Raw genomic sequence first — 1,153,433 nt, forward strand, 5'->3', positions numbered from 1 at the left:
CACGACTGATCCATCCAGTTAAGAATTGTGAACGTTCTACACCACTGCACAAAAATAGTCTACGGTCACAGTTATAGTAACAACGTCCTTTTCAAGAACTTGCCAAAGCACCAACCACAAAGGAAAAAAAAAAAATGTTCTACTACTTTGGATTGTCCACCTTAGGTCTGCGGGTCGCCGTTGGCGCGAAGTTTCCCAGTTTTATTCTAAAACCGCTGCTAATGGCTTACTACTTAGCCGGTAAACAAAAATGATTAATGTAATTGCCATAACGGCTTAACACATTGTCATAAAATTTTGACTGGCAACATACATATAGAATGTATAGGTCGAATAACTTGACATATCGTTCAATTAGAACCAAGATCAAGACAAAAGGGCTTATATTGTTAAAACTACTCACTGCAGTACTGGCCACATGTGTTTACTTGATGTGTATTTCGAATATCATATTACTTGTTACTGTATTCGTCGTTGTATCTTCGCATAACACGTCGTAGTGGCGAAGACTGCTATGAGACCATATAAGGGCGAATTAAATGTGTCAGTTATTACGTTTTAACGATATAATGCGTTAGTTTTATGACCTTGCTTCTGATTGTTTGTATACGAAAGATGTGTCAAGTTATTCCATCTATACACTCTGTATTTATGCCATCGCTCACAATATTATGCCGTTATGGCAATTACATTAATCATGACTGCCAGGAAGTTTCATATCAGCGCACACTCCGCTGCAGAGTGAAAATCTCATTCTGGAAACATACCCCAGACTGTGGCTAAGCCATGTCTCCGCAATATTCTTTCTTTCAGGAGAGCTACTTCTGCAGGGTTCGCATGAGAACTTCTGTAAAGTTTAGAAGGTAGGAGACGAGATACTGGCAGAAGTAAAGCTGTGAGGACGGGGCGTGAGTCGTGCTTGGGTAGCTCAATTGGTACAGCACTTGCCCGCGAAAGGCAAAGTTCCCGAGTTCGAGTCTCGGTCCGGCACACAGTTTTAATCTGCCAGGAAGTTTCATATCAGCGCACACTCCGCTGCAGAGTGAAAATCTCATTCTGGAAACAATAAGATTTGTTTCCGATGTTGACCTCGAGGATTGTTAATCCTTAACAATAATAATAATAATAATAAAAGGGCCCTTTGCTTTTCCAACCATGTCACGATACGGACGAAAACACTCAGAGCACACATGTCTACCGTAGCTTTTTTACCTTCAGCTTTACTTAGGCATCCTAGAATTCGGGCGTTTTGTGGTACTCTTTTTACGGTTCAATAAAATGAGGATAAACCAAACGTTGCACAGAAATAACCTCAAAATCATTAGTACAAATGAATGACGATAGGCTGATTAGTAGCTATGCCCGAAATAGCATATAGAAGACTAAACCATTTGACGCTCTTAAGATAAGAAGTGAAAAGGGGGGGGGGGGGGGGGAGAAACAGTTGGCAGACGACTGCTTATCTGCGGCAGCCACGATTAGTGGAGAGAATGTTTTCATGCGGTCAGCAATACGCTAGAACGTGAGAAGAATCGTCTGGCCAAAAGGACCGCTGAGCGACAGCTGTGTAGTTTGCTGCTAAACTGCCTTCAGACCAGAGGATACGCGGCCGAGGCGGCGGCGTTGTAATTGCCGGGGGCGCGGGTCGATACTGTGGCGGCCCGGAGAACTCTTTTCGTTAGCGGCGAGCCGGCGGAGGGCACGCCAGGCGGAGGAAGCAGAGGGCGGAATAATAAGGGCAAAATAAAACGCGGCTGCGGACAGCGCGACTCGCGCTGTCCGCGCCGCGCCGCGCCGGCGTGAACTCTGCCGCAGGGCTGCCAACTGACACTCGCCGGAGAGCTCAACAAGCAACGTCCATAATACAGAACAGCCTCACTACTTTGTCAACACTGCCGTGTTTATAGCAGACGAGAAACACAGTGCCAGGTACAACTCTGCCACTTTAATGTCACTCTAGGGACTTCAACTCATTTAATTATCTGCGAGGATAAGCGAGGTCCGATCGTGCACGAAATGGAGAACACATAATGAAGCTTCGCACAGATGTGTTGGGCAGGGCCTCTAGTACGCCCGTCAATCGTGTCACGTCTCTCTTTTCAGTTTTGAGCCCACAGTGACCAAGCAAAATGCCTTTGGTTTAGCTCTCCCGCCCAATATGATGGCCTGGCGAGACATTTCCCGCGAAGTCAGGCAGCCCACATAACGTAACTGTCATGCGTTTCCTTCTTCATGACAACTCGGCTGTGCTCTGCAGGGGTAATGAAGATGCTCCTGCAGCACTTCGATGGGAAGTGTTTGATCACCCACAGTACAGTCCAGACTTAGCTGTGACGTTCATCTCTCTTCACATGAACCACTAGCTACGAATACAACATTTAGGCACAGACAACGACCTGCAGACAAGCGTAGAGAAGTGGCGGGAAGCAAAGGAGGGTGCCTTCTATGACGAGGGTATCGGAGAGTTGGCGCAACGCTACGACAAGCGTCTAACTCGGAGCAGTGACTAGTAGAGAAGTAGCTGCAAGGTGCAGCTAACTGTTGTAAATAAAACATTTTTGATTTTGAGAGTGGCTCGCATTTCGCAACCGATCGGACCTTACTTTCCAAACAGCCTTTGTATAAAGGCTGCTTAACACCACTAGAGATAAATCTGAGGTATTTAGAAAGAACAGTACCAACTAGAACATTTAACCGCTAGACAAGTGCGATGCGGTCGTAAAACATGTGGCGATCCCACTGACACACTTACTACATCTTTCACAGTAACTCGGATAGGGGGCAAAACTATAGGAAAGAAATTTATGCAAACAATCAGTTCCTACTACTCGAAAGATGAACAAGCCGAGAGATACGGAAAATTTGTTCTCGCTATTTATGTTACCGGGCCGGAAAGATTAGAACATCATGTAGCTGTGAAAAGTAAAGACAATGATAAGTACATCTAAATACTGCAGCGATTGTCATAATGTTAATACTAAGCGGCCGAGAAGACAAACCTCTGATTAGAAAGGCGGTCACAGACGTATCAGCACAGAGGCGACTCGTATACCACACGTACATTATGTCAGTTACGTAATCGTGCAGTGACGGTAACGATAGTTACTCACCCACAGCATTATTAGACTTTGTAACTTCAATCTACATCATGAACTAAGGACACCTGTATATCTGTCGGATGTATCCAGCTTGGACGCAAAAGATCAATGAAGAAATGCCACTTGAAAAGCGTCGACATTCAAGTTTGCCGCGTATCGTGCCGTGTAAACGAACATGTCCATTTCATTAACATGTACACTAGATCAAAATGATACTTTCCGCAGTCTGCGTCAGTTGGGGAGAGGAAGTGGAAGTTTTCCCTCCGCTTCCACTGAGGCTTCGAGAGAGAGAGAGAGAGAGAGAGAGAGAGAGAGAGAGAGAGAGAGAGACTACTAGAAGTTGTTTATGGGTGCACAATGACTGCTAAACTCTGACTATACAGCGTACAAATGCCTAAATGATCTGTATATTGTAGACGGGTGGTTAAGTGCCAATCTGTTTGAAATTATGATAAACTTCTAATTATAGATAGCGGATTTCCTTAAACTTGTTCTATTGTTTTATGCTACATATTGCAACCCGAAACTTCACTGTCGCTTAGTTGTCTTCATTGTTTAGGCTTTAGTGTAGGGCTGTGTGGCTCTTTGCATTCAGTATATCTACGCTATTCGTTAAAATATGCAGTAAAATGATAAATAAGATATTAATTCCTCTGAATTTGTTCTGAACATCATTTTCACGCCTCTGGGAGAAAATAAAAATGGGAATATCTAATACAGAAAGATCTAGTTAAAGTTACTGAAAATTTTCAATAAATTTACCTACTGACTTCATGACGTTGTAATAGCATACAGTTGTAACTATGCAGCAACAGTAACTATGCCTCAATAGTAACTAATATGTTGAATGTTAAGTTTAGTTGTATTTTAGGAGACATTTACATTCGGAGAAATGTTACCTCGTCAACAAGTCCTTTTCCACTGCAAGGTTTCTGAAATGATGCCCGTATCTGCCTCCCTACACATTCCGTCAACATCTATTCAGTATCGTCTGCGTTGAGCATAACGTTATTAAATATGTGAACAAACAACATCCACTAAATTCACCAATGCTGTTCCACATTGCATGTACGCACAAAAAATCTCTTTTGTTTATTCCGATTGCTCCGTCCAAGACTGCCCCTGAACTTCATGGAAAAACCGGAGAGCAGATTAGGATACGGCGAAATGAAAGCACTGGTAAAGCAAGCCTGGGGCAGAAAATATCAAACAGAAAAGGACACACAAGAAGAATAAGAAGAGCTATTTCTCTGCATGGCAAATTCCTTCTTGCACCTGTAATAACGTGTTAACACAGCGCGCGATTTTCTGACGTATCGTCCGGCCCCGGTAGCTGAGTGGTCAGCGTGACGGAATGTCAATCCTAAGGTCCCGGGTTCGATTCCCGGCTGGCCGGAGATTTTCTCCGCTCAGGGACTGGGTGTTGTGTTGTCCTAATCATCATCATTTCATCCCCATCGACGCGCAGGTCGCCGACGTGGCGTCAAATCGAAAGACCTGCACCAGGCGAACGGTCTACCCGACGGGAGGCCTTAACCACACGACATTTCATTTCATTTCTGACATATCGGACCTACCTTATGTAGAATTTTTTAATTTGTTCGGAAGAACTGTCCTGAATTGAACCCGATGAAACCTGTAAAATAACAACGTGATTTAATTAATTTCAAAAACGTAAAGCACACATCGTAATTATGAATCTGAACTGACATGTATAACGGCCCCCTTTCTGCGTTTACATTCGCATGATTTAGCTGGATAATTATCTGTCACGGCAGTTATGCCATTTAGCAGCTGGAAAAATTTCGCAGGGCAATAACACATGCACCGGCTGCAATTAGTCCACAAACGAGCGACGCTACACGTATAAGTAGCTTCCCATTGGACATTTTTGTGGACATGATAGAAATCTTGCATATTTTTTGAATACACTCATCGCGGAATCTCTCTTGACCGATTTAGGGAAAATCTAAATCTAGTTGGTCGAACGGGGATGTGAAGCCCAGTCCTCCCGAATCCGAGTCTAAAGTCTGGGATCTTAATCACTGCGCGAACGAAACTCCGTATTTTTTTTAAACAGAACAAGCTATGTACAGAATGTGACAAAAAGTTACTCTCCAACTTCGAGGAAAGTACGGGGTGACTTCAGGACAGAAACCTATATGAGGAAATGTCAGCCAGCAACGCTACAGAGGGTCGAAAACGTTAAAGAGGAAAACGCCCGCCGATAGGACATCGTTTCAGCACAAAAAGCTGGCGGACTGTAGGCCGAACTCCTCGCTACCGGACTTGATGTTAGCTCTAACAGCAAGCGCCTCCGCATTTATCGCAACACTGTAGCACAGTGACTGAAGGGCGTTAAAATTACAGCGCTTTCTTTGGGACCTTTTCAACCACCCAACCCAGACACCCTACCTCGCACCTAGCGATTACTATCTCTTCTTGCACCTGAAAACAGCTAGTGCACTGTCACGAAAACTGCTTGGGAATCAAAGGCGATCACTTGGGAAAACGAACTGGTTTTCTCGGAAGATAAAACAGCCAGTCAGTTTTTTCTAAAATATGTTGTCACTGAAGGGGCCTTCTACATCTACAGTTGCATATATTACTATTCGGATAACAATCCGAAACGTCTGACGGTTAGAACTACGAATTTAACATTCGAGTACGACAGCAACACGATCCCCATTCTGTATGTTTCCATATAGCGCAATTCACAACAACGGAACGATGAATTACAAGATATTTTGACGAAGAGTATTTTTGTTTTAAAAGTCAGCTCTGCAGTATACAAATTTGTATCTCTGTAGCACTGGCACATTTAAAACTCACTAGCATGCCGGCTCTGATCCTAGAATTCAGCTTTAAAGGTAACCTCGAAGGTTGGTTTTGGACACGGCAGTGTTTTACTAGGGGTGTTCTTATCGTATGTTGTATGCTCCTGCCTTCTTCCGTAATCTAAACTTCCTTACCAAGAGCGTAATGAGTGAATGGCTCTGATCACTATGGGACTTAACATCTGAGGTCATCAGTCCCCTAGAACTTAGAACTACTTAAACCTAACTAACCTAAGGACATCACACACATCCATGCCCGAGGCAGGATTCGAACCTGCGACCGTAGCAGTCGCGCGGTTCCGGACTGAAGCGCATAGAACCGCTCGACCACCGCGGCCGGCCGTAATGAGTGAAGCTACAGCTTAACGCCGGCCGCTGTGGCCGAGCGGTTCTGGGGGCTTCAGTCTGGAACCGCGCGATTGCTACGGTCGCAAGTTCGAATCCTGCCTCGCGCATGGATGTGTATGATGTCCTTAGGTTAGTTAGGTTTAAGTAGTTCTAAGTTCTAGGGGGACTGATGACCTCAGATGTTAAGTCCCATAGTGCTCAGAGCCATTTGAACTATTTTCTACAGCTTAACGTAGAGTCCGAACCACGACACCGCTCAGCATTTTTAACATACGTAAATCATTAACAGCGGTTAAAGAAGCAACAAGCGACACAAAAAAATTCTTTGGACCGACCGGAGACTGAACACCGATCTCTTCAATTTGTAATTTGACACATGCGTTTTTAACGAAAATTTTATTTCCCTAATTACAGCCTTTTCACGTAATTACATCCAATTGCTAGAAAACAGACTCATTCACAAATAATTGTGTATACTGTAACACATTCACATATCAGTGCCGATACCGATGTGTACTATGTGTGAGTAGCCTTTCTAATACTTCTGCAGCTTAATTGTCTTCTTTGAGACTGGAGTCTATTAACGTGGTTTCTTTCCATCAACGTTACGTTTGTATAGTTCCATTTCAGGGTTTTTCACTAACACTGAATTTATCTATAATTTGATAACTTAGAATACCATTATTAATATAAAAAAAATCTTGCGAAATTTCGACAGTACTTCTTATGTTTCTGTATTTCCTTTATGTTCTGCGCTAATATAGTATCAACACACAGTGTTTCCCATCTCCATTAGGAAAAATAAAAGTCATGGATTATGTTCACAAAATAGCTGTACTTATTCAAAACAGTCTCCCCCTGAATCAATACACAGGTCAAATCGTTTCAATCGCGTTTTGAAATAGACACTACAGTCCTTTTTTTGAAGTACATTTAGTACTGCAGTACAGTTTTCTTGGATGTCCCCAGCTTCATCGCAATTGTGTCCTTTATTGCCAGCTTCAATTCGGTAACGAGCAGAAGTTGGTTGGGACCAAATCCGACGAATACGCCGGATACTCCAGGACGGTGATCTACTTGCTGGCCAAAAACTCGCACACAATCTTCACTTTGCAGGCTGGGTCATTGTCGCGGAGGAGCGGCCAGAAACCCACCTCTCGGTAGTCGGGTCGAACTCGATAAATTCACGACCACAAACAATGGAGGACTCCGAAAACTTGATGTTGCCTCACTGCTCCACCACAGTTTTTTGACGAGTGTCAAAACACGTACTGTTACATTCGCGGTCAGAGGATGCCTGCTGCAGCTTTGATCCTCTACACGGTTGCTGTTGAAAGTTCAAGGATCATATCGCCACAACTCGCCACGATATAGCACTGCAGTCCTCACAGAACTGGGACACACTGCGTACGATAGGTCTGCCCCCTCTGTCCTCCGTATCACGTTGCATGTACATTTGACCAGCAACCACTAGTACGCGTTCTCTGGTACAATGTCTTTGTCAGCAAGTAGTATACCTTCTCAAGTCATTCCTTCAAAATTCAAGCATTTTTTTGCCATACGTCACACGTAGTTCAAGCTGAGGTCCCCGAGCCCAAGGTTCTCCACAGCCGTAATTTTCGGAGGAAAACTATTGGCTGGTAGTTTTGGAAATGAGAATAACAACACCGTTAAGGATTATGCGGCTGTTATTGTAAAGGATTGTAGAAAATTGTTATAATCGCCAATTTTTTCCTAATTTCCACACCGCCGGTGTTTTGTTTTAGCCACCAAACTACAAGCATCAGGTTTACGAAATAGCAACGCTATTGAGGAACGATGGAGGTCTATCCGTATAAACAGGTACGTTGAAGAGGAAACAATTCTTGCACGGTCTGTATTCGAAACGTTTAGTTGCAGGTCGAGTGCCTTCGTCCTCGGCGGTTCTAGAACACTAGCGGACGTAAGTTGGTACTTACGAAAGTAGCATACTGATATATCTATCACACTGCATTAGTGACGGTATAGCGAATGCCCCAGATTGAAAACGCTTGTCTGATGTCAGCGTAAAATATTCTCATTTTTAGCAGGAAAGATTCCTGTCGAGAAGGCTGAGACTTCGTTAAAGTCCATCAGTAGTAATGCGCGAGATGGAGGAGAGTTTTCATGAGCAAGGGCTCCATTTCCAAGCGAGTTGATAAAGAGGCACAAGGCTGCAGGTTTCCGGGACCGTCGTCCTCGGAGGGTCTCGCGGGGTGGGGGTGAGTGGGGGGTGGTTCACGGTTGGCGGCGGCGGCAGAGGACGCGACGGCAGCCGCCTTTGACGTCAGCGATTAGATCTGGGCGGCCGGCCGCGCCGCGGGCAGGCGCCCCCTTTATGCCGCTGCGAGACACCGCCCCAAACGACATCACATGGATTTCGCAGACGAAATCGCTTCGCTCCGTCCGAGGCCCGAGGAAGAGTCGATGCCGGCCGCTCATTGTTTGTTCTCTACTCTCTGTGCAGGTAAGCCCAGACAATCCCATAAAACGAAATTACTTACAGGAACCAACCTGGCAAACAATGTTGTTGTTGTTGTTGTTGTTGTTGTTATTGGTGGTGGTGGTGGTGGTGATGATGATAAAACTGTCTGGGCGCACAACATCGAAGTCTTTAAAGCACGTACTGTAGCCTGGTCAGAAGAGTGTGTTTACAATGAACGAAGGCACTGAAAAATTGTACTAGAATAAAAATAAAATGTCCTAAAACGTAAAATCTTGCAGACGATTTTGCAACACTTTCAAATAAGCTAACACAAGTAGTTACTAAAATAAATCTTCTGGTAACAATAGCTAGTAGAAGTGGAATAAAAATTTCAGGCGACTGTGCTTAGTTAACAAAATGGATAGAATACATCATTTGACAAAAAAATACCTACAAGATATGCGTATTCCATGAAGTTTCGAGACTGCAGCCGGACGAGGCAGACTTCTTGCCCACGAGGATTCGGCCGACAATCATTCGACCATCTTCAAGTGACCGTTTTGCACTGGAGATTGTTAGTTCACGTCGCTAACTTTAAACCATGCATTGGCTCGGAGCTTCATGCGTAAAGGCAACAGCTACATGAGCGACCTCTGTCTAGTTTCGAGCCCCCTTCAAATGACGCTCCATCTATGCGGCGCACGCACATCCGCAATGGTGATACCACATGCACCCTCCCTGTCGAAATGTGCACTCGAGGAGTTATTATTCAGTTGCCAGAGTTAACTAAATTAGCTGTCGCTAAACGTGTCATTGGTCATAAAATGTTTTGGTTCTAATGAAATTAAAGACATCACTGGGTCCTACGCCCCATCCAATTGAAAGACGCCATCACGATTAAGAAGATTTTCCATAAGACCTTCCGCTGAATGTATTTCCACCGATTCCTTAATAACTGAGTCCCAGAAGAATCTCTTCGACGCCAACATTTCCGTGGCAGAATAATCCATGGAATTTCCTGTGCTCGGTTATGGCTGAATTACTGAGCAGCGAAAAGGAAGTCTGGCGATTGTGTCCAACGCGCTTTTCACACAATATGCGCGTTGTCTGACCAGTATACGCTTTGCAACACTGACAATGTATTTTGTAGATGGCCTTCCGCAATTCCAGATCGTCATTTGCGAACCGAGAAGAGCGCATGTCATTGTAGGTGGGCGGAAGATTACTTTGGCATATTATTTCCTTAAGATTCTGGCTAATTTCGACGAAATATTGGCGACGTGCTGAAGTAACGCCCTGGACTTAAACTGTTCGTTTTCCTCTTGATCTTGTGGGTGTTCACGTTTCTTCTTCCTTAAAACTGCGCCAATCTGATGTGCAGAATATCCATTATCTTTGAACGCTGATTGCAGGTGCAAAACACTTACCTGAAAATGGCTGAAAAGTTGTCAGTCGAAATATCGTGGCAAGAAGGCGACGTAATCCGGTTGCAATTCCGAAACTTCATGAAATACTCTTTAGGTGGGGAAAATTTTAAGACTCACAAGATACGCGTATCTTGAAAAACAAATCTAAAGTAGTCTAACAATGTGTTAATATCAGAATTTTTATACGCATGTGAATCCTTAGCGGAGAACTATAAGCCGGGGAAAGCTGAGGTACGTATCTGAAAAAAATGGTTCAGATGACTCTGAGCACTATGGGACTTAACATCTGAGGTCATCAGTCCCCTAGAACTTAGAACTACTTAAGCCTAACTAACCTAAGGACATCACACACATTCATGCCGGAGGCAGCATTCGAACCTGCGACCGTAGCGGTCGCGCAGTTCCAGACTGAAGCGCCTAGAACCGCTCGGCCACACCGGTCGGCCGTACGTATCTGAAAGATGGATTATTAGAGAAATAATGGGAGCAATACAAACTTCATGACTGAAAAATCAGAAATAACGAGATGTACGAAAATATAGATAAAATATCAGAGGTAGTGGACACCTCTATCGAATGAGTGGGAACAGGCTAACGAAACAACTGTTCTCGCAGTTCTGGAAAAATAACTACAAAGAAACAGCATCAAAGAATTGAAAGTGATAGAAAAAAATATTAAATTTAGAAGACATTTAAGGAGAAGAAATGAGAAATTTGCAACAACATTGACAGAAGAAAGGGAAAGACAACACGGGAAAAAGATGAAGGAGTACTGCAAAAGCAGAAAAAAGGGAAGAACAGGAATTGATGTTTTTACGTAATCCTTGTTGGTCAATACGGAGATAAAATTTTTATATGCCAAATACCTTTAAAAATTTGGAATTAAAGCAAGCACAGACCTCAAAGAATATACTACTATACATACTGTATATAAAATACTACAACACATACACGTGGCAGGCTGATCATTACACCAATAACGAAAGCGCCAACACAACAAAACCCCCAACCTACCCTGCGACTCTAGATTGGACACCTGGCAATTTCCAAATTGTACGACGCGCACCGCTATCGGATTATCGGCAGGTAAAACAGCGAACAGATCTTCACTTGAATTTACTCACCTTCTCTCGTCAGAGAACACAGTTAGTCAAAAAGCGGCGTCATGGAATTCATAATCCACAAATTTGTGTAGCGGCTCGGAATGGAAAGCAATAGTTAAGAGGGCAATGAACTCGATGGCCTGTTAACGGAAAATTCGAAAGACACTACAAGAGGCGAAATAGGATACGTTCATGGCACCCTGGCAAAATAAAAACATACGAGTTACAACCAATATCACGATTATTCACGGAAAATTTATTGTTACTCGGATACGACTTACTGCAGTCTTCCTTGTTGGAGGTGCTAAATATTACATCAAATACGATACTGTTGATTCGCTTGTAAAGTGATCATCAACCTCTTCTCTAGCTTTAATCAAAACCTACAAATAAAGTAACAAATTTTGCTCCACAAATAGCATTAGTAACAAGTTAGTTTGCGTGGCCATCCTTCGCAGCAAGTATAGAACTACTTGTCTTCGCAGACGCGTTTCGCCTTTTTCTTGACCTGGAAATGGAAATGAGCGTTTGGTGTCATTGGCCGGGAGGCCCCTCGCGGGGCAGGTCCGGCCGCCTTGGTGCAGGTCTTACTACATTCGACGCCACATTGGGCGACCTGCGCGCAGATGGGGATGAAATGATGATGAAGACAGCACAACACCCAGTCCCTGAGCGGAGAAAATCCCCGACCCAGCCAGGAATCGAACCCGGGCCTGTAGGACGGCAATCCATTACGCTGACCACTCAGCTATCGGGGCGGACTTTCTTGTTCTAAGGCATCATCAGTGGGCTCTATAACGATACAGTTTTGTTAGTTTTCGATTATATTTACTGATTGCGTTTCCTCTCATCTTATTACTGAAATACAAGGACAACTTTTTAGGAGAAACGTGGTGAAAAGTGTGAAGACGGTCAGAACGCAAAGTTGTGCTTATGTGTCAGTAATAAAGTGGTAGTGCGACCGCCAGACCAGATGAGTGGAAACGCAGATCCGAAAATAGTAAGTCATTACTTTTCTACATAAAAATCGCGATGTGAACTGTTTAATAATCTAAAACTAACAAAACTGTATCGTTATAGATGCCATTGATGATGTCTTAGAACAAGAAAAAGGCGAAACGCGTCTGGGATAAATAAAGGGGCAGCCGAAAAAGGCGATTTTATTTACGAAACAACTATTGAAATTAGTGTCAAATGGCTCTGAGCACTATGGGACTTAACTTCTAAGGTCATCAGTCCCTTAGAACTTAGAACTACTTAAACCAAACTAACCTAAGGACATCATACACATCCATGCCCCAGGCAGGATTCGAACCTGCGACCGTAGCGGTCGCTCGGTTCCAGACTGTAGCGCCTAGAACCGCTCGGCCACCCCGGCTGGCCGAAATTAGTGTCAATCAGCTCCGAAGCTCGATATGATCAAGATTATTTCTTTATAAAATAGTTACTGACGGGATAGTAGTCCCTCTTTGACACTACTCGAGCTGCTGATAACAAGAATGGTTCGTAAAATGCAACGTAGGAAGAATAAAATTTCCTCTTTTCGTCAGTTATACTTGTACGGAAGTAATCAGAGCCGTCCCACGACAAGGCCCGGAAACCATTAATCAAATGCTGTGGCGTCTGCAAGCTTTTACTGAAGCGCATAGAAAAGCGTGTGCCCGCGTTTGTGCTGTGGACAAATGCGCCAGTTCCTTGATTTGTTTTACACCAAACGGAGAGCACAAAGGCAGGCTTCCAACTTCCGCCGCTGGCAAGAAAGGGCAAACACGGGACGTGTAAAACGGCACAGTTCTGAAAAGCGGCGGGCCAGTGAACTGATTGCTCAGTAAACACCGCTCCCTGGCCGCTTCTCTTTGTTTATGAGCCACTCGGTCTGAAGCGGCCATCAGCCTTGCCTTTGCTCGCGACTATCGATCCAGAAGTAAAGCAAACTTCGAGAAAGCCTTCCGATTGACTTCTTTTGTAGCCATACAGTTGACCTTAGTTTTCCTTTTTTAACACCAGTTATTCCGAGCTATGCGAAAGTTGGTTACATCTTCGACGACGCCTTAGAGTCAACACTGTGGCTACAACTGTGGTTCCTTTGAATTATATGAGATTAAGGCTAATATTCCCTGATTCAAACCGTCACGTAGTGACACGGTACGTTTACGCAAGAATGGAAACACCAGCGTGTTTTGTGGGTTTTAAGCATTCCGAAGACCCCGCCCAAAGAGTGTACAGAATCCTGTTCAACTGTCTCACACATAGAATTCAACCTTGGCATGAACAGTAACGGTGAATGCCACGGTTGTTTCCAGCCAGGAAGATCAAAAGTAGTTCATATCTTTCTTTTCCGTCAGTTCACTGAAAAACTGGACGAACACGGCAAAGTACAGCAAATTTTGTCTCTTGATTTCAAGAGGGTCTATAATTGCATACATCGCAAGAGACCTTGGGGTGCCGCAGAAACTCATAAACATAGCAAAGATCGACCTCACTGGAACAAGCGGTAGGGTAAAGATGAGACACCGAGAACAGATGACTTTCAGATTGGGACGGGTGTCAGGCAAGGAGATGGTTTATCTCCTACTTTGTTCACTTTTGCTCTTGAAAGGGATCCAATTCGAAGAGAAGAATCTGACATATCTGGCCTACGCAGATGATAACTGCACACACTACACTTCTTAAGAGGAACTGAAGTAAGTGACCAGGGCAATGGAGATGGTAGCCAAAACATTTGGGCTACTCATACACGAAGCGAAGGAGGTTTCTCTTCACGAGTCGTGGACAACGTCAAGATACTGGAAAATTACAGTCATTGCGGGCTGGAGACCAGTCGTACAAGAGAGTCCATGAATTTAAATACCTGGGAACGCTTTTCACAGAGCACTCGTCATGCGAAATAGAAATCAACGCAAAGGCCCAGGCAGGAAATTGATCCTTCTACAGCCTACCACAACTGCTTCGGTTCAAATGTCTGTCGAGAGGGTTCAAGATTCAGCTATATAAAACCGTGATCATACCCGTAGTACAATAGGATTCCGAGACGTGGAGTATTCGAAAGCAAGACTTTCGTAAACTTCTTATATTTGAGGGAAACGTGCTGAAGACTTTTGGTCCAGTTCAAACACTGGTAAATCGGTAAAAACGGAACTCTTATAGGATCACTTGGTTGTCCGTGTCTGTCTGTCCGACTGTTAAGACCGTTTTTCCCCAGGAAAGGCTAGAGGTATGATGTTGAAATTTGGGTCACATACTAAGGTCTACGGTCTCTTGGCGAGGCAAAAAACTTAATCTTCTAAATCAATGCAATCAAAAGATGAGGTCATTTATGTCAGATATTTTGATCTCTTACATATATGTGTGGTGTGTGTTCCGACGGACAGAGTAGACACCATTTAAAGCGTGTATGTAGAATATCTACACGCATGACAGCCTTGATAACTTCATCGCGGATGCACAACAGAATCTGAACCTCTTTAGGTAATACGGGACTGGCTGCGAGCAAGTAGGTGAATGAACGCTACTAGCGTGTGACAAGTTCAGAATCTGGATCGGACGGAGGCGTGTCCGGATGGTCGACGCAGTTAAGGCAACTGCTCGCATTAATCCGGGGTTCCGCGTTCGAGTGCCAGTCCTGTACAAATATTTAAAGAAATTGTTCAAATGGCTCTGAACACTATGGGACTTAGCATCTGAGTTCATAAGTGCCCTAGAACATAGATCTACTTAAACCTAATTAACCTAAGGACATCACACACATCCATGCCCGAGGCAGTATTCGAACCTGCGGCCATAGCGGTCACGCGGTTCCAGACTGACTTCCGTGGCCATCAGTCCCTTAAAATTTAGAACTACATAAAACTAACTAATCTAAAGACACCACACACATCCATGCCCGAGGCAGAATTCGAACCTGCGACCGTAGCGGTCGCGCGGTTCCAGACAGTAGCGCCTAGAACCGCTCAGCCACTCCGGCCGGCAGTTGGTATCTCCGTTGAAACTATATATACCTTACTTCTTGCCAAAATTTATGATTCACCTCATATAGACTACCGGCTGGTAAAATTGCGACACCACGAAGATGACGTGCTACAGACGCGAAATTTAACCGACATGAAGAAGATGCTGTGATATGCAAATGATTAGCTTTTCAGGGAAATCACACAAGGTTGGCGCCGGTGGCGACACATACAACGTGCTGACACGAGGAAAGTTTCCAACCGATTTCTCATACACAAACAGCAGTTGACCGGCGTTGCCTGGTGAAACGTTCTTGTGATGCCTCATGTAAGTGGGAAAAATGCGTATCATCACGTTTCCGACGTTGATAAAAGTCGGATTGACCCTCTCGAGATTGCGGTTTATCGTATCGCGACATTGCTGCTTGCATTGGTCGAGATCCAATGACTCTTAGCAGAATATGGAATCGATGGGTTCAGGAGGGTAACACGGAACGCCGTGCTGGATCCCAACGGCCTCTTATCGCTTGCAGTCGAGATGACAGGCATATTATCCGCATGGCTGTAACGGATCGTGCAGGCACGTCTCGATCCCTGAGTCAACAGATGGGGACGCTTGCAAGACAACAACCATTTGCACGAACAGTTCGACGATGTTTGCAGCAGCATCGACTATCAGCTCCGACACCATGCCTGCGGTGACCCTTCACGCTGCATCACAGACAGGAGCTCCTGCGATGGTGTACTCAACGACGAACCTGGGTGCACGAATGGCAAAACGTCATTTTTTCGGATGAATCCAGGTTCTGTTTACAGCATCATGTTGGTGGCATCCGTGTTTGGCGACATCGCGGTGAACGCACATTGGAAGAGTGGATACGTCATCGCCATACTGGCGTATCACCCGGCGTGATGGTATGGGGTGCCACTGGTTACACGTCTCCGTCACCTCTTGTTCGCGTTTGACGGCAATTTGAACAGTGGACGTTACATTTCAGATGTGTTACGACCCGTGGCTCTACCCTTGATTCGATCCCTGCGAATCCCTACATTTCAGCAGGATAATGCACGACCGCATGTTGCAGGTACTGTACGGGCCTTTCTGGATACAGAAAATGTTCGACTGCTGACCTGGCCAGCACATTCTCCAGATCTCTCACCAATTGAAAACGTCTGGTCAATGGTGACCGAGCAACTGGCTCGTCACAATACGCCAGTCACTACTCCTGATGAACTGTGGTATCGTGTTGAAGCTGCATGGGCAGCTGTACCTGTACACGCCATCCAAGCTCTCTTTGCCTCAATGCCCAGGCGTATCAAGACCGTTATTACGGCCAGAGGTGGTTGTTCTGGATACTGATTTCTCAGGATCTATGCACCTAAATTGCGTGTAAATGTAATCACATGTCAATTCTAGTATAATATATTTGTCCAATAAATACCCGTTTATCATCCGCATTTCTTCTTGGTGTAGCAATTTTAATGGCCAGTAGTCTATTTGAGTACAAATTTGTAAGAGAGCGTGAGCCGCACAAGTTATGTCGCCACTCATCATACTCGTACTCTCACTGCGCCACACGTACGAGCTTCACTCGGCACATACCGAGTGTGCCGCAGCGAGTCTCGTTTTGAGATAAGGCAAATGAATGTAAATAGCAGGATTATGGAAACCGTGCGACCGAGCGTCAGTGCGAGTCGTGAGCAGCTGCCGGCGGCTACTGACATGTCCCAGCGCTTCGCACAACTCACGGATGCCGAGACGCCGGAGAGCAGTCGCAGTAGGCCACCGGGATTTATAGGTGCGCAACGAGACGCGGTAAATCTAAAGGCGGCGAGTCTGAATTACTATGTATAATGCATGGCCACGGCCGGCCGAGCCTTTTACGAGCCGCCGCGGCTAACAAGCGACAGCTGAACAGCGAGCGTTGCCTGCAAGAAGCCGCCTGACGGACGGTCTACTTCCCAGGCGTGGCGCTGACAACGCCTGGCGCACAGCTCCGTTCTCTTTCACCGGCTCTTGCCGGCTGCTTACGCTCGCCCCGTTTACACATTCACATATGCCTGACGAGTCGCCGTCTTCAGAGGCGCCAAGAACTTCATCTTCATTTTGAAGATTTGAATTTTTTTTTTAATCTGTTGAGTTTTTCTTCTTTTGTTACTACATCACACTAGTTCAAATGGCTCTGAGCACTATGGGACTCAACTGCTGAGGTCATTAGTCCCCTAGAACTTAGAACTAGTTAAACCTAACTAACCTAAGGACATCACAAACATCCATGCCCGAGGCAGGATTCGAACCTGCGACCGTAGCGGCCTTGCGGTTCCAGACTGCAGTGCCTTTAACCGCACGGCCACTTCGGCCGGCGCCACATCACACTAGTAATCGTACCTCAAAGGAAATCAGAAAAATTAAACGCAGTTTGTGAAAATATATAAGAAACACATCGGAGCACAGCAGTGACTCACACACCATGCTTCGTTTGCAGAACACCTTCAACAACATTTACACGTACAAAGTACAGTACACAAGAACACGAATATGAACGAAGCCATTACCAACATACATTTGCTCTCCTTCCGGGAAAGCTACATCGCACTCAGAGACTTTACAAACGACAAACATCGTTTTAACGACCACTGCAAGTCAGACACTGTACAAAAGTACTGAACGCATACCAGAAAAACAACGGAAATACGATGAGTTATATTCTTTATCCCCGCGTAACACATGCACGAAAGAAACAATCACGTTTAAAATAAAAGTTGCCTTCGCCTCATGCATTCACTGGTTCCCGTCCGATCACCGAAGTTAAGCGCTATCGGGCGTGGCACTTGGTTGGGTGACCATCCGGGCCGCCATGGGCTGTTGCCATTTTTCGGGGTGCACTCAGCCTCCTGATGCCAATTGTGGAGCTACTCGACCGAATAGTAGCGGCACCGGTCAAAGGAAACCGTCATAACGACCGGGAGAACGGAGTGCTGACCACGCGCCTCTCCTATCCCCATCCTCCTCTGAGGATGACACGGCGGTAGAATGGTCCCGATGGGCCACTTGCGGCCTGAAGATGGAGTGCTTTTGCCTCATGCTGTGTCAACCAGAGATACGAGATACAGCCACACACAGAAAATAGATCAAAACAAGAAAACACGTACTTCAACTAAACTAACATAGCTATGTGAATGTAATACAATATTTAAACGTCTGCATCATGTGGAATATATTTAGTACGCGACATAAAAAATCAGGCAACAGAAACAGGACTGAGAGTCATAATTCTCATGAAAGGTGCATGCACAAAAATAAAATTAAAATCCCCATGTAAGCAGAGACTCTTTTCAGACCAGTGACAATGTAATGAAACAAACAGCGCTTTGTGGCGTAAAAAAGTTAATTTAGTAGTTTCAATTGAAGGCATGATCAGCGATAACGTATTTAAGTCTCTACGGATTACATACTTTGAAAAGTCGTGATTTAACGTTACGACAGGGCGTCTGCGAATACACAATCGGAGAACTTGTTAACAGGAGACGACGTTCGTGTATGTTATCAGAATAAATTTGGATTATCCATTCAGCTTGTCTCTCCTGATAATTAAGTTCATATATAGTAGGAGTCGCACGAGATCATCGTATGTTTAAAATCAATAAATGTAAAGTAACTGAGAGGCAAACTCGGCAGTGTTCTGTTAAATTATTTTAAACTGTTTCAAGCAGCTAAGAATAATCGGGAGAGGATCCGTGAAGATGAAAACCTACGAGACTTACGAAGCGCCAAAATAGCTGGGAAGCTTGGACAATTAAATTTAGAAAAATGTTAGGTTGGTGCATAAGTTTGTAGGGTTTTTGTTTTATACGCTTGTATTTCGTTTGCTAAGTGTTTATTTAGCTATTGCCATTTTTTATTTTTAGTTCACTATTGCTATTTCAGTTTACATATTGTCATTTTGTCATTTGCAGATAGTGCAGAGCTGTGAACGCTAGACAATGGATGGTTGGTTGGTTGTTTCGGGGAAGGAGACCAGACAGCGAGGTCATCGGTCTCATCGGATTAGGGAAGGACGGGGAAGGAAGTCGGTCGTGCCCTTTGAAAGGAACCATCCCGGCATTTGCCTGGAGCGATTTAGGGAAATCATGGAAAACCTAAATCAGGATGGCCGGACGCGGGATTGAACCGTCGTCCTCCCGAATGCGTAGCCAATGGAGTGGCAAATGAATAAATCGGAACATTAAGGACGTATTCTTTTGTTTTTCAATAGAGGAGTAACAGCAGTGGCGCTAGCCAGAAACATTTGCGCCCTGTATGGGGATAATACCATTGGTCAGAGTATGACAAGAAAATAGGTTTAGAGTTTTAAGAAGGCTCGTTCTGACATTAGTGGTTCTCCACGTTCAGGAAGACTTTTGGGGTTTGATGGAGTCCGTTGAAACGCATTAATCCTCAGTGATCCACGTCACTGTACTCGAGAACTAGCAAATGTGATGAAGAGTGTCCATTCCAACATAGTGCGACATTTGCATGCAGTGGGGAAGGTTGAAATGTCGGGTGTATGGGTACGGAATCCAAAATAACAAAAATCAGCGAATGGCCGTATGCGCATCTCTGTTCTGCATCTACGTCTACCTCTACATGATTACTCTGCAATTCACATTTAAGTACTTGGCAGAGGGTTCATCGAACCACAATCATACTATCTCGCTACCATTCCACTCCCCAACAGCGCGAGGGAAAAACGAACACCTAAACCTTTCTGTTCGAGCTCTGATTTCTCTTATTTTATTTTGATGATCATTCCTACCTATGTAGGTTGGGCTCAACAAAATATTTTCGCATTCGGAAGAGAAAGTTGGTGACGGAAATTACGTAAATAGATCTCACCGCGACGAAAAACGTCTTTGCTTTAATGACTTCCATCCCAACTCGCGTATCATATCTGCCACACTCTCTCCCCTATTACGTGATAATACAAAACGAGCTGCCCTTTTTTGCACCCTTTCGATGTCCTCCGTCAATGCCACCTGGTAAGGATCCCACACCGCGCAGCAATATTCTACCAGAGGACGAACGAGTGTAGCGTAAGCTGTCTCTTTAGTGGACTTTTTGCATCTTCTAAGTGTCCTGCCAATGAAACGCAACCTTCGGCTCGCCTTCCCAACAATATTATCTATGTGGTCTTTTCAACTGAAGTTGTTCGTAATTTTAACACCCAAATACTTAGCTGAATTGACAGCCTTGAGAATTGTACTATTTATCGAGTAGTCGAATTCCAACGGATTTCTTTTGGAACTCATGTCGAGCACCTCACATTTTTCGTTATTTAGCGTCAACTGCCACCTGCCACATCATACAGCAATCTTTTCTAAATCGCTTTGCAACTGATACTGGTCTTCCGATGACCTTACTAGACGTTAAATTACAGCATCATCTGCGAACAACCTAAGAGAACTGCTCAGATTGTCACCCAGGTCATTTATATAGATCAGGAACAGCAGAGGTCCCAGGACGCTTCCCTGGGGAACACCTGATATCACTTCAGTTTTACTCGATGATTTGCCGACTATTACTACGAGCTGCGACCCTCCTGATCCAGTCGCACAACTGAGACGATACCCCATAGGCCCGTAGCTTGACTAGAAGTCGCTTGTGAGGATCGGTGTCAAAAGCTTTCCGGAAATCTAGAAATACGGAATCAACTTGAGACGTGAGAATGTGTAATAAAAAATGGAGGTTCCTATTTTAAAAAAAAACGCAGTTGACCTATGGCAGTGCCATCTAGCGGGACAACCATAGCGCCATCTGGTTTCCCCCTTCAAGCTAGGCAAGTTTCGTCCTTTGTAGTTTTTTCGTCTGACGCTTATTTCGTAAGATATTTGGCCCGGTCACGATCAATGGACCACCCTGTATTACTGATGTCTAAAGTCTCTGTGATGTGTATCTGATGTGTTTATTACACTTGGAAAAATGCTACGAACTTAATGCACCAAGCTAATAACAAATAAACTGGAGACGTCAGAGGGCGTATTTGCATATTCGTTCACGGTAACATAATACAGACGAGTGTGGCAATTTGACCAGCGGTGTTTGTGCTGCTGCTACTGCTGCAGTGCCCACCTCCCGCTCTATTTTAATCAACAACGACTCTTTCCGCGCGCAGACCTGCAGGCAAGGCGTGCCCCCCAAGATGAGGCGGTAAATCATGCCATCTGCAGTGTTTGCGCGGGGCCGGAAACAAGCGCTGGAAACACGCGGCTCATTTGCCGGCCGACGGCGCGTATTTATACCCGGCCGGGGCCAGAGCGGCCGCGGGGTAATATGGAAGGCTCCCAGCAGAGAGCGGCCTCCAGACGTGGAGTAATGCCGCTGCGGCAATTAGTTTGGCGCCGTCTGTTCGGTGGGGGAAGAGCCGCCGGCGCAACAGCGCCGACGCATAACCACATCTCTGCGCGCGGCCCGCGCCGCGCCGGCCTTCGCCCCTCGGCTTTTTAATCTACATATACAAGAAAAATATAATGAAGTTTAATTCGCGCCAAGTAATGAATTCATGCGCGCCGAGGGCCGGGCAGGGCGCGCACACTGGAGTTCCATTAGCCCGGCCGCCGCCTTTGCAGATAACGCCCGCTTTAATAGGCTTCCGGGGGGCGGCGCGATGCGCAGAGGCGCGTCTCTGCCGACACCTCGTCTTACCCGCCGCCAGGGACACTCCTCTGCAATGACGTTCCCCTTTTTTAAAAAAATATTTCCGTTGATTAGGATTCATCCGGCTTTTGAAATGAAAATGGCACTACATTCTTTTTGAGGCGCAGAACCAATTACGTTGTATTCGTTGAATACAAAGATAATGTCAAGAGTGCCCCCCTTCATACACTGAGGTGACAGTAGTCATGCGATACAGACATGCGCATATGCAGATGGCGATAGTATGGAGTACACAAAGTATAAAACGGCTGTGCATTGGTTTTGGACGGATTAAATAAAAGGTTGCGAACGCTAGGTGTTTTCTTTGATTTAACGAAGGCTTTTGACTGTGTTGACCACAAAATATTACTGCAGAAGTTGGACCATTATGGAGTAAGGGGAGTAGCTTACAATTGGTTCACCTCTTACTTTAAGAACAGAAATCAGAAGGTAATTCTTCGCAATATTGAGAGTGGTAATGATGTTAAGTCCCAATGGGGCACTGTTACGTGGGGCGCTCCCCAAGTGTCGGCGCTGGGGCCACTGCTGTTTCTTATTTATATAAATGATATGCCTTCTACTATTACAGGTGATTCAAAAATATTTCTGTTTGCTGATGACACCAGCTTGGTAGTGAAGGATATTGTGTGTAATATTGAAACAGAATCAAATAATGTAGTTCATGAAATAAGTTCGTAGCTTGTGGAAAATAATTTGATGCTAAATCACAGTAAGACTCAGTTTTTATAGTTTCTAACTCTCAATTCAACAAGAACCGATATTTTGATCAGACAGAATGGGCTTATTATAAGCGAGACGGAACAGTTCAAGTTCCTAGGCGTTCCGATAGATAGTAAGTTGTTGTGGAAAGCCCATGTTCAGGATCTTGTTCAGAAACTAAATGCTGCTATTTTTACCATTAGAACAATATCTGATATAAGTGAGAGTTCAACACGAAAAGTAGTCTACTTCGCACATTTTCATACGCTTATGTCATATGGTATTATTTTTTGGGGTAATTCTTCTGATTCAAAAAGGGTAATCTTGGCTCAAAAACGGAGTGTTCGAGCTATGTGTGGTGTAAGTTCGAGAACCTCTTGTCGACCCCTATTCAATAGTCTGGGAATTCTGACATTGCCCTCACAGTATATATTTTCTCCAATGTCGTTTCCTGTTAGCAATATTAGCTTATTCCCAAGAGTTAGCAGCTTTCACTCAGTTAATACTAGGCAGAAATCAAATCTGCATGTGGAATGCACTTCCTTGACTCTTGAGCAGAAAGGAGTGCAGTATTCTGCTGCATCCATTTTCAATAAGCTACCACAAGAACTCAAAAATCTTAGCAGTAGCCCAAATACTTTTAAGTCTAAACTGAAGAGTTTCCTCATGGCTCACTCCATCTATTCTGTCGAGGAGCTCCCGGAAGAGTTGAAAAATTAAGCAAGTTCCAGTGTTACATTGTTGATTTTCTTTATTTAAGCTTACGAATTGTTGCCTGAATATGTTACTTATATTTCATTTTATCTGTTTCTACTATCGTGTTATAATTTCATGTATTGACTCGTTTCATGACCATGGAGACTTCTCCTAATAAATAAACAAATAAAAAATAAAACTGCCATTCGTACTCAGGTTAAATGGTTCAAATGACTCTGAACACTATGGGACTTAAATTTTGAAATCATCAGTCCCCTAGAACTTAGAACTACTTAAACCCAACTAACCTAAGGACATCACACACATCCATGCCCGAGGCAGGATTCGAACCTGCGACCGTAGCGGTCGCTCGGTACCAGACTGAAGCGCCTACAGCCGCTCGGCCACACCGGCCGGCCCCCATACTGAGTTTCGTCTATCTCGAGTAGCCGTTTTCGTTTACATGTGCGCACCAAAACTGTGTGTGATAGTCCTGTGCAGCTTGGCATCTGAATGGTGAAAGGGGAATTCTGAGGGACTATTAGTTTTACGAAAATATCTAAATGTAGGAACGACCAATGTCAATTTAGTTACTTAGTCACATAAGCAGAATTCATAGTGGACCTTCTGCCAAAGGACGTGTAATAAATTATCTACACTCCTGAGAACTGAATAATGGGAAACCAATCGTCCAAACATTTTAAAATATGCACGTCTATTTGCTCGAGAAAATATATACTTGCAAACACATAAATTAGTATCCAGAACGTAGTAAACAGCGCCTTGTTAACTTTATCCTTTGAATCTTGTTTCCCTGCCAAGTTCCAAATATAATGGAAAATCATTTTTCTCGTAAAATAATACTAACTTTTTCACTGTTGAAGTAATTTTCATTAAAACACATTTACCTACTGACGTTCTTATTCATGCAGAGTGCTGACCTTTTCTCTGTAAAATGTATACACTTTTTTACTTTCAGATACTTCCTCTCTCTTGTTGGAGAATACTAGCAGGAGAAGTACCAGGTTTTCGTACATCATTTTCATTTTACAGGGTGAAAAGTATTTAAACCGACAAACTCTGGAAGGTTGTAGGGAACATCAAAACAAATATTTTTCCCTAATGTCATTTTTTCCTATGAGGAGTATTTAAACTGGTAGAGGAAGATTTCTCTGGCGGCAAATTAATTAAACCAACAAACACTTTTCCATTTTTTATGACCAAGAGACAACACATTGACACAACCCAATTTCAATTACAGTAGATTTTCAAAAATGCCTCCACTGACACGTAAACAAAGGTTACACCGTCGGATCATGTTCTGTCTGACACGGGCAAAAATCCCAGGAGTATCCTGAATTGTTCTTGCAACTGCTACTATCCGAGCAACCGGATCCTGTTGTGATGCAATAGGAGTTGCGTAAGCAAGGTTGCGCATCTCTCCCCTCACAAAATAGTCCAGAGAGGACATATCTGGGGATCGAGCAGGCCATGGTACAGGACCACCTCTGCCAATCCCCGTTTCTGGGAACGGTCGGTCCAGGAATCGTCACACACGACGACTGAAATGTGCCGGCGCCCCGTCATGCTGGAACCACATGCGTTGTCTTGTAGGGAGCGGGACGTCTTCCAGCAATTCTGGCAATGCTCTGACGAGAAAATTGTAATAGTGCCTGTCATTTAATGGCCTAGGTAGCAGATACGGCCGAACTAAACAGTCCCCACCAACACTGACCCACGCATTAACGAAGAACAGCACTTGATGAGCGCTAGTAACTGTGGCATATGAGTTATCCTCACTCCAAACATGCGAATTGGTGAATTGTGCATGTTGAAGACTCCATCATGTCCGAACGTTTCTTCATCGGTAAACAACACAGAGGCTGGAAATGCAGGATGCGTTTCACACTGTTCCCGGTACCACTGCAAAAACTGCGCTCTGGGTGGATAATCAACTGGTTCCAGGTTGTGGACACGCTTTAAGGGCAATGGACGTAACAATTGCTCTCGAAGGACTGTTCTTACATTCATCTAATTCGTCTCCATGTTACGTGCAATTGCACGAGGGCTAATTGAAGGATCCCGCTCCACATGCTGCAAGACAGCTTCCTCAAATTGCAGCGTTCTTACCGTGCGACGGCGTCCCTGTCCAGGTAATCTGCTAAATGACCCGGTCTCACGCAGACGTTGGCACACAGCAGCAAAGGTCGTATGGTGCGGGATACGGCGATTAGGATGTTGTTGTTGATAAACCCGCTGTGCAGATCGTCTGTTGTGGCGCGGTACGTAGTACGCACCAACCGTATCAGTGTACTCACTTCAGGTGTATCGCTCCATTAGTAAACAGAGACAATGCACTACTACACTGGTGGACAGCAGTTGCCTACAACTGAAGAGCGTAATACGCCCTCTAACAAGTGAAGATCGTAATATGTCCTCTAACGACTGAAGAGAGTAATATGGCCTCCACCGGTTTAAATAATCCTCATAGGAAAAAATATTTGTTTTAATGTCGCCTACAACCTCCCAGAGTTTGTCGGTTTAAATACTTTTCACACTGTATCACGACAACAAACAACACAATAAAGATTAAGAAGACAAGAAAGCAGAAGATTCATTTCTATAATAGCAGTGAGATCGGCCAGAATACGTTAACTTGCGATTCTAGCAGACTCCGGCATAGGCCCTATTTCTGCACCTGCTCAGTGTGCAGTATACTCATAAAAATAGAACTCCACACTCGGCACAATCTATGGTTCACTGATGTCATAGACACACTCGTGACGTGGTTGACTTCTGGTTTAGGCACAGGCACGTAAGGCGGAAACTCTTCGAGTAGCCGATTTTGGCCCAAAGTCGTTCTTGCAAAACGGGTTTCACTTGAATAGATTGTACCGAAATATGTCGATAAATAAAAGGCAGCGATGAAACGTCATCGGTCGAATTCTGGCAATGAGTGTTGCGAACAATGCCGTGTCCACCACAACTGCACACTTACGCGGGAGCTTTGGTTCACTTTGCCCCAGCAGAAACCTATCCCCGTTAGTATGAACAACAACACTATCGCCGCTGCCGGTTCGCTTGTAGTCTTACAACGAGGCAGGGCTAGGCAGCTCTCTAACGGCCGTTCTGATTAATACCGGCGCTATATTTGTTATCTGCGGCCGTTATACTTGTTGTGGGCGCGCCTGCGCTTGCGCAGAAGATTTACGCAGTCCAGTTTTATCTGTCGGCCGCTGGCCATCAGATGTGGTGCGGCTGCCCCCACATTTCGCGCGTGAACGACCGCCAGAGATGGCAGATAACGATAGCGCCGGCGTGTTTCCAGATTGCCGATTAAATTAGTGGCGAGCGCGGCGCGCCAGAAGACTGCCCGCATCTGCTCTCCGGCGGCAATTACGCTCCTCACCTCCGCCGCCGCGATAAGACTAAAGCCTCGTAAAGCGAAGCGCACTATGGTGTGGCCCGCCTGCAGCAAATACGCAGCCGTAAGCATCCTCGTCGGAGTGTGTATTGCTATTGCTTGTCAGGGAAGCCACAAACGTTACTTTACTAATACAGTCAATCTCATCTAATGAATCTGGGAAGCTCTTGGAAGCCATCAAGCTGCGGCACTCCACTGACATCAAATGAGGGTTCTGCGAAGTTTAAGTTGCCTTACGAACAACATCAAGTCACGTCTACTGCTAAAATCAATTCATATCTTTATATATGTGGTGTCTCTTCTTTTGGAGATGTCCGAAAGAACACATATGCATCTAAGGCGAGGGCACCCAATTGAACACTTCAGTGCACATGCACACCATGTTCGAACGCTTACGGGAACTGGCGAAATGCTGCGAATAATGAGGTTCAAAATGGTTCAAATGGCTCTGAGCACTATGGGACTTAACTGTGAGCACTATGGGACTTAACTGCTGTGGTCACCAGTCCCCTAGAACCTAGAACTACTTAAACCTAACTAACCTAAGGACATCACACACATCCAGGCCCGTGGCAGGATTCGAACCTGCGACCGTAGCAGTCGCGCGGTTCCACCTACAACCGCTCGGCGAGTAACGAGGATAATGAGTAAGGGACACTACATCAGTAATGTGTGTACAAGCTGACAATTTGGGTCTGATGGGAGGCATGTTAGGATAGTCAGTGCAGTTGCGATGACCACTGTGGTCAGCGCATCTGCGTAGTAAGCAGGAGACCTGGGTTCAAAAATGGTTCAATTGGCTCTGAGCGCTATGGGACTTAACTTCTGAGGTCATCAGTCCCCTAGAACTTAGAACGACTTAAGCCTAACTAACCTAAGGACATTACACACATCCATGCCCGAGGCAGGATTCGAACCTGCGACCGTTGTGGTCGCGCGGTTCCAGACTGTAGAGGCTACAACCGCTCGGCCACCCTGGCCGGCAGACCCGCGTTCGTATCCCGGTCCGGTACATACTTTTAACTATTTCCAATGATCTAAATCAATGCCCACTCGCAGTTAATGTCAGTAATTCCTTTATGTTTTGAGATAACTTAGAAGAATTAGAGACGTGTGTCTGCAAAGTCTTATTGCCACGATGTACCAGTGGAGGACTTTCATGCTGGTAGTAGAAACTTGGAATACAGATAACTAAGATTTATTCTGTTTATTTTCCTTTTTATGGAGGAGGGGGGATGAGACTTTCATCGTAATATGCCGTCTTCGAAGTACGGGGTGCCGGAGACGAAACGCCCTAATATACAACAAACACTATACTGAACATAATAAACGACAGAGACAATTTTCTTAGGTGTTGGATGGTAGATTACCAGTGGAATTTTATTATTTATAATGTTATTCCATTTTTAATTTTATTCACTTTTCTCACTTCAGTAGCTGAAATTGAAGAAACAAAGATTTTCAAATAGTTGCAAATGACAACGAATTCTGAAAAGGCACAAACAGAGTGGTGCTATCAGAACTGGAGTCCATTATTGCAGTTCTACGATGTTTCTGAGCAGAATAACACAGAAATCTGCCCGATGTCAAGAAAATCAGAGAGTGGAAAGCAGCGTTTGTGGAGACGGGATGTGTCGCTAGGAGGCATAGTAGTGGACCATCGAGAACATTAGCGGAGACTGTTAATAGCATTTCAGATGCGTCTGCAAGCAATCCTACGAAGTCCGTTTGTATGGCGCCACGTGAGCTTTGTGTCTCAAAATCAAGTATCCACAACGTGCAACAAAGCGGCTAGAAGTTAACGCATTGCAATTGTTACATCAGGTGAAAGCCTACGATGAACCCAAACGAGCAAAGTTTGCCGAAGACATTCTTCAGCGCGTCGACATACACGACAGATCCTTGGCTAAGTTTACCTCCTCCAATTAGACAGCATTTCACCTCAGTGGATCGGTCAACAGACACACTGTGCGAATTTGGGGTGGTGAAGATCCTCAGGAGGCCATGGAGTATCACTGAGAGAGACTAAAAGTCAAGTTTTGGTGTGGCTTAATAGAGGCTGACATTATTGGACCATTTTTCTTAGCAGAGACATGTACCACTGATGTCTCGTACCTTCCATTGTTAGTTAATTTTCCGTTCCCTCGGATAAGATATAGACACCTACACTGCTGTTCTAGCAGGATAGAGCACCAACAAACTTGTATGTGAAAGTTCGTAACGCGCTGAGTGATAAATTCCCACAAAGATAGGTTACTCCAGTACCATGGGCATCCCGATCACCTGCCATTGTTATCCCGGACTTCTTTCCGTAGAAGTATGTTAGGGACAGGGTGTACTGCTAACATAGCTGCCAGAAACATCGACCCAAACGAAATTCCGTGAGAATCATGTTTGAAAGAAAGAACTTGAGACAAATTCTGGGGACAGACGAAGAAAACGGTATCTGGAGGAATAGATTCAACTGTGAAAAGTATAATCTATATAATGAACCAGATATCGTCACATTCATTCAGATTAAAAGGCTGGAATTTGCAGGACATGTAGTATGAGATAATGACAGACTCGTTGGTAAGTTATTCAGCGCAGAGTCTGAAGGAACCAGGAGGGCTCGAAGGCCACAGCTAAGGTGCAAGGAAGGTGTCAGAGAGGGCATAAGGAAAATTGCAATGCTAAATTGGAGGAGTTCGGTACAAAATAGAAAAGAATGGAACAACCATCTACTCTAATGCATGGCTACCAAAGGGCTGTAGAGTCACTGATGATGATGACGACGAAGATGGAAGAAACAGTGCAAATACGTGTACAATCAGGAAGCGTGTTTCATCAGTACCAGGTCAAAATGGTTCAAATGGCTCTGAGCACTATGGGACTTAACTTCTGAGGTCATCAGTCCCCCAGAAAAGAACTACTTAAACCCAACTAACCTAAGAACACCACACACATCCATGCCCGGGACAGGATTCAAACCTGCGACCGTAGCGGTCGCGCGGTTCCAGACTGTAGCGCCTAGAACCGCTCGGCCACCCCGGCCGGCAGTAACAGATCATGATTCCAAAAGTTTCCAATTATGTCATTCATTTGAAGATTACCTGTACATCTAGTCCTTCCTGATTCAATGACTGACTTCAAAACTACATTCTAGTCTTCTTTTTCATTTCTTACTTGCTTCTCCCAATGGAAGAATACCGGGAACCATTTGGAATATGAGGCTACAGACGGACTGTTTAAATACATACATGCAATGTAGCCAAAAGCTCAGGGTTTGCTCCACGGAACTGGTTAGGGTAAAACTGTCAGACCCTAACAACTCATCGACGTCGATAAAATTAGGGACGCCCAAAAAGCTCAGACTGAACAGGGAAGGGACAAGAATTTGCCTGAAGTGATTTATAGAATTCGTAAGTATCCAAAATCTGGATGACCAGACAATGAATGCTACACAGTTCAGAGCTTTTAGGAGTGGCAGCTATTCAGTCATTCTAGAACAGTCGAGGTCTAATCGTGTACCAATTCATTTTCCCCAGATGACCCTAAGCGAGGAGAGACGAACGATTCCTTCCTTCATTTTTGATCAAATGTATTAGCACTAACATCAAATCCCTGTGAAAATGACCGCAGAAAACAATGTGTGTTGATTTTACCTTATGGGCACTGTGGACTTTATTTCTACTTCTTCCTTTTCCAAGGGGTTACAACGAGACCTTTACATATTTCACAACAAGTGTCCGTGTCGGTTCGTGCGGCGCCTCCCAACACCAGGAAAGGGAGCAGGCGAGGCCACAACAAGCAGAATCTGCAGGATTCTCGTGCAAAACTCGCAACGCCCCGCAAGCGCTTTGCGATTTTCGCGGTAGGAGTTAATCCAGCAGCCCTTTTGTGGGAGCTTTCAGCAGAAGCCCTTAAATACTCAAGTTGGCGAAACCTGTGCATTCCAACTTTGTGCTAAGTATATTACCGTCCAGCGCAGAACTTGTAATCCACGTTAATGGCTTTGTTTGAGCAGCACACGCCGCGGCTATTAGAGGAACGGTGTCGACCGCAAGTCACTTAAAAAGTAAAATTTCTCCTCATCCCTTTTCACTTTTCAACGTATCAGGCGCCAACATCCGCTGAAAATCCTTTTGCCGAAATTATGCAAACGACGAAAATGGTACGATGTATATAAGTACTCGGGTGCGAATTCTTCGGAAGCTATCACTGACGTTGCTCGTATTTTTTATTATTAATAGTGAACCATTATCGTGTTTAACGACAGTTCCTCACAGTTATTCCGTCAATAACATTTATGTTTCCAAAAACAACAAACGAGACAATTTCCCCTTATTGCTTGTCTTGCGAACGTAAGCATAACCTGTGATAAGTAGAAATTGTGTCCAACACCATACATAGAGGAAGGAGCTAACGAGGATTGATTTGTGGTTGAAAATAAATGCACTGATAGTACATATTTTCTTAACGTTAACAAACAATCCAAACTAAATTAATTTTTTACAAATCACAATGGCATAATATGGAAGGCTAAAATTTGAACCTATGGTACTCATTGGCTAGAGATATGGTCATGAGTTTACGCCATGTTCGCCACCACATTTCTATACTGTCGTAAAAGGCCTTATGCTGCCTGTTGATCGAAGGATGGATTAGTCTCAATTAACACCAATCCAAAGGTTGGCCTAAATGGCACGGTGATATGTATGATCCCAGTGGACCTTGTGTGATCTTCCTTTCCTCCGACGTAGAACTGATGATTGCGATATTGCACTGCCTGTGTTGTTCAAAAGTAGAATGTAATGTTCCTTTGGACATATATGCATGTCTGAAGCAACAGGCACTGCGGTGAAAACAGCCATGACGACATACATGACATGTATTCACATATACGAACGACCAAAAGCTGTATAATACAAAAACGACAATCTGCCGGATCGGGAGTCGAATACAGATTTCCCGCTTATGCGAGCGGTCGCCTTACCTTCAAGCTGTCCGAACACGCCTCACAACTACACTACTGGCCATTAAAATTGCTACACCAAGAAGAAATGCAGATGATAAACGGGCATTCATTGGACAAATATATTATACCACAACTGACATGTGTTTACATTTTCGTGCAATTTGGTTATATAGATCCTGAGAAATCAGTACCCAGAACAACCACCTCTGGCCGTAATAACGGCCTTGATACGCATGGACATAGAGGCAAACAGAGCTTGGATGGCGTGTACAGGTACAGCTGCCCATGCAGCTTCAACACGATACCACAGTTCATCAAGAGTAGTGACTGGCGTATTGTGGCGGACGAGCAAGTTGCTCGGCCGCTATTGACCAGACGTTTTCAACTGCTGAGAGATCTGGAGAATGTAGTGGCCAGGGCAGCAGTCGAACATTTTCTGTATCCAGAAAGGCCAGTACAGGACCTGCAACATGCGGTCATGCATTATCCTGCTGAAATGTAGGGTTTCGTAGGGATCGAATGAAGGGTAGAGTCACGGGTCGAAACACATCTTAAATGTAACGTCCACTGTTCAAAGTGCCGTCAATGCGAACAAGAGGTGACCGAGACGTGTAAGCAATGGCACACCATACCATCATGCCGGGTGATACGCCAGTATGGCGATGACGATTACACGCTTCCAATGTGCGTCCACCGCAATGTCCAACACGGACGCGACCATCATGATGCTGTAAACAGAACCTGGATTCATCCGAAAAAATGACGTTTTGCCATTCGTGCACCCAGGTTCGTCACTGAGTACACCATCGAAGGCGCTCTGTGATGCAGCGGATAGGGTAACCGCAGCCACGGTCTCCGAGCTGATAGTCCATACTGCTGCAAACGTCGTCGAACTGTTCGTGCAGATGTTTGTTGCCTTGCAGACGTCCCCATCTGTTGACTCAGGGATCGAGACGTGGCTGCACGATCCGTTACAGCCATGCGGATAAGATGCCTGTCATCTCGACTGCTAGTTGATACGAGGCCGTTCGGATCCAGCACGGCGTTCCGTATTACCCTCCTGAACCCACCGATTCCATATTCTGCTGGATCTCGACCAACGCGAGTAGCAATGTCGCGATAAGATGAACCGGAATCGCGATAGGCTACATTCCGACCTTTACGAAAGTCGGAAACGTGATGGTACGCATTTCTCCTCCTTACACGAGGCATCACAACAACGTTTCACCAGGCAACGCCGGTCAACTGCTGTTTGTGTATGAGAAATCGGTTGGAAACTTTCCTAATGTCAGCACGTTGTAGGTGTCGCCACCGGCGTCAACCTTGTGTGGATGCTCTGCAAAGCTAATCATTTGCGTATCACAGCATCTTCTTCCTGTTGGTTTAATTTCGCGTCTGTAGCACGTCATCTTCGTGGTGTAGCAATTTTAATGGCCAGTAGTGTAGACCCAAGCTTCCATATATCGTCAACCATGCGTCTACAGCCTGCACTTGCACATCCATTACGTATTTCACGTACACGGGTGGCATTTTTAACTGACAGTCGCTTGCCCGGTGATGGCGGATAAATTTGTTATTGCGTTGACTCAGGTGTTCAGGAGTACGACACATCGTTCCTTCGGACACGCATGCATAAAAAACCCATGAAACTCCAAAGCAAAGTCTTATCTGCCATTGTGAATGATATTTGACATCCTTACGCCGATAAAGTCGTCAAAAAGCCATTAACGATCAGTAGGCCAATTAGTGGGCGTCAGCCTCTGGTGGGACGAACCTTCATTTAGGCCACGTTTTAAAATTATTATTCGTAACTGGGTTCTTAGCATCTCACTTCGACCTTTACTTGGTAGGTATTTTGGTTTCGATGTGAATGGCTCTTCAAAGATTCCGCAAGGGGGTGTGATGCTTTCGAGGGACATCGCGTAATAACGCAGCTCATTATCTGCAGAATATACCTTTCCCTGTTAGCCAACGGATCGAAGCTCTCCGTTGTAACGAGAAATCAATGGCGCCTTCATTAATTCGCAACGGCCGCGTACCTTCTAATCGTGAAACAGGGTTCACAGCTCTGATGCTATAACGCATGCTCTGCGGTTTGCAGACGGTGAATTTTAAGAGCACACGAAGGCGCTGGGATGGGTCCAGACATAAGGAATGTACGACAGCGAAGAACAAACACATTCGTCATCGCAGAAGAGAGGTAAGTTTTAAATCGGAGCAAGGGTCTGGTCACTTTTTACACGTACGCCTGTGGGTATAAGACCGATATGGAACCAACCGGAACTCAAAACAATTTTTTAGTTAATAGTTCAACACTGCGAGGGGGACAAAATAAAAAAAAACAAGGGGAAGCAGTCAGAATCGAACAGGAGCCGACGAACTGCCAGTGGATGCGCCAGACCACTGCCCCACGTCAGAGTGTTGCTCATGAATTCCACATACTCTACCCGTAAATCTTTAGAGAACGTCTCACCTTTCCCAAGGCGGACTCAGGCGAAACATTCTACGATCGTGAAAGAGTCATCTACCTGCTTGTATTCACATACCTTGAGTCAAATCGGTGAGCTCCAACCCACGCTCTCCCTTCGTTAGATTTCAGTTTGGAGTAGGTCTACCTAACTCTTTAACTCTCAGTTTCTCCTCCAGAGATCTACTGAAAATGTGTCTCTTAGCAGCTGATCTACGGAATTCGCCACGTTGACTGCACAATGATTTACAAGCTCTTTCATAGATAAACACTGACCTGGTGTTGTGACCAACGTAGCACCCTTAGTGCTGGTATGAATGGCGTCACATCAGAGCATGCCCAGTCGAAAACTAATTGCGCCCCTTCTCTTGATTTTACCGTAGGAAGGACGATCATATTCTCAGTACTAGACACTGGTTTCTATTTACTGCAGGGAGAACACTACAAAACATGTTCCCGTCCATTTCATTTGCATACCATCACGCATTCGAACAGAAACTGCCGAATTTTAGTGTGATTTCGAGCACGTATTCGAAGAGAAATGGGTAATTTTGTGCAATATTTATACTGTGCTGTGGCACATAAGCACACGACAACCCGCTGCCATTGCTTAATATAAAACTTAAATTTAAATGTTAGGAAGTCTTTTCTGAGGGTAATTGTCTGGAGTGTAGCCTTTGTACTTTTAAAATAAAGTCGTAATGGCATGAACGTGGATTGAAAGCTCGTACAAATGAAATATATTTGGGCGTTTCCCTTGAGCTTGCAAGAAGAAGTGTAAAAAGGGACAAAGAAAAATTAGCTTTGGTACTCCACTTTCTTTCACTTTGTCCTTGGCGTTGTTCTAGTAATAAATATCTCTGATTTCAATTGATAACTTACCGACTCATAATAAAAGATAATTTGAGATTTCCTTCCGAGTAGGGCTATACTCAAATAATGATTATGGCCTAGACTCCTCCATAAGGAATTAAGAAGTAACCTACTAGAGATTATTTATCAGAATAAAATCTGCAGTGATGTTATAGCTCTCTTGTTCTTAGTACTGAGATCACATAAAATATAGGGTGCGGCGTAGGAACTACCTCTTTAGGGACGTGAACGACACAGCGGCCGTTACTGATTGTTGTGTGGGGTTGAGCGCATTCGAAAAGGGGGACCTAAAGCTTTTAATTGTTTTTTAAAGATTAGCTTAGTAGTGAACTTGCAGTTATAGAGAGAGACGCGCACCTTCGCCGTGGCCGTTCGGTTATAGCAACCCAGTGTGCATTCAGGGAACAGTTTAATATCGACCCTGCAGGTCGTGTTTCTGATCGGAAATCAATTGTTACGTGGGTGGATACGTTTATCGATACTGGTAGTGCGCACAAAAAGAAGAGAACTTCCAAGTACCACCATGACAACAGGTAACGTCGAGAAAGTAAGGCTGGCGATTTTGATTCTCCCCCCCCCCCCCCCCAACAACCGATATGCAAGCAAACATGCAGTTGCTCTTGCAATTTCAGATCGCACAGTGAGACGAATTACCCTATTCATGAAGAGACAGAATTTCATCCACAGAAACTTAATCCACCCGATTTTGTTTCACGAAAAAATGCAGCCTTGATCGAAAACCTTCCTCATGACAGCCTTGTGTTCTTCAACGACGACGTAGATTTTCATTTGTGTGGATCACTGAATAAACAAAAAAAAAAGGTGATACTAGAGTGGTGCGAACCCCCGAGAACTTCAGGAGCAGCCCCTTCATACAGAACGTGAGACTCTTTGGTGTACATTATCTAAAATTGACATTATTGGCCCATGGGGTTTTCGAAGGGAACGATAGATGGTCACTTCTGAGCGTTGTGTCCAGGTTACTGAGGGTTTTTTTTCTTCACGAACTTGAAGAAATGGATGCGGGGGATGTCTGGTTCCAAAAAAAACGGCGCCACAGGTCACACTACACGCACGTCAGTGACTCTTGGGTGGACATCTGTCCACCGTCTCATCTCCTTGGGGATTGGAAGGGGGGATCTTCAGTGGCAGGAAGCTATCTTAAATTGTTGGAGCCCGGATCTCGTGGTCGTGCGGTAGCGTTCTCGCTTCCCACGCCCGGGTTCCCGGGTTCGATTCCCGGCGGGGTCAGGGATTTTCTCTGCCTCGTGATGGCTGGGTGTTGTGTGCTGTCCTTAGGTTAGTTAGGTTTAAGTAGTTCTAAGTTCTAGGGGACTGATGACCATAGATGTAAAGTCCCATAGTGCTCAGAGCCATTTTTTTAAATTGTTGGTGTATAGCAATCGTTACGGACCCTGGGTGAGCTACATCTATCTACATCTACATTTATAATCAGCAAGCCACCCAACGGTGTGTGGCGGAGGGCACTTTACGTGCCACTGTCATTACCTCCCTTTCCTTTTCCAGTCGCGTATGGTTCGCGGGAAGAACGACTACCGGAAAGTCTCCGTGCGCGCTCGAATCTCTCTAATTTTACATTCGTGATCTCTTCGGGAGGTATAAGTAGGGGGAAGCAATATATTCGATAAGTTATCTAGAAAAGCACCCTCTCGAAACCAGGACAGCAAGCTACACCGCGATGCAGAGGGCCTCTCTTGCAGAGTCTGCCACTTGAGTTTGCTAAACATCTCCGTAACGCTATTACGCTTACCAAATAACCCTGTGACGAAACGCGCCGCTCTTCTTTGGACCTTTTCTACCTCCTCTGTCAACGCGACCTGGTACGGATCCCACATGAAGAGCAATACTCAAGTATAGGTCGAACGAGTGTTTTGTAAGCAACCTCCTTTGTTGATGGGCTACATTTTCTAAAGAGTCTCCCAATGAATCTCAACCTGGCACCCGCCTTACCAACAATTAATATTCGTGCTGCTAATGCCAACACAGAGACATGCTGCACAAAGTGTGACCGAAACTTCCTATTTGGACTCTCCAAATGCACTGAGCAGAACGGAGACAACCTTCAACGTATAATTTTCAAAACCTACCGAAATAAAACTTTAAAAGTACTCCTATGTATAGGAAAGAGAACTAAATTGCTATCTCAATTACTTCCTGTTTTATTACTTTTTAAAATAAGGAAGTTCCCGAGTCACACTCTTTATATATTGTCGAGACCATGTAACGAGGAACGCTATGCCTTTTACGGAGGGAAAAGTTCAGGCGACGAAAGTTTCTGAAATGCCTTGCAACAGAAGAATCCTGAAGACTCTATGGGTTGATCGAGTAACTAATGAGGTGGTACTGAAGCGAATTTATGGCACAAGTTGACTAAAAGAAGCAATCATTTGATAGGAACCAACCTGAGAAATCAAGGAATGGTCAGTTCGACAATGGAGAGAAGTGTGGCGTTGGGAGGGAGTTAAAAATTGTAGGAGCAGGCCAAGGGACGAATACAGTAAGAAGACTGAAACAGGTTAATGTTGCAGCAGTTACTCAAAGATGGAATGGTTTGCATATGCTAAGACTACTGTTTACAGCTTCACCAAATCATTCTTGGGACTGAAAACGACAAGAACAATTACAAATGTCATTAATATAAGTTAGCTTTCGAAGTTATCAACCGATCATTGATGATCGGCTTCTTACAAAGTGCTACCAACAAGTTATTCGCTACAGCAGCATCAAATAACCGTGAGCATCAAATCACATTATGTCCGTGGTAACACGAGTGTAGCCATGAGTGAACCAGATTATGAAACCCTCCCGTTGTTCAGTGTGAGTGTGAGTGCGCCGCGCAGCAGCCGCCGGATTCGAACCGAGCCGACCGGAGCGTCGGTGTGGGCCGGGGGCAGACGGAGCGCGGTCGGCCATCCGTCAGGTCGGCGCCGGCGCTACATCACGGCCGCCCGCATTCATTTGTCTGCCCGCTGCTGGCGCTGCCGCTGCCCGGACCACAGCCGGCCGCCTGCCCGCTGCTTGTTATTAGGACAAACTGCTGATCGCGCGCCACAACAGCCCTCTCTACACGTGTAGGGCCGCCACCGCCGCCCCCGCTGCTGCGCCACTAAAACACAGCACGCCCACTCTTCTCGCGTCTGCTGACATCGCCCACAGTTCTCGTTTGATTTGTTTCTCTTAGCAAGTACCTCGATGACTGAAGTGAGCTCGTACATACACCACTGACCATTAAAATTGCTACACCAACAAGAAGGGCAGATGATAAACGGGTAATCATGGGACAAATATATTATACTAGAACTGACATGTGAGTACATTTTCATGCAATTTGGTTGCATAGATCCTGAGAAATCAGTACCCAGAACAACCACTTCTGGCCGTAATAACGGCCTTGATACGCCTGGGCATTGAGTCAAACAGAGCATGGGTGGCATTTAGAGGTACAGCTGCCCATGCAGCTTCAACAAGATACCACAGTTCATCAAGAGTAGTGACTGGCGTATTGTGACGAGCTAGTTGCTCGGCCACCATTGAACAGACGTTTTCAATTGGTGAGAGATCTGGAGAATGTGCTGGCCAGGCCAGCAGTCGAATATTTTCTGTATCCAGAAAGGTCCGTACAGGACATGCAACATGCGGACGTGCATTATTCTGCTGAAATATAGGATTTAACAGTGATCCTTCATCATAACCAACATGGATTCCGCAAACAGAGATCATGTGAAACTCAGCTCGCCCTATTTGCCCAAGAAATTCACAGTGCCGTAGACACTGGCGAGCAGATTGATGCCGTATTCCTGGACTTCAGGAAGGCATTTGATACGGTTCCGCACTTACGTTTAGTGAAAAAAATACGAGCTTACGGAATATCGGACCAGGTTTGTGATTGGATTCAGGATTTCCTAGAAAAAAGAACACAACATGTCATTCTTAACGGTTCAAAATCTGCAGATGTAGAGGTAATTTCGGGAGTACCGCAGGGAAGCGTGATAGGACCTTTATTGTTTACAATATACATAAATGACTTAGTTGACAACATCGGTAGCTCCGTGAGGCTATTTGCAGATGACACGGTTGTCTACAAGAAAGTAGCAACATCAGAAGACTCGTACGTACTCCAGGAGGACCTGCAGAGGATTAATGCATGGTGCGACAGCTGGCAGCTTTCCCTAAACGTAGATAAATGTAATATAATGCGCATACATAGGGGCAGAAATCCATTCCAGTACGATTATGCCATAGGTGGTAAATCATTGGAAGCGGTAACGACCGTAAAATACTTAGGAGTTACTATCCGGAGCGATCTGAAGTGGAATGATCACATAAAACAAATAGTGGGAAAAGCAGGCGCCAGGTTGAGATTCATAGGAAGAATTCTAAGAAAATGTGACTCATCGACGAAAGAAGTAGCTTACAAAACGCTTGTTCGTCCGATTCTTGAGTATTGCTCATCAGTATGGGACCCTTACCAGGTTGGATTAATAGAAGAGATAGACATGATCCAGCGAAAAGCAGCGCGATTCGTCATGGGGACATTTAGTCAGCGCGAGAGCGTTACGGAGATGCTGAACAAGCTCCAGTGGCGGACACTTCAAGAAAGGCGTTACGCAATACGGAGAGGTTTATTATCGAAATTACGAGAGAGCACATTCCGGGAAGAGATGGGCAACATATTACTACCGCCCACATATATCTCGCGTAATGATCACAACGAAAAGATCCGAGAAATTAGAGCAAATACGGAGACTTACAAGCAGTCGTTCTTCCCACGCACAATTCGTGAATGGAACAGGGAAGGGGGGATCAGATAGTGGTACAATAAGTACCCTACGCCACACACCGTAAGGTGGCTCGCGGAGTATAGATGTAGATGTAGATGTAGAATGAAGGGTAGAGCCACGAATCGCAACACATCTGAAATGTAACGTCCACTGTTCAAAGTGCGGTCAATGCGAACAAGAGGTGGCCGAGACGTGTAACCAATGGCACCCGATACCATCACGCCGGGTGATACGCCAGTATGGCGATGACGAATACACGCTTCCAATGTGCGTTCACCGCGATGTCGCCAAACAGAACCTGGATTCAAATGGTTCAAATGGCTCTGAGCACTATGGGACTCAACTGCTGAGGTCATTAGTCCCCTAGAACTTAGAACTAGTTAAACCTAACTAACATAAGGACATCACAAACATCCATGCCCGAGGCAGGATTCGAACCTGCGACCGTAGCGGTCTTGCGGTTCCAGACTGCAGCGCCTTTAACCGCACGGCCACTTCGGCCGGCAGAACCTGGATTCATCCGAAAAAATGACGTTTTGCCATTCGTGCACCTAGGTTCGTCATTGAGTACACTATCGCAGCCGCTCCGGTCTGTGATGCAGCGTCAAGGGTAACCGCAGCCGTGGTCTCCGAGCTGATACTCAATGCTGCTGCAAACGTCGTCGCACTGTTCGTGCAGATGGTTGTTGTCTTGCAAACGTCCCCATCTGTTGACTCATGGATCGGGACGTGGCTGCACCATCAGTTACAGCCATGCGGATAAAATGCCTGTCATCTAAACTGCTAGTGACGCGAGGCCGTTGGGATCCAGCACGGCATTCCGTATTACCCTCCTGAACCCACCGATTCCATATTCTGCTAACAGTCATTGGATCACGAACAACGATAAACCGCAATCGCTATAGACTCCAATCCGACCTTTATCAAAGTCGGAAACGTGATGGTACACATTTCTCCACCTTACACGAGGCATCACAAAAACGTTTCACCAGGGAACGCCGGTCAACTGCTGTTTGTCTAGGAGAATTCGGTTGGAAACTCTCCTAATGCCAGCACGTTGTAGGTGTCGCCACCGGCGCCAACCTTGTGTAAATGCTCTGAAAACCTAATCATTTGCATATCACAGCATCTTCTTCCTGTCGGTTAAATTTGGCGTCTTGAGCACGTAATCTTCGTGGTGTAGCAATTTTAATGGCCAGTAGTGTACGTTCATCCAAAGTAAATAAATATTACGTATCACTACCACTGCCACAGGCTACGTTATACACGCGGTTCTGAGCTTTTCTTTCTTATCGATGCGACGTCCATTTAGACGTCTAACGTTTTAGCATCCCACTATTCACTCTCACTCTGATGGACTTCACGGGAGACCGAAATCGCTGGGCGGCCACGTCTAACTAAAACTGCTCAGATGCTACTTGCATCGCACAGAAATGAGTCAGAGCTAGGTTCAGGACGCGTATTTCTCGTTCGATTACGTGTCAAGACGATCGAAGGCTCGTCGCCCTATGTGCCCCATACTTAGCATGCATTTGTCGCGGAACTTTCGCCCAGCGCAAAGTCCATGGCTACTGGAAAAAAGCGCAGGTGACTCCTGTATATGTTGTTGTTGTTGTGGTCTTCAGCCCTGAGACTGGTTTGATGCAGCTCTCCATGCTACTCTATCCTGTGCAAGCTTCTTCATCTCCCCGTACCTACTGCAACCTAAATCCTTCTGAATCTGCTTCACCTCTTGGTCTCCCTCTACAATTTGTACCCTCCGCACTGTCCTCCAACAGTAAATTGGTGATCCCTTGATGCCTCAGAACATGTCCTACCAAACGATCCCTTATTCTTGTCAAGTTGTGCTACAAATTTCTCTTCTCCCCAGTTCCATTCTATACGTCCTCATTAATTATGTGATCTACCAATCTAATCTTCAGCATTCTTCTGCAGCACCACATTTCGAAAGCGTCTATTCTCTTCTTGTCCACACTATTTATCGTCCATGTTTCACTTCCATACATGGCTACACTCCATACAAATACTTTCAGAAAAGACTTCCTGATACGTAAATCTATACTCAATGTTAACAAAGAGGGTAAAATTAAAGACCAATATCCTGAACATCAGCTTGCTGTAAAATTCTTGAAATTATTCTCAGTTCGAATAAAATAAGGTTCACTGAGACGGAACAGCTTCTGTCCAGAAATCAGGACGGTTTTAGGAAGCATCGCTCGTGTGAAACCCAGCTTGCCCTTTTTACACACGATATCCTGCGAACACGGATGAAGGGCAACAAGGTCATATCATATTCCTAGACTTCCGAAACGTGTTTGGCACTGTGTCCCACAGCAGAGTGTTAACGAAGCCACGAGTATACAGAATAGATGTGAGTGGCTGGAAGACTTCTGAAGTAGTGGGGCGCAGGACGTCGTCGGCGGCGAGTCTTCATCACAAACAAGCTTCATCGCAAACAAGGGTATCGTCAGGAGTGCCCCCAGGGAATTGTGGCAGGACTCACACACACACAAATGATTTGGCATGCACGGTGGGCAGCAACTGCGGTTGTTTGTTGATGATGCTGTGGAGTACGATAAACTATTGTCGCTGAGTGACTGTAGGAGGATACAAAGTGACTTGGACAAAATTTATAGCAGGTATGATAAATAAGAGCTAGATCTAAACGCAGAAAAATGTAAGTTAATACTGATGAGGAGGAAAAATAAACCAGTACTGTTCGGATACAGCAGTAATAGTGTCCTGCAAGACACAATCACGTAGTTTAAATATCTGGGCGTACCGCTGAAAAGCGATTTAAAATGGAATGAGCATGTAACAAGTGTAGTTGGGAAGGCGAATGGTCGACATTGGTTTATTGGGAGAGTTTTAAGAAGCGTAGTTTATCTGTAAGGGAGATTGCATATAGAACACTAGTGCGACCTTTCTGCAATACTGCTGGAGTGCTGTGGATCTCCACCATGTCCTATTACAGGTAGACATCGAAGCAATTCAGAAGCGGGCTGATAGAAGTCTTACCCGTACCTTCGACCATCACGCAAATATTGCGGAGATTCTTCGGGAACGCAAATGGGAATCTCTGTAGATAACGCGACGTTATTTTCGAGGAACACTACTGAGAAAACTTAGAGGACCGGCATCGATGCTGTTGCAGAACTATCCTACTGCCGCCAACGTGGTATTTCGTGTAAGGACCACGAACGCAAGATAAAAGATATTAGTGCTGGTACGGAGGTATACGGACAGTCGTTTCTCCCTCGCCCTATTTGTGAGTGACACGAAATCACTTCTACTGGCACAACGTGTCCACAGCCACGCACCATGCGGTGGTTTGTAGAGTATGTACAAGTATATAGATCACCGCTAAGTGCCCGAGCATTGGAGTGCTGCATTATCTCGGTGATGAAGTCACACATCGTCGTGCCGGCCGCGGTGGTCTCGCGGTTCTAGGCGCGCAGTCCGGAACCGTGCGACTGCTACGGTCGCAGGTTCGAATCCTGCCTCGGGCATGGATGTGTGTGATGTCCTTAGGTTAGTTAGGTTTAAGTAGTTCTAAGTTCTAGGGGACTGATGACCACAGCAGTTGAGCCCCATAGTGCTCAAGAGCCATTTGAACCACACATCGTCGTAGATGCTGTATTGTTCACCAGTGAGACACAGTGGCAAACGTATCACCAGCACCGGCTGCCTGAATGCGCACTACAGATAAGTGAGAAGCATCGCTGCATGTGGTTTTCGTGGTACTGGGATCTGGCCAGTGGCGTGCGCCCACTTGTACAGCAACCCACCAACCCAGGCTACCTTTGGGTGGGACGGCTGTGGGAAGGTCGGCCCCCATCGCATGCACAGTCCCGGAGACATGGCTACCCCCACCCACCCACTGACCCTATCATTTCTCTCACCTTATTTTATTATTATCGTTCCAATCGATGTCTGTCACGTTTTTAGCCTTCTCACTTTCATTATTGCGAATCTCCCGGATAGAAGAAATTCTTTACCCTGTAGCCGTCTTCACCCCTTAATCGGGTTGGTGGAGGGTTGGACGCGGGTGTCGTTTCTGTTTCTGCAGATGAGCCCGGGGAGACCCATCGTCCGTTCTAACCTACGTAGCCACCCCTCTCAGCTCTGGCATCAAAACTGATTTCAAGGTCTCGATTTTACCACTCGTACGCGCTATCATAACTCAGTTAACATTCCGATTGCCGTCACTAGGCAACTATTAAATCTCTCTTGGCCGAGGGAGTGATGATCTCGCTGTTTAGTCCTTTAACTCCCAAATAACCAAAAATGATATCTTTTTCGTGCTTCAGCGTTCCAGTGAATATGTTACAGCGCCAGTGTTAATCATTGTGCCCACTGAAGACAGACGACGGGAGGGCAATGCCTTCTGTAACCCAAGGTGAAGCGGTGGTAGCAGGTTGCGTGGGTAAACGCCATTTATTGGGTGTCGGCGTTGGATTAGAGGAACATTTTCATCACCGTGGCCTACCCGGCGTTGTTACAACTCACGACAGTAGCTAGAGCCCGTGCACGTAGCGACATTGGAATCGGTGGTCATCCCAGAGTCGAGGTACGCACGTTATAACCCTTTCGTGGTGGCACACGGAAAGGCCAGCGGCCGCAACACCTCGTGAATACAATTTCCGAGACCTGGCCACGACCAAACGAGCTATTGCGCACATTGCTCCTTCTGCGCTCTACGTCATGCCGTTGGCCAGTGCAAGGACCGGCGACATCGAAACCAAGTGAAACGGGGCGACAGGTGCGCTCACCTTCTGATGCAGCAGCTATTTCCAATTCAACTGTTGATGAGTAAGAACAACATCGGTTTTGGGATAAATGAATTACTTAGCAATACAACGAAGTATCGGATGAGACAAGGTGAGCTAAAGTTTTGAACAGTTTATTTGACTCTGAGGAAGCGTAGCACCATTCGAAAGTCTGGCGCCAGTTCTAATCAGAGTTGTGAGTTAACCACGTTTTAACGTGCGTCAAATGGATCAAAAACAGTCGCTCTCTCGTTCTTTTGTGAAATGTAGCAGGAAGTACACTTCCTGTTAGCATATGCAACATCGCTCTCCATGCAATATATTCTTAAATTTTCATTGTCAATAATTATACATCTCTTACGGCGGAGTAGGATTCGTTGCCGGCCGGAGTGGCCGGGCGGTTCTAGGCAATACAGACTGGAACCGCGCGACCGCTACGGTCTCAGGTTCGAATCCTGCCTCGGGCATGGATGTGTGTGATGTCCTTAGGTTAGTTAGGTTTAAGTAGTTCTAAGCTCTAGGGGACTGATGACCTCAGAAGTGAAGTCCTATAGCGCTCAGAGCAATTTGAACCATTTTTTTGACACCATTAGCAGAGATAGTGACCAAGAGTTCACAGTGCCGAGGGATTCAGCGATCGCGAAGCTGAAGCAGGCACATCGAATGCGGAATCAACGTATGCCATATATGTGGTTACCGCGGACACCAATGACGTCACAGCCGGCAGCTCGAGGTCCACCAGAAAGATAGCTATTGCACGTTACAATACAGGTGTTACGAGCTGCAGCAGAAAGCGAATTACTATTTGAGACCATTTTTATGCTTCGTAGCTGCGCGTTTAGACAGACTCGTGCTCTCAGTAACATGTGACAAAGTTAAGGACTCCATTGCGTGCCTTTTCATTGCTACACTGATTGGCCCCGGACATAGCCGAGCTTTCGAGATGTACAATCGCACCAAAAAGTATTGGCACAGTTACATTTTAGTGGTTGTAGGTTAAACGAAACATATATTTCAGAACAGAACCCATACATGTGACACCTTACATTACATAGTTTACAAATATGTCAAAATCACCTGTCCTTAAAGTAACATACAGTGTCATGAAAAAAAACATCGCTCTTCTGCACCCAAAAAAGTATTGGCACACGCATATGAATCGGACAGTGTGTTCGTTTTCTTCATTGATGTTCACCATCTAATAGCTAGTGTGCATCCCTTTAGCATCTATAACAGCACGTAAACGCCTAGGAATGCTTTGTATTAAATTCCGGGTGATATCAGGGGTAATTTTCGACCATTCCTCCAGGAGCACTTTCTCCAAGTCGTTTTTACCGGACGGACGCCTTTTTCTGACTTGTGTGTCAAGATGAGCCCACAGGTTCTCAATGGGGTTCAAATCAGGGCTCTGAGGTGGTGTTAGAACCCTTCTGGGGGCATTGTACAGTAACCACTCCCGGGTTTTCATGGCGGTATGTTTTGGGTCGTTGTCTTGCTGGAACTGAAACACCCCAGTAAGGCCCAATTTCTGTGCACTAGCGTGTAAATTACCTCGCAACACGTCAATGTATCTCATATGATCCATTGTGCCGTGAATTACAGCTAGATTTCCAACGCCGGAAGCCGCCATACAGCCCCAGACCATGATACCGCCCCCACCGTGTTTGACTGTGGGATGCATGTGTTTGATGTCGAGGTGCGTATTCGGCTTGCGCCAAATTTTCTTTCTTGCATCAAATCCGAACACATTGAACTTCGATTCGTCGCTAAATATCACAGTGTTCCAAAACTCCATCGGCTTGCTGATGTAGTCCTTGGCAAACTGCAGGCGTTTCTGCCGGTTAATTTCCGAAATGTATGGCTTCTTCCTGGGAGAACGTCCATGCATGTCAGCCTCATTCAACACATTTCGTATAGTCTGAACACTAACCGTCTTGTCGGACGTTGTCTGAACAATCTCAGCAATAGTTGCTGCACTTGTAGCAGGTTCCTTCCGAGCAAGTGCGATGATATGGCGACGCTCTCGGGTTGTAAGCACTTTTGGACGTCCAGGACGACACTTATTCACTGTTGTTCCAGTCTCTTTATATTTCTGAATGATGGCTCTTACCGTGGTGTAGCTCACAGACACCTCTGCTCCGATTTGTCGATAGCTTCTCCCTTGTGAATGGAGCAATACCACTCTCTCACGCAACGCCACTGAATGTTCCTTCTTCTTCGGCCCCATGCTGACCACTATCGCGCACTACAGCAACATACTGGCGACCGGGCCGTCAACAACACGCAGTGTCTAATGTGTCAGCAGATGGCGTTCCGGTACCTGAAAACCCAGCAATATACCGAGATGCCATGCTCTGTGCCAATACTTTTTGTGTGCAGAGGAGATACGTGTTTGCCCATAACACTGCATTTCTTTGTTAATGGTAGGCACTATGGGCAGAATTGTAATGTCTGGTATGTGAGGTAGCACGTACATGTACTGTGTACCGGAAAGTGCGGCGTTTGTAACCAGCAACGATAAATACGCACGTGTGCCAATACTTTTTGGTGCGATTGTATGTCGGGTAAGGCGACTAGTGTGACGTCACAACTTCGTTGCGGGGCCCGTATTTCCCGTGGCAGCAGGAGTACATAAGGGCGTACCAGCGGTCAACCAATAGTAATTCCTCTTGACAAACGCCAAAGAGTACTTGGCCGAAAGGTTGTGGAACAAAACCACTTGATATGGCTGGAAACCGGAGAATATATCATTCAACAGACAATAAATTCAAGATTTCCCTTTCTCCCCATCTGAAACTGAGTAAACAGTGCTGCCAAACCTGTAGTTGTGAAGAGCACAAGCTCTCTCGCGAGACAGCTCTGCCGGCCGGAGTGGCCGTGCAGTTCTAGGCGCTACAGTCTGGAACCGCGGGACCGCTACGGTCGCAGGCTCGAATCCTGCCTCGGGCGTGGATGTGTGTGATGTCCTTAGGTTAGTTAGGTTTAAGTAGTTCTAAGTTCTAGGGGACTGATGACCTCAGAAGTTGAGTCCCATAGTGCTCAGAGCCATTTGAACTTTTTTTTTTTTTTTTTTTTTTTTTTTTTTTGAGACAGCTCTCTCCGTCTTAATAAATAAATAAAAAAGAGCTCCGGACAATAAACACTCGGACGCCCATGTTCGGCTGGTGCCAAGAATATGGTACCCTCAACACAAGTTCAGTACGTAGAGTCCTCGAGGCAGTGGAGAGGGCGAAGCGTCGGTGTGGGGCTACGACCGCAGCGCGGAACAGGCGAGAAAAGCGCTGGGGATTACGGGCGGCTGTTCGCGGGGCCGTGTTTACCCCGGCCGGGAATCACTTTGGCCAGACAGTTTGGCGCGCCCTCGTGGGCGGCGTCCACTCGACCGCGGCCGGTTCAAGAGCCAGCCGGCCCGCCTTGGCGAATATCGACCGGCCGGCGCGGTGTAAACACTCAGCGCTCGGACAGCCGCCTCTGCTCTCGCCCGACAAGTGCTCGGCCGGAAACATTGCTCCGCTCACCCACTTGACCGACTCCAGCAACTCCCCACAGGCTTCTCTCCGGCCGCCATCCCAGTCCCACTGACGCCGAAACTCTAGCAGTGTGACTTTTCTCTTTGCTTTTGAGGTCGTCGCTCTTTCGACTGGTTTGATCCTGTTCGTCTTTCCCTATCTTCAAAAAATGGTTCAAATGTCTCTGCGCACTATGGGACTTAACATCTGAGGTCATCAGTCCCCTAGACATAGAACTACATAAACCTAACCAACCTAAGGACATCATACACATCCATGCCCGAGGCAGGATTAGAACCTGCGACCGTAGCGGTCGCGCGGCTCCGGACTGTAGCGCCTAGAACCGCTCGGCCTCCCTATCTTCTGTTAATCTTTTCGTCCCTATGTAGCCGCAAATGTCCTCTACCAACTATTTAGCATTTTCTTGTTTCTGAATCCCCCTACTGTTTCACCTCCAAACTGTTTTCCTGCACCGGCAGAATGCAATAGCAGATGCACCACTGTTTCTTCTTCTGCGTCTACATCCATATTCTGCAAACCATTGTGAAGTGCATGGCGGAGTGTCCGTACCATCGTACCAGTCGTTAGGGTTCCCCTTTCCATTAACGAGTGGATGGCGAGAAGCATGATTCCAGAATGAGATTTTCACTCTGCAGCGGAGTGCGCGCTGATATGAAACTTCCTGGCAGATTAAACCTGTGTGCCGGACCGAGAAAGTAGGAGACGAGGTAACTGGCAGATGTAAAGCTGTGAGGACGGGGCATGAGTCGTGCTTGGGTAGCTCAGCTGGTAGAGCACTTGCCCGCGAAAGGCAAAGGTCCCGAGTTCGAGTCTCGGTCCGCACACAGTTTTAATCTGCCAGGAAGTTTCAGAAGCATGACTGTTTAAACGCCTCTGTGGGCTCTCAAATTTGTCTAATCCTGTCCTCACGATCTCTACGGGGGCGATGGTTAGGGGTTTGTAGTATATACCTAGATTAATCATTTAAAATTGGCTCTTGTAAATTTCTAAACAAACTTCCTCGGGATAGTTTGCGGTTATCTCCAAGCACCTGCCACTTTCTTCAGCATCTTCATGATCTCTTCCCATGGATCAAACAAACCTGTGGTCATTCGCACTGGCCTTCTTCGTATACATTGTTCTGATGTTGCGAGATGCGATCCTCTTTTGTTTTGATGGTTGTAGAGGCCTCTGCTATTTTTCTGAGAGTGCGTTTATATTTTCCAACTGTTGTGTGTGTGTGTTTGGTCATTTATTATCTGCTTCATTTCTGTGGTTGGCTTTCCTATTTGAAAATTTTATCGCAGTGCAAGTAGATGTTTTGTGTTACTGGGTCCGATTATTTTCATGCCTGCTTCCATGTACGTATTTTAGTACGGTGTGAATAGCTCGTGGCATTTATCCATGCTCTTTTATACTCAAAGCAAAACAAAAGACGGACTGCTGCACTAAGTATGCCTTAAAACAAAGGGAAACGCATATTATCTGAATAAGACCTTTATTACAGTAGCAAAAGGCTGTACATAACCTATATTAGTAGTGTAAGTGCGATTGCGGAAAAAGACGCTTAAAAACAAAAAAACACAACCCGTAATTTCAAATGTTGCACTCACGTGCAATTATTATTAATAAATGTACGAGACTGAGTCTAAAAGTAAAGAACGTTTCGATCTGATGAGGCGCGTTATGTTTCATCACAACCGCCGTTATGTCACTCAGTATCCTGATCGTTGATACGAGTCTGGCGCCAACAGTGAGCAAGAAGTACGCTTTTTCCTGTTTATTTGTGCGATTTTAAAATTCTTGACAAAAATAAACATCCCGTCAAGTGTGAGGTTCTTAGTGTAATACGGTTTCTGAATACAAAAGAAAAGTCTAACCTAACAAAATTTAAAGACAGATAACCGAAGTTTACGCAAATGTGATGAATAAAGCTTCAGTTCAAAAGTCGTGCGCCATGTTTAACGGCGAATAGTCATCATGCAGAACAAACAGGCCGACCTGCATCTGTCAGAAATAAGCTGGAAATATCTGGATACCGTTGTACCCGCGCCCGACGTGTGTCCGCTTCAATGCCAATTGTCGTGTGCGCTCGCTTAATAAGTATCTCCCAGATAAACATAGTCTAAATGTATACCGGTAATATACCGTTCCATATATATTTCATTTATCTTTCAATCTTGTGTCGTAGTTGCCTTTCCTTTTTATAGCTGCCGTGTGTGTTTTTTGTTATCAAGTTACACCATTTTCGGATTTAATGATTTCATATTTGAAATTGTTTTCACATTACTGTAAATCTAAACAATAATGAGGAAGTTCTGTATTGAATCGTATTATTTTTTCTTTCTTTTCATGTCATAGATATAAGCTAATGTAACTGATTGAGCTATAAACCAAAGACACCGCCAAAGGTAAATTAACGAGTTGTTTTGTGGCAAGGATACTGTTTTGATACATCGTTAAATATCTGTATGATACAAAGTAAGAATTACGCTCTTCAATTTGCTAAATCAGGTATGTTCAGCCTTTTGTTTCGGAAAGTGGTGGCGAACGGACGTGGGCTTGGATCCGTTGTTCCAGCACTGTTAAAAATATGTATTTCAACCGTTCATTAAAAGTATTATAAAAAGTTATTAGAAAAGGAATATTTATTCGCACGGGTATTAGGTCAGCTCCTACCAGTTCATCATTTCACTCGCCGCCAAGATCGTGCATCAATATGTTCGGTGCAGACAAGAATAATTCACGCGGTATATGGAGGAGCGTTCCTGCGTCAACATTGCCGAAGACAAAACACGATGTAATGTGAAGGTAATCAAGAAATGGTTCAAATGGCTCTAAGCACTTAACATCTGAGGTCATCAGTCCCCTAGACTTGGAAGTACTTAAACCTAACTAACCAAAGGACATCACACACATCCATGCCCTAGACTTGGAATTACTTAAACGTAACTAACGAAAGGACATCACACACATCCATGCCCGAGGCAGGATTCGAACCTGCGACCGTAGCAGCAGCGTGCTTCCGGACTGAAGCGCCTAGAGCCGCTCGGTCACAGCGGTCGGCGGAAGGACTTGATAGGCACCTATTAAACTTGGTTTACTTATACTAAAAATGTGTGACAAATCGACAATTTCAGTGGTTTCGGTGATTATTTGGTACTGCACTGTGCGTGATGCAAATTATGTATATTGAGCTCGAATGTGATGATATTAAAGTTCTGTTGATACTGGTATCAGTTAAAGTACAAACAAGATTGTGCACAGACTCATAAATTACCTTACAAATTTTTTCAACTATTCTTTCTAATCCTTTTTTCCAATTTCTCAAGCATTTATTAATCCATCTGGATTTCCATGTGCGAATGAAAAAAAAAGAGAGAGAATCTGGTGAATGCACTGATTTTGTGCACCATGCATTGAGGATTTCGAAGAAAATACCTTTTCGACAAATATTGGTGCAGGGTAATAACGTACATTAAAAACGATAGAACGTTTATTTGAATTGTTTCATTATCTTATCTGTTACCGCTGCAACTGTATTGATTCAGAAATATTAAGCTAATTTTTTATTTTCCAAGGCGGTGTTTCACCCCCTTAGCGGCCGAATGGACACACATAAAAAAATTTGTCTCACACTTTGCTCTACATTACACGTTCAGAGCGGATCAATCTCTAAGTGTATGAATTGAGTAGGTTTATTCGTGAGTATGCTGCTGGACAGGAAAGCTCGTGGAGCACTGCTTCGAATGTGAAAAACTGAAGGACGACTACGCAGAAACACAGCTCATATTTCACAATATGTTGTTTATAAGTTTTCTATCATTAAATCGATTAAAGATGTCAGTAGAAATAAACGTCCTTCACTTTGGGGGCCATAACTCTGGCAGAGTGCACCGTACTACATTAGACGGGGCGGGCCGGTGAATTTTTTAAGTGGGCGCCGTGCCGGCTCGGGCCGCGGGTGGTAAACAGCGCCCCAGACAATGGGCGCGCAGAGGCCCGGGCGCACGTGGCGAGTATTACGGCGCCATTGTGGCGCCGCCAACATACTCCTCATTAGGGCCCACAATGGCGGCCGGCCGGCCATTGTGGCCTTCCCTTACCCCGCGCGCTGCCGCGCCGGTAATTAAAGCGAATTTTCTTCTTCGTTATCGCCCGCCACGGCCCTCTGTTATGCCGGCGAGACACTTCCCGCACTGAATGCCGCTGCCCGGTCAAAAGCTTTGCTCTCTGTGCTCCACCTAGGCGCTGTCAACACCCACTGTCTTCACGGCCAGGTGGACACCGGGCAGTGACTCGTCGACAATAAGCGAGTTACTTCGCTCCGTCGAGGTGAATCCAGCGCAGGCAGATACGTGTCGAGTGTAATAGGAGTCGAGTACGATATTATTGCACCTCCGAGTGAGGGGGTTTCGATCGGCTTACCGCGACTTCTTATCATGACATGTCACGAGAACGCACCGAGAAACACTTGATAGTATATGCGCTTCCGTCTTGAAATCATTTACAGTGCCATGGGTTTACCTTATTCACTATCGTACTTGTTCACTATACAGTGAGGTCACAAAAGTCATGGGGTAGTTAAATCCCCATACAAAAATGGCGATAGCATCACGTACACAAGGCACTAACGGGCACTGCGCTGACGCAGCTGCAATTTGTACTCAAGCGAGTCATGTGAGAAGATTGTTCAAATGGCTCTGAGCACTATGGGACTCAACTTCTGAGGTCATCAGTCCCCTAGAACTTAGAACTACTTAAACCTAAGGACATCACACACATCCATGCCCGAGGCAGGATTCGAACCTGCGACCGTAGCGGCTACGCGGTTCCAGACTGTAGCGCCTAGAACCGCTCGGCCACTCCGGCCGGCTTGTGAGAAGATTTCCGAAGTGACTATTGCCACACGACGGGAATTAACAGATTATGTACGCGGAATGGTTGGTGGAGCTACAAGCGCGGGATATTCCATTTCAGAAATCGTTACGGTATTCAATATTCCGAGATCCACAATGTCAACAGCGAGCCGAGAATACCACATTTCAGAAATTACCTCCACCCATGGACAGTGCAGAGGCCAACAGCCTTCACGACCGAGAGCAGCAGCGTTTCCGTATTTCCGTAGAGTTGTCAGTGCTAGCAGACAAGCAACAGTGCTTGAAATAACTGCAGAAATCAATGTAGGATGTAAGAAGAACGTGTTTACATCTACATCCATACTCTGCAAGCCACCTGACGGTGTGTGGAGGAGGGTACCTTGAGTGCCTCTATTGGTTCTCCCTTCTATCCGAGTCACGTATTGTTCGTTGTCGGTATGCCTCTGTGTGGGCTCTAATCTCTCTGATTTCATCCTGATGGTCTCTTCGCGAGATATACGTAGGAGGGAGCAATATACTGCTTGACTCTTCGGTGAAGTTATGTTCTCGAAACTTCAACAAAAGCTCGAACCGAGCTACTGAGCGTCTCTCTTGCAGACTCTTCCACTGGAGTTTATCTATCATCTCCGTAACGCTTTCGCGATTCTAAATGATCCTGTAACGAAGCGCGCTGCTCTCAGTTGAATCATCTCTTCTATCAACCCTATCTGGTACGGATCCCACACTGGTGAGCATTACACAAGCAGTGGGCGAACAAGTGTACTGTAACCTACTTCCTTTCTTTTCGGACTGCATTTCCTTAGGATTCTTCCAATGAATCTCAGACTGATATCTGCTTTACCGACGATTACTTTAATATGATCATTCCATTTTAAATCACTCCTAATGCGTACTGCCAGATAATTTATGGAATCAACTGCTTCCAGTTGCTGACCTGCTATATTGTAGCTAAATGATAAGGGATCTATCTTTCTATGTATTCGCAGCACGTTACATTTGTCTACATTGAGATTCAATTGCCATTCCCTGCACAATGCGTCAATTCGTTGCAGATCCTCCTGCATTTCAGTACAATTTACCATCGTTACAACCTCTCGATATACTACAGCATCATCCGCAAAAAGCCTCAGTGAACTTCCGATGTTATCCACAAGGTCATTTTATATATATTGTGCATAGCAACGGTCCTACGACATTCCCCTGAGGCACACCGGAAATCACTCTTACTTCGGAAGACTTCTCTCCATTGAGAATGACATGCTGCGTTCTGTTATCGAGGAAATCTCCAATCCAATCACACAATTGGTGTGATAGTCCCTATTCTGTTACTTTGTGGGGAACTGTATCATACACCTTGCGCAAGACAAGAAACACGGCATCTATCTGGGAACCCGTGTTATGGCCCTCTGAGTCTCGTGTACAAATAGCGCGGGCTGGGTTTCACACGATCGTCTTTTCCGAAACCCATGCTGATTCCTACAGAGTACATTTCTAGTCTCCAGAAAAGTTATTACACTCGAACATAATATGTGTTCCAAAATTCTACAACTGATCGACGTTAGAGACACATCTGTTCGACATCCCTTCTTGAAAACGGGGATGACCTGTGCCCTTTTCCAATCTTTTGGAACGCTACGCTCTTCTAGAGACCTGCGGTACACCGCTGCAAGTAGGGGGACAAGTTCCTTCGCGTACTCTGTGTAAAATCGAACTGGTATTCCATCAGGCCCAGCGGCCTTTCCTCTTTTGACCGATTTTAATTGTTTTTCTATCCCTGTGTCATCTATTTCTATATCTACCATTTTGTCATCTGTGCGGCAATCTAGAGAAGGAACTACAGTGCAGTCTTCCTCTGTGAAACAGCTTTGGAAAAAGACATTTAGTATCCGTTTGACATGCGGCGAAATATGGCAGCAGACGAGCGACGCGACTACCTCTGCTAACAGCACGACATTTCTTGCAGCGCCTCTCTTTAGCTCGTGACCATATCGGATGCACCCAAGAGGACTGAAAACCGTGGGGTGGAGAGATGAGTCCTGATTTCAGTTGCTAACAGCTGATGGTAGGGTTCGAGTGTGGCGCAGACCCCACGAAGCCATCGACCCGTGTTGTTAAGAAGGCATTGTGCAAGCTGGTGGTGGTTCCATAATGTTATGGGCAGGGAATGGATTGGGTCTTCTGATCAAGCTGAACTGACTGTTGACTGGAAATTTTTATGTTCAGCTACATGGAGACCATTTGCTGCCATTCATGGATTTCATCTACCCAAACAATGATGGAATTTGTATGGATGACAATGCGTCATGTCACACGGGCCACAATTGTTCGTAATTGTTTAATGAACATTCTCGACAATTCGCGCCACCCAGATCGCTCGACGTGAATGGCATCGAATATTAATGGGACATGATCAAGAGGTCATTTCGTGCACAAAACCCTGCACCGACAACACGTTCGGAACTACGGACGGCTAAAGAGACAGCAAGGCTCAACATCTCTGCAGGGGACTTCCAGCGACTTGTTGAGTCCACGCCACGTCGAGTTTCTGCACTACTCCGGGAAAAAGGAGGTCCGACACGACAGTAGGAGGTACCCCGAGACTTTTGTCAGCTCAGTGTGAAGACACGCCACGTTTTCGTTGACGACCACGGGAGGCCAAGTGCTATACTATCGAGGTGGGGTAGTATCTATTCCTGGCAGGTGTAGACGCATCGTTGTCGTGACACTTTTTCAAGCAGCTCTCCTTTCTAGTCTACCTTGCGTGTTTTTCTCTCTTCATACCTTCTGAAAATTACATCCACTTGAACCTGCTTACGGTAACGCAGCCGCCGGCCGGTGTGGCCGAGCGATTCTAGGCGCTACAGTCTGAAATCGCGCGACCGCTAGGGTCGTTGGTTCGAATCGTGCCTTGGGCATGGATGTGTGTGATATCCTTAGGTTAGTTAGGTTTAAGTAGTTCTAAGTTCTAGGGGACTGATGACCTCAGAAGTTAACGGACTGGATACAGAAGCTCTTTGTCAAAGACTGCGAAAATTAAAACAGCTGATTCGTTGACACAAGTTACTTATAACACAAAAGTGCTCTTACCGTAACATCAAGCTACTTTTACTATTAAGACTCTCATACGCGGGTTGTGTATGAAGACGAAACCCTACTCCATAGCGCCAGTTAAGGACATCTCTGACAACTGAAAAAAGAGCGTTAACCAGACCAGATTTTACTTACAAAATACAACAAAAACAGTAAAACAAAGAAATAAAAGGAGGGCAGCTATATGCAACAGGAGGACACAATTTTACTGCCTGGTCAACCGACTGGGATGCAGAATGTGACTGAAAAATTGACGCCTTTTTCGATACAAAATAAAATATGAATAAAAAAATATCACGATGCTCCAAAGAAAATCTCTGTACAACTGCAGCGAAACCGGGAGGTGAATCATACAGAGCTATAAACCTCAAAAGTTTATTGGCAAAGGTGGGAAACCTCGTCGAATAATCAACAATAGTATGCGATACGCTTTGAACGGCGGAAAGCAATTATGGCTAATTAAAAAGGAAGAAAAATGAAATTGTAAATCAAAAAGGGTGACGCTCACTACAAAATGTAATACCGTTTTAAAAAGAAAAGTTACCTCTCTCGCATGATATTGAATAACTTTATGTTTTAACCGGTGTCTCAGAGAGGCAGGTTGCATAACATTGCCACGACTTTGGAGAGAAGCAGAGCTATTTTCAGTTTGTTACAGGGTTGAGAGATCGCTTTATGCAATTCGCTGTAGTCGTCTCACAAGACAGCATCATAAAACGCGTGGTACTATAAATGCGCCGAAACGAACACAGCGGGAAAGGAGCTCACATTCGCGACGCAACGAGATTACGTCTACGGCCGGACGAGACTTGGTTCTGCAAGAGCTACGTAATAGCTCGGGCTAACGAGCTTTTCACGGGCAAGGGATGTGAACCACTACATTTTAAAGACTTGTTAGAGATAAAGGCTCGGAGCGCACGACGAACAGAACTTAGAACGAGAGGGCGCAGCGACTGCCCAGCGCCGAAAGCGTTTGCTACAGAGAGCCGAAGGGGGCTACAAAATTGCTCCAAGACCGCTGCAGAGAAGAAAATCCGATTATCAGGCGAGCCACACGTTTGCACACTGAAGACGACGCAACGACAAAAGAAATGTTTTTGATACTTCGCTTCAAAGGCAGAACTGAAAGCACTAGTGGATTTGGCAAGCTATTTGCGAGACGGCGACTCAAAATGAAACACTGATTGGTGTCCTGTGAATGTTTATTCTCAAAATGTCCACACTCGGGTTGTCAGCAAACAGAGCTGATTACACCTACGGATTTGTTAAGTCGGCGTTTTTCATTTTTTGCTTGGTTTTTTTTTTTTGCATGACCTTGCTTCTCATCGAGATATTTACAGGTGTGTGTGTGTGTGGGGGGGGGGGGGGGGGGGTGCGCTTTCCAGCATAGTTATCGAGTGCCTAGACTAGGAATTTCAATGCGACTTGATACACACCTGATGTACTACCTGGAAACATACACAGTTATGGTAGGACAACAGTAGTCATTTTCACACTCATGGATTAACTACGGTGATTTACCAGATATTTTCTGCGGCGCGGTCTTGGGCGCCTTGCCATGGTTCGCGCGGCTCCACCCGTCCGAGGTTCGAGTCCTCCCTCGGTCATGGGTGTATGTGTACCGTCCTTAGCGTAAGTTAGTTTAAGTTAGAGTAAGTATTGTGTAAGCCTAGGGACAGATGACACGAGCAGTTTGGTCCCATAGGAGCTTACCACCACCACCAGGTTTTTAGGATCGGCGACTGTACTTTATATTGCCTTACTCTAGCACTCGGGACGTGCCTTAGCTACTACTAATGTCATTCTGGCTAACTGACGTTTTCTGATTCAGCAACAGCTCCCAAACTGTGAAGGCAAAAAGGAAAACCCTGCCTCTCGTAAGCGAATCTTTTGAACTGACTTGTTTACCCAAAACGAAAAACCTACGCTGAAACAAAACGTTAGCTGTGAGGGGGTCAGGAAAGGAATGAACATGAAACTTTTGGCATTTCCCGTTACAAAATGTCCCCCCAAGAAAATTCGTTACGGGAGATATGCTAGAATATTCTGGACTACTTACATACGGTAAGTGGGAGACCAGGAAAATATGAAAATTTTGCTAAATTTTTCATGATATATGTACATAGTGTATCTGTGTCTGGTCGCTATTTTTTTGCTGCTATATCATAAACAAGTATGTATTTTCCATAGTACTTTACAGATGGTTCTGTTTTAACAGCTTATTAATTTAATCTAGGTGTACTACCTTTAAATTGTTGTTAACAACTTAAAACAAATAAACCTGGACGAGGTTAATAAGCTGTAGAAAAAGAACCAACTGTAAAATATTGTGAAAAATACATACTTGTTCATGATAAGACAGGAAGAAAGTAGAGACCAGACACAGATGTAATACGTACATATGTAATTAACAACGCTGTAACAGGAAATGGGAATAACGGAAATTTTGGAAATTTGTGGCAAGTTCTATGGGACCAAACTGCTGAAGTCATCGGTTCCTAGGCTTACACACTACTTAATCTACCTTAAACTAACTTACGCTAAGGACAAGACACACACCCATGCCCAAGGGAGGCCTCGAACCTCCGAAGGGGGGAGCCGCGCGAACCGTGGCAAGGCGCCGTGAACCATGGCAAGGCGCCATAGACAGTGGCAATAACGACCACATAATATTACAGTACGAGAGAAAAATAAGTTAAGCAGCTAACAGCAAATAACTATTCATTAAAATGTCATACTGCAACCTGCAATACAGTCAGTGCAGACCCTACGGTCCGCACGAAAAAAGGACACTTTTAAATATTTATTCGTAATACACAAAACTACAAAAATAATTTTCTGGTGCGTCATTCCCCTGCAGTGAGTGCGTGTTGGCTGTTCCTGGCACTAAACATTCCTGCGTTGAACATCGATCAAATAATTAATATTTTACTGTTAAGTAATACGGTAATAGTTGAAATCTGGCTTTTTTCTTGTGTTCCATTGCTTATACCGAGGGAACTTGACTTCCTGCTTCATATGCAATATGACAATTGTTTACTGAGACGTAAACCTATTCCAGGGATACACTTCGATTTTGATCGACTTTGAATATGTGGTAGTGTAGATCAGAATAAGACACACATCTTTTATTATACGTGGTCATACAGCCGTTAAGGAGGTGAAACACCTCTAGAAACAAAACTTAAATATTTCGAAACGAATACCGTTGAAACGGCAACAGATATTTTAAAAAAAGCTTCAAATAAAAGTTCTATCTTTCTATTGTAAGTTACGGCGCTGCATCCACATCAGTCGAAAAAGTCACTTTTTTTTTTTTTAAATCCCCTCCCCTACAGTATTTTGTTTTTCATTTCGACATTTGACTAATAGCAAAACGTGTAGCATCGTTAATAGCACATTCAATCTTGTATGATGTTCTACTCCAAAGACGCATTTGTCAGAAATAAGCTAAAAATTTTTCTGCATCGCTGCACGCATATTCTATATGTGAAGGGCTTATTTCAATAGTGGAACAAGTCCATTACTTCCACTTTTCAGTCTATAATGATTCTGAAAGTAACGAGCCAAACAAACAGAAAGAAAGGTTCATATCTAGCAAAAAGCCATATGCTTCAATATTTCTGGTATCTCAACTGCAGATTTTTTTAAACTGTAGGACGCTGTATCTCAATATGAAAAAAAAATGGACTTGTACCACTATTGCAATAAGCCCTTCGTGTGTCCGCTTCAGTGCCAGTTATCGTGGTCGGTTATTTTACAAGCCTTTCCCATATAAAAATACAAACATCAAAAAAAGTTTTGCATCACCCCGGTTCCCAGAACTCCTGAAGATAAACGTTGACGATATTGTATCACGGACACAGTCCCTTTGACCGTTCAGAGACGTCACTAAATCCGCCCAAAGATTTAAACAACCGTGCTTGAGCAGCGCCTATTAGACGGAGGGGGCCTGACAGCCGATCAGTTCCGGTCATTCCACCAGGAAGGATGTACACGGCGCGTGTTGTCTGCAGTTCAACCATTCCTAGACGGTCAATATCGCGGTTCGATCGCATCCGCATTGTTACTTTGTGCCAGGAAGATCTCTCAACGAGGGAAGTGTCCAGGCGTCTCGGAGTGAACCAAAGCGATGTTGTTCTGACATGGAGGAGATACAGAGAGACAGGAACTGTCGATGGCATGCCTCGCTCAGGCCACCTACGGGTTATGGCTCAGACTAACCCTGACAGCAACGCCACCGTGTTGAATAATACTATTCGTGCAGTCACAGGACGTCGTGTTACGACTCAAATTGTGTGCAATAGGCTGCATCATGCGCAACTTCACTCCCTACGTCCATGGCCAGGTCCATCTTTGCAACCACGACACCATGCAGCGCGGTACAGATGAGCCGAACAACATGCCGAACGGACCGTTCAGGAATGGCATCACGTTCTCTTCACCTATGAGTGTCGCATATGCCTTCAACCAGACAATCGTGGGAGACGTGTTTGGCTGAACGCCTTAGGCACACTGTCCAGCGAGTGCAGCAAGGTGGAGGTTCCCTGCTGTTTTGGGGTGGCATTACGTGGGGCCGACGTACGCCGCTGGTGGTTATGGGAGGCGCCGTAACGGTTGTAAGATACGTGAATGCCATCTTCCGACCGACGGAGCAACAATATCGGCAGCATATTGGCGACGCATTCTTCTTCATGGACGACAATTTGTGCCCCCATCTTGCGACCCACCAACCACTCTGAAGGATCTACGCCGAATCGCCGTTGAGGAGTGGGACAATCTGGACCAACAGTGGATTGATGAAGTTGTGGATAGTATGCCACGATGAATACAGGCATACATCAATGCAAGAGGACGTGCTACTGGGTATTAGAGGTAACAGTCTGGACCACCACCTCTGGCGGTCTCGCTGTATGGTGGTACAACACGCAATGTATGGTTTTCATGAGCAATAAAAAGGGCGGAAATGATGTTAATGTTGATGTCTACTGCAGTTTTCTGTACTGGTTCCGGAACTTTCGGAACCGAGGTGATGCAAAACTTTCTTTGATGTGTATAAACGTGTATTTCACCTATATCGTTTTGTATATCCATTTTACTTTTGTTCTATTGTATCGCTTGAGCCTTGTCCCGCAGATACGCAGCGTCAGCCATCGTTAATCGGATTCGGCATGTTAATGGTTAATGGGTGCCCGGATGCCCTTTCTGCCGCCAACCCGTACCTCCCGGGATGGAATTAGTGTACCCCAACTGTCTGCGTCGAGTGGAATCCACTGAATAGTGCGAAAGTATTCAGATCTCTGCGAGCCGTGTAACTGAGGCGGAACATGGGGACCAGCCCGGTATTCACCTAGCGGGATGTGGAAAACCGCCTAAAAAGCACATTGAGACTGGCCGACACACCGGCCCTCGTCGTTAATCCGCCGGGCGGATTCGATCCGGGGCCGGCGCGGCTCCCGGAGTCCAGAAAGTAGCGCGTTAGCGCTCTCGGCTACCCTGGCCGGTTATTTTCCTTTAATTTTATGAAATATAAAAATATTTTCTGTTGTATTTGTGTTTTCTCTTTAAATTTTGCGCATTTTTTTTTATTTTCAAGTTGTAATCATTTCAGATTTAATTATGTTATATTTGAAACTGTCTGTACATGACTGTTGTAACGTTATTGTAATTCTGCACAGCAATAAGGAAGTGAAGAATTCATAAAGTCAAAAAATGCTGAGTGGGAGGAGATTTTGAAGAACAGACTTTTTCGACAACCCTGGTTGCACAGTCGTCACGGCCATTAAAAACCGTAGAACATTTATTTGAAGCTTTTTTATATCTTTTCTATATATGTTTCATTATGAAATTTTAGACTCAGGTTCATTTTTCCAAGTGGTGTTTCACTCGCTTAACAGCTGTATGGAGACGTATAGAAAATTGCTCTACATTACAACACATTCAGAGCCGATCAGAATCGAAGTGTACCCCTCGGTTAGGTTTGCTTGTTTGTCACACACCGTAAGGTATCTTGAGGAGTACAGATGTAGATGTGTATCAGAGACACAGGTGTGGAACCACACAAATTAGTCGGAACAGCGTTGTCGCCGCCCCGCTGCCCCGCCCCCACTGGCTAGACGCCCCGAGACGCCCCTGGCTATCGGGCCACCCACTTGGGCCGGCGCCGCCCCCGCCTTAATGGTCCCCTGGTCCTCCTGCGCGTGCCTCAGCGTCGAGCCTCCGCCGTCGCCGTTTGAAAGGCCCGTTATTAATGACGGCGCAGAGACGGCCGGCATTGTTTCCGCGTCACTTCATTAATAAATTAGCCTCCGGAGGAGACGGTGACGCCCCTGGAGGCAGCTGTGCGGGTTCACTCCGCCATTATGCCCTGGCATTACCAGTCACAATCGTCTTTATGAGCGTCATTAACTCAGGATGCAAAAGACTCTTAAAAAAATCAATGACGATGCTCACTCAAGCAACTGTGCATTCCACTAAGTTTAACATTTAACACACGAGAGCATTATGCATTTAGTTAACTTATAATTGATACCAAAGTTACACTACTGGCCATTAAAATTTATACACCACGAAGATAATGTGCTACAGACCACGAAGATAATATGCTACAGACGCGAAATTTAACCGACAGGAAGAAGATGCGATGATATGCAAATGATTATTCATACACTAATATCAGTTGACCGGCGTTGCCTGGTGAAACGTTGTTGTGATGTCTCGTGTAAGGAAGAGAAGTGCGTACCATCACGTTTCCGACTTTGATAAAGGTCAGATTTTAGCATATCGCGATTGCGGTTTATCGTATCGCGACATTGCTGCTCGCGTTGGTCGAGATCCAATGACTGTTGGCAGAATATGGAATCGGTGGGATCAGGAGGGTAATACGGAACGCCGTGCTGGATCCCAACGGCCTCGTATCACTAGCAGTCGAGATGACAGGCATCTTATCCGCATGGCTGTAACGGATCGTGCAGCCACATCGCGATCCCTGAGTCAACAGCTTGGGACGTTTGCAAGACAACAACCATCTGCACGAAAAGTTCGACGACGTTTGCAGCAGCACGGACTATCAGCTCGGACACCGTGGCTGCTGTTACCCTTGACGCTGCATCACAGACGGAAGCGCCTGCGATGGTGTACTCAATAACTAACGCGGGTGCACGAATGGCAAAACGTTATTTTTTCGGATGAATCCAGGTTCTGTTTACAGCAACATGATGGTCGCATCCGTGTTTGGCGACATCGCGGTGAACGCACATTGGAAGCGTGTACCGTCATCGCCATACTGGCGTATCACCCGACGTGATGGTATGGGGTGCCATTGGTTACACGTCTCGGTCACCTCTTGTTCGCATTGACGGCACTTCGAACAGTGGACGTTACATTTCAGATGTGTTACGACCCGTGGCTCTACCCTTCATTCGATCCCTCCGAAACCCTACATTTCAGCAGGATAATGCACGATCGCATGTTGCAGGTCCTGTACGGGCCTTTCTGGATACAGAAAATGTTCGACTGCTGCCCTGGCCAGCACATTCTCCAGATCTCTCACCAATTGAAAACGTCTGGTCAATAGTGGCTGAGCAACTGGCTCGTCGCAATACGCCAGTCACTACTCTGGATGAAATGGTATCGTGTTGAAGCGGAATGGGCAACTGTACCTGTACACGCCATGCAAACTCTGTTTAACTCATTGCCCAGGCGTATCAAGGCCGTTATTACGGCCAGAGGTGGTTGTTCTGGGTACTGATTTGTCACGATCTATGCACCCAAATTGCGTGAAAATGTAATCACATGTCAGTTCTAGTATAATATATTTGTCCACTGAATACCCGTTTATCATCTTCATTTCTTCTTAGTGTAGGAATTTTAATGGTCAGTAGTATATATTCATGACCAATAATCATCCCAACGCACAAGGAATACAGTAAAAAAATGTTCTTTACAAAGAATAAAAAATTGTCCCCATATCCGTCTTGCAAGACCGAATCACACAATATTAATAAACTATGAAATCAGAGTTCAAAAATATGAAACGCCAAAGTGAAATTTAAAACTGGAAAACCTTGTGACAGATGACGGTTGTCTGTGAAAATGGTAATTTATTTATATAGCAGGCGCCCATTCTATGTAGGAACGATAGTAATCGTAAGGAGCGATCTAAAAGTTTCCGTTCGAACGCCGTACAGTCCAGAAGCGGTGTGCCGATTAGGCAAAATAGCCGTCAGCATTGATGAAATCATACCGCCGGCGCACCAAGTTGAAGTTATCCGTTTGGTAAACAACACCGTGTCCTGCTGCGTGAAGGAGTCCGTAACTGTCTGCTGCGAATCGTCGTCCGACAGGAATCGTCGCTCCTCGAAGGCCTTTTTTGAGGGACCGAAGGCGTGATCGAATGGGAAGAAATCGAGGCGACTGGGCCGGTGCTCTAGTGTCTTCCATTTGAGTTAGAGTAATATCTGCGGTACGACATTTACGATACGGGGACGTGCGTATCATGGTGCACCACCGCTTCTCACCGTTTTCTCGGACGTTTCCACTTAATTGACCGATACACATTCTTCGACGGACGTCTTCCAATGTTTGCCGTTCGCGGTCACGATAACAATAACAGCACGTTGGTCATGCTTGGACGCATAGCTAATAACGTCGCCATAGTTCACTATTCCGCATTTACCGCACGCACACTGGAAATCCACGAATGCTACATGTCGGTGCTTATATACCCGCATCGTAGTCGCGCTACTTTGCACATACACTGTAGTAACACCCTTAAACGGAAACGGTTTGATCGCCCCTTATACAACAGAAAAGTAGTACAAAGGAAATAAGATTCTCATGTATTTAACCTACGAATTGCAGTGCAAATTAGACAGTAATTGCTCTGAATTTGACAACTGTCCACAAATTGCTGTTAATTGACGAAATGCAGTGACGAGGCAGCGAGAATTTCCAGTCCCTTTCGTTACGTCTTGATCGTCCCTTATACAACAGAAAAACAGTTCACGGACTACACTGCGATTCTATCGATGAGAAAAAGATCATCATGTCTCTTCTACAAGATGATTCTCTAAGCGATGTCTAACCACCTTAGGACCCGAAGGGAGACTGGTGTAAACAGCAGTAAACAAGTGATTCCATTTAGTTTGAATTAGTGCGCATCTGCTAGCACTGATGTCATTAGCCCTGCAAGGGGGGACGACTGGAACTGGCAACAAAGAGAGACGCAGCGCCAGTAACGAGGCTTGCAACAGAATTCACTTCCGAAATCGGGCGAAAATCATTATGTCTGTAGGGGAAGACAAACACCAGGTAAATAAAAAACCAACGAAACCTCGGTTTCTTCAGTATTATCTGTTCCATTGCCAAGTACCGTGTCACGCGTCCATGCGGTCTACCGTTTCCGTCTACAAATGGCAACATTTTCTGCCATGTTACTGTTATATGGGAGCTGCATTTCTATATTTTGTCATCACAGTCCTTCTTTATGACAACGCAACGTCCACGCCTCTTGATCTCTCGGAGTCTCATGGTGTTCTACCTTCATGGTCCATAATCTGACCAAGCGAAAAGCCTAATCAGTAATCTCGATTTGAAACTACTTGAAGCGCTCCTTTCTTATTGTTCTGGAATTTCTCGTATATCAGAAGTTGGAAGGACGAAAAACTAGGACTGAGCGTACCGTCGACGACAAGAAACGGAGCACGGAAAGCTGGAGGAGGAAACTGCCCATCTGGTTGCGAACAGAAACCATTAGGCGATTACGGAAACCATCATGAGAGAAGAATCCGAGAGGCTCCAGTACGTTATCTTGGATTTCCTTGTTTTATTTGCGCTCACTAACGTTCAGCTGCACCCGTTTTCCTCCCAAGAACAACACGGGAAATTACCGCCCTTGCTGTGTAGCACACACTTCGTTTGGTACAGCTACGTCTTGCTTCATGGCAAGACCGAAGCAAGCAAAAAGTGCGTCTCGTCGATTCTAATGTCATCGGGGAGGCTGTAGTGACCTCGTAGCACAAATAAGGCTATTTAAAAAACAGTGGCCCATTTCACGAACTGCCACAGAACTTCGTAAATCGCTTATGGCACATCCCAGTTTGATTATCTAAAAACTACGATTCGGTCCCCCATCTTTCCTCGACCCACACTCGTGCTCCGCCTGTAATGAGTCTGTCGTAGGCGATACATTAAAACCTAATGCTCCTTCTCCTTTTCCTGTGGAATAATGTGAATTAAATAGTGAAATAAGTTTATACGGAGAGAGAGAGATGCGATGTAGTTAAGACACTGTACTCGCATTTTGGAGGATGGCGGTTCGCATCTCCTTCTGGCCGTCCAGATTCAAGTTTTCTATGATTTTTCTAATTTGCTTATTATGAACGCCTGGGTGCTCCGTTTGAAGGAGCAAAGCCGATTTCAGTTCTCAACTTCCACCACCCCGTGTATGTGTATCACCTGTAATGACCTCGAGCATTTTATCACAGAGAAATCCAAAGTAGCACTTTCTTGGAAAAGGGGGATTTTAAGGGAGACCTGAGGCATAGAAGGGACTGAATAACGGCACTCATCGGAAAGAGTGTGTCCGAGCGAAGTGGGACAGAGGTTAAGGCACTGGAGTGACATGCAGGACGGCTGGTACCGGCGGGCATGGATGTGTGTGTTTGTCCTTAGGATAATTTAGCTTAAGTAGTGTGTAAGCTTAGGGACTGATGACCTTAGCAGTGAAGTCCCATAAGATTTCACACACATTTGAACATTTTTTGACATGCAGGAGAAACAGGGTTCAATTTCCCGCCCGTCCATCTCGCGAACCATGGATGAAGGACAACAAGCAGATTCCATATTCCTTGAATCACGGAAAACGTCAGTCACATTGTCTCACTGCAGACTGTTAACGAAGGTGCGAGCGTACGGAATAGGCCTGAGGTATTTACGCAGTAATAGTGCACTGTCCTGGACGGCGAGGGTTCATGAGAGACGAAGGTATCATCAGGAGGAGTGCCCCAGGAGACTGTGATAGGACCGTCCTTGTTCTCTGCAGACACAAACGATCTGACGGATGGGGTGGGCATCAATCAGCCATTGTTTGCTAATGATTCCGTAGCGTACGGACAGTGCCGTCTTTGAGTGATTGGAGGAGGATACAGGAGACTTGAATTTGTTTTTATATGATGAATGTCAGCTTGCTAGAAATGTGGAAAAATTTAATATATTGCAGATGATTAGGAAAAACAATATTGTAATGTTCGAATACAGTATTAGAGGGCCGGACGTGGTGTCCGAGCGGTTCTAGGAGCTTCAGTCCGGAACCGCGCGACTGCTGCGGTCGCAGGTTCGAATCCTGCCTCGGGCATGGATGCGTGTGATGTCCTTAGGTTAGTTAGGTTTAACTAGTTCTATGTTCTTGAGGACTTATGACCCCGGATGTTAAGTCCCATAGTGCTCAGAGTCATTTGAACCAGTATTAGAGGTGTGCTGCTTCAAACAGTGGCGTCGATTAAATAGCTAAGCGTAACATTGCAAAGCGACAGGAAATGGAACAAGCATGTAGGGTCTATACTAAGGAAGGCGAATAGTCGACATCGTTTATTGGGAGAATTCTTAGAAAATGTTGCTCATCTACAGAGGAGACCGGTTTGCAGATATGCGACCCATTCTTTAGTACTGCTCGAGTGTTTTGTATCTCCACCGAGTCGGATTAAACGAATACATCGGACAAATTTAGAGGCGAGGTACTGACTAGTTAACGGTAGGTTCAATAAACACGCGAGGATTACGAAACTGCTGCACGAACTGAAATGGAAATCCCTGTTCTTTTCGTGAGACACTATTGAGAATATTTAAAGAACCTGCATTTGAGACAGATTGGAGGATGATCCTAATGCCACCAACATACACCTCGGGTAATGTCCGAGAAGACAAGAGAAACCACAGCTCGTATAGAGGCATAAGACAGTCGCTTTTCCCTCGCTCTGTTAACTGGGAGTGGAACAAGAAAGGGAATGATGAGCAGTGATACAATGGACACCGTGCCATGCGCCGTATGGTGGCTTGCACACTATGTATGTTGATGTAAGTTTTGGCTTTCCCTGATCTGTATTCAGATACCGTGGCCGACTTCCTGCGCAGTCCTTGTCGAATCCCAATGTCGTGCTCCGCCGTCAATAACCTCGCCATCGATGGGACTTAAAGCCCTTAGCGTGCTTCCTCCAGAAGTGGGGCTGGGCCGCGCAGACCGCGGCGGCAGGCAGGCAGGCAGGCCCCGCGATGAGGGGACAGGGGCTCTGAGAGCGCGGCCGGGCTCCGCGGCTAATGACGCGGACTGCCCTGGGATCGATGTCCGGCGTGGCGGCCCTGTTTGGCCAGCACTCGGCTGCCCCGGCGACGGCCGGTCGCGGGGAACTTCCTAACTAGCCTTCATCGTCCCACACACTGAGACAGCCCTATCTCTGACGAGCCGGCTGGGCGAACTGCGGCTAGCAGCACGCAGCAAGCAAGCGCACTGTCGGCTAGCTGGAGCAGTCGGCACACGGACCCATCAGAACGTTGACGGTTGAGCGTGCCGAGTTTCTGACGTCATAGCGTGCAATAGCACGTTCGGGAGTCTTTCCGAACGTGCAGAGCAATGTCTAGCATGTCAGATATTCTGAGCGTGAGTCTGAGCGTTGAGCAATGAGATGGCACAACGCCATCTACGTCATATTCACGTCATCTCCCTTCAGCACAAAGTTGCGAGGCGCCATATTAGCATTCATTTCAAGCATACACGTATATATGCCGTTTCTGAGCATCAGCAAATTGAGAATCACTGGAAAACCCGTTGCTAACTGTGTGATTCGTTGCAATAAAATAATGAGAAACATCATATTCGTGGAAAAACAATTATTGTAAGTTGAGTATTATGAGAGTATGCTATTTAAAGGCAGCAATACACTGAGGATGCACCAAAAACGCATTGTTCTTGCTACAGTTTCTTATAATTAAATTTCAGTTAGTAACATAGTTACCATTAAAGCTTTCAGCAAGTGCTAAGATCAGTAAGATCCTAGGAATGGCAATTACTGTCAAATTGTTGGTTTAGCGGCCGGCACGGTAGCTCAGCGTGTTCGGTCAGAGAGACGGTTGGCCTCTGTAATAAAAAAGTGAGTTGAAGGATCAACAAACGAACTTGAACGGATGTCATGTAACGTCCGCAACGACCAAACACAACGATCGAAAAAAAGAAAAAAAAAAGTGTGTTCGGTCAGAGGGTTAGCTGCCCTCTGTAATAAAAAAACTGAGTTAACGGATCCACAACGAACTGAAACGGGTGTCTTTCGGCGTCCGCCCGGAGCAGATACAACGAACGAAAACGAACAAAACGAGATTAAAAAAAAAAAGAAAGCGTGGTGAGTACCGTCAGTGAATTGTGAAATTTTTATGTTTGGGCGGTGGTTCGCGACTCGCCAGTACGTAAATTATTTTTCCTAAGATTTGCGTTTTTATTTGTTTCTGTTACTTTATTATTAGTTTAATATAAGTATATACTATAATTTTTCATGTTATGTAAATATAAGTTCACCTTTCTTTGGGTGTTCTATTGGCTTGATCTACAGGACACCTTGCGCTACTTGTGTAAAGCTATTTTGCTCCTTTTTCTTTTACCCTTCGTAATTCATTTGTTGCAAAGATTCTGCTGCTGGGTAGGAACAGTGGTCAAGTAAGACTGACCTTGGAGTTTTAGTAAAATGTGGGAATGATGAAATAATGTTTATCTTACGTGAAGAAGTATTGTAAATTTGTATCGCACTGTTTGTAATGGAATTTTTATAAGTCTGTGTCCTTAATGATTGGACGTGGTACTTTCCTTTTTGTGGACAATGGAGGAAATGTGCAGTTTAATAGAGCTAACGCGGGAATTTTACGCGTGCCCGTTTAGTAAACAGTGTGATTTACAAACTAGAAACTTCCCGCAACTGCCGCCGGAGTTTGTTGCGATCGCGTGTACCACGTTGGGGCTCACGTACCGTATGCACAAGTCGCATCGTTTCTGAGCGTTCAGCAGCACGTTAAACTTGGCACGCTCATCGTGCTGTCGAACGTCAGTTCGACAGCACAGTCCGTGTGCCGACGGCTTTACCACCTTTCCCTGTCCCTTCTCTGAAAAACTGTAAACTGTCCAGGAATTATCGTCCATTTCTGTTCCCGTGTCGAGGCAATAACACACCTGGTTTTGACTTTCACATGTCCGCTAACTTGGCCGAATACTAGTCATCAGGAACCTAGGTGCCAAATTTTGTTTCAGTACAAACATCCATCATGCACATCCGTTGCGGATGCCCAATTTTTGAGACCGCTGCAAGACGTAGTGTCACCGGGATTCTGGAAGGTACCGACACGGACGTGGAGCGACGCCTACTCCAGTGGCCTCGCCACCTGTGCCGTGTTTCACGGTTACGGATACGTGGCACGAACAGCCCGCGCGAGGTGATCTGAAAGATTCTTGATTGGATTAAAATCCGATGAGTTTCGTGGCCATGGGCGTACAGTAAGCTCATCCTGGTACTCGTAGCACCACGCGTTTACAATGCGAGCTGTGTGACAAGTTGCATAGTCTGATGAGACGAGCGTCACTCCAAAAGAAATGCACACTTTTTTTTTTAAATCCATCTTTTATTCTACATGTTTGAAAGTTTTACAGTGTGTGGGTACATCCTTTAGAACAATATTTTCATTTCTCCACATAATTTCCACCTCTCTCAACTGCCTCACGCCATCTTGGAACCAGCGCCTGTATAACCGCACGGTAAAATTCTGGACCAACCTGTTGGAGCCACTGTTTGGCAGCGTGCACAAGGGAGTCATCATCTTCAAAACTTGTTCCACGAAGAGAGTCTTTCAGTTTCCCAAAGAGACGATAGTCACATGGAGCCAGGTCAGGACTGTAAGGCGGGTGTTTCAGTGTTGTCCATCCTGCTTTTGCCGATGTGGTCGAACACGACTCAGTCGAGCCTGAAGTTTCTTCGTTGTCGTCACATATGCATCAGAATTTATGGTGGTTCCACTTGGCACGATATCCACGAGCAAGAGTCCTTCGGAATCGAAAAACACCGTAGCCATAACTTTTCCAGCAGAAGGTGAGGTTTTGAATTTTTTTTTTACCTTGGGTGAATTTGCATGATACCACTCCATTGATTGCCTCCTCGTCTCTTGTGAAAAATGATGGAGCCATGTTTCATCACCTGTCACAGTTCTTCCATGAAATTCATCTCTACCATTCTCGTACTATTTCAAAAGTTTGCTGCATACCGTTTTCCTTGTTTCTTTGTGAGCCACTGTCAACATCCTGGGAACCCCTCCTGGCACAACCCTTTTTTAACGCCAACACTTTCAGTATTCTGCAAACACTTCCTTCCCCTATCCTAACGTAGCGTGACAATTCGTTCACTGTGATGCGTCTGTCAGCAGTCACCAATTCGTTAACTCTCTGCACATTGTCTGGAGTGTGTGCAGTGCGAGGCCTGCCGCTGCGAGGACAATCCTCAATATTGCCGTGCCCGCTTTCATCACGTAACCTGCTTGCCCACCGACTAACTGTACTACGATCGACAGGAGCATCTCCATACACCTTTTTCAACCTCTTGTGGATGTTTCTCACTACCTCGTTTTCACAGCACAGGAATTCTATGACAGCACGTTGCTTCTGGCGAACGTCAAGTGTAGCAGCCATCTTGAAGACATAATGTGACAGCGCCACTCGGGTGAACACGTTGAACTAAGTTTGAAAACAAGCGAGAAGGATGTATCTACACACTGTAAAACTTTCACACATGCAGAATGAAAACGGTATTTTTACAGAAATAGTGTGCATTTCTTTTGAGTGACCCTCGTAGATGGCATCGTGCCGAGAAAAATAAACTGCATGCACGGGTGGACAAGATCTGATTTTGGTTTGATTTGGTGGTGGTGGTTAGTGTTTAACGTCCCGTCGACAACGAGGTAATTAGAGACGGAGCGCAAGCTCGGGGTAGGGAAGGATTGGGAAGGAAATCGGCCGTGCCCTTTCAAAGGAACCATCCCGGCACTTGCCTGAAACGATTTAGGGAAATCACGGAAAACCTAAATCAGGATGGCTGGAGACGGGATTGAACCGTCGTCCTCCCAAATGCGAGTCCAGTGTGCTAACCACTGCGCCACCTCGATCGGTGTTTGATTTGGTTCACTGCTCATATAGATATCTGTTGCCTTACATTTTATAACAGATCGTTCATTTTACAGCTCTTCATGTACATAACAAAACATCTTCCGTATCACAAACAACAATTATTTTTTTCAGCAATTACATTGGAATGTAATAATACAATATACAAAGAATACATATCCCAGACGCGGTCCCCAATAATAGATACATACTTGTGTATATCCACCGTTCCTTCCCAAAATGAGGAGATCACCCAGAAAGTGGTCGAAAACATAACGTCCCCTCCTCCGGCCCGGTCCCTTTCGACAATTGTTGCATGGAGTTTGCTTTCAGACGTTTCACGCCGTACACGTCAACGGCCATCTGTCCGATAGAGCATAAAACATGATTCGTCCGAAACGTCGCCTGTCCTGCCTCAATGGACGTCCAGTGGCGGTATTGGCGTGCAAATACCAGCATTCGTCGCCATGAACGACAAACAGCTTGGGCGCGTGAACCAGACACCTGCTGCAGAGGCCTATTCGCAGCAACGTTCCCTGAACGGTCGTTGAGGATCATAACGTTTGGGCTTTCAGGGCCGGCATCTTCATTACTTAAAACTTCCAGGATGAGAGGCCGGTCGATCTGTAAAACTACTTCTTCCTCACGTTTCGTTGCCAACTGTGGGCAACAAAACGTCAGGAAGAAGAAGTTTCACAGATCGATCACGGAAGTTTCAACACATGGGTTGTTGAGGAGACACTCTTGCTAGCCACTTGGTTCATCTGGGCTGCCAGTTGCTGAAGAGTAGCACGTCTGTTCGCCCGCACGCGTCTCCGCAGCCATCGTTCACCTATGTCAGGGGACTCCAAACTTTTTAGTCCGCGGGCCACATTGACTCCTCCACGAAGTCATAAGGGCCAAGATCTACCTAGTGCGATTAAAGCACCCTATTACTCCACGATCACCGTAATGTAAGGTTAAAGGAAAGATCAAATCGCAAAAATCTGAGGTTGTGGGAATACCTAGCACTGAAACGAACTACGATTTTTATTTAATTACATAATTTTGATTGATGGACGTACCTGACCGAAATTCTGGCGTATTTTACTCTGGCGAATTTCACCGACAAAAAAGTATGTCACTGCAGTCTTCACGAAAGCGTATGCAAAGTTAACGAAATCTCAAAATCATTGTTAGCAACACCATTACTGCAAGACGTAACAGAGGTAGAGTATGTCAACGCATTGTTATTTCAAGCGGCGCAACAATAAGTTTAGTTACGTAGTCTTGTAGCGAGTAGCAGAGCCAATTTCGCAGTGTATTGGTCGCGATAGGCCTCCAAACTCAATAGTTGGCAGTATAGGTACCACCTCAAATACTTGGCGGGCCGGATACCAGGGATGTCCAGCCAGCTAACGCGGGCCGGTTTGCCGGCCGTCGCGGGCCGATTTCCGCCCGCGGGCCGTAGTTTGGAGACCCCTGATCTAAGTCATCTATGGCCTGTAGTGCGCCACAGCTGCCTCAGGGCCAGTTTGGGATAGCGTCATTTTCCCTTGCGTGGTATACTTCAACCACGGTGACACATGAAAAGTTTACTTTTTCGGAAATGCTTCCATCCTTGGCCCGAGAGCTTTTTGGATGTGAGATATATCCCTCCGTTTCCGCATTAAGAATACGACTGCGCTGTTTATCCCGTGAACCCCCCCCCCCACATGCTTTATACATGTTCCACCGCTAGTGCTGCCACCTCCCGTCTGTGAGTGGTCTTGCATGTTGACGTCTGATACCTAACACAGGCAGTGGTCACATTAAGATGGCTGAATCGTGAAGTCGAGCATGACAACAGAGCACCACCTTTCAATTCATGAACGGTTCCGGGTAATGAACCGAGGTTTTCCGTCCGTAAATTATAGCATGCAGAGGGCCACGTAACTCTATTACGTGGTTAATACCCTTAACTTTGTAACAGTGTCTTATTCTCAGCAGGCCGGCCGAAGTGGCCGTGCGGTTCTAAGCGCTGCAGTTTGGAACCGCGAGACCGCTACAGTCGCAGGTTCGAATCCTGCCTCGGGCATGGATGTGTGTGATGTCCTTAGGTTAGTTAGGTTTAACTAGTTCTTTCGAGGGGACTAATGACCTCAGAAGTTGAGTCCCATAGTGCTCAGAGCCATTTGAACCATTTTTTATTCTCAGCATCCCTATGCCAGATACACAAAAAAGTGTCAACAGAACTTTCGTGACGACTCCCCAAACCCAAGGTCCTTGGCGGTACTTTTGGGGCAGCCACCACAAATTGTATAAAGCGTGGGTAGCGACCAGGATGTAGCTATGTCTGTTGGCCGAAATATAATTAATGACAAGAATTGCGCCAGTTAGAATGAAGAGATAACTTACCTTTATTTCTGACGAAACGTGCACCAGCATTACAAGTCCAAGTAATATCCAAGAGTAATCCGTGTACTGAGCCTAGTCGAATACAATAGCAAATATCACACTGTAATGGCTCCGCTATAAACTCCACGAAAGGATAGCAATAGACAATCGACAATAGACTGTCCGTATCGGGGTTAGCGCTCCTCCTTATAAGCAAAAGGCAGAGGGCGCTGCGGACCCGAGCTCAGCCATGGCGCAACCTCTTCCGTCGGCGCCCTGAGACGCCGACGGCCGCGACAGGAACTGTGGCCAGCGATGCCACGGTCAGGGCGCGCGTGCGCGAGTTGTTTGGTTGGTTGGTTGCTTGGGTCCGTGGATACAACAAGCACTGTGTCACTTTCTTCTCAGAACAACGGTTCTCTAAACTCTTCCAACAGGATTTCGCTATAACAGCATCGCCTATCATTCCAGAATTCTCACTTTATTTCTCTGGGCATCTCCATTCCACTCTCGTGTGGATTATGCTCGCCTAATACGATCGTAAGCAGCATGTTTCTAAATTCGTTCTGTGCCTGCCGTCGGGCTTGCTTGCAAACGCTGCAGGGGAACTTTATGCAGTTACAGGTACACTGTGCATTTCGTAAGGTATAAAAATAACTGATGTTTTCATCTATGATTACTTGACCAAATTTATGTTATTACTTGTCCAAATTTATGTTTCACCTGCCTCAGTGCATGGTTTTATGTGCACCATTCCCGAGATTTTATAGTGGCTGAAATGACTGCGTCCGTAATAAGAATTATATAGGCTGCACACGCGATGGCGAAAATTATTTACTTCTCCTGGTAAATCTTTACACATACTAGAAGTGATGCAGAAGTCGAAAAATAAACCTGAGAGGCACACTGCATCATGCTGTCACTCAAGCAAGAGCATTTGCTTTGGGGAGCGAATTAATCAACGGAGCCACTATCAGTCCACACACGGAACGGCTGATTTACATTTCAGATTCGTGTGTACCATTCAATCGCAAGGATGAAAGCGTAGATAGATAGAAAGCCGCCATGCACACACACACACACACACACACACACACACACACACACACACACACACAGAGCGAGAGAGAGAGAGAGAGAGGGGGGGAGAGAGAGAGAGAGAGAGAGAGAGAGAGAGAGAGAGAGAGACTGCCGGTTCATCAGCAAGCCGTACCCACCACTCGCCAGTGGACTCAGTGGAGGAGCGGCCTTTGATACGTGACGCCCTACTTTTTACGATGTATTAATGGACAATTTTCAATAGCGCAAGGGTCAAATGACGTCCCGCAGAATAACCCTACCGGCAGCATGCGGCAGTATAAATTTCAAGCTGTAATGGGACGCGCTGATGGCGCATGCACTGCACGGCTGATGCTCGAAGCAAATTGGGCCGTTGCTTAATGCGACTGCTGCAGCTGACGTCAAAGTTTGCTACACCACTCTAAATTATTTTAACATGGCCATTCTGTTGTCGATAGGTAATATATAACATGTATTTAAAAAAAATTCGATTGCCACTGGTAATGATCACGTGGCTAGGAAAAGAGGCGCATTCAACCAACCCACACGTTGACAGAATTTCTAATATCAGTCCTCCGCCTCTGTTTCACCAAACCTACAACCTGCAAATGTTACTTAAAACGAGTTCGCCTACAAATAATTAAAAGACGGTATAGCGATCAACGTAACGCAAGGAAGACTAGGGTTTAACGTCCCGTCGGCGACGAGTTGATGTGAGACTAAGCCCAAATTCGGGTAGCGAAGAAACCCGGCCGCGTCCTGTTCGAAGGGCCCATCACTGAATATGCCTAAACTGATTTAAGGAAATCACGGAAAAGCCAAACCTGGATGGCCAGACGGGGTTTTAACTGTCGTTCTCTCGCATGCGAGTCTAGTTAACAACGGTGCCATATCGCTCCATGATAAACGTAACGGAGCGAAGTTACTTTCATTGCGGCTTGGAACACAAATTACACTGAAGCGCCAGAGACACTGGTACAGGCATGTCTATTCAAATACAGAGATATGTAAATGGGCAGAATACGGCGCTGCGGTCGGCAATGCCGCAGCCATCCTCTCCGAGCTGATAGTCCATGCTGCTGCAAACGTCGTCGAACTGTTAGTGCAGATGGTTGTTGTCTTGCAATCGTCCCCATCTGATGACTCAGGGACCGAGATGTGGCTGCACGATTCGTTACAGCCATGCGGATAAGATGCCTGTCATCTCGACTGCTAGTGATCAGAGGCCGTTGGGATCCAGTACGGCGTTCCGTATTACCCTCCTGAACCCACCGATTTCATATTCTGCTAACAGTCATTGGATCTCGACCAACGCGAGCAGCTATGTCGCGATACGATAAACCGCAATCGCGATAGGCTACAATCCGACCTTTATCAAAGGCGGAAACGTCATGGTGCGCTTTTCTCCTCCTAACACGAGACATCACAAGAACGTTTCACCAGGCAGCGCCGGTCAACTGCTGTTTGTGAATGAGAAATCGGTTGTAAACTTCCCTCATGTCAGCACGTTGTAGGTGTCGCCACCGGTACCAACCTGGTGTGAATGCTATGAAAAGCTAATCATTTACATATCACAGCATCTTCTTCGTGTCGGTAAATTTCCGCGCCTGTAGAATGTCATCTTCGTGGTGTAGCAATTTTAATGGTCAGTAGTGTACATTTCATTTATTACTTAACTGCTGTAGTCGCCGAAACGCCTGTTTCTTCGGACATGCATGGATGTCTGAAGAAACATTACATCGTGATTCTTAACACAGGCACTGCAGTTCCGTATTTAAAAATACTCCGCCAAAAGCCAAGCATCATATGAACTTCATTACGATATGAGCCCTATCAGCGAATCCACTACAGTGCTATATTTTAACTACGTATCTTAACTACAGAAAACGTGACGTGAGTGGAAACAACATTCGTGACGTGTGCCTGTCACCTCGCTTTCGCCAAGTAATCACGAGACGAGTAGTCGCCCAGGGTACAGTAACAGGCCAGCCCCGTGCCCTTTTCTCCCCACTAACAGGCCTCGCAGCCGGTTTCGGCAGTCGCAGCGGCCACCTACAAACGACAACCCTTGCGGTTTGTATGTTAATGTGCCAATTCAATCAGGGCGCAGCTGCGCTCTGCCGCCGCCCGGAGAGCCGCGGCCATTACAACAAGTTGGGAGGCCGGGCCCCGCCTCCTAGCGGCAATTAACTCGGCTTTAGTGTCCCCGCCAATAGCGCCGCACTCGTTCCCGCCAGCATTACCGATCCCTAATAAATACGCCGAGCGGCCAACTTTAGCGCCTTTTCCAGGTCGTTACACGCTGCGGTGAAATTATCCACGAACCGGGAGCGTAAAGCTACCGGTTAATGTGATTCATCTTCGAGATCAATACCTGTATGGCTTTTCGAAAAAACATTACACCTACTAAGCAATGCTCCTCACGAATGCAATACACGATTATTCGTAACTACATCCGGGGTTCCAGAAGACAATTGAGTGAAAATTACGAGACAAACAGAAAATACACACACATCAGTGGATCGGGCATCTCTCAAGGTTTTAACTGACATAACAGGTCCTCAGTGTTGGCACAGTCTGTGACTGCAAAAGTCAATACGGGCAGAAGAGCTCACGGAAAAGTTCACGGAAATCGCCGCTGCCTGCGATATTTTATTTATTTATTTCTTACGTAAAGATCTGCTGCCTGTTGTTATAGAGAGTTTACATGAAGTCCGGGTACTCTTCCAATTATTTACTGCACAAGAACCAAACGTTGTACAGATATCACGCATACGTCATTTTGAAGAGAAACCATGAAAGTTTTTTTTTTTTCATGTATACCGCCAAAGCGTAGTTTGCCAATTTGCCAATAGCGCCGGCCAGTGTGGCCGAACGGTTCTAGGCGCTTCAATCTGGAACCGCGCGACCGCTATGGTCGCAAGTTCGAATCCTGCCTCGGGCATGGATGTATGTGATGTCCTTAGGTTAGTTAGGTTTAAGTATTTCTAAGTTCTAGGGGGCTGATGACCTCAGATGTTGAGTCCCATAGTGCTCAGAGCCATTTCAACCCATAGCGCTAGTCGCAAACATGGCGAGCTGTCTGTGCGTTGGAGTTCGACAAAAACAAGTGTGTTACAACTGTTCAACGGATGTTTAGAACCAAGTACGCTAAGAAGCCACCAACAAGGAAGGCCATTTACCACTGGCACAACAAATTCGTAACGACGGGTTGTTTGTGCTGGCAAAGAGAAGCGGACGTCCCAGTCTGAGTGAAGTGAATGTGGAGCGCATACGAGAGACATTCATAAGGAGTCCAAAGAAATCGGTACCTCGTGCATCCTGTGAACTTGAAATGGCTCTAGTGACAGTTTGGAAAGTCCTGCGACAGAAGCTGTCGATCACACCAGCCAAATTGGAGCTAGTGCAAGAAGCTCAATGACGACGACAACGACAAGCGTTTTGAGTTTTTCTGGGAGTTGCAACATGAGGATGGGGATGGCACTGTTGATCGCTTAATTTTTAGCGACGAAGCCACTTTTCACACTAATGGGAAAGTGAACAGGCATAATTGTCGAATCTGCGGTACAAAGCATCCAGTCGAATGCATTGAATTTGAGCGCGATCCCCCAAAGGTAAATGTTTTTTGTGACTTGTCACGCCGAAAACTGTACGGGCCATTCTTCTTCGCCGAGAGCACTGTCACTGTATATTCCTACTTGGACATGTTGCAGCAATGGCTGATGCCTCAAATGCAATCGGACTCTCCGTTCATCTTTCAGCAGGATGGGGCTCCACCTCGTTTTCATCGTGAAGTTCGTGGGTACCTGAACACGGAGATGCCGCATCAATGGATCGGCCGTGCTACGGAAGGGGACAGCTGTTTCATGAAATGGTCTCCTCGATCACCAGATCTCACTCCGGGTGACTTTTTTCTGCGGCGACACATTAAAGATCTGGTGTATGTACCGCCTCTACCACGTGATGTAGCAGAGCTCCGGAACAGAATACGGGACGCGACTGCCACAGTCGACGATGCCATGCTGGGACGGGTATGGCAAGAATAAGATTACGGTAATGAAGTCTGCCGGGTCACTCGTGGTTCGCATATTGAATGTTTGTACAAAAGAAAAAAACTTTCGGAATTTCTCTTCAAAATGCAATATGTATGACATCTGTACAATGTTTAGTTCTTGTGCAATAAATAATTGAAAGTGTTCCCGCACTTTATGTACACCCTGACAGCAGCTGCACATTTTGTGATTTTACATGTTATATCACACAAATACAGTTTTATTACCAGTACATTTTTTTGAAAATTTTACAAAAGGATAAAATAAAAAATAAAAAATACGGGATAGTCGCAAAGGCGGAGTCGTTGTTGAGAATCTGTTCTTTGCGTTGGCAGTCTGCAAGAGCAAAATAATTTCATGCAACGATACAGAGCGGATGATTTGTTTACATATTCCGACACGTTTGTCGCCTACAGCTGAGCCCTGGAACTACGCCACAGCGCGGATTACGAACCGAATCTTGGAGATTCTCTATCCACTGACGTGAGTCATTTTCCATATGACTAGTACTTTTCGTACAGTCGTCTTCTGAAATCCCAGCGGTATCTACGAATACCCTTGTATGAGGAAAGGTGTGTCTCTGGGACAGTTCAAAAATGGTTCAAATGGCTCTGAGCACTATGGGACTCAACTGCTGAGGTCATAAGTCCCCTAGAACTTAGAACTACTTAAACCTAACTAACCTAAGGACAACACACACACCCATGCCCGAGGTAGGATTCGAACCTGCGACCGTAGCGGTCGCGCGGTTCCAGACTGTAGCGCCAGAACCACTAGGCCACCAGCGGCCGGCTCTGGGACAGTTTCAGCAGATAAAACTGAATCATGCAAACTCCGACGAATTAGTAGGAGTTACAACACTGTATTTACGGAGCTGCAGTAGGATGTAAATTGTAAATTTGTGGTAAGATCTTATGGGACCAAGCTGCTTAGGTCATCGGTCCCTAACAGTAGGATGAAATGTCCACCTCCGTACTGGAGGGCCAGCGTAGACGGCTACCATGCGGAGGACCCAGGTTCGATTCCCGGTACTGGCAAGGATTTTTTCTTAGTGGGAGGACTGCAGTCTGAAAAACGGCCGGAAGAGGGGTGCGCCGACCACGTGACCCTCCGTACAGCACCCGCATCATGCAGCAAGGCAGAAAATGACGCGGCGGACGGCAGACGTCCTTAGGCTTTCACCTCTGGGATGAGGAGCTCTTTTAGTAGGATAAAACTGTATATCAACTTCATAATTTTCATCACCTAAGTAACGAATAAAGCCAAGATTAAGGACGTGAAAGACGTAAACGGAATTTAATATCACGCGCACAGCGTTACTCCACGATTTTACTATAGCCCAGTAATATCGCCGTAGGTCTTTGCTTGTCATGGTCCTTTACCTTATTCCACGCCCTGCAGTTAACATGGACTCGGAACAAACCAATGTCAGGTTGAAAAAACAGTAAACAACAGAAAAAAGTCCCATGACCAAAAACGCCAGAACTTTCGAACAATAAAAATGAGAGTGTAATCTTATGGGACTTAACTGCTAAGGTCATCAGTCCCTAAGCTTACACACTACTTCTAAATTATCCTAAGGACAAACACACACACCCATGCCCGAGGGAGGACTCGAACCTCCGCCGGGACCAGCCGCACAGTCCATGACTGCAGCGCCCTTGACCGCTCGGCTAATCCCGCACGGCGTTTCGAACAATAGTCGGCCTCCTATCTGCTGAACCACCTGGTGAACAATCTTGTATTTAGTAATGGGACCTTCACAAATAACATCCCAAAATCAACTAAAGTCGCATATAATATTCTTTATTTGTTTTTCTTTACAATTAAGTTGTTTTGTTTTACGGAAACGCATTTTAGGCCAAAATTAGCGGTGCTAACATGTAATATCGGCACTCGATATTCTGTGACATATGAGAAATATCAAAGAAAATTGTTAGAGATTGTGGAATTGGTACACAGTGAAGTTTTTCAGCGGAATTGTAAGTTTAAGGCAGATATGTTCGCGGAACCTCTTGAAGTAGTGTACACGATCTTTTTTTTTCTCACCAAAGTGCAACCGTTCAGAATGTTGACTGCGGCCATCGAGTGAACAGAGCTACTGAAACATGTTTGTGTTTTTAAAAAGTAAAGAAATGGCTTACTGTGAGAAGACAGCTCCTCACTAGGCATGGATTCGACAAACGTGGGAATTATTCCGGTTGCCAAACAAGTCTTTTTAGTTTGCATGTCCCATGGGACTACGAGCTTGAGTTATGGAACGAGTCAATACATAATTCACAGAAAGTTGATAGGAAAACATGAATTCCAAAAAAAGTAGGACACAAATTACTGAATGACACTTTTGTGCACAAAAACTAACATGTTACAGAGCAAGGTTCTGAACCACTGTGAGCCACTTCTATACAGAACAAAAACTATTTACGCCAAGAAAGGCTTTCAACTTAGGTTTCCAAAATCTTGGGTTTGCCGATGAACATATGCATTTACTACTGCTGGAAGTCTTCTGAAAATAAACCGTTTAGAATAGTCAAACCTTTCCGTATAATGGCTAAATATGTGTTACCCAAACATAATACTTATTTCTGTATGTATGACCCAATGAGACAAGTGGCAAGCTCTCTTTCAATGAGTTCATATCATTACCTGCGAGTCCTCTGACGGAGTTGTTTGCTGGAATGAGAGTCAAGTCTCAGAAACGGTCTACAGTAAGATTACCTGCTTTCACAGAGATTTCGGTATCCTATCAGATAACGAGTATTGACGAAACAAATGAGTCAACCTCTGACGTCAACTACTATGTGAAATCGCGATACAAAGAACACACTGACACACACACCAACAAACCGGGCATTTCATTCGCGGTGTGGTTATGACCATGTCCAAACATAACAGCTCCTTTCTGCGTTTCTGTCACGCCTCAACGTCGTCCCTTCTTACTGCTGCCGATGTCATACAAACTACTGGCGGGCACGCACGCACGCACACACAAATGGGTTCAAATGGCTCTGAGCACCATGGAACTTAACATCTGAGGTCGTCAGTCCCCTAGAACTTAGAACTACTAAAACCTAACCAACCTAAGGACATCACACACATCCATGCCCGAGGCAGGATTCGAACCTGCGACCGTAGAGATCGCGCGGCTCCAGACTGCAGCGCCTAGAACCGCTCGACCACTCCGGCCTTCCCCCCCCCCCCCCCCCACACCAACACACACACACACACACACACACACACACACACACACACACACACACACACACACACACACTTCACCGCCATAACTTACATCAGCGGTCGAGCCTCAAGAGCCGGCCGCTGTGGTCTCGCGGTTCTAGGCGCGCAGTCCGGAACCGCGCGACTGCTACGGTCGCAGGTTCGAATCCTGCCTCGGGCATGGGTGTGTGTGATGTCCTTAGGTTAGTTAGGTTTAAGTAGTTCTAAGTTCTAGGGGACTGATGACCACAGCTGTTAAGTCCCATAGTGCTCAGAGGCATTTTTTTGAGCCTCAAGATGTACAGTGCTCTAAAGCATCCAGCGTGCACTTCTAAAGGACTAAAGGGATGGCTAATGTTATGTGCCATGGCAGAAGGCAACACATCGAATTGTATCGAAGCGTTCCCCTTTATTAGGAAAGATCGGGAAGTAGCTGGACCCGATGACGCGAGATAATGTTCAAAAAAATTGAATGTGAGGAATTCATGATGAAGTTATTTCAGTGGATCACTTATCTTGCGGCACCATACGTTAATCTGTCTGACTCGATGCCATCGTTATGCAAATAACCCGCAACCATTCATCGGCGTTGCCTCATTTCAGCGCTAAAACCTCATCGTAAATCAGGTAACGCAAAGTTACGAGAGGGTGGCTTAGCAGAGATTAACTAACAGAGCAACGATTGAAGGCCCGTGGCTGGTTGTCGCGGGTCTTTTAAACACGGTTCTGATAAATCTGTAAAGCAGTGTTCGCTGTCAGCTTTGGAATTAATAATGCATGGCCGCCATAAGTGAAATGGGCACGCGATACACGCGCCGCTGAAAATAAAAAAAAGAAGGGAATGTAGTGAAGGGAGGGGGGCGGCGGAGGGAGGAGTGGGGCCAGAGCCAGGGTGGGGTATATCATACCTGATAAATTATTAGCTGCTGATACAACAAAAAAAAAAAGGATAAGCCAGCCCTGTGTGACGTCACGAGAAGAGAACATGATTTTTAACGGTGCACGCTATTAAAAAAAAGCAGCCCAAAGGGGAGAGAGAAGTGCCACTGTTGTGGCAATGGTGGCTGTATGGTGGTGGCGACGGGGGAAGGGGGGGGGGTACATGGGAGCGCCGAGGAAAAACACTGCATAGGTATTTCGGTCGAAAATCCACCGAAGCCGTTGCCGTTGTTTTGACGAGTATATTGTGTACGAGGGCGTTCGCATTGTTGTCGGCGCTCGTGGGCAAAGTGCGCGCGGTGAGAGGCCGCTTTAGGACAAGCCGACGATTGCAGCAGCACAGGCAATGGGGGGGTGGGGGTGGGGGTGGACAGTGCACGCCGGCCGCGAGTGGAAATGGCCACGCCGCCAGAGTAGGGGGGGGAGGGGGGGGGGAGCGGTGAGCTCGAGTGCAGAAATTTAAAATGCCAGCGGCGGGTGATGGCCCAGCCAGGCCGGGCCCGTTATGATGACCGTACGGCCGGCGTCCAGATTACGCCGTTAAAAGCATTAACCCGGCCGCCGCGCTCTGCCCCTGACACTTGTCGGACCACCCCTCCAGCGGTAAACGCCGCGGATCCCAACCCCCTGCCACGCTGTCGCGCGCCACCGCTTGCGCAGCAGGCTTTTAATCATACTTTTCCACGCCGCCAATGGCTTAAGTGAACATCATCCGCGCCCCGATTGTTTAGGAGTCCACATCAAAGCAGCGTCACACGTACTCGTCACCTGCAGGTACGATGAACTTTTTGGATGCCGGCTACGAGCGTCGTTCGCTATGTCGAATCAGCACAGGCCATCTAACCATCAACCGACAACGATCGGCACTTGTCTGTGTAGTTGTACAGGAAATGTGTACACTGACCCAAAAAAAAAATTCCTAACACTAAGGCGTTGTGCGACATAAACGGAGGTTGGTAGGCGTGTTTCTACTTCACAATTTCACGCCAGTCGCTTAAACTGCCGTGCTGATAATAGCGTCTCTGGGGGGTGCAAACCAGGCTTGCTTGAAACACACGCTGTAACAGTCGCGAGTGTTACCTTTGAGAGCGTACGTGGTGAGTTGATCTTAGCCAAGGAAACTTTTAAGGCGATAAAGACAGCATTATCAACACCTCGCTGAGATTGAACAAGATCGTGTATTAAGGCTACGAGAACTGGATGTTCCTTCTGCGGTACTACAGAAAGAGTTGTCACGAATGTAGCCACTGTACGTAATTGCTGACACCGGTGATCACGAGAATTTCTACTCTCCCCTACGTAATTCACTAGCAACAGTGATGTAGATTACATACTTTTTTCCATATTCAAACTGGCACCAGGTTAGTACATGTCGCATATCGCCTCAAATTCGACTTGCGTCGGGAGAATTGCTGCAGTGTCGGATTCTGTGATATTTTCCTACAAAATATTTTTGTAATATACATACAAGGCGAGGTCACGACGTTGGGATCACAGATTTATTTCAAATTTTATACACCTTTGGTAGGCTATTCAAACAATATAATGTACAAGTCGTAAGGTGGAATACTCTGGCAATTCCGAGAAAATCGCAGAGGGAGTTTTAAGTGTCGATTATGTAGCTGATGTGTCTCTACGTAGCTGCTGGACGTTAATCGTACTCACTTGCCCGAGGCGACGGTCCGACACCCGCTCAAACCTTCATTTTCGTACTACAAGTGTAAATTCTGGGATATTCAAAGAAATTGCGCCCCTACACTATTCGTTCTTGCTAAATTAGCAACGTCTCAACGCTAAGCAGGTTAATTGCGAAATGGGGCCTGTCTCTGTCTGCAGCTCGAAGCTTTGAGGTGCAAAGTAGTTCCGCGTACCTTATCAGATAGCACGTATAAGGGATTTCGCAAATCACGACAGGCATACATTTTCAGGAAAACTCTATGCGTTTCTTCATTTACTTGTCGATAGTTGTAACTCTGTTTGTTCTAATAACTAAATTTAATTAAAAATACGTTGTAGCCAAATAACACGAAATTCACTAAAATTTCATGCAAATACACGAGGTTTTTTTTTAAATTATGTTACCTCTCAAACGCCATACAAACTAAGTAGTATGAGCAATGATGAGAAAAGTGTAGATTAAAAATTAAGTTTGAGTGAGAGTCGAACCTTTGCCTCAGGCACGTTCGCCTTACGGAACTCTTGTTAACCACTTGCCCAACATGAACTGTGACGTCCGGCACTTACGCACAGATATAATTCCAATCTCAAAGAAAGCAGGGGTTGACAGATGTGAGAATTACCGAACTATCAGTTTAATATGCCACGGACGCAAAATACTAACACGAATTATTTACAGACGAATGGAAAAACTGGTAGAAGTCTACCTCGGGGAAGATCAGTTTGGATTCCGTAGACATGTTGGAACACGTGAGGCATTACTGACCCTACGACTTATCTTAAAAAATAGATTAAGCAAAGGCAAACCTATGTTTCTAGCATTTGTAAACTTAGAGAAAGCTTTTGACAATGTTGACTGGAATACTTTCTTTCAAATTCTGAAGGTGGCCCGGGGTAAAATACAGGGAGCGAAAGGCTGTTTACAATTTGTACAGAAACCAGATGGCAGTTATAAGAGTTGAGGGTCATGAAAGGGAAGCAGTGGTTGGGAAGGGAGTGAGACAGGGTTGTAGCTTATCCCCGATGTTATTCAATCTGTATATTGAGCAAGCAGGAAAGGAAACAAAAGAAAAATTCGGAGTAGGAGTTAAAACCCATGGATTCTGTCAAGATAGGAAAGGACGTGGAAGAGCAGCTGAACGGAATGGACAGTGTCTCGAAAGGAGGATATAAGATGAACATCAACAAAAGCAAAACGAGGATAATGGAATGTAGTCGAATTAAGTCGGGTGATGCTGAGGGAATTAGATTAGGAAATTAGGCAGTTAAAGTAGTAAAGGAGTTTTGCTATTTGGGGTGCAAAATAACTGATGATGGTCGAAGTAGAGAGGATATAAAATGTACACTGGCAATGGCAAGGAAAGCGTCTCTGAAGAAGAGAAATTTGCTAACATCGAGTATAGATTTAAGTGTCAGGAAGTCGTTTCTGAAAGCATTTGTATGGAGTGTAGCAATGTATGGAAGTGAAACATGGACAATAAATAGTTTGGACAAGAAGAGAATAGAAGCTTTCGAAATGTGGTGCTACAGAAGAATGCTGAAGATTAGATGGGCTGATCACATAACTAATGAGGAGGTATTGAATAGAATTGGAGAGAAGAGAAGTTTGTGGCACAACTTGACTAGAAGAAGGGATCGGTTGGTAGGGCATATTCTGAGGCATCAAGGCATCACCAATTTAGTATTGGGGGCCAGCGTGGTGGGTAAAAATCGTAGAGGGAGACCAAGAGATGAATACAATAAACAGATTCAGAAAGATGTGGGTTGGAGTAGGTACTGTGAGATGAAGAAGCTTGCGCAGGATAGAGTAGCATGGAGAACTGCATCAAACCAGTCTCTGGACTGAAGACCACAACAAAAACATATCAGTTACAAAATGGACGCGTAAAACTTCTCTTGCAATTTTCTCGGAATTTCCAGGGTAGTGCACTTTACTACTTGCACAATATGTTGTTTTAATGGTCGACTAAAGATTTAAGTAAATCGGTGATCCCTATGACGTGTCCTCCCTTTGTTAGATACTTGCTCACTGTCACCTTTCCTTTCGCCCAAAATTGTCATAAAACGCTTTTTTTAGTCCATTACAGTGATGTTAATCGTTAGCTTTTTCAGTGTGCCCCACCTTACATGGGGTACAGTGAAAGGAATCCAGATTTAAGTTAGATCAAAACTATGCGAAGCGTAATTTCTAAACTGTAAAAACGGTGTCCTGTGTTGTGCTACTAAGTACTCTGTTAAGCTGTGGGCTGACGTAACATTACAGATAACTTTGTACTTTTCGTCTCACTGTGCCGCAGCCTCCTCTGGCAGCGGCTTGTCGCCTGGAGAGGCACGCGGCCGCGACGCGAGGTGTAACGAGCGCTCGCTGACCACGCCCGCCCCGTCGCGTCCCACTCGCATTAACAAGCCGGCCGAGCAGAGCGCGGCGCGGCGTGAAGTATCGAGCGGCCGGCGTCTTCCGTCCTAATGACGGCGGCTGGCACTAACAATACCCGATACACTTGACAGCCGCCGCGCCGTACAATCGACCTGCACCACTAGGCCGGCGTGGAGAGCCCGGGAAGGCATTCACTTCCCACGTCGAGCACGCCCTACACTTCTGCCGCGGCCGACCACTGACCGAGATTCAGTAACGGCGGCCGAGTGGCCGTAACGGCGCCCCGTCACCACCTTACTCTTAACGACGTGTTTCACCAGAGATATTTTTGTTTCTACTGGAACATGTGCGACTGTCAAGAGTTTACTTACAGCTCGAAGACTGGGAAATCAATGAAAGAGAGGCGCAGGACAGATATGCAGACTTCTCTCATACGTATCAAACTGTATATCAATGAAGCAATGAAGAAAATAAAAGTTCAGAAGTGGGATTCTACACTACTGGACATTAAAATTGTTACACGACGAAGATGACGTGCTACAGACCCGAAATTTCACCGACAGGAAGAAGATGCTGTGATATGGAAATTTTAGCTTTTCAGAGCATTCACACAAGATTGGCGCCGGTGGCGACACCTACAACGTGATGACATGAGGAAAGTTCCGAACCGATTTCTCTTACACAAACAGCAGTTGACCGGCATTGCCTTGTGAAACGTTGTTGTGATGCCTCGTCTAAGGAGGAAAAATGCGTACCATCATGTTTCCGACTTTGATAAAGGTCGGATTGTAGCCTATCGCGATGGCGGTTTATCGTATCGCGACATTGCTGCTCGCGTTGGTCGAGATCCAATGACTGTTAGCAGAATATGGAATCGGTGGGTTCAGGAGGGTAATACGGAACGCCGTGCTGGATCCCAACGGCCTCGTATCACTAGCAGTCGAGATGACAGGCATCTTATCCGCTTGGCTGTAACGGATCGTGCAGCCACGTCTCGATTCCTGAGTCAACAGATGGGGACGTTTGCAAGACAACAACCATCTGCACGAACAGTTCGACGACGTTTGCAGCAACATGGACTATCAGCTCGGAGACCATGGCTGAGGTTACCCTTGACGCTGCATCATAGATTGCGATGGTGTACTCAACGACGAACCTGGGTGTACGAATGGCAAAACCTCATTTTTTCGGTTGAATCCAGGTTCTGTTTACAGCATCGTGATGGTTCATCCGTGTTTGGCAACATCGCGGTGAACGCGCATTGGAACCTAGTATTCGTCATAGCCATACTGGCGTATCACGCGGCGTGATGGTATGGGGTGCATTTGGTTACACGTCCCAGTCACCTCTCGTTCGCATTCGCGGAACTTCGAACCGTGGACGTTACATTTCAGATGTGTTACGACCCGTGGCTCTACGCTTCATTCGATCTCTGCGAAACCCTACATTTCAGGTGAATAATGCACGACCGCATGTTGCAAATCCTGTACGGGCCTTTCTGGATACAGAAAATATTCGACTGCTGCCCTGGCCAATACATTCTCCAGATCTCTCACCAATTGAAAACGTCTGGTCAGTGGCGGCCGAGCAACTGGCTCCTCACAATACGCCAGTCACTACTCTTGATGAACTGTGATATCGTGTTGAAGCTGCATGGGCAGCTGTACCTGTACACGCCATCCAAGCTCTGTTTGACTCAATGCCCAGGCGTATCAAGGCCGTTATTACGGGCAGAGGTGGTTGTTCTAGGTACTGACTGCCATACAGCGGGCACGGTTTCGATTCCCGGCTAAGGCGGAGATTTTCTTCGCTCGGGGACTGGGTGTTGTAGTGTCCTCATTACCATTTCATCATCACCGACACACAAGTCATCCAATGCGGCATCAGTTGAAAAGGCTTGCAACTAGGGGGCCGAACTTCCCCAGGTGGGGACTCGCGGCCGTCAATGCTTTACGATCTTTTTTGTTTTTTTTTCCAGTGATAAAAGTCGGCGATGACAGTGCTATCGACGGTAAAAGTGAGGAAGATAGGAGAACCTGTTGAATGAAGTGAACGACATCCTGAGACCAGAACACGGATTCAAAATAAACCCAAGAAAGGCCAAAGTCTTCAGGAGCATCAGAAATTAGAATATCTTTTGTCGCCCATGTTGAACTGTGATTTGGAAATTATTATTGTTTATGAGATAGAAGATAAAACAATGATTCGTGTTAGTCACTTCTCTTTTCTTCCACGATGCATTTAGAGGGCTTATCTTCCGCTGGATCAGAGTGTAACGTTACAATTTCTCTTATTAGATGTAGCCAGTTGTGTGTTTTGAACTTCGTTTCAAGATGTTCCAGCAAAAAGAGCCCCGAGGGTTCGTCATGCGTATCGATACATTTTGATCATTAGATGACACACAAACACGGAACAACAACCCAAACAGTCCTGAGATGGTACTGATCTAGGAAATTCTTGCTCGAAAATCTTCGAAATTAAGTCCCAAATAGAAAACTGGCTACATCCAGGAAACTGATCCACCTGTTGGTGACGGTGTAAGCCCTCGAAACGCGTCGTGGGTGATGATAATAGCTACTGCAAAAGAAAAATGTTTTAATTTACTTTTAGAAATAAATTTAACATCAAATCTCCGAACCTTGTACTACACGAAGTAGAACAGTTTTAGTGCATTGGACGTAAAATAACATATGACGAAAGAAGTTAATACAAGGTAATAATCAGACTATCACGGAAAAATAGAGCATTCTCCAACCAAAGATTTATGTTACTGTCACCCATAGCCCCAAATTAAAGAAAGAAATTTCTGATAACGCAGCACAGAGTAGTGGCTATAATTAATGTGCTGCTACTCAAGGAGGTTCCAGTGAGGAGTGTAATTATCGTACGGCAGCGAAACTTGGCAGATATTCTAATGCATGAATATAGAACCGATTTACGTTGGAAAAAAATTCGTTCCAATTTCTGCCACCAGGTGCAAATCTGACGCGGAATAGCATCCTGCCGACGTCTCCGGCATGTGTAAGACACCAGGGACTAACTTACAGCGTACACTGCGATCTGTAAGGACAGAAATTGCAGAGGAAAACAGAGGTCTGACCCTATGATTGGTTTAGCAGACAGCATCAAACCAATAGGATGACAATGTCCCCGCATTCACAAAATAAAAAAAGAAGTAAGATGCATCTGCAGCTTGCTTCTTTGCGTAATCACCAAGGCAACTGAGGCACTTTTCGTGTCACGCCTACGCTCCAAAGCCAGTAAACACTGACAAAGACACGTATCTTGCATCAACTCTTCGGGGACAGGCGTGATATGCATCACCCCCATTTCCTAAAGACGTCAAAACATGTGGAGAAGACTTCCCGAACCAAAAGAATTCATAGGTACAGCAGTTATGGAATCAAAGGAGTGTTCCGGTCGTCGGTTTAGGGAAATGTGGACAACACTGCCATCACAGATTTGAAGTAACGTTTCAACCATTCTTCTTAGTGCTATATGGCTGAGTGCAGAGCTAAAATCCTTCACTGTGAAAAATGGAGTTTGTCAGTCGAGTACAGGAGTCGCGATTCAAAGTACGCACCGCTGCAGCTTTTGCACTGGAGTGGATGGAAAACGCAAAACAAATGAAATCTGTCCGCGGTATCCGGAACTCCCTAGACGGAGCCTAGTTCCCGCGTAACGCCGGCGAGGCGCATTTGTGTGGTTTCTGTTGTTGTTGCCGCAAGGGTTTCGCGGCGCGTCGCAGCGCTTGAGGGAAACGGAGCCGAGCCGTGCTCGCAATCGATACGACCGCCGAAATCCTCTCAAGCACGCTGCCAACACGACTACGAGCCACCAGCGAGCTTCCACGCGAGGTTCACAAAGGCCTGCCCACATGAAACAGTGCTACTTCCAGGGCAGCGCCTCTGGTGTCCGTAAGTCTGGTTTCTCTGGTACATGGCGCACCTCACCTGCTCAGCATTATTACGTAATGAATAATGCAAAAAAATAACGTCCTAGCACCTTAGATTTACAGTATCTATTGTATTTTTAGTGGGTACGTATAGAACGATTGTTTTGACGAATTAGTTGTTCGACAATATACCGGGTGATCAAAAAGTCAGTATTAAATTTGAAAACTGAATAAATCACGGAATAATGTAGATAGAGAGGTACAAAAAAAAAATGGCTCTGAGCACTATGCGACTTAACTTCTCAGGTCATCAGTCGCCTAGAACTCAGAACTAATTAAACCTAACTAACCTAAGGACATCACACACATCCATGCCCGAGGCAGGTTTCGAACCTGCGACCATAGCGGTCGCTCGGTTCCAGACTGTAGCGCCCAGAACCGCACGGCCACTCCGGCCGGCTAGAGAGGTACAAATTGACACACATGCTTGGAATGACATGGGGTTTTATTAGAACGAAAAAAATACAAAAGTTCAAAAAATGTCCGACAGATGGCGCTTCATCTGATCAGAATAGCAATAATTAGCATAACAAAGTAAGACAAAGAAAAGATGATGTTCTTTACAGGAAATGCTCAATATATCCACCATCATTCCTTAACAATAGCTGTAGTCGAGGAATAATGTTGTGAACATCACTGTAAAACATGTCCTGAGTTATGGTGAGGCATTGGCGTCGTATGTTGTCTTTCAGCATCCCTAGAGATGTCGGTCGATCGCTATACACTTGCGACTTCAGGTAACCCCAAAGCCAATAATCGCACGGACTGAGGTCTGTGGACCTGGGAGGCCAAGCATGACGAAAGTGGCGGCTGAGCACACGATCATCACCAAACGACGCGCGCAAGAGATCTTTCACGCGTCTAGCATATGGGGTGGAGCGCCATCCTGCATAAACATCGTACGTTCCAGCAGCTGTTTATCAGCCAGGCTGGGGATGATGCGATTCTGTAACATATCGGCGTACCTCTCACCCGTCACGGTAGCAGTCACTGACGTTTTGCTGTCCAGCGCCATCTGTCGGACATTTTTTGAACTTTGTTTTCTTTTTGTTCTAACAAAACCCCATGTCACTCCAAGCATGTGTGTCAATTTGTACCTCTCTATCTACATTATTCCGTGGTTTATTCAGTTGTCAAATTTATACTGACTTTTTGATCACCCCGTAATAAAGCTTTGCTGACTCTAATCAAGAAGTATGTACATAATTATTTTTAAATGTATTATGTTCAGTTTCTTAGCGGCGGTCAGTGGTTCTTATACTCGCGTTGTCATAGCGTATGTGCTATTGCTGACAGTAATAATGTTTTCATACGTTCTCCAGTTCACCTTTAATCCGGTGTAGCCTATAGATGACGGAAATAAAAGATAGATTCAACCGTGTGATTAAAATTCGGGATAAACGACTATCAACGATAAGATTCGATAGTAACATTGCTACCCTCAGTGGAAGCGAGAAAGAATACTAAACGAAATGAGCAATTTATTGAGCGTATAATATGGCCAGAGAACAAACTGAACATGTGGAAAGTGATGAGGCGTAGCAGAAATAAGTGATAAAATAAACGTCAAAACTGGGGACCACGAAGTAAACTAAGTGAAGAAATCCTTCTACCATAGAAGCGAGATAACGATGACGGAGGAAGTAAGGGGAGAATTAAATGTAGACTCGCACAGTAAAAATTGACATTCCTGGTCAAAAAAGTCTTAGTGTCACACATTGGCCTTACTTAGAGGTGAAATTTCTGATAAACTACGTATGGAGACACAGAATGTATGGATGTGAAGCACGGACGGAGGGGAAAACTGAGAAGAAGAGTGTCGAAGCGTTTGAGATATGGTGTTGCAGAAGGATGTTGAAGATCTGGTACTCAGGTAAGAAATGACGACGTTCCCCGTAAAATCTACGACGACAGAGGTATGTGGAAAACACTGACAAGAAGAAGGCACGGGAAGGAATAACTTCCATGTAGTACAGGGAGCAGTAGAAGATATCAACTGTAGGGAAGACAGAGAGTGGAATATATCTAACAAATAATCAGAGAGGTGACAGGCTTGGCAAATGAGAGGAAGTCACGGCCAGGTGCGTAAAACCAGTCAGATGACTGGTGACCGAGGAAAGAGTCGCCTGTGTATCGGAAAGGGCACATGACAATGAAATTAAACGTTCTTAAGTTTCCTTGTGCTACTGTAAAGCATATTCGTAAATGATACAAAGGAGGACTTAATATCAGAATCGCAAGACCAACTGGTGGGGTAGACGTACTAAAGCTGAATGGACTTGATTGCACAGGCATATAACAAAAAAATTTTAATTCAAAACATGCATTAATTCTGCCCAACAGTCCTATCTACCCGACTTACTTTGCTGAGTAGTCAAGTCGTACATTCACAGTCAGATGTAGAGCGATTTCGTACTTAAGGTTGAATGCAATGTCGGCATTGTAGGCTATTTGCGTTTGCCCGGGCAGAAATTCGAACGTGACTCGGTCGTGAATGAAAAGCCAGTCACTTTGTGCTGTCTCGTTCGGCGCTTCGTACGCGTAGAATGCTTAAAATGAACGTCAGGAAATTAAGACACTTCTAGGTCATACCTGCTGCCCGCAGTCACTCAGCGCTAAGGCTTGTAATTCGCTCGCCTCATACCTTTGTTACGGCGAGTACCCTGTTACCAGTACTGTAGGTCAGCGCCAGTTCAATGTTGTGTTGTCTTGCGATATCCTGTGTTCACGTCTGGTTTCAGTCTTCCGTGGAGCGGTGCATTGACGTATGTTTGGTAGTGACCGGAATGCTGGAGTAAGGGCCTACGTGAAGTGCTATTTCGGTCGGTGTGCGATGGCATAAAGACACTGAAAACAATCTAAAACTGTCGTGTCGAACACATTGAAGATTTTTTTTACTGATCTGGCCAGCAGTGGAGAAGCCCTGAATAATATAAATTTTGAGTTAGTTCATAAAAGACAACAAAACCTTGTGACATTTCCGAATCGATTATATTTCGTACTAACAGTGCAGCAAAATCAGGAGAATCTCTAGCAGGGACCAAGTGTTTTGACTCTCCAAGAGGGGGATATAAATGAAAACGAAATTTGATGATTTAAAAAAAAAAATTTACTGCGTAGAACTGTGCTTTGATACTACGACAGAGGTGAGTACGCGACGGCTAGATAAATACACAGTGATCTCCATGGGAAAATTATTATTCTCGCTCAGAGACCTCCGGTCTTTGACTTCTCCGCTCGCTTACTTTTAGACTCCGAAAATATAATAATGAAACAATAATGGAATGCAGAAACATTGCAACGGCAAGAGTGAAGTTTTGAGTAAACTGCACTTAATGCTTGCTAAGGACAATAGCGTTGCAGTATATTTCGATAAAACTTGTGTTTCACAAAACCACAAGCAAAAATACATTTTGCTCGACTTCAACGGAAATACTGGCCTGAAAGTACCTACAGTTACTTTTATATAGCGTATATCGGCGATATGGGTGATGGCTGCAGTAACGATGGACTAGTAAGAGCTACGAATAAAAAATTTGGGGGAGACAGGGAATATCATCGGTCGTATTAAGGCAAACCGTCGGAACTGAAAGCATGGCTGCGGTGTCGCGCACGGAGTCTCTCGTAAATAAACTGCGTCCTTACGTAATCTGATACAGTAACGAGGTCTCAGATGTTATCAAAATTAATTTCACAGTTTTCTCAACAACTTTCTCACTGGAAGATTCTGCAAGGTCCAACAGTACAACAGTACGCTAATTAACTAGCGACGGCATTTTTCGTTACAGACGACGAACAGTTTCACACCTCTGACTGTACTTTATTTTTTATCTCGGAAAAATTTCACGTTTTCGCGATAAAATTTCCATCACAGGCATCTATAAACTCTGAGAATGCCCTTATATTATTTTCAGCTTAAATATGTCACTGGTTCCGTTTTTTTCTAAGATTCCAGTAAATAAATATTTTTTCTTCAAAATTTCTTGCAACATTACTCTTTCATCGTAGCAGGTGGGAAGAATTTTCTTTTGAAAAATACTCCATCATATTCTAGATTCAGATAAAGATGTCTAATACATTTTCAGAATTTTAACTTACACTACTGGTCATTAAAATTGCTACACCGCGATGATGACGTGCTAAAGACGCGAAATTTAACCGACAGGAAGAAGATGCTGTGATATGCAAATGATTAGCTTTTCAGGGCATTCACACAAGGTTAGCGCCGGTGGCAACACTTACAACGTACTGACATGAGGAAAGTTTCCAACCGATTTCTCATACACAAACAGCAGTTGACCGGCGTTGCCTGGTGAAACGTTGTTGTGATGCCTCGTGTAAGGGGGAGAAATGCGTACCATCACGTTTACGACTTTGATGAAGGTCGGATTGTAGCCTATCGCGATTGCGGTTTATCGTATCGCGACATTGCTGCTCGCGTCGGTCGAGATCCAATGACTGTTAGCAGAATATGGAATCGACAGGTTCAGGAGGGTAATACGGAACGCCGTGCTGGATCCCAACGGCCTCGTACCACTAGCTGTCGACGTGACAGGCATCTTGTCCGCATGGCTGTAACGGATCGTGCAACCACATCGCGATCCCTGAGTCAACAGATGGGGACGTTTGCACGACAAAAACCATCTGCACGACCAGTTCGACAACGTTTGCACCAGCGTGGACTACCAGCTCGGAGACCATGGCTGCTGTTACCCTTGACGCTGTATCACAGACAGGAGCGTCTCTGATGGTGTACTCAACGACGAACCTGGCTGCACGAATGGCAAAACGTCATTTTTTCGGGTGAATGCAGATTCTGTTTACAGCATCATGATGGTCGCATTCGTGTTTGACGTCATCGCCATACTGGCGTATCACCCTGTGTGATGCTAAGGGGTGCCATTGGTTACACGTCTCGGTTACCTCTTGTTCGCATTGACGGTACTTTGAACAGTGGACGTTGCATTTCAGATGTCTTACGACCAGTGGCTCTACCCCTCATTCGATCTCCGCGGAACCCTACATTTCAGCAGGACAATGCACGACCGTATGTTGCAGGTCCTGTACGGGGCCTTTCTGGATACAGAAAATGTTCGACTGCTGCCCTGGCCAGCACATTCTCCAGATCTCTCAGCAACTGAAAACGTCTGGTCAATGGTGACCGAGCAACTGGCTCGTCACAATACTCTTGATGAACTGTGGCATCGTGTTGAAGCTGCATGGGCAATTGTACCTGTACACGCCATCCAAGCTCTGTATGACTCAATGCCCAGGCCTATCAAGGCCGTTATTACGGCCAGAGGTGGTGGTTCTGGGTACTGATTTCTCAGTATCTATGCACCTAAATTGCGTAAAAATGTAATCACATGCCAGTTCTAGTATAATATATTTGTCCAATGAGTACCTATTTATCATCTGAATTTCTTCTTGGTGTAGCGATTTTAATGGCCAGTATAGTATATTTGGAATCACCACTAACTGGCAATGCTGTAGGACCGTGAGATGACTTTGGGGTGCCTATTTTCGTGGCGACCGCTGTAGCAAGTGCGGAGAGAGGTCCGCAGGCGGTGGACAGTCTGGGATCACAGTGGTGGCCAGGCCCTCGCGGCGACGCCATCCCTCACGTGGCGAACGAGGCGGGCGACGCGGCCAGCAATCACCGTCGTCATTAGCCGGCCGCAATAAAACACCCGCCCGCGGGCGCGCACTTTGTCCTCGCCACGCGTCGCAGCAGCCAGGCCGGGAGACACGTGCGGCCAAACAGCGGCGCGGCTACAGTGCACAGTGGGGACGTCTAGCCAGCGAGCGTTAGGACGCGCAGCAGTTTTTAATGCCAGCGTACACTACCTCCAAAACTGACGAGACTATGGAGCGAAGTAGGCTCTCCGGGTTTCGATTGGGATCACATTGTTAGTACAAAGAGATATCTTAGAACAGCGCCCTGAATTCTGAAGCGAACGTGTCCCGAAGAGCCATCGAATTCGGAGCAAATGTAGTGATTTACCACACGTTGAATTTTCACTATTGCCAAGATATTCGTCGCGAGAGATTCAGCAACTGTTTTGACATTTACAAACACATCGTTTACGTTGCCGTCTCAGTTGCATAGTTTAAATTAGGGTTCCATATCGGAATTGGCAAAACCGGAACCCTTTTAGGATCGCTTTGTTGTCTGTCTTTTTGTCTGTCCGTGTGACTGTTAAAAACCCTTTTCTCAAAAAATGGTCAAATTTAGGTTGCGCACTGAGGTCTATGGACCCTTGGCGGTGTCAAACATTCAAGCTTCTCAGCCGACGGATTTAAAAGATACGGTCATTTAGGTGAAAACTCACTCATCAAAACCTATAGAGTACTTCCCGTTTCCCTACAGTCATGAAAGTTGGTAAGAAACAAGGTTCCACAAAAAATGGTTCAAATGGCTCTGACCACTATGGGACTTAACATCTGTGGTCATCAGTCCCCTAGAACTTAGAACTACTTAAACCTAACCAACCTAAGGACATCACACACATCCATGCCCGAGGCAGGATTCCAACCTGCGACCGTAGCAGTCGCGAGGTTCCGGACTGAGCGCCTAAAACCGCTAGACCACCACGGCCGCCAAGGTTCCACAGTAGAAGCAAAGGAAAAGATCCGAAAATCTTGAATTTGTAATTGTATCGCATGAAAAGTATTTCTTTTGCCATTTGTTATTCGATGTCAAACTTGAAACTAAAACGATCAGTAGTTTTGCATTCAACCTGACTGGATCGCAATGGTAACAGTCACACATAGATAAGGAAAGGCTATATTACTCATATGACGCGTTTCGGAATTCACCCATCATCAGCCCACACACTGCCCACGAAAATCAAAGTGCTCTGCACGATCTCTGGACTTGTCTCCAATCGAGCATCTATAGGATATGATGGGACGAAAAGTGACTCATGCGACTCGTCAACCAACAACTCCTACTGAACTAGGTGAACAGACGGTGCAGGCGTGGCATAAGTTATCCCAGTACAGCATTCGCCATCTGCAGGATTGATTAGACTGCTCTTCATAATAACATGGGTGTTTCAGCATGGGTCGACACCTGCTACCTCTGTGCCGCTGAAACAATAAATCTTGAGAGAATTGGAAATGTCTACAGGAATGTTCCAATTTTTTTTCCAGCAGTGTAGTCTGTAACTTTATGAAGTGCCGAATGGGTTGCTGTGAGAACTTCAACACAACTGTTCGTTGTAACAGCAGGAAACAGCCAAATTCATAGAAACACGAGACAAATTCTCTTGCAAGCAAAGAGGCAACAAACAGAAATTGGCATGTACTGAACTCCACTAAGACTGATTCTCTTGGCAACATTCATTAAATTTTAGAAAAGTCCAAGACTTAAGTTCAGAATTTCGAAAAAATCATTCGTCATCGTTAAGACGACCAGACGTACAGCAGCCAGAGTTGACGCCCCACAATGACAGGTACGCCAGGAAGGGGGCTGGGGCAGAGGGGGGAGGGGGGGGGGGAGGCAGCTTCGCTTGTTAGGGCGGCGACCCGCGCCACGGTAACGAGACAGGTCTTTATGCGGACAGCGATTAGCAGGGGGCGCGGAAATCAGCGCCGTCATTACATCCCGCACCGGCCGACGTCATCGTCATTATCTGCCTCCAGCGTCGCATACGACTCTGTAGACTCGCGATAGGTGATCTTACTCATAATGACGGGTAAGTACGCCTAGTTTCCCTTTATTATCAATTATCACGCATAAATGTTACACAGTCCAACTTCTTTATATTAAGAAATATAATCTCCCCCCCCCCCTCCCCTCCCCGAGACGTGGATTCCATTCTTTAAAGAATCGAATTCCTATATATATAACAGCTTCAAACGTTTGGTTTCTTTATAACTGAGTTACTGTGTTAAATATCTGACTTAAGCGTGTGAACCTTTTAAAACAAGACAATGTTTAGAAACTGAAACGTTTAAAATTTGTTATATAATGGCGTGTGAGGAGGGCCTCCCGTCGGGTAGACCGCTCGCCTGGTGCAAGTCTTTCGATTTGACGCCACTTCGGCGACTTGCGTGTCGATGGGGATGAAATGATGATGATTAGGACAACACAACACCCAGCCCCTGAGCGGAGAAAATCTCCGACCCAGCCGGGAATCGAACCCGGGCTGAAGTTTTGCAGCATGAACAGCGAAAATGTGGTAACTGATACACTTTTTTCGTGCTCCTTTCATTATTATGTGCGAGTGTCGAGAAAAAGTTACGAAAAACTTCGAAATTCTGTGTACGATTAGTTGGGAGTAGCTAAGTTCACTAACGAGCAAATACAGAATGAATGAATGAAGTTTGGGTAATTTGCATGCAGTGAGTTACGCGCCCTCAATACGAGCACGCAGCTACTAATTGCAGTACTTGCCTTATTTTATCAACAGGTTTATAGCGGGATGATCCTGGAAAGAGCCGTTTGACATGTCTTGTGACAAAGCCATTTCAGCCAGGAGATCTTTGAGGTTATCTGGCTACCTCTGCTTCTTAGCAATAGCTATCAAACCCAAAACTTTCGAAACAAGTGCAGAAATCGGATCTTTTAATCTAGACATCACAACCCAATTCTTTCGTAAGTGGAGATCGCAACCTAACCGAAATAATGCAGGAAGTTGCACGTTTTCATCTATCCATTACAATGGCAAGCAGAACCCTTAATGGCTATTTTGAAGGAGACCAACTTCGTCATTATATACACCCAAAATACCTTAGGGTCAGCCGGCCGGTGTGGCCGTGCGGTTAAAGGCGCTTCAGTCTGGAGCCGCGTGACCGCTACGGTCGCAGGTTCGAATCCTGCCTCGGGCATGGATGTGTGTGATGTCCTTAGGTTAGTCAGGTTTAATTAGTTCTAAGTTCTAGGCGACTGATGACCTCAGAAGTTAAGTCGCATAGTGCTCAGAGCCATTTGAACCATTTGAACCTTAGGGTCACGTCAGACAAGATACTTTCCTTTATGGAACACTTGATCCCAACTTCTGCGTTCTCCACAAGATCCGTGATACTAGTTGGCGATTGACAGCACTGTCCGAGTATCGACACTCGGATTGGTACACTCAGCAGCAGAGTACTGTGCAAAAGACATATGTGCAACTTAACGAATCCGTGTGCAGTGATAGTGTGTCAATACGATCTACTCCCACATACTGATTACCTATCTTGAATCACACTGTACTTCCTGATATCAGACGGAAGACTGCGCTTCCAGTATCGAATGGTTTATTCCTATAATAAAAAGGATTCTCAGTGAAAACGAATTCAGTGTCATCGATGAATGGAAACGCTGTAGACGACAAAACTGTCCTCCGCAATATCTGAAACAGCTCTACATCCAGGACCAGCCCCGCGGATGTGACCAGCCTCAGGCAATTTGTAGTACCCTGAACCGCATCCGAATGGGCCGGGAAAGATGTGCAAACACTCTCGACAAGTTGGACAAAACTTCATCAGCATCTCGTGATCAGTGCTGAACGACAGACAGTTATTAATGTTGTAAGTGAAAAATTTAGACACCTTACACGAGCTACGTGATGGTATTTAGCAACTGTAATCAGAATTCCTATTCGTTTTGTAGTTTGGAACATCCACCTCGTTTGTTTACAAATGTACTTACGAATCTATATTACTAAACGGCTATTTATTGTCACGTATCCCAGTTGCAGGTTGTCTGAAGGTTTCAGGGCCGACAAAAATTTGATCCCGAGTACTTGATGTAATCGTTGACCGTATTTAAAAAGGTAAAATGTTGTCATCACATACTTAATAAGAGGTATCAATTTACATCAAAGGTTGAGCACAATTATTAGCCTATTTATTTATCATATGGCATAAATTAAGAATTTTTTAATCACAAGGATAGCTGACATTAAGGGCAAAAATTGGACGCTAAATACGAATAAATGTTCGGCAAATATATTGGCCGTAGTAATGGAAGCACACAGAGACTCACGCCATTCTAACAACACAAAATAAAGTTATGATGTTTAAGAATTACGAACTAACATTTAATGTAGAAAAGTGCTTCAATTTTCTAATATCAGTGCATAAATTTTATCATTAAACTACACTCTGTCGAATAGTGAAAAGAATTGTGGCAAACCAAAGATTTCAAACCACAAGAAACTGTGTTACATATGTAATATGGGTTGTAAATATGTCATAGATCAGATACTTCATAAGATACGAGAGGAAGATATCAATACAACTTACGATTAAATCATTTGCTCTTAATCGGCAGACAACTAATCGACTTCGACCAGTCCCAAATTCGTATTTCATATGATTTCTCTCAAATTTATCGACACGCTACCACCACATTTCGTTGCAAACATTATTCTCCAAACAGCCTCACGCATATTCATGATTTCGATTTGCAGCTCCTCGTGTTGACCGTGTTGGCAGTTAAAATTGTAGGATGTGAGGTCCGCCAGTTATGCAAAACACCGTTTTTTCTCAGTACCCAAACATGTTTCGGCACCACTGTGCCATCATCAGTGGGTTTCCGTTTTACTTACTCTTTACACTTGGCGTGCATGATTTTTCCGGATCACTTGTGTATTATTTACTACAGGTAGCTTGTCATGTTTTCGTGGGGCAAGCCGTTTTATTCTCCGCATCATGGTGAGGTGTCCTGATGCACAGGTAAATATAACACGTATTTTCGACGAATAAGGTCGTAAAAGCACTTTTCACTTCACGAAAACACAGGGTCAACAGCTCGTTAGGCCAGCTGTGGAAGAGAGAGCAATGAATGTCATGGGTTTACAAAAGTCTATCATCTTTGGAATGGAAAGTGTTCTAGGGAAAACGCTACCCAGCATTACTGCAGCTGTTCAATCTGCTGAATTTTATTCAAGAGGAAGATGTCACATCTGTTTGAAGACTAAAAACTCTAAAAAGGAAAAAGACAAGATGATAAAAGTGTCTATAGCTTGTTTCAGGTGTTCCTAATATGTGTGTTCCATTCATTCTGCAAAAACAATCATATACAAAGCTCCGCAGCTCGTGGTCGTGCGGTAGCGTTCTCGCTCCCCACGCCCGGGCTCCCGGGTTCGATTCCCGGCGGGGTCAGGGATTTTCTCTGCCTCGTGATGACTGGGTGTTGTGTGCTGTCCTTAGGTTTAATTAGTTCTAAGTTCTAGGGGACTGATGACCATAGATGTTAAGTCCCATAGTGCTCAGAGCCATTTGAACCATATGCAAAGGTTGTGACATTGAAAGTGAAAGTGAGTAGGAATGAAAAGCTCAACTGTAATTTCTGACCTTGATTTTGTTTTCTTATTTGTGGTTTGCTATTGTACGTTCTTTTATGATTTCTTAATATAAGTCTGATGTATATGGAAGTGTTAGCTTCATGATAAAAATATATTAATATTTCTCATATTCATTACTTTATTTATTATATTTGTATATGTTATAATGTTCCTGATAACTATGGAAAGTGTGTTGCAATCTAGTAAAGAAATTCCTAGTTCATTAATTAATCAAAACAAAACAAAAAATGTTAAAAAGTGAAAAGAATGCGAGCGCAATTCTCCCCCCCCAAGACATACTTGTGACAGATCCGAGCTTAGTGAGCAGTTATTCAAGTGCATCAAAATTTCGTTGCCCTACACCGCCAATCTTTGACACTGGTGAACGTGTGTTCCCACTGAAAACCGATTTCAGTTATCTATATATCTTGTATAAGGTCGAGCTTAAGACCACTGTTGCCGAAGGAACGACAGCATTGCAACAAATAAAAACAGAGGAAGAATACTCCTGAGTATCAATAAGTATCGTATTGGTGATATAGAGGAAGAATATAAGAGCACACGCAGCATCACAACACAACAAACAGAGCTTCCTTCCATACAGTCCACTATTTCGAGCTCTGCAATACTGTTACTATGACTTAAAAGAAATATACATCACTTTTACTTATCCGTAGCGTAATTTACAAGAAAATTAAGAGGTCTGCAATCATCATTTAGAAGCTAGACGTATGACAGTCAAAATGAACTCAGGTATTTCGGAGGCTTTGAAGTAACTGCGACTGTCTCGTGTTATTTATCGGTAACATTTCCATCAAACAGTTTCTGCTTTGACAGAATTATACCCTCGTTTGACGATTAACGGCTTATCTCAGCGACATTTTTCAAAGCCATTCATAGATGGCCTTAACCCTCTCAATCTGGTTATGTATGTGTGTGTGTGTGTGTGTGTGTGTGTGTGTGTGTGTGTGTGTGTGTGTTTGTGAGAGAGAGGGGTGTGGGACGTAGATGACGAGAGGTGCATGTAGGATTTGGAGGATCCACGATGCAGCGGGAAGCAATATTCGATTCGGTAATGGTTTCTCGTTTTTCTGCCTTTATTGTGCTTATTCAGCAGAATGCAATAGGTCTGGCGAGGCACAGAGAAAACACGAGTATCAGAACAGTTCTGAAAGGCGGAAATATTTACGAATATTTCATTTTTTAAAAAGGATCTGCCAGCGAAGCAGATGTTCCCCGTCCCGTTTTCAGTGAATCAAATGCCTGCAAATTTCACAGCGTTTTGTATCACGCAGTCTCTTAGCGGGGCAGATAAAAAGAGATGGATGTGTGTGATGTCCTTAGGCTAGTTAGGTTTAAGCAGGGGACTGATGACCTCAGAAGTTAAGTCGCATAGTGCTCACAGCCATTTGAACCATTTTTGTATTTCCTAAAGCCTCGGATAGCTCAAATGAGAAACACACACATTAAAACGTAATAAATTAAAAAACTAACAGTTTGATCTCGGCTGTTATTCAGCAGCCACATATTAGTTTCAACATAGGATAAAACAGCCAACCCGTTGCACATAAACGGTAGGTACATTGGCCTACGTTTTGACACCTACTACGGGTGTCTTCATCAGAATGAAATCTTGCTAAATCGCAAAATTGCTACAAAGCAATAGCAGAATTTCGAGCAGATATGCTCATGTCAAAAGTAAAATATAACGTTCCAGCATTTGTCACGTGTGCCCAGCTGGGAACAACATCAGACTAACATTGGCTTAGGAAGTGGCGCACCGTCGGTGGTTTGATGCCGTGAGTGCAAAATGGCTCGGGGTCGCCGCTTAAGAGATGACGATGGCTGGGAAAGATTTATAATATATGCAACTAGACCGTGAAAACAAAATGTCATGAAAAGTAGAGGTCCCGTGTCTTTCGCGATATGTCGTCAACTCCCATATTAAATTTCGTTTTTTTAAAGTCAAATAACGATGCAGCATTTCTGCACCACAAAGCGTTACCTTCTTGTCAACAATGGAATTCGGAGACGGCGGTCTACCTCACATTGGCTTGTGACCAGAATGGGGTACAAACATGGTTTCTTGTAAGAGGTCGTGCCATTTTCGCCCGGAACGAATGTGGGGGGAAACGAGAAACTGCTGGGAGCGGTTGCAACCAATGTAACCAATTGTCATCCCAGTAGTTAACGGCTGCACCGCTTTGGTCGGCAGCTCGTGCGGCCGATCGCAAACACAGACAAGTACCCGGAAGGAAGGGGAGACCGATAGGCGCATTCCTGGAGCAAACGCGAGGAAGACGCCGCATAGCTGACCGGCGATAACGGGCCCGTTTGTCTGGCCCGGCCGGCAGAGCAACTCACATTAGAAGACATTACGGGGCGGCGAGATAACGTGCCCAGGGCGATCGGATACTCGGAGCGGGCAACCGGCCGCGCGGCCAGCTTCTTGTGCGACTGAACTAAGTCGGCCGCCGTTATCTTAGTAATTTATACGAGGCGCAGTTCCTTCCCATTGATTGGGAAGTTGGCGGAGGAGCTTATCACCGCGTGGTCGGCCGCTTACCGGCGGGAAGTCGACAAACTGCTGCTCGCGGGAGAGGCAAAAGGGGGGGCACATCGCCTTCTGGCCGGTGACGCCGGAGACGGGAGAAGTTACCTACGACTACAGAAACAATACGGTGAGCACACGCGCGCTGTACGTGACTCCATAAGTGCACGCACCAAGCGAAGTGGCGCAGTAGTTAGCAACTGGACTCACATTCGGGAGGACGACTGTTCAAACCCGCGTCCTACCGTCCGTCCATATTTAGGTTCTTCGTGATTTCCGTAAAGTCACTCCATGCAAACACCAGGATGGTTCCTTTGACAGGGCACGGCCGATTTCCTTCCCCATCCCCGACACCATCCGATCTTGTGCTCCGTCTTTAATGACGACGGCACACACAAACACTAGACGATGATCTCCGGCGCGCGAAAGTTCACTATACGTGTACGAGTCCGGGGACCTGCCAAAAAGGGGGAAACGTGGGGGAGGAGGGAGAGGGGATGGTGTAGAGGCCAGTGACAGAGGAGATGGGAGGGGGAGGAGAGAAGGTAGGGGGAGTAGCGGAGGACCTTGGGGAAAAACACAGGGTGTGGATGGGGAGGATCAAAGTTGGTAGGAGGGGCAGATGGAGGGGATGAGGGCATCATCTGGGAGGGGGAGTTGGTGGAAGCCACCTTGGGCGAGGGTATGGTGAGATGGAGAGCAGGTGGGATGAGGGAATGCAGGCGCGGCAGCAGACGGGGGTGGGAGAGGATGGGAGAGACAAGCGAGTGAGGGGGATCAAGTTTGCAGGAGATGTAGAGGATCCGTATCCGTTCGAGGAAAAGGACTAGGTGCGGGAACGGGATGAGGGCATATAGGATCCGCGTGGGGGATGGGAGGCGGATGCAATAGGCGAGGCGGAGCGCATGACGTTCTAGGATTTGAAGGGATTTGTAAAATGTAGGAAAGGCGGAGAGCCAGGCGGCATGAGCATAGCAGAGGATAGGGCGGATGAGGGGTTTATAGGTGTGGAGGATGATGGAGGGGTCCAGACCCCATGTGCGGCCACAAAAGAGCTTGAGGAGACGGAGTCGGGAGTGTGCCTTGGCTTGGAGAGTCCGGAGATTGGGGGTCAAGGAGAGGCGACGGTCAAGGGCGAGTTAAACACAATCTTTCTTCCTCCCTTTTATAAGTGCACGCGCGCGCGCGCGAGAGAGAGAGAGAGAGAGAGAGAGAGAGAGAGAAAGAGAGAGAGAGAGAGAGAGAGAGAGAGAGAGAGAGAGTAGGGGTGGGGGGGAGGGGACGAGGAGGAGGATGTTAGGACGTCATCCAACCCGAAAGCCGGCCGCGGTGGCCGAGCGGTTCTAGGCGCTTCAGTACGGAACCGCGCAACTGCTACGGTCGCAGGTTCGAATCCTGCCTCGGGCATGGATGTGTGTGATGTCTTAGATTAGTTAGGTTTAATTAGTTCTAAGTTCTAGGGTACTGATGACCTCAGATGTTGAGTCTTATAGTGCTCAGAGCCATTTCCAGCCCGAAACCAACCACTGTTCAGTAAGGCGACAAGAGAAAACACCGTACTTCGTCTTAGCCAATCGTTGTAGTGGGATCATTCAGTGCAGAGAAACAGACGCCTCAGTACTTACAGAACGAAATTTTCACTCGGCGGCAGAGTGAAGGCTGATATGACACTTCCTGGCAGATTAAAACTGGGCAAGTTCTCTATCAAATGGCTCTGAGCACTATGGGACTTAACTTCTGAGGTCATCAGTCCCCTAGAACTTAGAACTACTTAAACCTAACTAACCTAAAGACATCACACACATCCATGCCCGAGGCAGGATTCGAACATGCGACCGTAGCGGTCACGCGGTTCCAGACTGTAGCGCCTAGAACCGCTCGGCCACACAGGCCGGCAAGTTCTCTATCAACTGAGCTACCCAAGCACGACTCACGACCCGTCCTCACAGCTCTACTTCCGCCAGCACCTTGTCTCCTACCTAAGCAAAGCTGTGGGCGCGGGTCGTGAGACGCGCTTGCATAGCTCAGTTGCCAGAGCACTTGCCCGCGAAAGGCAGACGGGCTAAGTTGGAGTCTCGGTCTTGCACATATTTTTAATATGCCAGGAAGTTTCGCCTCACTACTTTATTCAAAGTGTGTGGCATTTGGAAATGAGGCCACAATACGTGAAGTGAGTGACGGTCACCTCGTTCGCCGCGCCACTAGGAGGGGGAGAATGGCTATCCCATGGCCCCGGTAGCCTTTCACCCCAGGAAAGACCTCTAGTCAGCATGTAGAGTGGACCCGGGTCGCTCCGGAAGGACTGGAACGTTGAAAATTACCCGCTCCTAAACATGAACTCCAAGCTGGAGTCCAGCGCTCTACCCGCTAGACCAACACGGCCACAAATGAGACCCAGTTTCAGCAAAAGTAACAAGGGCAATGCAGTGTAGTCGAATTAAATCAGGCGTTACTGAAGGAGTCAGATTAAGAAATAAAATACTAAAAGAAATAACTGATAATGGCTGAAGCGGAGAGGATAAAAGACGCAGACTGACAACAGCAAGGCAAACGTTCCTGAAAAACGGAAATTTGTTAACATCATCAAATACAAATTTAAATGTTAGGGAGTCTTTTCGGAAGGTATTGTGTGGAGTGTAGCATTATGCAGATATGAAACGTGGACGACAAGCAGTTCAGCCGAGAAAAATATAATCTCTTGAAATGTGGCGTTACAGACGAATGCTGAAGATCAGATGTGTACATAGTGTGGAGGAGGTAGTGAATAGGACTGGGGAAAAAAAGAAATTTGTGGCACAACTTGACTAAATGAAGTGATCGGGTGCCACGATGCATCCTAAGACATCAAGGAATCACAAGTTTAGTATTGGAGGGAAGTGTGTGGAAGATAAAAATCGTAGAGCGAGACCAAAAGATAAATACAGTAACCAGATTCAAAGGGATTTAACTTGCAGTAGTAATCAGGAGATGAAGAAGATGAAGAGGCTTGTACAGCATAAAACGAGTCTTCGGAATGAAGACCACACCAACACTTATCGTCTCAGAATCAAAAGAAAAATACCTCCAACAGGCACGACAGGTGAGTGGCCCATCAACACCACGAATATTAAATCATTATCACGATTCTGTTTACTTTAAAATTAATTTTATTGCAAAAATGATTACTGCACTGTGCAAATATCACTACCAACTGCACTGCAAACTGCGACATCTAAAAATCAAACAAGAATGAGATAATATTCCCTGCAAGGTGCGGGAACAGAACAGAGTCTTCATGTCCAGGATGTGTGACACTGACGATTCGGCTACGAAGAACAAGCTAAAGAAAAGGGTAATCGCCATGGTCTTGCTCTGAACATTTTCATAAGATGCTTTTCGGGGCTTACGGGTCTGGAAACACGTTTTGTGCTTACAGTTACTGCGCAGCGCACTCCGACGACGTTTTTTATAGCTTAATATGACATTTGCACATTGACAGGGTAGGCAGTATCTTAGGAATGTGCAGCCAACTTTGTTAGAAGGTATGTTCCGATTCAAAATATGTCTCTAATGGCTCTGAGCACTATGGGACTCAACATCTGAGGTCATCAGTCCCCTAGAACTTAGAACTACTTAAACCTAACTAACCTAAGGACATCACACACATCCATGCCCGAGGCAGGATTCGAACCTGCGACCGTAGCGGTCGCGCGGTTCCAGACTGTAGCGCCTAGAACCGCTCGGCCACCTGAGTTTTTCGACGCTTGCTGCGGTCGCTTGAACACTGGAATGTTTTAGGAGGTTGTCCCGAATTTCGTGTGTGTGTGTGTGTGTGTGTGTGTGTGTGTCGCAGATCAGTAAGTCAGTTCAATCGAAGATTTAAGACATTGTCATTTATTTGCAAGAAACGTTCGTGTTTGTAACTAGCGGCTATCCATTTTTCTTCTTGAAGTCTTGAAATATCTCAAAACACGGCGTAAAACAGCTAAACATTTCAAAATTTCTGCAAGTGTTCCTCCCATGGTCGAAAACTTCTCCTTCATTCTGTTTCTTTTAAATTGCTTCAAAATATCGTATGAAGCTCTTCTGGTAAATTTCTTGATTGTTTCAAAAGGGTCTATAACAGAATAAACTAGAAACTACTGTGTTCCAATACTTGAAGTAATTTAACTTTCGGCTTAAGAAGAAGAAAATCAAAATGGCAGATGACTCTGAGCACTATGGGACTTAACATCTATGGTCATCAGTCCCCTAGAACTTAGAACTACTTAAACCTAACTAACCTAAGGACGTCACACAGTCATCACGAGGCAGAGAAAATCCCTGACCCCGCAGGGAATCGAACCCGGGAACCCGGGAACGCAGGCGAGGCAGATGAGGGCGTCGAATGTTACTGTGTTAAACAATTGTCATCGGTCTAAATTTCATGCCTGTAAAATGAAATATTGCTCGACAAAACTTGACATGCAACTAAAAACATTGAAACTCAAGATTCTGGAGTAACAAAAACACCCACAGAAATACTGTGTATAAATGTACAATTTAAACAATAAAGGTATAATGCAAGATAAAGGACATACCTTCCAGTTCCATATTCAGTACGGTAGGCGTTTTTATACAAATTTAACCACAAAGGCGAGAGAAATAAATTTCACAGACAAGAGCGCACGGACAAGCACATGTATTTACCACGTGTCTGGTTTGCGAGTGACTTTGCGACAGGTGGCGTGAGCGAAGAGGCAAGTTCTGGTTGCCGAAAAACGGGGAGCTCGTCGTTCTTGAGGATTAACACATTTCGAAGGATTTAAAAATAACTCGGCCATTTTGATTTTCGACCATTTTTAGAGTGCATATACTCGTACGTGCAGCGTCGCAGTGTCCGAGAGTGACCCAGGACACAGTCCGCCCGCCGCTAAGCACATTCGCCCCGTGTAAACACGGGGAGCCGACGTCGGCAGGCCTGCGATCGTCGCCCGCGGCCGTACTGGCCTCGGCGCCAACCTTTCATTCGCTGCCACTTCCTTCATCTAACTTGCGAGTTTAAATTTAGTTTGCCGACTGTCAATTATACGCAGAACTCGCCTCTCCATTTAATTTACACTAGAAGCAATATTAAACTACTAACCGCGTCCAATGGCATCAATATTAATGTCTCTGAAACAGCCGACAGCGAGAGAAATTCTCTCAAAATTAAACGCCATCATTATGTGCGAGAAACAGCAGTAGGAAAGCTAAACAAATTAGCTCCGACAGTCAGTGTGACCGATGTCTCGCGATCTGGCTTCCTCGCAGATTTTTTTCATCGCACCAACCAAGAACGCGTTACACAGAATAAAAACACTATTGCTCGTCCAGGTTTTGAAAGCCACCGGCAGTTTGCAGACGTCCGTAGGGGTAAGCTCCTGTGTGTGGAAAAGTGCCGTATGTGTTCAAAATGGTTCACATGGCTCTGAGCACTATGGGACTCAACTGCTGTGGTCATAAGTCCCCTAGAACTTACAACTACTTAAACCTAACTAACCTAAGGACATCACACACGTCCATGCCAGAGGCAGGATTCGAACCTGCGACCGTAGCGGTCGTGCGGTTCCAGACTGTAGCGCCTTTAACCGCTCGGCCACTCCGGCCGGCGCGCCGTATGTGTGAAAGGTCTAATAACCCTACCACAACAAGGTAAAATTTAATTATGATTGTAGTGTTGCTCACGCTGCTAAATATTGCATTTTCGGGCAACAACAAAGTTACATTATGTGGCAGGTGTCATTAGAGCACATTTAATAAAGTCATTTCATGAAATAATGGATAAACTAGGCACTCATCTTTTCGTGTTTCCCGCGCTGGTCTCGTTGTGAACTCATGGCTCACTCGTCTAAAATCTAGTGATGATTCCACGCTCGGATGCAAAGAGGCCTAGGTGTTATTCTGCGACATTCAAAAGTTTTATAGATGTGCTTCACAAACCATTCTTGAAGATTAAACTTCTGCAAGTTAGGACGATGGTGATGTAAAAAAGTAATCAGCACTTCGAATTTAAGTTACACTTCTTTTTTATTACTTTTGTTGCAATATCACGTAACTCACAAAACATCGCTTCACAATATAAAACATACTTCAAAAAATCTTCCTCGCTGTTGAAGTTCACATTTTATAAACTGACTACAATCTGAGTCTTTTCAACATGACGACCAAGACCTGACTCTCTAATAACCGCTTATGCGCCCAAAAATCAGAGTTACAAATACGTCAAAGATCATAGTGACAAAAGAAAGAATACACATAAGAGTAATATTATTGCAATATAAACATATCGATGTATCAAAGTGCCTCTACATTAATGAAATCAAATCTGAATGTTGTCTCAGAAATATGTTAGCTACTTTACATAAACACAGTAGAATATTGCTGGTATCGAGAGGTTGAGTTGAGGTGCTGTAATGGTTACGTAATTCAAGTACCATTACAACGGGTATGTATGACTTGCGCAATAATGTTACGAGTAGCCTCGCAAACAAAATTTTTATCTCCGAGAAAGTGCCATGCGAAACAACTTGTAAAAATATACAAATACATCCTGAAATGATGTCGACTTGGAACAATTGGTCTTAAGCATACAGAAATATAAAGCTATACTACTGACGAAACGTAACATTAGTAATATTGGACTGCACATTAATGAGTCACAATTCGAGCAAATTGTCAGTTGGCGTCATATCTGGATTCTACATATATAAGTGGCAATGTTGATACCGTAACCCGGGTTCGATTCCCGACGGGGTCAGGGATTTTCTCTGCCTCGTGATGACTGGGTGTTGTGTGATGTCCTTGGGTTAGTTAGGCTTAAGTAGTTCTAAGTTCTAGGGGACTGATGACCATAGATGTTAAGTCCCATAGTGCTCAGAGCCATTTGAACCATTTGATACCGTAAAGCGATCCTAAAGTAGGGTTTAGATTCTATGTATTGCGATATTCCTATGTAAATGTTTTTATATTTGTACCAAGTTGTGTGCGGTGTGGTTCAATAAAACCAGGTCCAATTACAAAGTTCGCAATACGCACCACGCAGTCCGGGTGTACAATCGCAAGCTGATAAAGAGTTCAGACTATCTGTCCGATTGCAATTATTTTTATTCCGTATTAGGTTTGTTTCGTTACTGCAGGTGACCACCATTCTTATTCAGTAGCGTGATGAGTGCAAACACAAAATAGCTCGCTCGATACTCGCCACAGTTAACTGAGTAACGAAACAAGCTGAGCGTACCGCCGTATGCAACCCCCCGCACAGATAGTCGGCGCGGTGCAGGTAGTAAGCACCGCAGCGGTGTGGCTCTGCCGTGTCGTCACCGCCCACGCAGAGCGGCCAGCGGCTCCTGTACTGTGCTGTTTTACCCTGCGCAACTCGCCGTCGGCGACACGGGGTCGCATGTGCCTTTAACAATTCACGCGAGTTCTAAACAAGAACGCCTCGGGCGACACGCCCGGCTGCAGAATTTTTAAGTGTCCTTCCGCAACAGGGACACGCAAGCGTCCAGCTGCCGCAGCAAAGACAAAAGGCGGCTCTTGCAACAAGCTACGGGTGTACAGTCTTGGCAGAACTTTTCTACTTGTCCCTACGAAATTTTCTCCAATCTGGAATATGATCAGACGCCGAAGGTTTGAAAATTTGGCTGCTGCAATTTCGTAACAGTTTTCCCGTACCAGGAGGTTGCGAAATCTCCTCGCTTCTAAACTGATACTGTTAGCACTCAGCTTAGCCGCGAGTCCGTAGAGGGTGGTTTATGTGACGTACAGTATAACTGGTCAGCATCTCTACTCGAAATTTGCGAGTGTAAGTCGGACCTTCCTTGATCCGCCTTGGTGGGTTGTGTCGTCGGGTTTCCTCCTACCTGTGCGCGGTGCAGCTCTCGTAAATGTCGTCCCGTGCAGATTCTTCATTGGCGCATTGGATGTTTCTGTCGGTAGAAACTAATTATCTGAAATTGCTGTCGATCAACTTTGGGGTATCTATTTACTCGAAATTAACATTCAGAATGCCATAAAACCACTTTTATTCTTATTAGATCAATAATAAAACTCTCATGTCACAAACTACTCGTAACCGAGAGCATGGCTAAGATCGAACAAGACAGGAAGAGCTCTCAACGCCGACTGCCGACTTTGGCGCGCAGTCCGTATCTCTTACTAGTTTCGTCACAGTTTGTGGATTTCCGATCAAGTTCGTACCTGCTAAGATATGCATTTGTTAATGAACGGGTGTGAATTTTAACGAGGCAAAATTGTGATAAATAGTTTTAAACATCCAGAGGCCCCTCCTAGTATTCAAGTTGTCATAAATGACTTTACTTATTAAATATAAATAAACAAAATCGGTGACTTTGACACCAAGATGGCGGTACTTCCCGTCATTTATATTTCCCAGGCTGACGCTTGTTGCTACGGTCCAGCGCCGAGCCCCACCCCACTACGCGCGACATATGGTCGCTTCGTCACCTAGCCAGCCAGCGTGGGAAATGCTCTCCGACTCATGGCCGGCTACGGACTACAGCACTTCCTAACTATCGTGAATACATCAATAAGAGACAATAATTTATTAAAACTGGTAAAAATGTCTTCCTCACGTAAGAGGCACCTTACAAGGTACATATGCGAAAAAAGGGGGAACCCGTAAATAAAAATTTCGAAGTATAGGAATGAGCCAGAATCATACATACCTATGGTAGCTAAACGATATATGCTACGACGCGCAAACACCGTCCTGTCAAATGAATAATCTCAAATGTCGACCCTGTCCTTGACACTGCTGCCGAAACAAATCTAAACACACATCCATACAATGGAAACCACTATCAAGTCGATGAAAGAGGGTATTCCACTGTAGCATCTATTGGGTTTATTATCATTCCATTCGCATATGGAGCACGGTAACAATAACTGCTTGAATGTCTGCGTGCGCGCTGTAATTGATCAAATCTTGTCCACACGGTCCCTATAGCAGCAACATGCACGGGTTTGTAGCATATTGCTAAGTTCATCACTCAATACTACTTCTTGAAAATTTGTTAGTAGCATACGGCGAAACAGTTGGCACCTGTCTTGAAACGTTCGCCAGTTCAGATTTTCCAGCTTTTCTGTGATGCTCTCTTGCGGATTACACAAACCTGTGACCATTCATGCTGTCCTTCACTGAATACGTCCAATGGCTCCTGTTAGTCCTACTTTGCGTGAATCTCATACAACTCAGAATATTCTAAGACTGGACGCACATGTGTTTTGTAAGTAGTCTGCTTCTTAGACCGACTGCGATTCCCCAGTATGCTACCAAAAAAAGTCTGTTACCGACTTTATTTGCCACTGAGCACATGTGATCATTACATTTAATATCCCCACAAACTGTTACACCTAGCAATTCGTTTGAGCTGACTGTTAATGGCCACTATTACGTAATAGGCCATCGATATTTCGATACACTTCTTCGATGTACCGATGACCGACTATGATCCTCTTTAAAAATCGATATATGGTATTTTCGATATTTTTAAAAATATCAACAAGTCCTATGCGGGACCTCTTGATGATATGTCAACACAATCCTAAAAACAGATTGCACCTTATATGTAAATAGTTACCAGCACCTCCATGTCTAGTAAGAGCTTAAAGCTAGGTACCTCTTCAATGGACCTACGCCTTCCGTTAAGAGGCAGCGCACAGTCTGGATGAATGGATCTTAATTGTGGTCCCTCTCTTTTGAGCTCAACCCGACGGATATCTATGGTAGATCGGGGAAAACCACCGTTCAGGCTGTATTGCTGGCGGGGCCGGAATGTGCTGATCTGAAGCTTGAAGTTAGGCACCTCTTCAAGCGACCTACGCCCCCTGGTAAGAGGCGGCGCACGGTCTGGATGGAAGGATCTTAATTGTGGTTCCTCTTTTTTGAGCCCAACCCGACGGATACCTATGGTAGATCGGGGAAAACCACCGTTCAGGTCGTGTTGTCGGCGGAGCCGGGAGGTGCTTGCGCCTGATGTACTCTACTAGGAGCCTTGTAGGCTCAACACAAACGGTTAGCGTCATTACGTTAATACTTTTACCACAAGTACCCTTTTATTAGCAACTTTGAGCCAACCACAAAATCAGTTACCTCTCTATTGTATATCGTAAATAGTTTTGCAGGCTGGACATGGAGGTCTTAGTCTTAGTTTCTAGCTTTAACGTACCCTAATCTCTTCTAGTTATGTTAGTTTTTAGGATGGTAGATGTTAAAGGCATGGTGAGCGATGGCCAGCGTCTTGAGGGTCATTCCAAGACCCGGGCCGCCGCCCACAATCATGTGACGGGCAATATTATACCTATGTCTTCTCAATTCAATTCTCTTCCTTCCTTCTTTCTAAATATTCAATTTCGTTTTGATTACTAATACCTTACTTGATTTTGTATTAGTTATAAGTTTTTCTAATGCTGCACAAAAAAGATATCAAATGGATGTAAACAAATAGAGCCCGCTTCCACGTGGCGGGACACGGGAAAAGGTGTGAGTGGGGACGGGAGCCGGTGTGGTGTCACTTTCAGTCACACCGGAACCCGGACCCAGTCACTGAGGCTAAGTGGCAACATACGACCCACCATAAGAAATTAGACGGTGGGTCATAAAATATAAGCAGCTAGTGAAAAAAAAGTGTTACGTCGACGTGTTCATTTCTCTTTATCCCCGCCTGCCCATGTAACACATAAGAACAACTGGAAAAAAAGTTGCGAGAGTACGACACTTAGCAACGTTACGGTGGGAGTGAAGTTAGGGCCCGGGAGGGATCTAAGACTGGGGGAAACAACTAAGTGGACAACGCCGTATAATCAACTGGTAAACAGACAGTCATCGAGTTCAGACGGTGTACTCGCTAGTTTTCTTCCGCCGTGTGTATGAATGGCGGCTGGAGCCAGCCGCGCGCTGCTGACTCAGAGCCGGGGCGGGACCGCCGGCAGCCCGCATGCTACAGAAATCCCAGAGTAATTCCGGAAATGCCGCGCCAGGAATGCGGGCGCCGACGCCGGGACAACTTCTGGCGGGCGCGCCGCACCCACGAGTTGGTCGCACCGCGCCGCGCAGACTCCCTTTCAAAGCCGGCCTCGCCTCCCACTGCCCGGATGGCCCCGCCGCTTAATGGAGACACACCAGAATGTCGCCGCCACTTGCTGCGGCGCCACTCCACAGCCGTATCTGCACCCCACGGGCCACCACACGGCTTCTGGTGGAGGGTACCTCTGGTGCCACTACTATCCCCCTTCAATCCTTCAATTTCTCTGTTCTATTAGCGAATGGTGCGTGGGAAGAACTACTCTCAAGAAACTTCAGTATAAGTTCCAACTTCTCTGACTTTTCCTCGCGGTCATTTAGAGAGACATCTGTGGAAGGAAATAGTAGGTTTCCCAACTCCTCTTCGACGCCCCCTTCGAATGTACGCTCTCACTGTGACTTTCTTAGTCGAACACGACGCCTCTCTCGCATGCGACTGCCGCTGAAGTTTATTAACCGTCCCTCTAACGCTCTCAGGCTTACCAAGCGACATAGTGACGAAACATGCTCTTCCTCGTTGGATCTTTTCTGCATCTTATGTTAATCTTATTCAGTGACGGTCCCAGACTGATGAACAACACAACATTTTCGACAGCCACAGAGCATTCGTGTCAAATGACAACGCCGATGAACTCTGCCGAAAATCCATTAACATTTAATCCAATCTTGGGGCTACAAAATCAATAACATTTTGAATATTTCCTTTGAATTGTCGTTCACATCTGGTATAAAATCATCATGTCGACTCGATTTACACTACTGGCCATTAAAATTGCTATACCACGGAGATGATGTGCTACAGACGCGAAATTTAACCGACAGGAAGAAGATGCTGTGATGTGCAAATGAATAGCTTTTCAGAGCATTCACACAAGGTTGGCGCCGGTGGCGACACCTACAACGTGCTGACATCAGGAAAATTTCCAACCGATTACTCATACACAAACAGCAGTTGACCGGCGTTGCCTGGTGAAACGTTCTTATGATCCCTCGTGTAAGGAGGAGAAATGCGTACCGTCACGTTTCCGACTTTGATAAAGGTCGGATTGTAGCCTATCACGATTGCGGTTTATCGTATCGCGACATTGATGCTCGTGTTCGTCGAGATACAATGACTCTTAGCAGAATATGGAATCGGTGTGTTCAGGAGGGTAATACGAAAAGCCGTGCTGGATCCCAACGGCCTCCTATCACTAGCAGTCGAGATGACAGGCATCTTATCAGCATCGCTGTAACGGATTGTGCAGCCACGTCTAGATCCCTGACTCAAAAGATGGGGACGTTTGCAAGACAACAACCATCTGCACGAACAGTTCGACGACGTTTGCAGCATCATGGACTATCAGCTCGGAGACCATGGCTGCGGTTACCCTTGACGCTGCGTCACAGACAGGAGCGTCTGCGATGGTGTACTCAACGACGAACCTGGGTGCACGAATAGCAAAACGTCATTTTGCGTATGAATACAGGTTCTGTGTGCAGCATCTTGATGGTCGCATCCGCGTTTGGCGACATCGCGGTGAACGCACATTGGAAGCGTGTATTCATCATCGCCATACTGGCGTATCACCCGGCGTGATGATATGGGGTGCCATTGGTTACACGTCTCGACCACCTCTTGGAACAATTGACGTTACATTTCAGATGTGTTACGACCCGTGGCTCTACGCTTCATTCGATCCCTGCGGGACCCTACATTTCAGCAGTATAATGCACGACCGCATGTTGCAGGTCCTGTACGGGCCTTTCTGGATACAGGAAGTGTTCGACTGTTGCCCTGGTCAGCACATTCTCCAGATCCGTCACCAATTGAAAATTTAAGGTCAATGGTGGCCGAGTAACTGGCTCGTCACAATACACCAGTCACTACTCTTGATGAACTGTGGTGTCGCCGGCCGCGGTGGTCTTGCGGTTCTAGGCGCTTCAGTCCGGAACCGCGGGACTGCTACGGTCGCAGGTTCGAATCCTGCCTCGGGCATGGATGTGTGTGATGTCCTTAGGTTAGTTAGGTTTAAGTAGTTCTAAGTTCTAGGGGACTGATGACCTAAGATGTTAAGTCCCATAGTGCTCAGAGCCATTTGAACTGTGGTATCGTGTTGAAGTTGCATGGGCAGCTGTGCCATGCCCAGGCGTATCAATGCCGTTATGACGGCCAGAGGTGGTTGTTCTGGGTACTGATTTCTCAGGAACTATGCACCCAATTTGCGTGAAAATGCAATCACATGTCAGTTCTAGTATAATATATTTGTCCAATTAAATGTAAATGTCGTGTGACTAGAGCCTCCTGTTGGGTAGACCGTTCGCCGGGTGCAAGTCTTTCGATTTGACGCCACTTCGGCGACTGCGCGTCGAATTTGTCCAATTAATACCCGTTTATCATCTGCATTTCCTGTTGGTGTAGCAATTTTAATGGCCAGTAGTGTTTTAAGGTATTATTTTAAGGTATTGAAAAACAAGCTTAGTTGTTTTCTCTTAAATTTGACATTTAAATCGCTTCATTATCTTGATCAGATTTTCGGTAGCGCTTGTTCAAAATCCCGGCACGCTTTTAGGAACACCCTGTATTGCCGGTTTTGGATTACAATATATCTCCAGATCTGTCTTGCGGGGGCGCGGACGTTCTTACGACAGTAGCACGTACAGAATATCCGAGTATTTTATTCGCCGCGGCCACGTTAAAAAACTCGTCGCTACGCAGCAGATTGCAGCCGAGATACCTGTACGCTTTCATAGTAACACGTCCCCCGTTCGGCCGGCCAGAACAGATTCGCCAATACCGCAGCGTGGCCGCGCCATTCCCCTTCGGTGCGAGATGAGTGGCAACCTTATCAGCGGGGGTACTTGTATCGAGTGGGGATTAATTATGGGTAGTGGGCGATGCGCTATCTGGCTGGCCGGCGGCGCGTTTGGCGCTCGCAACAGCGTGCGTAGCGCCGGCGCGGTACCTCGGTCGCCGATGCGAGGGCCCGTTAATCTGGGAGCAAGCTGCGCCGGATTTCGTGCCAACCAGCCGTCCTTTTTGCCCTTTTTGGCACACGCGCCCACACAGTCAAAAAAGCGCTAGGGGGACAAGGGGATAAAAAAAGGAAAATACAGCAGAAGGCATCGGGTGGGCGTGAAAAAAAAAAAAAAAAAAAGAGAGAGAGAGAGGGACAGAGCGGCGGGGAGGGCAGTACAGAGATTTGGAAGCGCGCGCGAGTCTTTGATTTAGAGTTCACACGGTGGGCGCTGGTCGCGTAACGAGCTTGATAAGCTCGAAACAAAAGAGGGGTAAAATAGGCGGGCCAGCGAGCAGACGTTCCGGGATATACGGGCTGGGCGGCGCAGCCCTTATTAGCAGGGTCTCTCGCCCCAAAGCCCGTCTGCCTCACTCGTCCTCGCTGCAGTCAGAGCATTCACAGCGCACCCTCCCATTCTAACACGACCAAAATTATGTTTTTCCCTCAACTCACCGACTTCCACTCCATACGTCGTGAAGAACACTCAGTACGTCCCGACCACTTATATCCCTACAGAAACGTCGGCACCTGTTCGACAGGTGTAAAAGCAACTTTGGATAGTGTTACAAGGCTGTTAATGCTTATGCCACATACATACGATGGTTTGCTGAAACGTAATACTTCCGAATGTTTTACGTGAAAACTGTTAAACCTTTTTTTAATAAAACATACGTTATTAACATTCTACATCTTTACGGAAAATATGTAAATGTCATGTGACTAGGGCCTCCCGTCGGGTAGACCGTTTGCCGGGTGCAAGTCTTTCGATTTGACGCCACTTCCGCGACTTGCGCGTCGATGGGGATGAAATGATGATGATTAAGACAACACAACACCCAGTCCCTGAGCGGAGAAAATCTCCGACCCAGCCGGGAATCGAACCCGAGCCCTTAGGATTGACATTCTGTCGCGCTGTCAATCCTAAGGGCTCGGGTTCGATTCCCGGCTGGGTATTACAGTGCCTATGTTTGATTACGATGCTTCAGTGACAACTGTCATGTTGGGTTGTTTCATAAGTGTTTCCCAGATAAATATATTCTAAATGCATATATATATATACAACACGACAATTGTCACTGAAGCAGACACATATCGGTAGCGCTTACAGCGATATAGAGACATTTCTAGCTAATTTCTGACTAATACTAATAATATGAGGAATAAAGTATTTTGTGTTGTATTTGCGTTTTCTTTTTACGTTTGATGTATTTTTTACTTTTCACGTTGTAATCTTCATCATACGTGGTTGAATTTGGCATTAAAGATTCTATATGTTTTGCTATTAGCCAAATGTCGAAATGAAAAACAAAACAATGGAGAGGCTTTTTTCAGAAGTCTGGCCGCATCGTTATAACGTGCACTAAAAACCACATAACGTTTAATTTCTTTCACGTGTTACCGTTTCAACGGTATTCATTCAGAAATATTTAACTCAGTTTTTTGAAGCGGGTGTTTGGCATCCTTGATGGCCGTACGGGCACGTATAAACAAATGTCTCTTATTTTTCTTTACACCACAACATATTCAAAGACCATCAAAATCGAAGTGTATCTCTTGGGTAGGTTTACTTCGTCACTATTTGCTGTAAGGTACTTCTTGCTAACCCTCTCAGAAGTTTGAAAATACCGGCGATCCCCTGAATATCAGCGGGCATCCCCTGAAAACAACGCGGTCGGTCCAGACAACCATACACTTAGATGGATTAAGGAAGACGAGCTCGTGACCTCCATGCTAGAGAATAGCAAGCCCCTTGTCCCGCAAACCGGAAAACTGGCGTTCGTGTTCACAATAGGGATCACCAGGAGCTGACGGACGCAGCCGGGCAATGATACGTCACGAGCTGCATCAAACCAGTTTTCGATCTGAAGACCGCAACAACAACAACAACAACAACAACAAAAACAACAACCAGAAAAATAACACAGATATTCTGGAAGTGATATTGTAAAAGGCGACGGCACAAATTCAGATGGAGTACTTTGCTCCATCTTCAGTGGTCCGTGTACGCAACAGATTACGGCGTGGCGAGGGCTACCATGTTCGTCAGAGGTGAAGGGGTACGTCTAGCGGCAAACTCGCTGCCGCATAACCATCTCGCAGCCGCTAGAGAAAGTGGAGGCCAGGCCGCGGCGCAAAACGCAACGCGCGCGCTCCGTCCGCAAATACGGCGAAACCGCGAAACTGCAAATGTGCTCGCAGAATTCAAATGAGCCTCGGCGGCCGTTTCGGAAATGTCCCGGAAAGCGCGTTCCTGCAAAATACCGAGCGTGGCGTTCAAAATCGTCCACACAGACTACTCAATTTCACAGGGCCAACAAAAAGATAATTACTTGCAGCAACAGACTTTTATTTCTTGTTTGTGACCAGGTTCTGACTGCGTGACTCTTTCCCGTCATCCTAAACTGAAGGAAAATCAATGGCAGACCGGATCTCATTATCTTTTGCGGCCAGAGCAGTGATCTTTACGACGACATGGTTTTTACCAATTTTTAACCCAAAGTTTGCTTCGGGCGACCGCTCAAGGTTCTCTCAACCTCATCAACACTGATGATGCAGCCCCGCTGACACAATAAGGGTCATTTTAGAACATACTAGTGCATTTTTTGTGAATTTCCTGTGAAACAATAATCTGTGCGCTATTTAAAAACTTGAACGACTGCGTAAAATACGTTTTAATTACATATAATTAGGCAGCATAGTTAAGTGAAATTTGTAGTTTCAAATGATGGGAAAACCTAGTCTTTTTACTGCACTGACTTATTTTTTAAAGCGTAACTCCACAAGCGCTTACAGCAAAGTATATAATGGGTTTTAAAAATTTGGCAAGTATGGACCCAACGTACATGGGTATACACAAAAATCAAGCAGCACCGAAAAAAAAAAGAAAAAGCAAGAAATAATCATTTGGACTAAAATATTTGCCTGGTTTTAAAAATAAACAAATTCACTTGATTTCGATGTCTATCCAAACTAGCCGCACTTTGCTCCTATTATTATGCCTCCTGAAACAAAGGTAGCGTTACCCAAGTTGCACAGCGTTACCACTTTAGTTATTATTTATGACATAGGCGTAGCTGTGTACATGTTTTGAAGTGGAACAAATTTATGCCAATGGCTGTGATAGTATTAACCCTTGTCACTACGATGGCTGAAGTGTGTTTATCACACTTTTTTTCACTGGACAAATATACGAAAATTGTGCACCAAAAATGGCTATCATATACTGTTGAGTACGTAAGTTCACCGTCGCAAACAGAGACGCTGGCATCTACACGCAAAAACAATACTGGATGACTCCAGTGTTATAGCTCTGACCCATACACGCACGTGCTGGCAAACCCACCAAATCTGCCGAAAACTGTCCGATTATCTTCCTATATGTACCATAAATGCACGCGGGTAATGAATGTAGGTGCAAGCATAGAATAAAGAAGCCAAAGTGGAAACCAAACACGATACATAAGATAAGCGACGAATCGATAAACCCGATGAAAACACAGAACTACGAAGGGAGGAAACGTGATTGGTTGGTTCAAATGGCTCTGAGCACTATGGGACTCAACTGCTGAGGTCATTAGTCCCCTAGAACTTAGAACTAGTTAAACCTAACTAACCTAAGGACATCACAAACATCCATGCCCGAGGCAAGATTCGAACCTGCGACCGTAGCGGTCTTGCGCCTCCAGACTGCAGCGCCTTTAACCGCACGGCCACTTCGGCCGGCAAACGTGATTGGATCCAAGGTCTGAAGGTTCATTTAATAGAACCATCAATGAAAATATTTTTGCAAAAATTCTAAAAAGAATGAGAAACGCCGTGATAACAGAAAAGCAAGAAATAGAAGAGGCAGCACAATGTGGTAGGAGCTGGAAGACATTACTACTTCATGCTACGTACATCAACAGTATTCCACGCCCTCTACAGCGATAATGAGTGAATGTAGTTAAAGTCAACTTGCAACTAATGCAATTAAAAGAAAAATGCCACGACTCCATACGTCAGTTGTGTACGTGCATAAATGTTGCTTTTCCCAAATATTACATTTCATTTACACCGTCGACAGAATTGTATAATTTCATCTCTTCACCCACAAATGTCAGTTGTTTCAGATCAGCCTGTGTTCGGGCAGAAAACAGAATGGGAAATGCTAGTATCAAAAATAGCATCGTTGAATCAAACGCAGTGTTTTTAAAAGTCATTTTATTTATTGACAATCCAAAATAATTTTAAAAAATATCATTTCACAATAAGAAATTAAATGCACTCATCGGTGTTATTGGCAGAAAATACGTGTACAAGAAAGTCGTATATTTTGTTGATTCTTAAAACTTATTGGCCCTTTTTCTGTAGCTGGGACAGGTAATGGCTCACACTTGGACTACAAAACACTGACAAGCACTCAACATCATTTTTTCATGTGCTCGGCGTTTTGGCGAAGTTAGACGCCACCTTACGGCCCAGACGTCTCGGGAATCGAGTTTGTGACGTTTCTGATACTGAACGTTCCTCTTCAGATGCTGTAGCGACATCTTGAGTACGTTAACACATATTTGAATATTATAAAATTCTTATTGAAGACAGAAATATGTTAATTTTCGAAATTTTGGTTCATCGCTATAGCGATGAACCAAAATTTCAAATCCAGCAAGATATTCCGCACAGAAAAAACACATTATTGGTCGGTAAACCGTGCGCAAGACCGTCATGGTACGATCATGGATCAGTTACGAATTAATACATAAAATACAGGTTGAAACAAAGTTTTATATATCCCTTGACTGTCTTCATGCTATGGTCATGTATCAGAAATGCACTGCTATCGTTGTGGGGAATTTTGCTGCTACATTTGAAATTACAACTCACTGCCATTCAGATTAGTGTAAAGTTAATACCTTTTTAATTATGTATATTACATGAAACTATTGTGTATTAAAGGATACTGGAATTAATGTTCAATAGGTTTTAGCAACTTTAGTTTTAGACTTTACCTGTTTTACACACTACATCAGTTCAACGAAGCTGTTACCTAACGTACTAGTATGTATGACAACTCCTTTCTTCTATGCCACGAAAAAATGCGCCGGGATCGAGACCAATCAACATCACAAGAAAGCAAAAACGTGTGAACAAAATGAGTAAACACTTATCGCGTCTGCTTGATTGGGTGTCTCCGGTATGGGATGTCGAAATGATGTCCGAAAACTCCACTCTAATTAAAACTCTGTGGGTTTTAAATTAAATAAGCTACCGATCACAAACTAAGTGAAAGACGTAACGCATACCCGGCTCATGACACATGATATACTTTAGAAACTGAAGGTACTGTTTTCCGATCCATTCGCTGACAACTTCCAACCACAGGTGAGTTACATTTCTTTTTCCAATAGTAAACGAATTACGCCCACAGTAGGTCTCAATTTATAGACTTATTTACTTAGAACAAAACATGATGGATTAATTAATTTCATTGTCATATAATACTCCGTGCTGGAGCGGCGCAAAAAGTTGCCGGTACACCAACAAGAAAATACCATAGGAGATGGCAGAACGTTCACCAAACATTGATAGGCCTACAGCCGTAATAATTTTTAAAATTAAAAACTCTGTTCCCAGTCTTTCATTTCGCTACTGTAGGCAACTGAGGTGCAAGAGGTTATCTGAGTTATGGGAAAGGCTTTCTTTCCGTCCTATCTTCTGAAATGCATTTGATACATGTACATCCGTTTTCTATTCTTTTGCTTCACAAATTACAATTTCCTTCCCAACACAAAGCGTAGCTTCCTCTCCAATGCAAATAACTGTTTCGTTTATTAACGCTTCATTATATGTATCGAATACTGTTGAAAACGATGCGTGATACCATACATACAACAAGATGAAAACTATTTATCCTGAAAGTAAAGATATAGATGGAACTGTGTGTTATCGAGTTCCACTTTTGGCAAACTGGTTTCGGAAAAGTTATTCTCATTTATGACGTTATTTTTGACATGCTTCATATTACTAAAATGGCTGGAACAAAAAGTATTTTTCGTCACGTTTGGCGTTAAGTTTTGGTCAGCATTTCAGATTTCACTCTTTCTTTCTCGCTTTATATTTCACACCCATTAATGCGCATAGTAGTGGAGCTTCGGAACACTGTCACCCAGAAGTAATCTATAACCAAGTTTCCACTAGGTCGCTGGTCAGCAGCAATGTTTCAGCGCCATTTATCAGGTAGTACTTGACCATCGCGACACTAACGCAGTAACGCACCGGTATATCATCCGAGACGGATGTGACTGGGTGCGGTGTCATTACAAGACAAGTGACATGTACACGACAAGTTGCGAGAATATGCGACGTGCATCCATGTAGGATGTCGTGGGATACAACTGCAGTCGTCACTAACACAGTACACTTCAAAATAGTTGAGACCAACGAACAGCCGATTTGTTTCATTTCCGTCAAATTTATCATTCTTGCTTTCACAGCAATGAAGCGAACTTCGTGTTCAAGCTGACAGGTTTTCCTGACGTCACTTGAGCCATAAACACACATTTTCATACACAGGAGGCTGTCAAACATTAAAGCTATCAACTGTTCGTTGGTCGAAAAATATCAGCTTACGCCGCTTAGGCGGACGTATCAATACTGCGTTCTAGATCTTAAATCGTATACAAGTAAACCTACTAAATGCAGTCTACAAGCTCCTCGTAACTGGTTGTTTCGCGTCATTTCCCCCGCGGTTCTCTCTGCAAATGAATTGAATGACTCTTCTTTAGAGACGCACTCAAAATTCTAGTCACAGAAATTTCTCAACAATCCATCGCAGCATTTTTTTACGTGCAATCTGCGAAACAACCAGCTACGAGGTGCAGACTATACTAGACGCCAAAGGCCGTCCGCACGCCTATTTTACAAAGACATGAAGTGAGCTCCAGCAAACGTCCCAAAAAGCCTTAGAATGAAAACATTGTGCTCTGAACCAAATAGTGAAGTATATTCTATCGTGCAACGCGAATCCCCAATATTTAATTATTATTATATTAAAATCAAGATTGAAAACCGCCACAAGCACTGCGTTTTCTGGGCCAGCATTAAAAAATGTTTCCACGAATCATGAAAAGAGTATTATGAGCTGCGCGATACGCCGCAGTGCCTTGTAATTTATGCGGAAGCAATACGTATGGGATAATGAAGCAGAACTAGCACTCACTCTGTATCTTAGGTGGTATTTATGCCAATGCTTTTAGTTGTATGAAGATTAAGTTCATGTTCAACATTACCACCAATCGCTACGAAGCGAAAATCGCCTCCGACACAAAAAAATATTCTCCTCGACAGATCATCCTTGGCTAGTGACTAAGCTGCTTCATGTGCCTATGGATAATGTGTTTCTTTCAGTTCGCATTTATCGAAAAAATATTCTTCTTGAATTTATATCGCTTCTATACAAACACTAAGAAACAACACTAACTATATAAATTTATTTTGGATCTCTCACTGTGCTCACAATACCTACTTCACGCCCAGTGGAATTTTTTTTTCATCTACATCTACATCTACGTGAATACTCTGCTATTCACAGTTAAGTGCCTGGTAGAGGATTCAATGAACCACCTTCAAGCTATCTCTCTACCGTTCCACTCTCGAACGGCGCGCGGGAAAAAAACGAGCACTTAAATTTTTCTGTGTGAGCTCTGATTTCTCTTATTTTATCATGATGAACATTTCTCCCTATGTAGGTGGGTGCCAACAGAATGTTTTCGCAATCGGAGGAGAAAACTGGTGATTGAAATTTCACGAGAAGATCCCGTCGCAACGAAATACGCCACGCCGCGTTACGAGCCACAAAATACCTTCTTTTCCAAACTGGTTTACACGAGCATGAATCTACATGCCCATTTTAAAATCCCGACTACCAAATGAAGAAGGGCACTGACAAAGTAGTACAGGGCGTTACAGTTGTGTAATACAATCCTATTTACTAACGAACGTTTTCAGGACGAATGCTCAAACTCACTTCATTTTCTAAAAGACTTTTTGAGTTATAAATGTTCCCGGTACAGTAGTCGTGGTAATTCATTATAAAATTCGAGCTTTCGACAATACGTATCACTGTCTTCGTGGGCAAAGCAAGTGTCTGGCGAAGGCTCGATATCACACAAATATAAAGCGCCCGAGTGCAACCGGACACATCGTATCAGGAGGGCCATGTTCCGTATTATTACGCTGACACCAACGGGGCGAATGACGTTTTATCGTTGGCGCAAATGTGCTCCCGTGTTGCAGTTAGCATTACTACGTCAGTTAGATCTGATTGACTCCGTTACTTCTCGACAGTCAGTCGCTAGGTGAAGACAATGATACATAACGTCTAAAGCCCTAATTTTTATACGAATTTGACGTGAACAGTGAACCTGTACCATGTAATACAACAAATCCGTCGAGAAACGCATCTTAGGCATCGAGTGCAAGCTGATAACAGCATGCGCTATCATAAGCATCTACAGATAATGTTGAGAGCAATAATGACAACCTGACGCGGCAACGACAGAACAACAGAAACAAGAAAACATCGATCGAAAATAGGGTCAAAGTGCACTCATAATCTAAGACACAGCGCATGGATTGAGATTATCGTTACAACATGGCACCGATTCGAAAAGTGCCGTACCGCGAAAGGCGTGGCATCGTCGCCGTAGGCGCTGACCACCCAGCACAATCGGTCTCGAGAACAGCACAGGCGGCATCGTTTCACGCCTGCAGACGGGGCCCGCTCCCAAATGGCCGAGCACGTACTCGGGGCTTATTTTTGCGCGTCGTGCTAAAGTAACACTAACAACGCCCTTTTTAATTCCTTTTATGAGAATGCCGTAAACGTAAGGCGCAATGGGGGAAAGGAGTTGTAATAGACCGAACGAGCGCGTTGCGGGTTCGCTATCGCCTCGTCGTGCGCCGGCCGGCAGGCAAATTTTCCTGGAAAAAGCGAGTTGTCCAGTGAAAGAGGAGTGGCTCTGGACAGGAGGCCCCACACGCGCGCAGAGCATCTGCAGGAATGCGGTCGCCCGCGTGCGTAAAACCGTGCCGCGCGTCTGCCATTCTCGAACGACTCGCACACAAACTTTCTGGATTCGCTACACCGTATACAGAGTAAAGAAGAAATAGCGCGGAGGAGATCTATGGGACAGAGAGCTTTTGAAAAGGTAAAGTAGTTATTAACATCTGGAAGAATTCGAACGGAGATGTGAAAAAGATTTGCTAAATGTTATGCCCGGACTGTGATGTTACACAGCATTGAATCATGGCCAGTTAAAACGAAGGAAAAAAGTTATTTAGAGCGTTTTAAAATACAGCTACAGAGAACAATGGTGAAGTGGACTAACCAACTTAACAATGAAGTAGTAATGAAAAATGTAAGGAAGAAGATTATTGCAAGCGATCAGAAAGAGGAAAAGTTCTTGGCTGGGACATATACTCCGCAGAAATTGTCTGCCATAAAGAATTATAGGGGGATAAGTGGAAGGAGTGAGAGAAGACGGAGGAAGAGAATTGCACTGATAGGTGAGATTAGAAGAGGAAGAACATAGAATGAGATGAAGGAAGATGCTCACAAAAGGATACGATGGGGAGCCTTCATTTCAAAGCAGACACACAGGCATGCTAAAGAAGGAGATGTAAAGTTACCTGCGTGTTTTCTAGGCCTAGGGTTTTTATAAAATGACAAAATATACCATTATTCCGACATCACTCTTCAATGTGACTTACTTCATGAGATGTGATAAGCAGAGCATTATTTTAAGTTGAAGTTGGTTCCTAGTGTCAAATGCCGAGAGTTTCATTTACTTTATTTGTTGACTTATTTGTTGACTTTCCCGTTCTCATGTGGTACGCTAAACTGTTCAAGCACGACCATCTCTTGAAGTATCGTTAGACGAGTAAAAGTTTCGTCTCGACGCCGCGTTTCTATCAGTTTCACCTACGTCGCCCTCTGGCAGTACTCTAACTTGTTCAGGAGCATCTAAGCTAATTAACAATATTTTTCTGTCATGTGGACAATTCTTGTCTAGATTCACTAGCGATAGTTCTGGTACCTTAAAGGATGGGTAGTACCAGGTAAAAAAAGAATTTAAAAAAATGCGAACTCATTCCAGATTAGCGTTCATCATCTCGTTCTAGTAATAATGCTATCTGTTAGCGAATGTAACATTTCAGTGTTAAACTGAAATTTTTCGACTGTGCCCGTTACATTCATTGTCAGACGTTGTCTGACCATCGAATAAAAAGGGTTGAAACCATTTCAGAAACACTTAATACAGTTTTGTAGGGAATCCAGGAAGTTTGTGTTTAACCTACTCTTAAAATATATTTTCAATTTTACAGGCGGAATAATTCGAATAAATGAGGAATTAATCCCCGTGGGAAGTTTGTTCGTTTCGTCGAAGTTCGTGAAGAAAGCTACTACAAAATTTACTATCAAGGTACGTTGCAACGAACAATTAGATACTTCCGCATCATTTAGTAATAGCTGTCGTTTACGCCGGAACTAGTATGAGATTAGGTTGTTCTCCAGAATCGTGAGTCGAGCAGTACGAAGGCTGGACCAGACACTGTTCCCAAGCAGTGTCTGGCGAGCAGAAACTGCGGCGGCCTTAGCAGCTAGGGAAGAAAGGCGCAGGCGGCGACACTTACCCTCGGCGGCGACCCGAGAAAAGGCAAACACGAGTAGCAAGGCAGTGACGCAGCGGATCTGGCAACGTGGCATGGTGAGGCGAGCGCCGGCCCAGCTCCACCTGTATCCGGGACAAGGAAAGAGAAAAAAATAGGAGAAAAGCATTGAAAAGGCTTAATGGGGAGGCATCTCCCCTGCGCTGCTTCCGCGTCGCTGGCGGGCCCTGGAGACTGCGAGGCGAGGTGACGACTTCACGTGGCGGCGGCTGCAGCGAGGACCATCTCCAGGTGCGGCGTCACGTCGCGTCCGTACGCTGCGCTACAGCTACCGTCGTCGGATTCACACGCGAAGCACTCGAATTTAAATGCACAGAATCTGAAACGGATGGCCCTAGTAAAGGACCGACGTTAGACGGCAGGCGATACTGCTAAGCGCTAAACATTACTAATGCCCTCGAGAAAAAGGGTAGACGAGACCTCAGTTTCACGGTATCGGAACTATACAGAAGTTATTCTACCTACGCCTAACACTCGTCAACAAGCGAAGTGGAACGGCACGGTATCTCGATCTATACTATCTGCGAGGGACGATTTCTTCCTATGATTCCAACAATAATTACTACGGTGTTGGTAGTCCCAAGGCAACATTCCAGACACCTTGCCAGTTCTCTCGGAACGGTAAGAATTTTGAAGAGCCCCCGAAAACCAGACTCGTGTCCCCCCCCTCTAGAACTTTAGTGGGACTAGACGGGAGATAGAAACGTCAACGTGGATCGGGAAAGTGCAGCACGTGTTCAGGTGGCCTAGTGACGCTCGCTTGTTAAAAAGGAGCGACCGCGCGGTTACTGCGGTCCAGTGCTTTCCGACATACACGGTGGCGAGGAACTGCCCGGATCGTACAGATCGGTGGGAGAGCGCTGGAGGCAAAACCGCGGCGTAGCCGGCAATCCATCGTCGGGGAAGTCAGCACGGCAGGCAGCGGCGAGTGCGGGCGCGTCGCTCCTACTAGCTGAGGCGACGGCGTCAGCGTCGAAGTCGTCGTCGGCGTCGGCGGCGGGGGCGGCATTAACACGCGGCGGCGAGCTGCGCCCAGAGGACGGCGTGGCGGCGGCGGCGGCGGAGTCGGATGCAGGCGGCGGGGGCGGGCATGCTGCGCCTCCGGTCGGCGGCCGCTGGCGCCACGGGCGCTCGCAGAGGCGGGGGCGGCGGCAGAGGTGTGCGAGGGCGGCTCGGGGCCCGCCGGCGCCGCCGCCACGGGCTCGCTCGCGGCGCGGGCTCGCGCTCACGCGCACGCACTCACGCACGGCGGACGGCGGACGGCGCGGTGACGCAGGGGGGCACGCACGCAGCGCGGGGCTCCCGGGCCGTGGAGGGTCGCGTCGCGGACTGACTGCCGCCGGCCTCGGCCGGCGCCGCCGACGCCGCGCCGCGACGCCGACACCTGAGGCCTCTGGCGGGCGCCGGCGCAAGCTGCGCGCACAGGTGGTCGCACCGCGGCGGCCCGGACGCGTTCACTGCGGCGCCCGCCATACCGTACTACGCGCATCAGTAATTCACAGGCCCCGACACCGGGTGTGCACTCTTCGCCCGCTGCTTCCGCCTGCGGGGCCACTAGCTACCGAGGGGATGACGCCGCCGCCGCCGCCACGCCGCAGCCGCCGCCGACGACGACCGTCCACTTGCGACGCGAGCCTCCCGCCACCGTGTCATCGATCTTCAAACAACAAGTTGACCCTCTTATCTGTGATGCGTTTTGCTCCTCACGCAGATAAAGTGCGCGGGAACTGTGCAGAACATCTCATCTCATCGAAATTGCACTGTAAGTAATGATTGCTCATACGTACACGCTCTTGATAATTGACTTAGCAATTTGGTTGAATTTTCTCATGATGAGAAATTAGAAGGAGCGATCTCTTTTCCTTGGTAAAAACATTCTAAAGCCAAGATCGCATCAATATTTCTTTATATATACTAAGACTTTCATCTGTCCCCGTTGACGTATGTCAACGCCTGTATGCAGCTAAAGGGTGTTCATTTAATTGTAATTTCATTCTAACGACCTGCATGGTAACCGATGGTATCTGTTCTTTCGCACATGTCCGAAAGAACAGATACCATCTTAGTATACACAGGGTGTTACAAAAAGGTACGGCCAAACTTTCAGGAAACATTCCTCACACACAAATAAAGAAAAGAAACGCTAAATTTCCATGTTAGAGCTCATTTTAGTTTCGTCAGTATGTTCTTCCACCTACGCTCAATGGAGCACGTTATCATGATTTCATACGGGATACTCTACCTGTGCTGCTAGAACATGTGCCTTTACAAGTACGACACAACATGTGGTTCATGTACGATCGAGCTCCTGCACATTTCAGTCTATGTGTTCGTACGCTTCTCAAGAACAGATTCGGTGACCGATGGATTGGTAAAGGCGGATCAATTCCATAGCCTCCACGCTCTCCTGACCTCAACCCTCTTGACCTTCATTTATGGGGGCATTTGAAAGCTCTTGTCTACGCAACCCCGGTACCAAATGTAGAGACTCATCGTGCTCGTATTGTGGACGGCTGTGATACAATACGCTATTCTCCAGGGCTGCATCAGCGTATCAGGGATTCCGTGCGATGGAGGGTGGATGCACGTATCCTCGCTAACGGAGGACATTTTGAACATTTCCTGTAACAAAGTGTTTTAAGTCACGCTGGTACGTTCTGTTGCTGTGTGTTTCGATTCCAAGATTAATGTGATTTGAAGAGAATTAATAAAATGAGCTCTAACATGGAAAGTAAGCGTTTCCGGACACATGTCCACATAACATATTTTCTTTCTTTGTGTGTGAGGAATGTATCCTGAAAGTTTGGCCGTCCCTTTTTGTAACACCCTGTACATAGTTAAGGCTCACCGGCCACTGTCCGAACTCTTACGGCAATCGGCAACGCGCCGCGAGTAATGAGTATAATGGGCGGGGGCACTACGAACGTAGTGAGGGACAATACGTTGAGAATGTAGCTTTCGCGGGAGGCGTGCCAGAGATAAATCCTTGCAGTCGCGCTATCCTCTGTGTCCTCGGTGGCTCAGATGGATAGAGCGTCTGCCATGTAAGGAGGAGATCCCTGGTTCGAGTCTCGGTCGGGGCACACATTTTCATTTGTCCCCGTTGACGTATGTCAACGCCTGTAAGCAGCGAATTGTAATATTTCTTTAGTTACAAACAACTGGTTTGGACTTCGCTGTCATTGTCAGGTCTTAAAAAATTTATGTTATAAATTGTGTTTACTCTGTGTTGAACCTAACCTCACGTTGTAATGTGGATAAACTGTAGCACATAACTTAAGGGTATGTTATAAACAAAACATTTAAACTCAAGAAGTACCTTGTCAACATGGCCATGTCCGTATACGTAGCGCTCACAGATGATTGTTACTTCCGTATAGGCCGTCTAAGGTGGTTCAAAAATGGTTCAAATGGCTCTGAGCACTATGCGACTTAACTTCTGAGCTCATCAGTCCCCTAGAACTTAGAACTATTTAAACCTAACTAACCTAAGGACAGCACACACATCCATGCCCGAGGCAGGATTCGAACCTGCGACCGCAGCAGTCGCTCGGTTCCAGACTGTAGCGCCTAGAACCGCACGGCCACTCCGGCCGGCGTCTAAGATGGATCTTCAATGATTAGAATATGTCCATCTAACGTTAACAGATGTCCTACTGGGGGCTTTATTGTATAATGTGTTTTTATGATGGCTGTGCGGTTCTAGGCGCTTCAGTCCGGAACCGCGCGACCGCTACGGTCACAGGTTCGAACCCTGCCTGGGGCATGGATGTGTATGATGTTCTTAGGTTAGTTACGTTTAAGTAGTTCTAAGTTCTATGGGACTGATGACCTCAGATGTTAAGTCCCATAGTGCTCACAGCCATTTGAACCATTTTTTGTTTTTATGACGTAACAATCATCTGTGACTGCAACGTATACGTACATGGCTATGTGCACAAGGTGCTTCATGGGTTTAAGCGTTTTATTTACGACAAACCTTCATTTTATGTGCTGCATTTTATCTACAGGACAACTTGGCGTGAGGTCCAGCTCAAAAGGAACACATTTTATACCACAAAGTTTTGAAGACCTGAAGACAGCAGCAAAGTCTGTCGAAATAGGTAGTTTGTAATTAAAAAAATTTATACGCAGTCTTGGCTTTAGCAAGTAATAAAGCAAACTCCCGTGTTAATGTAAGGCAGAGACTACACCGCGAACCATGATCCAAAATTACATTTTTTCAGGAAACTGCAACTCACCTTAAATACAGACCACGGTACATGTCACTTTTGAAAGCCCACTGCTTTACTTACATGTTAGTCAGCGGAAACGGACAACTTATTTACGAATTTATACTTCAAATACTTCGTACCGCTTGCTGTTAGTTCACTTTTGGGAAACAACAGTTTACTTTCTTTCCAGGTCCTGGTTTAGAATCACTTATTTCCTGACGACGTTCCTCATTCTCTAGAGAGCATTCGTTATATTCAAACGAATTTTGTCCTGCATACATTTCACTACGTGTGCGCAATAAAGGAGCATTCACGTACATACTGATACAATCTAAACTAAAATATTGATTCGAATTATAACGCAAAATTTCAGGTCTGGTTTCTTCCTTTTTTTCCCAAATGGCCGACCTATGCACGAGTAATCTGCAGAATCTGCAGGTCAAATAATCGGAAGCTTGCTGTACTTCATACAATTATTTCATGTGAATCATACCTGGTCTCTGGATGGTGTTAATTCCTCATGATGGATGTCAGGCATCCGAATTTGAGCTTTTGGTCCAGGTGCCTGTGATGAGAGCGAGTGTCTAGACGATCGTATATTCCCCGAGCCACTGCGCCGTGCCTACAAGATGGTATTTTTCTCTGTTCCATTCCTGTGTGAAATGAGGAAAAATCTGTCTTCTGCACCCTCCCATGTTTTGTTGGAATCTTCATGCCGAAAATCGGTTTGATGCAGTTCTCCATGCTATGCAGCTCTCCGTGCTACTCTGTCCTCTGCAAGCTTCATTATCTCTGCTTAACTACTTCAGCATGTTCGCTATAGTAAAGCCTTTGTCATCCTCGAAAATTTAACCCTTCATTCTTCCGTTCGCTACCAACTTAACTGTTGTTTGATGTCCCAGGACGCATCCTCTTCCCAAGTTATAGTATAAAGCTCTCTTATCTTAAATCCGTTTGAGTACCTCTACATCTGTCAACGGATGTACCCATTCATTCTTCTGCAGCACCATATTTCAGAAGTTTCTATTCTGTTCTTGTCTGTACCAACTATTTTCCAGCTTTTACTTGTACTAGCAGTACGCTCCTGACACATCCTCTCAGGGACGAGTCCTGACACGAATATATGACACTAAAGTAGTTTTATTTTCCAGAAAAATTGTCTTGCTACTGCCAGTTAGTCTTTTATAGCCTCTTAATTTCTGCCGTCGCTAGTTATTTTGCTGCCCAAATGGCGAAACCATCTGTTACATTCTTTCCTAGATTTATTCTTTCAGCGTCACCTGACTTAATTCAAATACAGTAATTACTCTTGTTTTACTTTTACTGATGTTCAGCGTAGAACTTCCCTTCAGGACACAGTTTATTTTGTTCATCTTACCTTTCATGTTCTTTGCCGTCTCGGAAAGAATTAAAATGTCTTCGGCGAACCTTGAAGTTTTTATTACTCCCCCAAGGACTTTTAATCGGTTTTTTTAATTTCTCCCTGTTTCCTTTACTGCTTGTTCTGTTTAGAGAATGAGTAATATGAGGCATTAGCTACATCCCTGTCTCGCTCCTTTCTCTCTACTGCGGCCTCCTTTCAGTCTCCTGAGACTCATATCACTACAGAAATTCTTAAGCGATGTACTTGATGTAGGTTCCAATGGCTCTAAGCACTATGGGACACTCTATGAGATGTGCAGAGCGGAGTGGAATTTAATCCACGACACTGGTTCAAAATGGCTCTAAGCACTATGGGACTTAACATCTGACGTCATGTCCCCTAGACTTAGAACTACGTAAACCTAACTAATCTAAGGACATCACACAGATCCATGTCCGTGGCAGGATTCGAACCTGCGACTGTAGCAGTCGCGTGGTTCCGGACTGAAGCGCCTAAACCGCTCGGCCACAGCGGCCGGCTCAGGACAATGGCAAACAACTTGATGATAAGAAAATGTACGCCGACGCCTTCAGTTTCTTCTTCTTGCCGACCAAATTTAAGTGATGAATATTTCTTCCACTTCTAGGATCCGAACTTCGAGAAGGATCCTGGATGTACCTCTCACCATATGAGTGTACGTCCAGCATTTTCGAACATGAGTGTACGTCCAGCATTTTCGAACATGCGTGTTTTGGTGATCCGTGAGTTACGGTGTGGGGAGGCATAATGTTTCTTTATTACATAGTAACATCATTTTGTCACGTAGTACTTCACGAGTTAGGTCTATTGCTATGTTCCGGTCCACAGTCCACATCATCTTTGCTCTACCCAAACATCTTTTGTCCATCGATCGGTATTCAGAAGGTTGTTTGGGTAGTACCTCACAGCCCTTTCGAAGGACATGGTTGTGCCATTTTTGCCTGTACTCAGAGGATCTTCAATTCACGTCTGATGTTTCCCTTGATGATGCCATGCAGTCTGGTTAAACCTCTGAGTCACCTGAAAAACTTCGTATTGACTTGGGTTTCCGCTATTGGTTTACAGGATCCTTGTTTCGCTGACGCAAAGATGAGCTGGGACTGACATTGCCTTGTAGAAATTGTTTTGAGTCCCTAGGCAGTAGATTTTGAGAGAGAGTTCTCGTGGTCGTATCGCTCCTCTGTGCCTCTGGATATCTCCTATGTGCCAAGCAAGATCGTAAGAGATGGAACAGATGTGCAGAACTATAGACCTATATCTCTAACGTCGATCAGCTGTAGAATTTTGGAACACGTATTATGTTCGAGTATAATGACTTTCCCGGAGACTAGAAATCTACTCTGTAGGAATCAGCATGGGTTTCGAAAAAGACGGTCGTGTGAAACCCAGCTCGCGCTATTCGTCCACGAGACTCAGAGGGCCATAGACACGGGTTCACAGGTAGATGCCGTGTTTCTTGACTTCCGCATGGCGTTCGATACAGTTCCCCACAGTCGTTTAATGAACAAAGTAAGAGCATATGGACTATCAGACCAATTGTGTGATTGGATTGAGGAGTTCCTAGATAACAGAACGCAGCATGTCATTCTCAACGGAGAGAAGTCTTCCGAAGTATAAGTGATTTCAAGTGTGCCACAGGGGAGTGTCATGGGACCGTTGCTGTTCACAATATACATAAATGACCTGGTGGATGGCATCGTAAGTTCACTGAGGCTTTTTGCAGATGATGCTGTGGTGTATCGAGAGGTTGTAACAATGGAAAATTGTACTGAAATGCAAGAGGATCTGCAGCGAATTGACGCATGGTGCAGGGAATGGCAATTGAATTTCAATGTAGACAAGTGTAATGTGCTGCGAATACATAGAAAGATAGATCCCTTATCATTTAGCTACAAGATAGCAGGTCAGCAACTGGAAGCAGTTAATTCCATAAATTATCTGGGGGTACGCATTAGGAGTGATTTAAAATGGAATGATCATATAAAGTTGATCGTCGGTAAAGCAGATGCCAGACTGAGATTCATTGGAAGAATCCTAAGGAAATGCAATCCGAAAACAAAGGAAGTAGGTTACAAAATGGTTCAAATGGCTCTGAGCACTATGGGACTTAACATCTTAGGTCATCAGTCCCCTAGAACTTAGAACTACTTAAACCTAACTAACCTAAGGACATCACACACATCCATGCCCGAGGCAGGATTCGAACCTGCGACTGTAGCAGTCCCGCGGTTCCGGACTGCAGCGCCTAGAACCGCAAGGCCACCGCGGCCGGCCAGGATCATTTAGTAATCGCGAAAGCGTTACGGAGATGATAGATAAACTCCAGTGGAAGACTCTGCAGGAGAGACGCTCAGTAGCTCGGTACAGCCTTTTGTTAAAGTTTTGAGAACATACCTTCACCGAAGAGTCCAGCAGTATATTACTCCCTCCTACGTATATCTCGCGAAGAGACCATGAGGATAAAATCAGAGAGATTAGAGCCCACACAGAAGCATAAAGACAATCCTTCTTTCCACAAACAATAAGAGACTGGAATACAAGGGAGAACCGATAGAGGTACTCAGGGTACCCTCCGCCACACACCGTCAGGTGGCTTGCGGAGTATGGATGTAGATGTAGATTCATGCGTGATATTGTACCCTAGGTAGTTACGCCGACACGCGTACCAGCTAAACATATTTTCGAGCTTATAATTTCTTCTCCTTTAGAGGCCATTTTGGTTTTAGTTTTTGAGACTTCGTCTAGACTACGTTACGCGACACGTAGACTGTTTTCTGTAAGTGACCTTGCGAGGCGAGGCGATAACAGTCTGCTCATCGGCAAAGAGTAGGCTTTTAACAGTTTTAAACTGTTGAATAAATATGTCTGACGAAGATACTGAAACGCTCCGTGCCTCGTAGCTTCCACTGCTATTATCTGTACTTCTACAGAAGTAAAATTAGTCTAGGTAAATGTCGCGAGCTTCGATTTGGTCCGCGAGATGGAGTTATACTTCCCAACACTCCAAAGTCTGAGACTGAAAGCCCGCAGTGGCCTAACCACTTTCAGAAAGATGCCGAGATCCGCCCACTGGACTGGAACAGTTCAAAACACGGCCTCCGACACTGTCCCTTAATCTTACACAGACAATCTGCACAACAACAAAACAAGAACACAGTTCAACGTCAACAAGGGCTGGGGGGGGGGGGGAGGGGGGGAAATCACACAAAACGCCAAACTTTCCACGGAAACAAACGTAATTTATTGGCTTCTGTTGAAACTCCGGAATTCAAGTTTGTTTTACATTTACACGGTTCATTTCTGGACATGGGACCCTTATCAAAACTGTATCTACTAAGTCCCCTCTACAACCCATGGAAATCTTTAATACGAGCGGTCAAACGCCCTCCAGAGCACTTGCACGCTAACTGAGATGCAACACACGCCAACAAAAATGGGGAAACGATATAACAGAGCTACTCACCTGCTAACGACTATTTCTCATAGTATTTCCGTATTTGAAAAATAACTGCGCTGATTTTAATTATTTGCGTTAAAATGTTGTAAATGAATTAGTATGATTTCTGTTGCCAACTTTCATATTAATAAATGTATTTTAATTTTAATTTTACCACTGTAGCCAACATAATTATTGCACTTACAGCTTGCAACATGTCATGTCATTATATAAACGAGTACGAAATTTAAGCTATATAAACCTGACAGAATCTGATTTATGTAGCACCTGAAATATTTATTCCAACGCATGTATTCGACACCTCAAAACACAGAACTCCAAAATCCTTTAAAACGTATTCCGTAATAATATTCTTATGATGTATATTCTTTTTACTTTGTGATAATGTTTCTCTTCTGCTATATGCTCCTTGAACCTAACAGTTTCCAGACGCCATCTTTGTTTGCAAAATATGACAGTATACAGTACTTCGTCTCCTACCTTCCAAAGTACTGGGCAAGTAAAGATGCGAGGACGGGTTGTGAATTGTGCTTGGGTAGCTGAGATGGTACAGCACGTGCCTGCGAAAGGAGAAGGTCCCGAGTTCGAGTCTCGGTCCGGCACACGGTTTTAATCCGCAAGGAAGTTTCGTATCAGAGTGAAAATTTCACCCTTCCCCCACCACTACGCCAAGCTGTCTGACCACGAGGAGCGGAAGAAGGGGAAGCAACGAACGCGCCACTTCACATTTATCACATCATAGATCAAAATAAAACAAATTTTCAGTATTTTTGGCACGCTGAAGACAAAATTCTACGTTTATCCGGTGAAAACTGCAGGCAAACTGAATTTCACAGATTTTTCGCTCTCAGATTTCCACGTCATCGTAACTCATTTCGTTTCAAAATCGAAAAACGGTCTTTCACACAAATATGTCGACAGAAATACAGTAGCACTTTTGCAACCATTTTATTGAGACGGAAACTCTGCCTGAGGAAACCAACAATTTTAAAATAAAAGGAATATGTCTTTAAACCGAGAATTACTTTGCAGATCAATCAATTACAGCTGCACATGCTCAGTGGCGCTTTCATCTGAAACGGCAAACGGTCTCGAAAACAGATGCACAGTGTGACAATTATTGAGCATATAAAAAAAGACGTAAATCAGTTACAAACTACGGCGTGCACACACTTTATTCAACACGTAAGCGTCATTGCAGATATTCAGATTTAGGTTATGACATGTTCGATATAACTGCCGTCATTGGCGATGATCTGCCGCAGACGAATAGCGAAATCCAGCAAGACCCGCTGAGGTGTCGGAATATCGATGCTGTAGACGACCTCCTGAATGACTGTTTTCAGTTCAGCAATGGTTTTGCCGTCATTGCTGTACACCTTGTCTTTTATTTAGACCCACAAAAAGGCGTCGCATGTGTCTATACCCGGAGAATATGGCGGCCAATCGAAGCCCATACCAGTGGCTTCTGGGTATCTCAGAGCCAGAATGCAGTCCACAAAGTGCTTCTCCAGGACATCAAACACTCTCCTGCTTCGATGGGGTCGAGCCCCGTCTTGCACGAACCACGTCTCGTAGAAATCAGGGTCACTTCGGATAATGGGGATGAAATCATCTTCCAATACCTTCACGTACCGTTCGGTTCTCACCGTACCGTCAAGGAATATCGCACCGATCATTGCGTGACTGGACAATGCACACCACAAAGTAACACGTTGAGGGTGAAGAGACTTCTCGATCGCGAAATGCGGAGTCTCAGTCCCCAAAATGCGCCAATTTTACTTATTGACACATATCCAAATGGAAGTTGGCTCCGTCGCTAAACCAAACCAATTCCCGATATGCCCGCGGCAAACCGCGCAGTTTGAACATCCGGATGCAATCTGTTCAGAAATTAAGACAATTTTATTTCATATATTTCAATTGATGTCACCCTGTAAGATTGGCAGTGTCCTCAAAACGTGTAGGAAACTATCCTTGCAATGCTTCCAAAGCCACAACGAATTCTTAAAATCTCACGTATTCTTTAACACCAGTGAGCTTATGGAACTGGACTGTTTTTGTCAGCGTGTGTTTCTTCAACAAGCCAATTTTATTTTTAAATGCATCCCCATCAAATCAGAAATAAGTTGATTTGCACATGGCAAATGTCTTACTGGGGGTAGTTTGCTGTCAGGTCCACTTAAAATGCAATGTCGGCAATCCATTCAGGATGTTCTACTTTGCGTCCCTGTACTCCTTTTTCCATCATAAAGTCAACAACAGCGAGTTTTGAATCGAAAAATCGTTCCAGGCATGCCCCTTGACTTAACCAACGTTCTTTACAGTGACATATTAAGTCTCGATACTCTTCCTTCAGTTCCACCGAAAACTGTTCAAACTAACAGTGGAATGATGTATGCGACTTCAAAAAATTTACTTTTCGTATACCATCAACTTCTCCATACGTGCTGCACGGCTGCAGATTTAGCACTTCTTGATGTAGAGAACAATGAATCCCTTTTCACTATCTTGCAATTTTTTGTTATTTCATCGTCTTTAAATTCTTTCTGCACGGTATTGTAATATACACTACTGGTCATTAAAATTGCTACACCAAGAAAAAATGCAGACGATCAACGGGTATACATTGGACGAATATACTATACTAAAACTGACATGTAATTACATTTTCACGCAATTTGGATGCATAGATCCTGAGAAATCAGTACCCAGAACAACCACCTCTGGCCGTCATAACGGCCTTGATACGCCTGGGCATGGCACAGCTGCCCATCCAGCTTCAACACGATACAACAGTTCATCAGGAGTAGTGACTGGCGTATTGTGAAGAGCCAGCTGCTCGGCCACCATTGACCAGATGTTTTCAATTGGTGAGAGATCTGGAGAATGTGCTGGCCAGGGCAGCAGTCGAACATTTTCTGTATCCAGAAAGGGCCGTACAGGACCTGCAATATGCCGTCGTGCATTATCCTGCTGAAATGTAGGGTTTCGCAGGGATCGAATGAAGGGTAGAGCCACGGGTCGTAACACATCTGAAATGTAACGTCCACTGTTCAAAGTGCCGTCAATGCGAACAAGAGGTGACCGAGACGTGTAACCAATGGCACCCCATACCATCACGCCGGGTGATACGCCAGTATGGCGATGACGAATACACGCTTCCAATGTGCGTTCACCGCGATGTCGCCAAACTCGGATGCGACCATCATGCTGCTGTAAACAGAACCTGGATTCATCCGAAAAAAGGACGTTTTGCCATTCGCGCACCCAGGTTCTTCGTTGAGTACACCATCGCAGGCGCTCCTGTCTGTGATGCAGCGTCAAGGGTAACCGCAGCCACGGTCTCCGAGCTGATAGTCCATGTTGCTGCAAACGTCGTCGAACTGTTCGTGCTGATGGTTGTTGTCTTGCAAACGTCCCCATTTGTTGACTCAGGGATCGAGACGTGGCTGCACGATCCCGTACAGCCATGCAGATAAGATGCCTGTCATCTCGACTCCTAGTGATACGAGACCGTTGGGGTCCAGCACGGCGTTCCATATTACCCTCCTGAACCCACAGATTTCATACTCTGCTAACAGTCATTGGATCTCGACCAACGCGAGCAGCAATGTCGCGACACTATAAACCGCACTCGCGTTAGGCTACAGTCCGACCTTTATCAAAGTCGGAAACATGATGTAGGCATTTCTCCTCCTTACACGTGGCATCACAACAACGTTTCACCAGGCAACGACGGTCAACTGCTGTTTGTGTATGAAAAATCGGTTGAAAACTTTCCTCGTGTCAGCAAGTTGTAGGTGTCGCCACCGGCGCCAACCTTGTGTGAGTGCTCTGATAAGCTAATCATTTTCATATCACAGCATCTTCTTCCTGTCGGTTAAATTCAGCGTCTATAGCACGTCATCTTCGTATTGTAGCAATTTTAATGGCCAGTAGTGTAGTTTGTTAGCGAATTTGCAGTACCCGTCGCTCATTCGACTGTACAATGTATTGAGAACTCCCATCGATCTCTTCCGTCTTTCCCACTCACTTCTACAGCCTTGTGACAGTAGATCCATAGAGTGTTTCTTTTTGTGCAAACAGTCACTGGACCTGAGAATTTTCTTTACGCCACGTACAAATTGCGAAGTTTAAACAGCGCTGACACCAGGATTCTGCCGAACTCAAGAGAGTCGCGCGCACCAAGGATTACCACACCGCGATACTCAACGAAATATCACGTTGTTCCAGGTACTTCTGAGAAGCACCGAACTAGCTTGAGAGAGACCGAGCCGCGGCCCGCACACCTTGCACGCGTGAAGTTTGCAACGCCTGGCAAGTCCTGGTGTAGAGAAAAGCAGAGATATACACTACTGGCCATTAAAATTGCTACACCACGAAGATGACGTGCTACAGACCCGAAATTTAACCGACAGAAAGAAGATGTTATGATATGCAAATGATTAGCTTCTCAGATCATTCACACAAAGTTGGCGCCGGTGGCGACACCTACACCGTGCTGACATGAGGAAAGTTTCCAACCGATTTCTCATACACAGACAGCAGTTGACCGGCTTTGCCTGGTGACACGTTGTTTTGATGTCTCGTGTAAGGAGGAGAAATACGTACCATCACGTTTCCGACTTTGATAAAGGTCGCAATGTAGCCTATCGCGATTGCGGTTTATCGTATCGCGACATTGCTGCTCGCGTTGGCGAGATCCAATGACTGTTAGCAGAATATGGAATCGGTAGGTTCAGGAGGGTAATATGGAACGCCGTGCTGGACCCCAACGGCCTCGTATCACGAGCAGTCGAGATGACGGGCATCTTACCCGCATGGCTGTAACGGATCGTGCAGCCACGCCTCGGTCCCTGAGTCAACAGATGGGGACGTTTGCAAGACGACAACCATCTGCACGAACAGTTCGACGACGTTTGCAGCAGCATGGACTATCAGCTCGAAGACAATGGCTGCGGTTACCCTTGACGCTGCATCACAGACAGGAGTGCCTGCGATGGTGTACTCAACGACGAACCTGGGTGCACGAATGGCAAAACGTCATTCTTTCGGATGAATCCATGTTCTGTTTACAGCATTTGATGGTCGCATCCGTGTTTGGTGACATCGCAGTGAACGCACATTAGAAGAGTGTATTTGTCATCGCCATACTGGCATATTACCCGGCGTAATGGTATAGAGTGCCATTGGTTACACGTCACTTTGAACAGTGGACGTTACATTTCAGATGTGTTACGACCCGTGGCTCTACCCTTCATTCGATCCCTGCGGAACCCTACATTTCAGCAGGATAATGCACGACCGCATGTTGCAGGTCCTGTACGGTCCTTTCTGGATACAGAAAATGTTCGACTGCTGGCCTGGCCAGCACATTCTGCAGATATCTCACCAAACGAAAACGTCTGGTCAATGGTGGCCGAGCAACTGGCTCGTCACAATACGCCAGTTACTACTCTTGATGAACTGTGATGTGTTGAAGCTGCATGGGCAGCTGTACCTGTACACGCCATCCAAGCTCTGTTTGACGCAATGCCCAGGTGTATCAAGGCCGTTATTACGGCCAGAGGTGGTTGTCCTGGGTACTGATTTCTCAGGATCTATGCACGAAATTCCGTGAAAATGTAATCACATGTCAGTTCTAGTATAATATATTTGTCCAATGAATACCCGTTTATCATCTGCATTTCATCATGGTGCAGCGATTTTAATGGACAGTAGTGTATTCAATTACATGACCTTCGCTTATCTCTGTGACGATGTGAGAAGTTGAACTGCAGTAATTTTAGTATACCTAGCAAACGGTGAGTTGCAGAAAGTACGAATTTTCACTTATGAAGAATCTGGGGATCGGAGTTAACCCAGAGAAGCGAGGACAGCGCCTGCAAAGACAGGGTGCGGGCGGAGGCGGCCATAAAGCGGAACAATACGGCCGCAGGCGACAAGTAGAGAGCGGCACGCCCCGCGCCGGCGGATGGCCAATCCCGCGCCACGGTTACGACGCCTCCCGCCAGTCGCGACCCCTCGCATCTCGTTAGCGCGTTTTATGAATACTCACGAGGCGTCGGGCGCCTGTGCTTCTCCTAAGAAACCGGATAACGATGTGCCGCGAATAGTTTTCTTCGTGGTTTGCAGCTTTCGCACTTCGTTTATTTGCCACTCGGTTTCGTATTCCTGACGGACACTCTGACAGGAATCCCAAGTATACCTTATTATGCAGTCTGTTCACTTTTACTGTTTAGATTCTGTTCTTTTTGGACTTTAACGTCATGCCAGTGACGAGTCTGTCAAAAACGGAGCAGCGGTTTGGTAGGTCACATAAGACAACATGAATCGATCGTACGTCTTCTCAATATGGTAAACATAGAACGGCCGCCGGTCGGTGTAGTCGAGTGGTTCTAGGCGCTTCAGTCTGGAACCGCGTGACCGCTACGGTCGCAAATGGTTCAAATGGCTCCGAGCACTATGGGACTTAACATCTGTGGTCATCAGTCCCCTAGAACTACTTAAACCTAACTAACCTAAGGCCATCACACACATCCATGCCCGAGGCATGATTCGAACCTGCGACCGTAGCGGTCGCGCGGTTCCAGACTGTAGCGCCTAGAACCGCTCGGCCCTATGACAGAATGCCGGTAATCTATCGATGGCTGACCAACGTCAAAGAAGAGCGATACACTGCCTTCCTTTCCTTCATTTTGAAGTTCCCGTCCCTGTATATGTTCGAATAGCTCTGTCGATGTCTCTGTCCAAAGGTGGTAACATGAATGGATCATCGATTTGGCAATAGAAATGTCTCGGCTTCAGACTCTTAGAACTCCTAATATTGCCATGACCAGAACAGATGTGAAGCAAAATATTGCATAGAATATATTATGTACAGCTAACTACGTGATTACAGTCGCTGTACGGACAGATAAAATGTTTTCTGTTTTCAGTAACTAGCTGTAATTACCTGTTATTTTAACTCAAAACTTCTTTTTTTTTCGAAAAAGGTGAAGTGTATCATAAGGACCACAAGCTAAACTTTTTGACTGAGCAATGTATCGTAGCCAGAGAGACGCGTAATATGTGAGACATAAGCCTGACAATGCCTTGTAAGCTCGTAGTGCCTTGGAAAAATGCAACACCAAGGAGACGCCTGGAGGAAATTACCATAAAAAGGAATGAGGTCCCAGAATTAATCTGAGTTTATTGCTGCTCCGTGCTTCGTTTCAGTACTGGACGAAACCCGTACACGACTGTCGTTAAACAATGTTCTGTTGCACATCAGACGTTGAACGCGAAATCAGATAACCGTTTAAGTTAATGTCGAGAGAATGAAGTTGGTCGTACACAGAAATGTGGAACGTACCGAACTAGGTAATGAAAATTAAGTGCAAAAGTTCGTCTGAAATGTACTTATTTCCGCTAAACTGCGTCTAAATACAGAAGATAAATGCCCTCTCATTACTTACCACGTCTACAATAATGACAGAAGTTCTCAGGCTCCCGTGAGCAAATAATGTTTGTCAGTGGACTGCCGCTATTGCCACAATGCACATAAACAATCAGAGGACAAATTTTCTGTCGACAAGAACGGTCCAATCCCGGCCGGGCCGGAAATTTTCTCCGTTCGGGGATGAGTGTTGTGTTGCCCTGCGTATTGTTATAACTGACACGAACATCTCTTGCATAGCGTCACATGACAAGACTAATATTCTTCTGAATTGCCCAAGCACACTGTCGTATCGTCTATCCACTGTTGAGATAACTAAAAAAGAGAGAGAGAGAGAGAGAGAGAGAGAGAGAGAGAGAGAGAGAGAGAAGAAAGGTCAAAGTGTTGCGTACGGAGTATTTATCTGCTCTTCAATGTGACACTTTCTGAGACACGGACTTTTTTTATACAGACGAAAACTTGGTCTCTTCCCTCTAGTCCCCAAGCTGTATTAGCCCAACAGAAGAGCATTATTACACTGACGTTAAATCTCACACGGCTGGTATTAACATCCTACACGACCATCTTTTTTGCTAAAACGGAAGACGTAATGAACCAGCCCACGAGAATTCCGAAACAAGCTCAGTGAGGGCTCTATGCAAACACTCGACTAATTCCTTCTTTTTGCTCATTTACTCCTCTTTTATTTTTATCTCTTGTCCAACGCTTGTAAGATTTTCGTTTATTTTTCTCCGTCTTGCGGAAGATATTCCCGTGCACACACCACACAAATCTACACATGTCCACTAACTAAACCGTGTTTCAACGAACACTCGACAACTTGTTTTCTCGTTTCTGTAATCCATCTTGAGTAACTGGTATGGGACGAGACTAGTCGAAGACATGAAGAAAAAATATACCAAAAGCAGTAATTTTATTTCATAATTTTATTTAGCTCCCAGTTTCGGTGCCTCACTCGCCCCATCTTCAGGCCCATATGTACGAGGCGTGTTTCTTAAGTAAGGTCCGTTTGAACATAAGTACACAACGAAATATTATTTCAAAAAAGTAAATTTATTTTCAGAAAGTACAAGCTTCATTCTATTTTTCGACATAGTTTCCAAGTTTGTTCAAACACGTATCATACCTCTAAACCAATTTTAAAATACTCTCTTCATAAAAACTTGCCGCCAGCTCCGATAACAAAGAGTTCACTGCAGTTTTCACGTCGTCATCATTGTAACGGTTGCCACTGAGGTGTTGTTTGAGGTGGAAGAACAGATGGTAATCGCCCGGCGCAAGATCAGGACTGTAGGGCGGGTGGTCTAAAACTTCCCAGCCAAAACTGTCCAATAAATCGCGGGTCTGACCTGCAGTGTGAGGTCTTGCATTGTCATGGAGAAGGACAATTACCTTTGTCAGCATGTCGCGTCTTTTGTTTTGAATCGCCCTGCGTAGCTTTCTCAGGATTTGGCAGGATGCTTCTTCATTGATAGTGGTTCATTGTTGCATGAAGTCGACCAACAAAACACCACGCCTATCCCAAAACACCGACGCCATGATTTTGCGCTGGGACAGAGTCTGTTTGGCCTTCACCTTTACAGGCGAGTGAGTGTGTGTCTCCATTCCATGCCCTGTTGCTTCGTTCGGGCATGAGATGCGAAACCCATGTTTCGTCTCTAGTTACGATCTTACTCAAGAAGCCGTCACCTTCTTCGGGATAACTAGTCAAGAACTTCATCGCACACTCAAATCTTTGCTTTTTGTGGTCGTCTGTTAGGAGTTTCGGGACCCAACCGGAGCCTAGTTTCCTAAACTCGACACGTGAGGAAATTCGTTTGAGAGACCTGTTCTCACGAATCCTCGCTTCAACTGAGGCCACCAAATCGTTTGTAATCAAAGAAGGGCGACCGGAGCGGTCCTCATCATGGACGTTGTTACGGCCATCTTTGAATTCTCGTACCCACTTACGCACTTTGCTTTCACCCGTAACAGTATCACCGCACACTTCGCAAATCTTCCGATGAATTTCTGCAGCAGACAGGTTCCTTGCTGACAAAAAGCGTATCACTGAGCGAACCTCACACGCGGCGGGCGAGCTGATAAGTCTTAAACAGTTTGAAAGCACAGAACAGAACCGTACACGTTAACTACAGAGCTGAAACTGAACACGGTTGCTCCTGAGGCATGCCGGTACACAACGCACACGCTCGTTGCGATATGCGCGCAAACTACTAGTGTCTAGAACAAAACGGACCTTATTTAAAAAAACACGCCTCGTACGTAGCTAGTTAAGTCATCCAAACGTTTGTGCTATTATTCAAACCGTTATATCCAATTGGATCCCGTTGACTTCTCGGTGGATGAGGGCTCTTGACAGCTCTACTACAGCGTTAGTTACTCAAAACCGAAAATATTTAACTGTAATTTCATAGTTAGGTTTACATAAATTATTTTACATAATTTTCTGCTTCACATCAGTTCTATTCATGGGACGCTTAAGCAAGACTAGGAGTTCGGGCGCTCTGTTTGAAGCTGAGTCAGTTCTTTTACCACAGCGATGATGCATTCATATTACAGCCTCCCGCGGGGAACTGTTTGAACTTACAAAAACGGGTAAATTTCAAAATGTAGGAAAAGAAGGCGGCGTACCGCCCTTCTTTGACGTTCTCGACCGCCAGAAGCTCAGAGGCATTGTGTCAAAGACTTACACAGTCTGACTCCTTAATGGGCACATTCGCCTTCATACACTATAGGAAAGTGTCTAGTTACGTGTATAAGGGCCTGAAGATGGTGCCAATGACGCACCGGAACTGGTAGTTAAACAGAATCGTGAAATAAAACTACGGCTGTTGGTATCTATTTTCTTCAAGACTTGTTTCCCGTTAAGTGAACTTCCTAAATCCCTCGCTACTACTCTATTATGAACTGGCCCTTTGTGGCTAGAACACGACGTAACCAGGAAAATGGATGGCGTGCAGAAGCGGGCGGCAGGAAATAGATGCTATTTTGTGACTCCAATCATATGCTCCATTATAGCGGCAGCACACAGTAAAACAATGCCGGGCTCGTAACTTGGTAGCGGCGCCGTTTACCACAGGTTTCGGCGGCCTCTGGTAGGGCAAGCGCCGGTGGGAGCCACGTGCTGCGTGAGGCGCAATGGCATGCTTTGGCACAATTGGCGCAGCGCGGCATTCCCGTGATTCGATTGCCGTGCCAACAACGCTTTTAAATTGGATGATAAACAATTGGTTTAAGCCGCCGTGGAAACACTGACCTGAATATTAAAAATGTCTTTAATACGCGTGGCCCGTATATCGCAGCTCGCAGTAATGTGGTACTTAGGCCCGTGAATGGGCGTGCCGTTATTACCGCTGCTCGTTGCCTCTCTCTCCTATCGATACCAGCAGTAGGCAGCTCTCGAAGCTTCGAAAACCAACCGACCGCTCTACACTAAACGCCCCCACCAGGGTACTGGACAAAAAAGGAAAGCAACTAAGTGCCAATTGATAACAAAGAAGCGTCAGCTGGACAACAACGTGACATCGTGTGTTTGGTGGTGATGTCTGAACTTCGGCAGCCCATGGCGTCGAATGCAGTTTATATACGCTGCATTCTTTGTGTCTGCAAACAAGATTTATTCAGACTTCGCACTTCAATTATTATTTCGCAGCCCATCTCTACGACCCTCGGGACTACAGCTTACTAATTCCCTCGTCTTTTTAAAATCTTTCGCCCTTTCTCAAGTTTGTGTTCGAATGCAATGGAATTAATTAGTTCTGATTACCAAGCTTTCTGAAACTACTGGTAATTTCAGCTACTGATAACTTCTTTTTCCCAACTTCTGGGACGGCTGGTTATCAGTGATTTCGTAACAGAATTACGTACTTCTCCTGTACTTCCATTTCTCACAGCCCCGAAATGTTACCACTAACTTTGATCATTAATTTACGTTAGCCTTTACGGAAAGTAGATTTCAACAAGTATTGGACCTAATAAGGACAAACTTTTAACAAGAACTCAGCTCTATCTGCTCTATCAGCGAGGGGTAGAAGGGGAGGGGGTGGTGGCAGTGGAGGACGGCGGATCAAACCCGTGTCCAACCATACACATTTAAATTTTCCGTGATTTCCCAAAAGTCGCTAAAATAAAGGTGAATACTGTAACAGTTCTTTCGAAACGACCCGGCCGAGCTCCTTTCCAGTCCAAGCTAGCGAACCATTCCGTCGTCGACGGAAAATTCGACTCCGATCTGCCTTGCTTTGTTATACGCCCTGCCGCTAGCTTCTTTCCTTTTCGACAATTCCTTTTCGTATTTTACTTTCAGTCACATACTTACACAACGCGGAATCGGCCAGAATATCGCTGCTTGTGCAAATGAAAATAGATTTTCAGACTACAGCTATACACTTCAATCGCAGTTCTTTCTTTAATTGTATAAAATGTTTCCCGCGTTTTCATAAAGTGTTGATGATAGACATATCGATTGTGGTGTCACCGCCAGACACCACACTTGCTAGGTGGTAGCCTTTAAATCCGCCGCGGTCCGTTAGTATACGTCGGACCCGCGTGTCGCCACTGTCAGTGATTGCAGACCGAGCGCCGCCACACGGCAGGTCTAGAGAGACGTCCTAGCACTCGCCCCAGTTCTACAGCCGACTTTGCTAGCCATGGTTCACTGACAAATTACGCTCTCATTTGCCGAGACGATAGCATAGCCTTCAACTACGTCACTTGCTACGACCTAGCAAGGCGCCATTATCATTTGCTATTTATCTTGTGATGCATGTACCGTCAGACCGATGTTCACCAATTATGAATTAAAGTTAAGTATTACCGCAGCTACGTACGTTCTTTGCTGCTATAACTTCCTTTACCTGTTCCAGACCTCACGCCAGCCTGCGTGAGCTTAAACGCGTGCCTTTCGGCTACCCGTCACTGTGGATTGGCTGTCTTGCCAGTCCACAACACTGATCATACCTTTTCACACACGAGAAATACGTTTAAGTGATGACTTCGCCTTGTGATCAGTTTCTAGCAGAGTACAGCGCAATCTAACCTTGTCGAACTGCATTGAAATTTAGTAACAAATCCAGAAAGCTGGAGAAAGGTCTATGCGGCCGTTAACATAAGTCATGACTGGTACGAATAGGATTTGAACCCTGTGCCAACAAAGTAGTCTACCATAGCAACTCTACCACCTTGCTCGGTCAGTACAGTCGGAATAGTATTAAGTGAACGTTATCCTCACTTGTCTGTTTAAATTTATGTGTATTTCCTCACAACGATGAAGAAATTCCTTTCAAATGAACAGGGGAAAATAATGTTTTGTCAGTAAATATTTGTCGACGGAGATAGTCAAGTTACGTGATACTTGTCTCTTCTTCCGCAGTCGTCCCTACAGTCTTGGGTTTCTCGGAACAAGATCGTACCAAGGCGTCCTAGGAGCGCAAACAAAGATTTCAGTATTTTAATGAGGGGCATTCTTTCCACTACTAAATAATGGAACTCAGTTTAACGCTTTTCCGCGGACAGTCAAAGTTTTACGGGGCTCTCAAGTTTTCCTATTCTCTCTTATCCTCCCTTTCTTTTTCCGTGTATCTCTTGTCTTCCTTTTATAAAATCGCCGAGATATCTATTTACGATTTCCAACAGTTTTAGCGCAGTAAAATAGCTCTTAGTAGACTTTAATTGTTTCAAATCTTTTTCACGCGTCAGAAGATGCAAGTCCATCATTTCAAGCTCCATGCATAAAAATTAGTTACAAGGCGACCGAACTATTCGTTTCATTAAGAGCGTTTCCTATTCCAAACGTTCTTTATACTTCACATATGCTTCTAGACGTTTTACTACCATTACTTCCTACAGTACGCAAAAAAGATCAAATAGTTCAATGGCTCTGAGCACTATGGGACCTTAACCTCTGAGGACATCAGTCCCCTAGAACTTAGAACTACTAAAACCTAACTAACCTAAGGACATCACACATATCCATGCCCGTGGCAGGATTCGAACCTGCGAGCGTATCGGTGCACGGTTCCATACTGAAGCGCCTAGACCCATAGGGCAATAGACACGGGTTCCCAGGTAGATGCCGTGTTTCTTGACTTCCGCAAGGCGTTCGATACAGTTCCCCAAAGTCGTTTAATGAACAAAGTAAGAGCATATGGACTATCAGACAAGTTGTGTGATTGGATTGAAGTGTTCCTAGATAACAGAACGCAGCATGTCATCCTCAATGGAGAGAAGTCTTCCGAAGTAAGAGTGATTTCAGGTGGGCCGCAGGGGAGTGTAGTAGGACCGTTGCTATTCACAATATACATAAATGACCTTGTGGATAACATCGGAAGTTCACTGAGGCTTTTTGCGGATGATGCTGTAGCATATCGAGAGGTTGTAACAATGGAAAATTGTACTGAAATGCAAGAGGATCTGCAACGAACTGACGCGTGGTACAGGGAATGGCAACTGAATCTCAGTGTAGACAAGTGTAATGTGCTGCGAATACACAGAAAGAAAGATCCTTTATCATTTAGCTACAATATAGTAAGTCAGCAACTGGAAGCAGTTAATTCCATAAATTATCTGGGAGTAGGCATTAGGAGTGATTTAAAATGGAATGATCATATAAAATTAATCGTCGGTAAAGCAGATGCCAGACTGAGATTCATTGGAAGAAACATAAAGAAATGCAGTCCGAAAACAAAGGAAGTAGGTTACAGTACACTTGTTCGCCCACTGCTTGAATACTGCTCACCAGTGTGGGATCCGTACCAGATAGGGTTGATAGAAGAGATAGAGAAGATCCAACGGAGAGCAGCGCGCTTCGTTACAGGATCATTTAGTAATCGCGAAAGCGTTACGGAGATGACAGATACACTCCGGTGGAAGACTGCAAGAGAGACGCTCAGTGGCTCGCTACGGGCTTTCGTTGAAGTTTCGAAAACAGACCTTCACCGAGGAGTCAAGCAGTATATTGCTCCCCCCTACGTATATCTCGCCAAGAGACCATGAGGATAAAATCAGAGAGACTAGAGCCCACACAGAGGCATACCGACAATCTTTCTTTCCAGGAACAATACGAGACTGGAACAGAAGGGAGAACGGATAGAGGTACTCAAGGTACCCTTCGCCACAAACCGTCTGGTGGCTTGCGGAGTATGGATATAGATGTAGATTGTGAGAGTAATCCGTCCCAAAGAGAAAAGTACAAAAAAATTACTTAACTACTGGCGTTGGTAAGCTAGGACTGTTAATTTTTTATTTGCACAATGAAAACCATACACATTATCACCAAGAACAAGGAGCCTTCGCTAGCCTTATTCAGCGGCGGGACCAAAACGAGACGTCAACGGCTTGTGACATAAGAACGGTTTGCCCCCTAATTTATCAATGCTGACAAGGGGACCCTCCATACTGTAAATAACGGATTTTGATGCGCTTCAAATATGTTGTAGAGGCACTTACCCCGGGTACCTGGCTATCCGGTTTTTTTAGCGATGGGCCTTAGTTTTTGGGAAAATCGATTTTGAAGTTCATTGCGCGCTCTGTATACCTGTAACATTTCGCAAATTTCGAGCAAGTCAGCGTAGCGCAGTGGTAAAGGTTCACGGGTACCGCGCTGGATGTACCGTGTTCGAATCCTGCTCGCGTACTTTTTTTTTTCAAAATCGACCGAATATTTCAATTTTCTTTGAAAGAATATCAACAAACAGTGTAAGGTGTGCAAAATTATAAAGATATATTCGGTTATTAATTTTTTCAAACATTCATTCCGTTTGTGGTTCGCATCATATTCTCACAATTCATCTTCTTCGTTGAAATACATCAATTCATCATCAATAATGATCTGTCTTTCGGCCAAGAGATATGTATTGCGATATATATCTCATCGCCACTTGCAACGGAATTGGCAGAGATCACACTAGACGGTGTATTCGTTACGAGGTTCAAATCGCGAAGTAGATTTTCGGCGTATTTAATGGCATTTGTGATTTCGCCGTTTGATTCTTCGTTCAACTCCTCTATTTGCGCATCTTCTTCTGGCTGCACTACTACAGAAACACTTGCTTCTTCCATTTCACAGAATTTTTCTAACACATTTTTCTAACACATGGCACTAGAGACGCTTTGCGAGCAACTGATGCTGTAGTTGGATGCGAACGTAAAGGAATGCAAGTCGCATCGTCATTGGGCTAGGAGCTGGGGTTCCCGTTACGGCTAACGGTATTCATGGGAGAGGGGACGATAATGGGTGGAGATCGATTTCAGGTAATACAAGAAGCGACTGTTGTACGAACATTTGGAACTCCAACTGCGAACCACAAACGGAATGAATATTTGAAAAAAATTAATAACTGAATATATCTGTATAATTTCGCACACCTTACACTGTTTGTTGATATTCTTTGAAATAAAACTGAATAATTTGGTCTATTTTGAAAACAAAAACAAAAAATTAGTACATGAGCAGGATTCGAACACAGTACCTCCAGAGCGGTAGCCGTGAACATTCACCGGTACGCTACGCTGACTTGCTGGAAATATAAGTAACTTTACGGGTATACAGAGCGCGCAATGAACTTCAAAATCGATTTTCTCAAAAACAAGGCCCGTCGCTAAAAAACCGGATAGCCAGGTACTCAGGGTAAGTGCCTCTAGAACATATTTGAAGCGCATCAAAATCCGTGATTTACAGTATGGAGGGTCCCCTTGCGAGTCAGGGATGTCCGGCGCGCCGGTTCTCATGGGCAGGCGGTCACCTGCGTGCGCGAAACCCGAGCCGGGCCGAGGCGTGGTGTGTCTGCGAACAAGGAACGCTGCTGTGGTTCGGCGTGAGGCCGCACTGCCACCGGCGACAGCCGCAGGCACATTTCCTATTCGCCGCTGGCGCGAAATAAATAATAGAGGCGCGGGACCATTTCCGAGGGCGGCGCCGAGCGAGCCGTGATTGGCAAGGCCAGCGCGCCGTTTAAATAAACAGGTGGCGCCAGATGCGGGTGGGCGGAGAAAATGCCACAGTCGAGTCTCAGGCTCGTGCAGGCACGTCGTCTCTCTTCGCACTTCATCGCGTCTGAATCTTACAACAGCGCTCTTGAAATTTCCGAATCTAAAACGAGGCATCGCCATCAGTTCCCTATTTCTGCAATTCTGCAGTCTTGTTTATCGTATAAAAGAGGCGTAAGGAATTTTAATACCACGTCAAAGACTAAGATCCAGAATGAGATTTTCACTCTGCAGCGGAGTGTGCGCTGATATGAAAAACTTCCTGGCAGATTAAAACTGTGTGCCGGACCGAGACTCGAACTCGGGACCTTTGCTTTTCGCGGGCAAGTGCTCTACCAACTGAGCTACCGAAGCACGACTCACACCCCGTCCTCACGGCTTTACTTCTGCCAGTACCTCGTCTAATACCTTCCAAACTTGAAAGAAGCTCTCCTGCGAACCTTGCATAACTAGCACTCCTGAAAAAAAAGGATATTACGGAGACATGGCTGAGCCACAGCCTGCGGGATATTTCCAGAATGAGATTTTCACTCTGCAGCGGAGTGTGCGCTGATATGAAACTTCGGGAGCTTTGCAAAAGTCCCGAGTTCGAGTCTCGGTCCGGCACACAGTTTTAATCTGCCAGGAAGTTTCAAAAATTAAGATGTTCACAACTCCGGCAACAATTGGCTTCTGCTATTCTCGACGGAATTCCAGTGCCATATTAGAAAACGAAAAGTGTAACATGTGAACATCAATAATTTGGCAGAAAATACCGTCGCCACATACAGGAAGACTTGCCCTTCATTCTATGTCCTCAAAACGGTTCGGAACATATTTACACGGGAAGTGAAACAAGCCGAGAGGTCTAGGGCGCTGCAGTAATGGACTGTGCGATGATCCCGACGGAGGTTCGAGTCACTCGGGCATGGGTGTGCGTGTTTATCCTTAGGTTAATTTAGGTTAAGTAGTGTGCTAGCTTAGGTACTGATGACCTTAGCAGTTCAGTCCCATAAGATTTCACACACATTTGAACTTTTTTTTTAAGTGAAACAAAGTTGCGCAATTACTCGTTTTACCGAAACTTCACTACAGCGATGTAATCCAATAAGGCGCGACTACTGAGAACACTACACGGTCAGAGATGACGCTGAATGAATGCTTGTGTGTATCACGTTCGTCTACTTCACCGTACGCCAAGTTAGTTCGGATGTGGCGGAACAACACGTTACGCCCATTTCAAAGCTCCTCTGTGCGCAAGCACCCCAGTATGTCGCATTACTCACACTCCGTCTTCAGGCCACGAGTGGCCTACCGGGACCATCCGACCGCCGTGTCATCCTCAGTGGAGGATGCGGATAGGAGGGCCGGAGGGTCAGCACACCGCTCTCCCAGTCGTTATGATGGTATTCTCGACCGAAGCCGCTACTATTCGTCGAGTGGCTCCTCACTCGGCATCAGGAGGCTGAGTCACAGATTAAGTAATTTCATCATAATCGAAACAACGTTTCACTTGTCTAGCCCCCTAATTGTGGCCATTCATAAAACAAAAACTTGCGCAAAGTACTCCTCTGTTGCTGCTGTCTGGCTCTGAAACAAGCTACTGTGTTACTCTGCGCACAGTTCAATGCACTACTGCATTCACAAAAAACTAAAGCACTTCTTTCTATCACCGCCATAAAGTTTCTCCAGTTTCCCTCACTCATACTGTAAAACAAATGCTCCAATTACTCCCATTTACGCTTCCTTCTATTCTCATTTCTCAAACAGACACTGCACTAATCTCCATGAATGGTGTTTTATCACGTCCATTCTTCTCTTCTCTAACTCTTCCACGACTCTCCTTTCACCTCCATTGCTGCTGGTCTTACAGTTTAAATGTAACTGCCTGTAATTTCTTTTTGATGTTAAGCTTCTCCTGAACGACTTTAAAGCGCGTTTTTCTGCAATATAGTAATTTCTAAATAACGTATTCTGTATCAGATAGAACATATACTTTGTTTATAATAATGAGTGTAATGTACTATATGTAGAATATCCTGTCACAGCCGGCCGGAGTGGCCGAGCGGTTCTAGGCACAGGTTGGAATCCTGCCTCGGGCATGGATGTGTGTGATGTCCTTAGGTTAGTTAGGTTCTCGGGCACTGATGACCTCAGAAGTTAAGTCCCATAGTGCTCAGAGCCATTTAAACCATTTTTTACCCTGTCACATGTAAGAGAGGACTTGGTGGCCCCCTTCCTGCAGCAATGAAAAAAAACAATAACAATAAATAAAGTTCGCCGCATGCTATAGGTGAAAAATATACGGGTTGAGAACCCCAAGATGAACACCACTTTTATTTCGTGAATAGTCAAATGTTCAAATGTGTGTGAATTCCTAAGGGACCAAACTGCTGACGTCATCGGTCCCTAGGCTACAGACTACTTAAAAACTAACTTATGCTAAGAAAACACACACACACACACACACACACACACACACACGTACGAGGGAGGACTTGAACCTCCTGCGGGAGGGGCCGCGCAAACCCGTGACTTGGAGCTTCTAACCGCGCGGCCATTGCGCGCGGCCCATGAATAGTCCTAGATATCGAAACGAGGTTTCTGCAACAAGATAGTACTCAGAAGCGCACTTGACTTTATTACGACTTTTTCCCTCTTTCCTCAACGGCAGAAAGCGCTCTTCGAGGATGACCCATGTTAGAGTCGTTAGGTATTTTGAAACAAATATCACGAAAGCTGGTTATGTGATGGAGGGAATCGAAACCTATGTTACTAAACAGGTGAAACACTCACTGCGCGACACCGTCCTTAGATATTTAAACAGAATAGTTGGGCCATAGCTCACTAGCTCTATCCGTACATTTCCAGACCCTCAAGATTTCCTCGTTTCCATTCCCGTAGCCTAGTTCTTTTTATTTCGTTGTACTCCATCCATTCTTCTGTTGCAAGGCCCGTAAAATACTTCTCCAACCATCAGACAGATAGTCGACAGCTCTGCTCTTTTTTTCAGCTCTATCCTCCGCCAAGCAACCATTTTCCACGTTGCCGCCAATTTTGTGCCCGCCATACCCCAATCAAGTTCCTCGCACTTACCCTGCCATATTTCATTTCTCCTTTTACAGATGTCCTTTTTTACTTCTCCATTCATTTTAACATACATGGCTGTACCCTGTATGTCCCTTGTTCTCAACCAATTATTATACTTCGTTTTTAGGTTTATCTTTTCTTCATTGCTTTCATTCTTCTTTTTGCTGTCCCAGCGCTTCAAATACTGCTTCATACGTGCACTTTTTAATTTCTTGGTACATATGCTCCGCCGTTCCTATTTAAAAGTTAAAACTCGTTGCTGTAACTCTCTGCAATTTAGATAGATAAGCTATGTTCGTGACTCTGCAGAAAGAGTAATTTTCCTTATGTTTTCCTTTCCAGATACAAATTGCTTTCACTTATTATCCTGTAAGTTAGAGAAATAAACAGCTCATTTAAAATATCCTGCGTATTACATTCGTAGTATCCTGGTCGCTTGGATCTCTTGTGCTTATTTTCCATGAATGAGGGGGGACAGAAAAGTGTAAAAATCAGCATCGATATACAGCAACAAAAACACCTTCGAATTTAGCATCCAAAAAGACGAAAGTGTCGTCATCAACTGTCTTATATATAACTTCAGTCTATAGGACCCTTTTGGCAAAGCTGGATCTTTACACAAGAGCGCGGGCGTATAATGAGGTACGGCCCTAACTTCTCACAAACAAACAATGCATATTTCCTTCACTACCAAGAATTTAACAGGGGGCCTCCAAGGCAAAACTATACTTAACAGCACTGTTACTTAGTCAATTCGTGTTACAGTGTACTTATCACCAAATGCAGGTATGTTAGTGAAAGCCGATAATGGCACGCAAGGCCAAGATGATGAAAATTTCACTCAAAACCTCCCCTAGGAAAACGAATATGTCTTCTGACGTCACCTAAGCGCTCTTAAATTCACCAACATCCTAGAAATGAATCAAGCAGATGGACGAAAGGAATATCAATCCTGGTAAAAGTAGACGACGTCAAAACAGAGTAGTTACATGCATATTTCCACAGTTTCGGAACACTTTCTTTGCTTTTTTCTCGAACACTCCTCTATTATAATTCGCCGATTACTCTAGCTCCAACTATGCCACCTGTCATGAAATGACACAGTTGGAAGTCGCTGGCCAGTCAAAAACAGTTGAGGATTCCTCAAAATTTAATGAGCAACTGAAATTACTAATAGACAGTACCAACACCACAGAGCTTTTCCTGGAGCGCAGCTGCGATCGGCGACCTACATCTATCATCGGTGGGAACAAACGTAGCGAATCATCTAGAAATCTGGTGCAAAATCGGCTCCGTAAGCGCTGCGCTGTCTCCACTGGGCGCCAGGTGTGAGCAGAGTGCAGCCAGTAAAAAGCTGGAAAAATAAAAAATTGGAGGGTAGAGTATGGCAGCAAAATCGACCGCCCCCAGCTAACCCGCTTCGCCCTTCATATGCGAGCTTCCCCACTCGAATTACGTGAGCGCCATTCCCCGTGTCGCAAATTCAGTTAAAAGCTACACGATGGCCTCGATCCCATTAGTTAGAGCGCGACCTTATTTTGGGGGTACGGTAAACAGGCTAAAAATAAGCCTCGTAATTCGCCAGAAGGGCGCCCGTCTAATGAACGAGTTCCGTCCAGCGTGGGCTCACCACATCAGCACCACATGCCGCGACGGGGCGACACGTACTATCAACATTGCCCTGTTATGGCGAAAGCTAAGAGCCAGCGGGACGACATATTTTCCAATCCCGCATAGGTGTCGTACTCCAATCGCTACTTGCTGCTGCAAGAAACGCCAAAGAAACTAGGATACCAAATGACTAAAACGAACACTTCTTACCAACTGACCATTACTTGAGTAATGTGTGGGGACGACAGCCTCTCAGAATAATATGGGACAAAAGTTGCATGGGACAAGGGAGGCCATAATATGACGTTGGCTTTTTGTTGCTAGGTGGGGTCGAGTCAGAGATAAGGCAGTCAACCTTTTTTTTTATAAATGGGATGTTATAGTTTGGTACTTATTTTCTGATACCGGCTATCGAGACGAATCCAATCATGTGTAACAGTAAGGTCTTTGAAGGTCAAAGAAGGTAAAAAAGGTGGCATGAACGTTCATTTACAGAAGGCGTTCAAAGTTACGACCATTGGTATCAATGCAGAGTTGCAATTTTCTTATCATGGACTGCGTGGTATTCCTTATCACATCGGCACTTATCGATACACATGCTCTGACAATTCTCTCTCGCATATCCTCACGTGTAGTTGAAACGTCTTTATAAAGAATGTCTTTTACGAATCCCCACAAGAAAAAAACCAGATGTGTCAAGTCTGGCGAACGAGCAGGCCACGACACATCTCCTCCGCGTCCAATCCAAATATTTGGGAATTGTCTCTCCAACTCATTTCTATCGATCAGCGAAAAATGTGCCGGACACCCATAGTGTGCATACCACATTCTGTTCTTTGTTCCTAAAGGTATTTCTTCCAATAACAGACCTAATGTTTATTTCTTCCTACCATTAAGAATTGCTTTGATGAAATAGGGGCCTATAATTCTGTCCTCCAGAATCCCACACCATAGTTTTATTAATCAATTAATGATCTGCTCACACGGAAACAACACATCAGCATGCAGTTACAGTGCCTCAACTTTGGGGTCACTGAGTGGTGGCAGCAATCTGAAACAGAGAACGGGCGGCACGGAGTGTTCCGAATGATGGCCACTTTGAACAACCAATACATGGGGATTGGCGTCCTACTTTCCGCATCCTTTTTATAACTACTCTACTGGGAGTTTATTATACAGTAATTTATGTAGGTTGCTAATTAATAACGAGATCGGTACAAGAGTGGCCTTAGGTATCTCCCCGCCATGTCAGTATTGGCTCTTGAACAAAACACAACTTTACGACCACTGTCTTAAGTTACGCACGTTGGAGCCCATACTTACTAGACTTTCCTGTTTTTCTTTGGTCCACACTATCACCTCTGAATGTGGGCTACCCTATAATATTAGCAACAACATTATCGGTATATGCATTCCGCTATCAGACGCATCAGATCGATTTTCGCTCATAACTTTCGACTCAGTCTCATTTCCTGACCAGGGTCTTTTACCTCAAATTGATACACTACTGGCCACTAAAATTGCTACACCAAGAAGAGATGCAGATGATAAACGGGTATTCATTGGATACATATCTTATACTAGAAGTGACATGTGATAACATTTTCAAGCAATTTGGGTGCATAGATCCTGAGAAATCAGTACCCAGAACAACCACCTCTGGCCGTAATAATGGCCTTGATACGCCTGGGCATTGAGTCAAAGCTTGGATGGTGTGTATAGATACAGCTGCCCACGCAGCTTCAACACGATACCACAGTTCATCAAGAGTAGTGACTGGCGTATTGCGACAAGCCAGTTGCTCGGCCACCATTGACAGGACAATTTCAATTTGTGAGAGATCTGGAGAATGTGCCGGCCAGGGCAGCAGTCGAACATTTTCTGTATCCAGAAAGGCCCGTACAGGATCTGCAACATGCGGTCGTGCATTATCCTGCTGAAATGTAGGGTTTCACAGGGATCGAATGAAGGGTAGAGCCACGGGTCGAAACACATCTTAAATGTAACGTCCACTGTTCAAAGTGCCGTCAATGCGAACAAGAGGTGACCGAGACGTGTAACCAATGGCACCCCATACCATCACCCCGATTGATACGCCAGTATGGCGATGACGAATACATGCTTCCAATGTGCGTTCACCGCGATGTCGCCAAACACGGATGTGACCATCATGATTATGAGAACAGAACATGGATTCATCCGAAAAAATGACGTTTTGCCATTCGTGCACCCAGGTTCGTCGTTGAGTGCACCATCGCAGGCGCTCCTGTCTGTGATACAGCCTCAAGGGTAGCCGCAGCCACGGTCTCCGAGCTGATAGTCCATGCTGCTGCAAACGTCGTCCAACTGTTCGTGCAGATGGTTGTCGTCTCGCAAACATTCCCATCTGTTGACTCAGGGATCGAGACGTGGCTGCACGATCCGTTACAGCCATGAGGATAAGATGCCTGTCATCTTGACTTCTAGTGATACGAGGCCGTTGGTATACAGCACGGCGTTCCGTATTACCCTCCGGAACCCACCGTTTCCATATTCTGGTAACAGTCATTGGATCTCGACCAACGCGAGCAGCAATGTCGCGATACGATAAACCGCAATCGCGATAGGCTACAATCCGACCTTTAGCAAAGTCGAAAACGTGATGGTATGCATTTCTCCTCCTTACACGAGGCATCACAACAATGTTTCACCAGGCAACGCCGGTCAACTGCTGTTTGTGTATGAGAAATCGGTTGGCAAATTTCCTCATGTCAGCACGTTGTAGGTGTCGACACCGGCGCCAACCTTGTTTGAATGCTCTGAAAAGCTAATCATTTGCATATCACAGCATCTTCTTCCTGTCGGTTAAATTTCGCGTCTGTAGCACGTCATCTTCGTGGTGTAGCAATTTTAATGGCCAGTAGTGTACAATTACTCTTCTCCACCACCCCTGAAAGTTGTAACATCATCACGGAATTGCCCGGTATGAAAATAATGTCGTGCAGTACCCCGTAAAATAGCTTCTCCTTCCACACTGAAACTGATTTTACGGTGGATGCTGTTAAGGTAGCTGCGTAAATATTGCAACTTAACCACTTGATGAAGGCACGAGCCTCCTCAATGTCCTCCCCTCCATCTTCACCTAAATGGAACCCTACTCCTCTGGTGCAGAACCGCCAAGTATCTTGGCGTAACCTTGGACTCTCGTCTCACGTGGAAACCCCACATAGACGAGGTCCACAGGAAGGTCTGCGCCAGAATGTCCATCCTACACCCTATCCTGAACTCAACCAGCTCCCTTCCATGCCCAGTAGCAGTAAACGTGTACCTGGCCCTGATCCGGCCAGTCATGGAGTAGGCAAGCCCTGTCTGGGGATACGCGGCAAAGCTGCACCTGGACAAACTCCAGAGGCTGCAGAACCGCGCCCTCAGGAGGGCATTGCATTTGCCCCTTGGATTCCTCATAGATGATCTGGACGCCGCAGCTGAAATCCCACTCCTAAGAGAGCGGTCCCAAGATCTGGCAAGGGCTTACTATGAAGGTTCTTCCAGATCAGGAAACGCCCTCGTCCACTCCCTAGGTCGGTATGACATGTCCCGCAATAAGCACAAGCGCCCTACGACGATCTTCGACGGTTAAGTCGAAGAGAAAATCCCAACACCCAATCCCTAATCCTGTTCCTTCCTAAATAACACCAATCATTCGCCTACCTCAGGCAAGTACCAGACACATACAGAACAATCATCACATATCACAGCCACCAAAAAAACTATAGAAAAATCACACACACACGTTCACAGGGAAGTAAAAGCCGAAAGGCTACAAACTCCCCACTCACACTTCCCCAAAAAGGGAAAGTAAGAGATGAGAGCAGCAGCACTTGATGTACCTAGACGAATGTAGTATCTCTCTCTCTCTCTCTCTCTCTCTCACACACACACACACACACACACACACACACACACACACACACACACACACACACACAAGCAGTCGCACAGAGAGGGGGTAGAGAGGGAGTGCCCGTGAGTAGGGGGTGGGCAGAGGGGGAGATCGTGTATCGCTCCTTGCTCTTGTGCACCACAATAGTTCGATTGGACGAACATTTGGGACAGGAGCACGATCGAAAGGAGGCAGAGCAGCGTTTGGGAAGGCTAGTGTGCAGCAGCAACTAGGCGGCGCGGTTCGACCTACCACGTCGCGGCTCTCCCCCACCCACCCCACCGTACAGGATCCTCCTCCCCCATCCCCAACACACACACACACACACACACACACACACACACACACAGAGTCGCCAACGCTGGCAGGTGCGGAGCGCGCGTTCCTCACACAGGCGGAAAAAACGGTCGCCAGGGGACGCGGCGCAGCCCAAAGAATGGATGAACTCTGCAAGGGAGCGGCCGAATAAATTTGACCACGGCGGGCCAGGACAGGTGGCGGGCGCGGGTGGTAATTGGAATGAAATTATCCCGGCCCTGGCGGCGCGCTTTTTTCCCTCCCTCCCTCCCTGCCTTGCTGCGGTGCCTGACACTGGCGCCCTGCGAGGCCCACTAATTACGGAACACCCTCCCCCACCCTCCCCCACCCCCCACCGGCCCTCATCAGACGCAGTCTCCGGGGTAGAAGCGGCCTCGTCGCACAGACATCTGCTCCGCTGGCACTGGCGAAACTAATTCACAGGCCGCAGTTCGTTCGTCCCGATTTTCTTTCTTGTGATTTTTAGTAAACAATTAAAGGTGAATTCCGGCCAAACTTTTTAACGAATGCGGAGGCCTAGTCCTTTATTGAACCACCGGAACGGAAATTTAGTATTTTTACTTACACTGCTAGAAGAATAAAGTCTCGTCTTGCCTCAAGTACAGCATTGTATTGAAGTGCTGTTGGAAAATAAGCCAACTGGTACTACTTGGATCTCTTTGTTGTACAGGGTGCCACACGGGAGACAGACGGTTTTTAATTAAATAATACTCAACCACCTTTAAAAGAAATGAATGTTATTTACACAAAATCAGAGCTCATTATTTGCCATTTTAGTTAACAAAGTAATTTGTGAAAAATAATGTCGTCAAGGTGATGTCCATTATTTCGAATGCAGGACTCAAGTCTCTTCTCAAAATCCTCCATCACACGGACTAAAATCTCTGCAGGGATGGCAGCAATTTCTTGAATGATTGCATTCATCAACTCGCCTAAATTTCGTGATTTGTGGTTATAGACACAGTTCTTAAGGTACCCCTACAGAAAAAAGTCGCATACCAACAAGTCGGGAGACCTGGGAGGCCAAGGAACATTGCCAAAAAGTGAGATAATCGGGCCAGGAAACATGTGCGTAAGAACTGTCATTGAAGTGTTTGCGGTGTGCAATGTTGCCCCATCCAGCTGGAAACAAACGCGGTTTAAAGGGATTCGTCGTCTTCTTAGTTCTGGTTTTAAGAATGGTTCAAGCATACGAATGTAACGAACCGAATTAACAGTAACTGTGGCCCCGTTCTCTTAAAAAAATAAGGTCCAATAATGCCAACAGGGCCAAGAGCACACCAGACAGTTACTGTTTCTGAGTGTAGAGGACGCTGGTGGATAAGGTGTGGATGCTCAGGAGCCCAGTAACGTAGGTTTTGCTTATTCACGGTCCTGTTTAAATGAAAATGAGCTTCATCGCTCATCAATAAAATTTCATTTTCATTCGATCTCAAAATCACTTGCATTCTGTAAGCGAAGTCTTCTCGTACAGCAAAATCAGTTTCCGTAAGTTGTTGGGCAATGAGCATCTTGTAGGGATGGAATTTTAATTCTTTATGCAAAATTCGTCTAACCGATTCACGATTGATTCGTAACTCACTAGCATAACGTCTAGCTGACCGTCCTGGGCTTCTGACTGCCGCTTGCCTGACCCTTTCAACATTTTCTGGTGTTGTTTCTCTGCGTCTCGGGCCAGGATGCTTCTTATCCAGTATGTTTCCAGTTGATCTGAAGTTTTCCACCCATCTGAGGATTGTGTTACGTCTCGGAACAGCTCCATGTCGACCGACACTAAACCGCGCACGAAACAATCGCTGCTTAGCAATAATAGACTCACCACTTTTCACGAAACTGTCATAGACAAACACTCGACGTTGCAAGTCCCACTGCTCCATAAAGACTGAGTAAATGAAATGGCGTCTTGTGAGGATAATAACTATCCCCACCACGACCACCTCCCACCACCGCGCCCTCAGTACTACGCAGTTTAAGACCGTCCGTCTCCCGTGTGACACCCTGTACTATCAGAGCAACAAGATCAACATCAGCTCACAAGGCGTACTTTTGGCCTATGGATGTGAAATCCGTCATGATTTCGATAACGATCATTCAGTCTCGAGTTTAAAATACGTAATGTCAAATCTGCCTATAAACTAGAGTAATAGTTTGAAAGTTTGCCATGGATGTCACTATGTAGCGACTGATCTGTAGATCATGACTCATATTGAATGAAACTGAGGAAATCACTGTTTCGCTACCAGACCTCGCCTCTCAAGATGCTGTCCCTGCACCTCGGAGACTTCTTCACTGAGCACGTCTTTCACCACCTCACTGATTAATTTAAAGAAAAAGAGACAGAATAATAGCTACTGAACAATTATGGCCAGTAAAAGCGACTGAATTTTAGTATATGCGATGGCAATTTTTTTTCAACCATCGAACAAAAAAATGGTTCAACCTAAGGACATCACACACATTCATGCCCGAGGCAGGATTCGAACCTGCGACCTTAGGAGCAGCGCGGTTGCGGACTGAAGCGCCTAGAACTGCTTGGCCACGCCAGCCGGCCAACCTTCGAACAGTCGCGAAATAGAAATCACAGCGAAAATCAAAAATTAATCTTTATCATATTGAGCACAGCAGCTGAAACTAATGCTGATGATTAATAAAATCCATCTCAACTTTATTATTACACATTTATTGTGCTACGAATGGTTTCGTTCGTTGAACACCTTCAGGTTGCCGAGCTGTCATGGCTTTAGCACAACGTGGCAACCTGAACGTGTTCAAGAAAGGAAACGGATCGTAATACAATAAATGTGTAATAATACAGTTGAGGTGGTTTTTATTAACAATTAAAAACAAAAATGCTTCATTTGCAACAGTTTGCTGCACCTCCCAGCTACTTCCCTACATGCTCGCCACTCCGACTTAAGACTTTTACCGTGGACAGTACCAACTTTCCAATATCTTCGTCATAGAAGGCAGCCGCCTGTGATTTCCACCAGTTCCTTGCGCTGGTCTGCAGCTCGTTGTACGTGTCAAAATGCGGCCCTCATAGCCAGCGGTTAATGTCAGAGAAGAAATTAAAATCAGAGGCAGCCAAGTCCGGGCTCTATGGTGGGTGATCAAATACTTCCCATCGAAGACGCTGCAGGCGCGTCTTCGTTGTGCTTGCAGTGAGAGGACATGAGTTGTCACGAATAACGAAACCCATCACTGTTAGGTTATGGGCTCTGCATGAAATCTATCGATGGGCTCTGCATGAAATCGAGCGAAATCCCTCAGCTGGAGACACTATTTTCTTTACGTGGTCACGGAGCGCTCAGAACAGAAAAGTGTCAGACGGAGCGGTAGACGAGCATACTAGAGGCTCTGTGCAGCTACGGGTACACAGGCTGGTTCGAACTTAACTTACCACATTGTGATCAGTGGAGTAGAGGTGCCGGATTCTCACCACACCTCTCTGTTGTCGTTGCAAGGGAACAAATATCGATACCGTTCAATTTACATCGTCAGATGTTCATAACTAGCCGGCAGGTGCGGCAGAGAGGTTCTAGGCGCTTCAGTCTGGAACCGCACGACCGCTACGGCCGCAGTTTCGAATCCTGCCTCGGGCATGGATGTGTGTGATGTCCTTAGGTTAGTTAGGTTTAAGTAGTTGTAAGTTCTAGGGGACTGATGACCTCAGAAGTACCATAGTGCTCAGAGCCATTTGAACCATTTTTTTGTTCGTAACTATTAAGAGCAAGATGTACCTATTACCTCTGCTGTTATTTGGAAAGTCTTACGTTCAAATCTAATAACCACTTTCACAGTACAATTAAGGGATTCACTTAGCAGCTGTCAGTTCAAATGGTTCAAATGGCTCTGAGCACTATGGGACTTAACAGCTGAGGTCAACAGTCCCCTAGAACTTAGAACTACTTAAACCTAACTAACCTAAGGACATCACACACATCCATGCCCGAGGCAGGATTCGAACCTGCGACCCTAGCGGTCGCGCGGTTCCAGACTGAAGCGCCTAGAACCGCTCGGCCACGCCGGCCGGCGCAGCTGTCGGTGTGTGTTCCAAATTGACTTTCATAAAATGCACGTACGCTACAAATGCTTATCGAAAACATTGCTCCTTGTGACTCTTCATTGTTCCCGCTATAGCAGACAATCAAAGCATTACAGCACTCTGACATAAAAAAGGAATGGAAGAAGATGCGCGACACATCTAAACATAGGAATCGTAACATTGTAACAGATTTGTACGACAGAAGGCTTCTACCTCACCAGAAAATTGTAGATGGTGTTGACTCGAAGGAGAACTGCGATGGACAGATGCAAGAAAATGAGTACGGCGTGTGGGACCTACAACACGACCCACTATGTGACTTATGATAAGTGCAATCGAGGGAACACTTACTAGAGTACAAGGTGCACGGGTTCGACAGAGACATACCAGATTTGCGCAGATGCCTAAGTAAAACGCTGAAATGGCTGAAGAAAGTTGCAGTACAGAATTTTTATTTCCATTTTTACACTATTTATTTTACACTGTGCCTTTGTGATGCGGGATCAGTAAATAAGTACAGGGCGTTTCAAAAAGAAAGAGCAGATTTCAAACATTTATTTCTCAAAAACTACAAATGATAGAAACACAATTCAAACGTTTCTTGTCAGAGAAAGGTTCAAAGTTTTTCAATGGTCCGCGCAGAAGTTCCATGCAAATCCGCAGTGGCGCTGGCGTTTGTTTGTAGGAAAATGGCGACGACACCACAGGAACGATCATTTTGTGTGCTGCAATTTGCAAAGTTAGAGTCCATTGTTGGTGTGCAACGTGCATTCCGCCGTCAATTCAACAAACAGCCGCCTCGTCATAAGCAAATTTATGAGTGGCATCACAGATTCGTAGAAGATGGTTGCATCTGCAAGCGAAAAAGCACGGGTCGTCCACGCACATCGGATGAAAATGTCGAGCGTGTCCGTGCAGCTTACGAAAGGAGCCCTAGAAAATCCACGACACGGGCAAGTCACGAACTAAACATGTCTAAAACAACGGTATGGCGCGTTCTGAGTAAGCGTCTGCACATGAAGCCGTACAAACTGCAGTTATTGCAAGCATTGCGTCCTGACGACCACAACAAAAGGTTCGAATTTTCAACTGCAATTCTACAGGACATGGAAGAGGACAATTTTGCCGAACGATTAATTTTTTCAGATGAATCAACGTTTCACATTTCTGGTAAAGTTAATCGGCATAACGTACGAATTTGGGCGAGTGAAACTCCGAGGGACGTTATTCAACATGAAAGAGACTCACCAAAGGTTAACGTCTTTTGTGCAATTTCGGTAAACAAAGTTTATGGACCTTTCTTTTTCATGGAGAAAACTATCACAGGAACCATTTACCTGGACATGTTAGAAAACTGGCTATTTCCTCAACTTCAGGAAGATTCAAATCACTTCATCTTCATGCAAGATGGCGCCCCACCACACTTCTCTGAACCTGTACGACGGTACCTAAATAACACCATTCCAGGACGGTGGATTGGAAGAGCAGGAGCACAAGATCAATGTCATCGTCTGTGGCCTCCCAGGTCACCAGACCTTACTCCCTGCGATTTTTATTTGTGGGGGTACATAAAGGACTGTGTTTATGTCCCACCTATGCCCGCTACTCTTCAAGAGGTACGACATCGAATTGTTGCGGCCGTGAATTCGGTAACTAAAGACCAGTTGCGTCGTGTGTGGCAAGAAATGAGATACCGGTTTGATATTTGTCGTGTAACAAATGGTGCTCATATTGAGGTACAGTTTTGATATTTGTTGTGTAACATTTGGTACTCATATTGAGTGAAGGACCGTTGGAATTGTGTTTCTATCATTTGTAGTTTTTGAGAAATAAATGTTTGAAATCTGCTCTTTCTTTTTGAAACGCCCTGTAGATAAGTAAACCAAATTAAAACTGTTACTCCCAACGTTCCTTACTGGGTACTCGTAATGAAGAGAGAAATACGTCACAAGAAGAGACGAAGACACTGCAGTACAACGAAGCGAAGTAAGGCAATTAGCAACGTCCTTCTCAAACAATGGAAACCGATTTTCACGCCGCTGTTGGGCTGCGGTCTGTGGCACGGCCTGGCAGCTTTCCATTCTTTGGCCACGTTCCCGAGCAGAGGAGGCCCTGCAAATGAAGAGGCTTTAGCACCGGACTCCATCCAGACCTCGGCTCCCAGTTTCGCTTTGTGTTATTACGGTCTTATTAAGGCCCAATTAATTCTTGTTTCTGACGGGCTCTGATGACGGAGAAACAGTGGGACTTCAAGGCTGTCGTTCAAAAACGGCGTGTGTTCCGACTTCAAGAATTTACTGCAAAACACAAGACGCGTCATAATTGAAATTCATACATTTAATGTAGAGGAATTGATATACCTATTACAATACACAGTTTAACATTCGTTAAAGCTTCAGCTATACTGTAATTCTGTGTGTAGTCGTGTTATCTTACAGCCTTCGTATTTTTACACCAAAAGACATTACACTCACGTACATTACCGATTAAAAAATGCAGGCCACACAGCTCTTTCCTCTACACTGCTCTCTCTTATGGTATTCCCGCAGCACGGTTCCAACGCATGAGTTTCTCTGCAGATCCTTGTTAGGATCGCTGTGATGTTTACCATCTACTGGTTTTCAACGCTCTAATGTTGCGGTTACCTCCCCAGTCTATCGGGCTGTTGCAGGCAATAATGCTGAGAGGTTTCCTTTCTTTTTAACGGGAATTTCGGAACAAGTAACCTCCTTCACAAAAATATCAATTCTATCCCAGTCCCAACTATCTGGGATTTGGTTACAATGAACCAAGCATTATCACTGACACGCTCTAACTGTCGGGTTGCAGAATAAAGGCTAAATAAAAAACATACGTAACAGTAACATCAAGCAAACTACGCACAGCTTTGCTGTTTTTGTGGAGGGCAACGTTATTCCATAAACATATTCGAAACAGTCCCTATCAATCAGTCCCGAGCAACGCTTTCGGGGTGTTTCCTTTAATTACTAGGCAAACACCGAAACCGGTAACCGCGTCCCAAGTCTGCCCAACTGGAAACCACTTTCTCCGACTTCCAGTACACTTTTTTTGGTTGTTGAAAAGAAACAAAATCTTTATACCAGTTTTTATCAGTAACCAATTACATGTGCTACGAAATTCAGGAGATCAATGGGACTGCATAATGCGTGTATTTTATTACATTTCATGCTACCTAGAGATGGAGGACTGCATTCTACTTTGGCGATTGGTGTACCTTTTTCAGCGACTGGGGTAGATTTCAAGTTTTATGATTATTAGTATTAAGCCATCTCCTGTGGCATTACCCAAACAAGAGTTCGGGAGCGGTAATGGATCCACTATATGTAGAATGAAAATCATGCGAGGCACTGGACAGCACTGTATATCGAGGTTTCGTTGGTGACTCCGACACGTCGAGGTATGCCTTCTGACTCGACTGCACTTGGGCTGCGACGGCTAACAAGCTATCGATCATACTTGTGATGCCCCTTATTTACAGTACGGTAACAGCTACTAATTTCGTGTTAGCAGAGTGTCCTGTCACATAGCTTCTACTTTCACTTCCTGATTTTGAAGTTTCTAGAGCTGGAGTGATTTCCAAATATCGGGTAGTTCACAGAGAGAGAACACATTTCAATTGTTTATTACCGACAAATTATAAGGGATACAAACACAATGCGAGTCACTGGAGAGAGGAAGGTTCAAAGTTTTCGCGCAGCTACGATCGATAGGGAAGACCGTCGTGTTACGCGTATGGCAGTGGCGCATCGTAATGGGTCTGCAACAGCAATTCGAGCAGCACTTGGCACCGCAGCGCCACAACGAACTGTTAGAAACCGAATACTTCAAGGACAGCTCTCAGCCAGATGGCCTGTAGCATGCATACCACCGGAGTCAAGAGAGCGCTCACTGGAGGGCAGGATGAAGGTCTGTTGTGTTTTCTAATGAAGCCTGCTCCTGCCTCGATGCCGCTGATAACTGTGTATTTGTTAAAAAGAGGCCAGTTGAGGGCCCGATCTGTGACGCGATTTAGTATGGCAGCAGAAGCACTCTCGTGGGTTATTTCACGCACCTGCGATGGTGTACTCAACGACGAACCTGTGTGCACGAATGGCAAAACGTCATTTTTTCGGATGAATCCAGGTTCTGTTTACAGCATCATGATGGTCGCATCCGTGTTTGGCGACATCGCGATGAACGCACATTGGAAGCGTGTATTCGTCATCGCCATACTGGCGTATCACCCGGCGTGATTGTACGGGGTGCCATTGGTTACACGTCTCGGTCACATCCTGTTCGCATTGACGGGACTTTGAACAGTGGACATTACATTTCAGATGTGTTACGACCCGTGGCTCTACCCATCATTCGATTCCTGCGAAACCCTACATTTCAGCAGGATAATGCACGACCGTATGTTGCAGGTCCTGTACGGGCCTTTCTGGATACAGAAAATATTCGACTGCTGCCCTGGCCAGCACATTCTCCAGATCTCCCACCAATTAAATACGTCTGGTCAATGGTGGCCGAGCAACTGGCTCGTCACAATACGCCAGTCACTGCTCTTGATGAACTGTGGTATCGTGTTGGAGATGCATGGGCAGCTGTACCTGTATACGCCATCCGAGCTCTGTTTGACTCAATGCCCAGGCGTATCAAGGCCGTTATTACGGCCAGAGGTGGTTGTTCTAGGTACTGATTTCTCAGGATCTATGAACCCGAATTACGTGCAAATGTAATCACATGTCAGTTCTAGTATAATATATTTGTCCAATGTACACCCGTTTATCATCTCCATTTCTTCTTTGTGTAGCAATTTTGATGGCCAGAGGTGTATATACTACCAATGAAATGTGACAGCCGTGACAAACCTGCGCCGCCTGGAAAGAGCCTCAAACATCGTAATGTGGACCACCTGGCGGAGAAGAATAGGCGCGGCCCGGGCAGGAGGAAGAGTAGGGGGTGTGGGGGGGGGGGGGGGGGGGGCAGGGGGTTGCGCTGCGGCAGCACGCGGCTGATTGCCGGCGTGTACGTATGCGCCTGCTGAGGCTGGCCGCGCGCCTAGCTGAGTAATCACGGCCGGGCGTCGCCCACGCGGGCCATCCATCTCGTGAGGGGGAGGGGGCGGGGGCGAGGGCGAGGGCGAGGGAGGGTGTGGGGCAGAGGGCGCTTAACTCGCCCGGCCCGCGCTGACATCCGTAATTATCGACACACAGCCCAACTCACCACCGCCTCAACTGCCATTAAAGAAAGCCGGGGCCTGCTCTTGGAAAATAACAATTCGGCTAATGGCAACATTAAGAGACTTTAGGGAGTGCCTAATTCTTCTTCTTCCTTCTGATCCGCATGCCCCCCCCCCCCCCTTTCCCCTGAAGCTTACTCAAAGTCGCCTGTATTAATCCTTACCCAGTTTTTTCTCAGGAACTAAAAACAATCACACGTTATTATGAAACCTCGGTCACGCCATGCGAGGAAAGGGAGTAACAACAGAAGGAAAACTGCTACGCAAACGAAGGACCTCCCGGGTACGTATGATATCGATAGCCCAGTCATACACAACACGGTTACGGTCATGCTAAGAAAGTTACCATTCTGAAACCATTGAATACAGAGCTTTTATAGCGCCTGGAGAAATTTTTTACCTACTCTGGACACTGGTAGGTTGGTAGCAAGGCAATTTGTATCTTATACTGCAGTAAAATAGTTTCTTTTAGTTACTTAAAGCTGAGTAGTTTGTGTAAAAGTGAAGATTGTTCTGCGGTCTGTAGTTCATGTCTGACAGTTACAGTGGGCAGGGCGCGGCAGCTTCGCGCGTCTACCTAAAGCAATAGCGTGACGTGATATCATGAACGTCTCTACGGCGACGCCACAATGTTGTCGCACCTCGTCAGAACCCGTAACAAACTTCTAGGACTTGTAGATAGGAGTGAGTAGATAAAGAAATTTCTCGTGTACTCGTTGACGGGTTCTTTTCAGCGTGATGGAGTACGGCCTCTTTCAGTTCGTTGGTGTACCACAGTGACGCTTGCTGAGGGTGACGGTACGCCTTCTCGAAGCTGTTGTGTGATTGTGGCGAAAAGGGTTTGCGGTGGAATGGGACGTTGTGGAGGGCGATCCTCATAAAGCCGACGAGCAGCTCTTCCATTACCGCCATTCAGAAGGATCATGTTGGCGAATGTCCGCGGCTCGTGGTCTTGCAGCAGCGTTCTCACTTCCCGCGCACGGGGTCCCAGGTTCGATTCCCGGCGGGGTCAGGGATTTTCTCTACCTCGAGATAACTGGGTGTTGTGTGTCTTTCATCATCATTTCATCCTCATTCACTCGCAAGCCACCGTAGTGGCTTTAAAGAACTTGTGGAGCGGCGGTAGAATCGCCCCGCGAGGGGTCTCCCGGCCACCAATGCCATACGCTCATTCATTCATGTCGATGAATTCTGCAAACGTGTACTCAATTATGTTCCTCTAACACTCACAGATCCGAACCAGGTCAGAGAGGTAGGGCAGACGTCGAAAGACATCAGCCGCCACCCGTCACCACTGAGCCAATGAGATATACGGCCCTTCAACGAACTTGTTACGTCACGCTAGTCGGCTTCTACATCTACATCTACATCCATACTCCGCAAGCCACCTGACGGTGTGTGGCGGAGGGTACCTTCAGTACCTTTATCGGTTCTCCCTTCTATTCCAGTCTCGTATTGTTCGTGGAAAGAAGGATTGTCGGTATGCTTCTGTGTGGGCTCTAATCTCTCTAATTTTATCCTCATGGTCTCTTCGCGTGATATACGTAGGAGGGAGCAATATACTGCTTGACTCTTCGGTGAAGGTATGTTCTCGAAACTTTGACAAAAGCCCGTACCGAGCTACTGAGCGTCTCTCCTGCAGAGTCTTCCACTGGGGTTTATCTATCATCTCCGTAACGCTTTCGCGATTACTAAATGATCCTGTAACGAAGCGCGCTGCTCTCCGTTGGATCTTCTCTATCTCTTCTATCAACCCTATCTGGTACGGATCCCACACTGCTGAGCAGTATTCAAGCAGTGGGCGAACAAGCGTACTGTAACCTACTTCCTTTGTTTTCGGATTGCATTTCCTTAGGATTCTTCCAATGAATCTCAGTCTGGCATCTGCTTTACCGACGATCAACATTATATGATCATTCCATTTTAAATCACTCCTAATGCGTACTTCCAGATAATTTATGGTATTAACTGCTTCCAGTTGCTGACCTGCTATTTTGTAGCTAAATGATAAAGGATCTATCTTTCTGTGTATTCGCAGCACATTACACTTGTCTACATTGAGATTCAATTGCCATTCCCTGCACCATGCGTCAATCCGCTGCAGATCCTCCTGCATTTCAGTACAATTTTCCATTGTTACAACCTCTCGATACACCACAGCATCATGTGCAAAAAGGCTCAGTGAACTTCCGATGTCATCCACCAGGTCATTTATGTATATTGTGAATAGCAACGGTCCTATGACACTCCCCTGTGGCCCACTTGAAATCACTCTTACTTCGGAAGACTTCTCTCCATTGAGAATGACACGCTGCGTTCTGTTATCTAGGAACTCTTCAATCCAATCACACAACTTGTCTGATAGTCCATATGCTCTTACTTTGTTCATTAAACGACTGTGGGGAACTCCGCCATATCTCGTGAACGCCCGGCACTGTGCACGCCTCATAGGAAATCAATCTGTGATTGAAAAGGTACCCACTAAAGGCTTTAATTTTAACGCGTGTTATCGAGAACTTGAATGCAGTTAAACACGCATTCAGGAATTATTAAATTCATCTGAAGTAGTTACGCGCTCCCCGCCGGAGATGGCTGCCGGCACTCGTAAGACTCACCATGGCTACCCCTTTGCATATTTGCCCAACAAAGAGCTGTAGCACGGAAACGGTACGTTTCTGGACATGGGTTCCTATTCAAAATATTATGTACTTACTCCCCCCGACAAGTCCTAGACTTTTGTAGCGGCAATTTCTGAAAACCCCCGCATAGACGCTGCCGTTAGCGCTTCGCAGCTGGAGTCTGGCAACAGCGCTGCGTGCTCTCAGGGATTACCTTACGCAGTCTCGGCTAGAGCTTTTCCTGACGCAGTCCAGGCTAGAGCTGTTCCTAATTTTTCTCATACAGAGGACGTTGATAATGTAAGAAGGTGAGGGCGAAGTCCGTGTTAACACACAGGACCACGTCTCGAAAAGTACCAAGGGATTCCCATCCGAAGGATAAGTCATCATTACTTACTGCCACATGCCGTCTCTACATGAGAGACTTCAGAGAACTTTGGAAATTAAATCACAGTATCGGCGCAGAGTCCGCTGATCAGAAATTTTACACCGTCACTGCCTCTATCCCTGCGCTGAAAATGTGTTCACAACCACGACTCGAAGCGGCTTCCTCCGAATCATGAGGCCATTCACAAGTGAGAAGTAGCGATCTCTGCTACAGGAGAGTATTATAGTCTAATAATTAGCTTCCAGAAATTTCCCCCTCCCCTCTCCCCCCCCCCCTCTCTCTCTCTCTCTCTCTCTCTCTCTCTCTCTCTCTCTCTCTCTCTCTCTGTGTGTGTGTGTGTGTGTGCGTATGTGTGTGTGTGTGTGTGTGTATAAAGTGAAGCACGGAGATGTTGAAGCGGGAAAATTCGACTGTGAGGAAGATAAAACTTTGATTTTATGACACAATGAATATCACTCGACTGGTGTCGATTAATCTCACGGCAAGACCAATTTACACAACTGAATCACCTATCTTGATTTTTTCCTCCTGATAATAAATTCTGGATACACATTCGTCTCCGAAGAGCTTGAACAGTGGTTACCCAGCAGCCTCCCTCGTCTTGGAAATAACTAATTCGAATTAGTGGCTGGAATGATCTAGTGATTTTCGCACGTCAGAACTTGTAAGGCTACTACTATCGATAGTGTTACGACGTGGTAAATCGTAGCCCTCACGCATCGCTGATTCTCTGGGACATTCGGAGCTGAGCGCGCCTTTCCCGGCTGAAGGCACTGTGTGCCTGTTCCGTTCAACAACGTCAAGCGCTACGACTCACGAGCCTTTAAGCGACACGTGACACTCACGGTGAGATTCGTTCACATTTCGCGTTGAACGGTCGCATGCCGTCGAGTCCCGTGACTGAGTAACTAAATTTAACTGTTACTACGAACATGGGTGAGTCTAGCCATTGTTAGGGAGTGTGTTCCGTGTCTACATTTACATATATACCCCGCAAACGACCGTATAGTGCGTAGCGGAGGGTACATTGTACTACTAATAATCATTTTCTTTCGCAAATGATATGAGTGAGAAACTATGTGTCTATATTCTTCCGTACAAGCCCTAATTTCTCTGATCGTGCTCCTTCTTCGAAACGTACGTTGGCGGCAGTAGAATCGATCTGCAGTGAGCTTCAAATGCCAGTTCTCTACATTTTTTGAATAGTGTTGCTCGAAAACAACTTTGCCTTCCCTCCAATAATTCCCATTTCAGTTCCTGAAACATCTTCGTAATGCTTGCTTGCTGATTAAACCTAGCGGTAACAAACCTAATGCAGTCCGCCTCTAAATTGCTTCTAAGTGTTCCTTTAATCTGAACTGGTGGGGATCCGACATACGGGGCCAGTATCCAAGAATGTGTCGCACTAGTGTTCTATATGCACTCTTCTTTACAGATGAACCACACTTTCCTAAAATTCTCCCAATAAACCGAAAAGCAAAGAATGGAAAGCAGAAAGGTGGAAGGAGTATATAGAGGGTCTATACAGGGGCTATGTTCTTGAGGACAATATTATGGAAACGGAAGAGGAGGCAGATGAAGATAAAATGGGGGATATGATACTGCGTGAAGAGTTTGACAGAGCACTGAAAGACCTAAGTCGAAACAAGGCCCCGGGAGTAGACAACATTCCATTAGAACTACTGACAGCCTTGGGAGAGCCAGGCCTAACAAAACTCTACCATCTGGTGAGTAAGATGTATGAGACAGGCGAAATTCCCTCAGACTTGAAGAAGAATGCAGTAATTCCAATCCCAAAGAAAGCACGTGTCGACAGATGTGAAAATTACCGAACTATCAGTTTAGTAAGTCACAGCTGCAAAATAATAACGCGAATTCTTTACAGACGAATGGAAAAACTGGTAGAAGCTGGCCTAGGGGAAGATCAGTTTGGATTCCGTATAAATATGGGAACACGTGAAGCAATACTGACCCTACGACTTATCTTAGAAGAAAGATTAAGGAAAGGCAAACCTACGTTTCTATCATTTGTAGACTTAGAGAAAGCTTTTGACAATGTTGACTGGAATACTCTCTTTCAAATTCTAAAGGTGGCAGGGGTAAAATACAGGGAGCGAAAGGCTATTTACAATTTGTATAGAAACCAAATGGCAGTTATAAGAGTCGAGGGGCATGAAAGGGAAGCAGTGGTTGGGAAGGGAGTGAGACAGGGTTGTAGCCTCTCCCCGACGTTGTTCAATCTGTATATTGAGCAAGCACTAAAGGAAACAAAAGAAAAATTCGGAGTAGGTATTAAAATTCATGGAGAAGAAATAAAAACTTTGAGGCTCGCCGATGACATTGTAATTCTGTCAGAGACAGCAAAGGACTTGGAAGAGCAGTTGAATGGAATGGACAGTGTCTTGAAAGGAGGATATAAGATGAACATCAACAAAAGCAAAACGAGGATAATGGAATGTAGTCGAATTAAATCGGGTGATGCTGCGGGAATTAGATTAGGAAATGAGACACTTAAAGTAGTAAAGGAGTTTTGCTATTTGGGGAGCAAAATAACTGATGATGGACGAAGTAGAGAGGATATAAAATGTAGACTGGCAATGGCAAGGAAAGCGTTTCTGAAGAAGAGAAATTTGTTAACATCGAGTATGGATTTAAGTGTCAGGAAGTCATTTCTGAAAGTATTTGTATGGAGTGTAGCCATGTATGGAAGTGAAGCATGGACGATAAATTGTTTAGACAAGAAGAGAATAGAAGCTTTCGAAATGTGGTGCTACAGAAGAATGCTGAAGATTAGATGGGTAGATCTCACAACTAACGAGGAGGTATTGAATAGAATTGGGGAGAAGAGGAGCTTGAGGCACAACTTGACTAGAAGAAGGGATCGGTTGGTAGGACATGTTCTGAGGCATCAAGGGATCACCAATTTAGTACTGGAGGGCAGCGTGGAGGATAAAAAGCGTAGAGGGAGACCAAGAGATGAATACACTAAGCAGATTCAGAAAGATGTAGGCTGCAATAGGTACTGGGAGATGAAGAAGCTTGCACAGGATAGAGTAGCATGGAGAGCTGCATCAAACCAGTCTCAGGACTGAAGACCACAACAACAACAACAACAACAAACCGAATTCCATCATTCGCCTTCCCTGTTACATGTCTGGCATGCTTGTTCAATTTCACAGCGCTTTGCAACGTTACCCCTAGATATTTCATCGACGTGACTGCGCCAAGTGGACACTACTAATGCTGTATTCGAACATAAGTGTCCGCAGCTTGTGGTCTAGTGGCTAGCGTCGGTGCCTCTGGATCACGGGTGCCGGTTTCCATTCCCGGCCGGGTCGGGGATTTTCTCCGCCCGGGGACTGGGTGTTTCTGCTGTCCTCATCATCTCATCATCATTTTGGTAGTGGCGAGACTGGAGATGGAAAGACTGGAACTTGAACGGGCACTGATGACCACGATGTTGAGAGCCCCACAAACCAACATTATCATATTCGAACATTATGTGGTTGTTACTCCTACTCATCTTCATTAACTTAGCTTTTTCTACATTTACGGCTAGCTGCCATTCATCACACCAACTGGAAATTTTCCCAAAGTCGTCTTGCACACTCCTACAGTCACTCGACACCTTGCCGTACACCCCAGCATCATCAGCAAACTGCAGCAGATAGCTGCTTACGCAGTTCGTCAGATCATTTACGTAAACAAAGAATAACAGCAGTCCTGTCACACTTCGCTGGAATAGTCCTAACGATACCCTTGTCTCTGATGAACACTCGCCGTGGAGGACAACGTAATAGTTTCTATTAGTTAAGACTTTGAGCTACTCACATATCTGGAACCTATTCCGTATTCTGGGAAGCTGTTCGTATCTTCGTTAACAGTCGGCATTGGGGAACCATGTCAAACGTTTTTCGGAAATATAGAAATATGGAATTATCCTGTTGCCCTTCATCCATAGATGTTCAACAATTCTCCAGCAAATCGACGTTAAGGAGATTGGTCTATAATTTTGCGGGTCCGTTCTTTTACCCTTCTTATACACAGCAGTCACCTGCGCTTTGTTCCAGTCGCTTGGGCCACATTCAATAAACGAATTAAATGGTATGAACTGTTATTGTTTCAATGCAATCTTTTGCGCTTAAAACTGAATAACTTAAATATTTTAGCAACACGGTCAGATTTTGTACCAAGCGAGTTCTCTCTTTTATCCATACTCCTACACTACCCATGTCCGACCGCCGCTAAGAAAACTGTTTCGATTAAGATTCAGCAAATTATAGCGGCAGGGAGGTTATAAACTGAATAGAAAATGAAAGGCAATGGTACTAACTCGTACCTGCTAACTGTAGTTAATCTCAAATATTTACTCAGTGTATTAGCGATGCATCAGTACAATGGGAGTCCTCACCCCTGTAACTCCATTATTCATTCCTTTCCTCTAGTTCCGATACGGTGTGCCATATTATACCATTTGATCAGACACCCTTGCGACGGTTGCAATGATCGTTTTCTGTACCATCATAGTGTTTCTGCTGGATACGGATAAGCCATGTCACACACATTTTATTATTGTTCAGTAAACTTAAGCACAAGATTGACAATGTATATAATTATGAACTGGGGTTAAAAAGAGCCGTTCATGACATCAGACCCTCATGGTAAAAAGACACGTGTTTCCCATCTGACTTTGCATAGTCTGCTTCGATCATAATTTTTGTGCCAAAAATGTCCCGCCTGGTGCTGCAAAGCCACCTTAATTCAAAGGAGGAACAGATGCGTAGGCCGTTAGACTGGAAATCGAATAACTCTTCCCTAAGTTTATTCGTGTTCACTGTGTGTGTGTGTGTGTGTGTGAGTAGAGAAAGGTGCAGCTGCCATCAACCTGCATGTTCGTTTGAACACCACAGTACTTCATCAGCCACTGTCTTTTGGAGTTGGTACGCCGTTGCCTTGCTCCATCCGATATGTGCACTGACCTACCCGGCTAGATATAGAGGATGCTACAATTCAACGTACTCTCCGAACAATGGCGGAATGGGGCGTTTTATACAGTGCGAGAAGTGACAGACTATTATCCTTGGAGTGGCTGGAGATCCAACCTGTGACTTCTGCATTTTTGGTATGGCACATTCTACTGAGCTACCGAGACCCTCTTGTGCGCTGAGTATTAAGCAGAAAAGAACTATTTCCACATTTATCAAAATGAGGGCGAGGAAATCGTCACAAATCATCCTCTATGCAAACCATTGATGGTTAATCCGCAGACTACCTGTCAATGTAAATCACTCACAAAAGACGACTTTGAACAGAACATCATTCTTTAATTTCAAGGCACTGCCGAAAATTTGTATTAATTATAATGCACATACTAAGAGGCGAAATACGTTGTAAAGCATTAGGTGATATTTGTCTTTTGTAGTCCGTTCCTGCATATATCCTCCTAAGAGTGACTACTTACCCGATTATATCTATATCTCCGCGAGAGGTACTTTCCGGATTTGATAGACCGCAAGTGTCCTGTATCAAACTGTTCCATCTCGACTTCCTCCACACCACCACGTACGTTGTGAACAGTTGTCGTACACAAGCTGTATACTGTTTTTAATTCGGGGAACATGGACTTTATTTATATGGTGAACAGAAAAGAAGGTACAGTATTCTCATTTTGTCGCGATAATTTAGTGCACTGTCCCGTTACTTGATTGCTGCATGAAGCTGTGACAAATAATGACACTCTGACTTGTCATCTGGTAGTCTTTGGTTGTTAGCGGCATTTGTAGCAGTGGAGCCGGCCACTGTGGCCGAGCGGTTCTAGGCGCTTTAGTCCGGAACCGCGCGACCGCTGCGGTCGCAGGTTCGAATCCTGCCTCGGGCATGGATGTGTGTGATGTCCTTAGGTTAGTTAGGTTTAAGTACTTCTACGTGACTTACGATCTCAGATGTTAAGTCCCATAGTGCTCAGAGCCATTTGAACGTTTTTTCAACAGAGTCAGATAATAATTCTAGGGCCCCGAATTCTTGTACTAGTAAATTAAATTTTCCAGGTATTCTTACTTTAGGTCCCTTATTGCGGTGGTTCACAACATCAAAATTATTACGGTGCGGAACTTACAGCGCTTGAGGCACTAATTAACTTTTACATTCCATTTTTAAGAGTGGGCGCCGCCACACACTGGAAGAAATAGATGGTGGTTAGAATTAAACTTTCGCTACTTTAACCAGTGTAGACGGAAAACAATGTGTGGCAAGGATCCCAGCTTTACAGCAACGATGTTCAGAACGTGCGCTGAAGTATTTGCATTGTTAATAGTGTAACGTGAGTTGCCATTAGGCCGTGGTACTGGTACGCCGACGTAGGACCGAAATGCAACCATGAGTTTGCTTTACAGTTGCAGACAATGAAGATGCGTCTGGACAAGGTGGGCACGGCTGTTTGATCAAAACAACAGCGAACAATGCTGCTGCTCCTCGCGAATTTTGACACATTAAAGAAGTACGGAGAGGTCCTTCTTCCCCACGGGGATTGCAGAACATGCTTCGGAAATCCGCATTGACAATCTGGGAACTTCTCCTGGCAGAGGCCGACGGCCAGCTGCGCCACAAACTGCTGAAGAAGCTATTTTGCCATGGCTGAGAGTGCTATACGCAATGTGCCTTCTTCAAGCAGTGCAGCAACTCGGACCCCTAGGACAAGCAGCGTGAACGGCACCCGTTACTGCGATCTCCTTCGCCAACATGTGATCCCTGCTCTACGGGAGAGAGATACTTTGGACTCAACTGTTTTGATGCACCTCATATTCCTCATGAGGTCATTTGCTACTCCGTAACACATTTGGAGGAAGCGGAATCAGTGACCATCGATCAAATACTGCATGGCCACCAGGATCACTATATTTGAACCAGTATGATGTCTCGCTGTGGGGTTACCCGAAGGAAAGGGTTCATCAACGGGACAGTAACACATGTTGGAGGTCGAACATCAACGTAGCAAGGTAGGTAACGAACATCCCATGTTTCAGGCAGCCGTAAAATGGTTCAAATGGCTCTGAGAACTATGGGACTTAACATCTGTGGTCATCAGTCCCCTAGAACTTAGAACTACTTAAACCTAACTAGCCTAAGGACATCACACGCATCCATGCCCGAGGCAGGATTCGAACCTGCGACCGTAGCAGTCCCGCAGTTCCGGACTGAGCGCCTAGAACCGGTAGACCACCGAGGCCGGCTCAGGCAGCCGTACAGCAATGTCTAGTGCGGTTCCAGGCTGTCGCGGATGCAAAGGGTCGTCACGTTTGTAACTTGCAGCGTAAACATGGTACACAATTAACAAATTTTACCCTCTCAGTTGGAAATTGCTTATTTTAATGGTTTAATCATTATTTCTGTCCCGTGTGTTCTTACAAATGTTTCCACGAAGTTACTTTTCCTACGATCCTTTCAAGCAGCAAAAGGTCAATTAAGGCCAATATGTTGAGTATATCCACTTTGGAAAGTACGAGAACTGACTGTTAAACTGGAAACTACTCTTATGTATACTGTTCAGTCCTTTACGTTACCGCCGGCCGGGGTGGCCGAGCGGTTTTAGGCGCTACAGTCTGGAACCGCGCGACCGCTACGGTCGCAGGTTCGAAGCTTGCCTCGGGCATGGATGTGTGTGATGTCCTTAGGTTAGTTAGGTTTAAGTAGTTCGAAGTTCTAGGGGGCTGATGACCTCAGAAGTTAAGTCCCATAGTGCTCAGAGCCATTTGAACCTTTACGTTACCGTTCCCGTCACGGCTGTAAAGATAAAATAAAACAAACAACTGGCAAAGAGGCGTAAAGCCATTACTGGTTCAAATGGTTCAAATGGCTCTGAGCACTATGGGACTTAACATCTATGGTCATCAGTCCCCTAGAACTTAGAACTACTTAAACCTAACTAACCTAAGGACAGCACACAACACCCAGCCATCACGAGGCAGAGAAAATCTCTGACCCCGCCGGGAATCGAACCCGGGAACCCGGGCGTGGGAAGCGAGAACGCTACCGCACGACCACGAGATGCGGGCTGCCATTACTGTTCCCAGGTTTCATCCGTAAATGAAACAGGAGAAGTCTTCAAACAGGAATACCCTTCAATAAAGACAAAGAACTACCGCAGCTCGATCACCAAAGAAATTAATTTCAGACGACCAGTTTAAGCGCAACACTTACGCCATCTTCAGGTCACCTACAAACCAAAACAGTACTTTCACTCCTTGACGCATGTATCGCAGAATGCGTATAATACTAGGAATGAAAGTTAATTTTAATAATGAACTGCCTCCGTTGCACCGTTTACCTACAGCACTCGTGGCTGCCGCATCGAGGTCGCGAAGTGGGGCCGAGGCAGTGCCAGATAAGTTTTACAGTCTGACGATAATTTGTGGATTTGTAGTTTTAGCTTGACGATGTCCACTATGGACAAACGGTAGATACTGTTATTCTAAAGAAAGTTGGATTATCCCGACTGAAACCTAGGTAAATTCTAGGAAACGGTGCAACTGAGGCTGTTCATTATTAAAATTAAAATTAATATTTATACAGTTGCTGACAGGGCCGCAAAATGTTGAAGATATTTAGGAATGAAAGTACTTTTCTGGTTTCGACCTGAAGAAGACATAAGTTTTACGCCGAAACTAGTCATTTGAAATAAATTTCTTTGGTTATACGGCTGTGGTGGTTCGTTTTCTTTCTTTATGTCATCGGCCTCTGTCCCACGTCCGCGAGAACGATGGACTTCCACAAAAAGTACTCTTTGTCACACACTGAAATCTAAGACGCCCACTCTAAACGTTGACCCCTCACACTACAGCGAAAAATAAGCACGTGACCTCAGAACGAAATTCGCTCGCTCTGGACTGTCAGTCACGCCAGGAGCGCCGCCATCCAAAAAGCACGAGAGAAACGCGAGCGGCTGACATTCGCGCCGCGACAGAAATCGCACAGTAGCAGCGCGCGCTGCGCGGCGTGGCGCTCTGACGTCACGCGGGCAGGCATCTATTATGCAGCGGCCGGCATCGTTAGCCGCGAATCTGTCGCTCACCGTCGCCTGAATCTTTCAGCCGGAGCGCGCCACACCGCGCCGCGACAGCCAGCCAATCTCTGCTCGCGCGGACGCCCGCTCGCCCCCGCTATTGACCGATGCTCCCTGTTGAAATATTACAGCGACGCTGACACCTGACAGCTAGGGTCACATTATTATGACCTAGCAGCGTCACGCTCATGCAGTACGTCACAACACATGAACTGGTCTTCGTCACACTTAGCACTCGTCGATCCATCGGCAAAACGGGTCATTTAAACAATTTAAACTTCTGATACAAAAAAAACAACATTATCGGAAAAAGGTAGTTTATGACATACAATGACGTGGAAAAAAATCGCAACACCAAGGAAGAAGTTGTGCGTCACAAACGAAAGTTGGTGGGCGCGTTTCTACATCTGTAACATGACGTCTATTCATATTTCGCACCAATCGGAGGAGAGTGGCGCTAATAGCGCCACCTAGACGACGCGAATCAGGTTTGCTTTAAGCACACGCTGTGACGATCGTGAGCATTAGTTACCTTTGAGATTGGACGTGGTGAGATGGTGTCAGTCAAGAATACCTTTAAGGCCACAAAGACGCCTATATCAACACCTCACTACTGGCACACCAATTCCAGGCACGAGAATATTAAGTTCACCATGGAGATAGAAGCGGATGGGATGCTCCCTTTCCTAGATGTTTTCATTAGAAGACGAGCTGACGACACTTTGGGCCACAGCGTATATAGGAAGAAGACGCACACCGATTTGTACCTACATGCGGATAGTTGCCACCACCCGGCACAAAAGAATGGCATGCTCAAAACTCTTGTACCATCTCCGACAGGGACAGTTTCCAACAAGAATTGGACCATGTGAAGACCATGTTTCGGAGGAACGGTTACAAGGAAGGGCAAATTCGGGATGCTGTACATCCCACACCTGCAGCACCGGCGGAAACTGGGGATGAACCTCAGGAGGCGGCGGCCTTGGCTATTATTCCATTTTGTGGGGAATATCCGGAAAAATTGGACGCATTTTACGTAAACACCGAGTGAAAACCATCTTCCGTCTTCCAAGCAAAACCAAGAGCCTTCTTGGTAGTGTCAAGGACAACCTCGGTCTACGTAAATCAGGGGTTTACCAGATACCTTGCCAATGCGGGAGTGTATACATAGGTCAGACCATTCGTACCACTGAGGACCGATGCCGAGAACATAAACGGCACACTGGACTAGAACAGCCCAGTAAGTCGGCAATCGCTGAGCATTGCGCCGTTTACAGCAGAGTGGTCTGTCCGCAAGACGTCCATTGCTTCGTTTACCATTGACGCAGAACCACAGACGTCTCCGTCGCCAATGGTGTGATGACAGACGGATGTGGACGGCAGAATGGAATGACGTTGTCTTTACTGACGAGGCACGCTTCTGTCTGCAGCATTACCTGTCGGAACTCCACACCATGGATTATGACCAAACCAGTCCTGACACAGACTTCCAAATACTGGGACTGTGTCATCAAAGAAGCCATAGAGATCAGAGTAAGGGAGCCACATCTAAACCGTGACAGCGGTTACATCCTTAGCAAGGCGTGGGAACCCGCGATCACCCGGATTAAGAAGAAAAACTGTGCCGACTTCGGGGGAGGAGGGAAGAATAACGAGAGCGGTGCCGGCAGACCCTCCTGAACGAGAAGACCTAGGACGCAGCGCCCAGACGGCGGGAGAACGGACGCTGTACCTGGACCGCACCGACTCGTAGGAAGCGCCTGAGGGAGGAGCGGGAGGGGGATTGTCCTATATATACCTGGCGCCGGCCCACCTGATGGTGGCAACGTGATCGATTGCTAAAATATTGTATCTTAAGCACACTCAAACCAGGCTGTTCACCCGAGATTTATTTCGTCAACACCTCACTCAGTTTGACCGAGGTCGTGTAACAGGGCTTCAAGAAGTTGAATGTTCCTTCTGCGATATTGCAGAAACACTTGGGTGGAATGTAGCCATTGTACATGACCGCTAGCAGCGGTGGTCATGAGAATGTACGGTTGCTAGGACTCCGGACGGTCACGTGGCACTACCGAGAGGGAAGACCATTGTGTTCGGTGCATGGTTCTGGTGCATCTGCAGCAGCGATTTGAGCAGCAGCTGGCACCACAATGACACAACTAACTATTAGGAGGCGACCTGAAGGCCTGCAACCAACCTGTCTGCGTACCAGACACACTGAGTGGACTTACACCTGGAGTTATGGTATGGTGTGCGATTTCGTATGTCAGCAGGAGCACTCTCATGGTTATCTCACGCACTCTGACTGTAAATCTGTTCACTCTACCTGTTGTGCTGCCATTCAGCAACAGCATTTCAAGGGCTGTTTTCCAACAGGACACCGCTCGCTCTCATACTACTGGTGTAACCCAACATGCTCTAAGAGTGTCAACATGTAGCCTTAGCCTGCTCGATCCCCAGGAATGTCTCCAATCGGGAACATATGGGACATTATCGGGCACCATCTCCTGCGTCACCCACAAACAGACTTAACCGTTCCTGCATGGATCGACCAAGTACAACAGGCAAGCCAAACTGACATTCGGTAACTGTACAACATAATGCATGCACATTTTCACGGCAGCATTCAACTTTCTTATTGAAGTACCACCATTTAACATTTGCAATGGTTTATCTCGCGGCCGGCCGGAGTGGCCGAGCGGTTAAAGGCGCTACAGTCTGGAGCCGCACGACCACTGCGGTCGCAGGTTCGAATCCTGCCTCGGGCATGGATGTGTGTGATGTCCTTAGGTTAGTTAGGTTTAAGTAGTTCTAAGTTCTAGGAGACTTATGACCACAGCAGTTGAGTCCCATAGTGCTCAGAGCCACTTTGTTTATCAAGCGCTTGCATTAATCCGTGATCTTGCAATATTAATTACTTAAGTATGTTACCTAGGTAAACGTATTACCAAAATTTCATTACACTACATTAATTATTTTTTGGTGTTGCGATTTTTTTCCAACAGAATATATGTGTGCTTGTTTATGACGTATTTGTTGTGCTTGTTTACACAGTAGTGTATCGTGAAACGAACAATGGAATCAAAGCGTATAATTCATGTAATTCGATGTCGAAAGAGGAGAACACTGCTTACAGATACGTGGAAGGACCACCTACAATATTACAAGAGATCAGCGCACAACTGAAATGAATCACGAGCGGATCCAAATGAACATCTACACTGTTCAAAAGCCACACTGGTGTTCCTATTCCTTCGACGTAATGGTCACTTGAGACTGAAGGTGGAGTAGAACCGGTATTTGGACAAGGAAAGGAAACGGGGCGTGGTCTTCTGATAGCAGACGACCAAATCTCAGCAAAAGCCATTTTAGGCAAACGACGAAAATCTGAATCAGGAAGGTCGGCTCCCTATTTAACACTGTTCCTCGCGAAACTGATATGAGAAGTGCAGCACGAATGATCACAGGTTTGTCTGAGGCTTGAGAGAGTGTCTGGAGATGATGCAGAATACCAACTGGCAGACACATGAAGACAAATTCAAACTATCCCGTGCAAGCCTACTTACAAAGTTTCAAGAACCAGCTTTATATCACAAATCAAGGAGTATAATGAACCCCCTACGTATCGATACCGTAGAGAACGCGAGGACAAGATTACACTACTTACAGGCGTTTAAACAATCATTCTTCCCGGTCTCCAAACGTGAAAGGAACGGGTAGAAGCCGAAACAACTGGTACAATGGGAATTATCTTTTGCCATGCACTTCACAGTGGTTTGTAAAGTACGGATGTAGATGTAGATAACATGTGCAGTGCCCGAACCGCAGTGCCATCTAGCTTGGTAATACTGCGAAGCCATATTTTCTTACAGGAGTATAGGCAGGAATATCCTTCTGCCTGTACACCTGTAAGAACATATGGTGGCATGAACAGCCGCGAGTCTGTCGAATTGTAACGAAAATGCACTGAAGAGGTTATTTATAGCCGAAATATAGGATTGCAAGAATAAACAAAACTAATGGGATTGCCTTTATAGTCTACGCTCGCTGTGCACAATGGTTCCTGATGGAATCAAACTTGCTTTATGTCTTCACAGAGCGCATGCTGTTATTTGAGGACACAACTGTGTGTTGCAAAGAGGCACCGACTTCCTCCTCCGACTCATTAGTCATCATGTTCCGGTGAACATAATCTCCGTACACGGGAACACTGTCGGCCGGTGTGGCCTAGCGGTTCTAGGCGCTTCAGTCTGGAGCCGCGCGACCGCTACGGACGCAGGTACGAATCCTGCCTCGGGCATGGATGTGTGTGATGTCCTTACGTTAGTTAGGTTTAAGTATTTCTACGTTCTAGAGGACTGATGACCTCAGATGTTAAGTCCCATAGTGCTCGGAGCCATTTGAACCATTTTTTGAACCATCTGAACGGAACCACTCTGAAGTCGGTGAAGAGTGGCTTTTAGGTGGGGTGGACCGACGATTCTAGAGAACGTGAGGCAAAAATTTCTCTTCAGACCACAATGCTGTTCCATCCACCTTGCTGACATCCACCAGTAGTTACTAAATTTTCCGACGTTTGTCGGTGAAATCGCCGAAAAAAGGAACTCCGATACCTAGTCAATCACACAGATGGTGAAAAGGAAAATACGCTACTACGCCGTCGATTTGCTACGGATTCACGCGGTTTCTGAAGCTAGTGTGAAAAATAAGCTGGACGTAAAGTATCCTGAACACTGAGGCTAGTTACGATTACTTAAAAATACACATATTAATACTCGCGTAATAACAGTGACAAAAAATCTCTTTCTTATTGTGTTTTTTTTTCTATTCTTTTTTCCTATATGCCTCTCTATCTCACTTTATGTTAGTGTTAGTTTTCTTCTTTAATATTGCTATCAATTTTTTCTATTGTAATTGTAGATTATCAGTAGTTATGAAGGGTAAATTAGTAACAACTACATCAAGTAAACAGCTTTTCTTGGTAGTAGGTGGTGGTGGTGGTTAGTGTTTAACTTCCCGTCGACAACGAGGTCATTAGAGACGGAGCGCAAGCTCGGGTTAGGGGAGGATGGGGAAGGAAATCGGCCGTGCCCTTTCAAAGGAACCATCCCGGCATTTGCCTGAAGCGATTTAGGGAAATCACGGAAAACCTAAATCAGGATGGCTGGAGACGGGATTGAACCGTCGTCCTCCCGAATGCGAGTCCAGTGTGCTAACCGCTGCGCCACCTCGCTCGGTTTTCTTGGTAGTAACTAGTGTAACAATGTAAAAAGGTTTTCTTAGCAGAAACAAGTGTAACATGTCATTCGCAGCTACGACTTGGGATCTTTCTCTCGGCTCCTAGTGACACCAAGAGCTGGCATCTGGCACAATCCAGAATCCGCCTAATGGGTTGCTATACCCTAATCCATCTACACACATCAAAAAAATTTTTGCATCATACCGGTTCCCAGAACTCCTGAAGATAGACGTTGCCTGTGGATATTGTATGGTTCAAATGGCTCTGAGCACTATGGGACTTAACATCTATGGTCATCAGTCCCCTAGAACTTAGAACTACTTAAACCTAACTGACCTAAGGACATCACACAACACCCAGCCATCACGAGGCAGAGAAAATCCCTGACCCCGCCGGGAACCGAACCCCGGAACCCGGGCGTGGGAAGCGAGAACGCTACCGCACGACCACGAGATGCGGGCGGATATTGTATCACAGACACAGACCCTTTGACTGATCTGAGATGTCACTAAACCCGCTCACAGACGTAAACAACCATGCATGAGGAGCGCCTATTAGACGGAGGGGGTCCGACAGACGATCAGTCCCAGTCATTCCACCAGGAAGGAGATGCACGGACCATGTTGTCTGTAGTTCAACCATGCCTAGACGGCCAGTACCGCGGTTCGATCGCGTCCGATGGTTACTTTGTTCAAGGCCGAACTCTCAACAAGCGAAGTGAACCAAAGCGATGTTGTTCGGACATGGAGGAGATACAGAGACACATTAACTGTCGATGACATGCCTCGCTCAGGCCGCCCAAGGGCTACTACTGCAGTGGATGACCGCTACCTACGGATTATAGCTCGGGGAACACTGACAGCAACGCCACCATGTTGAGTAATGCTTTTCGTGCAGCCACAGGGCGTCGTGTTACAATTCAAACAGTGGGCAATAGGCTGCAACTTCACTCCCTACGTCCACGGCGAGGTCCATCTTTGCAACCATGACACCATGCAGCGCGGTACAGATGGGCCCGCTCAGGACTGGAATGACGTTCTCTACACCGATGAGCGTCGCGTATGCCTTCAACCAGACAATCGTCGGAGACGTGTTTGTAGGCAACCCTGTCAGGCTGAACCCTTTAGACATACTGTCCAGCGAGTGCCGTAGGCCGACGTTCGCCGCTGGTGGTCATGGAAGGCGCCGTACGACTGTACGACACGTGAATCCCATCCTCAGGCCGATAGTGCAACCATAGCGGCAGCATATTGGCGAGGGATTCGTCTTCATGGACGACAATTCGCGCCCCCTCATGCACATCTTGTGAATGACTTCCTTCAGGACAACGACATCGCTCGACTAGAGTGGCCAGCCACACATGAACCGTATAGTACATGCCTAGGATGGATTGAAAAGGGCTGTTTATGGACGACGTGATGCACCGACCACTCTGTGGGACTGACGCCGAAACGCCGTCGAGGAGTGGGACAATCTGGCCCAACAATGCCTTGATGAACTAGTGGATAGTATGCCACGACGAATACAGGCATGCGTCAATGCAAGAGGACGGGCTACTGTGTATTAGAGGTACTGGTGTGTACAGCAATCTGAACCACCACCTCTGAAGGTCTCGCTGTATAGTGGTACAACATGCAATGTGTGGTTTTCATGAGCAACAAAGAGGGCGGAAATGATGTTTATGTTGACCTCTATTCCAATTTTATGTACGGGTAACGAACCTCTCGGAACCGAAGTTATGCAAAACTTTTTTTTTGTGTGTGTGTATTGAAACTGTGACTCAAAATGGTTCAAATGGCTCTGAGCACTATGGGACTTAACATCTGATGTCATCAGTCCCCTAGAACTTAGAACTACTTAAACCTAACTAACCTAAGGACGTCACACACATCCATGCCCGAGGCAGGATTCGAACCTGCGACCGTAGCGGTCGCGCGGATCCAGACTGAAGCGCGTAGAACCGCTCGGCCACTCTGGCCGGCTTGAGACTGTGGTCGGAGAGTAGTAGGCTGGTTTGTCTTGTGACTTTCCCATCACGGGAGACGTCCCCCGGCATCTGTTGCATGTAAACCTATAAGAAGACCAGATAAGATAAGGCACTTTGCAGAGGAGTGCTTTTAGAGGGGGAAGACAACGACCAATGAGAGAGCCTGCACTCTGCTGCTGAGGTTCATTTGCAGTCAAGTCGTTTTTTTTTTTTTTTTTTTAAATGGTTAGGAGTTGCAAGGAACTCACAAAATCAGGAAGTCAGTCAGCTGGCCTCCTGCCTTTAGAAGCCGTGGCCTCGCTCGTTTCCGCATTCCTCCGGAACCCGAGCCGATCTTCCTCGAGATCGGATTTTACCAATTTTTCCGTTCTTCTGTAAACAATTCGTCGTAATATTTTGTAGCTATAGCTTATTACACTGAGGGTTCGGCAGTATTCATACTTGTCTATACCTGCCTCCTTCCGAATTGGAATAATTACATTCTTCTTGAAATCTGAGGGTATGTCACCTGTCTCATATACACTACTGGACATTAAAATTGCAACACCAAGAAGAAATACAGATGATACACGGGTATTCATTGGACAAATATATTATACCAGAACTGACATGTGATTACATTTTCACACAATTTGGGTGCATAGATCAAGAGGAATCAGTACCCAGAACAACCACCTCTGGCCCTAATAACGGCCTTGATACGCCTCGGCATTGAGTCAAACAGAGCTTGGATGGCGTGTACAGGTACAGCTGCCCAAGCAGCTTCAACACGATACCACAGTTCATCAAGAGTAGTGACTAGCGTATTGTGACGAGCCAGTTGCTCGGGCACCATTGGCCACACGTTTTCAATTGGTGAGAGATCTGGAGAATATGCTGGCCAGGGCAGAATCGAACATTTTCTGTATCCAGAAAGGCCGGTATAGCTCCTGCAACATGCGGTCGTGCATTATCCTGCTGAAATGTAGGGTTTCACAGGTACCGAATGAAGGGTAGAGCCACGAGTCGTAACACATCTGAAATGTAACGTCCACTGTTCAAAGTGCCGTCAATGCGAACAAGAGGTGACCGAGACGTGTAACCGATCGCATCCCATACCATTACGCCAGGTGATACGCCAGTATGGCGATGAAGAATACACGCTTCCAATGTGCGTTCACCGCGATGTCGCCAAACACGGATGTGACCATCAATATGCTGCAAACAGAACCTGGATTCATCCGAAAAAATGACGTTTTGCCATTCGTGCACCCAGGTTCGTCGTTGAGTACACCATCGCAGCCGCTCCTGTCAGTGATGGAGCGTCAAGGGTAACCGCAGCCACGGTCTCCGAGCTGATAGTCCACGCTGCTGCAAACGTCGTCGACTGTTGGTGCAGATGGTTGTTCTCTTGCAAACGTCCCCATCTGTTGACTCAGGAATCGAGAAGTGGCTGCACGATCCGTTACGGCCATGCGTATAATATGCTTTTCATATTGACTCCTGGTGATACGAGGTCGTTGGGATCCAGCACGGCGTTCCGTATTACCCTCCTGAACACACCGATTCCATATTCTGCTAACAGTCATTGGATCTCGACCAACGCGAGCAGCAATGTCGCGACACGATAAACCGCAATCGCGATAGGCTACAATCCGACCTTTATCAAAATCGGAAACGTTATGGTACGCATTTCCCCTCCTTACATGAGGCATCACAACAATGTTTCACCAGGCAACGCCGCTCAACTGCTGTTTGTGTATGAGAAATCGGTTGGAATCTTTCCTCATGTCAGCACGCCGTAGGTGTCGCCACCGGCGGCAAACTTGCGTGAATGCTCTGAAAAGCTAATCATTTGCATATCACAGCATCTTCTTCCTGTCGATTAAATGTCGCGTCTGTAGCACTTCATCTTCGTGGTGTAGCAATTTTAATGGCCAATAGTGTACATTCTTCTTGAAATCTAAGGGTATGTCACCTGTCTCATATATGTTGCACGTCCTGCCTGGTTCTCCCACTATTTCAGTATTTCTGAGGTAGTATCGTCTGCTCCAAGTACCTTGTTTCCACTTAGGTTTTATTAACCTAAAAGTAAATACCTCTGCCCAAGATGGCAGTAAAATGATTGGACTGTGCAGTCATGTTTTTGCTGCGATTCGTGCTCCTTTTTGAAGACGTCGGAGCAGGTCTGGCGTGATGGGCAGAGCCCCCCTGAAGGGACCCCGGCGCCCAGAGTGGAGCCATATCGCAGGAGGGAGACGCCGCGCCCGGCCAAAGGCGGGCCTCCCTCGCCAAGAGGCGAAGCGTGGCCGGGAACTCCCCCCGTCCCTCTGAACACCGCTCGGCTCCTCCTCGGTATACATTTGCATTAGCGGTAATTAAGTTAGGAAAGAAAGCCGTCCCAGCTCATCCGAAAGCTCTTAGGGCCGGCAGCAGGTAAAAATCTCATTACGGGCCGCTCTCAGACGCGCTAACGCCGCCCCGTCCCTGCTCTGCACGCTTTAATGGCCGGCTACTTGCAGAACGCGACCCGCCGCCTCCTGCATAAGCTACGCCGCTATGCGTACGTGCGCCACGCAGGGAAACGGACAAGTTGGGAAAACGCCGGGGTGTGCTATCCGAAAGTTTCACCGCGCTAATTCACAAATAAGATGTGCTCACGAGAAAGCTTTGCTGAGGTCGCAAAAAACTTCCCCCCGTTCACTGTCTCGCTTCAGCTTTTGTGTTTTCTTGTGAGATAACTTAACGCTAGGCGGCACAAATGTATCGGCTCGTTACATGTCAAACGTCTCAGAATGGATTAGCAACTAAAGCCGGACGCACAAAAAAAGATTGTAAGCAGGCTGTTTAGGTTTTTATGTTGGTAACGCCACGTAGCGCTCTGTATGAAAATCACTGGCTGTGCTGTGTGAAGTCTGTGGCTGGTTTGCATTGTTGGAATTTGCTATTGTAGTGTTGGGCAGTTGGCTGTTAACAGCGCGTAGCGTTGCGCAGTTGGAGGTGAGCCGCCAGCAGTGGTGGATGTGGGGAGAGAGATGGCGGAGTTTTGAGAGCGGATGATCTGGACGTGTGTCCATCAGAGACACTAAATTTGTAAGACTGGATGTCATGAACTGATATATATATATATTATGACTTTTGAACACTATTAAGGTAAATACATTGTTTGTTCTCTATCAAAATCTTTCATTTGCTAACTATGCCTATCGGTAGTTAGTGACTTCAGTAGTTTGAATCTTTTATTTAGCTGGCAGTATTGGCGCTCGCTGTATTGCAGTAGTTGGGGTAATGAAGATTTTTGTGAGGTAAGTGATTCATGAAAGGTATACGTTATTGTTAGTCAGGGCCATTCTTTTGTAGGGATTTTTGAAAGTCAGATTGCGTTGCGTAAAAATATTGTGTGTCAGTTTAGTGATGATCAGAGTGAGTAAAGAGAGAAACGTCTGAGTACGTTCAGTTCTGCTTAGCTGTTTGAAAATCAAATAACGTAAGGGGTTTACCGGCACAGTAATTTAATAATTTTTCTAAGGAGACGTTTCAAGATCAACACCAACAATACATTTGGCGTCTGCCTCGAACTGATGATAACTCATCGTTGTATTTTTCTGGTACTAGATATTACATTGACCTTTACTTGAATAAATTAGCAAAAAAATTAACTTGAATAAAACACATGATCGATAGGAAAATTTCTAGTGCAACTATTACGCAGTGAACGACACATAAGGCAATGGTTCAGCATAATAGACAAAGGGCATAAACCAGTAATATTTAATGTTAATAAGAAACAGCGTACTGAAGGAAGCAAGCTCACCAGACGAACAATGAGACACCTTATCGTGAGGAAGAGGAAAATTTCGCGAAAGAGTTAACGTGAAAAATAACGCGAAATTTGTGGTTTTTAGTGCGATTATTACGAAATATTGTGAACTTTGTCATTCTCCCGCATAAAAAATTTACTAAATCTGAAATCAAGAGTACAGCAATATTTGTAAATCATAGTTACTAAATGGTGGAACTCATTTTGCCTTCATTTTCCTTCAGGCTGAGGTTCATGTATTCCTATAATCTGAAAATTACGATTCATTTCCCACGTAACCAACTGTGAAATGATGTGAAAAATAGCACCAAAAGTGTCCAAAAATTAACACCAAAGTTTGAGGCCGGCCGAAGTGTCCGAGCGGTTCTAGCCGCTACAGTCTGGAACCGCTCGACCGCTACGGTCGCAGGTTCGAATCCTCCCTCGGGCATGGATGTGTGTGATGTCCTTCGGTTAGTTAGATTTAAGTAGTTCTAAGTTCTAGGGGACTGATAACCTCGGAAGTTAAGTCCCATAGTGCTCAGAGCCATTGGATCCAAAATTTGGCACAAATTACATCGAATTTGGTAAAAGAATCACTGAATCTGGCAAAAAAGCAAGGCACAATATGGTAAAACAGTAACACCGAATCTGGCCCAAAATAACACGGAAAGTGGGACCAAAAAATAGCCCCGAAATTGGAGAAAATAAACACCTAAGAGGGAAAAAACGTAACACTGTAATGGGAAAAAACAGCGACATTTACAAAAACACCAAATGTGTCAAAAATAGCACATAAAGTAACAAAAAATTACTCTAAATTGGCAAAAGATAAAATCAAAATAGACAAAAGTAACACCGAAGGTCAAAATAGGCAAAAATAACACCGAACTAGCCAAAAAATAACTCCGAACATGGGCAAAAATAACACCGAACATGGCCAAAAATAGCACCGAATTTGTTGCGGAAATTTAGCAAGGGACACCGTAATTGGAAAAAAAGGTCATTCAGAAACAACGAAATTGGCAACAAAATAGTACTGAATTTAGCAAAAGATAGCACCAAAATTGGCTAAAAACCACCCGAAATCGGCAAAAAGAAAAGCCGAATTAGTCAAAATATAACGACGTGTTTGGGCATAAAATAAAACGACTTTTTCCTGTCCCTACCTATCGCACATCGATTGGCCCCCTAAATCTCACTGTTTTAACTCTATAGTAAATGTTTATGGCTATCTGGAACAAAAGGTGAATCGTAGTTATCAACATCTAGTCAGCAATAAGCGACTTCAGCTGTATATGGTATACCTGAAGAACCATGTGGCCCTCTTCCTTGCCGAATTGAAGCCGTTATGAAGGCTAGAGGTGGTGTGGCGCACGATGTCCCTGAGGAGTATGGTTATACTCCACACAGCGACAACATATCCCCTAAAGCAGAGCTGTCGCCAGCTTTCAACTGCGAACAGCAAAGGGCTACCACAACACTGACTGAAGACCACAGATAACTGCCTAACGATGCGGCAACAGTGAAGCGTTGCCACAGAAACATAAACAAAACGGCGTTACATGGTTGGTCTTGGGAGACGAGCGAATTATCCGCGCCAGGCCCACTTTAACCGCCAGGGGTCTTCTCTTGCCCCAGGACTACACGTGTTTCTCTCTATCAGGTTAAGTACGAGTTGACAGCCCTTAAAACACATACGCAGCGCTTAACGTTTCTTATTCTCTCTCCAATTAGTGGAAAACTCCCTTGCTATATAATAGGCTATCCCCGCAACGGTGAACATAACATGTCATGTAAGAATGTGCTGCATCAGCAAGCACACGCCACATCTATTGCCTACTGGTGGTCCTCTCGATGTCGTAGCTAGGCGCTTGTTTGAGGTGGAGGTTCATAAGGAATGCTTCGACGAATGTATTACGTTTGAAGGAGGTGAACCATGGTCCGATAGTCGATTTCACTGACAGTAATTGTTTGCCCCTAATTTCTGCCTCCGCTCATCACTCCTGATTAACAGGGACATAACAACGCGCAGAGAGACGTTACATTGTTTCGTGGACTATGTCCTTGGTAAAGGCGTGCGAAAACGACCGAGTAGCTAAAACTACCCCACTTACTTTGGCCGTTTAATATACACAATTTCTTGTCTGTATGCGTTGCTTGGTGGGCAACTGGGTAAGAACCGTATCACAAATTCATGGGTCTGACGGTTTATCTATAGTCAGTGTACCATTCATCAGTCATTTATCGCTCCCCTGACCCCTGAAAATGATTTGTAAATGTGGAAAATGCACAGCTGCACCATCGCTCGGAGTACACGGTACACTGTATGTCCCTACGTCCCTCTGTTGCCGGCCGCTTTGGCCGAGCGCTTCTAGGCGCTTCGATCTGGAACCGCGTGACCGCTACGGTCGCAGGTTCGAATCGTGCCTCGGGCATGGATGTGTGTGATGTCTTTAGGTTAGTTAGGTTTAAGTAGTTCTAAGTTCTACGGGACTGATGACCAGGGATGTTAGGTCCCATAGTGCTCAGAACCATTTGAACCATTTTGAACCCTCTGGTACTGAGCAAATCAGTTTATAAGTTGGTCTTTCCCCAGGGAACCAATGCCATGTTCAAACGAACCTTGGAATTGAAAACAACTTTGTTTTTAAAAGCATGTATTTGTAATGGTTTTAGAAAATACATTCCAGAAAAAGGCACACGTGTTTCTGAACACAGCATTCGTCGCATCCTGCTTTGGGTGTTGCGTTGGTATCAGTTGGGCATAGCATTAAGGGGTGTGAAATGCTGTTACATACTTGTGCTAGTGCGTGCAGATTCCGTCAGCTGTGGAATCCAGTGGACGAAATCATATCTGTTCCCGACCTATATTTTCAACTCTGTATACTGGATGCACAGAGCACTGCACACAGCAGGGGGCAATAACATCAGGAGGAAGTTGTAATGCCAAGTTAACCAACGCGTCCCAACCCGAAATAAACAACGCTACGTCATTTATGTAATAAACTTCGTGTGGTCTAGTTTGATGAGTCTTCTCCCACAGAAATCAAAGAACCTACAGTTACGGCCGGACGAAAGTAGTTTCATCTGGTCACAACACTAACCTCCCTTTTTTATTTTTACTGCGCTTATTAAGAAACATAGAAAAGATAGCCACGGACAGGACAGCGGTGTTCTGAGAATACATGAGGATCCCGTCAAAATTTCAGACGTGAAATGTGTAGCTGCATGGAAAACAGGAAATAAAAGCAGGGGCAGTACGTTATGAGACGGGGCAGAGCAAAGAAAACGTCGTACGGATGGAAATGAAGCTGAAATATAGGCGGAGTAATGCAGGGAAGCGGATGTCCTCCACGGCGCAGACCTTTGCCAGTACAGCCAGATATATTAGGACGGCCTGGAGCACCTAGAAGGATTGCTGAGTGGGCCGTCTCCCGCTCTTTACAGCCGTTATCGACACGCGGCAGGTCGCCCAGATAGCGAGTCCATTCGTCATACCCAGGGCGCCCTTCTCTTCTCTCTCCTCTCTCTCTCTCTCTCTCTCTCTCTCTCTCTCTCTCTCTCCCTCCCTCTTCCTCGTTTCGCGAAACCTTCGATGACACATAGTCGATAGAGCTTAAAAGGCATTTTTAATATAAAAATCAATGTTGTACCGATGGCGTGTTGGCCTGACGGAGAGGCTATTTTGCGAGCTTACTTATTCATAACGGAGGCGATCTATCAAGGGGGAGTCAGAAACAAAGTGAGCCGAGAGGCGCCTTGAAGGGCCTTTCATCATGGTGCAGTGCGCGCCCTCTGCGCTACGTGCCCAGGTGCGGGCCGAACTGAATTACGGTGGTGCTCCAGCCGAAGCCGAGTCCCCCGGGAGATCGCAGCGCGCTCTCCAAATTCCAAACGCGGCGCAATATGTGAGCTGGAACCCCTGTGCCCTTCCATAAACGTTATCGTGAAACGAGAAACATCAATCTACACAGGCGGTTGTGTAGTATGTTCAACGAACTGGTCCATACATCACGGTGGCAGTCACGATGCTAGGAGGGTCAAGGTCACTACAGCACTGCCAGTTAGTGACAATTTCAAATGGTACTAAGAAATTCGAAAAAAATATTCGAGCTCTGTACAAGCACTACTCACAGTCACCCACACGACACAGATGCAATGCACTCTTCACCCTTCATAACAGGTCGGAGAAAGGCAACTGTAAACCCCCTCCACTAGCACCTGACCATGAGCGGTGGCGCACGGTTCCTGCATCTCCTCCCTCTACGCTCAATCGATAAGTAAGGGACTTTTTATTACTACATATGACGGAGTAATTCCAAAATACAAATCTTGTCACTGGGTACGAAGAGAAACTAATGCGACAAGAAATTTTCAAGCAAAATACTTTTTTATTTCAATTTGTGGAAAAGGCGAGAATCACAGGTGTATTCTGGCTGAAAAATTGTGTACAGTCGCGCCATATATATTTGTTCGTGAGATTTTGGGAAATCCACGTTTGGTCCAGATAAACCACAGGCCTACTGTTCTCCGTAGGTAATAACTAATAAACATACAGCCGTCAGTCTAGCTCTCGAGGCAGCACCATCGCTCCGATCCCTAAGCAGGATGGGTCCACGGTTATATTTTCTGATCTTCAAACCAAAGTATTTGAGTAGGCGAAGAACGGACGTTTCCGAGCCTTCACACTCAATTTTATGTTATAGTTGGGAACGGATGTTAGAGACCCGTACGATACTCTCCTCCACTGTATTACTATAACTCAGTCCTGTGGACCAATTCTTTATTAAAATCGACCGTCTGAGTAAGTCTAGGTTCCCGTTGACATGCTTCGGCTGGCGAATTGAAGACAGCACTCACTCTTGCAGCCCATGAAGACGTTATGATTCCGCTAACACGTTGTACCGTCTTTCCTACGCCACATGCTTCTGTCGTCGGTTTTTGTGCTTGCGAAATGTTATCGCTCTGTCTAGCTGCTTCTTCACGAGAAAGTTTATTTTATTACAAATCCAGTCACAGATCACAAATGTTTATCAAACAGGTTCTTAATTTCCGTCAACGATGGCCATTTCAGACATGAGAAGGTGCTGCATACTACTAATATCGCAATCATTACGTATGCTGATGGCGCAGTCATAATATTAGCAACACAAGCTCATTTAAAAAGTTAAAACTTTAAGTATTCAGTACAATTTTTATACTCCTCAGAATATTTGCGACTTTATATATATATATATATTTGTCGTATATTGTATCTACTCGGGTTTGAAGACGGTCATCACTGAGCGAAATTAATCTGTGGTCTGTGATTGGAACTATAATAAATAACTAGACTGGTCTCCAAAATTGAAACAACAAACCGCTATTTTCCCGTCCTGTATCTAATTCACTATGTAATCATGCAGACCCGCTGCGTAGACAGACACAAGACGGTGCATTATGGCACAGAGAAGACGCCTACCAGACTCTCTGCAGTGAAAGGCCATAGGAAGAATGGATGCAGGACAGTCGCAACCTGATGTAGCCCAATGACTTAATGTGGATCGTTCTGTTGATTCTCGGATGTGGCGACAGATTACAGAGACCGAAACAGTATTCCGAAGACCAGGACAGGGCTGACCACTTGTGACATCAGAAAGAGAGGACCGTTATTTGGGTGTAAGGGCACGACGGTACCGCCTTAGAACTGCACGGCAACTCGTATCTGACCTCGCAGCATCCACTGGACGTGTTGTATCGAGGCAAACGGTGTACAGAAGGCTTTTGCAGAGTGTCCTCCATTGTCAGAGACTTGCTGTATCCGTACCTATCTCGCGTCTTTTCAGAAGGGAACGTCTAGAGTGAAGCCGTCAACATGCTATCTGGACGGTCGAGCAGTTGGCCAACGTTCTTTTTCACAGATGAGTCCCGATTTTGTCTGGAGAGAAATTCTCGACGAATTCACGTCTGGAGGGAACATGGAACACGATTTCGGGAGCCAAATCATGTGAAAAGAGATCGATATCGTGGAGGATCCTTAACTGTGTGGGCAGGGATTATGTTGACCACACCAACTCCTCTTCATGATATTGTACAGGTTAATCGGCAATATTTAACTGGTGTTAAGTATGGTGACGATGTCTTGGGACCTCATGTGCGGTTGCTGCGAAGTGCTGTGAGCCGAGACTTTGTTTTGATGGACGATAATGCTCGACCTCATACAGCACGGGTGGTTGATGTTTTCTTGGGAACGGAAGATACTGCACGTATAGCGTGGCTTGCTAGTTCTCCCACTTTGAATCCCATAGAGCATGTCTGGGATGCACTAGAGACGAGGTTGCACCACATCAGCATCCACTAACCACTCTCCAAAACTTGCGAACAGCTCTGGAGGAAGATCGCTCGATATTGCCTCAACGTGAGATTGATGACACCCGACCTTGTCAGACATGTACTGCTGCCAGACGTGGGCATACCCCATAGTGAGCACATTAACCAGTTGTCGGAATGTGTGCAAATTCGATAAGTTGGAAAAGAAGAAGAATATTTTCGTCTACATTTATGCATGTTGCAGTTGTTTACGTTCTGAATTCTTAATATTGTTTCTACTTTACTATCACCTTTTTAAATTGTTGATGACACCTTCGTTATTTGGCTACATGGCGAAGAAGAGCCACGAAATTTCCACCACCATCTGAAACAGCAGCATAGCAGAATACAATTCATTACGGAGGCAGAAAAGAGTGGCGTGCTGCCTTTCCTCAAGGTGGAAGTTTGCAGAAAGCCTGATGGTAAACTGAGCCATAGAGTATATAGGATGCCAACCAGAACTGACAGGTACCTACATGCCTCCTCTCATCAAAGTCCGCTCCGCACACTTTAACCAAGAGGGCTCACAGGATCAGCGATGAGGGACATCTAAAGGGTGAACTACAAAACCTCAAGTCCATTCTTGGTACCAGTGGTTATAGGATGAAACCACTAAATATAACTTTGGCGACAAAGAATGAAGGCAATAGAGGAGAGCAGAAGGAAGCACAAAACAGCTCTAATACCGTATGTTCAACGTGTCACTGAACGGATGGGCAAAATTATCTGCTGAGCAGGCGTCCAGCCGATTTTCCGAAACGGCAACAGAACAAAAGATATTCTTCGTACAACGAAAGATACAGTTGACAAACTACATGCTGCTGGAGTTTACGACATCAAGTGCGATTGTGGATTAGTGTATATAGGCGACACGAGGCGACCCAACAGCACATGAATATCTGAACACGAAAAATATATCCGACTAAGACAACACACCACGGCAACGGTGGCACAACACCAGGATGAGTGCGGCAAACAGATTGATTTTGGTGAAGCTCGCGTGCTGGCGAAACAGCCTCTTACTTTCAGGAGGGAGATTAGAGAGGCAATAGAAATAGCCTAACCACCCGCCAACATGAACAGAGAACACGGGTACCGACTTCCGACGTCCCAACAGCGTTACGGGACGACAGCTCACGAGAAGCGAGGAGACCGCAGATACATAGAGTAATGGCGCGTCACAGCCGGCACTAGAAAGCAGGAAAACAACGCTACGGCACAAATGCCGCCTGGTTTTCCATTCGCCGATATCCACGAATCACAAGCAACAATACAAACACGAATCAAAACGTCGGGCTTCCAGCAAAGAAAAGAAATTGTAAAAACTTCTAACATCCCTCCCCTTCATCCTTAACAGCCTATCAGATTTAGATAACAGCCGCGTCATGCAGGAATATAAGAAACAAAGATTTCTCACTCCGCAGTAAACAAAAACATCGTGTAGGTCACTTGCATCAGTGACCGAAACGTCGGTAGTTTTACATACTGACAATGCGGTCACAATGCGGTGCGGTTTTGAAGCTTGGGCAACGTTATTGCTCCGTCTAGCTTCTTCGTCATGAGCAAGTTCACTGTATTACAAATCCAGTCACACACCACAAATGTGTATCAATTAGGCCCGTAATTTCCGTCAACGATGACCATCTTCAGACCTGAGTAGATGCAGCATATATAGATGGCAAAGGCATAATACCAGAAATACAAGCTCCATTAAGAAGTTACAGTTTTAAATATTCAGAACAAGTATTTTAGTACTCAAAATTGTGATTTACGACTGTACCATATACATATATATATATATATATATATATATATATATATATATATATATATATATATAATTATACGATATTTGTAGTACACTGCATCTACTCGGGTGTGAAGACGGCCATCACTGAGCAAAATTAATCTGTGGTCTGTGATTGGACTTATAATAAATAACTGTTTTCTAGATGACTGGAATATCGCAACGAATGGATGAGCATGTTTGTTGAAAAAGTTAAAGGCGTTATTTATTTAGTATGTTTTCTGAAAGTGCATTCGATCCCTGCATACACCACGAAGACGTGGATTAGTAACTATGCTATGCACAGAACACCGTTCTTTAGCGCCACACACAAATATCGGTACAGGAGAACGAGTTCCCGGAAAAAAGCGAAACGAGTCACACGAAGTGGCGTACTGTGACGACTGATCAGCCGGTACCTGACACTGCGTTAGTGAAGGGGCGAAGAGAGACCGACAGCCCAACTTTGAGCGGTGGCTACAGCTTTACACTGTGAAATAAATTCTTCGAGGTAATGTATAAAGAAGGCAGTATTGTATACTGCTCTTAAAGACTGGCATTGTATTCAGTGACATGGAGGCTCTAATGACCATCCAGTCATCCTGATTCAGATTACTTAAGGTTTCCCCAAAGTACTTCAGACAACATGTCGAAACGGCTCCTAATATAACGACGGGGCCGACTACCTGCCCCATCCTTTCAAAACTATCCTGCAACTATGTAAATCCCTGTATATATGAATAAGTTTTCTTGTACTGAGCGTACGATACGTTCAGTATCCCTTTAAAAGGGTTCCGCAGATGAACAAAGCTGGTACTACTACGCTGTAATCCCAGGTTTACCAAAGCCGTTTCAAATTGTACAGTTCTTGACTGACAGAACCACGGAGTTTTTAACATGGGAATGCTCGCCAGAAATAAAGCTCATTTCTGCCGCGCTTCCCGCTCCATACAGTTCACATAAACAACCAGTCGAACAGCGTGAACAATGAACTCTGATTACTGTTGACGACAACCACGCCTACAATTTCGGTCTTTGATCATTTTCAAGCAAAATATTGCGACCGCAGAGTGTACGCATAAAATTATAGTACTTCTCTGATGTACTGTCATCTCAAATGGGGTTACATTTCGGAAAGGCATGTTACATTTCGTCCTTCCACACGAGTCAAAATCCAAAAATATCAATGTACAACGAGTCATGGTCACATGATTCATTGATGTTTTCATTTCACTGTTATTTACATTCCCTCCCCTAGGCGTGGAAGAGCCGCCGGCGCCAAAATGGTTCAAATAGCTCTGAGCACTATGGGACTCAACTGCTGTGGTCATAGGTCCCCTAGAACTACTTAAACCTAACTAACCTAAGGACATCACACACATCCATGCCCTAGGCAGGATTCGAACCTCCGACCGGAGCGGTCGTGCGGTTCCAGACTGTAGCGCCTTTAACCGCTCGGCCACTCCGGCCCCGCCGGCGCCCTTCACATTTTTAATAAAGTAGGCGAAAAGAGATTGGGCACGAGTAAGAAGGACTCACGCTCTGACGGTTCAGTAGAAACTTAATTTTGTATGTAAATAGCAGTTCAACCATGCCGGGAATCGAGAATCTAGACGATTTTTGCATGTTAGCGACATTGATATTGGCAATATATAGGTCCCGGAAATTCGAAGACTTTCGAAAATGTTTTAAGTCTGAAGCCGGCTAAAAAAAGACAGAAGAAATATTTTTTTCTTGTGATACAATTACAAATTTACAATTTTCTGATTTCTTTAATTTTACTGTGAAACTTTGCTTCATGATAAATATGTCGCGTTTCTAGACCAACACAAAAATGGTTCAAATGGCTCTGAGCACTATCGGACTTAACATCTGAGGTCATCAGTCCCCTAGAACTTAGAACCACTTAAACCTAACTAACCTAAGGACATCACACACATCCATGCCCGGGGCAGAATTCGAAGCTGCGACCGTAGCAGTCGCGCGGTCCCGGACTGAAGCGCCTATAACCGCTCGGCCACCGTGGCCGGCTAGACCAACACAAATTACCCTATAGGTTATGATGAGTCAGCTTGCGAGTATCAAAACACGTGACGCAAATGGCCGTAAATTTTGACTACACTGACTTACAAGCTCAAGTTTTTTACACCGCCATGGGACTGTAGATTTTAGTATGCGACATAAATTTAAGTTCGATACATGTACTCGTTCATGAGAAACAGGCTTTTTTAACTGTCGAACAGACAAAAGACCGGAACCCTAAAAGCACTGACTTGGCTAAAAAACGATAATTTTAATTCGATAAGCTGGTGATACGTATGGCTTGAATTTGAAAGCATGGTGTTGTGCATGATTCATCTCCATACGCTGTGTATATAACTGAAAGAATGTGAATGAGGTAGGCGAAAACGAGAACGTGCGTAATAAAAGTGGCGAACACTGCACGCATAAAATCTATAGTGTCCTTCACACAAATAACAGCAAACACTGGACATATTTTCCATCCGATAGTAAATGACGCTGTTGGTTATTCAAAGACCATATTCTGTCTCCATCGTTAGAGAACATATGCTACAGAGAATACATTCGCTGAATGCTTTGACAACTTACAATTTTACTCTAGTTCACAGAAATAGTTAAGTCAGCGTACTGTATTCCAGTGCAACTACGTAACTCCGGGAAAGGAACGGGTAATTTATTTGACATGCTATCAGATAGCAGAATACAAGTCGCTACAATTAAAAGATCTTACCAAAGCTACAGAGCTTGCAACTTACAGCAAACCTGACACTAATGATAGCCTATACAGCGTCGCCCTTGCATAAACTGTAACAGAAAATTTATGCAACAGTAACGCTGTATGGAGTGTCGTTACTGCCAGGTCTTTTCATGCCAGTTAAAACTTTTATATGACTGTGAACCTCACGCAAGGAATGATAATCAGATAGTCACTGAATATAATGTACTTCAAATGTGGATAAACAAAATACAATGTTCACTTGTAGGACGATTAACTCGTCAAGTTGTTCACAACACAAAGCTTGGTTTCAACGCCACAAGTGCTACACAACACATGGTCCGCCTTTGAACTAGCTTACTCGTTCTGTCATGGGGGGCCTACAGCTTAACACGGATCCAAACCACGAGTCGATTAAATCAGGGATAATATTAGGCAGCCAGAGGAAACTGGAGGAGGAGAGGACATTAGTGTTTAACGTCCCGTCGACAACGAGGTCATTAGAGACGGAGCACAAGCTCGGATTAGGCTCTGAGCGCTATGGGACTCAACTGCTGAGGTCATTAGTCCCCTATAACTTAGAACTAGTTAAACCTAACTAACCTAAGAACATCACAAACATCCATGCCCGAGGCAGGAGTCGAACCTGCGACCGTAGCGGTCTTGCGGTTCCAGACTGCAGCGCCTTTAACCGCACGGCCACTTCGGCCGGCTAGCTCGGATTAGGGAAGGATGGGGAAGGAAGTCGGCCGTGCCCTTTCAAAGGAACCATCCCGGCATTTGCCTGAAGTGATCCAGGGAAATCACGGAAAACCTAAATCAGGATGGCCGGACGCGGGATTGAACCGTCGTCCTCCCGAATGCGAGTCCAGTGTGCTAACCACTGCGCCACCTCGCTCGGTCCGAGGAAACTGGGACGGACAGAGAAAGTCAGCTGCTGGAAGGGAAAACTGACAGCGTAGATTTATTGTCAAAATTCTAGGGAGGTATAGCGCAGATCAGTAGGAAGTCGCGCTCACGATTATTGTGCATCCTATTAGTGAGTAATGCTCAGGTATTTAGAATCCTCATCATGTCTGACCAATTTAGTAAGCTGAAGATACTCAGAAGAGTTTGGCATGTTTAACCGTTTTGTATACCCAGCACGAAAACGTTACGTATATGCTCGAATTATTCTTGGAAATCCACAGAACAAACTGCATCGCAAGCACTTTACGCCCTCCGCTAGACGTAAGTGAAGAACGAAAACTTACCTCTATACCTAAACCGCTTGGGTAGTTCGTAACGGGCGAATACTAGAGGCCAGACGGTGACGTGAACCAATTGACCATGGTGTTGAATCAACTCCTACAACGATCTCTGTGCACAACAAGAACGTTTACCAACTTGGCCATAGACATATTTGGAGCCCAGTTACTTTCCACATACTAACTTAGGGAAAACAGTGTGATGACTACTCCATTAACGATATAAATGCTCACTCGTTTTACGGTTGTGGTGCCTCCATATAATCGACCACAAAGCCTGAGGTTTACTGTTTCGAATAGAGTAAAATAAATATTTCGATGCAAGCACAAATGTTTGTGGACCAGCTGTGTTCAGCTTTACCTGTATTTTGGCGAAACAATGAGCAGCACTGCAGCTACCTCGGGAGCATTTACTTCAACAATTTGTTTGCCGTTCCAATTGAAATATTAGGCTCAATGCGATTTATTATCCGCAGGCGCACAAGAGCTAATACAACGGGCTCCTTTCAAAATTCGGAGCGCATAAACATTTACTGCTATTCATTCAATAAATTCCTGTGCAGATATAGCTAATAATAATACTGCAAATTTTAGTGAACTGTGTTCTCGTTAACGTAGAAACATAAAAGCATCGTTTTTCCCCGTATAACCGTATAATTTGCAGGCGGCGAGCGGTAACGTGCGAACTACTTATGCCTCACAGATCGACAGCAAAATACGTGACTGACTCTCCAGATGACACAGATACATTTCAGGATACGACGGCATCGGAGATTAGAAATCTCAAGAGCGGTTTTACAATTGTGTGTGTAAAATACACACACAGACACACACACACACACACACACACACAAATACTACGGTCGTGGCAATCAATTAGCACTTGACCAACAAGGATATGAGTATTTTCAGAAGCTCCAGTACAACAGGCAGGGCCTGCACGACAAAAAAATTTCAGATTCGCTTTCCTCACTTTTTTTCTTTAAGGGCTGATAGAAAAAATTGTAAAACATGGGAATCGTCTACGAGGAAAACGAACAAGATATGTTTGTGAATGTTAGAAGTGGCTTCAGTATGAAGGTGACGGGAAACATATAAGGTCTGTCCAGGTTCACCGAGCGAGGTGGCGCAGTGGTTAGCACACTGGACTCGCATTCGGGAGGACGACGGCTCAATCCCGTCTCCGGCCATCCTGATTTAGGTTTTTCGTGATTTCCCTAAATCGCTTCAGGCAAATGCCGGGATGGTTCCTTTGAAAGGTCACGGCCGATTTCCTTCTCCATCCTTCCCTCACCCGAGCTTGCGCTCGGTCTCTAATGACCTCGCAGTCGACGGGACGTTAAACACTAATCTCCTCCTCCTGTCCAGGTTCAAGAAAATTAACCCTTTGCATACATGCGGTGTCCGTAACTTTCCCATCCGATTTCACTCCCTTCTCTTTCTTTCCTTGATGGCGAAACCAAATGGTGACTTCCAAAATTTCGGCATTATGATTCACGAAAATAATGATGCAAACACATGTGCCACGTGTCACAATACTGTAGTATCTCAATTTCTGGACCGCATCTGTGTGGTTCTTCATGCGCCTATTGTCTACGGCAGGATCGGTGTCTGGGGCAAGGGGTTTTCTTCAGCCGGCAGCTGATAGGTCGCTCTTTCCCTAATCCTCGTAAATGGTTCAAATGGCTCTGAGCACTGTGAGATTTAACTTCTGAGGTCATCAGTCCCCTAGAACTTAGAACTAATTAAACCTAACTAACCTAAAGACATCACACAAATCCATGTCCGAGGCAAGATTCGAACCTGCGACCGTAGCGCTCGCTCGGCTCCAGACTGTAGCGCCTAGAACCGCCTGGCCACTCCGGGCGGCCCTCCTAAATGGATTGGCTGGCTTATAGGGAAAGTAATTTTCCCTATGACAACCAGTGTTTCCAGCATCTGTTGCGGAAAAAGTTCTAAAAGTCCTGTCAGCAGACACCATCTTACAGAAGCATTGTAAGCAGGAACAGGAAATGTGCCTAAATTCTGCTCCAGATTCTAATAGGCTGGAATGCTAAAAAATTAAATGAATTCGTGGAGTGTTTTGAGGGCTCCCGAAATTGGGGAGTCGCCCGCAAGCCGTGGACGCTGTTTTCCTCGGCTAATGTTGTGGGTTAGCGAGCGTGCTCTTGTTCGGTAAAGAGAGGCCGCTAGAGCGTCGAGTCACTGGCTAGATGGAGGTGGTGTTGGATAAAAGTGATGGGCTTGCCGCAGGTTAATTCGTGCCAATAAATTTCATTTGTTGCCGTGAACATTTGAGAGTGGCGCTTATGTGGGAGTTTTTTTTAATTATTGCGATTGAAATGTATTCCTGTTTTGTTGTACTGAAGAAAATCGGCAAGAGTGGTTAGCATCCATCAGGAGGCAGTGTACGAATTATTAGCAGTGTACATATTCCAGTCCAGTAGTCACATTTCGGAATCTTTCGGTTAGTACAGAGTATGCAGCGGAGTGCCTCATCTCAAAATTAAATATCTCGAAAATTATGACCGATAGGCGAGTGCAACAAAAGGCATGTTTATTCTGAACGCGGTAAGAATTTTACAGAAAAGTTACAAAAAATTTTCGAAATAATTCGAAAAGCAGCAAACAGATTGAGCCGTGGCTAGCTGATGCTATGCGTTGGATTAAACCTTGGTTGCTATTCTGTGTTTAGTCTCCCACGGTTATCTCGATTATGCTGTTATCCTCCCTTTCCGCGGGTGGCAGCAGTGGTGTGTATCGATATTCGCACCTTTGGCTATCTTTGGCCTGGCGCTTATAGCCGGCCGGAGTGGCCAAGCGGATCTAGGCGCTACAGTCTGGAACCGCGTGGCCGCTACGGTCGCAGGTTCGAATCCTGCCTCGGGCATTGATGTGTGTGATGTCCTTAGGTTAGTTAGGCTTAAGTAGTTCTAAGTTCTAGGGGACTGATGACCTCAGAAGTTAAGTCCCATAGTGCTCAGAGCCATTTTTTTGGCGCTTATAGTTTCCGGCTGGGCTGTGTGCGGGCAGTTGGTCTGTTGGCGTGGAGCAGCGAGGAAATCTCTGCGGCGGTAGTTTGGCCGGGTCCGCTGGCGGCCTCTATGCGGTGTCGGAGCGTGTGGTGCTGTCCCCATTGCTACGAGGTTCGTGGCTCACCGATACTGGATATGAAAGTTGAGTTTTGACTTACTCTGCCAGCAAGTCACGGCTATTTACATTGTGTCGTTTGGAGTTTGTTCTCGGCTGTTGGGATATTCCCGCGAGCAACAACGTGTGTTTTCAAGTTGGCAAATTTTAGCCACCCTCCGGTGGAGTTTAACTTACTTAAGTGCACCAGCGGAATCTTCTGCCTTGTGGCCGTTAACGTTCCGGTTATCTGCCCTGGCCATTGACGTAAATTCAGGCAGTGTATTTCCAAATTAATCTGTGTTGTTTTTTTTTTTTTTTTAAATTTCTTGGCTCTTGTAATGTTTGATCAAATAAAAGGTTGTATGTTCGAGTGAAGCTGACAGCCGCTTATTTTGGCCCCTTTCCAAAACTTAAACTACCTGTCCTGTCCTGCGGTTTTAGCAGGGCGTCTCAAAGATGATCAGCTAGTACAGTATCAGCGTGCGTAAATAAACTCGTCCTCTCAACTAACTAATCTTTAACAATCACGTCACAGCCTTTTCGATATGTCCACGACTTGCATTAAGGAGTTCGCGCAAGCGAGCAATGAAATTTGCCATCACATCCCGTAGTGTCTGAACGGAAATGGATTCATATGCCACACACATCACCGATTCACGCTGGTACACCGTTGTGAGACGGTTCCATTAGTGTCTTTCAACGTACACCACATAAGGTAGTCACAAGGAGTGACATCGGCGAATATGGAGGCCAATCCATCCTTGCACCAGAAAATTTGCAACACTCCAATGCAACGACTCTATTGCCTAAGTACTCATGAAGATAACTAAACATCTGTTCGGCGTGTTGTGGTTTGGTCCTATCTTGTATAAACCACTCGGTGCCCGGTCGATCCTCCAACGCTGTTGGCGACAAACTGCTCCAAAATTGCAACGTAACGTTTACTAGTGATCGTTTCTCGCATGAAAAAGGGTCAATAATGCCTTTGCTCCGTACCGTAGACCAAACAGTAACTTTGGGAGAATACAGTAGTTTCGCTTCACACAAATGGGGATTTTGGGAAGCCCAAAATCAACAGTTTTGTTTATTCACGACTCTATTAACGTGGAAGTGTGCTTCATCTGAAAACCAGACACAGACAACATCAAATCCTTTATTATCAATCTCCGTGAGGATCTAGTTCGCAAAGTTTGAACGCTTCAGAACAGTCTCTACTGCAATTCTTCGGACAGATCTCCTTGGATTTTGCTGAATAATTCCAGAAACTGTGGCGACATTTCCAAGAGTAACTACATTTGTCTCGGGCAACCATTCGCCACTAGATCATCAGCTACGCTACATGTACGTTGAAATTTGGCGAAAAGCTTCCGAAAGGTTGTCGCAACGCGTACTTTTGGGACATTAAATCGTGTCCAAAAACTGCGTCTTGTTGCCGTAAGACTGTTCTAACCTGTGATATCATTGTTCCAGAAAATCACGTTGTTCAGTGCAATACATATCACTCTCTTCATTCGGTACGCTAATTCCCTTTCATGTTTGGCTGGTGGAACTGACCACTCTGGGCTGCGGCGCATTATTTACAGGAACTACGTATTGTGATTGCAGCCACATCTGTTAACAGCTTTTCGAACTATTTCGAAAATTCTGTAAAACGCGTGTATATCATTGTCACAGCTTTCACAATAAACAAACCGTTTGTTGCACTCGTCTATCGATCTCAGTTTTCGAGACATTTAATATTGAAACCTGGGACTCCTTCACCGGACACCCTGTATTTGGACTACTGTACAGCATTAATTTATGACTTTGGAGAAGTGAGAAGCTTAATCTTGTCTCGCGGGTGAAAGCAAGACCGGTGGCTCTTGCCGTGCAGCAGTGCAGTGAATTAAGCCAGGCCCAACAGTAAATGTGCCCAATTATATCTGCGGTGCAGTACACGGCGTTCTTTTTCTCGCACGTTGCACAAAGCCAAGAGTGCGTTGATTGAAGCGGCAGCAGCGACTAGGACTTCGTGCGACGCCGCGAAAGCTCCGAAGCAGGACGAAAGAAACTTAACAATCCTCATAAGAGAATGTTCACTTACATTTCGAAGCCTCAGAAGAAAGAGTTGGGTAATGGTTCTTCTCTGAACTCTACTGGTCTTCGGTCAATCAGTGCAGAACTCAACTTTTCTACAACGAAAGACCCAAATTACTTCCTGCAGTGTTGCCATTTCAACCACACGTTTGCCTTTTGTAATGAAGTAGCCAACTTTTTTCTCGGTCCTTACAGGACAGGCATTTCGAATGCTTCCTGTAATAGGCTGATCTTGGATGCTAACGTTCCCAACTATTAAGTGTTTTAAGTGATCTACTAACAGAGCTGTTGCCCCTGTGCCCCTATAAGTATGCACGCTGAAGTCTGAGGTGGATTTCAGCAGCAGACTTTTCTTCTGTAACAAGGAATTCAATGACATCCTGTTGTCGAAACGAAACATCGATATCGGCGGTTACGTAAACAGCCTGTCGTCCCTTTGAAACACTCCCGTTTAAATTCCGTCGATTGCTAATAACCGAATAGCAGCCTACTTTTAATTCTGATGTGAACGTGACCTGAAATGCAAGTGATAATCAGATTTAGTTGCTTCGGGAGTCGTTGCTGTTCAGAATGCTGCTCCTCAACAATGTTAAACACAACGAAGAGTGGCTTTTTCAATTAAAAAAAAAAAATCAAGATTTTTCCACTATTTGATCGATATATTCTGTTTGGACACAATTAATTTGACGCAGACACTACTTTCGTCTTACGGTTCTGGTTACGATTAATCTCGTCGCAGGTCAATACTTCGGTATATGTCACAATGGTTAATACTCACTGTGATCCTGACTGTGATCCAACCTCTGGTCGGAGCGGTTGACGCGAGTGCGACCATTCGACACACTGTAAATTGTTGAACACTTATGAATATTACTTGTCAAGTTTCAGTATAACGTTTTACTGAGGGTAAACAGCCGGCCGAAGTGGCCGTGCGGTTAAAGGCGCTGCAGTCTGGAACCGCGTGACCGCTACGGTCGCAGGTTCGAATCCTGCCTCGGGCATGGATGTGTGTGATGTCCTTAGGTTAGTTAGGTTTAAGTAGTTCTAAGTTCTAGGGGACTAATGACCTCAGCAGTTGAGTCCCATAGTGCTCAGAGCCATTTGAACCATTTGAACTAAGGGTAAACACACGGCGGTGTGGGGGACACTCAGCTGATACGACACCACGGCTTACGGCTCCGCCCAGACTACTGTAACATCCATTCGCTTAGCGCTCGAGGCGTTTGACATTTGTTTCTGCCTACCATGGAGCTGTATAAGATAAAATCTGTTTATCTCACAACTTGATATGTTGCTGAGGTAATCATGTCTTAACAGAGTGTAATGTCTGTCGATTACGATAATGCAGTCGTATTTATTACATTTTGGTTCAAATGGTTCAAATGGCTCTGAGCACTATGGGACTTAACTTCTGAGGTCACCAGTCTCCTAGATTTAGAACTAACTAGCCTAAGGACATCACACACATCCATGCCCGAGGCAGGATTCGAACCTGTGACCGCTGTGGTCGCGCGGTTCCAGACTATAGCGCCTAGAACCGCTCGGCCACTCCGGCCGGCTACATTTTGGTACCGATGTCGCTCAGAGCGTTGTTCACAACTTTCAGTATGACCCCTGTAACAGCACCGACGTCGTCAGCTTATGATTTTTCTTCAGCCAACGGGTGGCGTGTGACATTCTCGATGCTTGACTGATCCAAGAACTTATTTTTTTTCTGCTTTCTCATCGAAGTTATTAATGGGATATGGCACGCAAATGGGAAAAAAGCTTGGGGAAAGCCTGTGGGGTTCGCGGGCCACACGGAAGAATTTTTATAATTTACAGCCTTCTGCTTTTTGTGGCTTACAACATTTGTCCATTACGCGCCACCTTGGCCGCGCAGATATTTTCGCAGCGTCACGGGCTGTTTCCAGCGAGAGCTTAGCGATAACACGAGCCGCCCATCACGCGTGTGCGCCAGGCATACGTTCCCACGCAAGAGTTGCCGCCCAGCACAGTCGCCCTGTCAGTGTCGGGCTGCCAGCGAAAACTACGCACCAAATTGTCAGTAGTTCAAAGACAGTGACAGTTTATTTGCAAATGTCTGGGACAGGAATGCTGCAGAGTATGCGGTCAGGTCGAAACTGCGATCAGCAAAGGATGGTTCGACCAACATGCCTCTGCAGCCATCGCAGTCGAGACCTGCTGCAATGGGAGCCGTCGCCTGCAAAGCAGCCAATACGAGCCCGGGTTCCAGTACATGGTCGGCCACAGGAGGCGGCGTTAACGCACCTCACGACCAGAATAAGCCACAACATCCTGGATTACAATACAAACTACTCCGAACTGTCTGATTAAGTGAGGACATTTGATAATGTTGACGATGATCTTGCTTCGGGTAGGGAAGTTAGGTTCAGTTTACCTCCCGGTGCTACTCCGAGAGAAGATGGCAAAGCGAACGCACCTTGGCGTGTTTTACGGACTAGAAGACGCATCTTTGTCTCCGAAAAATTGCATCCAAAATTCATGTGTGTGTTATACTCGAAATTAATACAAAAATTAATTACATTTGAATACATTATGCGAGTATACAGTGATCAATGTGTTACAAATATTTACTACCAAAAACAATCTTGATCACAATTTATTTATTACGGTGACCGGTTTCGACCACTACTGTGATCATCTTCAGACCAATGAGTAGTGATTCTCCAGCAGAAGGAGGTTTTCCTCATTGGTCTGAAGATGATCACAGTAGTGGCCGAAACCGGTCACCGTAATAAATAAATTGTGATCAAGACTGTTTTAGATAGTCAATAATATAAAAATGTATAGTGTTTGATTTAAAATTCCCGCCCGTCTTAAAAATGGCCGCGGGTTCTGGCAATATTGGATTAAACTGCCAGCACCCACGCACCGAGGCGACGGACGTGAGTTGCGGGAATTCACAAGCTTGCTGACACTGTCTCCCTCACGCCGCGCCATACCACTGTCTAGACTACGATGCGTTATTGCAGTCTACGGTGTCAGTCAACTTGAACTGAAATGGTTTTTGTTAGCGGTAACAGAACAATATTTATGTTAGTAGCTAGTTTCGTAATGATGACGACTATAAATTGAAAGTAATAGCATACGCAAAAACCAGCAGCTGAGCGGAATTTCGGCCCTTCACCAACAGAAAAAACCATTCGAGATTGGCGGGCTTGTAAAGAAGAACTACAAAAAAACATGGAAGACTAATTGTACAAATAGAGGACTGAATGCAAAAGGGCCAAAACTAGAAGATGACGATTTTCAGGGATTTTAAAGATCAGGTCGGTTTTATAAAAAACGAACATTTTTTTAGTCCGGCTTTGCAATCTAATAATGAAAATAGTAAAAATGTTATTTAAAAAAATGCTTAAAATTTAAGGTGCGTCTTATAGGCCGTAACGCCTTATAGACCGTAAAATACGGTAATTCACCCTCAACATAACTTCCACTTTACCACTCAATTATAACAACACTAAACTGCGCAATTAATCTTTACAGTCATCAACATAACACGGTTAGTCCTGACGGTCCAGAGGCAAAGGGTGTGCCAGGAAACCTAGAGGTCGTGGGATCAAACCTGGCCGGAGCATGGATTTCTCAGTCTGACATTTATTTTGCCGTCCAAATAGCGAAACTCTTCTTCAATGGCTCACCATTTCCTAATGTAGCTATCCCAGTACCACTTGATTTAATATGACTTCACTTCATTAGCCTTGATTCATTGTTTTACGATCACCTGACAGCCTATTTTTCAACACGCTATCCATTGCGTTCAACTTTATCTTCCAAAACATATGCCGTCTCTGACAGAGTTACTATGCCATCAGCATGCAACGTTTTGATTTCCGATCTCAGACTGTAATTCATTTTCCAAATTTCTGTTTGGTTGCATTTACCGCTTGTTCAGTGTAGAGGTTGAATATAATCTGGGACAGGCTACAACCCTGTGTTACATTTTGCTCTAGTAATGCTTCCCTATTAAAACTACAGCCCGATTTCTGCATACGTTGTAGATAACGTTGTCATACCTTTATTCTACTTCCGAAAACTTTCAGAATTCGACAGGACAGACTGTCTGAAACGAAAGAATGAAGGGTTTCTGAGAGGAGAAGATAATAAGGCTTTTGCGGTTCATTGTTGGTCAAATTCAGATTTTCTTAAAATAACTGTCTTGTTGTTTGGAAACCAGCAAATAACTTATTTTTCCATCTTCCATCCATTCCTCTGGCAACATCTTTCGCTCACATTCTTGTACTATTACGTCTACCTGTCCAGTGTGTCATCTGATTAATTTGTGTGTTTTCCCGCCTCTCCTACTAGGTCTCAAGATGCAGTAAGTCTACAGTGCTCGCGAGTCACCCACAGAGTTTAAAAACGTTTCTAGCGATGAAATTTCATGTCTTATTCTTACAAATTAATTGCTCTAAATAGAAGATGTCAACAACTGGTTCTGTGCCTTCACTGTTAATCTGTATTATCTTCTTCTCGATGTCTCGAGTATTCATTATTTTAGCGTAATTATAATAGTTTCTCGGTCATACTTTCAAGCGTTCTCTGTCAAGACCTCCATTTTGTCACTGCAGAACGGACAAACAATGTCGCTAATACCATGCCGTAACACAAGACTAGTATATTAACTACACCACTGGCAATTAAAATTGCTACACCACGAAGATGCTGTGATATGCAAATGATTAGCTTCTCAGAGCATTCACACAAGGTTGGCGCCGTTGGCGACACCTACAACGTGCTGACATGAGGAAAGTTCCCAACCGATTTCTCATACACAAACAGCAGATGATTGGCGTTGCCTGGTGAAACGTTGTTGTGATGTCTCGTGTAAGGGGGAGAAACGCGTACCATGTTTCCGACTTTGATAAAGGTCGGATTGTAGCCTATCGCGATTGCAGTTTATCGTATCGCGACATTGCTGTTAGCGTTGGTCGAGATCCAATGACTGTTAGCAGAATATGGAATCGGTGGGTTCAGGAGGGTAATACGGAACGCCGTGCTGGATCCCAACGGCCACGTATCACTAACAATCGAGATGACAGGCATCTTATCCGCATGGCTGTAACGGATCCAGTCAAAACATGGGAACGTTTGCAAGACAACACCCACCTGCACGAACAGTTTGACGTCGTTTGTAGCAGCACGGACTGTCAGCTCGGAGACCATGGCTGCACTTACCCATGATGCTACATCACAGACAGGAGCGCCCGCGATGGTGTACTCAACGACGAACCTGGGTGCACGAATGGCAAAACCTCATTTTTTCGGATGAATCCAGGTTCTGTTTACAGCATCATGATGGTCGCATCCGTGTTTGGCGGCATCGCGATGAACGCACATTGGCAGCGTGTATTCGTCATCGCCATACTGGCGTATCACCCGGCGTGATGGTATGGGGTGCCATTGGTTACACGTCTCGGTCACCTCTTGTTCGCATTGACGGCACTTTGAACAGGGGACGTTACATTTCAGATATGTTACGAACCGTGGCTCTACCCTTCATTCGATCCCTGCGAAACCCTACATTTCAGCAGGATAATGCACGACCGCATGTTTCAGGTCCTGTACGGGCCTTTCTGGATACAGAAAATGTTCGACTTCTGCCCTGGCCAGCACATTCTCCAGATCTCTCAACAATTGATAGCGTCTGGTCAATGGTGGCCGAGCAACTGGCTCGTCACAATACGCCAGTCACTAATCTTGATGAAGCTGTATGGGCAGTTGTACCTGTACACGCCATCCAAGCTCCGTTTTACTCAATGCCCAGTCGTATCCAGGCCGTTATTACGACCACAGGTGGTTGTTCTGGGTACTGATTTCTCAGGACCTATTCACCCAAATTGTGTGAAAATGTAATCACATGTCAGTTCTAGTATAATATATTTGTCCAGTGAATACCCGTTTATTATCTGCATTTCTTCTTGGTGTAGCAATTTGAATGGCCAGTAGTGTACAAGAAAATAGAAGAACGGATCGGAGATGATGAAGAGCGAATACGTTTTTACGTAAACGTTGACGCAAAGTTAGAGGAACTTACTTTAAGAACTAGACCATTAACCACTTCCTGTTGAGGATCTGCTGTATGAGAGTACTTTTCTGAGCCTGGAGGAAAATAACAGCACTTCTGTCCGTATAAGTATTTAGTAACGTTATCCTCGAGATAACGAAACACACGCAGTCTTCGACGCCACTATGAAGTAGTAGTTAGCCATCTTCGCTACAGGAAACTACACGCAGTTTTGTAACGTCGCCAACACAGCATCACGCAGTGGTGTCTCGGAATGTCTTCGCCACATAGTGTCATTTCACCTTAGCAAGATCGTTGAGTACAAACTTCACGGCCTGCCTGTGGCGCTGTCCCAGTGGTCCTGCTGGAGCGAACGGGTCGCGGTGGGGCGCGCGACTTGTTGGGGAGTGTGTGGCGGCAGCAAGTGTCGCTGCGGCCGGACAGGCAATCCGGCCTGTCTCGCTGAATCCTTCCGCGTCCCACCGCCCGCGTCAGCTCACCGTACCAACCCGATAACAGCTTTCACTGTTACCCCTTTGAATTCGTCTTTCGCAGCACCTGTGCGATCAGATCGAGGCTGAAAAATTTCCGTCCTTCTTGCTTACCTATCGCTTCGTGCACGCTGTAACTTTCAGGTTCAAATGGCTCTGACCACTATGGGACTTAACCTCTGAGGTCATCAGTCCCCTAGAACTTAGCACTACTTAAACCTAACTAACCTAAGGACATCACATATATCCATGCTCGAGGCAGGTTCCGGACTGAAGCGCCTAGAACCGCTCGACCACCTCGGCCGGCAACTTTCAGGCTAATACACAACTTCTTAATGATCTTATTAATTACCACTAGAGTATCTTGCTGGAGTATTGCTAACCGATTATCGTCACTTATTCCGTATTTGGCGTGTTTTGCTTTTAAATACGCGTTGAATTTACCAGACCTGAAGAAAATTTGTGCTATATATGTGCAAAAGACGACATAGAATATCAATTCGGAAAACGGGAAAGAAAACAATTAGGTCAGTGTCTAAGTTCGTAGCGGTTATGTTTCGCATGCTGGTATTCCGGTTGCTATGGGTTCATTCATCGACTGTCATTTTTTATTTGTAGTTTAGTGTTCCTACTTGAGCTCACATATTGTCATTGTCGTATGGAAATAGTGAGTAGATCTGTGGACTATAAAATGGAATGGCGACCGCTTGTTGGTTTTTGGTGCTGCAATACGTACGTCTCCTAAACGCATCCCGCACGTGCTCTGTGTGTGTGTGTGTGTGGGGGGGGGGGGGGGGAGGTGGGGGGGTCAGGCTAGTCCATCCCACAAATACCTTCTCGTTCCAAGTGCTCCTCCAAACGACGCAGTTCGATGCGGTCGCACAAAGGAAGTCAGACCCGAATGTACACCTGAAAAGACGCGAATCGGATAAGGAGTAGCGTGTGACAACAGCGTTGACCATTGAATGTAATGTCAGTGCGCCCATGCAACATTATGCCTCCACACATCATAAAACCTGGGCAACAGGACGATCATCTCCGACAATGACGGACGTAACCACATACGGAAAGAGGTGGGAACAAGTAATGCACCCTGGAATCCGTTAAATAACTGTAGGACGGTGTTTCGGAGCGAAAAGAATCAAGACAAGACAGCACGCAGTAAAAATGTTAAACTGGAGTCCCTGGGCCCACCCTGCCGGCTCTATGCATCCTCCTCAATTTCGTACATCGGCTGGAAGGGAAGTGTGCAGCATGTCACAATACCGGCTGGAGGCCACCGTCACTGCCACATAGACTTGGCCACTGTTTCTATGTTTCGATACAGTGTATCGATACGTGGAACTGTTTCAGTGTTTCGGAACGGCTACGGTTCACTGTTTCGAAACAGTGTTGTTTCATTCCACCCCAGTCTCAGATAACTGGACCAGATTCGGTCTCGAGCCAGACACAGAAACTGTATCATTGTTTCAAAATAAGGCTGTTTCAGTCCACCAGTGCTTTGAACGGACTAATTGTATCGAAACAGTGATTTCATTCCCCTCTGTGTCGGACGAGATTCGGGCTCGGCACAGGTACTGAAACACACTTAACATACCTCTTCATAAAACACTTTCAAGAGTGTCGAAATCTTTTTGACAAGCAATAGCATGAAGCTTAAGATATCCGAAAATAAAGCTTCGTTCCTAGCTGACTGTCATATTCCGAAATGGCGTAACATCTGCTTTATAAACACTAACAAAGCAATAAAACAACGCATACTATTCACATTCAAAATAATAAATATGTGAAAATCATTCAGTTAAATTACACTTTTTGATAACATACGCTTCTCTGTTCATGTACAGTAATCATATTAAGAAACGTAAGTAAGCCTACAACATTTTGAATAAAAAAAGGCGTACAGTGACAGTTATAAGACATATACATAAATTTGATGTAGGTATAATTGCAAGCAATCTGTCTGACATATCAGTGATAGTGCAGTGGTGAACGGTAAGGACTAGGAAGCATGGTGAATTTATAGTAACGGTTCGAAACACCTTGAAAGACAAAATTTTTTTCTGTTATATTTTGTTATTTATTCGAATTATTTGGCGTTATTTGTAAGTCTATAGTCACTGTGCCTATTATCCCAATGATTCCCTTTGTGTGCATGGAAATTAGCAAGATGGTTATGTTACCCATGCTAACGGAATGTGGGAATCCCAATAGCATATCCGTTGTTTCTGCAGTTTGCTCCCACCTCCGGTTCCGTTCGTGGTGGCTCTTCTGTCTTCAGCTATGGCTGTCCTCAGCCAATTGAAAAGTATGAAAGTCACACGACACGAAAGCAGCGCATTTGCTGCATGAAATACGAAACTGCCAAGACGCCTAAGTGATAGTTTCATACTTTCTGCGATATGATTAGCGCTCTCGCACCTCATTTGTGTTTATATGGACATACTTATACAGTAGTCAGGCAAGATGACAAAATGTGTAGGTTTATTAGATTACAAAATACAAACTGTTTCACTGTTTCGAAACAGCGTATCGAAACATTACATTGTACTGTTTCATTTGTTTCGAAACAGTTGCGTGTTTCAGTTTGCCCATCTCTACTGCCACACCTTCTTCCTCCCACACGTTCAATCCAGTTGTGGCGCAAGTCCGTTACACGGAGAAACGCCCAGATGTAAGAGTTTGTGGTGCACATGAACGTACGGCTCATTGCTGAACAACACAGCGCCGTGTAATGGATGAAGGCCGACTCCTGCGCGATACTGTATTTAAAAGTACGCGATACTGTATTTAAAAGTAATTGGTCGACGTTACCAATAAAAAGAAATGACAAAAGTTGAAACGCTTGCGTTTCAAATAAATAATGTCGCTTTTTGTGATTATTGTAGGTTTTGATTTTTTGTTGCTCTTTCCAGATGTTGGAGCTATTTTTGTCGCAGAGAGATCTGCGTTTCGGTACAAAATACGGGGAGGTGGGCCGTTTCACTGCTAAATACCTTCCAGTGCGGATGCACGGAAAGGTTTGCGCAGTCGGAAACTTCATTACGCAGAGAGAAGAGGAGGCGCGCGCCTCAGTGCAAAAGCCCGCGGGACCATGAGCGCGGGAAGTTACATTAGCGGTATTGAATTTCCCTTCATGTATAAGCATATTACTGCGCCAGAACCGTCTCTGTCTGAGAAATGTTTCCAACGCTGTCGGAATTCTGTGTTTCCCGCCACAGAAGAAGGTAAGTATGATTAATGTCTGGCGGTGTTCAAAAGGCCTGTCTTGTACGCCAGTGTTACAAAAGACTTTTTTTTTATTTTTTCACACTCCAGTTTCCCCTTTGAGTATCAGTAAACAAATTTAAATGTCGATTCCTACATTTCAGTTGAAAACTTTGGCAAAGTCGCTAAATCTTACTCGAAGGAAAACAGGCGCAGTATCTTATAATAAGTCGAAAACGCTGTTCGTCAGAATTGTGGATGGTGAAATGTGAAATTCGAATTAGAGCTAAAACATAGCCAGGAAACGCTTTATGTATCTCATGTTCACTCGCCATGAGTTTGTGTTTAAATCAAATCTTGTCATATGAGGCTAAGCTGTAGTGTAAAACACCTAACTCGGCCATAGTTATGCATATTCACGCCAGTCCTAACTTAACAGTGCTGGAGTATTTATACCACAGTAAAGCCCAGATGTTCTCCAACCGAAAGTCTGTTTCAACACCGCGTTGCTTTACTACATGTGGTTTTCATTTATTCGTTTATTTATTTATAGCCTCGCGGGATTAGCCGAGCGGTCTGGGGCGCTGCAGTTGTGGACTGTGCGGCTGGTTCCGGCGGAGGTTCGAGTCCTCCCTCGGACATTGGTGTGTGTGTTTGTCCTTAGGATGATTTAGGTTAAGTAGTGTGTAAGCTTAGGGACTGATGACCTTAGCAGTTAAGTCCCATAAGATTTCACACACACACATTTATTTATAAATAAATAAAATAAGTAAATAATTAATAAAGATTTACTACATGTGGTCCTACTGGAACTGGTACGACTTTTCCTGCCACCGGTTACGCGACTAGACTAATCCAGCAAGTTATTCGCGGTCCCTCAATTTAATGTAACAATAGTACCAAAAGGCATGGAGAAAAGCGTCCGATTAAAATTCATACCGGAATTTTAGTTCTGAATAACCGGTATTTTTCGCTGTTTGTTTGGACTCAATTATAACAGGTGTTTTCTTTATTTTTTACTAATAACCGAGTAAAAAAACGATGTAGCCATAGTACCAGTGCTAAAACTTTTCGTTTTTAAGTAAACTTTTTTTTAAAATGAGTAATTTATATTCATAACATTTGTATTGGTTTGAAATATTGCATTATTATAAAAAATGACAACAGCGATCAGTGCTATTTTAAAAGCAATGCCGACAGGAACGAGCAACAAACATATGGCGTAAGAACTGTTACAACACTGCTCAGAAAATAATGTGCCCGCTGCCGTGTGTCGAGGCATAACCCTAGCAATAATACCGCATTTCGCATAACGTGTTGTACCAAGGGGCGGGGGGTGTTGATTTAATGTGTGCCCAGCACCAAAAGATCTAAAAAAAATTCGTTAAATGTGTTTAAGTTTTATTAACAACATAAGTTTTAAATAGATACTGATCTGTAAGTATGGTAAAGAACCTAAAAATATCTTTTAGCATAAGATTAGCAACACCAACGCATTTTCCGTAGTGTTAACACCGAGTGGAGCGGTACTTTATGACCACAAAACAAAAAAATCAATAAGAGAATAATGGTGAGATTTTTTTTAAGAGAATACTGGTGATTTTTCCACCATTCAAACCATTTATCAGTTTTCGAGAAAACTAGCGATTGGTGGACAAACTAAGTTTTCCTTTATTTGCCTTTCTAGTTTAATATTTTGATTATATGTATCTGGAAACAGAGAATAAAAATTTTTCAAGCTTCTTTCGAATTCTAAGTTTATTACAGCAAATAATAGAAATAAAAAAACAGAAAATAGTTATTCCAGAAACCGGTTATTATGAGCGGTTTTAACAAACTGGTGTGAAAAAACCGATATAACAACAACCGATTGTTTCAGCGATAACCGCCATCCCTGGTCCACAGTGCAACTCGGGGTTTCTCACATTAACAAATAATTTCCAGATGTGAAAGACGCGAAAACCGACAAAACAGTAGTAGGGACGACTGGAGATTAAACCCTGGATCTTTGCCTCATCATCTTTTTCTTACATTTGTTAGCAGCAGCTCGCCACACTTTTCTGTCCTCAGCCTTCCTCTAGAGAGCGATATAGGTAGTGCACACAGCTGGTATCCTCCGTGATCCAGTTGATGTATTCCAATAAGTTGCCTTTAATTTACGTCTATGGTCACATTCTTTTTTGTTTAACAGATTACCGGTTTCGGTCTTTAATGACCATCATCAGATCTGTTTCATAAAAACAAAGTCCTAATGTACTGCAGCCATTAGGACTTTGTTTTTATGAAACAGATATTATGATGGTCATTAAAGACCGAAACCGGTAATCTGTTAAACAAAAAAAAGTGTGACCACAGACGTAAATTAAAGGAAACTTATTACATACACGGGTCACTGTGTTTTTTCGCGACGATGTCGCAGTTTGTGATGTATTCTAGTCTCAGTGTGCCCCCTGTGGTCTTCCCTTCACTGTCCGTTCAATGATAAAAAATCTTTGCAGAAAAAGTAGAAATTCACAGAGATCCAACTCAGAAGTTCCAGACTGATCTGCGTAAAAACAGACGCTCCCAGTTTCTTGTTACCGATTATGAACAGAAATCGCTTAAAATAATGAATGCTAAACTTCGCCATCTCAAGTTAAGATACATAAAGATGGAAATCCTGTTCGCACCATTGTGAACAACAAGCCATCACCATGCTATAAACTAAACACGTTTATTAACAATAAACTTAAAACAGTTTACACGTTCGATACGTATTATGGGGTTAAATACATTTCGGAGCTTGAAAATTTAATCAGCGGTACACATATACCAAATAAGCCGGCATTAGCATCCCCTGATGTAAAAAAACCTTAACAGTAATACCCAGAAAAAAGAAATTATTGGACGTAATCTGTTAACAACCAACAAGACCGTACTACAGAATGTACAGAACTAATAGAATTTTTAGATTTTGTTTTTAAATTAGAATTTTTTACCTTCAGTGACAAAATATAATTTTAAAAAGATGATCTTGGAATGGGCAATAGTCTGGCTGCTACTTTATCAGATATTTTTGTAAGCGAATTAGAACGTAAATTTTATGCCAATTTTCCGCAGCTAAAAGTGCTTAGTATAATGGTATGTTGAGGATATTTCATTATTCACAGAGGGTTAACATCAGTGAGGTTAACGCAAGCAATAGGCATCACGCACCCAAACATAACTTTTACTGCGGAAGTAGAAGAAGGGAATTCCATTAACTGCATTGACCTTACTATTAAGAAAGTCGACACCAAACATGCATTTTTGATTTTCAGAAAACCTACATTAGAAAACGCTACTTCCTGTCAGCCTCTTTCGCCACATTGATTCACTGGTTCTTTCGTTTCGTGGCCGAAAGTGAAATACGTCAAGAACTCAGTATTTTAAAGCAAATTCCGATAGCTAACGGTTTTTCTATCAGCGATGTCATGCGCCTTTACAATACGTTAAAGGAACGAAAAATGAACAGCGGGCAAACGCACACTTACCGAGGAAACAGGGCTAATAAAGAAAAAATCAAAACCATTCCAATGAAATTTCACGGCAATATTTCCCAGAAAAAAGAAACGATTCAGAAAATCTAATGTTAGATGTGGCTTTCAAGTTAAAAACACATTAAAACTCCGATCAAAATATAAATTGAAAAGTGCGTATGCCAAATTTGATGGCTCTGGAGTATACAGAATTGATTGTAGTAACTGTGATAAATGTTATATCAGCAAACCCTGCTGCTCTTTTAATGTACGCTTTAAGCTGCATTTATCAGAAACTGATCATGCTATAGAGATTATTGACATGCAAAACGACGAAGCTCTCAACTTGGTGGAAGGGCTTGAAGTTTATGAAGCTTAGAAACAAGAGCCAGCAAGAGCGTTCTATGGGCAAAACGGTTTTGCACCCAATGCCTACTTTGATTAATTTTTTTAATAGGATACGTACTGCGATATCAAGATATCGTCAACATTGTAATGGAAGGAAGTATATAGGTGAAGGCTGTATGATGTGACAAGTGCTTCATACAGTAAGCAGGTTCAAATTCAACGATGAATAGGCTTGCACAGGATAGAGTAGTGGGCTGCAGCACACTAGTCTTCTGAATGGAGACCTCACAACAACATTATCGTTTACGCTATTTAGAACAATAAACAACATTAGAGCAAACACCGGTCTCACGCATAGGGCTCCTACAGCAACAATGAAGATAAAAATTGTTCAGTAGTTCACACGGCAGCAGATAACCTTTTGTTAAGTGTATGCTCCACTCATGAAGAGAATGGGAGGAAGGCTTTAACATTCTACAACCTCTAGTGGTTATCTGAGTGCATAAACATGTTTGGATAACACACATACATAAATACTACAACGGCAAACTTTCCTACATTCGCCCATATTTCGTCATCTATGGGGAAAATGAGACTTGCGGTTCGGATGATGTATTATAAACTAAAACCTTTCGTTTCGAAGACAATTAATGGAATTACAACAAAGAATAAGTCGCGCAATTTCAACAATTCGATGTAATCTACCGGTAATCCTGGAATAACTGCACAGAAATGTGAAAGTCCACAATACACTTACCGGACCTACCTTTGGATTCTGTTCGTTTCCGCACATGGGACAGTCGATTCCATCAGTAATTGTCCACGGCGGACGTTCAAACAGGACATTCCCACTCCAAATTCATATCAGCTTCCACCGTGCATCACGCACGCAAAGCAACAATTTACCGCCAAGTAATTAACATCATACTGTCTCCACATATCCTCGCGTATCGTGCTTTGTCTCGTCTACACAAACGCTGCTCATATTTCGAAGCTACAATTCTGTAGAAAATTGTTGAACTCATAAATTTAACTTTTATGTTGTATGTAAGAACAATCCATTGCAGCTTCTAAAAATTCTTACGTCAATAGTAACGAGAAATTCACAGATATAGTTTTAGCACATCCTTCTTTTATTTCGTTGGCAGCGATATTATAACATGCCACCGCGCGAGCCGCAGAGGTTGCTATTCCCTCTACATATTAGACTTGCCCAACATATATTAATCGTTTAGTCTCATCAAACTCTTTTCAACCTCAAACTTATTTCCCCTGTTCCCCTACAGCAAATGGAACGGTAAGGACATATAATAAGAAACACATTACACCGCTCTGTGTAAAAGCTTACAGGGACCGTGTTTTACTTGACAGTTTGCGTCTTGGGCTGCGTGGCACGATCTATCGAAAAATTCTTTCAAACTTTCCAGGACTGATACGAAAATTAAAAAAAAGCCTTCTCAGTACCAACAGACAAGCAACATTGCGGGAATAACTGCAGGAATCAATGTGGGACGTACGGCGAACGTATGCTTTAGGACAGTGCGGCCAAGTTTCGCGTTACTGGGCTGTGGCAGCAGACGACCAACGCGAGTGCCTTTGCCAAAAGCTTGATATCGCCTGCTGCGCCTCTCCTGGGAGCGTGACCATATCAGTTGGGCCACGGACGACTGGAAAACCGCGGCCTGGTCAGATGAGCCCTCAATATCAGTTGGTGATGGTAGGGTTCCAGTATGGCGCAGATCCCAAAAACCCATGGACCAAAATTATCCACAAGACACTGTGCCAACTGTTGGTGGCTAATGGTTGGGCTGTCTTTACATGGAATTCACTGGTCCTCTGGTCCTGTTAAACCGATCATTGACTAGAAATGGTTACGCCCGACTACTTGGAGACCACATGCAGCCACTGCTGAAGTTGAATGTTATGGATATCAATGCGCCATGTAAGCGGGCCGTGGCCGAGCGGTTCTAGGCGCTTCAGTTTGGAGTCGCGTGACCGCTACGGTCGCAGGTTCGAATCCTGCCTAGGGCATGGACGTGTGTGATGTCCTTTAGGGGACTGATGACCTCAGATGTTAAGTCCCATAGTGCTCAGAGCCATCTGATTCATTTTTTTCGCCAGGCCACAAGTGTTTGCAGCTGCTTCTGAACAATTCGAGCGAAAGATCTGGCCCCCAAGACCGCCCGACTTGAAGCGCATCAAACATTTATGGGACATAATCGAGGGGTGAGTTCGTGCACAAAATCCTGCACCGGCAACACTTTCACAATTATGGACGGCCATAGAAACAGCGTGGCTCAATGTTTCTGCAGGGGACTTCTAACGACTTGTTGAGTCCACGCCACGTCGAGTAGCTGCACTACCCCGGGTGAAATGAGGTCCGACACGGTATTAGGAGGCATCCCATGACTTTTGCCACGTCAGTGTATGTATTGGCACATAAGAATAGGAATCTCTAGGTTTGTGAAGAGGCTTCTGCAAATGTCTGCTCATCAACGTAACACAAATTTCTTACTGCATGCTTCTACAGGGTGGTCCATTGATCGTGACCGGGCCAAATGTTTTGGTTGGACCACATTTTTCGCTTTGTGACAGGTGGCGCTGCAATAGTCACAAACATATGGCTCACAATTGTAGACGCACAGTTGGTAACAGGTAGGTTCTTTAAATTAAAATAGAGAACGTAGGTACGTTTGAACATTTTATTTCGGTTGTTCCAATGTGATACATGTACCTTTGTGAACTTATCATTTCTGAGAACGCATGATGTTACAGTGTGATTAACTGTAAATACCACATTAATGCAATAAATGCTCAAAACGATGTCCGTCAACCTCAATGCATTTGGCAATACGTGCAACGACATTCCTCTCAACACCGAGTAGTTCGCCTTCCGAATGTTCGCACATGCATTGACAATGCGCTGACGCATGTTGTCAGGGGTTGTCGGTGGATCACGATAGCAAATATCCTTCAACTTTCCCCACAGAAAGAAATCCGGGGACGTCAGATCTGGTGAAGGTGCGGGCCACGGTATGGTGCTTCGACGACCAATCCACCAGTCATGAAATATGCTATTCAATAATGCTTCACACGCACGCGAGCTATGTGCCGGACATCCATCATGTTGTAAGTACATCGCCATTCTGTCATGCAGTGAAACATCTTGTAGTAACATCGGCAGAATATTACGTAGGAAATCAGCATACATTGCACCATTTAGATTGCCATCGATAAAAAGGGGGCCAATTATCCTTCCTACCATAATGCCGCAGATGTTCCACTTGTCGCAGCCATCGTGGATTTTCCGTTGCCCAATAGTGCGTGTTATGCTGGTTTGCGTTACCGCTGTTGGCGAATGACGCTTCGTCGTTAAATAGAACGTGTGCAAAAAATCTGTCATCGTCCCGTAATTTCTCTTGTGCCCAGTAGCGGAACTGTACATGATGATCAAAGTCGTCGCCATGCAACTCGTGGTGCATAGAAATATGGTACGGGTGTAATCGATGTTGATGTAGGATTCTCAACACCGACTTTTTTGAGATTCCCGATTCTCACGCAGTTTGTCTGCTACTCTCGTGCGGATTAGCCGCGACAGCAGCTAAAACACCTCTTGAGCATTATCATTTGTTGCAGGTCGTGGCTGACGTTTCACATGTGGCTGAACACTTCCTGTTTCCTTAAATAACGTAACTATCCGGCGAACGGTCCGGACACTTGGATGATGTCGCCCAGGATACTGAGCAGCATACACAGCACACGCCCGTTGGGAATTTTCATCACAATAGGCATACGTCAACACGATATCGACGTTTTCCGCAATCGGTAAACTGTCCATCGTATCACGGGTAATGTATCACAAAACAAATACCGTCTGCACTTGCGGAATGTTACGTGATACCACGTGCTTATACGTTAGTGACTATTATAGCGCCATCTATCACAAAGCGAAAAAAGTGGTCCAATAAAATATTCAAATTTCCATACGCACTACACGAATATGTAATAAAAATGGAGGTTCCTATCTAAAAAAAAAAAAAAAAAAAACGCAGTTGACATTCGTTTGACCTATGGCAGCGCCATCTAGCGGGTTAACCATAGCGCCATTTGGTTTCCCCGTTCCAGCTAGATAAGTTTCGTCCTTTGTAGTTTTTTCGTTTGACGCTTATTTCGTGAGATATTTGGCCCGGTCACGACCAATGGACCACCCTGTATATAACAAATATTTTCCCAGTTTAGCTGAACTGTCCCAGAAGGTTATGGCACAAGATAAGCGTGCGAGTCTGGAGGTGAACACAACGAGACACATTTGCGAGTGCAAAGCAGACGTACGGCACATTCAGTCCGTCACACGAGTGTTCGGCTGTGTCGGCTGCTGCGGAATCTAGGAGCGTCCGCCTTCAGCAGCTCGTCCTCGCTGCCGGGACGACGTTATTCCGGTTCTCCAGCCGCCGGCAGGAGCCGAACACGAGACGGGCCTGCTTTGTGGGCGCCGGGGAGAGGACAGGTGGACAGAGGGAGCGAGCGGCCTGCCGGCCGGTGTTGTGTTAGCCGCGCCGGGTCAGTTGGCGCACAGAGAAAACACTTTGCGAGGCGAGAGCTGCCGTGCAATGCGACGCCGGCGTGGAGTGGGCGGAGCCCACAGCCTCGCAGACGACGCCGCGTTCCACGTCGCCCAAGAACCCCCCTGTGACACCCGAGGTCCGCCGCTTCCGCGGGCTCCGTCTGCGCTCTACCAGTCAGCGCCACGTAGTCTTCATTCAGAAAAGCAGTTTGCTAACCTACCCAGTGTAAACATTAGGACCACTTGCTTCATAGGGATCGGTTAAAACAAATACCGGTATTTCAGTTCTGAATAACCGGTAATTTTTGGTATTTCTTTGATCAACGTTATCACAGCTATTTTCTATTTCTTACTAATAATCGAGTAAAAAAACTGAAATACACTACTGGCCATTAAAAATGCTACACCACGAAGATGACGTATAACAGACGCGAAATTTAACCGAAAAAAATGGTTCAAATGGCTCTGAGCACTATGGGACTCAACTTCTGAGGTCATTAGTCCCCTAGAACTTAGAACTAGTTAAACCTAATTAACCTAAGGACATCACAAACATCCATGCCCGAGGCAGAATTCGAACCTGCGACCGTAGCGGTCTTGCGGTTCCAGACTGCAGCGCCTTTAACCGCACGGCCACTTCGGCCGGCAAATTTAATCGACAGGAAGAAGTTGTGATATGCAAATGATTAGTTTTTCAGAGCATTCAGACAAGGTTGGCGCCGGTGGCGACACCTACAACGTGCTGACATGACGAAAGTTTCCAACCGATTTCTCATACACAAACAGCAGTTGACAGGCGTTGCCTGATGAAACGTTGTTGTGATGCCTCGTGTAAGGAGGAGAAATGCGTACCATCACGTTTCCGACTTTGATAAAGGTCAGATTGTAGCCTATCGCGATTGCGGTTTATCGTATCGCGACATTGCTGCTCGCGTTGGTCGAGATCCAATGACTGTTACCAGAATATACTCTCCAAAGAGACTCAAAAAAGGCCTTTATCAAGACCATCACTAGTGACAACTTCCTGCAATATTGAAGGCTTATCTGTAAATAAAGAAATTTTATTATCTGACATGTGCAAACGAAACAACTGTGATGTTTTAGTGTTACAAGAAACACACAGAGCACCAACTAGCCATAGACCAAAAATACAGGGCATGAAATTAGTTCTTGAGAGACCACACGAAAGGTACGGAAGTGCTATATTTGTGAAACCGAACTTAGACGTACGCTCCTGTGCTCTGACCTGCGTAGAAAACATAGAAATCTTAACTATTGAGCTACATTCATGTACTGTAACATCCGTGTACAAACCACCCGGTGCGAGGTTCAAATTTACGGAGCCTGGAAATTTCCATTCAAAAAACATGAAAGTTGTACTAGGAGATTTTAACTGTCACGGTCTCGCATGGGGTTATAAAGAAACAAATGACGATGGCGAAATGCTGGAGGCCTGGGCAGACCAGACTAAACTGAAATTGATACATGACCCAAAGTTGCCTGCATCATTTAACAGCGGAAGATGGAAACGAGGATATAATCCAGATAACATCTTTGTCTCCGAAAAGGCATCCCTGCAAACTGTAAAGCAAATCGAGGACCCAATTCCAAGATCGCAACACAGAGCAATAACTTGCTGCATTACTGCAGTAATCAAATCAGATGTAATGCCCTTCAAGAGACGCTTCAATTTCAAAAAAGCTCATTGGGAACTTTTCACAGAGGACCTTGATAAGGAGATCCTGGAAATTAAACCAGAGATACAAACATATGAAACTTTTATAGACCTTGTCAAGAAAATCTCTCGTCGGCGCATACCTAGAGGGTGCCGCACCCAGTATATCGTTGGACTCAATGGTAGCAGCAAGGAAGCTCTGAAAAAGTATGAAGAACTGTACAATAAGGACCCCTTCTCAGAGGAAACGATCCAGGCAGGTGAGGCACTGATGTCTGGTATCTCCGAAGCGAGAAAGGAAAAGTGGTGCAACCTCCTACAAGAGACGGACATGAAGCACAGCAGTAGGAAGGCATGGAAACTGGTCAAAAGTCTCAACAACGACCCAACAGAACCACAACCAAATTACAGTGAAGTTACACCTGATCAGATAGCTCACCAACTACTCATGAACGGAAAAACTAAAAGGAAGATCAGGAATGGCAAAATTAAAAGAAAATTGAACGAGGAGATTAGCTTCCTAGCTCACCCGTTCTCCATTCAGGAGCTACAAGATGCCATCAAAGATTTGAAAAACAGTAAGGCCGCTGGCCTCGACGATCTGAGATCTGAGCAAATAAAACATTTTGGACCGGGAGTACAAGCATGGATCCTAGAGCTAATGAATAACTGTATTACAACAATGCAAATTCCTAAACTGTGGAGGAAAGCCCGGGTTATTGCGTTACTAAAACCAGGGAAAGACCCAGCTGAAGCTAAAAATTTCCGGCCTGTCTCACTGCTTTGTCATTTATTTAAAGTGCTGGAGCGAATGATCCTCAAACGCATAGCTGATTATGTGGACAAAGTCCTCATTAACGAACAAGCTGGATTCCGACCAGGAAAATCATGCTGTGGCCAAATCCTGAATATCACACAGTACATCGAAGACGGCTATCAGAGAGGAGAAGTAACTGGGGTCGCATTCCTGGATCTCAGTGCTGCATATGACACAGTTAACCATAAGTTGCTTACCCAGAAAGTGCATAATGTTACTAAGGACTACACCCTTTCTATGTTCGTGCAATGTATGCTACAGAACAGACGCTACTATGTAACCTTACAATCTAAAAACAGCCGATGGAGGACACAGAAAAATGGACTTGCACAGGGCAGTGTTTTGGCTCCAATATTATTTAACATCTATACCAATGATCTTCCCATCAGCCACCAGACACGAATGTTCATATATGCTGATGATGCAGCAGTGGCCACACAGGATAAAACCTTTGAACAAGTGGAGGAGAATCTCACAGGAGCCTTAACAGAACTTGCTACCTATTACGACGGCAATAATCTCAAACCAAACCCCAGTAAATCACAAGTATCCGCCTTCCATCTTAGGAGCAAACAAGCCAAACGGAAACTCCGAGTCATGTGGCAAGGGGAAGAGCTGAAACATACAAACAGCCCAAAATACCTGGGAGTAACACTGGACAGAGCACTTACTTTTAAGCAGCACTGTCACAACACTAAAAAAAAGGTCTGTGCCAGGAACAACATACTGCGGAAGCTAACAGGTTCATCGTGGGGAGCTCAACCACACGTTTTGCGCACCACAGGTCTGGTGCTGAGTATCTCAGCTGCGGAATATGCGGCGCCAGTTTGGAGGAACTCTGCCCACGCTAAGCAAGTTGACGTCGCCGTAAACGAAACTGTACGTATTGCCACAGGATGCCTCAAACCAACTCCCACAGACATCATTTACCCCATCATAGGCATAGCACCACCCACTATCCGCAGACAAGTAGCCGCCGAGATCGAAAGATCAAAACAAAAGAATGATCCTCGACACCCGATGTATATGCACCGAAAACAACGTGTCCGGCTGAAATCCCGCAGGAGTTTCATGGAAACTACTGAAGAGCTCGCCACCAAGCCCGTCGCAAGGCGGCTATCTCTCTGGGAAGAAATGGTGCCACACTCCACAATGGAACTACTTGAGGAGGGATCTGCAGGATTTCAACTACCTTTCACAACTTGGAGGTCATTAAACCGGCTGCGCACTGGAGTAACTGGGTGCAAATCAAACCTATTTAAATGGGGTTACAGTGATAGCGATAGGTGTGAATGCGGAGCAATACAGGACTTGGACCACCTACTGATCTGCCCAGACATGTCTATGACATGCACTAAAGATGATATTTTGAAAGTCAATGACAAAGCAATCTACGTTGCTAATTACTGGGAAGGGAAGATATAATTGGTGCATCCGGACACGGAAGAAGAAAAACCAGAATATGGAATCGGTGGGTTCAGGTGGGTAATACGGAACGCCGTGCTGGATCCCAACGGCCTCCTATCACTAGCAGTCGAGATGACAGGCATCTTATCCGTATGGCTGTAACGGATCGTGCAGCCACGTCTCGATCCCTGAGTCAACAGATGGGGGCGTTTGCAAGACAACAACCATCTGCACGAACAGTTCGACGACGTCTGCAGCAGCATGGACTATCAGCTCGGAGACCATGGCTGCGACTACCCTTGACGCTGCACCACAGACAGGAGCGCCTGCGATGGTGTACTCAACGACGAACCTGGGTGCACGAATGGCAAAACGCCATTTTTTCGGATGAATTCAGGTTCTGTTCTCAGAGTCATGATGGTCGCATCCGTGTTTGGTGACATCACGGTGAACGCACATTGGAAGCATGTATTCGTCGTCGCCATACTGGCGTATCACCCGGCGTGATGCTATGGGAGGTCATTCGTTACACGTCTCGGTCACCTCTTGTTCGCATTGACGGCACTTTGAACAGTGGACGCTACATTTGAGATGTGTTACGACCCGTGGCTCTACCCTTCATTCGATCCCTGCGAAATCCTACATTTCAGCAGGAAAATGCACAACCACATGTTGCAGGTCCTGTACGGGGTTTTCTGGATACAGAAAACGACTGCTGCCCTGGCCAGCACATTCTCTAGATCTCTCACCAACTGAAAATGTCTGATCGATGGTGGCCGAGCAACTGGCTCGTCACAATACGCCCATCACTACTCTCGATGAACTGTGGTATCGTGATGAAACTCCATAGGCAGTTGTACCTGTACACGCCATGCAAACTCTGTTTGACTCAATGCCCAGGCGTATCAAGGCCGTTATTACGGCCAGAGGTGGTTGTTCTGGGTACTAATTTCTCAGTATCTATGCACCCAAATTGCGTGAAAAAGTAATCACATGTGAGTTCTAGAATAATATATCTGTCCAATGAATACCCGTTTATCATCTGCATTTCTTCTTGGTGTAGCAATTTTAATGCCAGTAGTGTATATAGTTACTTGACCGGTGTCAACTTCTGTAGGCGGGCCAATCACGTGCCCCCAGAAACGGGTGCCGAGACGCGCGGCCGTTGGTGGGGGATCCCAGCGCGGCTCTGGTACTGGCGTCGGTCCTGGTCGCCGTCACCTTCAGAGCGGAGCATTCCTGACGTATCTTCTCAACCGCGTAATCCGCTATCCGAAGGCAAGTGACTGGCCCGTCTGTAGAAGTGGACGTCAGTCAAGTAACTATATACACTCCTGGAAACGGGAAAAAGAACACATTGACACCGGTGTGTCAGACCCACCATACTTGCTCCGGACACTGCGAGAGGGCTGTACAAGCAATGATCACACGCACGGCACAGCGGACACACCAGGAACCGCGGTGTTGGCCGTCGAATGGCGCTAGCTGCGCAGCATTTGTGCACCGCCGCCGTCAGTGTCAGGCAGTTTGCCGTGGCATACGGAGCTCCATCGCAGTCTTTAACACTGGTAGCATGCCGCGACAGCGTGGACGTGAACCGTATGTGCAGTTGACGGACTTTGAGCGAGGGCGTATAGTGGGCATGCGGGAGGCCGGGTGGACGTACCGCCGAATTGCTCAACACGTGGGGCGTGAGGTCTCCACAGTACATCGATGTTGTCGCCAGTGGTCGGCGGAAGGTGCACGTGCCCGTCGACCTGGGACCGGACCGCAGCGACGCACGGATGCGCGCCAAGACCGTAGGATCCTACGCAGTGCCGTAGGGGACCGCACCGCCACTTCCCAGCAAATTAGGGACACTGTTGCTCCTGGGGTATCGGCGAGGACCATTCGCAACCGTCTCCATGAAGCTGGGCTACGGTCCCGCACACCGTTAGCCGTCTTCCGCTCACGCCCCAACATCGTGCAGCCCGCCTCCAGTGGTGTCGCGACAGGCGTGAATGGAGGGACGAATGGAGACGTGTCGTCTTCAGCGATGAGAGTCGCTTCTGCCTTGGTGCCAATGATGGTCGTATGCGTGTTTGGCGCCGTGCAGGTGAGCGCCACAATCAGGACTGCATACGACCGAGGCACACAGGGCCAACACCCGGCATCATGGTGTGGGGAGCGATCTCCTACACTGGCCGTACACCACTGGTGATCGTCGAGGGGACACTGAATAGTGCACGGTACATCCAAACCGTCATCGAACCCATCGTTCTACCATTCCTAGACCGGCAAGGGAACTTGCTGTTCCAACAGGACAATGCACGTCCGCATGTATCCCGTGCCACCCAACGTGCTCTAGAAGGTGTAAGTCAACTACCCTGGCCAGCAAGATCTCCGGATCTGTCCCCCATTGAGCATGTTTGGGACTGGATGAAGCGTCGTCTCACGCGGTCTGCACGTCCAGCACGAACGCTGGTCCAACTGAGGCGCCAGGTGGAAATGGCATGGCAAGCCGTTCCACAGGACTACATCCAGCATCTCTACGATCGTCTCCATGGGAGAATAGCGGCCTGCATTGCTGCGAAAGGTGGATATGCACTTTTCTAGTGCCGACATTGTGCATGCTCTGTTGCCTGTGTCTATGTGCCTGTGGTTCTGTAAGTGTGATCATGTGATGTATCTGACCCCAGGAATGTGTCAATAAAGTTTCCCCTTCCTGGGAGAATGAATTCACGGTGTTCTTATTTCAATTTCCAGGAGTGTAGATATGTGCTGCACAGCAACCCGACACCCCGCTTGTGGATTGTGGGGGTGAAAGTCATCGAAACGTTGTTACAAGACGACGTCATCACTGGGCTGATCACGCAAGAAGAATTCATAAGCAAAACTACTGTCAAATCCAGTAAGTCTAATGTTACATCTACATCTACATTTATACTCAGCAAGCGACCCAACGGTGTGTGGCGGAGGGCACTTTAGTGCCACTGTCATTACCTCCTTTTCCTGTTCCAGTTCGCGGGAAGAACAACTGCCGGAAAGCCTCCGTCCGCGCTAGAATCTCTCTAATTTTACATTCGGGATCTCCTCGGGAGGTATAAGTAGGGTGAAGCAATATATTCGATACCTCATCCAGAAACGCACCTTCTTGAAACCTGGACAGCAAGCTACACCGCGATGTAGAGCGCCTCTCTTGCAGAGTCTGCCACTTGAGTTAGCTAAGCATCTCCGTAGCGCTATCACGCTTACCAAATAACCCTGTGACGAAACGCGCCGCTCTTCTTTGGATCTCCTCTATCTCCTCTGTCAAACCAACCTGGTATGGATCCCACACTGATGAGCAATACTGAAGTATAGGTCGAAGACGTTAGTTTTTAGAAGTTCTCTGTATTTTTATAGAAACTGCAATATAAATGTTCGTCTATTCGGTGAACAAGTAATTCTCATCCTTACTGGCGCTAAATTTTCCCTCTGTGGTAAATAAACATGTTAAAAACATTACTTCCTTTGTGCTCAGCAGCTTAACACACACAAATCCTAGCTCCCTATTCTTAAAAAATGGTTCAAATGGCTCTGAGCACTATGGGACTCAACTGCTGTGGTCATCAGTCCCCTAGAACTTAGAACTACTTAAACCTAACTAACCTAAGGACACCACACACATCCATGCCCGAGGCAGGATTCGAACCTGCGGCGGTAGCAGTCGCACGGTTCCGGACTGCGCCCCTAGAACCGCGAGACCACCGCGGCCGGCCCCCTATTCTTAAGCTGTGAGCAGGTCTCGAACCTTGGGACCAGTGGAGCACCGAGGAGTCCTGGGGCGGCGGCCCGGCTGACCGAAGTGGGAACGAAGCGGCGGGGGGCCCCGACGCGGCGCGGCTGGCGTGGGTGCGCCGGGCCGGCGGCGGCACCTGGCCGTAATCCCCGACAGATAAATCACGCCGCAGGGCACAGATGTAATAACTAAGGGATGAGCGGCCGCAAAATGAAGTTGGCAATAACCGGCGGCGGGCGCGAGATTGAAGGCGCCGGGGCCGAAGGGCAAACAGGCGCGCCGTAGCTCAGGGAGGCGCCTGGGGCGCGCGCTGGCTGGCTGGATGGCTGGCGCGGCGCTAATCCCAGCCAGCCTTGCAGTCCGCCCGCGCGACTCCGCACGCTTTGTTCTCTAATTTCGCCGCAACTGCGTTAGGACGGCGCCCCGGGAGCGTGGGTGCGGCGCCTCCGCTGCGAAGCGCTGACAGGGCGACGAGATGAGGGCGGACAAAAAAAAAGAGAGACAGAGGGAGGCAGAGCACACACAACAGCAGTCTGCTTGAGATACGCGGCAAACAAAATTCACTTGCGGCCCGGCCTCGCGACGAGTCGATAGCATCGGGCGCTGCTGTGCCGGCCTCTGCGTAACGAACGCTGCTTTCTATTCCGCGCTGGCGCCGACAGCGGCGGCTATTTCACGGGAAATCGCTTAGGGACGAAAGAGGCGTTGCAACGGAAATGACGCAAAGGCGACTGCACACTGTCGTCGCGTGGCGATGCTTCCTATGTGGTGATTCTCCGTGCAGACCGTGCGAATAAATGCCTGATCTGGTTGTGGGCGCACTGCTCTGCAGCTGTCGTCTTCCAGTCCGGGGAATCTCCCCATCGCAGCCCCCTCAGATTTAGTTATAACTTGGCACAGTGGATAGGCCTTGAAAAACGGAACACAGATCAATCGAGAAAACAGGAAGAAGTTGTTCAAATGGCTCTGAGCACTATGCGACTTAACTTCTGAGGTCATCAGTCACCTAGAACTTAGAACTAATTAAACCTAACTAACCTAGGACATCACACACATTCATGCCCGAGGCAGGATTCGAACCTGCGACCGTAGCGGTCGCTCGGCTCCAGACTGTAGAGCCTAGAACCGCACGGCCACTCCGGCCGGCGAAGAAGTAGTGTGGAACTACGAAAAAAATAAGCAAAATATACAAACTGAGTACTCCATGCGCAAGATAGGCAACATCAAGGATAATGTGAGCTCAAGAGCGCCGCGGTCCCGTGGTTAGCGTGAGCAGCTGCGGAACGAGAGGTCCTTAGTTCAAGTCCTCCCTCGAGTGAAAAGTTTACTTTCTTTATTTTCGCAAAGTTCTGTCCGTTCGTTCACTGACGTCTCTGATCACTGTAATAAGTTTAGTGTCTGTGTATTGCGACCGCACCGCAAAACCGTGCGATTAGTAGACGAAATGACGTGTCTCTCTAATGGGAACCGAAGACATTTGATCGCAAGGTCATAGGTCAACCGATTTCTCCACAGGAAAACACGTCTGATAAATTCTATAAGACACTGGTGACGGCATGTGCGTCACATGACAGGAATATGTTGTCGACCCACCTAACTTGCACACTTGGCGAACGGGTAAAAAGATTCTTCTACCTTGCCCGATTTAGGTTCTCTTGTGAATGTGATAATCACTCCCAAAAAAGAGATGAAAACGAGTTTGTCACATAAACTGAAAATAAGGATAGTAAACTTTTCCCTCGAGGGAAGACTTCAACCAAGAACCTCTCGTTCCGCAGCTGCTCACGCTAACCACGGGACCACGGCGCTCCTGAGCTCACGCTATCCTTGATGTTGCCTATCTTGCGCGTGGACTATTCAGTCTGTATATTTTGCTTATTCTTTTCGTAGTTCCACACAACTTCTTCCTGTTTTCTCGATTGATCTGTGTTCAGCTTTTCAAGGACTATCCACTGTGCCAACTTATAACTAAATCTGAGAGGGGAGGGGGTGATGGGGAGATTCGCTTGTGAGAAGAACAGTCTTGTCCATACCTACAGCACCAGAGGAAAAAGTGGCCTTCATTACGTATTATTAAACACGTTAGTGGTTCAGAGAGAAGTTCAATACTGCAGCAACAATTTTTTGTTATTATTTACACAATAACAAACGTCTCACACATAGCAAAACGAATTTTAAATCTGACGTAAATTCATAGCTCCCAGACAACTCCTTCTATTCCATGGATGAATTTCTATTTACAAACTGGTCGCCTGTAAAAGCAAAAAATAAAATCTTGTTTCAAATGTACTTGCATGAGTATGAATAAAAATAATTTTTTCATTAGTCTTAACACTAATAGTATAAAAATATCCTGTGAACTGACTCGCTCCACATCATTTCGATAAAATAATCGTTCAGATCACCTACGCAACGTGTAACCAACCAACTCGTTTTGAACAATCAAAATCGATGGTGACCACCTCTAGCGACTGAGTAATTACAACGGTAAGAGAGAGAGAGAGAGAGAGAGAGAGAGAGAGAGAGAGAGAGAGAGTGGTACAGTCATATTAGCACATCGAGAGGAACACCAGCACCTTCAGTAAACTGCACGCAAGCGGTCTTTCGGCTGTATATTCTTTTGCAGCGTCAAAAATTTGTTAGCGCAACGAGATCCTACAATGTAAGTTAAAACCTGGAGAGACGCTCTTTCCTCTGATATGTGTCTACTTTCCGTATGTTTTCGTGCAAAATTAAGCTGTAAACATCTCGTATTCTACTGAACATCCTTTCGGAAAAATAAATTTTTCGTTTTGGTTCAAATGGTTCAAATGGCTCTGAGCACTATGGGACTCAACTTCTGAGGTCATTAGTCCCCTAAAACTTAGAACTAGTTAAACCTAACTAACCTAAGGACATCACACACACCCATGCCCGAGGCAGGATTCGAACCTGCGACCGTAGCGGTCTCACGGTTCCAGACTGCAGCGCCTAGAAGCGCACGGCCACTTCGGCCGGCCTTTTCGTTTTGGCTCGCCGTTCCCTTATTAGTAACCGCACATGTTAATAGTCACTGCAAGGAGCTGAAGAGGGCAGAAAACTTGTCAACAGAAAAGTAGTAAGATTGAAATACAGCGTGCAGAAAAGGATGTGTCAGGAACTTCTGGGATTTATTCTTGGCATCAAAACATTACAAAACGTTCACGTGAATATGGATTCGCAAATCCTCCATTAGGGACATACCAAAGAAATTCCCTGTCGTCACTTCTGGTTGAGCAATTTACCTCAAATATGCTTTTTTTACTTGACCCGCCGCGAACGCTAATACGCTGCTTCCTGGACTCGAGTAGGCGCGCTGGCCCCAGATCGAATCCGCCCGGCGGATTACAGCCTGGATGTGGTGTTTAGGCGGTTTTCCACGTCCCAATAGGTGAGTACCGGGTTGGTCCCCACGTCCTGCCTCACTTACACGACTTGCAGACATCTGAACCCGTTCGCAGAACTCCATGGATTACACTAGATGCAGATAGCTGAGGTACACCAATTCCATCCCGCAGGGGATTAGGGGTGGTGACAGGAAGGGCATCCGGCCACCCCTTAAATAACCTTACCAAATCCGACCCTAACCTTGCTGACCTTGCGCAACTGCGGGACAAAGGCACAAGCAAGAGAAGAAAAGATGATTTTTTTTACTTGATTTTTTAAATTTGATCATGCCATTTGCTTTGATTTGCCCGACTGTCATTTGTTGTGTTTTACCATAATTTCTATCGGAACACGTCATACCGATGTATTCAGTGACTGAAATGACTCATACGCTGATGAGCCAAAACACTATGACCACTCGCTTAATAGCTTGCTAGTCCGTCTTTGGAACGAAATGCATCAATGATTCTGCGTATCAGGAATCCGACAGTTTTTTGGTAGCTTTGTGGAGGTATGTGGCATTAGATACGCACAGATCATGCAATTCGTAAAAATAACGCGCCGCTATTTACGTACGCGGTGATGGCGCCCGATAGCGACCCAGAGAGGTTCCATAGGATTTACATCAGGCGAATTTGGTAGCCGAGACATAAACGTGAGTTCACTATAACGCTTCTCAAACCACTGCATCATGGTTTAGGCTCCGAGACACCGACAATTATAATGCTGAAAAATGACATCGCCGTCGGGCGAGACATCAATCATGAAGGGATGCAGATGGCTCGCAGCTGTCAGTGTGTTTTGGATTACTACCACAGACCGCACGCATGCCCAATAGAATGTGTCCCATTGAATAATACTGCTCCTACCTCCGTGGCGCGTTGTACGTTACGAGCCGACGTTCACCTCGATGACGGAGTTTGTGGAGACGACCATCGACCTGTTGTAGCAAAAATGTGAATCACCCGCAGAGCCGACACGTTTCCGTTGATCAATCCCGATGGCCCAATGCCCAGTTGAATCGTAACTGACGATGTCGTTGGGTCAACATCTGACCAGGTTGGGGTGGTCTGCTGTGAAGCTCAATGTTCAACAATTTACGATGTACGGTGCGCTCCGAAACACAGGTGCCGGCATTGTGTTCTTTCAGCAGAGATACCACAGACTACCATCCATCCCACTTTACAGAGCAGACATGCCTCCGAACTGCACGTTCTTTGAAGAGCCGTGAACGTCCGACTATTTAGCGCCTAGCGGTAGTTTCACTGTACTTCTACGTCACGTGAACATTCAACCAGCTTCGGCGTTTTGAGATACTAGTTCACAGGGTTTCTGTGTAATAATAATCTGCCATTTATGAAAGTCGCTTATCTCAATGGACTTCCCCATTTGCAGCCCATAGCTTCGCTAGGATGTCTGCTCCGCTTCCATACTTTCGTTACCGCGTCAAGTCCCACAACGCCACCCAGTAGAATCCAAGTTTGCGGTGGGTAGTGGGGATAATGCTCTGACTAATCAGTATATATATATGACCTAGCAGATGGCAATGAGAACGCAGCAAGTCAACTTTCTACTACATGTAACCCTCGGAAGCAGTAACCTTGTGCAAGAACATTGGTACGACTCAACGCTTGTGAGAGACAAGCTGGTTTGAGAACAAAGTTGTAAGTAGTGAAAGACCACACGACGTATAAACGCCTAAGCTTGAACAACGGAGTTCTTCGTACTGTGCATCAAACCTCACGAACTAGTACAAAGAGAATTGTGAGAAGCGAGGGCGTAATTGACATGATGATAAGGAACATTCTGTATGAAACTTCCTCGCTGATTAAAACTGTGTGCCGAACCGAGACTCGAACTCGGGACCTTTGCCTTTCGCGGGCAAGTGCTCTACCAAGTGAGCTACCCAAGTACGACTCACGCCCCGTCCTCACAACTTTACTTCTGCCAGTAGGAGACGAGGTACTGGCATTGTGAAAATGGCTATCCCGGACGCACACTGTAATCTTATAGTCTGTCGGCAAACTGAAGAGTGAGCGCGCGAGTCCCCACTCTGCCTACCCTGCTACGTCACACGGCACTTCTACAGGCTGTTCCACAACGTAGTACAGTCTTTGCCGCGATGCACGCTTTAAATCTGTGACGATGCCGTGTACAGATACGTCCCGTCTGCGTTTATTTTTAGACAAATGCGTTAAGATTATAAGGAAAACAAAACATTATAGAGTAAATAATATTAACGTAAGAACGGAAGTCAGGATTCTACTACAAACATAGAACCGAATGCCTATTCATATGAATGTATGTTCCTCTATTCGTAAGACGAACCAGATATAGTGCAATCAGTCTGTAGAATTTAAGGCTTGTTCTTACTTTCTGTTTCTACTAAAAGGTAGAAGTTTTCTTTGAAGGGCTGCCTCAAAACTTAACAATTCTTGCAACACGAAGAGTGCTTAAAAAGTAACCAGAAATTTATAATTACGTGTGTTGTATTAGTTCGATTCGCACTGCTTTTTTTGTCATTGTCTTCGTAAACATGTCTGAAAAGTATTTCCGGGTAAATCCCATTTCACGCAATGTCTTGTGTAAAACATCTTTCTGCAACGAAAATGTATTTTTTGTTTCACGCCAGTGAGTAATTTCCGTAATGTGGGCATTATTTTTTGGTTTATGTAAAAGTCCTCCACCGTTTGTCGAATGACCGATTTTGTGAAACTGCCTATAACGATGGGTTTCCTCCCTAAATTATTAGTTTTCCTTCGCGGTGATTCCAGTAAACCAAGCGCCTTGTTTTCGCGTACCTTCCTTATGCGTCCTATTTTGGCGAGGCTGACGTTTGCATAAACTGCAGCCCTTTGATTGGGACTGGTAATATTAGCCAACCGTTCTTTTTGTGTAGCCTCCTTTAAACACAAGCTGTAATAACGTTAGAGACGATCGAACTCTCGTTCTGCGCAAGTATCTTCTTTGTATTCTGCACATTTTCTTGCAAATGGAGGGCGATTATCCGTCACTTCCGGATACTGAAGTATATCAGTGAGTACACAGAGTCAACTGACTGAGATTGGCAACTAAGATCCCACGAACAGAAACGACGTATATCACTGCATGCCGAAGTACACTGCTAGATAGGTAACGGGCAACTGATTTTGGGTTGCCCTGTAGGCCAGTGGCAGGGTTCTTCCGGGAAAGGTCACTTCCCCCACCAAAAGCGCTGCTCGCTCTTGAGTTTACAGACAGACTATACTAGCAGTGCGCGCCGTCCGGGAAGGACCCATCAACCCGACCCCCTAGACCGCTCTCCGTGTTCATACACATAAACAATGCTGTTGCTATACAGGGTGTTACAAAAACGTACGGCCAAACTTTCAGGAAACATTCCTCACACACAAAGAAAGAAAATATGTTATGTGGACATGTGTCCGGAAACGCTTACTTTCCATGTTAGAGCTCATTTTATTACTTCTCTTCAAATCACATTAATCATGGAATGGAAACACACAGCAACAGAACGTACCAGCGTGACTTCAAACACTTTGTTACAGGAAATGTTCAAAATGTCCTCCGTTAGCGAGAATACATGCATCCACCATCCGTCGCATGGAGTCCCTGATGCGCTGATGCAGTCCTGGAGAATGACGTATTGTGCCACAGCCGTCCACAATACGAGCACGAAGAGTCTCTACATTTGGTTCAAATGGTTCAAATGGCTCTGAGCACTATGGGACTCAACTTCTGAGGTCATCAGTCCCCTAGACTTAGAACTACTTAAACCTAACTAACCTAAGGACATCACACACATCCATGCCCGAGGCAGGATTCGAACCTGCGACCGTAGCGATCTTGCGGTTCCAGACTGTAGCGCCTAGAACCGAACGGCCACTCCGGCCGGCTCTACATTTGGTACCGGGGTTGCGTAGACAAGAGCTTTCAAATGCCCCCATAAATGAAAGTCAAGAGGGTTGAGGTCAGGAGAGCGTGGAGGCCATGGAATTGGTCCGCCTCTACCAATCCATCGGTCACCGAATCTGTTGTCGAGAAGCGTACGAACACTTCGACTGAAATGTGCAGGAGCTCCACAGTGCATGAACCACATGTTGTGTCGTACTTGTAAAGGCACATGTTATAGCAGCACAGGTACAGTATCCCGTATGAAATCATGGCTCTGAATCGAGGAAGTACAGTACATACTGACGAAACTAAAATGAGCTCTAACATGGAAATTAAGCGTTTCCCGACACTTGTCCACATAATATCTTTTCTTTATTTGTGTGTGAGGAATGTTTCCTGAAAGTTTGGCCGTACCTTTTTGTAACCCCTGTATACAGTAATTCTAATAAAAATGATAACAATAAAAGATTTTGTAGCAGCACGTGACGTAGAAGCTCGCACTAGTCGTTGCGGAAGAGTCGGGCAGTGAGGAGCGGCGACGTGAACGGTGAAGTCCTGGTGGTGGGGGCCGGATATTAGCATCCGCCTGTCAAGACGGCCATTACAAATTCAATTCAATTCATTCCGAGTCGATGCGGCGCGGCCGAACAAACAGGCAGGCAGGCAGCCGCCTAGAGCCGGCCGGCACCTGTTCGATTTGCTACGGCAGGGACGGCGCGCTACACGTGGATCCCACGCGCCGCCGGGTCAGGGCCTGCTGCGCTGCGCTGGGAATTGACCGACGCCGACGCCGCCCCCGCCGCTGCCGCCGGGCGCCGTGTCGCGCCAATCAGCAGCGGGCCCGGCGCGCTCCCCAGGCGGCCGTAACGCCGCCTCGTCACGGCGCTACACGACACACCACTGTGCGCCGACGACCATTAGTCCGAATGTGGTCGCGGCGCGCGCCGCGCCGAGCCGCGCCCGCTGTCTCTTTCACTAAGTCATCGTCCCGGCGCACACGACTCTGCCATTCCTCCCCGTCCAACAAAAAAAATGGTTCAAATTGCTCTAAGCACTATGGGACTTAACATCTGAGGTCATCAGTCCCCTAGACTTAGAACTACTTAAACCTAAGTAACCTAAGAACATCACACACATCCATGCCCGAGGCAGGATTCGAACCTGCGACCGTAGCAGCAGCGCAGTTCCGGACTGAAGCGCCTAGAACCGCTCGGCCACAGCGGCCGGCCCCGTCCAACATCCTCGGTACACACGGCGTTCTCCAACTGTCACTAATAACTGGTTTAACGAGCGAGTCGATAGGCGACCGTTTTTATCAAATACACCACGCTTCATAAGTCCATTAAACTAATAAATACAACTAACCTAAATTACTGATAAAATTTCCTCGGGCTTCCAGCCACGTCCACTGGTTTAAAATGCACGAGCTTTCGGCCGAGCTCTCCTCGGCCATTACCAAGTGGTGACTGTCGAATGGCTGCTGCTGCCGTCCCTATATAGCCGCGCTGTCTCCAGTGACGTCACTCGTGCTCGTTCCAGCGCCATAATGGTAATGTTTTCATTTGTATCCGTTATAACTATCCGGACTGTTATGCCGTGGTCGGTTGATGAATTCTGTGTCAGTTACCAACGTTTCGTCCCCGTCTGCGGAGGACATCTTCACGGGGTCTGTAGCACGATAGAAGGTCCAACACACCCACTGGCTCGCTACTGACTGCTGCTAAATTCCGTTTCCGCGCGCTCCGCGCCGAGGCGTGACGTCACGCATTTTGAAAACGTCAATGCAATTGGCCGCTGCCCGCTGCCGTCGATCGCCGTTGCCATCACCCAGTGGTGGACGGGTGGTACACACCTTCTTCGACTCCGGCATCCATACACCGTTTAATTTCACGCCCACCTCCTTTTAACTGAAATTATTAGGGTGTTTGGCGATTTAGATTGCCTCCCTGTAGAGCCTTTCGTAATATCCGCTTGTGGCCGCTAGTACTTGCGTCTCCTCGAAACGAATATGGTGGTTACCTGGCTAGAAACCATGCTCCGCAACAGCGGATCGTTCCGTTTCTCCGCTTCTACAATTGCCCTTGTGCTCTTCCAGACGTTTTGAAACAATTCTTTTAGTGGTACCCATGTTTTCATTGCACGCTTGCCGCCCGCTTCAACTTTCCGATGGTTGGGTTTCAAGCTCTGCTTAGCTGCAGACCTTCTTCTTCACTGACGGTGTTGTCAGAAATGTTTAACTAGATCGCTTCTTTTATAACACTGTCCAAATAACTTGTGGTCGGCGTAATAATGGAAAATTTTTTCAGTATACTGGGTGATCAAAATGTCAGTATAAATTTGAAAACTTAATAAAGCACGGAATAATGTAGATAGGGAGGTAAAAATTGACACACATGCTTGGAATGACATGAGGTTTTATTAGAACAAAAAAAAACAAAGTTCGCAAAATGTCCGACAGATCTCTTGCGCTCGTCGTTTCGTGACGATCGTGTGCTCAGCCGCCACTTTCGTCATGCTTGGCCTCTCAGGTCCCCAGACCTCAGTCTGCGCGATTGTTGGCTTTGGGGTTACCTGAAGTCGCAAGTGTATCGTGATCGACCGACATCTCTAGGGGTGCTGAAAGACAACATCCGACGCCAATGCCTCACCATAACTCCGGACATGGTTTACAGTGCTGTTCACAACATGATTCCTCGACTACACCTATTTTTGAGGAATGATGGTGGACATATTGAGCATTTCGTGTAAAGAACACCATCTATGCTTTGTCTTACTTTGTCATGCTAATTATTTCTATTCTGTTCAGGTGAAGCGCCATCTGTCGGACATTTCTTGAGTTTTCAAATTTATACTGACTTTTTGATCACCCGGTATGTCGCCGCGAAACTATGCATTTGTATAATCTAAATTAATTTCCATCGAGAAATTTAGGTACAACTGTTGATAAAGTTAATGTCACTGCTCAAATTCCACGCTAATTTCTTATTCTGAAAGATTACTTAACTGAGTACTTGAGAGTCTCTTTGAATGCACATTGAGTGAAGCGTGCTGGAGCAGAGACGGCAGAGCCAGTGTGGGGCCATTAATCCCGAGGGGGCCACAGGTCCTTCTCAGAAAATGGCACAATTCGATTTTGCAATTACTGAAGTAACATCATTTACCCTCTCACGCGGTGAATTTCCATTGTGTGTCCCGCTCTCCTTGCGGGCGCTTTCCTTTTCTGTCTAACAGCGTATATGAAAATGCCGTGTGGCTAGGGCCACCCGTCGGGCAGACCGTTAGCCTAGTCCTTTTCGAGTTGACGCAACGTCGGCAACTTGCGTGACGATGGGGATGAAATGATGATGATAAGGACAACACAACACCCAGTCCCTGAGAGGAGATAATCTCCGACCCAGTCGGGAATCGAATCCGAGCCGTTAGGTATGGCATTCCGTCGCGCTGACAACTCAGCTACCAGGGGCGGACAGAGAGTATATGGTGAGTGTGCTCTGATTGGACTACTTCTCATTTGTTTCTTTCTTATCTGACAGACTTGTGATGATAGCTTAAGCCAAAAGGCGTTAAGTTTTCAGTTCATAAAATTAAAAAAGCGATCAAAGATGATATAACTATTTTGTTAATTACATTAACTACAACTTTCTTGAGCCCATATTATCATCTCTGCCGTTTGTTCAGTACGGTGTTCCAAATACAAATCGCAACTATCAGGGATCTTAACACAGATAATGGTAAGCGATTAGGAGACGGTGATGTTCCTGAACGAAACCTACATCCTATTTTGTTACGCTGATGCTAACCACATGAACAGAAGATACTCGTTTGCTTGTCACCTAGCTAAATGTGAAGATAGAATGAGAGCTTTTTATATAAAAAAAATCGGTAGACTGCTACACCTCGCCAACGAATCAATAGGTTTCACACCTTCACTACGCAAAAACTGAATAACAGAACGCTGTTCTTCCCTGGTGCAAGTCGCAAGAGGGGCGACCATCTTTATACTCATACCGCGATGGTATGCGTGCATCTGCACTATGCTGCCACCCACAGGCTATTCTGCACGCTGTTTGTAGCACGCTTATCAACTTACAGGATAACGGCGCGAAATTTCGATTTGTTATTACAAATTTAGGTTTTCACTTGACTCACCGTCGTATTTCTTTGTACTCAGGTCTCAACCTTGTTGTTGCGATATTCATAAACAGTAGAGTATATTCGTATATTCAAGGTTTCTCTGAACACTTTTTGTTGATTTCTTTTAAACTGTGAACGCTGTTTCGTTTTTGAACTTGCCGACAGTTCAATCCACAATATTAAGGGTGTTCGGAAAGTTCTATTACAAAATGGTTCAAATGGCTCTGAGCACTATGGGACTTAACATCTGAGGTCATCAGTCCTCTAGAACTTAGAACTACTTAAACCTGACTAACCTAAGGACATCACACACATCCATGCCCGAGGCAGGATTCGAACCTGCGATCGTAGCGGTCGCGCGGTTCCAGACTGCAGCGCCTAGAAGCGCTCGGCCACACCGGCCGGCAGTTCTATTACAAACTTGTAGGACTTGTAGAGAGAAAGAGTACAGTACATAATATTCTGAACAGGAACCCAAGTCCAGAAACGTACTGTTTCGGTTCTACGACGGTTTCAGTTCAGATGTTTAACTCATCCAGTTCTGCTTGGGGAACTGAATTAGACGTGACGCAGCGTATTTATTAGGTAACAATTTGAAAGGAAACTTAACGAAACATCCATTATCACTTAAGCACATTTGTTTCTATTAACACTTGAACATTACGTCTTTACGTTATTCCAAAACAAGAAACAACCCAGCGTACTGCACGTACAGAACACTACTGATGCATTACGAAAGCTGCTCGATGTGGCGACCACCAACACAGTTACAGTGTAATACACAGTGCTACACACTCTATATCTCACCTGCTGTCTCTTCAGTTTCTGGCGCAGCTGCCAGAACTTGACAGGAGATGTTTCTGTGTCCCTACAGGTGTCTAGTAAATTAAACTTCGCATACATGTGACATCAGGTGACCGTCTGACACACTGTGGTACACGTCATTCTGTGTGCCCTACTGCATACCTGAACAAGCAATTCGGAGACTTTTCTATTTTCCTCAGCAGACCTGGACGCGTTACACATCAGAATTGAAACCGTCGTATAACGGAACGGTAAATTTCCGGACATGGGTTCCTATTGAAAATGTTACGTATTCACTCACCCCTACAAGTCTTAGAAGTTCGTAACGAGTATTTCCGAACACTCTGTATTGCGTCGGCTCTCTGCCTTTAGCAGGACGTTACGAATGTTGAAGGGCTTTGGTCTCGGTAACACTCATTGTTATACAGGCCAATACAAAGGAACGAAAGTCTGTAAAGGAGGAGGAATGGAATGGGGCGCAGCGGGAAGGAAGGGTAACCGTGTTCTCGGCCCTCCGCGGTCCTCATTAACTGAGGCAACAATATCAGTTTCTCCGCCAGCTGAGGGCCTCTTCCTACCACCGTCCGACCGCCACTCCGCACGCGTTCGCTGCCTGCTGCCGTTCCGCTATTTTTTTTTCCGCGAGCGACTCCTTTCGCGAAAGAATTGTTTTGTCGAGACACTAAAGATTTAACTCTGTTGGCCGATGAAAGAGACGGAACTTGTCCTCCTGACGATAAAGACATGGAGATAGCCGGCGGCGAGGTTTGGAGGCGGAGACAAAAGCCCATTGTGCTGCCACTGGCGGAGCAGGCGGTGGCGGAGTAGAAACGCCACCGTGTCCCACTTGCCAGCCTCACTCCAGCAGGACTGTAAAGATGTTCCTCCTGGACAAGCTCTCCAAAGTAAAAACGAGAAAGACAACCAGATGCCACCACCATTAACGGGCGCGAGGAACAATGGCCTTACGTCGTATTGTTGTCGCTGCAGGAGATGAGTCTCCCACACTCAGGCAAACCTCATTTAAGAATGCTTACACATTAGTTAATAAAATATCTGAATACGGAGTCCAGTATTTATTTATTTCGAGAGCTGTGTTACGATTCTTGTACGAAATTTGCTTGAGTAGTTAATCTCCTGAAGTAAGTCTTTCATTTCTCATGCTGAATAGTATTTAAAAGCATATTAGTTGAAGCTGACTGAAAAAACTTTAATACATCTCCCATACACGTCGTTCGGTTGATAAGCTAAACAGAATTTCACAGCACTGTAGTTGAGGCAGTCAGAAATAACAGTAATACATCATCTCCATCCTCGGGCAACACCTCTTTCACTAGTATTCACACACCTCTTTCACTAGTATTCACTAGCACACCAAACCTTCCTAAAAGCATGTACGACACCTACAACCGTGTTCCAGAATTGTGTGTATGGTGTACCAGCATCGTTTCACTGCGCCGGCCGGAGTGGCCGAGCGGTTCTAGGCGCTTCAGTCTGGAGCCGCGCGACCGCTGCGGTCGGAGGTTCGAATCCTGCCACGGGCATGGATGTGTGTGATGTCCTTCGGTTAGTTAGGTTTAAGTAGTTCTAAGTTCTAGGGGACTGATGACCTCAGCAGTTAAGTCCCATAGTGCTCAAAGCCATTTTTCGTTTCACTGCCTTCTTATCCGAACTGCGGATAGCACACGGGAAGAAATGTCAGCACAATTCCATAATAGCAAAAACTTCTGTAATTATATTATCGTCGTTATTACGTGAGATGTATACGGAGGAAAACAAAGTTTCTTAGCTCGTCCAAGAACTTGTACTGATATATTTATTTAAAGGCCCATACTGGGAAGTCTAATTAGTGTTGATTTACTAACTGTAAAATAATAACGCCTGAGCTTCACAGTTGCTGCGCCAACTGCACGAACGTAAATACACTGAACTGCAGTCATCTTATTTGCATTAAGCGTTCTGTTCTGGACCTCAGCTAATTAATTTCAGTTATGTTAACTGCTCTTTCGTCGCTTCTTGGTAGAACAACATAACTATAAATGAAAAAACAAAAGCGCGTATTTTTTAAAAAAAAACGAATCAAAACATTAAATTAAATATTACCATTGTCAAGACAAAATATGTAACATGTAATCGTAAACGCAGAAGGTATAATGGGAAGAACTTTCACACGATATCTAAGTCAAATTGCCATCTACTGTTTCTTCCATTAAATACACTTTTACTTTTAATTTAAAATATATCCACATCTATCTCTTTTGTTATTATTATGTAAGTTAGCAACAAGTTTAAACAAAATTGTCTATATGCATTTGTTTGCCTTTTTTAATTTATCCTTTCGTAAAATTTTCAACAAAAAATACTACTAATAAAACTGAATTTGTATGATATAACATGTAAAGTCACACAATGTACGACCTGTTATATAATAACAGGCAGCAGGTCTTTACTTGAGAAATAAAGAAATGAAATTTCTTTTTAAAATGACATCATATTAGCCGTTGATTGTAAAAATTATTTACTTCACAATATTGCAACTTCAGTCTCAGCGCCATGTTCAATTAGTACTGCAAAAGATTTTGTTTCAGCACATGTCACGCTTCAAAATCCTCCGACACGTATACATGTCATCGTCAAAAATGAGCCCTTTCACAATCCTTCACATAAATCACTACAAATCAGTGTTCTAACATACTGTTTACAATGACCTTAGTTCACAAGCCATTCTTTGCTAATCTTGCTAAGTAGGCCTACTAATTTTATTTTATTGGGACTCTTAATTTAAATTGTTATATAGGCACTGTTTTCGAGATATTGTTAAAGTTATTCCCAGTATCTGATGAACTTTCACCTTTTTAAATTGTGTTACCGTCCTACTGTTAAAGATGACATCTGCTGTGTGTTAGTGCCTCAATCTATATGAGTAACATCTTTTCGAATGTTGTTTACAAGTATTGTAACTTCTTTGATTACGATAGCCAGTTACAACCTGTAAGCCGAAAAATGGTTAACTAAATGAATAAACCTGTAGCACACACATAATATTGTGCTTTTCATTTATAATTTACATAACAAAAATACCAAAGGATTAATATCTTCTCATCTATATGATTACAATTAAAAAACTTAGTAAGCCTATTATACCGGGTGATTCCGCTACGAGATACCGGTATTGTAATTCTGTTTCCACCTAAATGAATTGTGAAAAAATCACAAAATGGCATATAGTCCCTCGTCATAATTATCTTAATTACAGAGAAATTAGTATGAACTTTGTTTGCTTAAATGGAACCATGGTAATTTCCGTTGGTAGCATCTTAGCGCTGAAACACGTTTCACTCATCAAAATCCATTTAGCAGTGCCAAAGAAATTACAATATTTAGAACTTACGATTAATTGTTTCGGACATGAAACCACTGCTCTTTTATGCGAAGTTCGTGTTGCTCTACGTAACTGTCGCGTCGAGATGACGCAGCTAAGGGAGTCTGCCTAAAAAAGCGGAATAGTGGAGGAAAGTTTAATTTCAAGGTGAAATGAGCACACTCGACTGTGTGTGATTAGATCGACACACCAACCGGAAGGTAATGGGCGTAGCATCTAATGAAGACTCACGCGCTAACTACGGGAACAGTTACGCTCTTCTTTCTCGTAAAACCTTGAAAGTAAGGTGAACGTCAAACATTGAATGGATCTGTGGAGCAGGGAACTGAACAATAAAGATGTGGATCCGGCCGAGGTGTCTGAGCGGTTCTAGGCGCTACAGTCTGGAACCGCGCGACCGCTACGGTCGCAGGTTCGAATCCTGCCTCGCCGGCCGAAGTGGCCGTGCGGTTAAAGGCGCTGCAGTCTGGAACCGCAAGACCGCTACGGTCGCAGGTTCGAATCCTGCCTCGGGCATGGATGTTTGTGATGTCCTTAGGTTAGTTAGGTTTAACTAGTTCTAAGTTCTAGGGGCCTAATGACCTCAGCAGTTGAGTCCAAAATGGCTCTGAGCACTATGGGACTCAACTGCTGAGGTCATTAGTCCCCTAGAACTTAGAACTAGTTAAACCTAACTAACCTAAGGACATCACAAACATCCATGCCCGAGGCAGGATTCGAACCTGCGACCGGAGCGGTCTTGCGGTTCCAGACTGCAGCGCCTTTAACCGCACGGCCACTTCGGCCGGCAGCAGTTGAGTCCCATAGTGCTCAGAGCCATTAGAACCATTTTTGAATCCTGCCTCCGGCATGGATGTGTGTGATGTCCTTAGGTTAGTTAGGTTTAAGTAGTTCTGAGTTCTAGGGGACTGATGAGCTTAGAAGTCCCATAGTGCTCAGAGCCATTTGAACCATTTGAATAAAGACTGTGGACTAACAACTTCGCTCCATCAGTTTTTAATGTCAAGATACAGGCACTGCAGTGTCCCAATAACAAGATTTTCCATAATCCCTGAATTGTCATTCTTGCTGGGCACTGTCTGTCGGGATACCTTCGTGCGTGAAACTCAGCTGTTTTTTTCGCGTTCCCTCAGCGTTCTTAGTAAATAAGCACTCGTAGTGTCTTTCGGTTTGTGAAAGCCATTTATTTTTTTCAAACTGACCAGCGATACAGACAGAACGGATGTTACATTTAGTACTGAGACAGTGCAATACTGTTTCCTCCTTGTCCAGGGTCGCCTATTTCAAATGTTCAAATGTGTGTGAGGGACCAAATTGCAGAGGTCATCGGTCCCTAGACTTACACACTACTTAACGTAACATACGTTAAGAACATCATAAATCACCTGCCGTCGGCATGGAGCTCTCTCTGATTGAGGAACAGCGCGTCAACATCAAGTTTCTTGAAAAGCTAGGCAAGAATGGCCGTGAGATTTTTGAGTGTTTGAAACAGGTTTACGGAGACAATTATCTAAAGGAACCAACCGTGAACAAGTGGTTAAAAACGTTCCGGGATGGCCGAGAAGAAGTGAACGATGACCCTCGCCCAGGACGCTCGTCGACAGCGAGATCCGATGCAAATGTTGAACGAATTCGGGCTTGTGTTCTTAGAGACCGCAGATTGACAGTCAGAATGATTGCTGACGAGCTGTCAAACCCCAAAACAATCGTTCACGAAATCCTGACACAAAAACTTGAAATGAAGAAATTGTGTGCGAAAATTGTACCGAAGCTCCTGACGCCACAACAGAAAGCAAAGAGGGTTGAGTGCTGTGAGGATTGGTTGGAAGCTGAGGAACGAGGGGACTTTCTCAACCGAGTCATCACTGGAGACGAGTCCTGGTTTTACCAATTCGATGTGGAGCTCAAATCTCAAAGCTAGGAATGGAAACTAGCAGGAGAATCGAGAACAAAAAAGTCGCGAAAATCAAGGTCCAATGTGAGGATAATGTTGATTGTTTTCTTTGATTCTAGGGGCATTGTTCACAAGGAATTTGTCCCTCCCGGCCAGAGAGTGAACGGAAATTTTTACATTGAAGTTCTGACACGTCTGAGAGCTCGTGTGGCCCGAGTTCGACCGGAGTTGGCAAAAGGGGGCAGGTGGATCCTTCAAAAATGGTTCAAATGGCTCTGAGCACTATGGGACTTAACATCTATGGTCATCAGTCCCCTAGAACTTAGAACTACTTAAACCTAACTAACCTAAGGACAGCACACAACACCCAGTCACACGAGGCAGAGAAAATCCCTGACCCCGCCGGGAATCGAACCCGGGAGCCCGGGCGCGGGAAGCGAGAACGCTACCGCACGACCACGAGCTGCGGACGTGGATCCTTCATCACGACAATGCGCCCGCTCACACGTCGCTCGTTGTACGCGAGTTTTTGGCCCGAAGCTCAATCACCGTGACAGACCACCCGCCTTATTCATCCGATTTAGCCCCATGTGACTTTTTCATGTTCCCGAAATGCAAAATGGTGCTTTGGGGGCGGCACTTGGGAGATGTGGAAGCCATCAAGGCGGAAACGACACGACAACTGAACAACATCACAACTGAAGAGTTTCAGCAATGTTATCAACAGTGGAAACGGCGTTGACAGAAGTGTATCGCGTCTCAGGGCGAGTACTTTGAAGGAGACCATTTTCTAATACCTGAATAAGTGTAAAATAAAGTTATTATTCAACTTTTATGCGTATTTTCCGGACAAACCTCGTATAAGTCCGATCGGCAAAGAGAACGTGGGTACGGGCCCGGGACGCTGTCAAGTGGCTGGACGGCCTGGGCTACCGCAGCGCTTGTGCCCGTCAGTGCCACTCAGCCCCCTAGATTAAGTGCGCGCCCTATTTCTTATTCTGTTTACGTTGGCCCCGCTCGTGCATTTATAATGAGCAGCTCTCCGGCCGGCCGGCGCGGCGTTAAGTGAAAGTGGAATTGTTTGAAGTGAGCCGCTAACTTGGCGGCCGGCACGCGCTCTTGCCAAAATAAACTCGCCGCCTTTGCTTTTCGCCGGCGCACCTCGGCCCAACCGGCTCGACTATGAAGCCGTCCGCGGCTGTTAGCATATCCTCGCTCCCATTGTGCGCTGCGGGTTTCATTTCGTATCGCCGCGTGAGCGGGACGAGGCCGGGCCAGCTAGTATGCGCCACCACTGTGCGCTGCAGGTTTCTGTTTAATTTCGCGGCGCCGCGGCTGAATTGTGGGACTGATTTATTTCGGGTTTTCTTGCGTTCGCAGCTCGGAATAATGGAATGAAGCGGAACACAGCGACTCTTCCCCACTCCCCCTAGCCCCCCTCCCTATCTCTCACTCTCTCTCTCTCTCTCCGAGCAAATACTATTTTTCGAGCGTAAGCCGCCGACTGGCGTACGTTTCGCATCTGCAAGCAGACGAGCTTCCGAAACTGTTGTGGAGTTTGCTTGGCTGCCTGCCGCTTCCTGTATGCAGCTTACGAAATTTAAAGTGCTCCGCTCCGAGCATCGTCCGATCCCTTGGGGTTAGCACGGGAATAATGTGTGCTGCCGCATTCTCAACATGTGCATCCATTCATCCTGTCGCTTGGCCTAAATTCAGTTGAGGTTCATGCGGAAGCGTGCGGGCTGCGATTTCTGTCTCTAAGTACACACCTTTTTAGATGGACAATGCTTGCAAACTCCACGCAAAGATTTTATTTTTATTTGAATATCCGTCGGCGCCGAGATCACTGCAAGTCGGACACTAGACTGGGTCAGTCAGAAAATTGGATGATATGGCGCCTTGTCAAGGTCCGTGCGGCTCCCCCCGTCCGAAGTTCGAGTCCTCCCTTGGGCAATGTCTGTGTTGTCCGTAGCGTACGATAGTTTAAGTTACATTAAGTAGTGTGTAGGCTTAGGGACCGATGACCTCAGCAGTTTGGTCGCATAAGACCTTACCACAAATTACCAAAATTTGATATGGTTCGTAGAAAAGACGGCTCCGTGGGTCACAGTGTATTTCGGAAACTGATGTGTTCCTGAGAGCATCAAGCTGTCCTCGCGCATCCCAGCACAGCGGTGTATCACGGAGGGCTCGAGCTAACTTCGATACGGAGAGCTTGTAAGCAGGGCTTAGAAAATTCTGGTCTGTGTTCGTCCATTTCAGAACGGGTACTGCGGTAAGCAGACTCGAAATGCATTTCGACCAGCACGCGTCAGACCTCACGACACGCTGAAAGGAAAGGAAAACTCTACTAGAATGGTTTTCCTACCATATGTTGGCAGTGTGTACTTCATGATCGGCAAGCTCTTCAACCAAAACTCTGGCTCGAGTACAAATGATGTTTTCCGTAAAGGACGACCGTAAATCTAAGGTAACCGAGAACGTACGAGACCCGTGTCAGTGCGGGAAATACTGCTCTGATCAGACGCGTTGCAGTTTTCGAAGGAGATTAGCATTCCATGCGCCCACGTTGCTACAAGAGGAATATACAGAAGAGTGGAAAAGAAAATTGAAGATCTGTTAGATGACGTCAGTTTGGCTTTATGAAAGGTAATGGCACGGAGAGGCAGCTCTAACGTTGCGTCCCGTAATGGGAGCAAGACGAGAGAAGGATCAGGATACGTTCATACAATTTGTTGACCTAGAAAAGGCGTCCGACAATGTGAAACCGTGCAATATGCTCGAATTCTCAGAAAAATACTGTTCGGACTTCTGATAAAATCATGATTAAGTTATAAGGAAAAAAGGACAATACAATATGTACAGGAAACAAGAGGTATCAATAGGAATGGAGGGCCAAGAACGAAGTTCTCGGATTAGGAAGGGTGTAAGAGAGCGATGCAGCCTTTCGCCCCTGCTGTTCAGTTTATATATCGAGGAGGGAATGACGGAAATAAGATAAAGGTTCAAGACTGGGATTAAGACACAGGCTGAAAGGATATCAAATGACAAGACTACAGATTGGGAGTGTGCCGAAGAAAGACAGAAGTAATGACGAGCAGCAGAAATGAAATTACTCATAAACTTAACAACAAATAGGGGTTCAAGAAGTAGACGAAGTTAAAGGACTGCTACATTGGAAGTAAAACAACACGTAACGGACTGACATTAAAAGTAGAGTAGCGCCCAGTATCAAACGTAGGCCTCAACTTGCGGAAGAAATTTCTGAGAACGTACGGGCAGGAGACTGATGACGCGAAAAAGTCGACTTCATTAACAGTGACGGAGGTTTTCAATTCAGGAAAGCATGGGAGTCGACACCCTGGCGGCACCACGGCATCGTCGGCCGCAGACAGACGAATTCAGCGAGATAACGTCAATAGAGAGTCGAAGCCAGGACGGCAAAGCCGGGCAACAAATTGTCAGCAGCAGGGTTTTGCCGTGCCGCGCATGCGGCTATCCTCGCCGACAGAGGGCCCTGTGTGACAACGACCCCTCCGATGACAGTCCCGCCACTCGGCACCTGAGCTTTTCCAGGGTACCGATGTATAAATTGGCGAGCCGCGACAGACAGCCACAGTTGAACCTGTAAATGACGACTAGCTGCCTTATGGAGGTATTGCGCACGGTAGACAATACGATCCGGTGCTATGCCAGAGAAAGTTTCAAGCACGTATTACGTTCGGAAAGCCTCAAACAGCATATGGCGAATAAAGGCGGCTGTTTCCTTTTTCAGGCATTCGTCGTACTGGAATCGGGGACTGAGCAAAATCTATATCTGCAAGCCTGGAGCCGCGCGGTCTTGGGCACCTTGCCACGGTTCGCGAGGATCCCCCCGTCGGAGGTTCGAGTCGTCCCTCGGGCGTGTGTGTGTGTGTGTGTGTGTGTGTGTGTGTGTTTGTGTTTTTGTGTGTGTGTGTGTGTGTGTGTGTGTGTGTGTCTTGCCCTTAGCGTAAGTTATATTAAGTAGTGTGTAAGCCAAGGGATCGATGACCTCAGCAGTTTGGTCCCATAGGAACGTACCACAAATTTCCAAATTTGGAAGCCTGGACGGGGAACCGAACTCCGCCCCTCACGAATGTGAAGAGTCCCGCATCTTACGAACTGACCCTCCTTGTTCTGTTGGCTAGGATTTAATAAGTGTTCAACATTCTGGAAAAATTTCGGCGGGGTATATTGTCATAAAGAAATAGTTTAATGATGTTACAGTGTTCTGTTTTTCGTATTTCAGGGATATACTCACAACTTGAGTGCTTGAAGAAAACTTATTACCAAAGAAATTTCGCAGATCAAACTGACGCTTGAGTTACTTTATTGGGTAACATGCCAAACGTGCTGTCTCTGTGGAAGGCGAAAAACCGTGACCTCGTTCCTACTTTTTCTTAGTTGCTAATGGATTAAAAAAAACAAAAAAAAAAAAAAAAAAAAAAAGCCACGAGCGCCCGCAGCAAATTATCTTGGGAAGGGGGAGGGGAGTAAATTATCATTTTTTATATAAATGACTTGGTCAGTTTCGAAACGTGTGATGCCACAACAACTACATTTTATAAGTGACACAAAAAAACTTATTAAATCCTTTAGAACGTGTCCCCTCGACAACTATGCCATTAGAGGCGGAGCACAAGCTCTAGAACTGATGGTTACCCACTCAGTTCTAGAAGTGTATGAGAATTCAGTAATGAATAAAAGCTCTGAACTTCAGATTCCAGGGGAAAGGGACAAATGCCCCGTCTATTGCGAACGGGCTACGTGTAGCACAGTGGTTTTTTTTCCGTGACAGTAATGCGAGTAGATCAGGGGTAAGCGTTAGACATGCAAGAAATCATTTTGAGAAGGAATCACTGACAATGTGATACTGTGGCTAGTGTGTGGGGCATTTCGAACCGTTTTACAAGCCAATTAATTTTGCTGAAAGTATTATTTAAAAAGAGAATAACACGTAAAACATAGGCCAGCTATGCATGGACATTGTTACGTCTTAACGACGGACAAAAAAAAAATGAACACTCACGTAAAGTGTTGCAAATTAATAGTGTTATTCTTCAAGAATTTTCCTTTACCCACAGATCAGTACAGAAAATGAAAACAAATACTGAGTGAGCTACAGTCGCCTAACCTGTTAAGTTTGGCAAGTGAACACGGCACAGCCGGCCGCTGTGGCCGAGCGGTTCTAGGCGATTCAGTCCGGAACTGCGCCGCCGCTACGGTCGCAGGTTCGAATACTGCCGCGGGTATGGATGTGTGTGGTGTCCTTAGGTTAGTTAGGTTTAAGTAGTTCTAAGTCTAGGGGACTGATGACCTCAGATGTTAAGTCCCATAGTGCTTAGAGCCATTTGAACACGGCACATCTCATCTAAGTACCGCCTCATGAGCTGAATGTGTAAACAAGTCACAGGCAAAGAAAGGATTTTGTGGGTCAGAGAAAAATGCTTAGTATACGTTAGCTGAAACAGACTGGAGTTTTAGTACATCGATAATAACGAAAATTGTATGAAACGACGCAGGGAGTTGCCTTTTCACCGAAAGTAAAATGGTCTTACTTCACGCAGCTATTAAACTTTCGGAAATTAAAGAAGTTTCTCGCCTCAGACCATAAATTCCTTGTCAGGAAGACTAATAATCAAATGTCATTTTTAGGTAGGAAAAATACTGGTTTAGGACTGCAAACGTGCAAAACTTAATAACTGAAAGTATTTGGTGCAATTAATTCCGTGCTGTATCACATTAACACTGTTGCAATGGCTTTTGTATTAATTTATTCGATACTTCGTTTTGCGAATAACTGCACAAATTTACATTCTAATATTCGACGTCGGGACCACGGAACCTGCTCTTAGTTGTGTTACAATATACGATCCGTTACCACATAATCCTTTCCTAGCATAACAAATATTTTGTCCTCTCAGTTAGCCGTGACACATTGATATTCAGACTTGTGTAATATGAAAGTCTTTCTTTTTAATTTTGATTCGTAATATACAGAAACAGGAAAACGAAAAAAGTGCGGGCGACAGTGAAAGTCGACATTACATCGGATTTAGAGGATTGGCTTTGTGTGGGTTTCACATTGCGACACAGGTACCTTTACGACTTCCATTTAATACAGTATTAAAGCAAATAAACGACGCACCACGACGGAACTATCCGAATGGGACGGAAAAAGATAGGTATTATGTACATGTACAGACAAATAAGTGATTACAATGTAAGAAAAATTGGATGGTTTACGCAAGAGAAAGAGCTTCACATACTGAGCAGGTGAATAACGCGCTGGTACACCCCTGCATTTATTAGGCTCGGAAGTCCTCCTACCAGTAAAATGTGACAGCGACTCTCGTAGTAATGGATTAGTGCGACTGGAGCAGACGTGCAGGATGCCTCGTAGACGTATGTGTGAATCTTACCGTCAGATCAGTGAGTTTGAAAGAGAGCGCATTGTTGCCATATTGCCATGAGACAATGTGATGCATCCATCTGGGAGATTGCTGCTCGTGTGGCACAAAGCATTTCAGCAGTGCAACGGGTGTGTGCATAATGGTTCACGGAAGGCCGTAGAACAAGACGAGATGGGTCAGGTCGCACCACCCAGAACACCCCTCGAGAAGATGGACACCTACTCAGAATGGCATTACAGGACAGGTCTGCGTCCTCCTCGGCTCTGGCAAAGTGGATCGTTGTAACACATCGTACACAGTCTGTCGCCGTTTATCACGGCGTGCGTTACGCGCGCGTCGTCCACTCCTCCGCCTACCTTTGACGAATGTGCAGAAACGTGCTAGACGGCAATGATGTGAGGAACGATGACACTGGGGACAGGCATGGCACCAGACTATGTCTTCAGACGAATCGAGTTTCTGTTTGTTTGAAAATGATGACCGCATTTTGGTGCGCCGCAGACAGGAGGAGCGGCGTTACAGTGACAGCATTCGCACAAGACGTACTGCGTCAAGTCAAGGCCTTGTGGTGTGGGATGCTAATGGGCACAACCTCAAGTCCAGTTGGCGCAGGTTCGAATCCTGCCTCGGGATTGGATGTGTGTGACGTCCTTAGGTTAGTTAGGTGTAAGTAGTTCTAAGCTCTAGGGGACTGATGACCACAGAAGTTACGTCCCATAGTGCTCAGAGCCATTTGAACCATTTGAACCAGTTGGCGCATGTCAGGGCATTGTGACCAGTGTGAACTACGTGAATGACATCCTACGACCTGTAGCCATACCCTTTCTGCGCAACACCTTACAGGAGAGGCCATTTTTCGGCAAGACAATGCACGACCACACGTTGCTGCATGGACACATGCCTTCTTGGTGTACAGGATATCACCCTTTTTCTCTGGCTCGCCAGATCACCAGACTGGTCGCCAGTCGAAAATGTGTGGGATATGGTGAAACGCAATGCCTACCAGCACAGGTGAGCAATGTAATGCAGCATGGACGACTGTACTACAGGACGCCATTCGCGCCTTATACGCGTCGATGCTATCACGCATGGAACAAGTAATCAGGGCCCATGGCAGAACCTGTGTCTACTAGACAACAGGACACATACTGAACTGAGGTGACTGAAACGGCAATCATTTCTGCAGAACATACTGTTGCAGCCACATGTAGTAACCATTGCTTCACGCAGTGGAGAATGGTAAAACAGAGGCACGCCGGCGACCGAGACGTTGCGAAGTAGGCAAACACAGATAGCCTTGCTGACGGCAGCAGTCTACCAACAGGCTGACGCAAGGACGCACACAGACCGATCGCCGAGCGAAGCCTGGAGAGTGCTGAGTAAGGGGAGGTGAGGCGAGCACGCTAAGTTACGCTGCAATATACTGCGGGAGTAATAACAAAAAGCTACCACCGAGGGTAAAAAAAAAGTCCTCCTGCCGGATATAAATAGTGGAGCGCAGAGCGCAGGCAGCAACAGACAGAAGCCATTAGGAAGCAGTTCGGATCTGAGGACGGCCGTGGTCCGTGTCTGAATGTTCAATCTTCGTAGGTGACGATTCCGGAAGTCTGTTCCAGCTCGCAGGAGTCATCTGTTCGGCGCCAGATGTCAACTGCAGCTCTGGAGGTCGGCCTCAGATCGGTCGGCACCATGGCTGACTAACTATAGCGCCGCCGGGGACTGACGCCCGGACTTCACGGCAACCCGGCCCCACGGCGCGTGGTCCGTCCATGACGGGAGCTCGCGCACATCGCGACTGACGGCTTCCCAACCGCCAGTGCAGCAGGCGGCGGCAGCTGACGTCACGTCGACGCGGCTCCGTGGGCGTGCCCGTACTGGGGCGCCGAGCGGCGACGAGTTCATCTCAACCACAGGTCATCCTGGCTTCAGCGGAGCACTGGTGGCCTGAAGCTCCAGTGTGCGATCAGCGGCGCGCGTTGCGCGCATTGTCGGAGAATTTACACAGCAGCAGCCAGGCGGAGGGATCCGCAGGGCTGGGCAGCGACGACGAGGGAGAAATTGTAAAGAAAGTTCAATAAATAATTGTAAAACTCCACGCCGTCTCAGTCTTTGGCGCAGCTACTGTGTCTGCTGCTAACAAGTGGTGCAGAAGTCGTAACAATACTAATGTGAATATGAACATCCCATCTCTAACCGTTCAAGGAGTTCTGGTTTTTGAATACGAGTGTATATACAAAATAATATAACTCCTAATCGATCATTCATTGTACTGGCGTTGGTACATTATAATCGTCATGCCCAACAGTTGCTTACGTGGCGGCCACGGCGCGAGTCCGCGGCAATGCTTGCGAACTCGTGTACCCGCTCTCCTTTCTACGCGCATAGAGTCCGCTTGCACCCGACAACGGACTCACGTGACGAGTTTCCAGTTAAATGGGCAGGGTAGGAGACCGGCAATTCCAGTCTACGAACACAAGGGGATGGCGACTTCGGGGCTGGCGAGTTCAGAGAGAGTGTACGGAGCTCGTTTCTTACTATGGAACGTCTTGGAGAGATCTCTGAACGTAAGCCCCAAGCCATTTACCATTGGGGAATTTGAGAAAAAAGTGCGTATGAGTATTATTCAAAAATACAAGACTGTAATTTACTATTTACTTTTATGTCTCGTACGCTTTATATGCGTCCACTAGATCTCGGGTGAGTGTTTCACGACTCAAACGTCTTTGATAATGTTTCAATTAACTGTACGTCACAACTTTTCAGTTCACTGCACTTAGGCTTCCTGCTAGGTTAACTGAGGCATCGAGGAAACTGGAGAGGATAGCACTGAGTGGGATGTTGGGATAGGAATGTAATCGAAATTGCTGCTGTGAAATACTACAAAATATTTAAAAACAAAATACTTGCAGTTAAGTACACAACTCTCTCTTTCCTTAATTCTTTATAGACCACTGAAGACTGCTAAGCCTATCAAGTGAAACACGTTAACTTAAAAACAATAACATTCACTCGCGAAAGACGATTAGTAGCTATTGTTGTCTGCAAGATATATAGCGTTAAAATAGCAGCATAGCAAGAATGGCTGAAAATATTAACAATATGAATAAGTAGTGTAGCAGCATTTTTTTTGCGATAGTGTATTATCTTTATAAGCATGTATCTACAAAAAAAGTGTTGTACATATCATTTAAGTCCTTTGTCAGATAATCCTACCATTAATAATATCATTGAACGTATGAATTAATGAAATGTTTTAATTTTTATCTCATTTTATTATCGTTACTTGTCAGTAACCAAGGAGTAAATGGTCTGTGAAAGTCACTCTGGCCGGCCGCGGTGGCCAAGCGGTTCTAGGCGCTTCAGTCCGGAACCGCGCGACTTCTACGGTCGCAGGTTCGAATCCTGCCTCGGGCATGGATGTGTGTGATGTCCGTAGGTTAGTTAGGTTTAAGTAGTTCTAAGTTCTAGGGGACTGATGACCTCAGATGTTAAGTCCCATAGTGCTCAGAGCCATTTGAACCAATGTCGCTCTGTTTTGCCTCGTTGTCTATAGTGTGCAGTGGCGGAACGTAACCATCCTGAAAATTGAAAGCTTTAAGATACATAACATCGCACAAACTGTATATCCGTGTGCTTTACTCACATAATTATCCTGTTTGAAATAGCGTATTCATTTTTTGAATACCGGGTAGGTACCATGTTTCATACATACAGTATGCTGAAAATGGGCAAACGAGGACCTACCTTCACAACCTTTCAAGGGGTAGGGCGATTGTGCCTGTCCACAAGCTCACGTGATTGAAAACATGGGTCTATTTTCACAGAAGCCACAAAACACTGTATCTCCTGGACGCCAAGTCTGTTTCTTCGCTCTAGCGATTTTGTTTTATGTTCTCCAGTCCGTTTTCTCACAGTTACCAAACATGCCATTCTTCTGTATAGCGCAAAAAGCTAAAAATTTCCCTCTGAAACAAACTTTCACCTGTCGGATCAGTGAAATGTAAAGAGTCCAGAAACCGATTTCCAGCGCCGTATTAACGCACGAATCACACGGTCTTTGCACCAAGTTCATACGGAGAGCTACACATAACGAGTCTTCTGCAATAGTGGAGCCACCAACCGCTCAAAAACGTACTCAATGAAGAGCTGAAAAGCGAGCGAATCGCTTTGGATTGTACAGTCGAATTCTGCGCTAAACAGAGAAATAATATCCATTGCTCGAGCATATTATCCGCTCAGACGGAGCAAACAAATCTGTGAACAAACAAACATGTGAAATATTTTCTGTGGTTATGAAAGTGATGTTCTCGAAAAACGCAAAGAACGATTTTTAACAAATCAGCGATATTTTGCTATACCACACTCTGGGTGGTTTTTTATGCACACTTGAGGCGTAATGGGCACTCACTTGTTAGTATATAAAAATTTTAACACATTGCTTACATCCCTTTCTGGACAGAGTGTGTGTGTGTGTGTGTGTGTGTGTGTGTGTGTGTGTGTGTGTGAGAGAGAGAGAGAGAGAGAGAGAGAGAGAGAGAGAGAGAGAGGAAGGAAGGCACCCTTTGACTCTTTTCTTTTGACATTAACACAGTTTTTCTGCATGTTTCTCAAGCACTTTACCCAATCTTTCTGAAGCCGTCTCCGATTAGTATTGTAAAGCAACTCCTCTCAAATCACACTGCCTAATGTGGTCTAAATATAGGCGCATCATAACGTCCTGTTAAGCATTTTCGAAGAACATAAATTTTACGAACTAACTGTCCGAAATTTCGCCTCGGTAAATGGCGGGAAGCATCAAATCCCACAGTGTACTTTAAGAACAGCATTCATTCTGTGGTATAATTCAGACTGTGATGCCATACCAAAGTCAGAAATATGCATCGATAACACAGGCATTAGCGACGTCTCACTGCAATCCACTGCGACGAATGGGAGGCACACCTGACGACACGTCACGTAGCACCGCAGCGCCACCACACAGAGGTAGATATAGAGCCGAGTATGCAGACCTAAAGCATCGACTGCACACAGAGCAGCGAAGCGCCACGGAACGGTATCAAGAAGGCGCTGACCCGCGCACCAATGGAACGAGCGGGCAGAGCCAAACCTCCAGGAAGCCAAGAGTTCAGCGCCTCTATCAACACTGATTTAACCAGCCGCCTATCGCTGGTCACCCGGTTCGGTCGCAGTCTTCAAGAGCATCAGTACTGCGTAATAGGAAGACAATACTTAGCCAGCGACCTGCGAGTAGTAATACACTGTCAAGTACTTACACATAGGAGACACAACAAGTTAAGTAACAGTTCACTTCTTTGTAGAAATAAAACGTTATACACTGAAGGGCTAAAGAAACTGGCATAGGCATACGTATTCAAACAGACATATGTAAACAGGAAGAATACGGCGCTGCGGTCGGCAATGCCTATATAAGACGATAAGTGTCTTGCGCATTTGTTAGGTGCTACAATGGCAGGTTATCAAGATTTAAATGAGTTTCAACGTGGTGTAATAGACGGCAGACGAGCGATGGGACACAGCATCTCCGAGGTAGCGATGACGTGGCAATTTTCCCGTACGACCATTTCACGAGTGTACCGTGATTATCGGGAATCAGATAAAACATCAAATCTCACAATCCGCTACGGCCGGAAAAAGATCCTGCAAGAACGGGAACAATGTGACAGAAGTGCAATCCTGCCGCAAGTTGCTGCAGATTTCATGCTCGGCCATCAGCAAGTGCCAGCGTGCGAACCAGTCAACAAAACATCATAAAAATGGGCTTTCGGAGCGGAAGGCCCACTCGTGTACCCTTGTTGACTGGAGGACACAAAGCTTTACGCCTCGCTTAGGCCAGTCAACGCCGAAATTGGACTGTTGATTACCGGAAACATGTTGCCTGGTCGGACGTGTCTCGTTTCAAATTGTATCGAGAGGATGGACGTGTATGGGTATGCAGACAACCTCCTGAATCCATGGACCCTGCATGTCAGCAGCGGACTGTTCAACCTGGTGGAGGCTCTGTAATGGTGTGCGGCGTGTGCAGTTGGAGTCATATAATACCCCTGACACGTTTAGATGCGACTCTGACAAGTGACACGTACGCAAGCATCCTGTCTGATCATCTGCATCCATTCATATCCGTTGTGAATTCTGACGAACTTGCGCTATTACAGCAGGACAATGCGAGATCCCACACATCCTGAATTGCTACAGAGTGGCTCTCTTCTGAGTTTAAACACTTCCGTTAGCCACCAAATTCCCCAGACATGAACATTATTGAGCATATCTGGGATGTCTTGCAATGTTTTTTGACAGCACTGCAGGATTCGGGGTTTCAGTTCCCTCCAGCCCTACTTCAGACGTCAGTGGAGTCCATGCCACGTCATGTTGCGGCACTTCTGCGTGCTCGCGGGGGCCCTACTCGATATTAGGCAGGTGTACCAGTTTCTGTGGCTCGTCAGTGTATTAATGAACGTGTTACGTAGAGATAATTTTGGATTCCCGCTACCGGCCACTGCAACTTCTCTCTCTCTCTCTCTCTTTCTCTCCCCCTTGTTTGAGTCGGTGTTGACTCTCACAGTAGCCTACACAACATCGACCATCGACTCACTCAGTTCGTGACCTTGATGAAGTAGTCGGCATCATCTAGTTAGGAAAGCAGTCCTATTGAAGTCTCAGACGGAATTGTACTACTCTAAGTGTTGAATTTCTACTATAAGAGAACTACAAGAGAAGTGTTTCTAGTTGTGTGCATCAAGTGATGCTTTACTGTTCAAAGTCAGTGGTAAATATTCGACACACTCCTGTGGCAATGGACTGTATAAAGTTAGGTAAATCTTTTTATCGTTCATTAATACAGTCAATTAATAGATCATATGTTGTAGTTCGGATCAAACATCTCCAAGAGCAATCAAAGAACCCACTATTATGACCAGACGACTGTAGTTTGGTCAGGTCATAACATGTACCATAAAGTCATGGCTAAAAATGGTTCAAATGGCTCTGAGCACTATGGGACTCAACTGCTGTGGTCATAAGTCCCCTAGAACTTAGAACTACTTAAACCTAACTAACCTAAGGACAGCACACAACACCCAGCCATCACGAGGTAGAGAAAATCCCTGACCCCGCCGGGAATCGAACCCGGGAACCCGGGCGTGGGAAGCGAGAACGCTACCGCACGACCACGAGATGCGGGCCATAAAGTCATACCAATTACCATAACTGTGATTATCTGAAGTGCAGTAACTATAAAGTGTTATCACTGGATGATTAGTGTTAGCGTCTGCATAGCCTGTCAAACTGTTATTACTCAGCCAGCAGTACTAGTCTCACTGAGCTATTTCCTAAGTCAGCTGGAAACTCGAGCTCTTTCTGTTAGTTCAACTGGCCGAGAAAGCCAATGCGATAGCATAAAGTTGGATATAAGTACTGGCTATTGTGATAAATTTCTAAAGTAGTATCTGCAGCTCGTTGTCTAGTGGCTAACGGCATTGCCTCTACATCGCGTGGTTCCGGCGTCGATTCCCGGCAGGATCAGCGATTTTATTCACTGAGTGTCTTTGCTGACCTAATCATTTCAACTCATCTTCATCGACGCGTAAGTCACCGAATTGGTGTCAAACAGAAATACTTGCACCAGACGGCAGAACAGCCTGTTAGGTCTCTGACTAACAATACCATATGATCATTGCATTTCTAAAATAATGTTACCTTTTTAAATCGCAAATATGGGCTGAATGACAGTACCTACTGTAAGAAAAGGAACTAAAATACTGAAAGAGCAATGCACTTGTTATGTAAAGCAACCACACACTGCAAGAATTAGTAGTAAGCAAGATTTGCTAGAAGGAGCTACAAGTAGAGGAAGAAAATGCAGGAAAACCAGGTAGAACGATTCAGCAGCAGCCTCAATGCACGATAATTTACAAGGATACAGACATTGCGTTACTGGCTATGACCCCTGCCGAACGCACCGACACCGAAATAAATGGGTCTTCCCGTGATAAGTGGGCAAGTGTAGCTGTACGAACCTTCTCGCTTCTTTGTTGTTCAGATGCATGACTGTCCTTACTGTTTTTGTCATATTGATTTTTAGATGCCATGTGTCATAGTATTTTTTCAGTGTTGCTACATCTTCATTTGGTGTTGACTCTAGGTTTTCAAACTAGTTACTTTGCGCTGTAATAGCTAAATCATCTGCGTAGGCAAGTTTACGTGAGCGCAGATCAGGCGAGTCTGCTATACAGATGTTGAAGAGCCAGGGAGCCAAGACTGATCCTTGCGGAAGACCATTTTTTAGGATATGGCACTTGCTGGTTTCACCATTTAATTTGACCCTGAACTTCCTTTCTCTCAGCACGTTGTTCATTAGCTTCAACGTTGTTTTGCAGTTTAATAGGTAAAGGGAGAGGTACTGACACATTGAAGCTGTGAGGTTATCTATGACGCATGCCTCAACAGCTCTGAAAGTAATGGCGACAGTGCAAAGCGAAAGGAAGTTTAAGCTTCGTGTTGAGCATTCGTTGCTTCTCTCTTCAATTAAGTATGGGAGCTATTTTACAGAAGAGCAGGAATTATCGTCCGAGTATGCGACGAAATATTGTGTGAGAATAAAAAACATTTATACCACAGAAAGGAATAGCACAACTTGGCGACCGTGACAGGACTTCGATTCTTCATACTTCCTCCTTCAAACTTCCACTCAACTTCTAGCAAATATTAATTAGAGAATATAATACGGCGTACAAGTGCCGCAGCTGAACTAGTGCAAAACTGAAGTGTAACACAGTGAATCCTTACATCAAATAAAGTGACTCTTCCGTCTGCAAATTTCATGCCCTATGTGATAATTGAAGGTAACCTCGGCGTCAGCGATCTTCCTCTTCAAGAGCAGCATCACTTACTGGCGACAAGATCGCAATACGTCGTTCTAATTATTTATGAATTTGAACGGACTGATTACTGTCGCGGTCAGGAGCGCTGCGATAATATAAGGGCTTCGAGTGACGTCGAGTGATTGACCGAAACCGCCCGCCAAAGTAGCGTCGCCATAAAACCGCAGAGCCGTTAAGGGACCTCCCACTGACTCGCAATTAAAGGAGGCCCCCACCCACGCGTCCCCCGCGGCGTGATCCCCGCGGGCGTGCCAGTTTATTGCGACCCATTTGCCTCTCAAAGTGGGAGGTTAGCGTCTGCAATCGCAGCCAACGCCGGCGCCGACGCCGTGGGCCTCCAGGCGCCGAGTTTCTGCCCAAACTTGGACCAGTGTGTTTTCCCTTTGTGTAGCGCCGGCGCAGGCTCCGTACTGTGCAGCAGAGAGTTTTCTCCCGCTCGCTGAGAACTTGAAACTGACATGTTGCCAACACGAGAGGCACCACCCCTCTCAGACCGCATCGCTACACAAGAAACGACGACGACGCTAGGAAGAGTCACAAATCACCTGTCGTAATATCTGCGTCTAGTCGCCCCTGGATTCTTGGGGAGGGAAATGAAAGTCATTTATTCGCAGAAAGAAGTTCTACTTGTGCACAGGACATTGTACGGGTGTTTCCACGAACTTGACAGGCCTAAGCATTTCCGTGTACGTTATAGTGAACTGGGTATTACTTTCATTCTTCACCCTTTATCACTACACAGACGGTTGCAAAAAGAGCATCAGACTTCCTCCAAAAGCTGTTGTTTAAGATGTCGCTAATGTCACCCCACGCCTTTGTCTTGTCTACTTTGTAAGACAGCAGATCTAGCACACAGGATGACTCACGAGAAGGTCATTTCCTGGTCGCGCCTTTGATCTCCTGCTCTCACTACTGTATACACTGAAAAGAAGGAAGTAATCATACAATGAAGGCTTTCACGACCGGATAGTACTGTTGTTGATAATTCTTCCGGGTTATATGGCCGTGGTCCATGGAATTCTTCTATTCCTAACGTTTCGTCCAATACTACGTTGGACATCCTCAGAGGTATGGCTGGTCCTGCTGAGTCCTGCCGACTGACGAGTCGGGCGTCGGAGAGCGGTCCACATATTCCAGTCCATTTTTCAGATCTCGAAATCTTCTAGAAATTAGAGAGAGCAACATGGCTTATAATTATTGACTTTGCAAAAATGACAATGTTAACGCTGCGCCGACAAAACGAGGATGGCGACCCTTATTTTGACTCATCTGATAGAACAACAATGCAGAGGATTAATTCGGATCTGCCGATAAACATTTCTGAGAAAACCTGCTGAGCAAACGCATCGAGTCACGTGTCCTGCGCGCCGCACATTGCAAAGACAGTGGATTCTGGCCATGCTGATGGTGAGATATTGCACGAGCCCGCGGACACTCCAAGGACCATAAGGAAGGTTCATTTCACAAGTTCATCAGTTCGCTATGCTTTTCATTAATAATAGATGTAACGCGAGTGAAAGAGGCCATTTAATACATTGATCTGTTATTTGTACTTCCGCACAGTTACTATACATTAGTTTCAAATATGTACACTCATAAAATTGTACAATTCTGCCGCTCTATCTGTTGGGGGAAACCACTATTTATTGCTATTAACGTTTTTGTTAAATGCAGTTCAGATAATTTGCGCGGCGCTATTACATAAATTAGCGCGTCTGCATCACGCTCTAAAAGCAGTAAATATTGTTTACTACACGTTACTGAATTGCCTATAAGCTATTCAGTGCCAAGCATCCAATATTAATGAATATTACTCCTCCGCGTCTCCCTCCCAAGGTACTCTCCATAGCATGCAAAGAATAAAATGACGTCATCACGTTTCGCTGTCTCCGCCTGCGTCATCTTTTCTTCTATTGGATAACCTAACTCTCCTCTGCCTAGCGCAGTACTACTTTTTTTGACCCCCCTCGATAACGTCCAGTTTCACTGAAACGTGAAGAATTTCCACGGAACACTTAGTACCCGTAATAGCCAATTCGCTTCACACACTATCAACGGCAGAGACATGGAACCCTCATACTAGGTTCGACCACCAATCACAAGAGAGGAAATAAAATCTCTGAAAATGTTGATACCGCTAGGAAGAATCGAGATAATTTTGTATCTAGCTTTGTTATGGACTATGGAAAAATGGATATGGAGAACGTCTGTACCACCATCTGTTGAAAAGTGTGTGAATCGTGGCGAAACGTAAACCACAGCTTATTACAAGGGCTAAAATGAGGCAGAGTGAAGTGCGCGTTCTACTCAAAATTACGAAGACATCAAAAACCGCGAAGACATTCTTTTCACTATCAGCCAGAACTACACTAAAACGAGTTTTTTCTAAAACAGTAAGGGCAATATTTTGAGAAAAATTGGTGTTGGGTGTCCATTATTTCTAGAAAACGTCTGAAGAGTACTTTTTCCTTCGACACGATTTGTAAGCGTGCAAGTAGCTTTTCGTGTACAATTGCGCGGAAAGCAACCGCCGCTAGCTTCATAATGAAATACTAGTGTATTTACCACAAAAGTATTAGTAACGTAAAGTTTTCGGTTAAGTCCCCATCTACGTGGGCTCACATTTGAGACATAGCCAACCCTAACAAGGAATATCATACTACCTTCCATTAATATGCAAAACTGCACTCGCCTCTGTAGTGGATTACGGAGGTTGTACAATTCGCCGCTACAGTCCTTCCAGCGTATCAATGGAGATGCTGTACACTTCACTTCCGAGAGGGTTGGAGTGCTTCTTGCCGAATTTCATGATACTAGGTCAACGGGAAGCACCCTACAGGATGTGATAAGTGAGTTTACGAGAGTCAAATTGCGCGACATAAATGACCGCACCTATTGATTGAAGGGACAACAGACGTGACGTAAATTAAAACTAGATACACCAAGTAACTGCTGGCCGCAGTGGCCGTTCGGTTCTAGGCGCTGCAGTCCGGAACCGCGGAACTGCTACGGTCGCAGGTTCGAATCCTGCCTCGGGCATGGATGTGTGTGATGTCCTTAGGTTAGTTAGGTTTAAGTAGATCTAAGCTCTAGGGGACTGATGACCTCAGATGTTAAGTCACATAGTGCTCAGAGCCATTTTTGAACCAACTAATTCCTGAGAAGAAGGGCTCCTAACAGTCGGACAGACACACAGCAAATTGAGCCTGTAAAGGTTCCGTTTTCACAGATTCAGACTGGGCGGTCAAAAAATTGCATGTATCAGTGGAGAGAGAATTTCTCGAAGTTTGTGCTCGTAACACGCGCCATCGTGAAGTTGCTCTCGGGGACACGCGTATCAGAACTGGAGAGCAAATTATCCACTCGAATCGCACTGAATTAGTTCACGTCTGCAGATGCTAAGCAAACCAACAGATTTCGGGAGCAGCTGCTGTTGCCCCTTTCCAGGCAATTACTGTCAGTGGCTTCAATGAATTTCGCGCATCTATTGACGTTGGCTGTGTTGCCAACGGAGCACATACTGAGTGTGGTGTCACCGCCAGACACCACACTTGCTAGGTGGTAGTTTTAAATCGGCCGCGGTCCATTAGTACATGTCGGACCCGCGTGTCGCCACTGTGTGATCGCAGACCGAGCGCCACCACAAGGCAGGTCTCGAGATACGGACTAGCACTCGCCCCAGTTGTACGACGACTTTGCTAGCGACTACACTGACGAAGCCTCGCTCCTTTGCCGAGCAGATAGTCAGAATAGACTTCAGCTAAGTCCATGGCTACGACCTAGCAAGGCGCCATTAGCCTTACATAGCAATTGATACTTATCGTATAAAGCATGTCTCATCAAGAACGATGTATACAACAAGGATGGATTAAAGTTAAGTATTCCAAAAGCTACGTACTTTTCTTTATAGCATTCATTACGTATCCTGTTTCAGACCTCACGCCATCCTTCGTGTGTTTATAGCGTGCATTGCGGTCCCCTCAAATCACACTGTGTCGGCACTTCTGTCGACACATCACTGAGCAACGTGAGTTTAAAACTTGGAGAGATTCTCTATCCACTGATGTGTGTGTGCTTTCTGTATGTCTCGTAGTTTTCGCACAGTCATCTTCTGGAAACCCGCAGGTAGGCTATCTGTGATTAATCATATACGAGGGCTATTGGGAAAGTAAGGTCCGATAGGTCGCGAATTAGAAACGGCAGTGAAAATCCGATGAAGATTTGCACAAATGTTCTGGGCAGTGTCTCTAGTATGTATGTCGATCACGTCACGTCGCTCTTTACAGTTCTGAGCCCACAGTGAGCAAGTAAAGATGCCTAGAACAGTAGTGTCTCCAGCTAAGTATGGATGCCCGCTGAGAGGTTTCGCCTGATTTCATGCAACCCAACACAACGCACCTGTCTCGCATTTCCTTCTTCATGAGAATTTACGGCCGCGCACTGCAGGAGCATGGACGACGCCCCTGCAGCTTTTTGGATGGGAAGTGTTCCATAATCCACTGTACAGTCCGAACTAGGCTCCCTCTGATGTTCATCTCTGCTAACACGAACCGCTGCCTACGAAGACGCCATTTAGGCACAGACGAGCTGCCGTAGAGTGATGGTGGAAGGCACAGGCGGCTGCTTTCTGTGACGAGGGTATTGGAAAGTTGGTACAGCGCTACGGAAATGTCTAAGTAGGAGCGGCGACTATGGAAGAAAGTACACTACTGCCCATTAAAATTGTTACACCACGAAGATGACGTGCTACAGTCGCGAAATTTAACCGACAGGAAGAAGATAAATGATTAGCTTTTCAAAGCATTCACACAAGGTTGGCGCCGGTTGCGACACCTACAACGTGATGACATGAGGAAAGTTTCGAACCGATTTCTCTTACACAAACAGCAGTTGACCGGCATTGCTTGGTGAAACGTTGATGTGATGCCTCGTTTAAGGAGGAGAAATGCGTACCATCACGTTTCCGACTTTGATAAAGGTCGGATTGTAGCCTATCGCGATTGCGGTTTATTGTATCGCGACATTGCTGCTCGCGTTGGTCGAGATCCAATGACTGTTAGCAGAATATGGAATCGGTGGGTTCAGGAGGGTAATACGGAACGCCGTGCTGGATCCCAACGGCCTCGTATCACTAGCAGTCGAGATGACAGGCATCTTATCCGCATGGCTGTAACGGATCGTGCAACCACGTCTCGATTCCTGAGTCAACAGATGGGGACGTTTGCAAGACAACAACCATCTGCACGAACAGTTCGACGACGTTTGCAGCAGCATGGACTATCAGCTCGGAGACCATGGCTGCGGTTACCCTTGACGCTGCATCATAGACAGCAGCTCCTGCGATGGTATACTCAACGACGAACCTGGGTGCACGAATGGCAAAACGTCATATTTCGGATGAATCCAGGTTCTGTTTACAGCATCATGATGGCATGGCGTCACCCGGCGTGATGATATGGGGTGCCATTGGTTACACGTCTCGGTCACCTCTTGTTCGCATAGACCAGGGCTTAACAACTGGCCGGTTTTGAGAACGAGTATTCGCGTCTGCTCAGGCACGTGCTCGCGATCAGATGCAAGGTCGCGGAGTAGGGAGGGAGGGGAAATGCGCGCGCACGTTTGAATGTGATTAGCGTTCTTAGCAGATTTAACTAGCCATCTGAATGCTTTGAACATTTCACTACAAGGTAAAGATCAGCTAAATACTCATTTCATAGATCGAATACGAGCTTTTAAAATGAAATTCACTTTGGGTGAGTCAGCTCGAAACAGGAAACCTAGCTCATTTTCCTAAATTATCATCCATGCAAGATGTTCACAAAGACTGTGAACGTTATACACATAGTTTAGTTGATCAGCGCTTTCAAGATCTGACAGCACTAGACAGTGATTTTGATCTGTTCTCTCCATATTCAGCGAATATTTAAGAGATTCGTCCTGAGCTGCAGCAAGAAATTACTGACCTGCAGTGTGACAGACAATACAGGGACAAATTTCAGAACAAGAAAAACATTTTGGAATTTTACAGACACTTCCCTCAGGATAGATTTCCTCGTTTGCACAAACTGGCGGCTACAATAATATCAATGTTCGGTTCCACGTATGTTTGTGAACAACTGTTCTCTGCAATGAAATGTAACAAGACGCGCCTGAGAAACGCATTGTCTGATCGAAATTTAAACTGCACGCTGCGCCTAAAATGCACAAAAACAATTACTCCGAACATAGACGCAAAAGTACAAGATAACCGAGAATCCCACACTTCAGTGACACCTTTTATTGTGTAACAGTTCACAAATTAATGCGAATGTAGAGGCATACACTAAGCTAATAAAACTATGTGGCATGTGTACATTCTCCTTTATTTGTTTCATTTGTCGCAGTAATAATTCGTGAGTGATATCCCTGCAGGTGGCCGCGGATTTACATTGACTGGCGGCAGCTGTTGTGTGCCCCACGTCACTTTCCCCACTCTCCGCTCTGGTCCGGTAGTGGGGGTAGCGTGCTCGCGCTGCTCCGTGCTCGCGCCTTGCTGCTCACAGCTTGCTCCGCGAGCACGTATGTTGTGAAGCCCTGGCATAGACGGCACTTTGAACAGTGGACGTTACATTTCAAATGTGTTACAACCCGTGGCTCTACCCTTCATTCGATCACTGCGAAACCCTACATTTCAGCAGGATAACGCACGATCGTATGTTGCAGGTCCTGTACGTGTCTTTCTGGATACAGAAAATGTACGACTGCTGCCATGGCCAGCACATTCTCCAGATCTCTCACCAATTGAAAACGTCTGGTAAATGGTGGCCTAGCAACTGGCTAGTGACAATACGCCAGCCACTACTCTTGGTATCGTGTTGAAGCTGCATGGGCAGCTGTACCTGTACACGTCATCCAAGCTCTTTTTGACTCAATGCCCAGTCGTATCAAGGCCGTTATTACGGCCAGAGGTGGTTGTTCTGGGTACTGATTTCTCATGATCTATGCACCCAAATTGCGTGAAAATGTAATCACATGTCAGTTCTAGTATAATATATTTCTCCAATGAATACCCGTTTATCATCTGCATTTCTTCTTGATGTAGCAATTTTAATGGCCAGTAGTGTATTTGGAACGTGTGGCAAACTGCTGCGATTAAAACATTTTCGACTTTTCACTGTGGTTTCCATTTCGCGACGAATCGGGCCTTACTTTCCGAATAGCCATCGTACATAGTACCTTTGAATAGAGTCAACATTCTTGTTTTTGATCAGGACATTGTTGGGAGTTGTCGTTAATAGCTGACCCAGGTGTCGATCTCTGGAACACTGGGCACCTCCGTCCGCCCTTCTTAAGACTGCGGCCGCATACCCTACGGGTTTCCCATTCAGACGACGGCGCCCTTTGCGCTGAGCGACGCTGCGGCAGACGAAGCGGATTCTGGCAGCAGCAGTTGGCACACACTACACCCTTGACGCGGGCCCGCTAAATCACCCCGCCGTATCGACACCCTAAACAAACTGCCGCCGCCGCCAAGATACATAACGCGACAGTGGGAGGACCGCCGCCAGCCGGGAAGGGCGCAATTACTAACTGCCGCCGGCGTGATATATTATAAACACTCGCCGACCTATTTCTCTACTCTTATTTTCAATAAAACGCGTGACAAATGCCCCAGGTGGCGCGGCGCGCTCCATCGCCGTTTAGCGTCAGCCCCCGCTGGCTCCTATATACAGTCATGTGTCAAAGCCGGGGGGAAGACGCGGAAGCGATAAAGAGATGAAAAATACCCCTGGGCGGCCGCCTTCTCGGATACAGGCGCCCTCGCGGTCGCGGCGCCACTGCGTAAACTGCAGACCGCCCGCAGGGGGTAGGGGGGGGGGGGGGGCTATAAGCGCCATAATGTGCGGAGAGGCCGCAGCGCAAAGTGAGGCACTTTTTAAAGCCCGCCAATGCCTGCGTTCTTTGGCCATACACTTGCCAAGGTTCGTGATGCCTTCAAAACAACACTCTGTATTGGCTGGAAGCTCTGTCCCGAAGTCTGCTATTCTTTTCGCACACAGGTTTATTTTCCTCGCGTTGAAGAACGTTCTTTTGTGTGGCTCTTGTGTGGCTTTTCGCAAGCTGCAGGTAAGAACTCCAATGATTCGGTGTTTTATCTGGAACCTTTATGCAAGTTCTGTGTATGTAAAACGCTCAAAGGCCCATCTGTTTAGACAGGGTGCCTACTCAAACTTGAAAATAAAATTATATAAATTCCCTGAGAATTTCTAGTTTTTCCACGTAAGTATTATGAACTTCCACAAAGAAATGTATAAGTAACAATTTTATGGATCTTTGTCAACAAGGGGATGGGAATGGAATGGAACTTTACAGCATACAAAAAATGTCACCAACTGCGATATGGTCTGAGGTGCAGCGATTCATGGACTGTGCGGCTGATCCCGGCGGAGGTTCGAGTACTCCCTCGGGCATGGGCGTGTGTGTTTGTCCTTAGGATAATTTAGATTAAGTAGTGTGTAAGCTTAGGGATTTATGACCTTAGCAGTTAAGTCCCATAAGATTTCACAAAAATTTTTTTGCGACACGGTCGCGTATACAAACACTGATCCAATACTGTCAAATGTTTTTTATTCCACTCTTTGACCACAATATGAATTCTTTAGACGATGACCGGTTTCAGTCCGTAATGACCATCCTCAGATCTTTTTTACACCATGTCCTAAAGTGATACGGCCATAATGGCACCGTCAAAACATATAAATATAATCAGCATAGCATCGTCATATAGATCTAAAATAAGGTGTAGAATAGGCCGCACCGTCCACACAGTCATTATTGCAACTGGCTACTCATCCCGTTGCAATAATGATTGTGTGGACGATGCGGCCTATTCTACACCTTATTTTAGATCTATATGACGATGCTATGCTGATTATATGTTTTGACGGTGCCATTATCGCCTTATCACTTTAGGACATGGTGTAAAAAAGATCTGCGGATGGTCATTATGGACTGAAACCGGTCATCGTCTAAAGAATTCATATTGTGGTCAAAGACTGGAATAAAAAACATTTGATTAAAAAAATTTGTAAGAGCTACGAATTCCTATAAAACAGTACAAAGACAATAGGTTTATAATGTTGTGACACCTGATACAAGCCACTCAAAACAAAAGAAAAATTATTCAACTGAGAGCAATCTAATTAAACTTAAGCAGGCATACAACATAACAGAATTTTCTGCTAAAAATCAAAGAGTTTAAATAATTTACAAAACGAGTATTAGATATTATTTTTTAATGTTTCGTTTATGCAAGCCCCAATGATTTATTGAAACATCAAAGGCCCAACTCGAAACACGCAATACGTGTAGAAATTTGGCACAGGCAGAAAAGTTTAATTTTTCAAGTAATTTCACTATACCAGTAGTTTAACCGAGGTATTTAAACATCGATAGTTCACAACCAATAATATTCATATGATCAACATTGTCTTGAAGATTAAGTATTGTCTCCCCTCCATGTGGGGTCTAGGAAACCTGCGTACTCGGTTCGCTAGACAAACATTTCAAACAAATCGTATTAATGAGGTTTATTACAAAAAGTGAATGACAATTCTTAACTTTGCCAATTACACAGATGTGTCGCAAGCAAAGGGCGACATACACAATAACGAATCTTCTTCAGTAAAAACAATTCCAAGTCTGAACTACATAAAGTGTACAAGCGAAGTAACGATAGGTGTCGCTGTTATACAAGTGCCTAATCTTGAGGTTGCTATTCAGCCGGGCCATGACCACTCGGTTGCGGCGCTTATGTCCTTTTCACATACGGGCCGCTGTTGTCGCGTTGTCGTCCTGGAGAGGGGTATGTCAGCTTGCGATTGGCTGACGTCTTATCACAGTCTTCTCTCCCCTGTCGTTCTCGATTTGGCGTGCCGGCGCTGACTTTACGTCGTAACAATGAGTGCTTTATAATTTGTGGTTTATAAAGCTACATAAAAAAATGCTAGGTTTAAAAGTATAGAATTCCAGACATTTTATGACATTCCAAGAGATTTTCCTCATTTTTTCAGGTAAAATGTAATATCCTGAGAATTCTAGGTTTTCCAGCAAAATCACCACCTGTTAGAATTCTGCGTTTAGCCGTAAGCCATCCCCCCCTCCACCCCCTCCCCTTGTAATTGTCTGGGTCACCTGGTACTCTAATCAGGGGCAAAATATCAGCCCCATGAAGCACTACCTTATTCACCATGGGCACCAAGACTCAAGACTACCATAAAGTCCGACGCGATGAGTCAATTCTATTAAGTGTAGTTGACATACATGAGCACTTAACACATACACGACTGAAAATTACTATATTTTTTTGAACACGTCACTGAAGCTTTTCTTGTGCTACTCGTGTCTCTAAATTTCTCGCTATCAAAATTTTAGTGTGGGGCTGAGATGATTTCAATCTCTGACGATGATTAATTTTAATACAGCAGCTACAGAGCTTTCCAACTGTACAAAATTAACTATCTGGGTAGTACTTTGCGTAGTCAGATACATTAGGCGTTTCGGCAGGACATCATCGGATCAAAACACAAAGGGGAAAACAATACAGTGTACCACGTCAGAAAAATGGTACGAGCAGACTGAGCTGTTTCAGAATTTGAGGAATCCGTGTTGATTGTCACAGAGATGTTTTTCGTTCTCCAAAATGAGAAAAACTTGTTACTTAATTTTACAACTGATAGACGTCTGTATAAGCATAAAACCTCCTACATTCGTAAGATATGTTGGAGAAAACTAAGTATCCAAATAGAGGAATACGAACAAGACACATAAGAATACGAATTTTAAGTGGATTTGCTCATAAATATGGATGTCGTTTTATCACAAAAGTCACGTCCTCTCACGGCTGGAGGACTTCATTCATGCAGCCAGTAGCGACCGCAGGTTTCCTGTCAGCCTCATTTTTTTTCGTGAAAGAAGGAACGCTGTGGGCATATTGATCGTTTTTACAGCTTTCGTCACGCAAAAATCTGTTAAGGAATGACGATCGAGATGCACGGCAGACGGCAGTTAAGGAGGGCGTAATTGCAAACAGTGTTATCTGGATTCGCGCGCCGCACGTCACACGCTCCCGGTAGGGCGGGCACGACACCGCCGCCACTGCCGCTGCCGCTGCCACCGGCCGCGCCTGGACGCTGTTGTGGTCCCCTCTGGCGCCGATAAAGGCCGCTGCACTGGCCGGCGTGCGAAGGGTCACGGCCGGGGCGCCCTGCCACCGCCAGCAGTCAGCTTGAAGGCTCACAGCGCAGGTGCCGCATCGTAACTGGCAACGTCCCTTTGCACTCCCCCATGCTAACTTCCTCTTACGCAGGGCCGTATTTAGGATCTATAGACGCCTAGGCTGAACCTGTGCTGAAGGCCATACCAGCACAAACTGTAGTAAGAACGCCCCAGATACAGTGTCCCGCCGGCCGTGGTGGCCGAGCGGTTCTAGGCGCTACTGTCGGGAACCGCGCGACTGCTACGGTCGCAGGTTAGAATCCTGCCTCGGGCATGGGTGTGTGTGATGTCCTTAGGTAAGTTAGGGTTAAGTAGTTCTAAGTTCTAGGGGACTAATGACCTCAGATGTTAAGTCCCATAGTGCTCAGAGCCATCTCAGCCATTTTTGAACAGATTGTTCCGGGAGGAATGGTTCATTCATAGATACGACATGAACCACCATTCGAAGCAAAACAGTATAGGAAACATGTGTTCTAAAATACATACCTTGACAGCTAAAAGCACTTGCTCATCTTCGATAGTGTAAAACACGTCTCTTCTGCTCATTGGTCGCCAAACTTTTTTGTTGAAGAGCCAATACTGACATGGAAGGCCGACGCCTCGGGTCGCATACCTACCGATCCCATTGCCGACTGGTAACCTACATAAGTTCCGTTAGAACTACTGGGAAATCCAGCCGTGACAAAAGTCTTCCATCTGGTGAGCAAGATGTATGGGACAGGCAAAATACACTCAGACTTCAAGAAGAATATGATAATTCCAACCCCAAAGAAAACAGGGTGTTGACAGATGTGAAAATTACCGAACTATCAGTTTAACGCCGGCGACTGCTACGGTCGCAGGTTCGACTCCTGCCTTGGGCATGGATGTCTGTGACGTCCTTAGCTTAGTTAGGTTCAAGTAGTTCTAAGTTCTATGTGACTGATGACCTCAGATGTTCCGATAGTGCTCAGAGCCATTTGAACCATTTATATCAGTTTAACAAGTCACGGCTGCAAAATACTAACACGAATTCTTTGCAGAAGAATGGAAAAACACGTAGAAGAAGATCTCCGGGAAGATCTGTTTGGATTCCGCAAAAATTTAGGAACACGCGAGGCAATATTGACCCTACGACTTATCTTAAAAGATAGGCTAAGGAGATAGCTTTTGACAATTTCGACTGGAATACTCTTTTTCGAATTCTGAAGGCGGCATTCATACAATACAGGGAGCGAAAGGCTATTTACAAATTATACAGAAACCAGATAGCTGTTATAAGAGTCGAGGGACACGAAAGGGAAGCAGTGGTTGAGAAGGGAGTCGGTCTAGGGCGCTGCAGTCATGGACTGTGCAGCTGGTTCCGGCGGAGGTTCGATTCCTTCCTCGGGCATGGGTGTTTGTGTTTGTCCTTAGGATAATTGAGGTTAAGTAGTGTGTAAGCTTAGGGACTGATGACCTTAGCAGTTAAGTCCCATAAGATTTCACACACATTTGAACATTTTTTTTTTTTTTGAGAAGGGAGTGAGACAGGATTGTTATTCAATCTGTGTATTGAGAGGCATTGAACGGAATGGACGGTGTCTTGAAAGGAGGATATAAGATAAACATCAACAAAGGCGAAACAAGGATAATGGAACGTAGTCGAATTAAATCATGTGATGCTGAGGTAATCAGATTAGGAAATGAGACAGTTAAAGCAGTAGACGAGTTTTGCTATATGAAAAGCGAAATAACTGATGGTCGAAGTAGAGAGGATATAAAATGTAGACTGGCTATGGCAAGGAAAGCTGTTCTGAAGAAGAGAAATTTGTTAACATCGAATATAGAATTAACTGTCAGGAATTTTTCTGACGGTATTTGGAGTGTAGCCATGTATGACAATGAAACATGGATAGTAAGTAGTTTAGACGAGAAGAGAATACAAGCTTTCGAAACGTGGTGCTACAGAAGAATTCTAAAGATTAGATGGGTAGATCACGTAACTAATGAGGACGTACTGAATGGAATTGGGGAGATGAGGAATCTGTGGCACAACTTGACTAGAAGAATGGATCGGTTGGTAGGACACGTTCTGAGGCATCAAAGGATCACATATTTCGTATTGGAGGGAAGCGTGGAGGGAAAAAATCGTAGAGGGAGACCAGGAGATGAATACACTTAGCAGATTAAGAAGAATGTAGGTTGCAGTAGGTACTGGGAGATGAAGAGGCTCGGACAAAATAGAGTAGCGCGGAAGTCAGTGTCTGGACTGAAGACCACAAGAACATCATCATCATCAACAACAACAACAACATAAATAAGTTTTCTGTGATCCCTCAACGACTAGCTGTGGTAACGGTGCGATAAGGTGGTCGCCGGTCTCCAAGCACTGATTGTTGAAAGTCTGAACCTTTCGGAACACTTTGTATCGGCTGCTCTGTTATCCCGATTGCTGCTACCGTCAACGATCCAAAAGTTGATACACTGTAACTGTCTGGCGATGTGGTGTTAGACAGCGTCTGTGAGCAGATGATTAACTGATTCATAACAGTAACCGTACTTACATTTAAATGTGCTACGCAATATGAGACACGAAGAATAGAGGTTTGTGGCCTTTGAGCAAAAGTAATCCTTCCTATATCTCAGATTATTTTCTACTTTACCCATATTTTCCGTTCTGTCCTTATCGTGTGCACAATCTAACTAAATTACCAATCAAGTATACGAGAACAGTTGAAATTCTTGACGATTAGGGAGTTCCTTTTTTGTTGTACCCCCGATTTTCAGTTTCTCATCTCATGAAAACTGTTTTCCGCGTGGTATTGTCACAATCGTGGTTTATGTACACAAGCCACACTGTCGCTAGGGGTGCCAGTTTCCTATGTGCAGTATAGGCACGTACGCACACACGAACACCGACTGCCTGTATACCGAGATCCACTCTACCACCAGAATTGTTGATGTCTTGTACATGCTTTACTACAGCAATCGAATGTGATACTATTTGACTGCAGTTGTCGGTATAATGGATTTCACACTACTGTGGATACACTGTGCGCAACTATTCCAACCGACAATGCTAATTTTCCTGCAAGTACGCACCCCTTTATACTGATTGCCACTACCATAGATGCAGATGCAAGGAGCGCCTGAGCAGCCGAGCGCCCCGTCGCAGGTCTGGTATGCAGTCCGGCAGACTGGCCCGGAGGTCTCTGCCGACAAAGCCATTCTGGATGGAGGGGAGCTCATTAAGGGCGCGTCCTGGGGAACGCCGCGCTACAATGGCTGGCTACTGTGCGGCTTAACTGGGAGGGGGGCGTTGCCTTCGCCGGCGTGTCCCAGGCACCCGCTGTACCGGCTCCAGCCCCCGGCACCGCCTCTCCCAACAGATCGAGGCGCCGCCGGGATAAAAGCTGGAACGACGCCTTATTTATGGGGGACTCAGTATGATCATCGCTGGCCAGTTTGCTGTCAGACACAACTCTCGTCTCTAGTGTTAATGGAACCGAAGTTACCAATACAGAACATCGAGTGTCGCGAAATTAGTTTCTGAGAAACGAACTTTCGTGTAAACAATTACAGACTTGGATTAAAATTTTAAGTCATTTTCGTCTTCACACAAACCACCCGTCTCTTCTTAGCTCCCTCGACCATTCGCCTCACATACACTTTATAATCTAAACTTAATTTGAGAAGCCTTCTGTTATTCATCCCTTGTACGTATCAGTAATCGTTCCGGTGCTTATTTTCTCTTGTGCTGCCTCCATTTATTATGCACTACTGGCAATTAAACTTGCTACACCACGAAGATGACGTGCTACAGACGCCAAATTTAACCGACAGGAAGAAGATGCTGTGACATGCAAATGATTAGTTTTTCAGAGCATTCACACAAGGTTGGTGCCGGTGGCGACACCTACAACGTGCTGACATGACGAAAGTCTCCAAACAATATGGAATCGGTGGGTTCAGGAGGTTAATACGGAACGCCGTGGTGGATCCCAAAGGCATCACCAACAGTCGAGATGCATCTTATCCGCATGGCTGTAACGGATCGTGCAGCCACGTCTCGATCCCTGAGTCAACAGATGGGGACGTTTGCAAGACAACAATCATCTGCACGAACAGTCTGACGACGTTTGCAGCAGCATGGACTATAAACCCCGAGACCATGGCTCAGGATACCTTTGACCCTGCATCACAGACAGGAGCGCCTGCGATGGTGTACTCACGACGAACCTGGCTGCACGAATGGCAAAACGTCATTTCTTCTGATGAATCCAGTTTCTGTTTACAGCATCATGATAGTCGCATCCGTGTTTGGCGACATTGCGGTGAACGCACGTTGGAAGCGTGTATTCGTCATCGCCATACTGGCGTATCACCCAGCGTGATGGTATGGGGTGCCAGTGGTTACAAGTCTCGGTCATCTCTTGTTCGCTTTGACGTCACTTTGAAAAGTGGACGTTGCATTTCATATGTGTCACGACCCGTGGCTCTACCCTTCATTCGATCCCTGCGAAACTCTATATTTCAGCAGGGTAATGCACGACCGCATGTTGCAGGTCCTGTACGGGCCTTTCTGGATAGAGAAAATGTTCGACTGCTGCCCTGGCCAGCACATTCACCAATTGAAAACGTCTGGTCAATGGTGGCCGAGCAACTGGCTCGTCACAACACGCCAGTCACTACTCTTGATGAACTGTGATATTGTGTTGAAGCTGCATGGGCAGCTGTACCTGTATACGCCATCCAAGCTCTGTTTGACTCAATGCCCATGCGTATCGAGGCCGTTATTATGGCCAGAGGTGGTTGTTCTGGGTACTGATTTCTCAGGATCTATGCACCCAAACTGCGTGAAAATGTATCACATGTCAGTTCTAGTATAATATATCTGTCCAATGAATACCCGTTTATCATCTGCATTTCTTCTTGGTGTAGCAATTTTCATGGCCAGTTGTGTACGTTTCACCAAGTTTGATTTCGGCTATTATACAGCCTGATTCAAAAGTAAATGCACACACCTCGTGGGTGTAGCGTATGCATCAAAATATCCAGAAGCGCCAATGAAACTGGGATACATATACAAATACAAACTTATCTAAACAGGCAGAATATGGTACTGCGGTGGGCAACGCCTATATAAGACTAGTGTCTGACGCACTTGTTAGATCGCTTACTGCTGCTACAATGGCAGGTTATCAAGATAGGAGTCGTCGCACGAGTGATAGGACACAGCATCTCCGAGGTAGCGATGAAGTGGCAATTTTCCCGTACGACCATTTCGCGAGTGTACCGTGAGAATCAGCAATCCGGAAAAACATCCAATCTCCGACATCGCTGCGGTAGGAAAAAGACCCTGCAAGAGCGGCAACAACGACGACTGAAGAGAATCGTTCAACGTGACAGAAATGACTCTTCCGCAAATTGTTTCAGATTTCAATGCTGAGCCTTCAAGAAGTGTCAGCGTGCGAACCATTCAGTAGCAGAGGGCAACACCCGAGCAGCATGACGGTGGTGTACGGAAACGTTTCCAAACAGGAGACTACCACCAAACCATCAGACTTTCACAGCTGTGGACAGGCGATTAAGGGAATACGGTTTTCGTGATGCGCCACGGTGAGGTCATGCTTATCTGGATGGAGTGGGTGTTCAGAGCAACTTGGAAATGGTACATGAATATCCAACAATAAATACCCGCTATAGAAGTGCCACTGTAGGGATTCCTCAATTAACTGTATGGCGTCTGCATCGGAGACAGCAGTCCCACCCACTTCACCTGCAGAAAATACAGGATCTGATACCTGTGGGCTATCACTGTCGTCAGAATTTCTGTCAGTGGTTACTGGAGCACCTTGCTGCCGATTCAGTGTTCAGTCGTCGGGTACTGTTTACGGATGCCGTAGCGTTAACATCTGTGGAGTATGAGAATCCTCGTGTAACTACAATACGAGAATATCAACATCGTTTTAAAGTGAACATCTGATGTGGTATAGTGGACAATCAGTTACTCGGAACAGTTTTTGGAACATGAATTAGGTAGTCTACTATTTGGTGTCCCACTCGCTACACGAACTAACATACAGTTTATGCACGACTGTGCCTGTGGATATTTCAATCGGGAGGCAAGCTACTGCTTATCCCGACAAGTGGCTTCCCCGGATCTTAAGCCCCGGACATTTACCGTTGCGGCAGTCTCAAGGAGCTCGTGTATGGTGTTGCAGTTGAGAATGTTTCACAACTACTGCAGCATAGTGAATGAGGCCGCGCAGATGTGCAGAATGAGATAAACGGAGCCAGCAACATTGCTGGAGCGGCAAGACGCAGGGCATGTCTTCATCTACGTGGACATCATTTTGAACAAGTTCTGGGACAAATGTACAGTACGTAGTTATGTGGAATTTCGGGTACCTTAGTATAGTTGCTTTGTGAAAAGCATTATTTTTGTTTTGTTTGTGTTCCACTCGTGATCCCTGCTCTACTGCATAACTCTTAAGTAAAGGAATGCCACATAACACTTTATCTAGCATTTACTCTTATTTTGATGCATACATTACAGACACGATGTGTCTATAGTTACTTCTAAATCATCCTCTAGAGACACACGGGGACAATTCAGCTTCCGCACCGAGTGAAAAAAATGACTCCAAGCACTATGGGGCTTAACATCTGAGGTCATCAGTCCTCTACACATAAAAGTACTTACACCTAACTAACGTAAGGACATCACACACATCCATGCCCGAGGCAGGATTCGTACCTGCGACCGTAGCAGCAGCGCGGTTCCGGACTGAAGCGCCTAGAACCGCTCGGCCACAACGGCCAGCTGCGAAAGAGTAGAGTTGCAGCCTCCAATCTATTGCTTCCGTAGGGACGTCGTAGACAAGATTACACTGATAACAACGCTCCGCTCGCTAACGGAACGGGAAGAGACGCTAACTCGTGGGACAGTTGGAATAACCCTGCACCGTGCATGTTTAGCCCCACAGTGCTCAGAGCCATTTGAACCTTAGTCAGTTGCTGTTGGCGTACTGGTTATTCTTCCTGTTTTACTCTTTCTGTTAACACAAGTCGTTAGTAACATTCTGTTTGCAACGAAAAGTAAGCCAATGATACATGTCGACACTGGGCGTTGCATGAAAGACGTCATGGGCACTATTAGATTACAATGAAATGAACACCATTAGTTGCTTACAGGCGTTGACACACGTCAACGGGGACAGATGAAAATGTGTGCCCCGACCGGGACTCGAACCCGGGATCTCCTGCTTACATGGCAGACGCTCTATCCATCTGAGCCACCGAGGACACAGAGGATAGCGCGACTGCAGCGATTTATCTCTGGCACGCCTCCCGCGAAACCCGCATTCTCAACGTGTTGTCCCGCACTACATTCGTAGTGCCCCCGCCCATTATACTCATTACTCGCGGCGCGTTGCCGATTCCCGTAAGAGTTCGGGCCCTGTTTGTGCATTTGCACAGAAGAAGAAGATGGTCAAGTGGCCGGTGAGCCTTAGCTATATATACACTGCTGGCCACCGTAAATGCAACACCAAGAAAGACGAGAGGTAGCACAACAAAATTTATTTTGTAGATAACATGTTGACCAAGTATCAAATGATTACGTTTACAGACGTCTGTGACATGTGGTTCCTGCCAGAATCAGTAGCCAGAGTAGCCGCCATTGTTGGAGATCACCGCTGCCACATGTCTCGGCATTGAGTCAAAGAGACGTTGGATGTGTTCCTGGGGTACAGCAGCCCAAGCAGCTTCCACACGTTGCCAAAGATCATCTGGTGTGGCAGCTGGGGATGTAATCTGGGTCACTCGTTGAGCAACCATGGACCACATGTTTTCTATCGGCGAAAGATCCGGAGAGCGAGCCGGCCAGGGAAGCAATTCAATCTGGTTATTGACGAAGAACCTTTGGACAATGCGTGCCACGTGTGGTCGCGCATTATCCTGTTGAAATATGGCTGTGGCCGAGCCCTGAAGGTAAGGAAGGACAACTGGCTCCAGCACCTCGGATATGTAGCGCCGGCTATTTAAAGTACCGGCAATGCGTACTAGAGGCGTGCGAGAGCAATATCCAATACCGCCCCATACCATAATACCCGGTGCAAGACCAGTGTGGCGGTGCATAATGCAGCTGTCCAGCATCCTCTCTCCACGGTGTCTCCACACTCGAATCCGACCATCGTGGTGCTGCAGACAGAAGCGTGCCCCGTCAGTAAAGACAACGTCATTGCATTCTGCCTTCCACATCCGTCTGTCATCACACCATTGGCGACGGAGACGTCTGTGGTTCTGCGTCAATGGTAGACGAAGCAATGGACGTCTTGCGGACAGACCACTCTGCTGTAAACGGTGTCGAATGGTACGCGCAGACACTGGATGATGCGTTACAGACGCAATGTGCTGTGCTATGGTTCGGGATGTCACTGAGCGATCCGTCACTGCCATGCGCACAATTTGCCTATCAGCACGTGCAGTGGTGCACCGAGGGGAATGCGATCGACCACGTCGGTCCGTCGTACCCTCCTGCATCCAACGGTCACATATCCGCATTGCAGTTGTTTGGTTTCGTCCAACACGACTAGCGATTTCTCTGTATGATAATCCACAATCTTGGTAAGCCACTATCCTTCCTCTGTCGAACTCGGATACTTGATCAAAAGATGTTCGCTGTTGTCTACGAGGCATAACTGATCGTCTTGTGAAACAACCACAAGGTAAACACACGTGCCGAACGTACACTCGTCGAAATCGCCAAGCCTTAAATGCCGCTATGAGGTGGCGCCACAGGCGCGCGTGATGCGCGTCTGCGATGAAATTCTAATCAGTTGCATATCTAATCGCTGCAAAACCATGGTGTAAATTTCACTTGATTCGGATGCTTCCTTCAGGGTGTTGCATTTACGGTGGCCAGCAGTCTATATACTAAGATGGTATCTGTTCTTTCGGACATGTCCGTAAGAACAGATACCATCTTAGTATATATACTATTAGTTTGCATTGACACGATTCAAACAATCCAAACACGACATTGAAGATACGTGCCGAAACATTTTGAAAAATAAATGATTTCGGAAATTTTCGCATGGGATTACAGTAGGCGCAGAAGATGGGCTACACAAAACCCTCACGAGAGCGGTGGGGGGAAGACATACGACCAACCTCTATCACTAACGTTGTCAAATCCAGATTAACATGCCGACGCTGATCCCGTGAGGACACGGGATAGGGCAGCAAAAAGGAGAATTAAGGTTCACCCTGTACACAGACTGCCACGTTTGGCTTTTATGAAGCGCATGTGAAGTATTCTGCACGCCGACATAACATTTGGCAGCAAGTGCGTACCACGCTGCAGGCTATATCGCCTCCTAGGGAATCGCCCAGTAGCAGGATTCGCTTTCGGCTAGAGACGGTTTGCGGCCCGCGGCCCGCGGCCCGGCCTACAGCGAAGATGCTCCAGCCGGCTCTGGCTTTGGTTCTCATAAACACAAAGTGGGTCGCGCTGATTCCCGGCGCCGGGGCTGCGGACACGTTCCGCGGCTCCTCAGCCCCTCCAAGCTGAAACCCAGCCGTCGTGGGCGCCTCCTGTGTTTCCCTAAGGCGTCCTACTTACCCTCCGCCGTCTCTCACCTTAGCCCTCTTTCTTCCATTCTGCGTAGCAGCCAATCCAGAAATCGAACGCTATACATTCCTGTACTGTGAACTGACCTAACGGGGAGGTATAAGGCGGAGAATATTAGCACAGCGTCTTTTGAAGAACACTGTGACCTGTGCGCCTGAGGATACCTCTTACTGTGGCGTATACCGCGCTGTAGGCAACGCCTACACAAGACAATAAGTGTCTGCCGCAGTTGTTAGATCGGTTATTGCTGCTACAATGGCATGTTGTCAAGATTTGCCGGCAGGTGTGGCCGAGCGGTTCTAGGCGCTACAGCCTGGTACCGCGCGACCGCTACGATCGCAGGTTCGAATCCTGCCTCGGGCATGGATGTGTGTGATGTCCTTAGGTTAGTTAGGTTTAAATAGTTCTAAGTTCTAGGGGACTGATGACCTCAGAAGTTAAGTCCCATAGTGCTCATAGCCATTTGAACCATTCTTTTGTCAAGGTTTAAGTGAGTTTCAACGTGGTGTTATAGTCGGCGCACGAGCGATAGGATACATCCTTTCTGACGTAGCGAAGAAGTGGGGATTTCCCTCTACGACCATTTCACGAGTGTACCGTGAATATCTGGAATCCGGTAAAACATCAAATTTGACATCGCTGCGGCCGGAAAAAAAATCCTGCAAGAATGGGACCAACGACGACTAAAGAGAATCGATCAACGAGACGGAAGTGCAACCCTTCTGCAAACTGCTGCAGATTTCAAAAAATGGTTGAAATGGCTCTGAGCACTATGGGACTTACCATCTGAGGTCATCAGTCCCCTAGACTTAGAACTACTTAAACCTAACTAACATAAGGACATCACACACATCCCTGCCAGAGGCAGGATTCGAACCTGCGACCGTAGCAGCAGCGCGGTTCCAGACTGAAGCGGCTAGAACCGCTCGGTCACAGCGGCCGGCTTCAGATTTCAATGCTGGACCTGCAACAAGTGTCGGCGTGCGAACCATTCAACGAAATATCATCGATATGGGCTTTCGGAGCCGAAAGCCCACTCGTCTACCCTTGATGACTATACGACATAAAGCTTTACGCCTCGCCTGGGCCCGTCAACACCGACATTGGACTGTAGATGATTGGAAACATGTTGCCTGGTCGGACGTGTCTAGTTTCAAATTGTATCGAGCGGATGGACGTGTACGGGTATGGAGACAACCTCATGAATCCATGAACTCTGCATGTCAAGATTCTGACAGGTGACACGCACGTAAGCATCGTGTCTGATCACCTCCATCCATTCATATCCCGTGTGCATTCCGACGGATTTGGGCAATTCCAGCAGGACAACGCACACCTCACACGTCCAGAATTGCTACAGAGTGGCTCCAGGAACTCTCTTGTCAGTTTAAACACTTCCGCTGGCCACCAAATTCCCCAGACATGAAAATTATTGAGCAGATCTGGGAAGCCTTGCAACGTGCTGTTCAAAAGAGATCTCCACCCCCTAGTACTCTTACGGATTTATGGACAGCCCTGCTGGATTCATGGCGTCAGTTCCCTCCAGCACTACTTATTAGTCGAGTCCATATCACGTTCGTGTTGCCGCACTTCTGCGTGCTCGCGTGGGGCCCTACACGGTATTAGGCAGTTGTACCAGTTTCTTTGACTCTTCATTGTATAAAGGTATCTTCACGTCCCAGTCCCAGATGGAGCGTGAGAAGGGAGCATACTTCTGTGCTATAGTGATTCAGAGAAACGGCGCTAAGCCCCTAAATCAGGGTGGCTCACCTGGCAGTTCAAGTCTCACGTAATCTACATCTGTGACCAGTCTCCTGTAACCTACACCCATAACCTCCTACATCTTACTCGTCAAATTTTATATGCTCGGTCTCTGCAGGAGAGGTGCAAATGGAGCTTAAGAGCATCAGCAGTTTCTGCTCTGAATGACTGTTCTTGGAGTTTCCTAAACGATATGTCCGGCTTCTTTCTTCGAGTGTCTGCCACGTAAGATTTTCAATATTTCTGTTAATCTCTCTCCAAGGTGAAACAAAGCTGTGACCATTCGATGGGTACGTGTTCGCGTTCTCTCAATATTTGCTGTTAGTTCGAGGTGATACAGATCTCATACACTTTAGTAGCATACAAGTGTACGGTGAACAAAGTCTTTTAGTGGACAAACTGCAGTTAAAAGGAACCTATCAATGAACTGTAAGGAACCACTTGCATTTTCTACATTTGAACCTGTGTAATCTTTCTTCCTCATATCTCCGCACACTGCCATTGTGATTCATTAATGGGTTTTGTTATCAATGCTGTGACTGGTTTACTGGTTTCTTGCGGTTTGCCACCAGTTCCCTTCTTACATTTTCCCTTAGCTTACATGTAGGGAAATCTCTGGGGAATGAATAGAGGACTTTAAAAAAAGCAGAAAGTTAATATATACATACGAACAAATTTTTTTATTTTCTTATTTGCAGAAACGTTTGTACTGTTACGTGTTTCCGTTCTGTCTTTTTGTTTTCAAATTTGCTGCTTGGTTCTAGAGATATCTTTATTTTTCGTTTCAAATGTTGTTTGTGCAGGGAAGTGTTAAGTCAAAGTCTTCTTCTGTTTACCTTACTTGTCATGATACTAATAAATAAACAAACCCTTTTATCATGGAGAACACAATCAGTAGTGGAAGCTTCCTCTACACTTCTTCTTCGACTGGTATTCAGCACGTACTGAACAGCCTTCCCCTACCACGCATCGAACGGCTATTTTCGAGACAGGCGCCAAAGGACAAGCGTGCTTTAGCGCCGTCAACTCGAGAGCGACATGTTGCATATGACGCGTGACGCCCGCTTGGCCGTATTCTTACTGGACTAGTGTGTACTTTTCATTTCTGGGTAAAGTGTATTGTAATCAGCAGAGGCCGAACAATAACACGTTTCACAGGATACATGAACATCTTGTGGAGACCAGCTCTCCTGAAAACATTTCACTGTGGAAGACCCAACTGTGTCAGAATAGCTGATTCAGAACATTGAGTACCTCGTCAGATTGAGGACAATGATAGCCGCAGTACCAGGCAAACAACAGCAACTGAGAATGTGACTCACGTGACAGTGTGGAAAGTGTTAGCAGAACAACTCCTTTATCTGGGCTATCTTCATAGACTGCAACGTCATACTGAAACAGATTTTAAGTCCAGACAACCTTTTTGTTGTTGGTTACTGGGAATGCGTGACCAGGACCAACACTTTCTGAACACCATGTCATTTATTGATGAAGCGAAGTTTACCAGAAATGGAGTGCCGAATTTATTCACGTACGGGCGGATTAGAATCCTTTTGCAGTTTTGGAAACGAGACAACAACGGTTTAGCGTTAATGTATGGGCTGACATAACTGGAAACGGATTAACTGTAACATTTCATTTTCCGTGGAGCACTGACTGGAGGATCATATGATGAAATTTTAATGAAGCTTTTAAATGTTTTGCTGAAAGACATCCCACTACACTTACATCAGAACATGTGGTTATGAACGACTGGGCGTGTGACCTCACTTTACCCTGCAGACGAGAACAATTTTAAATCAGCTCCTTCGAAATAAATGGGTAGGTCATGAGGCAATAACATCCTTGCCTGCTCGATTTACTGATCTCAAGCCATTGGACTTTTATTTTCGGGCGCAGACACTGTGTATGTAAGACATACTGCAAACGTTGACGTTCTTCGCCAGCTAGTTCGAGAAGGATTTCAGCAGATACAGAAGACGCCTGGAATGTGGGAGGGAGTAGGCATATCAATGACATGGCGTTTAGAAGCTTGTGTCAGAACTAATGATAGACATTTTGAGCACTTCGTTTAGCGATTAGAAGACTAAATTTGAAAAGAAAAAGTGCTTGTAGAAGCAAGCCGAAAACCTGAAAACAAAAATATAGAAACGAAGCAAACGTGTAACAACAAAAAAGTGTCTGTAACTACGAAAATAAATAAAAATTGACCATACGAACTTTTTTGATGCTTTGTGAGTCCTCTATCCATTCGCCAGAGCATTCCCGCACATAAGTTAACACCCTGTATACTTTACTCTCTGTCATCCTCTTCACTGCTCCCTGCTGCATATTGTAACATACGTCCTACCATACCGTCCTGACTAGTCAGTGCTTCCCACACATTCCTTTCCTCGCCAATATTGAGGAGAATCTCCTCATTTATTATCTTTCCATTTCATTTTAAGTACTCCACCTAGCAGCATACTCTATTCTCTTCTTTCCCAATTTTTGCACATTCCTTGATTCACCTCCATACAATGGTACACTACACGGCCGGAGTGGCCGTGCGGTTCTAGGCGCTACAGTCTGGAGCGGAGCGACCGCTACGGTCGCAGGTTCGAATCCTGTCTCGGCATGGATGTGTGTGATGTCCTTACGTTACTTAGGTTCAATTAGTTCTAAGTTATAGGGGGCTGATGACCTCAGATGTTAAATCCCATAGCGCTCAGAGCCATTTGAACCATTTAAGCGGTACACTACAGAAGTACATTCTCAGAGGTTTCTTTCTCAAATTAAGACTTATGTTTACACAGGGTGCTCCGAATAAAAATGGCTCAGAAAGTATTTCATGCACCGTTAGATAGGCAAGCGAACTTACTTCATCCTTACCTGGGGCAGATTATGTAAGTTAAGTTGCCTACCTTAAAGTGCATGGATGGGCCGGTTTTGTTACGCCTACCCTGTAGCAACAGGCTTAATTTGACGAGGAATGCTCCGTTTGTTTGATCTCCTCTGTATGTCTTCCATGTTTGGTCCAGCATGCGTTGTTTTGCTTCCATTTGTTTGCACAATCTGCTTATTACGATGGGCGTTCAATAAGTAATGTAACACATTTTTTTCTGAAAGTTGGTTTTATTTAGGATTTCAATGCACTATAGTAGTTTCCATTCTTTTGGCTACAAAACCCAATTTTTCGGCATAACCTCCGTCCAGTGTGACGCGCGCCACTTCACTAAGAAGGTTTGTATGGCCATATGTTATCACTATGCTGGTCGACGTAAGAGCCAACCTCTTGTATCAATAATCATCCAAACAACCACGAACTGCTTCCCACAGTATGCATCCTTCACTGGGATTAACAGATGGAAGTCAGGGAAGTGCGAGATCCGGGCTGTAGGATGGATGAGGAAGAACAGACCAATGAAGCTGCGATGACAGACGTTTCGACCAACGACTCATCGTGCTTTTGTTCACTGCCAGATCTCTGTGCACATTCTGCAAGCGCCTGTGGATATCTGCGTCGCTCTGGTTTTCCGCCAAAAGAAACTCAATGGCAGCTCTCTGCTTGGAACACACTTCCGTTACAGAGGACATTTTGGAGGCAACATATAGGGCTGCGATCTATCGGAACTTCGCGAAGCGCGAATTGTAGAGTCTTGTACCGTAAGGAAGAGGATGTTGTTATGGGTGGCCGGTATCCACTTTCTACAACATAAAGGCACACTTGGGTTGATACAGTTCTTTTATTTACATGAGTCCATGTGTTTTGGTACAAACTCTTCAGTATTAGTCTTCACATCGGCCGTGGTGGCCGAGTGGTTCTAGGCGCTTCAGTCCGGAACCGCGCTGCTGCTACGGTCGCAGGTTCGAATCCAGCCTCGGGCATGGATGTGTGTAATGTCCTTAGGTTAGTTAGGTTTAAGTAGTTCTAAGTTCTAGGGTACTGATAACCTAAGAAGTTAAGTCCCATAGTGCTGAGAGCCATTTGAACCATTTTATTAGTCCTCTTGCAGACAATATTGGTAACCCTGCTGTTACAAGCTTTAGTCTCGCTATAGTCACTAATCTGGTCACTATGCACTGTCATAGCCTGTCACGAAGTCAGCCCGCTCTGCGATTGAATGACAGACGCAAAACTGAAATGTGTGAGTCAGTGAGGCCCTCCGGTCAGCGGCCTTGGCGTAAATACTTGCTGTCGAGAAGGCGTTGGCGGCATGTTGCTTGTCGGTGTGTCTCTGGCCTCTCTCGTGGGAGGCGCGCTTGATCCAGAGCCTACTATCGATCTTCGCGCTACATCTTTGCCAACCGGTGTGTTGGCGACAGCTTACGCCAGCACAAGAATATTTCACGATCTCCCACAACAAACTCCGCATTTTGCAACTGAAATTGGCCTTGAAAAAAATGTGCTGCACTACTTATTGAACGCCCTCGTACGCACCAACATGAATTTCTTATTATTTCATGCAGCAATAGTCCCTTGTGTTAGCATAAGAATCGTAGCTGTTTCGCCAAGTATTCAATAACTTCCGTGCTTATTGAGTCATTGGAAGAAAGCTGGTAAGATGAGGGCGATGGTGATATTTAGCTGTCTCATTTATCGGCGGTCTGCCAGAGTGACTAGCGCTACTTCATCGCCGGTAACACACGGCTTCTCCTGAGAAGCGACCGCTGCCTGCGGAGGTTCCGGCTGAGGGCTCTCCCGGCAACTGCCGCGCAGATTATCTCCGTTCGTTTCCTCGCTGCGCTCAACTTGGTACCCTGGGGTGGGTTGGAGTGGGCGAGTGGGGGAAAGAGGTTGGAGGGGGGGTGGGAGGGAGAGTTGGGCGTAATCCCGCGCCGGCCCGCCGCCGGTTCCACCGGAAGGCTGCGTCGCCCCTCAGTTGTAATTAATTGCGGAAGAAAGCAGCTCTAATTAGTTGGAGTCATTCCTGCTGCCGCCGCCGCCGCCCGACCAACCCCCCACCCGGCGTCACCTCTTCCCTTCCGGAGCTAGTGAACCGCGGCCCGGGCACCTACGAGCAGCCGAGGCTGCGAGCAGCGCGGTGGTGTTGGTTGTACTGCGTATAAGGATATCAGAGGCGTCCGAGGACCGGAACTCCGCCACACTATGGCCGACAATTGTACCATAAATCCTGTTACGTTGTCATTTATACTCATCAGCAATCGGATGAGAGATAATGTGGGTAACAGAGCGTCCCCGTTACAGCGACGAAAGGAATACTTGAGCATCTCGCACTCAGTCGCCAATAAGAGGCCGTCGGCGTGATACCAGAGTACGATACCAGCTCGCCTGACGGCGACCACATCGCGGCTGTCTGGCGCACAGCACACGCCCATAACAGAGCTCGTGCGAGCTCTGGGCGTTTTGCGAGACACCCGGCCAAGCGTAAAGGGTGAATGCCACGATACGCCACATCCACCAGAGACAGTCGCTGTGGCTAGAATAGTGGGTCCGGTAAACTGGCGAACAAGTCTAGGTGCGGATGAACGATTTTTCAGTCGGCAGATCACAAATTTTTTACTTTGCGTCTTCTGCTTTGGTAGCTGGTGAAATAGACTCTGCCTGAAACCGAATAAAATAAATGAAAGAAAGTCTTGCGCCTGGTCTGAATGGCCACCCATGTGCCAACCTCTTCTTTTCAGAACAGCTCTTGCACCCCACGTTCTGTTACTTGTTGAATCTCTCCTAATCTCTGCCTTCCCCTACAGTTTTTACCTTCTTCAGCTCCCTCTAGTACCATGGATGTTATTCAGTGATGTGTTAACACATGTTCCACATCAACATGGCCCCGCTTCCTGATAATGTTTATCATATGTTCTTTTCTTCGCCGTTTCTGCAGAAAACCTCTTCATTCCGTATCTTACCAGTCCACCTAACTGTCAACATCTCAAACCCTTCGATTCTCTTATTTTCCGTTTTTCTCACAGTCTGTGAGTCAGTAGCATACAATACTATGCTCCAGAAGTACATTCTCAGAACTTTCTTCCTCAAATTAAGGTCAATATCGGATAGTACAAGATATCTTTCTGCTAGGAGCACCCTCTTTGCCCGTGCTAGACCACTTCTTATATCCTATTTACTTCTTCTGTTTTGCATAACTTGTCTTCGAAGGTAAGACAATTCCTTAACTTCGTCTATTTCGTGGTCCTCAATCTTCAATTTAAGTATATCGCTGATCTCATTTCTGGTAATTCTCATTCTTTCCATACTGTTTCTTCGTTTTTTGTCTCAATCCATATTCTGCACTCACTAGACTGTTCATTCAATTCGACAGAGCCTGTAATTCTTCTTCGCATTCACTGAGGATAGTAATGTTATCATAGAATCTTATCATTGATATCCTTTCACCCAGAATTTCAGTCCCACACCAGGACCTCTCTTTTACTTTACTGCTCCTGAAGTACAGCCTGGAGGGTTGGGTTCCTCCTGTTTCTTATACATGTTATATATTTCCCTGTAGCTTAGACCTATTTTCGTAAGGATTTTGAACACGCACCATTTTACATCGCCAAACACTTTTAATAGGTCCACGATTCCTACGAAAACGTCTTGATTCCTCTCATGTCTTGCCTCCAATATCAAGTGCAACCTCAGACTGGCTGTCTTGGGCTTCCCTGAATCCGAAGTCATCGTCATCTAAGAGATTCCCAGATTTTTCCATTCTCCTGTATATTGTTCTCATGAGCAAATTGCGTGCGTGTGATGCTAAAATGGTTGTGTAATAGTTCTCGCCCTTATCTGCCCTTGCTATCTTTGGGATTCTGTGGAAGACGTTTTACCGATAGTCTGACTGTATATCCCCAAACACAAAGACTCTTCAAACCGAATTTAATAATCGTTTGCCTGCCACTCTCTCAAAAATGGCTCTGAGCACTATGGGACTTAACTTCTCAGGTCATCAGTCGCCTAGAACTTAGAACTACTTAAACCCAACTAACCTAAGGACATCACACACATCCATGCCCGAGGCAGGATTCGAACCTGCGACCGTAGCGGTCGCGCGGTTCCAGACTGATCTCCACCCCCTTACGGATTTACATGCACAGTCATGGTGTCAATTCCCTCCAGCACTACTTCAGACATTAGTCGAGTCCATGACACGCCGTGTTGCGGTACTTAATGCGTGTTCGCGGGGGCCCTACACGATATTACTCAAGTTTACCAGTTTCTTTTGCTCATCAGTACAAATATTGCTTAATTTTGTACTCAACAGGATATTCTTCATAATAATCAAAGGCAAGAGTTTCTTGGTATTATTGATAAATGCGAAAGTTGTTTATGAATAACACAAACACACAGTATGACGAAGTATGTAAGCCATGCTTGATATATTTTTGTTTTGCGTTTTCTAGCGCTGCGTGATAAATCTGTATCGTTTTCTTTATTTTTGATATAACACCCCTCTGTTTCACGTTACAAATCAACAATTTTCGAATAAAATCTGAATCAAACGTTAACAATCTCAATTTTGCTATGAATACTATTTACTTTTAACTACCAGACAGGAGATAACTACGAAGAAAAAATTGTTCTGTATGTTACCTGGCACTTTATACATCCCTACTCAGTTTCTCGACAGCTCACCACTCCCAGTTTCGAGGTGAGCCCAGTGAGACACTCTTCGCATACGTAAAGAAAGCGATCGTTATGAGGTAATGCCCGATAGGTATGCAACACACCTGACGTACAGGTAATGCGTGTACTAGGCGTACGTTTGTGTTACTACTCTAGTGTCCTGCATCGTGACTTTTGGTCAGCTCCTCTCCAACCGACCGCCGCCTCTCCCCCCACCCCTCCATTTCCTCTCCAGGACACCTGCTGAATGGGCAGCACGAGCCTACTCTCAACAGGAAAGGAGAGCCGGGTGCGACCTTGGCCACCCACGCGTCCCGAGGCCGCGACCGCTCGCAGCGCAGCGCGGGCGGCGTGCGTTGCTCCGGCAGGCGGCGGCGGCTGTGGGTGGCGGCGCCGCAATTACTGCCGCGGTGGTCGGTAATGAATGCGGGCCGCGACCACGGCCAGGGCCGCCGCGGCCAGACGTTTAAATTAACGCCGGCATTCCCCGCATAACACCGCTGCCGGATTAACATACAATTCGTTACGCCCTGATTGCGAAAACACCGCCGCGGAATTAGGTCCGGCTTTGCCATTTACGCCGAGGTGAGGTGCGGTGCGGTGCGATGTGGCGCGTCCGGCCGAAACGGAGTCAGCCTGCAGTCGTCATAGCCGATCTGCAAACCTGCGCGGTGCGGTGCGATGCCACGCAAGGACTTGACACCGTTCTGACCCTCGTACGAGAACCAGTATGCACGAGAATAAAAAAATTAAATAAACAGACTTGCAGCCATCGTGTAAAGAGAAATACTGTTTCTATGAGCGCAGTGCCTGACAAGGAAAGTTTACAGCCAACGGATCATCCATTCGGCTTTTCTTTCATATGATTGTAGTACACACAATGGCACCTGATAGATTTGTCTAGACTCATGGATTATCTTTACTTACTAAACTAAAAATCTTTCCAGATAGTCCCTCGAAGGCCCGGCGGTGTCATCCCCAGCCAGCAGGCGTCACTGGATGCTGATATGGAGGGGCATGTGGTCAGCATACCACTCTACCGTCCCTTGTCATCTTTCGTAACCAGAGCTCCTCAATTGCACTCACCAAACGCTGACATCCAGACCTCCAGGTGTCAGACTCTCAGATGTTACAACTAACACCAAAACTATGAAGCAGAGAAAAAGCGTGTCTGTGAACAAATAGTTCGCAAATCTCGTGTCGGTGAGTGGGTAGAGCCTGAGATCTTCGTAATAAAGGTCCTGCGTTCAAAACCCATTGATTTCAATTTTTTTTTAACTGTTTACGCGTGAAACTGGTATATGGGAGAACATTTTCCTGGCGTGTAAAAGTACTTTCGGAGTTTGTAGCAATGATATTTTTGCAGTTAGCTTTCGCATCGTTAGTTGAAGGTAGCAAACGTATAGAGTACACTTGTATAAATAGATATGATGTTCTGTCGGACATGTGCGACAGAACAGACACGACTCGTCATGAAGCAGATAGTGCATTTGTAGTTTCACAGAATAAACGAACCCGGCGAGGTCAGGGATTTTCTCTGCCTCGTGATGGCTGGGTGTTGTGTGCTATCCTTAGGCTAGTTAGGTTTAAGTAGTTCTAAGTTCTAGGGGACTGATGACCATAGATGTTAAGTCCCATAGTGCTCAGAGCCATTTTTAGAATAAACAAAAACAATCGGAACTGCAGAGTAAAGAAACAACTGCATCACACGTGCCGAAGTAAAAATGTGTGTGTGAATTCCTAAGGGACGAAACTGCAGACGTCCCTAGATTACACAACTACTTAAACTAACTTATGCTAAAACCAACACACACACCCACGCCCGAGGGAGGACTCGAATCTCCGGCGGGAGGAGCCAAGCAATCCGTGACATAACGTCTTAGACGGGGCGGCCACTCCGCGCGGCCCTAACGAAATATTAATGCGTTAGAGTGAAGAGTCCAGATCGCAAAAATATTTCTTTATTGACCGGTTCCAGCTTATATACAATACATCTTCAGAATTTCTTGGCCCCCTATGGTTGGTGCTGACGGCCCCTAGGATTTCTCGTGGTACCACGATCGTACACTCCATGGTACCACAAGAAATTCTAGGGGCCGTCAGCACCAACCATAGGGGGCCAAGAAATTCTGAAGATGGCTTGCATATAAGGTGAAACCGCTCAATAAAGAAATATTTTTGCGATCTCGACTGTTCATTCTAACACAGATGTAAATCAGGTCGCTGCTCTCCGTAGACTATGTCGTTAAAATTATTAATACTCTTATGTAACACTTTAACGCATAATACAGTAAAACCATTGGCACAATTGGGATTTGAACCCCAGACCATGCGTACGACAATCTAACGCTCTACAAACTTCGCCACGGAATCTATATTTTCCAGTTACTCACAGTTATACTTTTCCCTTTGCTCCGGAGTCCTGGTGTTATTTTTGTTTAACGTTTACGCCTGTTCAGCTGGACGACAGCTCATAGCACGAACTAAATCCGAGTTTTGGTTGTTACCCTATCGACATACAACGTTCGATACCGATCTGAGTGACTGACGTCTGGAGGTTTCGGTGTGAGTGCACCCCGCTTGCCAACAGCGCTCGGCAGATCGGGACAATCACTCATCAAAATCCCAGCCAAGCTCGACAGCGCTTAATTTTGGTGATCTGACAGGAACATGTGCTACTTCCGTGGCAAGGCGACTGGCGAATCCCTTTATACTTACAGCATTTGAAGGTCAGTCCATGACCACCAATATACCAAAGAAGTACGTCGCAATTATTAAAAACACTCGAAAAATCGCTTTTGCAGGTTAGATTTCCGGCCGCTTTTAAGTACAAAACGTTTCAGGATTATTTACACAGTCGAAGGTAGCCCAATGCCACACCTTATTCTAATGTGAAAAGAAATGCTGCAAATTAGCTAAAAAAAGGCTATACGATTAACAACACTCCACAAGTAGAACATTAGAGAAGGTAAGACTTCTGGATGTACCTGACAACGCTTCATCATAAGTTACAGAAAATAAAAAAATTACAAGGAAAGATACGTTAAGTTTTTAAATAAAACTGCTGTTACGACAAACGCAGAGTGCTGTAATTAGCGCCAAAAATGTAGGGGAGAGTAGCCTGCATCGTACAGCCTCCTAATTTGTACCACTACCACAAAATGCGTACCTCTTGTACTGCCCGACAGTGAGATAAGTGTGAATTACGACTTTCTTGTAGCCATATTACCAGCTATGAGCTCTTGTGTGTTCAGCAGCAGGTCGTACGAACACAGCGCTGATTTTGTTGCAGTTTTCATCTAACGAAAGGGAATTACTGTTTTAAGATCTGTGACAACGCAATGTTTTATTTATGAGTGCATATGCTGTGTTGTCCGAAGAACTAAGTGCCATGTCAAAGATGGTACCTCACGACGGAACCACAAGTTAAGGACAGTCGCTGCCAGACGCAGCAGCGAATGAGACACGCCGACGTAGGCACGCAGTCAAGTTTCCGTACGCCGCCGCTGCCGAACAGTCAGTTACAGCAGAGCACAGCGCCGCTCAGCCCAAAAGTAACTTCACTTGCATACATTACACCCATGGAGTGTGTACAGTTAGTTTTGAATCGTATTGTATAATGAGCACTAAAAGGGAAAACTGGAGTATAACGTAAAAGTTTCATAAAGTCGCTGGTTCGAATCTTGCTAGCAACAAGTTTAAAAAAAAAATTCTGTTCGAAATGCATATATTAAACAATGGAAATATTAATTAACAAATACTGATTTACAGTTTTATAAATAAAATTAACATCTTTCTATTTTTAATTATGAACTGCATGAAAATGCGAGTATTCACAATACATTAAAATTTGGTTAAAAATGCGAAACATCGAATAAAAAGTAAAAGTTTTTTATTGTTAGAAACTGAATAGAACTGCGGATATACAAAAAAAAAATTTCCACCAATAAGGCACTTTGCATGTTTGTAATAAATTTTAATTTCTTTTCATGTGAATAGTAACTAAAAATCGTTTTATTTTTTACAATATTATTTAATAGTTGTAGATTAACATTTAAATTTGGTAAGAAATAAAGATTTCAAGAATTTCACGTTGTGCTCTGCGCTAGCTACGACTGTGTAAATAAGCTTGACGTGTTTTGTACTTAACAGCGCTCGAAAATCTAACCTCCAAAAGCGTTTTTCTCTAGTTTTTCTGAGAACTGAATCGCACTGCATTAGGACACTGACGTTCGAATTGTACGAGTGAGAAAGAAATAGAAAAGGGCCTGTGCCTGCCATCCCCTCGTCAGACGTAACGAGTGCTGCCCTCGTACGATGCCCGTCTAACAAGTTTTCGAGAAATCTTGGTTCACAGTTTCACGAGCCGTCTGAATAAAAGAGGAGAGCAGCGGTGTTAGCAGAACCGATTGAGGCGGCTTTCGAGTCACGTCATTTTTTTCCCCCACTCCTCCATTAAACAAATGGTTAAAATGCCTCTGAGCACTATGGGACTTAACATCTGAGGTCATCAGTCCCCTAGAACTTAGATCTAATTAAACCTAACTAACCTAAGGACATCACACACATCCATGCCCGAGGCAGGATTCGAACCTGCGACCGTAGCTGCAGCGAGGTTCCGGACTGAAGCGCCTAGAACCACTCGGCCACAGCGCCAGGCCCTCCATCAAACACTTGCACCGCTACAGCGAATCATATTTCTTCTGAAATGAACAACATCAACAACAACAATAAGAATTCAAGAGCGTTTGAGAGCTATTGTAAGGCAGAAACGATATCCCACGCTGTACCGACATCCAATATTATTCCGGGATGCAAAATCAATTATGCTGTGACCCGATATTAACGACGCTGTAGTGTGAAGATGTGATTTACGCCGCCAGAAAAAAATTAGTACACCTGCAAAGACAAAGCAGTTTTTCATCCGATGCCATCATACGCCACCTGGGAGATAGTAGATGTACTGATAATGGTTTCAACGTCGACCGCCCACAGATAGCGCAGTGGGATAGCTACCAGTTCGCCGTCTGTGTCTACCGTTTAATAGGGAATGCTCACAACCAGAGGGACCAGTGCGGTGCAAACGTGTGAAGCAAGTAGCCAATAATCACGCGTGTTTCCTATAGCCAAGTGAGCGAGTTTGAAAGGGGCCATTTTGTGTGGTCTTCCGAGCGGGGGAATGGTCCTTTCGGAGAACTGAGTCTGTTGTGCTACGATGCTGGTATCAGTGGATCACATAAACTTTCTCCCACCCGTAGAAGATGTTCTGGACGTCCACGCAGCACGGACGCCCGCCAGGGTCGTATTGTAAGGGCAGCAGCGGCAGATCGTACAGCTACCACAGCACAGACGTATCAACACGAAATGTTGCGAATCGGTTATTAGCACAGGGACTACGGGCACGCACATCTCTTCCACTCAAGTCATAGCATCGACGTGCAGGGCTCGACTGGTGCCGTCAGCCAATCACTCAGAACATGGAATGCCGCGCCGTGGTCTTCAGCGTAAACCTGGTGAGCGCTGTGTCGTGGAATGCATTCGTCCAAGACAAACAGGCTGCATCGTCTGGGGCGCGAAGAGCTACATATCTCGTTCTCGTTCGGTGTTTCTGGAGGGGATGCTGAACAGCACTCCGTACGTGCAAAATGTTGTTAGATTCGTTGTTTTGCCATCCTCGCAACAGAAGATGACATGCTGCTGCACACTTCTCGTGGAACTCAACGTGGTGCGCAAGACGTTCAGCAATTTCCTTGGGTAGCACGATCTCCGCACCTGTCTCTAGTCGAACATGTATGGGGGATATGATGGGACGAGAAGTGACTCATGTGACTCGTCAGCCAAGGACAGTATTTGCCGTCTGTACGATCGACTGGATACCAGAGTCAGCGCCTGCATTGCCGCCCGCGTAGGCTACACAACGCACTAGTATGGGAGTATCAGCATGGGTCGATACCTGGTACCACAGAATCGCTTTTGCTGTTGATCTGTAAATGTTATCATTTCATGTACTCCATATGCACTTTTGCAACAATAGATCTTGAGTGAACTGGAAACTTTTATAAGGGTATTATTTACAAAATTATTGTCTCATTATGTTACTTTATCACTTATGGGCCTTAGTTTACATTTATTAAGAAAATTCATTTTTTTTATTGAAATTTCATTTGTCTGGTAAATGTGGGTACCAAAGAAGACATATACTAGTAGAAATAGTTGAGTGGCCGAATGTTAATGGCAGGCCCTGTATGTAATTGTTTGAGTGTGATAATATCCAAACAGTTACATGCACGCTTGAAAGAACACACATTGTTGGCGACACATAACTATACGAAATATTTCGAAATTAATTAGCTAACTGCAAATTCCTCGGTGTCAGCTGTTTTAGGTATAGATATCCTACTCAACAATACAGTACGATACATGGAATTGCAAATTTGTGGCAAGGTATTATGGGACCAAACTGCACGTCATCGGTCCCCAAGCCTACACACTACTTAATCTAACATAAACTTACACTATGAACAACACACACACCCATGGCCGAGGGAGGACTCGAACCTCCACGAGGGGGGGGGGGGGGGGGGCGCAGGGACCGTGACAAAGCGCCTAAGACCGCGCAGCTACCCCGCGCGGGACGATATATGGATGTATTAAAAAGCTAAAAACCCGCCTCGATTGCGAAAAATCATTGACAAAGGCCTTCTTAGGCACTTGTGGGTTTTATTGTTGTTCTGAAGAAGCTGTAGTTATCTACGCCGAAACCTGGGTTAACACTTAACACTAGGTGCTTTTTTCGCAATCGAGGCGGGTTTTTAGTTTTTTAATATATTAACCAACGATTGCTGACGCGCTGCGATGTTGAAGGTTCGTATATGGATGTGGGCATTGTGACATATGCAAGTCTGGGAAGGTCAGTGAAGCGTGTATAGACAGCCGAAGTGGTGAAGGCGACCGCTCGGGAAACGCGGGAAATCGGGGTTCGAGTACCGGTCTGGCACAAATTTTCTTGTGACACCACAGTGTATTAGATCTAACACCGCTGATGTCAACGAACTCGCAGTCAGCGAATTAATTTAGAAATATACAAATTGCTAGACATCTAGAAGTCAAAATAAAACTTGCATAATAAGTGAGATGACGGAGCCGCCGGCGCGGCTCCCCTACCCTGCACAGAGGCCTCTTGCATTCCATTGCGATGCGAGGGCCTGCGCGGTGGGTCATCGATTGGGCGAAATGCGACCGCATCGCTGAAATTTACATCCCCGCGCCTCGCGCCGCCCGCAAACGCCACACCGCAGCCCTCTCCACTTCCGAACGCCAGCAAACACTGGGGGGCCGGCCTACCGCGCCGACCGTATGTTTCCATTTATTTACCCGCTTAATTCATTTATCTTATTAAATGGTGTAGCGGGGTAATTGTGAAAGGTTGGCGAGCCGCGTAGATTTTATGGAATTAGCGAGGGAGGCGCATTTCTATGCGCGGCGGCACAAAAGCGGCCTGGCTTGCGGACAAAAGGCCGGTCTCGCTGGGTGGCGCGCCGGGGAATTACCGCAGGTGTCCGCCACCGCTGCTTACAGTGCCGCCAACCGCTGCTACACTGACTGTTGGCTGGCGGGGTTTTGACGCCGTCCGCATTACACGCCTTCTGACCAATTACACCTGGCCACCATTGCCGTTCACGCTTACAAGAATAGCGACTTCCGAGAGGTACTAATCCAATGCGAGCACAGGATCATCAACTTATGAAGCGCCAACAGATGGAAAGAAACTTAAGCTACAAGTAATTTCGGGAATTTTTCTTATTTTTTGGCGGTAAAAACCTTATTGGACCACACGCGTTGAGAATTACTTTTAAAATCTTCAGTGGTCACTGTAACAATTTCGGTTTTGTTTACAAGTTTTTTTAGCGACATCATAAACATTTGCTGCATTGGCAGACTGTGCCGATGGTTCTTGGTAATATATTCTATGCATTACGAATGAAAACATACAAGACGCTGGTGTAATATTCTGCAATATTTATTATTTATTTCGCAAACAGGTTGTCGGCCAATTAGCCTTCATTAGGTACAAATGTGCAGTGAAATTTTTGTAGGATCAAAGATTTTAAATCATTGCAGCTACAGAGTATCTCCGTTTCCAAAGATGTAAATTCTTAACGTTATATTTAGGAATACACTTTCACTGAAATAATTCCTCTCATTTTATTCCTAAATCTAACATTAACAATTTTCATCTTCGGAAACAGAGACACTCTGAGATGCAGTACTTTAAAATCTTTGATTCTACAAAAGTTTGGCTGCGCAGCATATTTATCTTTGTACCTGATGACGGGCATAACGCGCGAAAACAGGTTTGTGAAATAAATAATAAATATTGTAGAATATTACACAATGTCGTGAGTGTTTTCATTCATAACAATTAGTTATTTTAATATTATTTTTTTTACCCTGTTATTCACGTTCTTTGACTCCTGCCTTATTTTCACGCGTTCTTCTACATATGTCTGTGTACTGTACTGACACGCAATATTTTCTCGTTCGCATGTGGTGATACCTCGTGTACTCTGTTTTATTGTTGCGAAATTCGACTGTATTTTGCATAGTTTTAGTGGCTGTGGCAGCGTTTGCTATTCTACTTTGTGTGTTATATATTTAGAAACACCGCACACTGATTAGGATGTTGTCTTCTTTCGATTGGCCAAGCGCTGCTTACAAGGCAGTGCGAGGATCGATGTATGGTCGTGGGACATGTGATCAGCACGTCACTAATCCTTCCAGTCGTTATTGCCAGTAGGTGAATCCTGACGTCACCGCTGCTTCTTCAGTCAAGCAGCCTGCCTGTCTCTTGGCCTCACTTGGGCTGAGTGGATCCCGTACTAGACCTCTCTAACTAAAAAAAAAAAAAAGAAAATAAAACAAAAAAAAAGAGAGAGAGATATGAGTTACCAGGAATCAAAACCAGCTCCTTCCGCATCAAAGACAGCGACGCTAACCGTATATGACTTTGTGTTGTGGAGATACATACATACATACGAGGCAGGCATACAATACCCAGCGGAACAGCAGATGTTGCCACAGCCACAAAAATAAAACAAAAGACGGTCGCATTCGGCGCGGTCAAAACAAACTACAACATGTCACTGTGGATATACGAGTACGGCGTGTGTAGGATGACCATAGTCGAGACGATCACTTCGATGTAGGACAGTTGCGGTCTATCAAGCAGGGAAGCAACCTGAAAGTGCGTAACAAAATAGCCTAAAGCTACAGCGCACGCACGCCGCAACAGATTTTCAATATCCCTTGCTGTATAAGCGTGTACGCACTACCCTAACGAAGGCAAACAAACGACAGCCAGTGGATTCGGCCTACCGTTGGTCGCCAAGGCATTTGCGGTCGGCCTGTCATCGTCACCGAAGCAAGAGGTTGGGACCAAGAGATTCGGTCATGTGGAATCGCATAGGGCTTTGATAACTTGTCGAGGTTTCTCCCATTTTGTTATTATTACGAAGTAGCATTTTGATAACAGTTTCACCGGCTGGTATTACGAGGGGAGAAGAGGATTTATCAGTCGTCGCATGTGCAGTATTTATTTTGCTGCAAGAAGCTGATCATCATCAGAAAAAGAAGTAGAAGAAAAAACGATACCGTTGGATAACCTCTCTTTCAAACGAAATAAAATGAATGTGTCACCTTAAAACAGTTTTGGAAAATAGGCTATATCATAATTTTTTCCCAATGAAAGCTACAGACTTCGAATTGTTATTGCATTATGTAGGCCTAAAATTACGAAGGATGACACCTCTTTTAGGAGAGCTACACCTGCAGTAAAAAGATATCCATAAAGTTTCAATTTTCTTTTTTTTAACATCGTGCACGTTATTTTCTAACAGCTCACTTATTTCTCCCCAAGCAACTGATCTTTTCAATTTCTTTTTACAGCCGCAGTTCGTCGGGTCCCATACACATTCCAGTTCGGATAAAATTATCAGCTTTAATGCTGTCTCCGCATTCCACTGAATACCCCAGTGTTCTTAGATAGAATAAAAACATGCCCGCTCAACCGACACAGCAAATAGTGAACGAACGAACACCAGATCCAGAGTCCGAATTAGAATGTAGGTCCCAAGCCTTTCGCGGGCAAGTGCTCTACCACTCTACTGGCAGAAGTAAAGCTGTGAGGACGGGGCGTGAGTCGTGCTTGGGTAGCTCACTTGGTAGAGCACTTGCCCCCGATAGGCGAAGGTCCCGAGTTCGAGTCTCGGTGCGGCACACAGTTTTAATCTGCCAGGAAGTTTCATATCAGCGCACACTCCGCTGCAGAGTGAAAATCTCATTCTGGAAACGTTAAACTACTTCTAATCATTGAAAATTAATTTGTACCATTCTACGTTCTTCCGCAAACTGCAGTCGAGCCTGCTTACGCGCATTGTTTAAAGTTGTCTTAAGGATCCGTTTCTGGAATGTCAGATTCGTTTCTTGCGCCGGGATCTGTCTTACACATCTGGGAGTGACTGATAACCGCAAACCAGTCATGATTTCAGAGGAACACAAACTATTACCTTATGCTTTACGGAGAATCAAACTCGTGTCTGATACTGACAATTCTCGTGTCTGGCCGTATCTACCGTTTGTGCCGTACGGTGCAATCAGACAAAATTATCACTAACACAACTGGAACGTCCTAATTTCTTAGCAGTCTGGCGCTTAAGACAGGCCCATTTCTTTGTGACGCCGTAATACTTGCTTGCTCTTCACCCGATAGTGTCTTTCGACTGCGCTACGACATTAGCAGACATGCCTCCACACTGTAATTGTAGTGAACTATTGACATTTACTACTGGGCGCGGCATCTAACGGACCTGTCTTTATACCAACTTCGGATCCGTTTTGCTTTGTTGTAAACCGTACTGGAAAAATGCGTGCAGTACCAAATACCTAATAAACGCGTTTCTGCCACAAACAGACGAGCCGTGGCTGGCTCGTGTTATGCTTTGCATTAAACCTTGGCTGCTATTCTGTGATTAGTCTCCCGTAGTTATCGCGATTATGCTGTTATCCTCTCTCTCCGCGAGTCGCAGCAGCACCGTGTATCGATATTCGCACCCTTGTACTATCTTTGTCCTCGCGCTTATACGAGGGCAGTTCAACAAGTAATGCAACATATTTTTTTTCTGAAACAGGGGTTTTTTTATTCAGCATTGAAATACACCAGGTTATTCCCCAATCTTTTAGCTACACAACACTATTTTTCAACGCAATCTCCATTCAATGCTACGGCCTTACGCCACCTTGAAATGAGGGCCTGTATGCCTGCACGGTACCATTCCACTGGTCGATGTCGGAGCCAACGTCGTACTGCATCAATAACTTCTTCATCATCCGCGTAGTGCCTCCCACGGATTGCGTCCTTCATTGGGCCAAACATATGGAAATCCGACGGTGCGAGATCGGAGCTGTAGGGTGCATGAGGAACAACAGTCCACTGAAGTTTTGTGAGCTCCTCTCGGGTGCGAAGACTTGTGTGAGGTCTTGCGTTGTCATGAAGAAGGAGAAGTTCGTTCAGATTTTTGTGCCTACGAACACGCTGTAGTCGTTTCTTCAATTTCTGAAGAGTAGCACAATACACTTCAGAGTTGATCGTTTGACCATGGGGAAGGACATCGAACAGAATAACCCCTTCAGCGTCCCAGAAGACTGTAACCATGACTTTACCGGCTGAGGGTATGCCTTAAAACTTTTTCTTGGTAGGGGAGTGGGTGTGGCGCCACTCCATTGATTGCCGTTTTGTTTCAGGTTCGAAGTGATGAACCCATGTTTCATCGCCTGTAACAATCTTTGACAAGAAATTGTCACCCTCAGCCACATGACGAGCAAGCAATTCCGCACAGATGGTTCTCCTTTGCTCTTTATGGTGTTCGGTTAGACAACGAGGGACCCAGCGGGAACAAACCTTTGAATATCCCAACTGGTGAACAATTGTGACAGCACTACCAACAGAGATGTCAAGTTGAGCACTGAGTTGTTTGATGGTGATCCGTCGATCATCTCGAACGAGTGTGTTCGCACGCTCCGCCATTGCAGGAGTCACAGCTGTGCACGGCCGGCCCGCACGCGGGAGATCAGACAGTCTTGCTTGACCTTGCGGCGATGATGACACACGCTTTGCCCAACGACTCACCGTGCTTTTGTCTACTGCCATATCACCGTAGACATTCTGCAAGCGCCTATGAATATCTGAGATGCCCTGGTTGTCCGCCAAAAGAAACTCGATCACTGCCCGTTGTTTGCAACGCACATCCGTTACAGACGCCATTTTAACAGCTCCGTACAGCGCTGCCACCTGTCGGAAGTCAGTGAAACTATACGAGACGAAGCGGGAATGTTTGAAAATATTCCACAAGAAATTTCCGGTTTTTTCAACCAAAATTGGCCGAGAAAAAAAATGTGTTGTATTACTTATTGAACTGCCCTCGTACTTTCCAGCCGTGCCGTCTGCGGGCAGTTGGTCGGTTGGCTTGGAGCAGCGAGGCAGTTTCCGTGGCGCGTGTCTGGCCGGCACCGCTGGCGGCGTCCAAGCGCGGTTTGAGTGTGAGGGGCTGTTCCCATTGCTACGAGGTCCGTGGCTCACTCATCCCCGACACGAAAGTTGAGTCTTTACTCAATCTACCAGCCAGCCCCAACTGTTCACGCTGTGTCGTTTGAATTTCGTTGTGGGCTGTTGGGACATTCCCGCGAGCAACAACGTGTGTTTTCAAGTTGGCGAAATTCCAGCCGCCCTCCTGTGGAGTTTAACGTGACTTGATTATTTTTTAATTGAAGTGCACCAGCGGAATCTTCTGCCTTGTGGCTGTTAACGTTCCGGTTACCTCCCCTGGGCGTTGACGTAAATTCAGGCAGTGCATTTCCCTCGTCGTGTTGTGGCTGTCCAGCACGGCGTGTAGTTTGACAGCTGAATGTGTAATTCGTTGTCTGCGCCGATAGTTTCTGCGTTGTTCCACTGAACTCCCTGTTGTGTGCTGTTCGGGTGGAGCGGAAGTCATCCTGTCGCTTGGTCCGTCGACTGTCTGTCGGTTGGGTTGCCGTCGAATTGAGAATTGTTGGGCCGACTGCCTGTCTCACCTAAGCGAGCGTTAGTGTTTGAATTCCAGGCAGACCGTTGGAAACTTCTGGGCGCCGTTTGATGTGCTGCCTTTTCTTATTTGTCCTTGTTGTTTGTTTATGTATGGCTTCTAGCCGATTTTAAATTAAAGTTGTTTTGCACTTAAGGCGTGAGATAGTTTGGGCCTTCAGCGTGATTTTAAAAAAAAAAAAAAAATAGGAATGGGCCTTCTGCCTTTTAAAATTCAAATTCTTGTTTTTGAGTCTTAAGTGATTGCACTTCAGCCGGTTTTAAATTAAAGTTGTTTTGCCCTTGAGGCTTGAGATTGAATGGCGCATTTAGCTGGGAATTCTCAAATTAATGTTTGGCTTGCTGTGTTTTTAATGTTTTCTTTACTCTTGTAATGTTTGTCAAATGAATAAAGTAGTATGTTCGAGTGCAACTGACAGCCGCTCATTTTGGCTCCATTCCAGAAATTAAACTATCTGTCCTGTCCTGCGGGTATAGCAGGGATCTCAATGGACATGTGCCTTTATATTTATTTTCACCAATGTGTAGTGCCTGTCATCTCCTTAGTCTGATAGACGGATTTGTAGTTCGCCAATCATCAGTAGATTGTGGTAGAACAAAGAAAAGTGAGCTGCCAGCGACAGTCGCGATGACTGATACGTCAGAGGGATACGATGGCGGAAACTGCGAGGAAACCAGTAAAGATGCAGAGGAAGAGCTGAAAACATGCAGGAAAACAGCCGGGAGAGTTCATGTCAAATTAGGGGGCTGACGCAGGGAAATGAGCGTCGCATCCGCGTCAGCCGGCTCCGGACTCAATGGGCGTGCGGGACATTCGCCGAATTAGACCGCGTCACTCGTCAGCGGCCAATCGCGAGCGACGGCGCGTGCCGTGGGTATTCATTAGGCCGCCCCCGCGTAAAGAGCTTAGCAGGCCGGCGCTGCGCTGTTGGTCTTGGCGATTACTCTGACGTATTATCCCCGCCGTTTTGATTTACTGCGCGCCTAATCGGATAACTGGGCCCGGCCGCACACGCGCGTTTCGATAAATCTAATGACGCCGCGCAGCAGCGACGCCGGCGCGCCGACGCGGTCCTCGCCCGCCTCTGTCGCAGGCGTTGACGTTCTGGCCTGGTAATTACATCGAGTGTCGCTAAGCCCGAGCGCGACTCCCGTCTTACGGCCCGTTCATCACTCGCGGCTGCGGCAAGATGCACTGCTGGCTCAGCTTCGTTATCCACATATCACTGGCAGCCCCAGTACAGCCGCCGGCGCCACCGCGCAGAGCCGAGTTTCACATATGGTGCAAATGTCAAAGCCTGTTGAGAGGCCCCCGTCAAATGTCACGTTGGTAGCCCTGTTTACGACCTCTGCCGTACACAACAGCGCCGCAGCGTCATTTTTCGCCGAAGAATGGAAGAGGAAGGGCGGTACATCGATACGTACCCCCGCTACAGGCCGCACAGTGGCGTCTTTGGATTAAAATCCAAAAAAATTAAGGTCCCGCGCGAAGAACTGTAGCCTTTCGCCCTATTACACAGGGTGTTACAAAGAAAATATGTTATGTGGACATGTGTCCGGAAACGCTTACTTTCCATGTTAGAGCTCATTTTATTACATCTCTTCAAATCACATTAATCATGGAATGGAAACACACAGCAACAGAACGTACCAGCGTCACTTCAAACACTTGAAATGTTCAAAATGTCCTCCGTTAGCGAGGATACATGCATCCACCCTCCGTCGCATGGAATCCCTGATGCGCTGATGCAGCCCTGAAGAATGGCGTATCGTATCACAGCCGTCCACAATACGAGCACGAAGAGTCTCTACATTTGGTACCGGGGTTGCGTGGACAAGAGCTTTCAAATGCCCCCATAAATGAAATTCAAGAGGGTTGAGGTCAGGAGAGCGTGGAGGCCATGGAATTGATCCGCCTCTACCAATCCATCGGTCACCGAATCTGTTGTTGAGAAGCCGGCCGGAGTGGCCGTGCGGTTATAGGCGTTACAGTCTGCAACCGCGTGACTGCTACGGTCGCAGGTTCGAATCCTGCCTCGGGCATGGATGTGTGTCATGTCCTTAGGTTAGTTAGGTTTAAGTAGTTCTAAGTTCTAGGGGACTGATGACCACAGTAGTTAAGTCCCATAGTGCTCAGAGCCATTTGAACCATTTTTTTTGTTGTTGAGAAGCGTACGAACACTTCGACTGAAATGTGCAGGAGCTCCGTCGTGCATGAACCACGTGTTGTGTCGTACTTGTAAAGGCACATGTTCTAGCAACACAGGTAGAGTATCCCGTATCAAATCATGATAACGTGCTCCATTGAGCGTAGGTGGAAGAACATGGGGCCCAATCGAGACATCACCAGCAATGCCTGCCCAAACGTTCACAGAAAATCTGTGTTGAAATACGTGATTGCACAATTGCGTGCGGATTCTCGTCAGCCCACACATGTTGATTGTGAAAATTTACCATTTGATCACGTTGGAATGGAGCCTCATCCGTAAAGAGAACATTTGCACTGAAATGAGGATTGACACATTGTTGGATGAACCATTCGCAGAAGTGTACCCGTGGAGGCCAACCAGCTGGTGATAGTGCCTGCACACGCTGTACACGGTACGGAAACAACTGCTTCTCCCGTAGCAAATGGTTCAAATGGCTCTGAGCACTATGGGACTTAACATCTTAGGTCATCAGTCCCCTAGAACTTAGAACTACTTAAACCTAACTAACCTAAGGACATCACACACATCCATGCCCGAGGCAGGATTCGAACCTGCGACCGTAGCAGCCCCGCGGTTCCGGACTGCAGCGCTAGAACCGCACGGCCACCGCGGCCGGCTCTCCCGTAGCACTCTCCATACAGTGACGTGGTCAACGTTACCTTGTACAGCAGCAACTTCTCTGACGCTGACATTAGGGTTATCGTCAACTGCACAAAGAACTGCTTCGTCCATTGCAGGTGTCCTCGTCGTTCTAGGCATTCCCCAGTCGCGAGTCATAGGCTGGAATGTTCCGTGCTCCCTAAGACGCCGACCAATTGCTTCGAAAGTCTTCCTGTCGGGACACCTTCGTTCTGGAAATCTGTCTCGATACAAACGTACCGCGCCACGGCTATTGCCCCGTGCTAATCCATACATCAAATGGGCATCTGCCAACTCCGCATTTGTAAACATTGCACTGACTGCAAAACCACGTTCGTGATGAACACTAACCTGTTGATGCTTTCCCATCTTTATTTGTGCTTGATGCTAGTACTGTAGAGCAATGGGCGGGCGTCAACACAAGCACCTTTCTTCAATTGGGCCAACTGGCGGTGAATCGAGGAAGTACAGTAAATACTGACGAAACTAAAATGAGCTCTAACATGGAAATTACGCGTTTCCGGAGTCATGTCCACATAACATATTTTCTTTAGTTGTGTGTGAGGAATGTTTCCTGAAAGTTTGGCCATACCTTTTTGTAACACCCTGTATAATTACGCTGGTGACTTAAGCGATGGAAGATACACTGGTGAGCGAAAATATCAGTAATCATGCGCCAGTTGACATCAGTGTTACACAACTACGAGGCGTGTTTTTTAATTAAGTACCGTTTTGAAATTTAAAAAAGATGTGCTAAAATATCCTAATAATTTTATTTTTACATGAAAGCCTGTACCTTAATCTACTTTTCTACATAATTTCCATCAATATTGAGGCACTTGTCATACCGTTGTACCAGATTTTGAATACCCTCCTCATAGAAGTCTGCCGCCTGACTTGTTAACCACTGCACACCACTTGTTTTCACTTCGTCATCGTCTTGAAGATGCTGACCGCCCAGGTGTTTCTTCAAGTGCAGGAACAGATGGTAGTCACTGGGCGTAAGATCGGGGCTGTACGGAGGATGATCTAAGAGTTTCCCATCGAAAAGATGTGATGAGATCTTTGGTCTGATTCCCCACATGCGGACGGGCATTGCCTGGCAGCAAAACGATGCTCTTGCTCAACTTCCATGGACTGTTGTTTTGATTCTGGTGTGACGTAGGCTACCCATGTTTCATCGCCCGTAACAATTTGAATTAAGAAATCATCACCGTCGTTGTGGTGTTACCGCTCAAGGAAAGTCTAAACGTGTGGAGAAAATGGCTCTGAGCACTATGGGACTTAACATCTATGGTCATCAGTCCCCTAGAACTTAGAACTACTTAACCCTAACTAACCTAAGGACATCACACAACACCCAGGCATCACGAGGCAGAGAAAATCCCTGACCCCGCCGGGAATCGAACCCGGGAACCCGGGCGTGGGAAGCGAGAACGCTACCGTCTAAACGTGTGGTTTTGTGCACATGTGTCAAAATTTTCGGTACCCAACGTGCTCACAATTTTTGGTAATTAGAGTGCTCGGTCACAATGCCATACAAAACACTACGAGAAACATAAGGAAAGTCATCCCGCAAGGAGGAAATCGTAAAGCGTCTGTTTCATCTCACCTTATTGTGCACTTCCTGCACCAAACTTACATTAACGACCGAAGGACGCCCACTCCGTTGTTCATCATGCACATTTGTGCGGCCATCTTTAAATGCTCTCACCCACTTTCTTACCATTCCATCACTCATAATGTTTTCTTCGTAAACTGCACAGATCTCACAATGAATATTGATCGCTTTTAGGCCTTTAACACTAAGAAATCTTATAACAGCCCGTACTTCACAGTCGGCGGGACTCACGATTATCGGAGGAATCTTAAACACTCAGTACACAACATAAATAAGGAAGAATCAGACTTTAATGGCGTCAGTGCGTAGATGAAGGTACAGCCTTTCATGTAAAAATACAATTATTGAGGTATCTCAGCACATCTTTTTTTAATTTCAAAACGGTACTTAATTAAAAAACACGCCTCGTACATCTACATCCCAGGGTACAAAGATGAACTACAACCTGTCCACTGTCCACCGTGAGATCGAATGCAGTGTGGCAGTGTTGTCGACTCGTGACCCAGTAAGGAAACTATACAGTGGGGTGGCAAAAGTCATGGCATAGCGGTATGAACATATACAGATGACGACAATATCGCAAGGTACAGTATATAAAAGCGCGGTGCATTACTCATTTGTACGCAGCTCATTAGTGTGGAAAGGCTTCTAACGTGATTATTACCGCACGACGGGCGTTAACACACTCTGAACGCGGAATGGTAGTTGGAGATGGATACGTGAGACATTCCATTCCGGAAATCTTTAGGAAACTCACAAAATCCAAAGTGTCAAGAGTGTGCCGAGAATATGAAATTCGAGGCTTTACTACTGACCACGAGCAACGCACTGAACTTAACAATCGAGAGCACAGGCTTTTGCATATTGTTGTCAGTGTTAACAGACAAGCAACAATAACCGCAGAAATCAAATGTGGGATGTACGACGAACATAACCGTTAGGACGGTGCGGCGAAATTTGGCTTTAATGGGCTGTGGCAGCAGACGCGCGACGCGAGTGCCTTTGCTAACAGCACGGCATCGCCTGCAGTCTCTGCCGGGCTCTTGACCGTTGGAGCCAAGACGACTGGAAAATCGTGGCCTGGTCTCATGAGTCCCGATTTCAGTCGGTAAAAGCCTATGGCAGGGTTCCCAGTATGACGCACACACCACGAAGCTATGGACCCAGGTTGTCAACAAGTCACTGTGCAAGCTGGTGATGGCTCCGTAATGGTGTGGGCTGTGTTTACATGGAATGGGTTGGGTCGTCTGGTCCAGCTGTAACTATCATTGAATGGAAATGGATATGTTAGGCTAACTGGAGACCACTTGCAGCCATTCACAGACCTCATGTTCCCAAACAACGATGTCATGTCACTGGGCCACAATCGTTCGCGACAGATTTGAAGAACATTCTGGACAATTCGACTGAATGATTTGGCCACGTCCGCAGCTCGTGGTCGTGCGGTAGCGTTCTCGCTTCCCGCGCCCGGGTTCGATTCTCGGCGGGGTCAGGGATTTTCTCTGCCTCGTGATGACTGGGTGTTGTGTGATGTCCTTAGGTTAGTTAGGGTTAAGTAGTTCTAAGTTCTAGGGGACTGATGACCATAGATGTTAAGTCCCATAGTGCTCAGAGCCATTTGAACCATTTTTGATTTGGCCACACATCAACATTTATGGGACATAATCGACAGGTCAGTTCGCGCACAAAATCCTGCGCCGGTAACACATTCGCAATTACGGACGGCTACAAAGGCAGTATGGCTCAGTATTTCTGCAGGGGACTTCAGCAATTTGTTGAGTCCATGCGACTTCGATTTGCTGCACTACGCAGGGCAAATGGAGATCCGACAGGGTATTAGGAAATATTCCTTGGCTTTTTTCACCTTAGTTTATAAGCGGAGCAGAGACGAATGAGGAATCGTTGTACGGAAAATACGGACTGAAAATGAGGAAATCCACTGCCCTCTATCAGAGGACAGGTTGTTATGGACCGACGCCTGGAAACGACTTGCAATCCGGCGGCCGAACTCCCCCAGTTGGGGCCTCCCGGCCATCAATGCCACGCAATCCCTTCCCGATTTTTTTTTCAATTTTTTCATGCCCCCCCCCCCCTTTCCTGGTAACGTCGGAAGAAGGAAAGGGTATACCAACTCCACAGCAGTGCACTGGGATGTGCAGAGCAACATATGAATTGATATCACCTCTGTCTTTTTATTTATTTACTTTTTTTATTTTAATTTTTTTAAGTACACTGCAGATAATAATTCTGATAACTCCACACTGTCGCGATCATTCGGCAGTTCTAAGGGTCCTACAAGCAAAAAGTAACACACTCCCCAGCCCTTTCCATTCCTCCCTAGCTGTTTGCTAGGCACCGATTGTACATTACATCAAATAATTTTAAATGTGTTATTTATTACAATCTCTGAAGTCTGTGACGTTCATTGGTGAAGGCGAATGGGAACCATTGTCCAGTCCCAAGCAAAAAACAAATTAATAATGATTTTATTAAGCAATGCTTGTCAGATAAAATGAGCGGAGAACGATTGTCACTTCATGAAGTTAGAAGCCTCCGAATTTAAGCATTGAGAAACCCTAGTGGAGGATATTTGTGAAGGAGAGAGAGACCTAAGAACGCATACGATCAAAACACGCACATTAAGACATTATCTGAACAGCAGTTGGACGACAACAGAAGTTTTCCATATGTTATGTAAAGTAGGGACCTCCAGTAGCCCGTCAGATCACGGACTAAACACGTGATGGAACTATTTGAGACTGCGCCAAGGGATACAAGCCCTAACTTCAACGGAAGCTTTCCAGTGTACGTAAGTGGTAACATCGAGCGGAAACCTCTAGGAGGAATCAAATCGAGGATCAGCCGCCACTTAAACGGTATATAAGCAAGAGATAAAATGAGAAGTGTCAGTCTGATGGAGGAGTCCGAAAGCAGTTGTACGCCAGTCCGCCGCGCAACATGAGTATGCAGAAGTAATATTCGCAGCGAGAAGTCGGTGATCAGATCTGGTGACAAACACAGCAACAGCAAGATAAGTAATCATTATCTATTCTGGGGAATAGCTCTGAACAGAGACAATCTGTATTTGTCTCAAGGAACAGCTAGCATTTTATTTATTTATTTATTTATTTATTACCAAATTATAGACTTGTTACCTGAAGTTTTAAACAGGTCGTACATCTTACAATTTTCGTTTTTCATCTTTTTACAGTTTTCTTTCCTTTTGTTTTATCTGCAACATTTACAAAGAATGATACTTTTCAAATTAACAATAATTTAAGGTCGAAATATAAATAAAATTTTGTTGTTTTTTAAGAAGAATATAAAAAGAAGATAGGATAGATGAGAGATTTGTTAGTACCATCACCGAGTGTGACTGACGGTGAATACCTTGGAATGGTTTCATCGAGCCGTTGACCGCCAGTCACACTCTCTCTCTCTCTCTCTCTTTCACACACACACACACACACACACACACACACACACACACAAATGGTTATTAGTAGTATTTGTAAATTCGTAATTAACCAGAACGATTTATGGAAGAGTAATTGTCTCTTGGAAGCTTAGGCGAGTGGCCTGCTGATAAGAGCCGGCCGGTGTGGCCGAGCGGTTCCAGGCGCTTCAGTCTGGAACCGCGTGACCGCTACGGTCGCAGGTTCGAATCCTGCCTCGGGCATGGATGTGTGTGATGTCCTTAGGTTAGTCAGGTTTAAGTAGTTCTAAGTTCTATGGGACCGATGTCCTCAGATGTTAAGTCCCATAGTGCTCAGAGCCATTTGAACTTTTTTTTCTGATAAGAGTAAACTGAGTGTGACAAGTAGTACAGAAAGGGGTTAGGAACTGGCACCTCTTTTATAAGTTGTCAAAGAGAATAAAGATATTACTTAAATGAATACTGAATTCTTCAGCATACCCAGCCTGCCGTTAATTCTAAAAGATTACCACTGTATCCAATAACCACTCAGTCTACCTTGGAAAGCATTCTCCCTCTCATCCCCGTCAATAAAGGTGGGCACTCCAACAACCCCCAGATTGTCGTCAACGTTCCGATCGCACTAAAAAACTGTGCTGGGACGCGACGCCATAACACATCACTATAGCAGCGCTTTGGTTGCTTGAGAACAGATAGCCGTCCTCTGGTGCAAGACATAACCAACTGAAATGCTGCGCCTCCTTTAGGAGAGCCACGTGGCTGCTTGCGTACGCTGAGGAGTCACCGCAATGGAAAGCGAGTAGCCAGATGGGTGGCAGCGGCCTCTCTTAGCGGCTGTGGCGCGGCACGCGTGCCAAGTTGACACCTCTTCCCCTCCCCCTGCCATCCTTCCTTCCTCCCCCGCTTCCTTCCTCCGCTCCTCCGGCTTCGCCTCGCATTTCCGCCGCCACCCTCAGGAAGCCGCTCCAAATCGCCTCGCCCTGTTCGCGTTTCCTCTGCCTTTCACATTCATTCCGATATTTTTTTTCGCTACCGCCGTTGTACTGAGCCCGGTGCGCTTTTGTTACCGCTGAAATATACAGCTCCGTTTCTTCTTCCTTCTCCTTCTTTTTTTTCCGTTATTTTCGCCCCCCTTCCCTACTTTTTGGCGCGCCCTTTCCCCAGAGGTCTAGTAGAGCTGCCGGATTGCGTGGCCACTGCCAGACACATACACACGGCCCGCGCGTTTTGCCTCTGCTGTCCCCTGCAGTCTGCTTTTATGTTAAAAAATATGGAATACACTTCGACAAAGAGCACAATGCGCGAGGCGGCGCGCTTCGTATTTCTGAAGTGGTATGCACACAAACAGCCGGGCAGGCATAAATATGAAACGGCACATCGTCAGCTGCGCTTCCCGCGCGGCTGTCGCTGCCGCCCGCTCGCCACGTGCGCGACTTTCTCGTTATATTGTGTTGCGCTCACCTTTTCAAGGCTCGCCGGAGGTTAAATCGTGTCTAACCGCGACGCGACAACCGTAACGCTTTAACACAGACAGCACCACTGCGTACTGGTCTGATGCCGCGTTAAGGCACAAAGGCTGCGCGGTCCGCCTCCCCTCAGCCGTTTGCGTCCTGGCAGGGTCGCCAAATTCCTCTTAGATTTTCTGCACTTGCTCCTCTCGTGGGGGCACAGTAATTGCCCTTCGTTCCGCTCATCGTCACATTTCGATGTCCTCGGCATGCCGTAATCATCTACTTGTATCTGTTCACACCCAGTCTCTTCCATTGAAAAAGATCAAAATAGGCAATCTTCCTGCCGTGATACATTACCGCATGCAAGTACGCTATTACCGTAAGTTGTCTATGAAGTTGGATATGGAGGACTGCAAGATGCTACCAGTCTGCACTCATTGGCTGATTGAGAAAAGAAGCCTACTTACCTCATTTCTTCTAAAGCTGTCTCGTTGTCCCCTTGCAATTCTTCAGCTATTTTTGACAGCAGAATTCGGTATCGCTTTTGGGATTGCTACTAGTATACTACAATAATGTATGAAGCCTTAACTTTCAGAAATAGGGACTGCATCTTGTTTACTTGCCCAAGTGAAATAAGACGCCACTTATATCTGCCAATATAACAAAATTAGTGCTACATGAGAAACAGTCGAAATCCATAAATCAATGAAAAGCTCTGCAAGTCAGTTAACGTGAAAGTTTCCTGGGGATAAGGTAATGCCATACTGTAAAACAACTGTCACGAACGTTTTGGGCACAGGTGGGACTTTGTTCCCATTAGTTTAGAATTATTCATCCACGGACTAACGAAAAAGTGAAAACCAAATTAGGTAATAAAGTAAAACGTCATGCTTTACGCTGAACTTTTACCACATGATCAACGAACATTTAGTGTGCCATGAAGTGTTTTCCTTTTCTAATTTTGTGGGGCTGTGAGAAAAAGAAAATTAGAAAATGTTTCCAATTATGTGTCAAGTACACTTGAACTAACTACATGCTCTTATTATCATACACTAGATGAATATGGTCTGGGTAATTTGCGTTACCTCAGGACATATAAACAAAATCTCTAACTTGACTGCATCATTTATTTCGTTCAACCTTTAACGTAAGATTATACCCCTTAAAAAGTAATTTTTGACAGCATATGACATTCTTGAATTCGGTCGGTAGTTATGTGGAACACTGAAAATGAAATTTTTGTAGCCCCTGCAAGCCGTTAGACTGCAACCTACAATTGGGTGATCATTTTAGCCTGTTAGTAATATAGATGTGTGTCGACAGTGTTGGAGGTCATCAGTGGAAGATCACAGGCGCATATTATTTCAGCACCCTTCAGCACAATTTAAAGAGGACTAAAACCTACCTCTAAGCTTCCTCACTACTCTTGCACGGAACAACTTACAGTGGCATAGCCGATATTTGGGAAAAATGGAAAACATCGTCGGACTGGGAAGCGAAGGTGAAAGGAATAAACCGTGTCCTTTTCTAAGGAACCTTTCCGGAAAGCTTGCTTCAGGTGGAAACCTTTAAAGGGACAAGATCAGACTGAAGATGACAGAGGACTGTGTTCCCATCAAGTGCCACCAACACCTTTTGCAGTTCATGTCATTCATAGAACTGTGCTACGCCTCCAGGATACAGTTTGGGTCAGCCTTATATATTTTGCTCGCTGTGTTTTAGTGTACGTAATATTTACTTACTAAGAACTCACAGCCTATACTACAAAGATTGCAACCAGCATGTGATAGCGTCACACACCTTGTGCGCTTTGCGTCTAGCAGTTTCATCTTACACATGTGTTACTGCCTGACATGAACAACCGCTGTTCTCTCCACAGAACACGCGAGACCACCGCAAGGTAGAGTTGCCTCGTGCTGCGGAGAATGCCTGCCACGTACGGCCCACAGAGGTGGGAGCTACGCCGCGGGCCCCGTGGCTTTTATTCTCATTTTTGCGGGGCGCCACGCCAGACAGCAGAAAAATTACATATTATAATCTCCTTAAATGTAAACACAGGGCGCATAATTTGCGCTGGTGTAGCACGTACACCCGGATTAGCGCTCGCAGCAGTCTAAGTGGATCTCATTTCGCCCGGTAACAAACGACAAAAAAGATTAATTTTTCCGCGTTTTGAATGACAAAGGCAGAAACACAAACCGGGAAAATACTTTAATACCGCACAAATGAACTTGGTGCGGATTGTAAGTGCGTGGCAGCGAATATGAAACACTTGGACGTCATAGAAATGTATACCCATTCATTTAATCGTCCATCCATGATTCAGAAAGATGTTACAATGACATATTGCTATGCGAAATGAGGCTACATCTACGTAGGTTGTTGAAGAGATAGTGTTTCAACGTAGTGCTTCATCTAGTTATCATACAAACACAGTTAAATAGTACATTAACACTGTACGATATATTTTGTGCGGGTGCTGCTCCATAGCTTTTAAGTGTTTGAAAAAGGACGACGTAACCGCCGGAAAGCTGCAATATGGCTTTACAAACTACACTGTCCACTCACATTAATACGACCACCTGTCAAGACCCTGAAAAACCGCCTTTTACACCGCGGAAAATCACTTTATATTCCGTAGAAATGTTGGAACACGTGAGGCAATACTGACCCTACGACTTATCTTAGAAAATAGATTAAGGAAAGGCAAACCTACGTTTCTAGCATTTGTAGACTTAGAGAAAGCTTTTGACAATGTTGACTCGAATACTCTCTTTCAAATTCTGAAGGTGGCAGGGGTAAAATACAGGGAGCGAAAGGCTATTTACAATTTTTAAAGAAACCAGATGGCAGTTAAAAGAGTCGAGGGGCATGAAAGGGAAGCAGTGGTTGGGAAGGGAGTGTGACAGGGTTGTAGCCTATCCCCATTTTTATTCAATCTGTATATTGAGCAAGCAGTAAACGAAACAAAAGAAAAATTTGGAGTAGGAATTAAAATCGGTGGAGAAGAAATAAAAACTTTGCTGTTTGCCGATGACATTCTAATTCCGACAGCAAGGGACTTGGAAGAGCACTTGAACGGAATGGACAGTGCCTTTAAAGGAGGATATGAGGTGAATATCAATGAAAGCAAAACGACGATAATAGAATGTAGTCGAATTAAATCAGGTGATGCTGAGGGAATCAGGTCACGAAATGATACACTGAAAGTGGGAGATGAGTTTTGCTATATGGGAAGCCACGTAACTGATGATGGTCGAATTAGACAGGATATAAAATGTAGACTGGCAATGGCAAGGAAAGCGTTTCTGAAGAAGAGAAATTTGTTAACACCGAATATAGAATTAAGTGTCAGGAATTTTTCTGAAAGTATTTGTATGGAGTGTAGCCATGTTTGGCGGTGAAACATGGACAGTAAATAGTTTATACGAGAACAGCGGCTTTCGCAAGGTGGTGCTACAGAAGAATTCTAAAGATTAGACGGGTAGATCACGCAACTGATGAGGAGGTATTGAATGGAATTGGGGAAAAGAGAAAGACGCAAGAGTCTTGTTGCAACCCTTGTTAACAGTACGAACAGCCCTTCGCGGCTTGCCATCTCACAACTATTCATGACGTCGCCTTTCCGGCTTAGATTTTTGTTAATATGTGACTTGTAAGTAGTGCATCTTTTTCCAGTCAGTACAAACTTTAATTTTATTAATGTATTATATACCTAATATGTCTTAGGGCAGTTAGTCTAATTCTGAAGACGACGCTAATAGTAGCGTCGAAACCTGGTCAATTCTGACTTTAATATTTGTGACCGAGGGCTTATTTGTTCTAATATAATTGTGGAGAAAGTTCTATAAGGCTATGGCTACACCTGCATTGCGCTATGGATGCAAACACTACATGCTTAAGAAGCGAAATGAAAGGAGAATAGAAGTATGCCAGAAGCAAGACTCGCTAAAACATTACAGGGCGTATCACAATTAATCGCATAACCGCATATAGTTGAATGTCCACGATACTAGAAGCAAAAACGTCTCCGTAAAAATAGGTCCAAAGACGAACTGTTTGCGAGATAACTGTGACTTTGTGGTTACCAGTCACCGCTGACTTGTTTCCATGTAAACGTCAATCCAAGTTAGGAAACGGTAACGGTAAGAAAAGTTATTAGAGATACTTTGGTAGAAGTCTCCAATGAACACCACAGAAGTTACATGGCTGTACGCATAGTTCAAAGAGATGTTCAAAGTGTCAACCTTGCACCCGGATGAAGGTCTTCACCAGTCGCCACAATGACTTTCGAATCCTTTCAAAATCGCCTGCATCTTTTCGAAAAGTACTGATAAGTCTCTGCCTCAAGTCTTCAACCGAGTTAACCGGAGTTGCGTACACTACATCTTCAAGATGGCCCCAAACACAGAGACCCATGAGGTTCAGATCAGGTGGACTTGGAGGCCACGGTACAGGTCATCCTCTCCCAAACCATCTGTGGCCATATCGGCTGTGCTCTATCACGCATGTACCGCGTCCTCTGGCGTTGCTCAAAGCGAACGTCCTCAAGAAACCCTGCAAGATGATGCCGCAGAAGCCATACATGAAATGCATATCCGCACACTGCTCTTTACAGTAATGTTGCCGGCCGGGGTGGCCGAGCGGTTCTAGGCGCTTCAGTCTGGAACCGCGCGACTGCTACGGTCGCAGGTTCGAATCCTGCCTCGGGCATGGATGTGTGTGATGTCCTTAGGTTAATTAGGTTAAACGTCGTTCTAAGTTCTAGGGGACTGATGAGAGATGTTAAGTCCCACAGTGCACAGAGCCATTTGAACCATTTGAACAGTAACGTTCCGTGTTAACACCAACACTCGTACAACACAACTGACGCTCTGTAAACACATGACATAACACGCACTGACTATGTACTTTATTGTCGTATGCATTCTGTTTACAATTTCATGCCTCGTGATTGTAAATAAAGACCACACCATCGACCGGCAAGCTGTATTTACACATAATCAAGTTAGTAATGGCAGGTTACCACAAAGTCGCAATTACGTGACTAACGATTGGTTTGCGGACCTATATTTACTTATTTACTTGCGGACCTATATTTACTAAGACTTTCTTGCTTCTAGTATCGTGTACTTTAACTGTATGCGTTTACGTCATTAATTATGACACAACCTGTATAAACCAAAAGGAAAAAGGTCTTCAGGAATTACAATGAAAAGATGATTTGACCAATTTTTAAGGAGCCATGAGGCAGAACAGATCAAAAGGCTCAGGCCCTGATGTAGATGATGGCAGTAGTGATGACGATCCTCGCGAATTGTAAGGCTCTCCAAAGCAACTACATGCTGGTAACAATACAGAGGCTTAGAAAAAGATAAAAAAATAAACTTCGGAAGGTGGTATTTATTAATCTTCACGTCATGTGCAGAGTATGAGCTGTGATTATACACGTCGTGAGATCGGAAGAGACCATATATTCGAGTAGTTCGATGGAGTACACAAAAACGTAACAATCGAAGGAAGACGAGAATGAAGAGAGAGCTATAAGATTCTATTCGGTGATCCACAAAGCTGAACTGCCCCAAAGCTTCAAAAATCAGACGTTGGAGAAGTTTAGAGGGCTTCAGGAACTAGAAAAACTGAAAAAAAAATTTGACGAAGTTTATTGTGCCTTAGAAGTCTACAAAGACTCCACAAAGTCTATTTATTCACAAGAAAGCCAAGAACAACAATTTATCGTTGCCACAAAGAGCGATTCGTATATATTTTAAAGATTTTACATTTTACGTTGTGTACTGTATGCTAATCGGTCCGTATTCGCGCAGTCAGCCATAATTATACAAGTGTGATGTAGAAACGTCAAAATGTAATTACGGTATAACATACAGCTGCAGTGGAAACAGATTTAATGAATGCATTGTTAATATGTGAACATTGCAGACACTTCTACAATATTCGTATATCCTCATGGCGTCGCAGGAAATACTACTGTAGTAAGCCAACAAAACCGATTTGTCCACATGTAATATAACAACAATATAGTTACGAGTCCGGACTCGTAACAAAGTTCCACTGGGTTTGTAATTATGAGAGCAGTAATACTTGCCCCAATATTAACTAAGTACAATAAATCCTGACGCCTATTGTAAAACAGTATCACAGTGCGAGCACAGAAACGTGAAACAGAAATACAGTTGTAACTAGTATCAAAGTAAAATTTAACTTGACTGTTTCTTTCACGTACCAGAAGGAAGGAAAGAAACAAGCTACGACAGGCATCTTGTATAAGCTTCTTCATCTCCGTATAACTACTACTGGAACTTACATCCATTTGAAGCTGCTTATTGTCGCCTTGGTATATCGCTCTACTAATCCTCCCCCCCCCCCCCCCCCCCCAATCCCCTACACACACACACACACACACACACACACACACACACACACACAAGCGCGCACTTCCATTACCAAACCAATGATTCCTTGATACATCACGATGTGTCCTACCAAACGACTTCTTTTCCTGCGCCAGATTTTTTTTTCGCAGATTCGATTCAGCACCCCTTCAACAGTTAAACGATCTAGCCATCTGATCTTCAGTATTCTTCTGTTGCACCACTTTTCAAAAGCTTCGCTACTCTATTGGTCTGAACCGGGTACTGGCCACATTTCGCTTCATTATATGGCTAGACTCTAAATACACTCCTGGAAATTGAAATAAGAACACCGTGAATTCATTGTCCCAGGAAGGGGAAACTTTATTGACACATTCCTGGGGTCAGATACATCACATGATCACACTGACAGAACCACAGGCACATAGACACAGGCAACAGAGCATGCACAATGTCGGCACTAGTACAGTGTATATCCACCTTTCGCAGCAATGCAGGCTGCTATTCTCCCATGGAGACGATCGTAGAGATGCTGGATGTAGTCCTGTGGAACGGCTTGCCGTGCCATTTCCACCTGGCGCCTCAGTTGGACCAGCGTTCGTGCTGGACGCGCAGACCGCGTGAGACGACGCTTCATCCAGTCCCAAACATGCTCAATGGGGGACAGATCCGGAGATCTTGCTGGCCAGGGTAGTTGACTTACACCTTCTAGAGCACGTTGGGTGGCACGGGATACATGCGGACGTGCATTGTCCTGTTGGAACAGCAAGTTCCCTTGCCGGTCTAGGAATGGTAGAACGATGGGTTCGATGACGGTTTGGATGTACCGTGCACTATTCAGTGTCCCCTCGACGATCACCAGTGGTGTACGGCCAGTGTAGGAGATCGCTCCCCACACCATGATGCCGGGTGTTGGCCCTGTGTGCCTCGGTCGTATGCAGTCCTGATTGTGGCGCTCACCTGCATGGCGCCAAACACGCATACGACCATCATTGGCACCAAGGCAGAAGCGACTCTCATCGCTGAAGACGACACGTCTGCATTCGTCCCTCCATTCACGCCTGTCGCGACACCACTGGAGGCGGGCTGCACGATGTTGGGGCGTGAGCGGAAGACGGCCTAACGGTGTGCGGGACCGTAGCCCAGCTTCATGGAGACGGTTGCGAATGGTCCTCGCCGATACCCCAGGAGCAACAGTGTCCCTAATTTGCTGGGAAGTGGCGGTGCGGTCCCCTACGGCACTGCGTAGGATCCTACGGTCTTGGCATGCATCCGTGCGTCGCTGCGGTCCGGTCCCAGGTCGACGGGCACGTGCACCTTCCGCCGACCACTGGCGACAACATCGATGTACTGTGGAGACCTCACGCCCCACGTGTTGAGCAATTCGGCGGTACGTCCACCCGGCCTCCCGCATGCCCACTATACGCCCTCGCTCAAAGTCCGTCAACTGCACATACGGTTCACGTCCACGCTGTCGCGGCATGCTACCAGTGTTAAAGACTGCGATGGAGCTCCGTATGCCACGGCAAACTGGCTGACACTGACGGCGGCGGTGCACAAATGCTGCGCAGCTAGCGCCATTCGACGGCCAACACCGCGGTTCCTGGTGTGTCCGCTGTGCCGTGCGTGTGATCATTGCTTGTACAGCCCTCTCGCAGTGTCCGGAGCAAGTATGGTGGGTCTGACACACCGGTGTCAATGTGTTCTTTTTTCCATTTCCAGGAGTGTATCTTCAGATAAGACATCCTAACAGTTCAATTTATATTCCGTGTTAGCAAATTTTTCATTTTGTGCAACGCTTTTTTGGCAGTTGGCGATCGTCCGTTATTTCCCTGCACAAGTAACAAAACTGACCTTCCACTTTTAGTGTGTCAGTCCCTAATGTAACTCCCTCGCCATATCTTGATACAATATTTCTGTTGATGTCCATTGTTTTCTATCCCGCCTGAAGTCGGCGCGTGGGTCTTCTCCTGTAAACGGAAGGGTAGGCCGAATGTAGGGAGTGAGTAGGGACAGGAAAAGGTGAAATGCTTGGTACTGCAATTAGGTTTTACCTCATTTACATAACTTTGCGTACAGATGAGCACGTAGGTGCGAAGCCGTTCATCCATCAAATCTAACAGCTACTAGTAGTTGGACAAACTATCACTGAAGTAACACAGTCTGTAATTGTTAGCCCCCTATGAAGTAGAAACAATGTTGCTAGGTCGTCTCCTCGGAATCAAATGCGCTGAATCTGGAGCGGCGCTCGTAGAGCTGCACAGCGCCGGCTAGAGGGCGCTGCCGTCGATGTCTGTGTCGTAGTGCCAACCCAAGAACTTCACCTGCGCCGTGGAATCGTAGCTATCGACACCACACATTTCATATCCTCTCCCTTGAACTGATCTTCCAGGTCCTTTGGGCCTCTGACAAAATTACATTGGGAAACCTCACTCTACTCAAAATTCCCATCACATACGTTCTGTTAATAGCACAATGGACCAAATGCGCAGCTAAGAACGTGTCTTCTCACTTCAGAATGACACTATGGTGGGGAACCTCTGAAAGGGTAAGTTTCGTTCCACGAACAGGGGGGGGAAAACTGTACAGTTGGAACGTAGAGGAAACAGAAGAAGGCAAACAGCAAAGGAGAAGAATATGACAAACGTTTAGAACACTGTATGCGAGAGCCACGCGCGCATCACTGCGGAGGTTTACAGTCTTCCCGACCAGGCCGCCGCCGCAGCCGCTACCGGTATCAGATGCCGCTTTAATATATACAAATCGATTTTCGATGGAAAATGACAGCGATGCTAATAATATTGACTGCCTGTGTGGGGCCGCGCGGCAGAGTTGCCGATCTACCCGCCATTCCACCACACGTCTTTCCTCGCCATTTTATTCACAAAGCTTCCGCCGTTATGAAAGAGAATACTAATTACGTTTATGACTTGCCTTTTGTGCCACGCGTACAATACTCCCACAAAGTGGAATCTTTTGATAATGGGAACTCTTGTAAGATACTCCGCTGAAACGAATGCGCCAGAGTTCTAAGTCTAGGGAACTGATGACCTCAAATGTTAAGACCCACGCTTAGAGCCATTTTTTGCTTTGAGGGTGAAAGCATGCACTGTTGTGGATACCCGTAATAATAACTACTTTTAGGTAAAATGTTAAAGGGCGCTTGTATTATCCAGATTTTAGTTAATTTCCATCACATGCAGATACATAATGTTTGGCATAAAATCAGCTAATCTATCGAAATATATTTACACTAGCGCCCTGCCCCGGGTTCGCACAGGTAGCTGTTAAGTATCTACGACCGTACTACTTGTCAGACGTATGGTAATAAATTATATGCAGAACCATTCTTCTGGAAACAGTCCACCTGTTAGTGACAACCGTATCAAAATCCCTAAAGAAGTCCCTGATATTAGCCTTCACATGTAGGCAGAAAAACGCGGCGGAGAACTTTTATTTGTAATATGTACGGCAGTAGAGAGCACAACGCTTGCTACACTGAGAAGGGGTGGCACGTTAAAATGATTTAACGTTACGACGAATTAACGTTAATTTTACATCTGAACTACAGGACTAAAATACGTCAACCAAGGTGTTACGACTACTTGTAATATGATTTCATCTGACTTCTTGGGACTGCAAAATTTGTCAAAAAAATTTCATGAAATCTTTTTGAGTAATTACGACAGAGAGTTGTAACACCTGGGGAACGGCGCAGCACGATGTGTATACACGCTCATAGCAGCGAAATGAGTTTTAAAAGGGTTGCAACCATTAAAATTCGCAGATGCGGATAAAAGACTTGCGGTTGCAGATGTACGCTGATGAGTTGAAAGATTATGACGATTGCCCATCGCGGCGTTGGATGCCGCCTGGTTCGTTGCGGTCACGTGACGTGGTAACCAAAGTACGCACGCGAAGCACACGTGGACGGGGGATCAGCCTAGCGAAGATATGGTCTGCAACTGGGTAATCCACTAAGAGAGCGACTTTGTCAAAGAGCAGATTATGATTACGCACAGCCTGTGACCCAGTACCAGCAAACGGCGAAGCTGGTCGAATGTTCACGAGCTACTGTCGTGAGCCCGTACGGAAAGGGGTAGGAGGACAGCGAAACTACCACTAGGCGCTAAATGGCTGGAGGTCTACGACTCTTCACAGAACGTGGATTTCGGAGAGTTGTCCGCTCTGTAAAGCAGGATAGCTGGACCATAGAGATTCGACCGTCGACCAATGGAAACATATCTGTTCTTAAATCACATTTTTCCTACACTTGGTCGATGTTCGTCTCCACAAACGCCGTCATCGAGGAGAACGGCGACTCTAACAGTGATGGCTGGTAGTAACCGAAAACATCCTGACAGTTGCGAACCAACTGCATCCCTTCATGCTTGACGTCTTCCCTGCTTTCAGCAGTATAGCTGTCCGTGCCTCGGAGTCGGAACGGTGCTACAGTGATTTGAGCTGCATTATAGTGAACCCACGTTGATGGCTCGGCACCCCAGTTCGCCTGATGTACCGGGTGATCAAAAAGTCAGTACAAATTTGAAAACTTGATAAACCATGGAATAATGTAGATAGAGAGGTAAAAATTGACATGCTTGGAATGACATGGGGTTTTATTCACCCATATTGCTAGACGCGTGAAAGATCTCTCGCGCGCGTCGTTTGGTGATGATCGTGTGCTCAGCCGCCACTTGCTTGGCCTCCCAGGTCCCCAGACCTCAGTCCGTGCTTATTGGCTTTGGGGTTACTTGAAGTCGCAAGTGTATCGTGATCGACCGACATCTCTAGGGATGCTGAAAGACAACATCCGACGCCAATGCCTCACCATAACTCCGGACATGCTTTACAGTGCTGTTCACAACATTATTCCTCGACTACAGCTATTGTTGAGGAATGATGGTGGACATATTGAGCATTTCCTGTAAAGAACATCATCTTTGCTTTGTCTTACTTTGTTATGCTAATTATTGCTATTCTGATGAGATGAAGCGCCATCTGTCGGACATTTTTTGAACTTTTGTATTTTTGGTTCTAATAAAACCCCATGTAATTCCAAGTATGTGTGTCAATTTGTACCTCTCTACTTACATTATTCCGTGATTTATTCAGTTTTCAAATTTATACTGACTTTTTGATCACCCAGTAAATGCTTTGGAACCCACCTTGGTCGGTACCGGGCGCCATCGACGCGTACGCGAATCAGCGGCCCGTTATTTACGCTAATTACATGTCCTGTGCGAAGACATGTAATGCCACATACCTCCAAAACCTACCCACAAACTGTTGGATCCCTGATAACGCAGAATCAGTGATGTACTTCGTTCCAAAGGCGAACAAACAAGCTGTTAAGCAGGTAGTCATAATGTTTGGTTCATCAGTGTTTCATCTCTCTTGTCTGCGCAGTCCTCAGCTGATGGCTCCATGTCAATTGAGCCGAACACCGTTATGACAACGCTAGAAACATGGGCTCTATGACACCCTCTTAAAACACATTATCTGGTAATACAGGAGTTTCGCAGCGGTGTCTGTAACAGCCGGCACGTACTACGGAATGCAGCAATTTGTTACGTGCGTTTGGCACACTTGCGTTGGTCCGGCTCCAGAAATGCAGACGAGCGGCCGCCCCCCGCTGAGTTTGAGTTGGGCAGCTCGCCTGCACGCACAGTGCGTGCAAGTAGCAGCGGCGCTGGCGGACAGCCGGGGATCCCGGCCGCTGATAAATCGCCAGATTAAGACGGCCCAGGAAGACGGCGCGGCGCACCTGCCGAAGCGCGTCAGGTAATCCGCGCTAATCTACGGCGCCCTCCGTAACGTAACGTAACGTAACGCCCCAACGATGGCGCGCCGCGCCGGCCTTCTCGCCTTACCGGATTAAAGAAATTACTACGCATAATTTAACGCGCACGAATTACTGAACTGCCGCTGCCCCTCCCGGGTCTCCGTTTCGCCGGAAGCTGAACTGCGGTCGACGTGGTTCGTGGTCAGTGGGGACCTTCGGGGCTACAAGGCGAGCTGACAACGCCGCGAAGTAGCGGCAATAATACAACAATGGAAGCCACGTGCCTGAATGTTTTCGAAACGTACAGTTTGAGGCATTGAGTTATCGAGAACTCATAGTGCAAGGTGCTCTAACTGCCTTGATTACCACCACTGCCGCATTCAGTAAATCATTTTGGAACTTTCAAGTACTTGACCATGTGAAGATTCATTATGTTTCGAAATGTTGGCTGTGCCCAAAAGTCGGGATATCTGGCGACACGCGTAAGGCTAACGCGGGACGGGTTGCTTTCCACCAGAACTACGGTTCCGCAGTTTTGGAAACTACATAAATGGCGTAGTAAATTATATGATAACCGGCAGTACTGGTAAAACTGCTATAGAAAAAAACATAAATTAATGCGTAAATGAGAAAAAGGGAGCCGACGAATACTCCAGGTTTGTTTGGCGGTTTGTTTTGGGGGGAAAAAAAATTACAAAGACATAGCATCCCTGTTAGCCCACAGTGCACAGCGTACTTTACATTCTTACAGGAAATAAACTGAATTTTATAAGTGATAAAAATTAGCTGATCACGTAACTTCTGCGCTGTTATATATCCAAAGCAATATTTTTGATGCAAGTGCAGTTTACATGCACAGACATAAAGAAATACATATAATTATTATTGTTATTTTGCACTCAGTATAACTTCGTTCATCATGATCTAAGTCAACAATTTGCTGTTATTACAGAAACATGCGAAGGTTGTTAATAAATAACAGAAACATTTTTGATGCAATTTTGACGAAGTATTGAAGCGATGTTTGATGTACGCGGTGTTACATAATGAATGTCCGGATTTTCAGGCTTTGTAGTACGTATTACATTCACCTCACAACTATAAATAATATACCAAATGAAAGAGTAACACAAACAGTTTTTCGTACAATTATTCAGTGTGAAAAGCAATCACACATCGAATCGATAGGCGAGTTGTTCCGAAACCTTGGTCAATGTGTCAGGAGTAACTGTTGCAATAACACTGTTCCTAAAGTCGGATAGATCAGCTGGTATCGGAAGCACATACACATGATCGCGTCAGATCGTGTGTGAACGTGGAGGTCACGCATAAAATGCTGTGTCAACCGGCCCCTTGCACCCAATCCACCTGTCGGATACAACATCGTTTAACCAGTCGCGTACTGAGTTATGCCAGTTAAGCGGCGCACTCTCTTGCTCTCAAATAAAGATGTTTTGTTCAGTTTCTTCTCACTGAGGCACGAAGCTGTAGCACATCACGATAAGAAACATCAGTTACAGTTGATTCACCGAAAAAGAAAGGCCCATAAAGTTTCCGCGGGAGTATTTCTTGGGGCTACGCGTGAAAGAGTCGCACTCGTTCAACACGTTCGTCAGTTACTCTGTCATTCCATACTCTTCCCATTGCGCACAGGTATACAAACAAAACTGTTTCAGTTGCTTTTTTATTTGGTGTATTATTTACAATTATAAGTTGAACGTAATAAATGCTACAAAGCCTTAAAAAAGGTATGTTCATTTTGGCAGACCCTATATTTTTGTTTTGCGGTTTTTTATTTTACCTTTTGTTGAGGAAATTGCTTTTTCTAGCGCCGTATGATAAATCTGTTTTCTTTATTTTTACTGCAATATCGATCTGTTTTACGTTACAAATCAACATAGTTCGAATAAAACCTGAATTAAACATCGATAACTGCGTTTTGCTATAAATACTATTTATTCTTAAGTGACATACAGAAGGATTATGTAGAACAAAAATGTTCCATAGGTTACCCGCCTTACTCAGTTTCTAGAACGTTAACTGCTTCTGGTATTGAGGGGAATGTAGAAAGACACTTGTCGCATACATGTTGTTGTTGTCTTCAGTCCTGATACTGGTTTGATGCAGCTCTCCATGCTCCTCTATCCTGTGCAAGCTTCATCATCTCCCAGTACTTACTGCAACCTACATCCTTCTCAACCTGCTTAGTGTATTCATCTCTTGGTCTCGCTCTACGATTTTTACCCTCCACGCTGCCCTCCAATACTAAATTGGTGATCTCTTGATGCCTCAGAACACGTCCTACCAACCAGTCCCTTCTTCTCGTCAAGTTGTGCCACAAACTCGTCTTCTCCCCAATTCTGTTCAATATCTGTTCATTACGTATGTGATCTACCCATCTAATCTTCAGCATTCTTCTGTAGCACCACATTTGGAAAGCTTCTATTCTCCTCATGTCCGAACTATTTATCGTCCATGTTTCACTTCCATACATGGCTACACCATACAAATACTTTCAGAAACGACTTCCTGACACTTAAATCTATACTCCATGTTAACAAATTTCTCTTCTTCAGAAACGCTTTCCTTGCCATTGCCAGTCTACATTTTATGTCCTCTCTACTTTAACCATCGTCAGTTATTTTGCTCCCCAAATAGCAAAACTCCTTCACTACTTTAAGTGTCTCATTTCCTAATCTAATTCCCTCAGCATCACCCGACTTAATTCGACTACATTCCATTATCCTCGTTTTGCTTCTGTTGATGTTCATCTCATATCCTCCTTTCAAGACACTGTCCATTCTGCTCTTCCAAGTCCTTTGCTGTCTCTGACAGAATTACAATGTCATCGGCGAACCTCAACGTTTTTATTTCTTCTCCATGGATTTTAATACCTACTCCGAATTTTTCTTTTGTTTCCTTTACTGCTTGCTCAACAAACAGATTGAATAACATCGGGGAAAGGCTACAACCCTGTCTCACTCCCTTCCCAACCACTGCTTCCCTTTCATGCCCCTCGACTCTTATAACTGCCATCTGGTTTCTGTACAAATTGTAAATAGCCTTTCGATCCCTGTATTTTACCCCTGCCACCTTTAGAATTTGAAAGAGAGTATTCCAGCCAACATTGTTAAAAGCTTTTTCTAAGTCTACAAATGCTAGAAATGTAGGTTTGCCTTTCCTTAATCTATTTTCTAAGATAAGTCGTAAGGTCAGTATTGCCTTACGTGATCCAACATTTCCGCGGAATCCAAACTGATCTTCGCCGAGGTCGGCTTCTACCACTTTTTCCATTCGTCTGTACAGAATTCGCGTTCGTATTTTGCAGCTGTGACTTATTAAACTGATAGTTCGGTAATTTTCACATTTTTCAACACCTGCTTTCTTTGAGATTGGAATTATTATATTCTTCTTGAAGTCTGTGGGTATTTCGCCTGTCTCATTCATCTTGCTCACCAGATGGTAGAGCTTTGTCGCATACATAAAGTAAGCGATCTCTGTGACGCCCGACAAGTATGCAACACACTTAACATACAGATAACGCTGGTACGACCTTAACTGATAAAGCTACTAGGGGAACTACCGAAGTCTACGGTTACTTAATGGTAGTGTACGGCAGCTTACAGTAGTTTCATAGCTCTACTCACGATATCACTAAAAAGTCAGGATAGCCTGCGAAATGTGGTACATATGGCAGTACTATTCAAGCATGGGCAGCAGCCGCATGAAGAATTGCGTCAAACGAAAATTGTTGGCGCTACGGAATCAAGCGAATTCTTTACAGACGTATGTAAAAACTGGTAGAAGCCGACATCGGGGAAGATCAGTTTGGATTCCGTAGAAATATTGGAACACGTGAGGCAATACTGCCCCTACGACTTATCTTAGAAGAAAGATTAAGGAAAGGCAAACCTACGTTTCTAGCATTTGTAGACTTAGAGAGAGCTTTTGACAATGTTGACTGGAATACTCTCTTCCAAATTCTAAAGGTGGCAGGGGTAAAATACAGGGATCGAAAGGCTATTTACAATTTGTATAGAAACCAGATGGCAGTTATAAGAGTCGAGGGGCATGAAAGGGAAGCAGTGGTTGGGAAGGGAGTGAGACAGAGTTGTACCCTCTCCTCAATGTTATTCAATATGTATATTGAGCAAGCAGTAAAGGAAACAAAAGAAAACTCGTAGGTATTAAAATCCATGGGAAAGAAATAAAAACTTTGAGGTTCACCGATGACATTGTAATTCTGTCAGATACAGCATAGGACTTGGCAGAGCAGTTGAACGGAATGGACAGTGTCTTGAAAGGAGGTTATATGATGAACATCAACAAAAGCAAACGAGGATAATGGAATGTAGTCGAATTAAGTCGGGTGATGCTGAGGGAATTAGATTAGGAAATGAGACACTTAAAGTAGTAAAGAGTTTTGCTTTTTGGGGAGCAAAATAACTGATGATGGTCGAAGTATAGAGGATATAAAATGTAGACTGGCAATGGCAAGGAAAGCGTTTCTGAAGAAGAGAAATTTGTTAACATCGAGTATAGATTTAAGTGTCAGGAAGTCGTTTCTGAAAGTATTTGTATGGAGTGTAGCCAAGTATGCAAGTGAAACATGGACGATAAATAGTTCGGACTGGAGGAGAATAGAAGCTTTCGAAATGTGGTGCTACAGAAGAATGCTGAAGGTTAGATGGGTAGATCACGTAACTAATGAGGAAGTATTGAATAGGATTGGGGAGAAGAGAAGTTTGTGGCACAATTTGACATGAAGAAGGGACCGGTTGGAAGGACATGTTCTGAGGCATCAAGGGATCACAAATTTAGCATTGGAGGGCAGCGTGGAGGGTAAAAATCGTAGAGGGAGACCAAGAGATGAATACACTAAGTGGTCTAGCGGTTCTAGGCGCTCAGTCCGGAACCGCGCGACTGCTACTGTCGCAGGTTCGAATCCTGCCTCGGGCATGGATGTGTGTGATGTCCTTAAGTTAGTTAGGTTTCAGTAGTTCTAAGTTCTAGGGGACTGATGACCACAGACGTTAAGTCCCATAGTGCTCAGAGCCATTTGAATACACTAAGCAGATTGAGAAGGATGTAGGTTGCAGTAAGTACTGGAAGATGAAGAAACTTGCACAGGATAGGGTAGCATGGAGAGCTGCATCAAACCAGTCTCAGGACTGAAGACCACAAAAAAAAAAAAAAAAACCGGAATCACGAATCTCACGCAGTGATAGTTTGCTAGGAAGGACTAACGTCCGTAGAACTGCACGGACGCCGACTGACTGAGGTGGCCCTAACAGCAGTAGCAGCTGTTCTGCTCGTACGGCCCGTATTGCCCGGTCCCGCCTCGGCAGTCCTAAGTCACCGCAGTCTCGCCACAGCCTGCCGCTTATCGGAGGACGGCGACGGCTGGGGGGCACTTCCAGCAGAAATGGCGGCTGGAGGCTTGGATAGCCGGCCAGCTGGAGGGAGACACTGTGGGCCGACGCTCGTTACACGGCCGATAGCCGCCTCTTATCTGGGCGCACGGCCCGCAGCCGCCACTTGGCAGCTACCTGCGCCTGCGAGCTCTCACTGTGTCTTGCGGCTTCTGTACCAAGGCGTCCAGATACGTCACGGTCTACACCGTCGTAACAGTAAAGTCGTCGGCACATGGACCGTGCTTTCGAGCGTCGAGCGTGGCGAGTTTCTAACGTGGTAAAAGCACGATAGGGAGTCTTTCCGAACGTCCGCATCAATATCTAGCACGACAGATGTTCTGAATGTGCGTTTGAAGGTTGACCACTGGGACGAAGAACGCCCTCTACGTCATATGCACGCCATCTCTCTTCAGTACAGAGTCCAGAGATGCCATACTGGTTTTCAGTGTAAGCCCACATGTATGTATGCTGTTTCTAAGCATTAGCAAATTGAGGATCTCTCAAAAACCAGTCCCCGTTTCAAAGCAGCGGTAGACTGAGGACGCATAAGAAACGCAATGTGCTTGGTACAGTTTGTCATAATTACATATCAGTAAATAACACATCTACGATTAAAGTTTTCATGATAAGATGCAACTTCCGGTTGTACGACACTTATGCTCGGTGTAGTGCAATGGGCAGAGTCGCAGACTTGCGAAGTATTGGGCGATGTGTTGCAGACTCGTTTCTCGCTGGATAAAAATTTTTTTTTATTAGCCTTCGCGTTTTCTGGTAGGTTCTGATACTCTCTTATTAGTTTAATAAAAGTATATTCTATAATATTTGATGTTATGCAAATATAAGTGCGCTCTTTCTGGTATCCGACTGTTCGGTTGGCTTTATCTACACGACAACTTCTACCAATCGCAGTAAGATACTTTACCCAGCTTTGTATTTCACATATTCTTAAGATTCTGTTGGTGATCATGAACAGTGATCAGGTTAAGAATGACCTTAGGATTTGACTGAAAAGTGAGTATGATGAAATAATTTTTATCTTACTTGGAGAACTATTGTAAATTTGCATCGTGCTATTCGTAAGGAACGTTTATAAGCCGCTTTCCTTATTGACTGGACATGGTACTTTCCTCTTTGCCATATAACATATCAATCGATATTGAAGCTTTTATTCATGTATACAACATACAGAACAATACGTGTAGCATATGGACAAGGGGACTAACGCAGGAATTTTACGACCGTCCATTTCGTAAACAACGTGGTGTGCAGGCCAGATACAGTCGACAACTGCCGCTGGAGAGCGCTGCGATCGTGTATGCCACGTTGAGAAAGCGTATCGTACGCAGAGATCGCATAGCTTTTGAGCGTTGAGCTGAACATTGAACTCGGTATCCTCAACGTTGGCGTTCTGAGTACCCATGTGGTGGAAGCAATCAAGTCCGTAACTGCAAGGTTCACTGTACAAGCAACTACATTTGTAAATTTGTAGTAAGTTCCTATGGGACCGAACTGCTGAGGTCCCTAGGCTTACACACTACTTACAGAGTCAAAAGCACAGTGATTGGTTGGGCGAGGCGTCCGTCAGCATAGCTACAAGGTTGTGCAAACCTGTTAGATCACCTGTGTGCCTTCTGCAATTTTGGAACGTGTGGACACTCTCATTCGAGGCGACCGACTCAACACAATTAAACACATCACTGCTCAACTGGAACTCTCTGTTGAGACTGCTGACGCACTCTTCCAACACTTGCGGTACTCAGAGCTATGTAGTGCGAAGTCGCTTCCGTGTTTCGGGGCTGATCGTAACACATTTTTTCTAAACGTCAGAGGCCATGGAACATCGGTTCATCACTTCGACCCGGAAACAAAACGGCAATCTATGGAGTGGCGCCACACCACATCTCTGAAGAAAAAGTTCAAAGCCGCACCCTCAGCCGGTGAGGTCATGAAGATGGTGTCCTGGGGCTCTGAAGGGGTTATTCTGTTTTATGTCTTCCCTCATGGTGCAAGTACCAACTCTGAAGTGTACTGTGCTACCCTCAGGGAACTGAAGGAAGGACTTGGCGTGTTCGTCGCCACTAAAGTGCAAACGCACTTCTGCTTCTCCATAACAACGCAAGGCCTCACACACATCTGTGCACCCGAGAGGATTTCACTGGACTGTTCTTGTTGTGTCTAGGAATCGTGCATAGTCGATCCGCTAGACAATGAAACAACTCGTATTAAAAAGTTTTATTACAACAAGCACTCCGTCTTCAGGCCACGAGTGCACTACCGGGACCATCCGACCGCCGTGTCATCCTCAGTGGAGGATGTGGAAAGGAGGGGCGTGGGGTCAACACACCGCTCTCCCGGTCGTTATGATGGTATTCTTGACCGAAGCCGCTACTATTCGGTCGAGTAGCTCCTCAATTGGCACCACGAGGGTGAGTGCACCCCGAAAAATGGCAACAGCGCATGGCGGCCTGGATGGTCACCCAACCAACTGCCGACCACGCCCGACAGCAGTTAACTTCGGTGATCTCACGGGAACCGGTGTATCCACTGCGGCAAGGCCGTTGCCTTATAACAACAAGACAAGTACAGATAGTTAACTTCGATCTGAGAATTCTTTTAAGTTTATACATGACCATCCACAAGAACAATTACACAAACGTGTCGAAAACAAAGGGTAACATACAAAATAATCGGTCTTCTACAGAATAGACAAACACAAGTAACGCTTCTGGTCCTAGCGGCCGCTTCTAACAAAAGTTTGCCAACTGAACTGCAGTTGCCATCGAAGTGGGCGGACACCAGTAGGGCGCGGCGCTTATGTCGTCTTCACCTAGGGGCCACTGCTGTCTCGTCGTCGAGGTCGGTCACCGTGCGATTGGCTGATCTCTTCTCACACCCTTCTCTTCTCTGTCGTACCCGACTGGCGTGCCGGCGTTGACTTTACGCCGTAAGAGTTCTTCCTCGTCCACCCAGCAGCTCGGATCTCGCACCTTCCGACTTCAACCTGTTTGGGCCAATAAAGGATGCACTCTGCGGGGAAGCAATGCGTGGAAGATGCGGAGGTTACAGGTGCAGCAAGACGTTGGCTGCGACGTCGACCAGTAGAGTGGTACCAAATGGTTCAAATGGCTCTGAGCACTATGGGACTTAACATCTGAGGTCATCAGTGCCTAGAACTTAGAACTACTTCAACCTAAGGACATCACACACATCCATGCCCGAGGCAGGATTAGAACCTGCGACCGCAGCGGTCGCGCGGTTCCAGACTAAAGCGCCTAGAACCGCTCGAGTGGTACCATACGGGCATAAAGACCCTCCCAGTAAGGTGGTCTAAGGCCGTCGCATTAAACGGAAATTATATTGAAAATGTGGTTTTGTATCCGAAAGAGTGGCGAATAAAATAGTGTATTGGAATCCTGAAAAACTAAAAAAAAACAGCCTGCTTTCAGAAAAAAAGTGTTGCATTACTGGCTGAACGCCCCCTCCTATAACTGCAGTCTGATTTCTGTACAAGTTGTTGGTACCTTTTTCGCTCTAGGTGTTTTACCCCCGCCATCTTCCCAATTTCAATATGTGTATTCCAGTCATCGATGTGAAAAGCTTTCTGTACATCTGCAAATGGTATAAATGAAGATCTGCCTTCTTTTGATCTGTCTTCTACGATACCTAGGGTCAGTCCAATACCTGACAGAAATATCGTTTATGATGATGCGGCCTGCGCTGTACGGGAAATCGCCACAGTAGACACGTAGTTTGTTTCTGTCCCGAGTACTGAAGCAGCGCTGACAACTGATGGCCACAGTGAAGGTGCGCCCTTGCGGCGGCCGCCACAGACTGTTTGCTGGGAGCTCTGCTCGGCGCTCTTTCGGCCGGCAGTGCGACGCGCTGCAGTGGGCGTAATCCCGCGTGACGCAGCGCCGCTGCGCCCTCGCGGCTGCCCATTCCGAACGACGTGCTCGGCCGCAGATACGGCCGTCCGCGGCTAACGGCGGCCCAAACGCCGCCTAACGGCCCTGGAGCGTGTCTTCGGCGGCGCCTACAGCCGTTCGCCGCAGTAACAGCACCGCGGGCACGCCTGTCTTCGTGGATCCCATTCTCCTTTTCTGCTTCTGCGTCCGATCTATTCGACGCCCACTAAGTGAATAGGATGTCCGGTCTGTATGACTAGTTCGATACGAGGCTAATCCCAAAAGCAAGGTCTCCTATTTTTTTTATAAATACATAGACCTGTTTTATGATATTATGATGAAATGAACACCCTTAGCTGCTTACAGGCGCTGACATACGTCAACGGGGATAGATGAAAATGTGTGCCCCGACCGGGACTCGAACCCGGGATCTCCTGCTTACATAGCAGACGCTCTATCCATTTTTTTTTTTTTGACCGAGACTCGAACTCGGGACCTTTGCCTTTCGCGGGCAAGTGCTCTACCAACTTTTTTTTTTTTCCCCAATGTCAGGCTTACCACCTTTGCTGACATACATTTTGTTGTACTACCGCATAAATTGTGTCTACAATGTCCTATGTTGAGAAATAGTGGCTAATTAGAAAATTAATTAATTAAGGCAATGAAGAAAACTGTAAATGCCCAAATGAAAGACAGGAAGACATTGCGGATAGTACAGATACAAAAGAAACATGCTCCTGTAGCAATGAAATGAAATTCGTGTCGGGGGCGACACCTGCTCACGGCCCGACGTTCGATAGAGCAAGAGAGCCATCTATCGACTCGTTCCCCAGACGTTGGTGTATGACTGGGTCGTCTTCTCGAAATTAACTAAGGGTCCGTAAGTGTGATCGATGTCTATCTCGGCTTCTTCGTCTATCTCATCTCTCACCCGTCACACCCCATCTGCCCGGCGGGTCGGTAAATGTAAGTCGCAAGTAATTAGCGAAGTCTTCCCATATTTCTTATGCTGTTGCAACTTCGTGTGTCCATCCAGGAGAAAATGCCAAAAATCAATTTTATCCTTTTCCGATTCGTTATACACGTAGCCCACCACCATTCCCCGTACCCACGTCACTGCATTGGTTCTTTGGACCGGAAAATAAGATTCTTGGGGGAAAAAAAGTGTGTGTGACGAAATTGTGTGAGGGGCGGAGTGTAACAGGAACGCCAATATCTGTTGTGCTAAGTGCCACACTGGAGCCGTCCCACTACATGATAAACGATGTTCATCAGTGTCTACTGTTGCGAAGCATAAACATAGTGGAGTGTCTGCCAAATGAATCGCGTGCCGCCGTTGATTCGTTGCGAACTTCCTATTTACCACCACATACCATGTTGAGCGTACCGACGTTGGGAGGTAAACGTTCCGTACAACGCGCCATATCTGTCGCCAGTTCTTGTCTGGGTACTTCTTTTCCAGGGTATTCCTGGGGCACCTGCGCAGTAAGAGTTGGTATACATCTCGCGTCGTCGGTAGTCGTGTTGTTGGGAAGCAATCTCTGACATAGCTAAGCTCAAAAAAAAAAAAAAAAAAAAAAGACTTGAAATGTGACAGCTTCGGTGAAATATGTCCCACATTGACTGAGGGCACCATTGAAGTGGGCGCTAGTACATCGGCCAACGCACCCGAGATATTGCGAAATTGACCGCGCCACTGTTGGAAAATCGTACTGACGAATAAGGCGCGTGCCTTTTCATATACGTTCACTAGACCAAGTCCACCCTCTCCAGGTGGTAGCGTAAGCGTTGTGTATTGGATCTTAAACAGGTGTCCCACACTTACGTAGGTTCCGAAAGTTGCTTGTATCCGTGATGCCATTGTGCGCGTTAAAGGCAGGACATGCGCGACGTGAGTGAGTCTCGGTGCTATGTATACGTTAACATAGGTCACCCTCTGAATCATATCCAACGCTCTTAATTTTTGTAACATCACCATTGTCCGCATCAGCTTCAATATGTGTCGGTAGTTATCCGCTGCTGTCCGCTGCACATCCGTGTGGAATGTAACACCTAGACATTTTATGGTCCTAACTAACATGAGCGGGCCTTCCTCCCCCGGTTGTAATCCTCGACAGACATTCATGCAGCGCGATTTCTGTAGATTAAGCACACTTCCTGCCGCCATCCCGTATCGCTGTATCCATGCCGACGCCGTAGGTACTTCGTCTCCTGTCCTTGCCACCAGCATCACATCGTCAGCATAAGCGCGGCAATGAAAGGTCAGTTGTGGCAACGGCACTCCCTCCAACCGTCTTCGGAGACCATATAGACAGGGTTCCAAAGCCCTTGCATACAAAAATATCGAAAGGGGGCAACCTTGGCGAACTGACCTTGAAATAACAATGTAGTCAGTGCCCCGTCCATTCACCGAGACCTTTGATCGCACGCCGTGTAACAGTCGCATGATCACTAGGACGAAGGCCTGTGGGATTCCCAATCTGCCCATCACCGCATGCAAAAAGGTATGACCCACTCTGTCGAACGCATGATCGAAGTCAATAGCGACGAGTGCTCCACGCACTCGGCATGCCGCTGCTAATGCGGTGATATCTCGGTAGTCACCGAGCGCCGTATGTACGTTACTCTTACCGCCGGGGCAAGTTTGATCTATGAGGAGTCTATCAGAAAGTGAAGACCGCAGGCGAGCCCCAAGGATGCGCGCGAAAATCTTATAGTCGCAGTTCAAGAGAGTGAGTGGTCTATAATCTCCTGGCCTTCTGCCACCGCGTGGTTTGGGTATTGGGATGATGATACCCTCTGCGAATTCGGCAGGTATCTCAGTCTGTGGTAACAGGAGTTCGTTGTACATCTGAATCCAGGTCCGCCCCATGAGGTATGCAAAGGCGCGGTAAAATTCAATTGGGAAGCCGTCCTGTCCTGGGGACTTGTTCGGAGCCCCCCTGGCAATTGCATCTGTCAGCTCGTCCTCTGTTATCGCTGTGATGAAAGTCTCTGCATCCAGTGGTGGTCCTCTATCTGGCATTTCCGAGATGACATCATGTAGTGTCTCGTGGTTCAGTTGTACAGGTCCATATAACTGGCGGAAATAGTCAGTAAACACATGAGCAATATCACGCTCGTTCACAACTTGCTGGCCAGTTTCAGAGATTAGTTCCCTGATCAATGTACTGCGTCGTCGTTGGCGCTCACGTACTACGTGGTGCATGGAGGGGTTTCGGCAATCTCGCCCGGACCATTATACCTTCCATTCTTAGTCTCGTCAGCTGTAATAACTTGCCTTTTATGCTGCGCATGGCCGTGTGCCTTTCCGGCGATGGTTGTTGGGTCATCAGCTCCCTCAGGGTTGTAAAATAAAAATCAGCCGTCGTGCGGTTCCACTGCGATTTGTCCTGCCCGTATCGTATCAACGTTCTCCGTAACGTTGGTTTAGCGCATTTGATCCACCACTGGAGAACTGAGGTGTATGCTCGTTGGCGGCGAACGCATGTCTCCCATACCGCCTCTATCGACCGGCGACATGCAGCGTCACGAAAAAGTGCACAATTCATTTTCCAGGGACCCTTACTCCGCCATATCTTCTGACGCGTTAGTGAAATCGTACAGACGTACGCCATATGATCCGTAAAAGCCGCTGGCCAGATTTCGGCATCCAGTATCGCCGTCCGTAGAGCTCGTGTCACATACACTCTATCAAGTCTACTCGCCGAGTGTCTCGTTACAAACGTATAACCCGGTCTGTCGCCATGCTGCAGTTCCCAGGTGTCCAGAAGCGCCATTTCGGTAATCAACGCACGCAGTTCCATGCATGGCACGTAGTGAGGTACTTGGTCCTTTCTGTCGACGACACAAAGTCGCCGCCCACTATGTAGTTATCATAGTGTCCAGCGAACAACGGTGCTATCTCTTCGGTGTAAAATGTCGCCCTTTCTCTTCGTTTTGTGGAGCCAGAAGGCGCGTATAAATTGATGAAACGAACGCCGTCGACAGTGATCGCTATGCCACGCGCCGAAGGGAGAGACATGGCGTCCTCCAGTCCTATTCCTTCCCTGGTGAGAATCGCCACACCGCATCCACTTTCATCGTGCACTGAATAATGTGCCTCGTAGCCGTAGAACTCTGGCGGCGATGTGAAACGTACTTCTTGTGGGAGTACAATATCCAGGTCCGCAGCGCGTAACATATCTTTCAGCATTTGAATTTTAAGCGGTGTCCGAATGCCAATAATGTTTATCGTCGCAATGCGGTACGCCTGGCGTGTGTTCATCAGTTGGAGAGCGGTGTCATTAAGCGTCTATCTGCACCCCCGGCGCTCCTCGCCACACTAAGTTGTTCAACATTTCCCGACCCCTCCCGGCCTCTGGCCAGGACTATCCTCAATCGTCGCGTTCGTATTTTCATTCTGTTCCTGTTAGTCCATTTCATGCGCCCAGTCCCCCAGCATATTTCCGGAACTGGTCGAAGGATGGGAGGCAACGTTGTCACCGCTCTGGTGTTGGACAGTTGTCATCTCCACTTCTGCCTTCCGGTCACCAGAAGGAGAGTTCAAGTTATCGTCGCTGTGTAATTCCTCCACCGCCATCTCGGTATCTGTTGAATCCACGGGTCTCAGGTCGATACTGTCGTTGTCGTCCACTGTCCCCTCGGGACTATGGCTATCGTCAGCAGAAGTCAGTCGACGCTTCTTTCTTCTCTTCGGCGAACGCTGTTTCCGTTGCCTTGCTTCCGCATCGTCTGTTTGGGTTGCGTATCCTCCGTCTTGGTCCTGGCCTATCACGCTCTCGGTGGAAGCACTGGCAGCCACCACGGATGAGCCTGGAGCGGCCGTCAGCTGCATCTCTTGTGTGGTGTCCTGTGTCTGCTGAGGTGGAACCGGTGGTCTGAGTTCCAGTCCGTTGGTGTCCGTAGGGGGCAGCTGCTGGTGCCCATCGGAAATCTCCCTCACGTCGCTTCTCAGGGCTTCCACAAAGGTCATTTCATCATCATTTCATTCTAACGAGCTGCATAGTCACCGATGGTATCTTGTTCTTTCCGACATGTCAGAAAGGACAGATACCATCTTAGTATATATATAGTTAAGGCTCACCGGCCACTTGACCATCTTCTTCTTTTGTGCGAATGCACAAACAGGGCCCGAACTCTTACGGGAATCGGCAACGCGCGGGGCGGGGGCACTACGAATGTAGTGCGGGACAATACGTTGAGAATGTGGATTTCGCGGGAGGCGTGCCAGAGATATATCCCTGCAGTCGCGCTATCCTCTGTGTTCTCAGTGGCTCAGATGGATAGATCGTCTGCCATATAAGCAGGAGATCCCGGGTTCGAGTCCCGGTCGGGGCACACATTTTCATCTGTCCCCGTTGACGTATGTCAGCGCCTGTAAGCAGCTAAGGGTGTTCATTTCATCATAATTTCATTCTAACGAGCTGCATGGTCATGTCCGTTCTTTCGGACATTTCCGAAAGGACAGATACCATCTTAGTATATATATAGACCTGTTTATTTCTACACTGGTTTACATCAGTTTACAGATTGAACATTTAGCTATTTTTCGACATAATCACCATTTCCGTCGATGCATTTTTGTAGACGCTGTGGCAGTTTTTGTATGCCCGTGTCATACCAGCTCGCCGGCATGCTGTTCAGAAAGTTATGAACCTTTTCTTTTCACCTCGTCGTCGGAGCTGAACCGCTGGGACCACAATTAACGCTGACAAGTACTGCGAGACTCTGAAAAAACTCAAACGGACAATTCAGAACCGGAGAAGAGGAATGCTGAGCAAGAGCGTACACCTCGCTCGGCAAACCGTTGCTCTCCAGCAACAGTTTCACTGGAACATAATCATCCACCCACCCTATAGTCCTGACTTGGCGCCCAGTGAGTATTACCTGTTCCCTCGGTCATAAGAACATTTGGCCAGAAAGCGATTCTGCTCCGACGACGACGCGAAAGAACAGGTTCATAACTTTCTGAACAGCATGGCAGCGACCTGGTATGATATGGGAACACAAAAACTGCCATAGCGTCTACAAAAATGCATCGACAGAAATGGTGCTTATGTCGAAAAACAGATAAATATTCAAGCTGTAAACTGATGCAAACCACTGTAGAAATAAACAGGTCTAAGTACTTGTAAAAAACAGGAGACCTTACTTTTGGGATTACCCTAGTGCGTCAAGACAACAATAATTTACAGCCGCACCACGTAAAGTGAGTGCACATATTCATGAGAGAATACAGCACATCCTTGGTCAGCACTACCTTCCTTCAGCAACACCGTTCGCTGCATAGTTTGTAGTAAAAACTTCGGATACGCAAAGTATGTAATTCTCACATTAAAGGAAACGTAGTTAAGCTCTATTGGATCATAAGACGAGTATATCTGTGATACGTGTAGTTTTATGTTATAAATAGCGTGTACTGTGCGTTTTTGTTCCCTTCTGTTACATGGGTTCGAGGACCCAGAAGGAACGGCGGCGGATTTGCTGTAACAAGGTACGGCGTCTTTGAATGCTGGTCACCATACGAGCGAAGCCGACGGCCATGCCAAGCTGAAAGACGTCATCGTTGGGGCAACGGCCTTTGATTATTATTAAAAAAGATAGTGCATTCTGTTGTAGATAGAAAAGAAGATGTATCAATATCAGTTGTTGCCTGGTTGTCTTACGGCAGTAAGTCGCACTCACACGTGTGAGCAATCAGAGTTTCTGTTATTACACTGACGATACAAATGTGTTATGAAAAACGAATAAAAACTGAACAGAAGATGATCTTAATCGAAATTTAAAATTGTTAAATTTGTTATATGCTCATCGTGTTACAACTTAACCAAATCATATTACTGAACAGACGACGCATCAAAAATTGAGTGAGGCTAGGAAATAGGGAAGTGGACAGTCTTCGTGACTGACGATTTTCGGTGAGCTGAGTTTGGGCGCTGGAGGCAATAGTAACATCCATGATCAATTTTGAATGGCTATTACAAGTTCTTTAAGTGGTTTAGAGTTTTTAAAAGAGAAAAGATGCAGTAATTTTTGAAACTGACGTACCATTAGCTTCGAGATATGAGTTACACAGCTACGCTCATCACATTAGTTGCATGTGCTAATATCACTAGTTGTCTTGGCAACGAACGACAACAGCTATATGCTGAGGTGTGAAAAATACGTAATTGCCTGCGATTATACGCTGATTTATTTATCACAGTTACGCAATTAATGCCCGCTAGTCGTATTAAACAAGAACCTGCTCGGATAAAGTATTTCTTTGGAAGAGGTGACTGTGATATAGACCCAATTAGTACTGGTGAAACAGTTTCCGACATTCTCGTAAAACTAAGGCCTTAGCAGTATGGTCTTATTAGCCACTGTGAAGACTAGTAATCTGCTAAGACCGCTGAAAGACCGAACAGTTCAGCACACAGCATGAGTTGCTAATATCGCTGGGAACGTATTGCTATTGACAAATAACACGGTCAGGTCGATCAACGGAAACGGTGAAGAGATAGTATGCGCCCGTCGACCCACCGCAAGTGTGTACCTGAAAGGACAACTGTTATTCTGATTTTATTTCAGTAGCTTAACCACAATCTTTTTTTTCGGGAGATTTGTCGTATTAAATCTTTTCGGAGCATTTGTTCCGTTAACACTCGAAGAAAATCTGAGCTTTCGACAATGTCCACTGTTGTCATCGTCAGAAAAGCAACTAACTGTCGAAGAATAAGTAAAAGAATTCCACAGATGTAGTTGATGTAGTGACCACACAGCGCTTGAAAAGTCACTCGCAGAAAGTTGTTTTCTGTAACTATATACAGGGTGGTCGGAAACAGTCTGGAAAGTTTGTAAGGGCGTTGCAGGAGAGGTTGGGCTGAGAAAAAAAAAATCGATGCTTTGCGCGGTTTCCGAGTTAATCAGAATTGAAAATTAGCCAATCAGGATGTTGCGCGCGCAAGTTCAAGCGGCCCGCTATAGACGTTGGTGTCAAACGAATTCTTCATTTGGTTTCCTAAAACCGAACAAGAGAGCGATAAAAAAATTGGACATGGGGCGGTAGTAAGGATCGAACCCAAGCCAAGGGCTGAGCAGTCTCGTGAGCTGTCATCTACGGACAAGGGCTACGGTTACCCATCCGTTGCCATGCTGCAGGGTATCACTGTTGCTAATAGTTAAGTTGAGAACTCCACCACAGAACACTGATGGACCATGAAGGACGACTTGTGCACCGACATAGTTCTCTGTTGCCTCCTTGAGTCCCTGGTTCTCGATGTACGCTTGGCGGTTGATGGCTGACGCAGCTCGTCAAAAAGCGGTAAAAGCCCGCATCTCGTGGTCGTGCGGTAGCGTTCTCGCTTCCCACGCCCGGGTTCCCGGGTTCGATTCCCGGCGGGGTCAGGGATTTTCTCTGCCTCGTGATGGCTGGGTGTTGTGTGCTGTCCTTAGGTTAGTTAGGTTTAATTAGTTCTAAGTTCTAGGCGACTGATGACCTCAGCAGTTGAGTCGCATAGTGCTCAGAGCCATTTGAACCATTTGAAAACGGTAAAATCGGACATTTCACATCGCAGAGGTCTACAGTAGAGATACAGGTAAACCATATTACCTGTCGACAGTGCCTTTCGATCTCAGGACCAGGAATCATCGTAAAATAAACGAATTCGAATCTGTGTCAGTGTGTGTTAAAGATGCTGACAATTGTAAAAAAATTAAACTCGTCGGTGACCTTACCCATTATTACAGAAATGAAATGAAATATTCCCTTTCCCTTACCCTAACCAAAAAAATAATAATATTAAACAAAGAAACCATATACGAGATACTCTGTGTCGTTACGCAACCGCTTATCTCTCTGTGTTTACAAGCATGACGCACCAAGAGACGCGTGCTGCTAGTGCGACTACTGCACGCGTCCGGGATATCCACACTTCTGACCAGCCGCGTCAGCCAGCAACCGCCAAGCGTACATCGAGAACCAGGGACTCAAGGAGGCAACAGTCAATGGTGACCGAGCAACTGGCTCGTCACAATACGCCAGTCACTACTCTTGATGAACTGCGGTATGGTGTTGAAGCTGCATGGGCAGCTGTACCTGTACACGCCATCCGAGCTCTGTTTGACTCAATGCCCAGGCGTATCAAGGCCGTTATTACGGCCAGAGGTGGTTGTTCTGGGTACTGATTTCTCAGGATCTATGCACCCAAATTGCGTGAAAATGTAATCACATGTGAGTTATATTATAATATATTTGTCCAATGAATACCCGTTTATCATCTGCATTTATTCTTGGTGTAGCAATTTTAATGGCCAGTAGTGTAGTAGCTGGACACGGAGGGTGAGGTCATCAGAAGGCGTTTCGGCGGAGCTCCACTACTTGCAGCGGCCGGGGAGACCATCCACGGCTGTCCCATCTGACACACCTGACCTAGCGTTCTCGAACTTCCACTCTTTTACGTCATTGAAAGATGCCATTCGTAGAAGAAAATGCTTCAAATGGCTCTGAGCACTATGGGACTTAACATCTATGGTCATCAGTCCCCTAGAACTTAGAACTACTTAAACCTAACTAACCTAAGGACAGCACACAACACCCAGACATCACGAGGCAGAGAAAATCCCTGACCCCGCCGGGAATCGAACCCGGGAACCCGGGCGTGGATTCGTAGAAGACATTTTGAGGATGATGAGGAGGTGATTCACGGAGATTACGTGGAAAAATAGGGTGTAAAGATAAAACACCATTCTCTCGTGTGTGTAATTCTCATTATGTGCAATAAATAATTGTTGAAGAAAAAAATGCGAATGCGTTAATCAAGACTAGTGAAGATGTAAGTCAAAGGACAAGTGAAGACAAAACTAAATATCTGGTTACTACTGGAATGCCCACGGCAGTAGATCAGGAAATGTTAAGAGTTGGAGACATGCGGTTTGATAAAGTGAACACACTTAAATATCTAGGCGTGGACATCACTTCGAGAAATGAGATTGAATCCGAACTGAAGAAGAGATTACGGGCGGGAAATGGGTGCTACTTCTCACTGAATAGATTACTTTCATCACGGATATTGTCTAGGAATTTAAAAATTGGAATATACAAAACTATTATTCTAACAGTTAAGCTGTATGGGTGTGAGACTTGGTCTCTCACTGTGCAAAATGAACAGCCGTTTCGAGCATATGAAAAAAAATTTTTGAGGAAAATTTTTGTAGCAAAAAGGGATGACATTAGCGGAGAGTGGCGAAAACTGCATAACGAAGAGGTTCACGAACTCTATTCAAGCCTTGACATAATCAGTATTCACCTAGGCTGCGATGGGCGGGTCACGTAGCTCGAATGGATGAGGGCAGGGCAGCGCGCAGAGTACTGGTAGGGCACCTAGAGGGAAAACGTCCTGTGGGGAGACCGAGGCGTAGATGGGAGGACAATGTGAAGGCTGATTTGAGGAGCCTAGGTATCATCTGGTGAGCAAGATGTATGAGACAGGCGAAATAACCTCAGACTTCAAGAAGAATATAATAATTCCAATCCCAAAGAAAGAAGGGGTTGACAGATGTGAAAATTACCGAACTATCAGTTTAATACGTCACAGCTGCAAAATAATAACGCGAATTCTTTATAGACGAATGGAAAAATTGGTAGAAGCCGACCTCGGCGAAGATCAGTTTGGATTCCGCAGACATGTTGGAACACGTGAGGTAATACTGCCCCTACGACTTATCTTAGAAAATAGATTAAGGAAAGGCGAACCTACATTTCTAGCATTTGTAGACTTAGAGAGAGCTTTTGACGATGTTGACTGGCATACTCTCTTTCAAATTCTAAAGGTGGCAGGGGTAAAATACAGGGAGCGAAAGGCTATTTACAATTTGTACAGAAACCAGTTGGCAGTTACAAGAGTCGAGGGGCATGAAAGGGAAGCAGTGGTTGGGAAAGGAGTGAAACATGGTTGTAGCCCATCCCCGATGTTATTCAATCTGTATACTGAGCAAGCAGTAAAGGAAACAAAAGAAAAATTCGAAGTAGGTATTAAAGTCCATGGAGAAGAAATAAAAACGTTGAGGTTCGCCGATGACATTGTAATTCTGTCAGAGACAGCAAAGGACTGGGAAAAGCAGTTGAACAGAATGGACAGTGTCTTGAAAGGAGGATATAAGATGAACATCAACAAAAGCAAAACGAGCATAATGGAATGTAGTCGAATTAAGTCGGGTGATGCTGAGGGAATTAGATTAGGAAATGAGACACTTAAAGTAGTAAAGGAGTTTTGCTATTTGGGGAGCAAAATAACTCATGATGGTCGAAGTATAGAAGATATAAAATGTAGACTGGCAATGGCAAGGAAAGCGTTTCTGAAGAAGAGAAATTTGGTAACATCAAGTATTGATTTAAGTGTCAGGAAGTCGTTTCTGAAAGTATTTGTATGGAGTGTAGCCATGTATGGAAGTGAAAAATGGACGATAAATAGTTTAGACAAGAAGAGATTGGTTCAAATGGCTCTGAGCACTATGGGACTCAACTGCTGTGGTCATTAGTCCCCTAGAACTTAGAACTACTTAAACCTAACTAACCTAAGGACATCACACACACCCATGCCCGAGGCAGGATTCGGACCTGCGACCGTAGCAGCAGCGCGGCTCCGGACGGGAGCGCCTAGAACCGCACGGCCACCGCGGCCGGCAGACAAGAAGAGAATAGAAGTTTTCGAAATGAGGTGCTACAGAAGAATGCTGAAGATTAGATGGGTAGATCACATAACTAATGAGGAGGTATTGAATAGAATTGGGGAGAAGAGGAGTTTGTGGCACAGCTTGATTAGAGGAAGGGATCGGTTGGTAGGACATGTTCTGAGGCATCAAGGGATCACAAATTTAGCATTGGAGGGCAGCGTGGAGGGTAAAAATCGCAGAGGGAGAGCAAGAGATGAATACACTAAGCAGATTCAGAAGGATATAGGTTGAAGTAAGTACTGGGAGATGAAGAAGCTTGCACAGGATAGAGTAGCATTGAGAACTGCATCAAACCAGTCTCAGGACTGAAGACAACAACAACAACAACAGGTATTGAAGGTGAATGGAAGGAAATAGCCCAAGGCAGGGACAGATGGCGAAAATACGTTGCTGCGGTAATGGACTCTCGAGTCCGGTATGACCAGTGAGTGAGAGAGAGAGAGAGAGAGAGAGAGAGAGAGTGTGTGTGTGTGTGTGTGTGTGTGTGGGTGAAGAAAAAATTCGGTGCATTACTTTCTGTGCAGCCCTCGTACACTAGACGACGGTTTGTAAATGTATTGAAGAAAGACATGAAGCTGAGCACCGCAATCGACTTCCTTCTGGTTTCTTCACCAGTGAGCAGAGCAAGCCGGGTTTCACGCGATCGGAGCTTGCTCGATTCCTCCGCAAGTGGAAACTGTTTAGTCTTCGGAGTGTTTGTTTACCAGACTCCGGCCGCGCTGCTCTACGCCTACGCCTCGCTGTGGCGCCCAGTGTGGGCGGCGGCTAACCGCTGCCCGCTGCAAGCGCGGTCGGAGGTCGGAGGCCGGCCCGGCCCGGCAGCCGCCGCGGCGCTCATTTCCTGGTCCTGACGCCCGCTGTCACGGCGCGCATCCATCACGCATCGCTCCCGACCGCCAAGACCCCCACGTAATTACGGCCGGCCTTATCTGCAAACCAGAAATATCGGCTGCCGGCCGGCGCCGCGCGCCCCAGCCGCACCCGCGGCCCACCCACGCCACGCCTACGCGTCCTAACACTCCGCCGTACCGTGCGACAGCGCCGCCCGTGCCTGCGACCGGGCGGGGAACGTGTCTCGTGATCCGTTTGTGCTGCAGAATCAGCCGAAACGCTGATCAGCACGGGAGTCTGGTATACGGCGGAATTACATCGCCGTCTGCCTATCGTTATCTCTCTGTGCTTTCCCAAAACGCTTCCATCTATTGTAATGCTGCCCGGAGGCCAGACGTTTCGAATCATTTCTGTCCTCCGACTAAACGGTGAGACGAAGCGTTATGTAGGTGGCTCGAGATGACCCCCTTCTGTTTCCGTCTATTTTTGATACATTATGGTACAAAAACCTTTGGAAATGCAAAGAAGGATAAACTTGTTCTTCCTTGGGTTGGATCGGGTTGGTTGGGGGAAGAGACCAAACAGCTAGGTCATCGGTCTCATTGGATTAGGGAAGGACGGGGCAGGAAGTCGGCCATGCCCTTTCAAAGGAACCATCCCGGCATTTGCCTGGAGCGATTTTGGTAAATCACAGGAAACCTAAATCAGGATGGCCGGACGCGGGATTGGACCGTCGTCCTCCCGAATGCGAATCTAGTGTGCTAACCACTGCGCCACCTCGCTTGGTTGTTCTTCCTTGGCAATATCAGTGCGGAAGGAGGGTGGGGAGGGGAGGGGGGAAAGGGAGGGAGGGAGGGAGAGAGAGAGAGAGAGAGAGAGAGAGAGAGAGAGAGAGAGAGAGACGCTATCTGTTGATTGAAAACATGTTTGGATAAAAATCCTATGTCAAGATCGCTTACTTTCTTTGCTGATTAGCTGTTTCGGCTCATCCAGAATGAGATTTTCAAAAATGGTTCAAATGGCTCTGAGCACTATGCGACTTAACTTCTCAGGTCATCAGTCACCTAGAACTGAGAACTACTTAAACCTAACTAACCTAAGGACATCACACACATCCATGCACGAGGCAGGATTCGAACCGGAGACCGTAGCGGTCGCTCGGTTCCAGACTGTAGCGCCTAGAACCGCACGGCCACTCCGGCCGGCTGAGATTTTCCCTCTGCAGCGGAGTGTGCGCTGATATGAAACTTCCTGGCAGATTAAAACTGTGTGCCGGACCGAGATTAGAACTCGGGACCTTCGCCTTTCGCTGGCGCTTCAGTCCAGAACCGCGCGACTGCTACGGTCGCAGGTTCGAATCCTGCCTTTGGGTATGGATGTGTGTGATGCCCTTAGGTTAGTTAGGTTAAAGTAGTTCTAAGTTCTAGGGGACTGATGACCTCAGATGGTAAGTCCCATAGTGCTCAGAGCCATTTCAACCATTTTTTGAACTTTCGCGGGCAAGTGCTCTACCATCTGAGCTCATTATCGAGACACCTTCAGATCAATCTAAACCGTTGTTCATTGTATGACGCTCATTACACATGGTCATATTTTTAGAGCTAAGTAGCCCTACTTAAATAATAAAAATCCTAAGTAAAAATCTTACTCGGTTATGTAAACTGAGAGCTGTCAGCTGTCTCAAAGACACTTCATTGTTCCGGACATGAATGTTAGAAATGCGGTGTGTTGTTTACATCCATTCATGGGCGATGCAACCTTGCTGTCCATCGTCTGTACATTCGTGCGGCAAAATGGGGATTGTAACAACATTTGATTAGTGATTAACGTTATCAGTTTACGTAACAAACTAAAATTTTTATATAACAAATTAAAATTTTCACTTGAGGATTTTTTATTTAACTAGTGCGATGCTGTTTAATGATTATCACACATTGAGCAGCATTCCAGATTAATCTGAAGATAGCTCGGTAATCAGCTCAAATCGGTTGTCAGTAAAGAAAATTTGCGATCTTCACGTACGATTTTTTGCCGAAGATGTTTTAAAGATAAACTGTGTGCCGGATCGCGACTATAATCTCTGAGACTTGCCTTCTGCGAGCAAGTGCTGTACCAACTGAGCTACATCGAGCACAACTCACGCGCGACGCGTCCTCACATCTTTACTTCCGCCAGTACCTCGTCTCCTTCCTGCCAGACTTCACTGAAGGTATCCAGCGCTGGAGATGAAGTACTGGCAAAAGTAAAGCCGTGATGTCGGTCCTGAGTCGTGCTCGGTAGCTCAGATGGTAGAGCACTCCCCCGCGAAAGGCAAATGCCGCAGGTTCGAGTCGCAGTTAGGGACACAGTTTTAACCTATCAGCAATCACTTCAGCGGATGGGCAGGCGGCAGATGAGGGCTGAAGTGATCGCTGTAACAAGCGGAAATCTAATAATACCAGTACTGCTGACCCCTGTCTTGACGAGAACCGAGGTGGAGTCTTCCTACAGGTCGGTCAGGGGCCTGAAGATGGTGTAGCGAATCGCCGTTACTGGTATGCAAATAAAATAAGTTTGGAAACTACACGGCTGAAAGGTGTCTGATTTGACATCCTGTATCGAACAACCGAGTCCCGCAACCTTGGACATATAGAGAAAACTGACAACCGCTGCGCCACGACGCTGTAGAAAGCTAATAATCGTAGAGAGTATTTCACCGCAACGGTTTCTTTTAACTGTCGATTTTCTCGACAACGGCTGAGAAGTGCATCTTGGTGCTTTGCGACATTACACCTCTGGCCATGAGCTTTTATTATGCGCAGTATGAATCGAATCTGAATTTCACAATTGGCGGCCTCCCCTTGTAAGTACAGTAGGTTTCGCTCGGCTTCCCTACTGATGATATGCTGAGACAATGTCCACAGGTAGGTGCAGGTTTGTCGTAAAGGGACGGAAGGAACCGCGCCGCCGCAACACGTCCAATATGGACAAAAATGGCTCCGATTTTATATCGGAAAGAGTAGTGCCACCGAGGCCCTCAGTGGAGCAGGCCAGAGCTGTGCGTGCTTTATAACGCTGCTGTGGCAGACAAATGCGTCAGTGAGCAACCCAGGCGCGCACTGCCGCCAGGGAACGCGTCAGCACAGCAGGGGCTGACCGGCTGGCTAGGTGGGGGGTGAGTTGGAGGGGGGGGGGGGGGAGACATCGCCATTCGGGACGGCGCGCCAGGCTCGGCTAATGTGCCGAGCGGTAAAAGCTCCTTTACTAAATAATGAACGCCGGGCCGTCCGCATCGCGCTGTGCTGCCGCTGCCGCCGCAGCTGCAGCTGCGAGGCCAACTAGCTGCTCCCCGCGGGCCGGCCGGCCGCTGGGGACATCCTGCCGCCGCCGATCGCGTCCAAACTTAGCCCCGGCTGCCCTGCACTCTCGCCCTACCGCACCAGATTTATGCGGCGGAAACCTTAGCTGCGCCACTGCCTGCTTATCTGCCCCGTCCGTCCGGAACTGGTGTCGGCCGACAGGATTCGGAAATTTCATCAAGACCAAGCCATCGTTTCCACCTCTGATAAACAGCCACGTTATATTCGAAACACTATAGGAGCCCGCCAGAGGCAGGATAGACGAGTGGCGGTAGACTCCTGTGGAATGCCGGGGTGCTAATCAAACATGATTCAGTTACCAATCATAATTAGCGAGAGTTTTACATTCAGTACGCCTTGTTGCCAGCGCTGCCTAGCAGCGGACGTCCAGAGCCCGCGCTGCACGAAGGCGCAGAGTTGCGCTCAGAGCCAGGCGAGGAATTTGCTGGCGCAGGCTCTGTGATTTTTGTCATAGGTCACAGCTGCGGCCCCGTCGCATCCCCCTCAGGTTTAGTTATAAGTTGGCATAGTGGATAGGCCTTGAAAAACTCAACACAGATCAATCGAGAAAACGGGAAGCGGTTGTGTGGAACTATGAAAAAAATAAGCAAAATACAGGGTGTTTCAAAAATGACCGGTATATTTGAAACGGCAATAAAAACTAAACGAGCAGCGATAGAAATACACCGTTTGTTGCAATATGCTTGGGACAACAGTACATTTTCAGGCAGACAAACTTTCGAAATTACAGTAGTTACAATTTTCAACAACAGATGGCGCTGCGGTCTGGGAAACTCTATAGTACGATATTTTCCACATATCCACCATACGTAGCAATAATATGGCGTAGTCTCTGAATGAAATTATCCGAAACCTTTGACAACGTGTCTGGCGGAATGGCTTCACATGCAGATGAGATGTACTGCTTCAGCTGTTCAATTGTTTCTGGATTCTGGCGGTACACCTGGTCTTTCAAGTGTCCCCACAGAAAGAAGTCAGAGGGGTTCATGTCTGGCGAATAGGGAGGCCAATCCACGCCGCCTCCTATATGTTTCGGATAGCCCAAAGCAATCACACGATCATCGAAATATTCATTCAGGAAATTAAAGACGTCGGCCGTGCGATGTGGCCGGGCACCATCTTGCATAAACCACGAGGTGTTCGCAGTGTCGTCTAAGGCAGTTTGTACCGCCACAAATTCACGAAGAATGTCCAGATAGCGTTATGCAGTAATCGTTTCGGATCTGAAAAATGGGCCATGATTCCTTTGGAAGAAATGGCGGCCCAGACCAGTACTTTTTGAGGATGCAGGGACGATGGGACTGCAACATGGGGCTTTTCGGTTCCCCATATGCGCCAGTTCTGTTTATTGACGAAGCCGTCCAGGTAAAAATAAGCTTCGTCAGTAAACCAAATGTTGCCCACATGCATATCGCCGTCATCAATCCTGTGCACTATATCGTTAGCGAATGTCTCTCGTGCAGCAATGGTAGCGGCGCTGAGGGGTTGCCGCGTTTGAATTTTGTATGGATAGAGGTGTAAACTCTGGCGCATGAGACGATACGTGGACGTTGGCGTCATTTGGACCGCAGCTGCAACACGGCGAACGGAAACCCGAGGCCGCTGTTGGATCACCTGCTGCACTAGCTGCGCGTTGCCCTCTGTGGTTGCCGTATGCGGTCGCCCTACCTTTCCAGCACGTTCATCCGTCACGTTCCCAGTCCGTTGAAATTTTTCAAACAGATCCTTTATTGTATAGCTTTTCGGTCCTTTGGTTACATTAAACCTCCGTTGAAAACTTCGTCTTGTTGCAACAACACTGTGTTCTAGGCGGTGGAATTCCAACACCAGAAAAATCCTCTGTTCTAAGGAATAAGCCATGTTGTCTACAGCACACTTGCACGTTGTGAACAGCACACGCTTACAGCAGAAAGACGACGTACAGAATGGAGCACCCACAGACTGCGTTGTCTTCTATATCTTTCACATCACTTGCAGCGCCATCTGTTGTTGAAAATTGTAACTACTGTAATTTCGAAAGTTTGTCCGCCTGAAAATGTACTGTTGTCTCAAGCATATTGCAACAAACGGTGTATTTCTATCGCTGCTCGTTTAGTTTTTATTGCAGTTTCAAATATACCAGTCATTTTTGAAACACCCTGTATACAAACTGAGTAGGCTGGCTCTGAGCAATATGGGACTTAACATCTGAGGTCATCAGTCCCCTAGAACTCAGAACTACTTAAATCTAACCAACCTAAGGACATCACACACATCCATGCCCGAGGCAGGATTCGAACCTGCGACCGTAGCAGTCGCGCGGTTCCGGACTGAGCGCCTAGAACCGCTCGGCCACCGCGGCCGGCTACAAACTGAGTAGTCCATGGCAAGACAGGCAACATCAAGGATAGAATGAGTTCAGGAGCGCCGTGGTCCCGTTGTTGGCGTGAGCAGCTGCGGAATGAGAGGTCCTTGGTTCAAGTCTTCCCTCCACTGAAACGTTTAATTTTTTATTTTCAGTTTATGTGTCAAACTCTTATGTTTTCATCACTTTTTTGGGAGTGATTATCACATCCAGAAGAAAACCTAAATCGGGCAAGGTAGAAGAATCTTTTTACCCATTCGCCAAGTGTAGAACTTAGGTGAGTCGACAACATATTCCTGTCATGTTACGCACATGCCGTCACCAGTGTCGTATAGAATATATCAGACGTGTTTACCTGTGGACGAATCGGTTGACCTATGACCTTGCGATCAAATGTTTTCGGTTCCCATTGGAGAGGCACGTCCTTTCGTCTACTAATCGCACGGTTTTGCGGTGCTGTCGCAGAACACAGACACTAAACTTATTACAGTGAACAGGGACGTCAATGAACGAACGGACAGATCATAACTTTGCGAAAATAAAGAAAGTAAACTTTTCACTCGAAGGAAGACTTGAACCAAGGACCTCTCATTCCACAGCTGCTCACGCTAACCACGGGACCACGGCGCTCCTGACCTCACACTGTCTTTGATGTTAGCTATTTTGCGCATGGACTACTCAGTTTGCATATTTTGCTTATTTTTCTCATAGTTCCACACAACTTCTTCCTGTTTTCCCGATTGATCTGTGTTCAGTTTTTCAAGGCCCATCCACTGTGCCAACTTATAACTAAATCTGAGGGGGGTGCGATGGGGAGGTTCCCTTGTTAGAAGGGATCGTCGGCCGCCACATCGCTACAGCCCGGTGTGGCGCTGGACATCTGTCGGAGCCTCAGCGCTCTCACTGAGTGAAGTTGCGCTCAGGCTCGGCCCCAGAAATCTGCACGCCCGTGATGGAAAAACCGGAACAGAAGAGAGTCGAAGCATTTGAGATGTAGTGCTACAAACGAATATTGAAAATTAGGTGGGCTGATAAGGTAAGGAATGAGGTTCTGCGCAGAATCGGAGTATGTGGAAAACGCAAGGAGAAGGGACAGGGTAAAAGGACATCTGTTAAGACATCAGGGAGTGTCAATAAATGAATGATGAAAGCGTATGGCGGTTCGAAGTTCTTTAACGCCACTACGGCGACTTGCGAGTGAGTGAGGATGAAATGATGATGAAAGACACACAACACCCAGTCATCTCGAGGCAGAGAAAATCCCTGACCCCGTCGGGAATCGAACGCGGAACCCCGTGCGCGGGAAGCGAGAAAGCTGCCGCAAGACCACGAGCCGTGGACAATAAATAAATGAATATTCCCCTATGGCCATTTATCAAACCTCGTGCGCAGGCCTTGTCCAACGACCCCTGTCCACTTTGCCCCCGAAACCATTCGTATTGGTAAAAAACAAAAAGCAAGTAGACCCGGGTTCGAGTCCCGCCGTGGCACGAATTTTAATTCATTTCTTCAGCTTCCAGCATTATGGTAGATAAAGATGAGACTTAAATGTCTCGGAGAAAATTTAATTACAACATCGTTACTCAGTTAGGTGTACAAGCACGTAGTGCAGCTGACGGCAGCGTGAGGTTTCTGGCATGCCGCCGCCTAGGTGTCGTAATGTTACCGGCCAGCAGCGCAGAAGTGCGGCGAGTCGAACAGAGGACGCGCTGCACGCGGGGCAGGGCAGAGTGGAGCGCAGCGGACGAGCTGCCGGCCGGCCGGCCTTGGCGGCGCGGCCTGGCTTTTACTGGGACTGGGGTGGCGGAAGGCCTTTAAAAGCGGCCGGCGGCGCATCCTTTACTGCGGCTTTTCCAGCCCATTAGCCGGCGTGGCGTGGCGGGCGCGGCCGCTGAGTGCGCCATTCCCGCCCGGGTCCAGCCAGCCAGCTCCAGGCTGGAGCCGCGCGCCGCGCTCCTAGCACTGCCGGGCCACGCCCCCGCTGCTGCGCCGCTCCGAAATCCGGCGCTTCACAGGCGGCCAGACCGCACCGCACCGCACCACACCACACCACGGTACGTGCCGACCCTCCCACACACAGCCGGCCACCGTGCTGCACATCGCACTCTGCCTCCCCCCCCCCCCTCCCCCCAGATTTCACGCCCAACTCGGCGGCTTAGCGGTCAGCGCCAGCGCCGGCACAGCACACGGGCGCCGGCTGCTCTCTAGCCGCGAGCGACGTCAGCGTCGAGGTTTATCCTGATTGGAACTTGTCATCATCATCAGTTATCTGCTATATTAGCAGGTCCTTTGCCACTCCATTTTCTGCGATCCATTGCTTCCTTCTTAAGGCTGCTGTATGTTGTACCGTCCATCATGTCATCCAGTATCTGGAATCTCTTCCTTCCTCGCTTCCTTTTCCCTTCTACATAACCTTCTAAAACTGTTTTTATCAGTCCGTCATTCTTTCTTAGTATATGCCCAATCCAATTACTTTTTCTTCTCTTTATTACATCTAGTAACTGTCTTTTCTCTCCCACTCTTCTCAGTACCTCTTCATTTTTTTACTCTATCCATCCAACTTATTCTTTCCATCTTCCGCCATGTCCAGAGCTCAAAAGCCTCCAGCCTTTCTCTGTCTTTTTTCCTCACAGTCCATGTTTCAGCACAATATAGAAGGACACTCCATACAAGACATTTTATGAGTCGCTTTCTGAGTTCTCGGTCCAGACAGCTGCAGAAAATTCTCCTTTTCTTATAAAACGCCTCTTTTGCCATTGCTATCCTTGTTTTAATTCCTGTGGTGCACTTCCAGTCGGTGTCTATCCTGCTTCGAAGATACTTAAAATTTTGCACCTGTTCTAGTATTTCTCGATTCAGCATAATTTTTATTCCCTTATTTCCTCCTAGTGCCAATACTTTTGTTTTATTTGTGTTAATTTTCATTCCATATTTTTTTCCGTTAGTTGCAATCGTGTCCACCAAATCCTGTAATTCTTTTTACCCTGTGGTTAGAAGGACCATGTCATCAGCAAATCTCAAACACCCTACTCTTCTTCCTCCAATTTCTACTCCTTTGTCATCTAATGAGCATTGGTCACTCATATTTTCCAAGTAGAGGTTGAAAAGAGCAGCTGATAAACAGCATCCTTGTCTTACTCCTTTTCCTAGTCTGATCCAGTTTGTACTTTCTCCTCTCACTTTAACTGAAGCTTTTTGATTAAAATATAATGAGTTTATAAGTCTTCTGGTTTTCCAGTCCACTCTCTTTTCCCTCATTATAGTCGCCAGCTTGTACCAAACCACACTGTCAAATGCCTTTTCTACATCGATGAAGCAAATATATAGGTCTCTTTCTTTTTCAATAAACCTTTCTCCCAAGATTCGCAGGAGCCCTATTGCATCTTTGGTGCCCGTATTCCGTTTAAAGCCGAACTGCTCCTCGCCAAGATTCTCCTCCATTACTTTTTCAACTCTTTTATTAATTATTCTTAACATCACTTTGGCTGCATGTGAAATGAGGCTGATTGTCCTGTGCTCGCTGCATTTCTTGGTTCCTTGTTTTTTCGGTGATGGAATCATTACTATTGTCAGAAAGTCCTCAGGCCATTCACCACATCATATATTTTATTACATAACCTCAATATTTCTTATTCCATCATGGTTCAAGCATTTTAGTATTTCTCCCGGTATTGGAACTTGTAATGGTTCTTTATTTACGTGACCATTACGGCACTCCAACCCCAGTTCTCGATACCAGTAATATTGTACCACTTTTCTGCGAAGTAACAGACATATTTTTGTGACAATATTCACATTTGGTTTTATTAATGTATAGGTACTCTGATGTATCGATATATTACAGTGATATGGCTCTTGTGTGTATTCATTTCTGTGAAACTGTCATAATCTTTGACTTATTTGTAACCGTTTTGGTGCGAATGCGCACAGAGCACTATTTGTTTCACTTTGCAGAAGTTAAGTGGTTATTTCGTTTTGTAGAAGAACAGTCAGGTCTAGCGTTTGGTTAAAGTGGAAATTAAATATATGAAGATTGATACAAAACTGTTTTCTTGATGATGTGACAATTAAGAAGAAGTATATGTGAATTTACAAGAAGTTTAATAAAAATGTGGATCGTGAACACCAAGTCAAAAATTATCTCTACCATACCATTGTTCTGATCTGGGATTGTTTGATCATTTAGAATTTCCTGAAAAACGCATTTGTTAGGTCTTCAAATATTGCTAAAATACAGATCTGGACCTTCTAGCAGTCATAGTGGAATCACCCTAGAATCAACAAAATGAGCCATAACAACTTCGACGAAATCTACGTGGGAATCCATTCAAGATAAGTACCAAAACTAATGACTTCACTATTTCCATTCTGACGATACCATCCACAGTCAATAACCTTGTTGTTGCCCGATAAAGCGAACATATGCTACGTGAGCAACATTATTTATCTGATTTCTAACCTACTTTGCAAGTGGTGGTATTGTTAGAAACTGAAGTACCATTTTCATGTTATCCCATTCTAATCAGCACCTACTTTTACGACCAATCGCAACGCAGATGTTCGGGAGTTTGTTCTCTTTCTACATTACAACTCGAAACCAGCAGTCTCGCGTCCCGGCACAGTTCCCCCACACCACTTATTACTTCTTTTTCTTCTCTGCTTGGTGCTTGAAACATTCCCTACGGACATAATCATTTGTGTTGGACTGCAACGTACTGGCTGAAGAGGGGGAGACATCCGGAGAAGCGCCCACACGTTAAACGTCGGGTGAGTAACTGGCAAATGGAATGGCAACCAAGCGATAAGGGCCGTAGGGTATATCATTTCTTCCCGGAAATCAAGGCGCGTCTGAGACTGAGCCATATCAATCCCAGAGGGGGTACGGTTCACTTTCTAACAGGTAAAGGCCCTTACCCTGCGCACTTGCTCCGCCCAGGCCGCAGGCAGAGTACTACTCGTACGTGTGGAGAACATGGATCCCCAGAACACGTACTTTTTCACTGTCACCGAGACAGAACAGCACACCAGACACCGGCGCAGCACGACAATGAGATGCCACGGGGAATAAGAAACAAAGACCAGTTGGAGATGATAAAATCGCAGATGATGTCTCAAGGACATTACATGACGAATACAGACAGACAGGGCCGTGTAGCAGAACACTACATCTCATACGAAGCCTGATACGACAGTAGTGCCAATGTGTGGACCAACACAGGCAGCAGTACTGAAATACACACTCAAACAGCGAACACTTTCACTAACACTTATCGCTGGCTACCTTACACAACGTCTAGAATAATCAAACTCTATTAGAGTAAACAGTGTAATACAATCACCCCTGTAAACTTGTTCTAGCTTTAGTACAAATAGCAGGCATATCCGTCCCGCGGTCGTAATAGCGCTGTTGTGATGTAACACTTGTAACTCAACATTTAGTATATAAGCAACATAACAGCCAAAATTCATGATACAAAATATAGCAACTGAAGGTTAATTAATAACCTCACGAAATACAACCCTTCACACTAACACACCACTGCGCTTTCCACAATGAACATGATAGTTATATTGTTTTTCTAAGTAGTGTTTTTTTTTAAATATTAATCCGTAAATGAAACTATAGCGAACCGGGACTGCAAGGCTCGAAGTAGTTCCGAGGCTTTCACAACAGGCTGTTTCACAAACGGAAACATTTCTCTCTCTCTCTCTCTCTCTCTATCCAAGTTACCACATCTTCTTAAAATTTGAATATTTTTGATTTTTCTTTCAATTTCTAATCTACTTTTAATTAATTATTACTTCCATTGTAATTGCTGAAAACTATCATTGCTGTTTGTAATATGGAATATGTTTTGTAATCTACATGAGAAGCTGCAAAATGAACGATCTATTATAACAAGTAAATCAACAAGTCTAGCCGGCCGCGGTGGCCGAGCGGTTCTAGGCGCTTCAGGCCGGAACCGCGCGACTGCTACGGTCGCAGGTTCGAATCCTGCCTCGGGCATGGATGTGTGTCATGTCCTTAGGTTCGTTAGGTTTAAGTAGTTCTAAGGTCTAGGGGACTGATGACCTCAGACGTTAAGTCCCATAGTGCTCAGAGCCAATTTTAACCAAGCAACAGGTCTCTAAACGAGCAATAAGTAAAATTCAAAAACTCAAATTCTTCTTTAGCCTTCGGTGTTACCTGCCTGGCGCAATCAGGACGTTAACGACAATATGAGTTAGCTTGTATGTCAACACTTTATAGCAGAGAGGAGAGGTAGGAGCTCTCCCTGGTTGAGCTGCATTTTACACTACAACAGGTTAGTAATTCTCGTGCAGTTGGTATGTTGATTTGCTGATGTATCAGGTATTTACTGTGAGCCAATTCATTTACTGTTCTAACGAACACTTTTCTTTATTGACGTGTCAGACCAAACCCCCTAACAGAATGTCAGATGCTTTCAATAATAACTAGGAAGGACCTTTATCAGAGACGAGCGCTACTCACTACTGACCTCTTGGCCTAAATCATAAATCAACAACACTTTGAAACAGTTCACTATCAATCAAGGCTCACTTGACCTACAGTGCAAGAGACAAGTATCAATGAGTAACTTCTTCCTGCTATTCACTAAAAAAGTTTCTCTAACTCGCTTCATTGACACAGAGAGACAGGCAGTATATGTTCAGTGCTGTTCCGACGAATACTGAAAAATTGCTACTTAGCCTGTAGATGCCGTAGGCCAACCTGAGTCCATCAACGTCTTCTCCTATTTGAAGTGTCTACTGCTCCATCAAGTGCAGGTTAAGAAGCGCCACTGCATTCCGGCTGCTCCGATTACCCGCTGAATCTCTACTCTCCTTTCATGTGCCCCCTCTGAGCTGTTATTCCTTTCCACATTGATTCTGGTGCACACGGCCCTCTACAATATCTATCGCGTATATTCCCTAGAAAGATGTCGTCGTGTGGTCGTCTTAACGATTGACTATCACTCTAACTCCCACCAGAAATTCGTCCATTGTATGCATCAGAATGTTACCACTGAAGCCTTCGTCTTGGCGAACCGTCAAGAATTTTATCCTCACTGGCGTGTTTGGTCAGTAGCTGAGCAGAAAACAGCTTTGGATTGCCTGGGGTCTCGTTACCTCATCCTGTTTGTCACCGGTCTGTTCCATGCGCCTGAGAGCCCGAGTATGCTGCATACAATTAAAATTATTAACGTTTTCTGATCTGACACGTAATTAAAATTATTAACATAGTCTACAGTGATGACAGCAGTTCGACAAACAAAACCAATATTACAACAATTTTATTTTCAGTTACATAAAATAGGTAACACATAATTTATTTTTACATTAAAACCTGGGTGTTAACCTTTCGACGTAACTGCCACCTATATTACGGCACCCATCATATTATAAATCGGCTTCTGAGATCCACCCTCCTAGAATTCTGCCGCCTGATTTTTTAAAACCAGTCCCATGTTGTAAGCCTTTTGTCACAATTGCATACAGAGCACTTACTGAAACGTGAGGAAAGGCACGAGCTAATGATGAAACCATGTAGCATCTGCTTCGTGGACTTTTTTTTGTTGACTTTGTGCACTAGGTCGTCATTAAGGAAGGACGGTTGCACACTTAGTTTCTCGTCTTGCACATTTGTGCGGTTACCTTTAAATGCTGTACTCTATCTATCTAATCATTCCAGCGCTCACGTTGCTCTCTAACACACTTCTTGAATTTTTCGAGCAATTTCGGTAGCACTCAAGTCTATTGTATTTAATTTTAAACACGAAATCGCCGGCCGGAGTGGCCGCGCGGTTCTAGGCGCTACAGTCTGGAACCGCGCGACCGATACGGTCGCATGTTCGAATCCTGCCTCGGGCATGGATGTGTGTGATGTCCTTAGGTTAGTTAGGTTTAAGTAGCTCTGTTCTAGGGGACTGATGACCTCAGAAGTTTAGTCCCATAGTGCTCAGAGCCATTTGAACCAAACACGAATTAAAAAACGCATATGCCACAGAAACGCTACAGAAATGGCGTTTGTGGGTAGCCTGCTACGTTTGGGAACACTTGTCGTACGGCGGACTCGAAGCTCTAAGAGCCATACTTCAAAACGGTACTTAATTTAAAAACGCGACTAGTATAATTTATTTAATCCTTAATAATTCTATCAGCCAGGAAAAAAGTTCAATTACAAATAAGCAAATAAACGAATTGTCACTTTATTGTCAAATATAACGAATAAGAGAATTTAATGCAAGCAGCAGGAATATTATGATGGTTCCCTATGAAGTCATATCAGTTGGTTTCACCAAATCGCACCCAATTATCATCTTCCAAATCAAACGAGACTTCGGATTACGCATCAAATGTCATTCCACAAAACACTAAAAACTGGAGAAAATTTCCGCCTCTTGCAGGACGCAATAAATTTTTCTTTTACTTATACGTGGTGAAACAGTATCTTCAATTTCTCCTTTCATTACTGTCCTCAGATTATGCTGTAAGTTATTTTGTGCTAGAAACGGCGTATGTGATGCAGTCATTACAGTTTGTCAACGAGTCTGATGATGTCCTCTACAGCGCAGAGTAACCGGTAGCGTTGTGTGTGGCAGAAAAAAGAAAAAGAAACGCTGCACACTCAACATAAAGTGGTGTACCGTGTCTTGCACGAGGTGCAAATCTACTCCTGTTTTTTGGAAGAGGCAAAATTTAAAAAAGCTAATAAACACCGGCTTAAGCACTGGCACTGCAGTATCCTGAAACTACCTGCCAGATTAAAAGCATCCGGACCAGACGAGATACCCTTAAGATTCTACAGTGATTATGCTAAAGAACTTGCCCCCTTTCTATCAGCAATTTATCGTAGATCGCTGGAAGAACGTAAAGTACCTAGCGACTGGAAGAAAGCGCAGGTCGTTCCCATTTTCAAGAAGGGTCATAAATCAGATGCGAATAATTATAGGCCTATTTCGCTTACGTCAATCTGTTGTAGAATAATGGAACATGTTTTGTGTTCTCGTATTATGACGTTCTTAGATAATACAAATCTCCTTCATCATAACCAACATGGATTCCGCAAACAGAGATCATGTGAAACTCAGCTCGCCCTATTTGCCCAAGAAATTCACAGTGCCGTAGACACTGGCGAGCAGATTGATGCCGTATTCCTGGACTTCAGGAAGGCATTTGATACGGTTCCGCACTTACGTTTAGTGAAAAAAATACGAGCTTACGGAATATCGGACCAGGTTTGTGATTGGATTCAGGATTTCCTAGAAGAAAGAACACAACATGTCATTCTTAACGGTTCAAAATCTGCAGATGTAGAGGTAATTTCGGGAGTACCGCAGGGAAGCGTGATAGAACCTTTATTGTTTACAATATACATAAATGACTTAGTTGACAACATCGGTAGCTCCGTGAGGCTATTTGCAGATGACACGGTTGTCTACAAGAAAGTAGCAACATCAGAAGACTCGTACGTACTCCAGGAGGACCTGCAGAGGATTAATGCATGGTGCGACAGCTGGCAGCTTTCCCTAAACGTAGATAAATGTAATATAATGCGCATACATAGGGGCAGAAATCCATTCCAGTACGATTATGCCATAGGTGGTAAATCATTGGAAGCGGTAACGACCGTAAAATACTTAGAAGTTACTATCCGGAGCGATCTGAAGTGGAATGATCACATAAAACAAATAGTGGGAAAAGCAGGCGCCAGGTTGAGATTCATAGGAAGAATTCTAAGAAAATGTGACTCATCGACGAAAGAAGTAGCTTACAAAACGCTTGTTCGTCCGATTCTTGAGTATTGCTCATCAGTATGGGACCCTTACCAGGTTGGATTAATAGAAGAGATAGACATGATCCAGCGAAAAGCAGCGCGATTCGTCATGGGGACATTTAGTCAGCGCGAGAGCGTTACGGAGATGCTGAACAAGCTCCAGTGGCGGACACTTCAAGAAAGGCGTTACGCAATACGGAGAGGTTTATTATCGAAATTACGAGAGAGCACATTCCGGGAAGAGATGGGCAACATATTACTACCGCCCACATATATCTCGCGTAATGATCACAACGAAAAGATCCGAGAAATTAGAGCAAATACGGAGACTTACAAGCAGTCGTTCTTCCCACGCACAATTCGTGAATGGAACAGGGAAGGGGGGATCAGATAGTGGTACAATAAGTACCCTCCGCCACACACCGTAAGGTGGCTCGCGGAGTATAGATGTAGATGTAGATGTAGATGAAAACTGGGACCAGAATCCCGTATCTTCTTTCCAGGAGAGCTAGTCGAGCAAGGTGAACATGGTGTTCTGTGCAGCTTCGAGAAAAGGAGAGAAGGAGAAGACTGCTTAAAAAATAGGTAATATTGTCGAAATAAATAGTGGTAACAGCTACGAACCCGTAGCACAGAGCAGAAATAATACAGTTCTAAGATGATCTAATGGTGACTGTGCACCGTACGACGTAAATTTTTGCATATCCGTCGCTAGAACAAATTTCTGAAACGCTTATCGTAACAAGAGTAAAATCGTGTTTGGCGTGCTGTCCATTGAAACAAAAAAAAGTAGTTTAGTCATGGATATGAACGGGACAATACAGGATCAGACATCTTCCAGACGGAAATTTTTGACTTTGTTGTAAATTGTTAACTCCGATTAGACACTGTAGTAAATTGAAACTTCCTGGCAGATTAAAACTGTGTGCCGGACCGAGACTCGAACTCGAGTTCCACTCTCGGTCGGGCACACAGTTTTAATCTGCCAGGAAGTTTCATGTCAGCGCACAATCCGCTGCAGAGTGAAAAATCTCATTCTACTGTAGAAAACTGTTTGGATTATGTATGACATACAAGGCTTTGTTTTGTGTAAGACATTCGCGGCCTCCTTTCCGCGTCAGTTCAGAGTAAAACCTCGAGCTTTCGATAGTTACCTTCATCGTCTTCGTCAGAAGCAACTGGCTGTCAAAACTACTGCTGTGATGGCCTTACATAGCCCACATACCGATTCTGATAGGTCGGTAACTACGCAGTGCTGTCGTAGGTGGTATCAACATCTCCGCTGATGGCGCCACCGCTCCCGTAGCAGTGTAAACATTGCGATGAGTATATGTGGCTCTTCTTTGCATCGAGAGCTCGCTTCCACGCACCGCTAAGATTATATCGGCTGTCACAATTGAATTTCTTCTCACACACTGCAAATAACTACAGCGTCTTTAATTACAGAACACCAGTACTTAGGGGCCTGCAACAACACTTACGTTTCATCAAACAATATTCTATAGAGGGTTATTACAAATGATTGAAGCGATTTCACAGCTCTACAATAACTTTATTATTTGAGATATTTTCACAATGCTTTGCACACACACACAAAAACTCAAAAAGTTTTTTTAGGCATTCGCAAATGTTCGATATGTGCCCCTTTAGTGATTCGGCAGACATCAAGCCGATAATCAAGTTCCTCCCACACTCGGCGCAGCATGTCCCCATCAATGAGTTCGAAAGCATCGTTGATGCGAGCTCGCAGTTCTGGCACGTTTCTTGGTAGAGGAGGTTTAAACACTGAATCTTTCACATAACCCCACAGAAAGAAATCGCATGGGGTTAAGTCGGGAGAGCGTGGAGGCCATGACATGAATTGCTGATCATGATCTCCACCACGACCGATCCATCGGTTTTCCAATCTCCTGTTTAAGAAATGCCAAACATCATGATGGAAGTGCGGTGGAGCACCATCCTGTTGAAAGATGAAGTCGGCGCTGTCGGTCTCCAGTTGTTGCTTGAGCCAATTTTCCAGCATGTCCAGACACACGTGTCCTGTAACGTTTTTTTCACAGAAGAAAAAGGGGCCATAAACTTTAAACCGTGAGATTGCACAAAACACGTTAACTTTTGGTGAATTGCGAATTTGCTGCACGAATGCGTGAGGATTCTCTACCACCCAGATTCGCACATTGTGTCTGTTCACTTCACCATTATGAAAAAATGTTGCTTCATCACTGAAAACAAGTTTCGCACTGAACGCATCCTCTTCCATGAGCTGTTGCAACCGCGCCGAAAATTCAAAGCGTTTGACTTTGTCATCGGGTGTCAGGGCTTGTAGCAATTGTAAACGGTAAGGCTTCTGCTTCAGTCTTTTCCGTAAGATTTTCCAAACCGTCGGCTGTGGTACGTTTAGCTCCCTGCTTCCTTTATTCGTCGACTTCCGCGGGCTACGCGTGAAACTTGCCCGCACGCGTTCAACTGTTTCTTCGCTCACTGCAGGCCGACCCGTTGATTTCCCCTTACAGAGGCATCCAGAAGCGTTAAACTGCGCATACCACCGCCGAATGGAGTTAGCAGTTGGTGGATCTTTGTTTAACTTCGTCCTGAAGTGTCGTTGCACTGTTATGACTGACTGTTGTGAGTGCATTTCAAGCACGACATACGCTTTCTCGGCTCCTGTCGCCATTTTGTCTCACTGCGCTCTCGAGCGCTCTAGCGGCAGAAACCTGAAGTGCGGCTTCAGCCGAACAAAACTTTATGAGTTTTTCTACGTATCTGTAGTGTGTCGTGACCACATGTCAATGAATAGAGCTACAGTGAATTTATGAAATCGCTTCAATCATTTGTAATAGCCCTGTATTTGTTTGTGACACCGTGTTCTGCAGCTGCAGATTTCTCCAGCTCTCAATTTTTATTATGCCGTCGATGTCCTGCACAAACGGTACGGATAGACCGACTAATACAATTGCTTCCGAACTGACGTGGGATGTTATAAATCACAGGGATCCTGAGGCCAAGACTGTCCTTAACAGAGCGTAGCATCTCCTCTACCTTCTTAGGTCGGAACACTGATCTTCTACCTTGTCTCCCCATGGCTCTACCCATTTTGCTGGATGTAGCGCCGCAGAAAGAAAGAAATGCAATCGGTGGCTCATCACGTGAATGTACAATCTTTTCATGGTTCCTTTCCTTGGAGAACGCTGAATTCACATCATGCGCCCCCTAGCCTTTCTTTCGGAACACTTACTTCAGAGGATTAAATTCGCAAGCCAAGTGGTCCTCGTCAGCAACTGTTTTTTCTCTGTGTATTAGTGTATTCAAAACTCCCCTCTTCTGCACTGGATGGTGAAAACTCTGGGCGCTAATATATAAATCAGTGTGCATCGGCTTGCGAGGTACAGTGAGTGACATCCAATTTTCGATGTATCAAAACATCTAAAAATAACAGCCGTCCTTCTTTCTCTGCTTCGACAGTGAACTACTCGTAGATGTTCGGGTTCATACTGTTCAGATGTTCTCATGGAAGTGCCCAGGAGGTTCTACGCCGTATGACCAGACCATAATCGTGTCGTCAACATAACGAGAAAATGAAGACAGCACTACGTAATTACCCACCTATCAGAAACGGTCATCAAATGGTTGAAGTGGCTCTGAGCACAATGGGACTGAGGTCATCAGTCCCCTAGAACTTAGAACTACTTCAACCTAACTAACCTAGGGACATTACATACATCCATGCCCGAGGCAGGATTCGAACTCGCGACCGCAGCCGTCGCGCGGTTCCAGACTGTAGCGCCTAGCACTGCTCGGCCACACCGGCCGGCAGAAATGGCCTATGGGCTATATAAGACCCCAACAACAGCAATTTTGGCAGTCAGTTGCTTCTGACGAAGACGATGGAGGTAATCGTCAAATGCTCGAGAATGTACCCTGAACTGACGAGGCAAGAAGTCCGAACAAGCTGTACACAGCAGTGCCGTCGCGACAGACTTTGTTCTCAAGGTTTTCTATTGCTTATTAAATAATCATTAATACCCCGGACCCCTAAGGTTTGGATGATAGTTAGAACTGCGTTATGCTTGTACAACAAGACGCCGGAATAAGCAGCGATCTACGGACATTACCTGTAACTGGGAAATGCGTGACTCTGCGACGCGCTGCAGCCGCCACCTCGCGGACCGCGTTCGGAGGCGTTCGCATTCCTCCAGGCGCGCGGACAGGAAACGACTGACTACCTGCGGGACAAAGGGCGCTCTCCCACGGCGGGCCCGTGCCGGACACGCGGGAAACAGCTGCCCTCATGCAGGGACGCTGCAAACCATTCTCAATCGCGTGCGCAGCTGAGAATCAATCACTAGGGGTATCCAACAGCCGGCAGGCGCGAAAGGCTTAATAATTTTACCATTCCAATGTATACACAATAACATTTTGCGTTATTGTAGAGTCCGTTAATCATCTCGCTGCGGTTGAAAATAACTGTTACCGTTTTTTCGGTTGGTAAATTAAATCCGTTTTTTTTTTCACTCTATTTAAAAGGCCCGTCTTGATCACACAAAATTATACACTTCACTATAAAAACAGTGTGTAACGAATTAAATTCAGTTTGCTGTCCGCTCGAGGTAGCTGAGTGATCAGCGCGACAGAATGTCAATCGTAAGAGCCCAGGTTCGATTCCCGGCTGGGTCGGAAATTTTTTCCGCTTAGGAACTGGGTGTTGTGTTGTCCTAATCATCATCATTTCATCCCCATCGACGCGCAAGTCGCCGAAGCGGCGTCAAATCGAAAGACTTGCACCCGGCGAACGGTCTACCCGACGGGAGGCCCTAGTCACACGACATTTATTTATTTTAGTTCAGTTGGCTGACGTTAAATCTATAAAAAGGCCTGGTGCTACGTAAGAGAGATGAAAAGTGTTTACATGATTAACAGCCATGTATACCAGTATACCAGCGATGTTGTTGTTGTTGTTGTCTTCAGTCCTGAGACTGGTTTGATGCAGCTCTCCATGCAAATCTATCCTGTGCAAGCTCCTTCATCTCCCAGTACCTACTGCAACCTACATCATTCTGAATCTGCTTAGTGTATTCATCTCTTGGTCTCCCTCTACGATTTTTACCCTCCACACTGCCCTCCAATGCTAAATTTGTGATCCCTTGATGCCTCAGAACATGTCCTACCAACCGATCCCTTCTTCTATTCAAGTTGTGCCACAAACTTCTCTCCTCCCCAATCCTATTCAATACTTCCTCATTAGTTACGTGATCTACCCACCTAATCTTCAACATTTTTCTGTAGCACCACATTTCGAAAGCTTCTATTCTCTTCTTGTTCAAACTATTTATCGTCCATGTTTCACATCCATACATGGCTAAACTCTATACAAATACTTTCAGAAACGACTTCCTGACACTTAAATCTATACTCGATGTTAACAAATTTCTCTTCTTCAGAAACGCTTTCCTTTCCATTGCCAGTCTACATTTTATATCCTCTCTACTTCGACCATCATCAGTTATTTTGCTCCCCAAATAGCAAAACTCCTTTACTACTTTAAGTGTCTCATTTCCTAATCTAATTCCCTCAGCATCACCCGACTTAATTCGACTACATTCATCATCCTCGTTTTGCTTCTGTTGATGTTCATGTTATATCCTCCTTTCCAGACACTGTCCATTCCGTTCAACTGCTCTTCCAAGTCCTTTGCAGTCTCTGACACAATTACAATACCAGCCATACATACCATAAAATATTCTGATGTAGTATCAACGACAAACTAAACATGTAGGTACATAGTAAGTGCTGGTGATGGTGAGAATGGGTTTTGTATTTATATAAGGAAACTGAGGCCAGCAGTGGGCACAATAGCTGGGGTACATGATTCACCAGTATCGCAAATGCAATGGTTAAAATGTGGTATGCGTAGTCCTTAATTTAAATTACTTCACATGACAAAACACGCGTCTGACAATAAAACATGTACTGACATAATGCACGTGGAATTACATACATACTTAAAATCCATATAAAAAGGAAATACTAATAATGTGAAGCTCCAAGCATGGCAAGGTAAAACATAAAATTATATAAAAGCCAGTGTAAAAACTATAACATTAAAAACACCTATAAAATAAAAACTTACAGCCTGACAGATCAGATACCGTAAACATAACTGTTAGGTAATTAATGAAGCAGTGACTATTAAATAAAAATTAAAATATCGATAGGAGATCCGGAGTGTGGTCTCAATGGCGGCACGTCGTGGCTCCTCTGTATGACGTACTTTTTTTGTATTCAGAAACCTGCTGGTTTGAGCAGCGTCGAGCGCCTCAGGGATTGGCATGCGGTTGTGTGGGCCTTCCTCCCGACGAAAACAAGGACGTCGTACAGAGAAGCCACGAGTTTTCGTATACTAAGTTACAACGAGCATGGATCGGTCCTGCATCAGACAGCAGTCTGCTGATGCCAGCATGGCCCCTACGTGCATCGGACCTGATATGGAGTGACTTTTTAGCTGTGCGGTTTAGGTTAAAGAGACTGTTTTCGCACCTCATCTTCCCCAAAAACATCATTCATTGACGAGGATGCATATAGGGAAGTTGCGACAGACATCGGTGTGGGACACTGGGGCGAGTGTGGGCCGAATAGAATTATATATTGGAAGTGGGCCACGTGGCTAACGATTCACACACGGAATATTCGTGAACATGGGAGAAAAAAAAACTTATTCAGTTGCTGTTGCCATAAATATAAATACATAGCACCTTATTTCAACACAAAAATTTACTAACGATCACTTGAAAGCGTCTATGCCATTTTGAAATGTAACGCGCGTAAACGGACGATAACATCTGATGTAATCTGACTACACGACTTACTATCAATGAATCCAGAAGTTTCTTCCCGTAGTGACTTAATGCGAATCCCTGCACAAAACCTAGACGTGAGGGGAATTGATGCCAGACTCGGCTTCACACTTATTCCATCAGTTCACGGGTATTGTTCACCAGGGTGGGACCCTTATGAAACTGAATTAAGAGGCGGAAAAGATTCAAAGAAGAGCTGCACGATATGTCATGTATTTGTTTAGTCAGCACTACAGCGTCACGCAAACCGGCAACGACCTTGCACTGGAAGACGTGACAAGAAAGACGTGCACGCGGAGAACCTCCTTCACTAAATCCAAGGGCCGTCGGTCCAAACTGAACGAAAACAAGTATGAATTCCTCCAAAACACTTCGTAAATCTCGCCTAATGGCCACGATCCTGAAACAGAGGAAATTCCAGCTGGCAGAGTACCGAAGATCTTACTTCCCGCGTAGCATCCGCGAATGTAACTGGACGGGCTGATACTGTTACGGAATGTATACCCACGTGTACACACCATAAAGTGGCTTGCGGTGTAAAGCCCGGTTTACGCGAGTGACTTTCGAAGTAAAATCGATTACTAAAGAATGTTCAAATGTGTCTGAATTCCTAAGGGACGAAACTGCTGAGGTCATCGATAGCTAGAATTAATTACTACTTAAAGTAACTTATGGTAATAACAATACACACACCCATGCTCGAAGGAGGACTCGAACCTCCGGCGGAAGGGGCAGCGCAATCCGTGACATGGCGCCTCAAACAGCGGGGCCACTCCGCGCGGCAATCGAGTACTAACTGTGGGTGCCCGTCACCTGCTTGCGTGTAAGTCAATTACAAACCACGTCTCGTGTGGGACAATCAATAATCAACTGACTATGCCGAGTGTGGAGTTATAGTCTTGAGTATGCTGCAGATTGCGCATGCGCAGAAATAGGTGACTACAGCGTCGACTGCTCGCCCAGCTGACACGTATTACAGTAATGCATTTTGTGACTCCTTAATCTTCACTTTGTTGTTTCCTTGCACACTGAAAAGCTTGCACTAGGGTCCGACATTTTTCCTACTAGTGTCGCCGGCCGCGGTGGCCGAACGGTTCTAGGCGCTTCAGTCCGGAACCACGCGGCTGCTACGGTGGCAGGTTCGAATCCTGCCTCGGGCATGGATGTGTGTGATGTTCAAATGATTCAAATGGCTCTGAGCACTATGCGACTTAACTTTTCAGGTCACCAGTTCCCTAGAACTTAGAACTACTTAAACCTAACTAACCTAAGGACATCACACACATCCATGCCCGAGGCAGGATTCGAACCTGCGACCGTAGCGGTCTCGCGGTTCCAGACTGTAGCGCCTAGAACCACACGGCCACTCCGGCGGCTTGTGTGTGATGTCCTTAAGTTAGTTAGGTCTAAGCAGTTCTATGTCTAGGGGACTGATGACCTCAGATGTTAAGTCCCATAGTGCTTAGAGCCATTTGAACCATTTTGAACCTACTAGTGTTCTCGAACAACCGAGAAACGAAATACCGGAAGGCGAAAATGTTCCGTATTTACGTTCTGCCATACCGGTACGTGGACTAAGAAAAAGCCTATATTTTGCATAAATAATAAAGTAAATAGATGAAAGCTTCTTTTTAATGAAAATCATTTCAGCAGTGAAAAAAATCAGAGCTATTTAACAAGAAAATAATTTTCGACGTTATTTACCAGAAAGAAAAGATAGAAAGGTTAATACAAATAGATGGTATTATACCATCTTGTAAATATTATTTGATGTGTCTGCAAGTATCTGTTTTCTAGAACAGATAAATGTAGATATTTCAACGTTTGGACAACACTTTCGTATTCTTTCAGTTTTGAGGAATGTGGAGAATTTATTAAATGACTTTTGTCAAGAACATTCAGCACGACTTTTGTTTTCGTCAAAAATTATCACTGGTTGTACCTATGTACCGTTACTAAATTTAGATCTTCTCGTAAAAAGGGTAGTCCTTTATCAGCTAACTTTCACCGTTTAGATGCCAAACGGCACGGCAAGCAGATGACGCAACATACGCAATTTTGGCGCTGACGTGTACACGATAGGCGACCACTCGTGACACAGCGAGGCTAACGAGGAGAACACGGCAAGTGCCATTACCCAATTTCCCACAAATTTCGTTCGCTGGAAGAGGGGTCAAAACATCTGTGTAGTTGTCTTCTACAAAGATGAGCATATAAATCAAAAACGAAAGTGAAACAGTCGGGTTTAGAACATGGGGCCCAAAATTAAAAAACCGCGACCCTAACCACTTAGTCACGATATATGTGAGGATATCGCGTGGTAAAGCGGACATAAAGTACCTCTACGAAATTAAGATCTTCGTTTTTTCAGAAACGGTAGAGTATCTACAGATAAGCCTAGACACATGTTCGCGTATTTTGACTCGTCTACCACTGAGTGGTGTTATTGGGAAATTGGCTGATGGCACTTGCCGTGATGACGAGGTCTGGTTCTACATCTACATCTACATTTACATTTATACTCCGCAAGCCACCAAACGGTGTGTGGCGGAGGGCATTTTACGTGCCACTGTCATTACCTCCCTTTCCTGTTCCAGTCGCGTATGATCGATCGATGTCAGAGATATAGGCCTATAGCTTTGCCCATCTGCTCGACGACTCTTCTTGAAAACTGGAACCAACTGTGCTCTTTTCCAGTCATTTGGAGCCTACCGTTCCGCTAGATACTTGCGGTACACTGCTGTTAGAAGGGGGGCAAGTTCTTTCGCGTACTCTGTGTAGAATGGAATTGGTAGCCCGTGAGATCCAGTGGACCTCTCTCTGTTGACTGATTTCAGTTGCTTTACTCCTCCTTGGACACTTATTTCGATGTCAGCCATTTTTTCGTTCATGCGAGGATTTATAGAAGGAACTGCAGTGCGGTCTTCCTCCGTGAAACAGCTTTGGAAAAAGGTGTTTAGTACTTCAGCTTTACGCGTGTCATCCTCTGTTTCAATGCCATTATCATCCGAGAGTGTCTGGATACGATGTTTCGATCCACTTACTGATTTAACGTAAGACCAGAACTTCCTAGGATTTTCTCTCAAGTCGGTACATAGAATTTTACTTTCGAATTCACTGAACGTTTCACGCATAGCCCTCCTTACGCTAACTTTGACATCGTTTGCCTTCTGTTTGTCTGAGTTTAAATTTGCAGTGAAGCTCTCTTTCCTTTCGCAGTAGTTTCCTACCTTTGTTGTTGAACCACGGTGGGCTTTTTCCCGTCCCTCACAGTTTTACTCGGCACGTACCTGTCTAAAACGCATTTTACGATTGCCCGTTTTTGAGGCGCTCAGCTGCGCGGTCATCTGCGCCCGTGAAAACTCCCAATTTTTACACAGTCCATTCTATGCCACAGTCACGAATGACGATGATGATGAAGAAGAAGAAAAAGAAAAGATGAGAACAACATCAACACCCAGTCCCAGGCCAGAGAAAATCCCCAAGCCGACCAGGTATCGAACTCGGGGCCCCGTGATCCAGAGGCAGCAACGCTAGCCACTTTTTTTTTTAAAAAAAATTTATTTCTTTAAATTTTTTTATTTGTAAATAATTTCTCTAACAACTTTTTTCTTATATGGAAAAAGGCGTCTTTCATTTACGACAAACAAAATTAGAATGTACATCCGTAGCAACAAACAGAACAAGAGTTCCTTCTAAGCTAGGAAATAGAATTTGAAACTAATAGTATGATGATAGATAATAAAGAAAGAAAAATGTAACCAAATCCCGCACGCCATTCCACGTGCATGGCCCATCTGCGTACCGATTCCATGTTCCAAATTGATAAAACATTCGCAGCTTGTGGAGCTCCATGACGGCAGTCATCCTCTGCCCGGTACTCCCCAACTGTGAGGGGGGTCATCGAAGACACTGCGCAAATAGTTGTCGGTATCGGGGTGTACACTCAAGTGTGCTATGACTGTCCTGGAGAAATTGCCAGTAATCAAGTGCCGTCTTCTCATCATCTCGAAAGAGGTAGTACATGGACATGCCTTTAAACCATGTGAGAGCGTGAGTCTTCGCAGGTGTGATATAAGTATCCTTTGGACAAAGAAGGAGCCGTGGCTCAATTGCGCGAGGCGCGATACGTAGGTAGCAGGCGAGGATCTTCTGCACTAGCAGCCATACCTCTAACGCCGATCCACATGTTAAACGGTGTTCGTCAATATCCACGAGGTGGCAACGTGGGCAAAGGGGGGAATCCGTCACCCCAATAGCGTGCAGCCTTTGTCGTGTTTCAACCTTCCCGTTCACCACCTGGTACCACGCGGCTCGTACCCGCGTGGGGAGGAACGGCTTCGCTTCTCGCTTCCCACGCCCGGGTTCCCGGGTTCGATTCCCGGCGGGGTCACGGATTTTCTCTGCCTCGTGATGACTGGGTGTTGTGTGCTGTCCTTAGGTTGGTTAGGTTTAAGTAGTTCTAAGTTCTAGGGGACTGATGACCACTGATGTTAAATCCCATAGTGCTCAGAGCCATTTTTTGAGGAACGGCTTCTGGACCGCTCTCCACACTGCAGGCCATAGGGTCGTAGGGCTCTTCCTCTCAATCACATTGCGAGGGATGGACCTTAGCAGCAGGCTGTAAACGTCTCTCGCCTTGGGAGTGGGAGTGTTGGGGAGGTCTGGGTGCACGTAACTATACTCAAGAATAAATGCCGAGAGGTGCGAGAGTGAGGGTGTACTGTGCGCAATCGTGACAGATGGCAGAAGAGACGCCGGTGGCGATCAGCGATTCCTCTAACAGACGTCCCGTAGGGGAAGCATCTTTGTGGGTCCACAATTTCATCATTGTGCACAAGTATAAAGCTGTAGCTCTCGCTCGCTCGTACATTTATAAATCCCAGTCCGCCATCACGCGAAGGAAGGGTGTTTCGTAGCGGACTTTGAATAGGTGTCCGGCGGTAAGGTAATATCCAAGCGCTGCTTGCAGTCTGTATGCCATCGCTGTCGACATCGGTAGGACCTGACCCATGTGGATCATCTTAGTCGCCACCACTAGGCCACAAGCTAAGGACGTGGCACTTGCCGTGTTCTCCTCGTCGGTACAGGAATAAAATAGCAGGGGAGTTCCTGTAGCCTCACTTGTCACGATTAGTCAACTGACACGAGAAAGTCGATCTTGTAAAACGGGCTCACAGTCCAAAAGGCTGCTACACGAGACGCGAGTAACACGGTAGGAATGTCTGGCTATTCGCAACGGCATATCAGGTGTCGGTGGAGGAGGGTGTCGAGTGGAGGCAGTGAGGGTGCCGTGGCGCGGAATAAGCGAGAGGTCGGCAGCGGCAGGTAAGTGGCCGTGCGGTGAGGACGGGAGCGGGCGGGCCGCTGAATCTGGCGAGCACTCGCAGAGGGATTTGCCGCCGGGGACATCTCATTCGCGGCGGCGGTGCTGTGGTAATAAGGCGCGGCGGGGCACGTCCTGGCGTCATGGCGTCACGTGCGCCGGCCGGCCGCGGCGCGGCGCGGCTCAGGTGTGCGCCTGCGGCTGCGGCTGCCCGCCTCACCGCACCCCACCACACCACACCAGGGCCGCTGCAGCCGTCTTTTTAACTTGGCCTCCTCGCCGCGGGATTGCTGTTCTCCTCTCGCGCGGAAAAAGGCCGCCCTCACCTCTGGATCGCCAACCGTCCCTTTTTATGGCCTAAACGTCGGCGGCGCTCAGATCTCTGCAGCTCTCAACTCCTCTGGAGGGTGTTTGTATAGACGTCCGATCTACCTGCAACTGTCCAGCTGGATTGCACTACATACCACTATAACTGCGGACGACCGCTAAATTAAAATAGTGGCTTCCATTCTGATGTCCCTAACTACCCTACCCTTTTTAAGTACACACTGAAGTGATATCAGGTGTTCCCCAGGGAAGTGTCCTGGGACCTTGAGAGGTGGCAGAAGCCCCCTCTCATATTTCTATCTTACTCTGAGTAATTCGATTTTCCCCTCTAATTGCATGCGGCGAAAAGTTGCTATTCCTTCACACGAGGACTTCCCACGCAGCGTCTCTCGTCACCCGGGTGGTCCGGTGACAGACGGGATCTGCTGATCTTGAGAGGGTTAAGCCGACGGGTGTGAGGGAGTGAATGCTTTCCAGACGCCGACATTGTCATAATAGCGGCGGAGACACGCCCGCAGGGGCCTGAAGGAGCGGCTGGGCTAGAGATTCCGTTACTTCGCAGAAACTTAGCGAAAACACTTTCTGACGGGCTACCAGCGAGGCGTGGGAATGACTTGTGTTCCCAGGCAGTCTGGGCGGGCAAATTCCCGCGTTTTCTGCAAAATCGTAACTGTGATTGGCTTGGTTGGTTGTTTCGGGGAAGGAGACCAGACAGCGAGGTCATCGGTCTCATCGGATTAGGGAAGGACGGGGAAGGAAGTCGGCCGTGCCCTTTGAAAGGAACCATCCCGGCATTTGCCTGGAGCGATTTAGGGAAATCACGGAAAACCTAAATCAGGATGGCCGGACGCGGGATTGAACCGTCGTCCTCCCGAATGCGAGTCCAGTGTCTAACCACTGCGCCACCTCGCTCGGTGTGATTGGCTTGCTCAGCGCATACCTCCGTGACGTAGCAAAATCGACGCAGAAATTGGCGCCAAGAATCGCCATTGGTGGAATGGTAGTGCTTCGGCAATAGAGTGGAATTCTCCGCCGGTTTTCGAGTTGCTGATTGGAACGTTTAACCACGGCCACTGCCGTGGGGTCGGGAATGTTCTGTGTTCGGCTTGAGAGTGGGTTCTCGCCTTTCGGTCGGAGTAGGTTACAAGACTGAGCTCTCGCTGCTCTGGACAGCCTGCCTTCCGTTGGCTGTCTAATATACTTTTATTTGATGGTAACTGTTTAACGAAGTTGCTGAAGTTTCGACTTCAACGTAACTTTCCAAGTACAGTTGGCAATAGAGCGTTCTGCGTACAAGCGGCCTATGTTGTCTGTCTTGAGCAGTTTTGGCTAAAGTTGACTGTATCGGAGTTACTGTGTGACTTCGCTTGTTAAAATCAATCACTGTACCGTCAGTGATTGTGTAGCGAGCCTTCTTCGTCTCCCTCAGAGGCGAATTTGTATCGGTAGGAAGTCTTTAGTCTGGAACAACCAGACCAGGACAATTTGTTTCGGGCTATACTCGCGACATTATCATCACCACGACGGGACGTCGAAGCAACCAGCCATCGCTTCCGGTACGCCAGATCGTGTCCTTGCAGTTAAGAAGACAGCTTGGTAATGTATGTCCGCAGCACCGGCAGACTAGGGAATTTGCACTGTGATAATCAGAGCTCAGCAGAGCGCACCTGTTCGTATTTTTCTAACTTTGTTCTGTCTTGGGTGTTCATTGTCTGAGTTATCACTACCGCAGCAGCAATTAATGTTGAGTTGGCTGGGTGTTTCTCTTAAGATTTGAGTTGCAAGGAATTGGCTCCACATACCACTTCGTCATAAATGTCACAATCTAGTTTATGGACAACCTCACCCGCATTTATTTGAATATCCAATTCGATGTATTGTAAATGTTTCATGTGTTTTGTTTATCATTTTGAGTTTAGTCATAATAAAGCATATTGTTATTTTGGACAGAACTTTCATTCTGTTAATCGGTAGAGCAACCCTTTCATTTCTCACTACGTTACTGAAACTTTCCTTTATTTAATTAATGTCTATCAAATTAAATTATTGCAGGTGCCAAACTCTTTTCTACTCCACTTGCAGGGTCCATTACAGTCAGTTCGCGTTTCTTCTTAATCCATGTGCAACAGCGAAAGTAGGAGTTAGAAAGGGGGGGGGGGCATAGAGCATCATTTCCATATGAAGATTCGATAAGAATTTAGTGTTAAATACACTGCTAGCCCCGGCACCTCGCAACCTCTGCTGTTCCTGATCTATATAAATGACCTGGGTGACAATCTGAGCAGTTCTCTTAGGTTGTTCGCAGATGATGCTGTAATTTACCGTCTAGTAAGGTCATCCGAAGACCAGTATCAGATGCAAAGCGATTTAGAAAAGATTGCTGTATAGTGTGGCAGGTGGCAGTTGACGCTAAATAACGAAAAGTGTGAGGTGATCCACATGAGTTCCAAAAGAAATCCGTTGGAATTCGATTACTCGATAAATAGTACAATTCTCAAGGCTGTCAATTCAACTAAGTACCTGGTTGTTAAAATTACGAACAACTTCAGTTGGAAAGACCACATAGATAATATTGTGGTGAAGGCGAGCCAAAGGTTGCGTTTCATTGGCAGGACACTTAGAAGATGCAACAAGTCCACTAAAGAGACAGCTTACACTACACTCGTTCGTCCTCTGTTAGAATATTGCTCCGCGGTGTGGGATCCTTACCAGGTGGGATTGACGGAGGACATCGAAAGGGTGCAAAAAAGGGCAGCTCGTTTTGTATTACACGTAATAGGGGAGAGAGTGTGGCAGATATGATACGCCAGCTGGGATGGAAGTCATTAAAGCAAAGACGTTTTTCGTCGCGGCGAGATCCATTTACGAAATTTCCGTCACCAACTTTCTCCTCCGAATGCGAAAATATTTTGTTGAGCTCAACCTACATAGGTAGGAATGATCATCAAAATAAAATAAGAGAAATCAGAGCTCGAACGGAAGGGTTTAGATGTTCGTTTTTCCCATGCGCTGTTCGGGAGTGGAATGGTAGAGAGATAGTATGATTGTGGTTCGATGAACCCTCTGCCAAGCACTTAAATGTGAATTGTAGAGTAATGATGTAGATGTAGTTCCCAACCTTTCTTAGACATTACCCCCGTACCCCCTGTCACGTCCCGGCACGGCCTCACTGTACCAGAATGAAGTAAGTGCGAACTGCGTAGCGTAATCGGGACGTTAACGACAATGGGTTGGTTATAAATTGCTGTCAACCTTTATTTCAGAGATGAGAGGGAGAGAATCTCCTTGGCTTGAAGCAAATAAGTTTCCTGAAAATAGATTACAGAATTGCAACAGGCAGACAAGATTGGTTAGTTTCTATCAGGTTTATTCTCACATTTACTTATGTGAGGTGTTGGACCATAAATCCCTTAGTAAGATTCAGTCTATTTATTCAGACTTGCTACTGTAATTTTTCCTCCTATCTATGTAATTATGTAGTTCTCAATTCGTTCGAGCAATCAATCATTCATAATAGCAAACACAGTCATAACTCAGTCAGTCAAAATTATTCAGAAATTTTACTTGTTAGAATGAAATCAGGCGATGATTCTTCTCTGCAGGCTCGTGCTTTGCGGCAGTCTGCTAATCTGTACAAATAAAATGCCTCGTATTTTTAAGAGCGTTGTATAATCAGTCGGGAAATATCAGATCAAGCGGATTTTTGGCTTTGATGAAGTTTAACCTTCCGAAGAAGTAATGGAGCTCTTGGATTATTAAATGCAGGTTCGTATCCAGCCTTTCGGAAGTTCCCTTCTGATTAACAACTACGCAATATATCGATGAATATCATTAATTCTCAAATGTCAAATAATGTAAATTGTTACACACCTTTTGTATGAAGGAGCAATATATATATTTCCCTTTTAATCATACACTTTCGTATCAGTTATCTTTTGTCATAAATCTCAAAATTCAGATTACAATTCTTCAAACAATGCTCAGGCTAATCAACACGAAGACAATCTCGGAAGCTTTTTTCTAACAAACACCAGAGAAAATCCTACAAAGAATAATTATGCGCTCATGGAATAGCTATTGTATGAAACTACTTTGCGCATGGATTCTGCGAGTATGAAGATACAAAATTAGTAAACGTCATTCAAGGGTAGAATTGTATCAGAATAAATCATCGAATATAAAGAGATATTACACTACTTCAAAGCTACTTGCCACTACATATAAGAAACAAGTATAAAGCAATCACTTGTTCTTGGTTAGCACTGAAATCTCTCTAAGTAATTGAGGCAAATACTGGCAGCCTCTGTTCAACACTATTCCAATGAAACTCTAAAAATCCTACTTGACCTGCAGTTCCTGAGTGTCCACCAGAGTCTATCATCGTCTTCCCGTAGTTGAAGTCTTTATCAGCTGTATCGGCTGCTATGGGCCTACTCGGCCCCGCTGGCGTCTCGCTGCGGAATCTCCAAACTGCCGGCACTGGCTCTGAATCTGCATCTGAATCTCTGCCTCTAGCTATTCCGCTGCCTGGCCTTTTATTTCGTTCCTCATTTATTTGGGTGTACGCGAGTTAATTTGTTTCACACGACCCTTTCATTTCTAAGTGATCGGATTGCACAAGAATGCCTTCGGTTCCACACGACACTTTCGTTTCTAGCTGTACACAATTTGGTTCCACACGAGTCTTTTCCGCACGTGACTCGCACTCTCTCTTGCTGTATTATCGCCCTGGTGTTTGCGTCTTCCACTGCGAATGTTTGACTCATGCTGCTTCCTCTGGCAGGAAATCAAACAGTAAGTTATTTGATCAACAAGCCATACTTTGGCAGCCTCCACCACTTATCTTGTCCCTACGTCCCTACTATTTCTTAATGTCGGCTGGCTGTTTCCCTATGAAGCCTGGACTCTTATTATGGTCACAAAAGCAAGAATAAAAATTAATTTTCTACGGTCACAACACCCCCCCCCCCCAAGTGCAATTACACATTAGCTAGTACTCTTGCCTCCCCCCTTGCCATTATAATCTACTTTAGCACCGAACTAAACTGTGGAATGAGATACTTTTCTTGGAACACTTTTAGTTTTAAAATGATGAAAGATGAATGTCATTTAGTTTGTGTGTGTGCTAGAACGAATGACGAAGGAATTCGTGGTGCATCGCAAGTGCTCCCCACAACTCCTTCTAAGAAAAGAAAGCTAACTATCCACAGTGAGGGTAGACACTTGTTACAAAACATACTTCCCCTGCATTACTCCTCTCCACTGCGGCACTTGCTTGATCTACACACTGCAACCCCATTTAAAAATCACACAATTTCAGATGTGTGAACTACACTTACTGTTCGTAAATCACTTCATTGCTGCACTCCTTACTTGGACGACTTCAGGCTTGTGAGTGTGTGAAATCTTATGGGATTTAACTGCTAAGGTCATCAGCCCCTAAGCTTGCACACTACTTAACCTAAATTATCCTAAGGACAAACACACACACCCATGCCCGAAAGAAGACTCGCACCTCCGCTGGGATCAGCTGCACAGTCCATGACTGCAGGCTGTTAAGTGTTAATGCTTCGTATCTAACCACTCCAATAACAATAATCAAACTGTCCACCGCACTATAGTGGCCCTTATGTATGTGATCGGAGACTTTCCCGGCGTATGCGTTGTTTCCAGGGCTCTCGGGTGTGCAGCCGGATGCATCGTTGAAGTCCCACGATATTTCGGCGAATAACCTTTCCGCCATCATCAGGTGGTTCTGATGGAATGGTCTGTCTGCTCATTGTAGGTGTTATTTATGTCCGTCAGTCGGGCTTCGATTCCCTGCGCAGACAGACCATTCCATCAGAACCACCTGATGATGGCGGAAAGGTTATTCGCCGCAATGTCGCGGGACTTCAACGATCGCATCTGGCTGGACACCCGAGAGCCCTGGAAACAGACTTTATGTAGTTACTGCTGAGCTGTGCTGTCAACTAATTCATTTTTCTGGACTACTGCAGATGCTATCTACAAGCTGGAGAAGACATTTTCTTGAGATATTCCTCATTTGTTACATACTAATATTGAATTTGATTTCAAGAATAAGGTCTACTGCAAGAGAACTTATATAGAATAACAATAAGGACCTTTGGTACGGGTTACTCGACATTTACTTTTTTCATCTAATGGCTCATGCTATATTTAAGGTCTCGTCATTTGTCTGTGCACAAGCTGTATTTTACAATTTAAAGAATTATTAGAATATTGAGTTCCTACTATTCAACTGTTAATTTTATATCATTTACTCCTTATTTCTGAAATGGTTTGCCTGAGATGAATTAAATGTTTAGTTTTTCCTCACATTCCATTCTACATGCCTTAATATTTCTTGTTCAGTACACGATTACATCTGTTACTTCAAATTTTTCACTTCATCATACAGGTTATTATATTATTTCTGATATAATTGTTTTAATTACTGTTATAGTATCTGAAGATACTCTTTTGTCATAACTGATTTTCTCTACTGTTAATAACATTACTTTCTCTTATTGTCTGAAGTAGGTCACACTTGCTAGAGCTATTTTAATGCATCTAATTTTGACATTTGTTATAATATGTTTTCTTTAAATATGTTGTCTATTGTTTCGTTTGCTGGTTAGGTACGATTTATACCATCATTGCTTTCAATTAAATACGTAAGATACTGACCATGGAAAAAATGTTATTACTAATCAGTCTTCTAAATATTGTTCTGGTAAATTGTTAGGTGATCAGGGTGTATAGACTTTATTTATTTGCATAATATTTATATAATAATGTTGTATAATTGCTTCTATTTTTAGCAAACTTTGATTAGAAAAAGTTACAAGAGTAGAATTGCTATGATTCTAACTTTACGATTAATCTTTTAACTTTTACTTTTTGTACAGTTATTTTAGTTATTTCTCTTGTGGTTACAAAAACAGATACTGAGAGTGTGACAAAACAGATACTGAGAGTGTGACAAAACAGATACTGAGAGTGTGACACTCACGATTTTAATGTTTTATTTCAAGTGTAGTAATAAGATTTAATTTGTTATGTTGACAGTGAAAATGCCTTATTAATTAAAATGCCCTAATTAATGGAAATGTGTATGGAATTTCAAATGGTTCTATGGCTCTGAGCACTATGGGACTCAACATCTTAGGTCATAAGTCCCCTAGAACTTAGAACTACTTAAACCTAACTAACCTAAGGACATCACACACACCCATGCCCGAGGCAGGATTCGAACATGCGACCGTAGCAGTCCCGCGGTTCCGGACTGCAGCGCCAGAACCGCTAGACCACCGCGGCCGGCATGGAATTTCACCTCTTATATACAATGTTATCAGCTGTATTTTGACTTCACATTTCCTTAGTTGGCACGTTATGGTTCAATTGTATTAACAGCAGAACACTTCTCCTTTGGCTTCAATTAAACTTTTATGCAATGTGGGTAAATTTGTAAAACTTCCAGCTAAAACGCGACTGCTGTAATTCGCTTATTACTGATTTAAACAGAGACTTTTCGACGTAACAGAAATGCTATACTTTATTACAACGCTTTATTCCGCTCACTGCAAAGTTCCTTGGGGAAATTCACGATTTGCCCCCTCTACTCTGTACGAATCAACATGGATTCCGGAAACAGCGGTCGTGTGAGACCCAACTCGCTTTATTTGTTCATGAGACCCAGAAAATATTAGATACAGGCACCCAGGTAGATGCCATTTTCCTTGACTTCCGGAAGGCGTTCGATACAGTTCCGCACTGTCGCCTGATAAACAAAGTAAGAGCCTACGGAATATCAGACCAGCTCTGTGGCTGGACTGAAGAGTTTTTAGCAAACAGAACACAGCATGTCGTTCTCAATGGAGAGACGTCTACTGACGTTAAAGTAACCTCTGGCGTGCCACAGGGGAGTGTTATGGGACCATTGCTTTTCACAATATATATAAATGACTTAGTAGATAGTGTCGGAAGTTCCATGCGGCTTTTCGCGGATGATGCTGTAGTATACAGAGAAGTTGCAGCATTAGAAAATTGTAGCGAAATGCAGGAAGATCTGCAGCGGATAGGCACTTGGTGCAGGGAGTGGCAACTGACCCTTAACATAGACAAATGTAATGTATTGCGAATACATAGAAAGAAGGATCCTTTATTGTATGATTATATGATAGCGGAACAAACACTGGTAGCAGTTACTTCTGTAAAATATCTGGGAGTATGCGTGCGGAACGATTTGAAGTGGAATCATCATATAAAATTAATTGTTGGCAAGGCGTGTGCCAGGTTGAGATTCATTGGGCGAGTCCTTGGAAAATGTAGTCCATCAACAAAGGAAGTAGCTTACAAAACACTCGTTCGACCTATACTTGAGTATTGCTCATCAGTGTGGGATCCGTGCCAGGTCGGATTGACACAGGAGATAGAGAAGATCCAAAGAAGAGCGGCGCGTTTCGTCACAGGGTTAATTGGTAAGCGTGATAGTGTTACAGAGATGTTTAGCAAACTCAAATGGCAGACTCTGCAAGAGAGGCGCTCTGCATCGCGGTGTAGCTTGCTGTCCAGGTTTCGAGAGGGTGCGTTTCTGGACGAGGTATCGAATATTGCTTCCCTCTACTTATACCTCCCGAGAAGATCACGAACGTAAAATCAGAAATTCGAGCGCGCACGGAGGCTTTCCGGCAGTCGTTCTTCCCGCGTACCATACGCGACTGGAACAGGAAAGGGAGGTAACGAAGGCCGGCCGCATGGCCGTGCGGTTCTAGGCGCTACAGTCTGGAACCGAGCGACCGTAGCAGGTTCGAATTCTGCGTCGGACATGGATGTGTGTGATGTCCTTAGGTTAGTTACGTTTAAGTACTTCTAAGTTCTAGGCGACTGATGACCTCAGAAGCTAAGTCGCATAGTGCTCAGAGCCATTTGTAGGTAATGACAGTGGTACGTAAAGTGCCCTCCGCCACACACCGTTTCGTGGCTTGCGGAGTATAAATGTAGTTGTAGACGTAAAAGCGGTATATGAGAAATATTGTGGCTACTGTCCAACTTACAGTTCTCTGGTAAGCAGCGAGATCAAGCTACCGTGGGGGGAAGCTAGCCGTTCTCAGAAGCAGCGGTCTGCCCAAGGGGAGGTCCGAGTGACGGAAATTGCCGGCACGCGAAGGCCACAATGGGAGTGAGGGGCCACAATGCCCCCGCATGGCGAGGCTCCCAGCCGCATACGTCAGCCGCCGGTCGCCGCTGGCCCACTAAATCATGCGAGGGCGCCTTCCCGGCCGTTTGCCGCCGCCAATCGACTGTCATTAGGCGCGTGCCGGCCGACCCGGGCGCGTCACTTCAGCGTGCAGGCACGCGTGCTGCATTTCGCTACATACGTTAATGGCTGCCACAACAGCAGTGCGGACAGCACAAACTCATATTTTCTTTGTCCTCTTCTAACTTCGACGCTACAGCGTGCGCTCGTTCTGAGTTTTAGACAAAAATTAATTCTCAACTATTCTCTTACATATTGGGTTTTCTAGTAATTCTATGGTAAGTAGTTCGTCCATTCGCCTACGGCGCAGGTAAGTAGCAAGGGTATCTAAAATTCAAATTACAGGCTTCTGGGCGATGTAGAGGGCATTCAGTGGATAAAGTTTTGATAAGGAACCATAAGGTCCCTTTACGACCCTCAGGGACCTGTGCCAGGAGCTCCGAAACACGCTGTGTAAGTAAATTTCACTAGTCCAGAAAGACTTTAAAACTTCGAGGCACTTCTAGTACCTTCATCCACATTAAGGCACTAGACAAAATTCCTTTTATTATGCTGGACATTCTGAGGAACGCCCAGAACCCGCAGGTCTCGTCACATTGTTATAAGCGGCACAGTCGTCTGTTCGTGCCTGCCGCGTACAAAATAAAATGTTGGCCCTCTCTGTGTGGATTACTGTCTATGATTAAGCTGTTCCGAGCGCGCCTCGTTAACAGAAAGACACCAGACAAATTAAAGAGGCAAATTAACATTTACTTCTGGAGGCAGTCTAGCGTTCCTCGGCCCGCGATTAGCGCCGATCAAGTTAACACCAGCCCGGCGCAAAACCTGTGGGAGCCAGTGGACGCGGCGAACAAAGCAGCCACGACGCCAACAGACTAATTCAAATTAGATACGCGCAGCGAATGAGATGATATGTAAAAAGGGCGCTAATTAAAGATTAAATCGGCCCACTAAATTTAATTTGCCGGCTGATGAACAAAGATACCTGAATAATTCAGCCACGTATTAAAATTTCTTTTCAACCGGTGCTTTCTACGATAAACCTCGCTTTATATGGCGAACGTAGATGAATTATTACAGCTCACCAAAAAACCGTCTGTGCACCCCAGAGAGGGGGGGGGGAGGGGGAGGGAGGGGGAGGGAGGGGGGAGTTTGGACTTCCCTTAGTGACAAACGAAGTACAAATAATAAACACGGCAGTGCGGAATCACCCCTTACCGCTTCACTCCTACTTGCGGGTTGGAGCAAAACACCAGTGGGTCGCAGCGCATTTTTCACTGTGCGCTTCGTGTGACAAAAAAAGTGACAGTAAACTTCCACCAAACAATAAACACAAATTAGCCTTACGCTTTGTAACGGTCCTGTTATATACGATGTTTTATTCAATGATAAGGTGTTAATTTCAAATGTGTTAAAAAGTTTTAATCCCAAACTGTTGCTGTGCGGGGCGAGAAGGGCGACAACAGGGCAAGAACCCTTTTATTGATATCTGTGGAAAAAATCTGTTTCATATTGTCGTCAACCAGGGACTTGGGGCGCTACCCTGATCGAGTTACGAGTAGTGCAGCACCCAGAACACTGATGAATGTGCGGTGGTGGTACTGAAAAGTGTGCGCAACAACATCGAGAACACAACACCCTGTTCTGGTACAGAAACAAGAAAACCCTTTCTTTAAAGTCAGTAACGCCATTTGACTGTTTTTTATTTGCAGTGTTACATTACACGATCTTGATTTCGGCTCTAAAGTGCTATTATCATGTGTTTTAATGTTAAATGGTTCAAATGGCTCTGAGCACTATGGGACTCAACTGCTGAGGTCATTAGTCCCCTAGAACTTAGAACTAGTTAAACCTAACTAACCTAAGGACATCACAAACATCCATGCCCGAGGCAGGATTCGAACCTGCGACCGTAGCGGTCTTGCGGTTCCAGACTGCAGCGCCTTTAACCGCACGGCCACTTCGGCCGGCTTTTAATGTTATCTACGATGGCATACTGTCATATTTAAAATACACTATTAGACATATTGTCTAAGGGTCAATATTTCTGCCGGCCATTGTGGCTGAGCGGTTCTAGATGCTTCAGTCCGGAACCGCACTGCTGCTACGATCGCAGGTTCTAATCCTGCCTCGGGCATGGATGTGTGTACTGTCCTTAGGTTAGTTAGGTTTAAGTAGTTTTAAGTCAAGGGGGCTGATGACCTCAGATGTTAAGTCCAATAGTGCTTAGAGCCATTTGGTCAATATTTCTGCTAAAAGCCTACTGCTTTGAGTGATAAAACAGAAATATAACATTGAAACACTTGATAATGGCACTTTAAAGCCGAAATCATGATCATGTAATGTAACACTGCAAATAAAAAACAGTCAAATGGCGGTACTGACTTGAATGAAATATATTATTACTGTGCCCTACATTATGAAAAAATTATTAAAGAAAAGCCTTTGTAAAATGTATTCGTCACTTGTTGTTTTGTATCTATTTTAGCCTGAGGTAAATATGATTACACCAAGCTACTACTAGTCAAGCACAAAGTTAAAAAGTTTAATATTACGATACGCAGTTGCTATAACTTTCTTCTAAGAAATATCACGTTATTTGCTCTCCGTAGCTCGCCGTTTATACTTACAAACCAAATGGGGAGAGACTGAGATAATTTTGTTTTCAATTAATTGCAGCGTGTGCATTTCTTTTCACTGGCAACTGCTGCGTGCAGCTGGGACCAGACTTTATTCTTAGCTTTTATTTTTATGCTGATAAATTAGTATTTTCGGGGATTTTTATCTGACGCCGCTAATAGCTACGGCTAACCTTGTCGAACTATGTAAAAGACTTAACTTGGAACTCGGGTTATAAACCGTTTTCCAAACTTCTTAGAAAAGGGGAGCCGCCAGAACTTTAGTTTAAGAACACTGAAACGTTCTAAAAAATTAATTTATGCCAACGCTTACCTTTAGTAATAGAACAGAACGACCACACAAATTTAATGTTGAGGAGGAAGGCAGGTAACAGCCCAGATTTACTGAAAGAATATTGACAATATGTAGCTCACAAAATCGATGTTGTTCGACGATATGTTGAATATTGCTCGTCGCTCTGGTACACTTTGTGACAAGAGCACCTGCTCGACTCGTCACAGGTTAATTTACTCCACGTCTAATGGAGCTCAAGTTATTACTGCTGGAGCAAACGGAGTGCTGACAAAGGCGAATCGTTTCAGCGATGATACAAGTCGCAAACGAGGAAATTCGGTGGCATAGCTGTTTCCACAAAGGGTAGATTGTTACGACCCAGAGCTTGCGAAGATGTGACTCGAAAATTACGATGCTGGTATGGTGGTCAGCTGATGGGCAGCTAATTTCGTGAGCACGTATGGAAAAGGTTTGAATAACTAAGAAACCACGAGTACGTGACCAGCATTACAGAACGTGAAGGGAGGAGCATTGCCGGCTCTGTAAAGTAGGATATGTGACGATCTACCGCTGATATGACGACAGAGTACAATGCTGGTGCAGTCACATGTATTTCGGAGCAAACTGTTGGAAGTGGAACTTTGCATCAGACGGGTGGCCTTGTCAATCGAACAACATCGACAATTGCGGGCATCGAGACTGGCTCGTCGATCAGTGGAAACGCGTCGCGTTGTCGGATGAGTCACGTTTCTTTTTATGCAAACGCCACGCCACGGACGCCGGCCAGGGGGAGAGACATTGGTGTTATGGGGAACTCTTACCTTGGATTCCAAGGGACCTGTGGCAGTAACTAAACGTACCACGGCAGCTGTGGACTGCGTGAACATTACTGCGGACAACCTGCACCCCTTCGTACTTGTGCATAATTGTTTAACCGATTTATACAGTAAAACAGGTGTTTCCATACTGGTGCTAAGACTATTAAAATATAAAACCGAATGAAAAGTTCAACTGTCCGCTGTCGCTGTATTTATTTAAGTCAATTAGAGACTCATACAACCGGTTTCGCTACTTCTAAGGTGTATCTTCAGGTGTATATAATGCTATGTCATGTAGTATAGGGAGTTATTACAGAATGTAGCAGAGTAACAGCTGGCGTGGCTAGGCAAAGTTCTCAGCCGTCTTCAAGTGATAAAAACCATCTTCCGGGATGAATGTCCACTTTGTGTTAAAATCACGAACTGTCACCACTCTACCGATTAAAATATGTTCCTGTGAGCCCATGTCAAGCAACAGACGCTGCCCCTCGTAAATCCTGTTATCCAGGAAAAAATTGGGTCCGGAAGCCGACACGCTTGATGTCTTCCTCGATAACATGGTCATCTTCCAATAGTGCGAGTCACCATGTCACAAGGCCACAGTCGTGGAGTAATGGTTCCAGGAGGACAGTAGTGAACCAAGGTCGATGTCCTGGCCACGAAATACGCACGATCTGAAGTCGACGGAACACTGCTGGGACGCTATCGACGCCACCTATGCTTCCACAAACCACCGGCCCACAGTTTACGGGAAATTGCGTGACATGTGTGTACACATCTGGTGCCACATACCTTCGGAAACCTATCAAGGAGTTCTTGATGCAATAATTTACGAACAGTCGTATGATTTGTAGAAGTTTATTTTATTTTATGAACTTCTATGTGCTGCTACCAGTTTCGGCATTACATTGATGCCATCTTCAGGCCCGTGTACAATGAGTAGAAGAAATGTACTAATACAAAAAATTTATAAAAAATACAGAATATACGTTAACAATTTACAGGTATCATGTTAACTATGTAAGTGGCTCAAATAGATATATTGTATATCATTAAAACTATAGGTAACATTAGGGAACATATGTTTCTGCCTATGTCATGCTGTTGTTAGTGGTTTTCCCTGTTTTACTCAAATGACGCATGAAATATGAACATATGTGTAAGCTATTATTCATAAAACCGTAACACACAGTTGTAGTAGGCCGTGAAACACATCATATGTACTCCATACATTCATACGTCCAGTGGAACAGTGGAAGAATTATTTTTTAATAAAAATTAACTAATATAAATAACAATAAAGTAAATTAAAATACAAGGACATGTGACAACCATGTCAGAATACATAGTGTGGTCTAGATCGTATTATGTGTAGTACGACAAACAGCTGCTGCAATATTAACGATAAAAAGCATAAAAGCGTCTGTCTTAAAAACCAACTGCATTCCCGAAGTAAACCAATGCAATCGTATTATAAAATCATCAAACACCTGGTCATCGTAGACACTTCATTAGGACCCTTATGTAGGACAACCCCACATTGTGTTGAGTGGATTAATGCAATGCCAGTAGCTGCCTCATGTAGTCATGGTTACAAAGAAGTTTCTCAATCTCTGTATATCAAGAAATGTCTATCTCCCTACATATAAGTCCTATACAATTATGCAGTATTATACCAAGTGGAATGGATTGAATAAAAAGGAAAGTAAGAAAAAGAGAAATATAGGAGGCCGTCTATATGTATGAAGATAAATCTCAAACTGAAATGTATACAGTCTCTAAGACTAAGGGTATGACGTACAACCATGTGAAATCATTCTGAGGTTGCATTAAGGGCAAGTGTAGTAGCGTATGAGATGACTGTCCGGATCTTAAGTACATCATCCAGTGTCATCATATTCTGTCTAAGGACCTTGATGAGTCAGAAACTCACTGCATGGGTCGACATGCCACGGTACCTAAAAACTGGTCAAAGTATTTGACTAGTTAAAGTCAGACAATAACGGACTTATACCCATTGGCTGAGTGTCAGGAAATGCAATGTTGCATCAAGTATAAAATTGGTTAAGTGGCAACTCAAGACTGCAACGATAGTTGAACAGTACAGTAATCCAAAAGGGTTAGAAAATGATGTGGGGCACATTTGTAACTTATGGCAGTGGACAACTTCCATCGGAGGGGGAAAATATAGTATTGACCATAAGTGCCTTATATTGGCAAATATCAAAATAATATCAAAGTATAGTACACAAAATTCCAAAGTATTATACTACAATCCCCATGATCATCAGTACTCAAGGATTATAAGTATCTCATTTGAAGATGTATGGCAACATTGAGCTAACAATATCTATGAGAATATAAGTAATTTTGCTGGTACATCACTGATGACCTGGACCAAAGTTGAAATACACTCCTGGAAATTGAAATAAGAACACCGTGAATTCATTGTCCCAGGAAGGGGAAACTTTATTGACACATTCCTGGGGTCAGATACATCACATGATCACATTGACAGAACCACAGGCACATAGACACAGGCAACAGAGCATGCACAATGTCGGCACTAGTACAGTGTATATCCACCTTTCGCAGCAATGCAGGCTGCTATTCTCCCATGGAGACGATCGTAGAGATGCTGGATGTAGTCCTGTGGAACGGCTTGCCATGCCATTTCCACCTGGCGCCTCAGTTGGACCAGCGTTCGTGCTGGACGTGCAGACCGCGTGAGACGACGCTTCATCCAGTCCCAAACATGCTCAATGGGGGACAGATCCGGAGATCTTGCTGGCCAGGGTAGTTGACTTACACCTTCTAGAGCACGTTGGGTGGCACGGGATACATGCGGACGTGCATTGTCCTGTTGGAACAGCAAGTTCCCTTGCCGGTCTAGGAATGGTAGAACGATGGGTTCGATGACGGTTTGGATGTACCGTGCACTATTCAGTGTCCCCTCGACGATCACCAGTGGTGTACGGCCAGTGTAGGAGATCGCTCCCCTCACCATGATGCCGGGTGTTGGCCCTGTGTGCCTCGGTCGTATGCAGTCCTGATTGTGGCGCTCACCTGCACGGCGCCAAACACGCATACGACCATCATTGGCACCAAGGCAGAAGCGACTCTCATCGCTGAAGACGACACGTCTCCATTCGTCCCTCCATTCACGCCTGTCGCGACACCACTGGAGGCGGGCTGCACGATGTTGGGGCGTGAGCGGAAGATGGCCTAACGGTGTGCGGGACCGTAGCCCAGCTTCATCGAGACGGTTGCGAATGGTCCTCGCCGATACCCCAGGAGCAACAGTGTCCCTAATTTGCTGGGAAGTGGCGGTGCGGTCCCTTACGGCACTGCGTAGGATCCTACGGTCTTGGCGTGCATCCGTGCGTCGCTGCGGTCCGGTCCCAGGTCGACGGGCTCGTGCACCTTCCGCCGACCACTGGCGACAACATCGATGTACTGTGGACACCTCACGCCCCACGTGTTGAGCAATTCGGCGGTACGTCCACCCGGCCTCCCGCATGCCCACTATACGCCCTCGCTCAAAGTCCGTCAACTGCACATACGGTTCACGTCCACGCTGTCGCGGCATGCTACCAGTGTTAAAGACTGCGATGGAGCTCCGTATGCCACGGCAAACTGGCTGACACTGACGGCGGCGGTGCACAAATGCTGCGCAGCTAGCGCCATTCGACGGCCAACACCGCGGTTCCTGGTGTGTCCGCTGTGCCGTGCGTGTGATCATTGCTTGTACAGCCCTCTCGCAGTGTCCGGAGCAAGTATGGTGGGTCTGACACACCGGTGTCAATGTGTTCTTTTTTCCATTTCCAGGAGTGTATAAGTCACTGCCTATTTATGCATATCGATATCATTAAATCTAGAGGGGGTAACACCTATAACGCTGTGTCTGTAAAACTGTTCATCCAGCCTAGATACCAGCTAACCACATACACACTGTGGTAAACACCCCCTTATAACTAAATTGCAGTAAGGTTATACGAATACATAACCGGGGAATGTTATCAGAAGTAAGTCTAAAACAACTCTAACGTCACCAAATAGGTCTAAAAACTCAATGGCTTCAAATGTGTCCAAGTAATTCGATGGGGACGCAGTGTTTCGATTAAGTTCAAATAATACAGACCTGATGTGAACCAAGCACAAACATTCAACATATACGAGTCAAAATTAAAATACAAAATATGTGAACTTCGGATAGAAACCCCTTGCCTTAGGTGTCGATGGCTACCTACACCTTAGTTTAGTATTTTTTTTTTTTTTTTGTTTCAAACATGTAACTCTTTTGAGAATGAGATTTTCGCTCTGCAGCGGAGTGTGCGCTGACATGAAACTTCCTGGCACATTAAACTCGAAATGTGGACCTTTGCCTTTCGCGGGCAAGTGCTCCACCATCTGAGATACCCAAGCACGACTCACGGCCCGTCCTCACAGCTTCACTTCTGCCAGTACCTCCTCTCCTACCTTCCAAACTTTGCAGAAACTCTCCTGCGAACCTTGCACTTGCCCACGAAAGGCAAAGGTCCATAGTTCGAGTCTCGGTCCGGCATACAGTTCTAATCTGCCAGGAAATTTCATGTAACTCTTTTGTTTCGATTGTGGATAAATATTTGCCACTATTTAAGTTCCAACCCTCGTAGTTTGGAACATGTGCGCTGTGATTTGTTATATTCCTTGCATAGTGAGAGCAAGTTGCAGATGTATGTTGAAAAAAATTTTGATTATTAATTATAAAATAAGTTTCAAGAAAATGCAAACAAAAGAAGCAAATGGTGAACAGCAACATAACGTTCCGGCGATTTATGATTTAAATCAACCCTGGACACATTATATACAAAAAACAAAGAAGCAGCCCTGAAACTGAGACCAACTTCAGCAAGGTAAATATAACGAATTTTATGCTGCATGGAAATTTAAGCTTTGACTGAACTATGAGATAGTTCTTACAACGTAAAAAAAAATATTTGAATTCTTCATAATATATGGACATATAGTAACGGATTGTATTATGTCCTGATCTGGACGTCTCTATGAGAGTAGAATGGAAAGCAATGATACTGTTCGCCTGCACAAACCTACGAAAAGAGGACTACAATGCGCACATTTCTCTAGGATCTAGATGTCGAGAGGGTAAGGGGAGGTAAGAGGAGGGGCGAAAGCAGCCGCAGAACGGACGCAGGGACTCGAGCGATTAAGAGGGCGCGAAAGAGGGAGTGGTGGTGACGGCGGCGAGTGCATAAAAGGGCGGTTTGCGCGCGGAGCGAGGGCCTGTGTGTGTGTGTGTGTGTGTGAGGAGGGAAGTCCCCGAGCCGGGCTCCGGGATTCCCCCGCTGGCCGGGCCGGGCCAGCTGGCAGCGGGGCGGGCGCAGCTGGCGCGCCGCCAGCGCCGCGTGTTCCGCGACGCGCGGTGCACCTGCGGCTCCCAGCCGGTCACGTGACGTGTTGGCGCGTCCGCCCGGCCGCCTCTACACCCACTGCTGTCTGCCTCCCTCTGCGGCGCGGCTGCGGCTGCGGCATTCACAGCGGTGCTTCACCCTGGGCTCGCTCACTCGCGCGCTACCTCACCTCCTTCCTGTTGAGTCCGTCTCACACGGAATGAAGCCCGTTTCAAACGAGCTACTTTCCGGTAAAAATAAACTACTCGTCGTGGGTGCGCGTCGCGTGCTTGCGCATCGATTGGGCGACAACCACGTAGCGAATGGGACAGTCACGTCAATGAGCAACTTAAGGCGCGGAGTGTGGAGTTCTAAAATCTTGATTACGCTGCAGACTGCGTATTCGCAGCCTCCGAGCTCTCTCTCTTTATACCAGTAGTTTTTGAGCCTTTGTGGCTTCTTAATCTTGTTGTTTGCTTTGTTTTCGTGGCACATTGCAAATATTGCACGAACATCTTTTTATTTTTCCTACTAGTGTTCGCCCTCAAGGGAGATGGAACATCTGAACATATTTACTTTTTAATATTCCCACACAAAGACAGAACCTACACCATGCATAAATAAAACGTAATTAGACAAGGTTTTTTTGTCAATGAAAACTGTTCATTGCTGAAAAGGTCAGAACTGTATAACGAGAAAAATTATTTTCGACGTTAGTTGGCACTTACAAATAAAACGAGATACGAAACATCAAGTGAAAAGGCACTGTTTCCTGCCTTCTAAATACTGTTTAATGAGTTTGTTTTCACGAGAAGATAAATGTAGCTGTTATGAAATGTTTGGATGACACGTTTCCTGTTCTTTCAGTTCTCATCAATGTCGAGAATTAACCATACCGCCGCCGCGCCGTTTAAAGTGCTGCAGTCATGGACTGTGCGGCTGATCCCGGCGGAGGTTCGAGTCCTCCCTCGGGCATGGGTGTGTTTGTTTGTCCTTAGGATAGTTTAGGTTAAGTAGTGTGTAAGCTTAGGGACTGATGACCTTAGTAGTTGTCCCATAAGATTTCACACACATTTGAACAATTAACCATACGGCCTTTGTCAACACCATCCGCTATGAATTTTGCTTTCGTAATTAATAAACTATTACCACCCCTTCCTCCTACAGTCTGTTACCGCGTTTCGATTTTCTTCTAGAAAGGATGGTCTGCCCTAATCTTGTTTTCAGCTTTCAGGCGACTAACAGCTCAGCAGACTGCTCTCACACAACCCAAGCACCTTTGCCGTCTTCGTGTAAGTGAAAATGAGCATTCGCGATACACAAGACTCAGTCCACAAATAAAACGCTGGCTGCGCTACGGTAGACCTGCTTGCAACCAGTAATCCATTGTGACAACTAAGTCGCCCGTGTAAAAGTAAAAGTGACTTCAAACGTACTGAAGTTACGTTCCAGTGGAGCCCTGTCTAGCGTGGATGCTGTGTAGCAGTCAACGATGCCAGCTTGGGAGACGTCACGCGAACCAGAAAGTAACCTTAGAGGGTATCTTACTCTGAGTGAGAGGGACTAGCAAATTTTTCACAACTTGTACTTGGAGGGCGATCAAATAAGTTTCTCTGTTTCACGAGGCGCATCGTTGCCTGTACGTCAAACTACGGTAAAATGAAACCGAAATCGTGCTGATACAAGGTTGGTTGGGATCTGGCGGCCATACCAGTACGTTGTGGTTCGCGGATTTTCGAAGAGCTGGAAAAAGTGCCGTATCATTCAACGATTCACATTTTGCTCTTGGATAAAAAAGCGTGTGGTGAGATTCACCCGATTCTGGATGGTTATTCTGGCGACTCCCCGCTTCCCTCGCCCGCAACCCCCCCCCCCCCCCCCTCTCTCTCCCTCTCTCTCTCTCTCTCTCTCTCTCTCTCTCTCTCTCACACACACACACACACACACACACACACACAACAAAACAGCTGTTTGTTCACTCTGTCCCCATAGCTAAGTGGTACCGTTTCTGACTACTATGCGGTGGGCATGGGTTCGGTTCCCAGTAGTTCTGTGAGTTTACAAACCTGGCTGACTCTTTGCTTGGCAGGCAAAAGAGGAAAGCAAACGAAGCAGCGAAGTGGATCTTGGTGAGCCTCGTCAGTTCTGAGCGTCGAGTACAAAATGTGGGCGACTGCAGTTAAAAAGTATCTTACCTATCATTGAGAGACTCAGCCCTTGGTCGCGCAGTGGGAACGGATTTTGAGTGGAAACATGTGTGGACTGTTTGTCAGTATTGTATACCCGGTGGAATGCCTCAAACCAGTCTCTGGTATAGTTCTTCGGATGCTGTTAAGTCCAGAAACTGTGGCGACATTTTAAAGTCGGCGTAGGACCAACATTCCCCATTACATCAGCAGTGGCGCTGCCAGTCTGTTCGACACCTTGCGAATTGTTTTCACATAGTCCTTTTTGAACATTAAAGCCCGTGTGAAAACTGCGCCTAGTTGCAGAAATACTGCAGTACCTGGAACACTCTTGTTCAAGCAAATGCATGGTTTCAACCACTTCCTTCGGTACGGCCGGCCGCGGTGGCCAAGCGGTTCTAGGCGCTTTAGTCTGGAACCATGCGACCGCTACGGTGGCAGGTTCTAATCCTGCCTCGGGCATGGATGTGTGTGATCTTCCTTAGGTTAGTTAGGTTTAAGTAGATCTAAGTTGTAGGGGACCGATGACCTCTGCAGTTAAGTCCCGTAGTGCACAGAGCCATTTGAACCTTCGGTACGCCAACCTCCTTTCACGTTTCACTGGTGGAGCAGATAGCTTTGGGCTGCGTAGTACTATTCTTAAGCGTTACATATTGCGATTGCAGCGTCATCTGTCAGCGACTTTTCTAACTACTATTTCGAAACTACTGAATAAGGGACAGTCAAATCAAAAGAACAGAGTCTATATAAAGAGCATGGCGCGGACGTTGGTAACGCAGGTAGGTTTGTGTACAGATGTGGGAGACAGGAAGGAACAGCGAGGACGTTCACTGCTGCGCCCTTTGTCTGTTAGACGTGCTCGACTTGAGGTCCGCGGGTCGCGTGTCAGTCCGACTTCACTAAGGAGGGCGGGAAACAGGAACAGCGAGTTTTTGTGCGTTTTTGGCTACGGAACATGTGTCATGAAGTTCATGCCCGAATGTCTGCTGAGTGCCGCGCGGGATTAGCCGGGCGGTCTACGGCGTTGCAGTGATGGGCTGTGCCGCTGACCCCGGTGGAGGTTCGAGTCCTCCATCGGGCATGGGTGTGTGTGTTTGCCCTTAGGATAATTTAGGTTAAGTAGTGTGTAAGCTTAGGGATGATGACCTTAGCAGTTAAGTCCCACAACATTTCACACACATTTGAACATTTTGAACTAGACTTCTCCGAAAACAACATCGTCGTCACTGACAGTCTCATTCTATCAGATAAGTCGTTTATTTGCACATTACGTAAGTCAAAACGTCTTGGGGAAAGTCACATATTTACGAACCTATTCTATAATTAATTGTGCACGGTACGGCGGCGAGAGTCAGTTTACATAAAAGTTTTCTGAGTTTGGTACCGCGACATAACGCGAACGACTATAGTGGAGAAACCAACGTGTCGGCCACGGTCGCAGTGGCATTCTGCTGGGCCTACTTTGTCTTCTAGAGCTAGATGAAGACCACAGAAGCCGTTATTTCTACAGTACAGTTCTTTACATTATGACGCGGCACCATACTCAGAAAACTTTTATGTAAACTATTCCATACACTCGGATCATGACAGCCTGCAGTGTGGTACATTGTACATTTATGAAGATGAGCAGAAATGCGCTAAACGCGAGAAAAACTTACCAAAAAAGATAGGAAAATTCGTCAAGACGGTTCATTTCCCTCAGTAAGCACTTTCTTTTTAAGTTCCGACCAAAGATGTCTTCGGATTAATTTGTTCAGTTCACGTTGAGCACAAAGGTGAGTTGTTGTCCTCTCCTGTCCTCACGTTTCCAGTGTTTCACATTTTCCACCATTTCACATGTTACATTTTCACAGTAGGCTCTGAGCACTATGGGACTCAACTGCTGAGGTCATCAATCCCCTAGAACTTAGAACTACTTAAACCTAACTAACCTAAGGACGTCACACACATCCATGCCCGAGGCAGGATTCGAACTTGCGACCGTAGCGGTCGCGCGGTTCCAGACTGTAGCGCCTAGAACCGCTCGGCCACCTCGGCCGGTTTTTCACAGTAGGAACGCAGTTTACTACGATTTCACCTCATTCATGAAACAGCAGGAAATTTTCATAAAATGTTCAAATGTGTGTGAAATCTTATGGGACTTAACTGCTAAGGTCATCAGTCCCTAAGGTTACACACTACTTATCCTAAAATATCCTAAGGACAAACACACACACCCATGCCCGAGGGAGGATTCGAACCTCCGCCGGGACCAGCCGCACAGTCCACGACTGCAGCGCCCTAGACCGCTCGGCTAATCCCGCGCGGCCAGGAAATTTTACAAGATGCCTAATATCACAAGAAGATGGGCTTATGTTGCACGAAACATGTAACTTAATGTATTAAAGTGCCCCCGTATATACATTTCTTACCGTTCGTTGAATTCTTCAACCGATCTTTGTTGTTAAATTTGAAAATCAGGGGGCATTTGTTGGACAGCCTGCACAGTGTTCTGCATTACACAGGTATTTCGGAATTACGCGCAGAACGTTTAATTAATTTCCGGCATTAGGCAGCTCGCTCTTGGCTTCACGGCCCAGGACGGCCCGGCGAGCGTAAACATCAATCACGAGTTCATTTGCCAGCCAGTATGTCAGTCATTGTGAACGAGGTAACGAGAAGCATTTTCCGGTCATCCCGCGCGCGCACGTCGAGAGACGGAGCGCTTGCATTTGATCCGCGCGGCGCGGTTCGACTCCCGCGGCCTTTTCGCTTTGTGCCGGCGTGGCGGGGGAATCCCCGCGGCAGCCAGGCTGCCGGAGTGGCGCAGCGCCGCGCAGAGGCTGTCTCGCTTTGTGCGAGTGCGCGGCAGCGGCCGGCATTGTTCCGCCCGCTGCAGACAGTAATGCCGATGGCACCTGCTCTATCTGGCCGCCCGCTCCCTATACAGTGATAAACTGCCCGGCGGGGCCCACCGTCCGCATTGTTGGCCGGCAAAACGCGCCGTTATTATATGGCCATAAAGTCGGCCGGCGGATAGATTTAATCCGCGCAGGAATGGCCGCCGCGCGTTTGCATGTTGTGCGTGAGTTACGCGCGCGCATATGTCCGTGTACGCACTCGTCCGCGGCCGTATTAATGGCAACAAAAAATGGGAATTTGCGGTCTGAAGAGGTCAATATTTATCCCGAACAATAATTCAATCCATTGTCACGCCGGAACCGTTTCATTTCGTACACAGCTTTTTATCAAACGAAAGTGTCGAAACGACAGGACTGATATTCTACCTGTAACAAAGATCTTTTGTCGAATATTTTCCGCAGCATTGCTTCAGAATGGCGATCACTGAACACGTCTGTTTCCGCAACCTGTTTTCGACGTAACGTTTTTTTCTTTCGTCTAGGCATCTTGTACCAACAAATCTACATCTATCTGTACGACCAAATCAGATTTTCGATTTTACATTCTGTTATGTATATTTCATACGCATAAAAGTCCTAATGGAGGTTTTTTTTCATAACTGTCAATGGCTGCCATTTACTTACATACAGTCGCCAACCTGCCTATTGTGACGAGAGGTAAGAAAAAGCTATTTCTCTATGGGTACAGTATACAAGACATAGCGAGTAGAATGATATTTAAGTCCGCAGTTTCCACGGCCAGTGTCAATTCGAATAAAGGGTCAGTCCGCGCCAACGTGATACACTAAAACAACTGTGCAAGCGACGATCGTCTTTACAGCGGTTCTCCGCTTGGTCGCCCTGAAAAGAAATGCAGCAAAGACGGTGGAAACGTAGTTATCCACTGTGTGGAGGTTTTTCTCCTAAATGCCCCTGGGGTTTCAGAAGTCGACTGCTCAAATATTACAAGACGGAGAGAAAAAGGAGCCATATCAGTGCGTAGAGCATATTTCCAAGTTTAGAAACCTTGAGCTCCGAGTTTCGGTCAATGACCATTATCAAGCTTAGCGTCACAAACGGCAAGAAAGTTATTCCACGATTTGAACAAAAGTAATTTGCTCTTTTAAGCCCACCATAGAACGAAAAAAATTCTCGCAACAATAACCGTGTACTATAATTTTCGTCAAGAAGCAAGGCTTCATCGATAGCTAGTAACACACTTAGTCTGTTACTGTTATGAGGAATCTCTTACGTACTATGGTGGGCTTAAGAGAGCAAATTACTTTTATTCAAATTACGGTTAGCTTACCTGCCGTTTTTGTCAGCTAAGCTTGACAGTAGTCACTGACCGAAACTAGTAACGAATTGTGCAAAATAACTGACAGCTGAAGGATTCACCATGATTTTTAACAAGTGCTCTATATTAGTGCATCGAATTAGCTCGACCCTGAAGATTGGCAACCCGACGGATTCTCTAGGCGCGTTGCTGTCGTTGATACCGCAGCTGCGGTTTCAATGAACTGTGGGCACATGCTCTTCTGGCCGTGTTGACTAACAGTGCCCATATTGACCACCAACATCGTGAGTTAAAAGCTTGGAGAAATGATCTATCCCTTAATCTCTCTCTGAAATTCTTGCACAGTTTGTTGTGAAACCCGAGAGCTACTTACGAATGTAATAACCCTGTATTGTCAATGTAAGTCCAGCAAGTTTCCTGCATGACTGCTTGTGACGAAATATGGACACGTCTGCAACTTCCGACCACAGACTTTTTCCGGAGTTCCATGTTATAAGCAAAAAACCGGAGCCGCGCCACGAATGTCTCTGGCAGTCGATATCAGAGAGCCTTGTAGCGAGTGTGATGTGGATCACGTCACCTGTGACCATGACCGAAGTAAAGCAACGTCGGCTACTCTGGCGTCTCAGCGGCTAGTCTTAATTAGGAACAAGCAAGTCAGCAAACGGTCGAACCAGCCTGTGTACTGGAGTCATGTACGGGGTGACAATTATTGAACTATACGAAAAAACGTAAATTAGTTACAAACTATAGTGTGCACACACTCTACTCAAGATGTATACATATTCGGGTTTAAGTTACGACATGATCGATATGCCTGCCATCATCGGCGATGATGTGACACAGACGAATAGCGAATTTCTGCATGACCCGCTGAAGTGTCGCAACATTGATGCTGTCGATGACATCCTGAATGGCTGTTCCCAGCTCAGCAATGGTTTTGGGATTACCGCTGTACACCTTGTCTTTAATACATCACTACAAAAAAGAGTCACATGTATTCAGATCCGGAGAATATAGCGGCCAACCGAGGCCCATGCCAGCGGCCTCTGGGTACCCCAGGGCCAGAATTCGGTCCCCAAAGTGCTCCTCCAGAACATCGAACACTCTCCTGCTTCGATGGGGTCGAGCTCCGTCTAGCATGAACCACATCTTGTCGAAATCAGGGTCACTTTGGATAATGGGGACGAAGTCAACTTCCAGAACCTTCACGTACCTTTTGGCAGTCACCGTGCCATCAAGTAATATCGCACCGATTACTCTGTGACTGGACGTTGCACACCATACAGTCACCCGTTGAGGGTGAAGAGATTTTTCGATCGCGAAATGCGGATTCTCAGCCCCCCAAATGAGCCAATTTTTCTTATTGACGAACCCACCCAAATGAAAGTGGGTTTCGTCACAAAACCAAACCATATTCACATCATATTCATCAGTTCCGTGGACAATAGTGTTCGCGAAACACAACCGCTGTTCCATGGCCCTGGCGCTTAATGGGTGATGGGTTTGAATTCTGTATGGGAAGAGATGCAGGTCGGCAACAACAATTTGTCGCAGTGTCTACCGGTTGGCTCCCATCTGTTGTGCAGCTCGTCTGACCTATTTCCTGCGGCTGGTTTGAAACACAGCACGTGACTTCTCGATGTCTTCAGGCGTCTTCACCCTTCTTGGACGACCGACATTACCAAGACTGTGATCACGAAAACTGCCCGTTCTCTCAAAGTTGCGAATCAAATTCTTGATTGTTAGCACACTTGGACCGGTTGTCTTCTGCTTGAACTCGTTCGCAAACTTCTCTGAGCCGCAGTTGGTATGTTACAGCTGGCATAGCACACCACAAGCGCTATACGCTCAGGCACGCAGTACCGTGAAATTTTCACGTGCATGTGGCCGACAAAAAAAGGGCGCGTGCGCATGCGCTTACTAATTTCCGTCATGCCTCGCGGCCAACCGTGCAGTTCGAACGCCCTAACGCAAATCGTTCAGGAGTTATGACGATTTATTTTATATAGTTCCGTTAAGTCACCCTGTTGCTGCGAGCGGTGAGTTACGAAGGCAGCGCCGAGGTTGGGAAATCGAGTGCAGGCTGTTTTTCTGCCACTTTTCGCTGCTGTGTACAGAGTATGACGACCGGATGGATGTTGTGGAGTTATGGGCATCGAGTGGTGACTGACTGCCTGCCATTTTCTTGGTGCAATGTACAGGATACGGCGCACACACACACACACACACACACACACACACACACACACACACACACACACACGTGTCTGCGGCCTGCCTGCCTGCCATAGCTCCGCTGCTGTGAATGGAGTACGGAGGCCGCACAGTTGCTAAACCTGTCCCGTCCTCACAAGTGTGCACGCGGAAGTCACAGGACGATTTTAGCATGGTGCTCAGCTGAGGCTGCAAGAGGCTGATCATATGTACGAGCGACGTTCTTAGCCTTTCACTGTGGATCGTTAGCTATCGTCTTTTTAGTTGGTTATGGTTCAAATGACTGTGAGCACTATGGGACTTAACATCTGAGGTTATCAGTCCCCTAGACTTAGAACTACTTAAACCTAACTAACCTAAGGACATCACACACACCCATTCCCGAGGCAGGATTCGAACCTGCGACTGTAGCAGCAGCGAGATTCCGGACTGAAGCGCCTAGAACCGCTCGGCCACAGTGGTCAGAGGCTATGAATAACAGAAACATGTTCAACGTAAGCTCGACGAAGTACTGAAGTGATGTTTCATATGTTTTTGTTTTGTGGTTTTTTATTTTACCCCTTTTTGAGTAAATTGCGTTTTCCAGAGGTATATATATGTATTTTGTTTTTTTTTTTTTTACTTTTAGTACAACATTTCTCTGTTCTACATCATAAAAATGGTTCAAATGGTTCTGAGCACTATGGGACTTAACAGCTGTGGTCATCAGTCCCCTAGAACTTAGAACTACTTAAACCTAACTAACCTAAGGACATCACACACATCCATGCCCGAGGCAGGATTCGAACCTGCGACCGTAGCAGTCGCGCGGTTCCGGACTGCGCGCCTAGAACCGCGAGTCTACATCATAAATCAACAATTTTGGAATAAAACCAGAATCAAGCATCAACAATTTAAATTTTACTACACTGCTTATTTTTAAGTAACAGACAGAAGGATAACGAAAAAAATGTTCCGTAGGTTCTGCGGTCCTTTATATATCCTCATTCAGTTTCTAAATGGTTCACCGCTGCTGGTTTCTAGGAGAAAGTAAGATGTTGATAGCGTACGCGACCAAGGCGATCTAAATGAGGTAACGCCCGATAGGTATGCAACACACCTAGCGTACAGGCAACAGGGTTACCACCTTAACTGACCAGAGACACTAGGGAAACTACCGTAGCCTAAGATAACATACGGTAGCCTACGGTACTTTCACAGCTCACCAGAAATCCGACGGTGAGGATCAGGGGGCTCACCAGTAATTCGGCGTCGTGAGGCCTGGTATCTGGGCGTGACCACTGATGAGAAATGGAGGTTTGCTAAGCATATCGAAGCAGCAACACAAAGGTCATTAGTAGTTTTGAACAACCTCGTCATGATAGAAGACAGAAGACTTCACCTTCCAACAGAACTCATAAAGTTATATCATTACACCATTCTTGCCTCCATAGTAGGTTAGTGATCCGGAGTCTGGGCACACAGACTCACGAGGGTCGTGCCTGCCATGGCCGTGGGGAGACTGCAGCAGAACATGCTTCTAAGTTCCACTGGAGCATACAGAACATCTACAGGGGGCACTACTGTTCACATGGGGGTGTGTCCCCTGGATATGAAAATTCAGGAACTGGCGGTAAAGAGAAGAGAAGTAAAAAAAACTGAAAGTATTTTGGGGGTGTGGGTGGGGGATAAGTTCGCAATTAAAAGGAGGAGAATTGTGGCAGGAACTCTGGGACAGAGACGAAACAGGCAGGACACGCCAACTGCTGCCAAACATTAAAGAACGGCTCCAACTTTCGCCCTTCCAACCTAGCAAGGGACTGCTGCTCTTCTTCACAGGTCATGGACCGTACCCTACATATCTTTGCCGGTTCGGGTAACGAGCTAACCCCTCGTGTGACTGTGGAGCTGAAATGGGCACTCTGGATAATGTGATCTACGAGTGTCCCATTTTCGATTATGTAGCCACTGACCTAGACATCAGCAACCAAATAATGACACTTATCACCTAATTAGGAACCCGACCACATTCAAGATCATAAACAGTCTTGCCAGCGAGGTATCGGCAAAGGTCTTGTGGGAATATCGTATGGAAATCATATGAACTATTGATCACTATATGACACACTGCGACCTATCCCATTTCGCCAGGGCGTGGATTGGCTAATCGCAGTAACGGCAGGAATCCGCCACGTCCTGGAAGATGGGGGAAGGTGCGCAAATATCTCGGACTTGACAATTGCACACCGATAATGACTCAGTAGATAGACACTTTTTAAGTAGAAAGTAGATTAGGATACCCTTGAACAGTACCTGCAGCGGTTTCTGTAAAGGCCAGCGCGGTGCCAGGGGCACACCCACTGGGATTAGCTCGGTGGGCACGGCCAAAAAGCAGGTTGATACATTCACCGGCACGCCTGTAACGCTGCAAGAGTAGCTTCTAGAGTAGTTAGATTATACAGACTAGTTCTTACCCATTGAATAACTAACATCTCATATCTACATCTACATCCACATCTACATCTACATCCATACTCCGCAAGCCACCTGACGGTGTGTGGCGGAGGGTACCTTGAGTACCTCTATCGGTTCTCCCTTCTATTCCAGTCTCGTATTGTTCGTGATAGAAAGATTGTCGGTATGCCTCTGTGTGGGCTCTAATCTCTCTGATTTTATCCTCATGGTCTCTTCGCGAGATATACGTAGGAGGGAGCAATATACTGTTTGACTCCTCGGGGAAGGTGTGTTCTCGAAACTTCAACAAAAGCCCGTACCGAGCTACCGCCTGCAGAGTCTTCCACTGGAGTTTATCTATCATCTCCGTAACGCTTTCGCGATTACTAAATGATCCTGTAACGAAAAGCGCTGCTCTCCGTTGGATCTTCTCTGTCTCTTCTATCAACCCTATCTGGTACGGATCCCACACTGCTGAGCAGCAGTGGCGAACAAGCGTACTGTAACCTACTTCCTTTGTTTTTGGATTGCATTTCCTTAGGACTCTTCCAATGAATCTCAGTCTGGCATCTGCTTTACCAACGATCAACTTTATATGATCATTCCATTTTAAATCACTCCTAATGCGTACTGCCAGGTAATTTATGGAATTAACTGCTTCCAGTTGCTGACCTGCTATATTGTAGCTAAATGATAAGGGATCTTTCTTTCTATGTATTCGAAGCACATTACACTTGTCTACATTAAGATTCAATTGCCATTACCTGCACCAGGCGTCAATTCGCTGCAGATCCTCCTGCATTTCAGTACAATTTTTCATTGTTACAGCCTCTCTATGTACTACAGCATCATCCGCAAAAAGCCTCAGTGAACTTCCGATGTCATCCACAATGTCATTTATGTATATTGTGAATAGCAACGGTCCTACGACACTCCCCTGCGGCACACCTGAAATCACTCTTACTTCGGAAGACTTCTCTCCATTGAGAATGACATGCTGCGTTCTGTTATCTAGAAACTCTTCAATCCAATCACACAATTGGTCTGATAGTCCATATGCTCTTACTTTGTTCATTAAACGACTGTGGGGAACTGTATCGAACGCCTTGCGGAAGTCAAGAAACACGGCATCTACCTGGGAACCCGTGTCTATGGCCCTCTGAGTCTCGTGGACGAATAGCGCGAGCTGGGTTTCACACGACCGTCTTTTTCTAGTTTCCAGAAAAGTCATACTCGCACATAATGCGTGTTCCAAAATTCTACAACTGATCGACGTTAGAGATATGGGTCTATAGCAGGTAATAAGGTTAAAATTAGAATTAGTAATGCTGCTAAATATTATTGAATGTATTGTAGATCTCAAGACCCACTAATGTATCAGGTGGTGGGTTATCATGTATGACATTATTGGTTTGAAACAAGATTTTTTTTTTTAAGAACAAGGCGTTCGAGGTAACGCCCGATAGGTATGCAACACACATAGTGTACAGGCAACAGTGTTACCACCTTAACTGACCAGAGACGCTAGAGAAACTACCGTAGTCTAAGCTAACATACGGTAGCCTACGGTACTTTCACAGCTCTAGTACCGATTAAACCTTTGGCCAAAAAGAAAAAAGTGGAAGACAAATTTTCACCTGCAAGCTACCTGTAGTTTCTGCAGGATACGTTTCCATACACCTCGAAATGTAAAACGTTGCTCCGCGGTTTCACACTTGCCGGTATAGGATTTTTGCAGTGCCGTCCAGTGCGGGCTGACGTGTTTGACACGTGGCCGTGACCGCGGCGCGGTGTTGGAGTGCCGGTGGACCGGGAAGCAGGTTGGCTGGCGCGGACGGCCCGAGTGTCCGGCACAGGAGAGAAGCCCTCCAGCTGAAAGCGTGCCCAGCGCTGAGCGCAGAGCGGCCAGCGGCGGACAAAGGCGGCCCTCGATGCGGCGCCGCCCACAATGCCGGCCTGTCACCGCCAAAACAACTGCCCCGCTATGACCCTCCAACCGGTTGTCCCACACTGGTGGCCGGCTAGTTCGCACGCTATTCTGCAAGCGTCAAAACGTCCCGCGCAGCGTGCACCCCCGAAATCCAGCTGTTTAATCAGAGCGTCCAACCTCTCCTTGGTTCGAATGTCGAATCAACAGCTCACCACACACACGACCAACTAATGAACTGAGCATGGAGCTAACTGAGATAGCAGTGCGACACTGCAATATATCTACATCTACATCCATACTCCGCATACCACCTGACGGTGTGTGGCGGAGGGTACCTTGAGTACCTCTATCGGTTCTCCCTTCTATTCCAGTCTCGTATTGTTCGTGGAAAGAAGGATTGTCGGTATGCCTCTGTGTGGGCCCTAATCTCTCTGATTTTATCCTCATGGTCTCTTCGCGAGATATACGTAGGAGGGAGCAATAGGCCTATACTGCTTGACTCCACGGTGAAGGTATGTTCTCGAAACTTCAACAAAAGCCCGTACCGAGCTACTGAGCGTCTCTCCTGCAGAGTCTTTCACTGGAGTTTATCTATCATCTCCGTAACGCTTTCGTGATTACTAAATGATCCTGTAACGAAGCGCGCTGCTCTCCGTTGGATCTTCTCTATCTCTTCTATCAACCCTATCTGGTACGGATCCCATACTACTGAGCAATATTCAAGCAGTGGGCGAACAAGCGTACTGTAACCTACTTCCTTTGTTTTCGGATTGCATTTCCTTAGGATTCTTCCAATGAATCTCAGTCTGGGATCTGCCTTACCGACGATCAACTTTATATGATCATTCCATAATCACTCCTAAGGCGTACTCCCAGATAATTTATGGAATTAACTGCTTCCAGTTGCTGCCCTGCAATTTTGTAGCTAAATGATAAGGGATCTTTCTTTCTATGTATAAGCAGCACATTACACTTGTCTACATTGAAATTCAATTGCCATTCCCTGCACCATGCGTCAATTCGCTGCAGATCCTCCTGCATTCCAGTACAATTTTCCATTGTTGCAACCTCTCGATATACCACAGCATCATCCGCAAAAAGCCTCAGTGAACTTCCGATGTCATCCACAAGGTCATTTATGTATATTGTGAATAGCTACGGTCCTACGACACTCCCCTGCGGCACACCTGAAATCACTCTTACTTCGGAATGGTTGAAAACGTATCAGCGATTTTCATCTAGCACTTCATTTAACGAACATAGACATCCAGTCCACGATTTCAAGAGTATCATGGTGTAATAAGACACAAACATCGAAGAGCTTTGCGGCTGTTACAGCACGACTGAAATTTAACCGCTGGAAGTTCAATATATGCATCTATCGGCTCAGCTTAAGCGCTATCCCTGTGTGTGTCTGCGGAGAGGAAGACGATCGAAACCATATATTTCCAAAGTGCCCTCGGAACACGAGTCATATAAACGTTCTTGCACGTAATCGTCGGCCTTTTGGTCGTCAGTTACCAAGCAGCCTCCAAACCTTGTTAGCATCCAATAATACAGCAACTTATAAGCTACTGTATGAGACCGCCAGCAGTGTCAACATGATGCTGCTAATGTAAAGCCAGTGAAAGACCAAAAAAGCCGGCCTCGGTGGCCGAGCGGTTCTAGGCGCTTCAGTCCGGAACCGCGCGACTGCTACTGTCGCAGGTTCGAATCCTGCCTCAGGCATGGATGTTTGTGTTGCCCTTACGTTAGTTAGGTTTAAGCAGTTCTAAATTCTAGGGGACTGATGACCTCAGATGTTAAGTCCCATAGTGCTCAGAGCCATTTTAGTCATTTTGAAAGAACAAAACCTCAATTAAACCACTATACTTCCATATGGTGCTCTGCAGAATATGGAAAGCTCAGCCTCTTAATGTAACTCGTATATGTATGTATCTGAATACTGACGTATCTACACGTGTGGCTGTAATGCAAAAATCCGTTTTTTTTAACTGTTCTTGTGTTCTGTCTAGATGGTACTCATAGACCTGCACGAATATTTCTTTTCGCTATCCGAAACTATGAAAAAATTCTCACATTCGAAGATTTTACTGTCAATTTAGATACACAACCACCAGTACGGACTGGACTGGGAATATCACATGTGTACCAACGACGACTTATCGTTTCTTATTGTGTCATCGGTAGGATATTATAATATACTACCACTATCTATCTTGTGTTTCATTTCCGTCTTATCTATTTATTTTAGTGTACTCTGTAAATCTTGCTTTTGTTGAATCAGTCCTTTGTTAAGCCTGTGTCACTACGTATGACTAAAAATAAAGTCTACAATGAATCATCAAGACAAATTGTAATATAACGATTGCTGTGTTGAGACGGCCGTACGGGCGAGTTCCGAAGGCCAATAAAACAAAATAAAAAAGAAAACGCAACTATATGCCTAAGCCGATGCATATATCCGCCGTAATTACTACTTTCAGTTGAAAGCCTGGCCCGATGCGGATATCCGCGGGAAAATTAGAGGATAATCTTATTAATAATTATTTTGTACTTGAAAGAGACACAATATCGAAATTCATATACCGCAAGCTTAGGGTGTGTGGTGCAAGGTGCTTCTCCTACCACCACGACTTCCCAGTCTTGTTTGTTGCATTCGCGAATGGTTCGTGCGAAGAATGACTGTCCATAATCTTAAACACGAGTTCAAATTTCTCCGATTTTTTCGTCGTGGTCATTTCGAAAGGAACATGTGTGGTAGGAAATAATATGTTGTTCAACTTTTCTATGAACAAATGGTCCACTGATTTCAACAGTAACCTTCTCCGCTGTACACAACATCTCTCCGGTAAATTTGCCACTGGAGTTCGCGGAGCATCTCCGTAACGCTGCCGCACTTACTACACGATCCCTTCACGAAACGTGCCACTCTTCGTTGGATCTTTTTAAGTTCCTTCTTTCGTGGATGATCTACATTTCCTTAAGATTCTTCGAATGAAACTCATCCTGGCACCTGCATCCCGTACGGCTTGTTTTACGTGGTCATTCCACTTTGCCAGGCGTTGTGGCCCTGCGGTTCTAGGCGCTTCAGTCTGGAAACGCGCGACCGCTACGGTCGCTGGTTCGAATCCTGCCTCGGGCATGGTTGTGTGTGATGTCCTTAGGTTAGTCAGGTTTAAGTAGTTCTACGTTCTAGGGGGCTGATGACCTCACATGTTAAGTCCTATAGTGCTCAGAGCCATTTGAACCGATTCACCTTACGTCGGGCCAAACGGTTACTCCTATAAATTTTAGAGCGGTTAATGTTTCCAGTGATTTTTCGCAAGTAGCATAATAAGAGTGAAAGACAAAGAACGAAGTGCTTGGATTACGAAAGGTGTAAAAAGACCGGGATGCTGGCTTTGACCCCTACTGTTCAATCCGTACATCGAACAAGCAAAGACAGAAATAAAAGAAAGGTTCAAGAGTGGGATTAGAATTCAAGACGAAAGGATATCAATCATAAAATTCGCTGGTGACATTATTATCGTCAGTGACCGTGAAGAACTACTACAGGATCTGTTGAATGGCATGAAGAGTCTAATGAGTATAGAATATAGATTGGGAGTAAGTAAAAGAAACACGAAAGCAATGAGAAGTACAAAAAATGAGATTACTGATGAACTTTACATCAGAATTGGTGATCACGAAGTAAATAAAGTTAAGAAATTCTGCGACCCAGGCAGCAAACTAACCCATGACGGACGGAGCAAGGAGGACGTAACAAGCAGATTAGCACCGCAAAAAAGCGCACTCCAGGCGACGAGAATTCTACTAGTATCAAACACAGACCTTAATCTGAGAAAGAAATTTCTTCGAATGTACGTTTGGAGTACAGTATTGTGTGGTAGTTAAACATGAACTGTGGAAAAACCGGAGTAGAAGAGAATCGGAGCATTAAAAACTAGATGTACTGGTAAGGTTAGGACTGAGGATGTTCTCCGCATAATCAAAGGCGATAGGAATATATTTTTATTTATTTATTTATTGCCAAATTATAGACGTGTTGCCTGATGTTTAAAACAGGTCGTACATCTTACAATTTTCGTTTTTCATCTTTTTAAAGTTTTCTTTCCTTTTGTTTTATCTACAACATTTACAAAGAATGATACTTTTCAAAATAACAATAATTTAAGGTTGAAATATAAATAAAATTTTGTTGTTTTTTAAGAAGAATATAAAAAGTAGATAGGATAGATGAGAGATTTGTTAGTACCATGACCGAGTGTGACTGACGGTGAATACCTCGGAATGGTTTCTTCGTGCCGTTGACCGCCAGTCACACACACACACACACACACACACACACACACACACACACACACACACACACAAATGTTTATTAGTAGTATTAGTAGGAATATATGGAAAACACTGAGAAGAAGCAGCGACAGGATGACAGCGCATCTGTTAAGACATCGTGGAATAACTTCCATGGCCGGCCGATGTGGCCAAGCAGTTCTAGTCGCTTCAGTCTGGAACCGCGCAATTGCTGCGGTCGCAGGTTCGAATCCTGCCTCACGCATGGATGTATGTGATGTCCGTAAGTTACTTAGGTTTAAGTAGTTCTAAGTCTAGAGGACTGATTACCTCAGATGTTAAGTCCCATAGTGCTCAGAGCCATTTGAACCATTTTTTGAATAACTTCGATGGTACAAGAGGGAGCTTGAGAGGGTAAAAACTGTAGAGGAAGACACAGATTGGAATGCACCCAGCAAATAACTGAGGATGTAGGCTGCAAGTGCTACTCTGCGACGAAGAGGCTGGCACAGGAGACAAATTTGTAGAGGGACGCCGCAGTCAGACGACTGATGACTCAAAAGCATAATCGAACAGTAATGGATCTTTCTTCTCCTATTTGTAAGCAATAACTTACATTTATTTACGTTCAGGATGAATTGCCCGTCTCTGCCCTAGTCAGCGATTCTCTGCTCAAGTGATGCGTAAATTTAGAATTTACCAGGTCATTTATTTCACAAAAAGTAAGCGTATGAGTACGATGCACTCAAGGAAGAACGGGAGACAAGATAGTTGGTTTTCCTCCTGAGTGAGGCCTGAGGGTAATTTGGAGGTTCAGCCAGAGATTTCTTTCTGGTCGACCGTCGAGTGCCGGTATACGTATCGAAAATAATAAGGAGCATTTACCCGGAGCGAGCCCCCTCGAGAAGAAAAGGCGCAGCAAACGGCGGTTCTAATGGATGCTCCGCAGCGTCTTTGAGGGCGCAGCTAAACGAAACCACGGCGGCCGCGCATTATTCCGGGACGCAGGGGATAGGCGAGGCCGGGCCGGCCCTCTTCCCCGCCACTCGGCAGGTAATGAGCCACTTCATTACCCGCGCGTCCCTCTGTGCCGAGCTGGGCTGCTCGCAGTCGGCCGCTTCTGGGACCGCTGCTGAATGACCTCCTCGTTCTCCCTGGCAGCGGCCCACGTACGCACCGAGTGGCGCTGTCGAGTCTTCATTTATACGACAGGAGCAACCAGAAGAACAGCTACAACAGCTACTTATTGCCTGCTTCCTCCTCTAGCTACTTGCTACTACTCAACTCCCCTGTTCTCCAATCTTGAAGAATCTTTCCATTCCGTTGCAAATCGGTCGTTTGCAGTTAAATTGGAATTTTCATTGCTTAAAAACTCTCTAAGACGAAGCTTTTCTTCAGCTTAAGAGAAAGAGGACTCAACAGTTGTGAATATTCTCCAACAGTTACAACAAACCAATGAATATGTGCGCGTTACGACCATATATAGAGTACCCCTACAATGGACGTCCGAAAAAGTCTGTAACTGATTGTTGTTGTTGCTGTGGTCTTCAGTCCTGAGACTGGTTTGATGCAGCTCTCCATGCTGTTCTATCCTGTGCAAGCTTCTTCATCTCCCAGTATCTACTGCAACCTACATCCTTCTGAATCTGCCTACTGTATTCATCTCTTGGTCTCCCTCTGCGATTTTTTAAAAAAATGGCTCTGAGCACTATGAGACTCAACTGTTGAGGTCATTAGTCCCCTAGAACTTAGAACTAGTTAAACCTAAGTAACATAAGGACATCACAAACATCCATGCCCGAGGCAGGATTCAAACCTACGACCGTAGCGGTCTTGCGGTTCCAGACTGCAGCGCCTTTAACCGCACGGCCACTTCGGCCGGCTACGATTTTTCCCTTCCACACTGCCTCCTGTACTAAACTGGTGATCCCTTGATGCCTCAGAACATGTCCTACCAACCGATCCCTTCTTCTAGTCAAAGTCAGTTTATCCAGGTCCCATCTCCTTAAATTCCCACCTTTATGCAGGTTCTTCAGTTTTAATCTATACTTCATAACCAATAGATTGTGGTCAGAGTCCACATCCGCCCCTTTAAATGTCTTACAATTTAAAACCTGGTTCCTAAATCTATGTCGTACCATTATATAATCTTCTGTTACCTTCTAGTATCTCCAGGCTTCTTCCATGCATACAGACTTCTTTTATGATTCTTGAACCAAGTGTTATCTATGATTAAGTTATGCTCTGTGCAAAATTCTACCAGGCGGCATCCTCTTTCATTTCTTACCCCCAATCCATATTCACCTACTACGTTTCCTTCTCTTTCTTTCCCTACTATCGAATTCCAGTCACCCACGACTATTAAATTTTCGTCTCCCTTCACTATCTGAATAATTTCTTTTATCTCATCATACATTTCATCAATCTATTCGTCATCTGCGGAGGTAGTTGGCATATAAACTTGTACTGCTGTAGTATGCGTGGGCTTCGTGTCTATCTTGATCAGCCGGCCACAGTGCCCGAGCAGTTCTAGGCGCTACAGTCGGGGTTTCTCCGGTACAGTTCTTTACATTTTGACGCGGCAACATACTCAGAAAACTTTTATGTAAACTATACCATACTCTCGGATCATGACAGCAGGCAATGAGATACACTGTAGTACATTAATCAAGATGAGCAGAAATGCGCTAAACGGGAGAAAAACTTACCAGAAAAGATAGGAAAATTCGTCAAGACGGTTCATTTCCCTCAGTAAGCACTTTCTTTTTAAGTTCCGACCAAAGATGTCTTCGGATTAATTTGTTCAGTTCACGTTGAGCACAAAGGTGAGTTGTTGTCCTCTCCTGTCCTCACGTTTCCAGTGTTTCACATTTTCCACCATTTCACATGTTACATTTTCACAGTAGGCTCTGAGCACTATGGGACTTAAATGCTGAGGTCATCAATCCCCTAGAACTTAGAACTACTTAAACCTAACTAACCTAAGGACATCACACACATCCATGCCCAAGGCAGGATTCGAACCTGCAACCGTAGCGGTCGCGCGGTTCCAGACTGTAGCGCCTAGAACCGCTCGGCCACCCCGGCCGGCCTGCAAGCTTTAGGGTGAATGGTAGTGTGGACATTAGTGTTGCCAACTGCAAGTACAGTCAATCAGTGAGCCAAATTTTTCCAAAAAGACACAAAACGCATACTATAGACGTCTACACTGCTGTGCGTACATTTTCGATGGAATGCAGAAAAAAGATAAACTTGGGTAAGAAATCAAACGTGATGCAGTTCTTCTGTAACTAGTCATCGGAGACCAAAGGTTTCTGATACCAATTTTTTACGCAGTCAGATAATATCGGTGAAAACCTCCGAAACCTTGTCAGTGGAGTTCGGCTTCCCCCAGTACATTCTGGTAGACGATCAGTACGCTATTTTCGACAAATTCCAGTTCGTGATGCGTTAAAAGACTCGAATGTAGTACTCCATGTACAGCACTGAATGTATGGTAAGCCAGTACACCGTGAGAAGACAGCAGAAGACTGGATGCTTTCGATATACGAACACGACAGTCATTTAAAAAAATAAATTGTTAAACATACCGAAAAAGAAGACAAGAAATCATTGCTGGAAGCGATTGTATTCTGTTTACTTGAGTCCACAACCCAGTAACAATTTCAGAAGTGACGATACGTTTCGCCTGGAGCATCAGTGGCTTTATTTACTCGTATTTGTTCCACAATCACGATTTCGGCGTGTGCGCCATTCTCAAGTGATAACTCGCCGTGAAGAGCGTCAATACACATTCTTTACCGTTAAGAGGACATCGTCCCCGTGTCCAACTACATCTTTCATATCATCTGCTTCGGACAAACGCGATTGCTCGTTCTCCGTTGACACATGTCATATCCGGTGTACCCACGGTGATTGAAGGAACACTGCGATTAAGTCTAGAGGACCGTGCGATACCGACTGTCCGCCGCGTCATCTTGGGCCTTATGACGTCGCGCGAATGCGATGTGGAGAGCTACGGGGTCAGCACAATGCTGTCCCGGCAGTCGTCTGCTTTCCAAACCTCGGTGGTGCACACACTGGTAAAAAGGGAGCCAGACTTACACCTCGGAGCCGCTATTTCTCAATCAAGAAGCTCCTCAGCTGGGATCACGAGACTGACTGCACCCCGTTCCAGTCCTCCAACCGAGAGAAAATCCCTGGCGGAAGAGAGAATTGGACCCGCCTCCACAACATGACAGTCAACGACGCTCGTCGCTCAGATACGGTGGTGCACACACTGGTAAAAAGGGAGCCAGACTTACACTGAATTCATTAGTAATTATTAACTGACATGTTGTGTCCCATCGTTTCATTGTTGACGAGGAACCTTGTTTATTTTTATGGACATGAAGTAAATATGAAAATATCGGCCGGCCTTGGTGGCCGAGCGGCTCTAGGCGCTTCAGTCTGGAACCGCGCGACCGCTACGGTCGCAGGTTCGAATCCTGCCTCGGGCAAGGATGTGTGTGCTGTCCTTAGGTTAGTTAGGTTTAAGTAGTTCTAAGTTCTAGGGGACTGATGACCTCAAAAGTTAAGTCCAATAGTGCTCAGAGCCATTTTTTTGAAAATATCGTTGGACACTCGGACGACGTCCTCTTACCTCAATTTTGTGTATTCTGAGAAGCAGCTTTTGTTAAAAATGTCTTTCGTATGTCTAAAGGCTGTTTCAATTCTGTGGAAACTAGTTTCATAAGGAATTACAAGTCATCCGTCATTCGACTTGTATGATGCTGTCGTCAGTCTTTCCCTACGATCTACTCGTCTTTTCATATATACCCTCTATAATCTAATTTCACATTCTTCTCTTAATCTGCTTCTACTACTTTTTTTCGTCTATAGCTGTTTTCCAACGACAGGTTGACTATCCCGATTGCCGCACAGGTGTTCCACTAACCTGTTGTTTCTTCCGTTAAGTTCCTTCCATAGAGTCCTGACCGTACCTTTTTTTTAGTATTTCATTTCGTATCTTGCTTGTTGACTTACTTTTTTTAAAACATTTCGGGCAGCATCACGTTTCAAATACTCGTACTCTGTTTACATAGCTGAAAAAAGTATTTGTTCTCGGTGCGACCAGTGAGGTCTTTGGCTCAAGCTGTTGCAGGAATTTGTCGCAAGTACGACGGTCGTTTGACGATTTTATAATCCCGTTGTTTGTCGTAGTATTCAAATGGCTCTGAGCACTATGGAACGTAACTTTTGAGGTCATCAGTCCCCTAGAACTTAGAACTACTTAAACCTGACTAACCTAAGGACATCACACACAGCCATGCCCGAGGCAGGATTCGAACCTGCGACCGTAGCGGTCGCGCGGTTCCAGACTGTAGCGCCTAGAGCCGCTCGGCCACATCGTCCCGCTGTCGTAGTATTGATTCGCCATCGGACTATTTGTAGACAACATTACCGGGCAACTTACTCCCAAGGTAACGTATCGCTGTAATAATTTCGATAACCGTGTGCTTAGTGGACACGCGCCTTCGCAATCCGCTACTGCCACGCATCAATATGACTGATTAGATGAATATATTACGATGAAAAAGTATCTTGAAATTAGTTTATGATTATCACGGAGTTTACGATTCCATAAGTTCATGAAAGGTCACTACATCAAAGTGAAATCCACGCACACTGTTCACATTTTCGGTTAAATTAGCCATTACCTTTTTTTTTATTTCGTTTGGTCACCGCAAAGAAAAAAATATATTACCCGTCGAAATAGCCGCGCGTGTTAGCACGCCACATTTGGGCTTCAGGGAGGCGCTGGCCCCGGTTCGACTACGCCTGGTGGATTAACGACAACAGCCGGTTCGCCGGCCAGCCTGGATGTGGTTTTAGGTGTTTCCCACAGCCGACTAGATGAATATCGGACTGGCACCCACGCCCCGCCTCAGTTATACAATTCGCAGACATTTCGAAAACGACATCACCATTTTACTTGGATAAATCTAAACGCACACAGATAAGGTGCACGACTTCCATACAGCGGCGGCGGCGGCGGCAGCAATAGGAAGGGCATCCGGCCACCATCTACCACTGACACTGGCAAATCCAGATTAACACGCAGATACCGCAAAGGTATGGTATGTGGGGGGAATAAACACAGAAGATACCGTAAATAAAAATATGTTGTTCCATACATCACAACGCTAACCGCAAAATAATAACTTCATGCCACTACTGGCATCACCTTTCTCGCGTTCCGACTCGTTCACTCCATCTTGCAGAGACTGTCTACGTGCCTTTTTTTCTGCACCCTCCAAAAGCTCACCGCACTCCCTAGCCGTCGGGACTTACCCGCACCACCTGTTATCTTGGGTTCCGCAGAGATAGGTACAGCGTTATTACAAATGATTGAAGCGATTTCACAGCTCTACAATAACTTTATTATTTGAGATATTTCCACAATTCTTTGCACGCACATACAAAAACTCAAAAAGTTTTTTAGGCATTCACAAATGTTCGATATGTGCCCCTTTAGTGATTCGGCAGACATCAAGTCGATAATCAAGTTCCTCCCACACTCGGCGCAGCATGTCCCCATCAATGAGTTAGAAAGCATCGTTGATGCAAGCTCGCAGTTCTGGCACATTGTGTCTGTTCACTTCACCATGTTGCTTCATCACTGAAATCAAGTTTCGCACTGAACGCATCCTCTTCCATGAGCTGTTTCAACTGCGTCGAAAATTCAAAGCGTTTGACTTTGTCATCGGGTGTCAGGGCTTGTAGCAAATGTAAACGGTAAGGCTTCTGCTTTAACCTTTTCCGTAAAATTTTCCAAACCGTCCCTGCTTGCTTTATCCGTCGACTTCCGCGGGCTACGCGTGAAACTTGCCCGCACGCGTTCAACCGTTTCTTCGCTCACTGCAGGCCGATCCGTTGATTTCCCCTTACAGAGGCATCCAGAAGCTTTAAACTGCGTATACCATCGCCGAATGGAGTTAGCAGTTGGTGGATCTTTGTCCTGAAGTGTCGTTGCACTGTTATGACTGTCTGATGTGAGTGCATTTCAAGCACGACATACGCTTTCTCGGCTCCTGTCGCCATTTTGTCTCACTGCGCTCTCGAGCGCTCTGGCGACAGAAACCTGAAGTGCGGCTTCAGCCGAACAAAACTTTATGAGTTTTTCTACGTATCTGTAGTGTGGTGTGACCATATGTCAATGAATGGAGCTACAGTGAATTTATGAAATCGGTTCAATCATTTGTAATAGCCCTGTAACTGTAAGGTGCTACATATCGTAGCGGTGGTAATACCGGTATACGTAACCCTACAACACCCACGCACGCCGGCCGCGGCCTAAGACTTCCGTCCAGAGGTGACTTCCGTCTCTCACGCCAGGACAAGTCCACACAGCACAGACCACCTGCGCGGTCTTTCCCAGCCGCAGACCGGTGGAAGTCGCTGAAAAGAACACGGTCTACTCTGCGAGAGGCCGCCCCTCGCAGCTCGGACTGGCAATCAAACACGGAAAACAAAGTCTCCGCACTCGGCCACGGCGCAGCGTGGCGCCTTAAACTTTTATCAGCGGTGAAGCCAGTTCCGCGGAGTGGATAATCTTAAGGCGGTGGGGGCCCCGGAGTAAATTCCGAGGCGGCGAACCGGCGAATAAAAAGCGCGCGCAGCGGCGCCCGGTATTTACGACGGTGTCACGTGACGGCGCGTCGTAACGGCGCCGGCGCTCCAGTTTTGTGTACGGCGCACCTGTTGCCCCCTCCATCGCCATCGCCGTAATGACGGAGGCACGCGCGGCTGCCGCGACTTACACGCTAAGTGCAAAGTTTGCTGCGCCGCACACGCCGCTTTCGGCGAGCGCCTGCCAACTTTGTTCAAAACTCGTAAAAGGTCGCCGCGATCGCACCTCCGCAGCCACCCACTACGCCCGTAAATAGCGCTTCCGCCTTCTATTGCAGTAACACCACGTGCGTTCCCATTATTTATTTAATCGAACGACGCACAAGAACTTGGGATATACACTACTGGCCAGTAAAATTGCTACACCAGGAACAAATGCAGATGACAAACGGGTATTCATTGGACAAACATATCATATTAGAACTGACATGTGATTACATTCTCACGCAATTTCGGTACATAGATCCTGAGAAAACAAGTACCCAGAACAACCACCTCTGGCCGTAATAACGGCCCTGATACGCCTGGACATGGAGTCAAACAGAGCTTGGATAGCGTGTAGAGGTACAGCTTCCGATGCAGCGTCAACACGATACCACAGATCGTCAAGAGTAGTGACTGGCGTATTGTGACGAGCCAGTTGCTCGGCCACCACTGACCAGACGTTTTCAGTTGGTGAGAGATCTGGAGGGCAGCAGTCGAATATTTTCTGTATCCAGAAAGGCCCGTACAGGACCAGCATTATCTTGCTGAAATGTAGGGTTTCGCAGGGATCGAATGAAGGGCAGAGCGACGGGTCGTAACACATCTGAAATGTAACGTCCACTGTTCAAAGTGCCGTCAATGCGAACAAGAGGTGACCGAGACGTGTAACCAATGACACCCGATACCATCACGCCGGGTGGTACGCCAGTATGGCGCTGACGAATACACGCTTCCAATGTGCGTTCACCGCGGTGTCGCCAAAGACGGATGCGACCATCATGATGCTGTAAAAAAGAACCTGGATTCATCCGAAAAATGTTTTGCCATTCGTGCACACAGGTTGTCGTTGAGTACACCACCGCAGGTGCTCCTGTCTGTGATACAGCGTCAAGGGTAACCGCAGCCATGGTCTCCGAGCTGATAGTCCATGCTGCTGCAAACGTCGTCCAACTCTTCGTGCAGATAGTAGTTGTCTTGGAAACGTCCCCATCTGTTGACTCATGGATCGAGACGTGGCTGCACGATCCGTTACAGCCATGCGGATAAGTTGCCTCGACTGCTAGTGATACGAGGCTGTTGGGATCCAGCACGGCCTTCCGTATTACCCTCCTGAACCCTCCGATTCCATATTCTGCTAACAGTCGTTGGATCTCGACCAACGCGAGCAGCAGCGTCGCGATACAATATAACGCAATCGCGACAGGCTACAATCCGACCTTTATCAAAGTCGGAAACGTGATGGTATGCATTTCTCCTCCTTACACGAGGCATCACAACAACGTTTTACCAGGCAACGCCGGTCAACTGCTGTTTGTGTATGAGAAATCGGTTGGAAACCTTCCTCATTTCTGCACGTTGTAGGTGTCGCCACCGGCGCCAACGTTGTGTGAATGTTCTGAAAAGCTAATCATTTGCATATCACAACATCTTCTTCCTGTCGGTTAAATTTCGCGTCTGTAGCACGTCATCTTCGTGGTGCAGCAATTTTAATGGCCTTTAGTGTACGTAGTAGAGATCCGCTCCGGATCAAACGCGTCCCCCTGATTCACTATAGTATGATTACGCTGTAAACAACAACAACTGTAAAATATTTAGTATGACGGACGTTCAATAATCAATGCAACACCTATTTTTTCGTGTAAGCAGATTGTTTTTATTCGGACTCCAATAAACCATATGATTCCCCACTCTACTGGCTGATGACGGGGCCAATGTCTAGCTGCCATCACCCACGTACTGCTTCCCCTTCATTGGGCTAAACAGACGGAATTCATAAGGTGCGAGATCCGGACTGTAGGGTGGAACGCAGCAGGCAGACACCTTTGCGTACCTCAACTGGTGGATGAACGTGTCAGCAGCACCAACAGAGACCTCCAGTAGTGCATCGAGGTGTTAAGACTGTGACCCGTCGATCATCTCCAATGAGAGTGTCCGCAAGTTCCAACACTGCACAAGTCACGGCAGTGGGTGGTCGGCCGGCACACGGGAGATCGACCAGGTTTGCGCGACCTTGTTCCGGTGATGGCAGACGCCTCGCCTACCGACTCACCGTGCTTTTGTTCGCTGCGAGGTCTCCATAGACATTCGGCAAGCGTCTATGAATATCTGCGATGCTATGTTTTTCTGCCAGAGGAAAGTCAATGACAGCTCTCTGCTTGGAACGCACCTGCGTTACAGAAACCCCGTTGAAGGCTACGTATAGCACCGACACCTATCGAAAACTGAAGGGGCTGAAGCGGGAATATGTCCGACAACAAATAACGCATTTCTTACCCCAAATCAGCCTAGATGTTCCACATTATTGAACACTCCTCTTAACAACTGTCTAGAGCGACCAACGGCTTGCCAAGTACATACTAATAGTACTAGGCTGACATTAACTGGAAAATATCGTAAGAGTAACTGTGGACCTGTGCCCCTTGCTCCTAGCCACTGCGTGCACGCCTCTTTCTCGACAAGTGTCCATGCGTGGTATCTCTCTCATCTACTTCCAGTGATGAATCCGTCTGCTTGGCTAGGAGCAGCTGTGGCCATAGTCAGAAATCGTAGAAAAAAAGCGCAAGTGCTGCGTTAATGAATACCTTAAAACTGCGTCGTAGTGGCTGGAAGAAGCGAGAGATTTTGAAGTGCGGCGATATTTGTACCAACGTCTGGTGCTTTTTACGCCAAACATGTGCTTCTGTAGTGTCCAAACAACAATGGAACAAGCTATTTCAATTTATTTATTTATTGTCCATCTAATTCATTATATACAAGATGTAGCCTCTTTAAGTTATCAACTACATTTTAAGAGGTTTTTCTATGCATCTCTGTCCGCCGCTGTCTTCTGCCAGTTGAAGCCCACGACTTTCTGAGTTCCTTATACCAGAGATCACGTGGTCTCCCTGGTGGTGTTCGTTTTTCTCTGGGACTCGACTCTAAAACTGATTTTGTCCATCTTCCATGCTTCGTTCGTGCAATATGTCCTGCCCACTGTCAGTTTAGAGTCTTAAGCTGTTCTGTAGTATCTTTTACTCCTGTTATTGCTCGAATGTCTTCACTTTTCTGTCGATCTTTCTTAGTGGGACCCAACATTGACCTTTCCATAGCTCTCTGAGCAGTTCTAAGTTTCCTTTTGAAAAATTAATTTAAAGTCAAAATTTCACACCATACGTTAAAACCGGTAGGACACACTGATCAAAACTGTCTTCTTTAAGTAAACCGGCATGTTAGATTTGAAAACTGTTGCATTCCTTCCGCCTCCAACCCAGTTTAATTCGACGAAAAATTTCAGGTTTCAAATCCCCTTTTGTGTGAATTTATTGCCCCAGATAAAAGTATCCTGAACATTATTTAGGATGTTGCCGTTCAGTGTTACTTGTCCTGCAGCTACCCACTTATTATGCATAACCTTAGTTTTAGAGTGATTTATTTTAAGTCCAACTTCCTGTCAGCGATCTGTTAAGTCTTCTATAGAGGACTGCATTTCCATCTTACTCTTAGCTAGGACCACTATATCGTCAGCAAATCTCAGGTTGGTGAGCCTTTCACCATTTATCCTTATTCCTCTGTTGTTCCAAATAATTCTGGACAGAGCCATCTCGAGAACTGCTATAAATAACTTCGGGGATATAGGATCGCCCTGCTTTACTCCTTTTCCAATGAGAAATTCGCACTTGCTTTTTCCTATGTTGACAGCTGCTACAGATGTGTCATAAATGTTGCACAATATGTTTATATCTTTTGTTTCCACTACTTGTTCAGCCTGTGCTTGTATGACTGCAGTGTGGCTGACAGAATCAAAGGTTTTTTCTAAGTCAATGATGGCTATGCATAGTGGCATTTCATACTCATTAGTTCCACTAATTACCTCACACAGTGTGTTTATACGGTCAATTGTACAGAAACCACTGCGGAATCCAGCTTGTTCTATGGACTGTGTAGTCTCCACAACCATTTTAATGCGACTTATCGGGACTTTAGTTAACACTTTATACGTAACAGAAAGTAAGCAAATGGGGCGGTAGTTCTTCAGATCGTGAATACTTCCTACTTATGTAGGAAGATTATGTTTGCTTTGTTCCAGCAGGTTGGGATACTGCCATTCTGTACACACGAAGTAAAGACTTTAGCCAGATGTTTTTCTGTTTCCTCCCCTTCAGTATGTCAATTTTCAGACTGTCATGACCCCCCCCCCCCCCCCTCCCCCCTGCTTTGCCATTCTGCATCTCGTTTATAGCTTTTCGTATTTCTTCGGGGAGGATTATTTCAATTATCAGCACTACTTCGGTGTTATTTGCTCTCGCCGATGCAGATTGTAATGAATCGAAGCAACTCGCCGAGGACCAAATCCGCTTCGGAAACTCGAGAGCTCTCGAAGCACTCCTCTTGTTCCACATGTGTTACCTGAGTACGCGCCAGATGTAAGAACGAAGGCTTTTCATTCTGTGCAGAGTAGCCACTTTTGTTTCCAGGTTGTACGTATTTATGAGGCGCTGCAGACAGTCACTTCGTTTCACGCTTCCTTTACAGTGCGCGGAATTACCAAACATCAAACAAGGGGATGCCCGACAATACTGTTCAAACACTATCATGTGTTTCAAAGACCTCGGCAGATTTCCTTCCTCATCCTTGAACCAATCCTAATTTATCCTCCATCTGCAACGACCTAGTTGTCGACGGGACGTTAAACCCTGATCTGATATTCCTCGCTTCCTTTCTTCTTTCCCCGTGTTTCGCATTTGACTACTCTAACGCAAAGGCAAATTTGATCGTTTGCGAGAAACTTAACTTTTCGGCAGTCAACGTTTCTTTGCCCGCTGGAACAGCCACTCCGACACCTGCACACGGTGGCGCATGCGCGCAAAGCAGAGGCACGCGTGACTTTAAACCGTTTCATGCGCCTCCTCGTATCTTCGTGCAACGCCTACCTACGCGTAGTGCCCGCGGAAAGTTGTACAGCTGTAAATGCACCTTAAGGAAATGTAACTCAGACTTGCAAGAAATGGTTTACGAAAAGTTTGTATGACCAGTTCTTGTGCAGTGCTCGTCAGACACGAATCCTTACCAGGGAAGGTCAGTAGACGAGATAGACAGGATCGAATAAGAGCAGTTCGTCTCGTGATGGGTTCGTTTACTGAGCGCGGGAGCAATGAGGAGATGCTGATTTGTCTCCAGTGCCAGAGGCTACAAAACACGCAATGTGCATCAAGGAGGAATTAAATGTTAACATTCAGAGAATGCACCGTTGTTTGAAGTGTTACATACTATTTGTTTCCTGCATGTAGCCTCTGGTATCACGGAAAGTATATACCTCAGTATCTATAAGCTTAATATCCTCTGCAAGCATACATCTCTAAATGTAACACACTTAATTTTACGCAAACGCTTGATATTTGTTTTGCTGATACGTGAAATTCATATGGTACTGCGTCCTTAAACGTTGTGATTTTACTACGTTACCTGATGCTATGACGGTTGGCACTACCATTTTTTTTTCTTTACGAATGCGAAACGTTACGATGTATTATTTGAATTAGAGATCGCGCAAAGTTTCCATAATTTTCGACAGGTAGCGTAGCTGCAGGACAGTTTCAAAATGGCGTCTGTAGGTATGTACGTTACAACCAACGCGCAGTCATTGAATTTCTCACTGCAGAGAAAAAAACTGCGGGGCATATTTCCAAACACTCGTGCAAAGTAGACGGACGATCTGATGTCGACAGAAGCACAGTTAGTAGCTGGACACGGAGGGTGAGGTCATCAGAAGGCGGTTCGGCAGAGCTCCATGATTTGCAGCAGTCGAGGAGACCATCCACGGCTGTCACACTTGACCTAGCCCCCTCGGACTTCCACTTGTTTGCGCCATTGAAGGATGCCATTTGTGGAAGACATTTTTAGGATGATGAAGTTATTCACACAGTGAAGCACTGGCTCCGCCACCAGGATAAGGATTGATACCGACAGAGCATACACGCCTTCGTTTCGAGCTGGAGGGCCACAGAACGGGATGGAGATTACGTGGAAAAATATTGTGTATAGATAAAACACCATTCCTTCGTGTGTGTAATTCTCATTATGTTCAATAAAGAATTGTTGAAGAAAAAAATACTGTGCAATACTTTCTGGGCAACCCTCGTATTTTCTGTTGTCTGGAGTTACACTACTTTGTTTCTATTCATAACGCTAAAAACTACTGAACTATTTCAATCGCAGTATTGTTTGTGTGAACAACAAATGGTGGTCAGAAACAGTCTGAAAAGCTTGAAAGGATACTGCAGGGTAGGTTGTACTGAGAAATAACTGCTAAGAAAAAAATCCATATGCTGTGCCATTTCCAAGTAAATTAGCCTGAAATTAGCCAAGCAGGCCGTCGCGCATGAAAATTCAAGCGGCCCACCACATACAATAATTTCAGTTGTTCTCGTAGCGTACATGATAACGAACGAGACTGTTCAGCCTTCAGCTCAGGTTCAGTCCTTACTGTGCAGGCATAAGCTGACGCCAACACTCCGGGCGGCAAAGAGGTTGCGAGAAGATCGATAATGGACACCGGAGCAAGCGAGCCTATCGGGAGAGAGGGCAACGACAGACTCGCAAGAAACGGGCCGCCAACGCCGTCTTGATCGCCAGTATTTTGTTCGGCGACACGGACCGGACAGCTCAGTCGGTCATCCAGTGAGTCAGCGAGTTATGAGTAGCAGCACAGTGGGAGTCGCAGTCGCAGTTAGCTCAGTCTCGGCCTCAGAGTCGGTAAGTGCCTAGCGACTAGAGTTGCGTTACAGCGGGACTTGCACTTCACCAACAGTGAGGCTAACGTGGACTAGAACGGTAGAGCTTGTAGCACACCACCTGGACTATCGAAAGTAACTTGTTGTTCTTATGAATAATGAACCCAGTTAATACCTGCGTGACGTTTATGTTATAGAAGGAGGATACAAGCCACCAAACAACATCCTCTCCTTGCTCCCCATGGCACAAGCCAACAGTGACAAAGAGACGACACAAAAATAACTACCGTCCCATGTTCAGTTTTTGTATCTCTCTCTTGATCGGTTATAGCAAACCAAACGAAGAACACGTTTGGCCACACAGTCTCCGGTGGGACGCTTGAATTTGCACGGGTGACGGCCTGATTGGCTAACTTCAATGCCAATTACCGCGGAAACGGCGCAATCTATCGAATTTTTTCTTAACAATTATTTCTTCGTACAACCTACCCTGCAACATCCTTACTATCTTTTCAGACTGTTTGTAACCACCCTCTATCTTAATGTTTCAGGTAAGGTGTTTTTCTCTATAACTTACAAAGTAATAAGTAAAGCTATGTTTATTTTGATACGTATATGTAAGAAACGCTCTTCCTGCGGTGTCCTGAACATAGTTGATTTATGTGGTGTGCGTACTGTAAGACCTTCAGTACACACACCATCAGATTATTTGACTTGTCACTCTAACGAAGTAGGCGAGTGTCAGCAATATGTCTCATGGTCTTATCGTGGTGTGTTTATCTTCCGCCGTTAGGTCAGACGATAGAAATGCCACTTGCACGCTTAGAGTAGCAGATTGACGGTGACCAACTTTAAGCAGAACTTGATTAATTTTCACACACATTTATTAAAATAATAACAAGCATAAAAATTACTTGACTTGGTTCTGGATGCCATTTACAATTGACAATCTGAAGTTCCTTTGGTATTGGTACATTAATCTTATTCTCACATACATCTCTGATACTGACAAAAGTGTCTACACATTTATCTTCATGGCTATGTACAGGAATATGGTAATCTTATTAGGCGCAGACTGAAACTTGACTATAGAGTGGTACAGACTGATGCAGACTGGTACAGACTGATACAGACTGACTAATCGGAGGTCTGTACACTTGTTATAACACCTCGCCCGTTCATGTATCACTGCGCGAGTGTGATTTGCGAGGAGAAAAGGTTCTACGTTAGCAGCAATCTCATTGGCTGCGTTACATATTAATACGCGGATCGGCGGAAGCAGAATTTGGTCCGTCTCTATGGCAGCGCCATCTCGTAGTGCGGAGACGCACAAGCGCTGCGCCTGCGCTGTTGTGCTTAGCGGGGCGCGCTCTAGTGGGAAAGTTGTGTACGCGCTGACTACGCGGAACTATGTACACAACAATTTATTCATTCCCCAGAGTGCTACAGTTTAGGGGTCAAGGCAACAAGCTGTACGTAAAGTGGCAGTATCCCCTTTCAAGTGAGGTGTTTTAACTAGTACCCATTTTCCTGGCTGCATAACTGAGTGCCACTTGTAAACGACCTGCGGGCGCAGTGAGACGGCTCTCGCTCACCCGTGACTGGGTGCAAACGCGTAGATGAGATGTTACAGGAGGCGGGTGTTCGGGCGCGCTACCTGCTGGCTGCGACGCCGGCGACCCCGTGCGGCAGACCGCCGCGTGGGGAGTGCCGCCCCTGTCCCCAGGGAGGGTCCCACCCTGCCGTGCCGTGCCGGGCCCAGGCAGCATAAACTGCCGCACGCGACGGCCTCCAGGGGGCGCCACAGCGGCCGCAAGGTACTTTACTGCCCGACGCTGCTCGTGCGCCCGCCGGCTGAATATGCCGTCCGCCTAAGTAACCACTGGCCGCCGACGTTCGTTTGTTGCCCCACACCTTTCACCGGCTCTGTCAACACTTCACGGCAAGTGAACTCGCCCACCTTCCCTTTCTGCCTATAAACGTCTGGCAGTTGGGTGTTGTTTTAGTCTTCAGACCGAAGACAGGACACGCAACTCTCCTCGCTCGTCTACCCAGTGCTATTCTCTTAATCTCTGCAGAACTACAATCCATATGAAACTGCTACTTGTAGACAAGCTCTTTAGGTCTTCATCTCTAACTAACACCCAGACTGTTTCATATATTCCAACATCTGACTTCCTTTACAGTAACATACACATTCCGCAAGCCACAGTACGGTGCGTCGTGGAGGGTACATTCTATCACTAGTCGTCATTTTCCTTCCTGTTCCACTCGCAAAGAGAGCGAGATAAAAACGGCTACCTGTATTTCTCCTACCTTCGTCCTCCTCACACAAAATGTACTTTGGTTGCAGCACAAACGTTCTGCAGTAAGCTCCAAATACCGGTTCTCGAAATTTTCTCAATACGACAGCATCATCACCTTCACTCCAGAAATACGCATTTCAGTTCCCGAAATTTCTCCGTAATAATTCCGTGCTGACTGAACCTACCGGTAACAAATTTAGCAGCCCGCCTTTGAGCTGTTCCGTAGTCAGCCTTTCATCCGACCTGGTGCGGATTCCCAAACACTCGAGCAGTACTCAAGAATAGGCCGCACTAGCGGTCTATATGAGGTCTCCTTTACAGGGGAACCACTCTTTTCTAAAATTCTCCCGAAAACCGAAGACTACTATTCGCCTTACCTACTGCAATCATTACATGCTTGTTCCATTTCATATCGCTTTGCAACGCTACGCCTAGGAATTTAATCCACCTGTGTCAACCAGCATACCATAATAATATATTCCAGTACTACGGGATTCTTTGTCCTACTCATCCCCATTAACTTGCAGTTTTCTACATTCAGAGCTAGCTGCCATTCATCACACCAACTAAGTCATCTTGTATCCTCTTTACGATCAGTAGACTGTGACACTTTCCCGTACACCACAGCATCACTAGCAAACAGCGGCAGACTGACGCCCTCTCTGTCCGCCCGATCACTTATGTACGTAGAAAACAACAGCGGTCCAGTCACACTTCCGTGGGCATTGCTGACGATACCTTTGTCTCGCCATCGAGAACATCGTACTCGGATCCGTTCCTTAAGAAGCCTTCGAGGCACTCACATGTCTGGGAACCTACTCCGTATGCTCGTACCTTCGTCAACGGTCTGCAGTGGGGCACCGTGTCAAATGCTTTCCGGAAATCTAGGAATTTGGAATCTGCTCCTTGTCCTTCAAAATGGTTCAAATGGCTCTAAGCACTATGGGACTTATCATCTGAGATCATCAGTCCCCTAGACTTAGAACTACTTAAACCTAACTAACCTAAGGACATCACACACATCCATGCCCGAGGCAGGATTCGAAACTGCGACTGTAACAGCAACTCGGTTCCGGACTGAAGCGCCTAGAACCGCTCGGCCACAGCGGCCGGCTTACCGATGTCCTTGATCCGTGGTTCACAGGATAAGGGCGGAGAAAAGGGCGAGCTAAATTTCGTACGTGCGTTGCTTTCTTAAACCATGCTGATTTGTGGCGAGAAGTTTTCTCAGCTTAAGGAAATTTATTATATTCGAACTCAGGATATGTTGAAGAATTCTGCAGCAAACCGATGATAGGAATATTAGTCGGTAATTTTGCGGATCCGTTCTTTTGCCCTTCTTTTATACAGGTGTCACCCGCCCCCTTTTTCCCATCGTTTGGGCTTTGCGCTGGGGAAGAGATTAGCAACATATGCAAGCTAAGTAAGCGGCCAATGCCGCAGATAGCTCTCTGTAAAACGGAACTGCGATTCCATGTCGTACCATGCTGTTGCTCCTTCTTGTCAGTTTTTTTCACATATTATATTCATGACAGATTCTGCGCAGGGCGTCATTTCTTATCCTACCAGTCACTAGACTTTCAGCATCCTTACCTAACAAGACATCTCACACGCCTCGATTCTATTTTTGCTGGCCGGTGTGGCCGAGCGGTTCTACGTGCTTCAGTCTGGAACCGCGCGACCGCTACGGTCGCAGGTTCGTATCCGGCCTCGGGCATGGATGTGTGTGATGTCCTTAGGTTAGTTAGGTTTAAGTAGTTGTAAGTTCTAGGGGACTGGTGACCTCAGAAATGTGCTCTAGGCGCAGATTCTCAGAAATATCTTGCACATAGTAAGGCCTGTGTTGACACTAGCAAACTTCTTTTAAAGAGGAATGCCCTACTTGCACGTTCTGATCGATTCTTACGTCCTTCCTGCTCCGTCCACTATGAGTTCTTTCCCCAGAATTCCTTCAGTACGTATACTACGTCCATGCCCGTTTTGATGTAAGTTCATCGCTAACTCCTCATTAATTTCACCTTTCCTTGGCTTGCTCTCGATCCATATTCTGTGTTCATTAGCCTATTCATGCCATTTAATCTTGTCTTTCACTATGTTCATGATAAATGTTTTCTCACTCTCTTTCTTATAGATCACTCAGCCTGACAAATATGGCGTTAATGATTTCAATACTCATCATACCTAAAGAGCGTCTGTAACCAATCCCAGTTACAACAGGACTGTGTGAGAGTCATTCCCCAGTCTTCTTCCTCCTGTTACCTTCACATGTGAAACTGAATTAGCAGCGGAGGTTACGATGAAACGATCTTCTTGGTCGATTGTATATGAGAAACAAATAGGATCGCCCAACACGTCCCCTCCTTTTTCTCTGCTATCCCGTGTTGTTCGAGGGAGCAAACCTTTACATACGACGGTTTCACGGTCGTACCGTCTGATGCCAATGTTGTCTATAATCTTCATTTATATTGTAAGTAGGCTGTTTAGGTTTTATATTGGTAACGCCACGTAGCGCTCTGTATGAAAATCACTGGCTGTGCTGTGTGCAGTCTGTGGCTGGTTTGCATTGTTGTTGGCTATTGTAGTGTTGGGCAGCTGGATGTTAACAGCGCGTAGCGCTGCGCAGTTGGAGGTGAGCCGCCAGCAGTGGTGGATGTGGGGGGAGAAATCGCGGAGTTTTGAGAGCGGATGATCTGGACGTGTGTCCATCAGAGACAGTAAATTTGTAAGACTGGATGTCATGAACTGATATATATTATGACTTTTGAACACTGTTAAGGTAAATACATTGTTTGTTATTTATCAAAATCTTTCATTTGCTAACTATGTCTGTCAGTAATTAGTGCCTTCAGTAGTTTGAATCTTTTATTTAGCTGGCAGTATTGGCGCTCGCTGTATTGCAGTAGTTCCAATAACGAAGATTTTTGTGAGGTAAGTGATTTGTGAAAGGAATAGGTTAATGTTAGTCAGGGCCATTCTTTTGTAGGGATTATTGAAAGTCAGATTGCGTTGCGCTAAAAATATTGTGTGTCAGTTTAAGCACAGTCATTTATAATTTTTCTAAGGTGGTGTTTCAATATTATTCACATCAAATGTCGTTTTGATTTATCAGTAACACTACGTCTGCATGACTTTTTCATCTTCCTCAGATGTATTCTCCATGATACTGAAAATTCGAAAGGACGTCACATCCTTTTTGAAGCTTCTTAATTTTAGTCCGTTCGTGCTGCTTTCGGACGCTTGTTGAGTAATTATTTCTTACTTGCGCCCACCATTAGCGGATTAGACTCGCTAAGACGTTGGGTAAGCAGCCAGTTTATTTGTACCGTAAGAAAAAGCTGACTGTGAAACACGCCGTATACAAGTGACTTGGCTGGTCTCAGACATCACAGCAAACAAATGCTCGCTCGGGCAGTAGACGAGATATTTTTTCTATGCTAGCGCTGAATGGCGGGATTACGGCGGTAGAGCAGACGTGTAATATTTTGGTCCGCTTTCACTTTGTACCCAGTGCGCCGTGGAGGACGGATTCGCGAATTCATTCCGGTAAAAGATCAGGAGCGGGCGAGGGCGCGGCGGGCGCAGTCTTTTAAACGCATTCGCGAAGCGCTGAAGAACAAAACGGCGAGCCGCCTAAGGACCGCAGAAAGAGCGGGGCGCGAATGACGTAGTCGGCGTCCGGGCCTGCCAAAGCGGCGAGGGCGCAGGCCGGCCACGCCGCGCAGCTGATGACGAGGTCCTCTCAGCAGCCGGCGGGCGCGATGCGGCGCGCCCTGCCTTCTGTTCTGTTCTGTTCCGCTTCTCCTTGCTTCTCGCAACACTCTTCGCCAGGGCCTTTCCTTCCTTCCTACCTCCCGACAGAAAGCAAATCCGCGCATTACACGCGCTCGTGGATCTCAGACCTCTCATGCAGCTCTGCATCCGTTTATGGTGGACGCCGCCGTCTGTGGTCGGTACTCGTCGCTGTGACAGAAGGAACATTCGCTCGCCTCACTGGCCGTCAGAAGGCAGTTAACTGCTCACCAGCAGGAGCGTGCTGGCTTTCCACTGCTCTCGTCCACATAGAGGTAGGTGTGTGTGTGTGTGTGTGTGTGTGTGTGTGTGTGTCAGAGAGAGAGAGGGAGAGAGAGAGAAATGGTTCAAATGGCTCTGAGCATTATGGGACTTAACTTCTGCGGTCATCGGTCCCCTAGAACTTAGAACTGCTTAAACCTAACTAACTTAAGGACATTACACACACCCATGCCCGAGGCAGGATTCGAACCTGCGACCGTAGCGGTCGCGCGGTTCCAGACAGTAGCGCCTAGAACCGCTCGGCCACCCAGGCCGGCAGGAGAGAGAGTGAGAGAGGGAGAGAGTCATGAGAGAGAGAGAGAGAGAGAGAGAGAGAGAGAGAGAGAGAGAGCGCACTGCTAACGGCTCATGTTTGCCTAAAATAAAGTAAACAAGATGTACAGTATTTATTTACACTCTCGATCGCAATAACAAACTTCATAATTGTTAGTTTTATCTGTTTATCAGCCATCTGCATATCCAAGATTAGATAACGAGCCATTTTCTTCTTCACTCCATGGAGTAGGCTTGCAGCCCATTCCGTCTTCAATGAAGCCATCTGACCCTCGATCTCCCGTTCCTATTACTTTATAACTGACTACTTGTTCAACTAATCCGTCTTTCCTTATTCTTTTGATATGTTGTCTCCATTTTATGCGCCCTTGCTCTGTTCTTTTCAGTTCATACAGTATATACTAAGTTTTAATTCACTTTTGATTGGTAAACATTTTTATTGTATGTCTATCAGTCTAAATTCCGATATAATTGTCGTAAAGGAGTGTGACTTACAGTTAAATGTTTATTTGACACTACAATAGTGAAGCCATAGTCACAGTACACAAAGTTTTTCTTTCAAAAAAGGGATTACATTACCGGTTTCAACGAACTACGGCGTCATTTTCAAATGTAAAATGTGTGTGTGGTTTGAGGTTTTCGGGCGCTAAACAGCGTGGTCATCAGCGCCCATCAAATGTAAAACATCAGTTGGAGAATATGTAATGGGAATTGTGACCATACATCTGACAATTACGAAAAATAACGAGACCAGGCAAGCGAGGCAATGGTGGCACAACCAAGTCACTACAAGTTATGCCAATGCTTGCCCGACTGTTCATTCCGTGTCCTAACGTAGAATAGATAGAAACTACCCCAGGGTCAAATTGCCAAAGATTCTTGCCATGTGTCCTGCCGTGACACAACGATCGGGTCACTGATATAAATTCACAAGTCGTACGTGTATCAAGCACAGCCAACTTCCATGTGGAATGCAGCACATAATGTCAGTACTACATGAGAGTACAGAGAGTTTTTGGGATTCCTTTTTCGGAACATAGTAAAATTATGTACTGCAATCCATATGGAAGCTCGCTGTGATTGATACACAACGGCTTGTGAATTTATATCAGCCATCAGATGGTTGTGTCACAGCAGGACACGTTGCAAGAATCTTTGGCAATTTTTACCTTGGTGAAGATTTTATCTATTCTTCATTAGGACATGGCCAAAACATGTAGTGACTTGGTTGTGCCACCTTTGCCTCAGTTGCCTGGTCTCATTATTTTTCGTAACTGTTGTCAGATGTATCCTCACAATTCCCATTATATATTCTGCGACTGATGTGTTACATTTGAAAATAACGACGCAGTTCGTTGAAACCGGTAATTTAACCCGCTTTTTTTAAGAAAAAAATTATGTACTGTGACTATAACTTCACTATTGTAGTGTCAAACAAACAGTACGTCTATCAATCAAAAATAAAGTATGACAAGATGACATACGGAAGTGAAACTGGTTTCAAAGTCACCCAGAAAAACAAAATCGACAAAATCCCAATAGTTAAGGAAAGAATACCTAGGCTATGCATAAATAAGAAATATCAAAATGGTGGAAAATGACGGATAGTGCCCAATGAAGTGCTGTACAATGAACTGGAGCCCATTACATATACGATACGGAAAAGACGATCTCTTTTCTGTTCACATTAAGAGGACAACGGAAAACAGATTATCAACAAAAAAATATAGAGAAACTCTGGAACATAGAGCAACAATTAGGATAAAGGTCATCGGGGAGAATGTGAAACAGCTACAATTAACAATGGACTATTTGCAAAACAAAAGACAAAATTTAAAGAAATTGAAAAACATACAGATAAGCTTCAAACCAAAAATTGATATCGACACGCAGTAAAACGGTATTTAAAGACGAGAAACGACGAAAAATATCAAATGGTGCAAATGGCTCTCTGCACTACGTGACTTAACATCTGAGGTCATCCGTCCCCTAGAACTTAGAACTACTGAAACCTAACTAACCTAAGGACACCACAGACATCCATACCAGAGGCAGGATTCGAACCTGCGACCGTAGCGGTCGCACGGTTCCAGACTGAAGCGCCTAGAAAAAGATCAGAACGAATGAAAAGATACCGGGAAATTCGGAAAGAGAACCTACCGAAGCAGATGACCAGAAAATGATTGAAGTACGTGGACCAATCAGGCCATAAAAGCCGAACAAGAGGAATACATTACGTTCTTCTTTTGTAATTGTATTTTACATTTGATAACTCTAACTCTCGTTAAACATTTCATTTCAGTAGATTGTATTCGTCTTTTCCCTTTCTTAAAGTCAAACATTCCATGTATTAGTACAGGGTGGTCATTACTTTATAAAATTTTAACTCTGGATCCTTTCTTGTGTTGCATCCTAGTGTTTTGTGTATTCTGCCGCATTAAAAACCTATTTAACTTACAGGTTTTAATATCCACAGCTAATATCAACAACCTAACAAATGCAAAAGAAGGTAAAATATGTGCACGTGTTTAAAATTTCTAAAACAAGCTGTTGTAAACTGAGGAAGTATTTTGTTGGCGTCCATCAACAAAGGAAGAATCACCATAATACAATGAGAGAAATCAAGAGCTCGCACGGAACGATTTAAGTCTTCTATTTTCACGAGTGCTGTTCGAGAGTGGAACGGTAGAGAGGTAGCGTTAAAGTGGTTCGATAAATCCTCTGCTATGTACTTAATTGCGAATTCAAGAGCAATCATGATGTAGATGAGTTTTAAGTAAAAGATTTTTGCCTTTTTAAAATAAAAAAATTGAAAAAATACATCTGTCAAATGTTTTGTGAAACGATTTGTCTGAAAGTAACAAATGAAACAGAATAGAGAAACATTCTGACGCACCTAATTTGCTGTACATGATTTCGAACATCATTCAAAGGCACGTCAAAAAAGATTTTTGCCTTTTTAAAGTAAAAACAATTGAAAAATACATCTGTTAAATGTTTCGTCAAACTATTTGTCTGAAAGTAACAAACAACAATTTAGAGAAACATTCTGACGCACCTCATTTGATGTACATGATTTCGAACATCATTCGGCACGTCAGATATTTCTGTAACATATTTTATTTCTTACTTTTAGACAAATCACTTCACAAAACATATGACCGATCGTTCATTTTTTTAAATTTTCAAGTTTTTTTCACAAAGCATCATCCTTTTGATACCTAATTTGACGTCCAAGCGTCTTCTGTTCTGGAAAAGTTCTAAATTTTGAACTAGATTCAATTCTCACAGTTAAATATCACACTTTTATGCACAAAATAGCTAGGCCTTGAAGAGATGAACTGCTTGACGATTCATTTTCATAGCAAGCAGGTTCATTCCTCAAATCACTAATTAAGTTTTCCTTAATAGCCCTGGTAACTTTCAAAAAATTAAATACGTTTTTTGCAAATCTTGGCTCTCAGAAAACAAGTACACACTGGTTACACATGTACAACGTCAAAAACCTGTTGCTCTCTTGAGTCATCATAAGTAGCCTCTCTTGAGTAGTCATGAGTAGCCCAACGAATAACTTCGAATGTTAGATTGTAAATGAATTTCATAAATGATTAGAAAATATCAGCTACGATCTTCCAACTGAAATTAATCACAATGTTTATGTAGGCGAGCATGGTTGGTTGCTCTTTTCATTTCAGTGAAAAATAGCCGATATTTATGAAAATCATCTGGCTCCTCAAATCAGTCTTCGAGAAGGCTGCGTTCCCTCTAAGCGTTTCACCTGTAGAGGATCCTCCCATCGCAGGTTGAAAACAAGGATTACGGGAAGCTTACACTGCCTTACTGATAAATACGGCTCTTCACCAATTCTAGTTACATTCCCTCCTACAACAAAACTCAGTCCGCTTTAAGCTATAGCAAAAGGTGATTTCTTGAAAACCACTCACTTCCCAAATAGAACCACTTACGATGATGAAAATCTGGAGTTCTCACTTCTAAAATACACACACTTGGCAAGAGAGAACACACGTGACTTGTTTACCACCATTTTTTCGTTGCGTAAGGCGACACGTCTGTAATGCGCAGCCACGTAGAGGGAACAAGACTGTCCGATGCTCGTGCACAGAATGGATCAGGAATGTTTCTCAAGTGAAAACAGATTTCCTTGGGTTATTCTTTACATGCAGTGTTCACTCTAGGTCTGACATTGCGTCGTTCGACCGTCTACCGTTATACACCATACCAAGCTGCTTTTTCCATTTAATTGGTAATTCAGGCGCAACAAATACCTATAATAATTAAAAAGAAGATTCAAAAATTTTTAACAAATACTTAAATGAATTAAAAATATGATTAAATTTGTCAGAATTCTTTATTTCGGCGAAACGAGTTTCACTTTACTTCGCTGCATCACCAGTAGTCTGTCATTGTCGCACCTAAGTCAAATGTATTCTCAAATTCACTGACGACAATTATTTTGTTATTCCTAATAATGCGCTACCGTACTGTGCAATACGTATACAGTGAGTTATTTAGCCGTATTAAGCTCGTTAATTACGTACATCAAAGCCGAAATTATACTTATTATTTTATTCGGGAATGTTTAGTAGTGCACCTTCACAGTCTCATGCACACAATTCTAACGTACTTCCCCCTTGAGCTAAAACTATGGCAAAAATTACACAGCGAAGACTACGCCGAAGCTCAACATGTTTCGAACAGAGGTCTTCTGATTCTTTAGGGAAAGCTACTCCAAAAAAAAAATAAAAAAAATAAATAAATAAATAAATAAAATTAAAAAAATCTGTTATTTTGCAAGACCCAGCCATTTGATCAGATATGATAATCAGGCGAAAGTGGCTTTCCGCCGGCAGTATTTCAATGTCTACAACGCCGGTGACTTGATTTACTGCCAGTGTGTTTTTCCCGCCTGTCATTCGCGACTGCAAAACAACCGGAAAAAATAAGGCCTCTGTTAAATGAGTCATGTAAATGGGAGTCAAGCTTTGAACAAGATTTATTTGGTCCCGCAGTGAAGTTAAATTTAAAACGTTGCGCCAACAAGAACTGTTATTCACTGTTTAATGCCAAAGCGAACGATGTTTTAACAAATACTCTCCAGCCCGGGAAACGGACTATAGAATAAATTATTCAGACCGGTAACACTGTGAATCAGAAAGTCGAATTTTAAATTTTCAGCCGATTACTACCGTCAGATAAATTTGTCATGGCAGATGAAGAAAAGTGCTAGTTATTTACCCTCGTTTGCCTTAATACCGTCATGTGTAATAGAAGACTGGATCGCTATTCACGCGAAATACGGAAGAAAGAGGGCTATTCACTGCCAGACAATGACTTACAGTCTCATCACTGTAAGTACGTGGACACGGGGGCTACTGAACAGCGAAATAACTGACGAAATTGGGGTAACATTATTTTCATTGTGTTACTGAATATACGAATATCACAAATCGACATTCCACCAACTAACTGTAAGACCAAAATCAAGCTAACCTCCAGTGCACACTTGTCTACGGATAAGCCCTGCCCTCGAAAACGCCTCCAGAAGAATTCGAACGTTAAAACCCGCTAGCAACCGCTCTTAAAATTGACGAGTTTGTCGGTCTGTGAGGTCTTCGTGCGATGCCATTTGCAAATTCTCTTCAAAACTGCGAGGTACAGCCTACGAAAAGCGGAAAAATTTTAGGACTCGAGCAAGTAATACAGCAGAGCGCAGCACAGTTTGAAACTACTGCTCACAAAGAAACAAGAAAAACGGTATGCAGCGAATTTTTGGAACAGTACGAGAATGGTGGAGATGAATTTCTTGGAAGAATTGTGACAGGTGATGAAACATGGCTCCATCATTTTTCACCAGAGACGAAGTGTGGTGTCACCGCCAGACACCACACTTGCTAGGTGGTAGCCTTTAAATCGGCCGCGGTCCGGTAGTATACGTCGGACCCGCGTGTCGCCACTGTCAGTGATCGCAGACCGAGCGCCACCACACGGCAGGTCTAGAGAGACGTACTAGCACTCGCCCCAGTTGTACAGCCGACTCTGCTAGCGACGCCACACTGACAAATACGCTCTCATTTGCCGAGTCGATAGTTAGCATAGCCTTCAGCTAAGTCAATTGCTACGACCTAGCAAGGCGCCATCACCAAGTTATATTGAGATGATAATACTGTATCAACAACACCAATGTTCACCAATTGTGGATTAAAGTTAAGTATTCCAGCAGCTACGTACTTTTCTTTATAGCATTCACTACGTATCCTGTTTCAGACCTCACGCCAGCCTGCGTGAGTTTAAGCGCATGCCTTTCGGCTTCCTCTCATTGTGTCTAGGCTGTCTTGTCTAGACACAACACGAAGAGGCAATCAATGGAGTGGCATCATGCAAATTCACCAAAGAAAAAAAATTCAAAACCACACCTTCTGCTGGAAAAGTTATGGCTACGGTGTTTTTCGATTCCGAAGGACTGTTGTTTGTGGGCATCATGCCAACTGGAACCACCATAAATTCTTATGCATATGTGACGACACTGAAGAACCTTCAAGCTCGACTGAGTCGCGTTCGACCACTTAGGCAAAAGCAGGATGTTTTGCTGTTGCACGACAATGCACGGCCACATGTCAGTCAAAAAACCATGGAAGCAATCACAAAACTCGGATGGACAACACCAAACACCCGCCTTACAGTCCTGACCTGGCTCCATGTGACTATCATCTCTTTGGGAAACTGAAAGACTCTCTTCGTGGAACAAGGTTTGAAGATGATGACTCCCTTGTGCACGCTGCCAAACATTGGCTCCAACAGGTTGGTCCAGAATTTTACCGTGCGGGCATACAGGCGCTGGTTCCAAGATGGCGTAAGGCAGTTGAGAGGGATGTAAATTATGTGGAGAAATGAAAATATTGTTCCTAAAGGATGCATCAACACACTGTAAAACTTTCAAATATGTAGAATAAAAGATGGATTTAAAAAAAAAATAGTGTGCATTTCTTTTGGAGTGACCTTCGTATGATGAGCTTAAGGCACTGTATAATGAAAAGGGTAAAGAATCACCTTCAAAATCCGCGCAATATCACTTTTGCCAAGATTCTCACAAATTTTAGAAATTTTAATGTGTACATTGGTTGTTTACTATCTGACTAGAGCACAGCATCCGTGTGGCGAATCCGCGTGAGCAGTTAGCGCTCGCCTACATCACTCGCAATGCACGCGGCTGGCGGTGTCAGTTTACTCACTATCGCGCAGCGCTCACTCGTGGAGTGACGGGCGACAGCCGCGTGCCCTTGCATGCCGCGTGCGAAGAAAACGCGCGCAGCCCACACAGCTTCGACACAACGGAGCGGCACTAATGGGCCCGGCAAACCGTTCAAATTCTTCCAGGATTAGAATTTATTTTTAGCTGCCGATTTTTCATGTTTTCCAAAGAGACAGTGTGTGCTGTATAGCTGAAATTCACCAAGTGTTACCACAAGTGTTATCACTTCAATTTTCGTTAAAATTGAAGTGATAAACGAATACTGAATGTTACTGAAGATCACTGTTTCAGCTGTGGAACTGTATATTTCGTTGAAATAACAGCTGATGAATTAATGCTCGCTTTGAGTCAGTTGCTAAACTCACACTGACATTTAGACTTCTTTTGAACAGAAGAAATTAAAAAGGTTTACATTGAGAAGTGTGACAACAGACTATAAATATCAACTTCGTTTAGAATTAACAAGTACACTTCAATCCAGCTACACTGTATGCTTTTGTGAGTAAATTGAGCACATGAACTAGTAGGACTCATTACATTTGATAATATGAACAGAAAGGGAAAGTTCAGTGGTTAAAAGAGATTGGTATTATTCGACTAGATTTCTGTCTGGATGGAAAATTATTCAAATAAGTACATCTTTCAAACAAATTTGTTCGCCAATAAATATCTGTAAACTAATTAATGAATAACATATAATGTATTTTCTTTGTTTACTTCTTGTGCAGAATTAGTATTTGGTCCCCTGGCTCAGTCCAGTTTCTGTTTGATAAAACTTAATGGTTTGTCCAGAAATGTGCCTTTGTGGCCCAGTGGCTACGGTTGCTATACGTTGCGGATTTCGCGGACAGTCCGTGATTTTATGCTTGAAGACGGGTATCCTAGACGAAGAGGAAAATGTCCGCGAAAAAAGTGGCTAGTAAATAAAAAAAAAAATACGCAAGTTTTGCCACTGGCCACCGATCAAGTGTTTCAAAACGCCTGCAAACTTGACGATAGCCGTTGAAACCTGTGCTGATATTCCGTGACACTCCAGAATCGCTCGGCTATTTTCAGAACACACTGTGGAAGCAGTGCAATAATCGATTCTTTGCGATTGTTTCAGTTTTCCGCTGTTGGTTTAATTTGTGTTCAGTGCTTTAATTAAAAAGTTATTTAATGTCAATTGCAATTAATTTTCTTCATCATTGACCACTCCTTTATAGACACCATTAATGCTTGGATTAATTTTCCTTGTTAATTACAGCTTCTTTGCTGACAGAATTACTATTTGAATTATGGTAATTATGAAGATTTGGCTGATGTACAGAAAGGTGAAAGGACATTGTGTGATACCAGGTTTCAACCACATCTTCATAATTACCACTGTAAAGTAATGATGAAGATTCAACTGAAATGCAAACCAATGGTCGCTTGCACAACATATCGGTCCGTGTTTCAACCACATCTTTATAATCACCCAATTCTGTCCTTGATTTTCGTCCTTGGATTATGGCAACCCTACCAGTGGCCTAAGTTCCAAACAGCAAAACTTATGAGGAGGAGGAGATTAGTGTTTAACGTCCCGTCGACAGCTAGGTCATTAGGGACGGAGCGCAAGCTCGGGCGAGGGAAGGATGGGGAAGGAAATCGGCCGTGCCCTTTCAAAGGAACCATCCCGGCATTTGCCTGAAGCGATTTAGGGAAATCACGGAAAACCTAAATCAGGATGGCCGGAGACGGGATTGAACCGTCGTCCTCCAGAATGCGAATGCAAAACTTAGGCTTAGGGTTCGATACCCGTTTGGTCCTACGATTTTCTCTGTTCTTCTCGTTTCCTTTATCTACGAGGGCAGTTCAATAAGTAATGCAACACATTTTTTTTCTGAAACAGGGGTTGTTTTATTCAGCATTGAAATACACCAGGTTATTCCCCAATCTTTTAGCTACACAACACTATTTTTCAACGTAATCTCCATTCAATGATACGGCCTTACGCCACCTTGAAATGAGGGCCTGTATGCCTGCACGGTACCATTCCACTGGTCGATGTCGGAGCCGACGTCGTATTGCATCAATAACTTCTTCATCATCCGCGTAGTGCCTCCCACGGATTGCGTCCTTCATTGGGCCAAACATATGGAAATCCGACGGTGCGAGATCGGGGCTGTAGGATGCATGAGGAACAACAGTCCACTGAAGTTTTGTGAGCTCCTCTCGGATGCGAAGACTTGTGTGAGGTCTTGCGTTGTCATGAAGAAGGAGAAGTTCGTTCAGATTTTTGTGCCTATGAACACGCTGAAGTCGTTTCTTCAATTTCTGAAGAGTAGCACAATACACTTCAGAGTTGATCGTTTGACCATGGGGAAGGACATCGAACAGAATAACCCCTTCAGCGTCCCAGAAGACTGTAACCATGACTTTACCGGCTGAGGGTATGGCTTTAAACTTTTTCTTGGTAGGGGAGTGGGTGTGGCGCCAATCCATTGATTGCCGTTTTGTTTCAGGTTCGAAGTGATGAACCCATGTTTCATCGCCTGTAACAGTCTTTGACAAGAAATTGTCACCCTCAGCCACATGACGAGCAAGCAATTCCGCACAGATGGTTCTCCTTTGCTCTTTATGGTGTTCGGTTAGACAACGAGGGACCCAGCGGGAACAAACCTTTGAATATCCCAACTGGTGAACAATTGTGACAGCACTACCAACAGAGATGTCAAGTTGAGCACTGAGTTGTTTGATGGTGATCCGTCGATCATCTCGAACGAGTGTGTTCGCACGCTCCGCCATTGCAGGAATCACAGCTGTGCACGGCCGGCCCGCACGCGGGAGATCAGACAGTCTTGCTTGACCTTGCGGCGATGATGACACACGCTTTGCCCAACGACTCAACGTGCTTTTGTCCACTGCCAGATCACCGTAGACATTCTGCAAGCGCCTATGAATATCTGAGATGCCCTGGTTTTCCGCCAAAAGAAACTCGATCACTGCCCGTTGTTTGCAACGCACATCAGTTACAGACGCCATTTTAACAGCTCCGTACAGCGCTGCCACCTGTCGGAAGTCAATGAAACTATACGAGATGAAGCGGGAATGTTTGAAAATATTCCACAAGAAATTTCCGTTTTTTTCAACCAAAATTGGCCGAGAAAAAATGTGTTGCATTACTTATTGAACTGCCCTCGTATAATAAGGACAATAATGCCTAGTCAGTTGCACTGTACGTCAGAGTACTTGCTGAAATGTAGATCCCCCTCTAACCGGCTTTACTGATCTGTTTCGAGATGGGAGGAAGTCAAGAGCACACCACCATGGCTAGTAAAGCACTGCTGTGTTGAAACCACCCTTCAAGTTGAATACAGCTTTAGCTGATTTACAGCGTAACAAATGAGCCAAAAAACTGCTTATAGCAGTTTGGGCTATAGCGTACCAGGCAGACGCAATGTTAAGCAGCCAATTTAGCCAGCCAGCTGACGGTAGATCGTGACCGATTAGCTGAGCGAGAAGGGCGTAGACTATGTTATACCTTGTCTCTCATGACAAACGTACTTAACTATTATTAAAAAACTATTTTTCCGTCGTTTTACTTGCTTTATACGCTGCGGTTTATAAGTTCACTTACATAAATGTTGGGGCAAACGAAAGAAACGGTGACTCATCTATTTTTATGTAGTTAATGTTAAATGAAAATCTCGTTGGTAAAAATTTACGAACATCAGACACCAACTCCATATCAAACACGGGAGCTCCGATGCCGTGCGTCATCATAGAAGACGAGGTACTTGGTATATCCGAAAATTAAATCGTCTTTATGGAGGAAGGAATTTAAGAAACAAAAAAATGAGCGTATGGAATTGTTGGCAGGGAGGCCCCATGCATGGGAGTTCGGCCACCGTATTGCAAGTCCTTACGCCACTTCGGCGACTTGTGGGTCAATAATGATGAATATGATGATGAAGGACACACAACACCCAGTCGAAACCGGGCCCCCTGTCTGATTGGCGGAAACGCTACCTCTACGCTACGGAGGCAGACTTTAACGAACAATAAAAGAACCTTTCAAGACCGACTGTCTCGGACTAGACGGTTTATAGAATGTACTGTTGGGACTCATAAATAAATGGTGAACGGAAATTTTTTTATCGCCCAATGGATGTTCGAGATGAATTTGCATGATAAACACATGCTGTGTTTTACAAAATAATGTGCCAGAAAGAGATGGCTAAACATTTGAAGACATACTGTACCTCCCTCGAGAAATGGAAATTCTCCCAGGTCCCACAAGCCATCGAAAGTCATCCTGAACTTTGTTTCAGGATGCGTGCCTCCTGTAACTGTCTCGGCACCTGCCAATACGTCTCTCCCACCGAATATCGCGTAAGAAGTCCACCTAAGCAGCCAACGATGAGAATGCAGCCGACAAAAACTTATTCGTCAACACTTTCCTCAGATTGCTAACACTATGTGTGTCTCCTTGATATATATAAGTAATTACGCAATTCGTGATTGCAGTGTTACAAAACGAGAGAATCAAGCAAACACTCAGTGGTTCCTAACGATTAACATAACCAGACTTCTAACCTTAGTTCTCCAAAAACGTTTACGGAATGCTGCTGAACTTGCAGAGCATTCCAGAGAGTTTTATGATTAACAATGAGTGAGCTTGCTGTTAGAATATGGAATAGTTTTTCGACTCGATATCCATCTATCCAGTTATGTAGACCTCTGAGATTCAAAAAGTTCGGAAGAGACACTGGGCTCGAGTATACAAAACGGAGTTAGTAATACTGCAGCACAATTGCAACCTGCTTATCATGAAAGTGTCAAAAGACGACTAGAAGACTTTATCAGTTTTCTATACCAAGTGCAATTATTGAAGGAAAGTCTTACCCACTATTTAAAAACAAGCAGTTCACCACTATTGCAGTACATGACCAAGGGAGGCTTACAACAAACTTCAGCCGTACAACAGACAAATAAATGGGTCACGAGTTTCGAATGACATGATGATGTAAAAAGAAGATTTTACTTGGAATCTAATTTGAGAATTGAAGTTAAAGTGGAATCACAACGAATTATTTGCAAAAAGCTACTGCACAATTTATGATTTCTAAATTTCTGCTGAAAAAGATGGTGAGCTGAAAGTTATGCATCGAAGCCATGATTAAAGGCAAATTTAGGAGTGCACTGCTTGTGTTGAACATATTTTCTTTAGTGTCAGAACGGTAAAGCTCCATAAATCAAATAAAGTTTCTGACGAGACAATTAAAAAAAGAAGACTTCTGAAAACTAATTTAAAATAAACGAAAAGTTCAGTTGTTTACTAAATGACAAAGAATTGGAGCTATAAATGCTATTGGATTTTAAATTTACCTAGTATTCTTAACACTTCTAATTCACAGATGACAAATAAGTGTTTTTATTCTTGTGAGTGAGTAATGTTTCAAATAATATTTGTTATTCACGAATGATGAACAGTAAATTATATCAGTATTCGTTACTCGCCGTTCACATAAATTTCGCCCAAGCCTAGTACTAAGTGAAGAGCATCGTGCATGCGCACACTATAAATTCGCAACCTGTGTGCAAGTGAGTGCAGGAGCATGCAATCCGCGTGGTTGCAGGCGAGTCCTCACGCGGCTGTGTCAGCCGCGTGGCCGGCTGTACGTACGCTCACGCGGCTGTCATTAGCATCGGTTACATTCGGCAACTTCCGCCAACGTTCGCGAAGCGTATTCGCGCTCTCTGTCGCACACAACAGGCACGTTGGGGCCACGCGGTTGCAGGGCTCTAATTCGACTACGTTAACGTGCTGTCAAAGCTACAGCTTGGATTTCTAAATGGTCTAATACTGGAAAGGCTAGTTGCACATGTAATTAGCATCTACTTAATTCATTAGGAACTAAATTACCGCTACATTTCGTGATCTTTCAATGGCATTCGACCGTGTAAATCACACTATCCTTTTTAGAATATAAGAGTGTTATTATGTAACAGCTCACACTCTATCCAACAGAAAACAAAAAGTGTTAGTAGGAAGAGATTGTACGCAGTTATCTATTTATCTAAATGGGAACGAAATGTATGCAGTTTCGTAGAAGATGCTCATATGAGGGGCACTTACTTTTTGTGTTTATTAATGACCTTTCATAAACTCTTACGGTGACTCACTTTAGTTCAGAAATGTGTCCGCACCATTTTCAACTAGTTCGCAGCAACTACAAAAATACGTTTAGCCATTAATAAATTTGAGTTTAAGAGCAGCCTAAGCGATTTATTGGCAGGCAATGACTTTGTTGGCAGAAACAATGGATGTCTATATTGTTAATGATATTACATTTCGTGAATGCTACATAATACCTGAATGTGACACAGCTTCAATAGAGAAAGATAATACCTGTAAGTAACCTTTGTGAACTGTTTATGTTCTGACGATTGTAGAATACAGCCTACGAATTATCTTACTATGAACATTTAAATGTACACAGGCTGAAGTTAGTACGTGCAGTTTTAAACGTTTGGAGTAAGCTTTTAATTAACATGTAAATGAAAAACCGTGTATGAAGTTTTTGGTCTTTTCCTCGTCTTTGAGAACCTTATTTTGATGTGTCGAAGCACCATTAGCATTTAAGTTCCTTTGAAAATACGTTTTTTTTTCTTTTTGGCATATTCAGTACGTACTCACTGTGGGTGCATGGAATGTACAGTGCATATAATGCAGCCTAATCTGTCTTATAGTCTGATCTCGGATGCTGCCAATATCTTCTTTTGATTTAGTGGAAATGAACTCCGAAAATTATTAAACAGAATGTGAATAGAAAGTGAGTAATTTGTATGTAAGTATACAATGTGCTTGGACAATTTTGTGACTAAGTATTAGCGAGATGTGAGCGAATGTTAGTTTGAAAAAAGCTCTCGTCAACAAGGCAGCGTGGATAATGCACGGGACCCTCATACGAAACCACGCGTTTCCGGATGGTGGTAACGAGCAACGAGATAACGTGAGATAAAGCAAGTGGCAGCAAGCCAACAGGAAAAGCAGTCTGCGTGCGACTGCCGTGGAGAGCTGCGGGAACGCTACAACCTCTCCGGTTACCAGGTAGGAAAAGAGACATCTCGTTCACGGCCGCTTTACGCAGCCGAACTAACCTATTTTCATTAACAAAAGATTGCTTTCTTGCTCCATTTGTTGTGATAGTATACAAGGTAACCTGACGCTTACGAAAACGCAGTGTCCCGCGTGTTCCGCTGGAGGACTCCAAAGGCAACAAACGTATGACGTGTCAGGAAATTCGCATACAAGCAACTAAAAACACGTGACACAGTTCAAAGCCAGGCCTCTGAGTTTTGTTTTACTTCCCCAGTTATTATTCTAGCCTTCGAGCCGTGAGCGAAGTTGCTGTTTTGCCCGCGTATCGCCTTCTGGCTTTCGTCTCGGAATCTCCGGATGACGTTTTTGACATTTCGCTAGCACGAGTGGCTGGCATTCTCGAAGACTCGCCGTTCACAGCGGGCTAGGGGGCGACCAGGCCGTTCCTCGAGGGCTGTGCTTCCTGTTCGTGTGTAAAATCTGCTTGCTAACAGAGGTCGTATAAAAGGAAAGTGTCCTTCTGAGGCACTGCCACTTATGTTACCGCGAATTAGGTCTCCACTTTGCGAAGTATTTCACGCAAACTTTTCGTAATGTGCCCGTAGTACGCAGAATTGACAGACCTTCGGGAACCATTCTATGTCACTATTCCATAAGAGTAAAAACTAAAAAAATATCAGAATGGCCTTTGTTATTTTATTTTGAAAATCTGGCTCGTTTATGTCTGCTAGTCACCACCTTTCTACACTCTATGCTCTACCTCTTCGTCTCAAGACCATACTCGTGTCGTGATGACTGGGTGTTGTGTGATGTCCTTAGGTTAGTTAGGTTTAAGTAGTTCTAAGTTCTAGGGGACTGATGACCATAGATGTTAAGTCCCATAGTGCTCAGAGCCATACTCGTGTATCGAAGCACATGTCTGCATATCATACATGTTTTCATAAAGGCTAGCAATAAATCGTTGTCTCTTTAAGTAACCCGATTCAGTGCGGAGTACTACTGCGCAGCACAATAGGGATGTACCTCACAAGGGAAACTCCCATCAGATTTAGTGGTAAGATAGCCCTGTGGGTAATCGTCAAAAACTGAACACAGATCAAGCACGAAAACAGGAAAAAGGCGTACTGAACTGTGTAAAAAAGAAGCAAAATGGAAACAGTGAACGGCCCAAGCTCAAGATGAGCAACAATGGGCGCAGTTGCATAGCGGCGGCGTCGTGGTTATGTGGTCGGCGTGTTGGATTGCGAAGGGTGGGATCCGAGTTCAACTCTCCGTCGTTCCCCCATTTTATTTATTTATTTTTTACACGAAACTATGAACTGTCCGGTTATGAATTCTCCGTCCGGTCACTGACGTGACTGCTCGCTGTATTCATATTTGTGTCTGTGTCGTGGTTTAACGTCCGTTTACAACAGCGAGGTGTAGAGAAGGAACCTCCACATGTAGGTACCTCCTATTTGTTCGCCTCAAGTATCACATGTTACGACTCTTGCGTTCCGTTTTGGAAGTTTTGACTCCAGAATTACTTTGTTGTAACATAATTCACACCCGCTTATTTGTCGTCATTTCTGTGAGAGGTGTATGCGGCACCTCAGCTGCTCTCACTATTCATCACATTTACTTGTGACCGTAATATCTTCTTACCAGACGACTCGCACACTATTACCAATGTATAATTTAACTACAGGAGGAGAACAGACACGTCACTTAGACGGGAAGTTGACAATTTTGTGAAAAAATTGGGGCAGAAGGGAGATTTGAACACATATCCCCTGCTTCGCTGTCCAACACTGTGACCACACAGCCACGATGTTGTGATTCTTCACAATTGCTCGATGTAGCTAGCATACGCTGAGTTTTTCGCAGTTCAGTACCCTTCTTCCGCCGGCCGGTGTGGCCAAGCGGTTCTAGGCGCTTCAGTCCGGAACCGCGCGACCGCTACGGTCGCAGGTTCGAATCCTGCCTCGGGCATGGATGTGTGTGATGTCCTTAGGTTAGTTAGGTTTAAGTAGTTCTAAGTTCTAGGGGATTGATGACCTCAGATGTTAAGACCCATAGTGCTCAGAGCCATTTTTGAACCCTTCTTCCTGTTTTCTCTCTTGATCTGTGTTCAGTTTTTGACAGGCTATCCACTAAGCCATTTTACCACTAAATCTGAGAGGGGTGCGATGTGGAGTTCCCTTTGTGAGTAACGAAAGAGCACACTTGAGACGTTATTCGAATAATTCTAGCTTCGCTCCCTTGACATACTAAGGATGTGGTGTAATAAAGAAAAGATGTGCTCAGGTTTGTTATCTGAATCAGGAAGCGATGGTAGCAATGATCTTCAGTGCTTTTTTGTTCTGCAAGTTCGGTTTCCTGGGATTTAGGCTGTTTACATTGTTGGCACTGGATAGTTATACTACTGACATTCCCTAACATCTCGTAACTTCTAATTACCTAAATTACTGTCACCAATAGGTACAGGACGAATTTCTGTACATTTACTCTTCAAAAATGCAATCATATGAGTAAGTGTTAAACATTGCGTGCAGCTCTGGAACATTACTGTCGTATTATTTTTTATTTCAATGTGTAACTAATAAACAGCCCATAACAAACTGTTGTTAACTCATTGGACTTAGTACTCCATTATTTAGTGCTACAAAACTGAATCTCTGAGGCTGTCCGTATTGCATCCTTTGATGGCTCACTGTGCAGAACGTGCCCGCGAGAATGAAACATCTACCTGCGAAAGAGTCTCCGACGCAGAATTCCACGGTATCTTCGGGTGTTATTAACGACGGTAGCTGTAGCACCTCATGCCTGAGTCGGTAACAACAAGTATACCTTCAGGTTTTCTAAATCACTTTGGAAGAGTTGCAAACGTGCATATAAAAGATGTATAACACAACACACTATACAACCACAGGATTTTAAAAGCCCTGAAAATCAAAGAGACACCATCTCTGCATGTATATGGTATAAAATGTATGACGTCTTTTCTTGGAAACTCTCGTCCTGAAAAGGAATTACATGATGTAAATGACATATAAATCTGTACGAAGAACACTGTGACAGAGGTTTTCCTCGTAAATCCTACGTCATTACAATCAGTTAATTCGTAGACAGTAACTGTAACACTTCACGTACGACATCTCATTGTCTTCAGATACTACACACGGAAACGGTAACAGCTGAAACAAAACACATATTTGTTCAACTTAGACAAACATGGAAACATATTGACACATATGTATTGATACAATGTGAGACCCTTGGAAGATGTATCTGATACTGGATTTGTTCTTACCTCCAATTAGCTACCAACGCGCCGAGGTTCCTAAAACAAAAGAAAAAAAACACTTTTAGTAAAGTGAATGGAAAGCAAATATATTTCTTTTTACAAATATTTATTTTTAAATAACATAATAAGTAATACAATGTTTATTATATAAGACATATCAGAAAAAAGAGTACAGATTAAATAATAAAGACTTTTTCTCGAAAAAAGGTTTGTTTTACAGTTAGCAGAGCAGAATTTTCACATACGGCGGAAATGTGGATCTGTGTTGCTTCGTTGAATTATATTGTCATTCCATATTAACCAGTGACCAACTACTTTCCGTACAAGTATCGGTAGTGGCTGTCGTGTGGACTTCTTTCTGCCAGCTTACCGTCGCCCCACAGACGACACAAAGCACTTGTTCGCTGCAGATGTGACTTGCTGCCATAGTTGATGAATACAAATAAAATAGTTTTCTGCTTCAGTCATTTGTTTATTTTGCCACTGCGCGTTTCGATGGTTTACACCATCATCTTCAAGTAGATAACTGTTTATTTACATAGCTGGTTTTGGTGAAGAGTACAGACTTCTTTTCAATATAGCAGACCAAGGGTAGTGTGGATTATGCTGAGTCTTTTGCTAGTGATATAAACTTTATTTAGAAAAGGTGTTTTTGAGGTTAAAGAAATGAATTTTGTTTAAAAATTGTTCAACTGGCTCTGAGCACTATGGGACTTAACATCTGAGGTCATCAGTCCCCTAGAACTTAGAACTATTTAAACCTAACTAACCGAAGGACATCACACACATCCATGCCCGAGGCTGGATTCGAACCTGCGACCGTAGCAGTCGAGCGGTTCCGGACTGAAGCGCCTAGAACCGCTGGGCCCCTATGGCCGGCGAAATGAATTTCCGACAGTGAATTGTACTTACAGGGACGACAGAGTCGTAAAAATTCTGCATACTACTGCTTGTTGTATGTTCTCTCCACTGTACATTGTGTTTACATCGTCAATTTAAAGATGTAAATGTTACAGATGTGCTTACTTACATTAGATACAAAGATAACAGACTGAATTACTTCTACACAAATACGTTTACCTTTTAAAAAAATAAGAATGGCTGCAGCAGGATATGGGCATTTGTCTAAGTTAGTTCAAAGTGGCTCTGAGCACTATGGGACTCAACTTCTGAGGTCATTAGTCCCCTAGAACTTAGAACTAGTTAAACCTAACTAACCTAAGGACATCACACACATCCATGCCCGAGGCAGGATTCGAACCTGCGACCGTAGCGGTCTCGCGGTTCCAGACTGCAGCGCCTAGAACCGCACGGCCACTTCGGCCGGCCCTAAGTTAGTTAATACATTAGGCAGGTGCATATACCGAAATATGTATTTAAAAAAAAAAGAGTGCTTAAATGGTTCGTGTTAGAAAATGTGAATAGGCTGCACCAGAATATAGACATGTGCACAATTTAATTACTCTGTTAATTTCTTATATATAAAATGATTACACCACATCATACATACATACATATATTGTAGGGTGAACTTATTGAGAAACTGGTGTGCACTGAAATAGTAATGAGAATGACTAATGGGCTTTGGCAAAGCTTATGAAAAGTTGGATGAGCCTGTCTGTTTCACTATGGTTGTTGAGTAGATGCTCCCCAAGATTCTCTCTGTGGATATAGATTTCTAGTTGTTTATACAGAGATTTTCCGAGTCCTTTGTTCAGTTTATCTATATTTTAAGGTGGCTTTCTACATTCTCAAATGGGTGTCCTGTATCTTTTGGATGGGAGGCTATTGCAGGTTTGTGTGATGTGTTGAATCAGAAGGCGTTGATGTGTTCAAGAATCTTGGTGTAGAAGTTACGGCCTGTTTAACCTATGTATTGAGCGGGGCATTTACTGTGTATGATTTTATATGTGCCAAAGGAAGGATCAATGTTGACTGCATTTTGTGACATGAGGTTGTATTTGGAAAATTTTATTGTTCCTTCGAAAAGCCAGTCTTATTTTGTGTCGCTTGAAGATTTGGCAATTTTTTGCGAGGTATTACCGAGGGATGTAAGCAGTTAGTGTTACTAGCTTCTTGACACTCACTTGGTTCATTTACTTTTTTTAAGTATATTGTCTATTAGTCAGGGCTTTTACTCATTATCTGCTGCTACTTGTTTTATGATTTCGCTTCATTCAGGAGGCTCTTGACAGTCAGTGGGATTTTTAGAGCTCTACGAATCACTGAGCAGCATGCTGCTAGTCTGTGCATGTTGGGGTGACAGAAGGGAGATGTATGTTTATGTCTGTGGTGGCTGGTTTCCTGTAAAACTGGAAGACATGTTGATCATCTTTGCATGCTCACAGGTGAATTTAATATTCCTGTGCATTTTGTTAAACGTTTGCAGGACGTCTTGGACATAATCTTTGTTTCCCCATCAAAGATCAGAAATGTACAGCCTGCATATATTCTTTAGAACTGAAATTTTTGAACGCTTGTTGACTTTTCGTGAAACCTTCTGTGCTCTAGGTGGTTGAGGAACATTCCTGCTGGCACTCGTAGCTAGTCCATTTGTTCGTTTGCGGATTTTTTCACTGAAAGAGAAATAATTGTATTTCATTATCAGCTCGAGAAGAGTAATGAAATCTGTGATTTATGCCAGGGAGATGTTTTTGTATTTTATTAGGTTTTGTTTAATAACAGATGAAGCATCGTGAATGGAGGTGTTAGTACAAGATTTGTTACATCTAGAGGGATCATTCGGCGGTTGTTAGTACTTTGTATGTCTTTCGGATCAGTGGCAAATGAGAAGCTATATTTTATTGAGTAGTTACTTCCAAAAACAAAGTTATCCTGTAGGATCTTGTTGGGTTTCTCAGGGACAGTCCGGAAAAACGTGGGACTTTTTTCATCTGAGAAAAACCCTGAAGAAAACCGGGAATTTTTCATTGTTTTAGTTTTCAGTTAAATTAATGTAGTTTTGACTGGCGAGAATTGATGCTTTAACACAGAATTTTACTTTAGCCCACTAGTGCAGAATAATATTGCAGCAATAAAACTTATCGTGAGAATAACACCAACATAAAATTTTTGGACAACATGATTGTGGAGATGAAGCAGCGATTAGTATGATTAATCAATTATTCAAAAACAGTCTTAATCGCATTTATTAGTATTATACCGCCAACCGGTTTCAACCAAACGTAGGGGCCATCTTCTGGGCGTTTACACTGTGAAATTATAGATATCCGTCAGAAAGACTCCATTATACAACAGCTAAAATTGCGTAAATTTGAAATATGTTACCCACTGGTCACTGCTGGTGGTGTCACTCCTGTCTACATAACGGCAGGAAACTATACGGACGCCGTGGCCTGGGCAAAGGTAACACCATACGAACACACCAGCTGCTACCATGACCACGGCGTCCTCGCTACACAGACGAGAGGGCGCCTGATATACGCTTTATGATCCATCGACACTGCTCCTGACTTTAGTCACGGTGCCTGTGATAGGATCCTGTTCCGTATCTTATAATACACCTACAATATTAAAGTTTTTCCTGACTAAGACTGTTAGAGATTAGCAATTGCTTGTAAGACAATTTATCGAATGAGCAAACACTCAAAAAATTCGTGCAATATTGAACTAAAATTTAAACTTCATAAACAGGTAATGATTGTTTTGAAAATAAGTTGATTCTGACAGCACTATTCAAGCAAATATTTAAGATGAATGTTTAAATTTTGTTCAGCATTTCACTATTTTGTGATAGACAAGTGTGCATCCATCCATGTGTACTTGTGGTAAGAGAATATTTAACATAAAGAAAGTAGACCTGCAGACTAATTTCTACTTTAGTTGTAGCTTTATTCAGAACCATTCAGATATTTTCGTAACAGTTAATGGGAGGGAGCGTTTGTCTTCTTAATTAGCGTCACATAGCGAAGTGCAAAATTAATACTGCAGTGGAAAAACGATTTTGTGAAACAGTTTTCTCAACAAAAAGTTACTACAGAAAATCCAATTTTCTTACTGAAATTTGAAGTTTAAAGTTTGCAATTTCTTTGGTTATTAAAACACACGTGCGATTTGCATTGGCCGTTGGCTATTGTACAAAAAAAGTACAAAACGTGTATTTTTCTGTATTCTGATTATCGTGTGTTCCAGAGACAAGTAAATAATTCCTAAGCAAACTATCAAAAACATCATCACAGTCAAAATTTAGTAAAATAACACGCAAGCTATAGGACGTTAATTTTTCACACTCTTCTATAAGGTCACATGTCGAATGCTTGCAGTTTTTTCTTCTCTGGATTTCCGATTATCCACTTTCCACTCACATGCAGTGGTATACGCCTGACATAGACGTGCAGCAACTTCCTCAGTCCTATTCAATATGCGACTTCACCAGAACTCTGTTAGCGAAAAAAATTTCCTCGCCTGTGCTTATCTACTTCTGGCATCTTCCTTTGTTTCGGCCATCCTGCGCAGTCTAGTTTCCTAGATACAACAATTCTTTCACTTCTTTCACCACTTTCTTGTTTCCAGTTTTGACGTGTTGAGAAGTCAATATTCTCCTTCCTACTCCTCTTCGTCTCCTCCATCTCCGTCTTATTTATTTTTACAGTATAGAATCAAAATAATTTTCCGAACGTAACGCAGTTTTTTCTGGAATTTGTAACGAGACATTTGCCAAGCCTTGAACACAGCGAAAAGGTTTAAACAGATATGCATTGCAGCAGTGATGCAGAGATAGAGAGGCCTGCACACTGCAGACTGCTGTGGAGAGCTGCATCGAACGAATCTTTGGACCGAGGACCGCGACAATGCCAATAACAGCAACTAATTTTCTGACAATAATGTTCTGGTGCGGGACATTGTCACGTCGAACTACACTCCTGGAAATGGAAAAAAGAACACATTGACACCGGTGTGTCAGACCCACCATACTTGCTCCGGACACTGCGAGAGGGCTGTACAAGCAATGATCACCCGCACGGCACAGCGGACACACCAGGAACCGCGGTGTTGGCCGTCGAATGGCGCTAGCTGCGCAGCATTTGTGCACCGCCGCCGTCAGTGTCAGCCAGTTTGCCGTGGCATACGGAGCTCCATCGCAGTCTTTAACACTGGTAGCATGCCGCGACAGCGTGGACGTGAACCGTATGTGCAGCTGACGGACTTTGAGCGAGGGCGTGTAGTGGGCATGCGGGAGGCCGGGTGGACGTACCACCGAATTGCTCAACACGCGTGGCGTGAGGTCTCCACAGTACATCGATGTTGTCGCCAGTGGTCGGCGGAAGGTGCACGTGCCCGTCGACCTGGGACCGGACCGCAGCGACGCACGGATGCACGCCAAGACCGTAGGATCCTACGCAGTGCCGTAGGGGACCGCACCGTCACTTCCCAGCAAAACAGGGACACTGTTGCTCCTGGGGTATCGGCGAGGACCATTCGCAACCGTCTCCATGAAGCTGGGCTACGGTCCCGCACACAGTTAGGCCGTCTTCCGCTCACGCCCCAACATCGTGCAGCCCGCCTCCAGTGGTGTCGCGACAGGCGTGAATGGAGGGACGAATGGAGACGTGTCGTCTTCAGCGATGAGAGTCGCTTCTGCCTTGGTGCCAATGATGGTCGTATGCGTGTTTGGCGCCGTGCAGGTGAGCGCCACAATCAGGACTGCATACGACCGAGGCACACAGGGCCAACACCCGGCATCATGGTGTGGGGAGCGATCTCCTACACTGGCCGTACACCACTGGTGATCGTCGAGGGGACACTGAATAGTGCACGGTACATCCAAACCGTCATCGAACCCATCGTTCTACCATTCCTAGACCGGCAAGGGAACTTGCTGTTCCAACAGGACAATGCACGTCCGCATGTATCCCGTGCCACCCAACGTGCTCTAGAAGGTGTAAGTCAACTACCCTGGCCAGCAAGATCTCCGGATCTGTCCCCCATTGAGCATGTTTGGGACTGGATGAAGCGTCGTCTCACGCGGTCTGCACGTCCAGCACGAACGCTGGTCCAACTGAGGCGCCAGGTGGAAATGGCATGGCAAGCCGTTCCACAGGACTACATCCAGCATCTCTACGATCGTCTCCATGGGAGAATAGCAGCCTGCATTGCTGCGAAAGGTGGATATACACTGTACTAGTGCCGACATTGTGCATGCTCTGTTGCCTGTGTCTATGTGCCTGTGGTTCTGTCAGTGTGATCATGTGATGTATCTGACCCCAGGAATGTGTCAATAAAGTTTCCCCTTCCTGGGACAATGAATTCACGGTGTTCTTATTTCAATTTCCAGGAGTGTATATGGTTGTACATCCATCCTGATTTAGCTTCTGGACAAATACACTTAAGATCCAAAGCAACTGATACACATGCCTAATATTGTTAGGGCACCAGCGAGCAAGCAGCAGTGTTGCAACACGACGTGACATGGACTCGACAAATGTCTGAAGTAGTGCTGGAGGGAATCGACACCATGAATCCTGCACGGCTCTCCACAAATCCGTAAGAGTCCGAGGGGGTGGAGATCTCTCCTGAACAGCACGTTGCAAGGCATCCCAGATATGCTCAATACATGTCTGGGGAGTTTGGTGGCCAGTGGAAGTGATGAAATCCGTAAGTGTGATCCTGGCTCCACTCTGTAGCAATTCTGGACGTATGGGGTGTCGCACTGTCCTGCTGGAATTGCCCAAGTCTGTCGGAATGCACAATGTATACGAATGGATGCGGATCATCAGACAGAATGCTTACGTACGCGTCACTTGTCAGAGTCGTATCTAGATGTAGCACTCCGTATCACTCCATATCATACGTCCCACAGAGCCTCCACCAGCTTCAACAGTCTCGTGCTGACATGCAGAGTCCATGTATTCATGAGACTGTGTCCAAACCCGTACACGTCCATCAAATGGTTCAAATGGCGCTAACCACTATGAGACTCAACATCGGAGGTCATCAGTCCCCTAGACTTAGAACTACTTAAACCTAACTAACCTAAGGACATCACACACATCCATGCCCGAGGAAGGATTCGAACCTGCGACCGTAGCGGTCGCGCGGTTCCAGACTGTAGCGCCCAGAACTGCTCGGCCACACCGGCCGGCTTTGTGTACTCAGCAGCATCACATTTATATACGTTACAGAAAGGAGAGTGGCCACGTGGCAGCATGGTTCAGAATGTGTGACCAATTCTCCTTTACTGGATACAAGATTGGTTCTTGGATTTTTTGCTGGCAATTTACGTAATATATTTGCTGTGGTCTGAGAAACACCAAAGTGCGAAATGACAAGGACAGTCTACCGCAATTTTTAGAGTTTCTTGTAACTGGCTGGTTGAGGCGAATTTCAGGACGCATTTTAAGTCAACAACGTAATCCTCTCCAATATGACCATGACTAGCGCGGCATTACGCTGTTAAAAACAACCTTTAGGAAGGTTATAATTGTATGTTACGGAGAGAGCAGTTTTTTCGCTCAGTTTCGGAGCAACATGTGACGTACATGATACTTCTGCAATGTCAGCAGGTATATTTTATTTCACCCAATTCTGCGAACACTTCTCACGCGTCCATGCACTTTCGCGCTCGAACTGAGCTAGTTGCGCAAATGCGTTTTAAGCAAAAATGCGGCGAATTTAATTTTCTGTCCCGATGACCTACGAGCAGTGACACATGGCTGATGAGGACTTTTCATCTCAGCGAACAGCGCAGCGAGTGCTCGAATGTCCGGTGAAAAGGTCAACAGTGAATTAACGTCGGCACACAGCGGAAAAGTTGGCAAGAGTCGTTCACAGCCGAGCTGGGAGTCCCATTCTAACGAGCCAGCCGAATCAATTCCTGTACCGTGTGTCGATCGTCGCCATGTGTTTACTTCAGCCCCGGTTCGTGGCGGGGAATTCAGCTGAGGAATAGCTTCCGCGCAAACTGGTATCCGTCTGTTGGTTTATGACACGATGCAGGCGGTATATAGCCGCGGCCGCTTAATATCTAGTGCAGCATTTCAGCGTTATGCTCGAGTCCAAAAAGTGCAGTGCGTAGGAATCGAGTTACTCACCTCACTGCTTGAATCACCTGTGGATGAAAATTGCTCGCAGAGATCCACGAGCTGTTGGTCATTCATTCGTGCATGCATGCGCAGGAACGACAGCACTTTCCTGAACATTCGAGATGCTAGTAACTTTAAATCCACTGCTGCAAGTAACATTTGAACTATGAATGAAGTTTGTAATTTTGTGTGCCGGCCGCGGTGGTCTCGCGGTTCTAGGCGCTCAGTCCGGAACCGCACGAGTGCTACGGTCGCAGGTTCGAATCCTGCCTCGGGCATGGGTGTGTGTGATGTCCTTAGGTTAGTTAGGTTTAAGTAGTTCTAAGTTCTAGGGGACTGATGACCGCAGATGTTAAGTCCCATAGTGCTCAGAGCCATCTTTGTACTTTTGTATGAATATTTGCTGTCACGTGATACAGGCTAATAATATTTTCTAGAGCTTCCAGCCGCGACAAGTTGCTAAATATCCATGGCGTTTTCACCGTTCTGCGATTTGTAAAGTATCCTGAAGACGACACGAAGATGCTCGACTTTTTGCCACTATACGGTTCAGTAAGAGTAACCGGCGACTAAAGAAGCACAAATCGATTCCGTTTTGAGGCCTCAAGAAACATTGCGAATACCCTACTGCCTACCAAAAACTATACAAGCTTTGTCGCGGATATACACTACTGGCCATTAAAATTGCTACACCACGAAGATAACGTGCTACAGACGCGAAATTTAACCGACAGGAAGAAGACGCTGTGATATGCATATGATTAGCTTTACGGAGCATTCGCGTTCGTCGAAATCCAATGACTGTTAGCAGAATATGGAATCGGTGGGTTCAGGAGGGTAATACGGAACGCCGTGCTGGATCCCAACGGCCTCGTATCACTAGCTGTCGACATGACAGGCATCTTATTCGCATGACTGTAACGGATCGTGCAGCCACGTCTCGATCCCTGAGTCAACAGATGGGGACGTTTGCAAGACAACAACCATCTGCACGAACAGTTCGACGACGTTGGCAGCAACATGGACTATCAGCTCGGAGACCATGGCTGCGGTTACCCTTGACGCTGCTTGACAGACAGGAGCGCCTGCGATGGTGTACTCAACGATGAACCTAGGAGCACGAAAGGCAAAACATCATTTTTTCGGATGAATCCAAGTTCTGTTTACAGCATCATGATGGTCGCATTCGTGTTTGGCGGTGAACGCACATTGGAAGCGTGTATTCGTCGTCTACATACCAGCGTATCACCCGGCGTGATGGTATGGGGTGCCATTGGTTACACGTCTCGGTCACCTCTTGTTAGCATTGACGGCACTTTGAACGGTGGACGTTACATTTCAGATGTGTTACGACCTGTGGCTCTACCCTTCATTCGATCCCTGCGAAACCCTACATTTCAGCAGGATAATGAACGACCGCACGTTGCAGGTCCTAGACTGCTGCCCTGGTCAGCACATTCTCCAGATCACTCAGCAATTCAAAACGTCTGGTCAATGGTGGCCGTGCAACTGGCTCGTCACAATACGCCAGTCACTACTCTTGATGAACTGTGGTATCGTGTTGAAGATGCTGTTTGACTCAATGCCCAGGCGTATCAAGGCCGTTATTACGGCCAGAGGTGGTTTTTCTGGGAACTGATCTCTTAGGATCTATGCACCCAAATTGCGTGAAAATGTAATCACATGTCAGATCTAGTATAATATATTTGTCCAATGAATACCCGTTTATCATCTGCATTTCTTCTTGGTGTAGCAATTTTAATGGCCAGTAGTGTACAAAATACTCTGCGCGTGTAGGCAGTTTCATTCCGGGCAGATCGTGCGCACAACGGAACAGCGCCATACAGAACACGAGCGGTGTTTCCGCTTGAAGTATCAGCGGTAGCAGAATATGGTCTAGAAAATGGACAAACAACTTCTGACATAGTGTCATAAAAATGGTTCAAATGGCTCTGAGCACTATGGGGCTTAACTGCTGAGGTCATCAGTCCCCTAGAACTTAGAACTACTTAAACCTACGCTTTGTACTGTCTATGTCTTCAGCGCCCGTCCCCCTCCCCCCAGCTCAGCGCCATATTAGGTAATGTTTCCGGTTCAAGCCCGCTTCAGTCTTTCAACTGCTGGGTTGCAAGCTGTGTTTGACTGCTGTCTGTATTGAGGATGCTGTCAGATATTACTGTCTCGAAAATGGTTCAAATGGCTCTGAGCACTATGGGACTTAAGGGGAGCCGGAGGTGCCTATGCTGCCCATGTTAAAATCACTAAGTCTGAGGAACATTTATGAATAAACTACCAAATAGAAAAATTTGAATTTTTTTTTACATATAGAGTGGTTTAGTATTGCAGTTATGACAGAGGGATTTTGGAGTATCTTTTCTAGTTTCCTTCCAATTATTTTTTTTATTAATGACCCAATTTTTTTTTACAAACAATTGCTTTATAATTAAACTGAAATGAAACTACTGAACATATTGCCAAATGGCTGTGTTACAATGTAAGTTTGACCGCTAGGAGTGCTGTATAAAAATTTCATCTCTCTAGCTTGAGTGGATTTTGAGAAAATGTTCCTTATATTCGAAAAATTCTATTTTACGCGAAATGGCTATCAAAGTTTCTCAATACATTCCTGCACTATAGGATGGATTATCAGGGTCTTCTTCTTCATCCTCAAAAAGCTTCCTCTTCTGTCTTCTTTTCTGGCCTGTTGTTCCATCTACTTCATATGCCTTTCTCTTCTTTCTGCTCCTCTTATCCTTTCTCTGTCAATATTTCTTAGTGCTCGTACAATGTTCCCCCCAGCTGTAAATCCTAATGCCTTCAGAACTTCACAATTCACACTGTTCCCTTGGTTGTAGGTTGCTATTGCATCATAAATGCCAAAGTGCTGTATTTTTATGCTTACAAACACCCTTTTAGGAATCACTTTCCAAATCAAATTGTTTACGCTCTCATTAGGATTCTGCGTCTTTCCGTGTAGACATTTGTGTAACAATTCTGGCTGTGCTAAGTCATGAAAAATTGGTTTTACTGCATTTATCACAGCTGCTGGCAAACCATGTTTGTGATCATAGTCCTTTTTTGCATTATATTTGCACCTGGAATCTTTTGGGCACAGGCTGTGTTGAGGGTATTCATTGGAAGATGCAGTATGAAGGAACAATGCCCACACTGCTTTTCGCATGTCACTAACGTTACTAGTATTTTGCCTTATAGCATACCCATAGTATCTCTGTAGACGTTCAATCACCTCATCAGTAAGCCTGCCTCTCCCTCCTATTGTCTTTCCATCAAAAATGGTTCAAATGGCTCTGAGCACTATGGGACTCAACTGCTGAGGTCATTAGTCCCCTAGAACTTAGAACTAGTTAAACCTAACTAACCTAAGGACATCACAAACATCCATGCCCGAGGCAGGATTCGAACCTGCGACCGCAGCGGTCTTGCGGTTCCAGACTGCAGCGCCTTTAACCGCACGGCCACATCGGCCGGCTGTCTTTCCATCACTGAGCTTACTTGAACCCAAAGTTTGTTTGAGCCTTCGAAGCCGTGCACTCATACGCTTTTGCACATGCCCAATGCATTCCAACTTTTCAACTACAAATTCATTTCCATATGGTTTCAGTTCCTCTATAGTCTTGAAACCTTTGGAATCACCATCCCCAAGGTAGTATTTGTACCTAACGTTGTATCTGGGAACTGAACGTTCATAAATTTGTTTCACTCCATCCACTTCCATTGCTCCACTTGATCCACTAAAATTTGCCTCACAGGTTCCACTGTGCTCTCCTTTGATTTTATTTTTGCACCTACAATGTTTTGATAATATTGCAACATCTATCACTTTTGCACTATCACCACAAGTAGCAGTTACAACCCCATTCAGGGATTTATGACCCCTCTTTTGCCAGGAACCATCTAATGCCACTACCAAATCACTAGAACCACCGTTCATTTCTACAGATTCCTCCACTGCTTCCTTCATGGTTTTCAAAGCCACATCTTCAACAGAGGATCCTACCAGTTCACAGTAGTACCCAAATTTGCTTGGAGGCGATGGCAAGTTCATATAGCACAAAACAGTTTACCAGCAGCAGACCCTTTTCCAATGGATCGGAGACCATACACAAGTCGAACATTCACATCAAACACTCTAGATCGTCCACTTTCACCGGCATGTGAATTGTAGAAAGTCACTTGATACTTGCAACATGCACAGATTATCTTCATCTCACAAGCTAAACAAAAGTGCTTTGTTATCTCTAGTCCCACTCCTACACTTGAAAACTTTTGCACAGAACACTTTCTTTCAGCACAGAAGATAATAATCCAATATTCAGTACTTCGTTAATATTATCACTGTCACTAACATATTCACGAAATCTGTCACTTCCACCAGTCAGCTTCTTGCTAGAAGATGTCACAGGGCTATGGCCGGCCATATGTTGCTTAGCAGAAGAACGCACTGTATCAGTAATTGTAGTATCGCAACTTGGTATTACCGTCAATTTTCTTTTCCCTACGTTCTTCCTCTTCTTATATACACGGTTACTAAAACGTGACATCGTAACCAGAACAACGCTTTACACAAGAAGTATAATACTACCAACAACAGGCGCAACACTGAACTAATTCGAAACGGTAAACAGCAAAGAGACGATGTTCCGCGATCTTAGCGCTTCATCTGTCACAGAAAACAATGTAGCCAACCCTTGCACACTCTCTGTATGCGTAACATAAGGCGCTGTATGCGTAACAGGCCGAGAAAATCCCAAGCAGTTCGCCAGGAAGTCATGAGAAGGTGTTAGATGCATTTTGCGGCCGCCCATTTCCTCTGCAAGCGTGGGGGAAAATGGTAATAACTCCACTTCTAGGGCGAGTAGAACAATAATTCAAAGTTTACATTAAAGAGGAATGTTCCAATTAATTTTCGGTAGCAAAAAAAAAAAAAAAAAATCGAAATTATTTGGATTTGACCACCTCCGGCTCCCCTTAACATCTGAGGTCATCAGTCCCTTAGAACTTAGAACTACTTAAACCTAACTAACCTAAAGACATCACACACATCCATGCCTGAGGCAGGATTCGAACCTGCGACCGTAGCGGTCACGCTGTTCCATACTGTAGCGCCTAGAACCACTCGGCCTAGTGACATAAAAAAGGCGATCGAGACAGTAATAGCAGGCCGCGGTGGCCAAGCGGTTCTAGGCGCTTCACTCCGGAACCGCGCGACTGCTACGGTCGCAGGTTCGAATCCTGCCTCGGGCAAGGATGTGTGTGATGTCCTTAGATTAGTTAGGTTTAAGTAGTTCTAAGTTCTAGGGGACTGATGACCTCAGATGTTAAGTCCCATAGTGCTCAGAGCCATTTGAACCATTTTCGAGACAGTAATATCTGACAGCATCCTCAATACAGACAACAGTCAAACACAGCTTGCAACCCAGCAGTTGGAAGACTGAAGCGGGCTTGAACCGGAAACATTGCCTAATATGGCGCTGAGCTGTGGTGGAGGGGGGGATGGGGACGGACGCTGGAGACATAGACAGTAGAAAGCGTATGTAGGGACGGCGGCAGTAACCAACCTTCACCCGAAAGTCCAATGGTATGCCTTCAGTGTCATATTGTCAACACGCCAAGTACAATATTCGTTCGGCTGTCATTACCGCTAATTATATGAGAAATTGTGAAAGAATGTTATCGACACCTTCCGTCTCATTTGACTGAAAGCTATGTTAAACTGCGACTTTAATACTGGATCCCCTATGTCTTCCATACTGACTCTAATTTCTTCTTCTATGATGACAGTTTATTACCGTCATAGAGTCTTTAATGTGCTCTTCCTATCAATCTGCTCTCTCCCCTACATTTAACAATGATACTGATCCTACACTCTTAAGCTTGATGCCATTGATTTTAATTTCGCCACAGGCTGTTTTGACTTTTCTATATGATGAATCTGTCATTCTCATAAGCATTTCTTTTTGATTTCTCTGGCACATATTAATGACGAAAAACTTCTCTAGCCACCCACACTCAACCTCATGGTCATTAACACAGCACTAGCATACCAGCACAATCTTGGCGACAGAGTGCGATACTTCATCACTGACCTTGGCTCTTCTGATATATATGCAGGGTGAACATTAATAAAGCCGACAAACTGTAGCGACGAATACCTAACTGGAAACGGAGGAAGAAAGGTCCTATGAAGATGTGTCCGGAAACGCAACACTGCATTTCCACAGGACTTTTTTTTCCTCCATATCCATTAAGGAATCAATCCTTGCAGTTTGTCAGTTTTATTAATGTTCACCATATATATTACACAAACTTCATGCATATCAGCTGCGTGAATTAAATAACCTCCTGGCTCCAATAGGAAAAGAGATACAGGAAAAAACGTGGTTATACCATTTTTTTAAGCCCATGTCACATGGACTGCCTTGCATGACACTCGTGTTGTGTGGTAATCGTTTCAACCTGCCTTATCCACCAGCTTTTAAGGTCAGCTTACACATCTGAGGCAAAAATGTTTTACCAACCCCAGACTGTATGCTGCCCTGCACAATAGACATGTTGTGTTGGAGTATTATCATCCTGCTTTATCGACTTGCTTTTGCAGGGTACGCTACATGTCAGGGACAAGAAACAGTTTCCAAGCCCTTTATGTGTAGTGTGTCCTGCACGAAAGGCATCTTGTGGGAGTAGTATCAGTCTGTTTTATCGACCAGTTGTGGAGGGGCTATACACATCGATAGAGAGAGGGGAAGGAGGATCGTGAGAGAGGATGAGGTGGAGAGAAGACGGGGGAAGGGAAGATGGGCAGGGAGAGTGTAGTAGTGGACGAGATGGACATAGAAAGAGAAACTAAGGAGAGGGACAGACAAGGGCCATGGAGGGGACAGACATATCTACATTTATATTCCGCAAGCCACCCAACGGTGTGTGGCGGAGGACGCTTTACGTGCCACTGTCTTTACCTCCCTTTCCTGTTCCAGACGCATATGCTTCGTGGGAAGAACGACTGCCGGAAAGGCTCCGTGGACGCTCGTATCTCTCCAATTTTACATTCGTGATCTCCTCTGGAGGTATAAGTAGGGCGAAGCAATATATTCGATACCTCATCCAGAAACGCACCCTCTCGAAACCTGGACAGCAAGCTAGACCGCCATGCAGAACGCCTCTCTTGCAGAGTCTGTCAGTTGAGTTTGCTAAACATCTCCGTAACGCTATCACGCTTACCAGATAACCCTGTGACGAAACGCGCTGCTCTTCTTTGGATCTTGTCTATCTCCTGTGTCAACCCGACCTGGTACGGATCCCACACTGATGAGCAATACTCAATAATAGGTCGAACGAGTGTTTTGTTAGCCACCTCCTTTGTTGATGGACTACATTTTCTAAGGACTCTCCCAATGAATCTCAACCTGGTACCCGCCTTACCAACAATTTATTTTATATGATTATTCCACTTCAAATCGTTCCGTACGCATACTCCCAGATATTTTAGAGAAGTCACTGCTACCAGTGTTTGTCCCCCTATCATATAATCATACAATGAAGGATCCTTCTTTCTATGTATTCGTAATACATTACATTTGTCTATGTTAAGGGTCGGTTGCCACTCCCTGCACCAAGTGCCTATCCGCTGCAGATCTTCCCGCATTTCGCTGCAATTTTCTAATGCTGCAACTTCTCTGTATACTACAGCATCATCCGCGAAAAGCCGCATGGAACTTCCGACACTATCTACTAGGTCATTTATAAATATTGTGAAATGTAATGGTCCCATAACACTCCACTGTGGGACGCCAGAGGCTACTTTAACGACTGTAGACGACTCTCCATTGAGAACAATATGCTGTGTTCTGTTTGCTAAAAACTCTTCATTCCAGCCACACAGCTGGTGTGATATTCCGTAGGCTCTCACTTTATCAGGCGACAGTGCGGAACTGTATCGAATGCCTTCCGGAAGTCAAGAAAGGGAGGGGGAGCAGGAGATCAGAGGGGGAGAAGGGGAGGTGCAGGAAACAGGCAGACTGCATGGAGTAGTGAGCAAGTGGAACGCCTGAGGGGTCTGGGGAGATAATGGTAGGGGGTAACGTGCATAGAGAGGTGGGTGGAGGAAGAGGTGGACAGAGGGTGAAAGAAGACAGGAGTGCAATGTGTCGAAAGTGTACACGAGGGCAGCCATGCAAAAAAGGCAAGTAGTCATACTATGGCAGGTGCAGCATCCCTGTCGGATTTGGTGCCTTTTGCAGAATCCGGCTCTCTGTGCCTGTACAGAGGATCGGTTGTTTGTGACAGCAGCTGCCGATTTTCCGCGGATCCAGTGGGGCCGGGCACGCTGGAGTGCTACCAGCGGCCGCCAGCAGGGTTGCGGCGCGGCGCGGCACGGCAGAGCACAACGCGGTAATCCGGCGGTGATGCCGGCGCGGGCCGTCATCTTTAATGCAGCCGCGTGAATTATTCGCCAGCGCCGCGCGGTGCCGCCGCCGAGACGGACGGACAAGCAATTTCTGGCGCTAATGCCGCATTAGCAGGCGGCAGGTGGCTGACAGCGCGTCGCCGGGCAAGCCAGCGCTAGTGCTAGGCCGCGCTGCCGGCCCCGGCTCCCGCTGCCGGCTCCCGCCGCCCGCAATCTGACCGCCGCGCCGCGTCGCACCGGCCACGCATGCACAGCGAGGATGCAACTGTTCACAGCCAAACGTAACACTCTGTAAACGACCTTCTTATAGCGGCTTCACACTTGTATGGATTGGATTGGATTGGATTGTTTGGGAGAAGAGACCAATCAGCGAGGTTATCGGTCTCATCGGATTAGGGAAGGATGGGGAAGGAAGTCGGCCGTGCCCTTTCATAGGAACCATCCCAGCATTTGCCTGGAGCGATTTAGGGAAATCATGAAAAACCTAAATCAGGATGGCCGGACGCGGGATTGAACTGTCGTCCTCCCGAACGCGAGTCCAGTGTGCTACCACTGCGCCACCTCGCACGGTTTCACACTTGTACTTGACACTATTGTTGTGGTGTGCTGTCAGACTGCTGTCTTCACGTTATTCTAATCTACGATATTATCTTAATTTGAGCGTCGCTACTGTAAGCTACATTCACTTCAAACCCTCTAGCTCTACCTAAGACTTGGTCTCCCTCTATAATTCGCCCCCCTACCCCCACACAAACTTCTCTTCGTTAACACAATAACTATTCCTAAAACCTTTAGGACGTGTACTATCAATTTACCACTTCTGTTAATCAAGTCATGCATTATGCTCTTTTCCACACAAGTCCTTGCAGTACCTCTTCGTTAGTTACTAGTTCAGTCCATCTTCTTCTTCTTCTTCTTCTTCTTCTTCTTTTTCTTGTGCCCTTGTCCTGCATCGGCGCAGGGTCATCATGGTTACTAACGGAATCAGCATGATGAAATTTAAGTGTGGCAGGATGCCTCCCTGTTGCCAACCCGTTATTCCTGGAAAGGAATATACGAAGTGGTACCCAAAAAACCGGAATTATTTTCAAACTGTTTACAAAACAACCTAATCCCCTTAAAAATACACTACTGGCCATTAAAATTGCTACACCACGAAGATGACGTGCTACAGACGCGAAATTTAACAGACAAGAAGAAAATGCTGTGATATGCAAATCATTAGCTTTCCAGAGCATTCACACAAGCTTGGAGCCGGTGGCGACACCTACAACGTGCTGACATGAGGAAAGTTTCCAACCGATTTCTCATGCACAAACAGCAGTTCACCGGCGTTGCCTGGTGAAACGTTGTTGTCATGCCTCGTGTAAGGAGGAGACATGCGTACCATGACGTTTCCGACTTTGATAAAGGTCGGATTGTACCCTATAGCGATTGCGGTTTATCGTATCGCGACATTGCTGCTGGCGTTGGTCGACATCCAGTGACTGTTAGCAGAATATGGAATCGGTGCGTTCAGGAGGGTAATACGGAACGGCATGCTGGATCTCAACGGCCTCATATAACAAGCAGTCGAGATGACAGGCATCTTATACGTATGGTTGTAACGGATCGTGCAGCCACGTCTCGATCCCTGAGTCAACAGACGGGGACGTTTGCAAGACGACAACCATTTGCGCGACAGTTCGACGACGTTTTGCAGCGGCATGGCCTATCAGCTCCGAGACCGTGGCTGCGGTTACCCTTGACGTTGCATCACAGACAGGAGCACCTGCGATCGTGTACTCAACGACAAACCTGGGTGCACGAATGGCAAAACGTCATTTTTTCGGATGAATCCAGGTTCTGTTTACAGCATCATGATGGGCGCACCCGTGTTTGGCGACATCGCGGTGAACGCACATTGGAAGTGTGTATTCGTCATCGCCATACTGGCGTATCACCCGGCGTGATGGTATGGAGTGCCATTGCTTACACGTCTCGGTCACATCTTGTTCGCATTGACGGCACTCTCAACAGTGGACGTTACATTTCAGATGTGTTACGACCCGTGGCTCTACCCTTCATTCGATCCCTGCGAAACCCTACATTTCAGCAGGATAATGCACGACCTAATGTTGCAGGTCCTGTACGGGCCTTTCTGAATACAGAAAATGTTCGACTGCTGCCCTGGCCAGCACATTCTCCAGATCTCTCACCAACTGAAAACGTCTGGTCAATGGTGGCCGAGCAACTGGCTCGTCACAATACGCCAGTCACTACTCGTGATGAACTGTGGTATCGTGTTGCAGCTGCATGGGCAGCTGTACCTATACACGCCATCCAAGCTCTGTTCGACTCAATGCCCAGGCGTATCAAGGCCGTTATTACGGCCTTAGGTGGGTGTTCCGGGTACTGATTTCTCAGGATCTATGCACCCAAATTGCGTGAAAATGTAGTTCCATGTCAGTTCTAGTATAATATATTTGTGCAATGAATACCGGTTTATCATATGCATGTCTTCATGGTGCAGCAATTTCAATAGCCAGTAGTGTAATTACTAATATAGGCAGCCAGTATACAAGCAGGCCCTACAACGTATTCCCGCATGTGTCGGTTTGTATCGTTCCCGAGCAATGAACAGTCGTCAAACGTGAAAGGAAGAGTTATCACGCTCCGTCGATGCAAAGGGCGCTGTATCAGCATGTCTGTTCGAGCGGGTCACGATGACTGAAAATAAACTGCCACGCGGGATTAGCCGAGCGGTCTAGGGCGCTGCAGTCATGGACTGTGCGGCTGGTTCCGGGGGAGGTTCGAGTCTCCCTCGGGCATAGGTGTGTGTGTGTGTGTGTGTGTGTGTGTGTGTGTGTGTGTGTGTGTGTGTGTGTGTCCTTAGGATAATTTAGGTTAAGTAGTGTGTAAGCTTATGTGTATGGTTGTAACGGATCGTGCAGCCACGTCTCGATCCTCAAGCTTTCGCAGTTATTCGCCTTCGACATCTAAGGCGGCGACTGACTGTACGGACAGATCGTTGTGCCCTGTGTAGAAATTGACTGACTTCCTACTGTGATGTGATGTCGCTTCAGTCGGTAATTCCAAATGGAGAAATGGACAGTTAAGAGAGAACGTGTGATAACAGCGTTAGAAGATCATTTGTGGAAACTTCAGTAAAAATGATTGCTTGAACTCAGCATGCAGGCGTGCTCAGATATCTTAACGGTTAAGGTGACTGCTTGCGGAAAGCAGGAAATTCGGGTTCGATTCCAGGTCTGCCACAAATTTTTATCGCAACACATTCATTACATTGCGCGTTCAGCACGTCTGGCCAGCTTTCTGTTTTATCCTTTTATGCCAATCCATCATCACTGATTTCATCCTCGTTTTTTTCGCTTCATTTCAATACTGCAATTCGACTGAAATTTAGGAACTAACAGGTCTTGGTGTTACTGAAATAGTCATTCGTCTCTCGCGTGAAGTGATTAAGGACAGCTACAGGGAATCCAAATCGGAAGAGCCAAACTCACATTTGACGCAATATCTTCTCAGATACGATCTCCTCGCTCGACAGAAATTCTGAGAATTACGAAAACCAACTGTTGACTCTGTCACCGGAGTGGCCGAGCGGTTCTAGGCGCTACAGTCTGGAACCGTACGACTGCTACGGTCGCAGGTTCGAATCCTGCCTCGGGCATGGATGTGTGTGATGTCCTTAGGTTAGTTAGGTTTAAGTAGTTCTATGTTCTGGGGGACTGATGACCTTAGAAGGTAAGTCCCATAGTGCTCAGAGCCATTTTTTTCACTCTGTCATTTCAGAGTAGTCAGCCACAAACCAAACACGAGGCACGAGACATTTAACTTCGCGCTGCTGACAGCTAGCCTCGTCTAGGTGAGCCCACTACAGTTTCAAGACACACTTGCGAAAGCCACTCCAGCTAATCCCCCTATCTGATGCACTGCGACGATCTACCTAATGTAATCAAGCATCAGGCACTAGGCGAAAATATATTACCCGGCGCTGGAAGCGGGCCATCTAACTTGTGCGGAGGAGATTACGGCTGACAGCCGCGCCTGACCATTCGGAGTAACTAATGCCTCCCGCTGCCGAGTCGCTACAGCAACGTCGTCTGCGAGATTGGACGGAATCATCGGCGACGAATACGAAAGCTGTCAACACGGAAAAAGCTCCCAGATGGAGAGTGATTGATGCGACAATCGCTGGAGTTTGCACCAACGTTTTCGTTCGGGCAAAGCGATTAAGCCTCTCGTTCGTATTGTCTCAAATCCTGTTTCGACTCTCACTTTCCGTTTCACAGAGACTACGTGTCGTTCAACTATACAAGGTGACAACTAATATCTCCATTAAGTCCGTCTGCAACAGGGCTTGTGGGAGCGAAAAAAGGAAACTAATTAACCTATCCTAATACCTCACTGGTCATTATACCTTTTGTGAAGGTCGTACAGGAGCTATTTCTACGTATGGGTCAGCTGCTTTCAGGGAACAGATAACACAGCAAAATGTAACCTCTTTCGAGTTTGATCGCATGCAGAGCTACCGTAAAGGAAACACGCCAGAGCGTACTAACGATGTTGTTTTAAATTTTAATCTTCATTAACTAGTTTCTTCACAAAACGTGTCTGCGGCATTTCTTGCATGGACGATTGGACGTTAAACCTTGTGCTGCCCTTTGTTTCTTTTTTTCTCGCATGGAAGTTAACTGAGAACTAAGTAACCTACCCTTGCTTTTGAAAACGCTGATTAGTTAATTAGAAAAACTGATCTGAGAAGTCACTCATGAGTATTATTTTCAGTGGTTGAAACATTTGTTATGTTATGGAAGAGACACCACTGTGAAATATAAACTTTTTCGAGCTACAGGGATTTAAAGCTAGTGTAGAAGAAATACACGAAGGACATATTTGCTACTTTACATTACAATTACTGATACATAGTAATCTCATATAAAAAGTTAGTTATTAATATACAGATGGGTCTCACTTTAGAGTCACCAGGCGCATTTTCTCTGGTGTTACGGCAGATATTTAGAAATTCGTATTTGCACTGTGCAGCTGTAGTTAATTTTGTGGACTGGCGGTTCGCTGCCGCTGAAATAAACTAATGAAGGTGACCTGGTAGGACGGATGCTTGGCTTCTAGGACAGCACACAAAAACAGTGAAAGTAACCCTGAATAGTGATATACATTGTATTGTATGTTAACCGGGGCCTAGAAACGACGAAGAGGCTCCGTCCCCGCCGCAGCCGCAGTGGTCCACAACCCCACGACGACTACCGCAGTCCATTTCACCCCTCCGCCGCCCCACACCGAACCACTCTTTCACGGTTATTGTGCGGTTCGGCCCCCCTTGAACCTCCCCCCCCCCCCCCCCCTCCAGGAAACGTCTCTCACCAGACGAGAGTAGCCCCTATGTTTGCGTTGTAGAGTAATGGTGGTCTACGCGTACGTGGAGAACTTGTTTGCGCAGCAATCGCCGACATAGTGTAGCTGAGGCGGAATAAGGGGAACCAGCCAGCATTCACCGAGGCAGATGGAAAACCGCCTAAAAACCATCCACAGACTGGCCAGCTCACCGGACCTCGACACAAGTCCGCAGGGTGGATTCGTGCCGGGGACCTGGCGCTCCTTGCCGCCCGGAAAGCCCTGCGTTAGACCGCACGGCTAACCGGGCGGACAGTAAAATACATTACTCAACTTTGGAACGCTGGTTCCAACACATGTAGAATGCACCTTTAGCCCATGTGTCCTGTGCTGACTACAGTTCCATAAACGCAAACTAAATAATGTTCTCTGAAGTAAAGACGGAAGAAAATTAGTCTTAATGTACTGTTCTAACTAATCTTGATGTACTACTCGAAGAACAGCTCCAAACAAAAACACACAGTTTAAATCTCTAGGTAGGCGGTTTCTGTCCATACACGATAAATCTCTCCACTCTACTATTTCTATTGCAGACTGTTTCTGTCTCACTCAACGACTTGAAGACACTGGAAACATCCCCCAGGCTGTGGCTAATCCATGTCCCCGCAGTATCCTTTCTTTCAGGAGTGCTAGTTGTGCTTGGTTCGCAGGAGAGCTTCTGTATAGTTTGGAAGGTAGGAGACGAGGTACTGGCAGAAGTAAAGCTGTGAGGACGGGGCGTAAGTCGTGCTTGACTAGCTCAGTTGGTAGAGCACTTGCCCGCGAAAGCCAAAGGTCCCGAGTTCGAGTCTCGGTCCGGCACACAGTTTTAATCTGCCAGGAAGTTTCACACGATGAATTTTCTGCAAGAACTACCTAACAAGACTAGGACTGACTTACAACTTGCAACTGACAACTTCTGCTCGCGCACGATTACGTAAGAGCGCGTCTCTCTTCATGGTGACGCTGCCGCTCCAGGGTGCGTCATTCTCGCGGGCAGTGTGACTGGTTTAGGCGCAGCCATGTTCTACTGCTGAGCACGGACATCCTCAGTACTTCTGGTACCAATTGTCGAAAACTCCTCTCGCGTGTTGTCTCAGTACACCGTAGTCAGCACAAACAAGTACTGGTCATCACGTCCGTCGTGCGACGCCGAGTGCCAACAGAAACCGTCGCGTTGTTTCCCGTTTTATACAAAACCGTTGCGTTGTTTCCCGTTTTAAACAAAATTATTTTTAAAGTGGATTGTTACGTGCTCATGCCATAGAGCGGTTCCGGATTAGTGCGAAATTCGTTTTGCTAGTATGTTTTAACAGGGACAGTGAAACACGACGAATACACAGTGCTCCAACAGCGACTGAGTAGCGCGGCTCCACGGCGACAGCAGCCAGCGCTGTGTTGTCCCTGCTTATTCTTCGGGTTTTACTGTCACAGATATCAATTAAACGAGTATCGCACTAGGTTAATCTGGGACTGCTCTGTTGAATGAGCACGTAACATTCCACTTTAAAAATAGTTTTGTTTACAAGGCAAAACAAACCGACGGTTTCTGTCGACACTGGACGTAAAAGGCGTGATGAATACTATTTGTTTGGCCTGACCCTAACTACACATTATAAAAATGAAATTGCAATTATCTAGCGAAACACCATGTGCCTGATGGTTCTTAGGAGAGACAACAGGTATTTACTTGGATACGACTACTCTTAAACTACGATACGATACTGCAGTGCCTGTGTTAACGGGACATTGTACGTGAAATTCGTTGAAATTTGCCATTTTCTGTATTCTACTCCATAATGTACTTTGGACTTTCCAGAACATTTTGGTACTTAATACAATAAAATCAGACAATTGTGAGACCTTCCAATAATACACTCGTGGAAATTGAAATAAGAACATCGTGAATTCATTGTCCCAGGAAGGGGAAACTTTATTGACACATTCCTGGGGTCACATACATCACGTGATCACACTGACAGAACCACAGGCACATAGACACAGGCAACAGAGCATGCACAATGTCGGCACTAGTATAGTGTATATCCACCTTTCGCAGCAATGCAGGCTGCTATTCTCCCATGGAGACGATCGTAGAGATGCTGGATATAGTCCTGTGGAACGGCTTGCCATGCCATTTCCACCTGGCGCCTCAGTTGGACCAGCGTTCGTGCTGGACGTGCAGACCGCGTGAGACGACGCTTCATCCAGTCCCAAACATGCTCCATGGGAGACAGATCCGGAGATCTTGCTGGCCGGGGTAGTTGACTTACACCTTCTAGAGCACGTTGGGTGGCACGGGATACATGCGGACGTGCATTGTCCTCTTGGAACAGCAATTTCCCTTGCCGGTCTAGGAATGGTAGAACGATGGGTTCGATGACGGTTTGGATGTACCGTGCACTATTCAGTGTCCCCTCGACGATCACCAGTGGTGTACGGCCAGTGTAGGAGATCGCTCCCCACACCATGATGCCGGGTGTTGGTCCTGTGTGCCTCGGTCGTATGCAGTCCTGATTGTGGCGCTCACCTGCACGGCGCCAAACACGCATACGACCATCATTGGCACCAAGGCAGAAGCGACTCTCATCGCTGAAGACGACACGTCTCCATTCGTCCCTCCATTCACGCCTGTCGCGACACCACTGGAGGCGGGCTCCACGATGTTGGGGCGTGAGCGGAAGACGGCCTAACGGTGTGCGGGACCGTAGCCCAGCTTCATGGAGACGTTTGCGAATGGTCCTCGCCGATACCCCAGGAGCAACAGTGTCCCTAATTTGCTGGGAAGTGGCGGTGCGGTCCCCTATGGCACTGCGTAGGATCCTACGGTCTTCGCGTGCATCCGTGCGTCGCTGCGGTCCGGTCCCAGGTCGACGGGCACGTGCACCTTCCGCCGACCGCTGGCGACAACATCGATGTACTGTGGAGACCTCACGCCCCACGTGTTGAGCAATTCGGCGGTACGTCCACCCGGCCTCCCGCATGCCCACTATACGCCCTCGCTCAAAGTCCGTCAACTGCACATACGGTTCACGTCCACGCTGTCGCGGCATGCTACCAGTGTTTAAGACTGCGATGGAGCTCCGTATGCCACGGCAAACTGGCTGACACTGACGGCGGCGGTGCACAAATGCTGCGCAGCTAGCGCCATTCGACGGCCAACACCGCGGTTCCTGGTGTGTCCGCTGTGCCGTGCGTGTGATCATTGCTTGTACAGCCCCCTCGCAGTGTCCGGAGCAAGTATGGTGGGTCTGACACACCGGTGTCAATGTGTTCTTTTTTCCATTTCCAGGAGTGTACTTTGAATGCTGACGTGTGACTGTCAAATTTCGCGGCTACGCTTATACTGCCACAGTTGAGCAGTCGTATCTTGGGAAATACAGTCTAGAATCTGTGAATTGCTTTGTTTTGTGCCTACTGCTACGTCTCAGAAGTTGGCATTACGAATACACAAATCAGTCCTTTGCTTCTGATACTAGTTTTCGTTGAAAGTAGTGTGATTATCGGCTATTTTTGTAGTGAGCTAACTTCTATTGCTTTTTATACGTAAATAAAATGACTAGGAAAGATGAAGATGAAAAGAAGACGAAAAGAGCAGTGTGGAGCACTTTCCTTCATCGAATATCAACCGATGAAAAGCCATGTCATGCTTTGTGCCCACCTCCACCAAACACTTGGTGTAAATATAGGCAAGGTGAATTTTCTGGCACCCTGCATGAATTTACACATAAACATTCTCTTCCTTTGGCAGTAATGGAGGCAATCAAACATATTTACAGAGATTTGGCAAATCCTGAGAAACTAAAGAAGTGTTTTCATGACAAGACCCAGAATGTGAATGAGTCCTTCAATAATGTTGTGTGGTGCCCTGCGCCTAAAAATTTATTTGTTGGCCTCATGACTATAACTTTAATGGTGGAAACTATGAAAGACGTATGGTTCTGGAGAAGTTAGGGGTACGAACTGGACAGAACACAGCTAAATGACTGCGGGAACTGGATGAGCTTCGTGTACTTGAAGCAATGTTAGCTGTTCACCAAATGACAAAAGAAGCAAGAAAGAAAAGGAGGAGGGAAGCACTGGGCTGTTGTGACACTGAAGAAGACACAGACTATGGGCCAGGGCAATTCTAGTGCATAAAAGACGCGCAAATGTAAGTCTGTATAAGAATTTGTAATAAAAAATGTTTTAAACCTAAATATCTCTGAACCACATTTTTTACAATAAATGAACCGTTTTCTAAAAAAGTACTAATGGTAGAGACACGAAATTTTCGCAGCATGCCAAGTGTGAGGTTCAGCACATATGGAACTAGAATAATTAAAATGTCCTGAGTTGTTTTGTTTTTATGTTCATTTATTTACAAAATTCTGTCAAAAAATTGAGTCTTTGAAAAAAAATTATGGAAAATTGTAAGTTGGTGTCTTAACAAGTTTCCAAGATAATAGGTCACAAAATTTGATAATCATAAGACATAGAATGTCTCCTTAATCGGATTTACGATACAAAGTTCCTTTGGACATGTATTCTTGTTCAAAAGAACTTTACGTGGTAATTCAGAATAACAAAGGCACTGTAATCGTATTTATCCGCCGATACCGGGCAAGCGGCTTTCAAGTAAAGTGCCTCACCTGTACGGGAATATACATAACGGATGTACGATTACTGGTTGTAGATCCACGATTAACGACATATGGAACTTTGAGTCTGCCCGCGGGTCGTGGTAAGGCGACCATTCGCGAAAGCGAGAAACCCGGTTTCGAGTCCCGGTCCCAAACAAAATGTCATTCTCGTCATTCCGTTAAGCAGCTGATGGTTGTCCACATTTTCAATTGCAAATACATTTAATGTACTCTTAAACTAGTCTACAATAGAAAACACGTGGTTACTTGAATGGCATTTCTTTCAAAGCAGCCACTTGTTAATTTGCAAAATTGCACCGTCCTTCGGACTCCAACCATGCCCAGTAAAGGGCTGCGGTATCCAAAAAATAGTTCAAATGGCTCTGAACACTATGGGACTTAACATCTATGGTCATCAGTCCCCTAGAACTTAGAACTACTTAAACCTAACTAACCTAAGGACATCACACAACACCCAGTCATCACGAAGCTGAGAAAATGCGGTATTCAAGCCAACCTTCGGGTTCACGGCAGATTTACTTACGTGGAAAGATTTTTCATTTAATAGTGAAGCACCCTTAGCAGATTACGATGAAATGGATTTGAACGCGGCCTTTTTAATTTGCGAACAGCGCGGTAACAAGCGGTTATTGAAAGAAGGCTCTGTTTCTATTCACGGTCTCCACTGCGGTAACGGTTTTAATCCGTTAAAACTAGCGTGACGTGTCAAAGGAACAGAGGATGTTCTAATATTCAAATTTGGTGACGGTTTCGAAGAGAATATGGGACGACAAAAGCTGCTTCCAAGGACAGACAATTGTAACTCATCACGTTTCTCCTATTGTCGGTAGCCGTCGACTATTTCTGCCTGCTGAAACTGTAGTCTGACTTCGTAACTCGGTGACACTATCGTTTTCCTCTGACATGTCAGTGTGTCAACAAGGAAGTACACGCTGATGAAATCAGGCACAGCAAAATACAAAAAAATATATATTCGCTGGGCTTTTTCTGTAAGGGTCTGCGACATCAGGTATTCATTTATCTAGACTATTTTGAGTTTTTGAACCTCGACCATACATCATAGGGTTTTTGGCTGGTGCAACCGAGCGAGGTGGCGCAGTGGTTAGCAACCGGATTCGCATTCGGAAAGGCGACGGTTGAAAAACGCGTTCGGCTGTCCTGATTTAGGTTCCCCTTGTTTTCCCTAAAACGCTTCAGGCAAATACCTTGATGGTTCCTTTGAAAGAGCATGGCCTATTTCCTTCCCCATCCTCCCCTGATCCGCGTTTGTGCCCTGTCTCTAATGACCTCGATGTCGACGGACGTTTAACAGTTATCTACTCCTCCATCCTCCAACACGGTGCAGAATGTGTGTGTGTGTGTGTGTGTGTGTGTGTGTTTGTTCTTCCATACAGCTCACTTAGATCCGTTGGCTGTGCGTTTACTGTTTAAAAGTGTAATTCTTTCAGAGCGTGTTATGAAGAGAATAAAACGCTGAGGTCAGCTTACTTACGGCGGCAAGTTTTAACGCCGACGTTATCTCCAACGCAGCGGTAATTACCCAACAAAAATGCACATCGTAAAGTAAGATAAGCAAGCACGGTTTTAAATTTAAACGTCAAATAACTGTTCCACAACAAAGGTTACAGAGTAGATCACCAATTAAGAATAAGTGAGCTTTTTCCAAGTTTTTGGCGATAGTCCAAAACACTGTATATGAGCAGATAATGAAAATGTGCGAGATCTTTGGGGTACGACTGTTATCTATCCTATCGTCTCTCCTTCTTAGTACTGATATCAACATTAAGACGTTGATAAATCATTTAGAATTATAAGCAATGTTTCTATCCTTAAATCCCATTCACTTCTTGTATATGCTTTAGTCTAAAATTTTTATAGAAGCTAACGAATGAGTTCCAAAATAATTGCTATCTACGAAGTGGTTAACTCCGTACTAAGTACAGTGTAACTCAATGCTCTCTTTAATTATAAGGTGAAGGATCATAACGTGAAATAAAGCAATGAGTAAATATACTCCAAGACAAAATAAAGAAGGATGCACCACCAAGGAATTATCCGAATGGGATGAAAATCGGTAGATGTGATGCACATGTACGAAGAAACAAGTGATTACAATTCCAGAAAAATTCGATGATTTATTCAAGAAAAATTCCTGGAAAAGGTCGCACGAAGAAAACCAGGAGACACTCTCGCTATGTGCAGGCGGGCATTATCTTGCTGAAATGTACGTCCAGATTGGCTTGCCATGACGAGCAACAAAACAGGGTGTAGAATATCGTCGACGTCAGGCCGTTTGGCGGGCGACTGTCAGGTTGGTATACCACAGCTATCTGGAGCATATCCAGATTCATCTTCAGCCTGGACGCTTATTGGGCCGGAGTAGAATTGTTTTCAGCGATGAGTCCAGCTTTGAACTGAGCCCCGACGACCAGCGAAGACGTGTCTGGAGGCTCTTCGAACACTGGTGGGAACCCAATCTGTCCACCACCATATGGCCCGACGTCAAGGAGTGATGCTCCGGGACGTCGTTTCATTTTACAGTAGCACCCATTTGGTTGTCGTACGCGATCCATACTTGCCTTACATTTCAGCAAGATAATGCCTGCTCACACAAGGAGAGAGTTTCTATGCTTACTTTCGTGCTTGCCAAACCCTACCTCTGCCAGAAAGGTCTCCGGATCTCTCCCCAATTGCGAACGACTGGAGCATTATGGGCAGGGCCCTCCAACCCGTTCGGCATTTTGACAATCTAACGCGGCACTTGGACAGAATATCGCACTACATCCCTCAGGAGGCCATCCAACAACTCTGTCACTCAATGCCAAGCCGAATAACTGCCTCCATGAGGGGCAGAGGTGGACCAACGCTTTATTGCCTTGGTCAATGTGTGAAGCTCTTTTTCTGGAATTAATCATCCAATTTACCTGAAATTATAGCGATTTTTTTGTCTGTGCATGTACATAATATCTGTCGATGTTCATCCCATTCTGGTAATTCCATCCTAGTGCGTCCTTTTTTTGTTTTAGAGTGCATAACAAAACAAAAATTTTGCGACGAATGCTTCTCGTGGTCTGATAAAAAGTATCAGTCTTCTTTTGTTCTTCTGGTCTCCAGTTTTAGCGGAGGAAGATCCTTTTCTGGTTCCAGCTGCCCACTGATCGAAAATTTATAAAACTTTATAATACCTAGCAAACCTGCTCTGGTGTCACTGATATAAGTAAATAAAACAAAGTTTGACTTATTTCCCTAAGTTATCGAAAGATTTTATTTTTCCGTTAATTTTAGGGCCGCTGGAAACAACAGCTACGGAGTAATTTTCATAACGTGTGTTCCAGAGAAAAACATCGGCCACAGGCTTATTTATGAATGTTTAGATTGTATTTCGAGTTGTAGAGAGAATGTAAAACCTCTGTTATAAACCCTAAAAGCATAGTATATCAACTAACCTTTAAAGTCTAAATATAACCTAGATATTTCAGCACCATTTTTAGCTGACCAAGTCACAAATCTGTACCAATACTTGTAGCTGCCGGCCACTGTGGCAGACGGGTTCTAGGCGCTTCAGTCCGAAACCGCACTCCTGCTACGGTCGCAGGTTCGAATCCTGCCTCGGGCATGGATGTGTGTGATATCCTTGGGTTAATTAGGTTTAAGTAGTTCTAAGTCTAGGAGACTGATGACCTCGGATGTTGTCCAATAGTGCTTAGAGCCATTTGATCCATTTCAACTTGTAGCTGTGTCCTTAATAGTTCGTACTGCAGTGAATTTCAAACATAATGCGTTGGATGTGAAGGGGTTTTGTTCACTACCTGTTACATTTTGTGTTAGAAAGGTTTGTGGAAGGAGAGGGAATCCTACTTCTCCAATGTCACTGGGAAATTGGCCTCTGCCGTAAATAAAATACCTCTCTTAACAAACGTCCCAAATGGGAAAGCTATGAGCGACTAAACGAAGAAGTAGATGAATTCAGTAGGCGTTAGCCCAGATTTAGTCGAGGTTCCAACAGGCGCTGACTATGCTGTCCTACACACAAACCATCCTCAAAAACGCCGCACAGAACCATAACGGTCTCTGCTATAGAGTCCTGTCAGCAAAAATATTAGAGAGGGACGCGGTCCTCGGAGGCCGCTGATAGTGAATCGATTTGTAAGGAAAATTTCGGAGTGACATAACTGAGCTGTACTAAGTCAAGAACTGTTTATTTCTGCGTCGCAAAGGAACCGTTAGCAGATGCTTCGTATGTGTCACCGTTAAGGAGATGTGAAGTAATTGCAACTAGCTTTAGCAAATTCCTACTGTTACTAGTGCGTACCCTGCATTACATACTGCTTGGCAAGTCGAACTTCAGCAGGATATGAGAGGGCCGTTCTGAAAGTAAGGTCCGACCGGTCACGAAATGGGAACCACAGAGAAAATAAATAATGTTTTATTTGTAACAGTTAGTCACACCTTCTAGCTACCTCTAAATACACTACTGGCCATTAAAATTGCTACACCACGAAGTTGACGTGCTACAGACGCGAAATTTAACCGACAGGAAGAAGATGCTGTGATATGCAAATGATTAGCTTTTCAGAGCATTCACACAAGGTTGGCGCCGGAGGCGACACCTACAACGTGCTGACATGAGGAAAGTTTCCAAACGATTTCTCATACACAAACAGCAGTTGATCGGCGTTGCCTAGTCAAACGCTGTTGTGATGCCTCGTGTAAGGAGGAGAAATGCGTACCATCACGTTTCCGACTTTGATAAAGGTCGGATTGTAGCCTATCGCGATTGCGGTTTATCGTGTCGCGACATTGCTGCTTGCGTTGGTCGAGATCCAATGACTGTTAGCAGAATATGGAATCGGTGGGTTCAGGAGGGTAATACGGAACGCCGTGCTGGGGCCTCGTACCAATAGCAGTCGAGATGACAGTCATTTTATCCGCATGGGGCCTCGTATCAATAGCAGTCGAGATGACAGTCATTTTATCCGCATGGCTGTAATGGATCGTGCAGCCACGTCTCGATCCCCGAGTCAACAGATGGGGACGTTTGCAAGACAACAACCATCTGCACTAACAGTTAGAAGACGTTTGCAGCAGCATGAACTATCAGCTCGGAGACCATGGCTGCGGTTACCCTTGACGCTGTATCACAGACAGGAGCGCCTGCGATGGTGAGCTCGACGACGAACCTGGCTGCACGAATGGCAAAACGCCATTTTTTTCGGATGAATCCAGGTTCTGTTTACAGCATCGTGATGGTTGCATCCGTGTTTGGCGATATCGCGGTGAACGCACATTGGAAGCGTGTATTCGTCATCGCCATACTGGGGTATCACCCGGCGTGATGGTATGCGGTGCCACTGGTTACACGTCTCGGCCACCTCTTGTTCGCACTGACGGAACTTTGAACAGTGGACGTTACATTTCAGATGTGTTACGACCCTTGGCTCTACCCTTCATTCGATCCCTGCGAAACCCTGCATTTCAGCAGGATAATGCACGACCGCATGTTGCAGGTCCTGTACGGGCCTTTCTGGATACAGAAAATGTTCGATTGCTGCCCTGACCAGCACATGCTCCAGATCTCTCACCAACTGAAAACGTTTGGTCAATGATGGTCGAGCACCTGGCTCGTCACAATACGCCAGTCACTAATCTTGATGAACTGTGGTATCACGTTAGAGCTGCATGGGCAACTGTACCTGTACACGTCATCCAAGCTCTGTTTCACTCAATGCCCAGAGGTGGTTGTTCTGGCTACTGATTTCTCACGATCTATGCACCCAAATTGCGTGAAAATGTAATCACAAGTCAGTTCTAGTAGAAATTGTATTTGTCCAATGAATACCCGTTTATCATCTGCATTTATTCTTGGTGTAGCAATTTTAATGGCCAGTAGTGTAGTTAGTGGCGTTGTAAAAACTTTTCAGTACCCTCGTCGTGGAAAGCAGCCGCCTGTGCTTTCCGTCAATTCTCTACGCTGGTCTGCCTTTCGTTGTTTGTGCCAAAATATAGTCTTCGTAGCCAACAGCTGATGTGAGCAGAGATGAAAATCGGAGGGAGCGAATTAATGGCTGTATTGTGGGTGATCAAACACTTCCCATCGCAAACCCTGCAGGAGCGTCTTCGTTTCACCTGCAGAATGTGGCACAGAATTGTCTTGAAGAAAGAAACGCATGACGTTTATGTAATGTGGGCTGCATAGCTTGAGGCGAAATTTCTCACCAGGCTCCTGTACTTTGGCTGGAGACATGGTTGTTGTAGTCATCTCTACGCGCTCACTGTGACCCCAGAACTGAAAAAAGGGACGTGATGCGATCGATGGGCATATTAGAGACACTGCCCAACACATCTGTGCAAAGCTTCATCGGATTTCCAGAGGGTTTTCCATTTCGCGCCAAATCGGACCTTACTTTCCGATTACGCCTTGTACTATGCACTGTATGGCGACCCTACTTTTTCTGAAATTGCCTGCCAATAATTTACAATTACATGCGCTGTGCTAGTGAAACATCACAATCTTCTCAATTCCAAAATGTGCATGGTACTGTTAAAGTGTTCGTTGTGTAAAAGAAATCGTGAAATCTGCAAATGCCTTGCTTGGGTGTGGATTATTTTGAATCAGTACACAGTTACAGACGCGGAATTCTTTATTAACTCACAATAGGCTCTTAACAGTGTGGCTCTGTTCGACTTTTTCATAAGCTACTTATGATATTTGAAGTAAGTACCCGAACATAAATTTCTTAAAAACACTCGACACGAATTACTTCCATGATTTCAACATAAGAGCGCTGTTAAGCATGGAGAGTTTAAAGCTATATTTTAAGAGAGCAGAATAATTCGTCGTGTCTTAGTGCTGAATGAAGAAATTATATTTTTTGTAATATTATGTTTATTTATATTAAGTTTATTTTTATGTTTTTAGTGTTATGTTTAATACGTTTAATTATAAAATGTTATTTCGTTTTCTATTTGATGTTTCACTCATTTTTCCTCAATTTTAATACATTATTAGTACTTAAATTTACTTGCGATTGGTAATTCAAAATAAAACGTCATTTTTATTATGAAACTGCGATTTAACAGTTGTTAATTAACACTTAGATTTTATAATAAATATAGATATCGAATAAAGTCAAAATAAAAACACTTGTAGCTCTGTGTAAAAATAGGTCAACATTTTCTGTACTTCGTATCTTAAAATCATTCAATTCAGTTTTTTCGAGTGTTTTTGAGAAGTGGTTCATCTTACTGCTCTACGAAACTGAAGGGATTGATCTTTAAATTCTTCAAGTATGAAACGAAGAGAAGACGGACAGTGCCTAAGAACTCCGTCTCAAATGTAAAATAAGATGAATCAGGGCTCGCACAGAAACATTTAAGTTCTCGTTTTCCCGGTGCGCCGTTCGAGAGTGGAACGGGAGGGAGACAGCTTGAAGTGCCAGGCACTTAATTGTGAATAGCACAGTAATTACGTAGATGTAGATTTGTTAGTTGCCTTACAACACTAGTGCTATTCGAGTCACAGAAGAAACAGTTATTTTTCAGCACGGGGACAACAAATCGGAAGTAATAAGTTTTCATTGTTTGCAAATTACCAACCAAAGTGTCCCGAGGACCGTTCTGGAATGAGCAAGGAAGAGAAAAACTCAACCCCGCCTACACTGCCCCATATACTGCCTCCATTTCTCAACTTCTTTCCCTATTCCGCTGAGAGCTTCTGAGTAAACTCACCACGTGTTTTCCTTTTTCCAACTTAATGGTCGGTATGTCTTTTCGTCGGCGGCAGAATAATGAGCCACGATCTATGATAAAATTGGGGAAATATATGACCGAAGCGTGGCTCTGGGCAGAGATAAGCAGACGGGGCTGCGGAAGGTGTGGGTTTTTACGGCGGCCTCGCGGCCCAAAACGAATACACTCCCTGGATAATCACCACGCGACCCTTCCGGAAAGGGGTGGGAGGTGGATATTTATAGTGCTGCAGGCACGCCGTGGGGGCTGTGGCTGTGGCAGGGATCTCACGTTGTTCCCCCACCTCCCAGAACGCGGGTGCGCTGTACTTCACTGCCCTGCCTAATTCTGCCCGACGTATTAAAATGGCGGCGCGCAACGATTGCGGCGGTCGTAAATAAAATTATAGCGATAACCTATAGCGGGCGCTAAGGAAGCAGCCGCCTATAAATTAGGCCCAACCTGCCAGGACCCGGGGCAATAAATATGGAGATGATGTTGCACCGGCGCTAACAAAGGGGAACGGCTCACCGACTGCGTGCACGCCGGCATCCACCGGTGCGTTTACAACAGCTGTCACGAGTGATGAGATTAAACGCAAATAAACATTCCGGCAACGAATCACTGCAGCTAGCGGCCAGTGGAACACTTCTGCGGTGGTTCTTTCCCTCCGGTCCGGTCAAAACGAATTCTCCCGTTTTACTATTCGTTCACGCACAGCCTAAACACTTCGCTTTCTCTTTAGTTGGTTTTTCCGTCTCGGCAACATCGTGACACATTTATGGTCGAAGGAACTCCTATAATAGATTTTTATCACAGCAGCAGTTGCGATGTAACGCTCATTATTACTGGGTTTCGGCTTGAGGTAGCAAAAGATGGCGACAGGGTTTTTCTTCTTCTTTTTTTCCCCAGAATGTGCCCACACAGACGTCTCAACATAGAGAATGTTATATTACAACTGGTTTCGAGAATACATACTCCGCAATCCACCTGACGGTGTGTGGCGGAGTCATACACTGGTACGATGTAACACAGGATTAACAAAGCACTGGTTCGACACAAAACAAGACGTAAAAACAGAGTATACGAAAACGTGTAAACAGGACTAAAATGGAACACACGATACACAGTGATACTGCACTACACTGAAGAGCCAAAGAAACTGGTACACCCGCCTAATACCGTGTAGGGACCCCGCGAGCACGCAGAAGTGCTCCAACTCGATGTGGCGTGGATTCGACTAATGTCTGAAGTATTGCTGGAGGGAACTGACACCATGAATCCTGTAGGGCTGTCCATAAATCCGTATCGGTACGAGGGGGTGAAGGTCTCTTCTGAACACCACGTTACAAGGCATCCCAGATACGCTCAATAATGATCAGGGGTCCCATACCGCTCCAATTGCACACGCACCCCACCATTACAGAGCCTCCGTCAGCTTGAACGGTTCCCTGCTGGCATGCAGGGTCCATGGATTCATGAGGTAGTCTCCATGCCCGTAAACATCCATCCGCTCGATGCAATTTTAAACGGGACTCGTCCGATCAGGCAACATGTTTCCAGTCATCAACAGTCCAGTGTCGGCGTTGACAGGCCCAGGCGAGGCGTAAAGCTTTGTGTCGTGCAGTCATCAAGGGTAGGCGAGTGGGCCTTCAGCTCCGAAACCCCATATCGACAATGTTTGGAATGATTCGCACACTGACACTTGTTGATGCCCCAGCATTGAAATCTGCAGCAATTTGTGGAAGAGTTGCACTTTTGTCATGTTGAACGATTCTCGAAGTCGTTGTCGGTCGCGTTCTTGCAGGTTCTTTTTCCAGGAGCATCAATGTCGGAGATTTGATGTTTTACCGGATTCCTGATATTCACGACGGCACACGCGTGAAATGATCGTACGGGAAAATCCCCACTTCATCGCTATCTCGGAGATGCTGTATCCCATCGCTCGTGCGCCGACTGTAACACCACGTTCACACGCACTTAAATCTTGATAATCTGCCATTTCAGAGGCAGAAACAGATGTAACAACTGTGCCAGACACTTGTCTTATATAGGCATCGCCGATTGCAGCGCCGTATTCTGCCACTTTACGTATCTCTGTATTTTAGTACGCATGCCTAATCAGATTCTTTTGCGCTTCAGTGCATAAAAATCCTACTGATACCACAATAAGAAACGACAGATCGCCGTCGGTACACATTTTGGATAGTCTCAGTTCAGTCCTATTAACGACTACACATCTAAATTAACAATACAATGTTCTTTTTATGTCCTGGAAAAACTGATTCCTAAGCTGTGCAGGTCTGTAAGTACCATCTAGAAAGAACGGAAGAGTGTACAAGAACCAGACTTTGCATTACAGCCACACTTATAGACCAGTATTCAGACGCGTACGTATAGGAGGTACGTAGTGCATACATTCAGAGGATGAGCGTTCCAAATTCTGCACGGAAGCAAGTGGGGATATAATCAGTTAATTGACCTTTAATCTTCCACTGGCATTCTCAGTACCAGGAGCATTAGATTAGGAGCTCAGCGAGTTATATATTTTTGTTGGAACTGTCGACGAACTCGTACAGTTGCTTATACGTTGCTACATCGTTGGATGCTAACCAGTTTTGTAGGCTGGTTGGGAACTGATGACCGAGACCCCAAAGATTACTTGAAAGGACGTTTATGTGATACGTGTTCCGTGGGCATTGTAAAAATAAATGGTTTGGATCTTCTTCCTCTCCGCAAAAACATAAAGCGATGACGCTTAGGTTGACCCGATAGAAATCTTTCTTGAACTTTCAATGATTAAATTTCAACTGTCCTGTAATAGTCGTGAAGCTCTTTGATGTTTGTGTCTCTTTATACCATGGTACTCTTGAAATGATGTCCGCGAACATTCCTCTTGCCAGTCCGTGAACAACCGCTCTCAATCCGTGACAGGGAGTTTATCATCTTTAATTAGTCCAAGCAGAGATGCCTGCTTTGCCATGGCATCTCCTTCGTCATTTCTAGTATCCAAGAGTGGCCCTTCATCCATACCATCACGATGCTGCGACAGTTCCTCTGAACCCGAGACATATGTCGACAATTGCCGAAACTACAGTGTTGGTACAACTACGGCCACAAAGTTGACATGATACACTGTAACCACGCAGGTAGCCTGAATATGGCCCATGACAATCAAAGCCCATAATCATCTACAGTACATCGCAAACGTGACTTCAATAAATAATCGGTTACGAACTTGGAAAAATTGCTGTAGCTCTCTACAGAAATTATGCCAGTTCTTGTGAAACAACTCCTGCTCGAACAGTAGAACAATGTGAATACTACCAACGACCTCGTACTGATAAATAGAATGGTTACGATCATGAAGATGTCTAAAAGCAAATGCCCTTCATCCGTATTTCTTAGGATCATACCGCAAACCAAGTAACCCTTTAGGGTTGGGCGCGGCAATACTTTTACTTTCCTTTCCCTCTCTTCCGTTTATGGACGTGTAGCTCAGTTAAAGTATTTTTTATCGGATGACTTTTATCCAATAGATATACACAACCACGAACTGCAATTTTCACGGGCGCAGGACGGCAAGTTTGCGACACTGCATGTCTAGAATGAAATAAATTAAAACCATTTTATAACATACTGCTTTTATCTATTATACACATTTGTAACATTAAGCAATTAATAAATTTTAAACGTCATACGAGCAACTGAGTTCAACTGGAAAACAAGATTTTATAAAGGATGGTGTCAAAAACTGCTTAATGTTTTGAGAGTTTTTATCAAGCAACTGGCATAGGTTGAATTCAGAGATAGTCCATATGAGAGTGTAACAAAAATTTTAAGGGAACTTGAAAGCGAATCACTGGAAGAAAGACGACGTAGTCTACGTGGAGAACTGTTGCGGAACTTTGCAGAACCTATATTGGATGATATCTGTGGAAGCATTATGCTGCCATCATTATATGTCTCGCGTCTTATGATTGGCACTTGCTTTGACAAGCAACAACTTTGCACGAAGTCCAAAGATTTGCTCACTGTTGCAATATTTCGACTTTCCAACACAAAAACACCTGTTCAATATAATTACTACTTCTTCGAAAGACAACAGAGTTGAAAAGCTCCGGAATGCTCTAATGTAGTAACAATTGTGGAATTGGTTTCTTTTTAATCACTTCATTATCATGTCTATGTGGCGTTTTCAGCTACAGTTGCGGTTGCTTGTGTGGCATCTTAAGTAATTTACGTACTGCATTCGACACAAATATCCTATATTATCCATTCATAAATTGGTTTGCTTGGAAGTGTATTAAACAAAACATCACTTTATTGAATAATGTACGATATCTTTCTGCAGTTCATCATCTTTTCTGCTGTTCACTATTTTTCATTCTTAAAAACAAAGGTTATACTTCAGTAAATGGTTGCAGTACAAGAAAATCGTCACTAAACAGTCTGTAATATGTTTTTTGATATCTCCTGTGGTTTTCATACCTCTTTTGGTCTGTCGTCGTCGTCGTCGTCATCATCATCATCATCATCATCATCATCATCATCATCATTACCACACCAACACCACACCACCAGCCATTTCTACTATTAAATGGAGTGCTGAGTTTTGGTACTGCTACAATTTCTTCTTCGATGAGTTTTGGACTATATTCAGCGAGTTAACTTGACAACGATCTTCTGCAGGTCTTAGTCCCATCGGTCTCCCGATCTTCCTCATGGACACGCTCTATCTTTTGTCGCCTCCCCTTTTTTTCCCCTTGAAAATCGCAACATACACCTTTCCATGCCTCGTCCTGCAGTTCGAAGTTGCCCTCTTGTCTACGAAGTGTGTAAGAAAAGTGATGAGACTGATTTGTTCAAAATGGTTCAAATGGCTCTGAGCACTATGGGACTTAACATCTGTGGTCATCAATACCCTAGAACTTAGAACTACTTAAACCTAACTAACCTAAGGACATCACACACATCCATGCCCGAGGCAGGATTCGAACCTGCGACCGTAACGGTCACGCGGTTCCAGACTGAAGCGCCTAGAACCGCACGGCCACAGCAGCCGGCCTGATTTGTTACTCACCGAAGTTTTTATTTATTTATTTATTTTTTTTGTCAAACAACAATACCGTCCCCTTCAAACAAAACCGTCCCCTTCAAAGAAAATCCCTTCAGCAGCTATACACCGGCGGAGTTGTTGTTCCCAGTCTTGATACGCACATCAAAAAAAGTTTTGCATCACCTCGGCCCCGAGAGTTCCAGAACCTGTACATAAAATTGGAACAGAGATCAACATAAACATCATTTCCGCCCTTTTTACTGTTCATGAAAACCACACTTAGTATGTTGTACCACCATACAGAGAGACCTTCAGAGGCGGTGGTCCAGACTGCTGTGCACACCGGTACCTGTAATACCCAGTAGGAGGTGCTCTTGCATTGATGCGTGCCTGTATTCGTCGTGGCATAGTACCCACAAGTTCATCAAGGCACTGTTGGTCCAGATTGTCCCACTCCTCAACGGCAATTCGTCGTAGATCCTTCAGAGTGGTTGGTGTGTTACGTCGTCCATGAACAGCCCTTCTCAATCTATCCCAGACATGTTCGATAGCGTACATGATTGGAGAACATGCTGGACACTCTAGTCGAGCGATGTCGTTAAGCTGAAGGAAGTCATTCACAAGTTGTGTACGATGGGGGCGCGAATTGTCGTCCATGAAAACGAATGCCTCGCCAATATGCTGCCGATATGGTTGCACTATCGGTCGGAGGATAGCATTCACATATCGTACAGCCGTTACGGCGCCTTCCATGACCACCAGCGGCGGACGTCTGCCCCACATAATGCCACCCCAAAACAGCATGGAACCTCCACCTTGCTGCACTCGCTGGACAGTGTGTCTAAGACGTTCAACCTGACCGGATTGCCTCCAAAGACGTATCCGACGATTGTCTGGTTGAAGGCATATGGTTGGTTGCTCTTTGCATATTGAGTCTGGAGTTCCATCCGATGACCATGTCGTCCGCATATATGTAGGTTTTTAAAATTAGTTTAAAAGTTACTCGTTTCTTCGTTAATTAAAGATTAATGGATTAACGGTCACGTCACGAATCAATATGAACGATACTATTAGCATTCGTAGGATATCGTATTCAACAATGTAGCTTCCTCTCCGCTTGTAGCGCTGCCGTCGCAGTGTATAACTGAAAACGAGCAGGAGTGCCGCGACTGTACGTGTTGGACTGCGATATAACGTAGAGACTGCGAGTGTATCGTGGTGTGCCTGTTTACGCTCGCGGACGAAGAAGTGACGGGCGGGCCCAGTGAGAGAGTTGGCGCAGCGTAGCGCGGAACAATGGGCGGGCGACTTCCTGCGGCGCTGGACCGGTCCAGCCGGGGCGTCCTAATCCGGCCTTATATATAGCGCTCCGACTGCCCGCTGAGCCCATTCTGCGGGCGATGATGAAATGATAACCAAGTTAGCGCGAGTTATGCTGATGGCGCGGCGCGCCCGTGAGTAACGCTGCCGGGGTTTTGTTCGCGCCAGGAAGTCCGTCCGCCCCCTTAATGGCGGCCCGGCTTGTGTTTCTAATGGGCGAGCGGCCGCGGCAATTGATTGGGCACCTGGGACGGCCAGTGAATAAACTTGGCCGGCCGGCCGGGCGGCCAGCCGCGTCTCTGCAGAACTATGCGAGCCGCCGGGTGTCGGCTTCGGCGGCAGCTACGCCGCCGCTTCATCTCATGCATATTAATCCCTCCCTGCCGGCGCCAGCCCCTAACTGCTGCGCGGTATAACCGCTTTTCAAGCGATTCCCCAAACTACACGCTCTCCAGGATCGCAGTACATCCACACGTCGTTTTCTAGATCGTATTTTCCGGGACAAGTCAACCATTACCTCAAATCGATACAAAGAAAGATCGCGTTCTACGTCAATACAACTAAATCCCTAACATGGATATTAACATCTGACAAAATTACGAACCGAATGACCACAATCACGGGTCGATTACATGTGCATTAACACATCAACTGCCAATTTTTTTTCCCCTTTAATCTACCAGAGTCGTTCCGAAAGTAGTGCCTCCCTTTTTTGTGGTGATTTTGGATGTCCGTGACAGACGTCGTTGTTTTAGTGCTAATGATTGAACCTTCCGCTTTCATTTACAGGTGGTCCCCCTTTCTGCGATAGTTGGTGCCAGCAGAGGACTGTTCCAAAATGGAGTCTGATACAGGCGCGCGTATAAAACAGCGATTTAATTCCTCCGCGCTGAAGAAGTTGCGCCGATTGAAATCCATCGACGCTTGCTACAGGTGTATGGAGACGTGACCAATGTGAGGCGATGGGTGCGGCATTTTCAAGGTGGTGAAAAAGTTGTGCATGCCAAGCCACGGCCCGGTCGACCCTACAAAGCTGTCATCCCTCGCAATGAAGTGCATCTTGATCAACTCATCCGTTGCGACCAGAGACTTGTGAGCATGGCTGAACGTCGGCTGTAATGCCTAGGAAACAATGATGGAACATCTCGGGTATCGCAAAGTGTGTACGAGATGGGTCCCGCGGATGCTTACAGAAGAATAAAAATAATCAAATGGAAATTTGTTGGGACCTGCTGGACCAGTATGAAGCTGAAGCCGACAATTTTCTGAATAGCATCGTCACCGGAGATGAAACGTAGTGTCACCAGTACGAGCCAGAATCCAAAAGACAGTCAATCGAATGGTGACATGTGGATTCTCTGTCAAAGAAGAAATTGAAGACACAGCCGTCTGCAGGCAAAGTGATGTGTACACTCTTCTGGGATAACCAGGGTGTGGTTCTTATGGATGTCCTGGAGCCTGGAGAAACTGTCAATTCAGCACGCTACAAGACGACAGTAACTAAGCTCAAAACCAGAATTTCCTGAATCATAATAGCGCCAAGCCCCACACCAGTTTTGTGACGGCGCAACTCATTGTAAAATTCGGCTGGACTGTCTTCCCACATCCGCCTTCAGAATTCCATCTCTTTGGGCCTCTGAAAGATGGACTACGTGACGAACATTTTCAAGCCTCGGATGCTGTTGTCAAAGCTGTAAGGAAGTGGTTAGCCTCAATTAGTTCCGATTTTTACAAGCGTCGCATCGTCGGCAAAGTGCATAACTAATGGTGATGACTATGTGGAAAAATGACAATCTGCAGCTGAAATATTGCTCTATTTAGTTGCGCCCTAGTGATTTATGTATATCCTTTAGATTCTATGAATAAAAATAGACGCTGGGAAAAGGAATGTAAAATAAGAAATGATACAATCTTGAAATAAACGCTGTATTTTAGTCGATCCCCAAATGGGGGTAATGGCATATGCCACTCTCTTTTTACAGTTTCTTTTACTTTTTGTGCCAGACAACAGAACATTCAGCATGGAGTGCTTCACTGCACACAGAGCACTGCTTCCTTGGATTTTTCCTGCAAATTCCACATTTTCTTTCTTTCCCCAATATTGTGCGTGTCCCGTTCGAGAAGTCCAGAGTTCAACTGGAACCGCGTTAAGTGAATGCCTTCGGTTATGATGGACGTCCTGCCCGTTTTGGATGAGAAGCAGCGGATTATTGAGCACAATATGCCCTTGTTTTCTGAATTGGAGCACTGGAATATTTTTATTCCTGACGGGAACAATACGTGATCCACTATTTGAATCTGAATCTCACTCGTTTCCCGCGAATGAATTGTTTTAGATAATGGTGTCCATAACATCGAACCATTTTCTCATCAGTAGTCAGGCTGTCAGAAAAAAACTTGAAATTTCATGAAATTCTTATTCAGCAAGCTCATCACGAGATGAATTTTGAAAAATTTAGGGTCTAGACACCAACGCAAATAGTAACAATTGCTGCCAGCACAATGACAAATACAAATGGGGATTACCGGCAGTTAATGGGTTAAGCAATTGCATACACAATTTTATTCTGGGTGACATCACAGCTTAAATAAATTTGAAGAACGACACTGTTCCGTAAGGTTTTTTCATCGAAGTTACTTTAGTGTGAGCTACCAGTTTCCGACACAGTCTATTCTCAACTGCATCTCAGGACGTAACAACACACCACAATGAAACGAGAAAACTACAAGATCAAAAATTATAGAGCCACAACCGGTGTAGCGCAACAAGCACATAGTAATTACTTATGGCAACAAATGTGAATACGTTGTCAGCATATAGTCAAAAAATCATGTGCCAAGCGTCTTTGTGCATAGCACGGTCGTCAACGTTCATCATCTAAAATGTAAGGTGTACGAAACCATAGTGGTTACGAGAACAGCAGTATTCCCACACTATTAAACCGCCGCATTTAACCAAAACTAATACGAAGACAAACCTTGAAAAGCGGAGCTATAGATCGCAATTACATACACTTGTTCAAACTCGTACGCGTATGACTGTGCGCGGGATATTGTAACTGTCAGAGAGTACATTAAAAGAATTTTACAGTACTATCCATACGATTTCTAAATACATATTTATCTTCTACTGATGATTACGTGGAAGGCATTGTGACTTATCACTTTAATATTTACGAATCGGCGCCCTACGTAAGCACCGATACAAAGAACTGTTTGTACAACGGTCAATATGTAATTCACAAACAGCAAAAGAATATTTAAGCCACATCTATTATTTACACTTTTAGTAATCTTGGTACATGAAACTGAAGTATGGTTGAAATTATCCACGAGTCTTTGGTGCAAAACAAAGCGTTCACATTCACACTAAAAATAACGTGATAACAACACACAGTACACCACAACATGTTGGACAGACGCCAGAAGCTAGGTAGGGGTAAAACAATATTTACTATGTCTCATAAAATAACACTTCCGCAGTACAAAGAACAACTGAGGCAAAATAAGCACAGTCGATTCAGGATAAAACGAATAACACACAAACGCCAATATGTACACAGTGATTAACATGATATACATACCGTTACATTGTAAAATCTATTTACGTGGCTGGCGTTAGGACAACAAATATACCTTACACAATGTAACTGTTCTTCACAAGACTGTTAAAAATCTAAACGAGATACTTTTTGTAATTGCATAAGATTATAAGCTCACTAGACAAGAAATTAGTCACCCCAGTGCGCACGCGCAGATGAATCGCTTAGTATTTACAAATGGCGCAGCGATCGAGTCACATGCTCAATCGTGCGCGCAGCATTTCTACGTTGGCATACGGCAGTAGCAACCAGTGAGACACATACTGTACGTAATCAAGGGTAAATATGAGAACATAACAGAGTGGCAGATAGGGGCAGTCGTGTCTGCCCGTACCCATGGCCATGCGGTGTATAAAGTTGCTGGATCTCTTGGCGTTTCTTGGCGGACTGCTCAAGGTGCCTACAGGCAGTGGTATAACACACATGGCCACTAAACAGGGCGTCAGAATTGCGGTCGGAAAAAGATGCTGTCCTAGAGGGACCACAGACGTTTTTCACGGCTTGAGACTCCAAATCGCTTCCAAATCCGAAAGTAATCGCTGCACACAGTGAATGAAAGTCCACACAGATGCATTTAAGACGAAAACAGGGAACAGCATCCTTTTACATCTTGAATGGATTGCAAAATCACCTAACACGAACCCCATAGAAATCATTGGGACGCGTTGGAACACCGTAGAATCCCCCTAATTGCTTGATCAAACGCCCAGCGAGTGGCTTGATCTATATGCGACGTACCTCACTTCCAACCAGAATCCAAACGCTTATCAAATCCAGGGGCGGAATTACACGGTATTAAATGATGCTTGTAACGATTTCTCTAGGAGTGACTTAATTTTTTCCGACTGCGCTTACAATGAACCAAAAATTGCCCACCTGGTGAACACTGTCCCCGAAACCGGTAGCGGACAAAACAGTAATGTGGTATAGCAATTTGAAATACAGCTTGGTCGAACAAAATTCTTTTCTACGCGCATGTATTTATTTAATATGCGAATCTACTCCAATCTAGTTGTAAAAGTACCAATGTTGGTTGGTTGGTTTGGGGAAGGAGACCAGACATCGTGGTCATCGGCCTCATCGGATTAGGGAAGGATGGGGAAGGAAGTCGGCCGTGCCCTTTCAGAGGAACCATCCCGGCATTTGCCTAGAGTGATTTAGGGAAATCACGGAAAACCTAAATCAGGATAGCCGGTCGCGGGATTGAACCGTCGTCCTCCCGAATGCGAGTCCAGTGTCTAACCACTGCGCCACCTCGCTCGGTAAAGTACCAATGTGTTGTGCAAGGATGTGATTACCATAACCACCTTTACAAAAAAACAATGTTGGCTACTAGGAAAAGCTATTTCCGTACAATTCGTTTCCGTGGCCCATGCGATCGCGGAAGGAGACATTATCTGCTGGCCGTCGCGTTGTCGCCACGTAAGACGGCAGCCCTGGAGCTAAAACAGTGTTCGTTTCCGCCATAAAGACGTAAGAAGAATAGGTTAGTACAGCTTCCTTAAAGGTTGCCAACGCGGAGTGCATTTTTAACAGTGGATAGAAACTACCTAGGTTATCAAACATCCGGAAACTCCGAGCTCTGCCTCATTCGTTTCTCGTTTGTTAGCAGCTGCTTATTCTTTCTTTGCTAACTTCAATATTGCCGAAGCAGTACGTCGCCATGTTAGATAATGGAATGCCCTGACCTCCATTACGAGGGAGTCAGACTTGCAGGTTCCAGCCTTGCAATTAACTCAGCCGCGTCGCGAGAGTATGTAAGACGGACGCCAGAGTTGCGGCCACGAACGCCTGGCGTCGATGATGCAATTTCTCGACCAACTACGTTCTGTTGCTAAGCTGGTAAGCGCTACAGTCTACCTTGCCCTTAGCAACGCATTTCTGGAACTCAGCTTCTTTCTCTCTCTGTGTTGTTGTTCCCCTCCCCCCCCCCCCCCCCCCCCGAGTGCATTTGAAATTCGAACCATTTTCTTTATTTCTCTCGCAAGCATGATCGGCACTTCGGTTGCTGCCATTTTGTTGTTCCGTTTTTGCGTGCCACGGGTAGGAGTAAGCGAACATCTCTATAGTTTTAGTATTTTTTCTATTCAGACGTTTTCCCGTGTGAAACGCGGCTATTTACACTGATAATTCAACAGTTGATTATTGGCTCCCCTACTTGAAAGGCTGTTTCAAAATTTCACTTGGCCTGAAAAATATATCTATATCACATTGTAAATCTTCTAATTGTTTCTTGTCTGTAACCGGCCTCCTAATCCAGTTCTTCACAAAAGCAAATTTCGGCAGAAACTCCCACACTGTGATTAGGGGTCCAACGATGTCACGGGTACGGTGACAGAAGAATTTCGGTGGAGGTAATGAACTGCTTATCTGATAAAAAGAGAAGGAATCGATAGTTACGGAATGACAGAGCCCAAGAATCACAATGTGTGTCATCATTCCATAACCAATCTGCTCGTACCACATATGCTCGTCACAGCATGCCTTTAACTAAATGTGGTTATCTGAGTAAAGTTTGTCAGCTGTCGAAAGCGTGGAATAAGATAGGCAGCCTCCACATCACGCGTATGATATTTGGCTTGTCTGATGGTGCCATTAGTTGAGGGATATCGTTTAGAGTTATAGATGCGCAAAACGTAATTGTATGATAAAGACCCGTAACTCAGGCATAATTTGTACTGCATTTACGAATTACTTATAACAATAATTTTATCTTTAAACTCTTCTACTGGTCCGTGTTTGCATAAAAACAACAATAGCGGATTAAGGGTCAGCCTTGATCCAAATCACTTTTGTTATTAATTTATTAATTTGTATATAACCAAACTAGTTTCAGCGACAGTATCGTCACCATCAGTGAGTTCTTTAATGCAAAAGTAGCATACTTAAAATTTATAAACTCTAAAACAGTTTTACCTGTGTACTGTTTAGTTCCAAATATTGTTTTCTGTGATAGTTCCAGAATATCTAATTTACTTTACGTCACAGCATGGTTTTTACGATTGTTGCCGCCGTTTCCGGCATATTTTCTGTTTTTAACTCATAATTTATTTAAGGAAAAACTGTGATTTAATGGTTCAAATGGCTCTGAGCACTATGGGACTTAACATCTTGGTCATCAGTCCCCTAGAACTTAGAACTACTTAAACCTAACTAACCGAAGGACATCACACACATCCATGACCGAGGCAGGATTCGAACCTGCGACCGTAGCGGTCACGCGGTTCCAGACTGAAGCGCCTTTAACTGTGATTTAACAGTAGCTATTACCGTCTCTGCCGTTAACACTGCCCGGGTTCCCGGGTTCGATTCCCGGCGGGGTCAGGGATTTTCTCTGCCTCGTGATGGCTGGGTGTTGTGTGCTGTCCTTAGGTTAGTTAGGTTTAAGTAGTTCTAAGTTCTAGGGGACTGATGACCATAGATGTTAAGTCCCATAGTGCTCAGAGCCATTTTGAGCCGTTAACACCCACTTCAGTCTTTAAAGTTCAGTTGGAGTGTAACGCGCCAACTTCCTTGTCGTGTATGGCTGTCTCTACACAAAAACATTTTAAATTTCACGCAACCACACACGACAACAAGGTTGACGCGTTACAATGTGAACTGAAATGATCTGAAGACAGCGATAGCCACCGAAACGGTAAACGTTTCTGTTAAATCGCCGCTATGACTGCCACATATAGCTAGTTTGTAAGTTTCTGCGTCTCTCCACAAACATTATATCTGCAGTTTAATTGTCGGCGAGATGGAATGAGGGAGAAAAATTGTATGTAAACCACAATAATTGTTGTGATCAGTAAATACAGGATGTATCAAAACTAATACCGAAATCCAACGAGCGTGATTGTAAGGGATATTAGAAAGAAAAAAGTTTCGGTAAACATGGATCCGCAAACAAGATTTTTGCGAGATAATTGCGAACGTTTGATTACCAGCTGCCATAGATGTCAATAGTAAATATTATCCTAGTTATTAAAATATTTGAAACACAAACTTTTCGATTAAGTTTCATTTTGAAGTTAAATCTTCCAGGTTGTTATGCCGTGTGATATTTCTTGAACCAATCGACGTTTCGACCTCTCTGATGGGACCTTCTTCAGGATCTTGCGGTACCCACTATAGGTTGACCAATCGACGTTTCGACCCCTCTGCTGGGATCTTCTTCAGGATCTTGTGGTGTCCACGGCTCAACCTATAGTGGGCACCGCAAGATCCTGAAGAAGGTCCCATCAGAGAGGTCGAAACGTCGATTGTTTGAAGAAATATGACACGGCTTACAAACCCACAAGATTTTAATACCAGCGACAACTGCCACGATAGCCTCCAGACTTATATGATCTCATTGTAAATGTGATCATATTTCACCCATGACCTACTCTAACGAGAAAAAGACTACTACTCCAGCACGTTAAACATTACGATTTACTGTACTCTCGTATCTGCTAGAAGTAGTTTTCCATGCGTCGTACTAAAATCTAGATGCGGTACTACACTGGTCTCTCCAGTGAGTTATAAATTCTTTCAAACACGTCCGGATCACCTTCTGCAATTGACTGATCCAGTCCTTCAACCGCATGCCACACACTTCACTACTGGGGTGAATCCAGGCAGAAGAATCCAGTGGATTGAGGTCACGTTCACGCCCTGCTCGACTTATCCGTCTTGGACTATAATGCAGAGTTAGGTGTGTTCTTACATCAGCAGAGAAATGTGCCGGTGCCGCATCATTCATGTACCACGTTCCCTAACAATGTCACATGGGCACGAATTAAGCCCAACTAAAGAGAAACTTAATCGAAAAGTTTATCTTTTAAATACATTTTCTTAATTAGAACAATTCCATACCGATGTCAGTGGCAGCTCGTAACAACATGTATTCAGAGATAATAACGTCTGTTATAATTTGACAACAATGTTAAAGCGTCCACCTTATCTCTGGATTTTCTTGAGTTGTCATCCTGTCACGTGAAACTATAAAACTGATTCATATTAACTAAGAGATTAACTGTGGGGCATCCACACTGAGGTGACAAAGTCATAGCCGGCCGGAGTGGCCAAGCGGTTCTAGGCGCTACAGTCTGGAACCGCGCGACCGCTACGGTCGCAGGTTCGAATCCTGCCTCGGGCATGGATGTGTGTGATGTCCTTAGGTTAGTTAGGTTTAAGTAGTTCTAAGTTCTAGGGGACTGATGACCACAGCAGTTGAGTCCCATAGTGCTCAGAGCCATTTGACAAAGTCATATGATAGCGATACGCACATATACAGATCGTGGTCGTATCGCGTATACAAGGTACAAAAGGGCAGTGCATTGCCGGAGCTGTCATTTGTACTCAGGTGACTGACATGAAAAGGTTCTCGATGTGATTATGGCCACACGTCGAGAATTAACAGACTTTCAACGCGGAATGGTAGTCGGAGCTGGACGTATGGGACGTCCCATTACGGAGAGTGTGTCGAGAACACAAAAGCACTGGCATTACCTCTCACAACGGACAACGCAGGGCCCGATAGCCTTCACTTAACGACTGAAAGCAGCGGAGCTGACAGTGCTAACAGACAAACAAGACTGTGTGAAATAAGCGCAGAAATCAATGTGGGAAGTACGACGAAGATATATCCGTTAGGACAGTGCGGTGAAATTTAGCGTTACTGGGCTGTGGCAGCAGACGACCGACGCGAGTGTCTTTCCCAGCAGCACGACATCGGCTGCAGCGCCTCTTTTGGGCTCGTGACCATATCGGATGGACCCTAGACGGATAGGAATCAGCGGCCTGGTCGGGTGAGTCCTGATTTTAATTCGTCAGAGATGATGGTAGGGTTCGATTGTGGCGCAAACCCCATCAAGCCGTGGACACAACTTGTCAACAAGGCTCTGTGAACGCTGACGGTTGCTCCATAATGGTGTAGGCTGTGTTTACATGGAATGGACTGGATTCTCTGGTCCAACTGAACCGATCACTGACCGTATGCAGCCACTCATGGAATTCATGTTCCCAAACAACGATGGACTTTTTATGGATGACAATGGGCCACGTCACAGGGCGACAACTTTTCGCGATGGGTTCGAAGAACATTCTGAACAATTCGAGCGACTGTTTTAGCGACCCGGCATGAATTCCATAGAGCATTTATGAGACATAAACGAGAGGACAGTCCGTGCACAAAATCCTGCACCCGCAACAGTCTCACAATTACGGACAGCTATAGAGGCAGCATGGCTCAATATTTCTGCAGGGGACTTCCAATGACTTGTTGAGTCCATGTCACATCGAGTTGATGTACTACGCCGGGAAAAAGGAGATCCGACCCGAAATTAGGAGGTATTCCATGACTTTTGTCACTTCAGAGTATACGAGCGATGTTGGTGGTTCGTCTCATCCAAAGCACACGATATGCTTGAGGTAGCAACAGCTGTGAATTTCCGCTCCCAATTAACGTGCAGTACTGGGGTTGCTCAGTGGTATGGTCCCAACTCTTTTCTGCGCAGTTTTGCAATTATTACCTTCTTCATAAAGACTGATACCTGGCTCCGAGCTCCTCTTATAGCTCTATCATATGACGAACATCGATCCGTCACATCTCTCTCCAATTTTTGAAGTGTCTTGCTATATTTGATGTTTGGTTGCGATTTTACAGAAGATTCCTAACTAAGTGAATGTAATTCATCCACAAAAAAGTGCCTTGCAAAACAGTCCTTGCGCACATTTTTTAGCACTGTTAACGAGGCGGGGCTCTTACCACTTACAATTAATAGAGGACATTGAAAAAAATCCAAAGAAGATCGTCACGTTTCTTCTACAGTCAGTTTAGCTCGAGAGCGTTACCTAGATGCCCATCGAAATCCAGTGGCAGTCGTTAGAGGCGGCGTTGCGCGTCAGGGAGAGGCTTACCGCTCAAATTACGAGAGACTACGTTTCAAGATGTGTCGTGCAAAATATTATTCCCTTCCACAAGTATCTCGCGAAATGTCGACATCAAAATCTGATAAATTGGATCTCGCAAAGCCGTTCTTTCCACGCACCATTCGCGAATGGAACCAGAAAGGGACGAGTAAATAGTGTCATCAGTATTACCTCCACCACACGCCATAAGGAGCCTGGCGTTAGTATGGACGTAGGTGGCGTACGATATTGTAGGTCGTGACCCGTCCGACAGTCGAAGCGTTATGCTGGAGGGAGTCCCTTTGGTTATCGTCGATATGAGTAGACGAAATCTGCCGACTCATTTATTCCAGCATTATTCTTACTTTCATAATCAAGACCATAAAAGCATACTAGACTCATCACAGTTCTCTGTTGCAAATATATTGAGATGAAACACTGACTAACACAGTGTAGCTACGGTCGCAGGTTCGAATCCTGCCTCGGGCATGGATGTGTGTGATGTCCTTAGGTTAGTCAGGTTTAAGTAGTTCTAAGTTCTAGGGACTGATGACCTTAGAAGTTAAGTTCCATAGTGCTCAGAGCCATTTTGAACATATTCTACAGAATGGTCCAGCGGTTAATTTCATTATTGTATTAGCTTGAATTGTGAAGTGCATCTACATTTCCCTTTCCTTTACACCGTTATTAACCATTATTAACGAACAACCTAAATCAAGTACCTTTTTAAAGGGGCAATTTATTCAGTTGGCCGGACGATTTATTCCACTTCCAGGAACGATATTTCAGTAGCGACTATGACACTGAATCAGGGGCAAATCTGCTATCGATCATAAGAACCGGTACGTCGGTTAGCGAGTGGCACACTACAATACAGTCGCACAGCCGTACTGAGGTGATCCTGAGAAGTGTCAAAATTAACCCCCCCCCCCCCCCCTCCTCCACCCGTTCGTAAAACTAACCTTCTAAAACTCCTAACACGAAGATTCAGCAAAACTTATAATTTCGTAAGTAGATTTAATAAAAATGAGACATTATTGAAGAGAATTAGTGTATTATCATAAGTACTGCTATGAATTATATTATAGAAAAATACAGCAGATAAAGAAATTACCTGTATAATTGTAGTAAATGTATTAAAAATTGTTAAAGTTTATAAAGCAATTAGAACTAAAACGAAATCTGTATCTTATTGTATGTTACAGACACTGCACATACATCTTAGTGAGTTGTATATTAAACAACTGATCGTATTTGCTTCTCGCAAATTATTACCGAAGTGTAGAGTATTAATTAGAAATAAAAGAAAAAGGGCTATATTTAAGACTTGAGAAAATATATCTTACCAGGAAATGTGATTTCATTGTAATTTTTGTTTGCATTTCCTTGTCTTGAGCTGACCATGCCCAGTATCAGAGTATGTGTTTCTTTACACGAGGGTTGAGCTTCGATGAACAATGTACAGCTGCCAATCGGCACGTAGACTAACAACCCCGTAACATTACGTTTCAGCCATTTTATTCTTGAATTCTTTTTGTTTATTCAGACGGTGGATCGTTCCAACTAGCTCTTGGGAGCAGCAAGAAGTACTGGCCGGAGAAGCAAGTAAATTAAAATCTCATCCACCTGTTTTGCTTCATCTTCCATATCATGTCTCTCTGCAATTCTCATTCGGTAGAAATCGGCAAAAGACGGAAGTCTTCGATCATATAGGACCCGCCGTCCTTTGAGATTCTACAATGCCTTAGGGACATCTCCGTAGCTAAACCTGTGGGAGCTGTGTAGGCGGCACTTGCGTGAATCATGCGCGCTTGTTTCCAAATGAACCGTGGGAGCGACAGATGCCTGATCGGGGAACTTACGTACCTCTCCCGGTAAATTCTCAAACCGAATATCTATCTTTTTCTTCCGTCACTTTTCCGCTCCCTCTGGGCCTGCGCCTCGGCGGGGGCATATCTCGCCATCCCCTCGGAACACATCTGCTGTTGCTCCAATAAGCCTATCATCAAGGGCCATATAATACATGACCAACGATGCTGCTTCACGATGGATTTGATTTTTAGTTGTTATCGGCTTTAGACGATTTTCACTTGGTACCCAGTTTACTTCTGCAACTGATACTTCCCGCAGCCATTCGTCTGCGAATTAAATGCTTGAACCGAATACTTAGTCACACAGACCAAAGTGGATAGGCAGTGTTATCGTGGTACTGGATACACAGTACCGATGATGTAACGCCTACGTGATCCGCTGTTCCGACAATCAGAGACGGCGCCAGAGCCCGGTGTGTAGGACGGGCAGCTGGAACTCGCGGCCCAATTTGTTCGGCGGTCTGGCCGGAAATTCCACTCTGTTCCCGGGCCAGCGCCACGGCACCTGCTGATTTATCGTCCCCGTGGCAGGTGACAGAGTGTGCGATGTGCAGCCGTCAGCCGCAAGGAGCGGCCCGATGAGAAAATTCCATCTCCGGCGGCGCAGCTTTCTGCCGGTGTAGCGACGATTACCCGCGGCGGAGGGATGGGCAATCTGCTGTCAGTCAAGGGTTCGCACTTCCGTCGCTGCGATGTAGAGTACCACCCCGACAAATTTAAACACTACACACGTGGACACTAATAAAACCGAACGAGTGCAAGGTCGGATTAGTTACTGGAAATGGAGGAAAAAAGGTCCCATGTGAACCGTATCATCATCATCTTTGCCTAGGTGTGGTGTGTCGTCTTCCGGAGCCTTGGCTTTGCTCTGCCGCGATTGGTCCGTTTGATTTTAAATTTCGGAGGGCGCAGCGTTCTGGGGAGAGACATGCTGACGACGAGAGTATCGAGTGCAGCTGCCGGAGTGAGACGGGGAGTTTAGTTTCCGGTTGTGTGGCAGCGCAATGTTGCGGGAAAGGTGGTATAACTTCCTGTGAACGCACGTGATTCCTACGAGCATGTGTACTCGGGACGGCGGCAGTCGTTCTGGACGAGCTGTGTGATAAGGAAGCTCGGCGTGGCAACTGTTGACGCGGTGTGTCCGCGTTGCTATGGCGGAACTGGGGCGATTGACATCTCGAGTTAGTGCTGGTTGCAACCTGTCGCCGAATGCTTGTCTGCCTTCGGGACTAACGGTGAGAATTTCTGCCCGTGTCGTCGGGTGTGTTTTGCTCTAAGGTGGTGTGCCATGGTGTTTCGCAATTTCAGCAGGCTCAGGTGTGCCCGAAATCGCGGTTCAATGATCTCAAAAATGGCTCTGAGCACTATGGGACTTAACTTCTGAGGTCATCAGTCCCCTAGAACTTGGAACTACTTAAACCTAACTAATCTAAGGATATCACACACATCCATGCCCGAGGCAGGATTCGAACCTGCGACCGTAGCGGTCGCGCGGTTCCAGACTGTAGCGCCTAGAACCGCTCGGCCACTCCGGCCGGCGATTCAATGATCTGCTGTTATATTGTCAAGTGTAACTATCACTAGAAAAGAATGTTAACTCTTTGTGCCTTAATAACTGAACCTAAAATATTATCTGTGGTTGAAATTTTATTCTGACCCAAGTGCAATAACGATCTTGTACTTTACAATTTGTTGAGCGGTATTATTATTTAGTACTGGCCGTCACATTTACTAAGTCGAAGATTTACGAAGGCCAGTGGGCGTCATTAACAGCTCCTGCCTAGATAGGCGTTATATTTTGAACCATATGTTTGAATGTTTAGTAATTTTTATTTTGTGTTATAGAGTGTTGCTGTCATGTCCTATGTGGACGATTCGCCACGTTGGTGAAGTTTCTAGTTGTTCTGCTGGTCTGTGCCATATTGCTAAAGTTTTCCCATACCACGACGTTTCACCATGAACAGGTGTCCAGAAACGCATCACTGCCACGGTGGGTGGCGCTGACAAATGGCAGTTCCTCTGACCACGTGCCGTGTGTTCCTTGTGTGTTTCAGGTTGTGCGATTGGCGCAGCGTGCTGTAAGCAGCAGAATTGTCCGGTATTCACGTCGGGAACAAGCCGACTGGTGTTTGCGTGCGGCCAAACAAATGGATACGGTCGAGAGGCAGCCCTTTTTGGGCGTTTGTGTGTAGTCATGGGTCCTTTCAGACAGACGAACGTGCAGGGAGGCGGGGAACTGTGCGTACACCGGATTTGGAGGACCAGTTTCTACTGGATATTGAGACGAAACCTAGTACAAGCTCCAGGTAAGTGGCCCACCAATATGATGTATGCCAAATTACGATTATGTGTATCCTGCATGACAAACGCTAAAATCCCTACGCTAATATCCCTATGACCTACAGTCCCAGGGAGATAACTCTGAACATCTGTTGCGAAGTGGATGCGATGCAGCTCTGCACTGTGTTCTCGGACAGTTTGTTGCACGCACACCGTCCATTTCCGGACACATGTTCATGGGACCTTTTTTCCTCCGTTTCCAGTAAGGAATCCGTCCTTGCAGTTTTCGGTTTCATTGATGTTAACCCTCTATATATCGTATAGGCACAGATACCGGTATTGCCACGAAGTATCTGCTGGACCCAAGACCACAGGAGGCGCGAGAATGTCCCGTGAGGTAGACAATGAGTTCAGCTTTTGGCGCCTGCAGAAAAGGCGCGCACTAGTAAGTCTACGAAAGTGGCGTGAATAGTGGTGCGAAGTATTTATTCTACGATTAGTATAGTCCAATATGGAACAGCATGCTTTCCTTTGCGGTGACAGAACGGAATCTTTGAAGGTCAATGGATCACTGAGTAAAAAATTGAATAGTGTGTACTGTACTGTGAGTGAATTTTAGATCGTCGTAGAGACGTCTCATAAACGCATCACACAATAAACTCTTACAGAAGCACGTGAACAGGTCGAGAAGGGGTGGCGTAACGTAACCCAGGACAGTATTCACCCACTGTACGATCGACAGGACGCCAGAGTCAGCTCCTAAACTGCCGCCTGGGAAGGTTACACCACGTACTAATATCAATGTTTCAGCATGAGTCGATAACTGATACCTCTGAACCGCTTTTGCTATTGTCTGTAAATGTATTCATTTCATGTATTCCATATGCTCTGTCGCAACAATACATCTTGAGTGAAATGGAAGTCTCTAAAAGGATGTACTAATTTTACCTGGCAGTGTAGTTCGATGCCGAATCAGTACGAAAACAAACAACAGGCGAGCAGCCAATTAACAGCTTGTAAAATAGTCAAACGGCTGGGAATCTAGATTACTAAACGACAACCTAGTTCCAGCTGTATGTTGTATATCTAACGGCTTCCAGGGGAAAAAAGAATTTGATGTTCAGTATTTTACATAATTAATTATCACGTTTTAGAATTTAAGAAGCTGTCATAATTTATTCATTAAAAGATATAATTTTACGTTGAAGGTTTAACGCAATAAGTTAATTATTAAATTCACAAACTGTCTCTAGAAGCAGCGCAACACACGGCGTGCAAATTAACCTGATTATATTCATTCCGTTTTTGAGCACGAGAGAACTTTAAGACTTCGAACAAATTTTGCATATAATTTCAAACCTTTTCTATATTTATTCACGCTTACAGCCCCACAGAATAATTACCTTTTAGCGTCTTCAACCATGAAAGTTTTACACGTATAACGGCAAATATTAAACACATAAGGTATTTCTGAAGTAGAGACGTTTGTACCTGTTTTATAGACGACAGTTCTATTCTTTAAAGAATCGGAGCTGGAGGGGTTACTGGTACATACACAAAAGTGAGAAATATCTATAATTTAATTACTACTGCCTGCAAACGAAACAAACATACCAGTACGGTCGTAGTTTGACCACAGAGAAGTTGTCTATTTTCCAACAGTGGTCTTTCATGACCTGTACAATGCTTCGTTGTACTCTGCAGATTTAGCTTTAAAATCAACCAGAATTTAATCTTGGGATCTTTCCGGCTAATGAGTGAGGTATGTTTCCAGCTAATGGGTGCGATGAAGCAACGGTTGAAGCATACCCGATTTAATGGTACAGTTCGAAAACTAAACCCGTGCTTACCTTCCTTCGAATAGGTGCTGAAGGATAAAAGAAATATCCATCAAAAATTTCCCACTCCCACACCAACTACTCTACGGTAGGCATATAATTCTCTTTTAAAGACTGTGAACTGCTCGAAGATGAAAACAAACAGGGTGATTCGCGTACCGTTCATAGTTTTATATTGTCCGCCAATCTGTAGACGTAATTACAGCTTCGTAGAGTGCCTCTAAAGTATGAGCAGACGAGCATTTTATTCAACATACCTTCTAAATTACCCGCATCTCGTTCTACAATTCTGTTCTGCGCTACCGACTCAACGCGCTGGAAACATATTCCACTGAGAAGAAGTATGGTACATAAGTATGTTGCTATATGCCGTGCAATTTATGTAACTCCTGGCCTGTTGAACGCTCGGAAGCGTTTCTCACAGATCCATTGCGTTGGGCAACTGTAATTTGCAAACTATCGGAAAGACTTTAAATTTATTTGTGTTTTTTATGAAAGCCCTGAAGAAATATGCGGTCCAACCCCATTCAGTCACGCCTGCCGAGCGCCACGGAAACATGTCTTATGTCCGCCAAACACATTTCCGACGTAATGTGGACAGTGTGCAGTTTTATCGTTTTCAATCTAGCTACGTAACAAAACTTCGTGCGACATAAGTAATTACGAAATAAATTACGACAATTTATTTCCAATGAGCAATGTTGTGATTTCGCGTGATGCTCTGTTTGCCAATATGTGCAGTCCAATAAACGATTTAATTATAATAGCAGGGCCAAAAATTACGAGTTATCGCCTGTACTCTGTTGCGTAGCACGGTATCTGCAGACCGGAACAGGCACGCAATCGAGGTGGCCGCTGTTGACGGACCCGAAGGACGTAAATTCGACACCCGTCAGTGTTTTTGGACAATTTTTCAAAGGAATGTCAGCAAATCGTGGTTCCCACACTCTTCCGCGTTTAAACTACCTGAAATACTTAGAAATCCTGTTACTTTCAGCAATTTTCGTCAGCATCCTGTGTCGATTACAGAGGAAGGACATGGTTCGAATGGTTCTGAGCACTATGGGACTTAACTTCTGAGGTCATCAGTCCCCTGGAACTTAGAACTACTTAAACCTAACTAACCTAAGGACATCACAAACATCCATGCCCGAGGCAGGATTCGAACCTGCGACCGTAGCGGTCGCGCGGTCCCAGACTGTAGCGCCTAGAACCGCTCAGCCACCCCGGCCGGCGGAAGAACATGTAGTAATTCTACAATCGCGGAACTAGCAGTGTTATGCAACAGATATCAGGTGAAAAACGGCAGCGTATGTCCTGTACTGCACTGCCGTAAGTACTGGAGGAGGTAGAATATTTAGGCATGCAACTGTGTACCATAAGTATACTTCTGTATCCAGCAAACTGCATAGTCAATGGGCAGAAGTGATTTGTTAGAGGAGTTCTGCAAAAGTGTAGTGCATCGGTAAAAGAAATTGCATTTAAGATAAAAGACGACCCTTCCTCGAGTATTAGGTATAAGAGCTGATAACAAGTAACTTCGTTACTTGCTCACACAAAAGTGCAGATGAGATGCCACGAAAGTTTAAATAGGAGTTTACGGAAGAAAAGCGACATAGTTTTCGCAACTTCGTGTTGAGCAAATTTTGAGATCTGTGTAGCATTTCTGCCCATCACTATCGTGTGTCTCGCGTACGTATAAAGAAAATAGGAGAAAAGAGATTCACATAAACACTCATTCACCCGGCGACTGGAACAGGGCAGCAAGTCGGTAATACTGGTTATGTTGGGGAGTATGTATGCCGATATCGGTGACTGCCTTCCAGCTTCAAACTTCGATGATCAACGTTGTCCCTCTCTAGATTCCTCTTCTGCACCGGATGGCAGAACGTCACATTCTCAAATTATTTTCTACCGGTTCGTTTCTAAAGAGTTACATATCATGTTGACTGGGTTCCTGTTTCATATTTTAACTATTCTGTTCATAATTTGTAGTACAATCTTTGGCTCTCCGCCACATCTCATATTTCCTTTTGAATGATTCATATTTCCCAATCGTAGATTACTGAAACAGTTTCCTTCGTCTAACGGAATTATAGTAATCTGACATTTCTAGCATTATTCGTAAGTATTGGGTGTACTGTACTACATATACGTTAATATTGAGTTTTTTATGCAGTTCTGCCGTAGGTCAGTTAGTACCCTATACAGATGAAACGTGACACCTGTTCTGTGGACTGGTTATTAAACAATACACTGAAGCGCCAAAGACAATGGTATAGGCATGCGTATTTAAATCCAGAGATATACAAACAGGCAGAATACGGAGCTGCGGTCGGAAATTCCTATATAAGACGACAAGTGTCTAGCGCAGCTGTTAAATTAGTTACTGCTGTTACAATGGCAGGTTATCAAGAATTCAGTGAGTTTAAACGTGGTGTTACAGTCGGCGCACAAGCGATGGGGCACAGCATCTCCAAAGTAGAGATGATGTGGGGACTTTACCGTACGACCATTTCACGAGTGTGCCGTGAATATCAGGAATCCGATAAAACATCAAATCTCCGACACAGCTACGGCCGGAAAAAGATTCTGCAAGTACGACGACTAAAGAGAATCGTTCAACGTGACAAAAGTGCAACCCTTCCGCAAATTGCTGCAGATTTCAATGCTGAGCCTTCAACAAGTGTTCAACGAAACATCATCGATATGAGCTTTCAGAGCCGAATGCCCACTCATGTACCCTTGATGACTGCACGACACTAAGCTTTACGCCTCGCCTGGGGCCGTCAACACCGACATTACTGGAAACATGCTGCCTCGTCGGACGAGCCTCGTTTCCAACTCTATCGAGCGGATCGACGTGTACGGGTATGAAGACAACCTCATGAATCCATGGACCCTGCATGTCAGCAGGGGCTGTTCAAGCTGGTGGAGGCTCTGTAATGGTGGGGTGCGTGTGCAGTTGGAGTGATACGGGTCCCCTGATACGTCTAGATACAACACTGACAGGTGACACGTACGTGAGCATTCTGTCCGATCACCTGCATCCATTCATGTCCATTGTGCATTCCGACGGACTTTGGCAATTCCAGCAGCACAACGCGACATCCCACACGTATACAATTGCTACAGAGTGGCTCCAAGAACACTCTTCTGAGGTTAAACATTCACCTGGCTACCAAACTCCCCAGACATGAACATTATTGAGAGTATCCGGGATGCCTTGCAAAGTTCTGTTTAGAAGAGATCTCCACCCCCTTGCACTCTTACGGATTTATGGACAGCACTGCACGATTCATGGTGTCATTCCCTCCAGCATTGCCTCATAGATTAATCGAGTCCATGCAACGTCGTGTAGCAGCGCGTCTTCGTGCTCGTGGGGGCCCTACACGATATTACGCATGTGTACCATTTCTTTTGCTCTTCAGTGTGTAATTATCGTAATTTACACTCCATTGGAAGCCATGACTTCTACCTTTTGGAAATAATATGTGTTTTCATATAGCACTTCCTAAAAATTAGAATCCGTTGGCAGAGCATCACTATAGGCAAGGGAAAGCTCCAGAGGCAATAGGAAATTAACCTCTCTAGAAATGAAAACAGTCCATCAAATCATGCCAGCTCAAAGTTCCAGTTTCCAGTGACATACCAAATAGCGTGTGGGCTAAAGACAGGAGAGACTTCAACATCTAGTTTATACTCACGTCGCTAGGGATGGGGAATGAGTTCAGTTCAATCGAGCTGAGAACTAAACACGTTCTTTACGAGCAATCTGATCGGATATAAAAGTAAATTAGGGAGTACCCCAAAAATAGTGCTAGGAGTACCGTAAATGTGCGTGATGGAAATAAATGATATGATGGCTATCGTTGGATGTTCCATAAGACTGCGCGAAGATGATACTGTCGTATGCAGCAAACTCTTAACGCCAGAAGACTACAGAAATGCAGGAGCGCTTGCAGCGGACGCACGATTTGTGTCAGTACTGGGAGCTGCGCATAAACAAGCGGAAAGGCGCAGTACTGGCCGGTTACGCTACTGCCGGTCAATCACTGGAAGCAGTAAAACGGTAAAATATTTAGTAGTTCCCGTCCCAACCGACAGGAAGTGGAACGACCACAAAAACTAAATGTAAAAAACGCTGATGGCCGTCCGAGGTTTACTGAAAAGGAAAGAGGCGGCTTGGAAAACAGTCGTTCAACCGATTACTGAGTACTGGTTATCAGTGTGAGCCTACCGTGAGTTAACAGAGGAGACAGAGAAGGTACAAGACAGCAGCGTGTTTACACAACGTTTTGTTCAGTACGCTCACGGGAATTACGAAGATGTTCAGCAAGCACAAGTGGCGGACACAAAAAGAGAGGCGTTGTGCATCACAGAAGGGTTTAATGTTACAATTCCGACAGCATACATTCCAACAAGAATCGGGCAACGTACAAGGTGGAGAGGCAATCTAATAATGTCAATGCAGGTTAGGGCAGGTCGAAACGACCAAAATTTGCCAAATAATCGTTGTGAAGTTATGCCCATGAAATGACAACCAATCAGCGAAGAGTGTGCATTTAATCAAACTTGCCAACACTAACAAGCATTACGCTAGGGAACGGAATTATTAACTAACTTAGTTCGGTGTAATAGTTTCAGCTGAACAGCCAAAGTAAGGCAAACTTTAAATTCCTGGCCATGGCTAGTTGGGTTAGACCTCAATTTTCTGTTTTGCTCTGCAAACCTTGACTTTTAAATCAACTATCTAGACGTACCATAATGTCAGTAATTCGTTAAGATAATAAACTATACTGCAGAAATAGCAGTGCAGTAAGATGGCCAAATTGTAGTACTGCAGGGTGCATGTTATTAAAAATTAAATCTAAAGGTCAAGCATTTTAATTTTTGCTAACAAACAGAGTGGGTGAATTAACTTTTATTCCGACAAATACAGTGGATAAGCAAGTACGAGGGTTGTCCAGAAAGTAAGGCACCGCATTTTTTTCTCAGCCTGAAACAATGCTACGAATGTGAAACGTTACGTATGTATTATTTGGAGTCTCCTCAGGGAGCGTGTCAAGTTTCTGTCTCTTCTGGACGAAACAGCGTAGCTGCATGACAGTTTCAAAATGGCGTCAGTAGGTGATGTACGTTACAAGCAACGTGCTGTCATTGAAATTTTCACTGCAGAGAAAGAAACTATGGGGAATATTCACAAACGATAGTGCGAAGTCTATGGAGAGAAGTACAGTTACACGGAGGGCACGGTCATCAGAAGACGGTTCGGCGGAGCTCCACGATTTGCAGCGGTCGGGGAGATCATGGCAGAAGCATTACGACCTGGCAGTTGGCGCTGCTTCTTCTGTCAGCAAAGGAAGTGTGTATGCAATTATTCGCACTCTTCGATATTCAAAAGTGTGTGCAAGATGGTTACTGAGCCGTCTAACGGTCGATCACAAATCGCACAGAAAACATTTGTCTCGATTTGTTGCTAAATGGTTCAAATGGCACTGAGCACAATGGGACTTAACTTCGGAGGTCATCAGTCCCCTAGAACTTAGAACTACTTAAACCTAACTAACCTAAGGATCACACACACATCCATGCCCGAGGCAGGATTCGAACCTGCGACCGTAGCGGTCACGCGGTTCCAGACATTTGTTGCTACATTCTGAAGCTGAGGGGGAGGCCTTCTTGTCCCCGATGGTTCCTGGGTTCACCATTTCGAGGCCGAAACAAGACGACAGTCGATGGAATGCCGCCATTCCCAGTCCCGGCAGAAGAAAAAGAATCAACTGCTTCCGCCGGGAAGGTCATGATCACCGTGCTCTGGGACTGTGAAGGTGTCATTCTCATTGATGTCATGCCAAGAAGCGGTACCATTAATTCAGAACCATATGTCAACGGATTAACAAAACTCAAGCCGTACTTCCGGCGACTTCGGCGCCACAGCACCCCAGAAGATGTTTTGCTGCAACACGAAAACGCTCGGCCCCACACAAGTCTGAGGACTGCTGAACGCATCGCAAAACAGGGTTGGACAGTGTTACTCCATCCACCCTAAAGCCCTCCTGCGAACCTGGAGAGCTTCTGTAAAGTTTGGAAGGTAGGAGACGAGGTACTGGCAGAAGTAAAGCTGTGAGTACCGGGCGTGAGTCGTGCTTCGGTAGCTCAGTTGGTAGAGCACTTGCCCGCGAAAGGCAAAGGTCCTGAGTTCGAGTCTCGGTCGGGCACACAGTTTTAATCTGCCAGGAAGTTACATTTTATACCAAATGATACAATTTCCTGCCACCACCATTGTTACATAGCTGACACCGACGATGAAATGACTGGCGTAACCTCTCAGAAATTGCTAACATGTTGCTCATCAATCGACACAAGCAAACACCCGAGCGTTCCTCGCAGATTGGCTGTTTCCCAATTTTTAAAGAGGAATTTCAAGATTAGAAAGAGAGGTTTAAATTCTGTCGGGAATGTACCAGATTTGGAAATTTGTAGTAAGTACCTATGGGACCAAAAAGCTGTGGTCATCGGCTCCTAGGCTTACACACTACTTAATTTAACTTTAACTTACGCTAAGGACAACACACACACCCACGCCCGAGGGAGGAGAGCTGCGCGAACCGCGGCAAGACGCCCCAGACCGTGCGGCTACCCAGCGCGGCTGTACCAGATTATGAGAACCCGAAGACTTCACGTGTAAAGGAAGCTATTGGGACGACCTAGAATTCTGGCACTAGTAGGGAGATTCATCTGAGTGAAGACATTTGGAAATTAACTGAAGGTAATTGTGTTTTTTTTTTTTTAATGGGCCATTTCACAGTTGTTCAAAACAATTCAAATAACTGTACACCACACTCGATTACATCGGAAAAACAGAAGAAGAGACGAAACTATTTTCTGATTTTCTTCGGTCCCACACAGAAGTCAAAATACATAGGAAAGACTGTATTCCGGAGTAAAAGATGTGATGCCTGTGTGGCCAACAAAACTGCAGTGTTAAACTTTTAAATTGCTACAATTGAAGCTATGAAAACAGTCTTCTCCGAAACATCCCTTTTCTGTTGCAGTTTTCACTCCAATCAGTGTATGTGGAGGAAAATACAAGAACTGGGATGAACGGTGGAACACACTGATCTAGAAGAAGTCTTATTGTTTGCCGCATGTGTGCTACTGTGGTACGTCTTCCACTTTACGGAGCCGATGAAGAGTGGATGGTAATAAGGGATAGAATGCCCAATGGATGAAAGATTACGGAATTCTCAGACCACGTGGTCAATCAATGAATGGAAAATCCCAGTATACCAATTGCAATGTGGATGTTTTTAACCAGCGGCACAGAAGCACGAATGTTGTCGAAGGTTGGCATATGGAACTTAACTCCTAAATAAACCTAAAACCTCCGAACGTACACTTTCAGATAAATAAGATAAAGCAGGAAGCGCTAAATCCTGCATCTGTAATTAAAAAGGATTCCACTGGGCTGCCTCTTCAAAAACGAAGAAAAAGACAAATAGATCTTGACAAAAGGCTGAAAGGCACTATAAGAATTTATGACTCGAAGCATTTATGAAGATATTTCAAAACTCTGGCTTTATTAAGAAAAACTGAGAGATTAAGAAAAGTATCACAAAGTTAAGAAGTTTAATCACTCGCTGCAGTAACATTGTAGAAAGAAAAGAGGGTTAAAAATTAAACTAAAAATGTACACATAAAAAAATCAAACGTGCCTATGTAGGCTACAGACCTTAGACTGGATAAAATGTGAAGGGAAAAATGTATGTCTGTGGTCGGAAACACGACGTTGACGTCACGAATAGCAAAGCCCACGTTTAGGAAGCCCAGGGCACCAAAATTGAGGTCATACAGACGCTAACCTATTGTTTCTTCGCGCCAAGTGCAGTGACAAATAAACTACAAGAAGTATTGATACTTTTAGACATATCAGTTTCTAAATTTCACAGAGAACTTTCTGACAGTAAACTAGGTAAAGGCGCCCAGTCACAGTCTGACCTCTTGTCAACAAGGAATACCTTTCACTGAGGTCAGAAAATACTGGTTTTCCGAATGTAGGCGTAAACGAGTAAAAGAAACAGCATATTGGGTAAATTATGACAGTATCGAAATCGTCAGAATGTGTTGGTTTTTAAACGAATTGCACGACACATTTACTTCTCTAATATTTTGGACGCACACTTCAGAATTTTTCTCAACTGCAATTTCTTGTACATTATGCTAAGGCAATGTACTATTCGCTAATGTAAAAAATAATAATTATTATTACATTAAAATATTTTATACATATCTTCGACTAACCTAATTACAAAACTATTATTATTGCATACAAAAGATTTTACTGTTATTATTATTAAAATCGTAAAGAATTGTCACACGTCGTAAGTGGGGGTGATGGAGAGTTGTATTATTTCTATATTGGGGGATGGAGAGGGAGGAGGGTGGAGAGAGGAAAAGTAGCAAATTGTGTTTACCCACTCCATTTCCAGAAGAGAATGCTTCACCCGCCTGCTTCTTACACGCTATTAACTACTGGGATAGAAAAAGAGGTAGATGAGAGATGTGATCTCCCCCCTCCTTCCTGAATCCATCTATAGTTCATATTAAACTATGTCCGGTCCAAGTAATTAACAGGCAAAATCTTTTATGAAGATTTGAGAGGAGCGAAGATTACAATAAACTTTCAAGAGATGGCTCCAGTTCTTCTTGTCTAGGGGTCTGATTCGTGAAGCTGAAAATCTCACATCAGGTCCTCAAGGGTGGTTTGAACTAAATAAATGTGAAGATTGTTGTTGCAGTATTTTCTACGTAAATGTATTTCCTCACATTCTTGTATATCATACAGAATTTTGATTTTTCAGATTAACAAAGTCGAAATTACACTGTTCGCACAAAAATACAAAAACACGTCCGAACACATGAGAGGCAAGCTTACGACTACCAGTCTGCGAAAATAACTATAATCCCAAGGGTTAACAATTTTTGTTAACAAAATTAATTTCTACTAGTTTTCGTTACATTATTAATTTGATTATTATTTCATTAATGAGTCCAGAAATAAACATAGTAAACAGTACGGGATTGCGTAGTTAATAATAGAAATTTTAAGTTGTCAATAATTCGTAATTTCAAATGTTTCTAAAAAATAACTTTAACTGTACATTCAGAACTAGTACTTACCGATTACAACATCTAGATCAAACTATTTTATAAAGCAGTTCCTTTCCATAAATTTTAGCTTGAAATATAACATTCCTTCTGCTACAAGACTGCTTGTGTCGCAGTTATAGTCATATGTTATTGGACACTTTCTTTGAATTGTCAAGGCTGTACGCCTGGTTGGTTAGGAAGGCGTTGAAGTTTGTGATGTCTTAAGATGGGTGTAATCTCAAAACGAGTAACATATTCTAATAAAAGAGTCAATGGAACATCTCATGCCTTTATTGCGATTGTACAGCATAGTTTGCCAATTATCTTCCTCCTCCCGAACAGGCCATGAAGGCCGAACGGTACCGACCTGCCACCGTGTCGTCCTTAGCTCATAGGCGTCACTGCATGCGGATATGGAGGGGCATGTGGTCAGCACACCGCTCTGCCGGCCGTATGTCAGTTTCACAGACCGGAGCCGCTACTTCTCAATCAAGTAGCTCCTCAGTTTTGCTTCACACGGGCTGAGTGCACCCCGCTTGCCAACAGCGCTCGGCAGACCGGATGGCCACCCATCCAAGTGCTAGCCCAGGCCGACAGCGCTTAACGTCGGTGATCTGACGGGAACCTGTGTTATCACTGCGGCAATGCCGTTGGCGAAATATAACATACTATGTTTAAAATTATATTAAAGTTTTCAGAAAAGCGGCTGAGATAATACTGACCCGTCCAAAATTCGAAAAATAATACTGGTATCGACATCTACTGTTGAAGAAAAGTAATGCTAGAGAAGGATATCCCGTTACAGAGTGTAATGATAGCGGTGTAAGAAATATCCTCTGTCATATACCACAAGGTAGCTTGCGGAGCGTAATGTAGAGGTAATTTCAAGGAGTCGCCCTTTCCACCCCTGCTGTTTAAAGTGTCTGAGATGGACACCGAAAATTATTTCAGCTAAGCGTAATACTCGAGTACGTTGGCTATAAGTACGCCTGCCTGTATTTACACTACACGCGACATCTCATATTGAGGACAAAATCAGTAATACGATGCATCTGCAGCCATGCACCCGACTGCGGTCAGGGCAGAGCTGACCGTATCGTACATTCCGGGAAGACAACTTGGGCTGGCACGGTGTAGCGAATCGTTAAGTACGGCACCGGCACAGGCAGAGTATAACAGAACTCTGTTATGGCAGTGCTGCGGAGTAGGCGTCGCCCTGTGGGCTGCTGCAACGTAATCAACATTTCATCAGTGCCGCCGGACGCAAGAAGCCGCTCTCGCCCACGGCGCCAGCTATGTAGGCAACCCAGCAAGCCGCTCTGCCGGATATTGCGAACAAGTGATACAGCGGTGCCATAGGAACAAGAATACATCAAGAAAGACCGATGGCAGGAATCGTCTGTTGAAGTATATTCACGAGAGTAGTCTGATTACATAATATTTAATACCTACACTGTAAAAACACTCGACAGAAGTGCGTAAGTGCACGCAAGATCTACTAATTGAGTACTAACCATATCTTTTATGTTTCTTTATTATATTATTCTTTTCACTGATGAACCAACAAGTCGACGACCCTGCAGTACTTCATTCTGACAGTTTTCCAGTGTCCACACAACCTTACAATTAACTCATGTATCTCACGAATACTTTCTGGAGTATGTCTAATTATTGCGAAATAATATTTTGCCGTTCTTGGCATCGCACTTTCGCGCAGTATAGTGAGACTGGTGTGTGAGGCCTCGCCAGCCGCTGTGGCCGACCGGTTCTAGGCGCTTCAGACCGGAACCACGCGGCTGCTACGGTCGCAGGTTCGAATCCTGCCTCGGGCATGGATGTGTGTGATGTCCTTAGGTTAGTTAGGTTTATGTAGTTCAAAGTATAGGGGTAAAGTAGTAAACGAGTTTTGATATTTCGGGAGCAAAATAACTGATGATGGTCGAAGTAGAGAGGACATAAAATTTAGACTGCCAATGGCAAGAAAAGCGTTTCTGAAGAAAATAAATTTGTTAACTTCGAGTATAGACTTAAGTGTCAGGAAGTCGTTTCTTAAAGTATTTGTATGGAGTGTAGCCTTGTATGGAAGTGAAACGTGGACGATAAATAGTTTAGACAAGAAGAGAATAGAAGCTTTCGAAATGTGTTGCTACAAAAGAATGATGAAGATTAGATGGGTAGATCACATAACTAATGATGAGGTATTGAATAGAATTGGAGAGAAGAGAAACTTGTAGCACAACTTGACTAGAAGAATATATCGGTTGGTAGGGCATATTCTGAGACATCAAGGGATCACCAATTTAGTATTGGAGGGCAGCGTGGAGGGTAAAAATCGTAGAAGGAGGCCAAGAGATGAATACACTAACCAGATTCAGAAGGATGTAGATTGCAGTAGGTACTGGGAGATGAAGAAGCTTGCAGAGGATAGAGTAGCATGGAGAGCTGCATCAAACCAGTCTCTGGACTGAAGACCACAACAACAACAAGTCAAGGGGACTAATGACCTCAGATGATAAGTCCCATAGTGGTTAGAGGCATTAAAACTATTTTTTGTGAGGCCTCCTCAACCTAAAAAATAATCGCTTGCTTGACAACCACACGCCCACGAGTGTGCTTGCGCAAACACGCGAATCCACAAAAGACAATGTTATGCGTCTGGTGGTGCGGCGATGGTGTGCTGTACTACGAGCTACTTTCCCGAGGTGTAACTATCACAGCTTTATTTGTTGTCAACAACTGAGCCATTCTGCAGACGCAATCCAGGAACAACGACCAGGAAGACTGCGTGAAATCAAGCTGCGCCCGCGTTCTGCTAGACTGAGAAAAACACTATACGGGAGTTGAGAGTTGAGATCGTTTTGTGGCGGCGTTCGTAGCGACAAGCAATTTGCTGTAGAAACGGCTTACGAAGTCACCGTCACACTTTTAATAGCGGGCCGACCGGTCCGCTGGAACAGTGAACAGAAAGATGAAAACCCAAACACTGATTAAATAAAAGTCGGTACTTATCTTTATTAACGAAGATACAGAAACAGTAGTGAACTCCGTGTCTACAGAAATCTGTCTAGTTCGAGTCGGAGCGGCTAGGTCAGCGTCGGCTGACGACAAACAACAACTCTGCTGCGATGAACACACAACTGACTAGCAAGTACACAATTCGGTGGCGAGTATACAACTGAGCGGCGAATACAGAACTGTCCTAGCGCTCACGACTCCAGCGCTTAAGAACCCAGAAGCCAGCGGTGGCGCGCGCAGACTTGCGGCGATTTCCTGTCTCGCTGGCGCTGCTTATGCGGACGGCGTCCGGACATTGATGCTGCCAACCTTTTGGCAGCGGGCTCGGGTGGCATTACTGGCTAGGATATAACAGATCGGACATCAGTCCGCACCCACTTTATTCCCCTGATCTTGAATGCTCTCAGGTTTTCACATTTTCTACTCTCTAGCAAACAACTTTCCAGGAACTTCCTTTTCGGGAGAAGATGCACTGCAAAGACGTCTCCAAAGTTCTTCGCCTCAAAACCACGTGATTTCTACACTTACGGAATGGAAAAGTTACTCCAGCGTTGGCAGACTGTTGTAGACAGTGAAGGAGAATGTATTACTGATGACTAAAGTCTCTCTCATGTGTATCTGTTGTGTTTATTAACCGCATGGGAATACATGACGACGGCTGGTCCCGGCGGAGGTTCGAGTCCTGCCTTGGGCATGGGTGTGTGTGTTTGTACTTAGGATAATTTAGTTTGAGTAGTGTGTAAGCTTAGGGACTCACGACCTTAGCAGTTACGTCTCGTAAGATTCACACACATTTGAACAAAACATGACGAACTTATGCATTAACCCAACAGGTGGCTAAAATGCAATACCGCATATTGCTATATGGACTGCCGCGTCGTGGGGCTGTCTGCCACGTAGCGCGTCGAATAATCCCAGCCCTAGAGTGCGCGGGCGGCAGCAGGTGCACCGCCTACAGTGGGCGGGGCCTGTCGCGGGAGGGGGGTGGGCGTGGGGGACACGTCAGCCCGCCGGCGGTGGCGGCGCCCCGGCAATCGCCGCGATTGCGTCACTCGGCCTGTCAAGTGACAGCATTGTTTTGCCGTCAGGCGCCGGGGGCGGGTCGCAGCGGGGGATCCCCCTCCCCCCCTCAACCCCCTCCCACGTCCCGCTTCACCCGAGCCGCTTGTTAATTAAACGCCGTGCCCGCCGCCTTGGTGCCTTCCTGCCTGTTGCCTGTCGGGATAATCTACTAAGCATAATGCTGCCACTCGTGTTACGCTAAGCCCCCCGACACAGAGATTAACTTGCCGAGCGCAGGGCGTCTACGTCTGTAGTACAGCTGCCGCCGCCGCCGCCACCCTGTCTCCGCCTCTCCAGTTCGGAGGCGGGCCTCATGTGCTGCGGCGTCGCGTTGCAAATACTCAGGCGCCACCTCACCTCACGGCGGACGCCTCGCAGCGCGCGATCTGCTCTTTCGGGAAGGTGTCTGTCGACTGCCGAAAGGGTGGCACAATGCTGAAACCTGAACGCCTCTCCTGGGGCAGACGCTACGCTAGTCCAGTTCAGCTCCTTCGTGTTCTCTGAAGTTACTTCCAAACAGGCGCTTTCTGCATCTAAGCGCACTCGACGAAAATTAGTGACCCACAAGAGCGTCGGCCGGCAATACCGTAAATCGCCGCCTCTAATCTTGTCAGAGGCCTCAAATCGGCGAGCAAAAGTGTCGACAAGTTTATTCGAATATGCCATATACAAACGAAGCCACTCACTGGTTATCATATCCAGCAGAGATGCTGAAATGCAGAGATTTTGCTGGTTTGTGTTTGACCAGCTGCTTGAAGTAGTCTCAAGATATTTCTTATGCCATTAAGAGTTGGTGGCAACGGCCCTGGCCGCAGTGGCTACACCGGTTAAGCGTAGTCGGGTGTGGTCGGCACTTGGATGGGTGACCATCCAGACCGCCATGCGCTGTTGCCATTTTTCGGGGTGCACTCAGCCTCGTAATGCTAACTGAAGAGCGGCTTCGGTCAAGAATACCATCAAAACGACCGGGAGAGCGGTGTGCTGACCCCACGCCCCTCCTATCCGCATCCTCCACGGAGGATGATATGGCGGTCGGATGGTCCCGGTAAGCCACTCGTGGCCTGAAGACGGACTGCTAAAACAATTAAGAGTTGGTGATTTAGCGGGCCAGTCGAAGTCCAATGCGGTGCACGGGCGTCCGTCAAACCAAGAGCATGTGTACGGCTGCTATAAAGTTGAAAGACGTAAGTGTTCACACATGAACATGCAGGATGCACATAAATACGGAAACTCAAAAAAGACAAGAAATAACCATCCGTAATGTGGTGCAGGACTCCCACTGGAATTCAAGACAGCTTTCGGTCTTTCCGGAAGAATTAAATACACGTTCTGCACGGTTTTCAACGGAATCTTGTACCATGCTTCCCCCAAAAATATTGGCAGGATCAGGTAACGGAGATGGACAGCGATCGCACACCCTTCTCTCCGAAGCAGACTACGAAGGGTCAATAACAGCGAGATATGGTGGCACTGTGCTGGCCAAGACATATGCGACACTTCAACCTCCCTCTTTCAAAAATGTTCAAATGTGTGTGAAATCTTATGGCACTTAACTGCTAAGGTCATCAGTCCCTAAGCTTACACACTACTTAAGCTAAATTATCCTAAGGACAAACGCACACACCCATGCCCGAGGGAGGACTCGAACCTCCGCCGGAACCAGCCGCACAATCCATGACTGCAGCGCCCTAGACCGCTCGGCTAATACCACGCGGCCTCCCTCTTTCAAAACCAGTCCTGGATGATGTGAGCTATGTCACCAGAGAGAACAGCTCAGGTTCTGGCGCTGCAGTCCGGAACCGCGGGACTGCTACGGTCGCAGGTTCGAATCCTGCCTCGGGCATGGGTGTGTGTGATGTCCTTAGGTTAGTTAGGTTTAAGTAGTTCTAAGTTCTAGGGGACTTATGACCTAAGATGTTGAGTCCCATAGTGCTCAGAGCCATTTGAACCATTTAGAACAGCTCAACTGGAAGCAAATATTGTACCACGAGAGGGACCTGATCAGCCAAAATGGTCACAGGATCCTTGGCAGTAATGCGACCTTGCACAGTACCCATGGCGCCCCATGCAATACCACGATAGGGCTGCCCAAATCATCACCGAACCGCCACCAGTTTTTAGTCTTGGGACGTAAACAGGGCCAGAAGTTGGAAATAGTGTGAAACAAGGCTCACCTGACCAATTATCTTTCTTCCATTGCTCTACATTCCAAGTTTTATTGCCTCGGAGCACTTTTTTCCTGTTATAGACATTTGCATCACTGACGGGTGGTTTTGGAGTTACAGCTCGCCTTGCAGTTCCTCGCCTATGGAGCTCCACTGGTGTTGTTTCGGTGCTGACAGAGTTCGCAAGTGCGATATTCAGTTTAGCAGTGACTTTTGTGGCTATCGCCTTCTTATTTTTGATGAAAATGCTCTTCAATGACCGTCTATCACAATCACACAACACATACTCTCGTCCACCATATGCCTTCGCAAATATCTTTCCGATTTCCCTGTATGTGGTATAAATCTTCGATGCGGTGAATCTTGATACACAGAGTACGTGTCCTATTTTAGTTCACTTAGCTACAACATAATGCGCTTGCAACCACACAGTTCACTGTTTGGACCACGATTATCGCTTTCAACGTGTTGAGGTCACTGAACAGGTATTGTTCGTGACCAAATGCAACAGCGCAATCCACAGCCTTGGTCAGTAACTGGATTTATGCTCAAGCGTATACTTCTCACGATGTTTTCATATTTTTGTACAGTCCCCGTAGAAGAAAGGGCGACTCTTGGGGCTATGAATGTTGAAATAAACATACTGCTTCATGTTCACGGTAACCTGAACGAGTGAGTCAAGGTATAAAAAGCACCTCGAAAACATCAGAGAATCACTCCTCTGGCCTGCATAACAACCTACACACACACACACACACACACACACACACACACACACACACACAACACACTGTAGTTTGGTTCAAAATGGCTCGCAGCACTATGGGACTCAACTGCTGAGGTCATTAGTCCCCTAGAACTTAGAACTAGTTAAACCTAACTAACCTAAGGACATCACAAACATCCATGCCCGAAGCAGGATTCGAACCTGCGACCGTAGCGGTCTTGCGGTTCCAGACTGCAGCGCCTTTAAACGCACGGCCACTTCGGCCGGCACACTGTAGTTTAAACGCCTCATTGTGGACGAGGACCGCGACTCGTCGGACCACGCTACATACCTCCACTCAGTCACTGTCGAGTTTCTGTGTTGCTTAGCCGACAGAAGACGTGCAGCCTTATGCGCTGCTGTAAGCAATGTTCTTTTCGTGCGAGATAATCGACTTTAAAACGTTCACTGCGTGCTGTTCCCATTGCAGGGTTCACTCGAAAACTGGATGCGATGGACCTCCATTCACTACAACAGCAATTCCTGCAACTGAAACCTGCTGCCAGTGGCAGGACGGTGACTGTCATGAGGTCATGAGTACTTTTTAACGACCACTGTTGTGATGCTGTGTTACGACGACTACGATGGATATATCATTCCTTGTACACGCGCTGGACAATGCGCGTTGATACACCAAAAAATGGGTAACTTCATTCACGCCGTACACAAGGGCACGTCCAAACGTGACATACGCCTTCCTGTCATTCTGTCACGTCATAACTTCGACCCATCTTACGACGTCGATGCTATACAACCGGCTGGCAGATACATACTATTACACTGTCACGATTTCCCACAGTATTAATCTAGGGTGAAATCACTGACTGGTACAAATTTGTACACTGCCTTGCGGAGTCATGTAGATGCCGGTTGGAGGGTCTGCACACCATTCTCTTGAGCGTAGAGCCGCTACTGCTCAGTCAAGTAGCTCCTCGCGAGGCTGAATGCATCCTGTACCAGTGCTCAACAACCCTTGGCAGTAGCGGGAATAGAATCTGGGTCCTCTACAGGGCAACCATCTGCGCTAACCGCTCAGCTATGGACACGGAATGTACAGGGTCTAAAGCGATTCGAAGCGAGCACTGTGTTCTTTACGGAAGTGTTCAATACTTTGTCCGCTGAGCAGATTCAGACGAGCTCCACCCGCGAATGACTGCATAAATGCTTCTCCACTTATTTACTTCTCATGGTCATTATGGGAAGAGGCAATAGAATCTTCCTGAGCTCCGTCGAAAATGCTGATTCTCCATACTTTCTTTCGCGAAGGTCGTCCTCTTCACTAAAATGATTGTCAATACAACGAGCATTTCCGCAGCACACTCTAACTGATTGAACCGTCCGTGATTGCTCCGGTATTTTTCATTAATTCGGACCGCAAACACACCAGGACTACACAAAAGTTCATTGAGTGGCCGAGCGGTTCTAGGCGCTACGGTCTGGAACCAAGCGACCGCTACGGTCGCAGGTTCGAATCCTGCCTCGGGCACGGATGTGTGTGATGTCCTTAGGTTAGTTAGGTTTAATTAGTTCTAAGTTTTAGGCGACTGATGACCTCAGAAGTTAAGTCGCATAGTGCTCAGAGCCATTGAAAGTAGCGTGCTTCACAGAAACTGTACAGTTTCGTGAACTTGCCCAATAAACCATAATCAGCCATGGGCATACCCTATAGCTGGACTTCGATATGCAGTGGATTTCACGTTACTTCACGCCCAGCTGTTTAATCACCGTGACTCCGCCAAGGAGCATAGCACTAGTACTGCATTAGAAGATACAGTAACATTCTCGCTGGGCATCTGTATTAACTTACATTTGTGAAATGCGCGCTGAAAGTTAACTATCGTTGACTGTATCTGACAGAAATTACGTCCAAGCCATCTTGACTCCCGCTGTCACTCATCCACGACACTTTCCACTATACCACAACGTCACCAACATACGGTCTCAGACTTCCGCCCACCGAGGACTTTCGGAAACTCTACGACTAATCTGGCTGGAGTGAGCTGTGTTTCGCACGAACGACGCTTCCTACACCCACGCTGCTTTATCACGCTTTTTTCTCTCTGGGAAACTCATTATATCCGGGGTTTGAACACGCTTAGGATTCTGCAGCAGACAGATGATACAGGATAACGGTGAATAATCGTACATTGGACAGCACTCATCGAGTGATAAGCAGCCTTTAAGAAGTGCGTCATTACTGCTGATATACTGAAGAGCCAAAGAAACTGGCTGGTTCAAATGGCTCTGAACACTATGGGACTTAACATCTGTGGTCATCAGTCACCTAGAACTTAGAACTACTTAAACCTAACTAACTTAAGGACATCATACACATCCATCCCCAAGGCAGGATTCGAACATGCGACCGTACCAGTCGTGCAGTTCCAGACTGAAGCGCCTAGAACCGCTCGGTCATAAGGGCCGCAACTGGTTGGTATACCTGTATAATATAGTGTAGGGTCCCCGTCAACACGCTGAAGTGCCGCAACACAACACGACGTAGCAGTGACTCGACTAACGTCTGAAGTAGGACTGGAGGGAATAGACACCATGAATCCTGCAGTGTTGTCCATAAATCCGTAAGAGTACGAGGGGGTGGAGATCTCTTCTGAACAGTACGTTTCAAGGCATCCCAGATATGCCCAATAATGTTCGTTTCTGGGGAGTGTGGTAGCCAGCGGAAGTGTATAAACCCAGAAGACTGTTCCTGGAGCCAATCTGTAGCAATTCTGGACGTGTGTGGTGCCGTATTGTCCTGATGGAATTGCCCAAGTCCGTCGGAATGAACAATGGACGTGAATAGATCAGACAGGATGCTTACATACCCATCATCTGTCAGAGTCGTATCTAGACGTATCAGGGGTCCCATATCACACCAACTGTATGCGCCCCAAACCACTACAGAGCCTCCACCGACTTGAAAAGTCCCGTGGTGACATGCAGGAACCATGCCAGTACACGTCCATCCGCTCGATACAATTTGAAACGAGACTCTTATGACCAGGCAACATATTTCCAGTCAGTCCAACGTCGGTGTAACGGGCCCAGGTGACACGTAAACCTTTGTATCGTGCAGTTATCAAGGGTACACGAGTAGGCCTTCGGCATCAAAAGCCCATATGGATGATGTTTCGTTGAATGGTTCGCACGCTAACACTTGTTGACGGCTCAGCATTGAAATTTGCAACAATTTGCGGGAAGAGCTGCAGATCTGTCAAGTTGAACGATTCTCTTTAGTAGTCGTTGTAGCCGTTCATGCAGGATCATTATCCGGCCGCAGCGATATCGGAGATTTGATGTTTTACCGGATTCCTGATATTCACGGTGCTCTCGTGAAATGGTCGTAGGGGAAAATCCCCACTTCATCGCTACCTCGCAGATGCTGTGTCCCAGCGCTCGTGCGCCGACTGTAACACCACGACTGAACTCCCTTAAATCTTGATAACCAGCTATTGTAGCAGCAGTAACAGATCTGACAACTGCGCCAGACACTTGTTGTCTTATATATGCGTTGCCGACTGCAGCCCCGCATTCTGGCCGTTTACATATCTTTCTATTTGAATACGCATGCCTATACCTGTTTCTTTGGCGCTTCAGTGCATAATGTGGACGCGGATGTCGGAGAGGTGGGAAGCGGCAGCACGTAGCTATCTTCGGTATTCAGACGTCGGGTAACGTCCAGCCTGCTGTTTCCAGAAAGGGACACGTCTAACGTGCCTTCCGATTGCCGCTAACTACTTTACCCGGTAACCTCCCTCGCGTTTCGCCATCAGCCACTCCCTAAATGTGTGGCCCACTCTACCTGCTGCAGTACCTGGAAACGACTTCGGCGCTGTTGCTGCAATGATGTCACGTTTCGCGGAAAATTACGCGCGCTTTAAGCTCGACTGTGTAGTATAATTAGAGCGCCGCGAAACATGTATCTCGCACGAGACGCGTAGTTGGCCTTCATTATCGCTGGGGATGGAATGTGTCGCATGTTTACGGTCACGTCTCTGGCTTCAGTGTTAATTAGCTACTGCTTTATCCATTCCGCCAGCCCGTGAAGCGACCACATCACTGCGCATATGTTGTCCTAGAAAGGCGCAGTCGTAACGACAGGTATTCTCGATAGCCCATCCATCCGACGATATGATTGGTTGAAAAACGTGTGAGAGTACCACACTAACAAATCAGAAGGCGTGGCATTTCGTAACGTTACTGAAACGGATGTTTTATACGGCTATACAGGGCGTGAAGATCAAGCGTAAAATCGTTTTATTTTCTGATCATTTCAAGATACCGAGATGCGGTTTTCGGAAAATAATCGTACGCAGACGGAAACTAGATTCCAAGATAGGTTCCCAGTGAACGCCTGATGTGGTATACTGATAACCTGGTGATAGGGCCTGTGTTTCAGCCAAATCGCATGATACCCGCAGCATAAGGACACTTCTTGATAGAACACCTACCTGCACTTTTGGAAGACGTGACGTCAGAACAACGACGGAAAATGTACCGAAATATGATGCATCAGATAAGCATCCCAGTATGCGAAGAACACTTATGCTCAACGGTGGATTGCCCGCGTCGGATCCAGATTACCAGACCCAATCCCATTACACTTCTGTTTATGGGTCTGGTTAAAGGGGGACGTTTACTTGTCGCTCGCATCGCCGACCCAGTTGCCCGCATTAACGCCCGCCGTGGTGATGTTCGACGTGCAACACAAGACACCCTCCAACGCGTTGACAAATGCATTCAGATAGGTGGGGGACTTTTTGAACAGCTCTTGCACGATGGACCAGTCATCCGTCTCACCATTACACTGTCCACCACAGCGTCTACACAGTATTTCGGTAAGTAACATTCACACTTTTCTTAATCATCATTGGAGGATGTGTGTAGTCTTCAACCCGCTCCAGTTGCGTAACGATCGAAAATCGGACACATGTTCATACGGATTTTTCCATTTATTTTCATACGTACCATCACCTCAAAAAGTGTGTGACATTCCTCCTCAGTCACCCTGCATATATTTTTTAAAAATTGTATACGCAACTATGTGTAATTTTATATTCTACCTCGCAACTGGTTTTCACAGAAAAAATAAAAAGTTGTATATACGGCTTATTGGCTTATGGCTAGCGTAGTACTAGAAAATGCGAATTTGTAGTAACGATAAATGAGGATCAGTATCAGGATGAGAAGAGTGAATACGAGATGGACAGGGAGGTTGGGAGGAAATAGATGTAGAGAGTGGGACGGAGGTAATGGACAAACAGAAGTGAGAGGAGGAGATGGAGAGAAACAAGGCAGGAGGAGATAAGGCAGAGAGACAGCAAAGGAGGTGATGGACAAAGAGAATGAAAGAGATCACGATGTATATCCAATTTCCATACATATTTAGCATTTGCGAAGCACTGATGGGTTTTGTGTAATATAAAGAAATGCATTAGTCGGAGACATGGCGACTGCTACGCAGCGTCAGTCCATACGTTTGTGCTACAGGCGGAAAAGCGAACCGGAAACTACTGGTCAAAAGTAAGTATTAATTAAACATAAATAGACAACACGATAAAGAAGATGTCTCAACAAATAGTTATTTTGGACTTGACGGTTGTAAAGTTCAGTATGCAATCGATAATAAAAGCATTGTGCTGAAGAAGACATAAATGTAGAACGCCAGTAGAAAATGGGTGAAAGTCCAAAAAGAGTTGGTTAGTTGGTTGATTTGGGGGAGGGGGACCAAACAACGAGGTCATAGGTCCCATAGGATAAGGGAAGGATGGGGAAGGGTGTCGACCGTGCCCTTCCAAAGAAACCATCCTGCCATTTGCCTGAAGCGATTTAGGGAAATAATGGAAAACCTAAATCAGGATGGCCGGACGCGGGTTTGAACCGTCGTCCTCTCGAATGCGACTACAGCGTCCTAAACACTGTGCCACCTCGCTCGGGCCGAAAAGGTCTTGGTATAAATAAAGCAATGATATCTTCAGGAGCGCTCCAGGGAATTGTGACAGGACCGCTATTATTTTCTATATACACTAATGAACTGGCGGCAGCAATTTGCTGTTGTCCGCTGATGACGGTACGGGAAGGTGTCGAAGTTGAGTGACTGTATAGGAGGATACAAGATGACTTAGACAAAATTTATACTTGGCTATAGACAGCTAGCTCTAAATATGCAAAACTGTAACTTAAAGCGGATGGTTAGAAAAAAAAAAAACCAAAAATGTTCGGATAAAATTGTTCAAAGGGCTCTGAGCACTATGGAACTCAGAAATACTTAAACCTAACTAACTTCAGGGCATCACACACATCCATGCCCGAGGCAGGATTCGAACCTGCGACCGCAGCGATCGCGCAGTTCCACACTGAAGCGCCTAGTACGGCTCGGCCCCCGCTGCCGGCCATGTTCGGATACAGCATTAGTTGTGTGAAATGTTCGGATACAGTTTTAGTGCTGTCCTGCTTAACAGAGTTACATTGTTTAAATATCTGGTCGTAACGTTGCAAAGCGACATGAAATGGAACGAACATGTGAGGACTGTGGTAGGGAGGGTAAGTGGTCGACTTTGGTTTATTGGGAGAATTTTAGGAAAGAGTGGTTCACCTGCAAAGGAGACCACTTTTAGGGTCCTAGTGTGACCTATTCTTGAGTACTGCCCGAATGTTTGGGATCCGTAGTAGATCGGATTAAAGATAGATATCGAGGCATTTTAGAGGCAGGCTGCTAGATCTGTTACCGGTAGGTTCGAACAACAAACAAGTCGTACCGAAATGCTTCGGGAAATGAGCATTACTACAGGAAAGATGATGTATGTTTCGACAAACACAAATGAGAAAATTTAAAGGATCGGGATCTGAAGTTGACAATAGAACGATTTTAATTCCACCAATATACATTTCGCTTACGATCCACGAAGATAAGAAAAATTAGGACCTACGGAGGCATACAGACAGTCGTTTTGCCCTCTCTCTACTTGCAGGTGAAACAGGAAAGGAAATGACTGCTAGTAGTATGTGGCTTGCGGGGCATACACGCTGATTAGCCAAAACATTATGACCACCCGCTTAATACCTTGTTTGTCCGTCCTTGGAGCGAAATACACCACTGATTCTGCTCGTCTGGGATCCGACAGTTTGTTGGTAGATTTGTAGAGGTATGTGGCGCTAGATGTCTACGCAGTAATCACGCAATTCGCTTAAATAACGGGCCGCTGATTTCCGTACACGGTGATGGCGCTCGAGAGCGACCCAGATGGCTCCATAGGATTTACATCAGGCGAATCTCATCGCCGAGACATCAGCCCGAGTGCACGATAGCCGGCAGAGGTGGCCGAGGGGTTCTAGGCGCTACAGTATGGAACCGAGCGACCGCTACTGTCGCAGGTTCGAATCCTGCCTCGGGCATGGATGTATGTGATGTCCTTAGGTTAGTTAGGTTTAAGTAGTTCTAAATTCTAGGGGACTGATGACCTCAGAAGTTTAGTGGTCAGAGCCATTGGAACCATTTGAGTGCACGATAATGCTCCACCAACCACTGTTCTGCGGTTTCTGACTCCGAGACACGGACAGTAATACTGGTGAAAGCATCAAACATGAAGGCTTGCAGGTGGTTCGCAACTGTCAGCATGTCTTCGTTACTATCGCAGGTCCCATGCAAGAGCAGGAGAATGTCTTCCACAGCATGATACTGCTCCCACCAACCTGCGTCCGTGGCGCGCTGCACGTTTCGAGCCGCCGTAAAAAGCTCGATGACGGCATTTGTGGAGACGACATGTGACATGTGTCATGCACAGTGAAACAAAAACGTGATTCACCCGAAGAGCCGACACATTTCCGTTGATCGACAGTCTAATCCCTATGGTCCCGTGCCCACTGCAATCGTAATTGACGATGCCGTTGGTCAACACGGGAACACGTAGGGCTGGTCTTCCGCGGAGCCCCACGTTCGACAACGTACGATGAATGGTGTGCTCCGAAACGCTTTTGCGCGCTCCAGCATTGTGTCCTTTCGCCTACTTTACAGAGCAGACAAGCCTTCGAACCCCACGTTCTGTGAAGGGTCGTCAATCTTCTACCTCTTTCTGTAGATGCACACGACAGTAGCACGTGGACAGTCGACCAACTTCGCCGTTTTTGAGGTATTCTTTCACAGGCTATGCGTAATAATACTCTGCCCTTTGTCACAGTCGCTTACCTCAGTGGATTTACCCATTTGGAGCTCACATCTTCGCTAGGGTGGTCCCCGTCAGGGTCTGCTCCGCTACACACTTTTGTTACCGAGTCACATGCCCGCAACGCCAACAGGCGGCATACCCCGTCGCTGTGGGAAGTGGTCATAATGGTTTGGCTCATGGGTGTATGTACGAGGCCTGTTCAGAAAGTAAGCTCCGATTGATTGCCAAATTGAAACCACAGTGAACATCAGAAATGTTTTACTTGTAACAATTAGCTACACCTTTCAGCTACTTCTCTACTTAGTCGCCGTTCTGACTTAGACTTTTGTCATAGCGTTGTACCAAATTTTCAATAGCCTCATCATAGAAGGCAGCCACCAGTGCTTTCCGCCAATTCTCCACGCTGGCCTACACCTCGTTGTCTGTGTCAAAATGTTGTCTTCAAAGACAGCGGTTCATGTGACCAGAGATGAAACTCAGGGGGAGACAATTGCGGACTGTATTGTGGGTAATCTCACATTTCCATTTGAAAACGATGCAGGAGCATCTTCATTGCCCCTGCAGAATGCGGCTGAGAATTGTCTTGGAGAAGAAACAGCACGACAGTTATGGAATGTTAGCTGCATAGCTTCAGGCGAAATTTCTCACCAGGCCCTCGTACTTGGCGGCAGACACTATTTTCTAGACATCTTTACGCACTCACTGCGAGCTCAGAAATGAGAAGAGCGACGTGATGCTAACTGGGGTTATACTAGAGACACTACCCAACACATCTGTGCACAGCTTTATCGGATTTTCATAGTCATTTCCATTTCGCGACCGATAGGAGCTTACTTTCTGAACGCCCCTCGTACATGCAGACAGCTACACAAAGAATGGAAGGTTGCTGTATCGCTACAAATAATTCAATTCACAGCCACGGAGCTCAACACCGTTAACATGTAAAATTACCGACAGACCGCAGTACTCTACTCCGAGGCAGCAGCACTGTCGCTCGTGTACGTCGCTGTAACAAGCGCCTTTCTTGTGGAATTTTTTTCGAAGCGAAACAGGCCGCTAGTACCCGGTTGGTGTTTCGGACCCATCAGTCAACGTCGCGAAGCTTCGTCGCCTCGACGGCCACACGTTTACGGTGTTAAATTAATAATGTAAGCACGATTTACTTTGGGCGGCGGGAAATGTTGCCCGTGCGTCGCTGCCCGCCGACTGGAGTGTGGGGTGACGTATTAAATTAGGCGCCACACACGTCACACGCCGCGGCCGCAGCGGTCGGGGCGGCCTACTTCCCAGGATTACCCCGCAGTCCGCCGGAATAAAACCGATGATATACGACTCGCACGTAGGTATATCAGCCCCGAAAAATAAACCATAACGGATATTTATATACCCGGCGGCAGCGGCGGGAAAGGGGCGTGGCGGAAGGAGAAGAACCGCGCAGCCGGCCCTAACTGCCTGATATAGCGGCGTCTTTACTTGCTGAGCGCTTCCCGCAGGGCTCCACTCTCTCCCCTACCTTTTTTTTTTATTTTGCTCCTGCCCCCCTCTGCCGCAGTCTACATCAGTGTGTGTGTGTGTGTGTGTGTGTGTGTGTGTGAGGGAAGAAGGAGAAAGAGAATTTATCTGTCCGAGGCGTATAATTTGGAAGACAGCATCCGTAGCGCTAGCTAAGTCAATGTGATGGGAAAGCACACGCTACTACAGACTAACACAAACGTCAGTTTACTGCTTCAGCCACCTTTTATTTTACAGTGCAATAGGCGTTTTGATGGTCGGGCTATCATCACGATCAGGTGGATGTTGCTGTTTCTGTACCAAGGAACCGCGCAGCTGCTGCGGTCGCAAGTTCGAATCCTGCCTCGGGCATGGATGTGTTCAAAAAACTCAAATGGCTCTGTGCACTATGGGACTTAACTTCTGAGGTCATCAGTACCTTAGAACTTAGAACTACTTAAACCTAACTAACCTAAGGACATCACACACATCCATGCCCGAGGCAGGATTCGAACCTGCGACCGTAGCAGTCGCGCGGTTCCGGACTGAAGCTCCTAGAACCGCTCGGCCACCGCAGCCGGCTAAACGACCTAATAAGACAATGATTCAGGGATCCCACTGATTGGGGGAGGGAAAAGGGGAGCCCATTCGATTCTTTGAAGTAATTTGGCTTACTGTTATATATGGAAAGAGAACATAAGTAAGGAATATAAAAGGTAGCCGGCCGGTGTGGCCAAGCGGTTCTAGGCGCTACAGTCTGGAATCGCGCGACCGTTACGGTCGCAGGTTCGAATCCTGCCTCGGACATGGATGTGTGTGATGTCCTTAGGTTAGTTAGGTTTAGGTAGTTGTAAGTCTAGGGAACTGATGACCTCAGATGTTAAGTCCCATAGTGCTCAGAGCCATTTTTTTGCACCACGGAATCTATTTGTGACTAGCATGGCGTTCCCTGGGATGTTTAATATCTGCCACACAAAGTAATTGGCCCTGTGCGTAGTTGATATTCATGGCGAATGCAAGCCGCGAGGGAAACTGCTATCGCTTTAAATCGAAGGGCATATCTGAATCACTGGGTGTCAATGGAAAAAGACGAATGAATACGGCTTCACCTGTGGCATCCATAAAAATCAGCTTCTAGGCTTCCGTTCCGACTTCTGCAGCTATAAACCAATTTAAATCGAATGTGTAGTAATAACAATTACACCACAGATCAAGCTTTGATTCCTTTTTAAATTACAAATTAAAGTAATACATCTCTAACACATAATGTACCTACATTCCAAATGTAAAACGCATACTTTTATCATTTCAATACACTTAATTCCCGCAAGAAATATTTTGACACTAAAAATACGTGTATATGCTTAATGAATAAATATTTCACATGTTTGTTAATGTTTTGAACCATTTAAATATATATTTACTGTCAGCAAGGGTGAAAAAACCACTATTTACATAAAGACATGCCTATTCATTTCTACATTGGCAGCTGCGAATGTTTCCTTTCGCGAGAACATAAGAGAGCCTATTTACCGTCAACAAAAGTATAATTTTAACAATCTCGAACAAAACTGTAAAATAAAACTCTTTTTGCGAAGCTTGATGGTAAACAATGTTATTCACTTGTTAGTCTGAAGTGTAAACAAATTATCCGGCGTGCCAAATCTTTATGTTTAATTGGCCATGTGAAAAACACGGCGTGTCCAAGTTAATGCCTGTCACACACAGTCATAGCAAATCCTACTGGGATGGGAAACTCCAATCGCTTGAAATCAAAGACCACTGGGTATTAACGGAATACGAGGAATGAATACGTCTTCACCTGCGGCATATATCGTGACGACGGAGGTCTCTATTACGTTCGGCAATAGGTTCTTCACGGCCAGCCTTGTTTCGTTGCACAGTGAAGGAGGCTCGATGTTGCGTAATAATATGATAGGGATGAATTTATATCTACCATGGTTAAACTTATCTTTTTCTTGTTCTAGCTAAAATGAACAAATCAGAACTTAATAGTACTAAAAACCTGCGTAAAGCAAGCAAATGGTTTATATGGTAACCCCAGCTAAGAGCCACCCTAACGGCCATACTACGCAGCCCTCAAATAAGAATGGCGCTGTAAACGAGTTTAAAACTTTCGTTTCAGGAGAAAGCACAGTTTGCTTTGTTATCAGTATTCGATAAAGGGAACTTCTATATTTCAGTTAAACTCTGATAGGAACTTAATGATTTTCTATTAGTATTTTTAATTTATGTATTCAAGCTAGTTTTCGCATACTTTATATTTTTCCTGTATGAAAGGACTATTACTTGCGCCTGTTGTTACATTTTGCGACAAGTATCTACCTGTGTATTTGGAGAATTCGTCTTCTATTGTTCCAGCTCAGTTTTCACAGTTTCAACTTGGTTGGTTGATTGATTTGAAAGAGGGAAGCAAACAGCGAGGTCATCAGTCCCGTGGATTAGGGAAGGATGGGGAAATAAGTTGGCCGTGCCCTTTCAGAGGAACCATCCCGGCATTTGCCTGAAGCAGTTAAGGGATATCTTCGAAAACCTAGATCAGGATGGCCGTACGAGGGTTTGAACCGTCGTCCTCCCGAATGCGAATCCAGTGTGCTAACCATTGCGCCAACTCGCTCGGACTGTTTCAAGCACGGCGGTGTTTGAGCGCGACTCCATATGTACGAACAGTTTATGTGTCTGTTCGGCAAATATCAGGTTGTGTTAGAACTTCTGATCGGCCCGTTATCTAGTGATTTTTGTTGGTACTACATCCACGACCTGCCTTAGCGGTTGTATGGCACTGTGGATTTTAATAGTAGAAATAACTGCGCAGAACGGACTAAAGTATCTTATAGGGCATTTGCCACATATAACAACGGCAACTAAACAATAAATAAGGATTTACAATCAAACTTCTGTCAAATTTCAGAGCTTTCGCCCGTCCTTCGCTCTAATGACACCAGATGGTACTACCTCCAAGATGAGTATTGCAGCTGTAATCTACTCTCGCGACATGAATTACCGTCACTTTACCACGATATAATTCGTTTGTTAGGCATTTATTTTTTCATTCATTTTCTTAATTTTTTCTCCTCAATGTAGAAATTTGAAGTAAGGAGGAGGAGGAGATTAGTGTTTAACGTCCCGTCGACAACGAGGTCATTAGAGACGGAGCGCAAGCTCGGGTTACGGAAGGATGTGGAAGGAAATCGGCCGTGCCCTTTCAAAGGAACCATCCCGGCATTCGCCTGAAACGATTTAGGGAAATCACGGAAAACCTAAATCAGGATGGCCGGAGACGGGATTGAACCGTCGTCCTCCCGAATGCGAGTCCAGTGTGCTAACCACTGCGCCACCTCGCTCGGTGAAATTTGAAGTAAATCGGCCAAGAATTTTGAGGTAACTACGCCAAGTACTTTCGACGTGTTTGATAACAACGTTTCTGATTTATACAGAGTAGTCCATTGATAGTGACCCAGCCAAGTGTCTCACGAAATAAGCGTCAAACGAAAAAGCTACAAAGAACGAAACTTGTCTAGCTTGAAGGGAGAAACCAGATGGCGCTATGGTTGGCCCGCTAGATGGCGCTGTAGTAGGTCAAACGGATATCAACTATGTTTTTTATTTTTTAAGTAGGAACCCCCATTTTTATTAAATATTCGTGTAGTACATAAAGAAATATGAATGTTTTAGTTTGACCACTTTTTTCGCTTTGTGATAGATGGCGCTGTAATAGTCACAAACGTATAAGTATGTGGTATGTCGTAATATTCCGCCAGTGCGGTCGGTATTTGCTTCGTGATACATTACCCGTGTTAAAATGGACCTTTACCAATTGCGGAAGAGGTCGATATCGTGTTGATGTATGGCTATTGTGATCAAAACGCCCAACGGGCGTGTGCCATGTATGCTGCTCGGTATCCTGGACGACATCATCCAAGTGTCCGGACCGTTAGCCGAATAGTTACGTTATTTAAGGAAAAAGGAAGTGTTCAGCCACATGTGAAACGTCAACAACGACCTGCAACAAATGATGATGGCCAAGTAGGTGTTTTAGCTGCTGTCGCGGCTAATCCGCACATCAGTAGCAGACAAACTGCGGGAGAATCGGGAATCTCAAAAACGTCAGTGTTGAGAGGAATGTCGTTACACGTATTGCCAAATGCAATGAGGTTGACGGACATCATTTTGAGCATTTATTGCATTAATGTGGTATTTACAGGTAATCATGCTGTAACAGCATGCATTCTCGGAAATGATAAGTTCACAAAGGTACATGTATCACATTGGACCAACCGAAATAAAATGTTCAAACGTACCTACGTTCTGTATTTTAATTTAAAAAACCTACCTGTTACCAACTGTTCATCTAAAATTGTGAGGCATATGTTTGTGACTATTACAGCGCCATCTATCACAAAGCGAAAAAAGTGGTCCAACTAAAACATTCATATTTCTTTACGTACTACACGAATATGTAATAAAAATGGGGGTTCTTCTTTTAAGAAACGCAGTTGATATCCGTTTGACCTTTGGCAGCGCCATCTAGCGGGCCAACTATAGCGCCATCTGGTTTCCCCCTTCAAGCTAGATGAGTTTCGTTCTTTGTAGTCATTTCGTCTGACGCTTATTTCCCGAGATATTTGGCCCGGTCACGATCAATAGACCACCCTGTATATATATATACACTGATCAGCGAGGACATTATCATCAGCTACTAAATTGCCAGCATGTCCACCTTTGGCACGGATAACAACGGCGACGCGTCTTGACACGGAAGCAATGAAGCCTTGGTAGGTCGCTGGCACCATGTCTGCGTAAAGCTTTGTGTCGTAGGGTCATCAAGGGTACACGAGTCGGCCTTCGGCTCCGAAAGCCCATATCGATGATGGCCCAGCACTGAAATCTGCAACAAGCAATACTGTCACGCTGAGCGATTCTCGTCAGTCGTCGTTGGTCCCGTTCTTGCAAGATCTTTTTCCAGGCCGCAGAGATTTGATGTTTTACCGGATTCCTGATTTTCACGGTACACTCGTGAAGTGGTCGTACGGGAAAATCTCCACTTGAACACTACCTTGGAGATGCTGTGTCCTATCGTTCGTGTAACGACTGTAACACCACATTCAAACTCACTTAAATCTTGGTAATCTGTCATTGTAGCAGCAGTAACCGATCTAACAACTGCGCCAGATACTTATTGCCTTATATAGGCGTTGCCGACCGCAGCGCCGTATTCTGCCTGTCTGTATTTGAATACGCAAGCTGATAACCAGTTTCTTCGGCGTTTCTGTATTATTTCAAGTATCCACTGGTGCTAGCAGACTTTCTTGCGGAAAATGCCACAACTGTCTTACTCACTCTGCTGAAGTCGTAACAACGTTTGACAAACGCCGCAAGCGTTGCTTTTGTTGGAGCGGCAGGCCTCCTGCTCAAACCTGCGGGGCTGAAGTCAACAGGACCGCAAGTGCTGCCAAGTGCGTACTCACGCAGGTAGGCAGCCTGCGTACGGGCGGGCGGGCGGCGGGGTCGTTGGGCGCAGCTGCGGCCGCGGCCGTCCTCGGGCGGCATGCCTCTTATTAACCCCCGCCGTGTAATTACGCCGGCCAGCACGCGATATATGGCGGCCCGCCGGCCCGGGGCCGCCACCTGCGCGAGTGAGCGCGCGTGCGCGTGGCCGGGCCGGCGCCGGTTTTCGGGAATCGCCGGCGCATCCCGGCACGTTAATGTGCTGCGCGCAGGCGGCGCCGAGCGCGCGGTCCGCTGCCAGAAATTAGCCGGGCGGCTCTTCCCGATACGTGACACACGGCCAGCACTAAAGGTTGATCACCCGCTATTACAGCTATCAGCCACCTGCATCCAGGTGCAGGTCCTCTCCGGCGCGTAAGCAACACGGAGGGTTAGTCGTACACTTGTGATTATCCCACCACAAATCCAGCCGTGTCCGTGATTAATGGTCGCGGCATCAGGCCTTATCTACATATTCTCTTCAGTTCGAGAAATATACTACTGGCCATTAAAATTGCTACACCACGAAGATGACGTGCTACAGACGCGAAGTTTGACCGACAGGAAGAAGATGTTGTGATATGCAAATGATTAGCTTCTCTGATCATTTACACAAGGTTGGCGCCGGTGGCGAAACCTACAACGTGCTGACATGACGAAAATTTCCAACCGATTTCTCATACACAAACAGCAGTTGACCGGCGTTGCCTGGTGAAACGTTGTTCTGATGCCTTGTGTAAGGAGGAGAAATGCATCACGTTTCCGACTTTGATAAAGGTCGGATAGTAGCCTATCGCGACTGCGGTTTATCGTATGGCGACATTGCTGCTCGCGTTGGTCGACATCCAATGACTGTTAGCAGAATATGGAATCGGTGGGTTCAGGAGGGTAATACGGAACGCCGTGCTGGACTCCAACGGCTTCGTATCACTAGCAGTCGAGATGGCAGCCATCTTATCCGCATGGCTGTAACGGATCGTGCAGCCACGTCCCGATCCCTGAGACAACAGATGGGGACGTTTGCAAGACAACAACCATCTGCACGAACAGTTCGACGACGTTTGCAGCAGCATGGACTATCAGCTCCGAGACCGTGGCTGCGGTTACCCTTGACGCTGCATCACAGACTGGAGCGCCTGCGATGGTGTACTCAACGACGAACCTGGGTGCACGAATGGCAAAACTTCATTTTCTCGGATGAATCCAGGTTCTGTTTACAGCATCATGATGGTCGCATCCGCGTTTGGCGACATCGCGGTGAACGCACATTGGAAGCGTGTATTCGTCATCGCTATACTGGCGTATCACCGGGATTGATGGTATGGGGCGCCATTGATTACACGTCTCGGTCACCTCTTGTTCGCATTGACGGCACTTTGAACAGTGGACGTTACATTTCAGATGTCTTACGAACAGTGGCTCTACCCTTCGTTCGATCCCTGCGGAACCCTACATTTCAGCAGGATAATGCACGACCGCATGTTGCAGGTCCTGTACGGGCCTTTCTTGAAACAGAAAATGTTCGATTGCTGCCCTGGCCAGCACATTCTCCAGATCTCTCACCAACTGAAAACGTCTAGTCAATGGTGGCCGAGCAACTGGCTCCTCACAATACCCCAGTCACTACTCTTGATGAACTGCGGTATCGTGTTGAAGCTGCATGGGCAGCTGTACCTGTACATGCCATCCAAGCTCTGTTTGACTCAATGCCCAGGCGTATCGAGGCTGTTATTAAGGTCAGAGGTGGTTATTCCGGGTACTGATTTCTCAGGATCTATGCACCCAAATTGCGTGAAAATGTAATCACATGTCAGTTCTAGTATAATATATTTGTCCAAAGAATATCCGTCTATCATCAGCATTTCTTCTTGGTGTAGCAATTCTTTAATGGCCAGTAGTGTATTTTTATCCCCCTATACAAGGGGCGTTCAATAAGGAATGCGACCTTTTATTTTCTTTCTTTTTTTTTTTTTTTTTTTTTACGGCAGATTGGTTTTATTCAGGATTCCAATACACAATATTATGCCCCACTCTTTTCGCTGAAAATCCCGATTTTCCAACGTGATCTGCGTTCAGTGCGACGGCCTTACACCACCTTGTACTGGGACGATCTGTATGCCGGCAAGCTTACCACTACACATGTCCTCGTCGAAACCAACGGACTGTTGCGTCAGTAATCTTGGAAGTGTCCTGTAGCCACCTTTCATTATTCCGGTAGCCCATTTTCACTAGCATTTCTCTTTCTTTTCCTTGTTTCTCTTTTCTCATAGCTCTCATAGTGGTGTGATTGAATGAATGTGGTTGTGTGTCACGTTGCTAGACGGTGGCGTAGTCTGCTGCTGGAAGAAATGGCTCTGAGCACTTAACTACTGAGGTCATCAGTCGCCTAGAACTTAGAACTAATTAAACCTAACTAATCTAAGGACAGCACACACATCCATGCCCGAGGCAGGATTCGAACCTACGACCGTATCGCGGTCGCTCGGTTCCAGACTGTAGCGCCTAGAACCGCCGGCTTGTTAGCTTTTGGTCTCGCTTTTCAACTCTGAAGGATTGCTTTGCCTTGTCGCAACATGGAACGCAAAACTGTGGCAGATTTTTCTTTTAGTAAATTTCTACAGCAGACTTGGATCCGCCGAAAGAGCGCCACACAAAGGTGTCGATAACAAGTGAGCACTCGCTTCTGTATGATTGTCTGCTTGCCTTCAGCTGTGCCAACCACGTGGTTGAACATTAGAGTTCGTTGGGCTACCGTCATCACTGACTGTCCGATCTCATGTTTGCTTCAAAAAATGTTAACTGTTCATGATAGCGTGATGTGATGTTGCAACTCGGCCACGATACCTAGAGATTGCGTCTCCACAAACCACGTAGGCACGCGGGTGTACTGCGAAACGTGTACCGTTTCACGAGTTATTGCGATCAGTTATCAGGCAACAACAGTTGTATGAATGATTCACATTAGTGCTTTTAGGTGTAGATTATAACGGTGAATGTATCGATGCTTTTCTTTAATGTTTTAGGAATTAATGTTATCAGGAATTGTGTACATGCCTCACGTCCATATCTTAGGAATAAATGATTTTATCCACAATTTTCTCTTGTATTCCGAGATTACGTTTTTGCACGTAAGCCACTCACATCATACCTTTCCCGTTAGCACATCCAACGCGTTTCCTTACGCACAGGTCCAATGATTAGTTTTCCCTTTTATTTTAAAACAATCAACTGCTTTAGATTAAGTCTTATTTTCACGTGTGTTGCAGGGAGTTGATCTTATGCACAGTGTTCATCCATTTTCTATTTTATTTTAAATGGTTGATTGTCTTGAACAGTGCACGGGAAATACTATCGCATCCCCTATGAGCGATATCACGACGTATGCATTTTTGTGAGTTTTTGGTCTGTGATCAAATTAATTTATTTTCCGACTCGGCCAAACCTTTCATTAGTTGTTTGGTTAGAGTCGATGGCGACCCTAATCTTAACGTAATAACCCGTAGAAACAGGTTAGTTACAACCTCATCATCATGCAGGTACTGCTTCCCGTGGTGTGCATTCTTCATTGGGCCAAACAGACGGGAGTCGGAATGTGCGAGATTCGAGCAGTAGAGTGGATTGGGAAGAACAGTCCAATGAGGTTTTATGAGCTCTCGGGCAGGCAGTCTCGTGTGACACCTTGCGTTGTCACGGACAAGGACGAACACGCTGAAGTCGTTTCTCCAATTTCTTGAACATAGCAGTACGGAGTTGAGAGATGATCGATGCACCATGAGGGATGACATAACACACAATAACCCCTTCAGAGTACCCGAAGACCGTCGCCATGACTTTATCCGCCGAGGGGTGAGGCTTTGAATGTTTTCATTGGTGGAGAGGTGCTGAGGTGCCACTCCATGGATTCCCGTTTTGTTTCCGGTTCGAAGTGATGAACCCATGTTCCATCGCCTGTGACGATGCTCGACAAAAAAATTGTCACGATCGGCCTCGTAACGCGCAAGCAAATCCACACAAATATGGCCTTCTTTGCTCACTACGGTCTTCAGTTAGGCGGCCAGTACCCAAAGTGGTGACGAGTGTGTCAGCACTACACGTTCCATCATGAAAGGAGTCATAGCTGTGTGTGGCCACCCTGCACACGCGGGAGATCGGACAGGTTCGAGCGACCTTGTTGCGATGATGACAGAGGCCTCACCCAGCGACTCACCATGCTTTCGTTCATTGCCAGGTCTTTGTAGACGGTGTGCGGACATTTGCCACGATTTAACCTGTTTCGAAGGGTTGGGTCCCTTGTCTCCCCCTCCTCCTCCTCACTCGCCGCCCGACCCGCAGTAAAGGTACTTACTGAGCCTTACCGCTGCTTTTCTTAACATAGGATCAGAATCTCTATGGATTTTTCGCCACATTTCTAAAGACAGTTTCGTTGTGGAAACTATTAAATGCGTCTCGCATTGAAATCCGCACCAAATTGCGAGCCACAGTAAAACTTCACCAATCTTGGAGATTTTGCGCTCGTCTAAATTATACGTGCCTTTTTCGGTGCTCCTGCAGCAGCTTTCTGTCGTGTTTTGTGTACCATGGGGGATCAGTTCCGTCTGATATTATAATTTATTTGGTATGAAACTCTCGAGTGCTGTTGATACTACTTCTTTGAACTTAAGCCACATATGGTCTTCACTTACATAGTTTGGAAGGATAGGAGACTGTCTCTTAGAAAGACGTCAACCGAAGTTTTAGTTGCTTTTATAAACATATATATTTCGCATTTAGTTTTGGTGAATTTCTTGGTTACGGAATTGAGCCTCGCTACGACTGTGTGTTCACTAATTCCTGTACCCGTCATGATGCTTAGGATTATTTGTGGCTAAGAGGTCAAGTGTGTTTTCGTAACCATTTACAAACTGGATGGCCTCGTGAACTAATTGTTCAAAATAATTTTATATTAAGCATTTAGAACAATCTTGGAAATTGTTTTCTATCTACAGTAGGGTCTGAAAATGTATTTTTGTCGACATACGAAAGGTAGATTGAAGTCACTGCCAACTATAATTGTGTGAGTAGCGTACCTATTTGTGATGAGACTCAATTTTTTTTTGAACTGTTCAGCAACTGTTTCATCTGAGACCAGGGGTCGGTAAACGGAGCCAGTTACTAACTTATTCCGGTTGTCGAATATAGCCTCTGCCCATAGTAAGTCACAGGAACTATCTGCTTCAATGTCGCTTGTGAGCTGAAACACACATTACATTATTTTTCCTTAAATTGTGCTTCTTGTTTCTTTTGTAGTGGAGATCATTACAATTACGGCTTTTCCCTCCAAAACCTAGATGCTTACTCTGTGACCCTGTAAATACCAGAGCTAAACAATGTAGAACAACAACGTACGTTACAAGCATAGCATTCTGCATTACTTCATTTACTTATTTCTAACATTTTAAAATTGTACGTCGACTTTAGATGGTATGTCAATAACAGATGTTCTTATCTCTATTTAGTGAACGTATTTTCAGTCATGTTTTGAACATTGTCCCGGTACACTTTATTAACTAATGCTTCGCCGCAAGGCATATCGGATTTTAGAGTAAATTAAAATTTAAGTATGTCGTCCTTTTCAAACATTAACATACCCATTTCTTCTTTCCTTATTGTCTTTTGGGCATGCAGTTGTAGCAATTAAAGTAGGCACAAATCCAGCGATCAAAAAGAAATGGTTAGCGTACATTCGCATTCTCTTTACATCGTTCCTTTCTTGTTGCTCCCATGGCGATGGACTGTTTCTATCGCAATCAGTAAGCGCGAAAGGAAGCTACCGCCCAGACAGAGCGATCTATATTTATACTTGGCAGAACTAATTACATACTGACATAATCGTCGGAATTGCTTTCGTTTATCAAAAGATACAAATATTTCGATTTCGCAAAAGAAGCTCTGTATTTGGCCAAGATGTGGAAGAAGAAGGCCCCTTACGTACTGGTTGTATCGAGTAAGATGTGGAGACGGCGGTTTGAAAGCGGACAGAAGAAGTACGAGGAAGGGCGTCCCTTACCTGAGGGATCGCTACCTGGCGAAGGCGCAAGTGTGGCAAATTTCCGGCATTCTTGTAGACATTCTGCAAGCACCCATGGATACCTGCGATGCTCTGGTTTTCCGCCAAAGGAAACTCAATGACAGTTTTCTGCTCGGAACACACCTCTGTTACAGATGCCGTTCCGAAGGCTTCGTTCAGCGCCACCGCTTACTGGAACTTCATGAAACTATAGGGGCTGAAGGAGAATATTCCACGATATCTCACTACAAGTTCCTCCTTTCTCCAACCGCAACTGGTTGAGAATAAAAAGGGTTTCATTGCTTACTGGACGGCCTCGTATTTCTGTTGCGTGTAACTGACCACACAAGCGTCCTGAAACCTGATTCAGTAGGCAATGACACATTGTGGAATGTGAGCAAAGTACTGTCTCAAGCATCTTTGGCGTTACGTGAGTTCTGTACGAAAATAAAAGTGACTAGTTTCGTGTGGCGTACACGACACGCAGGGTGGAAGATACTATTCATCCCACAATTGGCCACACTGTTTTCTACGGTAGATGAGCTGGTGGAAACCTCCATTGTGAAACACTGGATTTTGCTTATTCGCTAAAACGTTCCCTCTGGAAAATCGCCTCGTCGCCATTCTAGAAATGTTTATCACAGAATGGTTTTGCGACGTTCTTTTCACGAACGTTTCTCGGCGCCAGTCATTTTTTCTAAAATATGTGTCAGCGTAAACGCGGCAGACTGGTTATCGTTTACGTTCCATAAGAACGCAGCATTCGCGGAGATCCGAATAAAAAATATATATCGTCCGACTATACGAGTGTGTTGAGTTCTGTCATATTATCGAATATGGTTATGAATCTTTGACATATGTCAATGGAGCGCTTTTCGGAATTTAATTAATTACGAAGACTGAAGCACTATTTAATTCCTAAGCCCTGTGAGTAAACTGCTCACGCTAACATTTCTCATTTCAGTACCTCTTTTCTAACTAATCATTAATTAATAACAATCTTTATTTTTCCCCTTTGCTTTATTTTACTGTAACCGAAGAAGGAGAAGTGGCTAAATTTCACTTAAAATCATCTGATTTCTTCAAGTTAAAATTAATCTTCAGGTACTCACTTTGCTAACGTGGTAAACTGAATGTCGATTTTTTTGCCTTTTTCTAATAAATTCACAAAACGGAAACTTTACTTCTTTCTCTTCTTTTGCAGTTAGTGACCCAATTACGATATTTATGTGTTTGTTGTTTTGCGAAGGGAAACTCAGAATTTAAAGGGAGAAAAGATAATCATTCCATCATTGTATACAAGAAATGTCGTGGTGAAAATATAGCACTGTGCATTACCTCTGAGTACTATTTTTGGTCCCTTTTACTGCGACAGAAGCCTTTGCCTGTCAGGTATGATATGGAAGTGGCCGACAAATACGAACCCACTTACCAGCCAGTAAAAATAGCGGTACTGCTATATACGCTGACTGAACCAATCTTAGTATTTAACCATTAGTGTTAGTTACATTGGTTTTGGTACCGTCTGTTGACTATAATTACATTTATTACAAAATTCATCTCTCTTTTTTTAGTTGTTACCATCTGGCGCCCGGCGTTCTCTTGCGGCCTGTTTTGGGTTTAAACATTAATACCACGGCAGCTTTACCTCCCAGTACTGTCTTCGGCTTCTTGATTGCAATATATGTCCTTGCCTCTCAGGGACGAATTGGACATGATCCACAAATAAATACTCACTTTCTAGCGAAATGAGAACAGCAACACTGCTACAACTGCCGAGTGGGGCGATCGTAAAATTTAACAATCAGTGTTATATATATTGGTTACGGCATATGTTGTTACTGTGAGTACTTCAAGAAAGTCGTTTTCGCTACTTCCAGCCTATTCATACGAAGAACAACGAAGAGGACACCGGGTGCAATGTCGGGAGATTACGGGGACTGAGCGGACATTTGATACCCCAAGACACCCTTATTCCATAAAAAAAGAAGAAGAAGCTTATAACATTTCGTTTTCATTCTGCAGCATCTTCTAACGATTACTGCTAAATATCTATGGAACATGCTGTGGGGACACATCCGGACAACAGCGTGGGGAAGTAACAGAAAGGCAGTACGTTCGCTTAGTCCTGTGATGCTTGTGCAGTGATATACTATATTGCAATAAAACGTTCAATCGATAGACAGAATTTTATTCTGCGACCAGTCCATGTCATGTAGTAATAAAATATGACGCTACATCATAGGTATGGAAAGATATTTGTAAAAATATCCATCGTAAATACATTATGTGCTTAATTTCGTAAACAAGGAACAATCCGGCTCTGCATTAAATATTATACGTTCAGACATTCACGAGGACACAAGTAACTCCAAACACATTTACCTCTCTGTGTATTATACATACCGCTGGTTTTATCAGATAGTTTAGCATACTGGAGTAAATTCAAGTTTACGCAGTAACAAAAATTAATTCTCACTATGCGTCCAATCCGCTTATGCTGTATGACGTAGCGTATGACATCCGAAAGCACTCTCCCAGGATCATCAACGGCCGCAGCCTCTCCGCGCACAATGGTGACGAAGCGGTTAATATTCTGAATTACACATTCATTAAAAAAGGAGTATCGCAGCCTTTATTATTCAGTAATAACATATGCGTTACCGCTTCAAAATAACGTTTTAATAACGCGGCTCACTCCAATATAACTTGACCTCATTGTTCAGTTATTATCACTCGGTGAAATGCCGACAGGGAACAAAGTGTAATTTTAGGTAAGCGGTTTACGATGCGGCTAGCGTACAAAATAGCTCTCCACTCGCCAAATAGGGTATCGTTCCGGGGAACCATTTCAGTAAACACTTTGCAGTATTTTACTTTGCTGCTGTAAAACAATAACGATGCAGCTGACAACTTTTTCTGCACAACTTTCCGTTGCATCTCTGCTTGTTACGAAGGCAATGGAGTAGATATCGGCAATATCTTAGTTTTGTTACATTGGCACACGTTGCAAAAGAACGTAAATTAACTGTCGGCTGAAGTTACAGGACGGTTGCGTTACTACGATAGTATAAGGTAAGGGTTGTATCTGTATTTCGATCAAATGAATGAGCTGCAACACTGTGCCCGAAATAAAATTCTTTTTTGTGGACTGTTTTATCACCTAGTCCACCGAATTAAAGCGTCGCAGTACTTCACATGTAGGGATCTGTCTGAAGCACGTTCCGATCTTCCCTCGAGCAAGTTATTAGACATAAATGTATAAAATCTTTTTGGATGTTGGGCGACGCCATTATTAAACTTTGCCTCGGTTCTCTTCTGGGCGAGCAAACATTAATTTGGCTGCACGCAATAGGGCTTTCTGTGTTTCTTTGTCCTTTTTGTGCCTTATAAAGACGAGGCCCAACACCCAAAAGGATCTGATTCAAACTGCCACTGCTCGTAGAAACCTACAAACTCTGTAATTGTTTTTAACACATAATTCTTTAGAATACATCGTGCGGCAGGGAAGGGGCGGGGGCGGGGGTGGGGGGTGGGGGGGGGAGTCCTCGCTGTAGGTCGCTCCAAGAGTGCGAAAATAAGTCTATTTTTTACTACTTACACGTAACTTCCCTATTTTACTGGAACACTGTATAATGCTAGTTTTGAAAAGGAGAATCAACGAATTACTCTTCGACACTTTGCCTCACTTTGACGTAGAAATAGTTGTTACATCTGGCCCCCAAAATCAACAATGGTACATTTAAGTTTTTGATGCCTGCTCTGCCACATGGCGCATTCCTCAAAAAAATGGCGAAATGGGTCAAATCCCCGTAGGTGTTTTTGGGTAAATACATGCAGATCTAACACGGTGACGACAATTTTTCGCCGGCCGGTGTGGCCGAGCGGTTCTAGGCGCTACAGTCTGGAACCGCGCGACCGCTACGGTCGCAGGTTCGAATCCTGCCTCGGGCATGGAAGTGTGTGATGTTCTTAGGTTAGTTAGGTTTAAGTAGTTCTAAGTTCTAGGGGACTGATGACCTCAGATGTTAAGTCCCATAGTGCTCAGAGACTTTTTTTTTTTGACAATTTTTCAATGATAACTCTCGCAAAACATGACACTCAACACACTCTACGTGTATCTTACCTCAAGATATGATTCCAATGTGTAAAATAAATATTTAGGGGAAACTTCCCAGCGAAGCGTTGAAATCTGTGCTTCTAATGTCGACAGCCAACAAAGGACGAATGGAAGCAGAACTCATGGGAGAAAAAGAGGCTTGCTATTGTGAAGTAAAGACGTGCCATAGAAAGAAAAGGGCATGCTATTGAAAACAAAACGGTGTAAGCTAGATTTTATTATATCAGTGCCAAAAAAACTGAAATAAAAAACAGATGAAAAAGCCAACTGATTATTCTCCTGTGTCGGATTCAGACCTTTCACATCAAGACAATAGCTCAGATATAGATAGGGGCCTACTGTTTGGCGAAGAAGTATCCGAAGAAGAAGAAGAAGAAGAAAGAGAAAAGAGTGCGATTTCAAGGAAGAATCAGAGGACCTACCAAAGTATGCTATTTGCTAGGTATCTAGGCAGCTTAGCTTCAGTAATGTAACTCTTTCAGGTTACCCTATTAATCCTCCTTTCGTGGAGAAGACAATATTATTTTTTACAAATATTTGAAAGGACTATGATGCAATTTACGAGACACTTCCGTTCAGTATGTGTTGGATAACTTGGCTACAACATAAGATTGTAATAGAGGGTTATTTTAAGTGTTTTTATAGTGCGCAGTCATCCATTTTTATCCATGTTTATCTCAAATGAAGCAAAACCCCGTAATTCTTGCTTTAGCTAAATTGTAATTTTATCTATAGTTAATAATCAGGTAGAGTTGGAATTTGGATGGGTTAGTCGTAGGATAGCAACCCAGCCTAAGACTTCAATTTGAAATCGCAGTAAAATCTACCGCGCGTTGAGCAGAATATTAGGAACACTGAGAACTGCGGGGCTTTACGCCTACATACTCTATGCGTCCTTAAACTTTTCCTGTCTAGTGACATATCTTTCCAATCATGCGTAACTACTACGCCACACATTTTCTACATTTTATTTTTGTATCGTCTACTGCCCCTGTTGTTCTTTTTTCTCTTCACTGCTCCTTACAGCGCCACGTTAACTATCGCTGAATGCCGCAGATGATGCCCCACTAACCTGCCCCTTCCTTTTAAAAGCGTCTTTTCTCACTTTAGTCTTTCTAATACTGCTTCAATCCGTACCTCGTCTATCCATTTATTTATTTTTTCACATTCTCCGATTTCGATAGCTTCACCTTTCAAATGCTTTGAGGTTCTTCTTTCGCGGATTTCCGGTGGTTCGCGGCAACGTTGTCCTCCGCGTGCACGTTTTGAGGAACTTCTTTCCTATTTCCAAATCAATGTCTGGTAGCTAGAGAACTCTTTCTCCGGAAAAAGCTTTCCCCGCCTGTGTAAATATCGTTCTGATTGTTCCCTTGCCTCAAGCTATCCAATGTAATCTCGCTACGTAGACAGAAACATTCGTTTACTCCTTAGAATTCGTGCAATCCGAAGTGAAACTCTTCTGAATTATCGCACATTCATCAGCTTAGCTAATGTGTCACAAGCGATGTAAAATGTAAATTACCTTGAGACGAATCTGTTTAAAATATCTAAAATGAAATCAACAATAAAACAGTATTCTACTTCTGTTCGCACTCACTTCCTCTCAGCCTCCCTTAAATCACACGAAAGCATGTAAAATATAGATACGTAGTCCTTAGTTAAAAATGCACTTTTAAAAGCAAATAAATCTTAGGGACTCATGCGTCACAGAGCCATGCCGTATTTGGATTAGGGATGTTGGATGGTTATCCATATTTACAAAATATCGATATCTGGAGCTTGAAAATAGAAACTTGAGTCCTTTAATCTTCGCAAAATCGATGTTAAAGACGAAATACCGACCTCTGATGCTGGCAGAAAACCAGGTGACTCGTTACCACCGTTACAGGTGTGGCTTCTGGACATGGCATCCGCGAGCGATACCCGGCACATGTGCAGAGCGGTAGCCGAACGCAATGGCGGCACTACGACTATATGGGTGCAGTATTTGGACACGGTACCGTACATACTTTAATTTTTGAGCAACCACACTCTCGCACAGAGCGCAAGGAGTTTCTGTTCCCTGCTTCAAGGGCGAAGAGAGAATAAAGAAACATAAAGTTGATAACCATATAGTAATCGTTTTCCTTTTGGGCCTCTATCACCCTGTAATACGAAAATGCACTCAGGGTCATAAAGACGGCTGGGGGTTATAACTCATCCAGTAACATGATAGATTCATAAGTAAAAAATTATTTAGCTACTACAATCACCCAACTGACATAATGGATTCAAAAAATGGTTCAAATGGCTCTGAGGACTATGGGACTCAACTGCTGAGGTCATTAGTCCCCTAGAACTTAGAACTAGTTAAACCTAACTAACCTAAGGACATCACAAACATCCATGCCCGAGGCAGGATTCGAACCTGCGACCGTAGCGGTCTTGCGGTTCCAGACTGCAGCGCCTTTAACCGCACGGCCACTTCAGCCGGCCATAATGGATTCAAATAGATTAATACAAAATTAGACTAAATGGCTGGCCTATAACTATCACACACATTTTGTCTCTTTTTAATAATGAACTGCCAAGTCCATCAAAAACTGAAAATGCATGAATTGCTAAGTCTCTCCAACACAGTGACAACAAATGTACGAGGATCATTCGGAAAGTAAGGTCTGATTTCTTTATTTCAAAAAACAGCTTTTATTTAAGTCCTTTCAGGTTCCTCTATTTACCTACATACTCTCCACACGTGTTTTAACATTTTTATTACGTACTACAAGCTTTTGTATCTTTAAGTTACAGACGTCTGGCGTCTATGTGGATAATCAGTTTTTAACTGCTTTTTTCACCTCGCCATCTACTGTAAAAGCGTTTGCCGCCGTGAAACTCCCTTAGGTAGCAGAAAAAGTGAAAATCGCTCGGCTTCAGGTCTGGACTGTATGGTACGTGGACAATCTGTTCCCATCCAAAAGATCTGACGGTAGGTGGACAATCTGTTCCCATCCAAAAGATCTGATCAGATTTTTGGTCCGACTGGCAGAATGGGGTCTGGCATTGTCATGCAGCAACAAAACTCCAGACGTCAGAAGGGCACATCGCTTATTGTGTATTGCTTGTCGAAGTTTAGTCAGGATAGCGCAGTAAGTGGCTGCGTTTATCGTTGTCCCTTGCTGCATACACTCGTCTAACACCAAACCATGTCCATCCCAGCACACGGTTGCCATAACCTTATGTGTTGAGACTGGCTTTGATGTCATGTGACGCCATTCAATTGACTGACTTTTAGACTACGGAGTCATCTGAGAAACCTACGTCTCCTCCCCCGCAACAGAATTCTCTAAAAACTGATCCCCTTCCTTACGATATCGGTCTAAAAAAAATCAAGCGCACAAGCCATTCTTTCCATTTTCTGTTTCTCAGTAAGCAGCCTGTGAACACAAAGTGCGCACAATTTTATGGACATTCTCCCGCCAATCCTTGATAGTTCTCACCTACTTACGCACTTCGCGATCATTCACTGCATTGGTACCATACACATCACGTATCTGTCGATGGATTTCTGCTGCTGCCGCCGCCAAGTTCCTGGTTGTCAAAAACCGAATCATGACCTATTTCACATTCGGCGGGCTGATCAATCGATTTAAACACTTTGAACTGATACTGTAAGCAGCACACAGCGACAGTACTAATGCAAATGGCGTCGTTTGACGAGCAAGGCATACTAGCAGTCGGCGTCTCTCTCTCTCTCTCTCTCTCTCTCTCTCTCTCTCTCTCTCTCTAGGTGTAGACTTATGCTTTTACGAAAATTATGCTGTAGTCGCTGTTTCTTTTGAAGATTCTTTAGACTGACTGTATACAAGGTTATTATAGCCGAAGCACAAGCACGGATTAAGGAATGACGTGGAAAGAAAATCAGTTGTGTCCTTTTGAAAGGAACCACACCGGCATACGTCTTCAGTGATTTACGAAAATCATTGAATCTGGATACTCTGTCAAATGAGGGTCTGGGGTCTCAACTACGACATATCTCGTCGAAGATCAACCCACCCCTAAGGTGCGGGTTGGGTTGATTTGGAGGAGGAGACCAAAATGGTTCAAATGGCTCTGAGCACTATGGGACTTAACATCTATGGTCATCAGTCCCCTAGAACTTAGAACTACTTAAACCCAACTAACATAAGGACAGCACACAACACCCAGTCATCACGAGGCAGAGAAAATCCCTGACCCCGCCGGGAATCGAACCCGGGAACCCGGGCGTGGGTAGCGAGAACGCTACCGGACGACCACGAGCTGCGGACGAGGAGACCAAACTGTGAGGTCATCGGTCTCATCGGATTAGGGAAGGAAGTCGGCCGTGGCCTTTCAAAGAAACCATCCCGGCATTTGCCTAAAGCGATGTACGGAAATCACGGGAAACCTAAATCAGGATGGCCGGAAGCGGGATTGAACCGTCTCTTCCCGAATGCGAGTCCAGTGTGCTAACCACTGCGCCACCTCGCTCGGTGGCTAAGATGTCAGTGGATGCGAAGGTGGGAGAGAGCAAGCATTGTGATCTGACATTCAGTTTGCTTCGACCAAGACTACAACTACTCCAGCATTTGGCCCTCGTTCTTACAACTACTGATGCTGCCAACCGCAGGAAAAGTTTCCACTGAGGTAGTATCGCTGTGAACTTACTGAAAGGTTAGGTTACGATATTTAATGTCCGCCCCCGGTAGCTGAATGGTCAGCGTGACGGATTGTCAATCCTCTGGGCCCGGATTCGATTTCCCGCTGGGTCGGGGAATTGTCTCCACCCAGGGTCTGGGTGCTGTACTGTCCTCATAATCATCATCATTATCATCATCATCATATCATCCTCATCGACTGCAGGTCGCCGAAGTAGCGTTAAATTGAAAGACCGGCACCCGGCGAACGGTCTGCCCGACGGGGGGCCGAAACCATACGATTAAATTAAATAATAAAACCTGTATTTAATAATATAGTAAATGTAAAGCTGTTGCCTTCCAGAATGTTCATTTGACACCATAGTCCTATTCAAAGTCCCCCGTCTCCTTAGGTCAAACTTCCCCAACAAATTATATGGGAATGTACAGTTAAACGTAGACTCTGAACCAAGGACGTTTTTATATATTTAGTGATAGGAGTTGTAAACTACAGTGAGCCATACTATTGAATAATAATGATAACAGTAGTAATAATAATAATAAACAGTTCCAGTCGCTAATTGTTTCTATATTAATATGTATCGAAACTAAACTCCATTTTCATGGGGTACAATTCGAGTTTTCTGGTTTTGGCTTTCGTTCTGCCACTACATCACACCTTAGGGTGTGTGGCAGAGGGTACTACTGGTACCACTGTCATTTGTCCCCATATTCGCTGCATTCTCGTGAGCTGTAATATCCGTGATTTTCTTAGTCGTGATTATTTCTCGACACATATGTGCAAAGAAGTATTACGTTTCCCGACTCCTCTTGGAACGGAAGGCCTTCGAATTTTAATAATAAGCTTCTCTGTGAAGCGAAACGCTTCTGTTGTATCTCGGACTGGAGTTTGTTGAGCATATCCGCAATGCATGAACCACACCGCTCTCCGTTGGATCCTCTCTATGGGGTGTAACGAACAGGTATTGGCCAACTTCCAGGATATCAGCGCAGGCATCGTTGGCCGGGAGGCCCCATCCGCGGAATGATGATGAGGACAACACAACACACAGTCCCCGAGCGGAGAAAATCTCCAACCCGGCCGGGAATCGAACACGGGCCCGCTTGCATGGGAAGCGAGCACGCTACTACCCAGCTAAGCAGGCGGACTTCCAGGCAATATTCCTCACACATAGAGGAATAAAATGTGTCGTAAGGGTATGGACTCGCCTTATTTCCATGTTAAAGGATGTTTTCTACCATCTCTTCACAATCACATTAATCATTAATCATGGGGAACACAAATTCTTTGAATCACACTTAACAAACAGAACGCAAATAACGAGTTTGTTTGCGTGGCCATTCTCTGCAGCAAGCACATAAATATTTTTTTTAAAAAAATAAAAACCGCCTGTTCTTGCTGCGTGAATTTCATTTCTCCTAGACGCTTTTCGCCTTTTTCGCTTTACGGTATCATCAGTGGGCTCTAGAATGATACAGTTTTGTTGTAATATGTGTGATATTTGAAGATTATAAAAAATTCACGTCTATTTTTTATGTAAATAGTGAGTGCATAAAGTTCTTCGCGTTTAGGAATCACAATGGGGGTCCCATGAAGTTCAATCTCTGGTCCGCTACTATTCCTTATTAACGTTTATCGAGAGTCCTCATGTCATCAACAATGATTTTCTGTCAATGTATGCGGAGGAATAACTGGTGGCTTTTTGCCATGCTCAGGGGAGAAACTTAGCATGCTTTCTTAGATAATATTCCACCTGTTCTGTGGAACATGTACCTTCACGAGTGCGTCAAAACATGTACTTCATGCGCGATCGAACTACTCCTCGTTTCAGTGGTAATGTCCGTACGCTTCTAAGTAACAGACTCTGTGACAGATGGTTAGGTAGAGGTGGACCACTTGTCGGCCTCCACGCGCTGCGGATGTCAACGCACTGGATTTTTATTTGTGGAGGCTTATAAAAGATCCTGTGCACGGAATCCCAGAACAAGGTGTGCATGAGTCTTACTGAGAAAGGTTGTGAGACAATATGCAGTTCTCCGAGAATACATCAGCACATCAGAGATTTAACGCGACGTCGGGCTGTTGCACGTATCCTTGCTAACATTTTGAAGATATCATTTAGGAATGTGTTTCATACTGTGCCGACACTTTCTTTTCCTGTGTGTTACTGATGTGTTGAAGAGTTGTAGAAACTGAGCTCTAACGTAGAAATACGGCATTTCCAGGCCCGGATTCACATAATAGACCACCTAAGCGCCGGCAGCTTCGCTAATGTGACTCTGTGGTCTCCACAGATTTTTTTTTTCCTTTAATCGAATTTTTACGTTGTTCGCCAACTGAAGCCTCCTCTAAACTTTCCACGCTCAATAAGGTCATAGAGGCATGGTCTTCGAAATGTACTTTGATCAAAAAGCGATTCTGGTAGCTGGAATACACGGTTTTTATTAATCATGCGTTCTATGTTCTTGTGGTAGTATTTCCGTATTTCCACAGAAAGTTCATCCCCTAACACCGAGAAGTGAAATATCAGTTTTGATGATTACCTTTCAAAACTTTTTAATACAGCGAAATATGTTTTTAGAAACTTTCATTCCCTATTTTACCCCCTTCGTAGTTGAATATCTAGTACACGAATGTCGAGAAATACTGAAACATGTGTTTTTTATTTGTGACTGAGAAAGTAGATACCAATTTTCGTCATTCTAGCTTCGAAATTGCCTTAATAGCGAAATATTTTCAAAACACCTTTCATCCCTTACTCCGTCTCTCTAGGCGTGGAATTTAGAAAAATCTCTTGTGAAATAATGCTTACAGAGTAAGATTCACACACTGTCCAAACGTCAAGTTTCTGTTCCGGCTAGGCGATGATAATCCAGTGAATCAGTCTGGCCCTATTCCATTCCCTTAATGGTTGGTTCTCCAAAAACGGCGAGACATGTATTTTTTTTCACTTCTAACTGAGAAGCCAAATACAAATTGTCATAAATACAGCATAAAAATGCTTTCACAATGAAATATTTTCATAAAACACTGCCCCCTATTTCACTCCCTTAGGTGTTGAGTATCCAAAAACAGTGAAATGCATGAAACTTCCTGGCAGATTAAAACTGTGTGTCGGACCGAGACTCGAACTCGGAACCTTTGCCTTTCGCGGGCAAGTGCTCTACCAACTGAGCTACCCAAGCACGACTCACGACCCGTCCTCACAATTTAATTCCGCCAGTGCCTCGTCTCCTACCTTCCAAACTTCATTCAGTGAAATACACTCCTGGAAATTGAAATAAGAACACCGTGAATTCATTGTCCCAGGAAGAGGAAACATTATTGACACATTCCTGGGGTCAGATACATCACATGATCACACTGACAGAACCACAGGCACATAGACACAGGCAACAGAGCATGCACAATTTCGGCACTAGTACAGTGTATATCCACCTTTCGCAGCAATGCAGGCTGCTATTCTCCCATGGAGACGATCGTAGAGATGCTGGATGTAGTCCTGTGGAACGGCTTGCCATGCCATTTCCACCTGGCGCCTCAGTTGGACCAGCGTTCGTGCTGGACGTGCAGACCGCGTGAGACGACGCTTCATCCAGTCCCAAACATGCTCAATGGGGGACAGATCCGGAGATCTTGCTGGCCAGGGTAGTTGACTTACACCTTCTAGAGCACGTTGGGTGGCACGGGATACATGCGGACGTGCATTGTCCTGTTGGAACAGCAAGTTCCCTTGCCGGTCTAGGAATGGTAGAACGATGGGTTCGATGACGGTTTGGATGTACCGTGCACTATTCAGTGTCCCCTCGACGATCACCAGTGGTGTACGGCCAGTGTAGGAGATCGCTCCCCACACCATGATGCCGGGTGTTGGCCCTGTGTGCCTCGGTCGTATGCAGTCCTGATTGTGGCGCTCACCTGCACGGCGCCAAACACGCATACGACCATCATTGGCACCAAGGCAGAAGCGACTCTCATCGCTGAAGACGACACGTCTCCATTCGTCCCTCCATTCACGCCTGTCGCGACACCACTGGAGGCGGGCTGCACGATGTTGGGGCGTGAGTGGAAGACGGCCTAACGGTGTGCGGGACCGTAGCCCAGCTTCATGGTTGCGAATGGTCCTCGCCGATACCCCAGGAGCAACAGTGTCCCTAATTTGCTGGGAAGTGGCGGTGCGGTCCCCTACGGCACTGCGTAGGATCCTACGGTCTTGGCGTGCATCCGTGCGTCGCTGCGGTCCGGTCCCAGGTCGACGGGCACGTGCACCTTCCGCCGACCACTGGCGACAACATCGATGTACTGTGGAGACCTCACGCCCCACGTGTTGAGCAATTCGGCGGTACGTCCACCCGGCCTCCCGCATGCCCACTATACGCCCTCGCTCAAAGTCCGTCAACTGTACATACGGTTCACGTCCACGCTGTCGCGGCATGCTACCAGTGTTAAAGACTGCGATGGAGCTCCGTATGCCACGGCAAACTGGCTGACACTGACGGCGGCGGTGCACAAATGCTGCGCAGCTAGCGCCATTCGACGGCCAACACCGCGGTTCCTGGTGTGTCCGCTGTGCCGTGCGTGTGATCATTGCTTGTACAGCCCTCTCGCAGTGTCCGGAGCAAGTATGGTGGGTCTGACACACCGGTGTCAATGTGTTCTTTTTTCCATTTCCAGGAGTGTACATGTTTTTTTTCTTTTTTTTTTTAACAGGTTGGCCACGTAAAAATCTTCATAGATTTATCTTCAAAAATGCTTGCATAACGAAATATTTCCATAAAAATTTTCATCTCCTATTTGACCACCAAAGGGGTTCAATTTCGAAAAAGAGGGTAACGAGTTTTTTTCGTTTCCAATCAAGAAGCCAAATTCATATTTTCATAGATTTAATTTTAAAAATGTTTCCACAGTAAAATTTTTCATAAAACAACATAAATGTTGAATTTACTAAAACAATAAAACACGTACTTACTTCTAATCGAGAAGTCAAATAAGTCCATACCGATTTTCATAAATGCAGCTTTAAAATGTTCTTTAATAATGATTAATTTTATACAAATTTCACCCACTATTCCACCCCCAACGGGGTTAAATTTCTTGAAATGCCAAAACACGTATTTCTTTTTTCACACCGAGAAATAAAATGTCTATTTTCGAAGTTCCAGTTTAAAAATTGCCTTAATAGACACAAGTTTTTAAAAGGCGTTTCATCCCATATTTTACCCCCTTATGAGTGGGGTTTAGAAAAATCGTTTGCTAAAACGATGCCTGCAGTGTAACGTCAAACTATCTGCTAATTTCAAGTTTTTACCGTTAGTAGTTTGGGCTGGACGATGATGAGAGAGTGAGTGAGTCAGTCAGTCAGGACACTGCCTTTTATATACGAAGAAGTTTTTCTTCGTCTACGTGTGAGGAGTTTCTGCTGAAAGTTTGGCCACATATTTTTATTACACCCTGACAAGGGCCCCAGATAGACGTACAGTGTTCTAGAGACGGTTGAACCAGTATTTTGAGAGCCATTTGTTTCACGGATGGCTTATATTACTTAAAGACTTAAGGATTCACTGGACTATGTACTTGCTGGCAAGCAAAAATGTCAGTTAACAGTATGGGGAAAACTTCTGTGTCAGTACTATAGATATACGTAGAGTAGTCTCAGTACCGTTGCACTAGAATTTGGATGAAGCACATTCTACATCTACATCCATACTCAGCAAACCACCTGACGTTGTGTGGCGGAGGGTACTTTGAGTACCTCTATCGGTTGTCCCTTCTATTCCAGTCTCGTATTGTTCGTGGAAAGAAAGATTGTCGGTATGCCTCTGTGTGGGCTCTAATCTCTCTGATTTTATCCTCGTGGTCTCGTAGGAGGCAGCAATATACTGCTTGACTCCTCGGTGAAGGTACGTTCTCGAAACTTCAACAAAAGCCCGTACCGAGCTACTGAGCGTCTTCCACTGGAGTTTATCTATAATCTCCGTAACGCTTTCGCGATTACTAAATGATCCTGTAACGAAGCGCGCTGCTCTCCGTAGGATCTTCTCTATCTCTTCTATCAGCCCTATCTGGTACGGATCCCACATCGCTGAGCAGTATTCAAGCAGTGGGAGAACAAGTGTACTGTAACCTACTTCCTTTGTTTTCCGACTGCATTTCCTTGGGATTCTTCCAATGAATCTCAGTCTGGCATCTGCTTTACCGACGATTAATTTTATATGGTCATTCCATTTTAAATCACTCCTAATGCCTACTCCCAGATGATTTACGGAATTAACTGCTTCCAATTGCTGACCTGCTATATTTTAGCTAAATGATAAAGGACCTTTCCTTCTATGTATTCGCAGCACAATACACTTGTCTACATTGAGATTCAATTGCCATTGCCTGCACCATGCGTCAAATCGTTGCAGATCCTCCTGCATTTCAGTGCAATTTTCCATTGCTACAATCTCTCGATTCGTACAAACTGCATGCTCGTTATTGAATTTTCCCATAACTGGAAAAAATAATTTTGCTCTGGGCGTTCTACGTATTAGTTTTTCTACTTTTACGGACCAGTCGGGCGTATTACGCTGCCAGATATATCATTTGTAGAGGCACGCCAACGAAAACTGCAAACGGAAGCATACGTGGTCGCGCCTGGAATCTAGTGGGCCCGCCTTTTTCGACCCGGCACGGATCGTGTTTGCACAGTGCTCGGGCGACCGCCGCGGCAGATAAAAGCAAGAAGCGCCCAGAGCCGGCGGACGTGATGGTCCGGCACGTAGCCCCGCGCCGGCACACAAAAACAAAGGCCGCAAAGGCGGAATGGTAACGTAACGTAACGCGACGCGACGCGGCGCGGTTCTAATTAGGCCGCGCGGACCGAAGATGGCCATTACATTTCATTCGCAGTTTTTGCCGCAGCGCCACAGTACTTGCATATGCGAGGCGCGCCGCCGGCCGCGCGGGTCGTCGCATGCGAGATAGCGGCACGGCACGGCGCGGCGCCGCGTTTAACCTTTCGGCGTGGGCCGCGCCTGCGTGACTCCGGCCAGGCTCCAGGCCGCCGGCCGCTCGATATTCTTACTGTACGCGAGGCGCGGCCAACTGTTTATTCGGCTGCCACCCGAGGGGCGCTGGTGTTCTCCACAGGCCGGCGCGGCGCGAGCGAGAGTGAGCACAGGCAATGGTGTGAGGCCAACGAGAAAGGGAGCTCGCCACTGTCTCTAGTGACGTCACATCCCGAGTGCTACGCTTCAAACGGCAAGGTGTCGGACAAACGCGAAAAACAGGCAACCACATCTGACGGGTGTGGAACGGGTTGCCTGACGTCAGGCGCTAGAGTAGCCGGATCACCACTGACACCCAGACCTCGTGGCTCTGTCGGTAACGAACATTGTATGTCGATGGAGTACAAACCAAAACACCACCGTTCTGGCTGTGTTGCTGGCGGGGCTGGAAGGTACTAACTGCCACACCACGTATCACTGTAAGTCTCATTGCCTCAGCATGAATTGTTTGTACAACCAACCTACACAGCCTATACCTCAACCCCCACTACAATAATAAATTCTGATCTGAAGCTTAAAGTTAGGCACCTCGTCAAGGGACCTACGCCTCCTGGTAAGAGGCGGCGCACGGTCTGGATGGAAGGATCTTAATTGTGGCTCCTCTCTTTTGAGCCCAACCCGACGGATACCTATGGTAGATCGGGGAAAACCACCGTTCAGGTCGTGTTGTCGGTGGGGCCGAGAGGTGCTTGCGCCTGATGTACTCTAGTAGGAGCCTTGTAGGCTCAACACAAACCGTTAGCGTCATTACCTCAACACTTTTACCACAAGTACCCTTTTATCAGCAACTTTGAGCCAACCACAAAATCAGTTACCTCTCTATTGTATATCGTAAATAGTTTAGCAGGCTGGACATGGAGGTCTTAGTCTTAGTTTCTAGCTTTAGCGTACCCTAATCTCTTAAGTTGCTTTTTAGGATGTTAGATATTAAAGGCATGGTGAGCGATGGCCAGCGTCTTAAGGGTCATTCCAAGACGGGCAATATTATACCTATCTCTTCTCTATTCAATTCTCTTCCTTCCTTCTTTCTAAATATTTAATTTCGTTTTGTTTATTAATATCTCACTTGTTTGTGTATTAGTTATAAGTTTTCGTAATGCTGCACAAAAAATATATCAAATGGATGTAAACAAATAAAGCCCGCCTCCACGTGGCGGGACACGGGCAACGGTGTGACTGGGGACGGGAGCCGGTGTGGTGTTACTTCCAGTCACTCCGGACCCCGGACCCAGTCACAGCGGCCAAGTGGCAACATACGACCCACCATAAGAAATTAGACGGTGAGTCATAAAAAATAAGCTGCTAGTGAAAAAAAACCAAAACATCAATTTAGTTCGTACTGTATGCTGTCGTCCAGCAGAACATGCGCAAACGGTAATTAAAAGTATCGCTGCCGCTACGGAGGACAGGAAGAGCACATCTGTGAGGGATGGTATTGTAGATCTGTGACGAGATACAGCGCGCGGTCGTCGCACCAAAGATCCCGCGTTCAAATCCCACTTATGATTTTTTTAACTGTTTACGCGTGGAACTGTTGCATGGGAGAAAATATTCCTGACATGTAAAACGAAATTTCGGAGTTTGTAGCAATGTTCTTTTGGCAATTTGCTTTCGCTTCGTTAGTTGAACGTTACGTACTTAATACTGATCTTATTATTTTGTTTATTGTTAATTATTATTACTACTATTAGTTCCCCACATGTGACGCAATTTTTTCTTTATTTTTCTGTTCTCACTCTATATTCTGTGAAAGTACTAATTTAACAAATGAAAAACGCGTAAAACAAATGAAAAAGCAATATACCAGCAAACTTAGAAAAATGTGACTAAAGCTTTATCGCTTGATATTTATTATTATACGTGACATGTAAGTACTGTTTCTTTTTGTGCCGCTAGTCATTACTTAGACTTAAAATTTTTTCTCCTATAATTTTGTACTTGTGTCATAGACCAGTTTGAGTGTTTTACTTCTCATGAAGGCACTCATAGTAGCGCCGAAACCTAAGTCAAAAGATTTCTTTATGCGACCGCGGGCTGTTATTGCTTTAATTTTACTTTGTGAACGGTAGCTGACCACACAGCCATGTTCAAAAGTTTAGAAAAATGGCTCAGCTCGCCGCGCATTAAAGTTAACACTCGCAAAAGTCTACTTGTTATCTTCAGACACAAAAACTGTACAAGAAATACAGAGCAAACACTGAAAGATGTGAAGTTACAGTTATGGCGATAATAAATAATGTCAGAAATGCAAGTTAAGTATCTCATCTAAGATGTTCTAAACTTCCTTACAGTCATCCAGCAATGAGATTTTCTTGTAGGAAACAGCATAGCCAGCATACAGCAGGCCTACACAAGGAGCAGTCAAATAAAAACGAGACAGATGGGAAAAAAGTAAGTAAACTGTAAAGTAATCGCCATATCTGTTAATACATTTGTCCCAGTGTGAGATATGCCAGTCAGTGCCCTCATGGAGCTATGTTTGTGGTTGCCTACGGAACCATAATTATACCCAGATGTTCGGAAAAAAAAACAATCGACGGCCACGAATGCTTTCCTTCAGGGCTCCAAATATGGGAATCGCAAGATGACTGTGTGGAGGTTGTGGGCGGGCCCTCATGTTGCCAAGGTTGTTTCAGACTACGCTGCAAAAGTTTCGCTGGGAAGCCCTTAAATATCTTCCATACAGTCCCGATCTCTCCCCATGCGATTTCCATATTTTTTGGAGCCCTGAAGAAAGACATTCGTGGGCGTCGATTTGCTTCGGGCGAAGAGTGCTCACCTGTGTACAGTCATGGTTCCGTAGGCAACAGCAAACATTTTTTCATGAAGGCACTCACCGGGTTGTCTCAAAGTGAGACAGATGTATTAACAGATATGGCGATTACTTTCGAAGTAATGAACAGTTTACTTACTTTTTTCCATCCGGCTAATTTTCATTCGAGTGACTCTTTTAGCTGATGCTGACCGTATTTGATCAAATCACTAACTTTTATTGAGAACATTTCCAGATTTACTGTCACGTCAGCCGAACATTCGCAGTCCAGTACAGGTATTGTAATTGTAAACTGTTGAAGCTGCGTTGGTGAAGTACCGGAACTTCAAGCGCTGATAGAAAGCACCGAAGCTGAAATCGTTATAGGTACGGAAAGCTTGCTGAAGCCAGAGATAAAATTCTGCCGAAATTTTTACAAAGGCACAGACGGTGTTTAGAAAGGACAGATTGCATGCAACCGGTGGTGGAGTGTTCGTCGCTGTTAGTAATAGTTTATCCTGTAGTGAAGCAGAAGTGGATAGTTCCTGTGAATTATCATGGGTGGGGGTTACACTCAACAACAGAGCTAGGTTAATAATTGGCTCCTTTTACCGACCTCCCACTCAGCAGCATTAGTGGCAGAACAACTGAGAGAAAATCTGGAATACATTTCACATAAATTTCCTCAGCATGTTATAGTCTTAGGTGGAGATTTCAATTTACCAGATATAGATTGGGACACTCAGATGTTTAGGACGGGTGGTAGGGACAGAGCATCGAGTGACATTATAATGAGTGCACTATCCGAAAATTACCTCGAGCAATTAAACAGGGAACCGACTCGTGGAGATAACATCTTGGACCGACTGATAACAAACAGACCCGAACTATTCGACTCTGTAAGCGCAGAACAGGGAATCAATGATCATAAGGCCGTTGCAGCATCCCTGAATATGGAAGTAAATAGGAATATAAAGAAAGGGAGGAAGAATTGTCCGTTTAGCAAGCGTAATAGAAGGCAGATTTCAGACTACCTCACAGATCAAAACGAAAATTTCTGTTCCGACACTGACAATGTTGAGTGTTTATGGAAAAAGTTTAAGGCAATTGCAAAATGCGTTTTAGACAGGTACTTGCCGAGTAAAACTGTGAGGGACGGGAAAAACCCACGGTGCTTCAACAACAAAGTTAGGAAACTACTGCGAAAGCAAAGACAGCTTCACTCCAAGTTTAAACGCAGCCAAAACCTCTCAGACAAACAGAAGCTAAACGATGTCAAAGTTAGCGGAAAGATGGCTATGCGTGAAGCGTTCAGTGAATTCGAAAGTAAAATTCTATGTACCCACTTGACAGAAAATCCTAGGAAGTTCTGATCTTACGTTAAATCAGTAAGTGGCTCGAAACAGCATATCCATGATGGAGAGGAAAGTCCACTGGACCTGACGGGATACCAATTCGATTCTACACAGAGTACGCGAAAGAACTTGTCCCCCTTCTAACAGCCGTGTACCGCAAGTCTCTAGAGGAACGGAAAAGATCACAGGTAGTTCCAGTTTTCAAGAAGGGTCGTCGAGCAGATGAGCAAAACTATAGGCCTATATCTCTGACATCGATCTGTTGTAGAATTTTAGAGCATCTTTTTTGCTCGCGTATCATGTCATTTCTGGAAACCCAGAATGTACTCTGTAGGAATCAGCATGAATTCCGGAAACAGCGATCGTGTGAGACCCAACTCGCTTTATTTGTTCATGAGACCCAGAAAATATTAGATACAGGCTCCCAGGTAGATGCTATTTTCCTTGACTTCCGGAAGGCGTTCGATACAGTTCCGCACTGTCGCCTGGTAAACAAAGTAAGAGCCTACGGAATAACAGACCAGCTCTGTGGCTGGATTGAAAAGTTTTTAGCAAACAGAACACAGCATGTTGTTATCAATGGAGAGACGTCTACAGACGTTAAAGTAACCTCTGGCGTGCGATAGGGGAGTGTTATGGGACAATTGCTTTTCACAATATATATAAATGACCTAGTAGATAGTGTCGGAAGTTCCATGCGGCTTTTCGCGGATGATGCTGTAGTATACAGAGAAGTTGCAGCGTTAGAAAATTGCAGCGAAATGCAGCGTATAGGCACTTGGTGCAGGGAGTGGCAACTGACCCTTAACATAGACAAATGTAATGTATTGCGAATACATAGAAAGAAGGATACTTTATTGTATGATTCTATGATAGGGGAACAAACACTGGTAGCAGTTACTTCTCTAAAATATCTGGGAGTATGCGTACGGAACGATTTGAAGTGGAATGATCATATAAAATTAATTGTTGGTAAGGCATGTGCCAGCTTGAGATTCATTGGGAGAGTCCTTAGAAAATGTAGTCCATCAACAAAGGAGGTGGCTTACAAAACACTCGTTCGACCTATAATTGAGTATTGCTCATCAGTGTGGGATCCGTACCAGGTCGGGTTGACAGAGGAGATAGAGAACATCCAGAGAAGAGCAGCGCGTTTCGTCACAGGGTTATTTGGTAAGCGTGATAGCGTTACGGAGATGTTTAGCAAACTCAGGTGGCAGACTCTGCAAGAGAGGCGCTCTGCATCGCGGTGTAGCTTGCTATCCAGGTTTCGAGAGGGTGCGTTTCTGGATGAGGTATCGAATATATTGCTTCCCCTACTTATACCTCCCGAGGAGATCACGAATGTAAAATTAGAGAGATTCGAGAGCGCACGGAGGCTTTCCGGCAGTCGTTCTTCCCGCGCACCATACGCGACTGGAACAGGAAAGGGAGGTAATGACAGTGGCACGTAAAGTCCCCTCCGCCACACACCATTGGGTGGCTTGCGGAGCATAAATGTAGATGTAGCACAGGCTTCAAAGATTCTTCGAATCAATCATACTTTGTCTCATCGAACCTCGGTTATCAGACGGCAGTGGAACACATGCGTCGTAAGCCTTTTGGAAGTTTAGAAAGAGGGAATCAGTAGGTTTATCAGCATCCAGTAATCAGCATGACAACGCGTGGGAAGCCGCGAGCTGTGCTGCCACACGAGCGCTGTCTCCTCAACTTGTGTTGACTTGTCGAGAAGGTTTTTTTCCCCCCTGAAAACGAAATTACGTTCGAGCTTAGGATATGCTCTAGTCTCCAATAATAAAGGGACATTATGGACGTCGATCATGTGCGGCTTCCATGTATGGTTAAGACATTGTACCAGTTCCTTCCGGCGACACTAATTCAAATAACTTTAGGAACATTTTGGGATGATTAAGTAGGCCTCATTCTTGTCCAGTAGAGGCAGTAGATGTAGTGCCGCTTGACCCCAGTATCAGTCTTACTTTTCTTCCTTGCTAGCGCCTTATGTTTCCGAAAGAAAATTCTCATTCTAAAGACGGCACAATCATAGCGAGAGATACTAAAATAAAGTGCACTGAACTGAAGACGAGAACCCCAATAGGCCTATGCGCGGATGATAGCCACATCCCCCTCAGAGTTTGGTGGCTTCCCTCTGGGACCCCTTAACAAATTTTCTGTTCCGCTTTTGTCTGGTACTGATGGAGTCATCCCACATAAAGTCTGCCAATGCGACTTCTTAGTACAGTGACTGCTGGTGGATCTGGATGGTCAGACAATGATCCTACAGTATCCAGATTAACAGTTCTCGCTCGTCTCTTATTTCTTGGGGAAACATGACAATTTAACAGTTATCCACGGGGAGATTTTTGGAGTGAGAACGCCTTCGTCTGTTCTTCCGAATGCCTCAAGTTACGCTGGCGCAATGATCAATGCGCTTCCATGGCACTCGACTTCCACGTTTAGGAGAAAGTGACTCTCGAATAGTAAAATACGACAGACGCACAGTAATCCAATAGTAATAAGTAGACAATAAAAGTAGCGCTTGCTGCTCTACTTTACCGATGAAATGGAACAGCGCCTTACCTTGGAGTACTTTTGCCACCGGTTATCTGAAACAAAACAAACAAAAGTGGTTAGAAAAAGTTGAGGACTTATTGAACAGCGTACCAACTGACACACAAACAGAATCCATAAACTATGTTTTTCTGGAACGACTTAAACGCTAAAGCGAAAAACTATTCCTGGAGCAATGCAACTTTATAAACTAGGACACGAAGTGTCTCACAAATTCAGGAGATAAAAGAGTAAAACTACTGCATCTAGGTGTATAATTAAAGTGAGTTTCATCTTCAGAGTTTTTAGATAGAGCAGAAACGCACTCTAGTTTATATGGCGTTTACGAGTAGAAATTTACATAGCAGGACACATCAAAGTAACGTCAACGCAGCGATTCTAGCTGATTTAAAAAAAATAAAAAATTAAAAAAAATTAAGTGCAAGCGGCTGCATTAGAGTGCGCCAGAAGATAGCATTAATAGCGACCCACACTTTCCACACGAACATCGTAAAGACGAATGTGTTGGGAGACACAGTCTTACGAGCACTTTCATTTCACGCATTGCGGAACATCGTTTTCTGTTCTTGGCAGTATTAATAAGTTGTCAGTATTCTGATAAATAAGTCACACTCTCGTGTCAGCCTGGGTTAACTACAGCTATGATTTCGTCCTGTGTATATGCGAACCGAACGTAATATTCAATGTAGTCATCAAGACCAGAGTAGTGATGTCAATTTTGCGATCGGTTCGGGGTTTGAGCCCGCTCTTCACGAACACGAATGCTGTGCCTCAAAACAGTCCGCCATCTCGCTCGTTGACATCAACAGGGACCGGAAGCTTACCTACACTCCTTTTGGGGAAAGGCAAATGTTATAATCACTATCCGATTACCAGTCAATGGATGTACGCATGCCGTTGTATCTCCTTTACCATCTCTGTGTCTTATGTCTTTCAGAAGGGCACAAATTTCTCTTCTCTAAATGCAGCTTCGACGAGATATTTATTTTTTATTTATTTATTGCCAAATTATAGACCAGTCACCTGATGTTTAAAACAGGTCGTACATCTTACAATTTTCGTTCTTCATTTTTTACAATTTTCTTTTCTTTTGTTTTATCTACAACATTTACCAAGAGTGATACTTTTCAAAATAACTATAATTTAAGGTTGAAATATAACTAAAATTTTGTTGTTTTTTAAGAAGAATATAAAAAGAAGATAGGATACAGGAGAGATTTGATAGTACCATCACCGAATGTGACTGACGGTTTCTTCGAGCAGTTAACCGCCAGTCACACACACACACACACACACACACACACACACACACACACAAATGGTTATTAGTAGAGAAATAATGTTGCTTATCCTATTTATCCGACGAGATATACAAGCAGATTTCGCTTTTATTTCGTTAACAAATGACGATTAAGCTCGAAAATCTCTCAACTTGGTAAGCTCGCGGTAAATTGTTGCCGATTGCTGTCACGTGCACCGGCCACCAATTTGACTGAAACAGCTCGCAATGTACAGTGTTGATCAGTCCTTCGACACCCGCGCAATGGAATGCAAAACAGTCACTTTTGCGAGTGTACATTAAAGAACAGTAAAAGCATAGAGAAAAAGAAGCCCGTGTGTGTGTGTCATTTTTATTAAATTCATTGATTTATTTTTCTTGCAATATCCGAAAGGCCTTCTGTTTCAACCTGGAACTCACCTTGTTTTATTAATAGATCAATCATGAAACAGAGTCGCTGCCACAAGATACGATCGATCGATTGTTTGATAGATGACGAATGTTGCTTAATCTAACTATGTTACAATGCTCGTAGCATGGAATCTAAAGGGACTGATAACAGTAAAAGCTACAACAGAAATAAATATCGTTCTGCTTGTTTTGCGAAGAGAAAGGTGATACAAATAACTTAGACAAGTCGGTAGATATTTTTACCTTGGCAGCAATCAAAATGAGAAGAGACAGAAATATAAATAACAGAAGATGAGAACGAGGACGAATGCGACTAAAGAAGAGACGAGAAAAAGCAAGCTAGGATTAATGACTGAAGGAGGGAAAAAATGGCTGGGAAAAGAAGGAGTAAAAGGGCATTTGCTTCACTGTTGAACAAGAGGGAATGGCCATTATGTTAATCGTTGAAAGAAAAATTACTGCAGCAACAAAAGGAAGTTACTTAGCTCTTTCTCAAATGCAAACTGGAGCCGGTTTTTGCATACACCACGGGGTAGCTTGTTCAATAGGCAGGAAGAAGCAGTGGATATGAAGATTTAGAATGTTTTCGTTTTACAGACGGGTACAGCAAGGATGCGAGTGAAGTCAGTTCTTGTGTTACTGTTATAAAGCAACGCGAGGTGTTTGGAAGTCAGAATCGGACGACGTATCGACAGCATGTAGCGGTCAGGTAATTCGACTGGTTACAGCTGTCCCAACTAGGTAAATGCGGCACTGACAAAATCGAACAAGCGATTTGCCTCTCCGGTTGCCGAACGTATATTTTTGATGACCGATTTCAACAGGCCAGGGAATTCCTTGAGACAGTACAACATTGTCTACATGCATCGTTACCGCTGACACGTCTGTTTCCGTTCTGGGTGTAATGTGCGTTAGCAGCCAGGTGAGGTATTCATTACGGTTGTGCGGTTGTCTTCGCACAAATTTATAACAATTCATCTCACTGTCAATTTATCGCCCACTCGGGTGGAAGTATCCCAAGCTACTACCCAGGGCCTCACGTAGACGGAGAAACAAGCATACAGGACAAAAATGCTTCATCGCGACGTGTGCACTTGACGCCTTGCATAATTTGGAGGGGAAAAAAAAAACCGCGACTCGTCGGACCACATAATATGCGTATATTCGCTACCACCTCTGTTCTTTTCTTTATAGACATGGAGATTTACGTACCGCTGTGAGCAACGACCTTTTGGTAGGTATCCGAATCCAAATGTCCATTGGACGCAATGTTCCCAACGAAACTGGTTGAGACGCGCTTGTACATTCACTGACACTGAAACCGACCGTCACTGACGAGGTGTGGCAGCCGTCTCTGGTCTCTGTCTGTTAGCATCGTTCTACGACCATTGTGTTTAGGCCATATTCATAGCCGCGAGCCGGCCGCGGTGGTCTAGCGGTTCTAGGCGCTCAGTCCGGAACCGCGCGACTGCTACGGTCGCAGGTTCGAATCCTGCCTCGGGCATGGATGTGTGTGATGTCCTTAGATTAGTTAGGTTTAATTAGTTCTAAGTTCTAGGGGACTGATGACCACAGTAGTTAAGTCCCATAGTGCTCAGAGCCATTTTTCATAGCCGCGAGTTGCACACAGTTCCTTGGAGATTCTCTGGACAGTCCGTTTTGATACACCAAAGAATTGAACAAGTTCATTCACGCGTTCGTCGTGGGCACGTCCAAACATGCTCGCTCGCTCCTGGTATTGTCACCTCTTCACGTCGACCCACAGTACCATTCCTCATTCCTCTGGCTACAAAACCGAATTTTTCAACTGAACCCGCATCGAATGCGGCAGCCTTACGTGACCTTACCGGGAGGGCGTGTATTCCTACATGGTACCAAACTACTAGTTGACTTCGGATCCAACGTCTTGCTGCCTCAATAACCTCACCCCAAGTGTTCAGTTCTTCTATTACTCGCACTCTTTGACTTCACTATCATTACGTTTTAAGAACATGTGCTCATCTTTTATTCACCAACGTAAGCCTGTTTTTATTAAATACAACGTGATCCCACGATTATTTACTGATCTGTTACAAGATGGTGGTTCTACGTCTGGCGTTTCTTGGGGGGGGGGGGGAGCCAATATTTTTCTTAATTTATTGCCAAGTTTGGGCTTGACAACATCTTAAGGGTCCTGCAATATATGTTAAACACATAAAATCAAATACTTGAAAATGGCATATACGGCCGAAACACGTCTTGTACTTAAATAAACAATACATCGCTCAAATGGCGGTGTGTTCTTTTAAAAAATATTGTAGGACTGTTACTGAGCAAAATCAAAAACAGTTTCCTAGAAGTTTGTAACCGGAATTTCCGAACATCCTGTATATGCCATCTTTCGGGCATATCCGAAAGAACGGATACCATCGGCGACCATGCAGCTCGTTAGAATGAAATTACAATGAAATCAATACCCCTAGCTGGATACAGGCGTTGATATAAGTCAACGGGGATAGCTGAAAATGTGTGTCCTGACCGGGACTCGAACCCGGAATGCCCTGCTTACATGGCAGTCGCTCTCTCCATCCATCTGAGCCACCGAGGACACAGAGGATAGTGCGACTGGACGGACTTATCTCTGGCACGCCTCCCGTGAGACCCACATTCCCAACTTATTGTTCCGCAATATATTCATAGTGCCGCTGCCCATTATGCTCATTACATACTCGCGGCTTTTTACTGACTCCCGTGAGATTCAAATGTTCAAATGTGTGTGAAATCTTATGGGACTTAACTGCTAAGATCATCAGTCCCTAAGCTTACACACTGCTTAACCTAAATTATCCTAAGGACAAACACGCACAACCATGCCCGAGGGAGGACTCGAACCTCCGCCGGGACCAGCCGCACATATCATGACTGCAGCGCCTTAGACCGCTCGGCTAATCCCGCACGGCCTCCCGTAAGAGTTCGGGCACTGTTTGTGCATCCGCACAGAAGAAGGTGGTCAAATGGCCGGTGAGCCTTAGCTATATATATAGATGAAGATGGTATCTGTTCTTTCGGACATGAGTGTAATGGGCAGAGGCACTATGAATATAGTGCGGGATAATAAGTTGGGAATGTGGGCCTCACGGGAGGCGTGCCAGAGATAAGTCCCTCTGTGTCCTCGGTGGCTCAGATGGATGCCGACACGGTAGCTCAGCGTGTTCGGTCAGTGGGTTAGCTACCCTCTGTAACAAAAAAAACTGAGTTAATGGTTCAACGACGAACTGAAACGGGTGTCTTGCGACGTCCGCCCCGAGCACATATAACGAACGAAAACGAACAAAATGAGATTTAAAAAAAAGATGGATTGAGCGTCTGCCATGTAAGCAGGAGATCCCGTGTTCGAGTCCCGGTCGGGACACACATTTTCAACTGTCCCCGTTGACTTACATCAGCGCCTATATGCAGCTAGGGGTATTCATTTCATTGTAATTTCTTTTTATTACAGTGCGTATTTCCTCCAATGAAAAGTCTATTTGTCTGTCATTTTCTGTGATTTAGTGACTAGTTTCATTTTCCACTTATGCTACGTTCTTATGCCGTAATTTAAAATAATGTTTCTTACATTGCGTAAGCCGGCCGGGATGGCCGAGCGGTTCTAGGCGCTACAGTCGGGAACTGCGCGACCGCTACGGTCGCAGGTTCGAATCCTGCCTCGGGCATGGATGTGTGTGATGTCCTTAGGTTAGTTAGGTTTAAGTAGTTCTAAGTTCTAGGAGACTAATGACCTCAGCAATTCTTTCTTACATTGCGTTTCTGAATGTGTGCATTACTATCCTTCTTTTGCCTCTGGAGTATTCACCACACTTTCTCTTGCGGTTCATAAAAGTCTCGTTGCATACCTTTCGTAAATCGCTCCCAATACCGGTCTTTTAATTTCCGCATATCCTTGTTCATCCGATTACGAATGATGTTACACTCCGTATAATTGCTTAGATGTTATGCTCCGTGTAGTCGGTTACTGCCTGTGCCAAACTGTGACTGGCTGTGCTAATGGTTTGCTAATGAAACACCCCGCCTTCGCCGGGCAGCGGCTGCTCGCTGCCGGCGACAGGGAGTAGCCGGAGGCGCCGCCGCTACGCCTCCACAGTCCTCGGTCCGCATCGACCCCGGCCGTGCAGCAAGGAGCCGGGCCGCGCGATATTTCGCCGGCGGGCGGCCAAGTGCGCGCGCGTTGTCCCCGGATAATGCGGCAGGTGGCGCGCTAGTGCGACGTCGGGCTCCCGCGGGAGCCCTCCGCTACAGGAGCAGCGAGGGAAAGCACCCCGCAGGCGCAGTCGATACTCGGCCCCTCGCTCCAGCGGCAGGTTAATACCGGGCCGGCGGCTCGGCTCGGCCCTCCACCGCCACCGCGCGCAACAATCAATCACTGGGGCTTTCACAGCCGTTCCGGCGCTCATTACTTAAAGGGAGAGCGCGCGGCGCCTGACGTCTGCGCCGGCGGACTAAGCCGCAATAACGCCAGTAATGTGTGTGTGTATGCGTGTGTGTGTACGCGCGCGCGCGAGCGCCCGGAGCTGGCGGATCGAAACAACGCCGCGCGCCCGATGGCTGCTCCACTCGGCGCCGCCGGCGGGGCTTCCCCGGATTCTGCCCAGGCGCGCCAAGGCAGACAGGCCACCTGCGTGCTGACAGGCTAACAAGTAATTCCCAACCGCACCAGTCGTCCTCGTAATTGCTCGGGATGCGAGAGCCATCGTGCAATTGGGATGATGGGTTAGTCTTTCCCTACCCTGACTCAACAGTATTGTTGGCGGGTTAGTGATTCCCAGGACGGCAGCTGTTTTCTAGCACTTGCTCGAAATAAACTTGCTAAAAATCCTTGCAAGAGGCAATAATTTCTAGTATTTAGCGGCCAATGGGAACGACCAAAGAGAATGGCTGCGTTCTGCTCTGAAGACTGAATGTATGGACGGCCCGTATAATTAAAAATCTGGAAGCAAGAATATGGGCACAACCTCTCACAATGCAAAAAGTTACGCCTCTCGAATGGACACGCCGTCATCATCAGAAATACCTTAACATAACAATACACTCAGGTGACGAATGTCGCGGGATATACGCACATATACAATGGCTGTAGCATCGCGTACGCAACGTATGAGAACGGCAGATGTCATATTTATTCAGACGATTCACGTTAAAAGTTTTCCGACACGATTACAGCCGCACTGAGCCAGATCGCTGGTCAATCATCAGCGATCGGCTTGTTATCTTTGGCGCGTCCCCTGGCATGAGCATCTTTGCGTTTTTGGCTGGGGCGCGCGGGACGGCGAGAGGCAGTCGGTTTGGGGCGGCCGGTGAGACTGGCGGAGTTGTGGCTCGGGCGTAAGCACATGTGTGATGTCTGTTACGCTGCGGCGGCTACTGGTTGCCTGGAAGGCATTTCATATAAACTGTGCCAAGCCTCGCAGTGAGAGGGGAGTCCGGAGTTGGTGTTGGCCCAGATGTTTGTACAAATTGAGGTGCCTGTGTGAGAAACACGGCGTGGGCCTGTTGGTTGCTTCGGCCTTCTGGCAGCCACCGCAAGCGGATGTTCGGCCGGAATGTCTACAGTTTGTGGTGAGCATAGTGTGAACAAGTTCTCGTAGGATGTGCTCCCAGCCTGACTCTTTGCCTGCGTTATTTGTGGGTGCCGACCCCTTGTCTGTAACTGCTTCCGGGAGCCCTGGAAGATTTCACAGCAAAACTATGTTTTGGTGGTATTCTGTGTTTCTGGCTCAGCCTCCGCCTAGAAAGAGGAAAGATTTGTGCCTCAACTGAAAGGGGGGGGGGGGGGTTCGATTGGACATCTTTTGGAATTCCTTAATGCTGTAATTTAAACATATAAAGAAATTGTTCTTTCGGAATAAGCGCCTGTTTCTTTAGGACACTGCAGTTCAAACAGGAGAGGCGTAATGTTAATGAGTATTTGTTATTCGCCAAATGAAGTGTATTTAATGTCTTGTAGTTTTCTGGGGCACGCAGCTGTGTTACTGAACTCATTTTGAAGTGTTCTGTCGGGTGAATGACTGCTCCCACTTCAGTGTATTCTTTTCAGTAGTATTGTAAGGTTTTTTGGATATTTGTCAGTGGGGTGTGTTGATTCAATTTAGTTTTTCTCCTTCTTTTGAACTGCGGAGAACTGTTTAGTTTATCTGGTTATTGGCTTAACTCGCGCTTCACGCACTAAATCAGCTGATATTGAAATTCTTTTTTTTAATTCCTGTTTAATGTCAGACAGATTCAAATGTAACTTCATTTATGTTATTTGAAATAAATGTGTTGGATTGACCTTAATGAATTAAGTGCAATCGAAGTAAGGGACCCAGTCCTTCGTTAGTGCTTAACAGTGGCGTGTGGTTCGGGTTGTGAGCCCCGTGCTGGGACCAGGCACGACGGGAATTAACAGACTGTGAACGCGGAGTGGTACTTGGGGCTAGAGGTATGGGACAATCCATTCCGGAAATCGTTAGGGGATTCAGTATTCCGAGATACACGGTTCCAGAGTGCGCCGAGAATACCAAATTCTTGGCACTGCATGTCACCACGGACAATGAAGTGAGCGACAGCTTTCACTTGACGACTTACAGCAGCCGAGTTTGCGTAGAGATGTCAGTGTTAACAGACAAGCAACACTGCGAGAAGTAACCGCGGACGTCAGTGTGGGATGTACGACGAATGTATTCGTCTGGACAGCGCGGCGAAATCTGGCGTTAATTGACTAGTAGACGACCGACGCGAGATCGCGTCTCCTGGGCTCGTGACCGTATCAGTTGGATCCTAGACGACTAGAAAACAATGGCTTGGTCAGATAAGTCCCGTTCTCAGTTCGTAAGATCCGATGGTAGCGTTCGAGTAAGGCGGAGACCCCACGAAGCCATGAACCCAAGTTGTCAACGCACTGTGCAGGCTGGTGGTGGCTCCATAATGCTGTGGGCTGTGTTCGCGTGGAATGGAGTGGGTCCTCTGGTCCAACTTAACTGAGCATTGACAGAAAATGTTTATGTTCGGATAAACGAAGATCATTTGCAGTCATTTATGGACTTAAAGTTCCCAAACAACCGCAGATTTTTTGTGGGTGATACTGTATCATATCGCCGGGCCCGATAATTCGATCGTGCAATAGCGCGCACCAAACATTACCTTTGGACTGCCTCTGGTGCACTCCATGACCTCGTCAGGGGGTTGTGAACCCCAAATGCGCACATTATGGCGATTCACTACTCCACTGACAAAAAAGGTCGCTTCGTCGGAAAAGGCAAATCGTCTGAGATAATCATCATCGTCCTCAATACGTGATAGCATTTCGACCGCAAAGTCATATCGACGTCTACTGTCATTGGGCAACAATGGAAGTTTACTGATGTGTGAAAAAAACTTATTTTGTAAACAACTAGACACCAGTTTCATATTTGTACCATACTTCTAGCCTGAGTTATCAATTTATGCAATCAGGGAAAGAATTTTCGGACACCCTGTATCTCGCGAAGCTGACAAATCTTTAAGTCGGGATTTTACGCTGCTATCACTTATTAATCCTTGTTTTGTTTTTGCTTTGTTCTCTTGGCATTCTGCGAAGGTTACAAGAGGTCATTATAGAGACTCAGTATCTGAGGGAAGATACGGAATCCTGTTGATTTTAGCTCCGCTGTATTTAACTTTGTTGGTTGCACATGTTGGGGTAACGTACTTGATAAGTTGTACCGTTTCCATTTAAAGAATCAGTTGGTCTTTGTCACTGTGGTTTGTACGCTGATGGCAGATTACGCTGGCGGCCTGAAGATGACGCTTTTTGGCGCCTAAACTGGTAGCATGTTTTGAATAAACGACGTCGGATTACAATACAGCTGTTGCTTTTAATTATCATTATTCAAGTACTTTGAGCCTTCACGACTATTAGTCGGCCACAATACCATATTATTGCACCTGGATGTGAGGGCGCTTCGCTCGGCTTATGGCGAGATATTTATCCTGATATTTAACGAGGACCCGCTGAACCACTTGACAGTATATGCACAAGTCTTGAAATCGTGATTCTTGAAGTTTTCCTGGCGTACTGAATTTTCGATGAGATTTCGGGATTGCAGCCGGATCATGTTGACTTCTTACTACGATATTTCGGCTGGCACTCTTCCAACCATCTTCAGGTGAGTGTCCGTCACCGCAGACTGCAAATTCCCGGCGTCACGAACGACACACTCGCCTTTCGCAGCGAAGTAAGTCGGCCGTAGCTGAGCACTGTATTACCACAGGACACGCTATGGATTTTTCTGCCACGAAAATCTTGGCCCCAGCGAAAACTCTCTGCGATTCAGTAATTAAAGAATCTGTGGAGATACGCCAAGCGCAAAATCTTACAAATCGTGTTGGCGGTTTTCAACTGGACAAGGCTTGCGACCCGGTGATCTCTGCAATTTCCTCTCAGAGGAGACAATTTATTGATAATGGCACGTCTGGCGACATCTGACGTCTATTTTTAGCGACGCGGCGCGCATTCCGACAGAGCGCGGACATGTAATTTTCATCTTACGCATGCGCCTGTGCGCCACAGATAGAACAGTAGCTCCAGAGGGCGCGGATTTCGATAGAGGACGCTCCTGTGACGGAGGCTAATGAGCATGCCTTTTAGCGCCAATTTTTTGCTATAAAGTTGACTCCGGGAACTTGCAGTTTCCAGTGACGGACACTCACCTGAAGATGGCTGGACGATTGCCAGCCGAAATATCGTGGCAAGAAGTCAACATGATCAGGCTGCAATCCCGAAATCTCATTGAACAGTCTAGAAAACATCTGCAATGCGATGCCGTTACGTCTTCACTTCACAGTGCTTGTTTACTGCAACGCCACGGCGTTTTTCCCGTAACGGCCACGGGAGGCCAAGTGTCATTATATCGTGGTCGGGCAGTACCGGGCTGGAATGTTTGCAGCAGTCGGTCAGGCCGCAAGACTAATCCACGTGAGCTGATTCTCGAGCAGGTAGCTGAGAAGCATCCTTCTCGGCTTCGGCACTTTTGAGTTTTCACGCTACTTTATTTTCCGAATCCTGCCTGGAAAATATAAACGTCTTCAGTAAAGTTATTTTGAGGAGGGGGAGCGCATGACCCTCTTCCCCCACCACCAACTCCTCGACTGTATTCACGGCTAGTTTCTTCCTGCTGATATCGTATTCGGACATTTTGCAAGGTGGTCTGTCCCTCGTAACCTCGCTTTCACCTTTCAAAACTGGGCTGACCTAGGTAGACATTCCCTCTTTTGTAGACATATGATTCTGCGGTGCCGCTCCGTTGCTTTGACGTCCAGTGTGATTTATTTATTTATTCATTTATTTATTGCCAAATTATGGACCTGTTACCTGATGTTTTAAAACAGGTAGTACATCTTACACTTCTCATTTTACATCTTTTTTGTAGTTTTCATTTGTTTTCCTCTTCAACATTTTACAAAGAGTAATACTTTTTTCAAAATAACAATAATTTAAGGTTGATATATAAACAAAATTTCCTTGTTTTAAGAAGAATATAAAAACACGACAGAGTACAGGAGAGATTTCTTAGTGCCATCACCGACTGTGACTGGCGCTGAATGCCTCGGAATGGTTTCTTCGACCGCCAAGGTGTTCATCCGGGTACAAGAGTTGGTGCTTTCTTGGCTAGATCGCAAACACCTTACGCTTATTTAATGTTACATATCGTCTTCCTCCTCCGGTTCTTTCTCATTGTCACTGTGAGTGTCGCTGTCCACCCTCTGGAGGTTGTTGTTACGTTGCATATACACCGAGGAGCCAAAGAAACTGGTACACCTGCCTAATATTGCGTAGGGCCCCCGCGAGCACGCAGATGTGCTGCATGGTTGTCCATAAATCCGTAAGAGTGCGAGGGGGTAGATATCTATTCTGAACAGCACGTTGCAAGGCGTCCCAGATATATTCAATAATGTTAACGTCTGGGGAGTTTGGTGGGGAGCAACTCTGTGGCTATTCTGGACGTGTGGGGTGTGGCATTATCCTGCCGGAATTGCCTAAGTCCGTCGGAACGCACAACGGCGATGAATGGATGCAGCTGATCACACAGGATGCTTACGTATGTGTCACCCGTCAGAGTAGTATCTGGACGTATCAGGGGCCCAATATCACTCCAACTGCACACACCTCACACCATTACAGAGCCTCCACCAGCTTGGACAGTCCCCTGCTGACATGCAGGGTCCATGGATTCATGAGGTTGTCTCCATACCCGTACACGTCCATCCGCTGGAAACTACTTGAAACGAGACTCGTCCGACCAGGCAACATGTTCCCAGTCATCAACAGTCCAATGTCGGTGATGACGGGCCCAGGCTTGGCGTATAGCTTTGTGTCGTGTAGTCATCAAGGATGCACGAGTGGACCTTTGGCTCCGAAAGCCCATATCGATGACGTTTGCTTGAATGGTTCGCATGCCGAGACTAGTTGATGGGCCAGCAATGAAATCTGCAGCAATTTGCGGAAGGGCTGTATTTCTGTCAGGGTGAACGATTCTCTTCAGTCGTCGTCGGTCCCATTCTTGCACCGATATTTTACCGGATTCCTGATATAGTCGTGAAATGATCGGTTGGGAAAATCCCCACTTATAAAATGACTTTTATCTTAATAATATGAATATTTATGTATGTGTTTGGAGAGAGAGAAAGAGATTGATTTTTGATTGATATTTTTACTTCAAGTCGTCACTGATACCTGGATTTTTGGTTGCAGCCTCCTTCAATAATCAGCTTCTGCACCAGTTGGTGACGTATTACAATTTGGAGGAAGTTATTGTTCTTTAAGGTTTAAAACAGGACTGTGTAAGTTACTTGGTCGTATCGCGGATAGCTTTGAGCCCAAGTTTTCGTAGCTTTTCATACCTAAGAGACCACTGTTCAAAAATGGTTCAAATGGCTCTGAGCACTATGCGACTTAACTTCTGAGGTCATCAGTCGCCTAGAACTTAGAACTAATTAAACCTAACTAACCTAAGGACATCACACACATCCATGCTCGAGGCAGGATTCGAACCTGCGACCGTAGCGGCCCTCGGCTCCAGACTGTAGCGCCCAGAACCGCACGGCCACTCCGGCCGGCAAGAGACCACTGTTGAAGTAATTAAGATCAAACAGCAATCCGCTTTTCGCGAGAAAAGGAGAGTGCTTGGCACACAAACTCCCTTCAAAGCACACGTTCTGCTACATCAAAATTGGTCAGTGGAGTTCAGCACCGTACTATTGTACAACAACATAATCCAATTGCTGTAATTAAAAAATTATGAGAGGTTGTTACTTATTGAATGAAAACTATAGAGAATGCATTTCTTTTCCTGTATTTTAGTGAACTTTATACACTTACAGTTCTGTCGATTGATAGACGGCGACTATATTGAAGTTCACCTCCTTTTCCAAAAACAAGATATTTCTGTTCTTCATTTTCAGAAAATTTGTATACATAAATGTTTGGATACTGTTACACATACTTTACTCGGTTTTATCACTAAAATATCAATTTTTATTAAATGTAACAATACGTTCTGAGCGACGGCCTAACAGCACGTCCTCTTTCCACAAGATACAGATTAACAGTTCTATTTTTTTATATAAATCAATTGAGTCCATACTCAAAGATTCACAACTACTATCGTTGCAGGGATTGCGTGCTAAAGAGTTTGTTGCTGTGCAGCTGCGCTTCACATCACTTCAAGTACTTTTTGAATCAAATTTACATTTACGGTATTTACATACATTACTGAGCTTCTCAGAATAAAATCAGAGACAAATTAGTTAAAAAAAGGGGGCAGTGAGGCTCAGATACCATTACACACTTCATCGCTACCTCGGAGATACTGTGTCTCATCGCTCGTGCGCCGACTATAACACCACGTTCAAACTCAATTAAAACTTGATAACCTGCCATTTCAGTAGCAGTAACAGATCTAACAACTGCGCCAGACACTTGCTGTCTTATATAGGCGTTGCCGACGGCATCGCCGTATACTGCCTGTTTACGTATCTCTATATTTGAATATGCATGCCTATATCAGTTATCAGTTCCTTTGGCTCTTTAGTCTAGGTATGATCTCGAATCGGGATTTAGGCTCGAGGGACTTCCTGCTTCAAGCCACTGCGTCGGCTCACCGTGCGTCTTGCGACGGGCCGGTAAATAAGAAGTGCGGTTGCAGAGTGTTCACACGAATGTGCGTATACAAATGTTCCTTAAAATGTTATTGCAAATTTTGGCTCTCACGTAAATCTCAGGGGATGATTTCCATACTTGGTGAATTAGTACACTGTTCCACACCCGCGCATTTGTTATAGTTTTTGAATTAATTATTCACTCATACATGAGTATAGTTTATGCTAGGGAACAAAATTAGGCGATTATTATAGCAAAACCAGTTTTTCACGAGACTGTTCAATCACTATTTCTTGGCGTTGTCCTTTTCTTTCACACAATGAAATTAGCACTGGTGAGACAATTTACAGTTTTACTTTAATAATAAACTGACTCCGAGCCCCGAATAGCAGTAGTGTAGGCTGCTATGAACGAAAATCACTCAATCAATTCGAACAGAACCACAATTCCCAATGTCCTCTTTGTGCTAGCAGTTTTGGCGCGAAATCACAGATCGCCACATGTTCACTTACGGCGATGTATACCTCGTAATTCGTACTCACACAAATAATCGTAGCACGTCCAGTTCAACAAATATATGCTTGTACACTTGCACTATTACACAATACTCTCTGTCGAAATAAATCGGCGCGAAAAACAATTCTCAAACGAACACATGGGCCACCCTCAAGTGGGGCTCGCTCGCCACCCACCCTCCAAAAGTCTGACCAACGACTGGCCCCTGGCCAAGACGGCTCGCTTATATAGGCTCTGATGTCATCGTCGTCGTCCCCCCCCCCCCCTCCCTTGTTATGGAAGTACCAATCTCACCAGTTAATATTACAAATTTTGACACATACATCGCTCGACAAAAGTAAGTATACCAATTGAGCCGCGCTAAATAGTACATCTTATTTATTATTTTACATTACTTTCTAAAATTATTCTATCACCCGTAAATCAAGTTTTAGTTTCCACAAGATTTCGCCTGTTAGCACAAATTTGTTTGTTGACAGATGTGCTGCTAAGTTTTAACACAGAACTGCATATAGCAACGTTTTTAGACGTAATCTATAGCCATCTACACATTGTGCTACTCAAAATCTTCATATCTATAATAATTAATTAATTATGGGCGATATTTTGCAAACAATTAAAACCATTGCAAGTTAAGTGTATAGTACAGCTTAACTAGTTAACTAGTTTAAAATGAAATGCGCGAAAAACCAAGCAATGCCCCAAGCTGCGGGCCACGTGGCAGCCCGGCGGCTGAGACCATCCCACCGACCGTCGCAAATCTCGCGCGACCGTGCCACGCGTTTCCGCGAATCGCGCACCATGTCGCGCGCTCGGTCTCCGCAAAGCAATCCTTGCACACTAGAAATATTCATCTAGTAACGGGGGTTTGTACCGTCACAGTCTCGACGTCCGCCGTCGGTGTCAGCGCGAAAACTCTGAGGGCACGCGTGAGAAATTCTGCACGAGGCAGGAACTCGGCCGGCCGCTCCGCCAGTGTCGCTCGCCTATGCTAGGCATTCTGGGACAGGATTGGACGTTATTAATGAAAAGCGGCGGCACCGGAGGTCGCGGCAGCTTGTATCCTTAGAAGTAGCGGCAGCCAAGTTCCGAAGCTAATTTAGGCGAGGTGTCTGTTAAGAGAGCCGGCTACAGGTCGTGGCTGCACAAAGCCCCCTAAGTGGCGCCCCGGCTAACAAGGTAAGAAGCCGGGGAAGCGGGGAGAGCGAGCAGCGCAGCGCGCGCGATGGATGGCGGGCGGCAGGTCGGGCCGGCGCGCGGCGCGCGGCGCGCCCTCTCCCGCTCCGGGCCCCGCACCAACTTGCCGCCGGCGGCAGAGGCAGAGGCCAACTCCGGGGCTCAAGTTGGGCGCGGACGCTACGCTTGATGGATTACAGCGCCGCCGCTGGCCAAGTTGGCGATCCGCGGGCGGACACGGCGCCTGTAATTGGTGTCGCTCTTCCGCCTGCCGCCGCCGCTGCAGCCGCAGGGCGCGCTGGCTTCGTTACGCACCTGCAGTCGGTACCCCGCGCTAGCTTTATCCAGCATCTCCAGCTAGTGCTGCTGCTCCAGGAGCACTACAGATCTGACTCAAGAAATAAAAAAACAAAAATATACTAATATCTAGGGTGCTAGAGCATGTGCAGTTAACAAGACGGTTTACTAGGCAGAAATGAAACTTATACAACACTCTCGACAGGGGATGTGAAACCTATTTCACAGTTTTACATTGACACAGAACTTAAAGACCTGAGTCGAAACAAGGCCCCGGGAGTAGACAACATTCCATTAGAACTACTGACAGCCTTGGGAGAGCCAGTCTTGACAAAACTCTACTATCTGGTAAGCAAGATGTATGAGACAATACTCACACTCCAAGAAGAATATAATAATTCCAGTCCCAAAGAAAGCAGGTGTTGACAGATGTGAAAATTACCGAACTATCAGTTTAATAAGTCACGGCTACAAAATACTAACGCAAATTCTTTACAGACGAATGGAAAAACTGGTAGAAGCCGACCTCGGGGAAGATCAGTTTAGATTCCATAGAAATATTGGAACACGTGACGCAATACTGACCCTACGATTTGTCTTAGAAGCTAGATTAAGTAAAGGCAAACCTACGTTTCTAGCATTTGTAGACGTACAGAAAGCTTTTGACAACGTTGACTGGAATACTCTCTTACAAATTCTAGAGGTGGCAGGGGTAAAATACAGGGAGCGAAAGGCTATTTACAATTTGTACAGAAACCAGATGACAGTTATAAGAGTCGAGGGGCACGAAAGGGAAGCAGTGGTTGGGAAGGGAGTGAGACAGGGTTGTGGCCTCTCCCCGATGCTATTCAATCTGTATATTGAGCAAGCAGTAAAGGAAACAAAAGAAAAATCCGGAGTAGGAATTAAAATCCATGGACAAGAAATAAAATCTTTGAGGTTCGCCAATGACATTGTAATTCTATCAGAGACAGCAGAGGACTTGGAAGAGCAGTTGAACGGAATGAACAGTATCTTGAAAGGAGGATATAAGATGAACATCAACAAAAGCAAAACGAGGATAATGGAATGTAGTCGAATTAAGTCGGGTGATGCTGAGGGATTTACATTAGGGAATGAGACACTTACAGTAGTTTAGGAGTTCTGCTATTTGGGGAGCAAAATAACTGATGATGGTGGAAGTAGAGAGGATATAAAATGTAGACTGGCAATGGCAAGGAAAGCGTTTCTGAAGAAGAGAAATTTGTTAACATCGAGTATAGATTTAAATGTCAGGAAGTCGTTCTTAAAGTATTTTTATGGAGCGTAGCAATGTATGGAAGTGAAACATGGACGATAAATAGTTTGGACAAGAAGAGAATAGAAGCTTTCGAAATGTGGTGCGACAGAAGAATGCTGAAGATTAGATGGGTAGATCACATTACTAATGAGGAAGTATTGAATAGGATTGGGGAGAAGTTTGTGGCACAACTTGACAAGAAGAAGGGACCGGTTGGCAGGACATGTTCTCTGGCATCAAGGGATCACAAATTTGGCATTGGAGGGCAGCGTGGAGGGTAAAAATCGTAGAGGGAGTCCAAGAGATGAATACACTAAGCAGATTCCGAAGGATGTAGGACGCAGTAAGTACTGGGAGATGAAGAAGCTTGCACAGGATAGGGCAGCATGGAGAGCTGCATCAAACCAGTCTCACGACTGAACACCACAACAACAACAACAACAACAACAACAGATTTCCAGAAGACTTTCGACACATTTCCTGACAACCGTCTTCTAATCAAATTGCGTGCCAACTGGATTCGTGAGTTTCTATCACAAGGGTAACAGTTCGTAGTAATTGACGGAAAGTCACTGAGTTGTTGTGGTCTTCAGTCCAGAGACTGGTTTGATGCAGCTCTCCATGCTACCCTATCATCTGCAAGCTTCTTCATCTCCCAGGACCTACTGCAGCCTACATCCTTCTGAATCTGCTTAGTGTATTATCTCTTGGTCTCCCTCTACGATTTTTACCCGGCACGCTGCCCTCCAATACTAAATTGGTGATCCCTTGATGCCTCAGAACATGTCCTACCAACCAATCCCTTCTTCTGGTCAAGTTGTGCCACAAACTTCTCTCCTCCCCAATCCTATTCAATACTTCCTCATTAGTTATGTGATCTACCCACCTAATCTTCAGCATTATTCTGTAGCACCACATTTAGAAAGCTTTTATCCTCTTCTTGTCCAAACGGTTTATGGTCCATGTTTCACTTCCATACATGGCTACACTCCAAACAAATACTTTCAGAAACGACTTCCTGACACTTAAATCTCTACTCGATGTTAACACATTTCTCTTCTTCAGAAACGCTTTCCTTGCCATTGCCAGTCTACATTTTATATCCTCTCTACTTCCACCATCATCAGTTATTTTGCTCCCCAAATAGCAAAACCCCTTTACTACTTTAAGTGTCTCATTTCCTAATCTAATTCCCTCAGCATCACCCGACTTAATTCGACTACATTCCATTATCCTCGTTTTGCTTTTGTTGATGTTCATCTTATATCTTCCTTTCAAGACATTGTCCATTCCGTTCAGCTGTTCTTCCAGGTCCTTTGCTGTCTCTGACAGAATTAAAATGTCATCGGCGAACCTTAAAGTTTTTATTTCTTCTTCATGGATTTTAATTCCTAATCCGAATTTTTCTTTTGTTTCCTTTACTGCTTGCTCAATATACAGATTGAATAGCATCGGGGAGAGGCTACAACCCTGTCTCACTCCCTCCCCAATCACTGCTTCCCTTTCATGCCCCTCGACTCTTATAACTGCCATCTGGTTTCTGTACAAATTGTAAATAGCCTTTCGCTCCCTGTATTTTACCCCTGCCACCTCTAGAATTTGTAAGAGAGTATTCCAGTCAACGTTGTCAAAAGCTTTCTGTACGTCTACAAATGCTAGAAACGTAGGTTTGCCTTTACTTAATCTAGCTTCTAAGACAAATCGTAGGGTCAGTATTGCGTCACGTGTTCCAATATTTCTATGGAATCTAAACTGATCTTCCCCGAGGTCGGCTTCTACCAATTTTTCCATTCGTCTGTAAAGAATTCGCGTTAGTATTTTGTAGCCGTGACTTATTAAACTGATAGTTCGGTAATTTTCACATCTGTCAACACCTGCTTTGGCTAAAATGGCTCTGAGCACTATGGGACTCAACTGCTGAGGTCATTAGTCCCCTAGAACTTAGAACTAGTTAAACCTAACTAACCTAAGGACATCACAAACATCCATGCCCGAGGCAGGATTCGAACCTGCGGACGTAGCGGTCTTGCGGTTCCAGACTGCAGCGCCTTTAACCGCACGGCCACTTCGGCCGGCCAACACCTGCTTTCTTTGGGATTGAAATTATTATATTAGTCACTGAGTAATACAGAAGTAATTTTCGGCATTCCTCAAGAAAGTGTTACAGGCCCTTTCTTGTACTTACCTATATAAACGATTTAGAAAACGATCTGAGCAGGCCTTTTATATTCCTTAGAGGTGATACAGTCATGAACTGTCAAGCTATCAGATGATCAAAACCAACTGCAAACTTTCTATCTCTAAATCATGAAAAGTGTGAAGTTACATAAGTACTAAAAGGAATCAGCTAAGTTTCGGTTACACAATAAATCACACAAATCAATTCATCTAAACACACAGGCATCACATTTATGAATGACTTGAACTGGAACGACCACGCAGACAATGTTGCGGGTAAAGCAAACCAAAGACTACGATTTATTGGCAGAACACTGAGAAACTGCAACATGTCTTCTAAAATGACCGCCTGCACTACACTTGTGCGTCCTTTTCTGGAGTGTTGCTCAGCGGTGTGTGATCCGTATCAGATAGGGTCGACGGAGGACATCGAAAGAGTTCAAAGAAGGGCAGCTCGTTTTGTATTATACCGAAATAAGGGAGAGAGTACCATGGACATGATACGCGAATTGGGGTGGCTGACATTAAAACAAAGGTGACAGGATCTTCTCAAAAAATTTCGATCACCAATTTTCTCCTCAAAGTGTGAAAATAGTTTGTTGGCGTTCTAATACAAAGGGAGAAAATAAATTACCCTACGACGCTCCACTTCATCAATGGGCTCCTATAGCCATGTGCCACCATACTGTGGCGGGGGCGGGGGGATTTCAATGTATAGCAGAGCTACAGAAATGTAGCTGGGAACAAAGTAAGAATTAATTACATAGCTCTAATTTTTCTAAGAGACAATTACACGAGCACGAGTAATAGTCATACAGTTATAATTATTAAAATGGTAATAAATACAATAAACACACGTTTGAGAACAGTGCTCTGGCTCAATCAACAGAGCTCAAAGGCATTTTATGACGAGCACAATAAACAAAAGAAAGACAAAAAAACTGTGGGTACAGTAGCACAAACGTTGGACAGCACGTTACACAAAGTTACCTGCAGTTTGAGATTGTAATCTAATAGGTGCCCATTAAAGTTGCTAACGAACGACCGTTTGCATAAATTCTGCTTGGTTTAAATAAGAGACTCGCGCAGACGTTTCTGGTTACAACGGCGCGTCTAACAAAACAGAGCTATTCGGGCGAGCGCTGCGCTGCGCGGCGGGCAAACACTCGGACCCCCCCCCCATACACCACGGACTGCTCCGCGTATCGCAACTTGCTGCGCCGCCGGGCCGCCTCTTGTTTATCTTTTCCGCTGTGTGTACATCTACGCAATGCATTAGTTTCCCCTCATTTAGGCGAGCCGCGTCATTTTTAATTCTGCTTCCCGACTCGGGGGAGCGTTCAGTATTTACATCATCAGGTTACGCTCTGCCGTCCATATAATGTGTTCCGTATCGCGTAACTTTCGCAGTTCTCTCCCGGCGGCAGCTGAAACAAGTACAACGGTTTTTAGGAAAGGCGCTTCGGGAAAGCAAAATACCGTACCAGAGAATAAGCAGCTAATACGCAAGGGAAGTCTGTTGCGAATTGATTCTGAATATTTTTGGAAAGTAGGCAAACTGTAGTAGATTCGAGAATCCTTCCATTTCCTCATTAACAATCTACACACATTACTAATGTACCGGGTGATCAAAAAGTCAGTATACATTTGGAAACTTAATAAACCACGGAATAATGTAGATAGAGAGGTTAAAGTTAACACACATGCTTGGAATGACATGGGGTTTTATTAGAACCAAAAAAATAAAGTATTGCTAGACGCGTGAAAGACCTCTTGCGCGGGTCGTTTGGTGATGATCGTGTGCTCAGCCGCCACTTTCGTCATGCTTGGCCTCCCAGGTCCCCAGACCTCAGTCTGTGCGATTCTTGGCTTTGGGGTTACCTGAACTCGCAAGTGTATCGTGATCGACCGACATGTCTAGGGATGCTGAAAGACAACATCCGACGCCAATGCCTCACCATAACTCCGGACGTGCTTTACAGTGCTGTTCACAACATTATTCCTCGACTACAGCTATTGTTGGGGAATGATGGTGGACATACTGAGCATTTCCTGTAAAGAACATCGTCTTTGCTTTGTCTTACTTTGTTATGCTAATAATTGCTGTTCTGATCAGATGAAGCGCCATCTGTTGGACATTTTTTGAACGTTTGTATTTTTTTAGTTCTGATAAAACCCCATGTCAATCCAAGCAAGTGTCTCAATTTGTATCTCTCTATCTACATTATTCCGTGATTTATTCAGTTTTCAAATTTATACCGACTTTTTGATCACCCGGTATATGATGCAACCAGAATATCTTTACTAAATGTAAACAACTCTGCTTACAAGGGAACCTCCCCATTCGTACCCCCCTCAGATTTAGTTATAAGTTGGCACAGTGGATAGGCCTTGAAAAACTGAACACAAATCAATCGAGAAAACAGGAAGAAGTTGTGTGGAACTATGAAAAAAATAAGTAAAATATACAAACTGAGTAGTCCATGCGTAAGATAAGCAACATCAAGGACAGTATGAGCTCAGGAGCGCCGTGGTCCCGTGGTTAGCGTGAGCAGCTGCGGAATGAGAGGTCCTTGGTTCAAGTCTTCCCTCCACTGAAACGTTTAATTTTTTATTTTCAGTTTATGTGTCAAACTCTTATGTTTTCATCTCTTTTTTGGGAGTGATTATCACATCCACAAGAAAACCTAAATCGGGCAAGGTGGAAGAATCTTTTTACTCATTCGCCAAGTGTACAAGTTAGGTGGGTCGACAACATATTTCTGTCATGTGACGCACATGCCGTCACCAGTGTCGTATAGAATGTATCAGACGTGTTTTCCTGTGGAGGAATCGGTTGACCTATGACCTTGCGATCAAATGTTTTCGGTTCCCATTGGAGAGGCACGTCCTTTCGTCTACTAATCGCACGGTTTTGCGGTGCGGTCGCAAAACACAGACACTAAACTTATTACAGTGAACAGAGACGTCAATGAACGAACGGACAGATCATAACGTTGCGAAAATCAAGAAAGTAAACTTCTCACTCGAGGGAACACTTGAACCATGGACCTCTCGTTCCGCAGCTACTCACGCTAACCACGGCTCTTCTGAGCTTACATTGTCCTTGATGTTGCCTATCTTGCGCATGGACTACTCAGTTTGTATATTTTCCTTATTTTTTTCATAGTTCCACACAACTTCTTCCTGTTTTCTCGATTGATCTGTGTTCAGTTTTTGAAGGCCTATCCACTGTGCCAACTTGTAACTAAATCTGAGGGGGTTGCGATGGCGAGGTTCCCTTGTTAGATTTTCACACACACACACACACACACACACACACACACACACACACACACACACACACACACACACGCACGCACGCACACATGCACACCACGTCATGCGCGGAAACACCTACCGAGATTGGGGATCATGACAGAGAGGTACCCTTCCTCAAAGTAGTTATGTTGAGAGTTCCCACCGCTCAGTCTATAAATATCAAATTCGTCCCTTCATATATGAAATGCGTCCTTTGCTTACGAACAAAATTACTTCCACGGCGAACAATGCCGAAAAGTTATTTTAGTTTTTCGTCTCTCTCAGTGTTTCGAAGAGTAATTTTTACCCGTCCTATTGAAGTAAAATTCGTAACCTTATATGCGATAGAATCGCCATTGCTGTACAGCATATTCTAGGGAGTGTAGTAGATACTTCTCATAGAAGCAAATCATTTGTCGCTTCAGTTGCTAGCCTATACGTTCGTCCTTTAAATTAGCCAACCATGACGGAGCATCAACTATCATCAGTTATATAAGTTTTATTTTTGGCCAAAATCGCGAACAACTTTTATAGCCATTACTGGTTTCGACATCGAGAGGTAGCCAGCCGGGGGTTGGTCCCTCGAGTGTACGGGATAGGGTTTCTTACTGGGGACTCCATTTTTTTTTTTTTTCATAAGTTGGGGCACCGATGTAAGGTTTTGAGAGCCTTTGAACACTGATTTAGGTCCTTTAGGCACTCACTCCTGGTAGGGCTAAAAGTGTTATCTTGTAGATTTTTTGTTGAGCGTCGGTTGGGAACTCCTACTTTATGCCAGGGTGCAGGTTCAACTGTTGCTAGGTCTTGTAGTTGGTTGCGACTAGATCTGAGCCAATCTATCTTGTCGAAAAGTTTTCCACATTTGGCATTAGGAGTTCTGCATGGATGAGGTCTACGTTTGTCCACCATGGTACGTTTAGAACGAATTTTAGACACCGCTTTTGTAGTACTTGCAGCAGTCCTTTGTTTGATTGGCTCGTGATTACCCGTGATAAGCATCCATACAATATAATGGGTTGGATGATAGCCTTGTGTATATGAAGTGAATCCCTCAAATCCATAGTTTTCTGTCCGAAACAAACCTACAACTAATTGCTCCGTGATTACAAATCAAGTGATATTAATTTTTCGTTTATTTTCTTTTATCGTTGGTGTTAGTAACAGTACTACACTCAACAAAATGTTCAAATGTGTGTGAAATCTTATGGGACTTAACTGCTAAGGTCATCAGTCCCTAAGCTTACACACTACTTCACCTAAATTATCCTAAGGACAAACACACACACCCATGCCCGAGGGAGGACTCGAACCTCCGCCGGGACCAGCCGCACAGTCTATGACTACAGCGCCTGAGACCGCTCGGCTAATCCCGCGCGGCTACATTTAACAGTCACCAGTAGTAATTGCAATTGATTTCTACATATCACAGTCCGCAGCTCGTGGTCGTGCGGTAGCGTTCTCGCTTCCCGCGCCCGGGTTCCCGGGTTCGATTGCCGGCGGGGTCAGGGATTTTCTCTGCCTCGTGATGACTGGGTGTTGTGTGATGTCCTTAGGTTAGTTAGGTTTAAGTAGTCCTAAGTTCTAGGGACTGATGACCATAGATGTTAAGTCCCACAGCGCTCAGAGCTATCTGAACCATTTCTACATATCAGATCTATGTGAGCAAAGATTTGTTGTGTTTTCCCAGGTCCCTGAGGCGTCACTTCTGGAAACAATTCCATAGAGTTCTGCAGAAGTGAACCGTCGTATGGCGCATCCAAACAAGATAGTTCCTCAGCAACGCCTATTCATCAGGTAATTATCTATGAGCGAGTACAACTACAGTTCGTCTTGCAGCTGTCATCATCAATTGTACATTCCGTGCTTCAGTAATTGGCCGAGCACGAGCAACCAATTTTACCTCCTCTTGATATTAACTACTCGTGTACTAGTCATTAGAGGGCTAACTACTTCCTGTTGGGCGCCCTACGTCCGCAAACACACTGTACTAGTCAGCACTCTGGCAACTGGGTCGTTATTGTTTTGCCTCCTCAAAACGCATTCTTTCACATTCTTACACATCACCTCATGAGGGCTAACTGTACTTGCTGCTCCAGGCGACCATTTCCCGTTGACCGTTTTCCTACTATTTTCAGCTATGCTGTACGAGATTTCTCCTTATTGTAGTTGTGGACTTCAGTTCGAAGACTGGTTTGATGCAGCTCTCCATGATACTTTACCCCGGGCAAGCATCTTCATCTCCGAGGAAGTATAATCTACATACTTCTGAATCTGCTTACTGTATTCTCTCTCAACGATTTTTACTCCCCACGCTTCCCTCCAGTACTAAATTGATTTTTTAATTTAAATTTAATAAAGCTCTGTCTCTTCCCGCCGGTTTGCATCCACCACCGGTAATTCGCTTTTGGTAGATACTGATGTAACGTGAATACGGAGCATAAAATACACGTTTTTTTTCAGATTTGCTTCGTAAGTGATCAAAAAGTCAGTATAAATATGAAAACTTAATAAACCACGGAATAATGTAGATAGAGAGGCAGAAATTGACACACATGCTTGAAATGACGTGGGGTTTTATTAGAAGCAAAAAAAAAAAAAAAAAAGTATTGCTAGACGCGTGAAAGATCTCTTACGCGCGTCGTTTGGTGATGATCGTGTGCTCAGCCGCCACTTTCGTCATGCTTGTCCTCCCAGGTCCCCATCCCTCAGTCCGTGCGATTATTGGCTTTGGGGATACCTGAAGTCGCAAGTGTATCGTGATCGACCGACATCTCTAGGGATGCTGAAAGACAACATCCGACGCCAATGCCTCACCATAACACCGGAGATGCGTTACAGTGCTGTTCACAACATTATTCCTCGACTACAGCTATTGTTGAGGAATGATGGTGGACATATTGAGCATTTCCTGTAAAGAACATCATCTTTGCTTTGTCTTACTTTGTTATGCTAATTATTGCTATTCTGATCAGATGAAGAGCCATCTGTCGGACATTTTTTGAACTTTTGTATTTATTTTTGGTTCTAATAAAACCCCATGTCATTCCAAGCACGTGTGTCAATCTGTACCTCTCTATCTACATTATTCAGTGATTTATTCAGTTTTCAAATTTATAATGACTTTTTGATTACCCGGTATATACTGCCAGTAGTCGGAAGTATTTTTTCGCGAGAAATATTTGTCATCATTCGTAAATATCTTTGACTGGTTAATTAGCCCAGTATTCACCAAGACGAGTGTGAGAAAGCTGCCGGAAAATCACACTGGAAGTTGCCGGCAGAAGACTACAGAATGGTTTCACTTGAAAATAAAGATAAAATAATTCAGTCTATGTCAAAAACTACAGAAGACTGAACCGACCGTCTTCATTCGGTTGTTCCGATGCTTAGAAGCAGCAGCCAGGCGGTGGTTCTCGTTCCAGTGACCAAGCGCTCGTTGTGTTGCCTGGTTTGTGGGTACAAGAAGAGCTTTGTCAAGTGTAGCTGGCTGCACACGGTCAACACTTCGCTCCGCTACTGCGGACCCAGTCACAAAGCTAGACTAATTTCCTATCGACTGTTAATCCATTTGGGACAGGAACAATGCTGACTGTAAGACGAAGAAATACGTTGGTCTTACCGAGGATCAGGACGACAGAACATTGGTTCGAATTGGGAAAGAGTTGGGTAGGGAATCGATCTCTCCTTTTCAAGAAATTAACCCAGCATTTGACTAAAGCATCGCGAAACCGCAGAAATCGGGAGGACTTTGACCTGTCGTTCTCCGAATGTGATTCCACTGCTTACAACTGTTCCAATTCGTTCGGTGGGGTCTGAAGTCTGTTTCTAATAAGTACATCAATGAAACACAAAACTTTCATGCAGATGCAGAACTCGTCTGCCAGAGATGCATTAAAATGCTGAACAAAAGAGCAAAAATTGGCCGAAGAATTTTTCAGGTGCCACTACGCGCAATAAGAAAGTACCACAACGCAGTTTTTGGCTCAAATGGTTCAAATGGCTCTGAGCACTATGGGACTTAACATCTGAGGTCATCAGTCGCCTAGAACTTAGAACTAATTAAACCTAACTAACCTAAGGACATCACACACATCCATGCCCGAGGCAGGATTCGAACCTGCGACCGTAGCAGTCGCGCGGTTCCGGACTGAGCGCCTTAACCGCGAGACCACCGCACAACGCAGTTTTAATCGCTATTGTGGTCCACAGGTCGAGCGTTTGGACTCATGGGGCTAGAAAGGTGAGGACAGCACAGGCCTTACGGCGAGCGCCGAGAAGAGTACTCCTGCACCGGACAGGCGAGTACAGACCAGCACCTACTGAGGCGCTGCTAGTGACACCGGGCCTGCTACTGGACCTAAACGTAAGAAAGAGAGGCGCACAGTGTTTGCTCAGAATGATAAGGTAAAGGAGAGACTACGCACAAAGGCCACATCGAATAAGGAAATAGAGGCACGCATTGATAGAGAATGGTAAGAAATGTGGGACGGGCTGAAACAGGGAGGAAAACTTACCAGCTCCTTCCTAACATGAAAGAAAGGCAAGAATGTCATGCTTCCTTCCTACCGTTCGGGACACGGTCCACATCGCAGCTATTTGCAGAAAATACGACAACGCACCATAGACAATTCATGTGGAGAAACTGGCATCATGGAGCACATCGTCTGGACTTGTGGCATTTGACGTTACACGTGATGACAGGAATGTCATTGATTATACAAAAGTCTTTACACAATAAGGAATGAGGAACTGTGGTATAAGCTGAACTTGAGAACTAAAATAAAACTTATGAATTGCAAGTCTACATTGTTGAGAAACAACCAAGAGGGGAGGTCCTAAATCATGACAATGAGACGCATCACGGCAGAACACCCACCTGCAACAGCCTTTCCGAGTCGGTGAGGAACTGCAAGTCTACATAACTAAGAGACAACCAACTGGAGGCCCTTCATCACGCAATGAGATGCGTCACGGCAGAACATCCACCTGCAACAGCCTTTCCGAGTCAGTGAGGAACTGCACGTCTACATGGCTAAGAGACAACCAACTGGAGGCCCTTCATCACGCAATGAGATGCATCACGGCAGAACATCCACCTGCAACAGCCTTTCCCAAGTCAGTGATGATGACGATGATGTTTGGTTTGTGGGGCGCTCAACTGCGCGGTTATCAGCGCCCATACAAATTCTCAACCTTTGCTCAGTCCAATCTCGCCACTTTCATGTATGATGATGAAATGAAGAGGATAACACAAACACCCAGCCATCTCGAGGCAGGGGAAAATCCCTGACCCCACCGGGAATCGAACCCGGGACCCCCAGCTCGGGAAGCGAGAACGCGACCGCGAGACCACGAGCTGCCGACCCGAGTCAGTGAGGAACTGCAAGCCTACATGGCTAAGAGACAACCAACTGGAGGCCCTTCATCACGCAATGAGATGCATCAAGGCAAAACATCCACAACCTTTCCGAATCAGAGAGGAGATGAGCCTCAGGGACAACCAGGAAGGACTTCCTGAGGCCCTCACAGCCATCTCCCAATCTCTACACCTTGGGTGGCACAGCTCCTGGGAGTCCTATATTGTACCTCAGCACACTAGGGGCTAACCATACAGACAAAGGAGGACTCTAGCACGGTTCTCATACCAAGTACAGTAGAGCAGTGCAGTAATCAGTAGTGTAGTGCTGAACAGTAATGTAGTAAAGAACTATAAAATAAAAAATCTGTTATGAAGTAATGTAGTACAGTACACTAGGCCAGTAGCATGTGCCTTCTGGATTCCGGGTGAACACACATCTCTGCGCCACATGGTCGAAGGGTAGAACGTAGATTTGTTAAAATTATTTTTAAGTAGATATCAATTCTAGGTTCGCTACGTCAGTGGCCATTAGCACATTCCTTAAAGCGCACATTTATTCGAAAGGTTAAAATCGTGTATGGTTAGAGACGCAACAAAGCTCACGTCAGCAGACCCTACTGCATGTACAGAAAGCAAGCTGTTATGGCGTGGACTGCTCAAAGGAAACCAGCAATTCTAGCTTTCTCTGCAGCCGCTGTATTATATGCAGTGGCAGTGAACAATACGGGAAGAAGAAAACCGTCATTATCAGAATGAGAGGGTAAGCTTGACTTTTGTTTTTTTACAGCACGAATATTCGTTTGGAAATTCAGGTTGAGCGAGGATAATTATGTGTTCCTACTGCACCTTGTGCAACAGAAGTTAAGGTTACAGGATACTGTGATGAGACAGGAAATTACTTCTTCCGAGAAGCTGTCGGCTACACTTAAGATTCCATGTCATTGGCGAATCGAAGTCTGTCAAAAAACTGGTAGCGCCAATTCTCTTCGAGATCTCAATGACATGTCTTTCTCGGCAGAGTTCTTACTTTCTTTCCAGTTTCCATCTACTGTTGTCTGCTGCCTAAGTTCTTTTAATGCACTGCATATTTCGTTCGCTTAATGCTGTATCACATTTCTTCCTGCTGTAATGATCTTTATTTCTGACGTCAAAAAGACACGGGTTAAAGTCCTTAGGGTTCAATTAAAACAGGTTTTCTTTGCTCCACACTGCCGAATTTTATGTTCCTTGTTCTCGAAATTCCTTTGTCAGCGCACCTCGGGAGCTGTGAAGTTGATATCTACTGACGTCATCCCCGCTTGAAAATACCCGTGTGAGTGAACGCTTCGGCTCCTGTCGGCAACATTCGTGTACCATCGTGTGCGTCTTTACGCGCGGATATAAACTTGAGTACGGGTCCGTGCAACACGCAGTAGAAGGATGGGAGTTGCTAGTTTAGACGGTCTGCCAACTTCGCGGGCCAAAATGAACGTGCGAGAGGTCTTTTCAGCGCTAGGCTGGCTCCGATGAGACCACGTATCGCCTAAGCGCCTAGCGGCTGCGCCCATCCGAGACCTCTGGAATAACTGCGACTCTGTAACAGGTTATTCAGGTGAGAGACAGTGCCGACAGCCGCCCAGTTCGCGGTCACAAGAAGGGCGGGTTCGGTCGCCGGCCAACAGAGCGTATGAGCGGCTGTGTTAATGGTCCGGCCCAGCCCTGTGATCATAGTGTCGGGACGTTGCGGACTGTGGCGGGCCCGTCCAGCAATGGCACAGCCACCCACGCGTAATTAGGGCGTAATGAGGACAAATTATCGCATTCGTGCGGAACAATTGGATCACGGCCGCGTCTCTAGCGAGCACGACGCGCGCGTGCGGGAGCTGGCAAACGCAGGCGTCGCCCGGCCCGTAACAGACGCCCGCAAAGTGGAGAGTCTAAACAATGGCACCACCTGCAGCCTTTACTAGTGCTTGTTTACACGTAAGGAACTGAGTTTGATAGTAGTGGAAGAAACACGATTTGCAGACTTTTGTGAACAAGTACAAGAGTATAAGAGTAAGGCAGTGTCTCGCCACTGAAACAAGTGCGGCTTCTCTTGAACTCCTTAGAGCTGGTCTCCGCCGATATTCTGATTATGATAATACCTCAAACAATCTGTCTCTCTTATGTTATTCACAAGTAGCAGATTACCCGTCGCTGTCCGATTACCCAGACCCCTGCTATGACCAAACCTACACTTTGCAAATTAACCGTACGGCGTGTGGCGGAAGACACTTTGCGTACCAGCACAAATCTGTCTCCTCCTGTTATCTGAATACGGTACGCGAGAAGAACATTTTCGGTATCTTTCTGTATAAACCAGCATTTCTCTAATCCTGTCGTGATGCTCATTCCGCGAGATATGCACTGTAAACTTTTATACCACCTTGACCGGACACATCCTCATGTCTGTGAGAAATTTTGATTAAAATGTTATACACAGTATCGCAGGAGAAATGGTCAGCATTGAGGAATATGACAGGAACGATCACTCGAAGCAAGAAAGTCCAGTAAACAAAGTCCATAACTTAAAAACTACGATGTTGTGAAATAAACGTCTTCTATTGGGAACTCTTTGCATACCATATTTTGGGAAGAGATAGTACGGATCAAAAGATGAAATGTGTAGTAAATATGGACTCTAAAATGCATACTTTAAGAGCTGTGAGCACTTGATCATCTTCCGCTACCGAGAAACCATCTCTTCGACTGAACAAGTGTTCATAGCTCTTACGGTATGCACTTTGGACCCCACGTTTACTGAATATCATTCTTTTGCTTTGTTTTGGCCCATATGCCCAAAATGCTGAAAGCAAAGAATTTTTAGTAGGAGAGATATGCTTCATAATATCTAAGATGAAGAAGTGCTCACAGCTCTGACTGTATACGTTTCTGAACCCATGTCCAGTGGACTTTTTTGCTTCTTAAGATCGTTCCCGTCATATCCCTGAATACTGACCATTCCTGCTGCGACATCCTGTATTTATGTGAAATTATTTTCAATGATTTTAAATGCAGGCGAAGAACGAGGTGAATACATGATGGCTATCGGCAGTATCCAGCGTTGCTCTAAGGTTTCAGATGTCGATCCCAACATAGTACCCCGGGAGGAAGTCCACGTGCAGCGATAGGCTGTCTTTAGGACTCTGAGGAACGTCAGTTTACGAGGAGCATGGCAGCATTAACAGACCGCAAAGGCAGCTGGGTGTAACGAGATAATTTCAGAACGAGTGATGACAAGACAGACTGAGAACACAGTTGTGGCACAAATAGGTACGGGTGTTTTCAGAGAGACAACCACTGCAAAATCGTACGACTAACTCACTGGCCCTGACGACTAGACAGATGATAACAACAGAAATACGGCGGAGATGATCAGAAACTGGGTTGATATCACGAGTTGCTATGAGGCGTTCTCCGCTGAAACAGTACTAAAGACAAGACGGAGCCAAAGTCAACTGCGTCACTGAGCGACATTCTGTAACGATGAGTCTCGCTTCCGACTGCGGCTGTCGGATCGACTCCGGAGTGTCTATTGCCGACTTGGCGTGCAATTGTATTACCAATGGAGTATACTTATATTCTCAGAGTTCGATTGAAATGCCTCATTACTGAAGCTCTCGCCTAGAAAGACGACAACAACTCTTGTGTGCCCATTTCAGACAGAACAGCTCCGTCTATCAGCAAAAGTGAGAAGAAGGACTAACCAAAAAGGGTTACGCGAGCAAGAGAAGACAATCTTATTCAACTGATGGCGTTCGTGAAGTACTTAAGAAGGTTAGGGAGGAAAAGTCGTCGATATACGAACGGATAATATATTAACCAATGTACTACAACAAAATCAGTATCTAAGGGAAAACAGACATAAGAACAAAAGAAATGATGACATCTGCACCACTTGTAAAAAGAGCTACAGTTGTGGAAAGATTAAAAGTGCTTGGATTCAGCTTTGTTTTTGTCAATGATGGTTCCACGAAAGTTGTCAGTCAATCAATTGCCGCGCGGGATTAGCCGAGCGGTCTTAGGCGCTATAGTCATGGACTGTGCGGCTAGTCCCAGCGGAGGTTCGAGTCCTCCCTCGGGCATGGATGTGTGTGTTTGTCCTTAGGATAATTTAGGTTAAGTAGTGTGTATGCTTAGGGACTGATGACCTTAGCAGTTAAGTCCCATAATATTTCAGACACATTTGAACATTTGAGTCAACCAATTCAAGTGATGCTACGGTATCTATGAGCAATATCTTTGCAAATGTTAGTGCAGTGACACCGATGATGAAAGTGAAAGTATGTTAAGTGAACTTCAACAAAAGCACATTATCACGAAGTATATTGTGTCACAGAATTATTTATGCTACAACGAAAGTAGGTAGCACGGCCACTTTGTTTACTACATTTTATAGCTTCAGTACTTTTTCGTTCCCTAAATGTTCTTTATCATGGGTTAGTAGATGAATGTAGTGTTCTCTTACATGTGAAATATACAGTTTCTAGACTGAATATTTGTTTTGATTTTTCAAAAAAATGTTCAAATGTGTGTGAAATCTTATGGGACTTAAATGCTAAGGTCATCAGTACCTAAGCTTACAAACTACTTCACCAAAATTATGCTACTGACAAACACACACACGCATGCCCGAGGGAGGACTCGAACCTCCGCCGGGACCAGCCGCACAGTCCACGACTGCAGCGCCCTAGACCGCTCCGCTAATCCCGCGCGGCTTGATTTTTCACTTACAATCCTTAAACCACGATGTTAGGTAGGTTTACCCTATACAACCTTTCGTGTAGCGTCAGTCACTACATTTTGATGCCCATCTTTGTGACATTCTCACGCTGACTACACAAACCCGTGACGAAACGTGCAACTCTCCTTCATCTCTTCTTTATTATTTCCGTTAATCCAAATTGGTGATATTTGAATATTTTCTTACACTTTCGTTAATCCAAAGTGGCAAGGCTCCTAGATCGATGAACGACAGTAGGGAAGACTTGTGACCTCTCTCGTGTGTATTAACTGACTTCCTGTGATATTTGCATGGCTGCGCCCCTGCATACTCGGCCACCACATTTATGTGCGAGCTTCGCAGGCCAGGTACGGCCCCTGCGTCATGTCGCACGTTGTTTGTCCATAGAAGAGCCACTGAACTGTTTACCGTCAAACCTCCTGCAGCCGCCACACCGTCAGATGGCGTGCAGGTCGCGGTTAACAGCGCTGCAGTCGCAGGCACCTATTACGTCTCCGCGGTCACGTGTCCACGTGACGCCGCGCTTGTAACCTTCCGCTGAAGCGTACGTAGGCGGCGAGTCGACCCTTCGAGAGCCAGTTAACACTTCGGGCTCCGAACGAACATAAGCTGCCACGGCCGTCCGCTACACACCCTAAGCCTTCGCTGCCTGCCAAGTCGTCTTCTCGGCCTCGCTGTCAGCCGCTCCCGAGGGCACCGCTTCGCAGGATCTGCAAGTGCCTTCCCCGTGGGGCCGTGTCCTTACTATCCTCCCTGCTCCACGCTGCTGCGACGTTCATGGCCATTCGTGTGCAGAAGCTGTACTTCGTGTAGTTCCTGTTAATAAACAAACAGTTGCTACTGCATTGTGTGTACGAGGTATTGCAATACTGTCAGTTAAATCACTCAGCCAAAGGGCGCAATGCCTCCCTAAGACGGCCGGCCGGTGTGGCCGTAAGGTTCTAGGCGCTTCAGTCTGGAACCGCGTGACCGCTACGGTCGCAGGTTCGAATCCTGCCTCGGGCATGGATGTGTGTGATGTCCTTAGGTTAGTTAGGTTTAAGTAGTACTAAGTTCTAGGGGACTAATGACCTCAGAAGTTAAGTCCTACAGTGCTCAGAGCCATTTGAACCATTTTTGAACCTCCCTAAGATTCTTACAACAAAACTGAACGTGGCATTTACCTTTCTCACGACTACAAAAAGACAGTACAACTAAGATGACACGGAAGGTGCTGGCAGATGGTTGTCCTGCAACGAAAATTATTAAACCGGACAAAAAGTGTTACACGAAGAATTTGCACAATTATTTACAAAATGTTTTCGAACTACAATAATTCCCCTAAACTGGACGAACACTGTAATCATTCAAGAAAGGAGACTCACAAGATAAAAATATAATGATCTATCAACTTTCTATCCGTAAAGTACAGCATACTCATTAAAAATGCCACAAAACACACAGAAAAAAAACTTGGATTTTAAGAAGGCACACAAACAAGATGACCAAGTGAATCGGTACAGCACGACGAATCATTTGCGAGTCCTGAACGAAATTACCACTTTATCTGGGACTCATAGGTTTTTGGAGGCTTTCGACTCGCTTTCAACAAAATATGTATTAACCGCCAGCCCCTGAGAAATGCAGCATTCCTTGAAACTATGTTAACATACTGAAGAAGAAGTAGTAACATGTGTTAACGCAACCTATCTGAACGTCATTCGTTTTGCTGATGACACGGTCCCGTTTGTTAGAAGTGTCGATAAACTTCAGCAACGAATGCAACAACTTTACAAATCAACTTTGAAAGTAAGCTTGAAAAACAGTTACAACATGACTATAAAATTGTATAACAAACGTACAGAAAGGGAAATAGTATAAATTATCAATGAAATCTCAGAACCAGTGGTTGAGGTTTCATGTATAGGACAGTTAAGGCATGGATAGATGACATAGGAAGAAATTAAGACGAGGTACAAATGTCCTGGAGCGTTTTTGATATACTAAATAGTGAGAGACAAGAAGACAAACATGGATCAGGACACAGCCTTGAACATAAGACGTAATTATGACGTTTAAGAGACACGATGATCGAAATTGTCACAGAAGCAGGTGTAAGCTGTAAGGAAAGACGGCTAATACATACAGAAAACAAGAGTGAGCAGTAAGAGAGGAAGGAAGACCAAGAACGAAGTGCTCGGATTAAAAAGATCGTAACAAAAGGGACGCAGTCTTTCGCCCCTACTGCTCCATCCATAAATCGAAAAAGCAATTACGGAAATGAAAGACAACTTGGGAATGGAAAATTCTGCGTTAAAGGATATCTGTGATAAGATTCGCGATGACACTGCTATCCTCAACGAAAGTGAGAAAGAGCCGCAGCACTTGTTCTGTGGAATGAATAGTCTCAAAATTATAGGTTATGGATTGAAGATAAACATAAGAAAGAATTTTATCCATAGTGGATGCTGCTGAACTCCGTGACTGTCCCTTTATAACGTGTAGAAAAATTTCCGCTACCAGTTACAACAGAAGTTTATTTACCCGTCACACGGCCGGTTTCGGGCTTGTGCCCATCCTCAGGTGTTTATACATTCATGTACATATTTATATTGCTGGAGGTCGCTGTTCAAATACGAAGAAAATTATTTGCTTTTGACTAAACAGATACGAGTGGAACAACTGTCAGTGGCAAGGCAGTATTTGTCGAAAATATATCTGTACGTTCATAAAGAGGAAGCATCCTTGTTATAAATGTGCTGTGATGACTCAGTTGCTCATAATTATATGTTCAGCATAATTATAATAAGCAACAGCCCTGCCGCAGTGGATACACCGGTTCCCGTCAGATCACCGAAGTTAAGCGCTGTCGGTAGTGGGCGACACTTGGATGGATTACTATCCCGGCCGCCATGCGCTGTTGCCATTTTTCGGAGTGCACTCAGCCTCGTGATGCCAATTGAGGAGCTACTCGACCGAATAGTAGCGGCTCCGGTCAAAGAAAACCATCATCACGACCGAGAGAGCAGTGTGCTGACCACACGCCCCTCCGATCCGCATCCTCAGCTGAGCATGACACGGCGGTCGGATGGTCCCGATGGACCACTTGTGGCCTGAAGACGGAATGCTTTATAATTATAATGAAGATGCTTCATCTTTTTGTAAGTAGAGGCGTAGCAGCAATGAGATTAGCGATAAACCTAACATCAAAATTACTACACAGTGGATGAAGTGAAGGAACAGTGTTTCTTTGGAAACAAAGTAACACACTAAGGACGAAGCAAGGAGGATATCAACGGGAGACTAGCAAAGACGCAGAGCGCATTATTGACCAAGAAAAGCTTGAATATTGAAGATTAGGTGGACTGATAAGGAATAAGATTCTCAAAGAAAGGGCTCTGAGCACTATGGGACTTAACTTCTGAGGTCATCAGTCCCCCAGACTTAGAACTACTCAAACCTAACTAACCTAAGGACAGCACACACATCCGTGCCCGAGGCAGGATTCGAACCTGCGACCGCAGCAGGAGCGCGGAAATAAGATTCTTCGCAGAAATGGCGATAAAAGGAACATCTCTAGGATACTGGCAGGTTGACAGGTCATGTGTTACATAAGGGTGCAATATCCATGATACTAGAGGAAGACGTATAGAATAAAAACTGTACAGAGTAAAAATTGTAGGGCGAGACAAGGACCGGAATATACCTAATCAACGATTGAAAACGTTCCGTGAAAGTGTTACTGTGTGCTGAAGACGTGGAGCGCCATATTGAACCAGTCAAAGCACTCCGTATTCAGGCCACAATCAGGCGGGACAATCCGACCGCCGTGTCATCATCAGTTAAGGATGCGGATAGAAGGGGCGTGTGGTCAGCACACCGCTCTACCGGTCGTTATGATAGTTTACTTTGGCCGGAGCCGCTACTATTCGGTCGAGTAGCTCCTCAATTGGCATCACGAGGCTGAGTGCACCCCGAAAAATGGCAACAGCACATGGCGGCCTGGGTGGTCACCCATCCAAGTGCCGGCCACGCCCGATAGCGCTTAACTTCGGTGCTCTCACGGGAACCGGTGTATCCACTGCGGCAAGGGCGTTGCTAAACCAGTCAGAAGACTGATAAAAAAAAAAGGAGACATGTAAGTAGGTAATTTGATAGCAGGTGGACGGAAGAAGTTTTCTGGTGGCTAGCAAGAGATAGGAAATCACCGAGACGTGAATAGAACGGAAAGCCGGTAGGTGACCTTGAGAATCCCTCAGGAATGACACGGATGTCTATAGCCGACAACCGCAATTCACAGAAAAAATGTAACGGGCTCCTTCATCCAGTATCGGGTCTCAATTAGCTGTCGAAGCAAACAATATTCTGAGGAGGAGCGCTGGTTAACTTATTCTTGTGATGAAGTCTTATGTTAAAGAGAGCGAACCCAGCGCCTGACGTCGACGCAAGTGCGGCAGACTTTCAAACGAAATATCGCCTTCTGTTGGCAAAGTAACGTTTCGAGGGCGTAACTAAACCCGAGGTAAAAAAGGGCAGTCTGGCTTTGCGCTGCGAGGCTGCCGGTGAAACCAATCGCACTCGCGGGGAGAGGTAGGCGTGCTAACGACGTGGCCCGCACGCCTAATTAACCGCTCGCAGGGAGAAAGGCTGGCCGGGGGCGTCTTGCGGAGCGCCACCTAAGCCCGGCCGAGCGGCCAGAAACACTTGCTCGTGTTGCGCGGTCGTTAATTAAAAATCTCCGCCGGTCGGCCACACTACGCCCCGGAGTAGTTTAGCCGCCGCGGCCGAGGACGGGCCTTCTAATTATCTCCCGGAGAGCGGAGACGCCGCTACCGCCTGCCGCACACCCCTCGAGATACAGGGGACGCGACCTGTTGTCCCTCACGGCACAGTGGAAGGACAGCGCCCGTGCCACAGTACTGAAGTTCTGGTCCCGACGATGGTCAGCCGCGACTACAGATCTCTACATGGTGACGCACGGGAGACGGACGGTTTTGAACTGCGTAGTACTGAGGGCGCAATGGTGGGAGGTGGTCGTGGTGGGGATAGTTCTGGTCCACACAAGGCGCCATTTCATTTACTCAGTGCTCTAAAATGCATACCTTAAAAGTTACGAGCACTTTTTCATTAGAAGCGTTGCGTTTCAAAGTAGCGAAGATGAACAAGTGCTCATAGCTCTTAACGTTCGCATTTTAGAGCACATGTTTACTGGACTTTTCTTTTCTTGTTTTGGTTCATACTACCACCAACCAAAATACGGAAAGCAAAGAGTTTGCAGTAGAAGAGATCTGTTTCACAGTAGCGAAGATCAAGAATTCCTCATAGCTCTTAAGGTATGCGTTTTACAGCCCACGTTTACTTGACTTTTTTGTTTCGAATGATCATTCCTGTCATATTCCTGCATACTGACCATCGCTTCTGAAACACCCTGTATAGTGAAGAGACGATGAACAGCCTCACGAGTGAGGCAGTTTAGTTGGGGGGGGGGGGGGCGTCCATTAATTACGTGAAATGCTTACTGGGGGGGGGGCGAGAAGGGGGTTGAGCAGATACTCATCTAACCTCACGTGGGGGAGAGGGGGTCTCGGCAAATACCACATAATTTCTTTTATCCGCAAAAAACAGTGCAAAACTGTGAGAAAACTGGGTGAAATTGAGTGAAACATGTTTGTTCACTAAAATATTGCTAAATCCTACACAATAATATTTATCGCGGTTATGCAAGCGCCACAAAGTAGCAGAGTACCGTCTGGATTGTTTAGCCGCCACCGGCCAGCGTAATGTGCGACTCAACGACCGCTGCGGTGTAGGAGCCGGGTGGCAGCGACGCGCGGATGGGTCCCCCTCCCCCACCTGCTGGTGTGTTTACGCCCATAAATGTTCCATTACTCAACGGCTCAGTGAACGGAAAGTCATTTGCTCCCTTCTTGATCCGCCATTGTCTACCGATTCAACCTTTGCATGCACTCCTCAGCATGCCCCCTATGACCCAAATGTAAGTGATGATCTAGAAAAGAGATGTTGAGTGCATGCGGTATCTACTTTCCATCCATCACAAGAGCTGCAGAGCACCGGCGTGCCGTCCACAGTGCACCACCGCGCAAAGTGCGAGCCTCACAAATTGTCACACGTCGAGGTACTGAGTTTCTGTGTGCAAGCGACAACGGTTTAGGATGGCTACACCACAGCGGAGTCGAGTGAGCAGATGATTTTACTAAAAATCACATGGACATCTTGGTTGCAATAGTCATTGTTTGAGACCACACATGAGTTCCCGTGGACTCAATTAGAATAATATTCGTTTACGGATTTCAGTAGTTCATTTTATTTAAGCTATTTACTGTTCGATTTTCTCACTGCGATTCTAGATGATAAGGAAATTTCGTTTTTTTAAAAATAAATCCAACGCAATCAAGCACAGATTAACGTATTTACACTAGAAATACGCATCTTGAAAAATCTCACATGAGATTTGGGGGGGGGGGGGGGGGGGGGGCAGATGCCGGACTGAGATTCATTAGAAGAATCCTAAGGAAATGTAGTCCTAAAACAGAGGAAGTAGGTTACAGTACACTTGTTTGCCCACTGCTTGAATACTGCTCACCGGTGTGAGATCCGTACCAGATACGGTTGATAGAAGAGATAGAGAAGATGCAAAAGAGAGCATCACGCTTCATTACAGGATCGTTTAGTAATCGCGAAAGTGTTACGGAGATGATAGATAAACTCCAGTGGAAGACTCTGCAAGAGAGTCGCTTAGTAGCTCGGTACGGGCTTTTGTTGAAGTTTCGAGAACATACCTTCACTGAGGAGTCAAATGGTTCAAATGGCTCTGAGCACTATGGGACTTAACATCTGAGGTCATCAGTCCCCTAGAACTTAGAGCTACTTAAACCTAACTAACCTAAGGACATCACACACATCCATGCCCGAGGCAGGATTCGAACCTGCGACCGTAGCAGTCCCGCGGTTCCGGACTGCACCGCCTAGAACCGCACGGCCACCGCGGCCGGCACGGAGGAGTCAAGCAGTATATTGCTCCCTCCTACGTATATCTTACGTATATCTCGCGAAGAGACCATGAGGATAAAATCAGAGAGATTAGAGCCCAAACAGAGGCATACCGACAATCTTTCTTTCCACGAACAATACGAGACTGGAACAGAAAGGGAGAACCGATAGAGGTACTCAAGATACCCTCCGCCATACACCGTCAGGTGGCTTGCGGAGTATGGATGTAGATGTAGATAGAACTGCAGCATACCGAGATAAATGCCAGAAATGGACAAGCAAGGAGACCAGTCATGAGACAAGACCACTGGCCTTACGTCGACTTCAAGTAAGAACCATGGTAAAAAAGCGATCGTGTATTCTCTGTTGGATCTGTGAATATTAGCTTTTCCGCAATAGATCATAGTCAGTGTTAGTCTTGTCAGTGATGCGGTTTCGCGTCGTTTGTAACGGTGACGCCGGTCGTGTGTCACGTGTTGCCGCGGTATCTGTTTACCGTACTCGTTAAGGCCCGCTGCAGAACATTTATTTAATTACGAACTGGCCTCCTACCGGTGCAGACCATCATCAAGCGGCCAAGCGCTAACAAGCCGAAAATCGCTTCGCAATTAAATTCGGCAGCAAGGCTGCGCCTGTGCGTTGCGTTTCAGTTTATCAGCACGCTCCGCCGAACACCGCCGGAAAACTCTATTAATGCAACATTTATCAGTTACACGTATTAAAAAAAAATAAACGAGTTCCCCTTTAAAGCGTTTCCATATAAATATTAAAATTTTCATTAATCTGCGGTGCTTTTGTCTGAGACTGTTTAATTTTTCATCGTTGACAGTTTTCCCCCTAATTGACCATGCGATATTGTAGTGCTGAATATCGCCGCTGTTAATATTATCCTGTGGTTTCGGCGAACCGGTGGGCGGCGGAAAATTCAGCGCACGGTGTTTACACGCTAAAATGTCAGGGCGCGTGGTGTTCTTCTATTGACTCGGCTCTCGGTAATAATGTTGATTTGGTTTCTGCTCTTTGCATTATTAGGTTTGCTAATTTGTTTGTCTATTAATTGCTGTTGTGTTGAGTGTTCTTTGAGCCAAGGGTGACGCGGAATATTCCATGGGAAAGCGTTCCCCGTGCTGACCCAACGCACTGTCAAAGCACGGCACTCGCCGATTTAGCGGGGACCGCCCGTGTTACCAGAGCAGTTCGCCGCGCCGCCATTAATTCTGTTTTACTCGGTATCGGCTGGTGCGGCAATCGCTAATACACTGGACTCCTGGCTGGAAGGGCCTGTGTTAAAATCATCTGGGCGGCCTTTGAGCTGGCCTATCCGTGCATCTCCTAAATCGCATCGGTGAACGCGAGTATGGTCTCCCTAAAACGGCGGTGATAATTTCAATGCTTGTCCTTTATCCTCTGTTAGAACAAGTGGCCCGTCTGTGATGATCTCGTTGCGTACAGGACTTAAACTTAAGTTAATGATTTTGTCTGTCTCGTACAGATTCTCCGTCGAATCTGTTGTTTCTGTTGTGCGATTTTAGGTGTTTTTTCCGTGATTATACTCCCCCCCCCCCCCCTACGGCACGGTTATTTGTGACTGCTGAGAGTTTTTTACGTGTGTTATCGTGTTCAGCCTGTAATACTGTTGTCTAGCAGTAGTATGTGAATTGGTCTTGGTTAAAAACAGTCTTGGTTGCAATTTTAGTTTTTTATTTTTCAACGACGCGTTTCGCCTTATTTAGGCATCTTCACATCCGAAATGTTGTTATTCCATTCACGCCGCCACCTCCATTGCAATCGGACTTCTTCTTTGTGCCATAAATACTTCCTCCACATAGTCAAGGAGAAAGACTGGACGTGATTAAAGATCAAAAAGTAGTCATAAGTCAATAAATAAAGCAAATAAATATGAGAGGCTTTCGTGCTGCAATGCTATCACCTGATAGGCCTATATCGTTTGTTCAAATCGCAAGAAGTAGTTAAAAGCTGTTAATTCAGAGGTTCACTGTGAAAATATTTATTCAATACGAAATATTAACTTCTGTAGTTTTGAAGATATTGAAATAGTGCTGTTAATATTTGACTTTGAATTATTGTAGATATTTGTAGAGGTGTAAGAAGCCATCTTTCAGCTTGTCTGGCACTCCGTCGCTTCTAGGAGCATTGTCTGTCCCGCACAAAGGCTATGTGATCAACAGCCGTCCAGAATACCCGCTTTGGGATTTACCCCATATCGAGCCACGCGCTCCCTGAGCTCAACTGGGACGGCACCGTGACGTCACGTACTCATCCCGCTGACTCGCACACGGCCAAGCACGCAAACTCAGCTCTCCTCTATGTTACTTGAAAGTCAGAGCAGTTTCCATCTGAAGCAATCTGTTTCGATATCGATCGAGTGGTCGCAGTTGACCTCAGATTTATGAAAAGAGCTGCGAGTTTAACCCAGTCATATCATATCACACCTTGGATTCTTTTCTGCGGTGCAAAGGCGGTGGTTATCGATGTTTTCGAAACGCCTCCTAACGATGTACAAGATGCGTCTGAAAAGTTCGGCGCATGGCCTCAGAATTTAAAGGAAGATGGAGTTAGAAACAAAATCCCTTTACTGGCCTTTAGTGTAGTCACCATTAGACAGAACACGCGTCTTACATCGGTTGTAAGGCAGTAGGAAACTGTTGGCACACGCTTCTTGCGGATTCGCTCGAAGCACCGTGGTCACATGCTGCTGAATATTCGCAATGGCTGTGCGCTCAACTTTCTTGCTCAACGCAAGGTGACTTTCTTCAACATCCTCTTTACTCCCCAGATCTGGCGCAGCAGACATTTTCTTTTCGCATCTTCAAAAATAGTTCAAATGGCTCTGAGCACTTTGGGACTTATTATTTCTCAGCCCAACCTCTGCTGCAACGCCCTTACAAACTTCCCAGACTGTTTCCAACCACCCTGTATATCGTTACAGAAAGCAACATGCTGCGAGTCACTTTTCAAGTAATGTGTCATTACATCAACTACATCTGTGGAATTCTTTTACTTATTCTTCGACAGTTAGTTGCTTTTCTGACGTTGACAACAATGGATATTGTCGAAAGCTCAGATTTTCTTCGAGTGTTAGCCGAACAAATGTACCGAAAACATTTAATACGACAAATCTCCCGCGAAAAAGATCGTGGTTAAGCTACTGAAATAAAATCAGAACAACAGTTGCCTTTCCGGTACACACTTGCGGCGGGTCGACGGGCGCATACTAATTTTCCACCGTTTCCGTTGATCGATCTGACCGTCTAATTTGTTAATAGCAATACGTTTACAACGATATTAGCAACTCACGCTATGTGCTGAACTGTTCGGTCTTTCAGTGCTCATAGCAGATTCCTAGTCTTCGCAGTGGCTAATAAGATCACACTGCTAAGGCCTTAATTTTACGAGAATGTCGGAAGCTCCTCCACCAGTACTAATTGGGTCTATATCACAGTCACCTCTTCCAAAGAAATACTTTACCCGACCAGGTTCTTGTTTAGTATGACTAGCGGGGATTAACTGCGTAACTGTGATGAATAAATCTGCTCATAATTGCAGACAACTGCGTATTTTTCGGCCCCCGCGTGTAGCTGTTGTCGTTCGTTGCCAAGACAACTAGCGATATTAGCACATGCAACTAATGTCATGGTCGTAACTATGTGACTCATATCTCTAAGCTAACGGTACGTCAGTTTCAAAACTTACAGCACCTTTTAAATTCTGAAAAAAAAAAGGCTCTGAGCACTATGGGACTTAACATCTGAGGTCATCAGTCCCCTAGAACTTAGAACTACTTAAACCTAAGTAACCTAAGGCATCATACACATGCATGTCCGAGGCAGGATTCGAACCTGCGATCGTAGCGGTCGTGGTGTTCCAGACTGAAGCGCCTAGAACCGCTCGGGCACTGCTTCGCACCTTCAATTAGCCCTGAAAGGCGTACGCTTCATAGGCGTTGCGCGTGAACATGGTCCTTCAAGCGATTCCTTAAGATGATAGTTTCCATCAATTTTACAACCGATGTCAGAAGTGTGCACTGCAGCTAACTGTGATTAATCTGAAGACCAGTAGAGGTATTTTGTCCGTAATTCTTCTTTCCTTCATTTTATGAGACCATTCACGAAACTCTTCAGATGCACCTTGTTTATAATTTGAATAACTGATGCCACCAATGAAGTTCATATAGACATGCTGGAGAGAGTTGGAATACAGCTCAGGAGAGGTCTGCGCGGGTTGGAATATACACGGATATATCAGGGGGTAACCGCAGTAATAATTTCTTTGCAGGTCAAATACTGCGCCCATGCGGTTAGGTGCGGTTACAGCTGCTGATACCGCAACAATAATTCTTGCGTTTGATAGTTAAAGGCCAGAGTTGTTTACTTGCATAAAACTCCTGCCAATATACACGAATGTACGAAGAGGCACTGCACTTGATTGTAAAGACACGCTGAAATCTGCCAGTCGGCAGATCCACTGTATGCACAGTTTCTAGGAGAGGTTAGATGCCTTCTTGACATCTTCGGGGGCTGCAGATCGTCCCACAAAGCATTCTTCGCGGTTTTACGTACAATTAACGTGTATCCAAATCCCGCGACGCTCGTAGTTGCCATTTGAGTCATTCCTGTTTCATTTACGACAACACAACTCAGTTATGAAATTTGCCCTATATAAAACGGTTGTAACTTTCGTAAAAGAACCGGAGTGTTCACGTGACAGTTAAGACTTTCACAGTATATTCCAACGCCGCAAATAGTCAACTAGACATGTCCCAAAATCATGCGCCTGCCTGCCCCCCCCCCCCCCCCCCCCTCCCAAGACGACGGAGCGAGCTATGATTCTTGGAAACACGTCAATCATTGCTGCAGCGCCCTGTGGAATCTTTCCCTCTTTCCTGGCAGCTGTTCCAGAACGGCCGGGGGAGGGTTGCCGACACGGATGGGCGCAACGTAGCGATGCAAGTCACGAAGATTCAGCCCGCCGTGCTGTCGGCAAGTGGGCGCCAGCGGGGGGTAGCGAGATCAAAGCACACACACACACACACACACACACACACACACACACACCGCTGCCTCCTGGAATTCTTACTGCATTACTGAAAGTGGACGCCAGTGAGACGTCCTCCAAGTTTAGTCTCCAGCTACCTTCCGGAGCACCGTCTACCAAAACTCAGAGTTCTAACACTCCTTTTAGGCATTATCAGATATTCCTAGAACTTACCTCGCTTCCATGACGATAAAGACGCAGTAATTCCCCTCTCTTCTGCCTATTCTGAATTCACCGTATCGTTCTATTTGACAATACCACGTCGACAGAAAAGTAACGGGGCTGTCGGAAAGAATTTGTATTTGCCACTGCATGTTAACGCAGTATTGTTTTCCAAACTTCAACACAAGAACACATCTGCTCGTCGACGGCCACTAAGTTGCTGGATCTTGGTGGAGCATGTCACAATGTAAGATGACCGTTAGATCACACGGATATTTTTTTTTTTTTTCATTACAAAATTACATATTTCAGGTCAGACAGATGATACCAGTAACGGCTAAGAGAGGCACCAGGTACTATAGATAATGGTGCAATAAAGTCACTCGTACCCCTTATGCATTGCTGTTTGTCTGGAGCGTTCGCAGTTGAGCACGCTTCCTCCAGCAGGAGGCGTTGTCTTGCCGTTTCGTTCAACAAACCCCAAGCGCTACCGTTCTCGCTCCTTTACGTGAGGCGGGGGCGGGCGTTTAGGTTTCGTGTGGAACGGCTGCATGGCGTCTAGTAGAATTGAAAAAGTCTGCAGATAGTGAGAATATATTCGTCTGGAAGTTTTTCCATCAAACGGTAGGGCAACAATGAGTGATTAATCGGTTCATTCGCGGATGGTTACACACGAAAAAATCCCGTCGACATCAAGGTCGTTAGAGGCGGAGCATAAGCTCGGAGTGTTTGAAAGATGGGGAAAGAAATCGGCCGTGCTCTTCCAAAGGAATCATCCCGGCATTTGCCTGGAGCCATTTTGGGAAACCACAGAAAACCTACATCAGGATCATCCGACGCGTATTTGAACTGTCTTCCTCCAGAATGCGACACGGTAATTACACACGAAACCAGCAGCCAAATCTCTATCGTCATCACTCAGTAGCATCCGTTGCCAGTCTCTATTATTTGTTTAACCATTATTAAGGATATCGTAAATTGTTCTACCGTGACGATTAAAATTTGAACTTCAATGTGAAAGTGAGGCTTGTTGCGTCTAGCCATTATTCAAAATTGTTCAAATGGCTCTGAGCACTATGGGACTTAACATCTGAGGACATCGGTCCCATAGAACTTAGAACTACTTAAACCTGACTAACCTAAGGACATCACACACATCCATGTCCGAGGCAGGATTCGAACCTGCGACCGTAGCAGTCGCGCGGTTCCGGACTGAAGCGCCTAGAAACGCTCGGCCACAGCGGCCGCATAGCTATTATTAATAAGTGTGTTAGTTAAGAACCCAATAAACGAAGTAAATGGTATTTCTTCAGGGCAATCTTTTTTACTTGACAGTGAAAAATTTTAATAAAGAAAAGAGACACATTTTTGTAGAGCTACACCGCGTACAAATATCCGATCGGATCGCCGCAAAAGAAAAAAAAAGCAGAAAAACATAGCGGAGTGACGTAACACGCTTTTGAATTCTTAGCAAGTCATCCTCAGATGATGTGTTTAAAAGGAAATAAAAGGGGAGCAGAAAGCGTTAGGAAACTAAAATACAGAATCAAATTAACTAAAGGTCCATCCCAGCATTTGCCTTAAGCGATTTACTAAAACCGCAGAAAGTCTCAATCTGGTTGACGACAGATCTAAACCATCGTCCCCAGTGGCTTATCACAACGCCATCCAATGTTTGGTGGAGGTTGGATGAGCGTAGACAGAGCTACTCGTGACCATCTGTTGTCTAGTAGAGTTCAGAAGTGAGGTTCCTATGAACCCATCCATCTCCGAATTCGCTGTCTCCTTACACGCAGACACTCGACTCGCCAGTCTACGCCGCTCCCTACTTAACTGAAAACTCGCCGCTTGAGTCAGTTTGCGGGTACAAGTGGGCAGTACCAGCGTAGAAAAGAGAGCGAGAACACGAATTCGCAAGTATAACCGATGCACGCTGCATTGCGACTATAGACGCAACTGTTAGGCATAACGATTATTATATACCAATATACTGAGTATTTGGCGTTCCCAGGTATTTATTTATTCCACACATCCTCCCCCCCCCTAATTCCATCGTCTCCTCCCCCCTCTGTCAACCACCTTCTCCCCCTTCTCTGTCCATCTGTTCCTCCCACTCTCTCTGCTCACCTCCTATTCCCCTCTCCCTAGTCATCTCCCTCTCCATGTCCATTTCCTCATCTCCCTCTCTCTGTTCTCCACCCTTCTCTTACCCTCCCCTCTGTCTGCCATTTCCCTCTCCTCCTCTCTCTGTCCACCTTCCCCCCTCGCTGTCTATCCACCTCCTCCTCCCCTCTCTCCTCGTTTTCACGCTCACCCTAATGGGAGGCTGGTGGTTCTCACGCTCGCAATATTTGCTTCCAGAGCGCAACTAATATGCGAAACAAATTTGATTGAAATCGCTCCAGGGATTTAGAATGAGCTTTTTACCCACGTCAAATATATTTCACATATGTTTAACACGTCACACATATTTGTACGCGTATTTCACCTTTTATCTCCAACGAATTTCGCCGTTCAGTTTCATTTTCACGCAACTCAATGTTCGTATCACCTGAACAACGTGCTCTATAATTATATGATTTTGCAGGTACATCCAGTGGCACACGTGGCTACTATCTGCGAAACGTATTGTGGGTAGAGTTAGTAGCAAAGAAGTAATATATTAAACATCATGCATGATGCGGCAGTTTGTCACGCATCACAGTATTTGACGTCATATCTCCAGAACTTTGCGTCGTACCATGATATACTCGTGTAGGTATGTGTGGATACCGTCTCCGAAGAGTGTTGCGAATAGAGCTAGAAGTCTTTCGTGACGCGACAGTTTTCCACGCATCTCAGTGTTTGCGACGTCGAACAACTGTGCATCGTACAATGGTATAATTTTGGTGGTACATTCAGTGGTATACTTGAATAATGCCTGCAAAGTGTGTCGCGAAAATAGTTAACAGTAAAGCAGACATAAATTAGAACGTCATGCTTCGTGCGTTAGTTTTTCTACAAGACGAGCGAAAATGTAGTAAGGGATAAACCTTTTTCCTTTCATCATTTTGTGGAGGTTTTCAGCGAGAAGTAGTTTTGTTAAGGTTTGAAATTACTTGTTAAGTTTGCTACCAGTCGCTGATTGCTTACATTCTCAAATACTAGATCACTGAAATACAGGGAGCGAAAGGCTATTTACAATTTGTACAGAAACCAGATGGCAGTTATAAGAGTCGAGGGACATGAAAGGGAAGCAGTGGTTGGGAAGGGAGTAAGACAGGGTTGTAGCCTCTCCCCGATATTGTTCAATCTGTATATTGAGCAAGCAGTAAAGGAAACAAAAGAAAAATTCGGAGTAGGTATTAAAATTTATGGAGAAGAAATAAAAACTTTGAGGTTCGCCGATGACATTGTAATTCTGTCAGAGACAGCAAAGGACTGGGAAAAGCAGTTGAACAGAATGGACAGTGTCTTGAAAGGAGGATATAAGATGAACATCAACAAAAGCAAAACAAGGATAATGGAATGTAGTCTAATTAAGTCGGCTGATGCTGAGGGAATTAGATTAGGAAATGAGGCACTTAAAGTAGTAAAGGAGTTTTGCTATTTGGGGAGCAAAATAACTGATGATGGTCGAAGTAGAGAGGATATAAAATGTAGGCTGGCAATGGCAAGGAAAGCGTTTCTGAAGAAGAGAAATTTGTTAACATCGAGTATAGATTTAAGTGTCAGGAAGTCATTTCTGAAAGTATTCGTATGGAGTGTAGCCATGTATGGAAGTGAAACATGGACGATAAATAGTTTGGACAAGAAGAGAATAGAAGCTTTCGAAATGTGGTGCTACAGAAGAATGCTGAAGATTAGATGGGTAGATCACATAACTAATGAGGAGGCATTGAATAGAATTGGGGAGAAGAGAAGTTTGTGGCACAACTTGACCAGAAGAAGGGATCGGTTGGTAGGACATGTTCTGAGGCATCAAGGGATCACCAATTTAGTATTGGAGGGCAGTGTGGAGGGTAAAAATCGTAGAGGGAGACCAAGAGATGAATACACTAAGCAGATTCAGAAGGATGTAGGTTGCAGTAGGTACTGGGAGATGAAAAAGCTTGCACAGGACAGAGTAGCATGGAGAGCTGCATCAAACCAGTCTCAGGACTGAAGACCACAACAACAACAACAGATCACTGAAGTGTGGGTATTAGCGGGTCGTGAGGTACACTCCTTTCCCAATACTAACCCTACCTTTCTGATATGTAAGTAATTCTCACCAGCACAGCGGGGTTTCGAGACAGTAAGCGATATGTGTACCAAGATTGGTTGATATCGGTCTGAGATGTTAGCCATACGTAAATGTATACTTACATTCATTTTTATACTGAGCGAGTCGGCGCAGTGGTTAGCACAATGGACTCGCATTCAGGAGGACGACGGTTCAAACACGTCTCCGGGCATCCTGATTTAGGTTTTCCATGATTTCCCTAAATCGCTTTAGGCAAATTCCAGCAAGGATCCTTTGAAAGGGCACGGCCGACTTCCTTCTACATGCTTTCCTAATTCGATGGGACCGATGACTCGCTGTTTTGTCCCCTTCCGCGAATCAATCAACTAACCTTACAGTAAAGAAAATAGTCCAAATTGTGCAACTTGCTTGCACCATACAAGGAATATAACTAATCACAGCAGAACATCTGCCAGACTATACAGATGCTAATCCCACTCTGACGCGCTTGGCGCAAAATATAATGTATGTGTTCCGATCCCTGCCCTGCTTCCAGTACCTCACAGGACACCGAGCGAAGTGGCGCAGTGGTTAGCACACTGGACTGGCATTCGGGAGGAAGATGGTTCAAAACCCGCGTCCGGCCTTGCTGATTTCCCTAAAGCGCTCCAGGCAAATGCCGGGATGGTTCCTTTGAAAGGGCACAGCCGATTTCCTTCCCCGTCCTTTCCCAATTCGATGGGACCGATGACCTTGCGGTTTGGTCCCCTCCCCGAAAGTCAACGAACCAAACATTTTTATAATGTTTATGGATTTATGAATTAGAGGGTGTCCCAGCAGGAATTGTCAATATTAAGGAACATCACAGCAACGCTCATTTGAAGCCAAAAAGTCTAGCAAATATGGGCTCTAAAATGCACACCTGAAGACCTATGAGTCGTCCGTCTTCGATACTGTGAAACAAATCTCCTCTACTACTATCCCTTTGCTTTCCATATGTTGGGAGGAGGTAGTATGGACCAAAACAAGGAAAATGGGCTCTAAATTGCATACCTTGTTCAGGATATGAGATGTCTTTCATAGTAGCGACGATAAACAAGTGCGCATTGCTCTTCAGGCATACAGTTCAGATCTCATGTTTAGCGGACAATTTTTTTTCTTGCTTTGGTCCACATTACTGCCTCTCAAAACATGGAAAGCTAAGCGCCTGCAGATGAAGAGATTTGTTTCACACTATCGAAGACGAAGTGTTATGGCTCTCAAGGTACACAAATTAGAGTCCACAGAGTCCACGTTTAATAGACTTCTTTGCTTTAAATGATCATTCTTGTCACGTCTCTGAATATCTGACCATTCCTCCCACAGGATATCCTAGAGAGAGAGAGAGAGAGAGAGAGAGAGAGAGAGAGAGAGAGAGAGAGCGTTTTGAAGACAGAAGTGAGAGGGTGCCGGCACATAGCCTAATGCAGGAGAATGACGCTAAGTGTGGTGATCAGGAATTACCGTTCCGCTTGCTGGCCAAATACTACAGGTGAAAATTTCTTCCGTCGACAGGATTCCAATCAATTTACCTTGCAAGTACAGTGCCACCGCAGAGGCGTCCGTTAACACCGTTTGCTACAGAGAGGGATTATGTATTCCTGTGTTCCAATAGGCATTCTTGTTTGCATTTTTACAGGTGCTAAAATCGTTTCTGTTAAGAATGTGCTTCACATTTCGTACTACTAATACTTTAAAAAAAAAGGAGTAATACGATATGCAGCAGAACTCTGTATAATTATTTATGAAGTATGTGTATCGCTCATTTCCACAAAAGACGACGAAAGAAAGATTTTCCATTTTATCTACAATTTCAAATTAGACCATACAGATCAGAAACGGAGCAAGTACAACTGTAGTTCAAATGGCTCTGAGTACTATGGGACTTAACTTCTGAGGTCATCAGTCCCCTAGAACTTAGAACTAATGAAACCTAACTAACCTAAGGACATCACACACACCCATGCCCGAGGCAGGATTCGAACCTGCGACCGTAGCGGTCGCGCGGTTCCAGACTGTAGCGCCTAGAACCACTCGGCCACCCCGGCCGGCTACAACTGTAGTGTTGAGGGTTGCATACATAAGAAATTAAGGCGCCGCTTTTACGGCAATGTTAGGCTGGCTTCCTTCCTCTTTTCCTCTTACTGAAACTTGCATGACTGTGAGGCTAGTCCTGCTTTAGTACGCAAGTTGAATGAACGATATTGCCGTGACGGTGTAGCACTGAAAGGGCTAAAATGACCGACTCCCAGGATCACACGACCTCTGATGAAGATGTGATTCTTGAGACTGTTGGGCCTGTAAGAGGCAAATTAAGAGATGCAGTGCGTACAGTTGCAGATGTGCTGCACAAGATGAAGAGTGGTGCTTGGAAAAAGTTAGATGCCGCAGTCCACAGTTCATAAGGATAACGTACTTGTTCAATACAAACAAAATGGTTGTATTCTTGTTTAAACTCTTTTACAGCAGTCTTCGAATATTTTACATGTACACACCAATACAGTCACCAATAGTGAACAAATAACATAACACGCAACGCAGTTCTCACACTATGCGAAGGAAACGTGCCGTAGTACGCGAAGGACGACGAACCTTTCTTTGGGAGCAGAACCCACCCTTCATCGTCTTCCAGTCAACGATGCCATATGATTTGGTTGCTCCAGGTCATTTTCATGATCACCAGTCGTTTGGACGACTTTTATACAACAGGTATGGTTGTCATCCAGGCCTAAATTATTCTCCTAAGCTTAAAGTGGCGTTTCGTGTGAGGGGTTTGGTTTGCCGAGCAAATCCAGCCATTAATGCGGTGACCCAGACAATCAAGACGTACTCGAGAGGCAGCGTGCAGAAAATTGGAGGGGGAGGTTGGCGGTCCTGGCGACAGGTGAGGGCGCTGCGGTTGGCAGTATCCATGAATAAAGATGACCGGCCCCAAGTGGCGCCGCTCCACCGCTTGCCCTGCGGCTCGGCCGCGCCGCGGCAGGGAACAGAAGGCTGCAGCCGCCACCGTGGCTGCGGGAGTCACCTGCCGGACTGCATGGACGCACTCGTTACACCAAAGATGAGAACAATTCCTTTGAATCGAGAACGAGTTTTTACGAATTTCCTGGCACTGTACATGCAGGACTGCAATGCAACAAGGAAATGTTTTAAATGCTATGGGATAGGCCACACAAGCAAATATTGTGATGATGAATGAATAACCTGCGCTAAGTGTGGGGAGAAGGGACATAAAAAAGCTGATTGCCTGTCAAGGCAACCCCCAGTAGCATGTTTCCATGTAAAAGAATTGTGTACAATGGTCGAGAAGCTCCTCATAAGCCACACATCTCTGCACTCAATGCTAAGCGATGTTACAAGTTACAACACAGTAGTCGAGTGATGCAGAGTAGAGAGTCAAAACACACGAGTCGAGTGATGCAGAGTGGAGAGTCACAACACAGGAGACGAGTGATGCGGAGGGGAGAGTCACAACACAGGAGATGAGTGATGTGGAGTGGAGAGTCACAACACAGGAGACGAGTGATGCAGAGTGGAGAGTCACAACACAGGAGACGAGTGATGCAGAGAGTCACAATACAGGAGACGAGTGATGCGGAGTGGAGAGTCACAACACAGGAGACGAGTGATGCAGAGTGGAGAGTAACAACACAGGAGACGAGTGATGCGAAGTGGAGAGTCACAACACAGGAGACGAGTGATGCGAAGTGGAGAGTCACAACACAGGAGACGAGTGATGCGGAGTGGAGAGTCACAATACAGGAGACGAGTGACGCGGTGAATCACGACACAGGAGACGAGTGATGCGGAGAGGAGAGTCACAACACAGGAGACGAGTGACGCGGTGAATCACGACACAGGAGACGAGTGATGCGGAGAGGAGAGTCACAATACAGGAGACGAGTGATGCGGAGCGGAGAGTCACAACACAGGAGACGAGTGACGCGGTGAATCACAACACAGGAGACGAGTGATGCGGAGAGGAGAGTCACAACACAGGAGACAAGTGATGCGGAGAGGAGAGACAATACAGGAGACGAGTGATGCAGAGTGGAGAGTCACAACACAGGAGACGAGTGATGCGGAGTGGAGAGTCACAACACAGGAGACGAGTGATGCGGAGTGGAGAGTCACAATACAGGAGACGAGTGACGCGGTGAATCACAACACAGGAGACGTGTGATGTGGAGAGGAGAGTCACAACACACGAGACGAGTGATGCAGAGTGGAGAGTCACAACAGAGGAGAAGAGTGATGGGGAGTGGAGAGTCACAACACAGGAGACGAGTGATGGGGAGTGGAGAGTCACAACACAGGAGACGAGTGATGGGGAGTGGAGAGTCACAACACAGGAGACAGGTGATGCGGAGTGGAGAGTCACGCTATAACATGCAGCGGTCCGATGGAAGGGTTTGGGTTTGGTGAATACCTGGAGAACGTTACCTGTCATCATGTGTAGTGCGAATAGGGAAGTACGGAGGAAGTGGTGTTACAGTAAGGGGTTGTTTTCGTGGTTAGGGTATGGACCCCTTACTGTGCTTAAGAAAATGCTAAATGTGGAACGGTATGAACTCATTTAACAGCACTGTGTACTGTGTAGAAGAGAGGAACAATTAGGAAACGATGACTGATTGTTTCAGCATGACAATACACCCCTTCATAAAGCAGCGTACGTAAAGCAATGGTATGTGAAAAATATGCATTCCTCAACGGACTGACCTGCCTCCAGTCCCGACCTTAACCCAACAAAACACCTCTGGAATGAGACAGAACGTGGACCTCGCTCCAGACCCAAGCGTCCAACATCACTACATTTTCTAGTGTCAGCTCTTGAGGAAGAATGGGCTGCCATTACTCCCGAGATACCGCGCTGCAATTGTCGCCAGAATAGTTCAAAACGTCATGACGCCGAAGGGATATTTTTGATCAGATGTACTGTGTTTATTTAGTGTATCTATGTCCAGGATCCGAAATGTTGATCCTATCACGATTCTTCCGAACCAAAGAGCAAGTGTTCCATGAACAAGTGCTCCAATAAGTCCTGAAGTGCGTCCATTCTGATCTGAGGAGAAAATTATTCTGATGGCGTCACATATGATTGGAACTCCAGCAAGCTAATGCCTCTCTTACGTTGAATCCGCCAAACTATGGATAATGTAAAATGATTTGCTGAGAAACGTGGTTCTTTCGAGTGGCTTTTTTCTTCCTATCTTCCTATTATTTTCTCTCTCGTTATGCTTGTATTTTTGTTCCTGGGTGAAGATTTTCTGTCTTTTCTCGAAAACCTTTGAAGTTTTTTGTTCTGGTTCGTATTTTTCTGTTTTGAACGACTTGTTAAGTTCATCTCTTCTTCACCTTTTGAGTATATTTGCTCTCCTGATTTTTGTTCGTTTTGTTATTGAAAAATCGGAACATTCTTTTAGTTGATCTTTCGTCCTCCATTCTTTTCACATGTCCAAAGAAACTGACCCGCCTTCTCGATGACTGTGTGTGAGTGTGAATTTTTTGATAGATTCCTTTGGTGCTTCTTAATTTCCAGTGAACATATTCGTCTATGGTGCGTGCCAGGATTTTTCGGAGCTCGCTCCTCTCTTTTTTTCTTCATTTCTCCTGTTTGCCCAAGTTCAAGTGTGACAAATCTCTCAGCTCCATAATGCGTTCCGATTTTTTTGCAGGTGCCCTTGAAAAGTTGATAACGCCGACACCATCATCTGGGATCTAGTGGTGTTTGCTTCTTTGGTCGTTCCACAGGTTTGAATGATTTCTCCGAGATACTCATATTTTTGAAGTTTGTTACTTTTTTCAAAGTTGATTCTAACGTAAAAAACAAAACCACGACAATATGTAATACAGCAGCATATTATATCTATCACATAATACGTTTATTGTATGTATAAAAGGAGACAAGTATTACACACCAATGATGATGCTTCCCAAATAAAAGAATCGAAGCCCATATGGCAAGAACCAAAGTGCCTTCAATTAGTTGCATAGACGGTACATACTTCCACGAATTTAAAGCAACTAATGTAAAGACGGAAAACAGGAAAATGACGATTTTCCAAATGTTTTCAACGATTTTGCGGCACCTACGATAATTGTGACAGTCACTACATTTTGGATGTTGGTATCTGTAGCTGCCGTCCTCTGATATTCTTCCGAAGAGGTTTATTTGGGTGAGAGCTGATTCCATACGTCTGGCATAAGACTGCAAGATCATACACAAAGACCATGCAGTTGATTTTGATTCCTTTATGTTCCGATCCTAGTTTTATTTGATGATTTATTCCTATTTTTTTGAAGAGAATTTTCCTATTCTTCAATGATTTTTTTCAGAAAGGCAATTAAAGAGTACAGGAAACAATCCATCCCCTTGTAGGACTCCTATTCTGATTTCAAATGGTTCAGAAATTTAGCCTTGGAATTTAACTTTCGATTTATCATTCGTATGAGATTGTGCGAACAAATTAAACAGTTTATTGCCTACTCCAATTTTTTATATTGTGGAGAATACGATTATCACTTTTTATTTAAAAATCATAAAAAATACATTAGAGAACTAATGATGAACTACTCTATTACATAATGACAAGGAATTGTAATACAGATATCACTTTTTTGCATTCTAAGAAGCTGGTTGCATTCTTTATCATTTATCTTTTAAAACAGAAAAGGCTACTGTTCTTCTGTCCCGACAAGATTTGTGTCACTTGATTCTCTGACTATTTCTTGGATGGTAGTATACTGTGAGTGTAGCTCATGTAAAAGGATATTGTGAAAAATTAGTTAACCGATTGTGTAGAGGTGTTTTATTTAGTAGAAATATGGGAAGTACACGTTTTTATACATCTTGAACTAATCAAAATTGTAAGTCACTATTTCACAGGACGCCGATTTCAACAGGATTACAATCGCCACTGTTAAGTGACGAAACGATCTGAGAACCACGAACATTTACAATCAGCTCGACAAAAAAATGTGTACGCCGCTATCTGTATGAAATAAAAGACATATTTATAGGCAAGATGTTTGATACATATGTTTACATGAAAACGCATTTTATTACTAATTGCACAATTACCTAGTAGTTAATTCACTCGCCGCCATTATCGATTATAGCTTGGCACCTCCGGTGAATTGTCCATGTTTCCAACCTCTAAACATTGTCTGACCCACTTTGAGTGTTTCTGTCTTTCAAGTAATTCAGCACCAGCTCCATATGAAAACTTCGATCCCTTTGGATGATTTACAAGGAACACTGCCTCATGATGCTTCAGATATGTTGCACTCATTTTCAACTGCAACTGACACAACGAAACGTTCAACTCTCCCACTGTTTACACACTGTGCAAAGACGCATTGATTACAGATTCGAGACCACTACAACAGATATCGCTGCGGACGTTGCATTTAAAATTATGGCGTACATTTTCTTGTGGAACTGACTGCAGCATCAAAGACAGAACCTATCTTCGCAGAGACGATGTCCAATAATTTAATTTTCTTTTTTTCGCTACACTTTCGCACGGTGGGAATTGTATCGAAATTTCGCGGTCAAAAAAGTCAATAAACAATGACGGTAGTGCCGGCCGGAGTGGCCGAGCGGTTCTAGGCGCTACAGTCTGGAACCGCGCGACCACTACGGTCACAGTCTGGAACCGCGCGACCGCTACGGTCGCAGGTTCGAATCCTGCCTCGGGCATGGATGTGTGTGATGTCCGTAGGTTAGTTAGATTTAAGTAGTTCTAAGTTCTAGGGGACTGATGACCAAAGAAGTTAAGTCCCATAGTACTCAGAGCCATTTGAACCAGCCAATGACGGAAGCCAACCACAACGTATTGGCCAGATCATCCAGCGATGGGAGAAAAGGAATGGAGTTATTTACGGTCCTAATAATTAAGTTTTTTCATCAGCAACTACGCAGACGTTAGAAGGCACACCATCGCTGTTGGAATGTGCTTTTATAACGCGGCGAAATATACACTCCTGGAAATTGAAATAAGAACACCGTGAATTCATTGTCCCAGGAAGGGGAAACTTTATTGACACATTCCTGTGGTCAGATACATCACATGATCACACTGACAGAACCACAGGCACATAGACACAGGCAACAGAGCATGCACAATGTCGGCACTAGTACAGTGTATATCCACCTTTCGCAGCAATTCAGGCTGCTATTCTCCCATGGAGACGATCGTAGAGATGCTGGATGTAGTCCTGTGGAACGGCTTGCCATGCCATTTCCACCTGGCGCCTCAGTTGGACCAGCGTTCGTGCTGGACGTGCAGACCGCGTGAGACGACGCTTCATCCAGTCCCAAACATGCTCAATGGGGGACAGATCCGGAGATCTTGCTGGCCAGGGTAGTTGACTTACACCTTCTAGAGCACGTTGGGTGGCACGGGATACATGCGGACATGCATTGTCCTGTTGGAACAGCAAGTTCCCTTGCCGGTCTAGGAATGGTAGAACGATGGGTTCGATGACGGTTTGGATGTACCGTGCACTATTCAGTGTCCCCTCGACGATCACCAGTGGTGTACGGCCAGTGTAGGAGATCGCTCCCCACACCATGATGCCGGGTGTTGGCCCTGTGTGCCTTGGTCGTATGCAGTCCTGATTGTGGCGCTCACCTGCACGGCGCCAAACACGCATACGACCATCATTGGCACCAAGGCAGAAGCGACTCTCATCGCTGAAGACGACACGTCTCCATTCGTCCCTCCATTCACGCCTGTCGCGACACCACTGGAGGCGGGCTGCACGATGTTGGGGCGTGAGCGGAAGACGGCCTAACGGTGTGCGGGACCGTAGCCCAGCTTCATGGAGACGGTTGCGAATGGTCCTCGCCGATACCCCAGGAGCAACAGTGTCCCTAATTTGCTGGAAAGTGGCGGTGCGGTCCCCTACGGCACTGCGTAGGATCCTACGGTCTTGGCGTGCATCCGTGCGTCGCTGCGGTCCGGTCCCAGGTCGACGGGCACGTGCACATTCCGCCGACCACTGGCGACAACATCGATGTACTGTGGAGACCTCACGCCCCACGTGTTGAGCAATTCGGCGGTACGTCCACCCGGCCTCCCGCATGCCCACTATACGCCCTCGCTCAAAGTCCGTCAACTGCACATACGGTTCACGTCCACGCTGTCGCGGCATGCTACCAGTGTTAAAGACTGCGATGGAGCTCCGTATGCCACGGCAAACTGGCTGACACTGACGGCGGCGGTGCACAAATGCTGCGCAGCTAGCGCCATTCGACGGCCAACACCGCAGTTCCTGGTGTGTCCGCTGTGCCGTGCGTGTGATCATTGCTTGTACAGCCCTCTCGCAGTGTCCGGAGCAAGTATGGTGGGTCTGACACACCGGTGTCAATGTGTTCTTTTTTCCATTTCCAGGAGTGTATATGCGATACTTTTGTATTACTCAGATCTTTAAATGTCGCATAACGGGAGGATCTTTACACTGATGTAATTTACTCCATTTCACTGTAGTGTCTTATTATTGAATCAAGGTCAAAGATTTGTTCCACACATGACCTTCCTGTGAGGTAACCACCTTGATATTCCCCCATGTGTTTATCGAGTTGCTATTCCAGCGTTGTTAGTACTGCACCACAAACATTCTTTTAAGTTACTGTGAGGACTGAGAGTCCCCTGGAACTACCGGAATCTGTTACGTCTCATTTTTGTTCAGGGGAGTGTGGATTACTGCACACTAAGCAGACTTTTTTCCAGTCGCGACTAAGCATTTCTAGAGGTAAGAAACGATTCCGTTCCTTTCGGCAGGAAGATGCGTGACTCGAGGTGGAGGAGTTGGGACCGGCTGTTGCGGCCGGCGTCTTCCGCGCGTCCGAGCCGGTGAGCAGCAGGTGTTGCGGCGTAAACCAAATTAGCAAAGAAAAAGGCCCGCTGGGAGCGCTAACAGGTGGGAACGTTTCTGCCGCTGCCGCTGCTACCACTGCCCGGTCGCTGAGTGACGCGCGCCCGCCGCCCGGCAAATTGGGGCGACTACCCCGGCGGTGGCCACAGCTGCAGCTGCGACTGAAAAGCGCTTGAAAGACGCGCCCGTAATTGCCTGCGCCTCGAGCGGCGACAGGAAATAGCCGCGTGAATAGACCGCATCAGGCCGACGCCGGCCGGACCCGACGCCGCTAAAAGCTTGCAGCCCTATCCGTTTCACCACAGCGCCGTCTTTTCACCCAGCCCGAAAGAGGAGTTTTCCGGTACCTACTTCGGTCTGAAAACAGGAGAGATACCGCACATTTACTTTTCAAAACTCACTGTTTCTACATCACCACAGTAAGACGCATCTTGTCGTCACGTGTTTGTAATTGGAATACCGCGGAGAAATTATCGGAAAGCTGTGATATGACAGAGGCGTACGTCGTTAATGTTATTACGAATGCAGCACCCTACAGACGTTAATCTTCGAAACTACTACATTACTCTCCTAGGTTATATCCATAAGCTGTACATAACTGGCACATGTTGATGTATGTACAGTCATGTTCAGAAAAAGAAGAACACCTTGAACGACTAGAGTCAGGACGTTCATATTCGTCGAGCAGATGCGCAAAACTATAGACCTATATCTCTAACATAGATCTGTTGTAGAATTTTAGAGCATCTTTTTTGCTCGCGTATAATGTCATTTCTGGAAACCCAGAATCTGCTCTGTAGGAATCAACATGGATTCCGGAAACAGCGATCGTGTGAGACCCAACTCGCTTTATTTGTTCATGAGACCCAGAAAATATTAGGTACAGGCTCCCAGGTAGATGCCATTTTCCTTAACTTCCGGAAGGCGTTCGATACAGTCCCGCATTGTCGCCTCATAAACAAAGTAAGAGCCTACGGAATATCAGACCAGCTGTGTGGCTGCATTGAAGAGTTTTTAGCAAACAGAACACAGCATGTTGTTCTCAATGGAGAGACGTCTACTGACGTTAAGGTAACCTCTGGCGTGCCACAGGGGAGTGTTATGGGACCATTGCTTTTCACAATATATATAAATGACCTAGTAGATAGTGTCGGAAGTTCCATGCGGCTTTTCGCGGATGATGCTGTAGTATACAGAGAAGTTGCAGCATTAGAAAATTGCAGCGAAATGCAGGAAGATCTGCAGCGGATAGGCTCTTGGTGCAGGGAGTGGCAACTGACCCTTAACATAGACAAATGTAATGTATTGCGAATACATAGAAACAAGGATCCTTTATTGTATGATTATATGATAGCGGAACAAACACTGGTAGCAGTTACATCTCTAAAACATCTGGGAGTATGCGTGCGGAACGTTTTGAAGTGGAATACTCATATAAAATTAATTGTTGGTAAGGCGGGTGCCACGTTGAGATTCGTTGGGAGACTCCTTAGAAAATGAAGTCCATCAACAAAGGAGGTGGCTTACAGAACACTCGTTCGACCTATACTTGAGTATTGCTCATCAGTGTGGGATCCGTACCAGGTCGGGTTGACCCGAGGAGATAGAGAAGATCCAAAGAAGAGCGGCGCATTTCGTCACAGGGCTATTTGGTAAGCGCGATAGCGTTACGGAGATGTTTAGCAAACTCAAGTGGCAGACTTTACAAGAGAGGCGCTCTGCATCGCGGTGTAGCTTTCTCGCTAGGTTTCGAGAGGGTGCGTTTCTGGATGAGGTATCGAATATATTGCTTCCCCCTACCTATACCTCCCGAGGAGATCACGAATGTAAAATTAGAGACATTCGAGCGCGCACGGAGGGTTTCCGGCAGTCGTTCTTCCCGCAAACCATAAACGATTGGAACAGGAAAGGGAGGTAATGACAGTGGCACGTAAAGAGCCCTTGGCCACACACAGTTGGGTGGCTTGCGGAGTATAAATGTAGATGTACATGTAGATGTAGATATTTACAGGACATGTACATTACTATATTCTGCAGAAATGATTAGCTTTTCAGCCACCTCGGTTCAGCATGCTCCTATTCCCTGCTATGCACAGGGTCCACCATAGGCCCTGATAACTTGTTCCATGCGTGATGTGATCGACGCGTATAAGGCGCGAATGTCTTCCTGTGGTACAACCATCCATGCTGCATTCACCTGGTTCCAAAGTTCATCTGTGGTGATTGGCATTGGGTCGCAGCGCTGCGCCCGTCGTTCCACCATGTCCAACACATTTTCGATTGGCGACAAGTCTGGTGATCTGGCGAGCCACGGAAAAAGGCTGACATCCTGTGACACCAAGAAGGCATGTGTTCGTGCAGCAAAATGTAGTTGTGCATTGCCTTGCTGAAAAGTGGCGTCTGGTGTGTTGTGCAGAAAGGGTAGAGCTACGGGTGGCACGGTGTAATTCACGTACGTGACACTGGTCACAGAGCCCTGGAACCGCACCAGCTGTGATTTGTGGCTGTACCGAATAGCATCCCACACCATGAGGCCTTGAGCTGGCGCTGTATGTCTTGTGCGAATGCAGTCACTGTGGTACTGCTCCTCGTGTCCACAGCGAATCAAAATCCGGATGTCATTTCAAACATAACCTAGATTCGCGTTAAAACACTATCTGATGCCATTCCTGTCCCCAGTGCCGTCGTTCCATTCACCACTGCCGTCGAATACGTTTCTGCACATTTGTCAAAGGTAGACGGAGAAGTTGACGACGCGCGTCTAATCCTTCCTGTAATAAATGGCCACGGACTGTCACCCCCTACAGTGTACGATACGTTACACTCTTGCCCCAGAGCCAGGCAAGACGCAGATCTGTCCTGCAATGCCATTCGGGTGAGGTGTCCATCTTCACGAGCGGGGGTCTGTATAGTGCGACCTGAGCTATTTCGTTGTCTTCCACGGCCTTTGCACACACTTGCCGCACTGCCGAAATACCTTGTCCCACACGAGCAGCAATTTCGCGGATGGATGCATCACATACTCTCTTGCCAATAATGAGCCATCTGTAAAACTCACTGATTTGACTGTACGGTTCACGCACACGTGTCTGAGGAGCCGTGCGGGGTAGTCGCCTGGTCTCAGGCGCCCTTCCCTCGGGCATGCGTGCGTGTGTTGTTCTTAGCATAAGTTAGTTTAACTACTGTGTAAGCCTAGGGACAGATGACCTCAGCAGTTTGGTCCCATAGGAACTGACCACTACCACGTCCGTGAGGCACCCTGGAAGTTTGCTCCGCTTATAGCAACAGCCAGAGCCGCAAGCAACAGCCAGTCGCCCGTAAACGTGAGCTTGTACGTTCTCTAATGTTGCTAGGACTAGCGTGGACTCCCCGATTAAGGTCTACGAATGTAACACACGAGAAATTAGGGTTCAAACGGAGGCATATAGAAAGTCAGTTTTCCCTCGCTCTATTTGCGAGTGGAGCAGAAAAGAAAGTGGCTAGTAGTGGTACGGGGAACCATTCGCCATGCACCGCTCAGTGGCTTTCGGAGCATGGACGTAGATTTAGAATAGCCCTCTTCCACCCTCAACTAACACACACAGTTTTGAATGGACCGAAGTATTTTATTCCGTTTGTAACTGGTAGACGCAACAAAGCTGTTGTCTAGAACGAAAAATAACAACAATAATAATAATAACATTATAAATAAACTGGTACTTTTGGTTGACTATGAGGTGAATTATTTAGGCAAACATCGAAAATATAGGATTTCGCAACTTGAATTTGTCAACTACTAGAGGAAAAAAGAACGGGAACTTACGATTTTCAGTTCCGTCGACGACGAGGTCATTAGAGACGGAGCACAATCTCGGATTAGGGAAGGCAGTGCCCTTCCAAAGGAACCATTCCGGAATTCCCCTTAAGAGATTTTGAGAATAAAATGGGGTATTTATATCTGAATTACTTCTCCACTGCCCCAGTAGCTGAATGGTTTCATTTAACTGCTTTTATTCTTCACCATTTTGTTATAGCTGTAAAACACTCGAACGCCGTTTAATTCCCACCACTAACTACTGTACAAAGTCGCCACATTGATCGTCCCAATGCTAGTTTGCGCCACAGTCATTTTTGGTTATCTGTCAACTCTCTTAACACACGGGAAAAGCCACGTTCCGATGGAATAATCTTTACGCAAACAGTTGATAATAATAACAAAACAACAATAGTCCGTGATATTTGTACACAGACTGTTGGTAAACTACGAGAGACAGATCTCTGCTAAGGGGATTAGCAGTATTGATAGGCAGCGTGACTGCCACCGTGTAAGCACGACACGGCCCAGAATGATGCCTGTCACGCTACTCGACGCTTAGCTTACATTGCTGCCAACCTCCCTTAACCACTCCAAACGCATCTTTTCTGGTCAAGTGGAGCTCACTAGCCATCGCACGAACCTTCCAGCAAGTAGTTTTTCCTGTATGTAGTGATCTAAAATTGAAACATTCTCCAAAACCACTCGTGTTATCAAATAGTATCGCTCTTTTGAGGTGGAATTAATCGTCACGACGTAAAGGAAACATGCTGCAATTCTGATTTTAACGATTAATACCGCAAGTGCTACTTTATCTGGCTTTCGAACGGAGAAGTCGGCGAACAGAGAGTGGATATAAGCACTTCCTTGCGGTGCATCCGAAACTAATTTTACGCCTGAAGAACTCTCTCCGTTAAAAATGACATGTGTTTTATTTGCTCGGAAGGGTTCGAGCCCATTCTGAAAGTTGTGCTAATATTCACTCCATTTGTATTTTGTACATTAGGCGGCTGTATTGTACGTCTTTCGAAAGTCAAAGAACATGGCATCAACATGGGCACCGGTGTATATTGTTTTCTATGCCGTTAGGACTTTATTAAATTATTATTATAGATTTCCTTAACATTGAAGAACTGAGTTTAAAGATTGCCATGGCCCAAAGAACGACACGCGAATCACATACATTCAGTTCAATTAACATTGATTGATTGATTTTAACAGGAGAGCTAAAACAGCTTAGGTCTGACCCGCCTATATAGGCTACCTAGTAAAGCCAACCAATGTCCTTAAATAGTGCAAGGAGTCCCTCTACCAGTTTTTTTGTTACACACAATTTCTTCAGGTCTAGTTGTCCCAAAGATTCTGTATCTTTTACTCTCCAATGCCATGCATTCAAAGATTAGGTGTGGTGCAGTTTCTTCACCCTCATCACAGATCCTACATTTAGGGTCCTCTCCCGTTATGTCCATTGTGTGTAGGTGTTTTTTGAAGTTCCCATGGCCGGTCATCAGTCCAGTCATGAGTTTGATCTCTTTCCTGTTCTATTCCAGGATTACAGAGCTTCTTTTAAAACATGGCTTGGGCATCATTGCCTTACACTGTTTTTGTTTATGGACCTTGGTCCAATATCCTACGTGCTGTTTCCTAAGCCAATTTCGTAGTTCTAATTTGATCATAGCCTTGGCAATTGTCAAGACAGGTTCCGGTCCAATAAATGGAGTTGTTGCCTCCATCCTAGTCAATCTATCGGCTTGTCCACTGTCGCAGATCCATGAGTGGTCAGGGACCCACACTAGGTACACACTATTGCTTCCCCCTAGCTCCACCAGAGCCCTGTGGCAATCTGCAACAATCTTAGCTGCCAATGATTTCAGGGCTGCCTGTCTGTCTGGATAGATGTAGCTGCTACAGTCATTGTAGCACCTACTCATATTCTCTTCCACACATGCCCCCTGACTGCAGTAATTTCGGCTTGGAATACAGAGGCCAGTTTCCCTAAAGAGATGCTGCTCTCCAGTCTTGGCTGAACCCCGTACAACCCTGCCCCAACGCCTTGATCCAACATCTCGTATAGTTACGGACTTAGTCATTACAGTTCAGTAAGGTGGAATAACTCAAGCGGAAACATGTTCCTGGAAAATAGAGCCTCCTGTTATTAGCCACGAACATTTTGTTTCTCAGTCCTTTTAGTATCCACACAGGGCAAGTCTCACAGAACAATCAGAGTAATGAAAACACATGGACCAACTATTTCTTTTTGTTTACTGCTCCCCGAAACTAGAACTACAACAGCGAAAAATCGCTGGCAATTGGTATTGTGTTTTCACGGAGTCGATACAAACTTATCACCCGGAATTCTGTGGCAGAATGAAGTTTGCTTGCACAGGTTAACAAACAAACAGTGACAGTAGTAGGGCGACCTCGGCACATAACAGCCTCGTGAGAACTTTTCTACCTGGGTCACCGCTATGCTGCAGGCGAAGCTCACGCCTGATTGAATAGATTTGGCGATACTTTGCCTCCGACTGGAATTTCATTTTTACGTTTTAACGCGGTCGCTGTTTCGACAATCGCAGCATTTTCTGTAATTTCACGGTGAGACGAGTTTATATTCCGTGGCCGAACATTACGAATTCATATGTAAATACTGCTGTTTCTACCTTTCATTTGCTACTTTGTTTCGACATCTGTGAACCGTGGCCTGCTGTTATCCTCAGGTGTAGCACGCAGTTACACCTGCTGTCCGCTACTGTGGAAAAAAAAGAGAACAGATCAGTTGCCACGACTCTCGTAGGAAAATGAGACACTGTGGCGCTGACACACTGAATTTGGAAAATATGGCGCTTGGTGCCGCTAGGGCATGTTTTGCAGCGATAGCCTTTTCATAAACCGGGCCAGTCGAGCGTGAACAACCTGCACAAAGAAAATGTAACGCTCCACCAGATTCAGTTACTCTTCTGGTTAGCAAAACGAGCAGTAATGCTCCCAGAAACAGGGCCACATTGACATCTCAAGTCCTTGGTAATTAGACTTGAGTACCACTTCTGTCTTGCGTAAGGTATTGTAGCGAACACCGATAGCAGGCGTACGAGCGTAATAACGTTCTCTATAACGGACTTGCCTGCGAGATCAAGAAGAAGTGCTAGTGTGAGACAGAATTAGCAGACAAATTTCTGTCTTATTATAAACTTTAGTATCACGTACCGTATATATATCATCATTCAAGCCGTCTTTTGGCCAGATTTAGACATTTATAGTCACTACGTTTCCCTTTTATTAATTCTGAACACTACAGAGGTTCTCCCATGGTGGTATGTGGCAGTAGCGCCACTGGGGGAACTCAAATGGTTCAAATGGCTCTGAGCACTGTGGGACTTAGCATCTGAGGTCATCAGTCCCCTAGAACTTAGTACTACTTAAACCTAACTAACCTAAGGACATCACACACATCCATGCCCGAGGCAGGGTCCGAACCTGCGACCGTAGCGGTCGCGCAATTCCACACTGTAGCGCCAAGAGCCGCTCGGCCACACCGGCTGGCCTGGGGGAACTGATCTGGTGGAAAACAGTGGCGCACTCTGGCATATGGATGTACACCACCTGATTCAAATCACGGAAATGAAACAAAGGAAGATTTAATAACATGAAAACATACACTCAATGACTGGATCAAGTTCGTATGGGTGATGAGATAGCCTCTAGGATAAGGAGACAGAACGCGAAACGCAGGAAACCCGGCTTCGACTCTTGATCTTATTCAGGTCTAACAAGGAAACCTCCCCATCGCACCCCCCTCGGATTTAGTAATAAGTTGGCACAGTGGATAGGCCTTGAAACACTGAACACAGATCAATCGAGAAAACAGGAAGAAGTTGTGTGGAACTATGAAAAAAATAAGCAAAATATACAAACTGAATAGTCCATGCGCAACATATCTATCATCATGGATAAGGCGAGCTCAGGAGCGCCGTGGTCCCGTGGTTAGCGTGAGCAGCTGCGGGACGAGAGGTACTTGGTTCAAGTCTTCCCTCGGGTGAAAAGTTTAATTTTTTATTTTCGCAAAGTTATGATCTGTTCGTTCGTTCATTGACGTCTCTGTTCACTGTAATAAGTTTAGCATCTGTGTTTTGCGACCGCACCGCAAAACCGTGCGATTAGTAGACGAAAGGACGTGCCTCTCCAATGGGAACCGAAAACATTTAATCGCAAGGTCTTACGATTCCTCCACAGGAAAACACGTCTGATATATTCTATAATACGCTGGCGACGACATGTGCGTCACAGGACGGGAATATGTTGTCGACCCACCTTACTTGTACACTTGGCGAATGGGTAAAAAGATTCTTCTACCTTGCCCGATTTAGGTTTTCTTGTGGATGTGATAATCACTCCCAAAAAAGTGATGAAAACATAAGATTTTGTCACATAAACTGCAACAAATGAATGCAACAGTTTCACAATCACACAGTTTTCACTGTGCTCTGTCAAAACATTTGTTTTTAACGTTTTCAAATTTTTCCGTGTGTAGACCGCCAAATCCTGCATATGTCCAAGCAAATCTGAACATGTCCTGGAATTTTGGAGAGCGAAGTTGATTATGTGTAAGTGCCTGAACTTTCATAATTGTCTGAAAATAAAAAATTAAAATTTTCTCTCGAGGGAGGATTTGAACCAAGGCCTTCTCGTTCCGCAGCTGCTCACGCTAACCACGGGACCACGGCGCTCCTGAGCTCATGTAACCCTTAATGTTGCATATCGTACACATGGATTACTCAGTTTGTATATTTTGCTTATTTTTTTCATAGTTCCACACAACTTCTTCCTGTTTTCTCGATTGATCTGTGTTCAGTGTTTCAAGGCCTGTCCACTGTGCCAACTTATAACTAAATCTGAGGGGGGTGCGATGGGGAGGCTCCCCTGTAAGTAGTTGCGTTAGCAAGTCGTCCTGTCTACTCAGAAGCACGTATCAGAGCAATGCACATTTTAATTAGATTACATGTTTCGATCCCACTGGAAGATGATCCAGAGGGATCGAAAATGTAATCTAATCAATAATGTTCAACTGAGACGGAACAACAACTGGGAATTATCTTAAATATCAATGCAGTCGCTGAATCTCTCAAGATGATTCAGTCGGCTGCACTGGAAGTTTTACTACTTTACCACATGTTCGTTACGTTTCCGGTTCAGAGCTACTGAGCGATTTTCAGTGCCGTCGTCTCATGTTACCCACTTGTACATTCCTTTTATCCCCGTTGACTAGTTTCATTTCAAAAGCGGCATCCAGAGCTCATTCCGTTTCTTCGTATGCTGATAAACATTCAGTACGTTGCGTAACCGATTGCTATCATCTGAAAAATTTCACAAATGTGTACACAACAGTTTGTACATAAAGAGTTTTGTGGAACATTTGTTCAGGAGAAACCGTAATAGGGTGTCCAGATTTCCAGTGTTCATACGAGCAAGTTTTAATCCGTTAATCCCGTAATAAACAGAGTCCATGAAATTCCAGCGAGCAACTCTGTCATTTTTCACTTTTTTTTTTTTTTGCTGTATCCTGGCCGAGTCCACCTTGAAAAATTTAAAGTTTTAATCACTCCGCGGCACCCATCTGACTGAATTTTGATAAAGACTTTGACACTTACCAGTCAAAGCAGGGGCTAAAAACAAACTATACGTTGCACCTTCATGTAAGATTGCAGAATATCGCCACCAAAATTTCGCCTATCGACATTTATGCTGCTTAGCAAAAACCTGCCGCTATTTCGTAGGTTATTACCAGATTTTTATGTCTACCCTCGCAGCTCGTTTTATATTGCCTCCTATTTTTACAATGACACGGCCATCTCCAATCGAAGGCAAATACTCCAGTTTACACTTACACTTTCAGAATCATATATTCAAGCTATATCTGCGCACTACGGAGCATTCCGTTTGCAAATTCACAAAGGGAGTTTGCCAGGACGTACAATACTAGCTACAGTATCGTTTATACAGACTGTTACAAAAAGGTACGGCCAAACTTTCAGGAAACATTCCTCACATACAAAGAAAGAAAATATGTTATGTGGACATGTGTCTGGAAACGCTTACTTTCCATGTTAGAGCTCATTTTATTACTTCTCTTCAAATCACATTAATCATGGAATGGAAACACACAGCAACAGAACGTACCAGCGTGACTTCAAACACTTTGTTACAGGAAATGTTCAATACGTCTTCCGTTAGCGAGGATACATGCATCCACCTTCCGTCGCATGGAATCCCTGATGCGCTGATGCAGCCCTGGAGAATGGCATATTGTATCACAGCCGTCCACAATACGAGCACGAAGAGTCTCTACATTTGATACCGGGGTTACGTAGACAAGAGCTTTCAAGGCCATGGAATTGGTCCGACTCTACCAATCCATCCGTCACCGAATCTGTTGTTGAGAAGCGTACGAACACTTCGACTGAAATGTGCAGGAGCTCCATCGTGCATGAACCACATGTTGTGTCGTACTTGTAAAGGCACATGTTCTAGCAGCACAGGTAGAGTATCCCGTATGAAATCATGATAACATGCTCCATTGAGCGTAGGTGGAAGAACATGGGGCCCAATTAAGACATCACCAACAATGCCTGCCCAAACGTTCACAGAAAATCTGTGTTGAAATACGTGATTGCACAATTGCGTGCGGATTCTCGTCAGCGCACACATGTTGATTGTGAAAATTTACAATTTGATCACGTTGGAATGAAGCCTCATCCGTAAAGAGAACATTTGCACTGAAATGAGGATTGACACATTGTTGGATGAACCTTTCGCAGAAGTGTACCCGTGGAGGCCAATCAGCTGCTGATAGTGCCTGCACACGCTGTACATGGTACGGAAACAACTGGTTCTCCCATAGCAAATGGTTCAAATGGCTCTGAGCACTATGGGACTTAACATCTTAGGTCATCAGTCCCCTAGAACTTAGAACTACTTAAACCTAACTAACCTAAGGACATCACACACATCCATGCCCGAGGCAGGATTCGAACCTGCGACCGTAGCAGCCCCATGGTTCCGGACTGCAGCGCTAGAACCGCACGGCCACCGCGGCCGGCTCTCCCGTAGCACTCTCCCACAGTGACGTGGTCAACGTTACCTTGTACAGCAGCAACTTCTGTGACGCTGACATTAGGGTTATCGTCTACTGCACGAAGAATTGTCTCGTCCATTGCAGGTGTCCTCGTCGTTCTAGGTCTTCCCCAGTCGCAAGTCATAGGCTGGAATGTTCCGTGCTCCCTAAGACGCCGATCAATTGCTTCGAACGTCTTCCTGTCGGGACACCGTTCTGGAAATGTCTCGATACAAACGTACCGCGCCACGGCTATTGCCCCGTGCTAATCCATACATCAAATGGGCATCTGCCAACTCCGCATTTGTAAACATTGCACTGACTGCAAAACCACGTTCGTGATGAACACTAACCTGTTGATGCTACGTACTGATGTGCTAGTACTGTAGAGCAATGAGTCGCATGTCACCACAAGCACCGAAATCAACATTACCTTCCTTCAATTGGGCCAACTGGCGGTGAATCGAGGAAGTACAGTACATACTGACGAAACTAAAATGAACTCTAACATGGAAATTAAGTGTTTCCGGACACATGTCCACATAACATCTTTTCTTTATTTGTGTGTGAGGAATGTTTCCTGAAAGTTTGGCCATACCTTTTTGTAACATACTGTGTAAAAGTTTCTCTCTCTCTGCAGGTGGGATTGTTGGATAGCACCAGAGCCGCAAATTCTCAAGAATATTCCACGATAATATACATACTTTATTTATCTATTCAGCCTGATCTGCTTACATCGGACTGCGGTTTCACACTTACAGCATCTTTTTTACATCATAGTTACCTAAGAAATAACAATTTTAATATGAAAAATAGTATTAAAATGATGTGTCCATCATGATAACGTGAGTAAATACTACTACTACTACTACTACTACTACTACTACTAATAATAATAATAATAATAATAACAATGACAATAATAATGATAAAAATAACAACAATGATAGTGGCACATAAAAAGCATCTATAGGTGTACCAAATAGATACTTTCTGATATAGCGAATTCTCTAAGAAAATCTAAGGATATTGTAGCAGTAAGAATAATGGGAAATGTGGAAGATTTGGTCTGAAAGAGGGAGGTACAAGGGTAACCAGTGTGTACAGGGACAGTGGTAATCATATGTGATCGGAGGCTTTCCCGGCGTATGTGTTGTTTCCATGGGCTCCCGGATGTCCAGCCGGATGCGATCGGTGAAGTCCCACGATATTTCGGCGAATAACCTTTCCTCTATCACCAGGTGGCTCTGATGGAATGGTCTGTCTGTTCATTGTCGGGGTTATTTATGTCCGTCAGTCGGGCTTCGATTCCCTGCGCCGACGGTCCGATTGCGGCCGCCGACAATCCGTTTGCTGGCGCCGGCCCCCGTCCGCGCCGGGTGCTGGAAGATGCAAAATCCCGTGGAGAGTCCCTGGCGGCCGTCGTGGAAGGATCTTGTGTTCGCTTGAGGCGTGACTCCTTGATGGAGCTAAGTAAGGGTTTCCATGCCTTGCTCATTTGAAAACCTGTGTCTCGGTTTATGAGATTGTCCGAACGCTGTGTTGTTCAGTCAAGAGCGAGGAGACATATGAGGAACAGTGTACGGTGATAAGAAAGGAGAAAGTAGAGGGCCTGGAAATATCTGCGCTTATCTGCACACAGCCAGGATAGCTGTGGAAGCGATGGTGAAATATGATCAGCGAGTCGAACATCACCGATACAACGAACCAGCTCCAAGCGCCATGAACTTCCCTGAGAAGCGCATTGCAGGATAACGTTGCTGTAAACAATAACTGGAAGTATAAGTGTTAGTACAAGTTTCTGTTTCAGATCAAGAGGTAAGAGTTTTTTTTTATATTTCCGTAGGGCACGGAGAGATGCTGATGCCTTCTTGCAAACTGTTTACTTGCTGAGTCCAAATTAGATTTTCATGTATTGCTAGTCCTGGGCTCTTTGTTCAGGAAGAGAAGTTAGGGCTACAGATGGTGGGGATTCTCGATATATTGGGCTAAGGAACCTAGAAGCATCAATCAGTACCGCTGGGGTTTTGGACGGACTGAGCTTTAACCCTATATCTACGCCCATGTTGATAGTTCATACAGATAGGTACTCTTTCGCTGTCTCCTGGTTTATTGGTCTTGCTCTTAGCTACAACTGTAGGCCATCAGTGTACGTGTGGCATTTGCTGAAGGACTAAACTACTGAGACATCTTTGCCACAGGGTGAAAAGAGTACAGGGCCTAAAACCTAACGCTGGGGGACGGGTGATACTACTTGCGTCCATTGTGACTTTACGGTGACCCACATGACGCACTACTGGGGAATCCTCAAGTATGAGCGAAACCACTGCACTGCACTTTGCGAGATATTTAAGCTGCTAACTTTGGCAAGTAAAATGTCGAAGTCGACAGTGTCAAAAGCTTTGCTGAAGTCGCCTCTTTTGCATCAGTGGCAAGCTTCAAGCCATCTGTTACCTTTATTACAGCAGATGGTGTGCTCCGATGTTAACGGAAACCTTACCGGTATTCGTCTGCAAGGTTCTTTGTAGTTAGGTAGTTTGTTAGCTGGCCATGGGCTATATATTCTAAGGCCTTGGACTGTGCAGGAAGAACGCGAACAGGTCGGTAATCAGAGGGTGCTGTGGCAACGTCCTTTTTTTGTGGCGGCTTAACTGGTTTCTGTTTCCAGGCCACAAGGAAAGAAATTACGATTAAGGAGTTAAAATGGTTCAAATGGCTCTGAGCACTATGGGACTTAACTTCTGAGGTCGTCAGTCCCCTAGAACTTAGAACTACTTAAACGTAACTAACCTAAGCACATCACACACATCCATGCCCGAGGCAGGATTCGAACCTGCGACCGCAGCGGTCGCGCGGTCCCAGACTGAAGCGGCTAGAACCGCTCGGCCACACCGGCCGGTGATTAAGGAGTAATTGAAGGTATATGTTATAATGGGCAGTACGAGATCAGTAGGCATCATAATGGCCGCTGACATCAGGTGGGTTTTCACACTCAATGGATATGCGCGACCCACGTTCCTCATCTGGGGGGACGTATGTCGCTTTCGTCGTTGCGACCCAAGTACCGTCATTCGTCTAGGGGCTGCTCATTGTAACAAATAAATGAATTTTTTTTTTTTTTTTTTTGTAGCTTGCGTGGTTAAATTACAGACGTATCACTGCAGTCATTTAGAACCTATTGGGGGACAGGGACAAAGGGATAGTCATTCATTCTTCTACCGCGTTCTTCGTGATTCCCTCAAATGCGCAACGATGTCTAAGTTTGCCGCTTTGTCACATCCTCGCAATATACTGCGCATTTAACCGGAGCTGACTACAACGAGGAAAAATGAGCAATACTAGGCGGATAGCTTTGACCTTTTCTTCTACAATCGAGTTCCTTTGGAGCAATATGGAAGAGATAACAAGGCACGAAGGACTGTAGCGTCTTGGGACGAGCATAGCGTCTTGGAGCCGCGCACAGTTACGGCGCGCGGCGCAGAAGAGATGGCCGGCCTGCGAAGTGATTACCCGTGAGACGTGCTGGACGAGGGGTGGGGAAGCGTGGGGTGGGGTTAGCGGAGCCGGGGGGGGGGGGGGGGGGGGAGGCCGCTGGGTTCGAACGACAATACCCCGAGAAGAGGGCGAGGAACGCGGCTGCGGCAGACGAGACGGAAGCCGCCCAGGAATGCAATAAGCGCCCCTCCGCCTCCATCCAGCTTCCAGCCGCGGCCCGCCCCCGCAAATAAAAGCGCCGGATAAATAGAGAAAAATGAGCGCCGCGGCATCCGCCGGCGCTCTCCTTACATTAAGACAAACACGCCGCCACTGAGGGCACGTGCCCATTACGGCCCCTCGATATTTCCCCTTGCATATTCTAAGTGCGGGCACAGTTCCATGTCGACCTGGCATCGCAGGAGGAGGGCTCATCCAACACTTTTGAAATGTCACTTGGATATGTGCAGGCCATGTTAAAGTAGAAAATTTGTGACGATGCCTGCCACATCAACATCTCGCGTCACATTTCCGACTGACGTGATTTTTTTTCGTTGTTGTTACAATGGACCACTGCCCCTTAGACTAAGAATACGCGAAAGGTAAGCAGTTATCGGCTGAAACAAAAACGCACACAAAGCCATGAGGAAATAATGGGTCGCGTATGATTAACCCTGCGCCGGCCGGTGTGGCCGAGCGGTTCTAGGCGCTTCAGTCCGGAACCGCGCGACCGCTACGGTCGCAGGTTCGAATCCTGCCTCGGGCTTGGATGTGTGTGATGTGCTTAGGTTAGTTACGTACGTTTAAGTAATTCTAAGTTCTAGGGGACTGACGACCTCAGAAGTTAAGTCCCATAGTGCTCAGAGCCATTTGAACCATTAACCCTGCTTGACAGTGTCAAGTCGCTTAAATATGTGGGCGTAATGTTGCAAAGCGACATGAAATGTAATGAGCATTTGAGGACTGCGGTAGAAAAGGCAATGGTCGACAGCGGTTCATTGGGAGAATTTTAGGAAACTTTGGTACACCTGTAAAGGAGACCGCATATAGGATGCTAGTTCAAAATGGTTCAAATGGCTCTGAGCACTATGCGACTTAACTTCTGAGGTCATCAATCGCCTAGAACTTAGAACTAATTAAACCTAACTAACCTAAGGACATCACACACATCCATGCCCGAGGCAGGATTCGAACCTGCGACCGTGTCGGTAACGCGGTTCCAGACTGAAGCGCCTAGAACCGCACGGCCACACCGGCCAGCAGGATGCTAGTGCTGCCAGAATATTTGGGATTCGCACCAAGTCGGATTAAAGGAAGACATCGAAGCAATTTAGAGGCGGGCTACTAGATTTGTCACTGGTAGGTTCGAACAACACGCAAGTCTTAAGGAGATCGTTTGGGAAATGAAATGGGGATCCCTGGAGGGAAGGCGACGTTCTTTTCGGGAATCACTACTGAGGAAATTTAGAGAACCGGCATTTGAAGCTGACTGCCACAGGATTTATACTGCCGCCAACAAACATTTCACGTAAGGACCACGAAGATAAGACACGAGAAATTAGGGCTCATACGGGGGCATGTAGACAGTAGTTTTGTCCTCGCTCTGTCTGCGAATGGAAGCAACTAGCAGTGGCACATGGTACCCTTCGCCACACACTCTACAGTGACTTGCAGTGTATGTTTGTAAAGTACATGCAGGGGGAATGTTATATAGTTTCTAAACCATCGTAAATTTTACTACGTACTCCTTATTCAATTCATAGAAAGTCATTTGTGTCGTTTATGCACTAGTTAATTATAACTGCAAGGTCTCCAATGGTAGGTAACATACAATAGTAAGTAGAAAATGTCCTGTTCTGCAGCCTATACAGACAATACCAGATTGGTGGTAACCGCGAATTGCTGCCAACAACAATCATAAATTTTACGAGGGTTAACTGAGAGATAATATGCCTAACACTAGAGAAACGTAGATAGAATTGAATGCATGTGAAATGGATAGGCGTGTACAATAAAATTCAGACTGTACACTTTTCTACTGGTCGTGGCCCGTATCCGTCATGTTTACACCTCATAGCCGAACGTCGCTGTGCTACAACGAAGGTCACACCCGACCACGCTTAACGGTAAGAATTCTGTAACTAAAGTTTAAGGAATCGGTGAGGAATCTACGAATACAGCATAGCCCACAGTTGGCACAACGAAGGTAAAATTAGAGTAATTACAGCGCGCACAGAGATACACTGAAGAGCCAAAGCGACTGGTACAGCTGCCTAATATCGTTTAGGGCCCCGGCCAGCATGCAGAAGTGCCGCAACACGACATGGCATGGACTCGACTAATGTATGAAGTAGTGCCGTAAAGAATTGATACCATCAATCCTGCAGGGTTGTCCATCAATCCGTAAGAGTACGAGGGGGTGGAGATCTCCTTTGTGGAGCGCGTTCCAAGGCATCCCAGATACGCTCAATAACGTTCATGTCTGGGGAGTTTGCTGGCCAGCACAAGTGTTTAAACTCAGAAGAGTGTTCTGGACGTGTGGGGTGTCGCACTGTCCTGCTGCAATTGCCCAAGTCCGTCGGAATGCACAATGGACACGAATGGATGCAGGTGATCAGACAGAATGCTTACGTACGTGTCACCTGTCAGAGTCGTGTCAGGCGCATCAGGGGTCCCATCTCACTCCAGCTGCACACGCCCCACACCATTACAGAGCCTCCACCAGCTTGAAGAGTCCCCTGTTGACATGCAGGGTCCGTGGATTGATGAGGTAGCCTCCATACCCGTACACATCCATCCGCTCCATGCAATTTGAAACGAGACTCATCCGACCAGGCAACTTGTTTCCAGTCATCAACAGTCCAATGACGGCGTTGACGGGCCCAGGCGAGGTGCAAAGGTTTTTGTCGCGCGTTATCAACGGTACACAATGGGCCTTCGGGTCCGAAAGCCCATATCGATGACTGGCTGAATGGTTCGTACACGAACACTTGCTGATGGCCCAGCATTTAAATCTGCAGCAACTTACGGAGGGGTTGTACTTCTGTCACGTTGAACGATTCTCTTCGGTAGTCGTTATTCCCGCTTTTGCAGGGTCTTTTTCTGTCGCAGCGATGTCGGAGATTTGATGTTTTACCGGTTTCCTGATATTCACGGTACACTCGTTAAGTGGTCTTGTCTTCGACAAGGTCACAAAGATGGAGAGGAAGTTCGGATTAGGGAAGAAAATTAGCCATACCTAGAGTTGTAAAACTACCCCGACTATCATTAAGCAAGCGTAGACTACGGTAGTTTTCCTGGTAGCTTTGGTCAGGTAAGATCGTGACTGCGTTACCCGTACGTTAGATGTGTTGCATACCAACCGGGGGTTACCTTATTTCGACCACTTCTTTTGCGTATGCGATCAGTAGATTCCTCTAGAAACGGAGTGAGTATATATACAAGCCAGCGTAACCTATGCATTGTTCTACACAGTCACATCCCTGTCTGTTAATTAAAAATAACAATACTTACAGCGAAACTGAATTTGTCAATGCTTATTTCGGTTTTATTCGAAAATTGTTGATTTGTAACGTGAGACAGAGGGACGTTGTAGTACAAATAAAAGAGAGAGTACCAGTTTATAATACAGCGCTAGAAAACGCAATTTCCTTAAAGGAAAAGTAAAAATAAAGAAAACGCAAAACGAAAACGTATCAAACATCGCTTCAGTACTTAGCCGAGCATACATGAAACGTTTCTCTGTTATTCATAAGCAATTTGCAGATTTACCAATAATAACAAGAAACTTTTGTCTTCCTGTTCAATTGAGTGCAAAATAACAAGAATAATTATATAATGTTTGTTCATTTAGACCGTATTTGCACCAAAAGTGTTACACAAAGGCGCAGAAGGTATTCGATCAACTAATTTTTTACTTATTAAATACAATTCATATTTCATAAGGATGTAAAATACACAACGGACTAACACTGAACGATGTGCGGTTCTAATTACGTGCAAAACAAACAAACAATAAACAAAGAGAAGTCGTCGGCTTCCAGTTTCTCACACAAAGTCATTTATGTTTCGTTCACTTTCAATTCTACCAGAACTACCCGCTATCCCGCCATTTGCTATGTCACTTATGTACTGTACCAAAACTACGGAACTGTAGTTTTGGTAGAGCGCAACGCTAGCCGTACGCTTTCAAAGGAACAATCCTGGCATTCACCTTAAGCGACCTAGGCATAACCAAAATTTAGATGGCCGGGTGGGATCTGGAGTGACGTCCTCCAGAATATACACTGGCGCTTCAGTGCATAACGCTAATGTATTGTCACACCACTCCGCCACCTCGCTCTGTGTCAAGCTTGAGAAACATCCAAAGATTCTTATACCTTATTATACTTCGATTAAAGTGATGCGAAGGCATAAGACCTCAGCATTGTACTCTCTTCTTTCTTCTTTAAGTAAATTAACGACCCATATTTGATGACCAGCAGTTATCGAGAAGTTAAACCTCAGTCAAAACAAACGAAGTGTTAGAAATAGTTGCAAATAAAGCTATGCTTATTGACGTCCTAGTCTGGTCTCAAGAACAGGCGTTACTATCCACTAGTGTAAGAGTGATAGCTGAGCACACGTTACGTAACAGAACTTATAAAGGAATTACATTGGAGTAAAAGTCCGCAAACATGTTTCTATTCCGCGACTGGAATAAAGAAGTTTTTATCAAACGCATCATCTCGAACAGGACTCATTCTTTCACTTTACCGAATAACCAAATTCGGGTAAGAATTCCGAACCGGCAAACTAGCAAAAGAATTGCGATATGAAATTAACCGACAATCGTTTGCGGAATATAATGCACAACAGACGTGATTTGATTCTCTACGGAGTGGATATTATTAGCTTGTGAGTGTTATTTGTGCTGCGTGGCGTTATATTCATTCCGACAGATGTCATCAATGTGTTGTGCCACAGCACGTAATCGAATGAGCGGCACATCAGCGAAACGCATTAATGCTACAAGATGCAAAGTGGAAGCGGGGGTGCCTGGCAGTTGCAATCAAAGCTGGCGGCATACCTCTCTCTCTCTCTCTCATACATACACACACACACACACACACACACACACACACACACACACACACACACTACAATACACCGCTATGTACAGAGACGTCACCGCAATGACAGGCAATCTACAACGCGACAACATTTACACGTGTTCCTTTCCATCGTGGCAAACAGCAACATTCATCCAACGGCTGCTTCGCTACATCTGAATCCACATCACTTTCGCTGCACGCATAACACAGTGGCGTTGCCAACATGCTCTGCGATGCCTGAAATTTCTCTAAATCCTTAGCTTCCAGGAAAGTGTGTATTAAATGCAGAGGAGTTGCTGTTCAGATGACTTTAGATACTTAGGTCACCGAATATTACCCACCATCAACCTTTACACTCTACACCGAAAACCTAATACCCTGCTCATATTAGGGATTTTAAACACTTTTTCTCAGATTTTTTTCCGAAAAGTTAGAACAAGCTACACCTGTTTGTAATCGCCTTTTCTACAGCTTTGGAATGCGACTGGGCCAAATATCTCACGAAATAAGCGGCAAACGAAAAAACTACAAAGAACGAAACTTGTCTAGTTTGAAAGGGGAAACCAGATGGCGCTATGGTTGGCCCGCTAGATGGCGCTGCCAGAGGTCAAACGGATATCAACAGCGTTTTTTTTAAAATAGGAACCGTCATCTTTTATAACATATTTGTGTAGTACGTAAGGAAATATGAATGTTTTAGTTGCACCACATTTTTCGCTTTGTGATAGATGGCACTGTAATATTCACAAACATATGGTTCACAATTTTAGACGAACAGTTGGTAACAGGTAGGTTTTTTAAATTAAAATACAAAACGTAGATACGTTTGAACATTTTATTTCGGTTGTTCTAATGTGATACATGTACCTATGTGAACTTATCCTTTCTGAGAACGCATGCTGTTACATCGTGATTACCTGTAAATACCACATCAATGCAATAAATGCTCAAAACGATGTCCGTCAACCTCAATGCATCTGGCAATACGTGTAACGACATTCCTTTCAACAGTGAGTAGTTTGCCTGACGTAATGTTCGCACATGCATTGACAATGCCCTGACGCATGTTGTCAGGCGTAGTCGATGGATCACGATAGCAAATACCCTTCAACTTTTCCCACAGAAAGAAATCCGGGGACGTCAGATCCGGTGAACGTGTGGGCCATGGTATGGTGCTTCCACGACCAATCCACCTGTCATGAAATACGGTATTCAATACCGCTTCAACCGCACGCGAGCTATGTGCCAGACATTCACCATATTGGAAGTACATCGCCATTGTGTCATGCAGTGAAACATCGTGTAGTAACATCGGCAGAACATAACGTAGGAAATCAGAGTACATTGCACCATTTAGATTGCCGTCGATAAAATGGGGGCCAATTATCCTTCCTCCCATAATGCCGCGCCGTACATTAACACTTCGTCGCTAAATAGAACTAGTGCAAAAAATCTGTCATCGTCCCGTAATTTCTCTTGTGCCCAGTGGCAGAACTGTACACGACGTTCAAACTCGTCGCCATGCAATTCCTGGTGCGTAGAAATATGATACGGGTGCGATCGATGTTGATGTAGCATTCTCAACAATGACGTTTTTGAGATTTCCGATTCTCGCGCAATTTGTCTGCCACTGATGTGCGGATTAGCCGCGACAGCAGCCAAAACACCTACTTGGGCATCATCATTTTTTGCAAGTCGTGGTTGACGTTTCACATGTGGCTGAACACTTCCTGTTTCCTTAAATAACGTAACTATCCGGCGAACGGTCCGGACACTTGGATGATGTCGTCCAGGATACCGAGCAGCATACATAGCACACGTCCGTTGGGCCTTTTGATCACAATATCCATACATCAACACGATATCGACCTTCTCCGCAATAGGTAAACGGTCCAATTTGACACGGGTAATGTATTACAAAGCAAATACCGTCCGCACTGGCGGAATGTTACGTGATACCACGTACTTATTTATACGTTTGTCACTATTACAGCGCCATCTATCACAAAGCGAAAAAAGTGGTCCAACTAAAACATTCGTATGTCTTTACGTACTACACGAATATTTAATTAAAAATGGGGGTTCCTATTTAAAAAAAACCAGTTGATATTAGTTTGACCTTTGGCAGCGCCAGCTAACGGACCAACCATAGCGCCATCTGGTTTCCCCCTTCAAGCTAGACGAGTTTCGTTCTTTGTAGTTTTTTAGTTTGATGCTTATTTCGTGAGATATTTGGCCCGGTCACTGTCAATGGACCACCTAAGACGACAATGAGTGACAAAAACCATCATCGCTAAAAGCAAACGAAATCAACAGCGAATCATAGTACTGTAAAAGACTCTGCTCCAATATTGCTTTGATTATCAAAAACATCAGTAATTAATTAATAAAAATGAGGAAATTCTAAAAAAAAAGTCTACCGTCTAAATTATAAGCAAACTAAAAAATGACAGTACTGTGTGGTTAAAACAGGTAGTGACGAACGCTAGATGTGGGATTAACGACCCGTCTACGTCGAGAGCATCAGAGACTGAGCCGAAGATCGGACTGGGATATGCAGTTTGCAGCATCCTTTTCAAAGGAAACCTTTTGGCATTTTCGATTCACGGAAACCCTGTAATACCTACACGGTCAAAAGGGGACTTGAACCACGACATTCCCGAATGCCAATCTCGTCTGCTTATCACTTCGCCAAGTAGGCCAATGTGTAGTGATGACGAAGAATCGTCTATATCTCCGAACTTTTAGAGGCGACCGCTCTCGAGGATAAGCGCCGAGAGGGTGCATTTTTGGACGGACGGCGCGCACACCGGCGCACCCGAGAACGAAATATTAAACAAACCGGACCGCGGCGGAGAGGCAGCCGCGCCATTAACATATTGATTCTCCCGTGCTCGGCTCTCGGGCCGCCGGGGCTGGCTTTGCTGGCGCCAGAAAAATAGCCCCCGAAGAGGCGCGCCGGCCGGACGCCCGCGGATATTGAAAGAGCGGGCAGTGTGCCAAGGGGGGGGGGGGGGCGAGCCGGGCGTCCGCGGGGGCGGATGATTGAATGTAAACACGTGGCCCGCCGCCGGTGAATACCAAGGAGGCCGCGCGCCGCGCCGGCCGGCGGAAGGCTACACGCCGCGCGTATCGATTGTGCCGCGGATAAGATGAGTCGCGACAGCCGGCCGCAGCCAGGTGCCAAGCTTTCACGCCGCGCCCGACCCGGGGCTGCTGGCGGTACAGGCGCTGCCAGTGTTCCTACCCGAGTCCGCCGGCCACCGTACTCTCCAAGATCCAGAGACGAAGTTTCGCAGAACGCATTACAATCATGTACACGACAGTTACAAAAATTCAGGACCTCTAATCTGTCTTATCGTGTCGCTCGAGTACTTTACTGATAATCATATATGCGGTTTTGGGTCAGACTATAATTTAATTTTTTGGTAAGCTGGTACACTATACACTAGACTTCTCACATAACGGACTATTGTCAGATAGGAGTGTTTGCTTTATGAATTTTTAGTTGAAATCGCTATTCACGTGCACGTGGGTTCATCATGGTTTCACCTCTTGTCGAGTAAAAATATAGGGTGTTTCAAAATGAATATACGAGTTTTAAGACTTCGTTGTATTTGTTACTTAAACGTCCGCTAATCCCGCTGGGCAGAACAGGTAATAGGATTGTGGAAAGGGTCAAGGGCTGAAGTCAGTTTCTGCTTCTAATTGTCATTTATTGTAATTTAGCAACTCCTTCACGGCTGAAGGCCTCCAACAAGAAATCTTAACAAGATAAAAAACCAATTAAGAAAGCAATAAAATAATTCAAAAAACAACATACACAAAGTTCATTACAAATGGCTGAGGGACACAATTAATTTCCAAAATTTTAGAATATATTACCCTACACCTTTGAAGGCAGAAGGCCAACAACAAATCCAAAAAAAAAAAAAATCAAAAATTCAATTAAGATAGCAATAAAATAATTTAAAACCCAAAAGGCAACATATACAATGTGCAACACACATGGCTGAGGGACACAATTAAATTTCAGAACTTCAGAATATACTACTATAGACCTTTAAAGGCAGAAGGCCAGCATGTGTAACAACAAGAAATCTTAAAAATCAACAACATAAAAATCCAATTAAGATAGCAATAAAATAATTTAAAGAAACAAGATATGCAAGGTGCAATACCAATGGCTGAGTGGCACAATCAAACTTAAAAATTTAAAAACATATTACCATAATCTTTAAGGGCAGAAAACCGAAGTGTTTAAGCTTGAAAGATAAATTTAAAATTAATTTTGCAAAATTTTAAGAAACAGACAATAACCATTAGCTAGAAATTTAAAATAGCAGATAACAGATAATTAAACACCGGTGGCACTCAGAAGTCCTCCAGGGAGGTCGGTCTCCCTCGTTCACTTAGGTGAGACATTAGTGAGCCCAACTACAATTGATCCGTTGGTAAACCAACCAAGGGACCGCCACGGACCGAACGACAAACGACTTGCTTGTGACCAATCGCTGTATGAGAACTCAAGCCGGAAAGGTTACCAACGTGATAATCCACAATGGAGTATGTATTAGCTATCAAAATTACACACCATGTTGGACAGCGACAACAGGTGAGGAATGGACGCTGCCTGAAATTACGTTAGTGGCCAGGTCAGGTACCCGGAACAGTACAGGGACTAGGCAGAAAATTCCACTGGTGCACTCGAATTGTAGTCGCCCAAAATAGATAATTGCACCGGATGGCGGCTAAATCTCAGCATTAGGACCACCCAGTGTTCCTCACCGGAAAACCTCCCCAACGGCAAACCACCGAAGCGAACCAGCAGAACATGAACGCACGTAGCTTGGGTAGTTGAGGCCGGCCGCGGTGGCCGTGCGGTTCTAGGCGCTCCAGTCCGGAGCTGCGCTGCTGCTACGGTCGCAGGTTCTAATCCTGCCTCGGGCATGGGTGTGTGTGATGTCCTTAGGTTAGTTAGGTTTAAGTAGTTCTAAGTTCTAGGGGACTGATGACCACAGCAGTTGAGTCCCATAGTACTCAGAGCCATTTGAACCATTTTTTTGGGTAGTTGAAATCACTACTCAAATTTGACGTCCTGAGTCGGTGAGCCACGAAGCTCGTAGCGATCGGACAGCTCCACATACTCTCCGACACTGCGCAGGGACTGCCAGCGGCCCCAGCCGACTGCACCGCGTGGAGAGCTTCCCTCGTCCGCAACAACCGACCGACTCCTCTCAGAATGCCGACATATCTAAAATAGTCGTAAGTGGAACATAACACCAACTACACACACAACCTAACAAACACTTGCACGAAGACCTGAACGATACCCAACAGTAACTAAGCACATACGAAGACAACTCGGGAGTCGATGCACGCACCCACACAGCCGACTCACGAACGATGGGCAAGGCAAAAAGCGTCGTCCGGTAGGACGACCGACCGACGATCCACCAAGAACGTAGCCCGGCTCAAGTGATGCGTGGCGGCAGTGGTCGGGAGAGCCATGTCGACGCAGACCTCACTGCTCCAACCCGACTGCACTAGTACCGCATTACAACTCCGTGACTGGGAGGCCCGGACTGCGCTCCAGACGCGTTCCAAACTGACCGACAGACTCGAACTCGCAACCCGAACTGCGAGCAACTCTCTCTCGTTACGACAGACAGCGACCGGGAAGTAACAGCAGTCCAGCAAAGATACAACGAGAGGGAATATATCGATACGCGCTGCTAGCACCGCCCACGGTCAGGCAAAGCAGCAACTCAGTGACAGTAGTAATTTAAACTAACGTAGTGAGGTGGAAGTACGTTAAAAACAGGGTGTAAAATAGTTGATGGCGGGAACACGAGCCACGCACGGATCAGTTACATTCATCTTATAATTACAAATAACACATCAAATCAAAGAGCAACTCAAACAGTTTTTCCTACGAGTGTTCAATGTAAGCATCATTCGTCACACATCGAATCGATAGGCGAGTTCTTCCCAAACCTTGATCAGTGTGTCTGGAGTAACTGTTGCGACGACGCTGTATCTAATGTCGGGTAGTTTGGTTGGTAGCGGAGGCACATACACGTCATTCCTTATAAACACCCAAAGGTAAAAATCGCATGGTCGGGTACGACGTTGTTTAGCCAATCGCTTACTGAGTTACGTCAGTGAGGCGGTGCACCACCTCGCTGACAAATGAAGTTGTGTGGTTCAGCTTCTTGCAGCTGAGAAAGACCCATAGTTCTAGCGTATCAAGATAAGTAACATAACTCACAGTTGCCTCACAGAAAAAGAAACGCCGGTAAACTTTCCGCCGCGATAGGAAACATTCAATTTAGGGGTCTCTCTTGCGAATGTACCATCTAGTTGGGATTTGCTGACCCCCAGATGCGCAAATTATGTATGTTCACATTTCCACTTAAGTGAAATGTCGATTTATCACTGAAGGCGACGCTACCCAGAAAATCTTCGTCGTCATACAGCAACATTTGGTTTGCAAAATTGGCGTGTAAACCGGAGTCTGCAGGTTTTAGAATTTGTAAAGGCTGTAAACAGTAAGGATGTAGTTGTAAGCCTCTCCTTAAAAGTCTCCACACACAAGTCACTGGAACTGCTAATTCACGACTAGCCTTCACAACTGATTTCCTGGGGCCACGTGCGAAAGAGTCGCACGTTCAACATGTTCTTCCGCCACTCTTGGTCGTTCCATAGTCTTCCCTTTGTGCACAGGTATGCAAACAAAACTGTTTGGGTTGCTCTTTCATTTGAGGTTTTGTTTATAGCTGTCAGCTGAATGGAACAAATAGTACAGAGCCTTAAAGCACGTATATTCATTTTGAAACACCCTGTACAGTTTTATTTGGAGCTTTGCTGTTGAGACCTAGAACCCGTTGGTCAGGTCTTTTTTTGTGAGTGATTATTTTTTCTTAAAATTTTCTGGTTTTATTTATTTAGTCCGCTTGGGACATGATTAGTACAGTACTCTTCAGCTTTAAATGCGTGGATATTTTCGTTATCTTTGTTGTAGAATTTTTTATTTTTATTGTCATAACTGTGATTGCTAATCATTTTCGAGATTTTTCTAGTACTGTAATTTCGATGGAAAGCTTAACTGTGTCAGCTGCTATTTTTACATTTACAGTAATGTTTGCGTATTAATATGGTACTATGAGTTGGTTTATTGGACAAATTATACACCAGGCCTTTCTGTTCCATCGGAATTGGCATGGTTAATGTTAGGGGTGGCCGACGAATACCCATCCTGCCCCCCCCCCCCCCCCCCCCCCGCGCTCAAATGTCTGTGTGTTGTATAATTTGTATAATTCATGTGAAAATGTGCAAGCGTTTCATAAATACCTGCGAATCGTGTAACTAAAGCGCGACTTCGGAACTTGTATACTATCCCATTACTCACCTAATCAGATGTGGGAAACCGCCTAAAAACGTACATGTAGGCCGACAGACCGGTGCTCGTCGTTAATCCGCCGGGAGGATTCGCTGAGCTTTGTGGGCGTGTTGTAATAAATCTTTGTACTGATATTAAATTCTGTTTCTGACATATTTTTTACTCTACTGAAAAATTTAAATTTTGTGTCACATTCTACTGCTGTTCTACTGTCTTTATAATTTTGCATTAGCGCATAATGTTTTTCCTAATTCCACAGTCTAATCATTTGATGTAGATTTTTATCATATTCATTAATCAATTACATAATTATGTCAAATGTAGGATCTTATAATAGTTTTCCTATTCCTAGATGAGCTAAATATAGTTTTGTCTCTAAGTATCGTTCTTTCCATATTAACCTCGCATCTCCTTTCTATCTACATCATTTCTCGTTTCTGTTTTACACGTCTGGCTACCTCTACCGCTGTTTTTATATTCGCAAGTGGATACTTCGGAGTAACTTCATTTTTAAATTTCGCCAGTTTCCAAGTTCCACCGCTATCGACCCAGTACCAACGAATCCCGAATCAGATAGTGAGAGCTCTACTCACGACTTGAGACTGTGCACTGATAGCAGTAATTTTGATTTAATGTCCTACCCTGCAAAAAAATATTTGGACGAAGCATTATCAGGCAGTTTTGGTATAGATTACCGAACGAGGCGACACAATGAGATATGTGAGAGAAGTAATGAGACTGACAACACTGCGAGCGATCTGGCAGCACTGTACTGTTCCACTTGTGCAGACCGGTGTGTTCATCCCTTCCAGGAGTGGCCAAGCGGTTCTAGGCGCTACAGTCCGGAACCGCGCGACCGCTACGGTCGCAGGTTCGAATCCTGCCTCGGGTATGGATGTGTGTGATGTCCTTAGGTTAGTTAGGTTTAAGTAGTTCTAAGTTCTAGGGGACTTACGACCTCAGCAGTTGAGTCCCATAGTGCTCAGAGCCATTTGAGCCAATCATTACTTCCAGATGCTCAATCCGAGTTTCAGCTTCGTACAGCCAACACATGATTTCTTTTACGGCCTCATCAGTGAAGTTGCGTTTTTGCTGTGTGTTACAAAAATGGAACAACGCAATTTAGAGCAACATTATGCCATCAAGTTTTGTGTTACATTTGGGAAATCCGCCATTGTGACCCTTAAAAAGTTGAAACAGGCCAATGAGGAAGATTCCTTAGGAAGAGCAAAAGTTTTTCGCCGGAACAAATCATTTTTGGACCGCCGAGAACACGTTGAAGACGAACTTTGCTCAGGAAGACCTTCAGTTTCAGAAACGGAGAAAGACGACGAACGTGTGCGTGGTCTTTTGAGATTCGACCGACGTTCAACAAGAAGGATGATGATTGAACTGTTAAATACTTTCATCGTATATCACATTTTGACCGAAGTTCTGCATATGTGAATGGTTTGACCCAAAGGGTGCCGAAAAATCTCGGAACTGAACAGAAAGACACTCGAAGAAACGTGATCTTCTTGAGAGACTTGCCAGTGACCACGAATCGTTTGGTGGTGTGATAACAGGCGAGACTCCTGGATTTCTTAGCACGATCCTGAGGCAAAACGGCAATGTGAAGAGTGGCACGCTGAGACAGCTCCTCGACCGAAAAAAGCTCGAGTGAGCGCATCAAAGATCAAAACAATGCTGATTTCCTTTTTTAACAGCAGGGGTATCGCGCATAAAGAATTGTTCTTCGAGAACAAACAGTCAACTACATGTTTTACAAAGATGTCCTTGAAAGGAACAGGAAAAAGGTGAATGGTGTGAGACTGGGCATTGCAGATAAGTGGGTGCTGCATGATGACAACGCCCCTTGTCCCACGACCTCTTCCGTCACGGAATGTTTAGCCTCAGAAGGCATTCCTGTTGTTCCACAGACCCGACCCCCCCTCCTCCCTATTTACCTGAACTGAGTACTTGTGACGTTTTTCTCTGCCCTAAATTCTAGGACTCTGAGGAACATTCAAAAGAATGTGACCGACATGTTGAAGGCACTACCAGTTGAATCCTTTCAGCGGTGCTTCCAAGATTGGGAACAACGATTCCGCCCGTGTATAGTTGCCGAAGGAAACTATTCTGAAGGAGATAATATTGTTGTTTAAAAAAAATACGAACTTCGGTAGATAAAAAAATCAATGCCATTACTTTTCTCGCACGCCTTGTATGTCAGCGACACATTTTGGACGCAGGAGAGGTTAGTGGGTCACGCGCAGTGTTCAGTTGGTGTCTGTCGGCCGCAGTGAGGGCCATCTGTCTGGAAACGGCCGAAAGGGCCGGTTGCGCACCGCTGTAACAGTATTTCAAACCGGACGCGCAGCTTAATCACCCAACGGCCATCTGCTCTCCCATGATAAATGCATGCGGGGCTTTTAGCGCAAGCCGAATTATTACGGTAACGCTCCGCACTTCGTTCGCATTCAGGCTGGCGCAGGATAATTGTCATTTTAGTCGGTCACTGATGATAAAAATGAGGCAGTATCGCGGACATGGGTCACCAGAGATACAGCAGGAAAGAACAGGAGGGAGAAGTGTCAACCCAAAGCGCCAAATGGTTAAACCTGCAACCGGGAGCTGATTTTCTTGCTTTATTGTTCCCATTCTAAGCTAGAACAGAGTTTTAGAATCTACTGTTCAGAAAAATTGTTTTATTTGCTTTTAAGGCCTACCCAATTGATGGCCGTGTCGTATGGTCTCGATACTGACCGTTAGCGAGACAAGAATTTTTGACGGGCGGTGTTTTCTGTACCACTGCGGCCCTGACCTATTGGGCTTCAGTAATCCGACGTTAGGGAAGACCCACATTGCACACTGAACGCTGTGGTCGGCGTTTTGTAGGTTCGTTTGGATATTAGAAACTTTGCCATGATGTAAAGTAGCGATGTCTGGTTTCCACTCCAGTGGCCGAATCTCTGAATGTGTATAAATGTGGTTTAGGTTGGCATGGGGCAATTATTATTTGTGCTGGAATAGTGACAATTTTAATCGTATCTCGCTAATCTAAACGGCCTAGGTGTTCCTTATTCAAGAGTTTTTTTATACATATAGGTTGCAGTGGCGATAATTCTTCCGTGGCCACCTGCAAACGTTTCTTGGTTAATCGGACGTACAATATGTCGTGTATATTTCCTCGCGAAGCCAAGACAACCCTCGCAAAGCCAAGGCATATCTGAAAAGTTACTCAGTTTCTCGAAACAAAATTCGAACCATAAAGAATGTTCACCTGTTTTCGGCTGTATAAGCCATGTCTCAGATCTGACAAACAAATCACCAACAAATTACCAATCAGTCTAGATTTCAAATTCAACGAAATGCTGACCTGTGTGACCAACTCATTCTCGATAGCCAGTCACCTGAAACTGTTTATAGATACACGTGGTGAATGCCTATCATCGCCAGCAAGCGATCTGGCCTTCACTACGGTCCACTGCAAGGTTAACAAAGCGACAGCAATACGATGTTTCCGCACACGCACTACGGAAGTCATCAGAAATATCTTTTCTAGTAATTGCATACTCGGTCATCAATTACCCACGGGATCGACGATACTCGCCCCTCCGCAAAGATCCGTAATGGCCTTACGCTCTCGAATGCACTACACAAGCGCCGAGCAATGGAACACGCACCATCGCCGCACGGTTGGCGCAGATAAAATCGATAGCTATAACTAGATTCCCTCCCCCTTCTCCTACTCGACTGTTATGTCTCCCATTTACGCGAGTCGTCCTAAAACGAATTCAAAGGGGGAAAACGAGCTCGCCAGCTCCCACACACAGAGACACAGAGAAAAGCAAATATTGTTTTTCCCGTTCCTGTGCAACGGAAATGGCAAAAGCGTAGCATGTAGCCGCCGCAAACCGACGATGTTTAACTTCTCTGAGGCCAGAAAACTGAGACGGAACGTACCTGCTGGTGCGATTCAATTAGTTAGCTGAAAATATGAACTCCGATACTGCTGCCAAGATAGGCTCTCACGTGGCCAAGGAAAAAAGCATGGGAAACAATGCCTCCTCCTCCCTCTCTCTCTCTCTCTCTCTCTCTCTCTCTCTCTCTCTCTCTCTCTCTCTCTCTCTCTCCCCCCCCCCTCTGTCTCCCTCTCTCGCTCTGACCTACAACTAGCCTCAAACACAAACATTTGCACCAAGAAAAAGTTGCAGACAGAACTCAATAACCAACTTTTTCACTTCTGCGTAATTTTCTACATTCCCATCCTTACCGCGACACCTTCTTTATTTCTCTCCTTTGTAAGTGAGCCGTTTGCGTGATATTATTCATCGCATCGAAGTACCGATTTGTGATGAGGATATTCTCATTACTCAGAACATTTAATTGACCCTAGAAATGACTACGGAAAAGTAAGGTGGAAAACGATATTTACAAAGATGTGCTAGACATCGAAATGGTGATTTTAAATTACAGTCTCCCATAAGTGTTTAACTGAACAGCTTCAATTGGTTAGAGGCCGTGAGGAGTACAGCATCAGGGTCTACATCGAATATTCATGACGGGTATTATATATCTTTCCACACTGCTGCTTACTGGTAAAGACTAAATTTTGTTCTTTAGATAAGAAAAAAAAAAACTTAGCCTGTACTGTCACATATATTAGCTTCCCTGTAAGTATGATAATAGTAGTACCTAAATGAAATGCTAGCGATCGAATACGATTACACTGCAACACAATGTGCTACCATTAATTTCCAAACACTAGCGATACTGTTACCCCATTTCTCAGCTAAGGAACGAACACTATTTACAGGGCGGCGCAGTGAAGTCGCACCCTAAAACTTTTTGTGGCCGAATTCTGAGGGGAATAAGTGCGGCTTGTTTTCCCACCAATGCCACAGTTCGATGCGAGACATCTTCACATTGCAGTGTATCTCGTTGAACAGTTTTGTCACGTAGATTATTTTCTCATTGCTGTCCATTTCGTTCTTCCGCAAGAAATGTTCTGACGGAGCTTAGCTTAGAAACCTCTGAGTACCCAGCTACACCGTTTTCGTTTATTTAAGGGGCTCCGGAAAGGCTCAAAATCATGAAAAGTTCAATTTTTACTTTTTTGCGTTTTCTGAATCTGCAGACTATTACCTTTTAATAGATACATAATTTAAAAAAATGGTTCAAATGTCTCTGAGCACTATGGGACTTAACATCTGAGGTCATCAGTCCCCTAGAACTTAGAACTACTTAAACCTAACTAACCTAAGGACATCACACACATCCATGCCCGAGGCAGGATTCGAACCTGCGAACGTAGCGGTCGCGCGGTTCCAGACGGAAGCGCCTAGAACCGCTCGGCCACTCCGGCCGGCGATACAAAATTTATTCAATTCCAAAGACTACAACTATTTTTAAATTTTTTTTTTTCTGAAATGTGTTCTACATGGGCGTGACCCACTGCGGCGCTGTTAAACTGCTGTCAAATGGTGTTATTATTAACGTCCGTGTTCATCAGGTACATTTTAGTGATGTGAGATAAAGTATGTGTTGTGGCTAACCTGTGATGGTTCAATATACACTCCTGGAAATTGAAATAAGAACACCGTGAATTCATTGTCACAGGAAGGGGAAACTTTATTGACACATTCCTGGGGTCAGATACATCACATGATCACACTGACAGAACCACAGGCACATAGACACAGGCAACAGAGCATGCACAATGTCGGCACTAGTACAGTGTATATCCACCTTTCGCAGCAATGCAGGCTGCTATTCTCCCATGGAGACGATCGTAGAGATGCTGGATGTAGTCCTGTGGAACGGCTTGCCATGCCATTTCCACCTGGCGCCTCAGTTGGACCAGCGTTCGTGCTGGACGTGCAGACCGCGTGAGACGACGCTTCATCCAGTCCCAAACATGCTCAATGGGGGACAGATCAGGAGATCTTGCTGGCCAGGGTAGTTGACTTACACCTTCTAGAGCACGTTGGGTGGCACGGGATACATGCGGACGTGCATTGTCCTGTTGGAACAGCAAGTTCCCTTGCCGGTCTAGGAATGGTAAAACGATGGGTTCGATGACGGTTTGGATGTACCGTGCACTATTCAGTGTCTCCTCGACGATCACCAGTGGTGTACGGCCAGTGTAAGAGATCGCTCCCCACACCATGATGCCGGGTGTTGGCCCTGTGTGCCTCGGTCGTATGCAGTCCTGATTGTGGCGCTCACCTGCACGGCGCCAAACACGCATACGACCATCATTGGCACCAAGGCAGAAGCGACTCTCATCGCTGAAGACGACACGTCTCCATTCGTCCCTCCGTTCACGCCTGTCGCGACACCACTGGAGGCGGGCTGCACGATGTTGGGGCGTGAGCGGAAGACGGCCTAACGGTGTGCGGGACCGTAGCCCAGCTTCATGGAGACGGTTGCGAATGGTCCTCGCCGATACCCCAGGAGCAACAGTGTCCCTAATTTGCTGGGAAGTGGCGGTGCGGTCCCCTACGGCACTGCGTAGGATCCTACGGTCTTGGCGTGCATCCGTGCGTCGCTGCGGTCCGGTCCCAGGTCGACGGGCACGTGCACCTTCCGCCGACCACTGGCGACAACATCGATGTACTGTGGAGACCTCACGCCCCACGTGTTGAGCAATTCGGCGGTACGTCCACCCGGCCTCCCGCATGCCCACTATACGCCCTCGCTCAAAGTCCGTCAACTGCACATACGGTTCACGTCCACGCTGTCGCGGCATGCTACCAGTGTTAAAGACTGCGATGGAGCTCCGTATGCCACGGCAAACTGGCTGACACTGACGGCGGCGGTGCACAAATGCTGCGCAGCTAGCGCCATTCGACGGCCAACACCGCGGTTCCTGGTGTGTCCGCTGTGCCGTGCGTGTGATCATTGCTTGTACAGCCCTCTCGCAGTGTCCGGAGCAAGTATGGTGGGTCTGACACACCGGTGTCAATGTGTTCTTTTTTCCATTTCCAGGAGTGTATATCACTGGTGTGATTGTCGATTGTTTCATATTTATTTACTCTGTAGTTATCTCGAAAATATTCGTAATTAATTCTGTTTCTTGAGTCTCTGTTTTGTTGAAGTATAATAATGAGTAAAAGTGAAGTTATTAGAAATCCTCTGAAGGCTTTTAAGAAAAGGAGAAATGTTGGAAAGCCAAAGGTATGTGTTATTACTGTAAACAATAAAGACGATAACCAAGTGAGTGAACCTAACCTCTCAAGTACACCTGCTCATAGCAGTCAAAGTGGGAAAGAAAATACTTCACAGAAGAAGCTTGGTTCAATGAGTGAAAACTATGAATGTTTTATGGGCGAATCGGATGTGAATGAAATATTTGATATGTCGGTTCTCAAAGGAATTTTTTCAAACTGTGTAAGATGTATTCATTGTAGTGAAGTTGGTCTGGAACTCTCCATAATAAAGCACGTAGGACTTGCTAGTGAAATACAACTGAAATGTGATAAGTGTTCATACATGACCACCTTTTGGAACAGTGTTGCAGTAACTGCAACTGAAGAAAATGGTAGCAAAATCTACGAACACAACAACGAGCGATAATTGCTTTAGACAAGGAACGCCTTCGGGCTGCAGACAGGGCTGTAAAGAGTCTAGAAATACAAGCAAGAGTAAACAGGAGGAGGAACAAGAGGAAGCTGGAGGAGGAGTTTGCAGAGGATGAAGATAATCCATCCTATGGACCTGGAATGCACTACAAAGTTAATCCAATCTTTGTCGCTCGATTCCCAAAATCTTTTATTTTCTCATACTAATTACATGTTTTCTAAGAATCTTCGAAACATATTTGTTTCAAACTTTCAGTAAATGTTACACAGTACCTTCTGCATAATTTAACACAGCCTTTTTCCAAAAAACTGTATATTTTTGAATATATAAATAAAAAATTGCAAAAAATGTTGTGAATTTTCATTACAATTGAAAAAAAATCATCTTTAATAACTGAACTAAAATTTTGTAAAATCCCTGTGTTAAGGTGTAGCCCATATTCCAATAAATAATCTGTAAAAAGTTCAACTTCCTACCTCAAATACTTTGTGAGGAAAGATGTAATTTATAAGCGTTATTTTAACATTGCAAGTATAGGGCGTTCCGGAGCCCCTTAAACGTAATAGGTTACGTGAATAAAAATGCAGTATTATTCTTTGTAAATATGTGGAAAATATGTACAGAAGACGGAAGACCGTTTGATCATTTTTCACAGTCTCCTCTGACAGTGTCGGAAATGCCCGGTGGGGGTGCCCAAGTCAGTAACTTCGCGTCATCTGTTAAGCCGCATTTCCACCTGCAACTGAAGTGAAGCCACAGAGAGTGGCATGCCGACTGGTAACAGCAGTGGCGCCGTGATCTGTTCTTTCGACACGCTCCTCTCAAAATTCTAGTGGCACTGTCTACATTATGGCGTCAACTGAGATTATTCGGACGATGTTGTTCAGGTTACGGCATCAGAACTGAGTCAAGAATCCAGTAAGAAGAAAAGAAAGTATAAAAGTTGGATTTGAGGATTTAGCGCAGAAATAACAGGCGGCCATTATACTTCTAAAGAAAGTATAACTGGTAAACGAACGTTAATTGTGGAACCAATTTCGAAAGACAGAAGCAATTTCGGGGAGTTGTTTAGCTGCGTACAGAGCTCTATATAAATGTGATGTATCAGAGATGCAGTACTAGCTCGAGTGGTATAATAAGTGGCACTTCGATATTTGAAATCTGACGATTACCTGTCGTCTCTCCATTACAACGCATGTACCACGTCACGCGAAGTACAACTATTTACGATACTCTGAAGACTCATTTGGAGGCTAATATTTACACTGTTCACCTCATATCGATTAGTTACACGAAACATCACAGATCTTGCAAATGTTATTTTGTACCGAATACTAGAGTTGAACTTTGTGCAAGTGCAATAAAAGACAACATACAATGTGGGAATTGTGGGTCTCCCTTGACGCAAAACACTTTTGTTATTCATTGATTGATTTATTTACTCTACAAATTAGCTTCAGAGACATATATTGCCATCTTCAGTGGGTTTTTTAATTCTAAAACATACAGAAACAGCACAGTTATAAAACATTGTAAAAATTATAACACATTTACTGTTTGTTTTTTAACTATTGCTCTCTGTGAATACTTTCACAATACCCTACTTACTATAGGTTACAGCATGGTTTTAAGATTGCTTTCGGTTTTTGCGGCATATTTTCTGCGTTTTTGTGTTGCCGGTTTTCTCGGCATACATCATGTCATCTGCAATTGTGTGACCGACTGTTAGTAAACAAACACAGGAAACGTGAACTTACGTATGTCACAGCGTCATACAATTGGGATTGCGGTAGTACTGAGGATACAGTTTTGGTGTGTACTGTGTTGTTACTTAGCTTGTCATGTACTCACGTTTACTGGGCAGCTTGTAGCTACTTTTATACTCAGAAAAGCATAACTTTCGGACTTCGTTCATAGTGCAAAACAAAACGCCATCTTGTTGTTCGCGTGTATCGCGAGAAATATATCACATGGCTGTGATCATTGTAGCGGGAGTTCTGACGACATCTGTTCCTTATTTATGTCTCTGCGTGTGATGGGGGAGTGATTCTTTTGTGTGTTTGTGCTTTCTGCTCAGTGTTCTGGATCGGTCCTCTCATAGCGGTGAAGAGTGCTTTGTTGCAAAGAGTTGGGTTTTCGTTTATTGAGGTTTGCCCTTCCAATACAGCCTTTTGTATGTAATAATTTTCCTCTGTTGTTGGTTGTCGGTATAAGATATTGCTGTGTTTCAGGATTTGCAGATCACTTTCGATTTCGGTGGGGTTATGGTTTTTTGTTCTTTAGGCTGTTCACTCTTTAGAGTTCTCATGTGCTCTGTGTATCTCGTTCGGAAATTTCTGCTTGTTCGTCTAATACATTGGGCCTGACAAGCGTTACACGTGAATTGCTATACTCTAGCATTGCTGAATCAAGGCAGCTCCACAATTCCCATACTGTTGCGTTTGTAGAGGAAAGGTGCCTATTATGCTATAGTTCCCTAATATGAGACACCCCAACTGTGCTCGTGTTAGGGGTTGCACTCTGGTGGAGAGTTTCGTAAACACGACTATTGCGTGCCAGACGACCACACAGAGAGTAGGACGCCATAGTTGAGCCGGACACAGTACGTACAGGTTCATACAAAATTTCTTGTGTTTGGAGTTTTTGCGACATCGGTGTTAAGACAATATTTCAGCTTACAGGTAGGTGGATATTACTGCACTCTTTTATTGTTGTTATTTGTGACGGTATTACCTATAATTATTGACAATTAGGTTCATTTTCCAACGAACGTTGTTAGCAAGTACGTGATTCTTTGCGTAAGATGGCGAAATTCCTAACATGCGATAGTATGGGGATCCAAATACGCGACAGTGTCGCATATTACGATACGTATCGTATATTGGGGGAACTCGTTCTCTCGCGATTTGTTATATGTAATTTACGCAATACTATCACGAGATAACAATATTTTATCATTTATTGTAGTTAAATTTTGGCAACTGCGTTTATTTTAATTCGATTAAATTATCATCAGCAGGGATTACTTTGACTAGTCTTATGATCAGAAATTGGAATGTTTTCTGGAACTTTCTTTCAAGGCAGTATTTTGCTCAAAAGCTAATTAATATTACTCCAGATTCAAAGTACTCCGTTCACAGTACTTATAAAAAACAATCTAACAAATAAAATCATAGAAGTTGAAGTCCTTTAAGAAGTATGTCAGATTACTGTATTTATTCTTTGTAGATGGCATTGGCACCTAAAAGGAAAACATGGGATAAAGACGCCATGGTTCGTGCCATTACATGTGTGAGAAACGGCGAGATGGGGTACTTAAAAGCCTCAAAAATTTTTGCTGTACTAAAACGTAGTTTGGAAAGGTATGTGCAATGGAAGAGAGATTTTATGCTCTTAAATGTAAGGACATACGAAGCATAGCCTTCCAGTTAGCTGTAAGGAATAGGCTGAAGAATCCCTTCAATCCAGAAAAGGCTTCAGCAGGAAAGAAATGGCTCCGATCTTTCCTTAAGAGACACCCCATTTTATCAGTGAGAACTCCTCAGGGTCTTGCAGCAGCAAGAGTGAAAGCTTTCACTCCAGAAAATGTGGGGAGATTTTTTCGTATTTACGAATCTGTGCTACCTTAAGTCAACAATAACCCGCATCGAGTCTTCAATGTTGACGAAACTGGGGTGACGTCAGTGAAGCACAAACACAGCAAGGTTATTGCTGTGAAAGGGAAGAGACAAGTTGCTGCCTTTATTTCAGCAGAAAGGGGAAATCTAATCACAGTTGTAACATGTATGAACGCAGCTGTCACTTATGTTCCACCACTAATAGTCTTCCCAAGGAAGAATATGAAGCAGGAATTCATGGACGGTGCATCTGCAGGATCAATATCAGTTTGTCATCCCAGTGGCTGGATACAAACTCACATTTTTACTCAGTGGTTTGATCATTTTGTGAGTCATGCAAAGCCCTCTTCAAATGACCCTATCATTTTGATTCTTGATGGGCATTATTCCCACACAAAGAATCTCGATGTGTTAGATAAAGCACGTCAACACAATGCTCATATTGTATGTTTGCCACCTCACTCAACGCACAAAATGCAGCCACTTGATGTCGGATTTACGGGGCCTTCGAAAACCTACTATGCTCAAGATATAAAAACGTGGTTGGCAAGTAACCCAGGTCGTGTTATCACCCCATTATTAATAGCCAGGTTATTTGGAGCAGCTTACAACCGAGCAGCAACAATGGAAGCATTTGTGAATGCCTTCAGAGAAACAGGTCTCATCCCACGCAAGAGAAACATCTTTAAGGAACATGAATTATCAGTTCATCGCCATGCTGACGCTCTTCAAGAAAAAGAAGACAAAAACGAAATGATGATGGTCAAGCTGTCAGCCCGGCAGACATCAGACCTCACCCACGCATCGAAAAACCACCTGGAGATATTCAAATAGGTCAAACATCGCGTTCGTGCTCTGCTGCGTTACTAACTTCAACTCCTTATGTGAAGCAATTGCAAGAATCTAAACAGAAGAAATCAGAGGCTGAAGCTAAGAAAGCAGCCAGAAAGTTATTTGGGGAGAAGAGTGGAAAATCTTCAAATGGTAGACCTAAAGCAGAAGAATCGTCTAGTGACTCGGCATCCGATGTCCATCTAGAGGACAGTGCGGATTCAGACAGCAGTGTTGACGATGACACAGATTGTCTGTTCTGTACTGCGCGCTTTTCTGAAGACGAACACGGGGAGAAATGGACACAGTGCACAAAATGTTATCGCTGGGCTCATGAAGATTGTGGTATCACAGAAGACAATTTTTTTTTTGCCCCGGAAGTCGTAAATATAAACCTAAGTAGTGTGAAATGAGTGAAGGATAACAGAAGTGTATGAACATGTAAAAATTGTATATTCATACGTCTTTATTCTGTAATAAAATAATTAAAGCAAAATATTATTCCTGTCTCATATTAGGAAACCTTGATCTCATTTCTACGAAATGCCTTGTTTGTGAAGATTTAATAACTACTCTGAAAGATTGTTTATTATTGCAAATACGATAATTGTATGATTAAATTAAATAATACAAGATATTATTACCATCATAAAAAATACAATTGCCCTTACTCTTAGGTCTTTCAAATGGGTTTACAAAAGTGTGTCTCATATTAGGCACCTTTCCTCTATGCAAACACAGACCAATGGAAGAACTCCAAGATAAAAAAAAATAAATCATGTAATTTCGTTTATGACTGAATATTCATGCTGCTTTATTAGAAGGGAGAGTGAAGCTGAAATTATACTGTCACCAGAAGGCTTGTTACTTCCTTTCTCAAACTGACTGGAGACGAGTTTAAGTAACACCAAAACCAGAATACAGCGGAGCTGCTTCGCAATTGCCGGCCGCTGTGGCCGAGCGGTTCTACGCGCTTCAGCCCGCAACCGCGCGATTGCTACGGACGCAGATTCGAATCCTGCCTCGGGCATGGATGTGTGTGATGTCCTTAGGTTAGTTAGGTTTAAGTAGTTCTAAGTTGTAGGGGACTGACCTCAGATGTTAAGTCCCATAGTGCTCAGAGCCATTTTTGAGCTTCGCAGTTTGGGCACGAGATGGCAGTCAAATGAGACTAGGCAGTGGTGTGAGAAGGATGTGGGAAGGAAACTGACATCGCAAAGTTAAAGTGACGTTAACTTGCGGTGACGCCTCCCGAGTGGGGACGGAGTCGCGTCGCACTAGTTGCATATAGAAACCTGTGTTCAGCTCCGGCAGACCTCCGAATCTATTCTAACCATCTTGGGCGGGCTGGATGCTACGTAGCCTCCGTGCTTGGATAAGAGTGCTACTAAAGCAACGCCGAAAGCACATGAAAGAGCTATACCCGTTCCGCAGAAAATTACGTGGCGAGTACTGGATACACTTTCCTCGGTTTACTGGAAAAATCAGGCAAGCTTTACAAATATACCAGGTCAAGAGAGAAACATTCTATTACATATTTTAGTGATGACACTGAAAGGCGAGCTTACAAACACTTTACATTATTTCAAATAAATTCAGCAAAACAGACATATGTCAATTGCTCTTCAATGACTGACATTCAGAATACGTATGTTTTGCGTGTAGGACTGTCGCCCGATTCGCTCAAAGAAAACAAATTACTGTAATTTGAATTCCACCGACTGTCGCCGGAAGTCGGTAAGTCCGGGCGCTAAGACTGGTTGCACTGACGAGGAGAACACGTCAAGTGCCAATTCTCGATTTCCCAGAAACTTCTCTCAGTGGAAGAGGGGTAGAAATAAGCAAACACGTGTCTAGGCTTACACCTAGATACTCGACCGTTTCTGAGAAAAAACGGTCAGAGTTTTCGTGGTATTTTATGTCTTTTAGCGGTGGTACAGTGGCAGGCGTAGCGACTTGACAGTTTTGTGCCCCGTTTCCGAGACCCGCCCTGCCGCCGTTGGATAAGCAGCTGCAGCAGCAAGTCGTATACTCCTAGCTCACTCATTTGTTACATAGTTTAATTCTTAATTTCTTCCCGTGTTTTTGGTACTTGCATTGTTTAATTCATAAATTTCGGGCGTATTATAGTATTTGAAAGTTGTAGCATCGCGTTTTAGTACCTGAATAGTGTAAATTCGCGTAGTCGTTTGTCTTCTGTTTTTGTTTTGAACGGCCAGTGTCGGTTGGTCACAGTCAGTGTGCTCCCTGCGCCGTTGGATAAGCAGCTGCAGCAGCAAGTCGTATACTCCTAGCTCACTCATTTGTTACATAGTTTAATTCTTAATTTCTTCCCGTGTTTTTGGTACTTGCATTGTTTAATTCATAAATTTCGGGCGTATTATAGTATTTGAGAGTTGTAGCATCGCGTTTTAGTACCTGAATAGTGTAAATTCGCGTAGTCGTTTGTCTTCTGTTTTTGTTTTGAACGGCCAGTGTCGGTTGGTCACAGTCAGTGTGCTCCCTGCGCCGTTGGATAAGCAGCTGCAGCAGCAAGTCGTATACTCCTAGCTCACTCATTTGTTACATAGTTTAATTCTTAATTTGTTCCCGTGTTTTTGGTACTTGCATTGTTTAAGTCATAAATTTCGGGCGTATTATAGTATTTGAGAGTTGTAGCATCGCGTTTTAGTACCTGAATAGTGTAAAATCGCGTAGTCTCCTTCCGCCGCTGAGCAGTGTCAGCAGTGCGCAAGTAGCAGCATTACCGCATTTACTAGGCAATCTTGTATTTTAATAACCGTTTAAATGTTGTCGATTTGTTTGCGCTCTCTGTAGATTAGTTCAGACGTTCTTTGCAAAACAGTTTTTAGCATGGATAGGGACTGCAACTGCTGTGTTCGGATGCAGGCTGAGTTGGCATCCCTTCGCTCCCAGCTTCAGGCAGTGCTGGCTTCGGTCACACAGCTTGAGGCTGTTGCCAATGGGCATCACTGTGGGGGTCCGGATGGGGGTTTGTCGGGGACGGCCAGCTCGTCCCACGCATCCCCCGATCGTACTAAGACTGTGGTTGCCCGGGATACTGCCCGCATTGAGGCTGATCCCTCACCTGTGGTAGAGTGGGAGGTCGTCTCAAGGTGTGGCAGGAGGCGAAAGACATTCCAGAGGGCTGAACGGAAGGCCTCTCCAGTTTGTCTGACGAACCGGTTTCAGGCTCTGTCTCAGGCTGATACTGATCTTCGGCATGACATGGCTGCTTGTCCTGTTCCAGAGGTTGCCCCTCAGTCTGCAAGATCCGGGCGGTCGCAGAGGGTGGGCTTACTGGTAGTTGGGAGCTCCAACGTCAGGCGCGTAATGGGGCCCCTTAGGGAAATGGCAGCAAGAGAGGGGAAGAAAACCAGTGTGCACTCCGTGTGCATACCGGGGGGAGTCATTCCAGATGTGGAAAGGGTCCTTCCGGATGCCATGAAGGGTACAGGGTGCACCCATCTGCAGGTGGTCGCTCATGTCGGCACCAATGATGTGTGTCGCTATGGATCGGAGGAAATCCTCTCTGGCTTCCGGCGGCTGTCTGATTTGGTGAAGACTGCCAGTCTCGCTAGCGGGATGAAAGCAGAGCTCACCATCTGCAGCATCGTCCACAGGACTGACTGCGGACCTTTGGTACAGAGCCGAGTGGAGGGTCTGAATCAGAGGCTGAGACGGTTCTGCGACCGTGTGGGCTGCAGATTCCTCGACTTGCGCCATAGGGTGGTGGGGTTTCGGGTTCCGCTGGATAGGTCAGGAGTCCACTACACGCAACAAGCGGCTACACGGGTAGCAGGAGTTGTGTGGCGTGGACTGGGCGGTTTTTTAGGTTAGATGGCCTTGGGCAAGTACAAAAAGGGCAACAGCCTCAACGGGTGCGGGGCAAAGTCAGGACATGCGGGGACCAAGCAGCAATCGGTATTGTAATTGTGAACTGTCGAAGCTGCGTTGGTAAAGTACCAGAACTTCAAGCGCTGATAGAAAGCACCGAAGCTGAAATCGTTATAGGTACAGAAAGCTGGCTTAAGCCAGAGATAAATTCTGCCGAAATTTTTACAAAGGTACAGAGGGTGTTTAGAAAGGATAGATTGCATGCAACCGGTGGTGGAGTGTTCGTCGCTGTTAGTAGTAGTTTATCCTGTAGTGAAATAGAAGTGGATAGTTCCTGTGAATTATTATGGGTGGAGGTTACACTCAACAACCGAGCTAGGTTAATAATTGGCTCCTTTTACCGACCTCCCGACTCAGCAGCATTAGTGGCAGAACAACTGAGAGAAAATTTGGAATACATTTCACATAAATTTTCTCAGCATGTTATAGTCTTAGGTGGAGATTTCACTTTACCAGATATAGACTGGGACACTCAGATGTTTAGGACGGGTGGTAGGGACAGAGCATCGAGTGACATTATACTGAGTGCACTATCCGAAAATTACCTCGAGCAATTAAACAGAGAACCGACTCGTGGAGATAACATCTTGGACCTACTGATAACAAACAGACCCGAACTTTTCGACTCTGTATGTACAGAACAGGGAATCAGTGATCATAAGGCCGTTGCAGCATCCCTGAATATGGAAGTTAATAGGAATATAAAAAAAGGGAGGAAGGTTTATCTGTTTAGCAAGAGTAATAGAAGGCAGATTTCAGACTACCTAACAGATCAAAACGAAAATTTCTGTTCCGACACTGACAATGTTGAGTGTTTATGGAAAAAGTTCAAGGCAATCGTAAAATGCGTTTTAGACAGGTACGTGCCGAGTAAAACTGTGAGGGACGGGAAAAACCCATCGTGGTACAACAACAAAGTTAGGAAACTACTGCGAAAGCAAAGAGAGCTTCACTCCAAGTTTAAACGCAGCCAAAACCTCTCATACAAATAGAAGCTAAACGATGTCAAAGTTAGCGTAAGGAGGGCTATGCGTGAAGCGTTCTGTGAATTCGAAAGTAAAATTCTATGTACCGACTTGACAGAAAATCCTAGGAAGTTCTGGTCTTACGTTAAATCAGTAAGTGACTCGATACAGCATATCCAGACACTCTGGGATGATGATGGCATTGAAACAGAGGATGACACGCGTAAAGCTGAAATACTAAACACCTTTTTCCAAAGCTGTTTCACAGAGGAAGACCGCACTGCAGTTCCTTCTCTAAATCCTCGCACAAACGAAAAAAATGGCTGACATCGAAATAAGTGTCCAAGGAATAGAAAAGCAACTGGAATCACTCAATAGAGGAAAGTCCACTGGACCTGACGGGATACCAATTCGATTCTATACAGAGTACGCGAAAGAACTTGCCCCCCTTCTAACAGCCGTGTACCGCAAGTCTCTAGAGGAACGGAGGGTTCCAAATGATTGGAAAAGAGCACAGGTAGTCCCAGTCTTCAAGAAGGGTCGTCGAGCAGATGCGCAAAACTATAGACCTATATCTCTGACGTCAATCTGTTGTAGAATTTTAGAACATGTTTTTTGCTCGAGTATCATGTCGTTTTTGGAAACCCAGAATCTACTATGTAGGAATCAACATGGATTCCGGAAACAGCGATCGTGTGAGACCCAACTCGCTTTATTTGTTCATGAGACCCAGAAAATATTAGATACAGGCTCCCAGGTAGATGCCATTTTCCTTAACTTCCGGAAGGCATTCGATACAGTCCCGCACTGTCGCCTCATAAACAAAGTAAGAGCCTACGGAATATCAGACCAGCTGTGTGGCTGGATTGAAGAGTTTTTAGCAAACAGAACACAGTATGTTGTTATCAATGGAGAGACGTCTACAGACGTTAAAGTAACCTCTGGCGTGCCACAGGGGAGTGTTATGGGACCATTGCTTTTCACAATATATATAAATGACCTAGTAGATAGTGTCGGAAGTTCCATGCGGCTTTTCGCGGATGATGCTGTAGTATACAGAGAAGTTGCAGCATTAGAAAATTGTAGCGAAATGCAGGAAGATCTGCAGCGGATAGGCACTTGGTGCAGGGAGTGGCAACTGACCCTTAACATAGACAAATGTAATGTATTGCGAATACATAGAAACAAGGATCCTTTATTGTATGATTATATGATAGCGGAACAAACACTGGTAGCAGTTACTTCTGTAAAATATCTGGGAGTATGCGAGCAGAACGATTTGAAGTGGAATGATCATATAAAATTAATTGTTGGTAAAGCGGGTACCAGGTTGAGATTCATTGGGAGACTCCTTAGAAAATGAAGTTCATCAACAAAGGAGGTGGCTTACAAAACACTCGTTCGACCTATACTTGAGTATTGCTCATCAGTGTGGGATCCGTGCCAGATCGGTTTGACGGAGGAGATAGAGAAGATCCAAAGAAGAGCGGCGCGTTTCGTCACAGGGTTATTTGGTCACCGTGATAGCGTTACGGAGATGTTTAATAAACTCAAGTGGCAGACTCTGCAAGAGAGACGCTCTGCATCGCGGTGTAGATTGCTCGCCAGGTTTCGAGAGGGTGCGTTTCTGGATGAGGTATCGAATATATTACTTCCCCCTACTTATACCTCCCGAGGAGATCACGAATGTAAAATTAGAGAGATTAGAGCGCGCACGGAGGCTTTCAGACAGTCGTTCTTCCCGCGAACCATACGCGACTGGAACAGGAAAGGGAGGTAATGACAGTGGCACGTAAAGTGCCCTCCGTCACACACCGTTGGGTGGCTTGCGGAGTATAAATGTAGATGTAGATGTAGATTACATTTATTTTTGTTGTTATTTATTACCCACGTCCAGAGAAGATTACTACACGAATGTTTTCAAATGTACATTGAAATAATGATGTTCTTATTGGCCTAATAATTTTATGTTTCGTGAATGAATTAAATGATAATAATAATAATAATAAATGAACAAGAAAATTATTTGAAGTTGCTTTAGGTGAAGTTCCAATACTGCACCTTGCTCATAAGCAATTGCAAGCGTCAGTTTACGGAGAAGTGATGCATTATGCGTGATTTGCCGCGTAATCTTCAGCAGTGTTAACTATGTTTCTTTCCCGAGTGAGATTCGTACGAAGAAATGCCAATGTGGCAAATCTGTCTTCGCGCTAAACTCGTGATGTTCGGAATTTTTATGTTTCGAGTTTCTACTATGGGTATCAACGAAGGGAATGCACCCAATCTTCCTGAAGAATAAACATAAAATAAAACAGAAGAACTAATATAAGAATGAAATATAAGAATACGAGCATTTAAAAAGATTGTAACCCCTGAAAACATCTTAACCCCCCCCCACCCACACACACACACACACATGTGCACACATATATATAACATTGTGAAACGCAATTTTAATTTTACTCTCTCTCTATCTCCCTTGACACTCGCTCGCGCACACGCACACACACACACACACACACACACACACACACACACACACACACACACCACACAAAATCCTAAAACCTACCGTCACATTCATTCATTCATTCTCTCTCTCTCTCTCTCTCTCTCTCTCTCTCTCTCTCTCTCTACACACACACACACACACACACACACACACACACACACACACAAATTCACAGACACGTCTGAAAGATTCAGAACAACCACCAGGAACACCTTCAACTGTTCCACTGTCAGCCATCTTGTTTTTACACCTTTAATTGTTCTACTGCCCGCCATGTTTGTTTTTACAGCTGGTAAACTGTGGAATAGTGACAGTGGCAGTGGCAACTCAATATATAGTGTTTGACAGTGATGAAGATGAGGAAAAAGAAAACGTAAGTGAAACATTATGTAAATAGACACACACACACACACACACACACACACACACACACACACACACAGAATTAATTAATTTCACAGATAGAAATAACTATTTCAAATCGTAATTTTAGCTTAAACAATTTATTACTTTAAGGTGTAACTGGTTGCAGATGACAAACTGTGGAACAGAACAGTCACTGTAAAAACACAACACATCAGAAAAACCACACCATGTGGTAAAAAGGTATGAATTCATAATTTGTGTGTTTTTTCAAATATCTGTAATTACGATTTAAAAACCAACAGTTAAATGTACACAAACAGTAAAGAACTTTCTTTATCTTTAACAGATGAGAAATAAAAGCGCACTGAAGATGCTGGAACTGGAGTGAAACATGTTTGGGTTAAAAAACAAAACTGTGTTTTGCTAAAGGCGGATCCTATCCAAAAACATACGTAATATAACTCCCTTTTTTTAACTTGATAAGAAAGATTCCTGTACTAACATTCTGCGGACGTGGATGGCTTCATAAATGAAAAAATTAAAATAAAATAAATAAAAACAACAATAGGGTTTCGAAGCGCAAAAGTGAAAGTCCGCGACGCTACCCGCTAGGACACCATTTTCGCTGAGATCAGCGCGCTCTAAAAGGAATCTCAGGTACGTCGAAACATGGCTCGTCGTTTTCTCAGAAAAGGTCGACTATCTAAGGATAAGCCGAGACACGTGTTCGCTTATTTTGACCCCTCTTCCACCGAGCGCAGTTCCTGGGAAACCGAGTTATGGCACTTGCCGTGTTCTCCTCGTAAGACTGCTCACGCGTACTGGCGTACTGATTTGAAAGATCGACCGTCGTCGGGCGCCGTCGGTCGTCGGCGGAATGCGCCGACTTCGGCGACAGTGGCTGACCGCACGCAGACTTGGTCTCCGGTCAGGCGGACCCGCCGCCCAGCTGTGGCCGCCGTGTACACAGCCGAGCCGAGACGACGCCGGCGCGGCCTCCCTCCAGGGCTGCGCATATTTCCGGCGACGGGCGCGCCATTTGTCAGCGCAGCCCAGCGCCGCGACGCCCCGATACCTGGCTGCCACGCTGGCGCGCCGTCCCCCGCCCACTCCGCCGCGACGCCGTGATAAATGACGGCCCGCGCGTGAAACATTTCGCGTATTACCCGCGCGCGCCGGAAAACTCCAGCCCGACAGAGCTGCATTATACGCCGATCAGCCGCTCAACGGCCGTGCGCCAGCTCTGTTTTCCAATAGCCCACTTGGCACAAGCCGGTTCAGCGCTCCCCTTACTGTCAACAATTATCTCTACGCGTTGAAATTCATTGTGGTCAAGTACGGCAAACAGAGTAAGAAAATACGACAGTTCTCGACGAATTTCATTGACGAAATTTTCTCCAGTTACGAGGGATATTCAGAAATTGAAGGGAGTGCTAGTTCACACGAGCGTGTTTTCAGTTACTGCGTGTTAAATGAATGGTTAAATTTAAAGACATGACCATATATGGAATTACTTGTTACTACCTTGTGGTCCATACACATTTACAATACTGCCCAGTAAAATTGCTACACCAAGAAGAAATGCACATGATAAACGGGTATTCACTGGACAAATATATTATACTACAACTGACATGTGATTACATTTTCACGCAATTTGGGTGCATAGATCCTGAGAAATCAGTACCCACAATAATCACCTCTGGCCGTAATAACGGCCTTGATACGCCTGGGCATTGAGTCAAACAGAGCTTGGATGGCCTGTACACGTGTAGCTGCCCATGCAGCTTCAACACGATACAACAGTTCATCAAGAGTAGTGACTGGCGTATTGAGACGAGCCAGTTGCTCGGTCACCATTGACCAAACGTTTTCAGTTGGTGGGAGATCTGGAGAATGTGCTGGCCAGGGCAGCAGTCGAACATTTTCTGTATCCAGAAAGGCCCGAACAGGACCTGCAACATGCGGTCGTGCATTACCCTGCTGAAATGTAGGGTTTCGCAGGGATCGAATGAAGGGTAGAGCCACGGGTCGTAACACATCTGAAATGTAACGTCCACTGTTCAAAGTGCCGTCAATGCGAACAAGAGGAGACCGAGACGTGTAACCAGTGGCACCCCGTACCATCACGTCGGGTGATACGCCAGTATGGCGATGACGAATACACGCTTCCAATGTGCGTTCACCGCGATGTCGCCAAACACAGATGCGACCATCATGATGCTGTAAACAGAACTTGGATGACGTTTTGCCATTCGTGCACCCAGGTTCGTCGTTGAGTACAACATCTTGTCTGTGATGCAGCGTCAACGGTAACTGCAGCCATGGTCTCCGAGATGATAGTCCATGCTGCTGCAAACGTCGTCGAACTGTTCGTGCAGATGGTTGTTGTCTTGCAAACGTCCCCATCTGTTGACTCAGGAATCGAGAAGTGGCTGCACGATCCGTTACGGCCATGCGTATAATATGCTTTTCATCTTGACTCCTAGTGATACGAGGCCGTTGGGATCCAGCACAGCGTTCCGTATTACCCTCCTGCACCCACCGATTCCATGTTCTGCTAACAGTCATTGGATCTCGACCAAAGGGAGCTGCAATGTCGCGATGCGATAAACCGCAATCGCAATAGGCTACAATCCGACCTTTATCAAAGTCGGATACGTCATGGTACGCATTTCTCCTCCTTACACGAGGCATCGCAACAACGTTTCACCAGGCAACGGCGGCCAACTCCTGTTTGTGTATAAGAAATCGGTTGGAAACTTTTCCAATGTCAGCACGTTGTAGGTGTCGCCACCGGCGCCAACCTTGTGTGAATGCACTGAAAAGCTAACCATTTGCATAGCACAGCATCTTCTTCCTGTCGGTTAAATTTCGCGTCTGTAGCACGTCATCTTCGTGGTGTAGCAATTTTAATGGCAAATATTGTGTAACAGATAACGTGATCAAGCCAATCGTTATTAAATTGAGGGTTAGCACTTTTTTACGTCGGGCCCTATAATTAACCTCCGATTGGCTATTAAAAATAAACTAATACTTGTAACTTCATGGCGCTTGCATAGTTGTGAAAGGAGACTTTGAAGGTCAGTTAGCATCAGATACGTCTTGTTGCATTCGTCAGTGTGTGAGCAGCAAGCGATTGGAATAGTCAGTGATAATGTGTCTCCCGCCAGCTCAGAAACTGTCATTCGCTTCCCGAAAATAGGAGTCAATGCCTCGTGGCACATCATCGACTGTGTGCTGTGTAAGGGGACCGAGTTATTTGTAATGATGCTGTGAGAAAGTGATGCGGAAAATTCAAAGCTTGCCGCACAGAAATGCATGATGAAAGTGGTCGAGGAAGACATACGTATATGACTGATGAACTTTGACCACATGTTGACAAAACTGCGGCCGCTGAGACGTCGGTTATAATTTGCGAACGTTCTGCTGTGCTAGCCCTGTTCAATACTGTCACAGAAAGGATATGTTACCGAATTTATGTGCACGGTGGGTGCCGAAGTGTCTAACCGATGTTGAAGAATGGGTTCGGCCTAGACATTCCTTCACCGCTACCAGGACTTTCTGAACAGAATGGTGACTGGAGACAACTAGAGTCTTAAAGCTAAGGCAGAATACAATAAGTAAGGTAGGTTTCCTGGTAGCATTGTACGTTATGTGTGTAGCACAACTACCAGGCGTAATCTCACCTCGATCGCATTGTTTGCTTATCGCCCCTAGTGTCTTACTAAAGTCCCCTAGAAACCGGAAGAGGTGAACCGTCTAGAAACCGACTGGGGATATACTTAGGGCCGCGTAATCTACGGAATATTTTTGATCTATTTAGTGATCCTCTTCTGTTACTTACAAATAAACAGTATCTGTAGCAAAACTGAAACCGTCGAAGTTTAATTTCGATTTTTTTTTCGAAAATTGTTGATGTGTAACGTGAAACAAAGGGATGTTGCAGTAAAAATTAAAAAAAAATACAGATTTATCATATAGAGCTAGAAAAAGCAATTTCCTACAAAAAGCTCAAATAAAAAACGCAAAGCAAAAACATATCCAACATCGCTTCACTACTTTGTGGAGCTTACATAAAACACGTTTCCGTTATTTACAACCAACTTGCACACTGATCAATAAGAACGGGAAATGATCAAGATGATGAACAATCCATTGAGTACAAATTAACAACAACAGTTATAGAGATTTTTACGTTAGTGCATTTAAATTGTATTTGCATCAAAAGTACTTGCTTCGGTTACATAAAAGCGCCGAAGTTACGAGATCATCTAATTTTTATTGCTTATAAATTGAAGTTTATATGGACTAAGACTAACGATGTGGGGTTTTAATTATGTAGAAGGAAAAAAAAAAGCGGAGAGCAGTCGGCTCCCAGTTTCTCTCTCTCACACACATTCATTTATGTTTGTTTTCCTACCAATGTTACCAATCCTACCATTTACTATACCATTTATGTACTGTACAAAAACCACCGAACTGTAGTTTTGGTAGACCGCAACTCTACAGACTACTCGTAAGGGCAGTACGTGAACTCTGAAACAAAGGAACAGTCCGAACAGTGAATGCACATTCAGTCTCCCACTGAAGCAAAAGCTGTGAAGCAGCAAAATGACGGCTGAAGTTTTTTGCGATCGCGAAGGAATTTTGACAACGGATTTCATTACAGTAACGCTGGATAATATCCTCAAGGCACAGGTTTATTGTGACACACTTAAGAAACTCCGAAGCGCAATCCAAAGCGAAAGGAGCGCGATGATTACCAAAAGGTCCTTTATGACAATATGCGACTCCATACTGCGAATGGAACGACCGAAAAATTGAAATGTTTTGGATGAGAGTTTTCCAACAGCCTCCCTGTAGAGCGGACTTGGCACGTAGCGGTTTTCTGTCTTCACCAAAACGAACTCAAGAATGCTGTCAACAACCACGCGGCATATAAAATTTCTTAATTGTTAAAAAAGAAAAGCGAGCGGACGTTAATTTATGAATAGCCCTCGTATCATAATTGCGACAAACTCGCTCTGAAGCGACGTTTCGACAAATTTCGTATTATTTTCTGGTGAATACGACCCGACAGTAACGACTAGAAGACTTGCTGATACATTTGAGCAGAACAATTACTAAGTTGCTGTTTTGGGAGGATTTCCTCAATTTTGAAAACTTTTTACTGGAAGTCTGTGATGCGATGCTGTTTCAGACACCATTAAATGCATCAACAGTGCATCATTCTGATCTGAGATGCTCGCCTTGTCATTAATTTTGCTACTCCATCCTGCATGTATTTTTTCATATGCATATGCAATAATAATTAACGTAGGCATTTTTATCACATTCTAGACCGGCAACAACACGAAGGAAGCCCACACAGATGAGTTTCTTGGAATTTTCTTCGGCTTGAGAAATGCAATGCAATGAACCCGACATTCGCCTTAATAAGAAAACCTATTTCTTACTGGCCGGTCGCGACGTGCTAATCAATACTTCATTTATACGTGTATATGGGTCCTGAATGTGCAAGGCTCAGGACATGCATTTATATACAAGACTGTAAAGAAGACCAGTATGGCAATACTGACCACCACGGATATCGCGGTACCGCATCATCCTTTACATACAGTGTATCTAAAAACGAGCTAAGGACGAAAATGTATAGTGGTATTTAGAATCAGAGAAGAACATGGGGAGTTGCACACAGTCACATGGGGAGTTGCACACAGTCATGTAATCATTAAAAAAATGCAGGAAGGCCAAAGAAAATTACCACTGACGATTAATCAATTCAGTCTTGATTGGGGCCTGTAACTAGGATCGAATGCGATGGTTCCGAAGTTACACTTGACGAAATCACTTTCCTTGAGTTCCACTTGTTACAGGGACTGGTGGGAAAATAAGGTTTGTCGCCACAAATTCAGAAGACAATAAATGAATTAATGTTATCGCACTTTTAATAACTGCGATGCAACTGTCCCAGGCATACAGGTATAATGGGTACGAACAGTTCAAACAAGCTCTTTGATCAATACAACAATATGTGCTTCGTATCAAGTATGAAGGAAAATAAAATTTTCGGCCGCTTTCAAATGCACCCTCACATTGGGTGACTGAGAGGTAATACATTCCGTAGCCATACCTGCAAGTTGGCTGCAGAACTGAACAGTTGAATACAAATAACAAATTACTGCTCGAACATACTTATCTTCGTTTTAGATATTTTCTTTTGTCGCCTATTCCTGTAAGTATTACCAAAGTTTTTCACTGTAAAACACTCGTTCATAAATAGAACACACTTTTGGTTGCTCATTCATTAACAGTTTTATTAACTGTTACGACTTCGTCTACGGTGCAATGACAATAGCGCCAGCTCTGGCCAGTTCACAATCATCTGCACACCCAACTCGTCGTGCATTCAATCTTCAACTAACATCCAAAACTTACGCATGACGTAAGATTTTGAGACAGCACTCTCTAATAACTTCATGTTGCACGTACTGCTACTTTTTCATACAATTTTTTTTAAGACAACGAAGGATTTTATAATGCCTTATGTTTAAATAAGTGTTTACATATCTTGATTTAGGTACTTTTCATGCGTATTACATAAAAACAAGTATTCTTGTTTTCACTCAGAGCAATTTTCATAATTACACAAGTTTTAATTATTTTGTCTACAAGCAGTAATTAGACATAACAGCTTCCAATTGGTATAAAACAACAGTTCTGAGGTTACGTTGCTTTAATTTCCCAAATTATTCTTTTTTTTTTAAATATATGATAAATTATGTGGTTATGAAAACAGATAATTACTGGTACATTCAAGTTCAAATGGTCACTAAATTTGAAGGAAAGGAAAGTTCTCTCTCTTTAATTAAAAAAAAAAAGAAAAAGAAAGAAGGCATATAAAATCGTTATAGATGTAATATCAAAGCATAGTTCAAATGGCGATTATTGTTAAACTGCTTAAACTGGATTGTTACTTGGGTGTCATTTTGACGTCAGATGAATAATCTGTGTGCGAATAAATAGGCGTAGGAGAATAGCATATGCAAGTGGAGGGAGTTACGACAACGACACAAACCTAACGCGGTGGGTCGTATTCTTCACTGGAACGTATGTGGTACAATACCCAATTTCGCCTCACAGTGGACAGGACAGTCTGTTCACATGTGGGAGGAGTCTGTTTGCAGGGCAGCCGACGGTACCGAGGCGTCGGCGGCGGCACAATGAGTCCATAGAGAGGATGTAGCGCCGGGTTATAGCCGCGGACGGATTCAATTTTCAATCCAAACAGCGGCGCCGCTCGGCTGAGCACACACGGCCCTCCTATGCGCTGCGCTGCCTCCCCTAATCCGTCCCAGCTCGTGTGTGTGTGTGTGTGTGTGTGTGTGTGTGTGTGTGTGTGTGTGTGTGAGCCTCTGCCCACAATAATACTTCACAAAACACGCCAAACTGGAAACTGTCAGCGGCGAGGGGCACATAAAAAAGGAGCAGATATAATCAGATCAACAGCGGACGGGGTTTACGGATAGCGACGCCCGGTGTTCCGTGTGGGTCGGGGTGAGGCGAAAGAACGGCAGGGAGCGGAGAGCAGGGTGCGGCCCGTTAACGTAATTGCCACTTTTCTCCAGGGCGATGGCCGCGGCGGCAACGCTGGAGGGGCGGGAGAAAGGGGAGAGGTGGGGGTGGGAGGGGGTGGGAGCGATGCCGCAACGGCAAGTGGTCGCGCCCAGTAACCGCTAAGCCGCTAATTCTCCGCGCGACGCGTGCCATTTCGATCGCACTCCCCCACGTCAGTCGATCGCCCCGGCACAAAGCAGATCGGCGTAGCCTCGACGCGAGGCCGTATTTACGAACATTTATCTGTAGACGGAAGTGTAGGAAGGGGCAGGGGGTGAGGGTGGAAGATGATGGAAGGACGGCGAGAAAAAGTACCGCGGAGTGCAGTGAGCGGAAAATTAAATTAAAAAACATAATAACCGTGGCCGCGGCGGGGTTTTGCCGGCCGTGCCGTTAGCTGAGGGCGGCCGCGCGGCGCCCTGGCGGTGATAGGGCCGAGTCCGCGGCATTACCATACAAATAAGGATTCCCGCGCCCCTCGTCTGCCGAGGAGCGGATCGGACGGGTTATAATCCCTTATTTGTATGCCCCCTATCGGTATTTATTACGGGGGCCGCGGCGCTGGCTGCGAGAGATGACGAGACAAACAGGTAATACGCGAACAGTTGGCAGCGAGTGTCACGAAACAGTGCCGCCACTGTCTGTTTCTCCACCAGGTGGGCGTCATGTAGCACACAGTTAATTACGTGTATGTTTCGCTGACCGTAATGATGGTACATGTAAGAAGGTGACACATACAAAAATTCCTTAACATCAACCAAGACATTCTACGTGTTGATTAATTTCTTATCGCCGTGCACCGCAGCTGCAACGCATGATTTCCGCACAGTTTTTTCAGTTCGCATATTTTTATTTTAATCTGCATTACCGATCGGTTTCAGCATTAGCGGCGTTATAAAGTGCAGCGACCACGTAAGATTTCTCAAGACAAAACATCAGTCATGTTCCCTATCTCTCTCCTCTAAATTTTATTCAGTGCCTCGTTGTATTTATTTATTTAATTAATTAATTATTTATTTATTTATTTTGAGATTCCGTACCCCAGTCGGTAGAAACGCCGAAAACTTACACGATCACTTCGTTGTCCCGCCTGTCTGTCCGACAAAAAACAAAACCCATTTTCTCAGGAGCGGTAGATGTATCGAATTGACATTAATGTCACGTACTAAGACCTACGGTTCCTCGACGCTGCAAAAAAAAAAAAAAAATTAAGCTCCTAGGTTAATGCAAACAAAAGACATATTTTGATACTAGCAAATTCACTCATCAAAACCAATAGGTTACTTCCCGCTAGCTTAGAAATTTTATGGTAAGGGCTATGGGAGCAAACTGCTGAGATCATCGATCACTAGGCTTACGCACTACGTAATCTAACTTATACTAACTTACGCTAAGGACAACACACACACCCCTGCCCGAGGGAGGACTCGAACCTCCGACGGCGGAAGCCGCGCGAACCGTGACAAGACGCCTCAAACCGCACGGCTACCCCGCGCGGCCCCGCTAGCTTAGACTCTATACATTTGGCAAGAAGAAAGGTTTCACAGTACATGTACGCGAAAAAATGTCATAAAAGTATTAATTTGTAGTTATACTACACTAAAAAATATTCGTTTTGTCGTTTATAATTCGGCTTCCAAATTAAAATGTTGTAGACAGGCTTGGAATTCCCAGGACCGATATCTCGCCAGTATCAATCTCGACAACAGGCAAAGATGATCGAGACTGTCGGTTCCCTGGATAGATGAACTGTCTATATACATAATTAAGTTCGTACGGAACCATCAGTACGTAACTAATACTCCCACTTGGCCAATTTTTCTTTACGAACACTGTCGTAAATCGACATCACATCTGCAAGCTGTAAGCGACAGAATCACTATACTTAAGGCATCTTCCTATAGGTTGCTATCGAATATCTGGTGCGTGACCAACCATGTTTTAACACAACTGTTTTCCGAGTGTTGTCTTTACGGAAAACAGGAAAACTGCATTAGAATCCAAGTTTTTTTTTTTTTTTTTTTTTTTTTTTTTTTTTTTTTTTTTTTTTTGGGTCATCAGTCAACTGACTGGTTTGATGCGGCCCGCCACGAATTCCTTTCCTGTGCTAACCTCTTCATCTTCAGACGTTTCAGATTGAGGGACCAAACTGATCCTCCGAATGGGTGGAGCATTCGCAAATGGTATCGACAGTTTCTAGAGACAGGATGTGTATGTAAAGGAAAGAGTCCTGGCCGCCCTCGTGTTCCTGAAGAAAATGTTGCACGAATTCAAACTGCTTTCGAACGTAGTCCTTCAAAATCAACTCGTCGTGCCAGTGGGGCCTACAACAACAATTTGGCGTGTTTTGAGACATCCGTTGGTTATTAAGCCTACAAGGTACAGCTGTTACAAGCTATGCGTCCTGATAACAAACGCAAACATGTGGCATTTTGTAACGAGATTCTTGATGCTATTGACAGTGGTAACACTTTCGCACAACGCATGATGTTCAGTGATGAAGCGACTTTCCATGTTAGTGATCAGGTAAACAAACACAATGTTAGAACCCACATGCAGCGACTGAACATGTACGAGATTCGCCTAACGTCAGTGTGTTTTGTGCGATATACCGATCATCTGTTTACGGCCCATTCTTCTTCGATGGAAACACGGTTAACGGTCAGCAGTATCTAGCTATGTTACAAAACTGGTTGTTTCCGAGGTTGCACGAAGCCTACTTTTTCAACATAGTGGGGCAGCCCCTCTCTGTAGTCGCCATCTGCCACAATATCTGAATGAAACTCTACCGAACCGTTGGATTGGTCGTCAAGGAGCAGGCGACTTAGCGTGTCTCAGCTGGGCTCCACGGTCACCAGATTTGACACCCTCTGACCTCTGTCTGTGGGGTTTCGTTAAAGACAACGTTTATGCACCATCACTCCCACAGAACCTGGAGAAGAACCAGATCCGTTCTGCCATAACATCAGTGACGAAGGACATTCTTGCCCGAATATGCGAAGAATTTGAGTATCGATGTGATATCGATCGTGTCGCAGATGGAGGACATATTGAACATCTGTAATCTGAACTTAAGAGGTTCGTAAATATGTGTGTACAGTTTCATATTCGTATGTCTTAAAGTTTAATAAATATATACATTCGAAATATGTATATTCTTTTTGAAACACCCTGTAAATAGAATTTTCAAAATTAAGTTTCCAGTTTGTCTTAAACTGAAAGCTGATAATCGGTGCTTATTACCAGTTTTGACATAAGTCGATGAGACATGGACTTTTCGTGAGAAATCGATTAAAAAGTGACGGGAGACATCCACGTCGGCAAACAAACGAATACATCGGCGAACAGGGTGGAGCAGTACGTGTATCCAGCGAGTATATGGCAGATGTTTCAACGAATTGTTTGTTGTATTCCAAGAGACAAGAAAAGTTCAAGACGAGAACCTAATGGTACGTGGTTATATGCCATTAAAAACGTGGATGCGTATATTTGGGGACCACAGTGTACAGAAAGGGTTAAAGAAGGCCTTTATCCAGGTCGGATGTTTAACGGCTGATGCTTTTTGACAATGATACTTTTTGACGATGATATTACGTTGCTGTTGTCGACTTCAGTCGGAGGAAGGGTTTGATGTAGTTCTCCACGATAACCTATCATGCGCAAACATCTTCTCTGCCTATCCTGCGCAAACATCTTCTCTGCATAACTACTTCCGGTCTGTATCTACAATTTTTACCTCCCTCCCCACTCCCCCCCCCCCTCCAACTTCCCTTCACTACCATATTTTCGATTCCTTGCCTCAAGATATGACCTATCAATCGATCGTTTTTCTAGTCAAGCTGTGCCATAATGGATGATGATCTAATAAATATCATATTCAAACGTAATAATGTTAGTAGAAATTTTCCAAAAAAGTAATTTAGAGCCGTGACTAACCATTAATCACTGATTATTTTTTGTTTTTATACCCCTCCCCCGAGAAAGTCTAATATTACCCAAAAGGTTTAATTACCCTAGATAGAGAATGTTTATATTACTTCTCACTCTTTTCTCCTAGAGGCAGACGGGCTGTTGTAGAGTTGGGGCGTTTTCAGTCAAATACCAGGCACTCGCAGTTGGGATTTCCAGTTTCGGCATTGCCTTACAATCTGAGGAAAGCTGCCGAAAATATTGGCCACAACCGGGTGACGGTAACTACGAGAGCTATTCGGAAAGTTCCAATCAGTCGCGAAATGGAAACCACAGTGAAAATCCGATGAAGCTTAGCACAGACGTGTTGGGCAGTGTCTCTGGTATGCCCGTCGATCGCGTCACGTCGCTGTTTTCAGTTCTGAGCGCACAGTGAGCACGTAAAAATACTAGAAAACGGTGTGTCTCGCCAAGTACGAGGACCTGGTGAGAAATTTCGGCTGCAGGCCACATAACATAACCGTGCGTTTCCTTCTTCAAGGCAATTTGATCACTCACAGTACAGCTTCTATTAACAAATGGCTCTGAGCACTATGGGGCTTAACATCTATGGTCATCAGTCACCTAGAACTTAGAACTACTTAAACCTAACTAACCTAAGGACATTATATACTGTATATATACTTTTTTAAATGTCGGATAATTACGTTTTTTACTGCCTTTTTTTTTGTAACTTCCAAATTATGATCGTTATTGACTTCAGATTTTGACAGATTGTTCGTTTACACATCAGAAGGTTAAGTATCTAATATGAAGTTCCTCAGGCTATTTCTAGATCAGTTATTAATATTTATAGTTCCAGAGAATGTAACTACTCTGTAAGCGCCTCTCCGCTACTTTCACACGCTGCAGTCACGCCATATGGTCACGACGTACGTTTGCAGGGCACAACTCGCCCGTTGCAGATCGTATAAGTTTCTGACTATTTACACTGGAGCCCACATATATTCATACAAGAAAGCTTTAATAGACAAACTGGCGATCGCGCCCTAGCCGCGACGCCTCACGCAGGTAGTCCCTTTCGTTCTAGCCCTTTTTTTTTCTGTGTACACCGCAACACTAAGCCACTGCAGTTGCTGTAGGGTTGCTTTTTCTGCGATGCTTTAGCTCAATTCTTTTATCTTGGTGGTTCGCGCATGCCCGCCCAGACGCGGGAGATTGCTGCGTTGCCAGTTGCACGCGCCAAGAGAAGCAGCGCCATAGTATAGTTCGCAAAATTACGTTTAGGGGGAAGCGCGCAGTTTATGAAGTAAAGCCACCACGGCAGCATTAACCCTTTCGTTGCTACAGAGACGTGCTCCCCGCATTCCGCTCTGTGCGCGATTTTGCATCACTGCACTGCTTGCCTGTGCAGACACATAGTGTTTTGACTGCTTTGACACACTTTATCATTCGATTTCAAAAAAACTATTTGGCCCAATCATTTGATTTTTACACATCTTCTTGACTGATACCTTCATCCCATAAATGACTTAATTTTGTTTCGATGTTCAACGCAGTTATTGTGCAGCATTAGATGTAGTAAACCATTGCACGAAATTTTGAACAGTTTGCAGAGGTAAAAGTCCATACAGTATACTTCCCGTAGCGTCGATTTTAGTTGCCACTAGAAATTTCAAAAAACTACATTCAAACGAATAAAATTTATGAAGTAAGACACTTCGATATTGTTTTAAAATAAAGAAAATATTAAGCACCGAACAACGTTTGAACTCAGAACCTTTCGCTTAGTAGCCAAACACTTTAACCATTACGCTAACGCAACTCGTCGTTTCATAGACCTTCCAAAGGACTCTAAACTAGCACGCAAAATACCGACAAACACTGTTGGTATCTAGAATGAAATTTTCACTCTACAGCGGAGTCTGCGCTGATATGAAACTGCCTGGCAGATTAAAACTGTGTGACGGACCGAGACTCGAACTCTGGACCTTTGCCTTTCGGGGGCAAGTGCTTTGTTGGTATGACTATGAATTACTCACGTTTCGTCGAAGTACAATAGGAAAGAAAAAATTGCCGCTGTTTTTTATTGGGAAAAAGCGGTTAGTGAGAATGATACAAACACCTCTCCTTGCTATCGCCTGAATTAGGAGGCTTATTGCTTGTTTGGTTTCATTCATTAATAGAATATGAAGCAGTTGGTATAAAGAAACTTTCTATAAATTGCACAAAAGCAATGTCTTGATAGCAGACTTTCTTTAGTCTGCTATCAAGACATTGCTTTTGTGCAATTACTTTATTTATGACTGAACGTTTCTAAAACTGAAGACACTGGCCCGTGCTCTGCACTGCAGTCGAGCTCTGGCAACGTCGTTCTCTGTTCATTGGCTGACTGTGTTTTGTGACGTCAGATGCGCAGAACGAACCTAAACTCGGCCGCCGTCGTAAATGACGCGCACTTTAGTGTTCTGATCATACGGACGTCGAGGAAACTGTGAACTACGGGCAGATTGTCATCCTTCGGGCGACTGGCAGTGCCAGCACATTAGAACGCTACGTGGGCGCTGCGGCTGGCCGCGGCCCGCGCCAATATGAAGTGCCCGCCCGGGCAGCCCCCGCTGCCGGACACGCCCCCGCGGCGCTGGAGGCGGCGGCAGGGCGGCGCTGGGCCGGCGCCAGCGCGCGCCGCCGGCAATTAAAAGCAGCTCTCCGCTGCCAGGTCGTAATCGCGCGGCCCGCATTAAGCGCACGCTCTCCTGGTCTGCTGGAGGACCGCCGCGGCCTTCGCCCGCAGGCGCCACCGCCAGAAATACTGTCGCCCTCTAGACGCTCGCATTCGTCCTCCCACCGCCTAATAGAATTTGCCCGCGGGATCTAGTTTCTCAACACGCAGTTATAATGTAGCGTATAATACTGACGCTGTGTAGCGATCCTACCACTACAACTCTCTATTTCTTCCATGTCTTCCTAACAATCTATTTGCAAAGGTCTTGTAACACAATGGCAGTAACACACTTTTCCATGCCTGGTTTCACAAACGGTGCAAATATCTTGAAATACATCGTTTCTTTCCTTCAGGCTGCATTTTCTTTAATTTCATTTAGCGATGACCTAACTTCGCCGCCACGGGCATTGTCAAGCTACCAGATGATAACATTTGATTGTCTTGATCACACAATATTGCTCCAGAAGTTGGACCATTATGGAATACGGGGAGTAGCTCACAATTCGTTTACCTCTTACTTTAGCAACAGGCAGCAAAAGGTCATTATTCACAATGTGGATAACGGCTGTGATGTGGGATCTGAGTGGGGTACTGTCAAGTAGTGGGGTGCCCCAGGGATCAGTGTTGTGGCCATTCCTGTTCCTTATTTATATAAATGATATGCCCTCTAATATTACGTGTAACTCTAAAATATTTCTGTTTGCTGATGACACTAGCTTGGTAGTAAAGGATGTTGTGTGCAACATTGGCTCGGTTTCAAATAGTGCAGTACATGACCTCAGTTCATGGCTTGTAGAAAATGAACTAACGCTATATCACAGTAAGACTCAGTTTTTACAGTTTCTAACACACAATTCAACAAAACCTGACGTTTTAATTTCACAGAATGGGCATACGATTACGGAACAGTTCAAATTTCTAGGTGTTCAGGTAGATAGTGGCTAAATGACTCTGAGCACTATGGGACTTAACTTCTGAGGTCATTAGCACTTAGAACTACTTAAACCTAACTAACCTAAGGACATCACACACATCCATGCCCGAGGCACGATTCGAACCTGCGACCGTAGCGGTAGCGCGGTACCAGACTGTAGCGCCTAGAACCAATCGGGCACCCCGGCCGGCAGATAGATAGATAGTAAGCTGTCGTGGAAATTCCACCTTCAGGATTTTGTTCAAAGACTTAATACTGCCATTTTTTACTATTCGAACGGTATCAGAAGTGAGTGATCGTTCGACACGAAAATTAGTCTACTTTGCTTATTTTCATTCGCTATTGTCGTATGGTATTATATTTTGGGGTAACTCTTTTGATTCTAAAAGGATATTTTTGGCTTATAAACGGGCGGTTCGGGCAATAAGTGGTGTTAGTTCACGAACCTCTTGTCGACCTCTGTTCACGAGTTTGGGCATTTTGACATTGGCCTCTCAATACGTATATTCCTTATTGTCGTTTCTTGTTACCAATATTAGTTTACTCACAAGAATAAGCAGCTTTCACTCGGTTAATATTCGGCAGAAATCAAACATACATTTGAATCGGTCTTCCTTAACTCTTGTGCAAAAACGTGTGCAGTACACTGCTGCATCCATTTTCAATAAGCTGCCACTCGAATCCAAAAATCTTAGCAGTAATCCACGCGCTTTCAAATCGAAACTGAAGAGTCTCCTCATGGGTCACTCCTCCTATTCTGTCGAGGACCTCCTTGAAAAATTAAGCTGACTTTTATTGTACTGTTGATAGGGTTTACTTAAAATTATGGACTGACTTTTTTAAGGTTCATGAACATTTATTTTTATCTGTTATTACGTTTATGTTGTAATTTCATGTACTGACACGTTCCATGACCTTGGTCCTACGGAACTTGACGAGTAAATAAAAGATAGTAAAACAACAACAAAAGTCATTAGAAGATCACGTTTGACAAAAAATAAAAAACGCAGATTAAAAATAAAATAATACATGTTTCAGTTATCTATGTCACACACAAATTAAATTATGTTTACAGCACACAGGATTTGAAAATGAAAACTGAATGCATTACCCAACTATTCCTGATACCCCCCTCTCTCTCTCTCTCTCTCTCTCTCTCTCTCTCTCTCTCTCTCTCTCTGTTTGTCGAAGTCTTACTTTTTATCTGTTGCAAAACATTTTGTGGGGAAAAATTATACAAAAAAAATACAAAAAACATACAGCCCGGCCCGATGATCAAAGATGTGTCTCCAAATGAGTAGTCAGTATTGTGTTCGCTATTTTACTTATTTTGTTTCAAATAACAACATATACAGGGCGTCCTACGCAGCTGTGCCACCTCATGTGTAACCCAAACGATATAAAATGTGAGAAATGCAACTGGCCAGTAATCCACTTACGCTGGGGCTCCACACAATGGGCAGCAATGCATAATCCACAAACGTAAACAAACATCACTTTCCACACAAAGTTACATTTTTAAAAGCCACATGTACGTTTTTCTCCGCGGAAATGAAAATTAGACGTAAAATTTTCACTGTTCCAAACCGTATACCTTCTCACATACGTCGACTTTATAGGATGATTACAGCGCCACAGTTTCTGCAGCCTTGCGCAGAGCAACGTTTGGCTACAGCACAGTGCAGGCAACCCGCATTACTGCACCGCAGCAGAACTGTGGCATCGTTTACAACATTTAAACCCTAAGTATTCCAGAAGGTATAAGGTTTAGAGCAGTGACACAAAGTCTGCCAAACACTACCTGTACCTCCAGTTTTCACAGCGGTAGAAAAAACATACGAGTACATGTGCTATTTAAAAAAAATAAAAAAATAAAAAAAATAACAAAAAATGTAACTTTGTGCTGAATGTGATGTTTGTTTACTTGTAATGATTGTGTATTCCTGCCCTTCGTGTGAGCCCCCGACATAGGGTGCATCCCTCGCCAACAACATTTTTTACATTTTGTTTCATTTCGGAAATATATGATGCGGCCAAGTTATAGGGGAAGGCCTATACATCACGTGAACGTTTTCATTCGCCAGACGTTAAAAATTAGGCAAAATGTACGTTTCTAATATACACACATGGAAGTAACATGTGATAAGAAGACACGCCTTATCCACCATTCCACTTATCACAAAGTTTCAGTCCTCAAGTGTATCTGCTATGAATCGAAATAATTAACTCTCCGATTTCTCGAAAACTACTAGGTTTTGGGCCTGATAATTACATAAATAAATTTCCATTAATTTCGACTGTTATATAGATCCTACCAGAACTGGAACGGAACTTGCTTCCTCATCTTCGACAATGATTTCATTTTTCAAAAACGCAGTCGTTATAAGCTGAATCCTTCCAGAGTAGTTAACTTTCAACGGCGCCACCTAGAACGCAGAAACTCGTCGACGTTGCAGGTCTGCCCGTTTCGTGGTAGCGTGAAGAGACCCCACACAAAGTGCGTAGTGCACCACGCTGTAACGCCTTCCTAAAACTAAAATTGTCCTCGCCATCTGTGAACGACGGTGCTGCTGGTGTCTGCTGCACGCAGCGACTCACACAGCAAGATTTATTCACTCTCTCCCACGACCGCCGGCCCCAAACGCATGCAGCAGGCAGCGAGCGTTCCTCTCTCTTGTCACGTCTCCGGAGCGATATAAAGCTCACCGCGTTGCGACAAGATGCCCGGACGCCACGGCTGCTTGTTGTACGACTAACAAGGTTATAACTTCATTTGGGTAAGACGGTGGCTACCTAGTTTAGTAGGAAACGGCATTTGCTTCCTGCCAATTTGAGATTACATGGGCGAAACATCCCTTGGAATCTGATGGTAATGTATCTGGGGGTCATTTTGGAGAAACTGTTTTTCCTCCATAAACATACTGAAGCACTTCGGCACAAAGCGTATGGGATGGCCAAACAACTCGTCCCATTTTTACGAGGACTGAATTGTGCAGCACAGCGATATTTCCATAATGAGATTTTCACTCTGCAGCGGAATGTGTGCTAATATGAAACTTCCTGGCAGATTAAAACTGTGTGCCGGATGGAGACTCGAACTCGGGACCTTTGCCTTTCGCGGGCAAGTGCTGTACGAGCTAAGCTACCGAAACACGACTCACTCCCCGTCCTCACAGCTTTACTTCTGCCAGTACCTCGTCTCCTATCTTCCAAACTTCACAGAATCTCTCCTGCGAACCTTGCAGAACTAGTACTACTGGAAGAAAGGATATTCCGGACGGTAGAGCACTTGCCCGCGACAGGCAAAGGTCCTGAGTTCGAGGCCGGCCGGGGTGGCCGTGCGGTTCTAGGAGCTACAGTCTGGAACCGCGTGACCGCTACGGTCGCAGGTTCGAATCCTGCCTAGGGCATGGATGTGGGTGATGTCCTTAGGTTAGTTAGGTTTAAGTAGTTCTAAGTTCTAGGGGACTGATGACCTTAGCAGTTAAGTCCCTTAGTGCTCAGAGCCATTTGAACCCGAGTTCGAGTCTCGGTCCGTCACACGGTTTTAATCTGCCAAGAAGTTTCAGCACAGCGATACTTGGGCTATCCAAAACGACGGTGCTCTCCGCGATCCTGTGCGGTACCTTGGTCAAGGCGTTAGCTATCGCAACACAAATCGGCCATGCGCACATTCTTCAAAATAAGGTCCCTAGGTGGTTACCGGGTGCCAGACGGTAGACGCACATCGCCGATTTACATGCAGAATTCCGTCTGGATACGATCACGAAAGCAGTATATACACAGACGACAAAATTGCACCGCAAGAGTGATGTCCTGCGAGACTCTGTACGTACCACAAAAACGCTAGGCCGGACTGTTTCCCTCGCACGACATAGATATAAGGTGCCACGCTCTTTGGTACAACAACAATATGACGCCATTCCATCGGTTGAAGGTATCTTACCGACGGACGTATGAGCCCTGACAAGTTGACGCCAAAAATGTATTAGTAAAATGACTCCCTGCATCTGCTTGCCTACACTTTGAAGTCAGAATCGCCTACGTAGTCAAAAAATTTGTGCCACTGTCGTGTTCAGCCTATACGCTTACAACACGTGCGCCACCTGCTCCTTCTTGATGACCTATGCTGCGAATTTGGACAACGTACCATGTTTGGCTTTCGCTGGATGTTTCCAGGATTACGAGAGACTTGGGGGTTTATGGACGGACTGACACTATTTCACAGCATCCATTCTTTTCTAACTGCAGTCAGTTAGAAGCTTGTCGATCTCTCAACCCGCACAGTACTAGTAATGGTGCCACCGTCCAAGTTAAATTTGAGTTTGTTAACTTACCCTTCGTCATGAGATTCTCATTATACACATTATAATACTCGAAGACGAAGTATTAACCCTACGAAACTGGAAGCATTTAGTAAAGGATATTGTGGCAGGGGCAGGATTTTATTTACTGTGCGCAAATTATGTACAAGTTTCACAACTGTGTATATTTATTGGACTGCGAACGGCTGAGACGCTACATGATTTCCGTGAAAAAACACTGGGGGAGGGGAGGTTGAAGGAGTAGACGAAGTCGGCGGCAAAGGGAATTGGAGCTTCAATCGTTTTTCAGCCGATGGCAATCACGCAAGCATCGACGAGACGCTCGCGTACGGCGAGGGCCGCGGAGATATATATCACGCCGAAGGCGAAAGCAATATATCTCCGGAAGGCGGGCACGTGTTTAGCGAGGCATCTCCCTAAAGGAAATAAAACAAACGCCGGCGCCGGCTGCTAAGGTCCAGGGGAAAGGCAGCGGGCGCCGCGGCGCGGCGAGATAACAAACGCCGTTATCTGCGCGCTGGAGGTCGCGCTCTTCTAAAAAGCCCATTCTGGGCGTTTCATGTTAAAGCGTACGTACAAACTGGGCTTTGTCTTGCGGGCGCTCTGAAAAGAAAACAAGAGCGCGCTATCAGCGGTCGGCCGCCACAAAGGGCCGGGGCGCGCCATTGTGGTGGCAGGGAGCGAGCCGGCCGCGCGCCGAATACGGACGTCGGGCGGCCTTGCCGGATTCGCGGTCTTTAGGCGCCGGGGCTCATTAGCACAAAGCCAAAGTTTCATTTCCTGCCGTCCGCGGAACAAGACGGGCCCACGTCAAAAACACCGTGTACGCTCGATGCCGCAGAAGGCGCCAAGAACAAGAGTACAAAACGCGACCACTCCCACGGCCGTAATTAATATTCCCGAATCGTAGCGAAGGAGTCCGTGAAAAGAACTCGCTACCTGCTGGCGTGCTTCTCGCCAAGCCTGTGACGTACCCTGACGGAAATGATTCCAGAAGAAACGACGCTGTAGTGGTCTCAACAGGTAGTTCACCATAAGGTTCCAGCTGTCTTCATTTTCTGCATGGGGGAGGGGGGGGGGGGGGGGGGGAGTCATCACCTCCATAAAACACATTTCAGCATTTTACGTATTGTATCGATCTCCAAGCTTCTGAACAATAAAGTAGCGTGACAAGTAAGGATCTACAAAATGACCAGGCATTGTATAAATTACAAGCTACAAAATTTTAAACATGGCTGAAACAGCAACTGTTGAAATTCGTCACGGTAAATGACAGCCAAAACAGTTGCAGGATAAAGATTTAATAAAATTCTCGACCAAGGTTTCTGTATATATAAATATACCTTCATCAGAAGTAAAGTATCTAAAATTACATCCTGCAATGGAGATTAATAAAACAATTGTGCCAAAGGCGTCGTCAGTAGTTAAGATATCATCTCCATTTATAAAACTGTGTTCGCATCGACAATGTGTCCATAATCATGTTGTATAATATATATCGAAACCTTGGTCAAGAATTTTAATAAATCTTTATCCTGCAACTGTTTTGGCTGTCATCATTTACCGTGAAGAATTACAAGCTACATTTTCAGTTCCTTGCGTGAGGGACTGCCCACGAGGATGGGCTCACGGCCCGGCCGGTCATATTCTAACCGGGCAAAGGCGCATATTCCCAGGATGACAGCACCTGCTATCAACAACAAATACGACTTCCCGAACGTAGGTGGAAACGACTGTAAGGAACAGTAAATGGCTCTGAGCACTATGGAACTTAACATCTGAGGTCATCAGTCCCCTAGAACTCAGAACTACTTAAACCTAACTACCCTAAAGACATCACACACATACATGCCCTAGGCAGGATTCGAACCTGCGACCGTAGCAGTCGCGCGGTTCTAGACTGAAGCGCCTAGAACCGCTCGGCCACATTGGCCGGTCTGTAAGGAACAGTATTCCGCTCATATAGATGCCCATGTACCCAAACTCTCCAGACATATGCTCACACAGTCGCAGTACTAAGTAAAAAACTGAAACTACTGACTGCACATTTCTATTTTATACTGCGCAAATTATGACGTTGTCAATTTTGTGGGGTTTGTTGCTATAAGGAGTGTTCAAATGAAAAAGTACGAAAAGTCGTAACAACCACACCAGTTAAAATCTATATACGGTGCTTTTGGATAACGTAGACAGACATCTAGGGACGCGAATGTAGCCTTTTCACCTCATGCGAAAATATTCAAAGCTGTGTGATGTCCACCCCCTGTTTCGATGTCCGAGGTCAGATTCTCGTTGAATTCCTCTAGCACGGAAAACCCATTGTCAGTGACGTGTACTGTGCGACACACTGCAGCTTACGAAAGCCCATCAAGAGGAAGCGGCCTCAGCTGCTCACTGAGGGTGAGATTTTCCTCTGCGATAACGTGCGTCCGCACGCCTCCAAGGTCACAATAAGTGTAATGGCTAAGTCCAAGTGCCAGCAGCTTGAGCGTCCGCCCAAGAGATCGGACATGTCGCCCTCTGGCTTCCGTAAGTTTGGTCCGCTACAAAAAACATCTCAAAGAACGACGAACTCAGACGACGAATTGAAGGACACAGTGGAGGACTGGCTCCTATCATTATCAGGAATTCTGGGAACAATTAACCCTTCGCATCGTGAAGCAGTGGGGTAGTTTTACTCCGGCCTCTGATGTCTACTTTTGAATGAAGATTTCAATTACACCCACAGTTTTATTTCGTAACTTTTCTTTTGAACACCCCGTATATCTTTTTAAATTAATTGCACGACTTAAGTTCCTCTCTAATGCTACTGTCCTCTGAACTGCAATTTCTAAAGCAGTGTACTACGTACTGATGTAAATACACAGTAACCTTTCTACCAGGAGTACTAGTCCCGCAAGTTTCTAACTTCTGTGGAGTTTTTAAGATACGAAATGAGGTACTGGCGTACACGAAAGCTGTGAGGACACGTCGTGAGTCTTGTTTGGCTCGCTCAGTTGGCAGAACACTTGCTTGCGAAAAGCGAACGTCCAGGGTTCGAGTCCTGGTCCGGCACACAGTATAAATCTGCCAGCAAGTTTCATATCAGCACACTCAGCTGCAGAGTGACAATTCTTATAACATAATTCTTATTATACTAAAACATTTTATGAATTTTATTGTTATTATTATCATCAAAATAGTAAACATCTGTGGCACGTTAAAAGCATGGATAACCATAAATAAAGGTAAAATTTTAGAGGAGGGGGGGGGGGGGGAAGCAGTAACAGACTGTGCAACTCACAGTCCTCAGAACAGAACCAAATCCTAGAACATCGCCTGATCCCGAGACAGAATCTATACGGCATTTGGTACCCATGTGGCTTGGAGGCTTGGTATATAAACGCTGGACTACAAATCCAAATTGCGATCCCCAGTTGGTTCTCGTAATTTTTCGCCTCTTTCACCACCGAAAAATAGTAGTTGTAAAAATTAACAAGGTGCATCTTAGTTCGGAATGCACGTTTTACTGAAGGTCCCGCTACCACAGGCTACGTAAGTCCGTCTTCAATAAGACAATGCCTAGTAAAGCGATGCGGTGTTCAAACTTAGCTCCGGGTTGAGGGCAGCTACACTGCTCACCAGCGTACAAAATTGTATCGATACCACGATAATATCGAAACGAAACTACCGATATCGACTGTTCTCCAAGAACTGATACATTTTCTGTGTAATTTTAACTCATGTTCATTAAAGCTTTTATTTAAAACAAAACTCTTATTTACAACAATCTTCCTTTTAACAAGACATAAGAACTTGGCCTCCTCTTGGACCGAAAAGTCTTGTGACCGTTAGTGAAAAAGTTGCTCTACATGTAATGATGATAGCCAGAGTATCAGTGCATTAAATGGATCACAGGAGAAAAGATTCTTGGAAAATACACTTCTACTAAGTTCTAACTCAATATTTTCGTAGAATTCCCATTCATTCCAACAGTCAATGTTTATTTGTTTTGTTTTAGGGCGCAAAAGTAACTTGGGTCATACGCGCACATGTCAAAACTGTGGAACACAAAGACAAAGAGAGGACTATACGTCTACATCTACATCTACGTGATTACTCTGCTATTCACAATAAGGTGCCTGGCAGATGGTTCAATGAACCACCTTCATGCTGTCTCTCTACCGTTTCACTCTCGAACGGCACGCGGGAGAATCGAGGACTTAAATTTTTCTGTGCGAGCCCTGATATCTCTTATTTTATCGTGATGATCATTTCTCCCTATGTGGGTGGGTGCCAACAGAATGTTTTCGCAATCGGAGGACAAAACTGGTGATTGAAATTTCATGAGAAGATCCCGTCAGTCTCGATGGACGGAAGATAAGACAGTTACAAATAGGGACGTGGAGAAAGGTCTACAAAATACGCCATAGAGAAACGGTGGCTGAAGCGGCCGACAACTCAGACGGCAAACCCACACGGGCAACGGGGTTAACTATATCATGATTTGTAACATCTTTTGTGTCTGGATAAACTTCATGTAGTCACCGTTATCCGTTTACCTAACACGGTGAGAGGTGGGGGCGGAGAGCCATGTGTGCCATCTGTGGTGAACCATGAAATCTTTATTTTGCGTGTTGTCGATTTGGAAGTGCTTGCGCACTATGTTTTCTAGCGCACAGGTTGGGAACTAAACATTCGCCTCGACGAGCATGGGAAACCGCCTAAAAGCCACACACTGACTGGGTCGTCTACCGGACCAATGTTCGTCATTCGACAGCGTGGGTTCGATCAAGGACGGGCTCTCCTCCTTTGACTCTTAAGATAGCGCGCAGCGCGTTAAGCTATAGTCGTAGAAGCATGCCAACTATCGAACATGGGCATACAGGCAATATTCTTGTACTGTCAAACACATCAACCTCTTTAAACAAATTCATTTACAGAGACGCATGTGCAAACTAGATCTATGTCTATACTTCGCAAGCCACATTCCGGTGTGTCATCAGTCGTAAATCTCCTGTCGCGGTGATTTTACAATAAATGTGTGGAATGATGTAATACATTGAGAGACTGTTTTTTATTGTGGTAATGCAACATTTTATGCTTCAGTTTGTTATTTTGACCAACGGAACATGAAAAGGATCTGTAATAAACTGCCTTATATCGTCCACGATTCTCTCCAGCGCAATGGTATTCTTCTATTCCAAGTCTCATTAAATTTGCTGCTTTCGACTTCTGAGTCCACAGATCTAGTTCTAAGCATATTTCTGTCATGAAATGATGTACCTCGAACACATGTTTTCTCGAACACTACAGGACAGATCAGTGCCAGACAGATTATAGTGGACTTGGTAGAACGTCCCAACCAAGATCCTAGAAAGTTACTTCCGCAATTTGATTGGCTTAGATGCACTCATTATCATGCTGTAGAATCGCGGTATGTACCTTTCTTGTCTTCCCCATCGTTTTCAACTAATACTGCAAGGTGTATCTGCTGTAGGTAGGATACACCAACAATCATAGTAATGTTAGTGTGAAATAGCTGACAAGTGCATATGGCTTTCTTTATAGCATCAGACGCTCGAATTTTTTTTGGAGCGGCGGAATATTTTCTGCGGTTTGTTGCCTCCTGATTAGCGCTGACTCACAGCTCCCCGTTTTGTTCTGGTGTTCCCTCAAGGATATTCCTTTGACATTGGTAACAACCTCGATTATAAATGTTCGATGTACTTGACAGTAAGCAAGAAGAGACGATTTTTGTGGTTTTGAATTCCACCTACAATGTCCATACTTTTACCACGGAACGTTAATGTCACGCAATGCTTGACTAGCGGCAATTAATCACTTCTGATTGAATTGACTGACTAAAGTTATCATATTCTGAAGATTTTCATAATATATCAATGATCTGCCTGGAAGTGTCCACTCACCCACGTTAAAGTAGTCTGTTTCAAAGGGGGAGATTATTTTCCTGCCGAGCTCTCTTCGCTGGCAGTTTTCTGTACATACCACTATGTTGCGAGCCCTCTCCGCTGCTTTTCCGTCTCCAACGAATGCTAATCGTGTCGAATTACTTTCTAATTGACTCTTCATCTTCTTTAGTTCACAAAGACCACAAGCTTTTCTCAAATCAGAAAAACTATCATGGGGCTTCTACAAGCTCAAGACTGCTAATAAGAAATGGAGGACAAGTATCTTCTAACACTCTACTATCATAGTATTTTTGTGGTAAAGAACGAACAACACTCGTAACACACGCATCGACCTAACAGCAGTAGAAAAGATTTCGGAGTATGAAGATTTGTCAGTATTCAACGCTTCTTGGAAGTATTGCCCACCGACACCCATTGTATATTCGAAAATGGGCGACACATCATAATTTATTGAATGGAGGACTGCAAAATAATATTATGATGACAGACGGCACGGCAACGCAGAAACAGGACGCGGAGGAAATAAAATAGCAAGCAAAACACCCGAAATATGAATTTTTACTTTTTCCTTAATTTTCATTTAATTTTCATCTAAGCAGTAGAAGAACTTTTACAATAATGCTGTTGGGATCCAATCAGACGCGCGTGGTTCTTACATGGAAAGGGTGCGTTTGTTGTTCACTGAAAGAGTCTTGTCACGTTCACAATGCTAAGGACATTCGTTAAATAGTAATGTAACATATTTTTCGAATCATTACGAACAAATCATGTTATTATAGCCGGCCGGAGTGGCCGAGCGCCTCTAGGCGCTTCAGTCTGGAACCGCGCGACCTCTACGGTCGCAGTTTCGAATCCTGCTTCGGGGATGGATGTGTGTGATGTCCTTAGGTTAGTTAGGTTTAAGTACTTCTAAGTTCTAGGGGACTGATGACCTCAGATGTTAAGTCCCATAGTGGTCAGAGCCATTTGAACCATACAACATGGTATTAATTCAGTTTGAAAGGATGTGGCGTCAGTCAAATATCTATACATTTGTTGTGGTTACAAAAAACTGAATTCTGCTTAATAATGAAATTAAAGTACACAGAAACGCTATCATTAAGAGCCATAACAGCGAAATGAAATTACGCAAGAGCCACAACGAAACGTTGTAGCAGAATACACGCCCTACAGGAAATAGCTCTTCGTATTAAAGATGGATCAGCGCACAGTCACGAAACTCTGTGCTGGCCTCATTCCTCTGCACGATGTCTTTCATCTTAAAAGCATGTAAACTATTGAGCAGCGAAGTAATACCAAGCTGTATTCGACATAGTAAACAGAAACGTAGATTGCTTTCATTTCCGCACGTAATACTGTTTTCAGCAATGATAAATTCGTCTTACGAACTGTTTAATTCTTTATTGCTACTGTACTAATTCAAGTGTCGGCACTTTTTTGTGCCTTGCCTTCAGGAGACACATTATTGGTTGGCATGTTGGGTAGGTACAATAGATTTATAGTTACTTAGCGTGCCTTCCAACCTTCATATGAGAGGGTCTCCACTGTAACGAGAAACCCTCTCCTACAAGCGGAGGCGTGGCTGTGACGAGTTCTCCGGTTAGATCCGTCTTCCACACGCCGTGTACCTCGTACGCTGAAACTAAAGGGAACCCTTAACAGATGAACTTCCTGTGCACCAACGGTCTTTGTAGCTTATGATTATCCAGGTTAACGCGGACCCGAAACTGCTCAAAAAACCAAAAAACATGGACAACAAGAAGTATGTGTATTTTTACCGGAAAATATCTACTGTATTTACGAAATAATCTGTATGTCACATGTGACTGCCTACTGCATTAGTAACACCGATACTTGCCGGAATTTCCAAGCTTCTTTACAAAATTACTCTTAACACACAGTATATTTCATATCACTTCCGGGAAATAATAATTTACAGCAGATACGCCATTCACAAACTTTTCTGTAGCTTCTAATTTCTTTTCGATCATTAGAACACGTTTGCGTTTATTCGTCGTCTTCCTAGCGTATTTGAGCCATTCGCAACTTCCGCAGCTGCAAGAAATGTGCGACAGGTTAACATTTATTGTCAATAATTCATTTTGGAAGCTACAGTGTTGTCATCTGTCGGCAGTTAGAAAAGTTCTATTAACAACACATTCCTCCTGGGATGGTTTAACAGTATACTTTAATTTAGTATCAACACAGACCAAGAATTCTGAAGGGAACTGTATCTCAAAACAAAACATAAAAAATTTTCTTTTAGTATCAGCTTCACGTGAGTTGTTAATTATCGATTTTTAGCTGCCACGCAAGGCCTATAAGTAGACTGGAAAACGACCGTGGACATGTTAGAAGGGCGGTCACTGAAGGTGAAATGGTGTACAATGGAAAAATATTTCAGGCTATCCGACGGTGGCTTTGGTGCAAGCGTCATGATCCGGCGGTGAAATATGACTCTAATGCATCATTTCTTTAGAAATATCGCCGAATTGTGTACAGATACGATACGATATTGCTCTGCCTCTGTTGTTCAGAATTACGATGCAATAATGCTACTTTGGATATTCATGCATGTCCAGAGCAGCAGGCACTGCGGCGACCACAGCCGTTACGAAATACGAAAATATGCGCCCGATCGGAAATCGAACCCGGATTTCCCTCTTATCGCAAAAGTCGCCTTAACTTTAGGCTACGACGACGTATGGAAGTTTGGGTCTTGCTGTTAGTCTTGGTCGGACAGTCTAATGTTAAGGCGACAGTTCGCGATAAGCAGGAAATCGCGGTTCGATGTCCGGTCTGGCATAAATTTTCGTTGTCGTCATTCCGTTATACAGCTGATTATTTCCGATCATCAAGCGCAAGTGTTTCCACTGCGTGAGCAACACGTATTATGTACAGATGAGAGCCATATTTTTTGACGTCGACTGTTGCGCGACACATATTACCTTTCATGTACATACGAGTAGCACCTGTTTTCATAAACGGTGGGTTGCTGTACTTTCTTCGAATTTATATATAATAGACAGAGAAAGAGAGAGAGAGAGAGAGAGAGAGAGAGAGAGAGAGAGAGAGAGGGGGGGGACATTTATCTACAAGATGGAAAACCACGCAAAAACAACTCTACGGCTAATCTACGTGCCGACAACTATTGTGTTCAAAAAATGGTTCAAATGGCTCTGAGCACTACGGGACTCAACTGCTGTGGTCATAAGTCCCCTAGAACTTAGAACTACTTAAACCTAACTAACCTAAAGACAGCACACAACACCCAGCCATCACGAGGCAGAGAAAATCCCTGACCCCGCCGGGAATCGAACCCGGGAACCCCGGCGTGGGAAGCGGGAACGCTACCGCACGACCACGAGATGCGGGCAACTATTGTGTGGTTTCGGTCCAGGTGGCCAGACACGCGCGAATATATCTAAAAGAAAATTTTACATTTTAAGTTTAAGCTGCAATAATACAAGGCACAGCCGTATTGTAAATGTAACCAATAAAAAATAAATGTCTTGTGGCTAGGGCCTCCCGTCAGGTAGACCGTTCACCGGGTGCAAGTCATTCGATTAGACGCCCCTGCGGCGACTTGCGCATCGAAATGTAAGCAATAGCTTATCTACACCAAACTGTAGCAGGGTGGTGAACGCACCCACGGCAGTAGCCGGATGTAACGTCATGCAGCGGCAGCGCCGGCCGCTGTGGCCGAGCGGTTCTAGGCGCTTCAGTCTGGAACAGCAAGACCGCTACGGGCGCAGGTTCGAATCCTGCCTCGGGCATGGATGTGTGTGATGTCCTTAGGTTGGTTACGTTTAAGTACACTCCTGGAAATGGAAAAAAGAACACATTGACACCGGTGTGTCAGACCCACCATACTTGCTCCGGACACTGCAAGAGGGCTGTACAAGCAATGATCACACGCACGGCACAGCGGACACACCAGGAACCGCGGTGTTGGCCGTCGAATGGCGCTAGCTGCGCAGCATTTGTGCACCGCCGCCGTCAGTGTCAGCCAGTTTGCCGTGGCATATGGAGCTCCATCGCAGTCTTTAACACTGGTAGCATGCCGCGACAGCGTGGACGTGAACCGTATGTGCAGTTGACGGACTTTGAGCGAGGGCGTATAGTGGGCATGCGGGAGGCCGGGTGGACGTACCGCCGAATTGCTCAACACGTGGGGCGTGAGGTCTCCACAGTACATCGATGTTGTCGCCAGTGGTCGGCGGAAGGTGCACGTGCCCGTCGACCTGGGACCGGACCGCAGCGACGCACGGATGCACGCCAAGACCGTAGGATCCTACGCAGTGCCGTAGGGGACCGCACCGCCACTTCCCAGCAAATTAGGGACACTGTTGCTCCCGGGGTATCGGCGAGGACCATTCGCAACCGTCTCCATGAAGCTGGGCTACGGTCCCGCACACCGTTAGGCCGTCTTCCGCTCACGCCCCAACATCGTGCAGCCCGCCTCCAGTGGTGTCGCGACAGGCGTGAATGGAGGGACGAATGGAGACGTGTCGTCTTCAGCGATGAGAGTCGCTTCTGCCTTGGTGCCAATGATGGTCGTATGCGTGTTTGGCGCCGTGCGGGTGAACGCCACAATCAGGACTGCATACGACCGAGACACACAGGGCCAACACCCGGCATCATGGTGTGGGGAGCGATCTCCTACACTGGCCGTACACCACTGGTGATTGTCGAGGGGACACTGAATAGTGCACGGTACATCCAAACCGTCATCGAACCCATCGTCCTACCATTCCTAGACCGGCAAGGGAACTTGCTGTTCCAACAGGACAATGCACGTCCGCATGTATCCCGTGCCACCCAACGTGATCTAGAAGGTGTAAGTCAACTACCCTGGCCAGCAAGATCTCCGGATCTGTCCCCCATTGAGCATGTTTGGGACTGGATGAAGCGTCGTCTCACGCGGTCTGCACGTCCAGCACGAACGCTGGTCCAACTGAGGCGCCAGGTGGAAATGGCATGGCAAGCCGTTCCACAGGACTACATCCAGCATCTCTACGATCGTCTCCATGGGAGAATAGCAGCCTGCATTGCTGCGAAAGGTGGATATACACTGTACTAGTGCCGACATTGTGCATGCTCTGTTGCCTGTGTCTATGTGCCTGTGGTTCTGTCAGTGTGATCATGTGATGTATCTGACCCCAGGAATGTGTCAATAAAGTTTCCCCTTCCTGGGACAACGAATTCACGGTGTTCTTATTTCAATTTCCAGGAGTGTAGTTATGAGTTCTAGGGGACTGTTGACCTCAGATGTTAAATCCCATAGTGCTCAGAGCCATCTGAACCATTTTTGAGCAGCGGCGGCAGAACAGGCTCAGCAGAGCAAGACGCTGCCCTATTCTGTTTCTTTTTTTTCGGCCATAAGGACGACTTGCAATTATTGTACGTGACTAACGGGTTTGATTTAATCAATGAATTCAGTGTTTGCGAAATTTTTACGATGTAACGAGAGTTATGTATTTGATAATGTTTACCAGTTTTCATTTTTAAAAATGTTATTGATCACAACAGAGTAACAGGCGAATATTTTGTTCTCACTGTATGTATTTTCCTTACAGCTGTTTTCTTTGTCATTTTATTCGTTTCATAGTAGTATCTTTTTTGGGGTCATATGAGTAACATAATGGAATGTAGTCGAATTAAAGTCAGGTGATGCTGAGGTAATTAGATTAGGAAATGAGACACTTAAAATAGTAAAGGAGTTTTGCTATTTGGGGAGCAAAATAACTGATGATGGTCGACGTAGAGACGTTATAAAATGTAGAGTGACTATGGCAAGGAAATCGTTTCTGAAGAAGAGAAATTTGTTAACATCGAGTATAGATTTAAGTGTCAGGAAGTCGTTTCTGAAAGTATTTATATGGAGTGTAGCCATGTATGGAAGTGAAACACGGACGACAAATAGTTTGGACAAGAAGATAATAGAAGCTTTCGAAATGTGGTGCCAGAAGAATGCTGAAGATTGGATGGGTAAATTATATGAGGAGGTACTGAACACAATTGGGGAGAAGAGGAATTTGTGGCACAACTTGACTAGAAGAAAGGATCGGTTGGTAGGACACGTTCTGAGGCATCAAGGGATCACCAATTTAGTATTGGAGGGAAGCGTGGAGGGTAAAAATCGTAGATGGAGACCAAGAGATGAATACACTAAGCAGATTCAGAAGGATGTGGATTGCAGTAGTTATTCGGAGATGAAGAAGCTTGCACAGGATAGACTAACATGGAGAGCTGCATCAAACCAGTCTCTGGACTAAAGACTACAACACCAACATGAGTAACTTTGAGTCAACTGCTAGAGATCCATGGTATAACCAACTTTTGTAAGTTCTCTAGCTGTCGGTTGAACTCAGGGTCATACGAGCCCCCAACAGATGCCTTTATCTGATCAACAAAAAGATGAAGAGCCAACGTGTACATCACGATAAATACGCCGCAAACCAGCGTACAGTAGACGTCTGAAGGTACCCCGAACCACTGCTAGCCATTCTCTTTCCTGTCCCAGTCGCAAATGGATGTACGTCTTCCGCGAGATGTAGAGCGTTGGCAGTAAAATTGTTCTGCAGTGTATCTCAGATGCTGGATCTCCAATCATTCTCGAACAGCGTTTTTGCGAGAAGAAATTGTCCGTCCACTGACTCCCACTTCACGGAATATTTCTTTTATACTCGCGTGTTGATCGAACCTAGTAGTACATCTCTAATTTACCAAGCGAGGTGGCGCAGTGGTTAGTACACTGGACTCGCATTCCGGAGGACGACAGTTCAAACCCGCGTCCGGCCATCCTGATTCAGGTTTTCCGTGATTTAGGGCAAATGCCGGGATGGTTCCTTTGAAAGGGCACGGCTGTCTTCCCTCCCATCCTTCCTTAATCCGAGGGGGCCAATGACCCCGCAGCTTGGTCCCCTCCCCCAAATCAACCAACCAACCAACATCTCTAATTTCCTTCGATGTCTTCCTTTGATCAGGACTTGGGACTTGGTTGGGGTCCCAAACACTCGAGCAGTACTCAAGAATGGGTACCACAAGTGTTCTGTAGCTGAGCTTAACTTTCCAAGAATACTCCCTATAAACCGAAGTCGATCATTCGCCTTGTCTACAGGCGTGTTGCGAAACTCATCAAGCGCCGACGCCACCCTGCAACATATCTCTGCCAGGCGAGCTGCACCAAGTACAGATCCTGTGACTGCACAGTCCAGCGAGCCAAGAAACTTGCAACCCGGCCCGCAGAGGGTCTTCGCCTTCACCAGACACGAAGAACAGGTGGCGCGCACAACCGCAAACGGGATCGTTCCTGCTGCGGACCTTCTGCTGCATTCACCGTGTCAGAGCGGCCAGTCGAATGCAAATATATCTCCACCATGCGAGTATTTAGGACCCCGCCGACCCCGACCCACACAGTTCCCTTGAAACCCCGTCAACTAATGTCATCTGCTACGGACCCAGCAAGGCTTCCGACCGCAGGCCGCCTTCGCGTCCAGTGAACAGTGCTAAGTTCGACGGAACCTTAAGATTCATTCTGTTCTGACTTAGCTTCCCAGTGGGAGCGTGTACTTAGTTTTCACAGTGTTCGGGCAAGTGAAAAGGCTGTATCGTATCGTAGAGAATATCTTTGGGTGTCCAGTTAAAAGACGGGTCGCGTTATCAAACGTTCAGTGAACTTACCGTTTAGCCTAAGATTTTCTACCAGAATACTGACATTTTTGCACTTTGCCTGTGTTGAGCTTCAACCCGCCGGGATAGCCGAGAGCGCGAACGCGCTGCTTCCTGGACTCGGGTAAGCGCGCCGGCCCCGGATCAAATCGGCCCGGCGGATTAACGACGACGGCCGGTGTGTCGGCCAGCCCGTATGTGGTTTTTAGGCGGTTTTCCACATCCTACTAGGTGAATACCGGGCTGGTCCCCACGTCCCGCCTCAGTTACACGGCTCACTGACATTTGAAACACATTCACACTATTTCACGATTTACACTAGACTCAGACAGCTGGGGTACGCTAATTCCGTCCTGAGGGGTACGGGATGGCGGCAGGACGGGCATCTGGCCACCCCCTACAATTAACATGCCAAATCCGGTTAACCGTGGCCGACCCTGCGAAACTGCGGGACAAGGCGCAAGCGATAGAAATAGCCTGTGTTGAGCTTCAGTGTTGGTCAAAGGATACCATTTTTGTATTAAGTTGAGGAAAACCATTTTATTAATAAATGGAGACATAGTTCTGTTACCTTGTTGTTCTGAGCCTCGAATACTTCACCTAAAACCGGCTTTACGTTAAGTATTGATATTTAGTCGACTTGCTGTGTCAAGAAGCAGAAAATATTAATACTGTATAATAACATAACGGAATCGATTTCCCAACTCATTTTCCCACATTCAGAGCAAGGTCACATAAGTAACACCACAGAGAAGTAACTATATCCACGACAACCTTTTCCTCGTACAGTCAGTCGAAGGCGACACTTGCCCGTACACTAGTGCGTCATCAGCGAACAGTCGCAGACTGCTGCTCAGCCTATCTGTCACACTGTTTATGTATGGGTACAGAGAGCAAGCACACATATTTGGGAAAATTGTTTTCACAGTGAAATAGCCAGTAGCTGATAACCTCCACAATGGAGCGTAGTAAACTACCTGTGTGCCTTGCCGGTGAGGATATTTTGTTCGTAATTTCTTGTGAGCAGCGACAAAATATTTGATGGAAGCTGAACATGAAGACGTAACATGAAGCAAGTGAATTTTGCGAAGTTTTATTCTTCCGTAGATTACAGGAGACGGAACAGCCGAAGTCATTAAGTTGTGGGAGCTAAATTTTTGCCGGAGCGGCAGACTTTTTCTCCGTATACAAACTGGAGGAATCTATCAGCCCACGTATAATTAAAGGCGCAGAATGAAAAGCGGCCGGCAGGGCGTGGGCGGGGTGCCTGGCGGGGTCGCCAGTGGCAGACTTGGGCGGCGAGACGAGAGGATTCTCATCCGGCGGGGAGACCAAACACAAACAGCGGTGGGCGCCGCCCCCCCCCCTTCTGCCTCCCGCGCACTAATTAATTAAAATAACAGACAAGGGTCCTCAGCTGGTTGTTTTTTAATCAACGTCTTTTTTCACCATTCCCCAAGAGAACGAGCTAACAGGTAAGAAGTGCCCCGCGGGATAACAAGCGTAGGGGGGAGAACTTGTTTCAAGTCGAGCAGTGGCAGTGCGAGCAACGGCGGACGAGTCAACGAAACGAGGTAAAATTTGCGATTGGTTTCCACTGTGGCACAGAAGCGAAAACACGGTGTTGAATCAACACTAACTGCGCAAGTTGCGAAATGCAAAGAAATAGCACTTCGCTACCAGAATGTGAGCATCTCTTTTATGCTATAGTAAACAGAAAGAGCATCGAAAGACCATTAGAAACGCATTCTAAAAATGAAACCGACGAAAAACATTAAAAGAGCAATTAGGAACAGAAAAACGTAAAGTTGTGAGAAAAATCTAAGGACCAGGAATAAAACATGGAATACATCACCCACAACCCAACGCAGAAATATAGAGACGAAATCTCTAAATCACGGTAACAATACATATGCGAAGAATCTAACTCACGGTGTCCGCAGAAAAAATGGACTCAAAATTGGTTGAAAAACAAGATCACTAGATGCAACTGCTACCAACGAAAAGAAGAAGACCTTACGGAATTAGAATCACCAAATTTACACGAGCGAGATGCACTTTCGACTGATACAACGAATAACTCTCCACATCACACAACAGGTTCGAAGTTTGTTCTTCTCGTAGTTAGTTTGGTCTTCCTTCGGGGTGTCGCTGGATCTGGTCTTCTGCCGGTAATACTGGTAGCGTTGGTGGGCAGAGAGTGAGGTTGAGGGAGACACTTTTCCGATGAAGAACGCAACCGCGAAGGCACAGAAACACGAGACCCTTAAAAAAGCAGTCAGTGCCAGAAGGTAAGTCGTGAAAGATGCCACAGATCGAAGAAAAGATTAAGAACGATTTGTCTGATGGGCGGTAGGAGAAACTGAAAGCTACGGCGTATCTTAATTTTTTGAACAACTTCTTGATGGGAAAACCCGACACAGAACGAAATGAGGTGCTTTGTTCGCCAGCGTCCAGAAATCAGCACGTTACTAGGTACTGTAAATGGTGGGTGATAGAAGTCTTGTTGTGGACATCGCCCGCCTTATACCGCTACTTCATCTCGCTCAATAAAGACAAAGATTTGGGTTTAACGTCCAGTCGACGATAAAGACACCAGAGAGGGTGCACAAGTCTGGGCTGGAGAAGTAGGGGGCAGGAAACTTGCCACAGCTTTTTCTTATGAGGTAACTTCCATTTGCGATTTATGGAAATAGGAAAAACTGAACACGGGACGTCTCAACCTCTGGACTCCGAATGCGAGTGCTGTGCCTTAACCAGTAGGTCTTCTCGCTTAATTTCAAACACAAAATCTGCGCGGAGTGCCAAAGACAAACTGAATTAAGATGCACATTAATCGATAACACCGACACTCAGTGCGTCCAGAAGCAGTCTCCTCTTGATAATATTGAGTCCTCTGTAACCAGTTAGATTTATCAGTGTCGTTACGAACGAAAATAAAATACCAACAAAGGAAACGAACAGTGCATACCGCACTGTCGCTGTTTGGTTAGGGTGGGTCTTTAAAAAAGACGTTGTTTTGATTCGTTATTTGAGAAAGCGTTTGTGGCATTAAAAATTTTATATCCAACTTACTTTCATCACACGACACCTTGTAATTAAAAGTCATTTAATTACAACAATATATCTTTTGTTTAGAAATAATATGTGCCTCGAAGGCTGATTGGACAAGTATCAGACTTCAAGTCATACGATCCAGGATTGTAATCCTCAGCGGGTGTACTACTTCTCATTTCTTCCGTCTCTGTCAATGATTTATGCACGTGAAAAACGTGAAGGTTTCACCAGGGTTAGAAGTTCACATCAAACTACGCGTCTCACCCAAGTGACTAGGTAAGGTGAATAAAGTGAGGGTACTACACCTCCAATAGCGTGATGCCTAGTATAGCTCTCTGCCCTTCAAAACCAGCATTCGGATAGACGGCACCTTTAGTTTTAGATTGAGACAATATTCAAAACGTATTGATAGCAAAGTGCTTTATAGTGAACAGATGCCGGTAATGTCCTTTCTTCCTCCAACACAGGATTATAGATCCTATCCTAACCACAGAAGAACTCTGTTTTTCCACATGCATGACTAGCCATTCTCGGCCAGTACATAATTGTAGACAAGTGCATCATCTGCGGAAAGTCCTCTCTCTCTCTCTCTCTCTCTCTCTCTCTCTCTCTCTCTCTCTCTCGTGACCCGTTTAAGGTTTTGAATTAGATCTGATGCCAAAAGAACTCCACTACTGGTCAGTTAATAGACAATCTGTAAACAATACATAGGGTTTAACAGTTTTGAACGCTCGCTCCATTATACGCAAATCAACACTTTTGGACTCTGAAAGTTTGCAATTATGACTGCACAGCGAGACCAGAATTTTTACCCTCCAAAAGTAAGTATCGTTTATCACTAAAAAATACGAAATTTCCGTGGACGTCATTCACGAATTATCGTAAACTTTTATCGATAAATCCAATTCTACTAAAACAGTGTACAGTATGTGATCTAAAGTATCTGGACACCTCCAAAAGCATACGTTTTCCATATTACGTGCATTGTGCTGCCACCTACTGCCAGGTACTCCATATCAGCGACGTCAGTAGTCATTAGACATCGTGAGTGAGCAGATTGGGGGCTCCGTTGAACTCATGGACTTTGAACGTGGTCAGGTGATTGGATGTCACTTGTGTCATACGTCTGTACGCGAGATTTCCATTCTTCTAAATATCCCTATGCCCACTGTTTCCGATGTGATAGTGAAGTGAAAAACGTGAAGGGACACGTACAGCACAAAAGCGTACAGGCCGACATCGTCTATTGACTGTCAGAGACCGCCGACAGTTGAAGAAGGTCGTAATGTGTAATAGGCAGACATCTATCCGACCATCACACAGGATTTCCAAACTGCATTAGGATCCACTGCAAGTACTATGACAGTTAGGCGGGAGGTGAGAAAACTTGGGATTTCATGGTCGAGCGGCTGCTGATAAGCCACACATGACGCCAGTAAATGCCAAATGATGCCTCTCTTGGTGTAAGGAGCGTAAACATTGGACGACTGAACAGTGGAGAAACGTTGTGTGGAGTGACGAATCACGGTACACAATGTGGCGATCCGATGGCAAGGTGTGGGCATGGGGAATGCCCGGTGAACGTCATCTGCCAGCGTGTGTAGTGCCAACAGTAAAATTATTCGGAGTCAGTGGTGTTATGGTGTGGTCGTGTTTTTCATGCAGGGGGCTTGCACCCCTTTTTGTTATGCGTGGCACTATCATAGCAAAGGCCTACATTTATGTTTTAAGCATCTTCTTGCTTCCCACTGTTGGAGAGCTATTTGGGGATGGTGATTGCATCTTTCAACACGCTCCAGCACCTGTTCATAATGCACGGCCTGTGGCGGAGTGGTTACACGACAGTAATGGACTGGTCTGCACAGAATCCTGATCTGAATACTATAGAACACCTCTGTGATGTTTTGGAACGCCGACATCGTGCCAGGCCTCACCGATCGACATCGATACGTCTGTACAGTGCAGCACTACGTGAAGAATGGGCTGCCATTCCCCAAGAAACCTTCCAGCATCTGATTGAACGTATGCCTGCGAGAGTGGAAGCTGTCATCAAGGTTACGGGTGGACCAATACCATACTGAATTTCTGCATTACCGATGGAGGGCGCCACGAACTTCAGCCACGTGTACGGATACTTTTGATCACATTGCGTAACTCAATCTTACCGAATCTGCCCTAGCTCCAGGGTCGGTGACCTTTCGTCTCAAGATCTGACCACAGATTCTTCTCAAGTCGTGCGCGGAACTTCTGTCGCAGCGCCAAATGGCGCGAAAGATTTCTGCTACGCTTGGCCGGAAAACGATTTATCCAATCAGCTTCATATTTCGATTTACACAAATCGGTGCTCCACATTCCGAACCCGTCCCCATTACGAAATAAATTTATATGAAATTGCAGAATAACACATACCTAAGACGCAAAAAAAATAAAAAATGAAATAACCGCATCTTTAATCTTCTGAAGTACGGAAGTAAGTTTTATATTTCTGCGCTACCGAAAACTGGCTGCTTTACAACACCATTTTGTGCCATATAAGTGACACACCAGGACTGCACAATCTGATACCCACGCTCACTCACACTACGTTACTCAGAATATCAGTTGTGCAAATTTCGCATACACGACGCGGTTGTACCCTCATTCGCCACTCGCAGTCGCGTGGGGTAGCCGCGCGGTTTTGGGCGCCTTGCCACGGTTCGCACGCCTCCCCCCGTCGGAGGTTCGAGTCCTTCCTCGGGTATGGGTCTGTGTGTTGTCCTCAGCATAAGTTAGTTTAAGTTAGATTAAGTAGTGTGTAAGCCTAGGGACCGATGACCTCAGCAGTTTGGTCTCATAGGAACTTACCACCACACATCAACACAAATGACAATAATATCACCCAGCAAATAAAATAACAACAACACTCCATAAAACAAACTATTACGTAAATTTTTAATAAGGATCTGGTATGGTAAGAGTTTCTCCCGCTTCCACAAATGGTTCAAATGGCTCTGAGCACTATGGGACTCAACGGCTGAGGTCATCAGTCCCCTAGAACTTAGAACTAGTTAAACCTAACTAACCTAAGGACATCACACACATCCATGCCCGAGGTAGGATTCGAACCTACGACCGTAGCGGTCTCGCGGTTCCAGACTGCAGCGCCAGAACCGCGCGGCCACTTCGGCCGGCTCTCCCGCTTCTACACAAATCATATTAACATGTCAGGAATTTATTTACCGCGAAAATACATAAATTCTGTGCTTTCAGTCCATTTTTATGGGCGATCTACACTGTTACTCCTCATGAGGTTACTATTGTCTGCAGGGTCATCAATACGCAACATGAACACCAGAGGTAGCAACACTCTTCCCTGGTGCACACTTGAAGCTACATCGACAATGGGCAATGAGTCTCTATTATAATTGCGATGTAGCACGGTTGGGGAAAGAAACATAAAAGAATGTGTAAGAGAGAATCTGGTAGCCGACGACTTATCTTTGTTTCTTTTGTTTGGTTGCTTTCGACATAATTACAACAGCACGGAATCCAGTGTTACTCCACTGTGTCTTACAGAATATAAACGGTCTTTTATAAGTAATAAAAATTAGTTGCTAGCGCAACTTCTCGGCTTTTATATTACCAAATCAATTATTTTTTATGTAAGTGCAGTTCACATATACAAATATAAAAAAGATATATGTGTATATTAGTGTTACTTTGTACTCGACAGAACGTTCTTCATCGTGAAAGTGTTTCCTGTTATTACTGATAAATGCGTAAGTTCTTTATGAATAACACAAACATATTTCACGTAAATTCAACGACGATTTGAAGCGGTGTGTGTTGTTTTTGTCGAGGAAATTGCGTCTTCTAGAGCTACATGGTAAATCTTTATTGCTTTCTTTATTTTTTCTACAATATATCTCTGTTTCACGTAACAAATCAACAATTTTCGAATAAAACGTGAATTAAAGTTTTACAATTTCAGTTTTGCTATAAATACTGCTTCTTTTTAAGTAACAGAGAGGAGGACAACCATGTAGAAAAAAATGTTCTATAGGTTAACAGGCCCTTTATATATCCTCACTAAGTTTCTAGACGGTTCACTGCTTCCGTTTTTTTAGGGGAATATATTAAGACGCTGATAGCAAAAGGAAAGACGTGTTGCATACCTATAGGTATGCAACACATCTAACGTACAGGTAACGAGGGTCAGACCTTAACTGACGAAAAGTACTAGGAGAACTACCGTAGTCTACGCTTATTTACGTTAGTCAACGGTAGTTTTACTACTCTTACTCTTCGTTCAAGATAACAAGCTGCGTCCTCTTTGCCAAGAAACCTCAGTGCAGTTATAAATTTTGTCTGCTACTCCATACGCCCGTACGTCGTACGGTGGTGAGGCAAGAAATACTGTACATACCAGACTGGTCGTGCGGTAGCGTTCTCGCTTCCCACGCCCGGGTTCCCGGGTTCGATTCCCGGCGGGGTCAGGGATTTTCTCTGCCTCGTGATGGCTGGGTGTTGTGTGCTGTCCTTAGGTTAGTTAGGTTTAAGTAGATCTAAGTTCTAGGGGACTGATGACCATAGATGTTAAGTCCCATAGTGCTCAGAGCCATTTGAACCAGACTGCCTTCTTCCACAACGAAAACGCGAGTTGGGTTTTCCATGAGCGATGTTTTCGGTGTTCATGCTGATTGGGTTACGTCTGCATTTTTAGTCAGGTGTGTGTTACGACATATTAACAAATAACCAGTAATACAGACAGAGTATACGGAAAAGAGAAAGCGTGAATACGGCAGTGGTAGAGGGAAGGCACGGCCTGGGCGACGGCAAGAGTAGGCGAGAGACCTTAACGGCGTCACATACTCCGCACAGGCAGTCTTGCGAGAAAACCGAGCCGCCCGGGATGGGATGGGACGGGATGGCGCACGAAAACACCTGCGCCGAAACAGCGGCAGAAATTCTTGGCGCGTGACTTCTCCACTTCCGAGTGCGCTTCCCTCTCCGAGAGGTCGCGGCAGCCGCACATTCGCGACTTCCCCCTCCTGGAGAATGCGCGCAGGAGGACAGCGGAGGGGGCAGGGGAAGGGGGGAAGGGTGGCTAAAAAGAAACAGGTCGAGGTAGATGGGTAGCGAGCGGGGAAAGAGCGCGCTGTGTGGAGAGGGTTGGTGATGAACAGCCGCGCGGGGTCTGCGCAGCAGGCGAGGCGAGTGTAAATTCCTTTTGTTGTCGCTCTTAAGGAGGCTCGCAAACAGCGCGGCGTGGCTCGGCGCGGGGCGGCGGCCGCTTGTTTATTCTGCAATCTGGCGCTATTTACACGAGATATTCCGGCCGCAGTTAGGCCCCGTTTACGGCAGTGTCACACTGCAGGCGCCCCGGGGCCCGGCGGCGGACGACTCCGCCATTTGTTGGCGGTGGCGGCGGGGCCGCGCAGCCGCTAAACACCCGAGAACAACAGCTCCTACTGCTCCTTACCCTCTGCTTCCGCGGTCGGGGCGCTGGCTGTGAGCGCGTGCGAATTGTGCACTCCCGGATTCTTCTTTGCCTTTCCCTTCACGAAAATGTTAATGAATCCAATAAACAACATAATTTCGGTTTATCTGCAGTATAAATAACGTAAAAACGGAAAAAAAGTTTCCGCAGAGGAACTCGACCACACGACCCCTGCATTACAATATTGCACTCTTTGCGCTGCGCCAGTCGCTGCTTGGAAAATATGCTAACACACAGGGGATAGGCAAAACAATGTGAACACCCGTAACTGCTTGGGAATGGGTGATTAATGATACGTTGGACCCCATTTGCCCGTAATACAGCTGTGATTCTTTTTGGAATACTGGCATATAATGATTATACTCTCCTGTGGAATGTTATGCCACTCTTCGATGCGAACCTCTTTTCCGAGGGTCACTCCAAAAGAAATGCACACTATTTTTGTAAAAATACAATTTTCATTTTGCATCATCATTATCATTTAAGACTGATTATGCCTTTCAGCGTTCAGTCTGGAGCATAGTCCCCCTTATAAAATTCCTCCATGATCCCCTATTCAGTGCTAACATTGGTGCCTCTTCTGATGTTACGCCTATTACTTGAAAATCATTCTTAACCGAATCATGGTACCTTCTCCTTGGTATACCCCGACTCGTCCTACCCTCTACTGATCCTATGAGTCTCTTGGGTAACCTTGCTTCTCCCATGCGTGTAACATGACCCCACCATCTAAGCCTGTTCGCCATGACTGCTACATCTATAGAGTTCATTCCCAGTTTTTCTTTGATTTCCTCATTGTGGACACCCTCCTGCCATTGTTCCCATCTACTAGTACCTGCAATCATCCTAGCTACTTCCATATCCGTAACCTCAACCTTATTGATAACGTAATGTGAGTCCATCCAGTTCTCGCTCCCATACAACAAAGTTGGTCGAAAGATAGAACGGTGCACAGATAACTTAGTCTTGGTACTGACTTCCTTCTTGCAGAAGAGAGTAGATCGTAGCTGAGCGCTTACTGCATTAGCTTTGCTACACCTCGCTTCCAATTCTTTCACTATGTTGCCATCCTGTGAGAATATGTACTTGAAACCGTCCACCTGTTCTAACTTTGTTCCTCCTATTTGGCACTCAATCCGTTTATACCTCTTTCCCACTGACATTACTTTCGTTTTTGAGACGCTAATCTTCAACCATAGTCCTTACATTTCTGATCTAGCTCTGAAATATTACTTTGCAAATTTTCAATCGAATCTGCCATCACAACTCAATCATCCGCATATGCCAGACTGCTTATTTTGTGTTCACATATCTTAATCTCACCCAGCCAGTCTATTGTTTTCAACATATGATCCATAAATAATATGAACAACAGTGGAGACAGGTGGCAGCCTTGTCTTGCCCCTGAAACTACTGTGAACCATGAACTCAATTTACCGTCAACTCTAACTGCTGCCTGACTGTCTATGTAAAGGCCTTTAATTGCTTGCAAAAGTTTGCCTCCTAATCCACAATCTCGTAGAACAGACAATAACTTCCTCCTAGGAACCCGGTCATATGCCTTTTCTAGATCTACAAAACATAGATACAATTCCCTGTTCCACTTCTCCATTATTTGCCGTAAGATAAAGATCCGGTCCTGACAACCTATAAGAGGCCTAAACCCACACTGATTTTCATCCAATTTGTCCTCAACTAATACTCATTTTACAGTGTGAAAGTTTTGTAGATACATCCTTCCCGCTTGTTTTCAAACTTAGTTCAACCTGTACCCGAGAGTGGCGCCGTCACAGCATGTCTTCAAGATGGCTGCTACACTTCACGTTCGTCAGATGCAACGTGCTGTCACAGCATTCCTGTGCTGTGAAAACGAGACAGCGGGAAACATCCACAAGAGGTTGAAAAATCTGTACGGAGATGCTGCTGTCAATCGCAGTAAAGTTAGTCGGTGGGCAAGCAGGTTACGTGATGAGAGACGGCACGGCAATATTGAGGATTGTCCTCGCAGCGGCAGGCCTCGTACTGCTCACACTCCAGACAATGTGCAGAGAGTTAACGAATTGGTGACTGCTGACAGACGCATCACAGTGAACGAACTGTCACGCTACGTTGGGACAGGGAAAGAAAGTGTTTGCAGAATACTGAAAGTGTTGGCGTTAAAATAGGTTTGTGGCAGGTGGGTTCCCAGGATGTTGACAGTGTCTCACAAAGAAATAAGAAAAACGGCATGCAGCGAACTTTTGGAACAGTACGAAAGTGGTGGAGATGAATTTCTTGGAAGAATTGTGACAGGTGATGAAACATGACGCCATCATTTTTCACCAGAGACGAAGCGGCAATCAATGGAGTGGCATTATGCAAATTCACCCAAGAAGGAAAAAAAAATTCAAAACCACACCTTCTGCTGGAAAAGTTATGGCAACGGTGTTTTTCGATTCCGAAGGACTCTTGCTTGTGAAACCACCATAAATTCTGATGCATATGTCACGACACTGAAGAAACTTCAAGCTCGACGTGTTCAACCACATCGGCAAAAGCAGGATGTTTAGCTGTTGCACGATAATGCACATATCAGTCAAAAAACCATGGAAGCGATCACAAAACTCTGATGGACAACACTGAAACACCCGCCTTACAGTCCTGACCTGGCTCCGTGTGACTATCATCTCTTTGGGAAACTGAAAGAGTCTCTTGGTGGAACAAAGTTTGAAGATGATGACTCCCTTGTGCACGTTCCCAAACAGTGGCTCCAACAGGTTGGTCCAGAATTTTACCGTGCGGGTATACAGGCGCTGGTTCCAAGATGGCGTAAGGCAGTTGAGAGGGATGGAAATTATATGGAGAAACGAAAATATTGTTCTTAAAGGATGTATCTACACACTGTAAAACTTTCAAACACGTAGAATAAAAGATGGCTTTAAGAAAATAGTGTGCATTTCTTTTGGAGTGACCCTCGTAGTTCCTGTGATAACGAGGTAGGCGGAAATCTGCTCCGGTCTGCGCTCCTATACCACCCACAAGGGTTCGATAATGTTAAAGTTCAGGGACTGTGCTGGCCAGGGAAGACGTTGCAGTTCAGTTGCATGCTCCTCACACCACAATGTACTGTCCTGGCTGTGTGAATGGGTGCATTATCATCCTGAAATATGGCATCATTGTTGGGAAACAACATTTGATCATGGGGAGCACCTGGCCACCTAAAATGTTTACATAATCGTTGACTGTACCACGGCCTTTGAGAGTAATGATAGGACCTGCAGAATGCCATGATATGGCTGTCGACACCATCTCACTTCCACCTCCATGCTTAATCGCTGCAATCAAGCAATTGGGTTTGTAGGCTTGTTTTCGCGTTCTCCAGACGTAAACCCAGCCCGATGTTGGAAATAACGAAAACGTTGACTCGTCGGACCATATGACGTGTTTCCACTGATCAGCCGCCCAGGATTTACGCTCCTGACACCATCTTTTACGCTTCTTTCCGTTGGTTGTCATCACTAATGGTTAGCAACTCGTCCATGAATTTTCGCTTTATGGAGTTCTCGGCGGACAGTATTGACAGATAAGACGTGTCGAAGATGGCTATTCACCTCTGCACTCACTTTCAGCCGCCGTAGTTTTGTGTTGTTTTGACACAATTCGTGTATCTCTGTCACTTAGTTTTGATTTGCGCCCACTGTTACGTTTACACGATGATGTGTTTCCATCTGTTGTGTAGGCTGTCATGACTGCTGATACAGATGCTCTTGAAACATTCAATTGTTTCGCTGTCTTGGTTATTGAAGCTCCAGCTAGTGGGACACCCCCTCTTTGGAGCTCTGTTAGGTCTTCATTGCACTTCGACCTCGGCCTCTGAATGCAAGTACGAAGTGTGCACTACTCGTAAACAACCTGCACTGATGCCTAGTTCGTACTGAACGCGCACAGACCAGCGCCACACCTGCCTTACCTGCGTTGTTGACCGTCAAACACAACCATCCCATTACTACCACTGTTCACATTATTTTGCCATGTTCAAATGTGTGTGACGTCCTAAGGAACGCAACTGATGAGGTCATCGGTCGCTATACTTACACACTACTTGAAGTAACCTATGCTAAGAACAACACACACGCCCATGCCCGAGGGAGGACACGAACCTCCAGCGGGAGGGGCAGCGCAATCCGTGACATGGCGCCTCAAACCGCGCGGCTATTTTGCCCTGTAAATTGCTCAGGTCTCGCCCGACCCCCTCCAAAACAACTACTCTTTTTCCACGCGATTGACCATCTGGAGCTCCCACTTTCGCCTGGCCAAGCCCTGCAGATACCTGGACTTGTAAAACTACCGTTGGTTACCGCAGACTATCGTTAAGCGTACGATAGTTTCCGTAGTAGCCTCGGTCACTTAAGATCGGAACCGCATTACCTGTACGTTAGGTTTGTTGCATACCTACCGCGCGTTACCTCATTTCGATCGCTTTGTTTGCGTCTGGGGTCTGTCTCTCACCAGATGCCCCTAGAAATCGGAAGCGGTGGATCGTCCAAAAACTCAGTGAGGACATGTAAAGGGCTGCACAGTCTGCAGAACGTTTTTGTTGTACATAGTTATCCCCCTGTCTTCTACTTAAAAACAAACTGTGTTTATAGCAAAACTGAAATTATTAATATTTAATTTATCTTTTATTTAAAATATGTTGATTTGTAACGTGGGACTGAGGGATGATGCAATAAAAATGTAGGAAACAATACCGATTTATCATATAGCACTAGAAAACGGAATGTCCTCTACAATGAAAAAAAAAATCAAACATCGCTTCAATAGTTCGTCGGACTTATATAAAACAAGTTTCTCTTACTCATAAACAAGTTTCGCATCTATTAGTGATAACAAGAAACTTTTCCATTTGAGAAGATGAAGAAAGTTCTTATTTATTTGTAATTTCTGCTACCAGTCACTTTTTTATTTGTTTTATGCTTAACATAACCCTTTCCGGACATGTTCTGTTCATCAGGCGTTTATACATGATGATGAACAGGATATGTTCGAAACGCGCTGTACTATGTTAGATTAAACATAAAACAAATAAAAAAGTGACTGGTAGCAGAAACTATAAATAAATAATTATCCCACACAATCACTGTTCACAAACGAAGACACTATGGCCGAAAATAATTATGAAGAAAGTTCTACTGAGTACAAAATAACAACAATAATTATATATATTTTTTACGTTTGTGTATGTAAAATGAACTTTCATCACCAGTAATTGCTTTGGTTTCAAAAACTAACACTACTTGAAAAATGAACCGGAGACGGAACCGACGCGTACTGAATGCCAGCTTAACGGCGAAAAGTAAAGCGTTTCTAGAAAACGTCAGCAAGTACCACAAAGGTGTCTACCTAGTTCGTTTCAGAACGCGATAGTGTCAACATTGCACTGTTATACAGATATTTTCAGTGCACTACAGATATAAAGACAAATTGGGGTAAGCAGTCAAACGAAATGCAATTACTCTGCTGCGAGTCACCGGAGAGATAGATCTCTTACACAAAGTACTGAGTAAATATTCCCGAACAACTTTCGAATTTTTGTCGGCAGTGATCGGATTTACCATGTATATTACTCTTCCGCGCACTAAGCCAGAGCGTTTCAGACACAAGTGACGAATTAATACTTTCCTCGTCTTTATCGTTCTTCATGCATCGACTATCTGTCAAACTAGCGTGAATAGTATCGTCTGTGAACAATCAAGAACAATTTAATTCTTTACCGCAAAACACACACACACACACACACACACACACACACACACAAGGAAACCGTCCGAAGACTATACGATATAACTCTCCACACAACAGAATCTCTGTACTGCTAACTTTTGTAAAATACGGAAGATACGCGTTACACTTCCACAATAAACGTGCGGTATAATGGCTACGTTCTGTTTTGTCTTTTATAACTCAGCTTCAGACAATGTATATACACTTCTGAAGTTGCCCATCGCGGGAGATGTCGTCATGCTATTAATACTCCACATAAAATAGCTGGCGCCTATCCGAAGTCGACATATGAAGCCAAAAGTATTCACAGCAATACACACTGATCAGACAAAACATTGTGCCGCCTTTGGCGTTGCGGGCACGTGACGCGGTAACAGAAGTATGTAAGCGGAGCAGACAAAGACGGGGGATCACCCTAGCGAAGATATGCACTGAAAATGGGGAAATCCATTTAGATAAGCGACTCTGAAAAGGGCAGATTATTATTAGGCAGAGCCTGTGAACGAGTACCTCGAGAACCACAAAGCTGGTCGAATGTTCACGTCTCATGTCACAAGTATCTACGGTGAAAGGCAGGACAGGGGACCTGCCACCAGGCGCTAAACTGTTGGTCGTCCACGACTCTTCACGCAACGTGGGGTACGGAGGCTTGTCTGCACTGTGAAATAGGACAGGTGGTGACCTGTGGCATCTCTGCCGAAAGAGCTCAATGCTGGTGCACGCACAGGTGTTTTGGAGCACGCCGTTCATCGTACATTGTTGAACACTGAGCCTCGCTACAGACCACCCCTACGTGTTCCTATGTTCACCCAACGACGTCGTCGTACAGGACCACTGGGATCCGACCGTAGGTCAAAGGGAACGTGTCGGCTATTCGGGTGAATCATTTTTGCTGCACTAAGGGGACAGCCGTCTCTACAAACGCCGTCATCGAGGTGAACGGCGGCTCGAAACGTGCAGCGCGCTACGAACGCTGACTGGTGGGATCAGTATTATACTCTGGGAGACATTCTCCTGCACTTGCATGGGACCTGTTCAAAAGTGGTTCAAATGGCTCTGAGCACTACGGGACTTAACATCAGAAGTCATCAGTCCCCTAGAACTTAGAACTACTTAAACCTAACTAACCTAAGGATATCACACACACCCATGGCCGAGGCAGGGTTCGAACCTGCGACCGTAGCGGTCGCGCGGTTCCAGACTGTAGCGCCTAGAACCTGGGACCTGTGGTAGTACTCGAAGACACGCCGATAGCTGCGAACCATCTGCATCCCTTCATGCCTGATGTTTTCCCCAACGGCGATGTCATATTTGAACAGTGCAATTGCCCGTCACTCAGGAGTCAGAACCGTGCTACAGTGGTTTGAGAAGCATTATAGTGAACTCGTGTTGATGTCTCGGTGACCAAATTCGCCCGATGTAAATTCCATGGAACCCATCTGGGTCGCTATTGGGCACCATCAACGCGTACGCAAATCAGCGGCCCGTTATTTATACGAATTACATTATCTGTGCGTAGACATCTAATGCCACATACCTCCACTTACCAACAAACTGTCCGATTCCTGACACGGAGAATCAGTATTTCTCTCCAATGACGGATAAAAAAGCTATCAGGCAGGCGATCATAGTTTACTGCCTCATCAGTGTATTTACTGTTATAGTTTTCGCCAACAGTGGCTAAAACGAGCTAAGATTTGGGTTATTTCAAAGAACTGTCTTTGGCAACGATAACTGGGAACGATAACTTAGCTGACATTTGTATTCATTCTTATTTACTTTCTATCCGTTTGTTCTATTCTAAAGGTTTTATGCCGACCAACATCTCTGCATTAATTATTAGCTTGTACAACATCAAAAACCACTTGTAGATATTATAAACTCCCAATGAACTAATGGCTTTTCTCTCTACGCCCGTTCCAAGACGCAAATTTTTGCAAACACTAGCGCATGCGACACACGTCTGTCACTACTTGTGACAACACTTTGGTTACACCTTGGAATGATACCATTATCGACACCCTAATAAAAAAATTTAGGTATCAGCACCTCATTTTCTGCGAGGCCGCGATGTTACAATTATGCGCCGACTCTAGGGGAACCCCTAGGAGGCTAGCGCAGTTCTATATCGTGAGGGTGAGTGAGTCGGTGGTGAGCAGGTAAGGTGGATGGTCGGGCTGAGGTCCACACGCATAAGTAGAAGTACAATTTTCAGTATATCGAGTCTAAAAGCGAAAACAAAGGGCACAGTAGTTGTGTACATCATTAAATATTAAAAAAAAGTAATTTTGTGAAATTGAAGTGAGGCAGTCGAAAGTAACCGACATCTGTGGCGAAGAGAATGAGAGAATCGGAGGAATAATAAACATTCTGCCAGTTAATTAATAATTTTGCTGTAAACACAGTTTGTTTTTAAGAAGAAGACAGGAGAATAACTATGTACAACAAAAACGTTCTGCAGACTGCGCAGCCCTGTTTATACGTCCTTACTGATCCCTATATCTATGCCTATAATAAAAGTTTATATATGGATGTGTGTACGTTCCACATCTCCTCCTAAAACACAGGATAAATTTTAACCAGATTTGGTACGTATGTCAGTTATTGTCTCGAAAGAAGTACTGCGGAGGTAATAACCACCTACCTCCCATTGGGAGGGGGTGAAAACGGGATGACATCGTAAATGGGCAGTGAGAGGGGGAGGAGAAGATGGACAATAGAGGGGGGAGGGGGAGGAGGAGAAGGAGGAGATGGACAAGGAGCAGGAAAGAAGGAGAGCTGTAGGAAGCAGGTGGAAGATGGAGAGGGGTAGTCGGGAAGTGGAAAACGGAGAGGGTGTGAGGTGGAAGGGGGAGGGAATGTGAGGAGGCGGGTGGATGAGGGACAGGTGATGAAGGACGTGGAAGAGCGTGGAAGGTCGAAGGAAGATTAGGGGAGGGATCGGCACATATGTGACACACACTCACTGCGAGTAGAAAGCTAGAGTAAAAAGAGTAGTTAGGCGCAATTTCTCTAGTGTTCGGCAGATATTCGCAAGTTCGTTTTTGAAATGTGTAGCCGGAGTCAGCACGAACAAATACCGCTTATCATGTCTTTCATGCGACGCCCAGCGTCGACGAAAGCCTCGCATTGTTTCCCGTTACAAACAAGCGGAATTTTGCGTGTCCATTCGATAAAGCGGTCACACTTTAGTAGTGCGACACTCATTTTATTGATGTGTTTTAACAGGGCAGGAAAACAAGAAGGATAACCAGTACTCCAGCAGCGAGTGAGCAGCGCCCTGGCGCACGTTGACTGCTAACGCCGTGCAGCAGCGCTGCTCGGTAGCTGCTGGAATACTGTTTATTCTACGTGTGTTACTGCCCCTGTTAATACATATCAATAAAATGAGTGTCGCACAAGTCTTATGAGCACGCAAAATTCCGCTTTACAATCATCTTGTCTGTAACGGGAATCAATCCTAGGCATTCGATCGAAGCTGAGCGTCGCATAAAACGAGCTATAACCAGTTTTTTTTTTTTTTGTGCTTGGGGACGGACTCCAGCTACACATTGCAAAAACAAAACTGGAAGCACCAGAGAACTTGCGCCTGGCGACTCTTAGGAGAGACTTGCAATACAGAGAAAGCAACACGCAGGTAGGTCGATGAACGTGGATCAAACAGTAACCGCCTGTGGGTAAAATTCAGTATTCAGTGAACCTCTTCTATAAACAAAGTAACGGGGTTGTTACAATCTGTCATCCACGGCGTCTATTGTCAAGGGCGGTGTAGGTGTAGGTAGGAAAGAAATGGGGGTGGTAGAAAGAAGAATAAGTGAAGAGCTGATTCTATGCTGCGATACTCCTTTAGGACGCCAGAAAAAAAAAAGAGCAGGAACCTGTCGGACGATCACGAGGTTCTCAGCCCAATAAATCTGCATAACTGCAACGACGTGGATTCCATCGCTGGGCGCAGAGAAGAGGGAGGGACGGAAACGCTGAAAGGAAATAAACCGGCGGGTCGGAGCGCGCGATTACTCGCTCATCCCGCATCCGTAATGCGCGCCGTCCCAACACGGAACACTCTCCGCCGTCCAGAATGTATGTTTTTGGGTCTCAGACATGAAATACAGTCTCGGGCTGGCCGTAGTTCATGTATATTTCATAGGGCGGGTCTTTAACTTTTCGTGCCATTTGCCTCCTCCCACCGCACCACCCGCGGCGAATACCGCCCCCTTCCACACCGCCCCCCACTCGAGCTAATGCGAATTCATGGCGCCTGCGGTGGCGGTGAGGCATGTATTTGAATGGCCTGCCGCAGAAGCTATCAAATCAATAAAGCGACACTTGAGGGGGAGAGAGACAGAGAGAGAGAGAGAGAGACGGGGGGGGGGGGGGGTGAAGTGGAGTTGGGTACGAGATGACTGGCTCCGCGATGTATTAAAGAGTCTGCCCGCCATCGGCACTCGGGACACGTATCGGGAATTAATTCTAAACGGGCGGCTCGGTCTCTGTCGCCGCCAGCCACTGGAGGAGGACGGAAGAACGAACGGGCGGTCGTGGCGGCGCGCCGAGGGCGAGAATAATTTTAAAAACCGTGCCGGCCGGCGGGGACGTACGACTTTAATGCAGCGACAGCGCAGGCGCCATTCAGGCGGGCGAGCGGGCGCTGAAAGGAAGACCGGCCGAGCGCCGCTACTTTGCCAGGCAGCGCTCCGTTACACCGTGGCTACAGCACTGAGTCAAAGGCCGCGCGGGGACGCCGAGTGAAAAGATTGGGGGAGGGGAGAAAAGAGGAGAGCAGCCGAGAGAGAGAGAGGGCACTGTCGTGCTGCTTCCTCCCCTCCACTGGCGGGCGGTTTCACGCCCTCTTTGCACCGCCAGGTCGGTAAACAAAAGCGAACGTGCGCCCGGCGACCCCGCTCGCGTCTCGAGTGGACTGCACTCCACGGCGCTGCGAGACTGCAGTTTCCTCCCGCCTCGGAGGTTGCGAATTTGGGGCTGCGCGAAGTCGCCAGAGTTATCGCGTGGGCGTCATTACAGACAAAGGACTTTTCCCTTTCCGTAACTGACAAGAGCGCGAGAGAAAGGAATCCGGAGAAGTCTTACTCGTGCAGCCGTCGAAAAGAACACAAAAGTTTGTGGTAAGGTCTTATATTGCAACGTGGCTCTGTATGATTTTATACACTTCAAATATGGTAGCTGAGAATGGTACATTTCTTCGGCTATCCCTTCGGCCATTCACCAGTCCTGTAAGCTGTGTAGCCGTACGTCGTCCGGCTTGCTTTTATTAAATTCTTCTGCGATGGTTTTGCTGCTGACCTAACTTCTTGGAAAATTCGAATGTTATCTCGAAATCTTCCTGTCAGATTTCTTGTGCGGAGAACGGGAGGTTATGTGGGGTCCGTGCGCGTTGCCATGGGGTTCTCTTCGAGAGTGTCGCCATGGGTTCTGTGTTGGCGCTTCGCGCAGTCCAGCCAGAGGTATACAATGACTGCTTCCGGAAGTGGAAACGGCAATGGGAGCGGTAAATCAATTGTGGAGGACAGTATTTCGAAGGAGAGCATGCACAACATGTAAAAGGTACGCGTAGAATAATTTTGTGGACAAAGTTCCAGAATTTTTAGTAAAGACCTCGTAGTGTCTTTTCATGTTACCAAGTCCAACAGGCACAGCCCCAGAGTAATAATATAGTGATGCGCCCACTGGAACGGTTCCAAACGCCTCATTGCCCCTGGAGACGATTTTTCCTTTGAATCCTTACAAAGAACATAAATTTCTCGAAATCTGTAGGCCCATGAGCGTAAGCCATACGTACTGAAGCAATTGAACTATTATAATAATGTTGTGTTGTCAATAGAGCACAATTTATTTGTACGTCACCCACAGATAGAAGATTCGAAGTTGCGAGTCCGAAGTCATAACTACGTCCAGTCCAAAAGGCAGATATTCAGAGCAACACACACACACACACACACACACACACACACAGACATACATGTCTTACTGAGAAGGCACATGGTGTGACGTGGAACCGCTTCTGTGGGAGGCTTCCTGCTTGGTGCAACACCCTGTTTCACATCAGGGCCTCAGGGAAAGAGTAGCCGAAGAAGGAAAGAAAACAGAGACGGGCACAGAACAGCTGAAGGAACAGCCTGTACGGCTTAGCCTACACCGTAGATCAGGAATTCTCCTGAAAGGTGCGTACACACTAGACCAACGAAGAACTACAAAACCGCTTCGTTGGTCTATATTTGCTCGGTGTGTACGGGCGGAAAATCGAAGCCAACGAAGCAGCTGGCCGTGATTGCGGTTCGGGCTGCAGACGGTACAATTAAAAGGTTCGTGGTGGATTTTTCTTGCGACCCTCCCCAATGTGGGTGCCGCATCGAGTGTTCGCTGGTTCAACAGCGATTTACTGCGTCTGTCGAACAGGTGAGCATACATTATGTTTAATAGTATCGGAGTGGAGTGGAATACAGAGACAGTATTAAAAGCCGAGGGAGCTTTATCGTGAATGGGAAAGTTGATGGGATCCTACGACTTGCGATTACAAAAAGAAATCGAAAAGATTATGTGCTTGGAGGGAAAGACGTGAGCTCTTACAAAGTGATGTACTCGATGTGAAAAAGAAAATGGAGGCTTTATTGACATCTCTTCGCCGTGATCTTACCTTAATATACCCCTGTACTCTTTGAATTACAGCCGAACAAACTTCAGGTAGCCCGCATCTCGTGGTCGTGCGGTAGCGTTCTCGCTTCCCACGCCCGGGTTCCCGGGTTCGATTCCCGGCGGGGTCAGGGATTTTCTCTGCCTCGTGATGGCTGGGTGTTGTGTGCTGTCCTTAGGTTAGTTAGGTTTAAGTAGTTCTAAGTTCTAGGGGACTTATGACCACAGCAGTTGAGTCCCATAGTGCTCAGAGCCATTTGAACCATTTGAAACTTCAGGTACAATCTTGAAAATGAACTGTTTTGGTATTTTAAAGGTACACATTATGTTGACATATCAGAATGTCCCGCAGCTAAATGCTACGGGAGTTCAATAAGTAATGCAGCACATTTATTCTGAAAGCAGGTTGGTTTTATTCCGGATTCCATACAAAACCTTATTTTTCACCAGAATCTCCCTTCAATACGACGGCCTTACGCCACCTTACTAGGAGGGCCTGTACGTCTGCATGTTACCACTGTACTGGTCGACGTCGGAGCCAAAGCCTTACTGCATCAATAACCTCTCCATCATCCACGTACTGATTGCCGCGCATTGCGCCCTTCACTGGGCCACACATATGGAAATCTTAAGGTGCGTGGTCCGGACTGTAGGATGGATGAGGAAGAACAGCCCAGTGGCGTTTCGTCAAGTGTTCTCAGGTGTGCACACATCTATGAGACCGTCCGTTGTGATGAAGAAGTAGTTGGTTTGCATTTTTTGTGGCGACGAACGCATTACAGGTATCACAGCTCTGTGGGGCCGGCCAGCACGCGGGACATCAGACAGGTCTACGCTACCTTGTTGCGATGATGGCAGAACCTCGCCCAACGACTCACCATGCTTTTGTTTACTGCCACGTCTCCGAAAATGCTCTATTTTTCCGCCAAAAGAAACTCAAGACAGCTCTCTGCTCGGAACGCACTTCCGTTGGAGACGCCATTTTGAAGACTACGTATTGCGCCGCCACCAATCAGAATTTCACGAAACTATAGGGGCTGAAGCGGAAATATTACGCGATATCCCACAACAAATTCCGCATTTTTTTTGTGGGATCCTGCCCGCTCGTCTCTTATAGAGTGCCTAGGAAGCTGTTTTCTCGGATACCTAGACAACATACAAACAAATCATTTTAATGGAGTTCAGTGTAGTAATTGAATTGACAATACTTAACTTTCGTTTCTACATGACGGGTCGCAAGCAACTGTCGACATGCAAATAATCAATGTCCTTTCATATATACGACATCCATGCAAGCTAATCACATAAGTCATTGCTATCGTTAATATCACTGCGGCTCTTCTAGTCCTCTCTTCTTGTACAGGTGGATCCGAGGCTAGGCGGCGCATCGTTTTTTTCTCTCTTCGCGTAGATGCCGCTCCTGTCGTGGTGACGTCCTAGTCAGCGTGCTATTGGCTGTCGTCGTCTCACAGCCCTCTCTGCTGTGTCGTTGTTGATCTTTGTGCCGGCGCTTGTCGTTAGACCGGAACATTTTCAACCGAAATTGGCGGAGAAAATAAATTGTACTTAATGAACGTTCCTCGTATCTCAGAGTAACCATTAATCTTTCTGCTGCTGGTATATTCCTCACCTTTCGAAATTTAGGGCCTACACAATTCTATAACGATGCGAAATTTGTAGCTTTCATTCCCAAAAAATTAGAAATAGCTCATATTCCAGTTCAGCTTTTAAAGTAAGAGAGGAATTTTGTCCCACCACGCTGCTCCCACAGAAAGTTCGTCCAGAAGAATTTTATCATCATCTTTTTTCTGATGATCAGCTCTTTGCAGTAAAATAAATGCAACGACTGCTAAACAGTTTTCTTCCTTCACAGTATCAGCCGGTCAAAACCCGCCAAGATAGCCGAGAGCGCGAACGCGCTGCTTCCTGGACTCGGGTAGGCGCGCCGGCCCCGGATCGAATCCGCCCAGCGGATTAACAACATCAGCCGGTTGCCGGCCAGCCTGGAAGTAGTTTTTAGGCGGTTTTCCACATCCTCCTAAGTGAATACCGCGCTGGTCCCCACGTCCCGCCTCAGTTACACGACTCGCAAACATTTGACACACATTCACACTATTTCACGATTTACACTAGACGCAGACAGCTGGGGTACACTACTTCCGTCCCAGGGGGTTTGGGATGGCGGCAGGAAGGGCATCCGGCCACCCCTTAAAATTAACCATGCCACTTCCGTACTTAACCCCTCCGACCCTGCGCACAATGCGGGATACAGGCAGTAGCAAAAGAAAGAAAGAATCAGCCGGTGAACCTGTAATTAAAACGATACTTTATAACATCAAAATGGGAGCAACCTCGACAAGTTACCAGAACCAGCTGCGATTCTAGATGCCAGATCCCATCGCCCCAGTCCGCAGTTCGTGGTAGTGCGGTAGTGTTCTCGCTTCCCGCGCCCGGGTTCGATTCCCGGGTGACTGGGTGTCGTGTGATGTCCTTAGGTTAGTTAGGTGTAAGTAGTTGTAAGTTCTAGGGGGACTGATGACCATAGATGTTAAGTCCCATAGTGCCCATCGCCCCAACCCCTTGGCTAAATGACGATGAGAGGCCGAACGCAAATGCGTTGCCTACGAACATTCGGCCGAATCAGTTGCTTGTCATTCGTTGACCTTCAATGACAACCGGACAGATCTCTTCCATAATGCCACCCATTTCCCTGCTCGGGTCAGCAATAAAGCTTCGTAACAGCAGATGGCCGGTGAAAAGTTCGTAAATGTTCTGCTGTCACTCCAGGCACACACTTCGCTTCGGCGGCCTGTGCCGAAAATATTTTGTTAGCATCCGTGTGACTAGGGGTAATTCCGGCAGGCGTCAGCGTTACAGCCAGAAGCAACTACAGCTAGAACGAAATTTTCACTCTACAGCGTAGTGTGCGCTGATCTGAAAGGCTCGCAGGAGAGCCTCTGTGAAGTTTGGAAGGTAGGAGACGAGGTATTGGCGGAATTAAAGCTGTGGGGACGGGGCGTGAGTCGTGGTTGGGTAGGTCAGTCGGTAGAGCACTTGCCCGCGAAAGGCAAAGGTCCCGAGTTCGAGTCTCTGTCCGGGACACAGTTTCAACCAACTATAGCTAGATTGCGCGGTAAGTCAAGCGTCATACCGCCCGCCACAGCGAGCAGACCGCGGAACCACGCACCCCCGTTGCCTCCGCCGCCACATTGTTCTTTCGCCAAAGTTGAGCGCGCACGCCTCATCCGACTGCCCCTCTCCGACAGCGCGGAAGGCAATCGGAAACGCTCGGGGCGCACTTTCCGGTCGAAAGATTCGGTAGCGTTTAGCGGCGAGACGCGGACGTGCTTCACTGCTCGCGAAAATTACTTTTTGCGGTGGCGCGTGGCAGATGACAATGGACCGTTCGTTCCCGGAAAGATCTTAACACGAGGCGGGCCGCATGGCACATCTGGCACGCTCTACGGTGTCCTCAGCACCGAGTAAAATGTATCCCGAACATTGATATTGCTCATACTACATTTATATTTCCGATTACAGGAAGAACACTGCACGAACTAATCGAAACAGGTTTTTTGGTCCACAGAAAGACGGTAAGAGCATCAACGAATGAGTAGGGCGACATGGACATGAACAAGGTACAGCGATCCAGTGTTTGACATTGTAGAACTTGTACGAGGGTGAGTCAAATGAAAACCTTAAATATTTTTTTAAAATATTATTTATTTTGCAGAAGTGGTACAAAGCTGCATCACTTTTCAATATAATCTCCCTCACGCTCAATGCAAGTCCTCCAGCGCTTACAAAGTGTATAAATTCCTTTAGAAAAAAATTCTTTTGGTAGTCCGCGCAACCACTCATGCACCGTGTGGCGTACCTCTTCATCAGAACGGAACGTCTTTCCTCCCATCGCGTGTTTGAGTGGTCCAAACATAGGGAAATCACTTGGGGCAAGGTCTGGTGAGCATGCTGGATGAGGAAGACACTCAAAATGCATTCTCATGTTGTACAAGGACACCTGCTGACAGCAATCCACTTCGCTTTGATTTGATTGCAGGCCGCAGACGATTTTTTAGGAGGTCCGTGTATGATGCACTGGTGACAGTGGCCCCTCTAGGCATGCCTTTTTCGTCCCCTGCTGATGGTTCTGTTCGAAACTTCTTTGGTTTTGCTGATGAGGAATGGCGCCAGTCCTTGCTCGCTCTCTTCGTTTCCGGTTGGTGGAAGTGAACCCAAGTTTCGTCCCCAGTAACGATTATTGCAAGGAAGCCATACCCTTCTCGTTGAAAGAGCCGAATAAGTTCTTCACAAGCATCAACACGTCGTTCTCTCACTTCAGGAGTCAGCTGCCGTGGCATCCACCTTGCAGACACTTTGTGAAACTGGAGCACATCATGGACAATGTGGTGTGCTGACCCATGACTAATCTGTAAACATGCTGCAATGTCGTTCAGTGTCACTCGGCGGTTTTCCTTCACTATGGCTTCAATTTCTGTGGAGTCACTACTCGTTGTGCCTGACCTGGACGAGGAGCATCTTCCACTGAAGTCACACAATTTGCGAACTTCCTTCTCCATTCGTAGACTTGCTGCCGTGACAAACATGCATCACCGTACTCAACTTTCATTCGTCGATGAATTTCAATAGGTTTCACACCTTCACTGCGCAAAAACCGAATAACAGAACGCTGTTCTTCCCTGGTGCAAGTCGCAAGTGGAGCGCCCATCCTTATACTGATACTGTGACGGTATGTGTGCATATGCACTATGCTGCTACCTACAGTCCATTCTGCACGCTGTCTGTAGCACGCTTACCAACTTACAGGATAACGGCGCGAAATTTCGATTTGTTATTACAAATTTAAGGTTTTCATTTGACTCACCCTCGTATTAGCCTTTGATCGCATGGAATTTTGTGCCTTATTTTAAGTTTCGATCAATTACGATCATGTTCAGATAGGTCTCTGATAGTAAAATAACAGCAGGAATCTTCTAGGTCAACTTTTTTTTTCTTTTAAAGCCATTTTATTAACTCGGACTGACCTGGATATGATCATAATTTATCGAAATGGCAATCATGTACAACAATAGACAATTCCACAATAAATTATGCGGAATTCGTGCTTTTACAGTCTCATCCAGTGCAAATTAGGAGAAAAGAAGGCGACAGTAGTAACGTGCTTATACCACTGTGAATTGTGTCCTGTCACTATTTCGTGCCTGGGACAATATATCAGTTATTGCAAATGTGTGGTGACTACGAAGAACATAACATAGAGGGGAAACGACCGTCTATATTCGATTGACGCTGTAAAACTGGGACACTGGTAAATATGTATGCCACTGGTCTTAAAGGCTGTTTAATATTTTACTTACAACAGACAGTCGTTTAACTGGTATTGATATATTCCTAATAGTTTCTTTGATATGTATGAATACTATTTTTACGTTCCTAACTCAGTCGTACGCCCGAGATATCATCGAAGAATTGAGAAATGGCATGAATATTTACCGATGGCCTCCTGAGTCACTAGTCTGCTGAGCTGGTTTTTATTCAGCTAGCATTTGCCCTCTGTGGATTTACTCTTCTGATATCTTCTGACATGAAAGACTGCATGTTACATCACAGTAACAGATCTTGATTCGGGGGCCGTGTGTATGCTTTTTTCACTACTTGTTTTCTTCTGTGCCGCACATGACAACAAATAGATTGAATTCTCTTTACATCCAATTTGACTTATGCTGTGAAATGCTACTTCTAATGAAGAATGAACATTGGGGATAATATCGTTTCACAAATTATCTCGGATATGTTAGACGCTGAGATGATGTAAATTATTTCCGCTACCGGTGCATCTGTAGGATGAACGCTGAAAATACGCAACATGACGAAGACAGTTTCCGCAAACATTTGAATGTAATAGGCATATTATTTGCTCGGTTTTGATTGGTTTTTGCGGTTACAGAGTTCATCCGGACATTCGTGAATATTTCTTTCGGATCTATAGGAATGACTTCATGGAGGTAGCAACGTCCCTTAACGTTGCCTACTGTCACTTGGGTCTCGGTAACAATGATACAGGGTCGCCAAAGTATCAACGTCTGTATGATTGAGTACCTTTTTCGCTGTAATTAAATGACGCTAAAGATTGACATGCTGCTGAAAAACGAACAGCATGGATGTCTCTCGTGTACCGTACTTTTCGTAAAAGTGCGTAGCGAAACAACATACGATTGAGTCTTTCTGCTACCAGCGAACTACATAACATAGAGAGAGAGAGAGAGAGAGAGAGAGAGAGAGAGAGAGAGAGAGAGAGAGGGTGATGGAGAGGGTGATAGGGAGGGGGGGGGGGCGGGAGGCATAAATATGCAAGCCTCTTAGTAAAATTCAGTGAGATGGAGACAAATGCCAAGAAAGATTATGTATTCGAAAAGATGAATAATAGCATACAAGCCTTCCGGAAAGAAAGAAAAGAATAAAATTAAGAAATAAATCCATACGCGCCTGCTGACAGCATATGCCAACCGAAACTGTAATACGTTAGCCAAGTGTTAAACATTTTACTGTCTCTCGATTTATCTCGATATCGCTTTCTGATTGTTGTATTTTTGGTCCTAGTTAACAGGGATAAATGGCTGCTTGCATAGCTGTTGATTACCTATTTTCCGTAATAAACTATGTGAACAATGAAGTAAACGAAAGTAGCCACCTTCTTCTTCTTCTTCTTCTTCAGTAGCGCTACAGCCCTTGGTGAGCCTTGGCTTCTTCAACAATCTCCCTCCACACTTCTCTGTTATTTGCTGCTCTTTTCAACCCCCGGACTCTCATATTAGTGATATCCATTATTACCTCGTCCATCCATCTTCTTCTAGGTCTCCCTTTTCGCCTAACTGAATGGATCACACCTTTCATCATTTTCTTGGGAATTCTATTCTCTGCCATTCTCTCCAAGTGTCCTAACCACCGTATTCACTGTGATTTCACAAATTTTACTATGTCCCTGCCTTGTATTAACTCTTGTAATTCGGCATTGTAGCATATTCTCCAGCCTTCTTCCTCCCTTATTGGCCCATAGATTTTGCGTAGTATTTTCCGCTCAATGGTTCTTAGTGTATTTTTATCGTGTTATGTCAACGTCCATACTTCTGAGCCGTATGTGATAACTGGGCGGACTAGGGAATTATATATATCAGCAGTTTAGTTTTTCTTGTAACAAGGCTATTTTTGGAAATTTGCATATTTGCAAAGTAAGCTCTGTTTCCTGCTTGTATTCTTTCCCTTATAGCATTTCCAATACTGTTATCATTTGTTACTAGGGCTCCCAAGTAGTTAAAAGAGGACACTCCATTGAAGCATCTTCATCCATCCCTATTAATTCTGAAATATTGTGGAAGTGGTTTTCAGTTGTGAAAAAAGATTAGTTGGGAGACTTTTCTGCCTTCAATAGCCACAGATCGCTCGATAATACTACTCTGGCACTTTTCTCGCTTATTTAGCACAGGCCACGAACAGACAGCCGGCAGCGACTAAAATGTCTTCATCCAATGTGGACATTACACCTCATACAAGAGAGAAAATGTTGAACGTATCTTCCTGCCACCGGCCTGAAAATTCATACATAGCGGGGTGTCTGTACGGATGTCGACGCCTCAAGGAACTACTTCGGCAACCGCATAGAATGAATCAGAGGAACCGAGGTAAACCTAAATCCGGACGATGGTTGTCTGGCGTTTTTAACCCACAGTGTTCCGTCTCTCGGTGTGACATGAAGGAAACGTTTCGTTTTCTGGCGACGGCAGGTGTGAATAGCGGGATCGGCGCAGCGCCGCGCAGGGGAGAGTGTGTGTGTGTGTGTGTGTGTGTGTGTGTGTGTGTGTGTATGTGGCAAGAGGCGGGTCGTTTGAGGAGGCAGCACACAAAGCGCTAACGGGCAGGGCAGGGATCGACCCCGCAGCTGCCGCCACTCGACGGCGAGGCCGCAACGGTACGCGGGTTTCCACTCAGTACACGTCAAGCACTCGCCGCCTCAAACGGCCGGTCACCCGGCACGGTCGTCACCTCGTCGTAATTCTACATCCAATCTATGTCTGTGGCTCCGCGAGTCTCCTTTCGGCTAATGGCAGAGTGTACTTTTATCACCACTCTCATTTTCCCCCTTTCCCTTATCCACTCGCGAATGGTGCAACATGTGAAGAACGAGTAGCAGTGTTGCAAGGCTTCCGCTGGCAGGGCCTTTAACATGTCGGTCACATCATTTTGAATGCCCTTCAGAGTCTCTAAACGACCTTCTTTTAAGGTGGGTAGGACGTAAAACAGGCCGACTTGGAACAGCCTATACTTTTACAAATAAATTCATAAAACTTTGTCAGCATGACCAGGAAGGATTCAGGATTCACACTAATAGCAGTGTAAGTTCAAAAATATAATACAATAATTTTTTTACATGCGAAATGTCACCATTTTTTCCATTTGCTATTGGCTGCACTTGATGGTATAGTTTCACTTTTCTTCATAAGTAAGAGAGATTCTTCGATGAATTTTGCACAGCATACAAACCATGCCTACATGTGTATGAAACTATAGAATTTATTTAATTTATGAAAAAATGAATGAGCTGTTACATTTTAAGCTTCATGCTTAGAAAAAACTCAAAATTTATAGTTAATTATCTCAAATTTTACGACAGTTTCAACAGATTTGGAAAGTTCCAGAGTTTCATTTTTCGGTTTTGTACACGCGACCAGCCAATATAAGCCGAATCGGTTGGTCGTGTCTGAGGCGCGTACCACTGGAATTTGAAGATCATCTCCGCGCTTACTCAACGAAGTCCTGCGTTTGTAAGGTTGCATAATTATTTGCATTAAAATTTTATTTTAACGCACATTTATTCGTTTATTCGGATCAATGTGCAGTGTTACACTCGACCACGCTTCGCCGTCAGTTGTAACAGGCATGTCGGACTGTTGTAACACAATATTTTAAGTTCTAAAAACAATATCTCATCAATAAGAATGTAATAATTTTTATGAAAATGCAGGTGTTAGACGACAAAATAATAACTGTGACTGATAGATGTAGTCAAATACAGGGTGATTCAAAAAGAGTACCACTACTTTAAAAATGTGTATTTAATGAAAGAAACATAATGAAAGAAACATAATGAAAGAAACATAATAACCTTCTGTTATACATCATTACAAAGAGTATTTAAAAAGGTTTTTTTTCACTCAAAAACAAGTTCAGAGATGTTCAATATGGCCTCCTCCAGACACTCGAGCAATATCAACCCGATACTCCAACACGTTCCACACTCTCTGAAGCATATCAGGCGTAACAGTTTGGATAGCTGCTGTTATTTCTCGTTTAAAACCATCAATGGTGGCTGGGAGAGGTGGCCGAAACACCATATCCTTAACATACCCCCATAAGAAAAAATCGCAGGGGGTAAGATCAGGGCTTCTTGGAGGCCAGTGATGAAGTGCTCTGTCACGGGCTGCCTGGCGGCCGATCCATCGCCTCGGGTAGTTGACGTTCAGGTTTCGTAACTAATCTTTTTCGTAGGACTCTCCATACAGTTGATTGTGGAATTTGCAGCTCTCTGCTAGCTCTGCGAGTCGATTTTCCTGGGCTGCGAACAAATGCTTGCTTGATGCGTGCTACATTTTCATCACTCGTTCTCGGCCGTCCAGAACTTTTCCCTTTGCACAACACCCATTCTCTGTAGACTGTTTATACCAACGTTTAATACACCACCTATCAGGGGGTTTAACACCACACTTCGTTCGAAATGCAAGCTGAACAACTGTCGTCGATTCACTTCTGCCGTACTCAATAACACAAAAAGCTTTCTGTTGAGCGGTCGCCATCTTAGCATCAACTGACGCTGACGCCTAGTCAACAGCGCCTCAAGCGAACAAATGTACAACTAAATGAAACTTTATAGCTCCCTTAATTCGCCGACAGATAGTGCTTAGCTCTGCCTTTTGTCGTTGCAGAGTTTTAAATTCCTAAAGTTGTGGTATTCTTTTTGAATAACCCTGTATAATTGAAATGATGCGTTACAACACAAAACTAATGAAGTGAACAAACACATTCTTACATTGTTATTTCCTCCGTCTAATCACACCGTAATTACATTAAAACATGCAATAACATTTCCAGGTTATACAAATTTTACCGCACTAATTACATTATAACAAAGCAATTAATTATTAATATTATCATTTTTAACACTTTCATATTTTTAAATAAACAAAACTTCATTAAATGTATCACTCGCTGTACATAAAGATTACAAATAAAAAAAAATCTACCAACAAATCCGATAAACAACTGCGCCCACTGCTCGTTCGGTAATGTTTGAAAGTTTATCCATACGAAAGACAACGAAAATAAATGTCGCCTTCCGAAGAGGAACTTATCACAATTTTGAAATTCAAGTTTTCTTTAAGTCGCTCTAACCTTTCTAGTAATTTTATTGTTCCTTATATCATTTTAAGGCTTCTCTTTCTTGTATTGTTCTGCTTTGCCTGCTTCTTCTGCTGTAGATCTAACAGGATTTCTTTCTCAGTGGTGCTTGTTAGGATAGAACTTTTTAACTTCCGCCTTCCTTGGCGCTTGTGCAATGGCTGCTAAAAACTGCATTTTATTCGTTGCACTTGAACCACCAAATACGACATACAAACTTCAGAATTATGAAATCAAATACGGCGTTTGCTCCGTGTGCTCCCTGTCAGGCGACCATAGCACAGATATCTACAAATTATCTGCAATCGATAAAAATAATTTAGAGAGACATAAATGTTGTTGAAATAACTGGTATCGCAAAATAACCCTTTTGGTTTGCCACTGCAGACGCCGACAGGCGTACGACAGAATTACCGTGTCTGGGTGTGGAGTTGCGCGAGGTAGTGGCATGGTGGCTCATATGGTTGGTTGGTTGGTTTTTTGGGGGAAGGAGACCAGACAGCGAGGTCATCGGTCTCATCAGATTAGGGGGGAAGGAAGTCGGCCGTGCCCTTTGAAAGGAACCATCCCGGCATTTGCCTGGAGCGAGTTAGGGAAATCACGGAAAACCTAAATCAGGATGGCCGGACGCGGGATTGAACCGTCGTCCTCCCGAATGCGAGTCCAGTGTCTAACCACGTGGCTCAAATAGTAATTATTTTAATATGATAACATTTACCTCCAGCAGTTACCATTAACGCTATTGTTGACTGATCAGCAGTATGTAAAAGAGATAAACCTTTTCAGCAAAGACATCCCACTCTAATGGCGCTTTCACGATCATGGTAATACCCAAAGCTTTATAGGTTACAAAAATAGTATTTATTTGTAATCGCTACAGTAGTAACAACGTCCAGTAGCCCAAGTAACGAGCAAATATACTTTGGAACGGAAATTGTCTCGAAAATATCGATATTCAGTCGGTAAATTTACAACCCCTACTTAACGACTAACTGGCAAGCCCTCTACCGTCTTCCGCTGACCAGTCAACTGAACGAAAATGGTTACAGAGTACGACCAGAGCAAAAGTCGAAATAGGTATGGTTTTTCTTTCACGAACGAGAGAGAACTTTCTTTCTTTCTTTCATGGGCCTTTCTCCCGCTCCAACGCGGGGTCGGCTTTGTTATGACGGATTTGGCAGTGTTAATTGCAGAGGATGGCCGGATGCCCTTCCTGCCGCCACCCCGAACCCCCCGGGACGGAATTAGTGTACCCCAGCTGTCTGCGTCTAGTGTAAGTCATGAAATAGTGCGAACGTTTTCAAATGTCTGTGAGTCGTGTAACTGAGGCGGAACTTGCGGACCAGCCCGCTATTCACCTAGCGGGATGTGGAAAACCGCCTAAAAATCACATCCAGGCTGGCCGGCATACCGGCCCTCGTCGTTAATCCGCTGGGCGGATTCGATCCGGGACCGACGCGCCTACCCGAGTCCAGGAAGCAGTACATTAGCGTTCTCGGCTACCCTGGCGGGCGAACGAGAGAGAACTTACGAAGGCGAATTTCGAACAAGAACGGATTCAGAGGTGCATCTAGCAAAGCAAGTAGACAACGCGGTATTTTGTATCGTCGATAATAACACCAAAGCCTCTGTGCTCTTACAGCAAGGACTTCACGATATTCGAAAGAGAAATACACAACGCTGGAAATTACTGAGGGATCGATTCAGTAACCGGCGGTAACAGCTTCCCCACTTGGCGAGCGACTGCGCCTACACACGCCTGAGTCGGTGGTGGTTCCCGGAGCTCGGGTTAGACGGCTGCGCGCCAAGGCCGCTCCCAGACTTTGCGCATGAGTAACCGGGCACCAGGAGTCCTCATCCCGACGTTCATTAGAAAGCAACGCACCAATTAGTTTGGATTACCCTGATTCCAGAGCGGGTGATTACGCCGTATTATAGTTAAACACGGCTTAATACTCTCGCGTGTGTATACGAGTACAGTTCGTCAAGTATGCAGATATACACAGCATAGAATCTGTTCTCTTATAAAAAAAAAAAAAAAATGAATTGTAGGCAATGAGCATTACAAACAGAAAGCACTGCGATACTACAAAATGTTGTTCACGATTACATCAATACGAATACCCATTCCAAAGCTCGTTGCCTGGTGCGAGGATTTTGTAACGCTGAAGAGATGATGCATTGAGGGTTAAATGGTCATTAAAAACAGGAATGTTTAAAAAACAAATCGGCATCGGGCAACAAAGTTTCCAATACACACATAACTGATGGAAGGCAATCGACACAAAGAAACACACAGATTTAAGGACTGTTACGAGTGAATGTTGGATAAGCTTAACGAACCTAGCCATTCTCCGCGTTCAGTTAATTAAACGTTATATATTCTGCTAAATTATTTGACGAATTTACATTGTCTTATGCTTTTAGAGGTTTAATAAGCTCATATCTATGCAGTAGGAGCTATACAGAGAATGCGTAGTAGTTATTCCCCTACATAGAAGTGAAGAACAGAATAACACCCGCCATAACTTTTGTAAAAGCAGATACAGTGCCTTTCATAAGTTTTGGGACAAACAGAATTGTTTTGTATTTACTTTGGAGAAATAAGAGACAAACAATTAAACGTATTATGTTTGTTATTCCAACAGACAGAATGATATTCACAGAGCAATAAAATGAACATTTTACTTCATTTAATGACTCATAAAATAGAAATAATTTCATATTTATATGAAAAAACATAGATTTGCCTTCGCAAATGTCCTGGGACGAACTGCGGAAATAAACCAAAAAACTAGGAAATAATGTGGAATTAGTACTTTGCACTTCCACTCCGACGTTGAAACACCTGTGTCAGTCGTTTTGGCATACTTTGTGCAGGCTTCTGTAAGTACGAAATTCTTGAGATTTTCACATTTTTCTTGCAGTCGTCTTCTGACGTCTTGTTTGAATGTAGGGTGACTTTTCGAATATATGTTTCAAACGCATCCCATAAATTCTCTATGGGACATTGTGGAGGGGGACTGACAACTTTTGGACAGTTGTACAGGAGCTACAACCGTACTATATATGCGGTACGTTTGGTGTCGTTGTCCTGACAAAATTTGAAACAGTCTCCAATTCCTACATTTTCTGCGCTCTTCTTCAAATTGTTCCTTAGAATCTGCAGGTATACATTTTTATCCATTGTTTCGTCAATGAAGACCAGCTCACCCACTCCCTGCGCCGACATACAAACCCGAACCGTAACATGGTCCCTGTCACGTTTCACTGTAGCTTGCATTTTTTTTTTCTTCCAGCTCCTTGTTGAGCTGCCGCCAGACCGTTACTCGTCCATCAGGTGCTGATATGTTAAATTTTGATTCATCCGAAAAAATTACTTGATGCCACCACTCCGTGTTCTTGTTTATGTGTTCCCTTGCGATTAGCAGCATTTTCTTCCTATTGGCAGGGCTGAACTCAGGCTTCCATCTTGCAGTTCGCCCATGGTAATCCTCTCTGTACAGTACTTGTGTGATTGTGCTTCTTCCCAAACGCTTCGTCAGACTCAATGGAAATTCGTGTAGCTGTGATTCGTGGATCTTTCTTGAGCTTTTGTACTATTGCCCTCTCTTCTCTCCTCAGAAATGTCCTTGGACGGCCTGTCTGTGGTAAATTTTCTATCCTGTCTTTATATTTACCGGGTGATCATTAAGTCAGTATAAATTTGAAAACTTAATAAACCACGGAATAATGTAGACAGAGAGGTAAAAATTGACACCCATGTTTGGAATGACATGGGGTTTTATTAGAACAAAAAAAAAAAGTATTGCTAGACGCATGAAAGATATCTTGCGCACGTCGTCTGGTGATGATCGTGTGCTCAGCCGCCACTTTCATCATCAGGTCCCCAGACCTCAGTCCGTCCGAATATTGGCTTTGGGGTTACCTCACCATAACTCCGGACGTGCTTTACAGTGCTATTCACAACATTATTCCTCGACTACAGCTACTGTTGACGAATGATGGTGGACATATTGAGCATTTCCTGTAAAGAACATCATCTTTGCTTTGTCTTACTTTGTTATGCTAATTATAGCTATTCTGATCAGATGAAGTGCCATCTGTCGCACACTTTTTGAACGTTTGTATTTTTTTGGCTCCAATAAAACCCCATGTCATTCCAAGCATGTGTGTCAATTTGTACCTCTCTATCTACATTATTCCGTGGTTTATTCAGTTTTCAAATTTATACTGACTTTTTGATCACCCGGTATATCGACGGACGATATTCCCTACAGCACTTTTCTTCATATTCAGTAACGTTGCTATTTCCCAGCATGTTCTTCGCTTTTCGTGGTGGAATATTACTAACTGCCTCTGTTCAAAAGTACTTTTTTTTACCTCTACGTACCATTGTACACACAGACACTTGTGTTTTCTTTGAGCTCTCAACAAGTAATGACTGACACCGCAGGAATTAACGAATAACAGATATGCACACTGATAATTCGCAGACGTACATCTTTGCTTCCGTGTTAACCATCATAAATTCTATCATACCCAAACATACTGTGCAGAATTTTTGCCCCAAAACTTATGAGAGGCACTGTGTAACGTTTACGAGAAATTTAGCTATAGTCTAAATATTGTTCGTGCTGCTGCTAGTGGATACAGAGAGCATTTGTAACGGCATAGCTATAACTTCAAGATTTTGTGAGTATTCTGCAATTCATTCCATGTTTGTAGTATGTTTTTATCAATAAGTATAGAATTTCTTTCGAAACACCCTGTACATTAACTTATTGCAGCTAGTTTTGGAGCTCTCATTTTCATTAAATCACATAATATTACACAGCTGGTTTGATCGAGTAGCACTGCGGTAACCTCGTGGGACGAGAAACTGTCCCTTCAGTCCGTCGGCAGTGTGCACGACGACGTGACGTCACTGACAGCGATACAGGTACACAGCGGAACATCGTCAACAGGTCGGCGGGCGGCGCTTAATGGGAGGCGGCTCGCGGCTGTTGTACAAGGGCCGCCATTGTTCGCCTGCGTGTGCTGCGGTCCCGAGTATTAGCTACGCCTTGCTTAACCCGCCGGAATAGCTGAGCAGCCCCACGCGCCGCCTGTTTGCGTTCCGCCTCAGATCGTATCAGGCGCCGAGTTTGCCAGTGTAATCAGCTCTAAGTACGTTCCCGCCTCCTCCTACATAAACGTTACGAATAGTTCCTTCTTAAAAAAAAAAAATCGTACGTCGGCCAAGCTCCAAAGACCAACTACAGTGCTGAAATGCCTGTTGCCTAGCGAATAAATGCGGGCTTACGGAATATCGGACCAGCTTAGCTACTGAACTCGGAAGTTCCTAATGTCGTTCTTTAATGACGCGTAATCGACGGATCTAAAAGTAACATCTCAAACGCCGTAAAACGGGTATACTTTGACCGCCGTGATTACTTTGACCACTCATACGCCAAAAGATTTACAGCTCTCTGCTGAGTCTCAGTTCGGTGTTTCGTATTGTATACTCTTTGGCGGAAAAGTTCCAATGCTAAATAGAGTGATTTAGTGGTGATTGTCTTGCGCAACATCTGTCGAAACCGTTTATATATATATACATATGCGTGTGTGTGTGTGTGTTTGTTTGTGTGTGTGGTGTTGCGAAAATTAGCAACTGATCCCTAATAACGGAAAGTGTGAGGTCATCCACTTGAGTGCTAAAAGGAATCCGTTAAAACTTCCTTTACACGATACATCAGCCAAATCTAAAGGCCGTAAATTCAGCTAAACACCTGGGGATTACAATTACGAACAACTTAAATTGGAAAGAACACATAAAAAGTGTTGTGGGGAAGGCTGACCAAAGACTGCGTTTTATTGGCAAGACACTTACGTAATGGAACAGATGTAGCTACTAAGGAAACTGCCTAAACTACGCTTGTTCGTCCTCTATTAGATTACTGCTGCGCAGTGTGGGATCCTTACCAGGTACGATTGAGGGAGTATATCGAGAAAGTTCAAAGAAGCGCAGCACGTTTTGTATCATCGCGAAATGTGGGAGAGAGTGTCACAGGAATGATACAGGATTTGGGCTGGACATCATTAAAAGGAAGGCGTTTTTCGTTGCGCAGGAATCTTCTCACGAAATTCCAGTCACCAACTTTCTCCTCCGAATATGAAAATATTTTGCTGACGCCGACCTACATGGGGAGAAACGATCACCATGATAAAATAAGGGAAATCAGAGCTCGTAAGGAAAGATATAGATGTTCGTTCTTTCCGCGCGGTATACGAAATTGGAATAATAGAGAATTCTGAAGGCGGTTCGATGAACCCTCTGCCAGGCACTTAAATGAGGTCATCAGTCCCCTAGAACTTGGAACTACTTAAACCTAACTAACCTAAGGACATCACACACATCCATGCCCGAGACAGGATTCGAACCTGCGACCATAGCGGTCAAACAATGTTTATGCCAATGACAATGTGGAACTAAGGAACACATAACCATTAGTATATAAAGAAGGCTCATTTGTAATTGTTAACGTGCTTAAAAATAAGAAAAACAAATGTCAGTCACATGCTGTTGTCGTTCAGATAGTGATTCAGATGTAACATATACTGTCAAATACCTCCGGAAACGAGGAATTAATTTTGTTTGGCCACACGAGCCAGATATTGCCTCGATAAAAATAAGAACAGATAACCTTAATAATAACTGCAATGGATGCTTTGAAACGAGGATTTAGATCTAAGATGGATGAAATTCAATGTATTATGCTCAGCTCAGTTTGGAGCTAAGGGTATGGTACTCCATCCCAGTAACTTTCATTGTATCTATAATTTTGATGACTGATCACACAAAGTTTGATTTATGTACCACACTAGGTTTTTTCTTTTATGAGGCTTAATAAAGCACTTAACGAAACTTTAGATCAATGCACTTATTTCTGGCCGGCCGAGGTGGCCGAGCGGTTCTAGGCGCTACAGTCTGGAACCGCGCGACCGCTACGGTCGCAGGTTCGAATCCTGCCTCGTGCATGGATGTGTGTGATGTCCTTAGGCTAGTTAGGTTTAAGTTGTTCTAAGTTCTAGGGGACTGATGACCTTAGAAGTTAAGTCCCATAGTGCTCAGAGCCATTTGAACCGCTTATTTCTGGGTGGTCAAAGTGCCATTCTGTTTTCAAAATATTGACGACAAATGGAATGCTACCTGACAGACGTGGTGGAAGTACAGGCCGATCAATGGACCCCCAAATCCATGCTAACTTTGACCACCTGCATTTTTTTCCGATTACTCCCTCTGCATTTTATAAAATGTACTGTACATGTAATCCTTTCATACAAGCCTTATGTCCATAAACACAAATATCACAGAAGTTAAAAAACAGTCATGGAATCACTTCTGAATCTGAAAATCGGTCAAAGTATACGCGGTTTCCGGTTATGCAAAGGTGTGTGAGGCGCTCGCTACTGTTCACTAAACAGGACCAATCAAAATTCCCGGAATCGGACACCACAATGCAATTCCGTGCATACTCATAGTACACAAATGTCTCTAACAAAATTTCCCCCCGTACATATTCTCGGTAAAAAAAGGGCTTCAAAGTCAATTTGGCAAAACTAATTAAATATACAAATGTCTTCATTTAATACTCCGTAGCTCTGCTGCCCAGTTGGTGCAGTGGGTTAAGTTTTGCAGTAGAACACTCGAATTCAATTCGCGATCTACGTTCAATTTTTTAAATTTTTTAAATTTTGATTTGCTGCACAATGGTATAGAATACCATGTTTCTTAAACGATACATGCCTCCTACGACTTTTATTTTAACGCTGAACTTAACAATTAGTCGTCAGATATGTGAGAAATACAGGGTCAGCTAGAAGTTACATGTTCCTAAAAAAATAAATAATAATAATAGTGTTGTGGGAAATGGAGTTTCTTGCTTGCGGGAATGTTTGTTGTCGGCAATGGATGATCTTGCGGAAGACGCATAGAACGTGTTATCCACGTACTTTCCAGTCAGTTTGATGTCAGTGTTGAGGTACCTGCATACGAACAAAAATGTGTTTTTCACAGGTTGAACGTGTGCTGATTCTTGAAAAATATTTCAACTCGCAATCTTTCTTAAAATGTCAGGAATACTTCACGGCAGCTTTTCCTGAAACAAGGTTGCTTAACAAATCAACGATTTCACGCATAGCCGCTAGTTTAAAAAAAAAAAAGCTAATAGTGCGGTGTTAAGTGATACCTCACTGGAAAATAACTGCGCATCGTTGCTAGGTACACCTAGAAAGTCGATACGAAAACTGGAATGTCTTGCAGGAATGTTCAGAGGCACGAAGAAGCTGAAATCCGTCCGTATCATATTTACGTTGTGCATGAGCTTCGAGAACCTGATAGAGGAAAAAAGACTACCTTACTGTCAATGGTTTTCACGTTTCGGTCTTGGACTATGTTTCCCACTCTTATGAAGCAGGGTTTCATCAAGTGGCTACGTAAACAGTCAGAACGACAGACAATAAAGTTCAGAAAACCATCAAGTTTTCCAGGAGCCACCATTACATTAACAGCAGGTTGCTGTTTGGTGTGCAATTTTGCTCAAACGAATTGTAGGCCCTTTTTTTTCTCGGGAACGGTAACAGCTGAACGCCCAAGGACATCAACATGAAATTCGCAGTACTGTTAGAGGCTGATAAAAGACTATGGTCGCTGCAGCAAGACGGCAGAACAGCGTACATGACGAATAGCACCATGATAATGCTGCACGAGTTCTTTAGGGAACACCATTTCACGTGACCTCTGGCCGCCTAAATCCCCCGATTTATCTTTTGTAGACCTTTTTTTCTTTAGAGACATCTGAAGGATGACGACTACAAGGGCATCCCTCACACAACAGACTAAATGAACGAAGAAGTAATATACTGCATAAGTTCAGTGCCAAAAAGTACCAGCTATCGTAAAGATACGTGTTCAGGCGGGCGTTGAAGTTGACGGTAGGCATTTCGAGAAAATACATATTGTGATTATATACATTATTAATAAATATCTTAATTTTTTGAATTTAGGGTTGCTTAATTTCTCGATCATGCTCTATTTATAACCAGTTAACAAAATGATCTGTCAGAGGACAGAAATAACTACAAGATTTATCAATTTTGTGGTGTTAAAAACACATACTAATTCAGCAAGAATGGGTAGTTTTCCGGAAAGGCGGATAACTAAAATGTCCTCTCGTTTCTGTGTTAGTATTAAATAATTGAACGTGTTTTGTATAAGACTTGCTGTAGTGGCTGTATAACGACTAAGAAGCCAGATACTATATCATGCAGTCTGAAACCAGAAAATAAAAATTACATCCAGGCTCGGAATCGGACTCGAGTATTCTAACGCAGAATCCTATCCACCGCACTAAGTGGATAGCACAGTTAACTGTATCATATGAAGATACTTGCCACATGTGATATTACACTGCCGCCACACTGCCTGTCGCTGACGTCCTTTTTCTTTCGAAAATATGTGAAGAATGAAAAGCAGTGATCAGGAGCTGAAGACCACGCGATGTCGATATGCCGCCGAATCATCTGCTGCCGTGTGGTGCCAAGCGAATGCGGTATAGAGGGACATGAGATCAGCAAACCGCACTGCCGACCTTTGTCGACATTATACGAGTAGACCCTGGGGCCGCCACCTCTCTATCAGCTGGTTCCTCAACTGGCGGCACGTGGCTGAGTGCACCGCGGTCCAGTCCTCCCATCAAGGAAGAATCCTTGGCAGTACCGGGAATCGAACCCGGGTCCTCCGCATGGCAGCCACTTACTCTCTCCATTCAAATTTGTCTGAGACACATTTTTGTACTGTTCAGCCGGTGGCACAGGGGACGAGTTGGTTAACATTTATGTTGGGCTCTACGAGTTTTCTAATGTCACTTCCTCTTACTTCACGCCGAAAAGCCATTTCTGGGATATTTCGGCGAGTCCCGTAAAGGAGAACCAACGCCACAAGCAGAAAACTACAGGCTCGTAGAAAGCAAGACGTCATATTGTACTTGTCTTGTTCAGCAGAAGCCCATATTCGGTTGATTTTATGTTATATCTTACACCCGACGAATACATGCTGTTGCTACACACCAGCACATTGAATGTCTCGAGAATGGATTGTTAGTGGTACGACATGTAGCAGTAAACACCACGCGAAAAGTCATACTGGTGGTTAATGAATTTTCGTACTTCGTTAATATCGCGTGTTGTGAGAGCAAGCCGCTTTAAAGCAACGGCACATTAAAGATTAATGAAAGACGTGTCGTTCTTGTTAAGATTTGTTATAATTAAATGCAAATTAATAACATATTGGCGATAAAAGCCTGTAGAAGACTCTTGTGACGAAGCTACAGCCTAGCGTACTGTGTAAACACACTATGTTACAGTACGAAGGTTAGGTCGGTATAAAGTTCGAGCCCTCCCGTATCTAATTTTTTTTTCTTCCCCTTCACGCTTTCCAAACGGTTGTGTGACTTTCTTACGAAATTTATAGAAATAATTTTTGTACTACTTAATGTTACGTAAATACAATTGCGTTCTCTGCGTTCTGTGTCAGGAGTGAGTTTGTTCTATTTGGTCAACTTTTATAAGCTGATGTCATCACTGACAAGGATATGTAGCTTTCCTTTTTCGTATTATTAAATCCTCATAGATACTGAATTTTTCGTTTAAGTATACCTCAGATGGAACAACACGACTAGCATATTGATAAGCGAGGAAATGTGCGTTTTAACGTAATTTCACGCCCGTCCATTTTCGTGAACAAAGTCTCTTGTCTGCAAGCCAAATAAAGCCGACAACTCCGCTGCAGAGCGCTAAGTCACGTTAACCAGATCGTCCCGTCAGCTGACGCCGCTTTGTCTCGTGTGGCTGGACATTCCATCTACGTGCGCGTCGACGTTAGCTGTCTCGTACCGTGTGCCAATGGCCGTCCGATCCAAGGGGTCATGCTGCAGCGTCCGAGGGAGCGAATGTTGAGTCAGCCTGTATATGACGTAGTGGATAATACATGGAGCTCCGAGAGACTGTCTACAACAAATGCCATCGTACACAGCACTAAAAATCAAACAAAAGCAGTCTCGACAGCGTTTTCAGATTTTTATTCCTTAGCAACCGGTATCGGTCCTTTTCTCAGACCATCTTCAGGCTTTTTCCCGCCATTATGGCTGCTGTTGGCGGCAGAGGGAGCGAGATCCGTAGAAGGAAGAATGTCACAGTACTGTCAAAACCGTGCGGTTCTAGGCGCTACAGTCTGGAGCCGAGCGACCGCTACGGTCGCAGGTTCGAATCCTGCCTCGGGCATGGGTGTGTGTGATGTCCTTAGGTTACTTAGGTTTAATTAGTTCTACGTTCTAGGCGACTGATGACCTCAGAAGTTAAGTCGCATAGTGGTCAGAGCCATTTGAACCATTTTGAACTGTCAAAACGATAGAGAATTGTAAGCAAATACATCAAGACCCGCAGCAAATCGACGGATAGTGCTGGGATTGGCGGTTCACCCTCAATATTGACAAATCTAACACTTTGCGTACAAACAGGCACGAACCTACATTTTTGTTAGGTTGTTTCGCAAGTAACATCATTCTCCGATTTTGTTACCAGACTCTCCATTGGTTCATAATGACTTCTCGTCAGTTTTGTGCAGATTTCTTCCGCAGGTTGGTGCTTCGGCACTTGACAGTACCTTCCCTCAAGAGTTTAAACAACCACAATCGCCATCTCTGTATCACGCAGAATTCCCTGCGTGTAAGTGAACAACGTTTACATTGCTTTCTTTGACAGCTCCGCAAAGTACGCAGGAGAACTTCTGTTAAGTTTGGAGGGCAGCAGAGAGATACTGGAAGAAGTATGGCAGTGAGAGTGGGTCACTAGCAGCGCCAGGATGGCTCATTTACCCGGGAAAGGCAAAGTTCCCGACTTCGAGTCTCGGTCCAACATAAAGTTTTGGTCTGCCAGGAAGTTTCAAATGGCTCTGAGCACTATGGAACTTAACATCGGAGGTCATCAGTCCCCTAGAACCTAGAACTACTTAAACCTAACTAACCTAAGGACATCACACACATCCATGCCCGAGGCAGGATTCGAACCTGCGACCGTAGCGGTATCGCGGTTCCAGAATGTAGCGCCTAGAACCGCTCGGCCACCCCGGCCGGCAGGAAGTTTCAACATATCTTTTGAGTTTTGAATGTAGGAGCGAGATATCTGCAATGTAGCTGCGAAGATATGCCAGTTCTGCCCGGGTAGATCTCTCTGCGAAAGGTAAGCGTCCGGGTTCGTCTCCCGGGGCCGCATTTAATTTTTTAACGTATGAGCAAGTATCACACGAACGCACACTCTGCCGCCGAGTGAGAGATTAATTTGCTGTGATATCAATTTACTGCATAAGGACTCCAACGCATGCATTTGGCACGAATGACTAAAATGGCGAGGTCTAATATAGCAATAGAATTAAAATGCCTGTGCGACAGTGATTCTGTGCAGGGCAAAAGTCGCTACGGTTATGGCCGGCATCCCGAACAGCGTCACTACTCGTGTTGCACACGCCACGCACATGATGCCACAGGCGAGTGGAGCACTTGAAATTTCACAAACACGAGCCGGGTCTAACTTTTTTTTTCATTATTATTTTCAGATGTGTAGTGCAACCGGAGTACTGTACCACGAGTAAAAACAGGAATTTAAAAAATGTGACATCATGCATGTGAACAAAAGGAGAAAAAAATGCTTGTTGTTAGCGGGGATCACAAACAGTTTTGCAGCCGTTACTGTGTGTTGCAGTGGTGTGAAAAGACTTCGCAGCATAGGTCGATACTGCATTCCTCTCCTAACATCAAACGAAAGAAATTACTGTCAGCGGGTTGTGTCGGCTACAAGAGCAGGGAAGCGGCTAAAAGGCGTAGTGCGACCTGTTATGACCCTGCACAGTTTCCCACCTATGGCCTGTATCTCGCGCTTTGCTCGCACATTATACACGGACGAAAAAAAACAAAAATCGCAACACCAAAAAATAATTAATGGAGAGTAATGAAATTTCAGGAATACATCTGTCTAGGTAAAATATTTAAGTGATTAACATCGCAAAATCACAGGTTAATGCAAGCGCGAAATAAGTCATTACGCATGTGAAATGCTGGTACATCATCTTTCAGATGTAGGAAGCCGCCTACCAACTTTCTTTTATGTCGCACGATTCGTTCTTGGTGCGAGTTTTGTTTTCGTCAGTGTATTAGCTCACGAATGCGATAAACGTCCATTTCCCCCTAATCTTAAGTTTTTCTGCAGCTTTGAACTTGGGTTGCATTTCTTTCAGTCCTCTCCCCTTCTTCTGTACAGCAGCTTTTGTCCGTTCACCCCTCTACTTTCCTACCATTGCTTCACATTGTAGATTTAAGTTTCGTCTCACTTAAGGATTAATCAGAACTTACAGTAAGAAATTAATTTTAGCAGGGCCATCAACAGCCGTTTGACAAAAAATGGCTCTGAGCACTATGGGACTTAACATCTTAGGTCATCAGTCCCCTAGAACTTACAACTACTTAAACCTAACTAACCTAAGGACATCACACAACACCCAGCCATCACGAGGCAGAGAAAATCCCTGACCCCGCCGGGAATCGAACCCGGGAACCCGGGCGTGGGAAGCGGGAACGCTACCGCACGACCACGAGAAGCCGTTTGACATCCGTAAGAGTACACAAGAGCAAAATCGGCTGGGCGTGTCTGGCAAACTAAAATAACCTTCTGCTGCGTCTGAAAAGGAAAGTTTACAACCAGTAGATATGAACAATATTGACTTACAAAAGTGAGACTGGATTGATAATAGGAAGACAATTCGAACACTAAGAGCTGAACAGCGAGGAAGGGTACATGTTGAACATTACTAGGATCGAGGTGGGCGGGACATGAAGGCAAGATGCCAGGCGGACTAAGACATCCTCTGTTGGATTCCAAAACACGGTGACAACAACCTAACAGAAAGTAAGGAAATGACACCGGCAAATATACGGGACTCACGTGGATGTGTAGAAAAAACCATAGTACATGGAACATTCAAGAGAAAGTCTTTATCCAGCCAATGAATAGTTGATAAAAACCCTTTAACAACCATCAAATTTTGTAGGTGGAGCTCGTGCTCATTCTGTAAAAGAATTTGGCAACGCCAGAAAACTGTAGCGAAATGCAGAGGATCGACAATTGGTGCATGGACAGGCAGAAGGCACAAAAGAGAGCAGTGAGAATAATTAGTGGTGTTCACCCAAGGACGTCATGTAGGCACCTATTCAAGGAGTTAGGTATTTCAACTGCACCACCAGAGCAAATATATTCACTAATGAAATTCGTTATAAATAATGCGTCTCAATTCGCGAAGAACAGTGATGTTCATACGTACAACACTAGAGGGAAAAATGACCTACTATCCGTTATGGAAGCTGTCAGTAGCTCAAAAAGGAGTACATTGTTCAGCAACAAAAATCTTCGATCATTTGCCCAACAACATAAAGTGTCTGGCAGGTAGCAGATCAAGTTTTAAATCTAGCCTAAAATCATTTCTTTTGGACAACTCCTTCTATTCCATGGACGAGTTTCTGTATCAAAACTGGTAAAAAAAAAATTGTGCCTCTAAATGTAGTTGCATGTGTAGAACTAAAAATTTCAGTAATATTAATGTTATCACTATTCATGTATGTATATACAGGGTGGTCCATTGATCGTGATCGGGTCAAATATCTCACGAAATAAGCGTCAAACGAAAAAACTACAAAGAACGAAGCTTATCTAGCGCCCTAAAACCGTCTTTTGTTTGTTTCGCGGCCATTAGCCACTAGTCACCTGAATCAGCAGTTGTCTTGTGACAGCCAGAGCGACAGCACCAGCAGCAGCGAGTACTGTTTGTATAAAGCGTTTATTTTGCATTTTGTTTACGACCTTCCACTAAGGAAGGGGTTCTATTTGTGTTTATCTGCTCTGCATAGTAACTAACAGTTCTTGATAAAACTTTACGTAGTTTTCGTGTTAGATTTCTTAGTGTTTTCTTGATCGTTTAGAACAGAAAGCGCCCTAAAACCGTCTTTTGTTTGTTTCGCGGCCGTTAGCCACTAGTCACCTGAATCAGCAGTTGTCTTGTGACAGCCAGAGCGACAGCACCAGCAGCAGCGAGTACTGTTTGTATAAAGCGTTTTTGTACTTATTTGCTGCGCTTAGCTTTTAAATAGTTTTTCTGGGAAAACCTAGCATAGTTTGCGCGTCTCGTATTTCAGTGAGTGTTTCTTGATTATCAGAGTAGCTCATCAGAAGGTTATCTTGGGAATTTGTCACCGTATAGAGTAGGGTAAACATAGTCATGTGTAGGGGCTGTGGTTGTTGTGAGCGGACGCAAGGAGAATTGGCCACTCTTCGGGGGCAGGTGGAGGCTTTGTCTGTTAGGCTCATCGAGCTCGAGGCGCAGGCGTCGGCTCGTAGTGGCGTTGGGGCAACTGTGGTGAGACCTATGCCTACTTCGGTGGCCTTGGAATCACATGGAACCCCTGATGTCGCTGCGTCTTCCGGCAGTGAGCATCTTACCGGTCAGCCATCACTCCAGGGTGAATGGCGGACAGTGGTGGGCTCGCGCGTGCCTGGCCGAAAGGCGAAGGTGGGATCTGGCCGCGTGGCAGCTGCCTTACCCCTTTCCAACAGGTACGGGGTGCTTCCTAGTGGTGATGACATCGTTTCCGAGCCACCACAGGGTGCCTCGCCTGTTGGGCCAGTGGCAGATTCTCCGGCAAGGTCCCGACAGTCACAGAGGGCGGGCCTATTAGTTATAGGGAGCTCCAACGTTAGGCGGGTTATGGAGCCCCTCAGGAAAATAGCGGGTAGGTCGGGGAAGAATGCCAGTGTGCACTCGGTGTGCTTGCCGGGGGGTCTCGTCCGTAGTGTGGAGGAGGCCCTTCCGGCAGCTATTGAACGCACTGGGTGTGACCGGCTGCAGATAGTAGCACATGTCGGAACGAATGACGCCTGCCGCTTGGGTTCTGAGGCCATCCTTGGTTCCTTCCGGCGGCTGGCTGATTTGGTGAAGACAACCAGCATCGCACGCGGAGTGCAAGCTGAGCTTAATATCTGCAGCATAGTGCCCAGAGTCGATCGCGGTCCTCTGGTTTGGAGCCGTGTGGAGGGTCTAAACCAGAGGCTCAGACGACTCTGCGACTATAATGGTTGCAAATTCATCGACCTCCGTTATTGGGTGGAGAACTGTAGGGCCCCCCTAGACAGGTCAGGCGTGCACTACACACCGGAAGCAGCTACTAGGGTAGCAGAGTACGTGTGGCGTGCACACGGGGGTTTTTTAGGTTAGAGGGACCCCCCCTTGGGCGAAACGATAAAATACCTGACGGCTTACCAGAGAGGACATTATCATCGTTGATAAAGAATGTCCGTCCTCAGAGACCAAAAACAGGAAAAGTTAACGTAATATTGGTAAACTGCAGGAGTATCCAGGGCAAGGTTCCTGAATTAGTATCTCTTATTGAAGGAAATAGTGCGCATATAGTATTAGGAACGGAAAGTTGGTTAAAACCGAAAGTGAACAGTAACGAAATCCTAGACACAGAATGGAATATATACCGCAAGGATAGGATAAACGCCAATGGTGGAGGAGTATTTTTAGCAGTAAAGAATTCAATAATATCCAGTGAAGTTATTAGCGAATGCGAATGTGAAATAATCTGGGTTAAGTTAAGTATCAAAGGTGGGTCAGATATGATAGTCGGATGCTTCTATAGACCACCTGCATCAGCAACCGTAGTAGTTGAGCGCCTCAGAGAGAACCTGCAGAACGTCGTGAAGAAGTTTCGTGATCATACTATTGTAATAGGGGGAGACTTCAATCTACCAGGTATAGAATGGGATAGTCACACAATCAGAACTGGAGCCAGGGACAGAGACTCTTGTGACATTATCCTGACTGCCTTGTCCGAGAATTACTTCGAGCAGATAGTTAGAGAACCAACTCGTGAAGCTAACGTTTTAGACCTCATAGCAACAAATAGACCGGAACTTTTCGACTCCGTGAATGTAGAAGAGGGTATCAGTGATCATAAGTCAGTGGTTGCATCAATGACTACAAGTGTAATAAGAAATGCCAAGAAAGGAAGGAAAATATATTTGCTTAACAAGAGTGATAGGGCACAAATCGCAGAATATCTGAGTGACCACCATCAAACGTTCATTTCTGAGGAAGAGGATGTGGAACAAAAATGGAAAAAATTCAGAAACATCGTCCAGTACGCCTTAGATAAGTTCGTACCGACTAAGGTCCAAAGCGAGGGGAAAGATCCACCGTGGTATAACAATCATGTACGAAAGGTACTACGGAAACAAAGAAAGCTTCATCATAGGTTTAAGAGTAGTCGAATCATAGCTGATAAGGAAAAGCTGAACGAAGCGAAAAAGAGCGTAAAGAGAGCAATGAGAGAAGCATTCAACGAATTCGAACATAAAACATTGGCAAACAATCTAAGCAAGAACCCTAAAAAGTTTTGGTCATATGTAAAATCGGTAAGCGGATCTAAATCCCCTATTCAGTCACTCGTTGACCACGATGGAACCGAAACAGAGGACGACCGAAGAAAGGCAGAAATACTGAATTCAGTGTTCCGAAACTGTTTCACTGCGGAAAATCGTAACACGGTCCCTGACTTCAGCCGTCGCACGGACGCCAAAATGGAAAATATTGAAATAAACGATATCGGAATTGAAAAACAACTGCTATCACTTAGTAGCGGAAAAGCATCCGGACCAGACGAGATACCCTTAAGATTCTACAGTGATTATGCTAAAGAACTTGCCCCCTTTCTATCAGCAATTTATCGTAGATCGCTGGAAGAACGTAAAGTACCTAGCGACTGGAAGAAAGCGCAGGTCGTTCCCATTTTCAAGAAGGGTCATAAATCAGATGCGAATAATTATAGGCCTATTTCGCTTACGTCAATCTGTTGTAGAATAATGGAACATGTTTTGTGTTCTCGTATTATGACGTTCTTAGATAATACAAATCTCCTTCATCATTACCAACATGGATTCCGCAAACAGAGATCATGTGAAACTCAGCTCGCCCTATTTGTCCAAGAAATTCACAGTGCCGTAGACACTGGCGAGCAGATTGATGCCGTATTCCTGGACTTCAGGAAGGCATTTGATACGGTTCCGCACTTACGTTTAGTGAAAAAAATACGAGCTTACGGAATATCGGACCAGGTTTGTGATTGGATTCAGGATTTCCTAGAAGAAAGAACACAACATGTCATTCTTAACGGTTCAAAATCTGCAGATGTAGAGGTAATTTCGGGGGTACCGCAGGGAAGCGTGATAGGACCTTTATTGTTTACAATATACATAAATGACTTAGTTGACAACATCGGTAGCTCCGTGAGGCTATTTGCAGATGACACGGTTGTCTACAAGAAAGTAGCAACATCAGAAGACTCGTACGTACTCCAGGAGGACCTGCAGAGGATTAATGCATGGTGCGACAGCTGGCAGCTTTCCCTAAACGTAGATAAATGTAATATAATGCGCATACATAGGGGCAGAAATCCATTCCAGTACGATTATGCCATAGGTGGTAAATCATTGGAACCGGTAACGACCGTAAAATACTTAGGAGTTACTATCCGGAGCGATCTGAAGTGGAATGATCACATAAAACAAATAGTGGGAAAAGCAGGCGCCAGGTTGAGATTCATAGGAAGAATTCTAAGAAAATGTGACTCATCGACGAAAGAAGTAGCTTACAAAACGCTTGTTCGTCCGATTCTTGAGTATTGCTCATCAGTATGGGACCCTTACCAGGTTGGATTAATAGAAGAGATAGACATGATCCAGCGAAAAGCAGCGCGATTCGTCATGGGGACATTTAGTCAGCGCGAGAGCGTTACGGAGATGCTGAACAAGCTCCAGTGGCGGACACTTCAAGAAAGGCGTTACGCAATACGGAGAGGTTTATTATCGAAATTACGAGAGAGCACATTCCGGGAAGAGATGGGCAACATATTACTACCGCCCACATATATCTCGCGTAATGATCACAACGAAAAGATCCGAGAAATTAGAGCAAATACGGAGACTTACAAGCAGTCGTTCTTTCCACGCACAATTCGTGAATGGAACAGGGAAGGGGGGATCAGATAGTGGTACAATAAGTACCCTCCGCCACACACCGTAAGGTGGCTCGCGGAGTATAGATGTAGATGTAGATGTAGAAGGGGGAAACCAGATGGCGCTATGGTTGGCCCGCTAGATGACGCTGCCATAAGTCAAACTGATATCAACTGCGGTTTTTTTTTTTTTTTTTTTTTTTTTTTACATAGGAACCCCCATTTTTATTACATATTCGTGTAGTACGTAAGGAAATATGAATGTTTTAGTTGGACCACTTTTTTCGCTTTGTGATAGATGGCGCTGTAATAGTCACAAACATATAGCTCACAATTTTAGCAAACAGTTGGTAACAGGGAGGTTTTTAAAATTAAAATACAGAACGTAGGTACGTTTGAACATTTTATTTCGGTTGTTCCAATGTGATACATGTACCTTTGTGAACTTGTCATTTCTGAGAACGCATGCTGTTACAGCGTGATTACCTGTAAATACCACATTAATGAAATAAATGCGCAAAATGATGTCCGTCAACCTCAATGCATTTGGCAATACGTGTAACGACATTCCTCTCAACAGCGAGTAGTTCGCCTTCCGTAATGTTCGCACATGCATTCACAATTCGCTGACGCATGTTGGAAGGCGTTGTCGGTGGATCACGATAGCAAATATCCTTCAACTTTCCACACACAAAGAAATCGGTGGACGTCAGATAAGGTGAAAGTGCGGGCCATGGTATGGTGCTTCGATGACCAATCCACCTGTCATGAAATATGCTATTCAATACCGCTTCAACCGCACGCAAGCTATGTGCTGGACATCCATCAGGTTGGAAGTACATCGCCATTCTGTCATGCAGTGAAACATCTTGTAGTAACATCGGTAGAACATACATTGCACCATTTAGATTGTCATCGATAAAATGGGGGCCAATTATCCTTCCTCCCGTAATCCCGCCCCATACATTAACCCGCCAAGGTCGCTGATGTTCCACTTGTCGCAGCCATCGTGGATTTTCCGTTGCCCAATAGTGCATATTATGCCGGTTAACGTTACGCCTGTTGGTGAATGACGCTTCGTCGCTAAATAGAACTAGTGCAAAAAATCTGTCATCGTCCCGTACCTTCTCTTGTGCCCAGTAGCAGAACTGTACACCACGTTCAAAGTCGTCGCCATGCAATTCCTGGTGCATGGAAATATGGTAAGGGCGCAATCGATGTTGATGTAGCATTCTCAACACCGACGTTTTTGAGATTCCCGATTATCGCACAATTTGTCTGCTACTGATGTGCGGATTAGCCGCGACAGCAGCTAAAACACCTACTTGGCCATCATCATTTGTTGCAGGTCGTGGTTGACGTTTCACATGTGGCTGAACACTTCCTGTTTCCTTTAATAACGTAACTATCTGGCGAACGGTCCGGACACTTGGATGATGTCGTCCAGGATACCGAGCAGCATACACAGCACACGCCCGTTGGGCATTTTGATCACAATAGCCATACATCAACACGATATCGACCTTTTCCGCAATTGGTAAACGGTCCATTTTAACACGGGTAATGTATCACGAAGCAAACACCGTCCGCACTGGCGGAATGTTACGTGATACCACGTACTTATACGTTTGTGACTATTAGAGCGCCATCTATCACAAAGCAAAAAAGTGGTCCAACTAAAACATTCGTATTTCTTTACGTACTACAGGAATAGGTAACAAAAAATGGGGGGTCCTATTTTTAAAAACGCACTTGATATCCGTTTGACCTAAGACAGCGTCATCTAGCGGGCCAACCATAGCGCCATCTGGTTTTCCCCTTCAAGCTAGACGAGTTTCGTTCTTTGTAGTTTTTCCGTCTGATGCTTATTTCGTGAGATATTTGGCCCGGTCAATATCAATGGACCACGCTGTATATCTTGTAATCTGACTTGTTCCACATCATATCGATAAAATAATCGTGAAAATAATCTACGGTACACGACATTACTAAATATAAATGTAATGTACTGGGCATGACGGAAACACCCATTACTTTTCCATTATACCACTAGCTGTACCCAGCCACGCGTTGTTGTGGCTCAGTCTGGTTAAATGGAAAAGAAAGAATAGAGAATGCACACGTTTCTAGTATGTATGGGAACTAGGTACACGTCCTAATCTCCTCCTCTCCCTTGTCCCAGTCGATCTCCTCCTCCTCCTCTCTTTGTCAATCATACCTCCCCCCCTCACCGTTTCCTCCTACTCCCCTCCCCTCTCCCCTTCCTTCCGGATCTCTATGCCCACTTCCTCCCACCCCTCTTTCTATCTCCTCTCCTCTCCCACTCTGACTCTGAGCCTCGTTTCTTGTTATTGCAAATTCAGATTTTATAGTAGCATTGCAATCACAAGCAGATAAGCCAGAAATACAATTTTCCTGTTTTATGTAGAAACCGTCTGTGGGGAATGAAAGAAAATAGCACCTTTGATATGTATATAATGAGAGACATTACCCCATCTGAAGTACTTGGCTGAGTCTGTAGTCTTTATTTTCAGATATTTTGTAGCACTGGTAAGATCTTTAATGATCTTCTGTTATCTTGTTTTGTGGGTTGCGTTAGGTCATAAAAATACTACACACATCAACAAAAGTTTTACATCACCCTTTCATTTCAAAATTCATGGTACAAAAAACAAAAATTGGGCCTGAGACATGCGTATGTATTCATTTGCAATGTGTCCAGATAATCAGATAAAAAACAAACATATTTGAACGACAAAATCGTCTGTTTCGCAGGGGGAGAGGGTTCGCAGCACTTACGAGTGACGTCAATACATGGTGGAACGTCCCCCTGCTTGGATCCAGGCTTGGATCCGTCGTGTTATTCCATCGATGAGACCATCTGGCCAGTTCTGGTCCAAACTGTCCCATTCTCCAATGGTGATTCTTCATAGGTTTCGCAGAGTACGGGCTCCTCGACAATGTCCAAAAACATCTCACTTATATCGATCCCACACATGTGCGATTGGGTTCATGCCTGGGCAACTGGCAGTCCACTCCATTCTGGTGATCCTAGCGTGCTAAGGGAGCATGTTTTTGAGAACGGCACAACGAGCACGAGAGTTATCATCCATCAAAATGAAATTGTCACCAAAATGTTGGCGATACAATCCCACTACTGCTTGCAGAATATCGTTGCCATATCGAAAGTCAGTGATACTGCCCTCAACAACCACGAGCGGCGTACTATACCCGCAAACTAAATTGACACTCGGCGTGGCGGCTGATGGGAACGACCGTAAATACATTTCGTCTTTACAGTCACTCCCATCAGACACCGCGCCGAGTGTCACTTTAGTTTGCACGTGTAATACGGTGCCCCTATGTAATGCCACTCCAGAGCATCACTACACCACCGCATTGTTGCCCACGTCAGTGTTTGAGTCGTTCATATTCTCCAAACACGTTCACTGAGATTACTAGGGTACACAAATTAGTTTCGTTCGTTAACAACGCCCGATGCCGCGGGGAGTCCATTCTGCATGATTCCTTGACCATCTATAACGGAGTATTTGGTGTAGTGGTGTACTTTGCGCCCGCCACGTTCATTGGTAACGGAGAATGCAATCGTCTCCTAACAGTTTGATGCGATGCACGCTGTTCTGTAGCCTCTTCGAAAGCTGAATTCGGTTCCGCAGCAGTCAACCCACGTTTCCTTTGACTCAAAAGTTGTAGATAACGATCATCTGTCAAGCGTGGACGGCATGCGCTGTTTTTGTGGCATGCCGGATTTTCACTCACACGTTCCATGCACTCTAACGCGTCCTACTAGCGTTTTACTTTCAACTGAAATGCTGCAATCCATTCGAGTGCGGCATTCTACTCATAAGTAGCGTTCATGGGGGCTGTTTGTATGTCAGGGATGACCTTCCGATCGCTACGGGGACTGTCACAATAGCAACAAACCTGCACGACACAACGGAGTGAGACAGCACCTTCGTTCACGTGTGTACATTAAAAATACTACGTCTCCGTAAGGGTAATGTAATGTAATCGCGTTAAATAATGTGTTACTGAGGAAATTTTATGGAGCAAAATGGTGGCGCGAAGTGGAGAACATAAAACGCAGACCTGAAACAGCAACGGAACGGTTTCTTTAATAGAGAAACGTGTTAACAACGAATAAATTTTTTTTAAGTGTTTGGAAGTATTTTCCGACATTATTATTCTGGACCGTAGCGTTATACGAAAGTCAAAATGCGGATTATAAGCTGTAAGGAGAAGAACGGAATATAAGCTTTTCATATGCGGTGCTACAAAATAATGCTGAAGGTTAGATGATTAGATCGGAAACTAATGAACTGGTACTGAATGCAATCGGGGAGATAAAAAATAAATGTCACAACTTGAACAAAAGATGGAATCGGTTGATGGGATACAACCTGAGTCATTAAAAAATAGTTCATTTGATACGTGTGGGCCAAAAATGCAATAAAATTAACGTCCACGTATGAGACTTGATTTCATCTGGTCTTCATTAGGAAAAAAAAAAAAAAAATACTTCGAGTGTTACCGAACGACATTAACTTGAAATTATCTGATCACAACCGTTTCCAGCAAGGATTAGCGAAAACAATGCGAAACATCTGACATTTAACTGCTGTCGGAGATCACTATCAGTGATCCGTCAACAGAAATGCAGTGTTATAAGCCACTAAACTCGTCGAGAGAGGCTGAAGCATTATATTGCATTCCTATGTTTTTCGGTAATCTTTTCGTAAGTTACATTTAGAAACAAATTTTAACGACAGTCAATAATTAACTTATGGTGCGAGCGCCTGGCGATGTAAAAGCATTAGGTTAGACGTTAGAGCAACAAGCATCAGCGACTATCTGCAATAACCCAATACAATCATTCGAAACTTCTAAACGCATTCCTTCGAAATCTGTTTGCGGAGACTTCGCCGTATTTCGCAAAATGGAAAAAAATCAAAGTGAACTACACGCAGTTGATCTTCGAAATACGTACAGCACTATAAAGAGGGAAAAAAAACTACAAATTAAAAAGCAGTTAACACAATTATTTTTAGCCTATACAGGAGGAAAAATGTTGATTAATTGTGCCCACTGCGCTATAAAACCACAAGGCAACTTCGCGACGACGTTTTGCGACTCAAACTGCTACTTCATGAAACGAACTTTACGACTACTGAGCCTTAAAATGAATATACTATTCATAATAAGACGAAGTACTTTTGAGCACCGTATATCCTGTACGTGTCTGTGGGCAGCTTAAGCAATGGTATGAAAATCTCCTTTTTATTGATTCCCGCTCTCTGCAGTAGCCTCGTCACTTCCCCACGCTCTAAGTGAAACACAAGAGAACAAAAAACTCAAAGGCATCATGATACAGCAAGCAGTTCGTGGACGCTCCGCCAGTTGGTGCTACAATACGCGTCAGGCAACATTTCTCAATGCTTGCCAGAGTCGCCACCAGAGCGCTGCTGTCCCAGCAGTTCGCAGCGCCGCCACAGATGGCTCCACTCCGCGGGGTCACTAGAGATCGATCTGCTAACGGCCTTGATACACAGGAATTTTGTTTTCTAACGGTTGTGTCGGCTAAGACGTTAAATATATATTCAACTAATACTCTAAATGAATTACGGCCATCTAACAACAAACGTAAACTGAACTGTTCCATATAAAGATATATGAAGTGCTAGAGATGACGCTTTATGTTGACATTATTTGTGGGGAAAAAAAAAAAAAAGACATGAATATTGCGCTCCAAGTTATTTTAAAAGTTGACTGGATCCTAGTTTACCTGAGAAGACACTCTCTAAATAACAATAATAATAGTGCAAGCTAATTCACCGGTTACACGGCAATTAATACGAACGTTTGTCAGACTAGGAGACAGAAAACTACAAACATTATTATAAGCTGTCAACATAACTATATTATCTGAAAATAGTTTATATTTTCAAATGCCTCACTACTTCCAGCACTAAGAGCTTGTTTTACGAGTATTTACACCATTATCTGAAATGCACCCCGAATCATCGCATGGATAACTTTTTCGTTCTAAAGGCGGACCATATGCAAAAACACACGTATTATTAAAGCAAACACGGAGAAAAAAAAGAGCTTCAACCCCAAGATGAAACGGACACAAACGAAACAACTCATTTTTTATTTTTCTCTTTCACGAAACCCAAACTGCGGTGAGGTCCTTTCCGTTTGAAGCAAACAATGAGGAACAGATCCAACGACTAACTGGAAAAATCCTAACACAAAACGATAAAACGGGTAAGTGGCACTGCAGGAAATAAATTGGTTACATATGAATCACCACTGTGAGACGTTGAAAATACGCGAGACTGTTTGCTTAATGCTCGAATTTGGTAACCCCACATCAGGTTTCCCGTCGCTTTTTTACGGCATATATTGAGGCAGTGTAATGCGCTACTCACGCCAAACATGATTTTTTATTTTCTGATGTTGGTGTCCGACTAGGCGCTTAACATAATTAACCCCTCCTGAAAGACCTCGAAACTGACACCCTGTAGCCAATAGCTGAACCGAGGAGTTCAGAGGTGAAACAGTTGGCCTGATGAGACATGGCAACTAGCCGGAATCGCGAGCTCAGCAGAGGACAATGTGCCGAATGCACTTCGCGTTCAGCCATTGATTTCATTCTGCTGTAAGCAATGCGCTTCCCTGAGATTTTTTGCGGATCACTTACCAGTGATTTGGATCATTTTGAGGAAGCGCAAATTACGTACGATCCGGCCATTGTCTCCGAACTGTGAATCTGCTGCTCTCGCTTCTGTCAGATACAAACTATACAGAAACGGTGGTAAAAACTTCAAGAGCCAAGTCATTTTGAAATGTATCACATGAAGTAAGAGGAATGCGCATCACCATCATTGATGACCGTTGCTCCACTGCTCCCCCTCATAAGAGAGAAATTAAGTTAGTTTGACAACTTCAGTTTTACAAATCTTGCTACTTTATTGAAATACGCGTCACAGTGAGAGATTATTATTTTCTCCATCTGTATTCGATACTTCTGATTAGCTACTCTGACATTTATTACGCCACCGATATCCATAGGTACCTAAAGGAAGTGTCGGTAATATCCGTACGCCCTGTATCACCGCATGCGGGATTACAGAAGCACAGATAGGTTTCGCTTTTTAAACGACACTCGCTGCGCAAATGTCTGACGTAAAGTTTCTGCCGGAGCTGGGTGTGACGGTAAACGTTTTTCGCAACTGACGGCACTCGCTGGCCTTTGTGCATCCGCCTACGCTGCAACGAGAGCACGGGTCACAGTGAAGGTCAGCAGGGTACTGCGGCATCTGTCCGTCCCCTCTGCCTTCCGTTCCCGGTCACAACCGAGTGAAGCACTTCCACACTTGCATCAAACTGTCAAACACAAGTTTGCATCAAACGAGATGACGCAGTAATTACGACGCAAAATAAACTATGCCTCTACGTACATCGTGCTACAGCTTGCAGTAACACATAGTTTACTCCACGTCTAAGTAGATAAGAACTTAGGATGTTGGTAACACAGCAAAAACTCACTGAAGACCCAAACAAACCGATACACTCGCGAGCACACAGAAGTGTTGCAACATGACGTGGCGTGGACTCGTTTAATTTCTGAAGTAGTGCGGGAGGGAAATGGCGCCATGAATCCTGCAGGGCTGTCCATAAATCGACAAGAGTAAGAGGGAGTGGAGATCTCTTCTGAACAGCACGTTGCAAGGCATCCCAGATATGCTCAATGTTCATGTCTGAGGAGTCTGGAGGCCAGCGGAAGTGTTTAAACTCGGAAGAGTGTTCATGGAGCCACTCTGTAGCAACTCTGGACACGCGGGGTGTCGCATTGTCATGCTGGAATTGCCCAAGTCTATCGGAATGCACAATGTGATCAGACAGGATGCTTACGGACGCGTCATCTGTCAGAGTCTTGACATGCAGGGTCCATGTATTCATGAGGTTGTCTCCATAACCGTACCCGTCCATCCAATTTGAACTACGGCTCGTCCGACCATGCAACATGTTGCCAGTCATCAACGATCCAAGTCGGTGTTGACGGCCCAGGTGAGGCGTAAAGCTTTGTGTCACGCAATCATCAAGGGTACACGAGCAGGCTTTCAGCTCAGGAAGACCTTATCAAAAAATTTTCGTTGAATGGTTCGCATGCTGAGAATTGTTGAGGGGCCAGCACTGAAATCTGCAGCAATTTGCGGAGTGGTTGCTCTTCTGTCACGCTGAACGATTTTTTCAGGTGTCGTTGGTCCCGTTCTTGCAGGATATTTTTCCGGTCGCAGCGATGTCAGAGATTTGATGTTTTACCGGAGTCCTGATATTCACGGTATACTCGTGAAATGGTTGTACGGAAAAATCCCCACTTCATCGCTACCTCAGAGATGCTGCGTCCTGTCACTCTTGCGTCAACTACAGCACCACGCTCAAACTCAGTTAAATCTTGATAATCTACCATTGTAGCAGCACTAACCGATCTAACAACTGCTCAAAATGGCTCTGAGCACTATGAAACTTAACATCTGAAGTCATCAGTCCCCTAGAACTTAGAACTACTTAAACCTAACAAACCTAAGGACATCACGCACAGCCATGCCCGATGCAGGATTCGAACCTGCGACCGTATCGGTGGCGCGGTTCCAGACTGCGCCTAACAACTGCAACGGAAACTTGTCTTACATAGGAGTTGCCGACCGCAGCGCCGTATTCTTCCCGTTTACTTATCTGTATATTTGAATATGCATTCCTATACCAGTTTCTTTGGCGCTTCAGTGTCTATCGCAGTTTCACTCAATTTGCAGGTTTTGCGTTCCAAGTGCTCTCATATATTGTTAAGATGTAATTCGTAAGTTAACCGCGAGTGACAGATGGGAGAGCAGAGGTGAATCAATCCCCTAGCCTATGCATTGTCTGCACCTGGTCCAGCAGACTTTCCTTGTGAGGACATTTAAAAGATCTCGTTTATATAGCTTCGGTAAAAGATGCAGAGTACTTTCTTGCAAGTATCGCACTCCGGCAATAAAAGCGACAACACTAAAAACAGCCATTTTTAGTTAATCACTGAAAAATAAGTGTGGACTGCCCCAAAGAGCATGTAAAACACACCAGAATTTACTGGCAACAGCACTTACTTGAAATTTAACAGAAGCTTATACTATTTCAATAAGTTTCAAAGAATTAATTCTTAAAATCGAGTTTCCTCAAGTATTGCATTTTGAGTTGTGTCACTGTTCTTACCGGTTTCCGATACTGTACAAGGCTGTGAAACATACCTCCGGGAAAAATTGCTGCATACTGGAATCCACACGACGACGGGTTGGTGTACGAATCAATCCTGATGGATGCTATTTGAATACTTTCATGAGGGGAAAAAGATTCATACCCTACGCAGGTACGTTACCATCTGCTGTATTTCCCATTATAATGTTGTTGTCTCTCTCTCCCTCTGTCTCTCTGCTTTCCTCTCTTGTACTTCCACGCGATTCATTTAAACTTCGTGAGCATGGCTTCATGGACAAGGAACACTAGAACATCTAATTGCACACATTTTAAGTTGGAATAACCGACCTGGGAAACAGCCTTTGAAGTAGTTTTGTTCAAATGGGTAAACAGGAATACCATTTTGTCATAAAACACTATTCTGTGTGGCTTACTGCCAACAGCAATTCATGTTTATTTCTTAATGGTTTGAGGAGTCTGCTGCTTCATTTTCTCACATAAGATACGGACAGCCAAATTAAAACATTGTCATACTTCTCTTCAATAAAGATCACACAAAGAATGTCCCACATCTTCAACCACACATGGATACATTGTGAAAATACACAATAGCCTATTGGAAAATCAACATTTAAAAAAACCCAGAGAAAAGTTCTCCATTCATTGTCACAATACTACACACTGGCCAATTAATCATTTGGTGATATCTTAAGGAATCTCTCACAATGTTAGTTTCTTCTTATTACCTTATAGAGTTTCATGAAAATAAATACAGAATGAATAAAATACTATTGCTATGATATTCTTGAGGTCTCCTTGCAATAATAGAGAAAGTGATAGATGTTACATAACAGAAAGGAAAGTATGATCAAAAAAGTACCACACTTGCACACAAGCAGATATGGAGGTAAATTTTTGCTTTGCAGTTGTCACAAAGAAGCAAAGAGAAGAATAAGGGGATTTCCTATTAATCAGTTTTGTTACGTTTTTCACAAATTACTGACATGAATAGTTTATACAAGAATGGAAAAATTGTGTGAAAATGATCTTAGGAAAGATTAGTTTGGGTTATGAAGAAATGTAGGAATAAGCAAGGCACTAATGATCCTAAAGCAAACCTACAGTTATAGCATATGTAGATTTACAGAAAGCTGTTGACAATGCTTACTGGAATACACTCTTTGAAATTCTGGAGGGAGTATGAACCAAGTGCAAGGAGCCAGAGTTTACTAATGACTTTCACAGAAACCAGACTGCAATTATAAGATTCAAAGAACAAGAAAGGGAAGTAGTGGTCAAGAAGGGAGTGAGACAGAATTCTAGCCCATCCTCGATTTTATTCAATCTGTACACAGAACAAGCTGTAATGGGAAAAAAAGAGAAATTTGGATAGGGAATTACAGTTTAGGGAGAAGAAATAAAAACTCTGAAGTTTGCTGATGATATTGTAACTGTGTCAGAGATAGCAAAAGACTTGAAAGAATAACTGAACAAAACAGGTAGTGTCTTGAATTAAGTTATAAGATGACCATCAACAAAAGTAATTCAAAGGTAATGGAATGTAATTGAATTAACCTGGTGATGCAGAAAAAATTAGATTAGGTAATGAGACACTAGAAGCAGATGAAGCGTTTTTCTATCTGGGAACCAAAATAACTGACGACGGTCGAAGTAGAGAGGACCTAGTAGATAGTGTCGGAAGTTCCATGCGGCTTTTTGCGGATGATGCTGTAGTATACAGAGAAGATGCAGCATTAGAAAATTGTAGCGAAATGCAGGAAGATCTGCAGCAGATAGGCACCTGGTGCAGTGAGTGGCAACAGACCCTTAACATAGACAAATGTAATGTATTGCGAATACATAGAAAAAAGGATCCTTTATTGTACGATTGTATGATACGGGAACAAACACTGGTAGCAGTTACTTCTGTAAAATATCTGGGAGTAAGTGTACGGAACAATTTGAAGTGGGATGATCATATAAAATTAATTGTTGGTAAGGCGGGTGCCAGGTTGAGATTCATTGGGAGAGTTGTAACATTATGTGATTGCCTTATCATTTTAAATCATTCACTAATCGAGCAGTCGCTCGGCAACAGCTACAGTTAGCAAATAATGTTGCGAGAATGTAAAAGGTGAACGACCTGTGACGTAACTTGTTTATTGTCGAAGCGCCGTCAGAGATGCTGTGAGTTATTGACTTTGAAAACCGCGGCGCGAAAAACGGACAGAAGAAGAATACTTTTTTACACATTTTTTTTGATGTACGAGATATTCTCGATGAACAGTTACTCATTCTTCTCTTGTCTCCCGTAACGTGTGTCGGACGCGCATGTCTTGCCGCCGTATTATTATTGTTAAAAATAATATTGTTCTAGTGTAAAGTGCCTAGCAGTAGATTTATTGTGCGACGTGTATGTGAAAGCGTCAAAGGAATTGTTTTCATTACGAGAAGTGCCAGTCAAAACGGCATCCATGTTAAATCCTTCATTGCAGTGTAAGTTCGTCTATTAATTGCCATAAATTCAGATTTAAATGGAACTGGTGTATGGACTATTTATTTAATGTAGAATCTATGTCTCACTCTTTCATGAAGTTATTTAATTTTCTTTATGTTTCTGCTAAATAGAGAGTTCACAGTCACGAATTCTTTCGTCGAAATCGGACGGAGGTTGTATGCGGCGAAATATTTTCTTCGCGCCATATTCTATTGGTAAATGCATGATAAACTACGGTCCCTTAGGAAATTCATGTTGAGCTATCCAAAAATAATTATATTTTGAATAGGCATTTACTCTCTTCCGCAATGCAACTTCCGACTGATCAGACGATCCAACAAGAAACAGCCGCACACGGTCGGCGTTCGCAAATATGTTTCCACCGCTGATTATAGCTATATGTTGCAGCACAAAAGTAAGCATATTGTTATAATTAGCGGCTACGAACGGGGACATTTATAACTGTATGTTTATGTATACACATTACGTAAACATATCGTTATAGAGTCCTTAGAAAATGTAGTCCATCAGCAAAGGAGGTGGCTTACAAAAAACTCATTTGAGTATTGCTCATCAGTGTGGGATCTGTACCAGGTCGGGTTGACAGAGGACATAGAGAAGATCCAAAGAAGAGCGGCGCGTTTTGTCACAGGGTTATTCTGTAAGCGTGATAGCGTTACGGAGATGTTTAGCAAACTCAAGTGGCAGACTCTGCAAGAGAGGCACTCTGCATCGCAGGGTAGCTTGCTGTCCAGGTTTTGAGAGGGTGCGTTTTTGGATGAGGTATCGAATATATTGCTTCCCACTACTTATACCTCCCGAGGAGATCACGAATGTAAAATTAGAGAGATTCGAGCGTGCACGGAGGCTTTCCGGCAGTCGTTGTTCCCGTGAACCATACGCAACTGGAAGAGGAAAGGGAGGTAACGACAGTGACACGTAAAGTGCCGTCTGCCACACACCATTGGGTGGCTTGCGGAGTATAAATGTAGATGTAGAGTAAAGCATTTTGGCAAAGGAGAAATTTGTTAACACTGAATATAAATTTGAGTGTTACAGAGCCTTTCCTGAAGTATTTGCTGAATGGAAGTGAAATGCAGACAAGGAGCTCACACAAGAAAAGAACTGAAGCTTCTGAAATTTAGTTTTAAAAAAAATGCATAAGATTAGATGGGTAGATGGAATAACTAACAAGTTAATGATTTGAACTGGAGAAAATAATAAATTTACCACAGAACTTCACTAAGAAAAGAGATTGGTCGGTAGGATACAGCCTGAGGCATCAATGATCATCAATTTGGTATTGGGAGCAGTGTGGAGGACAGGGGTGAAAACTGTAGAGAGAGGCAAAGGGATAAACACAGTAAGCTGGTTCAAATAGATGTAGGTTGCAGTAGTTACGTAGACAAGAAGAGGCCTGCAAAGGATGCAGTAGCACGAGAGCTGCAACAGACCAGTCTTTGTACTGAAGAGGATAACGATTATCAGGACAACAAAAAATTTTTTGTCAGTTGGTAAAGTTTTTCCCATTTTTAGGAGTAATTGATAAAATTAAATCTGCCTTCAACCTGGGGGTTTGTGTGAACAATGGAATGCATTTTCTGACATGTATCTTTTGGAGATAGTATTCTCTTGGCTTCCTCTAACCTCTGATCTGGCTTACCCAGTCTACAATGTACCTCAGACAGTTAAGTGATCAGAAACACCCTTCAGACTAGCTAAGGATTGCAGTCTGGCACTTACTCATTTAGCCACTGAGATACTAATAAAAAGATGAGATGTGCCTGAATATTCATTGTAACATGTGACAAAGTAATCTGGGCACCAAAATCTAAGTTTTTTACAGTTTCCTAAAACACTGAAGGCAAACTGCAAGAATGCTCTGAAATCCAGGAGTAGCCGTTTTCTTACTCAGATCTCGCCAGTCTGGCAGTTCTTCATGCTTAATGAGCATAATAAGAAGGGATGGGTAATAGGACTAGGAACAAGATGATATGATTTCAAAATGGGTTTATTCTATGAGAACTATGGTAACATTAATTACTTTGCCGTGAACTAAAATACTTCTACAGGCACACAAGTTGATTACAAGCCATTTCCATTGCTGAGATGCTTATTTTGTGTGATATAGAGTGCTGAACAGGTTCTCAGATATGTAAGTGGCTCGAAGACTTGACAAGCATGCTGTCCTCGATCACGAGTGTTCATCATAGACATAGGTAATGTTAGGAGTGCTCTAGAAGTGCAATAGGACCACTGTTATTTTCCATATACATAAATGATCTGGCAGACAGGGTAAGCAGCAATCTGTGGCTGTTTGCTGATGATGCGGTGGTTTGTGGGAAGGTGTCATCACTGAGTGACTATAGAATGATACATGATGACTTAGACAAAATTTCTAGTTAGTGTGATGAAAGACAGCTAGTTCTAAATGTAGAAAAGTGTAAGTTAATGCAGTTGAGTATGAACAACAAACCATCATGTTCAAACACAGCATTAGAAATGTGCTGCTTGACACAGCCATGTCAATTAAATGCCTAGACGTAACGTTTCAATGAGATATGAAACAGAATGAGTGTGAAACGATTTTAGGAGGGAAGGCAAACGATCGACTTCACTTTGGTTTATTGGGAGAATTTTACAGAAATTATGGTTTATCTGTAAAGGAAACCACATGTAGGACACAGTGCGACCTATTCCTGAGTACTGCTTCAGCATTTGGGATTTGCAGCAGGTCAGATTAAAGAAAGACATCGAAGCAATTCAGAAGTGGGCAGCTAGATCTGTTACCAGTAGGTTCGTACAACACATAAATATTATGGAGATGCTTCAGAAACTCAAATGGGAATCACTGGAGAGAAGGTGACATTCTTCTCGGGGAGCATATTCAGGAGGTTAGGAAACCGGCATTTGAAGCCAACTGCAGAATGATTCTACTACCACTGATGTACATTTCACATAAGGACATAAATATAAGATCAGAGAGATTAGGGGTCGTATGGAAACATACAGGTGAACATTTTCCCTAGCTTTATTCACAAGTGGAACAGGAAAGGAAACGACTAGTAATGGTACAAGGTGCCTTCCGCCACACACCCAAAATATGGCTCGCAAAGTATGTGGTATCTAATGTTCATTGTCACACAAAATCCGCAGCTCATGGTCTAGTGGCTAGACTTGCTGTGTCTGGATCACAGGGTCCCAGGTTCGATTCCCAGCCGAGTTGGGGATTTTCTCTGTCCAGGGACTGGGTGTTTGTGTTTTTCTCATCATTTCATCCTCATCATCATTCATGACAGTGGCTAGATCGGACTGTGTAAAAATTGGGACATTGTACAGGTGCTGATGACCGTGCAGTTGAGCGCCCCACAAACCAATCATCATCATCATCATCATTGTTGTTGAAATCAAAGGGGACAAAATGAAAGTGAAATATTAAGAATTTAGCTATCATTTCTGTTTAATTTTGGTACATCTCTGTCTAACTCACTGTGTGCACTTCAAAAACCAGATATCACTTCTCTTTACTTCTGTTCAAAGTTTATATTTTAAGTTAAGACAAGAGAACCATCTTTTCTCTTTTGGTCATAACTTACATAAATGTATTATTTTTGACTACCTATGATATGGAGTGACTGGAATAAGTTTCAGGGATGATAGGCAAATATAAAATTAGTAAAATTAAAGAAGAAACTTCAGTTTGGAAATACCACTGCCACTAGCGAAAACAGTTGCTGTGGTTAGTAGGAGACAGAAGAATTTTGAGGATTATCAGTATAAAATATAAGAAATGGTGGAAGATCAGGATTCATGGGAAGACAATGGCCAAGGACAAGAACCTGTTTTTAGTATAAAACAAACTGCGACACTTAGGAGCACGATGTGCTAAATTATGGGATGATGTCCCACTACATTCATCTCGCATACAAAGACAAACCACTAGAGGAACTTACGACAATTTAGAAAGTTTGAGGTCCAGATATGCAGCATTTAACCTGCTCGATAGGCCTAATATGTAGCCATTCTTCATGACTACTCACATGTTCTGACACAGTCTTTTATGATGGGTTCTCATCACTGTGGGACAGAGAACTACTTCAGACAATTCACAACCGTCAGAGTAATAAGCATCCTGTCTCTAATTAAATAGGCTCCATAAGAAATGTTAGTATGATGGCATGAAAAAGAAGTATGATCAATAACTAAAAATATAATGGGGATCAAAGTTAATGGGATTCAAAGTGTAACAGAACACCAATTTCAACACTGCATGATCAGTTTCCCTTTTCTACTCTGTAAACAAACTGTAGGAACACAGATGAATGCACAGAACAATGATCAATGCCCCTAGCTTTAGCAACACTATCAGATTGTTCGCAGTTGATGCTGATGTTGACAGGAAAGTATTATCGTTTGAGAATCTTAAAACAGCTCTCCTTAAATGTGGGTAAATGTTTGGCAATGTCTATAGCAAAGAGAAATAACCTGACAGTAGTCATCACAATGTTAGTGGCAAACAGCTAGACCAATTTTACCTAAACTGTGTTCAGTGGAACTCTGGGTTTCCATGGAAATAACTTAACGATTCCACAAAACTTGTGTGTCTCTTAATTGTAACTTTCAAGAAAGTAGCTTGAACGAAAAGCATTAGAATATTTCATCTCCATGTGAAAAAACAACTAATGCCTTCTATTTAACAATTTGGATAGTCAGTACAAATATGATACACACTGATAGTAAACAAGGCTGCAGATGGCCAAATCAACAATGAGCAAACGATTGCACAAGGCTTGAGTGTAGCAGGTCATCCAAAGTGCATGCGTCATCCATCTAGAAGTGCATCTGCAACCACAACAGTCTGTATCACTGTGTGGTCTGTCACCACTACTCTCCAAATGAACAGTACATTACATATCAATATGAACTGTGGTTTGAAAACCCACTTACTGTTGATGCATTGCCTTTGAGGATGCCAGAAGAATACAAAACTTTTGTCAAACTGATATCCGATTCACGGTTGGAAGAAAATTTTAAATTAATGCCAATAGTGGAATTTTGGTGCAGTTTAAAAGACGAATAACCTCAATTATCACTTAAGGCCTTTATGGTACTTTTACCATTTGCTGCCACAGATACATGTGAAAAAGTGTTCTCAGCTAATGTGTTGACAAAAAAATTACTGCCCAACAAGTTGATAACAAACCTGCCAAGAGAAGTCTATTTTGATACATAAAGTCTAATTCGATACGTGCAACAAAGAACTAATATCACTCATGTCATTAAAATAGTGATATCAATGTGCTTTTGTAGCATGTTGTTTTAAGCTTGAGTTATTTAAGAACTCTTGGGTTAACTGTGGAAATAGTTTTTGAAGCAAATAAATATTAACTAAAATAACTGTCATTTTTGTTGCAAATAATCCATTTATAAAATGCAGCACTGAGAAAATAGTACAGAAATCACTAGGCTTTCTGCAACAGAAATGGGCATTAAAAAAGGTTCCAATTATTGGGAAGATTAGCAACATTGATCCAGACTACTACCGAGAAACAATATTAAACGAGACGAACATGTGAAATCAATATTAGCAAAGGCAGACTTAGATTTGCTTCAAGGCTTCTGTGAAAGTGTGGTGCATTTGTAAGGAAAATCGTATACAAAATGGTAGTGTGAGCAACTTTTAGAGACCGGTTCCAGCATTTGGAGTTTTTGGAAGTTAAATAGCAATATTTTGAAGAATAGAGATACAGTTACTGTGAAATCCTGTTGGATAAATTTAGTGACCAGTATTGGATAAAAAGTGTGAGGCAATTCTGGTGCCAACATTGGATAATTTGTTTAGCAGTAATGAGAATAACTGACAGAGATTAAAGGACATACAGGTACATACACACAGACATTCCACCCCCCCCCCCCTCCAATCAATATGTAAATGGAACAGGACAGAAAATTGCTAATACTGGTACAATGTACCCTCAGGCATGCACTGTGCACTGACTATGATACACTGACTTACGATGTATTTAATTACACCTAGATCAGTTCATTTGCCTATCATCCCACGTTAGTGCCCCCTCTGATGGTCTCCAGCTAAGATTAATTAATTGCCCACGACTCACTGCTTACTCAGGCAGACCGAGACCGTATGGTTAGCGAAGAAACAGACTGAAATAGGGTTGCCAGATTAATCTTACTGCATGATTCCTCTGAATGAGGAACAAATAATCGAAACAGAAATGCTCTGTATCAAAGGGCATCAGTTTACTTGCACAGTTTAACAGCAATACTGTGAAAGACAACCAATTCCAGAGCTTGAGAGATGGGTGGGGTAGCAACATGCAGTTTATTATTTCGGCTGGTCATGTAAAGAACTTGGAATTCTCGTAAGTATGGCATATATTCTTAATGCATTGCAGTGCCCAAACTACAATCAAAAAATCATATAGAAATCCGATAAGCGTAGGAGAAATCAGAGGAACAACTGAGCCAAATTGTTTTGCTCCACACGAAGAATTTAGCATTATACTGCAAGATGTATTACTTCAATGGCATGAACCTCATTGCTGCATGGAAGCAAAGGCTCCATCTTCCGTGTAGACTGTCACGCAACATGTCTCCTCTCTAACATTGCTCATTTAGAGGTTATGTTAGCCCATGCTGGGTAGTGGGTGGCTACCATATTGCCAACCCAACTGGTGCTGTAGGCATGCTCTTCCCACAGAACTAAGAGAAGAATTTGTTTCTGGTAGGTTTTGTGGTAAGACAGACTTTACACGAGGCATTCGATTGTCAATATCATTGCCTTCCACACTGAGTTTGAAATTAGTAGTCTCAATCTCACTACCCATCCCAATAAGAGGCTACTGTACAACATTCTCTCCAATATCCAACCTAGAGGCATGTGTCACCAAATGTGCATCATGTACACAGTTTTGTCGTATATAATGTGTCCCTCCTAAACATCGCCAGGCACATTTTCTCTGGGATTTCGGCAGATATTTGCAGTTTTGCTTTTGCAATGTGCAGCTGAAGTCAGCCCCAACAAATAATGATTTTTAAAATGGAAATTTATGCATCCATCTGATATAGCAGCCCCAAATTAATCCAGTGCAATAATAATTTTTTCAATACGTACTAATAGAAACAGAAAAAACACAAAGAATAACGAGTACTCCAGTAGCAACTGAGCAGCACTTCTGGATGGTGGTAGCAGTCAGTGCGGGTCATGACAGTGCTGTCGCTTCTAGAGTATGATATATTCTTCTGTGTTTTACTGCCCTCTTAATACAGATAGATAAAATGAATGTCAGACTAGATCAATTTGGGACCACTTTAAACATAATTTTATTTGTACTGTGAAACAAACTTCTGCACTCCATAGACACCGGCCATCACATGAAAGATGTCACGAGCAGTAGTTGCTTAGGCTGACTCTAGCTACACACTGCAAAACCAAAATTGCAAAAATCTGCCAAAACATCAGAAAAAATGTGTCAGGCGACTCTTAGATGGGACCCCTTATATACACCTAAAATATATATATATCTAAATATTTATTTCTAAAAATGCCTCATTGCCTCAATATTACACATCCAGTTTTGTGGACACAAATCAAAATATTTGTATCTCTGGAATCTAATTTGAATGTTATTACCTATTAGTTGCTGGTAACTACAGGACAGCACACAAACGGACTCCAGGTTTATTTTATTCTTAACAACTGTGGTATCAGCTTTAAAATTAGGCAAAATGAATTCACAGAATACAGATTATCGCATCAGTTTGTAATAATTGTGAACCATGAATGGAAAGTGTTTCAAAGAGGGCAAAAGATGTGTTGCAACTCTCAAAAACAAAGAGTGCCACATATAAATTTTGATGCTTCTTCGGTGCATGGCTGGGATTGTGTACACAGACAATGTGTAGGATATCTTGCCAAACTAAGCATAGTGGGGGTATTTCATAGAATAAATGGCCACATGTTGCTAGTACTCCCACACCAGAAGCACAGCCAGTGGCTTTGTCATGATGTCATAGAAATTCAACATGAAGAGCCATCACCAAACTGCAACTTTATCTTAATTTGTTACTCAAAAAGAGTTTAACTTGCTTCTGACATGATGACAGCCGTACATAAGCTTGAGGCGGGATGCATAGAGTGCAGATTACAGTTTTCAAACTGGTGAATCAGCAAGTAGAACATTCCACAACAAAGGGTTCCCCATGAATGATTTTGCAGACTAATAGGATGTTTGGTAAAGGGAGAAAGAACATTAATAAAATGTGTGCATGAGAAAAATGTTTGAGGCATAATCAAAAATTAATGTCATTTTTTAAATTTAACATTAAAAAAAATCGTGGTTTTGAGTGCTTGGTGAATTTTGACTTTTGAAAGACATGGATCATTTTGCTTGAAAAATGGAATAAAGTGCAGCGTCACATTTGAAATGTTGACTGTGCTTTCTGGTAAATCTACTATGAGTAAGACAGGAGTTTACGAGGGCTATAAATTTTTCAAATAGGGTCGAGAAGACATTGAAGACCACGACCACCCTGGACATCCTAGCACATCAATTACAGATGATAATGTGGAAGACCTAAAGAAAATGGTTCTGGAAAACTGCCAAAGCATCATCAGAGAGGTTGCTGATGTCAGCATATCCTTTGGCTCATGCTAAGCAATTTTTTTGGATCATTTGAGCATGAAACTTGTAGCAGCACAGTTTGTTGCAAAATTGTTGAATTTCAACCAGAAACAACATCACACAAACATCACTCAGGAATAGCCGAATGAGGTTGGTAACAACCCGAAAACTTCTATAACAGGTGACAAAACATGGTTATACAGGTATGACATTGAAACCAAGGCCCAATTGTTCCCATGGAAACTGCCTGAAGAACAAAGACTAATAAAAAAAATTTAACAATGTTGATCTCATGTGAATGTTGTTCTCACTGTTTTATTTGATTACAATGAGATAGTGAATCATGAGTACCTACTTTATGCTCCTACATTCAATAAAGAATACTACCTGCAAGTTTCATGCACCATTTGTGTGAAGCAATCTGATGAAAATGGCCAGAGTTGTAAACGAGTCCATTTGCAACCTGTAACCGCGTAAGTAACAAGCAGCCCTTAGTGGCTCGCCATCACAATTTTTTATCTTAAATATCTTTGTGAGGAATGACCTTTTGGCATATTTATTATTTTATAAATGACATACAGGTACTGCCAGTCTTTAACGATGATTTTGTACTTATACTCTGAATCATATATTTTTATTCATAATTCTGTGACCATGTTATAAACCATTCTTTGATTTAAATTCTGAGGAAGACACTCCTAGCAGTGTTGAAACCCGGTTAATTCGTTAAAAATAGTGACCGAGGGCTGTTTTCTTTCACTTGTAACGATTCACGGTCTCTGAACATGCAGCCATGTACAAAATTTTGGCCAGAATTGTGGCAAAACCACTCGTGGAAATTGCATCATGATAATACTCTCACTCACACCTCAATGCTTGTTCATAATTTTTTTGTCAAAAAACAGAACTGTTATGATGCCTCAGCCACCCTATTCATTGGACATGGCCCCCTCAGACTTCTTTCTACTCCCTGGGCTGCAGAGAACCATGAAAGGTTTTGCCACCTTTGATGGGATAAAAACAGAACTGTTGAAGAAGCCAAACTCCATAATGAAAAGTGAGTTCCAGAAGTGCTTCCAAGATCGGAAAAAGCATTGGTAGTAGTGTATTATATCTAAGGGGGATTACTTCGAAAGGGACAAAGTTCAGAGGATGAAAAAAAATGATTCTTTAAAAAAAAATATCTGCTACTTTTTGATTATGCCTTGTACCAGGAAAAACTTAGTGTGTCAGTAAAGCGACAAATTATGGAATATGTGGTTCCAGTTTTCTTCGATGCCACTGTAATCAGTTAACAGAACGTAGCCATGGTGTGGAAACACTTTTGTCGCCAACTTACAGCAACATTTGTAGCAACAGTGGACACAGTGTTTAGTGCAGGATGGCATTCACTGACACACCACCGATTTATCACACAACAGATTTGGCATTCACGCCACACTGAATGGATTACCAGAATGTCAGGAAGATGAGCATATTCGGCTGTATCACAGCACTGACATATGGCTTTTCTCCTGACGATTTCTGACAAAAAATATTTCACAAAAAAATTATATATAAAACAAAATAAATGTACTTGCACTATTTGTGTAAAAGAATCCTCACCGTAAAGCAGATGTGACTTCAAGAATTTGTAAGGTAAATAAGTGACCATGCGGAACACGTTATTCAGTAGGAGGTTTGAATTCTGTACAGACCTCGTTCAGACCCATAAAATAAATAAAGTTACATATTGTGTGCCACCTCATGGTGTAATGGTTAGCATTGATGGCTACTAACGCTGAAATCCAGTGGGTGCTTCAGATTTCCGTGTAGTGGGAAGGTCGGGAATGGGGTCCACGCAGTTTCGTGAGGCCAAATGAGTCACCCCTTGGTAAAATGAACAGAGAATCTGACATGTAAGTCTCCAAAGCAGTGTCACATTTCCCCTTCACATTAATCAATTTTATTTTGTTACTTTTGTACTTCTGTACCATCTCCTGACAGAATCACGTTGCGTAGGGCATTTCCTAGTGTTAAACGTCGCTTCGTAAGTGCACTGAAAGCTGCGATCTCTCAGACTTTCTAAGTGTGTTTGAGTAATGGTATGCTTTTGAGTATTCAGTCAACAATGTTTTGACAACAGACCATGTTTCTTTTTCTTCAGGTGCTGTGGACTATCAGAGAATGAGATCCTCAATGAAGAATTGCTACACCTAAAAATACTGTTCTGAAGGAGTGGTTACCCAGGTCAACATACTGAGAGGGCACTGCAATGTCTGAGGAAGAGGCTGAGACTGAAAAAGAAAAGACAAGAATTGCTCATCTGCCTTATACTGGTCCCGTGTTCAGAAAGATCAGTAAACCACCACAGAAATATAGCATGCAGTGCATTTTGCTCCCGTCAAGATAAAAAGCACTGTTCATAATTTTGAAGACAATCTAGATCTCTCAAAACCAGGCAACCAGAGTGAATGTGATATGTCTTACGTTGGGCAGACTATTGCAACAGGGGAAGGAAAGAAAAAAGATTAGGATTTAATATCACACCAACAATGATGGATCAGACACAGAGCACAAGCTTGAATCATTTTAAGATGGAGAAGGAAATTGGCCATGCCCTTTCAAAGGAATCATTCTGGAATTTGCTTGGAGTGATTTGGGGAAATCATTTTCAACCAAAATCTGGATTGTCAGTTTGAACAGTCATCCTCCTGAATTCAAATTCAGTGTGCTAACCACTGCACCACTTCAACTGGTAGGGAACAGTTGCTGAGGGGTGCAATGAACATCAGCAATACACTTGACTAAAAGAACCATGCAAATTAGCTGTTGATGGGCAATGCTTCAGATATAATCATGAAATGAAATACAATGAACCCAGTATTGTACAACAGCATAATTAAGGAGCATATCAAAATTACAATGTCAGAAAGCATTACAAACCGAGACAGAAGTGGCAAATTAAACAATGCTTAAGATCTCGCAATCAACTTTTTACAATCTAGCCAGCCATCTCGTCTATCAGAGCTAAAAAAAGCTGAGAGAATGTGCTTTTCACAGGATAACAAATGAGCATTAAAGGGCATAGAAGATGCAAGATGTTGAACCCTGCTAGTGGTGTGGCACCTACAGGCAGTGAGTGTACATAAAAACACAGCTCACAGCATCTGAAGATGGTGACTGTGCAAGTCACTGAAATATTGTGCACAAAAGTGGAATCAAGTACTTGGCTGAATATCCACAAGCACACTGTTAACACAATTCTCAGAAGATTAAACAATGAATTAAGGTGCAAAAGTGAGCCAAACAATAGTGCTTCAGTGGTACGTTGCCCCTTGGTGTTACGGAGTTAATTTTGATACTAGGGTTAATGTTTTAGCATACGAATCTAACCGCAAGTTTTGAGGAGATAACTCATCACGCATCTAAAATACTGCCCGCATTGAGGCTGATCCCTCACCTGTGGTAGAGTGGGAGGTCGTTTCAAGGTGTGGCAGGGGGCGAAAGACATCCCGGAGGGCTGAAGGGAAAGCCTCTCCAGTTTGTCTGACGAACCGGTTTCAGGCTCTGTCTCAGGCTGATACTGATCTTCGGCCTGACATGGCTGCTTGTCCTGTTCCAGAGGTTGCTCCTCAGTCTGCAAGATCCGGGCAGTCGCAGAGGGTGGGCTTACTGGTAGTTGGGAGCTCCAACGTCAGGCGCGTAATGGGGCCCCTTAGGGAAATGGCAGCAAGAGAGGGGAAGAAAACCAATGTGCACTCCGTGTGCATACCGGGGGGAGTCATTCCAGATGTGGAAAGGGTCCTTCCGGATGCCATGAAGGGTACAGGGTGCACCCATCTGCAGGTGGTCGCTCATGTCGGCACCAATGATGTGTGTCGCTATGGATCGGAGGAAATCCTCTCTGGCTTCCGGCGGCTATCTGATTTGGTGAAGACTGCCAGTCTCGCTAGCGGGATGAAAGCAGAGCTCACCATCTGCAGCATCGTCGACAGGACTGACTGCGGACCTTTGGTACAGAGCCGAGTGGAGGGTCTGAATCAGAGGCTGAGACGGTTCTGCGACCGTGTGGGCTGCAGATTCCTCGACTTGCGCCATAGGGTGGTGGGGTTTCGGGTTCCGCTGGATAGGTCAGGAGTCCACTACACGCAACAAGCGGCTACACGGGTAGCAGGGGTTGTGTGGCGTGGGCTGGGCGGTTTTTTAGGTTAGATGGCCTTGGGCAAGTACAGAAAGGGCAACAGCCTCAACGGGTGCGGGGCAAAGTCAGGACATGCGGGGACCAAGCAGCAATCGGTATTGTAATTGTCAACTGTCGAAGCTGCGTTGGCAAAGTACCGGAACTTCAAGCGCTGATAGAAAGCACCGAAGCTGAAATCGTTATAGGTACAGAAAGCTGGCTTAAGCCAGAGATAAATTCTGCCGAAATTTTTACAAAGGTACAGACGGTGTTTAGAAAGGATAGATTGCATGCAACCGGTGGTGGAGTGTTCGTCGCTGTTAGTAGTAGTTTATCCTGTAGTGAAGTAGAAGTGGATAGTTCCTGTGAATTATTATGGGTGGAGGTTACACTAAACAACCGAACTAGGTTAATAATTGGCTCCTTTTACCGACCTCCCGACTCAGCAGCATTAGTGGCAGAACAACTGAGAGAAAATTTGGAATACATTTCACATAAATTTTCTCAGCATGTTATAGTCTTAGGTGGAGATTTCAATTTACCAGATATAGACTGGGACATTCAGATGTTTAGGACGGGTGGTAGGGACAGAGCATCGAGTGACATTATACTGAGTGCACTATCCGAAAATTACCTCGAGCAATTAAACAGAGAACCGACTCGTGGAGATAACATCTTGGACCTACTGATAACAAACAGACCCGAACTTTTCGACTCTGTATGTACAGAACAGGGAATCAGTGATCATAAGGCCATTGCAGCATCCCTGAATATGGAAGTTAATAGGAATATAAAAAAAGGGAGGAAGGTTTATCTATTTAGCAAGAGTAATAGAAGGCAGATTTCAGACTACCTAACAGATCAAAACGAAAATTTCTGTTCCGACACTGACAATGTTGAGTGTTTATGGAAAAAGTTCAAGGCAATCGTAAAATGCGTTTTAGACAGGTACGTGCCGAGTAAAACTGTGAGGGACGGGAAAAATCCACCGTGGTACAACAACAAAGTTAGGAAACTACTGCGAAAGCAAAGAGAGCTCCACTCCAAGTTTAAACGCAGCCAAAACCTCTCAGACAAACAGAAGCTAAACGATGTCAAAGTTAGCGTAAGGAGGGCTATGCGTGAAGCGTTCATTGAATTCGAAAGTAAAATTCTATGTACCGACTTGACAGAAAATCCTAGGAAGTTCTGGTCTTACGTTAAATCAGTAAGTGGCTCGAAACAGCATATCCAGACACTACGGGATGATGATGGCATTGAAACAGAGGATGACACGCGTAAAGCTGAAATACTAAACATCTTTTTCCAAAGCTGTTTCACAGAGGAAGACCGCACTGCAGTTCCTTCTCTAAATCCTCGCACAAACGAAAAAATGGCTGACATCGAATAAGTGTCCAAGGAATAGAAAAGCAACTGGAATCACTCAATAGAGGAAAGTCCACTGGACCTGACGGGATACCAATTCGATTCTACACTGAGTACGCGAAAGAACTTGCCCCCCTTCTAACAGCCGTGTACCGCAAGTCTCTAGAGGAACGGAGGGTTCCAAATGATTGGAAAAGAGCACAGATAGTCCCAGTCTTCAAGAAGGGTCGTCGAGCAGATGCGCAAAACTATAGACCTATATCTCTTACGTCGATCTCTTGTAGAATTTTAGAACATGTTTTTTGCTCGCGTATCATGTCATTTCTGGAAACCCAGAATCTACTATGTAGGAATCAACATGGATTCCGGAAACAGCGATCGTGTGAGACCCAACTCGCCTTATTTGTTCATGAGACCCAGAAAATATTAGATACAGGCTCCCAGGTAGATGCTATTTTTCTTGACTTCCGGAAGGCGTTCGATACAGTTCCGCACTGTCGCCTGATAAACAAAGTAAGAGCCTACGGAATATCAGACCAGCTGTGTGGCTGGATTGAAGAGTTTTTAGCAAACAGAACACAGCATGTTGTTATCAATGGAGAGACGTCTACAGACGTTAAAGTAACCTCTGGCGTGCCACAGGGGAGTGTTATGGGACCATTGCTTTTCACAATATATATAAATGACCTAGTAGATAGTGTCGGAAGTTCCATGCGGCTTTTCGCGGATGATGCTGTAGTATACAGAGAAGTTGCTGCATTAGAAAATTGTAGCGAAATACAGGAAGATCTGCAGCGGATAGGCACTTGGTGCAGGGAGTGGCAACTGACCCTTAACATAGACAAATTTAATGTATTGCGAATACATAGAAAGAAGGATCCTTTATTGTATGATTATATGATAGCGGGACAAACACTGGTAGCAGTTACTTCTGTAAAATATCTGGGAGTGTGCGTACGGAACGATTTGAAGTGGAATGATCATATAAAATTAATTGTTGGTAAGGCGGGTACCAGGTTGAGATTCATTGGGAGAGTCCTTAGAAAATGTAGTCCATCAACAAAGGAGGTGGCTTACAAAACACTCGTTCGACCTATACTTGAGTATTGCTCATCAGTGTGGGATCCGTACCAGGTCGGGTTGACGGAGGAGATAGAGAAGATCCAAAGAAGAGCGGCGCGTTTTGTCACCGGGTTATTTGGTAACCGTGATAGCGTTACGGAGATGTTTAATAAACTCAAGTGGCAGACTCTACAAGAGAGGCGCTCTGCATCGCGGTGTAGCTTGCTCGCCAGGTTTCGAGAGGGTGCGTTTCTGGATGAGGTATCGAATATATTGCTTCCCCCTACTTATACCTCCCGAGGAGATCACGAATGTAAAATTAGAGAGATTAGAGCGCGCACGGAGGCTTTCAGACAGTCGTTCTTCCCGCGAACCATACGCGACTGGAACAGGAAAGGGAGGTAATGACAGTGGCACATAAAGTGTCCTCCGCCACACACCGTTGGGTGGCTTGCGGAGTATCAATGTAGATGTAGATGTAAAAAGGATGAATGGTTAAGAGTTCAACATCTCACTGGTACTAACAAAGATGCAGTAGTTGCTTGGTTGTAGAAGTACTGGAGAAATAAAGCAGGCATTACTCATTTTAACAGTCATTGCTTGGGTGAAAGCAAGCAAAACCTAAACCGGGATGGTAATTTAGATGCACCTGAATGAAACTTCAGTATGTCTTGCATGGTACAAGAAAACACAGAGAATAGTAACCACATGAGAAAACTTGTTGCTTTATGTACACCTGAGTTCAAGATTTCTAACATCACCGGAAAAATTTATGAAACACACTGATCAAGAAAAAAGCCTCAAAGAACTAGGGCAAGGCTCGTAAGCTATTAAACTTCACAACATTCTTCAACAAGATGTGCTTTTTATCATGTTATACGATGCATAAACATAAACTGCTGAAGAAACATTTAGAATCTTCTGACAGAACAGCCACGCACATCAATAGATTGTAGTGCCTCAAGAATTTCGGTGTAAATTCTGGAAACACTCAGCCTTCCACCGTATCGAACACCCGATATTTTAGGCACGAGTTCGTGAGAGTGAGAACGTTTCTATCGATCCACCCGTTTCTATGTGCAGGTTGGAAGTTTGTTATTAGAAGACTGTAAGAGGGGCGAGTCACAGACGACGACAAGTGTTTGCCGCCAGCGCCACAGAAGACTTGATGAAAGCTCAAGGAATAATTATGGAATATTCTTTGATGTGTTAGTGAAAGTGATTATTGTAGAAAAAGAAAAGAAAACAACTGACTATATACTTATAACTTACTTCATGTCTTAGCTCTGCATGAGGCAGGGCACATGTGATGTCTATAAATTATTGGATTGTTACAATCTATGATATTGTACTTGTGTTTTATCGAGTCTGATGTTTAAAGACACCAGTTGGCTTGCCAGAGCTTACATACTTATGTGAAAAAGAGTAAATGTTGCTTTGTGTTGAGAGTTAAAAATATACCATGAATGAGTTGAAAGTGTTCCACGAGTACACAAATTATTTCAAGAATAGAGAAGTAGCTTAATAAATTCCTGGAACCTGCTATAGTCTTTGGAGAAGAAGCTTTTAGAGATTGATGTAACTGATTACCCAGAGAAGAGGATCGGCTGCACACAATACGCAAGTCAACTGCGAGAGACATGTGTCTCTTGCACACCAGTACCACACTGTCTCATGTCGTCCGAAAAATGTTAGAAGATCTGAATGTACTGTCTCTTGTATTGAAAACATTAATTTTTTCAATGTTTGTGTGAAATTGTTTTCCAAATAGTGGTGGAAGAGGAGCAATCTTTAAGGTACTTGGAAAACATTTATCATTTCGATACAATCCTCAAGAAGCTCTCTCAGTGTCTAATGCTTGAGACAACCGCCAAATGCATTTCTTAGCAACAATTACATGTGAGCTGACAGACCTCCTCCTTCTCTGTCTAGTTTTTATGACTATTATACAGTTTCATTTCTGTCGGAAGAAAAAGAAAGGCAGATAACATGTATAAACGTAAGACACACAAGTGTTGTCTGCAAGGCGTAGCTGTCAGTGGTCACATTAATGAAATGGACTGTTGCCAACTTTTGGGTCTTAAATTATTTATATCCCACCAAGGGCTTTCATCAACACTGCTGTCTTCCACTTTGCACTGAATAGTTGACACATAATGACAACAATGACGGATTAGTAGAAAGGTTATTGAGCCTGAACTACTTAATGCGGCTGGAAGCACAAAATGATTTCTTTACTGCAGATGAACTTGTCTTCCAGAAGTGCACTTTGTGCCGAAGAAATTGAGTCTACTTTATAGATAACTGCATCATCTGTGAAGTGTCTCATGTTAATACTATATCTGAAACGAGACAGACAATAGTTCGTTACTTATTCTCGTATTTTTAACTAACTGGTACATGAGTATTCAATTCATTTCTAATACAAATAAATAGCTTCAACATTAGTTGCCTTGCTATTTTAAACTAATGCTGTATGAAGAGGAGAATGAAGAGATAATGAGAGTACAGAAAACAGGCCTATTGCAGTTTCTTATTGGTTGCAATGACACTTAGACTGTCCAAATTCAGCATTCCACAACTTGCCTTTGTAAATGTTTCACAAATGAGTATTTCCTTATATCCTGGAAAATGCATCTGACAGAACCGTTTCTTAACAACTATTGATATTCTTGTAAACAAAGATGAGTGTGTTTTACCCCAGACTGGAGTAGAAACTGGCTACTGTTTGAACCAACCCTGTTCATATGTCATCTCAGTGAGCAAGTGTGACCACATTCATTTGCCACTTTGGCAATGGTAACTTGTGACAACAACACTTCAGGCACCCAGCAGTATGGTCTTGGCTCAATTCACTTGTTCCTTACTTCCCTTTCCACACTATTCGCGGATTACTCAGAGTCCATCATCGCCCTGTCACTGCGGTGTCATCATGAGTCAGCTTGTATAAGGAGATCCCTGAATGGACTAACTTAGGCAACACAATTATGAGAAAGAAAATGGAGATGGGTGAGGGGCAGATATGTTACAATTTGTGATAGGTTAATATGTTTTTCCTCACCAATGTGTAGGCTGATGTTTTGAAATACTTGTGTATTTGTGGCAGCACTTTAAACTTCTCACTGGCTTAATGACAATACAAATCAATGATTGAAACTGCAATAGATCATTACATACTTACCATGTATGGGCAGAGGGTGAGAGTTCTGTGGCGCCGTTGTCAAGAAGTTATGGTGGCTCCCCCTCCACTCCGTTAATGCCCCTGAAATAATGTGGCCCAAGTTAGCAGGGTTTAATTTTAATGCAATTAAAAGTCAAAAACACCTTTTTTGTAAAACTCAGAAAAATATTTGACTTATCAAAGATTTAGTTGTGCACTTGCAGGGATGACATACACTACTGAAAGGGACATCCACACATGTACTTCTTCAGGTAGCCAAAGAGTTGAAAACCAAATGGTGAAAGATCTGGAGGATGCTGCAATGTTTCCCAACCAAATCGATGAAGTGCAGCCTTTTTCTGATTGATTGTGGGGGCGGGCATTATTGTGCAACAAGATTATTCTGTCCAACAGAATTTCTGGGTGTTTTGACTTAATGGCAGTTTCTGCAAAGTGTATTCATAGCACTGCCCACTGATTGTGGTTCCATACTCAAGGAACTCGATGAGCACAGGGGCCCCGAAGTCAAAGGAGGAAATCATCAGGAGCTTACCGGAACCTGTGTGAAAAGCTTTGGATTTCCTTGGTAGTGGAGATGTGGGATGTTTCTGCCACTGACTTTGTTGTTTGCCTTCAGGCTGTCGGAATATTGTCAAACGGAATCATCCTGTTGCATGATAATGCCTGCCCCTCACTACCAACTGTACAATAGCTACACTTCAGTGATATGGTCGGGAAACACTGTAACATCCTACATAAAGCTCAGATTGTTCACCATGTGATTTTTATGTCTTTGGTGACCCAAAAAATGCATATGTGGGCATCGTTTTTAGTCAAACATGGAAATGCATGATTGGGTGTGATTTTGAATCCGTCAGTGGCCCAATCATGTTCTATGAAACACGAATTGATCATCTCATCTCCCAATGGGATAATGTCTTAAAGCATGCATTGATTACTTTGAAAGAAACCATTTGATGGTCCCATTGTGGCAGGTGTTCTGTTTTCATTTGACTGCCCTCATAAATAAAACACAATAAGCTTCAAAAACAAAGACTATTATTATTATAATTTGCTGCCTGCTAGAAAAAAAAAAAAAAAAAAGAAAAACCAACAGAGAATTATCTTGCACACAAACTGAGGCATCTGCAAAATATCACAGTCGTGATTTCATTTCATTTTGTCGGAAACTAAAACTTGAAGGAAAAAAAAAAATTTGTCGATTACTTATGAGTATTTGTCTTTTCAAAATGCTAAAAACATTTAATTTTTACAGTCTACTTGTATTTTTTCCTCTGGTTTCCTGTCTTCATAATTGCTTTTCTAGCTTCTTTATCACACTGTTCCCAAGACAAGCTGTCTTGCCTCTAAGTAGCAACACAGTAGCTCATGTAAGACAAGCATAAGTGTTGAAGAACTGTGCAATATCAAACTGAAGATGAATCCTCTAAACAGAAGTGCTATCTCTCAGCATTAGGACAAGTAGCATGTATCAAATACAGAAAACAATGTTGCACTTTTATTAAAATTTCTCCAGGTATGTGATCACATAGTCATGCTGTCTTGTACGCCACAGTTTCTGTTACGTAACTGGAAAGTTTTAGCTACGGCAACAATGACCATGGAAAACTACGCTGACTCAATGTTGCTCATCATTATTGACATATTTAGAGATGTTGATATGCAAATTATTTTTATGATGCTTTTTTTCCTGTTTCAGATTTAATGCCCTGTGGAAAACAAGCCTTTGGACAGTTACAGTACTTGATGTGATGTTTAAAGCTTTCCCGGCGTACTGATTGTTCCATAAAAACACAGGAGAACTGCCGGATATCAGTAACGTCCTGCCACGATATTTCGGCGCAGAGTGGCAGGACATTACTGATATCCGGCAGTTCTCGCGTGTTTTTATGGAACAGTTACAGTACTTGTTTAATTCTGAGAGAAATGCAGAAAATGAATAAGTGTAACTCAATCACAATATAACCTAAATACTCAGAAGTAGTAGCTTATGAAATCCATTTAAAGATGACCATCAAATGCATATAGGTGAAACCTGTTACACATACAATTTTGTGGAAATAATGAGGTGAAAGTCACATAAGTGAAAAAACGGGTGGATAAAAATAATTTTTATTTTATGTATAACATTCCACACAAATAAAATATCATCCAGCTAATGTCTCAGAACCACCTAAGTTGGAAAAAAAACCTTAAATCTTTTAAATTGTATGCCCCAACTATGCAGCAACGTGTACATCATAGCAAAAGCTACATCTGCTGAACAACATACAAAATGAGAACATTGTACAAGTTGGCATAAGAAATTCCTAATACACTTTATTTAAATAACATTGCACAAAGCAAGGAGCAACACTCTATAAAGCTCCATTACCCTCCAAAGCTCGAAGAACAGTATACAACATTTCTGAATCAATGTTTTAAATTTTATTGAATCCAGTAACACTGTCACATAATGACACAATATAACTGCAACACCCAAAACAAAAATAGACAAGAACCAACATAAGCGAAACTGACTAGTACATTTGGCCTGAGACCAATGGGGTGAACGCAAGTGTCCGATTCCACCTGTCTGCTTTGACCCAAGGCGTAAGGGTGTTATGGTGTGCGATGTCATTAAGGCGCGGAGTTTTCTTGTTGTGTATGATGGCGCCCTCTGTGTGTGTGTGGTTTTAGTTTTGTTTTTCGTAGTTGTAGGTGTTTTTTTTTTGTATCAATAGCTATGGATGACCTATGTAGGTCAAGTGAAATGAGCGATTCTAATATTCGTAGTTTTACGCATAAGTATTGGTGTTTGGTATCGTCAGCTGTGGTCAAGGGAAATATCTGATTCCAATTTCCATAGTGTTTGCTGTAGGCATTGGTGTTTTGGTATCGTCAGCTGCGGTTGACCTACACAGGTCAAGGGAAGTGTCCAATTCCTGTAGATTTTGTAATAATTTTTTTTGTTCATCATTTTGTGTGTTTTGGGATTGTGTTTGTTATCGTTTGTATGTAGTGACATCATTGGTGCCATATTGGAGATTCTTAGAATAGCCATTTCCGCCATACGTCATGGTCAAAGCAGATGGGTGGAATCTGACACTTCCGTAATCCCAACCAATGCATCTGATTGCATGTAATAAGAACACAAAAATTATGGGTTAACTAAATTGTTCACTTTCAATATAACCTAGACTTGGAGCTACACTACAGATTATTAAATCACCACAACTAATATTTTATATTCACATTTCTTGGATTCACCAACTTAAAACCAAACCATCACCAATCAACGTAACCTAGACCTTGGACTACAATACAGATATGCCTGGTACCATATGCTACATTCCAAATAATAATGGACACAAAGCAAATATCCTCAGTATTATGTTCTGTTGTGTTACTACATATGACAAAATACAACAACACACATATTAATATCTCACAGGTCAAATACGAAGTAGAGTGTCAGTAGGTTCAATTGACCAAGTACATCACAATACATGAAGTAATGGAATAAGACATAAAGAACTTCTGACACATTTATTGGATACCAAACATCATCGAAATAACAGCCTAACTTACTTTAAATAAGGCACAGCTATGTCAATTACAGACAATACTTTCAACAGATTTTAGACTATAATAAGAAATATTTTACATACTTAAAAATAAAATATGCTTCATTGCTCCTGTCAAGCCTGCCCAATCTTGCATCAATGCTATGTACATCTGAACATGTGTTCAGTTCCCAGCAAAATATTTGTTGAGAAGCAAGTAAAACTAACAAACCATGTTCGTGGCAATATATGCATAAAATTGTAAAAGTCTGTCATATGATAATAAAGCTGATGCTGAGCAATTTCAGATTAATTAATACAAAAGCAGTTAGCAGGTATCTAAAATTGGACAAAGCCACAAAATGCTAATTGTAAAAAGTAAGGACGGTAACACTGTGGTACATACATGATAGCTAACTAATATTCTGTATGAATTGCCAAGACTAAAAGGAGAGTATGACCTGAGCACAGAGATCATGCTCTTTCTTTTTTCCTAAAGAAAGATATGGCAAATACAGTACTGTTCTTGCACATTTAATGTAAGCAGCTCAGAGGTTTAACTGATGCACTGTACTCTGACTTAAAACCACTTGATAACAGTGAAATGTTTCACATAAAACTCTAATAGAACTTGTGTGCAATGAATGGTAAACAACAGTGTACAAATAAAGGTAATGAAATTACTTGGCACTGAATTTTGATCACAACACTACATTAACCCAGTAATGAAGCAGCATTATTCTACAACAGATATACAATAAAAATAACTGGTGCTGCAATCAAAAATATTAATTTCAAGTACTCCATGATCACAGGGATAACAAATGTTTCACAGGTGAAATCATTTACCGTTAGTACCAACAGGAAGAAACGAAACTCAAAATGTATGTAATAAACTGTGGGAGGTTTTTAGGCAATGTGCCATGTGACATTATTTCTTGTGTCAGGAAAACCTTAAGCAACACATACTTAACTACATTTTGCATGATTGTCTACAGATGAGCAGGTTGTAACATAGTTAAGCAATACCAACGTAGAGTAAATGTCAGTATTAATACTCCTAATTTTTTTTTTTTTCATATATGAAATTAAGCACTGGTTGATAATACAGCTCACTGGAATCTAGCAATGAAGTCAATAAACAAAAATCCACAAAGAAGCAATTTCAAAGTTGACAAATAGGTCTACTAAAGACTAATTCTGTTTGAACGGTTAGAAAGATGGAGACAAATACAGTGACACTGTCACACAATATTGTTACAACACTACACAGGAAATAAATTTTCAAGTACTGTTCATAAACCAAAATATTTACCAGAAACATGAGAAACAAACATCACAAATATATTGTTCACTGCACGAGTGGAAAACTTTTTCACATTCAGAATGTTTTCGGAAGCCTAACCCGTATCAGTTACTCTAGATGGAAATTTTCACACTCATAGGCTCAATATAACAGAATTCATGTTTCAGGTAACAATAGAACAACTAGATTCCTGTGATTACTGCAGCTCATTATGAAATGGGCAGACCTGCAGTGCAATGTGCAACCATTATGTAAAAACCGTTGTGTAAAATGCACCATTCTAGATGTAATTTACCACAAATTTTCTACTGAAGGTTTTAGTAACTCAAGAATCCAAACATGTCCCTCTCTCCCATATAGGTCTATTCTCATTATAACATGTTTAACTTATGTGTGTTACCTGCACACAATAAACCAATAAGTCACAGCGAACTGTCTGCAACGTCAGTTCGTTGCTCTGCAAAATAAAACCTGTGTTTTCACTAATACTGAAATGACAAAACAGAAAATAGAATTACAGTCCTTGTGCCCAAGAGTTTGTTTACTGCTGCAATGCCAATACACCTTTTCTGCATCCTGTATTGCAATTTTTTATAGTTTTCATTATGAAACTTTCACATAATGAAGGCTGTTGTTTAGATCTTTTTCCTGTATGTATTAGCTGCACAAAGTGCCGGCTGCCACCACACATTTAAGATCCGAATAATAAGTTGCCTGTGAATTATACACGTTTATGCCTTCAGTGGAAAGCATATATTCAAATGTGTGTTGCATACTTTGGCTTTCTAAGTGCTGAAATAATTTTTAAGTAGTTTAAGGCAGGCCTTGAGCAACATATTGGCCAACTTTTGTTACAGAATGTATGGTTAATTCAGACGAGAACTGTTTACATGATGTAAACAGAACCTGTAGTAAACTACAAAAGCCACTAAATGAACATAAACGTGTTTAATTAACAACACCGGCAACAGTGCACCATGAAAACATTCAGATGCTGTAGTATTGGAAAAAGATTCTAATGCAAACATCATTCGCTTGTTTTCCGAAATCACAAAATAAAGAAAAGTAAAGATTTTCCTGCCTGCAGGAAATCAGAGTATAAATGGAAATCGTAACAATCTCTTATCTAGGGACTGAGGCCGACAGATTCCATTAGAATATGTAATTATGGTCTATATTTCTTAACGATAGTAGGAAACACACTACTGCAACGTCAGCTGCAAACTGGAGGTATTCTTTGACAAATGCGAGTCTGTTTATCAAAACACACTTCTACATGCAACGCTTCCACAGTGGCATTATGACTTTCTTCCGTTTGTTTGGGTAACAAAATCTATTCAAATCATAAGCAAACTATCATAAACCCACTTCCAAGAATAATAATGTGGAAAAAGGAGATGCAAGTGACAGAGGCAGTGGTAACATCGAGTGCATGACTACAAACGTAAACAAATGTTACTTCTATACGTAGGCACACTGTACTAAAATTCTACTGTTACGAAGCGATTTCGAGTTTCAACAAGTCTTTGGCGTCCTTTCAAAAGTCTTTTACATCACTGGACTATTAATTTCAACTAAACTACGGAAATCTGAAAATATTACTCGAAAATTACGAACTAAGGAGGTTTATTAATTTATTTCAGGTCTCAATAGTCAGTGGTCGGGACACTGTACGTTTATGTTGTCTTCATTTGTCACAAAAACAAAGAATACATACATATGCGTTGAACATGTGTACTACTACATAGTACTGCATTCCAAACTCTTACCAGTCAACGAATCTTCACTCTTCAAAACATCTTTTCTTTATCATTCTGACACACACAACACACGCATTTAAGGCACATCATATAAAATTAATAAAGTAAGTCCACTGTCAAAAATACATTTATAAAATTTAAGTATCTATTTTGTCACTGTTTATGTATAAACAAAGCTAGATCGACAAACGACGAAGCGCTGAAAGTACATTTACTGCCCTCGAGCGGCAACGCGCTGAACTACATGCGAGATGTGAGCGCTGCTGCTCTTAACGGCCACTGCGTGAACTATATAGGACGCAAGTCCTGCGTGGTCGATATAACAACTCCGAAATTGTAGTCGGCAATAGAGTTTAACAAGGTATGGAATTTGGGATATTGTTAATTTACTCTTTCTCGAGGAGTGAATTAACCATCGTAAATATCAATGCATGATCTTTCACTGTGACTTAAGGCTTGTAACGTACCTTCTTCCGATGTAAACACTTGCAGTTCATCGTAAAAGTGAGCGGGTCTTCAAATCCCCGTGCCTGGCTATCCTTAGGTTTTCGTCTTGTTTTGTTTTGATTTCCTTAAATATTTTGGTGAATGCCGGGATGAATTCTTAAGAACGGCCGTGGGTGATTTGCTTATCCATCACATTTCTACTGAGTGTGTATCCGTCTCACTTAAGATCGACTTGATGTTACGTCCGACATACTTTCTCGTTCGGAAAAGAGCAAACTGTGTTAGTACTACTTCACTTAATTTTAACATTCTGAGTAGCCCATATACGCAGGAGACATTGTGTGTTTCGCACAGTTTGTTGTACTCTCCTTTGCATAGGCTTCACCAATTCCCATCCTAGATTCTGTGTGCGTAATGTGATTCACGTTTCCACACAGTGATACCTTCAATGGTTTCCTTCGCAGATAAGAGGCAGTTTCAATAGTGATTTTAACGTACAATGGCTTCCTTTTGTTAACATCTATCATTTTAATATTCTAAAACCAACTTGGTTACTCTTGGGAGGTGAAAAGGTGTCGAACCTTCCTAAATGATTTTCGAAACCCACAGAAAATCAAGATGTCTGTATCTGGGCTTGAACCCAGTTCCCGCCGAAACTCCGACTGTAGTGTTTCATACATTTGCATTCGATTTCGCCTTCCGCTCTGATCAAATAAAATAAGTGAACGAGAAAATCCTCAACTTCGGAGATGTGGCGCAGTTCTTTCGTTGACTATTGTGGTTGAGGGACTAAGAGAGAATTGATCATGCCTGGAACCTTGTTTATTAAATGCAGTGTTTTTTCTTGAATGAAGTAAAAATTTATTTAATATAATTACTTTTTGCACGGAACCTGTTGCAACAGAAGTAGTTGGTGCACTATACTTTTCAGAAGATTTCACGTTTTTCAGCAAGTCTTTTTTTCCCTTTCATATATTTCTAAACCTCAGTGCAAGTCAGCTTGTTATTAAAGGGGCACTGTATGATTGATTCCACAGTCCATAGCAGCAGTCTGTTTGGAAACTATTTTATACAACGGGCAACCGCAGATGTTGGAAGGCGTGATGCTAGGAAGAACTTCGCTAACCTCTGGTAAAATTATTGTTTTTTAAAGCACAACCGGTTTCGCGGCCTAAAGCCGCATCATCAGGTGCAACACCTTTAAAAGATCATAGGCGTACCTATAGTAGTCAAAATCTACTGTTACATTCAATGAATAGTAAATTTTGACTGGGAGCGATGCGTATCCCTATGGCCTCTTACCATTGTTGCATCTGATGGTGCGGCTTTAGGCCGCGAAAGCAGTTGTGTTTTAAAACAACAATTTTGCCAGCTGTTAACAGAGTTCTTCCTAACATCGTTCTTTCAGCAGTCCATTAGGCCGACGTCACGTTTCCACAGTGGCGTTGTGTCCGGTAATAGGAAACTGATACTCACGTAATTTTAGCAGTTGGCATTTACGTTTCCTTAAGAAAGTAAAGCCACCTTTCTTCCACGAGGTGTTTATACTTCCAGTCTTCCGAGTTTCTAAAAAGCTCTTCAGATACATATATTCCGGAAAACAATTGTCGCCTGGAATCTTTGCACTATTTTTGATCAGGCGTGTTTTCAATCATCACACAGTTTGGAGTTTCAGATAGCATCATCCAATCAAATACTTGATATTTATTAAAAGAAATAGCCCATTTCTCTAAGTAATCGAATGCCATAATATAGAAAGCCATTGTCTCTTCCCCAAATTTCAAAATCGAATTAATTATTTTTTGGTTAGGATTCTCATATTTTAATTTGTTCAGATTCATCTTGGTTTCAATGTCGATAAAACTGGCCATCTTCCTTTCATTCAGACATCTTTGAGTGTCGGTCAATATATTTCTTATTTCAGTTATCGAGACTTTCTTCTTCTCCACGCTTTTTACATTTTTTTTTTTTCAAACAGCGAAGTTTCACTGCAGAAAAGGAAGTAAATTTCATTGATCGGAGTACTGAAAAAATCATTAATAATTTTAGGTGGTCTGTCCTCGGCATCGAAAAATTGTTTTAATGGAATCAAAAGCTTCTCTTAACTACGGCCATTAACGATAGCCATCCAGTTTTTGAGTGAAATACAAGAGTCTGATGATTGACAATCATCGTAAAGGCAGAACTCTTTCAGCTTCTCTGTCCTTACAGTGTATATTGAAAAACAATTCAATACTTCATGTCGATTGTTTCAGTGATGTTAGGAAGAACTCTACAAACAGCTGGTAAAATTGTTGTTTATTAAAACACCACCAGTTTCGCGTGCTGAATTCGCATCATCGGGTGGACAACGTTAAAGGATCATAGGCATACGCATCGCTCCTAGTCAACATTTACTATTCAGTGAATATCTACAATACTTCGGTGAGCGAAAGGTAAAGAAGACGTGCTCAATTCTTCAAAATTTTGAAGACTGGAGCACGTCTTCTTTACTTTTCGGTCGCTGTAGTACCGACAATAGTCACTGAATAGCAAATTTTGATTAGGAGCGATGGGTGTGTCTATGATCTTTTAACGTTATTCCACCCGATGATGCGGCTTTAGACCGCGAAACCGATTGTGTTTTAATAAACAACAATTTTACAAGCTTTTAGCGGAGTCCTTCGTAACATCGATATGTTGGAAAAATTATACGTTTAAAGCCGGCGGCGGGCATAGAACGTCATCCGAAATTGTTCTGAATGCTTTCTCAGAAAATTATTTTGAACAGTTAGTTCATAAGCCCACTCGAAGCGTGAATGGTTGCTAAAGCATACTTGACCTCTTAGCAACAAATAATCCTGGACAAATAGTGAGTATCGTGACGAATACAGGGATTAGCGACCACAAGGCAGTTGCTGTTATGCTGAATGCCGTTAACACCTACAACCATCAAAAAGAAACGCAAAGTACTCGTATATCTATTTAAAAAAGCTTATAAAATGCTCTTAACGCCGTTTTAAGAGACAGTCTTCACTCCTCCCGATCTGATCACGTAAGCGTAGAAAAGTTGTGGAATGATTTCAGAGAGATAGTATCGACAGCAGATAAATTAATAAGTAATGGTACTGATCCCCCATGGTACACAAAACGGGTCAGATCGCTGTTGCAGAAGCAGCGAAAAAAGCATGCCAAATTTAAAATAACGCAAAATCCCCCAGGCTGGCAACGTTTTACAGAAGTTCGAAATATAGCCCGTACTTCAATGTGAGATAGTTTCAATAATTTCCATAACGAAACTCTGTCTCGAATTCTGGCAGAAAACCCGAAGAGATTCTGGTCATACATAAAGCACACCAGTGGTAAGACGCAATCAATACCTTCACTGCGCGATAACAACGGTGAAGTCACTGATGACAGTGCCACTAAAGCAGAGTTAAACACGGTTTTCCGAAATTCCTTCACCAAAGAAGACGAAGTAAATATTCCTCAATTCCAATCAAGAACAACTGCCAAGATGAGGAACACAGGAGTAGATATCTTCGGGGCAGCAAAGCAGCTTAAATCAATTAATGAAGGCAAGGCTTCCGGTCCAGACTGTCTACCAGTCAGGTTCCTCTCAGAGTATGCTGATACAATATCTCCATATTTAGCAATTGTATATAACTTCTCGCTCACAGACTGGAAAATTGCTCAAGTCACACCAATACCGCAAAAGGGAAGTAGGAGTAATCCGTTGAATTACACGCCCATATCACTAACGTCTATTTACAGTAGGGTTTTGAGACATATACTGTATTCGAACATTATGAAGTACCTCGAAGAAAACGATTTATTGGCACATAGCACGGATTCAGAAAATATCACTCTTGTGAAACGCAACTAGCTCTTTATACTCATGAAATAATGAGTGCTATCGACAGGGGATGTCAAATTGATTTTATATTTTTAGATTTCCAGAAGGCTTTCGACACCGTTCCTCACAAGCGTCTTCTAACCAAACTGTGTGCCTATGGAATATCGCCTCAGTTGTGCGATTGGATTCGTGATTTCCTGTCAGAAAGGCCATACAGTTCTTAGTAACAGACGGCAAGTCATCGAGTAAAACAGAAGTAATATCCGGCGTTTCCCAAGGAAGTGTTACAGGACCTCTATTGTTCCCTATCTATATTAACGATATAGGAGACAATCTTAGTAGCCGTCTTAGTTTGTTTGCAGATGATGCTGTCATTTACAGTCTTATAAATTCACATGAGTACTAAAAGAAACCCAGTAAACTTCGATTACGCAATAAGTCGTACACATCAAAGGGCTGTAAATTCAACTAAATACTTAGGGATTACAATTACAAATAACCTAATTTGGAGCGATCACATAGATAATGTTGTGGGTAGAGCAAACCAAAGACTGCGATTCATTGGCAGAACACTTAGAAGGTGCAACAGGACTACTAAAGAGACTGCATACACCACTCTTGTCCGCCCTATTCTCGGGTATTGCTGTGCGGTGTGGGATCCGCATCAGGTGGGACTGAAGGATGATATCGAAAAAGTACAAAGAAGGGCGGCTCGTTTTGTATTATCGCGAAATAGGGGAGATAGTGCCACAGACATGATATGTGAACTGGAGTGGCAATCATTAAAACAAAGGCGTTTTTCGTTGCGACGAGATCTTCTCATGAAAATTCAATCACCAGTTTTCTCCTCCGATTGCGAAAACATTTTGTTGGCACCCACCTACATAGGGGGAAATGATCATCACGATAAAATAAGAGAAATCAGGGCTCGCACAGAAAAATTTAAGTACTCGTTTTTGCCGCGCGCCGTTCGAGAGTGGAACGAGAGACAGCTTGAAGGTGGTTCATGGAACCTTCTGTCAGGCACTTTATTGTGAATTGCAGAGTAATCACGTAGATGTAAATGTAGAGCATGGCTTTCGACAGCTGCAGTTGCCCATAATATACACTAGTTTGCAATTATTTCAATGTCGAATGTTAAGACTCCAGCAGCGCTTGAAATAGTATTATGGAGAATACGGGCTTGCACAGTTCTTCTTTAATTTGGTGAATACATTCCGTTGGCCACGTCGATGAAGCCTTCCGAAGTTGGTATTGGTAATGTCCCCCCAAAAACCGATTAATTTATCTAATGGAATTTGCAGTTGTCCTAATGTGTCTAGGAAAAACTTTGCAACTGTCTCCGATGTTTCGTTATTGAGCAAATCAAACTTCAACGGCTTCTGTTGGATTCCGTCAGTTTCGGTAAAGTATTGAACAACTAAGGGAAACATCTTTTCAGCCTTGTGGTTCGATGCGTCGGTGCCTATGACGTAAAATGAAACTTCTTGCAATTGTTTTATGTATTCGGACACGGTGTAGCTTTGGTCCTGGCTGTAGACCGCTTTGAAGCGACTTTGGAGTCAGGATACATTGCGGCATTCTGTTTTACGGCACAGTCAAGAGAACTGAAAGACTGATGATGCTTGACAGCTTTATAAGCTGTTGTTAGTTCTGCAGAAGCAAGTAGCGATTCTTCTCGGATGTCTTATTTAACCATAAATGTAGAAATAGGCCTGGATGTCGAGGCTACCGCGAATCTGTTTGTATAGTTGTGCGTAGAAATGTGATCTGCCTTACCTCCATGTTTTAGTGAGATGAAACAGCTACAAATTACTCTTTTGTGTAATCAATCGCAAATGTCACTTTCTCTTTCCATCCTTAGGCATTTTTGTAAGCTACGATAAGTTTATTAGACGGTAAACAGTCAACAATAACACTTTAGTCATCGATGTACACGTCACTACACACTTCACGCCCTATATAACTGCAGTAAACACTACAAACATTACTAACTTGACCGAGTGAGGTGGCGGAGTGGTTAGCACACTGGACTCGCATTCGGGAGGACGACGGTTCACACCAGCGTCCGGCCATCCTAATACAGGTTTTCCGTGATTTCCCTAAATCGCTCCAGGCAAATGGCGGGATGGTTGCTTTGAAAAGGCACGGCCGATTTCATACCCCATCCTTCCCTAATCCGATGAGACCGATCACCTCGCTGTTTGGTCTCATCTCCCAAACATTCCTACCTAACCCATTACTAACTTGCATTTGCAGTTCGTATTAAGTTTAGAAAGAATCGTGTGATCAGGTCGCTATTCAAATGGAAACTGTCCGATTCTTCGGCGCGGCGCTGCTTAAATAGTTCCAGCCCCTTTCTACTGGAGGAGACTTGTATTTTCAGAATGATGGCGCTAGACCTAGAAGGTGGTTGTATCGTCGATTCGTCGATACAGGACATGCAACATGCTACGCCATCTGTCAGACGACTTGTAAATAAAACTGAGGCCGCATTTACATGTTGTTCTAACAGATGGTGTTACTTCAGTACTTGAGACAAGCTCTTACAGTACTTACAAGGGAACCTCCCCATCGCACCCCCCTCAGATTTAGTTATAAGTTGGCACAGTGGATAGGCCTTGAAAAACTAAACACAGATCAATCGAGAAAACAGGAAGAAGTTGTGTGGAACTATGAAAAAAATTAGTAAAATATACAAACTGAGTAGTCCATGCGAAGATATGCAACATCAATGACTATAGAGTTATAGTCTGTCCGTTCGTTCATTGACGTCTCTGTTCACTGTAATAAGTTTAGTGTCTGTGTTTTGCGACCGTATCGGAAAACCGTGCGATTAGTAGACGAAAGGACGTGCCTCTCCAATGGGAACCGAAAACATTTGATCGCAAGGTTATAGGTCAACCGATTCCTCCACAGGAAAACACGTCTGATATATTCTATACGACACTGGTGACGGCATGTGTGTCACATGACAGGAATATGTTGTCTACCCACCTAACTTGTACACTTGGCGAATGGGTAAAAAGATTCTTCTACCTTGCCCGATTTAGATTTTCTTGTGGATGTGATAATCACTCCCAAAAATTGATGAAAATATAAGCGTTTGTTACATAAACTGAAAATAAAAAGTTAAACTTTTCACCCGAGGGTAGGTTTGAACCAAGGACCCCTCGTTCCGCAGCTGCTCACGCTAACCACGGGACCACGGCGCTCCTGAACTGCAGGGAGCCTTGATGTTGCATATCATAACAATGGACTACTCAGTTGGTATATTTTGTTTATTTTTTCATAGTTCCACACAACTTCTTCCCGTTTTCTCGATTGATCTGTGTTCAGTTTTTCAAGGCCTATCCACTGTGCCAACTTATAACTAAATCTGAGGGGAGTGCGATGGGGAGGTTCCCTTGTTAGCAAAATCGGGACAAAACTGGCTCATGTCGATACAAGAAGTTCCATAACGGTGAGCCAATGTAAGTTCACGCCTGTGCTAATGCCTTCAGCGATCAAATTGTAAAGTACTTGTCTTTCGCTTCAGCTGCAATGGCTGATTTCCAGCTCCTTACGATGCCTGATGAAAATAAGTGTGGACTTGGTAATTATTCCTCTGCCAGCTACATGTTTTTTGATAATCCTATTATCGGATGTCCGTAACTACTAAGTCTTCTGTTCTTTGATACTTCGTTGCAATAATAAAACATCTGTCTCATAAATATGTAATATCGTGCAGGATTTTATACCACGATTGAAAATGAATGCAACTTAAGAAAAGCTGGACAGAAATGTTTCAGTAGTCCGCAGAATATCCTGTGACGTTTGCACAGAGGACCGTGGACATAAAAGATGTCTCGAAAAATGCACCTTGAAGTACAGGTTTGTTTCATAGTCGGGCGTACAAACCACACTTTTAAAAATATTGCGGAATGCACAACAAACTATTTGGGTATTCCTTGTTCAAGGAGAGAAGGTACACTACACTCTTCTGGACTATAGCGACGCTTAGGAAGTGCGAGGGCAATAACTAGCATTCTTTTTGAGCATAACACGTACTTAATATCTTGATCCAAATTTTGAGAAGCAGTACGTATAATCACTTCAAACCCAATGTCTCTGTTAGAAGAGGCAACGGGGTTTAGGACTGCGGAACTCGAGGCCATACTAGAACTGCGTACCCAGTGATTCACTATCTGATCTAAAAGTGACGAGGAATTTTGGTGGCAGCGGGACAAAAAATACTATTGCACATAGTATAATTGAAATGTTAGTATCCATGCGAAAAGGCAAATCTATTACCTTCGATCAGGAGAACCTAGGGGTAATGAAGCTGATCACTGTCAAGGGCGGGGAACATAACTTGCACAGAGGTCTCCACTTTTGGAGTAGACATGATTTATTTAAAGGTATAATAGAAGACTGGTGGTATGAGTGGCAGCATACAAGACACTGAGACAAGAACTGTGCAGTAATTCAGCTGGCGATTCTCTAGTCCATAAATCCCATCCATGCTCAGTCTCTAGGAGGCTGATATCTTTAATAGCTGGACTCAGATTTAACCACAGGCGTTTTCACAAATAGCCGCATACCATGAATAATTCTTCCCGTTTCGGAGAAGAGGAGGACGCAGATTATCTTATAACCGAGCGAAGTAGCGCAGTATTTAGCACGATGGACTCGCAGTCAAGATGACAACGGTTCAATTTCGCGTCCAGTCATCGTGATTGAGATTTTCTGTGATTTATTTCAGTCACTTAAGGCAAATACCGTAATGGTTGCTTTGAAGGGACACGAGCGACTTCCTTTCCCATAATTTCTTAATCCGAGCTTTTGCTCCGTCTATGTCGACATCGTTCTAGACGGGACGTTAGATATTAATCTTGCTTCCTTCTTTCTTTGGCCATTCCAGGCGACTTGATATTACGGCAGTCCTTTTACTTGAACTTGTGAAGTTTGGACATAAGATCCCAGGCAGTGTGGCGGCGCTGCTAACAACGCAGGGTCATAACAACTTAGATGTTCTGGAAATATACTGTCGCTGCAAACATCTACATCTAACACCAACACGATGCAGCGCAGATGTGTAAAAATACATTCCGTGACGTAACACTCTGTACCAGCTGTATATTATACGGACTGTACGCAGAAACTAGGCGTATAGCGCAATCCAGGAAATAACGAAAATAAATAGAGCGTACATGTGGTACGGCCGCTATTGAACATCATCTCATTACGTGTTCTGTAACTGTAAAAGTTAGGAGTGTGCGGACTGGATGATGATACTCAAAACCCTGTAAAAAGTTGGAATGGAAAAGACACTACAGGAGGTTCTACTAGAAACGCGAACAAATGCAGAGTCTAAAATCTAAACTAAAATGTCACAGTCATTTGATATTAAAACCCTGAGCAGGAACGAGGAAGCAATATTGGGTTTAACGTCCTGTCAACATCGAGGTCATTAGAGTCGGAGCACGAACTTAGATTGAGTCAAGGGTGAGGAAGGAAATCGGCCGTGCCCTTTCAAAGGAACTATCCCGGCATTTGCCTGGAGCGATGCAGGGAAATCTCTGAAAACCTGAATCTGGTTGGCCGGACGGGGTCTGAATCTTCGTCCTCCCGAAAGCGAGTTCAGTGTGCTAACGACTGCGTCACATTGGTCAGTTGTCTTGAGCAACTTCACATAAACGTGATCAGAGAGTGGAGAAAGAAACACAAAGAAAAAATTGGAATACAAAATGGCTTAGAAATGGATAAAGTCAAAATTGAGCGTGTATCATTTGTAGATGGTTCAAATGGCTCTGAGCGCTATGGGACTTAACTTCTGAGGTCATCAGTCCCTTGAACTTAGAACTACTTAAACCTAACTAACCTAAAGACAGCACACACATCCATGCCCGAGACAGGATTCGAACCTGCGACCGTAGCGGTCGCGCGGTTCCAGACTGTAGCGCCTAGAACCGCTCGGCCACTCCGGCCGGCCACTTGTAGATGATTTAGCAGCTGTGACAAAGGAAAACATTTAATCAGCAGGAGAAGCGGCACTACAAAAATATTTTTCCCAAAATTAAAAAAAGATAGGGAATGACGAGCAACATTGCCAGAGTTAAGCGTATAATGTGGTAAAATCAGAACATCAGACCAGTTTAACTATGCAGGGTGATAAGTATTTAAACCGACAGACTCTGGGAGGTTATAGGGGACATCAAAACAAATATTTTTTCCTAATGTCATTTTTTCCTATGAGGATTATTTAAAGCGGTGGAGGCCGTATTACGATCTTCAATTGTTTCAGAGGGCGTATTGCGCTCTTCAGTTGTAGGCAACTGCTGTCCACCAGTGTAGTAGTGCATTGTCTTTGGTTACTAATGGAGCGATACACCTGGAGTGAGTACACTGAAATGTTTGGTACGTACTACGTACCGCACCACAACGAGCGAGCTGCACAGCGGGTTTATCAATAACAATTTCCTAATTGCCGTATCCCGCATCATAGGACCTTTACTGCTGTGTACCAACGTCTGCGTGAGACCGGGTCATTTAGCAGATTACCTAGACAGGGACGCCGTTACACGGTAAGAACGGTGCAATTGGAGGAAGCTGTCTTGCAGCATGTGGAGCGGGATCCTTCAATCAGCACTGGTGCAATTGCGCTTAACATGGAGACGAATCAGACGAATATAAGAACAGTCCTTCGAGAGCAATTGTTACGTCCATTTCACTTACAGCGTGTCCACAACCTGGAACCAGTTGATTATCCACCCAGAGCACAGTTTTCGCAATGGTACCCGGAACAGTGTGAAATGCATCCTACATTTCCATCCTCTGTGTTGTTTACCGATGGAGCAATGTTCGGGCGTGATGGAGTCTTCGCCATGCATAATTCGCATGTTTGAAGTGAGGATAACCCACGTGCCACAGTTACTAGCGCTCATCAACTGCGGTTCTTCGTTAATGTGTGGGCCGGTGTTGTTGGGGACTGTTTAATTGGGCCGTATCTGCTACCTAGGCCATTAAATGGCAGTTACTATTACAATTTTCTCGCCAGAACGTTGCCAGAATTGCTGGAAGACATCCCGCTCCCTACAAGACAACGCATGTGGTTCCAACATGACGGGGCGCCGGCACATTTCAGTCGTCGTGTGCGTCGATTCCTGGACCGACGGTTCCCAGAAACATGGATTGGCAGAGGTGGTCCTGTACCATGGCCTGCTCGATCCCAAGATATGTCCCCTCTGGACTTCTTGTGTGGGGAGAGATTCACAACCTCTTTTACGCAACTCCTGTTGCATCAGAAGAGGATCTGGTTGTCCGGATAGTAGCAGCAGCAGTAACAATTCAGGATACTCCTGGGGGTTTTGCCCCTGTCAGATAGAACGTGATCCGACGGTGTAACCTTTGTTTACGTGTCAATGAAGGCATTTTTGAAAATCTACTGTAATTGAAATTGGATTGTGTTAATGTGTTGTCTCTTGCTCATAAAAAATGGAAAAGTGTTTGTTGGTTTAATTAATTTGCCGCCAGAGAAATCTTCCTCTACCGGTTTAAATACTCCTCATAGGAAAAACTGACATCGGGGAAAACTATTTGTTTTGATGCCCCCTACAACCTCCCAGAGTTTGTCGGTTTAAATACTTTTCACCCTGTATAGGGGAAATCACCAGTCTTAATATATGCATTATCAGACGACGATTACGAAATATGGACCTAACATTCCACCCGACAAGAGACTCTCTTAATATAAAAAAAGGAAACGCTATAAATGAAGAAATTCATCATTACGAGTCTGTTATGTACGCGAAAAATTAAAAAAAAAACACGAATCGGGAAAAAGGAAAAACGGAGTGTGACGAAGATACAATACGGAACAGCAGTAGAAGCATTTAAACTGAGAAAAAAACTCAGAGGTATACAAACGTGCAGAAAAAAAATGGATTGAATTTGGAAAAGAACATTATGCATGGGCATATTCAAAGAAGCTGTCGTAGAATAACAAGAAAAAAATGGCTCTGAGCACTATGCGACTTAACTTCTGAGGTCATCAGTCGCCTAGAACTTAGAACTAATTAAACCTAAGGATACCACACACATCCATGCCCGAGGCAGGATTCGAACCTGCGACCGTAGCGGTCACGCGGTTCCAGACTGAAGCGCCTTTAACCGCACGGCCACACCGGCCGGCAAACAAGAAAACTATATAACATTTTGACATATACGGGAAATTTCAACCAGTATAGGAAAATGCCTGAAAGTCTAGGAGAAATAAATATAGATAAGAAACTGAAGACAGAACAAAATGAAATGGGAATGCTTACAAGACAAAAAGTTTCAAGAAGGCACGAAAGAAAATAGAAAGCAGATGAGAGGACAGAAAAGTGATAGATGAAGGAATATTGGAGAAAACATGAATCTAACCCAGAGGTTTTGAACGTCGTCCTTAGCTGGTCTACAACGAAAGATGAAAATAAAAAGCAATTTGAGGGGCAGCAAGTTTCAATCGACCTGTGCAATACCCGAGCACACACTACTACAATACAAATACGAGGTAAAATCACATTTTTCGCCGGTGAGAGGCTGCTAAAATAGTTTGTGTTGTGGCGTAACAAGTTTGCTACGCCACACTGGGAAGGGAGCCGAAAGAAAGGCACGCGTACACACACGCCGACTGGCGTCAAGTCTGGAACAGGATAACTATTGAATGGTAGCAAGAAAAGTACGTAGCTGCTTTATACTTAACGTTTTTTCTTTGATGAATACAGCGTTCTTCTTGAGACATTTATACGATAACTCTCAAACTAGGTAAGGCTAATGGCGCCTTGCTAGGTCGTAGCCATGGACTTAGCAGAAGGCTATTCTAACTGTCTCTCGGCAAATGAGAGGAAGGCTTCGTCCGTATTGTCGCTAGCAATGTCGTCGTACAATTGGGCGAGTGCTCTATCGTATATCGAGACCTGCCTTGTGGTGGCGCTAGGTCTGCGATCACACAGTGGCGACACGTGGGTCCGACATGTACTAAATGGACCGCGGCCGATTTAAGCTACCACCTAGCAAGTGTGGTGTCTGGCGGTGACACCACAGTTTGAGATTCTGAAATCTAAGCAAGCAGCGCCGGGGAAAACCACAATGCGACTGATGCCGCGTCCCGCACTTCACACTTAATACGAACGACAGTGACATATTTAAAGTCTGCAGAAGGGCACAGCGTCTTGATCAGAGATCCAACTGAAAAGTTTGAGAGAGTACAGTACGCGCTGGTAGACAACTGACAAAGTACTTACACACGCCTAGATATGGCCATGGCCGCAAGCACAAGATAATAGGCCGAATGTAGCTGAGCAGAACGAGTTCCCACAACTGACAATAAATTCGGAACCGAAGAAGGTAACAAGCTATGCGGAAAGGTATACACCAGAGTCGCAGTGAACGCCGAGCCGTAAAGAGTCAACACAAATACTTACGAGAATGTATCATAGAGTCGTCTGCCCGGTAGCTGAATGGTGCCGGCATGGTAGCTCAGCGTGTTCGGTCAGAGGGTTAGCAGCCCTCTGTAATAAAAAACTGAGCTAACCGATCAACAACGAACTTAAACGGATGTCTTACGACGTCCGCCCCGAGCAGATGCAACGAACGAAGACGAACAAACTGAGATTTAAAAAAAAATGGTCAGCGTTACAGACTGCTGTTGTAAGGGGCCAGCGATCGATTCCCACTGGATCGGTGATTTTTCCCTGCTAGGGACTGCGTGTTGTCTTTTCATTTCATCGGAATCCGGCGCACAGGTCGCCCATTGTCGCGTCGAATGTATTTTCCATTTACCATAGAGTTTACAAACCGGTTGGTAGGAATACGCAGTTTCACAATAAAAAAAAATACGTACCCTCAATATCTCAGTCTAAAAGATCTTGGAAGCTTAAGAGGGACGACAGTTACTGAGGGCCCTCGCTGTGCCACACATGTAAAGAAACCAACTTGGTGCAATAATTTTACTCTAACTGACAAAAAAAATTCACGGTAACGTGTAAATATTTGAAGTAAATCGGACAGATACATTTTGATATACATGGCATTAAGTATCTGAAAATACGCCCATGTTAGGATTCAGCAGTGTGTCAGTTTTTCAAAGCAGTCGTTCAAGCACTTTCGGAGATTAACGATTTTGAACAAACCAACATTTACATTTTTACATTGTTTCCCCTTTTATTACATGTATATTACAAATGCACCACATGGCGTTCCAGCAGGTATATAAAAACTCTTGAGTATTCGTATGCAACGCTGTGTCAAAAGTTCAAAGCAGTCGGTCAAGAACTTTCGGAGATACACGATTTTGAACAAAAGAACATTTACATTTTTGTTTATGTAGTTTTGGAGAATTTAGTGACTGAAATTTTGTGAAAAGATCGTATAGCAACGAAAAAAACTTTAGTCTTAATGATTGTCACCACAGTTCACGTATCATGTCTGTGACACTCTCTCATCTATTTCGAGGTATTACAGAGAGAGTTGCCTTTGTCTGAACTTTTTCGATGTCCCTCGTCAAATCTATCTTGTAAGGATTCAATATCGGGCAACAGTATTCCAGAAGAGGACGGATAAGTGCAGTGTGGGGAGTTTCTTTAGTAAATGTGTTGCAACTTCTTAGTGTTCTGCCAACTAAGCGCAGTCTTTGATTAACCTTAACCACAACATTTTCTATGTGATAGTTCTAATGTAAGCTGTTCCTTATGTGATCTTTTAAGTACTTAGTCGAATCGACAACATTTAAATGTATGTGTTTCATTGTGTAACCGAAATTTCACTGAATTTTTGTAATACTCATGTGGAAGACTTCACACTTGTTACTGTTCAGGATCAACTGTCGTTTTTCACATCACGTAGATATCATGCCAAATCATTTTGTAATTCATTTTTATCTTCTAATACGTTTACTAGACGGTAAATGACAGCACCATCTGTAAACAATCCAAGGGGGCTGCTCCGATTGTCTCGCAAATCGTTTACGTGGAGTAAGAGCGGCAGCAGAGAGCCTATAACGCTTCCTCGAGGTGCCCCAGATATAACTTTTGTTTCAATAGATGACTTACCGTCAGTTACTATGAGCAGAAACCTTCCTGTATACCCACGTACAGTGTGTATCATAATTAACAGCACAAACTGAAACGGGTGAAAAACACGATAAGTAGGAAAAACAAGCCAGGGAATATGGTTCCCCGAGCGAGCATTTTGCGAAGTAATCAACTACTGTGCTGATAAGTGCACACATATTTTAAATGTAAACTTTTCGATTAACTCCGCATGTAACTGGGCTCAAATTTCGCCCATGGCCTAACTCAATATACGCTATATTTCACATGTTACAATTTACAATAGGGTAAATCTAAATAACTCCGTGACGTACTTTATTTCGTTACAGCTGACACATTCTTCCTTCTTAAGTAAGGTAGCCCTTGTAATCACAGTTCCAACCGTCCTCAACAAATGGCAGGAACATCTTCTTCACACGGGAAAGACATTCTGGGCGGGAATGAACGCTGTGTGCGGAACAGGTATTTCTTGTTTTGTGTGGAAAGAAAAACACGTTTTTTGCTCCCTGATCTTGTAATATAGTTTCATTTAGGTAAGTTTTCTAGTAATTAGTCAGACACTTACATGTAGTTGTATTGGCAATGAAACATGATAATAATCTTAGTCACCACAGTTGGACTTAAATTCCGTATTGCTGACTCATTCGCTTAGGAAAACGGCAACAACTCTTAAGGTATGTGCCCATTTCAGAAACATTGGCTCCATTTCGAAGCAACTGTGCGAAGGAGGAGAAGCCAAAATCGACTTATGCGAGCAAGAGAAGACAATCCTATACTGATGACTTCGTGGAGCACTTCATAAGGTTTTGGGAGATAAGTGATCGATATGCAAAGGTGCTAAACATTTCCCCATTCCATGGAGCACTTTAAAGTACTATGTAGACCTCAGTGATGATGGGAGAGACAATGCGATCGTTGGCAAAATGGATAGACTGTTTGCCCTTACGAGTGAAATGGAAGTTAAGTTGGTCAATTTCCAATAGAAATGCAGGAAATGGCGCTCAGTCTGAACTTTATCCGAACATTGTAGCATAATGAAATCAATGTCGAAAGGGAAACAGAAGTCAAAGCAGAAAAAAAATTATGGCATATGCGCCACTTGTAAAGAGAGCTACAGCTGTGGAAAGAATAAAGGTGCTTGTATTCAGTGTTGCTTTCGTCTGCGATGGTCCCATGAAAGTCGTCAGTCCATAGGTTTACCTAATTTTCAATTAGGTATGCTATAACGAAATTAGGTAGCATACCCGTTTTGTTTACTATATTTTTAACAGTTTTTCAACCCGCCAGTGTAGCCGAGAGCGCTAACGCGCTGGTTCCTGGACTCGGGTAGGCGCGTCGGCCCTGGATCGAATCCGCCCGGCGGATTAACGACGTAGGGCCGGTGTGGTTTTTAGGCGGTTTTCCACATCCCCCTAGGTGAATACCGGGCTGGTCCCCACGTTACGCCTCAGTTACATGACTCACAGACATTTGCAACACATTCGCACTCTTCCATGGCTTACATTAGACACAGACAACTGGGGTACACTAATTCCTTCCCAGTGGGTACGGTGTGGCGGCAGGAAGGGCATTCGGCCACCCCTTACACTTAACATGCCACATCCGATAAACCATGGTCGACCCAGCGTAACTGCAGGACGAGGCTCAGGAAAAGAAAGAACGAAAGATTTGTTAACAGTTTTTCATTTCTTAAATGTTCTTTATCACGGGTTAGTAGGACAATGTAGAGGTCTCTTACATGTAAAATATACAATTTCTAGATAGAATATTTGTTTTTCTTTTTCATTTACAACCCTTAATATCTCAAAGTTACGTAGATTTACCCTACACCGGTACGTGTGCATTTGGATGCAATTCTGCAGTCGTCACTATAGCGAATAAGAATTGTTTCAAACACCCACAGACTGTCTGGCAAAGCTTGACAAGACTAAAATTCGCCTTATCAACGGGAGTGCTGAAAACTTCATTTCTGTGATGACCCCAGACGGAAAAATCCAGAGGACTGAGAGGTCAGACGATCTTGAAAGCTTGCCGGTGTCGCATATCACGACAAGAAGATACGACACATTACAGCGCGCTCAAAGGCATTTAATGATTCTTCCCGCGCTCTGTATGCGAACTGAATGGGTGTAAGCACTAACCACTAGTTCAACGGGAGTACCCTGTGTCATGCACTTCACAGAGTATGGATGTATCTGGAGGTGCAGAATATGCGAGCTGTTTGCTGCGTACGAATTTTTGTACACAAATGACGTATAATACAATAAAACGGAGCTTACTCCGTCACATCTGCAATAGCTTATATTGCGCTTACTTTAACCTTTGATCTTGTAAAGTTAATCACTGGAATGTGTTACCTAGACGAATGTATTCCTGGAATTTCACTACTCTACATTAATTGTTTTTCGGTTTTGCGATTTTTTTTCTAGTCAGTGTATTAAATCTACTGAAGGTACCTTATTATGAAAAGTGATATGAGTTTGGTGCGTAAATAAATATTTGATTGCGGTAAGAAAAAGGCGTTTGAATTTGTAGGAGGTTTACGGCGCTCTTGGAATTATGGCAGGTATCTGGCTGCATGCCTCGAGCGGGTTTACGCGCTGCCGCTCGTTCTCTGCCGCCCACCGCAAGCACCGCGACGGAGGGGTGTGGGAGGAACAGAAGAGAACAGAGCAGGACTGCGGTATTTCCGTCACACGGCGCGCCGGCCCAGCTGCTGAGATCGATGTACGACCGCCCAGGTCGATCTGCGGCGCCGTTCCGGACCACTAGCAGTTAGCACCGCCACTCCACGCCACCGCCGTCTTCACAGGCACTCACTCCACCAAAGCGTGCCGCGCCAAACTGCTGCCGCCCTGAAAGAAGCAAAACGGAAAACCAGTAAACTGGACACGCAGCGTGCAAACTATGTCCTGACACAAACTTCTACCGCGTGCGTGACTGAATGGCAAGCGTGTCTCACTGCCACAGGGAGGGAAAACGTTCTCAACTGAAATTCTTCATTCGTAGGTCATAATGGCCATAGCTATTTTGCTGTTATTAAAGGTATTTAAAGTCATTGTAAGAACTAAAATACGCGCATTTCTACACTACTGGCCATTAAAATTGCTACTCCAAGAAGAAATGCATATGATAAACGGGTATTCATTGGACAAATGTATTATACTAGAACTGACATGTGATTACATTTTTACGCAATTTGGGTGCATAGATCCTGAGAAATCAGTACCCAGAACAACCACCGATGGCCATAATAACGGCCTTGATACGCCTGGGAATTGAGTCAAACAGAGTCGGGATGGCGTGTACACGTACAGTTCCCCATGCAGCTTCAACACGATACCACTGTTCATCAAGAGTAGTGACTGGCGTATTGTGACGAGCCAGTTGCTCGGCCACCATTGACCACACGTTTTCAGTTGGTGAGAGATCTGGAGAATGTGCTGGCCAGGGCGGCAGTCGAACATTTTCTGTATCCAGAAAGGCCCGTACAGGACCTGCAACATGCGGTCGTGCATTATCCTGCTGAAATGTAGGGTTTCACAGGGTCGAATGAGGCGTAGAGCCACGGCTCGTAACACATTTGCAATGTAACGTCCACTGTTCAAAGTGCCGTCAATGCGAACAAGAGGTGACCGAGACGTGTAACCAATGGCACCCCATACCATCACGCCGGGTGATACGCCAGTATGGCGATGACGAATACACGCTTCCATTGTGCTTTCACCGCGATTTCTCCAAACACGGATGCGACCATCATGATGCTGTAAACAGAACCTGGATTCGCCAGAAAAAATGACGTTTTGCCATTCGTGCACCCAGGTTCGTCGTTGAGTACACCATCGCACGCGCTCCTGTCTGTGATGCAGCGTCAAGGGTAACCGCAGCCACGGTCTCCGAGCTGATAGTCCATGCTGCTGCAAACGTCGTCGAACTGTTCGTGCAGATGGTTGTTGTCTTGCAAACGTCCCCATCTGTTGACTCAGGGATCAAGACGTGGCTGCACGATCCGTTACAGCCAAGCGGATAAGATGCCTGTCATCTCGACTGCTAGTGATACGAGGCCGTTGGGGTCCAACACGGCGTTCCGTATTAGCCTTCTGACCCAACCGATTCCATATTCTGGTAACAGTCATTGGATCTCGACCAACGCGAGCAGCAATGTCGCGATACGATAAACCGCAATCGCGATAGGCTACATTCCGATCTTTATCGAAGTCGGAAACGTGATGGTACGCATTTCTCCTCCTTACACGAGGCATCACAGCAACGTTTCACCAGGCAACGCCAGTCAACTGCTGTTTTAGTATGAGAAATCGGTTGGAAACTTTCCTCATGTCAGCACGTTATAGGTGTCGCTAGCGGCACCAACCTTGTGTGAATGCTCTGAAAAGCTAATCATTTGCATATCACAGCATCTTCTTCCTGTCGGTTAAATTTCGGGTCTGTAGCACGTCATCTTCGTGGTGTAGCAATTTTAATGGCCAGTAGTGTATTATATGCACTGCGTTTTATTTACATGAACTATCTTCAGCGGCAACGTTTCTTCCTGATCTCTATTTACATCTGGCAACGACGTGTGCTTGCATTTTCCCAGGTATTCCGGGCTTAATTTCACGCTGGTTCGCAGCACAACACATTTCGCGACGTGATATACTACGAGATGTAGAACCAATGATGTTCACCTGGAAAAAAATTTGTGGCCCTGTACCTGGTGATCGTCACTATAGTCCGATTAAAATTACTTGATAGTTGGAACTTGTTGTAGCTGGTTTCGTCCAACCGGAGTGCTCAACGGCACGCCCGATCAGTTGCCTAACTGCCATAACAATTAGTTCCAATTCCTTCCACGACTTTCTTTCTTGATGTGTTTGAACCCCGAACACTAGCTCTGGCCTTTTTATTTTGTATTGCATCACACATGATATCCATACTAAAAACAACAACAACAACACCACACACACACACACACACACACACACACACACACACACACACACACACACAACGATACTAACGAAATACACACGTTTCATACAAAGCACTAACCAAATCCTACTGAATCCTTCCACACAAGACATTTAAACAGTTATTATAATCACAGAGATCCGCTTACATTACATAATTTTCTTGATGCAATAATTTACCAACGGCCGTATGTATTGTAGAAATTTATTTTATGAACTTCTTATGTGCTACCAGTTTCGGCATTACATTGATGCCATCTCCAGGCCCCACGCGTCATAGCCGTAAAAACGCTATAGACGGACGGAGCCATATAACTGGATCCGTGAATCAAATCGTTATACAACAGCTCTTCGTGGCCAGGCAACACAGACTGAGGCGATTTACAAACATCGTGTATAGCGTTTTTACGATTATGACGTGTGGGGCCTCAAGATGGCATCAATGTAATGCCGAAACTGGTAGTACATAAGAAGTTCCCAAAATAAATTTCTACAATACATACGGCTGTTGGTAAATTATTGCATGAAGAAATACATGCGAGCCGTTGCCCCAGGGTCCGTAATGGACCAACGAAGATCACATTGCATAAGCTTCGCACGACATTGCGTGAAGTTGAATTTTTGAAGACTGTCAATTAATAGTTGCGAATGCGTCACCGGAGTTAGAAGCACAAGAGCTTATTCCAGTGAAATGGAATAGCATAGTTGTCACGGTATAAACCTGCCGTGTAGAAGGCACAAGGTTGAAATCTCGTCAAATGCAGCGGCATCTTTATTCTTCTAAAACTCGCAAAAGACTCTGATTACCATTTTTATTCAGTTAGTTGGTTTAAATGTAATTTTCTTATTTCTAATACTTTACCGCGTCATTTCCATAATCGTATTGACTTTTTTTGTTTGCTCTTATTTTTCTTCCTACCATCCTTTTTTCGTTTGCGTCGCCTATAATCTGCAACCAAGTGCCAATCAGAACAGCCCATCGGTTGGCAGAGCCGCTTTCCTTGTAGCCAGTTGAGGAAAATTTCAGCCAACCGATGACAGCGAGAAATTGTAGTTTACTTTTACCGCTAAAATTGAAATTTTGCCACGGAAGATAGCAATAGAAACGATCATATTATGGAATTTTGCTCGTAGAGGTTAACGTTAAACGCCATGAACAAAGCAACCGTGATTTTAGTTCTGCTGCAGATTGTTGATTGCCGTTTTCTCGAATACACTGCACATCACGAGGTTGTGGTTAGGTTAGGACACGAGTTTAAATTCAGGGTTATAAAACACGCTATCTGTCGCAGTTCAGACATTGGTAACTTGATTATCTGTGGACAGAGGGTCTTTCATTTCAGTTATACGTCGTGTCAGCCGCTTCCAACATTGCTCCGCATTACACTTCACTTCAAGAGCATTTGTGAAGCGACCCACCGTGTTTGTGTGTCGCTTATAACCGAATGGTAGCTGGCAGTGGATGTGGCAACACTGTAGCGTCAAGTGACAGATGTCAGCTATCAAGTAATTTTAATCGGACTGTGGTGGTCATGTATTTCTTCGTACTGCATGTAAAGATATGTGTTGTGTTGCAAACGAAATTACGTCGAAACAATCAGTGCCTAACGTAGGAACACCTGGAAAATGTGCAATGAGACGACGCTACCAGCTGAAAGCAGATGTTGGGACAAATGCTACCACTGAAGATGTCTTCAATCAATAAAATGGACCTCAGAGGGCGATATAAATATGCATTTTTTAACAGTTGGAAGGATGGAGCATATAAACCTTTCATAATTAAAGCAAAAGAATGAATGGTTTGCTAACATACAGGGTGTTTCACAATCTCTATTACAGGCTTCTAGGGGCTACAGAGGAGACTTAGTAGGTAAAGTTTTGACAGAGAACCAATGCCAGGAAATGTACAGTTTGGATACAAAATAAGATTGATGATCGGACCACTTTCAAATACCCCACTTCACGCACACACAGAAATTGGGAAGAAGGCGCCATAGTCAGTCGTTGTTGTAATTATGACATCACATACCATTTTCGTCCGACTGCAACAGGGAATACAGATCGCCGCCCGCCATTTTTCTGACGACGGCTCGCCCTTCATCGTTCGTTCGTATATATAGAGCCAAACATAGAAGCGATTGTGAAATCAGTGGAGCGTCATGTTTCAAATTGAACTGTGTAAATAATGTTTCTCTAAATTTACGCTGTTGTAGTTATATTTCTTAAATATAATAAATATTCATGCAACAGATTAAGTGAAATAATAATTTAATTTTTCTTTTATTTTGCTTGCAGCCTTTAAATAGCCACAGTTACGTGCTTGTGGACCGCAGTAATCGCAAGTCTTTATTTACACTTCTACGAGTACAACGACGACTGCAAGAAACTGGTACGTTTGCGACTAGGACGGTTGACTGTGGTGCTCCACGGACGTTCAAGGCTGTTTACAATGAGGACGTCCTCACTCACACAGAAGAAACCCAGTGACGAGTGCTCGGAACATTGCTCCTGTAGAGCACAGTGTGAAATACAGACGGTAGCGGAGTCTGGATGGGGAAGGTGTAGGCACATTTATTTGGTCCAAGCCTTGTTGACACAAATGTATTATTTAACAATAATTGGTTATACATCCAAGTTAATACAATTAACAGTTTAAAAGGAAATTTTAGCAATAAAAAAAAATTTTAAAACATTCTCTAGAAGAACATGCAGCCCCACTCTGAAACATTACATAAAGGTGTTGTTAGTAAAGGGTATATTATATCGTACAATAGTGCAACATGTACAGATATTAACAATTACACCAGAAAAATATTGAACTTGTGATTTGTACTACATGTAAATCAAACCTTAAAAAACCCAATTTGGCAAGAGTGCAACAAATTCCCTACTGCCTGCTAAAAAAAATGTGGCAATGATAATCAGTTTTCCTTTTTTTTTAACCTCGTGATTTCACTTAAGCTTACGTAAATCCTACACAAATGTCAATGTCATGTGACATCAGCTCACCTTTCGTGGCAAATACACAAAATTTCTAAATTATTTTATGTCAGTTAAGTAAGCTACAAGACAGAAATAACATTAACGACTGGTGACATGAGTAAACATTGTCAAGTTTTCAATTTCACAACGGTTGTGTTATCTAGCAAATTTTCAATTAAATATTCCCCCCCCCCCCACGTGTTCCAAAATCGATTCAGTCAGTCTCGAGAAGAAACACAACTTAATACACGAATACGGCAATGTCAAGAAATAGTTCGGATTATCCCAAGCAATATTAGTAGAATTAGGAAATTTGCAATTTAAATGCACCAATTTTAACAATTTGGGCAGAACTTTGAAAGATGGCTACACTGAGCCACAGCGCCAGAGATTGCGCCAAAGAGGATTATTCAGCCGCCTCCACTGGCAGTGCTTGTCGAGAACTCGTAGTAGAGTGCTTGCTGAGATGTCGTAGTGAAAAGTTCTTGTCGAGAAGTCGTAGTGGAGAGTGCTTGTTCCATGTTTTATGCAGTTGTTTGATGGCCTAGACAGCAGATGTTGTTCGAATGGAGATATTGTAATGATCAGAGTGCTTTTCGTCAATATATATGAAGGTAAAATAATCCCTGTTTTTTCATTATTTCAGTGTCTTAAATAACGCGTCATTACAGGTTCAGTCAACAAAGCATCTGGCTTGTGTTCTTGTATTAGAGTGTAATTCTGGTTTCCTTGCGCAATTACAGTATTTCTATTTTTTTTAATTACTTCAGTATAAATGGTATTTAAAATTTCTTGTCTTATTGAAGAAGAACCGTGCCAGATGTGTATGTTGAATCACTCTTCCACACACAGAACAATTACACTTGTGTTTTGGTTTCGTAGGTCTTATAGTTGCTGGGGACTTAATTAATTAATTAATTGTGTTAACGGAAAATTTCATTTCATTCTTTGTTGTTATTCTATGCAGTCAGATTGCGTACAAATACTAGTCAGGGCCAACCGTTTACGAGACTGCGTAGCCGGACAGACAACTACTTAAAATTAAAAAGAATTTGCGTTCATAATATTTAATTAAGCCCCCATGCACGTGGCGACCGCTGCTTCGGATCGTCCCTTGGAATTCTTCTGATTGTAAAAATAGTAGACAGTAGTATTGTTGTAGTAATTTGTAGTTTAGTAATTGTAGTCTATATTGCATGTGTAGATTTGGTAATTGTCATTCTTCTAATGGTATTTTTTGTTTGTTTGTAGAATTTAATTTTTGTTGTCTTGTCTAAGGGTTTGATAATTTAGTGCAATTATTTCAATTGTTCGTTAATTGTGTTTGAGGGAAGCATTTCGTGTGAATGGTATTGTTGGTGATAACGTGTTATATTCTCTGTAATTTTCGTATTGTGACGAGTTTTGTATGTTTTGTAAATGATTACGCGATCGATGAAAAAGGCAAAAATGATGGATAGTGAGAATGACGAAATTGTTAACATGGCGAACTCGCCAACACAGGAGAACAGTGTGATGAATAATGAAGTTGAAAACAATTTAATAAGTCGGGAAAATAGTCCGCAACCATTTCAAAATTTTTCTCAATCAGAAAATTCACAGAATACGAGATTAACGATAGAAGATTCTGAAATAGTATCGAACACAGATAGCTTTACAGCTATGACGAAAGAAGTTGATTTTGCGGGAATTGTTAGGGGTGAAAAGAATTTCGAATCAATTAACATGGAGCAGTTGATGGGTGCTATATTACATTTGGGATCACAGATGGGAACTTTGCGATCTGAATTAAAAACAGCGATGGAAGCAATGGCAACACGGTTAAGTTCACGAATAGGGACATGTTTCAAAAACATGAAAGATGAATCAAAGAAAGAAATCAGAGAAGAAGTACAACCGATTTTGAATTCTCACAATAATAGATTAATTGCAGTAGAGATTAGACAAAAGGAACAGGATAGAGAACAGGAAGAAAGAGATCGCGTGATAGTACAAAAATTTTCAGAGTTAAATTTACAACGTGCACACGATAAGGAAGAAATATTTGAGAGAATCGAGAAATCCGTACCAAATGACAGAATAAATAACTTAACGCAACAGTATGAACAGTTAACTACCAAATGTGACAATACCGTAACCCGAGTCGCGACACTTACGGAAGACGTAAATAAACAGAAAGAACAATTAGGTGACTTATCGGAAAGAGTTGAGGAGATTTCAGATAAATTGACAAGTCTTAGTTTAAATGGGGACAGAGATTCAGATCATACAGCACCATTGCCATTTGCAGAAACCGAAGAGTACCAGAGCATAAATAAGCATGTTGAAAATCAGGGAAAATTTAATGAACGCGTTAAAAGGGAAATTGAGGCATTACGAAAGCAAGTCAAACAAATTGAAGGCGAAATCATAGGAAAAGACAGCAGAAGAAATTTAGAATCTTAGATAGCATAGGGCTTTGAAGAAAATAATTTGTTTCATTTACGGGATGCAACAAGAGAGCGCCAGGCGCGTGAACTTGACAATAATCGACATTCAGACTGGAACAGTCGCGGTAGGTCTTTGTCGCCACGAGGCGAAAACTTTGACTATAAACACTTTTTGACTGTTCGGAAATTTAAGATCTTTCGCAATTCTAAGAATGACATACATCCATGTTCATGGTTAGATCAATTTACGTACGCACTTCCACCAAATGGGCCACTAAGTCACAAACTGGAATTTATGTGCGGCTATTAATGTCCTCAGGGGATTCACTACACTAAGTGAATATGTGCTGTAGCGTGCATAGGGCCCCGAGCTGTAGTGGTGCTATTTCCCTTTTAGTTTTCTGCACCGCTGCCTACTCTTTTACTATTCTTTGCATCTGTCAAAACAACTCTTCGACTATCAATCTATCTACAGAGTCGTTAAACAATAACCGGATATGACTATTTTACCCAAAAGTGATTTCGGAAATTACCATTTGGACTTACTGTACCTTCAGCAGCATTCATTCGTAGTTTAAACGAAATTTTACATGTTTATCTTCGTGACAATATTACTTCATATGTTGACGATATTCTTATTGCTAAACATTCTTGGAGTGAGCACAACAAAATTTTGGATTCATTATTACGTATTTTTGCAAGAGTTGGCATTACAGTGAAATTTCTTGGTCACATTATTTCTACAGAAGGTATTCTCCCTGATCGAGAGAAGCTAGACGCTATTCGTAATTATGCTGTTCCTACCACAAAACGTGATGTTCGTAGTTTCCTTGGTGTCTGTAATTTTCTTAGACGCTTTGTTAGATTGGACAATTTGGCCACACCTCGTTTTTGCGAACTATCTGGAAAGTTCTTTTTAAATGAAAATCGGTTGACAACTCTGTTTGGTTAGTTTGTATTCCTGATGAGTGGGTTAAAAAATTGATTTGATACACACATTTCAGTTATGCGCACTTTGGTCCCAGAAAATGCTTTCATAAATTACGAGAAAATTGTTACTTCAGTAATATGGAAAAACGTATTCGATCTGTTCTTGCCAAATGCAAATTATGTCAAAAGGCTAAGCCGCCAACTATTTCTCACAGAGCACCGTTGTTTCCTATCATTCCAACGAAATTAAAGGAGATGGCTGCAGTCGATTTGTTCGGTCCAGTGGTTCGTTCTACTAATGGTTTTGCGTACATTTTAGTAGCAGTGGAATTGACATCAAAATATGTTTGTTTTACACTGTTACGCAAAGCAACAGCTTGTTCAGTATCTAATGCTTTCATCAAACATTTTCTTAAAGAAGTGGGTCATGTTGATAAGGTTATATCAGATAATGGATCACCGTTTCGCTCTAAAATTTGGCTTCGTACTCTACGGCGTCGTAACATTAAACCAATCTTCATTTCACTCTTTCACCCTCAATCTAACGCTTCAGAGAGATGGATGAAGGAAATCAATAAATTGTGTCGTCTTTATTGTCATCAGAATCACAGAACTTGGGATCAGTATCTTCATATTTTTCAAAACATTCTGAATGAACTTCCTAATGACTCAGCTTCTTCACCGCCTATACTGATATTAAAAAACAAAGCACCGACAAATCGCATTTCTGAAATCGTTCCTTCTCCGCCTACACGGAAACTGCGGCATTCTGAAGTTGTGAACCTGGCTCTGCAAAATATTGCATCTGCGGCTGCTAGAAGAGAGAAATCATCTAAGCGTCCTGCTCATTTAAAAATCTTGTCAGTTGGTCAAAAGGTGTTAATTAAGTCTCATCGTTTGTCTCACAAAGGAAAAGACTTGTGTCGCAAATTTTTTCTGCTTTATAACGGTCCATACAGAGTTCGCAAAATTATTCATAATAACACTGTCGAAGTAGAAACTCTTAAATCTCGACGCTCTAAAGGAGTACATCATATATCTAACGTTAAAATATTTGTGGAATGATATACTTTTGAAACATTTTTGTGGAATGACATACTTTTGAGAAACTAACAGCTACATGTAAACACACGGAGAATGCAAGGATACCGCGCCGTGTTCTGGCGGCGGCACATACTCAAAGCAACAGTCAAGTCTGCTCGCCGCACAAGGCAGTCATTGACCGCAAACAATTACTTCCTACGTCACGCGCCTACAGCTGATCGAGCGCTCAGTGCGAATGCACTGACAGCCGTAAACAAATACACAGTCTAATTTCTCCGATTAAATTCAGTATAAAGCTATAGTGACTTGATGAATTATGTTATTAACGTTCAGTATTTTTCAGGATACGGTTGTATAAAATATTTAAGACCTTCAGGTAAATTCTGTGTGTGTCCGACGTTAAGACGACTTGCTATCGAGAAAATTTCAGGAAGAATGTAATTTCGAAGAAGAAACTAATATACTAAAAAGGTAACTATTAATTGAGTTTATTTTTCAGGTAACTTAGGTACGTCCTTTAGACGTAATTTTCTGCTCGCGATTATGTGATTCATACTTTGTGCTAAATTTCATGTTCTATGAATTTACTTGTGAAGCGACGTGCTTGCGTACATTAACTGATTTTGACATTGATTGATTAATGAATAGGGTTGTTATTTGTATATATTATGCATCGCTTGGCTGCCATGCTTTTTCACTGATGTCACACTTTTTTTTATTATGTGCCTGCTGTGCTTATTTATTTAAATTATAATTGTCACCTGATTAATTGTGCTGACTGTGGTTATGTATGTAAGTTATACTTTGTGATTTATCTGCTTGCGCCTTCATGTTTACTTATTAAGATGACATATGAACATTTATTTGCTTATGCTGATATGATGCTAATGACTTGTTTATTACATAAGATATATGTTTGCTGCTGTGCGTATGGATTGCATATTTATACATTTCTGTTTGTTGTCATAACTACTATTTAATTTGGTATATAGAAATGCTGATATGCGGTGTACAAACATACTAGGTGTGGCTAGAAAAAAACCGGACTAGTACTGGTGAAACAATAAAACGAATGCAATAAGGCTGAAAGTCGCGTGGCCTGTCACGTGACTCTCGCTCCGCCTACTGCTCGAGTTTCATCTGCCTCCTGCACTCAGTCTGCCCGTGGCGTCTGTTTTAAGTAGTTGACGTTTTGTCTGTGCGTCGGAAAATGTTGAGTGTACAGAAAGAACAGCGTGTTAACATCAAATTTTGTTTCAAACTAGGAAAATCTGCAAGTGAAACGTTTGTAATGTTACAACAAGTGTACGGCGATGATTGTTTATCGCGAACACAAGTGTTTGAGTGGTTTAAACGATTTAAAGATGGCCGCGAAGACACCAGTGATGACACTCGCACTGGCAGACCATTGTCAGCAAAAACTGATGCAAACATTGAAAAAATCGGTAAACCTGTTCGACAAGATCGCCGTTTAACAATCAGAGCAGTGTCTGAGTTAACAGGAGTTGACAAGGAAGTGTTAGGCAGATTCTTCATGAAAGTTTCAACATGAACAAAGTGTGTTCAAAAATGGTTCCAAAGTGTCTCACAATTGAACAGAAGGAACGCCGAAGAATGATTTGTTCTGACATCCTGGAAAACATTGAAAGTGATCCCACCTTCTTACAAAATGTTATTACTTGCGATGAATCGTGGTTTTTTTACTTACGATCCCGAAACTAAACGCCAATCGATGCATGGAAAACTCCTGGTTCTCCACGACAAAAAAAAGCACGAATGTCAAAATCGAAATTCAAGGCAATGATGATTGTTTTTTTTGACATCAAAGGGATTGTGCACATTGATTGGGTACCAGAGGGACAAACAGTGAATCAGCATTACTACATTAGCGTCCTGGCTACCCTACGTGAGCGAGTATGGAGAAAACGGAACGATTTGTGGAGAAAAAAGTCATGGATCCTTCACCAAGACAATGCCCCAGCTCACAGTGCGTTCTCAGTGAAGACGTTTTTGGCAAAACACAACATTCCCATCTTAGATCATCCACCCTACTCACCTGATTTGGTCCCCTGTGACTTTTTTCTTTTCCCTAAAGTCAAGTCAGCTTTGAAAGGAACTAGATTTGAGACTGTTGAAGCAGTAAAAGAAAAAGCGACGGAAGTAATGTATGGACTTACCGAAAATGATCTGCAGCATTGCTATGAACAGTGGAAAATTCGTATGGAGCGGTGTAGAGACCGAGGAGGAGAGTACATTGAAGGAGATAACATGAAATTGTAAATAATTGTAAATAAATGTTTTTTCCAGCATCAGTCCGGTTTTTTTCTAGCCGCACCTCGTAGAGTTTAGGTCACACTATGGTATTAATTATAGATTGTTCGCTTGGCAGAGCCTCGTTGTAAGAATTGTGCTGCATCCACTTGTTGACATTCTGTTCTCCACTGGTATATTTACTCGCTATTGCATGTTTTGCTTACGCTCAGTGCCTTATATTTTTAAGATAAGAAAATGAACTGCTATAATTCGACGAACGACATTAGTACAAGAAACTTCATAGAAGTCACATGAGCTGGAGGTTTTATGGAAGCTGTAGAAATTTATGCTAATAGGAAGGAAGCTAACGACATGACATACCAACACTAGGGTTAGACCATTGACAGTTATTACACTGCATTCTTCGTGAGCAATTGAAATAGGAAGTGACACTTGACACAAAAAATACTCCACATGTTTGCTTCTGCCATGATTCTTGAAGTGGTGTACACACTGTGAAATATTATGGTCATTCACACTCCGTAATCGTACTTAATTACTGAGAGTTATTCGAACTAAAGGCTGTTAGAGGTCATGTATGCATTTCTTTTGTTTAATGATGGACAAGGTAACCAAAATGTATTTTATAATTCATAATGAGTAGAAGAATTGGCTTAGATGGACTACACAGAGGTTGTGTGTGGACATTGTGTCTTCGGATTGTATGGGATGATGAACTGAAGTTTGCACTAGGATTTTATCTGTACTTGTTCGAGGAGACTGACTAGAGGAAAGAGTTGTTATGGAAGTGAAATGATATTGGTGCTAAGGTTTATATGTATCGACGTATTGAAGAGGTATTATTGAGGTATTGAGATTATGTGAAGTTGATGATTATTGGAGTTTTGGTGGACAAGAGGTAAGGTAAATGATATTGATGATAAGGTTTATATGTATCGACGTAAGAGGTATTATTGAAGTATTGAGATTATGCGATGCTGATGATTATTGGAGTTTTGGTGGATAAGAGGTAAAGTAAGTGAGGAGCATATATATATATATATATTTTTTGTTGGTCTATATGGAACAAGGAAGATGAAGTGGCAGAATAGAACACTCAAGTAGAAGGAAGATAGTCTATACACACACTTTGTTAAATCACCAAGCAGTATATACTTTTTTTTGAGAGAGGAAGTATTTGCATATCTTGGCACACTGACAGTTGTTCAGAAACCGTACATTTTCATCTGGCTTGGCAAACATTGGTCTTGACATGATGACTATGACGTTGACTAACTATTATTGACTGTTATACACTATGCCACTACTACTTGATACACATGATGAACATCAAATTTTGACAGAATTGCATTTACACAGTTAACACTATTTAATTACACAGTAGTACTTAATGTGGATGAAAGATGAGTGAGTGTGTTTTGTGTGTTTTCCCTTCCTAATCCCAGAAAAGTGGTACCGACTTACCTCCTAAACATTATTTTACTTGTTTGTTGTGACTTGCACTGACACCCATAAATATTATTGGTTTACTGATATTTGTGTATTCGTAATAGTTAATATGACAATTATCTGATATCATTTGTGTGTTTCTTATAATTTGTATGTTTAGTGTAAGAGCATTGAGAATAATTTTGTAAAAGCAATTGTGTGTGCATTCAAACTGTTGTTCATGCCTGCACCTGTTCAACATTAATGGGTGCCACTTGGAGATGTTTAATTTCTGCTGATAAACTCTGATGAACTGTCTGATTAGTGATAGTGAATATTATGGACTGTTACCTGCACTTGTTCAACATAATGCGTGCCACTTAGAAATGTTTAATTTCTGCTGATGAACTGTGTGATCAGTGATAGTGAATATTATGGACTGTTACTTGTACTTTTTCTTCATGATTGGTGCCACTAGGACATGTTTAATTTCTGCTTATAAACTCTGATGAACAGTGTGATTAGTGATAGTGAATATTATGGACTGCTGTCTGCACCTGCTTAACATTACTGGGTGCCACTGATGAAACTGCTTCTACTGAAATGTCACTTGTTGGTGTCTGCACCTACTCAACATTGCTGGGTGCCACTAATGGAACTGTTTCTGCTCAATAATGTCACTTGTTGGTGTCTGCACCTGTTCAACATTGCTGGGTGCCACTGATGGACTGCTTCTACTGAGATAATGTCACTTGTTGGTGTCTGCACCTGTTCCACTAATGGAACTGCTTCTACTGAAATGATGTCACTTGTTGGTGTCTGCACCTGTTCAACATTGCTGGGTGCCACTGATGGACTGTTTCTACTAAAATGATGTCACTTGTTGGTATTTGCACCTGTTGACCATTGCTGGGTGCTACTGCTGGAACTATCAACTACTTGTTTTTTTTTTTTTTTTTAATCATTCAAAGCATTTTATGTGAACATTTGTATAAACTGATTTTTTATGTACTGTGTAAACTATTATGTAAAGTCACATGTATGAAGGAATTTGTATTGCTTACTGTATTTTATATATTAGGTTATTGAAAGGTCAGTGCAAAGCCAAAATTTTATCTAATTATGTGATATTTACGTATTAATATTATCTTTTATTTTTGTCTGTATTTTTGTGGACGAATTTGGTGGTATTTTCACCACCAATGCTGGCAAAAATACCATCAAATTCTGGCCCGTGGAGGAGGGGCATATGAAAGGTGGCTACACTGAGCCACAGCGCCAGAGATTGCGCCAAAGAGTATTATTCAGCCGCCTCCACTGGCAGTGCTTGTCGAGAACTCGTAGTAGAGTGCTTGCTGAGATGTCGTAGTGAAATGTTCATGTCGAGAAGTCGTAGTGGAGAGTGCTTGTTCCATGTTTTATGCAGTTGTTTGATAGCCTAGACAGCAGATGTTGTTCGAATGGAGATATTGTAATGATCAGAGTGCTTTTCGTCAATATATATGAAGGTAAAATATTCCCTGTTTTTTCATTATTTCAGTGTCTTAAATAATGCGTCATTAAAGGTTCAGTCAACAAAGCATCTGGCTTGTGTTCTTGTATTAGAGTGTAATTCTGGTTTCCTTACGCAATTACAGTATTTCTATTTTTTTTAATTACTTCAGTATAAATGGTATTTAAAATTTCTTGTCTTATTGAAGAAGAACCGTGCCAGATGTGTACGTTGAATCACACTTCCACACACAGAACAATTACACTTGTGTTTTGGTTTCGTAGGTTTTATAGTTGCTGGGGACTTAATTAATTAATTAATTGTGTTAACTGATAATTTCATTTCATTCTTTGTTGTTATTCTATGCAGTCAGATTGCGTACAAATACTAGTCAGGGCCAACCGTTTACGAGACTTCTTAACCGAACAGACAGTTACTAAATCAAAAAATTAAAAGTATTTGCATTTCATATATTTATATAATTAAGCCCCCATGCAACTTTCATAAAATAATCGATGATAATGGATATCGTGCCATACACTATGAAACAAATTAAGAATTATTCACAGTAGACACCTGGCACATGATGATATTCTCTTTTTTTTTTGGTCATCAGTCTACTGACTGGTTTGATGTGGCCCGCCACGAATTCCTTTCCTGTGCTAACCTCTTCATCTCAGAGTAGCACTTGCAACCTACGCCCTCAATTATTTGCTTGACGTATTCCAATCTCTGTCTTCCTCTACAGTTTTTGCCCTCTACAGCTCCCTCTAGTACCATGGAAGTCATTCCTTCATGTCTTAGCAGATGTCCTATCATCCTGTCCCTTCTCCTTATCAGTGTTTTCCACATATTCCTTTCCTCTCCGATTCTGCGTAGAACCTCCTCATTCCTTACCTTTTCAGTCCACCTAATTTTCAACATTCGTCTATAGCACCACATCTCAAATGCTTCGATTCTCTTCTGTTCCGGTTTTCCCACAGTCCATGTTTCACTACCATACAATGATGTACTCCAGACGTACATCCTTAGAAATTTCTTCCTCAAATTAAGGCCGGTATTTGATATTAGTAGACTTCTCTTGGCCAGAAATGCCTTTTTTGCCATAGCGAGTCTGCTTTTGATGTCCTCCTTGCTCCGTCCGTCATTTCCGTCATTGGTTATTTTACTGCCTAGGTAGCAGAATTATTTAACTTCATTGACTTCGTGACCATCAATCCTGATGTTAAGTTTCTCGCTGTTCTTATTTCTACCACTTCTCATTACCTTCGTCTTTCTCCGATTTACTCTCAAACCATACTGTGTACTCATTAGACTGTTCATTCCGTTCAGCAGATCATTTAATTCTTCTTCACTTTCACTCAGGATAGCAATGTCATCAGCGAATCGTATCATTGATATCCTTTCACCTTGTATTTTAATTCCACTCCTGAACCTTTCTTTTATTTCCATCATTGCTTCCTCGATGTACAGATTGAAGAGTAGGGGCGAAAGGCTACAGCCTTGTCTTACACCCTTCTTAATACGAGCACTTTGTTCTTGATCGTACACTCTTATTATTCCCTCTTGGTTGTTGTACATATTGTATATGACCCGTCTCTCCCTATAGCTTACCCCTACTTTTTTCAGAATCTCGAACAGCTTGCACCATTTTATATTGTCGAACGCTTTTTTCGGGTCGACAAATCCTATGAAAGTGTCTTGATTTTTCTTTAGCCTTGCTTCCATTATTAGCCATAACGTCAGAATTGCCTCTCTCGTCCCTTTACTTTTCCTAAAGCCAAACTGATCGTCACCTAGCGCATTCTCAATTTTCTTTTCCATTCTTCTGTATATTATTCTTGTAAGCAGCTTCGATGCATGAGCTGTTAAGCTGATTGTGCGATAATTCTCGCACTTCTGTGAAGTATTTCAAATCACAAAATGTTGGCTACAAGTACCAACCCCATAATAAGGTAATGATCATGAAATATAATAAAAGTATATGAAAATTTCGGCCTTAGGCTGGTGACGAGAACCACACCAATGCAGTTTCCTGTTACACTCGAGTGCTAAGCCCAACAAACAACAGCTGGTCATGGAGAACCACGCTAAGCAAGCGAGCATTCCGTCCTCCCCACATGCTCGCAAACAGCCACACACATCGCAGTCCTTAATAGGTCCAACAAACAACAGCTGGTCATGGAAAACCACGCTAAGCAAGCGAGCATTCCGTCCTCCCCACATGCTCGCAAACAGCCACACACATCGCAGTCCTTAATAGGTCCAACAAACAGCAGCCGGTCATGGAGAACCACGCTAAGCAAGCGAGCATTCCGTCCTCCGCACGTGCTCGCAAACAGCCACACTCATCGCAGTCCTTAATCGGCAGGCACCAGTTGGCTCCCCGCAGCTTCCGTCCTGTCGCCTTCCCAAAACTCTAGCTTCGCGCACCGGCGCCCACAGCGCTCGGCGACCACGCCCCCTATCGCTGGGGCGAAAACAAGTGAAATAATCTCACGGGTAAATCAAAAATGCTGAGCCGTGACACGGCTCACACAGGTCAGATGATACCTCCGCTGTGGGAGTACGGTGATGTGGGAGATTTGAAAATGTTCCGATCTACAAACATATTTTATGTCCAAATGCTACATTTACGAACATGGGTTTCTTATGACAACTTTATCCTCTCTACAACCCCTAGAAGCTCGTCATAGGCACTGTGAAATACCTTGACCCAGAATAACAAGCTACTGACATTTGTTTACTCTGAAATGACAAAAGTCATGGGACAGCGATACACACATAAACAGATGGCAGCCGTATCACGTAATCTGACCTGGTATGAATCCCAAACACTCAAGTAGTACTCAAGAATAGGTCGCACTAGCGACCTACATGCCGTCTCCTTTACAGATGAACCACACTTTCCTAGAATTCTCTCAATAAACAGAAATCGACCATTCGCCTTTCCTTCCACATTCCTTACGTTCCATTTCATATCGCTTTGCATCGTTACATCCAGATATTTAAACGACGTGATTTGTGTCAAGCGGGACACTATTAACACTATTGCCGAACATTACGGGTTTCTTTTTCCTACTCATTCGCATTGTATTACATTTTTTTAAATATTTAGTGCTAGCTGCCATTCATTACACCCGCTAGAAATTGTGTCTAAGTCATCTTGTATCCTCCTACAGTCACTCAACTTCGAGACCTTACCGTACGCCACAGCACATCATCAGCAAACAGCCATAGATTGCTGCCCACCCTGTCCGCCAACTCATTTGTGTATTTAGAGAATAACAGCGCTGCTATCCCACTTCCACGGGGCACTCCTGGTGATATCCGAGGACAACGTACTGGATTCTACCACTTAAGAAGTCTTCGAGCCACTCGCACAACTGTGAACCTATTCCATATTTCCAGAATGAGATTTTCATTCTGCAGCGGAGTGTGCGCTGATATGAAACTTCCTGGCAGCTTACTACTGTGTGCCGGTACGAGACTCGGACTCGGGACCTTTGCCTTTCGCGAGCAAGTGCTCTACCAACTGAGCTACCCAAGCACGACTCACGCCCCGTCCTCACAGCTTTACTTCTGCCAGTACCTCGTCTCCTACCTTCCAAACTTTACAGAAGCTCTCCTGCGAACCTTGCAGAACTAGCACTCCTGAAAGAAAATATATTGCGGAGACATGGGTTAGCCACAGCCACGAGTCTCGTCCCGGCACACAGTTTTAGTCTGCCAGGAAGTTTCCTATTCCATATGCTCGTACCTCCTTTAACAGGCTGTGGCGGGGTACCTTGTCAAACACTTTCCGGAAATCCTTAAATGTGGAATCTGCCCGTTGCCCTTCATCTCTAGTGCGCAGTGTATCACGCGATAAAAGGGCAAGCTGAGATTCGTACTAGCGATGCTCTCTAAAACCATGCTGATCCGTGAACATAACTTCTCAGTCTTGTGAAAATTTGTTGTATTCGAGCTCAGAATATGTTCAAGGATTCCGCAGAAAATCTATGTTAGGTATGTCTGCGTTTTTTTCCAGTTGCTCAGGACTTCGCGCTGGTCGAGAGATTCGCCATAAATGGAAGCTAATAAGTAAAGGGCCAATACGTAAAGTACTATTTGAGAGACCGATTTGGGATTCCCTCCGGGCCTGGTGACTTACTTGTTTTCAATTCCTTCAGTTGTTTCTCTACGCCAGGGGTGCTTATTACTAGGGAGTCCGTTCGACGATCAAACAATGATATGTTTGTACGATTCTCCTGCGCGAACGATTTCTTGAACGTGAAATTTCGAACATCGGCTTTCGTTTTACTATCTTCACCAGACCACACCAGACTGGTTAAAAAGTGGTCGGGTGGAAGCCTTAGAACCAATTAGGGTTTTTACGTAAGACCAGAATTTTCTCGGTTCCTCTACCATATCTTTTACTGAAGTATGCTTCGAGCATAGATCTTTTTACAGGCGCACAAATCACTCTTAAGCTTTGCTTGTCATCATTTGCGCCTTCTCTTTTGAAGCCTCTCAATCCTCAGCATTTTCTGAATCTCGTGGGTCTTTTCCGTCCTTAATCCACTTACTGGATATATAATCCTCCAGACCAAGACTTATAATCTGCTTAAACTTTGCCCACAATTCCTCTACGTCTATCTTACTGGAATTAAGTAAAGTAAATTCGCTGGCTAAGTGAGATGCTAAAACTGCTCTTTCCAGCGAAAACGCTCTTTCAGCCTTCTTAACTGATTTATTAACTTCCGTAACCATCGTTGACATATAAGGACATCATGATCGCTAATCCCCGTTTCTCCGGCCTATTTTAGCTACAAAGATCTAAGATATTTTCTTTGTGTTTGGGCTGCCGAACTAGCGGCTCAAGACAGTTTATCAGGAAACGTGTTCGAAAGTACTTCGCATGACTGTCTGTTTGTTCCCCGGCAACGAATCCATAGGAATTTCAGTCTATACTCAGTAGGTTCAAGTCGCCTCCAGCTAGTAATGCATGATCTGGGTATTTACGCGCTACTGACCGTAGACATTCTTTGAATGACTCTAGAACTGTATCCAAGGTTCTCAGGTGTCCAGCCGGATCCGATCGTCGAAGTTCCACGATATTTCGCGGAATAGCCGTTCCGCCATCATCAGGTGGTACTGATGGAATGATCTGTCTGCCGCTGCAGAATATATTGGGGCATCAAGGGTTGCCCAGTCTGAGAATAGAAGTTCAAGCCATGCGGCTACGCCTTCAATAATAATATTTGACATTAAAACAATAGCTTTTTGGTTGTCATGTTTTTTTCTGCTTTTAAATGATTTAAAAATACATTAGCTGTATGGTAGATTTTTATTTTTTTATTTTATTATTATTTTTTTATTTTCTTTTTTCCATTTTTTCCATTTTTTTCCGTTCGCTCACATATTCACACAATATATACATTGTACTCACACAGACGTATTACAGTTAACACATTCTCACACTCATTCATTCACCTTTTTATATAAAATAATAAATAAATAAATAATAAATACAATAAAATAGGATTAAAATATAATTAAAATAAAATAAAATTAAGATTAAAATTTAAAAAAATTAGAATTAAAAATTAAAATTATTGAAATTGTTAAAATTATATAAAAATATATACACAAGATGTGTAGTCTTGTTATTCACGTAGATCATCGGGCCATCTGGTGGAGGCCAGGTAGTGCACCCTGTGTCCAAGTTCTTGTACAAGTTCGTTATCTGACTGTTGTGTGTTTTCGTAAAAAGTTTTGGCAGTGGTTCTGAATCGGTCTTTCAAATAGGGTTGGGAACCGGTATGGCAGAAGGAGTGCCCTTTTCAGAGCACGATTCTGAATTCTTTGTAGCCGTTGTATGTGGGTTGGAGCAGCATTGCCCCACACAACAGCGACGTAGTCTAAGATTGGTCGCACCAGTGTAAGGTACAATATCACCCCCAGTCTTGATGGTAGTGTTGACGCTGGATTTAATAATGGGTACAGCTGTACCATTCTTCTCCTGGCTTTCTCTCGAACATTTTCTATATGAGGTTGCCATGTCAATCGCCTATCAAGGGTCACACCCAAGTATTTTGCTGTTTTTGACCACGGGACTGGGGTGCCCCTTATCTCTATGGGCTGGTTGTTAGGTGGAAGTGGTCTTCTACAAATTGCTATTGCCTGCGTCTTTGTGGCGTTGAAAGCTAGTCGCCATTTCGTTGCCCATTCACTCAGCTTATTACATGCTTGTTGCAGTCTTGCCTGGAGGTGTGCAGCATTCATACTTCGGGAGTAGATGGCTGTATCATCGGCGTAAAAAGATAGGTGTGTTCTGGCCGTCGATGGTAGGTCGTATGTATACAAGATGTATAATAGTGGTCCCAGTACACTGCCCTGAGGTACTCCAGCTTTGATTGGTCTGGTGGACGATGTACCATCTTGAGTGCGGACATGAAATGTCAGGTTTTCTAGACAGCTCTTCAGGAGTGTTGCGTGTGACACGGGGACGCCTATATCTAGGAGTTTATACAGGAGTCCCTCGTGCCACACGCAATCAAAGGCACGAGAGACATCCAGAAATACAGCCCCAAAGAATTCTTTCCTTCCCATGGCGCCGAATGCTTCCTCAACTAGGCGTAGTAGCTCCTGGGTGGTGGAAAGGCCTCGGTGAAAGCCGAACTGGACGTCTGGTATCAGGTGCTCTGCTTCCACATGCTGTTGGAGTCTCTTTATATATAAACGTTCAAAAAGTTTCTATATGGCAGGTAAAAGACTGATTGGTCTGTAGCTAGCAGGTGATCGAGGGTCCTTTCCTGCCTTCGGTACGGCGACGACCTCAGTATGTTTCCATGTGAGGGGGAAGTCGCCAGTTGCCAGAATCCCATTGAAAGCGGCCGCTACTAATGGTACAGCGGTAGGTGGTAATTGCTTCAACAGCTCATTTGCTAGAAGGTCTGGTCTTCCAGCCCTCTTTCCATTTAGTTCTTCGAGCTGTTTTGTAACTTGAAGAACTGTCTGCGCTATGTCCGTAGTATTTGTGTCCGCGGGGTCCCGAGTCGTACCCCGGCGCGGACGGCCGGCGGAGCGCCGCGTTGTGGGAGGAGTGGGGATAGCTGTAGCCACGCCCGGTGGTAGGCGCAGTTCATCTCCGTCCGCCGTGGCGGAAGGATCTCGCGTCCGCTCGCGCCGTCGCTCTTTGATGGTGTTTAATAATGGTTTCCAGGCCTTGCTAAGCTGAAACCCGGTGTCCCTGTTGATGAGGTAATCTGTTACGCGAATTTCTATGGCCTCCTTGTAGATACTGTCCCAGTACGCACTTGTGGCCGTCAGGATTTTTGTCTCTTCGAATTTCGCTATGTGTCCGGTTTCAATGCAGTGTTCTGCTAGGGCCGAATGGCTGGATTGGCGTAAGCGGGTATAGTAGCTACAAGGATGCCATAGAAATTCGCGTAACAGATAACCTCATCAACAGGGAAACGGCGGACGGAGATGAACTGCGCCTACCACCGGGCGTGGCTGCAGCTACCCCCACCCCTCCCACCACGCGACGCTCCGCCGGCCGTCCGCGCCGGGAACGGCTCGGGACCCCGTCGACATAAATACCACGGACACGACGCAGGCAGATCATTTTATCAGCACCACCTGATGACAGCGGAACGGTTATTCGCCGAAATATCATGGAACTTCGACGATCGGATCCGGCTGGACACCCGAGAACCTTGGATACAGCACATTCGCCGGGAAAGCCTCAGATCACAGACTCTAGAAATGTCACAACAGAATTGTGTGGCCGATAAAAACATCCAACAATTAGCTTAGTTTCACCTAGACCTGTTATACATGACCAAGTAACTTCACTGTACACTCAACTTCCACCTCAATAGAGACAATATTTTTATCAACTGCATTAAACACTCCTTCTCCTATGGCCTCTAATCTGACTTTCCGGTGTACTATGAATCGGTAAATAACTCAGAGCTTCTTCGGGTTTCAGCCAGCTCTCGGTCCCGAGAATAATTTGAGCGCGAGAAATATCCGCGGGGGCCGATAATTCAGGAACTTTGTTACGAATACTTAGATAATTTACTGTTAAATTTTTGTCAATCGAAGTGTCTTTACTCTGAACGCGGTCTGCCTTTCCTTGCTGCATATCGACTGGCGAGGCATTACCTCTCACCATGGACAAAGCAGTGGTCGACAGCCTAGACTTAACGACCGGGAGCATCGGGGTTTGCGAAGAGTTGTCAGTGCTAACAGACAAGTAACACTGCGTGAAATAACCGTTGGAATCAATGTGGGACGTACGACAAATGTATTAGTTAGGACAGTGCGGCGTAATTTGGCGTTAATGTGCTATGGCACCAAACAAACAACGCGAGTGCCTTTGCTAACAGCACGACATCGTCTGCAGCGCCTCTCCTGGGTTCGTGAACCATGTTGATTGGACCCTAGACGATTGGAAAACCTTGGCCTGTTCAGATGAGTCCCGATTTCAGTTGGTAAGTGCTGATGGTAGGGTTCGAGTGCGGCGCAGATCCCACGTAACCATGGACCCAAGTTGTTAATAAGGCACTGTCCAAGGTGATGGTGACTCCATAATGGTGTGGGCAGTGTTTATAAGGCATGGACTGGGTCCTCTGGTCCAACTGAACCGATTATTGACTGTAAATCGTTATGTTTGGCTTCTTGGAGTCCATTTGCAGCCGTTCATGGTCTTCGTGTTCCCAAACAATGATGTCATGTCACCGGGTCTCAATTGTTCGCGACTGGTTTGAAGAACACACTGGACAATTCGAGCGGATGGTTTAGCCACCCAGATTGCTAAACATAAATCCCATCCAACATTTATGGAACATAACCGAGATGTCAGTTCGTGCACAAAATCCAGCATTGGCAACACTTTCGCAGTTATGGACGGCTATACAGTTATCATGGCCCAGTATTTCTGCAGATACTCCAACGCCTTGTTGAGTTCGTGCCACACTGAGTCGCTGCACTACGCCAGGCAAAAGAAGGTCCGACACGCTATTAGCAGGTACCCCTTAAGTCTCGTCACCTCAGCGTAAAGTACAGTACAGTACCATATCAACAACCAATCAGGAAATGAGCACGGTCTCGCCTTCTAATTCTGTCAACGTTATCATATCCATCTGCTATCTCAAGCGCCAGTCAGGGCTCTCACAGGAGTGCGTTCTCGTCGTGAGCGCTGCGTGGATCCATCCCTCTGTTCTGAAGGGATGGTCATCTCTGTTGACTGCCGTCGTTATCTCTTCGCTGCATAGCCCTACATCGCAGTGTTTGTACACTATGGTTCAGGAAAAGTTTTTCATAATCAGGCACGTGTGATTATATGCAGTGCCGTTAAATTTTTGTCAACAGTCACAAATGAGGAAGCTAAAATCTTCTTATGAGGGTCACTCCAAAAGAAATGCACACTATTTTTGTAAAAATACAGGTTTCATTCTGCATGTGTGAAAGTTTTACAGTGTTTAGATACAGCCTTCCCGCTTGTTTTCAAACTTAGTTCAACCTGTTCCCGTGACTGGCGCCGTCAGAGCATGTCTTCAAGATGGCTGCTACACTTGACGTTCGTCAGAAGCAACGTGCTGTCATAGAATTCCTGTGCTGTGAAAACGAGACAGTGGGAAACATCCACAAGAGGCTGAAAAAGGTGTATGGAGATGCTGATGTCTATCGCTGTACAGGTAGTCGGTGGGCAAGCAGGTTACGTGATGAAAGCAGGCACGGAAATATTGAGGATTGTCCTCGTAGCGGCAGGCTGCACACACTCCAGACAATGTGCAGAGAGTTAACGAATTTATTGGTGACTGCTGACAGACGTATCACAGTGAACGAATTGTCACGCTACGTTGGGATAGGGGAAGGAAGTGTTTGCAGAATACTGAAAGTGTTGGCGTTAAAAAAGCTTTGTGCCAGGTGGCTCACAAAGAAACAAGAAAAACGGTATGCAGCGAACTTGTGGAACAGTACGAGAAGGATTGAGATGAATTTCTTGGGAGAATTGTGACATGTGATGAAACATGTCTCCATCATTTTTCACCAGAGACGAAGAGGCAGTCAATGGAGTAGCATCATGTGAATTCACCCAAGAAAAAAAAAATATTCAAAAACACACCTTCTGCTGGAAAAGTTATGGCTACGGTGTTATTCGATTCCGAAGGACTCTTGCTTGTGAACATCACGCCAAGTGGAACCACCATAAATTCTGATACATATGTGACGACACTGAAGAAACTTCAAGCTCGACTGAGTCGTGTTCGATCACATCGGCAAAAGCAGGATGTTTTGCTGTTGCACGACAATGCACGGCCACATGTCAGTCAAAAACCATGGAAGCGATCACAAAACTCGGATGGACAACACTCAAACACCTGCCTTGCAGTCCTGACCTGGGTCCATGTGACTATCATCTCTTTGGGAAACTGAAAGACTCTCTTCGTGGAACAAGGTTTAAAGATGATGACTTCCTTGCGCACGCTGCCAAACAGTGGCTCCAATTTTACCATGTGGGTATACAGGCCCTGGTTCCAAGATGGGGTAAGGCAGTTGAGAGGGATGGAAATTATGTGGAGAAATGAAAATATTGTTCCTAAAGGATGTATCTACACACTGTAAAACTTTCAAGCATGCAAAATAAAAGATGGATTTAAAAAATATAGTGTGCATTTCTTTTGGAGTGATCCTCGTGGATATTGTGCTTGAGAGAATTACAGGAACCACTAGCTGTTCCTGTCGCTCAGTTAAGAGAACAAAGCATAGCTACAAGTACTTCCCAAAGTTTCACTGCGTACTTCGGTCACGTGCAGAAGAAGAAATTTTATTTTCTGGGTAATATTGGCCAGTATATTGTCAGGGGACTCACACATAGTTTCCGCATGACGCATGCTCTTTTATTTTACACTGTCAATATCGTAGTAAGATTATTCGTCTGTTACGTTACATTTTTTCATGTTTTTTGTGTTATGAGATTTTCTTCTGCTAGCTTGTACAGGTTTGCGCACGAAACACTGTCTCGAGTACATACTGCTCGCCAGTTACGTACGAATTGTTGTCCGCCACGAGCAGATACAACAACAAATAACTAAGCGTGTAATAATTATATAACAAAGAAATAACAAATAAACTAATGCAACGGCCTTTATTTACTGAATTGATCATGTATTTCACGTTACGTTACATTAGGTGCTGAAAATAACCTCTTCGTGCTTCAGTGCGCTTTTGCGCGCACCCAAACATGTTAACTGAAATGGTAGGAGCGGGAGTGGAGTGGTAAGGTTGTAAGAGGTCCATGGCTAAGAAATTTATTGCTAGCGCACTCGAGCAGATGTAATATCGATGGATTGCTCACCCGCTCCCTGCGATATTTAAGCTACAATAGAATCGCAGACCAGAGAGCAGTCTCGGTAGCAGCAGTAGTGGTAGTAGCTCGCAGTCGAGAGGTTGGGTCAGGTCTCTCTTAGCGACCAGTTGTCTAGTTGTATAGCTCACAGAGAGCACTTCTGTCCTGTATGGAATTACCAAGGCCGGTCGTGGAGAACGTTGGCGGTGCCTGAGCGTTGTAGTATAAGGTAAAAGCGAAAGTTATTAATTATTGCCACGCGCATATGTAATTTGCAACAACTCATTTTGTACTATTGTTATATCAAAGTCACATGTAAATAATTTTCAATAATAATCTTTCTTATAAAGATAAATTTTGACAGTCATTCATCTGACAAGGGGAGGCCGCCAATTGTGAAATTCAGATTCGATTCATACTGCGAATAATAAAAGCTCATGGCCAGAGGTGTAATGTGGCAAAGCACCAAGATGCACTTCTCAGCCGTTGTCGAGAAAATCGACAGTTAAAAGAAACCGTTGAGGTGAAATACTCTCTACGATTAGTAATTTTCTACAGCGTGGTGGTGCAGCGGTAAGCGCTCGGGTTCGTAATCCGAAGGTCGCCGGATCGAATCTCGCTCCATGCAACTTAACTTTTTTTTAGTATTTGTTTGTTTTTTGTAATTCATATATATATATATATATATATATATATATATATATATATATATATATAATTCCCGGCAATCAGTTGCAACAATTATGCATATAATAAGTTGTTGAAAGTCGTTTGTCGTGGAAAAACTGGCGACTTCGAACATCATTATGTTTTCCGCAAACAAAGTTGTATTTCACAAATGTTATTAATTGTCTTCATAATGTTAACCACGTATAGTTAACGGAAGACGTAGAAACGAATACATATAGCGTAAGCCAAACGTTCGAATTAGAATAGAGACCCCACGAACACAAACTTGCAGTGGCAGGTATGAAATATAAACTCCGTTACTCGCTCGTTACACTTGAAGGACAGATGTTGAATGGGCCGAAACGAGCTGCCCCATAACAGCGTAGTTGCCTGCTAACTTCGAAAGAAGGTAGATGCGGTCCCTAGCGCAACTTATAACATGGTCGAAAATCAGTGTGGACGGGACAGCTTTGGTACACCCTGTTAAACAAACGGAAAAATGGAGGCGGTACAATTGGAGAGCGATCCGCCTTCACCAACATGTATAAGCAATTCATTATTTGAATTGCAAAAAACTAATAATAAAAAAATATTGCCTGGCGCGAGATTCGATCCGGCGACCTTCGGATTACGAACCCCAGCGCTTACCGCTGGCTATGACGCTGTAGAAAATCATTAATCGTAGAGAGTATTTCACCGCAACGGTTTCTTTTAACGTCGATTTTCTCAACAACGGCTGAGAAGTGCATCTTGGTGCTTTGCCACATTACACCTCTGGCCATGAGCTTTTATTATGCGCAGTATTAATCGAATCTGAATTTCACAATTGGCGGCCTCCCCTTGTGAATTTAAAGTTTTTACTAATTTCTTCTATCCATAGTCATGCCAGTTATCGTAAGTAAAATCATTTGTTTTTCATACATAACAGTATCTAGTGGCCAGCACTGCACTGGGCTGTGTCAGAAAAATTTCTTATAAGAGCAGGTATATACGCGTTATCCGGCGACATAAATGAGGTAAGAATTTTCAGTTTATTCAGAATGACTTTTCAGGGCCATGACGCAGCACTGCTGACGTCCAGATTTACCAGTTTAGATTCACAGGCAGTTAATTATTGAAAGGTTATACATGAGTCACAGTTTTATTGAGAGGTTAGTCACCATTTTTTATTGCGAGGTTACGGAAATAAATAAACTTTTGAGAGGTTACAAGGTGCCAACCACTTTACAAACGTACCTTAAAAACAGATTTATTGTTAGTCTCTTCAAAACTTTAAACACATGAATACAAATGGTCGGTTCAGAAAACCTTAATCAAACTGTGACATTAAAGAACATTATCAACTTTACAACTCTGATTGCTGACAGTTAAATAAAATTGACAATAAACAATATGTACAAAGAATTCCAAGAATCTTCCAGTACGACCTTTCTCTTTAAAAATTAATTACAACTCATAAATTCACAAACGGCTGACTTGACAAATCATTCAAGACAATCAGTTGAACAACTGATACAATCCTTGTGAGTGCATTGACAACCAAGGGCTAAACATCTGTACTTAACTTGCGAGGTCAGGGGGATGGGGGTTGTTTATGCGTCACAATATTGGTATTAGTTTTACAAATGGTAGGTCCTTCACTGGACTTGCAATACAACAAAAAATATTTACTTGTAACTACAATCACTAAGAATGAGTCTCCCTATCCCTTAAGTAAATTTTTTTCTAAAAAATGGTTCAAATGACTCTGAGCACTACTGGACTCAACTTCCGAGGTCATCAGTTCCGTAGAACTTAGAACTACTTAAACCTAACTAACCTAAGGACATCACACACACCCATGCCCGAGGCAGGATTCGAACCTGCGACCGTAGTGGTCGCGCGGTTCCAGACTGTAGCGCCTAGAACCGCTCGACCAAACCGGAAGGCAATTTTTTCTAAAATAGAATGTTTACGACGCTATTTCATATAAGAAATTGATATATCTTTCAGACGACGCCTACTGTACGTATGACGAGTATGCATGTGCAATACTAATAGAATCAACCTGTGGGTCAGAAAACTACTAAGTTGTTCTTCGATTCTTGTTTAGGACATTGTTTTCTAAGGCTTTGCATAGTAATTCTGCCAAACGAACACTAACTATTACCTAAACAGTAAGTGGTTTGCTTGTTTTACCGCTCATCGACCGCTTTTACAGAGCTGCGCTTCCGCTGTTAATTTGTTTTCGTTGTATCCGACCGCAGGACAGTCCAGCTCAGAGCAGCACTGTGCGTTCTCACTCTCCCCGCAGCTGTCTCTCTCACTTCTATGCCAACACTAGCGACACGCGACCGCGTGCGGGGCCCTGAACTACAATTGCCCTGCGCCCGCGGAGGCGGCTATTCTTGGATGGGCCTTTTAGTCACCAAATCAATCAAAGATCACCGCTGTCTGTGACTGTCAATACAAATTGGCCCCTCAGACTCGAGTACAGTACCCTTCTCTGACTTGTTCTCAGCGACCACGCCGGCTCCACACAATCATAAACACGCCCATCACTGCACTTTCTTCCCCCCCCTCTCCCCCTCCCATCCTATTTTCTCCCTGCCTAACTTCTCTCTGCGTCCCTTCTCCCCCCCTCCGAGTCCCTTTGCATTCCCCTCCTCTGCCTTTCCCCATTCCCTGTTGCGTCTGCCAGGCTCCCCCCACCTCCCCCCCCCCATCTTATGGGTCCTGGTCCACCGTCGGCTCCTTTCCCCCCTCCCCCTCACTTCGTTTATCCTCTCCTTCCCCCCTTTTCCTTCCCATCTTCTGTCCAGATTCCCCCCCCCCCCCCGTCTGCCCACTGCTGTTGTAATATTTGTGCCAACTCTTTAGTGCAGTGTTCAAGTGAGTGTTCAGCGTTCTGCATCTGTCCAAAATGTTGCGAACAGAAATCATGCTGTCGCTGGGTGTGAATTTTATATATCTTGTGAACAGAAATCAGACTGTCGCCATGTTTTTTAATTGTCTGTCTATTATTTTACCTGTCTGATTCCTGTGCATTTTATTAGCATCATCAACCCTTTCTTTTATGTTTTAAGCTCCACAATTTTCCACCATTTTACATTTAAGAAATGGTTCAAATGGCTCTGAGCACTATGGGACTGAACTGCCGTGGTCATCAGTCCCCTAGAACTTAGAACTACTTAAACCTAACTGCCTGAGGCAGGATTCGAACGTGCGACCGTAGCGGTCGCGCGGCTCCAGACTGTAGCTCCTAGAACCGCTCGGCCACTACGGCCGGATTTTACCATTTAAGTCACCGATTTTATCGCCTGATTTGTTGTTTATTATCTTCATCTTTTTAAAACAAATTCTGTAGGCTGAAGAGCGGCGTACTAAGCTGCTGCCAGCCCGCCCCCTTGTGGGTGGGTGGGCGTGGGGGGGTGAATCGCAGCTCAATAAAGAAAAAAAATCACTGCACCCTTCCTCTCCCCCTCTCCTCCATTTACCTCCAGAGCTCTCTCTCTCTTCTTTCTTACCATCCTTTCTTCCTCCTCTCCCCTCTCCCTGAGCCCCCACACCTAAGCCTACCCTCTCCCCTCCCCTCCCCTCTCCCTTCTTTACTCCAACTGGTTGCTTCCCCCCTCTTTCCCCCCCTTGCCTGTCCCCTACACCCAGTGGCAGCCCCCACCCCCCACACAATCTCATCACGTAGGTTCAGTGTTTTCTGTGCCAAAGATCGTCACCAGTGTTTAGTGCAACGGCGTTTTCTTCTTTTCTGTGCCTCAGTGTTATCTTCGGTGTGCTCCTGCTTTCGAGTGTACAACTGATTACCCTCATTTGTGAGCACTGTGGACCTTGTGTAGGTAGGCTGTTTAGGTTTTTATGTTGGTAATGCCACGTAGCGCTCTGTATGAAACTCACTGACTGTGCTGTGGGCAGTCTGTGGCTGGTTGGACTCATTATTGGAATATTCGCTTGTGTAGTGTTGGGCAGTTGGATGTGAACAGCACGTAGGGTTGGGCTGTTGGAGGTGAGCCGCCAGCAGTGGTGGATGTGGAGAGAGACTTGCCAGAGGTTTGAGAGGTTACTTACAAGCAGACGATCTGCACTTGTGTACACCAGAAAAAGGAAATTTGTAAATATGGCTGTCATGAATTGTTAGATATATATGATGACCTTTGAACATTATTAAGGTAAATGCATTGTTTGTTCTCTATCAAAATCTTTCGTTTGCTAACTATGCCTATCAGTAGTTAGAATCTTTTATTTAGCTGGCAGTATTGGCGCTCGCTGTGTTGCAGTAGTTGGAGGAACGAAAATTTTTGTGAGATACGTGATTCATGAAAGGTATAGGTTATTGTTAGTCAGGGCCATTCTTTTGTAGGGATTATTGAAAGTCAGATTGCGTTGCGCTAAAAATATTGTGTGTCAGTTTAGTGATGATCAGAATAAGTAAAGAGAAAACTGTTTGAGTACGTTGAGTTTTGTTCAGCTGTTTGAAAATCAAATAACGAAAAGTTTACCAGAACAGTCATTCATAATTTTGCTAAGGGGACGTATCATACTTCTTTATGAACCCAGAGCATTCCGACGAACGCCTTCATTCTTATTTTTGTGTGGGTCTTCTGTTTTTAACTTTCATGTATTTTTGTTTCTATGCCTCCATGTTAGATATATGTTTTCTCTGTTGGCTGAAGAGTAGCATCTGTACGCCGCTGTCGGCCAACCTTTGTATAAAGGGAAAATACAATAAAGAAAAAAAAACATCACTACACCGCCCACTCGCTCTTTCACTGTGCCAGCAGCCGCGTGATCCGTCACCTTGCGGAGTATCCTCGCACCTCCTCGGAACATAACTTGAAGGTCTCGAGAAACCTAAAGACTCGAGATCAACCGACGCGCTGCACCAGCTTAAATAGTCTTCCAGTCAAAGACCCTCAGACCAGCGTCTCTGATCGGAAGACTAAACCACGGACGACCATCGACAATCAGACAGGCACTACTCTGGCCGCGAAGCCAGCGCACACAGTTCACTAATATACATGTTGCGCTACTCTGACGAATCAGAGCTCAAAATTTCGTTACGAATATTGTCCTTCAAGTCTTCAAACGTTTGGGTTATTCCCGTACACTTCTCCCTTTAGACTGCCCAACAGACAAAGGTCACAAGTGGTTAGGTCCAGCGAACATGGTGACCGGCCGGCCGGAGTGGCCGAGCGGTTCTAGGCGCTTCAGTCTAGAACCGCGCGACCGCTACGGTCGCAGGTTCGAATCCTACCTCGGGCATGGATGTGTGTGGTGTCCTTAGATAGTTAGCTTTAAGTAGTTCTAAGTTCTAGGGGACTGATGACCTCAGCTGTTAAGTCCCATAGTGCTCAGAGCCATTTGAGCCATGGTGGTCACAATACTTTGCTGACAGGCCTTTCTTCTGTGAATTTTTCAGGAATTTGTGAGATTCGCTCACTGGAAGTGCGACAGGTAGCTTCATCCGGCTGAAGGACACAACGACTGGGGGAGGGGGGGGGGCGAGAAGGCAATTCGTCAAAGATTCAAATATAGGCTATACATCAGTGTTTACTGTTGTTTCAAAACGTACGGGACCCACAATCTGACTTGCTGATATGGCACACCCCACACCAATTCCTCATCGTGAAGTTATTCCTCGTTAATCGTATAGGATTGGTCAGAATCTGATATTCTGGGAGTTCACATGTCCTGTCAGCGGAACCAGGCTTCATCACTCATAAAACACAGCAGCGGATCCAAAATTCCATTGTAAGACGTTTGTTATAGCCACATACAGTGATTCACACGTTTTGCCGTATCTTCCTCCTTCAGTTCTTGGACATACGTCATTTTGTTCCGCTTCATCCCTATATGATGGTAATCACGTTCACAAGAACTACGCGAAACGTTCACTCGTTGCCACAATTGACATTCCGGCTCCTCTGGACGCTGAATTGTTCGAGCACGAGTATCCACGATCACAGCAGGTGTACGAATGAACGGGCCTCAGTTCCGTTTTGCGTTTGCAGCTGCCCCTGTAGTCGCCACTTTGTCACCGAATCCTGTATATAGCTCTTCGCTGGTATGGAAACGCCAGGAAACGTCTTTGCAAAAACGTCCCGTGTTTCCTTAAATGGACTGGTAGACAACGGACGCCTCTACTATTGCAATTCTTTCTTGAAGAGGATACATCTCGCTGAGGTATTTGCTTCAGATTTCTTAACCAAGTCGCAACTACTTTCGTACTGACAGTGCAAAACAACTTCAAAACAATGGGAGGACGACAATGAGTACCCGGGGCGATTTTTTCGTGTAGTTGGACTTGTTCTGCTTTGGTCGGTCCTTTCTTGATGCAATTATTCATTTTTCGGTACACTAGTGAGAAACTCCTCACTTTGAAGGCCTGTTGTTGTTGTTGTGGTCTTCAGTCCTGAGACTGGTTTGATGCAGCTCTCCATGCTACTCTATCCTGTGCAAGCTTTTTCATCTCCCAGTACCTACTGCAACCTACATCCTTCTGAATCTGCTTAGTGTATTCATCTCTTGGTCTCCCTCTACGATTTTTACCCTCCACGCTGCCCTCCAATACTAAATTGGTGATCCCTTGATGCCTCAGAACATGTCCTACCAACCGATCCCTTCTTCTGGTCAAGTTGCGCCACAAACTTCTCTTCTCCCCAATCCTATTCAATACTTCCTCATTAGTTATGTGATCTACCCATCTAATCTTCAGCATTCTTCTGTAGCACCACATTTCGAAAGCTTCTATTCTCTTCTTGTCCAAACTATTTATCGTCCATGTTTCACTTCCATACATGGCTACACTCCATATAAATACTTTCAGAAATGACTTCCTGACACTTAAATCAATACTGGATGTTAACAAATTTCTCTTCTTCAGAAACGCTTTCCTTGCCATTGCCAGCCTACATTTTATATCCTCTCTACTTCGACCATCATCAGTTATTTTTTTGAAGGCCTATATTTGTCGAATTGTTGGTCTTACTGAGATAACCTGTTAGTACGATTATGTGTAGACTCGTTAGCCGTGGCTTACAAGTTACGTGAGACATGTTTGCGCATAGGCTTCACCTGTCAAAAGACCGCACCGACCGTTTACCCCCCGCCCTAGCGCGCCATCTGCGCAACTACGTGAATATTTATTTTGTGCGCACTCCTGCACAGTCAGTTTCGACGCTTAAGCCAGTAACGAAAATGTGGATTTTGTTTTCGTTGTTTGAATTGCTTCTTTATTCAGCATGTTTCTTGTGCGTGCCAGAATGTATAAAAACTATGCAGGATATTGATAAGGCTATTACCATTCCGCTGACGAAAGCCAGTACTGCCGATTAACGAGGAGCGTACGAACGTACCCAGAACCCGTGTGTTGGCCAACAACGCGTCCTTCCATGCTTGACTGTCACATTTTTTAATCGAGACATAGGCGGCATCGCAGTCAGGCGTATAGGGAGAGACACTGTAACGTATTATAGCGTCCCCATACCAATATGTAGTAATAAAGTTTGTTGCAGGTGAAATGAGACGTAAAAAAATTATGAAAAGTTCGTATGGCTATGAAACGTGAAAACAGTGTTTTGTGCAAACAATTACGAAATGTAGTTATATTTTTGTTTATTTTGGTAGTACTGTCGTTTTACGTTGACGACGCATGCTTTGTTTATTTGTTGTTATATCTTTGTCATTTTCAAGCTGCTGGGTTAGTTTCGTTATCGCTGCAGTGCTGTTAATCATGGCTGCTCCGCTGTCTATTTGCACCAAAGAAGAGCAACGTTCAGTGATCGGTTTTTTGTGGTCGGAAGGCGTATCAGGGGCCGAAATTCATCGAAGACTTTCGGTACAGTGTTTTGCCACAACGGAGTGTCTACGAATGGGTTGAAAAATTCCAAAATGCTCGCATTAAGTGTTGCGCACGATGAAGGAGCCCGACGACCGTTTACCGCCACAAATGAAGAAACCATTGAGCGTTCGCGTGAAGTGATTCTCTTTGACAGACTATTAACTATTGAAGAAGTGGCATATCGTCTGCAAATTAATCACGGTTCTGCCTACGGAAACATCCACAACAGACTTGAGTTTCGTAAAGTTTGTGCAAGATGGGTCCCAAAACATCTCACACAGTTGCATAGACAAACGCGCTTGGACATGTGCAAAAAAAACATTTGGATCGCTATGGTAACGCAGGGGACAACTTCTTGGTCCGGATCATTACTGGTGACGAAAAATGGATCCATCATTATGAGCCGGAGAGTAAACGGCAGAGTATGGAATGGAAACATCCAAATTTGCCGTGCAAGAAAAAGTTCAAGACCCAACCGTCCGCAGGAAAACTGATGCTTACAGTTTTTTGGGACGCACAAGGTCCAGTGCTTGAACGTTATGGGGAAAGGGGCACAACAATAAAAAGTGTACGTTACAGTGAGATACTTACTGCCAGGCTAAAGCCTGCAATTCGAAGCAAACACCAAGGACTGTGTGTCAAAAGGTGTTGTGTTGTTGCACGACAATGCCCGTCCGCATACTGTTGCCCACACTGCTGAAACGCTCCAGAAACTCAATTTTGAAGTACTGGATCATCCTCCATATAGTCACGATCTTGCGCCTTCTGACTATCACTTGCTTGGTACACTCAAACAGGCATTAATGGGCCGCCGATTTGCTTCGGACGAATCAGTGAAAGAAGCGATGCATTCCTGGCTCGCAACTCAACCGAGAACCTTCTTTTATGAGGGCATCAGGAAGCTTGTACAACGATGGACCAAGTGCGTTGAAATGCAAGGAGACTATGTCGAACAATGATGTCTTTGTAAGTTTCCTGTTTGATTACAATAATATTTTGTAACTAGTTTGCGGATAATAATTGAGTTACCATCGTATTTGAAAAATAAACGGTATCATTGTACTGACAAGTGGTCTTCAACCGATTTAGGTACGTAAAGGCCTTCTCGCTTCCGAAGCGTTATCACATACACCGCTGGGTTGATCCGGTGGAAGAGACCAAACGGCGAGGTCAATGGTCTCATCGGATTAGGGAAGGACGGGGAGGGAAGTTGGCCGTGCCCTTTCAAATTAACCATCCCGGCATTTGCCTGAAGCGATTTAGGGAAATCACGGAAAACCTAAATCAGGATGACCGGACGCGGGATTGAACCGTCGTCCTCCGGAATGCGAGTCCAACGCATATACTGCTTATCCAGGTCTGTAATGTAATGTAATTTACTGGGATGATGTCAAATAGATAATAAGTTAATAAGCTGAGTTTTATTTACAGAAGTGTTAACCTGTGTCAAATAATCCGTTTTCAGAATTACACCACTGTCTACAGCGGAGCGAAAATAGCTTCGCTGGAATGCTGCAGTCCGCCGACATTACGCGGCGTATTTAAAATTTACAGTATTGCCTTACAGGCGCTTTACTATCAGCCCAGATTGTTCAATAATTTTCCTTCTAGCAAAGCTGAAGACCTGGACCGGGCAGTTTTATTCATGAATCTGCCAGTCATTTTAAGGTGTTGTGTGGAATTAGGTCGTCCAAAGGACGACGACTTTCATTACAAAGAATGACCTAGCACGTTGAAAATCAGTGTGGTAACTAAAAAGCATTTTTATTTGCATGAATAATTATCAAGATGCGTTTGGTTTTGTTTTAAAATGTTCGTAAGATATCTATCATATGTGGCTTACAATTTGCATAACGTTGCTAGATTGTTTTTACTGATTTATCAATGGTAGCAATATTACATCATGTACAGACAATTTCACTGAAATAGTAATATTTAATTAACGTAATAATAGCAGTTTCCAGGAATATATAAAACATAATTTAATCAGGGTACGGGCACATTAAAGGGTGCAAGAAGACTTGGGAAGGGGAAGACACGCTTTCTACTACGCACAGGTTTATTTCTCTACAGTACATCGCTTCAAATGTTCAGATACATGATATGATTCGAATTTTAAGATTCACATTTTAATTTTTATTTTCCGAATATTTATTTTAGTAATGTTATTTTTCTTATATCTAAATAAAGAGCAAATGTTGTGGCCGGTTTTGATCAGTTTGTCAGACAATCGCTTTCTTGAGAAACATCATACTTGATGGTAAAGAGAGAAGCTCCCATCGACACCAGACAAGAGATGCAGAGTGGCTAAGAAACCTCCTGAAGCCAACAAGAACAATTTTTCTCAAGAAGGGTTTTCGCCGACGACAAGACCATCAAAACCAGTTCCAATATTTGTCAATTTAGTTCGATTCGGACTGTGTTGTAAATTAAATACAAATACACAGTCGCTTATCGATACGAATATGAACTGGAAATCACGTATTACGTATCATCTTACGCACGTAACTGTATTCTCTGTAATTTTTCCATTATGGTTAATAGTAGACTTCGGAGAGTTGCTGCATTATCGCAGTTTGGATGCTTTCGGGCGACACGAAACCAAATCTTCGTAACCTTTCTACAACTTTGGTATTTCGTTCACAATTCTCTACACAGTTCTTTCAAGAACACAACATGCTCTTACAATCCCGTTATTCTGTATTTAAAATTTTAACAATAGGAGTAGTGTTTGCAGAGCCGCGTTTGTTTGTAAACGTTGCAAACGTGGTAAATAGCCCCTGCGTCTGCCGGTGAAGCATTTTGCGTTTCCTGCCGTCACATGACGTATTTATTCACAAATCTGGTAGCATGGTTACACACACAGACACACACACACACATTCACATTCACAAGCAATGCCGATAATCACAATGCAGCATCGACAGTTCATCTGCAATGAATAATTCAGTCGCTGAATGAATGAAGTTGTATCGTCGCTAAATATGGCAACAGCGTAGAGCAATTAGCGTCGCCTAGCGTTAACTATCGGCTAATGGCTCGGAAGCAGCATAAATCTAATTGGCTGCTAGCAGTTAGTGGAGGGGGATGCGTGGAGCTGCTGAAAACTGGGCCGCCTTCCGACGGGCCGTACTGACAATTAACTTAGTTACAACGAGTTCGGCAGCCGTGATAACCTTCTTGAAGCAAATAACTTCCCTGCATCGGCTGCTGTTCATTTCTGTTTCATTTTAATTTTACGTGGCACGACGTTTCGGCTGTGTAGCCATTCTCAAGTAACTGTACATATGTCAGAAAAAAGATAATTAGAATGCAAATTCCAAAGCAACCATTGGTTACAGCCACCAGAATGAAATCGGAATACAAAGATCATTTATAAAGTTACAGCTCTTAACTACATATGTTTTGGGTTACAGCCATTTTCGTGGGCACTCCGTACTGCGCCCGATGTACAATAAAATAAATAAAAATTGAACACTGTGTAAGTACAATGGAAAATAGTCGTAGGCAATAACTGAAAACGTTACATAACAAAATGGTTCATTACATTACCGGGCTTATCTGTATCGATTATATTCTGTTTAGTATGAACAGCCACGCCATTTACTGTTGTCACTGAGCAATGAACTGTATGCAGCGACCCTCGTAACAAACAAGTCAGATACGTATAATACTGTATGGACAGGTATATGTGTCGTCTGCGTTATCTAAAATATTAATATGAGTGTTAGAAAGGGAAGGATTATTTTCTTTTTATTCTATGTACAAGGATCGTAACCGATACTATCGAAACATTAATTGTTCCGATAACACCATTATAACCATTGTTGTACACAATTTGCAACAATACAATGAAGCGAGGTAATGTAGGCATTTAAATCTTCCTTCTTTAAAATGACAGAGCTATTACGAAGACTAGGATAAAATGATGAACTATGCAACTATAAGTGACACTACTTTCGTGACATTTTAGTTTGAATTGGTATGTAATCACAAATACAGTTAAGTCCACATTCATCGTCCTCCACATTTTTTTTAAACACAGCAGTCAACAGAGAATCTCTGGATAACAGGATCAAAACTGCAAGAACAGAAATGTAAAAGTACAAAAATCTAAAAAATGTAAAACTACATAAATATAAAACTGGAGACTTATGACCCTAACGACTTGGCCACATTATTTTGACATGATGAACGAGCCTTCATGTCCACATTCACTGCTCTTAAGTCTTAGTAGCTCTAGAAATAGAAGCACCGCTATCAGATAAAAGATGAGAAATGATTAAGATGATTAAAGTAAATGGTAGGAGGTTGGTGGGTGCACACTTTAATAAAAGACCTCTTATTAGATCGAGAATGCCACAGATTCACAGGACAAGAGGATCCGAGGTGAGGAAACAGTAATCATCACGAGCATTGATTGCGTAATCAGTAAAACCTCAGGTGCACAAAAATCGTTAGACCATTAATGAAAAATTTCTGCCAGCAAAGCAAATTACTTGATATTACTTTAAAGGCACTAATTAGTTTCTGATTTTAAGACTCAAGAGCTTTGTAAGTACTCTAATTGCTGAGCCAGAAATTTAATTTTCACTTACCGCAAACTTCACCAGTATTAAATACAAATTTAACGACTCAATTTGGTACTAATGCTATGGGTTATTTAACTAATACTACGATGCTAGGTTGTAATTAGGAATAGGGAGAGCTGATAATAACGTGAGGACAATTTTGTGTTCTAACTACACTATTTCATGAAGATTTTGATGCAGTGAGAAACTACGGCCTCTAAGTATTTAATAAAAGAATGCATTGACAGTTGTAGGTTGTACTGTGTTTTATTAAAATCGTGATATTAGCTAATTTCGGCCTTGAGCCATTATCAAGCACATTTGCTATGTCAAGCTGCAGCACGTAAGAGTATATTACGATGGTGTACGACTTCTGGTTTTATGTATGTGATATAGAAGAATGTGATGAGCATGATATGTGATATACGACGTAGCACAGGAAATTACTTAATATTTCTTTAAAGGCACTAATTACTTTCTGATTTTAAGACAGAAGATCTTTATATGTACTTTTATTCCTGAGACAGTTTAATCAGGAAGAAATTTAATTTTACTTACTGCAAAATTTATCAGTATTAAAAACAAATTTAATGGCTAAATTTGGCACTAATTTTACGGTTATTTAACAAATACTACGATGATAGGTTGTAATTAAGAATAGGGAGAGCTAATAATAACACGATGACAATTATGGGCTGTAACTACAATATTACATGAAAAGTTTGCTTCAGTGGTGATCCACAGCCTCTATGTGTTTAATAAAAGAATACATTGTCCGTTGTACACAGCATTGTGCTTTATTAAAAGTCTGCTGTTAGCTAACTTCGGCCGTGAGCTATTATTAAGTACATTCGCTAAATCATGTACTACATATCGTGCCTGGTGTGGCCGCAGCACTTAGAGTAAGTTACGATGGAGTACGACTTATGGTTTTATCTGTGTGACATAAAAGAATGTGATGAGCACGGTATGTAATAAATACATGACATAGCAAATGTGCTTGATAATGACTCACGACCGAAATTAGCTAACAGCACGATTTTAATAAAGCACAATACAGCCTGCAACGGAAAATGTATTCCTTTATTATACAATATTACAGTTACAATGACACAGCTATATGGTAATTATTTAACCAACACATAAGCTACGCTTCCCAATTCGTGCTATAACAGTCTAAACAGCGCCACGAACAGTTCGTTAAGGTGGCATCGGATGATGATCATGCTCCACAATCCACCGGGCTCCCATGTGCATCTCTGTGCTCGAGGATCACGCCAGTGCTGGCTGCAACTTCTGCCACGCACCACCCGGCTCGCTGCTACTCACGAAAAGTGCCATTTAACGCAAATCGTGACTAATTCGCAACTATTCCAGCGCGCGTCGCTGTCGGTGGTCAGCTCTACGTGTCTCCAACGTAAGTTCTCTGAATCAACAAGGGAGGAGCGTTGTGGTAGGTCCTGTACAGCTATTTGTTTGGTTTCCAAAGAACTCTGGAAGGCTACCTACTCTTAACGGCATTACGTTACTGTTCTGTACTCTGACAAGTCCCAGTGTATACACATATTTACAAGTTTTAGGCAGAATAAAGTTTCCGCTATGCTGTGGAGTGTGTGCCGATGTGAAACTTCCTGGTAGATTAAAACTACACTACTGGCCATTAAAATTGCTACACCAAGAAGAAATGCAGATGATAAACGGGTATTCATTGGACAAATATATTAACTAGAACTCACGTGTGATTACATTTTCACGCAATTTGGGTGCATATATCCTGAGAAATCAGTACCCACAACAACCACCTCTGGCCATAATAACGGCGTTGATACGCCTGGGCATTGAGTCAAACAGAGCTTGGATGGCGTATATCGGTACAGCTGCCCATGCAGCTTCAACACGATACCATAGTTCATCAAGAGTAGTGACTGGCGTATTGTGACGAGCCAGTTGCTCGGCCACCATTGACCACCGTTTTCAGTTGGTGAGATATCTGGAGAATGTGCTGGCCAGGGCAGCAGTCGAACATATTCTGTATGCAGAAAGGCCCGTACAGGACCTGCAACACGCGGTCGTGCATTATCCTGTTGAAATGTAGGGTTCCGCATGGGTCGAATGAAGGGTAGAGCCACTGGTCGTAACACATTTGCAATGTAACATCCACTGTTCAAAGTGCCGTCAATGCGAACAAGAGGTGACCGCGACGTGTAACCAATGGCACACCATACCATCACGCCGGGTGATACGCCGGTATGGCGATGGCGAATACACGTTCAACGCGATGTCGCCAAACACGGATGCGACCATCACGATGCTGTAAACAGAACCTGGATCCATCCGAAAAAATGACGTTTTGCCATTCGTGCACCCAGGTTCGTCGTTGAGTTCACCACCGCAGGCGCTCCTGTCTGTGATGCAGCGTCAAGGGTAAACTCAGCCATGGTCTCCGAGCTAATAGTCAATGCTGCTGCAAACGTCGTCGAGCTGTTCGTGCAGATGGTTGTTGTCTTGCAAACGTCCCCATCTGTTGATTCAGGGATCGAGACGTGGCTCCACGATCCGTTACAGCCATGCGGATAAGATGCCTGTCATCTCGACTGCTAGTGATAAGAGGCCGCTGGGGTCCAGCACGGCGTTCCGTATTAGCCACCGATTCCATATTCTGGTAACAGTCATTGGTTCTCGACCAACGCGAGTAGCAATGTCGCGATACGATAAACCGCAATCGCGATAGGCTACAATCCGACCTTTATCAAAGTCGGAAACGTGATAGTACGCATTTCATCTCCTTACACGAGGCATCACAAAAACGTTTCAACAGGCAACGCCGGTCAACTGCTGTTTGTGTATGAGAAATCGGTTGGAAACTTTCCTCATGTCAGCACGTTGTAGGTGTCGCCACCGGCGCCAACCTTGTGTGAATGCTCTGAAAAGCTAATCATTTGCATATCACAGCATCTTCTTCCTGTCGGTTAAATTTCGCGTCTGTAGCACGTTATCTTTGTGGTGTAGCAATTTTAATGGCCCGTAGCGTATGTGTCAGGCCGGAAATCGAACCATGAAGCTTCGCTTTACGCGCCCAAGTGCTTAGCCGACTGGGCTACGCAAGCACGGTTCCCAGTACATCTTCTGCCTTTTCTCCAGTACCCTCCCTTCCGCGACTGCTAGTCCTGCATGTTTTGGAGAATAACTTCTCAGCCGGTCGCGGTGGCGAGCGGTTCCAGGCGCTTCAGTCCAGAACCACGCGGCTGCTACGGTCGCAGGTTCGAATCCTGCCTCGGTCATTGATGTGTGTGATGTCCTTAGGTTAGTTAGGTTTAAGTAGTTCTAAGTGTACGGGACTGTAGACCTCAGATGTTAAGTCCCATAGTGCTTAGAGGCTTTTGAACCATTTTTGAATAACTTCTGTAAAGTTTCTAAGATAGAAGATTGGAGTCCCGGTCCGGCACACAGTTTTAATCAGTCACAAAGTGTCAGACTTGAGGACAGAGTACAATTCAGGTGCAGGCGCAAATGTTAAGGATGACACTATTCAGCGCACATTGTTGAACGCGGAGCCCCGTGGGAGACGATACAAACTTTCAACAAGCTTTTGTCTGACTACAGGAAAACTGAATACACTGATTTCGAAAAATTTCTCCTCATTGAACGTGTGCATTAGGTACAGTATTCAATTGCCTAACAAAACCACTGCTGGATGGCCCCGTATTGCACATGTGAACAGCGTTGTAAAATACAGGGCTATTACAAATGATTGAAGCGATTTCATATATTCACTGTAGCTCCATTCATTGACATATGGTCACAACACACTACAGATACGTAGAAAAACTCATAAAGTTTTGTTCGGCTGAAGCCGCAGTTCAGCTTTCTGCCGCCAGAGCGCTCGAGAGCGCAGTGAGACAAAATGGCGACAGGAGCCGAGAAAGCGTATGTCGTGCTTGAAATGCCCTCACATCAGTCAGTCATAACAGTGCAACGACACTTCAGGACGAAGTTCAACAAAGATTCACCAACTGCTAACTCCATTCGGCTATGGTATGCGCAGTTTAAAGCTTCTGGATGCCTCTGTAAGGGGAAATCGACGAGTCGGCCTGCAGTGAGCGAAGAAACGGTTGAACGCGTGCGGGCAAGTTTCACGCGTAGCCGCGGAAGTCGACGAATAAAGCAAGCAGGGAGCTAAACGTACCACAGCCGACCGTTTGGAAAATCTTACGGAAAAGGCTAAAGCAGAAGCATTACCGTTTACAATTGGTACAAGCCCTGAAACCCGATAACAAAGTCAAACGCTTTGAATTTTCGGCGCGGTTGCAACAGCTTATGGAAGAGGATGCGTTCAGCGTGAAACTTGTTTTCAGTGATGAAGCAACATTTTTTCTTAATGGTGAAGTGGACAGACACAATGTGCGAATCTGGGCGGTAGAGAATCCTCACGCATTCGTGCAGCAAATTCGCAATTCACCAAAAGTTAACGTGTTTTGTGCAATCCCACGGTTTAAAGTTTATGGCCCCTTTTTCTTCTGCGAAAAAAACGTTACAGGACACGTGTATCTTCACATGCTGGAAAATTGGCTCATGCCACAACTGGAGCCCGACAGCGCCGACTTCATCTTTCAACAGGATGGTGCTCCACCGCACTTCCATCATGATGTTCGGCATTTCTTAAACAGGAGAGTGGAAAACCGATAGATCGGTCGTGGTGGAGATCATGATCAGCAATTCATGTCATGGCCTCCACGCTCTCCCGACTTAACCCCATGCGATTTCTTTCTGTGGGGTTATGTGAAAGATTCAGTGTTTAAACCTCCTCTACCAAGAAACGTGCCAGAACTGCGAGCTCGCATCAACGATGTTTTCGAACTCATTGATGGGAACATGCTGCGCCGAATGTGGGAGGAACTTGATTATCGGCTTGATGTCTGCCGAATCACTAAAAGGGCACATATCGAACATTTGTGAATGCCTAAAAAAACTTTTTGAGTTTTTGTATGTGTGTGCAAAGCATTGTGAAAATATCTCAAATAATAAAGTTATTGTAGAGCTGTGAAATCGCTTCAATCATTTGTAATAACCCTGTAGAACGTCATGAAATACAAAATTTGAAATAAATAAAATGAAACTAATTAAATGCCAAAAGAAACTAGCTGTGTGCTCAGTGAAAACTATACAACTAACACTCAGTACCGTAAACACTTTATGAACAATGTGTAATATGAAGTGTAATGTTAGTCTAAGAATATTCTCAGATACTAAGTGCTGCTAGACACGGAAGGAAATAAGTGATGTTAGCAAAACTGTTCACTCATGATTAATGTACTTGCTAGCACGACTCCTGACAAGCCTCACTACACACTGCACAAGAATGCTAGGTAGGATCTGCACTGAAATAAAAAAAATGCTCAGCCTTGTGTTAATTTTTTTTTGTGTCTGGAGTACATTTTCGAAAGCAAATACAAATCAGAAGATGCAGCAGCTGAACATAATCTTCCTTTTGTCAGAAACGATCTCCTGCTTCGTGTGCCGTAACGTGTAATTCAGACAATAAAAATTCGAAACTTTACTATGAATTGTGAAGGTAGGTTTTACGTTAGAGAAAGTCTTTTTTTAAGAAATTAAACTCTGATTATTGAGAAGAAGACAGCACAACATAAAAACCTCTAAATTAGAAAATTCTCTTATTACAAACATTACAAACAACTTTAAAATTTCTCCAAATTTTTCTCCATCAATATAAAAAACAAGAAAGCATTATAAATGTGTTTTCATCACGATAATAAAGTATTCCAGATAATTTCTCCCAGATTCACAAATAACGGATCTATTTCTCTGAAAAACTCAACTGCACGCTACTACGCCTCAAATAAGAATGCCCCAGCGTTGCATAATTGACTGAATAACACATCAGTCACAGATAAAATTAAACACGGTGTCAAGGATCTTATTCACTACTATTACAGTACGCTCATTCATCTTTGTTCCAGTAAAGTAATGATGAATTATTTACGATAGCGGAAAAGATATGAGAACCTTACGACACCTACATCTACCCATCGACATCATCAATTATGATTAAAGCTAGCACGGTATCATCGAGATTGGACTGTTCAATCTGTGTAAAGGTGTCGGAATGAGTCGTGCTTGGGTAGCTCAGCTGATGGAGCACTAGCCCGCGAAAGGCAAAGGTCCCGAGTTCGAGTCTCGGTATGGCACACTGTTTTAATCCGCCAGGAAGTTTCAGATCAGCGCACACTCCGCTGCAGAGTGAAAATCTCATTGCCGGCCGGTGTGGCCATGCGGTTAAAGGCGCTTCAGTCTGGAACCGCGTGACCGCTACGGTCGTAGGTTCGAATCCTGCCTCGGGCATGGATGTGTGTGATGTCTTTAGGTTTAAGTAGTTCTAATTTCTAGGCGACTGATGACCTCAGAAGTTGAGTCGCATAGTGCTCAGAGTCATTTGAACCATTTTTTTGAAAATCTCATTCTGAATGTATCTTTCGTTCACGGTTCAAAATTTCGCTGTGGCACCTAATTAGACAACGGGAATGGCTGCCCAATAAGACTGACAGCAGTATGACAGCGTCTAGGAAACATACTCCATAGCGGCCAGTTACAGGCGTACCATAGCTGAGCTACGAATTCTAAGCTATACGAAGCGTTCCCGATTCTCCGAAAAACTTTACGACTGTAACACATGGAAATAAACCTGGCGTTTCGTTCGCCGGATTCTGAGAAAGTCATTTCCGGATTTCCGTGAAGCGTCGCTGGCGATACTGCTTGGCAGCTTCTCAGAGGCGGGTACATGCCAAGCCACTTTGCTGCCAAGGACTGACACCCTGTCAAGTTCAAAGTGGCAGAAATAAATAAAAAAAAATTTAAGGGAGGCAGAAAAGTGGACGAAAAAAAAAACCTAAAGGGTGAGGGCACGAGGAGGTGGAGAAGCCTGTTGCTAAACTTGTCTTCAGAGAACAATTCATGAACACGCGATCTACGTTTCTACAGTGCACAAGGCGAACCATCTGTTTGTAGACGTGATAATATATGTAACTGCTTGTCGCTAAAGAATGACACTCATCGTAGATAATGCTAACTTATACACACATCAAAAAAAGTTTTGCATCACCCCGGTTCCCAGAACTCCTGAAGATAGACATTGACTATGGCTATTGTATCACACAGGCTGTTCAGAGATGTCACTAAACCCGCCCAAAGATGTAAACAACAATGCATGAGCAGCGCCTATTAGGCGAAGGTGGTCTGACAGCCGATCAGTTCCAGTCATTCCACCAGGAAGGAGGTACACGGCCCGTGTTGTCTGTAGTTCAATCATACCTAGACGGTCAACACCGCTGTTCGATCGCGTCCTCATTGTTACTTTGTGCCAGGAAGGGCTCTCAACAAGGGAAGTGACCAGGCGTCTCGGAGTGAACCAAAGTGATGTTGTTCGGACATGCAGGAGATGCAGAGAGGAACTGTCGATGACACGCCTAGCTCAGGACACCCAAGGGCTACCTACGGATTATGCCTCGGAGGAACCCTGACAGCAACGCCACCGTGTTGAATAATGCTTTTCGTGCAGTCACAGGACGTCGTGGTACGACTCAAACTGTGTGCAATAGGCTGCATGATGCGCAACTTTACTCCCGACGTCCATGGCCAGGTCCATCTTTGCAACCACGACACCATGCAGCGCACGCAGTACGGATGAGCCAAACAACATGCCAAACGGACCGCTCAGGATTGGCATCACGTTCTCTTCACCGATGAGTGTCACATATGCCTTCAACCAGACAATCGTCGGAGACGTGTTTGGTGGCAACCCGGTTAGGCTGAACGTCTTACACTCACTGTCCAGCGAGTGCAGCAAGGTGGAGGTTCCCTGCTGTTTTAGGATAGCATTACGTGGGGCCGACGTACGTCGCTGGTGGTCATGGAAGGCGCCGTAACGGCTGCGTGACACGTGAATGTCATCCTCCGACCGACATTGCAACCATATCGGCAGCAAATTGGCGAGGCATTGTCTTCATGGACGACAATTCGCGCCCCCATCGTGCACATCTTGTGAATGACTTTCTTCAGGATAACGACATCGCTCGACTAGAGTGGCCAGCATGTTCTCCAGAAATGAACCGTATCGAACATGCCTGGGATAGATTGAAAAGGGCTGTTTATGGACGACGTGACCCACCAACCACTCTGAAGGATCTACGCCGAATCGCCATTGAGGAATGGTACAATCTGGACCAACAATGCCTTGATGAACTTGTGAATAGTATGCCACGCCGAATACAGGCATCCATCAATGCAAGAAGACGTGCTACTGTTTATGTTGATCTCTATTCCAATTTTCTGTACAGGTTCCGCAACTCTCGCAACCGAGGTGACGCAAAACTTTTTTGATGTGTGTATTTCACAGCAAACTGTATGTAACAATTGCCTATGTTCTCTTGTTCTAGACTTTAAAAAATTCTCCATCTTTTTTTGTAGGTTCCCTTCCTTCTTTACCGTTATTTAACCGGACGCCAGTCACAGGTTTTACTTACGCAGTTACCAGTTTCAAATATGATCTATTGCCGTTTACAAATCCATTGTTGCAACGTAAAAAGTCTCATTTGCTCTTCGCACACACATGCCCCCCTCCCCCCCCTCCCCTCCCCTTCTTCGCACGCAAACACACACACATCCCCAGTGCCACGATGGAGGTAGCCACGTAGATTCGATATTTATCTACACGTTGGTCAAAATCTTTTGATTTGGAGCAACCCCAAGGCCTACTTTCGAATGTCGTATCCAGCGCTGTTCGCGATTGGATTGAAGATTTCTCAACAGGCAGCATAGCAGACGATGTGTCCCAAGAAAATTTGTTAGTCCATTGCTATCCATGGCATATGTTAATGAAATTTCATTTGCTTCTAATGATCTGAGGGAATGATGGGGAACCTGTCAGGATTGGCCGGAAATCTGCAGTAGTTTTCCAGGACATCCAGAGAAGCAAAGAAGTAATTTCGTAAAACTTTTTCTTTATTAACTACCTGGTCCAATTTGTTTTTGAAATCCCAGACAGTTGCGACAAAGTTTTCAACAAATATGTAGAGAATTTAACTTTGGAAAAATGATGGTAATGACGTTAACAGAAATTGTATGTGTTAGATAATCTGCTTTTATTAATACCATAGGACAAGTGATTTCATGTTAAACCGGAAAAAACAAAGCTCAGTGTTAAAGAAGTTGTACAGTGTACATACAGTTTCACAATACATTCACAATAAATGTTCAAAAACGTCTCCACCGAGTTCAATGCATTTTGCTGCACATGTATGAACAGATTTTGTTGCTCGTTGCAGTTTCACATTGTTGTTCTCAATTTCGTCTATTGCACTCATGCGAGTAGGCATTGCCTCACGTGTATTGACTTTGCCCTCATAAACGATGTTAGGAAACTACTGAAGCAACTCACTAACGGCTGTCAACAATGACATAAACGATTCTACATTTTTAATGAAAAGTCAACAAATTTACTGGCATAATAATCTCTGCTTCTCTGAATGTTCTGGAAAACTGCTACAGATACACGTCTGGGACAGGTTGTATTAGATTCACCATACCAATAACAAGAAAATAAATGACAATCATGCTTTACTTTAACGTCGTACAGTTTTGTGGTTGCCTTATATTAGCGAAGTTCCTAAATTTCCGGCAAAATATTGTATTAGCCGTAACTCAGTAACTTAACATTTTCGGATCTTTGTTTATGCGAACATTTTTCTTTAGTTTTACTTGTAGAATAATATATTAAAATATTTGTATATCTTTGCGAATCACCCTGTATATAAGATACCCAGTTGTGGAATTAAATATTTCTTTATTTGGCACTGCCAAACGAATTAAAATTCGTTGCTAACAAAACACAGCTGACTTTTTTAATATAAGTAAAGTATGGGCTATAGCCGACAGTACTATCGATAGTTTAAATCTATCGACGGTATTGTTGACTATCGATAGTGCGTTCACCTTTTTCGTCGTATGATTGAAAATCAGAATGTAAGGGACGATCAAAAAGGTTCCCTTCGACGCCCGTAGAATCCAGATTCGGTATGTCACTCAGAGAAAGTCGTCGTGGGTATTGAGACAATCACTTTGAAGATACCCGTTTGGTGAAACACGCCGTCGACTGTGTGAAGTCCGTGACTGCCTGCTCACATCCTCGTCCGACAGCAATAGTTGACCCTTCAAGGCCTATTTTTAAGGAGCTATAAGCGTGATAAACGCATGGGGAGAGATCAGGACTGTAGGTTGAGTGTTCGGGTGTCTCCCACCTTTAAGTTGACGTGACTTCAGCGTTACAACGTTTGCAATGTGGGGACGGACGTTATAATGAAGCAGCAGCAGTCTTTGTCACACTATTCCACGACGTCAGTCTTATACAGACATGCTGCCCCATACGCATTCTTCATTCTGCGATGGACGTCTATCGGTGTTTGCCCTTCGGCAGTCAAGGAGAGAATAATAGCACGCTCGTCTCGTTTCGACGCGTTCGGTAACAACGGCGCCATAGTTCACGCTTTCGCATTTACCGCACTCCCTTCGGAAAGACACGAATTCCACACCAATCCCTTACCTTCATGTCAATGCTTATACGCCAGCAATGAATCGGAGTCGCACTACATTGCTTATACGTTGCAGTAACGACCGCATACAAAAACTTTTTGGTCGTCCCTTGTATCTTTCAGTTTCTCTACACGGCAACCACATTGCGTGTAATTTAGTTCAGTTGATAGGGGGTGGGGGGGGGGGGGGAGGCGTCTACTTCCTCCTCACCCTTTGGCTACGTCCTTGTTTCTGTACCATAGCAGCAACCCATCTCCTTCTCGCCGTGAAAGAATTCCTTCCGCCAGTGGCCACAAACAAACTGTTGTGGACATGAGTGGAGACTCGCAAATCTGTTAAGGATAGATCAGAATCCATGCAGTTCCCGGTAAAATCTGGCATACCACTTAGTCAATATGAGAATAAGCCAATATGTTTAAGTTGTATTAAGATTATGTTTATATACAGACATTAATTCATTCCATGAAACCAGTCGCCCACATTCGCCAGATTTCACATTTGTTTCCTTCTCGATAACCATCTTAAACAAAGGTCAACGAACGTATCCAGGGAGCTGTGAGTTCGTATACGTTTTCGCAAGTCCTTGGACATATAGCTTTCGCGATAAGATGACGCTCGGAAACTTAATTATGCAATGCGAGTCTTTCCATATTCTTAGTCGAAACAGAGGCGTATCAGTGTCTCCTCACAGTTTTTCTTTTGGCGTTTGAAACTGAGTTTGGTGGCAAAGATTGATAGTCAAATGAGCTTCCTAGTCCTGTGATTATAAGGAAGATCGTGTAAACAAAAATAAAGTTAAATAAAATCGCGTTGCTGTAGGGAATGATTTACTTCGAAAGCCGAGATGGGTGTATCAATAGACACCCGTCTCCCCGTCATTCCTTTTCTATCTCAACTTAGCGCTTTCTGTCATACAGTCTCTGTGTTCAATTAAGTGTCTACATGAGGGGACTTTAAATTTGAAATTTGAATGGCATGTGGGCTGATAACCCCTGGGCCCAAACTCCGTGCTGCCAACGAAGTGACTGGTTTTGGTGAAATCTTTTTGCAATAACGACTGTTCGAATCGACGGTATCTCGTACGGAGAGATAGAGCTAATCATGCTACTGAGAACTCGCACGCGAGCATTTTCTTTCACCACTTAAGCTCTTACTCGTGATGGCATTCAGACTGCCAAAGGTGTTGTCGATTGTTGCAGACGAGTGGAAGTACTTGCACGGTGCGTTTCCGCAAAGTGACTTTTACGGCAAAACAGCGATTTTCCTACGAGTTCAATCTGAGGTGCAGCACAGAGGGTAGCAGTTTCCGTGGTGTAGCGGTTATCACGTGTGCCTAACACGCAAAAGGTCCCCAGTTTGATTCCGGGCGGAAACACTTTACATTAAAACTGTCACAGACCTTAATTTTTTCCGCTACCGTCCACGTCTTTGTGGTTTAGTGGTACATTACCCCAACGCTTCAGTTTCCGCACACCAGGCAGAAATTCAAATAAGAATGCTGCCAAGTCGAACAGAGTACAGAAACACGCGTGAAATTATATTGCAGCGGTGTACACGGAAGTAATAAACGTATGCCTTTCCCAGATGGGCGAAATTTGAATAGCCAAGTGCGGTATTCCAGACGCGGGTGTGACGAAATGCAGCTGGCCCGGTATGAGCGCTGCGCCGGCCGTACGTAACGAGCTGGCGCCAGCCAAGTTGGCGCCAACGTTGCCCGAGTTGCCGAGTGCTGGAACAGCCGCGAAGTTGCGTGCGGTCGATAGCAGTCTCTGGCGCCAGACCACACTGGCACGCGGGAGCTCAACATCCAGCTGCGTGCGTGCGTGTGTGTGTGTTTGTGTGTGTGTAAGTCAGTGTCGATCATGTTAGCACTGTCTGGTGTTTCGTGCCTTCACTTTTACGTACTGATTGTTTCTAAACGGCCAAGCGAAGAGCGTAGTTGTTAATTATGCTGTGCTTTGTTGGACCTAGATCGGGAAGAGAGACTATTCGTAAGAGCAGAACCAGTGGAAGACGTAGGATCAAAATAAAAAAAAGATGTAATGTAGCGGCCGGCCGCGGTGGCCGAGCGGTTCTAGGCGCTTCAGTCCGGAACCGCGCGACTGCTACGGTCGCAGGTTCGAATCCTACCTCGGGTAAGGGTGTGTATGATATCCTTAGGTTAGTTAGGTTTAAGTAGTTCTAAGTTCTAGGGGACTAATGATCTCAGATGTTCAGTCCCATAGTGCTCAGAGCCATTGGCACCATTTTCGTAATGTAGCGGCGAAACTGGTTGGTCAACACATATAACATCTCGAAATTTAGACGGCTGACGTTGTTTCGATTCGACATTTCATATTCAACAAACGAGGTCCATCAACCACCTTGTAAGATGATGATGGACTTAGAGACATGACATAGGATCAAATTGTGAGTGGGTGGCCATAATGTATCCTAGTGCCATGAACAGAAATATGTTTGCTGTGATAGGAAAAGAACAGTGGACCACATTTCATTAATTATGTACAGTAGATTAAAACTAAAGAAATTTCAAAAAGGGACTGAACCTACATTAGTTGAAAGAACCAGAAATTGCTGGGAGTTTCAGAGGGGGCATTAGGCAATGATTCACAGTAACAGGGGAAATTAATACAGTATACGACGAATAGGTAACTTTGACAGATGAAATAGTGAAGGTAGCAGAGGATCAAATAGGTAAGAGGACAGGGCCTAGTAGAAATCCTTGGTCAACACAGGAGATACTGAACTAAATTGATGAAATAAGAAAATATAAAAATGCATCAAATAAATTAGGTGAAAGGGAATGCAAACATCTAAAAAATGAAATGGATGGGATTTGGAATATGACTAAGGCAGATGGCTAGAGGACAAATGTAAGAATTTAGAAGAATATTTCACCAGGGGAAAAAGAGATACTGCCTGTGAAAAATCAGGTCACAAAGCGTAGTCAAATATAGAAAGAGAGAAATGTGTAGAGAGCTACATTCATTTCACCATTTGCATCTTATCAGTCCAGTAGCTAAAGGAATAAATGTGAACAAAGTTATGATAATTAACATTAATTCAGACCAACATTCATTGAGAGTGTTAGTCACTAATTTCATTGATGGAAACGAATGTGTACTACAAGTTCTGATTATGGAATCTGTGACTGTAAAACATTGGTGTTTACGTGAAGTCTACTGTGTCCACTTATCCTAAATATTTTGAAACTAATTATCCCTGAAGACGTTAAAATGCTACAATTGGAAGACTATGGATTCGACGAGCGAGCTGCTGCTACTGCTGAGACTGACACTGCTGATGTATTCTTCTTGTTTGTTTGGATCAAATCGAAAAATGTTTGCAAACTGATTTGTGAAATTTATGGTAAACTTGTAGCAGGATCTAAAAATTTGAATGGAATTGATTATTATCTGTTTCCTAAGCAATTGTTACCCTCTTTATGTGACATTTCATACAACTTTAACAGGTTACCATAAATATTTCAGAATGATGATATTATTTCTAAGTATGAAAATTGCTATAAACATTATGATTTGAATGCACATTGTCAGATTGATGGATCACCTCCATTTAAAATGAACTGTGAAGGTTGTAGAAAGGAACTTTCAGATAAAATAAAATGAAGTAATTATTGAATTAAGTTTATTTATTTATTTTTTCCACAAAATCAAACAGTTACAAACTCACATTTATGTAATATATGTTTTTATTTTTCGACAAACTAAATCACTTAAAAAATTTTAATATTTAACTTTTACAAATAATATTTCTTGTGTTTATTTTTACACATCACCATCACCACCACCACCACCACCATTATTATTATTATTATTATTGACTTTTTTTCTCAGACTTAAGTCTGGTTAAAAATGGAACGTGACGCGGACCTCGGTCAAGCGTGACTTCCTTGTAACTGTATGGTATATGTTATATTGCATTTAGGAACTTTCGGGTAATTGAACATGTATCAATAATTACAGATTTTTGTAGTTGTATATATATGTTTGGATGTAGTTGTATTGCATTGATGTACTGGTGAATATTGTGAGGTATGACTCCTGTAGTTGATAGTATAATTGGGATAATGTCGACTTTATCCTGATGCCACATGTCCTTGACTTCCTCAGCCAGTTGGATGTATTTTTCAATTTTTTCTCCTGTTTCCTTCTGTATATTTGTTGTGTTGGGTATGGATATTTCAATTAGTTGTGTTAATTTCTTCTTTTTATTGGTGAGTATGATGTCAGGTTTGTTATGTGGTGTTGTTTTATCTGTTATAATCGTTCTGTTCCAGTATAATTTGTATTCATCATTCTCCAGTACATTTTGTGGTGTGTACTTGTATGTGGGAACGTGTTGTTTTATTAGTTTATGTTTTATGGCAAGTTGTTGATGTATTATTTTTGCTACATTGTCATGTCTTCTGGGGTATTCTGTATTTGCTAGTATTGTACATCCGCTTGTGATGTGATCTACTGTTTCTATTTGTTGTTTGCAAAGTCTGCATTTATCTGTTGTGGTATTGGGATCTTTAATAATATGCTTGCTGTAATATCTGGTATTTATTGTTTGATCCTGTATTGCGATCATGAATCCTTCCGTCTCACTGTATATATTGCCGTTTCTTAGCCATGTGTTGGATGCGTCTTGATCTATGTGTGGCTGTGTTAGATGATACGGGTGCTTGCCGTGTAGTGTTTTCTTTTTCCAATTTACTTTCTTTGTATCTGTTGATGTTATGTGATCTAAAGGGTTGTAGAAGTGGTTATGAAATTGCAATGGTGTAGCTGATGTATTTATATGAGTGATTGCTTTGTGTATTTTGCTAGTTTCTGCTCGTTCTAGAAAGAATTTTCTTAAATTGTCTACCTGTCCATAATGTAGGTTTTTTATATCTATAAATCCCCTTCCACCTTCCTTTCTGCTTAATGTGAATCTTTCTGTTGCTGAATGTATGTGATGTATTCTATATTTGTGGCATTGTGATCGTGTAAGTGTATTGAGTGCTTCTAGGTCTGTGTCACTCCATTTCACTACTCCAAATGAGTAGGTCAATACTGGTATAGCATAAGTATTTATAGCTTTTGTCTTGTTTCTTGCTGTCAATTCTGTTTTCAGTATTTTTGTTAGTCTTTGTCTATATTTTTCTTTTAGTTCTTCTTTAATATTTGTATTATCTATTCCTATTTTTTGTCTGTATCCTAGGTATTTATAGGCATCTGTTTTTTCCATCGCTTCTATGCAGTCGATGTGGTTATCCAATATGTAATCTTCGTGTTTAGTGTGTTTGCCCTTGACTATGCTATTTTTCTTACATTTGTCTGTTCCAAAAGCCATATTTATATCATTGCTGAATACTTCTGTTATCTTTAGTAATTGGTTGAGTTGTTGATTTGTTGCTGCCAGTAGTTTTAGATCATCCATGTATAGCAAATGTGTGATTTTGTGTGGGTATGTTCCAGTAATATTGTATCCATAATTTGTATTATTTAGCATGTTGGATAGTGGCTTCAGAGCAAGACAGAACCAGAAAGGACTTAATGAGTCTCCTTGGTATATTCCACGCTTAATCTGTATTGGCTGTGATGTGATGTTATCTGAATTTGTTTGGATATTAAGTGTGGTTTTCCAGTTTTTCATTACTGTGTTTAGAAACTGTATCAATTTAGGATCTACTTTGTATATTTCCAAAATCTGTAGTAACCATGAGTGGGGTACACTATCAAAGGCTTTTTGGTAATCGATGTATGCGTAGTGTAGGGACCTTTGTTTAGTTTTAGCTTGATATGTCACCTCTGTATCTACTATCAGTTGCTCTTTACATCCTCGTGCTCCTTTGCAGCAGCCTTTTTGTTCTTCATTTATAATTTTGTTCTGTGTTGTATGTGTCATTAATTTCTGTGTGATGACTGAAGTTAATATTTTGTATATTGTTGGTAGGCATGTTATGGGGCGATATTTAGCTGGGTTTGCTGTGTCTGCTTGATCTTTAGGTTTCAGATATGTTATTCCCTGTGTAAGTGTATCAGGGAATGTGTATGGGTCTGCAATGTAACTGTTAAATAATTTAGTTAGATGTGAATGTGTTGAGGTGAACTTCTTTAGCCAGTAATTTGCTATTTTATCATTTCCATGGGCTTTCCAATTGTGTGTAGAATTAATTGCTCGGGTGACTTCATGTTGCAAAATTATCACTTCAGGCATTTGTGGTATCATCTTGTATGTGTCTGTTTCTGCTTGTATCCACCGTGCATGCCTGTTATGTTGTACCGGGTTTGACCATATGCTGCTCCAGAAGTGTTCCATGTCTGTTATGTTTGGTGGATTGTCTATTTTAATGTGTGTGTTATCCATTGTTTGGTAAAATCTCTTTTGGTTTGTGATGAATGTTTGGTTTTGTTTCCTTCTATTTTCACTTTTTTGTATCTTCTAAGTCGTTTGGCCAATGCTTGCAATTTCTGCTTTTTTTCATCTAATTGCTCTATTGCTTCTTGTTGTGAGATTTTACCTAACCTTTTTCGTTTTTTGTCTGATATTTCATTTCTTATAAATTGTGTTAGCTGTCCGATGTCTTTTCTCAGTTTTTCTATTCTGATCTGTAACCTGTGTTGCCATGCTGGTTTTGTGCGTTTCTTCTGTGTGTTGGTTTGTTCTGATCTCTGCCTAGTGTGTATATTTAGTGTAGTGAGTGCTCCTATATAAACCAGTAGTTGTAACTCTTCCATAGTTGTGTTTTCATTTATTTTGTTGTGTATGATTGTGTTGATAGTTTTTATTGTTGTTTCGACTTGTGGGTTATTTGGCGGTCTATGCAAGAATGGTCTAATATCTGTATTTGTGTCTTTGTATTCTATATATGTCAGCTGAAATTTCTCTTCTATATCTAACACGTGTCTCTCTTCGTGTTCTATTTGTGCTTGTTCTGGTGGCTGTCTTAAGATTTCGTTTTCCTCTGATTGTTTAATTGATGCGTGTTGGTCTTTGTTTGTTTGCTCTGGGATGTTTGAGTCCATTACTGTGTTTTCTTCCTCTTCTGATTGCACATTATTTTGTTCCAGTATTTGTTGTACTTGTTGTTTGATGTTTTCTAATTCTGACTGGGGTATCCTGTTATTTTTGATTATTACACGGATCTGATCAGCTAGTCGTTGTTCTGTTAAAAATTTTAATTCCGGGTATCTGGTAATAAATGTTGTGTATACTTGTGATCTGTATCCAGTTGTGTTGGTTCCTAGGTTCGTTGCTTGGTAATAACAGAACATGAGGTGTCGATTAACTTCATCTGACCATCTCATCCTCTGTCTTTGTTTTCCTTCTAGGGTGGTTGCAGGAAGCATATCCTGCAAAACACCTCTATTCGGATTTAAATCCTTTTCCAGTTGGCTAGCAGTTTCGTTACCATTGTGGGCGGGCATAGGGTTCAAGCATCGTCCCCGACCATGACGGCACTTGTCCGAGGCTTCTTTAGTTCTGTCCTGAACCAAGTAATCACACTAAAAGGGGGGTTAGCCCTATTAGTGGTTTGTTCTTTTTGTCGCCTTTTACGACTGGCAGAACATACCGGAGGCCTATTCTTTTCCCGGGCCTCCACGGGATTATTATTATTATTATTATTATTATTATTATTATTATTCTTTTCTAGTGATAGTGACCCCATGCTAAGGTATTCATTTTATCTGACAGTATAAAACTTTTATCATCTTGTGCTCATGAACCTAGCTTATGTTGCTTAACAGTGGAAACTACATGGCCTTTGCATTGATTAATACACTATACAGTTGATTTAACATTAGATTTCAAAACACATTGTCAATAATGATCAATGGTTAGCTGATTAACAGCAGACTGTTTCACTCCTTTTGCTCTGCGCATTACACGCTGTGATTCAGTCGCGAGAGCATACATTTTAGCTTGTAGACCGATAAATTCAACAATATGATCACCACTTCACTCATCTTTCAATAATCCAACTTTCTTTTTATTTATAAGTGAAATCTGATATTTATTATTTACAGGGAAACTTTTTTAGCATATATTCATAATGAAATTCACAATGAAATTTTACAAGAAGAGTCTTTGAAATATCTAAAATCGCTATTCCTACTGCTAATGGGTTATCAAACACTATGTTAAGTTTGCTTAATTCAACAGCAACTAATTTTTTAAAAAATATAGCACTCCTTTTGAAATTAAGTTTCGAAATTAATGCAGATGCTAAATATCTACCTTTCCAGGATGTTGCTATTCTTATGTCACTCATCTTTCATATATTCTGCATAGTTGTGCCTTAGACTCTGTTATTCATGAGCCTGAAGAAATTTTTTTCAAAATCATTGTTGGCTTCATACGTTCCTTTGCATTAATTTCAATGTATAATTTCATCCATGGTGCTTGTCTAAACAACAGTATTCTGTGAAATTTTTTCAACACCATATTGTGCTTCAGGCACTGTTTTAGATTTCTGAAGTGTATCACATAATTTTTCTTATCATGCAAAGAAGAAAATTATTTTTTTTGTAACACTAGGATTGTTGCTGGTGCGCCTAGCTGGTGGTAGCAATTTCTCAGCGCATAATGGTAAATCAGAATGTAGATCATGAATACTTTCAGGGTATTCAAGATCAATCTCTAAAATGTAGCCCACATCAGGATCATCCGGTATGTTCCTCACATCAAAAGTATTCAAACTCTTTCCCTTTGAGTCAACCGATGCAAATTCTGAGACAGGAAGGTGTTGCATCATTGCCCAACTGCAGAGGCTATTAACATCGAAATATATAATGTAAGATTCATCAATGTTTTCGTTATAACGAGATATGAACCTGTTGTTTGCAGTAGTATGTCGACATGAGCAATGAACAATTCTACCTCTGATACCACGTTAGATAGACTGATGTTGTTCAGTGTCGGTAACGACCTGCAATTCTACTGTAGCAGTTTTCAGTAAAGCGTCCCATGCCAAACCAGGTGCAGTAATATGATGAGCATCATCCAGTTCACATGTCCTAAGGCAAAGACTGCGAAAGTTCTCAAACGCATCTGCAATGAGTAAAACATCGACCTTTAAATATAAATCTGAGTATTCTCCAAGTGTCTTATAATTGAATGCATTCCAAACACTGCACACTCTTTGGTATTCGGTCTCTGTTATCGTTTCATTAGTTGGTAAACTTTTAAGTTTCTTAAACTATACCAGGTATGTTGATGGGGTAAAAAGCTTATTTTGCAACAGTTTTATTTTCTTAATATCGGTCTCTCTCTCTCTATCTCTCTCTCTCTCTAAGCGAACATGCAGATGCAGTAACAAAAAACGTTTTGGCACCTGTAAGGATAGTATAAAGCTCTCTGGAAGTGTGTCAGAGGTTTCCGGTTTGCGAGAGTGTCGAGTACGAGGCAGTACCTAAAACATGATGAATTGGCGATAACGAAGACATATTTTCCCGACGATCGATAGTTTCGTCTTGTTAATTAGTATTTACATAAACAGTTTCGAAGTCAATTATATATGCACTGTTTGTCCTCCCGCGATGTAAACAGAGTTTAAAACCTCAAGTTCTTCTTCGGTGAGAGCGGAAAAGCGTGCCGGAAGATACACTTTGCAGTCCTGCACGTGAACGACGACAGCTGCTCCGGATTTCGTTGTTGTGCGCCTCGCACTCACTATTGGCTACTTTTCGCCCAGTTCTAAAGCAGGCAACCGCTGCGTAAGTTTTGCGCTTCCTTCCTTGCATAGCTGCTTCACATTCTGTAAAATTGAACGAGGCGCATCCTTTGTTCTCTTGAGTCAAGTAATCATAGGAAAAATATATGATGATAATTAGTAGTTACTGTAAGCTATATATATGTTGTACTTACATTTTGGATTCTTGTGTGTATGTGTCTCCAAAGGAATCGATGAATAAAATCGATAATGATAGTGTTGAGATCGATGGTGCTAGTAGTGATGTCAGTACTGGCTCGTACTCGACACTCTCGCAAACTGGGAACCTCTGACACACTTTTAGAGGATTTTATACTATCCTTACATGTGCCAAAACGTTTTTTGTTACTGCATGTTAGCATAGAGAGAGAGACAGAGAGAGAGAGAGAGAGAGAGAGAGACCGATATTAAGGAAATAAAACAGTGTTGCAAAGTAAACTTTTTACCCCTATCAGCATACTTGGTACAGGTTAAGAAACTCAAACGCTTGCCATCTAGCACATTCTAAAAAGCGAAACAGATTGTTTTTTGTGCCTCATCTGAGCATTTCTTGTACAATTTAAGAACTCGGATGATTGCCAGCTAGTATATCTGATGCGTTGGCCATGAACCTGGAGGCGTCTTACAGTGAGCTTTAAAGAGGTGGGAGAATAAAACTCGGTCCCCCTGCCAGCCTCTGGGAGACCAGATGTTTGCGTATCTTCTACAGTTTAAGAACTCGGAGCATTGCCAGCTAGTACATTCGATGCATTGGCCATGAACCTGGAGGAGAGAGCAAAAATTAGAAAATAAAATCAGTCCCTGCCAGCCTCTGGGAGACCAGATGTTTGCGTATCTTCTACAGTTTAAGAACTCGGAGCATTGCCAGCTAGTACATTCGGTGCATTGGCCATGAACTTGGAGGAGAGAGCAAAAATTAGAAAATAAAGCCAGTCCCTGCCAGCCTCTGGGAGACCAGATGTTTGCGTATCTTCTACAGTTTAAGAATTCGGAGCATTGCCAGCTAGTACATTCGATGCATTGGCCATGAACCTGGAGGAGAGAGCAAGAATTAGAAAATAAAATCAGTCCCTGCCAGCCTCTGGGAGACCAGATGTTTGCGTATCTTCTACAGTTTAAGAACTCCGAGCATTGCCAGCTAGTACATTCGATGCATTGGCCATGAACCTGGAGGAGAGAGCAAAAAATAGAAAATAAAGTCAGTCCCTGCCAGCCTCTGGGAGACCAGATGTTTGCGTATCTTCTACAGTTTAAGAACTCGGAGCATTGCCAGCTAGTACATTCGATGCATTGGCCATGAACCTGGAGGAGAGATCAAAAAATAGAAAATAAATTCAGTCCCTGCCAGCCTCTGGGAGACCATACGTTTTGCGATATGAATATTGCGAGGGCCTTTCTCATGCTAACCTCCTGGGGAAGCGATGTCACCAAACACGGATGTGACCATCATGATGCTGTAAACAGAACCCGGGTTCATCCGAAACAATGACATTTTGCCATTCTTGCACCCAGGTTCGTCGTTGAGTACACCATCGCAGGCGCTCCTGTCTGTGATGCAGCGTCAAGGGTAACCGCAGCCACGGTCTCCGAGCTGATAGTCCATGCTGCTGCAAACGTCGTCGAACTGTTCCTGCAGATGGTTGTTGTCTTGCAAATGTCCCCATCTGTTGACTCAGGGATCGAGACATGGCTGCACGATCCGTTACAGCTATGCGGATAAGATGCCTGTCATCTTGACTACTAGTGATACGAGGCCGTTGGGATCCAGCACGGCGTTCCGTATTACCTTCCTGAACCCACCGATTTCATATTCTGCTAACAGTCATTGGATCTCGACCAACGCGAGCAGCAATGTCGCGATACAATAAACCGCAATCGCGATAGGCTACGATCCGACCTTTATCAAAGTGGGAAACGTGATGGTACGCATTTCTGCTCCTTACACGAGGCATCACAACAACGTTTCACCAGGCAACGCCGGTCAACTGCTGTTTGTGTACGAGAAATCGGTTGGAAACTTTCGTCATGTCAGCACGTTGTAGGTGTCACCACCGGTGCCAACCTTGTGTGAATGCTCTGAAAAGCTAATCATTTGCATATCACAGCATCTTCTTCCTGTCGGTTAAATTTCGCGTCTGTAGAACGTCATCTTCGTGGTGTAGCAATTTTAATGGCCAGTAGTGTATATATAACTATTTCTTTGTTTTCATTCCGTCCTATCCCCTCCATTCCTTTTTTGTCTTTTCCCTCAACCCCCCCCCCCTCCCCTACACACACAGTTCATATAAGTAAACATTTTATCACAGTCTTCGCATTTCAAAATCATATTGTTTTCAATAAGCATCTAGTTAAAGAGAGATGCAAGCTGCGCTTGCTGATGAGCTTCATCGTCGTGCTCGCCGAACGCATCCTAGGCGGGCAGTTATCACAAAAGGATTTGACGATCTCCAGACTTAACTCTCATGATTACATATTCTAAATGGAAATCTGGATGTAAATATTTATTAACAGTGGTTGATGTTTATTCCAACAACTCATGGGTTACTGCTTTGAAGACTAAAAGCGGCGTTGCAGCTGCAAACGAGCTTAAAAAAAATTTACACAGAAAGCAGAGGTGGGCTCCAGTTCACTTACAAACTGATCAAGGGAACAAAGCTCTGGTAAAATGACTTGGATTCAGCAATGCACAATATATACATACATATTGTAAGTAGGCTGTTTATGTTTTCTTATTGGCAACGTTACGTAGCGCTGTGTATGAAAATCACTGGCTGTGCTGTGTGCAGTCTGTGGCTAGTTTACATTGTTGTCTGCCATTGTGGTGTTGGGCAGCTGGATGTGAACAGCGCGTAGCGTTGCGCAGTTGGAGGTGAGCCGCCAGCAGTGGGGGATGTGGGGAGAGAGATGGCGGAGTTTTGAAATTTGTAAGACTGGATGTCATGAACTGCTATATATATTATGACTATTAAGGTAAATACATTGTTTGTTCTCTATTAAAATCTTTCATTTCCTAACTATGCCTATCAGTAGTTAGTGCCTTCAGTAGTTTGAATCTTTTATTTAGCTGGCAGTAGTGGCGCTCGCTGTATTGCAGTAGCTTGAGTAACGAAGATTTTTGTGAGGTAAGTGATTTGTGAAAGGTATAGTTTAATGTTAGTCAGGGCGATTTTATTGTAGGGATTTTTGAAAGTCAGATTGCGTTGCGCTAAAAATATTGTGTGTCAGTTTAAGCACAGTCCTGGATAATTGTTCTAAGGGGACGTTTCATATGTCGACCCTTAGCCGAGGATACCTCACTGGAATCTTCTGATTTTTTCTTGTAGTTTGTGTAATTGGTGTAGATTTTGTTTATTGCTAGCGCGTAATTGTAGAGAGAATTTCCTTTGTAGTTGCAGTCTTTCATCATTGTACAGTAAAACAGGTGTGGCACGCATGTAAATTTGCACCAAGTATTTTGCAGCTTGCAATTAACTAGATATTATTTTCAGTGCTATGTTAATGTGTTCTCTTATTTTCTGTGTTATCGTGTGAAATATTGTGGCAATAATGGCGTGTGAAAAACGTAACACTAGGCTCCAAAGTAAACAGAGAAATAATAGTGACGACGAGCGTAGCTTACCAGCACTGCTGTGTAATGGATTAACAGACATTCAAAGTAGTAATTTGGTAACTGTGCATAGGGAAATGGAGCGGGCGTCAAATAATGGTGTAGACAGTGAAACAGGTAGTGAACAGGGAAGCATTATCGATCGATCGGTCGGCAACAGCTCGCCTCAGGAATCGGGAATGACAGAACACAATATTGCAAATACTGTAGACTCAGGTTTTGGGTTCTCACTGTTTTCTCAAATGAGTCAAGACACATTTTCCGCTTGTCAAAATGTGAATGTTGCCGGTGCAAATTCACTGCCGAAAAACACTGAGGAACATGTTTCAGACACCAGTGCATTGTTATTACAATTAATGTTCATGAAAATCATGAGACCTTGCAAGCTAAAATTGACTCAGTTGCATCTACCGATTCGGTTACGCAACTTGCAAAAACTCAGGAAAACTTAAAGGACACAGTAGAAAGACACATGGAGGAAATTAGTTCATTATCAGAGAAAGTAGTTGAACTTTCGGATCAGCTAAATAATTTATCTACGAAGGTAGATGATAATCTGAATGACACAAAACCGGTAGTCTTTAATGACACAGAAGAGTGCGAACAAATTAGCAAATTCAAACAAAATCAGAATCAAATTAATACGCAACACCAAAGAGAAATCCGGGAAGTACAAGATCAGCTGACACAGGTAATACAAGAATTACGTATTTCAGAGGCCACTCGCGCTCCAACACAGGAAGAGGGACTTAGAAATACGGAACAACCACAAAATAATAACACAGGACACTTCGGAAATTATGAAAGAAATTGGCAAGGCACACCGAATTTTGAGATGGAACCGCCGAAACGACGTAACAATGACCGACATGTAACTCGCCGACATGATGATTTTGACTATAAGCTGTTCATTACTACACGTAAATTCAAAACATTTATGAATTCTGGCAACGACATTCATCCACAAGCATGGCTCCATCAATTCCCTCATTGTTTTCCTCCCAACTGGTCATTAGAGCACAGGTTAGAATTTATGTGTGGCTACTTAGAGAATGAACCAGCTGTAAGAATGCGATCGGTCATTCACGATTGTCACAGTGAAGGAGAATTTTACCATGCCTTCCTCTCAGCATATTGGTCTCAAGCTACACAAGACCGAGTAAAACATAGCATCATAATGATGAAACATTTCGAACAATCTGAATTTTCCAGTCTTGTGAAATATTTTGAAGAGATGTTGCGCAAGAATCAGTACCTGTCAAACCCATACAGACCCTCAGAACTCATCCGCATTTGCTGAATCAAATTATCTGAACATTTACGACATATTATTTTGGCAGGACGTTGCAAAGACAACATTGAAGCTTTTCAGGGACTCTTCCAAGAATTAGAAATTGACACTGATAATCGCGGAACGCGAAAACAGGAACACAACAATTACAGGTAACATCCGTCGCAATTCCGCGATGAAAGAAATAATAACTGGACACGACAAGGCTATTCTCACAACACAAATCGTGACCAAAACAGACACCACCCATGTGATAACCGTTGGCAGAGTAGTAATAACTACAGGGAAAGATCACCTCTCCGCTTTAATGACTATCACAGAGACAATCAGAGAAACAGACAATATGGGAACCAAAATAATTATTATCAAGGGAGACAGAATAACTTTAGATGCACCGGACCAGCGCGCAGTTACGATTCAGGGAGAAGTTCTCCACTACGTGACCGACAAGAAAGAAACTATGGAATCTACCGACATGACGACAGACGGTATGATCGTAACGACAGACCTGAATTGCATCAGAACTGGCGGGATTCAAACAGAGCAGGGCCCTCTCGACAAGTTGAATTTGTAGAAGTTAGGTCTCCAAATCCCAATAACGACGCGCGCCAACAAAGAGACAATAGGCAGTGACTCATACCGCTGGCAGCCACGAAACGTATGTATGAAACTGACGACGCAGCTGCCGTAGCTAGTAATTACGTAAAAATGGAAGACATTAGGGACATCTTACTCCAGGAACACAACGTAAAACATAACAACATTGCATATCCTGTGATTCACATTACAGTAAATGACGTAAAATTTACGGCAGTACTTGACTCTGGCAGTCCCATTTCAGTAATTGTGAAACAGCCTTTAGCAAATGTAACAAATCGAACGATTGCCCCACACTTCCGTTACGTAAGATTAAATTACAACGTGCAATCTTTGGAAAAAGTGTAGATGTACGCCAACAAACCAACTTAGAATTCTTTTGTCAAAGCCACAGCTTCTCTATAAACTTTCTCATTGTTCCATTATTGTCGACGGAAATTATATTGGGAGTAGACTTTTTGAATGAATACAAAGCAATCTTAAACTTTCACGATGCTGAAATAAGTTTAGAGAAAGAAGGTAAGTCAACAGCTTTGAAATTTGAAAATTGCCTCTCAAACCATGACGAGGAAATTAATCGGCTTTACCTTCTGTTAGAGAACAGTTCGGAATTTTCTATGGAACTAGACACTAACAATCACTCTGTAGGTACTGACAGGGATGATATCGACGACATATTTGATACTAATGAGTTAATTCAAAATAAAATTCGAACAATCGAGAATTGTAATGACACTGATAGGCAAGACCTTTTTGAGATTTTACAAGCACATTCCACAGTTTTTACTCACAAAACAGGAACGATCAAGGGATTTCAATACCAATTTCGTGTTCGTGAGCATACTAAATTTTGTGTTAGACCATACGTAATTCCAGCACATTATAGGGACCGTGTTAGAACAGAAATACAATCTATGCTTAATGAGGGCATTATTGAGCCTGCAGTAATCTCATACAACAATCCATTACATGTTGTTGAGAAGAAAAATGGATCGATCAGACTTGTCTTAGATTCGAGACAAATCAATACTATCATCATTCCTGAAACAGACAGGCCGCAAACGATGGAAGAACTTCTTCAAAATTTTAATGGCGTAAAAGTGTTGTCTTCTATTGATCTCAGATCCAGCTTTTATCGGATCGAACTTCATCTAGAATGTAGAAAATACACAGCTTTCCTTTGTTTCGGCGTTTGTTATCAGTTTCGGAAACTTCCTTTCGGTTTGAACATTTCTTCAGCAGCATTCATTCGCGGGCTAAATTCCATATTACCTGAGTTCTTAAAACGATATTCTGATAGCAGAAGCCTCATGGGAACAACACAATCGCATCCTCAACAGCGTGTTACATATTTTTGCAGAATCTGGAATTACAGTTAATTTGGAAAAGTCTGAATTTCGTAGGACAAAGGTGAAGTTTTTAGGACATATTATTTCTTATGAAGGTATTCAGCCGGATCCTGAGAAGTTAGAAGCAGTAAGAGCCATTCCAGTTCCATCCACAAAAAAACAAGTCCACAGTTTTCTAGGTCTTGTAAATTTTTACCGTCGTTTTCTGAATATGCAAATTCTAGTTACACCAAAACTTTGTTCTCTCACTGGAAAAAATACTATTTGGAACTGGGACGAACAAGCACAGTTGGAATTCAGTTCTTTGAAAGAATCGCTACTTAACGCGCCAATACTAGCTCATCCAGATCTGTCACAAGATTTCTGCCTTAGCACGGATTCTTCTAAAGTCGGTCTTGGTGCGCATTTATTTCAAGAAGCCATAGAAAATGACACTACTGTTCAGAACACGATTGCTTTTGCTAGCCGAGTGCTAACAAAATCTTAAAAAAATATTCCGTTACTGAATTAGAAGCTTTAGCTATCGTTTGGGCATTTAACAAATTTCGTTTCTTTCTTTCCGGTAAGCACGTAAAAGTATACAGTGATCATCGTGTATTACAATTTCTTATGTCTTCAAAATTAAATCATGACAGGTTAAAACGTTGGGCATTGTTTCTGCAAGAATTCCGCTTCACAATAATCTACATTCCCGGCAAGGAGAACATTGTTGCGGACGCACTGTCACGCGCACCGGTTGGGCTTGAGAAAAGTAACACAGAAGGCAACCTCGAGAAAAATTTAAGTATTCTTTACATTCAGAAAGTCGCCTTTGAAAACTTCATCACCACATCTTTAAAGGACATTGCTCATGAACAAGATAAAGATCCGATTTGGAAAGACGTCAAGAGCAAATGGCATGAAAAGATACACACACAGATTCGGCATTGTTACCTGGTTAGAAACAACATACTCTTCAAACGCTGCACTGTTGATGACAAGCTATGGGTACTTTGCATTCCAGACGATTTTGTTAATAAGCTCATTTGGTACATTCATTTCGGCTACGCACATTTTGGTCCACGAAAATGTTATCATATTCTTCGAACGACTTGTTATTTTAACAATATGGAAAAGAGAATTCGAAGAGTCTTGTCTATTTGTAAACTTTGTCAAAAGGCGAAACCATCTACTGTCTCACATCGTGCTCCGTTGTTTCCTATTATTCCTTCTAAATTAAAAGAATTTGCTGCTGTTGATATCTTGGGACCGCTTGTCAGAACATCTAATGGATTTTCGTACGTTCTAGTCGCTGTTGAACTTACTTCAAAATTTGTTTCTTTCACTCCGTTACGTAAAGCCACTGGACGGTCTGTATCCAACGCCTTTGTTAAAAATTTCTTACGTGAAGTTCGACACGTTAGTAAAGTCATTTCAGATAATGGACCGCAATGCAGATCTGCTGTTTGGTCACGCATGCTTCGGAATCATAAAATCAAACCTGTTTTTATTTCATTGTACTCACCACATTGTAACCCGTCTCAACGGATTATGAAAGAAATCAATAAGCTTTGCAGACTTTATTGTCACAGAAAGCATCAGCATTGGGACAGATATTTACACTTATTTCAAAACGTGCTGAATGAAATGCCTCACGACTCCACTGCTTTACCACCTACTCTTGTACTAAAGAATGAAGAACCACCGAACAGAATCAGAGAGCTTGTACCTTTCCCGAATACACGTAAACTTCGACATAATTGATTTGGCTATTATAAATATAAAATCTGCAGCAGACAAAAGGAGAAAACTACACGGTAAAGCAAATGAAAGTTCTCATTAAAGCTCATTCATTGTCACATAAGAAGAAACACTTGAGTCACAAATTCTATCTAGTTTACAATGGACCTTACAGAATCCGACGTATACCACATGATAATTGCGTTGAAGTTGAAACTCTGCGTACTAGGAAGAGTAAAGGTTTACACCACATTTCACATGTAAAACCATTTATTGAAAGATAATCTGCTTTTTATCTTTGTCTTTGCCTTAAAACTTTTCACTTCACATTTCTCGTATGCTTTGTCAGACTTAAGAAACTGTTAACAAGCAACAATGTTTGAAGTTAAATATCCAGTCTAGAACCTAGGGAACATTTTTAAACAAAAATTACGAATGCATTGTTATAGTGAACAGACGACACAGTGTTGTATTTGTACATTCTTGCTTGTTAGTTGCACGATTACATAACGACTATCAGGCTTACATACTTAGGACATATACTGGTACTGCTAATGAGATTTTAATGCAACATTTTGGTTTACTTGAAAATACATTCTGGATTTAAAGTACTTTCAGAGAGATACCAGGTGACATAGTGGTTAGTCTATGTGACAGCTACACGATTTTATCACGACGCTACTAAAGAGTGACAATTTACAATGTTGCTTTTGCAGTGTTTCTGTTTTATATCTGCACAGTTTTTCTGTATTATTCGGGAAAGTAAAACATGTTTTAGTAGTAACTTTTGTGGTATAGCTACAATGAGACAGCCTTTTTCGTAGCACAACAATACGTTACATTATAGTACTTTCTTGATCACGGTAAGCTATGTAATAACTACGGTATCTATACGCAAAGCATTTCACTTTCGTTTATGATGAGGTAAGTACATTGACTTCAGCAGAACTTTGCTTACAGAGGACGATAACTACGGCAGTTCCACAGAATTATCTTACAGCAAGACGCACATTTAGCGCTACAGGACACGCATTTGTTCGATTCCCGGCGGGGTCAGGGATTTTCTCTGCCTCGTGATGGCTGGGTGTTGTGTGCTGTCCTTAGGTTAGTTAGGTTTACGTAGTTCTAAGTTCTAGGGGACTGATGACCATAGATGTTAAGTCCCATAGTGCTCAGAGCCATTTTAACCATTTTTTTGACACGCATTTGAGTGATTAATTTTGTACTTAAACCAATTATTTTTCAAGATTTTTGAATTACAAAGAAAGTTTTTCGTGATACATTTCATTCCATTGTTGTAATCTGTAACACCTGAGGGTATAATTACATTAATCCTCAGGGGGGTACACGCTTACTTTGTGTACCATGTGTGTGGCAAGCTCAAGGAGCCCTAGCTAATATGGTATTTGCTTATACAACTTTACACATCGGTACCATATTTCTCCAACACAGAATTACACAGCTACCTGATTATTTAACAGAGAAACAAACATTTTTGTACTACATCAGTGACACATGTTTACGCAATTACACAGTTGGGTAACTTCACACTTACAAAATTGTATTTTGTCTGTACTTTGTGAACTGTTCATAATTTTTCGGACCCATTGTGATATTATGAGAGCTTTGAATGATATATTTGGTATGGGATCACGATTTTTAAAGTACGTTTGAGGCAGATGACACTTTTAAATGAGCAGAGAATTTTTTTAGGTTTTGAAATTATTGGAGGAAGCTACAACGATTTTGAGAGTTGACTGAGGTGTTATGATGTTATTATTACGATGACTATGTGTATTATGCTGTTGCGGTATGTTTATGATGAATAAGCTGATGCTATATGAGTTATTTGAGTATGATACGTATCTGTTATGATGAAATATTGAAGAAGTGTGGATGAATAAGGTAAGGAATAATGGGTAGTGGTTAGGGACTCTGGTTTGTGAAAAAGGTTGTTGGAAACCAAGAACCGTACTTTAAGAGTTATGAAATGTATGTAAATGCGTGAATGTATTACAATGCCGACGAAAATTTTTTGGACTCTGTTATGTCAATAGGATTTTGTTTTTACAGATTTGTAACGCAAATTCATGACCTGTGAAATATTTTTATATGAGACTGTCACTGTAGCAGGAACTGCTGTCGTAAATATTTCCGTAAGAAAGTTAAGTGACCACCTGCACGTAATGCGTCGTGGGCACCCAGCTGTGTCAGACACCTGGAGAAAAAGCCATTAGTGCATGCCTTTTCAGAGGCACAGGTAGAAAAGAAAAAAAAAGGGAGGCCATTATCCTCGCTATTGACATTCCTTTGTAGAAAGCACCGCAAATACGACACGCTCATTACTTGGGAAGATACTTACATCTGCACACCTGATTATGACAAGCATCTTTCTCGAGAATTGAGAGAATTTTTACTGCCTTATGAAATGCCGTATGGCTAATGAATGATGTTTCATGCCGTCCTTTGTACATATTTGCTCATTTTCTTTAATATCTAGTTTCTAGCTGCACTGCAGCATTGGTTAAAATAAAATTTAATAATTGTACTAATATAGTTATTTTATGCCTACAGATCCAGTCAATAAGAAATTTATGATCTACTTCCAACAAAAGGAGGGCACATAAATAGACATTTCCCTTCACAGGAATTGCATAAATAATTTCTTTACGATTTGGTAACTTATCTGCAAGTGCAAGTTCTCGTGATGCATCACTCTAGCGTTAAGATGTGACATAGGTATTAGACATGGCCATTTTTAGTGTAATATTTTTTCTGCTTGAGCTATGTCATGTTTAGATATAAGTTTTTGCATTTGCTGCTACTGTGTGCCAGGCATAGTGCTACTGAATGTGACTTTGTATTACGCTGTTAAGCCAGTTTTACTACGGATTTATTTTTCTTGTTTGTTGCACAGTGCCTTATATTAGTTGTAATATTGCAATTGCTTCACCAATTTGAATTTTTTGTCATTGCTTTTTGTGTTAATTGTTTTGTGCTGCTGCATTGCCTCGTCCCTTAGTTTAGCATCTGAGCTCAGTAGATTTAAGTTAGCTTAAGAGGGGGTAGACTATATAAGAAACTAACTATGATGAATTGGAAGAAATGTATTGAGAAGCTATAAGAAAATGGTTTGGCCAAAAAAGTATTTTGAAAGAGGATATGAACCAAAAAAGTAGGGTTTAGGGACAACAGGTTTAGGTAGGATTTTCTTGGAAATAAATGATGAGGTAAGATAATGGAAAATAAATAATGAGGTAAGAAATATGTGAACACATAAATACAGAAAGCATGCTTGGATAGGATTTTTTTGGTGGAAACAAATGTTGAAATAAGACGAAAGATCTATGGAATGAAGTTTTGGGTTGGACTGCAGTACCAAATGTGTACCTCTTGTGTTATTCTGTTATGTGTTTGTGTACTCTTGTATATTTGTGTTCTTCTTGTCTTTATGTGTTTATCTGATGAGAGTTACATTGTAGAATTTTTTCTGATAATATGTTATTTACCTTGTAAAGATGCTTAGACATTATTTATTCTGTTCTGTTTTAATGCTCATGTGTGAAGTTGATGTTTTCGAAAACTATTCTCATTATTTTATATATTCACTTATGTCATAATTCCTGTAACACTGATGTATCTGTTTATTTCTATTCTTTTGTAAAGCCTGTACTACTACAAATTTATCTGAATTGTTATGTTCTTTAATAATGTATTTTGCACCTATGTAATTGTATTCTTATGTTATAAAATTGTAATTGACACCAGTTCATCATATTATTAACTTGTAAGTTCCATTTCAGTGCACACGTTTCTGTTGGTCATAGTATATGGACAATATGTGAGAAGTAGGGACTGTTAATGTTCGCACGTGTGTTAATAATTCAGCAAGGGACTGGATAACAGCATTGCTGGTTCTAAGGACAATTCCAAAAACTGTGTGAGTGCACAAGTGGTGGTTTATGGACTTGGTATATTATCCGCAAGACTCTTCAATGGTGATTGTGCACCTGCACAGTCATAACAGATGGCTGCTGGCCATTTCTACAAGGACTACAGTGGGTCTACACCTTTGCTGATTCACCAGTAGCATTATTTCTACAAGAACTGCAGTGGGTCTGCACCTCTGGTGGCCCACCAATACCACAATCTCTACAAGGACTGCAGGGGGTGCACCTCTGGTGGCCCACCAATACCGTAATCTCTACCAGGACTACAGTGGGTCTACTCTGTGATGACCTACCTACCAATATTCTTCAAAACTTCGAATGACTCTGCTGTGAGTTTGCTCTGTTGTGACCCATTACCTGTCTGCATGACAAGAGTCAGCATTGTCTTTCTGTTGGAAGGACAGCACTACTTCTTCAAGACTGCATGGAAATCCACTATTTCCTTGTGCATTGTCTTTTACTGCTCAGACTTTGAGAAAAGAAACGGCAGTTTTACTGTGATGAATGATCAGGACTGTCTGTATGGACTGTGAGATAATTTTAGCTTTTGACCAACATTGTATCAATAAGTGTGTGCATTTGATATCTTTGTTATTGTAATTATGAAAAATTTTATCAAATCATTATTGGCCACTGCCCAAAACAATTTGTAAAATTTTTTGTGGGGAGCATGGGGGCTATGTAAGTAGGCTGTTTATGTTTTCTTATTGGCAACGTTACGTAGCGCTCTGTATGAAAATCACTGGCTGTGCTGTGTGCAGTCTGTGGCTAGTTTGCATTGTTGTCTGCCATTGTAGTGTTGGGCAGCTGGATGTGAACAGCGCATAGCGTTGCGCAGTTGGAGGTGAGCCGCCAGCAGTGGTGGATGTCGGGAGAGAGATGGCGGAGTTTTGAAATTTGTAAGACTGGATGTCATGAACTGCTATGTATATTATGACTATTAAGGTAAATACATTGTTTGTTCTCTATTAAAATCTTTCATTTGCTAACTATGCCTATCAGTAGTTAGTGCCTTCAGTAGCTTGAATCTTTTATTTAGCTGGCAGTAGTGGCGCTCGCTGTATTGCAGTAGCTTGAGTAACGAAGATTTTTGTGGGGTAAGTGATTTGTGAAAGGTATAGTTTAATGTTAGTCAGGGCCATTTTTTTGTAGGGATTTTTGAGTCAGTTTGCGTTGCGCTAAAAATATTGTGAGTCAGTTTAAGCACAGTCTTGTATAATTGTTCTAAGGGGATGTTTCATATATATATATATATATGTGTGTGTGTGTGTGAGGGTGTGTATGGGTGGGTGCCTACATAGATGTTCTGGATGGATAGCTGCCAAGCTTTGACACCTGTTGGAGTAAGGCGAGGTAAGAATATCAAGAATCGTGACGTCACTTCGGTACGGTGCGAGCCCTAGGAGAAAGATAGGCTGCGCACGGTGCGCTCGCTCACTCAAATCAGCAGACAAACTACGTTTATACACCTGTTAACTAGTAACTAGGCGTGTCCGTACAAACGAAAACTGAATCTTCTGCTGGAACCCGCTATTATGGAATCTTACTGTCATTAATCCTATAATGAAGGGAAGTCCATGGGCCTACATATAATTTATTACGGCTGTACTGGCGTACAATAAAATAAAATTATGCTAAAATTATTATCAGTTGCATAAGGCACCACTTCCAGCATGTAATGAGTACTGTTAAGCGGAAGAGACTAAATGCTATAAACAAGCCGTTATACGATTTATATGGAGTATTGATCTTAAATTTAATTTTGGTGTAGTACTGTTAATCAGTAAGACTTCATAATAGCAGATTCCAGTGGAAGATGCAATCCTCATTAGTACTTACACGCCCAGCTGCGAGTTAACAGGTTTAGAAACGCATTTTGTCTGCTGAGCTGAGCGAGCGAGTTCAGGACTACCTTCGTGACGTACGCGCCGCGTCCTATCTTTCTCGTGGGCCTCGGTTACGGTGCGGTGTGACGCGCTGAGTTGCAGTGCTAAGACGTATACCTAGGTATATACGTCCCCAAAGTGCGCCAGAACATACTTAATATACCTTCTTATCTGTATCCTGCGAAATGTGACAATTGACTCTAAATAATGAAAAGTGTGAAGTCGTCCACACGTTTGCTGAAAGGAATCCACTGAATTTCGGTTACACGATAAATGACAGAAATCTAAAGGCTCACGCAGTTCTTAGTACAGACGGCAAGTCATCGAGTAAAACAGAAATAATATCCGGCGTTCCCCAAGGAAGTGTTACAGGCTCTCTATTGTTCCCGATCTATATTAACAATATAGGAGACAAGCTTAGTAGCCGTCTTAGTTTGTTTGCAGATGATGCTGTCATTTACAGTCTTATAAAATCATCAGATGACCAAAACGAATTGCAAAATGATTTAGATAAGATATCTGTACGGCGTGAAAAGTGGCAACTGACCCTGAATAAAGAAAAGTGTGAAGTTATTCACATGAGTACTATAAGAAATCCACTAAACTTCGATTACGCGATAAGTCGTACAAATCAGAAGGCTGTAAATTCAACTAAATACTTAAGAATTGCAATCACGAATAACTTCAATTGGGGCGATCTCGTGGATAATGTTGTGGGTAAAGCAAACCAAAGACTGCGATTTATTGGCAGAACGCTTAGAAAATGCAACAGGGTTACTAAAGAGACTGCTTACAATGCCCTAGTCCTTCCTCTTCTGGGGTATTGCAGAGCGATGTGGGATCCACGTTAGATAGAGTCGGCGGAGGACATCCAAAAAGTTCAGAAAGGGCAGCTCGTTTTGTACTAGCGCGAAATAGGGAAGAGACTGCCACGGATATGACACGCGAACTGCGGTAGCAATCATTAAAAGGAAGGAGGTTTCCGTTGCGGCAGCGTTTTCTCGTGAAATTTAGATCACCAGTTTTTTCCTCAGAGTCTGAAAATATTTTGTTGGGGTCCACCTATATAGGGAGAAATGATCATCATAATAAAGGAAGAGAAATCAGGGCTAACACGGAAAAATTTAAGTGTTCGTTTTTCCCGCGCTGTTCGAGAATGGAACGGTAGAGACATCGCTTGAAGATGGAGCGATGAACCCTCTGCCAGGCATTTAATTGTGGATTGCAGAGTAATCATGTAGATGTAGACGTAGATCCCAGTCACGATACAGAAGAATTCTAATTCATTGCGGTATCAGTCAGTGTTGCACAATTTTACCTACTCATCTGCCCTGCTGCCTCTGATGAGGCCCGATAACTTCATCACGCCGCGGAGAGGGTGCGGAACCGCCATCTTGCAGGGAAACATCACCTTGACACCTGTACTGCGGGACAGAGACAAGTTGGCTGCGGCTCCATTATGCTCTGGGGACCAATCACGTTGGCATACAACGGTCCAGTGGAGATAGTGCAAGGCACCACGATGGCCAAGGAGTATCGTATATTGGTTGCAGACCACGTACACCCCTTCATGACGATCTTGTTTCCCGATGGCATTGGCATTTTTCAACAAGATAATGTGACATGTCACAAGACCAGGAGAGTTGTGGAATGGTACGAGGAACACAGTGTCGAGTTCCAGTTGATGTGCTGGCCTCCCAACTTGCCAGATTAGAACTCGAACGAACACATCTGGGACGTGATTGAAGGTGGTGTCGGAGCGTCAGAGCTCACCGCCCCCTCCCTGGAATTTACGGGAATTTGGTGATTTGTGGGATCAGGTGCGGTGCCAACTCCAACCAGCGACCTACTAAGTCCTCATTGCTTCCATATCATGACGCGTCACCGCGTATTAGGCAGGTGGTCATAATGTTCTATGTTCTGGGGCTCCCTTAAACAGTTTAAGGCAAACTGCGAAACTGCTACTTCGAGAAGGACACGACCTAACTCCTACCCAAACCTCTCCCAATTCGAGATTGTGCTCTCTCTCTCTCTGATGACTTCGTTGTCGACGAGATATTAATCCTTATTCTATTGATTGGCGACTCCACGGAGTGCTGTGTGCACAACGACCATATACGTGAAACTAGAAAGAAAGTCAGCGTTGGTCGTATTATTGATGGTTTATTGAGAGCAAAATCGATTTAGCCGGCCGGAGTGGCCGACCGGTTCTTGGCGCTACAGTCTGGAACCGCGCGACCGCTACGGTCACAGGTTCGAATCCTGCCTCGGGCATGGATGTTTGTGATGTCCGTAGGTTAGTTAGGTTTAAGCAGTTCTAAGTTCTAGGGGACTGATGGCCTCAGAAGTTAAGTCCCATAGTGCTCAGAGCCAAAATCGATTTTCAATCACATAGTGATCATCCTCAGTGCTGTGGTGTACAAATTGAACTCATAGGCAGTGGTGTCAAGTTATTATCAGTAACCTAAGTTCATAGCTTTGGTTACTGATAAATAACTTGACACCAGTGCCTATGAGTTTAATTTGTACACCACAGCACTGAAGATGATCATTATGTGATTGAAAATCGATTTTGCTCTCAATAAACCATCAATATTACGGCCAATGCTGACCTTCTCTCTAATCCTTATTCTTCTTCTTTATTCCTACTGTTATTACTATCGTCTGTGGTATAGGCGCACATCGGTACAGTAATGCCGATGTTAGAGGACTGTCAAATATCTGTGATACACCGTGCTCAGTACTATTATCATGCGTCGTAGGATGATATTAATGAACGAATTGGGGTTTTTTTTTCGAGCGCCGTGTCAACTCTCAGGAACATTTAATGGCTCGGAAATTAATTTTCGGCGAATCGATTGTTCCTGGTACACAAATAAAGCGCTGATTACCTTTGACAGTTTCCACTTTAATAGCAGAAATCCACGAGGGAAATTTAGATCTGGCGGATTAAATTTATGTGTAGGAAAAGCTCTGTATGACTGGATGGCATTCCGCCCCGCCCACCGCAGCAAACAATTAGGTAGAATCCAAAATAATTGGCTGAAGGTCGTCAACTGTACTCTGAACTAGAAGAGATGTACAGCAGCCGCGTTCCCGTAACTATCCACTCAGTTCAAACGATGGAGTAACGAAATACCACGAGACACACTAAACGCTGACAAATTACATGAATTCGTTTCCCCGCACATCAGCCGTAACATTGCAACCGTCCCTGTATCGTCGCACTAGAGCACGTGAACGACTCATGGTATGACGCGACAAATATACAGGCTGTAAAAAAGAGAAACAGCGAAATTTTCAGGACAAAATTATCACACCAGAAAAAAAATATTTATTGCTATATAAAGAAGTCGTTATTTTAAGCAGTTACCCAAACACTTGAGAATTTTTTGACCGATTTACTTCAGATTTTTACACGTCACTCTAACGAACATTCAGATGGACTTGGGCTACGTATTTTTTAAATAAGTATATATGGTATTCAAATATTTGTACAGGGTGGTCAGAAACAGGCTGGAAAGAGCTTGTAAGGTGTTGCAGGAGGAGGTTGGGCTGGGATACAGTTGTTAAGAAAATATTCGATAAGTTCCGCCGTTTCCCAGTTATTTAGAATTGAAATTACTGTCACGTCGCTACGTGCGCAAACTCAAACACTTACACGCCCTAAAATGCGATGATGTACAGATATTTGTGGGTCCCTGAGCTACTACTAGTTTAGATGCTCATTACCAGTTAAAATGTCCCTCTTTTGGAGTGAGAAAAATATGCGTTTGTTCGGTTTGAGGAAACCAACAGAATAACACGTTTGGTGACTCTTTGGTTCCTTAAATTTGCGCCGGCCGTGGTGGCCGAGCGGTTCTAGGCGCTTCAGTCTGCAACCGCGCGACCGCTACGGTCGCAGGTTCGAATCCTGCCTCGGGCATGGATGTGTGTGATGTCCTTAGGTTAGTTAGGTTTAAGTAGTGCTAAGTTATAGGGGACTGATGACCTCAGATGTTAAGTCCCATAGTGCTCAGAGACATTTGAACCATTTCAACCTTAAATTTGCGTGAGTGAAGAGCTGATTTGCTAACTTCAATGTTAAGTCGGAAACGGCGCAACGTATCGAAATTTTTTTCTGAACAGTTATTTCTCAGTATAATTTTCCCTTTAACACCCTTTGAAGCTTTTCAGACAGTTTCTGACAGATCTCTGTATACCACATAAACGGGAAACGTTTTCAGCAAAAATCCCGAAAAGTTCTTGACCCATTTTCTTTGAAATTTTAAACAATAAACATATTGACGGAGATAGGGTGTATTTTTAATATATAACTGTATATAGCACATAATAGAGAAAAGTTGTTAGCAAAAATCTCGAACAGTTCAATAAACTTTCGGACGGACATAGACTATATTTTTCTAAACAACAATGTACCGCTTTTCTGTTAAAATAAAGTGTCAGAAAGAAAATATTGTGCCATACTGTGGTGTGAAAATGTGCAGTATCATTTTCTTTCTCGCAGTCAGTTTTAATTCGGTACCCGCGTATTTAAACTATTAGACAAATTGTTTTTCCCTTATAGTTATAGTCTTTCTCCTTACGTGTAATTTTAAACACGAATCGTATGCACAACGATCTGCTGTCTTCTTTTTTTCTCTCGCAGTTGGCTTTAACATAAAGTAGGAAAGCTGTATTTCTTATGAAGATGGCATCTGTGCTTTCGGACATGTCCGAAAGAACAGATGCCCGTGCAGCTCTTTAGAATGAAATTACAGTTAAATCAATACCATTAGCTGCTGAAGGGCGTTGATATACATCAACGGAGACAGTTGAAAAATGTGCCCCCACCGAGACTCGAACCCCGGATCTCCTGCTTACACGGCACACGCTGTATCCATCTGAGCCACCGAGGACACAGATGACAGTGCGACTGCAGGGATTTATCGCCGGCACGCTCCCCGTGAGACCCACATTCTCAGCTTATAGTCCCCACACTACACGCATAGTGCCCCTGCCATTATATCCATTACTGGCGGCATACAATCCACCGAGTCCCGTAAGAGTTCAGGCAAATTGTGTGCATCCGCACTGAAGAAGGTCATAAGCCGGCTAGCCTTAAACGATATGACGATGGCATCTGTTCGGACATATCCGAAAGAACAGACACCCATACCGCGTCGCCGGAGACGGTTCAGATGGTTCTGAGCATTATGGGACTTAACTGCTGAGGTCATCAGTCCCCTAGAACTACTTAAACCTAACTAACCTAAGGACATCACAAACATCCATGCCCGAGGCAGGATTCGAACCTGCGACCGTAGCGGTCGCGCGGATCCAGATTGTAGCGCCTAGAACCGCTCGGGTCGCCGGAGAACATCTTGATAGTACTCTTTTGTCACTGTTTGTCCTTCCGGTGCTTATTCGTGACGCACAATTCCGTGGACACCAAAGAAGACAGTCAGCATCACCTTGATTTTGCTTCGCACCTGCCTCACTTTCTTCGGCCTTGGAGACACGGAATGCTTCCATTGCGACGACTGTCTCTTAGTTTCTGGGTCGTACCCGTATACCCATGACTCATCTCCAGTTATCACGGTGTTCAGAAGCCCAGTATTAGTGTTGGTGGTGCCGAGAAGGTCCTGTGCAAAATCAAAACGGAGGTCTTTTTGTTCCAGCGACAACATCTTGGGCACAAATTTCGCAGCCACTCGGTGCATGTTCAAATCATCACGCAAAATTGCATGTGCAGACTCTTTACTCACTCCAACCTCTTGGGCAATCTCCCACAAGGTCAAACGACGATCTGCTATCACCAAATGTTGCACCCTCTCAAAAACAGCTACACTCCGAGTACACTCCTGGAAATTGAAATAAGAACACCGTGAATTCATTGTCCCAGGAAGGGGAAACTTTATTGACACATTCCTGGGGTCAGATACATCACATGATCACACTGACAGAACCACAGGCACATAGACACAGGCAACAGAGCATGCACAATGTCGGCACTAGTACAGTGTATATCCACCTTTCGCACCAATGCAGGCTGCTATTCTCCCATGGAGACGATCGTACAGATGCTGGATGTAGTCCTGTGGAACGGCTTGCCATGCCATTTCCACCTGGCGCCTCAGTTGGACCAGCGTTCGTGCTGGACGTGCAGACCGCGTGAGAAGACGCTTCATCCAGTCCCAAACATGCTCAATGGGGGACAGATCCGGAGATCTTGCTGGCCAGGGTAGTTGACTTACACCTTCTAGAGCACGTTGGGTGGCACGGGATACATGCGGACGTGCATTGTCCTGTTGGAACAGCAAGTTCCCTTGCCGGTCTAGGAATGGTAGAACGATGGGTTCGATGACGGTTTGGATGTACCGTGCACTATTCAGTGTCCCCTCGACGATCACCAGTGATGTACAGCCAGTGTAGGAGATCGCTCCCCACACCATGATGCCGGGTGTTGGCCCTGTGTGCCTCGGTCGTATCCAGTTCTGATTGTGGCGCTCACCTGCACGGCGCCAAACACACATACGACCATCATTGGCACCAAGGCAGAAGCGACTCTCATCGCTGAAGACGACACGTCTCCATTCGTCCCTCCATTCACGCCTGTCGCGACACCACTGGAGGCGGGCTGCACGATGTTGGGGCGTGAGCGGAAGACGGCCTAACGGTGTGCGGGACCGTAGCCCAGCTTCATGGAGCCGGTTGCGAATGGTCCTCGCCGATACCCCAGGAGCAACAGTGTCCCTAATTTGCTGGGAAGTGGCGGTGCGGTCCCCTACGGCACTGCGTAGGATCCTGCGGTCTTGGCGTGCATCCGTGCGTCGCTGCGGTCCGGTCCCAGGTCGACGGGCACGTGCACCTTCCGCCGACCACTGGCGACAACATCGATGTACTGTGGAGACCTCACGCCCCACGTGTTGAGCAATTCGGCGGTACGTCCACCCGGCCTCCCGCATGCCCACTATACGCCCTCGCTCAAAGTCCGTCAACTGCACATACGGTTCACGTCCACGCTGTCGCGGTATGCTACCAGTGTTAAAGACTGCGATGGAGCACCGTATGCCACGGCAAACTGGCTGACACTGACGGCGGCGGTGCACAAATGCTGCGCAGCTAGCGCCATTCGACGGCCAACACCGCGGTTCCTGGTGTGTCCGCTGTGCCGTGCGTGTGATCATTGCTTGTACAGCCCTCTCGCAGTGTCCGGAGCAAGTATGGTGGGTCTGACACACCGGTGTCAATGTGTTCTTTTTTCCATTTCCAGGAGTGTAGTTTGGGGCCTGCCAGAGCGCTGGTCACTCTCCGCTGATGTGCGACCATTTTTGAATGGGTTGAACCACTCCTTAATTTGTATTACACCCATCGCATCTTCTCCAAACACCTGATGAATCTTACGAATTGTTTCGATTTCAGAATCACCAAGCTTTAGACAAAATTTGATGCAGTATCTTTGCTCAACACATTGAGTTATCTTGAGAGAATCGGTAATCCGATGAACACGTTGTGTCGCACCTCACTCATCGACTGACGACCTGAAAGGCAGGGACAAAATTCACACCTGGACATAAAGGTCTCTTACTTTACTGTGTACAGTGGCGCCGCGCTATCTTCTCCATTTTCCGCGGGGAAATCGAAGGTCGGATACTTTTTAGACAGACTTCGTATTTTTTACTTCCCTCTTACGTACTGTATTCGCAATACATTTTTCGGACGTTATCCAGGCCCAGTACTGAATGAATAAGCAAAAGTATATTATTATACGATGTTGTTGTTGTTGTGGTCTTCAGTCCTGAGACTGGTTTGATGCAGCTCTCCATGATACTCTATCCCGTGCAAGCTTCTTCACCTCCCAGTACCTACTGCAGCCTACATCCTTCTGAATCCGCTTAGTGTATTCATCTCTTGGTCTCCCTCTACGATTTTTACTCTCCACGCTGCCCTCCAGTACTAAATTGGTGATCCCTTGATGCCTCAGAACATGTCCTACAAACCGATCCCTTCTTCCAGTCAAGTTCTGCCACAAACTCCTCTTCTCCCCAATTCTATTCAATACCTCCTCATTAGTTATGTGATCCACCCATCTAATCTTCAGCATTCTTCTGTAGCACCACATTTCGAAAGCTTCTATTCTCTTCTTGTCTAAACTATTTATCGTCCATGTTTCACTTCCATACATGGCTACACTCCATAGAAATACTTTCAGAAACGACTTCCTGACACTTAAATCAATACTCGATGTTAACAAATTTCTCTTCTTCAGAAACGCTTTTCTTTGCCATTATACGATATATAGACCTAAGCATTGATGTGCGTGAACAAACTAGCTTTTCTTAGAACAGAAGTCGTTTTTTTTAAAGATTCGGGGCCTTGGAGGTTCGTGGTATGTGTGAAATGAATTAAAATATACTGAAATAAAATGGCTAGAGAGATGGGGATGAAATCAATAAAGGTGTGATGACATCAAATGGTATCAGTACAGTAGGTTAAATATTACATTGATTACACTACACCTTCAGGATATCTGAACGATTGACAGCGACGTCTTCGCACGCCATTGCATCTTCACGTTATCCCAATCGATTAAACATTTAATTTCAGTGCACTTTCATCCTCTTCATAAGAATACCACTGGCAAGGTAGCGGGAAAGTAGGAATACTCGGTGTAAAGGGCTAGCCGACCTGGCGAGATAATTTAATAGTACATCAATATCTGCTAAACAAGATGCTGGCGTAAAAAGATGACGCTTCTCAGGTGTCATCCGATGATGTTGAGAGGTCTGCAATATTTGAATGAACTTTAATCGTTATTTCCGAGTGACTGAGCATGGAAACACAAAAACACGCGACTTCATGACGTAGGGTTAGTGCATAGTAATATTAATACAGCTTCGGATGCGTGGATTTATATGCTTTAGACATAATAACGGACTTCAGAAGCATATTTTAAATGATAACTAATCTACGAAAATTAGGTTGTCATTAACTGTAATTTTACATTATAGCTTCATGTTGGACCCTCTGAGCATTGTCGGATACTGGTAGCTTCATATCAACAACTAAATAAAGTTAATGACGATTTGACTGGCGAGTTCCACATTACTTTATATCTAAACGTAATTTTGCTGTGTGAACATTCGAGGGTTGTTTGAAAAGTTCCAGGAACGGAATAGAAAAAAAGTTTTTACATCACTGAAACTTTTTAATTTTTCAATATAGTGTCCCTGTAGATTAATGCACTTAGTCTAATGATGTTCCAGTGCCCTGATCCCATCTCGAAAATTTCCTCCAGGCCTGCAAAATAGTTGTCGACTGCGGCCATGAATTCTGCATTTGAAGTGAATCTTCGTCCACCAAGAAAAATTTTCATTTTTGGGAAGAGATGAAAGTCTGAAGGATCCATATCAGGTGAATAAGGCGTGTGTGGCAACAATTCTTACCTTATTTCGTGTAATTTTGCCACCGCGACGGCATGTGTGTGCGGGCGCGCATGATCTTGATGGAAGATGACTTTCTTCCTTGCTAAACCTGGCCTTTTTCCCGTATCTTCCGTTGCAATTTGTCCAGGAGGTTAGCATGGTATTTTCCTTAATTGTTTGCCCAGTGGGGAAATTATCTACAAACAGAATCCCCTTCGCATCCCAGAACACTGATGTCATGACCTTTCGCACCGAAGGAATTGTCTTTGGTTGCTTTGGTGGCGGAGAATCAGCATGTTTCCATTGCTTTGACTATTGTTTTGTCTCTGAACCAGAACACCATCGACAAACTTTTAGAGGTGAGAGTATGGACCACAACAAGGAAAGAAAGTCTAGTAATCTTTGGCTGTAAAAACGGTACCTTCGACGAACGCTTTTTCATCTTCGCTAGTGTGAGACACTTCTCTTCTACTGAAAATTCTTTGCTTTCAATATTTTGACTGGTGATAGTATGTACCAAAACAGAAAAATACGTCTAGTGGAAATGGACTTTATCTGAAGAGCTTTTACTCAAGAGATGTTAATAGCTCTTAAGGTACGGTTTTTAGAGCCGACGTTTACTGGACATTTTTTTCTTTTTTTTTGCGACCTCTGAAAGTTTGTCGATGGAGTTCTGGTTTACCCTGTATATAATTTATAGTTTCCCGGGGCAGTTTCTGTCTGTGTGCGAAGGCAATCTCAGGAACTACTGCAGGGATTTTGATGCAGGTTTCACAGATTGACAGATTTACGAGGGAGTTTGTGCACACAATTTATGACCGCTACGCTAGACAAGTCGCCCGGACGTAGATATTTGGTGGAGCCAGTGCTAGCCGAGGCGGGTCGCTAGTAGCATATAAATTCAAGTAAAAAAGACGCCGCTCTAGTTGCTAATGAGAACTTTATTATGTCTACGAGGCCAATATGAATATTGTGCTGCACGGGAACAATGTCGACTGATCATTTGACGTTGCTTTTCCACAGACCGAAACCGGTCGTGTACCTAATTAAAGTTCTCATTAGCAGCTGGGAGCGGGTCTTGATTAACTGAACATACAGGTGCGGAGTCAGCACCATCAGAACATGGAGACACTAATAATTACTTCAAGTCTTAGTTAGTCGTTACTGAAGGTGGATTTATATCACTGGTCATCAAACTACGGCCCGATTCAAGTATTCGTGCGGTAAATGATTCTCAGCCGTTTTTTACAATATTATGCAACTAGTGACTAACAGCCAAAGCCAATAGCTTCAACTAACCTTAAGAGCATCTTTCTTGCTCAGTAACAAAGAAAAAGACTTACAGAGAAAGTAATATTTTAAGATCCGCTTAATTGTAATCGATATTGGTGAATTTCACTGTGAGATAAATAAATTTGGCCCCTTACCTCAGTGGCAGAGGGGCACGTAGCGTGGTCGCTGACGGGTTAGAGGGTGTGGGAGGGGTACTGTTGTATTTTTTGTCTTCCGGTACTGACAACACACAGGCGTGCGCATGCTATGATATAGATTTTGACAGAAAAGTAACATACATGCGCAAATGCGCGTGACAGAGACAGTCGCCCTCAAATTCTGTAATTAAGCCTATTTATAGAAAGGAACATAAAATTAGTTATGGATGTTGTGATTCAACACAAAGAGTAGACTGTCATCGAAACGTTTAGTAAACATAGATCTGATATAATTAAATTTTCCTTGAGACATATCAGTTTCAACTTCATCTACCATAATGATGGAAGCTAAAAAAGAATGAATTAATTTTGTTCCATGGCGAGGACTCGAACGCGGGTCTCCTTACTGCCTAGGCAGGTGTGCTAGTCACTAAACCACCGTAGCAGCAGTGGTAACACAGCTGCACAGTAGTCTGTGCAGGTTTGTTACATACCGGATGTAGAAGTATGAAACCGGAATTTCCCTATAGATGGTGCTAGCGGTCACTATAGGGCCCGTGAGACCGCGTCTGCAGCGCCATCTGCTCCCTGTAACGGCTGACGACAGATGACAACAAACAGTAACGCAAGTTCCATACATCGGTATCTGTTTCAAACCTGTAAACATGTCGAGTTTTGTGCGATTTGCGGATAGCATTGCTTTTCTGTTATCATTTGAAGAAAACTGCTGCAGAATCAAATCTGATGCTTGTCGAAACTTTCGGCGAACATGCTCTTGGGAAAACATAAGTGTTTCTATTGGTTCAGAAAATTCAAAAGTGTTGATTTTGAAGTGAGAAACGAGGAGCGCGGGAAACCACCGAAAAAGTTCAAAGACAACGAATTGCAGGCGTTATTGGACGAAGAGGATACTCGAACTCGCGGAACAACTGAATGTGACGCAGAAAGCTATTTCTCTTCGTTTGGAAGCTATAGGAAAGGTGCAGAAAGTGGGAAAATGGGTTCCTCATGTACTGAATGAAAGACAGCAAGCAAATCGAATGACCACTTGTGAAATGCTGCTCGCCAGATACAAAAGAAAGTCGTTTCTCCATCGAATAGTGACAAGTGATGAAAAATGGATATATTTTGAGAATCCTAAGCGTCGCAAATCATTGATGAATCCAGGCAAACCATCGACATCCACTGCAAGACCAAATCGCTTTGGAAAGAAGACAATGCTCTGTGTTTGGTGAGATCAGTGAGGTGTCATCTATTAAGAACTGCTAAAATCCAATGAAACCGTTAACACTGATCGGTAACAACAGCGAATGATGAATTTAAATCGAGCATTACATGAAAAACAACAGGAATATGGAAAAGGGCTCCATGATAACGACCCATCAAACACAGCAAAACGGGTCAGGGAAATATTAGGGCATGCCGCTTATTCTCCAGATTTGGTTCTGTCCGATTATCATCTATTTGCACCACTGGGACACGCTCTCGCTGAACAACGCTTCAACTCGTATGAAAATGTACGAAGATGCCTCGCAGACTGGTTCGCCTCGAAAGAAGAACTATTCTTTTGGCGTGGCATTCATAGCCTACCGGAGAAGTGGGAGAAAGATGTAAATAGCAATGGAGATTATTTTGAATAACATATTCCTTATCAGTTTTAAACAACATACCTGTAATAACAGACCTGTAATCATTGCAACAAAATTCCGGTTTCATACTTCTACACCTGTACTGCAATGGTGGTGTGATGACCATACAACCGAACAGAGCCTTGTTCTGGCCACAGCTCGCATTTGCAACGCACTGAGGCAATTGAACAGGTGCCACCCGTGGTTGAAGACAACAGCGCAACCTGCATTTATATCCAAAAATGGATTTCTCGCAGTGTTTCCGTTAATTTGTCCAACCCCTAAGTCGTTCGCACCGAGTAAACATTAAAGACCAGCTGAGTACCATAATCTGACGTCGTACAGTCACGATGAGTCACTGAAGAGGTAAGTAAAGAAGTAATTACTGGGGGAGTTCGCGACAGGAAGCAAGATGCCCGCCGCGAGACTCTGACCTTCATCCACGCCAGAGTAATGCCTAAATTTTTTACGGCTACTTGCAGATTCTTTTTGATCACGCCCGGCACTTTACAAAGCCGTTAATTAAAAATCCTCGCAGATACAAGGAGAGTCTCTGAGAGAGGAGCCGCTTCGCGTCAGCTCATCTCCTGCCCTGGCGCCAGGGTTGGCTACTTTGCTCTGTCGGGATCCCTGGGCTCGGAGCGGTAACTACGTAACAACCCTTTCAGGGCGCTCTCCAAGACCTTCTCTCCGAGATCCTGCATCATCAAAGCAGCCCATCTCCTTCCTACGAAGAATACTGGAAGGAGATTGGTACCTTACCTTCCCTCTCATCGCTTGTAATACAGCATACTGTTATCGTGCAGATGAATAATGGAAGAACCATAACTGTCAACGTAGGTAAAGGTATGAGTTATTCCATAAATTATTATTTTTTTTATCCTGCTCCAACGATGCCGTCGTTTACCGTCGACTAAACGCATTGGAAGATTAAAAAGAATTGGAAAATAGTTTAGACAAGATGTCTCCACAGTGCGAAAAGTGACAGTTAACTGTAAGCAACAGAAAGTGTGAGGTATTTCACTTGATAGCTCAAAACGATTCCGCCAAATTTCTGTTACACGATAAATCACATAGACTTAAAGGTTATCGATTCAGCCAAATACCTAGGCATTACATTTAAGAAACACTTGAAATCTCAACCATCACATAAAAAATATTCCTGGGTGTGTTACGTGTTCCCACCTCTCGCGAACCTAAGTGATTTGCTGTCCCAAGTGTTACACTACAGGCCATTAAAATTGCTACACCAAGAAGAAATGCAGATGATAAATGGGTATTCATTGCACAAATATATTATACTAGAACTGACATGTGATTACATTTTCACGCAATTTGGGTGCACAGATCCTGAGAAATCAGTACCCAGAACAACCACCTCTGGCCTTGATACGCCTGGGCATTGAGTCAAACAGAGCTTGGATGGCGTGTACAGGTACAGCTGCCCATGCAGCATCAACACGATACCATAGTTCATCAAGAGTAGTGACTGGTGTACTGTGACGAGCCAGTTGCTCGGCCACCATTGACCAGGCGTTTTCAATTGGTGAGAGATCTGGAGAATGTGCTGGCCAGGGCAGCAGTCGAACATTTTCTGTATCCAGAAAGGCCCGTACAGGACCTGCAACATGCGGTCGTGCACTTTCCTGTTGAAATGTAGGGTTTCGCAGGGATCGAATGAAGGGTAGAGCCACGGGTCGTAACAAATCTGAAATGTAACGTCCACTGTTCAAACTGCCGTCAATGCGAACAAGAGCTGACCGACACGTGTAACCAATGGCACACCATACCATCACGCCGGGTGATACGCCAGTATGGCGATGACGAATACACGCTTTCGATGTGCGTTCACCGCGATGTCGCCAAACACGGATGTGACCATCACGATGCTGTAAACAGAACCTGGATCCATCCCAAAAAATGACGTTTTGCCATTCGTGCACCCAGGTTCGTCGTTGAGTACACCATCGCAGGCGCCCCTGTCTGTGATGCAGCGTCAAGGGTAACCTCAGCCACGGTCTCCGAGCTAATAGTCCATGCTGCTGCAAACGTCGTCGAACTGTTTGTGCAGATGGTTGTTGTCTTGCAAACGTCCCCATCTGTTGACTCAGGGATCAAGACGTGGCTGCACGATCCGTTACAGCCAAGCGGATAAGATGCCTGTCATCTCGACTGCTAGTGATACGAGGCCGTTGGGGTCCAACACGGCGTTCCGTATTAGCCTTCTGACCCCACCGATTCCATATTCTGCTAACAGTCATTGGATCTCGACCAACGCGAGCAGCAATGTCGCGATACGATAATCCGCAATCGCGATAGGCTACAGTCCGACCCTTATCATAGTTGGAAACGTGATGGTACGCATTTCTCCTCCTTACACGAGGCATCGCAACAACGTTTCACCAGGCAACGCCGGTCAACTGCTGTTTATGTATGAGAAATTGGTTGCAAGCTTTCCTCCTGTCAGCACGTTGTAGGTGTCGCCACCGGCGCCAACCTTGTATGAATGCTCTGGAAAGCTAATCATTTGCAAATCACAGCATCTTCTTCCTGTCGGTTAAATTTCGCGTCTGTAGCACATCATCTTCGTGGTGTAGCAATTTTAAAGGCCAGTAGTGTGCAATGAGGGGAGGTATAATGTTGCATGGGCGCACAGACCACCAAATCTTTGAACATGGAACAGTCATCGGTCAGCATTATTGTGACAGTGTACTTCTTCCCCATATGCATCTTTTCAGAGATACATTCTACCCTGATTCCATTTTAACAGATAACAATGCGCGGCCCGCATCGACATGCGCAGGTGGAGGAGCTATTGGAACGACAGGATATTCGGAGAATGGACTGGCATGCCCGTCCCCACGACTTTAATCCCGTCGAGCAAATGTGGGATGCGTTGGAGAGACGTATTACAATATGTCCGCATGCATCAATGACCGCCAGCAGTTGCCAACCTTGTGGTCAGCATTGGACCACGTTGCAGAGGATGCAGTGCCGTCGGCCGTGATCACACTGCCTACTAAGAACCATGTCCCACTTTCATTACTGTCCAGGCAACAATCATAAATCACGGTGAATTAAGTGTAATCATTGTCAAGTTTCTGTTGCTGTCATGGCGTATCTTTTTATACTGTACTATGCTGTAGCAGTTCCTTCTACGTATGGTCCATGTTTCATCGAGCTACGTTCCTGCCAGTTATACATCGTGCGAAAATTAATTTCGTCCTGAAGTTTTGCACACCAGTGTATTAGCTCCATTCTGTGTGGCGGACTGTGTACCTCGTAAGAATGTGACATGCTTATATTGTCGTAAAAACGACCAAAGGGCCGGCCGCTGGTGGCCGAGCGGTTCTGGCGCTACAGTCTGGAACCGCGCGACCGCTACGGTCGCAGGTTCGAATCCTGCCTCGGGCATGGATGTGTGTGTTGTCCTTAGGTTAGTTAGGTTTAAGTAGTTCTAAGTTCTAGGATACTTATGACCTCAGCAGTTGAGTCCCATAGTGCTCAGAGCCATTTGAACCATTTTTGAACGACCAAAGGACTTTTTATTCGTGTCAGAAACGCTAAATATATAACTGGTCATTGACCAGATAACCTCTCCAAAATTGAGCCAAAGCAGTCGCTGACAAGTAATAAATGCTATTCAGAGCGTGAAAGTGGACAGAGAGATCTCAGGCACAAATGTATGACTGTTTTTGGGCATACACGCAGTTCCTGTCCAGTGGTTTAAAGCCTCATGACATAATCGGTGACTTAGTGCTGCCGACAGCAATTGTCATTAAGTTAAGGGACCTCCAAACATCCCAGCTCTCGTTGTAACCAGCCAGAAGAAGTTCACGTGGCTCCATCCAGTCTTGGGGATTAGATTTTCACACAAAAGTCTTGCCTTATCTGGAGGTACTTCCAAAGTTTTCCTTGATTTTGAACCTACGTTGAGGCTACTGATGGCCAAACAGTGGATGAGCGTCAACGCTCTTCAGTTTGTTCGTGGCGGCCAGGATATTGTCCCACCACGTCCAATCCAAATCGGAGATACGCGACATGTGATGGCCTGCCATCTCGCTGGAAAATAAATTCTGTGCTCATATCCTGTTGTAATTGAGGCATTACATAACGTTCAAGCATTCCAGCAACGATAGGCTTGTTACAGTTGACTCGGCAAATAGAAAAGGACCGTAAATCTTGTTACAGCATACAGCACAAGAAACATTTACCTTGGGCGAGTACCGTACATTTTCGATTACGTGACGTGATTTCTGCTCACTCCATATCCGAACGTTATGACGACTCACACTACCATAGGTGCGGAAAATGGCTTTTGTGTTCACTGATGAAGCCATTTTATTAAGAAAATAATCTTCATTCTGCTTTTTACAAACATTTCTACACTTAGCTCGTTTTTCTTTGTCACTTTCTCTGTTAAAGCTTGCAACAGTTTAAAATTGTAGGGTTTGAATGACAGGCGTTTGCGTAATACGCTTCACACTGTAACACTAGGTATATTCAACTCTAAGTTGGCACGTCTCGTTGATTTCCCGAGACTATGTAAGACTGCTGAACTTGTTTAACACTGCGTCGAAGACTGCTGTCCCGGCGTCCTATCTGATACTCGGCCAGTTTCGGTGAAACGATTGTACCAATTAACAACAGTTTGCCTTTGAAGTTGTGGCTTGTGATATTTCGTCCTGAATTGTTTCTGAACAATGGTAGCGGATTTGGATTCATGAAACCCTAAACGGCGCTGCTCACGTCCTGCACTTTTGTAAGACTCCATAATGACTTCTGGAGTAACTCATTCGCCTATGCCACCTAGCGGGAACGTCGGGAACTAACAATGTTGCGCGGGAATGGAAGTGAGGGTATAGTGCATTCAGTGCTTTATCAAACATTTCCGTAAGTTATTTACCGTTTTCAAGATTAAAGGTTACTTTTGTATAACTAATTTATAAACTCTCAGTAGCAGCTTCGAAGCAGTAAATTGAACTGCGTAACTGTGTTTATGTATTCTGTTTCATGTCACCGAGCGAGACAGAGAGGATTGGATTGTTTGGGGGAAGAGACCAAACTGCGAGGTCATCGGTCTCATCGGACTAGGGAAGGATGGGGAAGGAAGTCGGCCGTGCCCTTTCAAAGGAACCATCCCAGCATTTGCCTGGAGCGATTTAGGGAAATCACGGAAAACCTAAATCAGGATGGCCGGACGCGGGATTGAACCGTCGTCCTCCCGAATGCGAGTCCAGTGTGCTACCACTGGGCCACCTCGCTCGGTAGACAGAGAGGACCAGCATAACTTGCTTTGTGACGTATCCAGTCGCACCGGTCATGGAGGATCTTCCAGCCTACGACCAGCCCACAAGTGAAGATGTTGCTGCAATCGCTGTTTTTCAATTGTTGTACATTATTTAAAAAGAGGATTGTCTTATTTTAACAATATCAAACATCATGATATTGTAAATGAATCAGTGAGTGTCCATCTGTTCAACCATTCATGGCGTTGAACATGTCATCGCTGATTGCTTATTATTTCTTCTTTCAAAAGGCTAAGCCTTGTCTCAGCAGCTGCAGCTTCCTCTCTTCAGCAGTGCTCTTCATGTCAGGGGGAACATCCTATCTCTCTGATCATATTTTTTCTAACAAGGGAACCTCCTCATCGCACCCCCCTCAGATTTAGTTGTAAGTTGGCACAGGGATAGGCCTTGAAAAACTGTACACAGATCAATCGAGAAAACAGGAAGAAGTTGTGTGGAACTATGAAAAAAATAAGCAAAATATACAAACTGAGTAGTCGATGCGCAAGCTAGGCAACATTAAGGAGCGTGTTAGCTTACGAGCGCCGTGGTCCCGTGGTTAGCGTGAGCAGCTGCGGAACGACAGGTCCTGGGTGCAGATCTTCTCTCGAGTGAAAAGTTTAATTTTTTATTTTCAGATAATTATCAAAGTTCAGGCACTCACACATAATCAACTTCGCTCTCCAGAATTCCCGGACATGTTCAGATTTGCTTGGACATATACAGGATTTGACGGTCTACGCACGGAAACATTTGAAAACGTAAAAAAACATATGTTTTGATAGAGCACAGGGAAAACTGTGCGACTGTGAAACTGTTGCATTCATTCGATGCAGTTTATGTGACAAAATATACAAACTGAGTAGTCGATGCGCAAGCTAGGCAACATTAAGGAGCGTGTTAGCTTACGAGCGCCGTGGTCCCGTGGTTAGCGTGAGCAGCTGCGGAACGACAGGTCCTGGGTGCAAATCTTCTCTCGAGTGAAAAGTTTAATTTTTTATTTTCAGATAATTATCAAAGTTCAGGCACTCACACATAATCAACTTCGCTCTCCAGAATTCCCGGACATGTTCAGATTTGCTTGGACATATACAGGATTTGACGGTCTACGCACGGAAACATTTGAAAACGTAAAAAAACATATGTTTTGATAGAGCACAGGGAAAACTGTGCGACTGTGAAACTGTTGCATTCATTCGATGCAGTTTATGTGACAAAATCTTATGTTTTCATCACTTTTTTGGGAGTGATTATCACATCCACAAGAAAACCTAAATCGGGTAAGTTAGAAGAATCTTTTTACCCATTCGCCAAGTGTGCAAGTTAGGTGGGTCGACAACATATTTCTGTCATGTGACGCACATGCCGTCACCAGTGTCGTAAAGAATATATCAGACGTGTTTTCCTGTGGAGGAATCGGTTGACCTATGACCTTGCGATCAAATGTTTTCGGTTCCTATTGGAGAGGCACGTCCTTTCGTCTACTAATCGCACGGTTGTGCGGTGCGGTCGCAAAACATAGACACTAAACTTATTACAGTGAACAGAGACGTCAATGAATGAACGGACAGATCGTAACTTTGCGAAAATAAAGAAAGTAAAATTTTCACTCGAGGGAGGATTCGAACCAAAGACCTTTCCTTCCGCAGTTGCTCACTCTAACCACGAGACCACGGCGCTCATCAGCTGATAATGTCCATTATGTTGCCTATCTTCCACATGGACTACTCAGTTTGTATATTTTGCTTATTTTTTCATAGTTCCACACAACTTCTTCCTGTTTTCTCGATTGATCTGTGTTCAGTTTTTCAAGGCCTATCTACTGTGTCAATTTATAACTAAATCTGAGGGGGGTGCGATGGGGAGGTTCCCTTGTAAGTAGGATGTTCTCGGTCATTCCATCATTTTCTTCCCTACGATCTTGCCTTCGAAAATGTTTTGTAAAAGAATATTGTAAGACGTCGTGGTCTCCTGACCTTTATTGCTTACATATTCCGCCCTCACAATCATATTCCTCACATCAAGACGCTTCATTCGAACCCAAACTCGATAACATAAAGTCAATGTTGTATGAATTCATGTAAACGATATGCAAATAACAAGTGCGCACTGGGTTTGAAATACTCGAGGCTGGCGTACACACATACATTCCAGACACGACGGTCACAGGAGCTTTTAGTTCGAGAGAGGCACACCACACACCGGGAGGCTGGTCCCTTCAGAGGACGAGTCAACCTCGGCCGCCTGCGGAGCAGACAGCGTGTACCCGAGTGAAAGGGGGAACGACCCCATGTTCAGCGTAAATGCAAATTCCGCTACATTGTGTGGGAGCATCCAGCCTACGCATTCTTTACACATAGCACGCAGTTTCAGAGATTTTCACAGGGAGACAGCAAACGCCAAACGCCGATACTACAGATTTCCGGATTGGTCGCCTTAAACGAAGCGCCATTTTCCCGTTTTAGAAGAGCAATACTGATTGGCAGATGATATTTCTGACACCTTGAGCTGAAGGAGTAATGGAAGAGATCGAAAGATATACCCCTTCACGTCTCGCGTGGAGAGGCGCAGTACTTCACTGGGAGAGCACCTCTGTCGAGAGCAAATCGAAGTGCGACTCTGTATTGAGTCCTTGCGATTAAGCGTTGTTCACTGTGTTGGCCGCCACACTTATTGTGCGGTGTGAACGGACAGAGTTATAGTTAAACGCCTGCGAGCGAATTTTTGAGTGGCATCGCGGTGGACTGGTTATCTGACTGGTGTACCACGCCAATAGTTAGACTAGGACCGAATAGGAATCCTTGACTTCATCAAGGCGAAGGTCAATCCAGATAGAACGAGAGTTATCTTATTTGTCAGCAGCGAGCGGCGCAGACAGCAGTCATCGCAGCTTACGGTATTGTGCGCTGCAGCTATTGCGAGCCCCATATTTCCTCCACAGCAGTACACTTCACTGCATTTCACACGCTACAGCCTCGACCGTACCTAGCAACATTCTAAAGGATAATTATTCAAATTGAGTAGGCGCGCCTCTCAGCAATTCTGCCAAGTCAATAACAAGCTTAAACTTTGTATAGAAATTTCATTAGCGAATCCTATCCTTGCGAGGTACCTTCACATTCCGAAAAGAACCAGGATATAACTTGTTCAATTCATAACTAAAAGTGCCATTGTGATTTCTCAGAATTTTTGCAAAATAAATAATAATTTTCGTTAGTTTCATGTTTTTCTTACACTAACTAGCACTACTCCAGTACCCAAGTATCCCACTAGTTACGTAAGAAATTTTGTGAATTTTTGTGTCATTTCCTTACAGTGGACGACTCCAGAAGATATTTATTGCTGAAAGTTTTTCAGGCATTTCTCTTTAGAACGTTAGGAGCGGCTGTCTGACTTCTGTAGTAGTGTGAGGGTGGAAATTGCAACTTGCAGGAGCCACAGGGTAAAGGGTACATCTCAGATTAATCCGTTGCGCAGAATTACAGAATAGCAGATCAACCCCACGTTCACCACAGAATATCATGTCTATAATCCGTTCATCATAAGAATAAACCTGCTGCAAACAAACACAAACGCAATGATTGGTCGGAAGCCGTAGCACACGTACTCTGGTGTTGTTACGCTCTTGGACGTAGGTCCTACTTATGTATTAGATATCTTATTACTAAATTACGTAAAATGAAACTTCAAGATATTCAAATGTATTAACAGCCATCAACGTTTTTTTTAAGCACGCTTAAGTTACGTAGTTTTTAATTTCAAAAATCGTGTATAGTCACTGCCTCTGCAATGTTGCTCTGATTGTCGCGCTGTTAATGTGCAGTATGAAAATGGCTGAGGCTGCTTTCTGTTCCGTAGTAAAACACGCGCGTGGAACACGGTAGAAAGTGCCGAGAATAGGTTGTTCTTAATGTTTTTCATAAATTCACGGAGATAATGGGCTTTGAAGTTTTCCTAGCTTTTATACACTGCAATTGATACACAAACTCGCAATGGACGTGTAGCGGAGTCAGTAGCGTAATAAAATGTAAAACAAATCTGTCTATTCGTGCGTTGGTTCAGATCTTCTCAGTATCGTTTTTTTCTCGTTCAATTTGAAATACCTACAGCTCGTAATTATAAAACATAATTGTTTATGAATAATGCACGTCTTCTTGTTTCTAATTACATTTGGACGCTGATTTCCTGTTTCCAATTCAAATACAAATTCTTAATTATCGATGTTTTATGAAATACTGTTCATAAAAGTTGTTTAAATTAAGGAAACATAACAATTTAATTTTTAAGGCAAAAATGAAAAACCACATCCTCTTTATTTGGACTATGTCCATCGTTTTATACCACAGAGGTTGATAAGTGTCTTAGAAACATGAAAAACAATCATTTTCACAGCATCGAGCACATCATAAAAATGCTGCATTTTTACATTTGCTACTTTACCACTACAATATGAACCCAACAGAACTGATCTGGAGCCAAGCTGCGGGATTTGGCGCGAGAAGTAACAACATTCTTATCTGCCAGACGTACTGGAACTAGCGCACGCAGCTTTTTCACACGTCACTGGCGATCGCTGGCGGGATATAGAACGGAACGTCATAAAAGAAGAAGAGAAAATGCTGCGCTTTGTTGGCTTCGTGGATTCTGTTGTTGATAGGCTCGTTATCAACGTAGTAGGTGACACTCCCAGAACTGAAATGTATTTCTCGGATTCGGATAAGGAAGGAGCTAAGAGATTACCAGGCGAATGACTATAATTAATACATTCTGTGGCTTCAGTATTTAACTATAAGGTGAAATCCTTCAATACTCTCTTACGTTACACACAGCATGTTGTTGTTGTTGTGGTCTTGAGTCCTGAGACTGGTATGCAGAAACATTACCCTGTGGTTAAGTCAGGAATTTTCATCGTTCTTGTTTTTAATTACAATAGTCCGTTAGCTAAAAACGATAACAAGTTGCGGTTTTCGTCTAGTCGTCAACGGAGCGTATTGTCGGAGATCTGCAGCATTCTGCTTAAAAATTAATGACATTCCAAGCTGTATTGCTCCTCTGCTCTTTTCTATGTTTGAACTGCAGGCTAGCTGTACCAGCTAACTGGCCAGTGCTGTCCAAGCTAAATGCGCCGGTACAGCTGTTGTCCCGTATTATCGATCAATCGATGTGCGCGTAACGCACAGCACAAAACGTACCCTTATTATCGTCCTTGACAGTACTCGAGACGGCTTGGCTGCAGTCCCACGTGAAACGGAAATCCAATGAGGTTCTAGAAAACGCGGAAGAATACATAGTGCAATGTTTACATCAGGTTTATTCTTGTGATGAACGGATTATAACGAATTGTCCAATGTGTTTTCCTTTGCTTTGGCCTATAACGTTCATTAGTTTTGTATTCTCTCCTATTTGTTGTAGAACCATCTCATTCGCTTTTCTGTCAGTTCGGCCAATTATTGTAATTCTCCTTCAGAATCACATTTCCACAAATCGAGAAGAGATTTCTCCTGTTTTGCTAGCCTACAGTATTCACATCCTCATGTCAAGACACTTCATACAAAGATCTTTACAAATCTTTCGTTAGTGACGAAGCTGATATGCTTCTTCAGCAGAAGGTTCTTCTTTTTTTGGAATGCGGCCAGTCCTCTTTTTCTCTTGATTTATTTAAGACATCTATTGTTTTCCTCCTTTGCTTTGGCAAACCTCCTTGGGTTGTTCATTGTTTGATCTTACGTCAGTCTTACTTCAACTTCCATTCTTGTCTATAACGATGATTTTTGTATTCTTCGTATTTATTTTTAGTTTTGTTATCTCTTGATTTAAAATCACATCATCGGCAAACCTGATGCAGTGACTATATATACTATTAATACTATTAATTTAGATTCCAGACGTCTTCTGTTTCACTGTTGTTATTGCCTCCTAAATGAACATATTAAAAACTGCGTTGATTGAGGCCACCCCCCCCCCCCCCCCAACCAGTCTCACTGCTATATAACTATAGTAAAATGATGCGAAGAAAATAATTTTCTGCAGTGACAGGGAGGTTCTCTTCTTATTACCCCAATTCTTCTTATGTCCACAAAGAAGCATTTAATAATTGGTGAGGATCACATACATTAACCTTCCTGCTACAAGGGGACACAAGGTCGTGTCTTATACGACAGTTAGTTAAAGAACTGTTTTTCCCCTTATTAATCAGGTCAATTTTGTTTACACACATAACACACACTAGTGTGTTATTTGTCTTCAGATAACAGCCACAGTCTCCAACCACGTCATCATATGACAAAATTACACACTAGCGTCGTTTCCTGTGCAAGCGAAAACAAATACGACGTGTCGGATCCGACACCGTCTTGTGGTGGGAAGGTTAATTATGGCAGATGTTTACCGTACAAATATATCTATGAATAGTGGCCACACTGGGTCAACGTTGGGGATAAGCGAAGAGAGTTTACCACCCATACCCACTACACTGTGGCACCTGAGAGCAACGTAAAAGAACCACTGCATCAGACTGAAGAAATTAAGCATTGGATAGATTCCTTGAATTTTCCAAATTCATCAAATAGTTTTATGGTTGTTTCTTGAAACTATTCATTTGTAACACTAATTTACTCGCTTCGAAATTACATTCGTTCAAAAAAAGATAGGAAAAGATGACGATTATTTCTATCTTCTGTTTTCTAGTTATCTAGGATATGCGGAGAGTATATTAAATTCAAATAATTAAATAACAGTGTAAAAGTTTTTGATATTAACAATTTCTCGTAAAACTTTTTTTCGACCCGTGTTGGATAGCTCTGCCTGGGATGCAAAACAGAATGCAGTCGTTCTAGAGTCAAACGGGCTCTACTACGGAATCGCTAGCGCTAATTCAACGTCTTTGATAAGCACACACCTGTCTCGATTATTTTGCAGCAGATGATGTACACAACACTTTTCTGCGGAGAGTCAAAACACGTCTATGGTACATTGCAAGAATACTGTCGCTTAGTCGATCTATTTTCGCAAAACTAGAAGAATACAGACACAGCTGGAGACCGAGAAACAGTCACGTACTAATACGTCACAAGAAAGGCAGTATGGCAAACAGACTCGTTGCTCTTTTTTTGGCCCTTTGTATGTTACGCTCTTTGACATTTTGAAGTCCCTTACAGTGCGAACTAATTTGAAAGTTAGTGCTGGATAAGGGCTTCTTATCAATGAATATACTTTTTGTCTAGACACCAAAGTCTAAACGCTCTCCATTGATTTCCATCGAGGTCGGCGCTATATTCAGAAACTTCCACAAAAGGTTACGGGTTCAGCTAAATACGCCACTTAATGTTTGCTCGACATATAGCGGCATCACTATAATCGGCTTTACGAATGAGTTATTAGGCAGAGGAGTATAAATACGTAGAACTGCTGCTCACTGCAACACAATTCATTATAGAAGGACGACGACGGATACCTTGTACAACATTAAAGCTATGTCATTGGCAAGCCCATGTTGTCAAATGTATCTTCAACGAGTTATTCTCGGAAGCACTCCCTGTATGGGATTACCATTGTAATGCGAGAGCATATTATATCAAGATCCTGTCCGACAACGACATTATTAGATTCAGTGACGGAATATTGGGACGCCAGAATCATGTACGTCATACATCTACGCTCTGGTGCAAGGTACGACAAAATTTCATGTAAAACGACGGAATTATGAGCAATTATACTGCACTTTTCTGTGACATACAAGGCAAAGTGAGATATGATTGGAATTACCTTGCGAATGAGTGCCGTTCACGAAATACAGGATGTCAATAAATGTTTACCCTGGTAACAAAATAACGTAACTCTAAACTGGATACAGTAAATGAAACATGCTATGTACCACATATGCCTCTACTCATAATGTAGTTTTAAATATTAGATATACTTTTGATGCATGTAATACACATCAGCATTTAAGGGGCGTAGGACGTCAAACGGGTCGTCTTGGAGCAGGAAAGACACCACAGGACATTTTAATTTCCACTGTCTATACTTTTACGAATAAATTCATAAAACATTGTCAGCATGACCAGGAAGGATTCAGGATTCGCAATCATAGCAGTAGACGTTCAAAAAAATAACGAAATAAATTTTTTTTACATGTGAAAGTTCATCATTTTTTCACTTCTATTGGCTGCGTTTGTTGCTATAGGTACACGTTTCTTCATAAGTAAGTGAGATTCTTCGATGAATTTTGCATAGCATACAAACCATACTTACAGGTGTATGAAACTCTATAAATTATTTAATTTATGAAAAAATGAATGTGCTGTTACATTTTAAACTTCACGTTTAGAAAAAACTCAAATTTTATAGTTAATTATCTCAATTTTTACCACAGTTTTTAATAGATTTGGAAAATTCTAGAGTTTCATACACCTCTAAGTATGGTTTGTATGCTGTGCAAAATTCATCGAAGAATTTCCCTTACTTATGAAGAAAAGCGTACCTATAGCAACAAATGCAGCCAATGGTTAGTGAAATACAAATGTAAAAAAGTAAATTATTTTCTTATATTTTTGAACTTCCACCACTATAAGTGTAAATCCTGAATCCTTTCTGGTCATTCTGACAAAGTTTTATGAATTTATTTTTAAAAGTATAGACAGTGGAGATTAAAAATTCCTGTGGTGTCTCTGCTGGTCCCCTTAAATCACTTCAACGTGTGCCGCTCCCCTACATCCTCGGGGCAACACGCAAAATATCAAGCCGGTATTCAATATCTTTGCCACACATTCTGCAATATGCCTGGTGTGATTATACCAACGGCACCTCTGATGCGTTGTTGCAATGTCACTACGTCAGGAACTGCCGTTTTGTACACAATATCTTTCACGTACCCCAAAAGAAAGAAATCTAAGTGGGTAATGTCGGGTACTATGGAACTGGTCAGTCTCTACTTATCCACCCGTTGGAGAAAGTTTCATTTTGGGGAAGGGTTCATTAAGAAACTTACGGACTTCGAGAGCCCAATGAGGCAGAGCGAAATCTTGCTGAAAGACGGTAGTGTATTTTACATGCTATACCTGGGGAACGGCGTAGTTCACCAATATTTCTAGATAATCATATTCACTTCCATTATTTTCAAGAAAGAAAAATGGACCAATCACTCGATCACACATTAACTCTCAACACACATTAACCTTTGGACTGTCCTGAATGTGTTCTCGTACGACGTGAGGACTTTCTGATCTCCAGATCCGGGCGTTATAGCTGTCAACTGAGCCACAACATCTGGTTGTAAGGCCTGAACAACTCGGCCTTGCACGCGTACAATTTAAGACGTTTACGAGGCACTTTATGCAACTCCTACGAAACTTGTCTATACTATTTTTGTGGCGACCTCGGGAATGCGGTTCGAACTGCCTGCAGAGTCTCCTCCGAAACACTCAGTCTGCCGCAGCTTGTTCGTTTCTTAACCGATTCCGTTGCTAAAAAAAGTTGTCATCCATGGTCTGATTAACTCGGCATCAGGTGCTTTCTTTCCGTAATGGCAGAAAAACTTTCACTGCACAACAGGCGGTGATTTGGTTTCTGCTAGCCACACAACACACTGACCTTTCTACTGGGGAGAAATCATTTAACGGATTGTCAATCCTCTGAGCCCGGGTTCGATTCCCGGCTGGGTCGGAGAATTTTCTCCGCCCAGAGACTGGGTGCTGTGCTGTCCTCCTCCTCATCATCATCCCCATTGACTGCAGGTCGACGAAGTGGCGTCAAATGGAAAGACCGGCACCCGGCGAACGGTCTGCCCGACGGGGGGCCCTAGCCATACGACTAAATAAAATATAATTGCTATTTAATATTGAAATCAGGGTAAACACATATGGACGCTCTGTAATATGCAAAATTTTAGCTTTAGATTACACACATTTTCCGACTATTTTTAAGAAAAGTTCACTCAGTATGTTGGCATGTGCTTTTCACTGTCCTATTTCCGCGAGCTGTCGAGTGTCGTTAAAAAAGAACATGGTTGCATTAAAAAAAAAAAACATAATTACTAGCATTTGATGAAATTTTTCGGGTTTCAGCTAGTCGACAAAGTCATCATGAAGCAACGTTTCAATGAGTTTCCTACTCATGTTCTTCAGGTAAAATCTTTCCGGACTTCGCTAAATGCGACGCGTGAGGAACAAGTTGAAACGTTGCCACAAAACTACGCTGCCGCTAGACTGATACCCCAAGACTTCATCAGAACAGTTCGCCAAGAAGCCTGCTTCCTCATATAGCTGCTAACACTAGCCGCATATTAGCTGCGGAAAATCACGATTTCATTTATGAACTTTTACGTTTGTCTATGTTACGAACGACATTTCCAAGAGTTTTCCTAAACCAATAAGACGAATACTTGCACAGCAGCTTTGAAAACTTTCACGCCAGATGTCTTTAGTCCAATTTTCAGATGGAAGTTTTTCTTTCAGTTTTTTGTTTGTCTGACGGTTTAGTCAATAGCCTTTCTTCGTTTCATTCCTTGAAGGTACCAGTTGGAGAAACCTCCTACGCAAGAACATGCAAGGAGATACTGCAACAAGCAGCAAAGTGGGAGACTTGCGGTTTGTGCTGACAATACGTGGAGGATGCGTACTGGCGAACTTGTGACACTAATCAGACTTTCTACATATTTTGCACTATTCTCATTACGATAAATATGTAATAAGTTACATATAGTCTTTCTTTCTTTCTTTTGCTTGTGCCGTTTCTCCCGCGGATACGCAGGGTCGGCATGGTTAATCGGATGTGGCAATGTTAGTTGAAGGGGTGGCCGGATGCCCTTCCTGCCGCCACCCCGTAGCCCCCGGGAAGGAATCAGTGTACCCTAACTGTCTGCGACTAGTGTAATCCATGGGATAGTGCGAAAGTGTTCAGATGTTTGCGAGCCATGTAACTGAGGCGGTGCGTGGGGACCAGCCCGATATTCACCTAGGGGATGTGGAAAACCGCCTAAAAACCACATCCTCGTCGTTAATCAGCGGTGGTGGGGGGGGGGGGGGGTCGATCTGGGGCCGGCGCGTACCCGAGTCCAGGAAGCAGCGCGTTAGCGCGCTCGGCTAACCTGGCGGGTTTATAAGTTACATATAGTATATGACATTAAAGAGAATTTGTTGTTGTTGTGGTCTTCAGTCCTGAGACTGGTTTGATGCAGCTCTCCATGCTACTCTATTCTGTGCAAGCTTCTTCATCTCCCAGTACCTACTGCAACCTACATCCTTCTGAATCTGCTTAGTGTATCCATCTCTTGGTCTCCCTCTACGATTTTTACCCTCCACGCTGCCCTCCAATGCTACATTTGTGATCCCTTGATGCCTCAGAACATGTCATACCAACCGATCCCTTCTTCTAGTCAAGTTGTGCCACAAACTTCTCTTCTCCCCAATCGTATTCAATACCTCCTCATTAGTTACGCGATCTACCCACCTAATCTTCAACATTCTTCTGTACCACATTTCGAAAGCTGTATTCTCTTCTTGTCCAAACTATTTATCGTCCATGTTTCACTTCCATACATGGCTACACTCCATACAAGTACTTTCAGAAACGACTTCCTGACACTTAAATCTATATTCGATGTTAACAAATTTCTCTTCTTCAGAAACGCTTTCCTTGCCATTGCCAGTCTACATTTTATATCCTCTCTACTTCGACCATCATCAGTTATTTTGCTCCCCAAACAGCAAAACTCCTTTACTACTTTAAGCGTCTCATTTCCTTATCCAATTCCCTCAGCATCACCCGACTTAATTTGACTACATTCCATTATCCTCGTTTTGCTTTTGTTGATGTTCATCTTATATCCTCGTTTCAAGACACTGTCCATTCCGTTCAACTGCTCTTCCAAGTCCTTTGCCGTCTCTGACAGAATTACAATGTCATCGGCGAACTCAAAGTTTTTATTTCTTCTCCTCGGATTTTAATACCTACTCCAAATTTTTCTTTTGTTTCCTTCACTACTTGCTCAATATACAGATTAAATAACATTGAGGAGAGGCTACAACCCTGTCTCACTCCCTTCCCAACCACTGCTTCCTTTTCATGTCAAAAAAATGGTTCAAATGGCTCTGAGCACTATGGGACTTAACAGCTATGGTTATCAGTCCCCTAGAACTTAGAACTACTTAAACCTAACTAACCTAAGGACAGCACACAACACCCAGCCATCACGAGGCAGAGAAAATCCCTGACCCCGCCGGGAATCGAACCCGGGAACCCGGGTGTGGGAAGCAAGAACGCTACCGCACGACCACGGGATGCGGGCTTTTCATGTCCCTCGACTCTTATAACTGCCATCTGGTTTCTGTACAAATTGTAAATAGCCTTTCGCTCCCTGAGAATTTAGTAACTAGTATAGTTCAGAAAAAAATAAACACAGTTTACATTCCTTAATGAATGTTACAAGAAGATAGTTGGAAAGGTGCCTGTTAAATGGCCACTTCAATTTTTCCTTTGCATTGAAGTGGTAAAATTCATGCGATGCCGGTATGCACGTATAAAAATGGCTGCAGTATCTCCTAGACAAACTACGAAAGGGAAGTGCATTGGCGTAGCTGTCATTTATATCAAGGTGATTCACGTGAAAAGGCTTCGGAAGTGATTATGGTCGCACGGCGGGAATTAGCACACTTTGAATGCGGAATGGTAGTTGGAGCCGAACGCATGGGACAGCCCCATTTCGGAAATCGTCAGAGAATTCAATATTCCGCGACACACAGTGTCAAGAGCAGTCATGGACTGTGCGGCTGATCCCGGCGGAGTTTCGAGTCCTCCCTCGGGCTTGGATGTGTGTGTTTGTCCTTAGGATAATTTAGGTTAAGTAGTGTGTAAGCTTAGGGACTGATGACCGTAGCAGTTAAGTCCAATAAGATTTCACACACATTTGATCATTTTGAACCGAATTTCAGATATTACCTCTCACACCACCACGGACAACACAGTGACCGACGGCCTGCACTAAACGACGCGAAGCAGCGGCGTTTGTGTAGAGTTGTCAGTGCTAACAGACAAGCAACCACGGAAATCAATGTGGCTCTTACGAGGAACGCACCCGTTGGGACAGTGAGGCGAAGTATGGCGTTAATGAGCTATGCCAGCAGACAACCGACGAGATTGCTTTTGCTAACAGCACGACATCGCCTCAGCTGCTCCCCTGGGTCCCTGACCATATTGGCTGGACCCTAGACGACTGGAAAACCGTGGTCTGGTCAGATGATTCCCGATTCCAGTTGTTAAGAGCTGATGGTAGGGCTCGAGCTTGGCGCACATCGCACGAAGCCGTACCCAACTTGTCAACAAGGCACTGTGCATGCTGGCAGTGCCTCCATAATGGTGTGGGCTGTGTTTACATGGAATGCACTCCGTCCTCTCGATGATCGGCTACTAAGAAACCATTTGCAGCAATTCATGGACGTCCCTAAACAACAATGGAATTTTTATGCATGACAGCGTCCGGTCACAGCTCTTCGCGATTGGCTTGAAGAACATTCTGGACAGTCCGAGCGAATGGTGTGGCCAGCCAGATCGTCCGATGTGAGTCCCATCGAACATACAGGGTTATTACAAATGATTGAAGCGATTTCACAGCTCTACAATAACTTTATTATTTGAGATATTTTCACAATGCTTTGCACACTCATACAAAAACTCAAAAAGATTTTTTAGGCATTCACAAATGTTCGATATGTGCCCCTTTAGTGATTCGGCAGACATCAAGCCGATAATCAAGTTCCTCCCACATTCGGCGCAGCATGTCGCCATCAATGAGTTCGAAAGCATCGTTGATGCGAGCTCGCAGTTCTGGCACGTTTCTTGGTAGAGGAGGCTTAAACACTGAATCTTTCACATAACCCCACAGAAAGAAATCGCATGGGGTTAAGTCGGGAGAGCGTGGAGGCCATGACATGAATTGCTGATCATGATCTCCAACACGACCGATCCATCGGTTTTCCAATCTCCTGTTTAAGAAATGCCGAACATCATGATGGAAGTGCGGTGGAGCACCATCCTGTTGAAAGATGAAGTCGGCGCTGTCTCCAATTGTAGCATGAGCCAATTTTCCAGCATGTCCAGATACACGTGTCCTGTAACGCTTTTTTCTCAGAAGAAAAAGGGGCCGTAAACTTTAAACCGTGAGATTGCACAAAACACGTTAACTTTTGGTGAATTGCGAATTTTCTGCACGAATGCGTGAGGATTCTCTACCGCCCAGATTCGCGCATTGTGTCTGTTCACTTCACCATTAAGAAAAAATGTTGCTTCATCACTGAAAACAAGTTTCGCACTGAACCCATCCTCTTCCATGAGCTGTTGCAACCGCGCCGAAAATTCAAAGCGTTTGACTTTGTCATCGGGTGTCAGGGCTTGTAGCAATTGTAAACGGTAATGCTTCTGCTTTAGCCTTTTCCGTAAGATTTTCCAAACCGTCGGCTGTGGTACGTTTAGCTCCCTGCTTGCTTTATTCGTCGACTTCCGCGGGCTACGCGTGAAACTTGCCCGCACGCGCTCAACCGTTTCTTTGCTCACTGCAGGCCGACCCGTTGATTTCCCCTTACAGAGGTATCCAAAAGCTTTAAACTGCGCATACCATCGCCGAATGGAGTTAGCAGTTGGTGGATCTCTGTTGAACATCGTCCTGAAGTGTCGTTGCACTGTTATGACTGACTGATGTGAGTGCATTTCAAGCACGACATACGCTTTCTCGGCTCCTGTCGCCATTTTGTCTCACTGCGCTCTCGAGCGCTCTGGCGGCAGAAACCTGAAGTGCGGCTTCAGCCGAACAAAACTTTATGAGTTTTTCTACGTATCTTGTGACCATATGTCAATGAATGGAGCTACAGTGCATTTATGAAATCGCTTCAATCATTTGTAATACCCCTGTATATGGGAGATGATAGAGAGACCTGTTCGTGCACGATATCCCGCACTGGCAACACTTTCTCAATAGACGCAGCACGGACCGATGGCCCTAGTAGTCTGGTCCCTTCAATCCCACAAACCATCCCACCAACCAACCAGATGCAGCATGGTTCAATATTTTTGCAGGGGACATCCAACGACTTGTTGAATCCATGCCAAGTCGAGTTACTGCACGACACGGGGCACTTCAGTGTATTTTCTTTATCTCGCGAGCTAGGCATTGCAGAAACCTTCTAAAGATATTATTGTAACCAGTATCGACTACTGACAGTCAAGATCTATGAAGTGTTTCTTCTGTGGTGTTTGACTGAAGCTTTGGTCATAAGTTTCCGGTGTACTGACCAACGAGCGCTTGGTCGGTTTGTATGCATGCCGGCGAGTTGTTTCTCAAACAACACATGGCTCCTGGTGCTTCACAGAGGGGACTGCGGTTGTAGCGGCTGTGCAGTGTTGGTGAGACTGTTTAACTTACTGCGGTTATCCGAATGAATTTTTCATATGCAAAATCATTCTGTTATATCATTCGTGAGGTGTTCACATTGCTAGGCTAAATTTTTCACTGATTTCGTGTTGCTAAACTGGCTATTAACTGCGGGTATGAAGAACTGTTCTGCGAGGTGTTGCTCTAGGTTTACGTCATTGTTAACTCTGTAGACCGCTTCAGTTTAGTTTATTGAATGATTTGCTTTGCGTCGCGTATGCAACTGAGCTCATGTGATGCTGGTAAATTCGACTTGTGTCCACGTGTCTTTGTGGTGGCAAGTGGTCATGTGTTAATACCCTTTCTTCATCTGGTTTCGAACCAATTATACAGGGTGTTACAAAAAGGTACGGCCAAACTTTCAGGAAACATTCCTCACACACAAAGAAAGAAAATATGTTTTGTGGACATGTGTCCGGAAACGCTTACTTTCCATGTTAGAGCTCATTTTATTACTTCAAATCACATTAATCATGGAATGGAAACACACAGCAACAGAACGTACCAGTGTGACTTCAAACACTTTGTTACAGGAAATGTTCAAAATGTCCTCCGTTAGCGGGGATACATGCATCCACCCTCCGTCGCATGGAATCCCTGATGCGCTGATGCAGCCCTGGAGAATGGCGTATTGTGCCACAGCCGTCCACAATACGAGCACGAAGAGTCTCTACATTTGGTACCGGGATTGCGTAGACAAGAGCTTTCAAATGCCCCCTTAAATGAAAGTCGAGACGGTTGAGGTCAGGAGAGCGTGGAGGCCATGGAATTGGTCCGCCTCTACCAACCCATCGGTCACCGAATCTGTCGTTGAGAAGCGTACGAACACTTCGACTGAAATGTGCAGGAGCTCCATCGTGCATGAACCACATGTTGTGTCGTACTTGTAAAGGCACATGTTCTAGCAGCACAGGTAGAGTATCCCGTATGAAATCATGATAACGTGCTCCATTGAGCGTAGATGGAAGAACATACTGACGAAACTAAAATGAGCTCTAACATGGAAATTAAGGGTTTCCGGACACATGTCCACATAACATCTTTTCTTTATTTGTGTGTGAGGAATGTTTCCTGAAAGTTTGGCCGTACCTTTTTGTAACACCCTGTCTAATCTGATTTCTAATACTATTTCTGCTGAGGAGGAAGCGGTGAGAAAGGAAGAAGGATCACTCTTGTACAAGTCTCTTGTAGTGGCGCTTCGCTAGTAAAGAACTGCAGGTCTCTATCTAAATGGTGAGACTTGTGTCCTTTGCGCTAGTGTGCGACTTAGAGCCTGTGCCAGTCACCTTCTGAACAATCAGAGGTACTGCTCATATCATCACGGTCACGAGTGACGCGTGGGTGTACTTATTTGTCTTGAGTCTGCCGTCTAAACATTTGACGTATTCCAACACGCACAGTTATGGCACGGAGTCAAATTGGTTTGGCAGACCAGCAAACAGGTCCACCTGCACACTGGAATCCATCGGGGTTCCAAAGGCTCATAGGGAAGTGCCTGCGTTCTGAATTAAGCGAACGCGACACCGCGTAGTTGCATTTTTCGGGAACATGCATTTCATAACAGATTGCGTCCGTCCATGACTTCAGTCACCGAACGCATCGTGGTGTGCCGCCTTGACCAGCAGGAGGGTAAAGTATTCACTGCTGTGATGTAGGGCTATAGCTCTCAGCACCCTGTTCTTTCGAACCATATTTTTCTTTTTTTGTGTGGTAGAATATAGATGCTTGGTAGTGGCGTAGTTTGGTGCCATAACCTGGATTCACGTGTATGAAGTGAGATAGAGCGATTAGTGTTCTGGTTAGTGTCGTGTGTCGATCCCCATCACATCACTTTGTCCACCATAGATCCCATGTTAGTAAGGCCTTTGTTAAATAAAAATGTCTCTGTGATGTTTCTTTCATAATTTTGTTGCCTTGTCACGTTTAAGATGAATAAATAGAATGTCAATTAGACTACAACTTCTCCCTGAGTTCTAATTAACAGTTCCTTCTCATTTTATTATTGCAGTCTAGATCTGAAACATAAGGAATAGCATTTCACTTGGTCTCCACAGCGTGGATCATTTACTTCATTAACGATAATTGTCCTTCACCCATGCACACATTTCAGCCAACAAGGTAGGTTTTGGCGACGGACAGTTCCTGGAGAGACGCTGTGCTTGAGCCTGAAAAGTGCATTAAACCATTTCCCACAAGCCATATCAGATATTATCTCGAGGTATCTAGCACGATTTGGCAAACCATGCATATCAAAAATCTTTCAAACAGCAACTGCTGTGTATGACTTCTGAAACGCGTACGTGTTCAGTACCAGCGATGGCGAGGCATGACAGAATCTCTGACCAGAGAGTTGTTTATCGTTGCTAGTCTGCGCGACAGTTCAGTTGCGAGTTGGACTCAGTCGGAGTTGTGTGTGAGGAGTCGGCGGTCGTCGACATGGATCTCTGGTCAAGGTTCGGGACGAGGTATATTGTTAAATAAGGTAATGAAGCAGCATTGCGCACATCTGATAATGTAATGTATGTTAATTGTAATTAATTTGTTCAAGAAATGCCCCAATATTAATTTTGTTTTCAAAGCAATCGTTTTTAAGAAAAGAATCATTCCGATTGAAACAATATTTCCTATGCTTTTCCTCCCAGAATCAATTTATCAGATTAATTATTGCACAGGGCCTAAGGTCAGCGCAGCTGCCCTTATAAAATTTATCAGGTTCACCTTAACGTTAATTTTGTGGGGACTTAACATTTTTGCACATTTTTATTATCATTGAGTTTTATTACTGTGGGAAGCTAACATTTGGCAATATTTGCAATTGTAATCAATTGTTATCATTTTCATATTTTCACGGGGAGGTTACACTTGGCGACATCCGGCCAGCATCGTGTTTCTTTGTGAATCTTCTAAGAGATAGTCAGATATCTGCTCTTATTTACTAAAATATAATTAGCATTTGGCGCAACGCTTTTACTAATTTTGTGACTTTCTTTCCTCAGATCATCGGCAATTCGTTGCTCTTTGTTGTATTTGTATTTGTTGAATTTTGCATTGTCTTTGTTTCATTTGTGAATAATTGTGATTTGTGTTAAAATGCCGCGAAAAACTATTAATAGTACATCGCGAGGTGTAATGAATGAAATTACCAACTTAAACATCTTGACCGATAGTAATTGTGACACGCAATGTAATGCTGACAATCCTCCATTTAGTGACAATGAGTACGTACCGACCACCAATGTTGATTTTGATCTTATTGATGAACAGATAAATTCAATTTCGTCGTCTGTTAATTTAACGAGAATTGATGACGTGGGGCGTTCTGTTGTAATGAGCGCTGCCCAGCTTAACACAATCGGTTTGCAAAATTCACGTAACGAACAGACGAATTTTTGTAATGAAAATGAACAGGATACTCAAAGTAGGACAGATTTATTTAATTCCGATTTACTGACCAATAGTGCACATCCGATTGGCAAACATTTTCAAGAATCACGGAATATCCAAATGGATACACAAAACGTAACAATTGCAGGTACACCACTAAACAGCACAGAGAATAGAAATGCTAATTTTGACTTGGAACAAATTATGGCAAGATTGCTACAACAATAATTTAGTGAAAATTTCAAACAACTAGATAAAAAACAAGACAATCTTAAAGAAGATCTCAAACAACAGCTTAATGAAAATAACGAAAATCTCAAACAACAGCTTAATGAAAAATTAGACAACAATTCCAGACAGTTAAATGAAAAATTAGACAACAATTCCAGACAGTTAAATGAAAAATTAGACAATTCCAGACAGCTTAGTGAACAGATTAGAGCCGTTACCGCACAATGTCATGACACTAAGGAACAATTACGCGAGGAAATTGAGGCTTGCGGTAGGAAAAGTAGCGAAGAAATTAGATCTGTTGCTCAAGAATTATGGGATATGCAAACAGCTGCAACAGAAACACTTAGAGACGAAATTAGCGGAGTCGCTAAACAATGCTCCGAAAAAGCAACACAGTTACGCGACGAGTTTAAAGTAATGACAGCAGAATTTTCGCGCACACTGGATGCAAAAGTAGACGAGAAATTCGAACAACAGAACAGTCAAATTGACGAACGTTTTAGTCAACACCTACAAAACAGTGATACGCGTTTCCGTAAAGTTATACAGGAACAGAATAAAGTAAAATGACAAGTAATGGAAACAATCACAGCACAGAGACAAGAAGACAAACGTAAATTGTTTGCGAAAGCAAAAACATACGTAGACAACAATATTACTACAGTGTCCGACGAAATTAATACCATAAAACAGTTGAACATATAATTACGTGATGAAATTTCTGATCTTAAATCAAAAACAGATACACACACAGCAGATATTCAGACAGTGACAGACAGATTCGAACAATTAGAACTAACACAGGATTCCGATGTCGTCAAAGCTGACGTCAAAAAATTGAACGAAACCACACATAAATTACAAAAACAGATTAATGCCTCTGACATTAAAACCGATGATCAGGTAAAAATACTGACTGAAAAATGTAATGAATTGGCCAGTCGTATTGATGTTATCGAAAGTAATAATGACAACAAATCAGACGATACCTCACCGGTTTCATTTAATCAAACACCTGAATTTCAAAATCTACAACAGACAATCAATGAGATCGATTCATCTAATAGCACCTTGCGTAGAAAATTGTCATGTTTGCAGCAAGAAGTAACAGAGATGAAAAATATTTCAGTTAATTACACATCACAGCAGACGCCACTTTGCGAACATTTGTCAGACTCATGCAGCGCGTATAATTTAGGTAATCTACAGAGAGTACACGACTTAGATTCTGAACAGACACAGACAAATAGATTCTCTTACAATCATGAACCTGTTCCATCATACAGAGACGATAATTTTGATTACAAACATTTTCTGTCAGTGAGAAAATTTAAAGTGTTTAAAAATGACAGAACACAGATTCACCCACTGGATTGGATACAACAATTTAGCTTTGCTTTTCCACCGACTTGGCCCGTAACGCATAAACTTTAATTTATTTGCAGTTTTTTGGAAGGCGAACCGGCAACTCATATGAGACCTATCGCGAGGCAATGCTACTCAGTAGAAGAATTTCAGAATGCTTTCCTGTCAGCGTATTGGTCGAAGACGACACAGCGCGGAATTAAAGATCAATTAATTAGTTTACCAAATTATGAGAACTCAAATTTTTTGAGCACATGGTCCAACAAAACCAGTACCTAAGTGAACCTTACAGTGAATCTGCACTTATTCAATTATGTATTTCTAAATTACCACAGTCATTAAGAGTGTCACTTTTAACGGGCCAGCAGAAAGAAAACATTTCGGCATTCAGAGATCTGTTACAGCTTTTGGAAGTGCAGCAATCGGATTATTCCTTTATAAAAATTTTTTTCTTTTAATAACCAAGGTCAACAAACGTACAGCAATTACGATCAGCCACGTAATTCCAATACCAGAGGTAACAGACGCTTTAGGAACGACAACCACCAGAACCTTAATAGCAGACAAAATTTTGATTATCAGTATTGACAAAATTATCAGCAGGAAGAACCACATTTTAATAACAATAGACGTTTTTCTCCGCAACAGCATCAAAGTCAGCCGGTTAGCATACCTAACCAACAATGCAGTGTGCAAGGTCAGCCAGGCTTCAATGTTTCGCCGCGTGCACCTATAGTCTCAGCTACAACAAATAGTAACGCACAACAGCAAGGAAATAACTACGTGCAGAAAAAACAGTACTCCAATTCGTATCGCAATGCACCGTATAGGAATGACTATCACGACAGATGTAAAGATAATGAGCAAAATTTTCAGCGTACATATAATAACAGTCGGTCTTACCAACAGCAAAATCATCCGCAAGAACATATTCTCATGAATGAACCAGATAGTAGATATCATCCAGAACGTAATACGTCTGGAAGGAATAACAGAACAGTTCAAACAGTAGAAATGCCACAGAATTGTCCTGAAAATAATAACACGTCAGATAGAATCTGACTAGATACTGTACAGGTCGCATCTTCCAGTAACACAAGCACTACGTTAGACACGCATAATGTTGTTCACGAAAATGTTATTACTTTTGACGACATCTTTTACAGGAAAGACCAGTTGTTCAAAAAACTATTTCACACTCTGTCATCGAAATTAAAATTGGTTCATCGAAATTTTCAGCAGTAATCGATTCCGGATCACCTATGTCAGTAATAAATGAAGAAACTTTCAACGAGTGTAACAAAGAGAATACCTATCCTACATTACCATTAGGCAAAACGAAAGTGAAAGGAGCAGTATCGAGTAAAGGAGTAGATGTTAAATTACAGACGCATTTATCATTTTGTATTGCAGGTCATACTTTTCACTCAAATTTTTGAATTGTTCCTTTATTAACAACAGACGTTATTTTAGGTACGAATTTTCTGGTACAACACGACGAAGTTATCGATTTTCAGAATTCCTATTTAATGTTGAAGGATGAAAATATACAATTTGCTATAGAATTTCAGCACTCACTATCTGCGGAAGAACAAACAATTAATCGCACAGAGGTCATTTCCGCATCACGTAACAGACTGTAATTTCACATTGTTCACGGATACGTACGTACATAACTACAATACTCCAGACGAAGCTGACTACGACGTAATGCAGATGATTTCTGATAAAGTTAAACAAAGCAGTACAAATACAGACGACGAACGCACGCAACTACACAAAATTCTTTTACAGCAAGCTCCAGTTTTTGACAACATTCCTGGTACTATGTCCGGTTTTATGTATGAATTTCAAGTCAAACAGCACGACACATTTAAAGCCAAGCATTATCCCACTCCATATATCCACAGAGAACAGGTCAAGAAAGAATTGCAAGCTATGCTTGACCAAGGAATTATTGAACCGGCAGTTAGTCCGTACATAAACCCGCTACATATTGTTAAGAAAAAGGATGGCTCACTTCGCCTCGTACTTGATTCGCGTCACATCAATGACATAATTATTAATGAAACAGATCGACCACAGACATTAGAGGAACTTCTACAGAAATTTCACGGTACTGCTATTTATTCTACATTAGATCTAAAATCGGGATTTTGGCAAATTCAGCTCCATCCGAACTGCAGAAAGTACACAGCATTTCTCTGTTTTGGCGACTGTTATCAATTTTGCAAATTACCATTCGGTTTAACTATTTCTTCAGCAGCTTTTATTCGCGGTTTGAATACAATACTTACGACAGAACTTAAAGACAGAATTACGACGTACGTAGACGACATTCTTATTGCAGAAGCTAACTGGACTGAACACAATCTGATTCTAGAACAACTGTTGCAAACTTTTCATGCTCAAGGACTCACAGTTAATCTCAGTAAATCGCACTTTGGCAAAACTTCTATAAAATTTCTTGGACACGTAATTTCAGCAGAAGGCATTGCGCCTGATCCGGAAAAACTTCAAGCTCTACGTGACATTACTGTTCCTACGACGAAGAAACAACTACGCAGTTTTTTGGGCTTAATTAACTTTTTTCGTAAATTTATTCATCACTCTGCTTTAGACACACCTAGATTATGCCAATTGACTGGAAAAAACACTATTTGGTCCTGGGATAAGCAAGCACATTCTGAATTTGTGAACCTGAAACATGCTTTGTTGAATGCACCACTTTTGTCGCACCCAGATCTTACCAGAAATTTTTCCATTGCCACCGACAGTTCCAACACCGCTTTAGGCGTACGTATTTTTCAGGAAATTGAAGAAGATGGCTCAACAGTAATTAAAAACATCGCATTTGCAAGTCGCATTCTATCACCTGCTGAACGTAATTATTCTGTCACAGAACTTGAAACATTATGTGTTGTTTGGGCTTTTACGAGATTTAGGCATTTTCTTTATGGAAGATACACCACCGTTTACACAGACCACAGAGCGATACAATTCTTACTTTCAGCTAAATTCACTCACGACAGATTAAGCAGATGGAAACTTTACTTGCAGGAATTTAATTTTACAATAGTTCACATTCCCGGCACACAAAATATTGTAGCAGACGCACTATCTCGTTCTCTCAGCAACAATCAGCAAGACATAGCAACCAACTTCTGCAAAGCAAATTTCAGCGTCATGTACATTCAACAAGTTGCATTTGAAAATTTTATTTCGTCGTCATTACAGGACATAGCAAAAGAGCAAAATAAAGACAACGTGTGGAAAGAAATTAAACACCTCAGGCAAGATAGGAATAATGTTACGATTAGAAACCATTACACTGTACGCAATGACATTCTATTTCGCCGCTCTCATCCTGACAGCAACAATTGGTTATTATGCATTCCTGATGAACTTGTTAACAAATTAATATGGTATACTCATTTAAGTTACGCACATTACGGAGCTAGAAAATGTTTTCTTATACTGAGACAGAACTGTTATTTTGCCAACATGGAGAAACGTATACGACGAATTTTAGCGTCATGTAAAATCTGCCAGAAAGCTAAGTCAGACACAACTTCACATATTCCTCCATTATATCCCATTGTACCTGTTAAATTAAGACATATGGCCGCTGTAGACATTTTTGGTCCGATTCCCAGAACTAATAGAGGTTTTTGCTACATCTTTGTCGCTGTTGAACTCACTTCAAAATTTGTTACCTTCACTCAGTTACGCAAAGCTACTGCTAAAACTGTTTCGAAAGCATTTGTAAAACATTTTCTATTTCATGTAGGGCATGTGATGAAAGTAATTTCCGACAATGGATCACAATTTCGATCTGCTATATGGACACGTATGTTACGAGCTAGAAACATTTCTCCGATCTATATATTCAGGTACCATGCTTCTTCGAACCCTTGTGAACGATTAATGAAAGAAATTGGTAAACTGTGTAGAATATACTGCCACAAAAGACATATTGATTGGGACACACACATATTCTCATTCCAAGATGTAATTAATTCCATTTCAAATGAATCCACTATGCTATCTCCGTCTGTTATACTGAAAAATGTTGAACCACCTAACAAAATTACAGAATCAGTAAACTTTCCTACATCTCGTCGATTACGACACCACGAAATAATCGACATTGCGCTGAACAACATCAAACGTGCCGCAGAGCGTCGGAGAAGACAGCAAAAACAGGTTTGTACACGCCGTGACTTTCACATTGGACAGAAAATATTAGTACGTACACACTGTTTATTCAACAAAGGAAAAGGTAGGTGCAGTAAATTTGAACTTCTATATGCAGGTCCATATCGGATTCGCAGCATTCCTCACCTCAATGTTGTACACGTCGAAACTTTGAGAACCAGAAAATCCAAAGGCAACCACCATTGGTCAAAGATCAAACGATTTATTGAATGAAGACACTTTATGATTTAACATGCTATAATGCCATTTTGTTAGTTTTATGATCACTTATGCAATTATATTCACATGACTAATTACTGATGATTATCGTATTTTTTCTTGGCAAGTGCCCGGCAAGGTAAGGTTAGCAGGTCGCTCTTCTTGTCGTTATACATCAGACCGTGCATATTTTTCCAGATGAATTTACACATTTTATGACCATTTATGCAATTATATTTATGTGACTACTTATTGATGATTATCGTATTTTTTCTTGGCAAGTGCCCGGCAAGGTAAGGTTAGCAGGTCGCTCTTCTTGTCGTTACATATCAGACTGTGCACATTTTTTTCCAGAGAAACTTACGTATCTTATGAATAATTATGCAATGTTATCTAGTGACATATTAATTTTATTAAATTTTCTCTCCATTAAAGTCTTTAATTCTCGCCTCTATTAACTACACAACATACAAGCTGAACACAACGAACGTCACATTTTTTGTCTTTCTTAGGTATATACGATTGTTTCATGTTTTGTTTGTATGCACTATGAAATAGTTAAGATATAGCAAACACCAGTTGACTTTGACATTTTGCCTTATGATATCTCAACACCGTGACTACTTTACTGTTACATTGTGATACACTGAGTACATTTTTGCCTCTGAACACTATATAAGTTTTTCACATATTACGTTTTCTGTCATGTTATGCTGTATGCTTAATTATGTTACCATAAAACAGTCATTATTTAATGAGTATATGATTTAAATGCAAGACATTAATCTCTGTTCATCAATTTCAGAAAGAAATGATGCGTGAAAGAAATAAATTAAACAGAAATGGGAATTTCACCTTCGTAATTATCGAAAGAAGATGCAAACCTCGTGAGGAAGAGTAAATGGATCAGGATTAACAAGCATTAACAAGAGAATACTATACACATCGTAGTATAGCAGTCTTAACTAATACAAGGCGATTGATGCAGGCTGTCAGACAGAACTACACATCTTAGTTTTAGTGATGAAATATGCTAGAGATAAGTAATAGTTGTATAATGAGTAATGAAGTGATTTTTTTGCAGATGATAATGAATGCTGATGAATAGTGATGAAGAATATGCTACTATGGATAATGAAGTTTTTCTTTACAGGTGATGATAATAATGGAGTTATGATAATATAGATAATGAAGTGATGTAATGAAGTTTTTCTTTACAGATGAGGATAATGTGGAAGTTATGTATTCATGCTGTGTAGTTATTTAAGTATTTGTTGCAGTTCGCTTTGACAGCAGGTGTTATATTGCATAGTATAATGACTGAAGGTTTTGGAAAGGACAGCTATGGAACACATCTTTATACACATTTCACTACCTGTTAATTCGAAGTTCACTACTTTTCAGCATAAAATGCGTTTCTTCTTTCAGCTTAATAATCCATTTTTTTAATATATTTTTGCAGGAGAAATTATTTATGAAATTAATGTGCTATAAGCAGTTGTTCATTAAATCTATATCATTTATGAATGTGATTACATATACTCTACTTGTTTCATAACCTTGCTACAGCTGACTCATGACGAATGACGTTACATATTTTCATTTACAGGAACAACCCAGAAGCAATTTTTTTTTCCTTCTTGCTTTCCCCTATAATTACCCAAAGCAATGCATTGCTAACAAAAAAAAAAGTATTACCAGTCCCAAATAATGATACCAGTTTAAGAGAGTTCTGAGTAATACTGATTAGCTCTGAATAGTATGTCACTTGAATAATGAATGCTACTGATTACTGTATTAAGATGACCAATGATTAATTAATAATGTTTTGTAACTGGGAAATTAATGCTACTGATTACTGTATTGGGATGACCAATGATTAATTAATAATGCTTTGTAACTGGGAAATGAATGCTACTAATTACTGTATTGGGATGACCAATGATTAATTAATAATGCTTTGTAACTGGGAAATGAATGCTACTGATTACTGTATTGGGATGAAAAATGATTAATTATCAACATTATTCTGTAATACTATGTTATTGACTACCTCCTCTTTTAAGTAACGACTTCTGATGATTTGTAATTAGGCAACGAATTTCAATGTTCTCTGTAAAACGAGTGACTTCTGATGATTTGTAACCAGACAATGAATTTCAATGTTCTCTGTAAAACGAATGACTACTGATGATTTGTAATTAGGCAATGAATGCCAATGTTCTCTGTAAAACAATTTATGAACATTTTTCTGTAATACTATATGCATGGTACAGAAATGTTCAATAACTGGGCACTGAATGCCAGCAACTACGAATGTAATTCCCAATGAAGACTAGTACGTGACTTAATGTCCTTCACCTTCTGACCTAACTACCCTGAATTACTGCAATACCCATTTGTCCTGTATATCCTCTTGATCATGGAGCACTATATTTGGTTTTTGCACTAATTCTACGTTGGTGTGCCTTGTAAGAGCGCGGTGTTGACACGACATGCTGTCCACCACCGTGAGCGATGGAGATGTTATTATGGTCCCACTGTTTGGTGTACCTGATGTACTGCCAAAATGATAACATGGAATATTACTACGACATTTCAGTGTCTTGGCTACGCTGATAAACACTTCTGGGAAAATAACTTCAAATTGTCTCACTTGGTGTTGTACTTCTGTGGAAAGATATGGACTTTCAGTGCAGCTGCGTGCAACCTAAAGTGCTACAACCATGATGCAATCCTTCCCTTTCCTATCCTAATTCTTGTAACATAGTGAAAATCATTTTTTTGATAACATTATCTGTATTCATGACCTATACATTTTTTCGATATATTCTGAACTACAGTGCATGTGCACTTATGTCACTTGTCAACATGATTTTTTTGCCATTATGTTTATTTGTTGTGAAAATGCTAAAGAGTTTTTCAGTGCGTGTGCACTTATGTCATTTGTTAATATGTTTTGTACTCATTGTATATACATCTTGTTATTGCCTAATATGTTTCGTACTCGGTGCATGTGCACCACATTTACTTCATGTTCTACATCTGAATATTCTGTGATTGTAAAGTTAATTAATTATGAAAAAATTTGTTGCTCATGGCTAGTCCAAATGACTCACCATCGCTGCCAAATTTTTGCCCCCCCAGTAGAGGGTTATGAAACGCGTACGTATTCAGTACCAGCGATGGCGAGGCATGACAGAATCTCTGACCAGAGAGTTGTTTATCGTTGCTAGTCTGCGCTTGACAGCGTGACAGTTCAGTTGCGAGTTGGACTCAGTCGGAGTTGTGTGTGAGGAGTCGGCGGGCGTCGACATGGGTCTCTGGTCAAGGTTCGGGACGAGGTATATTGTTAAATAAGGTAATGAAGCAGCATTGCGCACATCTGATAATGTAATGTATGTTAATTGTAATTAATTTGTTCAAGAAATGCCCCATTAATAATTTTGTTTTCAAAGCAATCGTTTTTAAGAAAAGGATAATTCCGATTGAAACAATATTTCCTATGCTTTTCCTCCCAGAATCAATTTATCAGATTAATTATTGCACAGGGCCTAAGGTCAGCGCAGCTGCCCTTATAAAATTTATCAGGTTCACCTTAACGTTAATTTTGTGGGGACTTAACATTTTTGCACATTTTTATTATCATTGAGTTTTATTACTGTGGGAAGCTAACATTTGGCAATATTTGCAATTGTAATCAATTGTTATCATTTTCATATTTTCACGGCGAGGTTACACTTCATACACAACGGTAAGGAGAAGTGGGCTGCAGGGTGGTGCGATAACTGTCATAGTGTGAGAGCTGTACAGGAAAAGAAATAATTAACGAACAAATTAACACAACAAACAGAAGATTTACTTAACTTGTACTTCTCCAAGCATGCGAAGACTCATTACAAACAATGCAGCTACAGGCCGAGTCCAGCTTATCAATGTCAACAAGGAACAGCCTCTCTGTACCAAAGCACGAACGACGGTGTTGGGGCTATGAATAGACGGCGTCCGCATAGCGTCACATGGCGAAGTGGCTCCGAGCGCAAGTGCCGGCCGGTGTGGCCGAGCGGTTCTCGGCGCTTCAATCTGGAACCGAGCGACCGCTACGGCCGCAGGTTCGAATCCTGCCTCAGGCATGGATGTGTGTGATGTCCTTAGGTTGGTTAGGTTTAAGTAGTTGTAAGTTCTAGGAGACTGGTGACCACAGATGTTAAGTCCCATAGTGCTCAGAGCCACTATTCCGAGCGCAGGTGGGCCGTGTTTCTGCCGCCGGCCGTCCCATATCGCGGCAGCAGAGCGCGCTCGTAGCCCAGAGCTGTTGGAGAGATGGCCCAGCAGGCGCGTACCATTGGGTCCACCAGTTCCCGTGTGACCGCTGGTGGCACCTAACGGGGACTTGCAGTTCCGTTACCAACTGTAGAACGCCAGTGGGGTGGTATCGATACATGATACCACAGCAACATCTTTCAACCGACTTTAAGTCGTATTGCTAGGAGTTATTCAGCGGTCCATATTTGAATAGTGTGATTAAAGTATGGATTCTACATCGCCACAGCACGGTGATCAACTGTAAGTAGCTCACTGTAACATGTTAGTTCTTGTTAGGATCTTTTAAGTGATTTTTCTTCTTTACCACTATTCAATTTCTCGTACTGTGCTTGCCATATACACTCCTGGAAATGGAAAAAAGAACACATTGATACCGGTGTGTCAGACCCACCATACTTGCTCCGGACACTGCGAGAGGGCTGTACAAGCAATGATCACACGCACGACACAGCGGACACACCAGGAACCGCGGTGTTGGCCGTCGAAAGGCGCTAGCTGCGCAGCATTTGTGCACCGCCGCCGTCAGTGTCAGCCAGTTTGCCGTGGCATACGGAGCTCCATCGCAGTCTTTAACACTGGTAGCATGCCGCGACAGCGTGGACGTGAACCGTATGTGCAGTTGACGGACTTTGAGCGAGGGCGTATAGTGGGCATGCGGGAGGCCGGGTGGACGTACCGCCGAATTGCTCAACACGTGGGGCGTGAGGTCTCCACATTACATCGATGTTGTCGCCAGTGGTCGGCGGAAGGTGCACGTGCCCGTCGACCTGGGACCGGACCGCAGCGACGCACGGATGCACGCCAAGACCGTAGGATCCTACGCAGTGCCGTAGGGGACCGCACCGCCACTTCCCAGCAAATTAGGGACACTGTTGCTCGTGGGGTATCGGCGATGACCATTCGCAACCGTCTCCATGAAGCTGGGCTACGGTCCCGCACACCGTTAGGCCGTCTTCCGCTCATGCCCCAACATCGTGCAGCCCGCCTCCAGTGCTGTCGCGACAGGCGTGAATGGAGGGACGAATGGAGACGTGTCGTCGTCAGCGATGAGAGTCGCTTCTGCCTTGGTGCCAATGATGGTCGTATGCGTGTTTGGCGCCGTGCAGGTGAGCGCCACAATCAGGACTGCATACGACCGAGGCACACAGGGCCAACACCCGGCATCATGGTGTGGGGAGCGATCTCCTACACTGGCCGTACACCACTGGTGATCGTCGAGGGGACACTGAATAGTGCACGGTACATCCAAACCGTCATCGAACCCATCGTTCTACCATTCCTAGACCGGCAAGGGAACTTGCTGTTCCAACAGGACAATGCACGTCCGCATGTATCCCGTGCCACCCAACGTGCTCTAGAAGGTGTAAGTCAACTACCCTGGCCAGCAAGATCTCCGTATCTGTCCCCCATTGAGCATGTTTGGGACTGTATGAAGCGTCGTCTCACGCGGTCTGCACGTCCAGCACGAACGCTGGTCCAACTGAGGCGCCAGGTGGAAATGGCATGGCAAGCCGTTCCACAGGACTACATCCAGCATCTGTACGATCGTCTCCATGGGAGAATAGCAGCCTGCATTGGTGCGAAAGGTGGATATACACTGTACTAGTGCCGACATTGTGCATGCTCTGTTGCCTGTGTCTATGTGCCTGTGGTTCTGTCAGTGTGATCATGTGATGTATCTGACCCCAGGAATGTGTCAATAAAGTTTCCCCTTCCTGGGACAATGATTTCACGGTGTTCTTATTTCAATTTCCAGGAGTGTATAAGGACTATCTTTTTTTTTCAACTTCTAATCGGTCGTGAAATTAACACCAGCAAGCACAGTGTCTCTACTATGCCCGTCTATCACACCGAGTTCAAATGTCCCCAAGCACTATGGGACTTAACATGTGAGGTCATCAGTCCCATAGACTTAGCTAAAGACACCACACACATCTATGCCCGAGGCAGGATTCGAATCTGCGACCGTAACAGCAGCGCGGTTCTGGACGGAAGCGTCTAGAACCGCTTGGGCATAGCGGCTGGCTATCGCTCCAAGTCCTGCTTTTCAGTTCTGAGCGCACAATGATCACGAAAGTAGTGTCTCTCGCTAAGTGTGAAGTCCTGCTGATAGGTTTCGCCTGATTTTATGCAGCCCACTTAACTAACTATCAAACATTCTTTATTCAGTACAGTTCTCGGCCACATACTGCAGCTTCTATGTAGACACTCCTACAACATTTACGATGGATAGTGTTTGATGATCCGCCATACAGCCTGGACTTGGCACCCTCTGATTTTGATCTCTTCGCCCACATGAACCGCTGGCTATAAAGACAACATTTTGGCACAGCCAACGAGCTGCTGACCAATGTAGGGAAGAGGCGGATATTGCAGGCGGCTTCCTTCTATGACGAGGCTATTGGAAAGCTGGTTCCACGCTACATCGCATATCTAAGTCGGAGCAGTGACTATGAAGGCAAGTAGCTGGAAGCTGTACCTAAATGTTGCATGTATAACATATTTGATTTTCACTGTGATTTGCGTTTCACAACAAATTAGAGGTTAAAAAAAGTAGCCTTCGGTATTACTATTTTATGTATATAGATTGAAGCGGTGAGTGAAAATTTGTACCAAGGCCGGGAATCGAACCCAGGTCCACTGCTTACTAGGCAGGCCACTAAGCCATCTTGGCACAGTAGTTCACACAACTTCACTGACTACCATGGCACGCCTCCCTCCTCGATCCAAAGTCTCACTGCCATCCCAGTCTACTTTAAGTTCCTCCTGACACACGAATTGCCAAGGTTCTCCATGTTCTGGAACAGCATCTCAGCATCAAATATAAATGAGGGATCCAGGCTGAAACCCAGGTGCAGGTACTCATAAAAATGAAATGACACAATTTCAGATATTTTATTCGTCTCATACAGCTAAGAACTTGGATCAAGAAGAGAGGCATGCCAGCGTAATCCGTGCAGTTGTGTAAATGCTGTGCCAAAGTGGCTTAGTGGCATACGATCCTGCCTAGTCAGAAGGAGACCCGGGTTTAATTCCTGCCCTTGGTACAAAGTTTTACTCGTTGCTTCAGTCTATATACATGAAATCATATCTGTATGAGACCAGTAAAATCTGTAAATTTGTGTCATTCCTTCGTTATTACGTTGCACGGATATTCTGTTCAATTACATTGTTACTTAGCCTCAGACTGCATTTCTTAATGTGCATATTTATCTATTCGTGTCAGAAGTAACAGGACACAGACTGTGCTCATTTAAAAATATACATATTTGAATATGTGAGTAACTCAGAGACGTATAAACGTAATAAAATGAACACATAGGGAAAAAAGAGTAAGAAATCAGTATTTACAAAATACGCACAGGAGTAAGAAATCAATTTTTACATAATAAACACATTTACTCTCGTTGTATCCAGTATTTGGCAAAGTTGACTGCGTTGCTACAAGCCAGTTCCAGTCTTGCACAAGAGTATGGACAGAGATGACACTTCAGGAGATGGCTTGTAGTTTGTTCATCTCCACACTCACACAATGTGTCTCCGCATTGTGCGGTGCACAATTTCTTCTAGTTGTCCATCGTTCTTGCAACGCTGCAGCGCAGTGAGCTGTGCGTGGCTCGTTTTCCTGCCATCATGTATATTACACCCTGTTTTTAACGTACTTCCACCTCACTACGTTATTTAAATTACTACTGTCACTGAGTTGCTGCTTTGCCTGACCGTGGGCGGCATTAGCAGCGCTTATCGATATATCCCCTCTTGTACTATCTTTGCTCGACCGGTGGCAGTTCGGGTTGCGAGTTCATGTTGGCCAGTCAGTTGGAACGCGTCTGGAGCGCAGTCCGGACCTGCCAGTCGGGGAGTTGCAATGCGGCACTAGTGCAGTCGGATTGGAGCAGCAGTGAGGTCTGCGTCGACATGGCTCGCCCGGCCATTGCCGCCACGCATCACTTGAGCCGGGCCACGGTCTTGGTGGATCGTCGGTCGGTCGTCCTACCGGACGACGCGTTTTGGCTCGACGATCGTTCATGAGTGGGCTCTGTATGTGTGCATCGACTCCCGATTTGTCTTCGTGTGTGTTAAGTTACTGTTGGGTATCGTTCAGGTCTTCGTGCAAGTGTTTGTCACATTGTGTGTACAATTGTCGTTATTTCCACTGGCGACGATTTTAGGCATTGTCGGCACTCTGAGAGGAGTCGGTCGGTTGTTGCGGACGAGGGAAGTTATCTCCGCGCGGTGCAGTCGGCTGGGGCCGCTGGCAGCCCCTGTGCAGTGTCGGAGCGTGCGTGGAGCTGTACGATCGCTACGAGCTTCGTGGTTCACCGACTCAGGACGTCAAAGTTGAGTAGTGGTTTCAACTACCCAAGCGACGTTTATTCGTGTTGTGGTGGTTCGCTGTTGGGGAGGTTTTCCCGTGAGCAACATCGAGTGTTTCTACTGCTGAGATTTGGCCGCCATGCGGTGCAATTAAGTATTTTGGTCGACTGCGATTTGAGTGCAGCAGTGGAATTTTCTGTTTTGTGGCGGGTAGTGTTCTGGTTACCTGCCCTGTGCACTGACGTAAATTCAGGCAGTGTTCTTTTGAGCGGGTTAACTATTATCGTGTTTCAAATTCAAGTGTACCAGTGGAATTTTCTGCCTAGTGGCCGTTAGTGTTCCGGTTACCTGCCCTGGCCACTAACGTAATTTCAGGCACCGTCATTTCCTCACCTGTTGTCGCTGTCCAACATGGTGTGTAATTTTGACAGCTAATACGTACTCCATTATGAATTATCACGCTTGTAACTTTGCCGGTTGAGGTTCTCATGTACTGATTGACGGGAAGCAAGTTGTTGTGTCGGTCGGTCCGTGGCTGTCCCCGGGTTGGGTTCCGACAGATCAAGTGTAGTTGGGCTCACCACCTGTCTCACCTGAGTGAACGAGGGCAGACCGACCTCCCTGGAGGCCTTCTGAGTGCCACCGGTGTTTAATTATCTGTTGTCAGCTATTTTAACTTTTAGGCTTATGGTTATTGTTTGTTTCTTAAAATTTTGCAAAATTAATTTTAAATTTAGCTTTCAAGCTTAAACACTGCGGCCATCTGCCTTTAAAGATTATGGTAATGTATTTTGAAATTTTGAAGTTTGATTGTGGCCCTCAGCCATTCGTATTACACCTTGCTTATGTTGTTTCTTTAAATTATTGTATTGCTATCTTAATTGGATTTTTATCTTGTTAAGATTTCTTGTTGGAGGCCTTCAGCCGTGAAAGAATTACTAAATTACAATTAGAAGCAGAAACTGACCTCAACCCTTGGCCCTTTCCACAACTCTATTACCTGTTCTGCCCAGCGAGTTTAATGGGTGTATCACGCAGTCTGTTCAAGGACTTCCATGTGCTCCATCCTTTTTGGTGACCAAGTAGCAGAGTTTCTTCAACTACGTCTCGCTCTGGATGGACAGGATGTCTTTTTCTCCACAGTTCAACCTTGGCTATACTTTGCTCTCTGTCAATGGGAACAGAAGACTGTAGGAAGTTCTTCCTGGACTTCAGTCGAAGTGGTGGTGCGTGATGTTCGTGCAAGGGGTGCTCCGGGTTATTTCAGACCTTTTGCCTCACGTTGCTAGCCACTATCTCGCGTCTAATATCGGATGAGGCTGTACGTGCAAGTGTATACAGCTTCTGTATTGGCGTTGGCTTCAGGCAGCCTGTGATCGGCCTGCAGGTTTCATTCAGGGCGGTGTCCACTTTTTTTTTTGCATGTGCAAATGTATATTGGGCAAGGCAACTACTGTGACGTCACAAACTTGTTGCGAGGCCTATATTTACTTACATCAGAGCGTAGCGCAGGTCAGCCCACTCGTTAACCATCGCTTGCGACACCAGCGTCATCTTGCTTCGGATCCAGCAGCGCGAATTCTATTAGAACGCAGAACTGTGTATCGAAGTTTATCGACAATTGTACATTGAGATATGACTACCATTCTGTATCGAAGCTAGTGGTAATTTTTACGGTTCAGCGACAGTAACTTATACAGGGCTATTACAAATGATTGAAGCGATTTCATAAATTCACTGTAGCTCCATTCGTTGACATATGGTCACGACACACTACAGATACGTAGAAAAACTCACAAAGTTTTGTTCGGCTGAAGCCGCACTTCAGGTTTCTGCCGCCAAAGCGCTCGAGAGCGCAGTGAGACAAAATGGCGACAGGAGCCGAGAAAGCGTATGTCGTGCTTGAAATGCACTCACATCAGTCAGTCATAACAGTGCAACGACACTTCAGGACGAAGTTCAACAAAGATCCACCAACTGCTAACTCCATTCGGCGATGGAATGCGCAGTTTAAAGCTTCTGGGTGCCTCTGTAACGGGAAATCAACGGGTCGGCCTGCAGTGAGCGAAGAAACGGTTGAGCGCGTGCGGGCAAGTTTCACGCGTAGCCCGCGTAAGTCGACGAATAAAGCAAGCAGGGAGCTAAACGTACCACAGCCGACCGTTTGGAAAATCTTACGGAAAAGGCTAAAGCAGAAGCATTACCGTTTACAATTGCTACAAGCCCTGACACCCGATGACAAAGTCAAACGCTTTGAATTTTCGGCGCGGTTGCAACAGCTCGTGGAAGAGGATGCGTTCAGTGCGAAACTTGTTTTCAGTGATGAAGCAACATTTTTTCTTAATGGTGAAGTGAACAGACACAATGTGCGAATCTGGACGGTAGAGAATCCTCACGCATTCGTGCAGGAAATTCGCAATTCACCGAAAGTTAACGTGTTTTGTGCAATCTCACAGTTTAAAGTTTACGGCCCCTTTTTCTTCTGAGAAAAAAGCGTTACAGGACACGTGTATCTGGACATGCTGGAAAATTGGCTCATGCCACAATTGGAGACAGCGCCGACTTCATCTTTCAACAGGATGGTGCTCCACCGCACTTCCATCATGATGTTCGGCATTTCTTAAACAGGAGATTGGAAAACCGATGGATTGGTCGTGGTGGAGATCATGATCAGCAATTCATGTCATGGCCTCCACGCTCTCCCGACTTAACCCCATGCGATTTCTTTCTGTGGGGTTATGTGAAAGATTCAGTGTTTAAACCTCCTCTACCATGAAACGTGCCAGAACTGCGAGCTCGCATCAACGATGCTTTCGAACTCATTGATGGGGACATGCTGCGCCGAGTGTGGGAGGAACTTGATTATCGGCTTGACGTCTGCCGAATCAATAAAGGGGCACATATCGAACATTTGTGAATGTCTAAAAAAACTTTTTGAGTTTTTGTAGGTGTGTGCAAAGCATTGTGAAAATATCTCAAATAAAAAAGTTATTGCAGAGCTGTGAAATCGCTTCAATCATTTGTAATAACCCTGTATATAGCGACATTCCTGTGGACCTGGATTGTTTCGAAATTAAGTAATTTATCTTGTTCAATTTTTAATAAAGTGATCTAATATTTTGTGTGCGTTGTACTACCCCTTAGGGCTCTTCCAGGAGTAAATCTGGAATTGCTACAATGCCACTACAGATAGCACATGTGGCCTCCTCTAGAAGTAAATCCAGAATTGCCGCTACGCCACTATAGATAACGTGTTGAACATCAGAGAACAACTTCCATAGTACCATATGTAACTGTAGAGGCTAAGAACTACACAGGAATACAGAGATTGGAATACATCCAACAAATAACTGCGGACGTAGAATGCAAGCGTTACTGTGAGGAGAAGCGATTGGAAAAACAGCGTTTCAAAAGCACGCATTTTAATAAGAAATTTATTCAAATTAACCTTCAACTACGGTTTCCACTTCTGCCTTGACCTAGATGTTCTGGTGGCAAGTAAGATGCAGTCCTCGATATTGTCGCCGATTATTCGTACAGTCCTTGCGGAGACTGTGCGCCACTATTTAAAACAGAGTTCCATTACAGGCCGTATTTGTTACGGATTCCGTTCACTTTGATTCTTATATTTCTGCCAGGATCAGTAGGAGGAGAATTAACAGTCGTACTGTGCAAATCAAACAAAGCATTTCTTCGAACACGTGGTACATCCTCGAAAAAGGACGCTGTATTCCAGAAATTGGCGTTTAAGTCACTATACGAGAACAATAGTACATTTATGTGGCTAAGACTGTCGACCGCTGTGTGTGAGTACTGTAACTGGAAGGTAGGATCGCTGACCCCGGCCTTTCTGTTTACAAAACTCCAGCCTACACTGGTTACTTGTATGTTAGTCCCAACTCTGGTTACAACAACGCACTTGTTCCCGAGGTGCCTCGTGGAACCATTACTGTTTGCAGGATCACCTGCTTAATTTATGTTATACTGGGGAGTATCGTAAAATACACTCCTGGAAATGGAAAAAAGAACACATTGACACCGGTGTGTCAGACCCACCATACTTGCTCCGGACACTGCGAGAGGGCTGTACAAGCAATGATCACACGCACGGCACAGTGGACACACCAGGAACCGCGGTGTTGGCCGTCGAATGGCGCTAGCTGCGCAGCATTTGTGCACCGCCGCCGTCAGTGTCAGCCAGTTTGCCGTGGCATACGGAGCTCCATCGCAGTCTTTAACACTGGTAGCATGCCGCGACAGCGTGGACGTGAACCGTATGTGCAGTTGACGGACTTTGAGCGAGGGCGTATAGTGGGCATGCGGGAGGCCGGGTGGACGTACCGCCGAATTGCTCAACACGTGGGGCGTGAGGTCTCCACAGTACATCGATGTTGTCGCCAGTGGTCGGCGGAAGGTGCACGTGCCCGTCGACCTGGGACCGGACCGCAGCGACGCACGGATGCACGCCAAGACCGTAGGATGCTACGCAGTGCCGTAGGGGACCGTACCGCCACTTCCCAGCAAATTAGGGACACTGTTGCTCCTGGGGTATCGGCGAGGACCATTCGGAACCGTCTCCATGAGGCTGGGCTACGGTCCCGCACACCGTTCGGCCGTCTTCCGCTCACGCCCCAACATCGTGCAGCCCGCCTCCAGTGGTGTCGCGACAGGCGTGAATGGAGGGACGAATGGAGACGTGTCGTCTTCAGCGATGAGAGTCGCTTCTGCCTTGGTGCCAATGATGGTCGTATGCGTGTTTGGCGCCGTGCAGGTGAGCGCCACAATCAGGACTGCATACGACCGAGGCACACAGGGCCAACACCCGGCATCATGGTGTGAGGAGCGATCTCCTACACTGGCCGTACACCACTGGTGATCGTCGAGGGGACACTGAATAGTGCACGGTACATCCAAACCGTCATCGAACCCATCGTTCTACCATTCCTAGAACGGCAAGGGAGCTTGCTGTTCCAACAGGACAATGCACGTCCGCATGTATCCCGTGCCACCCAACGTGCTCTAGAAGGTGTAAGTCAACTACCCTGGCCAGCAATATCTCCGGATCTGTCCCCCATTGAGCATGTTTGGGACTGGATGAAGCGTCGTCTCACGCGGTCTGCACGTCCAGCACGAACGCTGGTCCAACTGAGGCGCCAGGTGGAAATGGCATGGCAAGCCGTTCCACAGGACTACATCCAGCATCTCTACGATCGTCTCCATGGGAGAATAGCAGCCTGCATTGCTGCGAAAGGTGGATATACACTGTACTAGTGCCGACATTGTGCATGCTCTGTTGCCTGTGTCTAGGTGCCTGTGGTTCTGTCAGTGTGATCATGTGATGTATCTGACCCCAGGAATGTGTCAATAAAGTTTCCCCTTCCTGGGACAATGAATTCACGGTGTTCTTATTTCAATTTCCAGGAGTGTATTCAATACCTCGTATTAGCCTTCTCTCCTCTAAATTAAAATTTTTGTTTTAAACAACATTCTAGACTGAACTGAACGTCTAAATTCAAACATTTCCTTTACTAAGAGGAAGCGTTTTGTTTGGTTGACGTAAAATAATTTACGTCATCCCAAACTAAACTGTTTGAGAGTCAATTGCAGTAATATTAACACTAGCAGCTGTTGATTTATTTACACACAAATCATGTGAACCAATATACTTGATAAATCAACTTAATACAAAGAGATAACAAATTCATACATGTAGACATAATTACGTGCATGTTTAGTTTGAGTAGAATTTATACACTGTGCGCATTGATTTTTTTGTGCGTGCAAACTTCCAAACAAGTTAGCTAGTTACGCCAGAACGAATGTTACATTATTTATTCATTTACACACACAAGTGTCAGGCTGCACTCATCTCGCATGCATACACAGATACTATCAGGAGTTCGATTTACATTACGTCCCAAATTCATTCCCATTTGTTCGTCTCCAAAATTTAGTCGACATCCTCCAGTACGAAAGAAGTCTTATCCTGGGCGTTGGATTTAGCAGGTGATGTGTTGAACTGCAGAAGAACGTTTCGGAATTTCGAAGAAGTTTTACTACTAGTTTATGTTACAGTTTTATATAACACACGCTGCAGTAGCGTAACATACATTTACACGCTGATTTACACTTACGGCATATCATCTGCTACTACAATGTTTTTAATGATATATCGACTTCATCTGCAGAAGAACGTTTCGGTATTTCGAAGAAGTTTTACTACTAGTTTATGTTAGAGTTTTATACATCACACGCTGCAGTGGCGTAACATACATTTACACACTGATTTACACTTACGGCATGTCACATGCTACTACAATGTTTTTAATGATATATCGACTTTAATTCGACTACGAGAGCGCGGTACATGTCCTGTAACCTTAGCGCTTCTCCTAGGAGAGCAAATCTTGTAATGAAAGTATGCAACGATTGTGACTTACTTTGGTTAGGAGACTTAACGAGTACGGACCTTTCTATTGATTAGGAGCAACTTGTACTATTTTTGGCCCCATTACAACTTGTATTCGTGCAGGGTCAATTTTTCGACACAAATAGTGTTCAATTAATGTTATCTCGGTTTACAGTAGTGTAATATTTTCAGTAAAATAACAAAGCAAAAGTTTAAGGTACACAGCTTTCATATATTTATCCAACAGTGACTAATCTAACCGGGCACGTTTAATACCGACGTAGGATTTTCTGACTTTGTTTTTTGGACGTTTCCTGGCGAGGCTGCAAGCGCGGTCACTTCAGCGGGAGAATTTAAAACCCGTTGTTATTGTGTGGAAATCTATGTATCCGGCTAAGACATTCATGCCTCATCTGAGTGCTGTAATTCACTAGTACAGGCTCCGAAGATCCTTTGTGTGAGAGCAAGTACAATATCGAGTTTCAGGCGATCATGTATTAATTAGCAGAGTTGTAGCTAATCGGCGAGATCTTTTCAGACCAGCACATGGATCTCTGGAAATTCTCTGAAATTTTTTGAGCTATTCAAAATCCACTGAAGTCACGGAATTACTAATTAAGTAAATGAACAATGGCCAAATAGCAAAACTAAATAAACTAGTGCTTGCATGAGACGAACTAAAAATAATAATTATAATAATCCTAGAACAAACATTTTAATATAGAACTTAAAATAAATTTCTTAGATGAAACTCAGTGACGCCACATAGCTCATGTAGTTTAAGTAGTCATTTGCCGAAAAATTCCCTAATCAAGTTCGTAGACTTATTGAGAAACTTCGAGAGACAGGCTCAGTATTAGATGCCGAACGAACTGGTAAACGGGCTAAACTAGACGAACAGAAGTTGTTCCATATTGCTGACTATGCAGCAGAGCCCAGCTAATCACTGAGCAAGTTGGCACAAGAAAAAGCTATCAGGCTTGCAACCACGCACAAAGCGGTTGGGCAGACACTGAAATTATTTCCGTACAAAGCGATAGCAGTGCATGAATTGAAAGATGCGAATCAGCAAAAGCGAATCCAATAACTACAAATGGTTTTCATCTTGATACTGACACCCTTGATGCCGCATTTTATACAGACGGGGCCGGGTTCCAGCACTCTGGTCGTGTTAACACACAAAACACACGATTATGGTCGAAGTAGACTCCTCATCCTGTACTTGAAACGCCGTTGTATGATCAGAAATTTGGGTTTTGGGTGCAACATCCAGCCGGCGCGTTAGTGGGCCTTTATTTTTGAAGAAACCGCCAACAGTGAACAGTGAACGTTACTGTTAAGGATCCACGATTTCATTGGTCTGCTAGAGGAAGACCAGATCAGGAACTCATAATTTCAATAAGCTGCCGCTACTGCACAAACAGGCAACAACACTATGTATCTTTGTAAGTTTATGGGGAACATGTCACATCAAAATACACTACTGGCCATTAAAATTACTACACCAAGAAGAAAAGCAGATGGTGAACGGGTATTCATTGGACAAATATATTATACTAGAACTGACATGTGATTACATTTTCACGCAATTTGGGTGCATACATCCTGAGAAATCAGTACCCAGAAGAACCACCTCTGGCCGTAATAACGGCCTTGATACGCTTGGGCATTGAGTCAAACAGAGCTTGGATGGCGTGTACAGGTACAGTTGCCCATGCAGCTTCAACACGATACCACAGTTCATCAAGAGTAGTGAATGGCGTATTGTGACGAGCCAGTTGCTCGGCTACCATTGACCAGACTTTTCAGTTGGTGAGAGATTTGGAGAATGTGCTCGCCAGGGCAGCAGTCGAACATTTTCTGTATGCACAAAGGCCCATACAGGACCTGCAACATGCGGTCCTGCAGGGATCGAACAAAAGAGCCACGGGTCGTAACACATCTGAAATGTAACGTCCACTGTTCAAAGTGCCGTCGATGCGAACAAGAGGTGACCGAGACGTGTAACCAATGGCACCCCATACCATCACGCCGGACGATACGCCAGTATGGGGAGGACGAATACACGCTTCCAATGTGCGTTCACCGCATGTCGCCAAACACGGATGCGACCACCATGATGCTGTAAACAGAACCTGGATTCATCAGAAAAAATGACGTTTTGCCATTCGTGCACCCAGGTTCGTCGTTGAGTACACCATCGCAGGCGCTCCTGTCTGTGAACAGCGTTAAGGGTAACCGCAGCCATGGTCTCCGAGCTGATAGTCAATGACGGTGCTTACGTCGTCGAACTGTTCGTGCAGATGGTTGATGTCTTGCAAACGTCCCCATCTGTTGACTGAGGGATGGAGATGTCGCTGCGCGGACCCATTAAGGCCATGCGGATAAGGTGCCTGTCATCTCGACTGCTGGTGATACGATCCAGCACGGCGTTCTGTTTACCCTCCTGAACCCACCGACTCCATATTCTGCTAACAGTCATCGGATCTCGACCAACACGAGCAGCAATGTCGCGATACGATAAACCGCAATCGCGATAGGCTACAATCTGACCTTTACCAAAGTCGGAAACGTGATGATACGCATTTCTTCTCCTTACACGAGGCATCACAACAACGTTTCACCAGGCAACACCGGTCAACTGCTGTTTGTGTATGAGAAATCGGTTGGAAACTTTCTTCATGTCAGCGCGTTGTAGGCGTCGCCACCGGCGCCAACCTTGTGTGAATGCTCTGAAAAGCTAATCATTTGCATATAACAGCATTTTCTTCCTGTCGGTTCGAATTTCGCGTCTGTAGCACGTCATCTTCGTGGTGTAGCAATTTTAATGGCCAGTAGTGTATCTAAGACCCCCCGGACCTTACTGCACCAGACTTTTTTTCTTTGGGCAGCAGCAAAATCTGAGTGTATCACAATAGCCCACGCACGCTTTGTGACTTAAGAACTTCCATAACCACGTAGGTGAGAAGCATTGTACAGCCGCCCTGTGGACGTTATTTCCAAATAATTATGTTGATAACTGCACAGCAACTTTCCGAATACTGTGTATGAGGCTCTGTTAATAATAGTAGTTGATCTCATACTTCAGCTGTTATAAACCTTAAAATTTGTGTACGTCAAAACATCTGCTACATTATCCACTGTAATTCAGCAAAAGACGCGAGTCGATAAATTTACTCGTTTGGGTACCCCTTGGGTGGTTTGTGTTGGCTGTTTCAACGTGAATAAAAGGACGGAAGATAGGGTGTAACGCGCCGTCGACAACTATATCATTCGCAATTTAGCCGCGCGGAGTGGCCACGCGGTTTGAGGCGCCTTGTCACGAACTGCGCGGCCGCTGCCGCTGGAGGTTCAAGTTCTCCCTCGGGCATGGGTGTGTGTTCCGTTCTTAGTTAAGTTAGTTTAAGTAGTGCGTAAGTCTATGGACCGATGACCTCAGCAGTCTGGTCCCATAGGAATTCACACAATGTAAAATGACAACGAGATCATTAGCGACGGAGCACAAATTTTAATTGAGAAAGGAAAGAGAAAGAAGTCGGCCGAGATCGTTCAAAAGGGCACTAAATCTGCGTATTTATCGCCTTGTCGAATAACACATTCTACAAGAAAAATAAGTATCTCATTTGACGGTAGCGTTATTTAAAAAACGAGCTTAACATCTAAACACTACAATTCGCGTTAAATAGCTTTCATCAACTGAATAAACAGATAAGTGGTACGCAGAAGTTACACGAATTAAAAGTCAGTCGCCTATCTATGAGTAAACAAATTTTCGCAACTTATGTTCTGCCAACTTTATTTCGAACTTCTACGGCCGTAACTCTTATTCCAGTGTACAGCGACTTTTTTTGCGAATGAAGCATCGTTTAGAAACGAAGGACAAATCAGTCTTCAAGATATGCACAACTGGTCAGCTGAAAGTCCACGGTGGACAAACATCAATGCTGGTTTGTCAGACCTCAGCCTTTTCAGTGATCCCTGTGTTATAGCTGGAATTGTAAAGAGGTACACGTATCTGTAGTTGCTAAACGCGTAGTTGTTGGAAGATTTCCCACTGGACATAAAACGGTAGATGTATCAACAAGACTGATGGCCTGGGCCAAAGAACTATAAGCCTTAATAGAAAATTTTGAGATCACTGCATCAATTGTTTGGGAAGCACATACTGGTCTGCATGCTTATTAGACGTAGTATCTGTAGACGTATCTGGGGTACAACAAGAGGGCTACAAGGAAACACCGACGACTCCCGAGGACATGAAATGCCATATTAGACACGCCCATGCTGTGATTGGTCCAGACGATATTCAGCGTGGTGTTGTCTGTCCCGAATCGCTTTATAGATCACTATCAGTGCTTAAGGTCATCATTTAGAAAAAAAAATGGTTCAAATGGCTCTAAGCACTATCTGAGGTCATCAGTCCCCCAGAACTTAGAACTACTTAAACCTAACTAACCTAAGGACATCACACACATCCACGCCCGAGGCAGGATTCGAACCTGCGACCGTAGCGGTCGCGCGGCATCGTTTAGACCCTTGATATAAGAGTCATAACAATAAACTGGCGAGCCGTATAAGATCCAAATGTTTGATTAGATTTGGCATTCTTGTCAGGAGAGGACACATGACAAAAATAGAGGAAAGCATCAGGAATCACAGTGTTTCATTTTTTGAAATTTCTTTCACGTAAAAATTATATTCTCTCCCTCTTTTTTTAAAAAAATAAGAAAGCCATCGCACTACTAAGGAATTTTGTAAGTTGGTCACGAACTGATATTTGTCTAAGTATCGACGGAATGTGCAAAATTGTAAACTTTGGCGGCCGACGGATGAATGTGTGATGCTGCAGTTCAGTTTCACCGCAAGGAGAGTAAAAGGGGGACATGTCAGCACCAGGGCAGATGCCAATATTCGACGATGCTCCCAGGGATGGCTGAACCATGGCCGAACGCAGTGTCGAGAAGGAAGCAGTCGACCAAGAGAGACGACAGAAGGTGAGGACCGAGCAATCGTCAGAGAGGCACTCAGAGCCCCGGATTCACCATTATCATCGATCAGACGCTCAATTGGTGCTTCAGCGAGCACAAGGACCACTAACACGCAGCTCAAAAAGTGGGGACTGAGATCACGGTGTCCCTTGCGTCGATAACTATTGACAACAAGCCCGTTTGCTGTGGTTTTGCGCGCATTTGATCTGAAATCTCATTGACTGGAGGAGAATTGTGTTGAGCCCCGCTTCGAACTGGACCCCGAAGACAAGAGAAGAAGTGCCTGGAGATGCTCTGGACAGCAGTCGATATCAACCTAACGACCACCTGATGTACGGCATAGCAGGACCCCTATGGCTGCCATCAGTGGCACAGTCGCACCACAGCGTTACGTCGACGATATTCTACACCCCTTTTTGTTGCCCTTCATGGTATGCCATCCTGGGCTTACATCGGCAAGACAATGCCCACCAGCACACGGAGAGAGTTTCTACTAGAGATGGGTTGTTCGCGAACTAACGGGTCCAAAGGAACCATTCACCTAGATGAACGGAGGGTGCGAGAAACGAATTCTAAGGAACGGTCTTTCATAGCTCACATCGGTCGCGGCTTTCTACTTATACGAGGGGCGTTTGAAAAGTCCGTGCAAAAATTGAAACTACTTACGTGTCTGGGGTAAACCCTTTTTACTTTTCGACATAGCCTCCTCTTAGACTTATACACTTCGTCCAACGCTGTTCTAATTTGTTGATCCCTTCTGAATAATAGGAATGGTCCAAGTCTGCAATACAGCTATTAGTTGCTGCTCGTTTGAATAAAATTTTTGTCCCGCCAGCCATTTCTTCAAATTGGGGAACAAATAGTAGTCCGAGGGAGCCAATTCTGGAGAACAGGGGGGATTGTGAAAAAGAGCTGGAATCCTATTTCCATAAATTTTGCTACCACAACTGCTGAGGTGTGTGCTGGTGCATTGTCATGATGGAAAATGACATTTTTGCGGTCCAATCGCCGGCGTTTTTCTTGCAGCTCGGTTTTCAAACGGTCCAGTAGCGATGAATAGTATGCGCTTGTAATAGTTTTACCATTTTCCAGATAGTCGATGAGAATTATCCCTTGCGAATCTCAAAACAGTCGCCATAGCCTTTCCTTCCGAAGGAAAGGTCTTCGCCTTTTTTTTTGGTAACCCATTGTTTAGATTGTTCTTTGGTCTCAGGAGTATAGTAATGTATCCATGTTTCATCCACAGTGACGAAACGACTCTTAAAGTCCTGCAGATTCTTCCTGAACAGCTGCAAACCATCCTTGCAACACTTCACACAATTCCGTTTTGGTCAAGCGTGAGCAATCGCAGAACCGATCTTGCGGATAGCTTTCTCATGTGCAAATGCTTATGCAAAATATTAAGTACCCGTTCATTCGAGCACTAACAATCTCACGCGCCTTAACTCTTCTGTCATCCATCACCGTATCATGGATTTTATCAATGGTTTCTGGAGTCGTAACGCCCACAAGGCGTCCAGAACGTTCAGCATCACTTGTGCCCATATGGTCACACCGAAAATTTTGAAACCACTTATAAACTATTCTAATCGAAGATGCAAAGTCACCGTAATGTTTATCAAGCTTCTCTTTATGCTCCTCATCCGTTTTGCCTTTCATAAAGTAATGTTTAATCACCACACGGAATTCTATTTCGTCCATTTTTTGACAATCACTCGACTTCCTTGGTTCACACGAATGCCAAACACGAAGAAATAGCCCAATATGGCTGAAACTTGGTGTGCGCTCTTTCCAAAGATGCTACTAACTAAACATGACCTCGATACGCGCCGGTGGTGCCATCTCTCGGACTTTTCACGGACTTTTCAAACGCCCCTTGTAGTTCCCGGGAGCGGGAAACGGTCGGTCTCGTTCCGGCAGCGTCACTTAGGCCGGTCTCGTTTCCGTCTCTATCTCGGTCTCCGTCGGCCGGAGTCGTCCTTCTTCACGTGGCCGCTCGTCGCAGTTCCACTGCCGACTGCGCCCAGTTAGTTCAGTATAGAGATGCCGGTACGTTCGTGGCGCACGCCCATTCTAGATCTGCTTCAAGCGTTTCTTGAACTCTGGACTTCTGGTTCTTTTCGTATTCTGTTCAGCGTCCACGACCGGTAATAAAAATGTATTTTGTAATTACATAAATTACATAAAAATTACATTGTATGTAATACATACATCTTTCTAGGTAGCAAAAGGGCATATCAGCTTACTTCGTTATTTCGACATACTTACAAAAAGGCAAGTTTTTCGTCATTACACGTGCAAAGAAAGTCGGCACGGAACACACGAGTGGCCATTTTCCATCTTTTTTTGATCCAGGGTAAAACAGCGTGGGCTGGGCCCCCAAGATACGAGATATGTTGCGCCGTGTTAAAGACGACATTGCTCTTCGAGTGTCCGGTGTGTATGGTGTACCGTGTGAATATGGCAGCATCTATAACGGACAAACAATTCGCACGGATCGTTGTGCTGAACACAAGCGCCATATAAAACAAAGCGAGCTTGACAAGTCGGCCATAGCGGAGCATTGCCTAGACAAAGGACATAAAATACAGTTCGAAAATACAAAAGTGTTGGATCATGCATCTACATATTGGGACTCCGTTATAAAGGAAGCGGCCGAGATTCGTTTAAACAACAATTTCAACAGAGAGCAGGGGTACACACTCAGGAGGGCATGGGGACGGGCGCTGGACATCGACAGAAAGCAGAGACAGATGCGCGACGCGGGAGCGGCAGTTTCAAACGTGGCGCCTGCACCTGGCGACGCCTGACGTCACCGGTGCTGCCCGGGTCGACTTACGCACGCGCGCCACATTGGATCTATCTGATTGGCCGCTGATGATGTCATCATGCCTATATAAGCGCCCCTTCAGTCAGTGAACTCATGACGACGAGGGCGGAAATGGTCATCGAAAGCTCGAGGATTTTATTCGAATTGACGCTGCTTGAAAACCGAGAACGTTTTATTCAGGATATGATAACTTCACAGTATTATTTCAGTGGTACAGGGTGGCGCACGAAAAGTCGGCCCGAGTACTAGACTGCTCATTGTCGCCCACCAATCGTCATCTGTTGTTTCGAAGTCGTTGTTTGCATTAGCTTGTTTTGTTATTTCTTTACTGCGTAATTGTTACGTGTTTATCTACTCTGCTCGTAGCGGTCAACAAATCGTGCGTAATTGGCGAGCAGTCTGTACTCGGGGCCGGTTTCTCGTGGGCCACATATTATTTCACTGCAATCAGCCACATAACGCTACAGGTGGCTAAACGAGAGGTTTTGCAGAATCACGGAAATTACTTCTGTAAGTGTGTGAGAGTTCCATAATGAATAAAAACTCTGTACTGCAGGGGGAATTCTAGGAGCCTTCCATCCTTCAGTCACATATGCTACTAATTTTCAATTTTTCGTAAGAATCGTATAGCATGCACAAATGAACGGTGAACGAGTAAAAATGAACGGTGAACTAGTAAAAATGAACGGTTCCCAAAAAGAGAGCGATCACCAGTGAACTAGTTCCCAAAGGTGAAAGAGTTTGCCCATCTCTAGTTTCCACCGCTTGTCTTCGTGCTTGCCAGACCCTACCTTGGGCAGCCTGGTCGACCGATCTCTCCCCAGCTGAGAACGTTTGGAGCGTTATGGGCAGGGCCCTCCAATCAGCTCGGGATTTTGACGACTTAACGCGTCAGTTGGACAGAACTTGGTGAACCATGATTTATTTTCAAAGAATATACTTAAGAATTTATTTTATTTACAAAGAGATTCATCAAGAACATTAACACAGTTAATCACACTATGTAAGCGTAGAAGTAGTTGCCAGGGAGTATCTGATGAAATCACAACTAAGTTCCTTTTAACAAATGGGAATTTTATTCACTTTAATAGTGCCTAAAAGCATTTTTTTAAGAAACAGATTTAAAATTATAATCAGAAAGCACCCTCTAAAAATATCAAGTTAAAATTTATTCCAAGGCAGAAAAAAACAAGTTTTGACTGTATGTGCTCCCTTTTGACAAGGCCGTAGTTACGACCGCTCACAACAGCCTCTGAAAGACTACACTGGTGCAAATCTGAAACACACCAGATTAATTTAAACTAAAAGTTTTAACAATTTACACAAGCACACAAACTATGCACCCCCGTAGGAGGGATGGAAATGGTAGTAAACACTAACAATTAAAATATTAATTTTGCCACCGAAGGTGCAACTTGATTTTAACTTCTAAGAAAAGTCTTACAGTGAAAGGGTGGCAACTTTATATACCAAAATGATCATTTAAATAAAAGCCCATGAAATGCAATCTTACATAAAATTATACAAGGTTGGCCAAACAAGTTAAGATGCTCTACAGTACACAGGTACCGCCTCTCAAGATCATAGGCAGGATGAAAACATATTTCAGGTATTTGGCCGTTACACTCCATGCAATAAATTCGTTAACACACCAAATCCGACAAACATGACACAGGCAGCTCCGAACGACAGACAGATACTAACTGCCTAACAAATGCGGACGAGAGACAGACCAGCAAGCTGGGGACGAGAGACTGACCCAGACTGACCCCTGGCGAGCTGATAGCGCCCCTTAAATGCACGTGAACAGGCAACCATCCCCCTTTCCCACCAGAGGGGGACACCAAAGGTGCGATTGCCACAGCGGCGCCACCGCCAGAAACGGAGGGCGACTGCTTCACACTACGCGCTGCGGCGCGCTCTTCAAAACAGCAATTTTTACCACGGCTCACTTGGCACGATATCCCTCAGGAGGACATGCAACAACTCCATGAGTCAATGCCAAACCGAATAACTGTTTGCACAAGGGCAAGAGATGGGCTAACGCGTTACTGACTTGCTCAATTTGTGGAGCTCTTTCTGTAGAATAGAGCATCCAGCTTTCTTTAAATTGTAATCGTTTGTTCGTCTGTACATGTATATCAGTTCTCCTGATTTCCGTCCCATACGGATAATTCCTTCGCGGTGGGTCATCTTTTTTTCTGTCTTAGAGTGTACAAACATATATCTCCGTTTTGTGCTGTGGTCTTCATTTGTAGAGCGCGACTGGCATTCTGCAGTTAGTCCTGTCCCCACAGAGAGCGGTACAGAGACACCTCGGCAGGCTTCGAGACGCCGGCGCCGGCCGGGGTGGCCGAGCGGTTCTAGGCGCTACAGTCTGGAACCGCGCGACCGCTACGGTCGCAGGTTCGAATCCTGCCTCGGGCATGGGTGTGTGTGATGTCCTTAGGTTAGTTAGGTTTAGGTAGTTCTAAGTTCTAGGGGACTGATAACCTCAGCAGTTGAGTCCCATAGTGCTCAGAGCCATTTTTTGAGACGCCGGCGTTATCTGAGACGCAGATACGGCTCGGCGTGACGCGGGTCGTGGCCCCAGCCGATAGGGGCTGGTGCGAGCGCCGGTTGCGTACACCTGGCTGGCAGATACACGGCTACTGAATGCGCTATCTCGCTGTGGCACAGAAACCGCCTCCGTTGTGCTTTCCTAAGGAGCGCGTATCGCATATCGCCAACCCACAGCACAGGAGATTGCGTGCTGCACAATGGTCACACATAAAACCCGGCAGCGAGTACCGGTTGCACTTTTGCTCCCTACTTCACTCTTTTCATAATCTAGAAGTCAGAACCCGCCAACTTCCCACACAATACTAATAAACAGTCACGTAATACAGTGCTCTCTTAAATTTCTGTAATTGCGATAAACCCACGAAACCTACATACAAATCCCGCCTTAATTCACGAATAGCTTTCCTTCTTAAATTACGCACAATAAAATTTCCGTGCAGGTCACAACATCATTACTGTTCTCAGTGTACAGTGCTCGGGCAAAAATATAAAAATGGTTCAAATGGCTCTGAACAGTACGAGACTTAACGTCTGAAGTCATCAGTCCCCTAGAACTTAGAACTACTTAAACCTAACTAACCTAAGGACATCACACACACCCATGCCCGAGGCAGAATTCGAACCTGGGACCGTAGCAGCAGCGCGGTTCCGGACTGAAGCGCCTAGAACCGCTCGGCCACACCGGCCGGCACAAAAATATACAAGCAACAAAAATACAACACATTATCTACAAGGGTTGGAACTTTAATGTGGCATCTATTTATTTACAGCTCGTACAAAATAGATATCTGTTTCAAAATTTTACTGAACTTCAAAGTAGTCACCAGCATTGTGTATAACCCGTTGCCAGTGATGTGGAAGTTGTAAGATACTCTTAGCAGTGCCAGTTGTGTTGACAGCTCGAGCGGCGCAGTCTATTGCCCGACGAATTTGTGGCAGTTCTGAAGCGAATGCCGTGCAGTGTTTCCTTCAGTTTAGAAATGGAGTTGAACTTACGAGGGCTTAAGTCAGGGGAGTGCAGTAGGTGGTATAGCACTTAGCAGCCCCATCAGTCAAACAAACCAGTAACAGCTTGCACTGTACGTGCTTCAGCATTGTCCTGAAAAATGATGATCAGGTCCTGCAGTAAGTGTCATCACCTCTGTCTATATGCTGTTTATTTTTGGAACACAACCTACGACCCTGGTTCGAGTCTCGGTCCGGCACACACTTTTAATCTGCCAGGAAGTTTCAAACTCTGATCGTTGAGAAAAAGGCAGCACAACATAAGAGACCTTTATAAAAAAAAGTACAAACATATCTCTACAGTTCCTCCGAGTACAAAACAAGAGAATATTATATATCACTTTTCTTCTCCATATTAAAATATTCCAGATGGTTTTTCGCAGATTTACAAATACAGATATCTTGTCGGAAGAACTGAACTGCTCTCTACCATGCCTCAAATATGAATGCGCAGAGTTGCACAACAGACAGACCAGCAAGTCAACCACAGATAAAACTAAACTCAGAGTCAAGGATCTTATTCGCTACACATGCAGTGCGCTCATTCATCTTTGTCCCAGTACAGCATATGCAAATTATTTACAACAGCACAAAACATCTTACACATCCTACTCGACAGTTCTGTCAGAATGGTTACGTCACGGACTGAGCTTAGCATTGATTGCTGTTTACTCAACTAATTGCTCATACACCTGTGTTCTTTGAAAATTTATTAAATCACGTGCAACACGATTTCGGAATTCTTAAATTTTATGTTGAGGCACCTTCTAGAGTCTGCCAACAAACGAACTGGCAAGCACAGTGCCGGAACCTCAACCTACGTGGTGCACGAGGGCGTAAGAGGTGACAGTGAGCAAAGCTGACAGGAAATCAATCAAGCAAGTTGTACATTGGAGTCAGAGTGCGTATCTGGGAAAGGCAGCTGCAGCTCCTTCTCAGTCGCCCCCAAAACTAGATAAAAAATGATATTCGCATTCCGTACTCACACAATGACCTGGCGAGTGTCAGTTCTGTATCTGTCTGAAGAAAGCCAGAACACGGAGCGGCTGTTAATCTCTGCTACTGTCAAAATAATTGAAAACCTGTTATAATATACGTGCACCATAAAATCATCGGACAACTGTAAACGTTACTGAAAAATATTGCATAGAACAACTACAGACAACAGCAAAAGTTGAAATATGTCCGTTTAGAACGTCAGGACGTGAGTCAAGATCCAGTGTAAAAAACCTTTACAAATTATTTATTATGTAAAATATGAATAAATGCGACTGTTTGCAGATGTACTGATGAAGGCAATAAAGCCGACAGAAACTTGTATGTTGTTATTGTGGTCTTCAGTCCCGAGACTGGTCTGATGCAGCTCTTCATACTACTCTAGCCTGTGCAAGCTTCTTCATCTCCCAGTACCTACTGCAACTTACATCCTTCTGAATCTGCTTAGTGTGTTCATCTCTTGGTCTCCTTCTACGATTTTTACCCTCCACGCTGCCCTCCAATGCTAAATTGGTGATCCCTTTATGCCTCAGAACATGTCCTACCAACCGATCTCTTCTTAGAGTCAAGGTGTGCCACAATTTCCTCTTCTCCCCAATTCTATTCAATACCTCCTAATTAGTTATATGATCTACCCATCTAATCTTCAGCATTCTTCTGTAGCAGCACATTTCGAAAGCTTCTATTTTCTTCTTTTCCAAACTATTTATCGTCCATGTTTCAATTCCATACATGGCTACATCCCATACAAATACTTTCAGAAACGACTTCCTGACACTTAAATCTATATTCGATGTCAACAAATCTCTCTTCTTCACAAATGCTTTCTTGCCATTGCGAGTCTACATTTTATATCCTCTCTTCTTCGACCATCATCAGTTATTTTGCTCCCCAAGTAGCAAAACTCATCTATTACTTTAAATGTCTCATTTCTTAATCTAATTCCCTCAGCATCACCTGATTTAATTCAACTACATTCCATTATCCTCGTTTTGCTTTTGTTGATGTTCATCTTATATCCTCCTTTCAAGACACTTTCCATTCCGTTCAACTGCTCTTCCAGGTCCTTTGCTGTCTCTGACAGAATTACAATGTCATCGGCAAACCTCAAAGTTTTTATTTCTTCTTCATGGATTTAAATTCCTACTCCAAATTTTTCTTTTGTTTCCTTTACTGCTTGCTCAATATACAGATTGAATAACATCGGGGAGAGGCTACAACGCTGTCTCACTCCCTTCCCAACCACTGCTTCCCTTTCGTGCCCCTCAACTCTTATAATTGCCATGTGGTTTCTGTGCAAATTGTAAATAGCCTTTCGCATCCTGTATTTTACCCCTGCCACCTTCAGAATTTGAAAGAGAGTATTCCAGTCAACATTGTCTACAAATGCTAGAAACGTAGATTTGCTTTTTCTTAATCTATCTTCTAAGATAAGTCGTAGGGATGTATTGCCTCACATGCTCCAACATTTCTACGGAATCCAAATTGATCTTCCCCGAGGTCGGCTTCAACCAGTTTTTGCATTCGTCCGTATAGAATTCGCGTTAGTATTTTGCAGCCGTGACTTATTAAACTGATAGTTCTGTAATTTTCGGATCTGTCAACACCTGCTTTCTTTGGGATTGGAAGTATTATATTCTTCTTGAAGTCTGAGGGTATTTCGCCTGTCTCATACATCTTGCTCACCAAATGGTAGAGTTCTGTCAGGGCTGGCTCTCCCAAGGCCGTCAGTTGTCTACTCCAGGGGCCTTGTTTCGACGTGAATCTTATATAGAAGAATAAAATATCAAACAACGTACTGCCTACCCATCGTCTGTATAATGTCCTACTGTGACTAAAATAAGACCATTGAGTGGAGAGGATGGAGAACTGCATCAAACCAGTCTTTTGACTGAAGACCACTAAAAAAACAATATTTAAACGTCATTTGCCTGAAAGCAAAATAATATGTACAAATCTCGTACCACATCTTGTCAGCTAAGTACATAGCAGAGAGCAGGTACCTACTGTGAAGTGTCAGCATTACCACTGGTTCTGCATCGGTAGCAGGCGGACTGGAGCAGACAGCCAACATGTATGTGGATCAGTCACCTTTGTAGTTCTGCTGCTGCATTAATCGTGGCACAGTGTTGTGCAGTGTAGCGGTCTGCCGTAGCGGCGGCATAGATTGCTACGTGCTGTGGCGCAAAGCAACGTTTCACAGCCGGGTACGTGACGGGAACTGAGCTCCTGTCACAATACACCTGGCCATGGCAAGTATGACGCCACCAGTTCAGCCGGTAGCTTTACTTCATCGGCGTCGTGTATTTGTCTGGCGCATTCTCTGTGCCGGTCATCAGCCACATGAGCAGCCTAGCAGTTACAGCTTCATTAAGCAGCTCCACAAACTTGGCAAAGCCGCTGGTCTAGGAGCAGTCGGCTACCTCCGACAGTTCCAGCCTCCGATCTGGTAGTGCCAGGGTGAGGCCTCTCATTGGCTGCCGTTGCCTGGTACCCCAGCCAGGGTCCGAGACTCAGGGATTCGACTCTGGACGCCTGCACCCGCTTGCGAGCCATATTGTGCCACGGTCATAGTGTGTTGCGGAGCGGAAAAACGTCTCAAGGCCGTCGTAGAAGCCAAATGCTGTTACGCCGTCTCAGCAGATCCACTCACTGCTGCCAGCCACGGTCAGTACCTGGACCGCAGCTGTCGACCTGCCGCATGGAAAATAGTCATTAATAAAATAATGTGTTATTGCATAATTGCGTAGGCTTCCGCGGCCAGAATCAGTTGACATAAAAGTTTTTTTCTGACAAGGCAAGGCCACGACGCTGGGATCATGGATTTACTTCAAGCTTTGACACTTTTAGTAGGCCATTGAAAGTACATGCCGAGCAAGTATTAAGGTGCCCTACCCTGGCAATTCCGAGAAAATCGCAAGAGAAGTTTTACGCATCTATTATGTACACAATGTGTATGTGCGGAAGTGCCACCCGCAAGATGGCAGTGTGGTCACGCGGTTAGTTTTCGCACTCAGCGAGAGGGTCGCGGACGAGACGACGGTTCGAATCCCGTGAACACTTATCAGCTGGCAGGGTAGCTCAGCGTGTTCAGAGGGTTAGCTGTCCTCTGTATTAAAAAAAACTGAGTGAATGGAGCAACAAAGAACTTGATCGGGTGTCATGGGACGTCCGCCCCGAGCAAACGCAACGAAAAAAAAAACCGTCAACACTTATTTTTTAATCTATATTGTTTTCATCACTGCTCACGTCATTTAATTTATATGTCATTTGAGAAGTAATGTAACTAAAAAACACCCACGTGCATTTTCAGGAAGTTGTAGTGAATTTCATACTCTACTTGACTATTTAATATTTTTAATTAATTTTTCAAGGGCGAGGCAAAGTCCAAGTAAAACCTCCAAAAATATTGATGCGAACGACGTTTTTCAGTAATATAGCAAGTCACAATGTGCCAGACCACGAGATTACTCGTCACTTGAGCTCTCGACGTCACACATTGCAGGTTAGTATTTGTCATACAGACATGGAAAAAAATGAACTGACACGGTATCTAGCTACATCGAATCAACGCAGTTTTCCCGCATTTACAGTGAATGTTCAGAGTTTCTAAGGACACATCCTCGTTGACATTTCTCCGCTAGTTTGGATGCAAACCATATATGATCAGTGATGAAGAAACTGTAGATTAAAAATTGAGTTAGAATCGAACCGTCGCCTCATACACGTTCGTCTTATAACGTTCAGACGCTAACCATTTGATCATTATGACTTCATTGTTATGACTGGTCAGTTAATGCGGGGACCGAGAACTTTATTATACACTGAAGAGCCAAAGAAACTGGTACAACTGCCTAATTTCGTGCAGGGCCCTCGCAGACACGCAGAAGTGCCGCAACACAACGTGGCGTGGACTCGACTAATGTCCAAAGTAGTGCTGAAGGGAACTGACACCATGAATCCTGCGGGTTGTCCATGAAAACGTAAGATTACGAAGGGTTGGAGATTTCTTCTTAACAGCACGTGGGAAGGCATATCAGATATGCTCAATAATGTTTATGTCTGGGGAGTATGATTACCAGCGGAAGTGTTTAAACTCAGAAGTGTTCCTGCACCCACTCTGTAGGAGTTCTGGACATGTGGCGTGTCGCATTGTCCTGCTGGAATTGCCCAAGTCTGCCGGAATGCACAATGGACATGAATGGATGCAAGTGATCAGACACGAAGCTTAGGTACGTGTCACGTGTCAGAGTCTAGACGTATCAGGGGTTCCATACCACTCAAACTGCATACGGCCCACACCATTACAAATCCTCCACCAATTTGAACACTCATCTACTGACATACAGGGTCCATGTATTCATTAGGTTGTTTCTATACCCGTACACGTCCATCCGCTCGTTACAATGTGAAACGAGACTCGTCCGACCAGGCAACATGTTTCCAGTCATCAACAGACCAATGTCAGTGTTGACGGGCCCAGGCGAGGCGTAAAGTTTTGTGTCGTGCAGTTATGGATAAACGAGTGGGTCGTCGGCTCCGAACTCCCATATTGATGATGTTTCTTTGACTGTTTCGCACCCTCACACTTGTTGAGGGTGCAGCATTAAAATCTGACCAATTTGCGGATGGGTGCACTTCTGTCACGTTGAACGGTTTCCTTTAGTCGTCGTTGGTCCCGTTCTTACAGGATCTTTTTCCGGCCACAGCAACGTCCGAGATTTGATGTCTCACCGGATTCCTAATATTTAAGGTACACTCGTGAAATGGTCGTACGGTAAAATCCTCACTTCATTGGTACATCGGAGATACTGTGTCCCATCGCTGGTGCGCCGACTATAACTCCACGTTGAAACTCACTTAAATCTTGATACCTGCCATTGTAGCGGCAGTGACCGACCTAACAACTACGCCAGACACTTGTCATCTTATATAGACGTAACCGGCCACAGAGCCGCAATCTGCCTATTTACATATCTCTGTATTTGAATACGCATGCCCACACCAGTTTCCTTAGTGGTTAAGTGTAGTGGTTGCTACGCTGGAGGTAGTGGAGATCTATCGCCTGTTGCTTCTTGCATTGTTTGTTATGACTGATTCTCATCGGCGAACGAGGCATGAGCTCCTGTTTTCCTCCTGCTGGAAGCAGGCCGCGCGGCTGCAGCAACTCGCCAGTAGCTCTACGTCACGTGTAGTTGTTGGTGGGGCCTGTTGGACTCTAAGGGCTGGCAGCCAGGATGGGGCTAGCCTGTATCCATCCTGTCCATTTTATTAGGACGTTTTATTATTTTTATGACTTTTCTCATCTTGCATTTCGTCAAACCCATCTGCTCAACCAGCACGTGGGTTTCGCTAAATTTGACTTCCTTGCCGCCGTCTTGCCGTTGTTCGGTCACTGCAGATTTGCCGTGCTGCTCCAGACGAATGTAGAGCTTATGTTCTCGTACGCGGATTGCTATTGGCCTACCTGTCTCACCGATGTATACATCTCCATACTGGCGTTCCACCTCGTACGCATCTGCAGTGTGTAAAGCATCTATCCTTTCTTTTGTGGAGCCTGGCACATGCGGGTACCGAAGGGCCAAACCGGCGAAGCAGTTTACCGATCCGGTCAGTGACATTTTTCACTTAAGGGGCTCTGGAAAGGCTCAAAATCATGAAAAGTTCAATTTTTACCTTTTTGCGTTTTCTGAATCTGCAGTCTATTACCTTTTAATAGATATATAATTTATTCAATTCCGAAGACTACAACTATTTTTAAATTTTTTTTGAAATGTGTTCTACATGGGCGTGACCCACTGTGGCGCTGTTAAACTGCTGTCAAATGGTGTTATTATTAACGTCCGTGTTCATCAGGTACATTTTAGTGGTGTGAGATAAAGTATGTGTTGTGGCTAACCTGTGATGGTTCAATATATATCGCTGGTGTGATTGTCGATTGTTTCATGTTTATTTACTCTGTCGTTATCTCGAAAATATTCGTAATTAATTCTGTTTCTTGAGTCTCTGTTTTGTTGAAGTATAATAATGAGTAAAAGTAAAGTTATTAGAAATCCTCTGAAGGCTTTTAAGAAAAGGAGAAATGTTGGAAAGCCAAAGGTATGTGTTATTACTGTAAACAATAAAGACGATAACCTAACCTCTCAAGTACACCTGCCCATAGCAGTCAAAGTGGGAAAGAGAATACTTCACAGAAGAAGCTTGGTTCAATGAGTGAAAACTATGAATGTTTTATGGGCGAATCGGATGTGAATGACATATTTGATATGTCGGTTCTCAAAGGAATTTTTTCAAACTGTGTAAGATGTATTCATTGTAGTGAAGTTGGTCTGGAACTCTCCATAATAAAGCACGTAGGACTTGCTAGTGAAATACAACTGAAATGTGATAAGTGTTCATACATGACCACCTTTTGGAACAGTGTTGCAGTAACTGCAACTGAAGAAAATGGTAGCAAAATCTACGAACACAACAACGAGCGATGCTTGCTTTAGACAAGGAACGCCTTCGGGCTGCAGGCAGGGCTGTAAAGAGTCTAGAAATACAAGCAAGAGTAAACAGGAGGAGGAACAAGAGGAAGCTGGAGGAGGAGTTTGCAGAGGATGAAGATAATCCATCCTATGGACCCGAAATGCACTAAAAAGTTAACCCAATCTTTGTCGCTCGATTCCCAAAACTTTTATTTTCTCATACTAATTACATGTTTTCTAAGGATCTTCCAAACATATTTGTTTCAAACTTTCAGTAAATGTTACACAGTACCTTCTGCATAATTTAACACAGCCTTTTTCCAAAAAACTGTATATTTTTGAATATATAAATAAAAAATTGCAAAAAAATGTTGTGAATTTTCATTACAATTGAAAAAAAATCATCTTTAAAAGATGAACAAAAATTTTGTAAAATCCCTGTGTTAAGTTGTAGCCCATATTCCAATAAATAATCTGTAAAAAGTTCAACTTCCTACCTCAAATACTTTGTGAGGAAAGATGTAATTTATAAGCGTTATTTTAACATTGCAAGTATAGGGCGTTCCGGAGCCCCTTAAGGTAAACGCGCTGTGGTTGCAGTGTGTTAATTTCTTGCCTACCTCGCTTCCATTGTCATGGCTGCTTGGAACGATTTATGGTTGTAGCCATTGGCATCGAACGTTGTGCGTAGCCTTTTGCGCTCATGTGTTATGTTTTGGACATCGCTTAGACGCTGCGCACGGATGGCCAACTGGTTTCTGCTGCGCTCAGTGGCAGTCGGACTGGGGATGCAAATATTTGTCAGTACGTGTAGTTTCCCGATACACTCTGTGTCCTAGACTGTCGTCGGTTGTCCTGTATTCTTCCATGTTCAGTAATGGAATTACTCCATTCTTCTCTTCCTATCGCGCGAACACTTTTCCGTGTATTTCATTCGAATGTTCGTGAAATCCGTGTAACACCGTTTCATCATGAGAGCATGTAGAGAGCGTATCGTCCGCGTATTTGAACCAGCACTGTGGGGATTAAAGAGGAGAACAAAGTGTCGTTGCTGCAAGGGCCTCCATGAATTCATTTGATGCTAAAGGGGATAGGGGAGACCCCACTGCTGTGCCGTCTGTTTGCTCATGGCATTTTCGCTGCCATTTGAAATATGCTGAAGACAAACATAGCTCAACGACGTCACATGTATTGTTGCACTCAACCAACATTCTTGACACCGCGGAGTGGTACTGGGAAATACCAGCCTGACGGCCACACGTTATTCTGGGGGCAGAAGTGCCCATCCCGCAACATTGGTGTAAGTGTAGCGGTCAAAACAAACACGATACCATTACAGTACCCATGATGATTAATAAGCCTTTTTTATCAATAGTTTTTGGGTTTTATTTTTTAAGTAGTTGGGCTTCGTTTCCTCCAGCTCTCTCCCCTTGTAGCAAACTATATTCCCCACCCCGTAGCTCAAAACCTAGCTATTATATCTCTTCCGATTGCACAGTTATTCCTTTTCTGAAACATGACTTTCTTCATGGTATCCTCGTCCGATAGCAGTGCAGATAGGTTCCAGCTCTATCTTAAATGCTCCTTAGCACTATCTCGTCTTTGTTGTTTAAAACATTTAGTACGTTCACTTTGCTCTTGCAGACATTGTATGTCGGCTACAGCAGCAATATCGGCAGACAGGATGGGAACCAATCTGCGATGGTTCGCTGGCGATGCTGTGGAGTACAGGACGGTATCGAAGATACAGGGTGTTTCAAAAATGACCGGTATATTTGAAACGGCAATAAAAACTAAACGAGCAGCGATAGAAATACACCGTTTGTTGCAATATGCTTGGGACAACAGTACATTTTCAGGCAGACAAACTTTCAAAATTACAGTAGTTACAATTTTCAACAACAGATGGCGCTGCGGTCTGGGAAACTCTATAGTACGATATTTTCCACATATCCACCACGCGTAGCAATAATGTGGCGTAGTCTCTGAATGAAATTACTCGAAACCTTTGACAACGTGTCTGGCGGAATGGCTTCACATGCAGATGAGATGTACTGCTTCAGCTGTTCAATTGTTTCTGCATTCTGGCGGTACATCTGGTCTTTCAAGTGTCCCCACAGAAAGAAGTCACAGGGGTTCATGTCTGGCGAATAGGGAGGCCAATCCACGCCGCCTCCTGTATGTTTCGGATAGCCCAAAGCAATCACACGATCATCGAAATATTCATTCAGGACATTAAAGACGTCGGCCGTGAGATGTGGCCGGGCACCATCTTGCATAAACCACGAGGTGTCCGCAGTGTCGTCTAAGGCAGTTTTTACCGCCACAAATTCACGAAGAATGTCCAGATAGCGTGATGCAGTAATCGTTTCGGATCTGAAAAATGGCCCAATGATTCCTTTGGAAGAAATGGCGGCCCAGACCAGTACTTTTTGAGGATGCAGGGACGATGGGACTGCAACATGGGGCTTTTCGGTTCCCCATATGCGCCAGTTCTGTTTATTGACGAAGCCGTCCAGGTAAAAATAAGCATCGTCAGTAAACCAAATGCTGCCCACATGCATATCGCCGTCATCAATCCTGTGCACTATATCGTTAGCGAATGTCTCTCGTGCAGCAATGGTAGTGGCGCTGAGGGGTTGCCGCGTTTGAATTTTGTATGGATAGAGGTGTAAACTCTGGCGCATGAGACGACACGTGGACGTTGGCGTCATTTGGGCCGCAGCTGCAACACGGCGAACGGAAACCCGAGGCCGCTGTTGGATCACCTGCTGCACTAGCTGCGCGTTGCCCTCTGTGGTTGCCGTACGCGGTCGCCCTACCTTTCCAGCACGTTCATCCGTCACGTTCCCAGTCCGTTGAAATTTTTCAAACAGATCCTTTATTGCATCGCTTTTCGGTCCTTTGGTTACATTAAACCTCCGTTGAAAACTTCGTCTTGTTGCAACAACACTGTGTTCTAGGCGGTGGAATTCCAACACCAGAAAAATCCTCTGTTCTAAGGAATAAACCATGTTGTCTACAGCACACTTGCACGTTGTGAACAGCACACGCTTACAGCAGAAAGACGACGTACAGAATGGCGCACCCACAGACTGCGTTGTCTTCTATATCTTTCACATCACTTGCAGCGCCATCTGTTGTTGAAAATTGTAACTACTGTAATTTCGAAAGTTCGTCCGCCTGAAAATGTACTGTTGTCCCAAGCATATTGCAACAAACGGTGTATTTCTATCGCTGCTCGTTTAGTTTTTATTGCCGTTTCAAATATACCGGTCATTTTTGAAACACCCTGTAAGTGACTGTAGGTTGATGCAAATTAACCTAGACAAAATTTCTTCTTGGTGTGATGAATGGCAGCTGGCTCTTAAGGCACAGAGTGTTGAGTAGATGAGGATGAGGAGAAAAAATAAACCCCTAAAGTTCGGATACAGCATTAGTAGTATCCTGCGTGACACAGTCACGTCTCACAAGCTGCGACATCGTCGCGAAAAAAACAGTGACCCGTATGTGTACAAGTTTCTTTTAATTTACGTCTATGGTCACAAACTGTTTGATAAAAGATTACCGGTTTCGGTCTTTAATGACCATCATCAGATCTGCAGCAAATGGGAAAAACATAAATACACTCGCAAACTGTATACAGCTTAAGAACAATACATGGACAATAATGAAAAGTAGTACTGACAAAATTTACATTTGTGCGCTTTAAGTATGAAGAGGCATACCTGTTTCATAAACGACGGGCCCTCTGCCGGTCACGTTCCTCCAACCACTTCCCACCTGTGCGAAATTCTGGCGTTAGGGCTAACAGAGGGCGCTAATTATGTGCAGCACTATGTTTTCTTTCATTTGTGTGTCCTTTAGTGATTTATTTTATGGTTGTTTAATATTACCCGGTACACTATCAAAAGTGTTTAATATTTATGTCATTATCTAGAATATTGGCACTAGAGCACATGTCAACCATTGTTTTCTTAACTCTTCTTCCTTTTAACAGTATTACTTTTGTCGTGTTCTTCTTTTTATTGCTTTCTATTACTGTAATGCCTTTTATACGTTATTGTATCCCCCTTTATTTTCGCTGTTTCAATTAATTATTGAAAACTAGTGTATGCCGACATTAGCGACATCTGGTGAACTTACAACACAAACAACTTGTGGCTACTGTACGGCAGCTTGTTTTACAGTAGCACTACTGACAACATGACTCGTGCATGTGATGTTATCTATAGGTATTTGACGATGCTGGTGATGATTCCGCTTTTGACATTTGACGATGCCACTATGGCTGCAGTACATTAGAACTTTGTTTTTATGAAACAGGTATGCCTCTTCATATTTAAAGCGCACAAATGTAAATTTTGTCAATACTACTTTTCGATATCGTCTATGTATTGTTCTTAAGCTGTATACAGTTTGCGAGTGTATTTATGTTTTTCCCATTTGCTGCAGATCTGATGATGGTCATTAAAGACCGAAACCGGTAATCTGTTATCCAACAGTTTGTGACCATAGACGTAAATTAAAGGAAACAGTCACGTCTTTTAAGTATCTGAGCGTAGCGATATGAAATGGAAGGAGCATGTGAGGATTGTGGTAAGGAAGGCAAGCAGTCGACTTCGGTATTTGGAAGAATTCTAGGAAAGTGTAGTTCATCTATAAAGGAGACCACATACAGCACGCTAGTGCGACCTATTCTTGAATATTACTAGAGTGTTTGGCATCCGCACCAGGTCGGACCGAAAGAAGACATCGAGCCAATTCAGAGGCGAGGTAGTAGATTTGTTACCGGTAGGTTCAATCACCATGCAAGTGTTACCGATACTCTTCGGGGTCTCAAGTGGGAATCCCTGGAGTGAAGAAGACATTCATTTCGAAGAACGCTACTGAGAAAGTTTAGAGAACGGGCATTTGAAACTGGCTGCAGAACGATCCTACTACCGTCTTCATAGATTTCGCATAGGGACCACGAAGGTAAGATACGAGAAACTGGGGCTCATACGGAGGCATACAGACAGTCGTTTTCCCGTTGCTCTGTCGGCGAGTGGAACAGGGAAGGAAACGGCTTGTTATTGTACAGGGTACCCTCCGCCACGCACCGTACTGTGGCTTGCTGAGGATGTATGTATATGCAGATGTAGAACCTTATAGCACCAACGTGACGATGAATCAGTCTAACGGAGTCGTTATCACTGAGTAACTCTGAATGGGAGAAAAATGAATTCGACCATTTGTTCCGGACAGGTGGAAAATGCAACGAATTTTTTAAAAATATTTCAACCGCGTATAATAACGCATTTGAAAGCGATGTATACTCACAGATTTGGGGGAAAGCGGGTGGGGGTTGCAGGGAGGTACTGTTTACCTGTCACTTTTTATTCGCCAGTTAATTATTCTGCATGATAAGTGGCAGGTTGTTAATTGACAGGCGTATGAATTATTGCTGCTGCGAGTGTGGTGAGTATAGCAGGATGGGGGTGGGGGTGGGGATGGGAGAGATGTGTGCCGGACGCAGGACAGTGGCAGGGACAGCAGAACGCAGCGAGAGAGCAGCATCGAGAGCGGTTTGCGCCGCGCCGGCGCTGGGACCTCAGAGAATCCGGTTCGTGGTTCGTTTGCCTGCGGCCATCTGCTACTGCCTGCCCTCAGTAATCAGCCGTCACATCACATGGCGTCACGGATGGGAGCTAACACACCAAAGCGAATGCCACGCCGCGCTGCCCGCCGGCCGCTATCGAGTTTTGCCGGAAAAAGCCCCTACTACAGCGGGCCCTTACTGTTCTGTGCACGCCGGAGCGGCGCGTAATGAGGTGCTAATTGCCGTTTTCATTTGAATGCTCGACAGGACAGTCGGTGCGGCGCGTGGGCGCGGCAAAAACGTGGCGCGGCCGACAAACCTAGGCCGTGTAATTAGTTTTCAGTCATGTTTATGTAAATACTGCTCTCTGCGCGTAATACACGCGAAAGAGAAATTGAATCGATGAGCTGTGAAGTTAATTACCCTGCTGTTCTCACGGCATCTGGTGTTATTACTCGAATCTCATGTCTTGGGGGTTGAGATTCAACAGTAATTGCTGTAAAAGGAAGCTGTTGTTTAGTTTTTCTTGACTGCTCACTGTAGTCTGAATTCACTAACGTCCTATCCTGGGGAGAACTGCTTAAGGAACTGCGAATACTAACTACCCCTGCTTCCCAACGTATTTATTCCTTAATCAAACTGGTAATAAATACCTTTCAATACCTGAAATAAGAATAAATAATGTAAAGATTTAAAACCAATAACATCGATCCCGAAAAGTGTCATTTTTCAGGAACATAGGTTTGCAGTAACTTGTCACGACCCATAAAAAATACCTGTTACTCACAAGTTAATACTTGAACTAAATGAAATAAAATTTTAAATTAAATTTTCCCCCTCGACTTCGGTAATTCGTGCAGCTCTGTTGACCGTAATGCTGTAGTGGCGTAATGGTCAGCATATCTACCTAATAAGCCAGACATTTCACTACCCTCTTGCTAAGCACCATACCCTAATCTGGGCTTTAGAATACCTCTTTCAGAGTGGTCCGCATACAGTCCTTGACTTCTGGTTCAAAGTAGTGACCGCGCGTAGCACCCTCACCCGAAAACCATCTTACCGACGAACTTTTGCCGGTTATCTCCGCAGCGTCTTCCTTGACCCCCCTCACAGTTGGGGTGTGCCATGCCTACCCGTCACATGATGCAACACCCTTATCCACGTTGTCATGCATCGAACAAAAACAAAAAAAAGGAAGAAGACAGAATGTGTTATATTTTGTTGTATTTAATGTTTTTCTAATATTTTTTGTTTAACTAACAGTCGTTTATATACACTCCTGGAAATTGAAATAAGAACACCGTGAATTCATTGTCCCAGGAAGGGGAAACTTTATTGACACATTCCTGGGGTCAGATACATCACATGATCACACTGACAGAACCACAGGCACATAGACACAGGCAACAGAGCATGCACAATGTCGGCACTAGTACAGTGTATATCCACCTTTCGCAGCAATGCAGGCTGCTATTCTCCCATGGAGACGATCGTAGAGATGCTGGATGTAGTCCTGTGGAACGGCTTGAAATGCCATTTCCACCTGGCGCCTCAGTTGGACCAGCGTTCGTGCTGGACGTGCAGACCGCGTGAGACGACGCTTCATCCAGTCCCAAACATGCTCAATGGGGGACAGATCCGGCGATCTTGCTGGCCAGGGTAGTTGACTTACACCTTCTAGAGCACGTTGGGTGGCACGGGATACATGCGGACGTGCATTGTCCTGTTGGAACAGCAAGTTCCCTTGCCGGTCTAGGAATGGTAGAACGATGGGTTCGATGACGGTTTGGATGTACCGTGCACTATACAGTGTCCCCTCGACGATCACCAACGGTGTACGGACAGTGTAGGAGATCGCTCCCCACACCATGATGCCGGGTGTTGGCCCTGTGTGCCTCGGTCGTATGCAGTCCTGATTGTGGCGCTCACCTGCACGGCGCCAAACACGCATACGACCATCATTGGCACCAAGGCAGAAGCGACTCTCATCGCTGAAGACGACACGTCTCCATTCGTCCCTCCATTCACGCCTGTCGCGACACCATTGGAGGCGGGCTGCACGATGTTGGGGCGTGAGCGGAAGACGGCCTAACGGTGTGCGGGACCGTAGCCCAGCTTCATGGAGACGGTTGCGAATGGTCCTCACCGATACCCCAGGAGCAACAGTGTCCCTAATTTGCTGGGAAGTGGCGGTGCGGTCCCCTACGGCACTGCGTAGGATCCTACGGTCTTGGCGTGCATCCGTGCGTCGCTGCGGTCCGGTCCCAGGTCGACGGGCACGTGCACCTTCCGCCGACCACTGGCGACAACATCGATGTACTGTGGAGACCTCACGCCCCACGTGTTGAGCAATTCGGCGGTACGTCCACCCGGCCTCCCGCATGCCCACTATACGCCCTCGCTCAAAGTCCGTCAGCTGCACATACGGTTCACGTCCACGCTGTCGCGGCATGCTACCAGTGTTAAAGACTGCGATGGAGCTCCGTATGCCACGGCAAACTGGCTGACACTGACGGCGGCGGTGCACAAATGCTGCGCAGCTAGCGCCATTCGACGGCCAACACCGCGGTTCCTGGTGTGTCCGCTGTGCCGTGCGTGTGATCTTTGCTTGTACAGCCCTCTCGCAGTGTCCGGAGCAAGTATGGTGGGTCTGACACACCGGTGTCAATGTGTTCTTTTTTCCATTTCCAGGAGTGTATGTTTAAATGGTACCTTGAAGAACTCTTGCATAGTGTATATATATGTACTGTTAGTTTGTTCAGTAAAGATTATTGAAAAAAAAAGGAAGAAGACAGAATACGTTAAAAAAAATAAGCAAGAAGACTCGGGTACGAGTCCCGGCCACAGCACAAATTGCAACTAACTTCTTCTGCCTCCAACGTTATGAAATAAAATCGCCATAACTTCTCAACGGTTTGCGTTCAAACTGGACGGTTGAGCGCGGGGCATGATGGGAATTAGTTTAGCGACCAAGCCCACATTCATTTGGATGGGTTCGCCAATAAGTAAAATTGGCGCATTTGGGGGCCTGAGAATCCGCATTTCGCGATCGAGAAGTCTCTTCACCCTCGACGGGTGACCTGGAGGTGTGCAATGTCCAGTCACGGAATAATCGGTGCGATATTCATTGATGGAACGGTGATTACTGACAAGTACGCGAAGGTTTTGGGAGATGATTTCATCCCCATTATCCAAAGTGATCCTGATTTCGACAAGAAGACAGAGCTCGACCCCTTCGAAGCAGGTTAGTAATGCTAATGCTGTGGCTAAGCCATGTCTCCGCAATATCCTTTCTTTCAGGAGTGCTAGTTCTGCAAGGTTCGCCGGCCGCGGTGGTCTAGCGGCTCTAGGCGCTCAGTCCGGAACCGCGAGACTGCTACGGTCGCAGGTTCGAATCCTGCCTCGGGCATGGATGTGTGTGATGTCCTTAGGTTAGTTAGGTTTAAGTAGTTCTAAGTTCTAGGGGACTGATGACCACAGATGTTAAGTCCCATAGTGCTCAGAGCCATTTTCTGCAAGGTTCGCAGGAGAGCTTCTGTAAAGTTTGGAAGGTAGGAGACGAGGTACTGGCAGAAGTAAAGCCGTGAGGACGGGGCGTGAGTCGTGCTTGGGTAGCTCAGATGGTAGAGCACTTGCCCGCGAAAGGCAAAGGTCCCGAGTTCGAGTCTCGGTCCGGCACACAGTTTTAATCTGCCAGGAAGTTTCAGGTTAGTAATGTCCTGGAGGAGCACTTTGATGACCGCATTCTGGCTCTGTGGTACCCAGAGGTCACTGGTATGGGCCTCGAATGGCCGCCATGTTCTCTGGATCTGAACACATGTGGCTCCTTTTCGCGGGGCTATGTTAAAGACAAGGTGTACAGCAATAACCCCAAAGCCATTGCTGAGCTGAAAACAGCCATTCACAAAGTCATCGACAGCATCGATGTTCCGACACTTCAGCGGGCCATGCAGAATTTCGCTATCCGTCAGCGCCACATCATCGCAAATGACGACAGGCATATCGAACATATCGTAACCAAAATCCGAAAATCTGTAGTGACGTTTGCATGTTGAATAAAGTTAGCTGATTTACGTTTTTTTTTTATACCTCAGTAACTGCCACCCCGCACATTCCGAAAGGATTTAATGGGTTATCATCTCTTTCTACTTCATTGATGTATTTCATAGTAGAACTAATTGATGTACGCATTATTAATAACATAAAATAACTGAATATTACATAAAATCTAAGTTTCGCACATCTTCAGTGCAGTTATGAGGTCTGTTCTACTAAGCGTTTCTTACAGGAGTGCTAGTCCCGCAAGGTATGCAGAAGACCTTCTGTGTAATTCGGAACGTAGATGAGATACTGGTGTAAGTATAGCTGTGAGCTCGGCTCATGAGTCGTACTTGGATAGCTCAGTCTGTGGAGCACTTGCTCACGTCATTCCATGGTCTGCAACTGTTGCACGTCGCTCTCCTGAAAAACTTATTTACCGTAAGTTTATTTCTCACCTTAGACATGGGTGGCCACCTACACTCGTGGCACATTCTGGCATGACTAAATGTAGTCGTCTCAGTTTTGAGGGGAGAAAAAATTAGTAAATTACAGATCCAGTGCAAAAATGGCCGGTTGCGACGGAACTGGATCCTGTGCAGGCTCTAACTAACACTTAACAGCCGCCGATGTACATGTAAACTTGAAGCACAAATTTCCAAAACAGTTAAAATGATGAAATTGGTCACCTTCGAACAAATATTTATTTAGACGATAGTTATCTTTAACAAAACAACCACTTTGGTATTTTTATTCACAATATATTACGCCTCAGTGTAAAAAAAGTTAATTCTGTAACTAATACCGTAATGGTTGCCTTGCGACAATATAATTATATCCGCTCCGACCACACATCTTTCTGTTCCAGTATCTCAAGCCATACTAAAAAGTATAATAAGTCCAGCGTAAGGATGCTGTAACAGCAAAGAGTAGCATCGATAAGGAGGTAAAAAAGAGAAGTAAGTGGCACTATAGACTTACGCCGTATGTTGTTTTGAAGCCAGAGTGAGTAGGGCCTGTCGCCATTTTAAGTAGCCCAAAACTTTAGCAGACTACTGTTTACGATAGCTTCTTGCTCATTATTTGTGTCGTGTGTATGCAACACCTGTTTTAAATACTAAGGCCGGCCGATGTGGCCGAGCGGTTCTAGGCGCTTGAGTCTGGAACCGCATGACCGCTACGGTCGCTGGTTCCAATCCTGCCTCGGTCATGGATGTGTGTGATGTCCATAGGTAAGTTAGGTTTAAGTAGTTCGCAGTTCTAGGGTACTAACGACCTCATATGTTAAGTCCCATAGTGCTCAGAGCCATTTGAACCATTTTAAATACTGAAGATTACAATGCTTACATGAATAATAGTCAGGAAGGCTATTTCGGACGTCTTTCAGTTCTTGAATGCGTGCTTGCTCTCGTAATACGACACATTTGGCCTTGTTAATGTAACTTGTTTTTGTTGATGCACTTCGAATAACGAAGAAGAGAAGGACGTGATGTGAAAAGGAAGCTTTCGTAATGCACTTTATTCCACTTTTACAGTATTTGTAGCTATAGCAAATGACGCTGGAACTCCGAAACTAGTACTCGTTTGCTTACTGGTAATGCTTCTTGTTCGTTACATTTTCAGCTTTCAACTCGTATGCACAACATTTCTAATGTTCACGTTTCCAAAGAACTTACCTACGTATTGTTTGTCAGACCATAAACGTGTGTAATGAATAAAGAAGCAAGGATTTCTGTCATATCTTATGCATGTGAACTAAGTGAACGATTATTGAAATGCCAAAGGAACAGAACTGCATAGAGGTAGGCCCACTTGCATGGGAGGCGAGCACATTACCTCGCAGCTAAGCAGGCGGACATGAAGAATAGAGTTCCTCTTTCTATTAGATTGTCAGTGCATTACTTTCTCTGTAGCTTACACATATTCTCACTCTGAAATCTTATCTATGACGCGTCAGTCAGTGTATGGCCAATAATAGCAGTACAGGCTAAAAAAAAAGATATAATTCTTTAAACATCTTCCAGCGTTGCGGAGCTATGAATGTGACTAAGGGAATGGTCTCAAAAGCGTAAAACCCCATAAAATGGATATTTTTCTTTAACGTGTATGTAAGAAATTTGTCTAGTAATGATTGCCTAACCTGTGTGAGGTGTAGGGCTAACCAAACAAAACACAACTGCAATGGACATCTGCTTGAGTCGACTTTTTAATGTCATTTTGAGGTTTCCAAAGTATATAAGCCTATACCATGCTTTGTGATATACTAATAATTACTGTGTTAGTTTAATGTTCCATGTATCATTTACACGATAAATCATAATGATGTGGAACGAGTCACTATATATTGACATCAATTTTTTTTTGTAAATATGCCTCCATGATTATTATTTACTAGTCTTTTTTCGTTTTTTGGTTAAAGACTGATGTTAGTAGTTTCTACCCATCACCATTTATACATTAGAGTAATAGATAATATTTCGCAGAATAGAAGGAGTTATCAAAGAGAAACGTTTCCAGTTTAGCTCGAAAAGTTATGTTGCTGTCTGCCAAGCATTTTATATCAATGTATAAGTGATCAAAACATTTTACTGAAGCATTTTGAACCCATGTTTGTGCTACAGACAGGCACCTTGTCGTGGCGTAATGAATGTCTTTTTTTTTCCTTCTGATATTGTAACTATATACAACATTGTTACTGTTGAAGTGAAGTGGATTATTTACAACAAACTTATTGATGGAATAAATATAGTGTGAAACGGATAGATCGCTACACGGCGCAAACAGTGTTCACATAAAATTTCAGCCAAAGCCTTCTTCAGAAAGGAAACAAAGCGCACGTACACATTCATACAATGTTACACAATGAATAATTATCAGCGGGAGGAACTTAGGGCATAAGATGCAGCCGCAACCATCATGGTAGTTACATAATCGTGTGTTGTGTGGGGACGTGGCCGTTGATACAGTGTGGCTCGGATGTCGGAGCGTTGCGGCTTCGAAGACAATGAAAAACACAGGAAAGAAGAGGAAGAACGGACACTGAGTAAAGTACGGCAAATCTAAACTCAAATGACAGAAATAAAACCACTACGATAAAAGTAAACAGTGCAACCATAATTCATGTACATGAAAGAAAATATTGCTTGAACGGCTCTAGTTAAGAATCAAATGTTTGGACTACGATCGTATTGATTACAGCCATTAACAACGCAAGCTGGCATTTTTGATGAACCAACTAAGTCTCCACATAATCAAAGCACCCCACACGGTCGAAACTGGGCACAGGCTAGTCAGAGTGACGTCAGGGGAAAGTATCACTGCGGTGAACCATGGATGTACAAATGTGGTGAACACAATGTTTTGGGCTACTTATGATGGCGGACATCGGTTGCAAGTTTGTGACGTAATGACAACTCCTTTCTTTTCTTCTTTTACCTCCATGAGCATCCCCGACACAGAGTTTATTTTCGCAGTCACTTTCTTCAAATGGTTCAAATGGCTCTAAGCACTGTGGGACTTAACATCTGAGGTCATCAGTCCCCTCAACTTGGAACTACTTAAACCAAACTAACCTAAGGATCTCACACACATCCATGCCCGAGGCAGGATTTGAACCTGTGACCATAGCAGCAGAGCGGTTCCGGACTGAAGCGCCTAGAACCGCTCGATCAAAGCGGCTGGCTCATTTTCTTCTGCTGCTGTAAATACGTTAATTCGCAGGCGCTTATATCGCGAAGCATGTTCAACAACAGTCTGTGCTGTAAAGCACTGTCAGCACAGCCGGTATGTAGAATCCATTTCAGAATTAGCGTATTTCTTATGGCCTAAGTTTATTTGTGTTATTCTCAGCACAGTTAGCTGCTTCCGTTGCCTTGGAAATTGGGACGTCAGTTGTGAAATACTCTCATTCTACTCTTATCCCATTTATTGTTTTAAATTACTTGCAATCAATTTCGCAGCAACTACAGCCTCATCTACAATCCCAAGTATATACCACAGTCCTATAGGGTACGATGGGGTGTGTGGACCGGGTGTATTACTAGTCTTTGTGCTGGTACATCGCCTGAAGATGAAGCCGCAGTTGCTTGAAAAACAGTAGCAAATGAATTAAAACAGTAAACACAGCTGAGTGGAAGAAAATTTTTAAGAGAGTTGCCTTTGTTCTCACTAACAACCCAATAAGTGTTTTCCTATCCCTATTATCTCATCCGGTGTAATCTCATGTCAGCAACCGATAATCCAAATGCAGCTAACATCGCCCGTTTCCGTGCCAAACTACCATACTTAATACGTTCTGTTTCGTAATGTATTGTAAGTACCATAAGTGTACAACAGTTCTCTTCCTATACTTGTACTTCTTTTCTCTTGTTTTAAATTTTTCGGATGCTTCTGTCACGAATTAAAGAAATGTAATTAAAACTTCCGCGCTAAGAGGCCGTGGTCCAATAGTAGAAATACTTCTCCCTGACGTTTCGTTGCCAGCTGCGGGGAACATCATCTGAGGTGAATCTACGACTCTCTTAGCACGGAGGTTTTAGTTACTGAAGACGCCGGCCGTGAAAGCCTACACGCTATGAACAAAGAAATGTAATTCCTGGGTCAGAATCCGGTGTCACCAAGGGACTGGCGTTTATTTAGCCTCGTGAAGACAGCTGGTGAACTGCCTGAAGGAGCGCCATGAGAACCATTTCGACAGCATTGGCTAATACCCGGGAGAGGACTGATTTGATCACAACCCACCACAGCCACAATTACGTTGACTTCGCTGTACTTAAAAGAGAAGAGCTTAACAGACGGATTGACTATGACACTATCTTGGTGCATGCTTTACCCATAAAAAGACTATCACACTTTCAGTTACAATAACTAGCTTGCTCAATAACATGTTGCCTGACATGCAGTATGCGACTTGTATTTATTAAAATATCCACATATCTTCCCCCTTACATTGCTCGATGAGGCAGCCTTAAACTCCCCCATCGAGCTCCTTATTGCTTCCTCGATATCTGTCTATCCATACGACTTTGTGAAATCAAAGAGAATCGCAACGTCTCCTGCAACTTGGTCTGCTGTCTCACCCCCCTCGCTCTGCCTTCATGCTATTTCAGTTACCAACTTCTCAAAATCTGTTTTACGTCTTGCACGTATTGGGTGCTTGAAATAATTCTCGCTGTTTGTTGGACAGAAAACACACGTTTATTGTAATAGAATGATGTAAGACACCGTTCCACACTCGGTTCTAAAAAGGAACGCTCAAATGATGGCAGTCAAAACATAGCAGAAATTTGTGCGTCCGTAAGGAGATCAAAGTGTGAAGCGTGCGTCTACTACTGCCATTATACCTTAGAAGAGGATATAGTCGAGACTCCGAGAAAATTCTGTCCTCCGCAAAATCGCTAAGCGTGTTGAAAGTTCCTATGCAGCCACTCGTTGACCAGTCTGGTGTGGCAATAGAAGACAGCAGAAGGAAAGCTGAAGTCTCAAATTTCACGTTTAACGAATCATTCACGGAGGAGAATCGTACGTACATACTGTTGCTTGACTGTAGCACAGACTACTGTATGGAAGACGTAGTAACAGGCACCCCTGGCGCGGAGGGGCAAACGGAAGAGTTGAAAACAAACACGTCGCGTGGTACGGATGGAACGCCAGTTCGGTTTTACAAAGAGTACCCTGCTGCACGGATGCGTTACTTAGCTTTCATTTGTCTCGGATCTCTCAGCCAGCGCAAAATCCTAAGCGGTTGGCAAAAAAAGCACAGGTAACTCTTGTATACAGAGTGGTCCTATGATCGTGACCGGGCCAAACATCTCCCGAAATAAGCGTCAAACGAAAAAATTACAAAGAACGAAACTCGTCTAGGGGGAAACCAGATGTTGCTATGGTTGGCCCGCTACATGGCGCATGGCGCTATCATAGGTCAAATGGATATCAACTATTTTTTTTTAGATAGGAACCAACATTTTTATTACATATTCGTGTAGTACGTAAAGAAATATGAATGTTTTAGTTGGACCACTTTTTTCGCTTTATGATAGATCGCTCTGTAATAGTCATAAACGTATAAGTACGTGGTAGCACGTAACATTCCGCCAGTGCGGACGGTTTTTGCTTCGTGATACATTACCCGTGTTACAATGGACCGTTTACCAATTGCGGAAAAGGTCGATATCGTGTTGATGTATGGCTATAGCGATCAAAATGTCCAACGGGCGTGTGCTACGTATGCTACTCGGTATCCTGGACATCATCCAAGTGTCTGGACCGTTCGCCGGATAGTTACGTTAGGAAGTGTTCAGCCGCATGTGAAACGTCAACCACAACCTGCAACAAATGATGATGCCCAAGTAGGTGTTTTAGCTGCTGTCGCGGCTAATCCGCACATCAGTAGCACACAAATTGCGCGAGAATCGGGAATCTCAAAAACGTCGGTGTTGAAAATGCTACATCAGCATCGATTGCACCCGTACCATATTTCTATGCACCAGGAATTGCATGGCGACGACTTTGAATGTCGTGTACAGTTCTGCCACTGGGCACAAGAGAAATTACAGGACGATGACAGATTTTTTGCACGCGTTATCTTTAGCGACGAAGCGTCATTCACCAACAGCGGTAACGTAAATCGGCATAATATGCACTATTGGGCAACGGAAAATCCACGATGGCTGCGACAAGTGGAACATCAGCGACCTTGGTGGCTTAATGTATGGTGCGGCATTATGGGAGGAAGGATAACTGGTCCCCATTTTATGGATTGCAGTCTAAATGGTGCAATGTATGCTGATTTCCTACATAATGTTCTACCGATGTTACTACAAGATGCTTCACTGCATGACAGAATGGGGATGTACTTCCAACATGATGTATGTCCGGCACATAGCTGGCGTGCGGTTGAAGCGGTATTGAATAGCATATTTCATGACAGGTGGATTGGTCGTCGAAGCACCATACCATGGCCCGCAGGTTCACCGGATCTGACGTCCTCGGATTTATTTCTGTGGGGAAAGCTGAAGGATATTTGTTATTGTGATTCACCGACAACGCCTGACAATATGCGTCAGCGCATTGTCAATGCATGTGCGAGCATTACGGAAGGTGAACTACTTGGTGTTGAGAGGAATGTCGTTACACGTATTGCCAAATGCATTGAGGTTGACGGACATCATTTTGAGCTATTTGCAATAGCCATACATCAACACGATATCGACCTTTCCCGCAATTGGTAAATGGTCCATTTTAACATGGATAATGTATCACGAAGCAAATACCGTCTGCACTGGCGGAATGTTACGTGATACCACGTACTTATACGTTTGTGACTATTACAGCGTCATCTATCACAAAGCGAAAAAAATGGTCCAACTAAAACATTCATATTTCTTTACGTACTACACGAATACGTAATAAAAATGGGGATCCTATCTTACAAAACGCAGTTGATATCGGTTTGACCTATGGCAGCGCCATCCAGCTGACCAACCATAGCGCCATCTGGTTTCCCCCTTCAAGCTGGACAAGTTTCGTTCTCTGTAGTAATTTCGTTTGACGTTCATTTCGTGAGATATTTGGCCCGGTCACGATCAGAAGCTTACATTCGACGGCCACACTAACCCCCCTACATGTCGGTGGTTATACAACCACAACGCAGTCGTGCTAGGTTGCTTGCACGCTGCAGCAACGCCGACAAGCGGAAACTGTTTGATCGCCCGTTATACATAAATGATCTGACGGAAAGGCAGAGGAGCAATCTGCTGTAGTTTGCTGATGATGCTATGGTACACGGTTAGGTCTCGTCGCTGAGTGGCCGTTGGAGAATACTAGATGGCTTAGACAATACTTGTAGTTGGTGTGGTGAATGGCGGCTTGTTCTAAAGGTAGAAAAAGGTAATTTAATGCTTATGAGTAGGAAAAGCTGTGTTCGAACACAGCATTAGTAGTGCTCTGCTTGATGCAGTCACGTCGATTAAATATCTATGCGTACGATTGCAGAGCAATATGAAATGGTACGAGCGTGGAAGAATTGTAGTTGGCAAGACCAATGGTCGGCTTCGGTTTACTGCGAGAATTTTAAGAAAGTGTAGCTTATCTACAACGGAGACCACGTATAGAACATTAGAAACACCCGAAGACATCGAAGCAATTCAGAGGCGGGCTGCTAGATTTGTTACCGGTAGGTTCGATCAACACGGAAGTATTACGGAGATGCTTCGTTAAGTCAAATGAGAATGCGTAGAGGGAAAATGACTCTCTCTTTGCCGAAACACTGTAAAGATATGTAAATTGGAGATGGAGAAGAAAGGAAAGGAAGGGGATCGCTCCTGTCAGTTGCATCGGGACATTACACGGAATCAGAGGCGAGGAGTGAAAAATGTGTATTGGACCGTGATTCGAACCCGGGACCTCCTGCTTACTAAGCAGGTGCAGTGACCACTGCGCCATCCGCAACACAGCATTATCCCAACTGCGCGGTCCACGTCGGCACGCCTCCCATCGAGCGCCACATATCCACACATTTTCACCATGCTCAAAAAAAAAAAAAAAAAAAAAAAAAAATGGTTCAAATGGCTCTGAGCACTATGGGACCTAACATCTGTGGTCATCAGTCCCCTAGAACTTAGAACTACTTTAAACCTAACTAACCTAAGGACATCACACACATCCATGCCCGAGGCAGGATTCGAACCTGCGACCGCAGCAGTCGCGCGGTTCCGGACTGAGCGCCTAGAACCGCTAGACCACCGCGGCCGGCTGCTCCATGCTCGCTCTCTGGGATTCCCACTGGAGGGTGGACGTTTTTGTGCATCCGCACTGAAGGCAGACGATCCATTGCCCAGGTAGGAAAATCAAATTGTATGAATGCGTCTTGGCTGTTGTTTCGGATATCCACATAAGCTGTTGAGATAATTTAGACAATCGACATTTGAATCTGACTCCAGAACGGTTCTGCAGCAGCGGTGGCCCTACACAATACTAGGAAGGTTTACCAGTTTCTTTAGCTCTTCAGTGTACAGGGTGATTCAAAAAGAATACCACAACTTTAGGAATTTAAAACTCTGCAACGACAAAAGGCAGAGCTAAGCACTATCTGTCGGCGAATTAAGGGAGCTATAAAGTTTCATTTAGTTGTACATCTGTTCGCTTGAGGCGCTGTTGACTAGGCGTCAGCGTCAGTTGATGCTAAGATGGCGACCGCTCAACAGAAAGCTTTTTGTGTTATTGAGTACGGCAGAAGTGAATCGACGACAGTTGTTCAGCGTGCATTTCGAACGAAGTATGGTGTTAAACCTCCTGATAGGTGGTGTATTAAATGTTGGTATAAACAGTTTACAGAGAATGGGTGTTTGCGCAAAGGGAAAAGTTCTGGACGGCCGAGAACGAGTGATGAAAATGTAGCACGCATCCAGCAAGCATTTATTCGCAGCCCAGGAAAATCGACTCGCAGAGCTAGCAGAGAGCTGCAAATTCCACAATCAACTGTATGGAGAGTCCTACGAAAAAGGTTAGTTATGAAACCTTATCGTCTGAAATTGGTTCAAGCACTGTCTGCAGCTGATAAGATTAAAAGAATCGATTTCTGTGATTTTATCCGTGCTCAAATGGAAACAGATGAATCTTTCGTTTCAAAGATTGTGTTTAGTGATGAAGCAACATTCCACACTAACGGGAAAGTCAACCTTCACAATGTCTGTATGGGGCACTGAGAATCCGCGGGAAACAACTCAGTATGAACGTGACTCGCCTAAGGTGAACGTTTTCTGTGCCATTTCAGCCAATAAAGTTTTTGGTCCCTTTTTCTTCGAAGGTGCTACTGTAACTGGACTACAGTATCTGGAGATGTTAGAGAATTGGCTGTTCCCTCAGCTCGAACAAGAAGCACAACAATTCATATTTCAGCAGGATGGAGCGCCACCACATTGGCACTTATCTGTCCGTAACTACCTGAACGTCAACTACCCGAGGCGATGGATCGGCCGCCAGGCAGCCCATGACAGAGCACTTCATCACTGGCCTCCAAGAAGCCCTGATCTTACCCCCTGCGATTTTTTCTTATGGGGGTATGTTACGGGTATGGTGTTTCGGCCACCTCTCCCAGCCACCATTGATGATTTGAAACGAGAAATAACAGCAGCTATGCAAACTGTTACGCCTGATATGCTACAGAGAGTGTGGAACGAGTTGGAGTATCGAGTTGATATTGCTCGTGTGTCTGGAGGGGGCCATATTGAACATCTCTGAACTTGTTTTTGAGTGAAAAAATACCTTTTTAAATACTCTTTGTAATGATGTATAACAGAAGGTTATATTATGTTTCTTTCATTAAATACACATTTTTAAAGTTGTGGTATCCTTTTTGAATCACACTGTATTATACAGTGTTACAACTTCAGCATGCGAACTAACCGTCCACACTCTCTGATACCGAACAGTCAAGCGCGCCAGCTATCGAACTTTGGTGAACCTTACCAACACCGACTCAAAGGAAGGCCTCGGCACTTGTTGGTGACGTCACGTCAGCTAGGCACAGCGAACGCCAGGTCCGTTGCAGGCAGAAACACCTGGGCGTGCTTATCACTATAAATCTCTTATTTTTGGACAAAATGTTTGGTATTGTTTTGGATTCTGCGGTTTTATTTAGATGAAAGATTTTCTTACTATCGTAAAGCTACAGATGAAGATCATAGTTCTGTATTACTGAATCCTGTTGAAACAAACGTAGATCAATATGAGAAGATGCTTTGCCCCATTGCAAGCTTCGGAAATTTTACATTCAAGTAACTATATTTACTTGATCCATTTTGTTATCGAAACTTACCCCAATCCCCTTACAATGAACTCGTTTCTTTTATTTATTTATTTATTTTCGTTTGACATCGTCACTGGAAATGTGAACTAATTTACATGTGTAAATGTCCAACAGTTGCCAGTCATTAGATTACAGTAGTTTTCAACGAAAGGAACTCTAAACAGGAAACAAAATAGCTTCATACATCGAAAATACTGCTGAGCTTAAACTGTTTTAAAGATGCACATTAGAAGAGATAAATATCTTCCTCTTGCAACTGAAAGGAGAAACTTTATAAAATAAAAAAAAAAGTATTTGATAAAACAAGTATCTCTCTTTTGCCTCCTCTTCTGTCCCCCACCCCCTCCCCCAACGTGTAGAATCGCAAGATATTTCATTAACATTCAGTGTTCCTCACCCCATAGTCAACCAAGATACCTAAAGAAGAGCACCAATATGTTAATAATTTCTTGTAAAAGCAACCCAGTACAAACGTAACTTCCTCATATTTACAAATAAGGTACAGAAGCACGAATTCTGTTGCTGCTGGACCATGAAGTTGTTTTTGTATGTCAATCCTTAAAACAGGTGGAAATTTAAGTTCAGGAGTACACTATTTGTTAAGAAGTGTAATGAATTGCACAATTAATTGATTGCAGAAATCTCTCAGAACAATGTGTGTTGGTCAACTACCGCCAATAGTTTCACATTTTCCTGTGTCGGAGAGGGAGACACCACCATTATGAGTATGCCTGCAACAGACCTGGCGTTCGCCGTGCCTAGCTGACGTGACGTCACGAACAAGCGCCGAGGCCTTCCTTTGAGTCGGTGTTGACCTTACTCCGTATGAGACTGGTTAGCGTTACGTCACGTCGTCGTTGACGCGACGTTGCTCTGTAACACTGCTTGCATTCTGTAGTTGCAAACACGGTGGAGTTACGGGAACGATTTTTGCAGTCCTGAAACTCGGGCAGTGCTGTGTAGAAGCATGGGCGACACCACTTTGAAACAGCAGGCAACACGTTATTTGGACATTTACACGCACGAGAACAGCCGGCCTCCGCTGTCAAACACAAAATTACTGCAGCAGTGGCGCCGCCACCGGCTGCAATCGCTATTATGCAAAGCGCAGGGCGCGCCACGTGGCCCCGCTGTGGGGACGCGCACACGTGGGAGATGCGTGCGCCCGGCCGGCCATCAATTAGCGAGACGGCGGCGTGGCGCGGCACGCGGGATTACGCACAATTACAGTTCACAGCCTCAAACGCGCGCCGCTTCATTTGCGCGCAGCTGCTCTCGACGTTTCCAGTTTTAATCTGAACACGCTTGTCGTTCTGAGTTCGTCGCTCCCGTTTCATTTATCCTCATTTCACGCCTGAGTGACCTGTCTGTAACAAGGCTCTACCTGCGTTCGATCCGACAGCAGCGTTCGCGAATCGCTCCACAGATACTCCTCTGTCCCGACCAATAACATTACGGTCCGCGTATCTGTGAAACCAGTGTGTGTGTGACGGTGACGTACGTTCGATGCATTTTCTTTCGGTGCTTTTTCACACAAAATTCGCATTAACGTTAGATTCATCTATGGAACAATAGTATTAACCCCCTGTTATCTTAATTTCTCTGTTTTGCTACAAATAATTGTATAAGTCGATTGTTTCAAAGGAGCGAAAAGAATATGCACTAGAAATTGTACAAGGGATGTTTGTCCGAATTTTATAGCCAAACGAAGAGTCGGAAATGGACATATAGGGTATCAAATTCACCAGCGTGAAGTTTAGTTCTGCAAAATACTACTTAATTGCTCGAAAGTAACCAGGGTAGTAAAGAAAAATTTAGCGGCTTGAGGGAATCTTACACAATGGATTTTTGTTCGAATTTTCATAGCGAAAAGAAGGGTGGGAAATGGACAAACGGGGTATCCAATTCACCAGCCAAATCTCTAGTTTTCAAAATGTTCAGATGTGTGCGAATTCCTAAGGGACCAAATGATTTCACTACTTGACAGCAATCAGCGTAATTAATCAAACTTAATTAGTGGTTTGAGAAAAATGGAAATATTTCATGAATAACTGCTGCGAGCTATGTAAATGAAAAGCCAAAAGGTTCATCTCCTCAAGGGCTAGCTTTTGTGCATATAAGAAGTTTAAATCTTAAAACATAATATAAATATCGAATTACAGCATAACTCGAACCAAAAATGGTCCAAATGGCTCTGAGCACTATGGGACTTAACTTCAGAGGTCATCAGTCCCCTAGAACTTAGAACTACTTAAACCTAACCAACCTAAGGACATCACACACATCCATGCCCGAGGCAGAATTCGAACCTGCGACCGTAGCGGTCGCCCGGTTCCAGACTGTAGTGCCTAGAACCGCAAGGCTACTCCGGCCGGCTAACTCGAACCTCTGATTTCTCTTCATCTATATGTTCTTAATAATTATACAGCAACGAACAAGACTTAAATACAGACATCAAAAACGGTTTAGCATAACCTCATTTACGAGAGTTCCGGAACCTGTACAGAAAACTGGAATACAGATCTAAACATCATTTCCGCCATTTTTACTGCTCATGAAAACCACACAGTGCATGTTGTACCACCATACAGCGAGAATTTCAGAGGTGGTGGTCCAGATTGCTGTACACACTGGTGCCTCTAATACCCAGTAGCACGACCTCTTGTACTCATGCATGCCTGTATTTGTTTGGCATACTATCCACAAGTTCATCGAGGCACAGTTGGTCCAGATTGTCGCACTCCTCAATGGCGATTCGGTGTAGATCCCTTACAGTGGCTGGTGGGTCACGTCGTCCATAAACAGCCCTATCCCAGGCATGTTCTATAGGGTTCATGTCTGAAGAACATGCTGGCCACTCTAGTAGAGCGGTGTCATTATCCTGAAGGAAGAGTTTCACAAGATGTGCACGATGGGGGCGCGAATTGTTGTCCCTGAATTCCTCTCCAGTATGCTGCCGATATGGTTGCACTATCGGTCAGACGATGACATTCACGTATAGTACAGCGGTTACGGCGCCTTCCATGACCACCAGCGGCGTACGTCAGCGCCACATAATGCGACCTCAAAGCAGCAAATAACCTACACCTTGCTGCGCCCACTAGGCAGTGTGTCTAAGGCGTTCAGGCTGACCGGGTGGCCTCCAAACATATCTCCAACGATTGCCTGGTTGAAGGCATATGCGACACACATCGGTGAACAGAACATGATGCCAATCCTGAGCGGCCCATTCGGCATGTTCTTGGGCTCATCTGTACTGCGCTGCATGGTGTCGTGGCTGCAAAGATGGACTTCGACATGGACGTCGTGAGTGAAGTTGCGCATCATGCAGCGTATTGCGCGCAGTTTGAGTCGTAACACGACGTCCTGTGGTTGCACGAAAGGTATTGTTCAACATGGTGCCGTTGCTGTCAGGGTCCCTCCAAGCCATAACCATAGGTAGCAGTCATCCACTACAGTAGTAGCACTTGGGCGGCCTGAGGGAGGCATGTCATCGGGAGCACCTGTATCTCTATCTCCTCCATGTCCGAACAACATCGCTTTGGTTCACTCCGAGACGCCTGGACATTTTCTTTGTTGAGAGCCCTTCCTGGCACAAAATAACAATGCGGATGCAATCGAACCGTGGTATTGACCGTCTAGGGGTGGTTGAACTACAGACAACACGAGCCGTGTACCCCCTTCCTGGTGGAATGATTGGAACTGATCGCCTGTCGGACCCCCTCCGTCTAATAGGCACTGCTCATGCATGGTTGTTTACATTTTTGGGCGAGTTTAGTGACATCTTTGAACAATGAAAAGGATTGTGTCTTTGATACAATATCCACAGTCAATATCTATCCTCAGGAGTTCTGGGTACCAAGGTGATGCTAAATGATGTGTGCATAGTATATTTTATGTTGTCTGAAGAAAATCTTAAATTAAAAAAAAAACCACGAGAAAGGTCAAATAATTTGCGAATGATGTGTCTAAATAAAGAAATAGAATAGATTAGAGAAACCTGCGACATGCCTAATTTGCTTGCTTGATTTCCAGCAACATTCAAAGGCGCATCATGTGTTTGTCTAATCTTTTTTATTTATATCTTTTTGAAAAGTCATTTCATAAATCATTCGACTGTTTTCCTTCAAAACCATTTTCTTTCTTTTTTTTTTTTTTTTTTTTTTTTTTTTTTTTTTTTTTTTACGATAGCAGTTTGAGCCCTAATAGATATAATGTAGTGCCCCTTGTATGTCAAACGACGTGGAGAGTTAGGGCGAATGGGCACGTCTTGACAAAATGACAATAAATGAATAAATAAAAATTAATCACCTGGATAGAAGGTAATTCAGAGAAATACGCCGGTAAAGTTACCCGTTGCTTTTGTAACGATGTCGTGTGAAGGAACATTAGCTTTTGCAAAAAATTCGAAAGCCGTCAGTTTAGCAAGGAAGTGCTTTCATAAGCTCATTTATATAGTGTTTGATTTATCACTTCATACGGCATCAGAAATTAATTCACTTTAATTATATCTGTCGATTATAAAGGGAAATTTAGCTGCCGCTACAGATACGTTTATGCAACCTGCACTACGTATGGGGAATGGAATCTAGACACGTGACAGCCACGTAATCGTTGCTGGTATTCTCTCAGAGCTTCTGGACGACTGTTAGCAAATGGAATCATATTGCAAAAATACAAGTGAGAATTGGCCACGACCTACACGGTATTTTTGGACCAAAAATATACCTTACTTCTGCTGCACTTATCCAAAGGTCTCCAATATTTCTTTGCGTAATTATCGGTGTGGTCACAGAGGTTTTGGATATCTCTGTAAATTTATTCCGTTTACAGTACTTAATCTTTCGTAAATGGTTCAGACGTTATATACTGGGAAAGCTATTTCTTCCATGCTTCCCATTTACAAACTTCCCGTTGATTTAATTTTTCCCAGTGGTGAATCACACTTCATATGGCAACGTTTCTGAACCATTTACGAAAAATTAAGCACTATAAACGGAAAAAAACTTGCAGAGTCATATAAAATATTTTCGAGTACACCGCTAATTACACAAAGAACGATTGGAGACATTTGGATAAGTATGGCAGGAGAAAGGTGTACCTTGGTTCAAAAATACCACGTAACACATGGCCAATCCTCATTGTATTTTTTAAAAGTATGGTTTCGTTTGCTGACAGTCGCCCAATGCTCTAGAGGAAACTCGTGTCGATGACATGGCTGGCTCCTGTCTGGATACCGTTCCTGATATAGATGTAGTGCAGGTTGCATGAAACGAATCGGTAGGGGAAGCTGAATCGCTCTATATACAAGGCAGTATGTGGAACCAATAACTAATGTGTATACATCATGTAGTGAAATAAAAGGCACAGGCACCTTATCATGCCTCGACTGGCCCATTAATTCACACAATCTTAATCTTATAAAAATGTCTAGAACTATTTGGGTGAAGCGTTGGAACCTACATTTCTGCAGTTTCGTAACTGTTCGTTGAGTGTCATCAGACGGACCTGGCACACCTGAAGAAACTTGTCGACTTCCCACCTCAGCGAGTTCAGGCTATTATAATTAAGGCGGGAGGCGGTGTTGGACGGTGTTAGTTTGACGTCTGCTTTGCTTGAATAATGTTTTGTGCAGTGTGTTTGCCGGCCGGAGTGGCCGTGCGGTTAAAGGCGCTGCAGTCTGGAACCGCAAGACCGCTACGGTCGCAGGTTCGAATCCTGCCTCGGGCATGGATGTTTGTGATGTCCTTAGGTTAGTTAGGTTTAACTAGTTCTAAGTTCTAGGGGACTAATGATCTCAGCAGTTGAGTCCCATAGTGCCCAGAGCCATTTTTTTTGCAGTGTGTTTATCAGGCTAAATAAAACAATTAGTGGATACCTCTAACAGTTAGTTAGAGGTATTCGACAACTCGGAACTAAACAAGACATTTAAGAATTCCTTCTTAGGAATGCAAAACAGAGAAATAAGCCTCAATATCTTCATAAAATCCACGTAGGCATAAAGAATGTCTACTACCAAAAAGATATTCTCTCGTCAGAAAACGTTTACTGATCATTTGTGAAGCAATCTGATTTTTTACGACCCTTCAAATAAACATTATGAATGAAGTTTGTAGCTATAGGAATAATGTTTTATCCGGAAGGCATCGGATCAACTCGGTATCTGTGGAATAGGACAATAGCCAGTCGCTGGCTAACGTTGAACTTAGTTTGCGAAATCGGTTGCAGGCGCGTCTCCGAACTTCAGTTACTTACACAGAGTATTTCACATACGTAGCAACTGTACTGCGCTGAGTTGGAGTGCTTTGTTCACATGGTGCTTCGATGAATCAGAAGAAGAATTCAATATACATATTCTATTTCCATGCTGTTGACTGCTTGGTTTCTACAAGTTTTTTTACAGTAGACAAAATAACATAAGATCGTCTTCAATTACTGAATACTTATATTTTGCGTGGGAACAAGGGGGCGTGCCCGAGCGCGTGAACCAGTGGCCGCACGCGTGTGTGTGCCTGTATGTGTGTGTGTGTGAGGGAGAGATGAAAATAACTTCAGTCCAATGTAACAGGATGTTTCCTAAAAAAAAAAAAAAAAAAAAAAAAAAAAAAAAAAAAAAAAAGACAAGAGAAATGTCCTCTCCATCTTCGTGGATCTCGATGTCTACAACGCGATGTAATTTCAACTTCTTTTTCTTTCACTTCAAATAGGAAAAATTCAATTTTTTTCTCAAGTGTGTGACGTAAAAACATTACGAAATGCAATCTTTGCAAATGAATAATATCTATATCATAATTCTTCCGAGGCAATAAAGAAGAAAATATGGATATCGCGAAAACTATATCAGAGCAGAAAGAGAAGTGAGTAAGGGACTAATAGGTTTTGGTGGTTGTGAAGAAAATGATGAATTTCCTGTTTCAAGCATTAGATGGTAGTGTTGGTTGGAATGCTCTGTTAGTAATTCTGAAGCTAGGAGGAACAGGAGAGAGGGAGTTGTGATTTTACAGACCTTGTGCTGAAACTAAACTGCGGTGTGAAGAGTTGTAAGAAGTGAAACTGAGGCAGCTGTTACGAAGAGAGTGAGACAGGGCTGCAGCTTACTCCCTTGTGAATCAGTGTATATAGAGGAAAAGCAGTAAAGGAACTCAACGAGGAGAAATTTTTCTTCCTCTGCACTTCAAGGCACTTGTGCCTGTTCTGTCTCCACTTCATTATGAGTCTTTCTACGTCCCTTTTTCTTCGTGGCTGGTACAGCATCGTCAGACGTGGATACTCTCTGCATTCATTCCTTGTAGGTGATGTTTCCATATTTTTTTGTTTTGTTTAATCTTTTCCTTAATATTATAAATGCCTAGTTCATTCATATGTTGATTTCTCATACCATCTTCGATGGTAACTCCTCTCACTTTCCTAAGAGATTTCATTTGTGCTGTTCGTAGTTTGATTTCGTCGAGTGCTTTAGGGATTCATGACTCGCTTCCATAGCAATAAAGATGTAGCCATGGTTTTATAAAATTTTAATTACGTTTCCTTCTGTATCTTGCTTTGGAATGTTTTGTCTATCATTCTGTACACTGGCTGATGTTTGTTAATCTTAAATGGTTCAAGTGGATCTGAACACTATGGGACTCAACTTCTGAGGTCATTAGTCCCCTAGAATTTAGAACTAGTTAAACCTAACTAACCTAAGGACATCACATACATCCATGCCCGAGGCAGGATTCGAACCTGCCACCGTAGCAGTCGCGCGGTTCCGGACTGAGCGCCTAGAACCGCTAGACCACCGCGGCCGGCTGTTAATCTTATTTTATATGTCCTTGTACATGTCATAGCTTACGTTGCATCGTAAAAAATTGAAATTAAAACCTGCTCCAATGGTGTATTCTCTATTTTTCAGTGCGTCGGGTATTTTCCATAATGAGACATGACTTTAGTTTTCTTTGTTGATATTCTAAGATTATATTATCTTCTCCCTAACTGATGTAATTTATAGACGAGAAAAACTGAAGAAGGAGTTAAACTTCAGGGAAAAGAAATGTAAAACTTTATGGTTTGCTGATGAAAACGTAATTTAGTTTGCAGATGACATTATAATTCTGACCGAGAACGCAAAGCACGTGGAAGATTAGCTGAACGGAGTGTATTGTGTCTTGGAAAGAGGTTATAAGATGTACGTAAAAAAGTAAAACAAAAGTCATGGAATGCAGTGAAGTTAACTGAGGCGTTGATGGGAGAATTGAATTAGGAAAAGAGGCACTAAAACTATTAAATAACTTTTGCTATTTGGTCAGCAGAGTAACTGATTATGATAAAAATGAAGATGTAAATCGCAGAGTGACAATAACAAGGAAAGGCTTTTCTGGAATAAGGAACTTATTAACACTAAATATAAATTTAAGCGCGAGGAAGTCATTCCTGAAAGTATTTGTTCGGGTTGTAGCCTTATGTAGAAGTAAGTGTACGAGGAACATAAATAGGATGCAAAATAAAAGAATAGCTTTTGAAATATGGTGCTACGGAATAATACTGAAGGACTGGATGGGTCAGACCAATACATCTACATCCATACTGCGCAAGCCACCTGACAGTGTGTGGCGGAGGGTACTTTTAGTACCTCTATCGGTTCTCCCTTCTATTCCAGTCTCGTATTGTTCGTGGAAAGAAAGATTGTCTGTATGCCTCTGTGTGGGCTCTAATCTCTCTCATTTTATCCTCATGGTCTCTTCGCGAGATATACTTAGGACTGCTTGACTCCTCGGTGAAGGTATGTTCTCGAAACTTCAACAAAAGCCCTTACTGAGCTACTGAGCGACACTCCTGCAGAGTCTTCCACTAGAGTTTATCTATCATCTCCGTAACGCTTTCGCGATTACTAAATGATCCTGTAACGAAGCGCGCTGCTCTCCGTTGAATCTTCTCTATCTCTTCTATCAACCCTATCTGGTACGGATCCCACACTGGCGAGCAATATTCAAGCAGTGGGCGAACAAGTGTACTGTAACATACTTCCTTTGTTTTCGGATTGCATTTCCTTAGGATTCTTCCAATGAATCTCAGTCTGGCATCTGCTTTACCAACGATCAACTTTATATGGTCATTCCATTTTAAATCACTCCTAATGCGTACTCCAAGATAATTTATGGAATTAACTGCTTCCAGTTGCTGACCTGCTATATTGTAACTAAATGATAAAGGATCTATCTTTCTATGTATTCGCAGCACATTATACTTGTCTACATTGAGATTCAATTGCCATTCCCTGCACCATGCGTCAATTCGTTGCAAATCCTCGTGCATTTCAGTACACTTTTCCATTGTTACAACCTCTCGATGTATTACAGCAACATCCGCACAAAGCCTCAGTGAACTTCCGATGTTATCCACAAGATCATTTATGTATATTGTGAATAGCAACGGTCCTACGACACTCCCCTGCGGCATACCTGAAATCACTCTTACTTCGGAAGTCTTGTCTCCATTGAGAATGACGTGCTAGGTTCTGTTATCTAGGAACTCTTCAATTCAATCACACAATTGGTCTGATAGTCCATATGCTGTTACTTTGTTCATTAAACGACTGTGGGGAACTGTATCGAACGCCTTGCGAAAGTCAATGGTGGAGAAAAGAAGTTACAGGTACAACCCGACAAAAAGTAAGGACAGTTTGACACAACACATCCTGGGGTATCGAGGAATAGTTTTAGAGGTAAAAATTTCGGTAGGAACTCAGGCTCGAATAGAGTAAACAGGTTCAGGTGGGATGTTAGTTCAAGAGGAAGAGATTTGGACAAGACAGGGGAACGTGGAGAGCTGCATCGAACCAGCCTCCCAACTGAAGACGTGAAGCAGAACCAAGTGGTTCCTCATCGGCTGCCGGGGTGTGACGTGTGAGCCCGTTAATACAAGGTGTAGCCGCACAGGCTGCGTCAGCCGGAACGCGAGAAGAATACGATCCGTGACGGCGGGGCTGCCTGCGTTGCGCTGCCGCGTCGACGACTCTTAAAAATCCCTCATCGCCGACGTCTCCCGAAATAAAAGAACGGCCGGAGAGAGAGAAGAATCTCCGTTTTACGGCGGCCCCGGGCAGCTGCCGCGGCGCGCGCCAGCCAGCTTTTATGCTCCCTAACCCGCGGGCTAACTCTGCAGAATTGGCAGCCAAACCGCGCCAGTACGAGGATGCCGAGTTACCATCTACCGCCAGTTCGCCGCGGGGCGATTCTTTGCCGGCGGGAAACTTGCAGCCAAAACTCTGCAACCAAAAGAACTGAGTTACTGGAAACCAGGTACAGCAGTGCTGTAGTTTTTGGAGATTCGCACGCACGACTCCCTCCCCCCCCCCCCCCCACCCCGCCCCTCGCCAGTTTCACTTGCTTTGCATGTTGACGCGGTTTTTCGTCGCCACCGTTCCATAAACATCTCAAAAATAAGATCCTGCACCGCTTACACAGCTGCGAACGTGTATGCGCTCAGAGTCAAGGAGAGTGGCGAATGCAAGAACGAGCCCTATGAAGCAAACAATGAAAAATATAAAGTGAGGTGACAAAAATCACGGGATAGCGAGATGCACATATACAGATGATGGCGGTGGTATCGCGTACACAGCGTACAAAAGGGTAAGTATTGGCGGAGCTGTCATTTGTAATCAGGTTTTTCATGCGAAAAAGTGTCCGCAGCTTGTGGTCTTGTGGTAGCGTTCTCGTTTCCCGCGCGCGGGGTCCCGGGTTCGATTCCCAGCGGGGATTTTCACTGCCTCGAGATAACTGGGTGTTGTGTTTCCATCATGATTGACTCGCAAGTCGCCGAAGTGGCGTCAGCTAGAAACGACTTGCAAATTCGGCGGCCGAACACCCAGCATGAGGTCTCCCGGCCAACAATGCCGTGCGATTACTTCATTTTATTTCATGTGAAAAATTTTCCGATGTTATTAAATATGACCACACGAACAGAATTAACAGATTTTGGGCGCGGAATGGTAGTTGGTGTTGGACGCATGGGACGTTTCATTCTGGAAATCGCTAGGTAATTCAGTATTCCTAGAGACACAGTGTGAAGAGAGTTCCGAGAATACCAAATTTCAGGTATTACCTCTCACGACGGACAACGCAGTGGCCGACGACCTTCACGTAACGACCGAGAGCAGCGTCGTTTGCGTAATTTTTGTATATCCATTCTTCTGAGTGGAGGTTTGAGGGACTTCGGCCGTCACTTATGTAATAAAATGCAACACCTAAAGCCGTCCTCCTTGTGATTTTATTTATTATGTGGCTACCAGTTTTGGTGCCATGGTTAGCGACACAATATTGTTGTTACAGTCTGCGAAAACCAGTTCATAGACGTTGGCCACCGATGAGTAGTGTATACGACTGGAGTTAACCACTTCAGCGTCAATTAAGGCCTGAAGATGGTGCGCTGAAGAACCGAAACTGGTAGCCAGACAATAAATAACATTGTAAGGACGGCTGTAGGTTTTCCATTTTATACCATCTTCACAGAGTTGTCAGTGCTAACAGACGAGCGACACTGTGTGAAATAATCGCAATGAGGGACGTACGACGAATGTATCCACTAGGACAGTGCGGCGAAATTTGTCGTTAATGGAGTTTGGCAGCAGACGACCGACGCGAGTACTTTTGCTAACAGCACACCGCCTGCAGCGCCTCTCCTGGGCTCATGGACCATAGACGACTGGAAAACCGTGCCCTTGTCAGATTAGTTCTGTTTCCAGCTGAGAATAGCTAGTGGTAGGGTTTAAGTGTGATGCACGCCCCACGAAGCCACGGGCCCAAATTGTCAACAAGATACTGTGCAAGTTGGTGGTGGCTCCATAATAGTGTTGGTTGTGTTTACATGGAACAGACTGGGTTCCCTGGTCCAACTGAACCGATCATTGACTGATAATGGTTGCGTTCGGCTACTTGGATACGATTTACAGCCATTAGTAGACTTCATTCCCAAACTTGTCACCGGCCCACATTTGTCCGTGATTGGTTTGAGGAACATTCTGGACAATTTGAGCGAATGATTTGGTCACCTAGATCGTCCGACCTGAAACCCATCGAACATTCATGGGACGTAATCGAGAGGTCACTTTGTGCACAAAATCCTTCACTGGCAACGCTTGTACAATTACGGAGGGCTACAGAGACAGTAGTATTTCTGCAGGGGACTTTCAACCATTTGTTGAGTTCATTCCACGTCGAGATGCTGCACTACGCCGGCCAACGGAGGTCTGATACGATATTAGGAGGCATTCCATGATTTTTGCCAGCTCAGTGTATATCTTTACTGTGAAATGCAAACAAAACCAGGAATAAGGGCAGACGGTAGGGATGGCAATGGGCTCTCCCTTTTCACCTGCAGCAGGTAACGCATTCATGGAAGCATACGAACAGCTGTGGCCTGCTGCACCCAGGTTGTTGACTAAAGTACGACTCGTTCGAGCGCCAATATACACCAAGAGATATCTGTAAATGGAGTCCACCACAATCCAGAACGCTGTGCTACGTACGCTGATCAGATTAGCGACACCGACAATCTCCAAGAAGAAACGGGTGAGTTCTGGACAACATGCCGTGTGAGTGGATGTAGCAACGAGAACATACGACGATCTATGATGGACAACAAGAAAAAACAAACAAAAGAAGACAAGAACAATTTTCTCTTGCTCGCTTATGTGAGGTTCGTCAGTGACCCTGTGGGCAACGGGCTGCGCACGGAGGAATTAAACAAGTACTTCCGAGTGGTATTTGTATCTTCACATTACAGTGTCGTTCAGGCGTGCTCGGACCCGGATTCGCAAAATTCCAATCAAATTCGTAGTATGTACAACAGCTACAATTGTCAGAACAGTGCCTTTTCCTTCACATATGCATGTATACATACATGCTTGTGTGAATGACGTTGTAATGTAAAGATGCAGACACTGTGTAAGCACAGACATTGTAACCATGACTGACGTATCCACACCTCGACGGGCTAAAATGACCATAAAAGATTTATCTCTCCTTGTGAGCGAATCACGAAATGTGCCAGTGTAAATGTTGTGGAGCCCATGACATATGGAAGGTTGGGTCGGTCCTGGAGGCATACTATGTCTAGGTCGGTACTGGAGGCGTACTATGTCTAGATCGGTCCTAGAGATGTATTATGTCTAGGTCAGTTCTGGAGGCGTACTATGTCTAGGTCTGTCGTGGAGGCGTACTATGTGTAGGTCGGTCCTGGAGGCGTACTATGTCTAGGTCAGTCCTGGAGGCGTACTGTGTCTAGGTCAGTCCTGGAGGCGTGCTATGTCTAGGTCGGTCTTGGAGGTGTACTATGTCCAGGTCGGTCCTGGAGGCGTGCTATGTCCAGGTCGGTCCTGGAGGCGTACTATGTTCAGGTTGGTCCTAGAGGCCTACTAAGTCTAGGTCGGTCCTGGAGGCGTGCTATGTCTAGGTCAGTCCTGGAGGCATGCTATGTTTAGGTCGGTCCTGGAGGCGTACTACGTCTAGGTCGGTCCTGGAGGCGTACTATGTCTAGATCGGTCCTGGAGGCGTGCTATGTCTAGGTCGGTCCTGGAGGCGTACTATGTCTAGGTCGGTCCTGGAGGCGTACTATGTCTAGGTCGGTCCCGGAGGCGTGCTATGTCTAGGTCGGTCTTGGAGGTGTACTATGTCCAGGTCGGTCGTGGAGGCGTACTATGTCCAGGTCGGTCCTGGAGGCGTACTATGTTCAGGTCGGTCCTAGAGGCCTACTAATTATAGGTCGGTCCTGGAGGCGTGCTATGTCCAGGTCGGTCCTGGAGGTGTACTATGTTCAGGTTGGTCCTAGAGGCCTACTAAGTCTAGGTCGGTCCTGGAGGCGTGCTATGTCTAGGTCAGTCCTGGAGGCATGCTATGTTTAGGTCGGTCCTGGAGGCGTACTATGTCTAGGTCGGTCCTGGAGGCGTACTATGTCTAGGTCGGTCCTGGAGGCGTACTATGTCTAGGTCACTCCTGGAGGCGTACTACGTCTAGGTCGGTCCTGGAGGCGTACTATGTCTAGGTCGGTCCTGGAGGCGTACTATGTCTAGGTCGGTCCCAGAGGCGTGCTATGTCTAGGTCGGTCTTGGAGGTGTACTATGTCCAGGTCGGTCGTGGAGGCGTACTATGTCCAGGTCGGTCCTGGAGGCGTACTATGTTCAGGTCGGTCCTGGAGGCCTACTAATTATAGGTCGGTCCTGGAGGCGTGCTCAAATAGTCGAAGTGGTTAGGGCGACCGCTCGCGATAAGCAGGAAACCTGGTTACGAGTCCCAGTCCATCACAGATTATCATGTCACAAACAGCTGACGTCAATCCGGATTCACAAAATACTAATCAGTTTTGTAATATTTACCATAGCTCTAATCGTCAGAACAGTGTCTGTTCCTTCAGACATTCATCATGAATACCACCAGCATTGTGGCCAATCTATCAGTTTTCGAGACTCTCGTGTGCTTGCTCGATAGCTGTGGGTGCAGCAGCGTAAAATAACTCCGTAACAGTATGAACAGAGAGGATGGATATAATGCCACTGATCCCTTTCCAGCGGGCCGGGTGTGATCTCCAGCAGCAGCTCCACGTGACGTGGGGTCAGTGCTGTGAACAAGCAGCCGCAAGAGAACTGCCGTGCGGTAGGAAAACACTACCCCTAACTACAAGCTGCCGATTCGCTGTTGACTACCAATCACTTGTCAGAGTGGCGCGGGCAACAGCCTTCGGTACAGCGACGCCTTTATAGCTATTTTCGAGTTGTCCAATGGCATCCCACAATGTGACATCGATAGCCACCTTTGAACCTAACTAGGACAGTATATAGGAGAAAACCACCTCCAGAATCCAAAAGTACATCGTGGTGAAGAAGGCCACAGGAAAGCTGGTCGAAACGTCGGTATTCTAGTTGTTTTCAGCGTTTCTTGATGAATCAGCCTTATACGAAAAACATTTTATTGAAATTGGCACTGGTCGTGTAAGTCTACGAACGTACAGAAAATAACCAGATAGCTGGACTCAAAATGTATTGCTGTGTAATACTCACAGCCGGGTTGCTCGGCTTGTGCATTGTAACACGCTTTTGTCCGCGTTGGATGCCGTCCAGAAATTCATGAAGACATTGGTTCTCTAGCTCTCCTGAGGTCAGGCATTACGCGAGGAGATTTCGTGCGACTCCGTGGACGTTTCAGTTGGTTCCAAGCGTACTCAATAGAATTCATGTCAGTCGATAGCGCAAGCAATTTCCAAACAGTTTACACAAAAAATTAATGATGAACATCACAACATTTAATTCAATGTGGAAAAAGAAATAGAAGAAACAATGCCCTACCGTAATCTCAAACTCACAAAATCTAACAAAAGGCACAGCTTCAACTTTTTCTGAAAGGAAGCAGCTACAGATATGGTAATACAAAAAATATGAAACCACCCAGACTATCAAAAAATGGCAGCCATCAGACGTATGGTACACAGACTGTGTAGAATACCTCCAAGCAAAAAGAGATATCGAGAAGAACTACACTGCTGGCCACTAAAATTGCTACACCACGAAGATGACGTTCTACAGACGCGAAATTTGACCGACAGGAAGAAGATGCTGTGATATGCAAATGATTAGCTTTTCAGAGCATTCACACAAGGTTGGAGCCGGTGGCAACACCTACAACGTGCTGACATGAGGAAAGTTTCCAACCGATTTGTCACGCACAAACAGCAGTTGACTGCCGTTGCCTGATGAAACGTTGTTGTGATGCCTCGTGTAAGGAGGAGAAATGCGTACCATCACGTTTCCGACTTTAATAAAGGTCGGATTGTAGCCTATCGCAATTGCGATTTATCTCGCGTTGGTCGAGATCCAATGACTGTTAGAAGAATATGGAATCGGTGGGTTCAGCAGGGTAATACGGAACGCCGTGCTGGATCCCAACGGCCTCGTATCACTAGCAATCGAGATGACAGGCATCTTATCCGCATGGCTGAAACGGATCGTGCAGCCACGTCTCGATCCCTGAGTCAACAGATGGGGACGTGCAAGACAACAACCATCTGCGCGAACAGTTCGACGACATTTGCAGCAGCACGGACTATCAGCTCGGAGACCATGGCTGCGGTTACCCTTGACGCTGCATCACAGACAGGAGCGCCTGCTATGGTGTACTGAACGACGAACCTGGGTGCACGAATGGCAAAACGTTATTTTTTCGGGTGAATCCAGGTTCTGCTTTCAGCATCATGATGGTCGCATCCGTGTTTGGCGACATCGCGGTGAACACACATTGGAAGCGTGTATTCGTCATCACCATACTGGCGTATCACCCGGCGTGATGGTATGGGGTGCCACTGGTTACGCGTCTCGGTCACCTCTTGTTCGCATTGACGGCACTTTGAACAGTGGACGTTACATTTCAGGTGTGTTACGACCCGTCGCTCTACCCTTCATTCGATCCCTGCGAAACCCTACATTTTAGCAGGATAATGCACGACCACACTTTGCAGGTCCTGTACGGGCCTTACTGGATACAGAAAATGTTCGACTGCTGCCCTGGCCAGCACATTCTCCACATCTCTCATCAATTGAAAACGTCTGGTCAATTGTGGCCGAGCAACTGCCTAGTCACAATTCGCCAGTCACTACTCTTGATGAACTGTGATATCGTGTTGAAGCATGGGCAGCTGTACCTGTACACGCCATCCAGCTCTGACTCAGGCGTATCAAGGCCCTTATTACGGCCAGAGGTGGTTGTTCTGGGTACTGATTTCTCAGGATCTATGCACCCAAATTGCGTGAAAATGTCAGTTCTAGTATAATATATTTGTCCAATAAATACCCGTTTATCATCTGCATTTCTTCTTGGTGTAGCAATTTTAGTGGCCTGTAGTGTAATTTTTCTTGGGGCTGACCATTAATATTTTTTTCCTTTTTTAATAGATAAGAATAGTGTTCTCTGCAAGTGATCATTTATAAGCTTGGAAGCACAAGTATTAATTAATTTCTTGTTAGTTAGTACATTTTTGTCGGAGCTGATTAATAGCAAATGATGTTCAGTGGTTTTCCACCGAGCGGAGTGGCGCAGTGATTAGCCACTGGACTCGCATTCGCGAGGACGACGGTTCACACCCGCGTCCGGCCATCCTGATTTAGGTTTTCCGTGATTTCCCTAAATCGATCCAGGCAAATGCCGGGATGGTTCCTCTCAAAGGGCACGGCCGACTCCCTTCACCATCCTTCCTTAATCCTATGGGACCGATGACTTTGCTGCATGGTCCCCTCTCCCAAATCAGCCAACCAAATCAATAGTTTTCCCCAGTCCTTCCTTTAGGACCTGGCTGTTTGTGTCCTCTAACTAGGTACACGACCTCGTCACTTGTTCCAGGTTCCTTGTCTAATGTCTCGTTAGGTATACAGTTTCAGTCCTCCAGGAAGCTGCGAGATTACCTGCTGAGTTCTCTAGTAGGAGCCGGTACGCGATGTTCATTATGTGCAGTGCTCGCGGATCGGTGTGTTCATCGGAAGCGGCGATACGCGGCGGGTCGCTGGGCTGGGGCGGATACAGATCGCCCTTTCAGGGCTATCCGAGTGAAACGGACCGGCAGTTACAAAATGGCCGTCCTACTCCGTAAATTGCGCCGCAGCTTGAAAGCTCGCCGCGGGGCAGCTGTATTGGAATCGCACCGTACCGCTATCACACAGCTCGATGGCTACAAATTGGGAAATATATATATCTATAAACTACAAGGGCGGCCAAAGCGGATCAGGGCGAACGACTCTTTTTCCGGCGAGGTGGATCGCGCCTCTCCCGTGATAGATGGCTTTGCAGCGCTGCGCCGTGACAAAGAAGGGCCGCACCAAAGGCAGACGCTAATCACTGTTTACACCCGATCCCAGTTATCGGCCGAAAGCGTGCCAGCTGGCTCTTCCATCGCAGTCAAAAGCTGTGACGTTGAACGCAAACTGATGTAATAGGTTCACCGATATGAGGAGATAACGTTAAGCTTTTAATCAAACGTATATAGGGTCGAGCGGTGAACCACGTCCGGTGGGTCTTAACCACGGAGCAGCCAGTTCACTGATTTTTCCTGACGTAGATAAGTCGCCACTACTGTTGACGCTAGCCGGCCGGGGTGGCCGAGCGGTTCTAGGCGCTACAGTCTGGAACCGCGCGACCGCTACGGTCGCAGGTTCGAATTCTGCCTCGGGCATGGGTGTGTGTGATGTCCTTATGTTAGTTAGGTTTAAGTAGTTCTAAGTTCTAGGGGACTGATGACCTCAGAAGTTAAGCCCCATAGTGCTCAGAGCCATTTGAACTATTTTGTTCACGGTAAAAGAGGGCAGGTGACTCCTGTATGTAAGAAAGGTAAAAGAACTGATCCGCGAAATTATAGACCATCTCTAACCTCGGTTTTCTGCAGAATTCTTGAACATATTCTCAGTTCGAATATAAGAAATTTTCTTGAGACCGAAAAGTTTCTCTCACGAACCGGCACGGTGTTAGAAACTCAGCTTGCTCTTTTCTCACATGATGTACTGCAAACTATGGATGGCGGGTGACAGGCAGATTCCATATTCGAAGATTTCCGAAAATCTGTTGTCACGGTGTTCCACAGCAGACTGTTAACGAAGGTATGAACATACGGAACAAGTGTCCAGATACGAGTATGTAACTGGCTTGAGAACTTCTTAAGTAATAGAACGTAGTACGCTATCTTGCATGGCGAGGGTTCATCAGAGACAAGGGAAGTGTGATAGGACCGCTATTATTTTCTGTATACATAAATAAACTGGCGGATAAGGTGAGCAGCAATCTGCAACTATTTGCTGATGACGCTCTAGCTTGCGGAGAAGTATAGTCGTTCAGTGACTGCAGGAGGGTACAAGATGACTTAGACAAAATTTGTAGTTGATCTGATGAATGGCAGAGAAATTCGGATGAGGAGGAGAATAATCCAGAAATGTTCGGATACCATATTAGTACTATCCTGCCTGACACAGTCACGTAGTTTAAATATATGGGCGTAACGTTGCAAGGCGATATGAAGTGGAGCTAGGTTGTAAGGACTGTGGTAGGGAAGGCGAATGGTAGACTTTGGTTTATTGGGAGAATTTTAGGAAAGAGTGGTTCATCTGCAAAGGAGATCGCTTATAGGACGCTTGTGCGACCTATCCTTGAGTACTGCTCGAATGTCTGGGATCGGCACCAGGTCGGATTGAAGGAAAATATCGAAGCAGTTCAGAGGCAGGCTGCTAGATTTTTTACCGGTAGGTTCAAACAACAAACGTCCGCCGCTCGTGGTCTCGCGGTAGCGTTCTCGTTTCCCGAGCACGGGGTCCCGGGTTCGATTCCCGGCGGGGTCAGGGATTTTTTCTGCCTCGGGATGACTGGGTGTTGTTGTGTCGTCTTCATCATCATCATTCATCCCTATTACGGTCGGAGGAAGGCAACGGCAAACCACCTCCACTAGGACCTTGCCTAGTAAGGCGGCGCGGGTCTCCCGCGTCGCTCCCCTACGCTCTGTGTAGAAGTATGGGACTCATCATCATCATCATCATCAAACAACAAACAAGTATTACGGAGATGCTTTGGGAACTCAAATGGGAATCCTTGGAGGGAACACGACGTTCTTTTCGGGGAACACTATTGAGAAAATTTAGATAACGGGCATTTGAGGCTCATTGCAGAACGATTCTACTGTCGCTAAAACAAGTTTCGCCTAAGGACCACGAAGATAAAATACGAGAAATTGGGGCTCATACTAAGGCGTATAGACGGTCGTTTTTCCCTCGCTCTGTGTGCGAGTGGAACAGGGATGGAAATGACAAGTAGTGGTTACGCGGAACATGTATGTAGGTGTAGATGGGGTGTGGGAAGGGGAGGGGGAGACTGCATATATACTCCAGTTCAGAGACTTATGGAAAACTAGCGCGTATTTTGTGCATTTTCCACTCACTAGTAACATTGCAGTAGCCGTATCCACCCTAAGTTATAGAATCGTGTGGGCAAATCTTTAATGAATAGCGCCAAGCTAAGCCTGTTATCTTGCTTCCAACCAACAGGCATTGATTCCGCAGGTTAAGCGAAACGTGTTTGTCTCGTTTGTACATCCATTTGGGATGACGAGGCCGCCAAGCAGATTCAAATGGTTCAAATGGATCTGAGCACTATGGGACTTAACATCTGAGGACATCAGTCCCCTACTTAAACCTAACTAACCTAAGGACATCACACACATTCATGCCCGAGGCAGGATTTGAACCTGCGACAGTAGCAGCAGCCGGTTCCGGACTGAAGCGCCTAGAACAGCTCGAAAACAGCGGCCGGCTCGTGGCATTCGCTTCAGAACTGTTCCAGAGATTCGACAGGCAGTAGACCGCTCCATTCGCACCATCAACAGAACAGGCTCTGCTAACGGTATACTACGCCTTCCACATCGCTGGCAACGGGTTCTACACAACGCTGGTGACTACTTTGAAGGGCAGTAACAGGTGTAAACATGTAACTCTTTTGTATTGGTTTGAATAAATAGTTGCCACTATTTAATTTCCAACCCTCGTATATAAGCACCATTGATGACAAGAGTGATTCAGTTACTCAAAACAGAAGACTTAACATTCAATTTGAAAGCTGTGTATAGAAAGGTTGGGGGTTAAGATGCGCACCTGTGCTTAAAGGTTAAACAGATTAATAATGTGACAATGATAAGGCTTACTTCAAAGCAATCAACCTCTTAATTTCAATCGGCAACCAAGGTACTACTGGAGTCCAATTTTATTTTGACTAAAGCCCTGGTGACAGTTGGCTGTTAATATTTTCAGAGTTAAACTGATGGTCAGTTATTAAGACTGCTCTGAAGGAACGTCTTAAAACATTACTTGTGAACACTTATTACAGGAGAACTTACTCGGCGGAACCACAAGATCCAGCTAAAATACACCAATTATGACCCCGTCTTTCAAACACAGCGACGCACAGCTTAGTATAAAAGGTGGTTCAGATTATAACTAGTGACTGAGAAATGCAATTACAATCAAAGAATTGAAACTGTTAAATCTAACCACAAGGTCCCTCTTTTGGTTAACGGCAACCTGTGCCTTAGTACAACTGTTCCGGCTGATTAATTACAGCAGTAATGTTCGGGTACAAATCAAAAAGGAAAGGCAATATAATAGCGGGACAAATCTTCAAAAGACAACTAGGGTCTTAGTAGAAGACTACCGCCTATATTTACGACCAAAGAGCCGAACGAGTAAAACTCTGAGGGTCGGGTACAAACCAGAAAATAATAAGCAAGGCAAGTAGACAATGAAACAAATCACCACGAGGATTACAGAATGTTACTCCCCTTTATCGGCAAGCAATTCCATGGATCCACGGTGCGTCGCAGCAGTTATTGAGTGGTGCCGATGAAGAAGGGCAGCGGTCGTCCGGCACGAATGTTGCCAGCCAACCGACGGGATGTCGGAGTGCTGCTTGTAGTCGACGCTTACGCCGGTGAAGCACTCCGGTATCTCCGCACTGCCCAAGCCCTCCTTGCGCAGCTCGTGGTTTCGGTCGCTCGGGCCTCGTGACCACCTCTTGTCGCGACGCTACCGCCAATCCCCAAACTTCGTGCTATCCTCTCGTGTCAGCGAGCCCCGTATATACACACATCAAAAAAGGTTTCCATCACCTCGGTTCCGAGAGTTACGGAAACTGTACAGAAAAGTGGGATAGAGATTAACATAAACATCATTTTCGCCCTTTTTATTGCTCATGAAAACCACACATTACATGTTGTACCACCATACAGTGAGACCTTCAGATTGCTGTACACACCGGTACCTCCAATACGCAGTAGCACGTCTTCTAGCATTGATGCAAGCTTGTATTCGTCGTAGCATACTATCCACATCACGGCGTTGTTGGTCCAGATTGTCCTCAACGGCGATTCGGCGTAGATCCCTCAGACTGGTTGGTGGGACACGTCGTCCATAAACAGCCCTTTTTAATCTATCCCAGGCATTGTCGATAGGGTTCATGTCTGGAGAACATGCTGGCCACTCTAGTCGAGCGATCCTGGTCAGAGGATGGCATTCACGTATAATACAGCGGTTACAGCGCCTTCCATGACTACCAGCGGCGTACATCGGCCCCATATAATGCCACCGCAGAACAACAGGGAACCTCCACCGTGCTGCACTCGCTGGACAGTGTGTCTAAGGCGCTCAGGATGACCGGGTTGCCTCCAAACACGTCTCCGGCGATTGTCTGGTTGAAGGCATATGCGACACTCATCGGTGAAGAGAACGTGATGCCAGTCCTGGGCGGTCCATTCGGCATATTGTTTGGGCCCATCTGTACCGCGCTGCGTGGTGTCGTGGTTGCAAAGATGTACCTCGCCATGGACGTCGGGAGTGAAGTTGCTCATCATGCAACCTATTGCGCACAGTTTGAATCATAACACGACGTCCTATGGCTGCAAGGAAAGCATTATTCAATATGGTGGCGCTGCTGTCAGAGTTCTTTCGAGCCATAATCCGTAGGTAGCGGTCATCCACTGCAGTAGTACCCTTGGGCGACCTGAGCGAGGCATGTCATCGACAGTTCCTATCTCTCTGTTATCTCCTCCATGTCCGAACAACATCACTTTTGTTCACTCCTAGACGCCTGGACACTTCCCTTGTTGAGAGCCCTTCCAGGCACAAAGTAACAATGCGGAAGCGATCGAACCGCGGTATTGACCGTCTAGGCGTGGTTGAACTAAAGACAACAGGAGTGGTATACCTCCTTCCTGGTGGAATGACTGAAACTGATGCATGGTTGTTTTCATCTTTGGGCGGGTTTAGTGACATCTCTGAACAGTCAAAGGTACTGTGCCTGTAATACAATATCCACAGTCAACTTCTGTCTTCAGGTTATGGGGACAGGTGTGATGCTAAACTTTTTTTGATGTGTGTACATCGGCAAGCAAAGACCTTGTTAGCACACAGCCCACAGATACCAAATCTTCCTCATAGATATTGGCAATGGGGTCGCAAGAGGGATAGTCGCTACTACCCGTGAGCCAATGGCGCCAGAAAGAACAGTCTACTAACTCAGTGCTGCCGCGGTTCACTACGATTTACGAACAGGGCATGGGCAGAAAACGTCAAACAACTGAGAAAGGGATAATGTTGATTTTATTAATAGCCACCCCTTACACAGTTTGTTCAGTATGACCACCGGAAACGTCGACGAGGTGCTGCATCCGTAAAACGATGTGATCGACAGTTGCTCGCCGCAATTCCATTGGAATCTGAGCAACATGTTCCTTTATAATGGTGTTCATGTCAGGTAGAGACCGAACGTTCTTTTGGCTATCCCCAGAGCCAAAAGTCACATGGATTCAGATCAGATGAATTACAGGTCATGCATCTGGAAAACCTCTGAACAACACACGTTCGTGGAAGGTTACATGAAGGAGATCTTACACTGGGTGAGCGAGGTGAGGTGTTGCCACACCTTGCATAAATAGCTTCCAATCAGGTGCGCCCTTCCAGAGCAGGAATCACATGCTGTACGAGCTATCGATAACGTGCAGACGTCACAGTACACCTGACAGGACCTCTTCAAAAATGGTTCAAATGGCTCTGAACACTACGGGACTTAATATCTGAGGTCATCAGTCCCCTAGAACTTAGAACTACTTAAATCTAACTAAGGACGTCACACACATCCATGCCCGAGGCAGGATTTGAACCTGCGACCGTAGCGGTCGCACGGTTCCAGACTGAAGCGCCTAGAACCACTCTTCGTGTACTCTCTGTAAAGAAGAATGGACTGTGAATAAAGCTTGTGAATCCACACCATATAGTCAGACAAGGCGAGTGTAGGGTCTCTTCGTGCACAACACGTGAAATCCGGCAGTTCCGTGTGTTCACTGCACCCTGTAGTGTAAAATATACTTTGCCACTCCATAAAATATTTCCCGGTCATGTGTCATCAACCTTAATCCGTGCCAGAAATCGAAGAGGAATTTCAGAATGTTGCTGCGGATCACGAGGTTTCAGCTGCTGCGCCGTCTGGATCTTGTACGGGTACCAGTGTAAAATAGACCGCAAAACTTTCCGTAGTGTTGACCGTGGGATGGGCAACCCTCGTGACACTGCACGACCACTAGCGCTACCTGGGGCACGAGCTGTACAGTAGGTGGCGCTGACGAATGGAAGTTCCTCTGACCACATGCCACGTGTTCCTCGTGTGTTGCCGGTTGCGTGATTGGCGCAGTGTGTTGTAAGAAAGGTGCAGTTTTCATGTCAGAAACAAGCCAAGATGGTGTCTGTGTATGGCAAAGCAGATGGAAACGGTCGAGAGGCAGCACGGCCTCACATGCACAAACCCATGGAGGCTACTTTAAACGTGTGTTGTGACGTGGCGGCCGCGCCAATTCCCACACTTTCTACCCCTCTGCAGGTGTGCCCCAGGGCTCTGTCCTCTCCCCTCTCCTCTACCTCCTGTACACGGCAGATATGCCCCAACCCCCCCCCCCCCCCCTCCAGTACACCTCTTGCAATATGCCGATGACACCGCATTCCTCGCCCTCTCCTACCCTCCAACGGTCCCAACACCTTTTCCAGAATCATCTTGACCTTTTCGCCGCATGCGCCATCTGCTCCTGTTCCTCAAACATATCCACATACTCTACACCTCCCGCCGCCTTGATCCCCCTCACCACCTGGTTGCTCCTCTCCTCTCCCATCCCCACCCCCTGCCATGCCTTCACTGTTGTGTCCCCCCTACCCTCCATGTCTACACCCTTCATCTCCTTTCCAAAGGTGGCTTCCACCAACTCCCCCTCCAAGATGATGCCCTCTCTCACTCCATCTATCCCTCCTATCAACTCTGATCCCCATCCCCCCTCATTTCCTCCATCCTTTCCCTGGGCTCCCTCTTCCCCCCATTCCATCCTGTTTTCTCCCCACCAAACCTCTCCCTACCTGCCTTCTCCCCCCCCCCCCCAAGTCCTTTTGAATTCCCCTCCTCTGCCTTCCCCACTCCCTGTCGCGTCTGACCAGCACCCCCCACCCCTCTTATGAGTCCTCGTCCTACATCGGCTCCTTTCCCGCCTCCCCCCTTCGCTTTTCCTCTCCTTCCCCCCTTTTTTATGTTCCCATCATCTGTCCAGTTTCCCCCCACCTGCTCTCGGCTGTGGTATGTCACATTTGCCAACTTTTTAGTGCAGTGTTCCAGTTCCTGTTCAGTGCTGTTCGTCTTTCTCGTGTTGCGAACAGAAACCATGCTGTCATTAGGTGTGAATTTTATGTCTTTTGCGAACAGAAACCAGACTGTCGCCGTGTTTTTTAATTGTCTGTCTATTGTTTTACCTGTCTGCTTCGTATGTATTTTCTTAGCATCATCATCTCTCTGTTCTATGTTTTAAGTTCCACGATTTTTTTTTTCGCCGTGTTACTCTTTAAGTCTCCGATTTTATCGCCTGTTTTTATTATTTATTCTCTTCATCTTTTTAACTACGTCTGTAGGCTGAAGGGCGGCATACTAAGCTGCTGCCAGCCCGCCCCCTTCAGGGGGGAATCGAAATTCAATAAAGAGAAAAAAAAGTGCCGGTCGCGGTAGCCGAGCGGTTCTAGGCGCTCAGTCAGGAACCGCGCGACTGCTAGCGTCACAGGATCGAATCCTGCCTCGGGCATGGATGTGTGTGATGTCCTTAGGTTAGTTAGGTTTAAATAGTTCTAAGGAGAAAGACTAATTGAGTTCTGTAACAAGTTTCAGCTAGTAATAGCGAATACCCTGTTCAAGAATCACAAGAGGAGGAGGTATACTTGGAAAAGGCCGGGAGGTACGGGAAGATTTCAATTAGATTACATCATGGTCAGATAGAGATTCCGAAATCAGATGCTGGATTGTAAGGCGTACCCAGGAGCAGATATAGACTCAGATCACAATATAGTAGTGATGAAGAGTAGGCTGAAGTTCAAGACATTAGTCAGGAAGAATCAATACGCAAAGAAGTGGGATACGGAAGTACTAAGGAATGACGAGATACGTTTGAAGTTCTCTAACGCTATAGATACAGCAATAAGGAATAGCGCAGTAGGCAGTACAGTTGAAGAGGAATGGACATCTCTAAAAAGGGCCATCACAGAAGTTGGGAAGGAAAACATAGGTACAAAGAAGGTAGATGCGAAGAAACCATGGGTAACAGAAGAAATACTTCAGTTGACTGATGAAAGGAGGAAGTACAAACATGTTCCGGGAAAATCAGGAATACAGAAATACAAGTCGCTGAGGAATGAAATAAATAGGAAGTGCAGGGAAGCTAAGACGAAATGGCTGCAGGAAAAATGTGAAGACACGAAAAAGATATGATTGTCGGAAGAACAGACTCAACATACAGGAAAGTCAAAACAACCTTTGGTGACATTAAAAGCAACGGTGGTAACATTAAGAGTGCAACGGGAATTCCACTGTTAAATGCAGAGGAGAGAGCAGATAGGTGGAAAGAATACATTGAAAGCCTCTATGAGGGTGAAGATTTGTCTGATGTGATAGAAGAAGAAACAGGAGTCGATTTAGAAGAGATAGGGGATCTAATATTAGAATCGGAATTTAAAAGAGCTTTGGAGGTCAAACAAGGCAGAAGGGATAGATAACATTCCATCAGAATTTCTAAAATCATTGGGGGAAGTGGCAACAAAACGACTATTCACGTTGGTGTGTAGAATATATGAGTCTGGCGATATACCATCCGACTTTCGGAAAAGCATCATCCACACAATTCCGAAGATAGAAAGAGCTGACAAGTGCGAGAATTATCGCACAATCAGCTTAACAGCTCATGCATCGAAGCTGCTTACAAGAATAATATACAGAAGAATGGAAAAGAAAATTGAGAATGCGCTAGGTGACGATCAGTTTAGCTTTAGGAAAAGTAAAGGGACGAGAGAGGCAATTCTGACGTTACGGCTAATAATGGAAGCAAGGCTAAAGAAAAATCAAGACACTTCCATAAGATTTGTCGACCAGGAAAAAGCGTTCGACAATATAAAATGGTGCAAGCTGTTCGAGATTCTGAAAAAGTAGGGGTAAGCTATAGGGAGAGACGGGTCATCTACAATATGTACAACAACCAAGAGGGAATAATAAGAGTGGACGATCAAGAACGAAGTGCTCGTATTAAGAAGGGTGTAAGACAAGGCTGTAGCCTTTCGCCCCTACTCTTCAATCTGTACATCGAGGAAGCAATGATGGAAATAAAAGAAAGGTTCAGGAGTGGAATTAAAATACAAGGTGAAAGGATATCAATGATACGATTCGTTGATGACATTGCTATCCTGAGTGAAAGTGAAGAAGAATTAAATGATCTGCTGAACGGAATGAACAGTCTAATGGGTACACAGTATGGTTTGAGAGTAAATCGGAGAAAGACGAAGGTAATGAGAAGTAGTAGAAATGAGAACAGCGAGAAACAGACTCGCTATGGCAAAAAAGGCATTTCTGGCCAAGAGAAGTCTACTAATATCAAATACCGGCCTTAATTTGAGGAAGAAATTTCTGAGGGTGTACGTCTGGAGTACAGCATTGTATGGTAGTGAAACATGGACTGTGGGAAAACCGGAACAGAAGAGAATCGAAGCATTTGAGATGTGGTGCTATAGACGAATGTTGAAAATTAGGTGGACTGATAAGGTAAGGAATGAGGAGGTTCTACGCAGAATCGGAGAGGAAAGGAATATGTGGAAAACACTGATAAGGAGAAGGGACAGGATGATAGGACATCTGCTAAGACATGAGGGAATGACTTCCATGGTACTAGAGGGAGCTGTAGAGGGCAAAAACTGTAGAGGAAGACAGAGATTGGAATACGTCAAGCAAATAATTGAGGACGTAGGTTGCAAGTGCTACTCTGAGATGAAGAGGTTAGCACAGGAAAGGAATTCGTGGCGGGCAGCATCGAACCAGTCAGTAGACTGATGACCAAAAAAAAAAGTTCTAAGTTCTAGGGGACTGATGACCACAGATGTTAAGTCCCATAGCGCTCAGAGCCATTTGAACCATTGGTTGTGACGTGGATGCGATGCAGATCTGTACCTTTGTTCCTGTTCAAAATACCCAAATGTGTGTGAAATCTTATGGGACTTAACTGCTAAGGTCATCAGTCCCTAGGCTTACACCCTACTTAACCTAAATTATCCTAAGGACAAACACACACAGCCATGCCAGAGGGAGGACTCGAACCTCTGCCGGGACTAGCCGCACAGTCCATGACTGTAGCGCCTGAGACCGCTCGGCTAATCCCGCGCGGCTTTTTAATTGTACCAGCACTACTTTGTTCCTGGACGATTCGTTGTCGTAGCACGCACACCGTCCATTAGCGGATACCTTATTCCGCCATTTACAGTCAGAAATTCGTTCGTGCAGTTTGTCGGTTTTATTAATGTTCACCCCATGAAACGTGTCTGTGAAGTCGTTTCATAAGACGCTTGTCTCACTGGATTCTGTGCATCCTATTCTGATGCGTGTGTGTAGTTATGTATTTTCGAAATGTGGCATTAAAATCGGCGATGATGGTGGTTGAAATTAAAAGTGCGGAAGTTGCTTTGTTCTTTTCGGACATCATGGTGCGGAATTTCTGGCAGTGAATATGTTTAGGAAAAGCTAGTCGGTATAACTTCGGGTGAACGTGATAATAATAGTGTTTTCGAGCAAGTGTGATTTTTTATTGTTCTTATTTTCTATGTTTTCGTGTAAGATGCTATTATCTCTTTGTGTTCGTCTTGTACCTCGTGTTTGGTAACCGATGATCCTTCTGGTCTACTACTGGATTGCAATAGGTTTTCATATTACCAGTTTAATTGTTTCGTGTGCTATAATTTCAGTAAAATATCAGTTTTTCGTGCGCATAGAGGAAATGTTTGTAACGGTTTGTATCTGAAAGGACCACGTGTAAGTTGACGAGTTAATTTTATTTCGTGGTGGCAAAATCACTCTGGTATTGCACCATTAAAATATCTTACATTTTTGCGTTGATTAATGTCTAATTTCTGAACAGTTAACTCGTAATGAAGCTTATCACGTGCTACGTAAAAGATAAATTCTGCGTCCTTTATATTTCTCCCTGATACCACTTTTCAAATGAATATTCTATTCCCTGATTTTTTAAAAAAATTAATCTGCTTGCTTGTGATGAACAAAAATGGGAGGAAAAATCAAAGTGAACAGGTGAACTGTCTCAAAATTAGGGAATTTACATTTAATTAAACAAGCTCGTTGATGTACGATATACGATGCTCTTCATCTTGTTAGTTCCTTTGAAAAATTTGCATTCTTATAATTAAATTCTTAATTTAATTAAACTGATAATTTCCAGTTCGGTCTTTTCTTAATTGTCAGGAAGGGCTTGGGCTGGTGGCGACCCCATAATCTTTAAATTTACAATTGTCCTTGTGAGGTGGTTAACCAGAAATTGCGCACAAGGGTTACATATCCATTATTATTGGTACGTAACGTATGTCAAGCCTTGGCTAGGCTCCTTTTACAGTTCTACATACATACTTTACACCCATATACGTATAAGTAATGCAAAATTCATTTTTTTACTGTATAGTGCCTGTAAAATAGTGTGAGAAAGACCGCAGATCTAATCGAGTGTGTGCGGTGTTCTGTTCGTAGCGGCACTGCTTGCTGCATCTTCACTAGCGGGTAACCAACGTTCTCTGTGTGTCTCTGCAGGTCTGTACAGCTGCACTGGACAGCATCGCAACATTTTTTACGTCCCCACATTACTGTACGTGCAGCTATTAATTACAATTATTGTCCACTTTAAGGTGGTCGTTTGGTTACAAGAAATTTTAAAGGTGAATACAGACGGCGCTGATCCATATACATTTAAATTATTTTAAATGTCACTTGTTGAAAAGCTTTTGCTTGTACCTCCACCATTTCTGTGTTTTTGTTTAGAGAGAGGGTAGGTCAGTTATTTTCATGTTCAAGGCTACAGTTTAATGTTGTTATTCCAACCTAGATATTATTTATGTGAGGCTACAGGAAGTTATCAAAATGAGCAGGCACTGATGGGAGTATGTACATTGTTAATGCATGCGGGACCGGGACCTTTATGGTAGCTCTCCTTCGAAAAGTCTTTTCTGGAGTTGAGAACAAGCAGGCAGTTTGGTTATTTAATAGTAGCTCTTGCAGAGGACATTTGGGGCTTGGAAGCCACGTGCTGCTATTATGGAGAGGAACATCTAGAAGCACTTACTGGGGATAGAACAATGGTCTCAAGAATTTCTCACACTGGGGTGCAGACAAACTTTTGTCCAAAGAGGCGGAAAACCTGCCTACCTGGATGTACCTGCCAGGCGTTTCTCACCACAGCAGGGAAAGGAGTGCAGGAGAGAAGCGGGTCCCCCAGCCAATACGCTTCGACTGTATCGTAAATGCCCATAGTGTGAAGAGATATCATTTTCGAGTAGATTTCCCCACCATGTTATAGATCTGGGTGGAGATTTTAATTTGCCGGATATAGACTGGGAGACTCAAACGTTCATAACGGGTGGCAGGGACAAAAAATCCAGTGAAATTTTTAAGTGCTTTATCTGAAAACTACCTTGAGCAGTTAAACAGAGAAACGACTCGTGGTGATAACAAACAGACCCGAACTATTTGAACCAGTTAACGCAGAACAGGGAATCAGCGATCATAAAGCGGTTACTGCATCGCTGATTTCAGCCGTAAATAGAAATATTAAAAAAGGTAGGAAGATTTTTCTGTTTAGCAAAACTGACAAAAAGCAGATTACAGAGTACCTGACGGCTCAACACAAAAGTTTTGTCTCAAGTACAGATACTGTTGAGGATCAGTGGACAAAGTACAAAACCATCGTACATTATGCGTTAGATGAGTATGTGCCAAGCAAGATCGTAAGAGATGGAAAAGAGCCACCGTGGTACAACAACCGAGTTAGAAAACTGCTGCGTAAGCAAAGGGAACTTCACAGCAAACATAAACATAGCCAAAACCTTGCAGACAAACAAAAATTACTCGAAGCGAAATGTAGTGTGAGGAGGACTATGCGAGCGGCGTTCACTAAATTCGAAAGTAAAGTCCTATGTACTGACTAGGCAGAAAATCCTAAGAAATTTTGGTCTTATGTCAAAGCGGTAGATAGATCAAAACAAGATGTCCTGACACTCTGTGACAAAAATGGTACTGAAACAGAGGATTACAGACTAAAGGCCGAAATACTAAATGTCTTTTTCCAAAGCTGTTTCACAGAGGAAGACTGCACTGTAGTTCCTTCTCTAGATTGTCGCACAGATGACAAAACGGTAGATATCGAAATAGACGACAGAGGGATAGAGAAACAATTAAAATCGCTCAAAAGAGGAAAGGCCGCTGGATGTGATGGGATACCAGTTCGATTTTACACAAAGTACGCGAAGGAACTTGCCCCCCTTCTTGCAGCGGTGTACCGCGGGTCTCTAGAAGAGCGTAGCGTTCCAAAGGATTGGAAAAGGGCAGAGGTCATCCCCGTTTTCAAGAAGGGACGTCGAACAGATGTGCAGAACTATAGACCTATATCTCTAACGTCGATCAGTTGTAGAATTTTGGAACACGTATTATGTTCGAGTATAATGACTTTTCTGGAGACTAGAAATCTACTCTGTAGGAATCAGCATGGGTTTCGAAAAAGACGGTCGTGTGAAATCCAGCTCGCGCTATTCGTCCACGAGACTCAGAGGGCCATAGACACGGGTTTACAGGTAGATGCCGTGTTTCTTGACTTCCGGAAGGCGTTCGATACAGTTCCCCACAGTCGTTTAACGAACAAAGTCAGAGCATATGGACTATCAGACCAATTGTGTGATTGGATTGAAGAGTTCCCAGATAACAGAACGGAGCATGTCGTTCTCAATGGAGAGAAGTCTTCCGAAGTAAGAGTAATTTCAGGTGTGCCGCAGGGGAGTGTCGTAGGACCGTTGCTAATCACAATATACATAAATGACCTTGTGGATGACATCGGAAGTTCACTGATGATGCTGTGGGATATCGAGAGGTAGTAACATTGGAAAATTGTACTGAAATGCAGGAGGATCTGCAGCGAATTGACGCATGGTGCAGGGGATGGCAACTGAATCTCAATGTAGACAAGTGTAATGTGCTGCGAATACATAGAAAGATAGATCCCTTAACATTTAGCTACAATATAGCAGGTCAGCAACTGGAAGCAGTTAATTCCATAAATTATCTGGCAGTACGCATTAGGAGTGATTTAAAATGGAATGATCATATAAAGTTGATCGTTGGTAAAGCAGATGCCAGACTAAGATTCATTGGAAGAATCCTAAGGAAATGCAATCCGAAAACAAAGGAAGTAGGTTACAGTACGTTTGTTCGCCCACTGCTTGAATACTGCTCACCGGTGTGGGATCCATACTAGATAGGGTTGATAGAAGAGATAGAGAAGATCCAACGGAGAGCAGCGCGCTTCGTTACAGGATCATTTAGTAATCGCGAAAGCGTTACGGAGATGATGGATAAACTCCAGTGGAAGACTCTGCAGGCGAGACGCTCAGTAGCTCGGTACAGGCTTTTGTTGAAATTTCGAGAACATACCTTCACCGAAGAGTCAAGCAGTATACTGCTAGCTCCTACCTATATCTCGCGAAGAGACCATGAGGATAAAATCAGAGATTAGGGACCACATAGAAGCATACCGACAATCCTTCTTTCCACGAACAATACGAGACTGGAATAGAAGGGAGAATCGATAGAGGTACTCAAGGTAACCTCCGCCACGCACCGTCAGGTGGCTTGCGCAGTGTGGATGTAAATGCAGATGTAGAGATAGTGTCCACAAAAATCCGCGAGTTTCCACGTTCACCTTCGATCGGATGTTATTGAGGGAGCCATAAGATGGTGTCGTCCCTCTGCCTGTCGAGTTGTTTTTGGGAAGTCTCAGGCCTTTGGAAGTATTTTACGATAATATACAACATTTATGACAGCTCTGAAAAGGTCTATGTTGGAACACAAAAGCACTTCTCTTAGTTTAGCCAAGGTCCCTGGTCCGCCATGCTGTAAAATTTGGTCCGTCCAGATAATGATGTCTGTGATAAATATGCTGTTCACTTTAGATCATAACAAAAATTCAAAACACTCTGCCAAAAGTGGGCGAGGTATAAACAATTTGGGAGCGTAATGTCTTCTCCTCCGTGTGCTGTAATTTATGAGTCAGGGATTGGCTGCGTATTCAGCAGAGAAAGAATATTATTAGCTTTGGTTAGGATTGGCTGGCAAGTGGAGCAGACAAGCGGGATGGAAGACATGGCGCTCATGGAGTCATGTGATTGGAACAAAACCTTTGTGGAGGCATTTGCGTGGGCATTCTTTGTAAGTTTAATGAGGTTTGATGGAAAGGGAGGTGTGGAGAAACAGGGCTTCTGACTCAGACACCAGTCTGGAGAGGAGATTACGATCTTGGCTCTTGTTGTGAGTGGGTTGCACTTGGGACAGTCGCCCTGAGGGTGACTTCGCACTGGCGCTGGTCTTGACTGGAGAGCAGTACCGACAGTTTAGACCTCAGTGAACTTGGATAACTCGCAGTGCCCAGGAAAATCTTATTCATATCAGGTCTGCTGCCCTGACGTTTGATCTCCTTGTGCGCACTGGCGTATAAGTGAGTCAAATTGGTACGTTATATGATCGGCGAACAAGAGTCTCACACACACTGGCATCTACTGAGGTTTCAGGGCTTCATCAGAGAGTAATTGCGATTCATCTAACAGATCGCCAGCCTGACTGCATATTTTGGGGGATAGTATGGCACGATGAATGCAGCCATGCATCAATGCAAGAGGACGTGCTACTGCGTATTACAGGTACCGGCAATCTGGACCACCACCTCTGAAGGTCTCGCTGTATGGTGGTGGAATATGCAATGTGTAGTTTTCATGAGCAATAAAAATGGCGGAAATGATGTTTATGTTGATCTCTATTCCGGAACTCTCGGAACCGAGGTGATGCAAAACTCTTTTTTTGATGTGTGTAATATAGTATACTGTAACAGAGAGCTATTTTTAGGAGTATTTTTGAGGGCACTATTTTTTTGTAAGTCTGTATCTCATAGTTACGTTTGAGTTAAGCCCTTATTCCATCTTCTTCGTCGATTTTCGAAAATAATTGTCGAAACACGATCCCCTCTGATAAGAGGCCAAAATGAATGTAGCATTACTGTCATGGTCGCAAGTAACACCGCAGTTTCCACAATATTCTATTTGCTTGGTGTGGGTAATTTCCTTGGGAATAATCTGGAAGGCAATAACCATCTGTCATATTGAAGTGCGATTCGTGAAACAAAGACATGCAATTGGACTGCATGTCCAGGGTCAATAACAAGGGATGGAAACAGTATTTGCGAGTCACAGTCACGCAACAGTGGATTGCTGTACTGACCTAATTCCTCTCACAGCTATACTTGGTTGTAGCGGGGTTAAATTGCAGTAAGATGACAACGCAGTACTGTATTCGAGTACCCTACAGAAGGCTATAAATGAAGTTTCATTTACATCAGAAACTGAAACTGAATGGTGTTTCAAGGAGATACATTTGTTTACTCAAGACTATGTCTTCTGCACGAATGAAGAATATGGGGTATTTATTTCCAAAAGAACAATCAGATATTACAATGTATTTCATTTACATACATGCACGTAAGACCCTCGGGTACTTCCCTAATATTACGTTTACGATTAAAATTTTCTTAAATACTGAGACTCACAGCGTTACCGTTCTGCAACAGTATTTTACGTTTCGTTGTGAATCAATTTTCGTCTTTCTAGGCGACATCACGTAACTTATAATTAATATCAGCGAGAGCTTCTGGCTATACAAAGAGTTATTTCTAAGGATAAACGACGATTTGAAGATTATGCACCTATACAAAAAACACAAATTGCAATGCTTCAGTTTAATATGGGTACAAAACATTATGTATAATGAACTGAATGTTTCAGACACTAAAGGTATGAACATATATCGCTAAACCCACTGACTAACTTAAACATCTTGTACTACAAAAACTATACTGAAACTTGTCATCTACTCCCTCCTTTCTGCTTGGCGCTGCTGTCCATAAAGCAAAATCTTTTCTGGAGATTAGAGAGGAGTAAGATTATAGCAATCTTTTTAGTTTACTTATCTTTTCTTGTAGGGTTGGCTCCAGTTCTTCATGTCTAGGGGTCTGATTCTTCAAGCTGAAATTCTCACAATGGTTGAATTGATATATATAATTTTGAAGACTGTCGTTGCAGAGTTTTTTGTTCTCACGTGATTTTTTGTCGCAGTTTAGAGTAGCACACAGTCTTTTGAATTTTCACAGTAACAAAGCCGAAATTACACTCCTGGAAATGGAAAAAAGAACACATTGACACCGGTGTGTCATACCCACCATACTTGCTCCGGACACTGCGAGAGGGCTGTACAAGCAATGATCACACGCACGGCACAGCGGACACACCAGGAACCGCGGTGTTGGCCGTCGAACGGCGCTAGCTGCGCAGCATTTGTGCACCGCCGCCGGCAGTGTCAGCCAGTTTGCCGTGGCATACGGAGCTCCATCGCAGTCTTTAACACTGGTAGCATGCCGCGACAGCGTGGACGTGAACCGTATGTGCAGTTGACGGACTTTGAGCGAGGGCGTATAGTGGGCATGCGGGAGGCCGGGTGGACGTACCGCCGAATTGCTCAACACGTGGGGCGTGAGGTCTCCACAGTACATCGATGTTGTCGCCAGTGGTCGGCGGAAGGTGCACGTGCCCGTCGACCTGGGACCGGACCGCAGCGACGCACGGATGCACGCCAAGACCGTAGGATCCTACGCAGTGCCGTAGGGGACCGCACCGCCACTTCCCAGCAAATTAGGGACACTGTTGCTCCTGGGGTATCGGCGAGGACCATTCGCAACCGTCTCCATGAAGCTGGGCTACGGTCCCGCACACCGTTAGGCCGTCTTCCGCTCACGCCCCAACATCGTGCAGCCCGCCTCCAGTGGTGTCGCGACAGGCGTGAATGGAGGGACGAATGGAGACGTGTCGTCTTCAGCGATGAGAGTCGCTTCTGCCTTGGTGCCAATGATGGTCGTATGCGTGTTTGGCGCCGTGCAGGTGAGCGCCACAATCAGGACTGCATACGACCGAGGCACACAGGGCCAACACCCGGCATCATGGTGTGGGGAGCGATCTCCTACACTGGCCGTACACCACTGGTGATCGTCGAGGGGACACTGAATAGTGCACGGTACATCCAAACCGTCATCGAACCCATCGTTCTACCATTCCTAGACCGGCAAGGGAACTTGCTGTTCCAACAGGACAATGCACGTCCGCATGTATCCCGTGCCACCCAACGTGCTCTAGAAGGTGTAAGTCAACTACCCTGGCCAGCAAGATCTCCGGATCTGTCCCCCATTGAGCATGTTTGGGACTGGATGAAGCGTCGTCTCACGCGGTCTGCACGTCCAGCACGAACGCTGGTCCAACTGAGGCGCCAGGTGGAAATGGCATGGCAAGCCGTTCCACAGGACTACATCCAGCATCTCTACGATCGTCTCCATGGGAGAATAGCAGCCTGCATTACTGCGAAAGGTGGATATACACTGTACTAGTGCTGACATTGTGCATGCTCTGTTGCCTGTGTCTATGTGCCTGTGGTTCTGTCAATGTGATCATGTGATGTATCTGACCCCAGGAATGCGTCAATAAAGTTTCCCCTTCCTGGGACAATGAATTCACGGTGTTCTTATTTCAATTTCCAGGAGTGTACATTGTTCGCCTAGAATATAAAAATACGTCCGATCACATCAGAGGCATGCTTACTACACCTTCACTTTGCGCTAATAAGGTATTGCAAAGGGTTTACAGTTTTTCTTGAAAAAAGAATTTCTATTAGTTTCGATTATTATTTCGTAAACGAATCCAGAAATAAACATAATAAACAGTACTAGATTGCGTAATTAATAGTAGAAATTTTAAGTGTGCCACATGATTCGTAATTTCAAATGTTTCTAAAAAATATAATTTTAACTGCACATTCAGAACTGGTATTTATGGATTGTAACATCCAAAATAATAATTCCTATTCATAAATTTCAGCTTGAAATATGTTGTTTATAAAATTATATGAAATTTTTCAGAAAAATAGCTGAGATAATACTGACCTTCCCAAATTTCGAAAAATATTACTGGTATCGACAACTACTATTGAGGAAAAGTAATGCTGGAGGAGGATGTCCCGTTACAAACTGGAGTCTGTAAGCTATACATTGATAATTACCGTTGCGAAGTGCTTGAAGCAAGAAAAGTAATAATGCGTTACGCTAGTGTCGACAGTATTTGATAGTTGTGCAAACACTGAACCTCTGGTATTGCGTCCCGAGGGCGCGGTTTAGCGACATCGCCTTTACGAACAGTCCTCGACGTCGCGTTTACATTAAGGGCAGGCGGGCTGTTCCGACCTGAGGGGGGAAAGCGAGACAGCTCGGTGACAGGGAGCAGAAAGAGGGCCGCCATTTATCTCGGGAGTGGAATGGCGAGGCGGCGGGAGGGAGGGAGCAGGTTACTTTAGCCGGCAGGCGAGGAAACTGCTCGCATTGTTGTTTGATGTGTCACTTGTCGACTTCTAATCGCCGGCGGCCTCGTTTAGTGTCGAAATAAAGCGGCTCTCTCGCCAGCTTTGCCAGCCTCAGCTCGTCAGCGGCCTTCCGATTCTTTTAGAGGCTTTATCGATCACAATAACTTTGACGGCAATGTTTGTCGGTGAATATACGCTCTTTACTTCGATACTTTTCCTCCGCGCAACTTCTTTTTATCTTTTTACGCCCGCTAATAACATTTTCCTTTGTGCTAAAGCGTTCAACCAGCCTACTATTCCGTAAACACGAAAAATGCTTCTACTGCCACCGGGAAAAAAAGGAGGAACAGCCGAGGAAATTTATTATTTCTTTGAGGAGAGAGAAATAATGCCGTATAAAACTCCCTTTTTCCAGTTTATGAATTTCAACGCGTGAAACAGGCAGCCGATATTCATTTCTATCGTCAGTGCAAATACTTGAATAACATTTATAGCGGAGTGCCTTTCATGATGATTTTATTCATCTGGTCCACTGAAGAGAGCAAATCGCGATTGGTTCGCCACATATCTTGCGTATTGCATCACTGTCACCCACTTATTTGCTGTTTTTGGTACGGTGAACAGATAGGAGGAAAACAGTAGACATTGGAATACTGAAAAAAGCTTTTAATGTGCTTGTCAAGGGTTTTCGAGAAAAAAAAAACGGTCAAAGTCGAATACCATACGGTCTAGCAGTGAAGTTAGCGCAATCGACAGACACTGCAGAATAAACATCTACACATACTGCGATTGAATCACTTTTTTTTTCCTAATGTTATTGCAAATGTATCGCTACAAGGAGTCATGTTCCTTTGAAAGGATCTTTCCAATGTGATGGAACCCAGGAGCGAAGTTGTGTGATAGGTTTAGATGTTTTTCCTTTTATTGTGCCGTGACTGATTTCGGGGCTACCACGGTGTCCCACTGCACGCTGTTGACTGGGGTACTGGCATACACAATACGTTACAAAATGTGTGAATGGCGTGAAAACTTCTTAGGGGAGGTTTACTAACTTTTGGTTCAAAAAATCTGAAGTTGCATTTTTGGATCCATAAAAGTATTTAGAATCCACCCCTGAAGCGGTTTTTCCGAATACGGAACGGAAATGTGTGTTATTCGCGGTTGAACAAGAAACTGCACCTGCCTCAAATCGGTCTTTTTCAAGCACCAACTATTGTACCGGTGCTTGGGAGGAAACACACAAAATTCAAATAAAGTTTGAACGCGTGTGTTTGGAAGTTGGCCCCCAAGCATTTGCATTCTGGTACGAAGACTGTGGAGATTGCGACTTTCCTGGCAGTGAGCAGCTTCAACGAAGGGTATTCAGCAATTCTGAAGACCATGACAACCATGGACGTCACCCTGGGACTCTATTCGACGCAGTTCGCCAAGCATTCGGACGACCACCGGATTCAAGCGGCCGAAAACCGCTTGTGTCCGGCCGTACGAGCGGCTCTGGAGCAGCGCAGGATGGCCCAGATCGAGCAGAACGCCCTCTATGAGAAAGAGGGAGGACTAGTTTATGGACCCGGAATAGCAGATTGAATGTAAGTTGCATAATATTGTATTTATATGTAATCAAAACTTCAAACGCGTTTTTCTCGAAAAGCCGTTTTTTTTATCGCGCGGCATGGTGACTTCAGATCTACTGAACAGATTGGAATGATTCTTTGTTTCCGACGAAGCTAACTTAACTATCTAGGAGTTGTACCACTTTTATTCCGATCCATCAACTACAAATATTTTTACTTGGCCGACGAAGTCGAAGAACCCCTATTTTTCCTCAAATGGCAGCCATTTTTTTTACTATGGTCCAAATAACTTAAGCGAGGTCCAACTCCTAAAGAATCTTATATACTTCGCTAACGTCAACTCGATTTTGATTTCAGACGAGCCTGCTGACCTGTGACATACCGCGCGTGGAGGTCTACATCGAAATTTTGTTTCGTTCCCACGGCACTTCCGCCATTACTCTTCGACATTTCCGGTCGGAAAACTCTAGTTTGTAGAGGAAATACCAGTAAACATTTTGACCAAATTCGACATTCATATCTGTAACACATCCCGAGAAAAAAATTCTCAAAGAACATGCTTTTTTCGGGCCAAAGATGTGAACCTCCCCGTAAGTGACAGTAGCCGAGCCAACGGCCATACCGCAATTGTAACATCGGTTCCTGTCAGACCAGCGAAGTTAAGTGCCTTCGGGCTGGGGTAGCACTTGGAAGAGTGACTGACCATCCGGTCTGCCGAACGCTGTTCGCAAGCGGGGTGCACTCAGCCCTTGTGAGGCAAATTGAGGACCTGACATACGGCCGGGAGAGTGATGTGCTGACCACATTGTATCGCTTGCGCCTTGTCCCACGGCTACGCAGGGTCAGCCATGGTTAGTCGGATTTGGCATGTTAAGTTTAGGAGGTGCCCGGACGCCTTTCCTGCCGGCACCCCGTACCCCCCCCCCCCCCCCCCCCTTTCCCCAGGAAGGAATTAGAATACACCAACTGGTGGAATCCATGAAATAGTGTGAATGTGTTCAGATGTCTGCGAGCTGTGTAACTGAGGCGGAACGTGGGGACCAGCCCGGTATTCACCTAGCGGGATGTGGAAAACAGCCTAAAAACCACATTCAGGCTGGCCGGCACAGTGGCTGTCGTCGTCAATCCGCCGGGCGGATTCGATCTGGAGCCCGCGCGCCTATCCGAGTCCAGGAAACAGCACGTTAGCGCTCTTGCCTAACCTGGCGGGTCGGTGTGTTGACCACATGCCCCTCCATATCCGCATCAAGTGACGCCTGTAGGCTGAGGATGACACGGCGGTCGATTGGTACCGTGGGGCCTTCATGGCCTGTTCGGGAGGAGTTTAGTTTTTAGTGATAGTGCTCAGTACGTTTTCTTCGACGACGAGTGTTCGTTGGAGAGAAGGGTATCGTTCGAGATGTCCCAGGGCAGCGTGATAGGACCATATTGTTCTCTGTATAATCTGACGGACAGGGTGAGCAGCAATCTGCGGCTGTCTGCTGATGGTCCTTGGTGTACAGGAAGTGTCGTTGTCCAGTACCTATTTTATGGAGATGCTCGGGGAACTGAAGTGGGTAGCCGACATTCTGTACGAGGAATGCAGTTGAAAAAATTTAGAAAACAGACATCTGAGACATGTAAGTAGGCTGTTTAGGTTTTTATGTTGATAACGCCACATGGCACTCCGTATGAAAATCACTGATTGTGCTGTGTGCAGTATGATGCCTTTTGAACATTATTAAGGTAAATACATTGTTTGTTCTCTATCAAAATCTTTCATTTGCTAACTATACCTATCACTAGTTAATGCCTTCAGATTCTAATCTTTTACACTACTGGCCATTAAAATTGCTACACCAAGAAGAAATGCACTTGATAAACGGGCATTCATTTGACAAATATATTATACTAGTACTGACATGTGATTACATTTTCACGCAATTTGGGTGCATAGATCCTGAGAAATCAGTACCCAGAACAACCGCCTCTGGCCGTAATAATGGCCTTGATGCGCCTGGGCATTGAGTCAAACAGAGCTTGGATGGCGTGTACAGGTACACCTGCCAACGCAGCTCCAACACGATACCACAGTTCACCAAGAGAAGTGACTGGCGTATTGTGACAAGCCAGTTGCTCGGCCACCATTGACCAGACGTTTTCAATTGGTGAGGGATCTGGAGAATGTGCTGGCCAGGGCAGCAGTCGAACATTTTCTGTATCCAGAAAGGCCCGTACAGAACCTGCAACATGAGGTCGTGCATTATCCTGCTGAAATGTAGGGTTTCGCAGGGATCGAATGAAGTGTAGAGCCACGGGTCGTAACGTATCTGAAATGTAACGTCCACTGTTCAAACTGCCGTCAATGCCAACAAGAGGTGACCGAGACGTGTAACCAATGGCACCCCATACCATCACGCAGGGTGATACTCCAGTGCGGCGATGACGAATACACGCTTCCAACGTGCGTTCACCGCGATGTCACTAAACACGGATGCGACCATCACGATGCTGTAAAAAGAAGCTGAATTCATCCGAAAAAATGACGTTTTGCCATTCGTGCACCCAGGTTCGTCGTTGAGTACACCATCGTAGGCGCTCCTGTCTGTGATGCGGCGTCAAGGGTAACCGCAGCCATGGTCTCCGAGCTGATAGTCCATGCTGCTGCAAACGTCGTCGAACTGTTCGTGCAGATGGTTGTTGTCTTGCAAACTTCCCCATCTGTTGACTCAGGGATCGAGACGTGGCTGCACGATCCGTTACAGCCATGCGGATAAGATGCCTGTCATCTCGACTGCTAGTAATACGGGGCCGTTGGGATCGAGCACGGCGTTCCGTATTACACTCCTGAACCCACCGATTCCGTATTCTGCTAACGGTCATTGGATCTCGACCAATGGGAGCAGCAATGTCGTGATACGATAAACCGCAATCGCGATAGGCAACAATCCGACCTTTATCAAAGTCGGAAACGTGATTGTACTCATTTCTCCCCCTTACACAAGGCATTACGACAACGTTTCACCAGGCAACGCCGGTCAATTGCTTTTTGTGTATGAGAAATCGGTTGGAAACTTTCCTGATGTCAGCACGTTGTAGGTGTCGCCACCGGCGCCAACGTTGTGTGAATGCTCTGGAAAGCTAGTCATTTGCGTATCACAGCATCTTCTTGCTGTCAGTTAAATTTCGCGTCTGCAGCACGTCATCTTCGTGGTGTAGCAATTTTAATGGCCAGTAGTGTATTTAGCTGGCAGTATTGGTGCTCGCTGCATTGCAGTAGTTCGAGTAACGAAGATTTTTGTGAGGTAAGTGATTCTTGAAAGGTAAAAGTTATTATTAGTCAGGGCCATTCTTTTGTAGGGATTATTGAAAGTCATATTGCGTTGCGCTAAAATATTGTGTGTCAATTTAGTAATGATCAGAATAAGTAAAGAGAAAACTGTCTTAGTACGTTGAGTTTTGCTCAGTTGTTTGTAAATAAAATAACGCAAGAGGTTTACCAGCACAGTAATTCATAATTTTTCTAAGGAGATATTACAAACTGACCGCAGAAACATGCTAGTGGCGCCAACGTACGTTTCGCGTGACGAGCACGATCATAAGATACGAGAAATTAGGACTCGTACGAGAAACACAGTCGTTTCTCCACCGCCCTCTTTGCAAGTAGAACAGGAATGGACATGACTAGCAGTGGTAATACGTAGATGTAGATGTAGGATTGTAAAGTCACATGAAACAATACCAGCCCCATTCTCAGATGGATCTGGTGTATACAGGATGTGTCTGAAAAGACTGTAGAAAATGATAGGGCTGGTAGCGTTGGTTATAACAAGCATAGCAACCCACGTCCACATCCCTGAGCGTAAAGCGCTAGACGTCGCTGAACGGCGTCATGCGCCACCAAGTGGGTAGGCCCACAACACGCCATCCGAGCCGTGAAGGTAGCAGGGTCTGCAGGGCAACGTGTTCAATGTATTTGTGGCTTCAAGGTAAATGAGAAGTCGAAGTGAAATTTTATGGCCTTTACTCGGAAACATTTACAAAAAGTGCTCGATGTCACTCCGCGTAACGACGCTGGAGCGACTGTTACGCGCTTTCAAACACTCCTGCGTTGGGGGCTGCCATAATGCTCGCTATCAGCTCTTCATCATTAGTCTCATAGAGAATAGATTTCAGGTGGCCCCAGAAGAAAAAAATCAACGGATGTCGTCGGGGGAACGTGCAGGCCATGCCACCGGCTCCCCAAACCGTATCCAGTTCTGTCCAAAGGTTTCGTCGAAATGTATTCGCACTGCACGCTGCGAAGTGCACAGCTGCGCCATCATGTCGGTACCACATTTCCTGTCGCACGTTGAGTGGAACATGTTCCAACAACTCTGGCAGAGTTTCTCGAAAAAGATTAATAATCTATTTGCATTCAGTTACTGGTGCAACATGTATGAAACGAGCGGATTGTCGTCTGCCAAGCCAGCTCAAATGTTTATAGCGGAGCCATTTTGGTGACCACGAACTAAGTCGGCTTGCGGATTTTCCCGTGCCCACACGAGTTGACTGTGGCTGTTGAATATACCCTCTCACGTAAAGGATGCCCTTCTGGAAAAAGTACATGGTAAAAAATTTTTGTTTATTTATAGACACAATCACATGCTTATGACACATTCATAACCGGTTTCGGCCATACAATGACCATCTTCAGATGCCAAAACAATACTAAAGAAAATTTATATTAAAACCTAAAAATAAGTGCACTATTTAACCACGCTTATTAGTGATCTAACGGAATTTCCGCGAAATACATATAATTCATACCTAAAGGCGGCATACACAGGTTCATGCGTTGTCAAACTAGCTATAAATATAAAACACCGGTCTTATATAGATATAAAAATTTGTTGGATTTTGTTCACGCTCTTTGCGCTAGATGCGTGCGTCCTCTATAAGATAGTCTTAATTTTTCAAAAGCCTAAAATATACAAATTTACTATTAATATGTAGGTCAAATGTACATAAAATTTAAGATTGCAGACAGATCGTTAAATCAGCAAAATAATATTTCAGAACAAGGAGAAAATATTGCTATAGATGAAAATAGTAGTAGCACTTGTAGAGTGTATTTCTGACGCCCGATGGCGCTGTATTTCCAGCTATTGCCTGTTTGCGCCGTTGTCCATCGGTACGACAGGGACGACACGGGCAGGACGACGAGTGCAGTGCTCTGCTGCAGGTGGATGGCACCCTCCTCCGCCTTAGAGGCTTACATATGCAAGAAGAGGGTCATACTATTGGTAACATCGAGGAACAGCTTCAAATTCTACATGAAGTTCCAAAAAGTAAACGATTAGACATTTTAGAACAAATGGAGATTTATGTTACGAGACGCAGAGAAGCTGACAAACTCCTCAATGAACAGAATGAATTTACAACAGACACATACTTCAACATGTACGACGATCGGTTCACCTGATCGAATCGTTTTTACTACATACGTGCTTCAGCTGAGGTCGAGTATTGCACTGTCTAGTGCGGGCGGCAGCAGATGCCAACAACCTCCTTGTTCTGAAATGTTGTTTTGCTTATTTGACGATCTGTCTGCAATCTTAAATTTTATGTACATTCGACCTAAATATTAACAGAATTTTTTTATTTTTTAGGCTTTTGAAAAATCAGGACAGGACGCGCGCATCTAGCGCATAGAGCGTGAAGAAAATCTAACAAATTTTTATATCCATACAAGACCGGTGTTTTACATTTTATAGCTAGTTTCACAACGCATGAACCTGGCTTCAGTGTATGCCGCCTTTAGGTGTGAACTATATGTATTTCGCACAAATTCCGTTAGATCACTGATAAGCGTGGTTAAATAGTGCACTTATTTTTAGGTTTTAGTATAAATTTTCTTTAGTATTGTTTTGGCATCTGAAGATGGTCATTGTATGGCCGAAACCGGTTATGAATGTGTCATAAGCATGTGATTGTGTCTATAAATAAACAAAAAATTTTTGCAAAAGAACGCACTCCATAGACAAAACGTCGTTTTTTCCAAAAGTACATGGTTTGGAAAGTCCAGTTGAATGGCACATCTTTGCTACAAATGTGGTGTCACCGCCAGACACCACACTTGCTAGGTGGTAGCCTTTAAATCGGCCGCGGTCCGTTAGTATACGTCGGACCCGCGTGTCGCCACTATCAGTGATTGCAGACCGAGCGCCACCACACGGCAGGTCTAGAGAGACTTACTAGCACTCGCCCCAGTTGTACAGCCGACTTAGCCAGAGATGGATCACTGACAAATACGCTCTCATTTGCCGAGACGATAGTTAGCATAGCCTTCAGCTACGTCATTTGCTATGACCTAGCAAGGCGCCATAGCATTTGATAATTAATATTGTGAAGCATGTACCGTAACGAGAGATGTTCTACAATTGTGGATTAAAGTTAAGTATTATATCAACTACGTACTTTATTTGCTACTATTAATTCCCTTAACTGTTCCAGACCTCACGCCAGTCAGCGTGTAATTAAACGCGTGCATTTCGGCCACCTCTAGCAACACAGTGTTAGCTCTTCTGCCAACACATCAGCAACCGCTGGTAGAAATCAGTACGACATGGAAAATCGCCTGGGTTAAGGGCGTGAACCTTCTGAAGGCATTAGGGGCGCATATCATCATCATGCCACACACGCCAAATTGTGGAATGGCTTACGCGCATTTCCCGCGCAACACGCCGCGAGTTTGTTGAGCGTGTGTTTTCCAGCAGTGCTGACGCCCCCTTTTCAAGCCCTGTTGTACGCACTCTGCACTGACGACCGGTTCCATCAGGCCTTCGCACCTGGAACACAAAATGAGTACACCGGGCTTCGAAGCAGCCCTTAAATGCACGTACGGCGTTACGAGAAGGTGCCAGTGGAGAACGCACCTCAGGTGAACCTGTCTCTCGTTGGGAACTGTGCATGGCAGCAAATGTACATGGATCTGGCACTCGACGATTCGGAAGCAGCCAAAGGTACAAATGTTGGGCAGGGTGAGCATTTCCATCCACCGCTCAGTAAGCACAGTGCATGTCTGCACTTTCCTCCCAAGAATAGGACTCCATTTCCTGTCTGCTCCACACAGTAACAAACGTAAGCGTCCCCATTTGATGACAAATTAATGCAGGGAGAACCAAATTCCACATTCTGCACAGGTTCCACCCTCTACACAAAAATTATCAAACAGCTACACTCCTGGAAATGGAAAAAAGAACACATTGACACCGGTGTGTCAGACCCACCATACTTGCTCCGGACACTGCGAGAGGGCTGTACAAGCAATGATCACACGCACGGCACAGCGGACACACCAGGAACCGCGGTGTTGGCCGTCGAATGGCGCTAGCTGCGCAGCATTTGTGCACCGCCGCCGTCAGTGTCAGCCAGTTTGCCGTGGCATACGGAGCTCCATCGCAGTCTTTAACACTGGTAGCATGCCGCGACAGCGTGGACGTGAACCGTATGTGCAGTTGACGGACTTTGAGCGAGGGCGTATAGTGGGCATGCGGGAGGCCGGGTGGACGTACCGCCGAATTGTTCAACACGTGGGGCGTGAGGTCTCCACAGTACATCGATGTTGTCGCCAGTGGTCGGCGGAAGGTGCACGTGCCCGTCGACCTGGGACCGGACCGCAGCGACGCACGGATGCACGCCAAGACCGTAGGATCCTACGCAGTGCCGTAGGGGACCGCACCGCCACTTCCCAGCAAATTAGGGACACTGTTGCTCCTGGGGTATCGGCGAGGACCATTCGCAACCGTCTCCATGAAGCTGGGCTACGGTCCCGCACACCGTTAGGCCGTCTTCCGCTCACGCCCCAACATCGTGCAGCCCGCCTCCAGTGGTGTCGCGACAGGCGTGAATGGAGGGACGAATGGAGACGTGTCGTCTTCAGCGATGAGAGTCGCTTCTGCCTTGGTGCCAATGATGGTCGTATGCGTGTTTGGCGCCGTGCAGGTGAGCGCCACAATCAGGACTGCATACGACCGAGGCACACAGGGCCAACACCCGGCATCATGGTGTGGGGAGCGATCTCCTACACTGGCCGTACACCACTGGTGATCGTCGAGGGGACACTGAATAGTGCACGGTACATCCAAACCGTCATCGAACCCATCGTTCTACCATTCCTAGACCGGCAAGGGAACTTGCTGTTCCAACAGGACAATGCACGTCCGCATGTATCCCGTGCCACCCAACGTGCTCTAGAAAGTGTAAGTCAACTACCCTGGCCAGCAAGATCTCCGGATCTGTCCCCCATTGAGCATGTTTGGGACTGGATGAAGCGTCGTCTCACGCGGTCTGCACGACCAGTACGAACGCTGGTCCAACTGAGGCGCCAGGTGGAAATGGCATGGCAAGTCGTTCCACAGGACTACGTCCAGCATCTCTACGATCGTCTCCATGGGAGAATAGCAGCCTGCATTGCTGCGAAAGGTGGATATACACTGTACTAGTGCCGACATTGTGCATGCTCTGTTGCCTGTGTCTATGTGCCTGTGGTTCTGTCAGTGCGATCATGTGATGTATCTGACCCCAGGAATGTGTCAATAAAGTTTCCCCTTCCTGGGACAATGAATTCACAGTGTTCTTATTTCAATTTCCAGGAGTGTATTTGCACAGCCAAAAACAACGCGTTCACGTCCAATTAAGAGGAGGAAAACGTGTGTTGTTGTCCCACCTGGAATATCTGCATCTATGTCGACTACAGCGTGTGCAAGTAAAGGTCATAAAACTTCAGCCCGACATCTCTTTTACCTGTACATTGAAATCGTTGCCCTGCCGACCTGCTACCATGTTGTGCGCCTACCCACTTGATGGCACAAGACGCTGTTCAATGGCGTCTAGCGCTGTATGCTAAGCGATGCAGATGTGGGTTGCTACATGCAACATGATTGTTGTGGCCCAGTCTACCAGCCCTCTCATTTTCTACATTCATTTCAGCCACACAATATGAGGTCATTTCTCCTAGAATCTCAAAAGTTGTGGCCGCAACACCACTCACGATGCGACCTTTCAATGCAAATGCATAGCTACTGCTGGACCGTGAAGACAGCAAACTGTGATCCTAGGGAAAATATGCCTCATATCGATCACATGTGTTGTATGGTGGCAGAATAAATGAATGTCAGATTCACACCTTACATGAGAGCTTTATACATCGCAGCGGGAAGGTATAATGGCACCTAACTTAATTCAGTGGTAATGGGCAAATTTGCCTAGCAGTATGTAATGCAAAAATGGAAGACCCCTTGAATCAACGGTAATTAACACACCATGCCTATAATGCATGTTTGAGCGGAAGATGAAGCAGCAAGAGGCGTTTTAGTTTGGAATTCAGAGGGATGACGCAGGGGCAAGGCCTCAGTACAGGGGGTACCACAGAAACCACTTAAAGGGGTGTCCCAGGAGGAAAAAAAATCAATGACTGACAAGGTGACTCATATGGGGAGAGCGGGAGCTAACGGCCCATCAGAGGGAGGACAGGAAAGAAAGCTTTTAGAAAACTGCGTTTCAGAATTCTAAATGAAGATGAAACATGACCAGTGACGCATTTTCGACTAAATGGAGATGAAACAAGACCAGTGACGCATTTTCGATCACATGTCCAGCGAGTGGTACACACGTGAGAGAGTCAATGTACGCATTTAGGCATCTGGAATGGGCACCAAACGTCCGATTGGCAGAAACGCCCTAGGAAGGAGAAAAGAGCCGAAGTTTCGATGCAATTTAATGGTAGGGACCTTGCGATTGGTAGAGAGAGTTCCCACAAAATAAGAGGAACGCTCCTATTGGTCAAATAAAGGCATGACATGAAGAACAAAAGAACTCAGGTGGGGAGACAGTTAGGCTCTGAGTAAGACAAGACGGGAAATTTTCGTGGACTCTTCTCTGAACTGGTGTCAAGTGCAAAACGGAGCGCATAACGTTCTATACGACTGCGTTCACAGCGGCTGATATCCAGCTAGAAATTAGCTGTAGCATCGTTCAGCTCGAACTGCGGAGAAACGAACCAGCCAATTAGTTAATTGTTCTTGCGAGAACTTAGAGGGCATTATGATACGCGCGCTGCTCCAACCATGCCCGTGTATATCGCCACATTCTAAGACTAGGGATGAGTAGATGTTCTCTCGCATAACTAGAAACATAGCGAAAGTTTCTGCTGGAGAATTCAGCAAAGGTGTAATTAGTTTTATAGGAATTTCATCGGAAGAGAGTGGCCTAGCAGTCAACAGGTCGTCGCAGCTTAAGGTAAATACCACCAGCAGAGGCGTAAACTTGTTGGTTCACCAGCTTGCATCCACAGTAAACTCGAGCGACCTTGGGTAATCTTTTGCTCAATTTGTCACATAACAAACCACCCACCATAGACCTGATTGTCATCCTAAAAATAGTGCCGAACTTTGAACCGGAATCGGACGATTTTCGTAGTACTGACCAACATCATAACGTAAGTGTAGGAAAGAAACTTCCAGTTAAACTTTAATATTGTCGTGTTTAGGAAAATTTAACCTTCTGATGGTTAATATTCGATATTGTTGTGTTTACGATTATTTCACTTTTTGATGTTGATCAGATGCGTTGTCCTGACAACTTTTTTTTGTCACATTGAAAACTGTTTAAAAGCATGTATTTTTGTGCTAATATTGCGACATTAAACATGTCATTTCATCTTACACAGTTGTCTTCAATCCTAGAATAAGTAAATCACAAATATTGCAACTTATAAGTGTGTATACCACGTATTTACAAGAATGGGACTTGTATAACTAAAATCGATCCTGACACAATAGAAAGAAACTAAACATAATTTTTGTATTAAGAGGCAATTGTATTCCTAATCTTAAACAATAATAATCATGATAATACGTTGGTGAGTCAAATGAAAACCTTAAATTTGTAATAACAAATCGAAATTTCGTGCCGTTATCCTGTAAGTTGGTAAGCGTGCTACAAACAGCGTGCAGAATGGCCTGTAGGTGGCAGCATAGTGCAGATGCACACATACCGTCGCAGTATCAGTATAAAGATGGCCGCCCCACATGCGTCTTGCACCAGGGGAGAACAGCGTTCTGTTATTTGGTTTTTGCGTAATGAAGGTGGGAAACCTATTGAAATTCATCTACGAATGAAAGTTCAGTACGGTGATGCATGTTTGTCAAAGCAGCAAGTCTACCAATGGAGTAGGAAGTTCGCAAATGGTGTGACTTCAGTGGAAGATGCTCCTCGTCCAGGTCAGGCACAACGAGTTGTGACTCCACAGAACATTGCAGCAGTTGAAGCCATAGTGAAGGAAAACCGCCGAGTGACACCGAATGACATTGCAGCATGTTTACAGATTAGTCATGGGTCAAGACACCTCACTGTACATGATGTGCTCCAGTTTCACAAAGTGTCTGCAAGATGGGTGCCACGGCAGGTGACTCCTGAAATGAGAGAACGACGCGTTAATGCTTGTGAAGAACTTCTTCGGCAATTTTGAACGAGAAGGTGATGGCTTCCATGCAAGAATCGTTACTGGGAACGAAACCTGGGTTCACTTTCACCAACCGGAAACAAAGAGAGGGAGCAAGGAATGGCGCCATTCCTCATCACCAAAACCAAAGAAGTTTCGAATAGATCAGCAGGGAAGGTTATGCTGACTCTCTTTTGGGACGAAAAACCCGTCATTTTGGAGTATTACATGCCTAGAGGGAACACTGCCACCAGTGCATCGTATACAGATCTCCTGAAAAAACATCTGCGACCTGAAATCAAATCAAAGCGACGTGGATTGCTGTCAGCAGGTGTCCTCTTGCAACATGACAATGCAAGGTCGCACACAGTCCGTACAACAGTTGCAACAATCACAGATCTGCATTTTGAGTGTCTTCCTCATCCTTCATACTCACCAGACCTTGTCCCAAGTGATTTCCATATGTTTGGACCACTCAAAGACGCAATGGGAGGAAAGAAGTTCCGTTCTGATGAAGAGGTACGCCACGCGGTGCATGAGTGGTTGCGCGGACTACCAAAAGAATTTTTTTCTAAAGGAATAAATGCACTTTGTAAGTGCTGTAGGACTTGCATTGAGCGTGGGGGAGATTATGTTGAAAAGTGATACAGCTTTGTACCACTTTTGCACAATAAATAATATTTAAAAATATTTAAGGTTTTCATTTGACTCACTCTCGTTATAATAATCAATGTGTTATATTTGTGACGAAATATACGGAGAGGAGACAAAAATATTAAAGTACAAAAGACAAGTTACTATGTGTAATATGGTGTAGGAAAGCGATTGGCATTCAAAACAACTTAGTACCATCTCGAAATGGTTAAGCACGAATCCTGTATGGTTTTGAAGAGATTCTTATATCATTCTTCCTGCGAAACAGGAAGATAACGTCGATGGAGGGGGATAGCGATCATGCAACTTTCGCTTTAAAGTAAGCCACGAACGATCAATAATATGGAGATCTGGTCACTGAGGTGGCCAGACGTGACAGTTCATCCGAAGACGTGACAATTCATCGGCGAGCTCAGAAACCAGTACTGGACAAATGGCTCTGAGCACTATGGGACTCAACTGCTGAGGTCATTAGTCCCCTAGAACTTAGAACTAGTTATACCTAACTAACCTAAGGACATCACACACATCCATGCCCGAAGCAGGATTCGAACCTGCGACCGTAGCGGTCTCGCGGTTCCAGACTGCAGCGCCAGAACCGCGCGGCCACTTCGGCCGGCGGTACTGGACAATGCGAGCTGTGTGTGCAGGGCATTTTCGTCTTGGAACACAGCATCACCATTGGTGAACAAACAAAGTATATTAGAAGGACGTGATCGGCCAAAATGATCACATAATCCTTGGCAGTAATGCCATCAAGCAGATTACCCATGGGGCTCACGAAGTACCACGGTGTGGCTATCCTGATAATCACCGATCCTCCGTCATGTATCAAACTTGGGATGTTAAGTCGACCGGCAATTGGGAATAGTTCGAAAAAAGAGTCACCCGATAAATGACTTTCTTCCTTCGCTCCATCGGTCACGTTTGACGGGTTTGGTACCATCTGTCCTTAGTACATTCACGAAATTGTTCACGCAAGAGAATCGTACAAACATACCGTCATTTGAACATCGGACAGACTCCCGTGTGGACGATACAGTAATAAGCATATCTGGCGTAGAGAAACAACTTATTTTATTTATCGTATCCAAGACATCACCATTTTACAAAAAAAAAAAAATAAAATATATATATATATATATATATTACAATCCAAGAGAAGCAGTTATAATGCAATAATACATGGTTATAAGGTAAATTAACTACAATAATATAGAAAAGTATGTAACATATAATGATAAGCGCTAAGGATGCGAAACAGAGCGATTTTCATATCCCACGTGAAGCCCAATACACTGCAGCTTGAATAGCCTTGTCATTTGCTTCAAATAGGTCTTGAGTCGAACACGGGTTGTTTAGTTTCCTGCAGACCAGTAGGTGTTGTGGGTCTTGCTGTTCTCCACACTCGCAGGGCTCGTTTGCACTGATGTAGCCCCATTTTTCCAAGTTTGCTCTGCATCTTGATACGCCTGTTCGTAGTCTATTCAGGGCTTTCCAGGTCGTATATGGGAGTTCAGAGCCGGCTGTGGGTTCTTCCCTGGGGCTATTCCCTGGTCTTCCTGGGTCCACATTGTACCACAGCTCTTCTCGTCGTGCTCTAGGCGATAAAAGAGTTGCTTCAGTTGTTCGTAGGAAACTCTTCCTTGATTTAAGTCGGCGAGGTTGGATGCCTGGGATCTGTCTAGTGTTTATGTTTCTCGATTTCTGCGGCAGTCATTCTTCTGATGTCTGGCGGGGCTATGCCCATGAGGTGGTACAGCTGCTTTGTGGGAGTTGGGCGGAGGCATCCCGTCACGATGCGTCCAGTCTCATTCAATGCTATATTTACTTGTTCAGCGTGGGTGGAATTTTGCCAAACGGGTGCCGAGTACTCCGCAGTGGAGAAACATAAAGCTAAAGCTGACGTGCGGAGAACTGTAGGTTGCGCTCCCCATCTGCTATTTGTTAGCTTGCGGATCATGTTGTTCCTGGCATTCACTTTCATCTTTGTGGACAAACAGTGTTCCTTGTAGGTGAGAGCACGGTCAAGTTTAATCCCAAGATATTTTGGTGTGTCGCAGTGAGATAGATGTTGTCCCTTCCAGCTAATGTTGAGTTTCCTCCTTGCTTCCTTATTACGTAGGTGAAAAGCACAGACCTGGGTTTTTGCTGGGTTTGGCTTGAGGTGGTTATTATCATAATAGTCACCCAGCTTTTCAACCGCTAAAGTTAATTTACTTTCTACCTCTTCAAAGGTTTTTCCCTGGGTGGCAACGACTGTATCGTCTGCATAGATGAAGGAGCGAGCGTCCATGCTGATCGGTTGGTCATTGGTAACACTGAAACAACTGAAAGATTTGTAACCAAATAGATCACGAGGTCTGGGTGGAATCCCATTTCGATTTTACAAAGAGTACTCTACCGCATTGGCCTCTTATCTAGCTTGCATTTATCGTGAATCTCTCGCCCAGCATAAAGAGAAAATAGGACAGGTGACTGAGCCTTGGCTGGCTCGAGTCGTTCTTGTCTAGGGTTAAACGTTGGTTGCAATCCTGTGTTTTTTTTTTTTTTTTTTTTTCCCTCCTGCGGTTATCGCGATAATGTTGCTGTCCTCTCTGTGAGTGGCAGCAGCATCGTGTATCGATACTAGTACTGCTGTACTATCTTTGGTGTGGCGGGTATAGTATCCGGCTGGCCGGTGTGTGACCGGTCGGTCGGTTGGCGTGGAGGAAGTCTCCGTGGCGGTACTCTGGCCGGGGCCGCTGGCGGCGTACTCGCGCGGTTGGAGTGTGAGGTGCCGCTTGCGAGTGCTACGACGCTCGTCGCCCACCGATCTCGGACATGAAAGTTGAGTCCTCGCTTGACCTACTATCGAGCCTCAACTGTTTTCATTTCTTCGTTTGATCCTGGTTGTCGCTTTTGGGACATTCCCGCGAGCAACAACGTGTGTGTATTCAAGTCGGCTAAGATTCCAGTCGTCTTCCTGTGGAGTTTAACTTAATTTATTACCTGTTGTTGAAGTTGACGAGCGGTATCTTCTGCGTTGTGGCCACTGACGTTCCGGTTAACTGCCCTGGCCGTTGACGTAATTTTCGGCAGTGTATTTTCCTCGTCGTGTTGTTGCTGTCCAGCGCGGCTTGTAGTTCGACAGCTGAGGTGTTGTTGGTCGTTGTGGGCGCCAGTATTCTGTGTGTCGTTGTATTGAAATCTTGTTGCTGCTTTGCTGGTTGCGTGGAGGGGAACTGATCTTGTTGATCGGTCGGTCGGCTGTCTGCCAGGTGGGTTGCCTTCAGATTAAGAAGTTGTTGGACAGGCTGCCTAAACGGGCAATACTGTTACAATGACTCCAGTTTACAAGAAAGGTAAAATAACGGACCGGTAAAGTTGCAGCCCAATATCCCTAACTTCAATTTGCTGCAGAATCCTTGAACAAACTCTCCGTTCGAGTGTAACAAACTTTCTTGAGGCTGAGAAGCGTATGACCACGAATCAGCATGTTTCTCGAAACCAAGGCTCGTGCGAAACTTAGCTCGCCCTTTCCTCACGTGATGTACTGCGAACTACGGCAAAGCAGATTTCATATTTCTAGATTTCCGGAAAGCATTTGACACGGTGCCCCATTGGAGGCTGCTAACGAATGTACGAGCGTGTGGAATAAGTTCACAGGTATGTGAGTGGCTCGAAGACTTTTTAAATAATAGAACCCAGGGAAGTGTGATAGGACCGCTGTTGTTCTGTATATACATAAATGATTTGGCGGACAAGGTGGACAGCAATCTGTGGTTGTCTGATGATGAGGCCGTGGTGCACGGTAAGGTATCGAAGTTTAGTAACTGTAGGAAGATACAAGAAGACTTAGACAAAATTTCCAGTTGGTGTGATGAATGGCAGCTAGCCCTAAATGTGGAAAAAATGTAAGTTAATGCCGATGAGTAGGAAGATCAAACCTGTAATGTTCAGATATAGTATTACTAGTGTCTTGCTTGACACAGCCAAGTCGTTTAAATGTCTGGGCGTAACGTTTTAATATTTTGACTAAAGTTCAGTCTTGATCACGTCATGTATGTTTTAATGATACAGGTGACCGGTTTCGGTTCTTTCTACAAAACCATCATCAGACCCTGGCTCCTTTAGGATGGTAGGCGGAGCTCTCCTCGCTGCTACGCAGTTGACTAAAGGAGCCAGGGTCTGATGATGGTTTTGTAGAAAGAACCGAAACCGGTCACCTGTATCATTAAAACATACATGACGTGATCAAGACTGAACTTTAGTCAAAATATAACAATTTATTGATCACTGCTTTCCAAAAATGTTTACCAAAATTGTAACGTTTTAAAGCGATATGAGATGAAACGAGCACGTGAGAACTGTGATAGGGAAGGCAAATGGTCGACTTCGGTTCATTAAGAGAATTTGAGGAAAGAGTGGTTCACTGCAAAGGAGACCGCACATAGAACGATTGTGCGACCTATTCTTGAGTTCTGCTCGAATGCTTGGTGTGGTGTCACCGCCAGACGCCACACTTGTTAGGTGGTAGCCTTTAAATCAGCCGCGGTCCGTTAGTATACGTCGGACCCGCGTGTCACCACTGTCAGTGATTGCAGACCGAGCGCCGCCACACGGCAGGTCTAGAGAGAAGTCCTAGCACTCTCCCCAGTTGTACAGCCGACTTTGTAGCGATGCTACACTGACAAATACGCTCTCATTTGCCGAGACGATAGTTAGCATAGCCTTCAGCTACGTCATTTGCTACGACCTAGCAAGGCGCCATTACCAGTTTATATTGTTATTAATGTACCGTCAAGAGCGATGTACACCAATTATGGATTTAAGTTAAGTATTCCAAGATCTTTGTACTTTATTTGCAATTCTCAAGACATTGTCCTGTTGCAGACCTCACGCCAGTCTGCGTGAGCTTAGACGCGTGCCTTTCGGCTACCTCCGAGTGGCTTGGCTGTCTTGCCAAGTCACTACACTTGGAATCCGAACCAAGTCGGACTGAAGGAAGACATCGAAGCAATTCAGAGTCGGGCTGCTAGATTTGTTACCGGTAGCTTCGAACAATACGTAAGTGTTACGGAGATGCTTCGGTAACTCAAATGCGACGTTCTTTTCGAGAAACACTATTGGGAAAATTTAGAGAACCGGTAATTGAAGCTGACTGCCGAACGATTCCATTGCCGCCAACATACATTGCGCGTAAGGACCAAGAAGATAAGGTACGAGAATCTAGGACTCATACGGAAGCACACAGACAGTCGTTTTTTCCCTTGCTCTGTGGTACAGCGCACCCTCCGCCGCGCACCGTACTGTGGTTTGCAGAGTATCTGAACAAGCTCCAGTGGCGGACACTTCAAGAAAGGCGTTACGCAATACGGAGAGGTTTATTATCGAAATTACGAGAGAGCACATTCCGGGAAGAGATGGGCAACATATTACTACCGCCCACATATATCTCGCGTAATGATCACAACGAAAAGATCCGAGAAATTAGAGCAAATACGGAGACTTACAAGCAGTCGTTCTTCCCACGCACAATTCGTGAATGGAACAGGGAAGGGGGGATCAGATAGTGGTACAATAAGTACCCTCCGCCACACACCGTAAGGTGGCTCGCGGAGTATAGATGTAGATGTAGATGTATCTATGTAGATGTTTCATCACTGATGAGTGCTTTTGGAATTCCAACTCGCCCTGCAATTGTTTCGGTGCCGACACGGTTCACTAGTACGACATTTTTCAGTTGTCGTCCTCTCACTTTTCTTCACAATCGTCTTCAGTTACCGCCTGTCACGATCATTCGACGTACATTTTCCTCTGCGTTGTGACTACTAGATGATATCGCTGGTATTTGATTTACGGGCGTTAAGCCGTCGTCCAAGGCGTAATTCTCTGCCTAACATCTTTCACTGCTGGAGACTCCATCAGAGGCTTTAATGAGTCAAAAAGCTGTTACAAACTCAAACAAGCTTAGCAAGCCGAACTGTTTAAAGACTGACAGAAAAAAAAATAGTAGCACCAGAAAGTAATTAATGGAGAGGAATGAAATATCAGAAATAACTTAATCTAGGTAACATACACTCCTGGAAATGGAAAAAAGAACACATTGACACCGGTGTGTCAGACCCACCATACTTGCTCCGGACACTGCGAGAGGGGTGTACAAGCAATGATCACACGCACGGCACAGCGGACACACCAGGAACCGCGGTGTTGGCCGTCGAATGGCGCTAGCAGCGCAGCATTTGTGCACCGCCGCCGTCAGTGTCAGCCAGTTTGCCGTGGCATACGGAGCTCCATCGCAGTCTTTAACACTGGTAGCATGCCGCGACAGCGTGGACGTGAACCGTATGTGCAGTTGACGGACTTTGAGCGAGGGCGTATAGTGGGCATGCGGGAGGCCGGGTGGACGTACCGCCGAATTGCTCAACACGTGGGGCGTGAGGTCTCCACAGTACATCGATGTTGTCGCCAGTGGTCGGCGGAAGGTGCACGTGCCCGTCGACCTGGGACCGGACCGCAGCGACGCACGGATGCACGCCAAGACCGTAGGATCCTACGCAGTGCCGTAGGGGACCGCACCGCCACTTCCCAGCAAATTAGGGACACTGTTGCTCCTGGGGTATCGGCGAGGACCATTCGCAACCGTCTCCATGAAGCTGGGCTACGGTCCCGCACACCGTTAGGCCGTCTTCCGCTCACGCCCCAACATCGTGCAGCCCGCCTCCAGTGGTGTCGCGACAGGCGTGAATGGAGGGACGAATGGAGACGTGTCGTCTTCAGCGATGAGAGTCGCTTCTGCCTTGGTGCCAATGATGGTCGTATGCGTGTTTGGCGCCGTGCAGGTGAGCGCCACAATCAGGACTGCATACGACCGAGGCACACAGGGCCAACACCCGGCATCATGGTGTGGGGAGCGATCTCCTACACTGGCCGTACACCACTGGTGATCGTCGAGGGGACACTGAATAGTGCACGGTACATCCAAACCGTCATCGAACCCATCGTTCTACCATTCCTAGACCGGCGAGGGAACTTGCTGTTCCAACAGGACAATGCACGTCCGCATGTATCCCGTGCCACCCAACGTGCTCTAGAAGGTGTAAGTCAACTACCCTGGCCAGCAAGATCTCCGGATCTGTCCCCCATTGAGCATGTTTGGGACTGGATGAAGCGTCGTCTCATGCGGTCTGCACGTCCAGCACGAACGCTGGTCCAACTGAGGCGCCAGGTGGAAATGGCATGGCACGTCGTTCCACAGGACTACATCCAGCATCTCTACGATCATCTCAATGGGAGAATAGCAGCCTGCATTGCTGCGAAAGGTGGATATACACTGTACTAGTGCCGACATTGTGCATGCTCTGTTGCCTGTGTCTATGTGCCTGTGGGTCTGTCAGTGTTATCATGTGATGTATCTGACCCCAGGAATGTGTCAATAAAGTTTCCCCTTCCTGGGACAATGAATTCACGGTGTTCTTATTTCAATTTCCAGGAGTGTATTTAAGTGATTAGCGTCGCAAGGTTAGTGTAAGCGCCAGATAAGCACACGAAAATGCTGGTACGTGAATAACAGGTGTAACCGTCTGAATGTTGAATGCAAACGTGCAAAGGTGCCGGATGTTAGTTTGTGGGATGGAGTTCCATACCCGTTGCTGGCAATACAGGGACGGTTTTGTGAATGACGCTGGAGTTGTCGCTGATGATACCCCATACGTGACAGATATGGTGATACAGCAGGCCAAGGCAATGTGTCAGTACTTTGTAGGGCACGTTGTGTTACAACAACGGTATGTGGGCAGACGTTATCGTGTTGGAAAACACCCCTTGGAAATGGCAGCACAACAGGTCGAATCTCAAGACTGGCCTACAAATTTGCAGTCAGGGTGCGTGGGATAGCCTCGAGAGTGCCGCTGGTGTCATCCAAAATCGCTATAACGGTCGCTAGCGTTGGTTACCTTTTAGATTATACGTAGTGAGATAATTGTAGTCAAGAATGATTTTAAGGCGACAAAAGCTCCATTATTAACTCGGCACTGGATTTGAACGAGATCGTGTAATAGGGCTATGAGAAGCTGGATGTTCCTTCTGTGATAGTGCAGAAAGACTTGGCAGGAATGTAGCCACTGTACATGATTGCTGACAGCGGTGGTCACGGGAGCGTAAGGTAACAAAAAGACCGGACTCCGGACGGCTATGTGCCACCACCTAGAGGGAAGACCATCGTGCTCGGCGTATGGTTCTGACGCATCGTACTGCATCTGCAGCAGCAATATGAGCAGCAGTTGATGTGGTGTCACCGCCAGACACCACACTTGCTAGGTGGTAGCCTGTAAATCGGCCGCGGTCCGTTAGTATACGTCGGACCCGCGTGTCGCCACTATCAGTGATTGCAGACCGAGCGCCGCCACACGGCAGGTCTAGAGAGACTTACTAGTACTGGCCCCAGTTGTACAACCGACTTTGCTAGCTACGGTTCACTGATAAAATACGCTCTCATTTGCCGAGACTATAGTTAGCATAGCCTTCAGCTACATCATTTGCTACGACCTAGCAAGGCGCCATTATCATTTGCTATTCATCTTGTGATGCATGTACCGTCAGACCGATGTTCACCAATTATGGATTAAAGTTAAGTATTCCAGAAGTTACGTACCTTTTTTGCTAGTCTCTATTCCTCTAACTGTTCCAGACCTCACGCCAGCCTGCGTGAGCTTAAACGCGTGCCTTTCGGCTTCCTCTCATAGTGGGTTGGCTGTCTTGCTAAGTCACAACAGTTGACACCATAGTGACACATCGAACTGTTAAAAGTAGGTTACTTCAAGGAGAGCTCCGAGCCAGACGCCCTGTAGCTTGCATTCCACTGACCCCAAACTATTGCCATTTGTGCCTTATCTGATAGCAAGTGAGAGGTCGTCGGAGGGCAATGTGGAGGTCTGTTGTGTTTTCTGATGAACGTTGATTCTGCTTCGATGCCAGTCACGGCCGTGTATTGTTTAGGAGGGGGCCAGTTGAAGGCCTGCAACCAACCTGTCTAGACCTATACCTGGAGTTAATGTCTGTGGCGCGATTTCGTTTGACAACGGGAGTACTATCGTGGTTATCATGCTCAGCCTGACTACAAATCTGTACGTCAATCTCGTGATTCGATTGGGCGTTCTTTCATGAACAGCATTCCGGGGGGTGTTTTCCAATAGAATATCGCTCGCCCACATACCGCTGTTGTAACACAACAGTCTCTACGGGGTGTCGACATCTTGCCTTGGCGTACTAGACTACCACATCTGTCTGAAATCGAGCACTTACGGGACATCATCGGAGGACAGTTCCAGCGTCATCCACAAGCATCCTGTGTTGACCGACCAAGTGCAACAGGCACGAACTGCATCCCTCATACTGACATTAGACACCTGTATGACGAAATGTTTGCATGTCTCCATGATTCCATTAGACGTTCTGGGGGTTACGTCTGCTATTAATGTATCAACATTCCACATTTGCAATGTTATCACTTACGAATGTCACACAGACAAAGGTACTCCCCAAATTTCGTTACTCTCCATTGATTATTTTTTTGGTGTTGCAATTTTCTTCCGTCAGTGTGTTTCGATGCATAAACTTTCTTTTCCTCGCCATTCATTACTATATATCTTGATTATACAAGGCCTCGAGTATACTGCAATGATTATTATTATTATTATTGTCGTTGTTCCTTTCGCAAGAAAACCAACCGGGCGGGCTTGCTAACGGTATACTACGCCTTCCACATCGCTGGAAACGTGTTCTACACAACGCTGGTGACTACTTTGAAGGACAGTAACAGGTGCAAACATGTAATTCTTTTGTATCGGTTGTGAATAAATAGTTCCAACCCTCGTATATGAGCAATGGCGACAGCGGTGGTCATCTTGAAACCCGCCATCTTGGATTTGGGTTACATGTTTCATATGGGAAGCGGGTCATGTGGCACATCATTTTGAACCGGCTGTTTCTCAGGAATACTCATGTGGAATTTGTTGTAAGACATCTTTATTTGTGTATAAGTTGTAATTTGTTAAAGTTTAGGGCATTTTTCAGAGTCGGCATTACACTATATGCTCACTACGACCGCCATTGAGGTGGACACACAAAAGGAGTCTTTTTTGCCAGTCCTGCTGCACACGTCGTATGATCTGTGAACCAACAGAGGCACACGCCTCCTCAATACGCCAGGAAAGCTGGCTGTACTGTGGATTTTTACCTCATACGCGATTAGTTTCTAAAGTCGCCTTTGATAAAAATTAAAAGGTGTAACACCAGGGGACCGCGGTGGCCATTCCATAGGGCCGGTCCTACCAATTCAGCAACCTCCAAACTTTCCACCCAAAAACTGTGTGACCAGTAGCATACCGGGGAAGTGCAGCACCTTGTTGGGAAGATGTTGGAAGCACATAATCACGGAGCATGTTAACATACCTCTCCCCATTCAAGGTTCCATCAGAAAACAGTGGATCCACTATTCTTGTGTCCCAAACCCTACAGCAAACTATCACTTTTTCACCACAAGCACTTTTATAGGGATCGACCCATCAGGGACTTGCAGCTAACCAGTAACGATGGTTCTGTTTGCTTACTTCTCCTTGTATACAAAAATTAGATTCGTCACTGAAAAACACCTATCGTATGAAGTTTGGATTTCTGTTACACTGCTCCAGAGTACAGTCTGCAAATTGCATCCGGCGATCAGGGCCATACTCTGAGAGATGATGTTGCAAATTAACTCGTAAGGGTGCCATTGGTGACTGTGCAACACACGCAGGATGGAACGCTGATTGACACCGGCTGCTGCTTATAACCGGCGCGTCCTGCGATGTGGACTTTTCACAAACGATGCCGCAATTGCGTCGCAGTCTCCTCGTCGGTGACTGTTCTTGGACGTCCACTGCATGGCTTGTTTGGCACAGAACCCGTTGCATGAAATTTGTCCAATAACTTGGATACTGTCATACACTGATGAGCCACAACGTTATAATCAGCTGCGTAATAGCTTGTTTGTCGGTCTTTGGAACGAAATACATCACTGATTCTGCGTGCCAGGGATCGGACAGTTCGTTGGTAGGTTTTTGGAGTTATGTGACATTAGATATCTACGCACACGTCATGTAATTCGTGTAATTAACGGGTCGCTGATTTGCGTACGCGGTGATGACGCCTGATAGCGCCCCAATGGGTTCCATGGAATTTACATCAGACGAATTTGGTCACCACATCATCCATGTGAGTTCACTGTAATGTTCCAAAAATCGCTGTAGCACGGTTCTGGCCCAAAGACTCGGACACTTATACAGCCGAAAGATGACATCGCCGTCGGAGCGAGGACATCAAGCATGAAGAAAAGAAGGTTGTAAGGTGTCAGGCAAATTCAACACCTTCCATGAAAACCCTGATATGATAAGCAAATCCAGTAGTATGTCACATAGCTCCGAATAAATTGTGACATTAAATTAACCAAAGTAATACGAGTAACGAGTGAGCAAATGGAATACCACAGACTAACACAAGAATGCCTAAATGCATGTCATATCTTCCCACCGTGAGACAGACGCAGTTCCGAGGGGAGAAACGAGAACAGAAGTCGAGAGCAGAACCGTGTTAAGTTAGAAGGCCCTACGATAAGGGACGAACACCCACGTCGCCAGCTAACCGTTAGGACCACCCCCAGCCCATGTTAAAAGCTAGAGCCCTCCAGAAGAACAGTATAGATCTTACGATAACACAAAAAGGGCCACCCCCCAGCCGCAAGCTTTAGCGTGAGACTTTTTCGCGTCTCTGTTACGTCAGGACCACCCCCCAGCCCATGTTAAAAGCTAGGGCCCTCCAGAAGAACAGTATAGATCTTACGATAACACAAAAAGGGCCACCCCAACAGCAAGTTTTAGCGTGAGACTTTTTCGCGTCTCTGTTACGTTGCAAACTTTAAAAACATTGCCCCACCACGAAAAGCATAACGTTTCTCATTGGATAGACAGAATGTCTGTAGGCGGAGCTTAAGGTTAACATTGAGACCCTGATTGGTCAGATGAAAACACAGCCAGATAGTTTTTTTAAACCAACTTCGGTAAATTGTAGTAAGGGGAAGTTAAGAGGGAGTTGCTTCCGAGACGGGGAGGTGAGTGGAACTGTGCTGTCCGCCGCCCCCTGACGAACACCGATAAGGTAATGAACGCACACGATGCCGCATAACAGCGCATAAATCTTCACTCAGAACTCCAGAAGCCTCATCTGTTACATCCCCATTTTGCGTAATACTAGTGTCGATCATCAATTAAAGCTCATGGTGTTCACATTTGCCACTTGAAGTAAAATTCAGAAACGCGATGATTTTTCTGTTATATAATTATTGAGAAGCCACATCAGCCACTGTAATTTACGACAAGTTAGATAAGTAATTAAAGATAATTGAGGGTCACTGTAGACCGTTTGGATAGTTTTCTCTTTTGTGAAACTTAATTTAAACCTAGATTATAGATGTGATATGGCATAGGTCATTTCTTCGATCCATTGTAGAACTTGGAAACCCATTCAGGGAATATTCGTTCACATTTTTGTTGAACGCAGTTGGTTTTTACCATCCTGTATTAAAACATTTCCTTTTATCAATAGTGCAATTTATAAACAATGTTTTTTGAGTAGAATAAAATTTCCAATGGTAAACTTAACTGCTTTTTCGACGTTATTTTACCAGCTAACTAAAAATAGGAAAGCCTTGAACCCCTTCCACTAAATTTAGTTAGTATTAAGATTCTTTTACAGGGAGTGCAGTGGAGCTGACGCTGAAATCATTAAGTATTTGGTTATATCATCGCTATTCTCACTGAACTCTTCTGAATTCTACATGTCATGTGTGGTCTGGCGTCTCCTTACCAGCAACAGGTCCCAGGTTCAAACTAGTCAATTCCCTAAAAAAAACGCTCAGAGCGTCGTTGCGCGAAAGTGGTAGGGAGACACGATATAGAACAAACAGACACCACGCAGAATGTTTAGAAGGTGGTTCGCTGCTTTCAGAATGTCTTCGATTACTACCACAGATCACATGCAAGCGCAGCCTCCCACAGCATAATACTGCTCCCAACAGCCTGTGTCTGTGGCGCGCTCCACGTTTCGAGCCGCCGTTCACCTCGATGACGGCGTTTGTGGAAATGACCAGCGACCTAGTGCAGCAAAACTGTGATTCACCCGAAGAGCAGACTCGTTTCCATTGATCGGCGATCAGATCCCGATGGTCCCATGCCCACTGCAATCGTCACCGACGATGTCGTCGGGTCAACAAGTGAACACGTAGGGGCTGTCTGGTGCAGAGCTCCATGTTCAATAATGTACGATGAACGATGCTCTCCGAAACACTTGTGCGTGCGCCAGGATTGTGCCCTTTCGGCAGAGATGCCGCAAATCGCCATCTATCCTACTTTACCGAGCAGACAGACCTCCGAACCCCACGTTCTGTGGAGAATTGTGGACGTCCAACCATTTATCGCCTAGTGGTGGTTTCACTGCAGGTGCTCACGACAGTAGCACGTGAACATTTGACCAGTTTCACCGTTTTCGAGATAATCGTTCACAGGCTCTGCAGAAAAATAATCTGCCCTTTTCCAGTGTCGCTCATCTCAGTGGATTCACCCATTTGCAGCCCATGTCTTCGCTAGCGTGATTCCCGTCCGTGTCTGTTCCCTTTGTGTACTTTTGTTAAGTGTCAATTGCCCTGAACGCCACCAGGCGGCATCCAACGTTCCGGTTTTAGCCTATCAGTATAGGTGTAATGCCATTTCTTTCAGGGTGTTGGGCACTAAAGTCAGCAGCAATCACACTGTTACTTCGTCCACCACTCATTAACACAATTTCAATGCGTTCCTGCTGTGTAACCGCCATTGTTGATCACCTGAAACAATAGACGGAATTGACCACTTCCTCGCAATTTCAAATGTTAACAGATCATGACTCCTACAGAAATAAAGACGTCTTAACCCTTTGCCTTATGATGTAAGTTCCGTTAGCGTGAGCCGTAAGTGGCTGCGAGGTACGGATGCACCTTACGATTCCCAGCTCTTACACATGCTAAGGCTGCGGTGCACTACGCTTGGTGGCGTCCGGAGTCGTGCAACGCCCTCGGGATTTGTAAGTACGTGTTGTAAGTAGGCTGTTTATGTTTTCTTATTGGCAACATTACGTAGCGCTCTGTATGAAAATCACTGGCTGTGCTGTGTGCAGTCTGTGGCTAGTTTGCATTGTTGTCTGCCATTGTAGTGTTGGGCAGCGGCAGCTGGATGTGAACAGCGCGTAGCGTTGCGCAGTTGGAGGTGAGCCGCCAGCAGTGGTGGAGGTGGGGAGAGAAATGGCGGAGTTTTGAAATTTGTAAGACTGGATACCATTAACTGCTATGTATATTATGATTTTTCAACACTATTAAGGTAAATACAGGGTGATTCAAAAAGAATACCACAACTTTAGGAATTTAAAACTCTGCAACGACAAATGGCACAGCTAAGCATTATCTGTCGGCGAATTAAGGGAGCTATAAAGTTTCATTTAGTTGTACATTTGTTCGCTTGAGGCGCTGTTGACTAGGCGTCAGCGTCAGTTGATGCTAAGATGGCGACCGCTCAACAGAAAGCTTTTTGTGTTATTGAGTACGGCAGAAGTGAATCGACGACAGTTGTTCAGCGTGCATTTCGAACGAAGTATGGTGTTAAACCTCCTGATAGGTGGTGTATTAAACATTGGTATAAACAGTTTACAGAGAATGGGTGTTTGTGCAAAGGGAAAAGTTCTGGACGGCCGAGAACGAGTGATGAAAATGTGGCACGCATCCAGCAAGCATTTGTTCGCAGCCCAGGAAAATCGACTCGCAGAGCTAGCAGAGAGCTGCAAATTCCACAATCAACTGTATGGAGAGTCCTACGAAAAAGGTTAGTTATGAAACCTTATCGTCTGAAATTGGTTCAAGCACTGTCTGCAGCTGATAAGATTAAAAGAATCGATTTCTGTGATTTTATCCTTGCTCAAATGGAAACAGATGAATCTTTCGTTTCAAAGATTGTGTTTAGTGATGAAGCAACTTTCCACACTAACGGGAAAGTCAACCGTCACAATGTCTGTATATGGGGCACTGAGAATCCGCGGGAAACAGCTCAGTATGAACGTGACTCGCCTAAGGTGAACGTTTTCTGTGCCATTTCAGCCAATAAAGTTTTTGGTCCCTTTTTCTTCGAAGGTGCTACTGTAACTGGACTACAGTATCTGGAGATGTTAGAGAATTGGCTGTTCCCTCAGTTCGAACAAGAAGCACAACAATTCATATTTCAGCAGGATGGAGCGCCACCACATTGGCACTTATCTGTCCGTAACTACCTGAACGTCAACTACCCGAGGCGATGAATCGGCCGCCAGGCAGCCCGTGACAGAGCACTTCATCACTGGCCTCCAAGAAACCCTGATCTTACCCCCTGCGATTTTTTCTTATGGGGGTATGTTAAGGATATGGTGTTTCGGCCACCTCTCCCAGCCACCATTGATGATTTGAAACGAGAAATAACAGCAGCTATCCAAACTGTTATGCCTGATATGCTACAGAGAGTGTGGAACGAGTTGGAGTATCGGGTTGATATTGCTCGAGTGTCTGGAGGGGGCCATATTGAACATCTCTGAACTTGTTTTTGAGTGAAAAAAAAACCTTTTTAAATACTCTTTGTAATGATGTATAACAGAAGGTTATATTATGTTTCTTTCATTAAATACACATTTTTAAAGTTGTGGTATTCTTTTTGAATCACCCTGTACATTGTTTGTTCTCTATTAAAATCTTTCATTTGCTAACTATGCCTATCAGTAGTTAGTGCCTTCCGTAGTTTGAATCTTTTATTTCGCTGGCAGTAGTGGCGCTCGCTGTATTGCAGTAGCTCAAGTAACCAAGATTTTTGTGAGGTAAGTGATTTGTGAAACGTATAGGTTAATGTTAGTCAGGGCCATTCTTTTGTAGGGATTTTTGAAAGTCAGATTGCGTTGCGCTAAAAATATTGTGTGTCAGTTTAAGCACATTCTTGTATAATTTTTCTAAGGGGACGTTTCAGTGCGTGAGATACCAGTAACGTGACATTTCTACAGGTATCATAAATAATGACCACTAGTTGCCCATTGGAAACTAAACATTCATTGTCTCAAACGCAACGATATATTCACAAACGTTTTATTTCCCTTTGTAAGCATACATTGATGAAATACATCTTAATAATAATGTTCACGACAATGCAATGATTTAAGACTGTATAATATTTTGTTCAAAACGTGTTATGTTAGTACGTTGGCAAACATATTCTCAAACGCAACGTCTTCACAATGACATGTACACGAATTGTACACGATTGTATGATATCGTTCAAAACAATGTGGCACATGTAATGCAGTCCTGCACTTCTTGCATTCCCACGTTGTTTCGCTGCGTCGTTTATGCTTTCTGCACACTACACAAGCTCTCGCAGCATTTACTTGTGGTGGTGTTGGATCAATATGTGCCCGACGTTGCGCTTGCAGTCTTTGTGGTATATCGCCGGATGCTAATCGCCCCTTCCGATTATATTCCGGTAAAGGTGTAGTTTTCAACAACGATTCTGCAATGTGAATCCTATATCCTGCGTAGCTCTGTCGTTTGCCGCAATGTATTTTGTAATACAAAATGTACGTGTTGAATAAAGTATCATCAAATAGGTAAAAGAATATCTTGCGGTATCCTTTCATACATTTTCTCATCACAGGGAAGCATTCGAGCGTCTGATCTAATTATAGGGTATGCCCTTTGTGTAACACCGACTGTGGTAGTTGTAGAACTACACTTTCAGAGGCACTACCACTAGAAACACGTTTGTCACTACCCGTGTATATCTTAAAATCGAAGCAGTATCCTGAACTTGACTCACACAATTTATAAATTTTAATACCAAACCTCGATCTTTTTGATGGGTTAAATTGTTTGTAGGATAAGCGCCCCTTAAATTTCATTAATGATTCATCAATGGCAATATTCCCTTGCATTGGGTACACTTCCTTAAATTTTTGCTTGAACATATCTATGACTGGCCTTAGTTTGTACAGCTTACCTGTGTTGTTGGCAAAACTGTTATTCGCTAGATGCGGAAATCTACTTATGTGCAGAAATCTCCTGAATGGTATCGCCTTCCTAAATATTGGCGTTTCTATAACGGCCCTCCTAGACCAATTCATCTGATTCAACGGTTTCCTTACTTCAGCCATGATTATACATAGCGCAATGTATATTTTTATTTCATTACAGCCGATAGGAGACTACTTTTGGTCTATTTTTCGCCTCTTCTCTTCATTGTTGAGTACGTCTTGTGCATATCTATTCGTCTCTGTTATGATGTTTTCCCAAAATGTACTCTTAATATTACATAGAAAACGTCTAATTTCCTTATGCTTGTACTCACGCGCTGTAAAGCTGCTTCCTTTGTTCCGGGAATTTCCGTATACGTCCAGATTGTTGGTTCATTGTCTTCCTTTAGCCACAGCCACGACTCTGATTGTTGCTGGTAGGTTTGCCCTTCTTCGTCAATATCATCTTCAATCACCAGCCGCTTACGCCGTTTTCGTATGGGAGGTTTACGTCGCTACCACTGTCACTGCCGCTGTCAAAACATCCTGCAATTCATTGTTGGCTGTGCCACCACATGTCCTCCCTTTCCTCGTGAACACGTTTTCTACACGTCGGGAACATTGTGAAAGTATTTTTGTAATGTCGGCAGGTCCGAATGCGACGAAGAACACTTCGTGTATGCCGCGTGTACTCTTATCAGCTCCGCAACGTGTCAGAGACGTTCTGTTTACATTTGGCGCGTATGGCGGACGACGTCTCTCACACGACATTCGCTTTTTCGGCGCGATAAACGTACCACGTCTCTGATACGTCTAGTTGATGTTTGGCCAGGTCGGCACGCTACATCTCTCACACGACATTGTAAGCTAAGGGGTTAAAACAGATTTCAGTTGTGTTTTCCTGAGAAACAGGCAGTTGAAAATGATTGTGTTACATTACCCCCTTCCCATTTGAAACACGTATCCCAAATTCAAGATGGCGGATTTCAAGACGGCCACCGCTGTCGGCAAAGTAAGGTAACTTCCTCCCCTGAGTGCAGACACCCCATACCAGTTGCCATTATGATTCCTCACACCGTTCGACTTTTATGGGGGTGTACCCACATTTTTGCCTCACCCTGCATATTGTGCCGTTATACAAGAATATGAATTATGGAGTCTCGTACCAACAACGAAGAAAAGAGAATGCCAAGAAATTATATACGGTTGCCTGAATTGCTCTATGAACGGTAATGAAAGCGTTCAGAAGCCTAGCACAAATTATGACAGTAACTATAGTACGAAACGAGTACTGATTTAAGCTCAACCCTTTGCGATGTATGACGAATGAGTGAAGTACATGCCACATTACATTTTCAAATTTTCTTTTAGCCATTGTCTCAATATATTAGCGTCCTTTTCGAAACCTAAATTTGCCGTTGTTTTAACACTGTATTCTCCGGCAGTAGCAATACTTGAGTCTTGGTACATTTGTTGGATTACTCTTACTAAATAACTCTTATTAAGTTCTGTGTTATACCTCTCCTGTCTAGTATTTTCCAGAACATTCTCGTATATTCGTTTTCAAAGGCTTCTACGTGGTCAACAAACAACAGATGTTTCTCTATTACATTTCGATTATGTGTCTGAAGACAATTGTGTTGTCTCACCGGGACGATACCCTTCCTGTAGCTAGTTTGACTCTCCAGCAAGAATATTTTCTAAAATTATTGCAAGTCTTCGTGATATTATTTTCCTAAATATTTTATATCCAGTGTTGGGTAAAGAAACGATCGTAGAATTTGCACTCATTTCCTATCTCCTTTCTTAAACGTAGGTGTTACTATGGCTGATTTACTGCAGTTCTATCTTTCTTTCATAGTTCATCATTTGCTGATGAATATTAGCTATACGGCTCATTTGATAAATGCGCCCAGTATGTAGTATTGTGTATCCGTCACAATGGACCATGTGTGATACAAGAGGCATTAGCAAAGCTGTACCAGCGCAGGAAACGGCTGTGCAAAAGTCAGGAAGTAACGCCTCCTCCTTAGATGGGTTAAGAAGTGTTCGAACAAACGAGATCATAACAGAGCAAGTACATGGACACAACTTAGCAGTCAGAAACGTGAAAAGCTACTGACATAAAATATTTTCGCATCAGCTAATGTGTATACTAGTGAATGCGCCATCGAAATTCGTACAGTTATACGCTAAAAAATGTCATTCGTACTTGAACTGTTATTTTTCAATGCAGTCTCAGTGATAAACCATACTTTGTTAAATAATAGACGATGTCAAATTTTCAGGATAATCTTCGTGAAATCCATCTATCCGTGTGGTAGGACTTAAAGAAAATTCAAGTATTCATATGGATGAGTACTGAGTTCCATGTACGGAGAGGACACCAAAAATGCACATACAGTTGAGTTGTACATTACAAATTAATTGACAGAATTGTACTAGCTTCGCTACACAGGCGTTGTTCCGTTTTGATATGTAATAGCCGCCATATAAGGGTTATTTTGTTTCGTTATCATAGTGTTTTGTTTTGCTTTCAGATACGTGAGTAGACATGCTGATGCAATTCTGACATTCGATGAAAGGAATGCAATTTTTAAGTGCTTCATTAAATAGGAAAACATTAATGATGTACAACATCAATGGCGGAATGTGTTTCAAAACAGACACACCGACATACAGTATGTAACACTAACGCATCTGAGAGACATATTAAGGCTGTGTTACTGCCGGACGTTGTGGCCGAATGCCGGCATGGTAGCTCAGCGTGTTCGGTCAGAGGGTTAGCTGCCCTCTGTAATAAAAAAAACTGAGTTGATCGATCAACAACGAATTTAAACGGGTGTCTTACGACATCCGCCCCGAGCAGATGTAGCGAACGAAAGCGAACAAAACGAAGAAAAAAAAAGCGGTTCTAGGCGCTTCAGTCCGGAACCCCACTGCTGCTACGGTCGCAGTTTCGAATCCTGCCTCGGGCATGGATGTGTGTGAGGTTAGTTAGGTTTAAGTAGTTCTAAGTTATAGGGGACTGATGACCTCAGATGTTAAGTCCCATAGTGCTCAGAGCCATTTGAACCATTTTTTGAGCTGTGTTACTGATGTACACAAACAAAAACCTGAACAACCTGTGACAGCAACAAGTCCACTGAACCCCCGCGCTGTGTTATAGCAGTCTTTGAGACAGCGTGCCTGTGAAACCAGAGTGAGTCGTTCAAATGTTAAGTGCATATTAAAGACTGCTAAATAGTGTTGCATCACAAGACTGTTATCTTCATTGATCAAGGACGACCCAGATCGTAGAACGGAGTACTGCGGTTAGTTTAATGGAATGGTGCGCAATAATGAAGGGTCTATGTAAACAGAAGGTGGAGGGGAGGGGGGGAGGAGAGGGGAAACGAACTAACGATATCAGCTGCATCAGGACCGAATGCGGAATAAGTGGGGACGAGTGAAAATGCGTGCCAGACCGAGTCTCGAACACGGGATCTCCTGCGAACTAAGCAGTTGCGTTAACCACGGACACGGTGTCTATCACAAACGCGCGGACTACCCTGGCACGCTCCCCGACCGACTGCCACTCCCACCTAGCACGGCCTATCTCCAGTCGCCGTCTTTGTCCTCCGTACTCGCTTATTTCTGATTCCCGCTGGAGGTCGAACGTACGAGTAAATGTGCATCCGCACTGAAGGTGTGGATTCATCGCTCATCGAGGCGTACCAGTGATATGAATTCGCAGTGTCAGTTCTTTCGGCTATGTCTGAAAGAAGAGGCACCTCGCGTTCACATCAATGAACGTTTCCAGAGACACTTGTGTCGTCTGAAGAGGAACAATTTAGACACAGCGGTACAGAAAACTGCGACAATCGTATCTGCTGCCCCGCTGCAAGTCTGCACGTCAGTGTGGACAAACCCGTGAATTTACCGCTAATGAATGTATGGTGCTAGTTTTGTTATCGGGGTTTGATTGGGTTTGATGGCATAGTTGCCGGTGAGGTGTAGCTAGGAAGTTTGAGACATCCATTTTACCTGCCATCCGTGAGTTGTACGAGGAAGAAAGGTTTTGTTTTCAACAAGATGGTGTCCCACCCCATTACCACAATAGTGTCGGGGAGTATGTCAACGAAAATCTACCCGCACACTGGACAGACAGAGTAGGTGCTGTGGAGTATGCACCAGACTTAACGCTCTGGACTTTTGCCTACGGGGAACACTAGCGGACTCGCTTTATCGACAAAAACTACGCACATTTTTTTGAACAATTAGTTCATGAGCGTAAACTGTTGCGAAAGCATACTTGACCTTTTAGCAACAAATAATCCTGGACAAATAGTACTGTGACGAATACAGGGATTAGCGACCACATGGCAGTTGGTGCTAGGCTGAATACCATAACACTTACAACCATCAAATGAAACGCAAAGTATATCTATTTAAAAAAGACGATAAAAATGCTCTTAACGCCTTTTTAAGAGACACTCTTCACTCCTTCCGATCTGATCATGTAAGCGTTGAGAAGTTGTGGAATTTTTTCAAAGAGAGAGTATCAACAGCAATTGGGAGATATATACCACATAAATTAATAAGTGATCGTACTGATCCCCCCATGGTACACAAAACGGGTCAGATCGTTGTTGCAGAAGCAACGAAAAAAGCATGCCAAATTTAAAATAACGCAAAATTCCCAAGATTGGCAAAGTTTTACAAAAGTTCGAAATATGGCCTTTACTTCAACGCGAGATGCTTTTAATAATTTCCACAGCGAAACTCTGACTCGAAATCTGGCACAAAACCCAGAGAGATTCTGGTCATACATAAAGCACACCAGTGGCAAGACGCAATCAATACCTTCACTGCGCGATAACAACGGTGAAGTCACTGATGACTGTGCCACTAAAGCAGAGTTATTAAACACGGTTTTCCGAAACTCCTTCACCAAAGAAGACAAGTTAAATATTCCTGAACTCCAATCAAGAACAACTTCCAATATGAGGAACATAGAAGTAGATGTCCTCGGAGTAACGAAGCAGTTTCAATCACATCGTCTACCAGTCAGGTTCCTGTCTGAGTATGTTGATACAATAGCTCCATATTTAGCAATTATATACAACCGCTCGCTCACAGAATGATACGTACCTAAAGATTGGAAAATTGCTCAAGTCACACCAATACCCAAAAAGAGAAGCAGGAGTAATCCGTTAAATTACGGGCACATATCACTGACGTCGATTTGCAGTAGGGTTTTGGAACATATACTGTATTCGAACATTATGAAAACGATTTATTGACACATAGCACAGTTTTAGAAAATATCGTTCTTATGAAACACATGAAGTAATAAGTGCTATCGACAGGGGATGTCAATTGGTTCCATATTTTTAGATTTCCAGAAGGCTTTCGACACAGTTCTTCACAAGCGTCTTCTAACCAAACTGCGTGCCTACGGAGTATCGCCTCAGTTGTGCGACTGGATTCGTGATTTCCTGTCAGAAAGGTCACAGTTCGTAGTAATAGGCGGAAAGACATCGAACAAAACAGAAGTAATATCCAGCGTTCCCCAAGGAAGTGTTATAGGCCCTCTATTGTTCCTGATCTATGTTAACGACACAGGAGACAATCTGAGTAGCCGTCTTAGATTGTTTGCAGATGATGCTGTCATTTACCGTCTTGTAAAGTCATCGGATGATCAAAACGAATTGCAAAATGATTTAGATAAGATATTTGTATGGTGCGAAAAGTGGCAATTGAGCCTGAATAAGGAAAAACGTGAAGTTGTTCATATGAGTACTAAAAGAAATCAGCTAAATTTCGATTAGGCGATAAGTCACACAAATCTGAAGGCTGTAAATTCAACCAAATACATAGGGATTACAATTACAAATAACCTAAATTGAAACGATCACATAGATAATATTGCGGGTAGAGCAAACCAAAGACTGCGATCCACTGCCAGAATACTTAAGGTGCAACAGGTCTACTAAAGAGACTGCTTACACCGCGATTGTCAGCCCTATTCTGGAGTACTGCTGTGCGGTGTGGGATCCGCATCAGGTGGGACCGACGGATGACATCGAAAAAGTACAAAGGGCAGCTCGTTTTGTATTATCGCGAAATAAGGGAGGTAGTGTCACAGACATAACACATGAATTAGAGTGACAATCATTAAAACAAAGGCGTTTTTCGTTGCGACGGGATCTTCTCATGAAATTTCAATCACTAGTTTTCTCCTCCGATTTTGAAAACATCCTGTTGGCACCCACCTACATAAGGAGAAATTGTCATCACGATAAAATGAGAGAAATCAGGGCTCGCACAGAAAAAATTAAGTGCTCGTTTTTCCCGCGTGCCGTTCGAGAGTGGAACGGTAGAGAGGCAGATTGAAGGTGGTTCATTGAATCCTTTGCCAGGCACTTTATTGTGAATAGCAGAGTAATCACGTAGATGTAGACACTGGATGAACATCGACAATGGATCTAGCATTTCTCTGTAGATATCCAACTAGACACGTTGCGGGCGGTAGTCTGTACACCAGTTCAGCGGCATCGCCTTTCTAAGGGTGTTAATACAGACCACTTCGAATTTAAGCTTTGGGCCACTTTTTACGCAGCGGAGCCATAGGTATTAACATAAAACTTTTAAGTCTTATGATCTCCGTATGTACGAACTTTATAATGCTATAATTTGAAGAAAGGAAATGCCATTCAGTACTCCAAGCAGTGTTACCACATTTAGAGACACACAGACACTCCCTGAACGCGGATGATTTAAATGGCACGCTGCGGGATGATTCACATGTTTTTGAAAAAAAAATGGTGGAAATGGCTCTGAGTACTATGGGACTCAACATCTGAGGTCATCAGTCCCCTAGAACTTAGAACTATTTAAAACTAACTAACCTAAGGACATCACACACATCCATGCCAGAGGCAGGATTCGAACCTGCGGCCGTAGCGGTCGCGCGGTTCCAGACTGTAGCGCCTAGAACCGCTCGGCCACTGCGGCCGGCACATGTTTTTGAGAAACTGCTTGTAGTTGTAGTTTGTGCCGTAGTTCGGTGCAAAGAAGTGGACCTCTCTTGCTCGATCTTCAGTCTACTGGCCGACCATAGCAGCCAGCCGGTAGGCTGCCGTGGTCCAGCTGCCAGGACACCCTGTGAGAGAAGGGGCGGCGGTCGCGAAGGTTAAAATCCGGATCGATGTCTCCGCTATAGGTGGGGGAGAGAGAGGGGGGGGGGGTAGGCGACGGGGGTGGGTTGTAGGGAGGCCTAGGGCTAGGGCGAGGGCCAGCGGAAATGTTAGGACGGACGGGCGGCGTGTGACGCGCCGATATTGATCCCCTGCCGGGCCCTTCCGCCAGAGAGGCACAGTTTGTCGCGGCCGCCGTGACCAGAATGCCGGCGAAGCTGCTGCCTGCCACTGCCACTGGCTCAGCTGGGCTCACAGAGACCTCTCTGAATGACGAAACCAAAGGCGTCATTGTCAACCTGACAAAAGCGTGACACGCCTTGTCATGATTAGCTATGATGTACCCCAAGGCTCTACATTAGGCACAGTTTTGGTAAACATCTTCGGAAAGAGTGATCAATAGAGTCAGTCTTGATCACAAGTCTCAGTAACATAGGTGACCGGTTTCGGTTATATTTATACAACCATCTTCAGACCTGTGAATTAATTTTAGAAAATACTAGAGACCAATCTTAAAATAAAATGAAAAATGTCTAATGATGACAAATTTTAACAAGATAAAATAAAACTAATTATACCCATGGCTTCCTTGGAGGATGGTAGGCGGCGCTCTCCTCAGCTGCTACGAAGTCAACTGATGGTTATGGGTGCTGAGCGTGAGCTTAAATATGCAGAGGCTCCGCCTACTTCCTCTCACACTACCTCACAACTGCCAATCAGCGTTCATAATTTGACGCTGTCGTCAAAGTATAAACGTTCGAAATACATTAATAACATAAAATTGATTCATTTAAAATGTCTGATTAACAGATAGTTAGTATGTGTAAAACTTATTTATATTTCAGATAAAAACGGTAAACTACCATGTGTAATAGCTGTGCCTTCAATGGGCAACCTTAATACAGTGTCAGTTAAATCAAAAATGTAAATGTCCTTGGAGTTGTGGTATATATCGATTATACAGAGTCGCCTACGTCGGGTACCTCACTAACAAAGTCTGTATTCGGCCATCACGTAACAATTAATAAGCATGCTGAGGGGACAGTAGAGTAGAATCTACAAGTTCTTCATTATGCAAATAGGGGCTTACTTATGAATATCTTAGAAGAAATCGAGATATATGCTCATTCGAAAACCAAATTATCAATGCTGCTCAATGAACAATTAGATTTTCGCAAAAAATATTTTTACGACCTTTTTGACGAAATTTTATAAAGAAGATGCACCTACTATTTGTTTTAAAATATAAGATTAGTTATACCCATGACAAAAGCTATGTATGAAAAATATGCTATACAACATATACAATTTTTATTAAATTGAGATTGATTATTATTAAAACTATTAGATCGATGAGTTCTAAATATTTAATCAGCGGTCTCATCAGTTATTCAGACATACATAATGCGAAACGTACTCTTGGCTGCTACCCTACAGTTGTAAAGAATGTCACTATGAAAACTACAGTTATAGTAAGACGATTCTCCAACATCCATCGAAGATGCAATTGTGACGTAGGCGACTCGGTATAATCGATATATACCACAACTCCAAGGACTTTTACATCTTTGATTTAACTGACACTGTAGTAGTATTAAGGTTGCCCATAGGGGGTACAGCTATTACACATCGTAGTTTACCGTTTTTATCTAAAATGTCTTACACATACTAACTATCTGTTAATCAGACATTTTAAGTGAATCAAGTTTATGTTATTAGTGTATTTTGAACTTTTATACTTTGACGATAGTGTCATATTATGAACGCTGATTGGCAGTTGTGAAGTAGTGTGAGAGGAAGTAGGTGGAGCCTCTGCATATTTAAGCTCACGCTCAGCACTCATAACCACCAGTTGACTTCGTAGCAGCTGAGGAGAGCTCCGCCTACCATCCTCCAAGGAAGCCATGGGTATAATAAGTTTTATTTTATCTTGTTAAAATTTTGTCATCATTAGACATTTTTCATTTTATTTTAAGATTGGTCTCTAGTATTTTCTAAAATTAATTCACAGGTCTGAAGATAGTTACATAAATGTAACCGAAACCGGTCACCTACATTATTGAGACATAAGTGTTGGGATCTAGACTGAACTTAAGTTAAAAAATTCTATATTAGGTCCCAAGTTACTTTTGTCCTCTGACAATAATTCAGATGAGCTCACAAGTGCAGAATCTGATTGGGGTGCCCAGTGAGGGCAAAGGACCACGTTGCTTTTATCACGACCACTGTCGAACTGACTGAGCAAGGGGCGCTTATATTGGTCAACATATTGCTACCCCCAGGCGCCCCACAGACACGCTTGCCTCCAGCGTCGGTTCAGCAGAAGTTCGTTCCACGGTTCTGAGGCGTACCTGGCGTCCGTCGGATTTTCACGCACAATGGAGTATTCGATGAACAGCGGATTGGTTGGTGCTTCGCTCGTATCAGAAATTTGTTTGCCGTGCCTGCCAGAGATGCGAAAAACAGCCATACTCAGAGAGTGCGCCACACGGCATGGGCAGCCTCCAGAGAGTTCATTTCACAGTGTCCGCTCCTGGTAGCTGAGTGGACAGCGCGACAGACTGTCAGTCCTAATGGCCCGGGTTCGATTCCCGGCTGGGTCGGAGATTTTCTCCGCTCGGGGACTGGGTGTTGTGTTGTCCTAATCATCATCATTTCATCCCCATCGACGCGCAAGTCGCCGAAGTGGCGTCAAATCGAAAGACTTGCACCAGGCGAGCGGTCTACCCGACGGGAGGCCCTCGTCACACGATAAAAAAAAAAAAAAAAAAAAAAAGATAAGTGCCAACTGTACCTCAAAACAGCACCTATAGTCGCCGTCCAGATGAGCGCAACTGGGTATTCTACAAGTTATATTCATTACCTGGATTCAGGACGAGAGCAGTGTTCAAAGATTGGTCAGTGCAAATGGACATTTAGTTACATTGCCACCTATCCTCTTCACACTCAAGTTACGTAATGCACACTTTCATTTAATAAATTGCTGTAAATTGTTGCTGATCTGTGTCGGCACCATTTTTGCCGTAGTTTGCCTAATCTTATGAGGCACTGTGGCAAGACTGGGTGCGAGCAAGCCACCTCAGTAACAGCAGCTACTTTGTGTGCTAGGTGATTCTCTCCCTGAAGCTTTTATGTTTGACCCCAAAGGTATCAGGTGAACGCAGCAGTGAAAATGATGTTAATGGGTACCCGTTGCGACTTTTAATTGTTGTAAAATCGGGTTTCCTGGTTTTGTTAAACTAGAATTCGCAGTAGCGGCCTCTCTACACCTACATCCATACTTCCCAAACCACTGTCAAGTGCGTGGCAAAGGATACTTCCCATTGTATAATGTACTAGAATATCTTCCTCTCCCATTCACCCAAGGAGCGCTGTAATTCAACTAGTCGTGTCTTCCTGGTTCCTACAAGAGCTATACATACGAGGCAGGATTATATTTCTAGTTTTTTCGTAATACAGTAGTTACTGGAACTTTGTGAGTAGGCTTTTGCGGGGTAATTGCCGTGACTCTTCAAGAATCTGCCACTTCAGGATTTTCAGCATTTCTATGGCATTCTACCGTAACTAAAAAGAAATCCAATGACCATTCTTGCTGTCCTTCTTTGTCCACGTTCAATATCCCCTCTTAGACCTATATGGTATTGGTTCCACGCATTAATGGTTATCCTAGGATGGATTTGTAAGTAACTTCCCTTATAGACTGACTACATTTTCCCAGTATCGTACCAATGAACGGAAGTCTGTCGGATGTTTTACCTATGGCTCACCATAGGTTACCTTTTCATTTTATCATCGCGAGACGCTAAAAGCAGCGCCTTGTTGATGTAGCAATCCGCCTCTTTCCCTTACCGCCCGTACCATCTGGTTGCAGTTACTGCATTTCATTCCATTGACGACGCTTTGGAATACCAGTGTGGATGTTCTTGGTCTAACTGTTGATTTTTTCCCGATATTTTTCCTTCTAAGATGTTTCTCATGAACCTCTTATGCCAAATTATGTGCCCAATTAATTTAGTATTCTGCCCTACATCATGTTAATCAATGTCTTCTTCCCTCTAATTTCTTTCAATAATTGTTCGTTAGATTTCCCTCCGATCGAGAATGTTTTTGTGGGACCTCTCCATATTCACATCTCTACTGATCCTAATTTTTTTCATTTTTCGATTCCTCAGAAACCACCATTCATAATCATAGTTCAAAATGCTCCAAATAAATATTTTGATCAATTTCATTCCTCTTTCTCAATTAAGGTGGTTGTTTGCTAATAAGTTACTCTTATTTCTGGTGTTTGTTTATTCATTTCAGTTTTTCTTTTAACATCCACTATACTTCTGTTGTCATCTGTTATTGCACTCTCCAAGTAGCAAATTTAATTTACTTGCATTAGAATTATATTTTCTATCTTAATGTTTGCCCTTACTTGTGTATCGGATTTATCTATCGCCGTTATTTTAGTCTTGTATTTTGTTTTCAGTTTGTGTTTACCCAAGGCGTCATATAAAATTTTTGACATTCAGTTCACGATCTTTTCAGAATCTGCTAAGAATACTACATCATCAACAACTGGGATGCGATGTTTTTTTTACCATTTCCATTTTATATCGCCACTAATTGTTACATCTAGGTATCTGCATGAACTGACTCTTTACAAATATAGGTCTTTGAAGTTGTAGTCATAGAATAGTACATTGGAGCATTTTGTGCACAGCTCAGGTTTACTTTTCTGATAGTTAAAACAAGTTGCCGATTTTGAACCACTTTGAAACCTTATGAAGATCTGACGGGATATTTATTCGGCTGTTTTCCCACATAGCGCATCGTTGTAGATAAATGTATCACCAAGAAAAATACTGAGATTGTCTTCAAAACTCTCTGCCACGACATAAATATACAACGCTAAGAGCATGCTTTGTAACACGCTTTCCTGGAGCACGACTGAGATTACTTCTACTTCTGTCGGTGATTCCCCATCTAAGATAACATTCTGTGTCTTGCCTGTCAAGAAATTCTCAGTCCAGTCGCAAAATGTCTTACGTCCCACATGGTCAAACTTTTGTTAACAGGCGTTGACGTGGTTCTGATTTAAATGCTTTAGAAAGACAATAAAGACTTCTAGTGGCATGGAGGAGGTTATTCTGTTCTTGATACGTCACACGTTTGACTGTGTACAAATGTAATGTCAGTTGCTTCTGTTACACGGCACTACAAATAGTGAACACTTTGTACCAGAAGCTTCGTTTAGCTGTAGTCGATCGGTTGGTCGGTTGGGGCGGAAAGGACCAAACAAAGAGGTCATCGGTCCCATCGGATTAGGGAAGGATGGGGAAGGATGTCGATCGTGCTGTAGTCCATTGCATACAGCTCTGCGTGTCACTTCTGTATCACAGCAGGTTTGCTTGCCTGTAATATCCAGATCCGCCCTTGGAATTCGCGGTAGCGATTTGCAGTTGCATGTACCTTGTGTGTGTCCTGTACACGTAATGTCACAGTGTCACGTGATTCTGTAGATACCAGACCAGCCATGTCCGCGTGTAATGGAACGACTGTAATTTGACCGATAAAAACGGAACGACTGTAATTTGACAGATAAAAATTATGTCCAAAGTCCGATACACAAGACGAGAATGAAATGTTTAAAATAACTATAATGATAAAGTGTACCGATTTACTAACGCCCCTCTTTATAAGGTCGGCCTATCGAGGACCATTCTCCTCACTAATGTGCCTGCATGTCTTTACACTGCTTTGCAGATATACGCTTTAATGACTGAATTTAGAAATTATTTGCCAGAGGAAAATATACGAGGGCCGTTCAGAAAGTAACCTCCAGTTGATTTAAAAAAATACACCAAGTTAAATAAAAATATTTTAATATATACATCTTACAACTACATCTTTGCACTATTTTTCTACATAGTCTCCATAGCGATTGAGGCACTTATCGTATCTCTTCACAAGCTTTGAAATTCCTTCTGCATAAAAATCACCCGCTTGTGCCTGGAGCCAGCCTGTTCAAATGTTTCAAATGGCTCTGAGCACTATGGGACTTAACATCTATGGTCATCAGTCCCCTAGAACTTAGAACTACTTAAACCTAACTAACCTAAGGACATCACACACATCCATGCCCGAGGCAGGATTCGAACCTGCGACCGTAGCAGTCGCGCGGCTCCGGACTGAGCGCCTATAACCGCTAGACCACCGCGGCCGGCCGGAGCCAGCCTGTGACCGCATATTTGAGCTCTTCGTCGTCATCAAACCGCTGTGACCTGAGCCATTTCTTCAAATGCATGAGGAGGTGATAATCACTTGGCGCCAGGTCTGGGCTGTAAGGTGGATGGTTGATAACGTCCTACTTGAAGGACTCAAAAAGGGCCGTTGTTCTGCGAGCAGAGTGAGGACGGGCGTTATCGTGCAAAAAAACGATACCGGAAGTCAGCATACCACGGCGTTTGTTCTGTATAGCCCGTCGTAACTTTTTCATTGTTTCACAGTACACGTCTTGATTAATGGTCGTACCACGTTCCATGAATTCAACCAACAACACCCCTTTGGCATCCCAAAACACCGTTGCCATCAGTTTTCTGGCAGAAAAATCTTGCGAGGCTTTTCTTGGTTTGGTAGGCGAATTTGAATGTGCCCACATCTTTGATTGTTCTTTTGTCTCAGGGTTCACGTACTTAATCCAGGTTTCGTCACCGGTCACGATTCTGTTTAACAATGGTTCTCCTTCGTCCTCATAACGTGACAGAAAGTCTAATGCAGAGGCCATTCTTTGAGTTTTGTGGTGGTCGGTAAGAATTTTGGGCACCCATCGTGCACAGAACTTACGGTAACCCAATCTTGCTGTCACTATCTCGTACAAGAGAGTCTTAGAAATCTGTGGAAAACCAGTAGACAACTCCGACATTGAGAAACGTCGATTTTCACGAACTTTTGCATCAACTGTCTGAACGAGTTCGTCAGTCACCAATGATGGTCTACCACTCCTCTCTTCATCATGAACGTTTTCTCGTCCACTTTTAAATAAACGTACCCATTCACGGACAACTCCTTCACTCATAACTCTTGGTCCGTACACGGCACAAAGCTCACGATGAATAGCTGCTGCAGAATATCCTTTGGCTGTAAAAAACCTTATGACTGCACGCACTTCACATTTGGCGGGGTTTTCTATTGCAGCACACATTTCAAACTGCCACAAAAACTAAACTAGCGCAGGTACGACGTTCACTCGACCACGGCTTGATGCCGACTGACCTGTTGAGTGCGTGAACGCACAGATGGCGTCGCTACTCCCCCCACAACCCGCACTGTGACCAATCGGAGGTTACTTTCTGAACCGCCCTCGTATATACATACGCACGCTGGCTGTTGATGACTAGCTTTGGGTCAGACCCACTTTCAAATAATCCAGATACTCAAAATGGTATTTTCTAAAATATACAAGATAACAAACGCGTTTGTATAAGAAAGTGCAAATGGACAGTGACAGAGCATACAGTTGTGTTGGCGTGGTTCTTATGCTTTGGGAAATACCATTTTTGCCTGTTGGGACTATTTGAAAATGGGCCCCGACACGAAACTAGAGATCGAATAAGCAAAAGTGACATTTGCAATTTTGGCTATTTTTCTATTGCACTGTTAACACAAGTTAATGCCCTGCAATTACTCTAGCGTGCTGAAAGTTCATAAATGAATTGGCGAGTTTCGAAACATGTTGTGCCACAAGAACCAAATTAAAAAAAAAAAAAATGGTTCAAATGGCTCTGAGCACCATGAGACTTAAACATCTGAGATCTCAGTCCCCTAGAACTTAGAAGTACTTAAACCTAACTAACCTAAGGACATCACACACAGCCATGCCCAAGGCAGGATTCGAACCTGCGACCGCGGCGGTCGCGCGGTTCCAGACTGAAGCGCCTAGTACTGCTCGGCCACACCGACCAAATTTTATATATGACCCTAAAAACTTATTCTGTCCCAGAGAACTGATAGTTGGCCACTCAGTATATGAATAAGGACTCTGTACTTCAGATTTCAGGGGAGGGAGGGTTGCAAGAGACCGCCCCCCCCCCCCCCCCCCCTCTGCCTTCACCATTGAGGTTGCTATTGGCAGTATAGGGGATAAACAGTATGACGGTATGCCCTGATGTAAGTAAGAAAATAGAATTCTCACAAAGTAATACACATAAACACGCACTGATTTTATTAGCATTTCATACAAGTGAAAATAGCATCGCCAACATCATGTAAATGTGGGAAAGATTAATCGGGATCGCAGATTCACAACAACGTCGGTTCCGTCTCGTAGCAGGAGAAATCAGAACATGGAAGGAAACTAATCCAGGTTTTACCGTTCACTCTGGCCCACATTCGTCGTTTTTGACCCGTGACGTATTTGTGTTGCGTTTGTGACGTCATAGAGGCGCGGAGCATTTGGAATGAATTGTTCGTAGAGGGCGTGTTGTAGTAAGCGGTGGCGCATTCTAGTGTGGAATGTTTATGTTTCTAAATTAGTTGTGAGTGATGTTAGCGCGTCATTAGAGTTAATGCTATGTGAAGGGCTTATTTCAAAGTGGTACAAGTCCATTTTTTTTCATATTGAGATACAGAGTCCTAGTTAAATGAGCGCTGAAAAATCTGCAGTTGAGATACCAGAAATATTCAAGCATATGGGTTCTTGCTAGAGATGAACTTTTCTTTCTGTTTGTTTGGATCATTAATTTCAAAACCATTATAGGCAGAAAAGTGGAGGTAATGGACTTGTATCACTATTGAAATAAGCCCTTCATGTGTTAGTCGGTGTTTCGGTAGTTCATTTTAGTTGTCTTGTTAGTGAATTATTTTAATATCGTTAGTTATTGGGTACTGATTTATTTTCGGTTTTGAAATTGTTAGTTCGCCGTGTTGTTCATGGTTTGAAAGTTTTTTTTGGATATTTCGTTTAGTGCTACGATAGATCTTGCAACGCAATTTACTAGTCGTTCGTCGTTTGCTGGTACGGGCGACGATGTGGCGTCTACAGTTGTCTTTCACCAGGTATATGGCCACGTGGTAGTGTGCGTGAAGTGTCAGCAGTGCTTTAAATTTATGAGGTTAAGCAAAGTCTCTGCTTCTGAAACCAGAGAAGACTTTTTGTAGTGGCGTTTTCAGTGGGTTACAGTACCGTTAATTTTGTATGCATGTGTGTGTGTGTTGTGTCAGTCCAGATTTATTTTTTAGCTAACTTTGGGTGCCACGTTCGTTTTTATGTATTTTTTAGCTTTATTGGAAGAAGTGTAGTGTGCTTATTTGCGTTCGTAATTTTCTTTGTGTGGGTATCAAAGTTGATGCTGGAGCAGTATTTTTGAGCTTTTGTGGTTTGTGTTGGTAGTTGAAGTTCATATTTAGTTGTCTGCAGTGGTGGGTCAAATCAAGTGGGTGGGTCGGACCGGGTGGTAATAACCTCGTGTTAGCGTGTATCATATCCGCACGCAAACACAAGGCAACCTCTTTACATCGCAGTAAAATATAATTTTGCGTAAAAGACTACGATACTCAGTGAGTGCCTGAATTTGTTATGCTTCTTTTACGTAAGCAGACCAGTAAACATGGGGAGGACAGTGACTTTGAAACTTCCCTAAAAGCCCTTTGAGTTTCAAATGGAGTGTACTGAAATTCGTTCAAGAACGTTAAGTGGAGCGGTGCAGACATTACATTGGGACAACAAACAGTTAACGGCCGCAGTTCCCAGTGCGTATGCCACCGCGGCGTTTCGTATCGGGGCGTATCTTCGCCCAAATTTATTGCAACAGAATCTAAACTCGGTACTTCTGCACCAGTGTTACCGTAACGATCGTGGTTGTTAAGCTCGCTGATTGTATTCTATTTACCCGACTACGACCGCGCATCACGCAGGCGCACCACGGGCCCTCTCGCAATTGTCAGTTGCTGCCGAGGTCAGGCAATCGCGCAGACCAACAACAATAGCTCACCTGCCCATTAGTCCGCCCCGGTAGCTGAGTGGTCAGCGTGACAGACTGTCAATCCTAAGGGCCCGGGTTCGATTCCCGGCTGGGTCGGAGATTTTCTCCGCTCAGGGACTGGGTGTTATGTTGTCCTAATCATCTTCATTTCATCCCCATCGACGCGCAGGTCGCCGAAGTGGCGTCAAATCGAAAGACCTGCACCAGGCGAACGGTCTACCCGACGGGAGGCCCTAGCCACACGACATTTCCATTTTCACCTGCCCATTCGCTTGCAACACGTACAAAAGCTTTTTACTAATGCATGCAGTGTCAAGACTGTACCCAACAGGAAGCCACATAATCTGGCCTCCTCTCCCAAGACGAAAAAAATTACGATTTTCGAAAATTCATCTCGCATGGTGCCCCGCCATACAGACAGACGTATCACTCTGACGAAACTCAACACTCATCATCTTCTTCTGCTTCTTTTTCTCATGCCTTTGTCCCGAATCGGCGTGGTTGTCAACGGATGTGGCACGGTTAATTGAAGGGGTGGCTGGATGCCTTTCATGTATCCAGTGGTTACTCGACGGGACGGGATGTGAGTACCCGAATTGTCTGCATATAATGTTAGTCACGCGAAAATGAACGAAAGTTTGCTACCTACTTGCGTGTCATGTAACTGGTGGGGGGACGTGCACTAGTCCGTTATTCATCCTGTGCGATATGGAAAATTGACGAAAGCACAAGATGCAATAAACATTGACTAGAAGTGTAGTGAAACCTCAAAACTATTTCTCTCTTCACCACTGTTCTGGTTGCAATTGCGTTCGCATACGGAAGGACGACGGTTCAAATCCCCGTCCGGTTATCCAGTTTTAGGTTTTCCGTGATGTTCCTACATCTGTGCAGGAAATGGTGGGATGGTTCCTTTGTAAGGCTACTACCGATTTCCATCCACACCGTTTCGTATTCCGAGCTTGTGATCAGTCTCCAATAACCTCACTGTCAACGAGAATTTAAACTCTAATCTTTCTCATTCTCTTCCCTGCAACCGAAAATGCCAGGCGGCTCTGCATTCTAGAGGTTTTAAGTAGTGCTGTAACTTCTGTAAGCAATGTGTTTTCTTGTGTTACCAAACAGTCTCGAAGAGTACTAAAATGTGACTAGAAAATACGGTATTCACATTTGCCTGAAAGTTATCGGCTTCGCAGAAAATATTTTGTACAAATCTCATGCAAACTCTACTGTCTGAGTGAAGCACATTGTAGATAGTAGGTGTCTATTATAAGGTAGTTAACAATGGTATGTTTGATGACTGACAATCACAATCTTTCAACAGTTTTCAGTTTTGATTTGTTACAAACTGAGCTTCGTTTCCTCTACCCCTCTTCTTTCTCACAAGACATTATACAGCGTGTCATGTGCTTCAGCATAATCGTGAACAGTATGGTATTTTTAATATTCAATAACTTAACTTTCGTTTTCCAAAAATGCGATTGCAGTAGATAGATATTATGTAGACAGTGCACATTCTGTGTATAAATGTCAAAAGCGATTAGAACAGAGTGATTATAACATATATACAGCAATGTATACGATGCCTCTGGTACAATTATCAATGAATCACCTCTTTCGCAATAATAAAAGTTATTATCGCCTTTTATATTCTCATGTGCGCTTATTTTCTGGAAGTGACAACCACTAAGCTGGAAATATTTTCCCAGTTTCATGACACATAACGTCATTTTCTAAAACTCTAGTTTATATCCTGTTTATTTTACCTTTGCGTCTTCCGCATCAACGTCTGGAGGCTCTACCTCGTCACACCGCCACAGTGATGTTCTATTGTTTGCTGCATGATTTTCAACAGACAGAACTGAAGTAAACATGCACATTAACATCAGTTCATTTATTAACCAAGCGCTAAACTCAGTACAGCTCCTGAGGACGGGTGTCCACACAACTTGATTACAACTGAAATGTCGATCCTTAAAGACGCCTAACAGGTGCTCACTGTGACGAAGTAGGTGAAGCTGGAGTGCCGAGGAGCAGCGGGTGCCGTGGAAGAGTGAAACGCCCGCTAAACCCGCTCGGCAGAACAGATGATTAGGATGGGGAAATGGCCAAATATGACTGGGGTCAGTTTCACCCTAAAATTGTAATTTATTGTAATTTAATAACACATTTACAACCAAAGCGGCACATATCCGAACTTTTACAGCTACGAGTTTCAAACTCCAAATCTTTCACAGCTGAAGGCCAAGGAACAAGAAATCTTAAAAATCAATAAGGTAAATTTCGACTGAAAACAGGCAGTTACAATTACTAATAAAACAATTATATATATATATATATATATATATATATATATAATCACAGCTAGGCTGAAAGCCTCAAGGCAAGGGTGGATGGACAAACATAAAAAAGATGCAATACAAACGGCTGAAGGGCCACAATAAAATTTTCAAGATTTTAAAATAAATTACCATAACCTTTCAGAGGCAGATGGCCGCAATGTTTAAGCTTGAAAGGTAATTTTAAGAATAAGGTTCCAAGCCGCAAGGCCCACAATTACTTTTCCAAAATTTTAAAAAAGAATATAACAATAAGCCTCAAGTTTTAAGTAGCTGAAACCGGACTTAAAAAAAAAAAGACAACACTATGGCAATAACCTTTCAGCAAATATCCACTTGCCGGAATTCAAACTTACTTACATAAAACACAGTAAAACCAAGAATTTTTCTTTTATCATTGGCTATGACAGATTATAAACAGACATTTAACACCGGTGGGAAAGACAATAAAGACAACGGCACTCAGAAGCCTCCAGGGAGGTCGGTCTGCCCTCGTTCACTTATGTGAGTCAGGTGGTGAGCCCAACTACACTTGATCCGTCGGAATCCAACCAAGGGACAGCCACGGACCGACCGACAAACGACTTGCTTGCCACCAATTGGTACATGAGAATTCAAACACAAAATGTTACGGGCGTGATTATCAACAATCATATAAGTATATGTATTAAGGTCTCAAAACTACAAACCGTGTTGGACAGTGACTACAGGTGAGGAAAGGACACTGCCTAAAATTACGTTAGTGGCTAGCACAGGTATCCAAAACACTAACGGCCAGAAGGCAGAAAATTCCGCTGATGCACTTGAATTGTAATCAACCAATATAGTTAATTCCACCGCATGGCGGCTAAATTTCAGCAATACAAACACTAAATTTCAGCAATACAAACACTCGGTGTTGCTTACAGGAAAACCTCCCCAACAGCGAACCACCGAAACGAACCACACAACATGGATGGACGTGGCTTGGGTACTTGAAACCACTACTCAACTTTGACGTCCTGGGTCGGTGAACCACGAAACTCGTAGCGATCGGACAGCTCCACACACGCTCCGACACTGCGCAGGGACCGCCAGCGGACCAAGCCGACTGCACCACGAGGAGTTAACTTACCTGGTCCGCAGCAACCGACCGACTCCTCTCAGAATGCCGACAACATCTAAAATAGTCGTCAGTGGAAATAACGCCAACTATACACACAACCTGACAAACACTTGCACAAAGAAAATCAAATTTTCAAATGTGTGTGAAATCTTATGGGACTTACCTGCTAAGGTCATCAGTCCCTAAGCTTACACACTACTCAACCTAAATTATCCTAAGGATTCACACACACACACACACACCACACACACACACACACACACACACACACACACACACACTCATGCCCGAGGGAGGACTCGAACCTCCGCCGCTTGCACGAAGAGCTGAACGATACCCAACAGTAACTAAGCACGCACAAAGACAAACCGGGAGTCGATGCACACACACACAGCCGACTCTTGAACGATAGGCGAGCGAAAATGCGTCGTCCGGTGGGCGACCGACCGACGATCCACGAAGGCCGTGGATCGTCTCAAGTGATGCGTGGCGGCAATGGTCGGACGAGCCATGTCGAAGCAGGCCTCACTGCTGCTCCAAGCCGACTGCACTAGTGCCGCATTGCAACTCCCCAACTGGCAGGTCCGGACTGTGCTCCAGACGCGTTCCAACTCACTGGCAGCCCGAACTCGCGACCGGAACCCGGCTTACGACAAACAACGACCGGGAAGTAATAGCAGTCGAGCAAAGATACTACAAGAGGGCATATATCGATACGCGCTGCTAACGCCGCTCACGGTCAGGGAAAGCGGCAACTCAGTGACAGTAGTAATTTAAATTAACGTAGTGAGGTGGAAGTACGTTAAAAACATGGTGTGAAATACGTGATGGCGGGAACATGAACCACGCATGGCTCAAAGAGTAGCTACACAGTTCCACGAGGCTATGAGCTTGTGGACAGTCAACTGACGAGCAGCCAACTGCCATAGCGACATGGTCGGTTGAGACTGATGCTCGTGGACAGTCCAGATGCAGGTCCAGCGAAATGGAGGCCTCGGGAGTGTCTCATGGAAAGTGATAGGTGGCGCTGCCTGACGGACAGCAACTAAGGCAGGCGTTGGGTCCATAGCGGAGAGTCGAGGATGCCACAGTCGGTTTGGACCCCAGAGCGCAATTGGCTCTCGAGGCTCTGAGCGGCAACCTAAGTATTCGTCCGTGGAAAACTATAGGCGCGGCTTTACATCGACACGTGATCGATAGGATGCAAACAGGTGCCTGGGACTGCAGCGCTGTTTACCGAGACCTGCACGCCGCATATAGACGCGGCTTGCGCCGACAGTCCCTGTGGCCGCTGGTTGGTTGGTTTGGGGAAGGAGACCAGACAGCGTGGTCATCGGTCTCATCGGAATAGGGAAGGATGGGGAAGGAAGTCGGCCGTGCCCTTTCAGAGGAACCATCCCGGCATTTGCCTAGAGTGATTTAGGGAAATCACGGAAAACCTAAATCATGATGGCCGGACGCGGGATTGAACCGTCGTCCTTCCGAATGCGAGTCCAGTGTCTAACCACTGCGCCACCTCGCTCGGTCTGTGGCCGCTGCAGGAGGAATTGGTGGTAAACCACTCAGTGACTTTTCCGTTGAGAAACAATCTCCGAGGCGAGGAAAGGGCCGTATCTGTGAGTGTAATGGCTGTATACGCAGGGGCACTGCCCTGCATATACCACAGTTATATGTCAGGCTGGAAAAGGAGGAAGAGGAGGAGTAACACACTGATACAAAATCAGGGATCATCTGCCTCCACATGATGGTAGCTCGTAAAGGGACCTGTCGAGGCCTGCAGATGAAGAATTGAATAATGGTAACAACGCCAACAGCTGCGTTGGGATCTAACCTCGTTTATTCCAATAAGACTGTTAATTTTGCCATCATGATTCAAGTACTTCATATCCGGTTGCTGTCCCACTTTCCTTGATGGATTACAAGAGAAAGACTTCAATGGTGGATAATTCCAACGGCATACAAGGAGGAGCGGTCTTTTGTCTTGATGATGAGAAATCGTCGTCAGTAAGCAAAATGCAAAAGACACAGACTGTTAATGTAGATTGTGACAGTATTTACTGGTGTGGTCAGGGCAGTGTGGATGGAAGTAACTCTACAATTTTAAAGGTAACAGGACACCACCGCAGTATCTCCTAAGTAAAGCAACCAAGAAAACTACAGTAATTAATTTTCACTTTAATGATCATGGGAGTCGTAAGCTAAGATCCGGAACTGGTACATACACTACTGGCCATTAAAATCGCTACACCACGAAGATGGCGTGCTACAGACGTGAAATTTAACCGACAGGAAGAAGATGCTGTGATATGCAAATGATTAGCTTTTCAGAGCATTCACACAAGGTTGGCGCCGGTGGCGACACCTACAACGTGCTGACATGAGGAAAGTTTCCAACCGATTTCTCATAAACAAACAGCAGTTGACCGGCGTTGCCTGGTTAAACGTTGCTGTGATGCCTCGTGTAAGGAGGAAAATTGCGAACCATTACGTTTCCGACTTTGATAAGGTCAGATTGTAGCCTATTGCGATTGCGGTTTATCGTATCGCGACATTGCTGCTCGCGTTGGTCGAGATCCAATGACTGTTAGCAGAATATGGAATCGGTGGGTTCAGGAGGGTAATACGGAACGCCGTGCTGGATCCCAACAACCATCTGCACGAACAGCTCGACGACGTTTGCAGCAGCATGGACTATCACCTCGGAGACCACGGCTGCGGTTACCCTTGACGCTGCATCACAGACAGGAGCGCCTGCGATGGTGTACTCAGCGACGAACCTGGGTGCACGAATGGCAAAACGTCATTTTTTCGGATGAATCTAGGTTCTGTTTACAGCATCGTGATGGTCGCATCCGTGTTTGGCGACATCGCGGTGAACGCACATCCGTCATCGCCATACTGGCGTATCACCCGGCGTGATGGTATGGAGTGCCATTGGTTACACGTCTCGGTCACCTCTTGTGGCCGCACTTTGAACAGTGGGCATTACATTTCAGATGTGTTTGGACTCGTGGCTCTACCCTTCATTCGATCCCTGTGAAACCCTACATTTCAGCAGGATAATGCACGGCCACATGTTGCAGGTCCTGTACGGGCCTTTCTGGATACAGAAAATGTTCGACTGCTACCCTGGCCAGCACATCTCCAGATGTCTCACCAATTGAAAACGTCTTGCCAATGGCGGGTGAGCAACTGGCTCGTCACAATACGCCAGTCACTACTCTTGATGAACTGTGGTATCGTGTTGAAGCTGCATGGTCAGCTGTCTGTACCTGTACACGCCATCCAAGCTCTGTTTGACTCAATGCCCAGGCGCATCAAGGCCGGTATTACGGCCAGAGGTGATTGTTCTGGGTACTGATTCCTCAGGATCTATGCACCCAAACTGCGTGAAAATGTAATAACATGTCAGTTCTAGTGTAATATATTTGTCTAATGAACACCCGTTTATCATCTGCATTTCTTCTTGGTGTTGCAATTTTAATGACCAGTAGTGTAACTGGTCGATATCCAGTGAAAGCTTCACTCTGTGAAGAAATCGAAGAAACTAAGAAGGATAGAATAAAAAGCATGTCAATTGTAAGAGATCATGTGCTGGCATGAGCTGTCGCCAGCACACCAGGCAGCGAAGAGTCTGCAAGAAGATCGATAATACGCATCGGAGCGAGCGAGCCTGTCAGGAGAGAGGCCAAAGACAAACTCGCATTCGATTCCCGGCGGGTTCAGGGATTTTCTCCGCCTCGTGATGACTGGGTGTTGTGTGATGTCCTTAGGTTATAATTGGAAGGAGAAACAGCATTGGTCGTATTTTTTTGTTTTATTTTCCGCAAAATCGATTTTCGGTTACTTAGTGACGACCAATGCTGTTTCTCCTTCCAATTATATCCATTATCTGGTCGTGGTGCACAGAACACTCCATGGAGTCGCCAATCAATAAGTCCTTAGTTAGATTTAAGTAGTTCTAAGTTCTAGGGGACTGATGACCATAGATGTTAAGTCCCTTAGTGCTCAGAGCCAATAGATTTGAGTTGAACAAACTCGCAAGAAACGCACCGCCAACGCCCTCCCGACCTCCAGTATTTAGATCGCCGCCGCAGACCGGAGGACCCACGAGTCCCAGCCCAGTGAGAGTCGCAGTCGCAGTTAGCTCTCAGCCTCTAGCTCAGAGTCAGTCAGTGCGTAGCGACCAGAGTAGTGTACATAGCGGGACTTTTACTTCACCAGCTGTGAGGCTCATGTGTACTATTAAGGAAGAGCTTGTACGACAGCACATGGAAGCTCGAGTTAAGTAGCTCCTTGTTTATGTTAATAAATAACCCAGTTAATACATGCGTGCAGTTATGTTACACAAAGAGGATACCGGTCACCAAACAACATCCTCTCCTTGCTTCTCGTGATACAAAGCCTACATTGACAACGAGACGACACAAAAGTTCAGAATTATATAATATTTGGCTCTAGATTACCCTGCTGGGTCATCATTTGTGTATCCCGTAATATGCCCTCGAGGCAACTTCTGAGAGTTGCTACTTGGCACCAGCAGCCACCAACTGACAATACTGCCTCGACGAAATATTGTGGGACACACAAACAGCGATCGGGTGGCAAAGCCGAGAGTCATAAACTGAACATATCCACTGGGAAAAAAACTACGAGTGACCTCAAAATTATTATTAACAAGAACGAAATAGACATTCTGAAAGTGCGTGATACCAGATGGCAAAGAAAAGCAGATTTCAACAGTGATTTAATGACAGTAGATAGTGAAAGAAAAATAAGTTACGAAATCGACTACTGTACGACTGGTGACAAATCACTGGAAACAGTAACTGCCATAAAAGACCTAGGAATAGCCATACGGAGCACCCTTATGTGGAAAGAGCACATAAAACAAAATGTAGGAAAATCAGTTGTCAGGCTGAGATTAATAAGAACAACCTTAAGGAAATGCAATTAATTTGCGAAACAAGTGCTTTACAAAGCACTTGTTCGACCGATTCTTTAGTATTTCTCATCAGTGTGGGATCCCTACCAAGTTGGGCTGATAGAAGAGATAGACAAGATAATGTAGATGCTTAACAAACTCCAGTGGCAGACGGTACAAGAGAGGCGTTGCGTATCGCTATAAGGTTTATCATGCAAATTCCAAGGGACTTCGTTCCGGGACGAACTACTTCCTCCCACATACGTCCTGCGAAATATCAGAACGAGGGAATACGAGAAATTACAGCTAAACCAGAGGTTTACCGTCATTCATTCTTCCCGTGCACTATCCGTGAATGGGACGGAGAACGGAGGAGTAGATACTACTCCCAGAATTATCCTCCATCGCACATCATAAGATGGAATTCGGAATGTAAATGTAGGCGTAGAAAAGCAGAGCGGAAAGAGGGCATCTACAGTGTTAAGCAAAGAAACGTGCGAATTCTGTTATGGACATCCATTATCTACACTACTAGCCGTTAAAATTGCTACACCACGAAGATGACGTCCTACAGAGGCGAAATTTAACCGACGGGAAGAAGATGCTGTGATATGCAAATGATTAGCTTTTCAGAACATTTAGACAAGGTTGGCGCCGGTGGCGACACCTACAACGTGCTGACATGAGGAAAGTTTCCAACCGATTTCTTATACACAAACAGCAGTTGAACGGCGTTGCCTGATGAAACGTTGTTGTGATGCCTCGTGTAAGGAGGAGAAATGCCTACATCATGTTTCCGACTTTGATAAACGTCGGATTGTAGCCTGTTGCGATTGCGGTTTATTGTATCGCGACATTGCTGCTCCCGTTGGTCGAGATCCAATGACTGTTAGCAGAATATGGAATCGGTGGGTTCAGGAGGGTAATACGGAACGCCGTGCTGGATCCCAACGGCCTCGTATCACTAGCAGTCGAGATGACAGGCATCTTATCCGCATGGCTGTAACGGATCGTGCAGCCACGTCTCGATCCCTGAGTCAACAGATGGGGACGTCTGCAAGACAGCAACCATCTGCACGAACAGTTCGACGACGTCTGCAGCAGCATGGACTATCAGTTCGGAGACCACGGCTGCGGTTACTTTTGACGCTACATCACAGATAGGAGCGCCTGCGATGGTGTACTCAACGACGAACCTGGGTGCACGAATAGCAAAAAGTCATTTTTTCGGATGACTCCAGGTTCTGTTTACAGTATCACGATGGTCGCATCCGTGTTTGGCGACATCGCCGTGAACGCACGTTGGAGGCGTGTATTCGTCATCGCCATACTGGCGTATCACCCGGCGTGATGGTATGGGGTGCCATTGGTTACGCGTCTCGGTCACCTCTTGTTCGCACTGGCGGCACTTTGAACAGCGGACGCTATATTTCAGATGTGTTACGACCCGTGGCTCTACCCTTCATTCGATCCCTGCGGAACCCTACATTTCAGCAGGATAATACACGACCGCATGTTGCAGGACCTTTATGGGCCTTTCTGGATACAGAAAATGTTCGACTGCTGCCCTGGCCAGCACATTCTCCAGATCTCTCACCAACTGAAAACGTCTGGTCTATGGTGGCCGAGCAACTGGCTCGTCACAATACGCCAGTCATTACTCTTGATGAACTGAGGTATCGTGTTGAAGTGCAGGGGCAGCTGTATCTGTACACGCCATGCAAGCTCTGTTTGACTCAATACCCAGGCGTATCAAGGCCGCTATTACAGCCAAAGGTGGTTGTTCTGGGCACATTTGTCAGGATCTATGCACCCAAATTGCGTGCAAATGTTATCACATGTCAGTTCTAGTATAATATATTTGTCCAATGAATACCCGTTTATCATGCGCATTTCCACTTCTGTAGCAATTTTAATGGCCAGTAGTGTAAATAATACCAGAAGCTGAGTCAAGGTCGCAAATAAAACAGTGACCTGATTATAGAATAAATTTCCTTTACTTTACGTCTACGGTCCCAATTTTTTTTTGTCATCAGACAACCGGTTTTGGTCTATAATGACCATCTTCAGATTCGTTTTTATAAAAACATGTCCTAATATACTGGAGCCATAGTGGTATCGTCAAATGTTAAACACATTGCTGGTGCTGATTTTATGTGTACCATTTGAAGATAACACTATGCTCTAGTATATTAGGACATGTTTTTATAAAACAGATGTGAAGATGGTCATTAAAGACCGAAACCTGTAGTCAGATGACAAAAAACAAAATTGTGACCATAGACATAAAGTAAAGGAAATTTAATCTAAATAATAGATTGTGACAATAATTGGAGCTAACCCTGTCGACTTAGTAACCGCATGTCTGCTTTCCAGCTTCTGCACATGATGAAAATGAAAGTAAAATATGTGAAAGAGTATAAAAGAATTAATGAAAATAATAAGAGTAACAGACGGAAGCTGATTAACACGTGAAGGCAAGAGCGGCGAGAATGAGCCCTAGAGGGTAACAAGGGGCTTGACAGAGAAGTGGTGGCGGTGCGGTATTCGGGCTGGGGAAGGGCCGGCGGTCTTGTTTGTCGCCCTCCACGTGGCGTCGGCGCGACAAGTGAGTGGCAGGGCCGCCACTCAGGGCGCACCGCGAAGGGCGAAGGGCGAAGGGCGCGTCGCCTGAAGGGCGCCGCGGAACAGCGCAATAAGCCCGGCCACGTGCGCGCGGGGACGCTTCCACGTGCAGGCGCCACTACTAGCTTTCCCATCTGCCGGCGTTCTTGACGCTTTAAGGTTTCGAGCTTTGTATGCTAACTGGAAAGCACTCTTTGAAATCCTCAAGTTAAAAGCGTAAAGCTGTCATCAACGCGGAGACCGATTTGACCACCACAGTACTTTTCTAGGCGTGGTGCTATTGAAGATTGTATGCCGTTGCCTCTGCCCGAGCTTCGAGCTGAGTTACTCAGTAGCGATGGGGAAAACCGACCTGTTAAAACCGAAACCGTTATTTTAGTTCGGAATGACAACTATTTTTTCGTTTTTTTTCTGGTTTCGGTGGTAAAAAGTGTTTTTAACTTTTTACTAGTAACCAGTACAAAAACCGATAGGTCAGTTAACGATAGCAGCAGTGCTAAATTTTTTCGCTTTTAAGTTAACCTTTTTTTAAAAAAGGAGTCTTTTTTATTCGTAAAATTTGCGTTCGATACAGTTCCGCACTGTCACCTGATAAACAAAGTAAGAGCCTACGGAATATCAGACCAGCTGTATGGCTGGATTGAAGAGTTTTTAGCAAACAGAACACAGCATGCTGTTCTCAATGGACAGACGTCTACAGACGTTAAAGTAACCTCTGGCGTGCCACAGGGAAGTGTTATGGGACCTATGCTTTTCACAATATATACAGGGTGAGTCACCTAACATTACCGCTGGATGTATTTCGTAAACCACATCAAATACCGACGAATCGATTCCACAGACCGAACGTGAGGAGAGGGGCTAGTGTAATTGGTTAGTACAAACCGTAAAAAAATGCACGGAAGTATGTGTTTTAACACAAAACTACGTTTTTTTAAATGGAACCCCGTTATTTTTGTTAGCACATCTGAACATATAAACAAATACGTAATCAGTGCCGTTTGTTGCATTGTAAAATGTTAATTACATCCGGAGATATTGTAACCTTAAGTTGACGCTTGAGTACCACTCCTCCGCTGTTCGATCGTGTGTATCGGAGAGCACCGAATTACGTAGGGATCCAAAGGGAACGGTGATGGACCTTAGGTACAGAAGAGACTGGAACAGCACATTACGTCCACATGCTAACACCTTTTTATTGGTCTTTTTCACTGAGGCACATGTACATTACCATGAGGGGTGAGGTACACGTACACGCGTGGTTTCCGTTTTCAATTACGGAGTGGAATAGAGTATGTCCCGACATGTCAGGCCAATAGATGTTCAATGTGGTGGCCATCATTTGCTGCACACAATTGCAATCTCTGGCGTAATGAATGTCGTACACGCCGCAGTACATCTGGTGTAATGTCGGCGCAGGCTGCCACAATACGTTGTTTCATATCCTCTGGGGTTGTAGGCACATCACGGTACACATTCTCCTTTAACGTACCCTACAGAAAGAAGTCCAGAGGTGTAAGATCAGGAGAACGGGCTGGCCAATTTATGCGTCCTCCACGTCCTATGAAACGACCGTCGAACATACTGTCAAGGGTCAGCCTAGTATTAATTGCGGAATGTGCAGGTGTACCATCATGCTGATACCACATACGTCGACGCGTTTCCAGTGGGACATTTTCGAGCAACGTTGGCAGATCATTCTGTAGAAACGCGATGTATGTTGCAGCTGTTTGGGCCCCTGCAATGAAGTGAGGACCAATGAGGTGGTCGCCAATGATTCCGCACCATACATTTACAGTCCACGGTCGCTGTCACTCTACCCGTCTGAGCCAGCGAAGATTGTCCACGGACCAGTAATGCATGTTCCGTAGATTCACTGCCCCGTGGTTTGTGAAACCCGCTTCATCGGTAAACGGGTAGAACTGCAACGCATTCTCTGTTAATGCCCATTGACAGAATTGCACTCGATGATTAAAGTCATCACCATGTAATTGCTGATGTAGCGACACATGAAACGGGTGAAAGCGGTGACGATGCAGTATGCGCATGACACTACTTTGACTCAGTCCACCGGCTCTCGCAATGTCCCGTGTACTCATGTGTGGGTTCATGGCAACAGCAGCTAACACACCAACTGCACCCGCTTCTCCTGTGACGGGCCTGTTACGGACCCGTTTGCGTGCTACGACCATACCTGTTGCATACAGTTGGCGGTAGATGTTTCGCAATGTGCGGCACGTTGGATGCTCTCTGTCCGGATACCGTTCTGCATACACCCTGCAGGCTTCAGCTGCATTTCGTCGACACTCGCCATAGATGAGTATCATCTCCGCCTTTTCAGAGTTCGAATACACCATGGTCACACTTCCTACAACACCACACTATCACAGACGTCTGGTAACACGGTGTACTACAGTTGGTCTGCGTGCGGAGACGAATGCAGAATAACAATAGCAGCAAGCGCTACATGCGGACACTGCGACAGCTAGACCAAACCACAACAGTGCACTACAGCCACACTCGTAACCACGGTCTTCATCGTAAACATGTCCCTGCAGATGCTGCTCGCCGACCGTGGCCCGTGTTTGTTACAACACGCAACTGAGCGTCGGAGGTTTCAAGCGTCAACTTTAGGTTACAATATCTCCGGATGTAATTAACATTTGACAATGCAACAAACGGCACTGATTACGTATTTGTTTATATGTTCAGATGTGCTAATAAAACTAACGTGGTTGCATTTAAAAAAACGTAGGTTTGTGTTAAAAAACATACTTCCGTTCATTTTTGTATGGTTTGCATTAAACAATTACACTAGCCCACACGTTCGGTCTGTGGAATCGGTTCGTCAGTATTTTATGTGGTTTACGAAATATAACCAGCGGTAATGTTAGGTGACTCACCCTGTATATGACCTAGTAGATAGTGTCGAAAGTTCCATGCGGCTTTTCGCGGATGATGCTGTAGTACACAGGGAAGTTGCAGCATTAGAAAATTGCAGTGAAATGCAGGAAGATCTGCAGCGGATAGGCACTTGGTGCAGGGAGTGGCAACTGACCCTTAACACAGACAAATGTATTGCGAATACATAGAAAGAAGGATCCTTTATTGTATGATTATATGATAGCGGAACAAACACTGCTAGCAGTTACTTCTGCAGAATATCTGGGAGTATGCATACGGAACTATTTGAAGTAGAATGATCATATAAAAGTAATTGTTGGTAAGGTGGGTGCCAGGTTCAGATTCAGTGGGAGAGTTCTTAGAAGATGTAGTCTATCAACAAAGGAGGTGGCTTACAAAACACTCGTTCGACCTGTTCGTGAGTATTGTTCATCAGTGTGGGATCCGTACCAGGGCGGGTTGACAGAGGAGATAGAGAAGATCCAAAGAAGAGCGGCGCGTTTCGTCACAGGGTTATTTGGTAAGCGTGATAGCGTTACGGAGATGTTTAGCAAACTCAGGTGGCAGACTCTGCAAGAGAGGCGCTCTGCATCGCGGTGTAGTTTACTGCTCTGGTTTCGAGAGGGTGCCTTTCTGGATGAGGTATCGAATATATTGCTTCCCCTACTTATACCTCCCGAGGAGATCACGAATGTAAAATTAGAGAGATTCGAGCGCGTACGGAGGCTTTCCGGCAGTCGTTCTTCCCGCGAACCATACGCGACTGGAACAGGAAAGGGGGGTAATGACAGTGGGACGCAAAGTGCCCTCCACCACACACCGTTGGGTGGCTTGGGGAGTATAAATGTAGATGTAGACTGAAATATTGCTTTTCTACAGTAAATGGGAAAAGTTATCAATGCTATTTTAATAACAGTGCTGACAGAAACAGGCAACCAACACATGGGATAAGAACTGATTCAGCGTTCCTGAGGGAATAATGTTCATGTCGCTGTGTGTCATAGTTTAATGTACTGCAGTATGCAAGACTAGCCCGCAGCTTGTCTGCACTGTGGTTTCTCTCTGTCGCCTCCGGACATCCGTTACATTGCAGAATGGCACCAAATATTTTTGCAAAGTGACAAAGCAATGCAATAAATAGTGTATCTGTTTTAAAAGATTAAAGACCTTTCTGTCATTTCTATGAGATAATGAAAGAGGAAGGAAATTATGGTAAGAGTAACATATTGAAAATTTAACATTTCGTTCATAGTATATAATAACAACAGAAAGTATCTTATCTGCTGTCTTTGTTTATATAACACGCCTTTATCTGCCTGCAGCCCTTGAAAACGGACAAACTAAAACGAAAAAGTTTTTCAACCACAGTTTTCCCCATTTAGCACCGACTATTCGTAATGCCGAAATACGCCACTATTCTCGATTACAAACCGATTTTTGAGCAGAGTTCCAAAAAATTTAGAACCAGTAGGAGAATACTGGTGATTGTTTGCAGTACTCAACCACTTATCACTTTTGGGAAAAAGCAGCGAACGGTTGATAGACTTTTATTTGCCCATTTAATTTAATATTTTGATTCTATCTATCTTGAAATTGAGTGAGTCAAAATTTTTCAATCTTTGTTCGATTTTCAAGTTTACAGAACGAAATAGAACCGATTATAACAGAAACCAGTATTTTGAGCGGTTTTACCAGTCGATTTAAACTGGTGTGGAAAAACCGATGTAACCGAAAACGGGTTGTTTCATCAATAACCGCCATCCTGTTACTCAGCCAGTCATAGGGGGCCTACAGTGTGACGAAGACTTCGAACCACGGCGCAACTCAGCACTTTTCACGTTAACAAACATTGACAGAGGTGAATGCAACCGTGACAGGTAAAACTCAGTGAATTTCGGAGAGTCGAACACGAGACCTTCGTAGGTAGTCTAGCACTTTACCACACAGCCAAGTTACAACGGACAAAATGTAGGGAACGAGAGAATACCTGGCACTCTTACTGGAACCAGGCTGCAGTGATAAGAGTCGGAGGATATGAAAGAGAGGGCGTAACCGAGGAGAACACGTTGCCCGACCTCCCAATTTTCGGCGGATGTTTGAGTTTTTAACGTCGTCACGACCCGTACGGAGTGAGCCTTGCGTGGGACAACTGATATCCCTGCTTTCTGACACTGCTAAGACTCCTAAATATAATGCGTCTCCACTTAAATGTGGCTCATTACGTGAAACTTCCGAAATGAGTTTACGAATCGCGATGGCCGTGATCAGATGATGAACTCAACGGAAGCCCTAGCTTATGCCCAAACCGTACGTTTCGGAAACACTGTGCCACGTGGCGTCGTTTCTTTTATTACTTCCGCAACGAGCTGTCGACGTTCTCAATTGATTCAGTCTGTAGAAACACCACTGGTAAGTGATTTATAGAATATGTAATTACTCGAAAGTCACGGCAAATACACAAAGTCTGAATTACACTACATATTGTGTGGGTATATTAAGAAAGTACACTAACAACTCTATAAGTTCGGCCCGTCTTACATTTTAAAATTTCATTAGTATTCTTAAGATAGGCAACGCACACAGTTCTTTATTGTGCGATCGTTTCTTGACAGTTAGCCATTTACCGCTCATTATTTTTGTATTAAAGGTGTTTCTGTACATGGACCTATTAGTCACAGACGCGAGGAAGACCATAGAGAGAACAGAAATGAACAGTGGTAAGAGAGGCAACATTTACGTAAAGACATAATAAGAAGAGGCACCAAATGGGTAGTGTTACAACAGGAATCGCTCACAGTTCTGCAACTTTTGCCCGATCAGTAGTACTGTTCCACACCTGTTAGCGAACTAAATACGAAGACTACAAAACAAAAAGATAGTGATGCGAAAATAAGTCGGTGTTGTATAAGTGAATGACAGTGCAACCTCTGACCTGTGAACAGATGAAACGCAGATTCCGGCCAGAGTAACGAATAACCGTCAGTAATATTTTACTAGCGTAAAAAAGAAGGGCTTGAACTCTTTTCTGATCAATAAGTTTCGCATATAGAAACAAGACTGTATTGTCTCGTATCAGATCCAATGAAGATGACAAAGTAAGAGGCGAAACGTTCATGGAACATAAATAAATGAAGACTGCAGCACGAAAAAGGTGTTTAACTTATAGAATGAATATTTAATTTTTTTCGTTCTCTGAAATTCTGTGCTGTAAATAAGATATTCAGATGTTAATGCACTATGAAACGTCCCCTTTGAACAATTATACATGACTGTGCTTAAACTGACACACAATATTTTGTTAGCGCAACGCAATCTGACTTTCAAAATTCCCTACAAAAGAATGGCCCTGACTAACATTAAACTATACCTTTCACAAATCCCTTACCTCACAAAAATCTTCGCTGCTCAACCTACTGCAATACAGCGAGCGTCACTACTGCCAGCTAAATAAAAGATTCAAACTATGGAAGGCACTAACTACTGATAGGGATAGTTAGCAAATGAAAGATATTAATAGAGAACAAACAATGTATTTACCTTGATATCATCATATATAAATATAGCAGTTCATGACAAATTTCAAAACTCCGCCACCTCTCTCCCCACATCCACCACTGCTGGTGGCTCACCTCCAACTGCGCAGCGCTATGCGCTGTTCACAGCCAGCTGCCTAACACTACAATGGCGAGTATTACAACAATGCAAAGCAGCCACAGACTGCACACAGCACAGCCAGTGATTTTCATATTGAGCGCTACGTAACGTTGCCAACAAGAAAACATAAACAGCCTACTTACATAGAGAAAACATAAACAGCCTACTTACATAGAGAAAACATAAACAGCCTACTTACATAAAGAAAACATAAACAGCCTACTTACATAGTCCCCATGCTCCCCACAAAAAATTTTGCAAAATATTTTTGGGCAGTGGCCAATAATGATTTGATAAAATTTTTCATAATTACAATAACAAACATATCAAATGCACACACTTATTGATACAATGTTGGTCAAAAACTAAAATTTTCTCACAGTCCATAAAGACAGTCCTGATCATTCATCACAGTAAAACTGCCGTTTCTTTTATCAAAGTCTGAGCAGTAAAAGACAATGCACACGGAAGTAGTGGATTTCCATGCAGTCTTGAAGAAGTAGTGTTGTCCTTCCAACTGAAAGACAGTGCTGACTCTTGACATGCTGACAGGTAATGGGCCACAACAGAGCAAACCCACAGCAGAGTCATTCGAAGTTTTGAAGAAGATTGGTAGGTAGGTCATCACAGAGCAGACCCACTGTAGTCCTGGTAGAGATTACGGTATTGGTGGGCCACCAGAGGTGCAGACCCACTGCAATCCTTGTAGAGATAATGGTATTGGTGGGCCACCAGAGGTGCAGACCCACTGTAGTCCTTGTGGAGATGTCCAGCAGCCATCTGTTGCGATTGTGCAGGTGCACATTCACCATCGAAGAGTCTTGCGGAGAATATAGCAAGTCCATAAACCACAACTTGTGCACTCACAAAGTTTTTTTTTTTTAAATGTCCTTCGAACCAGCAATGCTGTTATCCAGTCCCTTGCTGAATTATTAACACACGTGCAAAAACTAACAGTCCCTACTTCTCACATATTGTCCATATACCATGACCAACAGAAACGTGTGCAGTGAAATGATACTTAATTTGAAGAACTGGTAACAATTACAATTTGATAACATAAAAATAGAATAACAAAGGTACAAAATACATCATTAAAGAACATAACAATACAGAGAACATTTGTAGTACAAGCTTTACAAAAGAATCGAAATAACATATACGTCAGTGTTCCAGGAATTATGAAATGAGTACATACATAAAAGATCAGAATAACTTTCGAAACACCAACACATGAACATTAAGACAGAACAGAATAAATAATGTATAAACATCTTTACAAAGAAAATAACATGGTATTTGAAAAATTCTACAACATAAATCTTATTAGCTAAACACTTAAAGACAGGAAAAAGACAAATACACAAGGGTACATAAACATATAGCGGAATAATACAAAAGGAAAGGACAGGGTTTGTTGTACTGCAGTATTTTGCAAACAAAACTTTCTTTATTTCTCGGAGATCTCCCTTCATTCGTCATTATTCCCAAAAAGTCCTATCTATACCTGCTTTCTGTATTCCGTTCATATTTCTTTCAAAATAATTATTTCTGATTGTACAATACTCATTTTCGCCCAAAGCTATTTCATATAACTTCGCAACGCATTCTTTACCTATTCTCCATAGTCAGTTTCTTATATAGTCCACCCCCTCTTAAGCTAACTTAAATCTACTGAGCTCGGATGCTAAACTAAGGGACGAGGCAATGCAGCATCACATAAAACAATTAATATAAACAGCAATGAAAAAAAAACGCAGATTTACGAAGCAAGCAGCATTAAGAAATTAGCAAAGCAATTGTAATATTACAACTAATCTAAGGCAATATGCAGCAAACAGTAAAAATAAATCATTAGTAAAACTGGCTTAACAGAATAATGTAAAGTCAAATTCAATAACACTATGCCTGGCAAACAGCAGCAACTTATACCTAAACATGACATAGCTCAAGCAGAAAAAATATTACAGTAAAAACAACAATGCAGATAAGGGAAATGTATATTCAGATCTTAATGTCTATGTAATTAAAGTGGTGCACCACAACAACTTATTGTAAAAAGAATATTACCATGTACTTGAAAAGAAAATTGTGTGTCCAGTTACTGTTACTAGTCCCTTCTTATTGTTCTTTCCTTTCCAAGTGCTCCTTTTTTTTAAAGAATGTGGATTACAAAATTATCATTTAATAGATCTGTTGACAGAAAGTGTTCACATTAGCAAATGCATCTAAGTTTATTTTATAAAACTAATGCTGTAACACAGCTGGAAAACAGGTATCAAATGAAATAAGCAATTACGCAAACCAAAGCATAAAAACATATGTTTTCAAGTTCGACTGTGTCGTTTTTGTGATGCTTTCTACAAAGGAACGTCAATAACGAGGAGAATGGCATCCCCCTTTTTTTTTCCTACCTGTGCCGCTGAAAGGCTAATGGCTTTTTTTTTCGGGCGGCTGTCGCCCAGGTGGGTGCCCGCGACGCATTACGTGCAGGTGGTCACTTAACTTTCTTACGGAAATATTTACGACAGCAGTTTCCGCTACAGTGACAGTCTCATATAAAAAAATTCACAGGTTAAGAATTTGCGTTACAAATCTGTAGAAACAAAATCCTGTAAATATAACAGAGTCCAAAAAATTTTCGCCAGCATTGTGATACATACACGCATTTACACACATTTCATAACTCTTAAAGTACGATTCTTGGTTTCCAACAACCTTTTCCACAAATCAGAGTCCCTAAACACTACTCATTATTCCTTACCTCATTATACATATACATATTCGTCGACATTTCTTCAATATTTCATCATGAGAAATACGTAGCATAATAAACATTCCTCAACAACATAATACACATCGTCGTCGTAATAATAACATCATAACACCTCAGTCAAATCTCAAAATCGTCGTAACTTCCTCCAATAATTTCTAAGCCTAAAAAAAATCCTCTGCTCGTGTCAAAAGTGTCAGCTGCCTCAAACGTACTTTAAAAATCATGATCTCATACCAAATACATCATTTAAAGCTCTCATAGTATCACAATGATTCCGAAAAAATATGAACAGTTCACAAAGTACAGACAAAATACAGTTTCATAAGTGTGAAGTTATCCAACTGTGTAATTACGTAAACATCTGTCACTGATGTAGTAAAAAAATGTTTATCTCTCAGTTAAATGATCAGATAGCTGTGTAATTTGTGTGTTAGAGAAATATGGTACCAATGTGTAAAGTTGTATAAGCAAATACCATATTAGCTAGGGTTCCTTGTGGTTGCCACACACATGGTACACAAAGTAAGCATGTACCCCCCTGAGGATAAATGTAATTATACCCTCAGGTGTTACAAATTACAGCAATGGAATGAAATGTATCACGGAAAACTTTCTTTGTAATTAAAAAATCTTTAAAAATAAGTGTTTTAAGTATAAGATTAATCACTCAAATGCGTGTCCTGTAGCGCTAAATGCGCGTCTTGCTGTAAGATAATTCTGTGGAACTGTCGTAGTTATCGTCCTCTGTAAGCAAAGTTCTGCTAAAGTCAATGTACTTACCTCATGATACACAAAAGTGAAATGCTTTGCGTATAGATATCTTAGTTATTACGCTTATTGCCGTGATGAGGAAAGTACTGTACAGTAACATATTGTTATGCCACGAAAAAGGCTGTCTCATTGTTGCTATACCACAAAAGTTACTACTAAAACATGTTTTTCTTCCTAGAAGAATTCAGAAAACTGTGCAGATATAAAACAGATACACTGCAAAAGCAACATTGTAAATTGTCACTCATTAGTAGCGTCATGATAACATCGTGTAGCTGTCACATAAACTAACCACTGTGTCCTCTGGTATCTCACAGAAAGTACTTTAAACCCAGAATGTATTTTCAAGTAAACCAAAATGTTGCATTAAAATCTCATTAGCAGTACCAGTATATGTTCTAAGTATGTGAGCCTGATAGTTGTTACATAATCGTGCAACTAACAAGCAAGAATGTACAAACACAACACTGTGTCGTCTGTTCACTATAACAATGCATTCGTAATTTCTGTTTAAATAAGTTCTCTTGGTTCTTGACTGGATATTTAACTTCAAACATTGTTGTATGTTAACAGTTTCTTAAGTCTGACACAGCATACTAGTAATGTAAAGTGAAAAGTTATATGGCAAAGACAAAGTTAAAAAGCAGATTATCTTTCAGTAAACGGTTTTACATGTGAAATGTGGTGTAAACCTTTACTCTTCATAGTACTCAGAGTTTGAACTTGAATGCAATTGCCAGGCGGTATACGTCGGTAAAAAGTACTGGAATTTTTCTCAAGGCTAGCGTCTATGTTATTTTTCTCTGAGCCACCTGGCGCACGCGGCTGCCTGTGGTGCGAGTCATTGTCTGTCTCTTTGTTGGCGAGCGTCGTTATTGGGATTTGGAGACCTAACTTCTACAAATTCACCGTGACGAGAGGGCCCTGCTCTGTTTGAATCCCGCCAGTTCTGATGCAATTCAGGTCTGTCGTTACGATTATCTCGTCTGTCGTCATGTCGGTAGTTCCTGTAGTTTCTTTCTTGTCGGTTAAGTGGTGGAGAATTTCTTCCTGAATAGTAACTGTGCGCCGAACAGTTGCGTCTGAAGTTATTCTGCCTCCCTTAATAATAATTGTTTTGGTTCCCATATTGTCTTTTCTCTGATTGTCTCTGTAATAGTCATTACCGCGGAGAGGTGATCTTTCCCTGTAATTATTACTACTCTGCCAACGGTTGTCATACGGGTGGTGTCTGTTTTGGTCACGATTTGCGTTGTAAGAATAACCTTTTCGTGTCCAGTTATTGTTTCTGTCATCACGGAAATGTGACGTATGTGACCTGTAGTGATTGTTTTCCTGTTTTCGCATCCGGCGACTGTCTGTGTCAATTTCTAATTCTTGTAGGAGTCCTTGAAAAGCTTCAATGTCGTCTTTGCAACGTCCTGCTAAAATAATATGTCGTAAATGTTCAGGTAATTTGATTAAGCAAATGCGGATGAGTTCTGAGGGGCTGTATGGGTTTGACAGGTACTGATTCTTGTGCAACATGTCTTCAAAATATTTCACAAGACTGGAGAATTCAGATTGTTCGAAATGTTTCATCATTATGATGCCATGTTTTACTCGGTCTTGTGTGGCTTGAGACCAATATGCTGAGAGGAAGGCATGGTAAAATTCTCCTTCACTGTGGCAATCGTGAATGACCGATCGCATTCTTACAGCTGGTTCATTCTCTAAATAGCCACACATGAATTCTAATCTGTGTTCTAACGACCAGTTGGGAGGAAAACAATGAGACAATTGATGGAGCCATGCTTGTGGATGAATGTCATTGCGAGAATTCTTAAATGTTTTGAATTTACATGTAGTAATGAACAGCTTATAGTCAAAATCATCATGTCGGCGAGTTGCATATCGGTCATTGTTAGGTCGTGTCGGCCGTTCCATCTCAAAATTCGGTGCACATTGCCAATTTCTTTCATTACTTCCGAAATGCCCTGTGTTATTATTTTGTGGCTGTTCCGTACTTCTATGTCCCTCTTCCCGTGTTGGAGCGCGAGTGTCCTCTAAAATATGAAATTTTTGTATTACTTGTGCCAAATGATCTTGTACTTCCCGGATTTCTCTTTTGTACTGTGTATTGATTTGATTTTGATTTTGTTTGAATTTTCTAATTTCTACATACTCTTCAGTGTCAGTGAAGGCTACAGGTGTTGTGTTATTCAGATCATCATCTACCTTTGTAGATAAGTTAGTGACCTGATCCGAAAGTTCGGCTACTTTCTCCGATAGTGAACACATTTCCTCAGTGTGTTTTTCTGAACCAAGTTTCAGAGTGTCCATTTGTGTTGAAATCGAATCTACTGTGTCCTTCAAGTTTTCCTGAGTTTTTGCAAGTTGCGTAACCGAATCGGTAGATGCAACTGAGTCAATTTTAGCTTGCAAGGTCTCATGATTTTCATGAACAATAGTTTGCAGTTCTTTTATGGCTGCTTCGTGATTCTGTAATACATTTTCATGACGCGAAAAAATAGGTTGGAAATGCTCACAAATTTGTGTTTTTACGTCATTACAGACCTTTTGACATTTCGATTCGATGTTATGTAACTCCGTGGTTAAATCTTCACGTGTTTGTTCAAGTGTAGTGTCTAACTTTTGAAGATTTTGTTCCATTGTGTCTAACTTTTTGAGATTTTGTTCCATTGAGTCTAACTTTTGAAGCTTTTGCTGTGTTTGTCTCTGATTTTGTTCCATTGTGTCTAACTTTTGAAGCTTTTGCTGTGTTTGTCTCTGATTTTGTTCCATTGTGTCTAACTTTTGAAGCTTTTGCTGTGTTTGTCCCATTTGTTGTATTAACTGTAATAACAATGCATTGGTGTCTGAAACATGTTCCTCAGTGCTTTTCGGCAGTGAATTTGCACCGGAAACATTCACATTTTGACAAGCAGAAAATGTGTCTTGACTTATTTGAGAAAACGGTGAGGATCCAAAACCTGAATCTACAGTATTTGCGAAATCGTGTCGTGTCATTTCGGCTTCCTGAGGCGAGCTATTGCCGACCGATCGATCGATAATGCTTCCCTCTTCACTAATTGTTTCACTGTCCACGCCATTGTTTGCCGCCCGCTCCATTTCCCTATGCACAATTATCAAATTACTACTTTGAACATCAGTTAATTCATTACTCGGTGGCGCTAACATACTGCTTTCATTTTCACTGTCATTTCTCAGTTTACTTTGGAGCCTAGTATTACGTTTTTCACACGCCATTATTGTCACAGTATTTCACACGACAACACAGAAAAACACAATTTGAAGATCAAAAATAAGAGAACACATTAAAATAGCACTGAAAATAATATCTAGTTAATTGCAGCTGCGAAATACTTGCTGCAAATCTACATGCATGCCACAACTGTTTTACTGTACAACAATGAAAGACTGCAACTACAAAGGAGATTCTCTCTACAGTTACGCGCTAGCAATAAACAAAATCTACACTAATTACACAAACTACAAGAAAAATCAGAAGATTCCAGTGAGGTATCCTAGGCTAAGGGTCGACATATGAAACGTCCCCTTTGAACAATTATACACGACTGTGCTTAAACTGACACACAATATTTTGTTAGCGCAACGCAATCTGACTTTCAAAATTCCCTACAAAAGAATGGCCCTGAGTAACATTAAACTATACCTTTCACAAATAACTTACCTCACAAAATTCTTCGCTGCTCAAGCTACTGCAATACAGCGAGCGTCACTACTGCCAGCTAAATAAAAGATTCAAACTATGGAAGGCACTAACTACTGATAGGGATAGTTAGCAAATGAAAGATATTAATAGAGAACAAACAATGTATTTACCTTGATATCATCATATATAAATAAAGCAGTTCATGACAAATTTCAAAACTCCGCCATCTCTCTCCCCACATCCACCACTGCTGGCGGCTCACCTCCAACTGCGCAACGCTACGCGCTGTTCACAGCCAACTGCCTAACACTACAATGGCGAGTATTACAACAATGCAAAGCAGCCACAGACTGCACACAGCACAGCCAGTGATTTTCATATTGAGCGCTACGTAACGTTGCCAACAAGAAAACATAAACAGCCTACTTACATAGAGAAAACATAAACAGCCTACTTACATAGAGAAAATATAAACAGCCTACTTACATAAAGAAAACATAAACAGCCTACTTACAACTACAATATTATCGTGTCTTCCATTTGTGTCACAAAGAACTCAGTAATTCGTTCACAGACTGCCACACGTGGTGAGTGTAGCTTCGAATTGATTGCTATTTTTCGCAGCGACTTCACAATCCGCTGACTATAAAATCTAGAAAACATGGCGAACTTTGCTTCGAGATGACACTGTTACGACGGCCCCGTGTAAGATGTAATAACGTCAAATTGCTGCTTTCTTTGCTTCTAATTCTTGCACCATACAAAATAGCTTCATAAACAGCATACGATTAATCCTTTTTAATTCTTATCGCATGTTCGATATTTATATAATGTCAAATTGAGCTTTTACACTAAAAATACCGAAAACCGAGAGTAGTCTTTGTCTGATTCACTGCATCATGGAACGTTAAATGAAATAAAATCATACATAAATTTATTCTTACAAATTCCGTCTGCGACGTCCAACAAGACTTAAATGGGTGTCTTTACATAAAGAGGGAAGTGAAATTAATTTCAGTATAGCTGCGTGTATTGAAGGACAGACACATTTCTCTTTCGTCTTCTATCTGAATGCAAATGAAAGCCAGCGAATTAATTAAAACAAATATTGAACTTTGGAAGAAAAGCGCTAAGACAACAACTCGAACCGGCAATGGGTGTTATTTTTCCATTGTTTAGCGATTCTTTCGCGATAGCTGCACAGCTTTGAGCGAATGCGAGGAAAAAACCCGATTTGTGTTGCATCCGGCGCTTGTTCTCCTTGAAGAATGTCACCAGTGGCGGTAGCTTTACTATTCTTATAATCCTACTGATTTTCACCCCGATCGTCTGCTGGGTTCATACTAGTACAGGGCTCTTCAGCTACTGGTTCACAATTATGTTACTTACAGACAGTTGTCAGAATAACTTAAAAAGTTGTGTTGCGGAGAACGACACTGACACAGACCATTTGTGTTTTATTATGAAAAGGCAGTTCCTTTCGATATTGCTCGTGTAACTTAATGCGCAACTAAGGACGTTGCGGTATAACTGATACAAGTAAATATTGGTAGCGTTGTTTCGTTACCTAAGATATCGGCATCGATAGCAAGTACTGAATAATTTAAAACTATCGTAAGATATATGAGAGTATTGTTATCGGTGATATCGAGTGACTTTGGAGATGCAACCACCTTTAACTGTTAGTCATGTTAATGGATTCTTCCGACACATGTTGTTAGAACAATTTCATATTTGTTTGCAATTCAACCTCAAATATCTCGCTGCTAGTTAAATGAGGATTAAAATGTATGCTTAATTGACCGAGCGGTTCAAGGCGCTACAGTCTGCAACCGAGCGACCGCGTGTGGAGACACTACATATTAACGTCTACTAACAGGTGTCCACATACTCTTGATCAGTGTCTTAACTGTACACTGTTCGTGATACACTCTCTTACTATCGCCCTTGCATTTCCTTTACACTAATTAAGCATACAAATGGTTCAAATGGCTCTGAGCACTATGGGACTTAACTTCTGAGGTCATCAGTACCCTAGAACTTAGAACTACTTAAACCTAACTAACCTAAGGACATCACACACATCCATGCCCAAGACAGGATTCGAACCTGCGACCGTAGCGGTCACGCGGTTCCAGACTGTAGCGCCTAGAACCGCACGGCCACTTCGGCCGGCAATGAGTGGTCAGTGGGTTCTCCTGATGGACCCATTCTGAAGTCACTGCTTCTCTCCTGACAACACAGTTCTCCCCACTTCCTTTCATACTGACGTACCACCTTTCGTGATCTAGTAGTGAATCCCACGTTACATAGAGATGTCCGGACACTGAGCCGTGTGAGAGGCTTTAACGGTACCTGCCTCTCCAGCGCAACATCTTTGGTCCGTTGCCGGTAACTGCTCGGGCGTCCTGACAGAGGTCAGTGACATACACTACTGGCCATTAAAATTGCTACACCACGAAGATGACGTGCTACAGACGCGAAATTTAACCGACAGGAAGAAGATGCTGTGATATGCAAATGATTAGCTTTTCACAGCATTCATACAAGGTTGGCGGCAGTGGCGACACCTACAACGTGCTGACATGAGGAAAGTTTCCAACCGATTTCTCATACACAAACAGCAGTTGACCAGCGATGCCTGGTGAAACGTTGTTGTGATGCCTCGTGTAAGGAGGAGGAATGCGTAACATCACGTTTCCGACTTTGATAAAGATCGGATTGTAGCCTATCGCGATTGCGGTTTATCGTATTGCGACATTGCTGCTCGCGTTAGTCGAGATCCAATGACTGTTAGCAGAATATGGAATTGATGGGATCAGGAGGGTAATACGGAACGTCGTGCTGGATCCCAAAGGCCTCGTATCACTAGCAGTCGAGATAACAGCCATCTTATCCACATGGCTGTAACGGTTCGTGCAGCCACGTCTCGATCCCTGAGTCAACAGACGGGGACGTTTGCGAGACAACAACCATCTGCACGAACAGTTTGACGACGTTTGCAGCAGCATGGAATATCAGCTCGGAGACCGTGACTGCAGTTACCCTTGACGCTGCATCACAGACAGGAGCGCCTGCGATGGTGTACTCAACGACGAACCTGGGTGCACGAATGGCAAAACATCATTTTTTCGGGTGAAACCAGATTCTGTTTACAGCATCATGGTGGTCGCATCCGTGTTTGGCGACATCGCGGTCAACGCACATTGGAAGCGTGTATTCGTCATCGCCGTACTGGCGTATCACCCGCCGTGATGGTATGGGGTGCCACTGATTACACGTCTCGGTCACCTCTTGTTCGCACTGACGGCACTTTGAACAGCGGACGTTATATTTCACATGTGTTACGACCCGTGGTTGTACCCTTCATTCGATCCCTGCGGAGCCCTGCATTTCACCAGGATAATGCACGACCGCATGTTCCAGGTCATGTAGGGACATTTCTGGATACAGAAAATGTTCGACTGCTGCCCTGCCCAGCACGTGCTCCAGATCTCTCACCAACTGAAAACGTCTGGTCAATGGTCACGAACTGTGGTACCGCGTGGAAACTGCATGGGCAGCTGTACCTGTACACGGCATCCAAGCTCTGTTTGACTCAATTCCCAGGCGTATTAAGGCCGTTATTTCGGCAAGAGGTGGTTGTTCTGGGTACTGATTTCTCAGGATCTATGCACCCAAATTGCGTGAAAATGTAATCACGCGTCAGTTCTAGTATAATATATTTGTCGAATGAATACCCGTTTATCATCTGTATTTCTTCTTGGTGTAGCAATTTTAATGGCCAGTAGTGTAATTGCTTCGCGATGATAAATGCTCGAGCATGAGCTACACCAGTGAGGTTCTTGGTTGTGCTTCCACAACAATACTGAAATGTGTGGGCGACATTCTGTTGATGGCTCCGTAAAACGACCGAGGGATTGGCTTCGGCACCTGGGTCCACATGGAGTATCGAGGCAGTCGTGTTGACCATGAAGGAGTGGCCACGCTGTTAGAAGCGGCTGTTTGCTTGCTGCTCGGGCAGTGGGGAGTTGCGGCTTGGAAACCGACTCTCTAAGCATGCTGCCTTGCCTGGTGGACAGGGGGCCTGTGGCGGTTTTAATCTCATCCAACAACAACGGGGAAACAATGGTGAGCATTGCTTAATGCCATTGGTTGCCAGAGAGGGTAATTTTGAGAAATCCCTGTGTTCTGTGTCATGGATCCGCAATCCTGCTTCTCAAGACACATTGCACTGTAATACTGTGCAGTCCTGACCTGTGTGTTGAAAGGTGGCTACACTGAGCCACAGCGCCAGAGAGTTTTGTTTCGCCGCCTCCACTGGCAGTGATTATTGAGAAGTAGCGGAGGCAGTGCTTGGGGAGAACTCGTGGTAGTCAGTGCTTATTGAGATGTGCTAGTGAAAAGTGCTTGTTGAGATGTGATAGTGAAAAGTGCTGGTCGAGAACTCGTAGTAGGCAGTGCTCGCGTGATAGTACAGAAATTTTCAGAGTTAAATTTACAACGTGCAAAAGATAAGGAAGAAATATTTGAGAGAATCGAGGAATCCGTACCAAATGACAGATTAAATATCCTAACACAACAGTATGAACAGTTAACTACTAAATGTGTTAATACTGAAACCCGAGTCGCGACACTTACGGAAGACGTAAATAAACAGAAAGAACAAATAGGTGATTTATCGGAAAGAGTTGAGGAGATTTCAGACAAATTGACAAATCTTAGTTTAAATGGGGACAGAGATTCAGATGATACAGCACCATTGCCATTTGCAGAAACCGAAGAGTATCAGAACATAAATAAGCATGTTGAAAATCAAGGAAAATTTAATGAACGCGTGAAAAGGGAATTTGAGGCATTAAAAAAAGCAAGTCAAACAAATTGAAGGCGAAATCGTAGGAAAAGACGGCAAAAGAAATTTAGAATCACAGATACCAGTGGGGTTTGAAGAAAGTAATTTGTTTCATTTACGGGATGCAACAAGAGAGCGTCAGGCGCGCGAACTTGATAATAATCAACATTGGGACTGGGACAGGCGCGGTAGGTCTTTGTCGCCACGAGGCGAAAACTTTGACTATAAACACTTTTTGACTGTTCGGAAATTTAAGATCTTCCGCAATTCTAAGAATGACATACATCCATGTTCATGGTTAGATCAATTTATGTACGCACTCCCACCAAATTGGCCACTAAGTCACAAACTGGAAATTATGTGCGGATATTAATGTCCTCAGGGGATTCACTACACTAAGTGAATATGTGCCGTAGCGTGCATAGGGCCCCGAGCTGTAGTGGTGCTATTTCCCTTTTAGTTTTCTGCACCGCTGCCTACTCTTTTACTATTCTTTGCATCTGTCAAAAACAACTCTTCTACTATCAATCTATCTAGAGAGTAAGTAAACAATAACCGGATATGACTATTTTACCTAAAAGTGATTTCGAAAATTACCGTTTGGACTTACTGTATCTTCAGCAGCATTCATTCGTAGCTTAAACGAAATTTTACCTGTTTATCTTCGTGACAGTATTACTTCATATGTTGACGATATTATTATTGCTAAACGTTCTTGGAGTGAGCACAACAAAATTTTGGATTCATTATTACGTATTTTTGCTAGAGTTGGCATTACAGTGAACTTAGAAAAATCTGAATTTGGTCGTTCTCAGGTTAATTTCTCGGTCACATTATTTCTACAGAAGGTATTCTTCCTGATCCAGAAAAATTAGACGCTATTCGTAATTATGCTGTTCCTACCACAAAACGTGAGGTTCGTAGTTTCCTTGGTGTCTGTAATTTTCTTAGACGCTTTGTTAGATTGGACGATTTGGCCACACCTCGTTTATGTGAACTATCTGGAAAGAAATCTAATTGGTGTTGGTATGAGGAAGCTCAGTCAGAATTTGAACAACTTCGTGATGCTTTAGTTGCTGCTCCACTTCTTTCACATCCGGATTTATCTAAAGATTTTTGTTTGGCGACGGACTCATCATACAAAGGCATAGGTGCACATTTATTTCAAGAGATAGAAGAAAACGGCGTTGTAGTACAGAAAACTATTGCATTTGGAAGTCGTGTTCTTTCTAAATCAGAAAAGAATTATTCGATTACGGAACTTGAGGCTTTGGCTGTTGTTTGGACTTTTACAAAATTTCGGACATTTTTGTTTGGCAGACATACAAAGGTTTATACCGATCATCGAGCTCTGGAATTTTTTATGTCAACAAAATTAACTCACGGCAGATTGTCACGATGGGCGTTGTACCTACAGGAGTTTGATTTTAGTATTGTTTACATACAGGATTCTTCAAATATTGTTACTGATGCTTTATCACGTGCACCAATGGGTTTGAAACAATGTACTGAAGAGGACGGTATAGAAAACAATTATTGTTTGATGTATATTCAAGGTGTTGCGTTTAAGAACTTTATTTCGTCTTCGCTCCAGGACATCGCTAAGGAGCAAAATAAGGATCCAATCTGGAAGGACATTAAGGAGAAGTGGAGGAGAAAGGAAAGCGTAGCGATTAGACAGCATTATTTAGTCCGCAATGACATTCTTTTTAAACGAAAATCGGTCGACAACTCTGTTTGGTTAGTTTGTATTCCTGATGAGTGGGTTAATAAGCTGATTTGGTATACGCATTTCAGTTATGCACACTTTGGTCCCAGAAAATGCTTTCATAAATTACGAGAAAATTGCTACTTCAGTAATATGGAAAAACGTATTCGATCTGTTCTGGCCAAATGCAAATTATGTCAAAAGGCTAAGCCGCCAACAATTTCTCACAGAGCACCGTTGTTTCCTATCATTCCAGCGAACTTAAAGGAGATGGCTGCAGTTGATTTGTTCGGTCCAGTAGTTCGTTCTGCTAATGGTTTTGCGTACATTTTCGTAGCAGTGGAGTTGACATCAAAATATGTGTGTTTTACACCGTTACGCAAAGGAACAGCTCGTTCAGTATCTAATGCTTTCATTAACCATTTTCTTAAAGAAGTTGGTCATGTTGATACGGTTATATCAGATATTGGATCACAGTTTCGTTCTAAAATTTGGCTTCGTACTCTACGGCGTCGTAAAATTAAACCAATTTTCATTTCACTTTTTCACCCTCAATCTAACGCTTCAGAGAGATGGATGAAGGAAATCAATAAATTGTGTCGTCTTTATTGTCATCAGAATCACAGAACTTGGGATCAGTATCTTCATATTTTTCAAAACATTCTGAATGAACTTCCTAACGACTCAACTTCTTTAATGCCTATACCGATATTAAAAAACAAAGCACCGACAAATCGCATATCTGAAATCGTTCCTTTTCCGCCTTCACGGAAACTGCGGCATTCTGAAGTTGTCAAACTGGCTCTACAAAATATTGCCTCTGCGGCTGCTAGAAGAGAGAAATCAGCTAAACATCCTGGTCGATTAAAAATCTTGTCAGTTGGTCAGAAGGTGTTAATTAAGTCTCATCGTTTGTCTCACAAAGGAAAAGGCTTGTGTCGCAAATTTTTTCTGCTTTATAACGGTCCATATAGAATTCGCAAACTTATTCATGATAACACTGTTGAAGTAGAAACTCTTAAATCACGACGCTCTAAGGGAATACATCATATATCTAACGTTAAAATTTTTGTGGAATGACATACTTCTGAGAAACTAACAGCTACATGTAAACATGCAGAGAATACAAGGATACCGCCCTGTGTTTTGGCGGCGGCACATACTCAAAGCAACAGTCAACTCTGCGCGCCGCACAAGGCAGTCGTTGACCGCAAACAATTGCTTCCTACGTCACGCGCCTACAGCTGATCGAGCGCTCAGTGCGAATGCACTGACAGCCGTAAACAAATACACAGTCTAATTTCTCCGACTAAATTCAGTATAAAGCTATAGTGACTTGATGAATTATGTTATTAACATTCAGTATTTTTCAGGATACGGTTCTATAAAATATTTAAGAACTTCAGGTAAATTCTGTGCGTGTCCGACGTTAAGACGACTTGCTATCGAGAAATTTTCAGGAAGAATGTAATTTCCAAGAAGAAACCAATCAACTAAAAAGGTAACTATTAATTGAGTTTATTTTTTCAGGTAACATATTTCCACTTAGGTACGTACTTAAGATGTAAGTTGCTGCTCGCAATTACGTGATTCATACTTTGTGCTAATTGCATGTTCTATGAATTTACTTGTGAAGCGACGTGCTTGCGTACGTTAACTGATTTTGACAATGATTGATGATTGAACTGGGTTGTAACTTGTATATATTATGCATCGCTTGCCTGCACTGCTTTTTCACTGATGTCATATTTTTTATTATGTGTCTGCTGTGCTTATTTATTTAAATTATAATTGTCACCTAATTAGTTGTGCTAATATGTATGTAAGTTATACTTTGTGATTTATCTGCTTGCGCCTTCATGTTTACTTATTAAGATGACATATGAACATTTATTTGCTTATGCTGATATGATGCTAATGACCCGTTTATTACGTAAGATATATGTTTACTGCTATGCGTATGGATTGCATATTTATACATTTCTGTTTGTCGTCACAACTACTCTTTAATTTGGTATATAGCAATGCTGATGTACAGTGTACGAACATAGAGTTTAGGTTACACTATGGTATTAGTTACAGATTGTTCGCTTGGCAGAGCCTCGTTGTAAGAATTGTGCTGCATCCACTTGTTGACATTCTGTTCTCTACTGGTATATTTACTCGCTATTGCATGTTTTGCTTACGCTCAGTGCGTTATATTTTTAAGATAGGAAAATGAACTGCTATAATTCGACATAAACGACATTAGTACAAGAAACTTCATAGAAGTCACATGAGCTGGAGGTTTTATGGAAGCTGTATAAATTTATGCTAATAGGAAGGAAGCTAACGACATGGCATACCAGCACTAGGTTTAGACCATTGACAATTATTACACTGCATTTTTCGTGAGCAATTGAAATAGGAAGTGACACTTGACACAAGAAATACTCCACATGTTTGCTTCTGTTTGCCATAATTCTTGAAGTGGTGTACACACTGAAATATTATGATCATTCACACTCCGTAATCGTACTTAATTACTGAGAGTTATTCGAACTAAGTCTGTTAGAGGTCATGTATGCATTTATTTTGTTTATAATTCATAATGAGTAGGAGATTTGGGTCAGATGGATTACACAGAGGTTGTGTGTTGACAATGTGTCTTCGGATGGTATAGGATGATGAGGTTTGCATTAGGATTTTATCTGTACTTGTTCGAGGAGACTGACTAAAGGAAAGAGTTGTTATGGAAGTGAAATGATATTGCTAATAAGGTTTATATGTATCGACGTATTGAAGAGGTATTATTGAGATTATGTGAAGTTGTTGATTATTGGAGTTTTTGTGGACAAGAGGTAAGGTAAATGATATTGATGATAAGGTTTATATGTATCGACGTAAGAGGTATTATTCAAGTATTGAGATTATGTGATGCTGATGATTATTGGAGTTTTGGTGGATAAGAGGTAAAGTAAGTGAGCTGCATATTTTATTTTATTTTTTTTTTTTTTTTGTTGGTCTATATGGAACAAGGAGGATGAAGATAGCAGACTAGAACGCTAAAGTAGAAGGAAGATAATCTATACACACACATTGTTAAATCACTAAGCAGTATATATATATATATTTTTTTTTTTTTTGAGGAGAGGAAGTATTTGCATATCTTGGCACACCGACAGTTGTTCAGCAACAGTACATTTGATTTGGCTTGGCAAACATTGGTCTTGACATGATGACTATGACGTTGACTAACTATTACTGACTGTTATACATTGCTGCCACTACTACTTGATACACAAGATGAACATCAAATTTTGACAGAATTGCATTTACACAGTTAACACTACTCAATTACACAGTAGTACTTAATGTGGATGAAAGATGAGTGAGTGTGTTTTGTGTGTTTTCCTTTCCTAATCCTACCCACATATCTCCTAAATATTATTTTATTTGTTTGTAGTGGCTTGCACTGACACCCATAAATATTATAGGTTTACTGATATTTGAGTACTTGTAATAGTTAATATGACAATTATCTGATATCATTTGTGTGTTTATTAGAATTTGCATGTAACTGTTACCTGCACTTTTTCAACATAATGGGTGACACTTAGAAATGTTTAATTTCTGCTGATGAACTGTGTGATTAGTGATAGTGAATATTATGGACTGTTACTTGTACTTTTTCTACATGATTGGTGCCACTAGAACATGTTTAATTTCTGCTTATAAACTCTGATGAACAGTGTGATCAGTGATAGTGAATATTATGGACTGCTCTCTGGACCTGCTCATCATTGCTAGGTGCAACTGATGGACTGCTTCTACTGGAATAACGTCACTTGTTGGTGTCTGCACTTGTTCAACACTACTGGGTGCCACTGTTAGAACTATTTCTACTGAAATGATGTTACTTCTTGCTGTCTGCACCTGTTCAACATTGCTGGGTGCCACAGATGGAACTGCTTCTACTGAAATAATGTCAGTTGTTGGTGTCTGCACCTGTTCAACATTGCTGGGTGCAACTGATGAACTACTTCTATGGAAATGATGTCACTTGTCGGTGTCTGCACCTACTCAACATTGCTGGGTGCCACTGTTGGAACTGTTTCTACTGAAATGATGTTACTTCTTGCCGTCTGCACCTGCTCAACATTACTGGGTGCCACTAATGAACTGCTTCTACTGACATAATGTCACTTGTTGGTGTCTGCACCTGTTCAACATTGCTGGGTGCCACTGATGGACTGCTTCTACTGACATAATGTCACTTGTTGGTGTCTGCACCTGCTCAACATTACTGGGTGCCACTGATGAACTGCTTCTACTGAAATAATGTCACTTGATGCTGTGTGTACCTGCTCAACATTACTGGGTGCCACTGATGGACTGCTTCTACTGAAATGATGTCACTTGTTGGTGTCTGCACCTGTTCAACAATGCTGGGTGCCACTAATGGAACTGTTTCTGCTGAGTGATGTCACTTGTTGCTGTCTGCACCTAGTCAACATTGCTAGGTGCCACTGATGAACTGCTTTTACTGAAATAATGTCACTTGTTGGTGTCTGCACCTGCTCAACATTACTGGGTGCCACTGATGAACTGCTTCTACTGAAATAATGTCACTTGTTGCTGTCTGCACCTGTTCAACATTGCTGGGTGCCACTGATGAACTGTTTCTATTGAAATGATGTCACTTGTTGGTGTCTGCACCTGTTCAACATTGCTGGGTGCCACTGATGAACTGCTTCTACTTAAATGATGTCACTTGTTGGTATTTGCACCTGTTGACCATTGCTGGGTGCTACTGCTGGAACTATCAACTGTTTTTTTTAATCATTGAAAGCATTTTATGTGAACATTTGTATAAACTGATTTTTTTGTGTATTGTGTGAACTATTATATAAAGTCACATGTATGAAAGAAGTTGTATTGCTTACTGTATTTCATATATTAGGTTATTGAAAGGTCAGTGCAAAGCCAAAGTTTTAACTAATTATGTGATATTTAGGTATTAATATTATCTTTTATTTTTGTCTGTATTTTTGTGGACGAATTTGGTGGTATTTTCACCACCAATGCTGGCAAAAATACCATCAAATTCTGGCCTGTGGAGGAAGGGCATATGAAAGGTGGCTACACTGAGCCACAGCGCCAGAGAGTTTTGTTTCGCCGCCTCCACTGGCAGTGATTATTGAGAAGTAGCGGAGGCAGTGCTTGGGGAGAACTCGTGGTAGTCAGTGCTTATAGAGATGTGCTAGTGAAAAGTGCTTGTTGAGATGTGCTAGTGAAAAGTGCTGGTCGAGAACTCGTAGTAGGCAGTGCTTGCTGAGATGTGATACTGAAGAGTTCTTGTTGAGATGTGGTAGTAGAGAGTCGGTGTGGAGATATATTGTAATGATTAGAGTGCTTTTCGTCAATATATGAAGGTAAAAGAAAAAAAATTTTTCCTTTTCTTTTTATTATCTCAATGTCTTAAATAATGCAGCATTACAGGTTCAGTCAACAAAGCATCTGGCTTGTGTTCTTGTATTAGAGTGTAATTCTGCTTTCCCTACGCAATTATAGTATTTCTATTTTTTAATTATGTCAGTATAAATGGTGTTTGAAATTTCTTGTCTTATTGAAGAAGAACCGTGCCAGATGTGTATGTTGAGTCATACTTCCACACACAGAACAGTTACACTTGTGTTTTGGTTTTGTAGGTTTTATAGTTGCTGGGGACTTAATTAATTAATTCTGTTAACGAAAATTTTCATTTCATTCTTTGTTGTTGTTCTATGCAGTCAGATTGCGTACTAAAACTAGTCAGGGCCACCGTTTACGAGACACAGCGTAATCGGACATACTGCTACAGCTACAAAAAATTAAAAAAGTATTTTCATTATATTTAATTAAGCCCCCATGCAGTCTGTGTATTGGTTATGCTTTGTTCTTATAATAATCAAGTGTCCATTCTATCGCTTGCGCCGTTGTCTCGCATTGTGCGCGGGGTTGGCGTGGTTAAATCGGATTTGGCATGTCAATGTGAAGGGGTGACAAGATGCTCTTCCTGCCGCCACCCCATACCCCTCGGGACAGAATCAGAGTATCCAATCTGTCTGCGTCCAGTGTAAATCATGGAAAAGTGCGGATGTGTTTCAAATGTCTGTGAGTCGTGTAACTGAGGCGGGACGTGGGGACCAGTCCCGTATTCACCTTGAGGTATGTGGAAAACCGCCTAAAAACCACATCCACGCTGGCCGGCACACCGGCCCTCGTCGTTAATCCGGCGGGCAGATTCGATCCGGGGCCGGCGCGCGTACCTGAGTCCAAGAAGCAGCGCATTAGCGCTCTCGGCTAACTGGCGGGTTATAATAAACATGTTTGTTATTTGTTAAATGTTTATAAAGTTTGTCTCACATTTGGCGGAGGGCTGCCTTATTAGCACACAAGCAGTAGGCTGGCTAGTGAACATTGACCGTATGCAGTACATTTTATTTCTGTTTACATAGCATATAAATTTGCGTGTCCTCTTCTACACTCCCTATATGTCATTTTATACTCAAGTTGGTTCATGAAAACACAACGTAATTTACATATTTCTAGAAAAGGCTTAAAAATACGTAAGCAATGAGGGTCTTGTGATATTGTCGGTTTCGATACTATTGTTAGATATGATGGAGGCACCGATACAATTTTTGGTGTTGGCATCGATACCAAATATGGTATCAAATGTGGCAGTGGAACCTGTCTACGCCGCAGCTTGTTGGAATCTGTCTACGTTACAGGTGAGGCGGGCCGAGCAGTAGGTCTTGTACACACACCAGTGGGGTTTTAGGCGGTTTTCCACACTCGTCTGCATGAACACGGGACTGAGATACCCATTTCTAGCTCGGAAACGCAGTACATAGTTTCATATACAAGGTGAATCATCTAACACTTGTAAGGCATCCTGATTTTACGTATGTTACATGAGCCTGATCCAGAATGACAGTACAATAGAGTATTACATCCTCAGGAAATAATTAGTATATTATATCAACAAAAATCAACTGCAGTAATCTCATGTACTGAAAACTAACAAAAGAATATCTAAGAATATATGGACAGGGGCATGCATAAATAAATTAAAGTGAAACGCATTTTGGAGATGAAGCGAGCAGGTGGTTAGTGGCTTTGGAAAACCCCACTTAACAAGAGAACAGCTAGCTTCAGCACAGAAAGCGATAAGGACAGAACAATACATTATTCCTTTTAACGTAAATACGGCCGGGACCGAGGGTAAGTGGCTGGATGGATTTAAATGGGCAAGGCGGCTACCCAGCAAGAAAAATAAAATTCACCTCTAACGGCGATTGGCTGAAGCTATACTGGTCGACACAGATGCGAGGCGGTGGGGAGATCCCATTATATAAAAGCATTTTGAGAACTAAAATTTCTAGAATCTCTCTCATCTCGCGGCGGACCACACAAATGGGTAGCGAGGGCGTTGAGAAGTGTGGACGATATGCTTCACGTATCATGGTAAGAGATAGCAAAGAGACAGTTAATTATTCCTGCGGGAATTTTTGCGGGCAAAGAAATTGTGCGCGTCACTCCAACCCTTACCAAGTGTGCAATAGCCATTATTTCGACTAGGGAAAAATTAAAGATCTACGGAATGTAGGAAAGTTGAGACTGAGTGAATTCAGTCAAGGCCAGAGTAGGAAATTAGCGTTTCAGATCCTTAACAGAGATAACGCCGTCGCAGATCCAGCTTGGTAAAGTACTATCACACATTAGGCCACAGTAAATGTTCAGTCAATATTTTGCTGACTCCAGTTTGTGTATGCTTTGACCATTGAATATCAATAGCTAGGTTACTAAGCTACCCTCACACTGAGTACATGATAGGTTTTCATTGATTTAAAAAGTAAAATTATTCTCCACCAATTCAGTGCATTGACCAGCTACGCCTTCGTAGATGTAAGTTAGCTGATGAAGATTTTTAATCAATCTTGCCTGTGAAAAAAATTGTCATGTATAGCGATAAAGAATTTAATAATTGCCAATTCAATAGGTCCAACAGCTAAATATTTTGTGATTGAGTGTTGGAAGTAACTGACCATGATTCTTGTGTATCAATTGACTCCTGAAAGCACAGTGATAATATGTAGAATAAAAAGGGGAATAGCTGTTTTATCTTTCTAGGACAGATCACAACCTTTCACTTTTTTTAATTTATGCATTCTAGTTACATGACAGCAGCATTTCTAATCGCACCTAACATTTTCTGCATTACAGGGCTAGCTCCATATTTATCTAGAATGTCTGTTTAACACCCTGGGCTTGAGAAGACACTTCAGATGTTTGCGCATCACACACACGTGCACTGCAGATGTTTCTGACATGGAGTGCACTGTTGATATGCGGTTTTCACAGGACTGATTTGTAGACAAGGGCGCGTATTAGAAGCCAATACACAGATTATCTGGCGTTCAAGGAAGTGTAGTGTTTTTACAACAGTTACAAATTTTTAATTCGGACAATTCCTATTGACAGTAAACTCCTGAAAATAGCGTAAATGAGAATGTCAGTGGTGTTTGTTGCAGGAAGCTAGTACAAGTAGTTTACGAGTTATCGTATTGTCAACATTGTAAATGCCGACAGCTGTTTGTTCCATTCTAGTGCTTAGACGCTAGGCAATGATGTTATGTTTGTTTACATTGCGTTGTGTGTACACTGCGAATGGATCGTGGGGACCTGTCACTTACTGTGTGATAGCGGACGTTCTAGGACGTGCTTCGAAAATGGTACTTCCCAGTGCGAAAAAGTCGAACATGCTCATTGTTTATCGTGCACCCCGAAAGATATCCCAATAGACATCAACCTGTTCAAACAATCAAAGTTGATATGAAACGGCGCTACGCTGCAATTTCCACTGAAATGCTAGAACATGCGCAGCAATCGTTGCGTGGCAGACTGCAAGCTTGTGTTGACGCTGGTGATTGTCATTTTGTGCACAGGCTTTCAGGATACATTGATTCTATACGTGTCAGACACCACAGAGGTAATGTATTCACCTTTGTTTGTCTTTAATTTCTCCTAGGCAATGTCCCGATTAGCAACACGACCCCTGTGGAGACGTATTAACATCTGTGTAGGGCTGTACATACGCTTCCACGGGCGACAACATGTAGCCAACAACTGTCGGTGTTAACGATGTTTAAACTGCGATATGTCGTGAACTATTTGTACTAGACTCCTGCAACGATCACCATCGACGTTCCGGTTTCGTCTACTTTGATTGTGATACTGTCAGTAGGCATTTTTCCATTTAAATATTTGTACCTTTTGTAAATAAATACAGAATTGAAACTCGTAACACTCAGTGTATGGGCTGCAAAGGAGGGCCCCTGCCTAGCCTTCCAGTCTGTGAAATGCGCGTGTAAATGGCGCCTTCGGTTATTGAAATATCTGGGATGCAAGTTTTAGGTGATTCACTCTGCGTAAACAGATACGGGGGGACGGACGTTTACATGACTCACAGAGAATTAGCGCACACGATTTCCCATCCTTAGGGGAACTAATGCTTGGGGCTACACTAAAGGCATATTCGCCAGTTACTAAGTTGTTTGCGTGTTCCATGGGTCATAATTCCAGTTTCTAGCGATCGTGTAGAACGAGTCAGTTTTCAAATGTAACCTATTTCTCAGTGAAAAATAACGTAACACACTGAGCATTTGTGTGTTTGAATTTCACATTTATCTTAAGCTACAATTTCTCACATATGCTGGTTTATAGTTAACTCTATGTGCAATCTCTGTCTGTCTGTCTGTCTGTCTGTCTCTCTCTCTCTCTCTTTCTCTCTCTCTCTCTCTCTCTCACCACACACACACACACACACACACACACACACACACACACGCAATGTTAATAATAAAATTTACATCACTAGGTAAAAATTCATTTGGCTGAAATACCTCGCTCCTATCTGCGCCACGATAACGATCAGTGGTAAATAGTATAAGTCGCTTCCTATCTAGTATTGTACAGTACTTATTGTTACTATTGTCCTGGAACTGCGACTGATTATTGACAACAAATTTGCTGTGGGACTAAATAAATTGTCAGGCCCTTGTTCATATTCTCAGCTGCTTAAAGAACTGCCTCCAAAACGTTCTAGAATGGACAACAAATATTATCATTTCACATCCTTATATGCAACACTTTCTTACAGTGTTAAGTGTTACCCTAGGACATGATGCCATAGAAGATTAAGGAATGAAAACAGGAAAATTAAAACAACTTTTTAAAATTTATAAGTCTGCTGTTACCCGTAACCCAAAAGTTGCAGAAGAAGTAGAACACCAATAGCATGCGACTGCCAATTCATCTTCTCATCAACATAAATAACTGAACGTAATTAGCACTAAATACAGGTAGAAAATAGCGTGGGTGGTTGTTACAGGCGGAAGAAATGCCCAAGAAGCTCAAGAACAATAAAAAAGCTAATTTACAGTAACGTAGGTATTCATACATGGAGATAAATGTAAGTCAGATAAAATCTGACTTTCAACCTATTCAGATAATCGAAGACTGGGTAATTTGGGGCAACGAAAGTTTCAAGGTTACACATCATAAAAAGCAATAAATCGACAGTTCGAGACATATTCTCCGCACAGCGACGAGCTTTTTCATGGAGTTACTTTATGTGGTCATTCCACCGTGCGTCATTCCGGATGGTTTGTCCCAAGCCGTTTACGGTTGTTAATATTTCCAGTGGTTTTCTATCAACAACCGGTTGCTGTGGTCGAAGCTGTTTTAGGCGCTTCAGTCCGGAACCGCACTGCTGCTACGGTCGCAGGTTCGATCCTGCCTCGGACATGGATGGGTGTCATGTCCTTAGGGTAGTCAGGTTTAAGTAGTTCTAAGTTTACGGGACTGATGACCTCAGATGTTAAGTCCCACAATGCTTAGGGCCATTTGAACCATTTTTTCAATGAACAGCGTAATCGAGCAGTGTTTGACCTCTTCCCCAGGAATACGCTACGTTTACTTACGTTCGAGGTCAAATGCCAAACCCTTCATCAGCCGAGCTCCTCTGATGAACTGAAACTTAAATATAACTTTCATGAATGTTCCACAGACGATACTGTCTGTTTCCGAAACTCGACAAAATCATTCCGCAGTAAATGCGATTGTAAAGACAAGTGTTCAATTTCGCTGTCGTTCCGTTTGACCACAGCACTCGACTGCCGCGCTAGAATGCGCTCAAAATTTAGTAACACCGAAAACCAGGGGCGAGAGCCCAATGGTGCAGAACTACTCGTTATGGCATCTCGTCGTGGCTGTTATTGTATCGATTGTATATAGCTGAATAGTAGACTAAACATGTCTAAAATAGTCGACATGCAGCAATGGTGGGTTCAATAGTCAAAAGACACTGTACGTTTCGCCGAATAACGGCACGGGAGCGCCGAAGAACAATACGTGTTACGATGAAATGGGTGACGCGAGTCGAACGGTACTATAAAGCGAGGTTTTCGAGAGGTTTCCATTGGTTTTAAGGTACGCGCCGGAACTACTATTGCCACTAAAAGAAATCCTGGTTGGGAACTCCCGTTGCTGTGCTTCCAGTTGGTCAGGGTTTGAAAAGAACCGAAATCTAACAAAGGAGCTTGTTTGTCGTTTGAAAAGACACTCGCTGACACACTGGTGGGTTCTTTGTTTTGCTCCGGGAGGAGCAAACACGGTAACACGTAAATATTGGTTCACACTATAACAATATACACATGAAGATTTACTTAACTTTGTACAATCTATTCCTACAGGAATGTCCTGAATATTTACAACTGTATCGAAATATTTAAGTGCCATTTGATGCAGACAATTTTACAAGAGTTTTCACTTGAAGAATAACTGACATAATTTTCGCATTAAGTTCTGCCTAAACATTTAATAGACATAAACTGATGATGTCATCTTGATGCGGCATGCAGCAATTGTAGTTTTCTGTGGTTTCGTTGCGAAGTGCCAACCTTTCTTTGGCATCCTGCTCCCTGGACCACAGCACACGTTTGATCTCAGCACCCAATTACATGAACTCTGGCGGTTTTCTCTGGCGCTAAGGTGAATCTCTCGTGGTCCCTCCGACCGTGCATTCCCACCAGTGGAGGTGGGGCAGTGGTAAAAAAATTGGACTCAGGATTACAGTGGCTCAAATCCTCTTACGAAAATTGAGTTTTAGTTTTTTCTAATAATCCTGAAATAGTTTAAGGCAAATTGCACGACAGTTGCCTTGAAAAGGACACTGCAGATTTTCTTACGCATCATACTTAAATCCGAGCTTGTGTTACGGCTTAAATGGACCCGCCGTCGTGCGGTCTTAAACACTAATTTCCTTCCTTCTTCAAATTCCTCGTGCAAAATAAATTCGTATGGTATTATTGAGTGGAAGACTCCGAGAGAGAGAGATTCAGTGGCCCAATTGGAAACGTTTTCTTTCTACGTGTACTTTATCACCTTTCGTTCGCCAAATGCAGATGTTATATAACAAGGGCGTGTGATGTTTTATGTCGCCTTTGTGTTCTTGATGACGATGAGATGAAAGCGAGAGGCTGAAACCAGGTGCCACTCCTCTTGAATAGCAGCAAGGAGGCCGTCGATCGTGACGTCTTCTGACGGACAGGTCACCCGCAACAGGCTGTCACACCGTGAGAAATGTCGAGACCTTTGTCATTTAACTCAGGACACAGATGATCGACAACTTGCCGACACCATGTCCCCTTCCTATGTCGATCAAATACTAACGCTGAAAAGGTTTTTTCATACAGAATTCTGACGAGACCCACCACACGAGAGAGCGTTAACTTTCTCAGCTAAGAAGCTGTGCTGATTTCCCCTGTATAAATTCTCAATGGGGAGAAAGAGAGTGCCCCCTTTCTTTTTCATCAATTCCTGAAATTACGAATAGCATAGCCTCACCCTTAAAGGGGATCTTCTTCCTTATGCAATCTTTATCTCAGAGTTGCATTTACTGAATGCCCTCGATTACTTGTATATATTACAATCTCTGTCTTCCCCTATAGCTTATACCTCGTACGATTTCCTCTATCAACCTAGACGTTCCTTGTCGAATCTGCGGAGATCCTCTTCATTTCTTATGGTGTCAGTCCTCTCGATTTTCAAGATCCTTCTCAAGCTCTTGAGTATCTCAAACTCTTCGATATATGGTTTTCCCACTGTCCGTCATTAATGTTCATTTCGAGACAATGCTGTGCTTCAGGTGCATATTTTTGGAAGTTAGTTTCTCAAATTAACGCCTGTGTTTGGCACCAGTAGTCTTTTGTTGTTGAGTAATGTTGACTTAGTCTGTACTAGTGTGTTTCTTACGTACTTCTTGTGCTTTGACCGTCGTGCGTCATAGGGCTTGCATAGGAGCAGATTTGCGTCACTTCTTCCATTATGTGGTCTGCAGTCTTGATGCGGTTCGCTGCTAATCTCATTTCTGCTTATCCTCAATACTTCCGTCATGTTTTTTTTTATTTTTTTACTTTCAAGCTTCATTCTGTGTTCAGTAGCATGTTCATTCCATTCAGTACGTCCCGCAATTCTTCTCACTTTTACTGAGGATAGCAGTCTCATCAACGAATCTTATATTTGTTGTCCTTTACCTTGAACTTTAATTCTACAGCTGATCTTTTATATACCTCATTGCTTCTTCGAAGTTAAACAATAGAAGAGAAAGACATGCGCATTAACTTACGCCCTTTTAACCTGGGCACTTCTCACCTGGTCTTCCATTCTTATTGTTCCATCTTGGTCCTCGTTCATATTATGTATTACTCGTCTTTCCCCCCACAGGTGTAAGTGTTTTCCCGACGATTTTGAAGATCTTCCATCACCGTTGCACAGTCAAGTCGTCTGAAAGTGTCATAATTTTTCATAAGTCTAGCTTCCTATATCAACTGTGACATTAGGCGATCCTCTCTGTAAATCTTTAACATAATGCAGCGCTTCAGCAACCGTGAATTGTTCAGACGATAAGAAATTCAGCCGTTAGTTGCAAGGTAATTTTTTTTTTAGTTTACCTAGGTTTTGATGCCAATAATGGTACCTTCTTCAGAACAAAAATTAAACTCCTTGTTACTTACGTGTGATCCTTATTTCCTGGCCCGGCGTAGCTCCGTCTACGTTTTTGTTATTATTCTTAGTATTAACAGACATAATCTTACGATTATGCTTCTTTATTTTGTATTTGTTTTATTCTGTGACATGGCCAACATTTGGCCCTCAAAATAAATTAATTTTTGTTCTGAAGAAGATACCATTATTGGTATCGAAACCTAGGTAAAGTGAAAAAATTTACCTTGCAACTGAAGCCTGAATTTCTTATTGTCTGATCGTCTCTATGTTCTAACTTGCCGTAAGTGACTATCTTATTTAATTATAAACACATTGGCGGCCAGTTCACGTAAGACCATTGCTCGCAGCACTTTATGAAGGTTACAACGTGCTAATGTGAAGCCGTCAATTTGATTGGACAAACGAAAATGTAATATAAACCAATTAGGACAAGAAAACCTCAGACGTCAGACCTTCTAGCTTCTGTTCTATTGGAGTACGAGAAAAATTACAGAGCGAAAGCACTCTTTACACCTGGTCGGAACAATGCCTCGTCTTTGTCGAGAGGACAATTTGGGTTGTCCACAATGGGGCCGCGATCAGTTATCAGTATGATAACTTTTAATGAGACAACTCTACCATTTCTCGTCACCTCCACGAATGGAAGCGCATTACATCGCCCACCGTAGCGAATAACAAAGCGCAGTCGCACTGTGTGAGTGTCAGATTTATCATCAGACAAGTATATCGTATTCCGCAACATGGGTGTTGTTATAACATGATTTTGCTTTGTTGTCAAAACATTTGCTGCAGCCGTCCACCATTTTTATTTGTTTTATTTATCTTATTCATCTGAATCAGGAAATATTTTTTAAATTATCGAGTTGTGACTGCTTGGTGCGTGTTAGCAGTTGCAGCTTTCTGGAAAATGTACCGTAATATAAATAAGCGAAAATTTGTATTACATTTTGACTCTTATGTATTTTAGAAAATGTGAAATAATATTACTCACAGAATTTTGAGGGAGACGTTTTATGTAGAAATTCATTCGTTTTATCACTTACACAGTTTAGTTGCGAGCTTCAAAAAAGTGAACCAGACACACGGATGTGACTCACACGCCAAAATAGAAACACAGACAAATCAACCAGAAAGACATGATTTTAGGGATTGCTAACAGTATGGGGAGGACAAACATACCAGTTTGAGACAAGGAAGCCTGGTCCCGAAACGACTGACTCGAAAGTCACTGAGCCAAACTTTTAATGAGTCAACTGTACCAAATGGAATTTGAGAACATCTGAATCGTTGTTTCTACACTATGATAAACTGATTTGTTCTGTACGTGGCTACTAGCAACGTTAGAAATTTCTTATAAGGTGGCTGGAAAGCAGAGGTCCTGCTTCGTTGCCAGTTCATTCACTTGGTTAATCTTTAACCTCCTTAACTTCTTGTTGGTTAGAGTTTGGACACGTGAAACGTATTGTGTACGAGAGATCTGTCGAGACTAAAGAGGATCTCCTCGTATAGGGCTCACAAGTTATTTCAGCCAGTACCTCTCTTCCTTCTGCCTTCCAAGCTTGGCATAAGATGTACTGCATATCTTGGGCGAAGGGGGGCGGGGGGGGGGGGGGGGGGGGGGGACGACGATGGAGTCGTGCCTGGATAGCTCAGTCGTTAGAGCAGTAGGCGGCTACAGACAAAGGTTCAGGATTCGAGTTCCAGACAACCATACAGTTTTATTCTGGCAGGAAGTTTCAAATCAGAGCATTCTCCTCTGGAGAGAGAAAATTCATTCAGGGCGTAGGTTGCCGGGACACAACTTTCTGCCATGATATCACGCTAGCAAAGAAACTGGCGTCGCCACAGTGAACAACGATTGAGTACACAGCATCTTGTGCAAGTTTCGAAGATATAATTATTTAAACAATGACTGCACTTGGAGCTTCGTCCTCAACAGGCCAACAGTAATTTATAAATTTTCTTATTTCCGCTTATAATTTTCGATTAAGTCTTTTCCGAATCAGTGTTTCCAACATCAAAATTTACACTTGGCGTTCATCCTAAGAAGTTTCTCCGCGCAACAACTATATGCCTATATCTGCTACACACTATTCTTTTAATTTCGATTCGTGTGAGAAGATAACGTGAACACCTGAACAAATTTAATAATTTGTCCTTCTTCTTCTTCTGAAGCGCTGATGTTCAGTTCAGGGTACTGCGAGCAGGAATGAGTTTCACAGGTCCACTTGTAAAACTACCTTATCGCAGGCTTAGCGCCGCCAGATATTGGTTGGTAGTAGTTGCCAGCGTGGAGACAACAAATCAGGCTCATCATGAAAGCTATCCAGTACATGGGCACTTTCAAGTGGTTCCACAGCCAAGGTCCAGAAAAAGTTTTGTCCGGACCACTTCTGTCTCGAAAGCAACAGCAACTAAAACAAAGAAACAATTACCCATATATCGACTTGATAATGACTCTACCTGGCATCTCCCTTCTTAAATACTCTCCCCTGGGCGTGAACGGAATTGGATCGTACAGAGCTCGCTCAATCGTCTTAGTTCTGGAGCTGAGAGATCCAGGATTAAATCTAGAAATGGCATCTCCCTGTGGACAGAAACAACTTTGACTGTGGGGAGTCACAGACTACGGAGCACCTACTGTGCGCTTCACCTCGCACAAAAACCATCTTCATCTCGCGACTCCGAGCGTGTTTGAGATTGCAAGATTTTGATGAGCAACTGGGCTAACCTGATTATTATTTTTTCAATTTGTTTTAATGGTAATAACCATGTAGCATATTTGTTTCTGACTCGAATAAATAGATAATACTAATTGATTCGAGTTTTCCAATTTAGTATTTTGTTTTCATTTTTAAAAGAAATGTAAGTGTAGTTATAATCCTTTCCATAAACCAATTTCCCTACCTTTATTCAATGGGTGGTCTAATTAAAACGTTCTGATCTTGTGTATCTTTAGAGTGATAAAGCACTTACGGACTCCGAAAATCTAGTGTGAAAACCCAACCATTTTATCCCAGGTAGAACACTGGACGTTAGTATCTATAAAACTTTCGCTTCTTTGTTCTAAAATGAAGTTTTTGGAACGATGCAGTAGCTTGAACAAGCACCACACTTACGTCAGCGTAATGGAATAATAAAAAACAACACTTGACAATTGGAAATGTTTCCCGAACAGAATGCGAACAAGATAATCTAAACGAATAAACTCATGTCAGGCAGTAGAAAGTGTTTTAATGATGAAAACGAAACAACTGCTCGAATCGCCGCTTTTACAATCATTTTATAGCGGAAAAACGAAAAACTTTGGCATAACCGTTACAGTATAAGATTACTAATAACCAAACTTCATTACTGAAATGTTCCGTGTATATTGTATTAAAATGCTGAATGAATAACAACATTCAGTAAAATACTACCTAATGAAAGTAGATAAACGATTGAATAAATTCGTAGTATCATACTTCTCCGCGTACAGCAGAGAATCTCCAGCGCCGGGAAAGAGAAAGGGGAGGAAGTTTGATTGGCAAAAACGCATTTACGCAAGCTCTACGGTGAGAGGAAAACTGAAAATGTTATATATAAACGTTTAAATATAGCGCAAGTAACGAATGCAGAATAGTAATTCCCATAAAAGCGAGGTTATAGAAGCCTCATTTTAGTAACATCGCGACTGAATACAGAGGGGAAAGTACAGATAGAGCAAAAAAGTAGTCGAAATAATGAAACAGAGAAACAGGAACTAGATGAGTCCGGAGACACAAATATGAGGTTAATGCGAAAAACCAGTGCCCTTACATCATGTTATGTTGCTGTGTAGGGTGTAATAGGACGATGCTGACAATCTTAGAGAGCATGCACAGGATGTATTGAGGAACTGAGTGAAGATACGAACCCACGTCCGCAAAGCCGCGAACGTCATTCAGCGACGCTACAGAACGTCGATATTATAGAGGCAGCTACGCGGAACATGCCGCGATAATTCTCGCAGCATTCAGGACGACAGTTGGCTCTGAATTTTTCTCCGTCTGTGAAAACGTTGCAGAGATTGGCAGGCGCAGTGACGTCAGCCCACTAACACATCAGCTGCCGAAAAAATGTTCAGATGTGTGTGAATTCCTAAGGGACCAAACTGCTGACGTCATCACCCCTGGACTTACGCACTACTTAAACTAACTTAAGGTAAGAACAACACACACTCAAGCCCGAAGTAGGACTCGAACCCCCGGCGGGAGGGCCCGCGCAATCCGTGACATGGCGCCTCAGCTGCCCAAGTTTTGGCCTAGTGGTAACCTGTGGTACTCACCTCACAAATTCTACATTCTGTAGCGTCGTTGTATGACTTTTGAGGACATAAGTTCCTGTGTTCAATTTGTTCCGGAAGATAACCTCTACAGCCACTCGAAGCTTAACAATATCGTTTTGTTGTGCATTGAGTACTGCATATTTCTTTCGTGAAAGACGTACAGAAAATCATATGACACTTACGATTCTCTGAAGGAGATGGCGCAGTTGGAAAGGCAATGGACTACTTTTGAGGCGTGAGATTCAAATCCGCACTGAATCATCCATATTTAGAGTCTCTATGATTTCAGTATATCACTTCGGGTGAATAATGGAATAGTCGCTCTAGCACATTGCCTTCCACGTGGGCACGTTCCTCTCTGCTTAGCACAGTATACCATGATCAGCCAGAAGATTATGACCACCGATCTGCTAGGATATGAACCCGTTCAGGCGGTAGCAACGTGACCTGGCAAGGAATGACTGGTAGTCAGACACGCGCTTGTTGTATCAATGAGCGTGCTGTCCGTGTGTGGAATGGGGTAGGTGCGCGATCTGTCTTTTGACCGAGGGCCGATTGTGATGGCCCGGAGGCTCGGCACGAGCATTTCGTAAACTGCACAACTTGTCGGGTGTGGGAGGAGGCTTCATCAGTGAAATCAGTCGTTTCTCAACGTCTACAATGTCGCGCCACCCCGTTGGTTGACGGAACGATATCCAGTTACGCTAAAACCGTTAATGCTCGTATTATACGACAGACAAAATCTCACTGTTCGTACCAAAATATAAATTAACAACCAATTTTGTGATGCACGTAGAGCGACGTTTAAATTCCGTAAGAATTTATAATAAAAGCTCTGTTGAATATAGAGTTACAGAAAAAGTTGAACAAGATTTCCTAAACACCGGCGTCAACTCAGTCAAGAAATACAAAGTGATGCACAGTGTTGCGCTACATACTGCACTAAACAGAGGGGAGCGTGCAGACGGCGTGCGTGCGTGCGTGTCTGCGTCAGAACTGAACCACTCCTGCAGCTGTCAACGCATTGAGGCCCCACCGCCAAATGCTCTTTATCCTGTCGGCGAGAAGCTAATCCTTTGCGACAGAGTTTGAGTCACTAAAAATTTGCTGAGCAAAATTAAGCACACTGACTGACTCATAGAACGAGAAGCAGGTATACGTCAAGTGAGCAATGGCCAACCGAGCGAGACGTCGCAGTGATTAGCACACTGGAATCACATTCTGGAGGACGACAGTTCGAACCCGTATCTAGCCATCCTGATTTTGGTTTACCGTGATTTCCCAAAAACGCTTCAACCAAATACCGGGATGGTTCCTTTGACAGGGAATGGCCGACTTCCTTCCCCATCCTTCCCTTATCCACGGACTGATGATAGCGCTGTTTGGTACTTTCACCCAAATCAGCCAACCAACCGACTACGGCAAATACTAGTATAGCGCAAGCGCTAACTTTAATATCGATGGCGCAACGTACGGGCGATAGCTACATAGCACAGTGACGCAGTGGACTTTCGTCGTAAACGGCCGGTACACGCGTGAGAGTACGGCTGGGAGTGGCTGCGTCTTCATCGCTGGCTCGTGAGGCGTGGCGCGACACGTCACTCAGTCAGTCCTGCGATGGCACTTCCTGCTGTGCGTCGCTGTGCAGGCACACGTGTGGCGACGCACCGAAGCACGAGCGTCTGTCGAGTGAGCTAACGTACTGCACATGGCCCCAACAAAAAACCGGGATAAATCTTGGACGCTTGGTGCTTCCCAGCTTCCAGACAGTTATTAAAATACATCTTGTATACACCATGAGCTGCGCTAGAAATGTGTTAGCGAAAACCGGTTTTCGGGTTTATAATCCATCATCAGTGGAATATTATCCACTTCCACAGCAATGACATGCTTGACACTTATATGAAATATGTTCTGTAAGGGAGTGTACAGATTGTCATGTACATCATTGCTATCAAATTTTAGGCAGGAACAATTCGTGATTTTCAAGAATTATGACTGTCTAAAATTTGACAACAGTGACGTAAATGACATACTGTCTACTGTGTTATAGGACATATTTCAGACCCTGTCGTATTAACTGACAAGCATGTTATTGTTATAGAAGTGCATAATATGCCACTGATGATGGGTGGTTGTTGTTGTTTGAACCGTCAATTTACTTTCAAAACCTTTTCTTAAGAAGTTGCTTTATTTACTAGCGATTCATCAAGAACATTGACACATTTGATCACACTATGTGAGTGTGGAAGTAGTTGCCAGTGGGTAACTGATGGAAAACAAATCAAATTTCTTTCAACAAATGGAAATTTTATTCCTAAAAGGCTATTTTTTTGAAACAGATTTAAAATTATAATCAGAAAGCACCCTCTAAATATCAAGTTACAATTTATTAAGAGGCAGAAAGAATAAATTTTGACTGTATGAGCTTTCGGGCTGAGAACCTTGTCGCTCCATTTTGACACGGCCGTAGTCACGACCGCTCACAACAACCTCTGAAAGACTACACTGGTGCAAATCTGCAACACACCACATTACTTTAAACTAAAAATTTTAACAACTCACACAAGCACATGAGCTATGCACCCCGTAGGAGGGATGGAAATGGTACAAAACACTAACAACGTGCAACTTGATTTAAAAAAAAAAAGTCTTACGATGGAAGGGTGGCAACTTTATATACCAAAATGACCTTTTAAATAAAAACCCATGAAAAGCAGTCTTACATAAATATACAAGGTTGGCCAAACATGCTCTACATTACACATATACCGCCTCTCAAGATGATAGGCAAGATAAAAACGTATTTCAGGAATTCGGCCGTTACATTTCAAGCAATAAATTCGTTAACACCGAATCCGACAAACATGACAGAGGCAGCTATTAACGTACGGCAGACCGACAGACAGACAGACACTAACTGCCTAACAAATGCGGACGAGAGACAGACGAGTAAGCTGGGGACGAGAGACTGACCAAGATAACAAGTAGAATTTAACAAGTAAATGAAACAACATATCACGAATCATTTAACTTCTAATAATCGCCCCCTGGCGAGCTCATAGCGCCCCTTAAATGCACGTGAACAGGCAACCTTTCCCCTTTCCCACCAGAGGGAGACACCAAAGCTGCGATTGCCACAGCGGCGCCACCGCCAGAAACGGAGGGCGACTGCTTTACACTACGCGCTACGGCGCGCTCTTCAAAACAGCAATTTTTACCACGCCTCAGTTGTTGTGGTCTTCAGTCCGAAGACTGGTTTGATGCAGCTCTCCATGCTACTCTACCCTGTGCAAGCCTTTTCATCTCCGAATAACTATTGCAACCTACATACCTCTGAATCTGCTTACTGTATTCATTTCTTGGTCTCCCTCCAGGATTTTTACCCCACACGCTGCCCTCCAGTACTAAATGGGTGATCTACTGATGTCTCACAATGTGTCCTACCAATCAATCCTTTCTTTTGGTCAGGTTGTACCACAAATTTCTCTTCTCCGCAATTCTACTCAGTACCTTCTCATTAGTTACTTGATCTACCCATATAATCTTCAGCATTGTTCTGTAGCTCCACATTTCAAAAGCTTCTTGTCTGAACTATTTATCGGCCATGTTTCATTTCCACACATGGCTACACCCCATACAAATACTTTCAGAAAGGACTTCCTGACACTTAAATCAACACTCGACGTTAAGAAACGCTTTTCTTGCCGCTGCAATTGCATTTTATATCCTCCATACTTCGACCATCATCAGTTATTTTGCTTCCCAAATAGCAAAACTCATTTACTACTTTAAGTGTCTCATTTCATAATCTAGTTCCCTCATCATCATCTGATTTAATTCAACTACATTCCATTATCCTCGTTTTGCTTTTGTTGATTTCTGCGGAATATTTTGCCCGAGAGGACGCCACCTCCATTTAACCATAGAGCGGAGCTGCATGCCCTCGGGAACAATTAAGGCTGCAGTTTCCCCTTGCTTTCAGCCGTTCGCAGTACCAGCACAGAAGGCCGTTTTGGTTATATTACAAGGCCAGATCAGTCAATCATCCAGACTGTTGCCCCTGCAACTGCAAGAAAGGTTGCTGCCCCTCTTCAGGAACGACACGTTTGTCTGGCCTCTCAACAGAAAAACTCCTTCGTTGTGGTTGCACCTGCGGTACGGCTATCTGCATCGCTGAGGCACGCAAGCCTCCCCTCCAACGACAAGGTCCATGGTTCATGGGGTGCGGGGCAGAGAATGGTGGGTTTGATGGGTAATAAACTAGAAAAACTGTTTTCGCAAAAACATTTCTAGTGCTGCTCATGATGTATACAAGACGTATTTCAATAAACAAAGTGGGACTGTTACTTCGGAATAACGCTGTTTGTTTGCATTTTGCACAAAGACTGAAATTTTTATTGGTAGATGTATCGGCCCTTTTTTACACATTTATTTATAGGCAACAGATGCGATGAATAATTGTTACCACTACGGATACAAATCGAAATAAGCCAATAGAGGAGAAGCTTACTTTCCATAGGTGAAGGTGTAATTATAATTATTATAGAAGAAATAGGAGCTTTGTGTACTGAAAAACAATGAGACATAGTGTAATAACGGGCTAATATCATACGGTTAATTACGTCATTGCACGAACAAATATTTACAAGACAAGGGTAGATAAATGTAAAATGTCTGACTAACCGAACAGTCACATTGTGACCAAAAGAAACGTGCAGTTGACGGTATATATTACGTAACGCGATATTTTTTATTTTATTCTTTCGACGAATCAAGCAGTGGTTGTTTCGCACCTGCATTTTAATTATGTTACAAATTGTGTTTATTTCAGACTTACCCGAAAATGGTTCCATGGACGAAACTGCGAGGTACTGTAGAGTCCAAAATAAATGCACATTTTAAACCCACTAACTACAAGTTCGGTATACTGTCGTCATTCAGAAAATTTATCTCATTAGTTTTCTTGTATTTCCTTTCATCAATTAAGCCCAAACAGAACGAAAAAAATGAATTTTAAAATTTTTCACAAAATTAGCCTTTGTTACTAAAGTAAGCAACAAAAACAAGAAGAAAATGACAAAAAGTATACATAAATTGTTTTACGTCGGTGGTTTGATTTAGCAATACAAATTTAATATTTTAAAAAAATTAACCTTTATTGCCACACCAGGAAACAAAGACATTAAGAATTCGCAAAAGGTATACAATTAGTTGTTTTAAGGAGGCGATCTCACTTTGGGAGATGCAGTCAACCACCCATCATTTCATCTATTTGAAAGCAAACTCACATTTTTCGTAGACAAAATACCACATCTCGAAACTTCCATGAGCTCGTAACGCCTAAAACAAGTTCTAGTACTAAATAACCAACAAATATGGTCCTAAAATTTAATAAATACAAAACGACATACTGCCCCAATGGTTTCATTTCGAAACCACTCATTACAGCAGAAGTACGAACTCAGATTTACATTACAACAACTTTATATATACTTACTCACTGTCAATGATCCCCTTAATATGGTCACAAAAAAAACCGCATATGACAATCTTCTACAATCACGTAACACAATCTCCGCGCCGACTGTTGGTTTGAACGCTTCGACTTCTACAATGCGCTACGTTCGTAGCACTACGTCAGTATTCCAGTAGGCGTCTGCATCTTGCAACAACATCGTTGGTTTCTTGCTAAAGGTTACTTAAAGGAAAGTGGTTTCAGGCAGAAACCACTGGTACTCAGAGGGTCAGGCAGAACATTCTTAAATTTTGATCTAACGTTTAAGTGATCAGTAATAAATAACGTTATGTTAATTCTATTTGCTCTAAAAAACTAGCTCTCTTAATTATACAGGATGGATGAGATTAAACTGATAATGGAGAGCAAGGCAGGAGATGCGAATCGAAGAAAATTATCCACTTAACCATCGGTCGGTGCTACTAAGAAAGGCAATAAGCTACGAGCGCGAGGCAGTGTTGGCTTGTCTGACGGTGCAATTCCCTTCGACTAAGCTGCTGGGGTCATTTCTTCGAGAACAACTTGGTAGCCATGTTGGAGAGAGGAATTATGAGCATTTGCCGTAAAACATTTGGTTTGAAATGTAAGGGGATTAAATTTAAATTTCTCTTTCTTTTCCTTTTCACAGTCGTCTTAGCTGAGAATTGCAGGTCTACTGTGAATGATACTCGGCAGACAACTTTGACGCCACGTACTCGTGCACGTGATGACATGTGCTTGCCTGCCTCCAAGATCTGTGGCTACCAATCCGCCTGCTGTGGCAGTACATACTTGGTTAGTAAGTCACCCGGCCTTTGACAGCAATCAACCGACAGGGAAGTTTGGTGGGTGCAAAGTTTCACAACGCTCTGTGTCCGGCAGACAAGGTCACGCACATTCGCGCCTTTCACCTGCTGCTGTAATGTTGAAGTGCCATTTCTACACTGTGGTATAGGCGTTTTGTGTTGGGGAAGTGAAATGGCCAGACTCAATCGACTTTGTTGTGGATTATGGTATGATGGTGTAAGGCACTCCTTATTTGTAAATGAGAGCACATTTTACTTTATTTCCAATTTTGCTATACATATACGAGAAGGAATGTGTTAGTGCTGCAGTACATACAGAGTAAGAAGGGGGCGGTATGTTCCCACACTGGCTAGCAGAGGCGGTTGGCCGTTTGGCGCTTACCGAGCCAGTGGGATGAGGTGCTGAAGCTGAAATCGTTTGTGACGTCGGCGAAGAGATACGGACGAAAAGTATATTTATTCTGGCGCGAATCGAGCAATTGTTATTAATAAATATTCGCTAACGAAAGTTGTCTTTTGCCACTTAGACATTACGAGGAGTCTACGGTTCATAAATAGGTCGACAGTCGTCGATCTAGCCATGCGGAAGATCGTTAATAGTTAACTTATAATCAGTGTGAACAAGTTCACTGTACGGTGTTTCTTAAATAAACGCAACATAATGGCATCCCGTGTATAAATTATTTGCACATAAAACTTCTTCCCGCTTCATTACGTAAAACATAGACGCTGGTATTGCACTGTCAGAATCCGACGGCGCTGCTACGGCTCTGCAAGGGATACAAAAACTACGAGAGCATCTCTACATAACAGGTAGGAAGAATTCCTACGCGGCGCCTCACTAAGTCAGTTCAAGGACGACCTGGTGTAATTATCGCAAAATTAGGGTAGGAAAGTGTGTCCATTTGCACCGAACGCTCCTTATACCACCGTCTACTAACGGGTAGATCTTGCAATGGTTACTGGCTTACACATACGCACTGCGTTTACGTGGTTATATGTTACACTGTTTTCAGATTAAACAGCAGATTAAACAGTATTAGATTTTATCCACGGCACTGCAACGGCTCTGCGAAGGGACATAACAGGTAGGAAGAATTACTATGCACTTTTTTCAGATTAAACAGCATTAGATTTTTTTCCATGGCAAACTTTGCAGTCGAGTTTAACATGACAAACGGAAGAGTTTTGATCGCACGTTTAACTTTTCAGAACACATGGGCTCAATATCGAATTCTGTTTCAGTCATCCAAGCCTTCAAGTAGCTTAGCTTTTTAGCGCCGCCACCAAATTGTGGCACTACCGTGAAATTTTGAGCTCAGCTGTGGTTGTGTTGAAAACTAAAAACAGCCGATGGACACTGTCAGTTTCATCAACAGCCGTGGTTATCTAGCACGAGGCGGGAAAAGCCGCACCTCGCAGTCCAGGTGACGCAACAGAAGCGCAGTGCAGCTTTGGATGGTCCAGAGCAGGCTGTTCCAGCTCGTCGGCTCCGTTGTGAGCCGCAGAGCGCTCCCTGCTCCAGGGAGCCGTGTCGCTCGCAAGTGGGCCGGCACGCCGGCACGTGGCACGGCTGGCTGAGGCAGGCGGCAAGGCAAGCGTTTTGATGTTCCAGCTGCGTCTTACAGGATCGACAACCTCATACTCTTAGCTGCTAAGACGTGGTGACGTGCTACACCAGGAAATACGATGTTCAGGAAATAAATAAGAAACAACTGTTTTACAAGAAATTGCATACTAAATTTATTGGGCCTCTGTAGCTTGAAATTTTCTTTTCATTACAAGATCGGAAATATCAATCGTCAAAGTGTTCGCAGCGTTAATGCGGAGGATGTCCTTCATTGTTGCATGCTGAAAAAAACCATCGTTCCTTACTTTTTAGTCGTTTCATTGCTGAGAAAAGCTGCTCACAACAATACGTAGATCCAAACATGCACATGATCTGAGCCACATTGTTGTGTAGCTTGGGAAACGTTTTTTGCTGTAATGAACGATACCATCGTGACAAATGCAACGTGTTGGGTAGTACCTCTCTTTCAACAAAGTTGAATTTTGCAAATCAATAATCTCCAATTGAACTGACGATGACAAGTCATCGGAGGAAATTGAAAAAGGAGTGCTGAACACCTTAAGTTCCATTTCCACACTAGTGAGGTCTCGGAATCGTGTTTCAAACGACGTGATGAGCTGCTTTAACTTTGCTTGGTAATCGTCGAAAGTAGTACCTTCATGTAGTTTTAAAGAAGCAAGACTACTGAAGAACGTCAAATGTCCATTACTCATCTGCTTCTCAAAATAACGTAACTTTCCCCTGAACGCTTTGATCTGGTCGTGCATGTCAACGATTAGCTGCCCTTTGCCCTGCAATGACAGATTTAAATTCTTCAGATGCATAGTTATGTCAGATAGGAACGCCTGGTCTGATATCTATTTTATATCTTTCAGACAACGCATTTCTTCCTCTTTCATTTCGAAAAAAAGGGATACTTCCTCACGAATAGCAAAGAAAACATCAAGAATTTTTCCCTGACTCAGTCAACGAACTGTACTGTGGTGAGGTATATCCCCATACTCTGCTTGCATATCTTTCAGGAATCCTTTGAATTGGCCATGATTCATACCGTGACGCCGCACAAAATTCACACACTTCACGACATCTTTCATTACGCCACCTAGCTCTACTGTTTCAGCACACAGTACCTCTTGATGAATAAAACACTGAAGAGTGAAAATGTCTTTCCCGAATTCGTCCCTGAGTTTATTTTTCAAACGAGAAGCAAAACTTTGGTGACACCCGATCATTTGTTTGCACCGTCTGTCGCTACAGAATGGAGCTTATCCCACGGCAAATTCATATTGTCCACTGATTCACAAACAGCTTCATAAATGTCACGTCCTGTGTGCGGTGTAATCAAGTGGTACCACATCCAATTGTTCTTCATTTACCTGAAGACATGTATAATGTCGTTGCATATTGTACCTCTTCGCAGATTTAAATACTTTATGACATACAACACACTGCGGACGACCATCCCTCTCAATCAATAGAAAGGTATCCTCCAATAGAAGTACAGGGCTCCCACGGCTAGTCATAGCTGTCATTGAACACGGATTATTGCGTCAGTTGCGGCTGCTTGCCGCCAGGGGGCAGTGAGTTCGCTTTCCCCCCTCCACGCGGGCTCCGAGCTGCCGCAGTGAGCGCTCCGGAGCGCTCCGGCTCCCTGGAGCTCGGTTGGAACAGCATGGTCCAGAGGTTTCTACACCATTGAGCCACAGGGGTACTGACTCGTGCATAGACATAATAAACGTGTCATTAACCAGTATAAGTACTCGTTGATTTTAGCACAGATTTGCATAGTCTGGCAGTACCCTCCACGAAGCGATCACCAAACTGGTCATCACCGGGTTATAGGTCGACAAGTAGCTGACGTCGTACGGCGCCGCCATCTCCACCAGACTAGCTCCACCTGTGGACTTAGTACCATGCAAACGTTCCGTTCCCAGCCTCTCCCCACGGCAGCACCCGAGCTTTTGCTTTGCAGGGTAGTGGTCCATCGCGCTCCATCACCTTGGCAACCGTTAGAGCACCCAGCTGTAGGGGAGAGCTCTTGCACCAGCTCCTGATGTCTCAAGAGAATTCCAGTAGAGGCTAGACGGACGCGCTGCTAGCACTTGCCACGCTGTTGTCTCATTGTGCAAACTGGGGCACATGCTGCTACACTGGGCGCAGACGTCACTTCCAGACCAGCCGCTGGCAGCTGGCTTCCCCAGTGGACAGCCGGCCCTCCATGCTGTACGCCAGAATGCCGGTTATTTGCCACGCCGGACATTTGCCACGCCGGACATTTGCCATGCCGGACATTTGCCACGCCGGACATTTGCCATGCCGGACATTTGCCACGCCGGACATTTGCCACACTTGCCCCTTCGCCAGGTAGCAATCCCTCAGGTAAGGGACGCCCTTTCTCATACTTCTTCTGTCCGCTTTCAAACCGTCGACTCCACATCTTACTCGATATAACCAGTACGTAAGGGACCTTCTTCTTCGACATCTTGGCCAAATACAGAGCTTCTTTTCCGAAATCGAAATATTTATAACTTTTGGGAAGCGAAAGCAATACTGACGATTATGTCAGTATGTAATTAGTTCTGCCAAATATAAATATAGATTCCTCTGTCTGTACGGTAGCTTTCTTTCACGCTTACTGATTGCGATAGAAACAGTCCATCACCATGGGAGCAACAAGAAAGGAACGATGTAAAGAGAATGCGAAAGTATGCTATTCATTTCTTTTTGATCACTGCGTTTGTGCCTACTTTAATTACTACAACTGCATGCCCAAAAGACAATAAGGAAAGAAGGAATGGGTATGTGAATGTTTCAAAAGAAGAACGACATACTCCATCTTAATTTACTCTCTAAAATGCGATATCCCTTGCGGTGAAACATTAGTTAATAGTGTGTAGGGGGACAATGTTCAAAACATGACTGAAAATACGTTCACTAAATAGAGATAAGAACATCTATGATTGACATGTCATCTAAAGTCGACGTACATTTTTAAAATGTTGGAAATAAGGAAATGAAGTAATACAGAACGCTACGCTTGTAACTTACGTTGTTGTTCTACATTGTTTAGCTGTAGTATTTACAGGGTCGCAGAGAAAGCATCCTAGGTTTTGGAGGGAAAAGCTGTAATTGTAATGATCTGCACTACAACAGAAACAAGAAGCACAATTTAAGGAAAAATAATGTAATGTGTGTTTCAGCTCACAAGCGACATTAAAGCAGATAGTTCCTGTGACTTACTATGGGCAGTGGCTATATTCGACAACCGACACCGGTCTGAGATGAATCAGTTGCTGAACAGTTCAAAGAAATCTTGAGTCTCATCACAAATATGTAGTCTACCCATACAATTATAGTTGGCAGTGACTTAAATCTACCTTCCGTATGTTGACAAAAATACATTTTCATATCCTGTTGTAGATAGAAAACAACTTCCGTAATTGTTCTAAATGCTATTTTTTAAGATTATTTTGAACAATTAGTTCACGAGGTCATTCAAATTGTAAATGGTTACGAAAACACACTTGACCTCTTAGCCACAAATAATCCTGAGCATCACGATGGATACAGGGATTAGTGAACACACAGTCGTAGCGAGGCTCAATTCCGTGACAAAGAAATTCACCAAAACTAAACGCGAAATATATCTATTTATAAAAGCAACCAAAAATTCTGTTGACGTCTTTCTAAGAGACAGTCTCCTATCCTCCCAAACTATATATGTGAAGACCATATGTGGCTTAATTTCAAAGAAATAGTATCAACAGCACATGAGAGATTCATACCAAATAAATTAATGAGAGATGGAACTGATCCCCCATGGTACACAAAACACGACAGAAAGCTGCTGCAGGAGCACCGAAAACGGCAAGTATAATTTAGACGAACGTAAAATCTCCCAGATTGGCGAAGTTTTACTGAGGGTCGGAATTTGGAGCCGATTTCAATGCGAAATGCATTTAATAGTTTCCAAAACGAAACTCTCTCTAGAAATGTGGCGGAAAATCCAAAGAGATTCTGGTTCTATGTTAACCAAACCAGCGGAAAGGCTCAGTAAGCGATGAGGAGGAGGAGGAGGAGGGGGAGGGGGAGACAAGGGACCCAACTCTTCGGAGCAGGTAAAATCGTGGCAAATGTCCGGTGTGGCAAACGTCCGCACACCGTACGCCCAGCTGGCCTCTGTGACCAAGCTGTTCTAGGCGCTTTAGTCTGGAACCACGCTGTTGCTCTGGTTGCAGGTTCGAATCCTTCCTCGGGCACGGATGTGTGTGATGTCCTTAGGTTAGTTAGGTTTAAGTAGTTCTAAGCTCTAGGGGACTGATGACCTCAGATGTTAAGTCCCATAGTGCTCAGAGCCATGCTGTACGCCCAAGGGGGCGTCACCGGACTATGAATGTTGCAGTAAAAGTTAAAATGTTTAAACTTCCAAACTGTATTTGCCTAGTCAGCACCACCATCTTCAACCCCCGCTGCACCTCAACACCACACTGAAGTGGCCTCCCATCTCTGGGCTGCTAAAGCTCATTGCTCTTCCACACATCAAATAAAATTTCAGTCATTGATGTTAATAAGTGGTGATTTCTTTTTTCTGTTGTATCCGGATGGTAATGTTTAGGCACATGGTACATTGAACTCTATTTGTTTGTGAAATATGGTATCTTGCACTCAAGTATTCCACATTATTTTAGATGTGAGCGTAATTTGTGATTTTTACGAACTTATTTTCATTCTTCTTGCTCTGTGGTCAACTTGACATTACACGTGCTCCATATCTCCACACATGTTCACTTACGAACTACATTCTTGGAACGCACAACATTCTCCTTTCTTGTGTTTAAAGCTCAACAAAGACTCGCACAGCAATCGCAAATGGTTGAAACTATAAAGAAGCAGAATGGGAACCATTGAAAACAGCAGTGTTGGAAAGATCTAATGAGGTACTAGGGAAAAGTAAAGTATCAAACCGGAAAAGGGGACTGAAAATATGGAATACAGAAATAGGTAAAATATTAAAAAAGGACTTGTAACGCCTGTTTACGAAAACGAACATATGAAGCCTGGGAAATATATAAACAGAAAGATATAAAACAAAAAATTTAATAAAAAGATACCAAGAGAATCCTGGGAAAGGTTCATTGCTAATGTTGAACATGACATTCACGGAAGAGCTTCAAAATGGTTCAAATGGCTTTGAGCACTATGGGACTTAACATCTGAGGTCAGCAGTCCCCTAGAACTTAGAACTACTTAAACCTAACTAACCTAAGGACATCACACACATCCATGCCCGAAGCAGGATTCGAACCTGCGACCGTAACAGTCTCGCGGTTCCGGACTGAAGCGCTTAGAACCGCTCGGCCACCGCGGCCGGCTTCACGGAAGAGCGTTTAGCGTTTAATCTTATGAAGCGAGTGAATAAAACGGAGAAAGATACCGCAAATATTAATATAATAATAGACGATCATTGGATATAACATTACAGAAATTTATAATATGATGAAAATAGTGAAGAAAGTTATTCTACCGAAATTTATAGTAACTCTATAGAGCCAATAGAAATTGAAGAACTAAAAGCAGCCTTTAATGTAATTAAAAAAAACAAAAGCTGTTGTCCTAGATGGCATTAATGCTGAATTAATCATTAATGCTGAATTAATCAAATTTGGAGGATGCGTTTTAGAATTTTGCTTCCTCCATTTTTTAAATGCTTGTTGGAAGAACTGTTCTGTACTTCAAGAATGGAACACAGCTAAAGTAATTTCTGTATTTTAAAAAGACAATAGGAAAGACGCAGCAAATAATAGAGGAATTTTTACTAAATGCAGCATATAAAACTTACGGGAATATTCTTAATGAAAGACTACAAACTAGCACTAACGCAATAATCTCACAGCAACAATTATGCTTCAAAAGGGAACGTTCGTGTAATGACAATGTATTTATAATAAGACAAATTATTGAAAGACGTCGGGAATTTGGCTTAGAAACGCATTTAGCATTTATTGATTCTGAGGGAGCTTTTGATATGGTTAAAAGATCCCTTCAGTGGAAAATACTGGAAATAAAAGGTTTTACTGCACATCATATTAATGCCGTAAACAGCCTATATGTAAATACAAATACACTATAAACTCAGGTTCGGAACTGTCAGATAAAATTTTAATAAATCAGGTGTTCGAGGAAGGTGCAATCTATCACCCACTTCATTTAATTTATGTATTAAAGACCTAGTTATGAAGTGGAAAGGTGACATACCCTTAGGAATTAAAATAGGATCTAGCGTACCATTAAATACTGTGTTACGTGCTAATGACTAAATAATTTTATAGGAAACATAGAATAATTTAGAGAGCAGTATCTAGATTAAGCCAAAACACCAAAGACAACGATAATGGCTTTCAAAGGCAAGAATCCAGTGAGATCGAAGATAATAATAAATGATAAAATTTTAGAACAAGTATATCACTTCAGTTGCCTAGGATGTGATGTACGAGTTATGGCTGTACCTACTCTTGTATATGGTTCTGAATCATGGACAGCGACAAAAAAGAAAAATCTCTTATAGAAGCAGCATACTTGAAGTTAATGAGATATGTAAGAGACTGTAATAAAAGGGATAAATTAAGGAATGAAACACTGAGAGCAGATTTGAAATCATTTTAGTTAATGACTAGGTAGAATGGAAAAGGGCGAAATGGAAGGATCTTGTTGATAGAATGAAGGAAAACAGACTTCTAAAAAACAATGAATTGTCGGCCGTGGGGGAGGAATAATGATTGTGATGATAAAGTATAAAATCAATACAGGAATTGTTTGTACTCATATTTACACCTAGTTTTCCTCCGCGTCGTACATTTAAAGAAAAAGATTATCGTGTATTCAGTTCCTAGTTACATCAAAGTTTGCTGATTATATGCTCCGAAATTCTTCTTCTAACGAAGACTGAACATTGAACATTATATTGTATATAATTCACAAATTATCTCGAAAATGTTAGCCGCTGATATAGTATAAATTGATATAATATAAATATTTCTGCCGATAGCGCACTTGTAGGATTATTACTGAAAACTGTAACACGACGAACAGTTTCTTAATACACTTAAATTTTATTAACTGAGTTTGAATTGATTTTTATAGTTAGAGGGATCATTCTGATCTTTTAAATCTGTAAGAATGACTTTATGAAGGTGTAGATCGCAAGGCACGTGCATTAAAATGTGACCAGTTTTGATCATCACATGAGCATCTTCAGACCTACAACTATACTGACGGATAATGGTTGTGTATGGAGCAGGAACCACTGAACGACGGTAGTCAACTCCGGTTTTTACGTCATTTTGACACAACTCACTTTTATTTTGTTGACTATCGTCATTCAGCGGTTCCTGCTCCACGTACGGCCATTGTCAATAAATATAGCTGTAGTTCTGAAGATGATCATGTGATGATCGAAACCGCTCACCTTTTAATAAACGTGGCTTGCGATCTAGACATAATTAATTTCAAACGTACTGTCACGTATTTAATTGTTTTGATGTTTATGGTGGATAGGACATTTTGTCACTTAACTCACAGATTAACGGTGCATTTCGACGTATGGTTATTTGGAAAATATTACTCGATTAGACGTTGACCCGCCAGGTTAGCCGAGAACGCTAATGCGCTGCTTCCTGGATTCGGGTAGGTGCACCGGCCCCGGATCGGATCCGCCCGACGGATTTACCGTCGTCGGTCGGTGTGCCGGCCAGCCTGGATGTGGTTTTTAGGCGGTTTTCCACATCCCATTAAGTGAATACTGGGCCGGTCCCTACGTTTCGCCTCAGTTACACGACTGGCAGACATATGAACATGCTCGCACTTTTCCGTTAATTACACTCGACGCAGACAGCAGGGGTACACTAATTCCGTCCCGTGGGGTACAGGGTGGCGACACGAACAGCCCAGCCACCCCTTTCCACTAACCTTGCCAAATCTGTTCCTAACAATGCCGACCCTGCGATAGCGCTGGACATGGCACCAGTGAAAGAAAGAAAGAAAGAATTGCTCGATTCGACGTTGGTGCAGGTTGTTGTTCTTCTTCACACTGTAAGCAAATTCTAAACGTCGCATGTCTCGCTGCAGCATTCAGAATGTGCACTGCCACAATTTCACCATTGCTTTGTTCATCCTGAAGTCTGTGCTCTTTTAAGCAAGCCGTTCCTTTCATCCTGCCTTCCTTACTTGTTATCATTGCCTCTGAACCGTGGCAGTGGTACCTAGCAGCCCCTCATCCTCATTATAACGCCCCTGAAAATGTCCCGTCACTCCCCGTTGCACCGACCCTCTGAGCAGCAGTTGTTATTCCTGCTTATCACGCAACTGCCGCTGCCGAATCCGTGCTCGACTGCGCGAGAGGATATTGGGGCTGGCGGCGGAAAGCCGGGCAGATAGAATCTGGCCTCCCCTCGGCTCTGCGAGGGGATCATCCCAGCGTCCCAGCGCCCCAGAGCGAGGGCGCCCCAGAGAGACTTCAATTCGCCGTCAGCCGCCCTCCACCTGCACCTGCAGGTCCGCCAGCAGTGGGCACTGGGCACGACGATCCAACGTCGCCACACTTCAGTCACTCCTAGATATCAAGGAGGCTTCTCTTTCGCAAATTATCTGCTAGTAAAATTTGTGCTCATCGTGTTACATCTATGCCATCGATGGACTAAGACGCGTCTCCAGACCACCGACGTCGTAGTTTAGCGGCTCCGCACAAAGCGAAGGAAACCAAGGTGTATTAAAGAGATCTGGACACCAGTGTTCTTTATGGAGCAGCCATATAGGGTCTAAAGCACTCGAGACATTGGAGCATTGCTGTTAAAGAACCTAGGGGAGAGTGTTGTACCGTGATACATTTTTCCGTCAGCCCTGTAATAGAAATTTGATACATATATATGCTCATAAATTAAGGATAATGCTGATACGTGGTGAAACAACGCTCTGGTGGACGGACTGCGGGTTTAAATCACCTCGGGGTATGACCATGCGGTGCATTTGACCTGTGGTCGTCGCACGGTGGTGCTGGCAGCAGTCCACATACTCAGAGGTGTGTTGCTGCATGCCAGAGTACAGTGCAGCGAGTAAGTCTGCGGACGTTTTCAGACGTGCTAATGGTGACTGTGTGTTGAAAATGGCTCAAAGAACACATATTGATGACGTTATGAGGGGTAGAATACTAGAGCGACTGGAGGCTGGTCAAACACAGCAGGTCGTAGCACGGGCCCTCCGTGTGCCACAAAGTGTGATCTCAAGATTATGGAAACGATTCCAGCACACAGGAAACGTGTCCAGGCGCTACAACACGGGAGGTCCACAGTGTACAACACCACTAGAAGACCGGTATCCCATCGTCAGTGCCCGCAGTCGGCCACGGGGAACTGCAGGTAGCCTTGCTCGGGACCTTACCGCAGCCACTGGAACAGTTGTCTCCAGACACACAGTCTACAGACGACTGAACAGACATGGTTTATTAACACGGAGACCTGCAAGGTGCATTCCACTGACCCTTGGTCACAGGAGAGCCCGTAAACCCTGGTATCAAGAACACAGTACATGCTCATTGGAACAGTGGTCCCAGTTTATGTTCATAGACGAGTCCAGGTATAGTCTGAACAGTGATTCTTGCCGGTTTTTCATCTGGCGTGAACCAGGAACCAGATACCAACCCCTTAATGTCCTTGAAAGGGACCTGTATGGAGGTCGTGGTTTGATGATGTGGAGTGGGATTATGACTGGTGCACATACACCCCTGCAGGTCTTTGACAGAGGAACTATAACAGGCCAGGTGTATCGGGGCGGTTGTCTCCAGGCACACAGTCTACAGACGACTGAACAGACATGGTTTATTCGCCCAGAGACCTGCAAGGTGCATTCCACTCACCCGTGGCCACAGGGGACCCTGTAAAGCCTGGTATCAGGAACACAGTACATGGTCATTGGAACAGTGGTCCCAGTTTATGTTCACAGACGAGTCCAGGTATAGTCTGCCGGGTTTTCACCTGGCGTGAACCAGGTACCAGATACGAACCCCTTAATGTCCTTGAAAGGGACCTGTATGGAGGTCGTGGTTAGATGGGTTGGGGTGGGATTATGATTGGTGCAAGTACACCCCTGCAAGTCTTTGACAGAGGAACTGTAACAGGCCAGGTGTATCGGGACGTCATTTTGCACCAGTATGTCAGCCTTTTCAAGGGTGCAGTGGGTCCCACCTTCTTCCTGATGGATGATAACGCACGGCCCCACCGAACAGTCATCGTCGAGAAGTACCTCGAAACAGAAGATATCAGGCGAATGGAGTGGCCTGCCTGTTCTCCAGACCTAAGTCCCATCGAGCATGTCTGGGATGCTCTCGGTCGACAATCGCTGCACGTCTTCAAAGCCCTACGACACTTCAGGAGCTCCGACAGGCACTGGTGCAAGAATGAGAAGCTATACACCAGCTGCTGCTCGACCACCTGATCCAGAGTATGCCGACCCGGTGTGCGGCCTGTGTACGTGTGCATGGTGATCATATCCCATATTGGTGTCGGGGTACATGCGCAGGAAACAGTGGCGTTTTGTAGCACATGTGTTTCGGGACGGTTTTCTCAACTTATCACCAATACCGTTGACTTACAGATCTGTGTCCTGTGTGTTTCCTATGTGCCTATGCTATTAGCGCCAGTTTGGTGTAGTGCCACGTTGTGTGGCACCACATTCTGCAATTATCCTTAATTTATGAGCAGGCGTGTATATGTACAGGCGCGGGACGAAAGAATTATCCGGATGCAGCGGTGTACCGTAGGTCTCTAGATGAGCGTAGCCTTCCAAAGAATTGGAAAAGGGCAAAGGTCATCCCAGTTGTCAAGAAGGGACGTCGAACTGATGTGCAGACCTATATCTCTAACGTCGATCAGTTGTAGGATTTTGGAATACGTATTATGTTCGAGTATAATGACTAGAAACCTACTCTGTAGGAATCAGCATGGGTTTCGAAAAAGACGGTCGTGTGAAACCCAGCTCGCTCTATTCATCCACGAGACTCAGAGGGCCATAGACACGGGTTCCCAGGTAGATGCCGAGTTTCTTGACTTCCGCAAGGCGTTCGATACAGTTCCCCACAGTCGTTTAATGAACAAAGTAAGAGCATATGGACTATCAGACAAATTGTGTGACTGGATTGAAGAGTTCCTGGATAACAGAACGCAGCATGTCATTCTCAATGGAGAGAGGTCTTCAGAAGTAAGAGTGATTTCAAGTGTGCCGCAGGAGAGTGTCGTAGGACCGTTGCTACTCACAATATACATAAATGACCTTCTGGATAACATCGGAAGTTCACTGAGGCTTTTTACGGATGATGCTGTGGTATATTGAGAGGTTGTAACAATGGAAAACTGTACTGAAATGCGGGAGGATCTGCAGCGAATTGACGCATGGTGCAGGGAATGGCAATTCAATCTGAATGTAGGCAAGTGTAATGTGCTGCGAATACATAGAAAGAGATCCCTTATCATTTAGCTACAATATAGCAAGTCAGGTGGCTTGCGGAGTATGGATGTAGATGTAGATGTAGATGCGACGGAAATAGGTTTAGAGAAACAAATGATTACAATTTCGGAAAAATTACAGGATTTATTCGAGAGAAAGATCTTCATAAACTGAGCAAGTCATTAATGCGTTGTTCCATCTCTGGCCCTTATGCAGGCAACTATTCCGCTTGGTGTTGATTGATACAGTTGCTGGATGTCCTCCTGAGGGATGTTGTACCAAATTCTGTCCAACTGGACGTCATATTGTCAGCATCCTCAGCTGGCTCGAGGCCCCTGATTATAATGATCCAAAAGTTTTCAATTGGGGAGAGATCCGTCGACATCTCTGGTGAAGTTAGGGTTTGCCAGGCGCAAAGACAAGCAGTAGACACTCTCGCCGTGTTCAGGCGGGAATTATCTTGCTGAAATGAATTGCTCATGGCTTGCCATAATGGATGTAGAATATCGTCGATGTACCATTGGATTTTATGGGTCCTGCTGATGGCAAGTAAAGGGACTCTGCTACAAAAAGAAATGGGACTCCCCACTGGTTGTTTGGCCTTATGGCGGTGAGAGTCAGTTTGGTATCGCACCCCTGTCCAGGGCATCTTCAGACATGTCTTCACTGGTCATCTGGTCCTCATCAGTGAAGACAATGCTATTCCAATCAATGAGATTTCAGGCCGAAAACGTGTCTGGAGACGCGCCAGACACTGATGGGATACCAGCCTGATCGTCGCTCGACATATGGGCCGACAACAAGAAGCGATGATCAGAGGCACCATTTCAGGAGTCCTGAAGTTGTCATCCGTGGAATCCTCACAGCACACCGGTACGTCGACGATATTCTGCGTCCTTTTTTGTTGCCATTCATGGCAAGGCACCTCGGGCATTCTGCTGCTTGTCTTCTTGCTTGTCAAATTCTACCTTAGCCAGGAGAGTCGCCAGATCTCCTCTCCCATACTGAGAAAGTTGGGACCATTATGACCAGAGCCCTCAACGAGCTCGGGATGATGACGATCGAACTCGCCAATTGGACAAAATTTGGAACTACATCCCGTAGGAGGACATCCAACAACCCTATGAACCACTGCCAATCCGAATAACTTTGATAAGGGCCAGAGGAGGACCAACGCGTTATTGAATTTGTCGATTTGTGAAGCTCTTTCTTTTGGATGAATCGTCCAATTTTTCTGAAGTTGTAGTCATTTGTTTGCCTGTACATGTGGATCATACCTACCGATTTTCGTCCCATTAGAATAACTCTTTCGTGGTTTGTCGTATCTTATTATTTCATTTTGAAACAAAGGCATTCACTTTTTATGTGCTGCAATCTTTTCCTCAAATTACAATAATTACTCCGGAAGATTAATTTGTTCCCAAACGTGAACACTTGTCCCAAGGTACGAAATTGTCATGTACCTAAGAAAAAACATTTTATTCAAAATTAAAAGCGTTACGATCGAGAAAGTCTTCTCAACAATGCATTTAATCGTCTATCTCTTACATTATTACTCTACTATACGACAATAATCAGTAAGTGAAATCAAATTAAGCAGTAGTGCTAACAGAAACCAGTTACAAGTTAAATACATGTTCAATTGGAAGCTATTGATTGGCAATACAAGTAAAATCATTATGTATGTTTGACATTGTGTCCACTCTTGGGGCGAAATGTGAATGGTATATTATTATTAAAAACCACGTTCACCAAGATGTATTGTAAATCTTTCTATTAGTAACCGGTTTCGACAGATATCTCCTGTCAACATCGGATCTTGTAACATATTGACGGAAGTTCATGATGTTTACGAACTTGCAGATTACATGGTGATGTGCATTTTTCAATAAAAGGTATCAAGGAACATCACTATGTGAAACATAAAATACCACAAATATAAAACACAAATCATGTTGTGCTGATGTCCCAACGCACTCGTTCACTTAACACCATTGTGATGCTAAGTGAACGCCATTGTACTGTTAAACGAACTTACAGTAATTCGTAATACCTGTAAAACAACAGACGTAACACAGCTATGGCCAATTCAATAATCAATAGAGTAAAAGGAACATTTTATTGGCATTCACCATAGTGTTGGTTTATACAGGGTGACATTAGGAAACGCCGTGTGCTTGCAGGCTCTTGAGATATTCCTTCGTTTGGCACTTTTGTTTTCCGCAAATGCCTCATTGCTTTGCAGAACTGTAGAATATCTGACATGAAACTCAATAAGCAAGCAGCCCTCGCTTCCTGATGTGAACGAAAATCAGACAAAAATACCGTAACATCAGTATCTTTTGTATCGAAGTGATTTCAGATATAGAAAGCAATGTAAATCATAAATATGTTTCATTACAGACCAATGATGGTGTTTTATTTCAGTTAAACGACACACGTTTGGTGACAATATACGATTTTTCGTGTTGCAAGGACGGACTGAAAAAACCTTCAACAATTGAGACACTGACTATCAACAAGGCCCAAAGCATAGACACGAAGTTCTGAGGAAAATAGCCGTTTGTAAAAATCAGATTTGTAGACTAACCGCCAGCCTCATAGATCCGACGTGTTTTTTAACCAACTCAGAATCCTATATTCCGCATGGAAAAATAATGTACCTACATTGTATTAAGAAAATATTAATCAATATTTAGGATTGTATTTGTTATTAATGTTAACTCACAATATTTCCATTTGTAGGCTAATGATAGTTTGTCTTGACGGTTTTAAAATGTTTTAATGAGTAACAAGTACTCATTCACTGCACTTGTAACAAGTAAAACTTTCTGCCACGTGAGGAGCACGTATTGAATGCAGCACCCACGCAGTTGTGACTTATTCCAACACTTCATTGTCCTTGTTGCCATTGATTAGATTAAGCACATTTGTAGCTGGATGCTCAGAAAAATCTGCAAATATAACTCCTATCACAAAGCACTGCTACGTTCATGGTGCGGACACTAAATCATGTTGGCAACCATAGATAACAATTGAGCAGTGCAGAGCAACAATATTATGCTTTTTGCTTTGGGCCCATGTGGAAACGAATACGAGAGAAATCAGTGAAACAGAATCTCGTGAACGCTCATACGGGTATATACGGTTAATTGTGGCTGAACAACACAGACAATGCCGGTTTATCGTAAGTTCAACAGAGCTCAGGAATCTCGAAATCGACGACGGTGTTCTTTAGGCCTTTATGGTTCTCGGCACGGTCGATTCCGCCGACGACCGACATCGTCCGAAGACGGCCGATCTTTTCAAATCAGTTTGCCACCACGTGCGCGGTCACAGTGTAGCCGATCTCATCGTCCGAACAGACAGATTTCGGACGACAGTCGGTGAAATTCAAATCAATTTGTTGTTTTTTTTCGGTCATAATGGCCGACACGACACGAAACATGGACTGTGAGAAAACTAATGAGTTTAGCCAAAGGAGTAGCTTGTGGCATGAAGATGAAAAAATAATAATCAGGATACAGTTCGGAATCTATGCAATGAAATCGCAATTTTATTGGGAACCACAATTTATCGGAAATTTTAGGTGCAGATCATAACTTCGAAAAGTAATTTGTTCAAGCGACAAGGATGATGTATCTTATGATTAAAGTTACTTTATTGTATTTTTTTGGGTTGTGGTAGCTGGACATTACCTTTTACAAATTATTGTTACTGCTTAACTGGCGTTTTTATGCTAGTAGGGTGATAATTCTGTTACATGAAGTGGTTTAAAAATGTGGTGTAGGTACGTGTTTCCACTTTACAGTGCTTTAGATGATTGGAGTACCTTATTCCAGACTTTGTGTTGCACGTCACACTTATGCTGAATTACGTTTAATTGACATCTTTCTGCACAATTTCAAAAAAATTCAGCAAAACATATGTAGGATGCTTGCGTATATACGCGATTTCCGCTGTATTAAAAAGTCCGATACTTACATTGAAGATGCAATTCTGGCTCAAGTAATGTTAGAAGCGACACTTTAGTAATTGACATCTGACGTCCACATCTTTCCTATGAGATAAATACTCTGTGGAATTTAAGCATCTCCGTGCGAACTCGATAAAAAAGATATAAAGACTGTATTAAGCTACGGCAAAGAGATATTATTCCATGTTGGACATTGGAAGAGAGATGTTCTATGTCGGATTGACAGGAGATTGTTGGAAGCCGGCATTAAGGCAGTAATCTATGTTTTGTGGTATTGAAGAAAATAAATACGTATAAAAGCACGAAAGGAGTATCAGATGTGAAGAGTTCACAACCTTTAATCATTTAAAAAGAAATATTCAGTGATTGCAAGACGCAAGTCGTTCGGAAGTGTTGTGTGGTTTGATGGTGCGAACCTGCAGTTTTA

At 44.4% G+C, this 1,153,433-nt stretch overlaps 2 long non-coding RNA genes and 3 other non-coding genes across 6 annotated transcripts; 3 read left to right on the plus strand and 2 right to left on the minus strand.

Moving 5' to 3' along the window:
• Positions 1 to 130,421: 130,421 nt before the first annotated feature.
• Positions 130,422 to 805,639, minus strand: LOC126473518 (uncharacterized). Its single transcript, XR_007586476.1, has 5 exons — positions 805,465 to 805,639; positions 798,845 to 798,925; positions 579,350 to 579,375; positions 462,392 to 462,421; positions 130,422 to 130,527 (listed from the first exon to the last, which is right to left on the minus strand). It is a non-coding gene; the product is annotated as an uncharacterized LOC126473518 (long non-coding RNA).
• Positions 188,917 to 189,000, plus strand: Trnas-gga (transfer RNA serine (anticodon GGA)). The gene is given in 2 exon segments: positions 188,917 to 188,956; positions 188,966 to 189,000. It is a non-coding gene; the product is annotated as a tRNA-Ser (tRNA).
• Trnat-ugu (transfer RNA threonine (anticodon UGU)) lies at positions 291,655 to 291,728 on the minus strand. The gene has a single exon. It is a non-coding gene; the product is annotated as a tRNA-Thr (tRNA).
• Positions 459,065 to 828,486, plus strand: LOC126473519 (uncharacterized). 2 transcript variants are annotated; one of them, XR_007586477.1, is made up of 4 exons: positions 459,065 to 459,108; positions 517,403 to 517,654; positions 603,615 to 603,721; positions 828,075 to 828,486. It is a non-coding gene; the product is annotated as an uncharacterized LOC126473519 (long non-coding RNA). The 2 variants fall into 2 exon arrangements; XR_007586478.1 differs by lacking the exon at positions 828,075 to 828,486 and adding an exon at positions 800,544 to 800,775.
• A 46,194-nt stretch (positions 828,487 to 874,680) lies between these two features.
• On the plus strand, positions 874,681 to 874,753 carry Trnav-aac (transfer RNA valine (anticodon AAC)). The gene has a single exon. It is a non-coding gene; the product is annotated as a tRNA-Val (tRNA).
• Positions 874,754 to 1,153,433: the final 278,680 nt, after the last annotated feature.

The sequence above is a fragment of the Schistocerca serialis genome, chromosome 4 (genome assembly GCF_023864345.2).
Source record: "Schistocerca serialis cubense isolate TAMUIC-IGC-003099 chromosome 4, iqSchSeri2.2, whole genome shotgun sequence".
Classification (NCBI taxonomy): Eukaryota; Metazoa; Arthropoda; class Insecta; order Orthoptera; family Acrididae; genus Schistocerca; species Schistocerca serialis.